Source organism: Mesocricetus auratus, unplaced genomic scaffold, assembly GCF_017639785.1.
Source record: "Mesocricetus auratus isolate SY011 unplaced genomic scaffold, BCM_Maur_2.0 Super-Scaffold_15014, whole genome shotgun sequence".
Lineage (NCBI taxonomy): Eukaryota > Metazoa > Chordata > Mammalia > Rodentia > Cricetidae > Mesocricetus > Mesocricetus auratus.
In genome coordinates this window covers 33733253-34886685 of record NW_024429186.1, presented here as the reverse complement: position 1 = coordinate 34886685, position 1153433 = coordinate 33733253, and the positions used below count along the sequence as shown (strand labels likewise).

Genomic DNA, 1153433 nt, shown 5'->3' with positions numbered 1-1153433 from the left:
AGTGTTTTTGATGAAGTCACACTCTGTCAATCGCCTGACATTCTATGGCTTACCTGAGGTAGAGGAAGAGAGGATGCCATAAAAGGGTGTGTATGGCCGGGCGTTGGTGGCGCACGCCTTTAATTCCAGCACTCGGGAGGCAGAGGCAGGCGGATCTCTGTGAGTTCGAGGCCAGGCTGGACCGACAGCCTCCAAAACAGAGAAACCCTGTCTCATAAAACCAAAAAAAAAAAAAAAAAAAAAAAAGGGTGTGTATGTCTGAGGAAAGACTTAATGCTGGCCATCCTTGAGGTTGGTTGGTACTTAAAGAAAATAACTCTATTGGGTAGTTTGTAATCTCATCTTGATACAACCAAGATGAGAGAGTCTCAATGGAGGGATTGCCCTGTGACCACATCATAGGGGATTATCTTGATTGTTGATTGATGAGGGAGGGCCCAGCCATTATGGGTGTTAGCACCACTGAGTACCGACTTTTGAGTTGTATAAGAAAGTAGGCTGAGCACAAGTCATAGGGAGCAAGCCAATAAGCAGCATTCTTCCATGATTTCTGCTTCAGTTCCTGACCTGATGTCTCTCACTAATGGCTTGTGAGATAACCCTTTATCTTCTGTATTAGCTACTTTTCTATTACTATGATAAAAACACCATGACCAAAGCAACTTATGGCAGACAGAGTTTATTTGATTTTATAATCACAGAGGAGTGAGAATCCATCACCGTCACTGGGAAGTGGCGGGCATGGTGACTGGAGCAGCAAGCTGAGAGCTCACACCTTCAGTAGCAAACATGAAGCAAAGAGAACAAACTGAGTGTACTGTGAGAACTTAAACTCTCAAAGCCTACCCTTACTTCCTCCATATTTCCTTCAACAAGGCTACATCTCGAGAGCCTCCCCATGGGGAGGCATTTATCACTATGGGGGCATTTATCACTACGGGGGCATTTATCACTCAAACCATTACATTTTCTAGGTTGATTCTGATGATGGTGTTGCCATGACAAAAGAAAGCAAACTTGGACAATATATATCATGTGATACTTCTGGTCACATTATAAAGGCTTAGCTTCTACTTTAGCTTATTCTTTACTATATCAGAGATTCTTTCACAGTGAGAACCATAGGAATTAGAATATCTCATAATTGCCCACTCATTTTAATATTAGCTCAGGTCTTCAGAGAAGCAAACAACAAGACAGGGTTAAACATGCAAAAGGTTTTGGAGGGGAAACCTCTGGACTATGTAAAGAAAAGGAGAGCAGAGTCACAGAGATACAAGGCAAATCTCACAATAGGAACTGGAAAAGGGAGGGGACTGGGTAGGCAGAGCCTCAGAACATGGCTCAGTTCCTAGACTGTTTTTGTCCAAAGGGAGACTCTTTCAACCAAGGCTGCCTGTTATACAAGTCCTAAAGCCAACAGGAACAGCTCTGCAGTAAAGTACCCCACTGTGCTCATTCACTGGCTGAGAGCAGCTCCGTGGGAATGGTCTCTGTACAGGGGTTGCCAATCTAGGGTGGGAGGTAGATGCAGAAGATGCAGGTTAAGGCTGTCAGTCAATTATAGCACTGGAAAGTGGAGGTCAGAGGTACGTTTCCCTGTGACCTATAATTTGTTGTGATGCACCATAGATTCCGACTGGTAGTACCAATATTACCACCAGGTCACTGTTGAGCTAGAATGTTCTTCACATACTCTTCCCATTGCCCCACTGCTGTATTTACAGCATCAGAGTATAGTAGTCACATGTAGTGTTCTGTTTCTTTTTTCCTTCACTTAAGATGCCCATATTTTATAAACCTTCTGTCAGGTTAAAATTGCATACATCCTTCCACTGTACTGTGTCACCTGCCCTTGTCATGATCCATTAAACAGATTTTATCATTTCATATTTGAGCATGTACCAGACATCTAGAATGAAGTCATTCACGGACACTACTGTAAGTAAAAGGTGATGGGTAATCTTTGCCCCCGAGCTTGTTAACCAGCCAACTTATTACTGGATGAGCTCCAGGCTGGTGAGAGACCCTGTCTCAAAATACAAGGTGCACAGTTCCTGAGGGTGACATTTACTGTGTAGTCTTCTGGCCTCAACACACACATACACACGTGTGCACTCTTGTCTTGTCCTCCATGAATATGTGCGCATATGTACACACCAAGATCTATGACCCTGAGGTACTTGACTTCATCTAGGACCTCAGAGTCCAGAGTAGACAACCTGGAGGAGTGGAAGCTCAGAAGAGGAAGATTCACCAACCCTCACTCTGGGCTAATTCACATCTTAGGATCCAACGTGGCCCCATTGTGGATTTTTAAATCAGAAATAGGAGACTTTGAGAACACACCTTGGAGCAGTTTTTTGTTTGTTTGGGCTATTTATTTATTTATTTTTGCATGACCCTAAACATCAGGAGGGTATGGCGCTAAGAGTTAAGTGTGACTCAAACCTTTGGCTGTCAGAAATAATTCAGTGTCGGATTGGAGAGGTTGAGAGCACTGGCTGCTCTTCCAGAGAGAGGACTTGAGTTTAATTCCCAGCAACCACATGGTGGCTCACAACCATTTATAATGAGATCTGGTTCCCTCTTCTGTCCTGCAGACATACATACAGGCAGAACACTGTATGCATACTAAACAAATAAATCTTAAAAATATAAATACTTCAGTGGGAATGCTTGAGAAGTATTAATCTATATATAACAAAGGCATGGAGGGGAATATTTAGCTTTTAAAACATAATTTAAATAACAATAAGTGCCGATTCATAAAGAAGCTGAGTAATTGTTCCAGAAATACAGGCTTTCATCTGGGCTATGTGTCTTTCCTCTCCTTCCCTATTCACACCCCCCCCCGCCCCCGCCCCCGAGTTGTCTGGATACAAAATGGCTCTGTAAATTAGTTAAGTATACAGAGACAAATTCAGGCAAATGCACATTCATGAGGAGAATCCCACTAAGATTCCCATGGATGAAGGCTCTCTGTGAGAAAGTGCCCTAGAACCTTCCGATAACTCACCCGTGATGAATATGAGCACAGATTACAAAGGATTTTTGACCTGCTATATGAGAACCTCTGATTACTCCTTCCCTATCTCCTTCACCGTTACCACATCCCCTGGAAACACCATGGTGGCCTTGGAGATCTAGTGGTCTGGGTGGTTTTTGTTTTTGTGCTCACTGGTGGGAAGGCAGGGCAATTCTCCATTGTGCAGAGAACTCCATCTTGAGTGTGTCCGTGACAATTCCTACTCCAAATCCCATCTCCACCCTTAGATTTAAGGAGAAGGATAGAAAGCAAATGGGTGTTTGGCTTTGCCTCCTGATTTCTCCTCTGGGCTATACTCTTCCCACTCACACCAAACACCTCCCACCTGTCAAGAAAAAAAAATCTGGTGTTAAAATATAATCAGACTTGTAAAACAGAACAGGGGGTGATTATTTTAATTACAAGATTTTTTTCTTTTCCAAAAGGAGCATTTGCCAATGGATTCCTTTAAATAACCTATCCCTTGCATGTTTAAGAGAAGTCATGATTGACAACAGCATGACGCAAGGTAGGGCTTTTTTGGAAACACATCCCATACGTGTCACTTGAGTGGCCTTGCTGGATTAGGACAATGATGGTCCAAGAGAACCAAGTCTGCATTAAAATAGCATTTCCAGAATCAGAGCAAAACAGAATCATCTTTGGATGTCTAAGCGATCTCCAGCCGAGTCTTTCGGTCGCTCTGCAGCCCGTGCTTGCTTGTGCTGCAGAGGTTTCTAGACACACAGAGCTAAGAGTTAAGCTCCAGAAGTCAACTGCCTGAAGTCAAGGCTCAGGTACAATACTTGCCAGTTCTATTACCTTGGAGGAGTAATAGTTTCATCTTTTTCAGCCTTTGTTTTCTCATCGGGACAAGGGAGTGACATGAGCATTAAGTACGATAACATATTAAATGTGATATGCAACACCCTGTCTGCCTGCTACATACTAAGTTATTAACTGCTATTAATAACTGCTGGATGGACAGGATGCCATCCCAATGCCCAGGAAATAGGAGAACAGATGTCTTGTTCTATTCTAATTACATGATCCACAAACCAGGCAAAGACTCAATACGCAGCTTCTAATTATCTAGTTAGCGCGGAAGAACAACCTATATTAGATTAAATTCCAAGCAGCTACTTTCAGCCAACATGTCCTTACATTTCAAACATTCCGTTTTCCACCACTCATCTAGAACACCATTTTCTACAGGGCACAGAGGGCAGGAAATTCTTCCAAGTGACTCAGTGGGGAATGTTCGTTAATTAAAATCAGAGCATCTTTAAGTGAGGGTATCCGGAGTTTTTCTTGGCTGGGGACAAATGGTAGCAATTGTTAAGTTTTGCTTTTTAAAGATGGCTTGGTTTAAAAAGACGTCTGATATAACCCACAGCCATGGTTCTGATTAGCAGCTCAACTCCCACCCCAAACCTGTGAGAAATACAGATTCTCAGGTCCACTCAGGATTATTAGTAGTTTGTGGTTGGAGAAACCCTCAGGAGCAATATTGATCTGTCATATGGATGGCACACCACCCACTCTGTTCCCAGCAGACATTACTAATGAGACCTGAAAACTCTTTTCCACACAGTGCCCAGAGTGCTAGAGTCACCACAAATCAGTTAGCATTGGCATGGCTGGTCAGCAGTTACTGACGGAAGAACTCAACGAAGCATCCTTTAGTTTTTCGGATTCCCCCTGTAGAGAGATTATGGCCCTGCCTAAAGAGGGTGAGACACTCAGGACAATAAGGAAACAGGTTGGTTTCTCAACCTGAACACCACCCCTGACACAGACAAGCCGGGTTGCCATAGCACATGAAATTGCCCTCAGCGATACAGGCATAAGTCTACAGGGCAGGCTCTTGCCAGCAAGCTCAACCTCAGTATAATTGCCACTCACACACTGTAGAACTATGCTAAGTGCCCAACTAAGACATCATGAAAGGCTCCTGCCAGCTACCTCTTATCCACTAGAATTTCTATATGCCAATTTTTATAGAAAACTAGATACCATCAAATTTTACACTCTGCCACCAATTAACGTCACCCTTTCTGGTCTGTTTCTCTTTCCAAAATCAATCTATCCTTGTGGGGGATTATTAAATGAAAGAAAGTATTCACTCTCTTTCAGATGAACTGTTCCCTGAGATGCAGTCACCAAGATTTGTACAGGACATTGTAATACTGGCTTGTTTCCAGTTTTTAGCATGCATTTCTCCATCTACTTCTTATTGTTGCCAGTGGTGGTGGATTCTTTTGTGTGGTTTGGTTTGGAGACAGGATCTCACGTAGCATAGGCTGGCCTCCAACTTGCTGTGACCTTGAACTCCTCCTGCCTCCATCTCCCAAATATTGAGATTGCAGATGTGTCCCTATGCCCAGATTCCTTACATATGGAATTTTAGTCATCAATACTCATACAGATTGTTCTTGAGCATGGGATCAACCTATAATGAGGTTTGTACTGTTTTCATTTTTTCACTATTTATTGTGGTGTTTCATTATTTAGTATCTGAAATGTGTGAAAGTTTCTTATTTAAAAATAGGACTTGAAAAAAAAGGAACTTCCTTTATATTTGCCCATATTGCCTAATACATCTAGGTTAACTTGTACAAACTTTCAATGAATGAGGTTACTTCCTCAATAGCATTTTTTGACAGATGGCCATTGCTATTAGTGACAGCAGCTGATATCTTGGGACTCCGAATAGTTAAAGAAATTCAGCACAAATTAATAACTAACTGCTTGAGTTTCAATGCATGCTGGGAGTTGTGCTGAAATTAACTGGGACTATAACTCAACCCAAGCTCCCTCTCCGAAGCCAGGAAGTCTACACTGGAGCATTGGAATTGGTAGTGCAGTGTTAGTCCTTAGGAGTTACAACTGAATGCTACATTAAGGACACTTGTTTAGATTTTTTTACAAGCTATGATTGGAATACTGTCCAAAGAACGAAGCTGGCAGAAGCTAGGTGAGTTCATGGCTCTATTCATGGGTGGAATTCAGTTCTAGTGGGAATCTGGAATGGAAACCAGCTGTCTGAAGATAGAGATGGCAGCTGTGGTGTGATGTACATAATGCTGCCTGAAGACTAATTTAACTCCTTAGCAAATCAGACTTTAGGGTCTAGGATATAGATGCTTGATTCAGGATCTACCATGACAGATACTGTCATGTGTCCCTCCAGCATCCTGGCTCTTTTTCCTCCTTGCTCTGGGAAGTCAACATGCCCAGGAATGAACCCTCACATAACTAAGATGACCATAGCAGTCATGATCCCTGGCGGCTTACCTCCGTTGCAGCCACTGATGACATAAGACCCAGCTATGACAATGAAACAGAGCTTTGGGAAAGCACTTGTTTTTCTGTTAAAGGGGCAGAATGGGCATACTGCTCCATCCTTCCTCTACCTGCTTGAAACTTGCAATCAGTGGCAAAAGACCAACCAAAGCACTGAAATCCCAGCTCTGTCATCATCCATCCATGAAACGAATGTCAGAAGCAATGTATGTCTAACTGTCCTGTTCAAGTTCTGGATAGATACTCCATTATGCACCATGGAAAGCATTCCTAGCTAATACCTCCACCCACGATGGAAGTGGACATCTTAGCTGGTATCACAGTCATAGAATAGAGCTGAGCATATGTAGGCAGGAGGTGCAATAGACAGGTCACGCTGCAATAGCATACATAAGAGCAGACTGACGGCGTGTTCTGATCAGATCCCATCGGACGACTGTGCTTCTAGATGGGGATTAAGATTAGCTCCTAGCTACTGCCAATGCCACGCCTGCCTGCCTGCCACCATGCTTCCTGCCATGACGATCATGAACTAACTCTCCGAAACTGTAAGCAAGCCCCCAATTAAATGCTTGCTTTGATAAGTTGCCTTGATCATGGTGTCTCTTCATAGCAATAAAAAGTAATTAAGGCACACAGTAAACATTAAGGCCAGTTGTGTTGGCACATGCCTTTGATCCAAGCATTCGGGAGGCAGAGGCAGATAGGACTCTGTGAGTTCAATGCCAGACTGGTTTACATAGTGAGTTCCAGGACAGCCAAGGACTACATAGAGATACCCTGTCTCAAAAAAACATTAATAGAGGATAATTGCTTTATTCTGAGAAAAAGGTAAGTATATTGTCTCTAGAGTTGGAATACCTGGGTTGAAACCTTACATTCATCACTTACTGACTAGATAACCTTAAGTAGTTCTCAGTCTCCTTATCTGTTACATAGAGGTAGGGCTACCACCATCCTTAAAGGATAGTTGTGGGAATTCAGTCAAATGGTGTACATAGAACACTTAGAACTGCTGGATGACAAATACATGCTGCCTGATGCTATTGCTAGTTGCATACTGCACACTGCAAAGAATGTTTTAGACTCATTTCTGGTAATTTTGCTTTCTAAAAGATCAAGTCAAGTACAGCATCATGCACTATAGTTCTAGCTACTGGACAAGCTGGGACAAGAGGATCATTTCAGTCATGAGTTTGAGAGCAGCTTGGACAGTGTAGAAAGGCACTGTTTCAAAAAATTAACAGAGAGGGGAGGAATTATGATGCAAGGGGAGATGATTGGGGGATAATTGGCTGAAGGTGGAAAGCATAGACAAAATACCACAGAGAAAGTTGAGTTGCAGAATGGGGAGGGTAAGGGGAATTTCATTATATTCTATTTTTAGGAGACTGCATTATACATACTATTTATTCTTCATTTTCTGAACTAACCTCACCATCCTAGAGCAAACCAAGTATTCCAACAATGTGATTTAAGAAAGTTTACCATGTGGAATAGTTTTAGCTCACATTTCCTAATTGCTCATCCCAACAACTCTAATAATATTTAAGGGTCATCTGTACAATGCACAATTCAGATCATGCCTAACCCAAGAAATACGTAAGAACAAAAGGCTAAAGGAACTGGTACCAGATGCCACTTGGCACTGGATGGTGTATATAAATTATGGTGAATGGTGACAAACAAGATGTGTGCAACATGTAGTTGCTGTCATGGCTGTTTTTGGATTTTTTCCCCAACGAAATGTAGTTTCTGGTTTTGGAAAGGAGTCTATTAAGAGTTCTTTGAATCAAACAAAGACATTTCTGTTTCTAGAATGAGAGAAGCTGGTTTCCAAGATGATAGTAAGAGGCTGTCTAGACTTGTCCTAAGTCACCATCATATGCTGCCAAGCTCATGGCCCGCCATTCCCCAAATATCCACAGACATGAGTGCTGAGCCAGGCTTCTAAGTGTCTCCTGGCTGTGTCCGGTTTCCATAGCAGGCTCATTACCAGCCAATGATGGCCACAGAGCAGATGCTAAACAACCACAAACTGTCACCACATTCCCCGCTTACATGTCCTGTCACCAGTCTGGAACCTGGTTCTCTGACATCTCTGTTTGGTCAAGGCTTACACACCCCATGTGCTGCCTTTCCCCACCACAAAGTCCCTCATTGATCACTCCTTTCTCTCTACTACAGCATTGTCACTAGCATCGCTGTTGGGGACATGCACCTTCCAACTGTTGGGTTCCTAGGGTCCCAACTACCTTCTCAATGTTTTCTTTTCCAGTATGACTTGGCTGTTCCAGACAAAGAAAGTAATGGGGCAGAGCCCACAGATCCACAAGAATGTGGAGTTCAGGGAATGACCTGGAGGTCAGGGATCTTGAAGACTCATCCCTTTGGGGAGAAATCCTCCAAAGTGACTCTAAACCAACTTCCCAGAGTCAAAACCTTTATTGTGCTTTTGCCTCATGAATCCAGTCGCCTATTAAAATATGAGCATATTTTCTCAGACTCTTGCTAGGACTCTTTAACCTGGAATTGTTGTGGCATATCTGTCTATTAAGCTAAGTGGCTTCATGGCTCATAGCTCTGCTTCACGGAGAGGCTGGAAGGGCTACTGAGCTTGAGACACCATGTTTTGTTTTCTCCCAGGAGAATGAAGTGTGAGCACCCCACCTTCCCACTACAATTCTAACACTCTGTTACAAAGGTAAGCTTTCTCTCCTTTGTGATTGACAAGTTTTCCTATAGTAGTAACAATCTGCTTGCTTGCCTAGAGTCATTTGGAATTTATACCATTATCACTAAGCCCCAGCAACGGCTTCTTTGTGTGCACAACAGCTATTTCTCAAAGTTGCCCCTGACATTTACTTTTCCCTGGGACACCACGGCTCTGTATCACAATTTATTTGCATGTCAGGTGCACTTGGATAAACAGACATGAAATCTGAGCAACTAGAGATTATCAGAGAGTAGATTTTTAATCTTTTGTTTGTTTAAATTATTTTTCTGAAATGTATTCTCAGTTTCACTTCTGTGTTGTTTGGGATAGAAGTATGGAAAGTATGTGTTTAAAAATTATTATTGTTTACTGGCTTCCAGCATATACATACGTATGCGGTCCCCCAGACTGTGAACTTCTTGTTGTCAGGGAGTGTGTTAACTTCCCTGGCCATCTATTCTTTAAGTAGATAAGACAGGTGACCAATAGAATATGGAAGAAGCATGATGTGCCGATTTCAGAGTTCAGGCCTTGGGAGATGTAGCTTTCACTTCCTGTCCCTTTCTTGAAGCCCTACATACCTTGTAAGTTCAGCTATGGAAAGACTGTCTGGCTGGAGAGACTAGCCTGCAGCATGGCAACCTTCAGCCTTCTCTGTCCATCCCTGCTAAGGTACAGGCATCTGACTGAAGCCTCCAGGCAATCAGCAAGATGTCTTTGGAGCAGGCGGTTTTCCTGGCTAAGCTTCCTTGAGAAATCACAGGTTACAATAGATGGTTATTTTAAGCCTCTGAGATTTGGAGTGATTTGTCACACATGCTAAATAGAAAGAACAAAATCCTTAGGAGAGTAGTATCATGTATACTACTCTCCCACTTTCTCCCCGGAGATCAGCTTGTATCTTAATTCTCACCTAGAGTGAGATGGTGCATACGTGAACACGTTTGTATGTTTGTTTTAATTATAGCTAGCAGTAGCTAAGGATGCTGTGTGGTCTATTCTGTGTGCTCTTGGGCAGTGCAGACCGGAGGACCAGATGAACTTCAAGACACAGAGCTTGCAAAGGTGATTGTTTTTAGCATGCAGAACCTGAAGAGGATGAAACCCATAATTCTTTCTTCTTACTGGAGTGGCCCACCACCAGATGGCGGTATGTTGCTGATAGAATGGGCTTACAGGAGAGGCAGGAGGATCTCTGTGAGTTCGAGGCCAGCCTGGTCTACAAAGTGAGTTCCAGGACAGGCTCCAAAGCTACACAAAGAAACCATTTCTCGAAAAACCACACACACAGAAAAAAAGAATGGGCTTACATGGAAATGCCATATGAGTCCTTTCACAGACGGTAATGATAAAACCACAAGATTAGATGAAAATTACAGGAGACAGATGCATTCTCTTTCTTCATGGTAGTGGCAAAAGAAAAGAAAGAAATGTGGGTGAGACAAAGACAGAGGATTCTGAACAACAGGAAAGATGAGGAGCAAAAGTTATCCATTCAGTATCCACTTAGAGTTTTAGATTTAGGGACCTGGAAAACATGTTACTGATGCTTTATGAATCCCCCAAATAACTAATGAGAACAACTCAATAATGACAAAATAATGGTTTAATATGAAAATCATTGGACAGGGTGTCAAGAAATTGCAGTATCTGTCCTAACAACTGACAACTGAATTGACTTATTTTAAACTGCCTCCTTGTTGTAAAGTGAGATCTCTCTTTGTAAAGTGGGATCTCTCTGTTTATTCCACAAAATTGCCTGAGTTGATTTGTAGAAGAGGCAGAAAAGTAGCTTAGGGCAGAAGAGACATAATAAGTAGTCACTAAGCCGTGTCATCTTTTAAGTAATTTAGAATAATCTTTCTCTTTAAAGGAAATCTCTTTGTAAAACATTGAGTCGCTTGGTTACACATGCACTGATTATTAAGTTTATATATAAACAGCTAGAGCCTATGAGATGACTCGGCAGGTAAAGGTGCTTGCTGTAAAGCCAGATGATCTGAGTATGAACATTGGGACCTGCATGATAGAGGGAGAGAGCTCACTCTAACAGGTGGTCCTTTGACCTCCAAACATGTGTCACGCACAGCACACATTCCCTTCCCACACTCACACGCAATAGAAATTAAATGAAAATGCTCATAGATATGGATAAATAAATGTATTTTTAATTGAAAAAACCGTGGCTACCCAGTGAAAGGGGAATAAATGCGCTAGCAAGATACATGAACAATAATACTAAGAATTCAACATTTAAAAGAGAAAAGAATTCGACATCTAAACAGATTCCAATGCTTCTAAGACTGGAAATAATCCCATCCAAAGACTTAGGTTGTGTGCCCAAGGGACTTTTCTTATTGTCATAGCAAAATACCTGATAAAATTAGCTTGAGAGAGGCGGGGTCTTCCCTGACTCACAGTTTGTGGATACAGTCAGTCGTGGTAGTGAAGGCATGGCACCAGCTGGTCACATGGCATCCACAGTCAGGAAGCAGAGGGAGATGAACACTGGCACTCAGCTCACGTCCTTCTTTTTCTCTTTTCATTCAGTCTAGGATCCTGACTCATGGGTTCATGTCCCCGCTGTTCGGGTGGCTCTTCTCACCTCAAGTACTCCAAAGTAGAAACTCCCTCAGGGATATGCCCACAGGTTTGTCTCCTAGGCGGTTTTAGAGCCTGGCAGGTTGGTAGTCCATAGTGACCATCACAATGTGAGTATGAGAACCTGGCCAGCTGGAGAGTGGTGCCTCTGGAGGGCGTGGGAGTGGGGATTGATGGGAGGAACAGAAAGTAGCACTGAGTTAGTATTCAAGCTAAGAGCAGCTCTTCTGAACCATGAGACAGATCATCATAATCCCGTTGCTGGTTAGTTACAGTCTGCCTGCAAGCGCATATCCAAAGGTGATTCCTTTTCCTAATTAGCCGATACTGTTGGTAAAGATGACACTGTTTCTTGAGCCATGAGCAGCAGAATTCCTGCAGCACAGCCCCCTAAAGGGCTTATTGGTTCATACCTGAGACTCACCTCCGAGTAAGCACATCAAACTCTCTGTGCTGCCCAGGAGCCCACATTTGTACAGGGTGTTTCCAGTACCCATCCGGAGCGCAAGGACTGTTGTACTTCCTCAAACAGTATGGTTGTCTATAATACACTTCATTCACTCTAGCAGTTCCTTTGCTGTTTCTTCATCAAGAAATGCCCCTCCCCACTCACCTGCTTCGTGGCATGTATCAAGATATGCTGGGTCTTTGGATCTACCTCCAACATCTTGATCTCCTTTCTGTAAATACTATTATGCTACTTTATGTAGTGTCCTTTATGGTTTAATCTCATTCGCATCCTCTGACAACACCTTATCCCTGAGTTATTATACATACTCACAGACACAGACACAGACACACACACACACACACACACACACACACACACACACACACACACACGGCAAGATGTTACTATGTGACCTTGCCTGGCCTGAAACTCACTATTTAGATTAGACTGGTCCTGGAACTTAAAGAAATATGCCTGCTTCAGCCTCCTGGGTGCTAAATTTAAAGGCATGCACCACCACCATGACTAATTGTATGTGTGGGTGTGTAAGTAAATCAAACAAAATATTTATTTATTTTGAGGCAAAGTCTCACTATGTAGTCCTGGCTACCCTGGAACTCTCTTATATAGACTGGTTTGGTTTTTAAAGGTCAGTGCCTGTTCTTGTCTTCCAATACAGATGGCATAAGTGAGTCCTGGAGCTTTGTGAGGCAGGAAGCCCCGAGAGTCTGTGCTCTGTGGGGAGTACTGAATAGTCATCCTGCCATCCCATCGTTGTTTTGGGTTCCATTCATTGCACCTTAAGAAGTCCTGGTTTCACTAATGACTATTGATCATTTTCTATTTTTTCCTTAGTATTAAAATTAGCTTAATTAACCTGGTGGTGGTGGCACATGCCTTTAATCCCAGCACATGGGAGGCAGAGGCAGGCGGGTCTCTGAGTTCCAGGCCAGCCAAGGCTACACAGAGAAACCCTGTTTCAAAAAAAAAAAAACCAAAAATAAATAAATAAATGAGGATAATGTTTTCATATTCCTAATTCTGTGATGACCTTGGAAATGGAAACCTTGTCCTTTGTAATTCCCCCACACTTCATCTTTACTATGATCTTCCCTCCTTATTTCTTGGGTAATGTCTTCTCCCTATGCTTTGGGTGTGGCTCCTCCATGCCACTTTCTGGAACATGCCCCCAGACTTCTGGTTGCCCCTGCCTGGGCTGGAGGTGGGTGGGTACCTCATTTAAAGCTGGGAGAGCCAGGCTCTTTACCCTGCAAATATTTTGCAGATATTGTTTGGAATGGACCCGGGAAGTATTCTCTATGCATGGACCAGGGGGACAGAGGAAACCGTTCTACAGAAAGGGAAGAATGAGGGGGAGACAGGTGCGGAGAGAGGCAGGTAAGCGATCGGTAGAGACGTGTTCTGACTCTCATTTCCCACCCAAGGTGTATTTTGGAACTCAGGAAACATTTTTGTTCTTTGTTTTTTGGAACAAAGTTTTTTATTTTGTGTAAAGCTAGTTCTAGTGGCCCCACGGAATCTGGAAAAACAGAGATGCAAAGGGAGTGGTGGATTATTTCTAGGTAACCAGTAAAATCCACAGGGCCTAACAAAACATATGCTGTTTCACTAAGTCTAAAAACTTGTATCATGGCTGGGCAGTGGTGGCGCACCCGGGAGGCAGAGGCAGGTGGATCTCTGTAAGTTCGACTTAGAGAGGTTAAGAAACTTTCCCCCAAAGTCAAGTAGCTACTAAGTCTAGAGGCAGAGATAGGATTTGTGACCAGACTAGACTGAATCCACCATGGTGACCTGTATGTTAATGGGTGGGATGCCTGTGCCTATTCTTGCTCCTGTACTGTAGAGCCAGGCTATGAGGATTTGAATGAGTTCTGTAAGCAAGTCAAGTGTCATGGAGTTGATATTAGCCTATTGGTGGGACTGCATTTTGTGCTGCCCCTAGAGGCTGTATGGAACAAATTAAGTGTAACTGGCCAGCAGGCCCACCTGGATGGTTCTAAGAGTCACTGTGTGCAGCAGTCTTCAGGATTCCATTGTCACAAAAGCTAGTATGGGTGGCCATACCAATGCAATGAAAAACCATGGCTACCACAAGAGAGCAACAGGTGATGTGAACCATATCAACTCCCAAGTCTTCATCCCTGGTTATCCCGCCCACGTGAACTGTGGTCATTCTCAGCAGCCAAGGGTGGGGGCTTAAGAGATGAGGGTGATGATGGAAGACAAGAGTGATGAGGGGAAGATAGCAGTCATGTTAAGAAAGTGGAAACTGCTATTGGAGAGGTAGCTCAATGGGTAAGTGTGCTTAGGACCTGAGTTTCAATCCTTAACACATATAAAAATCTAGGAATGGCTAAGTGTGCCAGCATTGAGTAGTAGACACTGGTGGATCATCAATGAGAGCTCACTGGCCAGTGAGCTTAGCCTAAACAGTAGAGAGAGACAGAGAGAGAGAGAGAGAGAGAGAGAGAGAGAGAGAGAGAGAGAGAGAGAGAGAGACCTTCAAGAACTCAGGTAGGGTGTTGGTAGAACACACCTTTAATCCCAGCACTCAGGAGGTAGAAGCAGGTGGATCTCTGTGAGTTTGAGGCCAGCCTGGCCTACAGTGCGAGTTCCAGGACAGCTTCCAAAACAACAGAGAAACCCTGTCTCAAAAAACCAAAAAAAAAAAAAAAAAAAAAAGCTCTGACCAAAAGTATAGATGTCAAACTATCAAAATTTTTGGCTAGGAAAGAACAGACCCTAAGGAAGGTAACATATCAGCATACATTTTGTTTAAAGGGAATGGGGTCTTATCCTTCTAAAAAACGAAAAACAGAAAAATCAAATTCACTGATCTGAAATTGCACAGATAGTTGGTTAAAGAGAGAATCAGAATCATAGTACAGAATTCAAGTCTTACTTGAGGTCTTGAGATTTGCTGCACTTCACTGGGTTCCGTGTGTGTGTGTGTGTGTGTGTGTGTGTGTGTGTGTGTGTTAGTGCACACACATGAAAAGAAATAGTATGAGATTTATGTTGTGGATCTAGAGATACAGCACACACTTAGCATGTGCAAGGCTCTGGGGTCAATCCTCAGTGCCGAGGGAAAATTACATGTCATGACCTTGGCCATTTCTCACACCCAGGTAGATGTACTCATGATCAACTCCCAAGTGAAATGAACAAGCAAATGTGACTTCACATTTGGACAGTGACTTTGTGGTGTGCAGGCTGAGTGGGTGCTGAGCTGTTGTGTCGTTCTAAATATAGCCGAACTATTGGCACGTTCATTCTTTTCTCTTTTCCCTTAAAAACAAGTGATGATGACTCCTTGTGGTAGGAGCTCCTGGGGGGTGGCAGGGCGTGCTCACAGGCAGAAACGCTCATTATTCCCCACACTCAGGAATGCACAGCCCCTCACAGTGCTCTCTCGTTGGGTGCTACAGTGCAACTCCAGCACCTCTACAGCTCTGGGCTCTTGTGAATGTTGTCTTCATTGGCTGGCAATGTTACAAGACAGATGGACTTGGGAGGGTTTCGCTTGCTGCTCCCATATCACGAGTGAGCCTCTTTTCATTTCTAGGCATCTAGAAAAGACCGGGAAATAGAAAAGCCTGTTCTGACATCTTGTCTACCATGAAGTCATGAAATCCAGCAAAAGGAATAAAAGGATGCAGAGTGGCTGAAAGGAGATTGCTGACCTCGAAGAGGATAGTCAAGCTCTTTAAAACAGAGCAGAGGGCTCCTGGAAAGGAGAGATAAATGAAAAGACACAGCTTACAGGTGCTTTCTTTTAAACATAACTCGAACAGCATGTGCTTATGGCTACACAGAAATAAGTGGAAGGATCAGTGGGCCAGAAATTTCAGTCCTGCTCAGATTGTGGTGGAATCCATGTTTATAAGAAAATGATCTGAGCACAGCAATGGCCTGAACAGATTGATGGGTCAACTGTAAGGCAGAAAGAGAACTTTAGATCAAAGTGTTAGTTCAGTCAGTGTATGAGCAACCAACCATCAGTGGTGTTCTCACATTCATGCTTCCCCCTCCGCTCCATCTCTGCACTTGTGAACCCAGTGCCTCTGAGAGTCCTGTGCCTCCTGAATGGAAACTTGAGTGCAATTCTGTCTTGCCACAGTCTTTCAGTAGCACCTTGTTATACAGAGGATAAAGTCCAGGTCCTTACCATATTGATCCTTGGGACTTGTCTTCATTCTCTCAAACTGACATTGGTGCCCAAGACCTGGGTTGCTTCCCCTGTATTTTCTGGGCTCCAAAAGCTCCTGGAGGCCTCCTAGGAGCAAGATGCTTTCTTCCTTCTCAAGAGGGAGCCAAGCCAGATAGACTGCCTTTCCACCAGGATGACAGCCCCGGTTCTGCTTTGCTGTTGAACATCATTCATTCATTCACTCATTTCTTTTGTGTCTACTTTGTGTCAGGAATTGTACTAGACTACAGGGCCTAAGTGACATGTTTCTTTTTTGGGGGAGGGTCAAGACAAAGTTTGTCTATGCAGCCCTGGCTATCCTGGAACTCACTCTGTAGACCAGGCTGGCCTCAAACTCAAGAGATCTAACTGCCTCTGCCTCCCGAGTTTTGGGATCAAAAGCATGCCAACACTGCTCAGCTGTGATGTAAGTTTATTACCTAACACTTCTCCTGAAGATCGGAAATCTCACATGGGCTTTACCTGCTTAAGCTCAGAAGATTGTGGGTTGCATTCCTTCTGATGAACCAGGAGAGTCTGAATCTCCCACCTTGGGTGTTGCCTGTATCACGATCTCTTCCTCCATGGTCAAGGGCACCTATATAGCATCTTCAACTGTCTCCATGATCACAGCTCCTTCTCCAGTTCTGAATTGTCCTCCCATTGTCTATATAGAGAACCTTGAGATTACATTGGTCCCTTGCATAATCCAGGATAAGACCCTTTCTACTTCAAGTTTGTTGATGCAACACACCTTCAAAGTCCCCGTTGCCACATAAGGTAAGATAACACTGACTTTGAGACTCTTGGGAGCAGCTGGTTTTGTTTACTAACCTTTTCCTTTGTTGCTTAATGAGAGCTAGCTGGGGCTGTGGTACATGCCTATAGTCCCAGGTACTTGAGAATCTGAGACTGGAGGATCCCTAGGCTTTGATGCCAATATAGTGTGAGACAACAGTCAACTCAAACAAACACAAAACCAAGAACCACCAACAAAACGAACAAATGAAAATAAAGCCATCTTGGATTCTAATTCTATTTCTAGGTGTTGGAATCCAGCAGTGCACACAGATGTGTAATTCCTGCCATAGACAAAAGACAGATGATAAGCCAACTAATAGCTAAATAACTCAAAAAGTGAAAGGAAGCTAGGGAAAAATAAAGTTGGTGGGAGCCTAGGAAGTGTGAGGTTGGGGCAATTGCTATTATATTATGGTGATTACAACAATCAAGGAGGGGAGAAGTTGGTTTTGGTAATTCAAGAAGAAGGAATTGAACACAAAGAAACATGATGGGAAGGCTAAGAAGTTAGCCAGGATGATGAGACCACTTAGCATGCAGAAATTTTAAGAAACTGTGCTGCTAGCAAGGAACCCAGGGCTACACATCTATGCCTCACAAGCACTGTACCACGTAGATACACTCCAACCCAATTTAATGGTCATTATCTTCAGCCTGAAAAAGTCACAGAGTATGAAAATGGTTCTTACTCAGTAGGACCTGGGGCAGTAGGGGAAAATGCATTGCTAAAATATCACCTGAGTCAGAAAGGGGGATGTCTGGAGAAGGCTTTAGCTTGCCTTTGCCTCTGTCCAAACTCTTGTTTCTCTCTATGGTTGAACCTAGCTGGAGTTCCCATGGTAAGGAAGGCTGGGAAACATGAGGGACAGATCTCCTGTAAGAGAGAACAGGAGGGCTGGGTGGTGGTGGCACACGCCTTTAGTCCCAGCACTTGGGTGGTAGAGGCAGGTGGATCTCTATGAGTTCAAGACCAGCCTGGTCTACAAGAGCTAGTTCCAGGACAGCCTCCAAAGCCACAGAGAAACCCTGTCTTGAAAAACCAAAGAGACAGACAGAGAAAGAGAGGAGAGAGAGAGAGAGAGAGAGAGAGAGAGAGAGAGAGAGAGAGAGAGAGAGAGAGAGAGAACAGGAGGACTCCTAAGAGTGAACAGGCAAATGACCAACCTTTGTACAGACTAAGGGAATTCAGAGACTGAGTCATGCAGGTGCTTGGGGAAAGAGCTTTCCTAGCAGAAGGTTCAACAGATGTGAGGCCTGGAGGCAGAAGGACACCTGATTGATGGATTTAAGGATAGCAGGGACACCACTGTTGTTGAGTGTACAGGACAAGAGACAAAGAGGTCAGAGAAGAAAGCTCACCTTCCATGCTTGCAGGTTCCACATGCCCACGGATTCAGTCAACCATGGATCAAAGACATATTACACACGTGTGCATGTGCACACACACACACACACTCACTACACACACACACACACAATTAGTCATTGTCTCTATTAAACACATACAGGCTTTTTGTGAGTGAGGGGGGTCACTATTTCCTAAACAAATCTGTGTATCACCATTACATATTGTAAGAGGTCAATAATTTAAAGTGTTCTGGAGGGTGTGTATAGGTTATATGCAAATTCTTTTTTTTTTGAGACAGGGTCTCTCTGTGTAACAGCTCTGGCTGTTCTGGAACTTGCTTTATAGATCAGGCTGGCCTTGAACTCATAGAGATTCAACTGCGTCTGCCTCCTAAGTGCTGGAATTAAAGGCGTGTGTCACTAATATCTGACATTGTGTGTGTGTGTGGCCATTGTTTTTTTATACATGACTGAAACACTGGGGGTTTGGGTGTTCATGGCAGGGGGATAAGGGTGGTGGGTAGATGCTTCCTGGACCTAGTCCCTTGTGTGTGCTGAAGGACAGCCAAATACAGTTCTCTAGGTTGGAATTTGAACTTGTGTTTTAAAATGATAATTTTTTCATGTTTCCTGAGAATCCCTGGGAAGTTTCTGAGCATCAATGTGACAAGATCTGACTTGCATAAGCTCCATACTCTACATCAATCATGTAGATCAGATTTATTTATTAGTGACAGAGGGCAGAGTAGGTAGGCTACATGTAGAGACCAACGGGGGAGACTATTGGGTGGGAAATGGCTTAAAGCAGAGATGAAGCATTTCCCTGGGTGGAGAGTGGTTGCATCCTGCACACATTCGGAAGGAAGGGTCAGAAGTGTTTATTCATGCCTTGGATGTGGGCTGGGAGAAAATAGAGAAGAATGACTGTGAGAAGTTCGCTCTGGACTTCTGAAACTCTTGGGAGGGCACTGTTAACTGAGATGGTGAAGGCCATAGCACCCTGCTTTGGGGGGGCATTAGTTTTAGATGTGAGAAATTTGTGTCTTGGGTGTGTTGAGTAGGCTGTCCAGCCTGGATTTTGGGGCATGGCTCGCTGGGAGGTGTAAAATGGGTAGCAATCAGTAACACATAACCATCAGACTGCTAAGATCATCCGGAAGTGAGAGGAGAGCATGGAGGGAAGATGCCCATGGGATCCACAGTTGGATGTTAGAGACTGAAAGGCTGGATGGTAGGACTCTCCATCCTGAAGTAAAGAACAGAAAGCATTTTCAAAGGTCAGCCTGCTTAGCGTTGTCCCTGCTACCAAGGGGTCCAGGCTTTGAGATGAGGTAGGAGGGTCCTGGAAGCTCAAGGGCAGAGGTTATCCTGGAGTATGTAGCAAAGCAAGAAACAACAAAGACCCTGCTTCAAACAAGGTGGAAGGTGGGGACCGACAGTGAATGCGTGTATCTCCACTCAGATGCACACATAAGACAGATGATTCGTTAGAGGGGGATAATGGGGAGAGGACAGTCACTGAGTCAGCGTTCCTCAATTGCAGAAGACAGACTGGCACACACAGAGAGGTTAATCTCTGCTGAGAACCGAGAGGTGGCTGCAAGTGGCAGAAAGCAAAGAAGAGAGCCTGTATGCTGACACAGGTAGCGAGAGTGTGCCAGCACACGCAGCGACACGGGTAGATAAGTAGGGAGCCTGTATGCTGACACAGGTGGATAAGTAGAGTGTGCTAGTACATGCGGGGACACAGGTAGGTAAGTAGCTTCAGTATGTATGCAGGCACATGCGGGGACACAGAGAGGTAAGTAGCTACAGTATGCGGACATGCGGGCACATGCGGGGACGCAGGTAGGTAAGTAGACGGGGTGTGTATACGGGCACATGCAGGCAGGCAGAGTGTCCAGGAAGGGGCGTGTTCAGTTCTTTTCTGCTTGCTTTGTCTGGGGATGGAGGGAGCAGGGCACACACAGTAACACGCAGTGGTCTGATGAAGTACGTGCAGCGTGCCGTGGTCTTTGTGGGGTAAGAGAGTGCACAGGGAAGCATAGTGGCTCCCCTGTAATTCAGCACAGGAAGCTAATTGATTACAAAGCAAGTGGTGTTTCAGACTTACAATGAGCACTACTCTGTAGGTGGAGGATAAGGAATCCCCTATCAAGGCAGAGCTGGACTGCGTGAGGCTAAAGCAACAAGACCCCCATTTTTAACCAACACTGGATTTTGAAATCCAATGCCCTTCACCAGGGCCTCATAAAGAGCACTGAAGAAAGTTAACAGATTTGGCTCATACTGGGGTCAGTTGTTTCAAAGGGCTCTCTGGGATTCATAAAGCAGGTGGCCTTGAGAACAGTATTGTGTTGGTCAGCCATTTTTAAAGGGCAAAACTATATTACATTAATGAACAAGAACTGATTTACAATATCCAGTAATCTGACGAAGGTTTGATCCTTAAAATAGATCCGTGGACTACTGGTGAAGTGAGATGACTTGGTGGGTAAAGGTACCTGCATCAAGCCTGGGGATTTGAGTTCGAGTCCCAGAATCTACAGTGTTGAAGGAGAGAACGGACTCCTACAGGTTGTCCTCAGACCTCCATATGTGCGCTATGGTATACACATTCCCACACATACAAAAGAAAATAAATAAAATGTTTAAAACAAGATGGTTCAGTTCCTGACAAACTGAACTCAATGCCCATCCTGTCCCTCTTCTCTCTTTTTTCTTTTCAAGACAGGGAGGGTTTTTCTGTGTAACAGCCCTGGCTGTCCTGGAACTCACTCTGTAGACCAGTTGGCTGTCCTGTCCTCCCACTCACAGAGATCCGCCTGCCTCTGCCTCCTGAGTGCTGGGATTAAAAGTGAGTGCCACCACTGCCCCTCTCCATCTTTCTTACAGTTGTCTTGGTAGAGGTGTGTTTCATTCAGTGTGCGTTTTACTTGAATTGACATGTTTATTAAACAACAAGGAATTTGTTCTGTGTGTAAAAACCAACCACCTATAATGCATACCCTTTAAAATTACTATTACAGGACTAATAGTTTTGTTGCTTTTGTTGTTGAGAGAAAGGAAACTTCAATATAAAGTTATCAACATGTAGCTAAAACATGGTGAAAATGGCCTACTATAAAATGAAACATTCATTTGCTTTTTTATTGTTCAATGTGAAAGGGAAATGTCTGTCCTCCATTGGAAACTTTTATAGGTCTGAGTGCTACAGAATTTTAAAGCAGTAATAACTTAACATGTGGGCCACCCCTCAATTTTTACAGGTGTAGTGTCAGAGACAGTAAATTTCTCAAGGAGTCTTAATTATTAGTGGCATAGAACCCAAGCTCCGCTTTCCTTGCTCTATATACTACTTTTTAATCATGGTGCCATTTAAGTTTCTAATATAAAAACTTCCAGGCATTTGAGATAGCCCAGCAGGGAGAGGCACTTGTTTTGCAAGACCGGTGACCTGAGTTTGATCCCCAAAATCCACATAAAAATGGAAGGAGAGAACCCACTCCACAAAGTGATTTCTTACTGACACATTCTTGTTCTGTCAGGCACCTCCATCTACTCTCTCTCTCTCTCTCTCTCTCTCTCTCTCTCTCTCTCTCTCACACACACACACACACACACAATCCATTGCCATAGGTGACCTAAAGTCTTAACTGTCTTTATATACTTAGCTTTACTTACTTACTTTATATACTTGGTATATAAAAACCTAAGTCTTTATATGCTTAGGTTTTTTTTCTTTAAATTTCTAGGTGTATGGGATCAGCAGTTCCTCATATTGAAGTTTAGGGCAAAATTCTTTTTTTCATAGTGTTATATATCATGAATTCAACAAAACTTCGTGATTAACTTCTATTAACAGTAGTTTATTAGGCAGTAATACAAAATAATCACAGAAAAGTTTCTCCAATTTAGACCCAGAATGAGATTTCAAACAGTAGCCTTTTGGACTTACTATTTTTATTTTATGCATATGGATATTTTGTCTTGCATGCATGTCTGTGCACCATGTGATATGCCCTGTGTCCTTGGAGGGTGCCAGATCCCCGGAATTGGAGTTACAGAATGGTTGTTGGCCCACCAAGCAGATGTTGGAAATTGAACTTCAGTCCTCTGGAACCACCGAGGCATCTCTCCAGTCCCTCAATATCATTTTGGAATTAGGTATAAAGGCATGGCTTGAGGAGTCATAATTATTATTATCGTTTTTTTTTTTAGTTTTGTTTCCTACCCTCCCCTATGATGAGCAAAGGTTTCTTCTATGAGATGAAGTGAAAAGATAGATTGAATCTATAGAAAAAAATAAGATTTTAGCAGAAATGAGGGCAGAGGTTTAGCAGAGTAAAAACTTGACCGTAGCGTAGAAACTGATATATTAATTCCAGGGACTATTCAGGGTTAGACCAAGTAAAGGTACTGTAGACACACAGGACTGTTAACTTCATTTAAAAAAAAAAAAACAGACATAAAATACCTACTAGGTAAAAAGCCTGCAGAGGCGTTGAGAATACCAACATAAGTGAGCTATGTGCTCAAGGCGCTGTCTCGTGGGGGCGTTGGGATGGGGGAAAGGAAGGCATCTTGCGGGGGCTGGAGATGAGATTTTACACAGGAAGGCTGATGAACTGAGTACATGGTGGAAGTACAGAGATGTACTGGCTTCCACAGTCCCAGAGCCTCTCCAGCTAAAAGCGCCCAGCTCCGAGATGCAGGTCTACAGAAGCTCCAGCCTTCCCTTCCCCCTCTGCTAGGCCCGGGGCAGCGGAGGAGGCAGGTGAAAACTGCACCCGGCTGTAGAGTCGTCATGGCAACCAGAAGTTCCGCGGTCCTCGCTACCCTGCTTCCACTTCCCCGGGCTCGAGTTGGGCTCTACTCTCGCGAGACTTGCTCGAGCGCAGAACCCAGTGGCGGTGATCTCACCCGAGACTGAAGGAGGGAGGAGAGGAGGGAGGGAGGGAAGGGATGGGGCGGGGAGAAGGGCCAGTGCAGCGCCGCCACCGCCGGCAACTTTGTGAGCGAGTTCAGTACGTGCGTGAGCGAGTGAGCGGAAAGTCAGTGCGGCGCCGAGTCCCGGGGGGAGGGTCGGGGGGACGGGTGGGCCTGGGAGGCCGCTCGCAGCGCGCCCATCGCCGCCGCCCCGGGCTCCCTTCCCGCGTCGTCCCTGCGCGGGTCCTCCAGCCCCCGTAGGCAGTTACCTGTCCCCTCCCCCGCGGCCACGCAACTCCCCCCACACCGTGCCCTGCGCGGAGGTCCGCAGCCGGGACGCTCCCTGAGCGCCGTGCGCTCGTTCCCGGGGAGCCGGCGGGCGGGATGGGGGGCTCGGGGACGCGAGCTAGGGCCCGGGTGCCAGCACAATAGTTGGTGCCCAGGGAACTGGTCACTTTGGCCCCGGTGGCGCCCTGAGCGCGGCCGCTGTGGGTCCTCCTCCGAGCGGGGCTAGTGAGCCGCGTTGATACCGCCCCCACGGCCCCGGCGCCTGGCGCTCGGAGCCTCGGATCTCCGCAGAGGAGGCGGCGAGCGAGCGCGCCCCGACCGTCTGCACGCTTTCTCTTTCTCCCTAGGGAGAGCGCGCGGACGACGCGTCCCGGACGCGCGGCAGCACCGGGAAGCCCAGGCCGAGTGGTAAGTGGCCCCGGGGGCAGGGCTGGGAGTGGGGGGCGGGGCGGCAGTCCTGACAGCCCCCTTTTGCAGTCCCTGGCTGGGGATTCGCGGCCCCGGAGCAGGACGCTCGCAGCGGCTGAAAGTTTGATTTCCGATTTGGTGGCGTGCTGGGGATCGCGATCCCGGCGGGGGCGAGTCTGTGCTCCACCGCGCCCAGCGCGCGTGCACGTTCTCACCTCGGGATCCGGATCTGCTCCCCCAGAGGCCCGGAGCCCCGTGTCCCCGCCTGGTGACTGTGCTCACCCTGCGATTCTGGGCTCCCCGGAGTGACCTTTCCCCATCCTGTTATCCGGTGAGCGCGTTGCAGGTGTGCAGGAGGGAGCAAGGCCCCGGTGGGTTAATGGTGAGGAAGGGAGACCTTCGGCTGCGGTCCCGGGGGTGTTAATGTCCTTTTTGGGGTATTTTGGGGGGACTGAGGTCCGGGGATGCTCCAACCTATGTTTCTTGGAGGAAGTAAATCGCCCGAGGGTCAGAGAGGCTTGAGGGTGCTGCATAAAGAACTTTTTCTCCCTTTGCCCTGTCCAACTTCTCTCCTGACCTTAAAGGCAACTTGCCAGGATCGTAAATCGCTCCGTGTCATTTCGACGTGGGCAAGGAGTTGTGTTGGGCAGGTTGAAATTTCATCGGGGCTCACTGTATCCAAAACCCGAGGCACGGGAAATAGCTAGCTTTCAAGGGAGGTGTCGTGCTGGATTGTTGGCATTCCTGTTGGAAGGGGAAGCATTTGGGGACGGGTAGCTAGCTCCTAGACTGCCTTGGGGCTTTATAGATTTGATTTTTCCTGACGGCTAGTTGAGAGGCAGCCTTCACTGAAATTCATACTACCTGGTACACGATTATGTTTCTAAACTCGAGACAGTGATGCGATGCAAATTTCAGAGGGAGGTGTCGACTTTCATCAGGTTCCAGGTCTATCTGGATGAACTGGGGTTGGCGTTTCCTCTATAAAGCGAGCCTTTCATGTTGAAACTCTGACTCAGAGTCTTAAAGCCATTCTTTTTTATACTGGTACTCTGTGGGAGTTAAGTGTCAACTTTCTCCTGTTTTCTCGAATGGAGTATCCTCCAATGCAAAGGTTCTCTGTACAGCCACAATATTAAGTCTTACTGAATTGCTCCTGCAACCTCGTTTAGGGACAGGAATGGTTTTCTGTGTCTTGATTTAACGACTCTCCCATATCCCTTTTCCTTTCCCTGAAAGCTGCAATTAAGCTGCCTTTACCAGGGTGGAAAAAAAGCTGGTAGGATTATGCAGAGCAGTTAAAAGGTTTTAGTAAAGCAGTTTATGGTCACTCATGTGTCCAACTATGAGCTGACAACCTGGTTATTAACTAGAATATCGTTACTAAAGTCTTTTCCCATGAAATAAGTTATCGATACCAAGGCATTATTAACAACAGTGCTTTAAAATGACGTGGGTGATGATTTGAGCATAAATGTTTGGGGCAAAATAAGACATTTGGAGTGCTGACTTCCTTCTTTGTCACTGAAGGTTTTGTTTTTTCTCCACTTCACTAAAGGACTCTTGAATCGACTGTCATTAATTAGATTTCTCTAGTCTACCAAGAGAACGGGTTTAGCAAGTGTCCAGAGACAGTCAGTAGGTGTAGCTGTTAGCTGCTCTTTGAATTGGGAATCATGGCCCTGGGATCCTGAACTTAGATTTGACTGTCAGGCAGTGATAGCTGTGACTCCATGTTAAGGTTCTGTGGAAGACTGATTTGAACTCTTGGTAGTAACTCCTTAGCACGTCACTAAAATGACATCTGAGATTAGTTTAACTCTTCCCTTGACTCAGATTTTCAGTGGTATTTCCTGGCTTTTATATTCATTTCTTGTTTGCTTTGAATTATGTGTGTAGTTGTGGTGTAGTCTCCTCACTTGATTTTTTTAAAGTAACTTTTTAAAGAGCTTCCTAATAACTTTATCAACATGCTATAGATTGAGGATTCTTGGGATTAGCCATTATATATACCCTGGGATCTCAGTTGAGTGAGTTATGGTGCGCCTATGTTGTCTCTTCAGTTGCAGTTTGAATATTTAAACCAATTATTTTAAATGATCTCTTAGAGTGCAGACAGCAGCATGAGTGGAACCAGACTTCCAGATCTTATTCTTGGCTAACTTAGTGGAAGGTTTATGTGGTGAATGACAAGGCTTGGTGCCCCTTGCCTATCTGTATTTCTATCATCAAAGGTCCGGTCATTGCACAAATGGTATGGCTGTCATGAAGATTTTCAGGTTACTTCTTAGATTGGAGCATTTAGGCTCACTAGCCGGATTGGATATTTATCAAGGAAGACAAATAGCACCTCCTACCCCCAGGTGCTTGAACTCTGTCAGAGCAGGCTTCTTTTGCTTTGTTCCACATCAAGAAACTGAATCTCAAAATCAGAAATGTAAAGTTTCCCTCTATTTCCCTGTATTTGCAACCTTTTGAGCCTTGTGAGTAAAATGGTATTTACTGAGTGCCACCATCAGAGAGGTGTTTTCCTTGGATTCTGTGACTCCAGTGGTGAGCATGCTCACTCTGGGCCTCAGGGAACTCTTGGTATTGGGGACCATGGGTACTCCCATATCTTATGGTGTGAAGATACCCCCATGTCCAAAGTTTTGCATATAAGGCAGTTTTGGTTTTTCAACTTATTTAAAAGATTTGAAATATTTGTCTTCAGAGGTGTGGATTTCAAATATCTGCTCTGCTACTTTCTGGCTGGGGTGATCTTAAAAAGCAGCTGAGTCCTTTTCCAAGCTTTTCCAAGTCTTGGGCGGCAGCTTCAGCTCACAGTGGGGCAACTTTGCTACATTACTTTGTCAGAATGTTCGTATAAAAATACTTTGTAACTAAAGTCTCATTTGCAATTGCTTTTCCTTAGCCTTTGATGAGCAGACTCATGGGTGGCTGAAGGGACTTGGAGTTTAATGCCTTTGGTCCAGCTTTCCCAGTTTGCAAGTGAGGAGCTCCAAGTGCAGGGAGTTGACATGATTTGTAGGTTATAAAACTAGATATAGCTGGATTCAGGGTAAGTGGCCTTCCTGGTTTAAACATGTTCCTCTCTTTCACCTCCAGTGTTAAAGTTTGTTTACTCTCCTTTCTCATACTTAAGTACTCAATGATTATTGCATAATTAAAGTAAGAGAGAAGCAAAACTGAAGGAAGTAATAGCTACATTATGGTTGGAAAATGCAAAGCTGTCCTGTTTGTTGGTACCTAAGCTTTGGAGGTACTCAGATAGCTTAGTTATGGAAAAAGGAATCCTAAGTTTTGCACGGTAGAACATGGAGGCATTATTATTATTATTATTATTCCAAAGATCTCTTCATCACCTCAGTGTTCTGGTGCTCTTTAGAAAATTCAGACATTGCTGGAATTAAAGGCCTTCACCACTGCTGGCTGGCCAAAGTCTGACTTTTCTAAAGAGCACTATGGCTAGGTGGTGGTGGCGGCGGGGTGGCACCGGTCTTTAATTCCAGCACTGGGGAAGGGAGGGTGTGGGTGGTAGAGGCAGATGGATCTCTGTGAGTTCAAGGCTATCCTAGTCTACAGTGGTAGTACTAGGGCTGTTGCACAGAGAAACCTTGTCTTGAAAAACCAGAAAAGAAAAAGAAAGAGTCAGACTTTTTCATTGTCCATCTTTTCCTTCCCTTAAGCTAATTTGCAAAAGAAAGGAGTTGTATTTGCCTTGTTTCTGTAACATTGGCAACTTAGTTTGCCAGGCCGCTGTCTGTGTGGCAGGGTTACACAGGGTGTGTGTTGGGGTGAAGAGCAGTCAGGTGGAGGATTGCAGATACAGCAGGTTCTGGTTGTAAGAGGCCTCTCTGGGAAACCCAGCGGGTTTGTGTAGGACCGGCCTGCTTCCCCTGGTGTGATCTGAATCTAGAGAGAAGAAACACCCCTGCTTGCTGAAGACGGAAGTTTTGGAGAGGGGCTGCCTGCTCTGGGGTGGAAGGGGAAAGCAGAATGTTATTGCAGGATTCACAGAGGCTGTATGCTAGATCTCTTAAGAGTGGCACCTCAGCCCAGGTTGATAACTTCTGCTTTTTTGCACATTGGAAGTTGGCCTCATGGTATTTTTGCTTTCAGTTTTATGCCTCGATGATAAAAAACATAACTACTTATGTGGTACTTTGTTTTTCAGATATACATTTAAGTTGATTATTCTGAACTGATAGCTCATTTTTTGGGGATGCATTTTTGATGAGTTCTGGTATGTGAGCCGTGGGAAGGTGGGAACAGTTCCCCTGGCTCCAGCTCTCTTGAACACAGGTCATTTGAGCAAGGGACTGAATGACACAGTTTAATCTACTTTGCAACTAGACCGTAACAGAAAGCATCTGAGTGCATCTTTTGAGGGAGAGAAAACTTGACCTTCTCATTGCATCCTTATCCATCTTTTCCATTTCCTCTGTCCGGATGGAATAAGAGATTTTCTTTTGGGACAGGGTCTCACTGTGTCACCCTGGCTGGCCTGAAGTACCATGTAGATCAGGCTGCCCTTGGACTCAAAGAGATCTGCCTTCCTCTGCTTCCTGAGTATGGGAATGAATGTGTTTTCTTAAAGATCTAGTGAGATGATCTCAAAATGGCGTGGAGGGGTGTGAGGGTTTTGGTGGTGGTCCGAGGGAGGGCACATCTGTTGTGTCTGGAGGTCTGAGAGGAGAGCTTCCAGCTGATGGGATCTAATTGGTTACTTGTGCTGCACTTCTCTCTCTAATTAGATTTGTACGATTCCTAACTTTAAGTTGTGGGAAACAGGCAATTACATAATGTTAGGTGGAGACTAAGCGACTAAGCTTTTTGCAGAATGCTGGCTTGGAGATGGAGAGTTGCTGGTTTTTTTTTTTTTTTTTTTACAGAGAGGTCACTCAGACACTGCTGTGGCTCTAAAGACATCCAGCCACAGTTTCCTGGGTTTCCTTCTTATTTCCTCCATCTGAGTCCTTTACTGAACTGTGGACAGGTGTGGCCATTGATTGTTTTCTGAGGTTCATTCAGAACCTTGCTTTCTTTTATAATGAGTTCTGACCTCAGAAGGTAGCTCTTGAGAAATTAAAAAGCAGAGGGCTGTGTGCCAGCTGCTCAGTTCCTGCCGTCTGGAATTCTACCATCATCTGGGAGTTCTCTCTCTCTCTCTCTCTCTCTCTCTCTCTCTCTCTCTCTCTCTCTCTCTCTCTCTCTCTCCTCCTCCCTCCCTCCCTCCCTCCCTCCCTCCCACATCCATGTCCATCTCATCCAGTGAAGGAGATTGAACTTAGGCAGGTGCTCTACCACTGATGGACACCCACAGCCCTGATTAGTGGCCTCCTGTATTGCCTTTCTTTGATTAATGCTTTCATATTATAAATGGTAGGATTTCACCCTAGTGTTTTCTAAGCCCCTTGCATTTCCTTTCATGCATGCAGAGAAGCAGTTGGTACTGAGCTATCACCAGGGAAGAAGGTCCCGTAAGAGGATGCTCAAGGTTTTGCTCTGTTTCACTGCTTGTGTCACCTGTGTGTGCTGACAAGGACTAAACAGAAAGTCAGCATCTTCTCATGTACTCACAAAAAGCAAGTTGTGGGCTCAGTGACAAAGAGGACTTGCTTAGCATTTGTGAGGTCCTGGAGTCGGTCCCCAGCACTCCTCCTTGCCCTCCCTACAAAGCAGGCAGCCCAGTGGTGACTCCTGAACTGTATGCTACAATACTGCTTGTCACCCAAAGACTTTGAAAGAAATACCTGTCTGCTCTTGAAATGAGGGTCAGTGTGGAGCTGAGCAAGTTTCCCAAGCTTCACAAAGGACTTCACAAGATTTCACCAGTTTGCCTACTAGATTCTAACTTTCTAAGTAGCCAGTGTGTGTGTGTGTATGTGTGTATGTGTGTGTGTGTGTGAGAGAGGGGGGGCTTGTTAACAGTTCAGGGATGGAGTCTAACCTTGCTTTGGTGGCATTGTCTGGAGGCTGTTTTCAATATAATATAGCCTGAAGCAGCTTGGGTGTGTTGGGGGGGTCGGCAATAAGGAATGCTGTGGCTGGTGTATCACAGCAAGGTCCAGGCACGAGCTGGGTGGGTGTTGGAAGATGTTGGTAGGTGATTATGTCTTGCTTTTTTCCAGAGTGACTTTATATGCTTTTCAGATCTGTGTTTGACAACCAGGTGAATAAATGTAGCAGTATAGCTCTCTGGGGTCATTGAAATTTCATTTTAGATAGATGAAAAGGAGAGTCATCCCCATCCCCCTCCGAGTTTTGTTTATTGAAAAAGGTAGTTTGGAAGAAATCTAGAACCAGCAGCTGCCTAAAGGTGTGGGTCAGGCAATTTTGCAGTGTGGCTGGGACTTGTCAGTTCAGTTTGGTAATTGTATGGTCCACTAAAACAATACGGTAAAAAGGTAAAAACATGTGCATAGTTCAGTGGTGTTAAGCTCATTCACGCTTTTGTGAAATAGAGCTCAGGAATTGCAACTCTGCATCAGACAGATCCCGTTCCTTCACAGCCCCTGGCAACTGCCCTCTTTCTGTCTTTCAGTTCGACTACCTGGTGCGTTTCTTGTAAGTGAAGTTGCATGGTGTTTGTCCTTTAGGTGACTGGCTTATTTCACTAGGCACAATGTCCTCAAGGATGAATGACAGTGTGCATTATATGTGAGAACTGTCTTCCTTTTCGGCTGGTTGTGTAGGCTGTGTTGTTTACCTGTTGATTGTCCTGAGACTTTTTTTTTCCTTCTTCAAGACAGGGTTTCTCTGTGTGACTTTGTCTGTTCTGGAACTCACTTTGTAGACTAGACTGACCCCTAACTCAAGAGATCCACCTGCCTCTGTCTACCTAGTGCTGGGATTAAAGCCTGTGCCATCACCGCATGGCTATTATTATTTTTTTTTAAAGATCCCTCCATCTTGATGTTCTTTAGAAAAGTCAAAGTTCCTTGTTGTCCATGTTTTCCTTCCCTTAAGTTCATTTAAAGAAAGAAGCGAAGTGATTTAAATGACAAGATGTGAGTGAGGCTATCCATTTGCAAGCAGTGTGCAAGAGCTGTGTTTCCAGCATTTCCTGACTTTAGAGAACATGCAGAGTCCAGTGTCTTGAGGAAGCTTCAGGAAAGACCTTGAATTGGTCTTGAAGATTGGATATTAACTTGGGGTATTTTGTGTGTGCGAAGGCATGAGACTGTATAGAGTCCAGATTGTTCTTTTGGTGTCATCCTTTTGTGTTTCTAGTTTTTATCCTTTGGGATGGGTCTCTCACTAGGCTGGTGCTCTGGAGTGGGTGAGGCAGGCTGGCTAGCAAGCCCTAGGGAGTCTGCCTGTGTGTACCACCCTCCCTCTCACACTTGGCTCTTCCGGGGGTTCTGGGGATGGCCCTCAGGTCCTTGACCTTTGCTGACTGAGCGGTCACCTTAGCCTCCCAGTAGGCAGTCATTCTCAACACCTCTTGATAACTCTTCCCATAGCCTTCCCATAGTCTTTAATGAAGTCTGTAGAAGTTAACTGTAATTTTTTAACATGTATTTTATATGTGTGTCTGCCTGCATGTATGTAGGTATGTGCACCATGTGCATAACTGGTGCCCACTGAGGCCAGAAGAGGGTATTGGATCCCCTGGGGCTGGAGTTACAGTCCCAACTGTGAGCTGTTGTGTGAGTATCAGGAACTGAACCCAGGTCCTCTGGAAGAGCAGTTAGTGCTCTTATCCAGCCCTTGAGTATTTACTCAGCAAAAGCTACCGGTTTTATTCTGACACAAAACAGTTGAAGCTGTTTATTATGAAAATTGTCCTTATTAAATGTTCTTTATGTGGAAGAAAAAAGAGACAGTTTTATTTCCTGGTTTCCAAGGAGATAGGCTTTGACAAATTTTATTTTATCAAGTGCTTTTCTAATTAAGAAAACTCAGGGAAACTGCCTGTAATGTATCTTGGCTACAGTTTCCCTGAGGACCCAGGGGCTCTCAAGTCTTGGTTTCTCCCACATCCAGTCTATTCCAAGAGAACCCAGAAACCTCCCTGGTTCTGCATAGTCCTGGGTTTAGTTGTTAGCTGTTGGAAGGGTCATAACCTTCTAGATCCTAGTCTTTTGTTTGTTCATTTAGCAAGTGTGAGTTCCTTTTCCTTTAGTGCCTACTGTTAATATTGTAGGAGTTAATTGTTGCATTAATGAGATTTAAGTGGTTAATACTGGAAACAACTTTGAAAGCTCTGAAGAAAGAGGTGTAGGTTTTTTTTTAACTCTTAAGACATTTTAGCAAGAAAATTCTGTAATGGTTAGTACTTTAAGCATTCGTGTCATTCTGATCCAAAAAGAATCATGATTTAGACTTGGCTGTGGATGGTTTCTTTCCAGGTCATTTTGGTGATGACACTCCTGAGTCGTTCAGCCTTTTTCCTGTTACTAGTGTCACCCAAGAGACTCCCTCTTACACGTGTGATTGGGAGGGTCTAGCGTGAGAACTCTTTCTCCTTGGTGCTCTGGCCTAAGTCTTTGAGAATACTGGTTACTTGTGCATGGTGCTCTTGAAGCATGGTCACCAGATGCAGATACACAGGTCTCAGTACCACTGCTGTCAGTCAATGTGGCTTTTGCTCATGCTGCCAGACATTCTGTGTTCAGGTTACCCAGTGCAGTAGTTCTCAACCCATGGGTCATGACTCCTTTAAGGAGCCTCTATCTTTAAAAATATCTGTTATGATTTATAACAGTAGCAAAATTACCATTATGAAGTAGCAGCAAAAATAATTTTATGGTTGGGGTCATCATAATATGAGGGACTATATATATTAAAGGGTTGTAGCATTAGGAAGGTTGAAAACCACTGGCCTGGTGGGAGATTTTATGTCTTTGTAAAGTTAGCATTTCCATTTTAATTTGTGGTTGGGAATCTAACGTAGTATTGATTATATATTAAGCAAATCAGTTATACTAAAAAGAATGTAAGGGTATCATCCCATGAGGGAGGCTGTCTGTTGGCTGTTGTAAATTTGGTCTCATTGTTGCCAGAGAACACTGGAGATCTGTTCCAGCCTTGGCTCTGCTGCATGTTGCATGTGATTCTGGCTGCTCTTCATGTACTTGTGGGCAGCCCTCTTTGAGTGCTTTGTAGAGTAAGGTACCCTTTCTGTCAGAGGGCGCCAGCAGGCATCTCTGGATGAGACACCCTGAGAGGGTTTCTGTACAAAGTTGTGTTTTGATTTTTTAAAATTTAAATTGTATATGTATGGATGGGTGTTTAGTAAACATTGATGTCTGTGCACCATATGTGTGCAGTGCCCGTGGGTACCAGTAGAGGGTGTCAGATTCCCTAGGACAGATGGTTGTGAGCTGCCATGTGTGTGCTGGGAATTGAACCTGGGTCCTCTGGAAGACCCAGTGCTCTTAATCGCTGAGACATCTCTCCAGCCCCTAAAGCTGTGTTTTAAAGGCCAGCTTCTCTGAACAGTGCTTCATAGAACCAGGAGGGTGTGGGTGGTGAAGAGGAATATGATAGCAGAAGTGGGGTGATGAGAAAAGGCTGGGCTCTGGGTGTGTCCGTGGGGCTGACCTCATTTACTGGGGAGATGGTGTGCACTGCAAGTGTGCAGTCAGGGGTGACACTGTTTTTGCCAGAGCAGCTGGTGTAATAGAGGAGCCATGGACCAAAGTGGCGGTGACTAGAGGAGCAGGTTTGGGTGGGGAGTTCAAGTTCGGTGTTGATTTGTACATGCTGAGTGTGAGATGTATGTTGACATCAAACAGTACGTCAGTGCTCATGAACTTGGGTTTCCTTATCTGTGAAATGGGGAAGTATCTCATCTTCTCAGAATTCTGGAGGTTAAATGAAGGCAGAAAAGGCTGTGACAGACTTTGGGATGTCTGGAACTACTTAGTTCATGAACTAGCATGTTCTGGGGCTGGCTTGTGAGAGGGTCTCTAGGATCCATCCTTGAGTCCTAGACAGCTTCCTGGGGAACTTGGTATTTTAGTTCTCTAGGGAGGCTACTAGTGTGTGTGCAGACCTACCTCTTAAGAAACATGACTTTGACCAAGGCAACTTTATTGAAATGTAGATACCATATTGGGAAAACATATAATTTCCCAGCTAGTTTATTATTTTAGGCCTTTATTAGCCAGGTAAGTTAATAGTTGATGATCTAACAGGGCAGATTCATTGGAAATGCTCCATGTTTCTCAGTTCAGAATGCCTCATTATACTTCTAGTTAGTGGGGGTTATTTTTTTTTTGATGACATGTAAAAATGTATTTGGACCTATTGGTTTAAAATTTAAGGTCAAATAAAGATGCTGAAAGTACCAGTCCTATATTTTGATAAATAGCATTTTGAATTTATTATACGTGTTTCCTTAGAGGTAGCTGTAAAGATGAAATGTGTTTCCTTACATGACATTTTCCTTTGGGGCAGGAGAGGTGGCTGAGAAGTTAACAGTTTAGCAGAGGACTGCGTTGAGTTCCTAGTACCCACTTGGCAGCTCCCAACTACTCTTAATTCTAGTTCTGGGGATCAGATGAGCTCTTCTAACGTCTGTGAGTCCCAGCACACATGGACTATGCATAGTAACACTCAAGCACACATGCATACCTAGGATAAACATCTAAAAATAATCGATACTTTCCCAATAGTTGCCTGTGGGTCATGGTTTGGTTCTTTGGGGCAGTTTTGGACAGAGACCGGTGCTCTTAATAGGTTGTGTGCATTCAGGGTGGTATGACCAATGACTATAGTGATGTTCTTTGTTGTCTTCAGAGTTGGAACATCAGTCATGCTGGACTTGTACACACTCTTGGGATCTGTCTGTGTCTCCTCCTGAGTGGTTAAGGCCACTGGTTTGTGCCAGCAAGGTTCTATTGGGCATTACTGTGTGTGCCCATTACAGGTCCTGCGATGTAGAGAGAGATGAAAGGTATGTTGGAGGGCCTGGTTATAAAGTGTGAACTATTGAAGAACCATTGTTGGAGCACTAAGCATTCTGGGTGTTGAGTGGGAAGAGTGATGGCTGTAACCACGACAGACAGTATAGAACGGTGAGAACCATTTTTGGTAGGTGTCTTGAAGGCAGAAATTATTTTGGGTACTCCCTGGAGTCAAGCAAGAAAACTTTTCATTTTGTTAGGCTTTTGGTCAGGTCTTGAAATTAATTTCTAAAAATGATTTCATTAGTTTTTATTTTATGTGCATTGGTGCTTTGCCTGCATGTATGTTTGTATGAGGGTGTCAGATCCCTTGGAATTGGAGTTACAGACAGTTGTGAGCTGTCATAGCAGTGTTGGGAATTGAACCCAGGTCCTCTGGAAGAGCAGCCAGTGCTCTTAACTGCTGAACCATCTCTCTAGCCCCTACATCCTCAACTTTATAACATGGTTCCATCCATCTGTTTAGTAATTGTTGATGTGCATAATCCGTTTTTCCTGGAGTTGGCTTACTGTACATTACTTTGTTTCAGCTTCCAAGAACAAAAAGGTGTACAGTGTAATATTACACAATTACTGAAAAACCGCAAAACTTTCTGTTTATGAGACTAATGTTCTACCTACTGCACTAATGAGGCACCTTCTCTCTGTTTATGAAGCGTTTAGTAAAGGATTTAGAGCAATTGTAAGAATCCTTACAAAGGGATATTTAAATCACCATCTTTTCCATGATTGTTTTCCCTCTTAGAAGGAGCTGACTTAGTCTTCCTGAAATTTCCTTTTAGGTTTGCTGATCACCTGACAGTTGTTCCCGTAGCTCCTGTGTGGTAGCTTCTGCTGGTGAGATGCTGGCTAAATGTCTGAAGTTACAGTGCTTATCCAGGCATTCCTCAGGGGTTTTCTTACAGCTTTTTTACATCATCACTTACTGTCCTGTTTTCCCATGTAAACTGCCCAAGTCAGCATTTTTTGGTGTATTTGTAGAGATGTGTGACCATCTCTTCCCATAAGCAGAACTTTTTTCATTACCTTATCTAAGCCTCCAAACCCATTTGCAGTCCCTCCCCATCTCCCCATCTCTTCCCCCACACACGCCGCCACTGCTTTCTCTCTTTATAGACTTGTATAGTCTGTGTGCTTCATGTAAATAAAGCATGTAGTGTGCTCTATGTGGTGACTGGCATCTGCCTCCCAGCTCCATCAAAGCACTTATTATTGTTTTGGTTGTTTTCAAGACAAAGTCTCACTATGTAGCTCTGGCTGTCCTGTAACTTACTCTGTAGACCAGGCTAGCCTCAGATTCACAGAGATCTGCCTGCCTCTGCCTCCCAAGGGCTGGTATCAAAAGCACGTGTCACCACATCTCACTAAAGCACATTTTACATCTTGTGAACACTTTCACTTTTGGTAGTATTTTAACAGAGTCAGAAGTACAACATCCCTGTGCTGATGCAGACACTGCAGCCTGTGCTGCGACCAGAGAAATGATCAAAGCTCTCAGGTCCTACATATGTGGGAGAGAGGGAGCCTTGGGGCTTTTAAAACAAAGTAGGTCCTGTCTGGGCCCAAGCCCCACACGTGCTCCCTACACCCTGACTGCGGATCCTCGCCTGAGTTACTGCCTTGTTTCCACTTTGAGCTTTTCAGCTCCTCTCATTGTCACTGAGCCCCCTTCCTTCACCGTGTCTGATATGTGACCACGTCTGCTGTGGTCCCTCTGAGAGTGGGTTCCCATTTGTAAGGTTTCTCTGTTTTACTGCCACTGTCTCAGAGTCAACCCTTCACTTCTATGTCTCAGTGGCTGGGCAGTCTCCGTCACACCGCACGTGCTGCCCTGATTAACGTCACACCGCACGTGCTGCCCTGCAGCTCAAGTGTCTAGCACGCCGTGTGCAGCAAGCCCACACTCCTGCTTCTGTGACTCGCTTGGTGCCTCTTTTCTTTCCTGTTTATGTGATCGCTGTTGTTGTCTTCTGCCAGACTGTCTCTCGCTTATATGCTGGGCTCTCTTCTGCCTACCTACTAACCGCTCTGGTTCCTTTGAACCTTTGTCTGTTCTCAGTTTTAGTTGTATTTTCAGCTTTACCCTTCTTTAGTGTAAAAAGCATACACAGGTCACTGGCAGCCTTCTTTTTGCCCTGTAACCAGGCTGGCCTCAAACTCCTCCTCGTCTCTCCACTGCCTGTGGGATGCTGGGATGATAGGTGTGTCCCAGCACTCCCAACTTGAACTCTAGTTTCTCATCCTTTAAGAGCCACCTCTTCAGTGGGAGCTTCTTGGATACTGTAGCTCGTCTTGGTTCTCCCCCCTCTCAAGTTTACTTTGTTCTGCTGTATGTGCACTTCCCCAGCATGTACTAAGCACAGAGTTCCCATGCTACAACGTCATGAGGGTAACGTGTGTTTGCACATCTGAAAGGCCCGTTGCAGCAGAGCTGTCTGCAGATATGCTTGGCGCTCATGCCTGAGAAGCCATCCTGGACAGGGTCATTGTCAGAGACATGCAGACTCCACAGGAAGGGTCAGTTGGGTGAGTGGGTCTCAGGCCCCGTGCAGTGTCAGAATCGCCTGGGAGGTATTGTCAGTACACAGAGCCTCCGTTTCCACGTTAGACATCCACATTGAATGAAGCATCTGGGAAGTCACTTGGAAACTTCCCAGTCGGAAGATACTCTTTATCCTGAAAGCCCACGAGGCGTCTCGTGACTTGCTGAATTTGCACTTGTGTTGTAAGACCAGATAAATAAAGTTTTTGGTTTTGTCGGCTTAAGACATAGAGCCTAGAGGGAGATGCAGGTGGCAAGAAAAACCCTCTGATTTCTTTCCAGATACACCTTCTTAGAGGATCGGGACCCTCCTCATTTTGCTAGTTTCTTTATTCACACAAGAACTATTAGTCTGCTGTTTACTGACTTTGCTCCTTGGAGGAATTGTTATATGTGTGTTGTTTTATCATTTTATCCAATTCTTATTCTTTTTTTTTTTTTTTTGCCCGAAAAGGAGCCACCTAGTGTTCAGTTGTTTCATGGCAAGAGCCTGTTGCTTCCTAGTCATATGATTAACATTGGCGGTGATTATTGAGTATCCATTTTATATCACACAATTCTTAATCTTCCTAACAGGTCTGCAAGATAGATATTAGCACTGTGAATGGGGACCATTGCTACTGAATTCATGTGACAGGGTTCCTTCCTGTGTCAACATGCACTGCAAGGGCTGTGTTTCAGTGGCACAGCCATCTCTTGGGGGTATAGTTGTCTCAGTGTGTTGGTTGTGTGACTCCATCTACTTATAATAGGGTACATATGACCACCCAGTCAGTTAAGCTAGTAATTTGTTTTAAACACTAGTTCATGCCGATGAAACATTCTCCACCCATTTCTCCAGTGAAAGGCTGGCCTCCTAGTATAAGCTTTAAATTAGGAATGCAGTTCATAATTAGTTCATGTTGCCCCATATTGTTTTTTTTAAAATCATTGCTGATGACCAGGAGATCTCAGAGTTCTCATATGAGTCACTGTTTGGTGTGTCCTGACTCCCAACTTGTGGGACTGTGTGAGTGTGACCTCCACAGTTAGTGTCTTTCACCAGACTCCACCAACAGGTTTGTACTATGGTGGATACAGTGACCTCTTAGGAGATGAGCAGCCTGAACGTGGGAAGGCTAGGCTACTAACCTGGCTTCCAGACATCCATTTCCTTCTGTTGCTGGCTTCAGTAAGATACCTCAGGCGTTAGGTAGAGGGTGAAGAGAGCGAGTACCTCAGACTTCTAGAGAAAGGTCTATCTAAGTTCAGTATTGAATTTCCTCCCTTTAGGGGAGTCAGGGCCAGAGTCACTGAATGCCTTCTCTTGTCCAGCTAAGTTCACAGAGGTCGGAGAGCAGCCTCACAGTGGGCTTCTACGTGCTGCAAAAGCCCACAGCATCGGTTGCAGTTTCTAGTATGAGCAGCGAGGTAGAATGTAAATATTTATAATTGTGGTGAAGCAAGTTTAAATCTTAGCAGAACTTGTAATAAGGATGGTTTTTTTTTCCTCCTAGAAAACTTTCTCTTCTCAGCCCAGGTGACCCAGGAAACTTGAGGCATCTATTTTTTGCGATGAAATACTTGCTTTCTCATCAAGCTTTTTGGTTCCTGATGTGGCCACTGTCTGTCATCCATCATTGACTTTCACCTTTTATCTTAAAATTACCATGTTAACATCAACTTAGCATCTGCTTTGTTTGGAAATGAATGTCTTTTAAGAGCCTGGGGCATGATAGAAACATACAGAAGTAAGAAGTATACGGTGAGTTAATGGAAGTGAAAAAATCGGAAATACAAAGCCAGGTGTGAACACAGTCCTGGATTCTAGGAAATGTGAATTTGGTTGACAGTGCAGAACTGAAACCATTAGCTCAGGCTGGGGTGTGTGAGGGCACTAGCTCAGGCTGGGGTGTGTGAGGAGGGCACTAGCTCAGGCTGGGGTGTGTGAGGAGGGCACTAGCTCAGGCTGGGGTGTGTGAGGAGGACACTAGCTCAGGCTGGGGTGTGTGAGGAGGGCACTAGCTCAGGCTGGGGTGTGTGAGGAGGGCACTAGCTCAGGCTGGGGTGTGTGAGGAGGACACTAGCTCAGGCTGGGGTGTGTGAGGAGGGCACTAGCTCAGGCTGGGGTGTGTGAGGACACTAGCTCAGGCTGGGGTGTGTGAGGACACTAGCTCAGGCTGGGGTGTGTGAGGAGGGCACTAGCTCAGGCTGGGGTGTGTGAGGAGGAAAAAGCAGTGCCTTTTCCATCCTATTCATTTCTGCTGAGACACAGGTCCCAGCTGCTTTCAGAGTACAGCGTGCCCTCCGGTCTGAGACTTTCATGTTAAGTCAGTCCTGGAAACTTTTGTGCTTTGGACTGTTAGATAAGGCTTTTTGGTGGTTTAATAATGAGTCTGGGCTGGTGTTATTTTATTCCTTTGTTTGCTTTAATATTTAGTGCTATTTAGTCTTAGGGCAAAGATTAATTTTGGAGGATATGGTTAAACTTTGGTGTCTGAACAGGGTGGTGATGTGCCTTCTGAACGCCAGAGAGCCGTGCTGTGACTTAATGAATTCAATTCCTGGTGCTCCATTTTGTAGAAAGGTATTTGCAGTCATGCTCTTGGTTCACTAAGAATGGAGCAGTGGATTCCCTGAGTGTTGAGGGTAAGACTTTTGCCGTTGGCTGCTTACTGTTGAGAGCAGCCTTTGGGATCTTTCACCCTTTCAAATGCTACTTAAGTCTAGTGGCCCAAGTCCATTAAGGACAGACCTCACTGTCAGTCTAGTCAGACATTACCTGGATTTTTATTGTTTGCTCAACACATACTCAGCTGTTTTGTGGCAGATGTGGGCTGTGTGTGAGACCTGTACTGACTGCTGTGTCTTCAAGGTGCTTGTAACTAGTGAGCCCTGGAAGAAGGAACTCATTTGAGTGCTCTGTCTCCTTGCTTTCTCTTGTCATGGAAATGGTACAAAGACCCATGGGAAGTTTGGAAACTACATAAAGTATGAAGAAGTACCATACAAGGCCCAGCATTCCATTACCATGCTTATTGACTTTTAAAAAAATGGCTTCCTAACCAGGCCGTGGTGGTGGTGGTGGTGGCGGTGGTGGTGGTGGTGGTGGTGGTGGCGGCGGCGGTGGTGGTGGTGGTGGTGGTGGTGGTGGTGGTGGCGGCGGCGGTGGTGGTGGCCTTTAATCCCAGCACTCAGGAGGCAGAGGGAGTTCAAGGCCAGCCTGGTGTTTAAAGTAAGTTCCAGGACAGCCAAGGCTATAGAGAAAACCTGTTTTGAAAAACTGAAGGAAAAAAGGTTTCCAAGCAGGCAAATCCAGTAAAAAGGGAGCCTTGAGGAGCTGTTTGGTGGGGGAAGGGGAAGGGGAAGCGGAAGGCGAAGGGGAAGGGAAACGGTGTCTGGGAAAACTGGGGTTTTGTTGGGGTGGCTGTTAGGTGACTACCCCAGAGTTCTGTAGAAGACAGACATCAGGGAGCAAACACAGACCGAGCAGGGCTAACCATGGGTTTCCCTGTGAGGTGTTTCTTAGTTATAAGTGCGTCCTAAAATTTTGTGAGATGGTTTCTGGCATTCCAGAAGCTTTTCTCAAGCACTCATTTTACTTGGCCTCTGCTGGAGAAGTAAAACAGAGTCATCTATCTTTTGAGAACAGAATGTGAGACATTTTAACAATTGTAGTCCGTCCATATTTATGGTTGGGGGAGTTTAAGTTTGGGGAGGCCAGCTAAGAAACATTTTTTAAAAATGAAATGTGCGTGCGTGTGTGGGTGCGCACACACACACACCCTCCCAGTCTGTTATAAACTAGCATTCTCCACAATATACCTATGAAATCTAGGAATTTTCATTTTATAGTTTAGATTTAGAAGTTTTGCTTGTCTGAGTCACAGTATTCTATGTGGGCAGTGAAATGTAGACGTCTTATAGTCACAGACTGAGTTCCACTGCACCCCTGTGGTTTCCCACGCTGGCAAAGAGGCCAGTGATAACGGATAACTCACAGGTGATGGAAAGCATGGACTGAGCCTGAGGCTCAGTGGTAGGACGGTTGAGCTAGTGGGTGGGGGAGGCAGAAGAGCAGGGGTAGTTGGGACCGTTTGGTTTAGTTTTGGATAGGGCTTGTAACTGGTCAGAGGTTGTGAAGGCAGGATGGGTACTACATGAGAGATATTGGTTTCTCCTTGCATCCTTAATTCTTTATCTGCTTACTCAACAGTTGAAAGCTGGCCTGTGTGCAGGGCATTGTGCCCCAGATTCAAAAGAAAAATCTATGACCATGAAATTAGCCAATTGATAGATAAAATAGATCTGTTTTGAGTGCCAGTGTGGAAGAAATCCAGGCAAGATTCAACAAAGTACATTAAAATTATTCTTTTGTGTTTGTTTCTTTCACTAAGCTTTGAAAGCTAGGCCTGTGCCTTTTGGAACATGGTGTTTTTGGAACCTAGTTTTAAATGCACCCCTGTGCTATGAATAGATTTAAATCTGAAGTAGTTTATGGAGGGTATATTAAAGTATTTTTTGTCTATGGAACCAGCAGCCCTCAAATCTCCTATATATGAAGACCTCTGGTGAGAGGTCCTAGCTTACTGGTAATTCTGGAAATTGGACTGAGAAGTTGGGTTAAAGTGGCCATTTTGTTTTGGGATTCAGTAATGATTGAAGTTGTGTAAGAAATGTTCTGGTGGCCTACGTATTCTGAAAGGCCTACGTATTCGTGAAGCTTGGAAGAAAGATGGTGTGTTTCCAAGACCACCAGATCTATAAAAAGATGCACGGGAAGCCCCAAACAACAAAATTCTAGTTGGATGTATGGGTGCAAATAGTGCTGATAAACAAAAGTAGGGGCGACTTCAAAAGAAGCCGATAAAAACAGGGCCACTGGGAAAGAGGCCAGGTTTAAAGCAGCTATTAACATGCAATTCACTTGCTGTATAAATTAGTCCAGTTGCTTGTAATGTTTTCACACCTATATGCAGCCATCACACAGTTGTAGGAGGCTTCATCACTTGGGGGCAGGGAACAAAACCCAAAAACCCTAGTCCCCTTTAGTTGCCAAGCCCTTCCCTGTCCTTCTACCTCTCAGCCCTAGGCAGACGTTAATGTGTTTTCTGTCTGTATACATCTGCCCTTTCCCGACATTTCCTATAAATAGATCATGATATGTGGACTTACATGACTGGGTTCATCATTATGATGTTTTTAAGGTTTTTACCTGTCTTTCTGCTTTGCTAAGAAAGGTCATTTGAGTGATGTTCAAAAGAGAAAAGGGTCTGTAATAACTAATAACTATGAGAATACTGGACAATGTGTTAGGAAAGTTGTGTTTAGTGTGACAGTTTTGATCTTAAGTGTTCCCACAGGCCTTACTACATCAGGTCTTTTGGGGAGCTCTGGAACCTTTGAGAAGGTGGGGCCTGTTGGGAGGAAGTTGCATCACTGGGGGTTGTCCTTGAAGGGATATCAGCATGCTGGCTGAGATACTAGCATGCAGCAGCAAGAGGGACAGCTTTGCTCCCCATGTTTCCTGCCATAGCTCCAGAGCAAGGGGCCAAACAACAGACTGAACCAGAAACTGTGGTTCCCCCCCCCCCCATGTTCTGTGACAGCAGTGGAAAGCTAACACATTCAGGATGGCCTATGGATTGTAGGAGTGAGATGGAAATGATCACAGTGGTTTGCAAGTGTAACACACATACAGATCATGAAGATAGATACAGCTTGGTAGATGGATCGGAAAGCGGGTTTTACTTGGGTGATTGGAGGCAGTGAGTTGGAGTGTTGGAGATGGGAAGCTGCAGAGGTCAGAGGTGGTACCAGAACACCATGTGTCATGGTGTAATTTAAGTATTGCCAGCAGTTAAAAGCAGGTTTTCCCCTCCCTGCCTCCCTGCCTCCCTCTCTTTTTTTGTAAACATTTTTCTACTCAAGGTCTCTTTTACCTGAAATTTGTTTGTGACTTCAGATGATCTTTATGTAATAAAGTAGGTAATGTAAAGCAAACACCTGACAGTAAATCATGAATTTATTTTAAAATAATTCTTTGTAGCACATGTAATTTTACCTTTTTTGGGGGGTTCAAGACAGGGTTTCTCTGTAGTTTTGGAACCTATCCTAGAACTCTCTTTGTAGACCAGGCTGGCCTCGAACTCACAGGGATCCACCTGCCTCTGTTTCCCGAGTGTTGGGATTAAAGACATGCACCACTACTACCTGGCCAATTTTACTATTTCTTAAAGATAAAAACAAATTAGAGTAATAATGAGGTAGATGTGCTTGTTTTTATGTAAAGAATTCACTCTTGGCTGAGTATTTGATATTACAGGGCAAGAGTGTCCTCAGATCTTCAGAGTTGACTCTGATTTTATAGTCATGAGTGCTGAGAGTTCCAGTTCACATTAATGTGTAGGATAGAATGCTGGAAATGTGTTTAGGGCTATTTCAGAAATAATTGGGAATTCTCTTCTGGTCCCAAGCCACACTTAATTGGCTGTTTTTTCATGACACTCAGGAAAACAGTCATACTACTAGCTAGTGTCTTGTTGATGTGACTTAATACAACCATCATGGCCTGGAAGTCACATCACATGCTGGTGCTCAGTCCATCCCCTTTCTCTTTTTAGTTCAGGATCTGAGTCTATGGGATGGGGCCACCCACATTCAGGGGAGGTTTTCTGGTCAGTGAACCACCCAGGAAATGGCCTCACAGACCTGCCTAGAGTTGTGAGATGCACTGTGTGTGTGTGTGTGTATACTCAGAACACTTATTGTTAGTATGTATCCTGACATGCACTGTGTGTGTGCACGCATGTACTCAGCCAAGGCTGTGGTGAAGTTGCATCATGTAGAAGGGTGTTGCAGTCTATACGTGTGTGATTTTGAGTTATTTTTGGTCATTATATGTTCAGAACTGCAGTGTTGTCAGATGGTTCATGCCCTTACCCCAGGTGTGGGGCTGCAGCTCAACTTTGAGTGTTGTGTTGTGAGAAAGGACCCTTTGAATGCCCAAAGAATGGGAAGGATGCAATATGAGAATACGAGCAACCTTTTACATTGTATACATCCAGCTTGGTGAGTAATTTAGCAAGTTCTTCCTCACTTCCTCTAGGACCTACATTAAATGAAAGTTTTACCTGCATACCAACTTCAGGAATCACTGTAGTATTGCATGTTTTTCATTTTGATATTATTAGCAAATGGGCATCAGATTCTTATAACTGAGATAAGACTGAGGTGGGGGCTCGAGGACCAGCTTAGTGATTAGAAGTCCTTGCTGTTCTTGCAGACGACCCGGGCTTGCTTCCTAGCACCCATACAGTGGCTCATGACTACCTATATCCAGTGTCAGGGCACCCAGTTTCTCTTTTGACATCTGAGGGTTCCTGCACACACCTGGTATACACATACACACACACACACACACACACATACTTGATTAGATAAATGTTTTAAAAAGACTGATTAAGATTAGGGTATAAGATACAAATGTATAAAAACATTCAAAGTAGGCTGTTGTGTCATGTCTAGCCTGGAAATAATTTCTGGAGTGCAAGCCCCAGAGCCATCCAAGCAGCCAAGGGACATGTGTGGTCAGATAGTATCACAGTCAAGCTTGAACTTATCTCAGCAACTCATCTGCTTCAGCTCCCAGGACACGACTGTTCCTTAAGGTTTGCTGCAGCCAAGGTCTGAGCTTTCTTCTCGGATGGGGCATCTTGTCTTTAGGGGATAGTGGAGCTCTCATTCTTTTGTTGTCAGCACTAATGGCCATCACTCTGTGATGTTTTTGGTGACTGCAGTTTGGGCCAGCAGGTTTGGGGAACACGGTCATTAGTAGCAGGGTAGCGCTGCTCTGAGGGCTTCCTGGCCATGACCTGGGACCTACTCATATGAGCAGCATTGTCTGAAAAGCTGCACTGATGCCTATGTCTGTTTCATGTTGAATTAAACACCTATATTCCACTTGGTGGAGCTTCGAGACACCTTCTGCTGGAGTGTCAGCATCATCAACTGACGTCAGAAGTTTGTAGTGGTCTTTGCAGGAAGGGTTGCCTTTGAGTATCCCCTGAAAAATACTGTCATTTGATAGTACGGAGGAATTGTTTACTCAGACATCAAGTGTCCTCTGTAGGAGTTTGTTGCTATTTCCGAGAGCAGTGTTACTAACAGCCGATTCTTTTCCCTGGCTCTGCTAACTGATGTTATGGAACCTAATATCTCTATACCAAGAAAAGAATTTGAACGTGTATGATTGCTCCCTGATGGTTTCAGTCTGCTTTTGGTGTTAGGTAATAGTGTCATGTTTTAGTTGTATGGTGTGTCAGTGGTTATGCGATTATCTTTTCCCTGAGGGATAGGGAAGTGAGTGAAAAGTTCACTGCTGCCTGGTGAACTGAGCTCCGCCTTGGCACACAGTGCTGATCATTTGGCACACATAAGCATTAGATCACCTTGCCTGCTACTTGGGAAGGTTCCGAAAGTGCTACCTAACTCTGCAGGATTCTTCATAAACTCGAAGCAGCGCAGAAGTGATGTGTATCGTTTCCTGTGCTCAGGTCTTGCCAAGTTACTCTCACCACACTCGATATTGATATAAAATTAGACAAAAACCGTTTTCTTCTCCTGCATGGTAGAGGTGATGAAATTTATGAGCAAGTACATATAAGGGAAGATTGGAAGTGCTGCTTATGGGTTTGAGCCCTGGTTTTAGATAAAGAACTGGAGTTTAAAGGAATGTCCCATGTGTTTCCTTCAGTATCAGCTCTGCATCTGTGGAAACAGGAAAGAACATTTGCTACACATTATTGCTCGGGGGTTTTAATTGCAGAGACCAAGTTCTACCTGATGTAGACAAAGTGAGTTATTTTGTTGTATTTCAAAGGGAGATAACTAGTTTAGCAAAGTGTTTGCAGGGCTAAATAAAGACTGGCTGCATATGGTGGTCCACACCTCTAATCCCAGCTTGGTAGAGGCAGAGGTGGGCTGATTTTTTTGAGTCTGAGGCCAGCCAAGGCTATATGGTGAAACCCTATCTCAGAATGAAATAAAATTGCCGGGCGGTGGTGGTGCACGCCTTTAATGCCAGCACTCGGGAGGCAGAGGCAGGCGGATCTCTGTGAGTTCCAGGCCGGGCTGGCCGACAGCCTCCAAAACAATACAGAGAAAACCTGTCTCATAAAAACCAAAAAAAAAAAAAATAATAATAATACCATAAAAAAGAAAAAGACTTCAGGCTGAGTTTCTGGAAATCATTGACAGGAGCCAATGTGCAAATAGCCTGTGGAGGAACTGCATTTGTCAGGGTGCCCCAAAATCGAAGCTAGAGCTAGAGTTAACTCACTTCAACCCAGTGGACATTGTGCACGCAACTACCCCTCTTCTCCCTGTGACTGCTGTGAAAGAGTCTCACAAGGTGTCTGTGGTTGGAGGTACCTCTTTCACCAATCTGCTGGTCCTCTGAGACAAGGAAGGTGGGAAGTGTAACCCCCTCCCTCTATTCAGCTTTTACATTAAAGTTCTCATGTTATGGAATAGAGATGAAAATGGAACAAGGGTGATCCTGTGTCCTGAATAACCAATGTTCCTTATAGCACCTACTGAAAATGATGCAGTAATTATTTACCAATAATATAGAACTCACCAGTGTGAGAGTCTTGGTGGAACTAGCTTTGTAGACCAGGCTGGCCTTGACCTCACAGACATCAGTCTGCCTCTGCCTCCCAAGTACTATGATTAAAGGCATGTGCCACCACGTTTGGCTCGAGTTTAAGTAATTTTTTAAGAAAGATTTATTTATTATGTATACAGTGTCTTGCCTGTATGTATACAGTGTCTTGCCTGCATGGCCAGAAGAGTGCACCAGATCTCATTACAGATGGCTGTGAGCCACCATGTGGTTGCTGGGAATTGAACTCAGGACCTCTGGAAGAATAGTCAGTGCTCTTAACTTCTGAGCCATCTCTCCAGTGCCAGTTTAAGTAATTTTTAAAGAAACACACTTTTACAGCAGGAAAGGCACCTAAAAAGTGCTAAAACTGGCTGTTAATCTGCTAGGAGCGTGGTAGTGACGTGACCCAAGTCAGGAACAGCTGCAGGCTCTTTAGTCCTTGGCGGGCCAAGCCTTGTGGATTTCTTCTTCTAACCACAGAGTTGAGACTGCTCAGTGGGCCACTGCCCTTCATTGCTGTTACTAGAAGAATAAATCAACACACATTTGTGATCAGTTATCTAATTTTTTTCTCCCTAAAATAAAGGTAGCTCTAGAAGAGACTTAGAAATTATGCTGTTTTGGGGGCTGGCAAGATGGTTCAGTGGGTACAGGCACCAAGCATGGAGACTTGAATTTGATGCTCAGGACTGACATGGTGCAGGGAGAGACCCAACGCCTATAGGCTGTCCTCTGCAAACTTCTATACGGATGCACTCCATGGCATGTGCTACCCTGTCCCCACTAAACAAATAACGTAATAAAACAAAAGCAAAAGAAATCACCCCATTTAGGAAGCCAAGGAGGCAGGCATGTATAAGTAGGTGGTTGCTGAAGAGGCCTGCTGGCCCCTTCCCGGGGCCTCCTGAGAGGGCCCACAGTGTCTGGCAGCGCTGTTGGTTTGAAGGACACTAGTGGTCTTTAACATGGAAGATGAACACTTGGACATTTGTCTTGAGTTTTGAGGAGGATGAGTCCTAGAAGGAAGAATTTGTGCAAAACACACTTGGGGGAACATTCACTGGGCATTGTCTAATTGAAGGTTCAAACTTTATGGTAAAATAAGTTGCAAAAATGAAGAACACTGCACCTAACTCTTTTCTGTTTTCTCTCTGGGTGTCTGTACATTGGTCCTGAAGTAATTTTTTTGCTAAGGCACATGCTGTTGCACACGTGGTCTGTACTAGTTAAGAATTGCCTCCTCGTGTCTGCTCTGACACTGCTCTGCAGCCTGCCTTCTTCTGAGCCTCTTTGCTCCTCCATGCATCCCCTCTTATCCCATCCCCCTGCCCTTTTTGTCTTCAGTCCAGCATAGGCCTTCTTAATAGTGCGTACACCTCCCGTAGAACACGGCTGCTTATTAGACTGCTGTCCTTCCGAAGTGTCAGAGTTCAGCCCCCGTGAAGGCTCACACTGCCAGGTTCTTCATCTCCAGATGAGGAATATGCTTGCCACACAGGAGAGAATAGGCATATAGAGAGAGTGACTCAGCAAAAGCAGCTGCCTTTTTGCATTTGTTAGTGAAGTGTGGACTTAGCTCTAGTGTTTGCTTATTGGCTTGTTAGGAATAGCATAGCCATTCATTTGTATACAGAAAATAGATAACTGTGAGTTGTGATATGTGTAGTGTTTTTGGAGCCTCTCTGCTTTTTTGTCAGTAAGCAAGGAACTCAGATTCAGATGAAAAAAAAAAAAGCCATTATCCTATGCATAGATACAATCTTATGCAATAGTAAAAATGCATTGACATTCTCAAATACAGGCTTTGACATGGACCTGACTTAAAAGGCTCCCACTGTCACTGTCATACAGCCAGACAGCTAGGTGTCATAGTGTCAGGTACTGAGGAGGAGGAAGGAGAAGGAGGACAGTGGATCTTTCATCTTGATGCCAGAGTCAGTCAGATGTTAAGCACATTTTGTTAATGGAACTCTTGTTGGAGAAGCTGAAATAGCACAAAAGGAGACGTACTCGATGAGGATGACATCCTACAACATTCTGAAGTTCTCATTTAAGTAAGTTTAGCTGGGGTGCAAGATCCTTCGTAAACCTTTAAGTGATTTTCATGTATGTGGAGGGGGTGCCCCTCACCACTGCTGTGATGTGGAAGTCAGAGGATAACTTGCAGGAGTTGGCTTTCTCCTGCCTTGTGGTTCCTGGGGATCAGACCCAGACTGTGGGTATTACTTACTTAATAAAGACATAGTGACTGTGAGAATTCTAGGCAAATAAAGAGTATATATCAGGAAGGTGATAAGACACCTAGAAAATGCCTTAGAAATCAGCTGTCTTACAAGTTTAAGTTCATCTCTTATATTCCTTACCCAGTATTATGCAACTAGTTATGGCAGAATAGGCACTCCCTTTCCCTTCAGCAGGAAACGAACACATGTCTCCTCTTCGGGATAATCCAGAGAGAGCAATTGTACATTTGTTTGGGAATCTGTTTTTATCTGGTAAAATTTAAATAGTCATGTAGTTATCTCACCCTCTGCAATTGTGTGTGTGTGTGTGTGTGTGTGTGTGTGTAAGGAAAACTGTAGTTCTGGTGGCCTGGAACTTGCTGTATAAACCAGACTGGCCTTGAACTCATGGATATCTGTTTGAATCTGCCTCTGCTGCAGTGGGGTCAAAGGTGTGCAGCACCATGTCTGCATGCTTTATTTTTTCCACATAAAGCATGTGCATTTTTATTAGCTCTGTAAAATGTGTGCATTTGAGAGGTGCTGGGAGGAGCCACAGGTACTCAGTGAGCCTTTCCCTGGGTTTATTTGGGACCTAACAGAAGAAATGTTCAAAAATTAAAGTTCTAAAGGAAGCTGCCATGGAGATGACCAGCTGGTTGATATATTCTTAAGTTAATATGTTGGAGGAAATTGATAATATTGTGGTGAAAAGAACTCATTTAGAAATGAAGTTAAATTTGAAAAGATTGCTATTTCAACATTCTGTATTAGGAAAGGAAGGCATCATATTTTTATCTTTTTACTAGATGAAACTAGTCTTGAGTGGTGCCCACTTCTTGTCTTCTCCTGAGAATAAAATTAGATCATACATGTATGGAAAACTGTAGACAACTCCATTGTATTCCTCCCCTGGACAAGGGTATTCTAAGATGCTTACTTCTTACTCTTTTGTGTAATTAAAAATATATTTATTTTATGTGTGCAAATCTGCTCTTGTATCCGAGGAGGCCACAAGAGGGCATTGGATCCCCTGGGACTGTAGCTGCAGGTGGTTGTGAGCTGTCACGCGGGTGCTGGGAACTGAACCTGGGTCCTCGGCAAGAGCAGCCAGTGTTCTCAACGGCTGAGCCATTTCCAGCTCCTTATGAACATTATTTTTATTATGTGTTTAAATGAGATCTTTGTCATGTAGCTGAGTTGTAACTTAATTCATAGTTTTCGTAACTGATCAGAAAGCAGGTTTAACAACAGTAGGAGCCCTGGGCTGGCAGGCAGGAGTCCTGACTTAATTTTATCTGTAAAATATTGAGGGTATTACTATAGGACAGGGGATGGAAGTCTCACCCAGCAGCAAAAGCCTGTGATGTGTGTCTGCTCACAATATGCTTACTTGTGTTGTAAGATGTTTTTAATATTGAAATACCACATACTTTGCATATTTCATGTCTCGATGTGGCCATATGAAATTCTTCTCTTGAGGTGAGTGCCTCTGGAGCTGGTACCCCTCCATCCAGTGTAGGCTTTGAGTTTCTAGAGAGGACTTGCCATGTGGGCACTTGCTCGGCAGTCCCTGCTAAGCAGGGATCTATGGATATTTGTGAGGCTTCTCAGAATTTCTGAGAAGAAAGTCTCCCAAGGTGAGTAATTTTGATACTGAGCTGTTTGTGACTGTTAGAAACAGCTGTCTAAATTTCAGTTGTCTTGTAGCTCAGGTTTTCCCTTGATTGAAGGATTTTGGATTTAATTGGGCAGTAGCAAAAGCTTGGTTGGTCTGCTAGGCTGGTGTTCTTTCTGTGCTTCTCTCAATGACATCTGTAATACAGTTACCAGTGCCAGGCGGACTTGAGACATCCCACATGGTCATCCGGCCCATTCTGGCAGCCATGGGCAGAAGTGCACATGTGGTGTGTGTGTGACCCGGCACCTGGTGCTTGGAGGTGCTGGGGAAGAAATGCAGGTATGGTTACACTGGAAGCCATTCTGCTTTGATGTTACTCCCCAGCCCTGAACCTGGGAGCTGTTGGTTAACAGTTAGAGCCCCAGTGTTGGAGACAGCATTGAAGTTTGTGATTTGGCTCCTATTTTTTCATATTTTCTGGATTTGAAGTTTTGCAAATCTTGGTAATTTGGTCAAATATGGTCTACAGAGAGGTAGTGAAGGTTTCCCAGCAGAGATCCAGCTGCAGCAGGCTCATTACTTAAAGGCCAGGCATTGTGGTTGAGTTGGATCTGAAGCCCTGTGCAGACTCCAGTTGGCTAACTCGAGTAGGGACCCCAGGAGTCACCTACCTTTTTCAATTTGCATTTATATGGGAGAAAGCTGGTTTCCTGCAGAGTCATTTGCCTTTAACAAAGTGTGTGGAAATTGCATCTTTGATTAAACAGATGTTTTTAGTTTTCATAGTGCACATATTTTAAAAATTAATTGCCACCTTTAGTCCATAGGTAAAATACCTTATTTTAATTTGCTAAGGTACTGACTGCTAACTAATTTCAAAGATTTTTACAAAAAGTAGAGCCAAGCTGGGAGTGGTGTATATATGCCTGTGATCGCAGCAGAGGTGAGGCAGAGGTAGGAAAATCTGTATATAGTGAGAACATACCTTAGAAACAATCTCAAATTGTCATTTACTTATTTAGTTGTTTTTATTTTATTTTTTGAGCCAGGGTCTTACTATATAGTCCTGGCCTGGAACTCACTGTGTAGACCAGGATGACCTTAAACTCATGGAGATCCATCTGCTTCAACCTCCCAAATACTAGAACCAAAGACATGTGCCACCAGGTCTGGCTGCAGATTGACTTTTAAAATATCGACCTAATTTGTCTAATTGATTATGAGGTTTTGGGCCACTTATATATTAGTTTCTATACATAAGAGTGACTTTCAAGCTTAAAAATCTATAAAATGTTAAGTCTAAGTTTTGGGTCGTTGGGGCAGTAGTTGTGTTGTGACTCTCGCATCCGACTTAGTTAAGTGCATCACCAGTCAGCAGATTGTTTGCAGGGCTTAAATGTATCAACAGATAGCTCAGGATTCATACAAGGTACATGACATAGGGACCTAGCTTCTTTCTGGTCTACCCAGGCCTTGATCATACTTGAAGTGTTGAATTTCTTTTATCATTATTTACCCTACATCACTCCTCTTTCTCTCTCTGCTTGATCAGACTTGAAGTGTTGAATTTCTTTTATCATTATTTACCCTACATCACTCCTCTTTCTCTCTCTGCTTGGAATACTTGGCACTCTCATCACCTAAGCAGTAGTTACTAAACTCCCTGGTTTCACTTTTAAAAATTACTGAGGACTAAAAACAAAACAAAACAAAATCCTCAATACAGGAAATTAAAAAAAAACTTTCACTGTTGAATCTGACTTGCAGCTACAGAGTCATTTCTGAAGACTGGTTTCCATCCAGCCTTAATGGTGCTGTGCTCAAGACTGGCTCTTTTGAAACACGATTTACTTGTTTTCAGTTTCATGTATATGTATGTTTTGCCTTCAAGCTTGTGCACCACCCAAGGTGCAATGTCCATGGAGGCTAGAAGAGGAAGTTAGACCGGGGTTATAGACCATTGTGGACCACCATGTGGGTGCTGGAAGTCAACCTGGGTCGCCTGCAAGAGCAGCAGGTGCTCTTCACCGCTGAGCCTTCTCTCCTGGGTCTTTTGACTACACTTTCACTAATGACTTTTCTTCCACTCAGTGAGCCTGGATGCGAGCAGAAGCCCTTACATGGAGTTCATTTGTGGTATAGATGGCACTGTTCTATGGAGGTACCATGGAGAGAAGCCCAGAACTCTGATTAAGAGTTAGAAGGTATTATCTCCGGATTAAGTGTATCTTCATGTGCCTTAACTGTCATTACCATCCTGTCTGGGTCGTCCCCACCCCCAAAGTCCTCACATTTAAGGTCCTTAAGCCCTTCAAGGTTGTCATGGGGATCAGGTTACAAAAGGTGGCAAACTATGGAGAGTGCTTTTCAAAACCCATTTTCACTTGTTTCTATCCTAGATTATTTATTGTCTAGCTGTCCTGGGGTTCATGAGTTATAAAGTAAACAGCTGTACTGAAATACTCAGCTAAGACATAATCAGGCAGAGAGGTAAAGCCTAGAGGCCACTGTTGGCTGTACACCTTGAGTCCTTTGTGTACATTTAAGAGAGTAAGTAGGTGTGCTGTAGTTGTCGTAATATAAGCAGTCTGATTTTGTGCCTTTGTGGTCTTTGAAGAACCAAACAGCTTCCTATATAAGGCAAAGCCTCAGCTCTTTTTAAATACTTGTGTAATTCTTTTCTTTTAGCCTCATTGTGATGGAAGTCTGTTTTTATAGATGTACATATATTTTACTTTTAATGCTAGTGAAAATTCATATGATATTCTTATAAAACATTGATTGTTATTAAAATATTTTCTTAGTTTCTCAATTTCTAGAGATTGCGATAGTAAATGTGTTAATGTATGGAATCTTCCTTCTTTTTTTATGTGTGTTGAATATTGAACCCAGGCCCTTGTACATGTTAGACAAGTACTCAACACTGAGTAAAAAATTTTGTATGTATGTGTATATGATGTTTGTTTGTCTATATTTCTTTGTGGCTGTATGTGTGTCATGACATAATGTTGAGGTTTGAAGACAATGATGGGTATGGTCCTTAAGACATGGTCCTTAGTTGTTTGCCACCGTGAACACCAGGTTAGCTAGCCTGGAAGCTTCCAGGATTTTCTGTTTCCACCTCCCATTTCTCTGTAGGAGTACTGTGTCAGTGTGATATTTGTCCTGCAAGCCAATTCCCAAATAACCAGAGATGTATTATTAGCTACAAATGCTCAGCCAATAGCTTGGGCTTGTTACTAACTAGCTCTTAAAACTTAACCCATTTCTATTAATTTATGTGCTGCCACGTGACTCATGGCCTCCTCTGCATCTTGGCTGGTGACTCAGCCCTTCTTTTTCCCAGTGTTCTCTCAGTCTGGCTCTCCTACCCTAACCTCTTCCTGCCTAGCTGTTGACTGGTTAGCTCTTTATTATACCAGTGAGGACAGCACATCTTCACAGTATGCGAAAAGATTGTTCTACAACAGTACTGGGACTACAGGTACATGCTAACATGGCTGGGTCAATATGGGTTATAGGAATCCAAACTCAAGTTCTCAAGCTTGCATGACAAATGATTTACCTATTGAGCCATAACTCCAATTCCTGGGCATCCCAATACTCTGTTCTGGCCTCTGAGTCAGTGGCATACTTGTGGGCATGCATATTCATGTGCGCGTGTGTGTGCTGTGTGCGCATGCCTGGTGCACAGAGGCCAGAAGAGTGCACCAAATGTCCTGGAACTGGAATTAGGATGTGTGAGCTGCCTTGTGGGTGCTGGGAACTGAATCTGGGTCCTTTGTAAGAACAGCTAGATCTCTTACCCATCTCTCCAACCTCAAAATGAATATGAAGATTTTACTGTGGATATGAGTGTGTGTTGTTGCCAGAGCTATATGTGGTCTGATTTCACATGTCTCATGCACCCTTTTGCCTTCTTCCTCTTGAGTGACAGAGCTTCCAAGTTCTCTCTTAGTTTCTTTGCTGCATCTTAAGCTTGTGACTCTGCCAAAAGTTTTATCCACATCTGTAGATGGACTCTCAGTCTGGTTAAGAGGTTAGGAAACATGGGAAACTATAGTTTAGCTACTCTCACCTTGACACACTCCTGGTTTTATTGTTTTAGAGGAAATATCTACAGCTAGTGTATATTTTGTGGTTGACAACAGAGGCAGATGGACTTTGTTTCATTAAGAATTAGCTGAGGCACTGACAAAAGAGTTGGGTAGGCAAAAGCGCTTGCTGCTAAACCCAGCTACCAAAGTTTGACCCCCAGAGAGCACAGGGTGGAAGGAGGGAAATGACTCATAAGTTGTCCTCTGGCCACCATGCACGGCAGGAGCCTCACGACTATGAAGTAGCTTACTGACTAAATAAAAGTAATGAACAATAGCAACGAAAATCAATGCGTGCTTTAAAATGTAGTTGCCTACCAGTTGGGATTGGATGATAGGGACTTTGAGCTGGTTTGAACACAAATAGGCACGCATCAGATGTGGGGTGGTCTGCTCTGAATAACATGTGTGAAATTGTGTTTTGTCGTCTCTTGTTTGTTGTGAAATCGCTTGGCTGGATCTAGAAGCAGCATTGAGCTTGCTTGCCACCTACGTGGGCTGCCTTTAAAGTGACACTTTTAAAGATTCATCCCCTTCCCAAATCTTAAGGTTGGCTGATTTTGCCTCTGTTGTACATTTACAAGTTTGGCTTGTGGAATACTTGCGTGCCTCTTCAGTGACAAAGAGTCACTAAAGACTTTGTCCCGTCTGACTGTGGGGGTGCTGCATTCCTAGTTTACTGTTTGCTTCTGCGCTTCAGGGTAATGAATCCCTGCAAGTTCATTCTTGTGGTGTCTCAACTGAGGGGAAGTGATGCTAAAGTTGTTTGGCACAGGATATGAATGTAAAGACTTCCGTTCCAAGTGCAGAATGGCTCCTGGTGATAGTAATGCTAATTGCACAATCACAGGTTCAGATTTACAAGCATGGAATGAGTGGTGGCCTCCTACATCCTGAGGAATGACAATCATTGTAGAGCTCTCTCGCTGATCTTAGACAAATGTTAGCATTAAGTTAAACGTTACCACTGTTTCATGACATGTATTCTTCAAATTTTCATTGTATTCTCATCTCCCCTCTTCCTTGCATCTCTTGGTTCTTGGTGCTTCTGTGATTTAAAAGTGGTTTGGTCCTTAGAAGTGCTTCTCCCTCTGTAATGGTTCTTAACTTGTGGGTCACGACCCCCTTGGAGTCACATATCAGATATTCTGCATGTCAAGTATTTACATTATTTTTAAAATGTTTTATTTATTTTGTATGAGTGCTCTATCTGCATGTATACCTGTATGCCAGAAGAGGGCATCAGATCCCACTATAGATGGTTGTGAGCCACCATGTGGTTGCTGGGAATTGAACTCAGGTCCTCTGGATGAACAGCCAGTGCTCTTAACCTCTGAGCCATCTCTTTAGCTCCGGTATTTACATTATGATTCATGACAGTAGTAAAATTACAGTTATGAAGTAGCAATGAAATAATTTTATGGCTGGGGGTCACCACAACATGAGGAACTGTATTAAAGGATAGTAGCATTAAAAGGTTGAGAAGCACTGCTCTAGAGACTGGGTGGAGGGAATGACTGGTAGTCCATTCAGGACAGCCATGCTATAGATATGAAGAAATGTGTGTTTTGTGCTCCTTTGGGTGACTGAAGATCTCAAGTGAATGCCTGGGATCTTGGGCACACTATGTATTTTTTTAGGCAGTTGTGAATACTTCTGAAAATATTGTCTTTTATCAATTGACATTTGCTGTGTTTTCTCAGGAAATTGGATGTATGGAGTGCTTTTTAATCATACATTAAAGATTAGATTTTATTTATTTATTTTGTGTGTATGAGTGTATGTGTGCTGTGTGTGTATGTATGTGTGGTGTAGGTGAATGTGAGTGTGTATGTGTGCTGTATGTATATGTGAGTGCATATGTGTGCCGTGTGTGAGTGTATATGTGTGCTGTGTGTGTGCATGCGCATCTATATATGTTGTAGTGTGTGCCCTGTGTGTGTATATGTATGTTGTGTGTGAGTTCATATGTGTGCCATGTGTGCACGCATGTGCGTGCATGTGTGTCATGTGTTATGTGTGCCGTGTGTTTGTGTGCATATGTGTGCTGTTTGTGCATGTGGGTGTATGTGTGTGTCATGTGTGCTGTGTGTGTGAGTGTGTATGTGTGCTGTATGAGTAGGTCTGAGAACAGTTGGTGGGGTCATTTCTGTATTCCTCTGTGTGGGTTCTTGAGATGGAGCTCAGGTGGTCAGGCTTGGCTGGCTTCAGACTCCAGCACACACCTTTCCCACTGACTCATCTCACCGGCTCACGACATGCTTTAATTGCCTCATTCTTCAGTTTATACATAACATAGATGTTTTAAGTTTTGTAGTTACACTTGTTTAGATACATATATCGTGCTATATTCACAGTAATTGTCTGTAAACTCACTTAGATAAACCAGATGCAGTGAAAAGCATTTTCTTGGTGGAGACTTAAGTGCTGATCACAGTAGGTTTTATTTAAGTGTTATTTTACATTTTATTTTTCCTAAAATAATGTTATGCCAAGTTTAAATAGTAAGTGGAATAGAAATGCAAGGTGTGAAGTGAAGAATCTCTCTCTAGAGATTCTCTTTTTAGGGTGTCATATCTGTCCCCCTACAAGGGGCAGGGCTGTTTCCTCTGGCACCTGCATGTCTGTGTCTAAATAACTTCAGTGTTTAGAGGCATGGCTTTCAACTCTCTAAATTTCTAGAGGCCATACTTTCAACTACTGCTCTTTGGATTTCTTTGTCCCATAAGGCCAGGCAGTAGCTGTTCCAGGGTTGACTTTTAGGGACGTTCTTTTTTTTCCTTTTGGTTTTTGAAGAACAGAATTTCTCTGTGTAACAGCCCTGACTGTCCTGGAACTTGCTTTGTAAACCAGGCTGGCCTCAAATGTAGAGATCCAACTTCTTTTTATTTTATTATTTTAATTTTAAATAGCTTGTTTTACATGTCAATCCCAGTTCCCTCTCCCTCCCCTCCTTCCGCACCCCCCACCTTCGCCCCCATCCTCCCACCTTATTGCCAATTCCTTCCACATAGGGGATATCTAGAGTCTGTCATTTCACTCAGGGGAGGGTCCAGGCACTCCCCTAAGAGTCCAGGCTGAGAGAGCATCCCTCTTAATGCTATGGGCACACGATGTCTGTTTGTATTCCAGGGATAAACACTGATCCACTGCTCAGGGCCCTATAGGTTGCCCAGGCCTCCTCACTGACTCTCACATTCGGCGGGGTCTGGATCAGTCCCAGGCACTCTTGTTGTTTTACTTTGCCTCAGGAGAGAGTAGTTCAGTATTTTCCTTTAAGATTTCTGCTAGTTTTAATCTGTCTTTCCTTTGTTTTGCCTTCTTCCCATTCCCCTTCCTTTCTTCTTTCCTGTCATTCTTTTGTTAGTGTGGTGTTATGTCTGTCTGTCTGTCTGTCTGTCTGTCTGTCTGTCTCTCTCTCTCTCTCTCTCTCTCTCTCTCTCTCTCTCTCTCTCTCTCTCTCTCTCTCTCTCTCTCACACACACACACACACACACCGTTAGACTGATCTCGATTATGGGGTAAGCATTGCTTTTTTTCATGATGAAGCTTTTTATACAGGATCCTGGGTTTGATTTCCTACAATTTTTACCAAAGGTTTTTTTTTGTCTTTGCTCATGAGGGATACTGGTCTGTAAGTTTTACATTTTGTAACTCATCATCAGGCTTCACATTAGCATTAGTCCAGCCTTGTGAAACAGTCCTTATCCATTTCTTGAGGAAGTGTGTATAATATTGATATTACTTCCCCTTTGAATGTTTGGTGGAATTTACCAGTGAAATGGTCTGGATTCGGAGTTTTCATTTTTTGATAAATTACATTTCTCTAAAATATATAGGACTGTTTAGAAGTTCTCTTTCTTGTGTCAGTTTTGTTTATGTAAATTGTATTTTGGGGCATAAAATTATGTGCTGTATTTTCTTTCATGTGTATGAGATTTCTGGCTTCTAGTTTTGTTCTCTTTTCCTTCATTTCTAAGATTAACCATTTGTGTTTTGACTCTTCCTTGATTAGTCTTTCTAGAAGTTTGTAAGTTAAGTTGATTGTCTTTATGGCATCCACTCCTGTTCTTTATTATTTTCTTCCATCTATCAAATGTTTGTTTTTTGTTTTTCCTTGTTTCTAAAGGTTAGCCTTAGGCCATTGGGTAAGACTTGTTTTCTCGCTTCCTTTTTCTGTTTAGTTAGGTAACTGTTGAATAGGAATTTACATATTTTTTTATTTTACTGTCTTCATGATTGCCAGTTTGTTGTGGGGCTATTAATTGTATAACATGTTGTAGGAACTAGTGTGTATGTGTGTGTGTTTTGAGTTTTTGTTTGTTTGTTTGTTTTTTTACGAGACAGGGTTTCTCTGTATTGTTTTGGAGGCTGTCGGTCTAGCCTGGCCTCGAACTCACAGAGATCCGCCTGCCTCTGCCTCCAGAGTGCTGGGATTAAAGGCGTGGGCCACCACTGCCTGGCCTTGAGTTTTTTTTTGTTGTTGTTGTTACTCTATTTCTTTTTCTTTTCTCCTTCCTCCCTCCTTCCCTCCCTACCTCATTCTCTCCCTCCTTCCCTGTCTGTCTGTCCTTCCTTCCTTCCTTCCTTCCTTCCTTCCTTCCTTCCTTCCTTCCTTCCTTCCTTCCTTCCTTCCCTCCCTCCTTCCCTTCCTTCCTTCCTTCCTTCTCTCTCTCTTTCTTTCTTTCTTTCTTTCTTTCTTTCTTTCTTTCTGCAGATGAATACATTAGGCCTGTTACATAGAATACAGATTTCCTTGACCCAGGTGACCCAGGTTTCAGAGACTGAGTTATTACCACTTTAAGCTCAGTGAGTCATTTAATTACATTGCCTGTTTCTTCACCTGGAGTGGGAAATATAAACTTTGCATAGTTGTTCAAGGCAGGAGTTAATGGGACAGGAGCTTGTGTAAAGGGTTGTGAAGAGGACACTATGTAAGTGATACAATGATTATGTCTTCTGGGCAGTCAGGGATTGATTATTGTGTACATGTTTTTCGTAACTTGTCCTCTTCTTTGAGAAGTGGTGCTCACTTCCGTAACTCCTTTGAGCTCATTTGATCCCCACTTGAAGGCAGATGGACAGCTCATAAATGCTGCTACCTAAGAGAGGCTCAGGAATTCACAGGCCTCCACATGGCTCTGAGTTCAACCTGGCCTCTTGGGATACTTTGGGAAGACTCAGTCAAGTGTCCGCTCTTACTGAAAGTGTGTCTAGGTGTTGGCTAGTCCTGGCACGCCTGCCCTACTTAGCCATTCCATGAAGCAGAGCCTTGAGGGAACAAGAGGCAGGCTCATGAGGCTTTTTGGAATGGAAACTAGAACCCATATCTGTGCACTTAAAACTGGTAGAGAGCCACAGATGTGAGAAGTGGTGTATGGGGATAATGCAGCTGTTTTGTAGTCTTTTCATATCCAGTCCCCCGTTTCCCTCTCTCTCCCTCTCTCCAGGTGGGTGCTGGAAATTGAACTTGCATTCTCTGGAAGAGCAGCCAGTGCTTTTAACCACTAAGCTTTTTCTCTAGCCCCTCTTAATTGTCAAAATGCTCCTCTGGTCATCGCTATAGTCTAATATAGACTATATAAATAGAATATATAAATAGAAGGCCCTTGAAGACCGAAGCCCTGGCTCCTTGGCCCCTCTTACATGCTGTGCATGGGAGCCTCTTAAAGCATATTTCAGAAGTGAGGAGAAGTGGAAGTTTTCCCACAGTTAATTTGGAAAAATGGAATAAAAAGAGTCTTAATAATTGCTGTTATTACTATAACATGGTTGATCTTTGGACTAAGTTTAAAGCATTCATTGGCATAACTTATTTAATGAGTTTCAAATTCTGTATCCCTTTAGTGTATTTGGAAAACATCAGATTATAGAAGAAATTCTGTTTATAATAGTTTTATTCTAAATTTTGGAGTTATCAATGTAGTAGAAATATTTTTTAATAGAAGGTTGAGCTGTGTGATTCTGACCTTTGGTAGTTGTTGATGCATGTGTAAGCAGCGTCAGTGCTGAAAGCCATGGGATTTGCTGCTTGTCTCTGGTGAGGGTCTATGGCCCCAGCGGTGTTCAGAGTAATTGTGGTAGGACCTTCTTATAACTGGAGGGAGGCTGTTGGATTAGGAGCTTGTTGACAACTGCAGCATGAAGATGGTTCTGTTTGTTTCTGTTGTTCTCTGTGTGCTCATCAGCCGGCTTGTTCTTGCCACCCTCATCCCTGAATGTATTTCTGGTGTCTGTGGTCCAGTTCCCTTGCAATTTGCAATGTCCATTTGATGCTATGAGGAAGAATTACATATACCTTTTACAAAAACAGAGGAAGTCTGCTTGAATTTTGTTATAGGTTTTGTTACTAATCTTTAATTATTTTTATTTATATTTATTTTATGACTGTGTATCATGTGAAGTATCAGTGAAGGCCCGAGGAGGTATCAGATCCACTGGAACTGGAGATACAGACAATTGTTAGTCACCATGTGGATGCTGGGACCTGAACTTTGGTCCTCTGCAAGAGCAATAAGGACACTTAATCATCACATGTTCTTAACTGCTGAGCCATCTCGCTAGTCCCCTTACCCTTTCTTTTAGATGAGCCCCAATACTGCCTAGTGATTGAAGGCTGTCCTTGAATTCCATTAGTGCACTTGACTGCCAAGTTCTTATAAAAAGAAGCCAAGGCAGCCTAACGTTTTCTTTTCTGCTGCTTAAAGTTTAGGTTTAACTGAAGTACTCCTTATCACGGTTATGAATTGTGTGGGTCAGTCTTTGGGGCACGCTGGCCCGCTGCCTCCTCAGGCTTTCCTTAGAGCAGGCCCTGAAATTTACAACCCTATGTATGTTGCTATTGCAGTGCACTAATTCTGTGTGAGCCAAGCTCTCTGGGTGGTTTTAGGTTAGTCATTGTGTACTGGATGTTGAAAACTAACCAGACAGAATAAGCTTTGGTTTCCAGATAAGCAGTGGTATCGCTTAAAAATTTGTCCCACCCTTTGCAAACTTTTAACAGCAATAGCACTAGCCTAAACAAATTTACTTAAGGCCATGCTCAGAGAGTTCAGACAGGGAGAGGGATATGCTTGCCCACAGCTGGCGGAGGGTGACTCATTGTTGGTGGTTGTCGGTCATGTTAAGAATGTATCTTTCCCCTCCCTTCTCCGTAGGAATTAATGTCTGCATTGGAGCTGTGCAAAATTGATCTCATGGTTTCTCTGAGTGAAGGTTTTTATTAGTGAGAGTCACCTGAGAACATTTTTACAACATTTAAAAGTTCTAGTCTGCTCTTGAATTAAAGGGGAGAGTATTTTAATTTCTTGAAAAAGCAAATATGAAGTGTCCATGTGAGAAAGGCATGATGTCTGTTCCCCAGGGAAGGATCAGGATAGGTTAATGAGCTACAGCCTTGGAGTGGCAGTAAGCAGTGGACCAATGTTTGAGCAGCAGGAACTGTGGATGGATTGAGGAGCTGTGGGTAGATGATTGGCAGGTGACTGAGGAGCTGTGGTGGATGACAGAGGAGCTGTGGGTGGATGACTGAGGAGCTGTGGTGATGACTGAGGAGCTGTGGTGATGACTGAGGAGCTGTGGTGGATGACTGAGGAGCTGAGGTGGATGACTGAGGAGCTGAGGTGGATGACTGAGGAGCTGTGGTGGATGACTGAGGAGCTGTGGTGGATGACTGAGGAGCTGTGGGTGGATGACTGAGGAGCTGTGGATGACTGAGGAGCTGTGGTGGATGACTGAGGAGCTGTGGTGATGACTGAGGAGCTGTGGTGGATGACTGAGGAGCTGTGGACAGATGACTGAGGAGCTGTGGTGATGACTGAGGAGCTGTGGGTGGATGACTGAGGAGCTGTGGACAGATGACTGAGGAGCTGTGGTGGATGACTGAGGAGCTGTGGTGATGACTGAGGAGTTGTGGTGGATGACTGAGGAGCTGTGGTGGATGACTGAGGAGCTGTGGTGGATGACTGAGGAGCTGTGGTGATGACTGAGGAGCTGTGGTGGATGACTGAGGAGCTGTGGATGGATTGAGGAGCTGAGGTGGATGACTGAGGAGCTGTGGATGACTGAGGAGCTGTGGTGGATGACTGAGGAGCTGTGGTGGATGACTGAGGAGCTGTGGTGATGACTGAGGAGCTGTGGTGATGACTGAGGAGCTGTGGTGGATGATTGAGGAGCTGTGGATGATTGAGGAGCTGTGGTGGATGACTGAGGAGCTGTGGTGGATGACTGAGGAGCTGTGGTGATGACTGAGGAGCTGTGGTGGATGACTGAGGAGCTGTGGTGGATGACTGAGGAGCTGTGGTGATGACTGAGGAGCTGTGGTGGATGACTGAGGAGCTGTGGGTGGATGACTGAGGAGCTGTGGATGACTGAGGAGCTGTGGTGGATGACTGAGGAGCTGTGGATGACTGAGGAGCTGTGGGTGGATGACTGAGGAGCTGTGGTGGATGACTGAGGAGCTGTGGTAATGACTGAGGAGCTGTGGTGGATGACTGAGGAGCTGTGGTGGATGACTGAGGAGCTGTGGTGGATGACTGAGGAGCTGTGGTGGATGACTGAGGAGCTGTGGTGATGACTGAGGAGCTGTGGTGGATGACTGAGGAGCTGTGGTGGATGACTGAGGAGCTGTGGATGATTGAGGAGCTGTGGTGGATGACTGAGGAGCTGTGGTGGATGACTGAGGAGCTGTGGTGATGACTGGGGAGCTGTGGTGGATGACTGAGGAGCTGTGGTGGATGACTGAGGAGCTGTGGTGATGACTGAAGAGCTGTGGTGATGACTGAGGATTCTTGGATAGATTGAGGAGCTGTGGACAGAAACTGCACAGGCACATGTTAGGAACAAGAACTTTGGATTTGCTGCAGCGTGCACACAGAAAGGCGCATAGTTTTGAGAAAGCTAGTGTGTATCTGTTTAGTTTTTGTTAGTTTTGACAGTGTCATACTTGTATACAGTACTCTGATGACATTTGTTCACTGCCTCCTTCCGTCCCTCCTTGCCTCCTTCCCTCTCCTCCCTCCCTCCCTCCCTCCCTCCCTCCCTCCCTCCCTCCCTCCCTCCCTCCCTCCCTCCTTCCTCCTTCCCTCTCCCCCTCTCTTCTTCCCTCTCTCCCTCCCTCCCTTCCTCCTTTCTTCCTTTATTCCTTTGCAGGCTTCATGTCAATGTCAAAGCTCTGGTATTTTCATCATTGCAGTGGTCTTGTCATGTCCAGAAGATGGCGAGTGCCTCATCATACCTCTGCTCATTTCTCTCTCTCTCTCAGTCTTTCTACTCCCTCCTCCACAAGGCTCCCTGGCCTTTGCAAAGGGTGATAAGATGTACTGATTGGGGCCAAGTACTGAACAATCGCTCTCTCACTGCTTTGACCAGTTTTGAGCCCTCATTTTGACTGGTACCCACTGCTCAAAGATTTCTCTGGCCATGGCTTGGAGCTTCACTAAGCTGCGGCTATAAACAAACATTTAGAAGTTTCATTTAACTACCATTTGCAAAACATCAGTAGTATGGTATCCTATAGGTTTTGTAGCTCCCTAGCTGTAGGCTTTTTGACTAATTCTACAGTGCCAGGCTTGTATTCCCTCTCTTAGGGTAGACCTTGAATATAATGAGGAAGCCATTGTTTATCCCTGAAGTACTCATGTCAGTATTGGGCGTATCTTGACAGGCAGTTCAGTATTATAACACTCAGTGTCTATACAGCTAGGAGTGGTCCCTTCTGACCTGCCTGTGTAGTACCTTCTGGCTCTGTAAACACTGCCAGCGGGGAGGAAGCTTCCCTGTGTCCAGGATCTAGAGTGTGTGGTGTCTTTAGTAGTAGGATCTTCCCATGTTCTGATGGGCGGTTGAGAGCACTGGCAGTAACTTGTGGAGTTTTAGGAGACTCTAGGGGCTAACAGTTCATAAGGAGGTATCCTGCAACTGGCACTTGGAGTTTTGTTTGAAAATCTGTGATTCCTGGGAGTAACTGTAATCACCAGTGCAGAGTCCTGCCATTTCAGCTCCTTTAAAACAAAAACAAAGCTAGTGTTGTGATGGCTTATAATGCTCTAAGTGCTTCTTGAGTCATTTCTGCCTGACAGTAACGATGCTGTAGGGTAGTTAGTATTGCCACTCTGATGTACAGGGGAAGAAACTGAAGCAGAGAGATGTTAAGAAACTTCCTTGAGATTGAATAGTGGGGTATGAGCCAAGCCTGGTCCAGGAGATGCCCTCCTGCGTGTGGCCTTGTACTGGGCAGGGAGGCAAAGCTGGATGTATATGGAGGGCCTCAAAGGCCTCACACTATACGCTGGAAGGTCATTTGAAAACCAGTCATGTGTGGGCTGGGGATGCCACTTGGTAGAGCATCTGCCTAGTTTGCATGAAGCCCTAGGTTTGGTGCCCAGCACCTCCCCAACCCACCGTGTTTACACAGGTACACTCAGCACCCCAGGCCTGGAGAGGTGGACACAGAAGTACAGTTTGAGGTCTTCCTCCACTGCATAGTGAGTTTTTGAGGTCAGGCTCTACTAAGACCCACCTGTAAGTGAGGATTTGAGCCACATCCTCTCATTTCTTTTAAATAGTTTGTGTTTCTTGCATTTGGGATGACTTTTCCCCTCAACCTAACAATTTTCCAGTCATTTAAACATTCTTAGCTCCTGCATTATACCTTTTTCTTTCTGGGCCTTGGGGGCTCCACACCCTTGGTCAGTGCTGTACACCCCACACAGTGCTCAGCACATGGCAGTCTCTGTCCACTTCTCCCGTCTCTTTTTCTCAACCAGACTCCAGGCGTGGAGTCAGATTGTGTCCTACGTATCCCTAGTGTTAGGTGTGTGCTGTTGCTGCGTCACGGTCCGTTAAACTGAAAGATAGGGAGGGTTGTGAATTTCACAGGTGCTGACTCGCTTCTCTGCCTTCTTGTTCAGATAGAAGTCTTTGCAGCACCCCATAAGTGGGCTGGAGAGATTACCCAATGGTGAGAGTGCTGGCCGCTCTTGTCGAGGAGACCAGGTTTGGTTCCCAGTACCCAGGTGATGTCTCACTGTCTGCAATTCCAGTTCCAGGGGTTCTGATGCCTTCTGTGGCCTCCATGGCACTGCATGCATATATACAGGAAAAGTACCCATACACATAAAATAAAAATGCAGAAATCTTTGAGAAACTAGAAATGCCCGAGAAGACTCAGTAACTAACGCTGCGGTGCTTTGGCTGTGTGAGTTTCTTGTGAGAATAAAAGTGGAGGTTATTGTGGCTTTGTGTGGGACTGTGAGTTGGGTTGTCCTTCCTGGAGGTAACATTTCAGTTGGAGGACACACCAGCTGAGAGAGCAGTAGATAGAGATGACAGAGATGGATCCACACACTAACTCTCTTACTCCTCTCACTCTTGAAAAGAGAGCCTCTGTGCCTACATGCTGTACTTAGTGTACCACTTGGAGCACGAAGAGACTCTCCAAAGCATTAGTTTCTTTGTGGGAAGATGTTTAATGAACGTTTGCTATGTTGTGGTTTAGGTTTCCAGTAAAGTCCCTAGCACATGCAGTAAGAGACTCACATGCTATAATGCCTTTTGGTGATGAACTGCTAGTAAACAGTAGCTCACTTGTTCTGAGGTAAACTTAGCCCACAGAAACTCTTTAAAATCTGGAAGTCGCGGGGAACCTCATATTTAATGAGCATGCCTCCTGTTGCTGTCCAGCCTAGGGTCCCCTTTGACTATCTCCATCAGATGAGCAGGGCCTTTTTACAGCATTGTGGTAATGACTCCTGGGTTCGCTCCAGTTTCTCTGTCTTGTGGATATTCACTCTGATTGATGTGGGGAGTTGGGTTCTGGGAGAGGCAGGACAGAGAGAAAGTGATAAAAGATTCTTCATATTGGAGGAGGATGCTGGAATCCAGAAAAGTCTCTTTGTGAACATGTGTCTCCCAAAATGTTTTGTTTTTTTGTTTTTTGTTTTTTTTGGTTTTACGAGATAGGGTTTCTCTGTATTGTTTTGGAGGCTGTTGGTCCAGCCCAGCCTCGAACTCACAGAGATCCGCCTGCCTCTGCCTCCCGAGTGCTGGGATTAAAGGCGTGCGCCACCAACGCCCGGCCCAAAATGCTTTTAAGGTGCAACCCAGAGCATTAAAAATGAAGTCTTGAAGCTAGAGGTTCCCACCTGAAAGCTTTGTTCTTTGGGCATTCAGCTTAAAGTTGGGTTTGTCTTCAGAAGTTCCAGAGAAAATAACCTGTGTGACTCACTAGTTTACTCATCCTAATTATTCTGGAGACCATAGACTGTACTTTTGGTAGTGTAGGGGATGGGCATGGCACCACCCTAGATCTATAACCAGTGGCTGGCTTTCAGTCTAGGACTTGATTTTGGGCCCTGATAAATCCCAGCATCTAGGATAGCCTTATCATTAGGTATGGTGTGAACCTCTGTATAGTTAAAAATTTCTAGTTGACACATTAAGAGAAAGAAGAAAGACATAAAATTAATTTTAATGCAAACATGTAATCAGTAAATATATAGCTATTTCATTTACTTTTTTCCATGTTAAGTCTTTGAAACCTATTGTATTATAACTTCCAGCACATCTTAGTTTTGAATGGTGTCATTTCCAGTGGCTAATAGCCTCCCAAACTGAACGATGTAGGGCTGTGAGTAAATCTGGACTATAGAGGAAGTACAGTAGATGCCTGTCTGTTCAGTAAAGGAGGGAATTGAAAGGGAGTGGGGAAGGAGGGGCAAGGAAAGGTAGGAGAAAATGGTGGCGCTTCAAGGAGAGTAGACAAAGGAGAAGTTATTTGTTTGGGTGTTCTGGTATTTCCGAGCTAGAGTAGTGACTACATGATGTCTTTAAACATGTTATCTTGTTGATACCCACTTCCACCTACATTGATTTAAGGCAGTCAAAGGCATGCTGTCTTCAAAGCTTAGATAGATTGATGGTTTCAAGTCCTCTCATCACCCTGCAGCTTCTCGTTAGCGTCCTTAGAAGTGGTTTTGTCTTATGGGCAGTAGTTGTTTCTTAGATATGGTCAGATATTCACAGGGCTGCTGAGTGAGTGTTGTTAACAGGGGAAGCACTTAACACCTACAGGTCAGATCTTAACATTTGTGCTTAGTTCTCAGCGAGAAGGTTAGTACTATCTAAGACAGTTGCTTGCCCGGCTCCTGCAGGTCTTAGGGATTACAGAATTGCATTACAGTGACTTCCTGCAGCGTCATCTATACACTGCTTCTGTATAGATGCTTCACCTCTACCAAGGTGGCTTTGTGCCAACCGTTTTACTAGCATGAACTTTTAGTATGATTCAGTTTGTTTTGATTAAAGTGCTAAAGATGAATCTGAGTTAATTCTTAGAAGAGCAGTGTGTTGTGGAAATAAGAAACATGAAGGAGGAAAGTAGGTTCAGCATTCTTATGGAAGGGGAGAGGAATCACTCTGCAGATATGTGCTTGTTCAAATACTTATGTATAGCACATACTTTATACACGCTATTCATATTGAGCTTGTGAGGAACAGCTGTAGTTTATAGAAAATGGCACTTACTGAGGAAAGGAGAGGTTCAAAATGCTTAAGCTTTTTGTAAATCAGAAGATATGTAAAGTATTTCTGCCACATATACTTATTTTGGAATAATATATCACACATTTGAAAACATAATATAAAAGTTATTTAGTTGAAAATATGTTTGTCATAGCAAAATTCATTGCCTTGCTGTTAATTGAGCAAATAAAGAAGTTAATTTCACCTTACCTTGTATGTTTGGGAGATCATTCACAGGGAATTGGATCACAGCCATGTTTTACCTACTCGTGCACCAGAATTTTGGAGTGAATAGCGCCTACACAGACTTTCTCTTTTCCAGACTTGAGGATGTTGTGAATTCACTTGTTAAAAACTTGACGCTTTCTGTGCCTAATCCAACATCTTAAGGTACTTTGATGGCCTACAAAGAATCAGCTGTGGGACTTTTGGGCCTTTACACTCTCCAAACCCATTGAAGTCAGTCTCTAGATGGTCCTCCATTTCAGCCAGCATTCAGATTGTGTTTTGATTATGTAATGAGCATGTAAACACACACACACACACACACACACACACACACACACACACACACACACACACACACACTCCTCCTACCTGTTTATTCAGGGTGATTTCAGATGAATTTGTATGTTGGAATGGGCTAGGCTCCAGGAAGTGAACAGGCAGTGACTGTGGCATTTGGAAATTGTGAAGGGCAGTGAACTGTGTGAAAGTACCATTGAGTTTGTTTTGTGTTGGCCAACTACTCCTGGGCCTGGGGCCTGCCCTGAGGTGCAGCTAATATACCCAGTGAGGCTCCATTGGAGGAAACCAATTATCCCTTTTTCAGAAGGTGTCAATTGCAGATAGATTCCTTGGATGACATTTTTTTTTTTTTTTTTTTTTTTTTTTACGAGACAGGGGGTTTCTCTGTATTGTTTTGGAGGCTGTTGGTCCAGCCCGGCCTCGAACTCACAGAGATCCGCCTGCCTCTGCCTCCCGAGTGCTGGGATTAAAGGCATACGCCACCACCGCCCGGCGCTTGGATAACATTTTAAGGTGATGCCCCTTATAGGAAATGTGAGATACTTAGTTTTTCCACCACTTTTTTTTTTTTTATTTTGATAGTCTTAGGATGATTTAAACTCCCATTTTAGATTCTCAGTAATTCCATGGGGTTAAGGCAGATGTTTCATGATTGGAAATACTGGATATGTTTTCTTTTGTTTGCCAGTGTTGTGTGGAGTAGCTCACATCTTTAGTCCCAGCACTCAGGAGACAGAGGCAGGTGGATCTCTGTGAGTTGGAGACCCAGTCTGATCTTAGGGCTACTACACAGATAAATCTTGTCTTAAGAAAACAAAACAAAAACAAAACAAAACAAAAGAAAAAAGAAAAGAAAAACCAGTGACCCCCACAAGCTGGTGAGAATGTCTTCTAACATGAAATAGTTTCCTTTCATCTGTTCTGGTTTGGTGTGCTATTTTCCATGTTTCATTAATTACTAGTATTATGAGCAGTTTGCCATGTAAGTAATTTTCCACTGAAATGTGGTTGTCAATGGTGACTTGCCCCAGTTTCTTTAGTTTCAGTATTTAGTTGAAGTATTCTTGTATTTCCCAGATGTCTACTTGAGTGCCCCTTCCCATCATGATGCTGTCCCTTCTCTGTAGGAGGCATGGGAGTCCTTGTGCTCACAGATAAGCACTGGGGAAACCAGGAATGTTAAACACACAGGGTTGCCCCTTCAAAAGGAGGGTGCATAACACTTTTTCCACCCAGAAGACTTGGAGTGGATGTGGTTTATTATAATAAATAGCCTGGTGACCTTTGCTCTATCTGTGTGGCTGAGATCATGCCAGATCCTTCCCTAGACCCTTATGAGCTTGTCAATGTATAGACATGTTTATGGAAGATGTCACATGTACTTTACAAAGAGTTTCAATGTCGTTTTGTCTTAAACTTTATTCTGCATGTAGGATTGAGTTCATTATCACCAGGAAAGTTTTCACCAAACTGTGCTGTGCTTATATATCCCTAAAATAAAACTCTGGGTCAGAGTCACCAAAACTTGAACTCAAAGCTTGAACCAACACTGGCTACAGAGTTGTGTTGAACTTAACTACCTGCCTTCTTGCCTCCTTTGGGTTGTTACTCTACTGTCCAAGGTGGTTGCAGAGACCCCCAGCACCCTTCAGAGGAAGTTGGAAAGTTCTGCATGGAGAGGTGTCTTGTTATTGCTGTGGCACTGGGCTTATTAGTTCCTGGAAGTTTCACATCCAGTTCTTAAATTCCCACTTACTGTATATGGAACCCTTCTTGTGGGACAGTGGCTAGATAGTCAGACTTCACAGTGCATTGAAAATAGTAAGGAAATTAAAAACAACAGAAAAAGCCTTGAGCCTGTATTCTTAGTCTGTGGCCCAGTGAGATGCAGATGTGGCCGTCACACAACAGAATGTTGAGTTGTAGCCGGGAGGTGAGTAGTAGGTGGAGTGGTAGATGGTGCTTATGAGAGCAGGCCAAATGAGCAAGGGTGGGTGCCGCCGCGGCTGGCCACAGTGCCTGCAGGTCATGGCATGCCCTGCTGTGCTTGGAGAGCATTGGGGTTTTTGTGTCTTCTGACTGACCATTGATGGCACATCTAAGGAGAGATGCTCACATCCCAAGGAGAGATGCTCACATTCCCTGTACATTGTTTAGAAAGGATCTCAGATGAGTGTGTGAGCACTGTGACAAGCCGTCTGAGAAGATCGCAGGGAAAGCATGCGGTTTTGTTCCATGCCTAACTGTTGTTCAGACGTTGAGGGTCCCTGTGGATGGTGGAGGTGAACCTTCATCCTGTGCTTCCATCCTTTAGGACTGTCTGAAACCCTTCAACCCCGAGTGGGCTCCCAGTGGACTGAGCAGGCTGTTTGCAGCGTGCACAAAGCAAGGTATATAAGAGTGTTTACACTTTTCCCTGCCCAGTGATCTCCCTCTCTGGTCTCAGCCTTCAAAGCAAAAGGAAGCCAAAGAGGCCTGTGGCTGGGGATTGAGGGAAAGCTCTGACCCCTGTGACTAATGTCTCTGAAGACAGGCTTGAATGTGGGATGGGTTTCAGGAGACCCCCTGAATCTTCAGGAGTGGTGTGGCAGAAGGACATCTTGATGTGACCTTTGCCGACTCTTTTCTCACCCTGTCATGTGCCAGCCTTGTTTGTTCCAGTGTGAAGTTTTTGCACAGTGTGACTTCCTGGCTGCCAATGCCCTCACAGTTTTTTCTCCTCACTGTCCTTTTTTCCTAACTACTTCAAAGGTAGTATCTGTGGAGTTTCTCCAGCTTCCTAGAATTAGTTACCTCATTGCACATATATGTGTTATAGTAGTGAGGACTTTTAAGTTGTCTAACTTGTTTCTGTAGCTTAAAATATTCTTAAAGAGAGGGACTATGTATTTTATCTGACTTTGAGGTGCCTAAAAGCACCCAGTAAATGGCACATTACAGATATCCAATACTTTTTGAGAGAAATGAATATAATTAAGACTTTGTTTGCCTTTACTATGGCTTGGGGTTTGGTTGGTTGACCAAAATGTTTGAGAAGTATAGGAGTGATGTTTTCTTGACTCTTTTATTAAAAATACCTGTAGGTAGTGTGAAGGTTTAGCATGCAGTGGGACATTGCTGGTTTAGACACGACCACATTGTGTTTTGGGTTACTCTCTTTTAGAAACTTTGAAAAATATCAGATGACACCTTAAACCTCCCCCAAAAAAGTAAGAGGAAAATTTAAATATTCATATGTGTATAAATACATATTAGATAATTGTGTTAAAGAAATGGCAAGCAGAGAAAGATAAAGGTTAGGGAGGAACAGATTCTGTGAGAAATCACGCCTCCACTGTGGGTGACTGAACACACTATGTTCTGATGTGCTGTTGGAGTCTGTAGTTTGTAAAAGCTGATGCGCATAATGTAATCAGACCATCCACCTGCTAGCAAGAGTGACCAGAACAGGCACTGTGGAGTGCATTGACACTTGTGGCTGTGTTGGGTCTAGACTTGGGGAGAGTAGATTCCTCCTAAAACACTGAAGCTCAGGGTAAAATGTGTCCTGGCATTGACTAGTGTATCAGGGGTTCCTGTGCAGACTTCTTGGAAGCATTACCATCTGTGGAACGCTTCCCAGTGTGCTGGGGGTTCAGGCTGGCCAGGGCAGTGGAGCAGAGGTGGTCAGCTAGTCCTGCAGAGGGGTGCAGGCCTGCTGCCTGAGGAGGATTTTGTTCACTGTCAACAGGCCAGCCTGGGTCTCTTTGGGGCGTTTTTTCTACTGGATGCTGATCCTTTTTCTCATGGCTGTGTCATTCTGGTAAAGACTGTGTGGTGCTCCTCTTCTTGCCCAGTTTTATTTCCTGCATTCACAAGTAAAAAATAACCCTTCCAAATATGGATCTGTTACGGACCTCCCTGCACTCAGTGCTTTGCATATGGAAACTTTGTGGGATTTTCAGGTCTTGTGACGTAGGTTTCTTTTTCTATACTCTGGACTGGATGAGTGAGGTCAGATTTCAGTGTCTAAGGCAGAGCTATTCCCTGGAAGCACTTCCTCCAGTGTCACTGTTTCTCAGAATGTGGCACCCTTGTATCCAAAATTGATTCAGAATTAGCAATGGATAAAATAACCTCACCCATTATTTTACTTGATATTTTAGTGACTTTGAGTTATATTGAAATTAAATCATAGGCAGTCTCCCTCCTTCCCTCCCTCCCTCCCTGCCTCCCCCATCTTGAATGGGTTCTGGGGGTCGAATACAGGTCATCAGGTTTGGTAATAGTGCCTTTACCCACCGAAAGAAACATCTTGCTGAGCCGTTAAGTTTATTGTTGAATAATGTGCTTAAAGCATGTTATAGAGGTTAATTTAAGTTTACCTGCTGTTGATTTTTTTCTGATGGATAAGCAATAAAAGGAAAGATAATTAAAGCAATTTGTGGGGCTGATTTTCACAAAGGTTAAGCTATATTAGGCTTTTCCCCAAACCTCTTTTCATAACTGGTTTTTCTGTCATGCTTTGTAATTTGTCTGCATTATGTATGATGATATTGAGGTAAGAGAGTGTATGAGGGCATAATTATGTCAAATGTGCAGTTGTTTTGGTATTGTAGAGTTTGGAGAAGGCCCTTGGTACATCTGTCTTTAAAGAAAATCCTTGATGAACCATAGTTCCAGTAGATGAATGCGTAGAGAAAACATTCTGGCTTTGACATGGTAGCAATGAAAAACACACATTATTTGGCAAACTTGTCAGGTACCCCGAATTGCTGATTGTTTTGTTTGATTGGAGAAGAGTTTGTCCCCTCTGGGTTCACATAGGCTCATGGTATGATTACTAACATCACGGTTCCTCTCCCCTGGAAACCCTTCTTTTCAACTTTATTCTTAAGACCAACATTGTCAGCTGGGAGTTGTTTTCCTGGCCTTGATGCATGGAGAGGCTTGTGCATATCAAAGAGTGGTCAGTGACCTGTCACTTGTGCTTATCAAACAATGGTCAATGTACCTGTCACTTGTGCATATCAAAGAGTGGTCAGTGTACCTGTCACTTGTGCTTATCAAACAATGGTCAATGTACCTGTCACTTGTGCATATCAAACAGTGGTCAGTGTACCTGGTACTTGCTGGATACTTGCTGTTTTTGTCTCAGTTACGGCTTTGTGCAACTTTAAGAAGGACCAAGTCTCCACATTGAGTCATGAAGTGTTATCTTGCCCAGGAACACAGTAAGTCTGGTTGTCTTTTCTGAAGACAGAGCCTGTGCTTTTTCTAGACTGACGTTCTGCTCCTTAGAGGTGGAATATAGTATGTTGTTAAACAAACAAAAACTAAAACAAAGAAAGAGATTTATTGCTTATTTATGTGTATGTGGGTGTGTGTCTGTGTGAGTGAATGCAACATATATGTCAGTCTTGGTGGAGGCCAGAAGAGGGTGTTGGAGACCCTGAAGTTGAAGTTACATGGCGTTGTGGAGTCATGGGAGGTGAGTGCTGAGACCTGAATTTGCGTCTTTAAGATGATCAGGGAGCCATCTTTCCATCCTACTGAGAACATTTTTTTGTTTTGTCTTTCTGAGGTCTCAGAAACTCCTTTAGAATACACAGGCTAGCCCAACAATGTTTTTAAAAATCTATTTATCTACTAGCTGTCCCATCCATCCATCCATCCATCCATCCATCCATCCATCCATCCATCCATCCATCCATCCATCCATTTTGGAGTGTCATGTACTGGTCTAGACCTTTGTGCTAGCTGGCTACCAAGCCCAGCCTATCTTCATGATGTTTATGGTGGTCAGGCAGAGTGCTTGTTTAGCCTGCATCAGGCCCTGGGGTGCTCCCCAACACCACAAACACCTGGCGAGGTAGTACCTGCTATAACCTAACACTCAGGAGATGGAGGCAGGATGATCAGAAGTTCAAGGTGATTCGAGGTTTGCCTGTATACAAAGGCATTAGAGTTAGATTTTAACTGTAAAACTCAATGCTGTTCAAATTGGAGACTTTTGGAAGAATTAGGCCCAGTTGTAGAATATTTCTCTTAAAGAGTATCATTGATAAATTTAAATAATTTAAACTGCATTGATGAGATTTGAAAAGTTACTTTAAAGTTGAGTTTCTTTCTGATGCACCCCTGTGACTTCTGGCGGTATTGAAGGTGACCTGTGACCAGGTAGATGTGACCCTGAGAGAAGCTGCTTTTGAGACCAGTGTGATTATTCATTGTGAGCTGCTGCGAGTTCTTTTTTCTATTTAGTGCTCATGCCTGCGTGTGTAGTAGGATGTCTTTCTCAGTTGTTCCCACCTTGAATGTCAGACGGGGGCTTCTGGCTTGAGCCCAGAGCTTTCTGGTTAGCTGGTCTTGCTGGCTAGTGCTCTGGGGAACTCTGGTGACACTTGCTCCATCCTTTAAACTTTGACCCATCTCCCTGGCCCTCGCTGAGCAGTTTGTCACTAAGACAACAGACACCATCTTAAGTCTCCAGATCAGAGACCTTCAACTCCACGGCTCTCAATGCATGGTCCATTTATCTTTCTCTGCCTTTTGTCCCCAGCCTCAGTCAGGCTCTGGAAAACTCAGCAGCCCTGTCACTGGCACTCTTCACTCAGTGCCCTCACTCTCCAGATCCTCTTCACAGTATCGCTGAGGTCTTTTTTGCATTGTCTGTAAATACAAGTATGCATGTGTGCGCACACTCAAACACATGTGGTTCTGATTGTGACAGTCCCTAATAGGCCTTTTGGTAGTTCCTCATCGCCTGTGGGCCAGTGGTTTAAAAAACTAGGTGGGATGGTTCCGCCCTTCCACCACCAGCCCCTCGGTCCACCTTGCCTTCTCTTCCCGTTGGTTACAGCACATAAACTGCTTCCTTGCTGGTTTGCTTGTTAGTTGTGCTTTGTAGCTGCCATTTGCTTAATGCACTACTTAGGTTTTCTTTTGTATAACTTGTTTTACCCACAGAAGCCACTGTTTCATCTCACTTGTGCATTGGACATCAGCATACCACGAGATGGCAGAGTTTACACTGTTCTTAATTATAATTAATTAATTAGAGTGTGTGTGTGACTGTGATTGTGGTTTGCATGTGTCTGGTGTGTGTTGCACACTTGTGATTGTGTGGGCGTGTATGCCTATGCATGTGCATGCAGAAGTCAGAGGGGGATGTTGGTGTCTTCCTCTATCAATCTTAGCCTTATGTCCTTGAGTCAGGGTCTCTCACTGAGCTAGAAGCTCTGTTTCATCAGGGTTAGCTGTCTATCAAGCTGTCTGGATCACCCTTCCCTGCTCCATAGTGCTGGGATAACAGGCACATACAGCCTGGCTTTTTTACATGGGTGCTGAGATTCAAACTTAGGTCCCCAGGTTTGTAGCACAACCACCCTTACCCACTGAGCTGTCTCCATGCCCCTCACTATAGATTGAAAATATTTTATTGCATTTATTTATTTCTCTTGTGTATGTGTAAGTATACTATACATGTGGAGGTCAGAGGATAATGCATAGCGGTTGGTTCTCTCCTTCCACAAGGTAGGTGGCACCCAGGGGTAGAACTCGGGCCATTAAGTTTGGCAGCAAGCACCTGCTGAGCCATCTCACTGGCCCTACATGGTAATTTTTAAAAGCACTATTGTATTTTGTATTATTATTGCTATATTGTTTATGATGATGATGATGATTTTGAGGCAGGGTCTCTCTGTGTAGATCAGGCTGACCTTGAACTTCTGATCCTTCTGCTTCAGCTTCCTCAGTGCTGGGTGGGATTGCAGGGACATACCACCACAGCTGGCTTGGCTTCTGTTCTAAGGGGATCCTTACCAGGCATGACAAATACCTACATGGAATTTTACTCTGAAATGCTATGGAGTAAGTGGAATTAGATAACTAAAAGTTAACTGCAGTTCTTTAAACTTAATCTGTTGAAGGTTATTATTTTCCCATTTAGATATTGTTTGTAAGTTCTGAGCTGTATGCACATAAAATTAAGTTTTCCCATTCATCACTAAGTGCTGTAGCAGTTTGTTTTGCGTTAGTAAGTGTACTTGTTTATGCTTCATCACTTTGATAGAATTACAAGGCTCCCAAGCTTATTTGATTGCTGTGTATCTAAAAGTGAGTATTCACATTGTCCACGCAGCAGCAACAACTCTGAGCGATGAGCCTGGTGCAGGCAATAGGCTCTGTTCGGATGCTGAGGATGCATGGTCGCCTATGGACCAAGATGTAGAACTCTCAGCTCCTTCTCCAGCACCATGTACTGCTGTGCTTCCTGTCATGACAGTAATGGACTAAACCTCTGAGACTTTTAGCCAAGAAAACAAATGTTTTCCGTTAGAAGAGTTGCCATGGTCATGGTGTTTCTTCACAGCAATAAATCCCTACCTAAGACACCGGACACCCTCCTTTATTGACTCTTGGGTTAGTTTACAAGCTCTTTGAAGGGAAAGTCAGTGTTGATAGGTCTTTGGAGATCCAGGTTTCTTTGCTCAGAGTCTTACATCTGGTAAATGTTTAAGAAATATTTGAATTAGAGTAAGTTCTTAAAGTAAATAGTGGGACTTCATTTAGGCACCAAGTTGTTCTGCTGTTGACAGTGCAGATGGATCTCACTGGGCAGGGTTGCCGTCACCTTGGAGAATAAGGGGACTAACTTAAGCTGAAATAGGTTTCTCACCATTTCTGTGTGACCACTCCCTGCTCTTGGTATGCCTTGATGCATATGCAAATCCTGCTCTCAGTCAGGAACTTCTGCTTTTCTAGCTTTCATGATGTCATTAACTGGATGTTTCTCTGGTCTTAGAGAGAGGAAGAGAGAGACAGTTGATTATCTGTTAGTTATCCACCCCATCTGTTTCCTGTGTGACAAGGATTTCTGTTTACTGCCGCTTGTCCCTGTGCTCAGAGACCCTGTACAGGTGCACGTGCTGGCTTTCAGTGTTGGGATCAGTAAGGACTTACTTTCTAACATTGTTTGCTTTCTTTAGGACATGAGCTTGCTATTGATGTGTCTTCCTGTCACCTTAAATCCAAAAACCCATGTTATCCTGTGTTAGTTCTAGTGCGACTTTATAAGATCTCTTTGGATTTGGTCAAGATGCTTATGGCAGGACCTGAAGAAACTGCAGACAAGACTCAGTACCCCGGCTCCTCCCAGCACTTGTCACCCCACCCCTTCCCCAAACCTCTCAGCCCAGGGCCTGTTCTTTGCTCCCCTCCCCCAATCTTCTCTCCTGTAAAACCCTGAGTTTCAGCCGTGTGCGCTCTTGGCCTCTTCCTCCTTGGCTCCTTTCTTGGTCCATTTGCCCTCTTACCTCTCTCTCTTCTCTTCCTCTCTCATTCTCCCCTTTTCTCTCCTCTCATGGAGAGTTTGAACCCTTCCAGGTGCCTTTGGCTGAACTCCCCCTCATACCTACCTACAGTAAAACCCTTCTCAACCATACTTGGGAGCAGTCATGTCCTCATTTTCATTCAGCTTCATTATTTTGAGTCTTCGTTCTTAAAAAAAAAAAAGGACATAAAGATAAGCAAAACAAAACAAAAACCCCCAAATGATAGCTGTCAATTACAGGGAAGCTGCAGGGATTCAGTGAAATAGCAAGCATCCACACGGTGTCGGAGACCAGTAGGGGTGCGCTGTTAGTGTAAGAGACTATGCTGTGTTACATAAGGAGGGCATGAGTCTTAACATGGGATGAACTTAACTATTTTGGGCAGTGTTAAAATCGCCACAATTCTTACCTGTATCCCCTTGTAAAGTGGAATTATTTAATACCATTTCCTTGGATGGTCATGCTGTTTACATGAGGTACAGAGGATTATGTGTCTGACTCTATACATACTGACACAATAGCTTTATTTAAAGGGAAATTACTTACTGGAAGACAGATTTAGATTCATGACTAAATTAACATCAAGATGGAAGCTTCTGAATGCACTAGGTTTGATTTGTGCTTGTTACCTTTGAAGCACTTGGGCCCAGCTGGAAGTGTGAGAAGACTGTGGTGGCCACAGCTGCTCCTACCCCTTCAACTTAAGGCTAGGTAGCCATCTTGTACTTTTCTTTCTTGTACTTTTAGTTATGTGTATGAGTATATGTATGTGTCTGTGGGTGTGTGCACATTGAGTGCAGGTGCCTGTGGAGCCCACAAGACAGCACTGGATCCCTGGAGTTAAAGACTGCTGTGAGCTGTAGTGTGACACTTCTTTTCCCTTCCTCCTTCTGCCCACTAGCACTCACATGTGTGCACATGTCACTTTGCATGTTTGGCTTCACTTGAAGTCAGTCAGGGGCACAAAAGTAATGATTGTGTAACTTTTGCAAGGAGTATTGTTAATACCTGTTTAGAGATTGGCATGCAGTACTATAACTTTATAATTTTTCCTTTGAGTGACCTGCTTTAAAAAAAAAAGATACCGAAAAGCATTAAACAGACAAATAAAAAACTATGATCAAGAGCAGGAAAAGCAATTTAGATTTTAACTGAAACAATTTTAAGTCTGTTTAGAAGGTATTAGAAGAAATAAAAACTATTTTAGAAGGTATTAGAAGAAATAAAAACTATTAATTCCCTTTCAAGTTTATTAGGTGGTAGAAAGTTTCCTAATTTTACTTGAAGTTGCAATTTTGTTTCAAAGATCAGGAAAGAGCCTTTGTAGCCTTCTTACACTGTGTTTGGGACTGGTAACAGCTATCCTTTCATTACTGGTTCTGTTACATTTAGCCTTGAAGGGGCTCCTATTTCAATTCCGTCATTTGATCCTTAAAATAATATTGTGAGTGAAGAAGGAGATTTTCTGCATATTACTGAGGAATTTCACAGAGTCACTGACTGATGGCTAGGAACTGAATGGCAGCCTCCAACTCCTCAATCTTTGTCATGCCATGAGGGTGCTTTCCTGTGCTAACTTGGCAATAATTTTGAATCTTGGTGTTGCCATAATTATTCATCTATTCAGCAGAGTTTTATTGCAGACACAGAGTCTTCCAAGAATAAATTTTATCTGATAACTGAGTTGGACTAGACTACAGCTATGGAATGTGATAGAAAATTTCTAAAAAGGTTGTGCACATTACTCTTGCAGATGAATCAGATTGGTCCAAGTTTTGTGCATCTGCCCTATCTCCCTACCTTCAGGAGGAGTTTTCTTTTCTTACTGGCTGTGAACCCAGCCTTGTTCATACCATAAAGTTCCTTCTGGAAATGAAGCACAGAGGGTTCACTCCCAGAAGTTAGCCGGCCCAGAACCCTGACTGTGTTTCTCCTGCCCACCCTCCTTCCCTCTAGAACCAGACCTGTGCTTTGAAGCTGTGCATTTATGGCATCCTCCTGTCTCTCTCTCCTGAGCTGTGGGCTTAAGATGCCCTAGCCCTCAAAGTGAGTACATCTTTGAAGAACATATTTTGGGCTTGGACTATTTAATATTTAAGCTTTGAAAAATTAGTATCATTGTATATGTACTTTATGAATGAGGACAAACCATCACAGCCAGGCATTTAGAATGCTGGCTGTTTTCCTGGTCTTTGCTGATAAGATATATCTGTAAGTGTGGGGCCTCATTCTCTTTTCCCTTTCTTCTCTGAGGGGACTGGAGTACCAGTTTTGTCTAAAGTGCTTTGCTTTGCTGGGTTGTTCCCTTACTGACCCTTCAGTTTGAGAAAATAGACTTTTTTTTTTTTGAGAAAATAGAGATGTTACCACCTGGCACATGATGGAGGGATGAAGCCCATAAATAAATACATAGAGGTTAGTGAGAGCCAGTTGTACCTCTGTCACAGAGAGGGGCGGGGAGAGGGACAATTTGGTGGTGAGCCTGAGGTGTGGGCTTAGAACTAAAAAGTGTGGGCAAAAACTCATGGTTTTTCCATGGCAAGAAAAAGAAAGTAATACAGAAATAAATGTGTGCATGTGTATATATGGTTCTCTTTTCTTTGAAGGCATGGAGGTAACAGTTATCCTTTTGCAGAAAGCACACTGCATCCTCACATCTTGTCTTCTAAACGTCATTTTCCACTGAAATGGTAGGCATTTTTGGACTTTAAGTACTGAAAGTTTATTGATGAAACCATTATGGATTCTTATTTTTAAAAATGATGTATTTATATTTATTTTATGTGTATATGTGAGTGTGTACATGTTCATATGTGCATCATATGTGTTGGGTACCTTTGGAGGCCAGAAGAGGGCATCAGATCTTTTGATGCTAGAATTATTGTGTTGATGTGGAAGTGAACCCAGATTCTTTCAAAAGCAGGAGGTGCCCTTAACCGGGGGTTGGCGGGTGGGGGGATGGGGATGGGAGTGGAGGGTAGGTCATCTCTCCTGCCTTCTGTATAGTTTGGAAGTGTCATCCCACTAAGTAACAATCATGAAAGGAAACAAAGTAATCTTACTGTGCAGAATTCTGACAGATACTACCTTAATTAAGTAGTGTGTGTTAACATTGTCATATCGTAGACATGATTAGATGTTCTACCTGACAGAATGAAGTTAACTCTTATTGTATAGTATTCCTGTTGAAAATGTACATGAACCTAATCATAGGGGACAATCAAACACAAATCAAGGAGACATCACACAAGCTGGCCAGGAATCTTTTTTATTACTATGATCACAAGGGGCAAGGAAAATGAGGAATTCTCCAGACAGAAGTATTACTCTTGAGATGAAAGCAAAGTACAGTGTAGGGTCCTGAACTGGATCCATGTACTGAAATAGACATTATTAGGATAGTTAGAGGAAGACAAACATAGTCTCCGAAGTAGGCTGTGGTGTTTATATCAGCGCTGTATTCTGGGTTTTGATAGTCACAACTATGAAACATTGTGTAGGAGAATGCTCTTGTTTATAGGAAGTGCTCATCAACCTTTATAGGTATTGACTCTCTTTGTGGTCAAGTGTCCAGGGAAAAAGGCTATTCTACTGTGCCTGCATATTTTTGTAGGTTTGTCTGAATTTATTGAGTAAAGCAAGGTATAGCCCTTCAGTTGTTTGAATACCTCAGAATCATCAGTTTATCACACAGACCCTTTACAAAGTTTGATGGGTTCTCCTTTGCTCGGAGCTGCCTTGCCACACTGGCTGTGGTCTGTCCTGGGGTATGTAGGCTTGTCAGCAATTACTGTGTCTCATTTGTGCATTCTTTATGTTCATTGTTTTCTCCTTCACCTGTGTCTTCTTGCATTTGTGGAAACTGCTTCTTTGAATGGAAAGTATGGTTTGCAGAAATGACATTGACACAGTGTAGACAAAGATGATGCTTTATTTTAACTTACTTTGTGTGTGCTTTATTTTAACTTTGTGTGTGCTGTTTTCTCCTGTTCATTGATGGACTCCATCACACAGCATCTACTTCAATTCTGAGCACATATCAGGTTTTGAGTTTGTCTGTGGGTGTGTACATGTGAGTGCAGGTGCCCACAGAGACCAGAGTGTCAGATTCTCCCTCCCAGAGCTGAAATCTCAGGCAGTGATGAGTTGTCTGTTGTGGTGCCTGGAATCAAACTAAGAGCCGGCTTCCAACCTGAGCTTACTTTTTACAGTGCTGGACCAGCTGGTTGCCTGTTTAAATAGTGTGGACTTTCTAGAATGATGTGGGGTAGAATAGATGTGATGGTGTGGGTAACTCATAAGAACATGTTTGTTCAGGTTTTGAGTGGCCAGTCCCCACAGCTCTAGGACTGAATATTTTGGGAGGGGGGTGGTCTCAGTTTATAGATTTGTGTGTCAGGTGGAATGTGGGAATTGGACAGACGGGTCATGGTCACCCACAGCTGCCTTTCTCTGAGAACATTACTTTAAGCTGCCTGAGAATCTGCCTTTTCTCTAGGATATAGAAAACCATAGTTAAAGACATGCAGTCACCCTGGCACCTTCTTTGGCTGGTGAGACTGAAGCCTGTCACAGGTCCTGTTTTCCTTGGGTAGACTGGCAGACAAGTTTCTCTGTGGCAGTCAGTCTGGCTAATTTTCCTATTTCTCCGAATGATTAAGGAAGAGCTCTTTAACAAGCCAGAGTGCTAGTTACATTGCACTCGGTGACACCCACACACACAGGCTTTTTTTTCAGCATTTTTCCCCCTTGCTGCTTTTACAGTGTAGGTGGCCTTCTCTGGATTGCTTTTGACAGGAAATTGAACAACCTTTCTTTTTTGGAACAGAGTATATTTTACTGCTGAGAGTGGAAAAAACAAACAACAAAAAAGAAGTGTTTGAAATGTTATTATGAGTTTGATTTAAAGACCATTTTAAGTCCAGAAAAATGAGAGTGGGGGTCAATGTTCCATCACAAATTGTATACTGCAGTTCCTGAGTGACCGCTGGGCTCCACCCTCTGGGCCTTCCTTCTTGCTCCTCTTGCTTTGTCTCTCCTTTATCAGGAAGTAGCTTGGGCTGGGTCTCTGATTTTCTGGCATTAAATGGGGCCCTCCCTCCTGCCTTCCTTGAGCAGTGGGGGTGTGGTGGGCCCTGTGCTCTTTCGCAGGCTCCTTGACTCTAGGACCTGTGATGGTCCTACCCATGTCATTCTGCCTTTATGGTTCCACATCTCTGAGTGACACTTGCTGAGGGACTGGTTTACCCCTTGTCCTGAGGTGTGGTTGGAAGCTCCCACCATGTACCACAGGTTTTGTGGTAGCCCCAGACATTCTGTCCCTTGGTTGTGAGTGCCTGGGTCCATGGTTGTGCAGGTTATAGTGCTTGAGTCTGCCTTGGCAGCTCATGTTCATCACTGGGGATTCAGATGCAAAATACCAGCCTTCAACCAGAGGACGTCTGACTTGCTTCATCTGGAAGCCTTGTCTAGTTTGAAAGGAGCACTTCTGTTGAAATCTGTATGTTCCAACATCTCATGCTTTTCAAATTGGCATGTTTGTTCGTGTACCCATGTGGTTTGCCCATGCTAGTCAGCCGCCAGGTATGCCCTGTTTATGCAGATGGCTAGTTATAGCTCAGTTCATTAAGACTAACAAAACAGAGCCCCTGTTTTGAGTGTTAATGGCTATCTTTCCTCATTCTGTGGGTGTATGCTATACCATAGAGGCCAACCTTGAGTAAACATCATGTCTGCTACCTGGGCTGTGTGACTCAGAATCCATCGCTGGTTTTTTTCCCTCCCAGGTGTGTCTAACTGTACATTCTGGCTGTGGCAGCCCAGGGAAGGCTTGCTGCAGCTGCCTCCTCAGCTCTATCGAGGACATATGGTCCTGGGTAAATCCTGTTGTGAATGTAAAATTCGAGTAAGTTTTAAAAGTGTTTTTGTGCTTGGCTGAATGAAGGATGGGACTCCCTAATGTTCAGGGTAACAGGCTGGAAAGAGGAAGTTCTTGTCTCACCCAGACTTGGGGCTCCATGAGTGAAGAAACTCAGCCTTGGTTATTATTACTGTTTTCAGGCTTCAGTCTATATGACTGGGAAGAGTTTGAAGTAGGATGTAACCTCAGTAAATGGGAAAAAAACAAAACAAAAACACAATACCTTTCTTGGGAAGCTCTTATGAACATAGTTTGATTCAAAGATTTTTGAAAATTGAAACATTTATTCCAAATTATCAGGCCAGCATGGTGGTGTACACCGTGAATCCCAGTATTCAGAGACAGAGGCAAATGCAGACAAATCTGGTCCACATAGGGAGATCTAGGCTAGCCTGAGCTATGTAGTGAGACTCTTGTCTCAAAAACAAAACAACAACAACAAAAAAAACCCAAAACAAACAAAAACCAAAACAAAGCATAACAACCCCTCCCTCCTCCTCCTCCTCCTCATTTATTTATTTATTTTTGTGTTTCGAGACAGGGTTTCTCTGTATTGTTTTGGAGGTTGTCCTGGAACTCGCTCTGTAAACCAGGCTGGTCTAGAACTCACAGAGATCCACCTGCCTCTGCCTCCCAAGTGCTGGGATTAAAGGCGTGCGCCACCAACGTCCGGCACCCCTCTCTTCTTCTATTTATTGTTATTGAGCACAAATCTGTATTTTTTAATGAGTGATATATAGAAATGTAGCTTTCATAGGAAATGACCTTACGGCTGTGTTTGAGAGCTTATTATCTGTCTCAAACAAGCAGCATTTGGAATTTTAGAGTTTGGAGCCTGGAGAGATGGCTCAGTCATTGTTGTTCCAGAGGACCCAGATTCAGTTCCTAGCACTCATATGCCATTTTACAACCCTCTGTAATGTTAGTACCAGAGCACCTAGTGCCCTCTTCTGGATTCTGCAGGCATTCAAGTGATGAGACATGTAGAGGCACACAAAACACCCACACAACATAAAAAAGCAAAAATGAATTGGAGAATTACTTTGTGTGTATATGTTAGTGTGTGTATATGCATGTGCATACATGAGTGCCAACCTGGTGGTGTTTCTCAGGAGTTCTCTACCTTGTTTTTGAGACAAGGTCTTAGTGGGACTTGGAACTTGATGATTAACTGGGTAGTCAGCCCACCTGCCTGGCTCGCCTTCCTCAGTTCTGGAAGGACAAGCAAATGCCACCATGCCTGGCTTTATGTGGGTGCTGGAGACTGAACTTGGCTCCTTAGTACTTGGGTGGCAAGTGCTCTATTGACTGAGTTGTCCCCTCAGCCCCCAGAATTGTAGAAATTCCAAATTCTACAAGCCAGGATATCTGTTGCTTTGGAAGAGGGGTTCTCAGCCTCTCCTTTATTTCTCCTTTGGGCTGGGTGATGTGTGGCCTAGCACCATCCCTAGCATAGATGGCAGTAGTATGTCCCTTCTCCAGTTAGGATATCAGGACATAGAATTGCACCTGCTGAGACTCGTTCTTCAGAACAACACTGTGTGTGTATGGGGGGGGGTGAAGGTGGGTTCCTAGAGGCAATGGGATGCTGAAGGCATGGCTAATTAGCATCTCCTTCTAGGGTGCTTCTTAGAGGTCCTGGACCTGCCTTTGTCCTAGATGTTGTATTGTTTGTCTGTGGTATGGCCTTGGAATATCTGTCTGTTTGCCTAGTCAAGTTTAAGAGTCGGTTTAAGAGTCGGTTCTTTGTGTGAGAGTACTGTTGGTTAGTCCTAATTTAAATGTATAGAATTTCACATAAAGCTTAAAGGAAACTTTAAATTAGAATTTTATTAATACTTTTTTTTAAGTTTTTGGGCCCTTTACTTACTCTGAGGTACAGTTACATATTTTCCAAAAATTGAAAATCACTATTATACTAAAGCTCACAATTGTTTTAATTTAGGTTTTGAGAGATTTCCTCAAGTTGGACTCAAAAGCAAGGTTTCCTGCAAACTTTGAGGTGGAGTGAGGTGAGTGGATGGATTCCCACCAGGCTCTGCTGGGGGAGGGAGTGTCACTGAGATTCTGGGTTAACTGGCCGCTACTTCACAGTCTTTGTCTTACCCAGTGTGAGTTTTGTGTGTTTTCCCACTAGCTTTTCCTGTTTGCCATTTTCTTGTTGCTGGGTAGCAACAGAGAAGCAGATGATGTGAAGTGCACAGTTCTGCTCGCTGACATCTGAACCAAGTGGCTCTCTCTTTATACCAGGCTTGCTCGGGCAGGGCTGGGGGGTAGGGTGTGTGTGTGTGTGTGTGTGTGTATGTGTGTGAGTGTGTGTTTCCTGGACGTCCTAATAGGCCACTTTAGTCCCTTATTCTCCATAGGCTACCTAAGCAGACAAGCAATAGCAAGAAATAAAAAGGAGATTTACTCAATGTGGCCGCAGTAGGAAAAGGAACAGAGAAAGATCCAGTGGTCCCCACACCCCGCCCAAGTCTGTTTCCAGCAGACTTCACGAGGGTTAGGTTTAAGCAGGTCACAGGTTTTTCAGTCTAGTCAAGGTGTGGGCCTGCTTCTAACAAAAAGCAGGATTCCAGCTTCTGCATGGTAGTCTGAAGGGTTGTCAGACTGTGTGAGGCAGGGTCCCGCTCTGCCTGGCACCAGGGCCCAACCCTCTCTTTCTCCCAGCCTAAGAGTCTTGGGGACCATTGTCTCAGTAGCCTGATAACCTAAGGTACAGGGATCTCTGCTTACACAGCTGTCTTGACTCTTGCAGGATGGTTGCATTGACAGTTAAAACAGCCAAGGCTTTTTTCCTGTTTGCTTCAGCTGCTTAGGTTTTCTGTCCCATACTTCTGTTTCTGTCCCATGATACATATGTTAAAAGTCTTCTTCAGGTTTCTTACATTTGCCATGTTTCTGCTTCAGCCTTATTTCGAGTAAGAATCTTGCTATGGAATGCATGCTGTACTGTTTGAGGTGCTCAGCTTATGAGCAAGGAGAAGGTAGCTGGATTGATCACCCCTCTTTACCCTTCCCTTCCTTACTGCATGCTGCCACTGGTCTTGGAATTGTTTTCCATTTTTAATTTTAAAATATGCACTTATAATGTCAGAGATTTGTCAAGAAAGCAAGAAGAAATCACACACAAACTACCAGCCTTGTATTATATTACCTAGGCTTATAATTGTAGCCTGGAATATTTTTGATCAGTTGGTTCCTTAATGTACAAAACTCTTGTTTCTTGCTATAGTCTTCAAAATGTATTTAATAGATCTGGTTTTCCCTATCATAGTATGAGTATGTTGATTTTGTTTTTTCCCCTCTGTTGTAAATAAGATGCATTGTATTCCTTTGTATATATGGCATTTTATTTTTGTTTAAAATATTCTTAGTATTAAGAATATTGTCAAAAGAATGTAATTTTTGACTTCTATAAATACATATTCTGCACTACTTTTATTGTGAATGGAATAAATTCTCAAATGTTGGAATTTGAAATATTTTGGAAACTTTTGATGCTGATTACCTAGAGACCAAAGAATCCCACTTTAAATAAACCTTAAGATGGTGATAATTAGAACATTTTAGGGGCTGAAGAGATGTCTCAGGGGTTAAGAGCATTGACTGTTCTTCCAGAGAGTTTGATTCCCAGCAACCACATGACAGCTCATAACCATCTACAGTGGATTCTGATACCCTCTTCTGGAATAAGGTTGTACCTGCAGATAGATCACTCATACATAAAATAAATACAGCCTTAAAAATAATAAATAAAAAGGAGAAAGTTTGAAAGGAATCCTTTTTAAAGGATGTAGGGATGATGTAGTTAGCTCATCAAATAATACATGTCAGGATGATGCATGTGTGTGTGTTGTCCCCCCCGCCACGCCTATGTTGTGCTGCAAAGTAGATCTACACGGTAATGCCGGCTAAGTGTAGAGATGTAAAGGTTGCTAGCATGCTCTGCACAGACTGTCAGGGTGGTCTGTGGGAGCCTTTATGGGAGAGTTAGCTTATTTTGTGTGGTTCCCTGGAAATGGTAGAGATAGTTGATTTTAAGATTAGCATAAAGAAGTTTTTCTAGGTAAATTAAATCTTTAGTTAAATAAATCATTAGACTTGCTCCTCAGATTTAGCATAGACTTGGATTTAGCATAGGCTTGTTCTAATATTTCAGCAAGCCTTGCAAACTTTTAAATTAGTTATGAAAGGAGGATGCTATACCGAAAAGCAAGCAAGCAAACAAAAACCAGCCTAATGCAGAGTAAAAGACATTTTCTCTATTTTCCAAAAGCTGCCGTAAGTAGAGCTCTTAAAAATTCAGATGCTCAGTGGTTTGGGGTTATATAGGTCTCTTTGGTTTAGTTACTTTGTACTTAACCTTGATCTCAGACAGGTGCTGAGACAAAGACCTTGAGAATTTTCTTATCTGCTGCTTTGTTAGGAGAAAAATGACCCAAAGAGTCAGCTCTTCTGGAGTGGCTGGGTCCAGGAGCAGCCAAGGACATCTGAGATCTTACCTCTGTAAACCTTTGTTCAGGGCTTATGACTTCCAAAGCACACTGGGTAATTGGAGCACTGCTTTCAAAGTGGCTTTCTATTTCTGACCTTCCTTGAGTTTCAGGAGAGAAATGGGGGAATAATTATCTCTAAGTATCTTTAAGGCACTTTAGGACATTCTTGGGCTGCCTTTATCTGGCCACCCCTAGCCTCATCTTTAGAGTCTAAGAAAGTTTTAGATCTCTGAAATTTCCAGCCATTTGGAAAGGCCATTTTTTGTTTATTATTATTATTATTATTATTATTATTATTATTATTATTATTATTTCATTAGCAACACATCTGAGAAACGGTCTCTTTTTTGAAAACAGCATCATCTTTGGAGCCTCAGGAAGTTCTGGATGTTAAAGCAGGGTAGCCAGCCTGCAGCTCTGATATTGGGGGAGGGGGAGAAAAAGGAGAGCAAGCTGCCCACATATCTGTGGATTCTACCACCAGGATTCCATACACGCAGTTAGAGAATCTGTGAGATGGATGTCATCTGTTCTGAAATATACACTCTTTGCCTAATTCTGCAGATAGTACCAACTGCCTACATTGCATTTATGTTGTGGTAGGCATTGTTAGCACACTAGAGACGACTTGAAGCATAAATTTTATGCAGATGCCATGCCATGTCATTTATTATTTTAGTTTTTCTGTTCCTTTTTAATTTTTTTTTTGCAACAGGGTTCCACTCAGCTATGTATCCCAGACTGGTATTGAACTATTGGCAAGCTTCCTGCCTTAGTCTCCTGAGTCCTGGGGTTACAGACAAGAGCCAGTACATCTGGATTTTGTTCCATCTTTTTATATAAGGGACTTGAGCATGTGGTGTTTGGAATCTGGGGCCAGCCTTTCTACAGGTACACGGGATGTCTGTGCCTGTTATCAGCATCCTCTGACTGTCACCTTGATCTTGAAATTGTCTTAGTCATTTTTCTGTTGCTGTCATGAGAAACCATGACCAAGGCAACTTATAGAAGAACATTCTTATTAGGAGTTTCAGAGGGTTAGAGCCCATGACTGCCACGGTGGGTGGGGAGCATGGCAGCATGTAGACATGGCATTGGAGCAGTAGTTGAGAGCTCTCACCTTGAGACAGCGACTACAGGGCAGAGAGAGAGAGGCTAGAGAGGCTAACTGAGATTGGCTTTTGAAACCTCAAAGCCCATCCCCAGTGATACAACTCTAATCCTTCTGGGTGCCAGTCTCATTTAAAATATCAGATCATACTGTGTTTTAAGGCTCATCATTTCTTTTCCCATGTACTTTTCTGCTACTGAAGTGTGTGTATCTCCTGCCTGTCCTCTGGTATTCTGAACTCCTCCATAAGCAAAACTAGTCAATAAGCATGGCTAGGACAGCTTTAGCAGACTTCCGTCTAGTTAGAGCTGGGGAGATGAGGCCTTGAGTTGCTTAGTGAGTAACTGGAGCTGCTGGGCATCTGAGCTGCTTGTCTCAGTACTAATACCTGAGGATGGTGGCCTGGTCTGTCTGCTACATCTACAGAGTCGTGTTTCTCAACCTGTGGGTCCTGACCCTTTCACAGGGGTTGCATATCAGATATTCTGCATATCAGGTGCTTACATTATGATTCATAACAGTAGCAAAATTATGGTTACGAAGTAGCAACAAAAATAATTATACGGTTGGGGGTCACCACAATGTGAAGAACTGTGTTAAAGGGTCGCAGCGTTAGGAAGGTTGGGAACCACTGAGGTAGAGCTTTCTTTTGGGGTGTGTCTCCTCACTGATCTCAGGCAGCAGAAGAGGAAGGCTGGCTGATTGAACAGTTTCTGGGGACCTCACTCTTGGTCCCCAGGTGTACCCCTCCTTCTTGAGTGTGGCTTTTCCAGTGTAGGGCTATCTTAAGTACTAACCTGCCTTTGGAAGGCCCAACACAGTTTACAAAACCTTTTGTGGTGTTTGTACTTTTATGGACACATTAAGAAATCCTAATACTGCTATTATTAAAATTACCTGTGAGCAGTATTGTTTGGAATATCAACATTGACGTGAGTGAGCACACCTTTTCCTTTCTTTTAAAGGCATCTTCATATGCTTTAAGAACTCAGCCAGAAGCAGCATCTGTATGGTGCTCTACACATGAAAACCTTCTCACAGGTTTCTCAAGCGCTGTCTTTTGGTTTGCATTTTCCCTTCCTTATGTGGATAGTCAGAGTTTTGTAGGTAAATGAAGTATTGTTTAAGGTCCCTGTTATTTCTCTGTACTTATTTGCATCCCAGTCCCCTGCTTTAAGTGAGGAGTGGTAACGGGAATTGAAAATCTCTTCTTTTTTTTCTTTTCCTGAAAACCCAATTAGAAAGGATAGTATTGGTCACATTTTTACTGGAGTGCATTCACTAGTCTTGTCCTTCTTGGAGTGTTTAGAATAGAAAAGAGATGCAGAGGCTGCACTGGTATACATACACAGGGGAGCAAAGACATGCTTTTGAACTGAAGAAATGGCGTAGTCAGTTTGATACCCAGAACATACATTAAAAAAATAGGTGTGGTGGCACACACTTGTAATCCCAGTGGGGGGAGGTGAAGACAGGCAGATTTATGGGGCTTGCTGGCCAGTCAGTTTATCATAATAGGTGAGTTCTCTGTCCCAGGGAGAGAGCCTGTCTCAAAATGCAAGGTGATGCCTGGCTTCTGAGGAGAGGAGTAACACTGGAAGTTAGCTTCTGGTGACACACACACACACACACACACACACACACACACACACACACACACACACACACACACACACAGAGTGTGAACACAACAGGGAAGTGATAAGTGATTCTGGATGGCACATTCTTCTAGACACTTTCTGGTGTTAGGTGTGGCTGTGGCAGGAGACCCAGTCTGGAATGACGGTGCCTTGCTGGGCCAGTAGTACAGACAGCAGTGCCCGGAGCTGATTCAGTGGCTGAAACCTCCTCCAGAGCCACAGCCTGTGGACTTGCCATCCGCCCTTTCTTGACCTCCCCTGTGCACTGTCCTTGTCATTGGCAAGTACATCTTCTTCAGGACATATGGGAATGAATGTTTGTGCCCATCATATCCCCCCTAAACTGAGAGTTGATCTGCTGCACAAATAAAACTTTGAGTATTCTAAATATTTTGCTCTACCTTGCAAGGACTTGGTAATGCTCCTTCAGTAAACTGATCCTTTCACAGTGGCTCCTAAGGCACAAGGCAGATGGAACCTGGGATGAACAAGACAAGGTTTTGTTACTTAAGTACTGATGGTAATCTAAGCTATTGAAGTGTACAGACTTTTTCCTTTGGGTATGAATGATTGGTGCTGAGTGGGACATACCTTGAGTACAGCTCAGAATGGCTTCCTTACACTTATTTATTGTTTTAGCTGGCACTTCCCTCCCTTCTGGAAAAGGCCTGCACATCTTTTTCAGCCTGCTGATAGGACCCTTCTCATTTACTAATACTGGTGTTGCTCTTTCTCTCTGTCAGGACCAGCTGACACCCTAAATTCGTTTCTTACCTTTATGTTCTATAGAACCTATGAGCAGAGCTTCCCATGTGCTGTAGACACTTCGTTCATAAACTTCCTGTGCTCACAGAAGTACCCAATTACAGGAATGTGAATTTAAGTTGCTTTTGGAACACTGTCTGCTTTAAAATATTTTCTACCTTTTTTGGGGGCAGAGGTTGGTATGAAGATTATTATGTTTTAGTTTTATCCACCCCCCTAACCCAAATCAGTGTTTTCATTGTGTCACTCAGGCTGGCCTTTAACTCATGATCTTGTTTTCTTAGTCTTGGCTTCCCTCTTCTGATTATCTAGTAAATTTGGAATTTGCATGCTGGGCATGGTGGCTCCTCTCTGTAATCCTAGCACCCAGGAAGCTGAAGCAAGATCCCTGCAAGTTACGGAACGCAATAGTCTACTAATAAGAACAGACTTGAAAAGTTTGAAGTTCAGGAAGCAGAAAATAAGAGTAGAGAGCTTGTACCTTGTGGATGTAGGTAGACTAGGTGAGAGTGGGAATTGTACAGGACTTAGGACTTAAACTCGGTACTTATCTCCTTCTGCAAAAGCATTGGCTTCTGGCAAGTAAGAACATCAGGTCCAAGTAGAGAGAAGCCCAGAGGTTGCCAGTTCTTTTTGCAGGCTAATGTTTGTCAAAGGGCCCTGGGAACCCTTGGTAATAGGGATTGTACTCAAAACCTTTAAATATGTATATGTATTTTGAATAAAATTTTCACTTTCATTGTTTCTTTTTTTTCTTTTTTTTTTTTTTTTTTGAGACAAGTTCTGTGGCCTTGGCCTGCCTGGTATTTGCTATGTAGCCCTCAGTACCCTAGAAATTGCTGTAGTCCAGCCTTTTTGTCCTGCATCCTAGGATTATAGACTTAAGTCACTATGCCTGGAAAAAAATCTCTTTTTAAATGTGTCAATCTTAAGCACATTTTATATAAGAAGGAAAGTTGTGAATGTCTTTGACAATGTCTAAGTAACTTTCATGAACATCATGCATGTAAAATGAAGGTCACATGAATGGCAGTGTCTTACTTGAGGGAAACTCATTTGAGTGGAAGATTTGTCTCACTCTAGGGGACAGCTTTGCTCTGTTTTGTTGGGAAAGGCTTTTAAAGCAAGAAAATTTAGGCATGCTTGCTGTAGACTTGAAGAAAATCACTGGTCACATCTGCTCATGGCAAAGTGAGCGGGGCCTCTCAGAGTAGGAGGCACCACCTGAACCAGTGTTGTCCATAGTAGCTTCCTAAAGAAAGAGGGGCTTAGGTAATGGTGGCTGCTGAGAGGCAGTAGACTCACATTTTAGAAGGAACCCTTTTTCTTCCTTTTCTTTTCTTTTCTTTTCTTTTCTTTTCTTTTCTTTTCTTTTCTTTTCTTTTCTTTTCTTTTCTTCTCTTTTCTTTCCTCCCTCCCTCCCTCCCTCCCTCCCTCCCTCCCTCCCTCCCTCCCTCCCTCCCTCCCTCCCTCCCTCCCTCCCTCCCTCCCTCCCTCCCTCCCTCCCTCCCTCCCTAGGCTGTCACTACAATTAACAATGTTAAATTGTTAAAGTGTTTGTATCTTTTTCTAGTTAGTTGGTTTGAGAAGCTAATTAGGTTAACATTTATCTAAAGTTTCCACAAGGTTGGTGAATGTGTTCATGCAGGTCCTTGCCTTCTGAAGGATTACTCAATAAAGCACCCCCTGACTCTGACAGAAAATTACCTGCCCTGCAGACCTCAGTTGCAGACTCAGGCCAACAGCAGGCATTGGTGGGGTGGGCTTTTAGAGCGTAGAGGAGGACCACAGCTTCAGATCAGTGGTGCTGATCCGATTGTAGCATTTCTGTGTGAGTTACTCTTGCAGTTACTAGTAAGATGTGTTTTTTTTTCCTTGAAAAAATATTTGTGGGGGGATTGCATGATTGATAATGAATTACATCAGCAAGGGCTTCATGGGTATTGTGTTATTTTTTACATTTTCAAAACTGTTAGAAGAACTTTATGTAGTGTTCCTTATTAGATGCAGTTTGCCTGTATTTTCTTCCATTCTGTGGGCTGCCTCTTTACTCTGTTGGTACTCTCTCATGTCAAAGTTGAGTTTTTATGATCCCTCTTACTGTCTGTACCCTGGCGACTTGTCAGAGGTCATTGCCCAATTCCATACTATGAAGTGTTGAACTTTCTTATAGTTTGGGGTTTTGCATATAAGTCTTTGGCATATTTTAAATTAAATTTTTGTATGTGAAGTTCCCATTTCATTGTTTTGCATGTGGATATTGATTTTTCCCCTAGCAGCATATATTGAACAAGACAATCACAGAATGATTTCAGCAACCTTGGTGAGAGACATTTGACCATGTCTCTGAGGGTTTGTTTCTGGGCTCTGTGTTCTGTTCTGTTGGTTTTAAGTCTGTTTGTATGCTATTAACTACACTAGTTTGATTGCTGTAGTTTTCTGATAGAGTTTGATACTAGTGGGTACAGTGTCTCCAACATACTTTTCTTTTTCCGAGGCAAGGTTTCTCTGTATTGCTTTGGAGGTTGTCCTGGAACTCGCTCTGTAGACCAGGCTGGCCTCAAACTCACAGAGATCCGCCTGCCTCTGCCTCCCGAGTGCTGGGACTCCATCTCACATTTTAATTTACAATTTTCTAGATCACTTTAGCTATTTCGGATTTTAGGCTTTAAAATGGTCTTTTTGTAGAGAATGCCATGGAATTTAGATAAGGATTCTGTTATATTTGTAGATTGCTTTAGGTAGAATGACATGAACATCATCACGTTACATCTAATCTGTGGACATGGGGAATGTTTCTCTTTACTTATGCCTTTTTTTTTTCAGCGTTTGTCTCAATTTTTATTTTCTTGGTGAAGCCAGTCCCTAGGTATTTTTCTTTTGACCTTAGTGTGAGTAGAATTGCATTTGCAGTGTCTTTTGGATGCTCTACTGTATAGAACATCCCAGCTCAGTCCTGTGTGGGGGCTGTACTCACTGCCAAGTATCTGAATTCACACACACATTGGTTCAGTTTCATTTTTGTGGACTCTTGGACTTTACATATACTATCCACAGATAGAAGAGGCTGCAGTTTTTCTCCCCCAACTCGAATGTCCATTTCTTTTTCTTGCTTGAGTGGTCCGGATAGACCTTCTGATACTGTGCTGAGTTGAAGTGGGCAAGCGGCCATTCTCACCTTGTTCCTGGTCTTTGAGGACTTGCTTTGTTATGACTGATGCTCACTGTGGGTTTTCATGACTTTATTAGGTTGGGTGGTTTTCTTCTGTTGCCAGTTTGTTCCTTGCTTTTGTTGTGAGGGAGCATTGGGTTTTGTCAGTTGCTTTTTCCCTTTACATCAGTTGAGCTAGTCATGAGGGCATGTTTTATTGGTTCTTGTTGATGTATTATATTGCAGGTTGATTTGCATGTAGCACATACTGTACATTCAAAGAATAATTTCCATGTGGTCTCCTGTGTATAATCCTTTTAGTATACTGCTCAATTCAACTTGCTAGTGTTTTGCTGAGGATTCTTGTTATCCATTCCCATTAGAGGCACTGCCTGTAGTTTTCTTACAGTGTTTTGCTTGGAGCTGGTATCAGGAGGATGTGACCCTTTTAGGGTGTATTCAGAAGTAACCCCCCTTCTTTTCAGGCTTTGGATGTTTGACGATTGGCATTCTTGGTATTCTTTTAAATGTTTACTAGGAAAACTATTAAGTTCAAAGCTTTTATTTGTCAAGAGATTTTTTTTTGTTACTGGTTTTGCCTCTTCATTAGTTACAGGATCATTAAGTTTATGTTTTTCATGATATAATTTTGATACATTTTTGTATTCCTAGAAATTTGTCTGTCTAAGTTATTTTACTTGCCAGATCTCTTACAGTCCCTTTTAGTTCTGTAGAGTCAGTTATACAATGTCACTACTCTGGCTTCTGATTCGGTGATTGTTAATCTTACTCTTTTTGACTTAATACATTGGCTAAACACTGGGGAGTTTTGTTGAGCCCCCCAAGAATAAACTTTTGGTTTCCCTGCCTTTCCTTTGTTTTTCCTTCTCTTTGGTCTGTTTATTTCTGCTTCCATCTTTATTCTCTTACTTCTTCTGTTTAGTTTCTTGTCTATAATTTATAGTTAGTTTGGTGATTTGGAATTTCCTTTGAGTGGAAACGTTGAGTGCTGTGAGTATCTCCCCAGCCCTGTCTTTGCTGTAATACTGTTTGTTTCAGAATGTTGTATTTTATTGTCTGGGTTCAGCTGGCTGTTTACTAATGTATTGTTCAGTCCCTATGATTTTGTGGTTTTTATTTCTGTAACTGACTTCTAACTTCTTTGTGTTGTGGTTGAGGAAGAATTTTGCAGGCTACTTAGTGTTTACAGTTTTGTGACCTAGTTCATGGTCTGGCTATGGTTTATTCTGGACAGTGTTGGAGAAGAGTGTTCATGCTTTTGTAGCTAGTGTTCTGTTGATAGTGGAGATAGCTGGCTACTTATGCCTCCTTTCTTATATTCAGTCCAGGTCTAATACTAATTGTAGGACTATTCCTTGTTTTCAGGATTTTAAAATATATTTTGGTGACCTGCCTGCCTTTGGATGCACAAAGCTTGCTGTGCTGGGCCACACATCAGTATATAGTTTCTCTTTATCATGCACACTTGACTAAGCCTGCTCCATTTGGTATTAGGGCAGTCACCCTGCTTTCTTTTGGTGATTGTGAGCATGGCATGCCCTTTTCCATCCTTCCACTTTCAGTCTGTTCTGTCTTTGGAGCTGAAGTGAGTCTCTTATAAAGGGAGTCTATGCAGATGACAGCTCTGTTTTAAAAGACCCGTTGTGCTTTCTTTTGTCTTTGAATGGAGAGAAAGTTGAATTCATTTCCGTTTAAAGTCATTATTGATGAGGAGGAACTTCTGTTGTGTGGGCTCTGTTTTCTTTGTGTCTTATAGCTGTTTTTGTTCCTTGCATTGCTGTCTTCTTCTGTGATTTTTTTTTGGCAGCTGAATCTTTTAAATTCCTTTCTTTCTGCTTCTTGTGTATATTTTATAGCTGTGTTCTTTGTGGTTACTATGGAAATTGCCACTAGCATCCTAAAGTTACAGCATCCTAACTTGAATGTATGTCCACTTAACTGCAGTGGCATCAATCGTGCTGCTGCTCCAGGGTCTCTTCACTCCCTTCAGAGCCGATGTCAGGATATCCCCTCTTTGTATACCCCACACTCAAATAAACTCCTAGTGAACTAATAAAAACTGAGTACATAGTCTCGAAAATCATGTATGAAACACATGTGCAGGCAGAACACACAGCTTTTAGACTAATATGATCTTAAAAAGCATTGGCCTGAAACCAGCTAAAAACTAAAAAATAGGGCAATAAGTGGTGGTTGCAGTGTTAGCCTTTTCATTTGTCCATGTGTTCTTATATTAACTGTGATGTTTATTTCTTGGAAGTGTCATTCTTTCAAAGGGAGGACTGGTTCTCACTGTGTAGTTCAGGCTGACCTTGAGCACTCTACTCTCCTACCCGAGTGCCGAGTGGTTGTGATGGTCAGGATTGTGGGCATGACTGAAAGACCATGACGGTCTAATACCCTTTCCTCATATCTTGCAAGACTTTTGTTTCCTTCCTTTCTTCTTGTTTTTAAGGATGGCTTTAATGGTAATTAAATGGTAATTTTCTCAGACTTTTATTCACCAGGGACCCTCTTAGTCTCCCATAGTCACTGAGCCCATCTGTGGAATCTGAGAAGTCTCATGCTATCTTGCTGTGAGGCTTGCTGATGTGTGGCGAGCTGTTTCTCTCCTGTTGCTTTCAGTGGTCTGTCTTTGGAAGGTGCTGACTTCAGTGTAGCTGACTTCAACTGAGAATATTGCACTTTATGTGTATCTTTGTACATGTCTCACCAAATTTTGAGACATTTCAGCTATTATTAATTCAAATATTGTTCCGACTGTTTCTCTTCTTTGTCTATAGCTTCTACAACGTGATTGTTAATTCTCTTGATGGTGTTCATCTTGGTTTGAGTCTGAAATGCTTCTTGCAGACTCCTGTGTTAAGGGCTTGGTCTGCAGTGCTGTTCTGAAGGCTGGAGAGCTTTTAGGAAGCAGGCCAAGCCTTTGAAGGTGGTAGGCATTTCTAGTTCTAGTCTGTGTATGCTCTGTTTGCTTTTCTGGCTGCTGCGTGAGTACCCACCACCACCACCAGCATCACCACCACCACCACCACCACCACCACCACCACCACCACCACCACCACCACCACCACCACCACCACCACCACCACCACCACCATCACCACCACCATCACCACCACCACCACCACCACCACCACCACCACCACCACCACCACCACCACCACCACCACCATCACCACCACCACCACCACCACCACCACCACCACCACCACCACCACCACCATCACCACCACCATCACCACCACTACCACCACCACCACCACCACCACCACCACCACCACCACCACCACCACCACCACCACCACCACCACCACCACCACCACCACCATCACCACCACCACCACCACCACCACCACTACCACCACCACCACCACCACACATGCTCCCACACTGTGAACAACTCTTATCTCAAGTCTCTACCATTGCTAGATCCTTGCCACCATGCCTTTCTGCCATGATGGACTCATGTTTCTTAAGCCAGAGCCAGCACAGAACTGCCCTTTCTCATGTGACTTCTGGAATATCTTGCACAGTGAGGCAAGAGTAGTTAATGCAAAGGCCTGCAGGTTGCGTAGCCTCTGCTCTTTCTTTCTTAGTCTTTTTTTTTCTTTCTGTTCTGAGACTTGCTAATTGCCATTTTTTTTTTTTTTTTGTCTTCCCATTTACTGATTCTCCCACCTGGCAAGAACTTTGAATGGCTTAAGCTGCACAAGTTTGTTTGCTTTTTATTTTTCTTTAGAGGCTTTATAACTTTATTTTTGTTTTGTTTGTATTTTTTGACACATCTGCATCTTAGATTTTTCAGTGTTGGTAAGATCACTGCTGTTTTAGGGTGTCTGTCTAGACATCTGCCATTAGCACTTTTCACACAGCCTTTGTGGGGTGTGGGTGTGTTCTTGTGTCTATTAAGATACTTTTCTGTTGAAAACTGCTCTTCTGAATCTAATAATTTTGTGGTAACTCTGGAAAGTCAGGCTCTCACTGGTCCTCAGGGTTTGCTGTCTTCGTTACTATTGCAGGCTGTCGGTGTGTCAGGGCAGTGAGGCGGAGATGAAGGCCTCCTTAGATCTTTCCTTTTCCTTGGGTGTTGGACCATTTTCTGATTTCCCTGTATATGCAGCTGCATTTGAGTTAGTCTTTCCCACCTCACCTTATAGTTCTGGTTCCAAATTCAGTAACTTTAGGAGTGTTAGGCAGACCTTCTGCCTCTGAGCTCCAATTCTTCAATTGTCCAGTTCTTTAATGTCTGTCTGTCCTGTGGGGGAATGAGAAACACCAAAGAGTATGAGTTCTGGCCTTTCAGGTCCGTTCAGTCTCTTCAGCTGTAAGAGGAAAGACTTGCAATTATGGCGAGAGATACCACAGCAGGGACTGTGGCTGTGCCGCTGTGGTGGGCGCACACCCTGGCACAGGCACCACGGACACCTTCGCCATCCTAGGAGCTCCTTTAGACCTCAGTGCAGGCCAAACCAAGATTGATGACTTCGAAGCTGGAAAGAATTTCAGAACCGGCCAGTTTTGTGAAGTGCAGTCGGAGATTATTAGAGCTACTTTAATATAGGTTTAAGCATGGGGTTTGCAGAAAAGAGTGGCTTTTAGAAGGAAGTCACACAGCCTTAGTGGAGGCATGTGCTCCTCAGGGGAGGGAAGGGAGAGTAGGACCTACCCAAGCGTAGCTGTTGGCTTCTCCAAGGGAGAGAAGGCCCTTATCTGTCTCACTATTAGCCCAGAATTCCCCTTTGACTCTCAGGTTACATCTCAAAACCTTGCTAAGAGCATGGTTTTCCTTCTTCCTCTGTCTTGATAAAAGAGGAATTAAAATCTGATAAGGTAAAGCCAGAAGCCACTAGGGTTGCCTGAAGGGTTAGGGGATGTTCTGTTCCAGTGAAGGGGTTTCTGGTGAGGAAGACAGATGACCCTAAACTGTTGGGTAATTGTTCTGGAATTCTTGCTTTACTGTTGGTAACAGCTTCAGTTGGATCTCAGAAGGAGAGAAACATTCTTTGTGTCCCCCAGAAATTCCTCTCAATCTTTCTGTCTCTAGGACTTTGGACCCAGCTAGGGACAAGTGCCCAACTGCCTGGGCAGCCCAGGGCTGAGGTTATGAGAAGGTGCCATAATGGTACAAAGTGATGCTGACCAAAAGTAATCACAGTGTATTGTCTAGAGCTCCAGTTACACCATACAGATCCTGTCCGTGCGATTGTGGAAATAGGCCCTTGGTGCTTCCCACTCTTCATCTTCTAGAACTACATTATCTTTTTTTCACTGTTTTTAAAAACTTGAATTAGTCCTGCAAGGTTCCTAGAAGATACTAAAAGAAGTTTAAATAAAGGCAGTAAATGTGTCTGTCTGTATGGTATAAGCCCTGGTTTATACCCCACATTGCTTTCCAGTTCTACTTGATCTTTAGACATCCACATGCTGACTTGGCCTTTTAATTTTCATTTATAACTAAAAGCATTGGGTTTCTATACTTTAAAAGCATCACATAATTGGGATTATATTTAATATCTGTAATTTTCAGCAACAATTGGGAATCTGCATATGTTAATATAAATCTAGTTCAGCCAACATTTGGCTTTGTATTACTTTTTATACTAGTTCCTTTGCATTATACTTTGCTAATAGATGTGAATGTAGGAGGAACTAGAGAATGTTACAAAGGTGTGCTCGTTATTGTTACAGTGGACAATAAAAAGAAACCTCATTTAGAATGTGTACCTGTTTGTTGCAGTGTGTTCTGAGGTTTGGAAGTCTCTTCCAGGGCAAACAGATCTGTTCTTTGGGCTGAGGAATGTGTTGCTACCCAGCACAGAACCTGCCTCATTATCCACACTACAGGCAGGGGCACACAGGATTAAGTGAGATTTCCTGCAGGGCCAGGAGAGGGCAGGCACCTCTTGAGGTTCTCTTAAAAGACTCCTGGTCTCAGAGTAAAGGATGGCATGAAATCTTCCTGTTGAGTGGTTGTTATGACTGGAAAGACTTCTTTATTCCTCTTGATCACTTAAGATAGTAAACAGGGAGCTGTAGAGATGGCTCAGCGGTTAAGAGCACTGACTGCTCTTCCAGAGGTCCTGAGTTCAATTCCCAGCAACCACATGGTGGCTCACAACCCTCTGTAATGAGATCTGGTGCCCTCTTCTGGCCTGCAGAGAGAACGCGGTATATATAATAAACTTTTTTTTTTTAAGTCAAATGTTTAGGGGGAAAAAGCTCTTAGAACAAAACTATTTTTGCTAGCTGTCCCATGTTGTTTGTGTGTATCGTAAGAGAAAGTTTGAATCACCAGATTATTATATTTGCATTCTGCTCTTAGCACATGATTCTTACTTAGACGCCCCTGTCTGCTTCTCATGAATCACTTAGGAGCCAGTAGCCAGCACTAGGGATTACGTTAAACAAGTTGGTAGAAAACTATCCTCTGATGAGTCTCATGTCTTTGCTTGTCACTTGCATCTATTCTTTTTGTCATGCTTTGCAATGTGACACGCTCAACCTACCAAGTGGCAGTGAGTGAGCAAGGAGAGAACACACTGCTTGTGACTGCGGGGACGCTTGACATTGTAAACGTAAGCTAACAGTTGAATTTAGGATTTGAATGGTAGATGACCCCACAGGCTCTGGTGTTTGAATACTCAGTCCCCAGTCAGTGGCCCTGTTTAGGGAGTCTTTGAAGATGTGGCCTTGATGGAGGAAGTAGGTTCCTGGGTATGGGGGGATCTCGTTGACCACCATGGCCAGTAGAGTATCCATCCACGGGAGGCAAGAAGATAGTATGGGTGACATGACTCAGTAGCCAGTGTTAGTTCAAACTTTGAGAGTCTGACCTTGAGCAGTTTATTTTAGCATATTTAAGCACAGTACAATTTGGTGAAAAATTTCTATCTCTATCCCACATGCACAGTAAAGCTAAACACTTGGCTGCATTCAAACTTTTGTAAAGATGAGATGTACAGATTGACATGCGACACCTTCCTTAAAGATAGCTTCTGTAATTGTTAGGCTCATAATGAGGGTCTGGAGGTGGATCCAGTGGCCTCGCAGTGCAAAGGTCACCAGGCTGTTAACCATGTCCCCTCCCAGGCTTCTGGGTGGAAACCGGTTATACATCTTTCCCTCGGAATAGACAACCCTGTGTGTTTAACATTCTTGCCTCTCCTGGTGCTTATCTGTGAGCACAAGGACCTCTGTGTCTCCACAACTGGGGGTGAGCATTGAGAGTTTAGGGACTCCTGCATTGGAATTTGCTTTCTCTGCTTCCTGTTTGTGGTCCAAGATGTGTGCCCTCATCTCTCGGTAAGGTGAGGATTTGAAAACTGACAAAGTACAACACATAAACTTTTTGGTTTTCTCATAGTGGTATTCAGAGGATATGAACCATGGATATATGGTGAAGCAGAACCATATAGCTGTACCTGGCATTTTAGTAGTTTTCCTGGTAACATTCTTTTTTCCAGGATTTACTCAGCTGCCACATGGCACTTATATTTATGTATGAAATTGTAGCTCTTATGTAAATGGAAGCTCAGCACACTGCTTCCCTTCTAGCTGAAGTATTTTCCTTATCATTCAGTGTCTCTGTGACAGGCCTTAGGCTTTAACAGTGCTACAGCAGCTGCTAGGATTTGGATGAGTTTTGAGTGCCCCACCCCATGGGCGATGTGCTAGAAGCTTGGTTCCCAGTGTGGCATATTGAGGTGCTGAAACATGTAATGGTGGGGGATAGTGAGCTAATGATGTCGCCACAGCACCACCCTCAGAAGGGATTAGAGCGTGTCTTCTGAGGAAGCTCATTCTCATGAGCACCAGTCATTTGTGTGTGAGACTGGTCCCTGGATCTCACTTGATTTTTCTCTTTAATATGTTCCCACCACGGTACCCTTGCACAAGCTATTATGTTGTGAAGTGGCCAGACGGCCCTTACCAGAGGACAAACTGATGGGCCACCTAGTCTATGACTTCCAGTGTCAAAACATTCTTTGTACATTACCCACTCTCTGGCATTTTGTTTTAGCAATTGAAAATACACAGTGACTAACCTTGACTGGGAAGTGTACACTTTATCTAGAGGTTTCTCTGGTTTGAAGACTATTATTGTTAAAGCCTGTTTCAAGTACTAACACTCCCACCTCCAAGTAAATTACACAAATGTATCTTCTCAGCAGTGTATCCCATTTTCTTCCTTCTTGCCAGTACTACACTATTTAGCTTGCATTTCATTCTGTGTGGGATGAGGTTTCCGTGTTACCCAGGCTTACCTGACATCCCACCTCAGCTTCCAGGGCGGTCTAAACCTGTTTTACTTTACATACATTACATTTATTCCTTAAAGCATACCCCGACAGTCCTGGACATGAGATGTAGTTGGGGATGACATAGACAATACTTTCCTAATCTTCCTGCCTAGAATTAGAGGTGCACTCTGCCGTGAGGCCCTGCTTGGCTTAGCTTTGTGATTTTTGCCAATTTCTCAGATGTAAAGTGGATTCTCACCACTGTTGCCTTTCTGTTTTTCAGGCCACACGTGCTTGACAGTGACTTCCTAGTGTGTGGATTGACTCTTGTCCTCTGCCTCTTCATCTGTGCAGATGGCTTCTAAGTGAGAAGCAGCCAGTGCTTTGCAGTGGACACTCTGTCCTTTCCCTGGGCTTCTAGTTTGCCATTTATGGTAGCTTTTGCCATATGCACATTTTTCAAGTTCATTATTTACTTTCTTGTTATTAGGATTTAATGTCCTATGGGAAGAAATGTGGGCTTTCCAAGATTATGAAAAATGCTTCTTGCTTTCTTTGAAGACTGGTGGTTTCTGCTGATGTGTAAGCATTCTTGTTACTGTGTTTTGTTTGGCCAAGTGGCCATCCCTTTGTTCTTTCCCCTGGTTATCTGACTATGCTATTACTATTGTTGAGACATTTATCTCTTTCTACACTGATTTTATTGTATGTGTCACATTTTTTCTTACATGAATTCCTCAAGTGTTTTAGAATTTTAGGTGTATCCATTGAGTTGATGGCCTATTCAGGAACCAGTTTTACACCTTTTTAATATAGGTTCACCACACTTTTACTATCTGGCAAATGTTAAGGCTAGATCCCCTCATTAATCTTCTTTTCCATAATTAGCCCAATTATTCTTAATTATTTTCCCACAGGAGCTGTAGACTTGAGTATTCTGTAGGAGTACTCTCTTAGTCTTACCGAAATTGTGGCAAATTTACATGAGAATTTAGATTTCTTTTACTAGCTTCGATGTCCTGGACAACTGTTTCTTACACATCAGATATTTCATCTTTCTGTTTCTTAAGTTTAGTTTTGGAAGATTTGCTGATCTTAAAGAGGTGTTTACTCTGAACTGGACTTCCTGTCATGGCAAGCTGCCCTTCCTTGCATATTTCCTTCCATTTCCCTGTTCTTTGGTAATGCGAAATCATGTTTTAGGGTCTTTTATGATCATGTACTGGGTAATTAGCCATGTGTGCCTTAGGTAAAGGTTGGACATTCCCCACTGTAGTGCTCAATGGGAAAACACTTGGGAATATGGTGATTGCCATGTGAAGTGTGCGGAGCCCGGATTGGAACTCTAGTTGTGTCACTGAGTCTGCTGTTGCCTTGTACAGATGCTGTGGGCAGTGACAAGTGCCACCATTGCATCATCTCCCGTTGTGCTCACTGTCTCCTTGCTTGTTAGCTTTTGCATTCTGTAAGAAGATATGAAGCGTTGCAGAATTGGTTTATAGCGTACTTGCAACTTTTAGTTTGATTTCTATCTTTTTCAAGTGGGAGAAGAGAAAAATTTCTTTCCAAATGATAATTGTGTAGATAAACATTAGATTCTTTAGTCATTCTTCTTCCTCTCAACCTTCCTTTATTCTTTTGTCTCTGGTGCTAAAGCTGGGATCTGGCATTGGAGGTAAGCACTAAATCACTGAACATCTGTCTCCAACTCCAAAGTGCTTAGGTTATCACTCACGGATCCCCTGCTTCTGATAATCTCGCTGCTCTTACTGAAAGTCACCATATTGAAGCATGCTCCTGATTGAGTGTTCTCGAGGCGGTATTGGGGATAGGAGTGCGTCTGGTCCCCTGCCATCCTTCCCACCCTGTTCTGGAGTCCTGGTCTTCACAAGACTCCACCAGCCGCTGACCACTTCAGCAAGCTCTCCTCACTGCCCCACTGTTCTCTCTCAGATTGTCACTCCAGTTCGCCACAGTCTCAGTGTCACTTCCACAGGCTTCCTCATTGAGCACATCAACTCAGCGTGTGCTTAAGGAGACGTGATTGCTTTAGTACCACACAGACTTGTTTTCCTTCCTGGAAAACAGAATCTCATTTTATGTTGAGAGAGTCCCCTTTTTGTCTCAGCACCTGGCTGAAGAAGGCTCAGAGGACAGTGTAGTCTGGTAGTGTGGCAATTGTGAGGCAGGGAGGTACTGTTGGACCTTGCAAGCACTTAGTATGTCACCAAGATTACTGCCCCGATTTCCAGCCTTTCTCTCACGTATTTCTGCTGCAGCTCATGTACCTCCCTCTTGGACAAGTTGGAAAGCCGTGGGCTGGTTGCTATGGGAATTGATGGGTGCTGCTGGCAGAGGGAGAAGGAAAGTTCTTGGAACTGACCCAGAAATCTTCAGGGAGCAGGTTTTATTTTTCTTCCGCCTCTGGCTTCCCCGCCTGCTGTTTTTGGATTTGATTGGAGGTAGCCTTTCCTGGAGTCCTTGGAGTCTTGAGGGCTGGGTGGTTTTCTCAGCAGAAGACTTCCAGGAGGAAGGGTTCAGGGTGTCGCTGTGACCCATTTGTGTTAGCAGTTGGCTTCTGAAGCTTTGCTGAAGTCACACAGTCTGTCTCTCCAGGAATATGCTGCAGACAGGTGAGGGAGTGCTCAGAGGTTAATTCCAGGGTCATGACCTTTCTCCCTCACCATCACCCACACAAAGACAGGTGGTGTATCCATTTTTCACTCTGCACTTCTGAAATGTCACAGTGGAAAATGGACATTATAGTGAGTTGGTACTCTTATTAGGCAATAATGAAATTAAAATCTATTTTATAAGGAGCTGGGTGTGGTGGTGTGTGCCTTTAATCCCAGTACTAGGGAAGCAGAGGCAGTTTGATCTCTGAATTTGAGGTCAGTCTGGTCTGTAGAGCAAGTTCTAAGACAGCCAATGCTATAAGTGAAACCCTGTCTCCGAAAAAAAAATTTGTCAACTTTTATTTATTTGATTAGTCGGATGAGTAAGCTACATTATTTTTATGACAAATCATGAGAAATGAATGTGAAACATTGAGTCTCCTAAGAAAAGTATTTGGCTTCAGGAGAGAACACCAATGACTCCTGGGCATTACAGAGCTTGTTGGGAGTCCTCTGTCTACATTTCCAGCTTCAGTTCAGTGTTGTGTCCTTTTCATTTTTGTGTCTATCACTAATGAATATGGCATTTAGGTAAAACCCTTTTTTGACCTGACGTTGAGTTCCTGGCTTGGATGTGAGCATCTGTCTATCATCGTTCAAATGTAACTGTGGGGCATAGAGGTGACAGTCACTTAGCAGAAGGACCACACGATTCTTAGTTATCTTGTAATTAGGATAATTCCCATTTGCTGGGAGGGGATCTGAGAAGGGTTGGAAAGAAAGGGCAATCACATATATGTCTTGTCCCCTTAGAGTAGTAGGTCTCAACCTTCTTAATGCTGCTACCCTCATGTTGTGGTGACCTCCAACCACAAAATTATTTTCAATGCTACTTCATAACTGTAATTTTGCTAATGTTATGAGTCTTAATGTAAATATTTTTGGAGATAGAAGGTTGCCAAAGGGGTGATAACCCACAGGTTGAGAAATGCTACCTTAGAGCCTTTGCTCTTGTAACCAGTGTAAGATCATGAAAAAAATTAAAAGGAAATGTGTGGTTAATGGTGGTAGGTGAATTAATGAGGTGGTGGCAACTGCAAGGCCAGGTGACCTTCCCAAGGGACACCTCATAAGCCAGGTAAGGGAACTCAGCCATGGTGGAGGTAATAGTCTGTCCATTCATAGGCATTTGCAGATTAACCATTATTATTTTAAGGGAATCTTTTAGAGTAAACAACACTTGGACAACTACTGTCCTTTGTTTTTAGCCTCAGAACTCTATCTTCTCTGACTTTTATTTGTCAGGTAGTCTTGCAGAATGTCTGCCTGGGCTGTGCAGGTGACCTCAAAGGAGGAGCTAACCATAGAGAGAGTTATTCATTGATCCCTGGGACTTGCAACAGAGAGGAGAGCTGTGAATGGGGAGGCCTGTGGTTTGGGAGTCAGCCCTGAATGACGTGCATTAATTGCTTCTTCAATGTAAAAACACACCCTTGCCTTAAAGGGAATAAGAAAGTTTATTCTGGAGCCAAATATTAGTGATTGTGGCCCGGGGACACAGATTTAGGTGACCCTTAAACACTGTGTTCTGATATGGTAAGAGTTTCATGTAGTTTTTGTCATAGTAGAACAAAGAGAGCTATACACCAAGGCCTTTTTCATTTATGTGGGTGGAAATAGTAGACAGGCCTGTCTCAGATTCTATCTGATGACATTCTTAGGCTCTTGGTTGATGGAAGCTAGGGGTCTGTTGTTACATTCCAGAAGGGTTTACCTAATAGTCACAAGAATGCTAGGTCAAACACTGGGGGTAGACAAGATGACTGTTTTGTGGACTAAGAGCCCAAGATAATTTTGACTCCTATCTTTTCGTAGTCATTTAATGAGCTTGGTAGTGTGTGTAACAGAGGTGTGGTCTTTTTGTTACTTTCTGGGAATTGGTTTACCCTTCTGTTTGTTCTTTTGCTGTGAAATAGATGCAGTTTTTCAAAGGTGAATGAGGAGAAAGTTGAGGTTCCTGATGTATCTTCTCCGCCCAGCTCATCCAAGCAAGGTCAGGCTTTTGTTAACATTGAGATTTGAGCTCATGAATTAAATGATGCCCAGAACCCCAGGTCTTATATGGTTAATTCTATTTCCTTAAGTTGTTCAGGCCTAACTATTATGGTAGAATAGAGATGTGTGTGATGTGTGTCTTCAAAGCTCATGCTATCTCTGTATGTAGGGTCACCCTGTGGGAACTCAGCAGAGATACTAGGAAATGCCCAGAGAGGTGGTCCTTGAGTTAGGCACAGCAAGAGAGATGAACCTTGGGGTTATAGAGCAATGTTAGTGGCACTTTGTGAATAGAAGCTATGTGAGGAAGGACAGGACTGCCACGTAGAGTGTTCAGCTCAGGGTGTCTGCAGGGATGGCATGTGAAGGGCACAGAAAGAAATAGGTGAGCTGTTAGGCAGAACTTTGCCCTGCTGAAGAATTTACATCTGCTTTCTGTAGATGCTGAGAAACTTTGGCTGGTGTTGGGATTGATAATCTTTTTACTTTATACTTTTTAAAGGTATGGACAAAGAAAGTTAAGATTCACGCTAGTTGTAGTTGTGCAGCCTTTAATCAAAGTGTGTGGGATGCAGAGGCAAGAGAATCTCTGTGAGTTCAAGGCAATGTGGCCTACATAGTGAGGGCAAAACAAAAAGAAAAGGAAATGCAATAGTAAATTAATACTTATACCAGGCAGTGGTGGCACACATCTTTAACCCTAGCATTCAGGAGGCAGAGGAAGGCAGATCTCTGAGTTGGAGGCCAGTCTGGTCTACAGAGTGAGTTCCAGGATAGCCAGGCCTACCAGGAGAAACTAAAAGAAGAGAAAGTTAAGATTCAGTATTAAAGAAAAATTAAATTAGGTTTGCTCTCTAGTAAACATCGGTATACCTGTTTGTTTTGTGGGCTAAAATTCTGATTGTATAATTCTGATTGAAATCTTGTCGGAATGGTGATCAGGACAAATAGAAATACAAGATGGTTAGGAATCCATTGGAATCCTGATTTGCATATCCAGTCCTGTATGGTGGTTATTTGTGAGTTGGCTTAAGATCTGAAGTCCACAAAGGAAGTCTTCCTCATGAGACCCATGATTATCCAGCCCATTTAGGTGGGACCCTGTGTGGCCTTCTTAATTCCAAAAAAGAGCCAGTTCTGGTCACACTTGTTGGTGACTGACCTCTTTCCTGTATTATTGCCCAGAAAATCCCAAGGGTCTTGGTTGAACCTTTAGCCATGTAAGTGTTTATAAAAATACAACCTCTGCTTGCTGTTTAGGTAGGATTTATGATGCCTTACCAAGGAAATAAAAACCAAATCCATTAGCACCAAAGTGAGGAGAAAGTTTGTTGACAACTATCTAGCACTGGTTTTGAAGCATATTGTCTAGTTGAGCCTCGAAGTAGTATGGTAGAAAGGCACAGACTTAAGGGGGACTGCTGCAGTCAGATGCTCCAGATTCTAGCCGTCTTGTTCATCACTGTATGCTGAGGCTCTGGTCCCTGGGGCCCAGTGAGTACCAAGTGAGCGCTTTCTGGAGGGATGGATGAGGGCCAAGTCTCAGGCGGTTGTGGTTGCTTCTATTGTCTCCTAGGAGTAGCTGTTGTAGTGGGTGGAAAGGCTGGCTGAGCTGCTTCTTGGGTTTTAGTCAGTCATGATTTTACAATGTCTTGGTCAGATAGCCTGTTTCAAATGACAGTGGCAGTCTACAGGTACTCTTCAGTTCTTTTTAGACCAAACAACCAAATAGAACCAGAGTAACTGGAAACCATCATATCTCATCGATCGGCTTAAAACATGCAAAGCACGTAGTATAACATCCTCTTCTTTTCTGCTCTCAAAAGGGTCAGGATCCCAAATTAACATACCTCCTTCTTAGCCAAGATTTCAGTTGCTTGACTCAAAGCCCAGAGGAGAGATGAAAATCCAAGGAGGTTTGCCAAAGTAAGGAGTAGCAATGAAATTTCTTTCCTGGCAGTTTGGAATTTTTCTAATTCCAGTAATCAATTATGAAAAAGTATTATTTTGTTAACATTTAGTAAAGAGTTTTAATAAGTGGATACATTTTATATAAATATTAAGTTTTTTTTCCTTGACGGACAAATGGGAACATTTGAAGAAATGATTTTCTGGCCCTCATAGAGCCTGCACTCATGTGTCTCTCACGTGCTTTGAAACCAGTGCAGTGGATCAAAGTGTGTTGATCTAGAAGCTCTGGGTGCTGCTTAAGTTGGGGCCAGGTCTTATTAGAGTATGAACATACCAGAGTTCCTGAATTAAGCTCCCCACATTTGATTTAGACTGTTAAGATACTCCACTGTCCTTCTCTCTTTCAAAGTATAGAGCTTTTTACTGTTTTGTTTTACTATGTTAGCATTTATTTAAACATCATTACCCCAAATCTTCTATTCCATTCATGTATTTATTTATGTAGCATTTATTTATTTATTTAGTGTGTGTGTGTGTGCCAAGGGAATGTGAACTTACAGGAATTGTTTTTCTTTTTCACCATGTGAGTTGCAGGGATCCAACTCAGGTTGTTACACTTGGTGGCAAATGTTGAGCCTTCTTGCTGGTTCTCAGTTCCACTTTTGTAAGTTTTAGTCTACTATCCAGTCTGAAGGAGGCAGTTGATAATATACAGATAAGACCTTGGTATACTAGGTAGCCTTTTGTTGTTGTTTTGTATTTTTTTTTAAAGGTTTATTACATATACAGTGTTCTGCCTACATGCCAGAAGAGGGCACCAGATTGAATTGTAGATGGTTGTGAGCCACCATGTGGTTGCTGGGAATTGAACTCAGGACCTCTGGAAGAACAGTCAGTGCTCTTAACCTCTGAGCCATCCCTCCAGCCCCTGTTGTTTTGTATTTTTATATCGATGTATTTTCTTAGACTAACCATGAATTTTGAGATCTGTGAATTAAGTCACTTAAATAATGTCATCTTTTCATGTTTATAGTTCTTCTCAGTCTTCCTTATGGGTGAACTATATATTGAAATTGGCTTTCAGTTGGGATCCATTTGTCAAGTTGAAGGGGGGGACATTCCATGTAATTAATGAGACAAGTTACTCAGTAAGTCACTTGGGAAACAGTGATCTGCTTGTGGGAGCCCTCCCTCAGTACTCTGAGTACCCTGTAAGCTTGTTGGGAAGAATAGCTTTTACTTTGTAGAGTGGAGACTTTGGAGACCCAACTGAACTTGAAATTTCAAAGAAAATGTATGTGTAGCCATAGTTACATCAGCCCTTTTCTTAGGAGAAATGTAAGTCTGTTAGAGAAGACAGTAGAATACCATGTTCTTTCACTAGAGATCTGATTCTATCCTCTTGTTCTAGAACACTGGTCTGTGGATACCGTGACTACTGCAGGAGAGAGCAGAGCTAGAGTTTTACATGTTCTCTTTGGGCCATAAGAGAACACATGAAATGCACACAGTAGTTATCAATTCTGTCCACTCTGTTCTTATAGAATCATCAGAACAGGGTGAATAGACATTTGTCAGGGTTAGATGTTCAAACCGCTCACTTCCAGGCTCTCGAACCTTGGACTCTAGTTTCTGTCTCTACTTAGTGCATTAGCTGGTGGTGCCTCATGTTTCTGAAAGTGATACCCGTTGCCACCTGTTAGGTACCCAGAATCTTTATAGAGTGGAGCTACTGTCCTCAGCTCTCATGGACACAGAGACAACTGATTTCCTTCAATGGAGCCAGGATAAGGTAATTCTCATCAAAGTAGCATTCATCCTGAGAAAGACGGTGTGACATTCAGCCCTTTCCTTAGGACTGTAGGGCCGTTTGAAATCAGAGCAGCTTTAGAAGAAAGAAGCACAAAGTATCTTGTCTTCTGGTTGGTCATGAGACAGGAGATGGATATCCATCGGAGTTCCCAGCACCTGGGACTGTCTCCCAGTCGTGGTTCCCAGGTCCTATTTCCTTTGCTTTTTCCCTCATCTTGGGAGTTTGGATGACACTATTCTTTGCAAATAGTTTGTGACTTTGAGAACAAAACCATCCTCTTCCTTGCTTTGGTTTTGGGGATTAGCATTGCCATGGGGCACCTTCAGGAGGGGAGCTTAGCCGCTGCCTTGATTGTACTGATGGGCATGGTTGGTCATCTTTATTTAGTAAACTGAAAACCAAGGAGTTAAGTCCTTTTAACTTTGGTTGTCTGCGGGTGGAAGAGCCACTGCTCTGTTACCATTGTGACTTCTGAATCCCTAACTCTGTAGAGATTCTCAGTTGCCTGACCCTGGGTTAGTGTAGGATTACAAGGAGCATTCCCCCTAGAGACCTAAGGAAGCGCTGTGGTTCTGTATTCATATAAAATGGCTACTCAGGGTGAAACTCAATCCTCTTTCTTCCTTGGGAATCTTATTTTGAAACTAAGTTTGATTTCGTCTTGCACAATTTCTGTGTTCTCAGATGTGATTTGGGAGAGACTGGGCCCGCTCTCTACTTCCTTGCGATGGGATCTCACCCTAACCAGCTGCCTGCTGTTCGGCTTGACTGGCAGGCCTGAGAGCTCCTTGGAGCCCACTGGTCTCCTGCTCTGGCACTAGGGTTATAAGTGCACGGCATCATGTTCAGCTTTTTATGTTGGTCCTGGGGATCCCACCTCAGATCCTCATGCTCACACAGAAGCACTTTCCCCACCAAAGCGTCTTCTGTGGCCGTGGTTAACGATTAAAGGGCCTGTGTGCTATCAGTGTTCAGTGTCAGTATTGCTAAACACTTCTTAGTTAATCACAAAACACTTGGGTTTTCACACTCAGGGTATAAAGATCTCCAACGGTTTTTTTTTTTAAAGTATAACAGTTAATAGATTTTTCTTATTTGAAATGTTGCCAGAAAATGCATCCTCTCTTCCTGTTACTGTAGTCATTGTGTCAAACAAAATCAGCACTACATGTTTTATAGAACGCAGCAGACTCAGCAGCTGAGAGGCGCTGCTTTGCTGGGCCTGTTTGTTTTAAAGGGATTTGTTCTTGTGGGTGGCAAGACAAGTAACAGAAGCTAGTTTTGTTTTGTTCTTTTATGTGTATGGGTGTTTTGCCTGCATGTATGTATGTCTCTATGTGTTAGGTATGTCCCCTGTCTGAAGAGGTCAAAAGGGGGGCATTGGATCTGGAACTGAAGGTACAGCCAATTGTGAGTTGCCATGTGGAACCCAGGTCCTCTGGAAGAGCAGGCAGTGCTCTTAACCACTGAGCCTTCTCTCTAGTCCCACAAGCTGCTTTTACCTAACTCGGGGAAGGGAACAAAGAGGTACCGTTCTCACTGCTGTTACTTAGTGCTTTTCTGTGCTTGCTTGTGTTTTCTAATAGTGAGGCTGGGATCTCTGGTCTTTCTGCTTTTTATGTGTAGTTGCATTTCTGAATATTTTCTATCTTTTAAATAATTTTTGGAATGCCATTTCAAATTACTTTGTAACACTACATCTCGCTTTAGACTGATTTGTCTGATGTGTCATAGATAGAGCTTCTTTGTATTTATTTTGCGTGTGCATTTAATAGGGATGCTTGATTATTTTCTCAGGGTATTTGCCTCAAAGAAGAGTTACCGGGTCAGACTGCTGGGATGACTTCTGCTTCTTCCCATCCCCTCTTGGTTCACGGGGGTAAAGCTATTACCTTTTCCTCCTATTCCTTTGAAAAGCCATCTCCGAGAGCACACTGACACTACTGAATTAAGTGACTCTGTGGAAGAGGAGGGATTGTTTGGCTCAGAAAATCTCCCAGGATAGTCGGTGGTGGTCTGTGATCTTAACAACACTAACCAGAAGCCTGAAGCTGTAAAGGCCTGAATGGAAAGATTACCTTTTGTTGACTGCTGTGTTGGCATTGCAGCAAAAGGATGCCATAGAAAAGAATGTAGAAGTCGCTTTATTCAGTGCTCAGATCTGGACCAAAGTCATATGTGTTCTGTTCTATTTGCTGTGCTTTGCGGCCTGGGGAGAGGAGTGGTGATGGCCTCGGAGTTTCCAGCTGGGTTTGAGCTGCATTTAAAAATGGTGGCAAGTACCTCACTCAAGCTTCTCATGAATTCTGCCAGCTTGGCAGCCCAGCTTTGGCGTTCAGTGTCATTGCGTAATAGTTTTTTTTTGTGTGTGTGTGTGTGTGATTTCACTTCTTACCTAGCAACTGTGGGGATTTGCGGCAGCATGCACTGTTGTTGGTTTCTTTGTTAGTGTGTCATGTGGAGTATTCATTTTTTACATCCCATAGTTACTGGGCTTAAGGCTCATTATTGCAAGTTCTCATTTTCCCCAGGTTTGTGGTGTTCCTCTGTCTAGTGACAACACGTGACATAGTGTTGTCTCCCTAAGGTACTTTGCTGTTACACGCAGGATCCCTTTGAGGGACGGGGTGAGCAGGCGGGCTCTCTCCTTACGGATGACGTGACTGTGGACTCAGTTACCTATGTCTCCCCTACCCTCTGTGCTTTTTACATTGCACCTTTGTTGTTCTCACTGTCAACCAGAGATTGTCACTCAGGTGCCATGGACCACTCAATCTTCTGAGATCTCGATGTGTGTTAACTGTTACCTGGTCCTGTGGCTTGGTGCTGTTCTCTTAGAGAGGGTGATAATTTCCTGGAGGCCTGTGGTGTATCAAAGGGTGACTGAGGCTCCTACATGAAATTCTTATGTAAAGTTCCAGGCACATACTAAGCTTCCAGCTGCTGACAAGTGATGTCTATGAAGAACACGGCTCTCCTAAAGGGAGGAAGGGAGAGTCTATTCTTACACTAACTCCGAGTATCTGTGGTTCAGGATGTTGAGTCAGGTCACCCAGAATAAAGTGTTCCAACATGGAAACAGTGCCATAGAGTTCATATAGCCACAGAACAGAAGCAATCCATAAATCCAGACACTTTTTCAAGTGAACTGGTAGAAACATCAGGTGGGTGGGTCCCAGCAAGCAGGGATGCTTCTATTCCAGGCCTCATATGCTACCTAATGGCATTTTCAGCTTTTGATTCATAGAAGCTAGTAGTCTGTTAGTACCTTCAAACAGTCTTATGTGATAGTCATAGGATGTTTTGTAAGACCAAGAGTGAATGGTTGTTAGGAGCACCAAAAAACAGACCAAGGAAATTTGACTCTGGATCTGCAACATTCCAACTCTCTACAGTCGGTTGAAATCAGTCACTCAGCCTTGTAGAATCTTTACTATAGGTGTGGCTTTTTCTGGGAACTTCAGTTCACAGTGATTATAATGATTATAGCACAGGTCTAGTTATAATTTATGTTTGTACATTGCTCATTGTTACTCTGTGAGCTCATTGAAGGAAGTGGCTGTGTTACTAGTTGACGTTCAGGCTGGGTGTGGACTTGCGTTGAATGCAGTCATCTCCTGGGGTTTGGGGTTGGATATCAGCTACTCTGTGATTATTGCCTGGCTAATCAAGTCAGCTGCCTCACCTGTGACTCCTGCCCCTCCCCCTCGTGCTGGTATCATCATCACACCTTACCCGTCATGTCAGTCACGTCACGTTACATGTCACGTCAGTCACGTCACATCACATGCCACGTCACATCACATGTCACGTCACGTCACATTGGGGCTCGTGGTCCTTTGAGGCACTGGCTTTTTTCAGACGTGTTGCTGTGACACAGGAATCCTGTGTTCCAAATGCCCTCAGATCCATAGAACATTCTAAAATTCTAAAATGGGTTGGAAGACTTGATTTGGGGAGATTGAAGGTGTTTTTGCTCTAGAAGTTCTGTTTCTGTCCATCAGTAGCCAAGTCCTTCCTAATAACCTGTATTTAAAATGTAATTGTTAACGAAAGGCAGTGCAGGCAACTGCTTCCCTCAGGTGTTTGGGTTGGGGTCAGGCTGAGTGTTCACCAGACTGTTGCTGGAACCAGATAGTGCTGGTTGGTACAGAGCAACCTTGTCCTTCCTGTGGCTGAAGTCAGAGGGACCCTGAACTACGGGGTGCACACAGAACAAGACTGTGTAGAAGGATGGAGCTGAAAACTGTGATCCCTTCCCTGTCCTGGCTCCAGCAAGTGCAGCAGGGGGGGGGTGCACTTAGAGGGGAGAGTGACACAGCACAGGAGTACTTAATATACCACAGGGTCAGATGTCTGGAGCCATGTGGAGATGAAAGGGAAGGAGTGGGCATCTCCAGAAGCACAACTGTTCAGTCAGAACAACTGAGGGCTGCAGTCACTCCCTGAAGCGACTGTATGCATGTGGCATGGGGTCCTGGGCATTATGTAGGATGAAAAAGGGGAGCTTTGGAGATGGACGATTCTACCTGGAGGTCAGTTCCCTGCAGTCTGTACGTGGTAGATGCCAATGGGTCTGCTATGTTCGTCTCTTTAGCAGGAGCTTCCACAGCTGTTATTAGTCAACTTTCCTGTGGGAGCCTCTTTAGCCACCTGGGTCTTTAGGTCATTAAGCCTTCAACTAAGGACTCATCTCAACAGAGAAGACTTTAGACTGTTGAAAACTGTCCTCTGGAGAAGGTGGACTTGGAGCTGCGCTGGTAAAAAGACATTTAGCATGGTGGTAGATGCTTTCAATCCCAGTACTTGGGAGGCAGAAGCAGGCAGATCAAGTTCAAGGCAAACCTTACTGTGTATTGAGCCTCAGACCAACTTGGATGGGGAGGGAGGTGGGAGGAGGAGGAGGAGGAGGAGGAAGAGGACCTAATCTGTGTGGTTGGGGACATGCACCTGTGGGGTTTTTCTTCTTATGAATGAATCATATGCAGATCACCCAGAGAGCACAGATAAAGTGAAGTTCAGAAGAAACTTTCCACCCAAAACAAAATGGCCTGCCATAAAACCACAGTGTTGACGATTGAGACTGGACAAAGTACATGGGTGCTTTTCCCAGTGTCACCCCGGCTAGCCCCCTTCATCCGCCTTCTTCCCGTGAAGTTTCAGAATCCTCTGCTCAGAGACATGGCAGGGCCCGTCCTGGAGGCTCTTCTTGCAGCAGTCACCCTTGTTCCCATTTCATATTAGACAAGACCCACAGAGAGCCTGCTAGATCCTGCCTGGTCACTGTGCACACAGTAAGACAGACTGCCCTCCTGCCCTCCAGCCCAGGCGTTAACTCCATGTTTTTATCCTGCACAGGTACTTTTCAGATGGTTGCCCCCTACCCAGGAAACCGCTGTAGTGAAACCGCAAGAAGTCGATCTCCAGGTAGGAGGGGCCGCGGGGGCCGCTGGAGCTTCACCTGCAGGTCGTACAGTGTGCTCTTTGGCTGGATTTGCCTGTGTGTCCTTATTTGATGGAGAGAGTGATTGGCAGTCACAGCTGACCCCAAGGGGTTGTATCTGTTCTTTCTTCTCATTCCTTAGAGGTCCTGGATAGAAAGGGAAGAGCTGGCGACTGCTTGCTTAAAACCTAAGATTCTCTAGATTTCCAGTGCTGCTGAACTCTTAATTGATATGATTGTTGTTATTACATTTGCTTCTTGGATGCTGTGGATTTGGATAGTTCCAGCCCCTTATTGAGAAATTTTATGGTGACAGCCATGTCCCTAGTGGCCTGGACTTTGCTAAGCGGGATTCCTACGGATGTTGATTTCTGCAACTCATACAGGTTGTAAGCTACCGAGGTAGAATTTGAACTCACATATGTTTGCCTTAAGAGAATGCCTAAACTACTTTGTTCAGTTGTTTTTTTTCTTGTTGACCCCCTCCATTGTTAATTATGCCTCTTCTCTTCTGTAAAACAGTTGGATGCCACCCCAGTTTTAACTTGTCATGAGTCCTTTCTGTCTGTAGCATTACCTGTTGGTTCAACATCTTAGCGACTGTGGTCCAAACTCCTTCATTTACTGCTGTGTTGATGGTACTTAGGAATCATGTGTTTCTTTTCTCTTTTTACTGCTTAGGGGGAAAGAGGAAATGATTGTATTTTGCATGTGGTATCATTTCTAAGTGGCAGTTCAGTCTAAAAGCTTCCAGCAGTCCTCCAAGACAGTTGAGATACTTCTGCTGATGTGTAAAGGCAGCTCTTACATTGTGCTGTCTCACAGCCAGGGACTCCAGGACACAGGCAATGTAAGGACTAGAAACTCACCGAGGCATTCATCATGAACAACTTGCATGGGTATAACACAGTGCAGGACAGGGCAGTAGTTTAGAGGCACAGTGCTTGCCCTAGTGTATGTGTGACGCTGGGTGGGACATCCCTCATTTACTGTTGTAAGTTGTTGACATCTATATATTCACAATACAGTTCTGTCAGTTGCATGTCCTAAATACTAGAGTGGACAGCCAGCCTTGTATTATATTCTGGTCTGCCGGCACTGGTGAGGTAGAGTGGTATGTGTTATGAATCCAACTCAATAGCATGTCTAGACATGTGTAATTATGTAAAATCACAGCTAAGGAATTCTGGCTGAACAACTTTAATAATTATTGGCAACTTTGACTTTTTCTATTACTTTGTAGCCCTACAGTGTAGCCTATTATTGTAGAAGAGTTATTTTTAGACAAGACAGAATGTCTAAGATGTGTTATGACTCTAGTTTTTAAAGTAAAATCTATCTTTTATCCAAACAACCTTATGTTTCTTGGTTTGGAGAATTGAGTAAATTTGAATAAGAAATGTGCGATTAGCATTAGGGTTGAGCAGAGGCTCTTTTGACATCAGAACTGCCATCCTCAGCGAGTTTGTTCTTGGTGGATGATGACACTCTGTAAAGTGCACTCTTTAAAGATGGCTCAGACGGTGCCAGCCTCCATCTAGGCTGCATTTCTTGCCTTCTCCGGTAGTCTAGGCTGTCTGCTCTCACCTTCTGGCTCCCAGCCTTAGCTCTGCACACTAGAGAGTGGCCAGTGTCTCTTCTGTCCCCCAGTCCCCCTCACATAGGCTTTCGGAAGCCAGCAGAGGGAGCAAAGGGCATTGCATGGCTGAAGTTGTGGTTTCTGAAACGTCATGGACACAGTCTCTTCTCTTGAGACTGAGGATTTACATCTGTCCCTTCTAGTGGTTCCTTGTTTGTTTGTGTGTGGGGTGTGGGTATCTGCCTCTCTCTTTAGCACTGTCATTTGATGACACAGTTTTTAATAGGATATCTTTTTCCTTCATGGCTACTAATTTTGTGTCTTGGGAAGCCTGTTCTCTTATCCTAAATATATTCTGCTTTCTTCTGATACCCTCTTGACCTGTAGAGATCCTACAATGTTTCATTCTGGAAGCTTCATGGGTTTGGCTTTATTGTTGACAGTCCATTAAGAGCTGTTTGCATGGCATTTTGTAAGGGACGACCTGAAGCACTCTGGGAATTTGGTCCCTTTCTGATTATCAGGTTAAACATGTGTTAGGTCACAATCTATGTCTAGTGCTTTGGTTAAAACCTTCTATTGGGCGGGGGCAGGGGAAGGCCTCCTTTACCAAAACAGTGTTACTGTTGGAAACTGAGTGACCTTTTGATAACTGGGCTTTCTGTTCTAATGAAGCCAGTGGTAGAAAGTGCATATGTGCCATCAGGGAGAGGGATGCCTTATTTATGTACTCTTGTTCTGCTTAGTTGACCTGGAGGAATTGAGAAACTTAATCCAGTTTTAGGAACTGGGCAAGGTGTTGCACACTGTAACCCAGCACTTGGTTTGGAGGACTACACAGTGAGACCCTTTCTGGGGTGGTGGTGGTTGTTGAATTTGAGGAATCAAATTGATGACAGTATTTGGCATGGCCTAATTTGATTTTCCTTAATTAACTCTGTCATGGGGCAGAACGTTACTCTTTGGTTTTAGTTCCTTTGGAGGCATCTGGGCTCCTAGCACTTGTGTTTCTCCCCATGTTACATACAGTAACCAACAGGTTGACGTGGGGATCAGAGTTCTCCAGCCAGTCTTCTCAGGGCTTCTTGGTGTCCCCAGAAGTACTGAGAAACAGATAGCAAATACCATTATCCTCCAGTGCAGTTGGTTCTGAGGTGCTTTAGGGGAGAAGGGGAAGCCATGGGTATGTACAAGAATGGATGCCCAGGGCCCTTGCTATGCTGCTTGGGTATTGGAAGACAAACGAGACAGGAAGAAACCAGGGCGGCAACCAGAGTGAGCTTCTCTGTGTTACCATGCTGTGTCCACTAGGCGTCAAGGTGAAATCATTTTTATCTTTGCGTGGGAGGTCCTGCTTTGATTTTGGCTGAGCAGGTAAGTACAGTGACAGCAGTATGGATACTCAGTGACATCTCAGAGCTGGCATTGCCCATGCTGCCCACTGCCCACTGAGCAGTGTCTGAGGGAGTGACAAGGGTGCTGGGCAGTCCAAGGACCAAATAAAGCAGAGTCCTCTCTCAGGAAACATTAGCTTCAGTTGATAACTCTCAGAGAAACTGGGACAGTTCCCAGGCCAGTTCTCATTTGCTGAGATAAACAATAGCATTAGGAGAACCTGGTTGAAGGCAGAGGTAATAAATTTCACTGTTCTAATTATGTCCTCTTTGCAGGGTTATATTACATTTTGCTTATTTAACCCTACAGATGGTGCCTAGACTAGAGATTTGTATTCATTATTAACTAAATTAAATGACTTTTTAAAATAATGGTGTTTATTTAGCTTGGTGTTCACCACTACTTTTGAGGAACATGGGTATTTATAGTCTCAAGCATGTTGGCCTTTTTTTCTTTAAGAGGATTTTTTTGCACGTGCATATGCGTGCACACGTATGTGTGTGTGTGTGTCTGTCTGTCTGTCTATGTGGATTGGTGTAGTCCTTGGAGCCCTTGAAATTAGAGTTGTTGGTGATTGTGAGCTGTCTGATTTGAGTTCACATCCTGCAAGAGCAGCAAATGCTCTTAAACACTGAGCCCTCTCTCTGGCCTCTGACCAGTTAGTTTATAGTGAACTATTTTATATTGTTCACAAGAACTAAATTTAGTAGCCTTTTCTTAATTTGGTTGCTCAGTGAATATTATTTTTTATTTCTCTAGCTCTCCATGCTGGGGAATAGAATCAGGGTTCCACACATGCTAAACACCGTATCACTGCGGCATAGTCCTAGACCCCATATTTTGATAATAGTCTTGTCTTTTATTGCATTATCTACAGGAACACTTTCTTGACTTTCGGGGACAATTGTAATTGTCACATGAAATGAACGGTTCTCGTTCATTGCTATTTGTGTCTCCATTTAGGCCAGCATTAATTTCTGTTGCTGGTTGATCCCTTTAACCAAGGTTGTAAAGATGTAGGCATTTACAAAATGTACTGCAGGGTGCTCTGCATTGGCCAAGTGAGTTTTGACAACTGCTTTTTATAGGTAAAGAACGCTCTTGTGGGTGTAACTGTCAGGTCATTCGAATCAAGCAATATTATCTTAACTGTCTGTTAATGTGTAGTAAGGAGTTAGGCAGCATTAATCATTTGCTGTTTGTTTGATCAGATGATGGAGCCGACTTTTTTGTGTATAAAAGAGTTGATGTTGTCTTGTTTAATGCAAAGAGCAGATGCACTTCCTATTAAAAACATGCAAAGCCCAAATCTAAATAGTCTAGAAGCATAGTAAAATACTGTGGTTTTGTGTGTGCATGTGTGATTTTATAAAAGTGAGTTGTAGTTTTCAGTAAATGTATGTGATGGCTGCTACCGGTTGACAACTGAAACTTGGCCCTTTTTCAAGTGCATCATATAATGCTGAGTGGGGGGTCGTGGTGTGTGTTCATTAAAGCTTTGTGTATAACTGACACCTCGATCTATGGGTGCAGATCTTGCCCTCACCAGCTTTCTGACCTTGGCAAATTGCTTAACACTGCTGTATCTCATCTGCAAAATTGGTAATGACTGAGCAGTATGTGGCTAATAACTGAAGGTCAGTATATAGGAAATGCTGAAAACAGTGCCTACCATGTATGTCAGATGAGTAATACTGAAGTAGGTAGGTGTGTTACGTGTGTCACAGAGATTCTCTTGTAATCAGTTTCTATTCTCTTTAAATGCATCTGTGATATTTGCAAGATGATTTTCACAATGAGTGCTGCTCTAGGTTCTGGGGGAATGGTTTCTCTTGGAAAGCGTGAACTTTTTTTTTTAAAGCACCCGGATCATATGAACAAAATGGAGGTGTTACAGCAATGTCGAAGTAGAGAGTCCCCAAGTCTTCTGCAGTGCAAGCATGGCAGATGAAATAAATGCTGCTGTGCTGTAAAGTCCCACCACGGGCACTTCCAGCTTTGCATCTCTAAGAACCAGTGTCTTTCTGAAGCTGTGTGTTGTTTCACATAAGCTGTGTGTGGTTTCAGTGGCAGGGCTGCTGATTCACTTTAGATGAACTCAGCACTCTGTTTTCATCGGAAGCTGTTCCCCTGTTCTTGAGGCTAAGTGTTCTATCCTTGCGTCTTGGTCAGTTCTCTTCACTATGCCTTGTGTACTTGCTGATTCTGATTTGTTTTGCAAAATCCCACCCTTCACCTCCACCTCTCTCAGACTTTACCCCTTCCTCAAGTCCACTAAGTTACGTCCCACAACCTTTTGTAGCCACATGAACCCAAACCAGGCTGACGATAGCACTTGGTTACTTCTCAGCCATAGGGATGGGTTCAGTCTGCACACAATGTTTGTGCAAGCTCTAAGTGCCAATACTGCCTCCTTTTTCTTGTGTTATTACTCACTGTCTAGTCTTCCTGTCTCCCTCCCAGAGGGCTCGAGGAGAGCTTTGTTTCCAGCTGTATAGGAAACAGTTGAGCAGGGAGGGCATCATCAAGTGGAAGGCCAGCCTAGGCCACATAACAAGACCAAGACAAAGAAGGGTCCCCTGCTACCCACTCCTTTCCCTTACCTTCTCCCCTCCTTTTCCCCCTCCCCATGTCTTGCATTTAAGACAAGTTCAAGGAGACTGGCCTGAGCTTGAAGATGCCCTGCCTTAAGTGGTTCCTGGAAGACCCTTATGGCTTGCCACTGGGGCTCAGTAAGGAGGTCTTAGGTCATGGGTAGACAGTAGAGTGTTTAGATTGACAAGGGCCAGCTGCTGTGACATATACACATGGCTCCAGGTCATCCAAGGCACATAGAGGACCTCTTCTCACAACCAAACAGTAAGTCAGGGAATTGATAGCTCCTGGGGTGAGGTTTCTTCACATGGGTGGATGTTACCTTTGAGAGCTTCCAAGTGGGGCTGATGTTGCTGAATTTTATGAAGAGGCTTTGTGTAGGAAATGTCAAAGCACATCACAGGTGCCAGATCACGGGCCACTGATGAGTTTATTAAGTCCACAACAAACAGCTTTCCCAGTGAATTTGGAGTCTGCCATGAAACATGTCCGGTCCCTCAGCAGCTTTCACACTAGGCCTGGATTTTCTTCTGGCTGTGTACCTCATGAGGATGTTGCAGGAAACCTTTTGCTGTGCATTTTTATAAAAACCGGAGGAGGACCATTAACTCGGTTCTCTGCTGTTTTCCAGAGTTTTGTGGGCCGGGAAGAGGCTCATGATACAGTGAAGAGACTTGCTGCTAAGCCTACCAGTCTCTGGGTCCCACAAGACAGAAAGAGTACTGATGCCTGCACGTTTTACTCTGACCCCACATGCCCACCATGGCTCCTGCCCACCTGTACAACATACACACACACACACACACACACACACACACACACACACGCACGCACGCACGCACGCATGCACGCACACTAATGTAATGTACACAACCAAAAGAGTGGAGGCTAGCTGGGTAGCCACTTGGTGGGCTGCTTGTGTGTCATTGAGGACTTGTATCTGAGCTCTGAATCGTAGTGATCTTGAGCCAGTGGTAGGAACTTTCTAGACCTTATGTTCCTCATCTATGATATGAGGAAGTTGTAGTCTGTGCTGTGAGGTAGTAGTCTGCTTGCTTTCAAGCTGTGGATATTGTTCAGATTAGAAGGGGTTGGAAAATGATTTCCTACTCTCTATATTACATGTGCAAAACTCCCCAGAGGCATAGAAGTTTTAGGATTTTTTTTCCTTTCTTCCATTCCACAGTGTGAATTAAGGCCTTACTAGTTGCCAGAGACTGCATTAGGGTCTGGGGATGGAACTGTCAATAGAGTAAGGACCCTGCCCTGCAGACTGAAAGTGAGGAGGCAGGTGCATGCTGAGGTAGAACAAAGGAAGCAGCATTGCTGTTACATAGATTTAGAATGGAGCTAGGAACCAGGAGCCATGGGCAGCACAAGCATTTGCCCACTTGGCTGCGGATGGTTGTGATCACTGGTCTGGTGAATGGACCATGTCTAGAGTTGGGGGATCTGTGTTTGAGTAAGTGACACATACCTTGAGGATGCTAGTACTTTACACTTGGGAGTTTTCAGTTACATGAGTGCTGTTTGAAGCTTCGGTAATTGATCAGGTCTTCAGACGAATAAGTTTAAGTAGAAAAGAGGAGGGTGGAGACCAAGCCTGGAGTTCAGCCTTAGAGGTTGGGTAAGGAGACTAAGGCAGGATTTGCTGGTTGGAGATGGCTTGCAGCCGGTCTGTGTTAACCATTAATAAGTGTCTTTAAGTTTACATATACACCTAAATGTTAATAGGTGCCTTTTAGACTCGTAACACCACCACAGGGCGCCCAGCAGTGGGGCCACATCCTAAGCATGGCATTTGGGGTCAGCTGGGTGTGTTGAATATTGACCAAGAGTAAGTTTTCTTTGCTAATAGCAAAATCTTGTCAGTGTTACTTGTCATGTTATTAAAATTATAATTTGCTTAAAATTAGTATTATTTTTGCCACAGAAATATGCTAAATATAAAAAAACTCTTAAAATAAGTTCTCTAAGTTTTCCATTAAGATGTGTTTAGTCGTGTTGTGCATGAAGATTTTGTGGTAAATAAGCATTGGTAATGGTTTTCAGATTGCCTCTTCCAAGTTTGTGTTTGTCTGTCACACTCATGGGAAGGGAAGTGGGAAGTTCTGATGGTGTTTTAGGGTGTGGTCTGTGTAGAGTCAGCGGGTCAAATAGCCAGAGGACTTTCTCATGGACAAGCCTGGCCTTTCAGATAAAAACTTGATGCATGAATTTGCAGCATCCTAACTTCTGATGAAATGCACAGGATACACCTGAGTTCCTGGTTATGGCTTTCATTCTCACAATGAACTGTCCATATCCATTTGCTGAGGTGAGTTTTTTTAAATATGTACTGTAAAAAAATTCTGGGCATTTCCAAAAGCTTTAAAAACGTGACTTTTTCCCACGTACCACTTCTAAACCTTCATCCCCTCTCTTCCCTCCCCTCCCTCCCTCCCTCAAATTATTTAAGTGTGTGGATGTTTGACTGCATTTGTGTCTGAGTACCAAGTTCATGTAGTGCACATGAAGGCTAGAAGAGGCCATTAAGATCCCTTGGAACTGGAGTTATAAATTGTTGTGAGCTGCCATGTGGTTGCTGGGAATTGAAACTGGGTTCTCTGGAAGAGCAGTCAGTGCTCTTAACTGCTGAGCCATCTCTTTGGCCCTGTTTATCATCTGTTTTTTTGTCTCCTTCCTTCCTTCCTTCCTTCCTTCCTTCCTTCCTTCCTTCCTTCCTTCCTTCCTATTTTTTTTCTTTTTGGTTTGGTTTTTTGAGACAGGCTTTCTCTGTGTAGGCTTGGAGCCTGGCCTGTAGACCAGACTGGTCTCGAACTGACAGATACTCCTGCCTCTGCCTCCCGAGTGCTGGGATTAAAGGTGTGTACCACCACTTCCTGGCTGTTTATCAGTTTTTAAGAATAAAAATTTATTTGAGTCTGTGTTAAATAATACACTGTTAAATAAACAGTGTTAATATATATGTAGGAGGATGTCTGTCACACTGAGGAGCATCCATGTGTGAAGAACATGGGATGATACAGAATAGTACATGTTATATGATGCTAAAGTGCAGAACACACAATTTACATGCATGTAATGATCCCAGTTCTTCAAACCAGCTTTAGATGACTTTGAGTTCATATGTTGTATTTATTTTACTTTTGTTTTTGTTGTTTATTTGAGTCAGTGTCTCTCTGTGTAGCCTTGGTTGACATGGAACTCACTATGTAGACCAGGTTGACCCTGAATCACGGAGATCCACCAACCTCTGCCTCTGAGTGCTGGCATTAAAGGTGTGGGCCATGCATGCCTGGCTGGGGCACCCATTTTATTTTTATTTTATTTTATTTTTTACCATTAATGTAGATTATATTTCTTTATAAAACATCTCTTCTTTTTTTCCTTTTTAAAATTTAAATTAGAAACAAGCTTGCTTCACATGCCAGTCCCAGCTCCCTTTTCCTTCCTGCCTCCCCTCCTCCCCTGCTCCCCTTTAGTCCCTCCCAGCCCCCCACCCAATCCCCACTCCACTCTCCAGGGAGGGTGAGGCCCTTCGTGGGGGATCTCCAAAGTCTGTCATATCATCAGGGGCAGGGCCTAGACCCTCCCCTGTGTTTGCAGGCTGAGACAGCATCCCTCCACATGGAATGGGCTCCCAAAGTTCTTCTGGCTGCCAGGGATAAATGCTGACCTATGTGGCACCCATTTTAAATGTTCCAATTGCCATTTTAAATGAGTATTACTTTTCTAGTGCCATCATTGTCTTTGTTACACTAATGGGTGATGGAAAACTTTAAAAAAGAGGCCTTTGAATTTGATAGTTGTTGAAGGCCGAGCTTCACAGAATGGCTCACCAAGGACAACAAGAATAAAAGTAAAACACATTGCTCTTTTAACCTTACAAGTATTTATAATTAAATATGTAAAGAAAATTACCTTTAAATGTACATATAAAACAAAAGATTTTTCATCTGCGTTATAAGGATGATTATAATTTACAATGTATATATTATCTCTAAGTATAGAAAAGTTTTTTTTATCAAATTCTTATTGATCATTTATAGTGGTTGTCAATGTTCATAATAACCAAGAGAATGGAGTGTAGTAGAAATATGCACATTTTAGAAACATGAACACAGTTTGCCCTCAGTTTTCTGATTCTCATTGTCTTGTTCTTTTTGTTCTTGTGATACTTCAGGGCTTTTTATAGTGACGTAGGTATGGAAAGAAGATAGCAGGAGTTATTACGTAATGACAGTTATTGCAGAGACAGGACGATAATTCTAGGAGTGCTTTCCTGAAGAAGAGCCCTTTGACAGCAGAGAGGAGCTGGGTTGTGTGACCAAAGCGATGGGAGGGGAAAGAATCTTGAGAGCGGAAATCCTGTCAGAGCCGGTTTTCAGAATGAGTGCCTTTATTGGAGTGAGGAAGAGTTTCAGAGCTTTAAACTGTAGTTAGAAATGAGAGGACCAGGAGTAGCACAGGTGCCTCTCCACCTCACCACAAACCAAGGCCATCAAGCATGTTGAAGGAATCGCCAGTGCACCATGAGGCATAGTCCACCTTCCTGACAGGCAGCTGCTCTGCTGCCAACACGGCATCGCCCATAACCACAAGGCCTGACAGAGATCCGCAGGAAGGACAGTTCTACTGAATTCAAGCCATGTTTTGTGCTGTTGTAAGTCAAACTCCCAAAGGCCAGGAACTGTCTGTTTTCAGGGTTAGAATTGCACCTCTTGGGCCTGTGCGGAACACAGGAGTTTCAGGCAGAGCACAGGAGTTGCAGGCAGAGCACAGCTTCCCTGGCAAGTGCGAGTGGGACTGTCCTGTGCAGAGGAACTCTCATTTCCTGGATTGCTTTCTGACCACTGTAACACGCCACCCACACAGCTCCCCATACAGACTTGAAGATTATGTTAACTAGTTTTAATTAAAACTACAAAGGAGGCCCATGGAGTGAATATAATGTCGATAATGCAAACACAAATGAGCTGCAAAAACTTGGCAGAGCTGAGCCTTCTCCCAGGATAAGCTTGTATGAACCATGAAGTTAACCAGGAAGTAAATTCTGCCTAAGAAAATCCAGTGCTGGGTGGAGGCATGGCTCAGCGGTTAAAAGCATTTGTTTGCTGCCCCTGCAAAGGGTCTGAGTCCACTTTCCAAAGACATGGGCAGCTCACAACTGCTTGCCTGTAACTCAGACTCTAGGGGACCAACACCTTCTGGCTCTGCAGGAACCCCTCCCTCCCCACCTCTTCTTTCCTCTCCTCCCCACTTGTTTAAAAAAAAAAAGAAAAGAAGAAATCCATTTCTTTGTGGAATTACCACACAGTTTCAAGGTCACCCAGAGTGGTGGAGACTGTAGTTAGCTGAGACATTTAGACTTGTGGTAAAGTGGTTCACTTTATGATTTTTTGCTGATTTTACCCATTAGGATGGGGAGGAGAAGACACAGACTTAAGGAGCATACTCTAAAAAGCCCCAGCCCTGCATCCAGTAGGACTGGAGAAGTGCTTGTCTCTGGAGAATGGTGTACTGTGCAGTTAGGCTTAGCTTATTCTAGTCAAGGCAGGAGTGTTGACTGCTCACATGTCTTTGTGCAGTTCTTAAGCAAGGTCCACACCAAGAAGCAGCTGCTCCCTCTTCAAAACCACCCTGTGTTTGTGACTGAATTATTGTATGAATTTGTGAGAATAATGTTTTCAGAAACCTTGGTGTGTTCTGTCTCCCTAAGCATGTTCTTGGTGGGAATGCTGGGAAACAAGATGCTGTCACTTCAAAAGGTAGATTTTCTTTAGAATCGACCCAATGGCCATGTCAGGCATGACCTCCATGTCTGTAGGTTTTGGTGTTGAAAACCTTTGGGAGAGAGAACAATGGAGAAAAATAAGGTTACTCATAGCTGCTCTGTTACAATAAAAATATTATTAAAATGCTTTGACAAGTCACATCAGTGGGTGTTTTCTGCAGGTATGTGGAGTGTATGTGTGATGTCCTTGAAAAGGACCAAGAACAGACTAAAGCAAGCTGTGGACTTTTAGTGGTTGCTACTGATTTTGCCTGAAAAAGTAAAAAGAAAAAATCACAGTAATTGGTACTTTATGGAAGTGGAAGGCTCCCATATTTTGGCAGATTTATGAGACGTGTCTTAGAACCAATTTAACCAGTGTTTTGAGCCTGGGGTGGGATTATAGGCATGGGAGTTGGTTTCTGTCCTAACTTGGAGGCCCTGTGGTATGCTTGTGTGTGAGTGTGGCTTCCTGTTGAGGATGAGAGGAGTTGAGTAAAGTCCATGGGGACACAGGTGGGATGGCTTGTAGTGCACAGTGTTGGATGTCTCTGGGACCCTGCATCTGGTTTGTTGCTGTGACATCATCCCAAGGCCAGAGCTGGGCCCATGGGGAGAGTGGAGCCTGTTGCCTGTCAGCTGCTTGCTATCTGCAGCCTGATTTTGTGGGTGAGCAGCAAGTTTTGTAAAGAAATGATCTGGAGAGATGTGTTAAAGCATCTCATAAGTCAACATTGCTGCAGCGACACTGTGTAGTACACAGTGTAGAATCACTTTCTGGGGCAAAACTCAGTACAGGGTTTGTAGCAGTTATTATTACAAAGGTTGCTGTTAATTTGATATGTTTCATGTTGGTTAAAAAAATGAACAAGAAATAAAGTTGTCCTTTTCTTTTGATGCATATACAATAAGTTACATGTGAAACAAGCCTCGGCCCTCCACTGCAAAAAGTCTGTAGGTGTTATTCTTTCTCTCTCCACAGCAGTCGCTGCTGATCCTGTTTTCTTTCCTGTACTTTTCCCTTTAGGGGGTTTCATTGTGTGGGTCAGTGTGAGAAGCGGATTTCTGTGGTTCATAATGTCTGAGAGTCACCTGAGTCGTGAGGTTGCTGGTTCTTCCCAGTTGTAGGTTTCCCTGTTGTAATGTGCTGAGCTGTGCTTATCCAGCGGCCCACTGAGAGGCATTCGTGTTGCTATAGTTTTTGAGCTTCATAAATCAATTTATTATGAACATTTGTGCATACGTCTTTATATAGAGGCATGCATTTTTATTTCTATTGGATAATTATCCAGAAGCAGGATTATCGGACTATGCATTTGGCATGCAGTTTATTTATTGTTTAAGATGAATTTTCTTATGTTGCTCAGATTGACCTCATCTTCTTGAACTGCAGTGATGCTCCTGCCTCGTCCTCCCACATAGTTTGGAAAATGTTTGCATGCATCTAACATTTGAGGACCTTGCAAACCATTTTCCTGGATGGGTCTTTGCACTCCCATCGCAACGTGTGTGACCTCCAGCCACTCAGCATCCTTGTTGACATGTGGCGCTGTAAGGGTGTTGTCCTTAAGCTGTGTTAGTGGACATGTAATGCTGTCTTAGATTTTTTCATCTGTAGATCCCTGAGAGCTAATGGTGAATGTTTTGCTCCACAGTCTGCTTACTATTTGTATATATACTTTGTTGTAAAGAGTGTCAATTGGATTTCCTTTTGCCCAATTTAAAATTAACTTGTTACATTTCTTGATTGAGTTTTCAGAGAACTGATTTTAAATTTTTATTTTTATTTCTTGTGTTTGTTCATGCATACATGTATGCATGCATGTGTGGGTTGGGGAAGGTGTCTTGTGTTTCACAGCTAACACGAGGACATAGGACAATGCTTTTTGTGTATGATTTGCAAATGTTTTTCTAGTTCTTGATTTATTTTTTCATACTCTTTTTTTTGGGGGGTTGGGTTTTTGAGACAGGGTCTCACTATGAAGCTCTGGCTATCCTGGAACTTACTGTAGACCAGGCTGGCCTTGAATTTACAGAGATCCACCTGCCTCTGCCTACAAAGAGCTGGAATTAAAGGCGTGTTTATATTTATATTATAAAATATAGACACACCCAGCTATATTTTTGCATTCTCTTGATACTTTTAGTATCTTTTTGAGGTCGAGAAGTTTGAATTTGGAAGTTTGATTTGTCCTTATTTTGGGAATAAATGCCCAGAAAATTCTTTGGGTTATTATTTCAAGGTCATGAAATTTTGCCTTTATATTTTTTTCAGGAATTTGCCCTTATAATTTTTTTATGGTTTTACAGCTTACAATTTGGTATAAATAATGACTTATTTTGGTTTTAATACTGACATAAGATCAAAGTTCCTTTTTCACGTGTCTGATGAGTATTTCAACATTTGTTGAGAAGATGACTTTTCTCTTGAGTTGCCTATGAGTCTGTATGTTACCTTTGTTGTTGTTACTATGACAAAATGACTGAGTAAAGTAACTTAAGGCAAGAAAAGTTTCTTTGGCTCTTTGAGAGGATGCAGAGCCTTCTGATGTAGATGGCACAATGGCAGGAATGTGCACTGGAAGTCTCACTCCCTCACCGGGGGAGCAAGCTGCACAAAGTAGACAGGACTCTAAAACCTCATGGCCCACCTTCCCTGGTGACCCACTTGCCCGCAGCTTTCCAAAGAGGTGGCGGCAGGTGGGGACCAAGAGTTCAAACCTATGAGCCTGTAGGGCCATGTATTTTCAGTCCACAGTGGTAATCCCACCAAAAGTCAACTGACCTGTGTGGGTTGGTTTCTCTGGTATTCCCTTTTTCACTAGGGCCTTCCCTGGTCTGTTTTCCAGTCACAATTATGGGGCTTCAAAATGGGACAGGGTGTTTCCTGTGACTGCTCACATTTTGGGCTGAGAAGTAAAACAAGGAATTAAAAAACAGGTGGTCTGCCCTGTTCAGATGTCAGAAAGTTCCTGTTCCTCGGTGCTACGGTTTCTACTGTCTGCCATGCTTTGAGAGTGTCTCATCCTGGGAAGAGAAGAGAGAAAAAATAAAAGAAGGAAAATGGCCATGGAGAGCCCCTCTTTAGCTCCCCTAATTAAAGCTCTGAGGGCTTCATTTGCTCTCTCTTACCTCCTGACGGGGTCAGGCCTATGCCAGACTTTTGAGCGTCTATGGGGCAAAGTGGGGCCCTTGCTTCCGTGGTAACCTTTGTACTTTTAGTCTTTGTGTCTGGAGCCCATTGCAGTGTTTTGCAGAGCCCTCAAAAAGCTGCTTCACATCGGTGGTGGTGCACACCTTTAAACCCAGTACTCAGGAGGCAGAGGCAGGCCGATCTCTGATTTCAAGGCCAGCCTGGTCTACAAAGTGAGTTCCAGGACAGCCAGGGCTACACAGAGAAACCCTGACTAGGGGGAGAAAAAAAGAAAAAGAAAGAGAAGAAGCTGCTTTGTGAGTTGTATTATGGTTATGGCTGCCCCTGAAGAAGGGAGTGGACAGTGTGTGGCTCTTTTATCTTTTCCTGGAATGAAAACTATAGTGATTAAAGACAAAATTTGGAGTTGTGTTTGGAGTAAGTTGCAGAGATCCCGAAATAATAGCAATCTGTGCAGAGTTGTTTCACTTAGACAGAAAAAGGGGTGGGGGGCAGTCTTGGCTGGATCCACTGACATTGAACCACGAGGGAAATTGCCACTGTTGTGGAATTTGATATTGTTGTGGAATTTGATGTTAAGATTCCAGTGTTCTCTTGTCTTCCCATCCAAATGGGTGGGGTGGGGGGTAGTTTAAGATAGCTGTTCTGATACTTAAATAATGAATTGAGTTGCTTCAGTGCCATGAGTTGATTTGTCTTCTTTTTAACCCCCTTTGTCTAAGATAAAACAAGAATTTAAGAACATGGGGAGATCCAGAAAGGCGAAGGTGTTGACAAGCCCCTTCATTCTCTAAAGACTTTTATAAGATGTGGAATATTATTATCCACACAGCTGGTGGAAAACAAATACAGTTCAGTGGAGTCCTAGTGAAAACAGCTCCATGGTCTAGAAATTAACTAATTTATTATAGGTTATTGTTTATCAGTAGAAAACCATTAAAATTAGTGTGGAGGGAATTTTATGTAGTTTATCATTAATCTCTTGAACTGAATCTCAGGAGGCCATGTTAATGGAGTCACAGCAGGGTATAAGAACAGACAGCTAGGAAGGCAAGGTAATTAAGAGTAACTCACTTGGCATTTAAATTATAGAAAATGAGAATAAAATACAAAGATAGAAGGTGCTGGCCATGCTGCACCGTCTTTAGAGATATCACATGGTAATTAGTTGCATTCCCATTGTTTGCTGTGCTTTGGTTATTTAAGACTAATTGTAGGGTCATTTGTGGAACAGAAGCTGCCTTCATGTGCCAAGTGCTTTATATGGTTTGCCTCATGACTTGCTGACAAGAACCCTCTGAGGCTGGCCTGATGAATGGGGACAAGTGACATAGAAGAGGTCAGTGTATGGGATTATAGTTCATAGTCTGGCTCTAGACACTGCAATTACATGGTTAGCCTAATATTCCCCAGTCCATAGCTGATGCTACAGCTCAGTGGTAGAATGGTAGCCTAGTGTGCTGCCTAGTTTTTTGTCACTTGACACAAACTAGAGTCATTTGGGAAGAGGGACTCTTGATTGAGAAGACGCAGCTACAGAAGATTCACATATAGGAAAGTCTCTCAGGAATTGTCTTGATAATGATTGATGTGGGCAGGCCCAGCCCGTTTTGGGTGGAGCTACCCCTGGTGGTTCAGAGTTGTATAAGAAAAGCCGAGAAAACCAGGAGGAGTGAGCCAGTAAGCAGCACTCCCCCATGGCTTCTCCTTCAGCTCCTGCACTGACTTCCTGAGTGATAGAGCGTTAAGATGTAATAAATCCTTTCTTCCCTGTGTTGCTGTTGTTCATGGTGTTTTATCACAGCAATAGAAATCCCACTTAAGACAGTCTCTCATGCACAAGGCCCTGACTTTGATACCTAGCACAACAAATGAACTAACAAACCTCCATTAAAAAATCCAAACCACGTAGCACACTCTGGAAAATCTACTACCATTTAAATGAGTTAAATTCTGATAGAGAGGAAATTACAAAGATTACATTAAACATTAAATATTAATTGGGCATTGAAATAGCTGAAGTATATTGTGACCATGTATGTCACAGCTGGAAAATGTAAGTGTTGGACTTGATGGTTATTCATTTTGAACCAGATCAGGATGGGGGAGGAAAGGCTCTGCTTTAGAATTTATTGTCCTGAGAACATTTCTTCTACCAGATTATCCCATGCATGCTTGATATGCATAATCAAAAGCATTTCTTCAGTAGCATTGCCTGAAATGAATCTCATTAGTCCGGATCCAGGGGGTCAAATCCAAAGGAAGACTTAGATAGGACTGGGTTCAGGAAGAGAGGAATTTGCTTGTTTCCATAGGGACAGCTTAGGGTCCTGATGGGGTTAACCTCTTATCCCTCCAGATGGTCTGATAGAGAGGATCCTTGTTTGGATTCAGAAGAGATGGCTCCTCCCCTCCATCCTTTCCCCTCTCTCCCAGTTAATGACAGTCAGAGATCTGATACTCAGAAGATGTAGGACCCTCCAGGAATTGAGGAATGGTGTTAACATCCTGTGCAGACGGATATTTGTGCCTGGAGGCTCATGTTTATACAATCTTTCTTTGTGAATCTCCAGGCAGCAGCCGGCAAAGAACCATCCCAGACAACTTGTGTGGTATTTTTCCCTTTGAGGAACACAACTCTTGGCTAAACACAGATAAGATCTTTTCACTGTGTCCACAGAACAAATAATTTTCAGAGTTGTTGGCCAAGGACATATCATAGTGTTTGGGGGTAAAACTCTTAAAAGTGATCAAAATTTGAAGACTACTAGAATTATTAATTAATTTTGGGACAGGGTTTTATTCAGTATGCAGCTCAGTCTAGCTCTGAACTCACAGCTACTCCCTTGTCTCAAATGCTGGGTTACAGGCATGGGCCTGAAATAGTCTTTTAGATAGAAATTGTGTAAATACTGGGAAGTAGTTTTTGTTATACAACAGTTGATTGTGAAAAGCATTTGTGTGTGAAGCTGATTGTCTGGTGCATGCTTTATGGTATTTTAGGATGAAATCAGTGTGGTTCTTAATGAGAATGTCTCCCAATTCACCATTTGTTTATGACATTTATGCTTTTTGCAAATTTATAAATGGACCATTTGATTGTTTCTCGTGAAGTCGTTGATAACTACTAGGGGACTGCATCTGTGCAGAACTCTGGAAATCAAGGAAACCTACCATAATTGCGTTTGTAGCAGCTGGAAAGAGCCTGAGATGGGAGTTCTACTTCTGTGGTCTTATTTTACTTTCTAGGACTCTGGGTTAGTTACCTGTCCCATCGTTCAGTTCGTTTTCCATATCTTCACCAGAATTTCTTTATGAAAGTGTGTCTAGCTATGTTCATTCTAAGGCGTCTCACAATCCCTAGGTCATTTACATGGCCTCAAACACTGTGATGGGAATCTTGCATATCCCCTTAGTGCCTCTCAAGTTCTGTCCTCTTCTCAGTTCAGGGGCAATGCTTTGTCAGTGCCTCCGTGTTTGGCAGTGCAGTGCCATCCAAGGCACTGCAGTTTTAAGGCAGGAGCTGGGAGATGCTTCTATTACTTAGAAATGATGTGGTTATATTAGTGTATTTTTTAATGATTTTCAGGTTATCTTTGACATGCAAATACTAGTTAGACACTTAAACTCTTTTTTTTTTTTTTTTAGTAATAAGCATCAAACTAACAGCTACAACATGCCGTTCTCTGTCAAATGGATCTTTCTGTAGTTGCAGGACCGAGTAGCAGCGCTCTTCCTTTATTGGAAACTGGGGCTCCATCAGGAACTGGGGCTGGCAGGGCGGGAAGGGCAATCTGCACACAGCCCCATCTGCTGCTGGGACTTGTTGCAAGTGCAGGGATGAGTTTGAATCTGGTTGTGTGGTCCATTTCAGTAGAACCCTTTGCTGTCCCATAACTTTGCTCTCCCTGAATGATACAATGACTTGCTTCACAGCAGGAGTCTGATGGTGGGCTTGTTGTTAATGTGGAACAGTATTTGAAACATTGAGGATTTGTGTGTGTGTGTGTGTGTGTGTGTGTGTGTGAAGATGGAAATGGAAATAGGATTGTTTACTGTTAGCATCCACTTGGATTTTGTTCATAGCCATAAACAAGTCTGTACATCAAATTAAAGCGGAGGTGATTCCGACTGTACTTTTCTTCAGTGTGTGAATGAATGTCTGCTTCTGCCCAGAGGCAGGAGTGCCTCCTCCAACCCTGTATGAGCTCTAGGACTCACTCAGGACCTGGGTGCAAATGCTGCTTATGCGTATGATTCTACTGGGCATAGACAGTGGCAGAATGCTTGATTCTTTGCAGGGGTGGGGCGGGGCATAAGGGATAGAATGGGCATTTCTACAAAAACAAAGGAGAACCAGGTCTCACTACGTTGGATGAATTGCTCCAAAGCTGCCATAACTTTTAACACACAAAGCACCAGGGATGTGGAGTGAACTAAGAATGGTGTTGCATGAAATCTGATAGTGAGATAGAATAGTGACAGCCAGAGTTTAAACTGTTGACCCCCCCCAACTTGACCCTTACCTAACCTCTGCCTGGCTTGTAAACCAGGAAGAGGCCTTGTGTAACTAGCTTGTGTTAGCTTGCTGTTGATGTTTAACCATCCTCTTTCCCCTGTGCCCTGCCTAGCTGGCCTCTCTCCAGAGACCATGGTACTCTCCTACCCTCTAGCTTCCAGACTGGATCACTTGTTTCCCCCCTACAGAAAACACCACAAAGCATATTGTGATTTCAAAGGCTAATAACCATAAATGGATATGTGACAGAAAATGACCCTCAGGAACGAGGTGCTAATGCTGCCTCTGTGTTTGAAACCACGTTTTACAAGCACTTTTAACTGTTCTTCTATACCTGCAGTGATGCTTGTGTGTGACTAGCAGGAACAGGTATCTGTTTGCACAGGGCTTGAGTTATACAAATTCAGTGTCTGTTGGGAAACCATGTGGGGCGGTGGTTCCACCAAGTCTAGAGAGGGACTCTGGTTGCCAGCATCCCTAGTGTGAAGACACTGTTGGAGCTCCAGCCTGGATGTCTGCAAGATCAGGGCCAGGACTAGGGGTGGAAGGGCTGCTCTGCACTTCTTACCCACTTACTTGAAACTCCTTGGCCATCCCTGACTTGAGAGGATCAAATGTAGTGTTTGAGTGGGCATTTAGCCAGCCCAAATAAAATCTTATTTCTATTACAAAAGGAGAGGGGAAGCCAAATTTGAAATGTTGACTCCCTGCCATCAAACACAAACTTATTTTTAAGCCATGGATCTGCCTAACAATCTTTCCAAAATTTAGAGGGAGCTAATGTTATTTAGGGAATTAAATTATTTTTCCATTTGCTCTCCCTCTCTTTCTTCCCCCCTCTCTTCTTTCTTTCTACAGGGTCTTACTGTGTAGACCAGGCTGGTCTAGAATCATAGAGACCTTCCTGTCTCTGCCTCCTAAAGTGGTAGGATTAAAGTTGTGCATCCCCGAACCCAATGATTTAGGGGGAATTTTAAAAGAAACATTTTAGCTTCAGGAGGATTTTTTCCCCCAGTTCATTTCTGTCCTTTGGTAAAAATGTTAATGCACCTTTATTATTAACTAATAAATCTTTGTTAAAATGGTATTGGTGACCTAGTCCTTTTTTTTTTTTTTTTTTTTTTTTTTAACGAGACAGGGTTTCTCTGTATTGTTTTGGAGGCTGTCGGACCAGCCTGGCCTCGAACTCACCTCTGCCTGCCTCTGCCTCCCGAGTGCTGGGATTAAAGGCGTGCGCCACTGCTGCCCGGCGGTGACCTAGTCTTAGAATAAAATTGGTATTAGGTATGACACGGGTTCCTTCATGCTTTGGGAGCAGAGGTACATGTAGAAATGTTCCTGGCAAGCCTGTCTTCTGCTGAGCCTCTCCCCTGGTAAGCACACCCCCACCCCCTGCACTGCAGCAGGCTTCTCAACAGGCTCTGGGCACCGTTGATTGGCCCCGTCATCTCTAGTACCTCTAGAGTTTCCGCCTGGTTAATAAGCCCTCTGGAAGTAAAGGTCTGCCCATCCCTCTAGCCCTGGGAGTTGTGTTGGGCCTCCAGGTTTCTCTGCCTCTCTCAGCCCTTTTGCTGTGGTGCAGTCTTTGACCAGGCCACTTCCTTGCCACTGGCCCTGTGGGCCAGCACGTGCTCCCACAGTGTTCTCTGGCTTCTGTTTATTGCATCTCAGAGAGGAAGCAGAGGGTTCCTGTAAGTGAATGAGCTGGTCCATGGGGAGCACTCTAGACCATGTGTGTCTCCACCCAGGAAGCATGTTTTCTACGTCCATCATTTCTTCACACTGTACTGTAATTATGACAGTGCCGTTTGCCTTGCTACAGCTCTGGCATTGCTACCCTTCGTCGGAGTGGCTCTTGGCGGCTTTCGTGTGCCCAGTGGGGACGTAGCATGTGTGTAACGAGGAAGTGGGTGAGCAGGGAGAGGAGAAAGAAAGACTGTGGCTTTCTATTGACCACTGTGGCCTGTTCAGCCCTTACGGACATATAAGGCTGTGAGCCGTATAGATGCTGGAATCTAAAGAGTCAGTTTTCCACTGTGCTTGTTATACAGCAGGAGCCTGGACCTCATGCACACAGTATGACACATTTTGGTGTGGTCACACTGGGAGACCTTTCCAGGTTGTTCATCAAGTACTTGATTCTTGCTAGCTGCTGGGTTCAGGAGTTGCAAAGAAGACAAGAGTAGGCTCTGTCTTTAAGTTTCTCCAGAATTGTGGTAGGGACAGGTACACCCATGTGCACCCCAACCTCATCTCTGTCATGTGGCAACTTTGTTGCTGTATATTAAAGTCAGTTTAACTGTACTATTGGAAAACAGTGTTGTGACCAAGAGCTAGATGGGATGGTTGAATATAGGTCTGTAATCCTAGCATTTGGTGGGTAAAGCAGGAACATGGAGAATTCTCAGCCAGCCTGGCCTATGCAGGGAGAGCCTGTCTCTGTGTGTCTCTTTAGATATTTTGAAAAAAAAATATAAAAGTATTCTCTGGGTTTTTAAGGGCTTTAAGGCCATAATTAGCAGATGTGTAACAGGAAACTCATGGTTCTTTTCATCATCTCACCTCTAAATAGAGGTCACAAGCAAACTCTGTCTCCATTGTGTGTGAGACAGTTTTGGTCAGGGCAGCCCCGTGAACTTGTACTCTGGGGAGAGCACTTCCTGTGAGGCAACCTAAATTAGTTTTTGTTGGCATACTTTTGCGGGGTACCCATGTGCCTTGTGCAGCACTGAGATACACTCATGACTTCATTCTGTTGTGCTGAGCAATTGGAAATGAGATTCCCCATAGCACCCTCAAGTGAAGAAAGGCCCCTTGTGCCAAGTGACATTACAGAACCCCTCAGCTGCAGGATGGCTCTGTCTTCCCAGCTGCCCCCTTGCCTTGTGGAGGACACCAGTTGCAAAGAGAAGGCTTTGTCTGTTATATATAAAACCAATGTTGTTTAGGCTTGGTTCAAGCAACTTAAATTACTTCAGAGCCTGGCAAGACATTCTTGACCAGTTAATAATTTAAATGAAGGCCAAATTTAGAACCCAACTTATATTAGTTTAAAAATAGCCATTGCCTTTGGAAAGCTGATATGACACATTGGGGGCCTGGAGATATAATAGACAAATTCAATTTACATAGGTCTGTATTAGACTTTGAGAGGCAGTAAGCTCTTGGGTATGAACCTGCACGGAAGCCATCCAGCTTAGGATTTGGTACCTGGGACCCAGTATCTGGCATGTACATTGCTTTTTTTAATTCATTAGAGAATCTAATCTGATTTCTGCATAGTAATTTTATTGGATCTTTTTAGATTGATGAAGTATTAGGGAACATAAGGAACTACTGAAGGTTAGTGGTATGTTAATACAGTCACTGTGATGTTATGCTTTGTAGTTTATGTAGAAAAGTAGAAAAGTCAGGAATTTTTCTTAGATGATGATGCAAACATCATCAGCACAAAGATGGGAGAATGAGAGGAGTGGCCGTTCTTTTCTGTGCCTAGAAGTCAGCTACTGCGTCCTGCGTCTCTACACTGCCTCATCCGTGCCAGTACATAAGGTACAGATGATTCTCTGAGGCCCCGTCTGTTACATGTCCATGTGCCTAACATACAATGTAGTGTATACAGGTTGGGCTGAAATGCTTTGCAATTATCAGATAAACAAACAGCTCTTGCATTGCTGTATTTGAATTGTTGCCTTAAATTTTATGAGGACTTGAAAAAAAGGGCAAGCTTAAAGCAAATATTTGAATTAATCTTACTTGAGGGAAAATCCACCTGCAACTTGACGTCAGTACTTTTTTTACATGACTTAAAAATGTAAAGACACTGGGCTAGAAATCTTTTTCAGTGATTAAGAGCACTGGTTGCTCTTCCAGAGGACCCAGGTTCAATTCCCAGCACCCACATGGAGGCTGCCAACCACCTGTAACTCCACTTCCAAGGGCTTTGTGACTCTCTCCTGGCCTTCATGGGTGACAGGCATGCATTGTGCACAGATATACATTCAGCAAAACACTTAAACACATAAAGCATAATGGGAAAAAAGGTCAAGACAGTTCTAGAATTTTATTTATGTGTGTATATGTATTGTCTGTATGGCGTGTGCGTGTGAATGCAGGTACCATGGACTCAGAGGAGTCCCTGAAGCTCCCGTTACAGTAGGTTGTGGCATGCCTGTTGGGAATGGAATTCGGGTTCTCTCCAAGATCATCAGTGCTAAACCATCTCTCCAGCGTGCTCCCCACCCCCATGTTGTTTTTAATATAGGGAAACTTATATTAGTTTCTGGATACCATTTTCCTTGTAGTCATAATGACTGCCATTACTCACCCCTGTTGAGTAGTTCTTTGTGGCTGATACCTTTTAATGATTCTTGTGTTGACATTATGTCTTTTGATATTTTTAGCAACAGTAAATCATGATAATTTTGCAATCCTATACTGCGTCTGTAGTGTTATTTTCTTTACATAAAAACAAGTGTCTTTTGAAAATAAAAAATGGGGAGGTTTTAAGTGCATTTTTATTTGTAAGAGGAAATACTGTTCATGTTGTTATAGTAATTGGTGTGTTTCTGACATAGGCTGCTATGAATGTTTTTGGATTACATGTCTTATCCTTAAGATAACTTTGAGGTCATCATACTGAACTAACTACAATCGACTTGTTTGAAACAATGGGGAAGGTGTCTTTGGCTTTCTTCTTATTGGTTGCATATCTATTCAGACACCAAGAACTTGCTTTCAGTAGCCACTTTTCATTAATTCAAAATCTGTAAAAAGCAGTTTCCATAAAAAGGTGACCTTCAGCATTAGCTGCCCAATAATAATTTATGCATCTTACAGAGAACATTTTCAGTTAGTGGTTCAATAGGAATGGAGGTGTTTATTACTAATACAGAGAAATTAGCTCGTATAACTTGTTATTTTAATATCTCAATTTTTTTGTAGGTTACTTTCTGCTGTCATTAAATCCCCCTTTTATGCCTCAGAATGTCCCTTTAAGTGGATAGAACATCCATGTTTAAAAACTAAAGGAAATGAAATGTACTTATTGGCTATTTCTGACTGATTGGAAAGGAGGCATCAGCTACTAATTGGTTCTGGCCAGTCCCTTTGTCAGTCTTCATTTTGTTCTCCAGTGGCACCTGCATTGCCACAGACACTTTCACAGAGCTGACTGGCTCTTGGACACTGAGCTGTCTTTGGGAGCTCTCTAACATTTGAGTGGCAGTTGACAGCAACCCTCTTTAGCTTTCAATTGGTTTGACATTTTCCCTGAGCCCTTCTGTATATCAGGTACCATCCTCAGCTCTGGGAACATAGTATTTCTGGAAACTGTCTTCACAGAATGTGTGGGTGAGTGGAAGGTATGAAACAAATGGGACCGCCATGTGAAAGTTTCTACACATAACAGGAAGCAGTGGAGGGTGTCTTCCTTGGTCGTGTTGGAGCCACCTGATGACAGTTGGTTTTCAGCCCGCTCGGGCTGGCTCCAAGGCCTCACATATGCTCTGCGTGCACTCTCTTAGCTCCTGATGTTTATAAAAAACCAAATGAACAGATAAGAAGCAGGATGAGAGGGAGCCTTGTGGGCCATACTTCCAGAAAATTGTACTTGAAAGGAATTTTGTGTGATGAGCATTTGCTTAGCACTGTCTCTCACTGAGTATGTGTTTGGGTTAGCGCCTCAGAATCTGGAAGGTTTGCTCAATTGTCCTGCAGGCTTTTGGATTCTGTCAATAATTTGAGATTAGATGTCAGATGTAAAGAGAAGCCTTGAATGGCTTTAGGTAAGTACATAAAACCAAGTGACAGAAAGATTAATGACAGCTCTTAACTGATGTTTGCTCTGAATGAAGGAATTGATTATGCCACCTCACACCCTCCACCAACCCCCAACTGTAGCTTTTTCATTTACCATTTTAGAGCCCTTCTCTAACTAGAGCTTAGTTTGGAGGAGGCCTAGTACTTGTCTTACTCTCCATTGCATGCCCTTAACCTTGAACAGAACTTAATGTGTAGAGAGACCTGGGTTCTCTCCCTACCCCGAGGAGAAGAAGAAAGGACTGACTGTGTTGAGGAAAGTCCCCTGGAGTTTGATGCTGGCCTTATCTGTCAGCACATTCTTGTTTAAGCTTTCCTGAGAGTGAGAAACTAACAGAGCCAGCATATGTGCAGCCTCTCACCATTGACAACACAGTCTTTTTTGGACACTTTGGGAAATACTGGCCATCATACTCAGGGCTGAAGTGCAAAGAAGTGGTGTGCTAGCTTAGATTTTCCTGCTAGAAGCCTGATGTCATGGCTTCAAAAAGGGTTTGGCAAAGGGAACAAGTGTGGATCCCTTGAAGTTTCAAGGGAAGTGAGGCAGGAGAGAATGTGTTAACATAATGTTGGTTTTATTAGTTCAGAAGTTTTAAGTTTCAGTATAACTATGTTTTCCCAGCAGTATAAAAGATCATCTTGGTGATTTATGAGGGGGAAGTGGGGTAGTTGTTTGCAGCCCATATTCTCAAGTGTGTTCCTCTTAATTGCCGTCTATGGTAGGGAGTGCTTGACAGAACTGTTGAGCTGTGTGACCATTGTGGAGATTGGCAGGCCTTGTCCTTGGATGCGGATGGTGCTCATACGATCCCCAAGTATACATTATTTCTTTTCTGTAGACTTGGAAACTGTGTCAGTTTTCTAGAAATTCTGGAGGCCAGTCTTCTGAGTGAGCATGTAAGGAAGCATAGTGTCGGCCTTGTGACCTGGAGCTGGCTCATTGCTAGCTGTGCTGTTTTGCTGCTTGTGGCTCTTGAGTTTTGAAACTGCTTGTTTGTGCTGTGAGTGGTCCAGCTCAGGAGGAAGGCTTCCGTGGCACTCACTTCATTTGCTCCTTAGGGAAGGAAGCGTGTCATTTTCACCCATGGGTTTTGTTTGTCCTGTTGACTTCTCCTGTTCCCTTAGGCGTGCACCCTCCACACTTGTGCCTTTGGCCTCTTTCTGAATGTCTGCTTGGGGAGATGCTGGCCTGATCTAGGGCTGTGCTCCTTTGTTGCTTTCTGTGGCTCTGCAGGACTAGTCAAATGATCACATTGACCTCAGGGTGACCAAGGACATGGGTTTGCATCTCCTACACCTGAAAATGTGCTTTGACAGGGTGTCACAGTGAAAGTAGGTCTTACTAGAAAACAGTTTAAGATGGACACTTGGATTATTGCTTCACAGGGCAGTGCAGCAAAAGTTATACACATTCTCCAAGCAAAACTGATGATAGAAAGTTGAAAGAATTGTATCCAAACTGATTAGATACAGTTATAATGTTTATGTACTTGGAAAATGTGGCCAGATGTTTAAAGGGAAATACTGTTAATTCAGCAAATGTTTTCTTTAGTGTTTTTTCCCTCAATATAAGTTTTTATTTAACTTAGAAACGTGCATGCTTCACATGTCAACCCCAGCTCCCTCTCCCACCCCTCCTCCCTTGACCTTACATCAGTCCCACCCCACCCAATCCTCACATCATTCCCCAGGGAGGGTGAGGCCCTCCTTGGGGGGATCTCCAAAGTCTGTCATTTCATCCAGGGCAGACCTAGGCCCTTCCCCATGTGTCCAGGCTGAGAGAGCATTCTCCATATAGAATGGGTTTCCAAAGTTCATTCGTACACCATGATAAACACTGATCTACTACCTAAGACCCCAGAGATTTCTGAGGCCTTCTCACTGACACTACAGTCATGGAGTCTGGATCAGTCCCCTGTTGACCTCTCAGCCATCAGTCTGGGGTTCAAGAGCTCCCCCTTGTCCTGTCAGCTGTATTTGTGGGTTTCACCAGCACGGTCTCGACCTCTTTGCTCATGACTCCTCCATCTCTGTCACTGGGTTCCAGGAATTTAGTTCAGTGTTTAGCTGTGGGTATCTGTCACTGCTTCCATCAGTCACTGAATGAAGGTTCTAGGATGTCATATAAGGTAGTCATGAACCTTATCATCAGGGAGGGGCTATTTTTTATGCAGCTTCTTGTTACTCTTTGAAGTTAAAGGACTTTGCACTCTAGATTACTGGTAGTGTCGACTGAACAAAGCCTGTGTTTAATATTTACCGCACGTCAAGCACACAGACCCTTATTGAAACAGGCGTCCTCTGATTCTGTGGCTCTCAAAGCATGGGCCATCTAGGAAGTAGACCTCTACCTGCAGGCAGCTGTCAAACGCTCCTCTCCCATTTGGAGTTCGTAAAGTTTGTTTTACTTTGCTTTTTGCCATCCTGTGCTAACTGGTCCAGTGTTGACTCAGTGTACCTTGTACTGGCAGTAGCTTTTTTATTTTATTTTATTGGTATTTTTTTTAAGACAGGGTTTCTCTGTGTAGCTTTGGAGCCTATCCTGGCACTCGCTCTGTAGACCAGGCTGGCCTCGAACTCACAGAGATCCGCCTGCCTCTGCCTCCTGAGTGCTGGGATTAAAGGCATGTGCCACCAATGCCTGGCCCCTTGTCTGGTTCTTGGTGTTAGGAAGTTTTCATTTCTTTGCCATTGACTTTGCTGTTTTAGATTTTTATAGAATTCCTCTTCATTAGATTGAGGAAGTTCCCTTTGATTGCTGTTGGTGAGAGTTTGTTTTAATTAAGAATGTGTATATCCACCCCCTCGTGTGTGTGTGTGTGTGTGTGTGTGTGTGTGTGTGTGTGTGTGTGTGTGTGTGAAGACAGAGGTCAATGCTGAGTGCCTTCCTTGCTGTTCTTCACCTTAATTTTTGAGAAGGGGTCACCCAGTGAATCTGGTGCTTGCTGTTTGGCAGTTACATACACATGCACCCCAGCTAGTTTCTACATGGGTACCAGAGATATAAACTCAGGTCCTTGTGCGCATATAGCAAGCACTTCACCTATTGAGCCTTCAACCTTTGGCTCCAATTTGTAACTGTACAATCCTAAAAGGAGGGGCATTGTGTGTGTGCCTACCCTCCCCAGTTACATGTATGTGTGTGCACATGTGCACTGTATTATATCTTTGACTTGCTTTGGTATTGGGTGAAATTGAATTCATAGGTTGACTTGGGAGTGTATTTTCTAGAAGTTGTGAAGTGTTGGATTATTTCTCTTTTAACTGTGCAATAGAATTCTTTGATAAAGCCATTTGGGCCTGGGGTTTTCCTGTGTGGAAAGATTTTTAATTACTAATTCAGTTTCTTTTTATAGTTCTATTCATGTTCTCTTCTTGAGCCAGTGATGATTACTTCTTTATTCCTTTCTCTGCGGGTTTGATTTCATTCCACTTGCCCCATTTGGTGGCTGCATGGTCTGCATGTGATCTGTCCCCTCTGAAGTCTCAGTGGAACCCCATCTCCTTGGTAAGGTGGAAAGTGATCTAATCTGCTGTTGAGAGGCCTTTGAGATCTGATTAGGATTAGAAAGGCTATTGTGAAACCCGTTTATAGCCAGGGAGAGACAGCATGTCACAGGAACCTCCACAGCCACACCCGTGTCAGCTCCACCAGCCTCATGGACTGCCCTTCTCATCCCCACCCCCTGTGTGACGAGTGATGAAGAGGGTCCTGCAAGGTCTCAGATCCCTTGTAACCTTTCTCTGAGGTCAATAGCCAGTGTTCTTCCTCCATTACTTGGGCGACTGGGTGGGGTTCTGCTTTGCTTTGTTGTAATTTTTCCTCTTTCCTTGGTGTGTTTCAGTAGTAAAAATTTGTGAATTTAGTTGACTTTTTTTTCAAAAAAGAACAAATTTTGGTGTTAATATTTTCTCTATTGTTACTGGTTAGTTTATTAAATAAAATGAGCTGTTTCTTTTGTTCTGTTAAAGTTTAGAAATAAAATTCTGGGACCGGAATTAGCTGTATCATGTGAATTTGAAATAAAGTTTATTGTTATTATGTCCAAATTTAATTTTGCTTCTGATTGTTTTTTGACCAATAGATTTAGAAATTTATGTTTAATTTCTTCTCTTGGCATAGAACTTGAAAATTTCTCCCAGCCCAGTACTTTGGCGTTTACCCAGACTTGCCCTGTGACACTGCAGATGTCCTCCCCCGGCCTTGATCTGTGTCCTATAGCTGCCAGATCAGAATGGCTGAGTGTTTGGACACAGGCTCCTGCATTGTATTTTATGTTTGGTCTGATGGTTGCATTATTTACTTAAAGTGGATACTGAGGTCTTGAGTTGTAGGTCAGTTGTCTCTCTCCTTTCAAGTTGTCTGCTCTAGTTCATTCCTTTTGAGCTCTGTTACATCCATTCCTGCAGTTGTGATGTCTCCCTGGTGAACCGACACTGTCATCATCATACCTTTCCTCTTTGTTGTCTAGTGATGCTGTTTTTTTCCTTAGAATCTGTTTTGTCTAACAATAGTGTATGTGCCCGCTGTCATTCTTTCTGTCCCTGTCTCTCATACAGTGCTGCTTGTGATACTCATGACCTGATACCTGCTGAGCCCTGATTTGCTCTTGAGCTAGCTACCCCAGCTGCCATCTTTGAAAGGCTATTTAATGCCAATTATGGTAGTAATGTTGCAACATAGTCTTTTATATATATGAAAGTGCGCCACATTTTCATAGCTTTATTTATGTGAACATTGCTGGTATGTTCAAGTGAAAAAGGAATGCTTTGGCATTACTGCACAGTTTTAAGCTGGCAGACAGTCCTCACTTGTGCAGGCTCTACTGACTTCTGTCATGGGAGTTAATAGAGTCCCCCTCTCTGAACTCTGATTCATGCTCTTTCATAGCCAGAGACAATCCCTGGTCTGTACTTCCGGTTTCTTTGCTTTTGATATTGTTATTTAATATAATGATTTAGAATGTCATAAATGAAGTCATCTAGTGTGTAATGAGCCTGCCTTCTTCCTCGTACCTTGCCTTTGAGATTCATCCAAGTGATTGTGTATCGATATCGCTTGCTTCTTTTTATTGTTGGGTCTATTGTGCACGTACAGTTTGTTTAGTCACTGCTGAAGGACACTTGGATCAGTTCCAGTGTTGGGTGCTTATGCCATAAACATTTAGGCAAGGCTATTTTTTTTCTTTTTTCACAGCTTGGGTTGAACCCAAGGGCAAGCGCTCCTTCACTAAGCTCATCAGGCACCCGCAGCCCTCTCCGCTTTTGTTTCTCTAAGGAGATTCGTAGGTGTGTGATTCTGAGTTCTGTGCTACAGAAAACTGCCAAGCTGTTCTCAGCAGTGACCATGCACATGGTTCGTGTGCTCCCACCATGTTTGAGAGCTCCCGACTGGTCAGGCTTCAGGCGCAGCGTTTCACAGTGTTTCTTTGAGAGTTCCTGTTGCCTTTGGTGAACCATCCTAGTAGATACAGAACAGGGCCACCCATGGTTTTAATTTACATTTCTTGATGACTTGTGATTCTCATGTATTTCATGTATTTTTCGTCATTCTTTTGTCTTTGGTGAAGCTTCTTTTACGTTTTAGGTTTTCTGTGAACAGTTCCAGAGAAAACTTATTTGAAGCTCCTGCTCTTGAGAGCAGAAGGCACTGTTATTGTGTGTGGGTTCGAGATGGCAGGGCTGCTGGTAGTGTGGGGCCACTTCTGCCCCTCTAGGGTCATGGTTCATACTGCAATCATGAATTAGCTTTCAGAACTCTCAGTGAGATGTCCTGAAGAACAGCCCAAGAGAAGTTCTTCAACTCCAAGACCCTGCTGCCCACTCCAGGCTGTGTGTCCAAAGGACAAGTGTGGTGCGGCCACTGTGCCTTTGAGACGCTTGTGGGTGCTGTCAAACAACCCTGGGTGACAGGACTTTTGTCTTGGGGAATTTGTCTACCCACTCTCAGTCTTTGGCACAACTTTTCTCAGCTGTGCTGTGGGGAGTAGATGCTGCCTGGTTAGTTATTGAGAATGCAGAAGGAGGCTATTGTTTCCCTATTTAACTATGGCTTTTCAGTTCTCTGAAAGATCTTACACTGATTTCTGATGATGTGATACAGCAAATTTTGTTGAAAAACCTCTTATGAGCAGGGTGTGAAAACACACACCTTTATTCCCAGCACTTGGGAGGTAGAGGCAGAGGCAGGTGGATCTCTGTGAGTTTAAGGGTAACCTGGTCTACATTGTGAGTGCCTGTTTCAAAAAAAAAAATAGAAAAGAAAAAAGAAAAGCCTTTTGAACAATGGAATACTTTCCAACTCTGTTTAGAGTTTTCAGTGGAGAGGGCCTATATGAATTGTTAGCATTAATATAAAATATTATATGATACCAAATATACTCTGTGACAACAAGGAGTGTATTTGGTGTCATTATAGCATATAAAAATAATGTAATCACGGGGGGGGGGGCAGTTCTCCCCACATTTGCTATGTCATTTGACAGTTAGTATAAATGAAGCTTGTTTAGTGGCTTGGTGGACAGGAAGGGAGATGGTTTCTCTGTATGTCCTGGTCAGGGCTTATCACGCCACTCATGTATGTACTGTACTGGCTGCTGAGCGTGCCGTCAGGCAGAGCTTGTCTACAAGTAACTTTGTTATAACCTGGCAGTCAATTCATTTCAGCATGGGAACTGGGCCTGCAAGTCTTTCAGTGGTAATAGAAAAGTTATTGGTCCCCACTACATTGTCATTAGCCTAACTTTCATTAGGAGACCTTAGGACCATAATTTTTTGTTTTGTGAGGGGGGTGTCCTTTTTTTTGATGTTTATTTGAATTCTTGAATTTCTTCATAATGAAAGAGAAAAACCTAAGTTGAGGAATTTTGCTTAAAATGAGTAGAAACAAAAATGTCACTGAATGCAGTGACAGTATGAGATGTTCCCATCTGATACTAGGGATTTGCGTCCTCTTTTCTTCATGCTAAGATAATTCCAAGGATTAAAATAAATGTTTCTTTATACCTGTGTTTGTGTGTTCATGTATATATGCTGTGTGTGTGTGTGTGTGTGTGTGTGTGTGTGTGTGTAGGCTTGATGAGAATGTCAGGTTCCCCTGAGTTGCTGTTACAGGCACTTGTGAGCTGGATATGGGTTCTGGGAATTAAACTTCAGCCTTTTAATTGCTGAGCCATCTTTTCAGTACCCAGGAATCTCTCTCTTTAAAAAAAAAAACAGCAATCGAGCAACAGTTATCTTTTAATTAAAATATTAATATGGGTGTCATAGGTGTAGCTTAAGGGTACATAAGAGTCTTAGCATGCTTGAAACCCTGGGTTTAGCTCATAGCACTATATAAACAAACTAAAAATTGCAAACCACATTGCACAGACTTGTTTAGGGTGGTTCGCTCCCTGCTGTGAACATGCTACTTGTCAGTGAATTACTCTAAAGAACCCGTGCCTTTTGGTGCTGAAGATGGAAACCAACACACAACAGTCCACATGCTGGACTGTCTGTACTTTCCCACTGAACCATTTCAGACTCCAGCTGTAATGTTCTTATTTTTACATAGGCACTAGTATTTGAATTCCATTGAGATTAACTGTGTGAAGTTGGTAAATTGAATGGCATTAAGATTAAGAAGTTCTTCATTAAAAAAAAGCAAGGACAAAATTACAAACTATAGTAGGAAGAGATATTTGCATGACTCATAGCAACAATTTATTTAAAAAAAAGTGAAAGAATAATGCTCCCATAACTACAGTGAGAAGTACAAGACTTGAATAGGCAGTTCACAGAAAGATGCTTATTTGGCTAAGTCCAGAAACTTCTAATGATGTGCTTGGAGTCACTTATTAGGGAAGTACAAATTAGAGGCAAATTAGAAGTTCAAATTATAGTCTTAGCAGGCTAGCCAGCGAGACAGGCCACTCATGCAGGTGTGAAGTGTTTGAACATAACCATGCATGTTGTTCTTGAAGTAAAACTTGGCCCAACCTTTGCAGTTGTGCTCCCCAGGGTACAGATCAGCAGCAAGCCACACAGGTGTGCTTCAGGAGAATATCCATGTGCTCCAGGAGAATGTCCCGTTTCATACAAGCATTTGTATGTTCAAACTAAAAAGAAACAAACTGTTCCTTAGTAGTAGGAGGAATTATACTTCGTTGAGTTGGTTATGACTTGATGTGAGTGCTCTCTTTCCTCTTGCTGTACCTGGCCATTTCAGAGTAGTCTGTGGTGCTGGCAGTCTTAGTGGCCATCAGCATTGGAAGTCACCAGGACCTACCAGGTGCTAGCAGTGCTTGTTTGTTAATTGAGTGGCAGTTACATGGTGGGTCACATTGGTGAAAACTCTTGAAACAGATGCACTTAGCAGTTGTAGGCTTTTATCTGCAATTTTAACTTTATCAATCATTTGAAAGTCTGCTAACCCTGTTTCCCTGCTCTGCACCATATCACATCCTGGACCGCTAAGAAGCCACTGCAGTTTTTCAGTCTTGGCTCTGACTGGTATTCAGAACCTCCCTCCCTTCAGGGATTGATGCACGCATTTGACTGTTTTGGTTTTACTCTTTCAAAAGCCTTGGTGAACTTTGAATATTTTAAAAGATCAGAAAAAATTCTTGGCTACTAAGCTGGGAATAAGCTACCATGTTTTTTTTTGTTTGTTTGTTTTTGTTTTTACGAGACAGGGTTTCTCTGTATTGTTTTGGAGGCTATCGGTCCAGCCTGGCCTCGAATGCACAAAGATCCGCCTGCCTCTGCCTCCCGAGTGCTGGGATTAAAGGCGTGCACCACCACCGCCCGGCTCATGTTTTTTTTTTTAATATAAAAGTCTATTGGTGTTCAAAAATGTTTTGAAGAATCAAAATAAAGCACCAAAAAGATATTATTGGAAAACTAGTCATTCCCCATCTTTTATGATTGCCATTTTTCTATGAATTTCCTAAGGAAACTTGTTGGATTTTAAAAGTCTGATCTTTATTTTCTTGTATGAGTTTTCTTTCCTTGGGCATTTCTGAACTACTCATTTCCCCGTTGCTGATTTCCATGCAGTGATGGTATGTTAATGTACATTGATTTCTTTGTAGTTAAAGATGGACCTAAAGGCTTAATTCCGACTCTGCCAAGGGTAGCATTTATTGGCTGTTGATTACAGAAGCATAGAGGTTAAACAGGCCAGCTGGGGTGCAGTGGATTTTCCATCGTGTGGGGTTACCTGCCTTCTAAATGCAGCTGTTCAAAGATAAATTTACTTCCATGTCATCTGAATATTGAGTTTCTCTAATCCCAAGGGTTTCTGTCATTCCTACTAAGGGTTAACACCACAGGAGTCTCTCTGTGGACTGGGGCTGCCATAGGTGTCACTGTCACCCAGTGCCTGTTGTTATGTTCTGTCTGGTCCCTCTAAGTTCTACCAGGGAAATTTGAAGGTTCATCCTCCCTTAAGGGGTCATTGGTTTTAAGGCTTAGAACTTTCTAACACAGGAGTTTCTAAAATATTCAAGAGTATTAAAGATCTTCGTGTATGTTTATTCGATGACAAAACTGTATGTACCCCAAAATGGGTCTAGTTACTGGAGTAATAAAACATTTGGTTTTGTAGAAGGTGAATTGCTAATCACTTTTGGCCAGTGAGTATTCACCCCTGGTTCATAAAGCCTACACTATGGAGCCCCATTTTTACAGAGGTAAAAATCACTGGGAGATTGTTTCTGTGCTGTTGAACATCTCAGTAGAGCAAACAGAAGAGAGCAAACCCCACTGTCTCTAGTTTGCTCTACTGGGAAGTCCAAAGATGTCAATATGCGGAGGGCACTCTGTTAATGAGTTTTGCTGCAAATCCTTGATTGGTGTGTGACCAAGTAACTGAGTGCTATATGCTAGCCAAGTTACTGCATGAAACTAATGGTCATACCTAGTCCATCCATAATCAGGCTAGAAAGACACTATGTGATTGGTTAAGAAATCCCTGGGGTTCAGACTTGAGATGCTGGCACCCTCAGCCAGTGCACTGACTCTTCATTCCCCAAGCATTTAGCAGCTGTTGTGTTTTTCTGACCATAGAACATATACACTGCTGTTACCTTTCTGAGAGATGTCCCCCACTTGAGTAAACAGGACAATTATGATTTCAGCCTGTTTCCTCATGCTTATTTTTAGTGAGATTTGTATATTGGCTGGATTTCAAATTTTTCATAAAGAACCTAATTATTTAGAATTTAGGCCAAATGCACAGTTGTTACTGTAGAGAGAAAGCAAACATTGTCTTATGATTTATTCATGTGTTCTGAAAGAAAGAATGGAGAATTCCTGTACCAAATCATATTAATAAATTCAATGACTTTTTGGCTGATACTTAGTGTATACCCTTGAGAGTAAGAACTACTGGTTTGCCAAGGCATCCTCTAGTGTATTCCGGAACAGATCATCGCTCTGTTAACCTGAATAATTGCTTCTTTTATAAGCAAAGATGTCACCTCTACTTAACAGTGAAAATCTCCTCCATGGGCCGTGGAGTTGCACTTTTTGAAGCATTACTGTTAGAAGGCAAACAAGATGAATTAGAAGTGAATCAGCCTGGGCTGCCACTGATGTGTCTCTGTAACTCCCATCTGTCTTAGGATTTTGTACCTACTGTCATATGTATTTTAATACGGCCCATAATCATCCCAGTTCTGAACACCATATACAGTCATTTAAACCCAAGAAAAATTTTGCCTTTGATGCCAAACTGAAATATGTGGTTTATAATTCTTTCAAATTACTAGCATCTGTTCCCTTTAAAGGGTCCGAGGAACCGTTGTGTTAGGGTGGGCTTTAGGCTGCTGAGTGTACCTAGTCTCTAGGTGGCCAGGCTCCTGTACCAGTTGGACCTTGTGGCTCACAGAAGACACTAGCATCTGATCACACCAGGTGTTTTCTTCCTTAGTTTTCTTTGACATTGGTAAACTTGTGTGAGTGATTTCTCTTGCGGTGTCTCCTTCACTGTCCACAGAGGTCACTGAACTCTTCTTTTTGAAGATAGCCTGTCTAAAGGAGCCTTGTGGGGTGAGATAGCTCCTTTAAAGGAGCCTTGTGGAATGAGATAGCCCCTTTAAAGGAGCCTTGTGGAATGAAATAGACTCTTTAAAGGAACCTTGTAGAATGAGATAGCCCCTTTAAAGGAGCCTTGTGGAGTTGTCTGTCAGCCTTATTTTACTTGGGTTTCTTTACTGTTGATACCGTCAGAGTGCCCCATGGATGCCTAGAGGGGTTGAATCTGCATGGTTCTCAGCTGCTGACCCCAACTTCATTTGAAGCTAGCACTTCATTTAGGTCAGTGTGCTCCACTCACAGCAGGATTCATTCAAACACGTTCACCCTGACCTCATGAGCCTTCTTCAGAGCAGCTGTGTGATCTCCATGCTTCACCAAGTGGCTCTTCCGGTGGCCGGACTTTTAAACCACCAGCCTTATCCCTGGAGCCAGCCCTGAAAAGTCATCAATACCTGTCCCTTTAAACCATAGTAGACATGTTTCAACAGTTTGTTTTCTGTGTACTGAAACTCACACTGGACATTGAGCTCTGGGTTGCCTTTTTTATACTTCTTCAGTTAGCAGTTAGTTTGCTTTTGGGTGTTTTTTGTTTTGTTTGTTTGATTTTGGTGGTGTTGCAGCTTAAATTCAGGTTTTTGAGAATATGAGGCAAAATCCACCATGTCCTGACCATTGTCTCCAGTTGTTAAACTCCCTATTAGTATCCAGTTTCCCTATCTTCACAGTGTCTTCTGTTTTTCTCTAGGATCATTTGCTTCTTCTACATGTTTAGGACTTGCACATGCAGTCATTCATCTTGTTAATGTTTTCAGGTGTTGCTTTGACTACTATTTTTGTCATGTCACCCTCGAACAGTTCCTGTATTATAATAATGTTGAGTGTATTTATTATTAGTGCTTGTGGTCTTTCTATTTTGTATTGTTTACATTTTATGAAGTGATAAAGTATCCTCTATTATCTACTAAAAGGCTTATAATCTTGCCTTTTACATGCAAGTTAGGTTAAATTGGGGTTTATTTTTATATAAAAGGTAGAATGGGAATTCAGATTAATAATTTTTGCATGAATGAACAAATGTGTTACAAGTACCATTATTAAGTAATTCCTTTTCTGAATTACTCTGGCATTCTTGCTGTGTTATAAATAATAGTTGGGAGGGAGGACTGATTTCCTCCTAACTGTGTTATGAGAATTGGTGTTCTTCTTGTAATGTAAGATTTGGACACAGTTTGTTGAGTTTGTAAAATCAGGTGTAGGTAGATAGATGACAGATAGTCAGGTAGATGGGTAGATATAGCTAGCTAGCTGATAGACAGGTAATAGATGATTGATAGATAATGAATAGATGATAGACTTATAGATGGACAAGAGATGACAGATTGATGAATAGAATGTAAATATAAAGGCATGGGAAAGCACACATGCATGTGTGACCCTCCTCTCCATCAGTAGCAATAATTGCACCCATATCTGGATTTTTATTTGTGGATGCCATTCTTGGAGAAAGGAACCATTTTGGAGGAATTGGTGTTGTCAGAGTTGGAAAGTATAAAGTACTGATGGAAACTTTGAAACATGATTTCAGGAAGTAAGGAAATGATTTGAAAATGATAGGATTGGAAGTTTTCACTGTCCAATTTCAGGTAGATTGAGCTTGCATATTAACAATGGCAATAATTGACAGCAGTAAAAATAATAGTCGTAAAGGGTTAAAAAGCGGAGTCACTGAACCATATGACCATGAGAGCAGATGGTGCCTCTGGCTGAAAGCAGGCTGTGCCTTTTCCTCCTCTTGCATTCTAGTGTATGGAATTCCTTAATTGTTCTTGTCCTCCTGATAAAGGGACACGTTACAATGGGGTCCAGTTTCTGGCTGTCAGGGCTCACACTACTCGGAACATTTCCGTTGATGTTGTTGGGAGACACATTGCTTTCTCCCACCAGCTGCTGTGTTCATGGCTCAGGCTCCTGTACTGAAAGGCAGATAAAGGAGAGAAACACACACAGCCGTCTTTAATACAAGTTTTATGTGTCCCTGGATTCTTGAGAAGAACCAAGGTCAAAGGAAATGGGATGCAGTGTTAATAACTTGGGCGTGGTCCACTTAGCCAGCTTCTTTGGATCTTGGTGTCTTTGTCTTCTGGAGATAGGCGCATTCCTTAAGGCGGGGGTGTGGGATGCAGACACTGCAGATGCATGAGGATGATGGACGCCTGCAGCGAAGGTCTGCTTCAGTGGAAGGCCTGCTGCAAGGGAGGGTGGCAGATGGTCTACAGTTCACACAGATGTTTCAGGGCTTAGTCTTCCTGGCGCAGCTTCCAGAGCGTTCTATTTTCCTGCTGGTGTCAGTGTTTGCAGCAGAATATTTCACTCCCTTTTAGGCACATCGTCCTCACCGTTTCATTTCACTCTTGGTAACAGTCCACTGGGATGAAATGTAGTTTGCGCTGTGAGGCCTGTGGTCTGTGGTCCCTGGCTTCTGCATAATCTCTACCTCTCCTACTCATTTGCTTGCCACTCGGGAAATTACAGTATTGAATTAAAGCTTAAACATGGTAAAATACGTTAGTACACTTCATGGGGAGATGAACTCAAGATATAGAAGTTGTTGAAAGCATGCAGGCTTAGAAGTCAAGACTAGTCTAAGCCAGGTTTGTTTCTTACTTGAAAAGTCAAAACTTCCCGCCCCGTGTGGATTGGAAGCTGTTGTACTGAAAATGTTTGCTTCATGGTTTTAAAAGCCGGAGGCACTTTAAAGTTGTCACTACTTGCCACCAGAAGTGAGGATCAGTGACCTTCTGAGCCACGTTTCCCAGCTGCTCACGCTGCTTTGGATGTGTGTGGCCTTTTCAGCACATGATGCTCAAGTGTGGAGCCTTTATTTCAGGGTCTCTGCGCCCTCCTGCCTGCTGCTTTTCTTTCTCCTGGGTATGACACTCACCTCCTGCTGTCTCTGTACTGTGTGAGCTGGGAAGAGGTGTTGTTCTGCTCTGACTTAGATGGGGACTTTGGGAAGCTGCTGGGGATACAGGCTTCACTGCAGCAGTGTGTGAGGGCCTCTGACTACTGTGGCCATCTTCCCGCTGTCACAAGTGTAGGATGTAGGAGACAGGTGAATCAGAAATAGACACCATAGTGAATCTTCCCAGATCAAACTCCTGTGAGGTAGCTCTGAATTCAAGGAACCCCGTGTTAACTCCCTGCCCCAGCTTACCAGTTCTGAACAGAGAGAGGAATCATGTGTAGTGTTCCCTTGTGTCTGGGTTCCTGTGTGAGCCTGGTTGGGAGACATGATACTCAGCGTTATTGCTCTGGTCCACCCCGTTCCACCTTGCACTACAGCAGACAACACTATAATGTATAGGTTGGCAGTGGTTTTTGTAAATAAGATTTCACTAGGGTAAACAAATTCATTGGGTCCGTAACTGCTTTTTTTTTTTGTTTTTTTTTTTTTTTTTGTTTTTTCGAGACAGGGTTTCTCTGTATCGTTTTGGAGGCTGTCCTGGAACTCACTCTGTAGACCAGGCTGGCCTCGAACTCACAGAGATCCGCCTGCCTCTGCCTCCCGAGTGCTGGCCGTAACTGCTTTTGTACGTCAAATGAGGGCTGCATAGGTAAGACAGGGACCTTATGGCCAGCAAATCATCAAGTACTGTCTAGACATTCTCAGTGTTAGTTGACTGATTTCCTCCTATGCACTGCTCCACTGTGCCTGGCCCATGGCTTGTTACCGCGTCCTGCTCGTTAGTGTTACCATTTCTTTGAATGTTTTTAGAGTTTCTCTGGGACCTCTGTGTGAGCATTCCTAGCAGATAGCTGCTCAGGGCAACAGAGTGTATTTGTAGTCTGTATCCTTAGATACTACACAGTTTTCCAGTTTTCATAAGCCAGCTGTCATGAGAGTTAAGTTGTTCACATGCTAAGATGTATGTTGTTGCAAACACAGCTATCAGCTCAAAGGGAGAAAGAGGTAGTTTATTCTTGAGACAAATAATAATGACCATGACCCAGGAAGCCTGCCTCAGTGTGGTAACAGTTTCATGAGTTTTACAGAACAAAAGAAAGCACTTAACCAAGGCAGTTTTAAGTAAATTGGTAGAGAATTCAGGTAGGTGGCTTACAGCAGAGGGGACTTTGTTGTAAGGCTCAGGAGCTATCTGAGGACATTCTTGATTTGGGCCTGGTGAAAGTTCCTAGCCTCTTGATACATTCTGAAAGGTTTTCCTTGATAGTCAAACGGAAGGTCAGACTGATGTACACAGTAGGTAGCCATTAAGAAGACTAAAGGTTGCCTAAAATAATGTGGCACTGTATCCATAACAGCCCAGCTTTCCACAAAGTTCTTATTTGTCTGCCAGCCTTGTGGAATCTTCACACAGGTGTGACTTTTTCTTCTGGAACTTTTACCTCATATATAATTTGGTCTAAGTTTTATATTTTAGCCATTATGGCCACTTACCTATACCTTGCTGTGGATCCTGATTCCGTTGTAGTTTTACTTGTGCTTCAGTAGTGACAGATGAAGTGTGCGTGCGTGTGTGTGTGTGTGTGTGTGTGTGTGTGTGTGTGTGTGTGTGTGTGTGTGTTTCCAGATGCATACTGGCCATTTTAAGGTTCTATTTGGTGGCCTGTCTTTTTATTGTCTGTCTTATTTATAACAATTCTTCATGCATTTGGAATGAGTTCGTTATTGGTCGATAGGTGTGTTGCAAATGCCGTCTTCTATTTGGTGCTTCCAGTTTCTCTTTCACAGCTTTGTGAACTTTTTATTTTTTAACAAACCATTAATAATGCATCAGCGTAGTATCACATTGCACCACACCTGTTCACACCTCTCCACGCCACAGTCAAAAGCAGAGAGATATGAATGCACCTATGCTCCCTGCTTCTCCTCTCCTCTGTAGCTGTTCTTGTCCTGTATAGTTCGTCGCTCCCTGCTCAGGGAATGGTGTTGCCTACAGTGGGCTGTGTTCCATTATCAGTTAACAATCAAGGCATTCCCCCACAGCCATGCCCACAAGCCAGTATGATCTAAACAAATGCTCAATTCAAACTTCTTTTCACTTCCTTTTCAGGTAATTCTAGGTTTTGGAATGTTGACATTAAAGCTAACTATCATAAGGTGTGTGTGTGTGTGATTTGCTCTTGTTAATGTTTCCTATGTTTGTTGCAATGTTACTTATGCTGGCTTCAAATTCCCCAGCCTCCCAAATTGCTAGGACATGCCACCAGGTTGGGCGCCTGCTGTCCTATTATGAGGTCTCTGGGCTGGGCAGGGATGGCACTCTGTATTTCATCTGTGGTATTGAAAGCCGTGCCATTGTCTAGGAATCTTTGTTGAAGCAGGTGTGTGCATTTTTCTGCTCAGAACTATTTTCTTAGATCCTTGAGTTTAGAGATTTAGAAATCTAAGTGATTTACCAAACTTTATGCTGGATCTGAAATAGGTTAATGGAGTATTGTAGAGGTCAAACTAACATGCTTATCTTCTTACTATTTTCTTTCAAAGCTACATGCTGTTTGAGGTCCATTTAATATTTCCCCCCTTTTGTTTTAGAAGCCTAGAACAATATTACGCAGCTGAAATGTGTTGCATATTTTGTATTTTGAAAATTGGAGTAGAGCAGAAGACACAGCTCAGCAGTTAGGAGCCCCTGCTGCTGTCACAGATACCCGTCCCATTCCCAGCACACATATCAGCTCACAGCCTCCTGCAACTCCAGCTTCAGAGGATCCAGGGCCCCTTTCTGGCCTGCACAGGCACCCACAAGCACATGTTCTTACCACAGACACATACACATAAATAAAATTAAAGTTAAAAAAATGAAAGCCCAAGGTGGGGTGTAGTGGCACACACGTTTAACTCCAGCTTTCCAGGGATAGAGGAGGATGTCTCCGAGTTCAAGGCCAGCCTGGTCTATGTAGCAAGTTTCAGGACAATATTGAGAGACCCTGCGTATATGATCTTAGAAATACTTCTAATGCTCTAGTATTGTAGACACCTCCAATCTGACCTAATTAATGCTGCTTCCTTCAGGAAGATTAGCCTGTCCGCCTCAGAGATAAGTCCTTTGTCAAGATTCTGTGAGCATTGTAGTCTTGGTGACAGTTTTTTTCCTTGCTCTTACAAAGCTTCTCTTCTCTCTTTGTAGAATATACGTCCTTCGTGTGGATGTTGCTGCTGTCTTAAGTCTGGGATCATGGCACCAGAATACAGTAAGTAGCCATGCCATGTATCAACACTACAAAGTGCTTGCTCCCCATGTTCGAATTCCTAGGGATGGAACTCATCATGATAGTCATTTCTTCCATGTTCCTGTTCTGCACACATATTGTCTGGACTACTTTCTATAATGTCCGGCAGAATGGACATTAGGACCATACCCTATCACATCTGTACCCTATACACTGTGCCCTATCTATTCCCTGTGTTATGAGTCTGAGAAACTAACTGAGCTGGAGACTGGGCCCTAGGGAGCTGCTTGTCCACAACTGATTCACCAGCTCTGGCTCCATCGTCCACTCTGGGGCAGTGCCTGGCCAGGGAAATGGTCTTAGGGAGAGACCTCTACTCCTGTTCTAGCTTGGGAGACCCATCGGCAAGCGTGTCTGGAGCTTCTGGCAGAAGTCTCTCATACTTAGTACAGAACTCAGGGAAATGTCTGCCCTTTCTCTGGATGTCACTGTTTACTGGTGTGAGGTCTGGTGTGGCTTCAGCCTGCTGGCTTCCAGACTGAGCATGAAAGCCACACAGGGTGGAAGACAGAGTTCAGAGGCCAGAATGCAGGGCAGGCAGCCCTGAAGCCTGTCCCCTCTCAGGACATCCAGTATTTGAGCCAATCCATTTCCTTTATGTTAAAGCCAGTTTGAGTTGAAAGCCAAAACATCCGAATGACTCACTTAATCCCCATTTTATTTTTAGTAATCCATTAGTTTCCCCTAGGGAATGTGGGAGTAATTGCAAAGCAAGGCAAAGTAATACCATTAAATTAAACTGGCGCAGTGTTGGTGTTGACTGGCATCCCCTTCACTCTCAGCAGGAGTTAGCTATAGTGAGTTAGTGTTCAAAATGTGAGGCTAAAGACAGTGCTTTCAGAGTCCCTCTCTTTTTCATTTTCTCCCAGAAGCTTTTGCCCCTTACTCGGCTGCCACAGATGCTAGAAAGGGTGTTAGGCCACAGGTGTGTGCCATATTCTTGAAAAACTATACCTGCAGGCAGCATGGTTATGTTCTGTTTTCCTAGAACACACCACACTCATGTTTTTAACATTTGTTTTTGTTCTTCAAAAATAATATGAGTGCTTCAGATATAAAACTGTTGTGAGGAAGAGAATAACACATCTATTCTTCCTTCCCAAGCACACGAGTATTTTGTCAATCATGCTAAGCAGTTAAAAACCATGCTCCCCTTCTCTGCCCCTGGGGACCACCACTCTGCTTTTACTCTTTATTGTTCTCATGGATTTGTACTTTCACCATGTGTGTCACAAACTTTTGCTTTCTATTGAGATGGGTCTGATGCATCCAGCTGACATTGACCTTGCTATGTGGCTGAGGCCGGCCTTGAACCCTGATACTGCTGCCTCCACCTTCCACTGGGGTTGCAGCTGCAATCAATCCATCAGGCCTGGCTGGTGCGCTTTTTAGCTTATAGGAAATGCAGATGCCACACACTGACTATAAAATCACAGGGAAGTTTAGAAGAGATGTAAGGTCAGTGTAAGGCTGTACTATTGTTTCTGTTGCTGTGAAGAGACACCATAACCACAGCAACTCTTACAAAACAAGAGACATTTAAATGGCTGGCTTACAGCATCAGTGGTTTAGTTCGTTATCATCATGGTGGGATGTGGTGGCATGCAGGCAGACTTGTACTGGAGAAGGAGCTGAGGGTAGAGAAGAAGGCTACATCCTGATCTGAAAGCAACAGGAAGTGAACTGAGACACTGGGTGTGGCTTGAGCATGTGAGACCTCAAAGCCAGCCTCTACAGGGACACACTTCCTTTAAAAAGGCCATGCTCACTTCAGCAAAGCCACACCTCCTAATAGTGCCACTCCTTTTGGGGGCCATTTTCTTTGAACCATGACAAACACTTTCAAAGTTGTGTTAGTAAGCATCCCAGTGGCATGTATCATAAAATGCTAAATTTAGCCTTAGATTGATCGGTGAGTGAATCCCCGCAGTGACTGCTTTTATGTTGCCTACTCTCCAGAGCTCTTTTCTTGGCTGCCTGCTCTGCTGCTCAGCTCACTTTGTGTCCTGCTCTCATCCTGGGCAGGCTTGGAATCTCACAGGGTACTACCACCCAGGAGCTGCTTCCTTCAGTAGTCTTCACCCTGTGTTCAGGCCCCAGGCTTTTGACAAACTTAATCTGAGTGTTTGCTGCACTGCACCATTTGGGGCCTTCTAAACTGACTGGTTTGTCATCCCACTTCTCTTACTGTGGCAGTGGTTATAAAAGAGACTTCTCTAGGCTGACTGCAGCCCTCCTCTAAACCAGTAGCTGTGTCACTGGGCGCCTTCAGTGTGCCTGGTTTCTCTGTGAGCCAGTGTTGGGTCTCAGATTCTGTTGTATCACGCTTTCTTTTGCCTGCGTTGTTTCAGTTTTGTGTGGATGTGTGTTTTGTTTGCATGCATGTCTGTCTACATGTCTTCCTGGTGCCCACAGGTCAGAAGAGGGTATCAGATTCCTTAGAATTGGAGTTTCTGCCAGTTGTGAGCCAGCATTTGGATGCTGGGAACCAAACCCTGGTCTTTGCAAGATATGCCAGTGCTCTTAACCATCAAGCCATCTTTTTGGCCACTGTATCTTAGCATTCTTGACAAAATGTAAGCCATTTAGCATCTATGTTATAGAAAGCTTATGCTGTTTAGAGGATTTCTGGCACACTGTCATTTAGAACCTTGCCTTCAGGAATAGGAACAATCCAGTTGTCTGTTCCTTCATTCAGAAATCACTGTTGTTCTACCAATATAGTGTCACAGAAAATCTTTTGACAATAAAAACAGGATTCGTATTATTCTATGGTCTCATTTTAATTTAAATGTTTAGCATTTGCTAAAAAGCAAACTTAAGATTTTCCCCCTCCATACTTGTGTCTGTGCAAGACCAGTGTTTTTTATTGGCATTAAATTTTAGGACTTTGTTTTTCATACATTATATTTATTCTGTTGTTAGTAATAGAATGGTTTCTTAAATTTTTTTCTAACTGTACATGTCTACTCACACGCGCATACCTGTGTGAAGCTTAGAGGTTGATTAGTGTTGATGTCCTCTGCCACTCCCCACCTTTTTTTTTTGTGAGGTGTTGAGGGTGAGACAGGGTCTCTATTATGTAGTCCTGGCTATCCTGAAACTCCCTGTGCATACCAGGCTGTCCTTGAACTCACAGAGAGTTGCCTGCTTCTGCTTTTTGAGTGCCTGGCCCTATCTTCTGTTCTGAGCTGTGATCTCTTACTGAATCTGGAACTTATTTCAGTTAGCCTTCCTGATCCAGCAGGCCCCACATTTCCATCAGTGTCCCTAGAACACAGACCTTATTAAAAAATAAAATGTTTTCTTCACTTTTTAATTTCATTTAGATCAAGTTTAAAATAATCATTGAAAGTTGAAGACATCTTTAAGTCTTTCAGGGATGGAGTCAGATAAAGATTCTCCTTAGACAGAGAATCTCTATTGGTTCTTTTCTGCGTGTTTCTTAGGTTGTGTTGAGTTTTTTTTCCAGTCTCCCTTATCTGTTCAAGAGCAAGCAGACATACCGGTCAGTAGTAAAATGATCCCACTCACCTGTAGTATGAATTACCTCTAATGTGGATGCACATTCATTTTCCTGCTGGAGTATATGCGGGTGGGTGTCTGGAGGGGAATGTGTGCTCTGTCAGGTAGTAGACGAATACCGGGCTTGCCCTGGGGTTTGTTGTCTAAGCGGATCCGATGCTTGGTCTGTGGCGGTACAGAGTGCATGAGCGCTGGGTGGGTTGTCTTTGTTAGTCAGGGTGGGCGTTGGTTAGACTTTGTTGAGTTGCTGAAATCAGATGTCTAAATTCTAAAGTTATTATTCTGCTGTATTAAAGGATTTTAGAGTGAGTTTTTAAGAAACTGATTAGAAACTATTTTTTGCTAGTCTTGCTAAATTTATCAATTGAGATGTTTTTCTCACAGAAATCCCAAATGCCTTTGGATTAGGGGTTTAGGCTGTGCTATAAAGTGTGCCCTGTTTCTCACACAGACTTCTTTAGTGCCCAGTTAACCTTCCAGTTACTCTCTTTCTGTGGTTAGAAGCCAGGAGGCTGTTCTGTGGCGCCATAAGCCAATCACTCAATCTCAGCGCCCCTAGCTTACATGTTGTGCCAATAACTGGGTCATTAGCTAGCACCTTATCCAGCAACTGGAAAGGCAGTGTTTATCAGCAGTGGTCTTTTGACATCACTTGCTACTTTCTGAGTTACTTGAGTGAATTATTTCTCCTAGGGTGGGGGATGTCTCTTGCTGTGGGTACGGTGAGTGTAAGGATCCACCATGAATTCTAAAGTTTGTGGGTAGAAAGACATGTGGGGGAGTTTATAGTTGATGATGTCTGATGGCCAGAAGCAGATGGCTTCCCAGTTTTTCTGAATTTAGACTAACCTCCAAAATGGCTTACCATTCTCTGGATTTCCCCCACTTTAGTAATTAAGATAGCTTGGTTGTGGTGTTGGGGGCCTTTCTGTGATCTGAGAAACAAAGTCTGCAGATTGCCCTGTGTTTTGTCTGAATATCTGAGCTCATTGCATTACTGTGCTGTGGCTCCATTTAAAGCCGGTGAAGCCGGTATGTGGCCATCTCCCCTGCCTAGACTCTGGTTCTAAAGGTTCAGGCCAGGCTCCAGCGTCTATTCTTGTGATTCTGTTCCTTAATTGTGTTGTTGCTGTTGCTTGCTTTTTTGTGACAGGGTCTTACTGTGTAACTAAGGCTGACCTGTAACCTTGTGTAGCCCAGGCTAATGTCACATTTCTGGTTCTTCTGAGCCAAGTCTCCTGCGTGCTAGGGATACGGTGTGGGCCATCACACAGTTTCTTGCGTTTTGATGGTCATTTAGAATAGCATAGTTTCTGGTTTATTTGTTCAAAGTGTTGAGAAAGATAGCAATCTAATCTTAGCAGACTAGCTTTTGGATGAAATGATAAATGCTTGTGAAAATGTAGGAAATGGAAAGAAATAGAAAAATGAAAACCATCTCTAGTTTTATCAGCCAAACAGAGCGATTATTAGCAGCTGATGACATCTTCTCATAGAATTCAGAGTATAGTAATGCAGGGACTGGGAACAGGGACAGTGTCCAGTTGCTACCGAGGGACTGTCCTGACATGAAATGCAGATAGAACCTTGGTGTATGAAGCGCTTGGTGTCTTTAGAGCACCTGGCATCTTGTTCTCTTGGTTGTGGTTTTTCTCTGCTGTGAACCAAAGGGAGAGAATTTCCTCAAGTAGAAACTGGGCTCAGCCTGCTCAGCTTAACTTCCACAGGTGTTTAGAGGGACACATTCCTCTGTGTGTGTGTGTGTGTGTGTGTGTGTGTGTGTGTGTGTGTCTGTCTGTCTGTCTGTCTGTCTGTCTGTCTCTGTCTGTCCTTGAGGCATCACTACATGAACAGGTTGCTAACACAGAGGCTGGTACATTACTTTGGAAAAGTTGTTCTACCATTGTGATAAAGACAGAAGAATCAAGTCACCAGAAGGTGTGTAGCAGCAATCGAGGGCTGAGTGTCTGTAGCCTCTGGGATGTTGGGGCTTACTGTCCTCCGATCCATTCTGAGAGTGCCCTCTTCTGTGCTCCCTTCTGCTGTGCTGCAACAGGTTCAGAGAACTTAACAGAGCTACTTTATTAAGAGTGGGCAGGAACCTATTCTGGTTACCCCACTGCATTCCATCATGCTGCACAGGCAGTTACCTGGAATATTATTGTCTGGATTTCAGACATCTCCTGTGGTTGGAAGGTACTTATCCTTTGTGGGGTTTTGGTAGATTCTCCACATCTGTTTGCTGCAGCAAAAAGTGTCTTGGATGCCGCAGCCCATTTTTCTCTAAGTGTCTGAGCTCAGTGGGGCGCTCTCTCTCCCTGAGACAGTGTGGCATAGACAAGGCTGATGGGGCTTTGTCCTGATTCTGAGTAAGGAATGCAAGTTGCCCAAAGGAACTTTGCCTTTTGTGGTGTCACATTTGAGTGCTTGCAGAAAGCAACTTTTAGTTTCTATTTAAAAGGTTATTTAAAAATAGAACTAAGGGCTGAAGAGATGGCTCAGAGGTTAAGAGCACTGGCTGCTCTTCCAGAAGACCTGAATTCCCAGCAACCACATGGTTGCTCACAACCAACCACAATGAGATCTGATGCCCTCTTCTGGCATGCAAGCATACAAGTAGGCAGAACACTGCATACATAATAAATAAATCGTAAAAAAATAGCAATTGAGCCTGGTGTGGTGCTATAATCCTATAATCCCAGGACTCGGGAGGCTGAGGTAGGAGGAGGGCAGGCTGGCTGCATTAGATCTACCTTAAGATAAAAGGTAAAGGAATCAGTTGCTGTGCCTTTGCTGTCTGTTTTCCTCCTGAGTGGCTTTGTGACACATGGGAATCTGAGCTCTTGTCTGGGTGCATGGATGGTTTTATGGTAGAGCATTAAATAGATTTATTTCAGTTAACTTCTCTCAGCCAGGATGGCAGTGATGTAAATAGAGGACCTTGCCCAGCTGCTTGGACTCTTGAATCCTGCAGTCTCGGAGTCAGTGGGCTACCACTTGCTTCCTGTTGCTGTTCCTGTACAGACACCATTGGTAGGCTCTTACTGTAGGTGAGCTTCTGATGGAGACACTGTCTTCAGGCCATCTTTGGTCCTAAATCCTGTTCCCATTGCTGTTTCCCCTTCCTTTGTCGAGAGTTCTGACCTCCTCCTTACTGGAAGATGGCAGTGAAACTAAACTGCAGCAGAGAAGGAAGCCTGGATAGAGCTGGGAAGAAAGTTGGAAGAGTGTCCAGATAAAGGATTTGCTGTCTGAAAACTAAAGCCTGCTCCTGCTGCTTCAGCTGCTGGGCTGTCCCTGCTCACACAGGCTGTCCTGTTTTCTGATCAGGGCCTGAGGGTGACTTTAGCTAAGCAGCTAACTTGTCAACGTTTGGCTGGTTTTATAGTTGGTTCTCAGTTAACTAGAGTTTGGTGAGTGCCTGACTTGCCTGCCTTTAAAATATTCTAATTTCCTGTTACATGAATCCCTCTTTTGTTAATTCTGCAATGAAACTATGAAGTTCATTGTACTTAGTGGGGAGAAAAGGGTCTTCCTTACATTTTCCACTGGGGTTTCTATATTTTTATAGAGAACAAGAACTGATTTTCTCTAGGTTTAAAGAGAAGAAGAAGAACTGTCTAGTTCCTGGCGGATGCTTTACAGCTATTCATACTTTTTTCCTGTTTGGTCCTCCACAAACTAGTGGAATCAAGATTTTTTTTTCTGCACATGGGGCAATGATGGTGCACACTTTAACCCCAGCATTCAGAAGGCAGAGGCTGGTGGATCTCTAAGTTTGAAGCCAGCCTGACCTACAAAGAAAGTTCCAGGCCTGCCAGAGTTGTTACACAGAGAAGGCCTGTCTCAGGAGGGAAAGCAAAAGAGATTTTGTTTTACAAGTTTAGTGCATTCTTTGAGATTCTTGGACTCGAAACCAGCTTGGAATAATTGTCTCGGGAATGATCTCTTGATCTCATAACAGGGACACCTATCTTTGGAAGGCAGTTGATCCGTGAAGTTCAGCTTGGGGAGAACACTTGGGGGACAGCGGATTCTGAACCTCTATGTCTAACCCCCATGCTCTGTCTCCTGTGGATCTCTGCTGCTGTTTTGTCTGAAGACAACCACCATGTATCAGCCATCCTGAAGACACTGTCACATCAACAGCCTTCCTGGTGCTCCCTCAAGGCAGGAGTGTTGGGAGAAGCTGCCATGCGTGTCTTCTGGTATTTATGCAGAAGGGCAAACAGACTCATGTCTTTGTATTTCAGCAGGTGGGTGGAGAGGGGGTATGAGAGGGAGAACGAGGGCATTGGCTTCTTCCAGGGTCTTCTTTTCACATCTTTTGTCACTCATTGCAGCGATAGGCTGAGTTATTCCGCTCTGGGAGATCCCAGGAGCCAGTGAAGAACTTCTAATTGCTATTTGGCTGTTTTTCAGCCCCAGAAGAACAATGTTTACTTTTGTTGTTTCCCCTGTCACCTTTAGAAGGTCATTTGCTGTATTTGGAGGACATCCTTGAAGTGCTTGCTCAGGGATGCTCCCTGGATAACAAACGGAAACCATGGAGTGTCCAAAGTGAGAGAGGAGAACACCTTTGTGATATTGTGAGAGGCTTTTCTGCTTGGGTCATATCTTCTGTCTGAGAACCAGCTGTTTTGATAACACCATTTTTTTAAATAAGCCAGCTGTAAAGTTCTCAGCCAGAAGAAAAATTACTTGTTTTTGTAAACGACTGTTTCAGAGTCTCTGGGTGACTTCTTGTTCAGAGAGTTGATCACTTCTCTATAGATAGACTTGCAGCCTTTGCTGGACTTTGTATATAGAATGCCTTGTTCTCTGACTTAACTGATCCACCGGCTTTTCAGCATGCCCATGTGAAAGAATGCCTGTAGAGAGAGGAATTGTGACCTGGACAACAGGAAACGGAATTTGTAGGGAGAATGAAAAGGAAAGCATCCTCTCCCCAAAGAAAACAAGTGATAAAAGATAGGATTGGGCTGCCAAGAGCAACTGTACTCATCCGTGTGAATCCAGTTGGGCCTGTGGGTGAAGGGTCCCTTCTTGCTTCAGGGTACCATCTGAGTGCCCACTGAAGGAGGATGCTGTCTCTGCTTTCAAAACAGGCTGGAAAGTGCCATGGCAGAGCGCCTCATCGGAGGCTTTCCCTAGTGAACCCGTGTTCCAGTGAACAGAAGTGCTAAGTTTACTGGGCCTGGAGACTTGACATTCTTTGTGTCTGACCATTCACTTACAAAGAAAGAACACAGTGTGGAACACTAATGGCTTGCCAACTGCAGCTTGTTTGCTAAGGAATGACACAGGCTGATTGTTGCTTGTGTTGTGGGCTGTCTGGTGGGGACGGCCAGTATGTATTGAGATATTGTGGAAGGCTCCAGCAAAGCACAGTGCAGGACTACCTGATAAGGCTGCCACAGCACTTGTCTAGAATGGTGTTTCCCAGCAGAAAGTAAAGCATAGTCAAGTGTAGTAGTTAGGACCAACAAATGTTATGCCATTGGCCTTGAAAGCAATGCCTTTGCTCAGTGAGGAAGTACCAGAGCCAGGGAAATGCTGGATGTGCCTAGTCAAGATGATTATGCTCATGATTAGCTTTTTCCCAAGGACTGATAACTGTGGGCATCCTTTTGTCTGTCCCAATTGGCTGTCTATATAGCCAGTGTGTTTTGTAGGGGCTATCTTTTCCACATCCCCCTTTTGTCTTATTGTTGACTTTTGCATGCATATATAATATGTTCAACATTCTTCCTGGACCCTAGCTTGACTATTTGTTCTTTAAATATCTCTGTTGAACAGAAAGTTTAATTTCAGGAAGTACTCACAAACCCGGCAATGGGATGGTATTCTCTGCAGTTTGCTTTAAGAGGCTTTAAGGTTTGTCCCTCAGAAGTTTAGGTTGATGTCACATCTAGTTTTGTGTTGTAGGAAATGAGGCAACTGTTGTCCCTTTCCCTTATGTATACTCAGCACCTTTGGTTGGAAAGACTTCTTTCCAGTTGTGCTTGGTTGGTGACTATGCAACCTGTTGAGTGTCTGTCACCGCATGGTTTCCTTGTCTGATTTTATACAAGTTTCACACTGTAGAGTGTCTTAGCATTGTATTACGTTTTGAAGTCAAACAATTAAGTTTTTGCTCTTATTCCTTTGCATATTATAAGATACTTTGCAATTTTATATATAACTTTAGCTTGTTTATGTGTTGTAAATAAAAGCCTGCTAGATTTTTGAATGGAATTTCATTTGATCCTATTTTCCCATTTGTGGAGAGTAGATATTCTAGTAATATTGTGGCTTCTGTTAGTGAACTGTTCTACTTAATTTCTCTTAGCTGTAGTTTGTATATTCCAATATAGATTTTGCATGTCTTGCATTAGCATTATTTAATATATTCAAATTTTTGTTGTTCCTGTAAATATAGTTTCACAGATTTCATTTTTTCAATTGTTAGTGTCCAGGCATTCACTTCCTACCTGTATATTTTTCTGAGATTTTTATATACATTCTGGGTTCATTTGCTAGTTGTAATGTGTGTGCATTTTATGAGGTTATGGGCATAATTCTGTAATCATGGCCATTGTCAGAAAATAATGGCAACTTTACTCTTTCCATCCTCCTGAATTTACCTTTAATTTTTCCTCTGCTTTTATTAATCTATTGACACTGCAAACTAGATGTGGTGAGAATGCCCTCTACCCCACCCCGATGGTAGATGAAACACTCAGAGCTTCACTGCTAAGTGTGACACATCCGGAGGCTCTGCTCCTGAGGCCCCGCCCCTGTGTCATCTCATTTCTAAGTACACAGCATTGCCATCCATCCCTGTGCTTTGACTTGTTCTTAGTGATGCTGCTGCACCCTCTTCTTCCCCTTTAGTTCTACAGCATCCTCAAAGAGTGATTTTTATCTCTTCTTTCTCACACCTGTGAAATTCCTACTTAACATCCACCCACTCCCCCCATCCCCATATCCCGCCTGCCCAAGGTTTCTCTGTGTAGCCCTAGCTGTCTTGGAATTCACTCTGTAGACAAGGCTGGCCTCCAACTCAGATCTGTCTGCTTCTGCTTCCCAGGTGCTGGGACTAAAGGCATGCACCACCACCTCCAGCTTCTTGTTTAGTTTTCAATCAGGTCTTCCTGTGTAGTTTAGAATGGCTTGTAGCCATTCTACCTAACTTCTTGTCCTCATTGACTTACTCTTGGTCAGATTGTACTGGGCAGAAAGTACATAATTAACTTTGGTATCTGCATCAAGAGGTTGACAAAATCTGCCTCTGTCCCAAAAAGCTTACTGCAAAGCATGGAAAGTATTTTGAAGGAACGGTGACTTCTTGGGACTCTCTGAAAGGGAGGGCCACCTCTCCTGGGCTGGTTATTCAGAAGGCTGTGGAGAGCTGAGGACCCTGCTCTACTGTTCCTGAGGTGTGCCACTCTGAGAAGGAACTGGCCTGCTTTCCTGTTTGATTTCACCTGCTCTCAGTAGGTTCCAGGTCATCACTGGGCAGTGTCCACATCCAACTGACATGTAGCTACCCAGGATTGTAACAGGCTACTATTTCACGTTTCAACATTCCAAGGCAGTAACCTCTGTGTCCTTAAAACCTCAATCCTCCTGCCTCAGGTTCTAAATGCTGGGATTATAGGTATGCAACAGCACTCCTAGCCACAGAGTGTTTCTGAAATGACATTTGCGTGTGTTTGCATGCTCCTGCACTCAGGTGCCTGTGTAAGTGAGCAAGCGTGCTGCAGCATAGGTTAGAAGACAACCCTTGGAAGTGGATTTTTTCTTCTACTGTGTGAGTTCTGGGGATCAAACTCAAGTGTCCAGGTGGCAGCAAAAGTGCCCTTAACTGCCAAGCAGTTACAGACCTTGCAAAAATATTTCTGAATGAAACTTACTGACAGTTTTTTAATTTTTGGCCATATATGTCCTATGTTTTATTACTGGGTAGTAATCATGACAAATTAGGGAAATAATTTCAGAGGGCGGCACTTTCCAGGATAGTTCTGCTTAAACCGTGGAGCCTGTGGGTCAGTAGTAGAGCTCTGACTTCTATGTCTTTCCCTCCCGTCACCAGTGTCTGTCACTCTGCCTTTCTCAGGGTGTTCTTGCTAAGTAGCCCTGCTGTATCTTTTAAAACCCCAACTGTAGGACAAAAATCACACTTTTAAAGGAGGTGCCAACATGTGTTAGTTTTTGGATTCTTAAATTATAAAACTTGGGTAAAAGTAGTAAATAGATACATGAGGCATTTGTTAGGCATTTGTAATACACAAATTGATTGGCATAGTTCTAGTTTCAGGAAACTGTGTACCACTTAGAATACCTATTAAATATGTTCCTATAAGCAAACAAATATAAAGGCAAAGCCTGGCAACCTGCTCTGGGGTGTAGTTCAGTGGTATAGCCCCTAACAGGTTAGAGAATCAGGGTTCATTTCCTAGAACCACCAGAAATAAGCTGTAAACTCAATTATGCAATGGAAAATTTGATTCCACATTTCAACCACCATTGTTTTATCATTTTCAAATGTTAGAATAATTCTGAAAGATAAACAAAATGCTTTTAAGCACTTTTATATATATTCTTATGGTCAAGAATGTGGTGACTATAAAAGATATTTATAGATTAGATAAGATCAGTATGTGTAAGTGTGTTTTATGTCCCTTTAAATTGCAGTTAGCCAGCTGGGTAGTGGTAACGCCTTTAATCCCAGCACTCAGGAGGCAGAGGCAGTGGGATCTCTTTGAGGCCAGCCTGGTCTACAGAGTGAGTTCCAGGACAATCAGGACTACACAGTAAAACAGCTGTCTTGAAAAATCAATCAATCAATCAACCAATCAACCAATCAATCAATCAATCAATCAATCAATCAATCAATCAAGTTATCTGTAATCATTAGAAAGCCAGTGTTTAAAAACATTGCCCTGAGATGTTTACATGCTAGTATTCTTAAGTAGAAATAAAGTCAGTTTGCTGTTAAGCATAAAGATGGAGGGAAAGGCACGTTACGGAGTGACTGGTGTTCAGGGTGTAACCATAAGCCTTGCCTTTCAGAGCTTTTTTCTCACTTGGAGTCCATCTATTTTTTCTCATACATACGACTGTCAGTGTTTTGGTTTGTTAGACTTTGAGAGTTCCTGGTGGCTTGTCTCCCCTGACCTGCAGTGTCCCAGCAGAAGAGCCTCGCTGCAGCAGTGGGTCTGTGGGTTGGGTCACTAGGTATAATCCCTTCCTTGCCATGGCTTCTCTTTGTAACCTTCCCTTTTCTGTTATCATGTCTTTTTTCCAATGGGAGGTTCATATTCTCATTTTTCTTTCCCCTGATGCCCCCTCTTGTCTTCCCTTCCTTTCTCCTTCTCTTATCACAGAACTCTCTGGTAGTTCTTCCCACAGGCTTTCCAGTCTTCTAAACCTCTCTGATCTAAACCTCTCTGATGTTGTATTTATTCTCTCATCTCTGTCCAGATTAGCTGGACATAGAGAGGTCAGTCACAGATAATTGATAGTTTCAATCGCAAATTAGCCAATTGGGAGGTTTCTGTTTAGTGACTCACAAAGGTCAATAGACACACTATATTAACCTCCTAGTTTAATGGACCATCTGTTGAGGCACTGTAATGTGGGATGTCCTTATTTGTGCTGTGAATATGTGTTATTTTTATTGGTTGATGAATAAAACTGTTTTGGCCAATGGCCAGGCAGAATAGAACTAGGCGAGAAATCCAAACAGAGTTACAGAGAAAAAGAGGCAGAGTCAGAGAGACGCCATGTAGCTGACTGAGGTAACAAGCCACAAGCTTCATGGTAAAATATAAAATAATAGAAATGGGTTAATTGTGAGAGCTAGCTAATAATATGCCTGAGCCATTGGCCAAACAGTTATAATTAATATTAAGCCTCAGAGTGTTATTTTATTGTAGCCAAGAGTGGCTGTGTGGCTGAACAGCCAGAGGGGTCAGCTGACACCGGCCCCCCCCCAGGAGTTTCTTCCTCCTGTGTGCTTCAACCTTGCCTTTCTTCAGCTGTGAAAGTTAGGTTTTCACTGTGGATGCTTAGGCTCATGCTTGCTGGGAATTAGTAGATAAAATGAGAAGCGAGATGGGGCATAGGAAAACAGACTTGCCCATTTGTAGCAGTCAAGGTCATAAGCCTCATTTGTACTGGTGGCTCTGTGGCACTTGGGTGCTCAGGGAGGTAAGAGCTTCAGGTCTGAGCTGCAGAGCTTTGGGTGACTTGCTGAGAGCCCCTGACATGTGCATTTTAATTTACATTCGGATTTTCTAGAGAATTCTGCAAAGAGACAAAGGATGCAGTCTTTAATTTATGCATTAGTGGTTCTGTAGAAGGCTACAGTCAGTGCCTTTGAGTGGTTGGTCTGTGAAGAGATGTCAACCTTTTTTGTGCCCTCCCTTCCTGTGCTGGGGCAGCACCTTGGTCCACAGAGTTAAATACTGCCTGTCTCTCCCCCCCTCTGCTGGAGGCATCACCCTAGTCCCACAGCGTTAATTATAGCCTGTCTCTGACCTCCCATTTTGTCTCTGGCTCAGTAGTGAGCCCTGCTGTCTAGGAAGTCTGTTGATTGGCCCAGCCAGGGTCTCTTGCACTCAAAATTCTGTGGGAGAATCTGTTATTTTGTTGCTCCAGCTGAATGCTGTGGAGTTGCCCTTGATTCAGCTTTTTGAAACCTCCCTAATCACTAGGTGGTGGTGATCACACGCCTTTAATCTCAGCACTCAGGAGGCAGAGGCAGGAGGCTCTTTGTGAGTTCAAGGTCTACAGCGTGAGTTCCAGGAATATACAGAGAAACCCTGTCTCCAAAAAACGGGGAGGAGAGGCAGAGAGAGGGAGGGGGGAGGAAGGACTGGAGGATTTACTGTCTTCACCTCACCAAATACCCAGACTGTCTACTTCCCATCTAACTGGGCCATGTGTTGACACAAGGCTCTAGACCCAGCCATCCCTTTGTGATGGAACCTCCATTTAGAGTGACTGTCCTGCCTTGCTTTATTGCCCAGGTGGCTCCAAAGTCCTGGCCTCAGAGGATGTGACCATCTCAGCTTCCTGAGGAGCTGGGACTGCCACTTGTGTTGGCACTCGGAGCTTTTCATTTGTTTATTTTTAAATAATGGTACTAGAATCAAACCAGGGCTTAGGCATGCTAAGCAATTGCTCTACCATTGGGGGTTTTGCTCATTCGTCATCAGCCCAGAATGTCTTCCTGTTATAGCCAGCTTTTTTCCTTGAGAGGTCTTTTTTATTGAGTATGGTGTGGGTAGATTCACTTGTTTCACCTATGAGAGCCAGAGGTTGACAGCAAGTGTCTGCCTTTGTTGATCACCACCTTATTTTTTGAGTCAGGTTTCCCACTAAACCCGGAACTTGCCGGCTTGGCTTACAGCAGCTGTGGTTTGCCAGGATCTAACTGCCTGTGCTCCTCAGCACTGTGGTTACTGTCGTGGCTTTTATAAGGTGCTAGGGATTGATTTTTCCTTGCTGTTGTTCTCCAGTGCTTTGCATCGTCCCTGGCATCTTCCCAGGAGATGCCAGTAGCATGCACCTGCTCTCAGATTTGTGACCACAGACATCCCCAGAAACTACCAAATGTGAAGGCAACTCCCAAAGTTTAAACCCACTTCAAATATTGAAATGTTTTCTTTAGTTCAAAATGAAGTCAAAATCTTTTTGTTTTCTATTTTTCTTTTTATAAGAATATAACACTTTTGAAGCTATTATAAAGAGTGTTCAACTCATACCATTACTAAGTTATGAGCCTATTTTCATCTTCCATGGTTCTGTAATTCCATATTAAGCTTTGCGTTAGAAACCTTAAAATATTCTGAAGGGATTTGTTCTCAGTGTTTCTATATTTTCCACCTGCTCCCATCACCATGGAGCTAAACACTCTGAAAGACATCTTAGGTTAAAAACAGTAATGACTGAACCGGAAAATTTTTTTTCATGTTCTTGTTCCCTCTCTTCTGTTCCTCTTTAACCCTCTATCAGCCAAATGGGATATTGACTTTAAAGTGGGATGCATGGTAGGGAGGGCACACCTTCCAGAATGTACTCCCCTGGAAAATAACCAGCAGCAGTGCCATTTGAACAGATATGTGAATGAACACTTTGAGATGAGGGAAGATGTATGAGAAATGCTTGGGGGTGGGATCATGCATTTTATAGATCTCCATCCTTCAAGTATTATGCATCACTCAGGAGTCCCTACAGCATACAGAAATGCATGGAAACTGAATTAAATGTTAATGTGTTTGATTATTTTTATTTTGAAGTTATCTAGTTACTTATTGTTTTATATCCCAGCTGCAGTTTCCCCTGTCTCCTCTCCTCCCAGTCTCTCTTCACCCCATCCCCACCCCCCATTTCTACCATCAATTCATTCCCTTTCCCTTTCTGTTAAGGAAAGGGCAGGTCTCTTGTGAGTATCAACAGAACATGGCACATCAAGTTGCAATAAGCACCTCCCCATGTACTAAGGCTGGCCAAGGAGACCCAGTATGAGGAGTAGGGTCACAAAAGCATTGAAAGAGTCAGAGCCCCTGTCCCCACTGTTGGGAGTCCCACACTCTGAAAGACATCTTAGGTTAAAAACAGTTTGATTCTCTGAATGAGCTCAATCCTTACTAGTGCTTTCCTGCCTCCTGTCAGTGCTAGGGGCACAATCTGGGGCCCCCTGCGGGTTAGGCCAGCACTCTGCCATGGAGCTACACCCTGAACCCCAGCCACATTTCTAGGAGGCACTATAAAAGCAGACATGTGAAGACTCCTGAAATCTTAGAGGTTAGAAAAAGAGAGTCAGTGGGGTCTGAGGGCTCAGTGGTTCAGTGCAGGCATAGTGTGTGCAAGGCTGTGGGGTTATCACCAGCAGCAGAGATGCCCAGGGAACCACACACTGTGCTGACTGACTGTGTGTCTGGTCCACAAAGGCACATCCCGTGGGTGATTGGCTTGTGCAGGATTTAGGTTTTGCATCTCAATATTCTAGTCTGTACTCTTTAATTTTGAAACATTTTAACTGCATGTAAACTAGCAGCAGATGTCAGGGTTTCCATTTTCTGCTTAATTTTAATTATAACTTTTTGCAGAGGAGGCCATTGCCTGCCATGAAGAGCCTCCAGGTTTGCGTGGTAGTGCACACTGCTTGCAGAACTTAATCCCACCCCCTCACATACAATGGCACTGGAGCAAAAAAAAAAAAAAAATCAAGGATTCATGGTTTTTATCATGTCTGGTAGTCATAAGCTTTCAGAGATGTGCCCTCTTATTATCTGATAAATAAGCATAAAACAGTGAGACCATTTCAAAATTAGGATCCAGTTCTTGATTCATCGTATTCTGGACTGATTCATTATTATAAGCAGGATTAAAAGAGTGCCAGCCTACAATCCTATGGCCAGAGAGTCTGGGAAACAGAAACTTCATTTAGTGGCTGATCGAAGAAGAGGCAGACTCCCTTGGTTAAGTACTGAGCTGAACTCAAGAAAGCCAGTAACAGAGAGGGAGGACTGGTGATCAAAGGGATTAAGACTGGGCTGGTTTAACCCCCAGAAACAGCTGACTAGACAAAGGTTAACTCTTGAAACCCAGGCAGCAGCCTGGGAATCCAGCATGGGACTGATCAATACCCCCTGAATTTGGGTGTCAGTGAGGAGGCCTAGGGAATCTATTGAGCCTTTTGCAGCAGATCAGTACCCATCCCAAGTATACACACGGACTTTGGACTCCCATAGAACAATGTGAGGTGCACTCTCACCCTGAACTCTTGGGGAAGGGTCTAGGCCCTGCCCTATATGAAATGACAGACTATGGACACCCCCATGGAGGGCCTCTCCCTCCTTGGGGGAATGAGGGGATAACGGGGGGGGTGGGGGGAGGGCACGGGAGGAGGGGAGGGAATGGGAGAGGGACCTGGAACTGACTTGTGAAGCAACCTCGTTTCTTATCTAAATTTAAACTGGAAAAAAAAAACTTTCCTGCATTTGCTCCCTAACCAAATGTTAATTTTGAAGTTTCAAAAACATGTTTTCTAATGGCTAAAAAGAAAAAAAAAAAGAGCCTCCTACCCCAAATGATGTGTCAGACTTTGGTGATCCCTCATAGGAGGCCTTACCCTTCCTGGGGAGTGAATGAGGGATTGGATGGGGATTGGTGGGCCATGGGAGGACAGGAAGGAGAGGGAACTGGGATTGGTATGTAAAATAAGATTGTTTTTAATTTAAATAAGCTTTATTTAAAAAGATAAGGAGCCTTGTTCCATGAGAAGTAGGAGAGAATGTTCCCATGAGAGTGAACTTGCTTGCTTGTAGGAAGATTGGCCCCTTCTTGTTCTTTTCCTTAGGTAATGCTTCCAGAGATCCCAGTGATGGATTCCACTGGTGTCTTTTGCCATTCTGGCCTGTGGTGGTTCTGTGCATCCTCTCCTCTAAGAGAAAGAAGGAGAACAAAGCCCTGGCCATGCCTGTCCTTTCCATCAGGGAGCTCCTTGCTAAGTAGGATGCTGCCGACTTCTGCTCAGTTTTCACTTATCAGAACCAGGGGCTCTAGAGCAGTTACTGGGATCATGAGTGGTGGAGAGACTGACCTGTTTCTTTGATGAGGTTAGAACTCTGCACATCAGCCAGAACAAATGAGTAATCTGTGGTGAAGAACTGAGAGAGTGACAGGAGTAGGTACCAAGCAGTGTCTGTCTTACCTGCTGGCTGAGGACATTGTGTACCAGACACATTTAGAAGTCCTGGAACTTTGAATTCCCTTGATTTTTGATTTCCTAGAACAAATTATGGACTGTGTTTTGGGGAGTCTTCAATCAGACACTTTTTTCTAGCCAGACTGTCATTTTCCAGGTGACTCAGATATTAGGTAATAAATACTGTGCTTTAGAGTTTTCCTCACTGCTAATTTTATGATGGAAAAAAATGGGAACTTGACCACAATACTTAATTTGAAAGCTGAAAGATACTTGATGAATTTGGGTTTTTCAAAATTATTTTTTATAGCTATCTAGAAGTTTTATTTGGTTTTACTGATAATGGAAACACTGTGAAGATTATTCATTTTCACATGTATCTGCAATGAGTAGAGTAGCACAGGTGAATGGGCAGTGAGCTCACAGGAGAATGTGCAGTGAGCTCACAGGTGAATGTGCAGTGAGCTGACAGGTGAATGGGCAGTGAGCTCACAGGTGAATGGGCAGTGAGCTGACAGGTGAATGGGCAGTGAGCTGACAGGTGAATGGGCAGTGAGCTGACAGGTGAATGTGCAGTGAGCTGACAGGTGAGTGTGCAGTGAGCTGACAGGTGAGTGTGCAGTGAGCTCACAGGTGAGTGTGCAGTGAACTCACAGGAGAATGTGCAGTGAACTCACAGGTGAATGTGCAGTGAGCTCACAGGTAAGTGTGCAGTGAGCTCACAGGTGAATGGACAGTGAGCCCCCAGGTGAGTGTGCAGTGAGCTCACAGGTGAGTGTGCAGTGAGCTCACAGGAGAATGTGCAGTGAGCTCACAGGAGAATGGACAGTGAGCTCACAGGTGAATGGGCAGTGAGCTCATAGGTGAATGTGCAGTGAGCTGACAGGTGAATGGGCAGTGAGCTGACAGGTGAATGGGCAGTGAGCTCACAGGTGAGTGTGCAGTGAGCTCACAGGTGAATGGGCAGTGAGCTCACAGGAGAATGGACAGTGAGCTCACAGGAGAATGGGCAGTGAGCTCACAGGTGAATGGGCAGTGAGCTGACAGGTGAATGGGCAGTGAGCTCACAGGTGAATGTGCAGTGAGCTGACAGGTGAGTGTGCAGTGAGCTCACAGGTGAGTGTGCAGTGAACTCACAGGAGAATGTGCAGTGAACTCACAGGTGAATGTGCAGTGAGCTCACAGGTAAGTGTGCAGTGAGCTCACAGGTGAATGGACAGTGAGCTCACAGGTGAGTGTGCAGTGAGCTCACAGGTGAGTGTGCAGTGAGCTCACAGGAGAATGTGCAGTGAGCTCACAGGAGAATGGACAGTGAGCTCACAGGTGAATGGGCAGTGAGCTCACAGGTGAATGTGCAGTGAGCTGACAGGTGAATGGGCAGTGAGCTGACAGGTGAATGGGCAGTGAGCTGACAGGTGAATGGGCAGTGAGCTCACAGGAGAATGTGCAATGAGTTGACAGGTGAATGGGCAGTAAGCTGACAGGTGAATGTGCAGTGAGCTCACAGGTGAGTGTGCAGTGAGCTCACAGGTGAATGGGCAGTGAGCTCACAGGAGAATGGGCAGTGAGCTCACAGGAGAATGGGCAGTGAGCTCACAGGTGAATGTGCAGTGAGCTCACAGGTGAATGTGCAGTGAGCTCACAGGTGAGTGTGCAGTGAGCTAACAGGTGAATGGGCAGTGAGCTCACAGGTGAATGTGCAGTGAGTGAGCTGACAGGTGAGTGTGCAGCGAGCTCACAGGTGAATGTGCAGTGAGCTCACAGGTGAGTGTGCAGTGAGCTCACAGGTGAATGGGCAGTGAGCTCACAGGTGAATGTGCAGTGAGCTGACAGGTGAATGTGCAGTGAGCTGACAGGTGAGTGTGCAGTGAGCTCACAGGTGAATGTGCAGTGAGCTGACAGTTGAATGGGCAGTGAGCTCACAGGTGAATGTGCAGTGAGCTCACAGGTGAATGGGCAGTGAGCACCACACGTAACTTCAGTTTCTGTGCTGACAACTTTCAAGTATAAACTGCCCTGAAGAACCAGATCATTTGAGGAATTTCTCTGGTGCTCCTTTGTTCTTAACTCTTTTCTAATTATGTATGTATCTAATTAATAACCTTAGACATTCAGAAGTGTTGCATTTGCTTATTGTGGGTCTCTTTAATTGTAACTTTCATGAAAGGCAGGGGCATTTGTCATCCTTCAGTTTTACAGCCCTTTGGGAACAATAGAAACATATTTATTAAATTATCATAGTGCAACTAGTGTTAATTATGTTTAGTTATACCTTGATTTCATCTGTTACTTGACACCAAATGGCATGTTTAAAGACAGACTTTTCTTTGAAATTTGAGATCCAATAGTTGAAATGGAAATATAACCCACTTCATTGATTCCACTCCATCCAACTTGATGCGTTTGAACTGACAATTACCACTCTAAAACCTGTTTGGGACTACATTGCTCTAGACAATTCCAGACTAGCTAGCTGATGTGGTGCACCTTCTTATTACAAGAACTTCAGTCAAGATAAGAACTTCAATCAAGCATCCCCTGCCAAATAGAGACTGGGTACAATTGTTGTAGTTAGTCCTCTCGAGACTTTCACTACGCTAACATTTTCTTCTTACAGGATCCCATAAGGTTATCATCCCATTTCAGCAGGAAGTAATTCTGAGAATACTATGTTCCCTTTTCCTACTGTTGACACTAAAGGATAATTTACACCTGTTTAAGGTCGATTTTCAGTTGTTTAGGGTTGGGTTTGGAAGGAGGTGTTCAGACTTGGCCGTCTCTTTAAGATGAGCTTAGGGCTTAGATGGGATAGATATGATTAGGGAGATTATCATATCTTCTCGTGATTTACCTCAATGATTATTTACGTTAGACAACTTACATTGTTATAGATTCTGGTATGATGTAACTTATGTATAATTTGTTTATTGGAATTCATACTCTATAAAGTCTTTCTACTTAAGATGTTTGGTGCATAAATATCCTTATCACCCTCTATATATATATATGCTTTATGATTTTATACATGTTTAAGACATTTTGTATATTGACACAACTTAGTTTTGTTTCATGACTTAATCTTTTCTTTAGACTAAAAAGGGAATTGTAGGGAGAGACCTTAGGTACCTGTAGCACTGACTATGCCCAGCATGGTCACAGGTACGTAGAAGGTGTGTGGAATAAAGAGCTGGGAGGAAGGGAACTCGCTCTGGGGTGTGTGTGTGTGTGTGTATGTGTGTGTGTGTGTGTGTGTGTGTGTGTCTGTGTCTGTGTGTCCGTGTCTGTGCGTAGATAGGCCAGAGGTCAATGTTGGGTGGCTTCCTCAATTATTCTCCCCCTTAATTTTGAGGCAGGGTCTCTTAATGAACTCAGAGCTCATTGATTGGCTACCCTGGACGTCCAATGAACTAATGGGATCTGCTCCCTCAGTGTTAGTGTTGCAATTGTGTGTCACCATGCCTGGCCTTTACTTGGGTGCTAGGCATCTGAACTGAGGTCCTCATGTTTGCACAGTAACCAGTTACCATAGAGTCATCCCTCGGTACATACTATTTCTCATGCTCACTGGCACAAAGTAAACATACAAGAAATATTAGCTCCTATACATCTTTTCATTTCATCCCAGTCTCTCCCCATTCAATGCTAAGGATCAAACTCAGAACCTTATAAATGCTATTCAAGTGCCTACTATGAAGCCACACCCCCCAGCTTATGATTTTTATTTTTATATAGAAGTTTGAGGTTTGTCTTGGTTATTTTCTATTGCTGTGAAGTAAGACCATGACTGTGGCAACTCATATAAAAGAAAGCATTTAATTAGGGCCTTTCTTACAGTGGTTTAGTCCATTATCATGGTAGGGAGCCTGGCAACACACATTGTGCTGGAGCAGTAACTGAGAGCTACATCCTGATCCACGGGCAGCAGGCAGAAAGAGACTGGGTCTGGCATGGACTCCTGAAGCCCCAAAGCCCCACCCCCAGTGACACACTTCCTCTAACAAGGCCACACCTCCTAATCCTTCTAATCTTTTCAAAGAGCCCCACTCCCTGTGACTAAGCATTCAAGCATGAGCCTCTGGGAGCCATTCCTATTCAAATAGCCACAAGGTTAGAGGTATAGCTCAGCAGGAGAGCACTTGCCTGTCATGCAGAAGGTCCTGAGTTCTGTTTCCTAAAGAAGAGCATAAAGAGCATATGTTTGCTCTCTGTGATGCAGCCCCACTCTAGCTCTAGTATTAATAGATGGGTTACTATGGTGCTTTGTTGTCTCTCCCTCAAGCTTGTTGTCAGCTCTTATTTGTGGCAGTTCCTTCTCTCTTTTTCCTCTTTCTCTCCTCACTGTAGTATTTACTTGGTTCTTAAGTAGGCAGAAGTTGCTTTCATAGGAATGATCAACGCCTTCCCCTCCCTCTGTTCCTGGGGTAATGGTATTTCTCTTTTGCGCTCTGAACTGTGCTCTCTCCTGTCTCTCCAGAAAGAATGCTCGGGTTTCAGGCCATAAAACTTACTAGTAATTATCTAGAATTATGTGGTGGTGAGGATTGCTACTTCTTTCCTATGTATGTATCCTTTTTAATGTTTTTAGATCTATCTATCTGTCTGTCTATCTGTCTGTCTATCTGTCTGTCTATCTATCTATCTATCTATCTATCTATCTATCTATCTATCTATCTATCTATCTATCCATCCATCCATCCATTCATCCATCCATCTATCATGTGTGCAGTGTTCTGTCTGCATGTATACCTGCACACCAAAACAGGGAGCCAGATCTCATTATAGATGTGTGTGAGCAACAATGTGTGGGTGCTGGGAATTGAACCTCAGGACTCTGGAAGAGCAGCCAGTGCTCTTAACTTCTGAACCATCTCTTCAGCCCCTATGTATGTTTTCTTGTTTGGAGTTTCTGTTTACAGAGGTTCAGTTTTGTCCTGGTGTATTTCATTTTCCTATTCTTTTACTTTCCCTGCATATTCTTGTGACTTTTGTCTTACATGATTAACTAGTGCAAGTGTTATTCTTGTTTGACTTCTCATTTCTCATGACCGTGGAGATCTACGCAAATGAGAGAATTTTTTTGGAACCATTTCTTGTGTGTGATGTGGTTACAGATATCCTGAATATGGCTTTGGGAAAGGGATTGCTACTCTACCTGGTGATTTTACTGAAGATTGTTGATCTCATTTGATAACCAAGCCAAAGTCCATTGCATTTCCAAAAAGTGCTTCTCCAGGTGTAATCTGCCCTTCTTCTGAAGTAGTGCCATAACGTCCAGTCCAGTCTGTAGTAGACTCCTGCTGCTTGGCTTAGTGATCATGCTGAGCCTTCTGGAGTAGAGCCATTTTATTTGCTGGCTGGCAAATCTGCTGTCATTGTATAAAGTGCCCACATATGGAGGGCTTTGCCCTTCTTTTATAATGGGCGTACTTTCATGACTTTGTTCCTGAGCTCTCACTGCTTTTAATAAAATGTGTAGAGTATATGTGATTTCCTGCATGTTCTTTCCTTCAAAGTAATTATGCTTTTCTAGAAAACCTCTTTGTAACAAAATATTTATAAGGAAGGAAACATATTCTTTCTCAAGACCAACCTTCCATTTCCTCCCATTTCTCTGAAGCCCTTTAATTTTTTACGCATTGCTTTGTGAGTTTTCTTGCATAAACGTGTTTAAAGAGTTGAGCTTTAGCTATCTTAAATTTTGTCCTGTTAACTGCCAGCTAGCTCATAATTCAATGGAATGGAGGGAAATATCATTTTTAACATACTACCTAAGTAGGAAATTATTAAACTATTAACTCAATGAAGAATTTAGTAGCAGGACTATATGTAATAGGAGTTAAGAGACCACTGAGTTTGTAGTATACTGATAGCAGTATATTAGAAAAGGTGATTACAGTCAGTCCCATCAATAAAATATTATAATGTACCTTGTAATAAACATAGCAAAGAACGTAGAGTGGCATTACACTTTGCTTCGCATTTTCAGACAGGATCTTCCTATGCAACCTAGGCTGTCCTACTCTTGGTCCTCTTGTCTCACCTCCCCAATCTGTAATTACTGATTTGTGTCACTATGTCTAGTTATAGTGTCTTTATGAGTTAAAACACTGTAAAATACTAGTTTAAAAAATAATAGCTATGCTGGGCAGAAATGGCACACACCTTTAATCCCAGCACTTGGGAGGCAGAGGCAGGCGGATCACTGTAAGTTCGAGGACAATCTGGTCTACAGAGCTAGTAACAGGACAGCCGAGGCTACACAGAGCAATCCTGTCTTGAAAAACAAAAGCAAACAAATAAAATAAAATAAAAAAAGAGCTACTGTCTGGTACTGAACAGAAACTTCAGCCTTTAAAAGTACTCAGTGCTTCTTAATTTATAAAATGGATGCAATTAGATGTTAAAGTACCACAACCAAGAGAATTTTCCAAGAAACATGACAGAATGATTCTAAAATTAAATTGAAGATGCCAAATGGGGTCAGTAGGATTTTTTTTTTTTTTTTTTTTTTTTTAGTTTTTTGAGACAAGGTTTCTCTTTGGCTTTGGAAGCTGTCCTGGAACTCTCTCGGTAGACCAGGCTGGCCTCGAACTCACAGAGATCCACCTGCCTCTGCCTCCCGAGTGCTGGGATTAAAGGCGTGCGACACCAACACCCGGCCAGTAGGATTTGTTACAATGCTGTCTCACTTGGATTGGTGTGGCGGTAGCACACAGAAACCCCAGACACAGAGAGATTTGGTCTTGACATTGTGATTATTATGTCAGTAATTACAAAGTGCTGCTGACTGCAAGAAATAGTTGTATGAAAATGTGAGAAAATGAACGAAAGCCATCATTTGAAGAGAAACCTTTAAACTCTTTTCCTCTATAGAGGAAACTATGTATAGCACTGAAAATAGGAGAATATTTTGAAGAATGAGTAGAAAGACTAAACTACAAATTTGAACTTTTCAAAACTTTCCAATGAGTCTTGGGGATACCACTCATTTGGTGGAGTGCTTGCCTATCATAGACAAAGCTCTGGGTTTGGTCACTAGCACTTGTATAAACGAGGTATGCTGGCATATGCCTGTGGTGTTAGCATTCAGGAGGTAGAGGCACAACGATCAAGCATTGAAGGCTACTCTTGATTGCATAGCTGGTTTGAGGCCACCAAGGAATAGGCCACAAGACCCTATCTTAAAAAAAAAATAGACAAACATTCAAGTTGGAAGCACAAGGAAATATAACTTGAATGGCAACCAGAGACAAAGCTTTTAGACTGAGAATAGTGTGAATAGATGTACCTAATGCAGGTCTCACATCTGTGGTACCCAGATGTGTTCTAAATCATAGCAAAGAGGCAATGACCTAGGAGAAAAAATGGGAAAAACACAGTAGATTAGATCAAGAAACAAATTCTAGTTCTCTACCAGAGCCAAACCAATGAGGCAGACAAGATTCTGTAGCAATGAGGATAAATCATTCACATGGCACAAGAAACTCACAGAAGGCAGTGTTCTGAGTGAATGTCTCAGCTTCACAGCCACACTGATTGCTTTGTTTCCCTGGAGAAGGGGAGGGCCTCCTGAGAGGGAGTCTCTGGAGAAATTGCTGTTTTAGCTGTATCTGTGACCTTTTATTTTTTATCATCTATAACAAATTTGATATTATATGTATTGACATTAAGTCTGGACAGTGGATGTTTATATGCTTAAAACATTTCCCTGTGAAGTATAGCATGACACTTTCCAGCCAAACTCATTGCATAGGATACTTGTCATTTTCTTCCCTCCTCAAGCCACTAAATGTCACTCCTACCAATTCCTTCCCTGCTTGACAAATGCCTGGGTTCCTAGGTCACTTCTGAGTTAATCAGCTTCTCTCTAGAGAAGGATTCTCCCTGTCTGTCATTGTTAATGACAAAAAGTAAAAATATTCAAGGACAGGTAAAAGGGAAAGAAACAGACTAGACTTAACATAGTTTTGGTCAGCAGAGAGAGTGGGTTTAGAGACTGCAGAAAGCTCTGACCTTCCTACACCACGGGATTGGAGGGCCAAGTCTCCGGGAAGATTGCATTGGTATGGGATGGGATTGTAGATAAGTGCTGGGGTCTCTTTCTGGTGTGAACATGAAGCCTCTGGCCACAGAGGAATTGCATAGAGCTTTGCAGAGCTTACTTCCTGGAAGTCTGGACTAGACCTCTCTCTAGAGAAACGTGGGCTGTTGTGGAATATTTTTAAGATGTATTACATTTGTTTATGCTGTGGAATATTTGTTTCATGATGCAAAGATGTGTTGCATTCTTTTATGTTGCATTTGTTTAACGCCATGAAACTGTTACTTTTCCTGTCTAAAACACCCAATAGTTCTAATAAAGAGCTGAACGGCCAGTAGCTAGGCAGAGGAAACGATAGTCAGGGCTGGCAGACAGAGAGAATAGATGGGAGGAGAAATCTGAGAAGAAGGAAGGAGCGAGAAAAGAAAGGGCCAGCCACTCAACCAGACATGGGATAAGAAGGAAAGAAAAGATATACAGAAATAGAGAAAGTAAGAGTCCAGAGGCAAAAGATAGATGGGATAATTAAAGTTCAGGAAAGCTGGTTAGGAACAAGCCAAGCTAAGGCCAGGCACTTATAAGTAATAATTAGCCTCTCTGTGTGATATTTGGGAGTTGGGTGGTGGGACCCCCCCCAAGCCAAAAGAGCCAAAGAATAAAAAAAAGTTAAAAAAAAAAACAGCAACAACAAAAAAACCCAGCTACAGTGGATACTGGCACAATTGTGGGTTTTCTAGTGTAGAGGCTACACCAGTGAGTAACTCACATAGAGGCTACCCCAATCTCAGAATTCCAGTAAAGGAGTGGTAGCCAACCTTTTTATTTTGACCAGGTAGAAAACAGTAAGATTATTTTTCTTTATTCATTTTAGAAAGAAACCAAGCCAATAGGTATGGGAAAAAAGTCATTATGTCTATGAAAAATAAGGTAAGCAGCAGAGTGGATAAAGTAATAAACTATAAACCTAGTATACACCACTTTGTGGTGTAGTTATCTTTGGACCTCTTCATGCTAACAGCTGAAGGAAGGAATAATGAAATGATACCTGAGGTAGTCTAATGGCACATAGGCACATATTTTACTGCCTGTAGCTATAAACTCAGTCAGCCATCAAGTACTTGAAGCCAGCTAGACATCCAAGACTGGAAACCTATGCAGGAAAAGGAAGGAGGGAGGGAGGGAGGGAGGGAGGGAGGGAGGGAGGGAGGGAGGGAGGGAGAGAGGGAGGGAAAAAGAAGCAAGCAATTATTCGGTCTGGGAAAAATAAACTATAAAAATTGAACAAACATAGTAATAAAAATATAAATCCTGATAAATATGTATTTATTTAATATAGCCATGGTGTAGACAAATATACATACACAGAGTATAGGGGGAAGGGGAGGTAATTAGTGGAGGTGTGTTAATTTGTCATTTCAATGGTACTAAGACTGCTAACACAAACAGCATGATGAGCATGTCACTTAGGAATATGAAAATACCATGGGGAACACCTGGTTCAGTGTGTTGGCTCTAAAGTTGAGAAGATTAAAGCAATGTTTTACTTTTGTTCTTATTTGCCCATGGTCCTAGGCCATTATTGTATGCAGAAAATAAAAAACCAAATAGTAGTGCTGTGGGCGCCTGTGTGCTGTGGGCTTGGTTCCTCATAAGCTGTGAGCTCATCTCAGGAGTTGCACCTGGTACAGTGTGTGTTTTTTCATTCTAAGGCTTTGCTGGAACCTTAGTGTCCAAAAACTAAGGCACAGTACTTACACTGAGTAAGTGGAAGGAAGGTACTTACGCACACTGAGGTATTAACAGTATGGTGGACAGTGTACAAGAAAACTTCGGCTGTTGATGTGGGTCCTGAATGACTGATGACAAAGGCAGAGTCTCGAGAGGGCCAGCAGACAGAACTCCCAGGATCTGACAAAGCAGGAAAGACATCCAGGAGCTGGTTTGTGAAGCCTAGGCTGCCAAGTGCCCACCAGAAATTGCAGGGCTCACGTGTGAATAGACCTAGTTCTTCTGCTCCTCTTTTCTCCTTCTGTGGAAGGGTTCTACTAATTCCCTCTGCCTCCACCAGGTTAAGAATACTGTTTTAATTGTATCATCATTAACTGAATACCGGCTTTCTTGGGATTTTTCCTAATAAGTGTCAAATGATGCCGTGTTGATTTCTCCATCTTTGCTTATTATAGCCATACTCTCAGTAAAAATAAACAGGCCTTGAGCTTGTGTTCTGTTAAAGAAATTTTCTTTCTTGAACATATTCTGCTTTAAACTTGTTTTAGCTGCTGTTTTTCAAGAAAACTTTCAAAAACAACAAAACAAACCGTCAGTTTTCTTGGTAACGGACCTGGTATTAAATGGTAGTAACACATACTGAGATCATGATTTCTTTCGAGGAGAAATTTTAATTTCTGATGTAATGATCTTGATTTTTTTAAGTCTCTAGGAATGTTGAAAAGGCAGCTTCCTGAAAGAGAAAATACAAAATTGCTGTCTATGTAGGTGTGAGAGCTAAACTGGGGAGAAAAGGGTCAGGTTGGACTAAGAGAGAGATTAAACCGGCTGCAAACCGGCCTCCTCCTTTTTGTGATTTCAAGGTTCAGGGATGGTTGGGACCAAGGAGAGGACTGGCCACAGCTGTAGATGTTGGTCTTGCATTAGGGCAATTCTGGCTTATCTCTAAGGTAGAGGGAAGCTGCTCTGCCCATCAATGTAGGTGTGCTTGTGGGCACTTCAGAAACAGTACCTGTGAATAGGCAAGTGATCAGATTTTCATGTTTCAAAACTTGTGGCTTCTCTTTTTGAAGGGCAAGGGAGTTGTGAGGCTTAAACCCAGTCTTGTGCATGCTGAGCACACATCCTGTCTCTGAGCTACATCTTCAACCCCCAGAGCATGTTTCAAGAACCTGAGGTTCTGTGGCCTTAAACATAGCTTTCAAGAGTACTGAGTTTAGGTGCTTTGGGGGAAAGATTTCTTCCTCAGGAATCACAGTTTCACCAGGGAGGGATGCCCAAACATGTAGAGTTAACCATGGGATCCAGAAGGGCAGGGGGTGCTACAAGAAACATGGCTTGGGAATCCGACCCTAGAGACAACAAAAGTAGGCCTATCTCTTCTAAGCTGCATGGTCTACTTGAAAAAAAATGCAGTGACACAGCTCTGTCGTCATTAGGAAAGTGTTCTGGGAGGGTGCACCTGGTCTGATAGCCCAGTAAGTAGTGGGGCATGAAGAAGTCTGGTTTGTAGGTGAACTCTGCCTGGGCTCTTTAACCTTTATGGGTTTCTATTTTGAAGCCCTGAAATTTCTTCATATGGAAAATCTGGTTCCTATCAAGGTTGTTTTCACAGAAATTGACAGTTTTGTGTTTAGAATATTGCCTTAGTAACTTAAGCCCACTTGTTGGGTAGTTCTTAATGAAATGCACCTTACCCATTTCCTTCTGTCCAGTTAGAAGGAAGCCCCATGGAGGGAGCTTCTATTTTTAGCCCTGCCTTCCAGGCCCACTGTAGACCAGGATCGGTTTGGTGACTTTGAGGATCCTCTGAAGAGTTTGACCACAGATGCATTTTTAGAAGCTAATTACCACTGTTTTATATTCTCCTGGATGCATTTCCAGTAGACCCAGACTTATTCTCTATCAGTTGAGTATTTTTTACTGTAAATTTTTATTTTCTGCCAATTTTACTGTAGTTTTAGCTGTAATAATCCTTTACCTGTCAGCCCAGATGTGCTGAGCATGAGTATGCTGCACAGAAAGCACCGGTGCTACGGACAGTGCATTCACCTTGTGCTGCTGGGCATGGCATTTCCCGCTCTGAACTGTTTCACTGTTCATGCAGTCTGCGATCTCAGCCTCAGTCTGCTTGTGAGGACTGAGTGTGTATGTCCACGACTGAGGAGGATGGCAGAGTCTCTCCATAGTGAGCCATTAGATCTCAGCCTCACTGACTGCTTGTGAGGACTGAGTGTGTATGTCCACGACTGAGGAGGATGGCAGAGTCTCTCCATAGTGAGCCACTAAGCAGAGCTTGTGTGTGGGGATCCAGATGCAGTGGCAGGCAGAGTGGAATGTCTGCAGTCTGTTTGAGAAGTGGTAGAGTAATGGAGTGATTCCATGGGTCCAGCTTTTCTTTTAGAGTTTTCCTTGAGTGTTTTTCTAGACTCCTAAGAGTGCACGGCTGCTGTTAATCCTTGGTGGTGTGATTTGGACTTGGGTTGTGCATGGAAGGAACTGTTCTTACTGTCACTGCTTTGATCTTTAAGCTTCTGTGGTGTGCTTTTTCAAGTGCACTTCCTTAAGTTGTCTTCGGGACATAAAATGTTCAAACAAACAGAGAAACAGAAATCACCATGCCCTTAACAAAGCCATTTTGAGGCTCCTTTCTGAGCTGTCTGGTTTCCTACACATCACTTTTCTCTCAGCTAGATAGCTGCAGGGATTTGAGGCTCGAATTTGCCTTTCTGTGCAGGAGGCGGGTGAGTGGTGCTGGCAGGAACAAGCTGGCGGCCTGCAGTAGCTCTCCTGCCCTGACTAGTTCCTCTGACAGTCCTTGTTAGTGTCCATTAAGTATCAACCAGTGGCTGATGGAAGGGGAAGCATTTCCTCCAGGTCACACGGTCTCTTTCCCTTCGACCCTAGAGAGGAAAGTCCACACTGCTCGGCCTGGTGCTCCTCAGTACTGCTCTCCAGAAAGCTGTTCTTTGCGGCCACAGTGATGTCGTTTAGCTGAAGGCTCTGTAGGAGGAAGATGATGACAAGGACAGAATGCATGTGGGACATAGACTGAACCCAGGAAGGGCAAACTAGTGGGATCACCTGTGTTTGCTTACCACCATCACCTGATTTTCCTAGGTCACTACAGTCTTGGGGGGGGCAAAATGTGAAGGGACTAAGTCAACATGAAGTACAAGAAACATCTGTAGATGCGGAAAGAGTAATCTTCGTGCAGCCATTATTCAGATCCTATGAATATCTCTTAAAGCAGCTGGACTCTTAGCCCTTTTCCAGTTCATCATAATTAGAAGATAAGCATAAGGACACTTCAGGGAAGCACTTGATCTGTCCAATTTTGACTTGTTCGGTGATTGGGATGATAGAGTATTAACATGGGGCCATGTTTTACAATTATTATTTAAAGGTAGGTTCATTGCCCTGAGTTCCCAGATCACACTGTTTTTAGCAACAAAATTATTTTTTTCTAGTAAGTTTTGTTCTGATTATGGTAGTAATGCTTGCTCATTTTAGTAAATAAAAAAAATTTAAGCCTCAAACTACAGTCTATCCAAAGACAAACATAAATCCCCTGGTTAGCTTTCTCTCTCTCTCTCTCTCTCTCTCTCTCTCTCTCTCTCTCTCTCTCTCTCTCTCTCTCTCTCTCTCTCTCTCTCTCTCTGTGTGTGTGTGTGTGTGTGTGTGTGTGTGTGTGAGTGAGTGAGAGGGGGGCAGGGGAGAGTGAGTGTGTAAAGCATGGCAGATGTTTAAGGCATGTACAGTTTCCTTATCCTGCATTCTTCTGAAACATGGGCCTGCCTTATGCTTCATTACGTTCAACAGGACGTACAATGGAAAGATGAGTCTGGGATTAAGTTAATTAAGGAGCCTTCTAGAACCGAATGATGGGACATATGCCTATAATCCCAGCACATGGAGGCAAAGAAAGGGAGGGGGTCATAACTCAAGTTCAGGTTGAGCTTTATGAGGCCCTGTTTTGTTTTGTTTTGTTTAAAAAAAAAAAAGGAAGGAAGAAAAAAATCTGTTGGTTCAAATAAAGCCAGTGGTGGTAGTTTCTAGTCTATAAATCTGCAGGTTTCATGAAGGATCATGGGTCGTGACTTAGTATGTATGTCTCTGTCTTACGTGGTTATGAAACTCTTCTGTGGATAAATAACTGGATTTGAGCACAACTTAGAAAAACTTGAATTTCCTGCTGAGTACCTGCCCTGGTTTGTAAGGGCTGTCCCCACCCCAGTCATGTCATTTCTCACACTCGTCCCTCGGTTGTATCTGGTGATGAGTTGTCTAACACGGGGCTGTATTTGACCATCACTTATTCACTGTGTAGCATTGGTGATAGTAAAATCGAGTCCGTGTACTGAACACACGTCTTTCATTACAGTAACGCTGCAGGCTCCATTACCCCAGCCACTCCACATTTTCTCATGGAACCTTTCCCTGATCTTCATGCCTTAGGTGCAGAGAACATTCCATGCTCTTCTTTTCATTTAGTTCCTTGAGTTCTGTGTTCTGTGTTGTCCTTACTTCTTCACCACTCGCTCACTTGTCTGCTTGGAAGTCATTTATTTTAGAAATTATAGACAGATGAAAACAATGTCATGGCCGGAAATTGAGAACTAACAACACAGAGAGGTGGTTAAAGCCGAGGTCAGCCGTATACCCTGTCTGTTATGGTATTGCCAGAATACTTGTTACCTTACAGACTACCTACACAGCAAGAGCCAAGCAGCCCAGCGCCTGCCCTCTGCAGTCCTGTTCTTACTCTATTGCATCTGTGCCTGCTGCCTCCTGCTAAAACACCTGCTGCTCCTCGTCCTAGTAACACCCTTGCAGCCTCCTCCAGCAGTGTGACAGTGGTAAGAAAAGGAAATCAGGGACACCACCCTGGGGTCACTAACTTTTAAATGATAATGACTGGCTAAGTGGTTTAGTGGATGAGGTGCCTACCGCACAAGTCTAAAGACTAGAACTTGGATTCCTAGAACCCATGTAAATGCCCAGTGAGCATGACAGCCCACTTACAGATCCAGCATGTAGAAAGTAGAGCTGGATTACAAATTAGCAAAATCAGCCACACAGGCAAGATCTGGTTCACCTGAGAGACCCTGTCTCGGAGACTGACGTGGAGAGCCATTGAGGAAGACTCAGTAGCAACCTCTGGCCTCCTAGGCACACATGCGCATGTGCGCCTGCACATGTGTGTGCACTCATGAATATGTACCCACCACATGTATGCACAAGTGGGAAGAATGATAGGGAATGGTGGGCAAAAAGAGAGGCAAGAGCAGGTGCTTGTCACTGTGGTCAACGGGGAGGATCAAAGTGCAAACGCCTCCCAGAGCCAAAGGAACAATGGCAGCTTTAACTCCCAAGTGACCACTTTCATCACTACTAGGGACTTAAAATTCTGAATGGCTGACTTGCTGTGGTTCAGTTAAGATCCACCAGCAAACAGTTTGTTCGGAAAGACCTCACAGTTAGAGTGGAAAGTACAGGAAGGAGACATGGCCTATGCATATCTTGTCATGGCCTGTATCATACGTCATCTTTTCACCATCTGCCTTCCTCATCTAGACCTGAATTTGACTTGAAGGAAAGGATCGTTTCCTCAAGTATTCCTGGTACCAGCTGTACAGCCATGCTTAGAAGAGAACATGGGCATGCTGGGAATGGTTTAGAGATAATGGAATGTCTCTTCTGGAAGAATGGTTTTGATCAACAGAGGGCAGTGATTATATAGATCCTGGGTGATGAAAAGACTTTCCAATGGTAGAGCTGAGCTGGACTGACTGAAGTCCCTGTCAGTGGGATTGGGAATCTAGCCAAATGGATTCACCAGAAGTACATAGTATGGAGAACTATGAAATTAAATGTGATAAGGAAATGTTTTTGTGATGCAAGTGATATGCTGTGAAGTCATCCTGCTCCTTTGTTTAATTCTGTTGCTTCTTACTGTATCTATCAATGTCTGGATAGCTCTGTTGATGCTTGCTTGAATTGTTAGTGACTGTCAGCATGTTTGCTATTTCAGTCTACTCTTGAATAGAGTGCAGTGTTATTGATCTGCATGGACAGATATCCTGATTTTCAGCTGGTGGCTTAGTGTCCATCTTTATTTGTATATTGCTCACCTACAGCCAAAATTTATATTGTATCTCAAAGGAAGTTAATGTTGCAAGTAAGGAAGGAAGCGGAGAAGGAAGGGAAAGGGAGAAGGGGCAGGAAAGTGGAGGGTGGGGGGGCTTGGAATCTTCACAATTGGAAATTCTGTTATTTAACTTAGTCGTTCACCTCTTAAGTTTGATCAAACTCTTCTTCCATGTGTTCATCTATATTTTGAAATAAAAAGTAATCATAATAAGATTTAATTGCTAAGAAGTTTTCATATTAAAAATCTGTTAGGCCATAGGAGGTAGGACTGGAGAGATGGCTTCGTGGTTAAGCATACTTTCAGTTGTCGGGCAGTGGTGGTGCACGCCTTTAATCCCAGCACTCGGGAGGCAGAGGCAGGCGGATCTCTGTGAGTTCAAGACCAAGCCTGGTCTACTGAGCAAGTTCCAGGACAGGCTCCAAAACAATACAGAGAAACCCTGTCTCAAAAGAACCAAAAAGAAAAAAAAAAAAAGAAAAAAAAAGAATACTTTCATTTGTTACAGAAGAGGACCTGGGTTTGATTCAGGCACCCATGTGGAAGTTCACAGCTCTCTGTAACTCTCATTCCAAAAAGTGTAATGTCTCCCTGGGATCTCAAAATACACATATATACATATACATAAGTAAAACATCTGTTTGCACAAGAAACAAATCTTTAAACAATAAGAAGGGAAGTGATATTGAAAAGAAACTATTAACGGTGGACGCTGGACATTCCCAGTTGGTTTTATTTATTGTGCCCCAGTTCCAGCTTTTAGTTTATTCCTAGAATGGCTATGATGTCACCTGTCTTTAAAAAGTCAGTTTTGTAAACAGGTTTGATGGCATTTGCCTGTAATCTAAGCACCTGGAAAGCTGAGGTAGGAAGGTCCTGGTGAGTTCAAGGCCTGTGGGGACTACAGAGTGAGACTCTACCTCCAAAAACTGGGGGGTTTGCGGAGGGGCCGGTTCTGTGGTAAGTCATTTTCTAAGAAGAACTGAAATATGGCAAGAATGAGCTTTGATCTTGGTGAGACTGGTATTTGGGGTTGGATGTTTTAGAAATGGAATGGAGGATGGTTTACCTGGGTTTTTGTAAGTCTGTGAGAATACTGAAAACACCTGACTTTTAAGAATTACTTTAACTAGTTTATTATTTCCTGAGGGCTACTTTGTTGAATTCCTTCTTTGTTGGTGTGTTAAGCTGGGCAGGTGCTCGCAGTGGTCCAGGTGACTGGTTCCCCTTCCATTTTAGAAGCAGTACTTCTTGAACCACAGCTGTGGTCGCACGTGCTGGCCTGGCTGCTGCTGTAAGCAACAGTTAGCACGTTGTTCTCCTTAAAGGCTAGCAATGGAAAGAGCAGCATGTAAAGTTCTGGAATGTAAAGGAAATCGTAGCGGTCTGGCTATAGAAGTATCTAGAAAGTGTAAAAGCCAGGCTTAATTAGGGCTGTGCAAGTGCAAAACCATTATCCCTTTCACAAAACATGGGCAGAGGAGTGTGAATGATAACAGTGGGCATTTATCTGACCGGCCGGCTAGCCAGACCTACCCTGCAAGAGCCCTGCCGTCTGCAGGCAGGGAGCATTTTTGAAACACCCCTAAATGTTCCAGCTTTAAATAGCAACGAGTCTCCTAAACTGATTCTGCGTGCTGCGGGAGGAATGAAAGCCGCTGCCTTGGAGGCAGGAAGCTGACTAGCGAGATGCTTAATTATCGTGGAAGTAAGTGCTTGTTACCATTGAGTGCAGCATGCAGTGTGCGGTCCTCCTCAGTGTCAGAGCGTGATTTGTAGACAATGCCGCCCTGTCAGCTCAGTGCTGGTTCAGCAGCGTCTTTCCAAACATGTATCTGGCAAGAATTTAAAGGCCACCTCTTGTGTAATTTGCGGAATGCTGGAAAAGGATCCTTTGCCTCTCTTCAGGATGTACGCACCCGAACAGGCTTCTGTGCTCAGACTCTGTGCCTGCTGTCTCCTGCCTGATGAGCTCATGGGGAAGTTCGTCTTCCTGCAGGTCACCTGGAAGGATGGTAACAGTTCTCTGTAATCTGGTGGAGAACATGGAGCAGGCTGCCCCGAGCAGCATTTTGTTTCTGTCGTCGTCATAAATTAGCACTGATGGGGTGGAGGAGGCTGCGTTGCTTAAGGAAATGTGCAGGCATTTTGTGAATTAGCGAAAGACTTCCAGCTCTGAGAGTAGATGAAAGTAAGGAGAACTTGGGAAAAGGTGGAGTGAGTGCCGGACTCCTTCTGCAGTGTTCTTCATGTGGGTAAGTAAGAAAGTGGAGGAAAATACGGAAGCATGCTGGTGGGTATGATGGCTCCAGGAAACGCCGCTTGTTTTCTCTATGCTGTGGGTAGATTTGCTCTTGCCAAATCTGGTAAGCTTTTGTCAGGAAATAATTATCTGTTTGAAATATAAAAGGAATTTAAAAAGTGAGTTGTAACATAATGAAAATCATGTTGAATTGTTAGCATTCTCAGAGGGCTGCCTTGCATTGCTCTGATTATCTGGTTAGGTTGGTTTTGTCTCAAACTTCTGGTCAGCACAGTGGCATGATGGCTGCATTATTAGAGATCATGGAAGCAAAAGTCTGTGCCTGCAGTCAGGAGCCTGGATACTCTAGAACAAGCTGGTACCCCTCCCAGTTTTATGAAACAATTCAACTAACCTCAAGTATTCATAGCCCTTCTTTCAATGGAATTGAGGGGTTTTATTAACTGTTTTTACTTTTTTCCTTCGTATTTGCTTTATTAAAAATGTGAATTTTGAAGCTGACCGCAGTGCAATATTGAGTCTCCTGTCCGAGTGTCTGATTCTAGCAGTTGCATGCTTATTTTAAGTGTGTTTTTCAATGCTAATTGAAGTTGTCTTCCTCTCTCTAGGGGGAGCAGGATTATGGCGACCACAGAGTCCCAGTGATGCAAGTTCTCTTTAGTGTTCTCTGAAGGAAGCCTTCTGTTCAAGTGAAGCCCAGAAACTGTTGTGGATTACAATGTGTGGGAGATCTGGGTTCTCAGTGGTCTGAAAACAAGGCATCATTTAACCTTTTAAATGAAAAGGCTTAAGATCTTGACACGACTGCTGTATTTCCTGGAAGCCGTCCTCTGAAGCAGAAGTGCACTTTCAGACACAGACATGGCGGGCCTTTCTGCAGGAATTTAAGTGCTTGCTTTCTACATCATGACCAGCTTGAAGCGGTCACAGACGGAAAGGCCTGTCACTACTGACAGAGCCTCTGTTGTCAGCACAGACGGCACCCCCAAAGTTCACACTGATGACTTCTATATGCGTCGCTTCCGGTCCCAAAATGGCAGCTTAGGATCATCAGTCATGGCTGCAGTAGGGCCCCCTAGAAGTGAAGGTCCTCACCATATAACCTCCACCCCCGGGGTCCCTAAGATGGGGGTTAGGGCAAGAATTGCAGATTGGCCTCCGAGAAAGGAAAATGTCAAAGAATCCAGCCGTTCAAGCCAGGAAATAGAAACCTCAAGTTGCCTTGAGAGCCTGTCTTCCAAAGGCAGTCCTGTGAGTCAGGGAAGTTCTGTTAGCCTCAATTCCAATGACTCAGCCATGCTGAAGAGCATACAGAACACCCTGAAGAACAAGACGGGGCCAGCGGAGAACATGGACTCCAGATTCCTCATGCCCGAAGCCTACCCCAGTTCCCCCAGGAAAGCCCTTCGCAGAATCCGGCAGCGCAGCAACAGCGATATCACCATAAGTGAGCTTGATGTGGATAGCTTTGATGAATGTATCTCCCCGACCTACAAGTCGGGGCCATCATTGCACAGGGAATACGGTAGCACATCTTCAATCGACAAGCAGGGAACATCCGGAGAAAGCTTCTTCGATTTGTTAAAGGGCTATAAAGATGACAGATCTGACCGAGGTCCAACTCCAACCAAACTCAGTGACTTCCTCATCACTGGTGGGGGCAAGGGTTCTGGTTTCTCCTTGGATGTGATCGATGGGCCCATCTCACAGAGAGAGAACCTCAGGCTTTTCAAGGAAAGGGAAAAACCACTCAAGCGACGTTCTAAGTCTGAAACTGGAGACTCCTCTATTTTTCGTAAGTTACGAAATGCCAAAGGTGAAGAACTTGGTAAGTCGTCGGACCTTGAAGACAACAGATCAGAAGACTCTGTGAGGCCCTGGACGTGTCCAAAGTGCTTTGCCCACTATGATGTCCAGAGTATATTGTTTGACTTGAATGAAGCCATTGTGAACAGGCACAATGTGATTAAGAGGAGAAACACAACCACAGGAGCATCAGCGGCTGCTGTGGCTTCCCTGGTCTCCGGACCATTGTCTCACTCAGCCAGCTTCAGCTCTCCCATGGGCAGCACAGAGGACCTGAATTCCAAAGGAAGCCTTGGCATGGACCAAGGAGATGACAAAAGCAACGAACTGGTCCTGAGCTGTCCGTATTTTCGGAATGAGATTGGTGGAGAAGGCGAGAGGAAGATCAGCCTGTCCAAGTCAAATTCTGGCTCCTTCAGTGGGTGTGAAAGTGCCTCCTTTGAGTCCACCCTCAGCTCTCATTGTACGAATGCGGGAGTGGCGGTTCTCGAAGTGCCCAAGGAAGGCTTGATGCTGCACCTAGACAGGGTGAAAAGGTACACCGTGGAACATGTGGATCTCGGCGCATACTATTACAGGAAATTCTTCTACCAGAAGGGTGAGTACATGTTTCATTTTTTTTATTTTGCTCTACTCAGAAGAAAGTGACCGAGTATGTATACTGTTTTAGCTATGTGACTTGAGATGTGCATGGATTCTTTGTCTTAATGGCTAAAATGTCTCCATAGCTTTTTGTTGTGACTTAGTTCTTTGCATTTTAGGGGTAGTTTTTTCCCTATTTGGATATTGAAATGTCTTATAAATTAAATACTAGGGTTTTTTTTAAGTTAAAATTTGTTTGATTTAGTGAGTGGAATTATATTCTATTTTGTTGATTTGCTATGTCAACTTTAGGGATATATATGTAAAGTTGAAACTGTTAGATATAGCTTTTTAAAAAAAATTATATGACAGTTTTAATACTTCATTTTTTAGCACTTTTCATTACCTCCAGAGTCTTTTTATCAAAGTTATAATAAATTTCTGTCCTTTTTGCAGGACCTCTGGTAAAAAACAAATTTTATCATGTGATTAAAGTCTCACTGTCAGTGAGTCTCAGGCAAGACTTGAGTGTAGGTCTTCAGTTTGAGTAGAAAAGGACTAAAGGTGGAGATGTACCCTTAACCCTTAATATGCTGGTGGTTTCTTTTCTAGTCTTTCTTGGAGGTGGCAGGCGAAAAGTGTGTGTGTGTGTGTGTGTGTGTGTCTGTCTGTGTGTGTGTGTGCCTGTGTGTGTGTGTCTGTGTGTGAGTATCTGTGTGTGCATGTGCACTTCTGACATCGTATAGTCTTATTTTGTACTTTGAAGAAAGGCAGGATAATTTTTGAAAAATTTATACTATTTTATCAGTTTTCTAGTGTTTTTGAACAGCATTAAAATTGAGGACTGCGCCTGTCATCCAGGCACCCAGTCTAGAAGCATGATGGTCACGTACACTGAGGTCCCCCGGTCATCAGCATTCCCTGCAGCTGGGTGAAGATACCTGTGCTGGGGACTTCCCGCTTTTTCCACTTCTCCAAGAGGTTGTGATTGCCGACTACAGTTGTAGTGTTTGAAATGTTACTTAGATTCCTTCCCCTGAGTGAAGTTTAGTCTCAGATGCAGAATTCTTCCAGCTTTATGAGATGCTCACTCTAGACACTCAAATGTTGTTAAGCTTGTTGTAGGATAGACACCATTGAAGGTTTACTGATAAAAAGAATTGTGTCTCATCAGTAAACACCCATCTCTCTTATTCCTGAGTAACTGCAGCATGCCTTCTGGAATCAATATAATGGAAATCCCAGTTTTACTTTCAAAGTTACTGTCTTGAATTGGATTTTAGAAATGGTCTTTCTTCTGCATGTTAGGGTTAGGGCTTCTCAGATTCACACACTTTGCATTTAGGGGACAATGTCCTGCACCCTGTAAGGTTAGCACCCTTGGCCACCACTTCCTAGCAGCCAGTAGGTTTTCTCTGTGCCCCTCCCCACCGGTGAACACAGACTAAAATACATCCAGTATTACCAAATGCTTTTGGGGGTAAATTGCCTCTAATCAAGAACTTCTGGTCTATATTGCCTCAGAAGTTGTCTAAACTTTTCTGAGCTGTTCACGCCTCTTGAGAAGCCATCTTGTTCCACCTGTCATCGACACTGACTTTGAGTCTGACATATAAGTGAGCATACTTGATCTTAGTTGTACACTAGTATTTCTTCTCACTGGGCAATGCATTAATACTATTCGGCATGAACAGTTTTCATCACTTGTGAATCAGGCTCTGTGCTAAGCTTTTGATATGACAGTTTTATTTCTAACTCTTAATGCCCATGAGGGAGATGATATGTTGTTAATCATGTTTTCCAGAGGAGAGTCCTGGGCTTAGGTGATAGGCTATGGTGGAACTCCTTTGTTCTGTGAGGGACAGCCATGTTCATCATCAGTCTTCCTTCATCTCTTTTATGAAATATGAAAGAAAAGGGAACCTTCTGTTAAGTATTTTTATCTTTCAAAGGTATGGGATCTGAATTTGAATGCCTAGAGTCCAAAGTGAGTAGTCTAACTGATTCATAGAATCTCATAAACTCAGAAGCCCCAATCCAGCAGTGGGTGGGTTGGAGCACAGAAAACACCATGGTTCCAACCAGTATAAGTACCACTGCTTAAGTGAAAACACCAGTTAAAGCAGGGAATTCTTAAAAATACACCTGAGATAATTTACGACACAAATAGACAGTTGCTCTTGTAGGTACAAGTGCCTTGCTGTCCTCCAGCACAGAGTCTGTTTGTAATTCCCTCTCATTTTCCCAGCTGTTATGCCATTTCTAACCCACAGCTTTCTTCTTGGTGACTTGCCTCTAGAAAGTCTTCCTATAGCCACCAGTTTAGTTTTCATAGAAACGGTATTTTTATTTTATGTTCATTTAGTCAGCTTCCATAATTAAGCTCCATAATTCAAGTAAGTCAGTTGGCCTCAGCAGCTCCAGGAAGACGCAGTGAATTCTGCTTCGAGCATGAAGTCAGCTGGTGGGAGCAGAGAGCCTGTGTGGCACAAGAGGTGGACAGCCTGGTGTTGGGGACAGTGAAAAAATGGCTAATTCAGTAGGTCAGTCCAAGGCAAGTCAGAGTGTGCCTGCTCTTAGAGCACTGTTTGGGCTGCACATATTGGAATTTCTTAGCCATTTGTTATTATTGATAATGTCCTACAAATGATGATAGTAATAACACAAGGTAGAAATTAAACTCCCCAAAAGCATTATGTATATGTAAAAGTAATGCAATGACAATAATAATATTAATATAATAAAATATAATTAAATAATTCTGTCTTATAATTTTACAGGTAGTTTTGACTCAGTGAGATTTGTGCCTACCTCTTATTTCTTTTCCCCACTCTTTGTGGAAAGAATATAGCATAGTCAACAGGAATTTACCCCTAACAGCAGGGCCATGGCACCCCTAGTGAGGCTGTTACCTTTCCTCCGTTAGCTTTTCTTTCCATTCACCTGTTTAATGTGTCCCTGAATCCACTGTTGCTGTTTCCAAGGAAAATTATTATTAATTATTATTACATTTATTCAGCAAATACAACTATTATTCCCTTTACTGAAGCATGGCTTTCAGTCGGCATCATGTGTAGCATTTAATCATGTTAAGCTGATGTATCTGTAAATACTTTGATGCTACATTGTTTTTATAAGCATTATTTTATAGATTTAGACTTTAGAGACCACTTGACTCCAACATAAAGGCTGATATTTACTGGGTAAATGTTGGACCAAGCAAGAGAGGAACCCGGCGCTTTCCCCCTTGGACAAGCAGCACACCATCCATTCTTTTCCTTCTGCTGCTTCCTCTTGTCCTCTCCTGATGGGCTTTTCATCCACCATGAAATGACAGTAAGGATGTAGTTGATTGGCTGTGTTTCTGCTTCGTGCTTTATGTAGTTTCCTCACTGGCATGAACCTGTCATTGTGGTTAAAATGATGGTGTCATTGCTGGGCGACAGGGTTGCATTAATTTAACTCACTTGTTTTCCTTCCAGAATATTCATAGATTTGTGTTCAGTTTTTCTCTGGTCACCAAGATCAAAGTGCCAAGGACATTTATAGATAGTAGATACTAAGGTAGAGTAATAACTCCACTGTTGCCTGTAGCTAGCATGACTTGTAGGAGGGGACTCTTTCCCATCTGTTGCCTGTGTTATGTGGCCCCACAGTGTATTTCAGGGTTTTTTTTTTGGGTATACAATTCAGGCATATGTATTCTGGAATTGAAAGAGAGGTGTGTGTGGGTTGCTTTGTTGGTAGTATTTATTGAGACAGTGGTTAAAAGTGTTAGAGGTGGTGGGGGAGGAGAGAAAGAGAATGTAGGTGGGCCATTTGCTTGGTGTCAGATTATAAAGGTGTTCTGATAAGGCAGGGTTCCTGTTGCTCAGTGGCCAGGAGAAAGTGCCATTGTAGACCATTTGATGGAAAACTAGTAACTAATAAAACCAATAACTCTGAGCCAGTGCTTTTGTTGTTCTTATCTTGTTCATAGGACATACATGCATGCATGTATACACATACACTGTACACAAGCACACATGAGTGTACAGTTGAGTATGCTGGGCTCTGTAATGGTCACTTTGAAGAGAAAATTTAGATTTCTGTTGTTCCTGTAAAGGCTGGTTGCCAGTTCTCTTCCTTGTAGTCAACCATCTTTAACATCTGTTCTCTAGAACATGGCACATAACATTATCTGTCCTGAAGTGACAGCTTCTGCACTGATAGATGTTTTTCATCAAGAGCTGTTTTATGACCCAGTCTATTAAATGAGTGTCATTAGGTTAAAAGCAGAGCGAAAAGAGGATACCGAGCACCAAAGAGCCACACCAATTCCACAGCTTGTAGCTAAACTCCATAGTAACAGACAGCAGAAAGTACCCTGCTAAGCATAAGTTATGCTAAAATAAATACTATCCCCTATATCCTTAAAGATACTTTCCCACGTGTTCTTTTATGTGTACATGGACACTTTGTGGGTAAGGGAGGTCACCTGGTTATCTGATGCCCTTCAGAATTAACTGTCCTTGCCCTAGCTACATGGTGCCCTCTCTGTGTGTGGCCTTTGTATATGCTAACAGCTGGCGGATGGCTTGTCTAGTTCTCTGTGTTTCTAAAAGAGAAGTGAACAGAGACCTGAGGTTGTGGAGGACAGGTGTGCCCACATGTCACTGCCTAATGTGAACAGCCCTAACCAAGATTTAAGGAAGGTGGAGACCATGTTGCCTATTTTCATAGATGGAGAATTCCAGTTAGTGGTTAGTTCAGCATTTAAAGTCTGGGACTTGTTTCTGTTTGGGCAGGAACAAGCACCTTGGAGAGGTTAGCCCTCACGGAGGAGGCTGGTCCTTGAATCAGAAAGAAAGGAGAGCATGAAGAACAAACACAAAATTCAAAATAGCCGTGTGTATCCTTAAGCCTGCTTGTGATGTTGAGAAAAGTCCTATGGGATTCTGTGGTGTTAAGGGTTCCTACAGGGCACTTGCTTGCATTTAGTTTTCTGAGATAGATCATTTCATCCTCAGGTACAGTCAGTGACACTGTGCTCCCAGCATGTTGTACTTGTAAAGGTTAACTTTATCTACCACGGATATGGTAACTGGCTTTTATTAGGATTATGCCAGTTGTCCAGCTCATTTGAATAACAAATGCATATTCCCTTACAGAAATGTGGGCTTGAATTTCTTGTTGAGAAGCTTATCTAGGTACATGTTGACCTCTTTGATTTGAGGTGATGCTTGACTGTGTTGCCCAAGATAGCCTTGGACTCATAGGCCAACTCTTCTGTAGATGAGGCAGATGTCTCTGTGCCTGCTGACTGCTCATCTTATATCTGCTTCCAAGCCATCACATACTAAGTAAAGCATTACATGTTGCTTCTTTGGAGACACTCATTATTTATAGCCTCTCTTTCACCCACAGAGTGTTGGGCTCAGAGGTTTTGGGGTGCTGAAAGGACACACATTCACTCTTCGGGCCATCAGGAGACCCCACCAGCTCAGACTGCAGGCTTTATTCAAAGCCATCCTTTCAGAACCACTCATTAAAATGCAGTTTGTTTGGCAATAAAATTGGGGATGAAAACATTGCCCATTTCCTCTGTAGAAAGTAGAATTTGATGCCAGAAGTTCTTTTCGGACTGTTTATCGAATATCCACCTTTTGATGGCAGATGTATTTGTGTGCATATTTTGTTTAATTGTCTAACTTATTATCTCGACACCCATAACCAAACCAAGTATTCATCTTTCAGTATAACAAATGCATTTGCTTCTCCATTCAACTTCTGTTTTCCTATTCTGCCGCATTAGTGTGATTTTTTCCCATATGCCCCAGTTATCAGTAACCTCAAAAAATCTCTCCAGAAACACTATGGAATTGCAATGATTATCCATATCATATACCTCCACTTCCAGGTTTTCTACGTTCTTAGCATCAGACTTAGCAGCTGTTCTCTGCCTGCACTGGGATAGCTTTGAGTTGCCTTCTCTGACACACTGCAGAATTTGAGACTTACCTTTTTTGGCATTACTCTTCTTTTGTAAATACCTCCATTGTTTTAAGATCCCCTGACTTCATTGTTCTCAACCTCCAGTCATTTTGGAAAACCACTAGAGTCTCAGTCAGTTGTAACTAAGGTTCTTTATGCCCCATTGCCAACTGTATGCATAGTTGCAGGTCCTCCTTGTCACTCACAGGACCCTAGCAATAGAGTTTTGAGTCTTTCTAGCTGTATGTAATCTTCCCTGTTCAGAATCCAGCCCATCTTTCACTTAACAGGTTGTCTGACAAGCAGATGATGACAACGGTACAGACTGGCTGTTGACCTGGTTAATGACACCTGTGGCGCGCAGAAGGGAAAGGAAGCAAGCATTGTGGAGAAACCATTCAGCCTGTGATGCAGCATAAGGGCAAAGGGGGACGCAAGCAATATTAGGCCAGGAGAGCTTCCGATGGGGTTCTTATTAACAAACATCTTAGCCAAAGTAGAGGAGAAAGGAGAGCATCAGGAAAAGTCCCCAACAGGGAACCAAGTACCTGCCCAAGTTACCTCCTGCCCCACCCCTAGCCCCCATGCTCAGTACCAACTAAGGGCTGCTTGGTACAGTGTGGCTCAGCTGCCTAACTGCCACAGATCCCAAGGCCAGGGACTCAGCTAACTGCTTTGCTTGTAGGGCTGAGCAAGTTCTTGGTAAAGGGAAATCAATGTTGCATCTCAGTGCTGCTGCATATAGAGGAGTATGAGGCCCTCATGGAGCCTTCATTCTACCCAGGAAAAGAGTCAACTTTAATAAAAGATTCTGACAAAAGCATACATAGAGCTGGGTATGGTGACACACGCCATTGAAGCAGGAAAGAGGCAGGTTTAAGTTCGAGGCCAGCCTGGTCTATAGTGAGTTCCAGGACAGCCATGGCTACATAGAGAGACCCTGTCTCAAAAACAAAAAAGCAACACCCCCAAAGGCATACACAGGCTTGATTGTTATAAAAAAAAATAGTATGGTAATACAGAAAATAAAGTTTGTTTTTTATTCACAGGACTACCCCCATGCACTTTTACGCTGATTTTAAATATAAAAATAACCACATGTTCCTCTATTTACTTTCTCAGCTGTTCAGATAATATTTAGTACGTATATTGTGAGTTCTTCTCCTGCAGTTCTGAGGGTCCCTTGCCGCATGTAGCCTCCCCTAACACAGAAAGGACTGGGAGAGTTGTGACCACTCCACCAAGACACAGGGTGAAAGGACAGTGAGCAGGACAGAGTAGAATAGTGCCTGGAGGCAAAAAACACGGTGAACTTCTACACTCAAGATATTTACAGTATGTAGTTATCAATCTAATGACAAATGGGAAGCTTTACATGTTAATATTTATGATGAAAGAAATTTAATCTCTAATCCCTTTGCTCCTTCTGTTGAAACTTCACTTGGGAAGTTAGAATGCTTGGATTTGCATTTAGTTTATTACAGGTCATGTGTGGTGGATATTTGTGTGGCATGTCCGCACACCCATGAATGCATGTACCCCTGCATGCATGTGCCGCCCTCAGAGGACAACATCAGGTGTCCTGCTCATGATTTTCACCATATTCCCTTAAGACAGGGTCTCTCACTGAACCTAAGCCTCACCATTGGCTGGCCTGACTGGCCTGGGAGTCCTACTGACTCTCCCGTCTCTATCTCTACACTCGCCACAGCACTGGAGTTACAGGCACACACCACTGTGCTCAGCTCTATGTAGCACTGTTTGAATTGTTTCCTGTTACTGAGCTATATATTCTGAACAAGGGGCTGGCGCTCGACTATGTACAGTTCTACTTAAGCAGCCTTTTTGCTGGGTTTTATTTGAGCAGTTGTATTTTTATTCTCAAAGAAGCCATTTTTGTTTTCCTGTGTTTTTCCTCACTGTTGTCCTACTTGTGTTGTGGTGGTCTCCCGGTTTATTGGTATTGTTTTTAGATCTTGTTTCTGAGCTTTAGCCTTGAGTGATCTGTGTCTTGGGAGTTATATATTCTGTTTTTCTTAAGCTTTGTTCTTTGTGGTTTCTGGCTGTCTTGATCCCGTTTGTGACAAAAGGACAAGTGTGAGCTAAGTTCTTGCCATGCAGCTCTGAGGGGCCCTTGTCCCATGTAGCCTCCCCTAACACAGAAAGACTGAGGGCCAGTACTGGGAAAGCTGTGCTCACCCCACCAGGAAGTGTCACTGTGGGCCGAAAGGGCAGCGAGAGGGTAAAGAGTGGAAACCCTCACTTGTAACTGTGGGAGTGCTTCCTTCTTCCTGCCTGCCAGCCCCACAGCAGCATTTCCCTCCCCGTGCCAGTGAACACTGAGTTAGTCTTCCTTCCTGTCCTGCCTTGACTGCCCCCCAAGCCTTGCCATCCCTTCAAGGCTCAGACCCTCGCCCAGAGCTCCTCCAGTCACCATGGCACTCTTTTTCTGCAGGACACCTTGGGGTTGTATTGAGCCACAGCAATCCAAACATACCTCAACCATCAGGACCACAGGTCAGGTTGCTTGGGCAATGTATTATAAGTGAATGTTTGATGCTAATGTGTACTATGAACTGAGGGACTGGAGTAGCCTATGTAGCATTGGGTACAATGGCTGAGAGTCCCCTGTGTATGTGACCTTTTGCTATTATCCTTCAGACACTCAGTAGTATGTGTGGTTCCTTTTCTTTTCTCTTCAGGAAACGAGACCACAAGTAACTATGTGGTTATGGTAGTTTTGTGGGAGTGAGCCAACCACGATTATGTCTGTAGTCACAGGTGGCCTCACTGAGTTGGATTTTTCACGATTGGGACCTTGCATATGCGTTAGAAAGGATTCTCTGCATCAGAACTCTAATGTTCTCTTAGGTACTCTGAGCTGTGATAACCTTTTTAACATATTGTAGAATATAATTTTTGGAAGACAGTCAGTAGACACTCTGTTACTCATTTGTTCTTTTTATTTATTTATTTTTATTTACGTTAGAAACAAGCTTGTTTCACATGTCAATCCTAGCTCCCTCTCCCTCTCCTCTTCCCCTGCCCTCCCCACCAGGCTCCCCAGTCTGCCACCCAATCTCCACTCCAGTCCCCAGGGAGGGTGAGGCCCTCCATGGTGGATCTCTGGTGTCTGTCATTTCATCCAGGGCAGGGCCTAGGCCCTCCTTCAAGAGTCCAGGCTGAGAGAGCATCCCTCATTGTGGGAAGGGCACTCAAAGTCTATTTATACGCCAGGGATAAATACTACCCAAGGCTCCATAGATTACCTAGGCCTCCTAACTAACAACCACATTCAAGAGGTCTGGGTTAGTCCCATGTTTTCCACACAGCTATCAATCCAGGGTCCAAGAGCTCCCCCTTGTTCAGACCAACTGTTTCTGTAGGTTAAACCAGCCCAGTCTTAAGTACTCATTTGCTCTATATTTTTGCTATGATCATTTTGATGGGGTTTATTAAGGTCAATATAACTTAATAATAAAATTTGCTATTTCTGTAGCAAATAAGGAGACTGTTGGGGCCTACTTAAGCAAATACTGTTTTGTTTTGGTTGATTGGCTAATTGATGGATTGATTTTTGTAATTCTAGGGATTGAACCCAGAGACTTCAGATTGCTAGTCAAGCACTCTATTCTGAGATATGTCTCCATTTCTTGAAAGTGTTTTAAACAGTCAGACTCCATTTAGTTTCTCTCCTTCTTTCCTTCCTTCCTTCCTTCCTTCCTTCCTTCCTTCCTTCCTTCCTTCCTTCCTTCCTTCCTTCCTTCTCCCTCCCTCCCTCCCTCCCTCACTCCCTCACTCACTCCCTCACTCCCTCCTCCTTTCTCCTCCCTCCTTTCCAGAGAGGGTTTCATTGCATCTCCCAACTAGTGCTCCTCCTGTCAAATGTCCCTAGGTGTGGGGATTATGAGGACTACCACCATGTCCACTGCCCCGTTTTCAAGAGTTACCTGTGAATAGAGGACTTGGAACCCTCAGAATCCTGAGTGGTTTTCCTAAGTGTGGGCACTCTTGCACATGAGTAGTCACAGGTTTAGTGCAGTGCTTTGGGACAAAACCCTGGCATGAGGCCAGCCCTGTGCAGATATCTCCCCGTCCTTTTACTATGGTTTCCAGTCCTGGGCACTTAGTTCTCATGGAAGCTCTGCCCTTACAATTAGAATAAACCCTTTGGGATGAGTCCCTGAGACTCTAAGTTGCACACTTCTCAAGAAGTTTCTTTTAAACAGCTGTTCTTTTCTCTCCTCCTCTTCTGCCAACATAGTTTTTGTTTAAAAAGCAGGCTTTTTCCCTCCTTCATCTCTGTTGCTGTCATTCACAATGTTTAGTTCTTCTAGTTTTATCTTCTCCAATGTTAATATTCATAGTAAGCAAACAAAGCACAGGAACTGAGTGCATCCAGCAGGCAGAAATGAAGAGCTTTCCTAGAAACCCATGCTCTACTCAGACATCCCCCTAGTTTCCTTCAGATTCTCTGGTGAAGGAAAGGTTAAAGGTCAAAGTTTAAAGGGCTAACCTGTAATGACAGCAGTATAGCTAGGGACCTGAAATAATAGTGTGAAATATGAGAAAGGATGAGATGATTGACATTCGGGCTTGTACAGTGGCCCCTGACCCTTTGTCTCCTCACAGAATGGAGCTCATCTCTTTAGCTTACTACTGGTGTTTGCAGCGCCCACCCCCACCCCCGCCCCTAGGTTTTTTTTTTTTCTAGAGAAAATAGGGGAGTCCTTCTGTGTAGTCAGTTGGGAGTAACTCTAATATTAGAATGTGGATATATTTATGGCTTTGACATGTGTTGCCATGCTGGTTCCTGAAATGTGCAGGTTCCATCCACACAACTGCTACCAGTTTGAGTCCCAGCTTGACCAAGGGCTTCTTTGTATTGTTTGTTTTTCATTTCAGAAGTGTTTTCAGTTGTCCTAGGCAGAAGATAGCCATTTTATCTGGTTTGTCTCAACTTGTGTTTTTACTGTTCTTTTTCCCTATTTAAAATTTTAAGTTGATGATTATATGTAAATATTTAAGCCATGAATTATAATTTATACGTTATTAAGTAAAAATTAAGATGTATTATACTCAGTGGAGACTACAATGTCCCTACGGAACTATATAACTGAAGTACTAATTTGCAGACAACAAACATGGAAACAGTATGAGCAATCCAGAAATTGCAGTAGAAGGCTGTAACTCTTGTGGCTCAGCTTGCCCTTTCCCTTTGACAGCTAAAACTGCCAGGTGTGGGTGGCTCTTTTGACCGCACATGTGTGTCCATGTAGCTTAAACGCAGATGAAGTGACTGTATTTGATGCAGTTACTGAAGTTTTCATCCACTCTCTTCTCTTTAAGAATGTCAAATACTCATTATAGTTGTGAATGTAGTGACCATAAATAAATCTCTTTATAATGGATTGTCCCAGAAACAGTAGAATTCCTAAGTGTTCTGTGTGCCATCTTGTTAGACTTCATATTCCATAAGAAAATTTTGGGCTCCAGGCACGGCTTTATAATTGGTGCATCTGCTGCTGCTGAGTTTGGCTCCCAGAAGCCATATAAAGCATCAGTGGGTATGGTGGCCGTCCTGTCATCCCAGTCCACCAACTGGAGCCAGGGAATCCCCAAAGCAAGCTGGCTGGCTACACAGCCAAAAGGCCAACTCTCAGTATATCAAAAGACATGACCTCTATATATAAGATGGTGCGCCATCTTGGAAGACACCCAACATCAACCTTGGGTCTCTCCATGCACGCACACCCATGAGCACATATGCCTACATACATGTGAGTAAACCTCCACACATGTTCACCACATGCATACACAAACCAAAAAAAACTTCAGGATCAACATCTGTAAGAATGCACATTATGAGCAGTGAATATTGGGAGGAATCAGCACTATGGGATGGCACTAATATGTCTCCTGTCAACACAAACCTTTGCAAATCAGGAGAAAATCGGAGTATGTGCTTTAAGTTTAGCACATCCCTCTGGCCACCATATGTGTTTATCTATTTGCTGTTTATAAAGTTTTAGAGGCTTCTGGGAATACAGTATAGTTACAATTAATTTTTAAAAATGAGCTTTGATATCACTAGTGGATATACCCGATTCCAGTGCTGCAGTTTAATGCTTGTGACTGTCCTGAAATCCCAGTTGCCATACCTCCAAAAATACAGTGGTGGTGTGTTAGGTTTTTGCATGTCATTGTGCTGACTCAGCAGTGGTACTGTATTTGGTAGTGTAGTGCCCGTGTTACATTATCTATGAGCAACATTTCCACTCAGGCGTGCAGCTCCCCATCCTCTTTTCTTCCTCTCTTTCCTCACCCTGAATTCCCTGTTCAGTGTCTTCCCTTGCTTTCCTTCCTCGTTCATTCTTCCACCTCAGAAGCAAGGCAGAGCCAGCTGTGCATCTGAGCAGAAAAGCTTCCCATCTCTTCTTGCCTAGTATGGAGGTAGATGGCTGATCAGTGAAGACATTTTAATTGTTATAATTGATGCATCCTGGACAGAGACTGGGATGCTGAAATGGATGGGCAGAGCCAGGCATGGTCAGAGGCTAGACTGACCATGCAGAATCTGACACATTTGTCTTAAGATCAAAATCTGAAATCTAAAATTCAGTTTACAATGGCTTTAGTGAATAAAAGTCTTCTCTTCTGGGGACAATACATCACATTAGGATTTTAAATTGAGTGAACTTGTGTTTGTGTGCAGGAGGCTTACTTCTATTTGCATAATTCTATAAGCAAAACGAGGGACTGTGTACCAGCATGGTTTTTATTGTGCAATACTTGGACCTTTTGAACTTGCAGAGTCTGATCCTGATATAATGGGCAGTTACAGGAAACCAGAACGGAACCTCTGTCTGTACCAGTAGGGCTGACTTAGATGGAGACAGACTAAGATGCCGCTGTGAAAATGATAACTGGAATTCCTTGTTTCATTTTTAAAGTTATGTGTCTGTTTTTACAAGCTGGTACTTAAGTTCAAAAAGATCTCTCCGGCCTTATCAGACCAGAGATGGGTGTGTTTGAAGCAAAGTCTAAGGAAAGTGTTTGAAGTTAGTTGGCAATTATCCCATTACCCCTGGCCCATCTTAGAAATAGATGGAGGAAAAAAATATGCAAATATGTGTCAGGTTTTGATGGTGCTACCAAAAAAGAAATGTATTTTTCATTTTTAGTCTTTAGTTTTATTATAGCTTATTTTATATAAGGCTTAGTTTGTTGTTAAAATAATACTTTTCTCTCCCACTTGATACTGAAGTGATTGTTTAAGTGTATTCTTTTTGTTTTATAATGTTTCTACACCTTCGTATTTGAGATATATGTAATCTTGGTTTTTACTAATCTGTTGGGAATTCTTAATACTTTCAAAGTACTAGTTTTACTCTGTAAATTCCTCCAGTGCACTCCAGTTTTCTGCTCTTCTTTTAGAAGACACCTCGGAGCACCCCAGGTGAGACCAAATAAGAGGATGTGGTCAAATGAAGATGGTTGCAGGAATTTGGACCACTGCACAAGTTTAAATGGCACTCAGATCTGAGAGGTCGGGACTAGAATGGCTCCAGCTGGTGAGGTCATGACGACCTTTTAGGAAGCCATGAACATATCAAAGACCTCTGAGAACCCATGAGTGGATGTAAGCTTCATGGCGATTGGTCAGAATTGCATTTTAAAAGGGGTGTCTAGCTGCCTTATGAACGGAGAGGAAAGCAGTAATGCAGGCATGAGTATATTGAGCATGGGAGAGACAGTTGAGATACTGAAGGGAATGAATTTTAAGGGGCGTGCCTGGTCTCACCTGTGGCTCACCTGGGTGAGTGAGGCGGATGCCAGAGCAAGGGCAGCTAGGAGTGCTGTCTAGTTCCAGTTGGAAGTTCACATAGAAGTAGCGGTTGAAAATCTCAGAATGGGTGGGTTATTCAAGAATAAGAAATAAAATGAAGCAAAAACTAGCGAAAGTGGCTGAAGAATAATCAGAAGAAAGTGATTTCATATTATTAGTTAATAAGAATGTTCTAGAAAAATAAAATGGCCATCTGTACTAGATGTTCCAGAGTTTGAACAACAACAAAATCTCTGGTGGTTCTCACTCTGAGGCAGCCATGTAGTGGAAGTGAGCTACAGGGATCTGTGGTGAGGACTCACAGAAGTTTCCAGTGAGTAAGAGAAGAAACAACTGTTCAGTTTTGAAGGTTGAAAGGGAGATGGAGTCCTGGGAAAGAGAAGGTAGGGAGGAATCCTTCAAGATGAAAGGGTGGTGATGTGTGTTCCTGGAAGTGCAGGGTGAGGAGAGGCCAGGACAGAGGGAGGTGAGGCTTTAGAATAGGGAGAAGGAAGCTAGTCTGGCTGAAGGTAAATCTGCATCAGGGTGCTGGGCGGTGAGATTGCTTCTGAATCCTTAGCTTTCCTGTTGATGCCCGCATTAGTGCTTGCCTAGGTTGAAGGAGTGAGGGGGGACTGTTGCAATAGCTGCCCCGCAGAAGCAGAGAGCTGACAGGGAAGGCTGAAAGAGAAAGCCTCAAGGCTGAGGTAACTGATGACGAATCTGCAGTGGTGTGTCTTTGTGAAAATTTTCAGCAGTTGAAAGCAGCAATCCACCTGAGACGTGTGGACTGTGTATGAACTAGAGTCTTTGAAAGCAGCAAGGAAGTGCAGTGTGTGTGGCCCACAGGCCCCTTTGACAGGCCCGCTATTGTTCTGCACTGCAGGGTTGAAATCTCTGAGGGTTCCTTAGTTGCTCCTTCAGTAAATGGTCCCGATGCTGTCTTGTTTTCCTTTAAGTTTTTGTCGACTTTTTTATACTATTTCTGTCTCCCCACTTCCTGTTTTTTTCCTTGTTGTCAGTTGTCCTATCACATTGCTGTCTGCATGCCCTGCACCCTGGACTTTGTCAACACCGGGAATTATCTATCACCTCTCTGAATAGAGCTGTGGGCTGGAAGACCAGACAACAAGCTTGTTAGAATTGTGTGCAAAGTAAGAGTAAATAATCTGTGAGTGTGACTCCTGTGCTGTGCTCTGAGGGTGTACATGGGTGTTCGAATTTGTGGTGTCTGTTGGATTGTTTCTCAGTTGTCCATGTATGAAATGCTTGTTGCCTGTATTCCCATTGTGTTTTCTTACTTTGAATTTCCATGGATTATAATATTTTAGAGCCTTCAGTGTTTGTGATTCTATCTTGTATAATTCTACATTAGTATTCATTTGCAAAGTATTTTCATGAGCATTACCTAAATTTTAAAACCATACAGCCAGATATGCTAAATTATTTCTTATTATTCTCATGGATTTTCAAATATGTATGTATTTTGTATAGAAATAACATGGTTTGAATATGCATTTTGTATGCCAATAATATACCATGCCATGACTTAATTATTTAGTCATGTCACGTGTAGATGACATAGAACACTATAAAGCAAATGTTTTGGGAGTTTGAAAACTAAGTTATATGCTCTGCTCGTCACATACTTTTGTGTTGTATGGATTTCTTCATCTGTGAACATTTCATGTATAGTTTTAATTTTTAGAGGAATATATTCAAGTGCCAGTAAGTATCAGTTTATTGTTTTCTGTGAATAATTCTCACAGAGTAAGGATTAGATCTAGGCCCTCATGTACCCTAGGCAGCACTGGCATCACTGATCGCACCCCTCCCAGTTAACTCAGCTTTGACTTCCGCCTTCCTTCTTGTTAGATGGAGACTTTCCCAACACCCACCCCCCAAGGCCAGGCTAAGGCTTGGGACCTTGAACAGTTGATAGTATTGAGAATCGTGAGTCACAGGGCACAGTGGTTGGCTAGGAGATGCCTGTTCTCCCAGTCTACTGTACCCTCTAGCTATGTGACCACAGTTTGTGTCATTCCATGGGAATTGTTGATAAGACCAAGAATCCTGGGCGCATAGGGCTCAAGTGACTCTTCTTTCCAGGGAAGTGACATCACTTTAACTGAGGAGAAACCCCTCTCCTTAAACTCTACTGTATGTCTAAATAAAATGCAAAAAGCCCTAACCAAGATACATATAAACTGCAGCCTATTAAATTGGTGGGACATGGGGAGAAAGTACATGAAGAACTTAGAATTGTCAGCATGGAGTAGTAAGAACCCAGCAGGCCTTCTCCATAGGTCTCCTCCAGAACAAGCCCTAGGTAGCCTTAGTGGTTGTAGCTCAATGAAGGATGATAATGTTCATTAAACATGCTTATATCTTCCTGATACTCCTGGGAAGTGATCCTGAACCCAAACACTATGATGGTTTCTAGTGTTAGATACATTTTCTGATATTGTTTTATCTTATTTTACCTAAGAACACTGGAACTATTTTGGGGCTGATGAGAATCTTGGTCCAGTGGCTGTGAGCATTCGAAGGGAAAAACCAGAAGAAATGAAAGAAAATGGATCTCCCTACAACTACCGCATCATTTTTAGAACAAGCGAGGTAAGTTGCAAGTGAGTAAAGTTTGAGGCTTAATCCAGCAGGGGAAAGTGGAGCAGAAGCCGGAGGCCAGGATTAAATTCTCTAGGATAAGGTCACAGTGTTCTTAGAACAAAGAAGACTCAGGAATGGGGACATAGTTGAGCTGATAAAGTGCTTGATAGGACCTAAGTTCAGTCACCGGCACCCACATGTAAAAAGCCAGGCAAGGTGGCATGTGTTTTGAAGGAGTTAGAGGTAGGCAGATGCCTGGAGCTTTCTAGCTTTGCCTACTTGGCAAGTTCCTGAGCAACCTTGTCATTAAAAGAAGAAGATATCATCTAAGGAATGACACCTGAGGTGGCCTCTGCACATGCTCACACTCCTGCAGAAGAAAGCCTGTTCTTTTGGTGGTAATGCCTGGGGGCAGGATTGCCTACATCTGGCTTTTTGGTCTAGCCTGTGGTGAGAGTGGTGAATGAGTGGTAGTTTCCATGCAGAGAAAGACAGACAGGTTCAGAGGAAACCGGAACCGTATATAGATGCACAGATTTGGGGCATCCGAAAAAGCACTCAGCATCTGGAGGAACCAGAGTTCTCACAGATGAGAATTGCCTAAAACTTTACTCAGCTTCCTAGTTACCATGTAAACATTTACTGAGCCAGGGAGAAAGGAAAAGGCTCCTTCCCCCTTCACTGTCCCCTTTGAATATTCTCTGCAGAGGCAGAAAGTGACCTGTTTATGAGTGATACAGGCTTTCCGAAGTCTTTAAATACTTTTCAGTCATAAATTCATTATTATTGATTGTGTGCGTGTGTGTGCCAGGTGAAGTTCAGAGGACAGCTGCTGGCCATGCCTTGGCTCTGTTCTTCCATCATGTGTGTTCTGGAGACCTAACTCCAGTTCTAAGGCATGGCAGCACGTGCCTTAATCCACCGAGCATCCTGCTCGACCTGCTAGAACTCTTTAGGAGTATGTGGGTATTATTTTAAGATGAAGCTGAAGTTTTCAAGAAGGAGAAAATAAAATCACTTATAAAGCATTGAAACCAGAAACCGTGTGGACACATTGGAGGCACTGAGATTCTTTTTGCCTTTTCTTTCTAAGCATGTGTGTAATTATTCCAGTTATCAATGTATTGCCTCAGCTCCTGGCACCATACAGTGATGCAGAGACCTTGCTCTTATTGATGTCTGTAAGGGCAGGCTACTTTAGTCACTTAAGTGAACAACTCAGTACTATAATAAATATATCATGAGTTCTTTTGAATTTGTTTGGAGGTTTTAGAAGCATTGGCCTCATTTTTCATGCATAGAGTATCCTATATTGCTTCTCTCTCCATCAACCTCACTGACTTGACCAACCACCAGCCATGTTTTAGCTTGGGACAGAGCTGCTGTCTAGGCTTGCAGACCCCATGGCATATTCTGTATCTCGTGATATAGTGAAGCCTCATCATAGTCCTTATCTCTCTTACAGCTCATGACACTGAGAGGGTCTGTCCTGGAGGATGCCATTCCCTCCACAGCCAAGCACTCAACAGCCCGAGGACTGCCTCTGAAAGAAGTGCTGGAACATGCCATCCCCGAGCTCAACGTGCAGTGCCTGCGTCTGGCCTTCAACACACCCAAAGTCACGGAGCAGCTCATGAAACTGGACGAGCAAGGGGTAGGTGTGGCACTGCAGGAGCCCATCCTTGCTGCTTGGTACCCTACTAGGTTTCCAGATCAGACTGTGATGTTTCTCCTGAGGTGGGGAGAACTATGCCGTTTATTGTAAAGGATACTCTTTGTGATTGCCCGTCTGGCCACTTCTCATCCTATCTCCTGTGACTAAGCTGGGAGATAGAGGGCTTTAGCCATGTTCAGCTCTATTCATGGCCTATGTGGGGGAAAGTCATAGCAGTATTAACAGTAATAGTAAGTATAAGGACACTGCATTACTAATAATTAGAATGATGATGGTGAGCACTACTGAATGAGTTCACATGGTTGTTCAAGTGTTTAAAGTCTGTTATCCCGTTTTACCTTCCAGCCTTAAGGGAATAGTACTGTTCACATCCCCATTCTCGAGAGGGGGAGTCTGAGGCATGGAGAAATTATGCAATAAATTCAGTTTCACACTGTCTATAAGGTAGGGAACAAGGATTCAAACTCAGTCATCTGCTCCAAGCATGTACTGATAGCTATTAGCCATGCCATTCCTAAAGCTTAGGTTTAGAGAGTCTACTTTTCAGTACTGCCAAAGATGCCTTTTACCCAGGAGTTTAAGTGTAGAAATTTAAAACTAGGGTATAGCATCATTAAAATACTGAAGATTACTGCCTCCGTTTTTCTGTCCTCAATTGTGATATCCTTTGGTCAAGGTGTTTGAGTGATTAGGTGACCTGTGTAGAGGCTGCAGAGAGGGAAAATCTGATGTGACTTCAAACTCTCACCATCTGACAGTGCGGGCTTGGAATAATTTGAACACAGATAATTCTGTAGACATAATGCCTGCAAAATCTTACGTCTAACTTCTTTTAGCATTTTAGCCTCATGGCATCCTGACCATAAGGTAAAAGTAGCTTGCACATTGTATGTAGATTTTGACTGGATATTGATTAGCATTTTTAATAAGTGTTGTCTACATTTCCTTAATCAGAAAATCTCGTTATTAAACTAAAATTGAATGACCAATTTCAAGGTATTTTAAGTCTTTCCCTCCCTTCAGTGAGGGTTTAAGATGAAGCAGAAGCTGATAGAGCTTCCTGGATCCTCCTTTTTCTCTCACACTCAGCACAATACGTCATCGCTGACGTCCCTTCAGGTGATGCACAAAGAATCTCGTGAGTGGTGAGTGTTAGTCTTTGTAGCATGTCACTTTGGAGCACAGTGAATGCTTCAGAAGGTGGCTGCTGCGTGAGCTGGAATCCTCTCAGAACTCTCCCAGCACATATCCTGGACATCAATAAAGGAGGAGGAACTGGGATGGCTGGGCTTAGCTTTATTAGTTCAGTTATTTCCAATTACTGCACTTACCCAGGAGGGAGAAACCCACTCCGGCATTGATAGCAAAGTCATCTACCTAACATCCCCAATCTCTGCAGGACAGATGACTGCATATAACGAAGGTGTTTTATTACCATTTCCCTTGTTTTAAACATATTAAATTTAAAATTTCATGCTCCAGTTGTGGATTTTTATGGGACGTCTGGCACATTTTGTATCCTCTTAGTGATTGCAGAGTGTTGGGCCGCAGATGGTGCTGATCTGTGATGAGCGTTTCATGGTCCCTCCAGCACAGGAAGCGCAATAGGAATGCCATAATGAGTTTAACTCAGTTACATTGATTTAATTCACACCAATGGCCATTATTCTGTAATTATCACTTTCCTTTTCTTGGTTACTAAAATATTTCTTCCTGCATAAATTATTAATTCTAATATATGGTAATTGTTTTCTTTAGTTAAACATTATAATATGGCCATCAGTGGATCTCCCTGATTTTATTCTAAAACAGGTGTCTTAAATATGTTATCTCATAAAATGGAGTTTCACTGTTAGGCAGCCATTTTTGCCAGGCAGTGGAATCTAGCAATGAAAGCATGGCATTCTGTGTGGTGAGCTGCCCATATCTGTACTTACTGTTCTACTCTTGCTTCAGCCTTACTTGTCCCCATGCCTCGCCTCCCAGGCTGGAGCCCTGCTGGCACTTCCTGAACATGGGAGTTGTGAATGCCTTGGAGCCACTCTTTGAGAATTAGGTTCTTTAGGTGCTTTTAGAAATATGTACTTTAAAAAGTAATGCACTGGGCAGTGGTGGTGCATGCCTTTAATCCCAGCTCTCTGGAGGCAGAAGCGTGAGGATCCCTGTGAGTTCCAGGACAGCCAGAGCTGTTGCACAGAGAAACCCTGTCTTGAAAAACCAAACCAAAAAAAAAAAAAAAAAAAAAAAAAAAAGAAAGAAGAAGAAGAAAGACAAATGCAGTGTATAGCCTACAAATCATTACAAAGCACTTCTGTTTTCCAGCTGTTTTTGTTTTTAACTTCAGCCTTTCTGTATGTCCTTGTATTAGATTCTCAGTGTTATACCAGGAAACTGAACTTGCTAAAAGAATATTTTAAATCTCACTGTATTATCTTTTCTACCCCTATTAAACTGCTAGCACAAATATGCCTGGAAAAATAAAACCCAAATTTGTTTACTATATTATGGTAATTTGTCTTTCAGATCCTTTGTGCTTGATTCTCTCTTTGCAAGTACATAAAGCAAAAATGAACCTAAGCAAAACTTGTTTTTGTAAGGTGTACAAGAAAACACTGTACAAACATCCAGTCACTTGCTTGTCATTTGACTCATGCATGTAGGAGTAGAAGGAAGCATTCTGACTCCTGAAGAAACTTATTTTAAGACATGAATGTATGCTCTGTGGCTTACCAGCATTCCTATTTCTCTTGATGTCTTTTTGGGAGTTTGTGCTATTTTTGAATGGCCACTTTAATTCTATTGTTATGAGAAATGAGAAGATATAACTCAGTTGGCAGAGGTTTCATACTGTCTACTATTTATTGGGACTCAGAAAATGTGTTTCACCTTTGGATTTAGTTTACCTGCCTTATTGTCATGTCTCTGTTACTATGAGAGCATCTGTAGGGTAGAAGCAGACTGCATAGGTGTGCATTGCACTATTACTACATTCTGATCACTTTCCTGGCATTATCTGATTTAATCCTCACAGTGTCCTTGAGCATCTGCTCCAATCATTGACCTGACTTATGTTCAAGGCAACTAAGCCCCACAAACTTGGGCCATTTGCTGTCCTCATACCCCTTGCCCAAGCTGAGCACGGCCACAAACCTGCATAACACTGCCTTTTTAAGAATTGCATGTTTTCTTTACTTTTTTTACCTTTTCTTGTCTTGAATTACTTTTATCCTTAAAGGAAAATTGTGAAGTGCTAGGAATGTCACTATCTAGTCCATGAACTTTTAAATTGTATGGCTAATTCAGGTACTTTTAAATTATATCAGAGTGTTATCTCCAACAATCATTGAAAACTGACTATATCCTATTTTTTTGTGTGAGGAATGAGAGATTGTGTCATGACTTGTTTTCAGGAGTTGAGAAATGTATAGCACCGAGAACAACATTGGGTGCTTGAAAAAAGAGTCAAGGAATCTTAGCTGTTATTGATGGTGTTATAAAGTGATCACTTGCTAGTCGGCTTTAATTTTTGCAAACCTCCTATGAGTGCCCTCCTATTAAAAATGGAGTATTATGTACTACAAGTCAGCACAACTGGTGCACCCTGCATACCACTCCTTGCTGCTTGATAAGGACTGTGGAAAATAGATGGACTAGTTAGTACATGGCCCATACCCGTGAAGACGAAAGGTCATGCATCATTGTAACATAATACCTGCAGACAAAGCGAGGTGTGAATGCACACCAAAGGGCGTGAGTCCTGATTGGCTGACAGGATCAGAATGAGGTGCCTCCTGATGGGGAAGAGACTTGTATCAGGGCTGAGTAAGTGATCAGGTGTTCCAGACCCAAGTAAGGAGGAACAAAGTAGAGGGGGAAAGGCTCACTGTGTTCATGGAACAGCAGGCAGGCTCACTGAGCAGGAGTGTGGGACACATGCAAGATAGGAGTAAAAACCGGAAACTGATTGAGCAGTGACTGAGCCAGGTGCTGTGGGAAATGGTTAACGTGGATTATCCAGGCACACAGACAGCTTCCTTGCCCACATCCCTAACCCTTGCTGTATGCCCCTTTCTACTCCTCCTCTTGAGTGGAATGAGGACGCCAAGGGTTACTGACTGATAGAAGTTTCAGTATCCAGTGTAAGGTGCAATGCGTTAAGCCCAAAGAAAATAGAAAAGAGTTGGCTTACAAATGTCAAAGAACACTTGCTAGTTTGTGGTAGAGGGGATCAGTAAGTAGTCCTGCTCTCATTAGGAGATGTCAAGTCACATATACCTAGTAGGGATTTTGCCTAATGAACATCCATTTTAAAAGGTGTTCATTAAAAATACTCAAAATGGAAATGTGTTGTTTCTCAATTTTGAAAACAGTTACTTGTCAGGTTGTAGAAGTTAGAGAAGAAATGTAGTTGTTTTACTGTACACCTGCAGCACATGCTAAGAATGGCTGTCAGGAGAAGGACAGTGTTCTTGCATAATGTATAGCACTGGTCCTTTGATAGGGTGTGAATGGAAATTCTACTGACCGCCTGTTCACTGCCACAGTACATTATTCTATTGTGAGGCTAAGTGAATTTTACCGGTCACTGTCGTCTTTATTCAGGCAGCCTATTTTGAAAAACAAAATGACCCATAGGGGAAACATTCTATCTAAAACCAATTTTCTGTGAATGACACTTGGGCAGAGCAGTGACATCCCTAGAATTTAAATCTGTTATCCAGTAGAGCCGCTGGTGCATATTTGATGTTCATTTGGTTCCAGGTGACTAGGCGTGCATTCTCAGGAAGGACATGCACTTGCCAGCCATCAGGGCAGGGCAGGCCTTTGTTCTGTGTGGCCCATCCACGCTTGCCTGGCTGAGGCTTGATTGAGTGACAGGATGGGAGGGCCCTGTGGGTAATGCCACTGATGGCAGTAGCCTTGGGGAACCAGCACTGGCAAGAGAGCAGTTTGTAGTGACTGAGGACAGCAAGACTAAGCCATAGGCAGTAAGGGCTCATTCACGGTCTGAAAGGTTGGCTGCCTGGCTCGGCAGACAGTTCACCCTTCTTGGTTTTAAATTATGGGTTGTTTTTGAAATTCAACTTTAAAGTGAAAAGTTAGGCGTTCTCTCTCATATAGTTGGCATGGTGTCTTCAGACAACCCGGAAATGGAAGTGGTGTGACCACACTTACTGAGAGTCTCAGTTCCTTTGCTTTTGATTGTCCTTTGCCCGCTCATGACAGGACCACATTCATGGAGTCCTGATGCATACTCTTGGGTTTTCTTATCCAGAAACTACTTTCCCAGATACAATGGACTTTTAGTTCCCTGTTTCCTTGATACTTCCTGTTTACTTAGTATGTTTTATAGACCCTTCCCATGCGTGCAAAGGTCTAGTCATTTATACTCTGCTTAATACTCTATTGTGTTGCTCTACCTCTGATGAATTAATAATTTGTTTCTTGTTTGATGATCTGTGGAATTAATTTTAGTCTTTTACGGAATATGCATTAATGAAGACTTTTTCCTGTGTAATTGAAATTCATCTCAGTGTCAAGTTAGATGTATTTATTACCAGATAAATCTTTATTTTAGAGATTTTTTACAATATATCTTAGAATAAGATTAGATTATGTGTGTGGAATATTTTATTTGCATTATACCAAAGATAAAAATAGATTAGCACATAATCTGTGCAAGTGTATATGATTTTGAAAATATCTGTCAAAAATCCTTTCCTACCCAATATCCATGTTTTTCCCTGTTCCCCTCGCCCTCCCTCCCTCCCTCCCTCCCTCCCTCCCTCCCTCCCTCCCTCCCTCCCTCCCTCATTGGATTTCTGTTTATATTCCCAATGAGGATAAAATTTCAAACCAACATTTTTAAAGTTTCCAGTGCTGATGTTTTCCCAGTCTCTGCCATTCTTGTTGGAAGACAATAAAGAGACTCATCTTTCAGAAGAAGTTGAGAGAGTTATGTTTCTGGAGAGCAAACCAAAGTGAACACTGTCCGTGAGTCCCTGTTCACAGCAGGCAGAAGAGCCCCTGTAGACACCCCACATATACACACACTCTAACCGGGGAACTCAGTGGAAGAACATTTATAAACAAATTCTTGCTTCTGAAAAGATGGAAAAATGCCTCCCACTGTCTCTGCTCATTACAGCCAACAGTCCTGGGCATAATACTAATGGGAACAGCCAATGCATAGGAGGTAGACCAGCTGAGGACCTTGGGCTCTGTGGATGGCACAGTGATGAAGGTCCTGCCTTTTCTTTCCGCCTCCCAGTTTGGAATGGGAAGAAGCCAAACACCTTGAGTCCTGATAAGCACAGACAGAACTTTATTTTATAAGTTGAAAAGGTTTTATAAATTGAAAAAGTAAAACCACCAACAGATGTTTGAATATCCTCCCTGTACTTGGGGGAGGGTGGGGGGGAGGCCTGCCTGGAATCTCTGTGGATCCTGTTTCCTGCAGGGTGGCATCAGACACTGAGTACTTAGGTGGTCCCTTTAAGGCTTACCTGCATTTCTGTGAAGCCACATGGAGGACAGGAATGCTGCTCTCCTGCCTGCCCAGCCACAGTAGCATCACTGGAGGCCTAGTAGGCTGCTGGGACTTGCCCTGTCCGACAGTGGTTATCCTTCTCCTCAGAGAGAGGACCTATCTGTCATCCACAGTCTTGGGTGGATAAAGCAGCTAGTTTACCTTGTAACTCTCCCAACAAGCACTGTATACTCTGAGTGCTGGTAGGGTTTGGTGCCACTGATGTGATGTGAGCATTGGCTCGCAGGAAGGCAAGAGTCTAGAGATCCTGGAGAACTCAAGTCCTCCTTTGGGAACTGTGACACAGTGAAAGCTCTTTTAATATTTGATACCTCATAAACATCTAGATGGAACATTTTATTCTAAAAGTTTATAAAAAGTGGGGTTGTCTTCATGGGGCTGGCCACCCTAGTGTTCCTGTGGCTCCTTTCTGGGAAGCTGGGTAAAACACCAGACTTCCTAAGATGTGCAAGAGAGTCTGTTTACTGAGATGTGGTTAGCTGATTCTGAACCCTGGCTGGATCTGCCCTTGTCCCAGGGACGCAGGAATTTTTAAGTCGGTTTGTACTGTTTCATCACAGTACCTAGAAACAAACCCTTGCACGGTGTGGTCGTTGTTTTTGGATCTTGCAATTTTTCAGTAGACTACTGATTGAGCATCCCTATAGCAAAAATTAAAGAATGCTCACATTGTATCTGTTTCTTGATTCTGTGTGAAAGGAACCAGTTTGATACTGTTGGTTCCCATCAATGGCTGTACCCTTCACTTCTAATATAACTTGAAGATGGCTTCGCTTTGCTGAGATACAGCTTTTGTTCTATTGGCCTGATGACCATTAAGTTTTACAGTCATACACGTCTGTTGCCAGGCCTGGTGGTGCACACCTTTAATTGAAGCACCAGGAGGCAGAGGCAGGTAGATCTCTGTGAGTTTGAGGGCAGACTGGTCTACAGAGTAAGTGTCAGGCTAGCACTACAAAGTAGCCCTGTCTCAAAATACTAACAAACAAGGAAAAACAAACAAAAATAGACATTTGCTACATGACCACACACTTAGATCAGAGCCCCAGGGGAGCAACGGGACTTAGGCACAAAACTATATTTTATTACTGAGAAGCCCATACATTCTTATCAACAAAATTTACGCTGCATAGACCCACCCTGTTTCCAGGATAGTTCTTAGTTCATTGTTACTGTTTTGCATTTTATATTTAAATACTATATATTCCTATTCATAGCCCACACAGATATATTTTTGCCTTTCAAAGAAATCGAAGATCCATTTCATGGAACACTGCTAGAAATCCCATGATGCTCAAGCTGTTGACAGTGGCAAGGTGTCACTTGGCACCTGCCCCTTCACTGGGCATGTTTGTGTTACACTTGTGTAACTCCTGCACAGTGCCACAAATACCAGCAGGAAACATGGTCATTAGCTAAAGATTTGAGGAGTCTTGAGTTTAGAGAATGCCACCTACGTTTGATTTAATTGGAGCAGAAATCAAGTTTATAGTCATATTGTCACTTTAGGAGAACAGAGCAGGTGGCATCTGGCATAGTTTTAAACTGAAGAAAATGTGACAATCTAGCAGATTTTCTAATCCTCTTATAAAGCACTCTTCCTTTCAAATCAGTGAAACCAGAAACCAGCTGGTTGTCTGCGGGTGGAACTGACCATAGTATCTATCCGGTGAGCGAATAGAAGGGCACATTGTGTCCTCTCCGGGAGTCTGCCTGGCTGGCGCTTTCAGATCACCTTATCTTATTCCACAGTGGACTCCTTTTCACATGATAAATGAATCCTGTTGAATTTTGTAGGCCTGTAAGAAGTTCTTTAAAATCACCTACAAACCCAGAGGGATAAAGTGGTTCCCACTGAGCAGGGTGACTTTTGTATTTGGGGCCTGTGCAGGCTGATCTTGGTGGTGCAGCCAGATGGTGGAGCTCAAAGCCCCTTCTGTCTGCAGATCACTATCTCTGATGGTCCTCCCTGCAGGGAGCAGATGCTGCCACTCAAACCCTGTCCTGGGAGCTAGCTGTGCTAAGGACTGCCTTTGTAATGGGCAGAGAGGAGCCTGCACTCTCTACTTATTCTCAGAGACTTGGGGTACTGGGCTCAATTCTAAAGCTTCTAAAGCCAGGATGAAACCTCTCTCTGTGGGGTTCCCCTTCTAGCCATGGACACATTCTGACAGTTGGAGCAGCCAGCTGAGCTGAGATGGGCTGAAATGTCAGTGATTTTACTTCAATATTTTGTTTGCTGTTTCCTCCCTAAGTGTGATACGTAAACCAACCAACCAAATGTATGCCTGTTAACAGGTAAGGGAAGCAAGGGTACTGCCATTTTCGATGCTAATCCCCACAGTCTAGTCTTGGCTTATCTACCTGCAAGGCTCAGGCCTGTGGCTTTACTTTGTCCCCATAGATGTAGGGACAGGTAAGCAGAGTAGGTCCTGTGAAGTTGACCTCATGTCTAGGGCTGTTGAGCTCTCTTGTCACCTAAGCAGGGTGAAAGGAAAAGCAGGCAAAGGATTTCTCTCTGAACTACATGACTTAGAACATTGAGATAGCCCCAAGGCCTCATCTGACAGGGCCTGAATATGTTTTCAGAACTCAGAAACTTTCAGATTGTAGGATCATAAAATACATGCACCGCATGCTAATATTCCTAGTGTGATACAGGATAGCGCCCTACAGTCAAACTCATGAATATTTATACAGGGGATATTTGAATATTCATGTCAAGAAGAATAGATTAAGTTAGGATGTTAGTCCTTTATCAGTTTTTGCTACCAAGTATGTTTGCTTAAATTGTTCTATTTTTCAGCTTGAGAATTACAGATAAATGGCTTTGAATCCATACCTTGATGACAGACACAGACTAAAACAAGACTATAAGGCAGGTTTAGTGGCACACCCCTTTAACTCCAGGACTTAGGAGGTAGAGGGCTGGTCTTTTGCAAGATGGAGGCCAGCATGGTTTATATAGGGATTTCCAGGCCAGCCAGGGCTACACACAGAGACCCTGCCTCAAAATAAATATCTGTCAAATGAGAACGCTCAAGGTCAAGCTGGTAAGCTGGTTTGGGGATCAGATGATAAATTTGTGGTCAATATTGTATGTGGTATTTGGCAGACAGTAGGTATCCAATACATGCTGGTTTCTAAAACTTCACCTTACCTGGCCTGGGAGCTACACCTGTAGTCACAGCTGCTCAGGAGGCAGAAGGAGGAGGGCTGTTTGACTCTGGAATGTGGACCAGCTTTTATGCCATGCTAGCTTGGAATCCAGTGAATCCTAGGCAAACATGGAACACCAAGTGACAGCCTCATCCCCCTGTTAACTTTTCTTAGATTAAAATCTCAGATTGGTAACTACACACCCTTTTGGGAGAGGGTTCAGAGCTCAGCATTGGCCACATTAAATCTCAGTGTCTGCAGTTTGCTTCATACTGAGAGTTCAGTATTGTTTTGAAAGTTGTTTGTAGAATGACCAAAATTTTCAGTGACAAAAAGACGTCTTGATTACTATTATTTCGTGTTTACAACTTGGGACTGCTTCGCTTTAAGTACACTTGAAGGAAGTATTTGCCGAAAGCCCCTCCAGATCCCTCTTGCCTTTGAGCAGTTTGAAAGAGAAGTTTCTCTAGCTGTGTGCTGGTGGCACTGGGCTCTACCCACGGTCTGCATTAGGGTCACTTCAGATGGAAGGGTGCAAGTCTGCTCAAATTCTTAAATGCCAAGTGTGTTAATGGCCTTTTAGTTCAAAACAACTTATTTTAAAGTATGCTTTGATAAATAGACTTCTGCTTTTAAACTTGTAAAGCTTAGATTTGTAAAGGGAAAGGTCATGGAGGATTAATTGGCAGTTTTGGTCAGGCTGTTCATCAACATTGTATAGTTGGTAAATTATGAAAAGAAGTTTCCTGAAGCCCCACCAGCTGCTCTGACACCATCAGACATGACATGCAGCAATTCCGATCACTTCTTTGTCCTTTTTTTGTGGCTCAGAAGGATTAGAGGTTTGTTCCACTGTAGTTTTTGGATTTGGGATAGAAGAATTCAAAGGACTTCCTGAGAAGGGTACTGACTGTTTGCTGGGCATGCGGCCTACAGGACTGGTTAGCATGGAGGGTCCTTGTGTCACTGAGTCTCCTGTCTCCACAGCTGAACTATCAGCAGAAAGTGGGCATCATGTACTGCAAAGCAGGCCAGAGCACTGAGGAGGAGATGTACAATAACGAGTCGGCAGGCCCAGCCTTTGAGGAATTCCTTCAGCTTCTGGGAGAACGAGTTCGGCTAAAAGGATTTGAGAAGTACCGCGCACAGCTTGACACCAAAAGTAAGAAATGCTCACACCTTCCTGCCATGCTTGGTTACCCTTGCCGTGCTGATGAGCATCCGCTAAGTCATCTATGACACTGCTCTGCCACTGGTGGCAGAAAGCTAATGGTGGAGGAGGGGCAGACAGGCTGGGAGGTGTAGCACTAGAACTGTGAGACCGTAATCCAAATGGCTGTGATGGGGCCGGAATGCATTGCTGTCATCAGAACCATGGGTGGGTCAGGGCACAGACACAGATGGTGCCCAATTGCACCAGAGTGGAACTGCAGAGATTTCCCACACATAGCTGAATGTTAGGGGGGATTTAAAGATCCAGAAACCCAATCTGATTATAAGAGGTGGACATCTTTATTGGTTTGTGATATAATCCTTCTACTCTTCTACATAGCCAACCTTTACATAGCTTTCTTGTTTGCTTTTGTTTTTTAATATTATTGTGTTATTGTGTGTACATGTGTTTGGGCATAGTATATGTGTACATCTATGTATGTGTATGTGTGTGCCCTAATTGCCTGTGGAGGTCAGAGGACAAACTTGGTGGAGTCTCTCCCTTCCCCTCTCCCTCCCCCTCCCTCTCTCCCTCTCCCTCTTCACTCTGCCCCCTTTGTCAGCATCTCATTATGTGTCTTTGGCTGACCTGGAACTCACGAAGATGTTTCTGCCTCCTCAGTGCTGGTATCACTGTACCCAGCTTCCTTCTGTCTTTGTGTGGGTTCAAACTCAGGTCACCAGGCTTGTATGGCAAGCACCTCTACCCTGTGGGACATCTTGCTGCCCTTTTAATGTCTAGGAGTTCTTTGTTTGTGTTGCCTGTAGTTATCTTTAGGGGGGTGATGCATGTGTGTGCACATGTGTGTGTGTGCATGTAGATGCCATTGGTTAACCCTGGATGTTGTTCCTCAGGAGGCATCCACCCTGTGTCTTGAGACAGGATCTCTCACTGGCTTGAAGTTACCCACATAAACTGGACTGTCTGGGCAATGAGCCCCAGGATTGGCCTGTCTCCACCTCCTTGATCACAAGCTTGTACCGCCACAGTCAGCTTTGTTAATATGTGTTCCCAGGGTTTAAACTCAGGCTCTCATGCTTGAGTGACAAGAACTTCCCCAGTGAGCATCTCTCCAGCCTCAGTTTATCTTAAGACTTTTTAGATGTTACCATGCTGTTTTTGTGCTATATCCCATTGGACTTGTATTTACCACCACTTCCTGTCTCTTCTTCCTTGCCCTTACTGGTCCTCTTCCTCCTCAGATAGTGTCCGTTCTGCCAGCTTGCTATGGGAATCCCTAGAAAACAGCTTGCCAGTATGGTTCCATGAGTTGATTAAAGGCCCAGTGATGAGGCAGTCTGTTTAACTACAGGAAACCTGCAGAGTTGTCTACCCCCACCCCCAAAGCCCACAGGAGGATAGTTAAGCTCTCAGATGCTGGTTTGGGTGGCAGTGTGTGGATCTGCTGCACCTCTGTGTAGACACAGATTGAAATTATCTCAGAAACTATCCTTAGACACCTGGAGGCTGTTTTTCTTTGCGAGGGTCTTAGATTAGCACGTCTGCTTTGCAGTGTACAGTAATCTCTCTGGTTTTCGGTACAGGAAATGAAATAAGGCATTGACTCATGAAAACAGAAAAGCATTCATAAACTGCACTGCAGGGAGGATTTCCTGTTGCCATAGTTTTACTGTTGCCAGCTTGGAAACGACGTGCAAGAGAATATGAAAAGCCATAAATAGCCTGGCCTCGTAAATATTATGTTAATGTTCGGTCCTGCTTATAGCTGCGTAAGATCTTCACCCTTCAGCTCTTTTTGTCCTGGTACTCTTGTATCCCCTTCCCAGGGTTCATATGGCCTCGTAAATATTATGTTAATGTTCGGTCCTGCTTATAGCTGCGTAAGATCTTCACCCTTCAGCTCTTTTTGTCCAGGTACTCTTGTATCCCCTTCCCAGGGTTCATATGGCCTCGTAAATATTATGTTAATGTTCGGTCCTGCTTATAGCTGCGTAAGATCTTCACCCTTCAGCTCTTTTTGTCCAGGTACTCTTGTATCCCCTTCCCAGGGTTCATATGTCTCAGCGTGGTGAGCTCTACAGATCAACACGTGCTGTGCCTCTGTAAATGAGTGGTCAGACTGGCGCCCGTGAGATTGTATGCTGTGCAGTGATCTACCTGTTTCTAGACAGCCCCTCGTGAGGTGGGCTGATGTGAAGAAGTGATAGGAGTGCACTGTGGTGGCAAATGAAGCAGTTGACCCACTAAAATAAGCACTCAGTATGCGTTTGGCCCCAGATCCTGACTAGAGGAAGGCGAGCCTGGCTTGGCAAACTGCCTCTGACTGCAGTTTATGTAATGCATTCCACAAAAGTGCCCCTTCTCACTGAGGAGGGTCCAGAAAGGCTGTGCTTCTCTGCTTTTACAGAGCGCACCTTCGTCTGCTGTGACAAAATACCAAAGGCTAGGTAATTTGTAAAGAAAGTGGGTGGGCTTGGCTTTGGAGGTATGGGACCATGGTACTGGTGTTTTCTATGTTCCTGGGGAAGCCTCACATGCCGAGGGCACAGGTAGAGAAGTCACACCGCAGAGGGCACAGGTGGACAAGGTCACGCCGAGACAGGAGAGCAGGCAGGTGGGAGGGGTTGACCCCATCCTGTCATAGCAGCCTACTCCTGAGTACTTGCTCACAGTGACCAATACCCTGCTGGTCCACCTTGACAAGGCTCTACAACCTCTCACTGTTACTATATTGGGGAGCCGCCATGTTCACACCATAGCCAGACCATAGGAGAGCACCATGCTTCCTAATGTGAATGAGGGCCGGAAAGTGTTTCATTCAGAAACCCCAAAGAAGACTGAAGAATTAGCTCTTGTATCACAGATCAGCGGGGCCTGACCATATTAAATAGTAGTAAGTCACAAATAGACAGCAGTTGGCCTCTGGACACTAGAGCAGCTCCTTACCAGCTGTGATACACCTGGAGACAGGGTACAGCTCTGTGCACATTCACAATGTCAGCCATCTTTTTCTGCCATGTCAAGAAAGTCTTTCAGTATAATTCTTAGAAGGAAAAAAAAATGCCGTGGTGGCACATGTCTGTAATCCTGGAACTCAGGAGGTAGAGGCAGGAAGATGAGAATTTCAGTGACGTTGTTGGCTACACAAACAGTTTGGGGCCAGTCTGGTGTGTAAGATTCTGTCCCAAAAGCACATAAAGACTTTTCTGGGTAGAGTGCAGGCATATCTGTGTACCTGTGCTTTTACCAGATTAAAATGTTTTGTGTTGTTGATGTGTGTGTTTAGCCTCTCAGGTTTCCAGTTGCACACAGGTTCTTTATGTCGCTAGTGTACCAACAGCTGACGAGGCTCTGGTGCTGTTTGTTCAGCTTTTTCCTGGGTGTGCTTCAGTTCTGATCATCCCTGTTAGACATCTTCAGACTCCCTTTTCTCTTCCTCCCTTTCTCTGTGGTGCCTTAGTTCACATTAATTTGATAAAATATGGTAATTACCAGGACCGGAAGTTATTTGGTAATCCTTTTGTACCTTCCATTCTCCAAGCCTCATTAGGTACACCTTGTCCTTTAAGTCCTTGATCGTTTTTATGACAGTTAAAAGTCTTCTATTTCTGTCTTACTGGGCTTCCTCCTGTGGCTAGGTTTTCCTGGTCTGAGTTACACCTTACCACTTCACCTGGCTGATAATGTGTGAGGTGCTACATTTTGTGACTGTCATCACCCAGTGTCTAAATTTTGTCATCTTCTAAGTGTTGGGTTTTGTGTGGGCATCAGTGAATGTCCCAAAATACACACTTGGTTTTCCTGAGTCTTGGTTAAGCTTGGCTACTATTACCTGTAGTACCCTATGGTTTTCCTGGGGCGTGATGTGTCGTGACTTGACTACCATCCTGTTGAACAAAGTGTCTCTAGTGTTCTTATTTGGAATTCACATGTCTTCCGAGTCTGAACAGTGAACACTACTTGTTGTGTAATTAGCTGGTAGCTCTTGTCCTAACTATTTTTCTTTGTTTGGCTTTTGGGAAGTACACCTGTGCATATTCAGTGTGCATATTCAGTACCAGCACTCAAGGGTACCTTGTTCAGGTGTTCAGCCTCGCTGGCCCTGAGGTTTCCTCCGCTAGGGCACTCTGCAAGTGTCAGTCTCCTCAGACCCCTGAATGCCTCTTTACAGCAGCTTCCCTTCAGAGACTATCCTGTGTCGCTGCCCCACCAGGCCACCTGGAGAGAGAAATGCAGACACTATAGAGTATACCCATTCCTTGTTGCCACCTCCCAGCCCCAGGAACCACTGACCATCTGATGCTGTCTGGTGTTGAATGTTTGGAACCAATTGGTTCAGATGTTTAATCAAATTTTCTAATTTATATGAGAATTATGGCTGAGGCAGAAGCTCCAGATTCATCCTCATACTCATTCGTTCTGTATGTCTGTCTGTCTATCTGTGAATGCATGCCATTTTAGTTAAGCCCCACAAACTGCTAGCTAAACTGGCTTTGGATACATTCGCATGTCATGGCTGGGGAGCTACTAAACATCTGGAAAATCTGCCAGATCTGGTGGTATGGTTGGTTAATAAAGTGTTCAGAGAAGGCATGACAGTGACCCAGGGTGTGCTTACACAAATGCAGGCAAAACAGCCATAATAAAAATAATCTTTAAAAAAAGAAAAAAAATCCTTCTTCTTTATTAGGAATAAGCTTTAATAGGGAAAGGGACACAGTGACAAAACACAAAGAAGAGGGTGCTTTGTAAGAAAACTCTTAAAACATAACTGAATAATATTAAATTTAATATTACTATGTGTGTATGGGGCGTGTGTGAGAGACAGACGGAGGACATACATACATAGTGATAGCACCTGTGCAGAGGTCAGAGGACAACTTTGGGGAGTCATTTCTCTCCTACCTCTTGTCACGGCAAAGTGTACCCCAGGTGGGTCTCCTGTCTCCACGTCTCACTTTGCCTGGGAGTGCTGGCATTACAGATGCCTGCTTGTGCATCTGGCTTTTTTAATGTGGGTTTTAAGGATTGGACTTGGATTGTCAGGTATGTATAAAAGTATTTTTAGCTGCTGAGTCATTTTGCTAGACCTAAATTTAAATTCCAACCAAGGCATTTACTGGGGATCTTATGGACTAGCACTTTCCCATACTTTATTTCATCTAACCCTCACAACAATGAAAATACCAGACAACAGAGAAATGACTATTTTATTGATAAATGAAATACATCCCGGGGTCCAAAACTTGTCCTGTCTCAGAAATGCACCATTGTTCCATGAGAGCATACCCAATTTCCAATGTGCGTCTGAACAGTGACTTGAGCATCTCCAGACCCTGAGGAAGGTTACATGTGTGTGAAGTCTGGCTCTAGCATAGAGATTTTAAACCAACAGCTACTTAACTATTGTGGTATTCCAAACTAGGTAAGAATTGTGGCCAGGTCAAATACATTTTTGTCCTTCCCAAACAGGAGTAAGCATTTAACCTTATGAATCCATGGGGTGGGGGTCATTCTCTTTCAAACCACTACAATGGCTATTCATTTTATTTACATATTGGGATTCAGGGGATCAAACCCAGACTTTCACATGCCAGACAGACAAGCACTCTCTCACTCAGCTACACCTCCAGCCTCCACACGTACTCGAGACTATAGACAGTTTCCAAAAATCAAGTAGGCTATGTCCTTGCCATCTCCTTTGTCTTGACTTGCCATTAGTGTTCAAGAAAAGGTTGTATTAGTCTTTCCTCATTCAGATTCACACACCCATTATCGCTCAAGCCTCTGACTTCTACAAAACCTGACTTATAAATCAGCAGTCAGGAGAGCATGGCAATGGCTGCACCTGGAAACTGCTCTTGGAGACTTGATGCATTTTCAGGTGGAATACTGCCGCTTACCCTAGTCTTCCCCACCTTCCCAAAGTGTGGCAGTGCGTTACTGCTTTGTGTGGTGGGCATTCTGTTCTTGTCATCCCTTGGTTATTCCCTGTCTTAGTATCATTTGCTTTGAATAATAAGAGTTTTATTTGAGATTTTGAGACAAGATCTCTCCATGTAGCCCAGACTGTCCTCTAATGTGAGATCCTCCTTTCTCAATCTGTGAGTTCTGGGATTATACCCACTAAAAGATCCCCCTTCCTTCCTTCCTTCCTTCCTTCCTTCCTTCCTTCCTTCCTTCCTTCCTTCCTTCCTTCCTTCCTTCCTTCTCTTTTTTGTTGGTTTTTCAAGACAGGGTTTCTTTGTGTAGCCCTGGCTGTCCTGGAACTAGCTCTGTAGACCAGGCTGGCCTGGGACTCACAGAGCTCCAACTGCCTCTGCCTCCCAAGATCTAGGATTAAAGGTGTGTGCCACCACCACCCAGCAGTGTTGAGTATGGTGATGTTCATGACCGTGCAGCTCATGGATGGTGTGAGTTGGAGGTGGGTCATTTGACCGTCTGATGACCCAGGTAATGTCTGGGTGGGTTTACTCCTTAAGGATTGAGCCCTTTCAACTGTGCTATGGAGAGGCGTTGGTTTTCGTGCCCTCCTCTGCAAGCACATTTTTACTTCACAGTTGCTCACTGTGTATTTTCTGCAACCTGATTAAAAACAAAAGAAACAAAAAACCCAACTGTTTCCGTTTCCCAGACTGTCATCCTCTTAAGACTTGGATGGTTTCTAAGTCACTAGAAGCATAGCTAGAACATTGAGTATTGTAGTCTTGGAAGGTCTGCAAACATTCTTTTCTGTTCTCCCTGGCAGTGTTTGCACTTGCATTGGTTCATAGTAACCTCAGGACTGGGGAGTTGCTTTCTCCTGGGAAAGGAAGTGCTCATTGTTTTGACCTTAGTCTTATCTTTAGCTTCATGAAACCATCCCCAAACTGTCAAAAATATTAGCAAAACTGTGGGATTTCCAAATATCTCAAGAAAAAGGCTTGTCAGACAGCATCCATCCCAAGAAATGAAGTGTTAAGAGAAAGAAAGGGCTAAAAGTAGAACAGCAAATTGTTCTTCATAAAACTTTTCCTTTCTGGTAGTTGTGGCTATAAGGCAAATGCAGTTAGTAAATGTCAGTGGCAGTACTTTTTCTCGTTCATTGGTTTTGCTTAAAGTCAGGTTGGAGCACATCAGAGCCGCCATGCTCACCTCAGAGTCTTGCAAGATATTTATAGCAGGTTCATCTGCTGCTATTTATAGCAGGTTCCTAACTATGTGTAAGTTCTTCATACTTAAGACAAGTCTTTGAATGGTTGAGAAGGACACTTCATTGTAGTAATGGTCTTTTGTGGAGGTGGTCATTAACATTTATGAGATTTTGTTTTCTAGACTACTTACATGTAATGTATTTTGCAACTTTGAAAAGTTATCTTTGCTTTTTTCTATATTTAGGTTATTTCTTTGCATTTTTCATGAGCTTCAAGATGAAGATCCTCCAGTAAACTCCAGCCTAAAGCTCAGGGCTCTAGATCATGTTTCTAAATCTGTCTGCTGGTGTCATCATTGTCTACTTGAAGCAATACCTCAGAGCAGTGGGAACTCCTGCATCAGAGTTACCTAGACTCCTTTTTGAGGCCTCATACCCACTGTGCAGCATTTTTGGGTGTGGCCTGGGATTTTGCTTTTAAAGGGCTTGTCCCACTAACGCTTGCATGCTGATTTTGAGAACTGCTGCCTCTTAGGCATGCCAATGATTTTGTCTTGTTATGTCATTCGCTAAAAGTACCATTCACTAAAGTGCAGTCCTTTAGTCCACAAAATTATGGTTGGTGGCTTTAGTTTACTCAGAGTGATGCTTTTAGGTTCTCTGGGAAACCCATAAATTTGGCAATCCTTCCAGCCGCCTGTATTTTTCTCTGATTATAGGTGTTTGTGGGCACACTGATTGGGAAGTCATTTGTGTTTAAGCGCTAGAGGTGGTTTTTCCATAGGGGAAATGAAAGTACAGCATTCTTTCAAACCTTTAAAATTTGAGGACACTCCTGTAACCTTGTTCTCCAGTGTGAGTCCCATACTACTCTTGATTAATTTGGAAATATTAATTCATCTGTGAAGGTGAATGGAAAAATTTTTGTTTTTACTGGTCCTATATTGAATTTAGCATTTCCCTCAGTTTTAAACATAAACAACCAGTCATCTGGTTTTATTACCAAGATAAAAAAGACATTTGATACTGTATCTTTTGACAGTAATGTTGCTTATGCTCATGACTGCTCCACTTTGCAATATCAGTGTAGCTCAGGGTGGCCATGAACACGTGATGCTCTTGTCTCAGCCTCTTGAGTACAAGGATGACAGGGGTGTACCACCATTCCTGACAATAGCATATTTTAAATTATTTGGTAGTCAGCTTTTTACTTTTATTTTTGCATGCATATTTATATATACTTACATACACACATGCACATCTATGGATGAATGCAGGCATGCCTGAACATGAATGTATTTTAGTGTGGAGGCCAGAGGTTGACATTAGGTGTCCTCCTTGCTCATTCTCCACTTTTTATATTGAGTCTGGGTCTTTTATTGACCCCAGAGCTTGCTACTCTATTGCTCTGGTGATCCCTGGTCTCCTCATTCTGAGTGCTAGAATTACAGCAGGCTACCACTGGGGATCCTCTCGTTGTGGGTCAAGCCCCTTATCCACTGAGCTATGACCCCAGCGCCAGTTTGTTGGTTTGAGAATAGTTTAGCTTATACATTCACAAATATCCTAAGAGAACATCCATCCTGAGAAAATATCCAATCTATAGACTTCATAGGACTGCACGAGAGAATTGGGTATTTAGAAATGAGTAAAACCACCTGTCATCGGCCTTAGCTAGACTCTTTACCTTCTATATCATTTTTCAAGGTTGTACTCTTAAGTGGATTCTTTTTCCTGCTCTTGTAGTAATCTCATCCGGGTGTGTTATTTTTCTTAAATTGTAGCTGACTCCACTGGAACCCACTCTCTGTACACAACCTACAAAGACTATGAAATTATGTTCCATGTCTCCACCATGCTGCCGTACACACCTAACAACAAGCAACAGGTAAGAGATGCTCTGTCTTCTGTGTTTCCACTCACTGCACTTCCCCCAGAAGCCTAAGTGGCAGGTTTATAAAATCTGTGGCCGGAATTTAGTGTTGCACCTGTCACAGCAGCAGGAAGCTTTGTGCTCTCTGGAAGCAAGGAATAGCAAGTGAGCCGAAAACAAATGAAGAGACTTAGATTCTAGGGTAACAGCCAGCTGGATAGCTTTGTGAATTAATCATTTGCTTTTCACACTGGGGATTGAGGTTTTCATGCAGTCTGAAGAGACGTTGAAATCACAGTGATTGGATGACTCTGCAGGGTTGCAGAGGATCTGCACAAGTTGGTGAAGATCTTCTCAAGAGGCCAGTGCTTAAAACAGGAAAGTAGCAATGTTTCCTCTAAGAGGTCAAGGGGAAAATGGCAGAGAAGGTGTCGGTGGGGTCCAGAGCCATGTTCTTTCTTCATCAAGAAATGGCAAGGATTAGAATCAATAATGCCAAGTGCAAATACATCAAGTCTGAAGAGATCAGAGACACAACACCCAGCCAGACTGTGAGAAAGAGAAATGAAGGAACAGGGATGTGACAGACTTTCATGGAGGAAAATGGAAACTAACAGTACTATTTGGACAATACTGGCAGTTACAGTTTGGGGAAGTATTTCAAAACAAATGGTGCCAGGCTGAAACTAAGAAGAAACCAGGAGTGGACAATGTCCCCTCCTGTACCTATTGCAACTGGTCCAGTCACTTTTAACTTTGCAGTAACATGGATTTTATACTACAGAATTAAGAGAGTTAGCATTATAGGAAAACTAAGTTGTATGAGCTCAGGTTTGTGTGTGGCTTAGTTAGTTGATACCATGTTTAACCTTTTTGCTTTTTGAAGAACTTCCATAAAGGGTAAGAAAGCTCACATACATACAATAATGATAACCACACCCTCTTAGCAGCCCCCTCAGAGGGTACTAGACTGGCATGAGGTTCCTGATTTTGACAACCATGACAGTGTGTATAGCATGAATCAAAAGATGGTCTGAAGGAGCTCTCTGTGATTAAGGAGGCTTTTCAGACCTGAAGCGTAACCTACCTTTAAGTTGTCGCTGCTTGTGGGATAGTACTAATTTCTATGTTCCCAACTTTTGGGGTACAAACTATCTACCAGGAAACACCCTTGCCACATTTTCTGTATATGAAACCATTACGTGATTGTGTTGTAATTACTTCAGCCATTCCTCATCTCTAAAAATCTTCCCCAATGGCAAGTTTCCTATCTGAAAACGGAATACAGTTGTTGCTATAGAAACTGAGGATTTGGACATGCCAGATATTAGTTAGCTCTGTTTGAATGGCTGTATCCTTTATACAAATTTTAGAACATTCAAGCCAAAAAGGGCCTGCACTGGTGCATGCTGATGTGGAGTAGATGCCTTGAATATACGGAATGGTGGAGGGTGTCTCCAAGTGTTGGCATTTACACTGGGCTTGTTTTCTTGTAGCTCCTGAGGAAGCGGCACATTGGAAATGACATTGTGACAATAGTTTTCCAAGAGCCTGGAGCACAACCGTTCAGCCCGAAAAACATCCGATCTCACTTTCAGCATGTTTTTGTCATTGTCCGGGCTCACAACCCCTGCACCGAGAGTGTTTGTTACAGGTAGGCATTGAGCTGCAGTGGCTGAGTGGGTGGCAGGAGATGGCTGTGCACAGGGTCCCCCTCCCCCAGCTCTGCTTTCTGGAGTACGGTGGGCAGTCTGTTACATTGTGTGCGGCTGGCTGGATTCACTGGCGGGGCAGGCATTCCCAGGCTTGCTGGTCAGACACCTGCCGTTTCCATTTGCACCTCCTCCTTAGGTGCTGTCCTTCATCCACACCATCTGGTCACCAACTAGCTAATTACTCATCATAATGCTAATTATATATTTCTTTTGGCATGGCAAGAACAGAGAAGAGTGTTCATAATAAATAGAAGTTCGTTTTTAAGAAAATGTTGCTATTAAAAAAGTCCTCTAACATTTCTAAGCATCATCTTAAACGCTTTTCTGTGTTGTATTAGACATTGGTTGTAGCTGTTTTAAATGCCCTGAGCATTTCCCATGTGCTGCCTACTGGATTTGTAGGAAGGATTTCATACTGAACAGCGCTGGGAAGCGTGGCCAGTGGACTGCCACACACTGCATTTTAAAGAAAGCTTTTTCTTCTAAGTCTGTCTAAATCACCACTGTCCATTGGAAGCAGTGCATGGAACATAATAGTTTTAGGCTTTTTAATAGCCAGATTTTGTTTTGTTTTCTTTTTTCGAGACAGGGTTTCTCTGTATTGTTTTGGAGCCTGTCCTGGAATTTGCTCGGTAGACCAGGCCGATCTCGAACTCACAGAGATCCTCCTGCTTCTGCCTCCTGAGTGCTGGGATTAAAGACGTGCACCAGATTTTTAAATTTTGTGATGATAATTTAATTTTATTTCTTCCCTTTCCTCCTTTCAAACCATCCTGCATACCTGTCCCTGCTCTCCTTCAAATTCATGGCCTCTTTTTCTTTTTACTAAATAGCCAGACTTTTTAAAAGAAATCATAGGTGAAAGTAATTTTGACACTATTTTTGACTTAGTGTTTTATTTACTAAATAAATCAAAAAGTAGTGTTATTTCTACATAATTAACTGTAATTTCAAATATTGATATTGATTGTGTGCCCTTTTGTTGCTGTTGTTTCAGAGATAAACTGTATAACTTAACTCTCTGTGTAGATCAGACTAGCCTTGAACTCAGAGATGCACCTGCCTCCACCTCCTGTGTTCTGGGATTAATGGGTTAAAGGCATGTACCACTATGCCCAGTTACTTGTGACCTTTCTTTGAACTAAATTGAATGCCTTTTAGTTAGCACACACCTTGGGTAGGAAACTAAATTTTCACTGAATGACTTGATCTTTAGGAATTCGTAACTCTTACAATTGAAAAATATAGTCACAAACCCAGATTGTTCCAGAACATTTTGTAAAAGCTTTGTCTGGGTTGAGTATCAGTTTTCAATTTTTATATTAAATAAATTTTGAATCCGATTTAATGTTCTTCACCCATATTAGCCATGTTTCAAGTGCCCAGTAGCTGCACTTGACTGTTAGCCACCAGTGGACAGCACTAAGGGAACTGCCTCCAGCGGTTCCCTTTCTTTTCATCTCGCACACGGATACATAAAATACTGGAAAGTGGTGATTTTTATGTCACTCTTGAAATTCCTGCGTAAGGAGCTCACTGTTTCTTTTTTAATTACATGTTTTTGTGTGTGAGTGTTTTGATTAGTTTTATATCTGTGTACCATGTGTGTGCCTGGTGCCAGCAGAGGCTAGAAGAGGGTAGTGGATCCCATGAAACTGGAGTTATGGACAGATGTGAGCTTCCATGTGGGTGCTGGAAATTGAACCTGGATCCTCTTGAAGAGTAGCCAGTGCTCTTAACTGCCGAGCCGTCTCTCCAGTCCGCGGGAGCCCGTCTTTTTAACCCAGCCGTGTGATGCTCATAGGAGTTTGTGCTGGGAATAGGACATCCTTGTTCATGGCATGATGTGGGCATGCTTGGAATTTCCTAGCTGACAGCCATGCCTGAAGGCCTAACACATTGTTCTTCAGTGTAAATATTTAGCCATTTTAAATCCAAGGGAACATGTCAGTTTCTAATCTCACCAAAAGAAACCAGAGAAAATTTTGTTAGTGACCTCCCTTTTCTACTGTAAACTTATAACATGGGATTGTTCTGTGCCCTTTTCATGTGGAGTAGCATGTTTTCTGGGTTATGTGGGATGTCATGCAGTGTCTGTTGGCTTAGGGCAAATAAGGTGTACTCTGCTCTTACAGTCTTTAGTACTGGTAAATAAGGAGGGGGCCAGGCTTATGTTCTCATGAAAATAAATGTGTCCAGGGCAGAATGGAGAGTCTGTGTTGGTTGTAAGGTGGCCCATGGGTCCTGATGTGAGTTTTCCCTGTACTCTAGCAACCCCCTCAGACTACTGGGGATTGAATTTCAGCCCTGTTGCTAGTTTAAACTAATTTTAGTGCTTTCTCCAGAGGTAAGGAGAGAACCCAGGGCCTTATGTGTTGCAGGCAAGAACTGTAGCACTGAGCTAGCTTCCAGCTCTCATATATCTTTGAGCATTTAAAGCATCCTAGGCAGAGCTGTAGCTTAGTGGTAGGACACTTGTCTGTCACGCATAAGGCCCTGGCTTCCAGCCCCAGCACCACAGTCAGTCATTGGCCAACTTTTCCACTAGAAGCACTCAATTGTTGTTTTGTTTTGTTTAATTGACACCTGTCTGGCATCTGACATCTGGGACATGGAACCATTGTTCTATCAAGTGTCTTGCTGTAATGATTTGGAGGACTGGGTCAGTAGAAGGATGAGGTACCAGGATATTTAACAAGAAAGCGGGATTTAGCATAGTGTGTGTTTTAAAATACAGATGTATGGAATTCAGCAAGAAGCAAAGGATCCAGTTCGGGAGTGGCAGGGGTGTGTAGGGTAAAGACGGACCCGTGGGTAGGGCGTAACCACAAGGAAATAGTTAGCTCTGTGTCTCCAGGGAAGGTAATTTATAATGTATACAGAAATTTAGGGGCTGCAGTCTGCTTGTATCTGTGTCTTTAGTCCTGAGCCTACCATATATGTACCCAGTAGAACAAAGAACATTTCCTACCATGCATCAGGAAGATGGGTACTGAAGTTCACCCTGGAGTTGATCAGCCCTCTGTTGTTACTTAGATCATTACAACCAGCTTAATTGCCTGGTCCCCGCTGATAGACCAGATTAGAGGTGACAAATCAAAATGACGAAGGAGCTTTGTTGATGTAAAAATGCACTGAAAACCTTCAGTATGGAATTATTGTTAGAGGAGGTATAGAAAAGCCATTCGCATCAAAGTTATAGATTCAGTGAACATAGCCTGGGATCATCCAAATTGTGGACACCTGTGGTGCTTCACCACTTCAGTACTCAGTCAGTGGATCTAGACTGACCATCAAAGGCCACAAACACCACAAAGAGAGACAAATGTGTGCCTCATAATGGCAGAGTGCTACTGTACCCTTGTCCCTTTCCCGGATTAAATTTAACTGTGAACAAGCCTCATAGTCAAGGCATTTTAATGGAAATGTAGATGACCAAGGAGCAGTTTATACTCCACAGGAGGCATTCTCTGAGCAACCAATAGCCCAATTCTTCAGAAGGTGCATTGTAAGAAAGAGAAGTGTAAGAGAAGTAGACAGGACCCTATAGAATGACAAATCAGTCTCAGTCAGGATAGCATGCATATGCATAGTGGCCCCCCAGGTTTGATCTCTAATATTGTCTCTCCCAAATAATCAATTAATTGCAGTGTGTGGATCATATTGTGACCATATTCTTGACACACATAGTAGACAACCCTTAGACATCTGAAGTAATTAGAAATTGGACCATAAATTTGATGAAATTAAAGAATAACTAATTTTAAAACTAATAATCAAAGTTATAAAAATGACCTATGGTCTTCAAAAACAGATTTTGGTCTATAGCTACATTTAAAAAACATATATGTTACTTGTGTCAGAAAGGTTTCTCTTTTCAGTGGTTAAAATGTCATGAATATCTGAGTGGTGTGATGTAATGCAAAGGACACTTGGAGTTCGACCAGCTTGTGAAATTTCCCAGGTCTCAAATTTCCCCTTCTGTGTAGTGGTTGGCTGCCTGTAAGATCTGCTTGAAATCCAACTCATTCTGCATGCAGGCGAGGGAGTGTGGTGTGTGCACATCCACAGGCCTGCCTGGTCACTTCTCTTAAAAATAAGGCATCTGTGAGGTTGGTTCATCTACAAAGAAAAGGCCTAAGGAGACAAGAGAGGCACTTAGTCACAGTTAGCCCCTACAGCTGGCCTTTTTGTCACTCTGTGCTTTAAACTCTGCAGCTCAGCCTGCAGCTGGGTCCTTCAGGCCTGCTGTCTCCTGTCAGCCCCTCCTAACCCCTCTCCATACCTGACTTCACTCTCATGTGATATATGATTTATACACACACACACACACACACACACACACACGCACACACGCACACACACGCACACACGCACACATATCCCTGTTCACCTGATGAACCTGACTTTGTTTTTCTCCAGGAGGGCATGCTGGCCTCTCTAGAGCTACAGAACCTTTAGTGAGCCTGGCCTGTGGCACCCTGCTCTGTCTCCAGCAGAGAACTCCAAGCAGACTCTTGAAGTTCACCCTTGGTCCTCAAGAGTAGCTAAGCTTCATGAGTACTGCTGGGGAGATGAGCGCTGTTGAATCCCACAGCTCCTGGACAGAGGTGCTGCGTGGGAGGCTGCCCTGGACCCGGGTCTGCTGCTTGCAAAACCAGTCAGGCATTGTCCTCTCTTGCTGTAGCCTGAGAAGGGACCACGTCTGTCTACCTCTGGGTGTGTTCTGTGTTACCTTCTGTGTTTCTGTTGTTCCTGCCGTCCTGAACTGAGCCTTGAGGCCTGGCACATGCTGTGCAAGAATCTACCTCTGAGCAGTATCCCTAGGCTCACTCTTGTTTTTAACAGATCTTGCCCCAAGTTTATTTGTGAAAGCATCAGAGGGTATTGATCGTATGCAAATAGTGTGTAGGTGTATCACATCAGTCCATCTGTCTTCACATTGGCAGATAGGGACCTTCACAGGAATCTGGGCACCTTTGGGGCCATGACCTGAAACTAAAACCTCCTCAGCCTTGGCTTGAACCTTGGGCTTTAGTTGGCAGAACCTGTGACTCTTGGCCATATAGCTTCTCATCTGCTTCCCAAGCTTGAAGTGAGCCACGAAAACAGAACAGCTGAGTTTGGGGCTGGGTCCTTTGGCGTCTTGGTTTAATCACCTTGGGCTCTACAAGGGTCTTGGTGGCCTCTGCACTGCCCTCATTGCCTTCCCATCTTTGCCTGTAGCTTCTTGGGGCCTTTCTTGTGCTTCTTGACAAAGCGCATGTTCCTCAGGGCCCCTTTGGGGTCGACCTCCTTAGGAGATTGTCTTTGTGACCGGGGTTTCTTGGTGCCATTTCTGTGCCATTTTGGGGATTGTTTGTGTGTGGTGTGGTTCTTGGACTTGGCTTTGTCTGAACAGTAACCCGAAGCTCCCAAAGCCCCTCTTTTCATTTTTATTCTGAGATAAATCTCAGTTGTAAAAACTGGTCATGAATTTTCTCTGTAGCTGAGGCAGACCTTCAACTTGGAATCCTCCTGTTTTTCCTGAGTCTCCAAGTTAGCACCACCAGGCCTGGCTTAATGTTTCTTTCCCTTTGAGGTTGAAATCAGTTGTTTATTGCTGTTTACATTATGCTTCCAAAGTCGAAATTTCTTCTTTTTGCTTTTGTTCTTTTAGGTTTTGGGTTTTTCCTTTTAAACATTTACTTGTGTATTTGTTTATTGTGGGGGAGCATTGCCATGGCAAATGTGTAAAAGTCAAAGGACAGTTTACAGGCATAGGCTTATCCTTCCCCCGATGTGGGGTCCTGTGGATTAAACTCAGATGATCCAGCTCTGTATTAAGTGCCTTTACCCACTGAGCCGTCTCACTGCTCCCCCACCCCTTGAAGGTAGAGTCATGTAGTTCATTGTAGCCTTGAACTCCTATGTAGCTAAAGATGACTGTAAACTCCTGATACTCCTCTCGCCCAAGTGCTGGGATTTCAGGTACACACCACATGCCTGGTTCCAAAGTCCGAATGTCTTACTCTGATCTGTTTGCATTAAGACTTATATTCAACTGTTTTCCAAATTTCCCTTGTGGACCAAAGTGTACTGCTTCATTCAAGGTCTTTGTTGCCAGTGAATATTACATGGTCCAGATCAAGTAGACACACCCTGGTGGAGGGCTCTTAGGCTAAGAGATTTGTGTAGATGGTCCCATTTAGCAGGTAGCAAAGAGTGAGAAGGGTGGATTTGGAGTCCTTTCCTGGAGGTGAGGGTGAGGAGGGTGGGGCTCTGTGGTTGACGCTCATAGCTTGACTTCAGCCCTGGCGCTCTCCACCATCAGTGTAGATTATCATGGTTTCCTGCAAAGTGACGGATCTGTATCCCCTGTACATGGGGATAAACACTGGGTACATTCTGGGCCTCCCTGTTGTTTTCAAGGACTTTGGGGAGTATATCCATAGATTAAAATGAACACACATTTCCCTTGGTGGAGAGTAAATTGAAATCTAGTTTGAAGTGAAGCTCTAAATTTTATGGAATCTGAGGGCCTCTGTTAAGTCCCTGATCTTTCCTGTCTGCTTCAGTCTCTAAGCTCAACTCGTCCTCTCCCCCACCTGGGTGGCAGGTCCCATGCTGCCAGGTGAGCAGGCCTACAAAGGGTAGGTCATTGCCAAAAATGCAGCACTGTAAGTGTGGCTGACAAGAAACCCCATGGAATCCACCTTTTAAAAAAGCAAGAACCTTAGGTACCTATATTTAGAAATTCCAAACACACTTCATTTTGAATTGAGGCAAAGTATTCTAATTAGCTTAAATGAAGCCTTACTATAGTGAGTTTAGCATCTATGGCATCTGTGTCAGTGAGCCTCTTAACCTTGTAGGACCGTGAAAGTTAGTGTGTCTAAGACAAAACTGTTAGAAAGTGCCTTCTAGGCTACCATCTTCTTCACCGCCTTCTTGAGGATTCTGTTTCTAATATTGCAGACCTGATTACTGTCTATATCACTTACTCCCATCTGTGGTGAATCACAGATAATTACACAGTAAACACTCGGTTCTCTCTCTCACAGTTCGTTCTAGAAGCTTCTAATTAGTGGTGGGTTGCCAGTGTATGTTTGTCTAAAGTTCTGTCACTTAATAAATAGATCTATATTCTCTTGTGGGCTCAGGGGCAAGTAGACATGCTCATGATCACACCCCTGCTGAGCGTGTGCCTCTCCTTAGTTAAATAAAAGCACAGCTGTTTCCTGAGGAAGAATGCTCTCAGTGAAATTAACAAGAACAGAAATTGCCAATTTTAAAATGAAAGATATTATACATTTCTGGATCCTCACAGGATTCCTTGTAGAAAATCTACCAAACCTGGATTTCAGCATTTTTTGCTTGGCTTCAGAGGGTGGAAGGGTGGGGGGAGCTAACATGATCAAATTAAAATTACACAGCTGTCAGCATTCAAGCCAGACAGTTCACATTAACAAGAAAAACTGCCTTTGTAATAGTGTGTAATTAGATCTCAATGCATGCACAGGGGAGTCTGAGGCTTCACTTCTGCAGTTAGAGCATGGGTATTGGCTGACACCTCCCTTTGTCATAAAGTGAGACTGGTAGTGTTTTTTTAAAGATAAACTTCTGAAAACCATAGATCCTGTCCAAGGTATCTCTTGACAGTGTAGCTCTTTCGTTTCACCAGATTATAATTTCTAAATATAAAATCTTTACTTGTAGATTTATCTATCCCATTTCTATGAGATACAGAAAGTTTTCTAAAAGTAGCTGATTATCTGAAAGTGAGGCTCCCTACCCCACTTGGGGGAGGCTGAGCTAGAGTCTCATTCTGTAGCTGTTATGAAACTCACTGTGCATCTCAGGATACCCTCAAGTACTGGGCTTATAGGTCTGACTCTGACAAGACTTTAAAGTAAAAGCACACTCTCGGGTTTATCCTTTCTCTTGACAATTCTGAGAAAACATACTACAGTGTACAGTGTCATGACTGACTCACTTTTAAGTTACAGGGAGAGTGGGGTCATCATTTTTAATCCTGATTGAGGGGACCATGTGATCTTGAAAACTGATATATGACATACAGACTCTTTATTTCTACCCAACTTCTGTTGTTTCAGGAAAATTTAATATTTTTCTTTTTGAGATTAAAATTAGAAGGTCAGCATAGGTGTTTATGGCCATTTTTCATGAGCCCAACTTTTAGCGCTGGGTATGCAAAGGAAGTGATGGGAACAAGCTTTCTAAAGTCAGTCTGACTTAAAGAAACAGGGAAAGGGAAATGAGTTCCTTAAGAATCACAGATCGAAAGCAGAACATTTGGGTCAAAGAATAGCTCGATTGAAAGCAGGATTTTCAAGTTCTGTGGCAATTCTCTAAAAATCACAGTTACTATTGATGGTTTTATTTTAAAGTTATGCTTTTAATCTGGTCACATGATGGCCTCACACATGGGCCAACAGATACTATTTGCTTTATTACTAGAAATGGAAACGAGGAATCACTCATTTCTCATGCCACATTATCTTCTGGCTTTTCCCTGGTGAACTGTGTCTTGCTTGCAGCCATCTTGTCTCAAGTGGAGGACACATTTATGTTCTGACAGAGTTTCTGTCTGAAAGGTTGTGTGATTATGACAACCTCCACTGGAATTAGCCTGTAGGTCTTTAAAGTAGCTTTTATTCTCCTATGTGAACATTACAGTAAGCCCTTGCCCCACAATGATGTTGTGGTTAGTCTCCCAACTGCTAAAGAAGTGAAGTTTTTACTTCTAAGCTTTTAGATAGAAAGGGTCTGCCTGGAAAAACAAAACAAAACAAACAAACAAACAAAAACGTGTATTCTCTAAAGCCTGAATGAAAAGTTCATTCAATAAGCAAACATTTGAGTTCTTTCTGGTACAAAATGAGCAATTGTTGTGCCTTTAACATAGGCTTCTCCCTTCCCCTTAGTACTGGGGATCAAACCCAGAGCCTTGCATGTGCATACTACTCTGGTGCTTTCCTGCTAAGCTACATCCCCAGACCTTTGTCACAGCACATTTTATTCCACGTGGTATTAGAAGACAGACATACTGACACACACTTCATCTTTGTTCTCTGCTTTGTCTCTCAGTGTGGCCGTCACCAGGTCCAGAGATGTGCCTTCTTTTGGACCTCCCATCCCTAAAGGGGTCACTTTCCCCAAGTCAAATGTGTTCAGGGACTTCCTTTTAGCCAAAGTGATTAATGCTGAAAATGCTGCTCATAAGTCAGAAAAATTCCGGGCCATGGCAACAAGGACCCGCCAGGAATACCTGAAAGATCTGGCAGAAAAGAATGTCACCAACACACCTATCGACCCTTCCGGCAAATTTCCATTCATTTCTCTGGCCTCCAAGAAGAAGGAAAAGTCTAAGCCTTATCCAGGAGCTGAGCTCAGTAGCATGGGTGCCATTGTGTGGGCAGTCCGGGCCAAAGACTACAACAAGGCCATGGAATTCGACTGCCTCCTCGGGATCTCCAATGAGTTCATCGTCCTCATCGATCAAGAAACAAGGAGTGTGGCTTTCAATTGTTCCTGCAGAGATGTGATAGGGTGGACATCCAGTGACACCAGCCTCAAAATCTTCTATGAGCGGGGAGAGTGCGTTTCGGTGGAGAGCTTCATTAGCAGTGAAGATATTAAAGAAATTGTCAAAAGGCTGCAGGTGAGACTTTCCCTTTTTTGCTTCAATTCTCATTCCTAAAGTTTCTGGGACACTAAAGCCAGGTCGTAGCCTTGTGTGGCATTATTGGCTACTTTAGCATTCCCCTTGATCATATGTGAAGCCACATTCTGTATCTGATGCTCATTCTTTCCATCATTTGCTGAGAAAGAGTAGCAACATCAGGAGAGAAGACACATAGGCTGGGGGTTAGTGTTGGAAACTCACCTGCACATGACCAGATCTCACTGCACTGCTGACTGCTTTTGCTGTAATTGCTGAGAGCTGCTTGCATATCTGCCTCCTTGGATTTTGTTTTATGTATAGTTGAATGCAGAGTATGGGTTCTCCTTGCTGCCAGCTCTCTGCATGTCTGAGGTTTTCCTGAAACTTTAGGAAAGCCATTGAGCCCTTTGGAAGCAGCCAGTGTGTTGCTTTTGCCTACCAAATAGAAACTAGCAAAGGGGAATAACTAGCCCACCTTTCAGCTGGTTATAGGGTGTTCAAAGGTAACCCAGGGCAGCATTTTTCCAGTTCTGAGCCTACTGCTTAATAGGTCACAGTGCTTAACTCCAGGATCTCTCATTTCCTTGTCTAGTTTGTTTCAAAAGGTTGTGAATCGGTGGAAATGACTCTGCGAAGAAATGGGCTAGGCCAGCTTGGCTTCCATGTCAACTACGAGGGCATCGTGGCAGATGTAGAGCCCTACGGCTATGCCTGGCAAGCAGGTCTGAGGCAGGGCAGCCGCCTGGTGGAGATCTGCAAGGTGGCAGTGGCCACCCTGAGCCATGAGCAGATGATTGATCTCTTGAGGACATCCGTCACAGTGAAAGTTGTCATCATCCCTCCCCATGACGACTGTACCCCACGGAGGTAGGTCTGAGTTGGCAGCTAAGCTCAGGCTTGCTGTGCCATGTAGAACATGTTTTGATAGGCAGGGTGGCCAGAGAGAAGCTGACCTCTCTTGTGAGGCTGACCTTTCCTACATGGAAAATCTAACCCAGGACACAGCTCCGTTTCAGCATGTGACAGGAGCAGCTAGAGGGACTAATTGGTGCCAGTCTAGGATTTGTATCATTGGACTAATAGAGTTTCTGCTCCAGACAAGATGTCTACTACACTTATCTTCAGCATGTTGCACCGGCAGTCAATAAACACAGCACATCACATCTCGGCCTGTCAGAATTTTTTCTTTCAAGTTCCATGATAATCATACTGTCCTGGCTCCCATTTATCCCATTGCTATCCAAAGATCAGCTGCTGTTTTAAGCCCTACTGTCTGGACGTGGACAGCTGAGTCGGCTTCCAGGCTCTTTCCTGGCAGCATCTGTGGGGCCAGGAACGGTTCTGATGAGTCAGCCCTACACTCGATGCTTTAGCAGCTTGTCTGGAGCCTTCCAGAGGGAGGACCTAGGAGCTGCTGCCTGCTCCATTCCACTGGCTGAGTTTTTACTTCAGTGTTCCAGACCTTGGGGGAGGGAGCAAACCAAAAAAAACAATACTATTACATGAATTAATACATTTAATTCTTATAATCCTATGACAATTATGCATGTTTTTGAGAAACCACATAGGGCCATTGTGGTGGCTCAGTGAGTCAAATTGCTCCCCACCTAGTCTGATTACCTGAGGTTAATCCCTGGGTCCCAGATGATGGAAAGAGCATGGTGGCACACCCATGGTATGTACATACATACATACATACATACATACATACATACATGATACTCTTACCGAAAGTGTAACCAAGGAACTTCCCAGGCTTCTCTGGCATCATAGAGTTCAGAGTTTAAGTGCTTCTCTCTAGGTTGGCACTTGCCCTGTGCCTTAGTATAAGTCATGGGTGTTCTAGTAAATATGTGCAGTTCCTGGTTCATGGTGTCACTTCTCCCACTGACCTCTTGGAAGCTACCACCGTGACGTCTGTAAAGGCAGAGTTGGGCCTGATGGGACAGCATGTTCTGAAATCTGTACAGGTGACTCCCACACACCTGAGTGAAGGAGCCACATCTGGAAGACACACACACCACCTCTTGAAGCTCACACTGCTGCCCACACATTGTCAGGTAGCTGGGTGAAAGCTAAGTGCTAAGCCGTAGCACTCCCCACCCCTCGGTACAGGTGGGAAGTTGTGCACCATGCAGATGCCTGGGGAGACCCAAGGAGCTGTTCACTTGTGTGGAGAGGCTTCAAAGGGAACAGGTGAAGCATTAACACCTGGCTGTGGTTTCTCTTCTCCATACTTCACGCTCCACTGCTGGTTTCCTAGCAACTCATTACAGTTCTTTGACTAGTCACTCCTCTCCGCTCTGTCAGCCTTCCCTTAGGCGGCTCTGGGCTGAGGTAGGACAGTCTTCCTGAAAGCAGTGGGTAACTGCTGTTGGTTCCTGCAGCCGCCAGGATCTTGAAAGCATCATGGGCAGCCACAGGGTGGCCGCATGTCAGGCAGACCTTGAGTCTGTGTGTACATTCGTTTAAAAATATGGAAGTTATGTTTAAGTAACATATAAAATTGAGGGCCCTTTCTCTATTAGAAAGAACACAGACCCCTCCATGAGCTGCTTCCAAACTGAAGTTGGGTAAGAGAAGGGACATAAAGCTAAACTTCTGTGTTCTGCTGTGTTCTTGGAGGGTTTTGTTTCATTTTTCTCAGTGTCCTTATGGGTCCTTCATCTTTTAGTACGATAGCGAGAGGAGTGGAAAGTGCGGAACCGCCCACAGAGTAACCAGATAGCCCAGAGGACAGCACGGCGGGAGCAGTCCTGAGGGTTCCCGTCCATCCCCACTCCCACTGGTGAAAAGGCCCCTCACCTCTGTCACATCGCCAGTGTCTGTGACCTCTGGGACTCCAGCTCGTCCACTTGATGAGAGAAATAGCTGACTAGTGAGTTAGATGAGGTGCCCCTGGTGGTGTAGCTTTATTCTGCAGGGTGCTACTCTGCAATCAGGAACCATTCAAGAGCTAAAAACAGTTACATAAAAAGACCCAATTATCTTTAGTACTATTATTTTTCTTGCTGGGTATTTGAGAGTCAAATTATCTTTTAAATAGGAATGGGTTGCAACGTGTTTTCTTGCTTTGAAAGTGAGAGCATGCTGCCTTTGAGCTAGAACTCATCTGCTCCAAACCTCAGTCTCTAGATGAGCTCCCTCAAAGTCACAGCTTCTAGGGACCAAGCTGTTCACAAACATTAGGCTTTTTAAAATTAGGTTTCAGTTGGCCCTTTGGTCACATTCATCCCTGAAATGGTAATGCCTGCTGACAGCTCCCATTGGGTTTACAAAAGATGCTGGCTGCCCTTTTTTGTTATTGACCATCCTTGAGTGAGATGTGATGCATATGTGTGAGGATATCTAGGGAGTTAGAGTGCTATTCTCTAGTTAAAAACTAAAGTAAGATGGGCCCACAGGTATGCTGCTGGTGCTGTGGGTTAGGGCCTGGTCCGTCTCCTCTGGGCTGTGCAAAGCTCTCTAGACCTCTGCTCACCCATAATGGCAGTGTAGTGCAGGATAGCACCCCATCGTGGAGTTGCTGTAGTGTGACTAAATTAGCACCCATCCTGCCTCCCGTAGTCTGCTTTGCAGTTACATTCGCCACCAAATTTTATTCGAGGAGATCACAGGAAGCTTTTTGTAATTGCTTACACATGGCATTAAAACCAGCCATTAGCTTTGTTCTTCAGAGCCCTACCCACTCTTGGTTTCCTCTATCATTCTTAGGTTTTTCAGAAATTGGTAGGTGAGCATAAAGCCAGTGAGGTGTTCCCTTGCCATGAAGGCAGTAGGATAGGCAGGTGGCTGCAATTTGGTTCTTTGGGAACTGCATGAGATTTAGAAGAATATAAAATATCTCAGTAAGTTTTCAGTGCTAACTATGTTAAAATGATACAATTTGGGATATTTTGGGGTAAAACAAAGCATCTTAAGTCAATGGCACCAATTTTGTTTTCTTTCTAAAATTAAAGTTCCAGCCGTGACTCATCCATTCAACTCACTCTGCCTGCCTTGGACTCACTCTCCATTATCTCCAAAGTTCCTCATGAGTGACACTTCACAGCTACTGTGTTCACGCCCCTTCCAGCTCTTCCCTCCTGATTCCCAGTCCTGGCAGTCCCCGTACAAAAGGAAATCATTCTATTCAGTGATGAAATTTCAGTGCACGGTTAATACCATACTGGGATAGACTTTGTCTACCTGGTTAATGACAGACAGAATCTGCTCTTGTTGCTTCAATATAAAGAATGAAGCATGTGTCCCAGGTTTCCTGAGGACTGAGGTTTCAAGTAGAGTATAAGTTACAGGACTTGTGCTGCTGGCCATTGGTATCACTGAGGAATGGAAATACCTTCCTTTAGAAAGAAATGAACTCTGGCTTCAGATCATGCTTGGTTTCCCTGAGGGAGTTAATAATGGTTACATTTCAGTAATTGCTTTTCTCCCTCCTAAGCTAAATTTGGCTCTCTCATTGGGCATTGGGATCTTTCCCGACTTACTTTCTTGGCTCTTGGGATCCCAACTCATTTGGAGCTGCCCTCGCTTTAGATCCACAGTTGCAGTTCCCAAGGAAGTTTGTAGAGCTGCTTGTTGCCTGCCCTGAGCTGCCTGCTCTGGGGTCCTTCCAGCTCCCCCTCCCTCCCTCCCTCCCTCCCTCCCTCCCTCCCTCCCTCCCTCCCTCCCTCCCTCCCTCCCTCCCTCGTTTTCCATGCTCCCAGCTGACCTGGGTTCTGTGGGTTTTTATGGACTCCTCATCTCAGGCTCCATGCTTGGGACTGAGTACAGGAAAATACTTGTGTAATTCTTCTGGAGTCCTAGGTTGGGAAAGGAAAATTGCAAGGCCCATAGTTTGAAAGAAGTCTCAAAAATGTTAATGATAACCAGTGTGTTTCCACCAACAAGCTAAGGTGGTAGTCATTGTTTTTCCCTGGCCTTTCTCTTTATAGGAGTTGCTCAGAAACCTACCGCATGCCAGTGATGGAGTATAAGATGAATGAAGGTGTTTCCTATGAGTTCAAGTTTCCCTTCAGGAATAATAACAAATGGCAGCGGAATGCCAGCAAGGGTGCTCACTCACCCCAGGTCCCATCCCAGCTGCAGAGTCCCATGACATCACGGCTGAATGCTGGGAAGGGAGACGGGAAAATGCCCCCTCCAGAAAGAGCTGGCAACATCCCTCGAAGCATCTCCAGTGATGGGCGCCCACTGGAAAGGAGGTGAGTGCTCTCTCCAAGGCCACTCTGCTCTGATCCCCAAGTTCAAATAAGACCAAATGTGTAAACTCTAGGCTTTCCTGTGTTTCTCAGAAGTAACGCTGAAATGCCCATGAGGGTCTTCCAAAACATGGAAGCTTTCCCAGCAGAGTGTCCAGCCGCCTGCAATGGGATTTGTATGTTCTTCATTCTTTGATTTCTATGTGATTATCAACAGAAATCATCACCTTATATGTAGTGGCCAATTGGATTAAAACTTAGATAACTTAAATTCTTGAGGTGACGGTAGCTGTATTATCTTAAACAGTCTTTATTGCTTGAGACAATTTAGAAAATAGAAGCAATGGCATGCAAGGGTTTGGTTGGATATCTGTGTTGTCATTTTATTTGAAAAAGATTTTGAGAGGAAAAACTTGTCTTAGTCAGTGTTCTATTGCTGCGAGGAGACACCATGACCATGGTAACTCTTATAAAGGAAGACATTTAATTCGGGATGGCTTAAATTCAGAGGTTTGGTCCATTTCTGTCATGGTGCGAAGGATGGCAGCAAATAGGCATACATGGTGCTGGAAAGGGAGCCACGAGTTCTGCATCTGAATCAATAGGCAACAGTCAGACAAAGCAACACTGGGCCTGGTGTGAGCTCCTGACACCTCAGAGCCCACCCCCAGTCACACACTTCCCCCAACAAGATCACACCTCCTAGTAGTGCCGTTCCCTATTGGCCTCTGGTGACCATTTTCATTCACATCATCAGAAAACTCAAAATGGTACAGTAGATTTCCCAAGACTCAGAAAGTGGGGAGAAGGCAGCACATGGGAAAGGGCTAAGGCCTTCTTAACACTGAGGTAAAGAAGCAAAAGGGATGAGGGTGGAGGTTCTGAAATGTGAGGAGCCAACTCTAGTCAAACTGAAAGGCAGAGTAGACCCTCACAGAAAGCAGCCATGGTGTTCAGCCATCATTCTGTGAGCAGGACCACCTCAAGCTGGGGCCTCAGCCCAGCATTAAACTGTGTCAAGTTCTTTCAGATGTAAGTAATAATTAGGTCTAAAATTTTAAGTCAGTGTTCTGTAGGTGATGATACCAGTGGGGGTGGTTTCTGTCTGTGTTACTTGCTAGAGGTTTCTTCCCATTCTCAGCCATTTTCTTCCCACTTCTACTCATACCGCTCACACCCTGATGTTTTGGTGGAAGCCTCTGGAGCCGGTGTGTTGTCTGTGTTCCAGAGCTGTGGTGGGTAGAAGAGTCCTTGTGACAGAGCCTTCTCCAGCAAGGACAGGGTGCCGTGGACAGTGTTCTAGGCCTTCTCCAGCAAGGACAGGGTACCTTGGACAGTGTTATAGTCATCCATCTACTTCAGGGGCACTTGAAAGTAGAGACTGCTCTATGAAGTCCTGCATTATAGTCTAGCTTTGGGCTTATATAACATCATCACTTAGCCATCCTGGGATCCTAGAGTAGTGCCATATAGACACCGTGTGTAAGACTACACACGAAAGTGGTCTTTCTAAAATCTTTCATTGATTCCTGCAGTTGATGTCCAGGACCGTGCTGTTTATCCCAGTAAAAAATCCTCACCCAAAACCACTCCATCCCATCTGGATTCCTCTTGCTTTCCTTATGTCTGAGAAGGAAAAGCCTCCAAGAGATCTCGGAATAAATTCTTTGTTTTACTCACTGCAAACTTGGCTCTTCCTGAGATGTGTGTTAATGTAACTCAGGGTTTGGCTTGTGTTTTGAAAGGTGAGCCTGGGAAGTCATTGTTTAAAGTCCTTTCTCCTGCCAGCCCCATTTTCTGCTTCTACAGAACAATCCAGAGGCTTTCACAGGTGAACTCATTTTGTGTTTCCTTTCGCAGTATTCCACATAATAACATAGTAGAATGTGTTCTGTTCCATATTGAATCTAATCTGCAGCAGAAGCTAAAGCATGTAGGAGTTCAGCAAACTGATATGAGGAGGTAGAAATGCTATTTGTGGCTAATTACATCAGCACTGGCTTAGTCGGGGTTCTTTTGCTGTGACAAGCACCATGACCAAGAGTAACTTGGGGATGAAAGGGTTGATTTCATCATATAACTCTTAGTTCATCCCTGAGAGAAGTCAGGGCAGGAACCTTGAGGAGGAGCTGAAGCAGAAGCCATGGAGGGATGCTGCTTACTGGCTTACTCCTCATGGCTTGCTCAACCTGCTTTCTTTTAGAACTCAGGACCACCTGCCCAGGGGTGGCTCCTCAATTTGGTGGAGGCATTTTCTCAATTGAGATCCCTATTCCCATTTAACTTTAGTTTATATCAGGTTGACCAAACACTAACCTGGACAAGGATTCTAGAGCCTTGTCTTCATGTACCTGAGCCCACTGTCTGTCTCACCTCCTCGCAAGGGAAAGTACATCTCCCTGAGGAAGACACCAGTGGCCACAGGAGGGGCTTGTGCTTCTTTGGACTGTAAGGGTAGGATGAATAGAAGTGAGGCTGTCATTGGTCTGGGGGATATTGAACCCTAATCACTGCCCCTCTGGCTTCATATCATGTAGGTTGTTCTCTGAGAACCTACTCAATTCCCAGATTCTAGGATTATCTTAGGAAATCTCCTCCCTGCATTTTCTGACTGAGGATGGTTGGGCCATCTCCAGTTTGAAGTGTATGGTAGTCTTCTGTTGTAAAACATTGTTGTCAATTCCTATCCTGTCAGCCCTCATGCCAGTTACATTTGGAGTTAGATCATTTATGAATATGAATGGACCTTTAAGGTGAGTTATATATAGTCCACACTATAGCTTTGATTCTGAACTTTGCACCATCTTTACAATCATTTGATTCCATCCTTCTGCCCCAGAAGGTCGTGTTTAGCTGTGGAGAGTACAGCTGTCCTGGAACATAAGCCGGTAGCAGTCTTAGTCTCTCCCACACAGCACAAGCCTGCTTGCCTTGCTTGGGTCCAACGAAGTCCTCTTGGGATACAAATAGTCATTTCTTGCTTACAGAAGCCTACTCTTTATTTCAGGGTTTGCAGAACCACAGGCCCAATGTTTTTTTTTTTTTTCATTTATGGGATGGATTATTTTCTTTTAATACTTAAGGCCATAGTCTATGTAACAGTAACATATGTTGGTATTTGGGATTCTTAGCAAGAGTTTTTCAACTGCATAGAGCTTTTTGTGTGTTGTTGGGAGACACCAACACCTTAGAGGCTATAGCGTGTTTGCCATGTGAGGTCTGATCTGTTTGGTTTGAATTTGAGAATTTTATACTCCCTAGGTGTCCATCTGATTACAGAATTTTATAGTGTTTGTGGAGTGTATCTGTTAGCAAAGTAATATTTATTTAGCAAGAATAGGCAACATGATACAACTGTGGTTTGGGTGTTGGGTTTATCTAGGGTTTAAGGGTGGGACTGGAGTAAAAACAACTCCCGTAGTGCACTAGACTTTCTACATTGCTGAGTTTAAGCATACCAGGGGATCAGTCGTAATTCTCTAGATCTGAGTTACTATACTCAAAAATCTAATCATTTCAAGGGCTTTGGATAAGTAGCAGTCGTCTTAGTATATGAAAGAGATTCTGCTTGTTAAATAAAATTACCACAAGCCTTTACTGTCTGGATTAGATCTCACTGGGCCATGGATGCACTTACACTCTCCTGGATCCCTTGCACTCGAGTAGACACAAGGATCTTTGCATAACAGAATGTGGAGTTTTGCTGGGGTTGGCCAGGTCCATGTTGCCATCCATGTTCTCAAAGCCATCAAACACTGCTCAGCCCTAGCTTGTTAGTCAACATTTTCCACTCCTTCTTAAAAATGTTTCCTCCCATAGGCCATATGCAAAGGATTGGTCCCCAGGTGGTGCCATTGGGAGGTACCATGGTCCTTTAATATGTGGGACCCAGAGAGAAGTACTTAGGTCGGTGGATCACAGCCCTGAAGGATTGTGGTATACTCCCTGTTTCTACTTCTGTTTTGTGCTCTAGAATGTGAGCATTCTCTCCAACTCACACCCTGCCATTCTATGCCACACTCACAGACTTAAATAATGGGTTCAGTCCTAGAATTTTGAACCCCAGAACTGTGAACTCTAAGCTTTTCGTTGTAGATAGCCTGTTTGGGGTACTTTGTTGTAGTACCTAACTTATGTTGTTTTTAATTGATGGCCTTTTGCCACTGCTTCCTCATCCGTCGGTTTTCTCTTCCTCATTTCTTCAACCCCAGGCTGCGTAGCGTCTCTAATTGACATCCACTTCAGTGACTTCAGTCACTGCCTGTATGTAGGAAGTCCCTTATTTAAGGGACAGTCATCGCCTGTATGTAGAAAGTCCCTTATTTAAGCGTTTTGTCTTGACTTCCTTTTCCAAACTAACTTTTCCTTCACCATTTCCTCCTTTCCCAAAATGCCCTCCTTGATGAAGTAGGATAGAGTTTGTCCTGTGCTCTAGTATCACAACTTGACCTAGGAGTCCGTCTAGTTTCCCTCCATTCTCGTTTACTTCTGCCCTCATCTAGTAACCTGCTTCAGGATAATCTTCTCTTGAGTTCTCAGAGAGAGAGAGAGAGAGAAAGAGGGCAAGAGGGCGGAGGGGATGGGGGGAGGGAGGGAGAGGAGTGAGTTAGTTTGTGCTGGTAGAGCCAGGAGTGCCACTAATTGCCTGTGGAAGTCAGGACAGTTTTGTAGGGTTGGTGTTCTCCTTCCACCTGAGAATCAAATTCATGTTGTCAGGTTTGCATCATCGACAGCAAACACCTTCACCAGTGCCTTACCTCACTGCCCCCTCCCACCTGTTTTGTTTGTTTGTTTGTTTTGCTTTTTTTTTTTTTTTGAGCTAGGATCTCTTGCTGAGTCTGGATATCACTGACTCGGCTTTAGATTGGCTGGCCAGCAAGCCCTAGGGATCCTCTGTCCTGCACCTCCACCAGCAGGATCACCAGCAGTCCCAGCCACACCTAACTGTTATGTGGATGCTGGGCACTGAACTTGGGTCCTCATGCTTGTGAAGCAGGCACTTCATTGTTGAGCCATCTCGACTGTAAAGGGAAGCCTTCCCGCCAGCCTCGTTCCAGAGCCGCATCAGTCCCAAATAAACACACAGGAGGCTACATTAATTATGAAGCTGTTGGCCTTGCTTGTTTCTTACTGGATAGCTCTGACTTAAGTAATTACCCCATAATTGTTAATCTAAGTATTTCTCTTACCGGAGCAAAGTTTCCGGGCTTCTTATCCCTATGGCAATTACATCTTGACTTCCTGTGTTTCTCCTTCCCAGTGTCCTCCTGGACTCCTAGTCCCACCTATCTTGGTTCCCTATTGGCCAAAAGTGTTTTATTGACATATACACAGGACTTCCCCCATCACTCCTTGAGTTTTTCCTTTGTTTTTAAGCTTCTTCCTTCTTAGCATGAGGGCTCATACTTGATGCTACTTTTTAAAAGTCTAGATTGTTGTCAGAAGCCTCCAGTTCTGAGGAGCAGCCTCCTGCCAGCGGAGTCATGTGATACAAATGGAGTTGTGCCTGGAGCTAAGCCTCTACTGACACACATGCTTCTACAGTCCTCAAGATCAAGTCAGCCTCCCTAGCTTGGTTGTTGACATCCCTGAAAGTCAGCTGGGCCTCACCACTTCCCTCTCTGTGTCTGGTGTCTCTCTCCCTGTCTCCCCTGCAGCCCCCTTCCCCCCCCCCACCCCTTCTTCCCTCCCTCCTTCCCTCCCCACTTCTGACCTGTAAATGACACTGGACTCTGCCCCCTTAAAAAGTATCATGTTCTGCTCAGTGCACAGTCAAGCCCAGCCTGGTCCCTTACATTTCTCACAGCTTGACTCCCTTCTGTTTCTGAAAAGTCACTTTGAATTTCTCTAGTACTTTCTTTTCCTGTCTCTGCCTTAATTGCTCCTTTTGGGAATGGTGAGATAATCAGATTTGCTCACAGAATTTGATGTATTTATCTTAATCCTATTTGTCTAAGGTTCCAACTTAGCCTGTCTTGTTCATCATTATAGTCAAAGAACCAACACACACCGTGACATCTAATGAGTTCCCAGTGAATAACAGAATATACATTAATTTGGAAGAAAACAAAAGGATCTTTTATAAAAAAAAATCAAATGATAAAGAAAAATGCCTTTTGTATGCTAAAACTGTGGCATTAAAGCTGTATTGGATATAACTGCTTTGGCTACTGTCTGTTCCATTTGGCAGACTCTTATTTTAACATATATCCTGATAAAACTTGTCTAAGTTTGTATTTCACTCCACTTGAAACACAAATTCTTGACTGAATCTCTTACATGATTAAACCTAGTTCTGGTGTTGGGTTTGTCTTCAAGATAAAGTAGAAAAGCAGAAGGCTGGGTGTGGCTCACAAGCACTGGATACAAGCTTCTCTTCCACACTGCATGGGAGCTAGGGTGTGCTGGCGTCTGCTTTGGGACTTGAATTGATGTGATTCGCAGCTCCACAATGTTAGATGATATTCCAAGGATGATTGCTACTCAGGCATTCCAAAAATGACACAACAGCATGGGCTTGGCAAGCCTCCCAGCCCACTCTATGTGTTCTCCAGGATAGCCCAGGGAACGACTAGCAAATGCTCCAGTGTGGTGTCGGGCCCAGGCTTCTGAACTGCTCAGAGCACCTTCCTCCCTGACAGCCACCTGTGGTATTAAGCTTTCTGCCTGGAAACCAAGGCACCAGCGGTGCAGCCTGTGCAAACTGGGCACTGTGAGGTGTAACTGGTGAATCTGTCCTCCACCTTACTTCAGTAGCCATGTATTGGGGCTAGTGTGTTCCCAGGAACGAGGTGTAGTCTTGACTGGCAGGGTCATGGTTAATGCAGGTTGTGTGCCGTGCTGGAAACAGCCCTGGTGGCCTGAGCGCCAGCAGAAACCATGAGAAATGCTGCAGCGTCCGTCCCTGCAAAGTAAATGGGCCTACAAGGTGGTTGTAAATTTCAGGTCAGCTGCATTTGGAGAACTGTCAGGTGGCACGTGCTTCCCCTGTGGTTTCCCCATCCCAACCTGCCATCATGGACGGCATCCTCTCTCCCTTCCATATGTAAATGGTCCTTCTGACTGACCCAGCTTCCCATGTCACGGCCCACATCATTGTCTTCATCTAAGCTTCCTCTTCCTGGTGTTCCTAACTAGATCTGACTGGTAATGAGCCTCAGGCACCCTCCTCTTCCCTTCCGACCTCACATCTTTCCTGGGTATCACCTAAGATTGTAGCTGACCATTAAGTTCATCTTTACCAGCCTTGGGCCACCTCAGAGTCTTCTTGGTTAATCCCTCATTAGCCCAGCTGGATGTGTCTAATACTCCGTGGGTGAGGGCACACAGTGACTGAGAGAGAGGTTGTTTAAAGTCACACCTGGTTATCGTGAAGCTGAGATTGACATTGAACCTTCTAACTCCAGAGTCTGCCTCTCAGCCAGCATGCTGCATGAGTAAAATCCACAACCACTCAGCAGAAATTAGCAAAATGAGTCCGTGTTAATGTACCGAATGGGCTCAGGTCACATTCACTGGAGTGGAGGTCAGCTTCAGGCCCCACACTTAAACCAACAAGTCCATGCTCTGCTATTGTCTTTGGAATATTGGCTTTGGAAATTTGGAATACAGTTGGAACAGGGGAACCCTATATTTTCATTATATGCTGGGTCCCACAAGTTAAGTGACTGGTTCTGCCTACAATTACTTTTGTTTCCCCCCCAATCACCGTTAGGTGTAAAGTTGATTCTTTTAAGAGGCACCCAGGGTGTGTGCCTGACTGTGAATGCTCACAGCTGTGTCTGAGCATTCTGCCTCATTTGAAGTGAGCTTTGTAGGAGGCTCGTGAAAGCAAGACTTCCAGGCCCTGGCTGAATAGCTGATGGGCTGAGGTGTTGGGGCCAGCAGTAGCTCTTAACAGAGCACAGAGTAGGAAAACATGAAAGAGGTCAACAGGTCGCTTGAATGTGAGTACAGTCTGTGCAGAAGCTGCTGGGTAAGACGACGGGCATTCTACAGAATTCTTTCTACATCATTCTGGAAGAGTCCTGGTTGGTATGTATACTGATGAGGACAGATAACTTGGTCCTGCTCCCTGAGTAGACAGCATTGTAATTGCTAAGTTGTGGCAAAATGCTGTGCTTAATTGTGGACTCGGGTATCTAATTTGTCAGTCACAGCTGCTGTTTGAAACTCTCTTGATTGTTCTTACCATCAGTCCACGCTTGCGCTGGGGTGACAGAGGGCCTTGTCTCTGTGGATGCATCTAGGCAGTATTGTCACTTAGGAGTAAAAAGAAGGAAATAGAAGTGTAATTAATCCTTAATACCCAGGAAACTATCTTACCACTGACTGACTACTTGGGCACCAAGAAGTCCTTACTGATGGTTTGGTAAACTGTAATCAATCACTGTCTGGAACAGTAGGTCTTAAACGTCACTGCTGTGCACACTGACTGTAGGCCTGTTTTGGGTTGATCCATGGGCAATGATAGGCATGGGTTATTTTATTGTATATCTTGGACTAGGTTGGGTAATTTTCTTTAGTATAATTTTAGCCTTTGAAAATTTCACACAGTGCATTTGATCATAGTCATCCTTCCCCTACCCCAGCTCCTCCCAGATTCCTCCCCTTAAACTTCATGTCCTCTTTTTAAATTTTTTTATTTTTTAAAGAACATATCAAGTTCAATTTATGCTTCCTGTAGACTTTGTGATGGGAGACAATCCAGTGGAGTGTGGTCCACCTACCAGGGACCATACTCTTGGGGGAAACTGACTCTCCCTCCTCCAGAAATCATCAACTGTCTATATTTCCTCAGTATCCTAGTTACTTTTCCGTTGCTGTGAAGAGATACCATGATCAAGACAATTTATTTATTTATTTTTATATAGAATTAATATTTTTAATAAAACAGAATAATTCAGTAGTAACAGGAATTGGCAAAGTATGAACAAGCTAACAAAGGTAATTTATTCACATTTGCACATAAGAGTTTCAAATTTGTGGCATTCTGTATATATAGATTTCACAAAAGTAATTCATGTATGTTATATATTATATATAATATGTAAACAATATAAATGATGTTATAAATAATATATTTAATTTACAAATATATGTGTGTGTGTGTGTGGAAGTGTTCAATATTTAAATAGTAAGTAAGGCCTTAAGTAGAGTTTCATTTTTTTAAATTTTTTTCAAGAAAAAAAATGGTTTGATTATTGATTATTTTGCTTTGCTTTAATATCTCTTGCCTTATTTCTAGCTGGCTTTTCTTAAATTATCCTATTTACTTTTTGCCTCTAGGCTTTTTTTAATTTAAATTTAAATTAGAAAAAAGGTTGCTTCACATGTCAATTCCAGGTCCCTCTCCCTTTCCCTTCCCTCCTCCCATGCCCTCCCACCAACTCCCCCAATTTCCCCAGGGAGGGTGAGGCCCTCCATGGGAGTGTCCATAGTCTGTCATTTCATCCAGGACAGGGCCCAGACCCGAGAGTCCAGGGTGAGAGTGCATCTCTCATTGTGGGATGGGCACCCAAAGTCCATTTGTATACCTGGGATAAATACTGATCTACTACCCAAGGCCCAATAGATTACTTAGGCCTCCTCACTGACACCCACATTCAGGGGGCCTTGATCAGTCCCATGCTGGATTCACAGCCATCAGTCTGGGATTCAAGAGCTAATCCTTGTCAGGTCAGCTGTTTCTGGGGGTTAAACCAGCCCAGTCTTAACCCCTTTGCTCATCAATCCTCCCTCTCTATCACTGGATTCCTTGAGTTCAGCTCAGTGTTTAGTTGTGGGAGTCTGCCTCTGCTTCCATCAGCCATTGAATAAGGGTTCTGTTTCCCAGACTCTCTGGCCATGGGATTGTAGGCTGGCACTCTCCATATATGAGAGAGTACATGCCATGTTTCTATTTTTGTGACTGGGTTACCTCACTCAGGATGGTTTCTTCTAGTGCCATCCATTTGCCTGCAAATTTCAGGATTCCATTGTTTTTTTTCTGCTGAATAGTACTCCATTGTGTAAATGTACCACATTTTCTCTATTCACTCTTCAGTTGAGGGGCATCTAGGTTGCTTCCAAGTTCTGGCTATTACAAATAATGCTGCTATGAACATAGTGGAACAGGCATCCTTGTTGTATGAATGGACATCTTTTGGCTATATGCCTAAGAGTGGAGTTGCTGGGTCTTGTGGTAGACTGATTCCCATTTTCCTGATGAATCTCCATACTGATTTCCAAAGTGGCTGTACAAATTGGCACTCCCACCAGCAGTGGAGGAGTGTTCCCCTTTCACCACAACCTCTCCAGCATAAATTGTCGTTGGTGTTTTTGATTTTAGCCATTCTGACAGGAGTAAGATGGTATCTCAGAGTTGTTTTGATTTGCATTTCCCGGATGGCTAAGGATGTTGAGCACTTTCTCAAGTGCCTCTCAGTCATTTTTGACTCCTCTATTGGGAATTCTCTATTTAGTTCTGTAGCCCACTTTTTAATTGGATCCTTTGGTGTTTTGGAGACTTGCTTCTTCTATTCTTTGTAAATTTTGGAGGCCAGCCCTTGGTCAAATATGGGGTTAGTGAATATCTTTTCCCATTCTGTGGGCTGCCTTTTTGTCTTGATTACTGTGTCCTTTGCCTTACAGAAGCTTCTCAGTTTCAGGAGGTCCTATGACCTCACTGACTGTGCTACTGGTGTTATGTTCAGGAAGCTGTCTCCTGTACCAATTCATTCGAGGGTACCACCCACTTTCTCTTCTAAGAGGTTCAGTGTGGCTGGATTTATGTTGAGGTCTTTGATCCATTTGGACTTAAGTTTTGTGCATGGTGATAGACATGGATCTATGCCAGCACCATTTGTTGAAGATGCTTTCTTTTTTCCAATGTATATTTTTAGCTTCTTTGTCGAAGATCAGATGTTCATACATGTATGGGTTAATAATCAGGGTGTTCAATTCAATTCCATTGGTCTACCTGTCTATTTTTGTGCCAATACCAAACTGTTTCCAGGACTTCAGCTCTATAATAGAGGTTGAAGTCAGAGATGGTGATGCCTCCAGATGTTTCTTTGTTGAGTAAGGTTGTCTTGGCTATCCTGGGTCTTTTGTTTTTCCATACAAAATTGATTATTGTTCTTTCAAGGTCTGTGAAGAGTTGTGCTGGTATTTTAATGGGGATTGCATTGAATCTGTAGACTTCTTTTGGCAGGATTGCCATTTTTACTACATCGATCCTATTTATCCAAGAGCATGGGAGATCTTTCCATTTTCTCAGGGCTTCTTTAATTTCTTTCTTTAAAGACTCAAAGTTCTTGAGATACAGGTTTTTCACTTGTTTGGTTAGCGTTATCCCAAGGTATTTTATGTTGTTTGTGGCAATTGTAGTGGGTGATGTTTCTCTGATTTCTTTCTCAGCCCTTTTATCGTCTGTATATATTAGGGCTACTGATTTTCTTGAGTTGATCTTGTAAACTGGATCAAGGCAATTTATAAAAGAAAGCATTTGATTAGGAGCTTAAAGTTCCATCATGGCAGAGAGCATGATGTCAGAGAGGGCAGGCATGTCACTGAAGTAGTAGCTGAGACTTATATCTGATCCACAAGCAGGAAGCAGTGTTTGTGGGGTGGGGATGGAGACAGAAGAAAGAGAACTAACTGGGAAAAATTCTGGGCTTTTGAAACCTCAAAACCCACCCCTAAGTTACATACTTTTTCCAACAAGACCACAACTCCTAATCCTTCCCAAACAGTTCCACCAACTGGGGACCAAGTATTAAAACAGTAGCCTATGGGTGTTATTCTCATTCAAACCAACACACTCAGGAATAGGAGCTTATGAATTTCTCCTCCCTCCATGCTAGTATGTTAACTGGCTTGATCTTGTGCAGGTCTTGTACGGACATCCACAGCTGCTCTGAGTTCATGAGTACAGCTATCCTATTATGTCCAGAAGACATTATTTCACTCTGTTCCTCCCTGACCTCTGACTCTCATAATCTCTCTACCCCTTCTGCAGTGATCTTGAGCCTTGAGGAGGGAGTTTGATATAGATGTTCCATTTGTGACTGAATGCTCCATAGTCACTTTTTCCTTTGACCAGTTATAAGTTTCTGTATTAACCACTGCCTACTGCACAGAGAAACTTCTTTGATGAGATCTGAGAACTGCATTGATCTGAGGGTAGAGATAGGGATTTAGAGGGCAGTTTGATACTGTGTCCATTTAGCAAAATAATAGTAGGTTTAACCATGGGTTCTTAGCTAGATTACAATACCAGGCATGTGTTGCCTCCTATGGAGCAGGCTTTAAATCCATCCAGAAAGTAGTTGGTTACCCCAATAACATTTATGCCACTATTACACCCATAGGCATATCTTGCAACACTTGTCATTATTGCAGGTCACAGATTTCCTAGCTGGTAAGACTATTGGTGTTACCCCCAGCAGCCAGTGAAAGACCCTCTCTCAAATTAAGTAAATAAGTATTGGATCAATACCTGAAGAGCAACACCCAGTGTTTTTCTCTGGCCTTACCCACACATACCCCCAAGTTTGTTATTTTTTTTTGTGTGAGATTATAAATTTCATAGCAGTTGAAAAGTAGTTAATCTTCATTCTCTATACCTATGTGATTATTAATATTCTATGTTTTGGTTCCTTTAAAACAGAACAAAGCAGGAAGAACTGGATTATTTTGGAGGAAAAGGCACTGTGACCTTGTTCTAGGATACTGGGCATAGCAGTTCCTAAAACAGGTGTGCTTAGGCTGTGAGGGCCCAGCACAGGTCGGGGAGGTCAGTTGTGCTGAGAGCTCATGAGAAGAGACTGCTACCCTTTTCAGAGAGCACCTTCAGAGCAGCACAGTGCCCAGTAACAGCTAGCCTCCAGCTCTGCAGAGACTGCTGGCATCCAGACAGTCACACCTTCTGCTCCTGAGCAGGTCTCTTAAATATTGGTATGATAGCATCAGAGTCATGGTATTGTAAACCACAGAGTTGTACATTACAAGGATAAAGCAGATTCTACATTTTCTTTGCCTGGCATTCATGTATTTGGAGATGTAAACACACTGGGATGGCTTTGCTTCAGCTGTTCTGTGCATGTCCTCTGTGTGTGAACAGTTAGAAAACAAAGCCACCATTGAGTTCCATAGATGCAGAAGAGAGGTGGAGTGAATGCCAGCCTTCTGGAATGCTGTTTTTTCATTTGGGGCTAACTCTAGTAACTAAATAGAATTCTGATACATTTGCCAAGTGAAAGAGCTGGTATTAAGAATGAGCTTGGAGTGTTGTAGTTTAATGTATGTTTTGGAGAACAGGCTACAGAAAGCAAGTTCTAAGGCCAAAGATAAAAGTTCTATAGCATTTCTTCCTCTTTTCAGTGACAGGAAGGCAGACTCTGGGGGCATCATCCTACTTTAGATCTGTTTGTTCCGTAATTCTTACTCAGTTTTTTGTTTGTAACTTGCTCTTTCCTCTTCCTCCCCCATTCTAGTCCTGGTTATATCTGAATGAATTGTGAGACATCTAAGAGCATACTTAGGAGAACGCAATATATGAACAACCTTTTTTTTTTTAAAATTTTTGGTACCCAGATATGTCTTGATCATCCTCCTATCAAAACACAGTATTGGGTTTTGGAGAGATGACTCAGTGGTTAAGAGCACTGGATGCTCTTTCAGAGAACCTGATTTGGTTTCCAGCACCCACAAGTTGGCTCAAAAGTATCTGTAACTTCAGTTCCAGGGGATCTGATGCCCTCTTCTGACCTGTATGGGCACTGCATGCATAAGGCTCATAGACATACTTATAAACACTCATACACATAAAATAAAATAAAGGTGATTCTAAACAACAAAAAAAGTATCCTAGATAGGGTTGATCTAGGTTTCTCTAATTACTAAGTACACAGCTACCTACAGACACACACTGGACCCTGACATCCTCATTAAGGTCTGTGTGGTAATATCACAATGGTTGATGCCAGAAGGAGATGCCACAAATCTTACTCTGCAAAGGGGGTGTAATACAGAGCAAGTGTCTGAGTGGCCCCTATGAGGACAGTGCTCTCAGCCCCTCCCATATGTATGGAAAACCCTGTGGGGGTTAGTCGTTGACCACCAGGAGTATGGCTTGTGATGTGGTGGAAGATGCTTAGAGGGGGCCTGGTCTCGCTTTCCATCACAGTCTCCAGTGTTCTGCTTGTCCTTGTTCACACTTAGAGCAGCATCCTCAGTAGTTCTCTCTCCATCTGTGACATCAATGGCTTTCTGCTGTAATCTTAGTCCCCACACTCCATTCCTGTTTCCACAGTTAAGAAAGCACACTGATTTGGTTATAATTGCTTTAAGCAAATTGCAAATTCTAAAAGCCAACACTTTCAAGAACCCCTGGGTGGGGCAGGGGTAGAAAGTGGGGAGTAGCTCAGTGAGTAATAAGAGTACTTGCTGCTCTTACAGAGGATTCAAGTTCAGTGGCTCATAACCTCTGTAACTCTTAGTTCCAGGAATCTAATACTCTCTTCTGGCCTTTACAGTACCAGGTATATATGTGGTGTATCTGTGTACATACAGCCAAAATAGTCATACACATAAAATAAAGATAAGTAAGGCTCAGTCCTGTGCCATTGGGACAGAGTGTTGTGGGGAGACACATAAACACAAAACTAGTATGCCATGATAGTACACAGAGTACACTATGGGGCGTGAAGAGGTTCTGCTCTGTATATTCAGTTAGAATATCGGAATTGGGGTTAGTAGGAAGACAGGGAGGCATTCTAGATGACAGCAGATGAGTGAAAGTGGGAGTATAGTGGCTCTCTGAATCCTGGCCCACCTATCCACAGCCCAAGACACAGGGGCATGGAGGGGAGAGTGGTCAGATGGTTTGAGGCCTTGAAGATGATGACAGGGGCAGGCTTTGGTCTTCTATCATGTAGACAAAGGGAAACTTTGGAGTAACTTCTAGCAATGGTTGACATGGTGGAAGAGTGTTGCTAGGAGCTCCTGGGGGGATGGAATGGATGGAGCCTGGAAGTCAGAGACCATTTGGGTGAAAGAGGTCAGAGGGCAGGCATGGTGGAGCCCAGATTGAGCCTTTGGTTTTTCAAGACCAGTACTGAGGATGCTAGGGCACAGTCTGTGTAGTACACAAATATGCGGCATAATTGGAACAGTTAAATCTGGGAGATGGGAGAGAGAAAGGGAAACATGGTTCCAAGATGCTTAGCTCGATATAACAAGTAGAGGACGATGGTTCCATTTGTGGCACAGGGAGAAAGCTGTTCCTTTTGAAAAGGCTTGATTTGAATTAGGAGAGGATTTAGGAATCACGTCTAGGAGACAGCCAGAGAGAACTCAGGTATGCCTCATAGATAAAATTGGAAAAAAAAAATTGGAGTTAGGCACCTAGCAGCTGTCCTTTCTGTCTCCACTAGAAAAGCATCTCGGTGTGGTTCTGTTAGCCCTTCTGCCACCTTCTGAGTGAAATTCCTTCCCCATCTGTAGACTCACTGTAGAAATGGCATTATTCCATCAGCCAGGCTCTGGTCCAGAGTTTCAACTCTGCTTAGAACTGAATGGCTTCATTTTAGACGTCTGTTGACCATGCCAAACCCATACCAACTGTCTCACTAGTGGACAGCTGCTCACACGAAATAGACTTCACCTGGCCTATTATGACCTGGGATGAATTACTTAGAACCCACTTCCTCAACCATCCCATGGAATCAATTCACCCTACTGGCATAGTCCAGGCATCTTCAGGTGTTCACTTTTGAAATGAGGTTGCTTTGTTACTAAGCCTGGTCACAGTTGTCAACACATACACATGGCAATGACTATCCTGTTGCCAACTAGAATGGAAAATAGAGAAGGTTGGGTGATACTGTCTACCCTGCCTACAAAGTTCCAGCCTTTACCTTGATAGTCAGCTAGCCAATATGCCAGGGCCAAAACACAGCATATCTCCGCTGTGAAAATCTACAAATGCAATTCTGGGAATGTGTTTTCATACGGAATTTCTTAGTGTGAGCTACTGTCAACCAAAATTATAAAAACTAGTAGGCAGAGCCTGAACATTGCAAGCTTTGAGTAATGAGATAGGAAAGCAAAGAGGCACTTGAAGAATGTGCTCTTGCAGTGGCCATGAGGTGGGCGTGTGAGAAACTGGAATTAACTGCTGGTTAATGTCACTGGGGTGCACTTATCCTCCGTTCTGCCAACGTGGAGACTGTATAGCACTTCACCTGACTGAATCTGGCAGCTTTGGAAGCATGTATATTTCTAGGTCTTTCCACCTATAATTTTATTTATAGGTTCCACCCCCTTTTAGGCAGTTTTCCAGCTATCCCCTCAGGAACAGTATTAGCCGGAGGTTTCTCTTATGGACTTCCATTATTCTCACGTTTCCACGAGGCCACTGCCTTTTTGGTGTTTATATGATGTCTTCTGCCATGCACTGCCTTGCGGTTTTTCTCTGAGTTGTTGACTTCATGTTTTCACTTCACACTTACAGGCTGTCTCCTGGCTCAGACATCTATGTGACAGTCTCATCCATGGCTTTGGCAAGATCCCAGTGCCGTAACTCCCCCAGCAACCTGTCTTCATCCAGTGAGACTGGCTCTGGGGGTGGCACCTACAGACAAAAATCCATGCCCGAAGGGTAGGTATGCCATTTGTCCCCCTGGAGAGTGGTCTATCATCAGTGTTCTTCTCTGTGTCCAGACATGTAAAATGATACCCATTCAGACAGGCCTCATAAAGCTCCATGCAGCCAGCAGAGAAGATGGATAGAGGAATGTCCAATGGCTAGGTCAAGCCACTTCTGAATAAGACGATCAGTCTGTAGTCGGTGCAGCAGCGAAGTCAAACAGCATCAGCTTCTCATCGCATGGATTGTTAGTATCTCTGGAAGGGTTTTGTCACTTCCTAATACTTCCTCCAAAGTGAACTCAGCAAAGCACTGCCTGCACTGGAGTCATATTGCTGCTGATAGAGAAAATGATAACCACACCCTGAGCTTGAAGTTGTCTAATAAGATGCCTGTATTTTATTGGTTTGCTTTTTGTTGTTACTTGGTTTTGCAAGACAAGGTTTCTCTGTGTAGCCTTGACTGTCCTGGAACTCACTCTGTAGACCAGACTGGCCTCAAACTCACAGAGATCCACCTGCCTCTGCCTCCTGAGTGCTGGGACTAAAGGTTTGTGCCACCACTGCCCAGCTGCTGTTTTCTTTTTAATCCTCTAAGTGCCCAAAAGTAACCATTTGTCAGGCTGAGGCTGTAGCTCGGATATGAGCACTCACCTAGCCTGAGGCTCTTCGTTATGTATCCAGTGCCACTGGAAACAAAACTAAACCAAAGTCAGAGGGGAGGGAACTACACCTGACTTTAAAGGCCACTGTGGGGTGAGGGGACGGGAATGTCTGAGGCTTGGAAGCCAAGGGCACAGAAGCATAGCATAACACACACAAGCTGCCTCACACAGACCAAGACAACCAAGTTGTCTTTTCTGGTGGTCCCAAGAAAGAGCTTGAACCATTCAAGGTTCCCAAAGACGGATTACAGATGGAAACATGATTTGGTAACTTTGCTGAGATTTAACCATGTCAAAAATTAGCAAGCTACTGATAATATCCTCATAGTGGTTATTTTTCTCTAGACTAGTATCCAGTTGAGCTTTTAAAAAGGTTGATTTGTATGTCCATATGTGTTCTGTTTGCATGTATGTATGTGCACCACGTTTGTGCCTGTGGCCCTTGGAGGTCAGAACAAGGCATCAGACTCCCTGGAACTAGAGTCATGGATGGTTATGAGCTGCCATGTGGGTCTGGGACTCAAACCCAAGTCCTCTGGAAGAGCAGCTGGTGCTCTTAACTGCTGCGCCATCCTCCAGTTCCTCCACTGGTTTTCTTAGCCGTTGGATAGGAATATGTTGGTGGTGGTGCTGAATGTTATATTAACAGAAAGTAGGTGATAAAAGCGCTCTACAGTATGCCTTCTCCACCGTGTTGTCGCCAAAGTAGCCTGTTTGAAGTGCATATGTCTTACTGTAATTGCTTCAATGATGACTAGCAAATAAGTTTAGCTTTTCTCCATCAGTTCCTGCAGAGGGGTTGTGAGTCACTTATTGTACCGCACCACAAGTCCAACTAATTATTTCTTACTTAAATTGGATTTTAAATGGTATGATTTGCCTTCACAATGAAGAAGTCAACATACCTTCATCATTATTATAGCACTAAATATCAATGAGCTAACAATAAAAAGGTTTTTTTTCCTGTCTGTGATACACTCTAGATGTATATCAGCAAAGCAAGTGAAGACATTAGTGCTATACTTGATGCTAAAAACCACAAGTCCCATGCCCCTAATGCTCTGTTTTTGTTAACAAAATGGTGATTATTCCATTGGGCATGCAGTAGCCAACCTGTATCCTGGATGATATTGAGAGGTTTTCGATCTTTGGTGAGCCCACCTTGGATTGCAGACATCACATAATTCATTTTGCACCTGGGGATAACTTTTTAAAATAATAATAATAATAACAATGAAGTGTTGCCTTCTATATACGAAAGTCATTTTTGGTGTTTGTTGTTTCTTTTTGTATTGTTTTTCAAGACAAGTTCTATATAGTCCTGGCTGGCCTCAAGCTCAGGGATCTGCCTGTTTCTCCCTTCCAAGTGCTAGATTAAAGGCATGCACCACTACACAAAGCTGTTTCGTGCACATCCATGAGGCAAGAGGTGTCTGGCTCACTGGTGTGTCTTGCTGTTGCCCATGAAGTTTGATCCTGAAATTACCCTAACCCAGAGCAGTTGTGTTCAGGTTGATGTTGAACTATGTGTGCTCTGCTGGGCATATGTTAGTGTTAGGCATGCACGCCATTAGAGCAGTAACTCTCCGTGGACAGTGTGCAGTGTTGATGTCTTCCCTCACCTCAGCATAAGACTATTCTCTCGTCTTAGAAATGCATTTTGATGCCACTCACTAAGACATTATTTTCTAGTTGTCCCTAGTGAAGAATTAAACTTGTCTGTGATGGCAGCTAGGAACAGGTTCCAGCCCATTGTGAAGAAGTTTCAGAGGTGCCAGCCTCCTGCAGAGAAATGGGCAGCTTGGGGGGCTGTATGCCTGGCCACTGAGTATGTCCTGTGTGAGCCCAGTGATTGCTTTAAACTGCTTTCAGATACCACCAGTGTCTCAAAATGTCAAGTTTATCTCCAACAAGGTCCTCTAAAATGAGGCCAAGTGTGGGATTTAGACCTTTTATCTAAATCCCTCAATGACAAGATGTTTCTCGTGGGTTCTCTGACACACAGCATCTATGTAAGAAGAAAAATGCTTTTCAAGGCGGAATTTAAAGTGTCTTGGTATTTATGGTTCTCCTTTAAATTTGGATGGAGAAAGTTACCTTTTAGTTTGCTCTGCTACAAAAAGGAAGAGTGATATTGGGATCCATGTCTAACTGGCATCCTTACCCTATCTTGAAAAATCCTTCCTTTGGTGTACATTTAGAATAGGGCCGAAGGGTCAGTGTGAGGGTTCTCACTGCTTAGGGGAGAGAAAGCAGATTTGATAATATTCTTCTCCCCTGCTAGTTTCATAAATAAGGGTTCTTTCTTGGGCTACAGGCATATACAAGATCGTTTTTCACAGTGAGCCTTACAAGGGGGCTTCTACCCAAGATGCATTTGCCACAGCAACTGGGAAGATAATTTCACAAATTTTACTACAGCCAATATTTTTGTGGCATTCTGTATTTTCCAAGTCTTTTGCCTAGATTTTGCTGCCTAGAGCTTTGCAATGTAATTGCCATGTTGTGTATAAAGAGAATGAGACAGAGCTTGGGGATTTTGTTTAGTTCTACTGGGTCACCAGTTTCAACTCAACTCCATGTTTTCTCACTCCCAGAGTCCTACCCTTCCCAATATAGCTCTTGCAGGTCCAGACCATATGTCAATCATCACAGGTAGAACACAGCCAGCAGTTGATACAGAACCTATAGAGGGCTATGTTATCTATTAAGTTCTTCTGAAGTTCATTAGTAACTGTTAAGAGACACTATGACCACGAAGACGACTCAAAAACACTTCATTGGAGCTGACTCACAGTTTCAGCGGTTCAATCCATTGTCATTGTGGGAAAGCATGGCAGCTTGCAGGCATGCATGGTGCTAGAGAAGGAGCTGAGAGAGAGAGAGAGAGCTCTACATCCAAATCTGCAGGTGTAGGAAGAGAGTGTACACTGGGCCTTGCTCGAGTATCTGAGACCCCAAAGCCTGCCTCCAGTCACATACTTCCTCCAGCAATGCCACACCTACTCCAATACCTATTCTGACTACCCCTCCTAATAGGACCACTCCCTGTCGGCTATGCAGGCCATTTTTATTCAAACCATCACCATAACCATGGAAAATATAGTAAATAGCCACATAAATACTTGAATTCTATACTCTGACCCTTTGTGATCTCAGAATTCATATCAGTATTTGTGCTATATTAATAGAGATAATATGATTTTGTTAAAACAAGCATCACTGTTTTTTCACGAGGAGAATCAAACTGGCTCACTAAATAGCTGCATTTCTCTCTAAAAGTGGATATTTATCATTTTACATGCCAGCTTACCTACTTCCAAATTGTCCTTCCCAGTAGCAACTTAAAATTCATATAATTAGAAAGTGACTTTCATATACCATAAATGGTAGTTGTCTTTGTTTTTCAGATGATAGAGTACATTGCTCAGAAAATAATTTATCCAAGAGTAAATTAATGATTTCGTGCATTGTTGAATTAAGAGAAGCAACCCTCCATAGATGCACTGTTTAGAAGAAGAGTATGAGTGATTTTAAGCGGCAGTCTGAACTTGACTATGTGGGCTGGTGGACAGGGCTTCTTGCTCTCCGGGCCTTCTGTTAGCAAGCTCCTTGCCCTAGTTAACACTTGGTTTCAATTATAAGCATACCTTCCTGAATAGAGAGCTGTGTCTACGTGCACAGACATGCAAGCAGAAACTGGAAATACCTGTCATCAGAACCAGGACTCCACCTTGTGGGTAAAGATTCTGATGTGTCTTGCTTTTGTTTGGGAATCACCACAGGTTTGGGGTGAGCCGAAGATCTCCAGCCTCCATCGACAGGCAAAACACTCAGTCAGATATTGGTGGCAGTGGGAAATCCACACCCAGCTGGCAAAGAAGTGAGGACAGCATTGCCGACCAGATGGGTATGTACTTGGTTTATGTAAAAGTGCTTTCAGAGCAAGGTGACCTCTTGATAGCATCAAAGCATGGTGTTGTAAAAGGTGCCCCAGTTAGCAAGTATGCATGAGAATGGGTCTCTGCTAGACTTTCACATACTTGTGAAAGTAACAAATAAGAACAGGGGCTCTCAGTGACCCCAGACTTCAGCCAGCGTGACCAGGGCTCATGTTTAATGGCCAATGTGCTGAAGCTCCTGACTTCTCAGTACCCTTCTTTCTCCCTGCCTACTTGCTTGCTGCTTGGGTTGGTTGATTGGTTGGTTTTTCCTTATGCCTGGGAAGATTGTTTGTTATTCTTAATGTAAAGGCAGGAAGGGATTGAATTCTTGTCTGGTCACATTTGTATCTTGGTTATCTAACCCTCTCCTGCCTGATGGATATTTTAAGAAAGTTTCCCCTCCACTCTTGGGCTGTCAGCTAAGAAAATTTCTGAACAAAACGGCAGGATGAAATGGGTTCAGTAGGGAGCTGTCATTCAGGTCTCTGGTGCACAGCCCTATGTGGAGGAGAAATCAGTATGTCTATAGTGGCACCATGAACACTGCTTGTGGCCGTGTAAACTTTAACAGACTCACCACAAGTTTGATGCCAACCCAACCCATATAATCAGAGACTTGGTTGTGAGCTGTTGGGCTGGCTCTGCATCCTGTCATCCTGTGCCTCCGTCCCACAGTCTTTCTTCTATCTTCTGAAAGTGTTGCAATCAACATGGGATTAAGAGATACACATTTCATGCCTGAAACAAACATTTAAGGCAAAGAAAACCTACCCTATGTTTGCTGAAGGTTGATGGGTTTATCCTGTGTGAATGACTGTGCCCGAGTAAATAAATGAAAATTGAAGAAGAACAGTGTAATTCCTAGGTCCTGAAGATGTGCTTTATTCCAATGTGCCTTGTTATTGAAGCCATCTGTCACTCCCCAGTATTATCCCACCCACCCCAACTCTGAAAATCTAAGCATATTCTGTCTGCTTCCCTGCTCTTGACAGAATGTCGTTAATCCATATGTTTTGGTACTGTTGGGATAGTAATGTCATACATGAGCAGGCTCCTCTGCAGCATTACCTTAGTGGCTTTTTCTGGCTCCCAGTGTACACTCTAGCCAAGGCTGCAGCAAGCCTTTCCATGCCCAGTGTGGTACTTCCACTGGGAATCAGAAGGTGTCTGGGCACCAGAAGGATAGTCACACAGTTCATCATACATCCCCTAACATGACGTGCTCTCCAGTCTTCTTCCTCCTGCATCTACTTCAGAGTAGTGGCATCTCACTCCTCACAGTTTATGATGCCGGTATGAATTTGAATCAATCTCTTGAGCACAATGTTTCATCCATCTGGCACTATATAGCTTTAAATGAAACTAATAGTCAGGTGCTCCTAGAGATTGCCTGGAAAGACTTCAGTATACTGTGAAATGTGTGATTGATGGCTTTTCTTCTCTCAAAATCTATTAGCTGATCATGCCTTTAATCCTAAGCTAGGATATGGGGGTTGGCTGAGTCAAGAGAATACCATCACTTAAAAGCCAAGTTGTGCTACAGAGTGACATCCTGTTTCATAATGCTAAAATACATTATTAATTTGGGGATCCCAGAATTCCAGGAGAATAAGCTAGCCTTCCCTAATTGTTATATCATAAGGAATCCAGGGCTTGGTTGATGTCCAGGCTGTCCAACCTTTTGGCATTGAAATAAACTTGGTTATCTGTGAAAGTCATACTCAAAGAGCTACACAGTCAGGCTACAAAGAAAGAAAGGAAAAGGAAGGAAGGGAGGGAGGGAGGGAGGGAGGGAGGGAGGGAGGGAGGGAGGGAGGGAGGGAGGAAAGGAGAATCCTATAATGATGTGGCTGGACATGGTGGCACCCATCTTCAATCCCATTGCTTAACAGGCAGAAGCAAGGGGATCTGTGTGTTTAAGACCAGTCTGGTCAGCCAGGGTTGCATAGTAAGGCCCTACTGCAAAATAAAACATATGTGCGTGCACATGTCTGAGTGTGTGTGTGTAAATCTCATAGTGTTTTCAGTTAGTTCACAATTTTTTTTGTTGATTGTATTCACAGCCATCCTTAGTTTCGTGTGTCCTGTGGGCTTCAGGTTGAACATACATGGCAGTTACCACAGGGAAAATATATTAAAAATGTTAGATGTTCCCTGGCTCGGTAATGTATAGAGTTGACCTCCCCACACTTGGTGTGGATGTAACTGGTACCTGCTAGGCAGACTCATCCATTCCTGCTACCAGTGTGCTGGGAGCTAGTTCTTCCTTACAGTGTGGGCAGTCTCAGCTGGATTCACGGGCTCACTGGTCTCCATGGATGCTTGTTTCTACCTCACTGCTCCTGGAACAGGCTGCCTGGTCCTCTGCAGGTCAAGAAGGGTGTTGGAGAAGTCCATAATTCCTGTTGTTAGCTCTAGGCAGTTGGGGTAAATCACTGTCTCCTGTTTTGGGGACCCCATCTTGAACATCAGTGTGGATCCTGAAAGGAGATGATCATTTGAAGTAAAGTAGCTGCTGTGTGTATGTTGTGTCATGCTTACAGTTATAGAGGACCTCAGGGATGCAATTCTTCCTGTCCTTGAGCAGAATGATTCACAGATAAAAAGTTCCCAGTGTGTGACGGTAAGTAACGTGTGATAGCATCCATACCTTTCCAGGGAATCGACACTGAACTACGCTAGCCTCACTGTAGTGACTGATTCGTGAGTTTAACCCATGTATTCTGAACTTCCCCCAAGGAAACAATTAGTTCTGAACTTTGCTGCATTGTTCATGGTCTTTGGTTTGGTGGCACTTGGCTGTGCTAATGTGTATGATGTGACATGTCACCAGCTGCAAGCTTTCTCCGCCAACCACCTAGTTTCTGACATGCTATCTCCTGTGTAGACTCCTAACAAGCTTGCACTAGTGCCGAGAGTTGTCTGGTCAGTGAGCTCTGAGAGATGGGTGGCAGGTCTGCGTGTGGCAGCTGTACCATAATGTCCTGTGCTGTGTTCCAGAGCCTACATGCCATCTCCCAGCAGTATCAAAGGTACTGCCTGCTTTCCGAGACAGCCCCAGTGGGAGATTAATCCGGCAGGATCCAGTGGTTCACTTGTCTCCAAACAAACAAGGCCATGTAAGTTCACTGTGAGCTTAACAAAATAACTCATTTCCAGCAATGTATTATGATACCTGTAGTCTGAAAATGGCACCCACCTTCTCTACTCCAACTCTGTGTGGCAGAAGACTTGTTACCTTACACTTGGGGTTCGCACAGTCCAGATTCTGAGCTGCTTTAGTGTAAACTCTATTCTGAAGAGTAGGTCTGCATCCCAACAGGTCTTTAGGAGTGTTCAGGAATTCAGAAGTCCTAATGTTAGAAGGAGAACTGTGCAGCAAAGGGGGTCTCCCGTTCCACATAGCTGGAAGAATGAGTGAGGCCAGGTCAGACAGGTCAGGACTGACCATAGCCCTGCCGCTTCTCCTGTCTGTTCTAACATGGGTTCTCATTGTCTTTGGGTACACAAAACATTGGCAGGTTATCATTCCCTCCCTGCCCCCTCCCTTTGTCTCTGTTGGAAAGTATGTTTTTATTCGGGTCACTTGCTAGGATGAGGAGTTCTCCATTTCACGCTTGCGGACTTTGAGGGTACTCATACTGTACCAGTTCTCTTCTAGAGAAATGAATATTGAAACTAAAAAACAAGCGAGTCTGTCCTGTAATATGCCCTGTAGGTTTGCTAGGACCATGTTCTTCACAACTCTACTTGTATATGATTGAGAGGAGCCAGGCTGGACTTTCCCTTTCTCGTTTCAATTGTATACTGACTACCTGGTACAATAGTATCTGGAATACATGGTGAAGTCAATTTACCGAAATTAAAATTTCCTGTTTCTTCTTACTGTCTGGCTGAGAGAATTTCAAATGTATTTCAGCTCACTCTCAGGGCAGGCACATTTAAGACTCAGAGGCCACCTGTGGCTGGGGCTCCATGGTGATAGCTCAGGGGAAAGCTGGAGGAGTTCTGCACAATTCCTAGGCATGGTGCACAGCTGGTACCCCAGCACTCAGTGTACAGCCTGGGCAGCATATTGAGATGACATCTACAAAATGTAAAGTTAAATAAACAGACTTGTTATGGAGAAAAGTTAGCATGCTAGTAGTAAAGTAATGGGTGGTGCCTTTTCAAGGTGAGGGTTTCACCTCCAGGAACACAGGTGTCCTCCCTCCCTGGTCTGGGCCAGCAAAGGACGTCTCCTCCCTCCACCAGAGATGCACACATGGCACTTCCCTTCATCTTCTTGTCTCCAGCAAATAGCTGGGCTTCCCGTCTTCCTCCCATTTAAATATCACTTCCCAGAGCACTTGCTCAGTCTGTGCAAGGCCCTGAGTTCAGCCTCCAGAACCATCTGTACACCAGAAGTTTGTTCAGGTAGCTTTTAAAAGCTTTTTTCTTTGGTAAAGTCTATAAAACATCATTTCTAGGCATCTAAGCCACTGACTGCATACACATCTTTGTTGTGATGTCATTCATATACCATAAAATTTACTTAAAGAATGTAATCTAGTTGCTTTTAATATATTCAAAGAGACTGAAGATGGCTCAACAGGTAAAGGCACTTGCTGCCAAGCCTGATGACCTGAATTTAATGCCGAAACCCACATGGTGGAAGGAGAGAACCAACTCCAGCAAATTGTGTTCCGACTCCACACACACACACTGTGGCATATACATGCACACACCTAAATAAGTAGATGTGTTTGTAATAATATGTACATAGTCAAAGAGTTGTACAGTCAACACCATGAGCCAATTTTTCAGAAGATTTCATTACTCTGAAAGCCTGTATCCTTCAGTAATCACCTCCAATTCCCTGTCCCTTCCAAGACCCAGGGAACCACTTAATTTACTTGGGGCATCTATGGATATGTCTATGCTTGTCATTGCACTTCAGTGGAAATCATGTGATCTATGGCCTTCTGTGTCTCAGATCTTTTATTAAACACAGATTAAAAATTCTTACCCTTGTTGTAGCTACACCTGTAGTTCATTCCTTTTGGGGACTGAAGAGTACTCCATTGACAAATGGAGATGTATGTATGTATGTATGTATGTATGTATGTATGTATGTATGTGAGAGATTGTTCTATTTTTATCTATTCATAAGTCACTCATTAGGCTTGTGTCTACTTTTGTCTATTATGATTGCTGCTTCTATAAGCACTCAAGCATATGTTTTTGTGAATATACATTTTTATGTCTCTTGAATCTTCATCAAGAATGAAATTGCAGTTATTTTGCCATAGCGACTGCCGCAGTTTTCATTCCTAACAATAATCCCCTTTTTTGTCTGCTGCTTTGTTTGGAGGTTTTCTTGTGTATGTAGAGTCCTCACTCTGCTTTGCCCTACATTGCTGTGTGGCCAGTGACACGGAGCCCCTTTCCATGTGGTCATTGACATTTAAGTGTCTGCTCTGCAGAGACATCTGTTCATGGGTCACACCATTTTTAATGTATTATTTGAGACAAAAAGCTTTGGTTTTGATCAAATCCAGTTTCATGTGTGTTGTCCTTGTGTCCTAGCTAAGAAACCACACAGTTACCCACAGTCACAGAAAATTATACCTGTTTTTGTCTCATGTTTTACATTGTAGATTCAGGTCTTCTGTGCCTCTTAATTTTTTTTTTCTATGCAGTAAGAATTCAACAACTTCTTGTTTGGTTTTGGCTGGTTGGTTGATTGGTTGATTTGGAGGATTCTGGCATGTGAATATCCAGTTATCTCAGTACCATTTAGTGATGAGACCAGTTTGTCCCCCTAATGAATTATCGTGGCGTCTCTGTGTAGATTGTAACTTTCAGTACTGGTTGGAAAGCTGTCTCTTTAGTACATGCTAACTGGGGAACCACAAGAGTTCAGACTTAATTCATCCCAGATTCTGCCTGCTAGCCACTGTTGTTTGACTTCTAGGGTCAAGCACACTTTCTAATTATAAGCCCTTTGGAAATGTCATTTCCTCTCTATGTTAAGATAATAATAAAGATATCAATGACTGCTTATATTTTTTCCTGGTTAAAGTCATCACTATGTCATTGTGTTGTTATGTTGGCCTGAGTGAAATAATGGGAAATGGATTCTTGGAGGACATGTATCTTCTCTGCCAGGGATACCACAGATGAGCCCATCAGTCTGAGTGTTGTTCCCAGGCACTGTCACCGTATTTTGACTGGTTATTGGTGCTTTGTAATTAGACACATGCCAGAGTGCCCACTCCCGTGAATCTTTCTTGGGCCCTGCATGTAAGTAACTCTTGCTTCTCTTGTAGTCTGACAGCCACTACTCCAGCCACTCCAGCAGCAACACCCTCTCCAGCAACGCATCAAGTGCCCACAGTGATGAGAAGTGGTATGATGGGGACCGCACAGAATCTGAGCTCAACAGTTACAACTACCTACAGGGCATCTCTGCTGATAGCGGAATCGATACCACCTCCTATGGCCTGAGCCATGGCAGCACGGCCTCCCTGGGGGCTGCCACCTCATCACCTCGTTCGGGGCCAGGCAAAGAGAAGGTGGCACCCCTGTGGCACAGCTCCAGCGAAGTGCTCTCCCTGGCAGATCGGACCTTGGAGACTGAGGGCCATGGCCTGGACAGGAAAGCAGAGTCCTCTCTCAGTCTGGACCTCCACAGCAAGAGCCAGGGCGGCTCAAGCCCGCTGACCAGGGAGAACAGCACCTTCAGCATAAACGATGCCGTGTCACACACCAGGTAAGTGCCCTCCTAGCCTCTGCCCACAGGGTTCCTCCCCTCCCCCTCCCCCACTTTAGTGGTCAGTGATGTCCTCAGGGGCACTGGAGTTTGTGTACATTTATTTATAAACACTGTGATTTATATGCTGCTATTTTATGCCATTTATTTTCAGCAAAATTGTTTAGCAATCTTAATGCTTTATTTCAAATTTGGAGAAAATTCTGTAGATATATTAATTGGGAAAAGTTGTTTTTTTTTTAATTTCCCTAACTACATTCCAGAATTAGCTTTCTAATTTTGATTTTCAGCATTGATATATAATGACTATAGAGAGCTACCGATTTTTGAAGATATTTGAAAGTCTAGACTATATTTTTAGACAAAATGGCCTTTCCTAAGACTGGCAGCCTTTCCAGCTTCCTGCCCTCAGCCGTCGCTTACCCCGTGTTTCCATTACTGGTTCCTGACAGTGACACGGTGGGGTGGAGATGCCCATCAGAAAAGCATAGCTAAGGTGCAGTGTGCCCTTTCTACACTCCTGCCTTGTCCTTGGTCATCGCTCTGCTAAGCAAAATGAATGCAGCTCTTCTTTCCTTACGAGCACAGAGTGATCAGACTCTGTCTTAGGGCGAAGCATTCTGCCCTGCAGCTCTGCATCTCTGCTTGTTCCTCCTTTTACCTATTACTGTTGCAAGCTGCTGGTCAGTATGTAACTGTCTAACCTGGTGTCCCACCTGGCAGTGAAGACGAATTTAGCATTGGAGTTTTCCAAATGAGAAGCCGTGCGTGCAACCGTCTAGTAAGTGCCAGATCACCTTGAAGGGAAAAGACATTTACTTTTCTGGTATTTAACTCAGTTCAGCACTCAGGTTTCTCATTGTGTCTCTGTTCTTGCCGAGGAGTTTCACGTTTCTCTTCAAGGTCGAGGCTGTGTGATTGTGTGCATCCTCACAAGCGTACGGTGCCTCTGTTTGTCATCCCTAATTCTAGCTTGTTGTTATTTTTGAGATTGTATTTAGATTACATTTTTCCCTTCTCCTTCCTCCCTCCAAACCCTCTGATATACCATCGCCTACTCTTCTTCAAATTCATGGCCTCATTTTTCATTAATTATTGCCTGCATATATGTATATGCATATATATATATTCCTAAATGTAACCTGTTCAGCTGTATAATGGTATTTGTCTGCATGTTTTCAGGGCTGACCATTTGTCACTGGTCGCTCAGTTGGTGTGCTCTTCCCTGGGGAGGACCACCTCTCCCACCCCCAGCTTTCCTTAATTACCTGTAGTTCTTTGTGTGAGGCTGAGGCCCTGAGGGCATCTCCTCATGCAGTTTGGCATGCTTGTTGGTGTGCTCCTTGTTCAGTCCCTGCTTGGGTGGTCATGATACTGAGACTATATAGGTGTAGCATTTATCTTGAAAAAGAATATTTGCCTCAGCAGGGTAGGGGATGGGTCTAGAAAGGTTGACTGGAAAGGCGGCCCCCGAATGCTGTTAGCAGTGCAGCAGCCTGGCAGAATAGCAATAGCAGAATAGGTATGACCCTCCATCTTATTAGCTAGGCTGCTAGTGTCCCTCGGAATGTTGAGGACTGAGCAGTTTCTAGAAACCTAGATTTCTGTTTCCGTGGTTTTAGTCCACCTGAAGAGAGATCCTTGCTCTAATCTGAGGTAGCAGAAAGGGAGCTGGAGAGAGATGGTCTAGAATGGTGTGACCTCAGAGCAAGGTTGAGAAGAGCTGGGCCCTGGTGCCAAACCACAAAACCCTGAGGCTGTGCTGTGACAAGCCCAGGGGTCACACACACACACACACACACATAAACACACACACACATACATAAACACACACAACCCACACCACCCCCTGGAAGCAGGCACCTGGGTTTTACTGTGTTGACCAGACCTGCCAAAGCCTCAGAACGGATTATCTAGATTTTCTGCTTCAGAGGGGCCGTGTGGAATCATTGAAGTCATTGCCTAGAAATAGCTGTGCTATTGGAAGTCAAACTTACTTGAGAAGAATGTGGTCTTTCAGGAGGACGACAGGACTTCCCACCCACCGGAGGCTTGAGTCACACTGCTCTGGACTCCAGTAAACAGGCATGCTTTGTAACTTGGGTCTGTTGGTCTTGGCAGAGTGAGTTGGATAGTCAGAGCTGTAGCGGCCTCCCCTTTCTGGAGGGAGAGAAAGAGGACTAAGCCACAAATGTGCATTGCTGGGGAAGCTGACATCACAGCAAATTAGAGTGTGTGTGTCCTCTGCAGACAGGAGCAGCAATTAATGTGGAGATCTCTTGACAGTGCATAAAAGAGCTTGTACCTGGGACTTGGTGACAAAATGTAAATTACAGTGATTAAGTTCCTCTACTTGTTTCTGGCTAGGCTGGGCCTTCCCCTCTGTCCTGCAGTTTCCCTGTTGATGACTGCGCAGGTTTTTTGTGGCACCCCTTTGAGAAGTGCATTAATACGGGCTGGTAATTACATGGGGAGGTTATATTTGAATGTCATTAAGAGAAGCCATCCCTACAGATAAGTTGCCATGGGGGTAGAGAATATGCAACCTAGGTTCTAATTTTTTTTTTGTAATTGCTCTTTCCCTTTCAGATCTTAAAATGTATCACCCCAAAAAAAAAAAAACAGATTTATAGTGAACATAGGAGAGGCAAAGTAACACTAACTTTAATATATTCATTCAAAAATTTTACTGTATTCTTAATAGCTGAAGTTTTTGTTTTTTCTTAAGAGTCCTGGCCATGAGAGTAGGCGAGGTCAATATATAGGGTAATGCCTCAATAATGGAAAGTGACTATAAAGCCCCAGAGTGTTGTGGTTCAGCTGATCCTGAGCTCACACCCTACAGAAAGCTTAAAGAACCACCTCATACTTACACATAGACAGCCTTGTTAGCGGGCCTCCATCACTGACAGATGCCTGCACAAACAGCTCACTGGAGGGAAGACTTATTTTGGTTCTTGGCTTCAAGGGTTTTAGTCTGAGATGTGCTGGATCCATTGTTGGGGTCTAGGGTAAGGCAGGACACAATGTGGTGACAGTTAGGAGTGATTGGCAGGGCCTGCCCCACTTTGTGGTGGCCTAGAAAGAGAGACAGACACACAAGAGCATCCAGAGCGTGCCCTCAGAAACCTGTTTTATCCATCTAGACTCCTAGCCCCAAAGTTTCACCCCCCCCAAAAAAATGCCACTATGTTGTGAGTCCTCCGGTGGTCACTCCTTTATTAGCTCCGAGCCCTTGTGATCAGTCACCTCTTGGTCAGTTGGGGACCAAGCCTTTAGCTAGCAGTTCTCAACCATTGGGTTGTGTCCCTTTGGCAAACCTCTAGCTCCAAAACATATTTACATCATGATTCAAAACAGTAACAGTTATGGTTATGAAGCAGCAAGGTAAATAATTCTGTGGCTGGGGGTCAGCATGACATGGAACTGTATTAAAGGGTCACAGCACTGGGGAGCTTGAGAACCTCTGCTTTTAGCACAGCAGCCTTTCGGGGAGGATATGTCTGTCACACTGAACTCCTATCCCTGCGTTTTGTAACATGCCACCTTGGCACGTTAGAGAACCCAGACCTCTTCAGTCACTCTCATTAGCCAGCTATTCTGCTTGCCTCAGAGCTCTTCTTTATTTCCCAAAGCCCCTGGAGAGCCTCTAGGCAGTGGGGACACACATTTTTATTGTCACCTCGTAGAGGAGGACTTCCCACCGAGCACACATACCCTCAGCCCCTGTGCTTTCAAGTATCACCTAAGCATATCAGCAGCAGGGGTCCTGATGGACAAACAGGAAACAACACTCGGTCCTAATGCTCCCACTTCCAGCTGGATGACTCAAGGTCTCACTCAGAGAATTCAAAAGTCACATAGATTCTCAACCCATGACTCCAGAAAATCACACTCCATATCAGAGCTTGCTGCAGACACATCTGCTTTCATGTGTAGGTTTTAGTACTTATGTGTGTTAGTACTTAAGGCCTGTGTGTCTAGCACAAGCTTTTGAAAGTTATTTATAAGTAAGTTTTTTTTTTAATCTTTAAAATGTAACAAGGAAGAAGTTGGTCATTCTGATAGTCACCAGAGGGGCAGATTCAAGACCAAGAAGACTGCCTGCCTGTGAGACAGCTCAGTTTTGTGAATGGTCCTTTTTTGGTTGACCTCATAGGCTAATGAATTGTCTGTGCCAGAACAGCTCTTTCGTGGGAGCGGTGAGGGGGCTTCTTGGGTGGGGCTTATGCAGCCTGTGTGTGTCTGTCTTACAGCTGCTGTGTTTAAACTTTGCTCTCCAGATCCTGGGCCTCTTTCAGATGTGAGAGAGAATGCTTCCTGCCTTGTTTAGAAACTGTTGCATTGTTTTTATATGCAGTGCTTTTTGCTCCAAATCTTTTCTGGCCAAATTTTGTCAGTTGTTAGCAGTTAATTGATTGCCTGTCTTCTTCACCCCACCTTCCACTCCTGATTCCCAAGTACTGAGAATTGAACCCAGGGCCTGGCATTTGGTAGCCAGATGCTGTACCACTGAGCTGCATCTCCCACTCTTTAGTTTTTGATTCAGAACAGGATTTTTCTAAGCTGTCCGGCTGGCCTTGGACTTCTGATCCGCCTGCCAAAGCCTCCCAAGTGGCTGGTATTGCAGGCCTATACACCAGGCCCGATGGTCTTCATTTTTCTCCCTTGGTTGAATACTGTTTTTCTAAGTATTACAGACTAATTCAGAATTTGAAAGTGCAGCCTCTGGAATCCGAAACCCAGAACTTTGGTTGAAAGCTCCATCAAAAGTTTCATTTGTGCAGAGCTCTGCATGCTGTGAGTAGTAGGGATGCATTGCTTTGCTTCTGTAGAGCCAGCTAGAGCCAGTCTGGATGAAGTATCTTGCTGGATCTCCTCCAGCCTGTAGGAGTGATTAATATTTTATCTGGACTTCAGTGACCAACCAGCAGGAGTAGGAAGCTGAACCATTGTGTCCGAAGTTGGAAGTGCATGTTCAGCAATGAGCCCTGTGTCAAGCCTGAGGGTCTGCTGCAAAGCTGCCCCATAGCCCTGCCCCTCACACAACCCTTCCTCAGCTCACATGCAAGCCCAGGCCTTCCAAATGCAGGAAGTAGCAGCCCAAAGTGATGCAGCAAGCGTAGAGGTCATTGCTTGCCACCTTAAGCATCCTCTCAAGGTAAGAATTTATGCACATGCTTCATTAAGGAAAAAAGGGCTCTGCAGAAGAGGTTCCATGACCTGTGCCAGAGGCCAGCCTGGAACAGTCTTCTCCTTGTCATCACGTTGCCGCATCCCTCCATCTATAGCCAAAACACTTTTACTTAAAGAGAAATGGTTTTGTTCAGCCAGATCCTAAACATGGAGGTGAATGTTTGTCTTTTGCTTTTACTTCTAAGTTTAGGAGAAGATCTGGTCAATTCTATTTGCTTTAACCTAACTATTGGGTGTAAGTCATTGACTATATTGAAAGAAGTGAAAAAAATGTATTGCACCCTTTACCACATGCAAATCAATCAAGAGACTCAAGGACATGGATTTGAGCCTGAAATCAATGCCAAGTCACTTCTTCCACTGTCCTCCAGCTCTGTGGCCTGTGACCAGCCACTCCAGGCCCATCTCTTCCCTGTCATCTCATGATACTGGCTCTGTTGAGAATGGAAAAGGTTATCACAAACATAACCTTGGAAATGTACCCAAGGCAAGAGAACACCTGATTATCGTGTCTCTCACAGCTCCCGTGTGCACCCACAGTTCCCATGATGCTGCGGGCTGACACACCTGTGGCTCACATTTACATAGTTGGGAGCTGAGGGCTGACACACCTGTGGTCCACATTTACACAGTTGGGAGCTGAGGGCTGACACACCTGTGACTCACATTTATATAGTTGGGAGCTGCAGGCTGACACACCTGTGGTCCACATTTACACAGTTGGGAGCTGAGGGCTGACACACCTGTGACTCACATTTACACAGTTGGGAGCTGTGGACTGACACACCTGTGGCTCACATTTACACAGTTGGGTGCTGCGGGCTGACACACCTGTGGTCCACATTTACACAGTTGGGTGCTGCGGGCTGACACACCTGTGGCTCACATTTACACAGTTGGGTGCTGCAGGCTGACACACCTGTGGTCTGCAGTGACCCTTGCGCCTCTCCTCACCCACGTCATCCCCAGGCTGCACATGCATGCTCTCTGCTCACCACACTTGCTTCTTGCAAAGGAACAGCTTTGTTTCCTGTGTTCTCTCTGCTCCCAGCCAACTTAACCACCAGACTTCCCTTGCCTGCTTCCCCCGGTGCTTTAATACAAGTGTCTCCTGAAGCCCTCCAGAATCATGGAGCTGATAGTAGAGAATTAGTCAGTGTTGAACACAGTGGGCAGAGTCCTGCCTTATCATTATCCTCCATTATCTGTCACCCAAAGACTTGTTATTTGCAGAAGCAATCCCAGGAAACCCTGTCAGCTACCCTCTCCTTGGTCATAGGCCAGCATCCAGCCTTGGCCCAGATTTTGTCATAGTCATTTGACAGGTGACTAATTGCTGCTTTTCCCTTTCTGAAAATACCATCTTCACAGGCCAGCACAGAAACTCAAGCCCTCATGCCATGCCCAACTATTAGATGTCTCCAAGCATCCCTCTGGCAACTCCTGTAGCAGACAGCGGGCAGCAGCTGTTGCTGCACAGGAAAGATTGGTCTCCGTGGTGATGCAGACATTGAGAAGGGCATCCCCAGCCCCAGTACACAGGATTGGTACCTGGAAATTCCATTATGACATCTGTGCTCCCCCATTCTGCTGGCTCCTTTCTTTGTAGGGTCAGTAGACAGATGCAGGCGCCACCCACCTTACTAGTATGTCTTCTGCAGTCAGCCAGTCCTTCCTGTGAAGACACACAGGAAGTCACAAGGCTACTGCACCTTTATTCATGACTTACTTTGAGCCATAAGTCAAGGTGAGAAGTCTGGATTGGTCAGACTGGTCCAGACTCCTGACCACCCTACTGTCCTTTCTTTTACTTTTGTGTTTAGTAAGTAATACATGTATGTCTTCTCTTCCTTCTAAAAACTCCTACTCTAGAATGGCCAGGGGATCCAAAGCTGTTCCATTTCTTAGGAGGGGGAAAGCATCCTTGAGTGTAGGTGAAAACTGGAGTCACAGAGTCCAGGGACATCTGGCTGGATGCTCAGTGATCTGCTTTGACCATGCTCACTGTCAGACTGGGTTTTCATGTAGTAGTAAGGAATCGATAGGGCATCCTCATCTGTGTTATCTGCTTCTCTTTCCTTTTTGCTCCATGTTTCTGCCTCATTACTTTACACAGTCCTTAGGAAGGGATTCAAGGCATACAGGTAAAACAGAATCATGGCATACTGAATTAACAAGAGTTCTCCAGGATCATGAAACAGCCCACCTGTCTGGGTCCCCGTAAACTCAGAAATGTCAGTTTTCAGTTGGCTATAGTATAATTAAACTCCCTCCAGAGTCTGTTGGCGGATTATATGGCTGTACTACCTGGAGGTGGACTTGGCCAGCAGATGGTCAGCTTCAAGGAGCTCCACCCAGGGCCTGGACCAGAACTATGTAGGAAAGGAGGAGACCACCTATTTTTGATAGCAGTTCTTGGTTCTGGGAAATAAGAGAATCCTTAGAAATGTCTTGACACACGGGTTTTTATGATTCAAGAAAATGCAATATGAACCTGCAACTCTTCAATGATATCGGCTCCTGCACGGGCCACAGCATTGTTTCAGAAACATAGTATCCATGGCTTCGACTCCTGGATCTTGGCAGACACAGAGTGGGGATTTGACCAAGTTAGAGCAGTATAAGCAGTTCGATTGGACTCAAGCAGTGTTTCTCAAACCGTGTGCACACCCGGGGAGATTTTTGCCAAGTTTGTATACACTGATCTAGCTCTGTCTCCATAGATCTCTGGGATTAGAACTCCAAGGTACATGTATTAAAGGTGTCCCAGGTGAAGGCTTGGCTTCTCCTGCCAGAGGTGTGTACCCTAAGGAAGGAAGACAGGCCCATGAATTTCTATTTTTTCTGTTTGTGCCCTTGTTCCCAGATGTAATCAGTTCTTAAACTGGACTGTCTGGTTGTAACCATTAGTAAACAGAAGTACACTGGCTTTTCACACCTGGGGCTGAGTATTAGCCATCATAGTCAGGGATAAAATGAATGGTCAGGTTCATGGTCTTGACTCTCCTAGTGAGGATACCCTTGTAAGCAGAGCACCATTTCTAGGTTTAATTATCTTACAATAAAAATGAAGTAATGCTGAGTTTTAAATACAGTTTGAATAAAGCACTGTGTGCATCCATTATCTCACATTTGAGATGGATTTCCAGCTTACCTTTGATTTAGCCTTGTCTTTCATCATATGTTGAGTGGTTAGAGTTGCCCGGGACTATTCTAAGCATGGGTCATCCAGCAGCAAGCAAGAAAAAAGTCATCTCAGCCCTCCTGGGTTTATACCCAATCAGGAAAGTAGAGTGCAGGCATAATCAAGTGTGCAGTACTCTGCATTGGACAGACACCAAGGAGAAACTACACAGCAAGTATTTTAGTAAGAGCCTGCTGGGTTCCCAGAAGTACTGACCACACAGAGGTAAAGTCCACCTTCAGAGTCTGTGTACTAATACAGACACTCCCCAGATGTCAGCTAGAAAAATAACAGTTAAATTCACATAGAAAAGAAAACCACACATAGCATACACACTACCATCTCCTTTGAACATTTCCCAGCCTCCTCTTTAACTTTCTCTTGGCATAGATCTGTGCAGCTTAGCAGAATACTTGTAAATTAATGAACTGTGTGAAATTTTCTATTCTCCTGCAAATTATTTCTGTTTTGACTCAACTTTAGCCTTTTAAAGTTGTGGAATTTTTTGAATAGCGATGGAATAGCAAAGTATTTGAAAGTGAAATGGCAATTCAAGCATAACTCAGGTACACTAGATTTCAGAGCTTGGGTCATAAGCCACAGCAACCTCTGGCAACACTAGTTCTGGGCAGGGGAGTGGGGGCACACGTCTTTAATCCCAGCACTTCGGTGGCAGAGGCAGATCTCTGTGAGTTTGAGGCCAGCCTGCTCTGCAGAGCGAGTTCCAGGACAGGCTCCAATGCTACACAGAGAAACCCTGTCTCGGAACACCCCCCCCAAAAATGTGAGTTCTCATGTTGCCCACCCTGTCCCACCTACTGCACCAGCATCACTGAAGAGGGGACATGGTCAGCATTTTTAACACACTGTTATTTGAGAGCTGGCTCATTCAAGATGTGTAAGTTCTGCTCTAAACACCAACCAGGGTTAAGGCCTGGGACCTCCTAACTGTGTTCTAACTGTGTGAAGAGATCCTAAAGCAAAATATAAATTTGAAAATCTGCAAACCAAAGACTAGAATCTTGTCTCCAAATAACTAACAGGCTCACCCGCCGCCGCCACCACTCCCTTCCACCTGCCTTGCTGTTTAAGCTTGTCTGGGGCTGCCCTCCTGCGCTGCAGAAGCACCTTGGCTGGCAGCACGGCCTCCCCTGATGTGTGCTGTGCCTCTGATGCCTCCCCAGAGCCCTAGAAGCCTCTCCTTTTTCCTTCAGTCCACTCTCACACTTTGGATCTTCTTTCTGTAGCAGAGATCGGCTGTTGTTTTGTCCTTACTGATGTAATACTCGGCAAGTATTTACATTCCCCCCTCCTTTTAAGATGTGTTATTTCCTTTTTTAATTACATGTGTATGTCAGCAAGGGTATGTCCTGATGTCCCCAGAGGCAGGATGAGAACATTGGCTTTCCTGGAGTGCAGGAAAGGAAAGAAAACCCTGACCCGCCGCAAGGGCAGCACATGCTCTTAGCCACTGAGCCATCTCTCTGGCCCCTCTTCATTTTAAAAGCAACCAGGCGGGATGTTTATCAAGAGGTAACATCACATTGCTTTTAAATTTATGTTGTCCTTGGAGATGTTGTAGGGGCTCCACCTGTTATCACTAGCTGGAAAACTACTTGGGGAGAAATAAAATGTTTGGTGAACGGCTAGTCATTTTTTATTCTGTTTTTCCAAGTTTGAACCTCTTTTTTGCATATTATTATAAAAACAGGACATTTGGTTCTTAATGCTCTGAAGTAGTCGGACCACATTCACAGGGAAAACTCCCCAGACGGATTCTTCCCCCAGGACCTGTCTGACTCTGCCTGCTGAACCTCGAGTACTGATGGGACCCCTTCCTTATATTATTGACTTTTGTTTGCTGTGGATGTTTTCATGGAAGGTTAACGCTCATATGACAAAAGGCAGCAGCAGTATATGAACATCCCTGTTGAGCACTGTAGAGAGAGCAAGCTAGACCATCTCCCATATCCCTACACCTTACTCTGAGCACATTCCTTCCCCAGCCAGACTTATTTTCCTTGATTCTGGACTTAGCAAGAACAGGATCACACCCTCTGTGTCATTCTGTGGTGTCCTTTTCCATCGACACCACAGTGCTGAGGTCTGTCCCTGTGTTCCTGGCCACCTCAGTTAGTTTCCTTTGCTGGTTCCTATTTTGGTTGTCTCTGGTCCGAGGATATTGCAGATTCTGAAACATGCCTTAGTTACACATAGGTGTGCTTTCTCTCACCGTGGTAGGTAAGAGATCGTTATGTCTGAAGGACATATGTTCAGTCTCAGTAGAGGCTGTGATCTAGTTGACTGAATGGTTGTAACAGGAAGACATTACCAGAAGTCCGTAAGAGTGGTAGCTGCATCACGCCCTCTCTGGCATGTGGAATTTTAATGTAGATGTCCTGGTGGCTGTATGATATCCTTGTGGTTTGATTTCTGTCTTCCTTGTACTTGCCGATGCTGAGTGCTGGTGTTCTAGGTCTTCTAGTTATTTGCTCTTTTGAAATTACTGTTCAAATCATTGCCCTGTTTGTTTGTTCACCTTGTTGTCTTGTTTATGTTTAGGAGTCTGGTTTATATATGAATGGGGACTTATCGTTGGGTGTATTTTTCTGCTCCTTTGGATACATAGTTCTTTGTTGTTTTGTGTTTTGAGACAAGGTTTCTCTGTGTAGCCCTGGATATCCCGGACTTACTCTGTTGACCAGGCTGGCCTTGAACTCAGAAATTTGCTCACCTCTACCTCCCAAGTGCTGGGATTAAAGGCATGTGCCACCACCGCCTGACCTGCATGTGTATTTCTTTAATGGGCTTTCGTACTTCCATATTTTCATGATCTCATTTAAAAATGCTCTGCCTCTGTTATAAAAATGTTCTTCCATATTATGGTTCAGAATCTGTGAGTCTGTTTTAATATACAATCCAGGTGGGACTGATTTTGGTGAGTTTTGAGGCCAGAGTGTCATGATGTGTTTTCACTGATATGTATTGTCTCAGTCAGTGGGGATCTGGTTTTTGTTCCTATTGTAACACTTTAAAATATTCTGATAGTTTCACAGTTGCAGAAATTCCTTCCCATGCACCCCATTCTGAGTTTGTCCTTGGTCATCATGTCCCATTGATGAGTGCTACCTGTGTCACTGCTGCACATTACTGCTGACACCTTAATATTTGTTCAGTCAGAGCACTTAGTTTTTGACAAATAGTACTCTGAGGAATGTAACTGCACGTCTGTTGTCGGAGTCACCTGACTTAGATTTCTCCTAAGCAGAACTCAGCAGTGCTCCTATTGTGGATGTGGGCCCTGGGGGCCTCAGAAGGGAAGTATGGGACCCTTGTGTGGGGTGGATGAGATAAGCTCTCATCCCAGCCTTGAGAAGTCTGCCTTGCTCAGTCTTAAAACTTGCCTGGTCGTGAGCAGCCATTTAGAGTTCTATGAGTGCTAGATGCTATAGGGACATGGACCTTGGGTGTCAAAGAGCTGTGCCCCTGACTTGGTTTCCGTTAGGTCCTTAGCCTGGTCTTATCATCACTGTGACTCCCAGATCTGAGGAAGGCAAGACAGACAGACAGACAGACAGACATTGTGACTTCTGCTCCTTTTACTGTCCCTGGTCCCACTGACCATTTGTCACTGTGATCAAACGTCTAAATTTCAGGGAGAGAACAGGAAGGCCAGGTAGCCATCCCTTTTAATCATTTGTTTTTACTCAGATTTCGGTTTTCTTTGACCTCACCTTCACCCCCACCCTGGACACCACTTCCACAGCTGGCTTGGTGACCCTGGGTATACAATGGAGTCACTGTTTCTGTTCTGCCTCTCTGCAGTACCATGAGCTCCCGACACTCTGCAAGCCCAGTGGTGTTCTCCAGTGCCCGAAGCTCACCCAAAGAAGAGCTCCATCCCACCACAACCTCCCAGCTGGCACCTTCCTTCTCCTCCTCTTCCTCATCCTCCTCTGGGCCCAGGACTTTCTACCCCCGCCAGGGTGCCACTAGCAAGTACCTGATCGGATGGAAAAAACCAGAAGGAACCATTAACTCTGTGGGATTTATGGATACAAGAAAGTAAGAGTTCTCCTTCTACATAGTGGTTGGTTTTCTCTGCTCACAGGAAGAGCTGGGGCGGTTTCTTTTGGCCCATGATCCTGGGCTGGGGTGTTGGGGTTGAGGGATTGGCTTAGTGGAGGGATTTTCCTTTCGATTTTTTAATGGAAAAAATTATTCTCCATATAATCTGATCACACTTCTCCCCTCTCCCGAAGAGATTTTATTTGTTAAACAATTTTATAAATTATCCCTCTGCCTCATTTCTTGCGTAAGATGTACTGTGAAGCAGTTTGGGTCTGAGATCTTTACCCATCCTCAGAAAGAGCAGTGTGAAGAAAGAGCAGCGTGAAGGACGCATTCTGGGTGATCGAGCCTCCAGCGTCTGTTAATCTTGGCCAGGCCAGTAGGGCTGGGGGATATGAGACAAAGGATCTTCCCATGTAATAGTCCTGTCATTTTGCTTCGCTGTACAAAGGTGGCACTGGGGATCCATCTCTGGTCTGAACATCTGCTGCTAGTGCTGGCTGAAGGGAGCAGGGTTTCCAATAGAGGAGTTTACTCTGTGGGTTTTGTTTTGTGTTTCACATCGGCACTGTTTCTCTAACAAGCGCTAACCTGAGCATACTCTAATGTAATCAGGAGTCATGCTCTCTGTCTCCCTTTACAGACCATGCCTTGGAGCCAGACCTATTGACTCCATTTCCATCATGTCTCTCCCCAGGCGGCACCAGAGTGATGGTAATGAGATGGCCCACACTAGGCTCCGATCCTCGACCAGGGACCTGCGGGCTTCCCCCAAGCCCACCTCCAAGTCCACCATTGAGGAGGATCTAAAGAAACTCATCGACCTTGAGAGCCCAACTCCCGAATCACAGAAGAATTTCAAGGTAGAAGGCACGATGGGGTGTGGCAGAGAAAAGTCAGCTGTGGCAGGACCTTGGGCTGAGGGTGCTGGACACTCCTCTTCCTCAGCATTGAGCACTCTGTCCCCACGTCCGCATCTCTCTGGTGTGGGTTCCTGTTAAGCTGCCCTTTCCCGGGCCCTCTCTTGTAATGTGTCCTCTTCCTATTCCGAGTGCATGATTCCCTGGTCTGCACTTAGATGGCGTTACTTCCGAGACTCTTTAAAAACACCTGTGGCTACCTTGTCAGCCAGAATGTTTTCCATGTGGCCTCCACTCTGCCTTCTGTCCATAAGGTCCTCTTCTCACGTGTCCCCAGCATGCCTGCTGATCTCCATGTCAGTCAGAGCAGCTGCCTCGTGGCCAAACTCTCTACTCAAAGCCTCGTTTCTCGCTCCGAAGTCTAGAATGTGGGTCTCTTCCCTAGAGCCAGGTCCTCCTCTCCGCCCATCTTGGATGTCCTAATGCAGACTTGTGTGTGTGCAGATTTGTGGGTGTCCTTCAGCAGCCAGCCTTCTGCTGGATACCTTGGCAGGTTTTTCTGCCTACCTCATTGCAGGGCCTGGAAAGCTGCCAAAGGCTTTTTGTATCTGTGGTCTCAGACATGAAGGCCTGAGGAATTCCTTCTCTCCTGGGTGTGAGATGTTTCTGCTCATGTCTTCTGGGCAGCCCCAGGGAAATGGAAGCCACTCCAGGAAGGTCATGGCGGTGAACTCTGAGGGTTTCTCTCCTTGAACTTGACCCTGAGTCGAGGGTGACTAGAAAGCTTAGTTTCAAGTGAGAAAGTGTTGGAAATGAAAGCTAGAAAATCCTTCCTACACACCAGCCTGCACTGTAGTCAGTGAGTGGTGTACCAGGTGAAGCAGCCTTATGCTCCTGTCACCCCTGGGCTTTTCTGTGCACGTGTGTGCACATGCACCACACACATAGATCGCATATATCCCTAAACTGAAAAGTCAGCACTTATAGGAATTACATGTGTCCCAAAGGCCACTCTTTGGTTTTGCTGGGAAATAAATGGTTTATTAACATGATTTATGGATACAGCCATCCCTCTGTCATCTCTGTTTCGGAAGCCAGCACTTAGCAGTTCTGACTCATCATCCAGGGAACAAATGGTTCCCTTAGCAACCTTGAGAAAGATGGCACTTGAAACTTAGCCATCAAAACCCAAGGTGGCATATTAAAATTCTGCAGTCCCGGTTTCAATGTAAAAATTATTTCAAATGTGCTCTTTGAGGTTGGAAGATAGTAAAACTTGCCCCCCCAAAGTAATCTTTTTCTCTAAATCCTACTTGAACGGTTTGTGTTTTCCTTTTCTTTTTTTGGCTGGGGGTAAGCTCAGAGTTTCCGTTCCTTGGATTTACTCATGCAGTGGGAATAATTGAAGGTGATGCCTGTCTTTCCTTATTCCAGGTTCTGGCTTTAATTTCCGAAATGAATTACTTTAGCACTGCTATTTGAATCAGGGTGTACTTCTCTGTGTACTAACTCTGACATGAGACCCTCTGCAAACACAGTGCGGGCTCTGACCTTTGCAGCAGGAGTCTGGAGAGGCAGTGGTGTGCTGCTTTTCCTCTCCAGTGTGTCCTTCTTGAGCTGGTTTTCTTTCAGATGAGTTTGGCTAGGTAGCTCCAGTGTGTCTTCTGGTAGACTTCCAGATATCATGACTCTGTGGTGTAAGGGGGGTTACATAGCCTGGAGAAGCCTCCCAGGCCAGTCCTGACTCAGGGCTTCAAGCTGGCAGCAAGCTTCAGGAAGAGGCCTAGGAAAACCATTTCTATCCTAGAGACTTGGAGCCCACAGCGGACTTCCTATCCTACAAGCCGTCGGTCCTCACTCTGCTGCCAGTAGAGCGCAATTAGTCAGTGCTGTGCCCCAGCCTTGAGAATGCTGATGGAGCTGTACCGCACCTCCCTGGCAGAATGGGATCACCTTGTTTGCTGCAGGCAGCATACTGTCCTGCTTCCCAGCCAATGATCTCAGGCTCACCTGAGCAAGGGACTCCTCACAGTGCTAGTATGTAGGAAAATCAACTAGTTTCCTTGAGTGCTGGTGACTCCGTGTCACTGACAGGACAATTGGGAATGATCAGAACAGGGACAGCATGGGGTGAAGGAGGTCTGAGTCACTGCTGGCAGGAGCGGAGATGGAATAGGAAGCCATCTCTGCTGGGCTGTGATCAAACTGGGGGAATCAGTGATCTCCAAATGGTTCAATAGATTTACATTGGGAAGCCTCCCACCTATTTTTAAAGTAAAATCATCCGCAAAAGCTCAATCTGTAGAACTGAACTTCTGTGATAGGAGAGATGACTGACGTGGCTATGGTTCCTGCCTAACCCTTGCCCTAGCAGTGAGTGCTGTAAGAAACTCTTTGGGCACCTGTCGTTGTGTTCTCTGAAATCTGGCTCTGACAGCCAGCTGGGAGCTTCTTACCCCAGGGCTGACTGCACTGCTCCATAGCCCTAGGTAATCCCAGGCCCCACCCCCACAGGTGGGAGCTGAAGACGATGAGGTGAGGTGTGCTGCCCATTTCTAACAAGACTCGGTACTGCTGTATCTCAAGGGCAGAAAGCTCCCAGGCAGACTCTGTCTTTCCACACCTGCCCTGCTTCCCAGGGGGCAGGGTTCTGGAAAACTAATAGTGTGCTGTCCAGAAGAATGTTCTTGGTTCCCAAAGAGGCAAAACAGGAATTGGTGTAGAGTTTATCTCCTGTAAATCCCTCAGAGATGCTCACTGGAAGTTAAGACCTGCTAAAGCCTGAGGTGCTAAGAAAGATCAGTGGGACATATTAAAGTGGAATCTGAGAGCTGTGTGTGACCGACCGGCAGTAGCCTTGTGTGATGGTTCTAGAACCTTGAAAACAGAAAAGCTGTGATTTCATTTTACCAAAACAAAACTAGTTAGAAATCTAGTTAATGTCTGTGAAAGATCCGTCACTTCTCACAAACTGATCATAGTGGCTTAGTCCTAGACCAACTTGTGCATACCTTGGATTTAACTTGTCATGATTTTAAAGAATATTTACTGACTTATTTGTGTGTGTGTGTGTGTGTGTGTGTGTGTGATAGGTATGTGTGTATAGTTTATGCTTGTGTGTTGAGTTTGTATGTACGTGTTTATATGAGAGTGTGTGTCTGCCATGGTGCATGCATTTACCAGGCAAGTGGGTCTCCTGAGTTTCAGGCCTGCCAGGGTTACAGAGTAAGAGCCCTCATCTCAAAAACAAACAAAACATCATTTATCTTGTTATTCAGTACCATGTAATATTGATAAATCATGGGTCTGTGTTCCATACTGAACATGGGTAGAACTTGTCTCTCCCTAGGATGTAGGATTGGATGGGGCTCCAACACTGGATGGGGTTCATCTGGAGACAACACCCCACTGCTTCACCCCACCTTGGTCTTGTTCTCCGACCCAGCGCCCTGACCCCAGTCTGTCTTCTGTTTTCCAGTTCCACGCACTGTCCTCCCCACAGTCTCCATTCCCCCCCACCCCTACCTCCCGGCGGGCCTTGCACAGGACACTGTCTGATGAGAGCATTTACAGCGGCCAGAGGGAGCACTTCTTCGCCTCCAGGGCTTCACTTTTAGACCAAGCCCTGCCCAACGATGTCCTCTTCAGCAGTACCTACCCGTCTCTCCCCAAGTCACTTCCACTGAGGAGGCCATCTTACACATTGGGAATGAAGTCGTTGCATGGTAAGTGTGCCCGCCGCTGCAGCTGGGCAGCCCTGTGGATGGCCCATGGCCCAGGATGGCTGGCAGCCATTCGTTTCCTGAGGGACAGTTGTGGAGGAATTCCTACCTCTACCCCATCCTTCAGTTGTGGAGGAATTCCTACCTCTACCCCATCCTTCAGTTGTGGAGGAATTCCTACCTCTACCCCATCCTTCAGTTGTGGAGGAATTCCTACCTCTACCCCATCCTTCAGTTGTGGAGGAATTCCTACCTCTACCCCATCCTTCAGTTGTGGAGGAATTCCTACCTCTACCCCATCCTTCAGTTGTGGAGGAATTCCTACCTCTACCCCATCCTTCAGTTGTGGAGGAATTCCTACCTCTACCCCATCCTTCAGTTGTGGAGGAATTCCTACCTCTACCCCATCCTTCAGTTGTGGAGGAATTCCTACCTCTACCCCATCCTTCAGTTGTGGAGGAATTCCTACCTCTACCCCATCCTTCAGTTGTGGAGGAATTCCTACCTCTACCCCATCCTTCAGTTGTGGAGGAATTCCTACCTCTACCCCATCCTTCAGTTGTGAAGGAATTCCTACCTCTACCCCATCCTTCAGTTGTGGAGGAATTCCTACCTCTACCCCATCCTTCAGTTGTGGAGGAATTCCTACCTCTACCCCATCCTTCAGTTGTGGAGGAATTCCTACCTCTACCCCATCCTTCAGTTGTGGAGGAATTCCTACCTCTACCCCATCCTTCAGTTGCTCCCTCCCGCCTACAATCACAGACTACAGGTTACCACAGCATTGGTCAACACTGGTTGCTAGACCTTACCTAAGACCTGCTGAGTTGACTTGACTCTGAAAGAATAGTCTGGGAATCCTTGTTTTGGGCAGATGTGCTAGCCACTGAAATAGCATTTGGCAAACAAGGCTAACATGAGATTAATAATTTCATAGTGAAATGTGCCCTGCTTTCCTCAGCTGCCGTAAGATCCCAGATCTGCTCCAGCCAGTCAGCCGGGGATCTTCCGGGAAAAGAGCTAGGAATCGTGGTACCTCTGTATCCTAGCCCTCAGTCTATATACTGTGCTCGATTTGCGGCCTCGCTAGATCCCAGTTTTATTAAAAGCCATATTCTGGGACTTTAGACTTAAGTGTTTTTCTTTCTCCGTCTGCCCAAATCCACTCCAGGGCTCACCTGATAGCCATGGCTAAGTCCAGCAGCCACAGCACAGGACCTCATGTCTTATCCTTCGCTATTCACACCGTCATAACCAGATTTGTCTCTGCCTTTTCCCTTCTGTGAACTCTGCCGCAGCAGTCACATATATCAGACCCATGTTTCTTCCCCTTCTCTGCAGCCATGTCTTCTAAGCGTCCTGATTGCTCTGCACTTTCTTGAGCTCTCATTGGCGCTCATGAACATTCTCGCACAACTCCATACAGCTCAGACACTCCCAGGCTCCCTCTCGCTACTCAGGGACCATGCCACCTCCTTTGCTACTCCCTGTCCCACCTACAGCTTAAGTCTAGGTTGGCTTTGCCCCAGAAACTCACTCCCCAGTGAACCAAAGCCAGCGCATGAAGTACTGCTTCCTGCCACAGGCTCTTTAGAGCAGTGGTTCTCATCCTTCCTAACCCTGCAGCCCTTTAACACGGTTCCTTATGTTATAGGGACCCCAACCATAAATGTATTTACATTGCTGCTTCATGACTTGTCCATCCTTCACAAGCAATGAAAAGTAGTGTGCCTCTCCCCACCCATGCGGGTATGCGCACCACAATCATGCCTCAGAATGGTCTGACCCCTAGAGGCTTATGAATGATCTAAGGAAATAGTCCAGAAAAACTGCTTCCACTCGGGCATCACCCCACCGCAGCAGCTTATGGATAAAGGCTGAGTGGTTCCTCAGAGAGCGTGAGGAGGGAGGAACACATGTCCTCGCTGTGCACCTTCCCGTCCCAAATCCTTCGAGAAGCCAGGAGCACCTGTGGTCCCATACTTAGTAGCCTCGTTTGGTGTCTGCCACTGGAATGTGTTTAGGGGATGGAGGTGGTAGTTTTGTTCCCTTTTCCCTATATGGAAACTGGAGCATCAGGGATGAAAGGACAGAAAGGTTACAAGTGACAAACAAAATTATCTGTTCTGCCTACACACCCTTGGTGGGATCAGGTTTAAATACAGCTGAGCACTGAATGTCTTCCAGGTTTGCTGACTCCCACTTGCTCATAATTTTGCTCGTTTTACAAAAACTAACAGCCAGCAACTCACTTTACCGTGTTTCTTACACAGTTTGAAAGGGAAAACATGTACTAAATATACCTTGGCTTACGAGGCTGGTGTCACAGGCACAACTTTCATCCCTTGGAAATGGGGATTTCTGGAGCCACGTTGCTTTTCAGTGAGCTTTGCTTAACTGTTTCAGAGCTTTGGTGCTACAGCACATTTGAGGGGTACGATCATGGGGTACAACTATGCTGCTTTCACCCCCGCTGCTGCCTCTAGGTTTCCTGTTTTCCCTACTGCCCTGTTTTTCACTTGTCTGCCTTCGAGACCCTGAGCAGCAACAGTGTGCCCTCATGTGACCCAGGGTAGCCCCTGGAACTCCAAACAAGTGTTTTTATCATCGTCAGTCATTACAAGGATTTAATGTTTGTAATGAATAACCTTTCCCATTAGAAAAAGGTAGATGTTGGATTGCTGTAATATTGCTGATCAGGGTGTTGTTCAAGTGATTCCCAGGATCCCTGGGGTGGAGAATAACGTCAGTGCCTCCTAAATGTCCCTTCCCAGTCTGGCTCCGATGGGAGACTTAGCACTTTGAGTGCGATCTGTTCTGCTTCTCATACTGCCTAACTACATCCCAACATGGAACCAGTAGGCTGTTCCTGGGATGCAAAGCACAGGTGGCCAGGGCTACACCTGTCCTTCCCCCCTCTTGAACATAGAGCCTGCAGATGCTGGGGTCAGATCTCAGCTTGTGGTCCAGATAAAAGGGGACCCTGTTGTTCCTCTAATAGGCATTAGCATTCCTGGGCTGTGACCAGTTCTCCAGTAGAGTCGGCCTCTTCTCCTCAGATGAATCCTTCGACACTGTGATGAGAAGCTGTGGGCACTAGAGCTAGCCCCTTGCCCCACTGAGGACAAGCGGTTCTTCACAGCAGATCTATGCATGGTCCCGGTGCAAAACTAAGTTTCTCATGACTCCCATTCTTGGGAGAGAGATGGTGAGAGGTATTTTTAAGATGGAAAGAGACTGGAGGAAGGCAGGTCTGCTTCACTAATGGCCTTCTAGCCTACACATTGATTTCATCAACAAATGGCTTGCACATCAATTGTGTTAACAGGAAATGGGTACGTTCTTGAGCGCTTCAGCTGTGGGCACAAGTGTTACCTTGTTGTTCCCTCTGTAGGAGAATTCTCTGCCTCGGACAGCTCCCTCACTGACATCCAGGAAACCCGAAGGCAGCCCATCCCTGACCCCGGCCTAATGCCCCTGCCTGATACTGCCGCAGACTTGGACTGGTCCAACCTAGTAGATGCCGCCAAAGCCTATGAGGGTGAGTGAGGTTGCTGACCACCACCACAGATCTGACCGATGCGCCACTCTGGGCACACGACAAGTGTGCTTCACCTACAGAGCCAGAGCCCAGAGCCTAGTGCTGAGATCTGGTGAACCAGATGCTGGGCTGGGAGCATCTTGTACTCAGATGGAACTTGATGTTCCCTCTATACAGAAATTCATGTGACTCCTGTAGCTCGTAAATGTAGTGGCCCCCAGGATGCTCTGGTCTGTAGATATGAGACTAAACGCAAGGCAGTGTTTATTGATAGAGGCTGTCTTCTGTCATTGCTTCAGTAAGATTATCCTTCCAAAACTTTTTTGATGCTAAAATTGTCTTTGTAAAGTTGTAGTAACAGTAAATTCTGTTTATTGCTCTCACTTAGGAGAATTGAAAATAACTATTCTGTCAGGTTTCAATTTAGAGAGTGGAGTTATTAGGTCTCACAGTTCAGAAATAGAGTGACCAAGGCTATCACTGCCTTCCTGCTTCTTTAGCTCATGGAACTTCCCTGACTTAACTTGGTTTTTCAGTTCGCTGACTAAACTCCATATAGGTTTGCAGTTGGGATATATGTAAGCAGTTGGTGTGGACATAGTGCTAAAACCCACCCGAGTTGGCCTTATGGAAAACGTCCTTGAAGAACTTACCAAGAAACTTCATTTTAGCCTTCCAGGACATTTATATCTTTATAAAAGCTTTGGTATAGATTTTGGCACAAGGCTTCTTTGTGGAGAAGCTGTCACTAGGACACTGCTTTGATGCGCAGGGAAGGGGCCTAGAAATGGATTCACACCAGCTGTCTTTTCAGGGGCACTTAGACTGTCACAGTCTTTCCCTGGGAGGGTTAGAGACTACTCAAACCTAACTGTGTGTTGGTGAAGCCTGACCATCATGTGGTCTGCTAGTGTGCTCTGCAGGTAGGTCCTCAGGGATAGTCCCTGTCCTTGATGCTTCCTAACTGTGTGTTGGTGAAGCCTGACCATCGTGTGGTCTGCTAGTGTGCTCTGCAGGGAGGTCCTCAGGGATAGTCCCTGTCCTTAATGCTTCCTCACCTCTCTTCCAGTCCAGAGAGCCTCGTTTTTTGCTGCTAGTGATGAAAACCATCGCCCTTTGAGTGCGGCCTCCAACAGCGAGCAGCTGGAGGAGCAGGCCCTGGTCCAGATGAAGTCCTACAGCAGGTTGGTCACCCAGTGCTGAGGGCACCACTCTGCACCATGTGTCGCCCCCGTAGTGGCAGAGGTGGCGAAGAGGAGATGGAAGGCCCATGGATGAGCCGAGTGAAGCTTGGCTGCGATGCCAGACGTTTGGCTTTTTAGTTAGAACTCTTCTTGACTGACTACTGTACACACAATTAAACTGGTTTGATGTTTAAGGAGAAAATGATGAATATTCTTTATTATTCAGTGTCACACTTCACCTGTGCCCCTGGAGCTTATTAGGTAAAGTAAGAGAAATCGTTGGTCACAAATGCCCCTGAGCTCTTGGGAATTAGTCTTAAAATCTGACTTTTGAGTTTTCTCAGCTATTTTGGCCACCTGGACTGCTGTCTGCTCCGCTCCCAGCATTCTGCCTCTCCTCTCCTGTGTTTAAAACAGGAGGGCAGGCTGGCTAAGAGCGTTTGTAAGATGGGGCAGGTTGGTAGTAACTGAAGCCAGGAGAGCCTCTGAATTCCCATCATGGACTTGAGACTTGGACTGTGTGGGAGCAGTGTTTCCTGTTTCCCTTGGCTTCCAGTGGTTGAGGTGAGGTCTGAGATGATGTCTTCCTTAGTCAGCATCCCAGCAGCCAGCTGTGGAGCTTGCAGAATAGTCTCGTCAATGGAAATTCCTGCCCTGAGTCCTCCTGGGGATGCTTGGGAACCAAGGAACCAAAATATCTAAGTCAGGTGTGGTAGTCCATACCTGTAATTCCGTACTCTGGAGGCTGAGCTCAGCAGCAAGGTGAGGAGACCAGCCAGGCTGCATTTGGAGACTGCCTCAATAAAAGCAGCGTGTTTCACTCGGATGTCTGTGAGGCGAGATAACAGGGGAGCAGCAGGTACAGGTAAGTGAAGCTGAGGAAGCCACGCTGCTCTAGGTCGGCTCTTGCTTGAGAACTTCTCAACAGGTCCACAGGGATGTGTGCTTAGTTTCTTGTTAATTATGAGGAAAACAGATGTCACAGTCCCTTTTATCATTGGGACAGCTGGGGTAAGCGGAGTGCCAGACTCCTCGAAACTTTGGGCATAAAAAGCCCCGTTGAAGGAGTGTGCTGCATTGGATGAGCTCTGCAGAGAGAGTGAGTCGACCTTTTCTAGGAGGGGTCGTTGTCAGGGATCATAGGACGAGGGAAAGATGGGCACAGCAGGGCAGATGCAGTACATAGACCTTAATGTGCCTTCAGTGCTCTGAGTTCCTCCTAAGAACCTGAGGGATGGATTTGGGCCCCAGGACTCCTTGGGGCCAGTGCCCTGCGGGGCTTCGTGAGGGGCAACTGTTTCCCCATACACAGCTTCCTTTCTGTTCTGCATGTTTGTCCTTCAGCCCAGCCATGAACTGACCAGCCTGTGGCAACACATTGTAGGTTACAGCCGACCGCTTCCCTTTTCTGCTCCATTCACTGTCCACTTTGGTTTTGTCTGAAGAGGCTGGAGACAGTAACACTCACCTTGTGTTCAGTGAACTGGGGGCTTTACTTTTGAAGCCTGTTCCAGACATAAAACTAAGAGAACAGTGGCACAGTTAGTTCATTATTGGTCAGGAATTCCGACTTGAACTTTGACTTTTGAACTGTATTTGAAGAATACTTTTTACTCCATGACTTAGACGGCCAAGAGTTACATCTCTGGCTCTACAAAGAGTCCTCTGCATTTTCCCTACAGAAAGCCCAGCTTTCTGTTGTATGGCTCTTTTTTTTTTAAGACAGGGTTTCTCTGTAGCTTTGGAGGCTGTCCTGGAACTCACTTTGTAGGCCAGGCTGGCCTTGAACTCACAGAGATCCACCTGCCTCTGCCTCCCAAGTGCTGGGATTAAAGGCATGCGCCACCAACGCCTGGCCTGTTGTGTGGTTCTTAAGGAAACCGTTGGCAGCTCACATTCATATAGAGGAGGAGCTGGAAAGAAGCGCTGACTGGTCCTCAGCCTTGGGCTTTGGGGGTGACAGCACCCAGCCGTGTGGTCCTCAAGGCCACCCAGACACACTTGGTGCTCTGCCTGCAAGGTGTGATTAGCACTTTAACTTAACAAAGCTGCTTTACTGGCCCTAATATTAGGCGTTGAATTTGAGATAGTAACTTGACTGACAGGATTTTGAAACATGCCGCCTCTTGTTTTCAATATTTAAGGTATTTAGACTAGCTAAGATGTGAGCATTGTTTGTAGCTACAGTGACCTGCTTAGGGGCCAAGGCCTCTGGGAGCTCTAGACATGCTCTGTGTCAGTGGTCCCAGTGCATACCCTGCATTAGCTACATACAGGTGTAATCACCCTGACACACACACACACACACCCCTGTCTTTTGAAACCTCTATAAGATGTCTTGAGAATAACTGCACTACGTGGCTGTTGGACCTGCAAGCGTACCTCCTGTACTACCAAAGAGACCATTTCCACTTATTGTCATCAACTCTTGTCAAAAGATACAATGTCTTTAACAAAGGACATTGGCTGGCTGTCATTCATACCTGTATCGCCTGTTGTTAAGATCACCATTTTCTCTTTTTAAAGTAAAAAATGCACATTGGGTTGCCATGCTGAGTAATTTGACATTGAAAAACATTTTATAAAACGGGGGTATAAAAACCGCAGCAGCCGTGGCGGTGCCTGCCAGCATGGCCTTTTGTCTCTCCCTCCTAGCAGTAAGGAGTCCTCTCCCACTCTGGCTTCTAAAGTGGACCAGTTGGAAGGGATGCTGAAGATGCTTCGAGAAGATTTGAAGAAGGTAAATGTTCCCAGAACAGATTGCCCAGGCTGTGGGAACAAAATGCCCTTAATTGGGAGAGCTAGGGAGGTCAGTGAGAGGCAAGTGGGTATTTCCCTGCACAATTTCTCTGTACATGTGTTTGGGGGCATCATAGATCTTGGTGCCATTGGCACACGTGGTGTGAGAGTCCTTCATTGTCCTATGTACAGAAAACCTGGTTCCTTTTGGGAAAAGACTCAAGTTTCCCCCAGGCCTCTTTGGGCCTTGTCCTGACCTCCAACCCTCGTGTCAGGTGTCAGGACTATGGGTTCGCATGTAGCCCTTGGTGTTTGGGTTTTCAGACCAAGAGAACTGAAAGCTGTGTTTCTTTGGCTTTGACTTTATCAAGGCAGCAGCCATCAAAGCAGTGGCCTAAAGCTCAAAACTGGCTATGGAACACACATTAATATAATTGCACACCCAGCTGACCCTGTAATGCTGGGTTTTCTGGAGCCCCTGGGCTTGGATCAGATATTTAGTAGACTGCGGAATGGAAAGGGGCCACCTAGAGAGAGTTGGAGCTGCTTCTCCTGAGAGCTGGGTGTGGTGGCTGGGCAGCCCGGGTTACATCTACTTGGCTTTTCCTTCAGGAAAAAGAGGACAAGGCCCATCTCCAGGCAGAGGTGCAGCACTTGCGCCAGGACAATCTGCGGCTGCAGGAAGAGTCCCAGAATGCCTCGGACAAGCTAAAGAAGTTCACAGAGTGGGTCTTCAATACCATAGACATGAGCTGAGGGCAGCTGAGGGAGAGGAGGGGCAGGCTGCTCTCCGTGGGTGCCGTCAGCATCCGTTCAAGCCTTGGAAAATATTCCCGGCATCCCTAGCTCCCACTCTGCTCCTGTCGGACAGTGCACAACACAATTGCAGATCAACAATCATTATCTGCCTTTTGTAGAAAAGAAAAAGAAAAAATGAAATAAAAATTTTAAAAAGTAAAATAAAAGTTTAACTGCTAAAATGTGAATGTCTTTATTTTTTTGCACAATATCTTTATCTGTTATGTATTTACAAAGAAACTGGGCCCAGGACCCAAGTGCCCCCCTGGCCCCTCAGCCTCTGCTTCTGATCGATTTCAGGTAACCCAAGCTCTCCCTGCTATCCAGGCAAACCTCTTTGTTCCTAGGGAAATAAAGGTTTTTCTTTTTAACTGTTGGGAGGGGAGGGGTGTTTCCTTGTCTCCCTTCCTAAAATGCCTGAAGAGGGGATGTTAAGGAAAGGCCCAGCTCCCCTGTGTGGTCTGTGAGGTTTCTACCCTTGCGCCTGTCTGCTAGAGACCTTCAGGGCCAGCAGCACTCACCCTTCTGACCCTGCATCTTGTCCCTTCTTCCCCCAGAAAATGGTCCCCGGTACATTCCTCAGAACTAGGACTCTGGCTTAAGTGAACCCCACTCAATTAGAATCAACCTGTTTTACCTTCCAGGCCCGTAATGTTAATTGGCTCCTGAGTTTTCCCAAATACAAATCTTACCTGTATGCATTTTAAATACATTTTGGTCAAAAGTTTATATATGTATAGTTTCTGTTTGGGATTTTTAAAGATGTAGCACAACTTTTTTTAAGCTTGTTCAAATGGACTAAATTGATAAATCCTTCTTGTCTAAGCAAGACTTCACCATTGTTTTTAATTAGGAAAGCTAACAGTGAATGTTAAACCATGAGTCTAATCCGTGTTCATTTGGGGCAATGCCTGTAATGGAATGGGCTCTTGGAACCTGCATGCTGCAGCGTGGAGTTTACCCACAGCATTTCCTGCATCCTTTCGTGGCCACCCAAAGGACTCTGCTGCAGAAACCACTCCTGCGCTGTTCCTCCCGTCTAGTGATGCAGGCAGCTCTGGGCTCCTCACCGTCACTGCTGTGGAGCTCAGAGATGCAGGACTGGCCAGTGTCCTGGCTATGTGCTGGAAGTTTCCTGCTGTTAAGTGGACCCAACTTGCCCTGGATCCCATCCCCGAGAAACAAAATGGATGGCGCCTGTCTCCCATATACATACCAGACCTGTATGCCATAGATTCACAAATGATTGTGGTTTCTCTGTGGGTTCTTTTCCTGTTAACATTTCTACTGTGGAATTAGGAGGATTTGGGATTGCTTTGGAAGGGTTACAGTCAGCTCCTTAACGTGTGTGAAGGAGCTTGTACACTGGTTGATGTCTCTCTGTAAATGAGAAATAACTGCTAACACCCGAGCATCCTGAAGTCTTGCTTATCTTTTTATTTGCTTTTCCCTTTCCTTTGGGGACTTGGGGCAAGCTATTTATTAGAGTTTTGCAACAGAGTTCTTGTTTGAAGCCTCTAAAGACTACTTGTAAAATCCAAACAATAAAATTCATTTTAAATGCTCTTTTAAAATGGGTTGGTGTTGTTGTTCAGGGTTTTCTTACTTGAGGGACCACCCAGGAATCCGCTGGCCCTCCCGTCCTGATTTTTCTCATCAAGCTCCATTAACTTGAAAGAGGTTGCTGGAAAGTCGGTTCTCCCAGAAGTTTAACAGGCTGCTTCATTCCCTGTCCACAGGTTGGTAGAGAATCCCCATCCTCCTCTCAGATTATTTCCAGAGTGTTGTATAATCAGTTGCCTGTTCTTTATCCGCGTGTGTGTTTTCCATCACAACACTGTCATTTTCTGAGACCAGCATTTGTTTTAATTTTTTTTAGAAAAGCTGACTCTGTCTTTTAATGCTCACTGTCAGATGTTGTGTGCTCAGGGAATACAAATGCCTGCTAATATTAGACTCTGCAAAATATAATTAGAGAAGTTAACCCACTGGAGAAAATGAGTGCATCCTAAACTCAAACAAAAACACAGAAAAATGCTGTTTTTAATTTGCCACATCACCGTCCTTCTCCAGTATGGCAGCTACTTTGAGAGCCGACACAGTTTTCTTCTAGTTGATTTAACAATTTCTACAAATTCTGGAATTGCAAATCTAGGCTACGAGTGGGTACCACAAGACACTGACCAGCCAAAAGATCTGTTCAAGCACAGCTTGTGGTTGCCGGGGAAGCTGGGGGTAGCTCAGCTGGTACAGTGTTTGCTTCACATGCACAAAGCCCTGTGTTTACTCTTCAGCCCCTCCCTCCCCGGCCCCCAGTGCAGTGGCTAGCACACTCAAGAGGTAAAGGCAGGAGGACTAGAAGTTCAAGGTCAGTCTGGGACATATGAGACCCTGTCTCAATAAGCAGGGTAAAAACAGCTTGGCTTTGTACCTTACTACCGAAAGTCTTGGGATCACTGGGCTTCCTAGGTGGGAAAAACCTAGATAGGCCAGTTGGGCTCTAAACCTGTTGCAGGTAATAAGTGGGTGGGATTTCTCCAGAGATGAGGATGGAAACCACAGTCAAGGCTGTAGTTGGTGGCCTACCCAGCACTCTAGAGGCTCAGGCAGGAGGATTGGAGGTTTGGGAACAGTGCGAGCTCAGTAGTGAGACCCTACTAAAAAATAGTCCAAAGACAAGAGAAACAAGCCCATCTGGCAAGCACTTGGCTTCCTGCTAAATGTAGGAGATTCTGGTCTCAGTAGAAGGAAGGTTCCTGCATCTACAAGGTTTTGCTGCTCATTGGGTGAAATAGAGATGTAGGTACAAGGTGACACATCTGGTTAGAAACACAACCTGTGAAGACTTGGGTGCTGTTAGCCAGAAGCTATGTAATTGGAAAATGATGCCACAGAAATGTTGGGATACTTGGTTATAAATCAATTTCTCGACTAATGTCCCTTCCAATGGGAATCATCATTCTGTGATGAGAAAGGCATTTGACAAGGCTCACGTCACATGGGCAGCCTTCCGGTAAGTTACCGAACTGCCGCTGTGTGTGAAATGTTAACAGTCTTATTGCAAGGACCACATGTGTAGAGCTGGTCACTGCTACACCATTGTTTTCCACAAGGGAATCCTGACATGTCAATAGTGTGGCATAATGGAAGAATCAAAATGCTCTGGTTCCAGGGTTAGGGGCTTTAATGTTCTGTGGATTTGAGTACAGTGGAACCTCGCCTGGAGCTTGCTTCCTTATCACCCAGGCAGTTGGATAAAGTCACTTGGCAGCTTCCCAGGAGCTGTGGTTTGACTGGTATGGCATAGATAGATCATACTAAAATGTCCAGCAAGTTCCCAGGTGATTTGGAACCATGTTAGAAGTATCAGTATTAAAAGAAACTGACTAGGTACAGAGACACTTGTCCGTGCTAGATATCAGAATTGTGTTAATGGGTTTCCTGGCCCCACAGCACCTTACAGGGAGAAACCGCTTTTAATTTGTAGCTAGTTTCTCCCCCTCTTTACTGTTGAAGCTTGCTTTGCCTAGAATTTTCCACCACATGACTATCTGAAAGCCTATGCTCCATAGATGAGGTTGGAATTCTCACCATTTAATTACATGAGGCCAGCAGGAGGTGACCCTGATGACCTTGGGGGAGGCAGTGACAATTCAGACCATAGTACTGCTGAGGAAAGCAGGAGCCAGGGCGACAGCAGATGGCCACAGGAGGTATAGAACCTGAGTGGCTGGCTCCCAGGCTGGAAGTATTGAATTCCCGTAGGCCACTGAATCAGCCCACCCTAATCATCTCAATCTCCAGAGCATAATTTGCCATCAAGTTTCACATCTGTCCTTGTACTCTGTCTGCTTGTTTAGAAAGCTTTACCCAAACGTTCGCTCTGTACAATAGCCCATTTCCTCTGCCTCTGGCCAGAGAGGAAGGGGTTGTGTATCCTCTGCACAAAGTTCAACTCCTAGACTCCGCAGCAGTGGCTGTCTCTATGGAGATGATCTCCTACAGCCCTGGTCCTCCACATGACTCTGCCTGGACCAGTTGACGTATGCCCTTCCGGACTTAGGTCCTTTCATTTTAGACATTTCCCATCTTGCCTTTGTGTGTCTGAGTCAGCATACCTAAGACCCAGGTGTGCGTCCCGCCTTCCCCTCCCCCATGCCCCTCTCGTTCTGCCCTTTACCACACTACCTTTCTGTCCCATGAACATCTCAGGGTTCCTCCCATTACTTACTCAGTGAACCTGTCTCAATGCCTCTGCAGCACCTCTGCCAGCTCTCGCAGCCCTGCTATAAGCATACACAGCTCATCTTTGGCGTTAATGTGGACTTCTCAACCTGGTGGCCTCCCAAGCTCTGGGCATCCTCTTAGGGGCCTGTAGATAAGTATGCTGCTCTGGGGAATCTTACCACACATCCTATTGGTGTATCTGTGCTTCCTTTTCCTTACAAAGGGCTGTGTGCTTTCAATCTTGGCATGCAGCTTAGACCTTGTTATCATGCCCAGGGTCAGTCCGCAGCTCCAGCCACAACTCTCCTGGGCATCCTAATTCAGCATCAAAGAAGGAAATCCCACATTGGCTATCTATCAATGAAACCAGACCTTTGCGAACGTAAGTGGCTCAGGAAGCATGTATTATAAGGACTCTCAGCTCATATCACACACACATTCAGGGGTCCTGCCTGGCAATTACTAATTTGAAATCATGTACCCTGGATCATATTAACAAACCCAAAAAAGTTATTTTCTGTCCCAAGCCACCACATCAACAACAGGTGTACACACCAACCTTCCCGGGTGTGACCTGAGTTCCTGGGAGTGGAAATACTCTGAGGAAACACGGTTAAGTGTGAAGTTTTATTGCAATTCAAATAGCAAACTAGACTCTGCCAATAGTTGCCAGGAGGTGGTCCATTAGTCACTTGCCTTCCTGAAGAGGTAGGATGAATTTGTAACTGACCTGATAATTTTTCTAAAGCGCTTATGAGTATTCTAAATAAGAAGCTTAACCATTACTTTGCAATCTTAGACAATAAATATGCATACCTGACTCTCCTTGTTGGTACAAAGATAAACCCAGTGGAGGTACATTTCAAATTAATGAGGCTATGCCTATTAAACGTGTATCGTAAATGAGACGGCAGTTGCAGTAGGAGTTAGGCTGTGTGGACAGGCACCCAAGTGTTTGATGAGTTACAGTTCCAAAGGGATCTTTGTGACCCTAGAGGAAAATCTTGGGATCACTGGATTAAAGGTACAACTGCCAGATTTTATTTCCAAGGTTCAATGGATTTGGGGTGGTCTCAGTGTGGGGTTAAGGATCAGTCTTGAAGCCAGTTGGCAAAGATATCATTTCCTCCCCTATCCTTAATGGACCCTGTGTCTCTGAAACCTTCCTATCACAGAACAGAACTGGACTGGAAAGGCTCCTCCCAGGCCCTCAGTTCTGCCTAGCCAGATTCCATCACTGTCCTGCCCCAGGTCCAGCCACCTGTGTTGGGCTGTGTCCAGTGATGAGAGTCCACCACTGCCTGAGGCTCTGCATTCTGCCTGCAGATTTCCTCTGTGTGTATGTACACATACGTTCAGGTACAAATGTGTGTAGGTGTGTGCTCGTGTCTGAGTGTGTGCCAGAGGTTAACCTTGGGTGTCATTCCTCGGGTGCAGACCACCCCTTATTTATTTATTTATTTACTCGTTCATTCATTCATTTTTGAAACAGGTCTCTTACTGGCTTGGGGCTCACAAAGTAGGCTTCGAACACCCCAGGGATCCAATTGTTTCCATCTCCCAGGCTGGGATTATGAGCACTGCTCCAAGTTTTTTATATGGACTCTGGTGATGGAAATAGAAGCCATTTCCACAGCCTCTAACTTACTTTTTTGAGTCCTTTTGATTTAGAGAAAAATCACTTCCCTTTAATTTTTGTGAGTTCCTCACCCATCACATCACATTATACCCATAAAGCCAACTTTATCTTCCCAGGTAACAATCATTAAAACCCTGGAAAATAGCAGTTCTTCTAAATGTTGTTTATTCGCCAGTACAAAAAGTCTCAATTTTCCCAACTCTTGCTGCAACACTGTTGCTGAGTTCTCCCCCATCATGAAATAATCCTATAAAACATGTATTAAGGATAAAATCACTTATGTATGTTATCCCACTGACTTCTCACAGCAGCCCTGGACAGGATGAGGTCTATGACTGTCCCCATTTATAGAAGCTGAGGCCTCAAGAGGTCAAATCATTTACAGCAAAAGAGCTAATAAATGTGGAACTGAGAAAGCCAGGCCCATGATACTAGAACCCATGCCAAACCATGTTCCCTATGTAGAGCTCCCTGCACAGCCTGCTTGTGGGGAACCTCAGCAGACACTGTCAGTGCCACTGAATGGTCACTGCAGTGATGGTGGTGATGGGGAAGACACAGAGATGACAGTTGGAAATGTCCCTAAATATCGGGGTAGAGGTGACTTCTTATGGGTGGTTAAAAGTGCATCCATGCACTCTCATGCAGACGAATTTCATTGCAGGGAAAGACCTTCCTGTTCAATTTCAGGACAGATCTGGAGGTCATGGACCCTGGGGTTCTTACTAGAAATGAGGGAGTGGTGGTTGCCTTTGGAAAGGCTCCCGTGCACAACTGCCATTCAGAGATGCGCTCTATTGGGAGACAGGCAGGGCCTCAGTGTGATGGGGCCGAAACAGTAGAGCATCACATCAGAGAAAATGTGATGGGGCCATAGAGGGAAGGAGAGGCTTCCCTTTAAAAACCCAGGGGAGCAAATGGCTGGGCATGGAGGCCCACGCCTTTAATCCCAGCACTCAGGAGGCAGAGGCAGGCGGATCTCTGTGAGTCTGAGGCCAGCCTGGTCTACAGAGAGAGTTCCAGGACAGCCTCCAAAGCTACAGAGAAGCCCTGTCCCGAAAAAGAAAAACAAACAAAAAACCAAAAACACTCCCTCCATTTTATTGATCATTTTGTGAGTCAGGGATTTGGGCAGGGCTCAGCTGGGTGATTCTACTACTCCAGGTAGACTTACTTAGGGTCTGTCAATCACCGGCATGTGACTGGACTGGTTTAGAGAGTTCAAGATGGCATCCATACCATTCCTGACACTTTGGTGGGAGCAGTAGAAGTCTGGGCTCAGCTGCCCCCTTCCCTCCCCAGCATAATCTTGAAGTCCTTCCATGGGCTCTTTCTAGCAGGGTAGCTGGGCTTTTAACACAATGTTCAAGGTTCCCACAGGCTAGGTGGAAATTGCTAGTCTTCTTGACAAGCAGGTATAGTCCTGTCAGAGAACCATTTGCCCACACCTTAGCAAGCAAGAGGAAACAAAGCCATGCCTTAGAACATCCCTGTCATTCTCAGTTGCCCACTGAGATCAGCTTCATCCTCTCACTGATTCTGAGTGGCCCATCAGGGTAAGAATACCAGAAATTTTGGCCGGAGTCATAAATAATACAGGCAAATACTAATTTCACTGGAGGGTTGTTATCCCATCCTTGTGCTGGCATGAAGACAAGGCAAGGCCTTTTAGAACTTCAGGACTGGCCAGTGGGGCCTGTTCCTACCTCTTCTCGTGGAGGTGTCGACAGCTCATCAAGTGTTACACACACTTCTCCTGACTTCCCACTGGTCTGGTCCCCATGCTGTAGTTTCCCATCACAAGAGACTGACAGAGGGTAAGGCCACTGATATTCAGCCCAAGTCTCCTTTCCCACTAAGGCCAGGATTCCCTGTGGCCGCCTGTTATAGCAAACCTGAGGAGGTCTGATATGTTATCTGCAGCTTTGCCCAGCCAAGGCCAGGGAGAAAGAAAGCCAGCTCTTAAGGCATTCACCTCACTTGCAAAAATGTGATTTGCTAGAATTGGGAGGATCTTATATTTTTGGTTGTGAGCCTAGCCTTTAACGGCTGAGCCATCTCTCCAGCCCGAATTGGGAGGATCTTAATGTGCAGCTTAGCTTTTGTCAACCTGACACAAACTAGAGACCCCTGGTGTCCTGGATAATCTTATGTCAACTTGACACAAGCTAGAGGCATCTGAAAGGAACCACAATTGAGAAAAATGCTTCCATTAGATCCAGCCGTAAGGCATTTTTAAAATTAGTGATTGACAGAGGAGGGCCCAGTTTATTGTGGGCGGTGCCATCCCCTGGGCTGGTGGTCCTGGGTTCTATAAGAAAGTAGTCTGAGCAAACCATGAGGAACAAGCCAGTAAGGAGCACTCCTCCATGGCCTCTGCATCAACTCCTGCCCTGCTTGAGTTCCTGTCCTGGCTTCCTTTGGTGATGAATGGCAAAGTGGAAGTGTAAACCCTTTCCCCCCACAACTTGCTTTTTGGTCATGGTGTTTTGTTACAACAACAGAAGCACTAAGACACCGGGGAAGATGGAACCTTGCTTGAGGAATTACCTCTATCAGATTGGCCTGTAAGCGTGTCTGGGGACCACTTTCTTGATTAATGATTGACGTGGGAAGGGCCCAGCCCACTGTGGGTGGTGCTGCTCCCAGACAGGTGAGCCTGGCTTATATAAGAAAGCAAACTGAGAGCTGGGCAGAACGCAGGAGGCAGAGGCAGGTGGGTCTCTGAGTTCAAGGCCGGCCTGGTCTACAGAGTGAGTTCCAGGACAGTCAGGGAAAAAAAAAAAGCTGAGGGATCATGGGAAACCAACCAGATGGTGGTGGCAGCACTGACCTCAGCTTCAGTTCCTGCCCTGACTTCCTGCCTTGGCTTCCCTCAGTGATGGACTGTGCCGTGGAAGTGTAAGCCAAACAAACCTCTTCCTCTCCAAGTTGCTTTTGGTTAGTATTTTTATCATAGCAACAGAGACACCAAATTAGGATACCCTCTGACCTCCATGAGGCCATCTAAGGGCTAGCAAAAGGACAAGAGCCTGGAGGGCAGTAAGGAGGGAGCTGGAGGAGGGGGGGTTCTGGGAAGTCACAGCCCTGAACTCCTTTGCAGCGCCTATGACGGCCACACTTCTGTGACCAGGGTAGTGGTGTACCAGAATTCAAGTTTGCACAGCCTTGACCCTTCTGCCTGCAGTCTGGTGGTACCGAGAGGCAGCCTGGCCTGTGCCTGAGCATGTGTGTGTGTGTGTGTGTGTGTGTGTGTGTGTGTGTGTATTGCTCAGTGTAGGAGGTCTGTCACTATAATCACCTCCAGCTCCCCTGAGTCCCCTTTGCCAGCTGCACCCAGATCCTGAGCTTGCCAGAGGACTAGCCTGGTCATAAGGAGTAACCAGAAATAGAACTGAGAGGAACCCAGTAGTACCAGGGACACACTCAAAGGCCTAGCAGTGCCAGCACTCTGCTAAGTGCCACCCTCCGGGAGCTCAGACTTTCCATATGCGGGAAGCTGGGGCTCAGGAGCTGAGAGGATGGCCCCTCACTCAGCTGAGTTTGTACCCAGTTCAGGTGTATTCCGAACCTCTGTACCCATAGGGCCCGCGGGCCACTGAGCCAGACCCTGTCCCCAGAGACCCGGAAAACCCCTCTCTTCCTCTTTAGAGATGGCTTCTTTCTCCTTCGTGTTTCCTCCAGCACTTGGCATGTGCCAGCTTCTCACTGGTGCTCACCGGCTTGGCGTCTCATCTCCTCGGTTTCCTGGCTTCTTTTGCCCGGATTCTGATCAAATGGCCAAGGGCATTTGACCCTCCTCCTGGCCTAAGGCTGTAGTGTTGTTCTTGGTCTGCCTGGCACAGCTGCGGTACGGTGCTGGCCCGAGTCACAGGCACCTGAGACGTTTGCCTCGGAGTTGGAAGGTGACTCGCCGTTTGTCCCAGGTAGGCTTCTTCTTGTCACATCTCCCTCGACTGTTTCCCTCTATTGAGGATTTTCTGTGTCAGGTTAGCAGTACAATAGCCACCGTCCCTCTGGGCTCGCCACATGTCTCAGTAAGAACTGTGTGACGCTGGCAAGCGGAGGACAGGACCTGTTGCTGGCTACACAACAGGCTCACTCAAGTGTGGCCCTTGTTTGCAAGCAGGATGTTCTGACCATGGAGTGTGAGTCAATTGGTTTGGAGGCATCTACTTATTCTGGACCACTCTCATTTCTTCAAGCCCCACTCCCTTCAAAACCACTTCCTTTCCCCATCCCATTCCTTTAACCCAGACTTCCTTTGGGGAGGGGCAAGGCAGGGACAGTTCTGGAATCCCTTGACGGGCATCATCAGGTGAGGTCTCTCCCCTGCCTCAGTAAGCTACTGAGATTCATGGAGTCACAGTAAACCTGGGGCGGAGACGTCGTGTTGCTGTGAGAGGATAAATGTGCTCAGTGTGTGCGACCCATGGCTGAAAGATGATGCCCAATGCCTCTGTAACACCCCAGAGGGAAGGAGAACACAGCAGGGCCTCTCACAGTCCCAGGGATAGGAACCATTCCTGCTAATCTCACCGGGTCCTCAAGCCCCTGCCGTAAAGCCATGGAGACACGTGGACGCAGGATGCCAACAGGTCCTCTGTGTGGGCTGAACCAGCAAGGAGCTGGGGGTCCAGCAGGCTTCACTGGGACATGAGTCCGGGTCGCCCTGCTTCCCCCTTTCCTTCCCATCTTACAAGAGGCGTTTTATCCCAGGTTACGAATCATTGCTCTGTTCGGACCCTGAACATCACTTGGAGAGGGCAAGGGGCACGGGGAGACATTCAAAGCCGGGCATTGATTTTAGATTTATCTAAGTGACACCACCCCCACCCCTTGCCCTTCCCACCCCTCCAGCCCCGGAGAGCACCTCTGTGGTAGCCTGAAGCAGGAGGATTTCAAGTGTGAGGCTAGCCTAGCATGGGCCCCATTTCAAAGAAACAAAACAAACTCAGGTGTCTTTTGATAGCTCACTAAGGAGGTGAGGAGTAGTCTATTACCAAAAGCTGCTGCTTAGAAACATCGATTTCCCACCTGAAAGCTATCCTGCTTTCTGTGTGTCCACAGATTAACAGTTCAAAGACCTTCAGAGGGAGGAGGCAGTGAAACTTCATAGGAGGGAAGAACTCTGCAGAGTTAGAATCGAAGTCAGATCCCTTTGATTTTCCTGCTTCTAAATGGAGGGGGGGGGGGAACGGGACACTTTGATCCTCTGAAACTGGCTTCCTGACTGCTTATAAGAACAGAGGTGACAGGGACATAGGTGGTGAGTTTGGGAGGAAATCACAGTGGGGCCAAGGAGAGCTGATGCCATGGGTGTGGGGGTGGGCATTCACTTCACTAAATACGAATTTCGCAGAGGCAGATGCATGTTGGCAGGACCCGTAGGTTCGGGGACACAGTACCTGGACCTGCATTCTTGCAGGCTCAACAGCAGGCTGCGCGCGCCCTCTGCTGTCTGCTTTTGGACTGGCATCCAAGCCTGGAGGGCAGCTTCCCACGTTTCAGAGACCTGGCCACACCACAGGCAAAAAGGCCACGGCTACTAGCCGGTGGCTCTCTGGGCATCAGACTATGTTTAGAATTGAGAGCGACCATAGCCTCTGCAGAGTCTGCGCCAACGAGTGGGACTGGTCCAGCTCATCCCTTGAGTACAGTCCTTTCAAGAATTGTTTCCTGGAGGCAGAAAGTCTATAGGACCAAGCAAAGGAAGAGGTCTTGTTATGCGCGGGCTGCAGTTAGGGGTAGGGGTAGGGCAAGAAAGAAAGAATCTCTGCGGAGGGATTGGGGGTCTGGAAGGCGACACTCAGAAGTTCCCTGATCATTCCTGGATATGGAAGTCACTACCCAGTTCTCCAGATATGTTCAAGGGACCCCCCACACACACACATGCTGGAACCGTTGCAGGAAGCTGAAAAGGCCTGTCCCTTCTTGAGGTCAGGGCACTCTTTTACCTCATTCTAGCCTTCTTATTTCTGCACGCCTGGCCTCACAGGCTCATGCAGGCCACTAAGCCTGGGCAGGAGAGGTGTCACGCTTTTTAGGGTCCACCCAAGGACCACTTATAGGCACAATGTGTGATAGGACACAGCAGGTATCCCTGAAATCTAGCATGTGGCTCCAGTGTCCACACATCTAACAGATAACCTCTTCACTAACACCGGACAGGTTTTACTGTAACACTGCTGTCTGTTTCACAAAGACAGGGGCCATGACAGTGACTTCAGAGATTATGGGCTGTGAGCCACCCATGTCAGAGACAGCATCGCTCTGAAGGTGAGAAGGTCTTGAGTGTGAGGAGCGAGTGTCCAATGCTGGGATGAGGCAGACTAACCTGTCAACTACCTCTTAGCATCCTAGTGTTACTTTGTGCAGAATGGAATGTCACTCCCCAGTCGTGCTAAGTGACATTGGCATGCTCTCTTAGTCTCCAGTTTACGGTTTTGATTCTGTGGTATTCACAGCAGGTGTGTGCGGTGACTGAGGGACATTTCTGAATTCTGAGCAATTCATGTTATTCCTAAATGTGTATATGTGAAGGTCTAGGGCGGTAGTCCTCATCCTTTGTTAGGCTGTGACATTTGAATACAGTTGCTCATGTTGTGGTGACCCCCAAGCATAAGATTATTTTTGTTGCTACTTCATAACTGTAGTTTCGCTACTGTTACAATGTAAACATCTGTGTTTTCTGATGGTACTAGGCAGCCCCTGTGAAAGGGTGGTTCAAATCCGAAGGGGTCATGACCCACAGGTTGAGAACCACTGGTCTAGACGTAACATTTGGAGTGAGAACTGGTTCTTCTGGCTGGCAGCTATACATACAGTGGCAAATAGTTCAACCTTTATAGAAGTGTTAGTAAAATTGTCTCCTGATGTCAGAACATGCAAGACATACATCAGATTCTTAGAAGTAGTTTTTGTTTGTTTTGTTTTGTTTTTTGTTTGGTTTGGTTTGGTTTTTGGTTTTTCGAGACAAGGTTTCTCTGTATTGTTTTGGAGGCTGTCCTGGAACTTGCTTTGTAGACCAGGCCTGCCTCTGCCTTTCGAGTAGAAGTAGTTTTTAAAACTTTCTTACATTGGCTAGCACAGCACACACTGTGACAGCTTCGTGTGTGTGCGTGTGTGTGTGTGTGTGTGTGTGTGTGTGTGTGTGTGTGTGTATACAATATATTTTAATCACCCCCCACTCCCTCATTGCTCACCTGCTGGTCCTCTTCCTCCTTTCCAAATATAGTAACGGTGTGAATTTATATCCACCTACTTACTGTGAAGTTTACCTTGTAAAACATAATAGAGATGCTTGCTAGTGTCTGTTTTAGATGGCGGAAAGCTTTGCTGAAAACATGGTCCATTTGGATACTTCCCTTCGTATATTATGACAACTTACTTTTTTGGACAATTTATATTTATTGAAAAGGTATGCACAGGAATAAATACAACCACGGGATTTTCTTTTTACCTCCTTTAAAATATGGGAACAAGACAAGATGTTTAAACAAAAGAGATGGCAGTGAAGGCCTAAAGAAAAAGGCCAGACAGCAAAGAAATAGGAAAGGTTCAGAGAAACGGACTGTGTGCATTTTTAACGACTGGACACGCTGAAAGCGAGCAGCCTTGCATTTCACGAAGCTTTCATGCTCTCATTAACACTGACAAAGGGAGACTGGAGCCAGCCAATGCAGTGAGCCCAGCAAAGATAAGGAAACAGATGAGACGCTTAGAGGAACACTGTGTGTCTGTTAGTCGCAAGCACAATGTGTTATGTGTTATAATGTATTGTACCAGGGTATACTGCTTCCATAAGCAGTAGGTCATTTAAAGCTTTGATAGAAATGATTTTGGAATGTTATACTAATACAACTAAAATAGGAAATCTGTATAAAAACTAAAGACATTCTCTCTCCAGGGTGGGAAATTCAGAATAAGATTATTGGCTTATGTCTACTGGGGTAAACAATGCATATACTATATCCAAATTAACTAGCTACACAGGACAAAATATTGCGTACAGACACTGATTGTTGTTGACATCCTTGATGGCCAGAGGAATACAGATAAGTGGGGATGAATTGGGTGTTTTAATTCATTTTACAAACACTGAGAACAGTGTTTTTAAATGAAGAACTAAAAATGAATCAGTTTTAGGCATTAATTTAAAGCAGAGGTTTTTATGGGAGACATTTCATCTTTCCAGACCTCCAACTGGACTAGCTGGGCTGAAGGCTAGGCCCCCAACTGGCTAGCATGCCAGCCATAAGGGAGAGGCAGGGCCTTAGAGTAAGCCTGAGGACACGATGGAATGTATAACAGGGACCCTAGCCCAAAATGCAGGCATGCTTCCTGTTTCCAAATGGGCCCCAAGGAGCTTCTGTGTACCCAGAGACCTGGATCTTAATTTCTTAACATCCCAATGCTTGAAGATTCCAATCAGACATGCACATAGGATTTAAGCTTTCCTTGGTGTTGTATATTTTCTTTGTGAATATTTATCATGTAATTGGATTTCCAGTCTAGAGCTGTACATCAACTAGGTCAATTTTTACATCGTCAATTCGGTATAGAAGAATTTTCTGGTCCTTGTATCTTTTGGGTTTCAACTTGTGGCCCAACCCATCACCTTCCTATTTCTCAAAGAAAGAACATGAAAGGAAAAAGAAGAAAGTCTTCCCAGGTTCACAGAGCTTTTGAGCCGGCACATGCCAGCATGCTGAGGAAAACAGATAGCAGCCTTTCAAAGGAAGGCCAGAACTAGGAACTTTTTTATGTTCAAAACCACAGGTGTTTGTTTGTTTGTTTCTGCTTTTTAAATAACACGTGCAAAGTCTTCTTTTAAGTTATAAAGTGTGGGGATGGTTTTTATTTTCCTTTCTTGTACCTACCAATGGATGGCCTGGGCTAAGCTTACCTAAATAATTTCAGAGAGAAAATGCAGAAGTTGGCATGTGGGTCCCTCTTGCTCCAGACATGACTGATTTGTGCTAGGACTGAATGCGCAGTAGAAGGGACACGGTCACTTTTTTCTAGATATGTTTTCTAGTGTTTTAAAATACTGTCACTCTGGAGGCTGGGGCAGGCGGATCACAAGTATTAATGGCAGCCTGATCTAGACAGTTAGACTGGTTTTTGCTGTTGTTAAGCTAATTTATCCATGTCAATAGTTAGTATCAATACTAAGCAATGAAGGGAAGCAGGAGGCATTCCCAGGATGAGTTACTGAACTACCTACCATCCTACTGGTGTGCCCTGGGGTGCCTGTGAGGCTGTCCTGGATAGCTGGCTCCTGGGTTGTTCCCTTAGCATCCCAGTGTTCACAGGGGTCAATCAGGCTGTATAAATGAGGGAGGGAGGTCTTCCAGGCACTGGGACCACTGGGAGGTGTGGGTACAAGTGTGAAGAGGCATTTGAGAGGCTGTAGAAAGCTATGGCCTCCTATTTAGCTCCCACGTAGCTCATTGGATAGAGCCCTTGCCTAGCATGCACAAAGTACTGGGTTTGATTCTCAGTTACACAAGAAATAGGCATGGTGCCACATGCTTGTAATCCCAGCACTTGAGAGGTAGAGGCAGGAGGATCAGAAGTTCAATGTCATCCTTGCCTACACACAGAGCTTGAGACCAGCCTAGGCTACATGAGACTGCCTCAGAAAAATAAGGAAAGCCAGATAATAAAATGTAAAAATCTCAGGGCTGGAGTGATGGCTCAGAGATTAAGAGCACTGGCTGCTCTTCCAGAGGTCCTGAGCTCAATTCCCAGCAACCACATGGTGGCTCACAACCATCTGTAGTGGGTTCTGATGTTCTCTGCTGGCATAAAGTACTATACGTATATAGGGACTCATATACATTAAATATATAAACAAATCTTTAAAAAAAATGTAAAAAAAATCTCCTAGGAAATCTGAGAGAAGAGGGCCAAAACTTGAAGCATGGCTCTTAGCAAGAAGCCTCTGCGTTTCCAGCAACTGACGCTCTCATATTAAAATGTCTTCTTGGGCTCCATCTGTGGTAGGCAGTCCACAGGCCACAGGCCACAGGCCACAGTCCCACTTGCTGCTGGCTGAGAGTCCCGTTCTCTACAGCCACTGTTTATAGCAACGCCCTTCCTGAGTTGTCCACAGGACTCAGATGAGAGAAAGGTGACTGGTTTACCCCTAGGTTCCCCCCCATCTAGGGCCCAGTTTTACATGCATGATTTTAATTCCCTGATCTTCATTGGTTCAAACCTCAGGGGTGCTTGTTTTAAATATCTGCATTTCCCCCAAATTTATATGTTGAAACCTAATTTCCAGTGTGGTAGTCCTGTGGATCTTTGGGGAGGTCATGAGATCACAAGGATTCCACAGTCATGAAATGGAGTTACTGTCCTTGAGGGAGCCCTTTGTCCCCGCTACTGTGTAAGGACACACAGAAAGTGTCACCCATGTGGAACAGCCTTTTTACCAGACAATTGGGTCTGCTGGGCTTCCCAGCCTGTGGGACTGATGTTTATGGGGGGGCCACAGACTGGAAATGAGGGCAGTGCATCAGCTTTCACCCCGATAGGACACGTCTCCAGAGACACACCTTTCAGACTTCCCAAATTCCTTCCGTGGGTAAACTGTTCTCTTACTTTACAATAGTGCCATGCTGTGTGGCTCTCATTATTTCATAATCTAGAGGTCACTCACCAGGACCAGGGTCTCGAGGACATGTCTGATTTGTTTTTGTTTCCTCACACCAGCTAATACAACATTAGGCACATCGTAGGTATTTTTTTTTTCATGAAGACAGAGTAGAACAGGCTGGCCTCGAACTCACAGAGATCTGCTTGCCTCTGCCTCCTGAGTGCTGGGATTGAAGGTGTATACCACCATCACTGGGCCCAAACTCTTTGTTTAAAGGGGAAACTCTAGAATTCTACTCCTTGAGTCACAGATGCCTACAGATAGTCCTGTGCTCTTCAGCCTTTTCCTGTACTGGTTCCTGTTTGCTAATGTGGAACCACAGGGAATGGACTGTGTGAACATTTAATTCATAGATGACAAAAAAAATTCTTCTGTAAGTGTTAATACTTTTTACCTCCTTGTATACCTGTCTGGGAGGCAAAGTTTCATCTATGTGTAAGTAGCTTTATTATATTTTATTTTTGACTTTTCGAGACAGGGTTTCTCTGTATTGTTTTGGAGGCTGTCCTGGAACTCACTCTGTAGACCAGGCTGGTCTCGAACTCACAGAGATCCGCCTGCCTCTGCCTCCCTAGTGCTGGGATTACAGGTGTGCACCACCACCGCCCGGTGCTTTATTATATTTTAAAGATTGTATCTTCTTTTTAAAGATCTATTTTATTTTAAATTGTGTATGTGTCTGTGTACGTGCAAGTGAGTACAGGTGCCTTCAGGGCCAGAAGAGTTGGGAACCGCCCCACATGGGCGCTGGGAGCCAAATTATTCTGCAAGAGCAGCAAGTGTTCTTAACCACTGAACCACATTTACAGCCCCTATATTTTCTTACACACACACACACACACACACACACACACACACACACACACACACACACACACACACACCCATACTGGGAATAGAACTCAAAGCCTTGTGCATGTAAAACAAATACTCTCCCACTGAGCCATGCCCCAGCTCCTATACAATTTTATGTATGATATACTTGCTTTTTAAATGGAGTATCTTGACCATAATATCTTCAGCATTTTAAGCCTGGGACCGTAGGGGTGGCTCAGCTGGTGAGGGCACTGGCTGCTCTTCCAGAGGATCCTGGTTCCCAGCACCCACGTGGAGGCTCACAACTTCTGTAACTCCAGTTCCCAGCATCTTGAGGCCTCCTTGGGCACTAGATATGTGCGTGGCACACGTGTGTAGAAAAATACTCATATACCTAAAATAGAAATAAATACATCTTTCTTAAAACAAAACAAAACAAAATGTCAAGGCCATTTCTACAGTTCTGTTTCTATGTAACTGTCAATCCCTGAATGGTTGCTGAGACTTCCGTGTCTTTGCCTTTGTGTTGATGACGTGCAGGGTTTTCTGCGTCCTTTCCTGTTACCTGAGATTCGTTGTATATGACAGGAGCTTAACCTCCAACGACCTACTAGTTCTAGTTTCACACTGGCTGGGAGACCAGGTTGCTAGGAGAGTGGTGCCGATGTGTTTAATCAGAGGAGTAAGATTCTAAGTGGGTAGCTCTTTTAAAGAGGAAAGTGCCCTGCTTCAGGGTGTAGACATCACTGTGCAAATGCCCTGCTTCAGAGTGTTAACGTCAGTGTACAAATGCCCCGGAGAGTGTAGACGTCACTGTGCCAATGCCCTGGAGAGTGTAGACGTCACTGTGCAAATGCCCTGGAGAGTGTAGACATCACTGGACAAATGCCCCAGAGAGTGTAGACGTCACTGTGCAAATGCCCTGCTTCAGAGTGTAGACGTCACTGTGCAAATGCCCCGGAGAGTGTATTCGTCACTGTGCCAGTGCCCTGCTTCAGAGTAGACGTCACTGAGTCACAGGGGTGGTTTCTGCTGTTGAGTTCTGTGTGTGTCCTCTCACCTGGACTGAGGAAGCTGCAGAATGGTGTTGCTCTTGTCCCATTGTGCTGCCCCTTGAGGGAGGGAATGAGCAGGCACCGGGGTCAATGACACAGACCCTAGGAGACATGCTCGGTGTAGCAAGCTCAGCTTATTCTAGGAAGGTGACGCCTATGTACTCCCCACCAGCCCTGGGGAGGGGAAGCAGCAGCGCCCGCATCAGGGCTCTCCAGGCGGCTGGAGACTGGTTCAGGTCGTCTTGTCCCATGGCACGGCAGCTGCTGCTGGGGCCCTTGGACAGAGTTAGGTTGACTCAATAGCTAGGTTGCTCAGACAGCCGGTTTAGTCTGGTTTAGTCCAGTATTTTGTGCCTTGGTAAATATCCCCCCCCCCACAGAATGGTGCTCCAGACCTAATAATAAAGTCACAGAGCACAACTGTATCCCTTTGTTTCTGAAAACTCCTTCAGTCTCACAGGACGTGAAGACGATTGAGGTCTCTATTAAACCAACATTATGGCTGAGCCGTTCTGACCATTTAGTCCTGAAATCTATTCATACACACTGTGGAATCATTATGTGGAAAGCCAGGAACAGGCAGTGATGCAAGCTGACCGCTATCATTATTACCACCAGTGAGAGGCATTGTGACAAGCGTGTGCATTTACAGGCCACGGACGGGCTGTGTTAGGGAACTTGAGTGAAGGGCTGACTGGCAGGGCTCTCTGGCTGCAAAGGGCAGCTCTCTTCTGTAATTCTGAGCTTTGAGTGCTAGCCATTCTTAGCTCTTAGTGAGACAGCTTGGGGCGTCAGGTGCCAGCAGCCCAACACCCAGTGGACCACGGTGTGTGTGCGGAGCAGAGGGCATCTTTTGGCATGGAGTCTGTTCTGTCTTCTAGGGTGGGTTCTGGGGAACTGAACTTGGGTTGTCAGGCTTGAGCATCAAGTGCTTTGGCCTGCCGAGTCATTTCCCAGCTCCCTGGAACTCCTCTTCTGCTGTGGTCTTGCTACTAGTTCTGGCAGCCCCGTGTGCGGTCTGAGGCCACTGTACCCCAACTAAAGCAGCACTGCCACCCGGACGAAGCTGCAGCCATGTCTAGGTCACAGCGTGAGGCAGGGACAGCAGGGCACAGGAGGGACATCTCTGACTGACCCGGTGAGAATGAGAGCAGGGAAGCTCATACAGGCAGCCCTGAGTGTGCACAGCCTCAGCTCTGCTAACCACGTGCTTTCTATTTGGTCATGCCGGCTTGCACAGGCCCACCAGGCCTGCCTACTTCAGCTGCCAGGGCTTCTCTCTGATCTGACGGAAAACATCTTGAGGGCTGTGGGCCGAGTCTGGCAGGTTGGTGGCAGAGTGTCTAGAGGACCCTGGCTGAAGCAGAGTCCCCGGTGTGGCAGCTGTTATAGTAAGAGCCCCTAGAACTGAAGTCAGGGTCGGAACCAAGTTCCCTGAGTAACCAACCATGAGGTATTTGGAGCAACCCCAGCCATCACCATGACAGCCCTTCAGCTTACTAACAGCTGGTTGAGTGACAGATCTGTAGTTTTGGGGACACAGGGACAGCAGAAGTTGCAGTTGCCACCTTCTCTGTTGAAACCTTGGGAGTGGTAACGATGTTGCCTCTGTCGGACTCAGGATTGCTGGAAAGAAGAACCCATTCTCAGTCAGTCCAGGTCTCCACTGTAGCTTTTATTCCCAAGCAAGCAGCTGCTGTGGAACTGGAGACTGGGGATGGGGAGGGGTCAGATAGCTGTCCATCAAACAGCAGAGTTGCTCACTTGAGACTCTCACTTAAAGGAAAGGAAACAAAAGATTGGGGGGATGGCTCAGATGTAAAGTGCACGTTGTACCAAGCAGGAGGGCCCGAGTTAGGATCCCCAGGATTTACATAAAACATGGTACAGAGGTGTGCGTCTGGAACCCCAGTTGGGGTGAGGGTGGGGATAGAATCAAAGGGATCCATCCTTGGGGCTTGCACGATCTAGCCAATCAGTGAGCTCCAGGGTGAGTGGGAGACCTGAAAAATAAAGCTAAGGGTTATTGATAGAGAAGAGACTCAATGTCAACTTCTGGCCTCTGCACGCACGCACGCACACACACGCGCGCGCCCACACACCCACACACCCACACCAACCCATCCCCCAAGGAAAAAGAAAAGCAGCAATATCTAACGAATGCATCTTTGATCTAACGTGACATTTACCTTCTTTGGTAAATTTTGTGGAGTAGCATTTGATTCCAGCCAAATGTCTTAGGGAGAGCGGAGACCTCCTAACCCCGGGATGGGAGGTGAATGCAAGGCCCTGAGCTGCAGAACAGAAGCCTATGCAGTTCTTGCATTGTGTGTCAGGGGACTTGGGACCACACAGCTGCACAAAAGAGGCCTTTCTGAGGCCGTCAACATCATGTGAAATTCTCCTGATGCCATGGCCATCGGAGACAAATTGAAGTTCTAATACAGTTACATAACTCTAAGGATTGCGAGGACTTCCCAGTAATATGCCCTTGACCTGGAGTCTGCCAGATGAATTAACACAGAGACTCATTTTTGGATTAATTATAAGTAATTTATGTGCAATCATTTACTTTTTTCTTTTTTGGTCCCTGGCCAATGTGAGGAAAAGCCTTCCATTGGGCCAACTCTGTCCCAAGTTACCCAAGAGATCTTATGCCCTGCCCTAGCTCATACTGTTTTGTCATTTACAAGCAAATTTTCCATCCATTAGTAATTTTTAATTACAGAGAAACAAACAAATGCAAAGACTCTTACATAGGGGAGCCATCTCAATGTCTGTAGCCAACATTAGACACCCCACCTATTTCTCTCCGGGATCCTGTCTTTGAACTAAGTCCCAAGGGTGTGAGACGGTCGAAGACACTAGCTTCTTATTTCCCTAAGGAAAAACAGAGACCTCATAGTGTCCTTGCAGCCAGACAGACCATGTTTGAATTTCTTCCGGTTCACATCCCAAGTGCCCTGATCATTTTCCTCTCAGGGAAGGGGGAGCAGTCAGTCGGAGGGGTTTGAGCGCAGTCTTTACCCACAGTCAGCTGTCTGGAAGGTGATCCTGTGGGCTCACCCTGCGCAGGTTTTAAGGGATCAAGGACAAGAGGCATGAGAGAGAGGCCACTTGGGGAGCAACAGTTCTCAAGCAAAGGAGGAAAGATGACTCATGTGAGGCCAGAACCCCAGAGAGCACAGGAGATAGATGTTGGGCCAGTGAGCTAGCTCCTGGGTAAAGGTACTTACTAACAAGCCTGAGGACCTGAGTTTGATGCCCCAGGATCAACATGGTGGAAAGAGAACTGACTGCTGCAAGATGTCCTCTGACTTTCACACACGCACTGTGGAAATGTGCCCTCCAAAATAAAAGAAAGGGAGCGTGTGGGAGCTTTGGGGCCCCAGAGGGGGATGCGACATGGGGGCAGAAGAAGCACGGTGTTTGACTAGGGCCATTTTACTGGCAGCAGGAGCAAACATCCAAGGCCCAGTAAAATACCTTGGGGCAAGGGAGACAGACTTTTGAGTTTTCAGAAACGCTTTAGCAAGCAAATACAGTGGGGCATTACTTTGACATCGATTATGGAGCTGTTCTTCATTCCATCTACTGACATTGGCACCAGTTACTACTCACAGGGCAGATATTAGAGCAAGTGCAAAAGGGCACTGCAAAGCCCCATAGTTTGAGATTTTGACTTTCCAAGTGGTTTTGTTATGATCCTAATTGGGAGGAAATCTGACTTTAGTTTTCTTTTCCCTCCCTCCCTCCCTCCCTTCCTCCCTCCCTCCCTCCCTCCCTCCCTCCCTCCCTCCCTCCCTCCCTCCCTCCCTCCCTCCTTCCTTCCTTCCTTTTACTTATTGGTGTTTATGAGTGTGTGTAGTATGTGCAGGTGTATGCAGGTGTTTTTCCTTGCGTGGGTGTGAATGCACGCGTATGTATGATATATGTGTTTATGGAGGTCTGAGGTCAATGTCCAGAATTATCCTTCATTGCCACCCGCGCCCCCCACACACACACTGTGGCCGGGTCTCTCGATCAAACCCACAGCTTTCTGATATCTAGTTTTGCTTCCTCTGGGTATTTCTTATTGCTGATTTCTGAGGTTAGCATTACATGTGGGCCACATGCCTACTCTGCATTCATGTGAGTTTTGGAAGTCGGAACTCTGGTCCTCATGCTTCTGTGGTAAGCACTTCAACCACTGTGTTGTATGCCCACTCAGAAAACAGTTATTATTTATTTGTTTATTTATTTATTTGAGACAAAGTCTCATCATGTAGCCAATGTGTTTGTCCAGATCTTGATCATCAGCTGGCTGGCTGAGAGCAGAGGACAGCTGAATGGCTGACCTGTATGTAGTTCGGTGATCTCTCACCACGAAGCCTGATTCTGGGGGAGAGAAAGAGACACTTTAAGTGCCCCCTGCAGTGCTGGGAATTGGACTTAGGGCCTATGCTAAGTAGAGCTAGGCAAGTGCTCTTCTTCTGAGCTATATCCCCAGCCCCCCCTCTAAATTTAGGAACGCAGGCGAAGAGGACATGCGCCTTGCTGTCAATCTATACTGAGGTACTCACAGATGATGGGTAAAAGTGGGGAAGGCTGAGATGGTGGCAGGCAGGAAGTGCTCATGTTGGTCAGCCCCGAGTCCACATTACCATTCAGAGGCCAGGCCAGGAGCTGAAGCCACTCAATGGACCTGTGGGGGTTCAGATGCGAGCATCCCTGTGAGGGAGAGAATGGCGGAGTGACAGCCGTGGGATGGAAAAGGTCTGAAGTTGCTCCTCCTTGCAGGAGTCCAGGAGTAGGAGACCAAAGATGAAACCCTTCAGAGTGTGCACTCGCCTCTCTGCCTGGAATCGGGAGTTCCATCAATTTACTAATTCATTTATATGTTAGCTTGCTTATGGTTTCAATAATCCACTTGCTTCTGTTATTTTCAGCATCTATCACATGCCTAGGGTTGAGCACGCTCTTTTGTTACCGAAGCAGCTCTTCCTAGCTTTAAAAAATGCTCCCTGTTGGAATCAAGCTGCTGTGTCCCTCCCCTCACCTCCCCTCCCCTCCCCTCTGGCTTCCCTCTGGGCAATGCTGGGAATGGAACAGAGGGCATCACACGTTCTAGGCAAGCTGCCCAACACTGAGGTTTACCCCGGCCTCCTTCCCACTTTTGGTACTTTGCTCAGACACTATTTTTGTTGTTTTCACGATAGAATCTCAATATAGAAGTCAAGCTAGCCCCCCCTTGCACTCTTCCTGCTCCAGCCTCCCCAGTGATGGAATTATAGGTGTGGGCCACCGCACTGGCCTGGAAAGAAAAAGCTTTCTGAAATTCAAAGTGTAGAAAGGGAAGAACCTTTGGGTTGACCTTTAGATAAGAGGCAAGTTGTACTGTCTCTCTTCAGAGTTTTCTGAGCTACTTGAAAAGATGTTGAAGGAAGATCTAATGTTCAGAAGTCAAAAGCATTTAAACGCCCACCTTGCAGGCAAATGGACGTTGAACTTCTCTGTAAGTTTCAAAGTCAGAAGGGCTTAGGAAAAAAAGGGCTTTAGTTCCACGTCCCTTGGCTTAGTATATTCTTGATTCCAAGGCTCTTGAGCCAACAAGGCAACGGCTATGTTTAAAACATTGCTAAGGAATGGTGACAGGAAGTGAGCCCTGAAAATGTTAACCATCTTAAAGGTGGGAGGGGTCCCTCTGGCTGCTTCTTGCTTCAAGCCATGTGTGTTCTGGGATTTCTCAAGATGGATGGTGAGCAGACTGTGTTGGTTTGGATGCAGATGGCTTCCACAGGCTCATATGTGGGATATTTGGTCCCTACTGGGTAGAACTGTTTGGGAAGGATTAGGAGGTGTGGTATCATTGGAGGAGCTGTATCACTAGAGGCAGGACTTGAGGTTTCACAAGCCCACACCACTCCAGGTTAGCTCTCTCTCTGCCATGTACTTACAGATCAAGATGTGAGATCTCAGCTAACGCTCCAGCACCATGCCTGTCTGCCTGCTACCATGATCCCACCATGATGGTCATAGACTCACCCTTGGAAACTTTAAGCCCCAAATATACACTTTCTTGTATAAGTTGCCTTTATCATAGTGTCTTATAACAGCAATGCAAGAGTAACTAAGACACGGACTTACAGACCATACTTTGGGTGGATAATCAGTCTTTACATTTCCAGAAGAACCCATTATGTAGCAATAGACACGGCAGACATCACTGCCTTCTACATGTAGTCTACAACACAAGCCTATTTTCTATGTTTTCTCCAAAGGTACATAGTTTTAAGTATTCATTTTCCTATCGTAGAAGAAAACAGAAGTGACAGGGCATTTCATCCAAACAGATGCATGGATAGCCACACTGGTTCCTGGCTTGGTTGGGGCCATAGTGGTGACGCCACAGGTTCAGTCCACCCTTAAACTGGTTAGCCTGGGGTCTGATCACAGCTGATTTGACTACTGTGACTTATGAATGTAGATGTAGTCTTGAGAACCGACTGAGAAGTGCAGATGGGTCGGCAGGCATCTATCACTCCAGGTGGGAAGGCAATGTCAAGTTCATGCTGATAGTTCATTCTAGGCTGCCACAAATGGCTTCCCTTCTGATTGTGTTAGGAGCAGATGGTTTCTCTTCCCATTTCAATCATTGCTTGCTTTGCTCTGATGTGAGAGGAGAGAAGAAGCAGGCATGGCTCGCCAAGCCCTTTCCCTGTTGAGATGAAGAGTGGCGTCTGGGCTGCCAGCTGAGAGGGCATCTGGGACTTTCCATTGGTCACTGCACCCATGGGGTCAGAAAAGACACCTTCATCCTACCACAGGGCCAAGAAAGGCAGCATAGGCACCTCCAAGGTCATGGGTTTTTCTGAGATGGAAAAAGCTAAATGAGGGAAGCCGCAAAGAGATGGCAAGGGGACCCAGGCTGCCAGTCTGTCAATAGTCATTTCCCATTGGCCTTTGTTACATGCAAGACAATTAGACACTCAAGGCTGAGTTCCCAAGGACAATAGCAAATAAACAACTTTTGCAAGCCTCTGCGACAGGTTCATAGATTAACTAGGTCATTGCCTCATTTGCACTCAGCTGGGCTGCCCTCGCCGACCTTCAGAAAACAGTTGGCAGTTCATTCCTAGAGTTTTGAGGAATCTGGGAAGATAATTGGTAAGTTCAAAAGTGCCACTCAGAGACTAGCCTGTGCTGGCTGAGGTAGGGCCATGCTGGGCAGTCAGGTGACCTCAGCAAAGCCCACACATTTGAATTTGTTTTGTGTATTCAAAGGTGAAATGAACCAAGAATCTGACTCACAATGGCCAAACCCATAAGGAGCTGGTGCACATGCTGGAGTATCGATTTGTTCATTTTCATCAAGAAGCCTAAGTCAGTGTTGGGTCAGCTGGTGAGCCTGAGGGTGATGTGGAGAGATGAGCTGTGGTTTATGACGTCCAGTAGGCAAAGAAATGCACTGGCCAGGTGTGGGGTAGACACACAACCCCACCACTCTAAAGGTGCACACCCCCACTGTTGACTTCAGGGTTGGGGTATCTGGAGTTTTCAGTGGTCGGAAATTTAGATGAGAAATATCCTGATTTCAAATGTGGGCTTGGGGAGATGGCTCAGTCAGTAAAGTGTTTGCCATGCAAGCATTAGGATCTGAGTTCAAATCTGAAGAGCTCCATGAAAAGCCAGACATGCCAGCATGTGCCCTAGGGAGACAACAATAGGAGGATCCTTGTAGCTTGATGGCCAACTAAGCTTGCCAAGTTGGTGAGCTTCAGGTTCAGTGAGAGACATCTCCTGTCACTAAGGTAAAATGGGATAGAGAAAGGCACCTGACATTGATCTCTGGCCTCTACATGCATGTACATACATGTACATGTACATATGCATATACCATATGCACACACACAGCACAACTGTGGGCTGTATAATAATGTATTACTCAACTCTTGGATTCATATAAGACAGTGATGTGGTGATATCTTGCTTGTATAAATAAAGCTTGTCTGAAGATCAGAAGATGGAACTTGCCACTAGCTAACCATAGAGGTCTGGAGGTCTGTACAAACAGACAGGAAGTGAGATGGCTAGGCGAAGAGAAGATACAAGTGGGAAGAAACAGAAACTCACTCTCTTTTCTGCTGGGAAGCTAATGAGGTAAAGGTGACTTTGGCTTGCTCCTTCTTCTCTGATCTCAGTGTTTTCCTTTCTATCTGACTCCAGGTCTTTATTATTTAGACCAATTAGAACTCCATTTACACAGTGATCTCAAAAGATTATATTGCTTAGTGACGTCATAGATGTCTTTGTTTGTGCAAGGACACTCTACAGCAGTAGTTCTCAACCTTCCTGATGCTGCGGCCCTTTAGTATAGTTCCTCATGCTGTGGTGACCCCCAGTCATAAAATTATTTTCCTTGCTGCTTCATAACTGTAATTTCACTATTGTTATGAATCATGAGGTAAATAGCCGAAATGGGACCCTTTGGGGGCCATAACCTACAGGTTGAGAACTGCCGCTGTATGACATTTTTCACGATGACAGTCATTGCAAACTCCATCTAAAATGTAAGCAGAAGGCTGCTTTGAGAGCTAACTCAAACAAATGGGGCTATCTGGTTGACCTCAGTGGTTACTTCATCTTCTGTGACTGTCTGATGCCTCTGCTTCCATACAGGAGATGCAGATGGTAGGAAAGGTTGGAGGTCCCCTCTATCACACCTGTCTCTGCTCTTCAGGTTTTCACTGAAGCGGAGGCAGGATAGAAAGATAGGGAAACTTAGAGGACATGACAGTGGGACAGAATCCTTCATTCTAGGGTCTGCTAAAGACTCTTACCTACTGAGAGTCACAATTCCAGGGGCTAGAAGATGATGCCTCAATGGGGAATTGCTTTTTGTGTGAATGAAGATGCAAGTTACATCCCTAGCGTCCATGCAAAAAGCTGGGTGAGGTCATTCAAGTCTGTAACCTCAATGCTGGGGAGCAGGGACAGGGATTCCTAGAGCTCACTGACCAGCCAGTCTGTGGTTCATCCCTATCTTATCATTCTTTTTGCTTGTTATGAGACAAGGTTTCTGTGTGAAATCCTGACTGTCCTGGAACTAGCTCTGTAGACTGGGCTGGCCTTGGAGATCCACCTGCCTCAGCATTCCAAGTGCTGGGGTTAAAGGCATGTGCCACCACCACCCCCACCCCCGTAAAATATCTGTATATAGCCGGGCGGTGGTGGCACACGCCTTTAATCCCAGCACTCGGGAGGCAGACGCAGGTGGATCTCTGTGAGTTCGAGGCCAGGCTAGACTGACAGCCTCCAAAACAATACAGAGAAACCCTGTCTCCAAAAAACCAAAAAAAAAATCTGTATATAAAAGGAATAATCTCTACATAGGCAACCTTCACAGTAAATTTTGTTAGCTATGCTAGAATTCTTGTGTGTGTGTCTCCTGTGTATATGTTCATGTGTTTGTATTCCTATGTGCACCATGCATATGTGTATAGAGCCCATAGGAGGAAGGCAGAGGTGTTCTGCTATATCAGTTTTTTATGTTACTCTCTTGAGACAAGGTCTCTTACTGACATTGGAGCGCAACTGGGCAAGCCCCAGGGATTCTCCTATCTCAACTTCTCCAATGCTGGAGTTACAGGTGCAAGAGCCACCATGCCTGACTCCTTATTGCAGGAGCTGGGATTTGAACTTAGGTCCTCATATGTGCATAGCAAGTATTCTTACGCACCATGTCATCTCCCCATTTACTTTAAAAATCTCTTCTTAAGTGGTGGTGGTGGCTCATACCTTTAATCCCCATACTAGGCTATCAGAGGCCAGCCTAGGCTACAGTCAGAGCTATATAGTGAGAGTCTGTCTTGAACAAAACAAAACAATTTCTTCTTAATAAACTCCACTTCTGGATTTTACTGACTCATCCAGAAAGTCTTTTCTTCTGTAAAGTCAAGAATCCTGGCTCAACCTGAATAGAGATCTCAAGAGAGGACTCCCACTTTGTCTGTTGGGGACAAAACCACCCATTCCTCTGCTAGCAACTATTTATTCATCTGTGTTGTGTGCTTGTCACAGCCCACATTTCTACCCATCTTCTGAGACTGCATTCTGCTAGAAAGATCTCTCACATACTCCAGGATTCAAATAGCATTGTGTCTGTGCCATTATTCCATCGGTTCCATTAGGAACTGAATTTTTCTTTCATTAATGTTCCAGAAGGAAAATGAATAATGTTAATAGCAACAATGCATCCATTCAACAGGTGCTCCTTGAGCTGCTACCTTGAACCAGCACAAGCTAGATGTGGGGTGGGGTGGGGGGGCATTAGGAGCAAGCAGAAGTCAGGGAGCTGATATTTTAGTTGTCAAGTCAATATCGTCATGACCTCTGCTTTCCTGATAGGAAAACCAAGATTCAGTGGCCTCTCCTCTCCAGAGAACCACATGTTATTAGTGATTTTCAGCTTCTTCCATTGTCAGTTTTGATGGAGATTTTACATAGGTCTCAAAAGTCTTTCAAATTTAATAATTTCTAATAGTAACTATCAAAGGATTTCATCTATTGAGTACCTATGTTGTACCAAACTCCACACTAAGTGCTTAATAAACATCATCAAAGCTATTGTATGAAATAGGTATTATTACTTTTATTTACTTACTTTTGGTTTGTTTGAGACAGGTCTCTCTATATAGCCCTGGCTATCCTGAAGATTTCTAGGTAGACCAAACTGGACTTGAACTCACAGAGATCCACTTGCCTCAGCCTGAAGAGTGCTGTCCGACTTGTTACTTGTTTTTGAGGACACTGGAGCTTGCACAGGGCAGTGAGCATCTTCTTCAAGCCTCTGCAGAATGTCACTTTCTGACGCTAGGGGGCGCTGACCTTGCAGCCTGGAGTCAGGTGGTGCACAATTGCTCTGAAGAGTTAATCCATGCTTTCTCTGAGACTGGCCCAAAGCAAACACAGTGAGATGGCAGCATGGGTGAGGGGACTGGTGTCAGGAAAGGACACCCTCAGGGACAGATCTGAGGACACCAAAGAGGTGGGAGATGCCACAGCTAGTGGAAATGTCCTCTTCAACACATTGTGCCAGTTGGAGCAGCTGGTTTAGCTAGCAACTTGGCCAAAGGCAGGCATCTAGTTGCTACATCTGTGAGGTCTTTGGAGTCTTGTTTAAACACTCAATGCAGCTTCTTTCATGGGCCTGTTTTAGGGATGACATCGCTTGTCCTACCTAGACATTTTGACATTGTATGGATACGACAAAACAAGAACTTGGCTGCAGATCAAAAGCCCGAGTCAAGGCGTGGCCCTTCTCTTGACCTTCTTGGGCTTTAGAAGAGTTGGATGTTCTGCAGTCGCAGACTTTCCCTGTTTATGGCTTGTCCTATTGTCCTAGCTGGGTTTGGGGAAGGAAGTGTTAGGGCTTAAAAATAAACAAGTGAGTAGGATGTGATCAAAAGCCATCAACTAAAAGAGTCCCTGGAGAAGCGCCAAACAAGAGTCTTATCAAGGCAGGGCAGCCTTCCTCGGCAGTCTGTCAAATGGATGGCAAACAGACCAGCAGTGTTGGAATTCTAGAGGGGTAGGCCCGGGACAGGCTTCTGGACACTGCTGGGCACCCCCTTTTTTGAATAGACTGACCTATTTGAGGCCACCAAGCCAACGCAGAAGCCCCATTCTTCTGTCCCAAGAGCTGCACTAATTGAGATTTAAAAATGGTGACTCAAAGTTACAAACCAACAAACCTAGCTTTTCCTAAACCTTTAAAATTTTATGTCTTATTTTGTTATATGTTAAAGAATCCCACTTAGCTGAGGGAATATAATTATGTCAAATCTTTTGAGTGTCTTATAAATATATGCTCTTTCATTTTGAAAGCCCTTTAAAACATTAAATGAGTAAGGCAACCTTTTCAAGTCCTTAAGCATTGCTAATAATAATAAAACTTTAGTAAAACTAACAGGATTCTCAGTGATGATCAAACTTTGACAGTAAGTTTATGAAATTCTCTTAAAAATCAATCTAATTTTCATTTTGCTTTTGTTTTTGTGTGTGTGTCATGAGGGTTTGGGTCTGGGCCCTTGGCTTTGCCAGGCAGGTGTCTCTGAGCTACCCCAAGGTTCACAGTCTAAACTTAGCTACCTAATCTTTTCAAATTAGAACCACATGGTTAATGTGTCATTCTCTGGTAGACTGACTACAGCAGTCAGTATTTTAGATGCTTTAAGTACAAAATGTGCAGATTGCCCCAGTGGTCCAAATCCATTCTCAGCAAGCACTGATTCCATTCATTTGCTGCTTTTCTTATGTGAGTCTGAGGCCTCCAGGGTTAAAGGCAGTTGTTACATCGACCCCACATCTAGGCTGCTAATGCAGGGCCACAGAGAAAGATTTGTCCCCACTCAACATGTTGCTCGATGCAATAGTCTCCTTAATTTCCAGCCCTTCCCTCTGTCCTTGATCTCACTCTGCTTACTTGCTGGTTTCTGAACTTTCCTCTTGTCCTGGTTTCCCATCCCATAGCTCCAAGGTATGTGAATGCTGCCTGCCAGCATCTCTGTGGGTATCTTTGGCCTTAGTGTTATGTGATCTCTGATGCCAAAAGTATTTTAAAGGAGATTTCAGTCAGACAGTGTTTTCTTTTGACATTGTGCTCTCTCTTTGGGCTGTTTTCCTTTGGTGGTGACAGGAGTCATGGACGTCAACTCAGGTCCTGGCTGGTGTAGTGCTATGGACCCAGACATGGCCCTCTGCAGCGTCACCATGGCCCTGGGTGGCAGCACAGGCAACTCAGATTAGCCTGCTCTTGGTGGACACCAACACGGACTCAGGTGGCTGTCCAGACCCCAGACATCTGCTCAGCCCTCAGTGCTAACTGAAGCCATGGACATCAACACAGACCCTGGCTGTTGTAGGACCATGGACCTAGACGTGGCTGTTGGCAGTGCTCAGGTCCAGAAGTCATTATGGCCCCAGGTGGCAAACCCGGCTACTCAGCTTGGCATGGCCCCAGCATCAGCATGACCTTTGGACATGCCGCCCAGACACCAGGCATTCCTGTGGCCTTTGGTGGCAACATAGGCCATGGACATCAACACAAACCTCAGTTGGGGTAGAACCATGGACTTAGACGTGGCTGTTGGAGGCAGCCTGGGCATGGATATCCCAAGTGGGCCACCCACCCTCACCGCCTTCATTCCTTTAGTCCCGCCTCTTCCCACAGCGCATGAACCATTCTACTTCTTTCTCTCTCATTTCTCCACTATGGATGTGCTCATCAAAATGGCTCCTACCCTGCCCAGCAAGCCTGTGGATGTCTTCAGCCAGCCTGGGCCATGTAGGCCTGTGGGTATCTTCTTCTGCCTGGCCTGTGAATTCCAAAACACTTATTTTTTAAGACAATGAAATTCCTGGTGTATTTTAACACTTTATATTTTATTTACTTTTGTAGAGTATTTTTGAACTTAGGACCTTGTCCATTCTGAACAGCAACAGAAATCAAACTAGGAGAGTGGTCATATGTTTTAAATAAATTCTAAACCCTTTAGCTACTGTTTATTTTTGCAAATATTCAGCTGAGCTGGACACAGTTTCTGAGTGTGTCTAGCAAGTGTTTCAAAAGTGCTACTTTTGAAGAAACTGGCCTGTGGCTGGTGCTAGCTTGCATCTCAGGTTCCTTCAGTGTTGAAAGAAGGAAAACAACCAAAAGAAACAATGTACAGCAGCAGGTTGGATGGATATCAATAGCTAGTTCTTTTGACAATAAAAATCAAATCTGGTTATAGCCAGATGTGGTGTATATGCCTGTACTCCCAGCATTTGGGAAGCTGAGGCAAGAGGAAGGCCAGTCTGACCAATGTAATGAGACCCTGTCCTCAAACAAGAAGTGTGTGTGTGTGTGTGTGTGTGTGTGTGTGTGTGTGTGTACATGCAAACAAAAAAACTGGTTATACAAACCACTGTTCCCATATGGTTCCCGCTATCCCCACTAGATGGGGCTTTTACTCTCTAGTTGTCCACATTTTTGATTCTCTAGTTTTTACCCTAGCTGTTCACCATCACAACCTCTTTCTTATGACAGCATTAAGCATTACTGGGGCTGGCAAGATGGTCCAGAGGGTGAAGGTGCTTGCTGGCAAGCCTGACCACGTAAGTTCGATCCCTTCCTGTGTGGAAGGAGAGAACGCACTTCTGGGTGTTGTCTTCTGACCTCTACATGTGCACACACAAATAAATAAATAAACAAATGTATTACTTTTTTTTTAAATGAGGATATATCATTGTCTTATCAAAACCTGAAAACTACCACAAGGATTGCATACTCTATGGAAAATAAAGGCTGGGTCTCCCCGCCTCTTTTTTTTTTTTAATTTTTTATTTTCAAGACAGGGTTTCTCTGTGTAGCAGCCCTGACTGTCTTGGAACTGGCTCTGCAGACCAGGCTGGCCTGGAATTCACAGAGATTCACCTGCATCTGTGAGTTCTGGGATTAAAGGCATGTGTCACCACTGCCTGGCAATGTGTAGCTCAGGCTGGCCTCGAACTCGTGATCCTCCTGCCTCTGCCTCCTTAAGCAAATCCTACTGGCATTTGCCACCACAACCAACCAGCCTGGTTCCCGTTTTGGACAGGTCTTGCCTTACCTTTGTGTTAGGCATTGGCCTCTGGAGTTGCAATTAGCATGTAAATAGCTAAGCCCTGTTGTTAAAGGCTGCTAGTGACCTGAGCCTCACTTTTGGCCTCCAGCTTGTAACCCACTACTGTGGTGAATGCAGTTTTCCCAGCCTTTCAGATCAGTTTCTGTTTCTAACACCACCTGGAGCAGTGGTTCTCAACCTGTGGGTTGAGACCCCCACAGGGGGTACATATCAGATACCCTGCATATCAGATATTCACATTATGATTTACAACAGTAACAAAATTACAGTTTGTGAAGAAATAATTTTATGGCTGGGGGCGCGTCACGAGGAGCAACAGGAGGAGCTGTATGGAAGGGTCGCAGCCTTAGGAAGGTTGAGAACCACTGCCCTCGTGGGAGTTCTCATTCCTCACGAAACTTCCAAGCCAGTCCTTCTGTCTGTGCTTCACAAACATAACTGTCTTTGCTGCTGGCGGTTCCTTTTCCAATCTCCCTCGAAATAATTGAGTTATTGCACTAGAAGTGTTTTTGGTGGAGGGAGACTTAAAAGCTAATAGAGATATGAGTACATCGGTCTCAACATTCCCTTAGGAGATGACTCGGGGATACAGTTGGAGCGCAAAGACAATAAGCCAAGGGAATGTTGAACGCGGCTTGAAAGGAAACACTATAATTGGGGAAGGAGAAAGAGAGTAGTTCCAGTCCCAGGGTTCTTGATTTGAAAGCTCATTCTGATAAAAGGAAACGGTTAGAGAAGGCTCTGTTCTTCCCGTTTGACTAAAAGGTCAAAAGAAGAAAGAAATAGTTCAAGCTTCAGCATGGGCAGAAATTTCCCTAATGACTCATCTTTTTAATTAAATTTTTTTTATTTTAAAATTTGAGAAAGAATTGTTTTCATTGTGTAACCTGGGCTGGTCTTGAACTCAGTATGAAGTCCATGCTGACCTTGAACTTACAATACTCCTGTCCCAACCTCTTGAGTGTGGGGATAACAGGCATGTGGTACCTATACCTAGGTAAAGCACTTAGTTTAAAGGACCAGGAAAAAATGAACATTTCCTTGCAAAGGTGGAAACAGTGCCCGGAGCAGAGCCACATGGTTCAGACCATGAATCAAATTGATCCAAGAATGAGGTTGTTTGTGTAGCTCCCCATTTGAGAGAGCCAAGGGTATGATGGCAGCACCAGCTCAGCTCTGGGTGAGGACCGTACCCTCATGGTTGGGCTCTTGAGAGCAAGATCAGACAGCCAAACAGGAAGCTGGGGGAAGGGGGGTCCCATAATCCCTTTTGGGAACATGGCCACTTACCCACAGACCTCCTGTTAGGTTCTACCTATTAAACATACCATCTCTAGGCACTGCCACCCTAAGGGGTAAGCTTGTAACACATGGATCTTTGAGTGACACTTTAAACCATGCTCCAAGTACAGAAGTCTATGTAGTGATGCTTTCATCTATACGTGGTGGTTTGGACTGCTTTATGGAGGAGAATCTTACATAATCAGTGCAATGAAAAAATGAAATGGCCCCCAAGGTGCAGCCCCAAGCTGTCCCATTAGAAGCTTCACCCCTAGTCTTACCTCACATTCACTCGAGGTGGCTGCTTTTCCTGACTGCTAGATATGGGGACAGCCTCAGGTTTTCTTCGTCACTCTCAGAGTCAAACATCTGACTTCATTAACTTACAAAATGGGTTAGTTCTCAGCAAGTTAGAATGATTGGTTCCACAAAACAGCCAGAAATCCAACTACCTTTTGAGGCAGCACGTCTCCATTTCCTGTAGCTCAGACTTCTTCCAAGAAATGATTTCAGGCTGGCTGATTTTGTGTGTCTCATGGCTAAAGCATGCCCAGATATCTGGTAAAACTCACCTGTGTGTGTGTGTGTGTGTGTGTGTGTGTGTGTGTGTGTGTGTGTGTGTGTGCTGGCACAGGTGTTTCTGCAGGAGGCTGGCATTTTAGTGGGCATACAGTTCACTTGTGCGAGAGATGTGGACATCTATCTTGCAGTCTGTTGGGTACCCAGATAGGACAGATTGTGCCTTTCTTGTTCAGGGTGGACTTTCCTCCTCTCCTGGTCCTAGAGCCTTCCAATACAGCTCTGCTAGTTCACTGGCCTCCTGGCTTGGGCTAGAGACACACCTCTAGCTTTTCCTGGGGCTCCAGCTTGTAGACTGTAGATTGGGGCACTCCTCAGCTTCTGAAGCTGTCTGGGCCAATCATTGATAAGATTTTGTGTGATTAGCTTATGTGATTATAGAATCCAAGCAGTATATATATTCAATTGTATAGAAATCATGCATATGTAATATAAAATGTACAATGTATGTATAATATGTATATTTGTATGCATAAAACAATGCAGTATAATTTAATATATTTATATGCATAAAACAATTCTGTGTAATACATGTTTATATACTATATTGTTTTTTTGTGGTAGTTTGAATGTAATTGACCCCCATAGTCTCATAATGAGTGCCACTATTAGGAGGTACGGCTTTGTTAGAGTGACTATGACCTTGTGGGAGGAAGTGTGTCACTGTGGGGGTGGGCCTTGAGGTTTCCTATGCTCAGGATACCACCCTTCTCAGCCGACTTCCTGTTGCCTGCCAGATGTTGGACTCTCCAGCACCACATCTACCTGCATGCTGCCTTGCTCCCTGCCATAACGATAATGGACTGAACCTCTGAAACTGGAAGTGAGCCGCCTCAATGAAATGGTTTCCTTGTGAGAGTAGCCATAGTCATGGTGTCTCTTCACAGCAATAACTAAGACAGTTCTATATCCTTGGAGAGTTATTCTAAGACTGGATTCTTTAAGATTTTGTCAAACTAGCAGTCTTATCACTACTCCTCACTCTTCCTCATCAGTTTGCTATGCAATTTCTCATGATTCTAAGGTGAAACAGAAAGAGAGGGGAGAAGACAGGAGAGGTCTTACCAAACAGATAGGTGCAGGCAGGCAGCAGGGCTGATATTAGGAAACACAGTTTAAGGAGATCTCAGAATTAGTGATGAAGTAAGAAACGTTGTAATAAAAAATTAAAAGAAACTAAGATTAACACAAAGATCCAAAAGGTCAGAATGCTGAACTTTAAATAAAGAAGTCAATCTTTGAATTATTTCAGGCTGACACTTACATCAAGAGAAATTGTAAACACAGCAGTTCTCTGAGGTAAGGGAGGGACAGAAGTTGATTTAGAGAATATTATTGATGAGTGTGTGTCCACTAAAGCCAACAAAATTAAAGTGATAATAATCTATTTTGGGTATAAATAAAATATTTAAAGTAACGTGGTTTCCAGACACTTCAACTTTTCCATTGTTTTCAATAATGTTAATGTTCTTAAAAAATTAAGCATTAAAAAATCCACATTAAAAATGTATATAAAGGGTACATCTCTCATGTCAGGTGCCAATGTGGCTTGGTACAGCATCATTATCTTGTCTTAAAATGCTCATATTTTGTTCATAATAAATGTTTTTGCCTTACTCTTGAGTTTTAAAAATACTGATCAAAGTTATCATTTATTCTTTAAAACACAAACTTTATTAGAAAAACCTTTTAAAAAGCACACCTCTATCACACACCAAAAATAACATTTATCTTGATGGTTGTGGGGTTATGTTTTGTCACACAACTAGCTACCTGGGAATAAGGAGCCTAGTTGAGGAACCTATGGACAAATCTGTGGGACATTTTCTTGGTTAATGATGGCTGTGGGAGGACCTAAACCACTGTGGGAGCTGTCATCCTGGACAGATGGGCCTGGGTTGTAAGAAAGCAAGCTGAGCAAGCCATGGAGAGCAAGCCAGAAAGCAGCATTCCTCTGTGGTATTTGCTTCAGTTCCTGCCTTCAGGTTCCTGCCTGGGCGGCTGTTTTGCCCTTCCTTGATGATGGATGGTTGTCTGTAAGCTGAAAGTAAATCCTTTCCTTCCCTGCATTGGGCACCAAATGTTTAACTAAAGCTCAATCATTCATTTTTACCAATAAAGACCTGAGAGCCAGATGCTGGGGCGAAAGCATGCTAGCTCAGAGAGGCAGAGAAAGCCTCCAGATAAAACTCCCCTCCCTCCTCTGCCTCAAACTGCATGTCCTTCCATTCCACCGCCTGTGTGTCTACCTTGCTTCTTGGCTCCCTATTCCACTCTATGGTTTCTTTATTGCTCACCTCTTGTCAACTGGTTGCTTGCTCTCCCTCTTGACCTATGGTTGACTTTATTTACTACAGTTTACAATAAGCAGAAAGCTCTTGGACTGAAGGTGTGTGCTTGGGCTGAGTCACACCACAACTAAAAACAGGTTTTTCCAGTAAATAACACAATCTCAAGGCTCACAGTGTGATCAAATATCCTGCAACAGCTTTTAGTCAGTGTTTTATTACAGCAACAGAGAAGCAAACCTAAAGTGTTTTGGTCTCCTTTAACTTTGTCCTGACTGAAGTGTCATACTTGTTTTGACCTCACCAAAGCACTGGCGTGTGGTTGGTGGTGGGCTAGGCAGACATGGAGGCTGACTTGTCCCTGCCTGTGTAGTTGGTTCCCTTGCTGAAGGTGCTTGTGTGTCCTATCTCTACACACTCATGACTCCTCCCTCTGTCTTTCAACATCCCATAGGATAATTGCAGCTTCCCAGGTAGTTCTTGGGCAAGGTCTACAAGCCTGAATGACTCTCACAGGGTCTCAAACTTTCCCTGAAAGCAGGATACAGGACCAGTTGTTAGAGGTCATTTATAGTTCACCATGACCCTTGTGTCACTACCGTCAGGCTCTTAACTTCTCTACCCTGAGACTACACATCAGTCTTCTGGAGTGGTCTCCTTGAAACTCCTCTCACAAAGCTTGACCTGAAGGAATGACATTGACCAATGTTCATTTTTGCTTAGCTTGCCTGTAACATCCTGTCTATATTCCAGGGCAATATCTAAGGGCATAGAATTGCATTACTATCTATACTCCCTGAAGTTCCTCTTGGATCTGACAACTCCCTGGACTTGCATTGCTTTTGATAATCTTAATAGTTTTGAGGAGTATCTGTCAGGTAGTTGCAAGATGTCCCTCCATTGAGATTTGCCTGATAGTTTTCTCATGAGTCTACCAACTTTTAGGAGGAAATTTGAAGAAGTACCATTTTTTTATCATGCCATCACATTAGGGTTACACACTGTCAGTCTGATGTAGGACCATCGGTGTTGGCATTGGTCACTGGTTCAGGTGGTGTCTTTCAGATTTCTTCAGTGGACAAAACCTCAGGAACTCATGGTAACTTTAGGACTGTGAAAGTTTGGTCATTCTGATTGGTACAAACCACAACATATAACCTGTCTGAAATAATGTGCTGTGGCCTTCTCTTTATGTCAGGTTTCCTGAATGGCTTTTGGCTCATCTTCCATTATAAAATGACCTCAAGTTCACTGGTCTCACCTCTCCCCTTCTTCTTTCTTCCTCTCCTCATCTTTAGTTGAGCTGTTCTTTCCTCTATTTATTCATCCTGACCCTAGACATCCACCAGGGATGGCATTGAGAAAGGAAAGCAGCTTCCCACGCACCTTAATGAGGGAAGACCTCTATGAATCCAGCTCAAGAAACTGTTCCTGAAGCAAGTTTTCCACCCAGGGCGTTTTCAACTAACTAAATAAGATTGCAGTGAGATGAAAGCAAAGAAAATTCACTTCCCCATCTGCGTTCTCAGGCTGATATATAAATTCTGGAAGCAATGGTGAAATGACAACAGAGAACTCCATTGGTCCATCCAGCTGACCAGCAGCATGGCCCTTGCTTGTCACTATGCGATAGCTGGGTGTTATGAGAGGGCTTGAATCTTCCCAAGTCTTTTTCATTAGTGTTCTACTTACTAAAAGAACTACTGTGATGTCTTCTCTGCTACATTCCAGAGAATACTTCTATGACACAGAGTGGGGCAGGGGTGCTGGGGGGTTGGGAGGCTGGAGGGCTTGAGGGCTTGAGGGCTTGAGGGTTGGGCATCTGGGGGTCTGGGGGTATTAATCTTAGTAACAGGTTCAGCAATCTGAGTTTTATCTGAAAATATCAAGTACTGACTGTTTCCTAAGAATCACAATGCAAAGCCTGGCATGGTGGCACATACCTGTGATCCCAGTGCTACAGAGGTGGGGGGTGGGGGTGAGCAGGAGATAACAACTTGACTCAGAAAACAAAAACAAAGTGAACCCCATCACAGTGCAATGAGGGGCACCCTGGATGGAGTCAACGGCTTGGGTCCCAGCCTGACCTCACCCTCTAAACCCTAACCCTAAAACACCACCAAGAACACTTAAACGCTGTGGTGGTTGGCAATGACAAGCAGACCTGTGAGGAAACATGTTCCGCTGACGTGCCGTCAGGCCTGCAGCAGCTCATTCGAACCATGGCAGGGAAGCAGGGAATACATTCACTTCAAACAGGCAGTGATGTGGATCTGGGCTGTGTTTGGGGGCAGTGAGGACTGGGAAGGTTTATCCTCCATCCTGTTCACAAATGTCTCTACTTGTGGTGACTTGCAAGCAATGAGGCAGGGGGAGCTATGATGGTAGGGGAGAGGGCCCTACCTAGGGACTTGGGCTGAGGAGTTTGTTGAGGGCCAGATGATGCCCTAGGAAAGGGTTGGGCTACTGCAGCGGCTGAGGCAGTGACTGGAGGCTGCCTGCTGACAGCAAGCTCACCCCAATTCACAGACTAGATTGATGGACATTTAGGTAGAGCCTCTCCTCCCTGAAAGTGTAACAAGCACTCCTAAGCACTGCAGTCAGAGACCAAGGACTATTCTTGTCCATTAACACAGTCTCATCTGACTAGAGGAGAATATGTCTTATTCTTCAGGCTTTCGGGGTGCCCCACACCCCAACTTCCCTGCCTTCCTATTGGCTGTTCCTCTTTCCAGCCCACAGTCCTCTCTCTCTGGTTGTCTTACAGCTTCCCCAGATATTGTCATTCCTACATGACAAAGAAGGCAACCTCATTTTCCATGTCCTGTAACCTCTGGCCTCATGGTTTTCAACAGGATGGTGAGAAGAGGTTTTCCCTTGCTGCCCTTAAAGGGGGTGCAGTCTGGGGGTTAGTAGACGGGTCAGTGGGAGCTTCATGGCGTCAGTGGAGGGGGAGCTTCAGAGTGGTCACTAGGGCACAGCAGAGGGTTAATTGGTTCTAGACCAGAAATGAATGTGAGGCACATGATAGGCTCTATACCCAGATTGGTTCCAGAGTGTTGTCAGTTCAAGCTGGACAAGTTTTTCTCCATGTTTAACTCCAGGACACTGTGCTGTGTGTGATTCTGGGCAAAATGAAGGTGTGAGAGAGGACTGAGGTAGGGGAGATGAACTTTATATTCTAACTGGAATAATTTTTTAAAATATTAATTTTTAAATTTTCATCTGGTAGCATGGGTAGATGGCTTGAAGCCATTTAAAGTGTGACTTTTAATGTCTACATGACAGTGAGGGATATTCAAAACAATCCAAAGTAAACAGTGATTACAGTAGACTCGGCTTGGTCTTGAGGTTTTGCGGTGGATTTCTGTCATGAGTGGCAAAGGCAGTACTGTCGACGCCTCAGTGAGAAAATCATGTGTCTGATGGAATGGTTCTTCATCTTGACCAAAAGAGTTTGTTTGCAAATCAACACAGTTTGCAACCATAGGTCATTTTCAATGAAGCAAATCAAGCTATCTACTAAGCCATAGGCTAGCTACTCTTTATGGGCTTCACTTCAGCCAGAAGATAAGAGTGGGATTGACTTTAGTCTCTTAACAGGAGTTCCTGAATCTTCTGAACATGGAAGGTTGCGTCATTCAGTGTGACAGTCTCTTCTGTGTCTGCACATCAACTCAGACCCACATCACGGGGTTTAGCAGAGTTTTATCTTCCTACTTGATTCTTTTTTTCCTCCCCCCAATTTTCTTTTACTGAAAATAGATTTTTTCATACAATGTATTCTGATTACAATTTCCTCTCCTCCAACTCTTCTCAGATCCTTCCTCCCATCTGAATCCACATCCTTTCTGCCTCTCATTAGAAAACAAACAGGCATCTAAAGAATAGCAATAAAATAAAATTAAGATGAAGCAAAAACAAACACATTTAAATAGGACAAAACAAAACAAGAAAAAGAGCCAAAGGAAAAAACACAAGAAACAAGTATAAACAAAGAGACATGCATGTTTGTATACCCAGGAATCCCATAAAAACATAGAACTAGGAGCTACAATTTATATGCAAGGAATCTGTAAGGTTAAAAAAAACTGTCCTGATAAAACTTTATGAGACAGAACCTCCAAAGATGCCATTGAGTTCATTTTGTTTGGCCATCTACTGTTAGGCATGAGGTCCACCCTTAAGAGTGTTGTGTTCCCCTAGTGACACTCCATTGCAGAGAATTCAGTTTTCATTTGTAGGCAGTTATTAATTGGAGATAGCTTAGAGATGGTAAGGGTTGTGTCTGCTTCTCCCCTTAGTGCTGGGACCCTATTCGGCACGGACCCATGCAGACCCTGCGCATAGTGCCAGTCTCTGAGTACAGATGTACGGTTGGTCCAGCTGTGCTCACAGGGCCTTGTTTCCTTGGTATCCTCCATCCCCCGTGGCTCTTACACTCTTTCCACCTCCTCTTCCATAGGGCTCCCTGATCCCTGATGGGGAGGGACTTGATAGAGACATCCTGCTTAGGACTCAGTATTTTAAGGTCTCTTACTCTCTGCACATTGTCTGGCTGTGGGTCTTTGTATTTGTTCCCAACTGCTGCAAGAGGAAACGTCTCTGATGATGACTGAGAAAGAATCATTAGAAACCCATTTTATGGTTATGTTCCTTTTGCAGAGCAGTAGTGATCTTCTAGGTCCCTGACCTGTATGGTCTCAGGTTCTTGGCCACCCAAGCAGTTTCTAGGATGGGTTCCACCTCGCAGATTCAATCAGATATTGGTTGGTTACCCCTACAAGCCTCAGGCCACAATTGCGCTAACACATCTTGTAGACAGGTCATTGTTGAACATCCAAGAGTTTGTAACTGGTGTTTGCATTTCTCCTTTGATAGGCCCAACTCAATCTCTCTGTGTTCTATGAACTGTGCAGGTGTTGTCCTCAGCAATAGGACCTTACCACCGGCTTGTGGAGAGCAGCTTTGGCAATACTCTGGGTTGTTTGGGAAGGGGACATTGCTATGGAGCCCTTTTGACCAAAAACTTGGTATTAGAAGCTTCATTTGGTGATGAGAGATGCATCCTACTTGATTCTTAAACAGTCCTTGAAAGCAGCTTGACATGTTGTCATATTTACTTTTTTCCTCGCATGACTTCTAGCCCAGGCATCATGCTTGTCAGCCACAAGAGTTCCCTAGAGTCACACAGGCTGCACGTAAATGGTCTGTAAACACCACAGCAATGTGATTGTTCACTTTATCCCACGGTACATTAACTGTTTAGACCTTTTGCATCTCCATAATGATAAAACTTCATGTAGGCGCCAGTTTTCATGCTACACTCTTCCCACTGTTAAGATGTTCTTTATTGCTAGTTCTTGTCTTATGGTCTGGGGAGAACTGTCATGGTTCTGGTAAGAGGTCATGAACATACTTTCAGTTAGCGTGAGAATACACTTATGTATGCTCTTGTGCACTTGTGAGGAGAGTAGAGCTCAGGAGAGGCAGTTCACGCCACAGCTATGGCTGGAGTTGTAAACCCACAAACGCACCACAGTCACTTAGATCACCTTTCCTCAGAAGGTCTGAGCCTTGGCCTTAGTAAATATGAGTCTTCTAAGTTTGCTCATTCACAAAAACACTAGAGAACCAGTTAAGGACAAGGGCTTTACATACTGACGTTTTCTGAGAAGGTTGAACTGCAGCTGGGAGAAGGTACTCACTAACCTTTCCAGACCAAGAATTCTGTTGTCTACTGAGGAAAGCACAATGGCTGTTGGCAAAGGCATGAGTTCCTAGTTGACCTTGACAATAAAACGTGACTCACTTTGCTCCTGTTCATAGTATGATGTCCCTCTCAAGGCTCATGATTCGTATTCAATATGAAAGTAAGAACAAATGATTTTAAAAATTGTGCTTGATTTGGTGATACATACAAAGAGGGATGGCTCAGTGGTTCAGAGCACTTGCTGCTCCTCCAGAGGACACCAGCTTAGTGCTCAGCACCCATGTCAGGGAACTCACAACCGCCTGTAACTGCAACTCTGGGGGATTTGATGCCATCCATCCTCTGGACTCTACAGGTAGCGTGCGTGTGTGCGCGTACACACACACACACACACACACACACACACACACACACACCACAAACACCACACACACAGACACACAGACACATAGCAATACACAAAACAGAAGTTTGAGCAGTTGAGCGTGGAGGCCACGACTCATTTGTCTCATCTAATTTTGCACCTAAATGGCAATGTTGATGGTGAAATGAAAAACAACACTACCAGGCACGCTTCCTCGTGGGAAGCCACTTCATAAGTGTCCTCTGCACCTCACAAGAGGCTTAGAAAGCTCCTTCAAGTATCATGAGGTAGGGGCTACCTGCTATAAGGAATGCATATTTGCTGAGTTTAGGACAAATTGAGATTCAGAATTGAAAGTACCTGGCTGCATTACTTCCCCATTGTAACCCTCACCAATTACTGTGACATTCATTGAAAAAGCACTCTAGTTATTATATATATATATATATATGCAAATATGCATTTGTTCTTGTTATAACACAAAGAAACATTGTCTCCAGGGAGTACATGATACCATGTTTCCTTTCTGCCCAGCTCACCTCTGCTCCTCTTCATGTCCAAGTCCCACCCCCCATCCTACCATTCATTTCTCAGGGCCATTCACTTCTGTTTCTTGTTTTTATCAGACTGGGTGATCACTTCACCATTTACTTGATGGAGCTCTTATAGATGCAGGCTTTCTGTAAAATGTTCTTTCAAGTCTCTGGGAGCCTGTTCCTACTTCATATGGAGAACTTCGGTGTTGCCTGTTGATTACTGGTGTGGCGACATCTGGGCTCCCATTCCATGGCTAAGAGCACCCTTTCCATTGTAGCTCTCTGTCTTTGGCTTGGGCTTTGAGTGTTTGGTACTTTTGGATTTTGGCAAACACTTCCTCCTGAATTTCTTCTGAGTGGCTGTTTAAATTGCTTCAAGGCTTTCTGTGTTTTCTTCTTTTCCAAAAAATCTTGCAACTGTCCACTTTCACTTTCTTCTAACTTGTGTCCACATAGTGTCAAGTTCCCTTCTGCATCATTGGATATCTGGGCAACATATAGCCTTACTTTCTCCTCTCCCTGTGGGTAATGGGAACGGCAGCAGCGTGGTGTGTGGGGTGCCTCACTGAAGAGAACTAATATTTTTAATGTGTTCTAGACTTTATCTGTGATTGTATTTGATCCATAAAATGTGAATGCCTAAGATTATAATAGTTGAATAGATGATGTAATGTTTAATAATTGACTAAGTGATATACAATTGACCTAGTGCATAATCTTAGTTGATGCTCACAACTTTGAAGTGGGAGATATTTATTTATTTATTTATTTATTTAATGCCAGAATTGAATTTATAGCTTTGTTCATGCAACGCACCAGCTCTCCCTCTGAGCCATAGTCCTATCCCTATTTTTCTCATTTTGACTCTAGGAAACAGAGGCTCAGAGAGGCCAAGTGATTTGCCTGAGGTCATTCAGCTGCTAAGCGACAGACTTGGGTATCACATGTGGTCCAAAGCTCTGGCAGCTACTCACCTAGCACACTGCTCAGAGATGCTGAGTCGGTTCATACAGGCTAGCCTGGTTGTGGTGCTCAGGTTCCTTTCACCATAGCATGCCTCCCTTCCTCACTATCCCATGGTATTGAACATGACATGATTGCATGGTCTTGTGACTAGTGGCCCAAGGGGATCCCTAAAGATGCATCAAGTCATTATATGAGTGAATAGCTTTGGGCAACACCCGATATAAAGAGATACAGCCAAATAACTGGTTCATGTTGTACTTCAAATACTTTACAGTAGGTTGAAAGACTTGGAAAGTTGTTTCCATAATGAGAGCCAAACACTCAACAGCCTCTTTGGCCTGTTTACCATGTTCTTATTGGGCATAGACAAACTGATGTGGTAAAGGACTTCATTCATTCATCAGTCCATTAATTTAAACATACTTACCTCTAACAATGTGTCCTGTGTTGTGTAGACCTCACAGCTGTCAACTGCATGGGAGAGATGAAGTGTTCTTTAGACTGTCTTCTAGGGCCGCAGGACCATTTTGTTTGTTCCTCTTCTCAGTGTGACCACATGGATAACTCTCATCTTTCGGTTTGTCACTGTTATCTGACAGTTTACTGACCTTTTGAGGACATGTGACCTTGTTCCGGCTGCCGGGACCCAGGCTCTGACATAACCACTCCAGTAGCGTGTCTTCCCCTGTTCAGCTCCTTCTTGTTTCTTTTCTGCTTTGTTTCCTGTTTGCCATGCAGAAATGAACCTACTGTGATATGAACTGTGCTAACTTTCCTCCCAAGCAACCATGGGAGGGGTAAAGCTTCCATCTTTGAATTCTTTCAGGTCAAAGCTAGATACACATAACACAGGTACCCATAACACTGCTTCAGGAATGGAATATGTATGCCATGTTGAGTAGCACCCATACATTCCTGTTTTACTGTGTGTGTGTGTGTGTGTGTGTGTGTGTGTTAACCAAAATTTGCTTATTGGTTTTTGTCGGATGCCCTTTCATCATCTGTGATTGTGTAGTAGTCTTTCTCCTCATAGTTTCAACATGAGAAATTGTATTGTTTTGCTAATAATGGATCATCTGGACACCCTAGAAATGCACTTGATCATGACAGATTAGTTTTAATAAGCTGTTGAATTTATAATTGAGAAACATGCAAGATTGATCTGTACTTGGTTTGGTATAAGCTCTGATAGAATCTGATTCTAGCTTAATGACTGAGCAGAGCTGGGGAGACGGCTCAGTAGTTAAGAGCACTTGCTTCTCTTGCAGAGGGCCAGCCCACCTCTGTGGACTGCTCAGATAGCTCTGCAGCCAGAACCATCAAAGTTGTTCCCCTTAGGCCAGTCTGGTCCCTCCTGTTTTGAACAGTTAGAAGATGGATGCTGCTCCAGACAGGGTATAGCTTCAAATGGGGTGTCTGTAACATCTTTACCACTCTCAGATTGCTGTCAGGAGATGCTCTTCTGCCCAGGACTCTCTGGAAGCTACACTAGAAGTAGCTCGCTCAGAGGGTGGGGGGAGGTCTCATCTCACTGGCCCCGTGTGGCTATTGATTTTCCACCTTTTGGAGGTGTATTTTTTTTTTTTTTACTTTTATTGACTTGCTGACTCTCCTTTTTTCCAGTGTTGATTTCTGCATTTTTTTTGTGTGTGTGTGGGGGGGAGTGGATATCGCGTTGTGAGCTCCTGAAAAGGCTTGTCCATGCTAAGCAAGTACCCTTCTATCACTCTTCACCCTGACCTTAATTTCTACTTTTATTTGTGTTTATTCCTTCTGCTTCTTTGTGTTATTTTGTAACTTTCTAAGCCACGGCTATATTAAAGATGTTTTTCCTCAGATGATGGCTTTGTCTGTACCCCACGTCCTGGCATATCTTGGCTGGTGCTCTTCTTTCTGGTAAACTTTGCCATTCCTGATTCTTTTTCCAACCCCCATGTTCCTTAAGAGTATTCAAAAGAATTTAGGTGAAAGGAAATTTTGATTTACTAAGTATTTTAATTTCTAATCATTTTGCCTTTAGTAGACACTGTCTACACTTTTCCTACTCTTAGGGATTTGTTGAGGTGTTCTTTGTGATCTTAATATATGGTCACATTTTGCCAAAACCTCATTGGAGAAAAGAAAGCATATTTCTAATTTTTAGGATATGCGGTTCAATGTATATCAGCTCAGATGCACCTCCTTGTTAATTATTTAAGTATGCTATATCTTATTTATTCTTAATGCTCTGTTGGCCTTAAATCTAGCTTACCTTGTATTTAATATGATGACCTCTGCATTTTTTCCTTTTGGTAACTTTGTTTGTTTGTTTGTGTCCATGTTGAATGCCTCAGCACAAACTCTCATCTCCATCCTTGTGCTGCCGTCTTTTTGAAGGTGAGAACTTTGCTTGCTGAGTTAGGTTGTGCTGTGGCACCCGACCTGAAACTCCATTTAAAAGCTAAATAAAGCCACTGCCACAAATGATGGGATATGTATGCTTAGCTTCCACGCTGCCATTTTTGATTTATGTTTTGTTTTAATTTGATCCTGTGGTCCCCTTTCTTAGTGCCCATTCCTTGTATACTGCTCCTGATATTTTGACTCTAAAAATAATTAAGATTTTATTTGAAGCCCATGCTTTTATCTTTATCTAAAAACAAATTTATTTCTGTTCTGTGTGCATGGGTGTTTTGCCTGTGTGTATGTCTGTGTATCACATGTGTTACAAGTGCTTAGTGCTCAAGGAGATCAGAAGAGGGCATCGGGTCTCCCGGAACTGGAGTTATAGATCACTGTTAGTCACATGTAGGTGTTCAGAATTGATGCTGGGTCCTCTGGAAGAGCAGCCAGTGCCCTTAACTCCAATCCATCTCTCCAGCCTTTGATTTTTTATCAATTCATAAAATACTTATCCATTCTGGATCATGAGAAACAGTGAAGCTGAAATGTTTTCTTTTCTAGTACTTGGTTTTGCGGTGTTCTTTTCTAACATGCCTTTGAACTGTTACTTACATTTATACTTCTATTATTTGTTCATTTGAGTTTTAAATCGTAGCTTTGGCTTCCATTTTTATAGACATGGCCATCTGTGGGTTTAATTCATTCTTATTTTCTCTCTCCTGGGTCTTCTTCAGCTCTTGTGTTGCTCAAGCTGCTCTATAACTTTCACAAGTTGAAAACAACTTTCTCAAGCTGTCCTCTTGCCTCAGTCTCCAGATTTTCTAGGACATCAGGCGTGTGCTACAATGTCAGCTGTCAACTTGACACCTCAGAGGCAGGTCACTGGGTACACCTCCCTTGTTAAAGTTTAGCCCCTGATAATACCTATGAGGTGATCCTAGATTAGGTAAGAGTGAAGAAAGTGAGTTAAGCACAAGTATGCATGCATTTATGAATTCTGTGCCTGGTCGTGAATGTGATGTGACCAACTCTCTCAGACTATTGGCACAGGGACTTCTTGCTATGACACTTTGAGACTGTGTGTGTGTGTGTGTGTGTGTGTGTGTGTGTGTGTAGCCCCCAAATTACTGTAGTCAATGTATCTTGTAGTCAATGTATCTTGTCAAAAATGATAGGAAGGGAAACTAACACACCCCTTCTTTATTGTATGATTTTTACATTGTCAGGTACAATTATATTTAATATTCTATCCTATAGTTTTGGCATTTCAGAGCAGAAATTGAAGACTGGAGAACCAGATCTTTAATTTTACCTTGTAATGTTCTTGTTTTTTTTGTTTTTTGTCTTGGTTTTCCACTTTCTGTTGATGACAACTATTTGGGGTTTCTTTAACCTCTCTGAGTCTCTGTTGCTTCCTCTCACTCTTTTGTTTCTGTTTTACTTTATTCTGCTTATTCCTATTCCAGTGAGACCTGGTGTTTTCCTGAAATACCTGAACTCCTTCCCATTGACTCCTCTCCCCTCCCAGCTCAAACTTAATCTCCTCTCAAGTCTTACTGTCTCTCTTCCCTGACTTTCATTTTGTATTTGTGGTTTGTAACTTTTTCATTGTAGAAGCAACTATTTCATTAGGTTTCTTTCATTCTTATCGAGGATCTGCCCAGGGTTTCTATTCCTTTGATTTTAATGTTTCTCTGATTTTACCTAAAAACCTTACTGCTCTTTTTCATCTTTTTTATGGTATGTTTATATCAATATTGTGTCCATTTTTATACTAACTTATCTCCGTTTGATTGTTTTTGGTTGTCAACTTTACATTGAATGAATTAAAAACTCATGTGGCTAGGTACACCTGTGAGGGATTTTTAGTTAACTGGATCATTTGAAGTAGGAAGACCCACCTAGAATCCATATCACCCACCTTTAATTTGGGCCACATCTTCTGCTGGTAGCCTATGTAAAGGACGTGGAAGAAGGAAGCTTGCTCTCTGAGCCTGCTCGCTTTTGCTCTCCCTGGCAAGTGCATTCTTTCACTGTCATCAGATCCCACTTCTTTGGGATTCTAGCATAACTGAAGACCAGCTGGGATATCCAGCCTTGCGGACTGAACAACCCCTAGGCTCAGAAAACTCTATCAGGAGTCAGCCACTGTTGGACGATCTGCACCATAACATGTAAGCCCCTCTTGTGCATGTATGTAGTGTATTTCAATCATATTCCCTCCATTACTCCCCCCATCTCTCTGTCTGTCTGTCTCTGTTCCTCTCCCTGTCTTTTGAGACATACTCTCACTATGCAGCCCTGGCTGACCCTGGAACTCACTATGTGAACCAGGCTGACCTCAGAACCACAGAGATCAGCCTACCTCTGCGGCTGCCTCCTGAGTGCTGAGATTAACGGTGTGAGCCACCACATGAAGTCTTTGTGATTGTCTTCTGTGTGTCTTTGTGCATGTGCACATATAGGCTTGTTTGTGGGAGATTCCATCAGTGCAGAGTAACAAGAAATATGTAAGGCTTTAAGATACAAGGGCTTTTTATGCTTGTCCACTGACTAATTTGGTAGAGACATTTTCTCAATTGAGGTTCCCTTTTCCCAAATGACTCTTAGCTTATGTCAAGTTGACCTAAAACTAGCAATCACCTATGCTAGTATGGCATCCTTTATTATTGAAATCTGTTTCACACGGATCCATCTTGCATCCTACTTTATAGTTAGATAATTGAATCAGAATGCTATTTAACAAAACCACAGTTGAAAAAATGTCCCCCATTAAATTAGCCAGTGAACAAATTTTTGGTGCATTTTCCTGATGTATGGTTGATGGGGGAGGACCCAGCCCATTATGAGTGATTGACATCCTGGGCAAGTGGTCCTGAATGCTATAAGAAAGCAGACTGAGCAAGCCATGGGGAGCAAGCTAGTAAGCAGCATCCCTCCATGGTTTCTGCTTCAATTCCCTCCCCCAGGTTCCTGCCCTACTTGAGTTCCTGTCATGACTTCTCTCAGTGATAGACTGTGATGTGGAAATGTAAGATGAAATAAACCCTTTCCTCCCCAAGTTACTTATGGCCATAGTGTTCTGTCTCAGCATTAGAAACCCTGACTAAGACAGCATACTCTTTTATCTATTCCCCATTCCATCCATTGTAATCTATTACCTGCCAGTGCTACCTTCACCACCCAGCTACTCACTTCTCACATAGACTAAGAATTGCCCATTTAAGTATTAAAAAATGCTGTCCCCAATTCTGGGATCAAGTCAACCCTTTCCACAGTAGTCTGACATCATCTTCTTAGGCATCACCACCTTCTCATTCCTTATCCTCCTAGGCTCCCACGTTCTCTGTCTATGAGTTCTTCCCCTGCTTCTCTAGCTCTAGTCTAAGAATAAACTCCTTTCCTCTCTTGTTGGTCTTGTGACTCTAAGATGGGGGACATTTGGGGTCAAAATAGTAACCATATTTCAGAAAGAAGCTAGAGTTTGTTATCTGGGTCGGGTTGGAGGGAGGTCTTGAGACTATCACTCAGAAGGGTTGGTATAGGAACAAAGAATATTTTGTTGTGGAAAAAGCCAAGTTTGAAGGCGGATATTAATAGCCTTCAAATGTAGGAGGGTTAATCTCTTAGAAAATTGTTTTCACTGGAAGAATCGTCTTGGGAGCTTGTTAAAAATATGGAAACCGGGGCTCTCCCGGATACTTGATTTCTAGGCTATGGAGGACCGGAGAGTTTTTATTCTATTTTGTTCCTTAATAAGTACCCCAAGCTAGTTCTTTTCATTAGAAACTGTTGAGAAATACCATTTATAAGTGGTGATGGGTATTACTGTAGGAGAACTGAGGCCCACTGGATAATGTTACAGGCAGGCAGATGGGTCCCATGCAGGGAAATCATCTCTAAGTGGATGAGCTGCCTCCTTGGCTAGAACTCACCAACCTTTGTGTGGGCAAATGGAATTTATACTTAAGTGACTTGTATCTTAGGTTTCAGAAAATTCAAATACTTACAAAATGGGTGTGGGGGTTTTGCACATATGTCTGTGTACCACATGCACGCCTGGTACCCTTGTAGGTTAGAAGAGGGCATCTGATCCCCTGGTACTGGCATTATAGGCCAGCGTGTGCATTCTAGGAATCAAACTTTGGTCCTCTGGAAGAGTAGCCAGCGCTTCTAACTGATGAGACTTCTCTCTCTGGCCAAAGATTTAGTTTTACTATTATTTTAAGTTACACACACACACACACACACACACACACACACACACACACACACACACACTTCAGTGAATATCTCTTTGTGGACATGTCTCCTGGAGCTGGAGTTACAAGTGGTTATGGCCATTTCTGAAAGAGCAGTATATGCTCTTAACTCCTGACCCATCTCTCCAGACTCTCAAATACTTTTAAGTGTTGGGGGGTAGCAGCAACTGGAGGGAAAGGGGTAGAAAGGAGGGACAAAGGCAGTATAAAACCAGAGCTAATAAAAATCAGGCAACAAAATGGTACCCCCCACACAAAAACAAAACCCAACAGCAACTACCAGTGGAACTTGAGGAAAAACAAAAGGCAAAGCAGCGAGAGGTCTTTATTCCAAGCCTCTAAGTTCTACACACACACACACACACACACACACACACACACACACACACACACACACACACACACACACGCGCGCGCGCACGCACACACACACATATTCACACACACACACATACTCACACACACACTCACTCACACACACACACTCACACACACACACACACAAGTCCTGACACTGTTAATGCACACACTCAGAGCCCTGGGATAAGCAAGATTGATGAAGTGAGCTACGTTCTGAGTTATTAACTAGATCAATTCAAAGCTGATGGCCTTACCAATTAACTTGGAGAAACGGCTTGCACCTGCAAGCAAAAAGATGAGGAGGAGATAGATGGTTGAAGAATGCTCCCAGGGCTGCCATGAGACAAATGTTCATTTGGTCAGTAATTTCCCAGGCAGCCCTAGAGCCAGGAGGTCTGTGGACAAGCTGACCTCCAAGTGACAAGTCACTAGCTAAAGCTCTGGTCTGCTTCTGGATCTGGTGGAGGTTGCTATAGAAACAGAGGCCGTCTCCGGAAACTAACTCCAGAAAGCCTAAGGGAGGTTTAGAAGAGTGGAGTGATCATTACCATTTCTTGGTATTTATTAAGTCACATATATTATTTAATGATCACAAGAATCCTGAGAGATGCATTTAATCACCTCCATTTCTCAATGGGACAACAGCCTGGGAGAGATGATGTAACTCACCCAGAGGAACAGGGCTGTTTCCCCATAACTGATGTGTGGTGGTTCCTAGGGTTAATATTGGAGGATTTCAGCCTGACCCTGCATCTGACTGGAAAGCACACAGAGGTTTCCTTTGTTAATCAAGGGCCCACTTTAATGACAATCAAAGTGTGTTGCAAGCTTTAAGAAAATTCCAATAAGTCAAAGGATAAATTGGTAAAAGGCACAAATGAACAGGTCACCAGAAAATTAATACAAGTGAATGTAAAGGGCATGGGTTGGCTTGTAAAATTTCACAGATACTACTGGGAAAGAAATGCAGGGGAAAAGCAATTGCATGTTCATAGGGGGTCAGTGGGGTCCTGAGCTGTCTTTGAAGGACAAACCTAACAATATCTATGACATTTTCATGACAATTATCTATGACATTTCTGTTTGGCCCAGAAACTCTACTCCAGAGCCTTGGTTTTTCTACACACGCAAACACAGACACCGTGCATGAAGGCATACACACACATGCACACGCAGAAGCAAAGGTGTGTGTGTGTGTGTGTGTGTGTGTGTGTGTTTGAGTAAAGATACTTCAGGGCTGTTAGTAAGAGCAAAAGACTAGAAGCAACACACATGTCACAGACTGGGGACATATTAAATATGTAATAATAAACCTGAAATGAAAAGGAGTTTACAAAGCTCACACTTAATTACTGATCAGTTCTACTCTTCGATAATGACAGGGAGACCCAGGAATAGCCAGAGTACTTTGCAGAGATGTGTAAAGCCTTGACCCATGTATGATGATTGGCAAATATACTGTTTATTCTAGAACCTTTCTTCAATGCCAAAAGCAGGCAGAGGAGCTGCCATCGTAATCTAAACACACCGGGAGGTGGAGCATCCAGAGGGTGGGTACACTGTCCTAATGGTGGTGAGCAAAGACAGAGGCTGGCATGGCAGCTTTTTAGACTCTTCCCAGGTCTCCTTGGGGTGCCCAGCGTTTGGAAAACCAGCATTAGTGGAGGGAAGACACTCTAAAGAGAGGTAAGAACAAAGGCTCACTGTAAGGTTATGGAAGGCCCCTTGCTGCATAGTGGCTTACATGTTTATCAGGATGGTGTCTCTGGTTCCCAAGGAGTCCTCCCGCCCCCATGGGAGAGCTAACATCTCTGGTCAAAGACAAAGGCACTCCCACTATGGTTGCATGAGAATCTCTTGTTTTCAGTATGGAAGAGTTTCAAATCCTGGATGCCCACTGCATGCAAAGTGATGGTGGGTGATAATTTAGATCTGGATCAAACTAGTTCTTGAAACTGACTCTAAAATGCTCAGATACAGATCAATGGTTGAACACACTGATTTAAAAATCAGCTACACATAGGACTGTAGATGGCTTTCAATCGGCAGAATGCTTGGTTAGCATGCACCAAGAACCTGGTTTGGTTCCCAGTACCACAGCAAACAACTATGGCTTTATTCAGAGCCCAGGGCACCTGTGTAGTTGAGGGGGTGGAAGCAGAAAAATCTACTGAAGCTTTGAGAATTATGGCTACTGCTCCACCCAAACCAGAACTTTGTGCCCTGGCAGATTAGAAGGGAGCTCGGAAGCCACCTACCTCTGCTGCTGTTGCTTTGGAGTCACAATTAAAACAACAGCACTGATGCTTTAGATGTATCCACCAGTGCTGGGTCAGACTGATGAGACATGACTGTTGAGGCTGCCAGGTCAGGACTCCTCCCACTCTGGAATTTCACAGCTTCAGTAAGAAGCAGGAACCCGCAGGGACTACTGCCCCTGTTTGTGACTTACCATCAGAAACAGAAAGAGGAGGAGGAAAGAAAAGGGAGTTTTCCTTCTGCCTTTTAATACCTGGCCAGTGCCTCCAACTGGCAGGAAATAGACTAATGCTGACTGACAAAGGAAGATGTGAACGCAACTGGAGCCTGCTCCAGGCAGATTGGTGTGCAGAGTACTCAGAAGAGCTGAATGAGCTGCCCCCATACAGCAAATCATCTTCTGTGTGTATTAGATCCTTTGTTCTGCTTGCTTTATCCATTACTGGGATAGTGCATTAACAATGTATCCTTAGAGTACTGCTAATAGTACCTTAACCTATAAGATTGGCTGCATACACACATCAAAATTTTAAATTTAAGGACTGTCCCTCTTTAGCAGAAGTAAGACTATTTGCATTAAAGCCAATTGGTAGGTGTCCTAGTTAGCTTAATTGTCAACTTCACACAGCTTAGTGTCACTTGAGATGGGAGTCTCAACTGAGGGATTGCCCAAATCAGATTGGCCTGTGGGGCATGTCTGTGAGGGGTTGTCTTGATTGTTAATTGAGGGAGGAGGGCCCAGCCACTGTGGGCAGCGCCATTCCCTAGGCAGGTGGTGCATGGTTGTATAAAAAAGTAAGTATGATTTGGGAATGAACCATTAAGCAGCACTCCTCCATAGACTCTGGTTCAAGTTCCTACTTTGAGTTTCTGCCCTGACTTTCCACAAGGACAGACTGTAACCTATTTGCTATGTAAATACTTTTTCCTCCCCTGAGTTGCTTTTGGCCAGAATGTTTTATCATGGTAATATGTTAGAGTTTGTCTGGCACTTGGATCACTAAAATGGGTCAGTGATGGGTTTACTGGAAGACAAGCTCTTGTTGGACAACAGCAAGTGAAAAAAGGAGGACAGGGACAGGGTAGGGAAGGCACATGGTGAGTCCAACTGGAGAGCAGCTTCAGCCCGACCCCCAGGCAAGCTCTGGAGTGGGCATGCACCAGAGTCAAGGCATAACCTACCAGGCAAAGGAGCAACAGCTTGGCAGCAGTAATAGTTGCTCATTTTTAGGAGGGTCTGTAATCAACAATTAAAGTGGTCAACATAAGGCACCAGCAACATAATTACATCACTTTGTGGAGGATGCTAGTGTTGTCTGACACCATTTCCCAATTTTTAATTTTGACCATCTTAAAATTTTTTATATTTTAGCTGTATCTTTGCAAATTAATTACATATAGCTTGACTTTTTGAATTTTGCTTTTATGATGGTTTTTTTTCTTTGTCCTATCATTTCTGTTGAGTTAAGATTATAAACTTGGAGCTGAACGGATCCTATGTGAATTCTGAGAGATATGTATCTGCCCATGTGTATAACCAATTTCCCAAATGATGCTTAGAAGACCTCTATCCTTGACGACATTCCTCTATATTTAACTAGTAGTCACTTCCCATCCCATTGGCAGACCACTGAGCTTAGGTACTGTGCTGTAGATTAGTTTTGTTTACTTTGGGTTTCATGGGACTTGAATCATAAAATACTTAATTAAACACTTCTTTTATTTAGCAGGATATTTTAAAGATTTCACTATGATTTTGCATATTCTGGAGTCATGTACTTTATTTTTAAATTAGAATTCCACTTACAAATATGCCACTTAAAAATCCATTAGCCTTTTTGTGGGGACTTGGATTGTTTCACGTTTAGCTGTTACTAATGAAGTTGCTATAAAAATATTTGTTCAAAGACTTTGTATGCATGCTTCTATTTTCAGATTTTTAATCAACTTGGTCGAGGTATAACTTGTGATAAATTGCATCCAGTTCATGTGTTCAATTTCACGTCTTTACTGATAGCACATCTAAGATGCCATCATCATAGCAAAGATGCAGAAACCCCAGGCCTTGAGAGCTTTCCTGGGCTCCTCTACAGCCAGTCCTACCCCACCGCCTGTCCAGCTTCTTGTCACTGTAAGTTAGTCTTCAGTTTCTAGGACTTTAAATAAGTGGACTTACAAAGTACACACAAACTCTTTCCTGCCGGCCTTCCTTCACTTAGCACAAACCAGTCAAGATTCACTCATCCACATTGTTACATGATCCAGAACTTGATTATGTTGTTAAATATTTGTTTTCTTGAAAATTCCATGTATGAATACTGTATTTGCATCATCCCACCTCCTCCTTCCAACTCACCTGGTGTCCTTCCAATTGCTTCTCAAATTCATAACCTCTTATTTTGTTAATTATATTGTTACATATATATGTATACGTGCATATATATTAATTTATAGATGCAGCCATTCATTTAGTGGTGTGTATGTGTGTGTGTGTGTGTAGGACTGACTTCATGGAGTTGTATCGCCTATTAGGAGGCTTGTCCCTAGATGGGCCTTGTGAGATTTCCCCCATTCATGTTGACATGTCAGTTGGTGTTGGCATTGTTCAGGTCTTGTTTAGGCAACCATATTGTTGAGATTTCATGAGTGTAACTTCCATCTCAAGTCCTGAAGACCTATGCAGTAACAGGTATCCTGGACCACTGGTTTTTAAAGCCTTTCTTCTTCCTCTTCTGTGATGTTCTCTCAGCCTTCAGTGTGGGGATGGACACTCTATGGCCAGTTCTCTGCATCTTGACCAGTTGGGTGTTTTTGTAATGAGCTCCTTCCACTGAAAACAAAGTAGTTTCTTTGATGAGGGTTAAGAACTAGACTTATCTGTGGGTGTAAGGGTAGGTAATTAGAGTACAGTTGGAAAGTATATGATTTAGGGAAATTATGTTAGCAGGTTCTCCTCTAGGGTCCTTTGCCTCACTTGCCGTGGTCAGGGTGTAGGTTTACCGTGTCAGGCATGAATTCCCTCTTGCTGAGTGGGCCTTAAGTCCATCTAGATAACTGTTGTTTACCCTTGGGATATACATGCCATTATTACATCTTTTGGAATATCTCGTCGTTCTGACCATTGTTGTGGTTCGTAAGTGTCATAGCTGGGTAGGACTACCGATTATTTTTCTCCATTGACAACTTGCATATTAGGGATCCTGACTTTATCTCACCACGGCTGGAGGGCAAAGGGTGGGCTCATTGTTGCAAGGAGGACTGGATTTCTGACAAGTCAAAAAGTGAAGGTGGGGGGAAGGCTGGCTCAAGCAGTGAAGCATTGTGGGAAACCCCTCCTTTGGTGACTGGGAACAGATGTTGTCAGTGAAGAATAATCTTGGAGTCTGATGACCTAGAGCCTGAGGTCAGTGGGTAGATCAACTTCTGGAGCTGTCTGTCTGCTCTTCAATGCTGTAGAGTTCAAGAACATTGCAGCTCTTGTGACGTCCACTCTGCATCCATGGCTGCAACCCTCCTTTGGGTAACAGGTACTTAGGGTATTTGGAAAATATGAAGACAGGCCCTTTGTTGGTACAGATCTCATTGTTCTGGTTGTTCCCCCTTTCCTGGTACTTGAGAGACACCCTGCAACTACCACAGAGGGTATAATCCGGTGTCTCAAGTGGGCAGGAGAACACGCCCACTCTATGGACTACAAAACTGGCTGTAGTCAGTAGAGGCCTCTGGTACACAAAGAAGAGACGTTCCTAAAATAAAGTTGGCTCTGGTGGACATTGGAAAGCTGTCTAACACAGGCTCAACCTTGCATAAACCACAGGAAAGGAAGTTCATACTTTCAACTGACACCTCTCCTGGTTGTGTAGCTGGCAGTCTAACTTCTGAGCACCCAGAAAGAGGCTGCCATTCCACCTCATCTTTTTACCTTTCTTTTTTTGTCCCCTGTGCTTCCTCTTTTATATTTTTACTATGCTTTTGGTAATCTTTCAATTTGTCATACTGTGAAAACTTATGGTTTTATTTTTTATTTTCTTTCATATGTATTTAATTTTGTGTATGCATCTTTTGATATTGGACAGTCTTTTTTTCTTTTTCCTTTTTTTGGTCTCTGATTCTTTTGTTCTTTTCATTGCACTTTTAGTGGTATTTCAAGCTTACCAACTTAGAAATTACAGATGTAGCTATACTAATATCTGACAAAGTTGACTTCAAATTAAATTAGAAGACTTAGAGAAGGTCATTTTATATTGACTAAGGGATTAATCATCCATCAAGACATCAAGAGGATATTTTGGTTTTAAGCAATTATGCAATACATTTAACATTGGCATACCCAAGGTCATAAAACAAATACTCCTGGGAAGTAATGGCAAAAAGTCAATATAATAATAGTGGGTGACTCTAATACCTCATTATTACCAGCAAACATGTCACCAGAACCCCCATCACAAAGAAACACAGTATTAGATGGCATCATAGAACAAATGGAGACTTAATAGCTATCATAGAATATTCTAGTAGAACAGTATAGATACACATCTTTGTCTGCAGTCCATGGGACTTTGTAAAAAAAATCACATTTTACAACACAAAATAAATCTTAAATAAAAGTAAAGAATTTCTTGTGTTCTGTCTGATCACAATGGAGTAAAACAGAAATTAAAAGCAAAAGAAATTATAGAAAATATATGAACTCGTGAAGATGAAAAAACACATGACTGGGATGATGAATGAGTCTTCAGAAACAACCAGACTAAGATCACAGAACAGAATGCAGATGAAAACCTAACATATTAGAACCTGTGGGGTACAATGAAAGCTGCTGTAAAAGGGAAGGAAGCTCATAGCTTTAAATGTCTGCAATAAAATCAAGTCAGAGAAATCTCAAATAAACAACAGTGCTGTACTCTAAGGTCTCAGAAAAATAAGAGAAATCCAAACTGGAAACCGGTATGTGGAAAGAAATAATAAAGATCAGGACAGACATTAATGGAATGGAAGTGAGAAGTACATTGCAGAGAATCAATGACCTCAAGCAGTTGGTTCTTGGAAAAGATAAACAAGATTGGCAAACCCTTAGCTGAAGTAACCAAAATAGAAGATTGGAACACAATTAGCGATGTAAAAGGAAACATTATATAGGAGAAAAACGAAGCATAGATGATCATTTGGGCAACTTAGAAAACCTACATACATTCCAGACAACTGGAAAATTTAGACATTGGTAAATTTCTAGACAAATGATTTGCTATAATTAAGCCATAAGGATATAAATAGCTTAAGCAGATCTATAATGATCAAGGAGACTAATTTCCCAACTAAAACAAACAGGGATCAGAGAGATTCACTATTGAATTCTAGCCGATCTTTAAGGAATTAACACATGAATGTCACTCAAACTATTTTATAAAATAAAAAAGAATGCTAAGACTACTTTATAAAGTCAATTATTACCTTGATACCAAAACTGGGTATGGACAACAGAAAGATTATAGGCCAATATCTCTGACAATACTGATGCAAAAATTCTCAATGAGTTATATCCAAACTGAATTTAACAACACATAAATATATAATTCAGCATGATCAGGTGGGCTTCACTCCAGGATACAAGGATGGTATAACATATACAAATCAATAAATGACTCTAGTATATGAGTAGACCCAAGGATAGAAATCACAGCGCATATACAAAAGGCCTTTGATAATTCCAACATCCCTTTATGATAAAAGCCTTCAAGAAACTAGGAATAGAAGGAACATACTTAATAATAAAAGCTACATAACCTAAACCTATAGGCGAAGTAATACTAAATGTGGAAAACCTCAAAGCATTTCCAGGAAATGGTGACTAAGACAGGGTGTGCACTTCTTTACCTTTAATTAATATGGTCCTTAGATCATAGCTAGGAGAGTCAGACAAGAAAAAGGATGAATAGAAGTCAGAAAGGAACAAGAATTCAGATGATCTGTTTGCTGATGAACAAGTACACCAGAGACCTTGAAGACTCTGCTAGGAAACTCTTACAACTGATAAACACTTTCAGGGAAGTTCCAGACACAAGCTTAGGGAACGAAAGGCGTCAGCTTTCCTGTACGCCAATAATGAACAAGTTGAGAAAGAAATCAGGAGAGCAATCTCATCAGTAAATAGCTTTATTCAAAATAAAATACCTAGGAATAAACCTAAATAAGGAATGGAAAGATTTTTACATTGAAAAATTTATTTTTTATTTTTATTTTTTTTCTTGGTTTTTCGAGACAAGGTTTCTCTGTATTGTTTTGGAGGCTGTCGGTCCAGCCTGGCCTCGAACTCACAGCGATCCGCCTGCCTCTGCCTGGAATTAAAGGCGTGTGCCACGCCCCCCCCTCCCCCGGCTACATTAAAAAATTTAAAATACTGAAGAAATTGAACAAGGAAGATAAGAAGATGACAATGCTCTGAGAGATGTAGAATTGACAATGTGAAAATGGCTCTTCTACCAAAAGCAATCTAGAGATTCAATGTACCCCCAGAGGACATTATTTACACAAATATTAAAAGCAACCATAAACTTCTTTCAGAGGCACTGAAGACCCTAAGTAGCTAGAGAAACCAGCCACCTGATTTTTTTTTGACAAAGGTGCTCAGAGCATATTTCTTCAACAAATGGTGTGGAGAAAACTGGATATCTACAGTAGAAGAAACTAGATCCCCATATCTCACCCTGCATAAAATCAATTCAATATGGATGTCAGACTCCAAACTCTGGAACTATTAGAGGAAAATAAGATGAGACAATTCTGGATATAGATGCAGAAAGGACTTTTAAAGCAGGGCTCCAATAGCTCAGAAAATAGAACCAAGAATTGATAAAGGGACTGCATGAAATTAGGATACTTCTGCACAGCCAATGAAACTACCAGCAGTATGAACAGACAGTGTACAGAATGAGAGAAAATCTTTGTCTACTCTACATCAGACAAGGGATTAATATGTAAATCCTATAAATAATTCCAGAAATGAAGCTCAGGGAAACAAATCATGCAATTGATAGATAAGTTAATGAATTTAGCTGACAGTTCTCAAAAGAAGAAATACAAATGGCTGGTAAGTTTTTCAAAGAGTGTTCAGTATCCTTAGACTTCAGGGAAATATAAAACAGATCTACAGTGCACTGGAGAGCAGGTCAATCCATGTTTCCTTCAGAGGCACTGTTGAAAGGACAAGAATGCTGGTTCTGGGTCCTTGCCCAAGGGCAGACTTGGCAAGGCCTGGCCTGAGCTGGGGTCAGCAACTGGAAAGAGGTAAGGTTTCAGTTCCTGGGAACCTGACTTTTCCTCCTGAAGAGACTGGAATTATCAGTCCCAAGACTTATGAGCATTCGGTCTATGGCACACTCAAGATAACCTCAGTTTAACATTGTTTGCTTAGATTCCTGTTGACTTCATTCATTTATATGATTGCTTTCTGCTGACTGAAAACCATCAACAAAATACTGTCCTTTCACTAAACTTGCTTGGCATGAACCATCAGCTCATGCAAGTCTAGACCTCCTGATCCCAACATTCCTGTCTTCTATATTTTCTCATCTCCTTGGACATCACCACATTAAGAAAAATAAGTCAGACTCAGAAAGACATATATCTTATATGTGGGCTCTAGATTTAAATGTATATATTTGCACATACACATATATACGTGTGTGTGTGTTGTTTAGGACATGAAAATAGAAACAAGACTATGAGAGAGGAAGAAGACATGCAACATGAAAACAGAAGGATGTATTATATGTATTATCTGTAAAGGATGGGAACTAGTGAGGGGTGTGGAGAAGGGATCACAGTCAGGAAGTGGTAGGGGCAAATAAGAACAAAGTTTAATGAAATCTGCATATTAAGTGTCACGATGAGACCATTGCTTTATAGCTAGTTTGAAAAATCAATATAAACAAACCTAATTACAGATTTACTTGGGCTTTACCACTCATTTCTTTAGTACCCTTTCTCAGGCTGAGAATATATCTCAGTGATAGGACATCTGCCTAGCATGAACCAGGTCCTAGGTACAACACCCAGAGTAAAAACAAACAACTACAACAACAAATAAAGTAAAGCAAAAGCAAATGAACAACAGTACCCATTCTCTATTCCAGGACCTAGTCTAAATTCTCTCATTCTCTCATTAGTTATGGTATTAGTCATAGTTCTCTAAAGGAATAGAACATATAGAATGAACACACATATAATACATACATACACATATGCATTAATACACATACATACATGCATACACACATAATACATACATACATACATATTTACTAGATATACTAGACTGGTTTAGGATGTGTTCTGGGTCATCTTAACAATGGGTGTCTCACCCTGGGGCCAACAGTTGTTCAAGTACATGAGACTGGATGTCTCAGCTGTCCCAGGCTGGCCTTGAAGACCTGGAAGATTTCTAGAGAGCTGCTGGTCTTCAATTTGCATTGGAATCCCCTAAAAGTGTTTTTCATATCTGCGATGGAATGCAGTACCAGCAGGAGGGGCGAACTTACTGTGGAGGGTAAAAGCAAGCAGGTAAGAAGATAACTTTCTTCCTTCCATGTCCTTTTATCTAGGTTCCACTAGGAGGTGCTGTCCACATTTAGGCTGGGTCTTTCCATGTCAAATGAACTGGTCAAGAAAATCCCTCACAGTAGTGCCAATGCCTTGTGTTTTAGTTGATTCCTGATCCAATCAAATGGACAACCAAGATTAGTCATGACAGTTACTGTACCACCATAGTCCCTCCAGTTATTGTCTTTTATGACCTTGACTTCATGTAGGGTTTCTTGTAGTCCAGGCTAACCTCTAACTCTTTGTATAGCTAAAGATGACCTTGAACTTCTGCCTCCACCTTCTCTCATGTGCTGAGTTTGCAAGTAAATCACTACACTTGGCTTCAATGTGCTGGGGGTCAAACGCAGGGCTTTATGCATGCTAACTAGGCAAACACTCTGAACTGAATTACATCCCCAGCCCACTGACGTCTTTGAAACAATTTAACAGCCATGGTGTAGTCTTACTTAGGGTTTCTATTGCTGCAATGAAACATCATGACCAAAAAGCAAGTTGGGGAAGAAAGGGTTTATTTAGTTTACACTTCCATATCACTGTATATCAAAGAAATTCAGGACAGGATCTCAAATAGGGAAGGAATCTGGAGTGGGGAGCTGATGCAAAGGCCATGGATGGGTGCTGCTTACTGGCTTGCTTGTCATAGCTTGATCAACCCACCTTCTTATAGAGCCCAGGGATGGTACCACCTATTATGGGCTGTACCTGCCTCCATCAATCACTAATTTAGACAATACCTTTCAGGCTTGCCTACAAGCTGATCAGATGACTTTAGCCTGTGTCATGTTGACATAAAACTATCTAGCACAGTATAGGATGCTCTTTAGTCTTCATATTCCCTTTTCTCATTGCTTTGTTGAGGTCAAGCCTTTTAAGAGAATGCCATGAATATAATGTTGCCTTCTCAGAACACTGCCTGTCACCCCACTTTGAACTGCTTTTTGTGAATAGTGTGAATTACTCATTGGACTTTAGTTTTCCACCTTTCCCCAGTTGTTCAAGAACCATTTGTTGGCAAGGCTTCAGTATGTCGGTACCTTTGTCCATTGTGACACATGTCTGTCTTTGTGCCAACAGTGTACTGTTTTGACTGCTATCCGCATAGTAGGTCTGGATATCAGATAATACATATCTTTCAACTTTGTTCATTTTCAAAATTGCTTTGGCTATTGAAGATCCTTTGTCTGTCCATGCTAATATTAGAACCAACTTCTCAACTTTGATAGTAAAAGTCCTTGGTGGTTTTGATTGGTCTTGCATGAGTCTGTAGATCAGTTGAGGGACAACAGACAGTTTAACCACATTAGATCTTCAAATAAGTGCATATGGCACATAGTTATTTGTCTTATTTATCTTAGCCAAGTCATATAGTCTCATTGTCCACTTGTTCATCATTAAGAAACAGAAGTACAATTAATTTTTAATATTGACTGTATACTATCACTTTGCAATCTTGATAAATTTTCTTATTAACTCTAAAGTTTTTAAAAGGTATATTCTTAAAGTTCAACTCATAAAAATTTTATTGTTTTTAAATAGAGGCAACTTTTATCTCTTTTAAAAAATAGATTTTCGAGAGCCCATACACATGTATGTATATACACATATGTGAGTGTATGTGTGCTGGCGCCCTTGGAAGCCAGAAAAGGGTGCTGGATCCCCAGGAACTGGAGGTGCAGCTGGTTGTGAGTCACCTGATAAGGGTCCTGGGAACTCAAATCTTTCTCCAAGAGAACAGGAAGTGCTCTTAACTGCTGAGTCATCCTCAGACCAACAACTTTCTTCTTTTTTCCAACCTTTCTTCCTTATTCACACTCCTTCTAAATGAAATGTTTTAAATTGTTGTAAAATACACTTAGCACACATTCATTGCCTAAATTGTTTGATGTGTTTAACTCAGTAGAATTAATATTCATACTGTTGTTGTCTTAGTAAGGGTTACTATTGCTGCAAAGAAACAACGGTACTTGAGGAGGAAAGGGCTTATTTGGCTTTCACTTTTACAACACAGTTCATTATCAAGAAAGTCAGGACAGGAATGCAAACAGAGCAGGAACCCGGAGGCAGGAGCGGATGCAGATGCCACTGGGGAGTGCTGCTTACTGACTTCTCAGCTTGCTTTTTTTATAAAACCCAAGATGATACCACCCACAATGAGCTGGACCCTCCTTCACCAATCACTAATTCAGAAAATGTCCACAGCTTGCCTACTATGAACTGATCTTATGGAGGCATTTTCTTAATTGAGGTCCCTACCTTCAGATGACTTCAGCTTGTCTCAAGTTGACATAAAACTATCCAGCACAGTTCTGCAACCATTCTCTAGAACTTTTTCATTTGTAGAAATTGAAAGCCTGCCAGATAATTATCCCTTCTCCAACCCAACCTTTAGCTCCTGAGAAACACTGTTTTACTTTGTGTCTGTGTGTGTATTTGACTATTCTAGATCCCATGCAAGTGAACCTTGTTTTTCCTTTTGGGACTACCTTATTTAGCAGCGTGCACTTCACCACCCACTCATGTCATAGTGTGTGTCAGATATTTTTTGAAAGCTGAATAATATTCCACAAAAGTGTAGCCATTATTTTTGTTTGTTTTTAAAATAGAGCTTTGTAACAGCTCTGGCTGTCCCATGACTCACTTTGTAGACCAGGCTGGCCCTGACTCACAGATTCTGGGATTACAGGTGGGCACTGCCACTGCCCAGCTCAAGTGTTTGCCACATTTTGCTTATCCCATTGCTAATGGACTCTTGTGACTAAAGATGCTACAAACACAGATGGACATATCTCTTTGAGACTCTTCTTTTAGTTCTTTTGACTGCATACTTGGAAGTGGAGATCTTTATATTTATTTACTTATATACTTATTTACTTATTTATTTTGTCTGATATTGTATGCAGATGGGTGAATGTGTCCTGTAACCAGCATTCTTCCTGCCAGCCTGGTCCCAGAGCCTCATCAACCCCAAATAACACACAGAGGCTCTATTACTTACAATGCTGTCAGCAAATCCAGGGATTCTCACTGGCTAGTTCTGTCTTACATATTAACCTATAATACTAATATATATTTCTATAAGGTCTTATCTTACCGAGGATGCCTGGCTTATGTGTCCTCTCTTCCCGGGATCACGTGGCAACTTTCCACTCTTGACTACATTTCCCAGAATTCTCCTCAACTCCTAGTCCCACCTATCATGCTTCTCTATTGGCCAACAGTGCTTTATTTATCAACCAATAAGACAAACATATATACAGAAGGACTTCCCCCGTCAGTGTCCCAACACTCAAGGTGACAGTCAGAGGACAACCTGCAGGAGGCTAGTTCCCTCTTTCCAGCATCTAGGTTTTTTGAATGGAATTCAGTAGTCAACTTGGCAGCAAGTACCCTTACCCTCTGACCAAGAAGTAGATTTCTTTGCTGCTTTCTTGGTTTATTGTCCGTGTGATGACATCTGGTATATTGTTGAACAAAACTGCTAAGAGTAACACATTGTTACCTATTAAAATCTTAAGAAGAGCACATTTGATATTCATTGTAAAGAATTAAGTTGCTATAAATGCTTCATTTCTTCCTCTAATTATATGTCCTAGTTAACTTTAATTGTCAACTTGATACAGCCTAGAGTTTCCTGAGAAGGTTGTCTCCACTGAGGGATTGCATCAATCAGATTGGCCCATGGGCATGTCTGCAGAGAATTGTCTTGCTTGACTGTTAATTGATGCAGGAAGGACTAAACCATGGTAGGTGGTGCCATTCCCTAGGCAGATGGTCTTTGGCTGTACTAGAAAGTCAAGTGAAAGCACGGGTTTTTCAGTAAGCCTCCAAGCAGCATTTCTCCACGGTTTTTGCTTCAGGTTCCCACTTAAGTTCCTACCCTGACATCCTTCCCTGGTGGATTGTGAACCTGGATGAGAGACAGTTAAACACTTTCTTCCCCTAAGCTGCTTTTGGTCTTGGTGTTTGTAACAGAAACAGAAACAGTATACATGGCATAAACAAGCGTATAGTTCTATAGGATTACTTCTGTTCCTAGATCAGGCCCTATGCTTCTCCTTGCTTGCTGAGAGTTGTTATCACAAATGCATGCTGAATATCTTTTTTTCTGCATCTGTGAGATGACCATGTATTTTCCTATTCCATTCAGTTAGGCTAATAAACTACACTGGCTTGTTTTAGTGTTGGGTCAAACTATTCTTGGCTAAGTCCCACGTGTCATATGGACACTGTTCTAGTTTCATTTCTGTTGCTGTGATAAAATTCGCTGACAAAATGCAACATATGGGAAGGAAGGGTTGATCTGGCTTACAGTTCCAAGTTATAGTCCATCCACCACAGTGGGGGATTCGAGGCAGGAATGTAAGGTGTCCCCTCCAAAGTCAAGCACAAAGAGGGAGTAAATGCACAGATCCTTGCTTGCTCTCAGCTAGTTCCATCCACTCTTACATTGGTTAAGTTCCCTGCCTAGGGAATGGTGCTGCCAGCAAAGGGCTGGGTCTTCTCATCAATTAAGAATCAAGACAATTCCTCACACACAAGCCCACAGCCAACCCTAGCTACAGAATTCCTCATTAAGCCTCTCTTGAAATGTTTCAAGGTGACAGTTAAAACTCACCAGCACAGGGCTTGCTTCTCTCATTTGTTAGAGGACTGTCTGGAGGCTTGGGACAATTTCTTTCTTAAATTGTTTCCTACAGCTCACCCGTGTATCTCTCGAACCTAGAGATGTCTTTTTGGAAAGGACTTTATCAACCCAGTTTTTTTTTGCACAATTTTTTCCTCCATATCTCTGTCAATTTTTATTACTGGCATTATTTCTAATATCCAGTCATGATCATTTTAATTTATGTATCATTCTCAGTTACATTCTTTTTTTTAAATCCCTGATACTGGGGTTTTTAATTTGTTTATCAGTATTGCCAATATTTATCAATTAATTATAATTTTTAGCAAGTAGATTTTTCATTGTGTTGTTTCAAATTTCCACTTTAAAATCATGGTCCTTTTACTCTGATTAGCTATTCCATTAATCATTTTCTTCAAGTGACTTCTTTGGGGCTTAGTTTGTTTTTCCTTTCTTAGCTTCTTAATTTTTTTGAATGTTTGAGTGTTTTGCCTGAAATTTTTCTTTACAGCACAGTAGTGCTTGTGGCCTATGGAAGGCAGAAAATGTCAGATCCCCTGGAACTGGAGTTATGAGATGCTATGTGGGTGCTGGGAATTGAATGCACGTCCCTTGGGAGAACAGCCAGTGCTTTTAGCTTCTGTGCCATCTTTCTAGTTCCCCTGTTAGCTTCCTAATATACCACCACTATTTTAAACCTTCTTTTCACCCTTTGTAGCATTTATATTGAGTGATGTAGGTTCCTCTAAGTTGTGTTTCAGTTGTATGCTACAGGTTTTTATAACTTTAGTGTTGTTCAATTTATTTCTTTCGTGCTTTCTTAACTCGTGTTATAAAAAGAGTATGCTGCTTAGAAAGCATGCATTTAATTGTTAGATGTGGGGCTGTTCTTACACTCTATCCTTGTTTGCTTCCGGTTGCTGTGGGTTTACCATAACTAAAAGTAACTTGGGGGGGGGAAGGCTTTTTTGACTTACTTTTCCAGAACACGGTCCATCAAAAGCCAGGCTAGGAACTGGAGGTAGGAACCATGGAGTAATGCTGCTTGCTGGCTCACTCACTGGTTCATACATTGCTAGCTTTTTTATACAGCCTAAGACCATCTGCCTAAGGAATGGTGCCATCCAAAGTGGAACGGACTCTATCAAGTAACAATCAAGACAATACTCCACAGACATGCCCATAAACAAACCTGATCTAGGCAATCCCTCAATTAAGACTTCTCTCAGACCATGATTCTAGAGTGTGTCAAGTTGACATCAAAGGTTACCCAGAACAGATATCCCACTGAATTTTTCAACTCATTGCAGTTGAAAGATAGGTTCTATATGATTTTCATGTTTTAAAATCTTTGAGGTTTTTATGGCACAGTTTACAGTCTGTTTTGAAGGCTGAGCCATGTGACCTGGGAGAATAGCCTGACACTTTTGGTGCTATGTTTAATATGTGCTAATTGCATTGAGTTGGTTGACCATGTTTATCTCTTCAGCATTCTTGCAGATTTAAAAAAGAATCAACTTTCTATACCATTGAAAAAGGGGAAGTTAAAACTTCCAGCTCTGATTATGAATTGAATTTATCTCTTTCTTTATTTTTAGTTGTGTCAAAATTGCTTACTGCATTTTTAAACTCTTATCATCTACATAATATTTTTGGATTTTCATGTCTTCTTGATGAACTGACCCCTTTTTATCAATAAAATGTCCCTAATTATCCTTGTCACAGTCCCTGTGATTTGTTTTTCTCAAATTAGTACAAAGTTCAACATAGCTGATTTTCCTCATAGTTTTCTGAATGTGAGAGAGCAGAATGGTTCACCATCAACTAAGGGGGTTCATCCTCTGTGAACAGGGCATGCATCCCTCTTCCCAAGAGACAGAGACAGCTGAAAGAGGAAACATCACATCTCAGTTGTAGCCATGTTGTTTGAAGCTCACCAGAACCATTTAAGTACAAGTGGGGGCAATCTTGAAGCCTTTCTAAACAACAAGCACAATTCTGAATACTTCACACGGACTACAGCTTTAATTCTACAGCTGCTTAGGGAAGAGGACACCATCCTTGTTCTCTTTTATGATGACAAGCTGGGATCCAGAGGTGACATCCCATAAAGAATTGATGGCAACAGGTAGCCTACAACCCAGTGGTTACTCAAGTTAGTTACTACATTTAAAACCTGGAATCCTCATCTGGGTGCATTTCATTGCTTAGATTTTTTTTTTTCTGGTTTTCTAAGACAGGGTTTCTCTGTGGCTTTGGAGGCTGTCCTGGAACTATCTCTTGTAGACCAGGCTGGTCTCAAACTCACAGAATGCCTCTGCCTCCCAGTGCTGGGATTAAAGGTGTGCACCACCACTGCCATGTTCACTGCTTAGATCTTTTTGATACCTTATCACTATTGTTAGGCTAAATAACTCAAGGTCTGGTTCCCATTCTTGATCCTTCTCAGTCAGGAGGCTAATCTCTAAGAATTTTCCTTCAAGAAAACTATAGCCCAAGCTTGAATGTCTTTCTTCCTCTTGCTTTGGCATCTTTTCAGCTTAGATACTGTCTTCTAAAGGATGCCCCCCATGCCTATCCCCATGCCCTGATAGGTGCCATGTGCTCAGGACAATGCTTACTACCCTTGGACATGTGACTTTTCTTCCAGATTTTAAATCCATTAAGGCCAGGAACCCTGACCACTGGGACAGGACAGAGACAGGCAGGTCCCTAGAGTACACCTGCTAGCCAGTCTATCCAATCAGTAAGCTGTGGGTTTAGTGAGAGACACTGTCCCCAATAATAAGCAATAGTCAAGTCACCAGCATCAACCTCCTTTCTGCACATGCATCTCTGTGCACACATGCATCCACCCAGGTGTACAACATACTGTGCATGACTATATGCATTATAATGGAGTATTCTGTGCCAAGAAGAAGAGGCAGAGCTATGAATAAGATTACTGGCTGGAAGGGGCAATGCTAAAGTAGAGAACAGTATGAAATGACTTAAAAGTACATTTGCCACTTGGCATAGTAGGACACATAAACCTTTAATCCCAGCACTGGGGAGGCAGCGGCAAAGGCAGGATTAGAAGTCTTGAAAATCTTCTCAAACTTCCAGTGTTTTTTCTTTCTCCCTTAATAATGCCTTTCAAAGAGGAACTTTAAATATTGACAAGATGGAAAGTCTGATTTTTTTAGGAAATGGTTTGTGAATGAAAATGAGGACATGGCTGCTCCGAGGTATGGTTGAGGAGAAGGTTTTCATAGTAGATATGAGGGAGAACCCCAGAGTGGGGAAAGAAGATAGTAGCAGAATGTGGTCAGCAGACTGAATCCAGCTAATTCTAGGGATGAGAGAGAGGAAGGAGAGAGAGAGAGATGGGCAAGCAGACCAAGAGAGTCAAGAGCAAGCCAAGAGAGGGCATGGCCAAAATTACTGGGTTACATAGGAATCAGAAATTGGGGAAGAGAAGCTCAGTCATGGGCTGAAAAGGTTTAGGATAGCAGATGGAGTGAGAAGAACAGAATGGAGCCACAGGTACTGAGTGAGCCTGGTAGCCAGCATGCACTTTGGCGTGCTAACAGGCACCACAGGGAGACAGTTGTCCTGAGTTTCTTTGGGACCTGACAGATTGTATTTCTGGTGTGATGGCTCAGGAAATCTTTGTTTAAGTCAGGATTACAAAGATTTTTCTCCTATTTGTTTTTTTTTTAACTGCTTTGGTTCAGTGTTTGGATCTGTGATCCATTTTTAGACAAGTTTTACTTATAGAGCAAGGATCAATCTAAGTTCACTCTTTGGCTTCCAGGAGGTCAGTTCCAGCATCATGATTCAGATGTTCGGTGTGTCTCCACAATGCAGCTTTTACAAATGGATGGAAGCCCTGCCCTTTGCATATGTGTAGGGTTGTCTGTGGACTCATTCTCTGCCCTGGAACTGTCCATCTCTTTGTCAACATCATAGTCTCCTGACTACTGTAACCTTGCAGTAAGTCTTGGGGTCATGCTACAATCCTACTTTGCCTCTTTAAATCTGTTAGGCCTATTCTAGGGGCTTCCTATTTTTATGTGGCCCTGAGAGGTTTGTGGATTTCTACAAACATCTCTGCAGGAGTTAGGGTAAGTTAACAATGAACATCTCAACAATTTTCAGCCTTTTAATTCGTGGAGAAGGTACACATCCCAGAGTTTTTGGTAGTTAATTGTTATTAAATAGAGCCACCACTAATCTTTACTTGCATCTTACAAATGACAGTCTTGCTAAGATCATTTATTAGTACTAGGGACTTTTAAAGTAGGTTCAAGTAGATTTTCTACATGACAGTTACACCAAGTAGTGTCTATCCATAAAGTCTGTCTTATTTTTTTCCAGTTTGATTCTTTCATTCCTCATCCTTCCTTTATTTTAGGACTGAGCACCCCAGGGCCCATACTTCAGGGCAGTGGGGTAAGGATGCAGCCTGGTTATATCCCTGCTCTTAAGAAAAAACAGACTTTCATCAGGAAGCATTAACTGATCAGCAGGCTTCTCCAAGTGACCTTTCTACTCAAGAAGGTTCCCTTCTATCCTCCATGTGCTGAGGGTTTGTATTAGGAGTTGATGTTGGGTTAAAAACAAAAACAGAACAAAATTTAAAACAGAATCCTTGCAATAATCCTCTTGCCTCAGCCTTTCAAATACTGGGATTATAGGCATGAACTACTATGTTTGGCTTAGATGTTGGAATTTTCAATGCTTTATTTTATTTCTTAAGGTGTTTTTTTAGCTAACTTTTTGAAAAGTTTAATAGGGTAAAGTACATTGGTCAACTTTCCAGTGTTTAGCTGAACTTCATAGGACTTCCCTTGCATGATGTGAGGCAGCTAGTCACGAGGTAACAGGCTTGGAGGAATTGGGACTGGATCTCTCCCTCATAGTGGAGTCAAATAAAAACACCAGGATCTTATTGGTCAAAAGATATGAGACTGAAGTCATGCTTCTGGCCCTGGAAGATGGTGTGACAGCTAGTCTGCCTGGAAAGTCATCAATGGTTGTAGCTACCCGAACCTGCCTGCAGGAGTATTGACCTTGGAGGATTACAGTGTAACAGGAGGCTTGCTGACACACAATAAGGATATGGTATTCTGTGAGATGTATTGCTGAGCTCTCTCCTGTGAAAACCAGTTCAAACAAGCCTGCCAATCACCTGACCAGGACAAAGACCTTCAGAGAAAATTTATTGTTCTCTAGCTTTTAGAAAAATGCAAGGCCTGCTGAGAATGTAGGTGGAGGTAATGGCCTTGGCTATTGTTCTTTCTTGTCCCTTGTGAACACACTGAGCACAGGCTGGAGAGATGGCTCACCAGTTAAGAGAATGCTTTGTATTAAACTCTGCGTACCCTCTACATCACAGTCTGTGCGCCTCTTCTCAGTTTGTTCAATGGTACAGAGGATGGGTGGGATGATGGTAGTCCGGACCCATCTTCCGGTGTTCATTGGTGTCGTCATTATTCAGCTCACATTTAGGCAGTCATGTTGGTGAGACTCTAAGGTGTAGCTTCTAACACCACATTACTAAGAGACACAATCTCTCAGCAAACTCCCTGGTCTCTGGCTCTTACATCCTTTCTGCCCCCTCTTCCACAGTGTTCCTTGAGCCTTACTTGCAGAAATATTTTATAGGAGTGTCTGCTGGGACTGGGCTCCACAACTCTGCATTTTATTAGTCATGGTTTTCTGGAATAGTGACTGGAGACCTTTTAATAGGAAGCTTTTAACTATAACTTCAGGTTCTAACATAGATGGAGGAATTCATTTTATTTCTTCTTGAGTGACATTTGATTTTTGGATCACAGTGTCAAATTTACTGTCATGTAACTATTCACAATATTTCATAGCAGTAATAGCTGTAGAATGCAGGGTTTTTTGTAAATACTCTCATTTTTTATATTAGTAACTTCTGCTTTGTTTTTTCCAGTTTCATTGATTTTCTCACAGATGTAGCTCTTCAATTCACTGATTTTTCTCCTGTTTTCACTGATATTTTGCTTTAATATTTAGCATTTAAGTTATTCTGCTCATACTGAGTTTGACTTTTCTTTCTTCTAGGATTGCAGCCTGAGGTCATGGGTGTGATGGCTTCCCTTTTCTCTCTCTCAAGCATTTAGAGCCTGGAAGTGCACCACACTAATGCTATCATAGGGCTCACCACATTTTGATGGGTGTAGTTTCTAATTTTTGTTGAGTTCAAAGTGCCCACTAATTTCCTTTTGGTTTATTCTCTGACTTGTGGGTTAGTTCAAAATGCATTAGTTAATTTTCAAGTGAAGGGAGGCTGTTGCCACAGTTCCTTCTAATTTAACTCTCCTTTGGTAAGAGATCATATGTCATATGATTTGAGCCCTTTCTGATTACTGAGACCTGTGACTTAGAATATGACCCATCGTGACAACCTTCCTTTGGGGACTTGGCAAAAATATCAGCCCTGCTTCCATCAAATGAAGTGTCATGGTGGTCAGGTTGGCTGTGTCTCTACTGATTTTGTCTTTACTCCTTCTGTTAGTAATTGAGAGGGGTCATTAATCTCTCTGAATATATTCATCCTTACCAAACTAGTATGTATTTGGAAGTTTTGTTGTTAGACGTATAAGCATGTTTGTTTGTTTTTATGGACTACTGCCATTTAGCCTGGAATGGCTTTGGATTTAAAATGCTCTTCATACCCCAGACTTCTGGGTGTTGGATATACAGGTGTATACTACTGACTGGCTTCTATTATTGTTTTCATTCACTTTACTCTTTTAAAAAAGACTCATCTTACTTATGAGTATGTGTATTTACCTATGTGAATTTATGTGCACCATGTGCATGCAGGAGCCTGTAGAGGCCAGAAGAGGGCGTTGGATCCACTGGAGCTAGAGTCCTGTGCAATTGTGAGCTGCCATGTGGGTACTGGGAACTGAATCTTGGTCTTCTGCAAGAGCAGCCAGTGCTCTTAAACACTGAGCCATCTCTCCAGCCCCCACTATTACCATACTTTCAGTGAATTGATCCCTCATGGTTATGAAATAAGCCCTGTACCACTAGTAACACACTTGCTGTGAATCTTAATGGCATTAATCTACGCAGCACAGCTTCCTGTGGATTAATACAGTGTAGCATATCTTCTACCACACCTTTACGTACTTGCTACTTGAGGTTTTAAAGTGACTCTGCGTTTCTTACAGTTTTGTATTGTGCTCTCTACCAGTCCTCTCTGCTTCAGACTTCCATGAGTATTAAGTTACTTAAGGCTGTCTCCCAGTTCATTTCTCTCTGTTTCATGCATAGTCTCTACTATTATGCCTCCAGGCTCACTAAACTCTTCTTCAGAAATGTCTAATCTGCTATTCATCTCATCCAGTGCTTTTATTTCAGACATGGGTTTTCAGGACCTTCATCAGGAAGCTCCATGAATTTTTCCAATGCAAACATGGGCTTTTCCAGCAGCGTTACTCTACGTGGGGGTGGCGCTTCCTTCATTGCTAATTTCTCAGGGTAGACGCTCTTCCAGCACCCAGAGCCACCCCTCTGCCCATCCTCCTACTTCAGCCCCCTATCAGAAGAGATTTCTTGAGACTAGTTACCAGTGTTACTCCCTAAATTAAAAATAAGGGTGAACCTTTTTTTTTATTGTTGCTATCCTTTCAATGATAGTAGACATCACTGTATGTGTGTCCCAGCCTCCTTTTTCTGCAATTCCTAGCAGAGAAGTCAGTGTGCAGACTAACGTCACACTCATTGGGTTTTTTTCTCTGTTCATAATTCCTCACTGCTGCAGGGCCTGTTGTGTTTCTCTGACAGGTCGTGCTCTGTCCTACAAGGGTCTTTTCCTAGAAAATTCCATTTGCTTAGTGTGTATGCATGCATGAGTGTGCATGCACACACATGTCTAGAGGTCAGAGGGCATCTTGTGGGAAATTATTCTTATTACATCCTGTGGGTCCCAGGGGTCAAACTTAGGGTCTTCAGTCTCGTTCCTCAGGCGTGGCAACAAGCTCCTTTACCTGATGAGCCATCTTGCCAGCCCGACTATACATAGTTTTCTTTTTTTCCACTCTTTTCTGGGTTTGTCACTCTCTTTCTTGCCAGTGCCTTTCCTCTCTGTTTTTGTTTCTCACTGCAGAGGAGCATAGGACACACTGCACTTTACTCTGAGAGTTATTACTTTGTTTGTGAAACCCTGGCCAAGTGGCTTCAGTACCTCTTGACTTGTAAAATTGGTCTCAAGTGTTAGCCACCTATCTCCATGTCCGGTGCTAGGAAGTGGAGTATGTTTACAAATTTTTCTCAAGACCAATGGATGTCACATGTTTAGCTCCGCCATAAAATCCATGATTAAGACCTGCGGTGACCTCAGGCTGTATCATGTGCTGTAGGGGTATGCTGGGAGAGAAAAAGCTTCCAAGAAAAAGAAGCTCCTAGTCTTCAGTCTTGGAAGCTAGTCTATAGTATGTAGGTCCTGTTTAGACTTCCAATAAGTGTGACTTACTGATAATAATTGGCCAGTGTTCTTTGTTATAAAGAAAGTGATTTTTTTGGGTGGGTGTTATGCATGTATCTTTAACCAAATTGGTATCTTTAGCATCTTTGGGTTTAAGAACCAAGAATGTTTGCATTCTCAGCTCCATTGGTAGCCATTTTCACAGAGACAATGACAGGCTGCCTCAAATGGACACAGGATAGACAGATTTTCCTGGATTTCTACAGTTACCCTGGCCCCAAATTTAAAGTGTTTATTTAAAACTTAAAGAGTTTATTAATTCCTTAAGTATGGGAAGGAAAAGAATCCTGAAGCCTCCATGTCTTCATGTGAAATGTAAGAATCCTGTATTCCCTCCCTGTCATTGTGAGGATAAACTGAAAAGCTGATGTACCATGCCTAGCATGCAGTAAGTACTGATTCATCCATCATTAGTGACTAGTATTTCTCATCACCCAATAGCTAATTATTGCCTGCCTTAGACTGGATTCTGAGATAGCCTAGTGAAAGACCAGTTTGAGTCTGGTGGATCTCCATGTGTTTCCTTGCATTGGGAAGGAACTGGGGAACAATGGCTTTGGGTGGGTCTTACTTCATTTCTAAAAGCTATCATTCCTGGACAAACTTTTCCACAACAGGTCAGACAGTAACTATCTGAAGTGTTGTGGGTCATAATAGTCTTTCTCCTAACCACTTACTGTGATCTTGAAAGGGTTTGAGAGCAGTCAAGTACAAAACACAAGTGGTCATGGCATGGCTGTATCCAGCAGGTCTGATGGTTTGTCAGTCTCTGCTCTAGAGGGAACCTGGTATTCTAAGAGGACATTGCAACGTGGTGTGACAGATTATGAAACAGGTGATGGGAAGTGATCTAGATCCTCATACTTGAGGTGTGACCCTTGTGGCAGCAGCACTGACATCACCAATGAGCATGTTAGACATGCAACATCACTCACTCACCTGGCCCAGGACTGGGTGCTCAGCACCTGCATCTGATAAGGGACACTCCGACAGAGAGGGGCATCCCATCTGCAAGATGAAGGTCATATTTAAAATGCCAGGGTTGTCTATGCATTGGATACATTCTTCAGGTTGAAAAACCAGCAAGTACAGAGGTCTGCAAGTGAAAAAGAACCTGTTTGAGGAACTCACTGACATTGGTATCTTAACATTGCTGCTGTAGGTTAGAAGAAATGAAAGCAGTGGTATAAGAGAAATATCATATCATTGCCAATGAAATTTTGATATAGAATGAAATGTTAGTGTAAATAATAATCTTTCTAAAGCCAGGCATGGTGCTACATGCCCGTAAGGCCAGCACTTGGAAGGCAGAGGCAGAAGGATCTGGAGCTCAATGTCAGCCTAGCCTACATAGCAACTTCAAGGCCAGCCTGGGTTAAATGAGACTTTATTCTCTGCCCACCCCTCAAAAAAAAGCCAAAAAAGAAATAGCAGTATTCATTGAAAACACACATGGAAGGACTTAGGGATGAAATGACTTTATGACAATAAGCTGCTCAAAGAAATACCCATGAGAAAGAGAAGACCAACAACAAGGACAAGAAGAGCAAACAGCCAGAAGTGACTAAGAATTGAATCAGGGGATACAATGGGCTCATTACCCTGGTGTCCCTTCTTTTGTGTACTTTTGAAAACTCTCATAATGAAAATGTTAAGGGAGAATCTCAAACTAGATCACATTTCTCATCTCTGATTTTATGTGAAGCTCAACTCATGATTAAACCATCCCAAGAGCGGGCACAAAGCAATCTTTTCCTTCTTGGAAGTCAATTCAGAAGAGCTTCACAAAAGGTCACATTGAACCCAGTAGAAAGAGCAGAAAAGAATGGCTTTGTGGAGGCTGGCTTCATGTCGTAAAGCAAGATGCATCTAAGATGGAGGTGGGGGGCTGTAGGGAGAGATCTTACTAGGCACCTGTGGCACTGACCACACCCGTTTCCGCATTGGGATGAAGTAAGGTAATTTTATTGAAGAGAAAATCACTTACATGAGAAACCGATATCCCAGGGTTAGCACTCCAAGCATGCAGTATCAGTGCTCTCAGAGACCCGAACAGAAGCCCAAGAGAGAGAGCCCTGCCTCCTTCTCTTGGTCTATATCCCACACCATGTACACACCTGTGGCCACACCCAAACAGGCATGGCCAGTGCCACAGGTGACTAGTAAGATCTCTTCCTACAGGGGACTTCTGCTCAGAGGCAAGACCCTGCAGCATGGAGAACCATTATCTTACCAGACATGAGAGTGCATGCCTTTGTGCTCCTGAGATCTCATTTCATCTTCTGTAAACTTATTTGGCTTCCTCTATCCAGCTGCCATGAAATGCTAATGAGCTCATGTGATGACCTTGGGACCTGTAAGAGGTGTTGATATAGTTGCATTCTCCCCCGGGTTGGACTTCCCTATAGTTCTTGTTTCTTCTCATCTTTCTTGTGCTGGTGTTGAAATAGGATTATTGAGTGGTCGATCCCAAGTTTTACAATTCCCACAACACCCTGTCTTTATTCCTGATGCTTAAACTGCTCATTATCGTGTGCCTTTGAACTTGGCTGTTCCTTTTTCTTGCCCAGAATGTTGGTGTGGTTACAGTAGCCATATTTTAACCAACAAGACAAGCCTACAACCTAAGGACATTAGAATAGCAGACTAGAAGGAGCCCAAGTCCTCCATGGCAGCACAGGGTTTGAATAAAGCTGCACTATCCACCGAATCTCACCTTTAAATAACACACATTGGAGAGCTCAAGATCCTAAGATTTTCTATAAAACAAGAAAGAAAACAGGCGCAGATGAGGAAATGTGGCAGAATATTTATGACTGATGAATCAAGAGAACAATTCCATGACCTATGTACTTCTTTGTCTCTCTATCTCTGTCTCTCTGTCTCTGTCTCTGCCTCTCTCTGTGTACAAAGTTTTGTAACAAAAGATGAAAAGAAACTTGAACTTCAACATATTTATGTGTCATTCTAGGTCCTTATTAAGCCCTTCCAGGAGCAGAGCATAATGGTTTCCTATTGGCAGTTTTTTATTGGTTTCATCTATATAACAGTTCTGTTTCAACATTCCCACTGGGCTGCCCCCGCAGGGCCTGCCCCTGTGTGTGACAGAGGCTAAGCACTCATGTCACAGCCTTGGCTATGAGCTGAAAATGTATAGAGAAACATTAGTCTCTTGATGATAGATGCTTCTTTTTCAAAATTCGCAATGCCTTCTTTTGAAAAGCATATGAAGAGCCACGTGCAAAAGGCCCTGCCTTTGAGGTTCATTTTGTGGGAACAGAGATTCATGAACATTATCTCCTTTTATTCTCCTGGTTTCTCCAGGGCTCTGTTTGTGGGAGTGTTCCATGATTCAGACGTGAAATACCACCTTTCCTGTCTTTGTTTCATCTTAGTTTCCATGGGTGTGACTCTGTTGGACACTGGAAAACACAATGATGGTTGGGGATGGGTCAGAAGAGACTCAGGACTGGGCCCAGTTAAGTATACCCAAGTCTGCCTGTCTCTGGGAACCATAGGATTCAGTATATTTGGCTGGTTTGCTGTTTTCTAGACAGGCTGGGAGCAGGAGCCTCAGGTATCAGCATTTTAACCAAGGAGATTGTGTAGTCACTGTGTAATCCCAAGTCAGAGTAGAAAGGCAGAGTCAGCTAGCAAGAGGAGTTGCCAAGGCTGGCTCACAAGAGTAGCAAAACTTCAATCCCTTTCTAGCTCAGGAAGAATGAAGGATACCTCAGCCCTCTTTCTTAGGTTAGGTGACATCAAAACTAAATGCATTTGTTATAATAAAGATATTATTAAATTCTGGGTGGTGGTGGTGTATTCCTTTAATCCCAGCCCTTAGGAAGCAGAGGCAGGCAGAGCTTTGTGAGTTTGAGGCCAGCCTGGTTTATAGAGCAAGTTCCAGGACAACCAGGGCCATGACACACAGAAACCCTGTCTCAAACAATACAAAACAAAACAAAAAACCCAAAACAACAACAAAAAAGATATTAAGAGAATGAAAATATATAATTATATGTTTGGAGAATATTGAAATTACAGAATGTATATGCAGAATATGTAACTGCCAATACTTAACAAAAAAACCAAATGACAATCTAAAATGAACAAATGACTTGAATAGATAACTCAACAAATAAAATGCATATAAGATAAACAGGTACATGAAAAACTATATATTTTCATTCAGTAGCAGACTGTAATTTAAATCCATAATGTTGTCCAATGGTTATTAGAATAACTTAAAAATTCTGACAATACTAATAATTAAAAATATTTGGAAAATTACAATATATTGTTCAGGGTAAAATGGCACAACCAATCCAGAAAGTGATTTGGTACTTCCCTGTAAAGTCAAAACCACATTTACCCTGTGACCCATCGGTCTCACTCCTATGGAATTGCTTTTACTCACATCTTCGTTCAAAATCTCCAACCGTAAACAACCCAGTGTACCCCCAAAGATGAATGAGTAACAAAGCCTGGTATGGGGGAGTTCCTGGCAAGAAATAGGACTGAAGCACAGACATGTGCAAAGAACTGGGTGATTCTTCAAGGTACCAGGCTCAACGAAAGATGCTACCCTGGAAAGGTTACCTACTGGAGGTGGTCAAAATGACAGTCTTGAAAAGACAAGGTGTATTGACAAAACAGTGGGGGTTTTGGTGGTGACACGGGTTGATGAAATTGTTCTGTATCCTGAATGGCATTAGTTACAGGAAGGAGTAATTGTGCTAAAATTCACGGAAATGTACACTGCTTGTTAAGTTAAATAAGAAAACATTTGAGTCCTTTTAGTATTTATACTTCTGAAATAATTTCTGCAAGCCCTAACCTCAGAGTTTAGACTAAGTGACATCTTGAGATTCTTTTCATCCTGTTCTCTGTTTTTAATTAAAATGACATTTGTTTACTATTACTATGTGTGTGTGTGTGTGTGTGTGTGTGTGATGTCACAGAGTGCATATGGAGGTCAGAGGTTATTGTGTGTGGGTGGTGATGTCACAGAGTGCATACGGAGGTCAGAAAACACCTCTAAGGAGTCAGCTCTCTGGTTTCACCATTGGTCCAGGGGATTAGACTCAGGCCATCAGGCTGACATCGAGCACCTTTATTTGTTGCTCCATCTCACGGGCCCTGCCTCTACTTTTTATTAAGTTCTTCCCTTGGAGAAACTCAGAGACTTGTCTAGATGTAGTTAATTGCTTATGATAGTATGATTTTGGGGCAAAAGTCAGTTGTAATCCTAGAAAGAATATGGGCTTATAGAAAAAAAAAGAAACAATGGAGGGCAGGAAGCTGAAAGGAGAGAGGGCTCACTGTACATCTCTTTTGGAGGACCTGGCTTCAGTTCCCAGGATCCATGTCCACAGCTCACAACCACTAGAAAGTCCAGTTCCTGGGAACACAGCAATCTCCTCTGGTCTCCTTGGGCACTACATTGGTGTGTACACACCCTCAACCAGACACACAGGCCTGTATAGAAGTGAGAAAGAATAGTTATTCTAACCTTATTAGAATGCATTTACATTTCAGTCAAGATTGACCCAATCTTCTTCCATTTCCCAGCTTTACCATCCTCAGCATACAGCTACTACCCAAAGGGTCTCTTGGTAGCCAGGAGCTGTGATCATTTTTTTCCATTTTCCAAGACAACATGAAAGGGTACAGCTCCAGTCAGTTCCCTTTAAGGAGTTCATTTAGGAGTTCCCTATGGGCTATTTTCATTGGCCAGATGTTAGTCACATGATCATACTGATTAGCAAAGGAGGCTGGGAAGCACAGAGTGTAGTCTTCTAGCTAGGCCCACTGCTAAAATCTGGGTTTGCTACTAAGGGAGGAGGTGGGGAGGAAGCTGACCATTCAGTCCGTAGTCTCTGGTGTGGCATGAGATCTCCAGGGTCTCCCTTGAGACAGAAATCTAATTTGATTTTTGAGAAAAGATGGCAGGAAGGCAGTTTGTAATAATCCATAAGATAATTCATTTTCTAGGGCATTGCCTTATGAACAAGCTTTGAAAAATGATGCAACCTTAGTTAAAATTCCTTTGTGGTGAGGGTTGCTGTTGCTGTTCTGAATGAGTGAGTACTGTCTCCAGCTTGCCAATGCTTTAAAGATTTTATTTATTTTAAAGTGTGTGTGTGTGTGTGTGTGTGTGTGTGTGTGTGTGTGTGTGTGTAAGTGAGTAAAATGTTACTGGAGGATAGAAGAGGGTGTTAGGTCCCCTGGTGTTGGAGTGGTTATGAACCATCTGATACGGATGCTGGGAACTGAACTCAGGTTCTCAGGAACAGCAGGAAGTTCTCTTAGACACTGAGCCATCTGCCCAACCCCAACTGCTAACACTTTAGAGTAAACAAAACAACACCACCACATCTTTTGACTCATCAGACTCCAGGGCAGTGAAAATCCTATGTCTGACATCATCCCTCTACAAAATATCCATCCAAATAGACAAGAGTGACCACAATGTAAATGATGGACTCTACGTGAATATAGTTCCATCAGTTGTAGCAAGTGTACCTTTTTGGAGGGGGGCATATTGACAACAAGGGAGGCTATGAATGTGTGGGAAACTTTTGTACTTCCTCTTGAATTTTGAACCTAAAATTGCTATAAGAAAAATGTATACATAGCTGAAGTGCTTTCCGCTACTGGAAGAAGCTTTAGGAAGCATTACAAATTACAGCTCCTAGCTGGACATGGTGGCACCCACCTTTAATCCCAGAACATGGGAGGCAGAGGCAGATGGATCTCTGAGGTGGAGACCAGCCTGGTCTACAGAGCAGGTTCCAGGATAGCCAAGGCTGCACAGAGAAACCTTGTATCAAAACAAAACAGACAACAACAAAAGTTGACCACCACTTTTTGAAGATGAAAGAGGTAATTGTCAGCCTGGAAAAGGAGGCAGGGATACCCATTGGTTAGGACAATGGGTGTCATTAGGGCTTTCACAAACCAGGGTGGGCATCGGAGCCTAACAGCTCCTATGCTGACCCACTTCTGTGAGCCTCAGACTCCTCTCTCATTGCCTTGGCAGGGTGGGACCCAGGCGGGTTGTCTTCAGGTAAGCTTCCTCAGCACAGTTCTCTGTTCTCTCCAAGGGCTTGTCCTCGGGTGTCTGCTTATGCTCTTTCCCGGAAAACACACGCTCTCCTTGCCTTGGCCCTCCTCTTCCGCCAGCTGTCACTAGTTGCCATGCTTGCTCTCCCATTCTGTGGCTGAGATGTCCCGGGTGTAGCGATGTGTCAAGCATGTGAGCACGCCTGCACTCGCTTAGCGTTTGAACCCAGTGATGGGAGGCTGAGAGGAGCCAGGGAACTGCAGAGTGAAGTGGGGGTAGGCATGATGGCTTCTGCCACAGCCAGGAAGCAATAGCAGCAAGATATGCAGGATTTCACCTGCTGTAGGCTAGCTCCTGCAGTGGTGGCTGTGACTCCCTGATGTGTCCCCTCACCCCCCACCCCTGACCCCTTTGTCACTTGAGCATGTACCACTTGTCTCCAGTGGCATAGTGTTTCTTTGCCTCATGACCTTTTCCTGCCTAGTTCCCCACCCGAATGGTAGACCAGAAGTCTATGGTAGACCAGGGAATGACTCATCCTAGGAGCATCCCTCAGCCAGTGACTTATGAGCATCACCGTATTAATTCCTCCAGTTCCCCCTTGATGAGATCTCTTCGACGTGCACTTTACATAGGGTACCAGAGTTTACTAGCAGGCTTAACTCCAAGCATCCACAGTGACCACAGCCTTGACAATATAACCCCACCTTCCTACTGGTACTCCTTTTGCCCGCAGAGAGCCTGTTAGCCCAAATTCTTATCATAGAGTCTGCCTCTGAGGGAGTAAGTGGGACAGGTCCCTGCTGAGGATACTTGGAGGAAAGAACATAGTATAGGCAAACAGATAAAAGGCAAGTCACTGTGGTCAGACTTGTTTTCTCAAGTTCAGTATTGTTTCATACTGAAAGAAGAAAATACCCAGAAGGAAAGAATCTAAAAGCGCCAAAAGGGAAAGTTTCTTAGCCTAATTAAATTGAATAAAGCTTCCTTGAGCAACACAAACAAATATGACTCATGGATCAGGCTGCCCCTGGAATGAGAGTATGTTCTGAGAACCCCAGCCAATAAGAGAGCTCTAGAAAAATGGAAGCAAGGCATAGAAAACAACTCAATTACTTACAGCTTAGTGACCAATCAGCTAACTGACTGCAGGGCTCCCATTAAACTCTGTAATGGTTTAGTGTATTTGGCTTAGTGGAGGTGTCCACTTCAAATTCATGGTCTCCCGCCTAATGCTGTACCAGAAGGAGAGACTCTCTGCTCCATAAAGGCATTCAAAGCACTACAAAAACTGAGCACAAGGAAAGGGCAAACACATCATTAACAAATAGGTAGTCATGATCGCTAATGTCATAGCAATATGGGGCTGATTAGCTTATAGCACACAGCTTTGCACATGGCCCCCGATGGAGTTTCTGATGGAATGCTCTGGTTTCTGAGTCCTTGCTCTTGGGCTAGCACAGTGTCCACTGCCCTGTGCTGTTGTTCAGGTACAGGGTGTTTCTGTCCCTGCAGTTCTGGGATCATTGAAATAACTGCTGCTTTCCTGGCTGCTCTGGCTTCTGGGTCATTTCTCTTCCTTGTTATTGCCAGAAAGATTGTTTTAAAATGCAAACCAAATTATGATGAAAACCTTTTAGAAGCAGTAATTCTTTAAACAAGGGATGTCCCAGCAGCCCAGGGATCTCATGCCTAAAAGGGCTTTTATTGTCCCCTTTGTATTTTCTGCCTTAGCTTCTGTTTTTCTGAATTCAAAGTCTGAACATTGGAATTACTTACACGCCCCCTACCTCTAGTAATGAATGATCCTGTGTGTGAGAGAGAGAACAAGATCTGTAGAAGGTATTCCTTTCTTGTAATCCAATTCACCCTTGATACCAGACAGCACCCCCACCACGCTATCATTCTCAGTGGAGTTTCTCGGTTAGATTATTTTAAGTTATTCTTTTTCCCTCCCTCCCTCCCTCCCTCCCTCCCTCCCTCCCTCCCTCCCTCCCTCCTTCTGTTCCTCCCTTCTTTTCTTCCTTTTATCTCTGAGACAAGGTCTATTGTATAACACTGGCTGGCTTGGATCTCCTTATGTTGAACAGACTAGCCCCAAACTCACAGAGACTTGCTTGCCTCTGTCTTCTGAGTGTTGGTATTAAAGGTGTAGGCAACCACACATGGCTATTTAAAAATTTTTCTTGCTTCTAATCATGTGTCTTAAAATGTGTATTCAGAATGGCTAAAGAGCCATATGTTGAAACATGACAAATTGATGAGAAAACATAAAAAAAGATCATTCTCAAAATTATCTGCAAGATGATGTCATAGAACCAGCCAGTTCAGTTATGAACGAACACTTTTTATACAGAACTTCAAGGTATCTCTGATGCTTCTAAAACAAGGGCCGGCAATAGAGATTCCTGCCATCTTCCCTGCCACATTTTATGGCAGGGAAGAGCTGACTGGGGATCCGGACAGCCCCACCCCAATCTATCATTTGGGAATAAGCACAAAACCCTTCAAAAATAAACCAGCTGCTTATTACTTCTTTCTATTTTTACTTAATGCCAGAAACAAGCTGTGGTTGTTTGAAATAAAATGGCCCCCAAAGGGAGTGGCACTATTAGGAGGTGTGGCCTTGTAGGAGGAAGTGTGTCACTGTGGGGGCGGGCTTTGAAGTCTCTTTTGCTCAAGCTTCGGTGTGACAGTCAGTTGACTTCCTGTTGCCTGTAAGATGTAGCACTCTCAGGCCCAGCACCACATCTGCCTGCATGCTGCCATGCTCCCTGTCATAATGATAATGAACTGGACCTCTGAAACTGTGAGGGAGCTGCATCAATTAAATGCTTTCTTTATAAGAGTTGCTGTGTTCATGGTATCTCTTCACAGCAATAAAAACTCTAAGACACAAGTATTCCAGCATTAGGTCAGGAAAACAGTTTTAGTCTATTTTTGCTACTATGAAATGTAATACGAAGGTCATTCTGTATTAGGAGTGTTTGATCTTAAAACACACCCACAGCACACACAAAACATATTTTGATCCTGTAGTGTGATACATAAGCACCTGTGAGTCCCAGTTTAAAGCCTGCACACTTTTCAGTGCACATTTTTTTTACAAATCATTTCATTATCATGAGATTTTCTAACTGGTTAATAGATTCTCTGCTCCTTCTATCAAACAGTGAATTCTCTGTCATACAATTTTTATCTAATTTGTATCCATTCATCCTAGTGCCTGGAGCAACAACAACAAAATGGCTCCTATAAATGTTTAAGAGTGATGAATTCCCATTCCAAACCAGACTTAATTATAGCCAATATATTCTATGTAAAATGTAATAAAAAGTAAGAGATGTATTTTGGAAAGGTAACCATCTCATGTGTCTCAAGTGAAAGTGGCTGTTATTCAAAGGGGTGTACCTCCTCAGATCACTACAACTGTATGCAGAGTGGCCCGAAGGGAACATGACTAGGGGTAGAACCAGGCTGGATCCAGGCTGGTCCTTTGGGCATTCACACTCACTTCTGGTTGCCTTTGCAGAGGGCCTTATTATTAGAACTAGTGAGATTAAATCAGGAAAGGAAAAGATGTCAGGCTATTACCTAATGATGCAGTCTCAGTGCCTCACAAGGAAGGAGACCCTTGGGGAGATGATCTCAACACATCTGCTCAAAGTCACGTTTATTTTAACTTCAGAAAAGTGCTGAGAAAAGTAGCAGCCTGTTCTCTCTTTCTGGCTTGAGAATAAAAGGTACGGCCCCTCAAAACCTTCTTCTTTGGGTAGCTCAGGAATGGTGACTCATTGCACCCCTTTTTTTGTGTCTGGCAAATAGCCAACTATTAATATTATTTTAACTGTGTAAAGATGTGTTGCATTTGTTTTTATTGCGTTTGTTTAATCATGTAAAGATGTGTTGCACTTGTGTTGCATTTGTTTAACCTTGTCTGTCTAAGACACCGGATTGGTCTAATAAAACACTGAACCATCAATAGCTAGGCAGCAGAGGGATAGGTGGGTCTTGTAGGAAGAGAGAATCTAGAGAGAAGAAGAAGTATAGATGAGAATGAGGAGGAAAGAGAGGGACAGGCCCAGGGCTAGAAGCCAGGCAGCCACCAATGAGACAGGAGAGCAGAAGCAGTGAAAGTAAGATGTACAGAAGGAAAGAAAGGTAAAAAATTCCAAGGCAAAACACAGATAAAGAAAAACAGGTTAAGTGACAAGAACCAGCAAGAAATGGTCTAAGCTAAGGCTGAGCATCATAACTAATAAGAAATCTTGGTGTCATGATCTGGGAGCTGGTTAGTGGACAAAAGTAAGCCCACTGCAGCCCACTATATAACTGAGTATTCTGCAGACAAGCTTCATATGTTTTAGACCTATTTGAACAAAGTCCAAGGTATGAGAAAGTAAAAAGATGAGTTTTTAATGGATCCATTTTCCTTTTGTAATCGAAAGAGTTGCAGCAAGCCCACGGGCATCACCTGGTGCTCCTCAAGGACACGTACGGAGACAGGTTACCCCAAATGCCTCCGAGAGAATTTAATTATTTAACTCAACTCCAGGCATTTTGGATGAATGCAATTTGAACAAAATGTAAGTTGGTCAATAAGGGAATTTGGGTCAGAAACGAATTATCTCTTCCGTCCTCACTTAGTCATTTTAAATCATTTTAGCAGATGATTAGTTCACTGAGCTGGCACTTTTTGTATCTCCTGCATTTTAGAAACACAGTGAAAATTTCCCCCTTATATTTTAAATTTGAAATCAATTTCCAAAAGGTTATTTCAGCTCTGTACTGTGTGTGATGATGAAAAACTGAAACTATCCTAATGCTTAGCTAAAGACAACTATTGAAAGAACCCCATACCCAGCCACAGGGCCCTGCACTGATACTATATTTCAAAGAAGTATGTGAATTTTCAGTTATCCCCAAATTGCTACTTTGTTTCCTTTTTAAAATTTATGTGGAGGTCTTGCTGCCCTCAAAGTTGTAAAGTTGTAGTCCTCTAGCTTAGTTTCTTTTGAGAGTTCAGGGGTCTCTCTCTCTCTCTCTCTCTCTCTCTCTCTCTCTCTCTCTCTCTCTCTCTCTCTCTCTCTCTCTGTGTGTGCATGCATGTGCATGTGTGTGCATGTCCATATGTGTACATGCTTGTGGAGGTTACAAGTTGATGTCATGTGTCTTCCTTATTAAGGTAGGGTCTTTAAATAAGGCTAGAGCCTGCCAATTTAGCTAGCCTAATAGTCAACTTGTTCCAGGGGTCCCCTGTCTCTGCCTCCTACACACTAGAATTATAGGCAGGTCTGGGGATTTGAACTTTGGTCCTCATGTTTTAACAGCAAACATGTCATCTATTGAACCACCTCTCCAGAACAATTTTGAATTTGGGTTTTTCCTGGGCTACATAACAAGGCCATCTCAAAAACAAGACAACAACAAAAAAAATAAATACATCAAAAACCAAACCACCAACAAGCCCAACCAATCAAACAAAAAGAAGAGGGCTGAGCCTTAAGGACTAAAATGAGATGAATTTGATCAGGGTTTTGAAGAGCTACAGACTTTGCCTGAACTGTCATTAAGGGGAGCTCAACAAAGCTTGACAAGAGAGAATCTAGAATTTTAGTGTTCACTCTTTAAGGTTTGCATTTTCATGTGGAGTTTTTCCTTGTTAACAACTGTACTTCCTCCTCCATTCAGGTTGACCAGTTGGTCACAGTGTTCTACACTTAAAATAGTCTTCCCTGGTGACTTAATGAGATATTGCAATAATGTAAGTGCATAGCTCACATATGGAAGGAAATTCTAGAAAGCTAATTTGTGGTATGTCATTGCATCTTGAGATATGTCATTTTGCCTTTTTTCTTGTCCCTTTTATCGAAAAATAGATTGTTTTCTCACTTAACATATCCTGATTATGGCTCCCTCTCCCAGCTCTTCCTCTTCCCATTTCTTCCCTACCTCCTCTCCCATTTGGATCCATTATCTTTCAGTATCTCATCAGAAGAACAAGCTTCTAAGAGATAATATTAAAATATGACAAAATAAAATATAGTAAGACAAGACAAAAACTATCACTTTGAAGCTGGACAGGACAAACCAACAGAAGGAAAAGAGCCTTTGAGAAAGCACAAGAATCAGGGGCACACTCATGCACACACTCAGAAATTCCATAAAAAAACACTAAACTTGGAGCCATAATACATAGGCAGAGGACCTGGTATGACTCATGTAGGCCATGCACATTTTGCTCCAGTCTCTTAATTCATACAAACTTTGCTCATGCTGATTTAGAGGGCATTGTTTTCTTGTTGTCCTCCATTCCCTCTGGCTCTTACACTCTTTCTGCCTCCTCTTTGATGGAGTTTCCTGTGTTCTGAGGGGAGGGATTTGATGGAGACATCCAATTAGGCTTGAGAGTTCTAAGATTACTCACTGTCCGTATAATGTCTGGCTGAGAGTCTCTGTATTTGTTCCCTCCTGTTGCAGAAGGAGGCATCTCTGATGGTGGCTGAATAAGGCACTGATCTATGAGTACAGCATAACCATTAGGAGTCATTTTAACACTACTTTCCCCCTTTCTTATGTTAGATCAGTAGCATTTGTTTTCACCCTCTCTGGACTATCTAGTCTCTGGTTCTTGGTCACCCAAGTCATGTCAGGTATGGGTCCTACCTTATTAGAGTGGGTCTTAAGCCAAGTCAGTTATTGGCTGGTTACTTCCATAAGCTTTGTGCCATCACCCTAGCATATCTTGCAGGCAGGATGCCATTGTAGATCAAAGGGGTTGAGGCTGGCTTGGTGTTTACATTTCCCTTTTGGAAGCAGACAGAGTATCTTTCTGTGCAAAAGACGCTAGGACATAGAGGTAAAGGCTCTGTATAGGTGTTTGTTGTCTTCAGCAATGGGGCCTTGATGTCAGTTTGTGGAGAGCAACCTATTGTTTTGGCAATACTTGGATTGTTTGCGGATTCCCCTCAGACCCCCTTGGCCAACAACTCAATTCAATGCAACCCAGTCCAGGTACTGGAAGACTCCTTTGGTGGCAAGAGATAGCCATTTGGGACTCTGTCTCCCTCATTATTTGGCTATTTCATTTAGATCACCTTCGTATATGTATATATTTTGGGAAATTTCTACTGTATTAGGTTGCCATATTACCTTTCAAATGGCCCTTAATTTTAGATGTGTCTCCCTGTATTTCCTCCATTAACCTCCTCTCCTCTCCCCCACTTTATCCTCCCATGCCAACCTCCCCATTCATTCATAATAGTCTTTTCTATTTCCCATTCCTAACAAGGTCTATCTGTTCCCTCTAGCCTCTTACTCTATACCTACACTCTGTGGTTCAATGGACTGTTGTAATATCCACATACAAGCAAAATACATACCATATTTGTCTTTCTGGATCTGGGATACCTCACTCAGGATGATGATATTTTTCTAGTTCCACCCACTTGTCTGCAAATTTCACTATGTCCTTTTTTTTTAAGAACAGCTAACTAATACTCCCTTGTGTAAATGTATCACATTTTCTTTTTCCATTCTTCTGCTGAGGCAAGGAGAATGAAAAGTTTCCAATTTCTGGCTATTATGAATAGAGCAGCAATAAACATAGATGAGCAAGTATTCTTATGGTAGGATGAAGCATATGTATATGTGTATATGCCCAATGGTGCTATATAGCTAGGTCTTGAGGTAGATTGATTCCCATCTTCCTAAGGAACCACCACAGTCATTTCCATAGTGGCATAACGAATTTGTATTCCTGCCAGCGATGGATGCATATTTTTCTTACTCCACATCCTCACCAGCATGTGCTGTCACTTGTTTAGTTGAGCTTAGCCATTCTGACAGGTATAAAATGAAATATCAAATTTGCTTTGATTTGCATTTCCCTGATGGCATTCAAGAATGTTGAACATGTCTTTAAAAGTTTCTCAGCCATTTGAGTTTCCTCTATTGGGAAGTCTATGTTTAGATCTGTATTCCAATTTTTAATTGGGTTATTTTCTTGATATCTAGTTTTTTGAGTTCTTTATATATTTTGGATATTAGTCATCTACTGTATGTTTAGTTGATAAAAATTCTTTCCTGTTCTGTAGGCTGCTGCTTTGTCCAAATGACAGAGTCCTTTGCCTTATTTAAACTTTTCAGCTTCATGAGGTCCCATTTAGTAACTATTGATCTTAGGGCCCATGCTAACACCCATGTTTCTGTTCAGAAATTTTTTCCTGTGTCATGAGTTTAATGTTATTCCCTATTTTCTCTTCTATTAGGTTCAGTATATTTGGTTTTATATTGAAGTCTTTGATCCATTTGGACTTGAGTTTTGTGCAGGGTAATAAATATGGATCTATTTGCATTCTTCTACATACAGACAACCGGTTTTGACCAGCACCATTTGGTAAAGATGATATCTTTTTATCCAGTGTGTATTTTGTTCCCTTTATCAAAAATCAGGTGTCCATAGTTGTGTGGATTTATAAATGGGCCTTCAATTCCATTAGTCGAGGTATTTGTTTTTCAGGACCGTTTTAGATATTCTGGGATTTCTTTGTTTTTATATGAAGCTGAATGTTTTCTTTTTAAGATCTGTGAATAATTGTGTTGAAATTTTGATGGGAATTGCATGAAATCTGTAGATTGTTTCTGGTAGGATGGAAAATTTTACTATGTCAATCCTACTAATCTATGATTATTGGGATATATTTCCACATTCTGATATCATCTTTAATTTCTTTCTTCAATAACTTGGAGTTTTTTCATATGTCTTGGTTAGAGTTACTTCAAGACATTTTATATTATTTGAGGCTAGTATGAAAGATGTCGTTTCCTGATTTTTTTCTGTTATTTGTATATAGGAAGGCTACTGATTTTATGTAATAATTCTGTATCCTGATACTTTACTGAAAGTGTTTATCACTGCAGGAGTTCCCTGGTGGAAATTTTAGGGTCACTGATATATAATATCATGCCATCTGCAAATAAAATACTTTGGCTTCCTTCCTTTTCTATTGTATCCCCTTGATCTCCTTCAGTTGTCTTATTGCTCGAGCTAAGACTTCAAGTACTGTATTGAATAAGTATGAAGAGAATGGATAACTTTGTCTTGTCCCTAATTTAAGTAGAATTGCTTTGAGTTTCTTTCTATTTACTTTGATGCTGTCTATGGATTTGCTATACATTGTTTTTATTATGTTGAGGTATGTCACTTGTACTTCTAACATCTCCAGGACTTTTATCATGAAGTCCTTTGTGTCAAGGACTCTTCATCTAATGAAATAATCATGTGTCTTTTATTGTTCAGTTTGTTTATGTGGTAGATTACATTTATCAATTTACAGATGTTGAACCATTTCTGAAGGTCTGGGATGAAGTCCACATGATCATGGTAGATGATATATTCTTGGATTGGGTTTGCAAGTATTTTATTGAATAGTTTTGCATCTATGTTCATAATGGTAATTGGTCTGTAATTTTGCTTCTTTGTTCTGTCTTTATGTGGTTTAGGTAACAAGGTGACATCCTAAAACAAATTGGGCAAGGTTCCTTCTGATTCTGTTTTGTGGAATAATTTGGGGAGTATTGGCATTAACTCTTCTTTGAAAGTATGGTAGAATTCTGCACTAAAACTTTCTGGTTCTGGGCTTTTTTGGAGACTTTTAATGACTGCTTTTATTTCACTAAGGGTTATAGGTCTATTCAAATTGTTTATCTGATCCCACTTTGGTAATTGGTATGTATTGAGAAAATTATCCATTTATTTTAGATTTTCTAGTTTGGTGCAGTACAAGTTTTTAAAATATAGCCTATGATTCTCTAGATTTCCTCAGTGTTTGCTGTTGTATTCCCATTTTCTGAATTTTTAATTTGGATATTAGTTTAGATAGTGTAGACTGATTTTCTTTTTTTTTCACTGATTCTTTTTTTCCCCAATTTTGACCCTGACTAAGTTTGATTAATTCTTGCCTTCTTTTTCTTCTAGAGCTGTTATTAGTGCACGATGACTTCATTTTTTTTAAATGTAGGTAATTAGAGCTATGAACTTACCTCTTAGAATAACTTGCATTGTGTTCCATAAATTTGGGTATGCTGTGTATTAATTTTCATTCAATTTTGAAAGTCTTTAATCTCATTCTTGACCCATTTTTCATTAGTCATAGAGTTGTTCAGTTTTCAGTAGTTTGTAAGCTTCCTACTGTTTCTGTTGTTGTTGATATCCAGCTTTAATCCATGGTCATCATATAGGTTGCAGGGTGTTATTTTGATTTCTTGTATCTGTTGGAACCGGCTTTGTGTCCAAGTATGTGGTCAGTTTTGGAGAGAGTTCCATGAGGCACTAAGAAGAAGGTATCTTCTTTTGTGTTTAGGTGAAATGTCCTATAAATATCTGTTAGGGTCATTTGGTTTGCGATATCAGTTAGCTCTAGAATTTCTCTGTTTAGTTTTTGTCTGGATGACCTGTATACTGGTGAGAGTGAAGTCTCTCACTCTCGGTGTGTGCAGATCAATATGCAATTTAAGTTGCAGTAGTGTTCCTTTTACAAACTTGGGTACTCTTTTGTTTGGGGCATAGATGTTAAGAGTTACAATATCCTCTTGATGGATTTTTGCTTTGACTAGTGTGAAGTATCTTTCTCATCTTTTCTGATGAGTTTTGGTTTGAAGTTTATTTTGTCAGATTTAAAAATGGCTGTTAGCTTGCTTCTTAGGTTCATTTGCTTGGAATACCTTTTTCCATTCTTTTACTGTAAGGTGATGTCTAGCCTCGATGTTAAGGTGTGTTTCTTGGATGCAGCAGAAGGATGGATCCTGATTTCATATCTGTTTTTTGTTAGTCTATGTCTTTTTATTGGGGAATTGAGACCATTGATGTTGAGACCAATGACTGTTATTCCTATTATGTTGTTGTTGCGGTGGTGGTGGTGGTGGTGTGTGTGTGTGTGTGTGTGTGTGTGTGTGTGTGTGTATGTGTGTTTCCCTCCTTTTGACTTTGCTGATCTGGGATTATTTTTCCCCAACTTTCCTTGAATGTAGTTAGCCTCTTTAAATTAGAGTTTTTCTTCTAGCATTTCCTTAGGGCTGGATTTGTAAATAGATACTATTTAAATTTGGTTTTATCGTGGAATGTCTTATTTTCTCCATCTATGGTGATTGAAATTTTTGCTGGGTATAGTAGTATGGGTTGGCATCTGTGGTCTCTTGGATTCTGTAGCACATCTGTCTAGGCCATTCTGGCTTTTAGAATCTCCATTGAGAAATCAGATGTAGTTCTAATAGGTTACTTGGTTCTTTTTCCTTGCAGCTTTTAATGTTCTTTCCTTGTTCTGTACATTTAATGTTTTGATTATTATGTGCCAAAGGGACTTTCTGCTCTGGTCCATTCTATTTGGTGTTCTCTATGCTTCTTGTCCATTGATAGACACCTCCTTCTTTAGGGAAATTTTCTTCTGTGATTTTGGTGAAAATATATTCTGTGCCTTTGACTGGGTTTCATCTCCTTCCTCTATTCCTATTATTCTTAGACTTGGTCTTTTCATAGTATCCCAGATTTCTTGTATTTTTTTCCTTTTTTAAATTTAAATTAGAAACAAGCTTCTTTTACATGTCAATCCCAGTTCTCTCTCCCTCCCCTCTTCCCTTGCCCCAATCAACCTCTATCCCATTCTCTTTCAGCTCCCCAGGGAAGGTGAGGCCTTCCTTGGGGGATCTTCAAAGTCTGTCATATCATTTGTTGCAGGGCCTAGACCCTTCCCCGTGTGTATAGGTTGTGAAAGTATCCAACTCTATGCGGACTGGGCTCCCATAGTCCAATCGTGTACTAGGGATAAATACTGATCCACTACCAGAGGCCCCATAGATTAACCAGACCTTCAAACTAACATCCTTGTTATTAATGTATTCATTTCTTCTTTTATGTCTTCAATAGAGTCTCTCTTCTATCTCTTGTATTCTGTTATTGAAGTTTGCCTTTGTGGTTCCTGTTTGAGTTCCTAAGTTTTTCATTTCCAGATTCCCCTTAGTTTGGGTATGCTTTATTGATTCTGTTCTACTCTTAAACTGTTTTATTCATTTCCCCCCACTATTGTTTATGCTTTCGTAGATTCTTTAAGGGATTTACTTGTTTCTTCCTTATGGACCTCTATTATATTCATAGAGGCTGTTTTAAGGTCTTTTTATGTGCTTTATCTATGCTGGAATATCCAGAGCCTGCTGTGGTAGGGTTGCTGGACTCTAGTGGAGACATACTGTCCTGGTTGTTATTTATTGTGTTTTTTCCTCCCATCTAGGCATCTGGGAGTGGGAAGATTATAATTCTAGGTTCGTATTTCTGGTCTTGTCTTTGTTGGGTGGGTGTTTTGTGTCTTGGCTTCTGTTTCCTCTCTGGGTCTTAGGAGAGTATGGTGGCTGTGTGTTGCCTGGCAGGAAATTCTTTTGTGGTCTTAGTCTTGATGGGTGTGGCCTCTAGGAGTTCCAGGTAAAATGTGTTTCAGCTTCCTTGGCAGGAGTGGCCTGTGTCACTTTCATGTTCTATCAGATTCTCCATCTGTCTCTGGGGCTTTCCATCTGTTGCCCTACTCCAGCAGGCATTTTCCTCAGACTCCGTCAACTTTCGAAGGGTGTATCCACATGGCATTGGCTTGTCACCTTTGTGAACTCCCTCCATCTGCTTCTATTGCATGACCCTGCTGATGAGGGAGCCACACATCTGCTCTGAGAACTCTGCTGTGCAGTCATAGCACCACAAACCGTGTAGGTTCATGCCCTGTGGGTGAACCTTCCAACCACAGCAGGAGTATGCAGACACAGCTTCAGTTTCCTCTGGGGGAGATGCCCCGGGGTGCTCTCTCCAGCACCCCACAGAAGGCTAGCCTTTGAGCTTGAGCATTCAGATACACTTGATGCCTCTCCGTTTCTGCCTCACCCTACTTTTCTCACACTCCTTCTTCCTGGGGATTGTACTCCTTAATAAAGAGTAGCACATAAGCCTTTGCCTCAGGCTCTGCTTCCAGGGAGCTCAGGCTGGGACAGGTGTGAAACTTGCCTCTCATTTACCAAGTATGAAACTGTGGGTTCTGTGTCAAATTTGCCTTTCAAATCAGCTTGAATGTCACATCTCGCTGAAGACCTGACAGCTGGAGCTGCTGGTGGGTGCTTACCTGCTTCGCATCTACAAGGGCTTCCTCGCATGTTTCAAGAAGGTAGAATTAGAGATGTGCTGTCTCAATGAAACAGTGGGGGCTCTGGTTCCAGAATCCTTTCTGGGTGGGGGGGGGGACAACTCTGCTTCTGCAAAGGGGATTATGTTGAAGTGATGGTAACTGGCAAAACAGGCATTGCTGCTATAGTCACTCTGAAACAAAAACCGAGCCTCACATGCTTCTTTCTCCAACAGAGGAAGATGACTTACTCCTTAAGGGCTGAATTAAAAGGGTCATGAGAAGGCTCAGTGAGTGACTGTATTTGCCTTCCAGATCTGATGTGATGGCCAGCTGTGAGTTCAAAGATCGGAATCCTTGGGAGAAGGAGAGAACTGACTCCTGAGGGTTGTCTCCTGACCTCTACACAACATAGTGGTACACTTGTTCCCTGACTTTCTCACACAGTAATAACATTTAAAAAAATAGACAATCCCTTGCCGGGATTGTGTTGTTGGTGGCACACACCTTTAATCCTAGCACTCAGGAGGCAGAGGCAGGTGGATCTCTGTGAGTTCAAGGCCAGCCTGGTCTACAGAGTGAGTTCCAGGACAGCCTCCAAAACAATACAGAGAAACCCTGTCTCAACCCCCCCCCAAAATAGACAATCCCCTATGAAAGAGAGAAACAAATCCATTCCAGATATATGATACTTGTCAATGCAACAAGGCTGCACTATGGACTGAAGCCTCCAAACCGGATGCTGTTGCAAAGCTGGACAACATATAGTTACTGTGATTTCTCGTCTTCTCTCCAGAGCCAGCGAGATGGCTCACTAGATGAAGGTGACTGCTGCTAAGCCTGACAATCCGAGTTTGATCCCTGTGACTTTTCCTGGTGGAATGAGAGGAGTGTCTCCTGCAATCTGTCCTCTGATCTCTACACATACTCCATGGCACACACGTGTGCATACACACACACACACACACACACAGAGTTTAATTACTGTAGCAACTGTTAATGGCTTGACCCTTTAAGAGAAGATTATGTGAGGGCTCAGCCGTGGGGAAGGGTTGGTGCTGTTCTGTTGTAAAGGGTGGACCTGAGCTCCTCTTGGTTCTAAGTTTCTCATATTAACACAGGGACGGCTCTTTTCAGCAACCAGTTCTTTAATGTTAGACTTTTCAACCTCAGGACTTCGAACCAATACATTTCTGTTTATTCCAAATCTCCCAATCTCAGATGCTCTGTCATAGTAACACAGAATGAACCAGTACAATGGTTTATCAAAGACTGAGTTGTTGGACTCCAGGCTGAAGTCTCCCAGTCCAACTGGCTCCTTCAACAACCACACAGTGACTACTTGGAAGCAAAAGCATCTCTATTCAACTCTTCCTCTTGTACATCTCTTCACCCCACTCGTAGGCCATTTGCAACTAAACTGGAGAAACCCTGGCAGAATGAGGATAACAAATCTGAACCTGGTTTGCCTAGAATATGTGCAGTAGTGAATGGACAGTCTCCTGTCTGGCAAAGTTAATGGACGTTGTTGTCTCCCTAGGAGACCCCCGGGGCCCAGGTGCTGCACATGGAGGTGTTTTGCCCAATGTATTGTCTGAAGAATTGTTGTTAGCATTCAGGCATCTGTACTGGCCTCCTGCCCTTGGGGTTCTTACAGGATATGTCCTCAGCTGCAGCCACTAAGAGCACCACCTGTTCAAATTCACTACATTCCTTTTAAAAGGGCCCTGCCCCCATCTCTCATTTTTCTCTGCGTATGTTTCTCTGTCTCCATCTCTGTCTGCCCCCCTTTATTTTTTTTTTTATTATTATTTTTTTTAATCATTTTTTATTTTAATTTTAAATAGCTTGTTTCACATGTCAATCCCAGTTCCCTCTCCCTCCCCTCCTCCCGCACTCCCCTTCCACCCTCCCTCCCACCCTATTGCCAAATCCCTCCACATAGGGGATGTCTAGAGTCTATCATTTCACACTTGGTAGGGTCAAGGCACTCCCCTAAGAGTCCAGGCTGAGAGAGCATCTCTCTTTGTGCCATAGGCACATGAAGACAGATTGTATACCAGGGATAGACACTGATCCACAGCTCAGAGCCCCATAGGTTGCCCAGGCCTTCTCACTGACACTCACATTTGGGGGGTCCAGATCAGTCCCATTCTGGCCTCCCCACTGTCGGTCTGGGGTCCAAGAGCACTCCCCTGTTCAGATCAGCCGTCTCTGCTGGTTTTGCCAGCCCATTCCTTGCCAATTTGCTCATCACTCCTCTCTCTCTGTCACTGGGTTCCTTGGGTTCAGTTCAGTGCTTAGTTGTGTGTTTGCCTCTGCTTCCATCAGTCCCAGGATGAAGGCTCCCGGATAGTTATAGACATCAAGTTCATTATCAAGAATGGGCATTCGAGGTGGTCCTTCCACTATTGCTTAGCTTGCCAATTGATGTTATACCTTTAGATCACTCGAGGTCACTCTGGTGCCTGATCTGTCTTCGATCCTATGATTCCCTCTTCCCCTATTTTACCCCCACCCCCTCAACTTCCTGTTCCCCCATGACCAACTCCCTTCCTCTTTACCCCCTCTACTCTTCCCAGGTCCCACTACCCCCCTCGCCCTGTTCCCCATCCATTCAGAGGATCTTGTCTCCATCCTCTTCTCTTGGGTACTATGCATATATGCATATCTTTTAGGTTCTTTCCTGTTTCCCAGACTCTCTATCTGTGGAAGTGCAGACTGGCACTATCCTGATCCATATTTAAAATCCATATATGAGTGAGTACATACCATGTTTGTCTTTTTGCGACTGGGTTACCTCACTCAGGATGGTTTCTTCCAGTGCTATCCATTTCCCTGCGAATTTCAAGATTCCATTGTTTTTTTCTGCTGAGTAATACTCCATTGTGTAAATGTACCACATTTTCTCTATCCACTCTTCAGTTGAGGGGCATCTAGGTTGCTTCCAGGTTCTGGCTATTACAAACAATGCTGCTATGAACATAGTGGAGCAGATGCCCTTGTTGTATGAACCTGCCTCATTTGGATAAATGCCTAAGAGTGGAATTGCTGGGTCTAGTGGTAGATTAATTCCCATTTTCCTGAGGAATCTCCATACTGATTTCCAAAGAGGCTGTATGAGTCGGCATTCCCACCAGCAATGGAGGAGTGATCCTCTCTCTCCACATCCTCTCCAGCATAAATTGTCTTCGGTGTTTTTGATTCTAGCCATTCTGACAGGAGTAAGATGGTATCTCAGAGTTGTTTTGATTTGCATTTCCCTGATTGTCTGCCCCCCTTTAAATTACAGCAGTTGTTGCTCAAGAAGTCAGTGTCCAAAAGACTCATAGAGAGCAGGGAGCTCTTGGAGATTTGTATCTGTTCCGGCAGGTATGGAGAGAAGCACTTCCAGTCAGGGTTCTAGCTGCCAGCTTCTTGTCACAGGATACACTAAGGCTGCAAAAATGTATCAAAGAGCTGATTCTCCAAAGGCCCATGGTACTCAACTGCTGTTATAGCCTGAAGCTGGCAAGTCCTCTGGAGCCCTAGAGCAGGACATCTGGAGGAAGACCATGTGCAGCCAGAGATGCCAGTTGGCAGTGAAGGCAGAAGCTGCCAGGGTCCTGCAGTCTCCCAGGGCACCATCCCAGGGCAGTCCATTGTGCTGAGCAACTGAGGATGACAGGTAATTGGGCCTTACAGGGTGTCCTATTTATCCTTCGGCCCGTGGAGGCTTGCACCTGTGAGATTTGCGGTTCATCAGGTGTGAACCAGGCAGTAGGTATGAGTGCTAGAGAAAGCCAACCAGCTGCTTCACAATTCTCAGGCTTGCCCTAGCCCTGAGGTTCCAGGGCCTGTAGACAGGAACAGAACACACAGTAATGCTCCTGGCACTGAGACCTGCACCCACAGCCCAGGCCTACAGCCCATGTGTTATAGAGGGGCCCTGTGCTGTGCAGAGGAGCTCAGGGTAGGGTGAAAGGTTGACTCCAAACTCCAGGGTCAGAGAACAAAGAGGGAATGGGGGATTCCCAAACAGAGCATTTTCTCTAGAATCTTCTACACACACACACACACACACACACACACACACACACACACACACACACACACACACACAAAACATAGATTCTACTTATGCAGGTGACAGAAGCCAGCTGGTGCCCAGGAATACCAAAATGTCCTCATTGCTCGTCCCTGGGTGACTCATCCCATGGTTTTTCTCTTGCCTCTGACTCTCACCCCTCTCCACACTGTGTCAGGACACTGCTGTTAGCTCTTTAATCTCTGCCCCCCTTTTAGAAAATGAACCCCGAGAAACCGCTACCTCCATACCATCTTTGTGCATTCCCTGCACTCCATTTTCAGTCTTGCTTCAGGAACTTTCCATATGGCTGTTCTCAATACCTTGGTCTCATCAACACACCTGGAACCTTGGTATCAGTTCCCGGACACTTTTTTTTTTTTAATTTTGCATTCTAACGTAAGTTCCGGAGCCTCCCCCTCCCTGCTCTTCTTTGTTATTCCCATGTCTGTCACCCCACAGAGTTATTTGCCATGTTTGTTTGTGCTTAGTGAACTTAGGAACCTGGGTGACTTATAAACTAAGGACTTTCATTTGTCTCACTTCTGGAGGCTGACAGGCCACAATCAATGGACTATTCTGGGGGAAGGTCTTCATTCATTTTGTGTGTGTGTGTGTGTGTGTGTGTGATACATACATGTATATATTTGTTTTATCGTTTCTAAATTAGTTGGATCCCCTGGAGCTTGAGTGGTGGGCCACTAGATGTGGGTTTTGGGGACCAAACTGTCCCCTAGAATAGCAGAAAGTGCTCTTAATGGTTGAGCCATCTCTCTAGCCTGGGGAGAACCTTGTTGTTGCAATGTGACATGATGGGAGTCAGAGGGGAGAGTGGGGGAGGGGAGAGGAGAGGGAGACAGCAGAGAGGGAGAGAGAGGAAGATAGAGAAGGGGAGAATGGAGGGAGAGAAGAAGAGAAAGGAGGTAGACAGAGGCAAGGAGATTGCCTTGGCAGTTTCAAGACTGCGATAGCCAGCATTAGTCCACTCCTCATCGTTCATGACCTAAGCACCCATGAGGCCCCACTTGGGGCAAATCTGGGAACTTACTGGGAATGGAATTTCTAGCCCCTGCTTTTGGGGTGCATTAAGACACTGCTTTTGGGGGAACATTTAGACAACAGCCAATAAATCGCACGGAGCTGCTGCGTGGGGATCTAGGTGCCTCTCTTTCTCCCTAGCTCCCTGCACACTGTACTCTTTGACGACGTCCCTTGAGCATCTTTTTCTGTGTCCTGTCTCTGCCCTCATCCAGAACTCCACTAGCTACTTCCTGGCTCAGGGAACAAGCCTCCCCTCCTAGAGTTAACTCACCTGGACGGAAGCCAGGACAGCCACCACATGTGTCACTAGCTCTAGGTCAGATAGGTTTGTCCCATCTAATTCCAGGTGAACGCAGCACCAGCCATTTCACCACTAGCTTGGCCCTAGTGCCTGTTCCTCTTTTTAGCTGGAAAATGAGCAGTTTCTCACTCTTCCGCCCACAAGCTGGATAAAAGAATTGGTTAAGGGACAGGGCAACTGTCCAATAAGCAGACTACACTCTCCCAGGGGTGCCTTCCTGGGCTGTGGTTAGGGCTCCCCAGTTCCCAAGAGGAGGATCCAGGAACTGTTTTCTCTTTGTATTAGGAGTCCCCAATGTGTCTTGAAAGGTGTTTCCAATGTGTGGATACCCTGGTCTCTGACCACCCTTTCTGTGTGAAAGCCCCAGGCTGCCGTGGTCTTGAGCAGTTTTATATCTAATACTATAGTTCAGCAGTTCTCAACCTGTGGGTCATGACCCCTTTAGGGGTTGAACAACCCTTTCATAGGGGCTGCATATCAGTTATTTTGCACATAAGATAATTATGATTCATAACAGTAGCAACATTATGGTTAGGAAGTAGCAACAAAACAATTTTATGGCTGGGGGTCACCACAACCTGAGGAACTTTAGTAAAGGGATGCAGCAGTAGGAAGGTTGGGGATCACTGATTCAGTTGGACAGAACCTTGCCAACCTAAGAAAACACAGCCTTCTTTTTCCTTCTTCCTCCCCTTTCTTTCCTTCCCTTCCTCTCTTCTCCTCCATCCCTCTTTTTATTTATTCCCATCCCTCTTTCTCCTTGCTTTTACTGTAGTAAAATCGGTATTGTCAGATTTATCACTTTCACCATGATTAAGTGTACAGTTCAGGGACATTATGTACCATTGCACACCCCTATCCCTGTCTAGAACTCTTGCTCCCTGCAAATGGATACTATACCCATTAAACACTAACCCTCAACCTTTCCCCTCAGGTGGTCACTTCTCTACTTCCAGCTCCATAATCTGCCTAATGTTTATCATCTTGTGTCAGATATATTTCAGTTAACACTGTATGCTCTGGGTTCACTGGTGTGATGTTTCAGGTTTCTGTTCCTTTTTATGGTGGAATAATATTGCATTGTATCTAGTCTACAGCTGACGAGTTCATCTGTGGGTAGGGACATGTGACAATTTCTGCCTTTTGACAGTTGTAAATAATGCTGCCATGGATATGGGCATGTGTGTTTCTTAATCTCTGATTTGGGGATAGCACCTTAATAGTGAAGAGGATTGTAAGGAAAATTATTCAAAACACAGAATTAGGCAAAGGAGATGAATAGATGTCCCTTCTTGGAAGTGCCAAGTGCTGTGCTGTGTAATAGAGCCACCCTGAACAGGGATGATCTTATTTTGGGGGTGAGAAACTTTGAGTTCCATTTATCTGACTGATTCTGTCATTTTACAACCTGTTGAAGCAGAGGTTGGCATGCACAAAGTCACCAGTAATTCTGCTGCAATGGGAGTGATCTCTGCCTAGGAGAAAAGAAAGTTAACTCAAGGCTACAATCAATGGCCTGTAAGGTGTTTCCACAGGGTTAGTGGAGAAAAGAAAGTTAACTCAAGGTTACAATCAATGCCCTGTAAGGTGTTTTCACAGGGTTAGTGGAGTCAATGGATGACAGCCAAAAAGTCCATGTACTTTAAAGATTTATTTATTTTATGTGCATTCCATGTGTGCAGTGCCTGTAGAGGCCAGAAATGAGTGTAAGGTCCCCTTGGAACTTGCATTAGGTGTTGTGAGCTACCGTGTGGGTACTGGGGCTCAAACCTGGGTTCTCTGCAAAAGCAGCAGTGCTTTTGATCACTGAGCCATCTCTGCAGTCCCCAAATCGTTGTTGTCTGCACCGGGATGCTTTACTCCTAGATTCATTGTGTTCTGCTTCCCAAACGAACTGCTAGAGTATGTGTTTTGTGTCTGTATTAGCTCCTTGCCTGACATAAGCAACTGAAGGAAGGGTTTATTTTAGTTCACAGTTGGAAGGTGCAGTCCTCCCTGGGGGGAAGTCACAGTGGCCTGAGCTTGAGGCAGCTGCTCACTTTGAGTCCATAGTAAGAAAGGAGAGTGAGAATAATGCTGGTGCTCAACTACCTTTGTCTGTAGTCCAGGATCCCAATACCCAGGGAAGGTCTTTCAACTTCACTTAACCTTATCTACAAACTCCCGCACAGGCATGCCTAGATGCTCACCTATCTAGAGACCTCCTCACAGGCATGCCTAGATGCTCACCTAATATAATTTCTCATAGGCATACCAGAGGCTTGTGTCCTAAGAGATTAGAGATCCCGTCAAGCTGACAATCAACAGTAACAATCACAGGGAACTTACCACTTCATCTACTAGACATTTCTCTTAAGATGCCCTTGCTTAGGGTTGATGCCGGTCAAAGCAGCAAGTACCCTTGTTTGTATGCTGGCCACAGAGTCCCAAGTTTCAGGCCCAAGACTTCATTGCCCAGGTCACTGAGTTGAATTCCCTGCTTTCCTCTCTGTGTACATTTTCATTTCAAGCCTCCTAACTGACCCACGGAAGCTTGGATGGAGGAATGTCAGGATTGGTGAATGACTGCAGTCACTCAGTGAATGTTAAGAGGCTGTCAAGCAGCCTGAGTTTCCACCCTAAAAGCGGGAGATGCAGTTTTCAATACTTGTCTAGGAGACCATCAGCTCCTCTTTTGAACCAATAATGAAACCCACACCTTGGACCTCTTCCCTTATTCCACTTTCTCAGGCTTCTGGTAGTACCAGACACTCAACACAATCCTCCTGGGGCCAAAGGCTCCAGAGCACACAGGCTCTGCCACATTATTGATATTTGCCTCTCACAGGAACCGTGAACCCTATCTGACCCCATGATGCTGGCGACCATACATAAACCGCCCCTATTTCTCCAGCCTGCCCCATGTGGGCTTGCCTGTGCGGAGTTCTGCTTTTCATCTCTTCCAGTGACAGCACGTTGTGTCACCCATCCGGCAAGCCCTTAGCTCTTTCACAGCTACCTACCTTCTGTGTGCCCTGGTGGAAGGTGGAGTACAGATGGTCTTTGCCTTTGAGGAGGTGGAGCTACCACAGAGAACTCTCAAAGCTTATACTGTACACTAAGAGGCAAGACTGTGTCTGAGCTCAGATGTTGGTTTTATTTTATTTTTAAGACACTGTTTTTTAAAACATTTATTTATTTATTATGTATACAGCATATGTCTGTATGTCCGCAGGCCGGAAGAGGGCACCAGATCTCATTACAGATGCCTGTGAGCCACCATGTGGTTGCTGGGAATTGAACTCGGGACCTCTGGAAGAGCAGGCAGTGCTCTTATCCTCTGAGCCATCTCTCCAGCTCCCAGAGGTTGGTTTTAGTTGGGGTGGAGCTACTGGAACACCTGGTAGAGGTGTTTGCTGATTTCTTTTTTATATTGGTATTGATTTTTATGTGCATGAGAGTTTTGTCTGCATGTGTGTCTGTGCATTGCTTGTGTGTCTAGTGCCCATGGAGGTCAGAGGCAGGTATCAGATCCTCTGGGACTGGAGTTACAAGTAGTTGTGAGCCACCCTGTGGGTGCTGGGACTCAAATTGGGTACCATGGAAGAGCATCCAGTGCTCTTGACTGCCGAGCCATCTGCCCAGCCCGGTGTTTGTTAAGTTCTTACTCCAGTCTTTGATCAAGACCTTGAGTCTCACTGGAGTTGCCATTCTCATGGAGAATGCTCTCTTCCACCTTTAGACACACTTTTCCAACTCTAGGTCAGTCTTTGTTTTCTGTCTTATTATTAAGGCTATAATTATCGCAGAGCTGGGGATGGAATCCACTGCTTTGGGTATCCTAGGCAAGTGCTCTACCACTCAGCCATACCCAAGGCCTTCTGTTTATTATTTTGGTTTGGTGGTAGGCACGGTGTGAAAAAGTGTAAGAAATCAGGTGGGGCAGGCGGGTCATTTATATCCAGCACTGCTCTTTGGCTTAGGAAAATGGCTCTGGATCTCCGCTAAGCCTGTGTGCACAGGTTGTCTAGCTCAGCCGGGGGGAATGAGGCCTTTTCCTTCTGAGTAACCTACTTCCCCAGTCCAGTTTTCACCTTTCATGTCAATCGTCATGATGAAGAGAGTTGTATCTGGATCCCTTCAAGGCCCTTCCCTTCAGTTATAATCCGGTACCCAAAGCCAGAAGTGGGATCTGAGGCACACTGAGCAAGGTCTGCATCCTCCAAGTGTAGACTCCACACCCTCGAGTGCCTCCTTCCCTTCTACACCCACTTTTCTCTGTCTCATCTTAACCCTCCAGGTCCTACCCTCAAGACACAACAGCATTGCTAATGCAGAAACTTCATCCCCATTACAATCACCCTCCTTTAACCGCTCAGATAGCTTCTATCCATCCCCTCTACATTACCCTTCTACATTACCCATTGAAAGGAATTGGTATATTTAAGTAAATTGATGTCAGACTCACAACACCAAATAAACAAAAAGCAAAGCAAAGCAAAACAAACAAAAATAAAACTAAAACAAATATTTCTAGTCCACCAACATAGTCAAGTTGCTTTTTTTTTCCTTTCTTCTTAACTTTGCCAAGCTAAATCAGGGTTTAAAGACTTGATGATGATTTCTTAGATGCCTGAGTAAGCTATCTTTGAATTTTAGAAATTTAAAAGAACTTTTCATTTCAGTTCTTGTGAAAGCTGATTCCAAAGTGGACACTTTGGTCTGGTTTTGGAACTCCCATGGAGAGGGGAAGAGCAGGGCATATGGGGAAGTTTTGGCAGTTCTAGAATTTTGAGGGGCTCATGGGATTTTTATGCAAATAATGACCAGTGAGGAAGCAGAAGATATTTTCTTCAGTGGTGTAGCTATCAGTGAGATGCATGTTCCTGTGCACCACAGGCTTGTAAATAACCTTGCTGAGTTAAAGGAAAAAAAAACAGACATAAAAAAAATTAAGATGTTGATCTGATGGTAGAGCCTCTCTCTGCTCAGATGCCCCTCCTCTTGACCCTGCAGGGGAAGTCCTATATTCTGCTGTGCCCCAGGCCCTCAAAACCCTTTGTTTCTACTGAGGAAGTGATGTCATTACCCCTGCTGTGGTTTGAATGTAAACGATCACCTGCATAGGCTCATGGGTTTGAATCTTGTTCTCCAATTGGTGGTGCCCTTTGGGAAGGCTGTGGAAGCCAGGGAAGATGGAGCCTCACTGGAGGAGGGTCTCTGAGGTTGGGCTTTGAGGCTTAATAGTCCATATCTACTTCTGGTTTACTGTCTCCCTCCAGAGTGCAGATGCAATTGCCCAGCCAGCCTCCTTCTTATGATACCATATCTTCCTGCCTGTTGCATGCATTTCCTGCTGGCTGCCAAGTGTTGTAGAATGTTATTTTAACTGTGTAAGAGGGTGTTACATTTGTTTCTGCTGCAGAATATTACTTTAACTGTGTTAAGGTGTGTTACATTGTTTATGCCACATTTGTTTAATGATGTAAGGATGTGTTACTCCTGTTTGTGCTGCATTTGTTTAATTATGAAGGGATGTGTTGCATTTGTTTTATCTTGCCTGCCTAAGGCACCTGATAGGTCTAATAAAGAGCTGAATGGCCAATAGTTAAGCAGAAAGGATAGGCAGGGCTTGTGGACAGAGAGAATAAATAGGAGGAGAAATACAGGCAAGAAGGAAGAACAAGAGAAGGAGGGGGAGGGGGAGAGAACTAAGGGAGATGCTTGGGGCCAGAGTGCAGGTGGATGCCAGCTAGCCAGACAGAGAAGCAGTGAAAGTAAGATACACAGAAGTAAGAAAGGTAAGAAGCCCTAGGGCAAAAGGTAGATAAAGAGAAACAGGTTAAGTTAAAAGAGCTAGCCAGAAAAGTGCCTAAACTAGGCTGGGCATTCAAAGAAAAATAGCCCTGTCTTCCCTGGCCATGATGAACTGGATCTTTCTGGAATCCTCAGCTGAAAGAAGACCTTTCTCTTTGAAGTTGCTTTTGTCATGGTGTTTTATCACAGCAACAGAAAGGTTAGTAAAACAGTCTCCCACTAGAAGATATAAACTCATTGAGGATAGTGGCTTTGTCCAAGTCATGGTAGCAGCAGCAGTGACTGTCACTGTGTGTATCATACAGTAGTGATCAGTTTACAATGATTGATAGAATGAATATATTACTGAATTGTGTTCCAATCATAAATAAAACCATGTGCATGGCGAATTATGTAGTTGAGCTCTTTCATTGACTAGTTCATCTATCCAAGCTATATTGGTATATGTGGACCAGAGGGTTCATTAGTCATCATGTATGAAGCATCTAGCAAGGCCAGAGTGGCTCCTGCATGCATGATGCTTAGAGTCTTGGAGGAAATGAAAGCAAAACACAAATCATTTCAGTGTATGTGTGTTGGAAAAGTACATTTAAAATTTTATTCCTTTGGTTTTGGGGAAAGTAAATTGGGTATTATACTTGAAGGCTACTGAGAACAACTTGACAATTTTTGGAAGGAAACCCAGAGTTTTCCAAGGAGCACACCAATTAGCTATAGTTTTTCCTGCAAATATGAGAACCCTGTCTGTGGAAATGCAACCATGGTGGGAGTTACTTCTCATATAACAAGCCGGTTAGTGAGGCCATGTAAGGATAGTGCAATAGTTCCAGGATGTTGTCAATGTTTCTAGATTTTTAAACCTCTGCTCTGCCATTCCAGGCATCGTGGCTGTAACAAAACTCATCTTCCTCAAGCCTCCACATTCATTTAAGAAGGAAGCAAGGAGGAAAATAAAATTCTTCCCAAAGTCACCATGGGATGTTTTCTAAATGCTGTATATTAGAGTTGGGGAGATGGCTCAGTGGTTAGGAGCACTTGTTAACTCTTACAGAGGATCTGTGTTCAGTTCTGTCTCAGGGTTTCTATTGCTGTGAAGAGTCACTATGGCTATGGCAACTCTTTTTTTTTCCATTTATTTTTTACATTCCAATCCCAGTTCTCCCTCCTTCTTTCCCTCCCACTTCCTCCACTCTCCACCCAGTCTGCTCCATGGAGAGGGTAAGTCCTCCCACAGTAAGTCTACTAAGTCTGTCCCATCATCCAGGTGAGGCAGGACCACAGCACCTCTCCATCCTCACACCTGTGTCTAGGCTGGGCTCCACTAAGTCAGTTTGTGCATTACAGTTAGGTCTTGGACCCACTTCCAGTGACCTCATATATTGCCCCAGTCACACCATTGTCACCTATATTAAAGGAGTCTAGTTTGGTCTTATGCAGGTTCCCCATTTGTCAGACCTGAGTCAGCGATCTCTCACTAGCTCAGGTCAGCTGATTCTGTGGGTTTCCCCATCATGGTCTTGACTCCTTTGTTCATATTATTGCTCCTCCCTCACTTTGATTGTACTCCAGGAGCTTGGTCCATTGGTTAGTTGTGGATTTCTGCATCTGCTTCCACCTGTTTCTGGAGGAGGATTCAAGCTTTTCTGGGGTTGTGGACTGTGGTAGGCTGAGTATCTTTTGCTTTATGTCTAGTATCCACTTATGAGTGAGTACATACTATATTTGTTTTTAGGGTTACTTTCTCTTAGGATGTTTTTTTTTCTAGTTCTGCCCATTTGCCTACAAATTTTAGGATGACATTGTGTCTTACCATTGTGCAAATATACAACATTTTCTTTATCCATTATTCAATCGAGGGGCATCTAGGCTGTTTCCAAGATCTGGCCATTACAAATAATGTTGCTATGAACATAGTTGAGCAAATGTCCTTGTGGTATGACTGTGCCTCCTTTGGGTATATGCCCAACAGTGGTATTGCAGGATGTTGAGGTAGGTTGGTCCCTAATTTTCTGATAAACTGGACTATGGCAACTCTTATAAAGGAAAACATTTAATTGGGGGAGGTCATTTACAGTTTCAGAAGTTCAGTCCATTATCACTATGAAGGGAACCATGTGGCCCATAGACAGATGTGGTGCTGGACTAGTAACTGAGAGTCTTACATCTTGCAGGCAACAGGAAGTTGACTGAGACACTGGGCAGTATCCTGAGCATAGGAAACCTCAATGCCTGTTGTCCCTTCACCCCCAGTGACAAACTTCCTCCAACAGGCCATACCCAGTCCAACAAAGCTACACCTCTAATAGTGCCGTTCTCTATGAGATCATGGGGATCAATTATATTCAAACTACCACAAGTTCTCAGCACCCACATGATAGCTCCCAACTTCTTGTAACTTTGGTTTCAGGGCATCTGACATCCACTTCTGGCCTCCATGGCTATCAGAAGCACATGTGGTGCACACACATACATGCAAGCAAACCTTCACACACATAAAAATAAATAGTTAAAAATGTTAAAATGGCTTATATTTATCATTATTTGCAAGGAGACTGGGGATAAACATCCCCCTATTTATTTATTTTGTGTGTGCATGAATATGTGTGTATATGCCATGGTGCACAGTGGAGGCCAGAGGACAACTTGAAGGAGACAGTTTTCTCCCCCTTTACAGTCACCTACTCCATCTATGTCCCTAAGTAGAGGGGTGGCTTGGCTCAGGAGAGAAGGAGGTGGCCAAGGGAATTTGAGGAACTTCAAAGGTTTCTGTCCTCATTATGGGGATATACAGTCTGTGGTGAGGGTGTAGGGTTCAGGAAGGATGATCAGGAAGACACCAGAAGGTTTGTGGGCTGTAGTTTTGTAGAGTTTCAGCTCAGAGCTAAGATTTGGCTAGTCTGATTCACTGGGGGCCATTTGGGTGCTATGTGACAGATAACGTGGTCACAGAAGCATGGTCATGAAAAGCTGTAGCTGTCACTGCACACCTTGATCTTCTGTTATACCCTGAGACCATTTTCTGTGTGGACACACAATCCCCTCTGGGGAAGAAAAGTGGGGATGGAAGAAGAGAGAGGAGGAAAGAGAGACTCCCTGGTTTTTGATTAACTTTCCTGTTCTCCTGCTCAAATCTAACCCCTCATGTTTCTGGGATCTTTCCTTGCTGTTTAGCCTCTTGCCAGACATCTTTGACAAGCATGGATATCTTTGGTGAGCACAGGCCTTTGTACTAGTGGCTCCTGGCTGGTCCTCAGTCCTGTTGGTTCCAGGGCTGCCTGCAGACTGTACCTTGGATGTTTTAGAACCAGCACAGTGTGTTTTTCCCAATCCGTGGGGATGTTTCCCATGCTGTAACTTAGCCCTCTAGGAAGGCGGTGGCTGCTGCCCACACACCACATGAGTCACAAGGGAATCTGATTCGCAGCTAGTGGGACCTTCGAGAGTAAAATCGTCCTTAGTGAAAAAGACTGTGGGAGGCGCAATCAAGGAGGATCCAGTTCTACAAGGCTGCAAAATACGTTTTAAACACAAGAATTCCCCTTGTTACATCTACATCTGTGTTTTAAGACAATAGCATTGTGGGACTGCTGGGCAAACACCATGTAAGAAAATGGATTCCTGAATTAAGGGGTAACTTAGTTCAGTTTTACTTGAGGTTCTGTGGGGCAGGCTGTTTTCTTAGCTCCGGAAGATAAAACTTTCCAATTTGTTAGAACCTGCCAGCAAGTCCCTAGTATTTATTTATTATTTTTAATTTTATGTGTATGTGCATCCTAGGTTTTTGTTTTGTTTTGCTATGACCAAAAGCAATTTTATAAAGAAAGGGATTTATTGCACCTACACTTCTAGGCAGCAGTCCATCACTGAGGGAAGTTAGGGCAAACTCAAGGCAGGCGCTTAGAGCAGAACCCATAGAGTAAAGTTGCCTAGTGGCTTGCTCTCTGCCTTGTTCAGCTCGCTTTCTTATATAGGCCAGCTGCCTAAGGATGGCGCTACTCACAATGGGCTGGGCCCTTCCAAATCAATTGGCATCAAGGTAGAGCCTCACAAGCATGGTCACAGGCCAATCTGAGCAAGGCAACTCCTCAACAGAGGCTCCCTCTTTCCAGTTGACTCCATGTTGTGTCAAATTAACAATGAGAATTAATCAGTATTGTGTGTGTGTGTGTGTGTGTGTGTGTGTGAGTGTATGTATATGTACTGTGTGTGTTCAGGCACCCAGAAACTGAATCCAGATCCTTTGTAAAAGCAGAAACTGTGATTAACTGCTGAGCCATCTCTCTGGTCCTACCAAGTGTTATCTTTCTATGGCTGCTAATTGGAGTCTACAGAATGTCATGTCTTGAGAAACCTTACTTTGATTTCCAGGAGGTTTGTGAATCAGTCCTTGTTCTATTGAATATTGATATAAAGCAAACCCAGGGCTGGAAGCCAGGAAGTGGTGGACTGGGCAGGCTTCACTAACCATCTGTCCTGTTCTTGAATCCTGGAGTCTATAGGGGCTGCTGTCACCTATGGGTCAGAACGGACTGGACATGAAAGATGGCTTATCCCTGACTGTCAGGTGATGCTGGCTGTTGCCAAGAGTGCCCATGTGACTTCACAGGTCAGCCTTAGAGCCATCGTATTTCTTACAGGACAACTGGCTTTCCCTGTCCAAACATCCCAATGAACAGTCCCTCATATGAACAACAATGAGGTTATATGATCTTTTTCAGTTCAGCTTTAGCACCACATCAGGGACAGGCATTGGGTGACTTAGTCACCAACCTACCCAAAGTCTTAGATGGAGGTTGAGATCCCCACATCACATGTCATGATTATGCTATATCAGAAATGATGCATTTGTGTCTTTCCAGTGTCAGAATTTATTGGATAACAATAAATTCATGAGGTATGGTAGTTTCACTGGTGCCAATTTGCCAGATATTTCCATAGCTCTGACTGAAGCAAAACCAGTTCTTTGATTCCAATCTTAATAAATAATATTAACTCTCAGGTCATGTAGTATGTAGTAGCTATATCTACATGTATGTGTGTATGTAGGCTACAGAGTGACTACAAAGGGTTAAAGAGGCCAGAAATAGAGCTGGAAATGGATAGAAATATGAGTCTCTCTCTCTCTCTCCCTCTCCCTCTCTCTCTCTCTCCCTCTGTGTGTGTGTGTGTGTGTGTGTGTGTGTGTGTGTGTGTGTGTGTGTGTAGTATAGTAAACTAGATGGGGTTCTCTGGAGATTGATCAAAGGTTGGAGCAGAGCTGCAGAGCTGAGCCCAGCTACAGAAGCAAAGGGGTAGGAACAGGACCAAGCACACACTGAGCATCTGGCAGCTGGATAAATGGTAGGTCCAGATGGGCAATCACGATGGTCAGGTGACAATTCAAGTAGGGCAGAGCAGACTAAGTTCTGCTCAAGTGTCGTGTTTGCTGCGCGGCCTGTGTCCGAGAACGTGCGGAGGGTGTCGGGGATTGACAACACAGAGACTCGTTCAACGATGTAAAGAAAACTTTAAGCAGGCCCCAAAAAGGTTCAAGAAAACTTCCTAAGAAAGGCTCCCACCAGGGAAGCTTCTGCTCTCTCCTCTCCCCTGGCTGGTTCTGCTCTGACCCCAAAAACTGATCTGGGCGTGGCAGAAGAGGTGGTTAGTCTTTGGACAAGGTCGAGGTCAGGGTGGTTTCTGTGGGCAGGCCTTTTCCAGGAACTTAATGCCCCCAGGCATTGTATTGTTTTTAGTAAACATTGTCTTACAGCTGCCCACTCCCAGGCAGAAGGGGAAGTGGGTCTCTGCTCAAGGTCTGGTGTTCCCACACTCAAGCCCTTGTGATCGTCCAGTTCTCTGATGCACACGCTGGGTGGTCAGATGATAGATTGGTTGTCACTACAGTGCTAGGTGTTTGCATTTTTATGGGGTTCGGGTCACAGAATTACATCTCTTCCTTGGTCTGGTGTGTGACATGCTATCAGGCACTGTTTTCCTGGTATGATTTTTAACACACCCACATGTCTGTACAGACCCAGATCACCCTGATAAATTTACAAGTGGCACCTTTGCTATAGCAGCAATAAGTCATTCATTATTCTGTGTTTCATGGGTAATGCTGTCCACATGTTCACCTAGATGCAGTCTCCTGTCTTCAAAATACAGTCAAAAACTGCACAGAAAGTGGAATCTCTCAAGGCAAGTCATGGTCTTCAAAGTCATTGTTTCATATAATTTGGGGTAACTTAGGTCACGGCACACTGTGATCTCAACCAGGTAGTAGTATATAATCTGTACCACATAAAACAAAACCCAGTTGCAACAACTGTGGACAGTCTGCTTTAAGATCTCTTGGGGCTCCACTCTGGGCATCCCACCAAGGTCATGTCTGTCACTGCTATCCTCTGGATAACCACCTGGCAGACCGCTGTCCCTAGTTTTTGCCAGTGTTTCCATTTGATGATTTTCTTGCTATTTGGAAAAGTCACTCTACGTTTTTCTTCCCTTTTAAAAAATATTTTCCAATTGATTTGGTTCAAATCAGTTAATAGATTTCATACTTGAGTATAGACCATTGGTCATAAAAGTTGGCTTCTTACAAATTTAACCAGGTAGCAGTTTCAGGATAATAGCTTACTCTGTGAAGTGTCTTTCTACATTGCACATGAATCTTAGGATACACAGCATTCCAGGGGAGAGTTTCTGTGTCTTTACCTTTACAGGCATCTGATTGCCTTTCTTTCTAATAACACAATGAAATTTCTTCCCAACAGAGCACATGGGAGATTTAGGGGGACAATTATAGTTGGCTGGACCAATTTAGAAAGGGAACCTAAGGGAGTGTGTTTAGAGCCTGAGAGGTTGTATTCTCTCTAGTACTTTCAGGCTGTGGCTACCAATAGGTAGCCTCATAAAAATACATTCTTGCTTTGTAAACTAGACAACTGCCAATAACATTCAGCCCAATGTGTAAGTCTTCTTTCAATCAGCTCACAGTTTCTCTCTAAGATTCCTATGATGGGGGATGTCCCTCTGTATATATGTTTCTCTTATCGGTTGATGAATAAAACACTGATTGACTAGTAGCCAAGAAGGAAGTATAGGTGGGTCTGCCAGATGAGGAGAATGCTGGGGAGAGGGAAGCAGAGGGAAGCCGCCAGGGAGAAACAGAGACTGGGAAGATAGGATACACTGGGTGTTCTCTGGTAAGATAAGGCCATGTAGAAATACATAGATTAGTAGTTATAGGTTAATAATTAAGAGAGAGCTAGCCAATAAGAAGCCTAAACCATTAGCCAAACAGTTTATAAATTATTATAAGTCTCTGTGTGTTTATTTGGGACTCAAGGGCTGTGGGACCAGGTTGGAAAGAAATTCCAGCTACATCCCTAGGTCAGTCTTGGAGATGTGAGCACAAGTTGCTTAATAATGGGTGGACAAGTAAGAAATAACCAGCTGTTAGGGAACCCAGGCCTTCCAGCTAACTAGGTCTTAGCAGAAAGGGTGCAGGTAGGGCAAAAAGACAATCAATACCCCTGTTTTATTCCCTCTCTTTCTCTCTTTTCTTTTCTTACTCTGTATTTGTGGAATGTTTACAAAAGTAGAAAAATAGACATTTTGTGGGCTATGAGTCTGAAGACCCACCCACACAAATAAATACTTTTTAAAAACCGTGAGTGGCTATAAATTAAGGTGGGGGCTTGGTGAGTCCACATACTGCAGAATTCCAGCAGCTAGCAGGAGAGTCCAAGGTCAGGCACACTCATCTCCACTGGCCCCACACTTCAGGACCCGGATGAGCAGGGGGAAGAGGTTGGAAATGACAGAGACTTCCAGGCAGCCGGGGGTCTCCTTCTCCTTGGTCTCCTGAAGCCTGTGCGGTCAGCTGGAGGGGCGGCGGCTCCAGGGCCTGGGCTCTGAAGCAGGCTGAGGCTGAGTACAGGCCTGCAGCTGTGAGTGGATATTGCACAGGGTGTGAAGAGGCTGGGCCAGGATGGGGCAGGGCTGAGTCAGTCATGTTCTCCAGGACCTTCAGTGTCAGGTTCACCTCAGCCTGCAAGGCCTTGGGGCGCTCCTGGATCTGCAGCTGCTTCAGATCCCAAGCCCTGGAGAAGAGGCAGGAGCTGCGCCTGACACCCTTCCTGAGCAACCACTCTTCTATGGCATCCTTGGCCTTCTTGAAGGCCTGCAGCTCTTGAAGGGGGCTACGTGTCAGTCCTTTGCATCTGGTGGGAGCCTGGTTGCCCTGGGCATAGGATCAGCACCGCGGTCAGCAGCAGCAGGAGGGGTGGGCATCCCCCAGCTGGCTTCTTGCTGCTCTCTGAGGTCTGTGAGGAGCTGGGGATTCGTGTGTGCCCTCGAGGCTGTCCCTGGCTTCCTCAGTCTTGCTCCGTGTCTCTGGCCTGGGTTTTCCCGAGTGGTTTTCAGTCTGTTGCTGTGTCCCGACTGAGACACTGCCATCCCAGCTCCGTGCTTTTAGCCTGGCCTCGTGGGCAGCCCCCAGCTGAAGCAGGAAAAGTGGAAACAAGGCTGAGATTGACACCAGCCACAAGGGGAGCCCAGACTGGGAAAGCCCAGAGCAGGGCGGGGCTAGAGCAGGTGACACACTATCGCTAAGAGAAAATGATGACCAAGAACACCTGGGGCAAAGTGACTCAGGAGCTTTCCCACCAGAAGCTGGGAACAGGGCAGCTGCAGGACACAGGCTCCTGACCTGGCTGAGTCCTGTGGCAAATCTCTCTCTGAGGAACAGAGAAGACTGAAGTGTAGAGAGAAAAATCCCAGTGCTGAGGAGAGGCTCTTCCCTTTCTTCGTTTGGTAAATGTGCAGAGGTGGCTGTGGCATAGTTGACTCTAAATTGTTCCAGTTTATTTTGAATTAGAGTCTAGCTCAGTCTGGCCTGGGATTCATTTTGTGGTTCCAATTCCCGAATGCTGACATTACAGGTGTGAGACCCCTTGGCTAGTTCCCAAATTGCTCAAAGAGAAAACTAGGTGTTGTGATACACACCTCTACTCCCAGCACTGGGAAGGCAGAGGCTGGCAGATCTTTGTGAGTTTAAGGCCAACCTGGTCTACTTAGTGAGTTCCAGGAAGTGGAGGGGTATGTAGAGACACCCTCTCTAAAAAAGAAACAAACCCTCCACAAAGCACCCCACTCTCGTTACATTTGTGGGAGTCAGAGGATGCCCTTTGGAAATCAGTTCTTTCCTTCTGCCATGGGATCCCAGGTATCAAACTCAAGACTGGGAAGCCCTTTTACATGTTGATCCATCTCTCCCAGTTCCCCAAATATCTCTGCTCAGTAACATGGTTGGCCAGTGGCTTGGTGGGAGGCAGATTGGCTTGTGACAAGCATCTTCATTTGAGGGCTGAAGAGATGGCTCAAGGATTGAGAGCCCCGACTGCTCTTCAAGAGGACTGGGGTTCAACTCCCAGCACCCTCATGGCCGCCCACAACTGTTGGTAACTCCAGTTCCAGAGGGTCTGACATCCTCTTCTGACCTCCATACATCCTGCCCATAAACAGTGCACAGACATGCAGGCGAAACATTCATACACATAAAAAAAAACAAATAAAAATTTAAAACAAAACAGAAAGGTCTTCATTCATTCTCTAAGGATCCGTTCAGCCCCTACTTATGGTAGACACTGTCTGGGGTGTCTGGATAACAAAGCTTTAAATGGGAACAACAAAACTCCATGATAACATAAGTCTCTTCTCCTGGGCCTTTTCACCAGCCGGCAGCAGCGTGCTGCTGTGTGGGGCAGTGAGCCTACAGTCTGGGTGATGGCAAGTGCCGAAGAAAATAAAACGGGCAAGCAGGGCGACGTGATTCTCACCCTTAATCCCAACACCCGGGAGGCCGAGACAGGTAGCTCTCTGAATTCAAAACCAGCCTGGCCTATAGAGCAAGTTCCAGGTAGCCAGGGCAATTACGAGAACTCCTGTCTCAGAAAACAAAAACCAGACAGGGAAGTAGCTGTCCCTCTGGCATCATCAGGTAAACAGGCCGGCTTCCCGGCCTGTGTTCCAGAGCCTGCAGATCGCCTGGGAACTGCACAGAGCTCCCAATCCCGGTGGGAGCATCAGGTAAACAGGCCAGCTTCCCAGCCTGTGTTCCAGAGCCTGCAGATCGCCTGGGAACTGCACAGAGCTCCCAATCCCGGCAGGAGCCAAGCACCCCAGACTCCACATCTTCTCTCCACCAACGAGACTAGGAAACGAGAGGAGGCTGGGAGTACAGGGAAGTAGCTGTCCCTCTGGCAGCATCAGGTAAACAGGCCAGCTTCCCGGCCTGTGGTCCAGAGCCTGCAGATCGCCTGGGAACTGCACAGAGCTCCCAATCCCGGCGGGAGCCAAGCACCCCAGACTCCAGATCTTCTCTCCCACCAAAGAGACCAGGAAACTAGAGGAGCCAGGGAGACCAGGGGAGTAGCTGTTCTGGATCAGGTACAACAGGACCCAGCATAGGGTCCAGGGGACCAGGTAGGAGGCTAAGCGCCCCAGATTCCTGTTCTTCTTCTACACCCACGGACCAGCATTTGGACAAGGTATAGAAGAACCACCAGATTACCGGACTTACTAGCACCCACCAAAAGGGAACTCTGGTCCCCAGACCAGGAAGGGGCTCTTTCTGCACCCACTAGAAGAAGAGATGGGAAAGAGACAATACAAAAACACAGTCAGCAACAGAAAAACAAATATGACACCGCCAGATTCTAGAGACTCCACACCAGCAAGACCCCAATATTCTAACGCGAAGGAAGCAGAAGAGAACGACCTTAAAAGCACTTTCATGAAAATGATAGAGGCCCTAAAAGAGGATATTGGAAAATCCCTCAAAGAAATGGAAGAAAAAACAAACCAAAAAATGCAAGAAATGGAAGAAAAAACAAACCAAAAAATGCAAGAATTGGAAGAAAAAACAAACCAAAAAAGGCACGAAATGGAAGGAGAAATGAAGCAAAAAATGCAAGAAATGGAAGAAAAAGCAAAGCAAAAAATGCAAGAATTAGAAGAAGAAACATACCAAAAAAGGCAGGAAATGGAAGAAGAAACAAAGCAAAAAATGCAAGAAATGGTAGAAAAAACAAAGCAAAAAATGAAAAAAATGGAGGAAGAAACAAACCAAAAAAGGCAGGAAATGGAAGAAGAAACAAAGCACAAAATCCAAGAAATGGAACAAAAAGCAAACCAAAAAATGCAAGAAATGGAAGAAAGAACAAACCAAAAAATTTCATAAAAGGCAACAAATGGACGAACAGATAAACAGAAAATTGCAAGAAGCAATGCAAACGCTGCAAGGTTGAAAACTGAAATAGAGACACTAAAAAAAACACAATCTGAAGAAAGGCAGAAAATAGAAAAGCTGGACAAACAGTCAGGCACTACCAATACAAGCATTACCAACAGAATAGAAGAGATGGAAGAGAGAATCTCAAGTGTTGAAGATACATTAGGAGAAATGGATTTATCAACCAAAGAAAACCTTAAATCCAACAAATCCTTAACACAAAACATCCAGGAATTATGGGACACCATGAAAAGACCAAACCTAAGAATAATAGGTATAGAAGAAGGAGAAGAAATCCACCTCAAAGGGGCAGAAGGCATATTCAACAAAATCATAGAAGAAAACTTTCCCAACCTTAAGAAAGACATGCCAATGAAGGTACAAGAAGCCTACAGAACACCAAATAGAGTGGACCACAAAAAAATCCCCTTGCCACATAATAATCAAGACCCCAAACATACAGAATAAAGAAAGAATATTAAGAACAGCTAAGGAAAAAGGTCAAGTAACATATAAAGGCAGACCTATCAGAATTACACCTGATTTCTCCATGGAAACTCTGAAAGCCAGAAGGTCCTGGATAGATATTCTACCTACACTAAGAGACCATGGATGCCAGCCCAGACTACTATACCCGGCAAAGCTTTCAATCACTATAGACGGAGAAAACAAGATATTCCATGACAAAACTAGATTCAACCAATATGTGTCCACTAACCCAGCCCTACAGAAAATTTTGGAAGGAAAACTCCAACCCAAGGAAGCTAACTACAACCAGAAAAACATAAGCATTAGAGAATCCCTCTCTACCAACAGTCAAAAGAACAAAGGGGTGAAATTCCACCCATAATTCCACCAACAACAACCATTGCAAATCGAAGAAGGATGAGCAATCAATGGTCATTAATATCCCTCAATATTAACGGCCTTAACTCACCCATAAAAAGACACAGACTAGCAGAATGGATTCGAAGACAGAACCCTTCCTTCTGCTGCATACAAGAAACACACCTCACCCTCAAAGACAGACATTACTTGAGAGTTAAAGGTTAGGAAAAAATTTTTCAATCAAATGGACCCAAGAAACAAGCAGGGGTAGCAATCCTAATATCTAACAAACCAGACTTTAAAATAAAATCAATCAAAAGAGATGAAGGAGGTCATTACATACTCATCACAGGTGAAACCCACCAAGATGAAGTGTCTATCCTGAACATCTATGCCCCCAATACAAAGGCATCCACATTCGTTAAAGAAACATTATTAGAACTTAAATCTCATCTAAAGCCCCACACAGTTATAGTGGGAGATTTCAACACACCACTCTCACCACTAGACAAGAATACCAAACAGAAACTCAACAAAGAAGCAAAGGGTCTAATAGAAGTAATGACCCAACTGGGATTAACAGATATCTATAGAACATTTCATCCACATAAAAAAGAATATACCTTCTTCTCAACACCACATGGAACCTTCTCAAAAATCGACCACATACTTGGCAACATATCAAACCTCAGCAGCTACAAAAACATTGGAATAACTCCATGCATCTTATCAGACCACCATGCCTTAAAATTAGAATTCAACAACAACACAAATTGCAGAAAACCTACAAACTCATGGAAATTGAATAATGCTCAACTGCACCATCCCTGGGTCAAAGAGGAAATAAAAAAGAAATTAAAGACTTCCTCGAATTCAATGAGAATGAAGACACAACATACCCAAACCTATGGGACACTTTGAAAGCAGTGCTACGGGGAAGTTCATAGCACTAAGTGCTCACATGAAGAAACAGGAAAACAGTTATACCAGAGAATTAACATCACAGCTAAAAGCTCTAGAACACAAAGAAGCAAACTCCCCCAGGAGGAGTAGACGCCAGGAAATAATCAAATTGAGGGCTGAAATCAACAAAGTAGAAACCAGGAAAACAATACAAAGAATCAATGCAACGAAGAGTTGGTTCTTTGAGAAAATCAACAAGATAGACAAACCTTTGTCCAAACTTACCAAACAGCAGAGAGTGAACACGCAAATTAACAAAATCAGAAATGAAAAGGGGGACATAACAACAGACTCTGAGGAAATCCAGAGAATCATTAGGTCATACTTTGAAAACCTGTACTCCACAAAATTCGAAAATTTAAAGGAAATGGATGACTTCCTGGACAGCTATCATTTGCCAAAACTAAATCAAGAACAGATAAGCAATTTAAATAGACCTATAACCCCTATGGAAATAGAAGCTGTCATCAAAAGTCTCCCAACCAAAAAAAGTCCAGGTCCAGATGGCCTCAGTGCAGAATTCTACCACAAATTCAAAGAACAGCTTATACCAATTCTTCTCAAAGTGTTCCACACAATAGAAGCAGAAGGGTCTTTGCCAAACTCTTTCTATGAGGCTTCAATAACCTTGATCCCCAAGCCACACAAAGATACAACCAAGAAAGAGAACTTCAGACCAATATCCCTCATGAACATTGATGCAAAAATACTCAATAAAATACTGGCAAATCGGATCCAAGAACACATCAAAACAATCATTCACCACGATCAAGTAGGTTTCATCCCAGGGATGCAGGGATGGTTTAACATACGAAAATCCATCAACGTAATCCACCATATAAACAAGCTGAAAAACAAAAATCACATGATCATCTCACTAGATGCAGAAAAAGCCTTTGACAAAATCCAACACCCCTTCATGATAAAGGTCTTGGAGAGATCTGGGATAACAGGGACATACTTAAACATAATAAAAGCCATATACAGTAAACCAACAGCCAACATCAAACTAAATGGACAGAAACTCAACGCAATTCCTCTAAAATCAGGAACAAAACAAGGCTGTCCACTCTCTCCATACCTTTTCAACATGGTACTTGAAGTTCTAGCTATTGCCATACGACAACAAAGGGGGATCAAGGGGATACAAATTGGGAAGGAAGAAGTCAAACTTTCACTGTTTGCAGACGATATGATAGTTTACATCAATGACCCAAAGAACTCTACCAGGGAACTCTTACAGCTGATTAACACCTTCAGCAAAGTGGCAGGTTACAAGATCAACTCAAGAAAGTCAGTAGCCCTACTATATACAGATGATAAAAGGGCTGAAAGAGAAATCAGAGAAACATCACCCTTTACAATTGCCACAAACAACATAAAATACCTTGGGGTAACGCTAACCAAACAAGTGAAAGACCTGTATCGTAAGAACTTTGAATCTTTAAAGAAAGAAATTAAAGAAGCCCTCAGAAAATGGAAAGATCTCCCATGCTCTTGGATAGGTAGGATCAATGTAGTAAAAATGGCAATCCTGCCAAAAGCAATCTACAGATTCAATGCTATCCCCATTAAAATCCCAGCACAATTCTTCACAGACCTTGAAAGAACAATAATCAATTTTGTATGGAAAAACAAAAGACCCAGGATAGCCAAAACAACCCTGTTCAACAAGGCAACGTCCAGAGGCATCACTATCCCTGACCTCAAGCTCTATTATAGAGCTATAGTCCTGAAAACAGCTTGGTATTGGCACAAAAATAGACAGGCAGACCAATGGAATCGAATTGAAAATCCGGGTATTAACCCACACACGTACGAACATCTGATCTTTGACAAAGAAGCTAAAAATATACAATGGAATAAAGAAAGCATCTTCAACAAATGGTGCTGGCATAATTGGAGACTGGCATGTAGAAGAATGCGGATCGATCCATGTTTATCGCCATGCACAAAACTTAAGTCCAAATGGATCAAAGACCTCAACATAAATCCAGCCACACTGAACCTCTTAGAAGAGAAAGTGGGTGGTACCCTTGAATGAATTGGTACAGGAGACAGCTTCCTGAACATAACACCAGTAGCACAGACAGTGAGATCAACAATTAATAAATGGGACCTACTGAAACTGAGAAGCTTCTGTAAGGCAAAGGACACAGTCAGCAAGACAAAAAGGCAGCCCACAGAATGGGAAAAAATATTCACTAATCCCACATCTGACAGAGGGTTGATCTCCAAAATTTACAAAGAACTCAAGAAGCAAGTCTCCAAAACAGCAAAGGACCCAATTAAGAAGTGGGCTGCAGAACTAAATAGAGAGTTTTCAATAGAGGAGTCTAAAATGGCTGAGAGGCACTTGAGAAAGTGCTCAACATCCTTAGCCATCCGGGAAATGCAAATCAAAGCAACTCTGAGATACCATCTCACTCCTGTCAGAATGGCTAAAATCAAAAACACCAATGACAATTTATGCTGGAGAGGATGTGGTGAAAGGGGGACACTCCTCCATTGCTGGTGGGAGTGCCAACTGGTTCAGCCACTTTGGAAAGCAGTATGGAGATTCCTCAGAAAAATGGGAATAAACCTACCACAAGACCCAGCAACTCCACTCTTAGGCATATATCCAAAAGATGCCCATTCATATAACAAAGATGTCTGTTCCACTATGTTCATAGCAGCTTTATTTGTAATAGCCAGAACTTGGAAGCAACCTAGATGTCCCTCACCCGAAGAGTGGATAGAGAAAATGTGGTACATCTACACAATGGAGTACTATTCAGCAGAAAAAAATAATGGAATCATGAGATTCGCAGGCAAATGGATGACACTAGAAGAAACCATCCTGAGTGAGGTAACCCAGTCACAAAAAGAGAAACATGGCATGTACTCTCTCATATATGGATTTTAGACATAGATCTGGGGAGTGTCAGCCTACAATCCTATGGCCAGAGAGTCTGGGAAACAGAAACTTCATTTAGTGGCTGGTTAAGTACTGAGCTGAACTCAAGAAAGCCAGTATCAGAGAGGGAGGACTGATGATCAAAGGGATTAAGACTGGGCTGGTTTAACCCCCAGAAACAGCTGACCAGACAAAGGTTAACTCTTGAATCCCAGGCATCAGCCTGGGAATCCAGCATGGGACTGATCAAGACCCCCTGAATCTGGGTGTCAGTGAGGAGGCCTAGGTAATCTATTGAGCCTTGGACAGCAGATCAGTACCCATCCCAAGTATACACACGGACTCTGGACTCCCATAGAACAATGTGAGGTGCACTCTCACCCTGAACTCTTGGGGAAGGGTCTAGGCCCTGCCCTATATGAAATGACAGACTATGGACACCCCCATGGAGGGCCTCACCCTCCCTGGGGGAATGAGGGGATAACGGGGGGGGGGTTGGGGGGAGGACACGGGAGGAGGGGAGGGAAAGGGAGAGGGACCTCGAACTGACTTGTGAAGCAACCTTGTTTCTTATCTAAATTTAAAATGGAAAATAAAAAAAAATAAAAAAAAGAAAACAAAAACCAAAAACCAACCTAACAGATGGGTGGTGGTGGTGCATGCCTTTACTCAGGAGGCAGAGACAGGTGGATCTCTGAGTTTGAGACCAGCCTGGTCTACAGAGTGAGTTCCAGGACAGACTCCAAAGCTACAGAGAAACCCTGTCTCAAAAAAAAAAATCAACAACAAAAAACTAACCAAACCAAACAAAAAAGCCAACAACAATGAGAGAGAGAGAGAGAGAGAGAGAGAGAGAGAGAGAGAGAGAGAGAGAGAGAGAGAAAGGGAGAGAGGGAGGGAGGGAAGGAGGGAGGGAGGAGAGGGATAGAGAAAAGAAAATAAAGCAGGGAAAAGCACCAGAAGGCAATTTTTCTCACTTTGATGCCTTCTGGGAAGACCATCGGGTGACAAGTCAGAACGGAAGGAGAGAAAGCCCCAAAGAGGGACCTTCTAGACTAAGTCACAGGCAGCACACGGAGAAGATCTTGGCACCCCTTTTGTGGAACGCTTTCATGTCCACCTGTCAAGGAGGCTTTGTGTCAACATGGTTTTGAAAAGCCAAGGTCATGTCAAAGTGACCGTGGCTTGCCCACCTTTTCAAGGAAAAACAACTGCAGAGTCATAGAGAGCTGTCCAGACCTGCCCAGGCTCACACATCAAGCACACAGTGAGAGTAGAGCATGACAGTGTTCTCTCTGAGCCACAGAGAAACCTGTGTACCCCTCTCCTTTGTGAGTCGTTTGACATTGGAGAGCTGGAGAAATCTGGGAGAAAGGGAGACTGAGTTTTGACAGCTGCCCCCATTAATAGTTCAATATCCTGGATAAGGGCTAGGGTGTGGCTCCCTGTGTGCTTAGAAGCTGCCCTCGAGGCCTGGGGGGCTGGGGCTGGAAGAAGAAGGCAAAGATTACAGGAAAATACATTCATTTGCATATTTATGTGTATCTACCAAGACCATTAAGCACCCATCTGGAAGCTTTGTATAAGTACTACTGCAGTGTTTCTAACCCCTTTGCTATAGAATTAATATTTTAACTATAATAGTTTATTCTTTGAGAGTTTATACAAAATATTGTAATGATATTTTACCCCAGATCCCCCTAACTCCTCCCAGATCCACTCCCCACCTCTCCACTCCCAAGTAGTTCCCCTTTCTTTTGCGGTTTTTGTTGTTCTTGTTGTCTTTCCAGACATGACTTCTCTATATAGCCCCATGCTGTCCTGGAACCCACTCTGTAGACCAGGCTGACCCTGAACATAGAGGTGGTTGTTCAAATCCCAAACCAGTCATGACCCACAGGTTGAGAACTGGTGTCTTTTTTTTTTTTTAAGGTTTATTTGTTTGTTATGTATACAGTGTTCTGTCTGTATGTATCCCTGCAGCAGGCCAGAAGAGGGCACCAGATCTCATTACAGATGGTTGTGAACCCCCATGTGGTTGCCTGGGGAACTGAACTCAGGATCTCTGGAAGAGCAGCCAGCACTCTCAACCGCTGACCCATCTCTCCAGCCCAGAGAACTGCTGCCTTAAAGGGCTATTTAATATTATATCCATTTAGCAGAATACAATTATCAGGCTTACCCCTGGGGCCCACATACTCCCCAATCCTGGACTTTTTGACAGGTGTAAGTTTCCTCCTGTGGACAGACCTTAAATCCAATAAGAAGTGAGTTAGTTTCCACCATGATAGTAATGCCATTATTTCACCTATAGGTATATCTTGCCAGGCTGGTCATTGTAACAGGGTTCACAGCTTTGCAAGATTGTTTGTAACATGTCCCCCCAGTAGCCTCCATTGAAAGCTAGCCAACATTGGAGATGTTTCTTGGGCAGTACCAACCTCATTTCTCCGTGTCCTCTGCCAAAGCGTGTGATGTGTTCAGCGGTACGGTACCGCCTCATCAAGTCTGGTGGGCAACCAAGAGCAATGGCAACAGGCTACACTGTTTGGAGTTCTTGCTCTACCTTAGACTGACAGGGCTGATCCGCCATGCACGAGCTCTTCACCAAGTCTCAAACTGCTGCCTCTCCTCAGTGTGGCTGGAGGTGCCTCTCTTTCTCTTTTTAGATATTCCCAGTGCATAGCTGCTTGGAACCCAGGAATGTTGTCTGTGAACAGTGAAGGGTGACCATATATAAGGACCCAGGAGGACAACGGCCTCTTTCCCACGATCTTCACCCCTCACTTTCTCCTCTCTTGTGCTGACTGCTGGTCTTTCATGTTCTGCCCTTGCTTGGAAGCTGGATCACGCTCTTAGAATATTACATTTGCTTTGAGTGAGTACTTCATGGAAGATTCTATCTTAGCACCTACAGGGACAGAAGCCGGGACTACACTGAGTTCACAGAATAAGATACGTGATTTTTTTTCTTTTTTTGGGGGGGAGGGTTCTATTATCAGAGCAGCTTCTCAGACAAATTAATTGTCTGTATATATCAAAGATATTGTTTGGATTTGCTGCCAGAGAAAAGGCTTATGAGTAAGTTAACTTAAGTGTTGCATGCTCCATATGGATTTTTGGGAGAAAAGGGAGATGGATAAATCACTATTGTACTACAGTTTACAGATAAAACTCATTAGACGTGGATGGGGGATGGAATTCCAAGGCCCACTCTTAGTTTAGGAGCTATAGTATGGGTGGCTGCTGGGGGAGAGGACGTTTTCTTCAGGAATGGGGCCCTGTTAGGTTGCCTATGCTACAGAGGGCATCCACACACTCATATGAATGTAGACAACACTGTTTGGATTCAGTGGGATATTCATATATACATGGAAATAAAGTTGAGATGGGAATTATGGGGAAGGGACCTGGGGAAAGTTAGACATGCTGAGAAGCGAGAGGTAGAATCGATAAAAATAAAACAAGTTCGGGTACAAAGGAAAAACCCAGAGCATTAAAACCTTGGGAGGTGGCCCAAAAGTTGATAGGCATCTTCCAAGTCTGGCAGTCAGCTGGTGGACGTGTGGGGTCGAGGTCTTGGTAGAAGGTAAATGGGTCATGTGAACACACAACAGAAGAGACTCAAAGGGTAGAAGCTGAACTTGGGGATAGTAACAAGGGGCAAAGGGTGGTCTAGTCGTCAAGGTTAGTCATTAGGGAGACGTTACTGCTTTGAGGCCTGAAAGGACAAGGGGATAGAGCTGGTGCCGGGACTCAAAGAGGGAACTCTGGGCCCGGAGCTGAGGCTTGGGTGGGAATGTGCGTGCAACCCTACCTCCATTCCCTTTTACCTTTCCCGCGTTTTGCTTGGTGTCTCTCACTGACAAAGCCAACTCATGCTGGAAGGCTCAGGAGCCCATGGGTGCAGCCTATGCGGGCAGTTTCCAGGGCCTAACGTGAAAGAGAGGGCCTTGGGCAGGGCTTTTCCTAGAACAAATTCTTGAGTTCATCAAAGACTATCAAATAATAGCCTGTGTGGCTAATGAGGAACAGTAATTACTTTTCCAAAGGAGTAGCTCACCATGTCAGACCTTGCAGTTTGGCCCTGGTTCCAGCATACCAGTATTTATTTTCCTATGTGTATGTGTACTCTAAATTAGTCTGATCTTGGTTTATGATAAATGGGCACCCAGTAGGAGGCTTACTGCTGTATCTGGCTCTCAGTCACAGTGGTTATCAGGCACTGATTTCTTCTTCTTTACCCCCTCCCTTTTCCTCCCCTCTCCTTCCTCATCTCCTCCTTCCCCTTCCTTCCCTCTCCTTCCTCTTCATCTCTTTCTTATTTCTCTTCTTCCCCTTTCTTCTTCCTCTCCTCTCTTTCCTCATCTCCTCCTTCCCCCTTCCTTCCCTCTCCTTCCTCTTCATCTCTTTCTTATTTCTCTTCTTCCCCTTTCTTCTTCCTCTCCTCTCCCTCCCCTTCCCTCTTCTTCCCCTTCCTTTTCTTCCCCCTCCCCCTCCTTCACCCTCCCCCTCCTTCACTCTCATATCTTTCTTTCCTTCTCTTCTCTTTCTCCTCTTCCCTTCTTTCTCTCCCTCTTCCCTTCCTCTCCCCTTCTTCTTTCCCATTTCCTTTCCCTCCTCATCTCTTCTTTTCTCCCCTTTCTCCTTTCCCCTCCTCCCCCTCTTCCTCCTCTCTTTCTTCTTCCTCTCCCTATTTCTGTTCCCCCTCCTCTTCTCCCTCTCCTTCTTTTCTCTTCCTCCCATTTGTTGTTAAAACTACTTTGACATTACTATTCTTAGAGAAATACACTTGTATTGGTTAATAGAAACCAATTAGATTCAAGTTGCCTTACACAATTTTGATAAAAATCTTGTCACATGGTTTAAAAGACAGCAGTCTTGGGAAGGGGGGTAGCCCTTCCCTTGTGGAGGGGATATATCTCTGAAGTTCTAGACTTTCATATTTGCATCTAAGACTGTGTAAAAGAGAACTCCTTTACCTTGACCAGTCCAGAAAAACAATATCCCACAGTGACCTCTGATGAGACTAGCATGGATTACAGATCACTTTGAAATAGTGTGTATGTGGGATTAAAATTCAGGATTGCTGAGGTCTGGATCATCTTCTTACCCTTAGATCTTCAAAGGAAGGAAAGGAGGAACCAAGCTCCATTTATTGAAAATGTGGGATGGGATGGGGGTATACACAATACCATGTTATATAAATAATCTAGCGATGACAAAGTATACAGGAGGCTATGTACAGGCTATATGCAAATGCTGCATCATCTTGTTTAAGGGACCAGAGCATCTGTGGATCTGAGTTTCTATGGAGTCCTTGAATCCAAATTCCCTGCAGGTACCCAGGATTATGGTACTTCTTAACTTCCCTGTGGGATACAACACCTGTCCATTACTTTTTCTGGAAACTTCTCTCAACTTCTACCACCATACCTCTCCACTCTGCTTTCCTACTCAAGTCCTGTAAATTCTTGGGTATCTTTCACTATTCACACTCTATCAGAAGTCTGAGATCTGCCTCAACTATCTGTCTACTTGGAAAATATGCAATCAATTTTCTCAGTGTAAGGAAAACTGAAAAAGATTATTTGAGTCACACTCAACACCTATGGTCAATATATTCCTAAGACTGTGGTTTCTCCCACTCAGTCCCTTATTGAGAATATTGACTTCAGAGTCAGGTTTCCTTGAATTCAAGTCTAGCTGTTATTATTCAGTTATATGAATATTGTCAGTTTGTTGGTTTCTCTCATTTACATGATCTGAGATTCACTTATGCAACTCTAGAACAAGGTAAATGTGCGATTAATACCTAGCAGTTATTAAAAAGTAACATAGTTATTTGCAATACAACTGAACTTGGATTGTTACTATGGTCAATAAACACATATCCAATGCTGTTGGTCATACATTATCTGTTGGTCTTTCTTCTTCCCAGTTAATACATGTGGCTTTTTAGAGACAAAGCAGTTCTGATGCCAAAGGAGTGGCATCTTAGAGTGAGACCTTAGACCAGTCACAGATGACTCCCTCAAGACTGTTCTTGAATTCACAGTGTTGTCCATCCCCTCCCCCATGTTTTTTGGTGTTCTTGGTCACAGAAGTTGTCAGTTTCTCACCCAGAAGTCCTTCCTTCTTGGTAAGAGAAATCAAATTTTATACAGTAACTGGTTATCCATGCTTAATCAAGTCTTAATTTTGACTTCCATACAGTTATTCGTTTAAAGTGTAGTATACAATGCAATTCTGGCCAGTGGAATTTGAGGTGAGTCTTTTGCAGGGTTCCTGGAAAAAATAACTTTTCTAAGGCAAATAGAGATGGAACTTTCTGTCTCCTGGCCTTTGGGAATTGACAAGTGATGCCATAATGCTTGAGGCAGTCGCCATCTTTCTCCCAGGATGTGTCAAGGCTGTGTTTAGAGTCAACATTCTCAGAAATAAAGAACCTGGAAAAAGAACTTGGTCCATAACATCGTGGATTAACCAGAAATAATCCAACCTGCTATAAGGTTTTGTGTCCTGCAGCTAGCTGAATCCCTCTATTGCTCAAATCAATTAGAATTAGGGTTTCTGCCATTTCATTAAGAAACCATATAAGTGATTCAATTATGGGTTATGGCAAACTGGAAAAACACAGACATCTCCATTATCTTTGTAGACAATTGTTACCAAGGACTCTTTTGGTAAGACACCATTTTGTATAGTCACACAGGTAATTCTTCCATGTCACACATGGACTCTGTCGAGCTCAAAGGAACCTCTGAGTGCACCAGGAAGTTCTCTTTCATCAGATCTGGAAATGTGAATGCTGACATACAGCCTCCTTGGGAGGGATGATCTTCAGAGAAATGACGAATACTCAGAAACAGACTCAGAGAAGAAGTCTTTTCCCAGGGACAGTTGGGGAGGAAAGTTCTCAGGTGCACAACTTCCGACCATGCTTTCAGAGATGAACAGACACAGTTTCTGTGTCATAGGACAACAGAGGAAATCCATCAAATAGAAAAGCACATCTGACATTTGAAAGAAAAAGATTGTAGAGTATTTCTTTCAAGCCCCATCAGTCTCTCCCAGACTAGATGAGAAAAAGCTGAATTGACATCTTAATGAGGCATAAAATTGGGCATTGGTAGTGTTGCCTGCAGCCACTATAGTTGGGCAAATAATGTGTTTACAATATCAGAGCGGGTAGTGGGAGGGTGACGTGTCTGTTTCCTGGGAAGGGAACTACATCTTTACTCTTTAGCTCTTGCTGACAGGCTGGGTCCCTAACTCACTGGATAAGCAGTGTCCATTTCCAGCCTTGTCCTTTCTGTGTGAGCAGACACTATGACAATGGTCTAGTCACAGCAGAGTTGGACTCAGTGTTACACTAATAACAACAGGGGCCCTGGGATGTAGGAAGCCTGGACCTGTCTCTCAGCAGTGCTGCTCCCTTTAGAGTTAGCACCAGAACAGGCTCCAAATCTACACAGAGAAACCCTGTCCCAAAAAACCAAAATAATAGTAATAATAAAGTTTTATTGTTGGGGGTCACCACAGCATGAGGAACTGTATTAAAGAGTTGCAGTATTAGGAAAGCTGAGAACCATCGCTCTAGAGCCTTGCTACCAAGGAACCCAACTATTCAGAAGGTGTGTTGAACCTTAAAGCCAGCCAGTCAGGATAGGGCATATTTACCATGGGCAGACAAATACACTGGAAGAGATTTAAGGAGATTAGCCTGCCTTTGCCTCCCAAGTGCTGGGATTAAAGGTGTGTACCACCACTACCTGGCATAAAATTAATTTTGTTGCTACTTCATAACTGCAATTTTGCTACTGTCATGAATCATAATATAAATATCTGATATGCAGGATATCTGATATATGACCCCAGTGAAAAGGTCATTTTACCTCTCAAAGGGGTGGTGACCCACAGGTTGAGAACCACTGCTCTAAATAAAGACCTTGGGAGATTAGTAGACACTATTTGTATCCTGACATTGAGTTTGCTGGGGTCAGGAGGAAGGTGGGTCTCCTCTATCAGTAAGGAGGTTTCTTGGTCAGGGTTTTGTCCTTAATCAGACAAGTCCTATCAGCCATGAGTGTGAGAAAAAGACAGAGAAAAAAGTAGGAATGGTAGTCTCGTGTATGTGTTAATTACTTTGCTGTGATAACATACCACCATTGGAAGCAGCTTACAGAAGAAAGGGTTTATTTGGGCTTGCAGATCCAGAGAGAAAATCTGTAATGGAGAGGGAAACATGGGAGAGGTGGCTAGGGCAAGAAACTGGGAGATGATGTTTCACCTGAACACAGGAAGCAGAACGGGCAAGCAGGAAGTGGGGTGAAGCTCACACCCTCAAAGCCTGCTGGGTGGCATGCTTCCTCCCACAGGGCTGCCTCTTTAAATGTTCCATGACTTCCCCAAACAGTGTCCACATACATGAGCCCATAAGACATGTTTCATTCAAACCACAGTATTTTACCACATTTTTCTTTAAACACATCCCCTGCTTGTCCACACTTAGATAAATAAGAAACACAGTTCTTGCCTTCATGCAGATTATCAGCCACTGGAGAATGTTATCAACACATGTTGTTATTAAATGAGTCAATAATATCTATGCAAATAAAAATTCTTATTAAAATAAATGAATATTAATGGACAGTAACATTTTAGTCTAACTAAATAGGATACTTCTGAGCCATTGCAGTAGACAATTGTGACTTCCCCTAGCCAGCATCTACTTCTTTTCCTAGAAATGACATCTTGACTTCTTCCTGAGGATAATATCTGCCCCTTTCCTGTGAGTGAGCATGTAACCCAAGTGACTCCCAACAGAGAGAAGCTGAGATCTCCTAGCCCCCAGACAATTACGGGAAAGGAGCTCCCTTTCACACGGCATTGGACTCAAACATGAAAGACCAGAACTTCAGAAAGACATAGTCTCGGAAACAGAAGAGCCCAAAACAAAAGGACCAAGGCAGAGGGGATGTAACTAAGTGTCAAGAGACACAGTTAGAGAGTCTGCACTCATATGATGTTATTTTGAGATGTATTCTGTATTCTGGGATGCTGGCTTTACCACTAGGACTTCCACACACACACAGCCCAAGATAACCTTGACCATTTTAGCCATTTAGAGCAGGGGTTTCTCTCTTTGCAATCAACATTCTTATTCGCTGCTGCTTTGTAGTTATTTGCAGTTACTGCTAGGCTAATCCTGGTCTTGTCTGAATGCAACTTGGCTTCTCAGCTGTCAGAGCTTTTCTTGATATGTGTCTTCTACCCTGACTTCTAGCAATAGTAGCGTTTACTGGACTTCTTGATACATTTTTCTTTCTAACATGATTGATGTCTTTTTTTTGTGTCAACCACTTTCTTTGTCACTGTAATGAAATTTCTGGGAGAAACAGGCTACAAGAGAGAGATTTATTCTGGTTCATGGCTTCAGCGATTTCAGCCTGTGGTGGGTTGGCTCCTGTAACATGAATAATAAAAACCCAGAGACAGATATTGGGGTTCAAGCTGAAGATCAGAAAAGCAAAGCAAGCAGCCACTAGCTCTTACCTCTACCTCAGACCGAAATGGGTGATCCTGTCTCCACGAATCCTCAGAGTATGATGCAGACTGCACTGCTCTCCACCAAGCCTCAGACTGCAATCCCCTGAGCTCCTGTCTCCTCCTACCTTCTATTCCTCTCTCTGCCCAGCCATATCACTCCTGTCTCCACCTCCCTAGCAGTGGGATTAAAGGAGTGTGATCCTGAGTGCTGAGATCAACTTTATGAAAGCTGTTTTTCTTTTAGATTGGATCAATTTCATGTAGCTCAGTATGACCTTGAACTAACAGAGATCTGTCTGCCTCTGTCTCCAGAGTCCTGGGATTAGAGGTGTGTATTACCACTACCTGACCTCTGTGGCTACCTAGTATGGCTACTGGGATTAAAGGAGTGTATCACCACTGCCTGGATCTATGGCTGTGTCTAGCTTTGCATTTTTTATCACCAGTGGCTTTATTAGATCATAAACAATATATCACCATAGGCTCCAGTGCTTTTAGGCTGGCAATAAGGCTAAATGTCATGGTCAAAGGCAGAGTAGAGCAGAGATGCTCACCTCAAGGCAGCTGAGAAACAAGAGTCTCAAGAACCAACAAAGGGCCTGGGCTATGAACTTCCAAGAGCATGGTCCCTGTGACCCAGTTCCCCATAGGCCCTGCCTTCTAACTTTTGCCACTTCCTGATACTGCTATCATCTTATGAATCTGCCCAGGGGTTAATCTATTGATTAGGTCAGAGCTTGCAAGAGCCAACCACTTTCCCCAAAACTATCAGCTGGCAAGTAAGCTCACAACACTGCATTTTTCAGAGATTTGGGCCGTGACTGTGCTCGCTCAGCTTTCCTGTGATCTTCTTTGAAATCACATGGGATGCAGATTTCTGGCCTGTGTGCCAGGGTGATAGCTTTCCCAGGGGCTTCTGGCACTCCCTAAAATATCAAGCCCAGAGCCCTAGCACTAGACCTCCCTCTGGGATTGATGCCTATTGCTCCCAGGAAGAATTCACATCCCTGTTTCCAGGTCAGTCACTGTCTCCGTGCGCTGATAGAAGAGGACTGTGAAATTATTGTAACATATGACGTTGTACATCCTTACTCCTCCCCCATCCATTCACTGAGCAAATGTCAGATGAATCAGCTCAAAATTTAACTCTTTACCCCTTGGAAATTCGAACTTATATTCTCCCATCTAAGTATTAACACTCAGGCTAACCCTGCATAGCTTCAAGATCTGACAAGATTGGGCGTATTTGGGGTGGTCTGACTATGGATGAAGTTACCTTTTCCTTTTCTTCTATGGTTTTTGGAAGGGTTATAGATTTACTAAGATCTACATAAGTCAGAGATCAAAGCTATGTATTTGAATAGAACATCACAAAACACCTAAACCCTTCCCTCTTCTGGGAGAGGAAAGTAGTTTTTGACAGGGCCTGCCCATTCTCCTGTCAGGTAAACTGATTTTTCTTATGGCATTGTATGCCAGTACCACACTGGGGCCATTAAACAAGTATTTCAAGGGGTTTCTTCAAATTTAGTGGTGTTGTTGATGGATTTGCAAATGGGAAATCTAATTAAAGTTGTGATCACAAGGTCTAAGTGGCTGGACTTTAATGATGAGGAGAAGTTGGAATATTGCAAGTGTAGAGTCAAATTATCTTGGGGCAACTTTAATCCCTTTAACAGCCACTTATTGTTCTCTTCTGTGTATGAGTCTTTTGAAATTGGCTAAATTCTTTGGAATATACAAATAGACAGTTTCTAACACTAAAGGGCTGAGAATACCAACAGACAGTATCTTGGGCCATAGCAGAGTTTGCCTGCCTTCTATAACTGCCTACCTGATGTACCCACTTATTTATCTGAAAAGTTAATTAATAATTTTCTTTTTAAGGTGATGAAATTGCTATATCATTAAAACGTGGCATCTGGGGAGCCCCAAATCTGTGTTCTCCAGCCATGGCCACTCAAAATCTGGCTTCGGAATAAACCATCTCTGAGGTGAGAGTGTTGTTTTCCCTGACAGTTTTGATACATGAGGCTAAAGGAAGAGTTATGATATAAGCAGAGGAGCCAACTTGGAGCAATGAGCCTTTCCCATGCCCTGTGCCCTCAAAATAGTAGCTCCCTTCTGGCAACTGTCCGAAGCCCTGCTCTGACCCTGCCCCCAAATGCCTGGCCTTGAGGCAGCTGCTTGGCTGTCACTGCCCAGGCAGACAAATAAACGTCACAATGTTTACAGATTTCTCATGGACCTCCCCGTATTCTCATTGCAATCGCCACTTTAAAACACCCGAGAACGTTCCAGATGGTGACAATAATAGCTGATTCTTCACAGGGTGGGCTGTGTCTCCACAGCTGTTCTTTCAGCAAAGGTGGCTAGGGTCCTGACTGTCCAGCTGAGGCCACAGGTCTCATCAGCAAACCAAAGGACTCATCCTGTGGTTGAGGGGGGAGGGGTCCCTTCATCTGACAAGGGTTCATTCCCTCTGATGGCCCTGGTACTTGACTTTCACAGGCACTCTTCTTGGATTTCTTGAGACTTTTGGTTGGGAGGCTAGCCCTTAATGACTGGGCTATCTCTGGCACATCCTTAGGTTTTCTTAAAGCTCCATGGAAAAGGTTACATTGAGTCCCCAACAGTGGTAACCCCAGCTCCTTGTTTTTCCCCAAATATCCTCCAGGATGCAGGAGTTCACCTCAGATTTAATCTGGATCAAGATGTGAAAAAAAATCCATTTTAACCCAATGAAGAAGACAATATTTGAATTTCCTTTTGGTTTTGTGTTTCTGTAATTTATGAAAATTTCGTATGTATGTGTGTGTGTACATGTGCTCGCCACAGTGTGGAAGGCAGAGGAACACATGTAGGAGTCCGTTTTCTCCCTTCATCATCCGGGTTCAGAGATCAAGCTTAGCCCATTGAGTTCTCTTGCTGCTCAGGCTGGCCTCAAATCTCTATGTAGCTCAGGATGACATTGAACTCCTAACCATCCTGACTCACTCTCTCAAGTGCTGGAATTACAGGCATGGGCCTTCCTACCTACCCAGCAAGTCCTTTCATTTCACTTGAGAGACAATGTGGAATTCATTTAGGCACCTGGTCTCGGGAGAACAGTTTATAATGAAAAGCATCACGTTAATTCATTCCCATAATTCTAGGAAGTGAATATTATATACTAACATTTCAACCAAAGGACTGAAGTCCATCTTGTAAAGGACCAGAAATCAGTTCATAGGGGCAGGGTTGAAGGGCCCAGTTGCTTTGCTTAGATACCGTAAATTTTCCTTTGTATATTTGGGAGGGCCCAGGCACCACCACTGAAGGAAGTTCCACATCTACAGAAAGGCTGACCCTGTCTTGTAGCCCAAGTCCTGCTCTCCAGCAGCAGTGTGTCACATATTAACTAAGCCTGCTTCCTTGTGATGTGAGACCTCCCCTTCCCTCAAAAACCTTTAAGATTAGACACCTTGCTTTGTCTGGGACTGAAGCATCTTACTTTGGAGCCCTGTTGTACATCCTTTGCTGCCTAAAGGATGACCCAGCATCTCCCCCCTCTCCCCCATCCCCGCAGCTCCCACCAACATCTAAGAGGTCATAGATACCGTAAAAGATCCTTGTTGGAGATAGTCGGTCTGCCCTCCACAAATACTGGACATTTCGTGAGTGCCAGGCAGCATGTTGAATGCCAAGGGTACAATCAGGCACAAACAGATGAGGGCTGCTGCTCTCATGCGCTGCTCTCTGGAGAGTTAATCCCATTAATCAATTAATCATTAACCAAATGTGCAAATGCAGCCCAGATCTGTCCTGCAGAGAGGAGAGGTCCATGGGGGATGGGAACAGATGGGAGAGAGGATCTGGCCTTGTTTGTGGCATAGGGAACATCCTTGAAAACACGGTGACTGTTTTGATTTGAACAACCGGCTAAGAATTAGGCAAAGGGACGGGTGTGTACGCCTAGAGCCCTGGAGGCGCCTGGGGCATGGTTGGCAGAGGTACTAGGAGGCTTGAGTTGGAGCAGGGTGGACACAGAGAGTGAAGGGGGCTGAAGAAACTTGGGCACAGCTCAGGGAGGTCCTTGCTGTGGCCCAGGCTAGGATGTGGTCATTATAGGAACCACAGGGAGTCGTTGAACAGGTTCAATGTGTGGCAGCAATGATGGCAATGGCGGGGAATATTGTTATTCTAGCAACACTGTGATGTGGGGAGGATGGAGAGGTGTGAAGAGTAGGACAGAGGGTAAAAAGTGACACGAGACTTGAGTCAAGTTGGCGGCAGTGAAGGCTAGAGCGATTGTGGTTGAAACGGAGTTGAGCATCATGGCACATGCCAGTGACCTCGCACTCAGAAAGTGGAGGCAGGAGGGTGAAGCCGGCCTGGGCCGTACAGAAAATCAAAGTGAAAAAAAGGGGGTGTGGTGGCTTGAAATCGGCAAAGCTTGCTTGCACAGGAATCGTCCGTGGTCACCTCGAAGCCTCCTCAAGTGTAAATCTGACAGGAGCCTGAAGGTGGCAGGTCCAGTGAAGTGTGAGGGAGCAGAGCAAAGCTCTGTTATGTTTATCTGAACAAACATCCCGGTGCTGGACCCCAAGGAGCCTCTTCCAGCCCTCCCGCGTCTTCAGCATGAGCAGGCACGGAAGCCGAAGCCGAAGGAAGGAGGCAGGCGCCCAGGTTATTTTTAGTACGTTCTCAGAAATAGCCAACCTTCTCATTTGAATGCTCAGTGAAACCCAGGGCCCAACAACTTCACCCGATTCTTCCTAATGTCTGTAAACCCCCCCTTGCCAGATAATCGACAACAGGCTTCCACAGAAGTCTCCTCAGCATTTCTACATGATTCTGGAAACATTAGGTTTAACATGTCCTCAGGTTTGCCGAGGCAGCAGGAATCCCAGCGGGCCAGTGTGATGGGGCGGAGCAGCGTGGGACAGCACCGAGACTGATCATTTCAGAAGGCCTTCTAGGAAAACTGTCCTGGGTCAGCGTTTTCCATTGTCTCCGAGGCAGAAGTAGGGCACAGGGACTCTAGGGACATGCCATGGTGACATGGGTCAGGCAGTCTTTTCTAGTTTTTTCTTTGCCCTTGAATGGCGATTGGAGTTATCTGCCTGCCGTCCCTCCCTCCCTCCCTCCTTCCCTCCCTCCCTCCCTCCTTCCCTCCCTCCCTCTTCCTCCCTTCCTTCCATTCCTCCCTCCCTCCCTCCCTTTCTTTATTCTTTTGACATTGTCTTTATGAGTTGCCCAAGATGACCTTGAATATATTCTGTAACCTCTAAAATTCTAATCCTTCTGACTCAGTTTTTCAAGTACCTGAGAATATAGATCATGTCATCAGGCTCAACACAATTGATTTAAAACTTTTATTTTCAGGACATTAAAAACAATTTTTTAATTTGACAATTTAGAATCACAGAGTAACCAGTGTCTGGTGAATCTCTGCATTGTTATCTAGATTCTCTACACCTTGACCCTTGGTAGGCTGTTTTGTGTCCTTGGATGGTTTCCTCCCTGCCTCTAACATGAGGAGGTATCGCCTAGTTCAATGGGCTAGCCGTGTGTGCTTTATCTATTGTTTATTAACAGTTTCTTTTCTTTAATTTGACTCATTTGCTTTCCCAAGTTGTGTGTGTGTGTGTGTGTGTGTGTGTGTGTGTGTTACATTCATGAGAGTGTAGGTGTATACCATATGTTTGCACGTGGAGATCAGAACAGGATGTCACAGTGCCGTCCCCTGTTGCTGTCTGTCTTACCCTGTAAGGCAGGGTCTCCCACTGCATTGGAAGCTTGATGTTTCAGCTAGGTTGGCTGATTAGCAGGCTCTTAGGATCTCTGCTCCCCAGTGTTGGGGTTATGGGCATGTGTAGCCTTGCCAAGCTTTTTATATGGATGCTGGGGATTTAACCTCAGGTCCCTCATGCTTGCAGAGTAAGCTATTACCCACTGAGTCATCTCCCCAGATCCTTTCCAAATGTTTTAAAATACGTTTTAAAGGGCTGGGGCATGGTTCAGTTGGTAAAATGTTACTTCCCAAGTCCCGCCCCCAGAACCCCCATAAAAACCTGAGCAGAGTGCCTTGTTTTGGTAATCCTAGCACTAGATTGTCAAGGCACAGGCCTATTCCTAGGGATCTCTGAGACACTGTATCAAAGGAGGACAGTATTCCCGAGGGTGACACCAAAGTTGTCCTGTGGCCTCCACGTGCTCAAAAACACATGTACACATGCACACACACATACATATATGCATACATATACCACATACATATATACGCATATACAGGCATACACACACATACATACATACCACACACACATACCATACACACAAACACACATACCACACAAATACATATATACACATATATACACCACACTCATACACACCACACATAAAAATAAAGTTTGCCTATAGTAAGTTTTGGCATGCAAACCGAGGGAGTTGATGTACCGGTAGGTTTTTATTTGCATAAATAAGTGCATAATTAGAACTCAAATGTTTCTTGCACACACAGTAAGACTGTGTTTGCTCAGCACCACGATGACAGGTAGATCCGCTCTAGGGAGCTATGCGGGTTGATTTCACAGCATCTTACTCTTTGCAGCTGGTCTTGTCTACTCAGGCTTCCTAAAATAGAACCACAGGTTTGACTGAATCAATGTTCTTGTTCGCTGTAACAGTTTCTGTGCACTGTTCCTATCACCTAGAGCCAATCATTTAGTAAGGAAAAAGAAACTCTCCTAACTGTTAGAGAACAAGTGGGTAAAGGTCGTCGTGAGGGGAAACTTCCTTTGACCATAACCTCCTGGTTATGGGCCAGGTGTAAAACTGGGGGGTGGGTCGTTTGTAGGCTATTCTTCATTTGAAAAGGATACCATTGACTAGGCAAATCTCTGTGTCCCTATAGTTCTGTGGCTTCTTGTAGAGATAAAAGCTGATTTGGAAGTTATCGGTCATTAGTCATGTGCTGGGTAGAAAGTTGTTAATTCATCTGTTTGAGATGCATGATGTCATCCCATGTGAGTCACCAGAGATACGGAGGTGAGGACTTTTCTGTTCCCGTGAAGAGCTAGAACATTTCCAGAGATGGAAAAGGAGAGAGTCAGTGTGATAAAGTGTCCCAGACTGCATAGCAAAAGCTCAGGACACCTGAAAGGAGGCATGCTGGCCCAGTTGGAGAATGTCTAGGGAGGTGTGATGATTGGTTTTTTTTGGATGGGTGGTTTGAGACAGGGTTTCTCTGTGGCTTTGGAGGCAGTCCTGGAACTAGCTCTTATAGACCAGGCTGGTCTCAAACTCACAGAGATCTGTCTGCCTCTGCCTCCCAGAGTGCTGGGATTAAAGGTGTGAGCCACCGCTGCCTGGCTGATGATTGGCTTCATTGCTGACATGAACAAGAGTCATCTGGGAAGAGGGAACTTCAGTTGGGTAACTGCCTCTATCAGCTGGATGGTGGCATATCTGTAAACATTTTCTTGTTTGTTAATGGATGTTCAAAAGCTCCACCCTTTAGCGGTCTTACAGTGAACTTGTAATGGTGGCCACACCCCCTTGGGCGTGGCTCAGGCAGATGAAAGTGGAAAGAGGGAAGCTTGAGGCATGGCTTTCCTTTGCTCTTTCTTTCTGGTGGGTCAGCCAATCCTGTAAGAAAGGCAGAGAAGCACTCCTGCGCAGTTCTTTGTATTTTTCTGTGTAATTGTTCTTCAATAAACACCCATTTATCATTTTTCTTGGGTCTAGTGAAATAATTCTATCCTCGTCTTCACTGCCCACTGTGGGCAGTGCATTCCCTAGGCACGTGAATCCAGGTTGCTTAAGAAAGGTGGCTGAACATGAGACTGGAGACAAGCCAATAAGCAGGGTTCCTCCAGGGATTCTGCCTCAGCTCCTGCCCTGATTTCCCTCAATGATGGACTGTGTAAGATGAAGTAAACCATTTCCTCCTCAAGTTTCTTTTGGTCATGGTGTTTATCCAGGAGCAGAAAGCGAACTAGACTAGGAGGCAATTCTCAAGTGGAGGCTCTCAGGAGCCATTGGGCAAGTGGGTAGCCTGGGAAGGACTGCATAGAGTGCCACTTAGTAGAGATGAAACATAGGTTGCTATATGCCTGTGTGACACAGAGATACATGTATACATACACATCCAGAGAAAGGCAGGGAGGAAGGGATGGTGGGAAGGGGCAAAGGGAGAGAGAGAGAAAGGATGAGGTGAGGCTACTTAGGAAGGAGTTACTGCAGACTACTAGACCGATGGGATGGTTTGAATATGAATGGCCTCCATAGGTTCATATATTTGAATGCATAGTCACCAGGGAGTAGCACTATTTGAAAGTATTTGAAGGTTTAGATGGTATGGCCTTGTTGGATGAAATGTGTCACTGGGGGTGGGCCTTGAGATTTCAAAAGTCTATGCCAAGTCTAGGCTGTCACTCTCTGTCTCTGTCTCTGTCTCTCTGTCTCTGTCTCTCTGTCTCTGTCTCTCTCTGTCTCTCTCCTTTCTCTCTGTCTGTATGTCTCTGTCTCTCTGTCTCCTCTCTCTCTCTCTCTCTCTCTCTCTCTCTCTCTCTCTGCTACTGTTCCAGTGCCTGCCTGCATGCTACCATGCTCCCTACCATGATGATAATGAACTGAACCTCTGACACCATAAGCCAGCCCCCGATTAAATGCTTTCTTTCATAAGAGTTGCTCTGGTCCTGCTGTCTCTTCACAGCAATACACTTGGCGACAGCAGGGGTAAGTAAGGTGTTATTATTGATTGCTGAAATCTCATTCTGTCAGCTAGTCAAGACTATTGGGCTGGGAAGGCACCCCACACTGTAATAATGAGACTGAGGAAAACGCTGTTCGAAGAGGGAAGGTAACTAGGATGCCACCCCAAATTATGCCTCTTTGGTGTCAATGTTTTTAGGTGTAAGGCAAGCAGGAAGCGTTAAAGCTGGGATACCCTCTCTTTAGATTCCCCTTTGCTGAGGAAACACAGACTCTGAATTCTTCAGGAAGTCAGCTCTCTGTCCAGAGACTGTCAGAGGGAAGGACAAACTTACTTCCTTTTTTCCTTCCTCTTCCCCTTGCCACTGCTTCCAGCCTGAAACTTTTTTATACTGTCATTCCTCCATATTTCTTTTCTTTATTGATGGGTTTATACAATCAGGGTTCTAAGCAGCCACCGCAGCCCTCTTCTTTCTTTTCCAGTGTAGGGAATGAAACCTAGGGCTTTCTTTACACATGCCTGGCAACCATTCTACCATGGAGTTACAGCTCCAGCCTGGAAGTAAATTCTTGGAATTCCCATCTAGGGAGGTTCTCCTGAGGCCTGAGCCCAGAGCCCTGTGGACTGGACCATATGCAGCAAAGAACTTGCTCGTTTTCATTTTGTTACCAGGGTCTTCCCCAACTACAGGTTGTGAGAGTCAGGGAGAAAATATGTCTTCTTCCTGACAGCAGCACAAAGGAGAGATGCTTAGGACAAGAGTGGGCAAAGAGCAAGAGAGGGGTCTGAGAGGTGTTGGGAAGGATTCAATGAATGGGTGTGGGGATGTTTAAACAGATGATAAGATTGGCAGGTTGGGTAATGACATTGTTCCAGGTCAAGACTCCAAGGGAATTTGGAGTTACCTGAGCTGACTTTGGAATTGTATCTCTTGGGACCTGTGTGGCAGTGACAGAGTGTTCAGCAAAGATACTTGCTTGTTTTCCTTACTCCAAGGCTTTAACTTTGTTCAACTTCTCTGGTGCTCTGCTCTGTGATTAAGATGCATTGCCTGTTGGGCGGGGCTGCACTTCTCATCTTAAAGAGAACTCATCTATGATGGAAATGTTTACATGTTCAGAGAGGAGAAGCTGCAATGAGTAGAGTCAACAACCATGGTTTCTTTGCACCTCAGTGGAACATCCTTCAGAGATTTCCCTGCAATGCTGACATCCCTGCCCTTCCTCTGCCATTCACAGCTTAATCATTGTGAAGCAAGAGGCAGCACTTTGGTATTCAACATCCTAATTCAAGAAACGCTGTTTCTTTTTTATCTTCTCCAATACTAAATCATTCCTTCATTTCTACTCTGCCAGGATATGCAAGACATCCCTCTTCAGTCAAAAGTAGGATGCCATTGTACCACATAAATATTTTATTGGGGAAATGGATGGGGTATAAGATACATTGTAGATGGGTTAGCAATATCACATAGGCACCCCAGACTTCCGTAAATGATGTCGAATCTTACCTAGGCTTAGATAAATCTATTATGTGTTAACTCTGATACAGACTTCTGAAGGTCTATGAATTTGTTGCTCATCAGATTGAGGGAAAGATGAGCTGGGGTGCTGACTAATGGTGAAGCCCACCTACAAGGCAGCTCAGATGCACTGTTAGCCAGACAGCGCAACCCACTTAAACAGCCTCTTTGGCTGCTGCTGTATCTACAATTTGTTATACAATCATCTCAGGTCCTGTACATAAGGAGAGTGTAGCTTCAGCTGTGTCAAGGAAACTTCCCAAAACTGAGCAGGTGAAGGAGGGACTGTTGTTGCATGTATATAGTGGAGCTGAAGTCAGGTGAGGGGTTAGGAAATAAAGACTATTGGACAAAGAGGTCGGAATAGAGAGAAATGGGAATAAGAAAGCATTTTGAGTTAGTTGGAGCAAACTCAACTCTGTTATATAAACCTTAATGTTTTTTCTTGTGGGTTGAAACACAAAGGATCTGGGCACAACAATAAGGGTTTCATTGTAACTCACACTCTGGGGGGAGAAATGGGCCTGTCTTAGGGTAGCAATGGGATTTATCTATCACTGTTCCTGTGAGGTGTTTTCTGAGGATAAAACTATGAAAATTTTATTGTTCTAGTAGTCACTTTTATATTTTTGGTTGTGAGCCTAGCCTTTAACGGCTGAGCCATCTCTCCAGCCCCCAGTAGTCACTTTTATTCACCCTTTATTCCTATTACAATGAGCATCTTTGGGAGTCTACGATTTTCTATTTAAGACAGTGATACGGCATTTTTCTTTTAACATGGATTCACATGGTCCCCCAAAAGGTGAACTGATTTGGAGAAAAGGCATTTTTAATAAAAGTGACTGAGTGTGGTGTATGTGCTGGTTAGTTCTTCGTCACCCTGCCACAAGCTAGAGTCATCTGGGAAGAGGGAATGTCAAGTGAGAAAATGCCTCCTTGGGATTGGCCTGTAAGCAATTCTGAGGGATATTTACTTGATTAATAATTGATGTGGGAGGGTCCAGCCCACTGTGGGTGGTGCCACCCTTGGGCAGGTGGTCCTGAATTCTATAAGAAAACACGTTGTGCCAGCCATGAGGAGCAAGCCAGTAAGCAGTGTTCTGCATCTCTTCCTGCCCTGAGCCCCGGCCCTGGCTTCCTGCAGTGATGGATCATGACCTGTAAGGCAAATAAAGCCTTTCTTTCCCTAGTTGTTTTCAGTCGCGGTGTTTATCACAGAAGTAGAAAGCAGACACAGACAGAGAGTGCACTAGGTACTTTTCATGTTTCTGGGATGCGGGCTGACAGAGGCAGATCAAGGGCACGCTGGTTACTTTGCCTCATTGCTCCAGGTTTCAGTCCACTGTGGCTGCGGAAGTAGCTCAGTTCGTGGCCATGGAAGCATGAGATGGCTGATCAAGTTACCACAGGAGACAGGAAGCAATGAGCTCAAACTGGAACCAGAAGCAGGTAGAACCTTCCAGACTTGTCCCTAGTGACCTACCTATGCCAGCCAGGTCACAGCTCTCCAAGTTTCCACAACCTTCCAAAACAGTGTCACCAGCTCAGGACCAAATGTTCAAACACCTGAGGCCATGGAGGGCATGTCACACTCAAACGTATTGAACATGTAACACATGTTTATATAGCAGCATATTAAAAAGAATAGAGCACTAGTAGTAGCATGGCTATAGCTCAGGAAACCTTCAAACTTGTGCTACATTTGGGTGGAGAAGTATGAGGGTTCATAATAAACCATGTAACGGCATGGGGCTGCAGTCTGTAGAGTTCTTGATGAAGGTATCCTTTATGGCCAGTGGGTCATGACCCTTGGGGGGTCAAATGGCCCTTTCCCAGGGGTCCCATATCAGATAGCCTGCATATCAGATATTCACAATTCACAACAGTAGCAAAATTACAGTTATGAGGTACCAACCAAGGTGATTTTATGGTGTGGGGGGTCATCATTCCATGAGGAACTGTATTCAAGGGTGCAGCAGCATTAGGAAGGTTGAGAACTGCTGCTTTACACAGCATTTTGTCTCAGCAAGACTATTCTTAAAATGGAAACAATCCCAAGAGAAGAGTTTTTAACTTTATTTAATGTTAAACATATACTTGGCCAATGAGCTATTCCCAGGGAAATTTCTTAATGATAGGACAGTTTCAGAAGGAGCCATGACTCTTGAGTGGCAGCTGTGGAATGAGGAGGGGCAGGGAAACTCTTGCTGAAGGGAAGAATGTCATGGAGAACACACCGTATTGGCCAGTGAGGCTTAGGAAGTGAGCTGTGAGGCTTCTAGGAACCAGTTTTCCCCGTCAAGGAAAGCACAGACACAGTAAGAAATGGCACGCCCCTCTTCCTGTGTTTGACGCTGTACTCTGGAGATCACAGATTTCAGTGAATGTGGGCTCCCCCTGCTTCTTATTAAGCATGAGAAATAGTTATCCTTATTGTTCAAAGACCTGTTAGTAGTGCAAGGTACAATTTGTAACCCAAAGCACTCCAACCAACAATTAACCTGGGTTATTGAGTTGACCAGCTAGAAGAACCCAGTTTTCCAAACTCCAGTGGCTACATTGGAAGTGTTCCAGTGACAAGGAATGCACGTTCCTGAGTTCAGCTGGCTTCATGAAGGAACATCTCATCTGGGCCAAGGCAGGAGGTGCAGCCCTGATTCTCTCCTCTGCCGCTCTCCCTTCTGCTGAGACCTGGGAAGACATTTTATCCTCAGGTCAGTTGACTGCTACATTCTGCTCTTCACAGAACTCCCTCTCTATTTTTGAAAAGGTGTTTTCTTGAAGATAATATGACCTTCATTAAGCCCACCTCCATGATAGCCAACCCATTCCTAAGATAATCTATGCTGGAGGTCAGCATGTAAGAAGCAGCAGATACCTATAAAGTAAGAGGCCCTGCCCATTCTGTTGTCTCCTCAAGGAAGTGGGGGAAGCTGCTTTGAGTCATGGGCTAGTCCCTCATCCTTCCCCAAATCAGTTCACGACAGTGGAAACCAAGGAACCCCTCACCACTATAACAATGGCCGAATGCAAGTTTCACTTTTCTTTCCCTTGGAATCCTTTATGGGGGATGTCCCTCTGCATATATGTTTCTCTTACAGGTTGATGAATAAAACACTGATTGGCCAGTATCCATGCAGCAAGTATAGGCGGGGCTGCCAGGCAAGGAAAATTCTGGGGAGAGGCAGAAGGAGCCTCGAGGGAGATGCCATGTAGCAATCAAAAGGAATAACATACTGGAGCATTACGGGTAAGTCATAGCAATACAAAGATTAATAGTTATGGGTTAATAATTAAGAGAGAATTAGCCAATATGAAGCCAGAGCCATAAGTCAAACAGATTATAGTTAATATAAGCGTCAGTGTGTTTATTTGGGGCTGAAGGGTGGCAGGACTAGGCTGGACAGAAACTCTGTCTAAAAATCCTCCTGGCCCTGGTGAGCCTGTGTTTCCCCCAGCATCTCTCTGAGCAGCACTAATTGTTGTTGACTCGTTCCCTGCTCTAGCTTGGCTTTAAGTCAAACTCCGGTCTCTCCTGAGTGCTGATTTCATTCCCCTGGTTGTTTGCTTTTGAAAGAATCAAGCCCTTTTTGCGTCTCAGTGCTTAATGGGCTCCCTCTCTATTTCTGAAGAGATATTTTCTTGAAGATAATATGGGGCCATTTTCTTCATGGGAGAAACATGTAGATGAGGTACTTTGCTATTTTCCTGGTAAAAACCACTTTGACTCTTTCTATTCTGTTTCAGAATACTTTTATGCTAACAAACAAACAGGTAGCTTTCCTTCAAGTGCACCATCTTTGTCTTTAGCCACTTCAACAGTTTTTGGCGGGGCCTTCACTTTGAATCAGAACATGGAAGAGCTAGCAAATCTCTCTCTCTCTCTCTCTCTCTCTCTCTCTCTCTCTCTCTCTCTCTCTCACACACACACACACACACACCCACACAGTGAATGGACTTGGCCTTTAATAGGAGCCCACTCTTATAATAGCTATTCCATCCCCAAGACAATGGCATTAATCCATGCTCAAGGTCAGCTCCCTCGTGAATAATCACTCCTTAGAGGTTCTGAGTTCTTTTGTAAGGGCAATTACACTTCAGCATTGTATTTGGAGGCAGGCAGTCAAACCACTGTAAGTGATACCTGTGTTATTTTTATTTGAACATGTTATTTTTATTTGAACATTGTTATTTTAAATGAACATGTGTTATTTTTAATTGATATTAATTTATTTAAGGAATGGAACAATTACATTGGAAGCTCCTAGTGACTATTTCCTGTAATGGACTTCACGATTCAACTTGGAAAAGAAAGTTCAGGCGGCTTTTTCCTTGTCTGGTGGAAGCCCTGACAGCCTCACAGCCCCTTCACCCGTAGTTTCAGATACCTGATTTCATTCATGCTGTTTCCACTTCTCAAAGTGATGCCTGCCGGTTCCCTAGTATTTTAAGCCACTGATAGCTGTTTGCATTGTTGTGTAACCACACCGCTGCATCCCACTCTAACGTGACCTAGAGACCGCCCCTCCAGACTTCTATCCCCTCTTAGCTTCAGGTGGGATTCAATCACGCAGCAGGATTTCCTGTTGCTCAACCAACGTCTTTGACCCAGCTTGTGTTGCAGGGTGTGTGTGTGCACGCCCATGCTTGCTATGGGCTGAATTATACCCTTATTCTTTGACCACATAGGTAGAAGCCTCGATTTCCAGTACCTCAGGGAATGATTGTGTTTGGAGGCAGGCACTTTAAAGAGATAGCTAAATCAAGAAGAGGCTGTTAAAATGGGCCCCGATCCAATGTCCCTGGAGTCCCTTGATTAAGAAGGCATTTGGATAAAGAGAGGCCATCCCAGGGGTGCACATACACAGAGGAAATAGAGACCATGTGAGGATTCAGCGAGAAAGTGGCCATGTAGAGAGACCTTAAGAGAAGCCAAACCTGCCAATGTCTTGACTTAGGACTTCTATACTCTAGTATTGTAAGAGAGACACGCTGTCATAAAGTCCACATCTATTGTGGCCATTCATTAGGCTAACAGCACGTTGTTGAAAGGGCCTAGTCAGATAGAATCTTAGTGTTCTCTTACTTGGAGGCTGGGCCCACCTTCCTGACCACTTTTGTGTGTTTATGTGGAGCTTTGTGCTGTTTTTGCTATGGAAGAAGAAGCTTGAAGAAAACAAAGGGAGAGTAGTTGAATCCAGCCTGGTCTGGTCTTTCCACTTACACAGGCCAAGCCATCTTCTTCTTGTTAGAGTTTCCATTAGAGCAACACAGGGGCTGCAGCTGAGGCATACACTTTGTGTTTCCAAGTTGAGGAAGTTGCTGTCTTGATGAAATTTTGTAAATAGGCCTCTGTGTCTTACAAGTCTGCATTCCTTGAAGCAAGTAAATTGTATTGCCCCCCCAAAGGAAGGGAGACAAATCCTCTGTGTTTTGAGAGTTGGAAAGAAAATTAGCTTGATTTCAAGCATGGATTGATACTATGGAACTGCAGGTTTGGGAGACAGTGACACTGGAGTAGTCCTCTAGATGACTCTAGGGGATTGTGAATAGAGCAAGCTTGAGGGCAATGGTGGCTCAGGGGGTACAGTTAAGGACTTGACTCCATGGAGACTCCTTTGGCCCACTGAGCGGGGAAGGAGGCCTGTCCATTGGGGCTGGCTGCAAAGGGCTTTGTTACAATGCAGATTCCTAGGCACGCAGTAAAGTGGCTGAATTAAAACCCCTGAGTATATGGCCTGGGGACAAGCATATTAGGAGGCTTTTCAGCTGAGTCACTGCTGAGTGTGCAGAGCCTTAATTAATTTCCCTAATTAGCTCCCCAGCCAGGAAGGAAAATGCCTGCAAACAGATGGCAAGAAAACCTGGGGTCAAATTTCTATCTGAAGGTCTGAGAGTTGGCTCAGCGGAGTGGGTAAAGGCCCTTGCCACCAAGCCTGACAGCCTGAATTTCAGTTCCCCAGGACCTATGGCTGGAAGGAGAGAACCAATTTCTGAAAGTTGTTCTCTGCCTTCAGCATGGTCCTTGTTGCATGTATAAGTATGAGCTACACACACACACACACACACACACACACACACACACACACACACACACACGCAGAAAAACGTAATAATAAATCTGGTCTGAAACTGGATACTCATAGGTTATTCTATGAGCATCCCTTTGTGCACATACTCATGGGCCAGGCTGTTGGTGTGCGGAGATATAACAAGGATGATGAGGGGGAAATATGAGGGGACTGGGAAGTGAACAGAATTGGGGTACTTGATGTGAAACCCCCAAAGATTCAATAAAGAAGTTCAAAAAATTTAAAATCATAGCTTGGGATGGATCTCAAACTAGTTCAATTACCAAAGCATCTGGTGTCAGGACTCTTTTGTGGTGCCAATGACCTAATCATTGGGTTACCCTGCTTCTATGGTGAGGCACTGTTGGGTGACAGCCATGTGGACCTAGGCACCATCAGACATTCCTATGTCTGTGTTGGAGGTCATATACATCGAGTGACCAATCTCACCTTAGAAGAGTATCCCATCTTCTCTTGCCTCTGCTAGTTAAAGTACATCTGGAAAGGTTGGGGGGGCAGTTTATCAATACTATCTACAAGTGAAACCTGGAGCACTGAAGGAGTCAGGCTTCTCCAAGGTCAAGCAGCGGAGAGACGAGAAACCCTTCGTCTTTTCCTTGACCCTGAATGCTCTCTGGGCTGCAGTCCCTCATGTGGCTTACCCGATCCTCCTGCTATCATGCAAGCCCTGTGTGTTCTTCACTCCCAAAAGCAATGTAAATCAGACGACAGCAAATGCTGGAAAAGTGCCGTGAGGGAGGAGACGGGCTACCCCTGGGAGGCCGAGGCTCTGTCCAGCTGTCCCAGTTCCACAGTGCCTCACTGGGTCATCCCGTGGCTCTCTCGGTACCTGTTTCCTTGTCTGTAACACACAGGCTACTCACTGCATAAATCATCATCTAGGACTTCTAACTAGGCTTTTGTTTGCTAGTGTAAGCATTTGCGATAATATAAAATCATAGGGAAAACCTTGCTACATTAAATAAATTGCTGAACTCTGACCCTATGAAAGGATCAGCTAATAATTCTCTCTTATAGATTTATATAATTTTAGAGACATTTCCCCCATCTAAGAGTGAAATTTTGTTTATCAGGATTAGGAGTTTATGGGTGAACGTCTTTACTTCATTAATTGAGAGGAAAGATATATAATCAGAAGAAGCCCCGGCCCCAATAATTGTTCCCATTCAAGTTAACACATTAGAGAGAAACTGCCCTACTTCTAGGGGCTCCCTCTGTATAAATATTTATGTGCACGTTTTTCAAAACTCCAGTCTCTTTTCTTTTCTTGCAGTGGTTTTCATTTCAGGTGTGCAACCTTGTTGAACAATCCACAGTCCTCAACTTAACCACTCAAGTAATTTCCATGGAGATTCGTTTATAACCCTCATTTTAGCCCATTATCCTATTTTGGGGGGGTAATATGATTTTACTGCACTCTTAAGATACACATTTCAAAGAAAAGCAAATAAGATGTATGGTAAGCATGCAGAATTGAGTTATCCTGATAAAGGCTTGCTTGGAATACATCTGATGGCACAGAATAGCCATGGTTTCCAGGCAGTTAAATTTCAAGTGTTCAATCACTCCTCCTCTCTGTGGCTAATATTTCCTTTTCTCCTAGAGAATGACATTTGCAGCAAAACCATGTACAATCTGCAGCAGTGCTGAGTAACCTGACAGGGGCCATCTCCTTGGTAGTGGTGTGCCTGCAGGGGTGTGGCCCTCCAGGTGAGGGGTGGGATCTGCCTCTGCTTTCCATAGCTCTGATGCAGATTTAGCTTTGGAGGGGAGAAGAGCGCATCTTGGTTCTTTTCTTGGCTTGTGCATACTTTTCCAGAGCATGGGTGGGGTGTGTGGGTGGGGAGTGGAGGTACAGAATGGGGCTGGGGGGTGAGGGTGGAGAGTGGGGGATGGGGGCGGGGAATAGGAGTGGCAGGATGACAGGACACTCCCTTACCCTTGCTCTCTCCAGCAGGAGTTCTCAAACTCAAGAGTCTGTTAGAAATGGCTTGAATTATCAATCCACAGGACTTGGTAGAGTGCTGAGTCTTAGCTCCTATTTCCAGAGTTTCTGTTTTAGTAGAACTCTTCTGGAGACAAGAAAAGCAGCTTTTAAACCTGTGTCAGTGAAGGGTGTGTGTGTGTGTGTGTGTGTGTGTGTGTGTGCGCGCGCGCGCGCGTGCGTGCGTGTGCATGTGTGTGTGTAGTTTAGTGAACAAATAAGTAGCAGTTAATGTCTAAAATACTCTAACTGATAATATTTACTTAAAGGAGTAGCCTGGGGTTTCTAGAGAACTCTATCTGAAGTTTGTATGTGGGGCTGGGGCTGGAGAGATGGACAGATCAGCAATTAAGTTTATGTATTGCTCTTGCAGAGAACCCAAGTCCGGTTCCCAGCACCCATGTCAGGCAGCTCACTGCTGCATGTAACTCCAGCTCCAGGGGATCTGACATTTTCTGGCCTCTGCAGGCATTGTGCTCACATGCACACCACCACCACACACACACACACACACACACACACAATTATAAACAAAAACAATAAAGTTTATATGTGTGTGCTGTGGGCCAGACAAGATTCTTATATACATCTTCAACTATATTTCCAATCAACATTGGAGGCTGTGTTAATTTCTGTGATGGTGTCAAGTGGGAATAACTCCTACAGGCTCATATGTTAGAATGCTTGGCCCCTAGCTGGTGGAACTATTTGTTAAGGATTAGGAGATATGGCCTTGGAGGTATGTTTATGGGGGTGGGCTTTGAGGTTTCCAAAGCGGACTCTATTTCAGTTACTTTTCTCTCTCTCTGTCTTGTGGTTGGTTGTTTTCTCAACATGTAAGCTCTCAGCTACTGCTCCAGCACCATGCCTGCCTGTCTGCTGCCATGCTGACCACCATGATGACCATAGGCCCACCCTCTGAAACTGTAAGCAAGGCACAATTAAACACTTTCTTTTATAAGTTCTCTTGGTCATGGTGTCTCTTCACGGAAACAGAATGATAACTAAAACAGTTTTCATAAGATGAATATTAGAAGTAATTTTATTGAAAAATTAGTGGAAGTACAAGATATATAAGTCAGCTGGGGATATAGTTCAAGTGGTAAAGTTCTTGTCTAGCATGTGCGAGGCTCTGAGTTCAGTCCCCAGTACTGCAAAAACAAAACAAAGCAGAAAGATTTGCAGATAAATTGGAAAATATGCACACAGACGTTCAGCCTTGTATTAACTCATTGTTCTTCTGTAGGCCAATGCAAATTTATAACATCTCTTAATGCAAATGCAGGCCTAGGCGATCCTTATTCGTAGAGTTGAGAGGAGGAGCCTGTAAGTGCTGATTCCTCTGCGCCACTGGCACCTGTAAGGCAGCTCCACAGCGTCATCCAGACCAAAGAATCTAGTGGGGGAGCTACTCTTGGGAGCTGTTGTGCTTACATTGGGGAGGGGGATTGTTTTCTTATAAGTGAGGAGAGTTAGAATGTCAGCAGTGAGGAAGAACTGAGATTACAGAAGGACCCCAAAGTTGAATGGTGAAGAAAAGGATGGGTTGGCACAGCTGATGTGTGTGTGTGTGTGTGTGTGTGTGTGTGTGTGTGTGTGTGTGTGTGTGTGTGTGTGTGTGAGATGGAGCCAAGGTCAACTGAAGCAGAGGCAGGAAACAAAGACCTCTGAAAAATAGGTCAGAATGTAGAGAAGTAGGAATAAGAAAGTGTCCTGTATTATTGAAAGGAACTCAAATGTCTTTCTGATAATTCTTTCTTGTAAAATGATAAAATCTACTTGGGGCAACCATCCTTGGAACAAGCATTTCTGGTTAGGGCATTTTGAGCACTGTCTGCTCATGTGTATGTAAAACCTAATGGAAGCTTTTGGATCACGGTGGAATTCAGGCTAAAGTACACCAATGCCCAGGCAATGCTTTTTTTATATGCCCACAAAAGTATAGGCAACAAAAGCAAAAACTAGACAAATGGGATTGCATCAAACTAAAGAGCTTCATACAGTGAGGGAAACAATCAGCAGAGCAAGGCAACAGCCCTCACAAAGAGAAAGGAGAGTACTTGCAAGCAGATCTGGAAAGAGGCCAACGTCCAAAATATATAAGGAACCAACTTGAGAGCAAGAAAACAAATAGAGCAATTTAAAAGTGGGCAAAGGACCCAAATGGTAATTCCTCCAAAGAATATATCAAAATGACCAGCAGAAATATGAAGAAATCCAAGACTATTTGCATTAGAGGAATGCAGATTACATCTGTAGGGAGGTACTGTGTCACCATAATTGTAATGGCTATTGTCACAATAGCAAAAGAGAAAAGCATTGGCAAAGATGTACAGGGAAGGAAGTACCTGTGCACAACAGATGGGAAGGTAAATCAGTACAGTACAGTAGAGGCACATGCCTATAACCCCTAGCACTCAGGGGTTGGCATATGAGGATTAGCTCTTCTGAGCATAAACCCAGAAGATATGAAATTGGTATGTCAGAAATACATTGTGTGTGTGTTCACTGAAACATTATTCATAATAGCCAAGATATGGAAAAAATTGAGTCTCCATCAAAGAATGAGTGGTTAAAGAAAATATGATGTATCTGTGAAACAAATAAAATCATGGCTGGAGAGATGGCTCAGTGGTTAAGATACTTGACGTACAAGCATAAACACCTGAGTTTGGATCCCCAGGATCCACATAATGCTGGATGGGTGTAACAGTTCTCCTGTAATTCTAATCACTGGAGGTAGAGACAGGGGAGCCACAGAACAAGCTGGCTTTGAGACTAGCTACATCTATGAGCTCTGGGTATGACTGAGAGACTCTGCCTCAATGGATAAGGTGGAAGAGCAGTTGAAAATGATTTCTGACATTAACCTCAGGCTTCCACATGAAAAAGCACCCAGGTGCATGCCCCCACACATGCAAACATGCATGTATCACATGCACAATACATACACACACACTTCCAGATGAAACTGGGAAACAGAAATACAAAGGTTCTCTCCTTATAACAACATGGTGTGATTACTAACTAAATAAAGCAAGCCAGACAGAAATACAAGCATGGTGTAGAACCTGAAAATGTTGATTCTAGCGATTAAGAGGTGAGAAGCAGAAGAGACACTGGTCCAATGGTACAAAGCTGTGTTTATGTAATATAAAATTCTCTCTGTGTGTGGTGTGTGTAGTGCATGCACACAAGTGTGCTAGTGTGTGCTTATGTGTATGGATGATGAAGCCAGAGGAGGATGCTGGCTTATCTATACCATCTCTACCTTATTCCCTTTAGACAAGGTCCCTCACTGAACCTGAATGTCACTGATTTTTCAGCTAGCTTGGCTGCCTAGCAAAGCCCAATACTCACCTTCTCTCTGCTTCTTGTGGGGTTAGAGGTATGCATGCAGCTATGACTGGCTATTTACAAAGGTGCAGGGGGTCCAAACGCAGGTCCTCATTACAAAACAAGTACCCTTAGTCATTGAGCCATCTACCCAGCACTTGCAAAATACAATTGAACAAGCAAAACCATCAATTCCCAATTCCCAGCTCAATGCCTCTAAGAGAGATTCCAGCTGTGATTGTTATTGGAAGGACCATAGGATATCCACATGAGGCTATCTCCATGTATGCTCATATGTAATTTAACATGTGTCAAGTGACTGGAGGATTCTCCCAGGCATTTACATTCCACTTGGTTCTCTGTAGACAAAGTCATTATTACAGGACATTCTCTAAGTTCCATGATTTTAAATCACACCTATTTTATAATCCTCAGTCTCTCCCAGTGACATTTATTTTATATCTACCTCATCAACTCATCCTTGTTGACTTGCCAGGCCTAACAAGGCCCTAGGCACGATGTTGTTCCTAAGCAAACCTGCTCTACCTCATGCTGTCTGCTGTGGTCATTGGCACTGCCATTTCGCCCCCATTTTAAGGTGGTATCACTGTTCTCAACAGAACACAGTCTTCTTGTGTCAGGTTGGATTTCCACTGGGACGGGAATCCTTGCTCTCCTCTCTCCTATTGTGTATTCTAAACAGAGAGCAAGTGCTGGAATTGGAATTGGAGTGATAAATAGGATTGTGTAAGTCTATACCCCACCCCCAAAGGTTTTCTGTTACACTTAACATTCAAAACTCTTTATCAAGGCCAAGAGGCCCTGACTGAGCCACACCCTGGTGCTTCTCCAATGCCATCTCCTCCATGCTTTCTGCCATTTCTTCTGCTCTCCTTTGAACATGTGAGCAAAAGCTCACTTTACTTTGGCGCCTTTACAAAAGCTGCCGTCTGTGTCTCCAAAGCGCTCACCCGACACGTCCCTGCTGGCTCTTCTGTGTCTCGAATGCACTCTTGTCACAAAGGCCTTGGGTAACTGGTAGCCTCTCTTTTGTGACATCCAGTCTTCTCCCTTCTTCCTCTCTTGTTCCCTCCATTCTTTCCTGGAATTTGCTACGTAGCCCAGGCTGACGTTGGCTACTCTGTCCTCCTGCCTTAGCCCCCCAGTGCTGGGATTATAGATGTGTGCTACCTTGCCAGAGCTTCTATTTTTTCCATTAAAAAAACAAATCAGTGTTTTTGAGATATGTTCTCACTGTATAACCTAGGGTGACCTCAAGCTCACGATCCTCCTGCTGGGATTACTGGCATGGGCCGCCACGGTCAGCTTTAAAATACTTTTTATCATCTATATTTAAGGTGGAGGTGATACTTGGATCTACATAGTAAAATAAGTCAAGAAAACTCCTTATGTATCACTTACCCTAACTACCTTTCTATGTACGGTATGAAAATCTAAATGTACTGTTGTAGAAATTTTCTATTGTTCATCACAATAGGAACCAGCCCTTACAATGTATGTTGGTGTACTAGATTTGGACATTCTATGTAACTTCATCCTCTCTTCACCCTTAGTGACTCTGTTTTACTTTGTTTATATAAGTCTGACTTAAATAAAAGTTTTATTTAAATGTTTGTTTATTGGGTGGTAGTGGTACACACCTTTAATTCCAGTATCTGGGAGGCAGCTGGTGGATCTGAGTTTGAGGCCAGTCTGATTTACAGAGTGAGTTCCAGGACAGCCAGGGCTATAGGGAAACCCATCTTGAAAAAACAAATTATCTATCTATCTATCTATCTATCTATCTATCTATCTATCTATCTATCTATCATCTATCTATATCTAGATATACGTATGTGTGTGTATGAATAAAATAAATGTCAGTTTATTTTATGTGGATATGTGGTGTGGGCTGAGCATGTATCACAGTGTCCCTGTGCTGGTAAGAGGATAATTTGAAAGGGCTGAATATCTTTATCACATGAGTCTTGGGGATTGAATTTGGGTTGTTAGATTTGGTGACAAGAACCTTCTGAGCCACCTTTCTGGCATGAATTTGACTCTTGTAGAGTCTACATACAAATGAGATCATGTAATATTCTTTCTGCTTGTGACTGCTCTATTTTACTTAGCATATATAGTGGTTTGAATGAGACTAACCTCCATAGCTCATATATTTGAATACTTGGTTCCCAGTTAGTGGAACTGTTTGGGAAGGATTAGGAGGTGTGGCCTTGTTGGAAAAGATATGTCACCAGGGCTGCTTTTGAGGTTTCAAAAGCCCACACCACCCTTAGTTAGCTATTTGCTTCATGCTTGTGGATCGGATGTAAGCTCTCAGCTGCTGCTCCAGTGCCATGCCTGCAAGCCTGTTGCCATGCTCCCACAATGACGGTCATAGACTCTAACCCTCTAAAACTGTAAGCCCCAAGTAAATACTTTCCTTTATATGTTGCCTTGGTCGTGTTGTTTTATCATGGAAATAGAAAAGTAATTTAGCATAACAATCTAAAGGTTCACCAGTGATGTCCCAGCTCTGTCTCCATCTCTCTTTTCCATCTCCCACACCACACACATTCTCTGACATAGTCAGAGTCTTGTTATGTAGCTCAAACTGGCCTTGAATTTACAATCCCTGTGCCCTTGCCTTCCAAGCACTGGGGTTATAGGTTTGTGCCCCCATGCCTGGCTCCAGAGTCTCTGTTTCCCCACCTCCTCTCGTTGGAGCTGAGAACTGAACCCATCTGAGCTAAATCCTTACCCTCTGTATATATTTTTTAAAGACTGGATAATATTCCACTGTGTGATTCCACTTTTTTTTTGTCTATGAATCCACTCATGGGCTAAATTGTTTTCAAACCTTGGTAGCTGTGACTAATGCTTCAGTGAACTCGGGTGCTCAGATATTTCTTTGGCAAATTGACTCATTGTCTTCCACTCAACAGCCAGAATTGTGATTACAGGGTCACATGATAATTTTATTTTTAGTCTCTGAATAGTCTTCATACTGTTTTTCCATAATTTACATACCCTAATTTACATTCCCTCCAACAATGAACAAGGGCCAGGGTTTCTTCGTGTCCTTTCCCACACTTGCTACCTTCTACTGTTTTGATAATAGCCATTCCACCTGGGGTGAAGCAATACTTCACTGTGGCTTTAATTTGCATATTCCTGAAGATTAGTTGAACTTTCTTGTGTCTTTAGGGTTTTTGCCTCTTAACGAAGATTTACAAATGTCTTCTCCCATTTGAGGGCCATCCCTCTGTTGATGGCTTCATCTTTGGTGTGAGAGATTTTGATCACACTGTAGTCCATACATGTTTATTTTTGCTTTTGTCAGCTAATTTTCAGGATGAGTGCCATAAAAATATCACCTGTTTTAATGTTTCCCTCTAGGAGCTTTAAGGTTTTAGGTCTTGTGTTCACGTTTAAGCCCACTCCAAGCTGGTGTTTATCTGTGCTAGAAGAGATGGGCCTGGCTTCATTCTTTTGTGTGAGAATATCCAGTTTTTCTCAGAACCATTAATTAAAGAGATCGTCCATTCTCTGTGGATTTTGTTGGTTCCTTGTCAAAATTATCTGGCTGTATATTATTAGGCTTATTTCTTGGCATTCCATGTGTCCCAATAGCCCATGAGTCAGTTTTTATGCAAGTACCACATCATTGTGATGACTATAGCTTGCACAATCAGCTTTAAAAAAAACAAACACTTGCATTTCTTCGCATGAATATGGCCCAGGATACCTATTCTCTCTCTCTCTCTCTCTCTCTCTCTCTCTCTCTCTCTCTCTCTCTCTCTCTCTCTCTCTCTCTCTCTCTCTCTCACACACACACACACACACACAAATATAAATAAATGTAATTTTAAAAGAAACCCATTCTTCAGTGTCCCTGTGATTATGGCCACCTATGAGAATCCCAGCACCTAAACAGAAGAAGACAGAGGCATGGTGAAGAGTATATATTTCTGATTAAGGAAATTTGTCTAATCCTCAAGGCATATCCTATCTGTGACTAGTTAGTACTGTAAGATTCTAGAAGGCAGTACTGTAAGATTCTATAAGGCAGTGCTGTAAAACAAGGTGCTACTGTAAGATTTAGAGGGTGGTACTGTAAGATTCTAGAAGGCAGTATTACAAGATTCTAGAAGGCAGTGCTTGGCACAGGGGCTGAGGGTGCCTGAGTGAGGCCAGTGGTTCTTAGCTACTGCAGTAAACAGCATTCCACGGTTATTTTGGGTCTGTTTAGCTTTCTGAAAGCTTGTTATTGCTTGCGTAATTTTTGCCCCATGTATTGGTAGTCAGAGCACATATCCCTGTATCCTAACTATTAAGCTTTGGGACATTTAAAATACAAATTCCATCCTGACATGACATCCTTTCCAAGTTTCAAAACATAACTACCCAGCACTAAAAGCATTTATTCCCAGAAACATGGGCTTTTAAGATCGTAATTTAAGGGCTGACACTGGAAAGAGGCAAAAAACCCCAGTCTATACCGTTTTGAGCTTGCTTGTCCATAGACTGACTCATCCTAAGGAGGTTGTAAAATTAATAGTAACAGAAGTGATGAGAATTCTCTGAAGGAAGCAACCGCAAGCCATGGTTTACAAATCCCTGTTCAAAAGTAGACCCTTGAGTCTCCATTGCCAGAAATTTGGACTTAATCTATTCTGAGGCAAAGCTCAAGAATTCTTATTGCTGAGTTCCAGTAAGTACCCCACTTCCCATCATGGTGCTGAGCAAACCTTTTCTTTTTTAAAACTTAAAAAAATGCTTATTTTGTATGTGTGTATGTAGAGGTCAGCCAGAGGACAACTTGCTGGAGTCTGTTTTTCCTTTCCGCCATGTGGATTCTGGGGATCCAACTTAGGTCATCAGGCTTGCATACACACTAAGAAAGCATTTGTTTTCTTTCGGGATGTACCATGAGGAAAAGCTGACCCAGAATCTAGTTCCCTTGTTTGTCAAGATGGAAAGAATGTGATCATGTCTATTAGGGTAAAAGACTACATATAAATGGATAGTTAGCTCAGTGGGTGCTCTGAATTTGAATTCTCAGGACACATGTAAGCCAGGCAGGGTTGCGTTTCTGCAGGAAGACGGGAAACAGACAGGAGACTCTATGGAGGCTTGCAGGCCAGCTTCCTGGCATACACAGCTTCAAGCAACCAGGAGACCCTGTCTTAAATGAAGTGGAAGGTGAGGACTTATACCCAAGGTTTCCCTCTGACCTCCACAGACACTCTGTTGTATCTACCTACATGCACACATAGGAACATACATGTACACATTGGAACATGTGCACACATCACATACACAGAAATATAATATAAGGTTCAAGGAAAGATGTGGAGACTTGATGAAAAGTAACACCAGATGTCACATATCATAAATCCATCACCAAAGACACCGGTTGTCTGGTACCCAAACTCATTATTTTCTCCAAACCCATGCCCCACACTTCCCACAAAGCTTCAAAGGCACTTATACATGTATTGTTCTATCTTTGCTGTTAATGCTGTTACTAAAATTAAACTAACAGAGCTGTCCCAACAGTAATTCTATCACAGACTTAACTGTAGATCCTCATCTGGTAATGAAGTAATCAAAAGATTCAAGATTTTACATATTACTCTGTTTCATTGTATACTTTAGATGAGCTGCTGGAAAAGACTGTTGTGTGTAGCAAGGTCTTCAGGAGCACTGAGTGGGTTAATGGAAACAGGCTTAGTGGTATTGTATACACTCTGAGAGCAGCATGGAGAGAGACCATCTTTTCATTTCAGTTAACAGTGAGATAATTCTTCAACAAAACCCGTGAGGAACACTTTTTTTTTATGAGACAGGGTTTCTCTGTATTGTTTTGGAGGCTACTGGTCCAGCCCGGCCTTGAACTCACAGAGATCCGCCTGCCTCTGCCTCCCGAGTGCTGGGATTAAAGGCGTGTGCCACCACCACCCAGCTGGGAGGACTTTTTAAAAAGAAGTGAGTCTTTAGTAGTTGGAGAGATGACTCAGACACTAAGAGCATGGGTTGCTCTTTCCCAGCACCCACATTCCAGATCATAACCAGTTGTAACTCCAGTTCCATGGGGATGTGTTACTCCATTCTGGCCTTCAGCAATATTGCACACACGTGGTGTATATAGATAAACAGGCAAAACATTCATGCACATAAAATAAAATGAAAAAAATTAATAAGTCTTTGTTGTTAATCTTGGATAACTTCAACAATAATTTCGATGTATCTTTTTAAACCTTCTATTCTGAAATCATTTTGAATTACAAAAAATAGTACACCAGCAGTTGGGTCAGTCATTGACTCTCTTTGTTTGGGTGTTAACCAGTTTGAAACCATTTTCGAATAAGTAAGGAATGCTCATGTATTAGTCACTTTCTCTTCCCAGTGGTAAAATGATTTACAAAGAGGAGAGACTCCTTTTGGCTTGATGTTTTAGGGATTTTAGCCCACGGTTTCTTGACCCATACTTCAAGCTGCCATTATGGGGGAAACTGGAAACTGTGTACCTGTGGCACTGGGAAATAGACAGCAGAGGGAAGCAGGCTTCCCACCAGCCCTTTAGTGGCAGACCTCCAAAGATCCAGCTTCCTTCTCCCGGATCCCACTTTTGCCTTAAGGGGCTCTTCACCTGCCTGCCTGTAGAACACGCGGGGCTCCTGGGCACCTCTAAGTTACACCCATTGATGTCTTCATACTTCAGAGTATACTTCTGATGCCTTCTTAGCATGGCTAGATCACAGACTTTACATAAGGAGATGACACACACCTATCCATTCTCTGGAACCTGCAGACTGTTGAAATCCCACTGTCAGCAGTGTCATTTACAGATGTTGGATCCTACCCAAGATCATCTGCTGAGTTAGTAGCTTTGTCCTCTGGCCTCTTTCAATCTGGAGTCATCTTTAACAACCTGGCATTTTATAAGAATTTCTCTAGATTTGCCTTTATCTGATGGTCTTCATTATTTACATATTTATGGATACTAATATTGACAAATACACATATTGCCAAGGAAACTTTAAATGACCAAATTTGGACCCATGAAGACGAAAGAGTCCAGATCATTCATTCATTCATCCTTAATGACTCCAGTAATTTCAAGTTTTTTCCTGTGACATAATACATTAAAGTATAAATTACTGATTATTGATGTTTATAGCATTGATATATACATTATATTATATATAACGCTTCAGTACCAACCACCGTGTTCCATCTCCACCTACAGCTTCCTAAAATAATTTGAGATAGGCTTTCATGTAGCTCATTCGAACTCCCTATATAGTCAAAGATAGCCTTGAACTTCTGATCCTCCTGCCTTCACCTCCTGAGTGCTTGGATTGTAGTGGCTGCCCTGTCACTTGAGTTTGACTCAATGCTGGGGATCAAATTCTATCAAATTCTTAGTTCACTGTACTAAGTGAGTTTCATCTGCATCGCACCCAGCCTCCTAAGTAACCGAACATCACATTTCAGATCTCCCACGTTGAAGTTGTCCATTCAAGTTACCCCTGGGCATTTGAATGTCAACTTTTCTTTTCTTGTGCAAGGATATTTGCATAGTTCTCCTTTGTAGTGCTTCAAGATAGTATAAACCACAAAGCACTCCCGGTGCTTCGTGTGGCATAAACGTGGAATTAATAAAACGACGAGGTTAGCAACAATCTCTCTGAGAAGCACAGCGGCTCATTTTAATTTAGAGGGCGCCAGTCCCTCGTCAGTGAGTAATTCAAAAGCTACCGGGGGGGCACAGCACCCCAGGCCAGAATCGCGAGCACCTTGGCGCCACTAAAGTTTCAGTACCCGGTCAGCCTAGCAGCGAGGAGAGTAGCAGCCGAGGACCCTTGGCTAGCTTGAGGCAGTCCCTTAGCTTTTCTAGGCAGCTGTTCTGTTGCCAGGAATCTGCAGATTTTTTTCCCCCTCGCTGCACAGAGCCTGATCCGCACCTCGGGCGGCGCTAGGACAGGTGAGCCTGGCGGCGGCGCCCTAGAGACACGCTCAGGTGCCAGGGACCGGCTTACAGCGCGTGGCTCAGGCCAGGTGCGGGCGCCCAGGTGCGTGGCGCGGGGCTGCAGCTGCTCTGGGTGCCCGACAGCGGGCGCCGCTGCGGCAGCGGCCGAGCTGAGCGCTTGGGCTGCGCGACTCCGGGCAGTTCCTTGGCGATAGGCCCCTCTGGGTGGCCAAGAGCTCCGCCCGGAGGCGCCCCGGGGTCCCTGTTGCTTCGGTCGCCAAGGGGGGCGGATCCGGTCCGGGCCAGAGAGGGGCTAGGGAGACACCCCAAAAGCCCCGCGCCCTGGCACCATGCGACTCGCCGCGCCTCCTCCTGAGTCTGGGGCTGTCCAGTCTGCTCGCTGAGCCCCCTGCGGTCGCCACCGCGGAGGGAGAGTGGCACCGAGGAGGAGGAGGCGGCACCCGGGAGAGCAGCGTCCGGACGGATTCCGCCGCCCCCCCCGCCCCCCGCCCCCGAGAGCTGACGGCTCCCGGGATCCCCAGCCTTATCATGCTCGGGGCGCCAGCCCGGCTTTAGGAGAAACTGAGACGCCAGAGCGAGTCGGAGCAATTCTTTGGTTGCTAAGGTAATTGTAGTTAGACAAAACGGGACAAGAAGAGAATCGGGGAAAGGGAATGGAAACCGCACCCGCGCCGGGATCTGTGTGGCTTGCATCCCTCGGGGGGGTGGGCGCTTGTCCATTTCGGATGCATGACAGGTGCGGGTGTGTGTCTGCAGTTTGGGACTGTGCGAGGCGAGCTTATGTAAGTGACTTGGCGAGCTGGCGTGCGGACTTGAGTGGGATGGGTGCAGGTCTGCTTGGAAATCGCCTTCCTGGCTTCGGGGTGGGACGCGCTCCGCGCCTGGGCCTGGAGGGCGTGAAGGTTCGGCGGCTTTCTGTTCTTCCCAGCCATCCGGTTCCGAGAGAGCGCAGGTGGGGAAGTCTACCTTCAGCAACTTTTCCTGTGAATAAGCTCCTGGTTTGTGGGTTGGAAGGGTGAGGCTTGATGGTGAGGTGAGGCAGGCAGGGGAGGCTGGTGAGGTTTGTGGCTTGGGAATTGCCTTTGCAGACAGTAGTAGCCTTTCTGGGCCGGTCTGGCTGCTTAAAAAGTGAGATGAGGAAAGTGACCCAGAAATTTTAAATGTGTTCAGCAAGGAAAGCGGCGGATTTTCATCCTTTTTTTAAATTTGACAAAGTGGGAGAGTTTTCTCCCTCGTTGAGACAAATGGCATTTCTAGTCTGCAAATAAATTGAAGATGTTTTGAATATCGTTGGTTTGGAATTATTCCCTCAGCATCGGTGCCTGCCTGTTTAGGAACTGGACCTGTAGGTAAGTTCTGACCAATACTCTTTAGCAGCCCCAAAGCAAAACTTCAAAGACAACCAGGAGGAAGTAATTATTAGACCCTTTTCTTTCCAGGGAGGATGGAGACTAGGTAACTGGGCTGGTGTGTATCAGTGTGTACAGAATGGTTGCAAGTTTACGAGTGATACGTCAAGGTTACAAGGCTCTTACAGAACAATTTTTTTTTTTTACAAGCAGGTAGGTGGGTGATTGTGTGGAGTTGGATCTGGGCGGCCAGGAAAGTTTCAGTGCCTCCTATATCCTTTAACCTTGCTCCTAACTTACTAACTTGGTATTAGATGGGACTAGCCCATCAAAGAGGAGGACAGAGACAGTTACCACAGTCACCTTTGTAAGCCAAAGCCTTGCTAGCCAGCACCAGGAGAGCCAAGAGGATATATTGAGTTCTCTGACACCAGTGTAAAGCTAAATCATGTAGATTCCGAGGTGATCTTGTGTACTGCAAGCTCCAGGATGGGGAAAACCTCCTCCCAACTCCTCCTTTCCGGAAAGCAGCTCCAGAGTTTAGAAACGTCAGCCATTGGGAGGTATTTTGGCGGAGGAGATAGCTTTTGGTGTTTCTCTTTCCGTAGTCTTTCTATTGGCTCTTAACTTTACTCCCCATTCTCCTTGTGGAATTTCAGCTAACATTCACTGGGTTCATTCTGCTGAGAGACTTTCAGTGAAGAAGTGTACTTTTTTCTTTGAAGCCATCAGTTTGTCACATCAAATGTGACAGGGCAAGGATGCCTGTGTGGCTGCAATGTCTCTTTAAAGGAGACTTATTTGTTTATGGTGTATGAAATCATATATTCAACATAAATATTTTTAAATGAGCAAACATTACTCACAGGGGGAAAAAAGGATGCATCGGATAATGGAATTTGCCAGTAATTTTCAACATCTTGCCATCCCAGAGGGATGGAAGTGTAGGAGAACGTAGGATCCTTCTGGTCCCTGTGCCTCTGGTTTTCTCCCATATGTTTTTATTTCCTGAACTCTAAGACTTTGCCAGGAACTGCTGCACATTCCAGGGGTTAAAAATGGAGATGAGGAAGAAGCTGTTTGCCACATCATTTTTTTTTCCTCTCAGAGGGCTCAATGCTGGGATTATTTTTTCCTTTAGCTCCACAGCTCATCTTAATTCTTAGTGCTTTGTACGTAGGAATGCATTTAACCTCCTCATTTATTTTCAGGGCAGCCGGAAGAATGTATTTAATGAATTCCATCTTCATTGTAACATATGGTGCCGTATAAATAATTACTATACATACTGCCCTGCTGTATAGAAAGAGATAGAAATGCGCAATAAACTTTCATGTAGATTGATATGGATAGGAATGATATGGATGGCAAAAAAATAAAACAGTTTTACTTTCCCTCTTGATTAGATGAGTAATGTTTATCTATTGGAAACAATTTGGTGAAAAGAAAGACTCTTTGCAATGCCCCACAGAAGGTGACACAGCTGTTGACATTTTTTGAAACTACATTCTTCCAGATGTTAAGCCTGTTAAGTCTTCACCGAGCTCCCTCCCTACCCCCCCGATTTTCAAATCTTATAAACAGAACTTATATTTTGTCAACGGCTTGGGAAATAACTGCCAATATCCTAGGCAATTTCAATAGATGAGGTTATAATTTTCACTCAAGGTCCTTGTTTTCAAAGACAGTCAGCTGTTTGTTTCTCTACCCCTTGGAAGCCAGTGTCTCTGCTCCCAGCTGGGAAAACCTGGGGTTCCCCTACAGATTTAGGCGGTAAAGCAGCAGAAAAGATGTTGACCATTCTGGTGGAACACCTGAGTTGTGGCTGCAGTTTATCTGTCAGCTCCTCTGGAAGGGCAGGGGACACCTTCAGGTTTAGGTCTGGGAGCTTATGGCTTGTGTGCTGCCTTGACATTTGATGAGGGTGATCTTTGTTTGAAGAGGGATTATTCAAACAGACAGCTGGGGCTCATCCCCCCTCACCCCAGAGGCTCTGATTCATTCCACCTGGAGCTAGCCTGAGAATTTACATTTTTTAACAAATCTCTGACTCTGCTGACCATATGAGACCTGGGAAGATAACCCCTTTTGAAGCCAGAGTCTCTCTTTGCCCCCAGCAACCAGGTTCCTGGTACTTGCCTGCCATGTTGTTTCCATCAGGTGTTCAGGGAACACTGGCTGAATCAATATTATTTTCTCCATGGGAGGAAAGCTTTCTAAAGTAGTCAAGATAGAGAATAAACACTCAGAATTTAGGACCATGGAGTTTGTAGTAAGAGTAATTATTAGTCATGCAACCCAGTTCTTCAAACAGCAGGGAATGGAAGACTGCTTACACATAAGCAATTAAACTGAACAGTAACCTTAATGATTTGAATTAAATAACTAGGAATACAGGCCTGAGACACTGTAAACCATGAACCAAATTCCTCTCAGCTACATTCTAGAGTTCTGTAAGAGGCAATTCATTTTCTGCCACATAGTTGACCCTCCAAATTTATGAGTTCCTCATCTGCCCGTTCAACCAACTGCTCATCAAAATTATTCAGAAAAGAATGTATTGGTGCTGAACATGGACAGCCCCATTCATTATTCCTGTGATGGTGAATTTTACTCTTCAACTTGACACAACCTAGAATTACCTGGAAAGAGAGTCTCAATGGGGGATTAGATAGACCAGGTTGGTCTATGGCAGTGGTTCTCAACCTTCCTTTTAACACAGTTCCTCATGTTACAATGACTCCCCCAACCATAAAATCATTTTCATCGCATTTCATAACTCTAATTTTGCCACTGCTATGAATCATAATGTAAGTACTGATAGGTGACCCTTGTGAAAAGGCCATTTGACCCCCAAAGGGGTAGTGAGACACAGGTTGAGAACCATTGGTCTATGAGCATGTCTTTGTGGCACACGTGCTTCTCCCCACAACATACCTGGTAAATAAAACTGTAATTAAAAATAAAAAAGAAGATAGACATCAACTTCATAGTGATTAGAAGAAAGTACGTGACACCAACTTCTGACTTCCACATGGGCACATGTGTATGCTCACACCCATGTGTGCATGTTACACACACACACACACACACACACACACACACACACACACACACACACACACAGAGGTTTAAAAACCATAAATACCCGATTGGGCAAATGAGTCAGTCTTCTAACTGTGGTTATTAAAATTAATTGCTATGGAGACATCTTGACTTCTCTAGATACCTGGTAAAAAGCCACCTTTAATTTGAACCATGCAGGAGAGTTGTCTTATTCTCTGGCATTTGATACCCTGAGAGGCTATGTTCTTGCTAAAGTGGTTCACAAATCCTGCTGGGATGAGGTCTCCTGCAGGAATGTGAAGCAGTAGTGGAATTCTCTGGAAGTTCCCAAGACACCAGTGTTGCTTTCACCGTGACCAGGCTGGCCCAGAGCCCAGACAGAGAACCACTGCTGTTTGCTCTGACAGAAGTACCAGAGGCACCTCACAGCCTTTGAATTGTATTTTTGAACTTCAATTTTTTCATCTGTAAAAGAAGCGCAACAACTCCACCCCCTGAGTGGGTGAGACCGGTGGCACAGGATTGTGTACAAATCTGGGTGAGAAGTGTGAGAAGATGGATCCATTACACAGCCACACATCCCTGACTGGCTTTTTGTCAACTTGACCCAGCTACAACAATCTGGGAAGAGGGACCCCAGTTTATAAGATGCGTCCACCAGATTGACTATAGGCAAGTGTGTAGGACATTTGTTTTGTTAATGATTAATGTGGAGGGTGGGTCTAGCTTGTTGTAATCTGTATGGAGGTAGTCCTAGGTTTTATAAGAAAAAAGATTGAGTTGGTCATGAAGAGCAAGCCTCTAAGCAGCACCCCTTCATGGTCTCCTACCTCCAGGGTCCTGCCCTGTTTGAGTTCCTGCTCTGACTTCCTTTGATGATGGACTGTTGTTTCCTCCCCAGATTGCTTTTGGTTTTGTTGTTTTATCACAGCAATAGAAATCATAACTAAGGCAGGTATTTTATAATATTGTGTGTGTGTGTGTGTGTGTGTGTGTGTGTGTGTGTGTGTGTTATTGGTGATCAAATCCAGGGCCTTTTCATACTAGGCAATCACTCTGCCTTTTCCTAATTTTTAGTTTCAAACAGGATCTTGTTAAGTTACCGAGGCTGGCCTTGGATTCACTCTGTAGCTTAGGCAGGCCTTGAACTTTTGGATCTTCTTCCTCAGCCTCCTGAGGCTGGGATTATAGGCTTGCATTAGCAGGTCCAGTGTTTTGACAGTGAGTCTTTTGAGACATAGATATTTATTCCTGAGTAATGAGTCTTTTTTTCCTCTTGCCAAGGACTCAAAAGTATCAGTCTAGTGTTTGATGGACTGAGTCCCTCTCAAATTCAGCTCCACAGTTCCATAGTTGGGATTGGAGAAGACACATGGAAGGCAAATGGTCAGACTTCTAAGTGGGAGAGGACAAAGGAGGTCTGGCCTCTTTTGTAGCAGCTAAGATGCTTCCACATCTTGAGGCTAAAGTCAGGGATGGAGGAGAGAAAACACTGGTACCTACCCATCATCTCCAGCAAGACTGCTTCAGCCACATCGGGTTAAAGAAAGGAATGATGGGTTGGTATTGATATGGTGTTTGGGCAGTTATGGGAAGCATGGGTGGACTAGTCTAGATATGGATGTAAGTGCAGTGGTTATAATTTCATCCTTATTATCTATTATTATTTATTTATACATTTTATTTACTTCCAGTGAGACTGCATCTTGCCATGTTTTTGGATTGATCTTGAACTTCTAGACTCAATTAATCCTTAACCTCCTGAGTAGCTAGGACTTCAGGCCCATGTCACTGCTCCTGGTTTAGACTCAGATCTTCTCTGACTCCTAAGTCGTCAGTCTGTGGTGTATCTCAAGTTGGGGGATAAATGGAGACCCTCCCCTGGAGATACTCAATCATTTTGTAGATGAGGTAGACACAAATAGGGAAGTAACAAAAAGGGTGTTGGGTGACTTCTTAGGAATGGATGGCGTTCTACATGGCAGGTCTGTTGCCGGCAAGTGGAAGGTAGTGATGGGGGAAAAACACAGCTCTTATTTCAAAGCGAATAAGAGATGGTTTATTCTGGTGCCAAATTTCAGTGGCCATGCCTGGGAAGCATGGAGCTATCTTATCCAAGGTTCCAGATTTCCAGTGGAAATAGCTTCATCAAGATGTAAATCAGGGCATTAAAAAATGCATTGGTGGAAACAGCAGAGATGGTTATAGCAAAATGGGGGAATCTCTCCTGTAGGCCTCAGATGTTATTTGATGACAGCCTTGGCTTTTGGGTTGGTGGAAGTTAGAGGTCTGAGGTGGAAGTTAATAGATTCCAAAAATATTTTAAACCTGTGACTAGCAGATAACAAAACATTAGGTCCAATACAGAGGTGGACAAGGAATGGCCATTGCAGAGGGCTAAAACTAGCCTAAGATAAGGTAACTGGGCTCTGAGCCTGAAACATTCCAACCTCCCCACACCTTTGCATTTCTAAAACATCAATTGCAGATACAATTTCTTTCCAGGAAGGAAGTCAGGAAGGACAACGGCACAGCTAGTTCAGAGAGAGAATATTCAGCCAGATCCCGAAGAGATAGACTTTAGAAACTAGGAAAAAAGTTCACAAGGAAGGGAAATAACAACATGATTTTTTTCAGATGAGAGATGGTGCTAATAACTGGTCCTGACATTGTTGCTGTTTACTTTTAGAGGAAAAGCTGATGTAATGGGCTGGAGTTGTGGCTCAGTAGTAGAATGTATGCCTAGCACATCTAAGGCCAGCAATTCAGTCCCCATCACGAAAACCTAAACCAAAACTAACATAAAACTTTATAATGAAAACCACCCCAGGTCACAGTGGGTGGGATGGCACTTGGGGGCTCTTTACTGTCCCACTCCACCCCAGCTCCTCTCCCTCCTAGCCCCATCACAGTCACATTTATATGTTGAGGATTTCCTTCCACTAGGAAATTCATTCCAGGATAGCAGAGACTCCTTTATTCCCTGGAAGAACTTCAGCATCTGCTGCAGATTCTGGTTCATAGTAATTAAGAACAATATATAGGACAAACAAAGGGAAAAGCATTAAGAAACAGGTTGCAAGCTGAAGCATGTAACAAGACTAACTAGGTCAGGTAAATGGGGAGCTGGTGGGGTGTCCTTTCACAAAGGCAACTTCAATTGTGATTTTCTTTAAACGTGCTTGCTTTGTAATAAACACATGCAAGGCTTTCCCTCCCAGAAAGAAATGCATTTAAATCTAGTTTTCTTAAAATACGACCCTCTGACACCTTTTAAAATAGAGATATGGTACTCAGTAATGTTTCTTTTTGCCTCCCCATTATTTCTTTTTCTTGAAGATATGGAGAGCAAGCTTGTGGTCGGCCTCCTGTCTCTGCCTCCTGCATGTTGAGATCCCTGCATGCTGCCATTATGCCAGGCTGTACTTCCTTCCACTTCCCTCCTGAAATCAAAGCAGCCACCCATGGGTGATGGCAAATGGCTGCTGATGCTGGCCTTCAGGATTGGGAAGGTTAGAGACATGCAAGGTCTGCTTTAAATGGAAGAGGGTGTGATGCCCAGAAAGTCCTGCTATTGTATTCTTAATCATGAGTTTCAGTTTGAAGAATTAGTGTGTTTGCTGACAATCCAGAACAACACTTGTCTGAACACACACACACACACACACACACACACACACACACACACTCTTCAGTGCACTTGCCCTTAAACTGCTAGGGAAGTGCCAATATGTTCAGATTCCAAACCAAACAGGAAGCACCCTTGTTTTCCTGCCCTTATATCCGAATGCAAAGGCTGATTCAGCAGCTGGTCAGAATAGAGAGGATGCTGTCACAAGGAATGGCCATATTAATATATCTTAGATTTTTTTTGGGGGGAGAAGACATGTGCAATGTCAGTGTAGCAGGAAATTTAGGGCTCAGCTTCTGGACATTGACAGTGGACAACACAGACAATATTAACCAATCTGGGTTCTTTGTGAGGGCAGGACAGGGCTGTGGGGAGTATTGCACTGAGGTGGAGCGTGCTCCTGAAACAGCCTGTGACAAGCAGAACTTCTCCACTGGCCTGGGGTAGGAGTCCCCTATCCCATGTCACAGTGCCCTGCAGGGTCTGTTGCTCTTTCTGCTCCTTCTCCTCCCTGCTCCTACCATTCAGTGAGTCAGTTACACGGTCAGTGGCTGTTTTCTAAATGCTAAATGATGCTTGCATTCCACCAGAGGAAAAAGACGAGCAGAAGGCAGTCAACAAATCATATAAACATGGGGAGGAGGGAGGGTCCATCCCATTTGGAGTTTTCGATGAAGAGGTTGAGTGGAGCTTGAGATTGCCGGGTCTAGGATGGGGCCAGGACACAGGGGCTGTGTAAGAATCACAGGCATTTCGATGTGAATGAAAGGACAGCATGACAAACAGCGAAGTATCTATGAGAAGGTAACACTCTCTTTTCTCGTGTAGAGTCTTAAATATATCAGGCACCAATGATCTCTATAGTTCAGAGAACTCAGGACTGGGAAAATCTGGCTTGCAGGCAAAGCAACAATGAGTAAATATTTGTTATGAAAGTGAGAGACACCAAGTGGCACTTTCCTCGGCTTCTGTTGGTAGTGGAGGTATGCTGTGGGCCCTGTTCACTACTCACGGGCTGCTTTCTGGGATCTTGTATCTTATTCAGTGCAACATTTGCAAGAGAGTTTGCTTATGGCAGTCAGCACAGAACCCCCATGCTCCATCCCAAGGCACAAGTCTTAGAGGAGGTTGAGCACTGATACCTAGGTCTCCCTGTGGCTCAGGGGAGACATAATAAGCTAAATGTTTCCATGGGATTTATTTAACTTACTTACTAAGTTACTAGTAACTAACTTACTAAGATTGACAAGGAAGTCCCCAGACGTCTCATTCCAATGCATAGAGTATTTAGGATGGCACGAAAGCGTATGTGTGGTGATATATTGTTTGTGATCTAAAAAAGCCACTGAAGATCAGCAAAGCAAAGCAGCCAGTCTATAGCTCTTACCTCTACCAAGCTGAAATGGAGATCCTGTCTTCCCTGATTGGAAACTGAATCTCATCCTGTCCTCAATGTGGCTTGAGACTAATTGCCACATGAGAACCTTTGCTTCTTCCTTATAGACCTCTCTAATGCTGGGATTAAAGGCATGAGCTCTGTCGCTCTTTTGGACTGATTCACTCTCATGTAGCCCTGGGTGGCCTTGAACCCACGGAGATCCATCCATCTCTCTCCCCTGAGTCCTGGGATTAAAGGTGTGTGTCACCACTGCCTGGTCTCTATGGCTAGCTAGTGTGGCTAGCTTTGCATTCTGATCCCCAGGCAAGCTTAGCTAAATCATAAACAATATATCACCACGCTTATGACACTTATGCTGTCAATTCCAAGTCCATATTTCTCCCTCTTGGCTTCTTTTATCTTTCAAAAGCTTCTCTGTAAAACCCATTTCTCTTACCAGCTATCTGCAGTGTTGCCCCCCCATCCCAATTTGTTTCTAAGTCCCAGTTACTAAAATTTTCTAATAGTCCTTAAGAGAAATGACCAGTAGACTAGCAAATATGTATTTAAAGATGGGTCAGATCAAGTTGAACATTGCTTCTTGGGAATTCTTGGCTGGGAGTTTCCTGTGGTTGGGATTGGCTCTGTTGTTGGATGTATGAAGATGAATTGTGGTTGACGAGGTCAGAATTACAAGTTGGGCATCAGTGTCAAAAGGGACTTGAATGCAACCAATGTAAGACTAATGGCAGTGATGATGATGGCAATGGTTCAAGGCTCTCTTGGATTCGGATACCATCTCCTCACCCCAACCAAAATATGCCCCAACTAAACTTAGGTTAAAAACCAAACATTGCATCTAAACAAATATTTGAGGAATCAGACACGGTTGGATCCAGGAACATAAGGTGTGTTAGCAGATTTCTTGCCTGAAGGTGGTCACTAATAGCCCTATCCTCTGATTGTCCCAGAACAGTCACCTCCTAGGGAAATACCTTTATCTCAGCACCAGGGAAGGGCTTTGGTCCTTGTTGTCTGGATTAGCACACTCTGGCTAGGACAGGTCACACCCCCATCCTCTTCAAGGGAAAGGAAGTCTCACAGGAGAGTAGAGTAGGCTGCCAGAGACAGGCTGGAGGGCTTTGGGTAGCACTAAATGGGCAGAAAGTTATTAAAATTGCACCAGGTGGTAGTGGCACACCACTTTAATCCCAGCACTCAGGAGGCAGAGGTAGGTAGATCTCTGAGTTTGAGGTCAGCCTGTCTACAAAGTGAGCTCTAGGACACCCAGGGCTACACAGAGAAACCCTTTCTTGAAAAAGACAACAAAACAAAACAACACTGTAGGAGTTCTGAGATTATTCATAAAAGTTGAAAAACTTCCCAGCTCCTGAAAGATATTACCAAACACTCATTTAACGGTCAGCCTCAACTCCGATTTTCAGTCCTCTCGTCTGGTATTGGTGAAGAAATGCAGATGTGAGCGGTGGGCACAGTGCCAGACACAGCCTAGTCATGACCACACTTTTGCTTTCTGTGGGGACAAACAACTTCAGGGCCATCACAGGATCCAGGGAAGTTGTGTCCCTCCCTCAGGCCTGCACATATTCACACCCTTCTCTTTAGAACATAGAACACATGGACATATAATGTATTTGCAGAAAAGCACATAAATCACTGCCCACTGGTTCTTGAAACAGTGTTCTTTCTCTCAGACCAAGAAGTAGAATGTTACCTTTCCCTACAAAAGCCACGGTGTGTGTCCTCTCAGTACATATGCAGCTATTTCCCCAACGATAGTCACTAAGCTATCATTGACCATGATTGGATCCTTGAGGTCAAAGTGCACAGGTGTGTCTGTAGCCATTTCTTTCTCACTCCTTATGCATATGAGTGCATTGGACAGAGTCCTTCTTGGTGTCAGGTACAGCCAATTATTCCCTTGCATTGAGATGCTTCTCGTTCATCTATCACTGTTATGGGAACTTTGACCTTTTCCAGCTTGAGTGAGTAGTGCTACTACAGATGTTTTCACATGTGTTCTTTGTGGTGAACCCTGAAGGCTGGATGGCTAGCCCTCAGAGGGTGCTCCAGCTCAGTTTTCTTAAGCAGTTTCACCCACTTATACCCCCAACATTAGTTACAAGCGCTCCTCTATAATCTTGATTTGTTTTTGTTTTTCCAGATAGGCTTTCTTTGCATATCCCTGGCTATCCTGGAACTCATTTTGTAGACCTTGAACTAACAGAGTAGTTGGCTTTGAACTAACAGAGATCTCCCTGCCTCTGGCTCCAGATCCTGGGGTTAAAGAAGTGTACTACCACTGCCTGGCTGATTTTTGAATATTCCTACTGTGTGTTTGGTGGAATCTCATTATGGTTTTGATTTGTATTTCCTTAGGGACCAGTGATGCACATCCAGTTTTCAAAAACCTTTTTTATTCTTTTCTTTTGGTTTTACTGGTGGTTGAATCCAGAGAGTATAAAAGAGAAGCAAGCAAGTGTGTGTGTGTGTGTGTGTGTGTGTGTGTGTGTGTGTGTGTGTGTGGTGGGGAGGGTAGCTCTGTGATTTCTTGCTGGGCCCATCAGAATGACTTCTGTAAGGAAGAATGGCAGGAAGAAGGGTCATTCTTTTATCAACAAGATGATGACCCAGAAATACACAATCAACACGCACATTGAGGCCAATACTCTACCACCAAAGTCTATCTCTAGCCCTTGTATATACTTTTTTGGGGGATTCATTTTTAATAGATTTTGTAATAAGTAGTTAGTTTTCAACTTCACTGACTGGAAATTTTAGAAGAGAAACAGAGTTAGAGGCCCTAAAGCATAAAGTTATCATGGTACATCATCATTCTCGTTACAGTTTTATATAGCTGTATGAGACAGAATGCGGGCAGAACATTTTATATTCCTTTTTCCAAGCAGTGTTATTGAGTGCTACCCACTTTGAGCAGCTAGGGGCGCTGCCTTTCTTGATTCCTTCTCCCTGGATATGCCTGCTGATGGTGCATATCTGGGTCACCACCTTGTTGATGGTAGAAGGACCCACTTCTGGCCATCCTACTTTGGCTTGAGAGATGGAAGATATTTCCCTCTGTCATTTCTCTTTTGTAAGCCTATTCATCTGTTTCCTATTGTCCTAGGGTCCTAGGGAATGACCTTTTGTAGAGAGCTGCAGGCTTCTTCTTTTCCTTTCCCCCTTTGCCTTCTGTGGTGCTGGAAACTGAGCCCAGGGCCAGCATGCGAGGCAAGTGTACTGAACTACAACCCCAGCTTGTTTTACATGTCAATTCCAGTTCCCTCTCCATTCCCTCCTTCCCTGTCCCCCACTAATCCTCCTATCCCATTCCCTTTCTGCTCCCCAGGGAGGGTGAGACCTTCCATGGGGGAATCTTCAAAGTCTGTCATATCATTTGGAGCAGGGCCTAGACCCTCTCCTGTGTATCTAGGCTGAGAGAGTATCACTCTATGTGGAATGGGCTCCCAAAGTCCATTTGTACACTAGGGATAAATACTGATCCACTACCAGAGGCCCCATAGATTAGCCAGGTCTCCTAACCGGCACCCACATTCAGGGGATCTGGATTAGTCCTATGCTGGTTTCCCAGCTATCTGTCTGGGGTCCACGAGCAACCCCTTGTTCAGGTCAGCTGTTTCTGTGGGTTTCTCCAGCCTGGTCTTGACCCCTTTGCTCATCACTGTTCCCTCTCTGCACCTGGATTCCAGAGTTCAGCTCAGTGTTTAGCTGTGGGTGTCTGCTTCTGCTTCCATCAGCTGCTGCATGCAGGCTCTAGGATGGCATATAACATAGTCATCAATCTCATTATCAGAGAAGGACATTTAAGGTAGCCTCTCTACTATTGCTTAGATTGTTAGTTGAGGTCATCCTTGTGGATCTCTGGACATTTCCCTAGTGCCAGATTTCCCTTTAAACCTATAATGACTCCCTCTATCATGGTATCTCTTTTTTTGCTCTCCTCTGTTCTTCCCCTGACTCAATCTTCCTGCTCCCTTATGCCCTCTTCTCCGCTTATCTTTCTCCTGACTCCCTCTCCTCTCCTCCCATGCTCCCAATTTGCTCAGGAGATCTTGTCCCTTTCCCCTTCTCCAGGTGACCATGCATGTCTCTCTTAGGATCCTCCTTGTTTCCTAGCTTCTCTGGCAGTGGGATTGTAGGCTGGCAATCCCCTGCTCCATGTCTAAAATTCATATATGAATGAGTACATACCATGTTTGTCTTTTTTGTGACTGGGTTACCTCACTCAGGATGGTTTCTTCTAGTTCCATCCATTTGCCTGCAAATTTCAAGATTCCATTTTTTCCATTGAATAGTACTCCATTGTGTAAATGTACCATATTTTCTTTATCCACTCTTCAGTTGAGGGGCATCTAGGTTGCTTCCAGGTTCTGGCTATTACAAATAATGCTGCTATGAACATAGTTGAACAGATGTCCTTGTTATATGAATGTGCATCTTTTGGGTATATGCCTAAGAGTGGAATTGCTGGATCTTGTGGTAGACTGATTCCCATTTTCCTGAGGAATCTCCATACTGATTTCCAAAGTGACTGTGTGAGTTTGCACTCCCACCAGCAGTGGAGGAGTGTTCCCCTTTCTCCACAACCTCTCCAGCATAAACTATCGGTGTTTTTGATTTTAGCCATTATCTCAGAGTTGTTTTGATTTGCATTTCCCTGATGGCTAAGGATGTCGAGCACTTTCTTAAGTGTCTTTCAGCCATTTTACATTCCTCTATTGAGAATTCTCTATTTAGTTCTGTACCCTGCTTTTTAATTTTTTTATTTAAATTAGAAACAAGCTTGCTTCACATGTCAATCCCAGCATCCCAGCTCCCTTTCCCTCTCCTCTTCCTCTGCCCTCCCCACCAGGTCCCCCAGCCCCCCACCCAATCCCCACTCCATTCCCCAGGGAGGATGAGTCTCTCCATGGGGGATCTCCAGAGTCTGTCATTTTGTTAAGGGTAGAGCCTAGGCCCTCACCCAAGTGTCCAGGTTGAGAGAGCATCCCTTATTGTGGAATGGGCATGCAAAGTCCATTTGTGTGCCAGGGATAAATACTGATCTACTACCCAAGGCCCCATAGATTGCCTAGGCCTCCTCATTGACACCCACTTTCAGGGGGTCTGGATCAGTCCCATGCTGTCCATCCAGCCATCAGTCTGGGATCCAAGATCTCTCCATTGTTCAGGTCAGCTGTTTCTCTGGGGTCAGCTGTTTCTCTGGGTTCACCAGTCCAGTCTTGACCCCTTTGCTCATCAGTCCTCCCTCTCTGTCACTGGGTTCCAGGAGTTCAGTTCAGTGCCTGCCTCTGCTTTCATCTGTCACTGGATGGAGTTTCTAGGATCGCATATAAGGTAGTTGTCAAACTAATTATCAGGGAGGGGCATTTAAGGTAGTTTCTTCACTATTGCTTAGTTTGCCAGTTGGTGTCATCCTTGTAGATCTCTGGAAATCTCACTAGTGCCAGATCTCTCCTCAAACCTAAAGTTACTCCCTCTATTAGGATACCTTTTTTCATGCTCTCCTCTATTCTTCCCATGACTCAACCTTCCTGCTCCCCCATGTCCTCCTCTCCTCTCCTCTTCTCCCCTGCTCTTTTTCCTGGCTTCCTCACTTTTTACTTGAATACTTGGTGTTTTGGTGACTAGCTTCTTGAGTTCTTTGTATATTTTGGAAATCAGCCCTCTGTCAGATGTGGGGTTGGTGAAGATCTTTTCCCATTCTGTGGGCTGCTATTTTGTCTTGTTGACTATGTCCTTTGCCTTACAGAAGCTTCTCAGTTTCAGGAGGTCCCATTTATTAATTGTCAATCTCAGTGTCTGTGGTCTCCTGAACCAATTTGTTCAAGGGTAACTCCAACTTTCTCTTCTAAGAGGTTCAGTGTGGCTGGATTTATGTTGAGGTCTTTGATCCATTTGGACTTAAGTTTTGTGCATGACAATAGGTATGGATCTATCTGCAGTCTTCTACATGCCAGCATCCAGCTATGCCAGCACCATCTGATAGTCTTGTTTTCAAAAACAAATTCCTATTATGAATACTTTCATCTGTGTTATATATTTAAAACATCTTTCCCTCTCTCTGAGGCTCATCTTTCACTTACTTTTGATGAATAGGTGATCTTACTTTAAATATAATTCAATTTATTATTCTCATTTCTATTCTGGTTATTTTTGGTGCCTGACTAAGACATTTTTACCTCTAAGGTCTCAAAGATACCTTATTTATGAAACCCTGACAATTTTGGGTTCTATGTTGATGTCAAAAAATACTTGAATTGTTTTTTTTTGTTGTTTATTTTGCCTATGGTATGAGAAAGACTTTCCTATTGAATTTTTTTCTCAATGAAAGCCCAATTAACATGGCGCCCTGATTGAAAAATTTCCACTATTCTGTAATGTCACCTTTGCTATCAAGTAGGTGATCAGACACATGTGGGTCTGTTTGTGCTTTCTAGTCTATTCTATTTTCTATTTGTCAAGCCTAATGAGATGCTCTACTGGCTTAATTACTTGAACTCAGTGATAAGTTTCAATGTCCAGTAGCATATGTTCCCCGGCTTTGTTATTTAGGCTGCTTGTTTGTAAGCACTTATGTTACTTTATAGACTTTAAAGCCACCTTTTGATGGGATTTTTCTAGAGATTGGGTTAGATCCCTGGCCAAAATTGGCTGTTAAGTGTGGAATTAGGCCTTTGCCTGCATTTAGCTAGCCCTTTCGTTTCCCTTAGTGCTTTTTAGTTCTCTGTATTGGAAAGATGCTGCATAGCTTTTGAAAAATACATTTTGGTATTTGAAATGGCGTGATGTTATTTGTAGGTAATACCTTTAAAATTGTATTTCCTAATCACTTGTTGCTAATATGCAGAAGTAAAATTTGACCTGTTATATAGTGACTTAGCTAAATTCACTTCTTGACTTTGTGTGTGTGTGTGTGTGTGTGTGAGAGAGAGAGAGAGAGAGAGAGAGAGAGAGAGAGAGAGAGAGAGAGAGAGAATCATGTGTAGTGGAGCACAAATGAGTGGGTACATGTATATAGTGTGCATGTGTATGGAGGCCAGAAATTGGTGCTGGATGTCTTCTTTAATCACACTCAGTTGTAGAATATTATTTTAAGTAGGCAAAAATGTGTTAGATTTGTTTATGCTATGGAACATTACTCTAACTGTTTAAATGTGCTACTTTTGTAATACTGCATTTGCTTAATGATGTAAGAATGCACGTTTAATTATGTAAAAATGTGTTGCTCCTGTTTCACCTTGCCTGCCTAAGACACCTGTTTGGTCTAATAAAGAGTTGAATGGTTAATAGCTAGGCAAGAGAAAGGATAGGTGGGGCTAGCAGGCAAAGAGAATAAATAGGAGGAGAAATCTAGGGCCAAAAAGAAAAAAGGAAGAATGAGAAGAAGAGGGGAATGAAGGAGACGCCTGGGGCAAGAAGCCAGGCAGCCACCAGTCAGTCAGAAACAGAAGCAGTGAAAGTAAGACACACAGAAGTAAGAAAGGTAAGAAGCCCTGGGGCAAAAGGTAGGTAAAGAGAAACAGGTTAAGTTAAAGGAGCTAGCCAGAAACAGGCCTAAGATAGGCTGAGAATCCAAAACTAATAATGAGTGTCTGTGTCATGATTAGGAAGCTGCTTTGTGGCCTAAAAGAAGCCTGGTACATCATTCAACTTTATTTACTATGAGGCAGGGTCTCCCTGAACCCAGAGCTCCCTGCTTCAGACATCTAACTAGCCAGCTGACTGTTGGTGCATTGCCATGTTCACCTAGAATTTGACTCAGTGGTGGTATCTCACACTTGGCCATGGGGAAGGATATTTAAGAGGGGGTGTGGATAACTGACACTAAGAATGTTTGAAAACGCCATATAGAAACCTAATTTATGAACTTCTTAGATTCATGTAAGAGCTTAATTGGAGTTACACTACACAGAGGATACTAGTCCTCTAAGAGGCCATAGACTGGCAAAGAAATTCACTTTTGTGGGTGTGAGGGGGTGCGTTGAGGCAGGGTTTCTCCATGTATCCCTGGCTGTCCTGAAACTCACTTTGTAGACCAGGCTGGCCCCAAACTCAGAGATCCACCTACCTCTGCCTCCACATTCTGAGATTAAAGGTGTGGGCCACCATGCCTGACTGAAATCCTGAATTCAAACTTTTGAGTGTAGATTATTGTAACTGTTCCATGTCCATAACTATGACTCTGGTGATATAGTTTTACTTTTCCATTCTAATGATTTTCATTTCCTTAGCTTACCTCTTTATGTTTCCTCAGACCTTCAATATAATCCCCATAGAATTGGTGTCTTATTTGCAGCGTCAGTGTGGAGAGTTTTAAAGTTTGATTATTAGATACTATGGGGATTTCTAGTGGTTTGCAAGTGTCCTTTATCAGATTCAGTAAGTTCTCTAACACCTGGTTTTATCTAAGAATATTTTCAGGAGGAGATACTGAACTTGAATGCCTTACAGTGGTAGTTCCATGGCGGGACAGCTCTTCTCCACACACCACTTTTCTCTGGGTTCTTGGTCTGTGTGTCTGCATTGCCTTGGATGAACTTCTCCTATGGTTTACCCAGATTTTCTTGTGTTTTTCAAGGGTTGGCCTGTTGTGAGATGGATCTTCAGTGGGGGAAGTGGTACATTCTAATTGTACTATTTTTGTCATTCGTCCGCATGGTGAGAGCGAAACTGTGCGACAGCCCCCTGGGAACATATTCAATTGTTATTTTCTGCCACTTCTCTTGCTTCTGCCTGGGGAGCTTTTGGATGGATCTTTCTTGTGTTGAGTTTTTGCTCCCCAAAGAAGAGGCAACGTCTATTGCTTCTCTAAGTGTATGGAGGAGACACAGATTATGCATTGCACTTAAAGATTTTAGTTTTAGTTGTGTGTATATGGGGGTTTGTGCACGCGTGGACAGTGCCTGCAGAGGTCAGAGAAAACCGTTAGATTCTGCAGAGGAGCTGGAATTGCAGGTGGTGCCACCCGACACGGGTGGTGGGAGCTGAACTTGGGTTCTCTGGAAGAAAGGAAGGGCTCTTAACCGAGGAGCCATTTCTCCAGAACTATGTATTGCTTTTAAATTCTTAGTTTGGAGGTTTGAGCACACTGGCTTACTTTTCTTTCTGATATGACAAACTTTATTTTGTTGAGTGTGTGCGTGCATGCACACTTGTGCTTGTCAGGATGTTGCCCTTACACATCATGGCACATGTGTGGAGGTCAAGTTGAGAGATCAGTTCTTGTCTTTCACCTTATGCATTCTGAGATTTGAACTCAGGTTATCAGGCTTGGTATCGAGTGCTGTTACTGCTTAGCTAACTCACACCCCACCCTACCCTAGCTTCTTTGATTTAGGGTTTCATGTAGCCCAGGCTGGCCTTAAACTCTGTAAGTATTGCTGAACTTCTGATCCTCCTGCCTCTATCTCCTAAGTGCTGAGATTATAGGCTTGTGCCTCTATACATGGCTTATATCTGCTCTTTGAAAAATAAAGAAAACAATGAAATCCCAAGGACTAAAGTACATAGAAGAAGAAGGAAAAAGAGGAAGAAAGAAAGGAGGAGAGAGAGAGAGAGAGAGAGAGAGAGAGAGAGAGAGAGAGAGAGAGAGGAGGAGGAGAAGGAGAAGGAGAAGGAGAAGGAGAAGGAGAAGGAGAAGGAGAAGGAGAAGGAGAAGGAGAAGGAGAAGGAGAAGGAGAAGGAGGAGAAGGAATGCTCTTCTCCTAGGGTCCCTTGAGACTATGCCGTCTTCTTTATCACTAGTCATCTCTTTCTTGTGAATAAGAGCTGGCAGGGCATCTCTATAACTCCCATTTCTTCTGTAGCCATCACATCCTCTTTCATGTGAAGTGAGAGAAAAATAAAATGTTACTTGTGTAGTCCCTTCAGACATCAGTGTTAGAGGTTCTTACTCACATCCCACACATACAAACTGCAAGAGGAAAAAACAGTTAAGACCTCAGAATCCCAGGTCTCATGTTGTCTCTGTCCCTAGCCAGGTGAAATCAGAGTTCAACTTCTTCAGACTTTAGTGGCATTTTCTGAGAAAATGAAACACTTGGCTTTGGTTTTCCAAAAGGGACATTGTTTGATGCAAAGGACTAACTGCTAAATATGTTGGGTTTTGTGGACTGTTCACTCTCGCAGTTATTTAATTCTGCTCTCCCTTGTGCAAGCAAAAGCACTCACACATCATAAATAAGCAGGTGAGCATTTATTCATAATTTTTATATATAGTTATAAATTATAATCTCATATAATCTTCATGTGCCATAAAATAACTTTCAACATTTTCTAGCCATTTTAAAAATATAAAACCACTGTTTGCATGCAGAACATAGGAAGTCAAGCAGCAAATTGAAGTCCCATTAACTCTGGTTTGCCAACCTTTGAACTAGTTGGAAGCCAAGAGTTGGGCAATAATATGCCAGTTTTTAAACTTTTCTGTCTGATGAGTAGTTTTCCAAAGAAAGGGTCTATTTGTTTCTTGTAGAAAATAGGAAAATAAAATCCCTTTTGTTGTTGTTGTTGTTTTGTCTTTGTCTTTTTGAGACAGAATCTCTGTTGCCCAGGCTGGTTTTGAACTCACAGTTCCCTGCATTAGCCTCTCCAGTGCTGGGACCACAGGCATACATCGCTAGTCCAGCTAAAGATGTTCCTTGTCTTTTTTTCTTCCATGATGCTTTCCTTTGGCAGTTCAAAGTTTCTGACTCACACTTTCCCTTTGCCTGGATGAATTGTTTCACCATCTCTGGCTCTCGGCAGGCTCTGGTGATTTATTTTCTGTTTTTGCTTACCTGAAAATGTTCTTATTTTTCTCCAGTTTTGAGAGACAGCTTCACTACATGTAGAAATCCTAGTGGGTTTTTCCCCTGCCATCTGTCAACATTCAAGGACTCTACTCTGAACGCCTAAGAACAGAACTGTTTTCCTTTCGAGAGTGGGTATTTATCCCGATTGGTGTGTTTAGCTCACCTAGACCTGGGGTCTGCTATTTGCTGTTAGTTTTGGAAGGTTCTCTCAGTATGCCTTGTGTGCCTGCTCCTTTCCTCTGGATTTCTGACTCTGTTTGTACATGATGATGATGTTTCACAGGTCCGGGATGTTCTACATTAGACTTTTTTTCCCCCTCAAATGGTTTTTAGTCTGGGGATTTTCAAACTCATCAAATATTTTTTTTCTGTGACTATTTTATTTGTGCAGAGGCTGTGGGAGGTATTGGTCATTGTTAAGATGTTTTAGACTTCAGTATTTCCTTTGCAAAGGAAGTATATTTTTTTCTTTTCCCTTTTATTTCTTTTTTCTCCTTTTGAGTTTCTGCTCATCTGCTTTCATTATCTTTTGCTTTTTCTAAGATCATAGTTATTGGGGTTGGAGAGATGGCTTACCAGTTAAGAGCACTTGTTGCTCTTCCAGAGGACCCAATTTTGGTTCTCCAGTACCCACATCAGGTAATTAATAACTTCCTGTAACACCAGCTCCAGGGAACCAATGCCCTCTTCTGGCCTTCTCTCTCTCTCTCTCTCTCTCTCTCTCTCTCTCTCTCTCTCTCTCTCTCTCTCTCTCTCTCTCTCTCTCTCTCACACACACACACACACAGCAGAGAATATAAATTAAAATAGATCTTTAAAAAAATCAGTACTTATATTTCCCTGTCAGACCATACCATAGTACTTCCCACATTTGTATTATACATAGTCTGATTCTGATGGCTACTATCTCTTCAGAAAGAGTGTGTTCTTCCCTGCCTTTGTGTGTGTGTCCATGTGTACATGTGTGCATGCATGCGAGTGGAGGCCAGAGATCAATGTCAAGTGTCTTTCTCTATTGCTCTCTAGCTCATCAATTTGGCTGGACTCGTTGACCAGTAAGCCCCTGCAATCTTCCTGTCTCTGCCTCCCCAGCTGTGAGGTTACAGGTACAGACCTCTCTTGCTGTGGATTAAGCCCAGGTCTTTATGATTGTACACTAATTACTTTACCCAGTAAGTCACCTCTTCCCAAGTACACCTGATACACTTGGTAATAGGAGCTGAGGAAATTGGGTCTTTTGTATGCGGTCTGGTGAGTTGGGCTCCACGTAGCTATTAGTACCAGAGGCTTTGTTTGTGGTGGTTTGAACGGAAATCATAGGGAATGGCAAGATTAGGAGGTGTTGGAGTAGGCATGGCCTTGTTGTAGGAACTGTGTCACTGGGGATGGGCTTTGATATTTCAAATGCTCAAGCCAGGCCCAGTATCTCATTTGCTTCTTGCTGCTTGTCATTCTGGATGTAAAAGTCTTGGTTCTTTTCTCCAACATCATGTCTGCCTGCACATTGCCATGTTTCCCACCATGATGTGATACTGGACTAAACCTATGGACCTGTAAGCCAGCCCCAATTAAATGTTTTCCTTTATAAGAGTTGCCATGGTCATGGTGTCTTTTCACAGCCATAAGAACTCTAAGAAAGAACGTGGTACCAGGGACTGGGGTATCGTTGTAATGGGACTTGAGACTAGAAAAGCTAGTGGACATTTTAAATGGGGCTTAATGCCTCATTCTAGTAGTAACAGGGAAGACAGTGGTGCTGAGAGTTATTTGAACTGTGGGGACCCACCTCAAGAGATTTTAGAGGAGAAGAACATTAGTATGTGGCCTAGAGATTTTTCTTGTGATATTTGATGAAGAATGTGGCTGTGTTTTTGCCCTTGTCCAAAAAGTCTTCCCAAGGCCACACTGAAGAGTTTTGGATTATTTACATTGGCAGAAGAGATTTTTAAACAGTCTATTATTGACTGTGTTGTAGAGTTATTAGTGAACAGTCTTATGCAGATCTACAATGAAAAAGAGCAAGCTGAGCAAGTAAAAATACAAAATGTACAGTTTGGGGAGAAAAGGAGCTCCAGGAAGTATAAACAGAGTAAAATAAAATCCTAAATGGAATAAAGGCAGTGGTGACCTCAGAGCAATTTCCCATCCAGTCAAGTTTCCAACTTGTGAAAAGGAACTAAATAAATAAAAGCTTAGGTTCTGGCTTAGTTGTGCATGCTTTTAATCCAAGCACTCAGGAGGCTTAGGTAAGTGGATCTCTGAGTTCAAGGCCAGCCTGGTCTACTCTATGGAGTAAAGAAAACCATAAAAAACAGGAAGTTGGTAAAAATGTATTTAAACAAGGGGCCCCAGAAAGCAGCTGAATTTGGTAGTTTCAGCCACATGGTTCTGGCTTTAGAGTCAAGGATAAAAGAAAGGAGTTATAGACTCTCCCTCCAAGACTAAGGAAGCTGCTGAGGCCAGTCATGTTAGGTCCTTGCATGAAGTTGTGAGGGTGAAGCCTGGATTGCCTTGAAGACCCCAAAATGTTGGAGATGCAAGAGCTATGGGATACCTACCAAGGAAAGCTGCTACTGGGTGTGGAATAAGCCCAAGAGAAAAAAGTGTGCTGCAGTTAATGAAGCTGAAAGGAGTTGGAGATCTGAAGGATTCATTGATGTCAGACATGGAGGTGCAGAGTTTAGAGTTTGCCCAGCTGATTTTTGGTCTTGCTTTGGTTCAGTGTTTCCTCACTCTGCCCCCTTTCCTCCCTTTTGGAATGATAATGTATATCCTGTGCTAGTGTATGTTGGAAGAGTGTGATCTGCTTTTTGATTTTGATTTTGTAGAGATTATGGTTAAGAGTTGCATGAATCTCAGAAGAGACTTTGAACTTTGGACTTTAAACAGAGTTGAGGCTGTGATAGACCTGATAGACTGTGGAGCTTTTGAAGCTGTACTGAATGCATTTTGTACTGTGATATTGCTATAAGCCAGGGAGTGGGATGTGGTGGTTTGGGTGAAAATGGCCCCAGTAGGCCCATAGTGAGTGGTGCTATCAGGAGATGTGGCCTTGTTGAAGTAACTGTAGCGTTGTTGGTACAGGCTTGGCCTTGTTTTAAGAAGTGTGTCACTGGGAGTGGGCTTTGAGATTTAAAATGCTCAAGCCAGGCCCGGTATCTCACTCACCTCCTGTTGCTTGCCAATCTGGATGCAGAACTTTTAGCTCCTTCTCCAACACCATCTCTGCTTGCACACTGCCATGCTTTTCAGCATGATGATGACGGAATGACCCTCTGGACCTGTAATCCAGCTCCAATTAAGTGTTTTGCTTTATAAGAGTTGCCATGATCATGGTGTGTCTTCACAGCAATAGAAATCCTAAGTAAGACAGTGTTTGCCCAAATGGACTTTGGGGACCCATCCCACAATGAAGAATGCTTTCTCAATCTGGACACTTTGGGGAAGGCTTGGGCCCTCCCCGGAATGAAATGACAGACTCTAGAGATTCCCCCATGGAGGGTCTTACCCTCCCTGGGGAATGGAGTGGAGACTGGGTGGGAGCTGTGGGGGGGCTAGTAGGGGGGAGTAAGTGTGGAGGGGGAGGGAGCTGGGACTGATATGGGAAGCAAGTTTGTTCCTAATTTAAATATATAATAAAAAAGTGTAAAAAAATAAGACAATGTTTGCCACTTCTTTTGACTCTAGGTTTCCCAAAGTCTCTGTCTAGGGACTCTGGTGTTAGAGGCTAGCACTGCTGGTGTTATAGTAGGATGTATGAGGGAATGTCATAAACATGTTGACAACTTCCCTCTTAGTAAGTGCAGTGACACATCCCTCTGTGACACAAGGAAAGATGGAGAACATAGTGGCTCATGGGAGGATGTCCAAAGACAGATTTGTCCTCTACTGGCTTCTGTTTCTTATGTCATGGGTTGTGGAATGAGCCATCAGCTGAGATTATGTGTCTATCTGGATGAGAAGCACATGAGACAGTCAGCAGGACAGGGTAAAACCAAACCTGACAGGAGACAAGTCAGGGTTGGTGGGCAATGTTGGTGGGTATGTGGTTTTGAATTTTAAGTACATCTAGTCAGCCTGGTTGCAGACTTCTCCACCCTAAAGCACTCCTTCTCTCAGATGTGAACTAACAGTTTCTGTATGATTGGGCTTGTCAGCAGATGCAGTATTACCAGGATCACAATTGAGGAAGAAGGGTATGGGGGAGACAGAGAGTATTTGCAAGGGAGTAGTTATGACCATGTGGCCATTGAGAGAAGAAAGCACAGGTGAAAATAAGAATAGCTTTAGACAGTAAAGATGCTCAGTTTGAAGACTGCAGTGAGCAAAAAGTAAACAAGCTGGAGAGAGAGATGATGGGAGAGTGAGGGATACTTGTGTTGGGATTTGACATGGGATCACCCTGGGTAATAATAAGGTTCAGCATATGGCCCTGTAAGATGGTGGCTGAAGAGGAGGTGGTTTTAGATAAGGAAATAAAGCAGCTGGAGAAACACACTTTCCATAAGGTCTTTGATTCTGATGTCAAAGGTATAGAGACTGAGTAAGTGGGGGGTGAAGAAGAAACTTTCTGACAACAGGAAGCTAGGGTCTTCAGATGATGAAGAAGGAAGGAAGGGAGACAGGAGTCAGGATGGGGATGGCCATATAGAATGTCATAGGGTTACAAGAAGGGAGGCATCATTTGGGGCAGTCAAGGGAATGCCTCCCTTACTCCCTAGGTTTGAGACACATGGCTTGAAGATCCCTGGGCTGTGGGCAGAGGATGTGCCCAGAGAAGGCACAGTTCTATTAAGGTCACAAAAGTCAAAGCTAGGGAGGAGGATGAAGGACATCAGGGTCATATCACCATCCTACTCATGAGAAGTTTGAAGGGGAAGGACCTGTGGAGATGGCAGATGCGGGGTGGGAATCCAAAACTGTGATAAGAGGAAACCTGGAACCTTGGCTTCTGGCAGAATTTACGGGAACTGAGGGCAAGGATCTGCTCAGTGGTGAGCTTTCTACTTTGTTATCCTTGTTTAGTTTCTAAGGACTTTGTTTGTCATTGCAAATGCAAAACAAAGACCAAATAATTTTTCTAGTTGTATTGGTAGACGAATTTGTTGAGACTATTGGGCAGCTTTGCAACTCAGAGAAGATTGTATGTTTGGACTGGTCATAGAGATATCAACTTCCCCAATAAATTTGGATGTAGAATGAAAGAAACATGGGATTAGTTGAGTAAACTAATGATCATCATCATCATCATCATGGTAAACATAAAACTATGTTTACTAGCTTGTGGATCATGTATTCTTTGCAGGTTATTACACTGGAGGCCAAGAAACCTATGTTGGAAAGACATTGGATATTGTATTCAGTCCTGGGTTGAGATTTCTAGTCCCTTGTTACTTTGATAAAGTTCCCTGTTATGTTCCCAAGCCTCAACTTACTCATCCACAGAGTGAGCATAGTGCCCTTTGATTATTTCAGAGGCTAGTTGAGCTGCCTACAAGATTCCAATGGGCAGACAAGCCTGAGGAACATTGGGACAAGGATCAGTGTCTGCCTCAATACAGGGGCATATGAAAAAGACTCATCCTAGAATGTCTGCCTGACCTAGGACGAGGTGAGGGAGCAGGTGAGCGGGATCTAGGTCAGTGCTTTCCAAATGTGACTGTGAGCCCAAATTTACCTTGGGGCATTGAGCTAAATCTCCAGGGACTGCCTTCAGCCACTTGATCAGAATTTCTAGGGTGTGGGAACCAAGAATGTATTTGTTTAGATCAGCAGTTCTCAACCTTCTGAATGCTGAACACTTTAAAACAGCTCCTCATGTTGTGGTGTCCCCCGAAGCATAAAATAATCTTCACTGCTACCTCAACTGAAATTTTGCTACCATAATGAATCATAATGTAAATATCTGTGTTTTCTGATGGTCTCAGGACCCCGTGAAAGAGTCCTTCGATCCCAAAGGGGTTGAGACCCACAGGTTGAGTATCTCATTGATTTAGATTCTCTGCTGGGCTTTCCTGAGGCAGCTAGTCTGGTCCAGGTCCTCAGGCCTACTTTTGGGAACTATTATATTCTAACAGAAGTTCTAGAATGACCAGACAATTGTATCTCAGTAAAACAGCAGATGCCTGGCAGGGTTCCCAATATTGGCCTTCAGGAGTTGAGCGCTGTCTCCCCGCTTTGAGACTTTGGATGCAACCCTTCAAACAGAGAGCTGCTCCATCGCTGGGTCTGTACCTTAAATGTATGTATAAGAAATGTCCAACCATGGTAACAGAAACAGTTGTTTGTTCCTAGCACTGTTTTTCAGCCTTTCCTCTTGAGGTTCCTGCCCACTCAGTCACATTAGAGCTGTGTAAACAAGCTTGTACTATGAAGCTAGCACATAGCTTGTCAGTTTTTTTCCCCCCAGAGGCACTTAACATTGATCATTTCTAAAAAGAAGCCATTGGTTTTAGGGGGTGGCGGGAAGCAGTACGGTGATGTAACGTGGAGGAAAAGGAATAATGTCAACAGGGGCTTCTGTTCAATGGCACAAATACTCAGCCACTTTCACGGCCAGGATTTGAGTTGGGGGTTTAGGGAATGGGTAGCAAGAGTGGCAGGCCTGATGTTCCAGGCTTTGTGTGACTTTGTCTCGTTACTGGGGGTGCGCTCCTCTTAGTGTTATACCACTGTCACCTAAGGAAGTGAAACTGGTTCTGGATGCACTCAGAATACTGGGACGCTGGTATGGTAGGGTTTTTCTCCATTCTGTTATAGGAGACCTGGGGATTTTACCTGGATAAACCCTGACTTCAAACATGACAATGCTTTCTCTCTATGTTCATGTATGAGTTGGCATGCATGTGTGCACATGCATGTCAAGGCTAGAGGACAACAGCAGGTGTCCATCCTCAGGCACTGTCTACTTTAACTTTTGGAGGAAGTCTTCCTGGCACCAGTCAGCCCCAGGGATATAAGTGTGACTACATTCCCAGCACTATGGTGAACAGGCACAGGTCACCATACTTGACTTTTTCACAAGGGCTGTGGGTTTTAAACTCAGGTCCTCTTGCTTGCAAAGAAAGTAATTTATCAGTTGAGAGTCTCCCCAGTTCATAACAGTTTGTACAATCATCTTTGTCAGGTTGCTTATATGACTTCTCACTGTTCCTCTTCAGAAGCAACCTGGTGTAGTGCATTCCTTCTTGCCACTAAAGATCTGGGTATCTGGAGTGATGTCCAAATGCCAAAGCCCAAAGCTCAGTGAGACCAGTGCTGAGATGGAACTCCAGGCTGACCCCCAAACCTCTTCCCTTTCCAGGTTTTTCTGTGGTCCCACTTGTAGTGTGTGCATGTGTATATCTGTGTCTGCTGAGGTAGAGAATGCTCTGCCCAACACTGTCATGAAATGGCGAAAAGTGGGCTTGCTCATATGTACTGATGGTGACCGACATGGAACATTCTGGAAAAAGTCCTTCAAGGACAGTTAAGAGATCGTAAGTTCTGAGGTTCTTTCTGTATAACAGTGGGAAGGAATTCTAAGGATGCTGGTTTTCACAAACACTGAGGTCTGGAGTAGATGGCTTGATGTGGTTCATTAGTTGCCAAGCCAGGCTTTCCAGGTCAGGCTTTCCACTATGCTCTGCAGATGGTGATTTGTGATGGACAAAGAAACACAGACACAGGGAGGGCAAGTAACTTGCCCTGGATCACACAGCTAGGAAGGAAGGGAGCCTGGGTTTAATCTGATGGCAGAGATTGGCTCCTTGTGGAGACTGGAACACATTGTCTGAGTACATTGTCAGTTGTTCTCTTGCTCACTGTGAGGTATGATGGGAAAATATTACTAGGGTGCTTGCTTCCTGTGGAAATGAACTCATATTTTCAGAAAATGTTTACATTCTTTAAATATCATAATAAAAATCTCTGACCTTTTCTGTGGTGAGTTTCTTATACACATGTATATAAAATGAAGAATATTCTATTTTTCTATGAAATTTAAAACATCCCATTGAGAGAGAGAATGGCTCAGCTAAATGTTTTAGGACCTGGTTTCTATCCTCTAGAACTTAAGTAAGAAGAGCTGGGCATGGTAACATGTGCGTGATTCCAGTACTGGGCAGGCAGAGACAAGGGGATCCCTGGGACTTGCTGGTCAGCCAGCCTTGCTTGCTTGGTGAGTTCTAGGCCAGTGAAGACCCGTCTCAGAAAAAAGTGGAGTGACACACCAGGTTGCCCTCTGATCTCCACATGCCTGCATATCCACACATATGTGCAGTCTTGTACACACAAGCCCTCAGACACCCAGTGTTTCCATTCATTTCATTTCCATTGTCTTCACTGAAAGGAAACATTGTAAGCGTATTGTAATGAATTAAGGTCTGGTTCCCCAGCTCCCTCAGCATTGTCATGAGTGAGTCCATTGATAAAGTCCTGGCCCACACAGCTCTCTCTGACTTTTGTTGACATATGAATGAGCAGGTAGCTATATTACTCTTTTAGAATCGATTCATCCCAGACCTAGAAAAATCAGACGTGTAGTCTGAGTTTCAAAACTAGTTGATAGAAAAACCAAAAATAGAAGCTTTCCTTATGAGAACTAGAATCACTAAGCTTTTACCCTCTACTTGGCCTTCACTCAACAGCTTCCAGCTCCCAGAACATCAGCCTAGATGAGCTCACAGAGACACTTCTGTGGTGGCTTGGGGCAGGAGCAGCTGGATGAAGACACAAGACTGTGAAGTTAGTTTCTAGGCCATCACCAACTTTCCTATTCTAACAGAAGTGGCAAATTAAAGTGAAAGTGTTTGTTTTAAAAGAAAGCAATGCAAACTCTACAGGGCTCCATCTATGGATAAGTAAGGATTACACAGGTGGTTCTGGGTTCTATTTCTCATGCTCTGTCATATTCTATATTAAGGTAGAGGAGCAGACAAGCAAGTAGATGTTCCAAATCGAAGCAGTGTGTTCACTTTAAAAGTCACTGATTAGAATAAAACCCTGGGCTTCCCTGCAACACATTACTCATAGCCATCCTGACACAACCAAGGGTGATGAAATAGGGCAAGCCTTGGCAATCTTTCATGACGTCTGGCTTGAAAGCACGCTCAAAGTCAAACAATGCAGAGTAAACCTCCACTCTGCATCAGGGATTTTGGGCACTGACATTCTTAGCATAAATTACTGATTCTTATCTCTTTCCCATCTTCCACCCTAATTTGTTTTTATAGAATGACTTTTGGCACCAAAATAGTTTATGGTAGGATCTTCCCCAAATTTTTCTTGTAAACCCAGTGGCCTTTTAAGTATGGTATTTATCCAAGTTTCTTTGACGAAAAGCCCATGAAATTTGTGCAGATAGCTCTGTCAGGCTCTTAGATTAGTGATAACATTTAGAAAGGACTTCTCTGCTTTGCACTGTATTCTCCCATTGCAGCTCACCTGTGAGAGCTCTGGGGGGTTCACCCGCCAAAGGGTGGGATGTGGAGAAAAACCCCCTGGTTCTGAGGCAGCAACCTCACTTAGTTAACTTCGTGCTCAGGCTCACACAGAAAGTGCAGTGTCACACCAAGAACTGAGCTCATCTGGTTCCTCCCAAGTCTTATATGTATGTCATTGCTTACTGCTGTTTTTACAAAAAGGTTGAATTAAACATGTTCACTTTTCCTTAATCAGATGAAATTCATATAACACAAAATTACTCATCTTCAAATGTGGAATTCAGTAGCATTTGGTAATCCATAGTAATCTACAACCTTCATCTTTCTCCAGCTTCAAAATGTTGTCATCATTCCCAAAGGAGACCCCATGTCTGCAAAATGATCATGCCATTCCTGTTTCCCCCAATGCTGGCAGCCACCGGTGTTTTCTGTCTGGGTGAATTTACTTATTCTGGGTACTTTAGATAAATGGAGTTCTGCAAATACACAATTTTTTTCCTGACCAGCTGCTTTTATGTAGCAGAATTTTTTATGGTTCATCTACATTGTAGTATATATAAGAACTCATTCTTTTTATGGATATTCCATTCATGCACTGGTGGACATCTGGGTTGTTTATACTTGTTGGTTAGCATCACTAAGACTGCTATAAATATTTTAGTGCCAGTATTTGAGTATTTGTTTCCAATCTTGGGGTGCATACACGAAGTGGAATTGCTAGGTCACAAGCTAATTCTGTATTTCACTTTTGAAAATCACTAAACTAGTTCTGCTGTGACATTCCTACCATCTAGAGGGTTCTTGTTTACCCATTTCATTGTCAACACTTTACTTTTGTTGTTTTGTTTTTTCTTTTTGTTTGTTCTTTTCGAAATAGGGTTTCTCTGTGTAGCCTTGGCTGTTCTGAAACTTGCTCTGTAGATCAGGCTGGCATCGAACTCAGAGATCTGCCTACTTCTGCCTCTTAAGTGTTAGGATTAAAGGTGAGCACCATCAGCACCTGGCTAACATTTGTTACTGAATTTTTATTTATTGCTATAATTGAAGTGGTTATAAGGTGGCAAATTTTGGGGCTCTTGATTTGCATTTCGGTAATGAAATATCCATACACTACTGTATAGGAATTAACCAGAAAGTGATCTTTGTTAAAACAAAATCCACATCAAAATGATTGACTTTGTCTCCTCCAGGAGATTAAGATTGACATATGTCCTCTCTTAGAGCATGTGACTCTGGAGAGGACCTTTTTCCTTGAGGTTAGAGACTGTCCAATATGTCTGACAAAAAAGATACTTGATTATTTGCCTTTCAATGCTTTCTTTTTTTTAAAGGTTCATTCTTGACTTAATGGTATGCTCACTTATTTTTTCAGTGTGAGAGAAGACACTCAAGATGGCTCAGGGAACTGGGGACCAGAGAGCAGTGGGGATCGCTGATCCAGAAGACAGTTCTCCCAACATGATTGTCTACTGCAAAGTAAGATGCCCAGGGAACCACCGGGCATACTGCCTCTGTGTGTCTGTTTTCTGAGAGGACTGACTGACAGTGTGAGAGAAGTGCTGTCTGTCAAAAGGGCATTAAGGTTAAAGGATGATTGTCTTCTCATTGTTTAATTCTGAAATTCAAGGAAGTCAAGTTTTCTCCAACTTGGCATTGAGCACTTGAAACATTTCATATCATTTACTTTTGTGTAAATCCCCATATTGCTAAAGTAATGCATCTTGGAGTGTTTGCTCCTTTGGTGGCCTTCACAGTGCAATGCAGAGCTAACTGGAAGGTTGATGGTCCAGATGCTGGCGTGAGATGTAGAGGTGTGGCCACTCAGTGCTTAAAGTTGGTAGGAGTTGGAAGAGACCCATAACATCTGTAATGGAACATGTTAATTGCAAAATAGGTGCAAAGAGAGTGCTGTCTACCATTTGAGGAGGAAGCTAATTCTCCCAGCTTCAGGTTGGGGAGTTGCTGTGGAATTGTAGTTTCAAAGGGATGTGCAGGATTGTCACACCAGAAAAGCAGAGAGGGAAGACCCACCAGATAATGAAATCCCAGTAAAGTCAGCTGGGAAACTAAACAGCCCCTGGATCTGATTGTGAATGGCAAGGAGCAACGGGAGATAAGATTGAGGCCAGAGAGAAGGATGCAGGCAGATTGTAGAGTATTGGATTATGGGTAGTTTAATCATGACAACATTGTGTCCTGAGAGTTGTAAAAACAATATATTTGGGATTCATGGTTTTTCCACAAAGGTACCAAGGTGGGACTGCAGATGTCCTGAGAGTGTTTCTGCATCTGTGAAGACGGGGAGGAGGATGCTCTTCTGGGTAGCAAAATGCCCTTCAGAACAGAGAGCGACTGGTAGGATGCAGTAAAGTTAGAATTATAAATAGCTTGAAAACTGAGCAAATGTGGGATGAAGAGGCATGTCATGTGGAGGGTCAGAGATGATTAGGTTATGGACCTACTGTCAATTCTAATAGGGAAGTTTAAAAGAGAAATACACTTTAAAGGAAGGCAATATGGCCCATGAGTTTATTTTTAAGTGTGTTAAATTTAAGGTACTAATTGTTTTGTTTGCTTATGAAAACTTAACCTAACCAGTATTATATATTAATAAGGAAATGAGTTGATTGTATATTCATTTCACTAAATACTTGAGTTGTCTGCTGGGATCTGTGCCTGCTGTCACTCCGTATTTGGTCTGTATTAATCAGAGGCACAGCGTTGAATTAGATGTTCCTGGGTGATCAATAAGGTGACTTTTGTGTGTGAAAATAGAACTCTTTTATTTCTTTCTCGGGGTTAAAATCCTATAATTCTTTGTTTCTCAAGAGAATGTTGAGAGAGCCTATCTCTAAGAAAGATGGCTACTAAATTATAGTAAATAATATTCACTATTGAAGCCAAGCAGTTTAATGAAACATGCAGGACAGCACAGAGATGACTGGCTGCTGTTACCTTCTCCCCCCCAGGCAGGAGGACCAAGGGCCAAGAGAACAGGCACATGGCTTTGGAGTTGGACTTGGGTTATAAGTTCATCCTACAGGGAGGAGGTTGTTGTAAAAATCCATTTCAATGAAGTGAGACATCTTTGTCCACTTTGGTTCACACTGTAGCTCATATTAGGTGCTTATTTCTCTTTACTTTTGAGGTCTTATAGGATAGTGACACTTGGATAAAAGATGAAGTATAAGATATGTAAATCCTCACATTGTTAGTAAGTTGAACATCATCAATTGATGTAGTAAGTTATCTTTGAGATAGAAGAAAATAATTCAAGGATTATTGAGGGGTTATTACTTTAAAGGATTTGTTTATTTTTATTTTATGTGTATTACTGTTTTGCCTGAACAGTTTGTATGTACACTCCATATGTGTCTGGTACCCAAGGAGGTCAGAGGAAGGCACTGAATTCTCTGGAGCTAGAGCTACTGATGGTTGTGAGCCATCCTGTGGGTGCTGGGAATCAAACCTAGGTCCTCTGGGGATGGTGGCAGCCAGTGCTCTTAATCACTGAGTCACCTATTCAGCCCCAATCCACAGATTATTAGAGGTCAACAATGAATGTAGAATGATGCCACCCAAATGCCTTCCACTGAAATGGTATTTTGAAGGTATAAAACTGTCTACAGTTTGGAAATAAGTTTGATTTCTTTTCCTTTGTGTGTTGGAGCAGGGGTCTCCTTTGTTTCTTTTTTAAAAACAAACGTTATTGGTAGTTCTTTAGAGCAATGGCAACTAGAAAACAGGAGTAAACCTTGCTCGTGACTCATTCATGTGAGGAATACATATGCATTCATGTAGACACTGTTAAGGCTCTAAGACAAATCCAAGCTGAATCTGTTCAGTCATTAGGAAGGAAGAATGCTTATTGTTCAGGGTGAGCCCCAGTCTGGAACTGTTAAGCTTATACTAACTTGACTTACTCAAATCCCTTCCCATAATCACACAATGTTCTGCTTCCAACACTCTAGGCTACTATTGGCTTACAATCAAGAACTTAGTAATTGGAACATGTCAGTAAAGGGTGAATTTAGGAGCTGAGCTCAAATAACGGAGGTTTCCATAGAACTCCTTGTGTGGGACCATTTTATCAAGGTTGTAGCCATATGTCTAGACCTTTACTCAGGTGTCTACAACAGAAATTTTGTTTCCTTCAGTTGTCAAGAGGAACAGCAAGTGTGAGATTTTAGCTTGGATAGTATTGTATTGATCCATATCCCAAAACAATATGATTGGACTTTTGAGTTTCTTATTTCTAATTGACAAATAATAATTGTGCAAATGCATGGCAGTTTTTTACATTTTTGAGTTCATGTACACAACTCAGCCATTAGTATACCCTTTGTCACAGGCATTTATTATTTCCTTTCATAGAAACATTCAAAACGTTAGCTCCTAGCTCTCAGAAATGTTCAGGACATTACTGATAACTTTGTTGTTGTGACTCTCTGACACCCTTTAGGATGACCCTGATCCTGACACATAAGCGAGCCCACACCTTTCAGAAAACACTTCATTTTCTTCTTACATTTTCATGTCATTAACTTTGAGAAGTTGTACTTCCACCAAGGTATGACTTATTTATCGACTTGAACTGACATTCTAATTTGGTTTTTCATCTTCCATATTCACATCTTGGATCAGAGGTGTGTATGAAAAATGTATTGGTCGCATTAAAGATCTATTTAAAAGAAAACCTTAATCATTCATCGAGACTCCAGGACTTCTTTATATCCTGAAACCCTTAGGGTTCTGGGTCACTGAACTGTCTAGTGTAGTGATGATATTGGACACTAGCTGTCTGTCAAATTGTTTACAGGTTCTTTGCTAAAAAAAAACAACAAAAAAACAAAACAGTCCTCAAAGAATGCCCTTACTCCTGGATACCTTACTTCAATAAGTCTAAGAAGGGTGCTTGGAATGTGAGGGTTTTTTTTTTTTTGGTTTTTTGAGACAGGGTTTCTCTTTATTGTTTTGGAGGCTGTCCTGGAACTCACAGAGATCCACCCACCTGCCTCTGCCTCCCAAGTGCTGGGATTAAATGCATGCGCCACCAACGCCCAGCAGAATGTGAGTTTTAAAATTATTTGAGAACTTGGTTCTCAACTAAACCAGAAGCATACCTACTTGATGTTTGTTTTCTATCACCTCACCCCATCATTATGTAGGCATACTATATGTTGAAAAATCATGGGAAAATTGTTGTTTAAATCTGTTTTAAAATTTCTTTCTATGTTTATATATTTTAAAGTGTGTGTGTGTGTGTGTGCATGCGACTCTTTAGGTTTCTACTTCTGTGATGAAACACCACGACTGAAAGCTGTTGGGGATGAAAGGGTTTATTTTGCTTCCTGTTCCATATCACTGTTAATCATTGAAGGAAGTCAGGACAGGAACTTAAACAGTCCAGGAACCTGGAGGTAGGAACTGCTCTGGAAGCCATGGATGGGTGCTGCTTCCTGGATTGCTCCAGACTTCTTTTGTATAAAATCCATGGCCACCAGTCCAGAGGTAGCCCTACCCACGAGGAGCTGGGCTCTCCCACGTCAATCACTAATTACAAAAATGTCCTACAAGCTTGCTTCCAGCGTTATCTTGTGGAGGCACTTTCTCATTTGAGATTCCCTTTTGTCTTTAGCTGTTGTCAAGCTGACATAAAAACTGGCTAGTACTGTGTGTGTGTTGTACACGTAAGTGCACATGTGAGAGTATGTGCATGTATGCCATGGCACATAGTGGAAGTTAGAAGACAACTTGTGGGAGTTGGATCTCTCTTTCCATACCGTGACTTCCAGGGAGCCAACTCAGGCCTTCAGCATCGGTGGAAAGTATCCCTATCGACTAAGCCATCTTGTTGGCCCTTAAATTGGCTTTTTAAATTTCAGAAATATTTTGGATCCCTCAAGCTGTAGAAGAACCAACCACTTGCCATATTGTTTGGCATTGTTGGAAGTGACCTATAAATTTAGTTCTCCATGGCTTTAGCAGCACCCCTCCATGGTCTCTACGTTAGTTTCTGTATCCAGGTTCCTGCTCTACTTGAGTTCCTGTCTTTGTTTCCGTCGATGATGAACTAAGATGTAGAAGTATAATAAACTCTTTCCTCCCCAACTTGCTGTTGGTCATGGTGTTTCATCACCTTAATAGAAATCCTAACTAGGACAGTAGTCAGCATCCTTAGATGGAAAAACTAAAGGTACTACAAGGCTACAAACTTGCTTGTGGTTACCAGACAACTTCTCAGTGAAGTCATGAGTGTGTCCAAGATCCCAGTGGTCTAGTCAGTATCCATCATGGTGCCCAGTAGTGCTATGAATGCTCAAAGCCCCGTGTGAAATTGCCACATTGCTGGAGCTCAGTAGCTATCAGTGAAGTTTATAGCGAATGTCACAAGGCAGGTCTCTGACTTTCATGCTCTCATCAGGGACTTCACATGGTTCTTGCTGAAGCTTCCTTCCCCTCTCTGAATGCTTGTGTGTCCGTGTGACTGTAAAGAGTTTCTGAAATGTTAGCTCCTTTTAAAATAATGAATTTTTTTGAGCAAGAGTAGATAGCTTTTAGATTTTGCTTGATTTTTCTCTGAGTGTTGTTAACAGATAAATGTCTGACTAGACTGGCAATTTGATTAGGTAGAACTCTGTGTTTCTCCATGGTAGGTGGGCATGGAACATGTGGCTCACCATGACCTTGTGTGGGGTCAGGAGGAAGTACAGGGTTTTGGAAGGTAACACAGAAGGCATGGATGGGATGCTGAGTGGCTGGTCTAATTTTTGTTCTAATTGTGGGAACTTTTATTTTCTATTCTATTTCTCAATTTATTACCCTTTCTCCTTTCCTTCCCAGGTACAGAATACTTTTTACTACAAAAAAATACACCCAAAGCCCATGTAAGATATAAAGAAGAAAATATGAATTATATGCATGGAAACTAACCTAATAAATAACATTATTTGTGCTTCATTTTCTCTATTGTTAAGTGAGAGAAATAGCCTAAATAATATGAAAATGTTTTTTGAAATGTTTTCAAGGTTTAGTCCTATAAATTTTGAACTTTTAAAATGTAGCATCCATACCCAAACTGTTTACACATTTAAAGGTCTTTTAAACCTCTCTAGGAATATTTTATATGGTCATAGATAAACCTAAATTGAATTGAGATTAAAAAAATTTTGTCAAGTGTCAGAAAGAATTAGTTGTGATAACTTAACATTCAGTAGTAGAAATTAGTAGGCAAACTTCTTGGACTGCCCTTGAGGGCAGAGCATGTGAGAATGGAAGAAAGGATCAGGAGTTCAAGGCTATCCTTGGCTACATAGCAAATTTAAGGTCATCCTAGGTTTTGAGACCCAGTCTCAAAAATCAAACAAACAAAACAAACTGAAAGAATGTGTTTTGTGGCAACTTACTTCTTTGGACTTGTTATGACATGACATTTATATAATTACTTCTGATTATAATTGTGTGCTATAGAAATAGCAGGGATGGTTTTATAGTAGCCAAACTGTCAGGAATGCAGAGTATCATGGATGAATTAGAGCTTCCAGAGGAAGAAGAAAGTGCCCACATTGTGGTGTGTCTGAAAATGGCTGCAGCATTGTCACTGATGGCTGCCTTCCCCTGTTAGTTCCTACTTACTGGCTCCTTTCCTACTGGTGTGATAACTGTGATGTGATACCCACGATGTTGTGATCCCTGCAGTAACTTTCCCATGTCATCAAAGACCCTTGAAGTCCAGAGGCAGAAGCCAGTGTAGGACATTTCCTGAGAGTAAACTTGCTACTATTTTAGCCTCATAGGCAGTAGATGTGGCAAGAAGGGCAAAACCTAGCTTGCAAGAGGCAGGGCTTTGGAGGAATCTAGGAGCAGGATATTGTCTTCAAGTTCAAAGAAGGCCATGGCAGAAGATGGATAGCCAAGGCTGCAATCTCACACATCCTGGATATGAAGGCATGGGGAGATTGGAAACAGTTAATCAGCAAATGTGTATCCTTATTTGTGGACCAGACACTGTTAGATGCTGGAAATGCAGGATGAAGGCAGAGTCCTGAATAAACCCATAAGTCAATGTAGGGAGGCAGGGGGATGGACGGGTAATTAGACAGTTTTGTAAGCCAAAGAAGGGGAAGGGAGGACATACTACAGTCTACAGCAGACAAAAAGACACCCAGATGACGCAGCTCATGTCTTCATTGGTCAAAGATGAACAGGGGTTAGGTTGGTGAAAAGGGGAGAGAAAATTGAGAGGAAAGGATGATCGCATGCCCAGTAATTACACTCTAAAATCTTCAAGAGGCTCTCTTTGTGGATCTAGGTTTCTGCAATGAGGGCTTGAGACATAAAGCCTGATTCTGAGCAATCTACTGTGTTATCTCAGGAGGTCAGCATTGTACAGATATCTTTCCTTTGTGTTCCATCATCTACATTCTATGCCTTGACATGCTTTCTCTGCAGCCCCAATCCTAATAAACACTTTCATATTTGCATCTGTTTAGTCATTTGAAGCATTTTCTTTTGCTTAAAAAAGTCTACAAAGTTAACCCAACCAAAAATTTAAAGGCAGTTAAATCAGAATATTTAAAAGAAATGCATATTTGGCCTTGAACATTTAAGGGTTTATTTTCTTTCATTCTTCTTTCTTTTTTTTTCCCTCCACATTAAATAAAATCCCCAACGACTAACTTCAGAGAGTTGGGGTAACTTGTTAATTGCCCAGACTGCATTTCAAGACTGTTTTCATTCAGTTTCCTAAAATTTACTTATGCCTTGGTGGGGGGAAGTCATTTGGTTTTCCTCCCCTCCCTGGAGTAGGCTTGCTGGAAGAGCAGCCTCCCATTACATTAGCTTGGTTGGCAGGAGAGAGGCACACAAGCAAGTCCCAGACCCATATCATCGGTGTTGGAGTTCACAAATGAAAGGGATGGGTTTCAATGCAGGGGACAGCTCAGTGTAGTTTAACAGAATGTGTTGCCATCCGTAGAATTTTCTCATTTGAGAAGCCTTTGGTGTGCTCAAGCCTTCATTTAATCTCTCCATTTACCCTCCTCATTTCACTTCAAACAGTCTGAGATTTGCTTTCTGGCTGACAGTTTATGTCACCAATTACCGTCCTTTGCCGTATTCTTATGCGACAGAGCACTTGAATAGCCGTCAATCCCCTATTGACACAGTTTTGAACAAGGAAAGTTTAAAGTGAATAGGTGTGTGTGAAAGGAAAATAAACGTTTAAAATCATGGGGGATGGAAGAATAGGATTCTTTTAAAAGACCATTAGCGTGTCAGTCGGTCAAAACAGAAAACGAACTAAGCTTTTGATGAGGGAGCGTTCTAAATTCTAGACATGTATTCCAGGGAGGGGATGTGAGATACATGTGAAATATAGACAGTCATTCCAGCCCTCAAAGATTACCCACAGTTCTGGGTGGAAAATGACATCCACAGACTGGAAAGGGATCAGATAGCCACTGAAAAGAAACAGTTAAATGATAGCCATGAGCCTAGGGGTTCTATTCGGAAGCAGCCACAGTGGGATTTCCGCTCTGGTAGAAGCTAATCTTTGTGTCGAAAGCATGGTGCCTACTGACCTGGGGTAGCATCAGGGTGCACATTCTTACTTTGAAAAATCTTAAGATTTTCTAGGCTTTTCCATATGATTTTATTGTATTTGTTTAATGTTATGATTACGTGAATTTTTCTCAGAAACCCTTTCATTTGATCTTTCATTTTCTGCATGGTGCTTCTTCCGGTTTGGGTTGTCTTTCTGTTTGCTGAAGAGCTGCCTTTAGGGTTTTCTTTAGGAAAATCTGATGGACATAAGTTCTCTCAGCTTTTGTTTGTCTAAGACATGTTTGTTCATCTTCAGGTTTGAAGACTTTTCTAGATTCTAGACCTTCAGCTGTTTCTTTCCATACCTTGGCCACTGTCATTATCTTGTGGCTGCCATCAGTTCTGTTGGCAAGTAGCTGTTACTGTTCCTCTTCTGAGGGTAATCTATTTTTCCCTCACTTTGGTTGTTTTTAGGATTTTTTCACTTTGTTTTTGTTTTGTAATTATATTTGAAATTGTGAATTTTTTTGTGCATGTGTAGGTGTATGCCATGTGTTCCTATGTGTGTAGACACATATGTTTGGGTACATGTGCACATGTTGGGGTAGGTGGGCATCTTTCTTGATTCTTCATTTTCTTTACTGAGGGTAGGGTCTCTTGCTGAATTTGAAGTTTATTGATTTGGCTGGTCCAGCTCTCTTACCTGCCCTTCCTGAGTGCTGGGATGATAGGTGACTGACTGCCATGCCTACATTTTTATGTGGGTTCTGAGAAGTTGAACTCTGGTCCTCATGCTTATGTTGTGAGCTCTTTATCCACAAAACCATCTTCCCAACCCCAGTGATGTTTGCTTTTCTTTACTCCTCCTAGGCCTTAGGGCACATGGTTTTATTTGGTGCTTGAAGATTTCTTCGCCACAAACTCTAAATATTGGTTTATCTTTTCTCTCTTGCCAGCACACTGTTTATATGTTGAGGTATTTTTTTCTCAGAGTGTGAATTTTTTTGCATTCATTGCTGTATTTTTTAATTAATTCATGTTTTTGTGAGTTTCAATGTAGTTTCAGTTTGTATCAAAATTTTAAAATATTTTTATTTATTCTTTGAAAATTTTTATAGAATTGATTTTGATCATGTTCTTTCCCCTCCCCCAAACCCTCCCAAATCATCCCCCACCTCCCTACCCTCTAACTTCATGTTCTTTCTCTCTTAAAAGCAAAACAAACAAAAAACCAACAAAAAACATGCAGTCCAATTTGTGTTGGCCAGCCACTCCTGAGTACAAGGCGTGCCACGGAGAGGGGTTGACATGCCCAGTGTTACTCCACTGAAGAAGCTGACTGTTCCCTCTCTTGGTGGATATCACCTGTGAGTGGCTTCTTGGCAAGGGGTGGGGCTTTGTGCCTACTTCCCCTCCTCTGTGCTCAGATGTTGTCTGGCTTGAGGGTATGGAGAGCATGTGTATGCAGCCACAGTCTCCGTGAGTTTGCGTGTGCATCAGTCCTGTTGTGGAAACATTGCTTCCTTGAAAACATCCAACACCTCTGGATCTTAAAATATTTTCTCCCCTTTTATTGAAAATACATTTTTCTTCTCACATAATAGATTCTGATTATGGGTTTCTCTGTTTGGCTCCTCCCAGTTCCTTCCTACCTCCTCTCCCAAGGTTTGTGTTTTCATAGCTTTCTTTAAGGAAATTTATTTATTTCCTCTTTAAGGACCTCTATCATTTTCATTAAGGCATTTTAAAGGTCTTTTTTTTTTCATGCTTCACCCATATTGCTGTACTCAGGGCCTGCTATGGTAGGGTTGCTGGGTTTCAGTGGAGACATAGTGTCCTGGCTGTTACCGATTGATTGGTGTCTAGGCATCTGGGTTTGGGAAGGTTATACTTCTAGATGTTGATATCTATCTAGTCTTGTCTTTGTTCTGTGGGTGTTTTGTTCCTTGGTTCCTGTTGCCATCTCTGGTTCTGAGGAGGGTGTGGTGGCAGTGTGTTTCCTGGTAGGAAATTCTTCTGATATCCTGGTAGGTGTTACCACCGGGGGCTCTGGGTAAAATGTGTTTCTAGGTAATTGGGAGCTGACACTTAGGAATGGGGATGGGTGAGGAAAGAGCGGTGAGGAGGTACACAGGACCAAGGAAAGCAGGGTGTTTCACCAAGATTGCTTAGTCTCTCGAGAATGGGTCAGAGGTAAGTTGATGCCATGGCAGAAGGTCTGCTACAGATCTGGGGATGAGACTGGGGGCTGGACTTGGAAGAATGGAGGGAGAAGTGAAGATCTGCAGTCAGCCAGCCTGCGTCCCTGGCTGGAGTGGTCTGAGGGTTCCCAGGGAGTACCTGCTGGATTTGGGGTCTGGGATAAAGCAATGCGCTGGAGGAGGGAAGATAGGATGGGATGATTTGTGTAATCCACTGTAGGTGGAGGTGGGGGTGGGGGTGGGACAATGGCTGAGGTAGGTAGCTTGCTACAGAGCTGGGACGGGACTGGGGGATTGTTTTTGTAGGAGCTGAGAGAGAGGTAAAGGTCTGCAGTTAGCTTCTCTGCTTCCCTGGCTGGAGTGGCCTGCAGGCCAATGTGGACATTTTTAAAGATCTGTCCTTCTGGTCATTAATTCTTTCTTCAAAAGATTAGATTTGTCACTGTCCCTTCATTCCTAATTACAGCCTTAGTTGTTGCTATTTGTCACTTGAATGTTTTCATTTCATTAATTTTCCTGCCATTATTTTTTTGTCAATGAACTCCTTAAGCATATAAATCATAATATATTTAAGTTTTGTATTTGGTATTTTAAAATCTTTAAAACATGCCTATTTCCACTATTTCTTCCTATTCCTCCTCTTTTCTCCCCTGTGTTTCTAGTTGGTCTTTTCTCAGTTCCAACATTGCTTATACAACTAGCATTAGAGAGATAAACTAAAACCAGTGGAATGGGCCGGGCCACTCAGGAGGCAGAGGCAGGAGGATCTCTGTGAGTTTGAGGCCAGCCTGGTCTACAGAGTGAGTTCTAGGATAGCTTCGAAAGCAATATAGAGAAACCCTGTCTCAAAAAAAAAAAAAAGAAAAGAAAAGAAAAACAAAATCATTGAATGGCTCAGTGGGGGCAGGTGTCCATTGCTAAGCCTGTGACCTGAGTTTGATCCCTTGGATTTACATGGTACACTGCATTATTCAGAAAGTTGTCTCCTGATTTCCAAACATGTGCCATGGCACACATGCACCTGCATACATACACATGTAATCACGCACATGAATGAACAAATAAATAAATAGATATAATTTAAACATAAAAGGAATTGTTTAAAGCTCTACAGGCATGTCAGTTTTACTCACAAAGAATTTAGTGGTGTGTGTGGACATCAGAGGTAGACATTTTGATAACAAGTACCTTCCTTAGCCACTCTCCTGATCTGAGATGAGGTTTGCTGTTGAGTCTGGAGTGTACAGACTGAGTAGACGGATTGACCAGTGATCCCAGAAATCCCCTGTTGCCTTCCTTCTGAGTACTGGTGTTACACATCTGGATTACTTGGTCTGGGTTTTCAAGTGGTTGTGGGGATCGCAACTCAGGTCCTCATCCATTTGCAGCCACTTCAGCCACTGAGACATCCCCCACTCATCCTAGACCGATTAATGAGTAGATCCTCTTTCATTCCTGAAAGGACTACTACTGTACTTCTACTACTGTATTTCTGGGTCATGTTTTCTTTTTGTAAGTAGTCCTCCACGTTCAGGCCAAGCCCAGGGTGTTCATATATGCCTCACCCTCTTGCTGGACCGTGGTCTCCTGTGTTTGTTCTGGTAACTCCCTGGGACTTCGGGAAACTGTTCAGCTTCTCGTTTAAGCCTTGTGCTTAAAGAATAAGCACAGAACTTTTCTTGGAAAAGCATCCCATCTTCTTAGCTTTCGTCTCCTATCCGATCACAGGAGTAAGGTCTTCTTCCATAGTTCTCAACACTTTCAGACATATTTACAAAGTATTTTTCAGACTTTCTGCTTCTCTCACCAGGAGGTATATTCAGAAGCACACGGTGAGCTGTGGATAGCAGCAGAATCATGGATACTGGCTTTGAGAGAGCATGGGTCTGTCTCACATAGACCCAGTTGACTCCTAACAATGTTTTCTAACTTACTATTTTTGAGTTTTGAATTTTAGTATGTAGCTAGTGAGGCTTTGAACTTACAGTCCTCCTGCCTCATCATCTGATGCTAGGATTAAAGACTTTCAATGCTGTACTTGGCTCTTAAAAATGAAACATTTCTTTTCTTTCTTTCTTTTTTAGTGTTTTTTCTTTTGAGCCAGATATTTTCTGTGTAGCTCTGGCTGTCCTGGGACTCACCCTGTGGACCAGACCGGTCTTAAATTCACAAAGATCCACCTGCCGCTGCCACCCAAGTGCTAGGATTAAAGGCGTACGCCACCACTGCCCAATTAGGAAATACATTTTCTAAGAGCTTATTTTCTGTAGTTTAATTCTATAGGATGGTGATGCTGGAGATGAGTGAGGGAAACCCTTGGAACATGGAGGAGGTGAGACTGATATGTGATTGTTTTGGATGGAGGATAGAGAGAAGAATTCAAGGCTAGAGTCCAAGATGTGCGCCTTGGTGGCTGGAAATGCCAATCACTGGGATAAGCAGGAGGAAGAGGACATGGGCGAGCAATGTCGCTGAGTCACAGAATGTTTCTTCACCCGACTTAGTTCTACCCAGTGGGGTAGGTGGTGGCTCCAGGAAAACAACTCTCTAATGAAGCAAACCTGAAGAGAGACATGCTACCCAGAAGAAGGCATACTTGACTTCAGACAGTCCAGAACATATTCAAGAAGTAGCTTGTGCCTGTCTGTCAGTATATATGGCATTTAGGACATTTGTGTGTCCATATGCTGGGCGATATAAAGAATTCCCACACTCTGTGACTTCATCATTAGAAATCACCATTGTGGAGGCAGAAATCAGAGATTAACATGTGCCAGGGCTGTGTTCCCTGAGGAGGTCAAAGGTCACAGTCATTCCATGCCTCTTTCTACCTCTTTGTGAGTAAAAATGATATGCCTGTAGAGCTTTAAACAATTCCTATTATGTTTAAATTATATTTAATTAATTATTTATTTGTTCATTCATGTGCGTGATTACATGTGTATGTATGCAGGTGCATGTGTGCCATGGCACATGTATGGAAATCAGGAGACAACTTTCTGAATAATGCAGTGTACCATGTAAATCCAAGGGATCAAACTCAGGTCACAGGCTTAGCAATGGACACCTGCCCCCACTGAGCCATTCAATGGTTTTGTTTTTGTTTTTCCTTTTTTGGTTTTGTTTTTGTTTTTTGGTTTTTTGACACAGGGTTTCTCTGTGGCTTTGGAGGCTGTCCTAGAACTCACTCTGTAGACCAGGCTGGCCTCAAACTCACAGAGATCCTCCTGCCTCTGCCTCCCGAGTGCTAGGATTAAAGGAGTGTGCCACCAACACCTGGCCCATTCCACTGGTTTTAGACAGAAGTGTGGTTCACTGCCATTTCGAACGAGCATCACACACAGAAACACCCTGTCACACAGGAGGCCAGAAAAAGATCAAAGTTTGAAGTGTGGTTTTTATTGTACCTTTGTGTCTCTTTTACAACATCAAAACACCAAACAGACTTGAGTCATTAAGTTGAATACTACCTGCCCTACATAAAGAATGTATGTGTAATGCGCGTGCACCCCGCTCTTCACATAAACACTGTTACTTCTGAAACTCACATGTTGAGAGTTATCAGTAGAGCCAAGCTCCTTAACAACTGGTTTCACTTTTTCTTTCCTTTTCTTCTTCTTCTTTAAAGAATTCTGTTCCATTTTAAAAGTAAGACTCCAAATACAAAAGAATCAAAGCCCAGAGAGAAAAAGGAAAGCTCACATATGCCTACCATGCAAGTAGGAAAGTGAACATTTTGGTCTGTATCCTTCCAGCTTTGAGTTCGTGGTAGATGTGTTAGTGGGTAATTACCTCATGTGTGTAACTGTCCATTCCTTCTTCTCTGTCACCTAAATATTAATCTATGCCAGCAGGTATCTTTGTCATCATCTGTTTTAAAGGTGGAATAACATTTGATGAAATAGGTAATGCACATTTATTATTTATTTATCATCTAGGACCTCATGTATTTGGGGTTGGTTAAATTCCCCATATAGCTGAGATGGCCTTGATCTTTCTGACTTTACCTCCCCAGTGCTGGTATTAAAGTCATTTACTACCACTCCTGTTTTATATGGTGCTGGAAATTAAATCAAGGGTGATGTACATGCCAGGCAAGCCCTCTATCAACTGGGCTACACCCCTAGCCCATGTAGCATAATTTAGTTAATTTCTTATTATTAGTAACACATTTAAAAATTATTAGCTCAAAAGGCATGTCTTGTGTCATGTGTGACTCCTCCCTGTGTTATTTTCACTAAGGCCAATGTTGGTTCTACATCCACAAACTAGCTTTTTTGGATGCTGGAAAGTTCTCTGTCATTGATCACAGGACAGTAGTGAGGGGGTTCCTAAGAACGAGGGCTAATTTCTTGCCTTTGCTTTCCACCTTCTAAGCCATGTCCCCACCCTCTGGTCTGACTAGCCCTGTGGCTGGCAGCACCCCACATCCCCTGAGAGCTTTGTAGATGCCAAGGTATCCAGAAAATTTTCATCTTGGAGCCTCTCCAAGCTACTTGCTATTTTATCCCCTATTTGTTTTTCTTAAGCAGCTAACTAAATAAGAATACCATCTCAACCTTGCTCCATTCCCCACAGCATTTTCCCTGCCTGCACACCCGCTTCTGCCTACAATTTAACCATGGGGTGGCTTCTTATATTTTAAAGCTAAATACAAAAGCACAGTTCTGAGACACAGCCAAGTTCTGCAGCCAAGTTTGAAGAATAAAACTTTAAAACAGCTCTTCTGTCACATACTTGAGAGGGGAGGCAGGCTCTGCTATAAATAAAGACACATTCCATTTCTATCTCGTCCTTTACAGTCCTCTTGGGTAAGGCTTTTTTGTATATGAGTACAGTGTTCTCCAGCTTCCCACTCACCCTTTCAACCTTCCATTTTATGCCTCATTTTATTTCCATGCTCAGTCATCTTGGACCTTAGGAACCTTGTATGAAAGAGGAGGAGATGGTCCCTGTCCTCAGGGTTAAATGTAATAAGATTCAGTCATTGACTTAGACACCATGCTTCCTCTTCATCTGTAACATCTTCCAGCAGCTACAACATGTATCAGCTCCTGCTGGCTGCTGTAACAAATTGCCTCGACTGAATGGTTTAAGACAAACATATCCTGCCGGGCGTTGGTGGCACACGCCTTTAATCCCAGCACTCGGGAGGCAGAGGCAGGAGGATCTCTGTGAGTTCGAGACCAGCCTGGTCTACAAGAGCTAGTTCCAGGACAGCCTCCAAAGCCACAGAGAAACACTATCTCGAAAAACAAAAAACAAAAAACAAACAAACAAACAAACAAAAAACCCCAAACATATCCCTCCTAGTCCTGGTGATGAGAGGTCTGAAAAGACTTAGCAGTGCTGGGGACTCTCTTGTGGCTCCAGGGAGAATCCAATCCCTTCTTTTTCCAGGCCTCTCCAGCACACAGCCTCACATCACTCCATCCCTGCATGTATCACCACATCCTCCCTGGCTCTTGTGTTCCTGCCTTTCTCATCTAGAACCTCTGTCATAACACAGAAGTCCACCCAGGTGACCCAGGATAACCTCTCCACTTCCACGTCCTTAACCTAGTCACACCTATAAAGTCCCCTTTGCCACACATAGTAACACATTCATTCACAGCTTGAAGGGTCTATGGATGTGAAGGCCTGAATGAACATGGGTGGCTCTTGAGGGCCCTTATTCTACTTACCACTCTGTCTCAGAAGAGACAAGGAAAGTTGTTTTGGAATTTTCCCTCCTTGTTTTATAGCTATGGATGGGGAATGCTGAAAGTGGAGTTTTCCCTCCTGTGGTTGTCATGGTGGACACAGAACAGACTAAACTGATGTATTTTTTCTGTATGTTTTTTGCTGAGAACCATGGGAAGGCAGAGAAATAAAGTAGTACACTTCATACGCAGGTCATGAGAACAGAGGGGTCTTAAAGAACTTACGAGCTACTCATGGAACCCAAGTCAGGTTTTTCTCAAAGTGCAGTTATTCCCATGCCATGGGAGTATGACCATGCTAAGGATGTAGTCCATGAATGTAGTCACATGATAATGTACTTATCCTTACCAGTATGACTTCCTCATAACTCTGCTTGTCCTCAGTTATCCTATATTTTTAAAAAATATGTAACATCAAGATAAAACTATGGGCTTTTTTCTGAGATAGGGTCTTTGTAACCTAGGTTGACTTTACTAGATTACGTAGCCAAAGATTATCTTGAACTTCTGATCTTCCTGTTCTGTCTCCCAAGTGCTGGGATTATTGGCACGTGGCACCACACCCACTATACACAGTGCTAGGGATTTAACCCAGGCTTTTGTGAATGCTGGGCAAGAAGTATACCAATTTAGCTACACCCCTAATCAATAGTGTAGACTTCACAATTTTGCAAATACTACAAGGCAATCAGGCAGCATGCATTTTTTTTAGGTGGAGAGGCATATACCAATCTGCTTATTACCTATGCTTATTATCCCTCCCACTGAAGGTTGCAAAAGTTATAACGAAACTTCTACAGGACAGTATGACCTTGAGTGTTAAGGTTGCTCAAGAGAGTTGAGCCCTGTCGAAGACCTATCCAAGTAAACTGATGCTGACACATGACTTGTGTTATGAGTGATGCTGACATGTTATCCATGAGTGGATAGTAAGCATTGCCCTCTTTAAGTGAGTTATTAATATCAAAATTCATCATATTGCTGAGGATAGTTCAGTGGTAGAAGAAACAACTTTAGGATTGTTTTCACATGTCATTAATCCATCCCCATGCTAGTTTGGCATCTCTCAAGCTCAGATTATCATTTACATCTTGAAACGAGAGGGTATCAGGTGTCAAAACAGAAACACTATTTTATGTTATGTGAAAAAATTAAATGTAAGTGTTCCTATATTGAGTTTTACTGAAACATAGTCATAACATTCATTTATGAATTATCTACGACTTTTTTGTGCTTCCCCTGAGGAGTGGAGTGGTTGTGATAGAGACTGTCTGTATGATCAACAAAGCTTAAAGTATTTATTACCTGGCTTTCTACAGAGATGAGGTAGGGGACTTGGGAGGGGCCGGAAAAGCATCTGTAGATATCCTTGTTGGGACATCTTCTCACAGGTTAGTAGCTCCAGCACTACCCTACCATGCCTGCTCATCACTGGACACTCAAGAGAGTCAGTTGGGAGGTGGTATGCAAGAGTGTTTAGAGAGATTAGAGCCTGCCCTATGTTCATGTACATAAATGATGCCCTAGTAAACCTCCTGGAATGGTGTGTCTCTTCCTGCCAGGTCATGGTATTTACCCTTGTGCAGATTTCTGGTTCTTCTTTGCTTTTGAAATACAAAAAGAACATCTAGAGTTATTGGAAGTGTGTGGCTGTGTGTTCTGAAATGTCCCAGGAAGACATGCCACCTGCTGGATAGCTGCTTCTGTTTAGGCACAGTGTCCAAGTGGCTCTCATTTCATCAGAGTCCACATTGTACTAGGCATCGGGCCAGGGCTTCAGGCAGAGGGATTGTCCCTAGCTCTGAGCACCGTCACATTTTGGTCTGAGTGTGTGGAAAGGGTATGGACGGATAAACAATACCCAAGCTGTTCTGCTTGTTGCGGGCAGTACTGGTGTTCAGTCTATCTTCGAATACCAGACTGTGAGCTTGAGACCCAGATGGGAAGAAGGCAGCCATCTGGGGAGTAACTCCCCTCCATTCTTTTCTCGGACATAGCAGGGTGTCCCCACCTCACAAGCAAGATGCTCTGTCCTAGTGTTACACTGTCTGGTGACACTACTGAGATCTGTTAGCTAGTTCCTTCTAGCACTCTGTATCCTTCTGAAAGTTGACCTTGCCTCCTGCCCATGTGAATTCCATATCCACTATCCACAGCTTCAGCCAGCCCCAGAACAAAAATATTCAAGAAAATAATCATTTTTATATGGCATTTACATTGTATCAGATATTAAAACAATCTAGAGATGATTTAAAGTATATGGTGGGAGGCATGCAGATTATATGCAAATATAAACCCATTTCATATGATATAACAGACTTGAGCCTCTAGGATTTTTGTATTTGAAAGGGGACATTAAAAAAAACCCTTCTGGGTAACAAGGGACAACTGTCCTGTGTCCACGAAAGTGTTGTGAAATACTGGGGATGGGAAGGTATTAATCTGAATTAAACATCCGAGGCTCAGAGAGATGATGAGACTCAGGGTTATCAGGTTTTAATAGCACAGTCAGATGTCCTGGCCTAGGTTTCTGCATTTTGAAGGCTACTCCCCTTGGCTTTTCCATGAAGCAGGGCCAGGCTGGAGTCACAGACTGTGCCACTCAAAGTCACCTTGCATAATGGCAGTTAAATCTCTCCACAATGATGGTCATTAGCAATTTGTAAGACCAATGCCATGTCATAGGTACTGGGGACCATTCCTTGATATCCTTGTCTGTATAGAACTCAGTATGCTCCAGAGCCCTGGCTCTCCCATATCAGCACATCTGTTGCTTGAGTCTCAGACCCAAGCGAAGCACAACAAAACAAACCAGATCCCCATTTCTGGCTCCCCTTGTCACATGACTGAGGAAGGGTATGATGTACAAAAGACTCATTGGAACACATCTAAGCAAGTTTGTGTTCTATGGGTCACAGGACTATGCCACTAATTAAAACCACTGCCAGCTGCAAGCTGCAAGTATGTCTATTGAGCTCATTTTAAGCGCATTTTTAGTACTGGACAGGATTGTCATGAACAGGTTTAGCCCTATACCCCAATTCTGCACTTGTTTCCTTTCTTCCATTTCCATCTTTCACATTCTTTAACTCGCCTCTCAGACAGACAGGATCAGAACAACTCAGAGAATGCAAGTCTATATCTTTCTCATTAACTGAAAAAATATCCTTCATTTTGCTTTTCCATGGAAGTGTTGTCTTTTCATTGAAAAGAATCTCTTTCCTTCCTAGCAACTTTCTTAAAAATATATTCATTACAGAAACAGTCCATTATTAATACAGAAAATTCGGTAATTATAGATAAATACAAAGAAGGTCGTAAAATATGTAATAGCCCTTAGAACATGATAACTTCTGAAGTATCTTCTTCCATAGATTAAGAATTAACAAAAACTTGAGACTGTAGTGAACATTAGAAAATGTCACTTAATAGATTGGAAACATTTCCTTGGTTTTCAGTAGTATTCTAGATCACATACTGGAAATGGTTCTGTAAAGGTCCAGATAGTAGCTATTTTAGATTTTGTGGAAGGAATGAGAGAGCAGTCACAGGTGGTATGTAAATTAGTGGGCGTACCTACATGCCAATAAAACTTTATAAAAACAAGTGATTGGCCAAGCTTAGTCCATGAACTGGGCAGGAGTTTGCTTCTGCTTCTCTGGAGTATCATTTTTTTAAGGACCTAATAGTCTGCCAATATAGCACTGTGAGCTAGATAGGCAGAGTAGTAGCTTGTGTTCGAGGCTTCACTCTCTGCTTGGTACGCCACCTGGTTGATTGAACTAAGTCTCTCCTTCACTCCTGCCCAGGACACTGAGGTGGAGGTGTCAGTCCCTCTGTCTAGGTTAAGGATGCAGAAACTAGGATTAGAAATGGGGAGGTAATTTCCAAAGGATCGTTGGCTGGTAAGTCAAAGTTTAAATTTGTTTTGGGAGCTAAGCCCTTAAGAACTCATTATGTCCTTATGCCTTTGGTGTCTTCTTTCCTTAGGATGAATTCCTAGAATTAGAATAACAAGTGTATTCGAAGGCTTTGCCATGTGTTGCCAGGCTGAGAGGCAAAGCCAAGTCTCACCCCCCCCCACGTTATATAACAGGGCCGTGTTCCTACATCCTTATCCATAATGCCTCTTTTCAATCTTTGCTAACTCATAGCAAAAGAAGTTCATCATTTAAAAAAATCACGTTAAAATTATACATGCAGATGAACATTTACAGTATGCACACTTGAACATTCACGGTTCCCACACCTTTTCATCTTTACTACTGGGATGACAGCCTCATTCATATTCTTCCCCCACCATCCTGTAAGAGGGGCATTTTATCTCTTCCATTGAGTGTATGGAAACTTTCCTAAAGGGTATGTAAACTGATGTCACCTTACTTATTATGGACATGACCCCCGCCTTCCCAAAGAATTATTGTTACAATTACACAAAATTAAACAGGAAAGTCTCTGGTTGTTTGTTTGACCTTCAACTTGCTATGTAGTCAAGGATGACCTTGAACCTCCTAATACTGGGATCACAGGCAAGTAGTACCACACCACGTGGTGCTAAGGAGCTAACCTAGGGCTTCCTGCTAGGCAAATACTCTACCAACTGAGCTACCTCCCAATGTTTGGTTTTAACAGTGCTTGCTAGACACTTGGTGTGGAGGAAAGACCCCCCAAACTGTAAGAGAAAACTTAATTCTGTTGTGGTGCTTGTCCTTTTGTGTCTCTCCGAAGTCACTGGAATTCATGTTCTTTAATTGGAATGCCTGCATTGCCGTGGCCATGGCAACACATCTTAGCTGCCATGAACAGCACACATCTTGACAAAATATTTCTTTAGAGATTTGCTTTTAGATGAAAGTCATTATTCGGTGTATTTGGAAGAGTCTAGATGAATTAGTGGATGGTAAACCCATAATTTTCTACTAATTATGAGAGTGAGATTAAAGTGTTATGCACTGATCACCTACTGTGTTTCAGCCATAATGTTATTGAATTTGGTTTTCATAGTGTTCTTACATTGTGGATATCCCTGTCACCCATATTTTATAGATGAAGCTGCTAAAACACTAAGAAGTGGGTTGATCTGAGCTATTGAGCTGCAAACAGTGAAGCTGGACCTTGACCTTCCATTATTTGAATCTTACAAACTCCTCACAGAACAAACTTGGGGGTATCACATAGCAGGGGTAAATCTCAATTGTCAAAACTGGAGTTCACACCCCCAGGATCTAAGGCAAGCTCAGTGGGCTTCAGTGAACTTGACGAGATTAAAAACTCATGCTCATGTAAGGGTCAGAGATGGGATCCTAAGAGCCCAAAAGGTCATTGCCACAGCACATTGTATCGGATTTCATTTGAGCACTGAGAGCAAGGCATCTTAAACTCTCTGGCACTTAGACAGTGTGTGTGTGTGTGTGTGTGTGTGTGTGTGTGTGTGTGTGTGTGTATGTGTGTGTGTGTGTGTGTGTATGTGTGTGTGTGTGTGTGTGTATGTATGTGTGTGTGTGTGTGTGTGTGTATGTGTGTGTGTCTGTGTGTGTGTGTGTGTGTGTATGTGTGTATGTGTGTATGTGTGTGTATGTGTGTGTGTATGTATGTATGTGTGTATAGTATGAATGTTTTGCCAGTTTGAGTATCTATGCACCATATGTGTTCCTGCTGCCTGAGTAGGCCAGATCTCCTGGAACTGGAGTTGCAGATGACTGTGAACTGTCCTGTGGGTGCTGGGGATTGAGTCAAGGTCCTCTGGAAGAGCAGCCAGTGCTGTTAACCACTGAGGCATCTCTCCAGCCCTATATCTGGAAATGTATTTTCATCTCATATGTTTATTAATGATGCATATGTGTGGGGACATGCATGTGCCAGGATGCATGTGTGGAGGTCTGAGGGCAATTTGCAGAAGTGTGTTCTTGTCTGCTATGTGGGTCTGGGGCATCAAACGTAGGTAATGAGCCTTACTTATTACTGGCCAGAAGTAATAAAGTAATACAATAAAAAGGGTAAGCACCCTTTTTTTTATTTTCCATTGAAATTACTCTCAGTTGCTAACAGTTTGGTTCTAAACTCCTTATGCTGCCAGTTAAGGGCTCTGGGAACTGAACTGAACTGAACTATGGTTTCATGTACTCTCACATGGCTCCACCATGCAGGTCTCTGGGCCTCCACCCAAACACAGCTTGTGCTGTTCCTTTCTTCTCTGCTGCTCACCTGTTCTGTGCATTTAAAACGTCCCCCCCCCAGTCTCCACTGGTCAGAATTCTGGCCCTCCCTCAATACTATGGTCAAATGTTGAGACTGCATGCCTGACTTCAACAGACAAGCAGGATCCTCCCCATCCCCATTCCTGTTTGGCTTTCATGTTTTTGTATCCTAACTGTGGGATAGCTTTTACAGTGATCTTCCCCCACCCCAACCACCATTGGAAGGCCCTTGAAGGAGGATTCTAAACTCCTCTTTACTGCCTGTAGGACTCTGTGTGGTTCCTCTCATCTAGTGGTTTCCAAGAATAAATGGTGATATTCAGAACTGTTTCGAGCAGTAGTCCTCAACCTTCCTAATGCTGAGACCTTTAACACAGTTCCTCGTGTTGTGGTGATGCCCAACCATAACATTATTTCCATTGCTACTACATAACTGTAACTTTGCTACTGTTAGGAAAGGTAATATAAATATCTGATATGCAGGATATCTGATATGTGACCCCCCCTAAAGGAGCTGTGGCCCACATGTTGAAAACTACTGGTTTAGATTCTTGTTATAGATTTGAGGGTGCTTTCTGGCTCCCCATATTCATTGCTGGCAGACACTCAGGCCCGAGGACCTCAGGGTGAGTTTGCATTTGAAGTGTTATTAGTTGTGGGGTAGATGCTAGAGTTGGGTGGGCACCTGCTTCACTATAGTTGGTGACCTTAAAAACAAAGGCTCAGGTGTGTTCAGAGAAAACACCACACAAGGGCTGGAGTGATACTGCCACAGAACAAGGTTCTGCAAGAACTGAGGCCTGGAGCAGACCCCCGGCTCCTTCAGAGAAGCCTAGTCCCATCAACACCTTGGTTTTAGACTCCCTCTCCCCTACCTGAGAATTGAGAGGCCATTTGTTTAATCCTCTCAGTTTGTGGCAGTTTGCTGTGGTAGCCACAAGGAAACTAATATAAGCCTGGTGAATTGGTCTTCCTTAGGCCACCAAGAGGGCAGTTTTAGATGACCTGTGTGGATCTGGAGGTGGAGCTGGTAAAGTCTGATGTCAGAGCCACTCACTGGAACCTGTGCTCCCATCTCAGACTTTAGCTGTTCTCTCAGCGCCAGAGACTGGGAGCGTTACATGAAACACAGCCTTCCTAGTTCTTTCCATATCCCTCCATGATCCCAGCCTTCCTCAGCCCCAGTTAAAAACATCAAGGGCAAAACTACCTGGATTTCCGCTGTGATATGGAAAGCAAGGAGGACCTGGCACCAGGCCTGAGTGGCTGCACAGCGGTGACCAGCCCAATGGAAGGCTCTTCCTACACAGAGAAGGGGACTTGGTGCTCTTTGATGGCATACTATCAGGCTTGTAGACCACAGGAACATGGAACTCTGGCAGGGGGGCATGCTGGCCTTCCCTTGGAGGATTTGGTGGAGAACTTCCTGTCGTGGGCTAAGGTAATGCCAGGCTTGCCACCGCAGCATCACTTACTGTCTGGAGTGCAGCCACTGGCAGGATCCTTAGTCTCCCCAAGTCTCCAGTTCCTAATTCATAAATGGAGATGATGGTGGTGCTCACCTCAGAGGGGTTGGAGAGAATGAAATCATTTCATGCTCATCGGGACATTAGAACCTGATACCTGACTTGCAGGTGTTGTCTCTGGGATTCTAGGAGTGGGATCCTCACTTAGCCTGGGTTTGGGACCATGGGTTATTGGGAGGTCATCGTTATTTGGCATTATTAATGTGACATCCTTATAAGATGGAGCCTCATAAGACACGTATTATGACTATCTTTTTTTTTTAATGCCCACTTTGTATTGTTTCAGATTCAGGAAAATCTTGTCACCATTTTTTCAGAGTGCTGTATACATTTCACAAAAAACCATCTATTCACATTCTGCATTTCCCTTGCTCCTCCCCCCACCTCCCTTGAGCATCACACACATTAAGAGATGAGACTCTAGTTTACACACACAGACTCAGGGCTGGCCTGGTGGGGGAATTTGCAGCAAAGCTCTTGGGATGAAACTTGGCTGAGCTCCTGGGCCTCTCCTGGCTGCAGAGTCCCCTGTGCTACCTGGCTTCCCTGTTGTTTAGGTTCCAGTGACCAAGGATTCAACTTGGTGACTGGCCTCCTGGGGCCTCTAGAGTCACCAGGGGTCTCTCTAATTAGTTATACTGTTGAGCACAGGTATTTATCCCATGGGCAAGAAGGGATGCTGGGAAAAGATGCTTAACATGAAATCCAGGCAGCAAGACGGGTGCTCACTAAGGGTGTGCTACCCATGATCTGGGGGGTGCTGGCAAAGACCAGCCACAAACATGGCAAGGACCTGAACCCCAGAAACCATTTCTCTAGACTGAGTCCCCTTCCAGGTCACCCCTGAGCAGTGCTGACTCATTCGGCTCAGATTTGCTGACAGATTTTCATTTTCCATGGGGATTTATTAGGCACATCTGTGCACCGCCAGATCCATCCTGAGGCATCAGCAATAAATAAAAGGTGAGGTAAGCCACTGTCATGCCTCCAGGGAGTGGGCAGCCTTGTCTTTGGGAGAGTCCTGTGACCAGCAGGAGTGGCTGACAATGGAGTTGGCGGCTTGCAGGTGTTGTCTCTGGGATTCTAGGAGTGGGACCCTCACTTAGCCTGGGTTTGGGACCATGGGTTATTGGGAGATCATTGTTACTTGACATTATTGATGTGATGTCCTTATAAGATGGAGCCTCGTAAGACAAGTATTATGACTATCTTTAAAATAATCATGTGTGTGCGTTCATGCACACACGTGCAGGTGTGTGTGTGTGTGTGTGTGTGTGTGTGTGTAGGACAGAGGTTAACCTTAGGTCTCTCAGGCACTATTCACCTTACTTTTTAAGACAGTACTGGCTTGGAACTCAGCCAAGTAGGGTAGGATGGCCGGCCAAAGGGCCCCTGGGATCCACCTGTCTCTTTAATCCCCAGTGCTGAGATTAATTAGAAGTATGTGCTACCACGCCTGGCCTTTAAAATATAGGTTCTGGAAATCAAACTCAAGTTCTCCTGTTTGTGTTGATGAGTAAGGAAATCAAGTAATACCTAAGGTAAGAGCTGGAGAGTGAGGGTTGCAGAAGAAGGGAGCCAAGAGAACATAAAACAGTTAAAAAGGACCAACTGAGGGGAAGTGTTACATGAATGTAAAAGAGCATGGTTGTCTTTCAATAAAGCTTTATTTATAAAATTGGGTGGCAGTCCTCATTTGGCTTGTGGACCATCATTTGCTGATCCCTGAAGTAAGCATGTATTTGGAAAGAATTTCCATAGAATCTTTTTGTAAATAGGGAATTAAAACCAGAAGGTTCGGTTATTTGCTTAGCACAGTAAAAACACAGCCTGATTACTTTGGTTTCAAAGCTCATGTTCCTTGCAGCAAACCATGAAACTTGGCCTCTCCTATTCCAGTGAGTGATCTAAAAGATAAAACAAGTGCCTCGTGGTCACAGACCATGGCCAAAGCTCCAAGTATGTATGAGCCTTTGAGCATGGGCTTTTCATTTGTTTGTTTTATGCTCTGTATTTTTTACTTTTTGAGACAAGGTCTTACTTTATATTTTAGGCTGGCCTCAAACCTGTGCCAATTATCTTGCCTGAGACTCCTAAGTGCTGGAATTATAGATGTGAATCAGAGCCCAACAAGAGAACAGACATTTATTTTTAATTTATCTTTATGTACATATATGTGAGTATATGCCATGTGTTTGCAGGTGTCCATGGAGGTTAGCAGAAAGCATCAGACACCCCGAGGCTAGAGTTAGAGGTGGTTATGAGACACCCAACTTGGGTATTGGGAACTGAACTCAGGAACTCTAGAAGAGCAGCAAGCACTCTTAACTGCTGAACATCCCTTTAGCACCTAGTACCAGCATTTTTGACAAGAAGAATCAGAATAAATTTCCCTGTGGCAGTAGTTTGAATTACCTGTTGGACAAAGGCATAGCTTTAGCAGATGGAGATGGGTCAAGAGGGAGGAAAAGAGCCTTTAAGGTAAAGGGAGAAAGTCAAGGCAAGTTTAGAACATCCAGGGCTCTCAACTCTGTTAAACACTGTGACCTTGGTTGTCAGAAGAGATAAGAGTGGATTATGAAAAATGTTAAATGCTAAGGATTAGGATCTGAACTCTAAATTGGGAGAAAACCTAATGTATTTGAGCAGGATCATGACACATTACTTCAAGAAGAGTCACCTGATTTTGTTGTAGAAAATGTTTTACGAGAGACTATACAGCCTTCAAGAATCCTCTTGGGAAAATACTGCAGGATCTTTGCATGATAGAGAGTATGAAGGAAATAGAGCATGTGACAGATTCTCCATCCATTTGTGGGACCTGGAAGCGAGACCTGGCCAGAGTAGAAGAATGACTTTTGATGGGAAGAGATGAGATGGGTAATAAAACTTGACAAGCTAGGAAAGAGAGTTCATTTTCATGGAAATGCAGTGGGTTCCATCTTGGTCGTGAGTTGTTGTGGATGGGAAATGTCAATATGTAAATGTAAATATGAAACAGGCAGATATACATGTGGATTTGGTCCTAAAGAGTGAACTGGTTGGGAATGGTTACTTCCTTATAAGTGGCCAAAAATCCACCTAAGCTAAGCTCAGATTCACCAAGTGAGTATTCTCAAAAGAGGACCCAAGGGACTTAGGCCATCGAGACTAGGAAAGAGACAAGAGCAAGGTAGAGAAGGGATCTGGGTAATGTTGGGCTGGGTTACGGGATTGGGGGATTCAATGGAAGAAATGCCTCCTGGCAAAGGAATGGCCATCAGAGTTGTATGTCACACACAGGAGGTCGGAACAGGGACCATCATCTGTAGAAGATTGGCCCAAGGATTCTCATAGGTACTAGTCCCTTCCATGAAATGGTACGGCATTGTGAATAATCCTTGAATATCACCTGTATACTTAAAACATCTCCAGATATTTTATAATACCCAGAACAATGTAAACGCTATGAAAAGGAAACATTTGTATATATTCAGTGCAGGTGTACTTAAGAAAATACTTTTATTCCTTGATCGAGTCTGTGGATACAGAACTATCTGGGACCCCAGTACAGTGCCAGATGCTCTCACAAAAGGCCGTTGGCCTTGGTGATCACATAATTATTGTGGGTGATACCTAAGAGTTATTTGAAAGAAGAGAGAAGAGGGGCAGTTGAAGTTTGTCTTTGTTGTCCATGGTTCCTTTTCCAGTGTGGAAATCCCTCAGGTGTCCTAGACTAAGACTGTCACTTGCTTTCACCCAAAAGCTACTCATACACACAAAAGCAGTGAGTGCAAAGGGAATGCCATTTGCCTTTGCTTTGCAGTTTTAGATCCATATTTGTGGGGTAGGGTGGGCAGTCATTTGTATTTGACTCAACTCTGCTCTTGGGCCTTCCTGTGGTCTCCTGTGTAGTGCACAGGGCTATGAATCACCATGAAGTTGTCAGGAAAGTAAGTACTTTCAGTGACCATGGTGCTGCTAAATGTGAAATGTCTGAGCCCCCATTAAGTCCTCATTCGGTGTAGGAAACAGTAAGTGCCTGTTCTGGAAACTGTAGAGGTGGCCCATTTGTGGGAGATGAAATTACTGTGTTGATAACCATTGTAACCTCACAGATTCCTTCAAAAATTCATTGTGGACTTCATGGAAATGTAGTTATCTCCTAGACATTATTTAAAGCAAAAGATATATACCATCAACCACCCCTTGCCAAAAAATATTTTACACCAGTGCTTTCAAAGGTGATAATAAAAAGACACAAATACACATAAGTTCACAAGGACAACAGCAAAATCCAACAAATCTAATTGTATATTTTCAAAAAGAGACAGTTTCACCAGTGAAAGCAAATCCAGGTTCTAGATCTTTCCTTTCTCCATACCTCAATTTGTGGTGTCCATGGCATTATCATTTGGTCTCAGGTGGGTTACAAAGTGGACACAAGAAGCAGTGATTTGTGTAATATTTTCCCCTGGTGGGATTCTTTCCATCATTCTATTTGAACAGTATGTTCTACATGCCTAATCTAGCCTAAACCAGCTTCCTCTGTAACTCTTTAGAGATTGTAAGTGCTAGCAGTGTTCTTGAATTTGTCACGAATTTAGTTTTGAAGTATTTAGATACACATTAATCTCATGTAACCTTACAAGAATTCATGAGCTATTCAACCCAAATGCTATCATTAAATCTGTATTGTAGATGAAGGAACCAGGACTTGGTGGTTTGAGCATTAGTCCACATAACTTGGCAGGGCACAGTTTTCAGCTTCCAATTAATTTTTTTTCCTCATACCATTGGGTGGCATTTTTGATGCCAGTGTTTGTGTTACTTATTAAGTGCTTCTGTGTCATCTAAGCAATGTCATGACATCAACTCAGTGCTCTTGGAAGTGCAGTGATTATCTAGGGCCCAGAAGCAGAAACCACAGACTTCAAATGACAGTTGCCCTCAGCGGAGGTTTGACCTTTATTGAATGGAGGTCACTTATTCGGGAAGGTATATGTTTAGACAAGAAGCTTGCCAGATTTTCTAGGAGTGGGAAGTTCCAGGCTTCCAGGGTTGGTCAATGATGATGAGTATGGAGGACTTGGCAAAGGGGCAAGTCCCTGATAGTCCTGTACGAGGCATGTGACTTCCTGATAGCGCCACACAAGGCATGGTGCTATGAATTTCTAGGGAGGCTTTTTTTGAAATACATTATCTAGACATTGTTGGCTCTGGTACAAGTGTCAGGCCTGTATGCCCACAGGTCTTACAGCTGTTTATTCACTCAAACTCAGATGGAAATTATTACGAAAGTCACACATCTGTATTGAACAGGCACAATTGAGCAATTGTCTTGTTCTCTAAACAGTACAGAATGGCAGTACAGTTGATATAGCTTCACACTGTATTAGGCCCTCTAGGGACAATTTGATATATATGGGGTGATAAGCTCAGATCTTATGCAAATTCTATGCTACTTTACCTAAAGGATGAGGCGTCTGAAGACTTTGCTTTCTATGGGGTCCTGGAAACACTTACTCTTTGGTGAACACTAAAGGAGGGCAGCGTTTAGTGTTAGACCTGTGCTTGCACACCATGATTTAGAGGTCTGCCTGGTTTCTGCTTCGTGGGGCTTCCTGTACGTGCCAACCTGCACTTCAGTTAGATCGAACACTTGTGCTGCTGCAAAACAGAACTTAGTGACTCTGCCAATATCTCAGCCCTCAAGTAGTCTTTAAATATGCTTAACCCGGGAGCTGGCCCAAGAAATTGCTTATGCGCTTCCCTGTGCCACTCAGCATATAAACCCTGACTTCCTGCTGAGCACAGATACCCAGAGTACCAATCAATAAACACTCTTACTCCTGTATTTTGGGCAATGAGATGATGAGTGAAGGAGAACCCCTGGAAGAGGAATTGAGTATTACCATTCTGCGGATTAATGCTGCCTGGCCTACACTTTAACTCATTTTCTGACCTTCACTGTCACACTGCAGTGAGCGGATTTTAAAAACAGCTTCATTGAGACATAATTCACTAGAATACAGCTCACCCAGGCAAAGGGTGCAATCTAACATTTTTTGGTGTATTATAATAATGGTTTTGATGCATTATAACCATTAAACATTTTCTTTTACCACGCAAAGAATTTTATTAACCTTCTTCCAAACCTCCTTGTAGGTTTCTTCAGCTTCATTCGTCACAAAGAATGAATTGTGTGCAAACAGCCACTGCAAAGAGCTGTGGTATCCAGGGGGCTTGGGCTTAAAAACATTAGCCATCTAGATTTTATCAGTCCCGCACACAGGAGAAGTTTTTAAAAGCAGCCATGGCGTGCAATAGCAGCCCCAGGAATGTGTTTTAAGTTTCATCTCCTTCAGAAGTTTCCCTGGTTCATTGTCTCCTTCTTGGACGCCTTGCCAGCATTCGCCACAGGATCTAGAACGTCCTCCTCCTCTCCAGTGTCAAGTGGTGCTCTTCCATCCCGATCGCTTGGGCAGACCTTCAGCCATTCTCCTCACTCCAGACTGTCCACGCCTAACTGGGCGGGGCTGCAGGGAAGCTCTCCTGTCAGTGGCCCTGTCTCAGGGAGGCCAGTGGCGGGAAAGGTATTTGCTGCCAGCCATGCCTGGACTTCAGGGTTTCCTAAACTGAGCGCAGTTCCTTGCTTTGTGAACATACTCTCTCTTCAGTACCAGACATGCTGTTGCACTGACTGTTTAAAGGGAACTGAAATTTTTATCATCCACTGTGGCCGTTCTGTGAGCTACTTTCGGCTTTCTCTTGGTGTACAACCGTGCCTCCTGCTGTTTGGCGACGTTTACCCAGTTTGTGATAGTTTCTTTCACTTTGTCAGACAAGAAATGGGTCTCTGCAGGGAACTAGGGATAGTACCAGGGGGTCTCAGTCAGAGCAGCAGAGGGACATACATGAGGGGCACAAGATGGCAGCTAGAGGACCATTGAACATATTTAGTGTATGGTACTGAAGCGTTAATTTGGGACTTAAATGCATTTTCCCTGGTTAGAGTGCCACGGACTGGGTAATTTAGAAACAATAAAAGTTGATTTAGCCCACAGTTCTGAAAGCCACTGGAGATCAAACCCAGGGTCTTGCGTATGCTGCGCAAGGGTATTACCACTGAGTCCTAAGGAAAGTGAACATATTGGGTGTAGTAAATCCAATTCTACAAGTTTAACCTGAGGAAGCAATGGGCCAGTGTGTGAAGGTGAGTTCTTAAGGTGCTGTTGCAGCGTCCTGCAGCGAGCTGTGGGAAAGCAGCAGCATAAATGCTCACTGACAGGATACTGAGTAAGTTCTGGTTCCTACCTATGTACTTTTAAACCAGGGACAGCTAAAAACATATTTACCTTTAAAAAGTGACTCTAAGAAAGCATGATAATAGTGGGAAACATATTTTTCTTGGAGTAAAAGAATTCCAGATGAACTTTGTTTTCCACTTCAAATCTTTTTAGTTATAGAACAGAGACCCTAAAACAATCTATGTGTATTGATCTAATTTTTTATTTTGATTTTCTGTTCATTGAAAGCATGGAGCCATTTCTAAAGTTATGCCCATATCTATTCCCTACCTTCACCATTCATGTATCATCTAAATGGGAAGTCTGCCAGCTAATCTGTGTTTATTTCTGGAATTTGGGGTCATGGGTTATTTGTATTTTTTTCTTATACTTATTTAGATTGTGCCTATTTTTTAAGGCAACGGCATTACTCTTATAAAAGAAATGGGAAAAGTGTGCTTGTCTGACCTAGTTTCCATCTAGCCTGGCTTCTGTTTCACGTGAAGAAGGGTCCTTGCATTAGAATTTCTTTCTGCATGTCTGTCTTCTGTCTTTAAAGAGCCACCTGCTACTGAAGTGTTATGTGCTTCACTGAGTTAGGGCAGTTAGTCACCCCTTGTCTTTGTTCCTCAGCATGCATTTTCAGGTCCTTCATTGTCCCCCTGACTGAAGTGAAGTTCTGCCTTTAGAAAGGACATCACGGGGGGGGGGTGGCATCCATCATTTGCCATTATGAATTCATCTAGTAAAATGTTGATTTTGAATTAAATCATTCTGTAATTGTCCTTGGGAAGAGCATTGAGGCTGTGAGATTGCTAGGCAGGTAGGATATGTACATCTAACGAGAGAGGAGTAGTAACACTCCCATATGTAAAGGCTCTTTTATGTGAGTGGGAAAACTCAGTATTCCTTAGGCCCTAAATGATGCCCCTTCCAGGGGCCCATCCTGACTCTCCCAGGGCACGCTAGAGCTGACTGCTCCACACATTTATCAAGGTACCGGTGACATTTTGTTAGAAGAGGTGCTCGACACCTGCTGTTCTGGTAGCCTCCACATGGTAGTTCCTTCCCTCCCCCCACCTCCTGCATTCATGCCTTTTATAAATAGAAGATGCCAGGAATGATTATCATTTCCAAAATGAGGTTATTAAACCCAGAGGATTTCATTTTAAATGCTCTCTCTTGGCTCATTCCCCTCTGTGGAAAGCCAACTGCCATGTTGGGAAGATGATCAGGAAATACACTGAGAGAGGATCATCTGCTAATTAAAAAAGACAGAAGCTTCCAGAAGCTATGGGATTGAGCCTGGCCACAGATCTTCCCTTTTGGGGGTCCAAATGGCATAGGAGTTTCTGTGAGCTTGATCACAGCCACCACTCACCCACTTACATATTTCCCAACTTCAGATCCTCATAAACTGTGTGAGGCAGCAAATGCTTGCTGGATAGTTCTACATTTTGTAGGTAATTTCTTCCATATTGGCCTATAATAGATATAGGCTTTAGTACCAGAATTGGGGTGTATTGTAACAAAAATGTGAAAGTAGCTTTGATCAGGGCACTCAGCACTGGGAAAGCAGTGAGGATTGAGGAACGTGCTGGGTAGAAAGTTCAAATTCAGCACTTTGAAGGTTAGATTCTGAGGGAACTGCCTGAGGGAAGGTTAAAGGAAACAGGAAAAGGGGAAATCTTATTATATACTGTTAAGCAATAATTAGCACCACCATCACCCACAGTCGCAGGGGAAGGAGAAGCTATGCTTGCTGGACAGGGTTGATGCAGTGAGGGAAACACAGCTAGGGTTGAAGGCACTTTCTGATTTTTTTCTTCTTCCTGGTGCTTGCACTAGAATGTTGTGGAATATTCCTTTACACTGTTTGAAGATATGTCACTGTGATTGGTTTAATAAAACGCTAAATGACAAATAGCTGAGAGAATTATGGGAAGAAGAGGGATAGAGAAGCAAGTCAGACATGGGATGAGTCAGGTGTACCAAGCAGGGTAGAGGTAAAAGTCACATGGTAGAATGTAGATTGATAAAAATATGGCTTAATTTAAGTAATAATATCTGGTGAGAAATAAGCCTAAGCTATTGGCCAAGCTTTCATAATTAATAAGAAGTCTCCATGTGGTTATTTGGGAGCTGGCTGGCAGGACAGAAAAAGTCTCAATGATGGGAGGCTGTGGCAGGAGGCTCAGGAATCCAAACCAGTCTGAGCCACATATTGCTTGATTCTATCTCATCTAAAAATAATAATAAATGAATAAATAAAAAGAAAGAAAAAGAGGGAAAAAAGGAGGCATGACTTGTTCATCTTCAAGATGCCTGGCCTTTCCCCATTGTACCTAATTTATAACTAAGAAACTGCTTCTGAGTGAAGATAATAATCAGGGAAGACCTTTATTAAGACAAACTCCAAACCAAAGCATGACTATATAATCTTAAGATCTTAGATGTCAGAGATGTGTGTACAAGTGCACTTTTGTAGTCAAAGACCTTATAAAGTGATGGGGGAGTATGCTTTACAACTCTTCACGCAGATAGTAGGTATCCTAGAAGTGCAAATCCACTGGACTTAAGCCAATGTGAAGAAAGGCCAACTTCAGAGAGATGTGGGGATGGCCCCTTTATATGGCCAACTGAAAAGATTCACAGAGGACGTACAGGGTTTAGAGAGCTAGACTTGAAGAAACACTATGGGCTGGAAACACAAGGGCTACAACAGGAACAAAACCAAGTATCTTTTGGGCATCTACATACCAGCAAGTAGGAAGCTCTGAGAAGGTAACTCAGTAAATGTGATACCTTGCAGGAAAAAGGGAGGATTCAGGAGGCAGCAATACCAAGAGTCAGAGGTTGGGGCTGAGAGTTATGGAGAACTCTTCTTAGACCTGCTCAGGGACCTTCCTATGTTTACTTGGCTTTCTGTCACAGTTGCTCTCCTCTGTGCATCCCACATTCCATTCTGTGAGTGGGGGGGTGTTTCTAGAACTTCTCTGTTTTTCCCACCACTATTGAGGAATGGGGGATAGACAGCTTGTCTCTTCTGTTGTGCATTCCTTAAATCAAGGGAACCCCACTCAGGAGTCATATGTCAGGACTAGATCTGGTGATCATTATGTATTGAGATTCAAACTAGAGGACAAAGAAGATCTTGACTTAGAACTGATATGGGATGAAACTTTGGGGGACCATGGGAGGGACTTGTGTGTATTGCATTTAAGAGGGGTGAGTTTATGGAAAGTGTATTTGGCAGTCTCTGAATGGTCCCCTGTGATTCCTGGTCTTCAGGTGGTTAATCGCCCTTCTGCTCTACTCTACCAGGGTTGATCTGTGTGCAGTAGCATATGGTAGCAGTGATGGTGTGTCACTCCAAGATTAGTTCATTAAAGACTCCAGATTCCATTTTGGGGATGCTCTTACTGTCTTGGATCACTCACTGCAGGGAAAGCCAGCTGTCATCTGTTAAGGACATTCAGCCCATATGGTGAGGAACTTGCAGCCAGTAGCCATCCAAGTGAGCTTTCTTCCAAGGGGACTCTCCAATCCCAGTCAAGGCTTCAGATGATACAAGCGGGACCTAACTGCTTGATTTTGACCTCATGTGACACCATGAGAAGGAGCTGCCATTGGGGGTAGAGCACAACCCTTAGAAATGCCTGCTTGCAGCACTGGCTCTTTGTTGGCAGGTGGAAGTTTGGGCTTAGGTGGGCATAGGAGAAAGGCTAGTCATCATTCAGAAAGGAACTGGAGTCATTCAGTGTACTAGAGCAGTGAGTATGCTAAACACATGATACTCTCTACCTGAGAGTCTGAGACAGGAACAAAAGGCACATACTAATAGACCTCAGTTTATCCATCAGGCCCTGGTTCTGTGGTGAATATTCCTGGTTTGTCCCACTGGGATACAGGGAGGAGTGAAACACCATCCCTGTTGTGCCCGGCCATGGGGAGGAGACTCTAGGAAGCTTGCCCTTGCTTCTCTGCCTAGCAAAGAATGAAGGTGCTGATGTCGCTTCTATGCTTTGCTGTGATGAATCATGGCCATAAGCAATACTCTGGGAGTTCTGCCAATCCTCCCAGCCCTCAATGAACCTGAAAGCAGTCCCCCAAGACACAGCCCCTGGACTAGAAGCATACAGATTATCCTGGATTCCTGACCCTGGAGAAGAGATGCTTTTTAAGTTATTGAGCTTTGGAACTTGCTATGTAGTAAAAGGCAATAAGCATGGAGGACCTGGTCACTTCTCCCAAGCATTCAGTGTAGAGCTGGACCAGATATGGGACTATGGTTTGGACATGAGTGTGTTCCCTAGAGGTTCATATGCTGGAAGCGGTATGTGTAGTGGTATGGAGCTGGCAGAACCTTTAAGAGGTGGTATCTAGGAGAGGGTCATTAAGGGAGGTGGGCTCTACTGGAATGAAGTCTTAGTTAGGGTTTCTATTGTTGTGATGAAACACCATGACTATAAGCAAGCTGGGGAGGAAAGGTTTTGTTGTTGTTGTTGTTGTTGTTTTATTTACACTTCCATATCACAATTTATCATCAAAGGAAATCAAGATAGGAACTCAAACAGGTCAGGAACCTGAAGTCAGGAGCTGATGCAGAGGCCACGGAGGGGAGCTACTGACTGACTTGCTCCGCATAGTTTAGTCCAGGGATGAACCTCCAGGGGGTGGGGGTCCCTCCCACTTCAATCACTAATTAAGAAAATGCCTTACAGACTTGCTCACAGTCTGGCCTTGTGGAGTCTTTTTTCTCAACCGAGGCTCCTTCCTCTCATGATTCTTATGTCAAACTGACATAAAATTAGCCAGAACAATGGATTGACATTGGTCTCAGGGAATGTCTTGGACCTAGCAGGAGTGATTATTTCTTTCCAGAGCCTGTTGTGATAAACTGAGGACACATCAGAGGTTTGAATCCTTGCTCTTCACTTCCTGTTCCTCTGCCACACTGTGAAGTGGCCGGGGGCATTCCTTTGCCAAATGCTGCTGGCATTATTTTCTTTTAGTTGTTTCCAGCCGCTAGAACCATGGGTTTCTTTATAAGTTGTGTAGTCTAAATTATTTCCTCATAGTAACAGACTAGGCAATGACAAGTAGCCAAGAAATAGTTGTTAAATGAATTAATATCTCTACTTTGGAAGAATTTCATTGTGTATATGGCTTCTTTTCTGGACAAATGTAAATTGGGGCTTGAAATAATGAAGAAGGCTTGCTTTCCATTTCTTCTTTTTTTAAAAGATTTATTTATTATGTATACAGTGCTTTGCCTGCATGTATGTCTGCACACTTGAAGAGGGCACCAGATCTCATTACAGATGACTGTGAGCCACCATGTGGTTGCTGGGAATTGAACTCAGGACCTCTGGAAGAGCAGCCAGTGCTCTTAATCTCTGAGCCATCTCTCCATCCCAGCCTTCCATTTCTTTTGTCTGGAAAAATAAATCCCAGTGACAGAAGCATGCACAAAAGTTAACACATTGTCCGAAGCCATGGCACTTTAATCCTTATAATGTAACTTATACTTTATTTATTCATCACCTTCCTCACTGCCAACCCCCATTTCTCTTGTCCCCTTCTTGCTGATCCCTCCTTTCCTCCCCCTAAATAGTCCTCCTTTTTTCCTTTTTGCTTTTGTGTCTCATGTATATTCCCTTTCTTTCTTTCTTCCTTCCTTCCTCCCTCCCTCCCTCCCTCTTTCTTTCTTTCTTTTTTCTTTCTTTCTTTCTTTCTTTCTTTCTTTCTTTCTTTCTTTCTTTCTTTCTTTCTTTCTTTCTTCCTCTCCTCCACTTAAGAGCTCTTTCCCCTCAAATCCCTTTCCTACTTCCTTCTCACACAGGAGGCAGGGAGAGACAGGCAATGGTGGGCAACAGACACAAATCTGGAGTTCACATGTAAGAGAAAATCTGCTGTTTGTCCTTATGAATCTGGCTTAGTTTGGTCAACACAGTGGTCTCTGTTTGTATCTATTTTTTGTACCTTTCTTGATTTCATTTCTCTTTATTGCTGAATAAAATTCCATTGTGTAAATGTGCATTTCTGTTTTGTTCACCTGTTGATAGACATTTAGTTTGTTTCTATTTCTTAGCTATTGTGAGGAATGCAACAGTAAACCCTGATGTGCAAATGTCCCTGTGGTCCTTCAGGTATGTATCCGAGAGTGGTATAGCTTGAATATGTGGGAGGTTTATTTTCAGCTATTTTGAAGTAACTCTACACTGACTTACATAGTGTCTACATAAATTTACGTCTTCACCAGAAATGTATAAGTGTTTGCTTTCTTCATTCACATTCTTGACAGCATTTGTTGTGTTTTTTTCTTGATGATAACAATTTGGATTGGGTTAAAATGGAATTTAAAAGCAGTTTTAAAAATGTAAGATTGCATTTATTTATTTTACACGTGTGTTTGTTTTGTGATTGATGTGTATGCTACAGTGCATGTGTAGAGGTCAGAACACAACTTTCATGAGTCAGTTTTCTCTTTCTGTTTACCCAGATTATTAGATTTAAGTTCCTTTACCTGCTCCCTCGCCCTAAAAGCAATTTTAATTTGCCTTTTTCTGATGGGTAAAGATGTTAAAAACTTTTCAAATGCTTATCAGCCTTCCATATTTCTTCCTTTCAGAACTGTGTATTTGGTTCACCAGTCCACTGAATGATTTAGGATTCCTTTTGGTGTTTAATTTTGGCAGTTCTTCATATATTGTAGATGTGTTTGACATATAGTTGGAAAAGATTTATTCCCATTGTGTAGGCTGTTTTTCCCTCTGATTTTAGTTTGTTTGGTTTTGGCTTTGTATCTGCTATATGGAAGATTTTTTAACTTCATATAATCTTATTTGTCAATTCTTGGGATTATTTCCTGTATTTCTAGGGTCTTTTTTTCCCAGAAAGTCCTTGTCTATATCTTGAAATGTTTTTACCTGCCTTTTAAAACATCTAGCAGTTTCAAAGTTTCAAGTCTGTGATCCAGTTTGAATTGATTTGTGCAGGGTGAGAGATATGGGTCTAGTTTCATTCCTCTGCATGTGGATATCTAGTTTTAATATTTGTGCAAGAGGCTGTCTTCTTTTCAATGCATGTTCTTGATGCTTCTGTTAAAATTCAATGGCTTTGGCTGTGTGGATTTCTTTCTAAACCTTCTTTTCTTTTCTATTGGTCTAAATGTCTCTTCTTATGTCACTGCCATACTGGATTTTGTTACTATGTATTCTACTCATCATTAATAGTCGACTTGGCAGAGCCTAGAGTCGCCTAAAAGAAGAGTAATTGGAACAATTGAGTAGTTGTCTTTATAGGTTGGTCCCTGAGCATGTCTGAGGGATTATCTTGATTGCTAACTGATGTAGGAACCCAGCCCTATGTGGACTGCAGCATCCTTCCCTGGGCAGTGGTCCTAGGCTGTATGAGAGTGAGTCAGCAAGCACTGTTCCCCTGTGCTTTCTGCTTCAAATTCCTGCTCCAACTTTCTGAATGGTGGACTGTGACCTGCAAGTGTAAGCCAAATAAATCCCCCTTCTACCCTGAGTTTTTTATCAAAGTGTTTTTCTTGCAACAATAGGAAGAAACTAGAGCACTATGGTTCTGAACTTACAAGGTATTGTGATTCCTCCCATGTTGCCTTCTGATTAAGACCGATTTGGCTGTCCAAGGTTGCTTTTGCTTCCATTTTAATTTAGGGTTACTTATTCTAGTTCTGTGAAGAAAGTAGTTGCAATTTTGATCGAGATAGTGTTAAACCTATAGATCACTTTCAGTAAGATGGCCATTTTACAGGATTACTCTTGACAATCCATGAGTGTGGGATGTCTTTCTGTCTTTTAGGGTCTCCTTCAGTTTCTTCAGTATTTTAAAATTCAGCAAGTCTCCAAATTAAATGCTTTCCTTTATAAGAGTTGTCTTGTTCATGGTGTCTCTTCACAGCAATAAAACAGTGACTAAATCAGGTGTCCAGTTCTTTCCCTAGCTTCTTGAAATTGTTCTGCTATAATTTCATTGACTGCATTCTGTATTGCCTTAGATTTAAAACTCAGCTCCCTTTTTTATTCCATGAATTTTCAGGTTTAGTCTTTTGATCTCATCCCTTAGTTCTTGGACATTGTTGTCATCCTCACTTATTTATTTACTTATTGTTCCTTACTGGTGTTATGTAGGATTTCACTAACCTGGTCCTCCATCCATGACAATGTTTTTTCTCAACTGAGTCTCTTGATGATGTTTTCCACTGTATTTTTATTTAGTTCAGTAAGTCTTTCATTCTCAGCTTTCATGTATATTTTCTGAATTTAGATTTCATTGCTGAACTTTTCTTCTATGTTGCTGACTTTTTCTTCTGCAATGCTGAGAGTTTACACACTTTGCTGACCTTTTAATCTGTTTTGGTGGCTTTCCTCTCCAGGTCTTAAATTGAATGTATTGCTTGTATCCTCTCTGAGGTCAGACTTTTGAAATCTCCATCTGACTTTTTATCTATTTCATAATATTTGTATCCAGCAGGTAAGGTATTATAATCTTTTGGAGGAGTTGTACTGCCTTATTTTTCCATGTTTCCTGAGTTATATTCTGTGGTTTATGTATTTCTTTTTCATTTATTATTTTTAACACTTTCATACATGTATACAGTATATTTTGACTATGTTAGTCCCAGTAGCCTCTTATCCCTTTCTGACTCCTATTGCCCACCTTTCTTCCCAGCTAGTCCATTTCATATAGATAGTGTGTGTGTATATGTGTGTGTGTACGTGTGTGTGTATGTGTGTGTGTATGCATGTATATATGTATGTGCATGCACACAGGTCTTGTATAGGTAGCCTCAACCACTGTGTCTTTATGATTGCAATGGTCCTTCAAATCATACAAGATATAGGAGTGCACTTACAATTGCTTTTATCTCACCAAGGACCACAATCCAGAAAAATGGAAAAACTAATGTAGACCATAACATGATGTTATGAATTATTTATGATCAGTGTGGAAATAGTAAGTGAATGAGATAAAGGGCAAGGCAAAAGGGGAAAGAAGAGAAGAAAGTAAGTTAGATAAATGAAAGGGAGTGGTGGAGGGAAGAAGGGTGTTATAGAGAGGAAGCGAGAACAAGAGACTAGAACAGACAAAAATGAAGAAAACCATTTCCCAGCAAAAACAAAGCTTAAAAACAAAATTAAATAGTTGGAAGAAGAAGAAGAATGATAAAACACAATACATTTAAAAATAGAACAAATAAAAACTGAACCAACCATTAAGATAAAAATCAAATATTCCTACAATTATGGTAGAGAAAAAATAAAAGAGTCAAAGTAGAAAAAAGGGGAAGATTGTTCACTAGGTCAATATATGAAGAGGGATAAAAATTGGAGTGTATTTTTAAAAGAATAGTGTAAATATACCGTTGAAGATACAATGCAAAGAATAGAAAAGTACAGAGATAAAATGGAAGAAGGGTTAAACATCAGAGTCGCTTTTCTCTGGGACCTTGAAAACTGGTGACAACTGGTTCTGCACGTGGTAAGGTTCAGTTGAGTCTGTGTACTCAGGTATTTCCTGTGGCTTATGTGGGTGGTGAGTCTGTATTTGGCAGGTGTCTCATGTTTGCCAGAACTGTCTTCACTGTGGTAGCTGCCCCTCTTTTCATAGCAGGGTCTTCTGCTTCCCATATTTAGCTTTGTAACCTGCAAACTGGATATGTTATTTCATCATTCCCAACTCCCCAGCTTTTACTCCCTGGGGTGGCTGATGTCCTGATTTGGGATGTATCCCCCGTGCATTGCTAATATCTAAGCAACCTCAGCATGGAGATATGAACAGGTTGAGAATCTGAGAGCCTATCTTTGTGCTTTCAATACACTCCACTGAAGGGAGACATCCATACATATCAAGCTGATTTCTGGAACCTCAGAGTCCTGGCGTCCATGAAAGCGAAGACAGCTAGATGGCTCTGGAGGCTTGTCTATCTACTGACTACAGGCCCAGACTGTAGTCTCAGGCCTGACAAACTCCAGTATTATTCTTAACTGATGAGATCTAATCCTGAAAACTCAGGGTGGGATTACCTGTCCCCATGCATGTCACCGAGGACCTCGTTGCCTTCTTGGCAAAATAAAGGTTGTCTCTCATATGGGTTTTATTCAGTCTTAAAGACTGGAAATTGTTGCTCATTCTCATGTCTCAGGAGTACCTCGGTTTCAAACAAATAGGTCCCTTTCAAAATAACGCCGTGCTATTGCCCTCTGAGTCTCAGAGTGACACAGTGGGACTCCTCTCTGCTGGTGGCCTGCCCTCTGGAGAAATGGATGTCTCAGTAAAACAACTGGGGTTGAGACTCTTGAAAGCTGCAGGCTGGTCCTGAGGGTAGGAGTGCTTGTCTCCTGTCATCAGGGATGGCTGACTTACCTTTTGGGGGAATCTTCTCTTTCCCAAGCCAGACTGGGGGAACCACACTGGTAGAGCCGTGTTCCCTTTGACTTCTCTTGCAGGCACCGGGCATCCTTTCCTCCATATTTGTGAGGTATTGTGTCACCACCTTTGTGAATTTCTGAAGCTCCCCTCTTTCTCTGTTTGAAAGTCTCCCCACTCACTACTCCTATTCTGTCTTCTCTTTCATAGGGTCATGGGGAGCTAGCCTCTTACCCAGAAGTCTCCACTTTTTCATCTGAGAGAGGCCAGCAGCTATAAAAGCTAGCATGTGAGCATACCTCTGCTCTGCTACCCTTTTCTTGGTCTCTTGATTTTTTTTCTCTATGCTATGGCAGTTACAGTTATTCCCAGTGAGGTGTAAATTCCTTCTGGCTATAAATTAATGTCCAAGTGTTTCAGGGGCTTATAAGATATTTATGTTGAATCTTGTCTATCTTTTTCCACTAGGGCCCCACTTCTTAAAGGTTTTCCCCCCTTTTGCAGCCTGAGAACCCAAGCCTCTAATACATGGGCCTCTGGGAGCCATTGTGGATCCAGACCACAACAGTCTTTAAGGCATTTTATAGTGGTGAAGAATTGAATTGTGCCTCAACCACTTAGTATTGCTATGACTTTGGCCAAGATTTGGGCCTCTGTATAATTCATTTCCTCTTACTTGTTAATTGGGGGTCATAGTACCCACACTGCTGGGCTATTAATAAGTTAATGAAGGTATTTAGTGCTTCATGATATAGTGTAAACAAATAATATATTTTATCAATTATTTATAGAGTCATTGCCTGGTCCAGTAAGCATTGTTAATCATGCTGTATTCATTGGTAAGGTGAATGACTCTGTTTTCTCAGTCCTTCTATCTAGAAACCACAAACATGGTCTCCTTGTGTGCCTTTAGATAGCAATGGTGGGCAACACTGCAAACTTGAGAGGCAAACAGGGCCCATTTTGTAGGAAGATTTGTATATGATGAATAAAGGGGGCATTAAAAATCTTGTTAGAAGCTTGCCAATCATCTGTCCCAAAATGGGTAATGTAGCTGCTTTGATCCTATGTCGTTTCAGCTCTCAGTCATCATAGGTACTCAATAAATTACCATGAAATAGATATGTATTCAGGAGCAAACATGTCTATGCTTTGTTGAATGGTTTACAGTGGATGCTATAAATATAATGAAGGCTGGCTTTGCTGGCCTGAGCATTGACAACGAACTTTTTTATCTGCAGAGGGGAATGGGTCCTTTCAGGCTGTTCTCTCGGATTAGTGCTGCTTTTGAGGATGCTCAGGTTCAGAGGCAAGGCAGGAGGCCGGCTTGTATCACCCTAGCTCTATTGCTGGTCGCGTGCTTTAATTCCCGGCTCTGTCTTTATTGTAGTTGCTGGGTCTGATCTTGCTCTGCAAGTGTTTCCTGCCTGCTAACCCATGGGGTTCAGTGTTTGATTAACAACTTTCCCATTTTCTAAACAGAATGCCAAGGTAAATCCCCCTTGGTTGATATGAGGATCCGCTCTAATTTGCAGCCGCCCCGTGAGCCGTGAGTTGAATGGCATCCTGTTTGTATGGACGTACTGTGGGTTATAACAGGGGCCCCAGCGCCTGCTCTCAGGGTGTTCTCGGGGCAGTGCCTCCGTTCCACTAGTGATCACGGGAGAAACGGCCACTGTCGCTGCTAGTGAGTCCTTAAAAAGAAAATCAGTTTTACAATAAATGGATTTTGCTGTCTTCAAAGCAGTGACCTTGGGATAGCTGGAATTCTTTGATGCTTCATTGATGTGTCTATTGCTCCAAATATTTCCAGACGCCTTCCTTTTAAGTTGCCCTCAAAGCAGAGCACACATTCTTGTGAGTATTCTCAAGTTGGCTAACGTGCCTCCTTTCTATAGAAGTCTCTAGAAAAGAGTGAATCTTTGTCATTATGAAGTTCAGCTTCTGACAGGGGTGTGGCCAGGGCAGGGAGCTCTGCTCTAAGGACTGACTGCCCATCGGTCCTTTTAGAAGTCTCCTTATGTCATGAGACTTGGACATTTCTGTTCCAAACATTAGCCCTTTTTGAAATGATGTTTTGATTGAGGCATACTTTCTTTTAAAAACAGTCATTCAAATGATGACACACTGCAAGCCTACAGGACACTATGAAACAGTGTGTGACAGGCAGGTACACTCCCGACACCAACAAAACACTATATGACAGGCAGATGTGCTCCTGGCACTAACCCAAGGCACTATATGACAGGCAGGCTCGCTCCTGGCACTAGCATAAAGCAGATGCTAGCCTTTTGCTGTGTCTCTTTGCACATGGTTTTTACATAGCTGCTCTGCCCTGTTCTATCTTTGGAGGCAACTGTTTCAGACACTGTCGGAGCCCCATTCCTGCCTACTCATCCCTTTCTCACTCCTCCATTAGTGGTCAGATTTTGCCCTTTGTGAGGGAGTGTTTGGGTAGCTACATGAGTTGTATGTATCATGTTCTTCCTTCCTATGCTGTTTTTGAGATTTAGCCATGTTCACTTCTTTTTACTACTCTGTAGTATTCCAGTATATGAATAAATCCGTTTATTCATCTATGCACTGGAGACAAAGTTGAGTGGGTATTATGCTTCATTCTGAAATAGTGATATAATAAGTAACAGGGTGCGTGTCTGTTTAGAAACACACTAAGACTTATCGAGACTAGAACCTGGAGGAGAAATTACTAGGCTCTAAGAACATGTATAACTTCAATTGAGTTGGAGATTTTCAAATACTCTACTTTTATTATTACTATGACCGTGAGCCTGGCAGAGGAAAGGATTTATTTAGGATCACAGTTACAGTGACTTTAGTTTATCATGCGTGTGGTGGATCCTCTCATGGCAATAGGTGTGTAAAGTGGTGGCTTATTATATCTTTGTCACACAAGGAAGCAGAGATGGAAGTAGAATCAAGGCTCTACTGTCACCCCCAAAGCCTGCCCTTAGTGGTCCAGTCTGCAGCTAGGCTTCATGTCCTGGAAGTTCTACAATGTCCCCAAGCACCAGCTCAGGTGTTCAGACACCGAGCCTGTGAGGGACACTCAGGGTCACTCCACAACACGGCTCTCCACAGCAGAGAGGAATAAGCTCCTAATTTAATTGTAAGCACCGCAAGTTTCCCCTATGTCCCATGGGTTTATCAGATTTTTCATTTGTGCCAATCTAATGGTCTTAGGGATGTACTTATTGCTTTAATTTGCATGCCTTGCCTTGTAAGTTTAACTAGCACATACTGTGTCCTCAAAGGCTTCTGAGTCCCCACTGTGGTGAACTGCCCATTCACATCCTTTGCCTGTTATCCTGTGGTCACTCATAGGGTTACTGGGATTTTCATTAATGATACAAGAATTAAAATGTAATCTTTTTATAAGGGGAGACTTTTTAAAAAGCGAGTGACAGGTAATGGTGGCACACACCTTTAATGCCAGCACTCAGGAAGTAGAGACAGGCAGATCTCTGTGAGTTCAACGCCAGCCTGATCTACAAAATGAGTTCTAGGACAGCATCCAGAGCTACACTGAGAAATCCTGTCTTGAGACAAAACAAAACAAAACAAAAAAGTCACATGACTTTTACTTTTTTGTGGCATAATATACTGACCTGAACTTTGACTGAGCCCTTTGTTTCTTGTAAATAAAGTTTTATTGAAACATAGACAGGGGTGTCTATGTTTCCATTCCATAGTTTCTTTTGCATTGCAGTGACAGTGAAGTCACTGGTTACTTGGGTGTTACAATGTATTTAATATTGAGCTCTTCACAAACTCGTTTTTCTAACTCTCCCACACAGAACAGTGTTGAACCACATCAAGGTTAGTTACCTTCCTTGACTCATTCTGCACCATCCGTAACAAGACAGGTGATCACAGTATGCAACCCCAGACAGTGACTCCTGTAGCTTGTTCATAGGTGTCCTTTATTAGCCTGAGAAAATATCCTTCTATTCCCAGATATGTATGAAGCATTGTTTGTTGTTGCTTTTAAAAGTGAATTATTGTTGAGTTTTATCAAATGTAGTTTTGACACCTGAGATTAGCTTTTTGTTTGTTTTTGCTTTGAGACAAAGTTTCTCTGAGTATTCCTAGCTGTCCTGGAACTCCACTTTGTAGACTAGATTGGCCTTGAGCTCACAAAGATCCACCTACCTCAGCCTCCCAAATGCTGGGACTAAAGGTGTATGTTCCCATTTCCCAGCAGGGTTTTTTTCACTTTAAACACAGTTATATTTTCTGTTAAGTTGTTCTTTTAATTCTTGTTTTCAAGGCTGGGATCATCCTGTGACTTTTTCATGACTACGCTTAGCAGGGCTGATTTCTCTTTGGGACTTGCCTGTAACATGGTCAGTGGAGTTCTGACCCATGTTTTTCATGCCCATCATGGCCAGAAGGACACATTTCTGCTCTGCTTTCTCAGGTTAGACATTCCTGGACTGTGCAGGAATCCTAAATTGGCACCTACCGCTCCACATCACAATAATCAAGAGGCAGAGGTCTGGGGGTTAACTTTTGCTGAAATGTCGTCTTGTCGTTCTCAGAAGACAGAGACAGGCCAGGAGTGGGCTGATGGGAGATGGCTGCTGATTCTTCAAGCCCACGAGCTTGCTGCTCTGTGGGGCCTGGCTTTGGGCAGCAGCCTTGGGCCTTGAGCACTCTTCACAAACTCTGTTTCTTACCCTGCCACTGGTGGGGGTCCTCGCTTCCATGGAACCTGAATTACGTGTATCCCTTTTCTCTCTCTATGCACCCCCCCCCCCCCGTTCCAGGGATTATCTGAGTTGCTTCCTGTGTTTTCCTCTAGATTTTAGTTGTCACTGTTTCTGGCATCGAGCAGTCTCTCCTTTGTTGCAGGATCAGCTATGATTAGAACAATGATGTGATAATGCACATGTCCTGGCTTGTATGGAGTATGCCATTTTAGCGCATTGTGTTGCTGGAATGAAAGCTGCCCTCTAAGTGCAATTCCAACATTCAGAACAAACACAAATTACACTAGTCTCACCTGGCAATTCTATGATTGCATAATGATTATACGCCTCTGTGAGAAGTTGCAATTTTGAGTGGATTTAAATTCAAGAAAAATTCAAAAAGAAATGGTTTTGAAAATTAACACAGATAGACTGGTAGACTTTCCTTCTGAGCCAGGCATATCTGCCAGGAACTAATAGGGATCTGGTGCTTGCATGTGTGTGTGTGCGCATGTGTGTGTGTTGCTCATGTTGAAGTTTAGTAGACAGACAAGCATGTTGAGTAGCCTGGGGAACCATATCTAAAGCTCATATGTGCGTCTGGAGAGGGATGGCTCAGCAGTTAAGAACATGTACTGCTCTTGTTGAGAACCTAAGTTCAGCTTCCTGCCCCAAGTCAGGTGGATAATGCCAGCTTGTTATTCTGGCTCCAGGGAGTTTGTGTATATGTTTGTGTGTGTGTAGGTTGACATCAGGTGTCTTCCTCATTTACTCTCTACCTCATTTTTGGTACAGTAACTGTACTAAACCTGGAGCCACTCACTAGGTAAGACTAACCAGCCAGATGCTCTAGGATCCTTCTTTCTCTGTCTGCCCAGCCCTAGAATGGCAGACATGGGATAATGTCCCGTTTCTATATGGGTGTTAAAGATCAGAGCTCTGGTTCTTATGGGTGTTAAAGATCAGAGCTCTGGTTCTTATGGGTGTTAAAGATCAGAGCTCTGGTTCTTATGGGTGTTAAAGATCAGAACTCTGGTTCTGATGGGTGTTAAAGATCAGAACTCTGGTTCTTATGCTTGCATGATGGACACTCTAACCATCTGCACTCTCTCCAGCCCCAGCACCTGCTGTTGTTCATGCTGACAAGTTATTAGAGAAATATGTCTTGTGCCTGTGTCTACTAAGATGTATTTTATAAATTATTTTTTATTTTTGAGATTATAATATAATTACATCATTTCTCCTGTTCCCTTCCTCCCTCTAAAGCCTCCAATGTATGCCTCACTTTGTTCCTTTTCAAATTCATGGCCTCATTGTCTTTAAGCTCTCTCTCTCTCTCTCTGTCTCTCTGTCTCTCTCTCTCTCTCTCTCTCTCTCTCTCTCTCTCTTTCTCTCATAGGGCTGACCATTTGGGTATTGTGTAGCTAACTGATATGCTGTTCCCTGGGGAAGACTATTTCTCCTCCTCTCAGCGTGCCTTAGTTGGCTGCAGTTCTATTTCTAGCATTGAGGCCTGGTGAGCTTTTCCCTGCCCACTTTGCATGTCTGTGGGTGTCACCTTTGTTCAGCTCATGTTTAGGCAGCCATGTTGGAAGACTTTGTGGGTGAGGCTTCTGACATTGCCACACAACACAATGATACAACAAACCCTGTTCCTCTGGCTCTTACAATCCTCTCTTCTGCAATGATCTTGAGCCTTAGGGGCAGGAGATGTGTTCACTAGGACTGGGCTCAGCACTCTGCATTAGGGTAGGTTGTGGTTTTCTGCACTGGTCTCTGTCTGTTGCAAAGAAAGGTTTTCTTGATGAGGGGTGAAAACTACATTTATCTTGGTTATAAGGACAAATGTTTAGAACATTGTTAAGGATTATGCTTATTTCTACTTAGGCACATTTTAAAGACATATTGGCCTGCCTGTAGTTTGTGGAAGGCTTTTCTGTCTTCACTTGATTCATTTGCTTATGCTCTGAAATCAAGGCAGGGCTTTGGTGAAAACAGAGTTAGTGATTATATTTTTGAATTAGGGCTAAAATGACTGACATTTTAATACCAGTTACTGGTTGAGGACATACTCTAGGGTATATTGCCACAACTTTACTTCCATCATGATCTAATTTAGCAGTGTCTTAATTTGGACTAAAAGATAGTCATGAGGAATTTTGCTTGATGTTTGAAAGAGTGTCCTGGAATATCACATGTTACCTGATGGGCCTGGGTAGTCATGACTTGTGGATCCCAGCTACTCTGCAAGGCTGAGGAGGGGCAGAAATGCCTGCCCTATCAGTGGCCCATCTCTCTGTGAAGCTATGTTAATGCATCTCCCTAGAATCTCCTCAGTGCACAGTAGGTGCATTTACTGGGTGAGCTGAGCCTATGATTCTCATCTACCTAGAGCTGTCAATCTAATTACTTCGATGCTTGATCTCCCAGCTAAGTGGGCTTCTGAGAATTCTGCCAGAATCTGGATAACCAAACAGTCCGATGAGAGGAAAAGGGAAGGATGGGCCTGAAGAGGCCTTTGCATGACCATTGATTCCCGGTAGCCAAAACCTCAGGCCAAGTTCCTTCCTCCTTCAGGCTGCCAGACTCTCCCAGGATGAACTGCTTTTGCCTGCCCCCCCCTTCTGTCTTCCTTGCTGGCAGCTGGATAAGTCCAGGCCTCTTTGCTGTGGAGTGACATCTCCCCAGCTGGCTGGACTTGGATCTGTCTCAAGGGGGCCGCAGGCATTAATCTCAATGACTCTACTCGATCCCTTTATTCCTCTCCCACCACCTGGAAAGTCACTGATTGTCCTCCAAGGTTCAGTGTGTCCCAGCAGCCTTTGTCTTTTTACTAGTTTTTGGAAATATTTGTCCATAGACAGTAATATTTATGGAGTCGGTTTCAAGCTCCCAGGCTCAGTGGGAAAGTATGTTGATTATAACAACTGGTGTTTACTAAGCAGCTACTGTGTGCCAGCCACTGCTTTACGTACAGGGATATAAAATGAACAGCACACAGCCAACATCCTTGCAGCCAGTCTTTTATCCCATCAGTAAACAAACGGATGGTGCAGCAGTGACAGGGGATATGAGGAGGGGTGGAGGTCTGGTTGGAGAGTAACTTTGTGGGCTGTTTGTCTTAGAAAGGGCTACTGGAAGAGCGTATTTGGGGAAGCAGACTAGAAATCAGCGTAATCATTTCTTCCTAAACACACACTTGCTTGCAGCCCCATCTCACACCCCATCTCATTTCTTTCCTTCTCCAAGCCAGTCTGCAATTTCAGCTCCACTCTCCATGAGAAGTGGTGACCTCCCTGCTACAGGCCAATAGCAACTGCAGAGGATGCCCTTGGCATCTGAGCACCCATTGTTCCCAACCACATCACCAAGTCATCCTTCCCATTGGTGCCTTTAGTGTGTTGTCACCTGTGATTCTTGCCTGCCGAGAAAACTTAGACACCTGAAGAGAGCAACTTTTCTAAGCAGTGGGCTTAGGCAATAGAAATTCATTTCATGAGCGCTCGCCAGGGCTTCAAACTCATTCGCTGGAGCTCCTTCTCCTAAATTGCCTCCAGCTACGCAAGAAAGTCAATTTCCTTTTTTAATAGCTGCGACTCATTTTTGGATTCATGATGGCATGAACCCGGTCCAGTTGCCCGTCTGAGTCATCATTAGGGACTCTATTTAAAATGTGACTATTTCCTTGTATCAGTCAGATTATCCCCACGGGATTAAAATGAGATGTTCGCTAGACTGTGTCATGGGATATTTTAAATTAGAGCTCCAATGAGAGTGGGGAATCCCATGGGGGGGGCAGAATGTGCCCCTTGTGTTTTGATCTTTGTCTTCCTACCTATCTGCTTCTTTGGGGGAAGGAAAGGGAAGGAAGAATAGCCTAAGAATGAGAAACTTTCAGAGGTAGTTAAAACTTCCAGCAAAGATAGCAAATACATGGACCTTGTAATTTCAGGTTTCCTCCAGGGAAGACCGAACAAGACATTTGCTTTAAAACTGGAAGTGGCCCTGGTTGGCAGCAATTGGAAGATGGATGATAGACGTGGAAGGAATAAGATGGATAGGATGGTCGTTTATGTAAATTCTTCTTCTTCTGGTGAAGAAGGCATTTCAGTAGAAGGCTGGGATGCCAAGGATGATCCAAGTGAGATCTTATTCTTCTGTCACCTTGGCTCAGTTGTGTTGGTGACGAGCTCACTGAGATCTGCAACTGAGTTTTACCTTACCTTTGTCTCTGCACTTCACACACTGTCTGGCATGTTATAAAGACTCAGTAGAATTTTGTTGAATTGGCGTAGTAGTTGGAGAGGTTGAAAGGCTTGGTATGTGTGTGTATTGTCATTTTTGGTAGTGACCACCAGGTGGTGTCTTCCTAGAAGGGGCAGCCCTGGCCAGGGTGGAACATGAGAGACAAACTATTCCCTAGGGTCCATCACAGGTTGACTGTGCACATACAGTTCAGCCGTGTGACAGGCGCCAATTTTATTTATTTAGGTCAAGTTCACAAGTGCACAGGAATCCTTCCAGAAGGCTTCCCTTTAGGGCAACACCCCATCACTTGAAATGAGTTCTAGCCTAGGCTCGTACTGTGTCAGGTGGATTCCTTGTGAGCCATTGTTGTTTATATCTGATTCTCCAAGACAGGATATACCCTGCTGTTTCTGTGCTTCCTCTGAATCCCCCCCCCCCCGTATCAATTGGAGACTGTACCCAGCTCTCACTGCTTATGTGTTAGCTATCTGATAGTCCTGAGGATTTCTGTTCTATGTCTGTGGTCTCTAAGGGAAATTCTCTAGGTAGCCCCACAAGAGAGCATAAAACAGTGTGGGGGCTTTAGGATTTAGGTAGCTTTTCCAGAGACGCATAGACAAAGTGAGTGACAAAGAGAGGATCCAGGGCTGTGTGCCTGTAGGCCATCTCACATTCTGTATCATGGTTTATGAATAATGCAGCTTAATGTGGCCCAACAGTGGGATCCAGGGACCATGATATAAAGGAATTCAGGTAACATGAAGCCAAGTCATCAAGACGGGGAACGATGCTGTTCACGTTAGAGTGAACAGATTCCCTCAGCTCTCTGCCATTCTCAGGGAGCTACAAAAGATTAAATAATTAGCCTGAGGCTTCTTGGCACAAATCAACCTAGTAGAAGGCAGTGGTGATTCAGATTGCTGAGAGCTGGGTACAGAGATGCTGGAGAGACTACATGTGTCCTTAGCTGAGTACATTTGGTAGGGAGAACACTGAGAGAAAGTCATATAACTCTGTATAGAATTGGAGGAGGGTCACTTTGCCAGGACCAGACTAAGGCGAAGCAGTGCAGTAGTTGGACTTGGCCTTGAATCAGTGACTTCAGATCAGTGTGTGAACATCCTGTTCAACATTGGTCTGTACATCCCATTCAACATTGGTCTGTCACCAACCTCTGTGTCTTAGGCTCAACACTTCATTAGTAAACACTGGATTGTACAGAGCTAATCAGATGAGTTAAGTACATCAAAAGATGCACTACATATGGATCTTTTGGGGCAAAATGATTTAGCCCAGTTAACATACTGCCAGAATTGGAAGATCATAATATTGGGATACCAAGAGTGGTTGAGCTGCTAGAGTGTTTGAAAGGAGGCAGAGTGTGGATGATTTTTGGAATTGTGTTTGAGGGGGAATTGCCAGGAAGGGGAATAGAGGACTCAGAATTTTTCATTTAAGACCTCACTCTGATCATGCTGTTCTTTTCTGTAGGCCCAAGCATGATCATCCTGCTTTTTTATGGTCTAAAATATCTCCTTTGAGTCCTTCTGAACCGTTCTGAGCTATTGATGTTATGGGAGACTTATGAGCCCAGAGCTGGGCATTATTTCAGCTTTCTTCAGAGGAGCCTTGGGAGGCAGACTTTGTTATTCCCTCCCCCACTTTCCTGCAGAAGAGGAAATGGACACAGGAAAGGTCACGAGTCAGGTCATGGCAAAGCCACAGTTGAAAGTCATGTCTGCATGATTAGAAAGCCAAGCTCTCAACCAGTATATTATGCTGTGAGAAGAAAGTAGCAGACTTTCAAAGCTCTCACCCCTAGTAGAACAGCAACACAATTAATTCATCTGCTTGTTCTGCAGGGAGCACAGGAGCCTCTTCAGGTAGGCACTATAGGTGCAAGATGACCAAAACAGACGGAGGGGCTGGTCACACAGCACAGAGTAGAAAGTTCCCACACTTGGGACAAGTCTGATTGTTTTGTGGTCACAATTACAAGTAGCCGTCAAAGTCACTTTGAATCTGTTCATTTGGTCAACAGCTGTCATGGTGTAACTTGATCTTAAGCCTGATTGAATTGGTTGATGAATTGACTTTTCTTCAGAAAGTCAGTAATCAGGGTTGGGTGGGTACTCTCCTAGAATCCATGCCTCTGTGTGCCTTACCAGAGAACCCAGGACATCTGAGCATCTGCCAATGGCAGAACTCCATGTTACACAAAATCCTCTTTGGATCCACGAATGTCTATTTCATTCAGAGGCATTGTAGCCAGCAGAGCCTCTTTCACTATACTGAACAATCAATTCATTTTTGTTTTGTGTTCTGTTTCACTTACTGAGTGATGTTCTCACTGACCACTGACACATCAAGTATGTATACATGTCAGGGACTATAGGTACATGTCAGGGAGTATAGGGTTAAGAGATTGCAGCTCAGATAGCAGGTTAATGCAGGTGTGTGCTTGTGTGTATGTGTGTGTGTGTGTGTTGAAAGGAGGGCTGTCATCATATATGGGGAGTTCAAGAGAGTCTTTAAAAAAACTTTTATTGATTCTTTGTGAATTTCACATCACGTATTCCGATCCCATTTATCTCCTTATTCCCTTGAACCCTCTGTCTGCCCTTGCAACCTCCCCACCACAATCAAAACCAAAAAAACCAAATTTAAAAGAAAAACCAGAGAGAGGGGGGAGGAGGAATCTTGTCGTGGAAGCTATAGTGTGGCCCCCTGAATCACACACAGTTTACCCTTCACCCATCATTGCTTGCAAGTGTCCGTTGCCATGAGTCATTTGTCTGGATTGAGGCCTCTGGCTTCTGCTATGCCATCAATAATCCACTCTCACTGGGGCTCCTGTTGGATACCCTGTTGACCTGTGTTGTGGGGATCCTACAGTTCTGGGTCTGTAGGCTCGTCCCCTTCACCTGCTCCAACAGTTCAGAGATGAGGTGGATGCTGGGCTGGGCCATTTCATAGCCTTGGTTCTGGGCCTGGGTGGCAGCTGGCTTGGCCAGCTTTCCTCATCATCACTACCAGCTGGGTCTCCCGCACTGCCTTGGCTAGCTTGCCCAGTGTAGACCTCAGCAAGGAGCAGGCCCAGTTCTTCCACTCTCAGGTCCTCAGATCCGGGTTACCCACACTCATCACCACCAGGGCCAGCTCTGCTGTTTTGTCCCGTCGAGGTGCAGGGCCCTCTCTCCCAGTTGTTGTTGGGGGTATGCAAGGGGGAAGGGGCAGGATCAGTTCTCCTGGTCTCATGTCCTCGGGGCTGACTCACCTGCACACCCAACAACACGGTCAGCTCTAGTGTGCTGTCCAGATGTGGTACAGGGCCCTCTTCCTGTGTGCTGCAGCTGGTAAGGGGCAGGGCTAGTTTGCTCTCTCATGGCCCGGGGACCAGCTCTCTCACTTGCCTGAGGTAGCAAGGGACAGAGTAGGGAGGGCATCTTTACCTCACCCATGCAGCAGTCTGGCAGACAAGGGAGTTGGGGTCAGCTTTGTGGTTCTCATGCCCTCAGGGCTGGTTCACCTGCATCCCGACAACAGGGTAAGCTCTTGTGTGCTGCCCAGATGGGGAGCAGGGCCCCCTTTAAGAGAGCCTTTTCGATGGAGGAATGTCTGTCGTGAGAAGTGACTAGGCAGCCAGAGATCTAGACCTGGATAAAGATCTTGAGGAAGAGAGGTTGTCTATGTCAGGGAAGGAGAAGGTGAGATGGGAGAAGCAATGGTAGAGCTATATTAATTATGAAGCTGTTGGCCTTGCTTGTTTCTAACTGGCTAGCTCTGACTTAAGTAATTACCCCATAATTGTTAATCTAAGTATGTCTCTTACCGGAAAATAGTTCCAGGCTTCCTACCCCAATGGCGGTTACATCTCGAACCCCTCGTGTTTCTCCTACCCAGAGTCCTCCTGGACTCCTAGCCCCACCTATCTAGATTCCTATTGGCCAGACAGTGCTTTATTAGCATAAGACTTCCCCAACATCTCCTCTTTTCTGTTTAAACAAAAAGAAAGGTCTTAACTTTAACACAGTCAAATTGTATATAACAGAACAGTTATCAAATAAGAACATAGTTACAATATTTTAGCAAGATTTAAAGAAAATATCATCCATCCCATCCTTGTGAGTCCAAAGTCCTATATGTTGCTTATCTTTTATCATAACTAAGGAAAACTATAATTATAACTATCTGTCTTCAACTCCATCAAAGACCACAGAAGGATAATATATAAACACTAGGATTGACAGAGACATCTTACTGCCTGGACAGTCACCCGAAGTTCCTCTGTAACGTTGGGGCATCCATCTTCAGCCCATAGGCCACAATGTGTCTGGAACACTTCTCAGCAAAGCAGGAAATTTCAAACTGTCCATCTGCGTTGGCAGTCTGTCAGTCATTTTTCTTTGTCCTGCAGCAAGTCTCGTAGACTCTTCATCAAGCAGGAACCCTGTAAGACTGAGTTCAGCAGTCACTTTCCTGTGGGTCCTGCATGTCCAGATGATACAACAACAGTCAAACAATCTAGGCAAGAGCAGTTTCTTGCCCAAATGGCTAATCTTGCCATGTTGAAAGCAAACTTTATAACGAGTTTCTTCGATGCCCATCTTCCTCTCAGACGTAATTGGTGCTGCCAGGAGCAGACATTTCTCATTGTCAAGACAAACCCTAAACCATTTTAAATGCCATGTTCTGAAGGTCTTTGAGAGGTTTGAAGACTGTCCATCTCAAATATATTTCTGTATATCTAGAAACCTAACTTATGTAACTAGAAATTCTATTATAAGTAACTATCTATAGTCTGTATTTAATTATGCATTACGTTGTAAAAGATCAGTATAAGCACAATACTTAATCAAGAGGAGAAATATAAGCATCACAAAATTGACCTTGATTTTGTCTCAATAAATGAAAAACAATACCCATACCATAATTCCCCTTTTACCATTAAAAAAGATTGGCTGTGATCACTAGCCAATTATAAACAATCCCATTTAAATGAAAACAAAGATTTATAAACAAGATGGGAATTGGGACGTCGCTCATTCCAAACTGCTTCCTGCTGGAAGGGGGCGCTGTTTATACCATGGGGATCATGACAAAACTCAGAAACCTGTATAAGTCCATATTTTCGGGGTCTGTAAGACTGCATCATCTTCGCTGTTTCGATTGTTGGAACACCTGGTCCACTGCTTCCGGGGGTCTTGGTTCGTCAAACCACAGAAGCCTGGAAGGAATCCTCAGCTTTTCATTTTCTGTAGAAACATAAATAAAAACTCCTTTTCCAAGTAACATATCCTTACACTTAAATTGTGAAGTCAAGGCATTTTTAAAAGATAGAAGTTGGATTAATTCAGCAGCATTTATAATCAAGTGTACTTTAGCATTTGTTCCTTCCTTAGCAATCAAAAAACTGAAAAACACAATAGCATACAGTATCCAGACTCTCTGTGTATTTTCCATCTTTACGTGGCTTATTTATTTATCTATTATTACTTTATTTCTTTCACTTTCATTTATTTTTCTCTGAGACAGGGTTTCTCTTTGGAAACCTGCCTGCCTCTGCCTCTGGAGCAATTCCTACCGGCGTGCGCCACCACAGCCAGCTTTTGTATTTATTTACCACTTTGTCATTTCATTTTCTCTCTCAATCTCACGTATATTTTTAAACACACTGTAAACCTTTAGAGGTTTGTTCATCCAAGTCTGACTTTACTGTAAAGCTTTACGTTTTTCTGGCCACGTGTCTTATCTGTAAAACCGCGGCAGTTTAAACTGCCGTATTTTCAAGATGGCGGGCGTAAGCGTGACTCCAGCTTACCGCCTCAGTCCATGCTGACATCCAGCAAAAGCTGCCACTTCCAGCTGTACATACACCCCTTTCAATCGTTAGCAGAGTCTCTTAAAACAACCTTGCTGGTTTTTTTTTTCTTTTTATGCCGAGTCAGGAAGACTCCGGTAAGCACGCCACGTGAATCTCGGCTTGTGGCTAGCAAAACAGAGCACACCTGAGAAAAATGCTGCTACCAAAAATCTGTGCTTCTCACCGTTCTTCTGTTTCTAAAATTCCTTTAAAGCTTTTGTTATTTTGCGTGGAAATTCATGATCCCACTCCTGATCACCATTCTGTTAAGTGAAGCTTTTTCCTTTGCTAGCCGCTTTGGTTTATCCCCCGCCAGTCGCCTGGGCTCTGCCACATTCTAGTCCCCAAATAATCACACAAGACGCTGTATTAATTATGAAGCTGTTGGCCTTGCTTGTTTCTAACTGGCTAGCTCTGACTTAAGTAATTACCCCATAATTGTTAATCTAAGTATGTCTCTTACCGGAAATAGTTCCAGGCTTCCTACCCCAATGGCGGTTACATCTCGAACCCCTCGTGTTTCTCCTACCCAGAGTCCTCCTGGACTCCTAGCCCCACCTATCTAGATTCCTATTGGCCAGACAGTGCTTTATTAGCATAAGACTTCCCCAACACCAACCAACCAATCAACCACCATCACCAAAAACCCCAGAAAACAAAACAACAAAAAACTCTCTCTTAGGTGACATTGAAAACTACAGAAGGCCAGAATTGAAGAACTACCCTTTTCTTTCTTTCTTCTAGTAGACCAGGATTGGAAAAGGCCACTTGAGATTAAATACTGGAAAGTGGATCTTTATCTCTGAGAATCCTGACTGTTTCTCAGTGGCTCTCAATGTGTACTGAATATTTATGTCCCTGTAAGAGTCATATTCTGAATCCCTAACCTTCAATGCATGGCATTTGGCTGTAGGATCTGCAGGAGATAATTAGGACTAGATGATGTCTTGTGAGGAGGGCCCTGGTCTGATGGATTAGTGCCCCAAGAAAAAGAAACAAAGCAAGACCTCCCTCCCTCCCTCCCTCCCTCCCTTCCTCCCTCCCTCCCTCCATCTTTCCCCTTTTCCTTCTCTCCCTCCCTCCCTCTCCCCATGATTCCATCCTTCTCCATCTCTCTTTCATTCTCCATCTCTCCCTGTGTAGACATATTGAGTATGGGCCATGAAAGCACATGGGAAATTGGTATCCATCTGTATGCCAGCATGAGGGTCCTCTCAAAGTTTGAATTTGGACTTCATTTTGGACATGAGATCCCCAGAACTGTAAGACAATTAGCTGTTGTTGTTTAAACCTCCAGCCTGTGTATTTTCTTAGATCAGCATGATCTGTTTCTTCCTGTCTTTTAACTGGATTCATGAAGGATCTGTGGGAGTCTTAGTGGAAAACTCATTGATAATTGAAGGTCTTCCTAAGCCTGTAGTCTGCAGGAAGTTCTCATGCACAAGCTAAGTCCCCCATTTGCCCCTAACCTCGGGATATTCCATCCATATGTTCCTCTCTGATGTGACTCCAGCACTTCTCCTATGGTCACTAGAACTTGTTGATGACACCTTGGAATTTCTGGCTCTTCAAATTTTGGGGTGGCAGTTTTCTCCATAACATCAGTTCTTTGATAGGTCAAAGAAATTCATGAGAAAGTTCTTGATGTAAGGGCAGAAACGATGATGTCCAAACTCCTTGTTCATCAGGGCTAACACTCAGTTCTGTGCTTTGGGTTTGAGTTGCCCCCTTTGAGCTTCCTAGAATATTCAGTGCTATGCAGTCAAGAATATTTTGAATCTCCCCACAAGTTGCTAATTAAATAATCCATCTCTTTCTCCATGATTAATGGTGTTTTCTTTATCACATTAAACACACATACTTTATTTCATTTGCCTCAGCAGTTTCCAGTAATTTCAACTTATTAGGTTGTCCTGTCTATATTTTGTACCTAACCATACCATTTTAATTTTTATTATTCATCATATATTTTATCAAAAAGAAATACAAATAACTTCCTTGGCGTCTTCTTTGAAATACCCTATTCTCCTCTAAGTAGTCATCCAATAGGTATGGTCAGTTTTGTCATCTTCTCCAATCCATCACTCCCCAGAGCACAAATTTTCATAGCTACAGAAAGATTATAAGGGTAAGTGCAAAGAACTCCAGTATATCCTAGAGCATTGTCCTATAGATGCTTTAGACTAGTGTGGTATCTGTGTTATAACTGTGGACCCACCATAGGCTTGCTGTTACCTAAGACCCACACATTATGCAATCTCCTTGCTTTACCCCATGCCCTTCTCAGCCTTGAGGTCTCATTCAGGACATATGCATTCCATCTGCAGCTTATCTTTGTTGATATTGACCATGACCACCTAGCAAAAGTAATCATTGTAAGGTTTCTCTCGCACCCCTTTCTGGGATGTACTCTGGGAAACCTGCCTTTGCATCTACAAGAATTAACTGGAAATCTTTGCACATGAAATATGTCTTTACTTCTTTATCCAACAATCTATTTGTATCAATCTGGATTAATGAATATTTATGCTTTGAATTATAACTCAATATAGTCCCTGTCCATCCAATTGTTCCAGCTTGTCCCAGTGAGGATTCTTTTCCTCTTTTAATTTATTAATTGTGTCCTTTGACAATTTAATACATGTATATAATGAACTTTGGATACCTTATCTACCCCATTGGGGGAGTTTTCTAGTTGGACTTTAGGTCCCTTTGATAAAGTTTACCATGGTATTTCTTGAACTCATCTTACGTTCTTTTACTACAAGATGTTCTAAGATCATTTAATTTTCTCCTTCTCTGTAGGCATAAATTGACAAGCATCTACCTGATACCAGGCACTTTGTCAGCCACTGAGAAGAAGCAGGAAGCATTAACAGTTTGAGCATGGATGACAGCATATGCTCTAGTCTTAGTCTGGGGTGGCAGGGATGTTAGGGAGATACAATTATTTCTATGAGATAAACAGAAGATAAAGTCAGTGGTAATGTGGTGGGGTGTTCAGACTGTTGACATTGAAGAAGGATTTTCTGAGGGTCAGCTTCAAGTTGCTTGGATAAGGCAAAGGAGACAAAGTTGAAGATCAACGGGAGGTCTGTTTGCTGGAGAAGGTATACCAAAAGGATATGTGTTGACATGTTGGAGAGACAGAAATGACATGGGAAAGAGTCAGCTGGATGAAAGTAGAGACTGGGCAAAAGGGTAGAGGCAGAGGAGAATAGACTCTGGTGTAATAGGCTCTGGTGGTGATGATGGTGGAGCTATATTATGGGATAACATTCCGGGATTCTAACCAACTTCTCGCTGCAAACACAATTATCTTTGTGTTCAGATTCCTTAGGGGACATTTAAAATATTTTCAATGCTTTGAAGATTTCATGCAGAATCTTTTGACTGTTTCACCCCCAACACTTCTCCCTGTTTCTTCCAAGATCCACCCTCATTCTCCTAGTAACTCAACTTTGTGTTCCCACCTCCCTCTTAAATAGCCCATGGACCCCCAACCTGTGCTACCTTTATACTCCTGGGTATGTGGCCATCCACCGGAGTGTGGCCAACTACCAGAAGCCATCCTCTTAAAGAAAGCTGCTTTCTTTCTGCCAGACACCACTGACTTTTCTTAGCTCTTTAACTTACTATGGTAACTCATGAACCACTTGGCACCCCTATGTGAGAATGCTGGGTGGATTGATTATGTGCAGGCAACCTTAGCATGAGTGCAATGGTCCTATCATGTCCAGAAGGCACTGTTTTACTTTGATCCTCCCTGACCTCTAGATCTTTTATTTCCAACTCTTCTTGCATGATGGTTCCTGAACCTCAGGGAAGGGATGTGATATGATGTCCTATTTGTGACTAAGCAATCCACTGATTCCTATTCTCTGCACTTTGACAAGTTGTACATTTTTGCATTAGCCACCATCCACTGCAGAAGTAACTCAGGTTAGGTCTGATAGAGGTACCAATCATTTGTTGAAGAAATATGAATTTAGATGATAGTTTTATACAATGTCTATCTAACAAAATTAGAGAACTAGGTTCACCCCTGAGCCCTGTGAACTCCCCAACCTTGGATTCTTGGCCAGATTTGTACTACCAGGCATGTGTTTCCATGGAGCAAGTTTTAAATCTCATTACAAAGTGGTAGTTTATCCCATAGCATCTGTGCCACTACTGTAGCCACGGGCATGTGGTTCATATAGCTCACGGCTGAGTAAGACTGTTGATTATTTTCTCCCATAACAGCTTGCATAGCACCTCCCGGTACTATGAGAGCTATCCAGCAAGGAGGGGACTTTCTGGTCAGCACCAAATTAATTTCTCCATATCCTGTTACCAATATGTGTGGTGTCTTCAGAAATAGTGTCTTTACTGAGTTCTGGTGATAACCAAGAACAATGGCTGTAGCATGTATTGTTTGGGGGGAGATTCACCTCTGACTAGCAATGTGAAGGGAAGCATCCCACACCTGGCACTGGGCATTTTATTTGACAACTTATAGCTTCTGGGAGAAGCACAATCCTTAGGGGTTTCTTTTGGTGATTGTGTGTTCGTTTAGTGTGGTGGGAGAGTTGTTTGGGGTAGCAAGTGAAGAAAACTCTTGGTTTTAGAGTCAGAAGATTCTGGATTTCTCCCAAACTCTATTGAGATACTGTTTCTCCAGGCTGAGGGGCTATTGTTAAGAAAACAAACAGTAGATGCTGGATAGGATGCAGGGGGAAAGGAACCAATATAGACCACTGGTGGGATGTGAGTGCAGCCACCATGGAAATAAATGCACAGATTCTCACAGAACAAAAATAGAACTATGATATGATTCAGCTCTAACACTCCTGGGTTTGTACTCACAGGGACAGAGGCCAGCATAAGCAGAGAGAGAGAGAGAGAGAGAGAGAGAGAGAGAGAGAGAGAGAGAGAGAGAGAGAGAGGCACACCATGCTTTTTGTGGTGCTGTTCTCTATAGTTGAGTTGAGTTACAGAATCAGCCCAGGTGTCATCAACAAATGGATAAAGAAAGTTCAGTGTATGTACACCATGGAATTTTACACAGTCCTAAAGGAGAATGAGATTACACTATTTTCAGGAAAGTGGAGAGAACTGAGGCCCTTATCTCATTCACCCAATATAAAAAACACTTTCAAGTTTTTTTTCTTTGCCTAGGGTGAGAAAGTCCATGCTACCTCCCGCGCACATCCTTTTAATGGAGAGTACCTATTTTCCTTTCCATTTTCCTGGCTACCCCACTGCCTTCTGTCTCCCTTTGCAATTCAACAGAAAGAGACAAAACATGCCCTAGTGTGAAACGAGGGAGTTTAGTGGGCTGGTTTTTCCTTTTGATTCAGAATAGAGCTGCACGGTTGGACTGCTTTCCATCAGGTGTTTAGAAGTTTCCAGGCAATCAGAGTTCTCACCAGTGCTTTGGGATATACTTGTAGAGCTTGCCCTTTGGACAGGGATACTTAGCTTTTCTACAAAGCTTTTCCTTCCAAAGAGAGGACAGAGAAGTATGAAGTTGTCTTCGTGCTCCCCCAAATAGTAGGCCAAACCATAATTGTTCATTTAAAAAATAATTGTTAAGATTGTGTGTGTGTGTTATAAGTAGATATTAGCTGTAAAGTGAAAGATAACCATGCTACAGTCTACAGACCCAGAGAGACTAAGTAACAAGGAGGGCAAATAGAATAGATTTACCCTGGGAAAGGCAAACAGAATAGATTTCAAGGGCAGACTGGGTGCAGGAGAGGTTGGGAACAGGAGGGATCAAGTGTGTGTGGGGTCTAAATACTGGGAGAAATGATTGGAAGTCAGGGACATTTGGGGAGCAAGGTAGAAACCTGATGCAAGGGAAACCCCATGGAATCTATGAGAGTAAAGCTAGCAAAGTCTCCCAGTAATGTGGGACAGAGAGCCTGAACAGGCCATCTTCTGTAACCAGTCAAGGCCTCAAGTGGAGGGATTGGGAAGTCAACCCCACCTTAAAACCTTCAACCTACCTCTTGTCCCACCTGCATCATATTCTGGGACTGGAGCCTAGCAGAACTGTCATCAAAGAAGCCAGAGAGACTTCTTCCAGCAACTAATGGGAGCAGATGCGGAGTCCCACAGTCAAATATTAGAGGGAGCTTGGGGAGTCCTGTGGAGTGGAGGGGAGGAAGGATGGGAGGAACCAGAGGGGTCAAGGACACCATGAGAACATGGCCCACAGAATCAACTGACAGGGACTCATGGGGGCTCTCAGAAATCAGGGAACCTGTAAGGATCTGAACTTGGTCCTCTGTATATATGTTATAGCTGAGTGGTTTGGTGTTCTTGTGGGGTTCCTAACAGTGGGAGCAGGGATGGTCGCTGACTCTTTTGCCTACTTATGGTACCTTTTCCTTAAAAAAGAAAAGAAAAACGTGTGTGTGTGTGTGTGTGTGTGTGTGTGTGTGTGTGTGTGTGTGTGTGTATGGTGTAAGTATGTAGGGAAGAGTGCAGGTGCCTGTGGAGGCCAGAAGAGAGCATCAGATCCCCTGGAGCTCATGTAACAGGCTGCTGTGAGCTGCCTGACCTGCTCCTGGGAACTGCACTATGGTTCTCTACACTAGCAGCAAGCAGTCTGAACCATGGAACCATCTCTCCAAGCCACCGCCCCATAATTATTCTTAATCTATTTGACAAACCTTTTGGTTTGACCAATAATGCATAACAATTATAGCAATTAAAATATAGTGAAGAGGCAAAAACATAAGATCCAGCACAATCCTACAACTTAGATATCAGCTCCCACTCATTTTCCTTGTGAATTCTGTAGACTATTGTTGATGATACTTCTTACTCATCAACTATCAAGAGACTAACACTACTTTTCTTATGATGATGATGATGATGCTCTCTTCTGGCCAGAATTAATTCACTGAGATGTGAAATCACAGACCTAATAGGAAAACCAGGGTTTTATTCTCTTAGATGGAAAGGAAATAGAAAAAGATAGGAGAGTGAAGACATTTTCTTCCATGTGTTTATTTGTGTTCTAATTTTAAGACAGAAAATGTTCTTTAACTCTTGCTTTCACGATTCATTCTTAAAAATAAATGGAGTTGGGTCTGGGGATGTAGCTCCATAGTAGAATATGTGTTTTGTAGATGCCAGACCAATGGTTCTCAATCTGTGGGGCATAACCCTTTAGGGTTTCCAAAGGACCCTTTCATAGGGGTCAAATATCAGATATCCTGCATATTAGATATTTATATTACAATTCATAACTTTAACAAAATTACAGTTATGAAGCAACAGTGAATATAATTTTATGGTTGGAGGGTTACTACAACATGAGAAACTATGTTAAAGGGTCAGCATTAGGAAGGTTAAGAACCCCTGGGCTCAGGACCCAGAACCCCCAACCCCAAATCCTTATTGAATACAACAGGTTTTAAAAGATTAAACTTTTTTTCTAATAAAACCTTGAAAAACACCCTAGGTCATATGTAATTGGAAGATTATAGAAGTAGGAAATGTCAAGTCGTGGGATTTCTATTTGGAATTGGACACCTTTGGACCACGGAGGAGCCTCGTAATTGGTCCCTGATTCACTAACCACTACTCTGGCCACTGGGTTCAAAATGGAGGGGCTTGGGCCACAGGGTAAGGTTTGAGAGCACTCAGAAGAGTAGTGCGAGTGCCTTCTGGACTCTGCTCATGCTCACGGTGTTCCTGTAGCAGACACAGAGCTAATCCCCACATGCACCAAGATTTCCCAGCTGACAGTGCGTGGGTGGAACAGCAGGACCTTCCAGGCAGAGGCAAACAATAAAGACTGGACGCATCACCCCAACAGGCCTCAGAATGGCAGACTATGGTATTTGCCCCTGGGACTTCCTTGTTGGACAATGTTAAGTATAGTTAGATCTCTGTAGGCAAGGTTCTTCTTAGTCATTGGCATGCTTGATGACTGCTTCCTGGTGATGAGATGCTGAATGGAAACCTTCTGGACTTGACACACTTTCAAACTGGAAGGACTAGGAATTCCATGCATCATATTAGTCTCTGAAATTTCTTTACTGATTTACTGCATCAAAAAAGTAAGTGTAGAAAACAAAAAGTTCAACAACCAAAACCAGACAGTGGCACCAAAAGCCACCTATCCAAAATAAACAAATTTCCACAGTTCATCTGTCCAAAATGGACCAGCTAGGGTGATTTTGATACAATAATGACACATTTTTTATCAATAAGGAAAAGTAAAGGCAATTAGAAATTCTTGGGAAAACAAAATTTGCTAAGAAAGTCTAATTTTAATATGATGTAATAAGATGTGACAGAATTCTCAGTGATGTATATGAAAACTCAGTGCTTTTGGAACATGTCCCTTTCATATTATCTAGTCTTAGTGTCTGGATTTCACCTGAGCATAATGTCAGAAATATTTAACTTTCATTTTTTATAACTGGTATATATGCAAGTCATGACGGCTAAGTTGTATTTACTAAACAAAATGAAAATGCTGTAAACTCAACATTGCAAAAATGATGACAGGAGATTTTAAGATGTAAAAAGGTAAGGGGTTAGAAAATGGCATGACCAATGAGGGACTGTTGTCATGGAGGGCTGCATGGTACTTTTAAGTAACTTGTTAAATGGAAAAATGAGAGACAATGAAAGAGTTAGTAATTTGAAGGAGATGGAATAGGATAGGGAATTCTATCTCGCCATCACTATTTCTCCAAGCAGGACATCACTATAACTTCTTACAAGTTTTTATAATCATGTTGTCTTAGTTAGGGTTACTATTGCTGTGAAGAAACACCATGAGCAAAGAACTGGGGAGGAGAGGGTTTATTTGCCTTAACCTCCACATCACTGTTCATCACTAAAGGAAGTCAGGGCGGGAACCTGGAGGCAGGAGCTGAGATGAAACCATAGAGGGGTGCTACTTACTGGCTTGCTCCTCAGGCCTTGTTAAGCCTGCTTCCTTATAGAACCCAGAACCACCTACCCAGGGATGGCACCACCCACAGTAGTCTGGATCCTCCCCCATCAATCACTAATTAAGAAAATGTCCTACAAGCTTACCTACAGCTGACCTTGTGGAGGCATTTTCTAAATTGAGGTTTTCCCCTCTCTGATGACTCTAACTTGTGTCAAGTTGACATAAAAATAGCCAGTACACATGCATAGGTCAGGCAAATCGGTACTTTTCACTGTATTCCTATTTGATTTCTTTAAAAAAAACAAAACAAAATAAAGCAAAAACCAAATCATGTGTATATTTTGAAATTGAAAGAATAAAACAACAAAGATAAACACATGATTTATAAGAGACAGCAATACACAATTCTACTAGTAAAGCTTTTGTTATTTAAAATATTAAATTAGATCTATTCATCTTTTTAATGTGTGAGTGTTTTGCCTGAATGTATGTCTGTGCACCACTTGCATGCTTGGTGCCTGTGGAAGTCAGAAGAGGTCATTGGATTCCCTGGAATGGGAGTTACAGAGCCATCCCACAGGCACTGGGAATCAAACCCAGGTCCTCTCAAAGAGCAGCAAATGTACTTAGCCACTGAACCACCTCTCCAGCCCCCAACCCTTTTCTTATCAGAAGCCATGATTCAATTGTGAAGAGGGCAGTCGGCCTCCACAGGGTTTCTGAGAAAAGGGCCCAAGGAGAAGGCACAGAGACAGAAAACATCAGGTGAGTCAGAGCATAAGAGTCTATACAGAAATTCATAGTATCATAGTATAGTGTACAAACCTTATGTAGCCTGAAATTAGCACATCCATGGATTTTACATGTGGAAAACAGGGGTGCAAATTGGAAAAACAAGACTGTTAAGAAAGATAAGAATCTTGCCGGGTGGTGGTGGCGCATGCCTTTAATCCTAGCACTCGGGAGGCAGAGGCAGGTGGATCTCTGTGAGTTCAAGGCCAGGCTAGACCGACAGCCTCCAAAGCAATACAGAGAAACCCTATCTCGTAAAACCAAAAAAAAAAAAAAAAAAAAAAGAAAGGTAAGAATCTCAAAATGGGACAAATGAACAGAAAATTGAAATAACTAAATGACTTGATTTTATGTCTGGTTTTTATGAGGTTGGGTATTATGTTTCCCAGCCTACCAACACAGAAGGTAGCTGAGGATAGCCCCTAAGTGCTTTCGTTTATTGTATAAAAACAAATATATCTTAGAAAAGTCTCTATTTGCCAAAGAACTCTGGCAAAACAGGGCTCCTGCGGTTGAGAGGATTGGGTGTAGGGAAGGTGCAGGTGACCTATCCTAACCATAGGACTCAGTCATGTCCTGGGGGCTGGAAGGACCGGTTCCAGTGCTCTGACATTTTCTTGTTGTAGAATACCATAAAATTGAAAACACCATAATGAAGGCATTATCTGTCAAGAGTTTTAGTATGCCAGCTGTTAACTTCCCTTATCAGTGAGTCCGTGGGAACCAAGAGCGTCGATGTTTCCAACTCAGTAAATCACAGTGGCCTGACCCCCAAAAAGATTCTATTGGTCTTCTCTCTTGGTCTTCTCTCCATCTCTCTCTCTCTCTCTTCCTTCATTCTTTCTTTCTTTTTACACACGTTTCTCCCAATTCCCTCTCCCCTCCCCCTCCTCATCCAGCCCCCCAATCCTCCCAGCCCCCCACCTTACTCCACCCCCCCTCCATTCCCCAGGGAGGGTAACGCCTTCGATGAGGGATTTTCGGAGTCTGTTATATCATCCCTGACAGGGCCTAGGTCCTCCCCCATGTGTCCAGGCTGAGAGAGCATCCCCCTCTATGTGGAATGGGCTCCCAGAGTGCACTTGTGTGCCACGAATGAATACTGATGTACTCTTCAAGGTTCCATAGATTGCTGAGGCCTCCTCTGTGACACCCAGGTGTGGAGGGGGTCTGGATCAGTCCCATGCTGGCCTCTCAGTCATCAGTCTGGGGTCCATGCACTCCCCCCTTGTTTAGGTCAGCTGCCTCTGTGGGTTTCGCCAGCCAGGTCTTGATTCCTTTGCTCATCACTCCTCTTTGCATCTGGGTTCCAGGAGTTCTTTCTTAAAGCCACCCTTTCATACCTCTGTAGATTTGGGTCTGGAAGAAAAAGAAAGTAAGCCGAAGATTTGCTTTCTGTCATTGTCACAACGCTGGGAGTGGTCAAGGTTAGTTAGGAACTTGTGCAAATGTCAGTCAGGGCTGGTTAGGGAGGGAGGCAGGCTGAGCCTGACAAAGGCCTCCGGAGCATCAGGCCTACCTTTGCTAACACAGGGACCAGAAAGAAACCCACCTGTAAGCTAAAACGTGTCTAGTCCCTTTAAAAGCTCTGAGGCTGTGCGGTACATCCCCTTTAGGAAATAGCATTGCAACATCATCCCAGTGGGCAACCATGCTTTGGTTCCTTCATTGACTGCCACAGAACACATTTGTGTTCGGACTCGTCAGAAATTTGCACAGGAGAGTGCTGGTGGCCAGAGTGTGGTGGCTGTTCTGTTTCCACCTCTCCATTCATACTTGCTCATAACAGGTTGATTGACACGATCTTGGAGTCCATACAAATTAACCCAGAGAGGACCTCAGTGGCAAAGCAGAGAGGAAAGGGGTCTATTCTAACACATGGCACTGGAAACAGGTCAAACAGGTGGTCAGTGTCATACCTGTGTGGATGCCCTTATTTACCAAGTGCTCAAAGAGCTAGATTCTCCAAGTCTCCGGTGTTTCTCGTGATTCCTCTGTGAGTTGTGAGGCAGGGTTCTGAATTCTGCTTGCAGCGGCCTCTGGATTCAACGTGCAGTTTTGAATGAACTCTGGGGCAAGACTTTAGGAATCTGCAGTTTATTCGGTGTGGTCTCCGAGGTGTGTAAAACCCTCCTAATACTTTAGAATCCACTGTTAATGCCCTGGATGTTTCTTGCAGGCAGATGCTTGCTGTTTTTCTGCTTATGTTTTATGTCATGCAAAATAGGAATTTCAAAGCTTATTTTGAGTCAGGCTGGAATACGGGTCTTCAAATTCATCAGAGCCTGGTTGTATAAGGAGAAACATTATATTCTAAATTCTACAAAATTGATCTTAAGAATGACCTGATGACTCAGATGCTAAACAGATCTGTCTTCCCTCAGGCTACTGCCCGTTAGAATCGATAACCTTGTGCTTGGGTGTTCAAATGCTTCCTGAAAGTTGAAGCATAGTTTCAAACATTTCAGATGAGAAAAAGCTAAACCTGTCACTTGGCTTGAAATGGAGGAGACTGAGAAAGGACAAGATGGTTCTGATAAATGTCCTGTTAAAAAGCAGAGATGAGAAAAATAAAACCATCCACAGTTCCCATGGTCTCTCCTTTGGTGGAGGGTATCTTGCCATAAATAACTCTGCCTTCCCTAGCCAACAATATGGATAATCGATAAGGCCACTCTGCCGGATGATTCCTGCTGTACAGACATTAAGGTACATTAATTTCTTATAGAAATATAAAGAATATAACCCTCAAAAGATGCGGGAAGTGTAGAGTTAGAAGTTGGAGTTTTCTGGCTACCGTTTGGCATTTCCCTCCTTTCGTGACCCACACTAGGAGATGTGTGACTGGCAGCACGAAGGAACCCCTGTGCTCCAACATTGACAGTTTTACCCCAGTCCTTGCTTTTAACATGAGGTACAGCCTGGAAGATGGGATGGCCCTAGCAAAGTAAATATTTGACTTCAACTAAAACCATAGAAAGTCTTGAAGTTTCTTCTCATTGCTGATTTTGTTGACTATCTTTGCAACTCTGGTATAGAGAATTAGAGTAATGAATCGGTCCTGGGAATCAAACTCGGGTCATCAGGTTTGGAGGCAAGCACCTCTACCCATGGAGCCAATCACCACCACATGTGTCCATCCGTCTTTTATTTTATTTATATTTATATTTAAGTTGAGGCCTGTTTCTTGCCTCATATATAAATCAGAACACCATTTACATGGTGCTTCTGTCTCTGTGAGCCTTGACATATTCCTGCTTCTCTGCTGCTTTTCATCCAGAGGCAAACACCATTCTGAATGTGTCCTGAATGTGTCCTTTGGGTTTCTCCTTTGGTATCTGCTTAGGTGATGCACAGTTTCATCTTGCCTGGCTTTCAACTCTATGAGATGGCAGCATTCTGAGTTTACAGAGGAATCCCCTTTATCCTCAGGAGTGTATGGAAGTATCCCCTTCATCCTCAGGAGTGTATGGAGGTGTCCCCTTTATCCCCAGGAGTGTACGGAGGTGTCACCTTCATCCCCAGGAGTGTATGGAGGTGTCCCCTTCATCCCCAGGAGTGTACGGAGGTGTCCCCTCCCATCCTCTGATATACCTTCAAAGATGTTTCACGAGTGCCCGACACTTCAGCTGACACTGTATGCTGTACTTCCTCCTGGGCATACATAATTTATAAGAAAGATAAAAACATCACATTGGCAATACTAATGAGTAATTAGTAGAACAATCTTAATATATTCACCATATTTTAAACCTACAAATTGTTTATTTCTGGAAACTTTCATCAAATATTTTCAGATGACAGTTGACTCTTGGTAACTAAAACCTTAGAGGGCAAAACCAGAGATAAAAGGGACTGATACATAATCTTTCCAAACCTGCTCTTATATCTATCTTTATGTTCCTAAGTCTCATCTATTTTGTCACTGCTGTATACCACTTTGATTTGTGATTGTATGCTGGAATCCTTAAATAATGTTATGATTTATTCCTGTGCTTCTGCTATTGGCAACATAGATAGCTTGATTGTTTTTTGCTTCTACCTCTGGATCTGCTTCTAAGTATCTGAGCCTCTGTCTACGAATATGAGGGGATTCCTTCAAGCATCTATTAAGAGGTAGATAATAGCTAGTGCTGTGTATCAGTGTCTTCACATCTTCACAATTGCCACGACAGACAGGCAGCGCAGTAGAATCCACCAGTGCTACCAAAAAGATACCTTAAATTAGCATATGCATCAACCCTATCATTTATAAACATCAACTTTTGCCAATTTTGTGAGTACAAACGTCTTATGATCTACTTGTAAGGTTTTTCATCTATCTCTTAGACCAGTGGCTTTCAATCTGTAGGTTGCCAGGGGGTCAAATGGCCCTTTCACAGGGGTCATATATCAGATATCCTGAATATCAGCTATTACATTATGATTCATAACATCAGCAAAATTGCAGCTATGAGGTAGCAATGAAATAAGTTTATGGTTGGGAGTCACCACAACATAAGGAACTGTATTAAATGGTCACAGCATTAGGAAGGTTGAAAGCCACCGTCTTAGATAAAAAGTAGGAAATGAGATTTAGTTTCCTTTCTGTAGAGAGACTAGGAAACAATGAACTTCTCAGACCTACTTGGTATGCTGGCACCCGAGTTTTTCTCTTGGTTATTTCACTGCCTGTAGTCTTTTCCTGAGCTTGCTGGGGGGAATGTTCAAAATCTTGCCACACAATGAATCACCTGGGAAATTTCTTTAAATACAAATGTCTGCAACTCACCTCTGGGGACTCTGATTTATTTGTCTGGGGCATAGCTTTGAACACAGGGACTTTAAAAGCTTCCCACGTGTCTTCCCTGTGCAGTAAAGGTTGTAAATCACAGCTTCACACCCAGAGGGGCTCACTTCCTCATTTCTGCAGTATGAGACCGATGTTGCTTTGCAGGAATCATCACTAATTTCATGTTCAAGAGCCTTGGAAGATTATTTTGGGGGATGGTGACTATTTATTCTTGGTAAGACAGTAGCCATGCAATGGAAGTTAGTAGAGTTAGCAAGTTTGCTTGGATGTATTTTATGCCTATAGATGTCAAAATTCCATGCCTGTAAGGAACATCCAGTGAGTGGTTTAATTAATTAATTAATTAATTAATTTTAATGTAGGCTTTGACCCAAGAGGTCTGTGCATGAGCCTGGGAATGTGTCTCCTGGAACTAGGGGAAGTCTTTCAGAATTGGGAACATGCATTATCAATTTGTCTACTATCATTCTTTTTTTCTTTTTTTAGATTTTATTATTATATATACAGTGTTCTGTCTACACGTGTGTCTGCAGGCCATAAGAGGGCTCCATTTTTCATTACAGAAAACTCTCTTGGTTGTGAACCACCAAGTGGTTGCTGGGAATTGAACTCAGGACCTTTGGAAGAGCAAGTGATGCTCTTAACCTCTGAGCCATCTCTCCAGCCCAGTCGACTAGCATTCTTATGTAAGCTAAGATGACCATCTCTCCTCATCAAACATGACCCTTAACATCTTGTCATAGTCCACCCCATGTCTACAGATCTCTAGGTGACTGCACTTGGAACATGATCCTGGGCTATCTCATTGCATAAATTTGTAGTTGAAGGCCAGTGTTCTCTTTGGGTCTGCAGGGATATATTTTGATGGAGATACTGAATGTCCAGAGAGAAAACACAAAATTCAGACAAACAAAAGAGTTTATTTTTTTATATATGTCACAAAGAACTGTTCCCGCTGATGATCAACAATCAGACTACATATGTTTACCTCCCCATTATTGGTTCAGAACTCTTGATTTATTGTGTAAAATCCATTAATTTTTATGGTGGGAGAAAAAGGCACAGAGCTGTATATTTCTTATATAGCTTATTTCTCACTGGACACAGAACTTTCAATTCCCCCTTTTATTAAACATAGATTCTTTCATACAATATAATCTGAATGCATTTTCCTTTCCCTCTATGCCTCCCAGTTCCTCCCTATATCCTCTCCTATCTGGATCCACCCCCTTTCTGACTTTCATTAGAAAAGAGACAGACTTCTAGGAGATAAGAGCAAAACATAACAAAATGAAATACAAGATAACACGAAAACCATATCAAAGCTGGACAAGCCAAGCCAACAAAAAATTAAAAGAGCCCCAAGAGAAAGCACAAGAATCAGACACCCACTTGTTTCTGGGTTCAGTAGTGCATGAAAGTACTAAATTGAAAGGGGACCTGTGTTGGCCCTGTATTTGCTGCTTCAGTCTCTGTGAGTTCATAAGAGCTTTGCTCAGTTGTTTGAGAGCCTTGTTTTCCTGATGTCCTCCATCTTCTCTGTCTCCCCAACAACATCTGCTTCCTCTTCCATGGGGTTCCCTGAGCTCTGAAGGGGGATGATTGACGGAGATATCTTGTTTAGAGCTGAGTGTTTCTCTCTCTCTCTCTCTCTCTCTCTCTCTCTCTCTCTCTCTCTCTCTCTCCTTTCTCTCTCTGCATAATATATAATGTCTGGCTGTGGGTCTCTGTATTTGTTCCCATCTCTTGCAAGAGGAAGCTTTTCTGATGATGGCTGAACAAGGTGCTGATCTATGAGTGTAGGAGAATGTCATTAGATGTCATTAGGAGTCATTCTATTGTTTCTTTTCTTTGTTCCTTTTTTTTGAGCAGTGGTATTTGTGTTTACCATAGGTATCTGGGTTATCTAGACTCTGGCCCTTGGCCACCTAAGCAGAGACATGGAGATTTCAAAAATGTCAACTCGTATGATATTTTTACTTCTTATTTTGCCCTAAAACAACAGCTTTGGTTGGCAATGGCTTCTGTGTGTCCTTAAGAATGAATTCTAGATGCATGTCCTAGTGAATGGAAGTCTTTCTACCAATAATAAAAAAACTTATTATTGGTGGGTGATTTCTCTCACCCCAGTGTAGCTCTTTGACTTGAAATGCTGGCCTATTGCCTACGTATTTTTATGTATGCTTGTGTCATACTACATCTGTAGACATCTGCAGTGCAGCTGTGAATGTCTAGGGAAGCACAATATGTTCTTAAGCTGCATTCCATGTGTGAGAAGATGGTGGCTTGTCAAGGAAGCATCTCAATGAAGTTGGTGGTTAAATGTTGCCATGAAAACCTCATCATGGCCGTCAAGAACTACAGACCCTTCTCAGGGAACCTGAACTGACAGCAACGTTATGATCTGTATGGGCATCACGATCTAGGTCCTTGGGCTGTAATATGACTATGCTCTTAAATGGTCCTCAAGTCCCCCATGTTAAAGGCCTGATTTCACCCTGTGGTAATGTCAGGAAATAGTGGGGACTTTAAGAAGAGGAGCCTGTGAGGGGAAGTTAGGTCACTGGGAGCATGGCTTTGAATCACTGGTTCACTGGCTACACATAAAATGTGGGTAGGATTATTTGTTTATTACAATTTTGTAGTCGTGGTGATTGAACCTAGGGCTTCACACAGATTAGACAAGCTCTCCACCACTGAGCCACATCTCCAGTTCATGCTTTCCATTCTTACTAAGTTACAGTGGCTGATCTTGAACTCATTCTATAGAGTAGGCAGGCCTTGAACTCATGAACCTCATGCCTCTGCTTCCGCAGTGGCCAGCACTGGTCTTTCTACCTAGCTTTGTGCCTGTCTGTTGATGCTGTTTCTAATCACAACACCCACTTTGGAGTGCTTCCCAGGGAATTTTGTTGCAAAGTCACCTTCCTCTCCCTGAGGCAATCAATGCATGTTAGCCCTTTACTAGTATCCTTGAGTGACAGTGAATTCTTCTTCCATGACTACCAAAGGCTTCATTCATCCTTGGGCCCTCGGAGACTCATTTTGTGCTCACAGGCCATACAGCCAACAGCTTCTTCAATTTGCAGAAAGTTCAAGCTTCAGTCTTTGGAGCTCTTCCAGTCTGGCTCAGCAGTGGATTCTGGATCAGCTCCACATGCTTGCCCAGTCTCTTGAAGGATAAGCTAGCCTCTGCATTGGGCTTGGCCACAGAATCATCCCAGCTCTGCATGCTGGGAAGTAAGCATGACATAGGTGAGTGACTGCCACTAAATCTGCCTTGGTGCAAATGCTTGCTTGTCTCTCTGATGCTAGTTATCATACTGCCAAGTCATGACTCTTTGCTTGTCATCTTCTATGTAAGTGTTTCTGGCTGACAAGCACTGATTTATTGGAAGCATAGCTGCACTCTGTCTATTGGAGAGCACTATCCTCTGAGGAATGGCTTCATCTTCATTAGTTCAGCTGTGCCTGCTTACAAGAGGCCACCATGGCCGGGCTTGTTGATAACAGCTCATAGAAAAGGAGTGTGAGGATGGCCATTGGACCCTTTCCTGAGAGTTTAGCTTCTACCAGCTATGTATATGTGGTTCTGTCCTAACTGTACATGGCCTCATGTGCTAGACTCTAGAGCCATGGTTCTCAAACTTCCTAATGCTGTGACACTAATGCAGTTCCTCATGTGGTGGTGACCCCTACTATAAAATTATTTTTGTTGCTACTTACATAACTGTAATTTGCTACTTTTATGAATAATAATGTAAATATCTGATGTGCAGGAAATCTGATATGTGACCCCAAAAGAGTTATGACCCACAGACTGAGAAACACTGCTATAGAGGTTGAAGGGGGTAATTGAAGGCAAAAACTCTGTCTATGTGGTTATGGGGAAGCCATTATCTGTTGGGGTGAAATATTTCTATTGTAGTTTTGGGGTCATTTATGCACTTGTGAGCAACACCTCACCCACATTCTGTAGATAAGTCCAATGAATTCATTGGTTCTCCTAGCTGAACTTTGGTGGAGCTTACCTTGCTTGCTGTTGGGCTCTAATAAGCAAAGAGTAGCCTTTGTTTACATATCTCAAGGAAGAAATTCTTGCAACATAGTCCAGTTTCCCCAGACATGCTAAGGCTTCAACAAGGTTTTAACATCTTGTGTTAGAATATTTAACCCCTGAAATTTCGATGGTGTTGAAGTGTCTTCTCTTAATGGGTGCGCATGTGCTCATGCACACTCTGGGTGTCCAATGTTTTCAGAGGGTGTTCTGTTAGGAAAACCATGTTCAAAACCTCATGATCCTTAGCATACCCAATGCTATTTTCCCAACTATTCACTTGTTTATTGTCTATAAAACATTCCCTATACAGTATATATAAAACACTTTTTAAAAACTCAGTGTTATGAGTTTTATTATGATAAAACTTGAGGAAGGAAAATATGACAAAAATCCATCTACTCTAATTTTTTGGTTTGCAGATGAAGACCTTCAATTTCAGAGGGATTAAGTTTCTTTCTTATAGTTAGTGGCCCAACAAATTGCTTCCCAGCCCAACAGTGACTGAAGGCACAGCACTGTTTAAAACCCAAATCACACTGTTGAGGATGTGATGTGCTTTACCTGACATTTTGCTATCTCCAGTGTTTCATTTGTACTGGCAGGTTGTTGTGAATATTTTATTTGACCACATCTTTTTAAAAAACCTATTAACCTAGTGCCTACTAGCAAATAACTAGTGAATTTATGTAAACCATTCACAACTGCATTTATATTCAGTGTCTTTTTCTCACCCTCAAGCACTTTGGAAACCAGGGCATGGTGCTGGACAGCTCTTTCTGTGGCCTTGTCTGTTCTATTTAAGGTTTCCTAATGAAGCCTAGAAGGAGTAGACCTGATGGCAGAGCAGAGCACTGGGAGTATGTTTACTGTGAAACGCCCTGGCACTTAGCTCCAGTGCCATATTGTGACTTCAGCCTGTTCACACTGCATTCTGAACATGGGCTTTAGAGACGGGTCCGCGCTTCATTGTCTCTAAGGCACAACCTGCGTTCCCTTTGGTTATGGACTTAATGCTTGCATCCATCCAAAATCATAGGCTGGATCGCTGCTTCCGCCTGTGATGGTTTTCAAGACATTATTAGGGTTCGATGAGGTGATATGGCACTTCCTTATCGTTTGTGATCCTGTGAGGTCTCAGGTAGAAGGTGGTTGTCTGCAAGCCAGGGAAGGAGGTCCACTCGATCCTTGCTGGATCTTGGTGTTTGAGTTCAGAAACTCCAGGACTGTGAGAACTGTTTTATTAAAGTCACCCACTCTATTGTCTTGCCTCTGTTGGAACATGTGACATTTATCCATCCGTTCCTGTGCATGCCATTCTGTGTTTCTAGGAAAGGAGAGGCATGGCTTCGTATGTCCCCAGAACCCTCTCTTCTCTGTGCATCAGGTATTGTGCCACGAGGGATGCTAGGCTAGAAATCTTCAGACTTCTTACATGAATCAATAGTGGGAAGAGTAGTGATGGCTACAGATGTGTTCAGAATTCAAATGCTTAGTAATGCTATTCTGTGATACATGAACAAGGGGTTAGTCATTTGTTTGTTTTTCTAAAGTTATATACATTCTTTTGATGATGTATTTAATAATGTTTACATATTATGAAATATATTTACTAAAATATCTAATAGTATATTTGGTGCTATATTTTTATAATATATTTATATAAAATAATATGTAATATATACTCACATGATATAAAATATCTATTATAGTATATATTACTTTTAATTTCATGTACCAACTACCTGTCAACCCTTCAATTTTTTCAAATAAGATCCAAATACTTTTATGAAATTGGACCTATATAATAATAGAATCCCACAGTATCTCTCACTGCCATATCTATCATTTAAAAAAGAATTACCTATTTGTTTATTAATTATTTTTATGTGTCCGTGTGAGTTTATTTATACCATGTGTGTGCTCACAGAGCTTAGAAGAGGGTGTTGGATCCTCTGGGACTGGAGTTACAGGCAGTTGTGAGCCCTCATGTAGTGCTGGGAAACTGAGCTCAGGTTCTCTGCAAGATCAGTGAGAGCTTTGAACTCCAGCCCTCTATCACTTACTTATGGTGAGTAGTCTATCAATGTAGACCCTAACTTTTCTTTTTATTTTCTTTTCCTTTCTTTAAGATATTTATTACTCTTAATTTTGTTCTCCTCGTCATTTTGCTGAAGCTGAAATCATCTAAGGCCATGGCTTGTTTTTATCCAAATAGATCGGGTGCAGTTAAGCCTGGGTGACAGCCAAGAGTGATCCCACATCCAGTGCCTACAGAACGGGAAGCTCTGCCAAAGAAGCAGCAGAGTCCAGCTCTGTTCTGTTCGCTGAGTTTTCCTCTAACACATTTATGTATTGGCTTTGGTTGCTGTTGTTGGGATGCAAGGGATGTGGTGTTGTTCAATTTTGCTTTAAATTTTAAAAATATTATAAAAGATGATTTAGTAGATTAGCTAACATGGTAGGGGCTGGGTTGTCCAACAGTAGCCATTTACCTGTTGGAGTGGCTGAAAGCCCAGTGGCCATTAAGTTCATAAAGCTGAATGCTTCAGCAGTGGACTAGTGCTAGGGGTCTGGAGCTCCCTGGAGAACCTGCGTGTTCAATCTATGTTGGAAGGCAGGGGAGGCTGAAGTCTGGTGGCAGCAGAGGACAGTAGCAGTCGCTATCCACCCACGGGTTCAGGAAGAAAAGACTGCCTTTCTATTTTTATAAATACATGATTTTTTTCTGATTTCTTTCTAGAAATTTGAGGGCTATCCTTTGGAGACTGTCTCTGCTTTAAATATGTAAATGAGTAGAATAGAAGTAAACAGAATGCACTTGCTTGTGTTATGTGAAGGTTGTTAGTCACAAAGGCTGTAGACACTCTTGTTTTGTTTTGTTTCAAGACAGGGTTTCTCTATGTAGCTCTGGCTGTCTGGGAAGTCATTGTGTAGAAATCACCTAGCAGTAACTGAGATCTAACTGCCTCTGCCTCCTAAGTTCTGGGATTAAAGGCATGCACTATACCCATGGCTTGCAGACACTCTTGCACAGCCCCTTCTGCTATGAAGGAGCCATGTGACTTTGCTTGTCCAATGAAATGATAGCAAATGAGGCGAGCTTTAAGAGTCAGCATGTGTTCTACCAGGTGCCCATCCATTGCCACTGTGATTGGGAGCATGCAGGTTGAGGTCAAGCCTCTGTCTTTGTGAGTCTTTGATGGACTGTGGTAAGCCAAATTATAACCAACCCATATAATGCATGTATCTTAAGCAATATTATTCTGCTGGCATTTGGAACTATGATTGGGCATACCCAATATAACCCGATCTATTCTGTTTACATGGGTCAAGGAAATGTTCACTTGGAGTTTATGACTTAATAGTGTAGATAAGACACATTTATACAAAGAAGAGAGATCCAGACATGCTCTGTATACCCTATTTGGGCACTTTTATTACTGAGCAAGAGAGATGATTAAGTCTTTAGACCAAGTGTGTTCTTGAGGGGGAGAAATGACTTTTTTTAATGTTTCTTTTGCTAGTGACGTTCAGGTCACACTTGATCAAAACACTTATGCAAGGGTTTATTATTTGTAGTTAATTGGCCAACAGATACATTACATCATGAATTTGAAGAGCCCATAATTCACTCATGCACAATCTCTTCACTGTCCTTTCTAAGTCATAATCTACATAGAAAACAGAGGGAAAACTTTTATAACATTACAGATTTGCTGTATGGCACCTATTAAACAAAATTGCCCTGTATTTTTTATGATGTGGGGGCAGCCTGCCTGACTATACATAATCATAGCTAATAGTGGTTAACTTGGTAATGCATTCCTTAATGGGCAATTAATTCAACAACCATTTATTGGACATCTGGTGAAAGCAAGCAGAGCTTCATCCTGCCTAGGGAGCATGGAGCAGAGCAGAGCCACCAACTTGATGAATCTTATTTTCAGTAAAGAAGAGATAGGAGCAACAAGCAAGCATACAGTGTGCAAGGTGATGTCGGTGGTGAGTGCTGGGGAGACAGGAGAGGAAGGACATGAGACACAGTGGCAGGGATGTGATTCTAGAGAGGGAGCCGGGGAAGCCCAGGCACCAGATGAACAGAAACTGAAAGGGGGTGAAGGAGCAAAGCCATGTGTACTCAGCGCTTGCAGGCTTCACACTAGCGATTTAACCTCAAGTTAAAAGCATTTGGGGAAAATGTGAATGTACCTAACACACAGAGATTCTTTTCCCTGTTGTTGTCCACTGTATAATGTAGATACACAGCTATTTTCACAGCCTGTATATTGTATTGGATGTTATAAATGTTCTGGAGGTGGTTGAAAGGGTAAGGAAGGATGTGGGAAGATTATGTACAAACACTACACCGTTGTACAGGAGGGATTTGAGCATCCTCAAATTTCAAAGCTTATGAACACTCCGGAGACTAGTGTCACATAATACTGAGAGAGGACTGTGCTCTGGGTGGCAGAAACAGTGACTAAAAAGGCCTGGAGGTTGCAGAGTGTGCAGAGATCCTAGAAGGCAGCCTGCAAGGTATGTGAGAAAGAAAGGAATGGACAGGGGATAAAGCAGAAATGTCAGAAGCATCCAGCTGGGTCTCACAGCCTGTTCTGCTTGTGACGGGAAGCTACCAGGGTTCTGAATGTGGGAGAGCCATGATCTGCTTTGTATTTTAAAGTATGATCTCGGAGTAGTCTGTAGAAAGCAGGAAACAAGTATGAGACTAGATATGAAGTTTTTGTGTGAGTCTATGTAGATCAATGGGCTTGAGTGCAGTTGGTAAGTGGAAGGTTATGAGAAGTAATTAATTCAGGCTGTTTTTTTAAGACTTACAGCTGCTTTGAGAACATCTGTATCGTTGATAGCACTATTTTCACAGAGGAAATCAAAGTTGTTTTCATGTGCTGTTCCCTATGTGGAAGAAGATGGCCATTGCACATATGAGCCTAGAGTTCAAAGTGAAGGCTAGGTATAAAGAAATAAGGCTGGACATTCAGAGCATAGGTGGAAACAAATTATTTTGAGACAGGTCTCCTTATGTTGCCCAGACTAGTCTTGAACCTGAGGTCCTCTTGCCTCTGTCCGGAGTGTCCAGTTACAGGGGTGTAGCTCCTATTCTGCTGCCTTAAACCTACAGGATTGGTTGCAATCACTGTGGGAGTGCATATAGATGGAGGAGGACTAAGTACTGTGGTGCTCACAGCACCTATAGTCTAAGGATCTGAAGAGGGGGGCAGGTGAGAGGACTGTAAAGAGTTGGGCAGTCATCCAATGCTACAGGAAGAGCTAAGGATGAGGGAGGTGTTGTAACAGCAATAGTGCAGCTGATGACTGTGACATCTGAATGCTTTCCATGTAACTATGTGGGGACCATGGAGCCACTAACATGGAGCAACTCTCTCTAGTGAGAGAGTTGGTTTAGGTAAGAACAAAAGTGAGAGGAATCTATGGCTCTTGGGACATCTAAATGTATGGGATGGGAGGTGGGAAGGATAACTAAATTGAATGTGAAGATAGGAAAAAAAGATTCTCTTTTAAAAACATAGATATCTTTAAATCTTTTTAAAGGATTTTAATTTGTTGATGTGTGTGTGTGAGGGAGAGACAGAGACAGAGACAGAGAATGAGCACATGTGTGCATGACATACTTTGAAATATGAGTGGAGGCCAAAAGCCAGCAAAGTTTTGCCTCTCCTTCCACCGTGTGTATCTCCCAGCCTCCTAGCTCAAACCCAGGTCATCAGCAAGTGCCTTTGCCCACCAAGCCATATAAGTATCACCAAATTTAGCTGCTGTTTTTGCTGTTGGCTGTTTTAGATGGTACTTATTCTAATATACTTGAAAATTGATGGGAAATGTTATGTAGAGAAAAAGGAATTGACAGAGATGCCTCCTAAGGACATGGGAAAGATGTAATCTAAGTCAAGTGATGACCTGGTCATTTGGCCTGGAGCTCAGGCATGGCATGTTCTAGATTTGTGTAACGCACATAGGTGAGTATCTGTGGTTGTGGGGAGATGCTGTGGTTGTCTTCTGTTTGCTTCTGTGTTCAAAGAAAGTGAGAATCAACATCATCAGCTGTGTGTGAGGAAAGGGTGAATGCAGGATGTACTTTCCCAGCTGGAATGAATGTAAGCTGGCCAAGAAAGTGTGGTCAGATTGCCTAGTGGAGCTGAAAGTCCTTTGAGACTAGTGTTATGTCTTTGAAACAAAACAAGTCAATGTAGTTGTTTATTTTTTCCTCTCAACTGGGTGGGGAGGCAATTCTAGAAGAATTAAATTTAATCAGGAAGGTAGTTTTGCCAACTGGCTAATCTGAAGTGGAGATGAGCAGAGATGGGGAAGATCTAAGGAGGAGACTCTGGGGTGGCAGTCTATGCTAGGCTAGGAAAGAGGAGGATGCTGAGATCAAAGAGATCGTCCACGAAGAGGTGATCAAATAGATTTAGGGACCCTAGAAGTTGAATTGTTCAAGTCGAGACTCTGGAGGGAACGAGTTGGAAATACCTTTGAACTGAAAGCTTGGCAGCTTTTCTCCAATTTAATTTCAAAAAGAGACATTTTAAAAATCACTTGCTTTTGCTGCGTGGCTGGGGAAAATGTACTTTTCAAGTATGAGTTCAACTCATTTTTGTACCAGTATATTCATGCCGATATTCTTGGGTAAGTCATTCAAATTAGTCAACTATTTCTGTGTCTTCAGCCATAAAAGGAGATGAGTGAGAGAGCTGAGCTGAACACCCAGTGAGCCTTAGATCCCACTGAGTGTCATTGTGTTGTGGAAGTGTGACTGGCAGGCCAGAATTTCAGGGCTGTCATTGCCTTTGGGCCACATGCCTCATCTAAGGAGATAAAACTAGGAGATAAGGTCTGAGGTTCATGATAAAGGGGGAAATGTGGCATGTCCCATGCAAGGGACCATTAGCACCTAGACGTCATCTGTTTGGTCGTTAAATAATAACACACAAAGCTCTCCACTGTAGATTGACACAGATTTTTCTCGAGAAAAATTGACGAATTTAAGCCTGAGAGATGCTCAGTATTTAAGTGCTGAAAAGGCAAACAGGAGGACCTGAGTTTAGATCCAACTCACCTACATTAGAAACTGTGCATGTGGCTTAAGGCTGCTGTTCCAATGCTGGTAGAGTCAGGATTATGGGACTCGTTGACCAGTCAATCTGAACCATGACATTCTATGTTCAGTGAGAAAGACTATTTTAAAAATAAGGTTTGAGAGCCATTTAGGAAGATGCTCAGTGATGACCTCAAGACTTCAAGCTCCCCAACTACACACACATGCACAGACAGACAGACTCACGGAGATAGAAACACGTAAACACATGCATACATACATGCACATGAACATGTACACACTATACACAGACACTTAAAAAATCATTGAATTGATGTAGATGAAGGGAGGATGGTCCATGAAGCCTCACCCCTAGCTGGGAACTATTGGCAGTTGCTAGCTACTGGAGGAAGAGAGTTATTTTTCTTTGAGGGTATGGCCACTGCTGGGTTGCTACTGGAGGAAGAGAGTTATTTTTCTTTGAGGGTATGGCCACTGCTGGCTTGCCTATACTTAAGTGCATGGCTTTACACACATGTGCATAAATGAAGCATTAAGTGGACTCAGTGGCTTATTAAAAACAGAAGCAGGCATTTAATTGGGAAAGAGATGTATTCAGAAAGATGCTGGGGGAGTTGGCATGGGTGGATAAGGGGGTGGATACCATCAAAATTGATTACATACACATATGAAGTCATATATAAAATTGTCTTAGAAATGTAAACATTTCCTCATGAGAGCTAGGGCAAAATAAAATGTATTTTTCTATAGATGTATATTTAAAGTAATAGATAAATCTTATTGTATTTATAATATCTTGTGTATCACTATCCAGAACTAGTGTAATAGTCAGGTTAATTTCATGTATATTGAAGATCTGCTGAGTATTTTCATGTACTTTGTAGTTTTTAGGGGATTTTTCCTAATAATTAACATATGTTTTATGGAAGCAGAGCCATCTGAATTGAAACTAAAATATGATAATTACCACTTTTATTAAACGTCCAGCTGGCAAACCTTGAAAATGTAATCTCAGCATCTAGCATTGGTGCTTTTTTTGTTTCCATTTTTTCTCTATTCTTTCTATTCTCTTTTCTTAATTTTTTTTGAGATGTGGGTCAGGCTTATAAATTTCCCTTTTCTTTCTTCCGAGTGCGCACGCACGCGTGAGCGTGTGTGTGTGTGTGTGTGTGTGTGTGTGTGTGTGTGTGTGTATGAGAGAGAGAGAGACAGAGAGACAGAGAGACAGAGAGACAGAGACAGAGAGAGAGATACATGCAGGGGTGTGTGAGAGAGGGAGGGAGGTCCAAGTCAACTGTCTTAGTCTCTTTCCACGTTATCTGTCATTCATGGCTTCACCAGTTCAGCTGGACTAGGGGGTTAAGAAGCCCCAGTGGTCCTCTGATGCCCCAGTTCCCACCAGCACTGGATGGAAGATGCCAGCTCTTCAGCCTGGCTTTCTATGTGGATTCTAGGGGTTACGTTCAAGTCTTCCTGCTTACAGGCAAGCATTTTACTGACACAGCCATCTCCCCAGCCCCCAAATTTCCTCCCCCGCTCCCCGCTGCATTATTTTAGCAAGAAGATACAGGTCAGTGTTTAAAGTTTTACCTCAAAACTTTTGGCAAGGAGTATTTCTTAAAGTAACCCTGAACTGATTCTTACATTGATGTATGAGACTGATGATCTGTATTCACTTAACCTTTGACTATTGCTTTAATTTAGTGGTTAGAATGAGGTTCAGTTGTTGTCTACGTGATCAATCCTTGAAGAATACCTGATAAAATGCCCTTTTTCTGTTCTTCAAGACAACAGCAATGACAGTTAACACATAAATATCCTTTTGGTCACTAGGGTATCTGTTTTCAGACCCTCTGCTCGACATGGAGGATTTTGAAATGATTTTGAAAGGAGAAGCGTGGAGGAGTACATGGCACTTGAAATTCAACAGGCTATCTGCCTGCCCACTTTATGGACTGAGGCTAGAGTGCTCAACAAGTGTTGAGGAGCTTGTCGTTATGTGCTGGTGAGTCTTAGAAGTCTTCTAAAGAGTTGGCAGGAGTTTAGGGACAAAGGATGCAGCACTTTCTGAGGCGACCATGTTGTTGCCATCTTCCAAGTACCTTTCCTTTCCTTTCAAGATTACTCATTATAATTGTTATTGTTATTATTTACTACTATTGTTATCATCGTTGTGTGTGTATGTGTGCACCTGTAGAGGCCAGAAGGGCTGACATGTAGGGTGGATGCTGGGAACCAAACTCAGGTCCTCTGCCCAAGCAGCAAGTACTCTTAACTGCTGAGCCATCTTTCTAGCCCTGGAAGGACCTTTTATCTCCAAAGGTGTGTAACTTGACCACAGGGTAGAGCAGGCCACTGAGGTTTGCTTTTACTCTCTTGTTTCCAGTTTCCATACCTTCTCAAAGGGGGATAACCAAATGTTCTCAGAGGGCTTTTTGTCTCTTTCTAGCTCTATACATTACTGCTTCATGGCTCAACTAGTAGCTTCAGTTTCATTGGAATTGTGATTTCTCTATGTTCGAATGGGAATTACATTTTGTATAGATGAATTTTGTATAGATGAATTTAATTTAAGCTTATCAAAAAGGTTTTTGTTTTAGGGCATCTGTCTTTCCAAAGAGGTAGGGCATCTCTCTTTTCAAAGAGTGGATCTTCGGGGAGAGCTCTGCCTGAAGCATGCTCAGTGGCTGTCTACGCACAGCTGCAATTGGAGTGCTGTTCTTTTGTCTTGAGGTAATAAAAATAAAATTCCAAGGGAGTTAGAACTTGGGATTTCCCTTAAGTATTTAATTTTCTGAAGGAGCAGTTGTTAAAACTGAAAAATTACTCTATACTAAATAATTTTATTTTTAATTCTACTCTCAGTGTTATTATATTTATAGATTCATCTTTGTTTTGGAGAAATACTAAAATCTCTGAGAACAATATGCCATGTGTTTAAAAACTGTTATCTAAAAACTCTAGAAAGACCATATTTAGGAATACAAGATCTTTTGAATCTTAAGAAAGTAATACATTTGTGTTTCAGCTAGGCCAGCCCTTGAAAGGAGTACGTTATATTTCTACATCAAGGCCACATCAACCAGGCAAGGGCTGTGCTTCCTGTTGAATCCTAGTGCTGACTTGCAGCCATGCCACCCTGACCATGTCAGACTAAAATTTGTAAAAGTAAAAAGTAACAACAACTGTAAAATTTTGTTTCAGAACTTTTGGAGTTTAGACTTGCATTTGAATAGGGAGCTTGTTCTTGTTTTGCTCTGAACTGGTATTTACCATAGTTATTGGTTTATTGGCAAATAGTTAAGTTTGTGTTTACTATCAACCTGATGTAGCAGCAGCATCATTATCTGGGAACTTTCTGGCACTGCAGACCCTTGATCCCACCCAGACCCAATGACTCCCAGTCTACATTTAATAAACTATCCTGATGACTCATGAGCACACTAGACACCAAGATCACTGCTCTCAAATTTTTTGTATTCCTCATCTATTTTCTGTTCTATGTCAGAAGGCACAATTTAAGAGTTTTCTTTCTTCTGAGTATTAGAGTTGCAAAGTCCAAGGGCATGAGGCCTGTCTCCATTCGAGATCTGATGCGAGGCTCCATTTTCACACAGTGAAGGCCATCACCTACAAGCCTGTGCCAGATCAGGTCTCCTCCTCTTCTTATAAAACCATGGGGGTCAAACTCTCCTGACCTCATTGAATCCTAATTATCCACCAGTGACCTTGTCTCTAGCCTATTAATATAGAATTTAGAGGGCCATGATTCCAACCCATGAATGGGGCTGGGGAGACGTGCATTGTCAAGTCATAGGATGTGTTTTAATTCAGATTGCAAGTCTTGGAGACACAGGCTGATAGAGGGATGCTTTAGATGTTCAGGCCTGGAGAATGAAGGTTTCTGTATTTGTCCCATTGGTGTCATCTTTTGCACCCCACACCTGAAGAACTCTACTTGATTTGTAACTTTCATTGTCCTTGTGTCTGTTCTTCCTTCCCTTTTCTTTACCTTCCCTTCCCTCCCTGTTTTCACTTCCCCTTCCTTCCCTCCTTTTCCTTTTTATGAAGTTAGTCTAATGTTTGATTTTTTTAAGTGGCTCATCAATCCCTCTACTCTAATCCTGGCCCTACTTAAGTTCGTGTCTCCACTTTTACTTTGTGTTTATTTTGCACAGTTTCTTTTTCTCATATTCTTTGGGGGTTATACATTTTAATCTCCTTAGTCCTTCCTTGAGTAATTTGTTTTATACTCTGTTTCCATGTGTTAGCATAATCCCAGAAATTTCAGTTTACATACTTACACATGTTTACATTAGTCAACCTTTCTTCTTTTCAAAGGACAGCTCAGAACACTTCAACTCTGATCATCCTCTTTTTGTCATATGCCCCTGCACTGTATCTGGGTTTTAAATTTTTATTTCTGTTCATTTGTTTTTATGTATATGGATGTTTTGCCTATGCACCATGTGCATGCCTGGTTCCTTCTGACACCAGAAGAGGGAGTCAGATACCCTACTGGAGTTACAGGCATTTGTGAGCCACCATGTGGTTGCTGGAAATTGAGCCCAGGTCTTCTTAAGCACCAAGCCATCTCTCCAGCCCCTTTATCTGTTGTTTTTTTAAAAATTATTGATCATTTAAGATTTTGTTACCATTTTGTAGTGCTTATTTACATTTACTCACTATTTGCTATATTCTCTGTTTATAGATCTTTTTGTACTTTATATCTGACTGAGGTTGCTGTCTTTTGTTTTCCATTTATTTATTTTTAGTGAATCTCATCTTTTTATGAATTGGAGGGTTTTGTGTGTTTTTAATTGGTAGGTAGATTGTCATTAAGGGGAACTGAAACTCTGTCCTGGGATGCAGTGGATTAGTTACTAGTTCATGGGTCTTTTAGGTAATCTAGTTGAGTCCTGTGCTCAACTAGAAAGTCAAAGCATGTTTTATGGATTTAATTGGGTTCAATTCAGTATCAAGTTTCATTTGAAAATATGCGAAGCAACAGCACATTGAAGGCAAACTTAGCTTCATAATAACAGCTTGGTGTGTGTTGTGGTTCTCCTCACCCACAGCACTGAAAGACATAGTTGTTTGGCATTGTTCCTATGAGTTCTGACTTATCTGCTCTGGGTGCTCACTGAAGCACTGGAGGTTTTTAACTCCCCAAGCAATTGTAATGAGTAGCTAAGGTTGAAGATGACATAATGCCAGTAAATTACATTTGCCACATCCAGATGGACTGGGTTCAAACCCAGCCTCTGCCGTCCATGAGATTCCTAACTTTAGGTTTCTTCATAGCACTGTGGTTCAGTTTCATCAAAATGAGCATTGATGGTAAACATGGAATTAATATCTCAAAATACTGTTCTAAGGAAAAGAATATAATATATAAAATGTTTAGAATAGCAACTGGTTGTTGTGGTCAGTATATAATATGAGTATGATCCCTCTGCATCCATGAGGGGTCATGCATTCCATGAGTTCACATGGAAAGGTTTGGTTTCCGGGATATTGTTTTGGGAAAGTGCTGTGGGCTTTTAAGAAGTAGGGTCTGGTGGGGAGGCTCTTGGTCATTGTGAGAAGCCCTTTGGCAGGGCTGAGACCGTGACCTAAGATCTCATTTCTCATGTTTCATGATGTGACTTACTGACACACCCCTCCTTCCATTGCCATCTGCTGTCCTCAGACGATGCTGAGCCAAAAGAGCTGACTCATCTTGGGATTGGAACTACAAACTATTAGCTAAATTTACTTTCTCCTCTCTTTATAGATAAACTACCTCAGGTATTTTGTTACAGAAAGCTAATAAACCAGCATAAAAATAAACATTTATTGTTAGCAGTTTTGAATAGACTACAACAAAGATTACTAATGTTGGAAGCTGACTGACTTGAAAGCTTTTTAAAGTGCTTAGAATTTAAATCAAACCAAGTATGGTGTAACACCAAGACAGCTTTGGTGTTTGGTTGGCATTAATTCGCCCCCCCTAACCCCACGCCCCGTGGTTTTATTTATGTCAATTCTAACCATTCTTTGAATGTAGAAGTGTGTGTTGGAATCATGCAAGATGTTTGTTTCCCAAAGACCTGAAGTTAAATCAAGGAAAGTTCCACAGGAATGATTGACAGCTTGCAAATAGCCTACAGAATATGCTTCCCTAATTCCCTATAACAGAAAGTGAGCATCTCTTTAAACTGGAAATCAGTGCTTTCAGGACAACTGAACACATCAGTATTGCTGAACTATCCGAAATCATCACTAACATAAAATATATTAATATTTGCGGTTCAACCAGGAGAGAGCCTGCTCATCTTAGTTCCCAGCAGCTCTTCCCGGCTAGCCTGTCACCTACAGAGGTTGGGATTAGCAGCTTTGCCTTACTTTTCTGATTTTATTTCCCTCTCCAGTGGATGGTGATACAGTCACCAGCCCTGGCTGTGTTTGTAAAACACACTCTGTTTCTTTGGCCCATTACTAGACAATTTCAGAGAAATGTTGCACTTGTTTCTAATTTATCTTCAACTGGCAATGCCCTGGTTTTCAGTCCTTTATGCAGCTTCCACTCTTACTGACGTGGAGGCATACTTTTAAATGAACTGCCTTTGAAAGAAATATTTCGGTAATGTTGGATCTTTTTGTAATGCAAAGAACCTTTTGTTCAATGTTTTCTCTATTGCTGTGTTTTTTTAAGCAGCCATTGGTCCTGCCTGCATTTGGCTTTTGTTGTTGTTCTCACTGCTAAGGGTAAAAAGGATGTGAAATGTAGTTTCTTATTTTTGATTCTAGTGCAGTCTGTCCAGTTATGCCACTATTGTGAAGAACAGGTAGTAATTTTTTTCTTCAGTGATAAAAGTTCAGCCAGGACCTGTGATAGCATGCTCATCGGAGTATTTAAGAACATAATTTCACTTCATTCATTTACTCATTATTGATCCATCCTATAGCATAGATACATTTGAGACAGACCAGTACTTAAGGGTGTGCAGTCGTATGTTTATGTATGTGTGAATGATGACCAAACTTGACATGAAGATGGGAGCCCAAATCAACCACATATATGTATGTATATATTTGGCTTTTTGAGACAGAGTTTCTCTGTGTAGCCCTGGCTGTCCTGTAACTCCAGTTTCATTAGGGGATCCAATGACCTTTTTTTTGGTCCACATACATGCAAGTGAAATACTCATACAATTAAATAAATAAATAGAATTAAAGTATCAATTATTATTTAAGAAGATGAATGTTAAGCAACAGGGGTGATTTGTTACTCTAAGTACTGCCTCCACAACCCAAGTGAAGTTCCTCTCTGCTAATCTTGTTTAGCTCTGAGGACAAGATGCATACAAGGTTCCTCTGGTTGAAAGTAGGCAGATCTAAATTGGCTGCCAGAGTGGCCTGCAGGCAACCTTACACTTCATCATGTTGCAGTCTGCATATCAAATGGTACCAGTGCCAAGGCAGAGGTGGTGTTCAAATTCCCAATCTCCTTTCCAGCCCTGTCTTTTATCACCTGATCACTGCCCTGCCCCGTGTCGTTTACTCTTTGGCAACTTCTGAACCCCTAGGGTTGAGAATCTACTGTTAGCATCTAGTTTACTCTTTGGCAACCTCTGAACCCCTGGGGTTGAGAATCTACTGTTAGCATCTAGTTTACTCTTTTGCAACCTCTGAACCCCTGGGGTTGAGAATCTACTGTTAGCATCTAGTTGCTTTCCAGTTTTCTTTGTGTGCTCACAGGCTGGCATTTTCTTTCCTTTCAGCTCCTCTCGCCACCTGTTCATTGGCTGCTCTAATTGTTCATGTCTCCCAGAAGCTGACTTGACCACTGGGGCAAAAGTCTGTCTTTCTCAGAGGCAGAAGCCTTGAATGTCTTGGAACTAAACCATCAGTGGGATCAGGAAGATGGGCAGGCAGGTGCATGCTGGGAATGGATCCACTGTACTTATTATTGATTGATTGATTGATTGATTGTTGTTGTTGTTGTTTTTCAAGACAGGTTTCTCTGTGTAGCTTTGGAGCCTCTCCTGGCACTTGCTCTGAAGACCAGGCTGGCCTGGAATTCAGAGATCTGCCTGCCTCTGCCTCCCAAGTGCTGGGATTAAAGGTGTGCGCCACCACCGCCAAGCACTCTGTCTTCATTTATCTGACTGAAGTCAGCAGGAAAACAAGATGCCAGCAGTTTTCCCAGCACACGGCTCTGTTAACTTTGATGCATTCCTCAAATCCCACCTTCAAATTATAAAGCATTTTCAGAGGATAAATCCTCCACAACTCTTCTCCGATCATATATAACTTTACCTGTTAACTTTTCTTCAGTGTTTACACCTTGCTTCTTTTTATAGTGCTGTCATTGACGGGAGACTGGATCCTTGTCTTAGCAACGGGGAGCTAAGGATGTCTTGCAAAACTTGACCTTCTCCTTCACTCCACCCTGCCTTTTGTGAGGAGTCGGAGGGATTCTCTGTATCCCTTCTTTCCTTCTGTGTTTGTCTTTCTCAGTCTAGCTTATTGGTGAACCAACTGGTTTTATTTTTCCAGCTCTTAACTTTCCTGTTCATCTTACCCATTCAGTGTAATTTTCAGCAGTTACTCTTGTGTGTCAGCTGTATCAGCAACATAGATGGACATGTCCGTGCCCTTTCACAGTGTCGGGGTTTATTAAATAACACTGATTTCACAAACCACAGCAATTACATTGGCTTTAATTCAAATACTACCAATTTTGCTTGATGTGATTGCCACTGATTAGTCATAGGTTCTTATACATATGTATGTATAAATATATATATGAAATCTTTCAAATATTACATTAATTTCACATAGTAACTGCATATGTATGCACACATGCATAAACACATATAATACATATATACATGGGTTTATGGAGGTGTTACTAAAGGCAGAGTGCTGACACAGATGCTAGGAGCCACAACCATGGTTACATCTCATGTTGACAAGTCCTGAACAGAGCTGTTCTGAGAGGCCTAGAGATGCATCCAAGCACAGGTCGGTTTGAAGACACAGAGTTGTTCCAGTTAGGTTTAGGTGTCAGGCCATTTCGAGTGTCAGTTTAGAGTAGGCTACAGGTCACTAGCAGGAGTAACTGTAAGCTAAGCCCAGGGACAGAGGCACAGGTCTTTTACTGTGGCATTTTCCACAAGATGCTTGTAACAAATGACTAGTGGGCTAGGATGAATGTCATACCTCAGTCTTGGGATCATTGTGTGTGTGTGTGTGTGTGTGTGTGTGTGTGTGTGTGTGTGTGTGTGTGATCAGGTGAAGGGTGTTATGCTTTGGTCTGGTGTATTAAGTTCACAGGTCTGATTTTCCAATATGGTTTTGCTCTGTTCATGTGAAAACATGTTCCTGATTTAGTTAGGTAAATCCATATGTGCTATTCTTCATTTGTGTAAGTTTTTATCAGCCTGTGCCTCATGGTTCCTGCTGGACAGATGCACAAACAAGACACACAGTCATTTAGCCTCTGCATTTATGCTTGAAATGGAGGTAACTGCTGTTTTATGAGATGGAGTTGTTTGGACACAGCCCCGAAGCTAAAGTTCTTACATAATACAGTCACTCCCAACAGAGCACAGCCCAATCTCCACAATTACACACTGTTTCAGGATACTGTTGTGCTTTACCGACTCATCTGACTGTCTAGCATTTATTTTTATTTTCAATAATCTAATTAATACTGCAATAAATATCCTTTCATTCAAGATTTATTTTTAGAAGAAGCGTTGCTGGCTTAAAAGATGTACTTTGTATATGTGTGTGTATATATACATGTATATAATTTTGTGGTATATGATTTACAAATACATGTATGCCTGCATATCTAATTTTTATGTGTATATATTACCACATATTAATGGAAAAATATTTGAAAAAGTGATGCATATATACTAAATAGAGGTTATTTGTCTCATTATTGTTCTTTAAATGGCATGCCAAAATAATGATTTATATGACATTTACATGTGTTAGGCATGGTATATAATTTAGACACAATTTATCACATATAAGAAGAGATACATAGGTTACGTACAAATGTTTTGCTATTTATGTAGAGAGGATGTTGGTATCTACTGGGGTCATCGAATCAGTTCTCCAAAGACAGTGAAGGACAACCCCACAATCAAACCAACCTGTCAATTAAACCAACTTTTCCCCCTTCGTGTTGGTGTTACACTAGAACCCCACAACACTGGTTACTGACCATCCTATCAAACATTATACTTAAGATAAATAAAGGGTTACGATTGATATTTAGATGGCTCAGCAGGTAGAGGTTCTTGTCATACAAAGCTGGTGAAGTGAGTTTGGTCCCTGGAACCTACTCTGCAGAGCTTTCCTCTGATACCCTGTCTCTGTTAGGGTTTCTGTTGCTGTGAAGAGACACCATGACCGTGGCAAGTCTTATAAAGGAAAACATTTAATTGGGGCTGATTTGCAGTTCAGAGGTCTAGTCCATTATCATCATGTTGGGAAGCGTGGTGGCGTTCAGGCAGACAAGGTGCTGGAGAAGGAATTAAGAGTTCTGTAACTTGATCTGCGGCAACAGGAAGTGAACTGTCTCACTGAGAGTGGCTTGAGCATATATGAGACCTCAAAGCCCACCTCCAACAGTGACACAACACACAAACTCCAACAAGGTCCCACCTCCCATCAGTGCCTCTCCCTTTGGGGACCACTTTCTTTCAAGGCACCACACACCCATATATGCACTTAGGAATGTGCACCTAAATAGACACATTGTATCCACACACACTTGGTTATAAATAAATGAATATATATTGATTCACACTTATTTAGTGGCAAAGTCTTTGCCTGTCTATGTGAGACCTCTGTATGTGAATCCCCTCTTGGTGCTTTCATTCCAACAGAGTGGTTTCCTTATTAATTTCTAATAACTCTGCCTGTGTAAGACCACCAGCCTCAGCCTGCTTTGCAAAAATAGTTAAGGCATTCTCTCTAGTTTTCTGTTATTCCTTTAACATTAGTTTTGTTTTATTTTCCCTCTTCAGAAATACTCTTTTTTAGAATTGCATACATGAATGCTGTATTTACATCATGCCCACCCTGACCAACTCCTCCCATGCCCCAACTCTTAAATTTATGACCTCCATTTCTTTAATCACACCCCCTGCCCCTGTCATACACAGACAATCTATTAAGTCTATTTAATATTACTCACCTGTTGATTTATGTAATATACCTGTCCCCTTTTTTTGTGGTGGCATACATTCAAAGCCCCTTCCCATGCCAAAGTTGCCCACTCTTGGAAAATGATATATAAATGTTACACTTAAGATTTACTAAATGCCTTGCATAATTATTTGACCTTCAATGACTTCATACTCTGTCCCCTTGAATCCACTTTGTCTCTTCCTCTTCCTGTTCCTCTCTGTCTTGAATCAGGACAGATCCTTATTTCTGTCTAATAGAAACATATCTGTTTTCTTCTTTTCCAAACAAAAGTTTCAGTCTCTTCTTGAATGATTGTTCTTTTTATTAATAGTGAAAAGAAAAAATGGAGATTTATTCACTTGGCAACACTGGGAATAGAGAGAAAAGGTCCTGTGACTCTCCAATGTCTTAATGATTATTCTTCCAAATAAATGTTAACTTTTGTCAAGCATTAAGGAAGGTCTTAGGGTGTCTGTGTTTTCTATCAAGTTTACTAGTTCCTGGGGGAGTTGGTATCTTTGTGGTCTAAACTCATTTGACCTCAGCTAACCTCAGCACAGGCATCAACTCTCTATTTCTCAGTTTCTTTTGGATTCTCAAAGATGGAATCAATATGCTCAATTCTCCCTCCACCAGACTTTATTACTGCTGAGCCTGCCAATGACCATTAGCATCCACAATATCCCTACATGATGAGAGCCCCTCCTTTACTTACTCTCTGAATGCAAGCTTCAACTTCATCTTTCCATTATGGCTTTGTTTGTTTGTAGATTTCTGTTGGGGGGAGTTGATCAAGTTTTTCTGTGTAGTCTGCACTGGCTTGGTACTTCCTATATATCCCAGGCTGGCATTGAATTCAGGGTAATCCTCCTGGGTGATAGGGCTATGGGTATGTGCTACCACTCCTAGCTCCATGTTACTTTTCTTAATAGTTGAGAGTTAGACTAATTTCATCCTTCTCAAGATGTTCAAGAATTAAAATCCACCAAAATAATAAAAAGAACAAACTACAGAATTACCTGAACTCCAGGGAAGAAAAATGAAGTTGCAGCTTCATCTACCATCTTTCCAAGGCACACAAGACCATGTGACCAGCCACAATGGTAAAGTTTATAATATGAGTTTATAGTATATACATAATAGACACAAAGCCCCTGGAGATCCTGGGATTTATGGGATGAACTATGGGGGTATCCCTGAGCTTGCAGAATATGTTTCCTAAGACTCTCAGGCAGTTGAATCAATTGGAAGCATTCACATGAGCTCCAGGATGCCACAGACCTGGCAGGTCACCCTATGCAACGATGGAGTTTTGCCTCAGAAAGAACCCAAATGACTTTCTTCCCCGAGCCCTTAATGATTCTAGAGCGCCAATTTTGACCTGCCTTTCTGAACAGAAAAAGTCCTGTGAACAGTGGTGATGCAGCTCCGGTACAGGAGGGACTGTGACATAAAGGATTGGAAAGATAGCTGCACCTCCTCTAAAGCAGAGCGCTCAGGTCTCTCTTTAACCTGCAAGAGCCAAGAGATAGATATGGGGCAACCTCTTAGATGTTGTTCTAAATCCATGGCTTAGACACAGCAACAAAACAATAGCAAAGAAGGTGATGGAAATGGCAGAGCGAATGCTGAGTACCAGGTGTCCGCGTTGTCATACTCCTCCTGTGTATCCTTTGCCTCATTTAATAAACAGAGAAATTGAAAGCCAAAGCTGCAGCTGTAAGATAAATTCAATGACACTATCTCACAGATCTTACAATGTCTCCCATCTCCCTTCTCCACTTTTGAGGGGACACATCATTTTTGGTAGTTGCTACAGTTAGTACGCACAGCTTTATTGTTTTGGGCAGCCAGTGGGACGTGAATCAGGGGAAATCTCTCATACCTGATGATGTGCCCTGGTGAAAACTCACTCATCAATCATTTTTCTTCTTGAAACTTGCATGTACTTTAAACATGAGGGGCCCAGATTAATTCTCATTGGCCATGTGTGCAGTATTCTGGTTGCTCATTTCTCCTGAAGCCTGAGTTGTTGTCTAATGACAAACTAAGCTGCAGAATCTCAATGATGTCTGTCTAGGTGGAAAGAGTTTCCAGAAGAATAATCCATTTAGTGCAAAGTGTTTAATCTTAAAGCCTTGAACTATACTTACTCCCTGCAGGGTCTGTTCCGTGTAGACCTCAGACAACGTGACTTTTGTGGTCAGACAGACCATGGTGATGGCCTGTTCTGCATCCTATTTGAAATGAGTTCTGTGTAGCACACTGTATGTTCCACATAGAATGATCTAAGAGTGTTTTATTCTTGCAGCAGTAAGATAAGAAGATAAGGAATTGAGAGAGATCAAGAAGTAAAGGTATGAACCTCCTGTTTGACAGTCACATTAATGTTTTATTTTCATCATATGAGGTCATTATGATTGCCTTAATTTATATGTAAAGAAATTGTTGCACATTGCTCACTACAAAGGAACTGGAATAAAGAAACTTATGCAGTGCCCTCCATGGTCAATTAACAAAGATTGTCAATATAGCACTGTGACTCCACCAGGTTTGGGCTCAGTCTATGAACATTGAGCGCCTAGGTCCCAGTATGATCCAGAGCCCATATCCTCCATTGCCTCAGCAAATGTACAGTATGTTTGAGAAGAAGCTGAACTCTGCTTAGAAGGCAATGAGAAAGCCTCAGAAGGTTAACAGTGAAAACCATGAGGGAGAAATTTCCCGACCCATAGCCTGTTAGCTATCCTTCGTTTCAACTCACCATAATGAGAGACGTTTGCCTTCATTAGGCTCCCTTAAATTCTTCTTCTACCCCACCCCACGCCCCTGCTGAGGATGCCAAGGATGTGGTATTTATTTCTGCTCCCTTTCCTTAGAGACACGCTAAAGTCACTTAGAAAACATCTCAGGAATAAAATGAGCTAAATGATTTCTGTCTCTGCAAAGATTCCAATTAAGCCTCATGCCCGCCCAGAAATGCAGCCTAGCTGACCAATTTCTGCCTCCCACCAGGCTGCTAAGACTCAATGGGAGATGACATGGTCTTTGTAAAGTGTTCAGGGTCTCAGAGACACAGGACACCTGTGTTCCTCACTTCTCTCAAGCGTCAGGGTTTTCCTCTCATGGCCTTTGGCTTCCCTATTTTCAGTTTGTGAGAACTGACTTCTAACATGACTCCAGAGAGCACACCTAGTCTGAACATTTCTACGCTGTGACCTTGACAGTGACTCCAGGAATTACTTTCCTTTTTATTAAGGCCTTGATTCGTCTCTTGCCTTGCATTCTCTTTTTACCTTGCCACACTGTATCAGAGCAGACTCAATTCGTCCCTGACTATGAGCAGATTAATTTCACAAGTGGTTTGAGCCATGGTTGGAGATGGACTACATGTCTCCATATAACTAACCCCTCACAAATGCATGTGTGCATGCAGGCACACACACACACATTCATGATCAATAGTATAGCAACTCTGAGAGTGATGGAATACTATGGAGTGGCAAACTCTAGAGGCACAGGATTCAGGCAAATCTTAGTAATACTGGCAACAGAGAGGAGATTCCTGAAGAAAACATAGAGAGAGAGAGAGAGAGAGAGAGAGAGAGACAGAGAGAGAGACAGAGACAGAGACAGAGACAGAGAGTCGCCCTTCCCATAAAACCCGAAAATGTCTAAGCCTCAGCAATATCCTATTGTGTTTTGAAAGAAGGAAACACAAATTTCAGGATGGTGGCCTTGCAGGATACAGTGGGCACTAAGTTGCATAGTTTCTTCATTGTTATTAACTAAGGCTTTGAGGCACCCCATCCCACCCCCTGAACAATGATGGCAGTGTCTTCTAATTATGCACTATTGATTCTGACTGTCCAAGAGCCCATGCAACAACAAGAGGAACCCATCCATCCCACATCTATGATGGCTGCAGTTTCTATGATCCTGGTGATTCTTCAGGTTGTAGATCTGATTCTTGGGATCATACAGGTGTCTGGTTGCCAGTGGCAGGAGTTAAGGTCGGTGGGAAAGAGCTATCCATTAGGGAGCCCTTGGGAGCAGTTTGATCCTTGGGCTGAGCAGAGAGAAGACCAGAGTCCTTTAGAGACCTTTCTTTCTCTATATTGAAGACTTTCTCTTCTGAATGAAGACAGTAGTAACACTCCGCACCCATTTCTGTGGCTACCCTGTATGAGATGGCACATTCTGCAATCCAGTCTCCTTTGGGGCAGGCTGTGTTAACGATTCTTCTCTTCCTACCATTACATGGATATGTGCTGAGTGCCTGGCTCCTTAATTTTGCAGCCTCTCTTGCCCTGCCTTAGGGATTATCCCAGCTCAATATCCACCACGTATCACTATATCCCCATTAAGGCCTCTGCTATTCTTGGCAAAATAGAAGGGAAGAGAGCAGTGCCACCTAGAGCTACTGACACCAGGCCACTGTCATCCATGCTCCCTTTGTGCTCCCTGCTACTCCTTCCCAAATCAGAGAGATCTGAAGGCTTCCATGAGACTGCTGTCCCTTTAAAAGCCTCTTTTGGGTTCATGTTACTCTTAGCAGGGCATCCTCCCCCATCCCTACCTCTTAACACAGGGCTCCGCCCATGCTATCAGTTCCCCTTTATAACAGCACCTCACACACTCTGGTCTCTATGTTACCTTGCTCTTCCCTCTCTTCTGATTGCCCTGCCTCTGGTATTTGCACTGCGGATTCATTCTCAGTCTTATGGAGACCCTTCCAAACACTGGCCTATACCAACGTGTCCCTCCATTTAGTACCATTTTCCACTCCTACCTGGAGTTCTCTTGACTGCCTCTGGCACTGTCTGAAGTTCTCCTATCCACCTGTGTGTTGCTGGTTTTGCTGATTAGGATTCAACTCCACGACAGTAAGAATCTTAATTAGGTCACTCTTGAAAACCTGGTGCCCAGAGCTGCACCCAGCACACAGAAAGCATTCGGTAAATGAGAATGAAATTGCAGACTGACACTCATTACCGTGAATGTCCATCACACACAGAACCAAATTAAGTTGCTTCCAGTTAGCATGTAGGAACCTTCCTATTTGAGGGGACTATTGTTTTGAAGAACGGGGGTGAGGGGACACCAATGAGTGGCAATTAAGTGCTGTGGCCTGCTTGTGCACAAATAGGTGACTGTTGCCAAGAGAAGCAGGCTAGCATAGGATGGTCTGAGTTTGTATTCCTACATATTGTGTGTAGGTTTTGCCTCCAATATGTCTTTCATTGTGCAGATCTGAAGTGTATCAGCTCCATCCTATTGGCTTTTCTTAGACAGAGATCCCTCTTGAATTTTAGATGCTCTCTGCCTGGCACCTGTTTCCTTCCCTTCTGGTGGAAGTAGTTTATTGGGGAAAGTATTTACTATAATAGGTAATTAAGATGTTTTCTGTATTTTTATAAGGCAAGACTTTTATGTCCTTTGCGGGAGAGGAACGAGGTAAGAGGTGAAGTGACTGCTTTTGTCCTTTCTCCCAGTTTCCTCCCCTGGATATATCTGGCACTTCCTAATTGTCACATTCACTGTGTAGCTTGGGTGGGGTCTTTATGGGTCATCCTGGGGACAGCTCTTCCTTCTCTCTTCCCCACCAGCCATTCATATTCTAGGGGTCTGTAGTAGTTGCTTCCATAGAAGTCATGGACCACTCCCCATGTCCTTTTGGCTCCTCAGACACTGATAATTTTGGGTGTAACAGCAAGGCTTAGTTGACTCCTGAATCAGGAGTCATCATTCTGACTGAGGTCACCTTCTCTTTTCAATGTCAGGAGGGTCTGAGGTGACTTTAGCTTGAATGGGCATCTGGGAGGGAGGATTGGGGCCAGGTCCATCTGCCCATGCAACCTGCCTTCACTCGCCAGCATGCAGCTCCAAGCTGCGTCTGGTGCTGTTTCCATGGCTGTCAATTGCTTCTGAGGTTTCTCTGGGATTTAGGATCCCTTTCAAATGCTGGATCAACATGAAGCTGCAGCCCAGCCCAGCAATCTTTAACACTCTCTTGCTTTAAAGAGGAAGTCCACACTCTAGCTGTATCTCACTGTGATTTTTAAAAACTAGTTTGTTTTTCAATGCTTTATTTTTTGAGACAGGGTCTCCCTGTGTAGTCCACACTGATCTTGAATGTGCAGATTTCCTGCCTTGGCTGCCCTAGAGCTGGGGTTATAGTTTTTATTAGATACACTAAAATATAAAAGTAACACGTGTTAATAAGATATTTCAAAATGTGTATATGTTGTATGATGTTTAAAGCATGTTAAGCATCTGTCTTTCAACCACTTACCATTTCTTTGTGGTGAGAGCACTCAGAACCCTTTATTCAAGCTGGTTTTGAGATGTACATTTCATAATTGCTACCTATAGTCATGTGACTGTTAACACCTGGACACCTTGCCTTCTTATAAAACTAATGTAATACATTAGAATGGTTTCCATTTACAGAAAATTGCAGCAGTGGTAGGAAAAGATGGAGCTCCCACAATGCCCCATGTCTATTTCCCACAACATTGGCATCTTAAATTTCCAGATCACATTTCTTAAAATGTATGGACTAACATTGAGACTTTATCATTAAGTACAAACCACAGGCTTTTTTCCCTCACATTTCCTTGGCTTTCTCCTGATGTCCCTTTTCTACTCCACAGGGCCATCCAGAATGTTGTAAGATGTTATTTAGTAAACATGTCTCTATGGCTTCTTGACTTCCTCTGTGGCAGTTTTTCAGACTTTTATTTCTTGGTTTATGTTTGAGATAGAATGTCACTGTATAGTTCTGACTGGTCTAACACTCAGTATGTAGATCAAGCTGCCCTTGAACTTGTGGCTATCCTTCTGTCTCAGTTTTCCAAGGGATGGGATTATAAGACACATCAAACATACAAAAGAAACGTGTGTGTGTGTGTGTGTGTGTGTGTGTGTGTGTGTGTCTGTGTGTGATGGGGATGTCCTTCTGTGTATATGTTTCTCTTATTGGTTGATGAATGAGACACTTGTTTGGCCAATAGAGGCAGAAAGATAGGCAGGACTAGGAGACAAGGAGAATTCTGGGAAAGGTAGGCAGAGGGAGACCGTAAAACCATGTAGAGACCAGGAGGATAGGATGCACCAGGAATTCTCTGGTAAGAAAAGATCATGTAAAAATAAATAGATTAGTAGTTATGGGGTAATAATTAAGAGAGAACTAGGCAGTAAGAAGCCCTAGCCATCGGCCAACTAATATAATGTCTATGTGCTTTTTGGGGCAAGGCATTGGTGGAACCTGGCAGGAAAGAAACTCCAGCAAACTCTGTGTGTGTGTGTGTGTGTGTGTGTGTGTGTGTGTGTGTGTGTGTGTGTGTGTGTGTACCTTAGTCAGGGTTTATTGCTTTTGATGAAATGCCATGACCAAAAAGCCAGTTGGGAAGGAAAGGGTTTATTTAGCTTATACTTCCATATAGCTGTTTGTCACTAAAGGAAGTTAGGACAGGAACACAAACAAGGCAGGAACCTGGAGGCAGGAGTTGATGTAGAGGCCATGGAGGGGTGCTGCTTACTGGCTTGTTCCCCATAGCTTGTTTGCTCAACCTGTTTTCTTGTAGAATGCAGGACCACCAACCCAGGGATGGCTCCACAAACAATGGATTGGGCCCTTCCCCATCAATCACTAATTAAGGAACAGCCAGATCTTATGAAGCATTTCTTTCTTTCTTAATGAATCTATGTATGTATGTATTTATTTATTTTACATCCCAGCCGCAGTTTTCTTTCTCTCCTCTCCTCCAGTCTCTCCCCTGCTTCTTCCTTCTGTCCCCATATTCCAGTCAACTCCTTTGCTTCTGTTAGGAAAGGGCAGGTCTCCCATGAGTAACAATAAAACATGGCATATCAAGTTGCAGTAAGACTAAGCACCTCCCCTTGTATTAAGGCAGGGCAAAGCAACCCACTATGAGGAGTAGGGTCCCAAAGGCATGTACAAGGTTTGGAGACAGCCCCTGTTCGCACTGTTTGAAGTCCCACAAAACAACCAAGCTACACAACTGTAATATATATGCAGAGTGTCTAGGTGAGTCCCATGCAGACTTCCTGGTTGTTGGTTCAGTCTCTGTGAGCCCCCAGGAGCCTAGATTAGGTAATTCTGTGAATTTTCTTGTGGTGTCCTTAACCCATTTGGCTCCTACACTCCTTTCTTCCCTTCTGCAGAATTACCCTAATTATTTGCTGTGCATCTGCATCCATTGTTCCTGGATGACACCTCTCTTATGACAATTGGGATAGGCACCAATCTGATCACAGGAGATGGTCAGATCAGGTTATATATCTGCTATTGCTAAGAGTCTTAGCTGGGGTCATCCTTGTAGATTCCTGGGAGATTCCCTTGAGCGATGTTCTTACCTGACCCTGAAATGCCCCTCTTTCGGTACTTTTCCCCCTGCTTCCCCCATCTTGATTGCTCATGTTCCCATTCTGACCTACCCTTATTCCACCCATGAAATCTCTTCAATTTCCCTTATCCAGGGAGTTCTGGGTGTCCCCTGCACTATGAACTCTCCTTATTACTTTGCCTCTCTGGGGCTATGGATTTGTAGCATGGTTATCCTTTATTTTATAGCTAATAATGGGGGCACTTTCTTAATTGAGTCTCCCTTGTTTCAGATAACTGTAGTCTATGTGGCAAGATGACATCACAGTGTGTGTGTGTGTGTGTGTGTGTGTGTGTGTGTGTGTGTGTGTGGTGGGATGGTGGTGTTGGGTCAGTAACTTTTGGCCTCAGAAGGAAGCAGAGCACTACAAATGCAGCTGAAGTCTTCCATGCCTCTCTCTGTTTCTCTCCTTTTTATCTCCAAAGACAACCACTGTCTCTAAGATGTTTTAAAGCAATTGTACTGCTGCCTTGTGTGTCTGAAAATAAGAATATTATTCTGTAAGCATGGCTCTCCAGTTTACTTTGCCACATACCACTTTAAAATTTATATTGCTCTGGTTTATTTACTTGAATTTCTAAATCTGATTTCATCCCATCTGTCCACTCTCTTGTTTCTCAGCATGATTTCCTTTCTATAATTTTCATGGTCACTGCAAGCAGGCTTGTTAGACTAACAAAGTATTCCTCTTTTCACTCATTAACTGGGAATCTCACATCCCAATTTTGTCCCTAGCTGTAGTGATGCAATAGCCTACCTTTGCATGTTATATATATGTAAGTACATATGCACACATACATGTGTGTTATATGCATGTGCATATGTGCATATATGTGTGTATGTATTATATATGTCTATATATCTATACCTTGTTTTGTATAACAAACCATTTTAGAATTAACTGAGGGGCAGAGCTTGGAGAGAATAGGGATTCTCTATAAGGTGTCAGTCATCTTGACTTTGGCTTTTCTGTGACAAAGTTTTTTATTTCCCTTGGTTTGTGTATGGCTGTCCATGCTGGCATGCTTGCTTGATCATGCAGTGATTTCTCCAAGTTACCTGATTATTCATCAATAGCCAATTTTCCCTCTAGATATTCAGCCCACAATTGTCTTTTTAATTGCCACCAACATCACACACTCACACACACACACACACACACACACACACACACACACACACACACTGAGAGACCTCATTGATTCCAAGTGGTTGCCCCACTATCTTTAGCAACATTTGTCTTTCCTTAACTACTCTCCTTTTAAAGGCATCTCATTTGCTGTGACATTGTTTACTTTCATTATGCCTTAATTATGGGACTCTGATAACCACAGAGGAGCAGGAGGGCCAATAAGTGGGGGTTTGTGGGTGACTACATGCCAGATTGAAGCAGAGATGTTTGACAGCCATAGAAGTTGTTCCTACAAGTGTTTTCCAATTATTGCCATGCTATTGCTGTCCCCAGCTAGTGAGGGAGAGGAGCCAGCCTCTGCCAGCCACTCATACTACTCTCATTGGCTGTGCTTTTGAACACCCAGCCGTATGTTATCAGATGTGGTTTTTGATGGTCAGCCTGAGCTGCTGGCTTTCCCTAGGCTGAGTGGTATTTAAAGGACTGGTCCTTAGTGGGGATGTGTTACTTCTCTCCAGGGTGGATTAAGAGGACAGAGAGGAGCCCCATCTGCTGCATGAACCATACATAGTACAATCTGAAGAAAACTATCTGAGCAGTTGCCATGTGATAAGATGATAAGAGCTTCTGGTGTGTGGGGTGTGTGTGTGTGTATGTGTGCTTGCATACACATGTGTGGGGTGTACACATGTGTGTAAAAGTCAGAAGGTAACTTCAGATGTCATCAGTCATCTCCCCCCTCCTTTTTTTGAGACAAGTTCTCTCATTGGCTAGGACTTCACCAAATAAGCTAGGTGAGTGAGCTCCCGGGGACACACGAGTCCCTGCCTCCCATCTCACATCCCTGAGATCACGAGTGTGCACCACCCAGATTTCCACGTTAGTCCTAGGGTTCCACACTCAGGTCCTTGGGTTTGTGTGGCAAGAGTTTTACCAACTGAGCTATCTTCCCGGTCTCACTTTAGCACTGTTATAAGTGCAGAAACACGCTTGACTGCAGGTAATATGAAGGGGACTCTGTGGTGCTTTTAACATACACAGTTACTCCAGGCTTTGGTCAGCTGCTGCTGATATCATCGCATGCACAGACTCTTTCTGCTCCATTCTTCTTAAGATTTTAGTTTACTGCCTCATGGTGGCAAAAAGCCCACTGTGGCCACTAATCTTCCCAGGGGTGGGGCAGTTCATACTGTGCTGGTCACAGCTCTCTCCATCAGGACAACAAAGATTTCACAGACAACTTCCCACAGAGATTCTGCTCTCTTCATTCCAAATTCCCAGTGGTGTCACGCGTACCAGTTTTAAAGCCCAGAGAGTTGGAGATTCAGCTGATACAGTAAGATTTCAAACAAAGCAGAGGGCTTTCACCCAGAAGGGCTAGGGTGCAAGTGCTGATGGGGCCAGCAAACACCAGTCACCAGCCTTTACGTAGCAGACATGGGTATTTGAATGTGTTTTCTTATTTGATGCCTGACAGCAATCTCCTAAGAGCTGGCGGCACCATGTTCTGTGAGGCATGCCACCTGAAGTGGAAAGACAGGAAATGCAAGGATGCCATCCACGGCGACACGCTTGCTTGTTAACCTTGACTTGGAAGATGTTAGTGGAAACAAACTAAACTTGGTTTATTTCAGAAAAATTTACTAATGTTTTCCCCTGATAAAACCCAAACCTTGAAAACAATGACGGAAAGTAAAGACATCTGAAATAGAGCTTATTAATTCTCTAGACATTCACAGATTATTTGTGTATTTGGGCCCGGGGTCACTAGAGACAGAGATCTGATAAGAATTACCGTTCACACTGAAAACAGAGTGCAAAGCCCCGGGCTGACTGAGACTTGCTGTGCCCTTTGCCTGAATGTCGCAGGTAGCAAAGACTTGACTTTTGGAGTTTCAGAGTTTCTCTTTTCTCCCCTCCCGTTCTTCTGCTGGGTACTGCTGTGTGACAAGCCATGATTTTGTGGGCTGGCTGGAGCCCAGCTGGAGGTTCTCATGGCTCTCACTCTGGTATGGGAGCTGGAGCTCCTGAACGTGAGTTCACCATGGGTCTTGACTTGATAGTCTTGTGACTTGGTTCTGAAACTGTGTGTTCTAAGACATCTGAGGGCTGATGGAAAGTGTCTCAGGATAATCTTGAACTTGGGAATCTTCTGCCTCTGTTTCTCAAATGCTGGGATTACAGGCACTGATCTTTTAGTCTTTGCTGTGTTCCGTGGGTGTGAATGGCAAAGGGGTTACATCTAGGAACCTGTAGAGGCTTGCCAGCGTCCTGTCTTTCCAAGACTAGAGAAGGCCACAATTAGCAAACAGACTAAGAATGAGGAGGTGGTGAGAGGGTGGTACCTTCCTGCTGTAAACTAGCAGTTTTCACCAGCCCCTGCCTCGGCCCACGTGGCTGCTGCTACCTGGAACATCCCTCCTCCCCCTCTTTGCCTGGCAGACTCCCACACTGCCCCAGATGCAGCCCAGCTGGTGGCTTCTTCATGAAGCCCACCTCATTTGCAGGCTTGGGTGCCTGATTTGTCCTCCCCACCCACGATTTCGTGCCTGTCATCTTGTCTCTACAGAGCCGGTTCCTTCCTGGATTGTGGCCAGGGACTCATTCCTAGCCTGGTGTTAGCAACAAGGCAAAATCTATCTCCAGAGATTTAGGCAGGGCTGGAAAGCAGGAACACATGGTCAGCCATGCCATGTGTGGTTGCTTTCTCGAAAGATTTGTGGAAGTTATGTTTGTGTCTTATATCTCTTCCTGACCCAAGGAGAACAAACTAAGAACATCAGGCTAGACCATGCCAAGCATTGGTAAACTGTTATATCCACAAACAGCTAACTGTGGCTTATTTTCCTATTATCGAACAGCAAGCACTTCTGTCCTCTGTCAAAGTCACCCCACCCTCCCCAACCAGTTTAGAAACTCTGTCCTAGAAGCCCTGTTGGGGTTACCTAACCCAGAGCCTCTCCTTTCCCAGATCTCCTGGTACCTGGATATTGCAATTAACATCCTCTGCCCTTTCACAGGAGTCTGCCTAGCCTTGAGACTGGGGTAATACACTCCTGTCCTGTTCCTTTCCTCTTCCCAGGAAAAGGGCGAAGTGTTGAGAATCGGTGGTGGGAGCACATGTGCAGTCATCTTCAACTCAGGACCAGGCTATAGGAGACACACAGGGGAGTGTGGAGAACAACTAAACTTTGGAGTCTCTGGCCTTCACATTAGTGGGGGGGCACTTTGTTCCTTTCAAGGTGTGAACTGTGGAGAGGTGTTGTTTTTCTTTTACTTAAGATACACAGAATGTCAGAGTCTTGGCCAAATTTGTTCCACATACATATCTTGATTGACTTATACAAGGTCTGTAGAAACAGAGGGAAAAGTTGCCAATGTTTGACAACCAGAAAATGTACATAAAAATCCACTGTTCTGGTGTCCCCTCAAATGTTCAAATTTTAGCAAAATTGAACCTTAATTTCCAATGAGCAATGCTTGCCTATTTCTAAGCAAGAACTGACCATTCCCAAGGATAGAAGGGAGCCCACCTCTCTCCCTTCATCCTTTGGACTGTTCTCAGGGGTAGAAGGGAGCCCACCTCTTTACCTTCATTCTCTGTGTAACTGCACCCTGTGTTCTGTCACTGGTGTTATCTGCCTGTTCCTGGATGAGTTATTCTAAAGGATGCCTCTTGTGTGTGCTGCTGGACAGCTAAGTGCGTAAAAAATACATCACGTGGGGCTACTAGAGACAATCCTGGCACAGGAGCAGCTTGCATGGACCTTTCTTACGCAATGTAAGAAGAGTGAACATCACACTTAATCATCCCTTTGAAACATAGGGTTCCATCCTTTGATTTATTTCATTAACCAAGTATCTCCATTTCATGGAGCATTTGCTATGCTTTAAGTGAATTAATTTGCCCATCTCACAATGCCAATTCTATGAGATAGGAACTTTTATCACCCCCCATTTTATGAGATAAGCACAGGTCTATCAGCTAGGGAGAAGCCTAGTCATTGGCTGGAAGTCATTTGTTGTAGTGCTAGCTACAGAAAGAACAACTAGAAGGTGTTGTGCCTGTCTACAGTTGTGGTTTGACTGTGAAATGTCCCCCATAGACTAGTGGGTTTGGGAATTGGTGTCCAGCTGGTGGTGCTGTTTGGGAAGGTTGTAAAACATTTATGAGGTGGAGATTTTCTGGGGAGAGTATCTTACTTGGGATGGGGGGCTGTGAGGTTTTACAGTTCAGCCCCACTTCCTTTTCTCTTTCTGCTTTGGGACTGCTTATGCAGTATGCTGAGCAGATCTCGTTTTTTTCCTGCCATTGTGCCTTCACTATCATGATGACTGTGTCCCTCTGGAACTGTAAGCCAAAGTGAACCTTCTCCTGTAAGTCTCTTTTGCCAGAGTGTTTTATCAAAGCAACAGAAGCTAGACTAAGACAGCCACTGTGGTTGTGTACTCACCTAGATCAATATAATGTTATGTGATAGTTAACAGACATTGAAGACAGTGGATTGATCTGAAAATGCTGACATCATTGAGAAGTAAGAAATTGTACATTGTGGTTAAAACTATGTAAATAGACAAAAGGTAAGAAAAAAGATAAATACAGCTAAATGTTTATAATTATTGTGTTAGATGTGGAATTTGGGATGCAAATGATTATGCTAAACCCAGATGTGCCATGGATTCATGACTATTTTAGCTATGAAAATGACATTCATCTAAACATTTAAAAGTGCATCATAGTGCATAGGTGACAGAGGTGATGCAAAGCTTGTTTTTTTCTGCAGAGCTAGTTTTCCTCTTAACCAAGGTAATAGGTTTCAGGCTGGTCTTGGTAGCTCTTTAAAGTCCAGACAAAGGTTGGGACATGTATTGATTGGTATGTGAGGCACCCTCTCCACTATTCCTGTGGCTTTAGCTGGTTGCTGGCTAGTTTTATGTCAACTTAACACAAGCTATAAGAGGAGAGAACCTCAGTTAAGAAAATGATTCCAGAAGATCAAGCTGTAGGCAAGCCTATAAGATATTTTCTTAATTAGTGATTGATGGGGGAGGTCCCAGTCAATTGTGGGTGGGGTCACCCTAGATTGGTGGCCTTGCTTCTATAAGAAAGCAGGCTAAGCAAGCCATGTGGAGCAAGCCTGTAAGCAGCACTCCTCCATGGCCTCCGAATCAGCGTCTGCTTCCAGTTTCCTACCCTGTTTGAGTTCCTGTCCTGACTTTCTCCAATGACAATGATGAGGAAACATGAGCCTAATAAACATTCCCAAGCTGTTTTTGGTCATAGTGGTTTATCACAGGAATAGTAATCCTAATCAGGACAGAAATTGGTATCAGGAATGGGGCATTTCTGAGACAAAACTAGCCATGTTGTTTTGGGGAAGATTGCAGAAAGATTTTGGAATGTTGGGCAAGAAAAGCCATTGAACATTCAAAGTTCATTGAGCTGTTCTGTGGAAACTTGAAAGAAAAGAGTGCTAAGAAAAATGCAGATGATGGAGGGCTGGCTTGTGAAGTTACAGAGGGAAGTCTGAGAGTTACTAAAGACTATGAAGTTGTTGCATATTGCTATTTTGATTTAAGGTTCTATGGTTCTGGTCAGCTGAGACTATAGAGTCAGCCATGATACACAAGAGACCAGCACCATGGAAGTGAAACCTTTGCTTTACTGAGGCAATTGATGATGGTCAGCTGGAGCTGAGAAATTAGTGGTGATTAAGAAGATACCAGTATCATTCAGGTGAAATCTTTTGGGAAGTGTTTCCTGAGCCTCATGGCACAGAAATTGTGTTCCAGAGGTGACCAAGGTTGTACCTTGAACCAACAGCTTAACTTGGTAGTGTAAGAGTCACCAAGGTAGTGCTGGTTTTGAAAACACAAAGAGATTATGGAAAGCAGCTGAGTCTTGACATACCATGAGAGGCCAATGATAAAGGTGCAGCTTCAGTGGCAGTGGAAGTTCCAGGATTGAAGGGCCACGAAGAGCAGTTTAAGCTTGGTACAATGAGAGAGCCAAGGACAGACTATTGGTGGAATTGCTTGCCAGTTTCAGTCGAAGACCCCAGCATTTTGTAGATGTCAGTACCATGGGATAACCATCAAGAACAGCAGCAGTGGTAGTGTGGAGCCAGCCAGAGCCTAGAGGACAAGCTGTGTGTGCTGCAGAGGGCAGTCAGAGAAGTGACCTTAAACCCCTTGGATGAGCCCGGAAGATTGTAAGTGAATCCCATATAATTAGGAATTGAGTTATTTACACTGTTGGAGCTTCATTTTAATTTGTTCTGATTATTGCTACTCCCTGGTTCATCCATCTTGAAGAAAGAAAGTATTTAACTTAATTTTGATTTTATAGGAGCCAATAGTTGAGAAACTTTGAATTTTTAAAAGGGATTTTGTATTTTTAAAAAGACTGAAGAGAAATGGAAGAACAAATCTCCCAATGATATCAGTCAGATACAGCACACAAGATGCAATAAGAGTAAGCATAAACCCTCATATCAAGACTGGACAAGGTAGCCACATAGGAGGAAAAGGGTCTCAAGAGCAGGCAAAAGAGTCAGGGACACTCACTCCTCTCACTATTTGGAGTCCAACAAAAACTCTAGCTAAACAACCACAGCATGCATGCAGAGAGCCTATAATAGACTCAAGCAGGCTCTGAGGTTACCACTTCAGTTTCTGTGAGACCATATGAGCCCTGCTTAGTAACTGAAGATGTTTACAGGTAATTGTAAGAGTTCTCTTCTCATATCTTTCCTAGCTTGCCTTATAAATACATGTTCCCTAAATGAGTTTCTTAGCTGCTCAGTACATATTTGTTGGTTAATCTATTTGCAAATAAGTAGTATTCCTTCCTACTATTGATGTCTAGATTTCAACCCCAACCAATTGAATCAAAGTCAATGGATGGGACCTAAGGCTGATTTGTTGATTGCTATTTATAGATTATTCTGATTTGTGGCCAGATCTGACCATCACAGTCTCAATTTTAGTGTAATAATAGATGATAAGGTATGTAGACAGGTTTATCTTTATGTATTTATTAGCTTAACAAAGAATTAGGCCTCATCATGGCATTTTTTCCAAACAAAAATTGTTTTTGTTGCCCACCCCTCTTCCCTGTTCCCCCCTTGCTCTCTTATATGTTCCCTTCTACTCCCCTTTCACTTTCATGCCATTTGTGACCTTTTGCCTCACCCTTAACATCTCTAGGTTATTTAAGTGTTAAGCCTATTTTAGGTGTTCTTTGTGATTCTGGCTCCACGCCACTTCAAGTTGGCTCTCTGAATTCCCCTCTATACTTCCTGTGTGAGAGTCTGGCACAATAAATACCGTAGAACAAGGCAATGTTTTAGGATTCTGAGCACTGACAGATAATCTCGGCAGTGCCTGCAAGCCACCAATAGGAGGCACTGTGCTTCTAAGGCTTGAGCAAGTCTTCAACAGAACCTGTCCCTACCAGGCAGAACCCTGTGCTTTGACTTAAAACTTCCAGAACGATGGGAAAGTGAATTATGGTAGTCCAGTAATTTTCTTATTCCCCCAAACTGTATTTCTTCCCATTTTTCTCTTACTCATGTTCCCTCCAGCAGCATAGCTGCAGTCAGCCTCTTGGCTATGACAAACCCTACTGTGTGCAGGTTGAAGACATAATCAGCTGCAAAGGAGCTCCTGTGGTAAAGGACTGTCACTTCCTCCTGCTTCAGCATTTCCTCCTTTGGAGGTTGGGAGCAGGTGGCCCTACGCACGAAGTGGTTTTCTTTGTCAACTGGTCTGGTATACTTTTATCAAGGAACGTAAGTGCCCATCTATGTACTCCTCGAAGCACACTGCCCAGTGATGTCACCCTTCTTTAGAAGGTCCCCTTTCTAAGTTGGGAAACACCCTAACTCATGACTCGATGTCTGCTGCTGTTTTTCTATCCACTCCCTATTTATTTTTCTTCTGTTACTTTGCCCAAACACATTTATATAATATTAGGAATATGTACATAAGTAGTCTGAGTAAAATGAAAGAAAATTAAATCTTAGAGTTCAAAAGGAAGCCTAAAATCTCAAAGTGTCTACTAAGTACTGGTCACTAGAATCGAGGTTTGGGTCAGTTACAGAACTATACAAGGTAAATATCCTCACTTCCATTTCATAGACTAGTAAACTGAAGTTCAAGATCCTGTGATGCAGTGTAGTATCCCTGACCATGGAGTACTGCATGAACTGCTTTTCTCATTGCTATGACAAAAAAGACAAATGCAGCTTCAGTAAGGAATGTCCTATTTCAGTTCCCGGCTTTAAGGGATACAATCTTTCATAGGAGGAAGTCATGACAGTGGGAGCATGAAGCAGCTGATCATGTGTCCACATCAAGAAGCAGGGATATATGAGGACTGATGTTCAACTTGCTTTCTCCGCTTAGTGCAGTCTTAGAATCCAGGCCATGGAATAGTGCTACCTATATTTAGGATGGGGTTTCCACCTCGTTAATCCAATCTAAACACTCCCTTAAAAACATGCCCAGGGGTTTGCCTCCTAGGGGACTGTACATCCTGCCAATCAGTTGATAATCACTATTAACTACTAGAAGCTCTTTACATTGGCCCCGTAAAGTTTGATAGGCACACACCTGTGAACAAAAATAGGTGAAGATAGCATAGAAGATTTTTCACAAAGCAAAACACACCCTTTGTTTGTTTATTTGATGGTTTGGGAGACAGGGCTGACCTCAGACTCACTCTGTAGACCAGGCTGGTCTCAAACTCCCAGAGATCTGCCTACCTCTGCCTCCCAAGTAGCAGTATTAAAGGTGTATGCCTGGTCACAATTAACTTTTTAAACCTATGAATTTTAAATAACTTTTATCAACTTAAAGTTGGTAACTTAATATCAGACTGATATCTGATCCCCCAATCATTATTATTATTGTCTTAAAAGTCTTTTTTGTTTCCCAAATCATGGGTCTGATAGTTAACAATGGAACAGAATATTTAAAGCTGTGAGTGTTCCAGAGAATTCTGATGCCAACATTGTCATAAAGCCCAGAAGAAGAAGGAAAGATTTGGCTCTTTGTCCAGAGTTGAGCACTGTCTGCAAAATATCTTAGGAAGAACTTGATCACTCCAATATTTCAAATTGAGGGAAAAGGACTTTCTTAGCTTTGCAGTCTTCCGTGCTGAGGTGAGCCAGCTCCTCCTTCCTGTTGCCTCTGCAGCTCCTCCCCCAATCATATTACAGTCATTCATTCCTGCACCCTCCTCCTGCACTAGAAGCAGGAGCCTGAATCTTTCAAAATGTCTTCAAACTCCAATCGGGGTATTTGAGTGCCAAGTGTGGCGTATACTGTATTTAAGTATCACTTAGAAAGAAAAGCGAAACCTCAACACTTGGAAATGATTGTTAAATTAATGTTTTGGTGAAAAATCACTCTCTTACGTATGTGACTTGATATCTTTTGTGCACTTTCATCTTCTTCCTTAAAAGCATTTTCGCTGTCACTTTTCTTCAAGTAGCAGCAAAAATCAAACCAACTGCTCTTGGTTTTTTGTTTTATTTAAAATTCCTTTATTTTTAATTGGCAGGTAAAGTTCAACATATTTTATGTAACATGTTTTGCAGTCTATATACATTATGGAATAGTAAATCTAGCTAATTAGCAAATGCCTTAGTTCTGATAACTTGTCATTTTTGTCCTGAAGGCATTTAGTGTACATTCTGTTCACATCAGAACTACAGTCACCTTGTCACTAAGCCAACTGCTTCCATGTCTCCACTCTCTTGAACCATGTATTTTTCCACACAAGATGACTTCTCCTAAGTGTGAAGAGTTTCAGAAAATCCCAACGATAATATCTGCATTGAAAGAAATCAGTAAAGGCACTCCCCTCCCCAGGCTGAATTGAATAAAGCAAGCTTGGGCCTGGTCCATGGTGGAAACAGGGTTTGGAGAGTGTTCTGGAAGCACACAAGGCCACTCAAAGCCTAGATTCACTTCTTATCACTTCAACCACAGTCCTTTGGTCATATCTGGACATTGAGGCCAGTCCAGAAGAAAAGGGTGAAGAGACAGGTGTCACCTGTGAGAGAAGGATCCTGGACATTTTTGCAAGTTCATGGCTGATCATAGTGGCCCATGCTTGTATCCTCAGTTTCTGGGAAGGAGATGTTGCCCTGCCTCCTAGAGGGGCAGCCTTAGTTCTTGCCATGAGGGATAGGCTAAGGGCTTAGTGCTTCCTGACATTGATCATATATTTTCTTCATAGTCATCTTGATCTTCAAGAGACACTGATAATGGCATCGTGTATGTGTGTGTGTGTGTGTGTGTGTGTGTGTGATATTTTGTGGGGTTTGATCTTCTTGCTTTTCCGTTACTCATTATCCTGAAGTTTTGGAAGGAAATTTGGCTTAATAGTTCTTTCTAGCTCCACAATGTTGTGTTCTCTATGGTTTTGGTGCAGTGTTAATAGTGTAGCTTTGTGTGTGAAATTTTCTGGTTCCCTTTTCCTTTTCTACCAATATTGTGATTTTCTGTTTTTCATCTTTGTTTTTGCTCATTTTTGATTTTTCTAACAGTAGTTTTTCTCCAGGGACCTTGGGAGGGAGAGAGGGATGGGTTTCAGGACTGCTCATCATGTGGCTGTTCATGGTTTGTCCTTGTCTGTTGTCTTTTGTTGTTCATGGGACATACCTTGCTGCTTCATTTACTTGTAAATTTTATTTATATTTTTTCTTCATTTTCATTGCTCTATTTACTTATATGTGGGGATTTACATGGATACCATAATATATTATTACTACTTCTGTTATCTTCTCAGAATTTCTCAGGTGTGTGTGTGTGTGTGTGTGTGTGTGTGTGTGTGTGTGTGTGTGAGACAGAGAGAGAGAGAGAGAGAGAGAGAGAGAGAGAGAGAGAGAGAGAGCGTGTATGTGTACAGAAGAGGAGAGGTTGGTGTTGAGTGTCCTCCTCCATCATTCTCTACCTCACTATTTTTAGGCATGGTCTCCTACTTAACTTGGTACACTCCAGTTGGCTAGTCTGTCTGGAAAGCAAGCCCCAGGATCCCTCCTGTCTCCCTCCTCTTCCATACTTGGATCACAGGCACACTGTCACATTTGGCTTTTTATGTGGGATCTTCACTCAGGTCACATGCTGACAGGGCAAGCACTTTACCTCAGAATTCCCTGGCTTTTAAAATGATGGTTATGAAGCTGCACCTGGAGTGTGTCTTGCTTGGCCTTGTTTGACCTACCTCGTATAGACATCACACACCAAATGCATCTCTGAAGTCCAAAGGACTATTGGAGCTGTGACAAGAAAAAGTTATAAATGTAATTATGAAGAGTAATAAAAACAACCGGCTTCTAAAATGGATGGATTATATTGCAGAAATGAGGAGATTTGCGTTCTTTTTCTTACCCAGGGCAACATAACAGCATCACAGAAGTAAATGTAACTTGAGCCAAAGCAGGTTGACCAGCCCAGCCTGAGGTCCTTTCTGGGAGCATGCTGTGTTTATTTTTTCAGCAAATAAAGACATTTCTGTACAGTGTCTTGCAGTGGCCAGCTCCTATCTTAAGAACTTTCAAAACTACTTATTCAAGACTTCACTTAGCTTTATGACATGACTAAGTTCACAGTTAACCACAGAGAACCTGAATGTGGAAAGGGAGCCTGAAAGGGTGTCTTTCTCAGTGCCTTACGGGTACCCTGAGTATCAGACCAGAGCCTGACAGCCAGCCCCAGGTCCTCCCCCATGACATTCTGTCTCAGCACTAAAGAAGATGGATCGATTAGCCAGAAAACTCCCTGGTGTGGAGGGCATGCTCCTCCTTTGAAGGGCATTGTGAAGCCTCCATTCTTAAACATGAAGGAGTGTGGCTTTCACTACGGGGTTCTAGCGTAGTTGTCACCATTCATAAATGACTTGCTCTGTTTTTCACACACAGTCTAACATTATCCTCGTGAAGGATTAGCACCATCCCTGGTGTACACACAGGAGACTTAGCACAACTTAGAGTATGTGACTTAAAATAACTCTGCTAACAAACCATGGTGCAATGGGCAGACAAATCTTGTATTTTTTAAAGTTCCCTGAGACAGTGAATAAGAAACTCTTCGTGTTACTATGGGCACTATGGCCCATGTTCTCTCTCTCTCTCTCTCTCTCTCTCTCTCTCTCTCTCTCTCTCTCTCTCTCTCTCTCTCTCTCTGTCTCTCTCTCTCTCTCTCTCTCTCTGTCTCTCTCTCTCTCTCTCTCACACACACACACACACACACAGTTGTAACTTAGAAGGAACATTCTAATTGGTTTCTTGGGAGTAAGCCTGTCTGCCAGGTTGTACAGGAGGGAAGTGGTCACTTCTGTTTCAACAACCCCCCCGCCCCCCCCCGCTTTTTTTTCTGTGATGGAAACTTCTGGTTATCAATATGATTGCTTCTGGAATCAATGAGCATGCAAAGCACTGGGCATTCCCATGAGGGCCCTTTCTGATCAGATTATTTAACATGGAAAGACTCACACTAAATGTGGGCTGGACCTTTTGGCGGCATCTCAGAACAAAGGCCATGGAAAAAGGAAAGCTTTGCTTTTGCCTACTTACCCTCACTCTGCTAGTTAGTTCATCCACCCTGTTGCTGTGGCATTCCTTCGTTGATGTTAGAACCAGGTTATTTGGGCTTCCAGTGTAGACTGAGGACCATCAACTCCCTAGGAATCCTCCAGGTTTTCATGCCAGGTTGGAACTACTGAGACATCCAGCCCTCATGAAATGAGCAACTACAGGGCTGCCAGTCTCTGTAGTGTAAGACAGACATTGTTGACTGCCTAGACATTGTCCTGTAGGCCACTCTAATAATTCCCTTTTTATATCTATTAATTCTAACAGCTGATTTCTCTAGAGAACCTGGACTAACCCGCCTTCCCAATTAACTTGAGGAACACCAGACCATGAAGTGTGTCTCCTCTTCACTCTCACCAACATGTACCTTTTTTTTTTTTTTTTTTTTTTTGTTTTTACGAGACAGGGTTTCTCTATATTATTTTGGAGCCTATCGGTCCAGCCCGGCCTCGATCACAGAGATCCGCCTGCCTCTGCCTCCTGAGTGCTGGGATTAAAGGCGTGTGCCACCACCGCCTGGCTCAACATGTACCTTTTTATGAGTAAAATCTTCACACAAGGTCTTTGCGGTCTTCCGTGTTGGTTTGTAGAGCTGTTGTGTTAGCCTCACAACCGCCTGGTGGGAGCATCGTCCATGCCTTGCTGCTGAAGAGATGGAGTCACACCTCCATTCTTTTAAGGGTCTTGTCACATCTGGTAGTCCCCTTTGCCAGCCTCCTTGTTGGACCCTTACCATCCTCAAACCTGCCTCACACTCTAGCCAGGTCAGACCCCTCTTTTCTGGGTTGCTTTTCTCTCAAGAAGCTGTTGGGTTTTTGTCTTCTTGTTTAACAGCTCAAATCTAAGTTCCTATGCTTGGTCTCATAGGCCTCTTCTATATCTTCCCCAGAACTCCCAACCCGTTGTGTTCTGGCCATGGCTTACAGGTCCCTCTGAGGGGAGGGTTTGGGCTTGGAGAATATCAGGCCTTTCCTGTCCTCCATTCTCCCTCTTATGCCTTCACTAAGCCATGTTTCCTTTTCTACCTATTACTGTAAAAAGAAATCAATTCTTTTTAGCTAAAGTAAATTACATCTAATGTAGGGAAAAGGTACTAAAGTGCTGACAGATGCCATCTTGGGAATGGATGGGTATTCTTACTGCCTTCCTTCCAGGGAAATCAGAAACAAAAAATTAACTTGTAACAGCCATTCTATATGGAAGGAGAGTAGTAACTAACATTAAAGCACTTTAGCTCCCAGGAGGAGACATCCTATTTCTGTGCATTTTCCACTTACAAATTACAAACCCACTAGCATCTCAAATTGGAATTCAGAATGGACCATAGACTTGAGCTACATTCATGGTTTTTAAATGCTGTCTCAGGAATGGGGAGGAGGCTCAGTGGATGAAGTGATTGCTGTGTAGGGATGAAGAATAGAGTTTGAATCCTCAGCATCGATGTGCATACTGCACAGGTATGGCAGTCTGCCTATAATCCCAGCACTTGATAGGCAGAGACAAGGGATCCCCAGAGAAGCCTGACTGGCTAGACTAGCTGAATTAGTGAACTTAAGGTTCAGCAAGAGACAAAGACTCAATATACATGGTGGAGAAAAAATGAGGAAGACACCTGCCATCAACCTCTGGTCTGCACATTCCTACTTCTACATGTGCATGTGTACTCTCTCTCTCTCTCTCTCTCTCTCTCTCTCTCTCTCACACACACACACACACACACACACACACACGTGCTCACACGTGTGAGCATGCATAGATATAGTGGTGGTTTGAATGTAATTGCTCCCCATAAGCTCATAGGGCATGGCACTGTAAGGAGGTGTGGCCTTGTTGGAGGAAGTGGGTCTCAGTTCACTTCTTGTTGCCTGAGGATCAAGATGTAGAACTCTCAGCTCCTTCTCTGACAGCATGTCAGCCTGCACACCACCATGGCCCATCGTGATGATAATGAACTAAACCTCTGAAGCTATAAGCTAGACTGAATTAAATGTTTTCCTTCATAAGAGTTACTGTGGTCATGGTATCTCTTCACAGCAATAGAACACTGACTAAGATACATTCATTCAGCATACATATATGCAAATCACACATATACATACAAACAGAACACACAAAGTATAAATTGAACAGAAAAGCACAAATGCATGGTCAAAGACTTAATAAATTTCTAGAACATGGTAGGAACTAAACATCTTTCATTATGTATTAGTCACACTATTCCCAGCAACATTTTTATAAATGTGCCTTCTTAATTGAGGTCATTACTGAACCAGTCAAGAAGACCTTGAAGGATGCCACTTGTGTAGTCCCAAAGGGAAACACTTGGCTTGAAGTTTTGAGTGGCTGTGCCAACTAGTTTTTGTCAACTTGACACAAACTCAATTGCGAAAATGTCTCTGTAAGACTGGCCAATAGGCAATGCTGTGGGACATTTTCTTCATTAATGATTAATGTGGAAATGCCCAGCCCACTGAAGGCAGATGTCACCCCTGGGCTGGGGTACAAAAGAAACCAAAGTGAGCAATCCATGAGGAACAAGCCAGTAAGCAACAGTTCTCCATGGCCTCTGCTTCAGCTCCTGACTCCAGGTTCCTATGTTGAGTTCTCATCCCAACTTTCCTCAGTGATGGAGAGTTATAAGAGGAAATAACCCCTTTATTTCAGAGCTGCTTTTGGTCATGGTGTTTTATCACAGTGATAGAAACTGAACTAAGGCAGTAATAGTTCTCAGTGTGGACTAATGAAGAAATCCAGAGAGAACTGAGACTCCTGACTTTCCCATTTTATGTGCCCATAAAAAAATGATAGACCTGGCATCCTCAGTCAGTCATCCCAGGTCCAGAATATTTCTCCACTAAAAATGAGAAAAACTGGTATGGAGAGATGGCTCAGTGTGTAAGAGCACTGGCTGCTCTTACAAAGGACCCTGGTTCAATTCCCAGCACCCATATGGCAGCTCACAACTTGTCTGTAACTCCATTTCCAGGAGGCCTGACATCCTCACACAGGCACACATGCAGACAAGACATCAATGCACATAAAATAAAAAATAAATCTTATAAAAGAAACAAAACAGAAAAAGCATTTTAAAAATGAGAAAAGCTAATGTGTGGCTCTCAGCTGCTGGCTTCTAGCTTGCCTTCCTCCTTGGCTACAGTGGTGTTTAGCTCTCTGGTAGAATCTTCCCGATGAGGCACCTGAGGGTACTGGCAGGAATCTGGGTCTTAGAGAAACAGGGATGTAAAATATAGGAGGCTTATTCCAATGGTCCTTGTCACATTGGGTAGATGGTGGCATTTACCGTGGCAGTCGGTGAGGAGCTCTTTTCTCTCTGCCACAGATGGCTCAGGAAGCCCTGCATGGCAGCACGCCACCCTCCCTCACACACCTTGGCAGCTGTTTCTGCACTTGTTCCCGTGTTTCAGGCTTCTCACTCAATGGTAGCATGAACTCAGCCTGCCTATGTTCCCTATGAAGCTGTTAAATCTTCTAGGGCAGGACATGGCTTACACTCAAGGTCAGCAAGAAGCCCAAGGTCATGGAACTGCAAATGGCAATGGTGCAGGATTCCAAGCCTGGTTTGACATTCCCAGAGTTCAGGCTCTTAACTGGAAGGCTGTCATGTCGTAGAAATCATATTTGTTCTCTTAGGGCAAAATAATGGGCATGAAATAGTCCACCATCCCATGATAATTACAATCGTAATTGGTTACTGGGTCTATAGAAACTGTGCTAATCATTTCATAGACATTTCAGTTAATCCGTCCTGCCGTCCTGTATGTGGGCAGAATCATCATCATTGCTTCTCAGATGAGGACACTGAATGTCACAGAAGCTAAGTGACTCCCTAACCAAGCTGATCTCACAGCCTGATCTTCTCTGCCATCCATGGATTCCTTACTTGGCTTTAACCAGGGCCAAACTCTGTAGGTCACTTGTCACTTTGAACACAACAAAGTGTACACTGTTGAAATGTATTGTTTGATGTGGAAATGCATTCTTAACAAACCTGGTTATGTTGTATATCATTTTATTGCAAAGTTCTCACTTTATTATTTTTGCTAATGACTTATTGTTTATTTGTTTTATATTATGGAAATGATGTTCTGCAAATAGCAAATTTGAGAAATTTCCTTATTCAAGTTCAAAATGGGCCGTAAAGCAGGAGGGACAATACCAAGAATCAACAATCCATTTGGCCTGGGAATAGTTATAAAAGAGAACACAGGGGTGGGTCAAGAAGTTTTGAAACAGAGACAAGAGCTTTGGGGCTAAAAAGTGCGTGGCTGGTCCTGAGAAGTTGATAGAGACCAACTGAGAGCTATGATGAAAGCCTCTTCTACTTATATGGGAAGCTGCAAAGAACTCAGTATAGACCACTCAAGGGTCATTTGGCATTTGAAATGAATTTAAAAGGTGAAAAAGCTCAATGGGAGGGTGTCCCATGAGCTTATCAAAATTTTGTTGTGATCTGTTGTATTGAACTGTTGACATTTCTTATTCTGTGTGACAGCAACGAACCATTTCTCTGTTAGAGTATAACATGCTGCAGAAAGTTAATTGCAGGTGCAACTGTGGCCAGCAAATCAGTGACTGTACTGAGAAGGATTTAAGAGGAATTCCTAAAGCCAAACTTACATTCGACAGGATAATGGTCACCGTTGGACAGTCTACTCCACTATAGCCTTCTGAATCCTAGTGAAGTAATTACATTTGGGAGGTATATGCACTAAACAGATGATGTACACCCGAAGGTACAGTGCCTGCACCTGATATTGTCAACAGAAAGTGCCTGATTCTTTTTCAGGATGATGCTCAGCCATACATCACACAACCGTCACTTCAGAGTTGAAGAGATTAGCCTATGAAGTCCTGCCTCATCCACCACGCCAACTGGCCACCATGTCTTCAAACATCTTGACATTTTATAGAAGTGTGCTTTTACAAGTTGCAAGCAACAGAAAATGTTTCCCAGGAGTGTTTGTTGGATCCCAAAGCACAATTTTTATACTACAGGAATAAACTTATTTCCCACTGGTCAACATATGTTTATTGTAATTGTTCCTATTTTGATTAATAGAGGTGTTTTTGAGCATAGTTGACACAATTTAAATTAAAAATTTTTTTAAAGATAAAGATTCATAATCCAAAATTGCAACTCCTCTTGTACTATATAAAACAGTATAACACATTATAATACACACACATACTTACATGCATACATACATACATACACACATATAGATAGATGACAGATGATAGACAGACAGCAATGAAAACCATAATTAAGGCAGGCCTCAATGGCCTGTATTTTGCATCTCTGTTTCATGCAATTGATTTTTAGGGTTTATGTGATATTCTGCTTAAAAATGTGTAACAGTTTGCTGCTGCTGTGTAACAACCATGACCAAACGAGTCAGTTACCATTCACTGCTGCTACATATGTGTGTTGGTAGGGACTAACTTCACTGCAGATTTGCTGTGCATGTTCTATTGCAGTTGTGGGGCAACTGAGATGACCTTCATCTGGTCTGAGGCCTGTTGCTTTAAGCAACTACCAGTTTGGGTTGTGGCCAGTGTCACCTTCTTTTCATGACTTATTCAGGCACAATGGTTGTGTGTGTGTGTGTGCGCGCGCGTGCGCGCACACACGCACGTGTATATGCAGGGAGAGATGAAGAGAGAAGCACCATACAAGCCTGCCTCTGCCTACCAGCATCAGCTACCAGCCTTGTTTAATTATGTGCCTTCCCTCTTCCTCTGCTCTTCCATCCCACTACATCTTCCCAAGATCTCTGTGGGTAGATCTGCCTGCGCCTCTGTCTCTTTGCTTATTCCAAGTCTGAGCTTCAAGTCTACCTGTTGAAAGCCATTGCTAGCCCTGCCCCCCCGAGTTTGTACCCTGTGACCTTCTCCTGGTTAAGTGGCCTTCATGAGCTGTCAGATTCTGCAAAGGTCATTTAATTCTGTCTTCTTTGTAATGTGGTTCAAGCTAAATGGATAAGAGGCCAAATAATGAGAAATCTGCTGTAAAATGCAACATGCCAGCATTGCTCCATCTCAAAACAGAGAGAAACAGTGCAGGAGTTACTCGGCAGAATAATTACTTAGATGGGCTCTGTGAAGAGTTTCTAAACACATATGCAAAATAGTTAAGCACTCACAAAATAAGAATGAAATCTGAAAGATTAAGGCAGACAAGGCATCCCCCTCTTACAGAAAGCTGTTTCCCCAGTAAGTTTAATTACTTGATGTCAGACAATGAGCATTGCAAGTCACTCTTGGTGCAAGGGCTTTGCAGCCAATGCCTGAGTGGGAACAAGAGATGATGACATAGGGAAACAGGATCACCAGAGGATATGGAAAACCATACGTCTGATCTGCTTGGCCAAGATCCATTCTGATGCATTTAGGAAGGAGAAAATTACAGCCACAGGCACAAAAGTATCATTTGCTAATTGTATGGAGTCCATTTTCATGCTAAATTTGATTCCCTCCTCTTCTCTCTTTCTCTAATTCTTTCTCTCTTCATCCTTATCCTCATCATCCTCTTCTTTTTTGACAGGGTCTCACTGTGTAGCCCAGGCTTTCCAAGAATAGCTATATATACTAGGCTGGACTCAAACTCAGAAAGATCTACCTACTTCTGCCTCGTGAGTGCTGGAACAAGCCACCAATCCTGGTTTAAAATCCATTTTCTTCTAGTAAGAAACCTTCATTTGTGTTTTCAGTTATGTGGCCATGACAGGTCCCAGAACATAAGAGATTCTAGAAGACCATCAGATGGTCAATCCTAGTGTCTGACCCAGGGTTTCCTAGAGAAACATAATCTACTTGGATCAATTTTAGTGGGTTTATTATCTGGATTGGATTTACTGAAAGCATGGGTTCTGGTGACAGAGTCAATGGAGGTCTTGACTTCTGTGTCTGAGACTAGAGCCTGAGATGGGTCATCAGGGAGTGAAGGAACAGTAGTTGTAAGGTTGCTAAACCAAAATCAAGAGAAAAGTTGGGCATATGGGCCAGAATCTGGGAGGATGGAAGAGAATATGTGTTGGTGTCACACTGCCTTCCAGTAACTACCACGGCAGGAGTTAGTGACCTGTCAAAAGACATTGATTTACTGCTGTAATCTGCATTTGGGATTCACTCAACCCAGATGACAGGGAATGAAGAAATAAGAAACATACATACAGATAAACTGGGATCAGATATACTCTGCACTCTGATATAGACACTCCAGCAATCTGGAAATTCAACACATTTGTTATATAGAATTGAAGGAAGACATGGATTAGCTAATCTCAGAAGGGAACCTTTGTAGAGAATGTAGAGAAGCAGTCTCAGACTGCTGTCATCTGTGGAGGAAGCTGTGGTCCATACTCTCTGACACACTGTCAACATCCATATTCCCAGCAGTGCAAGCCCTTGCCATTCCCATGAGTCTGAAGATTAGCATTCTCAACATGGCTGTGCTCTTGTCATGAATGCTCCCTATACTGCCCTTTACCATAGAACCAAACATGCATCTGGCATACCTAGAGGATGGAAAGAGGAGAGCTAGAAAGTTCTGGGCAGATATGTCCATTACCTTGGCAATCTGTGGGTTCATGGTTATACTCTAGGGATCAAGTCACCCAGGATCCTGTATAACTGTTAGTCACACAGGGAAGATGGCAGCTACTCCTTCAGGCCCTTCTTCCAAATCTCAGTGTGTCCTAGAGATCCGGGCTATCCTAGAGCCAGGCAAGAGTGGGAAGCCTGGGGGACAGAGTTCCGGCTTACATAGGTTAATATAGTGTGTTTGCCATACCTAGTATCATTGGACGCATCATCACCTGTGAAATACTTCCTCTTGTGTCATTTTCCTGAGTACCATTCTTGATCACGTTACTCACCTACAGCACGAGGTTCCTAGGTGCAAGCATTTTACATTCCTTGTTCAGGTTATGCTTAACTGATATCCTTAATATGCTTCTTTGAAATCCTGTGTGTGTGGTTGTGCCTACATATGTGTACATGTATATGTGGGGTGGATGGGAAGAGGACAGCCTTGGGTGTCATTCTTCAGATGCTACACACTTTTTTTTGAGACCATCTTCCACTGGCTTAGAACTTGCTAAATAGACTAGATTGACTGGTCAGTAAGTCCCAGGGATCTGCCCATCTCTATCTCCCTGCATTTTAGGCACCTACTATCAAGCCCAGTGTTTTTGGTTTTGTTATTTTTAGACATGGGTTCTGGAAATCATACTCAAGTCCTCGTGCTTGCCCAACTGAGCTATCTCCCCAGTCCCAGATTTTTAAAAAAAATTAATGTATAATGATATCAAAAGTATCACTTAAGACTGAATGGTGGTACAGTATGGCAAGCTGCCCTGACATCTGATGTAGAGACATGGGAATATAAACGGATAGAAAGGCTACACATACCTGTCCTGCAAATCATACATAGATGTTGATATAAGATCATCCCGTGGTGACATCAGGCAGTTCCCATCACTACACTCAGGACTACCCTGTGACAAGAGTGACTTCCCAAGCCTGTTAATGCCTGTGGGCGAGCATCTACCAGGCATCAGGTAGTGGGAGAGTTCCAGGGATTGAATCTTGGCAGCATTAGCCCTATGGATCTTACCTTCTATTCCAGGATGTTTCAGCTGTAACACCAGTGATATTTTGAGCCAGGCAATCATTTGCTGTGGGAGATAGCCCCATACACTGCAGGATCTTTTAATAGTGTCACTGCCTTTTACTTGGTGGATACCGACAGGCTTCCTTCATCCTACTCTCATACCTCCCAAGATGATAAAAATGTCTTTAGTTGTAGCTGGGTGTCACAAGAGACAAAATTTCTCTTAGACTACCCTATTAGGAAAGAGGCAGGTAAAGTCTACACAAACAGCTTCCAGTACCAATAGTACTCCTAATAATAAGTAGGGGGTCTGGGGAGAGGGCTCAATGAGTAATCTCTGAGGCCCCAATTCTGGATTCTTGGTACCCATGTAAAAGCTGGGCATGGCAGTGTGTACTTGTTGTCCTAGTGGTGGAGAAATGGAGGCAAAAGGATCCCTGGGGTTAGCTGGACAGCCAGTCTAGTCAAATCCATGAGCTAGACCTGTCTCAAAAAATAAGGTTGAGAGTGACTGAAGAAGGCATCTAACATGAACCTCTGACCTTCACACACAGAATTTCACAGGTGCGTGTGTACCTACAAACATGTGTAGGTATAAATATGAAGTACGATGCTGTGATTGACCATCAGAGAGTTTGCAAAAGACTGAAAAGCTTCACACACTGCAAGCTTCATGTATTGAAATGGCTGAAATGCCAGGGACCTGGAGGATGAGGGAAGCACAGAGGTTAGGGAGGGATGGCATCACAGGAGGGCCTCTGGATGTAGGTCATGGTCAGAACCTACATTTGGTTCTGAGTACTCCTGTAGGTAACCCTACATTTGCTCAGGAGAGTGATCAAATCTGACTCATGATTTCAAAGGACTGGCCATGCAAGGTGGATTGGCAGGTCTTCTGAGCTCCCCTTCTTCCTTTATTGTCCTAAACCCACTTCTCTGTCTTGTCTTGTAACCTATAAGCTATGATACCCACCTGTAGCTGTCTGTGGCCAGCAATGAAGACTTATCTATCAAGGGGAGACAGTTTTGAGTCTGTCTATAAATGATCAAAACTGGGCATGAAGGTACAGCACAGTCATTACTGGGACTTCTCACAGCCCCCTCTCTCCCAGGCCTTCTCTCTTCCCCATACTCTTTACTGGTTTGCACTCATTAATATTTGAACTGTGCCAGCATGGGCATGGCAATTTGAATAGACGTGGTCTGAGCAGCTGCAGAGAAATAAGAAGGAAGTAGCATCCTGCTACAGGTTGCATTGAAACATGGGCCCTGACAGTCCAAGACAGGAGGATAGAACTGGGATTCAAACATATTTTTTTCTAATGCCAGTACAGGGTCAGAGTCTGAGACACCAGGACACCTAAATCATCCAGAGGCATCCTCTGTGTGACAGCCTGACAAGTCGGTGGATTTCTTAATGAGGACCTTGAGACATTGAGGTAGAGTTCATTTCTTAGGATAAGCTATTTAACAATGCAGTAAATTGTGTTGTTCTTACACGTAAAATGCTCAAAAGTAGGAGTGCTTTAGGTTCTTATTATGCTGCCCACAGAGATAGGTAAGTGCTTGTGCAAACATGATGACCTAGTTTGAGTCCATTAATCATTTGAAAAAGTTAGTAATGGCAAAACATGTGTGTAATCCTGGCACTGGGAAAACAAAGACCTGAGGATCCTTTGGCCAGTGTATTCAAATCCAGGTTCAGCTGGATACTGTGCTTCAGAAAACATGGTGATGAGCAACAGAAGAAAACACCACCATTGACCTCTGGCCTCTACTTGCTTGCGAGTGCATGTGTGCACACACATACACATGCATGCATGCATGTGCGCACACGTATACACACACACACACACACACGAGAACATGTACACATAGAAAAAAGAGCTACTAAGAACACAGCTGATTATCCAGAATGGTTCTCTAAGGTTTATACTTTCCCCAAATTTTATTATTTGGCTTAGTTTTGGTGTAATTTTCCAAAGAATGTTAGTCTCACTTTTTTCCTTCAGTGTATATTTTCTTAACAGACAGTACCTGTTTTTGTATTAAACAGGAAGGGTTCCTGACTCATACACAAGTTAGAACCTTTGTGGTTGCTGCAAACTAATCCTATAGAGAAAGGAAGCTGGTTGGGGTGCGGATGGTTTGAGAATTTCAGATGTTTTCCTTTCAAAGAGGGGAAAGAATAGTTTCCGAGGTCAGGAAGATGTGTAGACTGGGGAATAGCTAGAGAGAACCCAACTGAGATTTTAATGCATCTTAGGAGAGTAGTTGAGGAGCTAGGAATGTGGATGGGTGGTAGAACACTTGTCTAGAAAGCTTGAGGCCTAGGTTCCATCTCCAGCATCACAATGAAAAAAATGAGAAAGTAGTTTACTTAAAACATGAGCCCGGATTGGCACACAAGGGTTTTGGAAGTTTTTTATTGATCTTTGTTAGGGCTCTAGGAGCCCTGCAGGGAATGTGAAAGTCAGCCATAGATTTTTATGGGTGTTGTTAGTACTGGTGTTGGATTTGTTGTGCACAAGATTTACAGAGTTGGCTATTTATTTGAAAAATCAAATATTGCTTGTGAATGCATCGTTATCCTATAGGTTTCACTTTCCCTGCAAATAACCTATATGGAGTCACAAATCACATGCAACCAGTATCAGTTTTTACCTTTTTTCCATGCAAACCGTGTTATCTATCATCTATCTATATCTATCTATTGTCTGTCTATCTATCTATCTGTCTATCCATCTATAGCACATTATACATGAAGACCAGGCTAGCCTCAGATTTCTGCCTTTACTCCCTCCAGAAGAAAATCACACATACACAGAGAGAGGGAGAGAGAGAGAGAGAGAGAGAGAGAGAGAGAGAGAGAGAGAGAGAGGGGGGGGGAAAGCTGACAGACTGTTGGGCTCTTATAACTCGAAAGTAAAGATGTAGACGTATATGCCAGAAGATCCGATGGAAACATGGATACCTTAGTGTCCTCATGGGCATTCTTATGGAACTTAAGAAGGTTCTATAAGAACACAACCTTGACCCAGGAAGTCAGCAAGCAGACTTCACTTAGGTGAAGGAGCAGTTCTGGGATTGCTTTTTGGTTTTTTGGGGATAGTAGATTCCTGAGGCTGGATCTGGTGGGGAGGTAGGCTGGCTCCTTGGAGAGCAACTGTGAAGGCCTTGCTGATAGAGTTGCTCTGTGCCTTCCATGCCATTTAGGATTTAGAGCGACTGGAGGAGGAGACTGCCATGGAAAATTCAGAGGATGTAATTTAGATTTAAATAATGCAATGATTTCCTTAACATTCTTGAGGAATAATACAGCTCCTCCCACTAAAAAGGAACATTATGGCTTGTCTATGGAGCTGGTTTCCAAATAGTTTTTAACAGTGGAAAATTTTCAAATGACAGCTTGCAAATACCTCATCTATAACACAGACAGAGTGCAGTTCTGGTGGATATGTGCTGGGGGAATTTAGCATTGGTGTTTTCTGTTTCTTGTCTCTTGTCCCAGCCTCTAGGAGATACTCAACTTATGAGACAGCCAGCTATTTTAAAAAGAGGTAACTCTAGAGGGATGACAACATATTTATAAAAGACATATTCAGTAACACTACTGGCTTTCTTATTCATAATGTCTAAAAATAGGACACCAAATAAATGTCCATTGGCAGAAAAGAATCACAGTGCTGTGTTCAGATGCTGGAATACTCACTCAGTGGTAAAGAGAAGCATCTATTGATCGGCACCAAGAGATAAATCTCAGGAGCATTGAGGAAAAGGTACACGGCACAAAAGAGCTTGCAGTCTGCTCCCATTAATATGGTATACAAGAACGCTTTACACTAATATACAGAGGGAAAATCCAGAAGTAGTTGCTTGGGTGTCAGAGAGAAGTGGCTCAAAGGCCATGCAGGGAACAGTGGGGTGCTGGAACTCTAGATGCCATTTGGTGAGATGTTTACAAGTTCATCAAATGCCTGAAAGAAACTCTTTTTTATTCTGTGTCCATTTTATCTTAGTAAAAATTGGGTCGTGGTTCTTACAGGAAGCCTTGCTCAGTTCATGTAGCCAGTTAGAGAAAGGGACAGGATGGAGCTTAGGATTCAGAGTTTCTGATCCAGTGACCCTCACCCTGCTCTCCTCGTTCACCAACACACTATTGCAGCCGAGACCCTCCTCTCCTCCTTCACCACTACAAACTTCAGAATTTTACTGTTTCTAAGAGGAGTAGTAACGCCCAGCATTATAGATTTGTTCTTCTCCTACAGTGAGGCAGCACTGGGAACACCCACACTGTTCCTCCACATGCTCCTGCTCTATTGCAGACTGCTGATGAATGGCACTGTACTCCAGGGCTCCAGGGAGCTTGTGTTACCTAGCCAATCTATTGCTTGCTGGTAATGGGGCAAGGAAGAAGATGATTCTTGTGTAGACCTATCACCTGAATAGAATGACAACTGAAGTCTCAACTGCATAGACATGCTTTTTAATTCTATAGAAGATCTCACTCTGAGACCCAAACACTGCTCTATGCTGTTTAGCCCTGTAAAAGGCATTGTTTCAAAAGAAGGTGGGGGAGAAGAGTTTACCCCTGCCTGCTGTCTCAGGGGAACATCCAACAGCTGGGAGCCCTGTGGACTGCTCCCCACTCTCTTGGAATCCTTGCCCTCACAGTCTCCTGAACGTCAGTACTTAGAATGTCTGTCTAGAGATCTTGGCTTAAAAAACAAGACCAATTTACAAGCATCCATCTTTAGTATTTGTGTGCAATCAGGTCAGACTCAGTCAACTGAGTATGTTTGATTTCCTGGTATGAGTGAATGAGTGTGTGCGTGTGTGTGTGTGTGTGTGTGTGTGTGTGTGTGTGTGTACATATATGTGAGTTCATGTGTTATATGTGCCCATGTGGGGGGATCTTTTTGTACACTGTGTGAAGCTGTGTCACTCTAAAAAAAACTAAATGGCCAGTATCTAGGCAGGATTTTCAAGGCAGAGAGAATGTTGGGAAGAAAAGGCAGGGTCACCAACCAAGTGGAGAGGAAGCAGCTTGAGGAGTACAGAGCAAAGGTGACTAAGCCACATAAAAGCATGTAAATTAATAGAAATGAGTTCATTTAAGTTTAAGAACTAGTTAGAAACAAGCTTAAGCTATCAGCCAAGCTTTCATAATTAATAATAAGTCTTTGACTCATTTTTTGTGAGCTGGTGGCCCAAAGAAAAATCTGTCTACAGTCAACTATCTTCTCCAAGTGCTCTCTACTTTATTGTTTGAAACAGGGACTCTGGAATTGCCATTCAGTTCTAATGACTGGCTAGGAAGCTGGAGTGATCCTCCTTTTTTGTCTCCCAGTCCTGGGGTTACAGCTGCATACTGCCACACTTAACTTTTTACATGGATGTTGTGTAGCTAAACTCAGGTCCTCATACTCATCCAGCAAGCATTTTTGATAGCTGGGCCATCCTATATATATTAACTATATTTCTACTATTGCAGAGAGACACTGAAACCAAGGTGACTTATAAAAGAAAGAATTTCATTGGGCTCACTTTCAGAAGGTGAGTCCATGATCGTCATGGCTGGGAGCGTAGTGGCAGACAGGCATGCTGCTGAGAGCTTACATCTGATTCACAAGCAGGAGACTGGAGTACGGGGTAGGAAGAAGAGAGACAGAGACATAGAAAAAGACACGAGAGACAGAGACAGACAGAGACAGAGAGAGAGAGAGAGAGAGAGAGAGAGAGAGAGAGAGAGAGAGAGAGAGAGAGAGAGAGAGAGAGAGAGAGACTGGGCCTGGCCTGGCATGGGTGCTGGAAACTGAACTCAAGTCCTCTGGAGAATGGTACACACTGAGCCCCAGAAATCAGAATTTCATGAAAATTTATTTATTTGTGATGCTGAAGAATTTGCAAAGGTGGTTCCTCACAGAAACAGACCTGACTTTGTATCTCTAGGGATGTAGTTTTTAAAATATCCAACCTGTAGAAAATCCTTCCTAAGTATGGGAAGTGAGGGTGATGGGTCCTCATTGACAAATATTCCTCAAAATTTTGAAAACCATTCTGAAGGCTTTGATAGAAAATGTGTAAATGAAAATACCACCCAACTGATATCCTAACAGATACCTTGTCCCTAGTTTGCTCAAACTGGCAGCAGCATAATTACTCTGGATAGTGACTGAGAAGACACCAAAATATCAATGTGATAGAATATACAAAATCATAATATATAACATTGATTGAAGACTTACCTCTGAATTGTTGGCCCAAGCACTAATAAAGGTCTGGAATGGAAGCTAGGTGACAGATGCTGTGCTCCTACAGTGTCAGCACTGACTTTAGTTCTTTTGCTGCATGATAGTAAAAGCCACTTAATCTGTGTGCTGAGATGTTGTTTATCCCATGTGTGCTTTTGATATTAGTTATAAAAATGCCACTATTTCTGTAGCTGCATCTACCATCTCATAAACTAAGGGACCTCATCAGTTTTACCTCCTGTACAGCTGATAGCAAACCACTACAGGCCAAGGCAGGCTTAAGGCAAGTTTCTCTTTATAATAAACATGATGTGCAAGAAAGCATGGCAACGTGTAAGCCTAACCTACCAGGCTTAGCATGTGAAAGTCTATATTTTAATTGGGAGGGGGAAGGCTAACACTGGAGGCCCCAGGCATCTCATACTAGACAGATTTGCCATAGGAGATCTGTAAACACCCAGTGTAGCTTCAGCATTTGAAATATAATTTAACTTGTATGTGGTCTACTTTAGGCTTTAACCCATATATTATTTGGGATGTGTGTGTGTGTGTGTGTGTGTGTGTGTGTGTGTGTGTGTGTGTGACAAAAATCTCATTATGTAGCATAACTGGCCTCTGACTTTCAAATTCTCCCTCCCAGGGGTGTATACCACCATACCTGGCAAATTCTGGATTCTTTAAGATTAAAGTGAAAAGCAATTGTAGTAGCAGGCCATCACCATAGCTGTGGAGACACAAAAGCCATATTCTTTTGTAAAATGTCTGAGTTCTAAGTTTTTCTCCTTAATACCTTTTGCTCTAGAAAAATATCTTCTTGATCACTTTATATTGGACTATGCCTTAGGGTTATAAGAGACACCATGACCATAGCAACTCTTATAAAGGAGAACATTAATTGGGGTAGTTCACTTACAGTTCAGAGATTTAGGCCATTATCGTAATGATGGGAAGCAAGGAAGCATGCAGGCAGACATGGTGCTGGAGAAGGAACTGAGAGTTCTACATCTTGATACACAGATTCTGGGTCCGAGGACCGAGTGCTATGGGGCACTTCAACTCACCCTCTAGCCTTCTCTAGCATCAAAACAACATAAAGGCCAAATGTAGCCTACAAGGCTAGAAGAGGTGGTGGTGGCCATATCAGGGATGATGTAAGGTTGTCTCATAAGATTCTTACCCATGGGGCTTTGCAATGTTTCTCTTTCATTAGTCACACACACACATACACGCACATGTGTATGCACAGACACATGCACACACTAAATGCTTGCAACAGAAGCCAGAGGCATGACAACTTTTCCTTCCCCATGTCCTGGAGGAGGGGAAGGCATTGTTGGCATCCTGAGATTGAACATTCATTTGTAGCCTCTGAGGGAAGCTAGCCCTGCCTGGCATCAAGATTTTACCTGATAGTAAAGGATAAATTGGTTTCTATAAGGGAGTCCCAGTGGGGATACAAACCACACTTAAGGGCAAACCCTTGCTCAGCAGTAGATTGCCAACACCAAATGAACTCAAAAGTATTTTTGAAGTTTTTTTGGTCTCATATTGGTTTGTTTGAGCATTTTCTAGCTGGTCTTTTGTTTGTATAGTGTGGTTTACAATTTGTGTTTCCGTGGGTTTTGTTTGTGTATGTGCATGCATGTTTCTCTAGCTTTGCTTCTTTCTTGTTTGTTCATTTTGTTTTATTCTTGCTTGTCTTATTTTTGCGTGTTTGCATGATGGTAAAAGAAGGTATGGAGTAGGAAGGGTGGGGAGGTAGGCAGGATCTAGGAGGAGATGAGGGAGGGGAAACTGATTAGAACACATTGTATGGAAAATTATTTTCAATCAAAAAAGGAGATCTTAACAGGAACTAGGGTGGTGGACTGGGCTCTTTTGAATGGGAGCCCCTTGAGCCATCAGAAAATTGCATGTTTTCATAGCAAGGCAAAGATGGTACTCACGAGTCAAAAGCCTCAGGTTGGGTGTTGAGGATGGGGAAGGTACTATCCTGAGCATGTGCCTAGCCATTATGTAATGGCTCTATTGTCTCTACTGTGTGTGTGTGGGGGGGGTACCCATGATGTGCATACACTTGGCATCTCAAGTGTCAGTCCTCAGGTGTTTGCCACCTTTTGTTTGAGACAAGGTCTACCATTAACTCGGCCAGACTGACAGGCTCCCAAGAGTCCAGGGATCCTCCTGTCTGTTTTCTATCTCACAGTGCTGGGATTGCAGTTATGCACTGCCACACTTGACTTTTAATGTGGGTGCTGGGACCCAGAACTCAGGTCCTTATTCTTATGAGGCAAGTGCTTTATCAACTGACCTACCAACCCTTTACCCCCATCTCTCCATTCCTCTAAGTATGACAGGCAACCAACAGCCCCAGCATAGTAAGCAAATACAGCATCCATCTCTATACAGTGTCTTGAGAAGTTTGGCAGTAAGGGGTTTCATTTCTGTGCCTTTTTCCTTCAGAGATGGAAGTCCTCATTTTCCTCTCTAGAGTGAGAAGAGACTTGTGGCAGGTATGAGCTTCAAGGATCTACCTGCCTCTACTGTTGCCCTACCCCCAGCACTGAGATCTCAGACATGAACCTCTCTGCTCAACTTTTCTAAGGGTGCTAGGGTTTCAAACTCAGGTCCTCATATTTGCATTGAAGGCACTCTATTAACTGGACCATCTCCATGCCTCACTACAGAACTTTGAGGACTCTTATTAGGAATATAGGAAACAATCGAGTTCTTAGTTTTGTGTGCAACCATCTTTATGTGAAGATACTGGTGTTGATGACTGGATGGAACCGTTTCTGAGAAGCTACATTTCGGGGCTGTTTGGACTGTGCTGGGCTTATACAGCTGACTAAGTAAGAAAGATAATAGCATTTTAACTGCCTGCTGGTCTTTTAGTGACTAAGAAATAAAGAAAACGAGCCTCTCCAATCTGTGGACAACCCCATTATCTGCCACCTGCCTCTCAGGTCCAGCCCACCCCACAGATGGGGACCTGGGAAGGCATGAGGGCCAGGGCGCATGTACATCATGCATTACTTAGAAGAGAAAAGACTGAATATAGTTTAATAGAATTTTGTTTAGTCCCTCAGTCCAAAGAGCGTGTTTAAATTTTATTGTCAAAATGTTGTGTGTTGTTCTATTTTTGTGTGGTTGAAAGAGTCAGCATGAACTCTGAAGTTGCCCAGGGAGGATCTTAATAATGGGGTTTAAGATAAAGCATAGGAAAGAGAATTTAAAAAAACAGGGGAAATGTTTTGGATGTAAATGCATTGACCTGTTAAACTGTGTTGCATTAATTGGTGAACAAAATGAAAATATTAAAGAATGGAGGATTGATCTCTTTACTTTGAAATAGTGTGTGGTGTGAAAAAGGCTGTTTTACTAAGTTAAAATTTACCTTCAGGTTATAAATTATAAGATTTTCATCACCTAAGTGGAACTGAAATCCATATTTAAATTGACTTGTATTTGTTAAACTGTGGTGTGTGTGTGTGTGTGAAAGTCAGAGAGAGAGAGAGAGAGAGAGAGAGAGAGAGAGAGAGAGAGAGAGAGAGAGAGAGAGAGAAAGAGAGACAGAGACAGAGAAAGAGTATGCATGCTCTACCTACCAGGGATTGGATTCAGGAGATGTTATGACCTTGGCCTTTCATAAACTGTCATTTAAACACAACAGATAATTCTTAAACTATATTATATTACTCTGGAAATAACTTTTTCTGGCTTAAAAATGTAGGATAATGAATAAGAAGCATTCACTTATATTTCCAGCAGGATGTAGCTAACCAGGGTTTGAAAAAGTAAAGGTAGATTCAGTTCACATGCAGTTTTCAGATGGATGACAGAGAGCTCTGATGTTTCCTTTTGCCCAGTGTCTATCAGCTTACAAAACTATGGCACAGAGTCAAAGGGAGAGTGTTGATATTGTTTCAGTCAACATAGAGAACACTGCCATTCACATAAGGATCCCTCGACTTGTTTTTTTATGGCTGTCTCTGACCCCTGCTCTCTGTTCTCATAATTAATTGTTTCAATGTTATAAGAATGGGATTAATTAGTATATAACCTTCTAAGAGTCACTCTTTCCCTCAATGTATTTGGCCAAAGATTCATCCAAGTTATTGCATCTGTTACCAGTCTTTCTTTTTCATTGCTGGCTGGTATTCCACAGCATAGCTCTTCCAGGCTAGCTAACTACTCACCCATTAAATAGCATCTTGACTATTTATTTCCATGCTTTTCCCATTATAAACACAAACAAAATCAAGAAGAGTTTTGGTTTTGTTTTGTTTTTTTGTTACAGAAATCCTTATGACTGTGTCTCATTACAGAGTATTAATGGGAAGAGTAAGATGAAAACTTCAGAGCCATTTGAGGTAAGAACAAAGTATAAATCATGGTAGCTTAGCTCCAAGTAGCTTAATTGCCCAAATGGAGTGTATTTAGGTATTTAATCAAACTTAAGTACATGATTGGCCATTGTCTTCAGTAGAATCTAAGACTAGGTCTTTGGGTCAAGTTTTCATTTCTGCTCTCCACGTAGATGATTTCTCACTGAACTATTAGCATCCACTTGTCTTAGGCACTTCTGACATATTGTTCTGTGTTTGTTGAAGCTGGTCTTGTGGAGGTTAGGCTGCCAATCTCAATTGTGGGGTGTTTTAAAAACATTGACCATACAATACACTTGGCATTGCTGAAATGAAGGGCTTCATGAAATAAACATTTGCTTATGAACTGAAGTGCCCTGTGGCACTGGAAGGGAAGCTTCTAGCTAATTGATAGACAGTAGGAATCAGTTGAGGGACAGTCAGAAACACATGGCTATATTGGGAAGAAGTACTTATGTTCCCCTGACCTCATACAGTGTGAATGAGTCTACTTGGGTCCCACAGTAGCCCTGGAAGGGACAGAGGAACAGAATGGACTCCCAACTGCCCTGAAGATACAAAAGAGCCAGTTACCTTGGATGCTTTTATTCTATTTCCCAGAAATTCTCCTGACAAACACATTTTAGAATAGACAATGAAATGTAGCCTTCTTAGTTTATTTTAATTCTGAGCAATATTTACAAAATTCTATTTTAAACTCATTATAATCTTTTAGAAATATTGTTATCTGCCTGTCGGGCTTCTGTGGACAGTCAGAGAAATGGCAGTGTGGAAGTCTGTTTAGTCAGAAATGCTCCACAGAGACAGGAGCTTGAATTGAATCTCCTTTGTCCTATCAAGTGGGAAGCTGTGCAAAGAATAGCACTGGAGAAAGTAGATAGCTGTACAGAGGGAAGACACAAATGAGTGCAGTGATCTGGGTAGGCACTCCTTAGTCACTTGTGTGGTCTATCGTGAATAGACATATGGGTAAGAAACAAGCTACAACAACTCCCCAGGCTATGATGGAAGATGCCCTTCTTCAGACTGATATGTTCTTTGTGCTGTTTCTCTTTGGCCACAGAACTCTTTCCATGCTTAGTGGCTGATGTCCTTGGTCTTGGTTCCCTGGGTTCCCCTAAGCAGTTCTCTTAGGAATGTGACTGTTGTTCTAATTGGGCCTGGACTCTCTGAGGCTCCACCTGGCTGAAGGACGTTAGATTCCATTCCAGGGGAGGCCTCTTCTCTATCTAGTTCTGTCTTGATGAGCAGCCAAACTACTAACATGGTGGGGTTCAAGATATCCAAAGTCCAATGGCAGAAGATGCCACATCTTCCAAAGATCTAAAACTACTGGTGTTTCATTGCTCTTTCTGTTAAGCAGTTACAGGGCAGACAAGGGTGAAAGGGAGGGCACTCCCTCCAGCTATAGGAGGGAGTCTGCTGTTTTCCTCACAGTAACTTTCCAACACCAGCTGGGTATTCTGCAGCTTAACATGGTGCTGAATCTGCTAGCCAGAGCCAATGTACCATCTCTAGGCAAATCACTCCAGACACCAACTGCAGGTAGAAAACTCCCAAGTCACCCACACTTCTGCCTGGCTGAACTTGGAGGTTCCCCTGGTACCACCTCAGACTAAGTGATACATGGGCTCTACTAAATAGGTAAAGTCACACAGAATGTGATCAAAAGGTTCACATGCCACACTTCTGTCCCATGGAGTCAGTAAGGATCACCTTGGTACATCACTAACCTGGAAGCTGCTTAATCCTCGTTGATCAACAATATCCTTCCAGACTTTGTTGCCTAGACATGATGGTGATGTCACTGGCTCCTGGCAATGAATTGTCTCCTGTTTATTCTTTCATTAGAGGTTAAGGAAGAGGCCAATATCCCAGCGTTCTTACACGTGGTCAGGACATCCTTTAAATTACCTAAGGACCTGTCTTAGACACCTTCCCAGCACAAACCCAAGTGCTGCCCCAAAGTTATCCATTAGTAATAGTCTATAATACTCCTGTCACTCAGGAGTTTCAAGTGTTATTCAAAGCTGTGTGCCTGGAACAGGCACAAAACCAAAATAGACTTGTTATGACACCATAAGGGGGATGACAGAGAATGTGTAACTGGCTTCCACCTACGGCTCTGGTCCTTTGGAGACAAGTCAGCCTTATATACAATGGATAAGATTTGGAAAGTAACTGCTTCCCTGTTGTTTACTTGGAAATAACCCTCCATGCGTGTTCCTATTACCTTTGGAGCAGGTTCTACAAAGCTGGTGCTATGCCTTTGTGCCCACGCCATAGTGGATGAATAAGGAAAAGTTGGTGCAATCGAGTGTATGAGGGGTAGGAGGGCAATGGGAGTGTATCCTGCATCAACCTGGGGTTGGGATTATTCCCACCTGCCATTCAACTGGCAGTGTTTCCCTGATCCCATGGTGTTTAGCTCTGCCGTAGGGAAATTTGAAACTCTCCTCATTTTCTACACCTGACTTCTCTGCTGCCTCCCTGACCTTCACATCCTGTTCTCCCAACCTTGACTTGGACCTCCTGGGTTTGCCTGTTTCTTTTGTTCTTCTGGATCAAATTCCTTGCCCCTCACTCCACTCCCTAATTCAGTCATCTTTTGCTGGCTTCCCAAATGCTTTTTTTTTTCAATCCAGTTCTTGCTACAAAGCTATTTTAGGGTCTGGCTATGGGTTTTTTTGGCTTCATTATTTCCCCAGGCCTTGTGTGGAGCATCCTCTGGGAGTTTACTATGAATCTTTTTTTTTTTTTAGGACTTCCCAGTCCATTTGGGCAACATAACTAACATCAATTTGTCCTGGGAAGAACCTTGTTGTCTCTGCTCAAATATTTAAAATCCTTAATGACCCCAGGCCTGGAGTTTTCTTTGCAAGGGGTGCATTCTGACAAGTTACCAGGGACAGCATGTGATATGAAATTCCCTATGGCCCCTTGCAGCAGTTATCTTTATGGGATAATTTCGTCTCCTCTCTTGCTCAGGGTTACTGCATAACCGGAATCTTCAAGGACACAGAAAACTTTTGTATCCCTCCCACATCTCAGAGCTAGCTTGGAGTTTAGCCTCAGGCAACAACCAACTAACCGTGCCTTGAAGATAATTCTCTGGGGAGTTAATTAGGGTAGACTGAATAATTTATGGTACAGTTTTGGTGAATTAAATAGAGAAAAGATTCTTTCAAATGTCAAATGTTGAAACATCCCTTCCCCGTCATCTTAGCTCTTACCTCTACTTTCTTAATACTATACATTTAGGAAAAAAGCAAAGCAGACATGTTTTGATAGATTTAAGGCCATTAGTTATGTCTGAGTATTTATTATGAAGTAACCCTTGGACCAGACTTTGTGGAGGTTTGAGTTGTGATTATGTACTGTGCATGTGTGTGTGGGGGGGTGGTTGGGGGTGTGTGTGCATGTGTGTGTGGGGGGGTGGTTGGGGGTGTGTGTGCATGTGTGTGTGGGGGGGTGGTTGGGGGTGTGTGTGCATGTGTGTGGGGGGGGGTGGTTGGGGGTGTGTGTGCATGTGTGTGGTAAAAGCTGAGGCCAACTTCCAGATCTGCCGTAGGTTCATTATCTTACCCAAACTCTTCTTCACAATTAGCATTCTCTTGTCCATGTTTGCTAGAACTCTTTACACAACACAGGATAACTTTGGGGCCATTGCTTGTAACTACCCATTTTACTCACCTGTCTTTCCCATTGAAGCATAGCAATAGAGACATGAGGACTATTGGCTTCATTCATCCAGTTGTTTAATTAAGAATCTGCCAGGCATTATATCTTTGGCCCTCTATGTCTAAGGTTTTCATATAAAAAGATTCCATGGATGAGAGCACAAAAATATTTGAAAGAAGTGCATTTCTATAGTACCAACTCTATAACTGTCATTATTTGCTTTAAAAATGTAGTATTACAAAAAGTTACACAGTGCCTTAGGCATTAAGTATTGCATGTAATCTAGGGGCAATTTGAAGTACAGAAGAGGATGTGTGTAGATGAGCAATATTGCATCAGTTTTTGTAAGTGTCTTGAACATCTATACAGTTGGGTGTGTCTTTGGGGGAGTTCTGGAACCAAAGCTCCGTGGAAGTCAAGGTGCACTACATTGTTCCTAGCAGTCCAAAGACTAATGGCCCCTTATGCCACATATATTCTGTACATTTTTCTTCATACAACATTTTATATGTGCATTTTTAATGAGCACTCTTTCTTTTTCTAGAGACAACAGAAATAGAACCATTGTTAGGTGTGCCATGATCATGGTATGATTCAGCTTTAATATGTCTTGGAAAACAGATGTGTCCTGTTCACAGGCTTTGCTATGTCAAGAACATCCTGCATCTTCAGCTTCTAACAAACTTAGAAATTGGCTCAAGACCTTGGTATCTGCAATCACCCGTGACTCCTTCAGCAGATTCCATAGGAGGGCGTTTGGCACTGGACTGAAGGAGCCGTGATCCAAGGGCAAATCTTTGCCTGTAGTTTTTCTCCAACTCTGTATTGTGCTGTTTTCTTCAAGTGTGGCTGACTCCTGACTCACAAAGTACTGAGGTGGCTTTGCAAGGCATGCGGTGGGCCAAGGAGATATGGCTGAAACAGGAACGTGTTCATCTGTTACTCGGAAATATACCCTAACCATCATTTCCCGTGGCCCCTCGCTGATTCCTTTGTAGCTCTTATGGTAGCTGTATTTATTTTCATCTTGGAGTTCATATCTTGGTGTTATTTTCCTCACAGCCTTTATCCCTTGCCTCAGTCTTGCACACTTCCAATATTTTGAAGTTTTATCCTCTCTGATACATTGTTCTGCGTTCTGTGGACTTTGGGAAGTCCTCTCATACTTTCTTTCGATTAAGGAGCTGAAAGGTCCCAAAATTTCCAAGGAAAATCAGTCAACATTGATCACACTGAACAAAGGAGTATATGTTTTCAGTTTTTGCTATTAGCTTATATTTACCCAACAGAAGGTTTTGTTGTATGCCATGTACCAATGAAATATGTTGTGTTTCTTGTTTCTTTTTAGGGCATTAACCAACTCCTTTCCTGGACTTGACTCCTGTCCCTGGCTTAAAATAAAAAAATACCAAAAAAAATCCCTCACCCTACACATTTTCCTACTCCAAGTGTTCCATCCATAGAGGACAGGAGGGTATTATACATTCTAGTACAACAGTTCTTAACCTGTGGGTCATGACCCTCGGGGTTGAATGACCCTTGCACAGGGGTCATCTAAGACCTTCGAAAGACACGGATATTTACATTATTATTCACAACACTGGCAAAATTACAGTTATAAACTAGCAACAAAATAATTTTATGGTTGGGGTTTACCGCAACACAAGGAACTTTACGAGGGTCACAGCATTAGGATGGTTGAAAACCACTCTCCTCAGCATTTGGGATCTGGTTGGGTCTGCTGATATTGCCCGCTCCTCTCCCATGAGGTAGACTCTGAATGTGTGTGCTTCCTGCATTTCCTCTGGCCATCTCCTGCCATGAGCTAAGCTGTCCTACTGTGACAGTCATTACGGTGATGGATATACACCTGAGGAATAAATCAAATGTCTGCCTTCTAGAAACATTTTGACTGTTTATTCTTTCTATCCTTTCAGGCAATATTATAATTTAGACCTCACAGAAGTGGCTTCTCCATGGTGTGGGTTACAGCATTGCAGGTTCAGCATCTTCCTTAACACAGAACTCTGGGCAACCATTTCACTGTGTTGGATGAGGCCCATTTGGCATCCATAGTATCTAGATTTCTCTTGGCTGAGTAGTTCCCCTTCACTCACTTCCTGACTACTTATATCAGCCCATTGCTTTTAACTTTTGTTCTGCTATTTTGACTACCTTCCGTTGTCAGCTCTGATTATACGGCGTGTGCACTAAGGCCATCTGTTGATGTCTGATTACCTCTGAGTTTTGTCACTCATCCCTGGGACAAGTGTTTTATATGCTCATGCTCCACATCCACTGAGGCTTTTGTCTCTCCAAAATCTTTCTTCTCATATGTGGTGCCTAATTCATTAGAAATAGCCTCATCTATACAAAATGTTAAACACTCTTTCTTAAAGCCAGCATATAGTTGTCCTGCAGTTGCCTGGCCTGGTATTCTAACACTTGGGCACTGTTGAAGCTCCTAGGTAAATAATACAGACACATTTTTATTTCCTTTAGTTCTTTGTATGTAAAGTTACTAAATAGATCTTCATGCATGGAAACCAAGACAGGAGTATGCCATTTATCAAGTGCATATAGTCAGGGTTCTCCAGAAAAATGGAACCAGTAGGATGGCTAGATAAATTCATAAGAGAAGATACAGTATGGGAATTAGGTCACAATATCATAGACTAGGAGAAGTACCACAATCCTCAGGCAGGAAGGCCAGTAAAATTGGTGGCTGTAACTCAGTTGGAAGGTCTGAAAACCAGGGCAGACAGTAGCATACCTCCCACAAACTGGCTCCAGTATCCAAGGTTGAAAGATAATGGTGTTTCAGCACTAGAAGAGAAAGAATGAATTCTTTACCTCTGTATTCATCAGATTGGGCGGTACTGAAGTGAAGTGAATTAGTGAAGATTCATTAGTGAAGATGAATCTTCTTTGTTCAGCCCACTGATTCAAATGTCAGTCTGTTCTGCTAGGAGCCCTGAAGTCACATGAAAGTCATCTTTTAATAGCTTCGTGTTGGATATCCGTTAATCTGGTCAAGTTGATGAGTAGAAATAAATGCTCACACTAAGCTTCCGTTTTAAATGGCTTCATTTTTTAAATCTATATTTCTTGCACGTGTATAGTGGTAAAGTCACTATTAAATTTTAATTTGGGGGTATATGTATCTGTTATATATATATGTTTACATGCCCGTGTGTGTGTGTGTGTGTGTGTGTGTGTGTGTGTGTGTGTGTGTGTGCGCGCGCGCGCATGTGTGTAGAGGGCAGGTATGTCTTCGTCAATTGCACTCCACCTTATTTTTAAGACAGTGTCTCTCACTAAACCTGGAGCCCATTGGTTAGCTAGGCTGACTGGCCAGCAAGCCTTAGAGATGCTCTTATCTCATTTCCAGCTCTGGGACCACAGCACTTGGCTTTTGGGTGAGTACTACATCCAAAACCAGGTCCAAACTTCATGCTTACATGCTTATTTTATCAACTGATCATGTCCCCAGTCTCTGATCAATTCATTACTGTGAGTGGACTTTGCCCGTGACTAGGTCAAAGTTAATGTTTTGGGGTTTTCTTTACGGTGTTTAAAAATCTCATCTCAGAAGCCCTGATCTTTTTGATGATGGACTTTAAGTTATTTTGGGGTCAAGAAGTACAGCCTGGTCCATGAGTAGATAGACTTACTTGGTTCTAGCCCCAGTTCAGGCTTAAGTTGGCTGTTCCTGTGGGTTCCCATGAAAATCCAGGAACATTTTCTCAGTTGTGGGATGTGAGCACAGATTTAAATGGCTGCTCTGACTCTCGGCTTCTCTGATTCCCTCCTCCCTCTTCTGCATCCTCTATCCTCTGGCACAGCTTTTGGATTTAATGTTACAAATTTGTCTCCCCATTAAAAGCTGATGTAGCATGAGAACACCATAACAAATAGTTAACTAAATTGTATTCTAAGAATCCTAATACTCTGGTTTGTTTTTCCTCCACCAAACCTCTCTTTTTCTTATCATGGCAACTTTTTTTGGGGGGGTGGGTGGATTGGTGGGTGATACTGATATTTAGGAAGGAGGAGAAAATGCAGGATTGCAAAGTTAACAACAGATGGTTAAACAGAGCCATTTAAGGAGTGTTATTAAAATAACAAATCTATTTTCCTCAATAGTAGACTTTCTTAAGTATTTAGCCTTATACCTTCTGCTGAAAAAGAAAAAGGGAGAAGAGGAGGGGGAGGGAAAGTCAAACAAATACACGTTCTTTCGTGACCTCCATTTCTTACTGTTCCTAGGGGTTTAATTTGTAGGAACATTTGTGGTACCACAGTGACTGATAGCCACCCCAAAGGTAAGCTTTCTCAGTCCAGCCCTTCCGGAGCTGCCCTCACCCCCACCACCCAGTAACCTTACAGAAACTTGTCAAAGATGCACTGGACCACTGTACACTTCCTCCTGATGAATGGTACCCTCTCTGGGTAGACCTAACTCGTACTCCTCCACCTGCAGAGCAAAGACACTGTATGCATACACAGCTCAAAGAAAGGTGACTGTACATAGCATGAGAGTCTCACATCTCCAAAATGTGGTGAATATGTGGCTTGGAGAAGATAGTTAATACTTTTTAATAACTTAATCGTAGAGAAAGGACCACAGAGAAGCAAAGAAACACCAAGCTCATACTGACAGCAGCCTTTTAGCATGTATTAGTGTACAAACATTCACTTAAGTTACTATGTCCATTTCCATAGCTGCTAACTGGAGGACCTAGTCCCTTGAGATATTCTTCCAGGTATTTCCAAGTAAAATAAGGCAGGGATGCCTTGGATGGTACTCCCTCCTTTTGATATTCTGATCTTGCCCATGTACTTTAAAGAATTTTAAATGCGTTTATTTGTTCACTTTATTGAGTATTTCATGAATGCAAGCATGTATTTTCAACAAAGGATCACACTTGGATTGAAGTAGCTCAGAGGTACTGGTGAGAGTCTTGTCCAGCTTTATCCAGAATTTTCCAGATTGTCTGGTACTCCACACTAAGGACACTGTGTATGGTGGTGATGGGGGGAGTCCAGCTGGGTTTCCTCACTGGCTTCTCAGATATAGCCTTCTACTGTTACTTGTGAGGCAGAGGCCTTATATACCCTAGTCTGTAAAAATCCTTTCTGCAGTGGGAGAAATTCAGTCTTTTCTTACAAACTGTTTTCACGGCTGTGTGTCTACCTCTCCTCACCACCCCCCACCCCACCCAGACCCCTTTGCTTTTGGTGTCACTTTCCAAATCAGCTAATAGGGAATAGAGTGTAAAGTTGAACCTCAGCTAATGTAGAGCAGTCAACTTCCCTGGTGTATTACATATAAAATACAGAGTCCATCTTGGCCATGTGTGTCCATTAACTTGTGTTGAGTAATGGGGAAGTGTTTTATAAAAGAAATTGACTGGCCAGGCCACTTTGTTTACACATGTCTTTGTGTGACATGGAAGTTACTCTTTTCCAACATGCAGCCTACATGGTCAATATTAGATAACTTAACCTAAAAGGAGAGAAGGGAAAAACCATGCAGTTCACACATTCACCATTCGCCTAAGCTCTTTAACAGAAGCAGGTGGATCTCCTATAATAGAATTCAAGTTGAACACCATTTACCTACATATAGACAAAGATCTCACAAGAGCCACAAGACAATAACAATTTCCACGTGTAACTTGTGAATTGTACTCCTGACCTATTAGTGAGTCAGTGAGTTTGACTTTGTTAGAGTGTCTCATGGAACTCGGGGAAATATTTCACTTGCTGTTGTTCATTTACAATTAACTCAACCTTCAGTTCTGCCTCCCATGGGTTGGGGGTGAGACTGAAAGTTCCATTCTGCCAGTCACATGCCCCAGACCCCAATAATCTTCTTAGAATCGGTTGTGATACTCAGCACATTGAAGGGTCCAAGGTTTTAAAAAACTTAAGAAAGCCAAATGTGTAGGTCTCATTGTAAATCACAACATCACACTTATTAGTAAACACTACACACAAAGTTTATACTCTATAAACGTATAAATACCTAATCATCAAATGCCCAAGACCTGCTGTGTACCATGGATGAGAAGACAGGCTCCATCACCTGTTATTGAAAGCTAGAACACGAGTGTACAATCAGCCAGGATGCCTGCAGGGATGGGGAAGATGAATACTCTTTCAGCAGCATGTAAACACAAGTGTGGTAAGTGTGTGTGTGTGGGGGGGGGTGTCTTCCTCACCCTCTGCTGGTAGACTTGTCTTCCCATCCTCCCTGGCAGAGATCTGATACTTCACTACCGTTAGGTCTGTCTCTTCTTTTGTTTGTCCTTAAGGGAAAGTGCTTCCAACTCAAAGCAAGGGTAAGCTGCCTTGCTTGGCCAATCACATGTTTCCACGCTGGACTCTGAGTCTCAGAGAAGCCTTACAGAGTACCCCCGGGGAAAATGTCAAGGACTTGGGTGTTGATGGCTAGGGTGCTGGTATCTCAGGTGGGCTGCTTTCTGTGAAAGACCTGCTGCCTGGCTAATGCTGGTTCTGTTGGTTTTCTTTTCTTTCTTTGTTTTGTTAACTTTCTTTTTATTTATTCTTTGTGTCTTTCACATCATGCGTCTCCATCCCATTCATTTCCCCATCTGCCCTCTGCCCTGCAACCTCCCCCAAATAAAATAAAATAAAATTTAAGAGAAAAAGAAAATAAAAAAATAAGGAAAAATCAGTCTTGTCATGGAGACTGTAATATGGCACAGTGAGTCACACAGTAATCCCTTTTATCCATGTATCTTTATTTGCAAGTGTTAATTGCAAAGAGTCCTTGGTCTAGTTAGAGGCCTCTGGTTTCTGCTACACTACCAATACTGGGTCCTTACTGGAACTCCTCTTGGTGATCCTGTTGTTGCCCTGTGTTGTGGAGATCCTGCAGCTTTGTGTCTGCAGGACTGGTCCCTTTACATGTTCTAGCAGATCACAGCTGGAGTGGATGTTGGGGTGGGACAACACATAATCCTGGTTCTGGGCCTGAGAAGCCGCAGGGTTGTTCAGACCTCCAGCTCTCCCTTGTCCTCACCACTAGGGTGAGCGCCCCAGCGTTGCCCTGACTAGTTCACCCTTTCCAGGTGAAAGTTCTCAGCCTTCACATCCTCAGGGTTGGCTCTCCCACACCTACACCTTCAGGGCCAGCTCTACTGTGCTGTCCAGGTGAGGTGTAATGACCACTCTCCTGAGTGCTGCTGCTGGTGAGGGGCAGGAACAGCTCTCCTGATCTTATGACCTCAGGGCCATCTCCCACCTGCCTCAGGTGTTGATGAGGGAGGGTGTGTGTGTGGGGGGGGGTAGGGTATCTCTCCCCCACCCAGACTTCCACATAACAGATGAATAATGGGGACAGCTCTCCCACGTTCACAACTTAGGGGCTCATTCACCCACACCTCTACCAACAGGATTGGATCTGTTGTGCTGCCAGGGAAGGTACAGAGCCTGTTCTCCCTAGTGTTGCAGCTGGTAGGGGCCTAGGGGCCGCTCTCCCATTCATATGGTCTCAGGGCCCTGCTGGGTTTTCTAACACTCTGTCCTCTCCCTGCTTTTGAACACTATTCCAGGAAACTCCTTTTCTATCTTATATATCAGACAAAACCCCACTGCTTGCAGTCATGACCCATGTACCTTTGCTTGGTCCCCAACCATACCTTCTGCCTAAGCAGCCAACAAACCAAGAAGAGCTGCTGGCCCCACGTAAGCCAAGCATGATTCTTTGGGTTTTGAAACTTACTACAATGAACAGGCAGCAAAGAAGAAATTTGTGTCTACCGTGCATTAAAAGACAATTAAAGTTGTTTACAGGGTAGAACTTCAGCTAAACACAGGTTTGTTTATATTTTCTGCCTATTTATTCAACAATAGGATGAGGGAAATCCATGGCAAAGAGAAAAGAAACACGGGGAGGGTGGATGTGTTAAATAAATTATTAGAATCTAGACCACATAACTCTTTAGCATTCTCTGTAGGAAAGCTTTGCATTTCTCAGGCAGATTTACCCTCACCACTTGGTATTCTGTGCCTACACTTGCATATTTAAATAACAATTTTAAATCACATAAAAGTGGTCAGGCTTTTTTCTCCCCACTTGACTTTCAATTGCATCAATTCAATGAGACTTGTTAAGGAAACTATTTAGTGTTGTAAATGTCACCCAGATGTTCTAAAATAAAGACGAGAAGTTCTTTTACCAAGTCCAAGCCCTAGTGTCTCTTGATGGAATTGTCCTGCATGATCATTTCCTCACTGCTAAGCTGTTCACTGAATGTTAAGGTGACAAGATGCATCACAGCCACCAACAGCCACACACCAACATGACATCTAGCTGCTATATTGGCAGATGTCCCATAGGAGAAAAGGGACTATCCCTCAGTGTTACCATACTTGGGGTATAGTTTGTACCCCCAAAAGGCCAAGTTTGGTCCTGGAGAAGCCAATTAAAACAGTCAAATTAATAGTATGTAACAGAAAAAGGAAATTTATTCAATGTGGTCACATCAGAAGAGGCATTGGTGACATTCCAATGGTTTTTTGTGCTGACTTCCCACCTTGGCCTGAGGGGTTTCTTGCTGGAATTTTGGACAGACTGACTCTTGACACATAGCATTTGCAGTGAGCTGTTTCCCTCGTGTCTTCTCTTGTATGGACTTGGCTTTAATGAGTGCAGTGTTGTTTGACCCTGTAACTCTCCATGTAAAATGTGTACCACCTCTTGTCAGTTTATAGTCACTTGCATCAGGAAACTGCTTCACTATCCACAGGGTTGTGCCATATTTCCCTACTAAGATGGTACATGTTTAAAGAGTAAATCCAGAGTCATTCTCTGTTTAAGTAGACCTCCAGAATCTTGATCATACTGAGGCTGCCTTGTTGGTTAAAGCTCTCACCTAGAGTTGCTTGGGGTGGGAACTCTCTTACTTCATCTGCTGACATTGACAAGGGAGGGGACAATGCCCAGGTAAATAAAGTGGCATGGGTCTTCAGTGCCTGAATCACTATTTCTCTGATCGCTTTACCAATCAAGAATACTGTGTTCTGGGGTCCGACGGCACCTCAACATCTGTCTCTCCTCTGTATGCTGTACCTGTTCTGCTGGGCTTCTAGGCTTGCGTGGAGCTGAAGTTCACTCTTTCTCCCTAGCAGGCAGGCCATAGCAGTGTCCCCATGGAGACCGAGGGTACGACTCTGAGCTTCCATGACTCTTCTAGGAGCTGGATGCAGAGAGAAAGTGATCTCTGGTGGGTTGTCATCCTGGAGCTGTCTTGGGCCTGTCCTCTGTGCACTGTGAAGATGAGCATAAGGCCTACCATGTGTCTCAACTCCTGGGGACTTCTTATACTCATCAGAGATGCTCCCCAGTGCATCCTTTAAAAACACCATCACTTCCTGCTGGTGGTGCCCCTGCTTGAGATGCTATGGGATGTGACATCAAGCCCACTAGTGACTCTGTGTCCCTTGTAATGCATGCTGATGCCAGATATAATCCCAGGCCCCAGTGTTCCTGGATTATGTATCTTATATTAAATTCAAAGAAATTAGGTGTTCATTAAAGACCAGTAAGAAGAATATTTAAACACATTTTTAAAAATATTCCTCTATGTATCTAGGGCCACATTGAACCCCAGATTAATGTTGTGCCAGCTGAATATGGACTGGCCTTTTCTGCTTGGATATAGCCATCTTAGCCCCTAGTGTTTACTTCCTTAACTTTGGGAAGCTAGTCTGCCAGCCTTCCAATGGGAAGGATTGATAGATTTCATAGTTGTTAAGATAATTACTCTTCTGTTGCTTTTTTAAAAAGGCTATTAAATGTACTAGTGTAGGGTAGAAGTCTATATTCCTCTCTTTGTAGGCGATGGTGATGGTTTTAAAAATACTGGTTGGATAGCACTGTAATTAATGGGCACCAACTTCTATTTTGGGAGCAGCTCATTCTTACACCACATTTAAGAATCATCTCTTTCTTGTGGTCATAAAGAAGTAAAAAAATGAAGACAAAAAGGAGACATCTTTTTAATAAGGCATCCTGAGCAGTCTAGGTACCCATGAATTATAAATGAAAGCTCTTCAGTGATTAAGATAAATATGTGATGTAATCCCATCCTCTGCTGGACCTCCATGAAAATCACTCACAGGAAGCTTCTTGGGTCTGTGAGGTCACTCAGTCTGTTTTGTGTGTTCCTTAGGTTCAGATCAGAGGAATCAACTGCAGTGGTGTCTCAGCTGGTTTGGGAGGGCTCTTTCTCCCAGAGGAACCCCCAGCAGGTTGTGGGTGGTCGGTTCTGGGGCCGGGGTACTAGACTTCAGAAAAATGAATGACTAATTGAGGCTGGTCCATGCTTTGCTCTCTTGAGAACCAACATTAAATGCTAAGCAAGGGTTCAGTTACTTTATCTTTTTGTCTGAATGAAGCTTCATTTCATAGTGGCAAGTGAGGGGTGATGGACTTAGCCTTTCCCTTATGATGCAAGAGAAACCAATAAACCAAGAAATTTAAGGTCTGTTTCCAAATTAGAACCAGACAGTCTTGGGTGGAGACTAATATTCTTTTGCTTGGTTAGTTGTTTTTAGTTTTTACTTTTTTGAGACAGGGTTTCTACTTGTAGCTCTGGCTGTTCTGAAACTTGCTCTGTTGACCAGGCTATCCTCAAGCTCAGAGATTACTTGCCTCTGCCTCTGGAATGCTGGAATTAAAGGCATGCACTACCACTGTCTCCCAACCCCAGCAAGACTAATATTTTTAAGACTCTTTTACAGAAAAGATCCTACTGGCACCAGTGACCTTCTCAAGAGATATGAGTAAGGAAATCTCTCCAAAATACTGCACACAATGCAACGGAGGGGGAATCTAGCTCTTTCTTATGCTTGATTCTTCATCTGCCTTTCATTTGATTGGTTGCTTGTTCAATAACATTCATTTCTGCCATGGAATTATACATAAGAGATGCCCCAGGCTTTTGCTGTTGAAGAACCTAAAAATTATGAGTATGGTTGGTCATCGGTTGTAAAATGATTCATTTTAGTGAATAATTAATATCAAGATAAAAGCAACCAATACTTCAAACAGGGATGTAGATTTTTGAGCTAAGGCAATATTCACTTACTTTTTTGAGACCTTTATCCTGTCATAACTTGTCACCAAAGTCCACTGTCTGAACATTTGTAACATTTAATTCGGATTTCTAACTTTCTTAGCAACAGGAGTTTTTTGAAATTAGAAAATCGTGTCCTCTTAGTAATGTAAATAACAAGTGCAATACAAGGACAGTGAATGGTGGTCACCATAATGTTTGTTTAATGTTAATACTGTTTATTTACATCACAAGAATTAATAATGAGATAATGCTGGATTTATAAGCAGCATCTTAGTTATAGGACTTTTTTGTTCGTTTTTCAAGACAGACTTTCTTTGTGTAGACTGGCTGTCCTGGAACTAACTATGTAAACCAGGCTGGCCTTGAACTCACAGAGATCTGCCTGCCTCTACTGCCTGAGTGATTAAAGGCATGTACCAACAACATCCAGAAGTTACAGGACTTTTATAAGATGAGAGGTAAAGAATCCTAAGGAACTAGGAAAATATGGACTCATTTTTGAAGGATTTCAAGATTATTGAGACATTGGCAAAGCTGGGAAATTTGTTTCTGATTAATCTTAACTAATGATGCCCCATGACCAGAACCATAGGGTCATTGTATGCTTATAGAGTCATCATAATTCCCAGCACATATAACCTAGAAAATTTTCACTCTTAAAACTCAGAGAAAAAATATAATCACAATAAATTTGTCTGAATTATACAAATTCGTCAGACTACTGTCTTTCTATTTAACCTATTTTTGAATAATTTCCATTTAACAAGGAATCATAAATGCCAAGAACAAAGGAAAAGTAAATTAAAGTTAGTTGGCCTCGAATAAAAAGTTTGCTAAGTTGTAGCTAATATTGTTTTGTTCTTTCAACAAAACCTAACCATATTCCTTGGAGAACCTTCTCTATTTTTGAGCTTTGGAGTCCAACTTTCTCCCTTATAAGTCTTACATACTGTATTCTCCATTCATTTACAATTTATTACAGGTCTATTTAGAGTAAAATATTGTGCTAGAATTAAAGGTGGGGTGTTGACTCGGCTGATACTTCCGCATCCCCCATGAGTCTAAGAACTGGGACTAGGTTGAGAAGCAAAGGAAGGCAGCATACCTCGATGAGCTGAGTAGAGAATATGCTCATGACCTTTTGGCCACTTTTTACTAAATTACCAGTGCAGTGAGTGACATGAGGTATGTAATAGAGGACTCTTATATGGCTGGAAGCAAAGAACTTTCCTAAGGAGGCCATGTTTAAGGGGACATTGTTGGTTTGTTGAGAAATGGGAGCAGAATTGCCTTGTGGGTAGAGAAACAGCTCTTGCCAATGCTCCGTTTTAAGAGAGAAGATGAGACAACACAAAGATTGTTGAAGGTCTCTGTGCTAGGGCCTAGAAGACATGAAAGTGCATAGAGGGCCAACTGGCTGCAGTGGGAGGTAGAGGCTACGCAAGATCCTGTAACCAGTCTAAAGCTTTGGGGTTTTAGCCATAGAATGGTGAGAAATGACTGATTATCTGGAGTCCATTGGGGCACACTGTAGTTGAGGTGCCAGGTGTTAGGGAATTGGTAGGCACAATGAGGAAAGGATAAGTGAGTGGAATCCTGAGCCATAGAATACACACGATCAGTGACATTGGAATTAGTTGAGTATTTAGAGTAAGAGTGTTAGCTCAGCCCCCAGTCTTCTCATTTGCTGAGTAGAATGAGTGGTAATACAATTCACTGAGAGAAAGCTGCAACAAAATAAAGTTTGGAGAAAAGACTGGGTTTTATTTAGGACTTATTGAATTTTGAAGTATATCAAATTGATATTATAACATTGGCATGTGTTGCATCGTCCAACAACTAAATGGATCTTTGGAAGGTCAAGATGGCTGGATTCTGAACATTCCAGATTTCTCACAGTATACAACAAACTCCCAAGCTATGAGTTTAAGTATTTTTGCTCATGTGTTTGCAATTTTGGCAGGGCTTGGTGTGGACATCTCTCTCTGCTTCTCTTGGCATTAGAGTATGTATCTTGAAGTCTAGGGTGAGAATAACCAAAGCCTACTCACTGAAATGCACAGGATGGATGTTGGAGGATACTGAGCTGGGGCCTATGTCCTTTGTATTTGGATACCTGGGTCCTTCACAGCTGGATAACTGTGATTTGAGATAAATAGAGAACTGTGAGAGCTAAGCAAAGATTACATCATCTTTGATGATGTAGACTCTGAAGTTAGTGAGCCTCATTTCCATTGCATCCTACTCATCTGAGGTGAGTCACTTGACTGGCGGTGTTCAGGAGAGCACTTGGAGTCTAACCTCAAAAATAATAATGGTTTTATGAATTCTTTGGGAATTTCATACAATATATTTTGATCATATTCCTCTCCTCATCCTTGCTGGAATTTTGCCTGGCTTTAGCATCTGCAGGTCATGTGCATGTTGTAAGCTCTAGGTGAGTTCATATGTGCATCAGTCCTGTTGTATCTGGAAAACATTGTTTCCTTGAAGTCACCCATCACCTCTAGTTGTTGCAATCCATCTACTTCCTCTTCAATACAGATTACTTTACTTAACCTTGAGAGGAGAGGTATGATGAATGATGCAGACATCCCATTTAGGATGGAGTGTGGTATCTTACATTTTGATAGGAGGAGTGCTAAAGAGATGGAGAACAGCATATACAGAATAAGAGTTGTGGAGAAGAAAGACACTGGCCATCCTAGCTAGAAGGAACAGGGTGAAGCAGGATAGGGGTGTTGTGCTCAAGAGACGTGGTATTTGCTGTTTACTTGTGTGAAGGATCACGCGTAGCGAGGAATATGGGTAAGAAGAAAGCTTGGAATCAATGCACAATGGAGCTCAGCTTTCCTCAAGTCTATTGTTTTGAACTTTGAAACAAATTATCAGAGAAGAATGTACGATTGGCTTTACTAAATAAATAAGAAAAAGAGGGGAATGTTCAGAGGTTGGTATAGTTAAAGGATATTTCTACCTAATGATAAAAATAACCCATGACAATTTCCATGTTCATCTGCACGTTTTTCATTATAATGCCCTCAGCTGTAGATTATGGACATGTACACATGTATCAGGTGGGGTGTGGAATCTAGCCTGAGTCTTCCATCTCAGTATCAGGCTACCTTAAAGGATAGTATTAGGACTTCAGAATTTCATCCTAAGTAAACAGAATCTGTGTAAATATAACTAGGAAAGATAGACAAATATTTATTCAAACTTACCAAAGGCAGAGAGAGCATGCAAATTAACAAAATCAGAAATGAAAAGGGGGACATAACAATGGACATGGAGGAAATCCAGATAATTTTCAAGTCATACTTTGGAAACCTATAGTCCATAAAATTAAAAAATTTAAAGGAAATGAACAGTTTTCTGGATATATATCACTTACCAAAATTAAATCAAGAACAGAAAAGCAATTTAAACAGACCTATAACCCTAATGAAATAGAAGTGGTCATCAAAAGTCTCCCAAACAAAAAAAAGCCCAGGCCCAAATGGCTTCAGCACAGAATTCTACCAGAAATTCAAATAAGAGCTAATACCAATACTCCTTAAATGGTTCTGCACAATAGGAGCAGAAGGTTCATTGCCAAACTGTTTTTACAAGGCTACAATTACCTTGGTACCCAAGCCACACAAAAACACAACTAAGAAAGAGAACTACAGACCAATACCACTCATGAACATTGATGCAAAAATACTCAATAAAATACTAGCAAATCAAATCCAAGAACACATCAGAAAAATCATCCACCATGATCAAGTAGACTTCATCCCAGGGATACAGGGATGGTTCAACATACAAAAATCCATCAATGTAATTCACAATATAAACAAACTGAGAAAGAAAACCCACATGGGCATCTCAGTAGATCCTGAAAAAGCCTTTGACAAAATCCAGCAACCCTTCATGATAAAGGTCCTGGAGAGATCAGGGATAACATGAACATACCTGAACATAATAAAAGCAATATACAGTAAACCAACAGCCAACATCAAACTAAATGGAGAAAAACTCAACTCAATTCTTCTAGAATCAGGAATAAGACAAGGCTGTTCACTCTCTCCATATCTCTTCAATATTGTACTTGAAGTTCTAGCTAGAGCAATAATACAACAAAAGGAGATCAAGGAGATACAAATTGGAAAGGAAGAAGTCAAACTTTCACTATTTGCAGATGATATGAGAGTTTATATAAGTGACCCAAAAAACTCTACAAGAGAACTACAACTGATAAACACCTTCAGCAAAGTGGCAGGTTACAAGATTAACTTAAAAAAAATCAGTAGCTCTACTATATACAGATGATAAATGGGCTGAGAAAGAAATCAGAGAAACATCACCCATTACAATAGCCATAAACAGCATCAAATATCTGGGGATAATGTTAACTGAAGAAGTGAAAGACCTGTGTCACAAGAACTTTGAGCCTTTAAATAAAGAAATTAAAGAAGATACCAGAAAATGGAAAGATATCCCCTGCTCTTGGATAGGTAGGATCAACATAGTAAAAATGGCAATCTTGCCAAAAGCAATCTACAGATTCAATGTAATCCCCATCAAAATACTGGCGCAATCCTTCATAGACCTTGAAAGAACAATAATCAACTTTACATGTAAAAACAAAAGACCCAGGGTAGCCAAAACAACCCTATACAATAAAGGAACTTCTGAGGCATCACCATCCCTGACTTCAAGCTCTATTATAGAGCTATAGTACTAAAAACACCTTGGAATTGGCACAAAACATAGATAGACCAATGGAACTAAATTAAAAACCCTGATATTAACGCACACACCTACGAACACCTGATTTTTGACAAAGAAGCTAAAATTATACAATGAAAAAAAGAAAGCATCTTCAACAAATGGTGCTGGCATAACTGAACGCTGGCATGCAGAAGACTGCAGATAGATCCATGTCTATCGCCATGCACAAAACTTAAGTCCAGTTGGATCAAAGACCTCAATGTAAATCCAGCCACACTAGATAAGGATTTTAAAGTCAATGCTTGCTTCCTGGATTTAGGTAGGCCCCAAACCCAGTCCGAACTCAGGTCCTCCTATTTGCGCAACCGGCATGGCACTCACTGATCCAAGCCCCCTCCTTCCCCACCCCTCATGTGTAGCAATTCATTAGCTAGTCCTAGCAAACTAATCAGAAGTTAAGGTCTTATGGAGAGGTTTGGAGTTACTAAACAGGAAGAAATGTTGACCTGTGACTTGTGTACTGCATTTACTGATTGGATCGTCAGGACATTGAAGTATAGAACATCTCTTCTTCACATTTGGGGGCAGATGTTTGAAGAAGTGTATGTAATAGTCTTCACCCAAGTGCCCTCCTGAAACTAGAGGCTGGTCCTACATCTACCTGGTCTGTGGTCCAATAAAGAGGGCTGGCTAGAGGAAGATGCTTGGATCTAACCTGTGTGTGTAACAGGGTCCATCCAATGAAGAAGGGAGCCTGGTTCTTTGTCTCTACTGTAGTGACTAGAGAGAAAGCAAACATTGTTAAGGTGATGGGGGAGTTTTAATGAAGTAAAGGAGACAGAAGTGTCCCAGTGGAGAAAGGAGTGTGTCAAAACCAGATTGTGCACGTAATTACTTTCTCAGCCCTTCCTGACATTATCAGCAGGACTGGTGTTTTGATGAAAAAACTTAATTAAAACTTAATTTTTAAGTGGAAAATATTCTGCACGATTGTGGGTGGATTAAAATCGGGGCACCGTGTAATTTTAATTGCCTTCAAGGGATGCTCTTCCCAAGGTCACGTGCAGGGATGGAGAAGCAGCACAGGGAGGGAGTTAGAGGTGAGCAACACGTTAGATTCTCCACAGGTGGTCTCCTTGTACACAGGAGTCATTCGTAGGGGTGAGAGAAGGGTCTCAGACTCCGTGTGTCAGGGAGGCAGTGGCTCTGTCCCTGTGTGCACTGGCCAGGCTACACGTGGAGCCCATATTGTAAGACAATGTTTTATTTTTATTTTTTCTATAGAGAAACATTAAGCTGAGGTTCAGTGTCACACAAGACATTAGTTTTGAAATGCTGATCCTTGGATAATTCCAGAAGGATCATTTATTTGGCTCTCACCCACAACCTCTGCTGGAGGACCTATATGTTTCTATTTTTAAAACAATGAATTCTAGGCTTCAAATGTGGTGATTGTAAGCTGTAATAAAGGACACATGTTTTGAACCCAGGATCACAGGACATGGCTTTTTATTTCTCCGTAGATATGTGTTGATTGCCCACCTTCCTCCATCATATGGCTACCATATATACTTAGCTGATAGGATCTTGCAATCATCGAAGATAATACAGGTAAAGTGGTAGAGACAGCTAAGTGCGAAAATTATCCAGCTCTTTACGAAGAGCTGAACCAGGTTGCTTGTCAAACCCAGGGGATGGATTGGGCAGCTTGCTTCATATTTAAACAGGGGCTGGGGTAGCACTCCTACATTTTTGTAGTCTGTAGAGGTCAAGTCTAGCAGGTGGGAGTCCTAGGAAGATGAATTTCAAAGCAGCACAAAATGGTACTTTCTGACATAGTTCAGGGTTACACAACTTGCTTCAGAGCCAGTGGGTTCTGAATCAATGGAGCAGTGATAATAGCTGCCATATTTTGAAGAAGAACCGGGATCCATGAGCACTAGCAAATGAGACTGTTGGGATCAGTCTGTACTGAGGGTTCTGGCTTCCTGGGGAACAGGACTGGCAAGCAGTTGTCAATGTGGGCAGACGACTGTCTTCGAAGGATGCTGTAACAGAAGAAGCGTGCAAATAAGACATGGACCAGGGGTGACTTTTGTTCTTTCCAGGGAACAGGATGCCTCCCTCACCCTAGGCTCTTCAGAAAGGGGTGAGAACATATTTGAATTTCTCTAATGAAGGTGGTCCATGGGTGTAAGAGGGTGGGAGCCAGGTTTTAAAGGGTCCTGTTGGATAGTGTAAGACAGTGAGAAAATCCTTCACCCCAAACGCTAGTGCTGTCTGCTGAGACACCCTGCGCCTTGCTGAAGCCCAGATGGTAGGAAGATAGCCTGGGCAAGCCTCATGGGGTAGTGTGGGTGATGGTGAAAGGCAAGGGCAGTTTACCTCTCTGGGACTGGGGCTGAGTTTTGTTGGTGTAAGTGTGTGTCTTAGTTACTTTTTCATTGCTGTGATAAGACACCATGAACAAGGCAACTTAATTCCAGCAGAGGCTCTCCGTCAAATGAAAAGCCCATTGAGATTTCCAGTCTTGCTAGTTAGTTTTCTCTGGAGATCCTGTCTCCCCCGCCTAAGGCTGGTATTACGATAGGATGCTATACCCACCTGACGTTTACGTGGGTTCTAGAGATCCAAACTCCAGTTCTCATGCTTACTGCAATATGTTAACCACAGAGTTACAACTCTCTCCTCAGCTCCGGGGGACTAAATTTGGTTGTATGCCAACTCATTTTTGTGTAGCGCTCTTGACTTCTGTGAGGTATTTGGGTGATCTGGGTAAGGGAATACTTTCTTTAGGAACTATAGAGCTTGATCTCTATATGTGGTGCTAATCAGACTGGGTTGGTAATGAAGTCTGACTTTGACCTTGGCATCAACCAGTTGTAGGAAGGCAGTTTGTGGCTAATTTGCTGTTAGAACCAGTTAACTCAGGTTTCAAGTCTTTCCTATCCTAATACATAAATGATATTAGTGCTTCCTTGTGACTGGAGGTTGGGTACATCTGCATATGCCTATATCTCTGGGCAATAACTTCTCTCTGGTTACTGCTTTCCCAGCAAGTGGCAACTCCTCTCCCCACCCCCGATCGCTTTCTCATCAGCCTTCCTCTCGTGAGGCTGTTTCTCACAAGGAGATCTTGATGAGTTAGACAAGCATGGCCTTGTTCCCCAGGGGCGCCCTGGAGCTGGAGAGAGGCTACACGTGGTTTGCTGGTCGCTGTACTGTGCTGAAATCTCCAAATCAGTTGCCTCTGAGAGAAGGTGACCCACAGGAAAGCAGGCATTTCTATGGTTACTGGGTTCACCCTGCAGGCTTTATGGCTAGCTTTCTGTGAAGTCACTAAGACAGAAGGAAAAGCATATCCTTCTCCACCAGATAGGAGAGGACCTCACGCCCACACAAGCCTCCTGGCTGTCACTCTGACTCACAGCCACCTTCTGAAACCAGTGTGATGATCTCAGTTTCACTGAGTTCCTCCAGCAATGCCAAGTCCAATCTGTGCCCTTGCCTAAGCAGCAGGATCTCCTGTCACCAGGCCTGTTTGAGCTCTGTGGAACAATGCAGTAACTGAGGGCAGTAGCCTATCATTTTTGTTCCGTCATTCTCTAGAACCTTACGGGCTTGTCACCTGGAATCAAAGACTTCCTAGCACTAAAGAGAGCCTTAAAGGTTAGCTCATTCGACTGCCACTCCGGATATGCCTTCTAGAACTAACCACCCACACTGCAGATTAGCAATATATGTGGCTATTCAAGTCGGGTATGTCTTTCTAGAAGAAATGAACATGGCCAGGATGTCACAGAGCTCAGGGTAGTGAGCTGGACTGCGATGAGGGTGCACTCTCGTTCCTAATCATTATAATTAGTGGTTCAGATTCTTGAAGTTTATGATAGCTTTCCTAATTCCCAATTAGAGTTCACTACAAGCTGTTGCTTGAATGTAACACCAAGCTCTGACCCACTTTCTACCCAACAGTTGGCAATTTCCCCTCTAATATCAGTTGTTTGAGTCATCACATTTACTGAAGCAACTGGGGACCACTTTATCTCTATTTTCTGACTTCAGGGTTATTTCCTGGGGTAGTTGTTGCTGATCGCTGTGTAGCCTGTGCTATGGAAACGGGGGAAAGCTGAGAGCAATTGTACATGCACTCACATCATCTCAGTATCATCTCAGGACCTTTAAGAAACGCTCACACATGCCTTCCACTCTTGGAAGTTCTGATGTGATGCAGCTGGGTCCTGCCTGAATGCCTGAGATATGGCCTCCCTGGATAATTCCAGCATGTACCTGTGGGTCATTGTCAAGAGGGACTGGTCAGCAAGAGAGATTGTGGACATCAGATAATGCAGACTACAAAGGGTTCAAAGTAGAGCTGTGTTCCTCTTGATACCCTTGAAGTCTGATACAGTAGTAGCCCAAGTTTCAGGGGAATGGTAACTGTTGCTTGATGAGTATACAAGGACAGTCTATAACTGTTAGTGTTAAGAGTGGTGACAAAGAGCAGGAAGATTGACTGCTGTCCTGTAAATTAGAGGAGATCTGCAGTTCCAGGAGGAGAGAGTCAAATTAGGAGCTTGCACAAAGAGCCAGAAGGGTGGGCCATGTCCACAGGCAGCGGTTAAAAGAAGCTGTCTCGCTGTCTCATGTCGGCATGTTACTCAGGGACTGCAGGCTGACTCCAAGGATGGAAGCCTCCTCAGCATTTGCAGACTGAAAGCTGTAAGAAAAGAAACCAACAAATGTGGGACCAGGGATGTTCTGGTGATTTGGTGGCTAGGCGTGAAGAATTAGTTCTAGTAGGAATACTCAGGGTGGGAGGTTGAACATGGTAGTCCCTAAAACCAAATAGAAAGGTAAGGATGTTCCTTCTGATTAGGGTGGAGCTTTGGGACAAACCCAACAGACTTGGGGAAAGGCACGAAAGCTGATAGAATTCTACCCAGCATGCACAAGGCCCTGGGTTCAATTCCCAGCACCACATAAAACTGGGGTTGTGGTCTGGTAAGATGTCTCAACAGGTGAAGGTTAGGCCTGATGACTTTAGATCAATTCCTGAGTGTCTCATAATGGAAGGAGAGAATTTACTCCTGCAAGTTGTCCTTTGACCAATACATGCTTGCTGTGGCATGCACAAACCCTTGCAGATGTGCAATCTTGCATGAGTGCAGACACACACACACACACACACACACACACACAGAGCGTACATCTAATGATATTCTTTCTTGGCATTTTCATCCTATGAAAATGACTTAACCTCTGTCTTAGTTATTTTTCCTGTTGCTATGATAAAACACCCTGGCAAAAGCAGCTTAAGGAAGGAAGGATTTATTTTGGTTCACAGCTCATGGTGGGAAGTCCTGGATATAGGAACTTGAAGCAGTTGCTTATATTATGTCCATAGTCAGGAGGCAGAGAGTGATTGATGCTAATGCTCAGCTATCTTCATCCTTTTTACACAGCCTAGGACCAGCTGAAGGCCAAAGAATGGTGCCATCTACATGTAGAGTATGTCTTTGCACACCAATTAACCTAATATATGTAATCCCTCCCAGGCATGCTCAGATACCTGTCTCCTAGGTGATTCTAGATTTGGTTAAGTTGACAGTCATTGTTAACCATCACACTCTCCTCGTCCCAGGCTGGTAACATCTTTCATCTTTTTTGGTTTGGTTTGGTTTTGGTTTTTTAAGACAGGGTTTCTCTGTGTAGCTTTGGAGCCTGTCCTGGAATTGATTCTATAGACCAAGCTGGCCTTGAACTCACAGAGATCTACCTGTCTCTGCCTCATGGGCACTGGGATTAAAGATGTGTGCCACCATCCACTGCCCAGCTACATCTTCCATCTTTCATCCAGAAAATATTGAATTCTCTGGATACCTTGAAGAAAATATGCTCTTTGAACATTGTATAGCTCAGGTTCTGCACCTCTGGAAGTTTGGTAGTCTATGGGGTTTCAGATGTGTTCACATACTCCTTTGAAACTAGAAAAAGTTGTTGCAGATAATGCCACATTTTTATTCTTAAAAAAGATTTAACTTATTTATTTCTCTCTGGGTGTATCTGAGTATGCATATGTATACTTGCATGGTTGCCAGAAGAGGTTGTAAGATCCCTTGGAGCTTGAGTTACAGACCATTGTGATGGTTGGGTGGGAACTGAACTCTGGGTCTCTGAAAGAACACAAAGCCCTCTTAACTTCTTACTCCAGCCCAACAATGTCATTCCTTGTCTCTTAATCACCATTAGGGGTCCTGGTGGTATTTGTAGGTCAAGCAATTCCTCACTCTGGGAAGCCTTCCCAGGTTCCTTTATCATACTCTGTGGCTGTGTGCTATTTGGATGGTATGTTTACTCTCTGCCTTATAAATTACAAAATATTTCCAGGACCACTTGGGAGGAATTTCAACTTTTTCTTCAAGGCAATGGGGGAGCTGCTGGAGATTTCCAAACAAGCAGGCAATATGCTGAAGAAAGATTTTAGGAAAATGTACTTGGCTGTCACTTGTGGGCAGGGGATAATAATACTTTAACCTTTGGCTTGTGGTGGAAAGCAGGTGAATTTATGTAAGAGGATATAAAGACAAGACCGCCATCTCCCTTGTGTTTCATCTGAGGCTTGCTACCCTAAGGAAGCCATGTTTTTTATCGACTATTACTTTGCTCTGGCTGATTTGATGAAAGAACACTAAGTGGTATGCTTACACAGCATACCCTTGATTGCTCACATTGCTGGAAGCTGGAAGTCTGAGATTAAGACCTGGTAGGGTCACTTCCTTCCCAGGGTCCATCCCAGGCTTCCATCTCTCTCTGGCTTTGTGACATCTTCCACCCACACTGTCCTGTGTCTACATTATATCTTCTTTAGAAAATGCCAGTCATACTGGATTAAAGCGACCTCATGCTAACACACATACCGCTGAAAATACCCTGCCTCTCACAGGTCATCATAGAGAGATCCAAGGGTTAGGATTTTAAAATAGAATTTTTTTGAGGGGGAAGCAATTTAGTCCATAACAGAGTTTTTTTTGATGACTCAGAGGAAAAGAATTTCCATTTGAGTAATTATGGGCTATTTTAAGGATTACACATCACAGCTCTCTCTTCATGAGCCATCGTATCTCAAATTATATTTGCCATTTCTTGGTATCTGATATCCAATCACCGGAGTTGCCTGGTTGGCCAAGATAGTGTTTGAAGATCATCTCTGTAAACATGCACTCCTCATATCTAGGGGAACAATAATAGAAGGCTGGTTGGATATATTTGTTTACAAACCATGCAAAGTAAAATGCTTATATGCCATAACAGCTAGCCAGGGAAGCAGAAATGCATGGCAGTACCCAGACGATTCTACATATCCAGTCTAACACTATGGCAACAGCAGTGAGGTCTCAGGTTAGTAGCTCTGTGTGGCCTTGGTTGAGTTTCTTGACTCTCTGTGAGTCTGTCTTCATCTGATCATAGAGTGGTTGCTGTCACTGTCCATTCCCATGGAGTATGAGGAAGGAAGGAATCCCACTTGAGGAATGAAGTGATTGAGTCTCTTAGGTGTTAAGTGAACCATACTAGGATTTATTGCAAGGTTCCCAATCTGTTTTACTACTAAGGACTCCTGTGGGAAAAGAAAAAGAACTCTGAAAATACAGGCTTGTTCACAGGGCACTGAGATGGAGGGCTGTGTACATGGCCTTATTGTGAGAGCATCCTGAGGAGAGGAATGACTGGAGAGGCAGGGATGTCCAGGTGTGAAGAATCTCAGGGAACTTTGTCTTTTGGTCAGTGTGCTGTAGGCATGGAACTTCAACCCCTTCTTGGCCATGTGACATCAGTGTTTGTATGTCATGGCAGTCTTCAGCTTCCTTGAACTTCCCATTCTTGTGCCAGCTCTATCAAGTGGGTTTTTGTGTATGAGTTTTGTGGTAAGTTTTCTAGAGTTCCACATACATTCTGTGATTTTTTTTCCTCCTTAGGAGTCCTAATAGCCTCAGATTATTGGATAGAAGAAAATCTTCCTCTTCCCAGAAGTGTGGTTCTGAATAACAGAGCCCTGGTGTTCAAGCACGAACAGTAAAAATAAATGAGTAGCAGGCACTGTTCTCAATGATGCAGCAGGGTTGGAGAAAGACATCATTAATATGACCATCTGTTGCCAATTTGGAACTTGGCAAACTTCTGCAAAATTGACCAATTTTATTAACTTCAAGATTTTAAATTCACCTTAAAGTGCTTTGTGGAATTATTTTTAATCATATTTAGTTATAAAGCAACTATTCTTTGTACATGTGTTTTCCCCCATTAGATTGAGTCAATTTGTGGCATGCAGTAATATTTTCATCATTTTGTACCAGAGATCTCTGTAATGCCTGGGAAAATAGTAGGTATTGAATAGATGGTAAATATTGCTCAGGTGAACCAAAAGCTTGGTATACTTACTTCTCTTCCCTGGACAGATTGAAGCACACTGAATTTGGATCAAGAGTAGATGCTGGCTGAGCAAAACTGGTGATCTTTGATACAAAAGAAAATTATACCTATCTCAAACTAAATCACCCCATGAAATTAGAAACTAATGAATACTTAGAGGAGTCATGAAATTTATAAGAGTGAGGACTAGACTGGTTCACATGAGATTCCTGTTAACATTGTATGTAATGGGAATGGATATAAGTGATGTCAAGTGGAGAAAACTCAGGTCTGTCTGTGCATCTACCTCAGTGATATTACAGACAGAAGTGTACATACTTCTCATTCCTATGTTAAACCCTCGACTGACTCTAGAACATTGGAATGTGACTGGTTTTGGAAGCATGACCTTTGAAAAATGATTAAGTTGAAGTTCAGATGAGGCTCTGAGTGTAGGCTCTAACCCAGTCTCAGTGGTGTTTTAGAAGAAAAAAAATGTAGAGGCACAGAGAGTTGCCAGGGATGTGTATACATAGAGGAAAGGCCACATGGGAACACAGAGATAGCATAGCCATATGCAGCAACAGGCCAGGAGAGAGGCCTTAGGCAGAACCAACCTCACCTTTGTTTCATACAACCTCTAAGCCTCAGAGTAAACAAACTTTTGTTGTTAAAGCCACACAGTCTGTGTTGTTCAAGTGACCTGATCCAGCCACTTATTTTCCAGAACTTACAGAGTTCAAGGAGTCAGGAATGTGACAAAGATTGGGGTGAGGTGGGGGGGATGCAGACAGACCTTTTCTTACTTCCAGGCTGTGTGCCAAGCATCACAGTGACCCACAGGAAGGTGTGTGAAGCATCTCTCACAGTAATGGTTCCCCAGTTCTGATCCCAGAGCCAGGCTTGAGTGAAGCAGGGTAAGACCTTCCCCTCCAGACAACACAGTGGACATGGTGGTGGCCAGCACTAAAGTTCCTGAGTGTGTTCTGGGGCCCCTCCCCACACTATTAGCAAAATGCCAATGCTCAGGAGAGCCAAGTGACAACACCTTCTGTGTAGAATTATGCTTATGCCCTGCTTGCTTTACTTAAATGGCTTGGTCATCTCTACAAACTGAAATGCCTGAAAATGGATGAGAAAGACTACATTTTCATGCTATAGTGGTGTCTCTGTTTTCTTCTTCTTCTTAAGTTCTGTGGGAAACCCGAGGGAAGAGAGAGCGTCTAGCCAGGGTATTTGACTTCAAATCATTTCATCTCTTTTGTTCTTCCTCTAATCTATTCCACTGCAGTTTTGTAATATACTCAAGGGCAAGATTAATAGCAGGAGCAGAATCCTGCTATGAGATTTGAGTGATGTGAATTCTTTACAAGACTTTTAAGAATCAAAATGGTGCTGGTGATAACAGTTCACAATTTGCACATGTATGCACTTGACATTGCTAATTTACATTAAGTAACACAAAATGCCTAATTAGAGCAGGGGAAAGAGATGAAGAGCTCATTTTTCTTTTGCTCATCCAAGAGAAAGATACAGATTCACTTCAGCTTTTTATTTACAAAACTATTTTTGCCAGGCTTCTGGGGCAGTGTATCCAGTGGACCCTGCCCCTCCACTAATCCTCTCGGGATTTTTCCCAAAAGATGTTTCAGAACCATTATAATGTCGAGTTATTATGTGAAACAAGACAGGAAAAAGTCTAATTTTTGAAGACTAGAAAGAAGTAATGAGAATAATAGGCTTGGGAACTGAGGTGTTCTATGCTGTGGGGACAGAGTGGTGGGTAATTGTTAGATGCTAGTTAGTGGCTGATGGTTATTAACACTAAGCCTTGAGATCTTATAGTCCTTGTCTGTCACACTCCCCAAACTTTTGTAAAGGCTACTTCATGCACAACAGAGAGCATTCTGGAAAATTAAAGCTTTAATGGCTGTTGTGAGAAATTTTCCTCCTGGGGAAGACGTAAACAACATTGACCCCTTTCCTCCCAAGGTTCTCATGACAAACCAAAGTTTTATTCCATCAAAGTTTACCCTGAAGGACAAATGGGCTTATTGGGGTTACTTAGAGAGAGCATAGGTGAGAGGTTATGGGCAGGAGTGTGAGTGACCCTAAAGTGACCACAAAAAGATCTGTACCCAGAATGAATTATGACTCCTTGATGGCTTCATAGATGTATGTAACTCTTCTCAGGTCTATATTCTCTAGCTACTCCTTAGAGCCCACTGTCAAATGCAATTAAGATAGGATTGCATACAAATGGTTAGGAGGAGTGACTGGATACTCAGGTGGGGGTCTAGTGGCCTCACCATTATATGAGGTCAACAGTAGAGTTGCATAAGGAGTAAAAGAGTGCCTATAGCCAGGTCAACGCAAGTGAGTTTGAACATGTTAGAGTCAACAGATGATGGCAAATATGAACCTATTACAAGATACAGACACTTCAAGCCAGGTGCTGGATTCCCAGTGAGTGAGACAAATGATGATTAGATATGAGTCACTGAAAATAATTGTACCAATAATAAGACCTAGAAGATTGCAAAGTTGGAGGGGGAATGAACTCAAACCAGAGACACTGTTTTGGGGTTTTTTCGTTTTTTAATGAAGGTGTGGAAGCTTTAAACTCTTGCTGTGCCAATTTAAGTATCATTTGAGACTTGGACTATTAATCTCTAGGCAGAGCAAGAGGTGGGAGTGAAATGTGCAAAGAGGGATTTGCTTAGTCACCGAAGAAGGTTTTAATGGGGGAAGTGACCTTTCCTGGCCAGGAAGTTGAAAGTTGAAAGCCCACATTATCAAAGATGCACACCCCCCACCCCCGAAGATTTCCTTTTACTTTGTAGAACTCTGTTTTCTTTCATGCAAAGAGGTTTTCTTATGTGAATAAAGGGCAGATCCCAGGACAGGGGAAATACTTCCTGCCTTCCAGGCATAGGGTTTCTGAACTGTATTGCTACGCAGTAGTAAAGAGAAAGAAAGCAAAGTCTTTGATTTGTGAGCTTGTTTTGCTTCTGTGTCAAGTCAAACTCATGGAATTTTTCATCCATGGCTGGGGGCATGGTCATGGCAGCCATAAGGGTAGGGTCTAAAGAGAAAGTAGGGTCTAAGAGGCAGCAGAAAAGGCCCTGGAATATGTGACTGGAGGTCTCTGCAGCTGATGTGCTATAGGAGCCATCATCATCCAATCTTCAACACAACTCTTTGACACAGAAATTATTTCCAGTCTTATAATGAGGAAATTAAACCTCAGACAGGCTGAACAAAGGACCTCACAGTTAGTCTGTAACGGAGTGGCCAAATGTAGATCTGGAACCCCAAATTAGTATTCTTTAGCCACAGTACTAACTTTCATGAATTAACCCTTTCTATTCACCTCTCCTTCCCCTTCCCACTATCTCTTCTTCTCTCCCTCCCTCCCTCTGTTGTGCCCAAATTCTGAACCCCAAAATCACCAAGAGGCCCATTTCGATGAAAAAGCAAAGAGTCTTTTATTGTAGATGATTAACGAGCTAACCCCATTAGCTGGGGCCCTTCACCCCGCTACCATGGCGAATGGCTTGTGAAAGACCCAAGCAACCTCAAGGCAGGGATCTTAAAGGGCAGCATAGGGGAGTGTCTAGGGATATGAAACAGTCTCAGGATTGGTGCACTTCCAGGTTTGGGTGACCCGCCCTGTGTTGATTGGTCAACTGGTTGTTATGGCCCATAGGCCCTCCTAGGGCAGTTGCTATGTTCTGCATGTCACTGTTGTGCACTGTCCGTAAAGCACACCCAGAGCCGTAAAGCACAGCCCTGCCAGCTAACTTCTGATTGGTTCCTTGCCACGAGGAGGGCATCTGTACTTAGTGACCAGGACAGGAGCGGCAAGGTCATGCAAGCCTATAATGGCTGCTAAAATGAGGGACTGGTCACTATACTCCCCTCCCTCCTCCTCCTCCCTTCCTTCCTTCCTTCCTTCCTTCCTTCCTTCCTTCCTTCCTTCCTTCCTTCTGTTTTCAATCTTGGGATAGATAGATGTCAATAATTTAACTAATAGAATTTTAATAACTAATGGAAAATAGCTGACTTAAATTTATAAGCATAATTTTATTCTTGTGTGTGTGTATGAGAGAGGGGGGATTACATTGGGTGTTATAGTGGTTTGAATAGGTATGGCCCCCTTAGACTCATGCTTGGTCTATAGGGAGTGGCACTATTAGGAGGTGTAGCCTTGTTGGAAGAAGTGTGTCATTGTGTGGGCAGGCTTTGAGATCTTACATGCTCAAGCTATGCCCAGTGTGGGACACAGTTGCTTCTGCTGCCTGTGGATCAAGAAGTAGAACTCTTAGCTCCTTCTCAAGTACCACGTTTTAGAAGGTAGTAGCTCTCAGATATAGGCCCATCTCTACTCCTAAGGGACTTTCAGCCTGAGAGGCATGTAAGTCAACAGAAGCCAAGTTGATATTTCTTGAGTTCCAAAAGAGATCCAGCAATGCTAGGAGAGAAAGACAAAGAAGCCAGAGTTCTTGCTTTGAGTTGCTCTAGAAAGAGTCTAGAGTTGGGCTCAGACACAGAAAAGCCTGTTTAGTGCTTAGTGTGTATAATGTGTATTGTGTATATTGTTTAGTGTGTATATCCAGTGATTAGGGGATATCCAAGCAGCATGTTTCACCCAATCTGTAGATGGGAGCCCATGAGGAGCATGGATGTCCTGCAGGTGGACTTCCTTATAGAGAAGAAGAAGGGCTGATGCATCCACTTGAAGATCAGTGGTTTGTGGTACCATTGCTTTGTGTGCCTTGCCCATGATGAGCAGGGTGTTGCCCCTTCCCCATAGCTGATTTTCCTCTTCGTTCATGATGTAAAAGAGCATTGCTTGGTTTTCTTTAGGGCCCTGCTTTTATTTGTTGTGGTCTGGTGGTTTATTCTGGCAGAATATACTGCATGGATTTTTTACAGCTTGCTTTATGCTTGGGCATCTTTCCACCCAAGTAGTATGTTTACAAATGTCAGCTTTTGATTTTGTAAAATACTATGGAAAAGAGCAAATGTGTCAGGACATGCCACGTGTTGAGGAAATCAGGCAGCCAAATGCCAGCATTGCCTCTTCCCGGCAGTTCTTTTGCTCAGAATGATTCTTCATTGTGTCTGGTTTTCCTGAATTCTCTAATCTAAAATGGGTCTGCTCTCTGTTGACATGGTGTCAGCATTCAAATTAATACCCTTTCAAGCAATTCCTTCCATACTTAGTATGATAATGCATCACTGAAAATTTGTCATGTGAGACTGCAAGGATTGCTCAAGGGATAAAAGTGCTTGCTCTGCAAACATGAGGTTCTGAGTTTGAATCCCCAAAACTCACATAAAAATCTGGGCATGCTTATTGCCCCGGCAATAATAGACAAAGACAAGTGGAGCTCAAGGGTTCACTCACTGCACAGCCAAAACTGAGTTTCCAGTTCAGATGTTGTCTCAAGGCAATCGGGTGGAGAGCAATAGAGGAAGACTCAGGTTCTTCTCAGCATGGAAATGGGTACACATGCACATTTATGGACCTGCTCACAAGCGCAGAAACGTACATACGCAGGCACGCGCGCGCACACACACACACACACACACACACACACACACACACGAAAACCTCTAATAAACTACCAATATTGCTGCGTTTACTAAAACAGCTCACAACATATTTTAAATAATCTAAGAGTAACTTAGTAATCTCCTCTGGGATGTTTGCTCTGCAGATCCCTTCAAGATACAAGCCATCCCTCATGTTCCCATTTATGACTGATCTGCTCCACCTCCTTATTTCATACTGATGGCCAGATGAGCTCTTCTTTTCTGCAGCTTCCATTCTCCACTTTTGTTGCAATTGTTTCTTTTATTATGTAACTAACTTTGCCAAACACACAGAGGTGGAGCCTAAAGGGCTTCTGAGTTGCATTGCTCTCGAGTGACCCCTCCTCTCTGTGTGAGTTTTCCACAGTTAATTCTGAATACAGCCTAGTACGTTTCTGTAACAGGAAGAATGGGGATTTGTGCCATTTCATGTCTCTGGGGTTTCTAAATTCAGGAGATTTTCGAGTGGGGATGATGGCATTCTGTGACACCAGCGGCCGAGTGTGCTACCCTGTCTTGTCTACATTCAGCTTCTGAAATAGACTGAGAGGAAGGAAGACTGGAGAAACTCCATGAAGAAACATTAGACATTGCTGATTGAGGGCTAAGAATGATTGGTAGGAGAGGGTCCAGCTCACAATCTGAAAGTGCTGAAAAGAAAAACCAAAATTCTCTTCTGTAAACAACCGAGTTCAGCAGCTGGAGCCGCTGGTAGAGGCAGATGACCAGCCTTCAGACTCCCAACATTCGATTTTCATCCTAATCGAGCTTACTCTATTCACTGTAACTGTTTTCCCTACTTAATTTTGCAAAGCCACTTTTGAGGACTTACAGTCAGACTAATTTAATTTCCATATGCTCATTTGTTCATCATTTTGTGTGTGTGTTTTTCCTAAATATCATTTTGAATGTTAAGCACTGTTTTAGGTTCAATAAATGAACCTATTCCGATTCCATGTGGCCCAATTCTGTATTTCAGACGAGTATGTCATCTTAGAATGCCAGATGTTTTTAGTGGGGAGAAGGCCTGTTTATTTATTAAGTCTCGTGGTCTAAAGGAAAATGCAGGAATGTGCTCCCTCCCAGAGTGCTCAATACTGCTTTTAGCCAGCTGGGGCAGGTGCCAGATATGGAGTTAGGGGGTCTCCTCTGGTTATGACTTGAATTGGGGAGCCTTTGATTTTTACCTGTCTTCCCTGAGAAAGAAATTTCAGAGTCAATGGGAATTTAGAGAACCATCTGAAAATGGAGGAAATGAGTCACAGCACCCACCTCCTGCCCAGCAGTGCAGGCAGGGTCCATTGGTGAAGCACATTGCTCCCCCATCTGCAATCCTACCTATACAATAAGGAAGGCCAGCTTCACCATGGCTGCTCTCTTGCAAAGTAACTGGATTTGGGTTATACTGGCAGTCTTACCCTCATTGGAAAGATGAGATTATACTTCTGAAAAATACACATTTTCTTGGTTTGGTTATGTACTGTGGACCATAATGACTTCAAATCTATTACAGACTTAATCTGTAGTTACAATTTATATATAAAGAAGAAACTCAAATAGAACAACCATACTAAAATAGTACAAAATTCAAAGAGATATCTTCATTTTCCCCTTGAATCTTTATCACTTTCTCCTAAGAGTTAGGAGAGGGACAGATGTAGTGGCGCATGCCTACAATTATAGCATCCAAGTGTCTGGGATAGAAGGATAATAAAAACAGGCCAGCCTGAGCTATGTTATGAGACCTTGTCTCAAAATAACAAAAAATGAAGAGTTTAACCAATTATGGGCTTCTTATTTACCTAAATTTTTCTATGCATACACAAATGTTTATATAATTATAAGTAGACACATTTATAGTCATACAGTTGAAGCATTCACGAGTGGTTGCTATATAACAAGTCACCACAAAAACTGTACTGTCTGCTATCTAACCTTGTCTGTGGATCTGAAGTCAGGGTGTGGCCTGTGAGTTCTCTGCATCCTGTCTCTCTAAGGCTAGTCTCAAGGCTTTTTTTTTCTTCTCCGAAGCCTGGATGAGAAGGATTTAGGCCCCAGCTCCTGTGTAGTTGTTGGCATCAACTGTGATACCAGAGACCCTCACTTGGCCCCAGCCAAATGGACATACCTCCACATAAAGGCACTGTGCTTCATCCAAGCTTATAAGGGAGACATTCTCCAAACTTGGGGGACATGCTCTGACCTTTGTCATGTCTTATTGGTTAGGCAGAGGTTTCCACATTCAGAGGGCATACTACAGAGGGCACGACCCCCAGCATTGTCGGAGGTGTTACAGACAGTCTTCCACGGCAGCTGAATCCTGAATGTTCACCAAGTGTGAACTTTGTGATAGCAACCCTCAGGAAAGTTCACTTTATACCAGGAAACACAACGTAATCACCTTGCTTTACTTTTCTTTACCCCATCCATGACTTTTATTATCAAAACTCCAGGCCATCTTGGTGCTAAAATAGCTTCTTTATCCCAGAAATCTAATTAACAGCCGACGTGAAAGAAGCCCTTTATATATTGTGGGTAAACTAAAACATTACCAGGAGAAGTGGGTCAGAATGCACAAACTATTGTAGCTAATGTTAAATAGCCAAGGGTGATGGTTGGGTAATGAGAAGCCCGGACAGCAGGGTGTTGATGGATGGTTCTGGGTTCATCCAAGCACCTGCCTTGGAGGCTTCACTGTGCCTGTGTTAACCCATCCCTGCTAAATAGTGGTGACGAGTAGAGAGCTTTAGAGGCCTCTAGAAGGTAAAGGGCAGTTACTCTGAAGCAACTGTTAAATGCATATTGAATCACTTTACAGTATGGAGATCACAGCATACACTGCTGGCTATCTACTCCCTTAGTAAGAGACAATATGATGTGCTTTCTCAATTATACATTTACAATATGCAGAGAGGGAATGAAGCCAACACTACCTGTGCCAGTGTCTGAGCTCCATCAGAGGGCCTATCAGGCCAAACGATCATTAGTTTTAGCATGTAAAAGAACCTGAAGTGTGTAAGATGATTTACAAAAAAAGTCTACTTATTTATTTCTTTATTTATAAATAGGCTCACATGTAGTCAGGGTTGATTTTGGACTCACTATGTAGTTGAGAGTGACATTGAACTCCTGATCCCCTTACCTCTAACTCCTGAGTGCTGGGATTACAGGCATGCATGACCAAGTCCTGTTTATTCACAAGGGGCCACTTGAAGGCCCTTTGAGTAGGCATAGAGTCTTTGGGTAGAGATAGAGTCTTGGGGTAGGGATAGAGTCTTGGGGTAGGGATAGAGTCTTGGGGTAGGGATAGAGTCTTGCCATCAGGGAAACTCAACACCCTTTGCCCCAGAGCATGGCCTGGATTTGCTATGCAGCTTGATTCACAGGCTGCCCAGGGTTGTAGGGCAGAGAGTGGTACAAAGTGTCTTATTGGGATTTGCCATAAATATAAAATGCCCACAAGACTGTGATTTCACATAACAAATAAAATATGCCAAATGGCTCATTAATAATTTTATATGAAGTGTGTGATGAAATGATACTCTGCTGGCTGCACTGAGTTCAAGAAAATGCATTATTAAATGACATTGATCCGTTTCTAACATGACCGCCGGCCTCTCTTGTGTGGCTCATATCTGTACCTGTTTACTGGGTAGTCCTGGCCTGAAAGAGGGGCGCATGGCTCTGGCTGCATGTATCCTCCATAGGCTGCATGTATCCTCCATAGGCTGCATGTATCCCCCACAGCCTCTTGTCCTGTGAGGACTCACACAGAGTCCTCCAATGCAGGTGCTCTAGACAGCAGACAGCGTCTCAAGTTGCCTGGCCACCAGGTCACTTTCTTCTTTGCTCTTGTCATTTAACCCTAGGTGAGAGGCGAGTGTCCCACCTCCCCCACTGCTGCCACCATCACTGGTTGGGAATCAATACACCCAGGCACAGAAGGTGAAATAAAGTCCTCTGTGTTGATTCTCATCTTTTATTCTTTGGTGAAGGCAGAATGTAATCACGAGGCAATTCTTCACAGGCACCGAGTCCCCTTTCCGCCTCTCCTTTCAGTTTGGAGCACACATTTATCTTTCCAAATGGATTCCTCTAAGTAGACTGATGACATAAAGATCAACAACACTGTTTTCGTTTTGTAGCCAGACGGTGAGCAATTTGATTTGTGCGCTGGGTGTTAATAGGCCTGTGGATCACAATATGGATGTGTTCTGAGAAGAAATTTACACATCTAATCTCTAAGCTCAGACTCTGGCTTATGATTTGTCTAAGAAGTTGCTGTTTGCCGTATGTTGCTCTGTGCTAACTTCAAGGTGTTACACTGCTTTCCACTATGGGGTTAGAGTTTTACCATCAGCATTGACTTTTAGCTAAGGCAGGGGATTGCACCTCTTCACTTGAATACCTGTGCCCCATTTTACAAGCATAAGATTTAGATGTCTAGAGTCTCCTTAGTTTATTGTTTTGTCTTATTTAGGGTTTCTATTGCTGTGAAGAGACACCATGACCACAGCGACTCTTATAAAGGAGAAACATTTCATTGAAGTGGTAGCTTACAGTTTCAGAGGTCCAGTCAATTAACTCTAAAGCCAGAACCACGTGGGCAAAACTGCCAAGCTCTGCTGCTTACTGGGGCTGGAACATACTCCCCTTGTTCAATTACATCTTCACTGCCTAAGCTTGGCTACCCTGAAACTAGATCTCTAGACTAGGCTGGATTTGAACTCAGAGATACACGAGCCTCTGCCTTCTCAGTGCTGGCCTTAAAGGCGTGCACCAAGACACCTGAATCTAAACTTTTCTTTGATTCCATTTCACGAATTGGAAATTTAGTCAGGTGGGATCCTGCCCTGAGGTTACCACTCCCTTTATTCCATCTCTTAATCTGTTTATCTCCTTGAACAAAGAACTTAGCTCCATTCCACTTTCTGGTGCTCTTTTTCCTCCTCAAATATTTTTTCTTGGACATTTTGCTCCTTTTCATTATATATCTTTATTAGAGTTAACATTAGTAACCACAAAGTCTATACTAGGCTGTTTTGAGATTTCTTCTGCCAACAAAATTAATCCAAAACTCCTCACTTTAGCCTCAGGTAGAATCTTCAGACTAGGACAAAAAGCAGGCACTTCCTTCACCAAAATAGCACAAAAATGGTCTCTAGACAACATACTAAAATTCTTCTCTGAAATCTTTTGACCCCCACAGTTCATCAAATCACCCTCAGCTCCACTGTCTTCCATGCTCCTACTAGGATGGCCCATTAAGCAGCACTTAAAACATTCCACTGCTTTCCTAACCCAAACTGTCAAACTCCTTATTACTCCAAATAAAAACAGTCAGGCCTATCACAGCAATACCCCAGTTCTTGATACCAACTTCTGTCTTAGTTTGGGTTTCTCTTGATGTGAAGAGACACCATGACCATGGCAACTCTGATAAGGAAAACATTTAATTGAGGAGGATTGATTACAGTTTCAGAAGTTTAATCCGTTATCATCATGGTGGGGAGCATGGTGGCATGCAGGCAGACATGACTCTGGAGGAGAAGATAAGAGTCCTACATAATGCAAACAACAAGAAGTCAACTGAGACACTCGGTAGTGTCCTGAGTATAGAAAACCTCAAAGCCTGTCTCCATGGTGACACATTTCCTCCAACAAGGCCAAAACAAAGCCACACCTCCTAGTAGTGCCACTCTCTATGAGATTATGGGAGTCAATTACATTCAAACCATCACATGTTTGTTTACTTACTGTGGCAGAGTGTGGCTATTTATGAATGGTTCTCCTCCTGACCACTCAGCCATTCTGAGCCATGCCTTTGCAGCTCAATATGGTCATGTGACTGCAGCTGGCCAGTGAGAAGTTAGGAGGAGGGATTTGTTCTTGCTCACTCATCTCCCCATGTTTCTTTTCTTCCTTATCTATGGGATGCTGGGTTTTTAGAGGCATGTGGACCTCACCTGGAACAGTCTTACAAATGCAGACTAGCTGCTCTTTACCCAATATCATATCCGAACTCCAGTCATCTGTGGCTGAGGATAGCTATGACTGAGGCAAGCCATAAAAGTATAAACTCACTTAAGACACTATGAGATTTGTTTTCTTGTGGTTTTGCTTTTTATAACTTGACTGCATGGTTCTCAAGTATGAACTTTGTAGATGACAAGTTTGTGTGTCAATGTCCAAAGGTTGGGCATGCCTCCTAGACCAAAGAATCAAAGCCTGCATTTAAACAAGACTCTCCAGGCAATACTATGAATACTAAAGCCTGAGAAACATTAGTTTAATTGTCACCAACATAAACTGTGTACAATCTTGGTGGAGACTTGTGGACAGTCTGAGAAATCACAAATATTCTAGAACATTGACCCATAGATTTTCACTCTCCTGTATGTACTGTACATAGTCCCCCCTTTACCATTTCATTCTCTCCAACTGCTTCCTGTAGTTTTGAGATGTGGCAAGCTTAAGAGGTAGATCCTGCCACTTGAACAGTCCTTATGATGACCAGAGTAACAGATGAAGAAAAAAGTTTGTAAGTTTCCAACTCTCTTAATTCCACTTCTTGTTGTCATTTGAATATCTATAATTTATTAGGTCTGCATTAACTTCTGCTAAAATGTTCAAAAACTTTGTTATACACAGGGAGCATGATTAGGTGTCTATCTGTTAGTCTACAGAGCAGTCTTTAAGGTATATCTGGTATACCTATGCTAAGTATAAAAGGTCTCAGGTGTTAAGGGATATTTGAAGATGCTCTGCCCTGTAGAGTTAGAAATGTTGGAACTCGGCAAGGTAGATGAGCTTGTTAGTGTGTATTTGATGTCTATGTGTGCCTACCTGTGTCTCCAGTAAAAGCTGTCTATGCTGAATAAAGCAGAGCCAGGATTTAAAAACCTTCAGCAGAAATCCCTCTACAAAGAAGTTTTTAATGAAGAAATATAGAGAAATTTTACTTTTGTGGTTTAAATTATATAGAAAACTAAATTATTGAAGCACTGGCTTATTTAAACCTTATTATGTAAAAATTAAAGCCATATGCATATTCATACACATACACACTTGCATACACATATATACACATGCGCATACATACACACATGCACATACATACATGCACATGCACACACACACACTTCCTGAAAAGAGAAAACAACAGCCAAGCTGAAGGGATTGTATAGACTATGTAGCTGCCTAAATATGGACTCATGCACACATATAAATTCTCACACACACTTAGTGTATGAGCACAAAAGTGCCATCAGTTTCTGTACTGTTTTATCAGCTAATCCTTGTAGACATGAATGACAACTGCCATTTGTTACAACAATTTAAATAGAAGAATGTCATATATAAGAACTATGAATCTAGTGGCAGGGAAAAGATGCTTCTCTGACACTTTTGCCGTTGATCTACACTATTTATAAACAAAGCTTCCAATTCTGGGTCCATCAAACTGTTAAAAAGTGATAGAAGTTTTTACACCATTCTTATTTTCTTCATTTCTCAGCTAGAGTATCATGGGGTGTCTGTGCCCAGGTGCCTGTGTGTGTGTGTGTGTGTGTGTGTGTGTGTGTGTTTAGGGAGGTGAAGGGCAGCATCCTTCTGAAGGGGAGAGATATCTTTCCCTACTCTGTAGCTTCATTCCGATGACCATCTTAGCTTCACTGCTGTTGTCTTCAGTGGCAGTGGGAAGGAAACTGAGCAGTCAGTTTCATGAAATTTGAGTGCAGGGACAGGTGAGATGCTGGGTTGAGAGAGCACACTGCTCTTACAAAGGACCAGACAGAGTTCTGTTCCTAACACATGTCAGGCAGCTCACAACCCCTGTAAGTCCAACTGCAAGGCATTCAGCTCCCTCTTCTGGCCTCTTTAGGCACCTGCACTCACATGCACATACCACTACCATACAGAGATGCACATAAAGCCACATAATTAAATATAAACCAAAATATTCAAAAGAACTCTAAGCACAGTAAGCCAGACCTGTGATATTCAGAATTGAGTTGTGTGCTCTTCATACATTATCTCAGTTAGTCCTTGCAGAAATCCCACGTGACTAGCACTGTCATATCAGCTTGTAGAAGAGAAGACTGAGAAAGACATCCCTTAACCCAGGCCACCTGGCTCGAGCAGTGGATTCCACATACTAGCCACATACCATGATTAAGCCCTAGGGCATTACATTTTGTGCCTGGATAACACATAGACATTCAGAAGCTTCATAAAGATTCAGGCTGTTCAGAGATATGAAAATGGCTCGTTGGCAGGGTGGGTGGGGCTTCCAAGGAAATCAATTTCATTCCTTTGCTAATGGGTTGTGCTAGTTTGCAAAAAAAAAAAAACAAGAACTGTGATGATTTAAGATGCATTTGAACTCTTCTTGATTTTCATAGAGCCTCACTCAGCATTCCTTTGGAGATGATGTTATGACTCTTTTCCTAAAGCTTTGAATGCGTTCCATGAGAGAAAACCGACGTGTCTTATAAATGCTATCCTGAAAGCACCCTCAGGGCTTAGTGAGTTAGCTACCCTTTGAGAAACAATTAGGTTGTGCTTGTTAAATTTCATTTTTATGCCACTAAAACTAATATTTATATACATACATACATACATACATACACGCATGCATATGCACACACACGTCTTATATAGACTTAAAAGCCCCATGGAGCAACATTTGCTCTTAGTATATGTGGTAACTCTACCTTATTGCATTCCATCCCATTCACTTTCACTGAAGGGAATGCTGATTGTGACAAAGCTGACTTCATTGCACACTCACAGGAGATACCCAAGAATTGGGCAGTAGTGGCACCAAGTCCTTCTCCTAGGCACAGAAAAGTGGAGCCTAGTGGTATCATGTTGATTCTTTACTGATACTTTGTAGCCATCATCAGTGGTCAAATTTATTTACCCTTTTAAAATATTCCAGAAATGAGTAATAATCTGTTAGATCCAGAAATGTGTGACTGAGCCACTCTCATGGGCACAATGGATTTTTCTAAGCACCAACCATGCACCAGGAACTAAAATGACAACAGTGACTACTAACACAGTCACTCCAGCTGGCTATCTGACATTGTGAGGGAAAGCCATGGTTTGGGGTCCCTTGTGTTTCAGATACCCAGATGCTTGTATGGACATCAGCAGGGGAACATCCCTGACCCCAAAATCCTGAATCTGAAGGGTCCCACAACTAAAGCAGCACTTCAGATTTTGAGGGTTTTTTTCCGATTAGAAATGCTTGACATGCTTCTGAAGGAAAGTAAAGCAAGCTGAGTTGTGGTAGAAACTTCATCAGAGGACAGCATGGACATTTTCCTAGGGCCCTCACCTTTTCCCAGGTTTTTGTTGAGATTTCATTTCTTGAGACACTGCTGGTTGATCCAACTCAGATGAAGAGTAACACGTTAATGGGAAGGGGCTGGATGCTGCTAGTATCTATGGTCTACAAGGCGGCCAGTGACAGAATGACCTGCCACAGAACAATGATTGTGAGGAAGTGGAGACAGCCTTCTCTGGTTCATTATACTTCTCCTAGAAAGATCTGCTCAGATCCTGTCTCTCTGGACCCCCTTTGCTGCGGCCATCTTAGTGATGGAATTGGGTCATACTAAGCATGCCTAGCTATCCACTGATTATGGCAACGCTAGGATTCTGTTCAATGATTTTGACCTATCAAGAATTCATTTATAAGAAACTTGTTAGAGCCATGAGGATAAGAGCCATCAGGACATGTCTCTTACATGACTCACTGTTTCTATCTCCCTCTGTTAACCTTGTCACTTGAGGGAGTAGTGGACATTTGGATAGGAACTATGTATCTGGACTTTCAGCCTGACTTAGTAAAAATGTTGAAGTTCTCTGAGTCAAAATAATCTATTGGAACCCTCTTGTCCCTCCTTGTCTCTACTGTTTCATGGATGTGGCTTCAAAGGAAGGTGAGAGATTAACTTATTTCTCAACAGTGCATCATGTGTGTCTTGCAGCCTCTTGATAGTTGCCCCTCAGCTTCCACAATCTCCTATTCACAGAGCAACTTGACAGGATGCTCCAGCCACCAGAAAGAGGAAAGAGAGCCACAGTCTTTTATGCCATGAAGAACACACTAGCCAGTCCCTCTTCTGGCTCCAGTGTGCAGAGCAGGGAAGGGATAGCAGGTAACTTCCTCACTATTCCACACGCTCCTGTATATGTGTCTCAATGGAAGCATAGTTGTCGCATTAGACTGACACCAAACCAGATTCTCTGACTTGAGATTCTTAGAAATTCATTCTGAGCCAAGGAGCTCGAGACAGGAAACTTAAGGATGTTTGAGCTGCAGTGGATAACAAGGGAAGGATATCTCTGAGAAAAAATGTGTGTACTTCCAGAATATCTCATTTAATTCAACTTTTGGGGTCCCTGGAAATACTATTCACTCTCCAACATCTAGCCAAGTTTGAGTTGGATCTGGTTGGGGTGTATGGACTAGAAGGCAGCTTTGTTCCTGGCCTCCAGTTACCCACATATCAGGAGGCCTTTGGCACTTGGGGTCAACTTTGGGTGACTCACCCATCCATCAGAACTGTCTGTACTGTGGGTCTAAGTGTTACTATGTTATCAGGAGACAGCAGCTTTAGTGGTGCTCTTGTGGGTAAAGAAAGTTTTCCCCACTGGCTTGAGGTGGGAGGGGCTCTAGGACTTATTGCATAGGAAAGAGTAGGCAGGTGGTCCTCAGAGCCATGAGGACCAGCAGAGGGTTCTCGAGAGAATGCACCAGGCCATCCATCTGGGGATATCTTTTAACTGCTGTGGTGGGGACACTGCTGCATGTTGGAGAATGGTGATGCACCAATACCCAGTGTGTGGAAGCTCTATTCCATTCCCAAATGTGCTCCTGGCACATTCTGTCTTTTCACCAGGAGCTTACATGAGAAACATTGCCTTTACTCTTTCAACCTCCCTTCTGTTTCCTATTCTCATGGCATGCAGTGGAAAGTTTGCATTCTGTGCGAGCAGTCCAGAAGAACAAAAGGGGGAAGCAAACCAAGGCAAGGGGAGCTGTGTCTCAATTCACTATCTTAGATTTCACTTGGTCATGCTTGTATTTTAGGACTTCTGTTCAATAATCAACTCTGGCCCCGTAGGAAATGTCAAGATGAAGTGACACATGTCCTTCCTTCCCAGTAAGAGAATGGAACACAGGAAGCAGGACTGGACACTATCTTGAAGAGTAGAAATTTGGAGGCAAACAAGGCAGTACACAATTGATGCACCAATCAATGTCACCTAGGTGGTGACAGTGCCATAGATCTCCAGGGCCAGTGTAGTAACTGACGGCTGGTCTGTGCTTCCTGTGTATGAAGTAAAAACCTATAGCCACTCCCAGGAAGACAAGCACAGGGAGAGAGAAGAAACTGACTTAGTAATGTGGACAGTGCTAGTTCCAACTATTAAAACCAAACCAAACCAAACAGGTCTCATATAGTTAGGATGACTTTGAACTCCTGAGCTCTAACCTTCATCTTCCCAGTGACTTGGTTTGTCATCATGCCATTTGTAGGTGCTGGGGATCAAACTCAGGGCATCATATATGTGAACCAAGTACCCTATCAACCAAGGTGCATTCCTGACCCCTGTTTTCTTCAGTCTGGTGATGAATGAAGTCTTGACCTGTGTCTTAATGACATGTGATGTCACTTGGACACGCCCTTCCTAGTTTTCCCTTCACCCCATATCAGAACACAGTAGAGGGACAATGGAGTCTGTGGGGGTGACAGAAGGCATGCTTCCTGTGTGCTTTGGAAGTCTCCATGAGAAATGGGAGGGGATCCTTTTGGGGGGATTCAAGGTAGGGCTTTTCTGTGGCTTTGGAGCCTGTCCTGGAACTCACTCTTGTAGACCAGGCTGGTTTCAAACTCACAGAGATCTGCCTGCGTCTGCCTCCCTAGTGCTGGGATTAAAGGTGTGCATCACTACTGGGCAGGAAGGGGATTCTTAAGTTTGCTGAAGTAAGGACTGCAGACAGATCTGCCTTCCAAGGAAAAGCAGGGCCATAGGAACAGATATCATCAAGAGGGGCAAGGACTCCAGTCTGTGCTCGGAGCCAGCTCAGGACATGGCTGGGAGACATTTCACTGGGTCCTGTTTCTACTGACATGCCTTTATGTGCATAATAGACTTCTCTTTTTCTGCTGCCAAGAAAGCTCCAGGAGCCAGCCTAAGCCTTTGGAGAATTCCAGAACAGGAAGCAAGAAGGAGGCTGGGAAAGAGCAAACTCAGGCTGTGAACGGTGATTGGAATCTGCCTGAATAGAAAGAGTATTTTTAAGTAGAAGATGCTGAGAATACAAAGTGCACTAATTTTATGTGTTTCAGCAGACTTTCACATGCACAGCACAGATAACTATACAACCTGCAAGAAAAAGGAGACTCCATCACCCCGAAGGGTCCCTTGTACCCCTTTTCCGTCAGCCTTTCTCCCAAATAACTTTTATTCTGGCATCTATCAGCACCATTCATCTTGCCTGTTCATGAACTTGGCTTAAAGAAGTCGTGTGACCTGTACTCTTTTTGTTTCTGACTCCACTCTTTCAACATTATTATATTTTTATTTAAATTAGAAACAATCTTATTTTACGTATCAATCCCAGTTCCTTTTCCTTCCCATCCTCCCATGGCCTCCATCAAACCCTGATCCACTCCACAGGGATCACCAAAGTCTGTCACATCATTTGGATAAGGCCTAGGCCCTCCCCCATGTATCTAGGCTAGGAGAGTATCCCTTCATAGGGAATGGGCTTCCAAAGTCCATTTGTGCACTAAGGATAAATTCTGTCAGAGGCCCCATAGACTGCCTAGGTCTCCTAACTGACATCCACATTCAGGGGGTCTGTTTTGGTCCTATGCTGGTTCCCCAGTGGTCAGACTGGGGTCCATGAACTCCCACTTGCTCAGGTCAGCTGTTTCTGTAGGTTTCCCCAGCATAGTTTTGATCCCTTTGCTCATGATTTCTCCTTATCTATGACTGGATTCCAGGAGTTCAGCTCAGTGCTTAGCTGTGGGTATCTGCTTTGCTTCTGCTTCCATCAGCTACTGGATGAAAGCTCTAGGATGACATTTAAGGTAGTCATCAATCTCATTATAGGGGAATGGTATTTAAGGTAGCCTCTCCACTATTGCTTAGATTCTTAGTTGGGGTCATCCTTGTGGACCTCTGGACATTTCCCTAGTGCCAGATTTCTCTTTAAACCTATAATGACTCTCTTTACTAATGTATTTCTTTTCATGTTCTCCTCTCTTCTTCCCCTGACTCAATGAAACCTGTTTGCATTGTTGGATGTATCAGTCACTTTTTAATGCTGTGTGCAATTCTGCAACATGAATGAACAACTGGTTATCTCATCTTTTTACCTGTGGATAGAAATTTGGATTGATTCCAATTTTGGGGTCTTTAACATGAAACTGCTATGAACATCCCTTTGCATCCATTCTGGTGGGCACTCATGTCTTCCAAATGTGTAGCTAAGATGGGTACTCTGGGTTCCATATTAGTTATGCTTAGTTTTCTACCTGGCATTCTCTGTTCTTGCATTCAGGACAAAGGTATCACTGAGTGTGTTAGAGCATCTGGAGCTGGAATAGCCTAGGAGCAAAGCTAATGAATAGAGTTCACAGTAGACCAGGGTGCTAGGGAAATCCTGGAGGAAGTGTGGTGGTCCAGGTTGGTCCAGGGAAAGCTGATAGGAAATAATACTATAAACAAAAAGGAATTAAATAGGCTGGAGGTGCAGTTCATGGTAGAACATTTGCCTAACATGAACAAGGCTGTGTGCTCAATCTTCAGCAACACACACACACACACACACACACACACACACAGGTATGTATATATATAAGAAGGCAGAGGCAAAAAATTAAGATGGGCACTCTACAGAATCATGTAGATCCTATGTTTTTATTAATAAAATAAAAAGTTGCATGAGACAATTCCTGAGTGTCATTGGAACTGCCACATCTTATAGTTGTGTCAATATTATACAACTATGAATACAACCTTAGTAATAAAAGCTCTATGATGATTTGCTAAGAAAAACCCATACTTCCCTACATCTGTTGTCTTAATATATATACCTATATGTTAGGAGAAAATGAAGATAAGGGTACCAGCTGTGCCTCAGTCTACATGTAGGTTTCATTCCAGAATGTTTCATGCCAAGGACACACACTGAATGCTCCAGTCCCTTAAATAAAAATGTTTATACTTAACCTGTGAATATGTTCCCTTTAATATCATTACTTATAGTGCTCAACGTGATATAAAAACTGTAATGTGGGGATCAGAGAGATGGCTTAGTGGTTAAAAGTGTGTACTGCGATTGAAGAGGACCCGAGTTTGGTCCTGAGTATCCACTTCAGTCAGCTCCCAACTACCTACAACTCCAGCTTTTTTTGGCCCCACAGGCCACCCCACAACACACGCATGCACAGGTGTGGTGGTTCAGATGAAAATGGCCTCCTTAGGTTCATAGACTTGAATGCTTGGTCCTTAGGGAGTAGCACTATTTGAAAGGATTAGGAGGTGTGGCCTTGTTGGAGAAAATGTGTCAGTGGAGGAGGGCTTTGAGGATTTCAAGCCCAAGCCAGGTCTGGTGTCATTTTCTCCCTGCTGCCTGTGAATCCAATGTAGAACTCTCAGCTACTTCTCCAGCACCATGACTGTCTGCATGCTACCTTGTTTCCCACCATGAAGATAACGGGTTAAACCTCTGACACTGTAAGCCATCCCAATTAAATGTTTTCATTTATAAGAGTTGCATGGTCATGATGTCTCTTCACAGCAATAAAACACTGGCCAAGATAATAGGTAATTAGGAAATATTTTAAATAAAATATCTTTAATTTTTCCCGCCATTTGCGGCAGGACCTGGGCCCTTCCCCGAATATTTATGCTGAGAGAGTAACCCCTCATGGGGGAATGGGCTCCCAAAGTTCATTCGTGCACTGGGAATAAATACTGGTTCCACTGCAAGAGACCCCATAGACTACTCCGGCCTCCTAACTGTCACCCAGGCTCAGGCCCCCTAGTTCAGTCCTATGCTGGTTCCCCAGCTGTCTGACTGGAGTCCATGAGCTCCCACTTGCTCAGGTTAGCTGTTTCTGTGGGTTTCCCCAGAACCTCTTTGTTCATCATTCCTGCCTCTCTACAACTGGATTCCAGGAGTCCAGCTCAGTGTCTATCTGTGAATCTCTGCTTCTGCTTCTATCAGCTACTGGATGAATACTCTAGGATGGCATTTAAGGTATTCATCAATCTCATAATAGGCGAAGTCTTTTTGTGACTGGGTTACCTCACTTAAGATGGTTTCTTCTAGTTCTACCCATTTGCCTGTGAATTTCAAGATTCCATTGTTTTTTTCCACTGAGTAGTACTCCATTGTGTAAATGTGTCTACCACATTTTCTCTATCTATTCTTCAGTTGAGGGGCATCTGGATTGCTTCCAGGATCTGGTTATTACAAACAATGCTGCTATGAACATAGTTGAACAGATGTCCTTGTATGAATGTGCATCCTTTGGGTAAATGCCTAAGAGTGGAATTGCTGGATTTTGTGGTAGATTGATTCCCATTTTCCTGAGGAACTGCCATACTGATTCCCAAAGTGGCTGTACAAGTTTGCACTCCCACCAACAATGGAGGTGTGTCTCTTTCTCACATCCTTTCCAGCATAAACTGTCACTGATTTTAGCCATTCTGACAGGTATGAGATGGTGTCTCAGAGTTGTTTTGATTTGGATTTCCCTGATGGCTAAGGATGTCGAACAATTTCTTACATGTCTATCAGCCATTTTAGACTCATCTATTGAGAATTGTCTATTTAGTTCTGTAACCCACTTTTTTTTTATTACTTGGTGGTGTGACTAGCTTCTTGAGTTCTTTGTATATTTTGGTAATCAGAACTCTGTCAGATGTGGGGTTAGTGAAGATCTTTTCCCATTCTGTGGGCTGCCGTTTTGTCTTGTTGACTGTGTCCTTTGCCTTACAGAAGCTTCTCAGTTTCAGGAGGTTCCATTTATTAATTGTCAATCTCAGTGTCTGTGCTACTGACGTTATGTTCAGGAAGTGGTCTCCTGAACCAATTTGTTCAAGAGCACCTCCCACTTTCTCTTCTAAGAGGGTCAGTGTAGCTGGATTGATGTTGAGGTCTTTGATCCAACCACTTAAGTCTTGTGGTTGGCGATAGAAATGGATCTATCTGCAGTCTTCTACATATCAACATCCAGTTATGCCAGCACCATTTGTTGAAGATGGTTTCTTTTTTTTTCCATTGTATAAGTTTTGTCAAAACTCAGGTGTTCATAGGCATGTGGGTTAATATCAGGGTTTTCAATTCAATTCCACTAGTCTACCTGTCTGTTTTTGTGCCAATACCTAGCTGTTTTCATTACTATAGCTCTATAATAGACCTTAAAGTGCAGAATGGTGATGCCTCTGGAAGTTCCTTTATTGCACACGAATAAATTCCTTTATTGGCTATCCTGGGTTTTTTGTTTTTTCATATAAAGTTGAGAACTGTCCTTTCAAGGACAGTGAAGAATTGTGCTGGGATTTTGGTGGAGATTGCATTGAATCTGCAGATTGCTTTTGTCAAGATTGCCATTTTTACTAAGTTGATCCTGTTTATCCAAGAGCATGGGATATCTTTCCATTTTCTGGTATCTTCTTTAATTTCTTTCTTTAAAGACTCAAAGTTTTTGTCATACAGGTCTTTCACTTGTTTGGTTAGAGTCTCCCCCAAGATATTTTATGTTGTTTGTGGCTACTGTAAAGGGTGATGTTTCTATGATTTCTTTCTGAGCCCATTTATCGTCCGTATATAGTAGGGCTACTGATTTTTTTTAGTTAATCTTGTATCCTGCCATTTTGTTGAAGGTGTAGAAGTTCCCTGGTAGAATTTTTTGGGTGACTCATGTAAACTATCATATCATCTGCAAATAGTGTAAGTTTTACTTCTTCCTTTCTAATTTGTATCCCTTGATCTCCTCTTGTTGTCTTATTGCTCTAGCTAGAACTCAAGTACAATATTGAAGACATGTGGAAAGAGTGGACAACCTTGTCTTGTTCCTGACTTTAGAGGTATCGCATTGAGTTTCTCCCCATTAGTTTGATGCTGGATGTTGGCTTGCTGTATATTGCCTATCATGGTTAGGTATGTTCCTGTTATCCCTGATCTCTCCAAGACCTTCATCATGAAGGGGTGTTTCAGCATCTAGTGAGGTGATCATGTGTTTTTTTTTCAGTTTATATAATGTTTTGCATTGATATATTTTCATATGTTGAACTATCTCTGCATCCCTGAGATAAAGCCTACTTGATTGTGCTGGATGATTTTTCTGATGTGTTCTTGGGTTCGATTTGCCAGTATTTTTTTTTTTTGGTTTTTATGAGACAGGGTTTCTCTGTACTGTTTTGGAGGCTGTCGGTCCAGCCTGACCTCGAACTCACAGAGATCCACCTGCCCCTGCCTCCCGAGTGCTGGGATTAAAAGCATGCACCACCACCGCCCAGCTTGATTTGCCAGTATTTTATTGAGTACTTTTGCATTGATATTCATGAGAGATATTGTTCTGTAGTTCTCTTTCTTAGTTGTGTCTTTGTGGGGCTTGGGTACTAAGGTAATTGCAGCCTTATAAAAAGAATTTAGCACTGACCCTTCTGCTTCTATTGTCCGGAACCATTTGAGGAGTATTGGTATTAGCTCTCATTTGAATTTCTGGTAGAATTCTATGCTGATGCCATTTGGGCCTGGGCTTTTTTTGTTTGGGAGACTTTTGATGACTACTTCTATTTCATTAGGGGTTATAGGTCTGTTTAAATTGCTTATCTGCTCTTGATTTAATTTTGATAGGTGATATATATCCAGAAAACTGTTCATTTTCCATAAATTTTCCAATTTTGTGTAGTACAGGTTTTCAAAGTAGTCAGATGATTCTCTGAATTTCCTCATTGTCCATTGTTATGTCCATCTTTTCATTTCTTATTTTGTTAATTCGCATATCCTCTCTGCCTTTTGGCTAGTTTGGAAAATGGTTAGTGTATCTTGTTGATTTTCTTAAAGAACCAACTCTTTGTTTCATTGATTCTTTGTATTGTTTTGTTTTCTTTGTTTTTACTTTATTGTTTTTAGTCTAGTCTATTTGGTGTTATGTAAGCTTATTGTACTTTCATAGGCAAGTCTTTAGGTTGGGAAAGTTTTCTTGTATGATTTTGTTGAATATGTTTTCTGCACCTTTGAGCTGGGCTTCTTCACCTTCTTCTATACCTATTATTCTTGGTCTTTTCATGGTATCCCATATTTCCTGGATATTTTTGTGTTAAGGATTTTTTTGGATATAAGATTTTCTTTGGTCTATTTCCTGTAGTTTATTTTCAGTACCTGAGATTCTTTCTTCCATCTCTTGTATTCTGTTGATTATGCTTGCATCTGTAGTTCCCAATCATTTACCCAGATTTTCTATTTCCAGCATTATCTCACTTTGTGTTTTCTTTATTGTCTCTATTTAAGTTTTCAGCTCTTGAACTGTTTGAATTGTTTTCCTTCATCTGTTTGATTTTTTCTTGGCTTTTCTTGCTTTCTTTAAGAGTTTTTTTGATATCTTGCATGTTTTGGTTTGTCTTTCCTCCATGTCTTCTAGTTTTTTGTATTATCTTCCATTTTTAAGGGATTTTTCTCATTTCTTCTTGAAGAGTCTCTGTCATCTTCATAAAGTTGTTTTTAAGGTCATTCTCTTCTGCTTCATCTGTATTAGGATGTTCAGGTCTTGTTGGTGTAGGATCCCTAGACTCTGGTGGTGTCATATCAGTCTTTCTGTTCTTAAATGTGTTCTTATACTCTCATCTTCCCATTGCTTCTTCCAGTGGGTACAGGTGGGTTCTCTCCCTCTCCTCTTCCCATGTGTGGTGGTCCAAGACTCTTTCTGTGTGTGCCAGTCCAAGACTGAGATGGCGGGAGATGCTGGATGGCTGGGTCTGCCTTCAGGTCTCTCTGGGGGATTCGGTGGTTGGACAGGACTAGGGTCCACAGGTTCAGCAGGGCTCAAACAGGGAAAGTTGGGCAGAAAACGCCTAGCACTCACCTCTTCCTGTGTGTGCTGGTCCAAGCTTCTTTAAATGTTTTAATAAATAGTTGTACTATATTATCCAGATACTAATGGAAAGGGCAAAATAAAGGATTGTTCAAAATATGTACAATATAGGGTTTGTCGAGTCCTTGGAGGCAGATGCGTGAGCTAACTTAATATCTTATTAGAGCTTTTCTCACTAGACTAATCCAGGTTTGTCATTATTGCTTCAGGGGAAGCTGTTGAGCCTCTAGTCCTCCAGTATTTGTATACCAGCAGAGAACATGTACCTTCTTCTTATATGTTAGTCCATCTCCTTCTGGACTCTTACTGCATGAGTCACTTCACCCTGCTGGCATGATGGAAATTCTGTCTTATTCCCTACAACCCAAAGTTTAGATGGGACACAAATTGGGAACTATCTTCCTTCACAATGAGCTAACATGTCCCTCTGCTGACATTTGTCTATTGACATGCTGCCAAGTTCAGTACCCCATTTCCAGACATGGATCAGACTTCACTTTCATTTTGTGATCAAAAAGAGCCACAGTCCCTAGAAGATGCTCTTGTGCCCTGTGACTTCCTGTCCCATTTCAGCCTTTATGATGTTCATCAGGTACTGTGGCATGGCTTACCCAAGGGTAGCGCTTGCTCTGAAGAAGTGAGGTAGGGCTCCTGGTGGATGCTTATTCATGTCAGTTAGGTAGAGGCCAAGTTATAAAACCAAACATAACTCAAGATGGCTTTTTGTTTGTTTAACCAATAAACTTCTTTGAGGAGTGAAAAATAGAAGAATTTGTCTCTTGTTGTAGGACTAATTATTCCAAAAGTTCCCAGCAAAGATCTTTTTTCCTTTTACACAAGTTTACTTCTGTGCTTCATTTCCATGACTGAAGGTATTCTTAATTTGTATATGAGAGCCAGCTCCAAGTGTGGAGTAGTTGAAAACGTCATAAACTAGATTTCATGTTTTCACACATTCTTCCCAGGTACCTGGGGTTAGCAGGCACCTCAGTTTGAAGTAGTATTTTGTACCTGGAAGACTCAGGGCTTATTAAGCCAGAAGATATTCCCACCAGGCACAGTGAACAGCACTGATAATTCACAATAATATAGGCCCATGGCAGGGCCAGGCACCTGAGCCTTCTGAGTCACAACCACATACAGAGCTTGACACGACCATGCAGAAAAAGCAAAGTACCTGTATAGACCTCTGCCAGCACCAATCTGTCCCCTATCATAATGTCAGTCCTATGTTTGCAGGATAGTGGTCATAAGATCATGTGCGAGTTGAGCCAGCTCTATAACCACGTTCCCTGAACTTAGGGAATGGCTTCACTTGTTATATTAATCACATGTCTAGTTGCTCTGACCAAAGCAACTTGAGGGGAGAAGGATTTATTGACTCTCAGTTTTAAGGGATACATCATGTTTACCAAGTTGGGACATCTGGTGACACTGCCTCTGTGCTCAGGGAGCAGTATGTGATGGATGCCACTGCTCAGCTCCCCTTTTCTTTCTTATTCAGTCAGGAACCCCAGCCCATAGAATGGTGCTGTCCACATTTAGGGTGAGTCTTACCATTTCAATTAATCTAACCTAGAAAATCCTTCACAGGTTTTAACATACTACATTTTACTCCCTGGTCCTCATAGGCTTGTACCTATATTATAATGCAAAACTGCATTCAGTCCAACTCCAGAAGTCCCCCATAATCTATCACAGTCTCAAAACCATTTAAAAAATCTGAAGTCTAAACTGTCTTTTAAGACTTGTAGCAATTTTTTAACTGTAACCCCCTGCAAAATTAAAATAAAAAAGCTGATCACATACTTCCAACATACAATGGCACAGGATAAATATTACAATTTCAAAAGAGAAGAAGGGGACACAGTGAGGAAATACTAGACCAAAGCAAGTCCAAAAACCAGTGGGCAGACTCAAAGTTCTACATCTCCATATCTGATGTCAAGAGCTCTTCAGATCTCAAACTCCTTTCAGCTTTCTTGACCATAACACACTTCTCTCTCTTGAGCTGGTTCTACATCCTGTTAGCAGGTCTCTTCAGCAGGTATCCCATGACTGGCATCTCTAACATCTTGGATTCTCCAACAAAATCCAGGCTTTACCATCATAACGTTATGCACTGGTCTCTGTGGGCCTCCATGTAGGGACACCCCTAGTATACCTCTGGCCTTTGCAGCTTTCCTTACCTGACTTTAAAGCTAAAACCATGTGGCCAAAACTACCCAGTTCTTCTTCTTTCTGAGGGTAGAATGTGATCCAGTTACATCTGCATCAACTTTCTGTTGCCCATGTTTTTCTTTACTGCTTAAACTTTTCTTTAATTCCTTTTCACAAGTGGGAAACTTAGGTTGGTGGGGGTCATGTCCTGAGGTCATTATTCCCATTATTTTATTCAACATCAGGCTTTTTTAAACCTTTTATCTTTTCGAGCACAGGATTTAATTCCATTACACTTCTAGTGCTCCTTCCCTCTTCAAACTGTACATTTTGCATTTTTTCTTGCTCAATTTGCTCCTTTTCATTATAGATCTGTATAAAAGTTGCCACTAATAACCATACAACACAATCAACACTAGACTGTCTTGAAATCTCCTCTGCAAATGTCATTAACCCAAAACTCTTTAATTTAGCCTTAAGTAGATTTTTTTAACTAGGATGAAAAATAGTCATATTATTTGCCAAGATAATAGTCTTAAACCACTTACTAATATTCTTCCCCTCTGAAACTTCTTGAGCTGGGCCCCCACAGTTCAAATTGCCCCTAGAACTCTCTTTCATGCTCCTTATTAGAATGACCCATTAAGTACCCACTTAATGAGTTCAACAAGTTTCCTAGTGCAAAGTCCCAAAGTCCACATTCTGCCAATAAGCAGCATGATATGACCTGTTACAACAATATTTTACTCCTGGTACCAACTTCTGTCTTGGTCAGTGTTCTATTGCTGTGAAGAAATATCATGATCACAGCAACTCTTATAAAAACAAACAAACAAGCAAACAACAAACACTTAATTGGGTCTTACTTATAGGTTCATATGTTTAGTTCATCCATTATCATCATGGCAGGAAGCATGGCAGCATGCATGGTCCTGGAGAAGTAGCCAAGAATGGTATCCTTATTTATAGGCGGGGGGCGGGGCACTCTGAACTTGGCATGGATTTTTTGAAACCTCAAAGCCTACCCCAAGAACACTTCTTCCAACAAGGCTATACTGCCTAATCCCTTCAAAAGTGCCACACCCTGGTGACCAAGCATTTAGATCTATGAGCCTATGGGGGGGCATTCTTTTTTTTTTCTTTTTTTTTATTCTTTTTTTTTTAAATTTAGATAAGAAACAAGGTTGCTTCACAAGTCAGTTCCAGGTCCCTCTCCCTTTCCCTCCCCTCCTCCCGTGCCCTCCCCCCATCCCCCCGTTATCCCCTCGTTCCCCCAGGGAGGGTGAGGCCCTCCATGGGGGTGTCCATAGTCTGTCATTTCATATAGGGCAGGGCCTAGACCCTTCCCCAAGAGTTCAGGGTGAGAGTGCACCTCACATTGTTCTATGGGAGTCCAAAGTCCATGTGTATACTTGGGATGGGTACTGATCTGCTGCCCAAGGCTCAATAGATTCCCTAGGCCTCCTCACTGACACCCAGATTCAGGGGGTATTGATCAGTTGGGGGGGGCATTCTTAACAAACCACCATAGGTATGCATATAGAATTACTTCCATAGTGATTTTTAAATTCCATCAAGATTTACGTTCTTGGGTCCTTCCCCACAGCTTCTGGATCACAACTTCAGGGTAGGGGGAGCAGTTAGTGTTTTAAGAAGCCCTCATAATGCCTCTGAGGCTAGGGAAGGAGCCCTCTCTAGGATGGGGTACAGTATTTGTCCTGAAAATCATCCCTGCTCATTTTTTGATTAGAGCTAAACTCCTTGGGGGTATGAACAGGAAGTCTGGATGTTTGCTTGCTGGAGAATCATGAGTCACATGTATTACTCAGAAATTCTTCCTTCACTGTAACAAAAGATAGTTAATTTAGAAAGGGTTTGTTTGGGCTCAGGTTTAAAAAACTTGGGTATATGATCAGAAAAATCCATTGGATTCTAGATAGCAGCAACTTCCTACCTCATGGCCAGGAAACAAAAGAGAAAGAGGAAGGGGCCAGACTCTTATGAACCACTTCAGAGACACACCCCAAATGACCTAAGAACCTCTTATTGAGACCCATCCCCAAAAGTCTCAGGCTGCAAATAGCACCACCCTAGAGACTAAGCCTTTAACACATAGGCCTTTGCAGGAACATTTAAGATTCAAACCAAAATCCAGAATATTTCATTTACATTAATTTGAGTGGTAACAAAGACTAATGCAACCCATTAGGGTATAACACTAAAGTGGCAGATATATCCCCAGCAAATGAAATAATTATCATTGAGAAACCTTGAGGTGGACTAGATAAAGTCTTCTCTATGGAACGGGTATTATTTGTAACAAACTATGAAAGATACTAAATGTTGTTTAATTGAATAGAATGGGAAATAAATGGTTCTTTTCAAACTTTATGGAAAGACCAATGAAGGCAACTTGATCTTTGCCTGTTTGATCTATAACCTTTCCTTTCTTCCTTCATTAGGGAATATCCAGTTTCTACTAATCATTCAACTAGCTCTCATGGGAAAGTCTTTCCACAAAATGCCCCTAGGTCTATTTGCTTGAGCTTTATTTCTGTTCATTGTCAATTTCAAAAACTGGAAACTACTTTCATCTATGTTGTACAGTAACAGCATGCCTCTGTTATAATTCTGTTTGTGTTCATATGCTCTCCAAATTGTAGAAAACCTAGGAGGAAGATGCATATGGGTTCATAGCACCTTTTCAATGTTTTAATTGACTTGATTTGTCCCAGTCATTATAACTTGTATTGTAAAAAGCCATTTAGAGAACTCTTGCTCAATTGATGTGGAAGATGGGACTTCCCACTCTTGACTTCTATGACTAGGTGAATATAGAAGAAACATTTTCCTTGCTATGTGACTTCTTGTGTTACAGGGATAAGTGGAACCCCACTAACCAAAATTTTGATTCACATTTGTAATTGCTGTGTATTGTTCAAAGATTTTGAAGGGACACTTGGGCTAGTTTAGTGTGGGGCATGGTTCTATGCTACAGACAGGATATTGATTATTTTACATTGTTCTGAACTCTACGGGAGAGCAAATTACTTGTCCCTTTAACATATATACCTTTGAAGAATGAACAAGATGGGCACTGCTGTGATTTGAACACCAAGGTATGGGAATTTGGGGAGCCTACATGCTATGGAACGTAGCTTAGCAAGACTGACTAAGCCAAGTCCTGCAGTGTCTGGGAAGCATACTGGTATACTATGTGGGAGGAGACATCTTCAGTGAATTTCCCTGGTGGGTTCATTCTTGAACCTTGACGAGTGCGAGGGGAATCCTCATGTTCTTTATAACCTTAAAAGCTAACTAGCAAACTTTGTCTTTGGCAGTCCTAGTAGTAGTACAAAATTTTGTTTCATGTTGTTACTCTCTCCCACCAACATTTGCATGCTTTTTGCATGCCTGAAACAGAGTATAAGAGTGACTGGGGTTGCAATTAATTAGAATGGACAACAGTTTGTCCTTTACACAAATATACAATAGTGCTAATAAAATACTCTATAATCAATGTGTGTACATGGATCACCAAAGTCACTAATTTGCCCAAAAAGAGGGCACAGACAGAAATGACATAGATTTCTCTTCTGTACTTGACCATTTGTCCAGTTTGGATTTTCATAATTCAGAAAGGAAGATTATTCTTAACATGGTGGAAGCAGGCTTTAAGGATTTGGTTCTTATTGTTTCCTTTAGAAAACATACAGTTATAGATTTTGCAGTGCCAGGTTAGTGGTGGGGTGGGTGGGTGGGTGCATGTCCCAATGGTTTTGTGGCTATTTAATTCTCTGGGAATGGGGGTGGAAGGGTGCAACATGTTCTAGAAAACTGTTGAAAGAGCTGTAGAATGTAGGCCTGGAGTTTTTAGGGCAAAGTAAATTATGGATAATGTGTCCAAGAAGCTGGAGATAAGTGATGTAGGCACACGCTCTCACAGGGAAGGTCAGCAGCCGTTGCCCAATATGTAAGAACAGAAAGTCTATTTTGGGAAATCATGTTAATGACCATTTAGAATTAAAGAGATTTGGGGGATTGAGATTGTATTTATTTATTTTTAAATTTTTGTGTATTATACACTGAGTATATTCTCCCCATGCCCCTCCCTTCTTTCTTCCCCTTTCTTCCTCTTTGTTTTCCAGTCTCCTACTTCCCAGTCATATACATACATGAGTCTAAGCATTTTTATAAGATGTAGGAATCACAAATGAGAGGAAATATACAATATTTGTCTTTCAGAGATTGGCTTAATTTGCTTACTATTATCTCCAGTTGTATCCATTTTCCTTTCAATGACATGACTCTATTCATTCATTCATTCATTGAGATAGGGTCTTATGTAGCCCAGGCTGCCTTTGAACTTGTTATGTGGCCAGAAATGACTCTGAATGTTTCATGCTCTTGCCTCCATCTCCATGGAACTGGGTGGTTCTTTTTTTTAACATGTCATTCTAACTGGTCCTCAGAGATGCTAATTGATAACATGTTTGACAGTCTTCTGATATGATGGAATAGCATTGTTTTATATCACCTTCAAACAAGGTCAAGCTAAAAATGCAAGAAATAAAGAATTCCTAGCAAAGAAAGCCCAGCAGAGGTAATTGTATTGTAATGCTCCAGCCTGGCTGAATTGCTTCTGTCTATGCCAAGCTCTTCCATCATTTGCATTCACAGTGTTCATACATCTCTCCTGCATGTAGCTCTAAGAACAAGCAGATCCTCTTGTGTAATTTGTGTGATTAATAGACTCAGGTCTGACCTGATACTTATACTGTAGGTATATAAATTATCATAATCATACAGGCAAAATTGCAGGTAGGTTTTTATATCTGTCTGGCTCTGTGGTGTTTTTTAAAATCATTCCTTCATGGAGAACAATTATTAATTTCCAACCCCAGGGCTGGATGCTCAGTTCTTATTTGGAACATAAATAGTCCATCAATTTATAATATAGTGTGGGCAGTGTGGTTGATAGAATGTGAATGCCTCACTAAGTCTGGAAACAGAGGGGAATACCACAAGGGTAAAGAGGATATTGCAAAGAAGATCCAAAATATAAAAGAGTGGGAGCATACCCCCAAATCCCAGAACCAAATAAGGATCTTGAGTTTAAAGCCAACCTGAACTTCATAGTGGCATGATCTCAAAACAAACAAATGAACTAAAAGCATGATAACAACAGTGATTATATCCAGATCCTTTAAATAGCAAAACTAAGTCTATATTCAAGACTATGAAATGGCTGCACTCTACATGAAGGCTTTAGACTCTGTTCTGGTTAATTAATATATGACATGAAGCTAGGCGGTGGTGGCACATGCCTTTAATCCCAGAACTCTGGAGGCAGAGGCAGGCAGATCTCTGTGAGTTTAAGGCCGGGCTGGACCGACAGCCTCCAAAACAATATATATACATGAGTCACTCAAGATAGATTATGCACTATAATTTGCTTACTGTACTTTGCAGTTGTTTATTTTACATTTTATGGATTCTTGTTTCTTCTACATAGGTTAAGGTCTTTGACAGTTCTGCTCACTGGTGTGTGAGAGCAGCTGGAGCAATGACTATCCCCTGTTCATAGTATCTGCAGAACTGATGAGACCCTTTTCTTTTCAGTCCACACAGGCCAGCAGCTGTGCATGAACCCCTGTCCTGGTCATTCCTGATTCCTTCAGCTCACCCTGGTACCATCCCACCCCACCTGTCTCATTATCCTATTCCTGTCTCTTTTCCCAGTAAGCTCACTCTCATTATTTGAAGCTTAGCCTTAGAAACATAAACTGTACTGCTCCCCTTTCTATACAGATCTCTCCAGTGTCTGTTCACAACAGACCCAGGTCTTTAGAGTGTCCCTCTCACTTTAATCCATGCCCATAACTCTCACTTCCTGCCCTTTCTTTTCTCTATAATTCAGAGATTTCCAACTTCAGTGGCCTCTTGTCTTTGCTGAGTCTGCCTAGCCCTGTACCTTGTGGGACAAACTTTCCCACTAGGAGTTCAAATTAGGCCTCTGTTTGATCACTCAGTCTGCCTTTTTTGATTATTATAAACACTATCTTTCTTCTTTATCTTATTTAGGAAATTTAGTGCTAAGAAGTAAAATGTATTTGACTATGTAATCAGCTCCAGGAAGGCAAGGAACCTTGACCCTTCCAGCCCCTGGTTCAGAAGGGCTTAGCACACATTGGTGCTTAGTATATGTTTGTTGAAGGACGAGATAGAAGTCCATTCATTCCTGTAATATTACTCTTGCTGATGTCACTGTGACATACTACAAGTTCAGTTGAAGAACAAAATCATAACCATTATGCCCACAATAACTGTTTGTTATTGTTGTTTAAGTATAAATAAAGTAATGCTTATGTCTTGAAGCATTACCCATGAGTACTTTAGTGACAGCCAAGCCCTCTAGGTCTTTTGATTGCTTTCCTGTTCATTCTTTATCTTTTGAGACATTTTTTCTGATACATTCCATCTGGGGAGAAAGTAACCTCACACTTGTATGTGTGTGTTCAGATGCCTCTCTGTATCGGAACACATTCCTCTCAAGGGCTCTAAAGTTCTACTGTCCCGGAGACAGGCATAGTTCCTATACATTTATGTAGTCAGATCCTCCAACAGCTTCCACTGACTCATAGGAGCTGGGATACATGTGCTTAGCATCTATTTAAATCACACTTATTACCATAGTAGCTAGGCACTTGGGCAAGCTTGCTATTTTGCAAGAAAATAGAAGAACAATTTAGACAAAATAAAAACAGGTTGGCACTAAGGCCTGCAGTGACCCTTTCCCTTGGCAGGCAGAGCAAGGGGGTGAGAATCAGGTCAAAGTGTCCCCAATAAAAGGTGTCAGTCATCTGGAATGTGTTTGTTAGCTCAGACAAAAGTAGGTCACCCCAGCTCACTCAAAGTTGGCCAATTAGACTGAAGTTGTTGTGTGGTGAGAAATAAAGGGTGTGGATACTCAGCAGAGGCTTGCTCTCCTCCCAGACCCAAATTCCAGGTCAAACTCAACTCATCGAAGTCTTTTATGCTAGCCCACTTCCTTCTACTGAGAGTATTTTGCAGACACATGCTTGGTGACATACCACAGGACAGTTCTGAAAACTGTGGCTCTACCTTACCTGCACGATGAAGTAGCAACACACCTACTGCATGTCTCAGGAGGGTAGATGGGCTTTGTTTATGTTGTGAAGTTTCTTGGGCTCCATCTGCTTCTTCGAGTATCAGATAGTGACATCTACTTTGGTATGTGAGAGGATGAGTGAGGCTGGTTAGTGAAGCAAACGTCTTGACCCTAAGATTTGAAGTCAAAAGTTTTGGACTCAAATCTTCAACACCCTCAATAACAAAAACGGTACACAGGCTATTGTCCTCCAAGGAGAAAAAAAGAAGAATGAAGAAGGGAGTCCCAGGAGAAACAGTGAGGCAAGTGAGGCCAAAAGGAAGAGGTGGAGGAGACAGTGGAGGTGGGGAGGGAGATCATCAACAAGGCAGGTAAGAAATGTGTGTACGTATCAGGAGGGTAACTAAACAGTGTTCTTGAATGCTAGGTAATGCAATTATCCCATTGTTAGCCTCATCACTGTGGTGTTTAGGGTCACAGAAAGGTGCCTTCTCACTTGGGAGCCAAATGTATTGGTTGATGAATAAAACACTGTCTAGCCAATGAGGCAGGAAGCTAAACAGGACTAGGAAATGAGGAGAATTCTGGGAAAGGTAGGCAGAGACAGCCCACCAAAACAGTTGCCATGTAGTAGACAAATGAGTAGAAGGTCTGGACATTCTCTGGTAAGCCAAGACCATGTGGAAATACATAGATTAATATAAATGGGTTAATAATTAAGACAGAACTAGCCAATAAGAAACCCTAGTCATCAGCCAATAATTTTATAACTAATATAGCATCTATGTGTTCATTTGGGGCTGAAGCAGCAGGACTTGGTGGGACAAGAAAGAAAACCACCAGCAACATTCGCAATTGTCAATTCTATATTATAGGCAGAAGGATGAAATCTTTTATAAATAGATATCTCAGGAAACAGAAGGGAGGATGGGTTGGAAGAAGGAGAGGTAACAAGGAAGATTCCAGGGAAGAAGACCACTTTAGTAGTTGAAGTCTACTCTAGAGAGGGCCTGAACTACAGGAGAAACAGATTCAAAGGGAGAAGTCTTTGTCAACGCTCATTTACTGTAACAAAATACTTGAGGCAACTAACTCAATAAGAGAAAGACTGAATTCGTCTCACAGTTGAGCAGCCTTATTGCTTTGAGGTCACATACATCACAAGTGGAAAGCATATTTAGTAAACTTAAACTGTATAGAGACAAAAAGGAAGATTGGATAGGCCGGGATTCTCAAATATCCTTCAGAGGCATGCCCTAAATAACCCAGGGGCCTTCTACAAGGCTTTACTTCACAAAGGTTCAGCCACCTCCCAACAGCACCGCCTTGGAGACCAAGCCTTTCACATATGGGCCTTCAGGGGACATTCAAAGGTCAAACTCTATCAAGGAGATGAACTTGAGAGACACTGGGCAATAGACATGGTAATATGTGGTCAGTGATTGTAGAAAGAGTTGCCAAGAGGAAGGATTAAAGACAACTTTGGGGCCTCTATCTTGTGACGGGAGGATAGAGTTCACAGTGGAGTTTTTTCTGAGAGATGGAGAATAGTTGTCACATTAACTAGTTTATGTATTAATTATTAGGAATCAGCAGGGACCTGGGAGCTCCCCTCCTCAATAATTAGTTAGCTGGTAATTAGGCACTGGCTGATTACTGCCCTAGCCTGCCCCCCCATGGTGTGGGAGGAGAGAAGCTGAGCCATCCTGGGTTGCTGAGTTTCATCTTGGAGGGGCTACTTAGAGTCTATGCAGTGATGGCACCCACTTGTCCCAGTCATACAACACTGAGGAGTTAGCCTCAATATCAGGCTTTTCTTTTTTCTATAGCTCTTCAGGGTTCTTGCTTAGTCAGAGGAAAGGGGAGCTGTGTGTAGCATGGGGTGACGATTCTCAGGAGTGGCTTTTGCAGAGATGCCATGGGAACTTGATTCTTCGGATATGTGGTGTTTGTTGTCCATGCACCTGTCAGGTGAACACCAGAATTCAATTTTCCACTTTGGAACTATGGTTTGCATTCTGCTTCTCTTTCCTGCATTTTTGTTTTCCTGAAAACTGCCTGTCTGCTATAAAATGAATGTTCCCAAGGCTGATGCAGCAGTTGGTGGGAAATGCTGGGGAACAACCTGAAGCTGTGTGGCCAGTGTTCTAGAAACTTATAAAGTCCCCCAGAGATCTAAGTTGCTTTAATGTATGAGGTGCATTGTGGACCCTTGTTGGAGCAGTGAGGAATTGTGGATTTGGGAGAAATGGTAAGGGCATCCCTTTCCACTCCCCAGTTCCAAGAATGCTTGTGGTGGGGGATCAAGAAGAACTGTGGCCACAGGAGCATGGAGAAGTTGTCATGTTGAGTCTACTGTCATGGAGCAGAGAAGTGAATGTTGGATGTTCAGCTTACTCTTTACTGTTTTATCCAGAAAGTTCCAGCCCATGGGATGGTGTTGCACCTCCCTAGAAGGTCACATGCTACACCATACCTCATTGTCTATGTATCTGTGAGGTCCTTCAGGACTCACTGGTGGGTAACATCCTCTCACAGGCTATCCCTGCTTCCCCAGGTATGGGTTGGATTACCACCGATGCACCAAAGTAACATAGATCATATAGTAAATAGGTAGTTTTCATTATCTCATATTTTTTGTTGCAGTATCCCAGTTCCCTCCCCTCCCTTGTGCAGATATCCAAATAAATTGACAGGCAAAATAAGGTCAATAGACCAAGTGACCTCTGGAATCCATGTTAGTTGTAATACTCCATTGCTCTGGTATCCGTCAGTAAGTATGTGTACTCATAGAGCTCTTATTGGTGTGATATTTGCCTCTGCATAAACTTGAGTGTGAATGCCATGCTTTGGTTTCTTTCCCTCTTTTAGCTCACAGTAATAAGGAACATAGGCAGACAGGATGTTGGAGTTCAATCTCCGTAGTTTGCGAATGGATAAACTGAGGCTCAGAGAAGATGAGTGACTGTGACAGTTATAACTCGGGTTTAGACCTGAGCCTCCAATGAACAGTCCCTGCCTTCTCTAGCATCAAAGATCCTATGATCAATGCAATGGGAAAGATGCATACTCAAAGGGACTAAAAGTACTGAGCAGTGAAAACAACAAATGCTGCACAACTTTGTGGGAGACCAGAAATCGCTGCAGAAATGTGAGGCTTAAGAGACCCAGTGTCTTTTGTGACTATTGTAAAGGGTGGTGTTTCTCTGATTTCTTTCTCAGCCCTTTTATTGTCTGTATATGGTAGGGCTGCTGATTTTCTTGAGTTGATCTTGTGTCCTGCCACTTTGCTGAGTGTATTTATCAGTGGTAGGAGTTCCCTGGTGGAGTTTTTTGCATCACTTATGTAAACTATCATTTCATCTGCAAATCATGAAAGTTTGACCTCTTCCTTTCCAATTTGCATCCCCTTGATCTCCTTGTGTTGTCTTATTGCTCTAGCTAGAACTTCAAGTATAATATTGAAGAGGTATGGAGAGAGTGGGCAGCCTTGTCTTGTTCCTGATTTTAGAGGAATTGTATTGAGTTTCTCTCTATTTAGTTTGATGTTGGCTGTTGGTTTGCTGTATATAGCTTTTATTATGTTCAGGTATGTTCCTTGGGGTAATGCTAACCAAACAAGTGAAAGACCTGTATTGAAAGAACTTTGAGTCTTTAAAGAAAGAAATTAAAGAAGATACCAGAAAATGGAAAGATCTCCCATGCTCTTGGATAGGTAGGATTCACACAGTAAAAATGACAATCTTGCCAAAAGCAATCTACAGATTCAATGCAATCCTCATTAAAATACCAGCACAATTCTTCACAGACCTTAAAGGAACAATAGTCAACTTTATATGGAAAAACAAAAGACCCAGGATAGCCAAAACAACCTGTAGAGAGAAGCCTTTTCCTTGTCAGCCACTTTGGTTTTTCCCCACCAGTCACCTGGGCTCTGACACGTTGTAGTCCCCAAATAACACACAAGATGCTGTATTAATTATGAAGCTGTTGGCCGTTTGCTTGTTTCTTTCTGGCTATCTATGACTTAAGTATTTACCCCATAATTGTTATTCTAAGTATTTCTCTTACCGGAGAAAATGGTCTGGGCTTCTTACCCCTATGGCGGTTACATCTTGACGCCCTGTGTTTCTCCTAACCAGAGTCCTCCTTGACTCCTACTCCCACCTATCTTGCTTCCCTATTGGCCAACAGTGCTTTATTGACATATACACAGGACTTCCCCATCAACAATCTTGTTCAACAAAGCAACATCCAGAGGCATCACTGTCCCTGACTTCAAGCTCTATTATAGAGCTATAATCCTGAATACAGCTTGGTACTGGCACAAAAATAGACAGGTAGACTAATGGAATCGATTGAACATCCCAATATTAACCCATACACATATGAACACCTGATCTTTGACAAAGAAGCTAAAATAATACAATGGAAAAAGGAAAGCATCTTCAACAAATTGTGCTGCCATAACTGTATGCTACATGTAGAAGACTGAAGATAGATTCATGTCTATCGCCATGCACAAAACTTAAGTTCAAATGAATCAAAGACCTCAACATAAATCCAGCCACACTGAACCTGTTAGAAAAGAAAGTGGGAGGTACCCTTGAATGAATTGGTACAGCAGATTGCTTTCTGAACATAACAACAGTAGCATAGACACTGAGGTTGACAAGTAATACATGGGATCTCCTGAAACTGAGAAGCTTCTGTAAGGCAAAGGACACAGTTGACAAGACCAAAAGGTAGCCCACAGGATGGGAAAAGATATTCACTAACCCCACATCTGACAGAGGGCTGATCTCCAAAATTTACAAAGAACTCAAGAAGCAAGTCTCCAAAACACCAAAGGATCCAATTAAAAAGTGGGCTATGGAACTAAATAGAGAATTCTCAATAGAGGAGTCTAAAATGGCTTAAGAAAGTGCTCAATATTTCTAGCCAACAAGGAAATACAAATCAAAACAACTCTGAGATACCATCTTACCCCTGTCAGAATGGCTGAAATCAAAAACACCAATGACAGTTTATGTTGGAGAGGGTGTAGAGAAAGGGGAACACTCTTCCACTGCTGGTGGGAGTGCCAACTCCTACAGCCACTCTGGAAATCAGTATGGATATTCCTTAGAAAAATGGGAATCCGTCTACCACAAGACACAGCAATTCCACTCTTAGGCATATACCCAAAAGATGCACATTCATACAACAAGGATGTCTGTTCCACTGTATTCATAGCAGCATTATTTGTAATAGCCAGAAACTGGAAGCAACCTAGATACCCCTCAACTGAGTAGTGGATAGAGAAAATGTGGTACACTTACACAGTGGAGTACTATTCAGCGGAATAAAACAATGGAATCCTGAAATTTGCAGGCAAATGGATGATACTAGAAGAAACCATCCTGAGTGAGGTAACCCAGTAACAAAAAGACAAACATGGTATGTCCTCACTCATATATGGATTTTAGACATGGATCAGGGGGAGTGCCAGCCTCCAATCCCAGTAACAGAGAGTCTAGGAAACAGAGAGCACCCTAAGAGAGATATGCATGGTACCCCAGAAAAGGGTAATGAGGCAAGATCTCCTGAGCAGATTGGGAGCATGGGGGGGAGGTGATAAGGAGCCAGGAAAAAGAGAGGGGGAGAATAAGAGGGAAGAGGAGGACATGGGGGGAACAGGAAGGTTGAGTTGGGGGAAGAATAAAGGAGAGCAGGATGAGACATACTATAATAGAGGGAGTCATTATAGGTTTGAGGAGAGATCTGGCACTAGTGAGATTTCCAGAGATCTACAAGGATGACACCAAATGGCAAACTAAGCAATAGTGGAGAGACTACCTTAAATGTCCCTCCCTGATAATGAGTTCGACTACTTCCTTATATGCCATCCTAGAACCTTCAACCAATGACTGATGGAAGCAGAGGCAGACACCCACAGCTAAACACTGAACCGAACTCCTGAAACCCAGTGACAGAGAGGGAGGACTGATGAGCAAAGGGGTCAAGACTGGCCTTGTTAAACCCAGATAAACATCTAACCTGAACAAGGGGGAGCTCTTGGACCCCAGACTGATGGCTTGGAGGCCAGCATGGGACTCATCCAGACCCCCTGAATGTGGGTATCAGTGAGGAGGCCTAGGCAATCTATGGGGCCTTGGGTAGTAAATCAGTATTTATCTCTGGCATACAAATGAACTTTAGGTGCCCTCCCACAATGAGGGAATGCTCTCTCAGCCTGGACTCATGGGGAGGGCCTAGGCCCTTCCCTGAACAAAATGACAGACTCTAGTTACACTGTCCTGGCTGTTGTTCAATCCCAGGCTTTCTGTTTGAATCTGTGAGTGAATGTGAAAGTGTCCTAGCCAATGATGGGGAGGATGAAAGGGAATTGATTTATAAATGAGTTGCACAGTAAGCAAAGGCCCAGTGCTATCATTTGAGGCAGTGAATACTATGTTTTTACATTGTAAGCAAAGTACTCCCATGCATTGCGTTATTTCAGTGAATATATTCAGTGAATGTGTATGTGTGTATTGCACTATGTATCTATATCCATCTGTATACCTATCTATATATACACATATGTGTATGCACATATATATGAGAGAGAGAGAGAGAGAGAGAGAGAGAGCATCATTATGATAGGCCTGCCTAACCTAGGACAATGCTGAAGGTCCAGGAGATTTAAAGAAGGATGGTTTAATAGAGCCCATGCATTATTCAGGGTTGTTGTAAATACTGACTTCTATAGCCTATGAGTCACAGTTATAAGAACCTGATGGCATGGGGGAGGATTTCTGCAATGTGAGTTCTTGCTGTCAGCAAGCCAGTCACTTAGGAGGCACTCAGTGTGGGAGCCACACTACGCTTTTTCACAGCAGGTAACTGCTTCCACAGGCAATTCTGAAGCCTGAGAGGAAATTTTGTTGTTTGGCTGACTTGAGAACTAAATCTTTGGTAAGATGCTATGCTCCAGGCCTGAGGCTGGGGAAGGCTAGAGTCTCCATTTAACATGACTGATATAAACCAGAGGTCAGAACACTGGTCCATGGACCAAATTTGGTTCATTGTGTTTTTGTGTAAATAAATTTATTGGAGTGTAGTCATTTGTAAGTTGCTGCTCCAACACCTAGACCAATGGTTAGACTGAGGCCAAAGACCCACAGAGCCTAAATTGTCTACCACCTGTACTGGTCCTGTTGCAAGGTCTAAATGGAATTGTCTTCCCACTGTTTTTGGCTTATATGCATTTAATTTTTTGATTCTCTAAAGTGACTTAATTAGCCTGTCTTGTTTGAATAACTGAAAAATTCTACATGGCTATTGCTTTGTGGAAGATGCATTGATTTCTCTAATGAATGAATTCACTCTTTCTAGCCACTACTTTCTTAAAATAGTTAGGAAACTGAGACTGGCAAGCTGTTGTTTTATTCAAGCTGCCTACCTGCCACATCTGACTTTAGGCCGGACCATGGGTTAGATGCTTGTGTTTTCATCAATAGCCTCTCCTGTACATCCTTTCATTCATGGGTTTCTACTTTTCTATCTCATAGCCACATCAGTCAAGGCTCTGATAGCCTAGATTTGTATCCATTTAAAGTGACTTGAAATACACATATTGAAAGTTTAAAAGCTAATATCCACATATAAGAGAAAAACCATATGGAAACCTACTATTATAGAAGCTTTCCAAAATGTGTACATATGTGAAAGGAGTTTCAATGGAGTGACCATGTAATGGAGGAGACAATGCCCCAACTAGATGTCTATGCCACCAACTAGAACCTCAATTCCAGGAATGGGTTACCTATTATTGAATCATTGGCCAAAGGGGTCCCATAGGCCACTCTATACATCACAGGCTATTGCCAAGGCTACTGATTACACTCCACAACTTTATAGTAAGGCCCTATTTCTTGACGACACCATTTATATTATCCATCATGGAGAAATTGGGGTGGCACCCAACCACAAAGGCACCCCTACTGACTAGTGTTCATGGTACTGGGAGGCATTCTTCATGATACTAAAAGAGAAAAGTAACCATCAGTATTAACCAGTTCCAAACTCTGCTATCTACAACAATGACCTACCTTCAAGATAAACCTTTGCAATAGTGGAACAAATGTTATGGAAGTAACCAACCACTTTCTAGTTGGATTTAAGACCCAGTCCATGAGATGGAGCCCATACCTAACACTGCTAAAGTGGTATAGAAATTGAGTAGATAAGTCATGAGTCCTAGGGGACAACCTACTGCTGCCCTTCTGCGAAAAAGAACATAGTAGTAAAATAACTACTAATGACCTATTGATACTCAGTGCATTGCTCAGCCCTTATTAGAGAAGTAGATTTTCTTGCAGTAGATGTTAATGAACACAGAGACTCACAACTAGACAATGTCAGAAAGTGAGAGGCTTTGTGAGGACTCATCCTAAATGGGATGTCTTTATCAAGACCCTTCCTCGGAGATCTACGTAAAGAGGGAATGGAAAGAGTTAGAGGTGATAGTGAACCCTAAGGAAACGGGGTCTTACATATGCAGCATGATTGATATACATGTGACAACATGCGCATGACCTATGTAGGTTCAAAACAAATGAAATCTCAGCACTGAGAAGGAGAAGTGGACATAAAATTCCACCCCTAACCAAGAAGCCATTTGAAATTGATACCTGCTTGGAAAAGGAAAATCAGTTTTCTCCAGTGGCATGGACTGAATATATCAACCACACTCCAGAGTAGCCCCATGCCCAGGTTGGCTAACACAAAACCGACTCCATGTTTTTATGTGGTGGGGAGGGGATTTTGTTTTAGTTTTGTATTTTTGTGTTAGTTAGTGATTTTATGCTTTTTAAAATTTTCATTTTTTGTTTTGCTTTTAAGAGAGGAAGAGAGAAAACATGAAGTTAGGTGGGTAGGGAGATAGAGAGGCTCTTTGGAGCTCTCAATTGGAGAGGGTTTTAGACAGCCTAGAGAATGGGTAGAGGGCAGAACAAGGCAGAATGTGATGCAGAAGCTATAGCTAAAGGAAGTTTTTCACTGACAAATGGACTTTACCAGAAGATAATGAGTAAATAAAAACTAAATGATGTTGGGAGTATCCAATATAATGATCCCAGAGCCTTCTTAGTTGGCATTACTTGTACTCTGAAGATCCAGTCAGTCACAATGACCATTCTCAGATGTATACACATTATCATTTCATTCCTGTGAGTGTATAAATCAATGGCTTTAGACATACATATTCTGCAACTATCACCACAATTCCTTATCTCCCTCAATAGAAACTAGAAGCTATGTGTTTAACAGACTTAACCTTCGAAGTGATATGCCACCATCCTGCTATGTTCTTTTCCTTGGAAGCACATCACCAAATCTAACCCACATGATGGAAAGGAGATCGAATGGGCCAAGGACACCAGGAGATTGGTATCCATTGAGGTCATACTAGAAGCTATCCACAACAAACTCTGTGTGACCTCAGATTTAATCTCTGCAAAGCAAGGTGTGTATTAATCTATTTGGGCTGCTATAACAAAATGTTATAGTCCCAGTGGCTTCAAAAGCAACTGAATTTTATTTCTCAAAGTTTTGAGGCTGGAAATTACTTAAATCAAGTCCAAGTCTGTCTTCTAAGGGCTTATCCCTCACAGACAGTTATTTCTTGTTGTGTATTTGTATGGTTGGAGAAGTAAGGGCTCTTAGGCCTCTTTCTAAAGGACATTGATCCCATTGCAAGAGGCACTATCCCCAAGATTTAATCATCTTCCCAACACCCCACTCCCAATTACTACCACTTTGGGGCTAGGATTTAAACATGAATTTTTTGGGGGCATTCACATTCAGATCATGAGAGGTGACAGTGCCTATCTCATGGAGATACACTCAACATCTATGGAAGGCCCTGTCTAGTCCTTGCTGGTGCCTGACCACTGTGGGCCATGAAGATAGCCACAGTGTCTTTGTGAATGGTTTGTTAGATTCCCCATGATGCTCAGCAGCCTCACATCTTTAGACCCCTGACAACATGAGCAGAGAGAGGACAGACATGAACAGCACTGTGGAGATCTAAGTATGATCCATAAATCTGTGTGTATATCCTTCATGTGGAACAGAGGCACTCTCTAAGGAAGGGGAAGCCTGCCCCTGGTGTATTTGGTCCATGTGCCCTCCTTGAGTCACCTCTAGGGATAGATCCATCCTTCCTCATTTGATTACATTCACCACCAAGATACTGCTCTTGTTTGCTCTGTGATTTATTCTCTTTCTTCTTTGCAAATTTCCATGCCCCTCTTCCCTGCTGAGCTGCCCTGTGCATGGGATTATGTATGAGCAAAGGGGTGCTTTCACAGCTGTTCTTAAAAATCCCCCAAAACTAGCCTTGTATTATCCCATTCTTATCCTCCTCAATCCATCAGCCCTCAATGAGGCAAGGCTGCATTCCAAACACTAGCTTATGGGTGTACTTTGAGTCACCATATAGTCTATTTGTATCTCTGTATTTGTTTTTGGAAAACGTATAGGATGCTACTAATTCTGATCCTTAATTAATCAGCTGAAAATTACTTCATACGACTGTGCCTTTAATCCAAAACTATGAATTGATAATCTGTATAAAGGCTTCCAGTAATGAATATTTTGGAAATGTATTTGAAATTTTAATTCAAATTAATTCAAATTAAAATGTATTTGAAATTTAAAAAGTTTATAATATAATGCTCAACAAGCACAAAATAACCACTAAATGATATTTTCCTAATTTTATCCAGGAAATAAAATACTATGTGCCCACCCATTAATCAAAATTAAGCTGCCAGTCTCTAGGGTTAATGAGAATGTGGTGAAGCAAGCATACACTGCTTACTGCTAGACTAGAAACTGGACTTGCCTCTCGGGAGACATGTTGACAGTATTTATCATAGTTTTAAAAACATACTCTCCCATCCAGCAGTTCTAGTAATTCACAGTAATTAATTTTAAATCACCCTCACACAAAAGTGTATAATCCAATCTATGTTTGTCTTGATCATGGTGTTTGTTTTAATAAAGAACTAGAAACAAAGAATTGCCATGGGAACTCTGTCCTTGGGGAGACATAGATAAATACCTACCCCCTCCTTATAGGGCACCACTGACAAACCAAAGTATGATGCCACCAAAGCCCAACTTTGGAACCCAATGAGTTTATTGAGATTACTTATAGTAGAGCATTGGTGAGCATTGCTTACAGGAATGTGAGTGTCCCCAAAGGTGTCACACCACTGAAATGTCTCACCCTGGCAAAGATGATGACTTATCCATATTTGCATAGATGAAGTCATCTTCCACAGTTACATACTCCAGAATCTCTTGCGACCATGGGGCTATGTGCAGTCAGGGCAGAATTATATACAGTTGGCAAGAAGTCCTGAGTGTCTGGAATTTCAGATGAGGGTTCAATGGCCCTCCCTACCCACTCCTTAAGGAGGGACCATCAATATACATCAGGTCTGATTTTGAGAGTCTCTTTTGAGTAGCCACATCTGCTTGGATGATTTTTGTGATGCTTGCAGGATAGTGTTCAAGCAAATATTAATTAATAATAGTCTAGATTAGTCAATTATAGTGTGTCCTTACCCTGGAGTAGCATGTAACACTTGAGACAATGAGGCAGATCTTTATGAAAGATATGTATAACATCCTGTCACTTGGAAGAAGTAAGTCCTAGAAAATTTATTTTAGCATACACCTATATGTGTACATATATATGTTTATATTCATATATTATATGGGTTTACATGATATTGTATCAGTATATATGTGTAAAATCTTTATGTATACCCCACCATAGATATTTTTGTACAATTACACACTAATTCATTAGTAGGGTTGCTCTTTCTATTGGAGAAGAATAGAATTTTTTAGTGTGGCAAGACCGCTTTATGTTATACCACTTGTACTTTGAATTTATTATTATTATCATTGCTTTTGTAACTTGATGAAACAATTTAAAATTGCCTCATGAATGTATTATAGAACTACTATATGTTTGTTTTTAAGCAAAGAAAGGAAAATAAAAAAAGTCCTGTAATAAACTCTTCCAAAAGCGCAACTACCATTAATCTTTCATTTTCTACATGTGCATTGTTAAACTTGAATTCTTCTATGTGGGTTATTTAATAAGGACTCCTTTTATTTCACAATAAATAATCAGTGTGATTATTTCCAAAAGAGCTAGACAATAAACACATGTATGTGTTGTTATATATTTACTGATTGTATTCTGAGTGGTTATATAATTTTTAAGCAAAAGCTTGCTGGAAACTAGGAATTAGAAAATAAAAGATGTTTCCCCTTCCTGAAAAGACCTGGCACTGGGTGAGGACTATGGTAATGTTCTATTAGTTGTACACTGATCATATCTGCCCTGAAGATTGTCGAGAAAGAGAATGACCACACCTCAATGGCTTCTGAGTGCCTGCATGAAGTCAGGGCTCTACAGTTGCTGTCTCTGGAATAGCCAGCTTTTCACTCTGTCTGGCTTTGTTTCAATTAGTTCCATTCACAGCTTCAGGGTGTTGCTGAAGTAATTGGCCAATACTTTTCCAGATTCTGTCATTGGTTCAGGAGAAGGAACCAAATTTGAACAGTGAGAGCCACTGGAGACTTCCAGCTTTAAGGGAGAGAAATTTTTACTCTAGGCTTGAGCATAGACCCAGCTCATTTCTGTTTCAGGCAAGAGATCTGGTCTTAGATTCTAGGAGCACCAAGCTAACACAGAACTATTAGGACAGAGGAGGGGACAAGGGGGACATTGTCATATCTTGGTCATACACTCTGCTCTTATCAACCCACTTCTGATCAATTCTTCAAAAACTCCTTAGCCATATTTTTTCCAAAATACTCCTTTTGGATTAGACTGCTTAAAAATGGGGTTACCATCCTTGCAACCTAGATGTCCAAGAGATGTACTTTATGTCTAATGGCCATGAAGCTTTTATTGTCTGCCTCCCCACTGGATCTTAAGCTCAGTGTAGACAGGACCTGGACCTGGGTAACAGTCGCCTTTGTATCTCCAGTTCCCAGCAGTGCATGTGACCGCATTAGGTGTTGCGTTTCTACTGAATGAACAAAATGCCTTGACAGTCAACATGAATTGTCTAATTGTCTACAGAAGGGGAAAAGATCTTCACCAATACCACATCTGACAGAGGGCTGATTTCCAGAATATATATAAAGAACTCAAGAGACTTGATGTCAACAAACCAAATAATGTGCCAACAAACCAAATAATCCAATAAAAAGATGAGGTACAGATCTAAGCAGACAATCCTCAACAGAAGAATCTCAAATGATCAAGAAACACTTAAGGAAATGTTCAGCATCCTTATCCATCCAGGAAATACAAATCAAAATGGCTCTGAAATTCTATCTTACACTTGTCAGAATGGCTGAGATCGAAAACACAAGTGACAGTTCATGCTGGATAGGATGTAGAACAAGGAGAATGCTCCTCCACTGATGGTGGGAGCACAAACTTGTACAGCCAGTTTGGTAGTCAGGGTTGCAGTTTCTTAGAAACTGGGAATCAACCTACCACAAGACCCAGCCATATTGCTCTTGGGCATATACCCAAAGAATATTCAATCATACCACAAGGACACTTGTTCAACTATGTTCATAGCAGTTTTATTTGTAATAGCCAGGACATGGAAATAACCTAGATGTCCCTTAGCTGAGGAATGGATAAAAGAAAATCTGGTATATTTACACAATGGAATATTACTCAGCTCTTAAAAACAAGGACAATAGGAAATTTGAAGGCAAACAGATGCAACTCGAAAAAGTAATCTTGAGTGAGGTAACCCAGACCAGGAAGATAAATTACCTGCAAAACAAAGGATAACTGTGTTACAGTCCATAAACCCAGAGAGACTAGGTAACAAGGAGAGTTCATGGGCAGATGCTGAATTTCCCTGGGAAGGGGAAATAGAAGAGATTTCATGAGTGGATTGAGAGTGGATGGGGACAGGAACATGAGTGATCAGGTCGGGTGGGGGAAGGAGGGGTAGGATTGAAATGGGAGACCATTGGAAATAGGGGAACATTTTGAGGTCAAATAAAAACCTGGTGCAAGGGAATCTCCCAGGAATCTATAAGGATGACCCCAGCTAAGGTTCCTAGCAAATAGCAGGTGTGTAGTCTGAACTGGCCATCTCCTATTATAAGATTGTTGCTTAGTCCAATTGTCATTAGAGGGGCTTCATCCAGCAACTGGTGGAAACAGATGCAGATCCACAACCAGACATTAGGCAGAATTCATGGAAACCTGCAAAGGAAAGGGGTCAAGGGCACCACAAGAAAACTCACAGAATCAACTAACTTGGGCTCATAGGGGCTCACAGAGACTGAACCAACAACCTGTGAGCCTGTGTGGGATTGACCTGGGTCCACTGCATATGTTACAGTTGTGTAGCCTGGCCCTCTGAGACTCCTAACAGTGGGAACAGGGGCTGTCTCCTACTCTGCTACAGGGCTTTGAGACCCTACTCCTCTTACTGGGTCTGTGGATGGGATGTAAATAATAAATTTATATAAATACATATAAATAAATACCCCCAAGTCTATTCATGTTTTGTTTTGTTATAGTTTTTTTTAATTTTCAGATCAACTTTCAGATTAGACTTGGCTGATAAGTTCATGACAGGTGAATCTAGCTTATTTCAGAGAGGGGCATGGCAGAATCTAACATATTTTACCCTAAGGTGGACATAGAAAATTTGAAACTGTTGGTAAATAAAGCAGAGCCAACTATTCCCTAGGGAAGAAAGCCCCAAGCCCCAGATCTTGAGGTACCTAAGAAAAGTTAGGGTCACAAAGACCAAAGACCTCACCTGCTTCAGTTACAGACCCCTCCTTGAGACCCATTTTGAAGGCTTAGCACCAGATTCCTGAAGCATGTATCCCTAGGTCATGCCCTGGGGCACACAGCATGGCTAATGAAGTTAAATACTCATTGTTGGCTGGGTAGCCTTGTGCCTACATTGCATTGACAACTGAACATAATCAAAGATATTTCAATGTAGCCAACCTCTCTGAATTGCCTATTAGTCAGCCACCAACAGTTTCATCAGAGAGGAGGATAAACGGTAAAATTGGAGGCAGATTGTGTTTGACTTATGGAGGCAAGCAGAAATGTTTTGTCAGCAGGGGCTGTGGACAGATATTGCAGGTAGCTGAATGTAGTTGAAACTTCTGAAAATTTGGCAAGTATATTGCATCTGGAAATTCTCCAAAGAAACATCAGCAATTGAGTAAAATTTTGCAATTCTGTGCTCCTGTTTTCTGTGGCATCTCTCCCCTCTAAGTTCAATCAATATTTCTTTCCTACTTCTCGGTTTATCACTCTTCTTAATGTTGAAATATATAAGAAAATCCCAGACCTATCTCCTAGGAGTGCTCTTCTAGTGTTTGCAAGGGAAAGAAAAAGACTCCCTTTGTAGGTTTCTGCTGCTTCCATAGATGCACGATAACCCCAGTTCTAAGGGTTGTCAGTGTGTATCCTGTACATTGGAGCAGGTACACTTTCTTGACCTTTTCATGTCACTTCAGAATAAAGCAAATGCACAAAACTAGTATGTACACATGCATCTCACCAGCATCATCTTTTCTGGAAAGACCACAATGAACTAACTGTATCCCATTGCCAAGTGAAGGAGGAAAATGAGGAATGGAGAGGAGATGTATCCAAGGAAGACCAGCATTCCCTGTGTGGGGATCTAGTTTGCTGTGAGTACAACCATCTTGGTCATAGCTTCTATCTGGCTACCTGCTAACCCTGGCATGCACCCCAAACCAAGCAAGAAAAACTAAGTCAAGATAGTTAGCCAAGCATTTCCTGCGGCTATTTTTGCTTAGGCTGTTCCTTTATTGACAATCATCATATTTTGCGAAATGAACCCAGTACTTTCTGGTTAGCTGTGAAAAGAACCTTTCCCTCCTTTCTTAAGATCCAGGGGCCATTCTCTCGATGGTTCTATAGACACCTTTTCATTCATAAGGCCCTCATAAATTTCACCTCAAACAATCCTGGATTTGTCTTCTCTTTATTCTTTTGGCACTTCTACATTTGGTAGTCAACTCTCCCACATTGGGACCAGGTTTTTTCGAAATTTGCTGGACTATTTTATATTTTCCCATGTTAGTCCTTACCTATGAGCTCTGTGGTTGGCTGAGTTACTTCAGGCTGTTGTCCTGATTCTTCACAATTCTTCTCTCTATTCTACATTGGAGGCACAGGGCAGACAAATTTGCCTCTTAAGACTTTCTGTGAATGCTTCTTGGATGTTACTCTCGGGAGCTTCTAACAAGAGGGAAGAGATGTTCTGGGACTTCTTTGTATCTTTAGCTAAGTCACACATTCCTTCTCATCTCTAATTGCACTCTATTAGGCTATCCTTTCAAGCTGGAATCCTCTGAGTTCAAGTTAGTCCTACCAACTGACCCTGTGCAGCAATCTCTGAGAGGAAAACAGGCCCTTCTACAAAACATTTGCCTTGCCACGTTTCATCAACAATATTTTGAGAGTCAGTGTAGAAGCGTAGACTCTTGGATTTCTATCAGAGCCTTGCCAGGCCAGCAGCAGCCACTACAGTTGCCTGTGTGAGACAACGCAAGGTCCTCCATAATGAGGTCAGTCACCAGCATCACAAGTTTTGGGCTTATACTCACTTCTGACAGAGTTAACTGTCTGAGTCTTCTGTTTCTAGAAAAACAGGTTTTGCTCTGAAAAAACAACTTGCTACAAAGACTCTCCATCCCCATAGGCCAGGAATCTCTATCCCCATAGGCTATGTATCAGACCCACAGAAGAGCTTCTTGCTGACGTGTAAAGCCAGATACAGGACCTCCAGATTCTCATTCTTTGCTTCCTTGCTGACACTAGTTTGACTTGACCAAACTTTTGTGAAGCTCTGCTTCCCACCCGCCAAGGGCCCCTAACTTGGTTCACCCCTGAGATCAAGTCAGTACTGGGTGTGGGACATCCCTTTCTTTCTTTTTAGTTTTTATTGGTCAAGTTTGTTCATTGAGGTTCCACTCTGCCTGTTTTCACTCCTCACTGTTCTCTTCTTCCCACCACTGCCATCTCCCCCTCATTCATACCTTTGGTTTGTGACCCACTGATTTTTTTAACCAGGCCCATCAGTGTAGTCAACTGTCCTTTGTTGCCTGGTAGACTCATCATTTGTTACACAACTGAAAACAATGACCATCCTTCCACTACAATCTATCAGTCATCAGCAAAAAGTGGGGTCTCCATGAATCCTCCCTAATCTCTGACTGGCAGCTGACATGTTTAGTCGTATGCAAGTCCCTAACCCTAACCATGGTGGCTGCAGGATCGTGCTTGCAATGGCTGTGTCATGCCCTGAAGATAGCATTTGGAAGCCCTTCTCCTTTTTTTTTATAAATTAGAAACCATCTTATTTTACATATCAATCCCAGTTCCCTCTCCCTCCTATCCTCCCATTCCCCCCACAGACTTCCCTATCCCCCATCCACTCCCCAGGGAGGCTGAGGCCTTCCATGAGGGATCATCAAAATCTGTCAAGTCATTTGGGGCAGGGCCTAGGCCCTCCCCTGTGTATCTAGGCTAAGAGAGTTTCCCTCCATGGGAAATGGGCTGCCAATGGGCTAGTTCAGTCCTATGCTGGTTCCCCAGCTGTCAGACTGGGGTCCATGAGCTCCTACTTGCTTAGGTCAGCTGTTTCTGTAGGTCTCCCCAGCTTGGTCCCGACCCTTTGCTCATCATTCCTCCCTCTCTGAAACTGGATTCCAGGAGTTTGGCTCAGTGCTGTCTTCAGCTCTTGCATTCATTCTTCTTCCTCTTCTGCCCTCTTTTCTACATTGTCCCCCAAGCCTCACAGGAAGTGGTGTAAATGTGCTGCTTATGGCTGAGCACTCATCTGTCATTCATTCTAAGCATCCTGAGCAGTCATGAGTGTATTTACTGCAATGAGAAGCTTCTCTGATTAAGAATGATAGTAGCACTTGTAGAAGCATAAGAATTTTAGACTGAAGTTTGTCACTAATACATCCCCCCCTTTTTTCAGTGTTTTTTTTTTGTTTTGTTTTGTTTTTTGAGACAGGGTTTCTCTGTGTATCTTTGGACTCTGTTCTGGAACTCTCTCTGTAGGCCAGACTGGCCTCAAACTCAGAGTTCCGCCTGCCTCTGCTTGTTAAGTGCTGGGATTAAAGGTGTGCACCACCACTGCTCAGTGTGCATTCCATTCTTAATGATCTGTCCAGGTCACCTCCATTCACTGCAGAGAAAACGCCTTTCTTGCCCAACTGCCAGGACACACTACTTGCTTCTTTCTGTCCTCTGACCTTTCCACAGTGACAACAAACCCTTGAGATATTAAAGTTGCAAAGAGTACAGGTTTGTGTTGACTCACAACTCTGAAACCCCAGCCCTGAATGGCTGCCCTACAGCTATGAGCCCATGATGAGAGAAACGATAGCAACTGGAACAGAACCTTTCCCTTTATGTTTAAGAAGAAAAATAAATGAAGAAGAGGCCAGGACCTCACAGCCTCCGTTAGGGGATCCCATCAATGACTTAAAGACCTCCCACAAGGTCCCATCTCTTAAAGATCCACAAGCCACATCCCAAGGACCAAACCTTGAACACATTCAACTCCAAACTGCAGCATCCCCCATACTGACCTCCTCCTAGCCTTGTTCCTCCTCCCTATTAAAAAATAATCTATTTCTGTCTGACCTGGGCACCCAGTGGTTTACGATAAGGAAACTAATCATGTTAATAGAAGATACTGTTCCCTTTCAAAAGATGTTTTAAAAAGAACGCTGCTCCTCACCTAAATGTGTACGTTTGTTTTAAACTGATACCACTTTTTAGAAGGCATTACTTAAAACCTGGTATATTGAACACAGCCTTTTTGAGATGGCCTAAGTGTGTCCCTGAGCCAATGTGCTATCACATGATGTTTATCAATGGTGAAGCCCTGGGTAGGAAGCTGGCTAGCTTGCCACTATCATAGGGACCAATTTATTTCTGGGAGGTATTATCCATTTATCTCTCATGCAATTTTTCGGGTTATATTGAGCTCAGGGGATAGAGTTTAATGGAAACCTTTCATTTGACCAGAAAAGTATCTAAACAACCCTGTTTAAAAATCAATCCTAACTGAGTATATTGGCCCACACCTGTAATCCCAGAACTAAGGGTGTGAAGGCAGGAAAACCAAGAGTTTAAGGCCAGCCTTAGCTGTATAGTGAGTTTGAGGTTAGTATAGGTCACAAGAGCCTCAGTCTCAAATAGCAAATGAAATAATTAATCCTAGCCAGGTATAATGGCGTGCTCCTAAAGTCTGAGTACTAGGAGGCCGGAGCAGCAGGGTTATGAGTTTGATGCCAGCCTGGAACACACACGAGAGTTCATTGCAAATGAACAAACTAAAAAAGAAAACGAGTACTAGAATCTATATTTCCTATCTAGCACTTGTATATACATAAGTCATCTATTCTCCTATTCACCAATTAAACCCCCCCAGCAAGAAAACAGATAATGTGAACTGATTTTCTGGAAAAGCTATTAAGTTGTGATGCAGGAATTAGACCATCTTTTATTTTTCCTTGCGGTATACTGAAATGTTAGCAGGAAGAAAGGAAAGAAAGAAAGAAAAAGAGGAAGCAAAGAAGAAAAAATTCTTCCAAACAGGACCTGGTAGTAAGGCTGCTGGGTTGCTTGTGTATCATCCAGAAAAACACACACACACACACAGTCCTGTGACCAGGAATGGGAAACACGCGCACACAGTCCTGTGACCAGGAATGGGGGAGGAAGGAAGCCGGTGATGGTGGAAGAAAGTCATGCAGTTGGGAGCCATTCCAGGGCAGTGCTGTGAGGATGTAGGCCCACTGATCAATGAGAAACAGAATAGCTGAAAAAAGTTGGGATTTACGCAAATTCACAAATTCAGCAGCTGTGATCAGAGCTCAGTCATTTCATTTTTTGGTCCAGGCCTCACTCCGTTATGCTATGAAGCTTTCCTTCTAGGGACTTCCATATTCAAAGCCAAGGACAGTTATGACTTTGTTACTGGCTTTACTGTTGGACCTTGGCAGCTTGTTGCTTCTGGACCGTTTTCAGTGCATGGAGCTGCTGTCCCCATGGTCCCCCCTCCCTGCCTCCCCTTTTTCCTGGTTAAATGTTTTATTTACTGTTCGTACATTCATGGAATATATTTGGAGCCAGTCCATCACCGATTGCCTCCCTTGCAATTGTATCTTCCTTTTCTAGTCATCTTTCAGACCAAAACATTCATGGACTCTTTCTGGCTCCCGACGTGCCAGTCAATCAGAGAGGCATGAACTTCATGTATCTTTTCTTCCTCTGAGACCAGGTCTGTTTCTGAGTACCTGAGTACTTCTCAGAACTGCTGAAGATCTTCCCAAGGTTCTGGAGGATAAATGAATCCCAAATACTAACACAGTGTACAATTTCACTCCATTGTTTGTACTGTCCTCCAAACGTCTCCTGGCAGTTTATAGACATGTATGTTTTATATACTGGTCTCCAATTCTCTTAAGAACTATATGGACTGAAATGTAGCATGTCCATGGACTCCATCCTTCCATTCCAGGCACCTTGAGGGATATGATCAAACGGTTACTAGGGAAGGCATGAGCTTCCCTCAAAGCAAGAAGCCTTTGGTCTAGCTCACCTTTCTGGCGCTTTCATTGTGAACTATACTTTCTATAAATGCAGATGTCTTAGGAGACAACAGATGTGTTCCTGGAGACTATGGCATTGATTTTAACACCTGTTACTGTGGTAACCACAAAACAAATGTAATACCTAGCCCCAACACAATAAATCATCAGGAGCATAAAGAGAAGGATCCTTCCATATAAGGCAAATTTCTTTCCAAGCTCTTTAAGTGTGAAATGCAGTAAGATATTTAAAGATCGTTTTACTAGCAGGTAGAAGAGAGTGTGAATGTGTGCATGTTAAATTGCAGGTCTTACAAGTGGGGGATCTAAGGAAACAGTAATTACCCTAACTCCAAAATGATACTCTCTGGCTGGAAACAGTTCTGGCAAAGTAATGAACCTGTAGAAGTAATGCAGAGTTAATCAACCCCAAGAAACCGAGGTGCCGAGGTGCCGAGGTGCTTTATTCCTTTTGTTTGTATGTGTTCTTCATTTCTTTGTGTCTACTTACTTTTGACAAGACAAATATTTTTACTTTGAGCAACAGATACTATTTCTCTTTGAGTTTTGAAAGTGATATTTCTTTGACTGTGTATGTGTGTATGGTGTGTATGTACATGTGGGGGTGTTCATGCATGTCAAGTATGTATTGTGTGTAGGCCAAAGGTTGATGTTGAGTGATTTCCTCAGTCTCTACCTTATTATTTTTTTGAGGCATGGTCTCTCACTGAACCCAGAGCTCACTGACATAGCTAGGATGGCTAGCTCACCTACTCCTGGCATCCCGGTCTCTGCCTCCCATGCACTGGGTTGCTGGTAGTCTGCCACACCCTCCTAGCACTCTCAAAGATGCCAGGACATGTTCCTCACACTTGCATGAGAAGTACTTGGCCTGCAGAGTCATCTCTAACCAACATATGTATATTTTTAAAAAGACTTTTGACCTAATGGTGGAGATAAACAAATCCTTCAGTGGCAGACAGCAAAGGCCCCCAAAGGGTATGAGTTTCAGGTTACAGTGGCAGCCTCTCCTGTCCTATTAAGAACCTTTGTGAGGAAAGTCATAGAGTTGTTGGTCAGCAGACTCCTTCTTCTAACCACTTACATAAGGAAAATCAAGGTGGCCGCTAAGTACCAAATGAAGTAAAACCTACGGACAATGCAAGACTTTAGCATCTTATTAGTTAACGTGTGGTCGAAGAAGAGTTTCAGACCCTCCCAAGACTCCAGTCAAAGTGATAGGAAGATGGGATGGGATTGGATGACAGTTGCATTCATCTGGAACAGCCTCATCAATTGTATCTCCACAGGCAACATGCCTGGAGACCAGGGGATGCTGGTCCAGAGGGGCTCACGGGGTGCAGAGAAGATGACCCACAGAAGGCTGCCCTAAAAGAGCCTGCAGAGTGTAGTTCTGAAACTATAACCATTGTCATAGCTGCTCCTTGGTTATTTAAAAACGGATGCATTGTGACTGGAGATGAACATTGTCATAAAGCACACTGTCAGAAACATGGACACTCTGTGTCCTTCCGCAACATCAGAATTTACCAAACATGGATGAATTCACAAGTTTAATTGGCTACAACTTGCCAGATCTCTTGACAGCTGATTTCTTTTATTCCAGTCTTAACTGTTAATAAATATTAACTCTCACAACACATAGGACACTATATGCATACATACATACATGTGTTAGAGAGAGGTGGTTTTAATAGGCCATGTGTTTTGTTTGACCTATAAAGAGTGGCACTATTAGGAGGTGTGGCCATGTTGGAGGAAGTGTGTCACTGTGGAGGTGAGCTTTGAGGTCTTATATGCTCACCCAGTGGTGAGTTACACCCACTGTGGGACACAGTTCGCTTTCTGTTGCCTGAAGATCAATATGGAGAACTGTCAGCTACCTCTTTTTAGCACCATGTCTGCTTGCATGCTACACTGCTTCCTACCATGATGATAATGGACTAAACCTCTGAACTGTAAGCCAGTTCCAATTAAACTTTTTCCTTTATAAGAGTTGCCATGGTCATGTTGTCTCTTCACATCAATAAAGCCCTAACTATGACAAAGAGAGAGAGAGAGCTACATAATGGTTACAGAAATTTAAGGAGGCTGCATCAGAACTCAAGGAGTTCCAAGAGGCCTTCCATAGGCAGAAAGCCAAGAGATATGCAGCATTTCTGAAGGGCCTGGGCTGAGTAAAGAACTCTGCTAGGAAATTGCTGCTGGAGAACCAGCCATGGGTCAAAACTGAGCCTAACCTCGGGGTTGAGTTAGGTTACCAAAACATGATGCGAAACCATAAAAGGAAGGACCAGAACTAGTTAGATAAAAGGTCAGCAATTTGAGTAGGCTATATCATCAGTGGGGGGCTAAGCAAGGCAAAATGCCAGGTACAGTTGGGAATTCTCTGTCTGCCACTAGCTAGGCGACAGGTTGGTGGAGTCATACTCACTGAGGTGTTAGATGTCCTCTTTTTTGTGGAAGTCAGGTGAGGGAGTTGCTTTCTTCATTGGTCTGGTGTGTTTGATAATTCATGGGCCCATTTCTCCTGAGAGGATTTTGATATGCCAATGTGTGTGCTCATAGGGTTCCAGCTGACTTTGCTAAATGTATGTGCAGTTTGGCATCCTTTCTCCTCTTAGGATGAGTCATCGGCCTGTGCCTCCTGGGGATGCTGGGCAGGTTGGTGTGCACAGCAAAGTTTGGAGGCATCCTGCATCTGCATTTGTGCTCTAAATGGTTCCAGTTCTGCTTATAAAATAGAGGCTGCTGGGGCAAGACACAGCCCAAAAACCTGTCTTGTGTAATATGGAGTAACTTAGAGTTAGGGCACAACCTGGTCTCTACAGACACAACTCAGGATGAGATCACAAGATAAGTAAATCTTTCTGGACTCGGTGTTTCTTCTGGAGTAATGGGACTAGCTGCCTGATGATGTCTTTTCATCTCATTCCCCATAGTCGCATAAGCATAACTATGATTTTGCCAGACTCTAAGTTGTAGGAGACCTAACTTCAGTGATATGTGCCAGGTCCAACCAATTGCCTGCCCCCAAATTAAATAGCAGATAATAATGTGGGAAGCATATAAAGGGATTCTAGCCACTGTTACCCTAGTGGGAAGACAGGGGGACTGGGCATCTTCATGTGTATGCCACAGAGCTGTCAGGAGAGAGTTGTGGTAGCTGGTACTTTGACAAGTCAGGGTCTGGTTGAGCATTATCTGAGGTCTTGTCTATGCCAGGGCCTGGAGATGTCATCACCACTTGAAGTGGGCAGTTTGGTTCCCATCATGAGTGGTTGCTAAGGGGGAATACCCCAAGTTCCCTTCATGGAGTAATTACTCCCACTTAAAGGGCCAGTCTCATCATGGAATGACTGTCTACAAAGGTCCTAGGATCCAAGTGGCTGCAGTAGAGAATGACCCCACTATAGAAGATGAGAAGGTAGTGGCTCCTTCTGTTAAGCAATGACAGGGAGCCCTAGGCTGTTTCTATGGCCCAAATAGGACACCATGAAAGCTGGTGGCTACAATCTGTGAACTACTCAGTCTTGAAAAAATACCCGTGTGTTATCTTGTTGTCTTCAGCCTTGGAGGGGAAGGTTACAGTTCTAGATGGTCACCCTTTAAATGATCAATATGACTATAGACAGAGCTGAGTAAGAATCTTATCCAGAGACTTACGATGATAAAGGAGACAGGGTGACAGAGTAGAGGCATGCATGTGCAGCTTTGTCTTGCTTGTGGATACCCACAAGCAGCCTGCAGGACCAAGAGGCAGGACTTTGTACAGTGTATAGTTAGGTAGGGCTTATTTTTATGGTTTTTAAAACTTCTTCCTTCTAGTTATATATGTGTACACACACATGAGGGCATAAAGTGCCTCAGTCATACTATATATAACATTTTAAAATTTGCTTTTCTCAAAATCATTACGATTTAAAAATCATTGCACACAGATGCACACAAACACACACCTGTTTCAGGTTGCTAGAAACGTAGTTCAACACGGAAGATAAGCTCAATCTAAGATTAAATATTATCATGATAGTCAACAAATAGCAAAGAGGAAAGTTGAAGAGCATTTTGAGGAATTATGTGCATATATTTTTTACTTGCCATGTAATTTCCCAAAGTTTGTAGATATTAAAATATTGATGCATTGTCCCGCTGACAAAAACTAGTGTGTTTTCTAGTGTCATTTGTATTTCATTTCATTGCCATTATAAATAATGCCTTTACTAGGGGAGATAAGTTAGCAGAGATGATAAATATTTCTGGAATTAGAAGGCACAGTTTCAATTTTATTCGCATGGCAGTATTAATTTCCTAAAAGCCTGTAGCAAATTTTAGTCAGCTATTGTCATTCTGCTTAGTTACATTTTATAAAACTATCCTGAATACTGAAGAATCAAACAAGATCCCATTATAATAGTATAAAATACTTTGAATTAATATATCAATGATTAGTCCTAAAGGAGATACAGATGATATTCCTGCAAGCCTCTAGCCATACCATACATTAGGGATAAACTCACTGCACACTCTTGATTCACTAATACAACTCACACATAATCATAGCTCCTCTGGCACATGTAGTTTTTTCAAAAGCCCCACCTAGCCTTCTTGTACTTAGGAATACGAGGCAGCCTATAAGCACCAGGCTTGGAGGTGACAGTAATTTAAAAACATTGGGGGCTGAAACAAGGCTGAGTGTCACCTTTTTCCATGGTAGCTGGGGACACAGCTATTGAGTGACTCATAATTTTGACACTCTGAGCATGTCTGCGAGTGACTCAGATGACCACGGAAGTGCTGCAAGAATTGATTCAGGGTTTGCAAATAAAGTTGAGTGAGTTGGCAAATTTATAAATATAGAATCCACAAAGAATGAGGGTTGAGGCTGACTGCATATTTCCACCTGCAGCCTTTGTCTTTCCATTATCCTTTGCCTTCATTCAATGCTGTCACTTTCTACATTTTGTGATGGTGTGTGTGTGTGTGTGTGTGTGTGTGTGTGTGTAGAATATTCCTTCTTGATAATGTTAGTGAGCTTGAGCACATTTTCTTCCTCATTGTGCATTTCAGTGCAAACTGCTCTGTCCATATATTGTCCCCTTTACCCCATAAAGTGGATTTTTTTTCTCAACCATTTGTGGAATTTTCATTAATTAGCATGTTGCATAACATTAGTCATTGGTTATGAAAGTATTTTTTAATTCCATCTATTGCTTCTCTGATTTTGATATCACACTTTCAATAATCAAATACCTGTCTCTCTTTTGTGATGTAAAGCCTCCCATCTTGTATCTCCAAAATTATAATTTCTACTTTCATCCTGAAAATTCAATTAATGTATATTTACAACAAGGTCTAGATTGTTTTCTGTGTATGGCATCAGGTGGATTCTGTGTTTGCATTCGTCCAGATGAACATCCCCAGTTATTCTGATGCTAATTAAAGTTTGGGACAGGGCAGCCCATGGAACAGAATGGAACTCCTGTCTTCTGGCACCATGCAGGGGAAAAATTATCCAAGCTCAAGGACTGTCAGAACGTATGACTACATGGCAGGTACATCTCAAGTCAATTATGGTGCTTCTGAAAGCATCACACAGACAAATCCAGGTGACATAAGTAACTGTGCATTCACTTGCTTTGCTAGAAAACAGAAAACCAAGGGTTCTTACCTTAATTAATATTATAAAATAATGGGTTTTGTTATGACATTTTCATATATGTGCATCATTGTACTTCACTCACATTCACTCACCTTTACCCTCTTGTCCCTCCTTCCATGGTCCTCTTCCTCTCTTTAAATGCCTTCCATACATTCATATGTATGTGTATATAGGTAGTTATATACACAGACAGATGGTAGGTATGTAGATAGGCAGATAGACTATAGATAGAAGATAGATAGATGTAGATAGATGATAGGTAGGTAGGTAGATAAACTATAGATAGATAGAGGATAGATAGATAGTAGGTAGGTAGACCATATATAAATGATAGATAGATAGGTAGATAGATAGATAGATATGAATCAAGATTCTAAAATTTATGGACTGCTACCCAGGTTTCTATTATCCCTGTATAATGACCATGTTGACCTTCCATGTATTGTTTTAGTTTTAATGTATGTGTGGTCAGGTGAGCACCAGAATGGGTTTTTGTACTTTTCTGCTCAGCCTGTTTCAAGGATTCTGCCACTTTCTGCTGATGCTTGGCCTTCCTCTGCATCTCCTTGAACCTAACATTGCCTTTCTCCCTGTTCATCGGGTGTTTGCCAGCAGCAGTGAGAGCAAGGTTTTGCCTCACTTGGGTGAGGTGGCTGTGGTGGGTGTTGTACACTGTTGCGATTCTTCTCTGGTGGTTATGATGGAGTTTATAGAACCTGGAACTAAGCAGGCTCATGTTGCATGATGGATGCCAGCGTCAGTCTGCGATGTAATTAATGCTCATTTTCTTATCTCACGTTCCTGGCTTTTCAGCATCCTGGCCTGCTCTCTGGGCAACACAGAGGTTCTCTCACCTTCTATCCTCCATTCAGCTCTTTCTACTTAGCCTTAAAGTTGGTTATGTTTTATAGCTAAGAATAGTAACTGCTAGAAATGTTTTGCAGACAGTCATGGAAATAGGTATTTGGGGCTATTTTATTTAGTTGTATTTGAAGATGTGAAGAAAACATTTTCTTCAACACTGGCTGTGGTTAATTGGAGTCAAGTACCTGAAAAACACATTTGAGTGAATTCAAGTACTGCTTCTTGATAATATTTTAAAGAAGTGTGCTGTATGGTGAATGTATGGACAAGTAGAATTGTTTCTTTGAGTTGGGGTCAATCCCATTAAATCTGTTCGTGTGTAGTTCTGTGGCAACGATGTGATGGCATGGGAAGGAAAACAATGATATGGTGATGTGTTGAGCTTCTCCCTATTGCTGTGATAAAATAAGACAGAAAGGGTTTGTTTTAATCACAATTCAAGGAACGGCTCACTGTGGTAGGGAAGTCAAGGCAGCTGGAGACTGAAGCAGCCGCGGTCACATCACATTGGCAGGCATGCTGCTCAGCTCCCTCTTTCCACTTAACATAGACCAGGACCCAAGCCAGGGAATGGCACCACCCATAGTGGACAGGCCTTCCCACCTCAACTTATGCAATCAAGATTGTCTTCCGCAGACATGCCCAGATGCCCATTTCCCTGGGTGATTCTACGTTCTGTCAAGTTTACAATGAACTCTAACCATGAAAGGTAGGGAATAGATGAGTGCCCGGTACATTGCATTCCTGATGTAGATGTGATATGAGAATTCATTAGTTTTCACTTTTGTTCTGTTTTCATGGTTACTAAGCAGCAGGCTGGTTGGATTTGACTTTCTATGTAATTTATGTCAGAGCAGTAGGAACTGGTCTACTGACAGGAAGCCCACATTGTGATAGTGACTGAATTTATATGTCAGACTTCATGAATGAGCATCTTTAGTTAATCTTTGATTAATGTGAGTCCTCTACTCTCATCTCCCCAAGTCTTATCTGCCCTGCCTAAGCAACAAGCCAGGTGGTAAATTTTTTAGGGTAAGGGTCAGATCCAAGGCCTAGGGATTCTCTAGGCAAATGATACCTTCTGTACCATCCTGGCATCCTTCCCACTGACCTTGTATAAAACTCCCTCAGAGCCGGGCGATGGTGGCACACGCCTTTAATCCCAGCACTCGGGAGGCAGAGGCAGGCAGATCTCTGTGAGTTTGAGGCTGGGCTGTACCGATAGCCTCCAAAACAATACAGAGAAACCCTTTCTCGTAAAAACCAAAAAAAAAATTCCCTCAGATTTACTTCTTAACATCTACTTGAACACTCATAACTCTCACAGATGCTATGAATGTTGCATCCTCTTTATGTATGATTTCTGGAGTGACATTTCCACAATCTAGGGGTCCCCAAGATGCAGTATATGATGGAATAGATCCAGGTTCCCTGTCCCCAAAAAGAGTTAGCAAAGTGCAAGCTAGGGATATAGCTCAGTGACAGAATACTTCCCTAGCATATGGGAAGCCTTAGGATCAATTCCTAGCACTGTTTAAAAAAAAAAGATAACAGAACTCTCATCACTAAAACCTAGGTCTGCTATGAGACGCTTCAGGTCTGGTTCAGGGTGCAGTGGCAGATGTAGCTACAGTAGCAGTCGAAGAAGCATGGGTAAGTTTACAAAGCAAAAGGCAGAGCAGTTGTGTGAACTCTGCATTGTGAAGTATTGTTGCAGAACATCTGGGCTTTAGCTAACTCATTCATACATACTGAGTGCTGTAAGATGTACCTGACTCACAGGGTTCATCAGTAGTGAGAAATTTGGTGAAGAGAGTTCTGGGCCAGAAGACAGGAGCCCAAAGGGTTGAATTGTTTCCTGAGATTACAGCCACAAACAGATGATCTCAACTGAATGACCGTCAGCACTGAAACTTAGTACTCATTAAGGCTAAATGTGTCCCGAACAGTTTTGTTTATCTCATTAATCTACTTTAAAAGGCTGTTCTTTACGGCACGAAGTTCTCCTTTATTGTGGTTTCTGAACAAATTATAAATTTTCTGTTTGTAGAATCCCAATTAATGAGGCTTAGCTGCATGCTAATTAAAATTCCTTAGAATTCTGTAAAGAGCGCCTCCTCAAGAGTTCAGATTTGTTGATGAAATTTTCTCATTAGACTTCACAGTGAACTCAGCAAACAAATGATTGGCCTATCCACCCTACAAGGAGAGCCCCTTGCTATTCTTGACAGTTTCTGTAGTTTGTTTCCCCTGGTGGAAGTCACCGATAGAACAATCTAATGAACCTGGTCTTGACATTATCTTACAGCTAATGTCACTCCCTTAAAGAGATCCATGTGGTCGTTTCAAACCAATGGATAATGTAGCATTGATGTCCCATGATGAGATTCATTAGCTGGTACTTGATCACACCTCTGGTCATCACCTCTAATAGAATGTATTAAAGTCTTCATTCATTACAGTCATTAGTCTTTGTCACTGACGACATTGTGGAGAAATCTGCTTGTGTCCCACCTCTAATTAGTGCATTACATGGCATCTCTGCTCAGAACACAGACGGGTTGTGTTTCAAGTGTGTGTGACCCATTTAAATGCCTTTCATGAGGATGGAGTCTGGAAAGTTTGACTGAAATAAAGAAGGCAGATGATACCACCTAGTCAAGTAATAAACAGGGGTTGTTTAGCTGGCAAATGGGTCTCACCCCAGGGATGGGAAGGAAGGGAGGTGATTATTCCAAAGGGGAGAGGTCACTTCAGTGGATCCAGAAAGAGGGTTTATGGTAGGCTAGTTTGCTCCACAAACGGTAGGAGGGTAATCACCTGCTTCAGGACACTACAGGAAGTTTATTAAAAATGGAAGCCTTTGCCCCCTTTTCCCCTCGCCCCTTACCACCTGCTGACCCTCCCCCAACCAGCTGCAGCACTTAGGAAAGTGTTCTCCTCCCCACCTAGGCAGCACAGTAGAGTTGATGCTGCTGGCAGAGGTGTGGGTGAGATAGCCCTGAGATTGGGAGAGTGGGACAGCGGTGATCTGCCATGTGGTAGTGAGGTTGAGGGAGAGATGCCCCTCCCCCTTCACCCTTCCACCTATGATGGTGAGGGAGCTGACCCTCCCCCTTACCAGCTGCAGCACCTGGGAAGGTGGACCCTGCACCTCACCTGGGCAGCACAGTAGAGCTGACTCTGTCGGCAGAGATGTGGGTGAGCCAACCTGGGTGTTGTGTGCACGGGAGAGCTGTCACCATTACTCATATGTCATGTGGCACACGGATGGGGGAAAGATGCCCCCGTCAATGCCTGAGGCAGGTGGAAAAGCTCACATGAGGTCATGAGGTCATAAAAGAGAGAGAGTTGTTCCTGTCCAGCAGCAGCAGCAGAAGCACTCAGGAGAGCTGCCCCTACACCTCACCTGGACAGCACAGTAGAGCTGGCCCTGAAGGTGTAGGTGTGGGAGAGCCAACCCTGAGGATGTGAAGGCTGAGAACTTTCACCTGGAAGGGGTGAACTAGTCAGGGCAACGCTGGGGCGCTCACCCTGGTGGTGAGGACAGGGGAGAGCTGGAGGTCTGAACAACCCTGCGGTTTCTCAGGCCCAGAACCAGGATTATGTGTTGGCTCACCCCAACATCCACCCAGGGCTGCAGGATCTCCACACACAGGGCAGCAGCTGGATGGTCAGGAAGAATCCCAGTGAAGGTCCAGCATCAATTGTGTAGCAGAGACCGAGGACCTTGAGCCAGACCAATGATTCTTTGCAATGATCGCCTGAATATAAAAATGCATGGATAGCGGGGTTTACTGTGTGACTCACTGTACCACACTGCAGCTTTCATGGTGAGATTTCCCCCTTTCTTTCCCTTTTCTCTTCTTTTCTGTTAAAACTTATTTGTGTTTTTTGTGGGGGTGGGTAGGTCAGGAGGCCTGATGTGAAATTCATAAAGAATAAATAAAAAAAAAGTTAAAAAAATGGAAGCCTTGCTGGACACAGTGGCACACACCATTATTCCCAGGACTCAGGAAGCCGGCAGAAGTGATCACAGCTTTAAGATCAACCTGGGCTACAGACACCCTGCCTGAAATTTTGAGGGATGGGAATGTAACCCAGTGTAGAATGCTTGGCTAGACTGTGTTAGTCTGATCCCCAGCACTGAAGAAGAAACATAGAAAAAGAAGCCTATAGATTTCAATCCAGACCTGGGGGGGGATGGGAGTACTCATGATCTGCAGGGTTAATAAGCACCTCAGGTTCCTCCCAGGCTCACTAGGGTTTGGGAGCCATCTCAATAGATGCCATCAAGAAGGGGAAGAGAAACAGACCAGGTGTGGGAACATTTGTCATGACGCACTGAGAAATATCTCATCTTTATGTGTTGTTGGGATTTTTGCTCCCACCAGCTGGATTAGCTAATGGGATGGGAAGGTCAAATTTGCAACTAGTGATAAGAGAATTGTGTGTGTACTTCAAAAGGTTTGAGGTTTGGGCTCTGCGTGATATTTCTCTTTCTGAACTGGCTGTGTGAAACTCTTTTACACATTCTACATCTACAAATTATAGATGCACACAGATTTATTTCTCCTGGTGTTGAAAATCATGCATTAGGAATTCAACATTTTTCCAGGCATCATACACTTTGAAAATTATGAAAGGCATGGGTCTTGATTCCCATAGATGTGTGTGCATCAATATGCAGAGTTTCACACCTCATTTCTGAGGATTTACAGACCCCTGGTCACAGACTCTAATTTAAGAACCTTTGACCTGAGCTGAAAACACTCAGCCTGCTGCTGTCTACACTCACATGGTCCTTCCTAGCAAGGAGAGAAATAGCCTGAGAGTGGATGACTTAGGTGAACACACAGTCCAGGAAGTCAGTTCTCACTGTCTGACTCACGCCTTTAAATCTGTCAGAAAAGCCACCAACATGTTTGCTTCCTAATGTCATAAAAATGTTACTGGTTACCTGTACTGGGTGACAAGTCCCCAACTTCCCTCTTCATGCACCAAAGTTTAGAGCCATATTTAGCAAAACTCCAGTTGAAGGCATTTGTAATGAATTAATGGGATTCCTCTGGCTTCTGTTCAGCCTGGTTGGTGTTCACGTGTATCCGTGTGTGTGTGTGTGTGTGTGTGTGTGTGTGTGTGTGTGTGTGTGTGTGTGTTGCCATTTCTGGTAATTTAGAGATGGAAGTAAGTTGCCCCAAGCTTGGTCTGGGCCTGTTATGTATCATACTTTTATAATTATTCACCTTGGAAAAATACACCTGATGTGAGGTTATAACAAACATCTATATTTATTAAAAAAAATAAAAAACCATCATGTACTCTAATCTTTCATTTTCACTTTGTATGCTTAAGTACCTATTTTAATATGTTATGTCTGTTATATAATGTTTATTAGCTTCAAATATTCTGCAGTATTTATATATGCTTTATTTACAAAAGTGCCCACTAATGAAAACTGGAGATTATTCTATAATGAGATTTAAAAATATATCTTTCTGTACAACATCTCGGATTTTTGGTACTGTGAAGACTAGTCTTGGAGTCTCTGAAGAAATAGGCACTTTGTAGAATCTAGTTTTCTTGCTTAAAATCAAATTCCTCAGAGCTAAGGGTGCTTAGATGTAATTTCGGCTCTCCACTTTATTCTTAGAAACTAAGCATGAGTAAACATTTCATACTGACAGCAAATGCCCACCCCTTCCCCCCAAGGATAATTGACCCCAGTGCCAGAATTTCAAAGGAGAAAAAACTGAAAATAATACTGAAATAGTTCTTAATTAGGCATTTAGTCATTCCTAAAATTGTATATTTAATTGGTATATTCTTTAAAAATTCTCCAAAAATTATTTCTATTGCATTTATCTATGTATATGTAGAGGGAAGGTATGTGCACTGAGTACAGTGCCCATGGAGGTCAGAAGAGAGCATCATATCCCCTGGAGCTGGAGTTACAGGAGATTGTAAATTGTCTGACGCGGGTGTTGGGAACCAAACTGAAGAGAAATGTGTGCTCTTAACACTGAGCCATCTCTCCAGTTCTAATTGATTCATTCTTGTTTAGTGTATTTTAGCAGCTGTAAAATAGATGTCATTCCAAAGTGTGGCTGATTAAGAACATTATTCCTTCTGTCTCCTAGCTTGCTAAGCTACAGAGCATGTCTAGGTGTGCCTGGATGGATGGAGCTTTGAGAGAAAGGAGAAACTCTCCTATTAGCTATGACTAGGTGCCACATTTGGAGATGTGAGAGCTGGTTTTTCATGTGCACATCCTGTAAACCCTGTGTATTCTCAGTGTGCGCATGTCGTCAGTGGACCAGGGGCCTCAATGGATTGCAGCTTGATAAGTAGAACCTTGCCCCCCTCCACACCACATCTCTGAATCAGGGCATTTAAGAGGTTCCCAGGTGATTTTTACACACTTGGCATTTTGAGAAGCACTGTATCCCAGGACACCAAATAAATCCGACTAAACAAATGGGTTCATAATCCCCACCCACATCTTCCCTCTAAGTAACTAGGATTCATTTTGAAGGAAAAGATCATTTGACTTCGTGATCATGTTTGGTGGTAATCTTCCTCATTCTTTCGTTGTAGCAGTCAGTGTTTTGGATGATGGTAGTCTTAAAGGCTTTCCCCAAACAAGTCATTGAACTAACTACCCCTCTTCTTCCTTTTATGATGAGGCTGTATCCAATTAAAACCATCATAAGTTGAAAACACCATGAGTTGAAGTATATTTACTGTGTCTGACCCCCCCCACACACACACCCGGCATGGTAGCATCTTGTAAAAGCAAATCATCTAAAATGTTATAATCTGTAAATAATTTCAACTTAAAACATCTGTATGCTTTTGTGACAAGTTCTATATGGTCACTTCCCTTAACTTCACCCAGTCCCACCTGGTCAGGCAGATCTTGATCCTAGTGGGGGAAATCATGTTCCTCACGTCACTACAGTGCTGGTCTCTATCTAATCCCCCAGATTGGGTATCTTAGTTACTTTTCTATTGCTGCAATGAGTCAGCTGCTACGTTATATGCACACACTATTCTGCCTGTCTACCGCATTTGATTTGGGATGGTAAGCTTTCTAGAGAAATGTTAAAATTCCACCCATAAATCTGTAGGGAAGGTAAAAAAAAAATTAGAGAAAGGTACTGTCTAATTTGCCATCTTTACATGGTGTTATTCTGCATTCTACAGTTAAGTAAACTTAAAGTGCTTTGACCTGTTATACTCTCCCAGGTCCCATAAGTCATTTCCCATGGAATTCTATTAGTTGTTCATTGTGGTCTAAATCTCCATTAGAATGCCCCTTTGTGAGAATGGGTCTTTGTTTCATTCACTACTGTGCTGTCAGCACCTGGCGCCATTTAAGGTACAAGGGAGGTGAGGCAGGAGAATGAATGTTTTCTATACTAAGACTGGTTCAACAAGTGTTCCATTCAAGGTCTGCCTGGCCTTAGACACCATATCTCACCCCACCCTCAGCTTAGTGAAGCAGAGAAAGGGAGGGAAATCAGAGATGATCTGAGCTAAAATGATGTCAAGTGAAATGTAGGGCGTGTCTAACAGCAGCTCTTGTTCATGCTTATTCTTCTTAAACAGTCAGCCTGGTGAGATGGCTCATTTGATAAAATGGTTGCCACACAAGTGTGAGGACCTGAGTTCAATCCACAGCACCCATATTTAAAAATAAAAACATATAAGGGAGACAGAGGCTGGAGGATCTCTGGATCTCTCAGCCAGACTAACCTAATTATCAGGTTCCATGCCTTAGTAGGAATCTGTCTCAAAATCAAGGTTGAGGGATCTTGAAGACCTGGCCTCTACAGGCAACATAATGCACACATATGTACCTGCACACACACACACACACACACACACACACACACACACACACACAAACCTGACATCGGAGACTGGAGCTGGTGATATATGGAAGCAAGACTGCTGAAGACCTTTCTCTGGTGTTATTGAAATTAATCTTGATGAGTAATTTGTTCCATTTTTATATCTTTGAAGATAATATCTGAAGCCAGATGACTCATGCAATTTCTACTTCCTTTATCATGTTCCCCCCTTTTCATTTTCCCCTGTGTGCATTTCTATCTATAATGTCACACTCAGAGATGCCATTTCCTGTCAGCATCCACCCACAGTTTAGGTCTTGATGTCTAAGATAAATTAACATGTTCTTTTACAGCCCTGAACCCAGAATATGACTAAACGGCTCCACAAGAATCTATCACTTTGCCAGTTAATAACTCTTTGCTGGATGTGATGGTCAATTGTTGCCATTTGACTGCATTTGGAATCACCTAGGAGACATACCTAGCTTGTCTGTGAGGGCATTTCCAGAAAGTTTTAACTAAGGAGGGAAGGCCCACACTGAACATGCATGGTACCGTTCTTCAGTTTGGGGTCCTGGAGTCAATAAAGCGGAGAATGCAGGGGGAGCGCCAGCACGCATCTCACTGGTTCCTGATCACAAATGCAAAGTGACCAGCTGCCTAACCCTACTGCTGCCACAGCCAGAGCCGCTGGGCTCACCTTGCCTTCCCCACCATGGTGGACTCAAACTGGAAGCCAAAATAAGCCCTTCTTTCCTTCTGTTGCTCTTGGATAGTGTATCACAGTGATTAATCAAAGTAACTAATACAGTGGACGTACAAATGGATTCTGGATACTTTATTCTGTGAGTAACCCACAAAATTTTAACTTAAGTACCTAATATGTCCTATGTGATCTTTCTTTATAGGAGGTATTGAATGAATTGTATTAGAAAAGTAACGTTTTTCCTACAAATTTTCCAAAGGACCTTAAAGTAATATCTTTTTTAGAAGATTTATATTATTTATTATGTATAATGGTCTGTCTGTATGTTTGCCTACATGCCAGAAGAGGGCATCAGATCTCATTATAGATGGTTGTGAGCCACCATATAGCTGCTGGGAATTGAACTCAGACCTCTGGATGAACAGTCAATGCTTGTAACCTCTGAACCATCTCTCCAACTCCTTAAAGTAATATCTTAATCCAAATAAAATGCAGATATTTACTACAAAGACTTCCAGACCTTCTTCAGCAATTGAAGGGTGCGAACAAGATTTCCATGAACTGAAACATGTGTTCATTCAGAAACACACTTGTTATTTTCTTGATATCTTAAAATGGCTCATCAGAATGAAAAGGGGAATGATTAGGGGCCATCTCAATATAATATTAAGATAGTTTTCTTTTCTTTTCTTTTCTTTTTTTTTTTTTTTTTTTTGGTTTTTCGAGACAGGGTTTCTCTGTATTGTCTTGGAGGCTATCCTGGAACTAGCTCTGTAGACCAGGCTGGTCTCGAACTCACAAAGATCTGCCTGCCTCCATCTCCCGAGTGCTGGGACTAAAGGCATGCACCACCAACACCCGGCTTAAGATCATTTTCAAACTAACAGAAGAATCGAGGGTGGTCATACTGCGAGTTTTGCAATTCATTTTGCTAACCATGTGTTCATCCTCTTTGTGTATTATGAATTAAATTGCACAAATCAGCACACATTGCCACTGAGCAGTTCAATATGTATATAATTTTGTAGTGTTTAGTATATTTGAAGGTAAGATTTATATATAGTGACATACACAGATCCTAAGCTGTATACCCAAGGAATGTTGACAAGTGCATACAAACGTACAATGTGGGTCTCTATTGAATTACAGACTTTGTTTTTGCCCAGATGCTAATGTTTATGCTAATGCCTTCTCCCAGGCAATTCCCACTCTACCTGTATAGAGCATCAGCCAATGTTTTGGGTTTCTTGGCATGAATTATTTTAGCCTGTTCTAGTTCCAGAATCATACAGTACATATCTTTTGGGGAAAGTACATATAACATAGATGATTTTCTTGTCTCTCTTTTTTAAACTCAGAATATTTTTGAAATTTAGCTCTTGTATGTGTCTTAAGTCCATGATGTGCTCTCATTTTATACTAAGTAATTCTACTTATGTAAGACCTTTTCAATAGGTGTACTATATAGATAGGCCACTGTTTGCCTCCCAGTTCACTTATCAATGATTACCTGGGCTATTTCCCATTTGTAGTTACATATGGTATGTATTTACAAGGTACTGTGTGCATTCTTATAGACACAGGTCCCACTTGTGAGTACCCTGAAGTATGTAACCTGCTTCAGGATGTATGCATGTCCTTCTTCCCTCCATTCATGGGCTCTGAGGCCATTGTCTTAAAGAGTTCTTGTTTGTGCTTCAACAAACCAGAATACTAATAGCTATTAGGATCTCAACTCCTGGTCACAGGAATTTGAGAACTTTTCTCTTCCATACCGCCTATTTTCTTCCTGTTAAGTCTTCACTATGAGAGTGGGGGTAGAGGGAGACAGACATCTGAGGAGGGATAGGGGTTGAGAAATGACCTAAACTAATCTAGTGGTTCTTAAAGGGGTCCCTAAACATCACGTTCCCAACCACCATCTGCTCTGTGATGGTGTAAACCAGGCTTGGGTCACACCCTGTAATACTTAGAAACAGTCCATTATTAAGAAGGAGATTCATCCATGTGACCTGCCCCATAGACTCAGGGAAGCCCCAGTCTGAATGCTTAGGGGCTCCTGGGAGCACCTCTCGTCACACAGTGGTCCATGAGAAGCATCAGAGAGCTGTCTAGTCAGGACAGCATGGTCTGACAAGTGGACTCAGGAGCTAATGATGTTCTCCACCTCATCCCTCTGAAAATTTCAGTTTATTAGATTAACCAAGCCTGACACTGCTGCCATGCAAACCTTGGGGCTTCTCTCCAATTCACAAATCTCCCTCTCATACCCCATGAGGTACAAGTATCCCTTTGTATGAACAAACAAACCTTCTGGTGCAGATTGAGACAGTAGAGGCTTCCAGGAAGCCATCACTACACACGTTCACTGGGTCTCTTGACACAAATCCATACATAAAACTCACCAACTCTGGAGTGTTGGATGTCACGCATACATACATAAAGCTCACTGACTCTGGAGTGATAAATGTCATGCATGCATGCATACATACATACATACATACATACATACATACATACATACAGCTCGCCAATTCTGGAGTGTTGGATGTCATAAATACATACATTCATGCATACATACATACATAAAGCCTCTGACTCTGAAGGGTTGGATGTGAAACAAATTGTGTCCATATATTCCCTAATCTCCTGCCAGGGGGCTAACATTTCTGTGGGAGTCTTGAGCTTTCCTCTTCAGGGAATCTTTTGAATAGTACGTTCAGCCTCCTTAACTTCACTGGCACCCGTCTCCTCTCACGCTTGGTGATGGCAAAGCTGTGAATTGGCAAATCAAGCAGAGAAGGATTTACCTGGGGACTTTAAATGAACCTCTAATGCTGACATTTGCCTCTGATATGGTCTTTGGCTTTCAGGAGCGAGCCATCTCACCCAGCGTGAGAAGCTACAATCCTGAGCACAGCACAGTCTTTTATGACTCTTCAGGCCATGGGAACCGCACCCAGTTAGTAGTTATTGCTGCTAATTAAATTGATAACCTTGTTGATGCCTTGTTCTTCTGTTTTGATTAATTTTGTTGATACAAATGTAGTATGGTAGATTACTCAGAAGCTTTTTAAAACTATGTATTAGTATCATCATTGTGTGTATGTGTATGTGAATGTGTGTGTGTGTGTGTGTGTGTGCATGCACAAGTTACAAGTTAGCAGGAGCACGTGAAGGTAAGAGGACATTATAGAGTGAGTTCTCTTCCTATGCCTTTTTGTGAGCTCCAGGGACCGAATTCAGCAGCGTTTACATAGTATATTAAAATGAGAAATAATAAATATTCAAGCTTCCATATCCTTATGTGGAGAGCCTGGTGATTTTATATCCATGCATTATAAAAGTATATGCTATTTTCAGAAGGCCTCTTCCTTTCTTTATTAAAATGTGACTTGTAGCAGACTTTCTATAATATATTTACCTTGTGGCTGAGTACTTAAAGGTTTGACCAATCTAATTGATTCAGGGGAAACTGGGACCATCCTCTTTAGAGTTCTTAGTCAAATTAATAAAAGAATTTTAGAACAGTTCAACCGGAAGCACAGCAATGCTTGCATTAGAGAGTAGGGGGAAAAAACAAAAACAAACTTCAGGGCAGGTAAGCTGTAAGACCTCTGTGTTCCCTGGAGGAAGTGAACGGAGGAAGGGGGGACGTTCCTGCTGCCAAAACCAATATGGATCAGACACATGTCGGACAAATAGGGACAAATAGGTACATGGTAAAAAGGGGTACTTTAGAGCAGTGGTTCTCAACCCATGAGTTATATCCATTATATCAGGTATTTATATTACAATTCATATAGCACAAGCAAATTTATAGTTAAGTAACAAAGAATTTTATGGCTGGGGGTCACCACAACATGAGAAACTGTATTTAAGGGTGGCAGCATTAGGAAGGTTGAGAGCCACTGTTCTAGAGAAAGAGTAAGGAAACCCAAAATCCTGGGGAGAAAGCTCAACATGTTGAGGAAAGCATGTGTAGAAGAGAGATAGAAAGAAGTAAAGGAAAAGTAACAGGATTGTTTTTAAATAAATCAGAAAATCAGACAGATATGCAGATTTAGATGCATGATGCCTTTAAGCTCCTGCACTGAGTGGCAGGGTTCTGGAAAGGAAAAGTACAGTAGCTCATGAAAGAACTAATTAGCCTGCTCATCTCTTCAACATGTCTCAGGAGAGCCCACCTTCTTAGGAGTGGTCCCTAGATGTGAGGGCCAAACCACCTGGAATGTAAGGTTTCTGCCGGGCCTGCCGTTTTGAGCAGCTGCTTTTCTCCTCTGATACCATGATCCTCAGTGGTTAACCCCAGCTGTAAAAAGGATGCCTATGGCGTAGGGAATGTCCCTAGCAAGGAAGAAGCCCAGGGTGCAGCACCTATAAAGTGGGCGTGGTGGCATATGTCCATGATCTCCAACACTGGAGATGTGGAGGCAGGAAGGTCAGAAGTCCAAGGTCATCCTCTGCTACAAATTGAGTTTGAGGCCGGCCTGGATCCCTGAGACCCATTCTCGAGACAAAACCCAAACCAAACAGCAAAAGCACAGTAGAAGAAGAAAGGATTGAGGTGGAATTGTGCAGGCAGTGGGAATTTGAATAATGTTGGTCAGATAGGAGTGCCATTCAGCCACACGCAAATTATACAAGGTGTAGCCCAGGCCCCTGTGCTTTATTCTGAAAATGTGTTTAACCCTCTCTGGACTCTGAGCCACCTCTCCAGGGTTTATTAACTGGGTACATGCTAACAAAGACATTTTTGTTCTGTTGACTGTGGCTTGGTCTTTTCCTTTTTTGATATATTTTTTTATTCTAAAGGAGAATAAAAACCTCACCTTAATTTTCTATAGTATAGAAAATAAAATACTCACGCCTTAAGATATTTCCTGCTAGACACCTTTCTAAGTATGTATGATCAGACAATTTACATCATAATTGTATAGTTTGATTTTACCCCATGATATTTAATTTAACTGATCTTTATTATCAGACATAAACTATTTGTATTTGTTCTATTCAGTAAGGAGTATGTTGGGTAGTTTTTCAAATAAATATCTTATAATATCTAGATGTAAAGACATGAAAATTGCCTTCCAGAAAATGGTGCCAATTGCAGGTTCACTAAAAGCATTTCCCAGTGCCTGTCTCATTGCAACTCCTCTGAATGTATTGAGCCAGATGATGTTTGAATGCTAATATTACATAGTTTTAAATGCAGGAATCTGATGGGTGAGATAAGTCATAATGACAAATTATGTTCTATTTCATTTCAAAGTTTCATTTCCTTTTATTGAATGAAAAATATTTTTCTTTTCCCAACTTGGTGTAGGGATGTGAGCTATAAATTAATTGACTGTAGACAGATTGACAGGAGGAAGAGAGTTTATTTACATGGGTCTAGCTGCTCATAATAGTAACTCAGTAAAGAGCTAGAGGCAAAAAAAGTTGGAAGGGGTGCAGATCCAGACCCCACTGAGAAGCAGCCTTTTTTTACAGTGATAGCCATGTTGGGCGTCACTACGCTAGTGAAATGTATAACATGTCACTATGGCTGCTAAATGTACAGGAAATTCCCTGAGTGGTTGTCTTAATCCCCTCCCTTTTTTCCTGTTTAAGTAGAGTGCTGCCCAAACCACTAGATAATTTATAAACAACAGTTTGCTTTGCTAAGGCTCTGGAAGTGTGGACATCTATGAGCATGGCTCCAACCTCTGGCAGGGAATACATACTGTGTGGTAACCCAGAGGAAGGGCAAGCAGCAGGCATGAGACAGAGAGAGCAAGAGTGGGTCTGTATGACTCATTTTTTAAATTTATGACCAAATACCTGAAGCTGGTAACTTTACAAACAAAGGAGATTTATTTAGCTCACAGTTTGGAGAGTGGAAGTTCAGCAGTGGCTCCCAGGGAGCCAGGCTCTGGCGAAGGTGTCCTTGGCTGTGTCACAGCATGATGAAAGAGCAAAGAGGGGGCATGCTGTACGCAGGAAGAAGGACCAGGCCAAGTGGGTGGGCTGGTCTCACTTGCAAGGGCTCAGTCCCACAAGAGCTGACTCACTACAGAAGGCCAGCACTCCTCCTAAAAGCAGCTCACAAATTACCTCACCAGGCCCTAAGACTTCTTGTTCTACCCCCCTCTAGTTGCTAACACATAGGGGAACAAGTACACACCACGTGAACCCCGAGGGTCCATACTCAAACCATAGTAAGGCTATAGTTACAGCAACCCCATCGTTTTAATAACTAGCCAGATCGGAAGCATTGACAGTGATATGACATCTTCAGACCATTTTGCAGAACTAGAGAATCCCTTGACCAGGACTATTTAATCACACATGCTTTCTACTACTTGCTCCAATTCTTTCTCACTTATTTGATATGTCAGTAACTCAAAGATAGACTGGAGAGGGAGGGTGGTCACCAAACACTAGATTTATTACTCTTTCCGATGTGGCCACATTGAATAAATCTCTCTCGGCTTTCAACATTGCTTTTCTCTGTGATTGTGTACTGGGACAGGTCCCCAAGCCTATTTTGTTTGTGTTGTCAGAAGCCAAGCTTTTGCCTAAAACCCTGGTTTCAATGTCAATATTTTGCTCCTTTCAAAGGGGACAGGGCTGACCTTTTGGGTCCAGAAGCTTGTTCTCATCAATAAAAGAATTAATATATGGCCACAAATGGTCAATCAGCAAAAAGTTTATTTAGAGAGAGAGTGCTTGAGAAACTGGATGCCTATGTATAGGCAGCAGCCCGGGAGACCTCCTGAGGACAGCGCTATGGATAGTTTTTCTGTTTTGTGGGTTCAGATGATATTGGTGATGGATCATTTGACTGGCTCAACCCTTTATGATAATTAAGTCACATGATGAGTTATATAGGGATGCCCAGAGTACATGCATGTTATTGACCTGAAGCTGTTGGACCTGCTCAGTACAGCCAAAATTTCCCTAAGTCTGTCCTTACCAGTAGGATACCATCAGTGGAAGGTCTTACATGCCCCATTTGGTAGGAATTTTAGGAAAGTGCTCATCCCCTGGTCTTTGCAGCTGACAACTATTTTGAAGATCTAGTATTCCTTCCTTTCTTTGACTGGGGGAAGGGCCATTTACCCCATATGTGAAAGAATCAGGGGATAGTATAATGAGGAAGTTGACCATCGTTCCTGGTCTCTGACTTTCTGACTAACTGCAGCCTTTCTCATTTGGAACAATCATTGACCTAAGAAGACAAAACAGGCAGATGTGGGCATGCTTCTATTGAGGAGTGAACATGACTTGCAGCTTTCAAAGAATGTATTGTATACTGCCCAACACCAAGTTCATTTATTTCAATCTGAAACCATGGGGAATGGTTAAAACTTCTGATTCACATCACTAGGGATCCATAGTTAAAAACATGAGGGATGGAAAAAAAACCTAACTCCTCATTTGGTATTCACCTAGGAAACAGTTATCACAGCAACCGAGTCAGTTCCTTGAGTCTTGACCCGCAAAGCCACCCTTGCTTCAAGCATCCCCTAGTAGCTTTGTGGCTAATGCAGCAGGAAAGCTGCAATGGAAAAGTCTCGATGGGAGAAAAAGGATTGGTTATACATCTCTAAAGGAAGGCTCGTTGTTTAGAGCAGGGCCATTCATGGAGCCCTCTGCTGCACACCTTCCTGCCTGTGTTCAGTGCTTTCTGACTCTTGCCCTTTGCTGGTTATAAATGGGTAAGTCACTTGGGTGAAAAGATATTTCTAACCAGAGAAAGTCACTTCCCCTCATTCACATTTAGTCTGGGGGTTGAATGTACTCTTCTCAGTGAACCACCTGGCTCCTGTCCGTATATTCAATGTCAGTCACTTAATCGTGTCCTAGGAAAAGCATCTTTGCGTCCACCTTCACGACCCTGGTGCCTGGTGCTGTGGATTCGGCCATTCAGTCTATGACAAAGTGACTTGCGAGCTCCAGCACTGTGAGAAAGCTATAAAGGGAATACAATTCAGTCCACCAGAGAGAGCGTGGATGGAGGGGGGGATGAAGAGAGAGGAAGGGGGGTGGAGAGAGAGACAGAGGAGAAGCCTGGGAGCTCCGGGCCAGAAATGAGAAATGTGGCTCTCTGAAGGTTTCCTGGAGGCTCACTTTGAATTCCAATCCTCAATTATGTGTTGGCTTGGATCAGTGAATCTAATTATATAGATAGACAGAACAGCAGCTGTATTTAGCAAGTTGGAAAAGTCCCACAGTCTACCCTAGGGACAGCTAAGCATATGGAGCCATGCAGGGCCCCTGAAGGTCTTTATTCTGTGAGTGATATCCACACTGAAGCCCCAAGCACAGAGAACAGACAGAGCTGGAACATGACAGCAAAGGCCACCCATATGACCTGCAGTGTGTGTCCAATGACCTTGTTCTTTTGTTTCTTTCCCCTGATTTAGAGATAGTTTCTTTGAGACTAACCTTCTCAGCTATCTGCCCTACCCACCCTGAGCAAAGGAGCTATATTTTATATCCCTTGGGGCTGATAAGATATGTTCTCTTCTACTTCAGCTTTCCTGGTGGGTGCTTCCCACAGTCCCTGCCTCCCAAGGTGAAAGGGATTGGCTGCACCTGAGCTCTTAAAGTCAACCATTTCACTTCCTAGTGGAGGCCTTGAGGTGGCTCCAGGAACAGCAGCACACCTACCACCGGCACTGGCCCCTCCCCGTGCCAGGAACCGATTGGTCTCAGACTGTCTGGAGAACAAGAGGTGGTGGAACCGTGATGCCCCTGAGTGCCTTTACCCTCACTTCATCCCGAAGGAGCATCCTAGCCTCCATTTCCAAGGCTTTGGTGGGAAGCCGAGCTGAGGTAGCCAATGGTCCCTGGTGCACAGGACACACTGTGCAAAGTTTTAAAACAGCAATAAAACAGCCTCTGAGGCTGTCGGCTTTGTATTATCAGCTCGTTCCAGCAGTTCTGGGGGTATGAGCGTAGATAAGGAACAGTGTCTTTCCCTTCTAACTGCCTCAGGCTCATTGGCACACCAGTTTATTGCATGCACGTTTATGTGACACAGAACCTCCCTAAGGAAAGGGCTGAGAGTGAAGCAAGGACATAGGCTGCATCTGCTATAAGCGGTGGCTTAATTGGGCCTGCAAAGGTTTATCAGGTCAGAATCAGAAATGGTCCATCAGGTCAGAATCAGAACTTGGCATCTCCACTTTTATTCAGCATCTGGCTTAGCTGGCTCATTCTTTCCTGCACTCACCCTGGACTCCAGAAACACCTCATGGATAATTATCCTTTAAAAAGACTGTATTTTATTTTAGTTATGCATCTGTGCGAGTGTGTGTGTGTGTGCACGCATGCATGCACGTGCGTGCGTGTGCATGCAGACATGCAAATGCCCACAAAGACCAGAGAAGGCATCAGATCTGTTGGAGCTGGAGTTACAGGCACTCGTGAGCTACACAAAATGGTATTGGGCACAAATTCTGGTTCTTTAATAGGGAATTAAGTACTTTTAACCATGGAACTGTTTCTCCAGCCCTAGATAAATATCTTATGATGGAAATAGAATCTACAACCTCTCCCCTGGCAGCAGTGACTGCATCCTGAGATGACTAATCCAGAAATAATAATCTTTGCAGACCCAATCATCCTACTCTCCTATAATCAGGAATTCATGTTTGTACCACTAAAGATAGTCTGAGATATTTAAATTCCTCGGTCCTTTCCAAAATGACCACATTGATTATGGAAATCCTTTCCACTAAAATGAAGCTTTCTCTGTCCCTCCAGCTAGCTCCTAGATAATCACATGGAGACTTATAAATTATGAAAGCTTGGCCTTAGCTTAGACTACCTCTTATAACTTAAATTAGCCACTTATATTAATCTATGTTTTGTGTCATGGCTTTTTATTTAATTCTATATGTCCAACTCCCTCCATGTCTCCTTGGCATCTGGCACACCTAGATTCATCTCCTATTTCCTTTCTCTCTGCCTGGAAGTCCCACCTAGACCTGCTGCCTAGCTAGTGACCATTCAGCTTTTTATTAGACAAGTCACAGTAATACATTTTTCACAAAGTATAAAAATATTCCACAACAGTCCATCATTACTTTTGTTGGACTTTTGTAGGGTAAGTAGGCAGACCTGCCTTATTAGGACACTCAGAGTTTGGCCCCTAACCTGTGACCACAGTAGTATAATGAGTTGAGCTGAGAGTTTAAAGTTCTAGGTTTCATGAAGAATGGAGAGGCGTAGGCCAATGGCATGGGGTAAAGAAAGTTGAGAGGAAGGGTGGTAAACTGGAGTGTCATGAGTGTGAATGTTCCATGCCAGTGGACATGCTTGTGCCCTTTCCCAATCTCAGAATAACAATAAATTTACAAGTTACATCAGCTTCTTTGGCTGTAATTTGCCAAGTAATGCCAAGTAATCCTGCTTCACTTAACAGTTGATCTCTGGCAAATGTAGATTCTTTTATTCTAATATTAACTGTCTTTATATATTACCCTGACCCACTGCTGTACACACACACACACACACACACACACACACACACACACACTATAGTCAAATGACAGGTCAGTGGGGCCATCGTGATCCTTACATTAAGTGTTCTCTTCTTTATGGAGTCCAGGTGAGGGTTTCAACCTTCTTGGCTTACAGTGTACAGTAAGCTCTTTTCTGATATGGTTTTAATATGCCTGTGTTCTTGTATGTTTCTGATTTGCTTTGACAAGCTAAAAAATGGAACCATTGTATTCTCGGGAATAGGGAATTCATTACTCAGTGTCTTAGGGTTGGTGAAGATAGGTAATGATGTGCACATGTACAGGAGCAGAGTCATCCTGTCTCTGTATTTGCACTCCAAATAGAGTCAAATGCTGCTTATGAATTAGAGTATGGGCCAGGAGGTAATGCCTCCCCATGTAAAGATGCTTGCCGGTGGCAATCCTGGTGACACGAGTTCCATCCCTGGGACTTACATAAAAGTAAAATGAGAGAACTGACTCTTCAGAGTTTCCCTCTGTCCTCCACACATGCCCATCACATGCATGTGCCCATACTCAACATAACATGCAATGTTTTAAAATCACCTAGAACACATGCAGCATGGAGGCACTATTTTATGTGCTTTGTATGTTACATGCAATAGCTTATAGCATGATTGCCATGTGGAGGTAGGAGCATGACCTAGGTGTGGCCTTAGCTTCCTCTTTGTGTCCTTGTGTCTTTGAGAGTAAGGATGGTCTTTTCTCCTGTCGGAAGGAGGCCGGCCACCTCTCAAATGAAAGTCTTATGAACTGCCTTAAGTGAAGGACAGGTTATCCTTCCAACACATGCTGTCCTTCAAATTCCATTAATTTAATCTATTCAAAATGCCAAGGTGATGCACTTGAGATAGTGCCCCCAGCTTTGCCTTTTGTGACATTAGACTCCCCCAGAAAATGCTTTTGCTGCTGAGTTCTGCACAAGTGTTGTGATGGTCACTGAGTCTTAATCATGATTGAAGCAGTACGTTCAGAACTAATCCTCCAACACACATTATATTCCACCTAGAAATTAACTGAAAGATTTCAGTCAAAACCAGTGGCTCCCTACATGTGGTGGTGCATATACACAGTAGCATGTGAGCTCACAAGGGCTGAAAACATCTGAGTTTTCTGCTGGCATATAGTTCCTACTTCTTTTTATTAGCATTACTATTATTATTGTGTGTATATGTGAACTAGTGTGTCATGATACATACATGGAGGTCAGAGGACAACTTTTGGGAGCAGGGTCTATAAATGTTATGAGCCAACTTGCAGACCCACTGTCCGTAGTTTTACTTCAAAAGGCAGATTCAAAATAAACAATACTAGCACATTTGCAAAGATGAAGAAGCAGAACTTTCAAGTCTGTGCAAGTCTTTAATTTTAAAGGTATTTTCAAAGTGTTTACTTTTAAAAGATTTATTATATTTTAAATTATATGCATGGAGGAATGTGTGTGTGAGAGAGAGTACAGGTACCCATGGAGGCCAGAAGAGGGAGTTGGGATTCCCCTGGAGCTGCAGTTACAGGTGGTTGTGAGTCACCTGATACGGGTGCTGGGAACAAAAGTTGGGTCCGTTGCAAGAGAATTATATGCTCTTAACCTACTTAACTACTTGCCACCTATTCCGCCATGTAAATATTTCTTTTATATACTCCTTCTTACTTTAGAGAAAGTCTTCAATAAAATTAAAATTTATCAATCCATGGGGAGCAGCTGGGAGGAGTTAGGGGAGGAGAAACTGTTATCAGAATATATTGTATAAAAATTCTTTCAATAAAAATAACTGTTGGTCCGTTATTTTTTCCATCTCATGCTGAAATAATTTGTAATTGACTTCCATACACACATCATTTTATAAATGACTGTTTTTAGCCTCCTTTACTGGTCTTTTTACTATTTATTTTAAATTAATTTATTATTGGTATGTATATGTGTGTGTGAACACATATGCAAAGGCATGTGTGCAAGCATGCACTCATGCACACACTTACATGCAGGCCACAGCATGTGCATGGAGACCAGAGGGCAGCTTGCAGGAGTCAGTTCCCTCCTTCTGCCATCTGGGTCCCAGGACCAAGCTCAGGTCTTCAGGACTGATGGCAAGTACTTTAACCTGCTGAGCCAGTTTGTTTTAATGCATGGGATAAGTTTGTTGACTGCAAGAGAGAATCTTAAATGACACCACCTAGATAGTCTGTGTTTCCTCTCTACTCCTCCTTTTACCCCCATCCCAACATTACTAAATTTCTGTAAAAGCTTGGCATGGTTCTCCTGATGATTTCATCTCTCTTCTCTTCTGTGGATTTCCTTAACACACACAGCATATGGTGCAATGCCAGTTCATGCTTCTAGTCTCTTCTGTGCACCACAATGTGTACTCCCAGAAAGTCTGTTTCCTCCTGAGCTCTCTCAGACATGTCTCATGGAACTATCTTTTGAAGACACATGCTCTATAGTAACCAACTCAAATCCTTCTGAATCATTTCTACCCCTCAAAACTCCACTCTCTTTGCTCTCTTTTTTTATCATATTCTTCTAAAACCTTGTGGAGTAATCAAACACAGTCACTGATCTTCAAGGCCATAAAGGTGGCTTCAAACACTCCAAAAACATGACAGGGTTGATGGGGGAAGTCCTTCTGTGTATATGTTTGTCCTATTGGTTGATAAATAAAGCATTGTTGGCCAATAGGGAAGCAAGATAGGTGGGACTAGGAGAGGTGGAGGATTCTGGGAAACAGGCACAGTCTGTCATCATGTAGGATGTGAATGAAGTAAGAGCTCTGGGCTCTTCCTCCAGTAAGAGAAGACCACATGGAAATACTCAGATTAGCAGTTATAGGTTAATAATTAAGTCAGACCTGGCCAACAAAAAACCATAGCAAACGGCCAACAGCTTCATAATTAATATAACGTCCTGCATGTTCACTTGAGACTGAGGCTGCCCTAGGACCAGGCTGGTAGGAAGAATCACGTTACACAGGGTAAATCAGTTTCAGTAGTTAAATTTCTAGTTTGAAACATCCCTCTCCCCAGAGTGACTTCACTATGCTTAGGTGCTCCATGAACTCAGTACTGGAAGCTGCCTTTATATATATCCCGTAAGCCAGCAGTCCTGAAAGGGTGGTCCAGGGGCTTCCAAGAGTCACTGCGACCTTTGCAGAGGTTCTGTGAGGTCTGGTGGTTTTCATAACATCGCCTTTTCACCTCTCTCTGTCATGTATTAGATGGGATTGCTCAAATAGACCTCCCATGACATGTAATATCATAGTAGATGGAGTGTGAAAACAGACATGAGAACCCAACTATAGTCCATCAAGCCAGCCACTGAAGAAAATTGAAAGAAAGAAGGTAAGGAAGGAAGGAAGGAAGGAAGGAAGGAAGAGAGAGAGAGAGAGAGAGACAGAGAGAGAGACAGAGAGAGAGACAGAGAGAGACAGAGAAAGAAAGGAAGGAAGGAAACCAACAAACAAAGAAAGGAAGACAGGGAGGGAAGGTAAAAGCAGTCCCAGGATCCTCATGATTTTTTTTAAATTTAGAAAAATAGTTATAATTCACAAAATTATATGGCTATATTGCAATGAATGTTTGTTGAGTTTGCTGTTAATTTTAAGTAAATTTGGGAGTTCATATTTTAAATTCTCTAGTTTTATTCACTTTGGTTTCCTGAAATTTGTAGAATATGTTTTCCATTTTAGAGTGTGTGTGTGTGTGTGTGCATGTGTGTGTGTGTGTGTGTGTTGCCTGCATTTATTTGTGTGACCACATATGTGCCTGGTGCTCTTAGAGGTCAGAAGATGGGGCAAGAACCCCTTGAACTGGAGCTATAGATGGTTGTGATCCACATGTGGGTGCTGGGAAGTGAACCCACTTCTTCTGTGAGAGCAGCAAGTACTCTTAACCACTGAGCCATCTATCTGGTCTCACATTTGACGAGATCTTTGCTGAGCTCCTGCTGGCCACACAGATCCTGCCATCTCCCATTAATTTTCTTCTCACTAGATTATCAGCTAAAACCCACAACTTATCTTGGTAAAGCTTTCTTGTAAAGACTCTAACCCACTCATCATCTACTAGTTATGAACTGAGACTCCCTATAACAAGTGCCTTAGGGTTTCTATTGCTGTGAAGAAACACCATGACCGCAGCAACTCTTATGAAGGAAAACATTTAACTGGGACTGGCTTATCATCATGGTGGGAAGCATGGTGGCACACAGGCAGACATGGCACTGGCAAGGCACCTGAGAGTTCTACATCCGGATCTACAGGCAGCAGGAAGAGACTGTGAACCACTAGCCTGGCTTGAGCATCTGAGCAACCCACCCCAGTAACACACTTCCTCCAACAAAGCCACACCTACTCCAGCAAGACCATACCTTCTAACCATGCCTCTCCCTGTGAGTAAATGGGGCCCTTTTTCTTTCAACCCACCCTATTCCACTCCCTGGCCTCCACAGACTGGTAGCCATATCATATTGCACAAATGCATTAAGTCTAACTTTAAAAGTCCCCATAGTCTTTAAAAGTCCGAAGTCTCTTCTGAGGCATATGGCAATCTCTCAAGTGTAATCCCCTATAAAATTAAAATTAAAAAACCTGATCACATACTTCCAACATATACTGGCACAGGATATTCATTACCATTCCAAAAGGGAGGAAAGGGAACATAGTGAGGGAATATTGGACCAAAGCAAGACAGAAAACCATCTGGGCAGATTCCAAAATCTGCATCTCCATGTTTGGTGTCAAAACACTTTTCAGATCTCCAAACTCCTTTCAGCTTTGTTGACTGTAACACGCTTCTCTCTCTTGGGCTGGTCCCACTCCCTGTTAGTAGCTCTCCTCAGCAGGTATGTCATGGCTCTGGCATCTGCAACATTTTGAGGTCTCCAAAGAAATTGAGTTTCACCTTTACAGCTTCACACAATGCTCTCTCTAGGCTTCCATACAAGGATGTACCTGCCATACTTTTGGCCTCAGGGGCTTTCCTTAGTTTTGGAGGGAGATACCCCAACCCTTCATGACCAAAGCTATCAAGTTCTGCTGCTTGCTGGGGCTGGAACATGACCCCATTACTCATTTACATCTTCACCAGCTTTCCATTTTCTGTCACTGCCTAAGCTTGGCTGTCCTAATACTCTGTCTGTAGATCAGGCTGACCTCAAACACATAGATCCACCTGGCTCTATCTCATGAATGCTGAGAGTAAAGATATGCACCACCACACCAGACTCTGAGGTTTTCTTTAATTCATTTTCACAAGTCTGAAGCTTAGCTGGGTGGGATCTTGCCCTGAGGTCACCACTCCCTTTATTCCATTTAACATTAGGATTTTCTTTAATCTGTTTATCTCCTTGAACATAGGATTCATCGCGATGCCATTTCATGGTGCCCTTTTTCTCCTTGAAGTGTATTTTTTGTATTTTTTCTTGCTCAGCTTGCTCCTTTTCATTATAGATCTTCATAAGAGTGCATGCTAATAACCACACAACAGAGTCCATACTAGAGCCCTTTGAAATCTCCTCTGTAAATGCAATTAATCCAAAACTCTTCAGTTTAGCCTCAGGCAGATTTTTATTTTTTATTTTTTTTTGGAACTAGGGCAGAAAGGAATTCTTCACCAAAATATCACAATAATAGTCTCTAGGCCACATAAAAATATTCTTCTTCCCTGGAAACTCTTGAGCTAGCCCCCCACAGTTCAAATCAACTGTCTTCCATGTTCCTACTAGGATGACCCACTAAGCTCCACTTAAACCATCCAATTGCTTTTTAAATCCAAAGTCCCTATTCCTCCAACAAAAGTGTGTTGGGGCCTGTCCTGTCAATCCCCCAGACCTGATACCAATTCCTGTGTTAGTATTCTATCGCTGTGAAGAGATACCCTGACCATGGTACCTCTTATTATAGGAAAACATTTAGTCGGGGCTGGCTTACAGTTCAAAGGTTTAGTCCATTATCATCATGGCAGGAAGCATGGTGGCATGCAGGCAGCACATGGTGCTGGAGAGGTAGCTGACAGTTCTACATCTGGATCCACATGCAGCAGGGAGAAACTGTGAGCCATGAGCCTAGCTTGAGCATCTTAGACCTCAAAGCCTACCCCTAGTGACATACTTTCTCCAGTAAAACCATGCCTACTCTGGCAAGGCCAAACCTCCTAATTAATAGTGTCACTCCCTGTGAACCTGTGGAGACCTTTTTTTTTCAAACCACCAGAGCAAGGCACAGATGAACCAGAAAAACACACACAAGAAATTGCTCAAAAACTGTCTTGAGAGTTCAGAGTTAATTACTATGGTTTAGTGGAACAAGCAAAAGAAGGATGTGGGGAAAAGCCTTCAGAAGACAGAAGTCGGGGAAGGCTTGGGTCAAGCAGAGTTAAACCCAAATCTTCTATACTGAGCAATCTCTAAAGTTTTATTCACCCTCTTCCAAGTCAGAGAGGGACACCGTCTTACAAAGAAAGAGTTCCTTTAAAAGTGCCCAGCACTTGGGAGGCAGAGGCAGGTGGATCTCTGTGAGTTCAAGGCCAGCCTGGTCTACAGAGTAAGTTCCAGGACAGCCTCCAAAACAATACAGAGAAACCCTGTCTCGAAAAACAAACACACAAAAAAGTGCACATTTTTGGAGCTTCTCCTTTATATGCAATTGCTCAAAATAACCAGATAGTCCCTTCGATAGCTCAGCTGGTAGACCGGAGGACTGTAGTCAAAATAACCAGATGAAAATAAACCTTTTTGTTAAAACAAGCATATTTAGGGGTTGCATACCCTGAACCCCATCACTTCTATGGTCTTTACATGCCTCTCCAAATTCATGTATTGTAAACTTAATCTCCAAGGCAGCAGTGTTGGGAAGTGATACCTAGCAAGAGAGATTAGGCCATGAGGCTTTGCTGTTGGTTTGTTATTGAGGACAAGAGTATCAGTTATCACAAAAGTCGATAACTGTGAAGCAAGTTCAGCACCCGTCGTGTTCTGACTCTCAGCATGATGATGAGAGAAAAACAATGCCTTCACCAAGCTATGTGTGACACATCAAGAAGGCTCTCACCAGTTACAGCCTCTTGATCTTAGGTGAACCAACTTCAATAATCATGGGACAGACTCTCTAGTCTGTGGCATTTTGTGACAGTTACACAAAATGAACTAAGGCAATGTCTTGATGAAATCTGATAAAGCACTGACCTGCCCAACCCACCATGTGAGCAAAATGAGGAATCCACTTGTAATTGTATTTTTCAGTTTAGATTTGTGCAGTAAAATGGTGATGCCACCAACTCTTTGCGTCAATTGAGGACAGGGAAGTGAAACAATTGTTAAAAAACGCATGTATTTCCCTTTGTTTCACAATCATCATAGTCTCCTACGATTTCTCCTTATGGGAATTCTCTTAGAATTATTCTGTATTGAATTTTCACACACACACACACACACACACACACACACACACACTTAAAATTTATTCATTTGAATAGGCTGGCAAAACCAGCAGAGACAGCTGATCTGAACAGGGGAGAGCTCTTGGACCCCATACCAACAGCTGGGAGGCCAGCATGGGACTGATCCAGACCCCCTGAATGTGAGAGTCAATGAGGAGGCCTGGGCTACCTATGGGGCCCTGAGCAGTGGATCAGTGTTTATCCTTGGCATATAAACAGACATCATGTGTCCATAACACAAAGAGGGATGTTCTCTCAGCCTGGACTCTTAGGGGAGTGCCTGGACCCTGCCCTGAGTGAAATGACAGACTCTGGATATCCCCCATGTAGAAGGAAATGGATACAGGGTAGGAGGATGCAGGGGATGGTGGGGAGGTGTGGGAGGTGGGGAGGAAGAGGGAACTGGGATTGACATGTAAAACAAGCTATTTAAAATTAAAATAATAAAAAATTATTCTTTTGTGCTCTTTGATGTGCATGTGAAGTAAACAAAAATCCCAAGAAATGTGAAATATTGACAAGAGTTTTCAAAACAGCAGAGTCTAGCTGAGGGACCCAGGGCCCTCCTATAGTCCCAGCTATTCAGGAGGCCCAAGCAGGAGGATTCTGAGTCTGAGGTTAGCTCAGGATACACAGAAGAAAACTCCAGGCAGTGGGTATAATGACTAGCACTGATCATCAGCCTGAAAACCTCTAGCACAGGCAAGCTCTGGGGCAAGTCTGTGGGAGATTCATAGATACATTAAGTGAAGTGAGGAGATCCTCCTTAAATGTGGGGTTCTGGGATGCATGATAAGAAGAACTCGGGCTGAAAAAAAATCATCTTTCTACTTCCTGACTGTGGATGCAACATGACCAGCCTCCTCCGACAGACTGAATCCCCTGGAACAATAAGCCCAAATAAACCCTTCCCTCCTTACGTTGATTTTATCAGCAATGAGACAGGTAAATAATGCAGTTGGGTCTATTTGTGATATTAAAAAAAAACTCACAGGATCTGGGAAAGGAGTGGGAACATATTCTGATTTTCAAAATTAAAATGTTTCCTTTAACCCAGGACTGATCCATTTGCAGATTTGAACTGTTTTACAACTGGATATTTTGTGACATCATTTTATTTTAATAACCGATTACCATCCCTAGTGGGAAGTTTGCTGGGGGACTAAAGCCAGTCCCTTGATAAGTAATATCCCTGGATTGAAGACAAAGCTGAAATAAAAGCAACACATGAAATTAGTTCTTGTATTGTAAGATGGAGTTGACTATCTATTTCCTGTCCACAGATCTGAATAGGAGTAGAAATCCCTGGAGGATTAAGGAAAAAAAAGTCACTAGGAATTCTAATGCATCCCAAATCAAGCATTATCTGTAAGCTAAACAGGTAATCTGTTTTGCTCATGTGTATAACCAACATTTATTTTCAAATGTATGTGTGGGCTTGATTGACAGACAATAATGAGCTTTAAAAAGCATCACAGGGCTGAGTATAGTTCAACAGTAGACTTCTAGAATGTGCAAGGTCCTGGGATCACTCTACATAAATGAAAAAAAAGCAAATCTTTCTATCAGTTACTTTAGAAATAATGGATGATGTATCCTAAGTTCCAGTGTTACAGAAGTTAGCAAGGTATCAGACAGACACACAGATAAACAGGTAATTTTAATCTATGAAGCTAGTGATGTTTCTATCAGTCTTATCATGTCTGTCTGTGGTATACATTCATGATTCCATAACTCTAGAAAAATGCTATAAAACTGTGAACCAGTACAGATTTGTTCAAGTGTTAATTAGCAATCCCAGGAGAAAAGCACTGTCATTCACACTTTCCTCAGAGTTCCTGTTGGATAGAGTGTTTGCTTACAATAATGATTAAGATGTTTTAGCTGAGCACACATCCTCAGTATAGTGCTGCTGCACCAAGAAGCACAATAGCCATGACTCAGAAAGTTGGTGAGGGTCAGGCATTGGTGGTGCATGTCTTTAATCCCAGCGCTTGGGAGGTAGAGCTTGGACCTGTGACTCCCTTGTCTTGTCCCTTTTCACATAGACAGTCCATCCATAACTTAACATTGCATGCATGAGAGTTGTCCTTTCCCACAAACCCCATCCCTCAGTTCTGGGTGTTTGCTTTTCTGTGTGATATGTTAGTCAGCAACCTTAAATTATTGTACAGTGTGAGCTTTTCTCAGTTCCTTATGCTCAAGAGAGGACACATGAAGGAGAAGTACTATCCTTCTATGTCTCAAGACTAAATCTTGGAGAACCTCCAAGACAAAAGGCAGAAACTCCCCCAGAAAACTCAGAGAACATCCAGTCCCTATGGATAGACATCTAGACATCAAGGAGTTAAAGGCATGAAGGGAAAATTCCCAACCCACCTGAGAGGGTGAACTGACAACAGACGGGTAAACAGAAGACAGGGTATATAAATTTATTGATATACCCAGGGGAGAATCATGGGGTATGACTAATCAATAGCTCAATGAGGGGGAAATGCTTAGAATCCTATCTTTGTAAGACAAAATATAAATGAGAAATACAAGCAATCGTGAGGGTTATAAATGACTATGAGGGGTAAGGAATAGACCATGGAAACAGAAATGAACTTGTGAAATTATTTTCATTGGAATTTGAATGCGCCTAAGAGACAAACATTATTTTGTAAAAAGAGTCCATCCAGGTGTGGCTACATTCCTAGTTCTTTATTCTGCAGATAATTAGTTTCCTGGGAAGTAAAGGGATATAAGCATATTCTGTTTGATGGGATCCAAGTCCTAAGGCAGCAAGGTCTCCTATGCCTGCAGGAAAGGAAGTTGATCCAGAGGAGAAAGAGATGGGAAGATGAGGTGGTGTCAAAGAGAGCTAGAGTCTAAGCAGTGTATCAAGGGGCCGCCTGAAAGAACCATGTTCTAAGTCTCAACAGGATCGGGGGCTCATCATCACCTCAGCAGTGGTCATGCTTCCTGTACTCTCTTCCTACCATCATTTATAAAGGTCTTCATCATAATATGTCGTATACTAGTATTTTAGTAATAACACCACAGGTGAACCTGAACACAGATCAAGACTCACTTGAGTTTATAGATGATGTTAGTCTGTTTACACTGTAACAGATGCCTTAGATAATAAACTTATGGAAAAGGAAACAGTTATTTTGGCTCACAGTTTCAGAGGCTACAGCCCGTGAATGGTTGACCATGATGCTTTGGGGCTTATGGTAAAGCAGTACATCATTGTGGCACTGTGTAGTTAAAACTGTTTCACCCCATGCCCTGGACAGAAAGACAAGAAGAAAACCCCCTTCTAGTTCATGTCTACAATGACTTGAAGACTTCCTACCAGAGTCTACCTCTTTTAAGGTTCTACCACCACCCAGTAGTGTCATGAGAGGACCCTTGGGAGACACTTATTATGGATTTAGCCAATTACTCAAAAAGAGCCCCCGATTGGCTCTTGTAAGTAGGGTCAAAACAACTTCCTACACTACACACATACACACACACACACACACACACACACACACACACACACACTTGCTAAGATAAGATACCAAAATGCCAGGAGTCATATAGCTACCATAATTCCATTATTGAAGATCTGCTGTTTGGTAAGAGTGATTTTGGCAACATTCAAGTTCTTTTGGTATATATTAAATGTTTTACATTTTAAATGGTCAAAGTAACCCTTTGCTCCTCAGTTGTAGAATTTCATTTGAATGGCTAGTTAACAGGCAATTGTTAACCTAAAGATGTGGGGATTGGATCAAGGCCTATCCAGGACCTCTGAAGAGTATATGAGTACCCTCAAACATGCTGTGAGATGGTCAGCACCTCTCAGTGGAGTGCTTAGAATTCTCTTAAAACACTTTCATTTTCAGTAGTATTCAAAGTTTCTCTGAAGACCAAAATTAGCAGGCACTATGTCTTTGCTTTGTTCTGGTGATGTGATGGCCCAAGTAGATGATAATCTAGACATTTGTCAGATTGACAGTATGTCCTGACATGGGTTGAGCCAAGTTCTATAAAACACTTAGATTCTTCCAAACCATTTCATAGTATTTCCTGTGCGCTTTTGGGTCCCACTGATAGCTCAAGAATCAGACAATAGCTGAGGAGGCGAGTCATTAAGATGGGGGATAAGAGGCTGATGGCTTTCGCTAGGACTCTAGTCAGAGGCCAGTATACCCATAACCAGCTCACAGACCCCCTGTGTCACCTAGCATAGAGAACTGCCACTAGAAGTGCTTGGGAAGAGGAGAGGTTGTACCACTTAAGCGGGCTTGAAGCCCTGCAGCTTCAACATTATTTATGGGGAAAGAAACTAAGAATAAGGACAACATTGAGTCTGAACAGTGAATTCCTTAAGACCTGGGAACATCTTGTGCTCTTATACGGTTATAATTTAATCCAAATACGTTGGAGCAGCACCATAATTCAATTTAAGGCAAACAGCAGCTTTGTACACAGCTGATTCATTTTAGGGCTCACCAGAGATTTGATTACTGAAAAATTCAAAGAATTCCTTTGTGCTCTCCCTCCCTCACAAAGCCACCTCAAGGCCTGGATTTGAGAGACTCTTGTTACAGTGAGGTAGCTCTCCCCAGACAAGCTCAAAGACACCCCATGCCATCTTCACAGGGCACAATTAAATCAGGGCCCATATATTGTGTCTCATCAGCTTCCCTGGCCCAGTTCTCAAGCTGGGGTGCTGATTCAAAGGCCAGGCAGCTAATTTATTGTTACAAGAATGCCAGAGTTTAATGTCTTAGAAGGGGTGTCCTACCCTGTTCTCTCTAAGGGGTGTCACTTCTTGGGTGATTGCACTGCGTTCTAGGGACTTTGTGAAACACCCCCACCCCAGTGTCTACAGGAGCACGTGTGAACGGCAGCTGAGTTTCAAGTTTCTGCTGTACACATACATGATATATTTGCTTTGTTTTGTTTGTGTGTGTGTATGCACATATGTGTGCATGTTCTTGTGGATTCATGTACATGGGGATGTGAAAGGCCAGAGGTCAGTCACTTGCCTTGTTCCTTAGGAGCTATCCACCTTGTGTTTTTAGACAGGGCCTCTCATTAGTTCTCCGAGTAGGCTAAGTGGGCTGACCAGAAAGCACTAGGGGTCTTCCTGTCTCCACCTCTCCAGTGCTGAGATTGAAAATCAGCTTGCATATTGCTTTATTATTACCCAAGGGAAACCTGATTCGAATCTAGAAGCCATAGGCTGGGTCTTCACACTTACTATCAAGTTAGCCTTATGAAGTCTTGGTTTATTCGTTCATCAAATAGGACTAAGGTCTCCTTCTCAAAGAAGGCTTAAAAAATCATTTATTCTTAGCTTGTGTCACGGGGGACTTAAAGGAGACCTATGTGTCTGTATGAACAACATCAGGATAACATCCACTGAGAGGAGTCAAGAGGAGGTGGGGGTGACAGTGTGGAGTGAGGCCTTGAGGTTGCACCTTTGAGCAGATCCGTTTGTTTGCTGGGAGTGGGCAGGCCCCAGCTTTGTCTCTGTGCTTCCTAGCTGCTAGAGCAATGAGATCCTTATCACTGCCCTTAATGCATGTCCATGAGGTCAGCTACAAACTGGGAGCAGGGGGAGATGCGCTGCTCTCTGTGCCCCAGCTGAATAACTGTTCTCTGGGTCTGCAGAAACCAGACTGTGTGTGGTGCAGCCAACAATGCCTGCTGTGTCTAGAGATTGCAAACTGGCAACCTCACATGCCAGCATATGTGGGCGGATTGTTTGATTTTGTTTTGGCTTGATATCGACAAATTTTTGATTAAATATATTTTAGAAGTCAGATTTCACAATAACTGAATCCTTAAAGCTCCTTTAAAAAGCAGATGCTCCATCAGCATTGGCAACGAGGAGCCATTTGTGGGGTTCTTTCTAGTGTGGCATGTGGTTTCAGGTTTGTGGCAGTCCTCTCTGTTCCCTGCTGTCTTGCTTCCTGCATTGTTTATCCTACCAGGCATCTGATATAATGAGTCCTATCTTAAAACCTTTATGGTGGGTTCAGCAAACATTTTATAAACTTGATATTCTCCAAGGGGGTTGCGCTGGAGACCGTGTGGGAGAATGCTGACATATGGTACAGCACCCTAGTATAAGAGAAAGGTAGAGTTTGGTTGCTGCTAATAGTACTGTGAAATCTAGTCACTATTGGGAGTAATGCTAAGTGAACAGGAGTGTCAGGTAGCTAAGTAAACAGCCTTGGCAGGCATGCATTTGTATCTTCCCAAGTACTCCTCCAGCAAGGGGTTACACAGAGTATCCATTCTAACTTTTCTTTATTCAAGTAAAAAACTTAGTATTTCCTTTAAGGTTTCATATAGCTGAATATTTTAACCAGAAAATGATACCTTAGCAAGAGTGTGACTTATGTAATCCATTAAATGCTTACAGAATGATTAACATATTACAGTATGTAATTGGAATTGCTATTGTTAGTGTAGAGTCTATGGTATTGGAGGGGAGGTTGTCTTTTATTTTCTTTTTTTAAGACAGACTCTCTCTATATAGCCCAAGATAACCTATTACTCTCTTTATTGGCCCATACCTTGACCTCACAATCCTCCTGCCTTATCCTCCCAAGAATGAAAATTATATGCCAGGCTTGATATTTTTGTCAAGATTTGTTTCTGACTTCTACATTGTGGCTAGATGTTTTTAACACCAAACTGCTAATTTTCTAGGAACAGAACTCCAAATGAGGCTGTCAAATGGGATTTTCTCAATTATAAGAAGAAATAGAGACCCCACAGCTAAACATGACTGCCAGTCCCTGGTGTTCTAAAGTGTGTTGCTAGGGGCTGGGTAGATGCTTCTCAGGTTAAGAGTGTTTATTGCTCTTGTAGAGGCCCAGCTTGGGTTCCCAGCACCCACATCAGGCAGCTCATGACTGTCTGTAAGTACACACACACACACACACACACACACACACACACACATAAACACAAATAAATCTTCAATGGGTATGGGTACTTAATGGAAGGGTCAAAGGTGGCTCAGTAGCTGGCACTCTATTACAGATCCAGCCCACACTGGAGATGACAGGTGACTCAGCAGACACCTCTGGCATGCTGGGACATTTCTCCTTCCCAAACTGTGGGGACTAGAAGGAGGATACTCTCCCCAACATCCTGCATCAGGAATGAAGGATTCTCAACTAGATCTGAGTTACAACAACAATAGGAGACAGCACCTCAGCATCCTGCTGGGTGCCGCTCTGTGTCCCTCCTCCTGGCTCATCAGAAATGAGGACAGAGATGGTTGGGAGTATGTGGATATGGGTCCAGGTGCCCACTCCCAATGTAAAGCACGTCATGGATACCAAGTAGCTAAATAAATTCATTGAAGTGCGACAAATAAGGTGCTCAGCAGTCAGAAAGCTCAACTGTCACCATTTGGTAGAGAGGTGCTTATTCTCATGGGACTGTGAAACATAAAAAAGGGTGTATTTGGAGCAATTATTGTTGGTTCCCTGCCCAGAAAAAAAATGACTGCTTGGGATGAAGTGAACCCACCTATTAGAACTGGGAAATGTAGGCTAATGTAGGGATGTGATGGGGTAGAGGTCACAAAAGCCAGTCAAACCTAAAAATGTTCCCAATGAAGGTTCAAGATTGGCACTGGTTCCTTGGCACAGACAACATTGGTATCCAAGGGGACAACTACAAGCTGGTATAAAAAGATACCAACCACCAATCCATGGATGCCATTTTTTTCTGTTGACCTTTGAAGGAACCAGAGCACTAGGAGATAGAGAGGATGGCATAAAGGCGAAGACTGTGGGCTCCTTCCCACTGCAGGCCATGTAACAGGAGAAAATGGCAGGTGCTTTGAATTGGGTAGTGAACTGTTACTGTAGTTTCTCTGTCCCACCAAGTCCCACCACTTCAGCCCCAAATGAATGCACAGAGATGCTATAGTAATTATGAAACTGTTGGCTGGGGCTTCTTATTGGTTTGCTATCTTAATTATTAAATCATTACTACTAATCTATTTATTTCTACCTGGCCTTATCTTACCAGAGAAAGCCTGGCATATCCCATCCTCCCAGTTCCTCCATGGCGTTTCCTTCACAGTCCCTCTCTGCCTACCTTTCCCAGAATTCTCATTGTCTCCTAATCTCACCTATCTTCCTGCCTCTACTGGCTGTTGGCCAGACAGTCATCAACCAGTAAGAGAAACGTACATATAGAAAGACATCAACCTTCAGTGGATGGCCAAGGGTCAGCTACATTGGCCACCATTGACTCCAAGGATCTCTGTCATCAGGTCTCTGTCATTTTCATGAGCCCTTCCTGTGGGGATGGTGAACTGGAGCAGCCCCCATCTGACCTGGCATCAGCATTCACTGGGTTGGGGATAAACGGCCACCTGGACCTGGGACCTATCCTAATGGTTATGAGTTGCAATCCCAGCCACTGGGAGACCAGCTTTCCAAGAGGAGCCCTCTATGCGACCTGTCTACAATCTCTCACTCTTGATTTATAATAAGTAACATATTCATTTTTAGTTATTTGCTTAATTGCCCATAAGGGGTTTAGATTTATTCATTTTATTGAATACTAAGAGGTCCCTGTTAGTGTCACTAAGCAATCAAACGATGCCACATTGACTTCTGTGAGGGTTGCTGTGTGGACTCTTCAGACACGCAACTTTAGCACACCCTGGAGGCTAACACCTTTGGCCTCAGACTCCTCCAGTCTTCTTCCAGTCTTGGATCTTCTGCTGGGGTCTGAGCATCCATGTCCCTCAAAATCCTAACTCCTACGACAGTGCTACTTGGAGCCTTGGGAAGTGGCTGAGTCATAGAGGTTGACTAGCAGAACGCTCCAGGACCCCATTAGACAGTCTTTAGAGACCCTTCCACCATGTGTGGACACAGAAACAATGATGACCCTCTACAGAATAGAGCAGGCCCGATTCCATGCTACAGGTCCACTTGAACTTGATCAGAACTGTGTGAAATTAAAGTCCATTATTTACTACCCACTGGTCCCCAGCATCTTGTTATAGCAAACCCAAATGGACCAAACCACAGTTACAGCCATCTCATGTGGTTATGCTCACTGGATCCTCCATCTGGAAGTCCTCAGTCAAGGGTGTCCTGGACCTGAGTTTCCATTTCGGAGAAGCCAGAGTGTGCTGAGTGTGTGTTTTATATTGTCACCCCTGAGGAGTCTAGGGTGACAGCCAGTACTCCACCTCATTAACTGTCCTGGTCCTGCAGTGAAGCGTTTGAATATTAACACTATGTTAGCCTCGCGTTCCTTCAGCTCTTGTTTTCCACAAATGAGTTGTGAGAAGGGCTTATTTCTAGGACTCTGCATTTCAGAGTTATAAAAATACACAGAGTGTGTATTTGCTTGTGTGTAGCAAGTGCTTAGAATATGCCTGTTGACATCTTGGTGCCTCTGACAGCTCTGCACAAAATGCGGAACTGAGAAACGCTTGAGCTTAAAGGACTCAGCAGCACTTTCCAGGGTTAAGAATGTAAACAGGGCCATGAGAGTAGATGGCTACAAGAAGCTGATTTTGCACACACCTTACACATATAGCTATAGTACACGCTATACACATACCATACGTATATACCATACGTATATAGCATGCACACACATGGAGGAGAGACGGAGAGAGAGAAAGAGAGAGGGACAGAGAGGAGTTTATTAAAATTGGTTCAGTCTGTCACTCAAGCCTAAATATGTTTCTAGCAACTCTCAGGGGTTTCCAAAAGGAACTTTCCAGGCCTTCTCTCTACTCAAAAATGAGGATACACTTACAGACATGAAATGTTTCAAACATCCAAAAGTGACTGAATTTCCCACTTGGAATCCTCAAGTTGAAGATTTGCTTCAAGTTTACCCTGCTTGGTCTCTCCCAAGGAGAGTCAGGGGGCAAAATCAATTCTTGTTTTGCTAATATCCCTGCCAGCTTCTGTCATCCGTTTACTGTCAACCATTTTCCATCACAACCACATCAGTTATCCCATCTGTCAGCTCCAGAGACTTTGATGTACTTCAACAAATCATGTTTTCAGTAATTTGTTAATACTACATGCCAGTGCTTGCCAACTGTCCAGGATGAGTGACAGGAACCTCTGCCTGGTGCCTGCTGGGTTTACTGGAGGAGGGGCTTGAAAGATCATCTTATTTATCCAGAGGAGCACATGTAAGATGCTATGGGAATGGGAGAATAGGGCTGTGTTATTAGAATTATGGGACTTTACTTCACAGATGACTTTAAATATCCGACTAAGAACTATCTTTGTCTCAATACCCCGTTAATCTCTCCCCCCCCATAGGACTTGAATATTCTGTCATCGTAGTTCCAGGGACACTGATGATGCAGTGTCACATGTCCCCATGCTCTCACACAAATGCATGTACCACCTTATAAATAAGGTTGGAAGGAACACGTTTACCTTTCGCATCTCCCCTCCCTGCTGCAGAGCCCCGATCATCCTACCGTCTTCAGTTTCTAAGTCTTCTGTTCATCGGCAGCTTTGACCTGCGGTCCATGCGTCTGGAGTTAGGTGCAATGCAAAGCAGCCTCCTCTGCTGCCGGCTCTAGTTTCCACCCTGGATCCAGTTCTGGGTCTAGGCAAATCCATGTGGAGCATCACTGGCGCCCTCAGGAATTCATCTATGTATTTACATTGTTTGGAGGTGGGCATGGCATTGTGCCATGGCCCATGTGTACCATCAGAGGTCCTACAACTTGTAGGAGTCAGTTCTTTCCTTCCATCATGTGGGTCCTGGTGGTCAAACTCAGGTAGCCGGGCTTGGTAACAGATATCTTTAGACACTGAGTCACTTTTTCTAGCCCAGGAGACACTCTCTTAAAAATCATAATCTTATCCCCAAATGTACCATACCCGGGTGTGGTATCTGGAGGTTTCTGCTTTCCTGTTTTTCTCCTCTGTATTGTTATTTAGTTTGTTCTTTTAAATTCCATTGCAACTTTCTTTTAAAAACTTAGCACTCAGACTGATAAGCAATAAATTTTCTCTCCTGCCTGGTGTCTACCTGAGGGGAATGAGCTGCCCACTGTGCAGTGCCAAGCGCCAGAAGGAGGCTGCAGGATGTGATGAGAACTGTCTGCCAGGTCTGTCTGCTTGGTCACTCTCCCTGGAAATGGGATTTCATTGACTAGCCACTGGTAACGGACTTTTCAGAACTTCATCAGCCCATCTTCTACATATTCTGTGGTGAGGAGAAGGAGCAGAAATGTGGAACAGCCAGGGCACAATGCTGCCCTGGGAGACTTCTCACAGCTACTGGATATGTTCCCCACCCAATGTTCCTGTGTTAGGAGGCTAACCCCCCATGGAACAGTACTGGATAGTGGAGCTGAATAAGAGAGGTCAGGCTGAGGGTGGAGTGAGCGAGCTAATGCTGTACTTGCAGGAATGTGTTATTTAAAGGAACAATTGGGACTCTCCCCTTGGTACTGACACTCTTGTCTTCTGCCATGGGATGTCACGCTTAGAAGGCTCTTATGAGATGCCATAATTTTTCAACACCAGAATAAAGAGAAACACACACACACACACACACACACACACACACACACACACACACACACACACACGGAGAGAGAGAGGGAGGGAGGGAGAAATCTTCAGTAGCCTATTCTAAGTTTTGTGTTATGTAACTTGACACCAGAAAATGGATAGACTGACATATCCTCTCTGCTAGTCTAACAAGACTCCAGCAAGCCTATAGAACCAGACAACATCACTAAGTAGAGTAACCAGGGGATGCACAGGTGATCCTTATACCTTGTCCCATATCCTGCTTCATCCTTCTCCATTTCAGTAACTGGCAATGCCGTGTCCCATGTGCTCATGCCTCTTATGTTGGTATGACTCTGTTTCATTTATGTTTCCCTTGAGTCCAACTTTTAACCCTGCAGTAAGTGACCTGTTGGCTTCTTTTTTAAAATATGCTCCGAATTTATCACCTGTACCATTCCCACCCTGTTCCAAGTCACTGTCACCACTCTCCTTAATTGTTTGTGACATCTTTCCACTCATTCTCCCTATTGTGCCTTTTCATTCTGAAAGTTGAATTGTGATCAGGAAGATAAGCTAGATCATAGTCGTGACCGGCTTCCTGCCTGTCCATTGCAATCTCATTTCTCCCCAAATACTAGTGGGAGTCCACAATGGGCTTCAGTCTGTCCCCTAAACTGCAGTGTCTCTCTAGCCTTACTTCCACAATCCACTCCTTCTGCTTTAACCTCTTCAGCTTCAGTGACATCTCTTCATGGCCGGAGCCCTTGTGCTCACTAGGTCCTATCTCTCTGCAGCAACACTCTTGTCCCAGGAGACTGTGTGGCTGACTGTTTTCACCTCCTTCGGGTCTTCCCAGTGAAAGCAACTGTACCAATCTATTCTGCTTCCAGTATTCTAGCCACCCAGTACTCCTCCTTCTCTGTCCCTGCTCTTTTTTCCTCCACAGAACTACTCATTATCTTACTATTTGCTTATTGTCTGCTTCCTCTATTATGTAAGCTCCCTGGGGCTTGGGGCTGTTGTCCATGTTATCAGGTGCCCTAGTGCTTCTCACAGGACCCAGCACATAGTACATTCCCAGTAAACTTCAATGGGTGAGTGCATGAAATTCCTCTTCTCTTTTCAGATAATCTGATGAGTTTCCTCGTAATTATACAAATAGAAAGTTTAGCTCATTATAGGAAATCACTGAAGAATGCATGTACAGGCGAGAAAGTTGGCTTATGGTTCCTGAAATCCACTGGGGCATTGATGAACAAGACTAGTTTCATGATACAAATTCCTAAAGGGTGAGCTTCGCAGATCTGTACCCCTGGGCTGTGGATGCCATCCCTCCGGGCCTTAGCTTTCTGCCTTTGAAAAATGGAAGTTGGTAGACAATATTGCTTTCTCTCCACATGAGAGAAATTCTATCATTTGGTCCATCGAGTTAAATAAAACAACCTGCTGTTTAGTTTGTGCTGCTTCCTTCTGAATGTTTATCAAGGGCTTAGGCTCTCTGCAGACCAGAACAAAGTTTCCAGTCTCTTGATTTCTTCCCCCACTGTCCAAGGTGCAATGCGCTGAACTCAGCTGGTTTCCAATATGCTTTGTTGGCCCAACTGAAGACCAATTCACTGAAGTCAGAGTTCTCCCTTAGTCTGAAGTCTGTTGTTTGGTAAAGTAGTTGGAGGAGAGTAGTTACATTGCCTACATCAGAAGCCACTACACTCTTGTCTGTATGTACTGTATATACTTTGATCAGTAGGTGCTTCTGTTGTCTTAAGATTAAAACACACAGGCCAGTGTTACAGGCTACCAGGAAATAATGGAGCTTTGTAGAAAGTCTTGCAATCTGTGGATTAGCGTGAGGTTCCAAGTTTAAAAGGCATCTTAAGTAAGGGAATCTAAATTCAGATTTATGCCTAAGGCTTGAACCAACTTGGCTTGTTTAACATCAAGAGAACTATTGTTAAATACAAGAAATGAAAGAAAACTGAAAAAGAAAATGCCATTCCATGTCCTAAAACCAGTCTCCTATAAGGTGAGTCATTAGAAACATGGAAACACATTTAATTATTTTGATTTTAAAATGCTTACTTTCCTGAGGGACCTTCAGCAAAAGTATTTTTCTTGCTCCTTACCATTTTCAGTGGAAAGAAACTCAAACCAGTCTGGTTTAATGTTGTAATCATCACATTTGGGGGCCTTGGAATGTAGCTCAGTTAGTAGATCCCTTGCATAGCATGCAAGAAAGCCTGAGTCCAGTCCTCTGCACTGCATAAGTCATGGTTTAGAATGTATCTGTAATACTAGCACCAGGTAGGTAGAGGCAGAAGAATCAGGAATTCAAGGTCATCCTCAGTTATATAATGGCTTGCAGGCCATTTTGGGGTACATGGGTCCCTTGTTTCAAAAAGCAGGTATACATTTTAGTAATAATTTATAGATTTACCTTTAAATATGAAAGCTCTGTAAAATATACATTATTTTGGTATGATTTTATAGATAATATTATACAATATGATAGAATATTTTCTTCCTAGAGCACATTCTTAATTTGATAGAGAAAAATAAGAACTAATACTTTTCCTTCTCTGTCTCTCCCTTCCTACATTCACACACACACACACACACACACACACACACACGGAGTGTTGGGTAGATGTATAAACACAGACATACATACAGACACATGTACAGGGGGTGGAGGGAGAAGCATACATGCATACACACATTCATATACACAGAGAGAGAAAGGGTCTGGGGAGACCCATACACTTAGAGTATGCTCTCTCTCTCTCTCTCTCTCTCTCTCTCTCTCTCTCTCTCTCTCATACACACACACACACACACACGCATAATCACACTGATGTATACACACAAAAAGAAAGACATGCAAACACACAGGCACACAGACACACATGTATACACATGGGGGAGATGCATACACACAGACACACACTCACACATGCACACACAGAGGGACACACATGTATATGCACATACTTTCACGCTTTGTCTTAGTGTCGTACAATATAGCTTTAATTTAATATCCAAATATAGGTCTGGTTCCTTAAACTATTCTGTTTTCATTCTGGAGAATGAAAAGCCCTAAGAGTATATGTGTCCCTTGCTTTCTGAAAGCTTATAGTTTTTAAGAAGGTAGAAAACAAAAAGCTAGAATTCCACATAGCATATGACATAATCCGTAAAAGTTTCAAGTTAGGTGCTGTGCAAAGGAGACCATTGGCAGACATCCAGAGGGGGTTCCTTGGGGAGGGACTCAGAGAAGGAACCTTGACAGATGGGGACAGTTTGGATTAGGGTTTCTCTCATGCCCGTGGCTCATCTTTGCATTCCAACTGCTCCTGTTTGCCAAGTTTCAGCTTGTGTGCAAAATTTCTGGTTTTCAGCCATCACCTAAAATGAGGCACCTGCACATGATGTTGGTCCACAGAAAGGACTGAAGCTGGGTGACATCCAGGACAAATGGAGTCCTCCAGGGCAGAGGGAAAAATAAAGAGAGAAAATGAAATGGCGTCGTCCCAGGAACTGCCGATGTGAGAGGCTGGGAGACGGGACAACTGGCAGAGACTCCCCTGTGCTGTTCATTGTCAACTGTCCAGCTTTTCAAATGTCACCCGAGGACACTGCAACATTAACATGCAGCCAGACACGCACAGTGACTACACATTTTGGCTTGCTTGGTGGCCATGGTTGAGTCTTAAACAAAAGCAGTTTCGGAGACAGATCTTGGGCCAGGCTTTTCAGAGAAAGAGAAATTACGCTGCCATGACAAGCTGTTCTGCTGTAGCAACAGTCTGCGTTTTCAACACTGTCTGTCAACCAGACCCTAAAAGACATCTTCATTTGTTGTTGGGCAGACAGGAAAACGTCATTAGAGATGTTAGGGTGCATCAAAGCCCCCAATTCTCTGTCTTCTGTGCAGCTAACCCAATCCCAAGCCACCCTGCTACCAAAAAAAAGCCTCATATTTATTTGTTTATTCATTCATGTGTTTAAGTATGGTGCTAAGGGTTAGACCCAGAGCCTCATACATACTGGGCAAGCATTTGTTCATTAAGCTATATCCCTAAGTGCTAGGGTTACAGGCAGGCAACACCCTACTCGCTTTTCTCTCTCTCTGTCTCTCTCTGTCTCTGTCTCTCTCTCTCTCTCTCTCTCTGTATGTGTGTGTGTGTGTGTGTGTGTGTGTGTGTGTGTTCTCAGTCTCTTCTCACTCACTCCCTCCCTCCCTCCCTTCCTCACAGGGTCTCACTATGCAGCCTTGCCTAACCTAGAACTCACCATGTGGGCCAGGCTGGCCTCACAGTCACAGAGATCCCGTGCCTCTGCCTTCCTACTCCTGGGATTAGAGGTTTTTGCCACTGCACCTGGCAGAATCTATTTCCTTTTGTGTGTTCTGTGCACATATTTCTGTGGGAAGCACAGAAGACAGGGTGTCCCTTCAGCCATGCCCAGGGGTTCTCTGGAGATTTGTGGGTCATCTCTGAACCCTGAGAGTTGTGCTGATTGTTGGGTTGAGGTTGGGAAGTCCATGTTCCTCATCTAGGTTTTGGGGTGCTAGAGGAACATCGGTGATGACAGAGGAACATCAGTGATGACAGAGGAATATAGTATGTCAAAATGGGGGAGCACATACTCTAGATATAAGTAGGCTCAAACCTAGCCATTAGAAAAATGAGTCATCAAAGAACAGGGCCACAGCTTCTAGGAAAGAGATGTGTTCTCAGCTTCAGTCGGTTGGCCTGGTAGAGGCATTGTAACGTCCATGTCAGTCTTCTCTGGTTTCTGTGGCAAATGACCACACTTACTGGCTTATTGGGCTGGGAGGTGGAGCTCAGTGACAGAGCAGAGGCTTAGCATGTTCCAGGGTTCCATCCTCAGCACTGAGAGACAGCACAACTCTGTTCTCTTTCAGTTCTAGAGGGTAGACAACCTGACAGGTGTCACAGGGCTGAAAGCAAGATGCTGATAGGCTGTGCTCCCTGCTGAAGGCTCCAAGGAGAATCCGTTTCCCACTTCCCCAAGCTTCTTGAAGTTGTCGCTTTTCTTTGGACCATTAGCCACCACCACCACTTCCTTTCTTCCTTTCATCAAAGAATTTTACATATACACATGAATGAATCACCTCTCTGTTCCTTCTTCCCTCCCCTTTAATCACAGAAAAGAGAAAAAGTTTTGAGCCAGGCATTAAATTGGGTCAACAGCTAACCCAGCATGAAATAGATAGCAAGGTTAGCGAGTGCTGTGTGTATACACAGGAAGTGAATGCCACTGTGCTGCCTGTATCCATACGCTGTGGAATAGTGCAAGGGGCCCTATTAAGATGGGAAGCAATAAAAGATGAGAGGAAATAGGGGCACCAACCACCAATAAACACCCATGTGTTAAGAAGGCATTGGTTTCACCTAATGGCTTCTAATACCTCCAAGGTAATCTCCCAAGGTGACCTTTGTCACCCAGAGTGGGCCTAAGGGACTTCTAGGAAATGTCACAGCTTTGAGTGCCTATGAACTGATCTTAAACTACTGATTATGGTAGTGGCACAGGGCTGACTCCATTTTCAAAGGCTGTCACCAAAGGCAGGTATAGAAAGATGTCCTTGACCTTGCTCACAAATGTAGAAGCAAAGGCACACACAAATTTGCTAGCTGCAAGAGGACAGCCATTTCCCTCTCGGCTGTGTAGAATGACTAGGAAGTGCATTCAACAGCCAGGCATTACCACAGAACAGTCCTAATGGCTGCTAGGGAAGTTTACACTATTGGTTCTGCCTAGACCGGTGATTCTCAACCTGTGGTTTGTGACCCCCCCACACACACAGGGGTCACATCAGGTATTTACATTATAATTCATAACAGTGGCAGAATAACAGTTATGAAGTAGCAGCAAAATTAATTTTACGGTTGGGGGTCACCACAACATGAGGAATTGTGTTAAACAGCCGTAGCATTAGGAAGGTCGAGGGCCACTGTCCTAGATCACCCCTAGAGATCTAAGCAAAGAGTCTTTTCTTCCTTAGACAAGGCTGCTTGAGGCTTTTGTTTTTTCCATGTAACTCAGCAGTGACTACAACAATGCATCCGGAGAGACTCCAGCATCAGCCCTCAGTAAACAAGTGACAGCTATCCCCTCCAGCACTACTCCAGTCCTCCCTTCCCTTCGAGAGTGAACTCACAGGCCACAGAACAATAAAAAATATATTCTTTCCTTCAAGCTTTCCAAGGTTTCTGCAATAGCTGGCATAATGCCCCCCAATGACCATGACCAAGTGTCCAGAGCTTATGTTACTTTAGGTGTTAAAAAAAGACAATATGTGTTAGCTTACATAGAAATATTACCCTGAACTATGCTGTGAGTTGGCCCAAAGTAACCCCTAAGCAGTGGGAGGGGAGCCTGAGCCGGAGAAGAAGCTGGAATAGCAAAAGCTGTGGCCTTAACAAGGCAGGGCCTGAAGCGCAAGATCACAGGCAGCCTTGAGAGCTGCAATAGCAAAGCCATCCAGTCTCTCCTCGGAACCCCAGAGGGGACTCGGCCTCTGTGTCCATCCCAGACTTCTCATCTCCAGCAAAACAATACACTCGTGTTCCTTTAAGTCACTAAGTTCGTGATCTTGTTTGGACAGCAGTGAGAAGCTAACAGTTTGCTTTCTTCCTTGGGATTAACCATGTTATAGGTTAACAACTGCAGAAAACTTAACATAGCACCTTGGCTCCAAAAAAAATGCAATATGATATTATAAACTCCAGCAGCTCACTTAAACTATGGAATTTACTTTCACATTATAACTGACAAAAATGCTCATTTGTCTTATATGATTGTTATCTTTGGAAGTTGAGCTTGCTATTTTACTGTTCTGATTGTTTTAAAGAAAAAAATCCCTTTTAAGGAAAACATCATAATTTTGAAACTAAATGACACAGCAATTAAAAATGTAAAAAATAAAGAATTTAGCATTGTGGCAATTCCATACTGTGTGATCTAATAGTGAATGAGAACATGAATATTTTTGCCCTAAATGAAGGTAGAAGTAGTGTGACGATATCCATCTAGATGAAATCAATTGTCAAGAGGGGCTCTGGGTTAGGGGCTCCAAGGACACACACATGCTATGCATAGTCTCTGGTTCCACAGATATAATTAACTTTGCCTCTGTGGTTAGGTATATTACGTGGCACTGATTTAATGCCAGGAATGTTATTTGGAGGGGTCTCGTCTGATCATAAGGTTCTTTAAAAGCAGGACACGTTCTCAGGACACGTTAGTAGCAAGTGAGGACGTCAGGTTGGAAGCATGAGGACTAGCTGATGTACTCCTGGGGATCTGAAGATAGGAGAGGCTGCATATCAAGGGATGTGGGCAGCCTTTGTGACCCTGGGATTCACTCATGGCCAACAAGCTTCAGTGCTACAGCTACAGGGAACCAAAGTCTGACAACAATGAGCTAAGAAGGGAATTTTTCCTCAGCACCACCATGGAAACCCAGTTCAGCAGACATCTTAATATATCCTGAGAGCCTTGGGTGGGGGGTGCGACCCCTAGGTTGAGAACCACTGTTCTAGACCATAGCATGGAAGCTAGTCATTGATTGTCCTCAGAAATCACCTTTTACTTATAAGTTCTCTGTTCCTCAAAAGAGCAAACACTGGTTCTGGGGGCGTGGTGATTTTTAAGAAGATCCTATTTAGCATCTACACCAGTTTTTATTTGGAGTTAGTTGGGGCAAAAAGATAGACCTCAAAAGTCCTATTGGGGGAAGAATACTAAACAAAGTACTGGTAAATGCTGACCTAGGACACAAGTTAAATATTTCATTCCCACTAGATTTTGACTGTTTACCTCTAGTGGGACACAAACTATGAAGGTGGGGAAGTAAATGTCTGTTTCGTTCTCTGCTGTAGCCTAAGCTCCTGGAGCAGTCCTGGAACCTCAGAGGTGTTCAGTTAATACATGGATGATGAAGTGTGTGGGTAACTTCTCTGAGTTCTCACAAGATCACAGTAAGCAAGGTTTCCTGGCAACACCACATCCAGGCTCTTCCCAGCGTGTCTGAGTAATTTACAGGGCAGCTGAGGCCTTCTTCCTTGTGCCCAGAGGATATAAGAGCATGGAACAGAGGGTGGAGTTGAACTAAAAAGTTGGCGGGGGTTGGTTTGGTTTTTCTTCTCTCATACATTACATACTGAATGCAGTTTCCCCTTCCCCCACTCTTCCCAGCCTCACCCCCACCCCCACCCCAGGAACCTCCCAGTCTACTACTCCTACATTTCTTTCCAGAAAAGAGCAGGTCTCTGGAGGATATCAACTGAATACATGTAACAAGTTACAATAAGACTAGGCACAAACCCTCATATCAAGGCTGGACTAAGCAACCCAGTATGAGGAAAAGGGTCCCAAGAGCAAAAAAGGGGTCAGAGACACCCCCACTCTCACTGTTAGGAGCCCCACAAGAACACCAAGCTACACAACAATAACATATGCAGAGGGCCTAGCTCAGACCATGCAGACCCCATGATGGGTATTGATTTTAATAAATAAAAAAAAACATGCACCCCAAATATCTGAGTGTCATTCAGAGATTTTAAGACAGGGTCTCGTGCTTAGGCCACTGTGACAGGAATTTCACCTTGCATAATTGTGGCAGCCACATACAGTCTCTGTGGGCTATTATGTTTGTATTCAGTGCTAGAATCTGTTTTTCAGAAAGCCAGTGGGGTAGGTGTGAACAGGCTGCTCAGGATGCCATAGCAAAATGCCACTTATTGGATAACTTAAAGATGAGGATTTTATTTTTCCACACATTTCTAGAAGCTGAAAAATTACACAGACAAGGTCCAGCATAGTTCAGCTTAGGGTGAGGGCTCCCTTTCTTACTTCTCAGTAACCAACTTCCTGCTCAAGTGTGAAGAGAACAAGCCTCTGGTGTCTGTTCTTTTAAAAGCCCAACTCTGCTGCCTTGGGGAGCCACTCGTGGCATCTCATAACAGCAATGACTTTTTATTAAAGACCCTGTTGCCAACAACTATCATATTGGATGCTTAGCTCCAACATAAGAATATTTAAGGGCTACAGATATTTGGTCCTTAGCAGATGTAAAATGGGGAAGCAGAAACAAGCTGGAACCTTCTAGAAAATTAGAAAATGCTGAAACTCACATCAGTGGGACCTTTGTGAGTGTCCTGGTATCCCTCCTTTATCAGGGAACTCAAAGTACAACTAGCCTAGGAATTGAAGAAGCTAGAGGAGGGTGGGGGGGAGAAGGAGGGGTTCTGGCACTGCCCTAAAGCTGGTGAAAAGCAGGTAAGCCTTGGGGTGTGGCTCTCCTGTATCACTTCCACCCTCAGATCTCCTCCAAGAGGGTCTCCCATGGCTGCTTAGCCAGAAACATACACAGCAAAGAATTCTGGGAAAGACAATTGAGTTCACCCCAAGTTGACATTTTATAGGTAACCAGTCTCTAAAGGGGAGTTATGTCTAAGGTTGGCAGAGATAAGGGCCGTTACTTGTACCTGAATGAACAGTCAATGGCTTTGAAACAGATCTGTAAAGGGTCAAACACTGTTAATGTGAAAAGATACTGATACAGATATGGAAGATTGGCTCAGTAATGGGGTGTTGAGTCACATTGGGAACAAGGGAGGAGGAGCAAAGAGGTCAACTGTGATGCCTCTGATTGGGTACAGAGTGTAGATGTGCAGGAAGAGAGGAAATAGCAGGCACATGAGTCAGAGTGGATTCATCCGGGATGCAAGGCATGTATAGGAGGCAAGAGACAAACTGAGACAAGAGACCATCCATGGAACGTAGACATGGTTGTTTCAGACTGGAGTTCACTTCCTGTAAACGTGACTGAAATGTTGAGCCTTGTTCTGCACTGATTGAGGGGGTGTGAAATCAGCCTCGTCCCTCGCACCCTCTAGCCTAAACGCTAAAGATATTTGTGTATTTTTTCTTTAGTGTGTGGGGGCGTGTGTGTGTGTGTGTGTGTGTGTGTGAGAGAGAGAGAGAGAGAGAGAGAGAGAGAGAGAGAGAGAGAGAGAGAGAGAGAGAGACAGACTTGCCCTCTTGGGCATTTGTACAGACTAGATGTTAGGATGTCTTCCTCAACCTCCTCTCTAATTTTTAAAAAAATTATGTGTACAAGTGTTTTGCCTACATGTATGTCTATCCACCAAAAGCGTGCCTAATGTCTTCAGAGGCCAGAAGAGGATATTGAATCTCCTGCCACTGGAGTTACACATAGCTGTGAGCCACTGTATGGTGCTGGGAATCAAACCTGGGCCCTCTGCAGGGGGAACAAGGGCTCTTAACTACCGAATCACCTCCCTAGCCTCTGCTTACTTTTTGAGACAAGGTCCCTTGCTGAACCTGGAGCTGTTTGGTGTAGAGTAGCTGGCTAGCAAGTCCCCAAGGCCCCCCTGTCTCGCCACTACCTCCAGCACTGAGGTCATCAATGCATGCTGCCACCTCCAGTTTTTACATGGGTGCTGCAGACTCACTCCCAGGTCCTAATGAGTTACAGCAAGCACTTTACCCACCAGTCCATCTCCCCAGGCCACCTGAATTTTCTTCAAAACTAAGTAATGGATCTTAAACTTCACATGTGGTCAGAGGCAATTGAAAAATTTGGAACTAAAAGTTGAAGCATAACAATAACAAATGAGTAGGTTGTCAAAGTAGCAGTTTGACAATATCAAAATAACAAAGCTGCTAACAAGACTCATTTCAGAACTGAGGTAGTATGAATGAAATCATATACGGAGTTGTTGGTCCCAAGTCCCTCAAGGTTATGGTTCTAAGGTAGTATGCCTGGGAGTCAAGTCTCACATGGGCCAGGTTGTATAACTGAGATATACAATTTCATGCTGTATACCTGGGAAATGGCAATAATGATTTTATCTAACCGAACAATTTCAAAAACCTTACCTTCTAACGTACTCACTCAGCAGATATAGTAAGCACCACTATATGCCAGGCATTATTCCCTGCACTGGAAAGATAGGCATGAAGAGAGAGACAATGACTTTGCTCTTGTGGGAGCGACCATGGAGTAAAAAGAGAACGAAAGCAAATAATGTGTCATTAATCTCCCAATACCCAATATCAAAGAAGTTGTATTTCACATTTGTTCTGAGGCTGAGGTGCCTTGCCTGAGACCACTCTGCTATCAAGTGTCAAAGAAGAGACTCAACCTGTGTCTTCTGACTTCGCAAATCCCTCTTCTAGCACAAAATACAAATCCCCAGTTCACAGGCTTACAACATTAAACCAAGCACATTATCTCACTAGGACAGATGGTGATGACATTGTACTCACAAACATCTACGTAGGCAGATGCTCAGTCGATGACAGGAAACGTAAACATGGTCCCAACGAACTCATTTCCTGAAAGTTAACTGATTTCCATGAACACAGAGAGTTATGGTGTGCTAATGCAGAAGTGAGGCAGGAGGGTGAGCTGAAGGGTGGGAAATCAACAAGGTCCTTAGGGTAAGAGACTGCACAGGGTACTAGCCAAATCTGAGAGCTGCCCTGTGATCCCCACAAGAGATACAAGTGATGTTGGGTTTCTCCCACTCAAGTGATAACAAACATGGTAAAAGGAAGAGGGAGACCATGTGACTAAGGGCAGCTGGGATGGCCAGTCAGGCCACACCCCTGTGAGGAGGAGACTGCTGAAGACCAGAATGGAGGCAGGGATGTCAGGTCTGCTCCAGCAGAGTGAAGAAGGGGCTCAGTGGCAGAAATAAGCTTGGTACTGGAACAGAATGCCAACCATATTGGCAAGTGCTGGCAAGGACCTGGAAAGGCAGGAAGGAACCAAACCCTGCAAGGCATTGAGGCCTGCTGAGAAGAATGCAAATTTTATGTAAAGTGAAAGGTTGCCATTGGAGGATTTTAGGCAACAGTGACATTCATATATATATCCACTGTGACGGTACTCACACTTCTAGACTGTACTCAATTGTTGAAGATGATTGTGCAGTGGTTCACTCATGCATGCCAGGCTTGGAATAGATAAGGCAGGAAATAGAGGAAATTCCTGATTATGAGAAAGAGCAAAGAAACTCATCAGACACTGACTGTGGTGTAGATCTTTTTGACACTGTTAGTGGCTGCCATGTGAGATTATGTGATGGCTCTGTGGTCATCCATTTGTACCCTCTCTCCGTAAAGCACATGAACCCTTTCTGCAACTTTACACTTCTTGGTAACCAGTAGATTAGCACCAGTTAATTTTGCAATCACTGTGACGTCTGATTAATGTGAAACCCTCTTCAGTTCCCAAACTCAATTGCTATGCCTAAATAATCAGAGAGCACTGAGTATCTGACTAATGATTGGGATCCCCACATCTGTGGCAGCTAGGAGACGAGTTGGAAGAAAGGATGGAGCCACATGGGCAGAGGTAACCACCTCCTTTTGCCTGCCTTGGCCTGGTTTTAACCACAGGCTCAGAGGTCTCTTGCTTTCGTAGGATCTCAAAAATAGTCTAATAGTTTTGTTGAAAAGTGCAAAGTGATGCATATTTAATGGGCACAGCTTGATGGTCTGGACGTAGGCAAACACCTGCAGTACCATTGCCACTATCAAAGTAGCAAATCTGTGAATCATTGTCAAACACTTTGCTGTGTCCTTTTATTATTCCTACTTGTTTGTGTTATCAGAACATGATTTAAAAGATTTATTTACGTTTATTTTATGTATATAAGTGTTTCACTGCAAGTATGTCTGTGTATCACACTCGTGCTTTGTGCCCACAGAGGTCACGTGAGGATATCCAGTCTCCTGGAATTGGAGTTACAGATAGTTATAAATGACCATGTAGGTGCTGGGGATGAAACCTGGGTCTTCTGCAAGAGTAACAAGTGCTCTTAACCTCTGAGCCATCTCTCCAGCCCCCACAAGACCATAATTTTTAGTATTTCTCACAGCTCAATTGCTAGTTATCACCCATAAAACTCTAGGTTTGATCCCCAGAACTGCATAAACAAAGCACATGCATGTAATAAATAAATACCATCAGTGGCACAAGCATGTTATAGATACCATCAGTGGCACAAGCATGTTATAGATACCAGCAGTGGCACATGCATGTAATAAATACCAGCAGTGGCACATACATGTAATGCCAGCACCAAGGAGGTAGAAGCTAGAGATCAAATTACAAGGTCATCCTTGGCTACATGGCAAGTTCTAGGCCAAACTGAAATATATGAGACCTTGTCAAAAAAAAAAAAAAAGGAAGGAAGCAAAAGAAGTTTCAAATGTAAAGTTTTATCTCTGGTAAATAATAATTCCTAATTTCTCCCTTCTCCCACTCCCTGCCAACCATGTACTACTTTCTGTTCCTATGGCTTTGACTACTGTAGAACACGCATAAAAAGTAAAATAATTAGTATTTGTCCTCCTACTGTCCTTGAAGTTCATCATGTTGTGTCATATGGCAGAATCTCCTTAGTTTTTTAAGGCTGGATAATATTCTACAGGGCATGCATATATGTCGCACTTGCTTTATCCATGTCAGTGGACATCTGGTCTTTTTCTATAGCCTGGCTGTTGTAATGATGCCAGCGAATTTAGGAGTAAAATCTGATTTCAGTTACTCTGGACACGTGCTCAGCACATGCTGGATTACAGGGTGATTCTATGTCGTTCCCACGGCAGGTGCACCATCTCACACCCCGACTAACCACAGACAAGAATTCCCATTCCTCTTTGGGAGCACGTATCCAACCACTGGAAGATGAGATGACACGGTAATGTCAACCCCCATGTCCTTTACATCAGTGGCATTGAATGCTTCTCCTGGGGGCACTGCCCATTTCTGTGTCTTGCTTTCATTACTGTTCAGGTCATTCGCCTATTTTTCAGTTGGTGTTTTTGTGGTTCCTGAATTTTCAGAGTCCTTTATGTTTAACATTAACCACTAGTAGACATACGGTCTGCCAAGGCCCTCTCCCATTCTGTAGACAGCAGTTTCATTTTTTAATGATCTCCTTTGCTGGGCAGAGGCTTTTTAGTTCAATGTCTTTCTGCTTCATTTTTACTTTACACTGTATTTTCAGTTTCACGTTCAGAGATACCTGCCCCAAAGCTTAATTTACGGCTGTGTATTATCCTAGCAGTCACATCAATTCTTGAGTTACATGGAAGTTGAATCCTCGTCGAGCTAATTTCAGTATGGTATGAGAGTGGCTCAATTTGATTCCATTGCATGTGGACATTGAGTTTTGTGGGAAAGAATGTCCTTTCCCATGTATGTTCTTGGCCGTGACTTACTTCTTAGCTGTCTGTCCCCTCCCATTAGCCCATCTATCTCTAAGCCAGTATTACATTATTTCAATTACCGCAGCTTTGTTATATATTTGGAAATGATGAATATAATATTTCCAACCTTGTTGTTTTTTTCTAGATTTATTGATTTCTAAGTTTCTCTTGTGGTTCTGTATTCTAGGTTTATTTTTCAGCTTTTGTGACAAATGCCACTAGGATTTTGGAGGCAGCATTTAATCTAGGAACGGCTTTGGGTAGTGTGGGCATTTTAACAGTATTAACCTTGCAGTCCACTAATCCCAGATGTCTCTGTTTCCCTGTGTCTTCCTCATAGTTCCTGTGAGTAGTTCTTCCTTCACAGCAGTTATCAGCTTGTAAGCCTATCCCCGCCTGGTTCCCATCCATTCCAACATTTTCTTCTTTTTATGCTGTTGAAGTGGGTTGTTTTCTTAGTTTTCCTTCTGGATGGCTTGTTGTCAATGCAGAAAAATGCAGCTGCTGTTTGGGTCTTGATTTAGTACAAGGCAGCTCCACTTGAGATCATTTAAATTTGTTGAATATTCAGTGCTTTCTACATATAAGAGTGTCATCTGTGGGTAGACATCATTTTCTTCTTCCTTTCTGATGTGAATGCTTCTTGTTTCTTTTTCTTGCTTGCTTGCCCTGGCTAGACCTTCCAGTATTATGTCACAAGGAGTAGGCAAAGCAGGCATTCTTGACTGTTCTCAGACTCGGAGGAAAAGCCTCCAATTTGGGGCTATTGATTACAATGTTGGCTATAGGCGAGTCATGTGTAGGCTAGTCAGCCACATATGTCATCTTTTATAATGAGATGAATCCCTTCTATGCCTAGTTTGTTGAGAGATCTCTTTAAATCATAAACAGGAACTGAATTTATAAAATATTTTTGAGATAATCATGTGATTTTGCTTTTGATTTTCTTAATGTGGTGTATTATATTAATTTATTTTGCATACGTCAAGTCATCAGTGTGTCGTAAGGATAAATCCTACTTGGTCATGGTGTAGAATCTTTAAGCTCATGTCTACATTCTGTCAGAGAATTTAGATGCATCTTCATCTATGTTATTGCTGCACAGTTTTCTTTGTTGGGCCTCTGTTCTGGGCCAATTCTGGCTTATAAAATGAGTTTGTGAGTGTTCCCACTCTTCAGATTTTTGGAAGTGTTTGAGAATAAATGACATTAGATTCTTCTCCAAATGTCTGGTACAATTCACTGGTGAGAACATTATAGAGATGTGACAGGTATAATTTATATGTCAAAAGTTGTTCCTCTGAGCCCATCATTCACAACTACTGAGAAGGTAGAGGTAGGAAGACCACAAGTTCAAGGCCAGCCTAGGCTACTCAGTGTGTATAAAGCCAGTGTGGAAATCTTCCTGAGACTGTCTCAAAAGTAATAAATCAAAAGTGGTCTGGGAATGTAGCTCAGTGGTAAAGTGCTTGCTAACTATAATAGCATCATGCTGAAATTCACTTGATCAGACCACTGAATAAAAAGAATCCAGAAACAGACTGCATATTTGACTAGTGATTGCCTTTACCGCTAGGACAGGTTGGCTAGTGGGTCTGTTTCAGAAGTAGCATGAATCTTTTTGTTTGTTTCTTTGTTTTTTTCAAGACAGGGTTTCTCTGCATAGGTATGGCCCTGGTTGTCCTGGAACTCACTCTATAGGCATGGCTAGCCTTGAATTCAGAGATCTGCCTGCCTCTCTCTACCTCTTGAGTGTGCTGGGATTAAGGGTGCATGCCACCATTGCCCAACTAGGAACCTTATTCTTCTGGTTAGGACAGAGGAGTGTTCAACCTAGACATCACTTGGAAGCTCCCATTCCACAATGGGGAACTTGGAGAGAAGCCAATCAGGATGGGTGCCAAAAGGCAGGGACAAGTACTTATCCCTGGTTAATGGTTATGGCTTACTGTTAACTGGACCCAGGACACTTGGAAGGTAAAAGAAGGAGTTAGGCTATGGGTAATACCAGGCTGACTAGAAGGCTGCCATTTCTCAAGAATACCAAACAGTGAGAGGCCTTGAAAGGTGGGCTCAGGTTTGTCTTAGATGTCTTTCTTGCCCAAACAGACATGTCCCAATAAGACAAAAAATTTAAAACTTTGCCATTTCCCCACTTTTACTAACATCAAGTTGCCTGAATCTAGAGTCCGAGAATTAGGTAAGGTCCATTAGTCCTAACATTTATAAGCAGCAATATCTCAAGGAATCTATATATGTCCCTGATGATAGCAAAAGACTCAACATGTTTTAAAATGATGATTATAACCACTTTATATCCAATAGACTTGAAAAGGGTGTTCATCGTTTTCTGATATCGGTCTTTAAATGTGCTTCTAACAAGGAAGTGGTCTCACCCTTTGGCCAGTAGCTCAGGAAACCATTTGTTTCTTGTGGATGTATGAGTATTATGGCCACATCTTGGATCTTTTATCCTGCTCACCCTGTCTGTTTCCTTTGGCTTCTATGTTCTCCATGTTATGGTAATTCCACCCTCCAGTCCTCCCTGGGATACCGTTTGTCAGGATGAGAACTGGTTTTCTTACAATGCTGTCTGCTGATGCCTTGACTGTACCACGGCAGAATGGCTAAAGGCTGCTTCCACAAAGCACAGCTAAATAGTATTCTCACCCTTCCCATTACAAAGATCCTCTAGACATCATAATTCAGTCTTTCTGTGTCCAGTATTCTCACCCTTTCCATTACAAAGATCCTCTAGACATCATAATTCAATCTTTCTGTGTCCAGGAGGGTAGAGGTTCCAGATTCACACTCATCCCAGGAAGTAGTTACTGCTTCTCTTTCAGAAACATTGGAGCACAAGTGACTTACCCAAGATGTCTTTGTCAAACCAGTGTTGATGGTGAGACCTGGCCCATAGACAGTACCTCCAACAGCATCCTCTGACAGAACATGGAAGTCACAGTTTTCATGTCCCTCTTAGGACAGAAAACACAAGTTCCCAGTCCCACACCCTTCTACAACTTAAGTGGAACACGTTATCTCATGGGGACAGATGGCTATGACTTTAAATAGTCAGAGAATGTAGTTAGGCAGATGTTTCCCTGATGACAAGCATAAACATGGCCCTAATGACTGCATTTGCTATGAGTTACTGGTCGCTCATGTCAAAACTGTAGCTTTCACTGTCATTCTTCAGGTCATAGTTTTTTAAAAAATCAAGCATGAAGAGAATTGGCATTTAAAATGTGTTTACTCTTCACCATCAAGACAAATAGAACATTTCACTCAAAAGGATGGATGTAAAGTTCATTTTGATGTGGGAAGTCACAAATAAAGGGCAGAGAGTTGAGAACTCCTCGGAAGATCTGTCTCGTAAAGTCCAGCTTTCCTTGCCAAGGATTCTATAGCCACAGAAAAGCCAAACTGCTCTGTTTTTGAGACCTTGAGCACTCTATAACAGATTTCAGAAAACCTACTCATGACTTGGGCTCATTCTCAGGACAGAAACACCATTCCTGTTACTTCCCTGGCCCAGCGATGCACAGTCACCTTGCCAGCGGTTTCCGCCATTCCCATACTTCCTATGCCCTGTCATATTGGAAAATAAAAGGTGGCAATTTTTTCTCTTGGTTATTCTTGTTGGGTAAACCTCTTTACTGCAGCTCAGCTTAGGGCATTGGTGGCCTTCTAAGTTCCCCTTCTGAGGGTTGATCTGAAGAGTCTTTGTATTGTTCCAGTGTTGTTTCATTTGCTATAGAAGCAGAGGTGTATGTGTGTGCGTGTGTATGTGTGTGTGTGTGTTTAGATATACAGTGGAAGAAAATGTCTTTAATTACATTTAATTATAAATTGGCCTTGTTAGGACACCTTTCAAGAAGTGTTCAGTTTGTGCTTATCTTACCAGAGCATCTCAGGAGTTAATTGGAAGCAACAACACCCCCCACTCCCCGGTGACAGCATCACTGTTGGATGGATGGTATATAGCGTCCAAGTGTGTGGGAAAGGGAGAAAGGTTTGAATCTTTGCTTTTTCAAAGGCAGAGTTATCAGCTGCTCTGCAGAATTTGAGGAGCTCCCATCACAAAGGCAAAAGACATGGGAAGGAGAGCCGTTGGAGTGGATGTTCCTCCAACTTCTGCTCTTTACTAGATAACCACAGAGTCTCAGACACAGCCTCATTTGCTCACCCAAGTCCTGGCTCAGCTCTCTGCCCCTGAGGCAGGCTGTGGCCAAAGCATTCCAGCACTCTCTCAGGCACCATCTTACCGGCCCTCATTCCCTGTGTCGTGAAGCCAGGTCCATGTCTGTTAATGACCTCCCTGTCAGCCTCCACAGCCTTGGTATTCCACCAGCAGGCAAGCCATGGTGGCAGCTGTCTGTCCCTGGCATATGCTGTCCTTCCCCTCTTCCCCTGTAAGGGAATGTAGCTACATTGTATTTCATATTGCATCTGCTTTGTATTAAAACTAGAAGTCGGAATGGGGTTCCCTGATCACTGGATTTAACGTTTCACAGGCTTGGTCTGTATCTTATTTGTCTTTGTGACCTCCCGACCCCAGAGTTATCTATCCAAAGCCAATGTGGAGCATTTGCTGAACATCCCTTCACTCTCCTTGGCCACACACACAGGAGGGGTGATAACTGCACCTCTCACTACTAAGCAAAGGGGAGACGGAATGAATAGAAAACTAGAGGGCAAATCCAAGCAAGTGTGACAAGGGAATTAAAAGTAGCTGAGAAATCTCAAATACTGAAAATCGCCCGAAGCCAGAGTCTAGAAAGCGACAAGTTGGTCCTGCCAATAAGGTAGGCAGCCCTTTCCCTTCTGTGTTGAACTGGCTTCTTTTCCCTATCAGACTGTTTTAACAGTGCCCTCTACAGGCCATTTGCAAAACTGTAGTATTTGCGGCCTTAAACACACAGACATCTAAATTTACCTAACTACAGTTACATCAAAGGGATGCTTTTTCACTGCGATCCCATCAGAATCCCTCCCCATACACTGTGGTTTACGATAAGTCGCTACCATATAACAAATTCAAGAAAGCTGTGTATCCATCCCTAAGTATTAGTTCGGAGCCCTGGGAACATGGCAGGAGACTGAGGCAATGCAGGAGAGTGGTTAAGGGACTGACTGACCAGGTTCCTTTGCTGAAACCGCAATTGGTGCGTAGCTTTCCTCCAGCCAGGCTTGGGCGAGGCCCTGAGGGCTGTTAAAGCTCCCCCCCACCTTCACTCCTGCCCTGCCTGTCTGCCCTGCCCCCTACTTTTCTCCATCTAACGGAAACATAATCCCACGTATTCTCAGTCGCTAGACCTGGCACCATGCTTTGTGTATAAGCAAATCTTGACCAGCCTGTGGCTCACCATACTCCTTCTGTCCCCACACTTAAGTCGTATACTCTATACCCGGCATAGGCTCGTTTCATTACTTTCAAATGCGGACCTGGATGACATAGGGAGCCAATAGGTCCGTCTTCCCTGTATCTATGTTTTATAGGTAGATGTGTGTCCACTGCTTGAGCTATGTCCTGGTACCCTGACCTGGAGGAAGAACTGACAGGTTGGGTCTGGCCCCTAGGCCCTGATTTGCTAACCCCTGGGGAAAACTATCACAAGGCCATGATGAATATGCAGAGACTATTGTCATGTGACCATGCCTGGGCAAAGGGAACCTGAAATCTAACACATGCTTAGCTTCTCCACCCCTCCTACCACAGAGGCACTTATCATCACCCAAAGGCCTGGCTGCTGTCAGGCTGTCTCCTGGCAGAAGGAGCACGTTACCTAATTCATGTACTGGGTCGACTAGACAAAGATAACTAACAGTGCAGCATCATAACATACACACTTATATAGTAGTCCAAGGCTCCTCCAGCCTCCTGGGAATGTGTTACTAGACCCTAGTGGATACATGAAGCCATGCATGATACCAAAGGCTACCTACACTATGATTTTCCAATACATATATTCTCCTGATAAAGTTTAATTTACAGGCACATATAAGATTAGCAACCACAAACAATGAAACAATAATTATAACAACATGGCAACATGGTAAATAAAGGTTATTTGAATGTGTTCTCTCTCTCTCTCTCTCTCCATCATACTCTGCAGAGATGGCGAGCATGTACTACACTCTTTGTGCACTCTGTGGTCATAGCTTCTATTACGCCAAGAGTGAGTAAATTAGCATGAACTCACCTTCCCTCCCCCACAAATAAACAGACAGAAGATCAGGGCTTACTGTAGACCAGAGCTAACTCAACCTATGATTTATAGTTTGATTGAGTTCTGCTTAAACATGGTCTGTGCAAATGGGAGGGGAATGTCTTGATTTTTCTTGGCTCATTTTCTTGGTAAAGGTCAACCTTTGGTCTGCATGACTCTCAGTAGAGTCTCATGACTCAAGCAAAGCTACAGTAGCTTGTGCCTGGGACCCCCTAGAAGTGTTCCTCTCCCCCAAAAAAGCTCATATGCTCAGGATTGAAGGTTTGAACATTGGCTGGTAGAGTTGCTTTGGAAGGACTGGGACCTAGCTGGAGGAAGTGGTGCACTGAGAGGCTTGTCTTTAGGGATGCACTATCCCTGGCCTTTCTGCCTCCTCCCTGTGCTTCCCTCCTGTCTACCATGAGATAGGAGTTTCCTCTACCACCTGCTCTCAGCCACCATGTCGTTCTGCCCAAGTACACCAGGCCAAACAACTGTGACTTGAGACGTCTGCAATCATGAGTCTAAGCAAATCCTGCCTCTCATTCAAGTTGTTTATGTTGAGTGATTACAGCAATAACAAAGTGACTGATAGAGCGATCATTTTCTTTCCTCATTCCGGATCTTACTGTGTGGTTCAGGATAGCCTTGAACTTCTGAACCTCCTGCAGGATTATAGATAGGCATGTACCACCACATCTGACCTTGGTTAGGGGGTCTCATTGCTGATTATTATCAAAACTATAGTCCCTATATAAAGCCTGTCTTACCTAAACATGGTGATTTAAGCTGTCAGTCCTCAGCTTAGAATGGTAGACCATGCAAAAGGGGAAGAAAATAGGCATAATTTTTCCAATTTTAACTTCAGAATACTCTTCTCAAATAAAATCTTACATAAAGCTCCAATGCATGCAACCAAAAAGAGACAGCAGTTCTAGTACAAGTGGGGGAAAGAAAGACCAAAACTGACACTTATTATTGCCTCCCCAGAGGGCTGCCTTCCCTAGAGGTGGTGCTACACCTCCTGGGACCTAGAGAGCCAACGAGCACAACACTCAGCAGGTGACAACTAAAACACGAGGAAATGAATGAAGTTGGATAGTAACAACTTCTACCAGATTTTGCTGGTATAAAGAACACTTTCCAGTTGCCCCACTATTAATATATATATGCATATATATAATTTTCTAGATATATATAATATAGGACTATAAGGCTTATTGTAACATTTTATTTTGACATTCAATCATATCTAAGCAGATAATGGGAAGAGTAAATAAGCATACATAAAGAAAATTGCTGTTCACATTTGTTCCTGTGTGAATGAAATAACACACCAGATGTACAATTGAAGATCTGGGTGGTTTTTCAGTTATTTGTTGGCATTGAGGTATATTTACATACATGGGACTTAAATAAATGGTTTGATCTGCTCTGACAAACCCATAACCAATAACTCAATCAAAATTTATGTCTCAATTGTCCCAGAAAGTTCTCTCATTATTCATTCAGATAAAGCAGCTAAAGGTGGAATGTCTGTCACCATACTTGATTTTCAGTTCTGGAATTTCATATAAATGAGCTCCAGCTCATTTGTGTCTGATTCCTTCACTTAGTAGAATTCCTCCATATGATGTCATGTGTCAGCTCTTTGTTCCTACTCATGCTCAATAGTGTCCCCTTGCGTGAATGAATGTGCCACAGTTTATTTCTTCTCTCATGGTGGGCAACTAGACTATTTCTAGTATTTGGCTAGTATGGAAAGGCTATTGGGAAAATTCTTATCTAGGGCCTTTTGGAACATGTATTTCCAGTTCTCTAGGTTAAATATCAAGTACAATATTTTGAATGATCAGAGAAATGTATATCTTTGTAATTATACATATATATGAATATATAATAAGTAGGTGTTCTTTTTGCACACCCGTGCAATAGGTAAGCACTCTGGTTGCTCCATCTCATTGACATCCCCTTCACATCCTTGGCTCTTTAAATTTCCACCATTCTTGCTGGTGGAGAGGTTGCGGTATCTTCCCATGGTTTCAATAGGCATCTCCCTCTGAGTAGTAAAATCAAATGCCCTTTCACACCCTTGTCAGCCGTTCATCTGTATTTTGTAAGATACCCAACTTTCAGTCTTTTTAAATTCTGTTTCACTGATCTTTATTACTAACTTGTAGGAGTTGCTCATATATCCCAGATACAGTTCTGTGTTCATTCTAAATCTGCTAAATATGTCTTCTAGTTTTCAGTCTGTTTCACTAAAAATGTGTTTCAATGAGCAGCTTACAATGCTTTCTGTATTTGAGGAAACCTTTCTCCCACTAAATCATAGAAGAATTCACTTACATTTTTTTCTAGAAGATTTATACTTTGTATATATTTATATCTGTGATCTGCTTTGAATTATGTGTATCTGCACACAAGCACACATGCGTGTGTGCGTGTGTGTGTGTGTGTGTGTGTGTGTGTGTTGGGATTAAAATTTGTCTTTGTCTTACATATGGATGACCAGCCATTCCCACACACATCCATTGAGGTTTTCTTTTTTCAATTAGGCATCTTGGCTGACACTGATTTCTCCATATGCATGTGTGAGCACCCATTTGTACCTATGTCTCTTCTTGGAAATTTCCTATCTTATCTCCTTGTTCTCTTTCTCTTTCCTCTCATGAATACTGTGCCCTTGTGTTCTGTAGATTAAGATTGAACTCAGGTAGAATAAGTTCTTCTACTTCTTTTTTCTATTTCAGAAATGTTTCTTTGAATTTCTGTATGAATTATATAATCAACTTGCTAACTTCTACAAAACAGATATCAACATTATTCATTAGGATCTGTTAGATCTCTAAGTCTTGAAAAAACCAGCAGGCTATCAGCAACCAGTCTCCTGGTCACTGAACATAGTATATCTCTTCATTTACTGTAAACATACTTATTTCCCCAGTGACATTTTATAGTTTTCCAAATGCACTCCATGTTCATCCTGCATTAAAATTACCTAAATATTTAATGTCTTGGATGCTATCATAATCAGTACTTTTAGTTGTTTCATTTGTCAAATATTTCTGAGATAATATTACCTCCATGGAGTTTTATTTCTCCATGGGATTCATGGATTGTTTATGTCTTTAACTATTATTTTGCATACCTTTGGAAGAGTGTTTGTAGCTACTATGAGGCAGGACTAAACCACACTTAGCTGAACAGAATTTGAAGCGACTATAGCACTGTGTGGAAGGATTTTCTGTCTTACAGGGTCTTGATTATGAATGTCTCTCTGTATATAATTTTTCTGCATCTACTTAAATGGTCAAATACTTATCCCTTCTAATCTATTCACATTTCCAGCAACATCACCTGGCTGTGGTATGGTAAGCAGCCTCCTTGAGGTGATACTCAATTGGGCATACTATCTTCTTTTCATAGATTGGTCCATTTGATCTTTAAGGCATGCCCTAGTCCTTTCTGTGTTAATGTTTATGAGAGATATTTCTAATTAGCATTCTTTACTTGTAGTAGCTGTGTTTAGTTTTCAGTTAGTACTGACCCCACTCAATAAGTCTGAAAATGTCTTTTCTCTTTTTATGGAAAAATCATAGAAGATTTTACTATTTTCTCCTTAAAACTATGATAGACTTTGTCAATGAACCTTCCTAATCTGGAAGTATGCTTAATGGGAAATGTATAGTTATGACTTCATTCCTAATGGGGCTATTTGGGCTTTCTATTTTAACCTAGGTAATTTTGATGATTTGTATGTTTCAAGGAACTCAAATTTATTTGTTTATTTATTGAATAAATTAGTTCATAAACTTTGCATATCACCTTTTTTCTACCTGAAGCTTTCTTAGCAATATCTTCATGGAGCTATGTTTTTCATATCATGTGGTCATCATTTAATGAATACAGTTTTATGACTTTTTGTTGCAGAATATTTGTATACTGTGTGAAGATATATTGCTGTGGTTGGTGTAATAAAGAGTTAAATGGCCAATAGGTGGGGGAGAAGAGAAGAGGGAGAACTTTAGGCAGAGAGAGAGAGAAACTGGGAGGAGGAATCTAGTTGCGATGGATTTCACCAGAGACTCTGAAGAAGTCGGGCATACAGTACAGAACAAAGGTAACCAAGCCACAGGGTAGAATATAGATTAATAGAAGCAGATTAATTTAAGTTTTAACAGCTACTTGGAAAAAAGCCTGAGATAAGGCTAAGCTTTCATAGTCAGTAGTGAGTCTCCAGGTCATTATTTGTGGGCTGACATTGTAAAGAAAGCTTGCTAAACTTTTTAATGTATTCGGTTGCACAAACATCTCCATGGTCAACTTTAGAACATTTTATATCACTCGAACAGGAAGCCATTGCACCACTATCCACACCCCTTTTTCATTTCTGAGTCGCATACTACCCTCCTCCATCCTCACTCTCTGTAGATTAACCCATCCCGAACTTTTTTCATGGTGGAGCCGTATAACATGTAAGCCCTGTGACTGGCTTCTTTAAAGTTCACACGTTGACAGGAACACTTGCACATGCGGTTTTTAAAATAATAAACATAATTTTTCATTTCTCTTGGAAAGTAGAAGTGGATTTGCTGGCTCATCAGGTAGAAACATGCTGATGCTTCTCAGAAACTGTCAGGCCATTTTCTAAAATGATGATACCAGGTGACATCCCCATAGCAAAGCTGTGAAGGTTCCAGTTTCTCTGAGTGTGAAGCAGAATCTCATTGTGGTTTTGATTTTCATTTTTCAGATGGCACTGAGTTTACTTCTCACTTGTATGCATCTTCTTAGAGAAATAGTCATTCAGCCATATTATGTTTTTAATGACTATGGAATCAATAATGGTGTCCTTTCCCACATCTCTGCGATCAGTGATGTGTCCTGTCTCTTTTCCTCTTAATTAGAAAAAAAGATGCTTCTATTTTGTTGATATTTTAAAAAGTATTATCTCTGGGCATAAATGATATTTTTCTATTAGAAAATTTTCCATTTCAATTATTGCTCTTTTTTAAAAACCATTTCCTGTTTTCTGCTTCCTCTGAGTCTAATTTGCTCATCAGACCATTTAAATCAATGACCTGCATGTTCAACACAGGAGACTCAATATTTGTAGCCTACGATCACCCTGTTGAAGAATCACACACAGGCAAAAAGAGCATCGGATGCTTTCATGGTGTTTCCTGACCTTCCTGTGTTTTTCATGATTTTTTTCACTAGTTGTACTAATGATTTTTAAAACAGTACATCAACATAACTTTCATTCTATTTCCACAAAACTTGAAGAGGACATACTTATCCTACTTATAGTAAATAAAGCCTGAGTTCCAGGAGAGTTACATGGATCATGAGCCTGAAATAAACCCAGAGTTGAAAGTTATGCCAACCCCACATGCAGAGAAGAGCAAGGCCAAGGAAGATGATTCACTCTTCTGTAGACTTGTTAAGTATTCAGTCTTAGCTAGACACAATTTGACCACATGAACTGAGGGAAGGCAGTGAATTTTTGTAGGTTAAACAGCTGAGAGTTGGTGGTCTAACCTTGACTGATATGGCAGAACTGTGGCATGTCTGTAGACTTACATCTAAAACTGTTGTTGGTGATTGGCTGTCATGGATAGCCAGAAAAAAAAATGGCAGCACCAATATATGGAGAAGTGTGACCACAGAGCCAGCTCTTTCAAGAACTGAACTGTGGGCTAGCACTTGGTTGCAGTCGCCTTTTAAAAGCTATGTAGACAGACTGGTGGAAGGACAGGGAGGAGGGCTGGGAGAGGGAGCTGGGATTGACATGTGAAGCATGCATGCACATATAAGTAAAAACATATATTGAGGGAAAAAAGGAACAACTTCTCTGATGATAAATAATGCACTAACAAATGTCATTAGCACAATAATAGAAGTTGGTCTTTAGGACCTTTGGCCTATGTGTAACCTGATCTTCCTTGCACCCAAACAGTGTCATAATAAGTTCTCTCTCATGGGGCAAACCTTAAATCCAACTAAAAAGTGGTTGATTACTAGAGTAACATTTGCACCACCATTATAGCAGTATATTTTGCAGATAGGCTGCTGTTGTAGGTCACAGGATTGTGCTGGTCAATACTGATGATTAAGTTTACCCTTTAATGGTATGAAAATTACCTTCCAGCACCATGAATACTACTAAGTGGGGATGAAGCTTCTAGTTGGGCACCAGCACAATTTCTCCATATTCAATGATGTAATTAAATGATGTCTTCAGCAAAAGTACGTTATTGTCATGTTGCTGAGGGAAACAAATAGCCTTGGCAACAGTCTGTGATGTCTTGAGAAGAGCTATGAGATCCTTTTGACCAACAACTTAAGATGTAACACATTCCTTACACTAGAGGTTTTACTTGGTGGGACAAAGAACTTAATTGGGTTATTGTCTTCCCCTTTATATGTTGGTGCTATTTAAATTCCTGTCATATATTTTCAGAAGCTTCTAGAAAAGTAGGTTTCCAAATGGTTTTGAAAGGGCCTTTAGTGTTAATTTTATCTCTCCCTATTCCTTCCTTTATCCTGATCTCCCATATGTTCCCCATTTAATTCTCTGATTCTAGTTTCCCCTTTGCACATTTATAATGCTGCATTTTATTTCCCCTTCCTTGGAAGAGTCTTCTATCTTCCTTGGTTCCTTATAAGCTACCTAACATGGATATTCTAAAGGAAACATACACACCAAATACTCAACTGATAACCATCCATATATAACAAAAAACATGCAATGTATGTCTTTGTAAGTTTGGGTCTCTCCCTCAAGATCATTGTTATTGGGTCCATCCATTTCCCACAAATACTTGAAATACAAATTTTATTAAAATATGTCAATTTAAAAAAAGCTATGTAGAAGTCTGTAGTACAAGCACAAACTAAACTAACCCATTTATCTTGTTCACTGTGAGTGGACATATCTCCACTCTGGTTCTATAACCATGAGCCAGGCTCTAGGGAAGTCTGTGCGGAATTAAATTCTGACAAGCTGGAAGAAGGAATCCAAGGTTTATGCACACTTAAATGTTTATAGACACTGTCAAATTGCTGTCCTTAAACTTCGTTCCCATGCAAAGTCCCACAGGCAATTTGAAAGCTGTGTTCCCACATCTTCCTTGAGCCAGAATCATCGAACTTTCTGTTCCTAGCCAGACAGGTGAAAAGTGTCAAACCCTGCAGTTTTAATTTCCATTCTTCTTGGCAGTAAGAGGTCATATCCCTTCACAGGCTTCAGGGTCATTTGTATTTCTGCCTTTTCCTTATTGACTCAAGGAAGCTTTACTTTTGTTTATAGCAGATTTTGATGCCCAGATTTTAATTTAATTTTATTTTATGTTGTCAAATGTATCTTCCATTATGGATCCTGGATTTTGAGTTAAGAGGTATATTTTCTTCTCTGTAATTGTATAAAGAAATTCTCCTGGTATTTTGGCCTCTACTTTAATAGTGTAATATTTCCATTTAAATCGTTAATTCATCTGACATTTATGCTGACATAAGGTATGAAATGAAGTCCTGAAACTTCGCTTTTGCAGCTGATTTTCTTCTTGAAAATAATTCATCTTTTTCCCTGCAAATATGCAATGTCATCTTTATCAATTATTAACAGACAAAATGTCTGGTCTGCATTCTGTTGTGGTCCTGCCTCTTCGGCACTAACACAGGAATTCATTTTAGTCATCATACCTGAAAAATGTGTATAATACTTGATATTATCTGTATTTGTATTCTGTATCCTGTTTCTTATTTGATTTCTTTTCTAAATGAGCTTTAGAATCATCTTCTCCATGGAAAAGTGAAGTTGTGATTTGGGAGCAACCGAAAGCCTATACATTAAAGAGAATTGAATCTTTCTAACTGAATGATGACTTTAAAAGTCTTGATGACCCTGAATGGTACTGTAAAGTTCAGTTTACATAGATCATACATGGGTCTCACTATAGATATCCCCACAAGTTGACATAATAGTCTTGTCTCCCTGTGAGATTGCTTAACTAGTTGCAACTTACAAATGTTTAGGCTTCCGATTTCTTTACAGAAACTATTCTTAGCATACAAATTGAACATCTTGTGATTCTTCTAGTATTCCATGTATTCAATCCTACCATCTCCTAATCTGACCACACACATACACACACACACACACACACACACACACACACACACACACACACACACACTGGTACTCTGATCCTGCAGGGGCTTTCTTTGATTTGCCTTCAGAATGGCATTCCATTAAGGGTCAAAGATTCTATCTTGTCCTCCATGGTTCCTCAACACCAAATACTAAGCAAACATCTGCCATGTCCAGACACCGGAACGCAGCAAATCCTGCTGTCATTCGGGACTGGCTCAAATCTCTCTTCCCCCAGAGTTCCCTCTCAAACAGAAGTTAGTTTGTCTGTTTTGACAGGGTCTCACGTAGCAAAGGATGACATTGTAGTCCTGCCTCTGCCACCTCAGTGCTGGGACTGTACTCGTGCACCAACACACCTGGCTTTGCGTGGTGCTAGGGATCTGCTGAGCTACTTCCCCATCCCTGAAAGTTAGTTTTGCAGCCTCTGCACTTCAAGATTTCTTGCCCCTGTCACTTCCTATTTGTTACCCTGTCTTACAGTTACTTGTATATTATACTCGTTTCCCACAGTTCTCTAAAATTCCCTGGCTTGTAGAAGGCAGAGTGTGCTGCCTTGCCCACAACAGAGGCTCTCTGTGCTTCTGTTAACTGTTGGGGAATAGTATTTTAAGGGGTGTGACTTTTGTCCATGCTGCCATTTGTTTAACTCTGTCAAGCTGTGTTACTGTGCCTGTCTAAGGCACCTGGTGGTCCTAATAAAGAGCTGAATGACCAATAGCAAGGCAGGAGCAAGGACAGGTGGGGCTGGCAGGCTGAGAGTAGAAATACGAGAAACAAGGAAGAGTGAGCAAGAGAACAAGGAGAGGAGGACGTCAGGGGCCATCCACCCAGCCATGGAGTAAGAAGGAAAGTAAGGTACATACAAGTAAGGAGAGGGAAAAGGTAGAAGGGCTAGAGACGACCCAAGCTAAGGCTGGGCACTCATCACTAAGAATAAGCCTCACGTGATTGATTTGGGAGCTGGGTGGTGGACCCCCCCAAAAGAGAAAAAACATCTACTACATTAACTAATTAATGTTAATGTCTATTCAAATCTACTCAGATAAAGTACAGGTGTAAGCATCTACTCAAGTAAAATTTGCATTTTCATATAGAGCCCTTAGACATAAATAATAAATATAAATCCAGTGAATAAGTTATCCATGCCCACATATTGATATGTCCAGCACTAGCTAAAAAAGGGTGTGACATTTACCTAGAAATTGTTATTAAGGAAATAAGAGACAGAAAACCACTGGTAGCAAGAACTTGAACCAGAGTACCCACCTCAGGTCTCTCCATCTAGATAGACTGAAAGAAATTGGCTCATTACATGCCTTTTAGATTTATCTTCAGAACTCTTTCTCTAAAATGGCTCTCTAAACAAGACTAACATAGCAAGTGACTTTGGTGCTAGGGGTGGATTCTTTGTAACGGACAACTGCTTTATCTAGTGTGGGCTCTTTTTTTAATTTATATTTGCTAAGAAATGTCCATTGTGCATCTTTGTTGTCATGGCACTTGTTACATGAGGGCGTTTTCTGTTTTTTTGTTTTTGTTTTTGTTTTTGTTTTTTTGGTTTTTTGGTTTTATGAGACAGGGTTTCTCTGTATTGTTTTGGAGGCTGTCGGTCCAGCCCAGCCTCTAACTCACAGAGATCCCACTACCTCTGCCTCCCGGAGTGCTGGGATTAAAGGTGTGCGCCACCACCGCTCGGCGTGGACGTTTTCATATGAGTATTTGTTACAGTCCCCCTATGTCCCTACTCCTCTTTCTCATTCTTTCTCGTTCCCATTAGTTTCCTTTTCCCTACATACTCTCACTTCTTCATGTCATGTGTACACACATGATTTTATATAATTATATAAAGTCTAGGAGGGGCCCAAAAGATGGCTGAGAGGTTGAGAGCCCTTCTTGCTCTTGCAGGAGACTGGAGATCCCAGCACCACATCCGAAGGCTCACAACTGCCTCTGACTCGCCAGGAGGTCTGGTGCCCTCTTGTGGCCTCAATAGGTATTCTCTCTCTCTCTCTCTCTCTCTCTCTCTCTCTCTCTCTCTCTCTCTCTCTCTCTCTCTCTCTCTCTCACACACACACACAGAAATATAAATACAAATAAAATGATTTTTAAAAATTATCTAGACACCACAAATGAGACAAAACTTATTTGTCTTTCAGAGATGGGCTTAATTTGCTTAGTATGGTTTTCTCTGGTCACTCCTTAATTCAGGTTCTCCATATATTAAATCAGAAGTTCCCTCTGCTTCACCCCCTCACATCAGAGATTCACACACACACACACACACTCACACACACACACTCAAAAGTCTATAACAAAATACCTAAAGAGGAGCTGGGTTATTCTAGAGCAGCCTGTCATCAGCCTGCTGCCATGTACACCCCCACGAGTGCCTGAGGAACATGAATGAAAAGGGGACGCTAGCATGTGGAGATGGGGACATGGATGCCTAGCCTCCTTATACTATGCACTATAATAAGATTTTCTAGGCCAAGAACTACAATTTGTAATCAGTTTCCAACCCCGAACCCAGACTTGAGTGTCAGCATACTGGTTAGCACACTGGTGGATATATGTTTGGCTCTTGATAGCCCCACAGTGGGAGTGACTGAATGGTGAGTGAGTGAACACTCTATGCCTCGTTGGGAGATGACTCGTGACCTGACTTCCACACGGCCCTTCTAATCCTTCAGCACGCCCAAGGCTGGTGTGCATATTTACACTTGGCTTGGAAAAGCTCCCTCAGCCTAGTCCTCGGGCGATCTTGTGAACTTTAGGCTGCTCACTTGATAAATATGATTTTATTATTAATTCATGCGTCTGGAAGAACACACGCATTGAAAGCTCCCGCAAAGGCTTTTAAGCTATATGCTCTTTCCAGGAGGTAATTCCTTTCATGCTCAAGACAAAAAGGCACTCGTGAAGATGGCAGCAGACTGCCCTCTCACATCTCTGGCCAAAACCCTCGGAGGCGAGAATCCATGCTTGCAGGCCACCCGTGCTGTCATTCCACCATCGCTTGCAGTTGTGTTAGCAGAATCAAGCTCAGGAAATGTCTGTCATCGGAGATGCAGGAGTGTGGCTGCTCCTTCCTCCCAACCCTCCTTCCAAGACATTTTCTACACTCCTTCCTGTCACTCCCCCTCCCCAACATCATTATAACTAGAATATTTAGGACGCCCTGCAGCTGCCCAGCTCTTTGGGAGGACAGTGTCTCTCCTTTGCCTCTCTTTCTCTGCTCTCCAGCCGTGTAAGCCATCCATTGTTGATGCCCACCACACCTTCTTTGCTCCATTGTCCCCAGACTCCTGAACCAAGCCAGGTACAATATCTAGTGGAGGTCAGGAATGCCTGCTCCAAGGCTGCCAGGCCTTTCCTGGAAGGCTGACAACGGGAATGCCTGGCCTCAGAGAAGCAAAGTCGTGGCGGTGGCTTCTACTGCTAAGAGATGGTAAGAGAGGGTGTATCTCTTGTCTGTGTTCCAGCAAACGAGCTCTAACCTTCCTTTGATGATATCAGTGCTGAGTTCTGTCCTGGAATGAACTGATTCCCCGGTTCTGGTCTCTTTCTCCTCCTATCAGTTCCTCATCCACTGGAGTGAATCTTTATTTTCTGTCAGGAATGATAAGGTTCTTAGTTCTGGGGACAAGCAGTAGGAAAGGAACTGGCTCTCTGGTTCCCTGCTTCTCACATAGCCATGTCTTGACAAGATCCAGTTGGCTGAGTGATTTGCATGGACTGCCCTTTCTGGAGGCGGGTCCCACCTTCAGATTCTGCAGGGCAGGCTGGAGTCACACTGCAGGATGCTGCTGGCTGCCTTCCCGTTCATATACATAATTTACACACGGGTGCGCTCCATCCTTAGCCAACCTTGCCTAAGCCTCAAAGACACCGCCTCTGCTGGAGCAAAGAGTAACAAGTCCAGACCCCTCCGGGGACTGATCTCACCCTGAACGTCAGAGATGATATTTGAGAATTTAGAACTCTCAGCCCCCAGGAGAGTGTTAGAGAAAGATCATCAGACACCTCCTTTATGGTTCCTTGTTGTTCCAACAGGCATCCTTTAGGGGACAGCACCTCTTGTGTCTCAGACTTCTTGGAGTTACCTCCAGAACAGTGGTTCTCAACCTTCTTGATGCTGTGGCCCTCTAATATAGTTCTTCAAGTTATGGTGATGCCTCCAACCATAAAATTATTTTGTTGCTACTTTATAGCTGTAATTTTATTACTGTTATGAATCGTAATGTAAATGATATACAGGATATCTGAAATGTAGCCCTAAAGGGTCACCTCCCACAGGCTGAGAACCACTGTCCTAGAGAGTAAGGAAGGGGCTGTGCAGAGGGAAAGATGGGCCATCCTTTCAGTGCTAGCCTCCCACGAGGTACAATGCACCTGAGGTTTTCTGGGCCTGATGTAAAATCCTATCACAAAATGACCGGCCCTTTGCCCACAATAAATATTCTAATGACTGTAAAACAGAAGCAAAGAGCCTTGTGCACAACTGGTCCTGCCTATTTTGAGTCTTCAAAGGCATGTAATAACCTCCATTATGCCACTGTGTGATTCTTACCACACTACCTCAGATGCTTACATTTTTAAAATAATTCACCAGGAAGGATCAACATCAGAAGTAAATGCTGATAAGCTTGTGCCTGAGAGTATAACATGGTCAGATTGCTGATGTTTAGTGCACAAACATCAAAGTGGGGTGCTCCTGCTACTCATGGTAAAGAGGCCCCCCCTTTTCTAAGACAGAGAAGAAAACACTATTGCCATTGCTCTATTTTTCTCAATCAAATGAATCCAGCATAAATGTATTACAGCCAAGCCCAGGATAGACATTTCCTGTGGTTTGTGTCTGCCCTTTTGTTTTCCTATGATGATGACAAAAGGCATCTCTGGGATCCAGATCGTCTTCAAAGTGCTCTATTCATCGTCATGTTAATGGTCCACTGTTGGGTTTCATTACCATCACTGATATCAGTTAATTTGCATACAAAACTCTGACTTGATCTGAGAGCAGTGACAAACCAGAGTTGTCAATTCTGAGGAAGAAAGAAAGATGACCTGTAGTGCTCCAGTAGGAAATTGTAGAGCCCTGCTTCCTGCTTCCTGCTTCCTGCTCCCTGGCTAAGCCAGAGATTACAGAGGCCAAGGTCAATTTCTTCATATACTTGAGGCAGCATTCTGAAGCAGCCCCAGCCCCAAACTCCAGCCCTAGATGTTCTAGCAGCTGAAAAAGCAGCAGTTATTCCTGGGTGGCATGGTTGCCCACAAAAGGGTGACAACCCCAGCAGCCTGAAGTCTCAGGGTTGGCTCTCCCACACTATGCCCAGCTGCTCCCTGCAGAGTTTCTGGCTTAACCATCTACACAAATGCAGTTTCTTAGATTTTTGTTTGTTTGTTCATTTTGGAGTGGTTTGGGTTTTGATTTCCTGGTTCTCCTTGACAGACACTGTTTCAGAACTTTGAGATCAATGTACCCACTAAAGTGCTAGAGCAGCTCTTCTCAGCTTCCCAATGCTGCCACCCTTTAGTGCAGTTCCCTATGCTGTGCTGACCCCACCCATAAGGTTATAGTCATTGCTACTCCATAGCTGTAATGTTGCTACTATTACAAATCGTATTGTAAATATCTGATACGCAGGATATCTGGTATGCCATCTCTATGAAAGGGTCACCCAACCTCAAAAGGGGTCGTGACCCACAGGTTGAGAACGTGACCTCCCTAGCACACAAATCATTCCAACAAGAAACGTCCATGCCTCTAATGCTCTTTGACTTGAAGAATGCAATGTCTCTGTTTCCCAGACACGGAGCTGAGTGGTCCCATCTAAAGTAAACCCACTCACAGCAATACAGAATGACCTTGCAGTTGGAATGACCTTGGAACTATGTAGACTTGAGCTCAACTGTAGCTGTGCTACCTGCATGCCAGGTAGGGTCTGAGCAGCCTTCATCAACATCTGTGCCTCAGTTTCTTCATATGGGACTAGCATCATAGCATCTCCTCCTGGCGGAGTTAATGGTTGAAATAACACAAACCACATCCTAAAGAGGCTGTCTATCTTGCAAAGCACTGTGGGCAAATGAAACAGAAAGGTCCTTGTCCATACTTCATACAGGACATCAAGGTGGTGGCAGCAGGGCATTAAAGCCAGTGTAGACCTTCTGAGCACAGGGCTGAAGCAACTGTTTGGTCACATGCTCACAAAGCCACCAGGCTACAGTTCCTGGGCAGTGGTGGCTTGTTACCAGCAGACACACAGACTGCTTGCTGTTCTCTTTCTTTCTCATTTACCCTTAGTGGTGTAAGGTCTGCAGGAAGCTGGCTCTCTCCCAGGCTTCTCAGGGTGCTTCCCCTCTGCTTATCTGACCCCTCAACACACCCCCTGCCCCGAAACCAAGCGATGGGATTGAGAGAAAATGGTAAATCGTCACTGACTTCCTCCTCTTCCATGCCTCTGTTTCCCAACTTCTCTCAAAAGCAACACAAGAAAATAGAAAAATAGCAAATGTCAATGCATAAGAAGGTTCTAGAGTTGTGTGCCTTCTGGAGCAAAGAGAAGAGGATGGGACAGAGAAAGTAAACTGAGGAAAAGGAAAAGGGACAAAAGAAAATGAAGATGCTGAAGAAAAAAATGCCTGCAGTTCCCCCCGATCTAAGCATGGTTAAGGCAGATTTATTATCAAATCACTTCAAATCTTTCTTTCCCCAGTTTTGAGCCATTTCCACTAAATAAAGAAAGTAGATATTTTCTGTGGGCTTGATTCTGAGCTTTGTAGTTAACAAAGGAATTTATGGCTCATTTTAGTCAGGAGTCCCAATATCTGAATCTTAGTGTGCCAAGTTTATTTTTTTTCAAAAATAACCCTATATTACTGTATCTGTGGCAAATGTGTTTTTCAGTCCCAAAATAGCAGAAAGTCTAACTCGCAGTGTGTATATTTGGGTGGAGTGGGGGGGGCTTCTAATAAGAGGACTGGAGGCAGATGGCTGCCTCGGACAGCTCCCTGACTTTCTGCCAGCTCTCAACTGTTCTCTTGGCTTTTCCTTCATGGCCACAAGATGGCTGATTTGGCTCCATCCATCACAGCCACACTCAAGAGAAAAAGAGATGTGGGAAGGAGCAGTGTTTCCTTTCCCTCCTTGCTTTAGTTCACAGACTTCTGTACATGTCTCTTTGGCCAGACTATGGAAGCTGCTAGCTACATAGAATACTCTTAAAATGGGAGCTTCGCTTTTCTAGGAAGGTCAAAAAAATCCCCAATGACCGCCAGCATGGTGACACAGCAACTGACAAGAACAGAGCCCAGCCCAGCTCTTTCCATCCTAAATGTAAAAATTTTGTCATGTTTGCCACTTCCCATTTAGACCCCATATTATGAAAATTTGAAATCAGAATCAACCATGTTTTGCCTTAAGTTTCCTCAGATAAAACCTTCCTCCAAGTTCTATAAAGCTAAGGTATCTCCTTCCCGTGAGCAATTGTGTGTGTTTGAAGTGTTATGGGAGGCATTGTTGTACTCTTGAAAACACCCAGCAGAAACTAGGTAAGGCATCACATTGGGATCTGAGTCCTTCTGGCCTCAAGCTTCTCTTTGTATCTTCAATCCATAGCATCATTATTTTTTGTTAGGAACTATTTACATATGAAGGTCTTATTTGGATGCTCTTAGTAATATATTAGACTCACTTTCCTGAAGCAAACACATCCATAAATATCAGTTTAAGAGATCAGAAACAAAAGCCAGGATGGCATTTCCCTGGAGCATAGTCACCCCTTGTGGTAGAGCAGCAGGGAAGCTGAGCTCAAAATTCAATCCAACGTAGAAAAATATCAGAATTTGGGGATGTAAAATTGTTCCTGCTAGGGGTACTTGAGATCCTGTTAGCAGCAGCTCTTCCTTTTCAGCTGGGGAATGTTGTACTGGGGATTTATTTGTTGTGTTTCTCCTAAATGCTCCATGCAGTAAATTGGAAGTGAAGCACCTGCTACATGTTTAGTCAGGCCTTGAGCTATTGAATAAATTATGAAATCTGTAGGTGAACTGAATAATAGCCACCCTGGGGAGAAGTGTAATTCAGTGTTGACAAAATAAATCCCCTTACATTTCAGGGAGTGGGGGGGTCATTTCATTTTAGTGAGAACGTTGGATATACTCAAGGTAATTAAGAGTTCTGACATTGGGAGGTTACTGAATATAACAACAGTGTTTATGCACAAGGACCCAGGAAGATGACTTGATAAATACAAAACCACTAAATTCCCTGTGCAGAGATTCACCCATCCCTGTACTCCTGGATTAACTTCACTTGCCGAGATGAAGAACCAAAACTTTGGAGGTGAGATAATTAGACTAGGAACACACAGACACATGCCAAGAAGGAAGAAAGACCATCTATGCTTGTTCTTAAGTGTGCGTCGTTTGGCCAGCATGGGAAATCCTGCACACCGGCTCACTCAGCTCTTGGCACAAACCCTTCTGCCTTGTCTGATTCCTGTAGAGGCCAGAGAACTCAAATATCCAGCCTTCCAAGTGGCATGATGAGGTATGGTATTGAGGCGCCAATCTGTCCTGTGAAACAGGCAGGATTCTCCGGGGACAGGGATTTTTATCTTTTGCCAGTCCTCTTCTGTGGTCATGAAAAGAGGGTGTCTTTGTTTCTCCACACAAAGCAGCCACCTTAGGGTAGCAGGAAGGACAGCTGTAGTTAAGTTTGGAGGAACACTAAAAGTGAGTCTGGGTGTCTGGTAGCATCCTCTGACACTTGCAGGGGTCTTAGGCTCCCTGCTGCTAGATTCCCTGTCCTCAAGTAAGGTAAAAATCTCTTGCTATAGTTGAGTCAGTTACTGGAATTTTGCAATTTCGAGGGGGTTTGAGGGTACATGCAGTGAGTGGCTATGCACACATGCATGCATGCGTGTGTAAAAGCCAGATGAAGACAGTGGGTGTTTTCTTTTTTCTATCACTCTCCATCTTACTGCTCTGAGACAGAATCTCTCCCTGAAGCTCATCTTTACAGCATAGCCAGCTGACTTGTCAGCCAGCTTTCAGGATCTGCCTGTCTCTACCTCCTAATGCTGGGGTTACAGACACATATGCCCATACCTGTCTTTTTAGTGTGGGTGATGGGAACTAGAACCCAGCTCCTTGTGCTTGCACAGCATCTACTCTAGTCTACTAAGCCATCTCCCTAACCTGGGTATCTTTTTTTCTGACAGCCAAGAATATAATTTATAAATAATAAATAATTATTAAATAGTAAATAAATAAGTAAATTAGTAAACTCATTTCTTAAGACACCATCAGTAGTCAGTAATAGACATGCTGTTCCATAGACCTAGAAATATGTCTATGTGTAAGGTCAGTGTTGACTTTAAGAGTGTCGATACCATAAAAAACGATCATTTGTAGTGACTGAAGTACAAGATACAGACCAGGGTTTGAGTTCTGGCTACTATACGTGTTACATAACCTTGAGCTAGCTGATTAACCTTGCCAAGTCCCAGTCCCTGGTATATGGTTGGGACCAGTGGTAGCTCTGTCTCAAAGGCATCTGTCCAGGACCAGGCATATGGTAAACACTCAGTGACATTTCTGGTGAAGTGACAATAAATACTCCTATAACAGGCCTGGAAGAATGAAGACACAATCTAAAAAGAGTCCCTCAGTCTGGCTATCAGACCGTTGAAACAAAGGAAATTTCTCTAGGAATTTTGTGCTGTGAAGGAAAAGGCTGGGAGACTTGTGCCAGTAAAAGGGGAAGCCTGTCTCTTGGAAAGCGATTTTACACAGTTCTTTGTCAGATGACCTTACAAGGTGTGACTGAATGATGATGACCCAGTGATGGGCAGAGCCACAGCTTGACTGGCACTGTTTGAATGTGAATACCCCTGGCCCTTGTGGTTTGACTAGGAATGACCCCCATAGGATCATAGATTTGAACACTTGGTCACCAGGGAGCAGCACTATTAGGAGGTATGGACTTGTTGGAAGAAGTGTGTCAAGGTGAACTTTGAGGTTTCAGATGTTCACGCTAGATGCAGTGTCTTCCTCTCCTCCTTTTGCCTGCCAATCCAGACACAGCTATCTCTCCAGCGCCCTGTCCTCCTGCATGCTTCCATGCTTTACACCATGATAACGGACTAAGTCTCTGACACTGTGAATAAGCCCCAAATAAATGCTGTCCTCTATAAGAGTTGCCATGGTCATGGTGTCTCTTCACAGCAATAGGAACTCTCACTACTACTGTTTATACTCTATTAGTTACTATTTGGTTGCTATGATAAAACACCATTACCAAAGTAACTTATATTAGGCAGGGTTCTCTAGAGGAATGAAATTATAGAATGAATATATATAGAGAAAGGGGATTTACTAGACTGGCTTGCAAGCTGTGGTCCAGCTAGTCCAACAATAACTGCCTACCAACAGAAGGACTAAGAATCTAATAGTTGTTCAGTCCATGAAGCTGAATGTCTCAGCTGGTCTTCAGTATATACTGAAATCCCAAAAAGCAGGCTCTGCTATATTTTCCAGCCTGAGGTATTCTGTGATAGTAAAACAGTATGGACCAAAACAAAAGCGCTACTGTCCTAAGGGTCCATTTTCTGTTGCTATCACCGACTACATCAAACTGGGAAACTTATAAAGCAAAGGTTTTCTAATTAGCTCATGGTGCTGAAGGCTAGGAAGTGCATGTGGGTGGTACCAGCACCTAGGGTGAGTCTTATGCTATGTCGTAGTATGTTGGGAAAGTGAAAAAGCAAGTCAGTAAATTCAAGAAACACACACACACACACAAGGGTAAACCTGTTTTAGTAACTGACCTCCATATTAATGACATTCATTAATTAATGAATTAATCTACTCATTAATTTCATTCCATCCTATGACCGCACAATCTCTTTTTAAGAGGCCTTGCCTCCCAGTACCATGGCGTTGGGGACCTAGTTTCCAGCAAGGGAATTTGGAGGGCACATTTAAGCAGTAACAACACTCAGCACAGGGGCATGGGGACATGGGGAGCCTTAGGCCACACATCCCCCTCCTTTGTGCAAGGAGGTTGCAAAAAACCTTTGCTTTGAATCTTCCTGAGTCTGATTCCTCTGCCGGGCATTAACTTTTCATGGACCTCAGCTAAGTGGAACTCTGAAATCTGTTAGTGATGGGGTATTTAATTTCAGAACCACAGGGCCCACGTCTAAACTCAACAATAACATGCTCATCAGGAGGGGTTACAAACCTTCTCATACATGCTCCACATGAAAGCCAGAGGTACCTGGCCAGATGGGGCCATCAGGGTTCCAATCTTATTCTTATCTAACCTGCAAGGGATTTTCCTGAGGTGAGAGCTACTTTTGGGTTTTTGATGTGCTTCATTTTCCAGCAAAAGAGGCAACTTTTGGTACCTCAGTGTGATTTCCAGAGCCAGGTGGGGGAGGGATGCCCTGAAGCAGGGCCTCCTCTGCTCTAGTTAATTAGTCTTTCACTGACAACACATGCACACACACAGAGCTGGCCAAAGCGAGCCAGGACTTTCTGCAGAGCCCATCTGAAGGCTCAGTGCACAGAGGGATGACATCAAGGTATTTGGTTTGCTGGGCCTAGAAAGAAGGTTTCCTGGCTAAAGTACGGGTCATAAAAACTCAAGGTGGGATGTGGGAGCCACCTGAAATGTTTCCCCGTACCAACTGCCCTGGCTTATTGCTCTAATTATCACAAAGCTTAAATCCACCTTGTTGCTCAAGAAAATCAAGCTATTTGTTACAATGACCAGACATCGGCATTTCTGTGGAGGGCTGGGGTGGCGCTCAATGGTAGAACACTCGTCTGTTGTGCACAGGACTCTGGGTTCCATCCCCCGTGCTGCAAATGAAATAAGTCTAGATTTCATTTATAAATTGGAATTAATGCAGTCGTTGGACTGTATATTCTTTTATTTTAAGATTGTATGTGTGCGTATTTGTGTGTGTATGCCACATATGTGTATATACCCACAGAAGCCAGAAGAGTGTCTTGTATCCCGTGAAACTGGAGTTATAGACAGCTATGAGCTATCACATAAGACTGGGAGGCAAACAGGGGGTGTTCTGGAAAAGCAGCAGGCACTCATGATCTCTGTGCCATCTCTCTAGTCCCTAAACTGTATACACATGAAGGTCTTGGGGCCTCTGCTTTGTAGTGTGAAAGACTCAGCTGAGCTTTTACTATAGAAGGCTGAATTCAATGAACTATTTACTGGTGGCGATCATCCTGAGAGCAAAGACCACCAAGGCACCCTGAATTCCCAACATGGTCTTGTGGTGGAAGGCAGGGGGTGCAGGGATGACTGTTTACATGGGATTTTCAGGCCCCTTTTAGGTCAAGATTCTAGGGCCAAAGTACTTGTCATTTTATTTTGTGATCACTATGGTGTGTGTGTGTGTGTGTGTGTGTGTGTGTGTGTGTGTGTGTGTACACATTCATGTGGAGGTTGTTATTGAGTGTCTCTTCACCTTAATTCACCACTCTACATCTTAACTTTGGAGACAGGGTCCCTCACTGAACCTGGAGCTCACCATTTTGACCACACTGGCTGGCCAGCAAGCTCCAGAGATCCTCCTGTCTCCACTACCCCAGTGTTGAGGTTCCAGTCTTAACTCCATGTGACTTGCTTTCAAGTGAATGACAGGGATTGAACTCGGGTCCTCATGCTTGCATGCAGAGTACTTTACTGGCTGAGACATCTCCCCAGCTCTGTGGCCATCATTTTCTTTCTTTTTCTACTTTTCACTCATTCTCTTCCTCCATTCTTTTACCGCATCCAGGTTCTTTCTCTGAAGCATCCACGTGGAGCCTCCTACTGGCCTTAGGTCTCTTTAGGATGCCCTGACCTTTGTGGAGGGCAGGAAGAGGAGGCATGCAATTCACTGTTGTAATAAACGCTTGGCTTTAGTTTCTGTGTGGGCTAACAAGGCAGGGGTTTCTTTTTCAATTCAGTTTTATAATATTTCATTCCTAAGAGGAAAAAATAGCATTTTACCAATATGGAATTATTCTGATTATCTAATCTCTTGCATTCCTGGGCTCTGCAAGGAGTTAAATGATGCGTGAAATCACCTGTCAGCCTGTGTTAGACAGGACTGTGTTTGCACACTCAGAGACAGCAGTGAATTATTTAACCAGAAGGACTCTTGGCTCTGCATCAGGCTAGACACAGTTTAGCCTGAGCTACTTGGGAGGCAGCTGGGAGCTCGTTAGCTCCTCCTTGGCTGAGGAAACCATCTGGCAGACACTGTAGTCTGTTGCCAGCCTCAGGTCTCCTTGAGAACAACTTGAGCTAAGCTCCTATAGGTTCCAGATGGCATACCATGTCAGGAAGAGCCTTGTGGAGCCTCACAAGTTTTGCCAAAAGAGAGAGAGAGAGAGAGAGAGAGAGAGAGAGAGAGAGAGAGAGAGAGAGAGAGAGAGAGAGAGAAAGAAAGAGAGTGAGAGAGACAGGATTGGCCACATTTCAATCCAGGTGCAAGACTTGCCTTCATGCTATGAACTCAAGGCTTGTCACTTGGGTTTTAGAAAGTTCATTTAATATTACCCGTGGTTCCCATCTGAACATGGAACTGATGCAAGAGAGATAGAGAATTGAGGCCAGTGCGGTAAACACACCGCCTACATTACCCATGGCCTAGTAGAGGATGTAGGGAGTGGTGCTGTCACATGGCATCATTTGGAACTTGAGCGGAAGCAACTCCCTGGCCCACTGCCAGCAACCAGTCTCACTCATTGTGGAGCAGGACCTGGGTTCCTTTCTACCTAGGGATGTTGGGAAACAAGGATGAGTGAGATGTTTTGCAAGGACCTGCTCCTTAAGGGAAGAAGCCAGGGCCCAGTTCCCCAGATGCCCCCAGATGCCCCCAGATGCCCCCTGTTGCCCACACAAACCTTGCAGTTTACCTTCTCCAATCCCCGTCTGAGAGAGAACGGTGGCTGTGACAACGGACAAGGAACTTCAAGAACACGTCCTCTTTGGGGACAGTGCCATCCATGTATTCCTGGGGAGATAAGGCAGGTTATATTCTGGAGGAGGGAATCAGGGAGACTTAAGAGGTAGGAAGTATTTAGAAGGCACAGTACGAAGGCGGGGAAATAATGAATTCACTAGACCCAAGATAAATGATAAATGGGTGTTTTACACAGAAAAATATAAAGAACCACCACAGCCTTTCTCTGCCCTTCCAATCGAATCCATGACCCGAGAGAGAGAGAGAGAGAGAGAGAGAGAGAGAGAGAGAGAGAGAGAGGGGAGGGATAGGGAAAGAGATTTCCATTCTCATCACTTCTCTCCATTCCCAAATGACCTACCTGTTGTCAAAGGCTTTTTAGCTGTCAGAAGTTGTTATCATATGGCAGAAACCCCTCTCCAATGCATACGCATCACCAGCAGGACAGACTGTTCAAGTCCTTCTCCATCCCATCATTACCCCCAAAACCTCTACCTCCCTGCTCCCCAGAGTTCCGCATGCTCCAGGGATGGTCTAAAGCAACATGTTATTGGCATCTGAAAGCAGAGCCCTGGGAGACACAAAGGATATTTCAAGAAAGCTCGCCTCTATTTTTAATGGAGCTAGCCTTCTCCAAAAATGCTATAAGGTCAGGGTATCACCCTTAATATCCATGCTGACCCCAGCTTCTAAGAGTAGATGTGCCTGTAGTGAAGCCAGGAACAGCTGTTTCCAGAGCTCCACATCTTTCATCTATGCCCCACTGAAGCCATACAACTAGGGAAGCTCCAGGGACAGGTAAGCAGTGAGGACCACTTCATAGACAAGTCACAGCTCTGTGCCCTCCTCCCTCTATTCCCCACAGGAACATCACTCACCTTGCTGGCAGCAGGAGCGTGTTGAGCAGGACTGAAGTGCCCAGCAACCCAAGCAGAGCTCACAGAGACACTTGGGTCTCAGGGAAATGAGTGATGTTTGTGCAAAACTGCACAAGTTTTGTTTCTATATAATGCTCATCAAATCCTTTCCTGAAGAGACTGGGGAACTTCCCCCACAAAAAGATGTGATGCTCTTGGGACCTATCCCAAATCACATGTAATAAAACTACCATGGGGGGTTTTGGAGAGGATTCCTTCAGTGTCTGATCCCCTGGCTTGCTTTGGCCAATGAATCTAGTCCTCACTCTCATCCTTGACATGAGGCACAGAGGGAACTTTCCAAGAAATGATAGCCTTGAAGTAGTGTGCTGTATGATTCCCTGGGAAATGGGAAATGTGCAGGAAGTCAAATTCATTAATAAAACATGATCTCACTTAGAAATAATTAGGCATTAAACATGTGTACATGTGGTGTATGTGTCTGTGTGTGCCTGTGCCTCTGTGTGTGTGTGTGTGTGTGTGTGTGTGTGTGTGTGTGTGTGGTACAAGAAGAGGCAATGAGATGAAGAGATGAGGAATGAAGGGGAGGGGGAATGTATTAAAAATAATTGGGAAAATTCAATTTTGTGACTGTAAAGTAGTTTCAGGAGTATATTTGTTTGCAGGGCTTCTATAACTGTCACAAGCTCTGGTAGCCTAAATAATGGAAACTAGTATTTCTGGAGACTGGAAAGTTCCAAATCATGTCCTCTTAAGGTTTGAATCTACCTGGTGTCAGTCAGTTCTCTATCATTGTAACATAATATTGAAGGTCAATATTTATTGTGGCTCATTGTTCCAGAGCTTTCCATTCATATTAACTGTCTCCATTGCTTCTAAACAGTGGCAAGGTAGAAATATGTGACTAAAAGCGTAAGCAGGCTTAATCTATTGATTAGGTCAGAACCCTCACAGCCCAATCATGATCTAAAAGCCTTATCTCTGACTATTGCATTGGAAACACAGCCTTTAACACGTGAACCTTCAGGGGGTAACTGATAGCCAAACCACAGAATATCCCAAACCCCTTCTCTTGGGTTGTTTTCTCCTTGTGTCCCCATTTCATTATTCCTATATTCATGCCTGTCTTTTCATGCAGAAGTTTCTCCCTTCTGTAAAAATGCCGGCTGTATTGTACGAGACTCCACACTGATAGCATGTCAAGCATGTATATCTCTGTAAAGACATTCGTTGTAAATAATATCATATCCTACAAGTACTGAAAGTTGGGACTCCAATACATGGATTTGGAAAGACACACTCCCACCCATAAAACATGGAGATTCACAAAAATAAGAGTAAGAATACCAATTCAGCAGGAAGTTCCTGGATAGCAGGTTGAACCACCATGGTGGAAGTCACAAATGGAATGTGACCTTTTAATGCCACTCTGCTCTGGAATTGGTGTTTGCCCTCACTACTCATTTCCCTAGTCAACACCCTTCCCTGGGCTCTTTAAAAGCCTTTCTTCTGAGTAAGAAGGCAAAACATACCCCCTCCAAATCATTGGGGTCAGGTTTCCAATCTGGTGGCCTGTTGAATTTTTTGTTCCTTCTCTCCTTTTGGTCTCCCAAGCTCCGGAATTTATAAGATGAAGAAAGAGAACAGGAAGTCCCCACTGTATGGTGATATGATCACCCAAACTCTATTTGTAACATTTCTCCCCCTCACCACCTGGGTGGCTGGAGCAGAGGAAGTATGTAGCAGTCTACTGCTAATATGAAACTTTTAGAGACTGGGAACACTTAATGACTGAATGATAGCCTGGCTCACAGCCATGTACCCCATAGGTGGAGCCTGGATTCCCCGGGTTCTCCAAGGCCCTGCCCACCTGTCTATGCACCTAGCCTCATGTTTGTCTTTCTCTTGCAGAAAAGCTCAGGGACACAGGCCATAAAAGCCACTTAATCTTTGTGATCAACAGAAATAATTGGCAAGTGACCCTGCCACTCTCCCAAAAGCCACACAGAGTTCATCACCAGATATTGGTGTTTATCGCATGGATTTTGAAAGTGAGGCTTACAGTCCATCAAACACAGCTTAGGGTTGTCCAGGTTCCTTCTTAGTCAGATTAATTTTAGAATTAAATCAGATAGATATATACTTTATTAAACTCCATTTTCTTGGGAGATAAAGAATAAGATTCTCTTTTGGTCCATGATTGCAAAGGGAACAGGACTTAGAAGTCTAAAACTATCTGAATCTGCAGTTCCTGGGATTGCATAAATGCATCCTTCCTCCGGGAAGACATGAGCTTCCCTTTTGCAAGGTGCTGCCTAGGAGCAACAAGGCCCTCCTGATTCTCTTGCTGTGTATTGGAGCCTGGAATATAGGGCACTGGATCAGTCTGTTTTCTTCACTATGACAAAATACCCGAGACCGGCCCACACAAAGAAAATGGTTTGATTTAGTTCATAGTTTTGAGGACTCAAAGGCATGATACCAGCATCTGGTGAGACCTTCATGACAGATGGGAGGGGGAGACCTATGAGAGGGTCACATGATGAGACAGGACCTAGAGAGCTTATGTGACCAGGCTTACTTTTGTTTTCTTCAGGAACTAACGGAGATCCTATAAGAACTGTGGTAACCCTTTCCTGTTGCTCTCAATGACCTAATTATGTCCCCTAGCCCTGCCTCTTAAAGGACCCACCACCTCTTAACACTATCACACCAGGGGCTGAGCTTCTAACCCATGGGCTTTAACTGTTCATGTTCAAACCATACCCAAACTATGCCAGCTGATAGCAATACACTGCTTCAGAGAGCCCAGGATGAGTTTGCAAGGGAGGATGCGTTGTGGAGGAGCCAGGAAGAAAGAATGCAGAAGGGTTTCTGCAGATGAGGATGCCCATGACACAGAGGACTGGAGGGGTGCTGGGAAAGCCGTTTAATGCCGGATGATAGAGGCCCTTGAGCCCCACTGCAGAAGCTTGGCGTCATCTCTGTAGCATGGGAAGCCAGGCAAGGATGACCTGTATAAATTGCTCCAGCCTTTAAACGTGCTTCCGCCACGTTCGTTCAGTTCGTGAGTCAGGAGTAGGGAAAGGTGCTGAGAAATGGACTGGGAGGAAATGAGCCAAGAAGGGTGAGCTATTCCAGAGTCCAGGGAGTCACTGAGGTCAGAGAGGTGACACTGGTTTGTGTTCCTTGCTCTTCCCCAGGAGGGAGAAATCTTAGTAATATTCCAGGTTGATGGATAGTCTCATTTTTCTTTGAAAACAAGGCCATTGCACTTTCGATAGTAGTAAGGGGGAGGCAAAAACGCATGCTGAGACTTCAGTGTTTCTGTAAAACTCAACAGAAAGCACTGGAGCTCAAATTTGGAGCACTTTACGGTGCCAGCCGAGTAGTCTGGGTTGTGTTGCTGTATTGGCCTTCATGTTCAGTTCTATGGCGTGGTAGGTTGGAAAATGTAGCTATGTAAAATTTGAAATGAGAAAGGGAAAAGGATCTTAGTCTCTATGTGGAATTGGGTGCTGGAGTTTATGGGTTACAGCAGCCCCTGAATACCCTCTGATGGTCTGGTCCAAGGGGGCCAAGGAGGCCTTGGAGGAAATCGTGTCAAGTTATAAATGGATACATTCCCACTGTCCTCCCTGCCATCTTCTCCACATGGGCTGACTCAAGTTCTGGCTGACTATTGGTTTGCCCATTGAACAGTTTGAAATGACAGAAAGCAGTATAGGAAGGTTCCCCACTTACTGCCAGGAGGTGTACTAACCTGATTTTGGAAACAATACAGAATATCAAACATTTTCTTGTCTGGGGGGTGGGGTGACACAGTGTGTAGTTGTTTTCTATTGTGATCATAATAAATGTCAAACTTAGTGGCTTAACTGAATAATAAAATTTATCCTCTCAGAGTTCTAAAGATCAGACATCTGAACTAGGTTTCTCTGAGCTAAAATTAACAAGCTAGCAAGGGTATTGTTGGTATGGGTTCTGGGAGAGACCGTGTCCTTCCAAAGGCTGCCTGTTTCCTTGGCTTCTAGTCCCGCCCCCCACACCTCCCCCTGCCGCCTTTGAAAGTGGGAAATCCTGTGTCTTTGACCCTTGTCCACAGTCACATCACGCTCTGGCCAACTATAATTAGGAAAGCCCTGTGCTGTCAAGAACTATGAATAAATGGCACACCTGAAAACTCCAGGACACTCTCCCACCACAAGGCCCCTAACCTGGATTACACGACCCTGGTTCCACGTAAGATAACACACTCTTTTTTTTTCTTTTTTTATTATTTATTTTTAAATTTAAATTTAAATTAGAAACAAAATTGCTTCACATGTCAATTCCATATCCCTCTCCCTTTCCCTCCCCTCCTCCCCTGCCCTCCCCCCAACCCCACCCAATATCCCCTCATTTCCCCAGGGAGGGTGAGGCCCTCCATGGGGGTGTCCATAGTCTGTCATTTCATCCAGGGCAGGGCCTAGACCCTCCCCCAAGAGTTCAGGGTGAGAGTGCATCTCACATTGTTGGATGGGAGTCCAAAGTCCATTTGTATACCTGGGATAAATACTGATCTACTGCCCAAGGCTCAATAGATTACCTAGGCCTCCTCACTGACACCCACATTCAGGGGGTCTTGATCAGTCCCATGCTGGATTCCCAGGTATCAGCCTGGGATTCAAGAGTTAACCCTTGTCAGGTCAGCTGTTTCTGGGGGTTAAACCAGCCTAGTTTTAATCCCTTTGGTCATCAGTCCTCCCTCTCTGTTACTGGCTTTCTTGAGTTCAGTTCAGTGCTTAGCTGTGGGAGTCTGCCTCTTCTTCCATCAGCCACTGAATGAAGGTTCTGTTTCCCAGACTCTCTGGCCGTGGGATCTTAGGCTGGCACTCCCCAGATCTATGTCTAAAATCCATATATGAGAGAGTACATGCCATGTTTCTCTCTCTTGAGCTTCACAGAGTAGGCCATGCACGTTTGTTGGAAAATGGCATTTTTCTACTTTTCATACTGTATATATATTAAACTATCATGCACATTATATGGGCCCACTTTCTGCACCCACTCAACTAAATACTTAGGTGAATCCCAGTCCTGCCCCCATTCTCCCTTATTTTCCCCCTCCCCCACCCCATGCCAGAAAGGAGATCCAAGCAGCCAGGTATGGAGAAAGCACCTGGCTTTCCTGCTACTAATCTTACTTTTTGAGCATCTTGTGTGTCCTTGAGCCATTTGCCCCCAACACACACACACACACACACACACACACACACACACACACACACACACACACACACCACCACCACCACCACCACCACCACCACACCAATACTGGTCAGTTACTCAGTAAAGAAAAGATGTAAAGAAGCAGACAATACCCAAATCAGGGTAACTTGAGGAGCTGCTAATGAAGAATTGAGGTCTTCAGAAGTGCTGGGATGCTTCTCTGGCCAGTGTCCTCTGCTCTCTGTCCACTGCTGCTGGCCTTTCACAGACATTCCAGTCCATGCAGCCCACAGCCCTCCCAAGGGACCAGCCCTCTTGTTTTTCAGAGTAAAAGCAGATTCCTATACAAAACAGATCAGGCTGCCTCCAGCTCAGCCCTCCTACCAAGCTCAAGGCAAAGATGCTTTCCCTGAAGTGTCACAAAGCTATTCAGTCACTGTCCTGCCATGCCATTCTTCCTATGTTTCTCTTCAGTTAAATGTTCCCATGAAGGTAACTTATGAAACACTATATGTGGTAATTTTAAACCCATAGCTCAAAGCAACTGGTGAATAAATGGTTTTCATCCAGCTGCCTGGCACAGCCTAGATCACTCTAGGTCCAATCTTTGGAAATCCAGGTCCTGTGGAGGTTTTCCTTCAACATAGTTACTAAAATGTATGAAAACTTGAAATGTCTTTCTATGGAACCCAGTCTCAAAGCACAATACCCTTAAACGTAAATACCAAATTTACTTTAGACTGAATTTGGGTAAGTGACATTATAGTACCCTTAAGGCTCTTGTAATGTGTTGAACACCATTCATTGCTGACATTGGAGGCAAATTCCTTTAAGAGTTTATTACTCATTCATTCATCTGTTTATTGTTGTATCCATTCAATGAATATTTGCTGAACACTTAATATTAATGAGGACTCAGTGATGAGCAAATTGACATGATAACGGAAATGAAGAAAAGACAGGGGGTCTTACAGAGCTTGTAACAAGATACTCTAGGACACTGTAGATAGATTTTGAGCAACACTATTAAAAATGCACACATTTCTCCTTTCAAGAATATCATGCAAGTTACATTGTAGAAAACAGAGGAACCAGGGCCTGCCTGCCTGTCCTCTTATAAACGTCTATAACCATGGGGGAAGCATATAGTACTAGTTGGTTAGCCCAATCCCATTTCTATCCTCCTTCCTGTCTCCATATGGTACAGGGGCTGGAAAGGCAAAGCACCTTTCCCCAATCCTCCTTTGGATTCCTCCTTTCTGACCTGAGACTTGAGAAGGCATTGGGGTCTTCTAGAAAAGAATGTGCTTTTCCTCACTAGGGGAACAAATGCAAACTCTCCCCATTTTGTCCCACCATTTGCAGAAATGTGAAGCCTCTCCTAGAAATGAGCTACTGTAGCAATGTCAGCTGCCATCCACACAAGCTGCTCCTAGAGGAGAAAGTCTGCAGGCTGCTATCATTGGCATTACCAACAGAGTGATTCAAACAGTCAGTTTCCCACAAAACTTTACAAGCATTGTAATAGCTTGAAGATGGAATCCCAGGATGCTCTTCAATCCATTATGACCATCTTCTACCTGGTTTTGCTGTGTTGTATATACAGTGTATGTGTGTATATGTATGATGTGTGTAGACGGATGCGTCTGTGGATGAGCATTCTTATGTGTGGGTACAGGTGTGTGTATATGTCATGGTGCACGTGTAGAGGTGAGAGGACAACCTTGGGCATTAGTTCTCGTCTTCTACCTTGTTTGAGACAGGGTCTCCATAGTTGTTCACTGCTGTATATTAGGAAAGTAACTAGCTCATTCTTCTACCTGGGAATCCTTTGTCTTTGCCTTCAACCTCACCGTAGGAGCACTAGGATTACAGATGCACACTGCTCTCCCAGCTTTATGTAAATTATAGGGTTCAAACTTGGGTGCTAGACTTATTCAACAAGGACTTTACCCACTGAACCGTCTCTCCAGCCCACCTACCTGACTTTTTAACTATAGAAACTAACACAGGGCCTGGCATTAAAGGTGACTAGATGAACCTAAATACATTTAAGAGTTAGAGAAACAGAAGTTGTATTATTTAAATATATATAATACATATATGTGTATATGTATATATGTTGTTATTATGTATACATGTTGTGTGTGCATATATTAATATATGTATATATTGATATATTATATGTAATATGCATGTATTATTTAGATATTATACATGTATACACACACACACACACACACACACACACATATATATATATATATATATATATATATATATATATATATATCCTAATCTTCTGGGAGCCAGATGGGACAGATCGTGTTAGTGAAGCAGCTATATTTCAAGTTGTGAATTGTGACTGTCATCGTCTAACTCAGGTTCCTGCCTCTAATCAATTCATTCATTCATGGACACAAGGAAAGACTAGGTCTTTCATTAAATGAAAGGGCCAAAGTAGAAATAAGCAGCCAATTGCAAAGTCAAGGTGAAACATTTGGATGCATGCCAGAGGCACAGGGCATCCGCTAATTTATATGTTTATAACTTTTATATATTTATTTATTTATAGCTTCCTTCCCTGGAGTTGTAGGCATTTTTCCTTTCAATAATTGCACTATAATTTTCCCACACTTGACATTTTTGTTTAATCCTCTACTGAGGAAACAATGCATGAGATAAATAAATTAGTTCACTGGATCATTAAATTGCACAAATAATACTAATATGGGCCCTTTGTCATTTCCGACAGAACTGTCATCCAGAAAGGCAGAGATGAGCAGGCCTGGAATGACCAAGAAGGGCCTCTTGGGGCTGCTTCTATGTCTGGTTTCTGATATCATCTACCAGATGTAGTCTATAAAAACATCAGGACTCCTCAGTCCTCCCCAAACCTAACTCCAACCTGTGATGCTGTCACCCCTCAGACATAGTTGATCACTGGCGGGTCAGAGTAGCTTCTCCTATTTTCAGATTATCTACTTAGTAAATACGCATCTAACTGTAGAGACGGGGTACTGATGTCCAGGGAGGTGGAGACATGGAGAGGTCGTATCCAGTCTTACAGTTCCACTGTGACTTCCATTTCCAAAGAGACGGTCACTATTCCTCCCTCCCACTCAGGACTAATTCAGTGAATTGTAAATCACTTCTGTAAAAGGAAGTCCACTGGCTAGAGCAATGACTGCTGTCCTTCTGATGTTTGGGAAAGTCTCATACCTGTTTATCTGTGCTGGATGCTGAGCTCCTTGGATAAGAGCACCTTTATTACTAGGGCTCACCCAGGCAGAACAAGCCAAGCTGGTTTCTCTGCTTCACCTGGATGTCAGATAGGGACCACCTGCTCCTTGATTGGCACAGGGGCACATAGGTCCAAACACATCCCCTAAGACACGGGTCTTCATATTGAAGGATGTCAGGAAACTTACTGTGTTACTCGTGGCGAACAAAAGGTGTCAGAGTGAGGTGCAACTAAGCAGTCAGGAAAATTAAGTAAGTCCGTGTCAGTCTCCCCACCCCCAGGGAGATGAAGAAGGGTGGTAGTTAGGGTTTTCTGATGATCAGAAAGGATGGTGATTTTTCTATTTTATAGATACTGGTGATGCAATGGATCCAAGCTGACTTGGGTAGCAACCCCATATTTGTCACTTACTAGCTCTGAGACTTTATGTGTCTCCTTGTTAACATCTTTGCTAAAGAACTTTGAAGACTGAGGAACAAATTGGACATCTGTTGAGGATACCTAGGTCAGATAATCATGAAGTAGATGTTTGAAAATTCTTGTCAGTGTTCTTATAAGCGGCTGGTGTCTTCTTGTAAATTCTTGGTAATTCTCCAAAAGCCATGACAAGGAACTTCAGAGAGAGTGTTGTTGCAGCAGGTGATGCTCCAGCATCAAGCAGAGCTGCCAAACACTTGTCTAACACAACAATGGAGTAAGCAACCTAAGCTAGGACTGCCTATAAGAGTTTTAAAGTAGATGGTGAATACTATATATTGAGTTTCACATTCTTAAAAGCGATTGGTTCCAAAGGCATCCTAAACCTAAGATACATTCATCCTGATTGCCAGTCAAATATCTGTTGTGACTTTGACAATTTTTGAAAAATGCCTTTTGTCAGATCCTTACTATATTTTGCTTTAAAGTAAACATCCCGAGTTGGTAGCATAGAAACCTCGGTTTCTTACTTCTGAGTGAGCACGGAAGCCAGGGTTGCACTGATTATGATATGGGCTTGGTCCTCTTCCCTGAAGATTCCCCACATCTTCCTTAGAATATCAACCATCTGAGGCAATAGCAAAGCTGGTAAGCACAGCCACACAGACGTAAGTATATGACATGTCTGAGTCCACACTGTGTTCAGGAACAGCAGCCAGATTAGCCCCATGATCAGAGAGGTCAGTGGGAGGATTCTCTGTCCACCATGAGGCCAGGGCAGGGACTACAGTGTGTATCAACACCACAGCAGAGTCAGGCATGGGACACTGCAGAGTTCTTTCTCCATACTGCTATGCTGTAAACTGCTCAAAATACAACCAACCCCCTTTACAGTCCAGTGAGGAACAGGCAGTTCTTTTTGTCATTGTCTGTTATTTTATGTTTTGTCTCACTCTGTAGCATGGCTGGTCTTCAACTCAGGGTGCCAATGTCTCTACTTCTCTAATGCCTGAGGACAGGCACATGCAACTACATCCAGCAAGACTGGCCTTTTGACCTGGCTGTTACCTCTGATGGGCAGTACCCTTCTTGACATATTGTGGACCAACATAATGAGATATATATGTCTTCCTCTTTAGTAAACACGTCCTTCTGAGGTCCCATCACATGGCGAAGCAAGCGGGCAGAAGAGAAAGGAGCCACGGAGAATTCCTCTGTGGAGACAGTTCTTCCCTTCTGGCCCACAGTAGCAGAGACTGAATATCATTACGATCTAATGCCTACTCAGAAGTCTAACTGAATTGAATTATTGGCTTCCTGCCAATCCTCAAAGAGGTTTTTTTCCCCTGACTTTCTCATAGCAACCATCAATGTAACTGATGCTTCTGGTTTCAAACAGCACACTAGATCAAACGCATAGATTGCTTTTTAAATATGACTGTTTTTTTCGCCCTAGCAATAGCCTTCCTTGGCCATTAATGAATGATACTCAGGGTAGTTATTTGGTTGAGTTTAGCAGAAAGTCAAGAGGTAGTTGAGGTGGATAATGGAATTGTGGATTAAATTCCTTCTTAGACTGTCAAAATTAAACACTGCAGGAAATGACTTTCCTGCCTATGAAATACTCACTGTCATCTTAGGATTCTTTCACAGTCTCTTATTTATTTATTTATTTATTTATTTAGTTAGTTAGTTAGTTAGTTAGTTAGTTAGCAGTGCTTGGGTTAGAATGCAGGATGTTTTACATTCTAGACAAATGTTCTGCCTCAGAGCTACATCCTTGGCCCCTCTATCTTAGTACTTTTGCAGGGAAAAAAAAAACAAACAAGAAATTTTCAGGGGAGGATGGCTTCCACACTTAGCTAGTTTTCTGAGAATCCTGTTGAAAAGTAGAATAGCTCAGGGTTAAAAACCTGAGTCCTGGAGTCTACAACTAGATTCTAACCTGACTCTGCCATTGGGTATCTGTGGGACCTGGTCATGGCTGTGACAATTATTAAAGTCTGTCATAGCCATTGGTGTTGATTACAAATGTCATTTCCCGCTCCTGCCAACCGGAAGACACAGTGCCCTAGGTCCTGGGTTAGGTGGTGTCTCATGTCTGGCTCTAATCAAAGGCTTGTGAGCAGTGCACTTCGTGTATGTTGAATGCCTGGTGAGCACTGTCCCTGTTCCTAATGGTGGCAATGATCTTATAGCATGTCTTAACTTTGTATCTAACAACGTATCTGTTGCTACCAAAGCAGTTACCCTTGAAATGCAATCACAGTATGTCGAACTAGAGGAAATTAAATAATAGCTTTCTATCTTTAAAATTATGTGCTTTCAATAAGGTCTTACTCACAGACTTCATCCCAACAGTTCAGAGATATGTCTGTTGGTTACAGAACCACACTTTGTCAACGCTACATGTTAGCCCCTCCCCTTCTCTAGCTGTTTCACCTCCCCAAACAAAAAGATCCGCATCCTTGTTCCAAACATTCCTATGCCCTATTCTGAGCATTCCTTCCCAGGAAATTACATTTGGCTTGTGAATTTGTGCTACAAACTTGTGTCCTTCTAAGTTCATCTCTTCGCTGTTGTTTCCACCAATAAAACTGCTGCTCGCTATGGCCTTTCTCCCAAAGCCCTGCCTAAACTTCCTAATGACTAGTTTATGATAGCATTTTAGGATGAACCTTAGGAAACTGCCATTTTGGAGGAATCAAATATGGCCGTTTCCTATGATATAAACTGACTTTGAATGTGAGGAGAAATCTCATCACATACATACTCATGCTCGTTTTAGATCCCATTGTGAACCTCGATGCACTTCTCCCTTCTTCCCTCGAGACAATAACATGTTGTTCCTATAGAACTATGCTCTGACCTCCCCACACCTAAAACACTGATACTGTTTCCTGACTGACTGGGTCAGGGTTGCCTCTACTTCCTGTTGTTAGCACGCATGCAATACACACCGGAACCATTTAATAAAGGCTTGCATTTTTATTTCTGTGCAAGAAGAATATTAACACCTCTTTTCTTCAATCTCTTTCAGATCGAGGACATCATTACAAAGATGCAAGATGACAAGACAGGGGGTGTGCCCATCAGAACAGTTAAGAGTTTTCTCTCCAAAATCCCCAGTGTCGTCACAGGTAACACATCCTTCCAAGGTGTCAGTGACAGCCAGACCATTAGAGCTGTGTGGTCTAGACGGTGATGTGGAGGTATCTAGGGGGGAGGTGTCTGTGAAGGGCTTGACTCAAAGCCCATTCTACTCTTGGCTTTCAGCAAAAGTCTTCTCTTTGCCCAACATTAAGACCCACCCTAGTGTGACGAGCCTTTCAAGAGTGTGTAACGGTTGCCTCTGGGAGTGTGTGCACCGACAGATGAGCAGTGTGGCCTGTGGCTATAAACAGATGAAGATGTGCTTTTAAAAAATTAAGCAGGTCTCCTTTTGTTTTGGGTTGCTTGTTTGCTTATTTCTTTGGGGATATGATCTTACTGTGTAACTCAGGCTGGCCTTGAACTTATGATGTTCTTGCCTCAACCTCCCAGTGCTGAGATAACAGGTGTATATCACCATGCCTAGCTCCATTTAAGCATGTTTAAGGGAAAGTTTCATGTTTAAGAAATTCTTATGTTCAAATTCTAAGATACTATCTTCCTGTGCCGAAACTCCCTTTTTAAAGGGTGTTTTAAAATATGGCTCTGCATTCCATTGCTTTTTGTGGTTCAATATAGTCAAGCTTATTTCTTTAAAAAATTAAGATTTTGTATTTGTTTAGCACATATGATTATTTAAAAAATTAACTGTATGTGTGCATGCACTCCTACATACACACTTGAGTGGAGGTCTCCTTAGACTTCAAAGGAACCCATCAAGTCCTTTGTACCTGGTTGTAAGCTTCCCAATGTAGGAGCTGAGAACTGAACTCAGGCCCTCAGCAAAAGCAGCATGTCCTCTGGTGCTGAGCTGTCTTTCTGACCCCCTTTTAAAATCTTTGATTGTGAAATACATTAGACTCTGGGCTATAGTTCCAAAAATAATCATAAAGTAATCACATAGCACCTTGCCTTATAAATAGCACCAATATCTTAGATTCCCCTTATTAAGTATTAATGAATGAATTCCTCTCCCTGTTCATTCTCTATTTTGATTGAATAAGTTGCTTTTCTTCACAGTTTTCTTATATAGATGTAGGCATCCCTTGTTATCCTAATAAACAAGTAAATGAATCTAGGCAAAAGTTTTGACAGTTCTCTCGTTTACAAAAAGCTATTTGCTTTCCAAAATTCAGGAACCATCAGGAATTGGTATCTGTCACATGCCATAATGGCTAAAAATACACTGGTGGTGCCAGGAGTGGTGTGACATGGTGGAGCTGGGCTGTTCCTTGTTATTGGGGGGGGTTGGGCGCAGGGGGGTGCAAAGTGGTGCAGCTACTCTGAGAAAGAGTGTGGCAGTTTCTTAGAGAGGCTGATGCTGCTACCCCTCCTAGGTATTTACCTATGACTTATGAAAACACGTCCTCACAAAATTCATATGCAAAGACTTGTCATGGCTTTATTCACAATCCCCACAGCCTAGAAACGACCAAATGCCATTTATCAGGCCAACAGATGGACAAAGTCAAAATCTTGTCTATGTAAACTCAGCAATGGAAAAGAGTGAACCAGTAACGTGCACAGTAACCTGCACTGGTCTCAATATCACTTTTCTTGAGTAAAAAAAAATCCAGACCCAAAAGATTGTTGTTTTATCCCATATACATTCACACAATGGGAAGAAAGTAATAGTTGCCAGGCTCCTTGGGACAGTTTTGTGAGGTGATAGAAATACTCTGTCCCCAGACTGTGGGAGCAGTAGTACGGATCTACGAGGGTCAAACTTCATAAGCAGTATGTATGCCCAGAAAGAGTTGCCATTGCTCACATTAACTAAAAAGACAAATAAACCCCGAGTAATGAGGAGCACCCCAACTCATTGCTCATGAAGTCACCATTTGAATTCAAGTACTGCCAAAGTCCAGGATGCCATGATGAAATGTCATAGACAAGGTAGCATGTAAGCAACAAAAAGTTATTTTACATGGCTCCATAAATTAAAAGTTTGGGATTGGGGTGCCAATGTTGTCAGGCCTGCTGAGGACCACCATTGGTTGTGGAATACCCACTTACAGTCTTATGCCACATGGCATAAAGATGACACCAGTCTCTTTCTACAGGGGACTAATGCCACTCATTAGGGCTCTCATAACTGTCCCTCAAAGGCTCTGCCTCTGTCTTATTGGGGATTAGATCTCAGCACATGTATTTCATAGAGGCACAAAAATTCATTCTTTAGCAAGTGCTGAGTATATTTGGAAGCTGTGTTGTGTTTGAAGTTCCTCTAAATAGAGTTAAATCCATGAAATATCATTAAATAATATTCATACTCTGCCAAATTTAATTTAATAATATATTCAGTTTCCCCTTTTAGATCAAGCTGACCTTGAACTTGCTATGTACTCTAGCCTGGCCTTGAACTCATAACTGTCTTCTCTCAGCCTTCCAAGTCTGGAACTACAGATGTGTGCCATCATATCTGACTCACGATTGTTAAATCTGTTTCTATGGACTCACTGGTCTGTTGTCTCCCTTACCTTTGTTGATGGCTTAGACATCAAATGTATGCAAGTCTCCTAAGACAAACTATAGAATGCATCCTTCTGTTGTATTGCTCTCTGAAAACTAATTTCTCTCTACCTGGATAAGTGTATAACCTTAATTACTTTTTATAGCTAAAAGCTCCATTTTGTTATTTTCCCAATTTGTTTGCCCACTTGTTTGTTATTAGTTGGGTATCCACTAAGTTATAATTTGATTTTCTGTTGCGGTGAGAAACACCATGAGCAAAAGCAACTTGGAAAGGGGAGAGTTTATTTGGCTTAAACTTCCATATTATAGTCCAATGCTGAGAGAAGTCAGGACAGGAGCTGAAGCAGGATCCTGGAGGCAGGAGCTGAAGCAGAAACACGGAAGAACCTGCTTACAGGCTTGCTCCCCATGGCTTGCATAGCTCACTTTTTTAGACAACACAAGACCACCTGCCCGTGGTTGCACCACCCACAATGGGTTGAGCCCTCCTCTGCAATAATCAATAAAGAAAGTGCCCCCTAAAGGCCAGTCTGATGGATGCATTTTCTCCGTTGAGGTTTCTTCTTTCCACAAGACTGTATGTAGCTCAGATCAAGTAGACAAAACTAACCAGCTGAGGCGTATTAAGGGTACTTAGAGTTTAACAATTCATTCAATTTACAATGAGTACTTACTTATTTTATCAGACTATAAGCCCTCTATAAATCAAAGAGAGTCTGTATTTTTTAAATCAAAACTGAAATACTTTAGAAATGAAAATACCAACCTGGGAATATTGATTAAAAAAAACAAACAATTAGAAAACAATTATGGTAGGAATGGGGAAAAAGGCATATTAGTGACACCAAATAGATCCATAAGCATTTAATGGCATTCATAATCATATATGAATAGATGCTTGGTCCTTCAGATAAGCCCTGTAGTAAGAAACCCTCTGGTTCATTTGTTTACAGTCTTGCTAATACACCCTTTCCTAGAAACTGAAACAGGGACATCAGATAAAATAATTATTTTGTGACCTTCGTTCTTATCTAGTGAATTCCTTCAGAATCTTTTCAGACTTTGTATCAGAAGCACCTGTTTGCATTAAGGGTGTGAAAACTAAAGCTCCCTCCCACCATGGGAAACTAAAGCCCCCCCTACCATGGAAACTAAAGCCCCTCCCACCATGGGAAACTAAAGCCCCTCCCACCATGGTATCTTCTCATTTCTCATCCAGGTCTTCAAATGTTTCCATCTTCTTCATTGTATACATCATTATTAAGTATTTGCTACAAGAAAATAAATGCATGTAACAAAAATAAAGATATATTGTATCATTCTAACCTACATTAGATAAAGGAGGTTCCTTAGTCCAGTGTTTATACTTGAGGAATTTTGAATTTGGGAAAGTAGATCCAAGGATAGTATTGGCCAGGCTAGATTTGAGGTTGGAAAGGGCATCAGATGATCCTGTCTAGAACACAGAAATAAAGGATTGAAGATCTGGAGACATTTTACAGAAAAAGTATAAATGGAGGAGTCATGATGTCCAAGGACTTGCAGGACACTACAGCTTCCATATGTTCACCTGTAAGGCACCTCCTACCTAGTCAGGAGATAGCCCTTTCTACCTAGTCAGGAGATAGCCCTTTCTACCTAGTCAGGAGATAGCCCTTTCTACCTAGTCAGGAGATAGCCCTTTCTACCTAGTCAGGAGATAGCCCTTTCTACCTAATCAGGAGATAGCCCTTTCTACCTAGTCAGGAGATAGCCCTTTCTACCTAGTCAGGAGATAGCCCTTTCTACCTAGCTATCTCACCCAAACCCCCTGTGATTTGGGGTTTGAAGTTTCCCTATTGACATGTCAAGGAAATTGTTTTCACTCCTCCCATTAGGAATGCCTAGATAAATTCCTAGATATTCCTTGGGTAAAGGCGATAAAGAAATGCCTGCTATTCCATCTGTGTCTAAATAGGTAGGTGTTGGGAATGCCCCAAAGGAAATGTACTGAAATAAGAGATGGGTATATTTAGGGAGAGAAGACAAAACTGTTCAAATACCATCCCGTTTTTTAAAAGTAAGAAATGAGGAGCTGCAAGGGTGAGACTTAGCAAATAAATGTTCCAGTGGGAAAATAGCTGGAAAATTGGAGTGGGAAGGACAATGTCAAGGACAAGGCAGAACCCAACATCAGATCATCACTGGGGCTCACTGGCTTGGCAAGGCTCGTCTGTAAGAAGCACAGAGCCATGCCACACCAGTCCCCCATCCAGAGGTGCGGATTCTGAGCAAGGTGTCCACAGGAAGGTCACTTCATGGTCATCCTGACATTTACTCCTTTCTGGACAGCAGATGAGCCTCCTCAGATCTCCTTTCCCAAATAGTAACTGTGTCACAAAGGTAATTAAAGCAAGTGTGGAGACTCCTGTGTTCCCAGTTTCCAGCCCTATCTCCTCCCTGCCTGACCAGTGGGAGACAGACAGGTCCTGGGCAGAATGCCTGCCAGCTCCACAAAGCCAGTCATATCACACAGCCATGCCCAGCTGTCACTGACAGCCATTCCAAGATAATTCCTCATAACCCAAATGTCCTGAAGAATTTTCCAGGGATTTTGAACATCAATTTCCTCTAGGCTGCCCCCAGAAACCAAACTCCTAGCATGTAGGCATGCTAAGGGACATCAAACCTCACTTGCTTTTAGGGACAGGAAAATCTGAGTTCCAGTGACATCATAATGCAATGTGTTTTAAAAAAAGAGGCAGAATCCAAACTAGAATATGAATTCCTTACTACCATTGCAAACCACTCCCATTGCCTTGTGGACAAAATTGTAGACTCTTAAGTTGCAGCACTCCCTTAAAGGTGTCTGATGCATTTCCCTGAACAGGAGAATCGTTGACATGGCTTCTCAAAAAATATAGTCCCAGGGAACCCTCTTGGGCATAGACTCCGAAATCTCTGTTTGCAGTATCTTCCCAGGTTGCCTCTACAGTTGTCTACATTTAGAAGCCATGAAGCCCTGCCAAGTTCTCCCAGCTTCTGCTTTAATAACCTCCAGTGATGAATGTCCTCATCTCTCATCCCATCTTTGGATCACTGTGACCTTTGAAAGCTTCTTCCTTATAATGAATTGAAAGTTCCTTGCCTCTCTGCTGCCTATGCCATTCCACTTTCCCAAGTACACTCACCTGGCTCTCCTATAGATTTTTTTATTATGCAAATAATTTTCAGAAAATACTCCAGGTATATGCATGCATTTTTTACAACTTATCTCAACACAATTTTCCCTTGTGCATTTTATCTCTTTCATAGACCACAGGTTCGCTTCTCCAGGCTTGATTTTGATGTGAATATGTTACAGTATTTCCATTGCACCTATTGGCAAGGTGGTTTAGGAAAGAGAGTTTAGGGCTGCAAGCTGCCTGTGTGAGCTTAGCTGACCACCAGCCTCTTTGGGTCTCATCTGGATCCTCATCTGGATTAAGTGTTGTCTAAGTCCCTTCTCAGGCTCACCTTCCATGACTCCATAGACCCATAAGGACTGAAGAAAGAACTGGGCATCTTCCTGCCAAGTCTAGGAAACATGATGCTTGTGCCAGTCTTGGTTATGTGTTGACTATCCTGACCAATGGGACTTCTCTGTCTCACCTTTTCTTTTCGTGTATGCCTTTTTTTTTACTTTCTGCTTAAAAGGTTCATTTTAATAACAACATCCTGAAATATGTCAAGTTGTAATTGTAAAAGGAAAAAAGCAAAGCTCTGATGTTCTTGCCCTTTGTGTCATTAAAATCTTGCTCTAAATGTCACATTAATTCACCTCTCCACAATTTTCCTTGCCAGATTTTTTCCTTCTATAAGAAGAAATGCTAATTTGAATGAAGGATAGTTCATTTATTAAAAGTGAAAATACATCATACAACCTGCTAATTGTATTCTAAAGTTTATTCTTAAATATTTCTACCCAAAATGGTTTGAGTGAGATAAAATTTGAAATGAAAATGAAATCTAGATATGTTGTCATTGACTCCAAGACAATGAGCCTAAATAAAGGACAAAGACACTTGAATGGTCACTATGCCTTGCCCTTAGTGATGGATAGATAAACAACAGTGACTGCCAGTTATCTTGAACTAGCTGCCTTCTCTATACAACACCAGAGCTGGGGAAGTTGCAGGGAGGAAGAAATAAAAAAATATTTTTATACAAAATTTGGGGTGTAATCCTTAACCTATTTCTCTGTTTCTAAGACATCATTTTCTAGAAGCAAGGGTATCTTTCACTCAATATCTGCTACAGAATTCTGTCCTATATATTCTGCAGATATATATCCTTAGAGTGCTGTTTGTCCTGAAAATTAATAATAAACAGAAATACACACTGAGTTATCGCAGATAGCATCTGTTGACTATAACACTACCTAAAACCTTCCTGCCTTTACACTGTCGTGTATAAATTAACTGCTGGGATGGAAGCAGGTTCAGGAGTGAGAACAAGGCATTCTTCAGCGTCGCTGTCAGTCTGTCTTCTGTTGCTACACTGGATACCTGAGATTGGATAAGTTATAAAGACAAAAATATAATTCTGGCTCATGGATGAGACTGGAAGTCCAGATGCAGGTGCTGGCATCTGGGCAGCTTTTGAAGAGGGTCTCCTATTGCTTCGGGTCATGAGGGGAAAGTGGAAAAGTAAGTAGATATGTCAGGAAGAGATTAAAAGAAGCCAAACTCACACCCTATATAACCCATTCCATGGAGAGGCATTGACCTGTCCCTGCGGATTCTCCCTCATAACCGAAGCCCCACCTGACAATGTCACTGCAGCAAGGGGACGTATCTAAACCTTAGCAGTTACTGTACCTGCTTTTCTAGACATCACTTCTAGGATCCAAATATTTTCTCCCACTAAACAAAGTGAAGGGCGATCCAGCAGAAACACTGGTAATGATCATGGATACAGAAGGGGATGTTGACCCCTTTTCTGACTGAATTCTTATTGAGATGTTGGACCCTTAGCCCTTCTTCCTTCCCTCTATTGCCAAAATTAATTAATTAATTAATTAAGGGAACATTCATGGAACATCTGCCAGGTATATCTGGAGTTTGTGAATTTGCTTCTTGAAGCAGAAACGTATGGATTCTACCTACCAATGAGTAATTAGGGTCCACAAAGTGACATGATGTGAGAGAGAGACATGGAACATAGAGAACCTGGATCCCTGTGGCCCTTGGAGACACCAGGAAGGATCTCTGTGGAGACTAGTGGAGAAAAGACAGAATGGAGAGCTGAAAGGCTGCAAAGTTCATGAAATGGGGCTGGTAGGGGAGAAAGAAATTAATGTGAAAATAGAACTTGGATTTTAAACCAGACTAGTTACAACTACACAGAAAGCAAATGTTTGACCTATGGTATCATTAAACAGTAGAAAAGGAGATTTGGCTTTTTATAAGGAATTTTTGGGGAAAATAACTAGGAAAAGGGAAAATCATTTCACTGTGGGTCTGAATTCATACTGTTGAAACTAGATGCATATTGTCCAGTGACAACAGTAGACAAGGAATGTCCCGCGCTACCGTCTCGCCAGCAAGAACGACGCAGAACACTCGGATTCTTCTGCAGTAAAGCTTTAATGCATCTTGAGAGATAGATGATCAGCTTCTTAGAGGGAGACCCCAAGCTAAGAAACCCAGCCCCTTATATAAGCCTAGGAGCTCCGAGTGAGACGTGTAGAGCCGGGATTGGTGGTTTGCACATCACCCCAGATGACGCCACGGGAGAGGCACAGCTTAAACGGTTAACTCCAACTGACAGCAGATGTCAGCGCCATCTTCTAACGGCAATAGCGATAGCGAGGGCGGCTCCTCACATCTCCCCCTATTCATTTATTTTTGAAGCAATAGGACACCCACAACTTTGGAGTGGAGATAGAGGTCAAATCCCCATGTGCAAATTTGGAACATGTACAAAGCTCCTCTCCAGGGTCTTATCCCCAGAGAGAGCCCTGACCAGTCCGATGTCGTTTTTCTGGGGGAAGGAGATCATGACATAGAACCTTCATGCAAGATGACTTATCTCCCAGGAGAAAGTCGTTATACTGCAGACCTCTCCTGTGCAGTGCTTAGCCTTGCAACTCCTTGGGCTGCTGAAGCCTACCCACTCTATCCCGTGCAATGAGACTAGCCTCGTGGGGTGCAAGAGCTGGGAGGCCAGCGACCTATTGCTTTAACATGGTTAACCAAATGTCAGGGAGGCTCCGTGTTCTAAGGCAGCAAGTGCTTGTGCCACCACCACTTTGTCTCTTTTGTTTGGGCTCTGAGCTTACACACCATCCAAAGCATCAACACTATTCCACAGCAGAGAACTAGGCTAAATGATCCTACCCCCACCCATTCCTTAAAATAAGAAAATGCAGATGAAATCCAGGAGGAGAGGCCTTCCATCAGAGAAAGATCCAGACGCGTCGAATTCACTTGCAGGATCGCCATTCTCAACTCACGGAGTGTCTGCTCAAACTCAAAAGTCCAATTCTGTAATAAATGTTGAGACAGAGCTTGTGACAGGTTAGCTGCTCTTGTAAAATTCTCATATTGTACTGAAGTGACACAAAGGCCAGGCAACTTTTGTTCACATCCCAATTGGGCCATCTGCCACAATATATCCAATTGTTCCTGAACCAAATTAATCTGTTGGTTTACCAACATCAGGCCTCCTTGTATCTGAGAATTGGCAGTGGCCTGTTTATCTAGGACCATGGTCACAGTGGCCTATAGTTCATTAATGGTTTGAGTTGTCTGCACAGTGGCAGAAAGTGCAAGGGCCGAGGCGGTAACCGAAGCAGTAACCGCGGCGGTGGCTATCAGGCCCACAATAATAGCAGAGATCCCAAAAATCTCGCTTTTCCCTAAACAAACTCAAATTACTTGGCGTCTCAACAGGAACTGGAACAAATCGAGGCATGCGCATTATCAAAGCAAAAGGGTGCTTAATAGCATCCCAGCATAATGCATAAAAACAATTCTAAGCAGAGCAATTTATTTCTTTCTGATTCTTACCTAAGGTATCATTACTCACAACCCAAATAAAGGGCAGCTGAATAATTAGTTCTCTTAAAAGGGGTATACTTAACATTGGAGGAGGACCAATCAGATGATCCATAGCTCTGTCCCTCACTCAGACTGTTGCCTAATGCCCCTTTCCAATCAAAAGTAATCTGTCCCTTCTCACTATCATAGGAGAAAGATCAGTACAGCTTCCATTAATTCAAAAGGATTAGCATTAGATCTTTCTGGATCCATATGAATAAAATTATCCTTTAATGAAGAAATCACAGTAAAGCACAAGCTTCCTACTAATGACAAGGTTCTCTCATCCTGAAAACTCTGTATCTGAGGATCTAAAGGCAAAAAGGCAAGCCCCAACTCTCTATTAGTTGTGAAAAATCTAGGGAACACCTGGGCATTCTGCATCACTGGCATCGGTAGGGGAAGGTAGACATGATGGCCCACCGTAACTCTCCCATCATACTAGGAACCATCATCCCGAGTAGGAGAGTCTTCATCACCCACTTGGCCTCCATCCTTCTTATTCTGGAGTTGTGAAGGAGCTCTTCGAGTGAGTCTTTCAGGGATCCACAGGGGTTTTCTTCCTCCTGTGGAAAAACACACACAGCTCCCCTGGATCTTATAAGAATAGGATCCGGGCCTTTCCAGAGATCAGTCAAGACATCTTTCCATTTTACCATTTCTTTTGGCCTATCAGGCTCTAAACTGTGGCGATCGGCCGCAGTGTGGCCTTGGGCATCAGAGTTCAAGAAATTAAGGGTAAAAAGTGCCATGGATACAGCAACTCTTGGTACCGAGGGTAGAACATCCTCAATACTCCCCTTTTGTTTAATCAGATATGATTTGAGTGTACGATGGGCACGTTCCACAATGCCCTGTCCTTGAGGGTTATAAGGTAGGCCAGTTAGATGGGTAACATCCATTTGCCGACAAAACTGTCGGAATTTTTGAGAGGTATATGCTGGTCCATTGTCTGTTTTTAAAATTCTGGGTTTTCCCCAAGCACTCCAGGCCTCAAGGCAATGTTGAATCACATATGAGGCCTTTTCCCCTGTTAGGGGTGTGGCGAACATTACGCCAGAACAGGTGTCAACAGAAACATGAACATATTGAAGCCTTCCAAAAGAGGGAATATGAGTAACATCCATCTGCCACATCTGCAATGGTCTAATGCCACGTGGGTTTATTCCCATGTGGGGAGTAGGTAAGAATTCGCAGCAATTCTGGCATTGAGTAACAATTTCCCTAGCCTCTTTCCTGGATAGAGCAAAACGACGGCGCAAGGTCTCAGCCGTCACATGAAAGCGCTTATGGAATTCTTTTGCTGCTTGTGCATGGGTAGACAAGGCAGCGGCCACCAGCTTTGTAGCCTTGTCCGCTAAGTCATTCCCTAAGGACATGGGACCTGGGAGTCCAGAATGTGCTCGGACATGGGTAATGAAAACAGGAAATCTCCTATTTAACAAGGCAGCTTGTATCTTTTGAAAGATGTTAGCAACTCTGCTGGAGGATCTTATTATTCCAGCTATCTCAAGGAGATTAACTGCATTAACCACATAAGAGGAATCTGATACAATATTGAGGGGTCCTGGAAAAGCCTCAAGAACCTCCAGTACTATCAGACATTCTACAACTTGAGGTGAAGTTTCATTATATTGTTTAGATATAACCCTATCCTTGACCACATAAGCTCCCATACCAGTTTTTGATCCATCAGTGTACACCACAGTCCCATCTGGGAGTGGGTCTTTAGCTGTCACTTGTGGAAACACTATAGCCTGGTTTAGGGCAAACTGTAAAATTGGATGCTTTGGAAAATGATTATCAATTTGTCCTGAAAAGGAAGTAACTAAAACTGCCCAATCACTAGATGTGGCTGCCAAGGTCTGAACTTGTGCAGCAGTATAAGGCACAATCAAGGAATCAGGATCCCTGCCAAAATGTGTAACAGCTGCTTTTATTCCGCGAAGCGCGAGCTGTGCAACAGCATCAGGGTACCAGTCAATAATCTTAGCAGGGGAAGCATTTGGATGAATCCAAAGTAATGGTCCATGTTGCCACAGGACTGCAGTTGGCAATTGAGCTGTCTTAAAAACACACAGATTAAAAGGTAGTGACTCCTCAATACGTTGTAATTGTGCTTCCTGTAAGGCCTCTTCCACCATCTGTAAGGCTCGGTGGGCGGCAGGGGTAAATTTTCTGGGTGAGGAGATATGAGGCTCACCCTCCAGGAGATCGAAGAGGGGTTTTAGATCAGCAGATGGAATTTTTAAAAAGGGCCTCAACCAATTTATATCTCCCAGAAGTTTCTGAAAATCATTTAATGTTTGTAAGTGGTCTTTGCGAATTTCTATTTTCTGAGGAACTATATTTTTGGGAGTAATCATTGAGCCCAAAAAGAGGCCTGTATCTGCAATTTGAACCTTTTCTGAGGCAATCTCTAATCCCCACTGTTTTAATTCAGCCACCAGCATGGGGAAAGCCTTTTGTAAAACATCTAACTCTTTGTGACAAATAAGAATATCGTCCATATAATGGATAACGATTAAAGATGTAAATTGCTTCCTAATTGGCTCCAAAGCCTCCTGCACATACAGCTGACATATTGTTGGGCTATTGGCCATGCCTTGCGGCAGTACCTTCCACTGAAATCTCTTGTCTGGTTCCATATGATTAAGAGAAGGGATAGTGAAGGCAAACCTTGGTCTATCCCGTGGGTAAAGTGGAATAGAGAAGAAACAATCCTTAATATCTATAATAATAAGCTTCCAATCTTGAGGAAGTGCAGAAAGCAAAGGAAGGCCTCTTTGAACAGGGCCAAAAAGATTTATCTGATTGTTAATGGCCCGCAGGTCATGGAGTAATCTCCACTTCCCAGATTTCTTTTTAATAACAAAAATTGGTGTATTCCATGGGGAGGTAGAAGGCTCTAGATGCCCCAGCCGTTCCTGTTCTTGCACTAATCTTGTGACAGCCTCTAATTTTTCAGAGGATAGAGGCCATTGAGAGACCCATAACGGCTCCTCTGTTTTCCATGGTATGGGTCGTGAAGCCTCAACGGCCCCTAAATAAAACCCAGTCCTTTTCTACCCCGATTTCCGTGTTGCGTAATGGGTTTTATTCTGCCTTGTTCTTGCCTACCCAAGCCTCTACCGTTTGTATACCCCATCTTTGCCATAATGGCTGATGCCTGGGGGAGTATTCATTAGTTAGGGTCATGCCCATGGCTTGTAACACATCCCGTCCCCATAAATTTACAGGGAGTGGCAACACATAGGGGGTAAAACATCCCTGTTTGCCCTCAGCATTCCGCCAGGTTAAGGCTGAGGCACTGATGGCAGGAGAGGACTGGTATCCAAGACCTTGTAGAGAATGAGATGAAACAACAGTGGGCCAAGACTTCGGCCACCAATGGAGTGAAATAATGCTTTTGTCTGCTCCCGTATCCATTATCCCTTCAAATTCTTTTCCATTAATTAACAATTTTATTGTAGGTCTCTCATTTAGGGGTATAGCCAGATAGGCTGAATCACTTCCAGAAGATCCCATAGCCCTTTTTTGTAAAGTGTAGGTTTCTCCATCCCCGAGGGAGGGCAGCAACACCAGTTGTGCAATTCTATCTCCCTGCTTTATAGAAAATACACCCCGAGGGCTAGAACAGAGAACTTGAATCTCCTCTTTATGATACGGGTCAACAATTCCAGGATATATAATGAGTCCCTGTAAAGTTAAGGAGCCACGGCCCAGAATAAGCCCAATGGTGGCAGGGGGCAAAGGTCCAGGGGAATGGACTGGGACCGGTTGAACATTCATTTGGGGCATGAGTAAGAAGTCGGAGGCGGCACGCAAGTCCATTCCGGGGTTCCTCGGAAACCTCTACTTCCTCTTGATTGCTTTTCTGAAATTGGTTCCCATATTTCTGAGGGCCCTGGGACCATGGGCCCCGTGACCCGTTTTTTGATTGGGGTACCTTGGGTTCTTCAATAGGGGGCAGAAGCCTCCCTTTTACATCCCGGACTGACCTGCATTCGCTAGCCCTATGATAACCTTTACCACAACGATGGCAAAGCTTCGATTCTCTTGTTCTTTCAGGGGCTTGACAATCTTTCTTAAGGTGCCCCATTCTCCCACAATTAAAACAAGCTTTTCGACTAGATAAATCTCTACGCCTGTGCGTTTGTAAAATGGCGGCAGCTAGTCCTGCATTGGTTAGGGGTCCCCCAGCTCCCTGCACACTCTGAGCCAATCTTGTAAACCTTTGCTTTTGCGAGGGGCGATAGCCGCTCGACATTCCTGGGTTGCTTGTTCATAGACAAGTTGCTCAATCAGGGGCATAGCTTGTTCTGAATCACCAAAGATGCGACTGGCGGCCTCTGTCATTCTGGCCACAAAGTCTGAAAATGGCTCTTGGGGTCCTTGGACAATCTTTGTAAGGTGTCCACTGGACTCTCCCCTTTTTGTGAGGGCCTTCCATGCTTTAATAGCGGCGGCCGACACCTGACCATAGACACCCCAGATGTAGTTGGTTTGATTAAGGGCATGTTGACCCTGACCTGTCAGCATTTCAAATGTCCACTGCCTCTGATTCTCATCTTCAGCCGTGGCATTAACTCTAGCTTGTGCCTGGGCTGCATCATACCAGAGAGCCTTCCATTCCATGTATTGTCCCATGTTGGGAAGCACTGCTTTCACTGTCGTCTGCCAGTCAGTGGGAGTCATGGCAAAATTAGCAAGCCTTTCCACCTGTAATGTGGTAAAGTTAGCATTGACCCCATAATTACGAACGGATTCGGCCAATTCTTTGATTTGATTGTAATCTACAGGGGTATGTACTCTTCCACCTTCCGCATTCTCGAATACTGGAAAAGCTACTTGTATTTTTCTCCGTTCCTCTAAAGGTAAAAAGGAGTCAGTACCAGTATTCAGCCGAAGCTCATACTGCGGAGGCGCTGAGGGCGTGAGCCCGCCGGATTTATAGGTGGTGGTCTCACATTCATTTTTGTTTTCAGTGGCCGGTGTCTATCAGGGTGATATCTTTCTTCCTCATACCGTGCCACCTCCTCCTCTAGACCACCTTCTTCGCTAGAATACAGAGTGTCAGAATCAGAATTATCTAGCTCCAAGGCTTCTAGCTCTACTGTAGGGTATAGACTAGATTCTGGCTTTTTCTTTTTCTTAGATTTGTTAGGGGGTGAATGATCACTCCCTTCTCTCTCTCCCCTTTCTTAACTTCTTGGGGAGGGCCTTTTTTCTTAGACATGTCTTTCCTTTTGCGAGCTCCCATTCTCTCACTCCGTTCAGTTTCTGACATGCTATCCTGAACTTCCTCTAAGGTTCCCTGACTTTCTATTATAGCAGGGTGACAGGCCTCATCCTCCAAGCAGTTTTTAACTAGCTTCCAAATGGCTTTGGTACCTAAGTGGAGATCTCCTTCTGCATGCTTCCTGTCTAGTTCTTTACCTAGCTTGTTCCATGAGGCCACAGTGAGGGACCCGGAACAAGCATACCATGGTGCCACTCTATCTACCTCCTTCACAAAATTTTGAAGTGTTCGTGGTGCAATTTTAAGATCTCTTTGTTTTAGCACAGTCTGTAGGGCAGTAACCACTGACTGTGACAACCCCATCGCGCTAGCGGCTTATCTAAAAACGGCGCTCAACTCCGTTACCAGACTGACAGCACCAGACTGACAGCACCAGACTGACAGCACCAGACTGACAGCACCGTTCTGTCAGCACCAGCCACGATGAAGGAGAAGGACAAACAGGACTAGCACCAAAGCCTCCACTGACCCGTCCCACGGTGATGACAAACTAAGGCCAAAGTCGAGAAAGGGGAGTATTCAGGATAAAGCATACCTCTCTGAACTTACGTCCCTGCAGTTCTGAATCCGCCCCGTCTTCCGAGGGGTCTCCCGCGGCGCCGGCGATGTTGAAGAGTTTCCCGGGTTTCGGCACCAGATGTCCCGCGCTACCGTCTCGCCAGCAAGAACGACGCAGAACACTCGGATCCTTCTGCAGTAAAGCTTTAATGCATCTTGAGAGATAGATGATCAGCTTCTTAGAGGGAGACCCCAAGCTAAGAAACCCAGCCCCTTATATAAGCCTAGGAGCTCCGAGTGAGACGTGTAGAGCCGGGATTGGTGGTTTGCACATCACCCCAGATGACACCACGGGAGAGGCACAGCTTAAACGGTTAACTCCAACTGACAGCAGATGTCAGCGCCATCTTCTAACGGTTAACTCCAACTGACAGCAGATGTCAGCGCCATCTTCTAACGGCAATAGCGATAGCGAGGGCGGCTCCTCACAAAGGAATCCTGAGGAAGTGGGCTCTAATGCCAGAGAAGGCATGGACTGGCTAGAGAGAGCAAGCAGAGAGAGCTTCCTTCTCCAAGATCCTTTGTATATGCTGCCAATCAAAGGTCTGACCCAGATAAAAAGTGGGTCTTCCAACCTCAAAAGATCTAGACTAAAGGTGTATCTTCCCACCTCAACAGCCACTATTAGAATTGGGTCTTCTAATAACAACCGGTGCACCCAGTCATTTGGGTTTTAGTGAATTCCAGGTGTAACCAAGTTGATAACTAAGAATAGTCATCACACATTAGCACGCCTGACTGGGCACTGTGTGTTTTGCCCACATGCTACACTTCTGTAAACATACATATGAAATGATCCATCTGACTGTCCTCTGGTCATTAACCACTTGTCACTAGTCATTACTCCACTTATTAGCAGTCAAAAGCAGGCACTGTGAAATATTAGTCCAGTTCCAAGCAAGACTTAAGAAAAACACGAAGAACTCCATCATCAGTTCCAAGTTCTCTCACCTGATGTGCTTTCTGAAGAACTGACTCTCTGAGGGCAAACCAAGGCAGAGCTATGGGGGGAGGGGACTACACTACACATTCAGGCATTAAAGGGAAAGGGAGGAAGAATCTTTAGACAATTAAAAATACTAATAACAGAATTGCATAAAAGCTCATACGTTTTATGTTGTCACCCTGTGATTCTATGCAATCCTGGTGTCCAAATATTCCTCCCTCCCAAGTTATTTTGGCCTAAAAGTTCTATTTAATAAGACTATAGCCTATCTTAACACAAACTTAGATAGCCAGCAGTTCAGTAGGGATCTCTCAACGTCCTCAGTAATGTGCACTCTGGCCAGTGTGGGATTGATACAGTCCTGTCTCAAACCTGTGTACCAGCTTTAAGCCATAAGTTAAACCCTGAGTGCTATATCATAAAGATAAAGAAACAGGATAGGTGATGGAGTCAGGACATCCCTCCAGCATGGTTGGTTCTGAAGGCCTATGGGAGATAATTCCCTTCTCCCTGTCCTTGGTTTTAGGTTTGACTTTGATTATCAACATAATATGGGCAAAACGATTCTGACAAGACAAGTGTGACAGTAGTGTATTTGATGGGCTGATCTTTAACTAGTAACACAGCCAAAACCTGTTCTTAACTGGACACATTTGAGCCATGAGTGAGCATGGAGGTATGCATGATCTCAAGCAAGAAGGGCAGGCAGGTCTTTTGCACCTGGGCCAGCCTTATCGCTGCCTGGTCACCTGTGTCATTGCTGTGTTGTCTGCTTTGTCCGAGCACTTCCTGGCTGCTTGGTCGTGTCACCTGTGTCATTGCTGTGTCGTCTTTGTCTGAGCACTTCCTGGCTGTCTGCTTTGTCCCCTTCACTCACCCTCAGTCAGGCCTCAGTCTCCTCATCTCTAAATCGGAGCTTTGTGTAACAGCTATGCTCACTTGAGTGGCTGTCCAGAAGGTTAAATCAGTTGATGTGGTGCTCAGTATTTGTCACTTTAACAGGATCTAGAATGACCTTGAGCATCTCTGGGCATGCCTCTGAGGGATTACCTAGATTAGGGGAAAAGAGATAGCCTGGGAGACTCACCTGGCTGGGACAGCCGTCTTGGACTGAGTGTAAAGGAAAAAGCAAGCCAGCACCAGCCTTCGCCTCTCCCTGCTTTCTGACTGTGGATGCTGTGTGACCAGCTGGCCCCAAATCAAACCTTCCTCCCTCAACTTCCCTTTGCTGGGGTGTTTCATCACAGTACCAGAGAAACTGACAGATACTGGGATTTGTACATTATGTTGTGTGCTCACTATGCTTTTATTAACATAAAGTATTCAGCTTACCCTTCTTTCCTGTGAGAAACTCTGCCCATTGTCTCAGGCCATATGCTCAGCTTATTAATTCTGTCACACACTGGGAAGATGACTCTGGGCTGGGGAGCTGAGGTGAGCGACTTGTCTGGCTCCCTGTAGTTCCTCTGAAGGAAGGCAATAACCATCTCTGTTCTGGATGACCAAGCTTCTAGAGATGGCATGGCAGATCCTCTCAAGGGGTCCTTCTTTTCCTTCTTTCTTTAGTCACGATGTTTACCTCATGGCTTTTCCAGGAGCCCTCAGAGATTAAAGTCTCTCTGGGACTCAGTGGTCAAGGCCTGATTCTTAGTTTTTGCTGTTACTGGTCACTCCTCCAAGGTGTAACCCGGCTGCTCCCAGAGTAAGGGCTGGAGTCACAATAATTGCAGAAGGTGGGAGTAGGGTGGGGATCACCTGCATTTCATCAAAATCAAGAGACAAAGTTGGATAACTTCCTATGACCCATAACCCAAATCCCAAGTCCAGCACACCGTATGGGAACATTTGGAAACTGATTGTCGTGAATAATAACATACTATGTAATTGTTCATTTCTCAAGAGCCAATAATTATGCTTGGCGATTTCTTTCTTCAGTCATTGAGACACAAAATGTTTATCAAGACTTAGGGGAATACCACAAATAAACCGTTCAGATAGCTCATATTCAAGTTGGAATGCTTTTTCTACATTAATGAATGTAAAGGCTATCTCATGTGGATAGAAAATATTAGAGCTATGTTAATTAATGTGTCTGTTGAATTAATTTTCATAAATCCTTTGAATTCTATTGCATGCCCCAAAATTAACCATAAAAGTTGAGCTAGAATTTAAACCTGGGGTCCAAGGATAGCACACACTTGTGTAGTGTAAGACTTAAACATAGTTCATAGTGGAGTATAGGAAACTGGGAAAGTCCTTAAGAAAACAAATTAGTCCTTAGAGCTGGAAAAAAAACAAATAAAATGGAAGGATGGAGCCAAAGTTCTTAGGGTGAGCAGCTCTTCACATAAGCCGCGGTGGTGTCTACAAATGGCCTCGCTGACCAGTGTATTGGAGAGAAGGAAGGGTGTAGTGCCATGAAGTTTTCACTGTAAATCCTGTCTTGAGAGAATGCAATACAATTCTGTTACACACCTAAGACATGGTATCCTCAAATCTAGAATGCTCATTTTAAAAAATGTTCATACAGAAAAAAATGGGCAGGAGTGAGGAATGAGGGAAGCTAGGAAAAGTAGCAATTCCCTGAATTCAGCATCTACACTGGCTTCCCAAAATCATCCTGCTTGTCTAAGCACAGCAACTCAACGTAATGAATGCAAGGATGGGAAAGTCCCAGAATTCCAGAGGACCAGGGACTCAAAGTCTTTTGTGATCTCATCAAGTGGTTCATGTAACAAAATGGAATAAAGAAGCCCCATGAGCTTCCTGAGGTCTCAAAGCTATCTCCTATGAGGCTGGAGCTCAAGCCAAGGATTTGGGCTCTCATTCCAGGGCTTCAATGTAGCAACTTGACCCTTTGAGATCACAGGTTGATCTTTTCTTAGGCTACAAGAAAGCATAAACCATTGTGGGTTTGGATGGAGCTTCATTCTCCAGGATTGTGTTTAGGAGACTGGGCTCCTAATTCTCAGGATTATGTCCAGGGTTTAGGATCCTCGGTTCCTAAGCCTGAATGAAGCAGAGGCCAACATTGAGCCATACCTTAGCAAACACAAGCACATGGATCAGTCAGCTAAAATCAGCTAAAACGATTTGCCCATGGAAGGAAATGTTGCCATAATTCACAAAAGTGTTAATTGTTTTTCTCTTCCACAAGTCCTCACTAATTTATCCTGAAGACGCTGCCACATTTCCAAATTTTCAAGCAATCCAAAGATTGAGGAAAAAGTTGAACACTGTTGTGACTGCTTCAGTAGTTAAGAGTAACAGCTGTCACATTTGAGAAGTCATTAGCAGTAATTGGCCAAGGCAACAGGGAGTTGGTCTTGCTCTCAGAAGGCATCCAATATACATGAGCTAATGGTTTCCAACATATTTTGACAAGGAAAGGCCTTGAGTCAACTGGGTATTGTCAGGAGTGGCTTCATCCCCAGGGGTCAGCAAGTGTCCCCTGTCCAGGGGGCCAGATGTTAACTCTCCAACTCTCCAACCTCCAGCTCTGTTGTCCTCTGTTCCTTCTGCACCATGTCCTCCCTCTGTCTAGCATCTTTATTCAGTTATTGAATTAATATTTCTTAGGCCAATAAGAAAAGCATATGGCCTACCAAAGAAGGGACCAGGTACAGGGAAAACATAGTTGAGAAAAAACTAGCCTCCTCAAATGACCAGATGCTTCGGATCCAATGGGAGAAAAACATTAGGGAAGAAACAGCACACAGTGAACACGTGGTGGTGTTCATGGGGGAGGGGTACAGATGAAAAGAGAAGACAGTGATGACCAGTTAATGAGGAGACCGGTGTGCTGGGGCTATCCAGGAAAGATGGCTGACAGGAGACTCCAGGGTTACGACTTTAAGGGTTTGGTCTTTAGTATTGTTTCGAAGACTGTGGAGCATTTAGGGAGTGTGGCCTGACTGGTAGAAGCAGGTCCCTGGGGACAGGCCTTTGAAGATAGTCTCTGGCCTGGTTCTGGCCTGCAGTCTCTACTTCCTGCCCCACACCATGTGAACAGGCCTCCCAACACACTCCTGCCACCATGAACTTGACCTCGCCTTCCTTCCCTACTGGGATGGACCAAAATCCCCCTGAGGCATGAGCCCTTAAGTTGTGCCTGTGACACGTTTTTGTCACAGTAGTGAGAAAAGCAACTCGTACAAGACATCGCCATATGCAAAATCCTCTCTGTAGGAAAGACTCTGGCAAACAGAGTGAATGGCCTGGCAGAGGGAGGACTCTGGCAAGTGGGGCGGGCGTCTGTGGCAGAGAGAAGACAGGAAGGGGTGAGGCTGGAGCCCAGGAGACTCTGCTCTCGAAGCAGTTGGGGAAAATATTGAAGGTTTCAAATGAGGAAGGCAGGACCCGATGGGAATTTTTAAAAAGTCATAGTAGCAGCCTAATCAGAAAAGCAGATACAACTGTGAGGGAGTGGGGGGCATCCTTGGACTTGAGTTGCGGGGACACCACCCTTGTTCTTCTGTGTTCCAAAGTCTCTCAACCCAGTGAACTTCAGCCTTACTGCCTCACCTTAGTTCCCTGTGAATACACTTCCCCACCAAAACCTTAAATGACACACCTTAAACCCCAGTACTCAGGAAGCAGAGACAGGAGGATCCCTGTGAGTTTAAGATTACAAGGCAAGTTTTACAAAGAGAGTTCCAGGACAGCCAGAGGTTTACAGTGAAACCCTATCACACACACACACCAAAAAACTAACAAAAACTTTGTTCTCAGTTCTTGGAACTCTTGCCCAGAGCCTGTGACATAAAAAGAGTCACAGCCAATGGCCTGTGATAATCTTTTTCCACCAATACAATCTAACAGCCAGTTTTCTGTAGAGGCCTTTAGGGCCCTTTTCTAATTGTATAAGTTAGAGACCCCTCAGGTCCTCTTTAGAGCATTTATCCTCAACAACTACATTACATGCTACTCACCTGGCCATCCTCACTGTGGCCCGCATAAACCCCTTCCTCACACTCAATGTCCTCACAGGAAAATGTCCTCACGCTCATACTTGTCTCAGGAAATGGGTCTTGTGCAGTTGTCACCATAGCCAGTCTGGGTAAAGCTGGTCTGATCATGGAATGTTGGAGCCTCAAGTGGAAGAGACAAGCAGCAAATGGGAATGGAGAGGATGTACAGGGGCCAAAAGCCCTGGTACCGGATGGCTGTCAGAACCCCATGTGGGTCCCTGCCACCTCCCATCCACAGGGCCGTTCTGCAGAGAACACTGGCTTCTGCCACACACTGCTAAACACATGCCCAGCCAGGGGTCAGAGGCCTGTGGCTGGGGACAGGGAGGTAGAGCAGTTCCATCCCTTACTTCTACCACCACCCAGTAAGTGAGCAGCAGATGAGAAACAGCACTGTGAGTTGCAAGGCTGCGGCTTCCCTTCTGCCCTCTGAGCCTCACACGGCGATGCATCCCACGGTCCACCTACCCAGAGACACTCTGGAAGACATCCAGTGAATGTGGGTTAGTTTAGCCATGTTGACATTTTATGGCCTCCTGAAGTGCCTAGATGCTGTGTGGAGAGCAAGCAGGCTTGCACCTTCCTCTCTAGCAATCCCCGGTCATTATGAGATATACCTTCTCCATTCTTTCCCCTGCTGTCTCAGAGAAACACCTAGAATTTCCAGATGAGCTGCAGTAGGCAAAGGTTGAGACTTGACAAATCAGGAGTGTCCTTGGCAGCAGCGCAGACCTTCAGCACCATAAGAAGCCATGGAGGTCAGAGGCTGTAACTGGACAAACCAAGTAATGAGCAACAACTGCCCTGCCTTACACACTGAGGAAACACTGAATCTCATCTGCTCATTTCCCTTCTACCTAAGAGTTCTGAGCTACCATCCACATAGGAAGATCGTCACACTGTGGCTCCCACTTCCCCTCGGGGCATTAGGAAGCCATAATCAAGCCCACAGAGAGATAGATAGTCTGAGATAGAAAATGGAATTTGGAAATAATCAAGGTTGTGAGGGATCAAATAGCTCAGGGACCCTTAACCCTTAACCCTGGCTGCAGGTTGGAAACACACGCATCTCCAGTCTCCAAACTCGAAGGGGCTCTGGGGTGTGGCTCAGCATCACTAAGTGATAAGGCTTCTCAGCCACTCCAATGTGCATTCAGGGTCTAGAATCACCCATCTCTCCTCTAATTCTCTTGTTTTCAAGCTCCAAGCCATGGGGAAATTGGGTGTGCTGGCCAGCAGTGCTTTGTGGGGAAGGAGCCCACATCTCCTCATTCTTCTCTCGGGTTACCATGTTCATAGCAAGAGAAAGAAAAGGAAAAGAGATACACTATGGAATTATTGTTTAGCAGAATGTTTCCAGATGATTCTATCCATCATGGAAGAGCCCTAGCAGTCAATAATTCCATCCCCTAAGAACTGGGCCATCTTAGCTGCAATATCGTCACATGGTCAGTCTAAAATAGACTGGTGCTGAGAGCTTTCGTGACAGCATGCTATAAGAGGACAGATAAGGGCTGATGACACGGAACAGATAAGGGTACCAGCACCTAATCCGACAACCTGAGCTGAATCCCTGGGACCTACTTGGTGGAAAGAAAAAAACAAGTTCTGCAAGTTGTCTTCTGACTTACACACACACATTCAAACAATATTAAAATGTAATTAATTTTAAAATATAAATGATTACAAAGACCTTTGTAAATTATCAAAGCAATGTTCATATAACTACTGTAAATTATTTATTTAAAATTAGAATCAAATTATTGGAGATTTTTGATCTGTGGCAATAAAATAATGCACTAGGATCTATTTTCCATGGCTTTTCCCTTAAAATTTAGTCTTTTTCCTAAGGTCCTCGTTGTTTAAATTTTAAGATGCTCATTTTAAAGAAATTCAGCAGGAGAGGGGCAAAGAGGAGAAGGAGAGGGGAGGGGTGGGGGAGAAGATAGAGGAATCATCTCACCCCCCAGTCTACTATATAAGTCAGTATACACACACACACACACACACACACACACACACACACACTGTATGTAACGGAAAAGGTCTATTTATCGTATTTACAATATTGCTATAGAAGGATAATACTCTGGTACTTTTGAAATTTTATAAATGTATGTCAGCTACATTTTATTTATATGCAGAAATAAAACTAACTGTAGTAACATTTGAGGAGCCCCGAACCTCACATAAATGTTGCTTTATTATCTAACATATTGTTTCCTTAGAGGGACCTTGACAGAAGGGGCTTCCAGGTTCCTGAACTAGCAATCGTTTAATTTTGCCAGTGGTTGTAGTTTATAAGTGTATCGATAGACACCTTGTTGTAAGATTAAAAGACACTAACGCTCCATCTCCCAGCTCCCGATTTTTCGGCACTGTCTCCTTTAATATATCCAGGCAACCGTTTTAAGGTCTACATTGTGCAGGGTGCATTCAAGGTAGATAGGGCCTATAGCCATACGATGTAAACAGACAAGATGAAGTGACCACCCATGGTGATGTTTCAGGTGGTAGAGTGCCAGGGAGGAATTTATTTGGGTAATTCTTCTCACTAGCCATAAGTCTCATAATTGCTCCATATTATTTCTGTGTTTGAATTCTTTCCATGCATATAGAAAAGGGGAAGTCTGGCAGACGAGAGATAACCAAACTCACTCTTATGAGATGATTCGATGCTATAAATCCATTTCCTTTGTTGAAAATCAGCCATCCTTCCCGTGCCTCCTTGCTTCATTTGTCCCTGGCACCATTCCCTCTAAGGAAGCAACACTCTCTGCTCTCCAGAACCACAGGGAAGGCTCCCGTCACCCTGCTTCCTGGCTGTTTCTGAGGAACAGGCAGGAATGGAAAGGCAACTCCAGGTTCAGCCTCTCCCTGCTGCTTCTGTGCAGAATTCCCAGGAAGAGCTTGGCATCGCGTTATAGCTCCTTCTTTGTTTGGTTGTTAGTGATACAATTTTAGGCTAGTTTGTTGTGATGCCTCTATCACCCATTTTATCAAGTACTATTAAGCTAGGAGGATGGAGGATGCAAAGATCAGTCTTTTATTTTTATCCCACTCTAATCCTTTATTTGTTATTACTTGTGTGCGTGTGTGCATGCGTGCATGCGTGCATGATGCATGTGTGTGAGAGTGCATGCCATGCTGTACAAGTGGAGGTCAGAGGAGTCAATTCTCTCCTTCCACCTTTTAGCAAGGGCTCTAGGGATTGAACTCAGGTCAGCAGGCTTGCACGGCAATCACCTTTACCCACACACCTTTAAAATGCTGTTATGAACACAAATCTCTGGTGTGAAAGCAAACTGTGATACATTTCCTGGAGAGGTATAGACACATGCATGGTTACATTTTCTTTGCCTGGCTGGGTGTGGTTCTGGTATCGTAGGACTTGAGAGACTGAAGCAGAAAGATTAAAAGTTTGAGGCCAGCTTGGGTTGTATAACAAGACTATCTCAAACAAAACAAACATACCTTTTGCTTCATGTTTTATGAGTTCAGTGGGGATAGTTTTTGTTCTGTCTCATCAGCATCCCCAGTTCTGGATTGTTCTACTGAAAGGTTTCAAAGCAGGTGGGAAAATCCCTGTGGATGGGTGAGGTCAGTGGTCCACAAGCCTCATTGCTGCAACACAGCCTCAGTCTATGAGGATGCTTGGCACTGGTGAGAAGTTGGCCAAGGGAGAGGGCATAAAATGCAAAGAGCTGGTCTGGGTGACTATTCAGGTCTCATTCAAATGAATGGCAGTGACAGTTTGGGGTTTCCGAGTGTTTTTAAACACTATCAAGATACATTAGAAACCTGCAGAGCAAGCTTTCTGCCAAGATAAAGTTTTAAAAGGCTGCATATCCTAGAGCAAGGAGAGTAAGGGAAAATAAACACTCGCACCCAAAGCTGGCGCAGAGAAAGTATGGAGTCTCGGAAAATACCCTGTGGTCAGTCACCACCAAAACTAACAGTTTGATTTGGAGTGGCAAGGAGAATGAATGACAGACCCATGGAGATCTCAGAGGGAACAGATGGCCCCCCGAGGATATTCGAGGATGTTTTAATTATGATACTCTTTTTAAAGGTGTGGGTAGTAGGTAGAAGAACTAACCAGAGATGGGCAAGAATAATTTGGGGAGAAGGAACACATAACAAAAACAATGAGAGTCCCACCATGGTTTCAGACATGAAGCAAGCTGACTCACTGTCATTCTGTTCCATCATCTCCTGGCTCTGCTTCTCCTTGGCTGAATCAGAAGCCAGAGGGGAAGGGATCCAGTGGTCCAGCCCATCCAAAACAGTCTCACAGGGTCCAGACCAGGATGGAGGAAGACAGTGGTTCTGTGGAAAAGCATAGAAGATACCTCTCACAAATGGACCAAGAACTGTGGTTATAATAGTTGACATTAAGAAAGATGGGTTTGGTAAAGGCTTCACATTTATCTTTCCAGTAAAGATAATTATCTAACTGAAAGAAAAGAGTTAAGAGTTAAAGGCTACAGCCCAAATGGCCAGAATAGTTAACCAACCTTCAGCTTCACACCAGATTGTCTGTGGGTCTATGAATTTTATCTATGGTTGACGGGGGCATTCAGTTTCCAAGAGGAATCTAAACAACATATTATTGAATCCATAGTAAAGCTCCTATGATTAGAAGGATGCTAAGCATCTAACTACCAAAGGTTCAGGACATTCGATGTGCCTCTCAAAGCTTGATGAGTAATGAAATTGCTGACTGCATGGTAGGGTTAGGTATGACCTGGCTGAACAGTTACATGTGAGCATCATTGGTGACCCCTAGATGGCATGAGTTGAGAGGACACTTCTCTTTGAATGTTAAATGAATAGCTTGAATTATTTCCCATTCTGTAGCCTGATGCTTTGACCAGATGATGTTGTCCTTGCTTTTCCTTTCTATGAAGCCTTCATTAGTTAATTGTTCTTCATGTCTATACTGCTGATGCTCTGTTCAGAAAGCCTTTTCCTGCACCAATGAGTTCAAGACTATTCTTCACTTTCTCTTCTGTCAGATTCAGTGTTTCTAGCGTTATGCTGAGGTCTCTGATCTTTTGGAGTTAAGTTTTGTGCAGTGTAATAAGTATGGATCTATTTGTATTTTTCTACATGTAGCCATCTATTTTGAACAGCACCATTTGTTAAAGATTATTTCTTTTTTCCCTAGTGTGTATTTCTTTATTAAGAATCAGGAGTCCATGGTGTGTGAACTTATTTTGGGGTCACCTATTCAGTGATCAGTATGTCTGTTTTATGTCAATACTGTGCTCTTTTTTTTTAACCACAGCTCTGTAGCACAATTTGAGATTTGGGATGGTTATACCTCTAGCAGCTCTTTTATTATTTAGGATCATTTTAGGTATCCTTTTTTTTGTTTGTTTTTATTCCCACATAATGCTTAAAATTGTCCTTCAAGCTCTGGAAAGAATTATGTTGGAATTTTGATGGGAATTGCATTGAATCTGTAGATTGCTTTTGGTAGGATGGCCATTTTCACTATATTAATCCTATAGTTCCATGGGCATGGAAAACCTTTCCATTTTCTGATATCTTCTTCAATTTATTTCCAGTATCATAAACACTAGTCCATAGGGGTAAAGGCTTTGTGTAGGCACCGACTCAACTTTTCTGTGTTCAATGAGTTGTGTAGGTGTTGTCTTCACAACAAGGCCTTATCATCAGTTTGTGGGGAGCAACGAATAGCCTTGACAATAGCCTGCCTGGGGCTTCCACAGGGGCAATTTGGTGGATAACTCAATTAAATGTAACCCCAGTACTGAAAGTTTCATCTGGTAACAAGAGATGTCTGGTTGATGCTCTGACTCTCTTGCTATTTGGTGATTTCATTTAGATCAACTTGATGTTTTTATCTACTTTAGAAAGCTTCTACTGTATTAGGTTTCCAAATGGCCCTTAGTTTTAGATGTCCTTCCCTCACACCCCTCTTCCCTGCCTCCCCCATTTACACAATGGAATATTACTCATGAGATGGATGGTCCTAGGGGAAAAATCATTCCAAGTGAGATAACCCACACCAGAAAGACACATATGGTATGTATTCATTTATATGTGGGTATTAGCTATTAAGTCATTGGTAAGCAACCTACAATCTGTATAACTGCAGGGTTAGTATAGAGTAAGGTTCTAGGGGGAAAGGAGGGATATCTCTAGGAAGGGAAATGGAATAGACAGTTATGGATGGACAGGGGGTGGGAATAGGACTTTGTCACTATTTTACAGTGTACTGTTTCTACTTATTAAAAATGGGGGGGTGGTTTGGTGTAAATCAAAACACATGCCGCACCACCAGTAGCCTGAGATAGCTCAACTCAATCCTGCCACATCTTTTGGATTGAACCATGTTCTCTCTCTCTCTCTCTCTCTCTCTCTCTCTCTCTCTCTCTCTCTCTCTCTCTCTCTCTCTCTCCCTCTCCTTCTCCCTCTCCCTCTCTCCCTTCCTCTCTCTGATGTAATCTTGTGTTTATAGTAGTAGACTTTAACACACACACACACACACACACACACACTCACACACCACAGAGTAGCTAAGGGTGTATGCCACTTAGTTTCATGCATTCTTCGATATGTTCACAATAATATGAACACGCAGTGTGAAATTCTCAGGACTTATCTCCATTGACAAGTGAAGCATGACTGTGGGTGCATTCAGAAGACATTAGAACAGCCATACCACAGGCCATCTAAGGGAGCAAAGCACTGCACCAATGCCAGCCAATGCATGGTCCAATAGCACAAGCCAAGTCTCTGAACACATGTGTAACAGCAGCTAGAATTAGCTATGAGGATTGTGGGGGGAAGGGGGACTGAGGGAAAATGTTTGATAACATTGCTCTGATGTGCTCTGGAGGGACCCAGACCCAGATTTCCCTTCTGTCTTGGACTTCAGAGTCCAACCTGTGTGAATCACCCTTCAGGGTCACCCCTGTTGGGTGTCCCTCTGCTGCCAGCCATGAAAAGCTAATAGCTGCTGGTTAGACTGACAAGACCATGCAAGCAGCTTCTACATTCCTCGGGATCTCCGCGTGATCCTCACAGGACAAGCATGACAAAGAGGCCCAGTGACAGAATTGTAAATGATCTGGAAACATTATGCAATGGAATTCTATAGAACTAATTTTCCTTTGTGTGTTAAACACGTGTCAAATCAAAAACCCAAAGAGTGGAATTAGAGTGTTGAGTCTGAAGGAAGGGATGGTCCTGTGTTCTGGCATAGCTGGTACACTTAAGATACTGTCTGTCTCAATTGGCAAAGAATGGGCTGGCAAAACCAGCAGACAGCTAATCCGAACAGGGGAGAGCTCTTGGATCCCAGACCGACAGCTGGGAGGCCAGCATGGGACTGATCCAGACCCCCTGAATGTGAGAGTCAGTGAGGAGGCCTGGGCAACCTATGGGGCCCTGAGCCGTGGATCAGTGTTTATCCCTCAAATACTAACAGACATCGTGTGTCTATAACACAAAGTGGGTTGCTCTCTGCCTGGACTCTTAGGGAAGTGCCTGGACCCTACCCTGAGTGAAATGACAGACTCTAGATATCCCCTATGTGGAAGGAATTGGCAATAGGGTGGGAGGATGGGGGGGATGGTAGGGGGGTGCAGGAGGAGGGGAGGGAGAGGGAACGGGAATTGACATGTAAAGCTATTTAAAAAAATTTTTTAAATCTCAATAAAAAAAAAGATACTGTCTATCTCGCCAGGCGTTGGTGGTGCACGCCTTTAATCCCAGCACTTGGGAGGCAGAGGCAGGCGAATCTCTGTGAGTTCGAGGCTGGGCTGGACCGACAGCCTCCAAAACATTACAGAGAAACCCTGTTTCGTAAAACCAAAAAAAAAAAAAAAAAAAAAAAAAAAGATACTGTCTGTCTCTACATCTACACAGAGTCATCAAAGACAAGGAAACATTGATAATTTGTTTGTCCCCAGCTTGGACATTTTATCAAGATGAGAAATAATGAAAGTAAATAAGGTCCCCAGGGAGGAGACACTGGGAAAGAGATTCCCAACAGGTTGGAGAGAGTGACACCAAATAGACGAGGCTTGCAGAGAAACTGGCGTTGGGAGCAGCCCCAGGAGAAGTGGGCATTGGCAACCAGAGGGGCTGTGAAGTGAACGCCGTGGGCTCTCTGAGACCACATCACTAGAGGGGGATGGGCTGGGAGAGCTCGAATTTATCCCGCAAACCCTTTGCTGCCTTCCAAGTCCATTTGCATTCCCAGAAATGGTGTGCAGGGAAGAGGATTTCCCAGCGGTATTCTCGTTGTCTCTTTTCCCTGGAAATTTCCTTGAAAAATGGCTAGAGAGTCTTTTCATAACAGGAGAGCAAACTGACCACTAAATAATAGGAAGCATACTCAACTTTAAGTAGCTCCTTATACCCACAGAAGGATATTCCAAATCAAAGAATAACTGACTGACTTTCAGAACTGGGCTCTCACTGAGACTAAGACAACCAACAGTGTCACCTTGGGCTGTCACATAAACTTAACTTCTTCACCGAGCAGATCTATCTGCCCAGGTTGCTGTCAAGAGCTTAGACACATTGGCAGGTGTAGCCATTGTACATGTGCCTGTGCATAAACAGTGACCATCTTTGACTCTTGCAGCCTTGTGGCCTTAAGCCTAAATCTATTTAAACGCATTAACCAACAGCAATGTCCAGCTTGCTCTTTTCAAGGCACAGCAAAGCCACACATTGGCTTCCAGGGATGTTACTGTTCAGAGGACTGGCCCTCTTTTTTTTTTTTCTTCCCCAAGGTGGCTTAGGCTGCCTGGATTTGGATTTTCATGTTACTGCTATAAACAATAAATGAGAGGGGCCAAAAGCAGATATTTACAGATTATCTAACTGTCTGGAAGGACCGCTCTTAGTTGCAAAAGATAGTGTAAGAGACTGGCATTTGCCAGACATCATGCGAACACTGTGTTGTACATGCCCAGATATCCACGGCTGTGCGAACTGAGGCAAAGGCAGTAGTGTGTGGTTGTCAGTGGCCAGGGATAGAACCTGAACAAGGGTGCATGTTTCCTGAGTGGTAGCTCTTACCTGGGAAGGGGTGCAGGGTCATCCATTCTGTCCTTTGCTACCTAGTTTCTCCTAGAGATAAAACCAAACAGAAACCCTCCATTTTTTCCTGGCGACTTGCCATCTTGTCTTTTCTTTGATAATACCTGTTCTTTGCTTGTTATTGGTGTGCAGCCGGGCAAGCGTATTCACCCTGCCACTAGGGCCAAGTCTCCCACACCAGCCACACGACAGGAGTTTCTGTGGGATGCAGGTGGCAGTCTCAGGGAAGTTGGCCCATTAGGGCTGTTGGGGAAGTTGGCCCATTAAGGCTGTTGGGGAAGGAACACAGGATGCAGGCACAGAGGCAGCTTTGGTGTTAACCGTGGGTGCCTTTCCATCCGTGACTGTGACAGCCAGGTGACTTCATATGGTCAGAGAGCTATGTGTAATATTAATCAGGCTGCAGGAAAACCTCTACATCTGGTGATAACAGCTACGATCAGGCCAGCAAGATGGCTCAGTGGCTGGATACACAAGCCTAGTGACCAAAACTTGATCCCTGGGACCCACATAAAGGTTGAAGGAGGGAGCCAACTCCACACAGTTGTCCTCTGACTCCAAACACTCATTTCTGACCTCACAATAGCTCGAGCGTACCATCATCACTGTTGCTCTTAACTGTGTTCAACTCTGTTGTGGCGTCAGACGCAGCCTGTTGAGTAGGAGGCAGAGCAATGATGGAACCCCAGACGCGTGGTCGCCTCAAACCCTCAGACTCACTTCACTGTCTGCTTCCTGGCCTCCTCCCTCTCCAACCCCCAAGAGCGAGTCACTGCTCTGCCTTCACTCTAGTCTGAAAGAAACTGCACTCGGATTGCAATTGCTTTTGGAATGGAGTTTGAAGAGCCCTTTGTTATTATTTCAGCAGAGATGGCAAAGCCCGAGCTCCTGGAGGCTGCTTCAAGCCCACGTATTTTAGAAGAAATGGGTCTGCTTAGAACAAGAGCACCCTGGTGGTTTCCAGATCCTTTGATAGTTTGAAAATTATAATTAAAAAAATATTATTACATTTGTTTATTTACTGAGTGTGTGTGCGTGTTTATATAGGATGGAATCTGTTTTCTTCTTTCACTAGGTGACTCCCAGGCATCAGACTCAGGTCATCTACCTTCACAACAAGTGCCTTAACCCACTGAGCCATCTCACCAGTCCTCTGATGCTTTTTTCAAGTTTTTATTTGAATGCTTTTTTAAAAAAAGATTTATGTATTTTAATTTTATGTGTTTGAGTGATATACCTCCGTGTGATTGCATGCAGTACCACCAAGTGCCAGAAGAGGGCGTCATAACCCCTGGAACTGGAGTTATAGACAGTTGAGAGCCACCATGAGAGGGCTGGGAATTGAACTTGGATCCTCTGGAAGAGTTCTTAACACCTGAGCCATCTCTCCAGGCCCTAGTCTTTTTTATTTTTATAGTGATCTTTTTCAATATTTATAGTTATATACTAATATAACCTGAATGACTGTGTCATAGAGATTCCAGTGTGCTCTCTTGGAGCTGATGGTGACCTAGACACCATAGAAAGTGACAGCATTATCTGAAAATGTTTGCAAGGCATATGTGGTTGCCTTTTGATTGGCAGCTTCAATCCTATACTCCTTTTGTGCCGTGCTGAACTGTCATCAAACACAAGGCCAAACTTCTCATTTTCCACTGCTAGCCCATGGTTGAATGACATTTTTGTGGACTGAGAGTTTAGTTACTTTAAGCAGATACTGCATCAGGCCAGCATCGGGGGAAAAGGCATGAAGTATCAGAGTCACACAGTGTGTTAAGTTTCACAGCATAATGATAAAGGACTAGGTAATTGCCTGCTTTCTGCTGAGTGGAGTCATGGAAGGCTGAACAAACAGAAGTTTTACCGTAATTTGAGAGGATTAAAATGCCTAGAGAACTGGGTTGTCACAGGGTGCCTGCCCTGTCCTATCTGTACGAGACCCCCTTACCAGCAGGTGTCCTTGGGGGCCTTCTTAGTACATGCCAACGCGGAATAGGTCTGTAGTAGAAAGAACATAAGATACAAAGGGACTCCGGCCATGCAAAGCTTTGAAGTCATGTATGTTGGGGTAGACTTGGCTCTACTGTAATAACTAGCACATTCTTTTAAAATAATAGCACAGGCTCCAGTGAGACGTCCTTCCAGATCAGAGTCAAAACATATAAACAAATCTTTTCCCCTGGTAAAAAGAAAAAAAGACTTCGGATGAAATGAGTTTAACAAAGTTTATGTAAGCTCTAAAAGACTCAAGAATGGGACAGCCCTCCAGATTAGAAGAGGTTCGTGGGATGCCTGCACTTGAACCAAGCAAATGAAACTCCGTGGTCACCCTTGGAAGGGAGCCCGAGAGCGCTCCTGGAGCTCTGAACTGGAACGGCCTTCCGAGTTGCCTCCTTCTGTAAGGAAGGCTTGCTCAGGAGCCCGAGGCTGTCTGTGCTCACTGTGGCAGTGGTTTACAGAGCACCGTAGATGAGTTGAGCAAAGCTGCCCTTTCCAATCATCCCTTGGCTCTCCTCCTTCCCAGCCTGCCAGAGGCAGCAGCACGGGAGACCCCTACAGGGCAGACAGGGCATGGTTGTTCCTTGTCACTGTTGAACTTCAAACAGCCTCTTTCTTCATCGGGAAACAGAACTGAGAATGGCTAGAAGAAAATCAGAGTAAGGTCATGAAGAGGGGGAAATGGGCATCCTCTGAAATCATCAGAGGCTGGGCAGACCCAGTGACGACACCACACATCTGTCACTGAGCTTGAACCCCACCCGGAAGATGCCTTCAAACATGTTTATTCTGCATGGGTCTCCTTACCTGCTTCCATTCTTTTCCTCTCTTCGCATGTCCTTGAGCCTCAGCCAAGGACAAATGTGCTGAGAAGATGCTTGTCATGAGTGGTTGGGTGACTTGCAGCCGTCACACCGTGCTGATAAGAAGCCGGGCTGGCGCCAACCGGGGACAAGAGGACACTCCCCATATCAAATCGTGCAATTTAGCAAATGGCCAGTGGCAGGCTGAAATGATAGCGAGTTAATCTGCTTTCCATGCACTCACGGCCTCTGCCAAGTAATGGTTCTGTCTGAGGTTCTGGAGCCAGAGCCCACTCTGGGAGCCACTAGGCCCGTTCCATTTCCCGGCCTTCTGCGGCAGACACGAGCTGAGCTAGAGGCCCGAGTGGGCTTAGCCAGAGACACAGGGGAGTTTCGTTTTCTTACCTTGAAAGATCTTGATACCTGGCAAGAAGTCCCAAGAGGTTTGTATTTTAATGAATAACAGTGAAAATGCTATTTGAAACAGCATTTACTGAGAGCCTCTGATATACTCCATACTTTTCCAAGCTTAAATACGAACCTTCCCCCAACCCCCAAGAAGCAATACAAAGTGGCTAGTGTCGTTATCTTCCTGCATACTGAGCAAGAAGGGACAGAGGACTGAGAATCTTGCCCAGACCCCCATACCAAGTAGTGGCAGAGTCAGGCTTTGAACTCAGGCTCTCTGGCTCCAGAGAAGGGGGGGGGGCAATAACCATTATTCAAGACTGCCTAAGTTGTCAGATCCTGGTGGCATGAGTATACCAGATTCCAAGTCCTGCTAGCTGAGTGTCACTATTTCAGTTGAGACCAGATGTCCCACAGGAAGCCCCATGGGTATGTGCGCATGTGGTCCTTAACTCAATCAGCCAGTGTATCCTTCCTGCTGGGTGCTGGTCACTGGGCTGGAGTCAGATGCTCCCATAAAGATAAGTGTTGTGGAGTCATGAGGGATGGGGACTCTGTACCTATGAGGTCTCTGGAGACTTCTGCAAGGAGGTTGCCCCAGATTCCCTTTCTACCTGCATAGCATGTGGACCTCGGGGTCCCAGAATGCCCGAGGATGGCTACCTTCTTATAGCCAGTTCTCTCTGTACATTCACAGTCATGATTTTGGAGTTAGCAATAGCCCAAGCTTGACCCTGTCTACCAGCAGGAATTAGCACCATATGGAGAAAGGCTGCACAGACACGAGAAAGATAGTCTGGGCAATCTCCTCACACTCCCTGCCTTAGGGTTTCTATGGCTGTGAAGGGACACCATGACCACAGCCTTCTTACAAGGAAGACATTTAATGGAGGTGGCAGCTTCCAGTTTCAGAGGTTTACCATCATGGCAGGAAGCATGGCTGTTGGGAATATGGTGGTGTGCAAGCAGACATGGTGATGGAGAATTCTGCATCTTGATCCAAAGGCTACAGGAAGTGAACTGAGACACTGGGTGTATCTTGAGCATAGGAGGCCTCAAAGCCCACTCCCACAGTGACACACTTCCTCCAACAAGGCCACACCTATCCAACAAACCCACACCTCCTAATACTAATAGTGTCACTCCCTTCGGGGGACATTTTCTTTCAAACCACCACATAGCACTGTAACAAGGAATTGTCGCAGCTTCACGCCACCATAAGCTTGGTGTAATGCGGTTCCTGCTTCCTCTCCCGCTCTCATTTAATATGTCTAAGACTTCTTTCCTGCCTGCCCACACTTCTTCCTTTGTAACTTTTGGACCCACAGTTAACATGGTAATTTTACCCATAGACACAGAAGTTCCAGAGACACTTTAAAACCCCTTGAAAAACCCTCTCAAGTAACTATAACAGAAGTTTCCCCTTGACCTTCATTGCTGGCTTCTGGAAAATACTATAAATGACATCAAACACAGTTTAGATCTGTACCTTTCACACCAAGAAGTTAAGCAGCCCTCAGAACATCAATGATAATTAATTTAAACGAAATACAAAAATCAATACCACTATCCTGGATCCCAGTTGGTTTGCTTAACTGAAATCAGCTGCTCACAAACCCAAGCAGCTTTCCAGGGCAACAGTGCCCCCATGTGGTAATTTTGTGCATTGCATACCAAGAGCAATTGAAAATACCGAATGTGGCCAGAAGAAATGACCTCACTTAAACCTAAATCATTTCTGCACTAAGCCAACAGACTGTTTCTGCCAAGAAGATGGATGCTGTGAGATTCTTCTGTATGCTCGGAAGTTTTAGGAATTGTGAAGAATCTCTTTTCCCCTCTGAAGCCACCGTAGACAGCATGGGAGCTCAAGTAATTTTCAGGGCTGGAGAGTGTCCAGCTAGAAGGCAAGGGACTGGAGAGAGGAAGGGGCTACAGAAGACAGGGGTCACCAAGGCCAGAGATAAGGGGAGGACTGCAGTTGTCTGGGAGACCCAGTACAGAGGGGCACAGGGGCACATTTACCTGGCAAGCAAGATGTGAAAGTTTGCATAGTATATACATGTTCATATATATGCGCACATACGGGACAACATGAGACAGCTTCTTTAATTGCTATCCACTCTATTTTGTGAACAGAATCTTTTAGTAGACCTAGCGTTCAAAGAGGCAGTTAGATGACTGGCAGTGAGCTCTAGGAATCTTCCTGTCCCTGGCTTACCAACACTGGGATAATAGGTGTGTACCATGTGTCCATCTTTTTATGTCAGTGCTGGGACCTGAACTCAGGTCCCCATGTTTGTGCAGCCCTGATAGTTTGTATTTTCAAGCTAGCCGAGAGGTGGCAGTGAGCAGTCTTACATCGAAACATAGTTGTAAAGAAGTGCCCCCAGAGTGAATCTGCAAACAGATCCATTTCCCACGGCAAGGGGGACTCAAGACACCGGCTTGAGGTTGAGGCAGGTCTTTTCTCCTGACTTCTAGCTGCTTGAGTGATGCTGTTTCTCCAGAGGCATCCACATCTGCCTGGCCTCTGGGGTTCAAAGGTGACCAACCCAGGACTTGAGACATGAGGCAACTGCCACTTCTCAGCATCAGTAGATGTTATTATGGTTTAGACATTAGATGCCCCCACCACCTGCTACACCAGATTCACAGACTTGAACATTTGGTCCAAGCTGCTGACACTGATTTTGGAGGTTGTAGGACCTTTGGGGTGTGGGCCCTGGCTGGGAACAGAGGATCACTAGAGGGTGAGCCTTGAGGGCAATAACCACCCCGGGTTCTAATCTGAGACTTCTGAATCCTATCATCTGCCAAAATGTAAGGCACCCAGGCCATGGGCTTTCAGTATCCTGATAGGTGCTCCCACCATGATGGACTGTATGTACCCCCCATGAGCCAACTAAATGTCTTCCTCCTAGAGTGGTCTCTCCGTTACTTTGTTGCAACAGCAAGGCCTCACTGAGTATAGCAGGGTGCTCAAGAGGAAAAGGTGGTCCTCGCTGGTACCCCTTACTGATACCAAACTCTCTGTCTCAGCAGTGCCCCCTCAATGCTTCTACTCACTTCCTGTGTGCTGTGAGGCAGGATGACCCCAGTTCCTCATCTGAAAGTGGGGCTCATGCTCCCTAGAGAACTCCCACAATCCTCTGAAATTCTCGCATTACCATGATGTAAATAAGCACATGGGATAAAAATAAAGATGTCACCATGCAATATTTTAGAATGGAGGAGCAGGGTAATGTGGTCATTGCTTACTAGTGTTTGCATTCCTGGGACACCAAGTCTAGAGAAATGAGAAGTCTGAAGCCAAGCTTTCAGCACGTGGCCTTAAGGGCTGGAGTTAAGCCAGTGAGACAATGAGGCTGCTCCTCTCAGCAGATAAACAAACAAACAAATAAAAATCCCATTCTGGGCATGCGAGCTGGCTCTGGAAATAAAAGACCACCCCGTGTCCTTGGTAGAGTGACCTCAGCCCTCAATGTTGTTTGGAACAGGCAGCCGGGCCCCACCCCATGCATGTATCTTCCTGAGGATGAATGGGACCACACCTAGAGTGTGTCAAAGGAACGCGTATCAAAGAGTTAATTATTAAGACTATACAGGGTAATACCTTGTCATGATGGAGGCAGACTAGCCTGACACACACCTACAGACTCAGGTGCCTCAAGGAGTACAGACAGCCACAGACCTCAGGAGAGAGATAGGTATGAGGAGGACTTCCACAGAGGCCAACTCTGCCCACACTGGATTTGCAACTGGGCCTCCAGATTTGAAAAATACATTCCCATTGTTTTAATCCACAAAGAGAAATCAAGACTCCAAAGGACAGCCGGGCGGTGGTGGCGCACGCCTTTAATCCCAGCATCGGGAGGCAGAGGCAGGTGGATCTCTGTGAGTTTGAGACCAGCCTGGTCTACCGAGCGAGTTCCAGGACATGGTCCAAAAAACAATACAGAGAAACCCTGTCTCGAAAAACCAAAAAAAAAAAAAAAAAAAAAAAAAAAAAGACTCCAAAGGACAGAAGCCTGGCTTGTGGCCTGGTTAGTGGGGAGGGTGGGACCTATGCAGTGATTAAATATGATTAGAGTAGTTTTGGACAGGCTTTTTAGAGCAGGCAGCCTTTCTAGTGTTTTGAACTGGTAAATATTAATAGATGAGGAAAACTCCTTTTAGGGAGCACATATGTCAGGAAGATCTATAAACAGAATTGTAAAATGAACAGAATTTTTCTGATTTCTAAAACCTGCATTTTTCTGCCCATTTTTCCCTTGTGTAATGTCAAACCTCCCCCATGAATGTTAAATGTCTGCCTTTTCCCCAAAACATAAACATCCTGTCTCTAATTCTGAATAGAGGTTCAATTCATTCACTCAGAAGTCATTTTTCACATACACATCATAAGCCAGGGTCCCTGAGTATACCGTGGAACAATCCTTCTGTACACAGTGTAAATTATACTGTGATTGGTTTAATAAAGAAGCTGGTCGGGCGTTGGTGGCCCACGCCTTTAATCCCAGCACTCGGGAGGCAGAGGCAGGCGGATCTCTGTGAGTTCGAGGCCAGGCTGGACCGACAGCTTCCAAAACAGAGAAACCCTGTCTTGTAAAACCAAAAATAATAATAATAAAGACGCTGACTGTCCAATAGCTGGACAGGAAAAGGTTAGGCAGGATACCAGGGAAGAAGAGCAGAGTCACAGAAGTCTCCAGTGAGACATGGAGAGGAAACAGGAAGTGCAAGATGAAAGAGAGGTAACACCACGTGGTGTAATATAGATTAATATAAATGGGTTAATTTAAATTGTAAGAGCTAGTTAGTAATAAGCCTGAGCTATCAGCTGAGCGTTTATAATTAATATCAAGTCTCCAGGTTGGTTATTTGAGAACTGGCATGTGGGAAAGAAAAGTCCTCCTATAGAACTTGTAGACAGCTTGAAAGGTGCACCCCCATTCAGACACTCAGTGCTAGGTTAAGCCATGATGACTAGAAGCAAACCCTTCTTCATGTGTGCCTTCTAATCTCCCGGGACATTAACTCAGAGGATGAGGCCATGCCATGACAGTCCAGTCAAGAGCTGGTTCCACAATAGCCTATTGTGTAGTCTCATTAGGGGCAGAGCTCTGCTTGTTCCTAGGAAAGCCCATGTTCCCTCTCCCAGAGCAGTGGAGCGAGTCAAGTGTTAAAATACATAAGCACCATTGGTTTGAGTCTACACGGTTTTTATAAAACACTTTACAGGGGCGTTTTCTGGAAATCAGTTATGTTTCACTTCCAAGCAATGTGGACTACAGAAGAATATAATTAACTGATAATTTGGGTTGTTCCACTTTGGGTCAGCTAACTGGAGATGCTGTATGTATGTATGTATGTATGTATGTATGTATGTATATGTATATGTATACAAAAAGACATAAATTCCACCTACCAAGTCCATATTTGTTGTTTGTATGCATGTGGTTTCAGGACTTAACATTCCGCATGGTATAATCAATAAAGGGCTCACTCCTGGAGGAAGCTGATTTGGCTTCTCCCAGCAGTCATTAATTGCCAATAGGCCTTTGACGAGGGATGGGACCCTGTGAAATCTTTTCTCTCTCCATGTTAGAATGTCCACTGATATTGCCATCGCCCTGGTCTTGTTTGTGCAACCATTTCTGTGAGAGACTATTTCACAACAGACTTCTTCATGTTCTGATTCATACAGTTTTTCCGGCCCCTCTTCTGCCACGTTTTCTAAGCCCATGGGTTTAGGAGCTATGATACAGATGCACCCACTGTGGTGGGCTCCCAGAAACCCAATGATCTCTACATGGTGTCCAGCTGTGGTTTTCTGTGACGGTCTCCATTTGCTGTCATGAGAGGTTTCTTTGATGCGGGAGAGGAAAGATTGCAGGTGTGCCTCAGTAAGTATCTGTTGAGCAAACTAATTCAATGAAACCATAAAAATACATCGATTAAAAAATCTTGACTGCATTTCAAGTGTAACATCAAAGGCAGAATCCATCAAAGAAAGAATGGACAGGCTTGGACAGGCAGTATTGTAAATCTCTATCTCCAAAGCCACTGTGCTGACTGACTTTCTGATATACCCATGGACCAAGCTTGTGAAATACAGTGAGGAGTTATTTCAAATCATGGTTTCACAAGTTTAATCCATGGTTGTTTGTTTGGTCCTGTTGCTGTGGGCCTGAAGCACCACAGTTCATGAGGATGCCAGTACGCACAGAGGGAGGCTGTTCACTTCAAGGTGACCAGGAAGTGAGGAGAAGAGGAGGCTCCTGTTTCAACATCCCCTGCAAGGGCACAGTCCTAATGACCTAACTTCCTCCCACTAGACCCTGCCTCCTAAAGGTTCCAAATGCTTCCCAGGAGTGTCACAGGCTGGCAACCAAATCTTTAGTATACTCAGGCCTCAAAAGAACACCCCATGTCCTGTTGTCTCCTTAAGTAGTTATTTTCCTGAATGAGCTACCATTTTTCCCAGTCAGAAGGCAAAAATAAGCAAGAATACAGACACCCAGAGCATGCTGGGATGTGGGGAAAGGGACATTCGTGGAGAAAGAAGAAGGGCTGCCTCAGTGTGGTTTGGAAGCAAAGTTTATCCCAAAGCTTTAAAGCCAACCCAGAAATTCCATTGACCAAGATTTATCTCAAGAAAATCATGGAGCATGTGAAAAGTTGTACTTGTTGTATCTCTGTATCATTTATCATTGGAAACAAAGTGGAAATCCACTCCACAGACAGAACTGAAGACTCTCTACTACTACAGCATTAAAAACAAAGAAGGCACAAGGAAGAGAAGAGAGTCTTGGGTGCATGGTTTACATGTGACTTGTATTTCTTTTGTTTAGCCACTTTTCCCAAACTTTTTATTAAAATAAACTTTTGCATGGACTAAAAGATGAACACTTTTGTTTTCAAAGATAGGAATGGCTACTTAAGCAGCGTTGACCTCAAAAATGCATGTTGTAAGTCATGGTTGCCATGCACTATGATTTATCATTGAATTAAGTCTTTGCCACATGACAGGATTTAGAGTGGCTATGAACACAAATCTCTGGGCACGTCTGTAAGGAGTTTCTAGGTTAAGCTAACTGAGGAGGGAGAGAAGAACCATCCTGGATGTGATTGGCACCATCCCAGGGGCTGGGGCCCCCGACTGAATAAAAACAGAAAGCCAGCTGAGCACCAGCATTGTGCAAGGTGACCAGCTGCTTCAGGTTCCCGCCACCATGACTTCCCCACCGCGCTGGAATCTACCTTCAAACTGTGAGCCAAAATGAATCCTTCCTTCCTTAAGTTGCTTTGGTTAGGTCTTTCGTCATAGCGGCAAGAAAATGATTGGTATACCAATAATTCTCCTAGTTGGCCTGATTAAGTTCATAATGTAATTATCAGAATTAAACAAATGTCATTACCCTTTCATGACCAAGATGAGACTCCCAAAAAGTCTAAATGATTCATCCAGAGTCATACAGCTATTAAAAGGCAGGACTGGCTATAAAATCCAGGGAGCTTCATTCTTTTTTCCTGGGATCAGTTGCTTCGTAACACAAATCTAGGACCAGCCAGATGGCTCTGTGAGTAAAAGCACTTGCTGTCAAACTTTATGATCTGAGTGGCCTATATGGTAGAAGGATAAAAGGGCTCCTACAAGTTGTCCTCTGACCCCCACACATACACTATGGCACATGTGCACACACACACACACACACACACACACACACCATGCATGCTTTAAATGTAAAAATAAAACATTCCTTTTGTCATTGCTGGCCTGCAGAGGTAACAGCAGCAGCTCCCATGGTTTGGGAGCTCTTTCCTGGGTATGAGTTATTGAATTACTAGTGCTAACTAAGATCAGTGTATTGTCCCCGTGATACTGATGGAACAGCTGAGGCTCATGGGAATTAAATGGTCCTTCTCGAGAGCATATACAGTAAGAGGTAAAGTTGGAATTGAAACCCACTTGAAGACCAAATCCCTCACCCCATCTACTTCAGCGTGGCACTATAAACTCTAAACTTTCGCAACAGCCTCTACTTTGTTCCCCTGAATTCTCAATTGTGTGTGATCTCCATTGAATCCTCATAAGTGTTCTTACCACCTGAGGGTTATGGGTTACTGGAATTCTGAGGACTCACCTTGTGTGACAGATGGCATTTCAAAGGTATTCAGAATAATGTCTCCAGTACCGCATGCTCTTACGGGATTGTAACTCCACCCCAAAAGCTGACACCCACTGAGTATAGCTGAAACAATATCACCTTGAGGTTGAATCAGAAAAGGCTTGTGCCTCTCTGCCTTCGTGGCTCCCAATGTTTGTGATGGGAATAGCCAGCCTCCATGCTGTAAGGAAGCCCATGGCACTCAAGGGAAGGACCAGAGGGGAAGGAGAAGCCTCAGCCAGCTCTTGCCTCATTATGCCCCAAGCCATTAATAAGAGCTGACTTGCCAGCCTTGGGGTCTCTGGGAACCAGATCTCCTTGCCCCACCCCCTGACGCTGCGCTGAGCAGCTGACCTCTGTCCAGATTGCAGGTTCTGAGCCAGGTAAGTGACTGAGTCATTTTCCCTCCCGATCCCAAATTAGGTGGCAAGAATGGGGGAGCCCTGCCTGCCACCTCTTCAGTTGGAATGCCTTCTCACTCATGGCAAACTTTCACTCTGAATCTACTATTGTCTTTGGTGGTACCATTACCCATGAAGGGGACTGACTCAATTAACTTCAGTTAACTCAGTTAACATCTCAATTCCCTATCCTTACTCCCATGACTGCCAAGTTCAAAACACCTTCCTCTCTCTGTTAATTAAACAATCAGACATGTTAACATAAGAGAAAGGAGACACATCATATCACGGAGGGCAACAGAGGACAAAGAAGACACTAATTGTTCTTCTGTCTCCAAATTAAGAGGCAGAGAAGGGGGGGGGGTGGCTGGGGAAACCAGCAGGGAAAGTTGGTGAAAGGTAAGGGGAGAAGGATTCTTCTGTGCCGAGTGGGGACGTTTCCCACCATGGGAACAGCAGTGTTCCAAGTGTGTGAGAAGCAGGGAGGAGATTGGTGAAGGAGAAACGCAGAACAACATGGAAATGGGACAGAAATCTTGGGGCTCCTGAAGCACTGAGGTAAAGGTGACTTCCTGATAAGGATGAGGGGGCAGTATTTCTGATGTACAGATTACAGGTAGCCTAACACACGCTTGAGAGTTACCTGGGAAAACAATGAATCAATAGCAAGATAGAGGTGGGGGGGGGCGTCTACAGGGGGCACGGAAGGGTAGAGAGATAGACAGAGGAGTGGGGGGGATTTCTGGTAGGTTCAGTCTTACGCAGGGAGTGACGGTGTCTCTGAGAACTCTGACCAGATTCTTCATCCCCACACCCTCCCAGTAGATGATAAAGGCGGGCTCCATGAACACCTTTACTCTTCTCTAGACTGGTCTATTACCGGGTCTGCAGACACCGTGTAGAACCAACTATCAATGGCCAAGTGGCCACTGCCACTCACCTATGATGACTCTTAAAACGGTTGGTCGCCCTTGGTTCCAAACAGCTGTGCAAGGTGACCCTTTGTCCCAATTCACTTTTACATAAGCCCAGGATGCTGCTGCTTCCTGTGAGTGTGGAGATGGGGTGAAGAGATGGAAGGAGTCATGCCTGACTCTCCTCTCCTAGGAAGGGAAGGCAGTGATCACACACACTCACACTTTTGCTTTCTGCATAGCTTGTTACCTGCTCCCGCATCAAGGTCTCCAGCAGACATGCCCTGAATCTAACTCAGCAATATCACACCTCCTCCAGTTACCCAGCACTTCCCTTCCTGAGCCCCAGCGGGTGTCTAGCACCTGCAGATGGTTTTTTTCCCACACCGGGGAGGAGGGAGTAGGCATATCATATGTAGCCTTACTTTTCTGATCTACATCATGGATTCCGCTTTGGCTGTTGTGCTGATTACCTGGCAGCCTACTGCTTATGGGTGAGAACCACAGCTTTAATCCCCTATAGCAGCTAGTGCCTGGGGTCTGCAGAGCCCTTAGGATCTAGCCAAGTAACCACCCGTTCCTTTGTGTGCTCTATTTAAGTCTGGCCTCTCCTGAGCCTCCCCCCTCCCCTGTGGGTTACCCTCTTTCACTTGGTTGGCAGGGAAAGGTTTGGGAGCACTGGGAATAGCCTGAATGATGGCATGCAAGGTTGCATCCTGCATGAGGCAAAGGCATCTTAAACACTGGTGCTGTACATTGCTATTAGTCTATAAGGAGGAATTAAAGGGAAAGGCCATCTGTGCAAGGATGTTAATTAAGGTCTACACTTAAGGACTGGAAACAAAGCGTGTGCTCTGGGAGTCTAGAGTCTATGGCTATAGTCCTGTAAACTTTCGGTGCGTAGCTCCAGCACTTGCGCTTGGACTCTGGCACATCTGTTCCTCTGAATGCTTGTCAGTGTCCCTAGTCTGTGTGACCACGGGCTCTGAGACCTTGCCCATCTGTGACCCTTCCATTCTGGTCCCCACCACTGTTTTCTGTGCTTCCCTCTGTTTCCAGCATCAGATGATCTGTTCTGCTCTACCTCAAGGATCAGGTGTTCAATTTTAATGGGCATGTTAATTAGGTGAGTCAATGGGGGCTTTTGATTGCTGGACTTCAATACTTTGATAGCTGGGCCTCCTCAGTAGTCAGCCTCAGGAGGAGGAAGAGGCCAAATAAGGAAATAGACTTTGGTGGCTGACTTTAGGAACGTAATCTAACGGTTTTTAGCAAGGCAAAGGGCAAGGGCTGCCAGAGTCATGTTTGTCATGCTCGGGCTGGCTAGAGTCCCTTCAGCTACTCCCAGTGATAGATGCAGCACATGGTCCAGGCTCTCCCACGAGACACACCCGCCCCATCTGATGCTTGGAAGACTCCCACTCTGACTGGCTGGTTTCTGCATGGTGTATCCCCAGGCGTTGCCTGGAAACATGTTGTAGGGGACACTGATTCCCTCTTCTAGGCAGTTGGGGACTGGCAACACCTTAGTTGGGCAAGGATAGTCCAGAAAACACAGAAAAGACAACTAGAAAGATGTTGGTCCCTATAGCCTTCCAGCCTTGTTTGTATCTTCTGTGACACCCTCTGCTATTACCCAGGCCATCTTTGAGCTATACAAAATGACCCACTCCAAGTACTGCCTCTGATCCCAAACAGCCTGAGTTTCAATTCCAGTTTTGCCATTTACCTCAGACCATGTGAGCTTAAGCAACTGATCTAACCTCTCTACCTCACTTTCTTCATCATTAGAGTTGGGAATAATGACAACACTTGTTTCTCCAGGTGGCCATGCCTGTGAGTAGTTACTGTATGTGAATCATTTGGAATTGTGCCTGACAAACACTAAACCCTGTGTGTTTTCTGACACGGTGTATCAGGATTTTGTGGCTTTGAAGACACTATCTTCTCATCTTCTAACACCACCTTCCATACCTAGCTAATGCCAACTGGTTCTCTAGGACTCAGGTCAAGCAAGACCCACCTGCAAGTCTGATGCAGGGGTCAGGCCTGTGGTCCCAGGAATGCCCACAAATGCACACACTGTAACACCTGGTGTGCCCAAGGATCATTGTTGACCTGTGTGTCTGTCATCCCACTGGGTACAGCAAACATGCACACAATGTTCTTGTGTTGAATGACTGGATAAAACTTTGTTAGAATCCTTTAAGCTCACATGTTTATCCAGTCACTCACTCATTCATCCCTTCATTCATTCACAAAACTACCTCTGTGTGTGAATGTGTATTCGTGTATGTGTAGAGGCCTGAGGTCAACATGGAGTGTTTCATAGGAGCTGCTCACTTTGTTATTTGAGCCAAAGCCCTTTGTCAGAACCTGAAATTCACTGAGTAGGGTAAGCTGGACCACCGAGAGAGCCTTGGGATCACCCATCTCCACCTCCCCATGCTGGGAGTGCAAGCATCTACTACCATGCCTGGATTTTTTTTTTACTTGAGTTCTGGGGTTTGAACTTGGATCTTCATGCTTACATGGCAAGAACTTTATGGACTGTGCTGTATCCTCAGTACTTCATAAGGGGAGAAAAAAACATTGCTCATCTATGATGTGTCAAATCTGATTTTACTGACAGCTAACCCTAGGTAACCCCTATCAGACCTCAGATTCCACTGAGTCAAAGAGACAGAGTAAGTTCTTTCAAATCATAGCCCTGTTGTAAGCTCCAAATGTCACAGCTTGGTTCAGCCAACCTCCCCACATCCCACCGGGTTGTGGCTGCAACTTGAAAGACAGGAAGTGCTTCCACAAAGGGAATTGTTTGAATCTTTTTAAATGCGTTGTTGAAAAACTTTGGAAAGTTTCCGTGTGTGTGCCCACTGCTTAGGTTGCCAGTCCTGTTTTCAGAATGTTTTTCTGTTTCCTGGACGTAGAGATGCTTCAGTTCATGTGACAGCCCTAGCAGCCATTTCCCCTTCCTTCCTAAGTGCTAAGAAAGCTCCATGTTTGGCCGAAGGCATTGTTGCCTCAGCTATACGATTTTCCCAGCTTCCCTTGTAGCTAGATGGGATCTACTGACCAAGTTCTGGCCAGTGTCTTAGTTGTCACAGACTTAAAACAATGGGAATTTATTTGACATTTCTGGAGGGCAGAGTCTGGCTGTGTCTCTAGACCTGGTCCTCTGTCTGGAGGTTTTGTGACTCTGCTGCCCTGTTGGAGGGACTAGACCGTTGTGATCATATTCAGTGACCTGTATAATCACTCCCTGTTGAGGACCTTAATCACACCTGCAAATCCTTTTTGCTATATAAAGTAACACATTTGTGATTCCAGAGATGGGGCATCTTGAGAGCCATTATTCTGTCTGTCTCAATTAGAAGTAGACTATAGGGCTTTCAGGAAATGTACTTAAAGGAGGTATGACTCTTTGCCTTCCTGTCTTTTCCTCTCTTTCTCCTTTTTTCTTTCTTTCTATCCATCCTTCCTTCCTTTCCTCCCTTCTTCTTCCTCCCCTCTCTCCCTCCTTCCCTTCCTAAATCCAGAGTGTGTTGCTTTCAGTGTCCATTTTGAACCATGAAATGACCTTGGGTATGGAAGCCAACCACAAGTTGACGAAAGAGGAACATTGAAGCGTGGATCTGTGATGATTCACACAGCTTCCTCCAGACTTTGTTTACCAAATGCACATTAATCTTGTTTAATCCACTGCTACTTTTGCTGGTGTTTTGTTTGGGGGAAACATTACGATGGACCTAATCCCAGCTCCTCAAAACCATGTACAACTCTATGCTTAGTAAACTACAAGTCTGAGACTCCACTCAGCTACCCTATATAAGGGGCAGACAAGTTGTCTATATAGATACAACAACTACTACAAAAATGTTTTTAAAACTGTCTTGTGTTGATCAGCCACCAGTCTTTACTTTGCCTGTGGGATGAACAGTAGACCCTCATGAATTACCTGGCTTCTACCATTGTTTCAGAGCTTTGATATGAATCCACAAAGATGGATGCCCCCAGGAGAATCAAACTGGGTAGAATGGGCTACTGACAAGCCATGTTCTAGTCTCGATTAGTTCAAAATAGGACTTCATGCTGTCTTCCATTCTTTTGTTTGTTCAGGTTTTCCCCCCAAGACAAGCTTTCTCTGTCTATCTTCAGCTGACCCGGAGCTTGCTCTGTAGACTAGGCTAGCCTCAAACTCAGAGCTCCACCTGCCTCTGCCTCCTGAGTGCTGGGATTAAAGGTGTGCATCACCATCACCCAGCTGGATCCCATTCTTTGCATACATTATTTACATAGATGTAAATAATAATCAATCCCAAAGAGTGTGCCAGTCAAAGTATCTACCTTTAGAAGTGGTCCTAAGAAAAAACCAAATCCACTGTCCTTAGGAAAATCCAGTCATTATTAGCAACACCACGTGCAAGATGTTAATTTGGGCCAACGTTCTCTATTCATTCATCATGATTTCTGGATGTAATGAAATCTCAGTAGAAGGACGCTACAAGGAGTCTGGGCTTCTGCCTCTCCTTAAAGAGACCCCCCTATTGCAGAAAAGCTAGGAAGGGCTAAAAACAGACTTAGCTACTTTGTGTTGTTTTGTTGCAACCAGCGAACTCTAATCACAGCCACTGTCCTCACCAGGCTTCTTCAGCCCTCTTTACCTCCACTCATTATTTGGATCCTGAGGAATTCCTTTATTAGCTCTAGCAATTTCGTTAACTATTCCTGCAGCAATCTAATTCAGGAACTGGCACCTGGGGCAGGAGTGGTGCTGAGGAAATGGGGCTGGAAGAGTAAACTTGAGATGATTTTCAGACAGACTCCATCCTTCGCCTAGTTACAGAGTCTCCTCATCTGGGAATACTCCTCATGTGTTCTCTGAACAAAAGCCGTTTTTCTCTTGATCTGGAGTAATCGGTGTGAACAGAGGGTTGGTCAGAAAGATGTCTGGCTCTGATGACACTACCCTACAAGTCTTAACAGCACAATGCTTAACAACACAATGGAGTCTGGAGCTTACACTGGCTTCACGAGCACGCCCACTGGGAAGCAGTGTTCTCAATGCAGTGGATTGCCATGGGCCATCGCCCCAGTTGCCAAGGAGTGTGCTATGATTTAATTACAGAAGAAAGCAAATTCAAAGCTGTTCTAAGTCAGAAGAGGGCACAGGAACCCTCGGCTGTCTGTTGGGCTTGGTCATGGAACTGTGCTGTCAGACTGCCACCGATGGTGGGAAGCATGGATTCTCCCTGACAGAAATGAGGAGTGGGGGGTGGAGGTGGCAGGCACTGAGAGGGCCCCGAAGGTGCTTCTGCCGGTTTGCTCACTTTTTTTCCTCTCCACCATGGTTACAGGGTAAGCCACAGATTGATGGATACTGGGACCCTTTCAGGAGATGAAAGGTTTCCAGAGAATGGATGGCTTGGACACCCTGGCCCCCTCCCCTCTTCTACATTTTCTTCTGGACCCCCAAAGGTGACCTGACACAGACTCACTGCTTAGGAGCTTAAGGTCCATTCCAACACACCAACAATTCCTGAGCAATGCCTCCAGCATTCTCTCCCTGAAAATCCAGGCTCACAAGTCCAGTGGCTCTCCGGACCTCTCCGTACAAGTCTATTGTAGGCAGATCTCAGACTTACATAGACTTCCCTAAACCCGGGTTTCCTCCCCAGCCTACAGGCTGAGGTGTCAGGTGTACTTCGACAATGACATGAGAAAATCATGCATGTGGATGCCCTCATGAGCTCTCCATCTCCTGATAGATGTGACAAGTCCGTCTGGTGGTTAGTAACCAGGATTTGAGAGCAATGTTCTGTTTTGTAGAACCAACATGTGCCTAACAGTAAAATTCTCCTGAAGACCACCTGACATATGAGTCTAGGTAGCCTCCTCCCCTCTCTTCTGAGCTGGACTGTCTCCGTTGGTCACTCTAAATGATGCCAGAAGATAAGAACCACTGGAATTCATGTTGTTTTTCCCTAGGTGGTCCCAGGCTGACTGTAATCCTTCATCTCCTGTGCGGTCACCCTCCTCCACAGAAACCAGACTCTCTGGGTTCCGCCCTGCCCTCTCTTGTCACCATATTCCCCCTGCTGTTGCTGAGCCACAAACTACTCCTCCACACACAGCCCAGCCAGAACTGGCCCCTCACTGTCTCATGTACTGTCCCGATTATGTAGTTCAGGGGCCATCCAGCATCACCTGACAATGTTCTTTCTACAAAGTATCCCAATGTGTAGTAGCCATGAGCTGCTTCTTCTCTCCCCACCTCCCCGCCTCATCTCTAAGACCACTGCTCAACCACAGAGGGCTCAGATCACTTAGCATGGAAAGAAAAGCAACATTGTTGCAGCTTGCTTAAGCGATCCTCCATACTCCTGCTCAGATCCCCTCCCTTCTCCCGGTTCTTACAAGCAAGTGAACCAAATTACTTACATGCACTGGGAACAGCCAAGCCCCGAGGGATGCTGAGAACTCTTCTGTGCATCTAGATAGCCTGAGCTGATATTTGTCATCACTTGGGATTTGAGGGTTGGGCACCTGTGGCAGAGGTTCTCACTTGTGTGTATGAGTGATGAGTATTATATGCATGTATGTGGGTATGCCTGAGTGCATATGAAAGCGTGCACACACACACATATATGTTATCAAGAAAGGGTGATTGATATATGTGGCCGTTTCAGGTATAGCTGAGGAGGTTGCCTGAACTCTCAGGGAGATGAGGGAGGGCCAGAATGAGAGATTGAAGAGGTGATGAGACATTGCCTGTCTTCCTCTTGCTGTCCCCATGCTTAGGGGACTGAAAAGATAACCTGGAAAGTGTGATTCCACCAATAAGAGTTGGATCATGTACTCCAAAAGTTCCCTTGGCTTCAAGTGACTGGGAAAGGCTACCAGCACTGTTGCTCCAATGGTGAGACTATGGCTAATCAGAATGGGGAGGGGTGAGTATGTGCTGCCAAGGGACTGACCCCACCCCCACCCCATCTCCTTGCCTTCCGGAGCAATTTAAATGTAAAATGTGCATGAATCACTTTTCAGATTTAAATTCACACAAGTGAGGTGACCAGTATGCAATGGGAAGATTATCAGTGACCCATCTGCCAGGTACTCTCCCAGAATTCCCAGCAAAGCTCCCCATCCCCAAGGGCATCAATGAAGTTTTCCAGTGAGTGAGGGCACCTGGACACCTGACATTAGATCCGTTATTTCTCAGAGCACTGACTGATCCTGCTTATTTGTTTTTCCTTTCTGTTTTTAGTGGAAGGCAGTCATCAGCACCACACCCTAGGGGACAGTGACTCCTCCCACCGTGGCTATGAGCCTCCATTTCCCTGCACTGTGGCCTAATCAATGTAGCCACAGCCAGCCTTGCCTTTAATAAGCCGATTGTGGAGCTAAATCCCACACGCTCTCAGTCTCACCCTGGACGCTTTTGATTGACAAAACTAATCTCTCCTCCGCCCCCACGTCTGCTGCTGCCCGCATCCTCTTGCAGATCATGCACTCAGCTGCTGACAATTAGATATAAGACTTGGGATTCGGGCGCAGGAGGGTTATAAGGTTATGAATCAATTGTGGGGGCTCGGTGAGATAACAAACCAGAAGAACCCGTCTCAGACACCACACCGCAGCCCTCAGTGCCTCCTGGCTGATTTATAGCTTAGTAATAACCTCGCCTGGTCTCCTGCCCCTGTTATTTTTCATAATACACAGGGAAGCCTTACATTCCGGAGTCCAGAGCTAGCTGGCTGGGGCTGTGGGGAGAGCGCTTGCCCAGGGCTTCTCCGTGGTCCATTGTCTTGGCTGCCGTATGATCAATGGGTCCTTGAGAGTTATGGTTGTCACAGGCTCCCAGAGGCCAGCAAGCAGTTTACAAGACCTCAGAGAGGTGGCCCTGACAGACCTTGCATATGACAAGAGTCCAAAATCGTAATTCCTGTGTCTGAGATAAGTTCCTCCAACATGATCCAAACTAAGTCTGATGACTGGGAGATTTCCTGTGAGGAACGGGACAGGGTAGCACTCATTGCAGACTGGAGGTAATTCAGTGCTGACTGGACGTGGGTGGAAGACAGGGGACAGCCTTGGGGATGGACAGTATCTGAATACAGAAGGTTGGAGACCTGTCTTCCCCTCTTGACCGTCTATCACCTGTCAGTCCTCTCTGATATGACAGCCAGCACATACCGATGAAAAAGATGGCTTTGAAATGCTAACACTTTGTAAAGTATTAATCTGTTGAGATTTCTTACAAGAGCTGTGATGTCTTTAGAGAAACCCATGAGAAACCCGAAAGAGCTCATCAAAAGCAGTGCTCCAAAAGTGCCTGTCTAAGACCTGGTGTCGGCTGATGCTTACATTTCTGTCTCCTCACTCCTTCCTGTTTCCCTTCCCTCTTTCCTCTCTCCTTTCCTATCTCTACCCGTCACTCTCTCCTTCTATCCCTTCTTCCCAGCCCTTGAGATGAAATCTTAAATAGCCCACCAAAGGAGGAAAGATGTTTAGTTGCACTTGGTTTTTTGTTTTTTGTTTTTTGTTTTTTTTTTTTTGGTTTTTACGAGACAGGGTTTCTCTGTATTGTTTTGGAGGCTGTCGGTCCAGCCCAGCCTCGAACTCACAGAGATCCGCCTGCCTCTGCCTCCCGATTGCTGGGATTAAAGGTGTGGGCCACCACTGCCCAGCTTTTAGTTGCACTTGTAATGAAGATTGCATATGGGGTGACAATGTAGTACCGGATGCATGTTTGAATACAACTACTGATGAATAATCACTTATTAAACCCCACCTCCGTGCCAGGTGCTCGCTCCACGCCAGAAACAAAACAGCATAATGAAGTCCCTATCCGTAGGTGCCAAGGCTCATCAAGTGCTAAGAGTTAAATTGCATCACCCCCCCCAAAGCCTCAGAATATGATCTTATTAGGAAGCACAACCATTACAGGTGTAATTAATCAAATCAGGAAATCAGGGCGGGGCTTGAGGCAGTGCAGTATGTGTCCTTATAGACAGAGAACCTTGGGCAGAGCATACACCAGAGGAATCCCACATGGGTATGGATGTGGGAATCAGGCTGTTGCTTCTACAAGCCACAGATACCACATTCTGCCGGCAGACCAGACAAGAGGCGGAGGGCAGCACTTCCTCACTGCCCTTACGTGAACCAACGCTTCTGCGACCTCGAACTTGAGCATCCAGCCTCTGGAACTATGAGAACCTGACCTGCTGTGGTTCAGACCACCCAGTCCATGGTACTTTGCTAAGGCAGACTTAGGAAGCTAACGGAGAAGAAGCGGTTACTGACTGAACGATCCCATGGGAGCCACCTGTTCCTGACCAAGAGGAGTGCTGCAAAAGGGAGAACTCTTTGTCTGCCAGCAGATGCCAAGGGACCTTGCCAGTCTTGAAAGTAAGGAAGGCTTCTGGGTAATTAGTGAAGGGTCTGTGGAGTCAGGTACAGGTAGAAACAGAGGAGGAAGGGCAGAGCCTTACTACCCCTTGAGGAGTTTCATATGCAGCGGTCCTGAGGTGAGCTGAGCATAGAGTGGGACTAGAGAAGTGAGCCAGCTAACAAAGAGAGGAGGAGAGGGGCGAGGAGGATGTGGGAATGCTCAGTTGCCAGAGCACTGAAGCCAGAGCCATGCTGGAATCCACCACACTCACAGCCTTTACTCTGAGTGAAGGTACCTGTCCTGCTTTCTGGCCCTCGCTTTCTACAAAATATCTATCTGGGAACTGTGTTCCAGGTCACCCTGCTTGGACACCCTTTGGAGGAGGGGGTGAGAAGACGCAGTACCAATGACTCAGGCACTGGGAGTCAGTGAGTGGCAGAGCGTGCTGCAGACTCATTTATTAAGGAAGTCAGGCCCGCCTTTGTACCCCCGCCCAAGGTCCCATTGGCTCAGGCGGCTGACCCTGTTGTGTTGTCCTTTCCTCGTTGGTGTCTCTGGATCAGGTGTCTCTCTGTCAGCATCTCTGGGAGTTGCGGCAGGTTTGGTGGCTTGGATCAGGGCAGAAATGCCTACAGTACATGCGGACTGGCCTGGGCACCAGGGGCAGGGCAACTGTGGCTTAGTTAGGCTGACCACAGTTTCTCCTACAGAATCGGTTAATAGCACTGGCCGCTCTTTCAGATTCCCAGTACCCATGTGATGGATCACAATCATCTGTAACTCCAGGGGATCCAGTATCCTCTTCTGACATTTGCATGCACCCGTGGTGCACAGACATACATGCAGGCAAAACACCCATACACGTGAAATCAGAAGAAAACTATTGAATAAATATTTGTCAGGAGTAAGCCTTACCTCGCCACATTCTTACTTTTTGCCTGCTCTGTTACATCCTCCTCTTTTGTTCTCCTTTGCCTGCAAACTGACCATCAGAAGACTCCTTCCTAGAGACATCAAGACACTCTGATGTTCCCTAAGACCTCTAATGAGAAAGCAAGTAGCACAAATTATCGCAGCTTCCCTCAGCCTTGCAGATGATGTCAGTTAGATGCATGGACCTAATGAAGTATCCACAACTCAGACTGTCTGAGTGGATACGGTCTGTGCATGCTCTGTGCCAGACGCTGAGCTGTTGACACAAAACGCAGCAGTTCCTGTGCTCTCACGGCTGCAGCAGTTCATGTCCGGTTATTACTGCTCCCTTTTCCTGTGATGAAATGAAGACAAAGAGCAGGTCCATGGTCTGTGAGGAAACCAGCCATCACCGGAAAACCCAGAGCCAAGCTTGGTGAAGAGGGCTTTTCCCCCCTATTAGTAGGTGGTAGGTTCACCAATTGGCATATAAATGAATGGAGTCTGAAGTAGATGTTCCGGTTTACAGGTGACATAATGCGAGCTGGAGACAAGTCTGTCTAACTTTATCATTGCTGTGCCTCTTTGCTTCATACGTTTGCTTAAGTGACTATTAAATTTGTTATGATTTTCCTCAGAGAGCCGGTGACCAAACTACAGCTATTTGACAATGACATTAAGCTTTCCCTCACACTGTTCCTTGATCCCGTGTTTCCTTTCCTCTGCCAGCTATTCATGATGCCTAGTTTAACATTTCTTCTTCATTCAACCTTCCTCTTCTAGTGTAACATGTTTCCTTTTGTAAAATGAAGACATAAAAAGAAGAGCTACAGCTGTAGAGATGTCCTACTTGGCCTGTCTATTCATCTGATCAATTGAAAAGATAAATCACACCATGAAATTTTATAGCACTGTTATTCTAAAACCCACACTATAGGCAGTATTCAAGAAATATTTAGTAAGATTCAAATGACTGGGTTTTCCAAAGCAGAGTAGGAAGGTAAGCTGACCAAAAAAAAAAAAATAGCATGATGGTTGATAATACCAACAATCACTAAACTGATGCCTCTGTTCAGGGAAAAGTTCAATACAGAATATCAGTTTCCCACATACTTACTTACTTAATTCTCACACATTACTGGAGATAAGACAGTAAGTATGTGAAGGTGGGAAGAAATTTGGCATGAGAATGCCTGGAATCTATCTCTGAGCCCAATAGATTCTGATATGTGGCTTGAGTTACTCTGGGGCTTAGCTTTTAAATTATAATGACAATATTTGCATAGTTATTGTCAATAATATACATGATAACAAGAACAAATGTGTGCTGTACAACAGGCACTCAGGAAGTGTTATTTCCTGTCACAGGCATTGCCACGTACCTGGTAAATGGTACAGTCAGTCTTCCTGTTGCAGAGATGATGGGGGATGTTCTTCTGTATGCTGTGAATATAGTTTCTCTTATTGGTTGACGAATAAAGTTATCTCAGCCAATAGACAAGCAGGATGTAGTCAGGCAGAAAGTATAGGCGGGGCTACCAGACTAGGAGAATTCTGGGAAGAAGAACACAGAGAGTGAGTCATGAGGGAGCTGCCATACAGTTGCCTAGAAAACAAAAGTTTCAGGCATCACTGGGGTAAGCCAAGACCATGTGGAGAAACACAGATTAATAGAAATGAGTTAATAATTAAGAGAGAGCTAGCCAATAAAAAGCCTGAGACATTGGCCAGTTTATAATTAATATAAGCCTGGGTGTGTTTATTTGGGACTAAATTGCTACAGGACCAAGCAGGACAGAAACTTCCATCCACACAGAGATCCTGAGTAGGTACATGAAAACATAGGTGAGTGGAGTCCTAGCCTTGATGGAGGTATAGGGTAAACTTGGTTGTGGCACAAACCATAGTATTTTTCCTTGGGACCCTAAAACCATTTCCTCAAGACAAATGGTGAGAGTTGAAATGATTTTACCAATGACTTCAGTTGTCAGTGCCACAGTACACAATCTACCAGGTTTCTAGAAACTTGCAGTCTGCAGGTGACTACAATGCCTGAATTCATCTTTATCCACTTTGCATGGATTGCAACTGATCCAATACTTGGGGAGAAGTGGGGGAAAGATATCCTTGGGTTATCATGTCTGAGTGGAAGTGTCCTAATCAAATTCCCTAAAACACCTGAAGACACAACCCAGGATTTTGTACGATCCTCCTCTAAACCAGAAACAAATCCCCCTTCAATACTGGGGCTCACTCAAATCTAGTTTGTATTCACCTAGTGTCCTCACAACATGGGAACTGAGCTTGAGTGGTCACCGAGTCTTACTCTACCATGTACATAAGTAAACATAAAAACATAAAGAAGTGATTCTGGTTGCCTTTCCTCATATAGGACTTTGATGGACATCTTCATGGTGTCTGTGGAATTCCACTTGTAGTTTCAGGGACCACAGATGGCCATAATGTGGAAAGTTCAAGGGCAGTGATCCAGGATCATGACTGAGTCTCCCTCTACTGACCCCCTGAGACAAAACTGGATCTGGAGATGTAGCCTAGTTGGTAGAGTGCTCACCTAGCATCCTCAAAGCCCTGGGTTTGACCCCCAGCCCTGCATCAACTGAGTGTGATGGCAGCAGTAATCTCATCCCTCAGGAGGTGGAGGCAGAAGTTAGTCATCCTTGCTACTTAGTCAGTTCCAGACCAGCCCAGGCTACATAAGACAAAACATCAACAATACCCAGCCCAGAGACTAGCTTTGTTAATCACTATTTGCTTCCAAGAAAACAAAAATTCTCATGACATGGGAAACTACTCGGAGTCTCTCTTACTCTCTCTACTTTGATCTGAGAGGCCAATTTATTTTATTTTTATTTTATTTATTTACTTATTATGTTTTTTTTCAAGACAGAGTTTCTCTGTGTAGCCCTAGGTGTCCTGATAATAAATACATACTTAAACACAGGGAGCCAGCACAATGAAGTGGAAGTTACTTGGGTACCCTCTGGTGTAGTTCACCAACATTTCTGTATTGTGAGTTAATGAATTAGTTTCACTGGGACTGGGGTGATGCCTCAGTTGCTAAAGTGCTAAAGTGTTTGTCACATAAGGACATGAGTTCAGATCTCCAGGACCCACTTAAAAGCTGGGTGTGGTCATGTTCCTATAATTGCTGCACTGGGAAAGCAGACACAGGTGGATCACTGTGACTCACTGGACAGCCAGTCAACCAGTCAGCCACCGTAGCGGAATAGATGAGGCCCAGGCTCAGTAAGAGACCCTATCTCTGTATAACTTTAAATCCCAGCACTGAGGAGGCAGAGGCAGATGATGATCTCTAAGTTCCAGTCCCATTTTATCTACATAGTGAGTTCCAGGACAGCCAGGGCTACATAGAGAAACCCTGTCTCAAAAAGCCACAAGAGAGAGAGAGACAGACAGAAAAACACAAAAAACATACCCCACACACACAGAGACAGTTAGAGACCAAGACCCTATCTCAAGAATGAGGTGGAGAGTAACTGAGGAAGATGCTGGCATTCATGTCTGGCATACAAATGTATGTGAAAACACTTGTGTGTGCACGCACACAAACATGTACATAGAGCATACATAGAAAGACAAACACACATGCAGATGGATTGGCCTCAGAAAGACAGATTCCAGGTCAGTGTTTTGGGCTCTCAGGAATAGAGGGTGACTGTGCTATGTGTGTTATATCGTGGGCTGTTACCTCTCTCCAAGTCCCTGTAAGGCATATTGACTAAGATAACATCTCAAATTCAACAGAGGAAACAAAAGGCAGCAATTATTTTCTAATAGAACAGAAAAGAATCTTCCAATTCTTTTAGTAAGAGGAAGGAAGAGAGGCTCTCTGGAGTTAGTTGAGGGAGAGAGCAAAGACAAAAATGAGAAAGAAAATCCTTGCTCCTGTGCCTATGTGGACTGTTCCTGTCTGGTTCCAACGTGTCTAGCTGGAGTACTTTCAGAATATGACATATTTGCCTTCTCTTCTTGTTCACTTCCTGCCCCAAAACTGGAGTAGCCACTTGTGGGTCTGTCCTTAGAAGCCTGTAGGAGTGCTCACCCATCCCTGAGCGTCTTCCAACATGTTTGCTGCATGCCACCAAATGGTACCCACAGTGTGTGAGGGAAACAGTACAGTGATGGCACGGCAGATACAGTATCCTGGCCCGGGGTGGCCAAGAATAGCAGATTAACAGTCTCCACATGGCGTGGCAACGTCATGGTCACTGTACCGTAGCACAAAACCCATCTCTGTGGCTCCCAAAGTATTAGGGACAGAAGGAAAAGGGACCTTTGTGACTTTATCTTCCTCACAAGAAAAGTGCTTAACTGTGATCCTTGAGCTAGGTGAATGCAGCCAGGGCATGGTGGGGCCTGGAACAACTGGACCAGAAACTAAGTGCCAAATGGAGCAGAAACCCAGACAATGGTGCTGGGGGTGGTGGTGGGTAGGATAGCAAGGAAGGAGATTCAATGCGAATGAATACTAATTAGTGACATGGATATTAATGATGACAGTAATTAACAGGGGAAAGGAAGGGCTGTCATTGTCCCAGGGTGAGCAATCAATCTTGGCAGGTGATAAATAATGGCTGAGCAAACTCAGCGGAAAGATAATCCACAGGCCCCAGGGAGAGCCGGGGTGATACTGGAAGCTTCGCAGTTTCCAGGCAACCCACAGAAAAGAACTATTTTTCTTTGAGGCAAAAAAAAGGGACAGGTTAGTGTCTCTCCCCCACCCCCAGTTTGGGATTACAGATCTTATTTGATGTCTGCTTTGCTCTGAATTTCCTAGAACAAATGCACGAGTTCTGTAGTTTGAGGGAAATGAGCATGCGCACATGAACACACTACTACACAAGTGGACTCCTCTCAGAGGATGCGAACGGACCAGAGTGTTTTTACATCCTATTTCAGCTCTCAGATGTGGGCCGGAAGCAAGGGTGGGGGGCTTCTGAGTCTTGCTTTTGAGGCTGAAGTGTGAGGACATGGCATTGTCGATGAGGGTTGGCCCTGGGCGAAGCCCAGGAGGAGGGAGGAGGGTGGAGTCCTGGCAGCTCTGCTGCGCTGTTCAACATCTTCCACAGAGCCACACAGAGACCAAATGTTCAGGTTTTCTGGACAGCAGGGATCTTACTTCTGGTCCATGGTAAAATGTCTGAAAATTTTAATTCCCAGGAAAACGGTATCTCAGTAATTGCCCCTGCTAGATCTCATTCACCTGGCTGGGAATCCAGTCAGGGACTAGATTAGCAGGCAAACACACACACACACACACACACACACACACACACACACACCAAGGTTTCAGACCAATTCCTGACTCAGACCTAGAAATACTGTTCCTTTCGGCCTATTTTCCATCAAATATCCCACAAGAGATGATGAAGCCATGTTTAGAGGACCTCACCAGTGCAAAACGAAATCTTTGGGTGACTTGGTGGGTTGATAAGATGTTCTGAGCCGTGCAGATAATGGGGCCCTTACACTTCTGTTCCATTCCTTGGGGCTTGGGTCCTGAAACCCTGACGATGGAGACAAAGGAATGAAAAGAGGCCAGACGCAGAGGCACAAGAGGGGAAGAGCAGGGTCTGGTGTAGTGTGTGCCCTGTGACGGAGCCACACTGTCTACCCTGGCCACCTTGTGTACTTATTGTGTACAGTGTAGAGAGTAGGGCCAGCTAGGATTGATTGGAGGTCTCTGTGAGGGAATGTCTCAGGCTGTAGACACCCAGGAGGAGGACGGTGCAGATGCTAGCTTTGTGCACACTGATCAATTGCTTGCACTTGGACTCCCCCCTCCCCCAAAGAAGGCTTTGCTATACTTCTGAGCCTCATCATGGCGAAAGGCTTTGCCAGATCCACAGGGTTGACACACTGGTGTCCTTGACATGCCTATGCCCGTGTCAAAAGTACATATTCACTCAGAACTTCATCACTTCAATCGCTGGGGAATTCCTTCATTCCCTATACATGCCCCTGTGAGCTATGCTGCCCTTGCAACATGGGTTCTAGGTGCCGTCTTTTTAAAGGGAGACAGGAATAGGGAGCTCGCTTGGAAGACTTTGGTCAATGGTGATGAGCTCCAGGATAAGCCATGGAATGGCTCCAGATCCATCTGGATGATGACTCTGTTCATTCATGGAAGAACTGCCCAAAATCTGAAGGGATGGTGTCAGAGTGACAAGATCTGGGTTCAGGTTTGCTCTTCTGTCATCAGAAGGCAAACTAAAGCCAACAGGAAGAAATATGAGAAAGTCGAATTTCTGTTCAAATGTTCAAACCTGCATCCCCAGAAAGTTCTCTACAGAAGCTCCTGGAAATACTCGTGTAACTGAAGCATCGTAAGTGGGTTTAGGTTTTGGTTTTGGGTTGGTTAGTTGGTTAGTTCTTTGTGTTGTGTTTGTGTTGGAGGTGGTGAATTGTTTTCTGGTAACAGAACTGACATCTAGGCTGGGAATACAGCTGAACTGATACAGCGCTTGCCTGGTGCCAGTGCTGGTGCATGAAGCCCTGGGCTTGATCCCCAGCATTGTATAAACTAGGCGTGGTGGTGCAGGCCGGGACCTCAGCATCCTCAGGTATATAGAAAAGTCAAGGCCAGCCTGGGATGCACAAAAGCCTGTCTCCATTAAAGAAGGAGGGTAAGGAGGGACGGCAATCGCTAAATCACAACTTGGACGTGTCCAAGTGGATGGGAGGGGCTGGTTAGCATGGGGAAATTGCAGCAGTATCCAGCTCTTAGGCTGTGTGCTGCTGGGCTTAGGACTCTGGTAAAGATGTTTCTTCTACTACCCATGGGATCAGATCATCAGCTCAAATGGCTTTGTCATTGCAGGTACGGATATTGTGCAGTGGCTTATGAAGAACCTTTCCATTGAGGACCCAGGTACTTGACCCTTGGCCTTGCCTTTACCTCTCCTTTGTGTTGGCATACACGGCATAGACAACTTCCCCAGTGGGTCCTATACAGTCTTGACAAGAAAGCTTATCGTGGTGGATTCCAGGATGTGGAATCATTGTATGCGCAGATAGAAGCCATTTATTTTCTCCACTGAATGGCTGCCATCACGTGGAAATCACCCTTTGAGGAAATGAGCCACTATTTATTTAGAATGCCAAAGAGCTCAACACAATGGCATGTGAAATGAGATGGATTCTCATTAGCTGTAGCAATTAAAGATAAGTTGTAGCCCTGTCACAGAACAGCCTTCTAGAAGCAGCTCTTAAAATTAGATTGCCTGATCCACAATTAAGATGTTTAATTATTTGCTAAAACTCCTTCTGTTTTCTGCTTCTGCAAGAAGTGAACAAGGGGTGTTTTTTTCAACTCTAATTGTGCATTTCAATTAGGCAAAGTCCACCAGAAAAACAGCAAAACCCTGGCCAATGAAGATGGTTTCTACAGCTGTCCTTCCACCAGAAAATAAGCAGGACAATGAATTTTGACAGTCTCATTAGGAAATGGGGGAGGTGCTCCAGAAAAAAATTAAACTTCTAGAAAGCTAAAGTTGGTTTTCATCATTATGCTGTGAGACTGTTGTTGAGAATTTAGCACACATTCATTTGTCTCCCTTAACTGGTATTATTAATACTCAAAGATCACATTTACAAATCTCCATAGTGGATCTGCTCAGGGGTTCACATTAGTGCTGAGTAAATCCAGGGCCTTCTACCTACTGGGCAAGCACTCTAATGCTGAGCTGCATATAGACCTCTGCTCTGATGTTCTTAATGGTCATCCTTAGGGGACATAGATACCATAAGTTAAATGGGCCTTAGTACCATGCTTTCTGAGAATTTTCATCAAGCGCCCACACTAGATGTTGGGTCTAAGATTGTGATTATTTGGAATCAATATGCCAACCGAGGCTTGTCTTTTTAACCTGAAATTGCTAATCTACACGTGAGTGTACAACAATGCAGTTTCAAATAATTCAATTAAATGAAGTTGATGGAAGCACGAACCCTGAAGAGCAGGTAAGTTTTGGAAGTGACCCTTGCCCTTTTCATGTCCTGGATCAGTGACCACTCTGTCAGCTTACAAAAATTCTTAACTCAAGAGAAGTTCTTAACTCACAAGAAACAGTGTCTATGCTAAACATTTCATTCGAAGGCTAGGCTCCAAGTCAGCTCCTCTTGGTGTTTCCATTAGATAGCCTGGGCTTCTGATTGCCAGGCAACCAGCCTTGGTAGGCATCTAGCTATTTGGTGACATTTATCTAAAATCACTGTTCCTTTTTAGTCATGCTAACTTAAGGTCATTTCTCTTGGTAAAATTTGCTAAGGCCATTTCCTTGCCCTTCTGAGGTATCTACTGAATTCATTATTCACATTATTATTAATGTTCTGGGGACTCTCCTCTAGCTAATGTAAGTGAGACATTTGTGGCATGAGAAACTTCTGTGGAAGGTCCAGACTGGTGAAGGTCACATGCTCTTCTCTGATACCTTTGGGAAGGACATCAAGATGTTTGGGTTTCTGAGTATTAGCAGGGAAGGAAAAGCTAAAACAATTTGCCAAATGGTAATAGAAGATGAAGTCACAAACCACAGCCCAGGAAGTCAGCATGTTCAATGGAAGTCCCTTGCTGGCCCCTCTGTCTTTTCCTTGTTCTCCTCTGTCAAAGTAAAAGGATTTCAAAGCAAGAGTTTCCTTCTTGCTGGACCACCATTCTTTCCTTTGTTTATGTTAGGGTTGTGGTTGGTTGGTTGATTCCGTGGTTCAATGGTTACTTTACTATGTAGCCCAAGCTGGCTTCCACCTCTCAATTCACCTGCCTGAGGCTCCCAGGTGCTAGGATTGTAGACCTGTGCCATCACACATGGCTCATGATTCTTGAGGCAGAGAGTTGGACTTCCATGTGTTCCTTGAAGTCAACTAACATTGGACTGAAAATATTTGATACGAAAATGTTTCTGTGCTCAGCATATAGAGACAGTTTGTTATTCCCTAAGCATTACAGTACAACATCCATTTGCATAGCATTTGTGTTAGGCATCAAAAGTAACCTAGAAATGACTTGAAGCCATTTGATATCAAGACTTGAGCATTCAAATATTTTGATCTTCATAGGGGCCATGAAACAAAGACTACATGGATATATCGGACATCCATATAGAACTGTAAAGGCAAACCGGTCATTGAGAAGCAGGTCACTTATTTGGAGTCTACCCACTATGGGCGCTGCTTCCAAGGGGACTTGGTGATTCTTAGAAAGCAGAGCACTCGGATTGTAGTTCATGTTGAAAAGTTTGTGGGTACAGACAAGACAAATGACTTAAAAATACACATCTTGTAAAACTGCTCATAGGAGAATTTAGGACCCACCCTCCCCTCCTGTATGGGCTCCTCTCAGGATAACATCTTAACTACTGATGGAAACCTGTTTATGGCTGGGGCTGAGATAAGGAAGCAGCAGGTTGGTTTTGGCAGAAGCACTCATTTTTCTATCTGGTTTGTCACCTGTGGCACTTCCACCCCGTCAGCCTTCTTCTGACTCCCTGGGAAAGTGAGGTCTTGCCCCAGTCCTTCGAGAAGGAGATGCACTCCTGTTATGTCACAAGGAGATGCTGAAGCCTCTGGACCACAAGACTGCACCACCAGTGCCAAGGATCAGAGACCTGAGAGCCATGACTCAGGGCTGCCATCTCTGCCTGAGTGCTATCCCTGACAGTCACTGCTAAGCCCTGTGTAAGATGGCCACTGCTTAAGGGACTGCTTGGTTCACGCCATGCTGCTAGATCTGACTTTGTTTAGGAAGGCTATGGAGAATGAGGCATTGTCAGATTCTCAGAGAAGGCCAGACAGGCAATGGTCCTTCTCAGTCAGCGTCCTCCCATGGCTACCGTGAACAAGGGGAGGCATCATCAGCACCGTTGTCCAGAGGTCACCGTTTGCTCTCCCAGTGCATGGTTTCGCTGAATGGCATTCTCCCCTGCCTTTTCTCTCCTTTCAGTTGAAGCAATACACCTGGGAAGCCTTATCGCCGCCCAGGGATATATCTTCCCAATCTCAGACCATGTTCTCACCATGAAAGATGATGGCACCTTTTACCGTTTCCAGGTAGGCCGGCTGGTCCTCCCAAAGAACCCTTCTGCTCTTCACCATGTGGCCTCCTCACATTAGAACCACAGAGAACAACTAGGCATGCTTAAGAGAGTAAATGTCCCCCTGAAGTACTGGGAAAGTGATGACATGTATTAACTTAGCCACTGGGTGACCCACTTAAAGAACAGTAAAAGGCCCTCACTGATAGTCTATAGTATTTGGGGACAGTGTCTAAGCCCCTTAGGGGTGTTGTCTTAGACTCTCCCGCATGTCTTATAAACATCATTTTTCACAGTACTGGGGGATGGGAAGTGTCTGGTGGGGAGTGCCCTCTATCTCATAAATGGAACTTTCTATCTGTGCCCTCATATGATGGATGAGGGGGTCTCCCTCCCTCAAGCCTTTTTTAAAAATAAGGACACTAATTTCACTCATGAGTCCCTCATCCGCACATCCCCTTCACCTACCAAAGGCCCCATCCCTCATCTTCAACACAAAGATTTATCTTTTTATTGTATATGTATTTGTTTTTTGCCTGAATGTATATGTTTATTGACCATGTACATATTTAGGGCCCATAGAGGACATAGGGGGAATTTCCTATGGTCTAGAACCAGAGTTATAGATAGTTATGATGCTCCATGTGGGTGCTGGAAATTGAACCCAGGTCCTTTATAAGAAGAGTAAGTGTTCTTAACCACTGAGCCATCTCTCCTGTCCTGAGAGTTCATGTCTTCAGAGTATGATCTGGAGGACTGGGGTTCAAATGAAAATGTCTTCTGGAGGACTAGGGTTCACATGACAACAGATACTTTCCTTCATTTCTTCTAGAAGAAAAGCTGTTACAGGAGTGGATATCACCCATCATACAATGGGGTATTTGGAGACACTGTCTAAGCCCCCTGGGACGGGGTTGCTCAGAGAATGATCATGGCTTTTAGTGACCCTAGTAGGCTGAGCCTATGTCCCATGTGAGTGTGAAAGTACTGTACTGTTACGGAATTTCCTGGCCGGTTCTGCAACCGCCTTGCCCCAAACGAACACACAGACACTATATTAATTATGAACCTGTTGGCCGATGACTAGGGCTTCTTATTGGCTAGTTCTGTCTTAATTATTAACCCATTTCTATCAATCTATGTATTGCCATGAGGCTGTGGCTTACCTGGTAATGCCTGACATGGTGTTACGCTTCGGGCAGCGTTGCGACTCTGGCGGGCTCCTGCCTACCTTTCCCAGAATTCTCCTCATCTCCTAGTCCTGCCTATCTTCATGCCTCATTGGCCAAACAGTGTTTTACTCATCAACCAACAAGAAGGACATCCCCCATCACCGTACTTGACTTGTACCGGCCTGGAGTGTGTGCTCATGTGCTATGTGCTCACTCCTCATTCACTGTTAGCCCTTCTCCAGACTCTGCTTTAGAGACAGAGACAGAGTTGGGGGCTGTGCCAAAGCCTAAACCAAAGGCTTTGGGGACATAGTCCTGCCAAGGAGTTAAAGAGGAAACTGTGCCAAGAGTGAACTGGCCACAGCTGACATTACTGTTTTACAATTGTGCGTCTCTGGTCCTGATGCTGTGTGCTCTGTTGCAGGCTCCTTACTTCTGGCCATCAAACTGCTGGGAACCTGAAAATACTGACTATGGTGAGTAGAGATAATGTGACCCATGCTTCCTGTTGCTCGTAGGAGTTACCACAGGCAAATGCTCAACACCTGGTGACCACAGCACTGGGGAAAGGGCTCTTGACCCTGCTGACTCCTTGTTGACATGGATCAAGATCCCTGCTTTACATAGTAAACAAAGACATGGCACACCAAACGTGCAGTCCTCCCAAGAGAAGGGCAAAGGAAACAGGTTTTACGGGAACACTGTGTGACAGGGGCTTTTCTTGCTCCTTCTAAGGACACGGCATCAGGGAGGGCTGCATCAAGGAGCTGCCTTCCCTGGCCTTTTCTATTTTTACATACTTGTAAAAATGTTTACATACTTACTAAGAACTCATTGGTGATTTTGAGAGTTAGATGTTAAATAGTCATAGAGACTATTTAAATAGTCATAGAGACTATTTAAAATTCTCCATGAACCAATTCTCTGAAGAAATTATATCATCCCCAACTACTTAAGGTAAATAACTTGAGACCTAGAAAGTCCATATCCTCACAGGATCACATTTGTCTGAATTCCCAGATGAAAGTGAGACCCAAGAGGGCAGGGGCTGGCCTGCCCTGGGTATTCACATCACCCCAAGGTGGGATCTGTGGTATAGGACATATGTGGTATTCAGTAAATCTTTACTTACAGTACTGTTTGGGGTTTTGTTATTGCTTAAGATCTTTTCATATTTTTAGTTAGGATTGAGGTGGGTTCTCTTGCAGAACTGGGCTCGAACCCACAGCCTTCTGTGTGCTAAGCTACATTTCTGTCTGGTTCTAGTTCCTTTGCACATTTTGCCACACTTATTTTCATTTATGTGTATGCTCCTGCTTCTCTCTCTCTCTCTCTCTCTCTCTCTCTCTCTCTCTCTCTCTCTCTCTCTCTCTCTCTCTTTGTGTGTGTGTATCACATGTGTGCAATACACACATGGGCCAGGAGAGGGCATCAGATCCCCTGAAGCTGGAGTTACAGGCTGTTATGAGCCACTTGATATGGGTGCTGGGAACCCATCTGTGGTCCTCAGGGGGAACAGAAAGTACTCTTAACTCTTGAGCCGGCTCTCTAGATCCTGGTTCTGGTTCTTCATTGAAGGTGATCAATAATAGACACTCCCTGGAAACAGAGTTTAAGCTTAGAGCTGAGTGACTCCAGCCCACCCCCCTTCCTGCTCCTGTGTGGGACCTGCCTGGAGTCCGTGCCATCATCAACACCCCTTTTTGCATGGCATCCTTGCAGTCCCTAGCGCAGTGTCTTCTGTGGCTCTCCTAAGGACAAAGGCACTCGGCGAACCCAAGAGCTTCTCCCCTGGGTTTTTGCAGAGCCAAGAGTGACAGGCAGGCAGCTACAGCAGCAGGGTCTGGCTGGCGGGGACCCTTGTCTGGGAGAGAGCTGCAGGACAAGCTGCTGTTCCGAAGCATGGGCTTATGGGATGCACACAGACCACTGAGAACAGTCTGGAGATGTACAGCAAGTGAGGCATTGCCTGATGAGCCAATAAATGGAGAGGAGTGTTTGGGTAAAGGGCGAGGGGTGGGGGGGTAGAAGGGGGACCTGCTGCTAGTCTGTCCTAGGGCACCACTGTGACCCTACCAAATGGCTGCTCCCTACACAGTAGTTGATCAGGTCCTGCACAGCTTCCAGCTCAGTGCAGGAGCTGTGTTTGACCATAAAACAAGTGCTTCAAGGTTGAAAGACTGCTCTGTGGTGGCCCTGTCTCCTCATTTGAATAATTACAGCCCAGTTCCTCCCAGCCTGTACCCCTCAGGCAGGGGCAAGCAGGTAGTCAGACAAGGTGCCTGGATCAAAATAAGGGTAAAATATATTCAACCATCTTACCCTGACTGCAGCAAGCCAGATTTTTCTCTTTCAGAATTTTCTCTGCAGAGCTCCATTTTAGAATATTAGTGGGCAAACGGGTGATAGTGACGCACGCCTTTAATCCCAGCACTCGGGAGGCAGAGGCAGGTGGATCTCTGTGAGTTCGAGACCAGCCTGGTCTACAAGAGCTAGTTCTAGGACAGCCTCCAAAGCCACAGAGAAACCCTGTCTTGAAAAAACAAATGAACAAACAAACAAACAAACAAGAAGAAGACTATCAGTGGGTGGCAGCAGCAGAGATGGAAACAGCAGATGACTTGAGGATGCCCCTAACAGAAAATTAGTTTGCATTCCTCTGCCTTAGTCTATGGCGAAGTCTTAGGTCAGAGAATCAGGGTACAGGATACGCATCATTGTTTGTTCCCTGGTTCTGCCTTGTTGGGATTGAGTGAATCAGGCAAGGTTTACTGTGTGGCATGTAAGGTGTCAACACTGCCTGTTTGGGGGGGTATGTTGTTCCTGGCATGGTGGTGGTGTTGTGCCCAAATTCTGAACCCCAAAATCACCAAGAGGCCCATTTCGATGCAAAAGCCAAGAGTCTTTTATTGTAGATGTTTAACGAGCTAACCCCATTAGCTCGGGCCCTTCACCCCGCCACCATGGCGAATGGTTGGAGAAAGACCCCAAGCAGGGACCTTAAAGGGCAGCCTAAGGGGAGTGTCTAAGGGTATGAAACAGTCTCAGGATTGGTGTGCTTCCTGGTTTGGGTGACCCGCCCTGTATTGATTGGTCAACTGGTTGTTATGGCCCATAGGCCCTCCTAGGGCGGTTGCTATGCTCTGCACATCACTGTTGTGCACTGTCCTTAAAGCACACCCAGAGCCATAAAGCACAGCCCCGCCAGCTAACTTCTGATTGGTTCCCTGCCACGAGGAGGGCATCTGACCTTAGTGACCAGGACAGGAGCGGCAAGGTCATGCAAGCACATGTTAGCCTGTAATGGCTGCTAAAATGGGGGACTGGTCACTACATTGGCTGATGGTGGTGGCTGATGTTGGTATTGCTACTGTGACACAAAATTGTTACTTCTTGACAGTCCTCTCCCCAGAAGGAGGTAAGACTGAAACTAAGAAAGAAGAATTAGATTGATCAAGGACCAGAAACTTTTATTCATTTGACAAACATTGGCTAATGATATACTCTGTGTCAGTGTCTATGTCACAAATCTGACCAAGTCACAGTCTTGCTGACTCAGCAGGAAATGTGGCATGATGATTCACTGGCCATTCTGACCCAGTGAGAACGTTGAATAGATTGGGAGGGTACTGTTGTTTTTCTCGCTGCTATGGCAAAATGCCTAGCCAGAGGGCCTTATGGACATAAGGGTTTGTTGGACTCCTCCGATGGTGGGAAGGTGTGGATACAGCAGGATGAGACCGCTGGTCACTGTGTCTGTGGTCGGGAAGCAGAGAATGATAAATCCTGGTGCTCAGCTTGCTGCCCCCTTTGTGTTTAGAACAGGACCCCTGCCCAGGCAATGGTGCAGTCCACACAAAGGGTGGGTCTACCCTCTACCATTAAACCTTCCCAGAAGCTCCCTCAAAGACATGCCAAGAAGTGCATCTCCTAGGTGACTATAATTCCCATTAAGATGACAAGCAAGATGAACACAGTCCCAGACAGGTTATATAGTAAAAGCCCTAGTAATCACATAGAAACAGTTCAGCTGACTGGGCTGTCTCTGGGAGCCCTTTTGGATATACAGCAATGAGGAATGACTTGTGGAAGTCCCTTCACTTGCAAAATGGGGATCCTAACCAAACCGACCAGGTAGTTACCACAAGGACTTGCAGAGTTCACATTTGTAAGGTCCCTGGGGCAAAGCCTGATAGTTGGTCAGCTCAGAGTAAAAGGGCACTGTTGTCATGTGGCTCAACATGAATGGATCAATTTCATGAACATTGAAATAGATCTGTCCCAGAAGTCTTTTTAAAAAGTTTGTTACACTTGATTGTGTGTGTGCACACACGGACACAAATGGACACACGTGAGCATGGGTACGGATGCACACACAGGCCACTTGCAGGAATCAGGTCTATCCTTTCACCCCATGGATTCCAGGGACTGAACTCAAGTTGTCAGACTTGACAGCAAGCGCCTTTACTCCCTGAGTCATCTTGTGTGACTCAGCTCCTTGTACATTAACAGCACAAGAATCTATTCTCTATTTGGTATGTTAGACACAATGTGTCCTTGTTAGGGCGACACATCCAAGCAAAGCCAAGGTGAAGTCTGGAGGTAGAAATAGCTATTTTTAATATAAGTAAAAAAATAGATGATAGATAGATAGATAGATAGATAGATAGATAGAGACAGACAGACAGACAGACAGACAGACAGACAGACAGACAACTAAACAGGACAAGCCAAGATGGGATTTCACATTCCCCAAATGTCCTCTTGCAGGACTGGCTATTACCACTAGAGGTCACTGGAGCCAGCACTCTGGAGAAGGCTTCCTAATGATACAGTCAAGTGCCCAGTGTTCACCACAGTGAACAGGTTTCCAATGTGGCACTAGCTACAGACAAGCAGGTTGGAAGTACAAGATCGTGAGCTCATGGTCAGCAGCCTCAGCACCAGCCGTGTGTTCCTTACTCAGTACTCTATAACCTTCTGGCCATTCTGACCCAGGATGGAAATTTCTTGGGGCGATCCTACCTGCATGTAACCCACAGTCAAAATCTGTGTTAGCCCCTCCCTGTCCTGCTTACTTTGTGGGGGGTGAGAGGTGTTTGTATATGGGTGTGGCTGTAAGGGGACATCAGGTTGCCCACCCTATCACACTTCATTTTGTTTTCTGATCCAGGGTCTCTCACCATATCTGGAGCTAGAGTGGTGACCAGTGAGTGTGGGAAGCCTCCAGGCTCTGCTCCTCACTTCACTGAAGTTATGGGGACATTCAGACAGACACATCCACACATACCCATTTATAGCTTTTTACATAGATTCTGGGGACTAAAACTGAGGTCCTTGAACACCAAGCATCCATACCCACTGAGCTACCCCGCTAACTCCCAGCCCTTGAGTTAGCCATCTCTGAGTTTCACACTCAAGCAGCAGAAAATGCTTTGTCAAAGTAGCTGCCACCTCCAGCAGCTCACCAGGAGGAGAGATGAGGCAGGAGGCATGCCAGGCTTCCGGCTTGATGACCCCAGTCCCACAGGCTGTCTGGTCCTAGAAGCTGCGGGGGTACTTTGTCCAGAGCAAATGGCTCTTTATCAGGCACACAATGCAGACTTCTGGATGCTCAGTTCATGGCAAGAGTTAAGTGAGACACTGGAGATGTGGCGTGCACAGTTCTCAACCTGTGGGTCACGGTCCTTTTAGGAGTCAAATAGCAGATATCCTGCATATTGAATATTTACACTGTGATTTATTAACAGTAGCAAAATTACAGTTATAAAGGAGCAAGAAAAATAATTTTATGGGTGGGGGGTCACCACAATGTGGGGAAATGTATTAAAGGGTCGCAGCATCAGGAAGATTGAGAAGCCGTGCTCTAGATGAATGTCTTATGCAAAGGAACATTCGAGTGACAGGCTATGAAGTAAGATCAAGGACTTCTCTGTGAGTGTAGATCCAAAGGACTTGGGCTTCTTTATTAAATAAACCATCCAGTTTCAATATTACTAAGCTGCATTAAGAATTTTTGAAACCACATGAATGTTGGCCCCTCCTACATTTTTATTGCTTTTTCTCCAGATGCCTCATCTGTAACAAACACACCAGCAATTACCTCAGTCAACTTGTCTTGATTCATTAGCTCGTTCCAATTCATTTAGCAATGTCTTCAGAGACACGGCCACTCTTTCCTTTAGCAGTAATTGCATTGGTACAGATAGTCCTCAACATACGGTAAAGTTATATCCAGAGACTCCCAGTGTAACCTGAAAATATCCCAAGTCAAAATACGCACCCAGCTACCAGACTCCTTCACTTAGCACTCGGCACAGTGTTAATCCTTCCCCCTTGTGAGCCTGTGGGCACCATGGCTCACTGCCGCTGTCCAGCCTCCCAGGAGAGTGACACTTCAGGCATCACTAGCCTAGGAGAGGATCAAAATTTGCAGTTAGTAACTGTGGTTTCTAGTCCATCCATTCAGCTTTCCCACTGTTATTAAATAGAAAAATCATTAAGTCAAACCAAAAGTGTGTGTGTGTGTGTGTATGCATGTCTGTGGTGGTGTTATTGTTAATATAGCTGAGTACATGTGAACTCTGTGTGTGTGTGTGTGTGTGTGTGTGTGTGTGTGCTCGCACATGCATGTCTGTGGTGTTGTTGTTAATATAGCTGAGTACATCTGAACTGGCATAAGCAGATTTGGTTATGTCAGTCTGGTTAGCACAGACTGTAGAGTACAGCAGTGTGGATAGAAGGCTGCTAGCCACAGGGTTCCCAGCATCTAAGACTGTAAGGGAAAAAAAAAGTCAGTTGTTTGAACCAGGTATTGCCTAGAGGGCATAAGAAAGGTGTCAGACCACTGAGTAGGCCCACACTATGGTTCATCCTCATGGGCACTGGAAACAGTCAGGACCAGCTTCCCCTTATTAGACAACCACGAAGAAGCTGAGATAGAGAGGAAAGGTGAAGATCATGTTTGAGAAAGAATGTTCTGGAAATGTGGGGCTAAGAACCCTTCCTTAGCCTGGATGGACAGGCCTAAGTTGTCCATCCTTTTCTCTGCTCTTTCTCTGGCAAAACAGACCTGGGGACCAGGGGCAGTTGAGTAAGACACAGTCTGTGTCCCTAAAGAGCCTTCAGCCTAGAGCGGGGGACACTCCGGCTAACAGGAATGCAATGAGACTAGGCTGTGTCACCGAGGGTATTTGGATGCTCTCTGGAAGCTAGGTTGGCTTTTCAGATATTAGTGGGATTGGGGGAGTGACATAGTATAAAATGCTTGCAGTGTGAGTATAAGGAACTTCAGTGTAGGCCCCTCACCCACATGAAAAGCTGTGCTGAATACTTGTAAAGCTCATTCTGGGGAGGCAGAAACAGGAGGATCCTGGCACTCACTAGCAAGCCCCATGTCCCAGCAAGTTATGCTGTTTCAAAACATAAGATGGGTAGTGTCCAAAGAAAGACACTGAAGGTTGACCTCTGGCCTCTGCACTTGGAGCTAAGAGTGGTGGCCCCGTAAAGCGTGTGGGAGAGAGGAGAGGAGGTTTGACGAAACAGGATGGGATGATAAAGGGTCCTGTTTGCGACCCTAAAGACACTGAGAATGCACCACAGGCATGGCCATGCTTGTGAACGGTAACGCTGGGCAGAGAGTGCTCAGTGCATGGCAGAGGGAAGAATGGGGATGTCAAATGCAGTGACACCGCTTTGAAAAGCTGTTCCTCTTGGACATCTGCTCTTTGGCACGGTTTAGGTGAGTGTGGTAGTTAGGGTTGCTGTTGCTGTGTTGAAACACATGACAATGCAAATTGGGGAAGAAAGGGTTTATTTGGTTCACACTTCCATATTAGTCTCCATCATCAAAGCGAGTCAGGACAGGAACTCAAACAGGGAAGAAATCTGGAGGCAGGAGCTGATGCAGGGGTCATGGAGGGTGCTGCTTGCTGTCTCGCCCCTTTTGACTGCTCAGCCTGCCTTCTTATAGAACTCAGGACCACCAGCCTAGGGATGGTACCACCCACGCTCTTCCCCATCACTAGTTAAGAAAATGTCTGAGAGACTTGTGTACAGCCCACTCGTACAGAGGCATTTTCTTAACTGAGGTTCCGTCCCCTGCTTTAGCGTGTGTCAAGTTGACATAAAACTAACCGGCTAGCGGGTGACTGGCAGGACGGGCACATGCTGGGTCCACTCTGTGGCACTGCTGGCTTTTTACAGCTGCTGTGTCTCTTCTTCCTCAGCCATCTACCTCTGTAAGAGGACAATGCAGAACAAAGCAAGGCTGGAACTGGCAGACTACGAAGCAGTGAGTACGGCGACGCCCAGGCCGGGGTGGGGGGGGGGGGTGTCCACTCTGCCTGGGGTTCTCCTTTCTTCCCCCTGCACTCCCTTCCAGGCAGTGGGAAGGAGGTCTGTTCTGTTTCTCCCTTGTTATCAGTCCCCCCCTGCAATGACAGTCAAACTGCATTCTTACATAGATAACTCTCAACCTTCAACAGCTAAAAATAAACAGTTCGAGTGGGTTCTGGCGGAACATACCTGATATCCCAGCACCCAGGAAGCTAAGACAGGAGTATTGTGGGTTTGAGGCCAACCTGGGATATGCCAGCCTGGGCTATGGGGTGAGACCCAGTCTCATATATACATTAATGTAGATAAATAATTAAATAACATAAAGATAGGTAGAGGACTTATTCAGTTATTTCACCAAAGAGGACAAAAGATGACAAATTGACACATGAGAAGATGCTCAACACTTTAGCCATTTGAGAAACAGATGGAATCCATGGTGAGGTGCCATTACACCTGTTAGAATGGCTAAAATGAAAGGTATAGCTAACACCAAGTGTCAGTGAACATGTAGGACACATTCTTTTGTATTACTGGGGAATGAAAAAAGTGGCTTATGTTTTGGCAGTTTCCTATAAAGCTGAATATACAGTTATCACATGCAATCAAGTAGAGAAATCAGAACCTATTTCACATCAAAATCACCATGTTGCTGTTCATATTAGCTTTATATGTGCTATCCCAAGGCTGAAAACAACCCAAACACATCTTAGTAGACAAATGAAGCTAACTAGGTACATCCATACAATGAAATAGTATCCTGCAGTAGAAAGGGATTGATTCTTGTTATACACAACTACATTGAAGACATAGTGTTGAGTGAAAGATTCCAGTCTTAAGTCATCCATCCCATTGCTTGACACTCTTGCAAAGATAGCACATATATCATGAGGGAAACAGATCAATAGATGTAGTTATAGATGGGTTGGAGTATGACCAAATCCCAGGGGATTTGGAGAAATAGTGGAACTATCCTAAATCCTGATTCTGATCTATAACTATATACATGTGTTGGGCATTCAAATTTTTTTCTGAAAGATAAATTGTCAAATTTTCTATGCAACAATTTTAAAATCAAAGTTTTAAATTTCATCTTTATATCCCTCTCTCAAGCTTAGTAGGAAAGACAGAATCCAAAAACAAAATTCAATTCAGAAAATAAGACAAAGTACCAATCATGAGGGAGGTCTCCTTTCTCTCTCTACTTATTTTTCTCCTTCTTTGTCCATACGATGTATTTCCTTACAAGAATTAGACATCCCACTCGACAGAGTCTGTAAATTAAAAACTGAGGACACAAAGACTCACATATCATTGTGAATATGTTTAACTTCTGGTTACAGAACCTTTTCTCCGCGCCACATTTCACAGGCAACATGGAGAACCAGGGAAATCGGTTATGTGTTCATGTACCTCCCCCACCACCACCACTATGTGTGGTACAGGTGCTGCTGAACTGAGCTAACTAAAGAGTGACAGCTAGGGCACAAGAGCTAATGTTAAGGACAGTGGAGACTCCCTCCTTGACAATGAAGAATCAACAGCATCTTCAGACCTCCCACATTCCCAAGGTCCCTGTCTGTCTCCTTTCAAAAGAAGCACAGTAAGACTCTTCTCCACCAGGCTTTGCCTCTCCTGAGTCCTGATACCCAAATCTAGCAAGTCAACCCTCTCCACCACCCTGAGGCAAATGTGTAGCCAGTGGAGAGCAGGGCGTGGCCTTGGCATGCTGCCTTCTTTGAGCCTGTTGTTATCCCAGACTTGTGTTTGGGAGGCAGGTAGAGAAGGATGTGGGAAGACTGCCTAGGAGGCCAGGATCTAGTGAGTGTTTGCATATCACATCACATGTTAGACCATCCTGTGTGACTGTCTCCAAACCTGCAGCAGTGTGTATTTGGCTTTTAGCATCCTGGGAGCTGGATGTCCCAGCAGTCATATCACGTGTCTTTCCAAAACCGGTTGTTTTACTTGCTACATACCCAAGGCAAACAGCTTTGCTATGACCATGTGACTTCCCTAGCACGCCACAAGGTTCCCACATCTTCTGGTGCTCTTGCCAGGTCTCTGTGTTTTAGAAAATACATTACACAGAAATGACACATCAACTTCTAGTGTGTTTCATTCAGTTTTCTGTTTGCTTGCTCCACAGTGATCTGTTTTGATATTTGTAAAGTATACAGTATAAAGGATTTTCCCCCAGGATTAAGTTCTGCATAAAAATGCTTAGAAACTACAAATGCATTTTGTTCCCAAAGCATGCTAATTTTATTAAAATTTTCTGACTTCCTATATTCTTCATAGAAAACAAAAATTCAGACAGCGAAGGAGAGAAAATGACCTATGATTCCCCCACTAAGTTTTTTTTTTTGTTTTGTTCTGTTTTGTGGGGTTGTGTTTGTTTGTTTTGTTTGTTTTTGTATATACAGGTTTTGACTGTTTCTGATACTTCTTCTAATGACAGATTGTAACATACAGGAAATAATTCTATGTTAGTAATACTAACTAGATTGCCTAATATTCCACAGTATGATAGAGTCATAGTTCACTGCTTTCCCCGAGTGATTGACATTCAGGTATCACCTGCTGAATTCCTACAAACAGTGTAAGCATCAAAGGAATAGTTCTTTTCAAAGTAGTGAATTTGTGTGTTTCTTAAACAAGGCTCCTCTTATATTAATAACCTACTAATGAGGGTAATCAATTAGTGTTGACATGAGCTCTATGGAAATACATAACATAATACGGGCTCCAGTCTTGCATTAATCAGAATTAGGGGGATCATTAGAGGTCCTGTCAAACTCCTCTTCTCATTGTCCTGAGGTTCCAGTAGAAAAGTCTACAGACTGAGAGGAAAAACAGCTGTCCCCTTTCCCTCTAAAGATGATCCTGGATGGATAATCTTCCTTCTTCCTTCCCTCCCTCCCTTCCTCCCTCCCTCCTTCCTTCCCTTCTTCCTTCCTTTCTTCTCCTGTTTCCATTTTTTTTCCTTCCATGAACCTCACAAGCAGTCACTCTCTTTGGTCCAGTTCTGAACCCTGACCTTAGGAAGTACCCATGCAAAGCATTCTAGGTTACCCTTTCCTTCGACTTCCCCAGCTCCCCACTGGAAGAATTATGCTCAAGAGTTCCATCCTGAGATTTGATATGGGATGACCCTGACATCCTCTTCCCCACAGCCACCAGGCAACCTTTCCAGTGGCCTCTACACCAAGCACTGTGTAACTTGTGTTCGCAAAATAACACCCAAGAAAAGGTGAATCGGGGTGAACCAGAGACCTGAGACTTATATAAACGAACATTAGAGTTAAGCAATTCATCAGAGCCTAGTGCGAATTCAAACTGGGGTTCGTGTTCAGTGGCTTTAGTATGAGACCCTGCTATTTTAATGGGAGGAAACCAAAAAGGATGGCTGCCTTATAATAAGCATGGGTGTCGATATGTTAGTCTATGGTGATTAATACCTTCTTGTTGGTTTTTATTTCTCACCAGGAAAACTTAGCGAGGCTCCAGAGGGCCTTTGCAAGGAAATGGGAGTTCATCTTCATGCAAGCAGAGGCACAAGTGAAGTAGGTGGATGCCGCAGGGACCTCTGGCGGAGAAAAGAGCTCTCTAGAGGGTGTGGTGGCCAAGGGGGGCCCCCCCACCCCGGGAGAGGTGGGACAAATAATAGGAAGAGACAGATGAACAGGTTTCACATCAGGAACTGAGGTCTTGCTACAACAGTTTCATCAGACAAAGAGAATCTTCTCAAAGGCAGAGCTGAAGGAGGTACCTTACCCAGAGATTTTCATAGGATGTCTTTGCTAAGACTGGAGAACACCAGGCTGAGTTCATTGTAGGCTAGAGCCCTAGACTCCTAAAAACTTGAAGAGGAGTCCTAGTTACTTTCCTCAACATTGTGACAAAAGCCACTTAAGGAGGACAGGTTTATTTGGGTGCATGGTTTGGGGGTGGGGGTGGGTGCCACACATGGTGGCAGGAGTCTGGGGCAGTGGCTACTTGTACCATGGAGTATCAGGAAGCTGAGGGTGCCAGATCAGAACCAGGCCTGATATATACCTATATATACCAAGTGACCGGCTGCCACATCCAGGCTCCATCTCCCACTAACTTCACACTCTCCCCAAACAGCTCCAGTAGTTGAAACCAAGTGCTCAAGCTAAGAAGCCTGTGGAAGGGACCTCTTGTATTTCTACCAGATGAGGGAAGAGTTCACTCTCATCATCTTCCATAGAGGAACAAAGCTTAAACTAATGGAAAGAATAAGGCACAGAATTTAGATTTCTGGGTTCAGTGACTGAAGCTCAGGCTTGGCCTAAAAGCTGTGTCCTTTCTGAGCAAGGTCGGTATCTACGTGATCCCTCTGCAGGAACAGAGCTGACCTCCCCACCCCCACCCCTGTAAGCTCACCTTGGAGAGCAGATAGCCTGAGCTCAGGCTAACCCAGAAGAACCAGTATGTGCTTTCCAATCTCCCAATAGATAAACTCATTCATCTTCCTCAAAGGGCACAGAGGGAAGGAGGAAACTGAGGTGGAAGGGATTTCTCTGTATCTTCACCCATGGAAACAGACTGGAGACTGCTTCTTCAATAAGGAAGCATGTCACCTAGGACTGTGGAACTTCTATGATCAGGATCTGATCTTGTCCAGCTTAGCCAGCAGTGCCAACAGGCAGATGAAAGCAGACGAGGGATGGGAAAGGGGCTGAGCTGGACGAACAAAGGGACCTTTTCCCTGAGAATCCCTTGGAGGGGAACAGTCCACACATACAGCTTCCGAGAAGCAATTCATGCTCTGGGAGTGGCCCCACTCAACACCTAGGGTCAGGCTTGGGGGCTGTGTGATTGATCACCAATGGTCACCACTGGAAATGAACAGAGGTCATCTGGCCAGCAGTCTGCACACTATCATTGCTGTCACCCTCCCTCAGTTATCTCTACCTTTCCCCTGTCCTTGATGCCAGCCACCTGCTGATTCTTTCCCAACCCAGTGTTCCAGATGTCCCCAAGGGAAGGCAGACACCAGGTACTAGACACTAAGTGACTGCAGGGACCATCTGGGAAGTAGAAGGTGGGAGGGCTGGTGGGAACAGAGACTCAGATCTGGATGGGGTGAGGTAGAGCTGCCCACCAGCCACTGGGAAGCAAAGAGAAGCGTGGATTAGCTCTCCCAGAATCAAACGGCATCACACTAGAAAGGAGGGGGAAACTGTGAGTCCTGTACATATATGGCTTTTCTCCCTTAGCTTTTCTGATTAACTCTGTGATTGCATAATAATTGTGGGCCATTTAAGTACACAGCAATTATCACAAAAATCACAGGGTGGTTATGGGTTTATTTCAGTCCAGTAAACTAAAGGGCTCCCAAGAGAGCTGAGAACCACAAGTCACATGGCAATTAATCCGAGTCGCTTTTTACTTAGATAATGTGAAATGATACATGCTGGGGGGGGTGATCTTTTGTGGGCTCCCAGTCAGGACACGTGGAATCTGGCTTTGCCATCCATAATTTCCCTCCTGCAATTGGTGCCTTTCCCAACTAAGGTGATATTTATTGTTGGGGTCTTATCACAGGCTGGGGTCACCACTCTGCCTTTTAGAAATCCAGATGGTTTAAGTGACTTTTAAAACAAGTAATCGGAGTGTCTTACAGATGTTTTAATTGCTGTTTAAAATTTCATGTTTGAGATGGAGCATTGGCAAACAGGTGGCTGTGTCCTTTCTTTAATTTGCTCTGCAATCAGGGCAGACGTATGAAGAATTCAGTCCTTAGAAGCCCAGATCTTGATACCTTCTGTGGGCAACTCTGTCTCTGCTCATTCTTCCTGCCTATCATTGCTCACAAATGATAATCTGTAATCCAGCCTAAAACAAGCTCTTGACATGAGGGGGGCTACTGAGAGGCCACATTGGGGGCAGTAGTCTTAGATTCAACCTTGGTCCCTAGGAGCAGGAGAGTTGAGGAGACAGAAGAGAAAACAGTACAAACACTTCTCACTTCTTCTCCTTACTCTTTCAGGATTGATCGGAAAAAGGATAAGACAGAAAGGAAAATTTTGGATAGTCAAGAACGGGCCTTTTGGGATGTCCACAGGCCAGTGGTGAGGAAGTTCTGCTTGGTTTGCTACTCGAATCTGCCCACTTCGTTCTTGTCGACTGTCTTTAGTGACCAAGTGATTGTTCCTTAAGATAGTGGCTAAGCTTTGTGAAATTGCTGTTCCCATTCATTCATATTCTTCCCATAGATCTCCTGTGGGGGGTATGTCAGTTCCATCTTTTAAAAATTATACACTGGAGAAAATGTAGGACTGGAAATGGAAGACAATGGGGATTCCAAGAGAGGAATTCTGGAGTCCCCAAGTCTCCATTCCTCCAAATTATCAGTGTTCGTTTCTGCCATCATTAAGCCCCAAATCTGAAGATATTCTTCTTACATACTATTAAGTCTGGTCATTTACACTAGGCATGTTCTATAAACTTGAAAACTATGAATTAGTGAATGTTGAAGTATTGTTCCTGGGAGAGCTAGCTTCCTTTCATATATCTTGATCAATGTGTGGCTTTTTTTCGTGTGTGTTCCTGTGTGAAGACACCATATTTAATATATAATGTTGACTCACTGTGTTGAGCCCACGGCCAGCAGAACGGTGCTTCGGGCCATATCACAGTCATTCTGTTTTCTCCTATGGCACGTGGGAACCCCTTCACCCTTAGAGCCCTACACAACCCTTTGACACCTGCTTGAATGCTACCGAAAACAGAAATGTCACCAAGATAAACACAAAAACGTGGGAAGCCTGGCACCAAATAAGCCCTGTAGAGGTGGCTCTGTGGCTTAGAATAGGAAGGCTGAGCCTCACCCTGCTCAGCCTCATCTGGGCGTGGTTATGTGCAGTGACTCAAATTATTGTTCACCTTCGTGTGTCTGTACATGGTCATTAGGCTCTGAGAACATTGATTTGCACATTACAGAGAAAACTCAGTAAGTAGATGAATTCGCAAATCAGTACACAATGAAGCTTGACTGTGTCCCTGATTTCACATTATTAAAACAAATCTCGATTGCCCCCAGGAAATGGAATTGAAAATGAGCCAACTATTTCAGCCTTCCTAAAAACTGATTAAAAGCAACAATACCAAGAAGAACCTCCCTGTCCTGACATGGGAATTTTTTTTCAGGCTATGCCCAAAGCACAGTGGCCACTTGAAATATAGATCTGATGGCAGGAATGCATACCAGGCCTTCCATGAGGCATCCTGATTATAAGGTCATATTTTATATTTCCAGTGAGAACTCCATACAGGAACATGCATTATGGCAAGATAAAAAGATTATGCATTATCTGCAAAGGGAAGGATTAGGTCTGATGGCATTACTGGGATTCAATTGGAAGCATAATTTTCACTTAGTAATTTATACTATTTTTTTTCCTCTCAGCCAGGCTGTGTGAACACAACGGAAATGGATATCAGAAAATGCCGACGTTTGAAGAACCCTCAAAAGGTTAAAAAGGTCTGCTGGCTTAGTTGAATTACAACTTCCTGGTGGGGCTAACCCTCTGTTTCTTAACACAGTGTAGTCTTAACACAGTGGTTTTTCTGCTTGTGATTCTCCTACACTTTATCTTATGTGATCATTTTATTAATATATTCTAGAAATACCTTTTGGGTGGCTGGTGTGTTTTAGTGATTGTGCAAAACGCCGGGGCTCAGGTCCAGATCTCGGGGATCCCCTAGTCTTGAAGGGAATGAAACCAGAGCACAGGCAACAGGGCTACAGTGCTGTATTAGGAAAAATGGGACTATTCAGGAGCCCCTAGAGTGCAGCTAAGACAGAATGGGGCTTCCCAGAGGCTTCACATGAGCAGGGTCCACTAAGACAAAGAGTATATAGCTGCCGGTTCTGGGGAGGTTGCAGTGAAGAAAAGAAGCCCTGCAATAAAACATGGAAGAACCCGCAGGCAGGCAAATGGGAGAGTTCAAATAGCACTCAGTTGTCAAAACCCACATCACCACCTTACCCTGCTTTGAATGACCCCAGGATCCCTTGTATTTCACTAGACAAAAATGGGTAGTGGCCACAGCATCCCCTTGGAGACCATACCCAGATTACCTCCATCAATACATTTACCCTCTCCAAAGACCATTCTACAGGAGAACATGGCTGTGTTCTTTAACATCAATTTCAGAAGGTTAGAGTATATCCCCCAAATGTCCCCAAGTATGACCAAGTATGAATCCAGAGAACTTTGGATCAGAAGTGTTTCAGTGTTTACAATACTTGCATATACCTATCAAGCTATTGGAGGGAATATGACTCAAGTTTGAGTGCAAAACTCACTTGTTTCATAGCTACCTTATGAACATAGCCCAGCAATAATGTTATGTAATATTTCCAGTAGTCCTGTGTTTTAATCAGAACCTATCCCATGAGATAAGGTATAGAATTTTCCACTTGTCATATTTGTGATTTGGAAGGATTTTAGGTATTTAAACAAGGATTAATGTGTGTATGAGAGAGAGAAAGAGACAGAGACAGATAGACACAGAGAGACTGAAACCCCAGGTACATACTTCTTGAGTTTACTTATATGATTTGCTCATTGGGTAAACAACAGTGCCCACTGTGTTATATTTTAAACCTCTAGTCTTAACTGTCCTTATTTAGTCTTTAAGGACCCTAATTCTCATATCCCAGAGTTGTATGAAGTTATGTGTATGCCATCAGAACCTTTTGCGATTGTATAGATGCATGTCCTTCAGGGATGTTTCTTTCCCTGTTTATAACACCACGAACAACTTGTACAGCAGTCATATCTGAGGACTTGTGTGGAAACCAAGGCCAGAAAACTGCTTAATTTATAAGGAGCACTAGCCAGGAAGCATGCAGTCTCAACATTGTCCCAGATGGGCACGGCATCAGCTGACCTGCAGGAAACCCCTGGGAAATTTCTGAATGTACCTTACAGCTATTGTTCTTGGGTTCAGTGTTGACCCCCAGATCACCTGGGGTATTTGTTTAAAGTACAGATTCTCAAACCCACCCATGAGAATCCCGATTGACTCCATCTGGGGTCAGACTCAGCAATTATGTCTTTACTGAGGACCCCCAACTGATCTTTGAAGCTGGTTGGCCTCTGGGCCATATTTAGAGGAACAATGCTACACAGAGAGACCATTTCCTCAAGGAAATGAAGGATTTTCCCGGTGTTGTAACCCAAAGAAGACCAGGTCCCTCAAGCGGTCTGCCATGGGGGGAAATTCAAACAGAGGCCAGTCACATAGCTGGATGCCACAGAGACGTTGAAAGAATGAGATAATGGCTTGGCTCCTGAGCCACCCATGACACTGAGGGTGTGTGATTTGTTTTTGCTTCATCTTCTAGTCAGTATATGGCGTGACTGAAGAGTCCCAGTCACAGAGTCCAGTGCACATACCAAGCCAGCCAATCAGGAAAACTACAAAGGATGACATTCGAAAACAGGTGAGCCAGGGAGCATGATACTCCCAGAGTGACCTGTGGACAGCAGAACCCAGATGGTAGATGACTTGAGCCTGTAAGTGACACTTCACAAAAGCTTGAGAGACTCTCTTCCAAGCTTCTCTAGCAGTTATTAAACGGCGTGTGACTGAGCTCTCCCAGTGGTGTGCTGACTTGAGGTCAAGGTCTCCCACCGCCTGCTGTGGGAACAAGGGAAGGAGAGGCAAATGTCCCATCCTGGAGAACTTAGCATCATAACAAACTTCCAGAATGCACCAGTCCAGGACCGCGACCTGTGTATTGCTAAGACTCAGAGAGAAGGCATAAGAATAAAGAGAACCCCAGCCCAAAGTCATCATTTCGTTACATATTATTTTCTGTCGCATGAGGAAGTCAGATTAACAGAGTGGCTGGCAACATTGCTGTCTTCTGAAACCTTTTTATTATGCCTTACTGGCTTCTGACAGGGGTCGGGCAAAGGAGTAACTTTAAATGCCTTTCCTTGACAAGCTTAGGGGTAGGGTCGGAAGAAAGAAGCGGACAGATGCAAAATAACTATTTGCTGTTTCTAGTTACCCATGACCAACACATGGGTGTGATACACACATGGAAAGTAGGCAGAGGGACTATTACTGGAGCTTAGTGTAAAAAGGATTTTTACAGTATACTTATTGTCTATCCATTCTGTTGACAAGCTTTGAAGACTACATGCTATCTTTTGAGTAAATAATTTTGGGCAGAAAGTAAAGATTAAATGATAGTTATGAACAAGTGAAAATTAGACGTAAACTAAATCGTATTAGAACCTTAAGTGTGGCAGGGAATTCTAAAGGGATGCATTGATTGCAGGAATTCCAGCTACTGGGCAGGGGTGCTGTCTGAGGAGGTGTCTAGACCTCGGTGTGATTGCAGGGATTTGGGTTCACAGGAAGAGAAAGAGTCAAGTTCTGTTTTGGCCTCAGCACCCATGTTCTCTCTTTCCACCAGATAACGTTTTTGAACGCACAGATTGACAGACATTGTTTGAAAATGTCCAAAGTGGCTGAAAGGTATGCTTCCCCCGATATTATTATTGTGTGCATATTTTATAAAGGAGAAATGTTACAGGGTTCTAGTTAACAGGTATGTTCAGCTTCAAGAGTCAGGCTGTAGATAACTCCTTCAGTCTGATGTGTGAAAACCCCCAATCCCTGTGAGTGTAGCTGAAGTAACAGGCCTCCCTCGAGCAAGACACTCTCTCGCTTAAGCTTCAGCCATAGGACCTTGTCAATCAGGGAAGAACGCCTTTAATCTCCATCATGGGCCTTTGCCTTCAGTCCTTTGATTGATTCAAATGGAATCATGCCCTTTTCGGCTATAAAATGCCAAAATTCATTTTATAGGGGAGAGAAATTGTGTGTGCCCTTTGAGGACCTGGCCATATAAACAGCAGAGGACTAGGTCCTTGAGAAGTGTCCTCCTCCACATATCATCAACCACGGACAGCATTGAATCAACTATAAAGAAAATAGCTGGCCCCTGCAGCCTGGCTTCTCTAACAGCTCCTGTGCTCTACCCTGTAACTGGTTCCACTCGATTACCGTGTGGAAGATACAATTGTATCAACTAAATGGTCTGCTTTGGAACACTTCAGTAAAGAGACCACCTGGGGATTCTGTATGGAATAAATCTGATCCGGCAGCTAGAACTTAATACTTGTTCATCCATACGCTACTGTTAAAGCACTGTCCAGCTTCTGAAGGAATCCAGGGTGTAAGTCAGGCTTTTGTATTTGTTGCATAGCAAGTAGACCAAGTCCTTTAAGTTTATATCATACGGGGTACTCTCTGCTGGCCCTTGGGTTAAGCTGCATCTTCTTTCCAAATAATGACAAGTGGGAGCTTAGAAAACCCCAACCCCAAATCCAAAGCCTGAATTAGTGTTGTGCTTGGGACACCAAGGCTGCCGAGGGTTTGGACTTATGGCATCTTACATGTCTACTTGTATGTGTCTTGTATATGTATCTAAGTACATATTTGTTGTTGTTGTTCAGGTATTAGGCATTGAATCTCCCAAACCATGGGCAAGTGATCTACTCTAACCTGTATTCCCAAGACCTCTGTTTACTTTCTTTGTGTGTGAGATCAGGATCTCATTAAGTTATCTGGGATGTCTTTGAACTCTCTCTGTAGTTCAGGTAGGTCTTGAACTCAGAATCCTCCTGGCTCAGCCTCCTAAGGAACTAGGATTACCAGGTCCAGTCTGTTTGTATTCATTTTTAAATTTTTTACATTTTAATTGTGAGTGTATGTGTATATGGGGAAACATTCGTGTGAGTACAGCTGCCTGCAGAAGCCAGAAGAGAGCATTGGATCCACTGGAACTAGAAGTACAGGTGGCTGTTACCTGCCCAGTGCGGGTGCTACAAACCTAACTGGGGTTCTCTACGAAAGTACTGTATGTTCTTAACAGCTGAGCCATCTCTCTATCCCCTGTTGGTGTTCTTAATGATGGAGTTAGATATCGTCATTCTGAGCCAGACGATTGACAATTGCTTGTTGCATACATCTTGTGCATTATAAGATGTAACAGCATTCCTAACTTCCGCCCACTAGAGGCCAGTAATACCACCTCACCACTGTAACAACCAACTCAGAGCGTTTCCAAATGTGCAAGGGGACAGCAAAATCGACCCCATGAGAAATATGCTCCCTGATGCAAATGCCTGATGGTGCCAGCGGCTGAAGCCCCCCCCCCACTACATCAATAGCAATTACTCTAAAGTCCCAGGTCTAGCTAGCTACAGGCTACAGACTCACTTCTCATCCCCATTGTCAAAGTGAGGGACTTCTGGTCCCCTCACCAGGCTCTGAAAGAGCATTTTCCTTCTCAATGAGGTTTCCTTTGCCCCCTCCCAAAGAGAGGCCAAGAGCAAAGCAGCTGAAGCGGCATCAGCTTCCCAGCCATAGCTGGTGAGGAAAGCCAAGGCACAGAGATGGCTGACTTGACTTGGTACGGTGTCTTACGCTTGGTAATGTCTGGTTTGGAAGGCTTGTAGGACAGAGTAGACACAGAGCATCTTTTGTCAGGTTCACATGCCCGAGGCCAGTGTTCTGAGGCCAGAATAGAGGGATAAGCAATGAAAATCCCCAAACCCCAGCCCTAGGTATGGACTCAGTGGATTCAAGGGAGACCCAAGCAAACTGTGCTTTGAGCTTCCAGTGGACTAATCTGGTGTCTAGGGCTCTGGTGATGCCATTATAGCTACACTGGCCTGAGGACTCACTTCAGAAGGGCCTGAGTTTCCGCTTTGTCTTCTTATCTTTGGGGTGTGGGAGAAGCCTGAACCACTCATCTTGACAGACCACTCAGAATGAGGTAGGTGATATGTCTTGTCTCTCTCTCTCTCACACACACACACACACACACAGAGAGACAGAGACAGAGGAGAGAGAGACAGACAGAGAGAGAGAGAGAGAGAGAGAGAGAGAGAGAGAGAGAGAGAGAGAGAGAGTCTGGCAGGTCCCACTGTTTGTTTACTGGCTGTCTGGGAGGAGCCCCAGCTGGTACATCTAATTACACTTGAGAGGTGCTCACACGAGGGCTTACTCCAACCGCAACTCCCCAGACAGAAACTTCTAGGGGTCCAACCCCAACAGAGGCTGAATTTTATTCCCAGCAGCAATAACTGACAACTTTCACTAAAACCACAAGGAAAGTCCCAGGGAACCCAGAGAGAGAGCAGCCGGGTGCTTGCTGGAGATAAAGCCACCCAAGCCTGGCCTGTCAGATGCTGTGCTCTGCCGGGAGGGGCCAGAGAGGTGGCTCTGGCAGCTGGCCAGAGATGAAAACTGAGCTCTCCCAGGTGAGCCACACAGTCCCATTCTGGATCTGGTTTCCCTGGGCCTGCTCCAGGTGATAAGTGGTAATTGCAATAGTGTCCCCCTGAGGAAAGGTCCCTGCCATTTTTATTTTATTTATTTATTTTTGTCATTTAGTTGCTTAAGAACCCAAGAGGTGGGAAGCTGTTGCTGGTGATGTAGGTGGCCCAGTTCTGAAACACAAGAATTGGGGTGGAGCTAAAACCTGCATCCACCTGCAGAGGGACACAGCAGCCGGGTGCCTGGAGCCCGTTGCGCAGGTTCCCGTCCTGCCTTGGCCGTTTCCTACATTCTCAGAAAAGTTGCTCTATCCTTCTCTCTTTCACCTCTGTAAAAGAGGAGACAGCAGTCACTGGTGGTGAGCCAACAGGGTCGATGAGTAAGTGGGCACGATCAAAGCCTGACTCCAATCCTTGGTACCCAGGTCCCTCCGCAGTGAACAGGGAGGACCAGTCATTTTCCAGTGTTGCGATTCACAGAGCCTTCGACAGCAGCAAGATTTGGGGATATGAGGAGCAATGAACTGGATGTACAGTGCTCCGAGGAGGAGGAGGGAGGCTGGCCCTGAAGATGACATTGTTGTGTCACCACTGTCCCTCTCTCTCTCTCTCTCTCTCTCTCTCTCTCTCTCTCTCTCTCTCTCTCTCTCTCTCTCTCCTTTCTCTGACTCTCATCCACGCAGCCCTGCAGGCTGCTCAAGGCTAGTGCTGAAGCTCATAGCCTGTAGAGTCCCCTTTCCCCTCGCATACACTCACTGCAGCATCTTGTCTTCCAGGAGGGGAGGGGTTGTGGATGAGGGAACCGGCTCTCTAGATTCTCTCGGTTCGTTTCAGCTTCAAATATTCCGTCTGTTGTCCCCAACAGTGTTTCAGTGTCCCTGACACGTCAGCATCAGTGTGTTTCCTGGGCTGCTTCTTGCAATTCTTAAATGTATAAACCTATTCTCGATTCAGAATGAACAATCCCCATATATACAAATTAACTGTCTAGATAAATACCACTCAACACTATGATTTTTATCTTAACTATTTTAAGTGATAATCTTCCTTAAATGTGGCTCACAAATTTGCCTTCCTAAGAAAGAACAGTGCTGTTTGGTTCATTTTTTCTGGATAACTAGAGCCAGTGTTTTGTATTTTGCTGTTAAACTGCTTCAGGTTAAGTCCTTGGTCTTAGGAGTCACCACACATAGCTTCCTACAAAATGGCCCTAAAGTACTGCATTCTTTGAGCCCCTGTTGGGATTTGTTATTGCTTTTGTTTGTTTGCTTGGGTTTTTTTTTGAGGGGTAGGTTTTTTGAGACAGGGTTTCTCTGTGTAGCCCTGGCTGTCTTGGATCTCCATAGACCACTCCATAGACTATGCTGTCCTCAAAAACAGAGATCTGCCTCTGCCTCCCAAGCGCTGGTATTAAAGGTGTGCACCACCACTGCCCAATGGTTTGCTTTCTTGTGCCCATTAATATGGTTGTTTCTAGTAATATCCTCCTCTCTGAAGACACCTCATCTCTTCCCAAGCTGTAAGACAAAGCATGTCAGTCAGCTATGGCGGACAAAACCTCTAAACTCAGAGGTATAATACTGCAGTAGCTTCTCTCTGCCCACAGGGGATAGGATCTTCCTTAGGGATGGCCAAATGCTACCAAATGCTGCATATGCTGAGTATTTTCTCCTATGCCTGCACACCTCAGAGATGAATAATAACTGATAATAAAATAAGACAATCACAGTGATGCATAACAGCGATGTAAACGCAACCTCTTCTGGAACTTCCACATACTCGTGTAAGGGAACATGTAAAGCAAGAGCTTTGCAGCTTTTCTCTGGTCTGAGTTACCTGTGTCACCGCTCAGTGTGCCTTGAGGCAGTAGACAAAAAAACAAGGACTAGTTGGATGCCAGCACTACAGCTCCACAAGAGTGAGTCCAATTACCCACACCACAGTTAAGTGAGTAATGGGAGCGTAGCATGGAAACGCTGGGCAAAATCCATGCCTAGGATGGAGATTTTATCACACTGCTCAGGTCAGCATGTAACTTATGATCTACTTGTTTCTGGAATATCTGTTTAATACTTCCAGACTGTGGCTTTTCGTGGGTGACTGAGGTTGCTGGAAGCAGAACTGTATATATAAGGGCATCACTCAGTGCATGTTTGCTCTTTCTCACGTGCCTCTTGCCAACTGGTTGCATGGCTGAGCCACTTGCCTGCTTGCAGCTGTGGACCAGGCAGAAAGCTCTGCTGTTCTCGGCTGCCTTGTGTATGTGGCTTCTGACTGTGCAGGATGTCCTCGACGGGGGCAGCTGTACCTCTTTTACATGGACTCTCACCCATGTAGCTCACCAAGCCCTTCATACATTGCTTTGGAGGATATTTAAGATCCAAACTGTAATAGACTCTGTGGTCACTTCTCGGGTTAGATTAAGTTGCCAAGGTAATGGGGTCTTCCTCCTCTTTTCGAGAGTCCCAAGAGCATCTTTATTTTAGTCCACCCACCCAAGGCTTCCAGCAGTAGCAGCAACTTTGAGAACACAGAACCCTATACATATCCATTTCCAACTGCCTGGCATCTCTGAGCTTTTCCCCCAGAGACTTCTCCCCAAGCCTAGCAATGCTGTGGGAGACCACAGCACCCTGAAGTGCTGCCTCCAGTCCCAACACAGCACCTTCACACAGGAAGATCAAGTTGTTTCATTTTCCATCTGCCGCTGTTACACTCAGCTCACGCTCACTCCATTGCTGGGAGTCGTCCGTGTGTCACAGCTGACTGCTAAATTGATTTTTTTTTACATCATCTTGCTTGCCCATCTCTGAGATTGCTGCTGCTCCCTAAAATTGGATGCTGGTCCCTCCTCTGCTTCCTGACCCTCGGTGATGATGAAATATAATTAATGAAATGCGATAAGACAGCAAGAAACAGGATACCCTAAGGCTCCATTAAAAATCTGCTGGGGTGATAGAAGTCTGTGAATTTAATGTCTAATGATAAATTCAGGGGAGGGAGAAAAGGAGCCATTATAACATTACAACTTTGCCTTCATGTGGTTTGAGAAACTGTGGGGACCTTATATCTCCCCTCTCCCGGTCTATCTTAATCGGTAGAAAAGAAATGGTAAGAAGTCACCTTATAGCCATGGTCACCCTCTCCAGACCAAGGTCTGGAATCTGTAGTCTGTGGAAGAAAGGGGGTCAGGAGATATGGCTAGCATACATTCTCCTTTCTGGGGAGCTAACGTTCACTAAATCCAAGTTTCCCTCCTGAATATTCGTCTCTGGGTGACCTGAAGTAAAGGAGTTCTTTCCAGTCTCTCTCCTACCCACCTGGAAAAGATGACCTCCTTCCTCCCTGCCTCAAAGGGGTTCTGCATCCTGTCTCCTCTCCCGTCAGGTCCTTTCTGTCCCTCTCCATGCCGCTTGTACATGGGATTTCTGGCTTTCCTGCTCTTTCAGGGGCTCTGACCATACAAATGCTTGAAGACATTTGAGTGTTTTCCTGAATCAAGGACAAAAGACACCCAGCATGGTGCTTCAGGTTCCACGCCTGGATTTCCCTGTGGTAATGCCACCCACAGCTGGGAGCCATCCCTTTTTCCATAGCAATTACCAATGCCAGTGCCTTTTCAACCTTCTCTGCCTTATAAGCCAGGATCTACATGTGTGCCCTGGGCTTTAGGAACCCCCTCCTGGGTACTGTTTCACTGTGGTGGACAGCATCTGCTCTTCCTCCAGCTTATTAATTTCTGTGTATATCGTATCACATAAATTGTGTGTCTCTTTGTTGAGGAAGAGAGGATGGAATCTAAAACTTGCCTCCAAGCCTTTCCAAGTGGGTAGACTAGGTCTTTTCTGAATTCCCTTTCATTATATCCTTCCTCTCCAAATACATATTGGTGGGCTGTAATTACAATCGGAATCAATATCTACTTCATTCTCTTGAATGGTGAGTCTAATTAGAAATTGACTTTGCAGAGCTAGCCATGGATGTAGCTCAGTTGGTAGAGTACTTGGCCCCAGGTTCAATCCCCAGTACCCCATAGACCAGGTGTCATGGTGCACACCCGTAACCCTGGCACCCAGGAGATGGAGGCAGGAAGGTCAAAGGTTCATGATTATCCTCAGCCACATAGTGAGTTCAAGACCAGACTGTGACTCATGAGACTCTTTCTTGACAAAGAATAAGGGCAAAACAATGCCTTTGCAGCTTGCTCTATGCCAGCACCACCCTCTGATGCAGTGGGGTCCAATGACTTCAGTGGGTGGTGACTCTGTGCTAAAGGACACACTGGCCACAGAGGGTCCACCTTGATAGCACCTACTCAGGAAGATGAGGCAGAAACACCAAGTAGCCAGCTACACACCTCCACTCAAGAGCCAGTTCAAAGCCTCTAGCAATGGCAGGCCGCATCTTTGCCAGAACTCAGTAGGCTAACCTCTTATGATAGTGTGAGAATTTGCCATTTGAAAATAAGAAACAAGACACTCATCAGGAGTAAGGGGTCAAGAATTTTTAAAGTACTAACAGACTTCCACTAGATTTGTTATATTTACTTTTTTTTCCCGGTTCCTCTGGCTTTGCTTTCGTGCCTGTCACATCCATGTACCTATGGACCACTACTGTTAGTGTGCAACCACACCCGGCACGCTACAAAGCCCTTTCTCTGCCTCTAGTTTTAGTCTCCTCTTTGCTTTTGATGCCGGTCCCCAAGTCTTTCTGCAGTCGTTAGTATTGACTTTGGACACAAATAGTACTACATATCGACCATGGTTACCTCCTTCCCTGCCTGCCTGGCCTTTCCCTTTGTCTTGGGTCTCTTGAGAAAAGCCCATTCATCTTGTGATGTGTATACCACCAGAAAGGACATGTTCGGGGGCACTGAGTGCCTCTCCTGTCAAAACTGAAAACAGCTGCCTTGTTAAATTTGGTCTTTATATACCCATCACCTTCCTCCCCATCCCAAAGGTATCTGTTAGGTTTCAAAGCCGAGCAATTGCAATTTATGCTTGGATTTGGCAAAAAAGGAGAATATATTAGTTCTCAGAATGCAAAGAGGTGCTTCAGAGTTAGACACGGCACAGGCAGTCACGCTGTGTAAGCTCAGGAAGGACCAGGGTCGTGAGGACTCTCTCAGAGTCCTTGGGCAATATTGGCCCTGTCCCCTTTCTGTGAAGCCTTGGGACCTCTTATTATAGACATGCACTAGAAGATGTGGCAAGCTCCATTCCCTGCAGCTTCAGAGAAAACACATTGGCCCCACCAGGGCTGGTAGCTGGTGATGAATAAATCAGCAATGGCCAGGAGCAAGGCTTGCCAGCAGAAACATGGCAATGCTTGGTATCCCTGTGAGCATGTCAGGGAACAGAACCCAGCAGGATGCCAGAGACCCTGTGTATGCCTGTTCTCACCCATTTTAGAGACTATCTCACTGCCTAGGCTCCTTATCATCTTCCCAGAGATCTCCAAGAGAGCCAATCCAACACTCAGTTTTTTCACTGTCTTCCTAGCCAATGTCTCTGCCTCACTTTGTGACTCTTTTTTGCAACTAGGAAATGGCATTGGACCATCTAGAAGCCAGTCCTAAGCCTTTCAGTCTTGCATTCAACTTAGATTTTTATCCATATAAATGCCCAATGCTTTATTTGCCCCCTGAATCCTCACCTCAGAAACTCCAGCTCCCAAGAGCAAGGCCCTTCCAGCCCAGGTGAAGGACAAGCGAGAAAGAAGGCAGCCACAGACATGGAGCTCAGGCCTCGTGACAGTCTGATGAGGTGGAGAAATAGAAGAGGAAAAAGGCGAATGGCCATCCCTGTCTGCCGGGTACAAGGGATTCTCTCACCTCATCTTGGTAATAAACCTTTTTCTCACCCTCTCTGGTAAGATCTTCACCCACAAAAAAACAGGAGAGCAACTGAGGCATAGGCTATGAAAATCCGAGTCACCAATATGAACGCCCAAGGAAATGCACGTAATGATAAAAGGCATACTTGTTGAGGGTATAGGCAACTGTTTATTGTAGAAATTACTTACAAGAGAAACCCGGCAACCCAGATGAATCAGGTAGCTTTCCGCTACCGAACCGGAAGCTGAAAATAGAGCGAATGTGGATCTGCTGCAGTCTTTTATAAGAACCTCTGTACACCTTTCTAGCCACGCCCAAAAGTGGGCCTGGCTAGTAGCATAATTCACCGCCCTGTCTCTAGTCATGCCCAAAGTGGGTGTGGTTAGCGGCTCGGTTCCGCCCCTTCGTTATCACATCCGTATGCACCTCTAGAGCGCCACGTGGCTAGTGGCGCAGTCCTGTTTCCTCCTACAGTACATTACTCTGGAGAGCACCGTGCTAAGCGAAATAAGCCAGTCTCTGAAAGACAAGGATCATGTTTTCTCTCATTTGTGGATCCTAACTTTTATATAGAAACGAAAAAAATATGTGTGTGTGTTACAAAATATATACTGAAACCCGTCACAATGTGCAGTGAATCTGTCCTAGTTAGGGTCTCTCCTGCTGTGATGAAACACCGTCACCACAAGCAACTTGGGGAGGCAAGGGTTTGTTTGGCTTCCACTGCCACATAGTCCCTCACCTAAGGAAATGGAGGAAGGAACTCAAGTGTGGCAGGGACCCGGAGGCAGGAGAAAATGCAGAAGCTACGGAAGGGTGCCGCCTATTTACTGACTTGCTCTCCATGGCTTGCTCACCCTGCTTACTTCTAGCACCCTGGACCACCAGCCCAGGGATGGCACCACCCACATTGGGCTTGGTCCTCCCCCATCAATCACTAATTAAGAAACTGTCCTACAAGCTTGCCTAGAGTCCAGTCTTGTGGAGGAATTGTTTCAGTTGAGGTTCCTTCTTAGCAGATGACTCCAGCTTGAGTCAAGTTGACATAAATTAGCCAGCACTGAATCCGAGAGAGAGAGAGAGAGAGAGAGAGAGAGAGAGAAACAGAGACAGAGACAGAGACACACAGAGAGAGACAGAGAGAGAGACACAGAGAGAGAGACAGAGAGACAGAGACAGAGAGAGACAGAGAGAGAGACAGAGAGAGAGACAGAGAGAGAGACAGAGAGAGAGACACAGAGAGAGAGACAGAGAGACAGAGACAGAGAGAGACAGAGAGAGAGACAGAGAGAGAGACAGAGAGAGAGACAGAGAGAGAGACAGAGAGAGAGACAGAGAGAGAGAGAGAGAGAGAGAGAGAGAGAGTTCATGTTCCTGACTCCTGTCTTTTCCATGTGGTGGGGTGGCATGCATGCATGCAAGACAGGAAGGAGTGTTGATTCTTGAACGCTGGGCTTGTTGGCATGGACCATGGCAATGGCAATGAAGTGCAGCGTGTGGCCACCATTCCCAAGGCACGAATGTCTACATCTACATCTTTCGGAAGGTGACACTGCCTTCTGCCTTCTGCACCAATTCCTCTAAAGTAATAACTGCGGTAGGCAGGATAATGGTCTCTCAGAGATGAGTATATCCTAATGCCTGAAGTTAGGTCATCCTATATGGCAAGAAGAACTGAGGTTACAAATGAAGTTAAGGCTGCCACTAAGTACACTTTAAAATACATACATTATCCTCACTATGGGATGGGCCAGATGTCATCATAAGTGACATTAAAAGATAGACTAAAGAGCTAGAAAAGTCGGTGTCAGTGAGATGGGGTGTGCAAAGATTCACTCAGCCATTGCTGGCTTTGGAGATGGACAGGACCATAAGCCAATGCAAGTGGGACGTCACTAGAAGTTGGATGAGTTAGCAGATGGATTCCTCCCTAGCATTTCCCCTACACCAAAAAGATACTGCCCAACTGACACCAATTCTAACTCAGTGAGACCCATCCCAGACTCTGGCCCTCAAAACCAGGCTAATACAGTGATGTTACTTTATACTACTGAGTGGGAGGTGACTTATTACAGTATTATTAAGAACAAATACACAACCCCAATGTCTCCTCCTCTCTAAGATTCTCTACATCGGTCGTTCACCCTCATCATCTTTAACATCCCTGCATCCTACGTTGTGAAGCATCTTTTCCTCTGGCAGACCTACGTGGCCAAATCTAACAATTCAACAGATCCAATGAAATGTAACACTGGAGTGCATATGATTTCCTGACCCTTTATGAAGCCTCTAGTCACTTACGTAAAACTTAAAAAAAAAAGATACATTCCCTTTGTCAGTAGGTCAGTAGAATAAATTTCCATCATGACCAGTTCCACCCATCACTGTCAGTCACTGCAGCACTAAACTTTAGTCATTGTCTTGGTTCAGATTGAGATTCAGATTCAGATTGCTGGGGTGTTCAGTGGAAAAGCTCAGACACTTCTCCCACGTGTTCCTTCACAGTCCTGTTGCCTGTCTGGACCCTATCTTGGGAACAGCTCCATTCATGCCTACTGCCTATTACAAAACCCTGCTTGTCTGCTCAACCCCATTGTCTTGGACCAACATCACCATTCGGTCTCACCAGCCCTCCTCCACCCACCTCTCCCAGTGTTCCCTAAAACACCTCTAAGAACCTGTGTCATTCTGGGTTGAGTTCTCATTGTCCTTAGTCATTGCCTGGCCCTTTGAGATTCCACTGCTGGAGACTGGGTCCAGACAGCTGCCTCAATTGCTATTTCTGTGTTGTCAGACAGGCAGCCTCACCCTGTAGGTCATTCTGAATGTCCAAGGGTTCCCAGAGTTCTCATTCCAGCCTTCCCTGGACTTTCTCCCTCTCTTATGCTGCCCCTGTTCTCATTTAGGGCTCCACCCAAAGACTTAGACCTGAGCCCTGACCCTCAGAGTTGGATGCCTCCTTCCAGGTGGAAAATGACAGCCCAACTCTCAGAAACCCAAGAAGGACAGATGAAAGAGGAGTAGGGAACTTGCTTCCTCCATTCTCATATTCTACTTCAGGAAAGTCTATTTCTTCCTTTAAAAAATCCCCCAATTTGTAGTTTAGCTAGATAAGGAAGTCTCACCTTTTGCCTTGAGCTGTCAAGCGGATGTCTTTTCTTTGATATACAAAGCCAGTTGTGGCAGACATCCTTGCATCAGCCAGGGCAGATATCCTGGAATGACAGCGAGGTCATGGATGACGGAAGGAAGCCCCATGAACTGTTTGTGCAATCTCAGATTGGGATACCACCATGGGAACTCAAGTGTCTCATAGTCAGAGAGGCTCCCAGTGTCTCCTGACGCCTGTAATGAGAAAGACACTGTAATTATTCTTTCTCTGCCCTGTCAGCCAGTTCCCAAATAATGACAGAGGGACTTCTGATTAATTATGAAAGCTTGGCCTTAGCTTGGGCTTGTTTCTAGCTAGCTCTTAGGACTTAGATTAGCCTGCTTCTATTAATCTACATTCTGCTGGGTGACTCATGGCTTTTACCCCTCCTCCTGCATGTCCTGCTTCTCTGTGTTTGGCTCTAGACTCCTGAGCATCTCAATCCTCTCCTCCTCTTCCTTTCTCTCTGCCTGGAAGGCCCACCTATCTTTCCTGCCTAGTTATTGGCTGTTCAGTTTTTTAGTACACCAATCACAGCAATGCACCTTCATACAGTATACACATATTCTGCAACAGAACATCTTAACAGGACCTGTCATCCTCACACCTTGAACAGAATTTAGGGGATTTTGCTAATGGCTTATGCTGATCTGAAACAGTCTAGTGACCCAGTATTGCCCCCTATAACCCAACTATTGTTTACATGTTCCTTGTTAGGGGTTGATGAGTTCCATGCCCTCTCCCCAAAGAGATATGTCCAGGTCTTGGCATGGAGAACCTATAAATGTGGCCTCATGTGTGAAAAGCGTCTTTGCAGATGTGATTAAGTGGCCCTGGTGGACTGCCAATGCTCTGGGCGATGGCCCTACACCCATGCACATATTGGCAGCTCTAAAGTGGACACAGTGGGTTAGGAAGAAAGAGCACATGAAGATAGGAGTGCGAAATGAGATGGGGAAATGGAAAAAGTTGAAGGGGAAGAAATGGGAGTGTTGTTGAGCAAACATCATTGCATGCATGTGGGAAATTTCTTTTTTTTTTTTTTTTTTTTTGGTAAGGTCTTGAGGTGAATTGTCCAGAAGAACCTTAAACCCAAATATAACCATTCATACAAGGAAAAGAAGGAAAGGGAAGAGTAGGGAAGGGAGGAGAGGTGTGGAGGGGAGGGGAGAGGACAGGAAGGGAAAGAGAGAGGAGGGGAGGAGAAGGAGAGGAGAGAGTACGGGGAAAGAGAGAGGAGGGAAGGAGGGGAGGGGAGAGAAGGAGAGGGGAAGGGAAAAGAGAATAGGAGAGAGGAGGGGAGGGAAGAGAAGGAGAGGGGAGGGGTGGAGAGAATGGAAAGTGGAAAACAGAGATGGGGTGAAATAAGGAGAGAGATCAAATTGCAGACACAGAAGAAGGCACAGTGGCAGAGACGGAGCTCTGCAGCGGAAAACGAGGACTGGACTGCCTGAAGCCATGAGAGCTTAATTAGCAAGAATCATTCCCCTCTGGAACCTAGGAAGGGAATGCAGTCCTGCTGAGCCCTTGATTCCAGACTTTTAGCCTCCAGAGCTGAGTACGCACTCACACTATTTGAAGCCACTAAGCCTGTGGTCATTTGTGACGTCATTTTCATTTCTTTCAGGATGAATGAAGTTAGTCCAAGTGACAAAAGAGTGGCTCCCAGTTGTGGACACTCATGCGTCCTGCTCCTGATCTTTTCTGAGCACACTTTCCCTGACATTATCCTTGCTGCACTGTGAAGTTCTTTCGATGATTCCCTTCCTGTCAGCACACAAACCTCAAAGCAGGCTCACGGGACAGGCGATGGTCCACCCACACTGTGCATGGTGGCTTCAATCCTGTACTCTGTGTCTGCAGAAGATGTTCAAGATTCCTTTGAAATATTTTCCTGGTTTTTGTCAAAATGCTCTTGAGTATGCCACAAGGTCATTATATACCGTAGTGTGTTGATAAAGAACAGATAAATGACCCACCCAAGAACTAAAACAAAGGCCTTCAAACTTAGACCACTGTTTCTTCTGCCCTGCTGGTGGATGATCTATACTTAGGAGGACAAGGGGGCTCTGAGGTGTCAGGAAATCTGCTTAAAACTAAAATTAACCTTAATTATGGTGTGTGTGTGTGTACATACATGGTACATGTTCATCTGTGTGCAAGTTCATGCACATGTGTCCTGGTTTCCTTCCTGTTGCTGTGATCGAACCCCCTGGCAAAGGTAACTTTAAGAGAGAAATGGTTTACTCTGCTTACAGTTGTAGGCTACATTTCAGCATCCCCATCTTTACTGGCATTTCAAGTCAGACACTTGAAGTGGCCGACTGGTCACGTCCACAGTCAAGAGCAGAGAAGACAAACACATGCATGCCTGCTACTCCACTCACTTTTTCATGGTTCAGGGCCTAAACCTAGGAAATGGTGCCGCTCACAGTGGGTGGGTCTCCCTGCCTCAACTAATGTAATCAAGACAATTCGACCACAGACATGCCCAAGGGCCAATCTGAGCAGGACAACCCCTCACTGAGAGCTTCTTCCCAGTGATTCTAGGTTGTACGTGTACACATGTGAAGGTCAAGGGTTAATGTCATTCCCCACCCTATTAGTTGAGACAAGGTTACTCACTGGGCCTAAAGCTCACCAGTTCAGCAAGACTGACTGACCAGTTAACTCCAGGTATCATCCTATCTCCATCTCAGCACCAGGGTTACAGGCACAAGCCATCGTGCGCATCTTTTTATGTGGGTACTTGGGAATTAAACTCAGATCCTCGGTTTGTACACCAAGCACTTTACCACTGAGCTATCTCCCCAGCCCCTCCTTCACTATGACTTAATGAATAAAACACCATATGTCCTATACTCTTTAGAAAATTGTTGCGATTTTTAAAGCATTCATGTGCATACAAGTCACCTGGGAAGCTCATTAACGTGAAGACTAACTCAGTAGAGCCCAGGGTCTAAGAATCTGCATTAATGACAGCTTGTAGGAGACACCTGTGTTGCTACTTATGGACTATGCTTCATGTAGCAATGGCATCTCAGTCTAATGTCTTTCCATTTTCAATATTAATCTAGTTAACCTTATTTCCTCTTTTTAATTTAGAGGCTGTGACTTGGCTATGGTAGGAGAAACTGGTAGCTTACAGCTAGCCATACTTATGGAAAAAATGTTATTGTGGATTAGTAACTATAAAAATGTTCATATCTTTGGGCCAAATTAATCTGCTTACAGATATGATTTCTAAATAAACATGGCAGAATGTGTGTAAGTCAGAATTCTGTTGCTATGACAAACTACTTGGGGAAATCACCTTAAAAGGACAAAGGTTTAGATCATAGCTTCAGAAGTGTGTATCTGTTGGTTCTGTTGTCTTTGAGCCTGTGGTAAGTCAGGGTAGCATGGCAGAGCCAAACTGCTTACCTCATAGTGGCCAGGAAGCCAAAATAGGGAGTGAGAAGAGCCAAGACCAAACACACCCTTTGGGGGCAGGAGCCCAGTGACCTACTTCCTCCATCTCCTAAATTTCTGCCCCACACTGCGGCCTATTAGTCTACGATTCCATAGAAAGACAAATCCACTCATGAGGTCAGAGCCATTGTAATTCACTCACCTCCCCGGGCCCTGCATCTGAATACAGGGAAACAGGCATCCAACACGTGAATTTTTAAGAGACACTGAAGATCCACATCACAGCAAGGTTAAAGAAAGAAGAAAAAGGAAAAAAACCCTATATGAGAACAATGAACTATACCATAGCAAAAATTATATTAAAAATCTGTGTTGATTATAAAGGAGATAGTAAAATAAATTGCAATAGCTTTAAGCAAATTGTATATAATATATCACAATATTACACATGATATGTAACTGTATAAAATAAACTACTCTTTTTCTTCACCCCCCCAATCATGTCATTCAATGAATGAAAATAATAAGAACTGTTCACTAATGAGGTAGCAGAAGGTTTTCTTGCTATGCTTGGAGAGTAATCACATGTAGTCAAGGGGAAGGTGTAGTTACTTTCCTTTCACCTGTGACAAAGGCAGCAAAGGGAGGGAAGGCTTGCCTTGGCTCACAGTTGAGAGTACAGCCCGTCATGGCGGGGCTTCTGGTGGCAGGAGCTTGAGGTAGCCGCTCACATCACATCCGCAGCCAAGAAGCAGAGGGTGATGGTTGGTGCTCAGCTCATTTTCTCCTTTTTATGAGTCCAGGATCCCAGCCTAGGGGATGGTGCTGCCCACTTCAACTAATCCAACCAAGATACCCCACGCAGACATGACTAGAGGCTAAATGTAATCTAAATAACACCTAGAGACTTGTCTCCTACATGATTCTGTATCCTATCAAGTTGAGGACACTAACTTTCACTGACAGCACCCAAATCCTGGTCTTTGGCAACTTTAGTTTCCCTTGGTGCTTGGCAGCAGGAAGCAGTGACAAGTGGTACACTCCAGTATCAGGGTCTCTGTTCAGTTCCTTGGTATGGAGCCTCAGCCCTGTGAGTGTTCTAACCCCACATAAGCTTCAGGCACTGGGGCCCTTGGCTCTTGCTTGGTCGTGTCACGGCTGAGACCCATCATAGTCCTGAAGACGGGACAGTTCTCTGGAACCCTTAGGGCCTGAGGTGGTTTTTCTGGCTCCTTGTAGCCTGCTGTCCTTTAGGCACCTCTCTGCTGTATTTCATCTCCCTGCTTCCCCTCTTCTTCCTGGCTGCTCTCAGATCTCAGATCTCAGGTCTCAGCTGCCAGCATGCTGCTGAGATGACTCAGGATGCCTGCCTCTTCTGGGACATCATTCAGACAAGGACATTCTGAAGGGCAGGACTGCTAGGCAGTGAGGATCACCACTGCTGGCCATGTCTGGGCCTGTGGCCACTTCTTCCTCAGCCACAGAGGACTCATGCCAAGGCCACTACCTGCCTCTCAGCTTGGTAGCCGCTAATGCTATCACCAGCACTCTCCACCATCTCTCTCTTGGTGTTATCAGCTCAGTGGGTGCTACTGAAAGTAAGCAAGACAGTATCACTGTGGAATCCTTTTTATCAGGTCAAATACCAGAGAATGCAGCACAGAAGAGCATCTCCCAGCCCACTCACTGAGCGAGCCTAAGCGGACTGTTTATATAGCCCTGGGTCTGGACCAATCGCAGCCATTTGGGGGCAGGGTGTCAATCATAATCTTGCATTTTAGCACCTTTCATAATCATTGAGGCTTGTTGTGTTTTGGGCCAAGGGACTCTTAGCAGTAATTAGTCCTTCCACCAGGGGAAATGTCTTCCTCTTCCTCCCACCAAAGGGGAGATGGTGGCAGGGTCATCTAGAGTTCATGAGTCTGGCACAAGCTGTCTCAAGCAGCCCTGGTTTAAAAGATCCTTTAAGATCCAGGGTGGTTAGCTGTGATCATTATAGTTACCCTAAACCATCCATAGAGAGTGTACAATGAAGGATGCTGGTGTTAAAGAGGAGTCCAGCCAGCTGTTATGCTCTGTCCTTTTGCTCAGGGTAGCAAGGGTGAGTCCGTAGTTGCTAATTAGGAAATCAGGTTGTCCCAGCATTATTGCATGCCTACAATATTTTAAAGAGTGTCTGATTAATACCAACCATGACTTAACAGTGCTTGAGCAGAGTCTAACACCTGCCCAGTACCCAGGAAGGAGTGAACTCTTCATCTCTCTTAAATTCAGGATTAACAAATGAACTGCTTAATAGGTTCAATACTTTTCCCAGAGAAAGAAAATCTATGAAATTGAGAAATAAAATCCACAGACCTTCATTTCTCTATTTGTAAATATTTGAATTTTTTTCAACCAAGCAGTGAGTATAGATGTCATTCCTTATAATTTTTGTTTGTATGGTTGGTTGGTCAGTTTTGAGATAGGGTCTCTCTCAATAGCCCAGACTAGTCCACAATTCACAGTCTTCTGCCTCATGCTCCCGAGGGTTGGAATTGCACACAACTGGCGCCTAGCCTTTTGTAACTTTGCTAGCGTATGATATTTCAGAATTTGATAAAAAAGGAAGTAGATAAGGACAGAGCAAATTGTAATCTACATGCTGGAGCAGAAGTGTGGTTAAAAGTGAGCTGGTTGATCTAACAGATCTCATACTGGCCCCTGAAGGCACGAGGACCATGGGAGGCGAGAGTAAGACATGAGCTGATAGCATCCAAACAAGTTCAGTCTGCCTCTGGAGACTTCTGCCCTTAGATCACCTGCCCCCTGGAAGCTGGTCTTCTCTCTGGAGAAAATGAGCCACATAACCTCATAACTTAGGTACATTCAACATCACTGAGGCCAAGTGAAGACAAGAGAGTCAGTAGGCATTCTATTTACTGAACTATGGGTCTTCTGGGCTGGGGAGGGGCAGTGCTCCCCACCCCCTCATTGTAATAGTGGAAGAGCTGAGATAAATACTATCTGGTCCACAAAACCTCAAACATTTACAATGTAGACCTTGCACGAATGGCTCCCTAATATGAACTTAGAGAAAAATGAATGTCCTCAGGGGAAAGGCTCTAACTCCATTTCAGGGCTCTAGTAAAAAGACAAGCAGGCTGGCTGGGACCTGCCCAGGATACCCATCAGTTTACAAACTGCACACACACACACACACACACACACACACACACACACACACACACACACACACACACATACACACACACAAACTCTAAGCAGATGTGTACTTGACTCTTCAGTACAAATAGATGTCCAAAGATTTTTTTTCCAGATCTTCAAGCAAAGCCCTAGACTAAAAGGACATCATTGACATATGCAAACAGAAGGAAGGGACTTAGAGACCCCCAAACAACCCAACTAACAGAAGAAATGTATGATAAATACGGAGGATTGGTGACCTTTGATCATGAGAGGACATTTCCTTGCTAAAACAAGAAACTTGGTGCTATGAAAAGAGTAAAGTCTTAAGAGTGTGTCCACCTACATTTCAAATACATAACTAGATATGTCAAAAGACAGTTAAACAAAGATATGAAATATTGAAAGAAAAATTGGAATCATAGTCCTGGTTGTTCATGTGTTAATAAAAGTTGTCATGCTGAAGGAGAAAACTAGAAGATTAAGAGTATTAAAATAGCAAAGAAATAAAATTTATGGGGGTATTTTAAAATTTATTTCACACTGTGCTCAGTATAATGAATAAAAACAACAGGCCATCATGAAATTGCAGAGCACTTTAGCAATAAAGTAGAGGCCCTAAATTCACATAGAAAGAAACTGACAAAGTAGCAACAGGCCACATGGACTCAGAGTTCTCAGTAGTAACACCGGATGCCAAAAACATAGAGTAATGCCTTCAGAATTCTGAAGGAGGGTGACTTTTAACATGGTAACCTATGCCCACCACTATCAGGCAGGGAACTCCTGATGGAGTACCTGACACAAGATGTAAAAAAAATATATTTCTAGATGTGGTGTTACAGATTTGTTGAAAGAAAGAAGAAAGAGAGAAAGAAAGAAAGAAAGGAGGGAATGATGGAGGGGGAGAGAGAGAGAGAGAGAGAGAGAGAGAGAGAGAGAGAGAGAGAGAGAGAGAGAGAGAGAGAGAGAGAGAGAGAGAGAGAACCCACTGACCCACTAGGAAAGACTAGGACACTGCTTAGCTGAGCAGCCAATTTTATCCAGTTAAATAAAATGGACACTGATTTAACAACAATGATTGGATGAGTTCATCTGAAAGCTCATCAGGAGGCAGGAATGGGGGTGCTCGAGACCAATGAGTAGAAGGTAAATCCTTGTCTAAAATTAATAAATCAAAAACAGTTATAAAGCATACAGGTTCAGTCAAATGCCGGAATAAGCAAAAGATCGAAGGAAGATTCCTCCGCGAGAAAAGATGGGGAAACAGCTAGTACTATTGCTCCTCCACACCCCCACTCCGACCCTGCATACAATCATTTTAGTACTGTATAATAGGCAGTTAGGTTCACTGTGCTTGTCACATGTATTCATGTGTGTGTGTGTCTGTACATGTGCACACACACACATGTACCCTACCCTTTGTATGTCGAGATAGCCAGCATTGCCCCTAGTCATTTTCTGTTTTCGATATACATGTTAGCTAGTCATATCCATTAGGTTATAATTATAACTAGAAAAACTAAGTTGCTTTTGAGGCTAATCCTATGTGAAGTTATAGTCAGGTTGAATTTAAAAGTCTCCACAGCAAGTGAGTCATTTGTTTGGGGATTCTGGTAGAACTGCGGAATTCCTTGTGGAGTCTACTTACTTTTGAAATCCATAATCTTTGGAGGTTGGGCATCACACCAATGAGTTGGGACCTCTGTATCAGTAAGCCTGGCACAAGCAGGGGGAGAGGCACCAAGGTTCCAGGAAAAAGTTAAGCATTGAGAAATGACATCAGCGTGTGTGCTGAAACCTAAGGCGACAGCAGGGCAAACTGAGGTTTGTAACAGGAAGGGAGTAGGACAACCAGCCGAGAGAGGCTCAGGCAGTCAGAAACGGGAGTGGATTTTCCGGCGAACACTCTATTGCGGGTGTGGGACGGAGCTGAGTGCTTTCCTAGGAAATCATTCTCCTTTCCTTGCTTCCTCCCACAGCTTAATCACTTACACAGAGCAGTATGTGGAGTATGACCCCTTCATAACGCCAGCAGAGCCATCTAATCCTTGGATCAGCGATGACATCTCTTTATGGGACATAGAGACGAGGTAAATTAATAGTAATAATAATAAGGTTTGGGAGAGGGAGGGATGTTGAGAAAAAAAATCCATAATCTCATGCAATCACCTTATTCCCTGTTTTAATTTGGAGAAGACCAGAAGAGAAAAAGCCCATGCGCTCTCCATGCTGACATCTGTTTGCTTAAGGTCCCTTCCTCCTTGAAGCTTTGGTTTGTACATGAGTTCTTTGTGGCTTCTCTCTGGCCCCTCTCTGGATCTCTGTGTGTCATGGTAGCTGTCACAGCTCCTCACCATTTCCTAGCTCTGGATGTTGGAACAATCCTATCCAGCCCCTCTCCGCACTTGTCCTTACCTGACAGCACTTCCATCAAACCTTCAGCTGCAAACACTGTTCTCACTGTGGAACGGATGAGGAACCTCAGACAGCAGAGTTGGGGAACTTGCTGAGGATGCACCGTTGGAATGCAATAGCATTGAGAGCTCCGGAGCGGTGGCCGGCCTGATGCCTTCTGAGGTCACAGGCATCCGTAGCTTCATCAGCTCTTGGCTCTGCCCATGGAAGGAAGCAAATGTGTTGACTTAAGGCTCAGAGGAACTTGGAGCACAGTCAGAATTCCATGACATGCAGGGACAGTTTTGTGTGGCATCCCCTCAGCTCTGCTCTTGGATTTCTTCTTCACCATGACTCCAGTGTTCTCTTTCTCTCTGGTACTCCTGCTGTTTTCTTTCTCAGAAATGGAAAACACTGGTAACAATTAAAGTCATAGAGGCTTACTATACAAAGCTTAACCTATCCTGGCATGCATACAGAAGAAAACGCCTCCCTTCCTCCAACCTGCCTCTGCCCATTGCCTGACACCCGGGTTCCCACACTGCACCAAGGTACCCAGGGCACTAAGAGAGAGGCCTTCCAGTCTGTGTGTGCACTGCTGATCCAAACTCCAAGACATCTGTTGAGTCAGCCATCACGTACGCTACTGGCTTAGATGGATTCAGTGTGAGAATCAAACCACATCCCATCCTTTTTAATGCTGAATCTTTGCAAATCTAGGTTTTCAGAGAAGTTTGTGATTTAAAAACTGTGCTGCACAAAAATCGATATGGACTAGGAAATGAAGGTGGCCATGAGAAAATGTGCAGTGTGTAACATATATACATAGGGATTGTCATAGTTAGGATTAACATTGATGTGATGGAACATCATGATCAAAAGTAACTCAGGGAGGAAAGAGTCTATTCTGCTTACACTTCCTGGGGACAGTTCATCACTGAGGGAAGTCAGGGCAGGAACTCAAACAGGGTAGGAGCCCAGAGACATGAGCTGAGGCAGTGGCCATGGACTGGTGCTGGTTACTGGCTTAGTCCACATGGCTTGCTTAGCCTGCTTTCTTATAGAACCCAGAACCACCAGCACAGGGTTGGCAATACCCACAATGGACTGGGCCCTTCTCCATCAAACACTGGTTAAGAAAATGCCCTGTAGGCTTACCTACAGCCCACTCTTAAGTTCAATTTCTCAGTTGAGGTTCCCTCTTACCAGATGACTCTTGCTTATGTCAAGTTGTCATAAAAACTAGCCAGGAAAGGGGTTAAGAATGAAATTGAGACATTTTTTCCTTTGGTGTATGTACATTTCACACAGTTGCTATTGCTAGGCAACAAACACATGTTAAGTTGACTGACCCCAACCTTATAAACAAAAATGTTAGATGTTTCTTTGAGCTCAGGGAGACTGTAAAACTTAAGGTGTCATGAACTCAGAATGTTTGAGAGGCTCTGAATTAGTGACTCTCTCTTTAAAAAAATTTTTTTTGGTTTTTCGAGACAGGATTTCTCTGTGGCTTTGGAGGCTGCTCTGGAACTAGCTCTTGTAGACCAGGCTGGTCTCAAACTCACAGAGATCTGCCTGCCTCTGCCTCCTGAGTGCTAGGATTAGAGGTGTGCCACTACCGCCCAGCTAAACTTTTTATACATAGAAAATATTCTTATCTCTAATGTAATTATGTTCTATATAATCACACACATATATGCTATTTTAATTCACACACACACACACACACACACACACACACACATATATATATATATGCACATACCAATCTACCATATCCTTTTTAATATCTATATAATATTCCCTGGCATGAGTGAAGTAAAATTTATTTAACCAATCCCTGGGCCATAACTGTTCAACTCATGTCTGTTTCTGTAATATAAACAACAAATCAAGGAGCATCCCTACACCCCACTTTAATTGGCTTTTATTAATTTTCCAGAAGTAGAGTTACTTGGAATGGAATGCATATTTTAACTTTAGGACATGTGCCAGATCTTCCTAATGAAAACTGAACCCCCCTTTTCTACGACTTTAAAGGGAGCCGTCTCCGTCATCGCTGTCAACCCCTGTGTTAGCAGTCTTTCTGTCTTTGTAAACCCAACTGGTTGAATCGAATCTCATTTTGCTTTCTATATCTTCACTGGTGCAAAAATATGTTAATAGAGCATTTTTTCATGTGGTTATCAGAGATTCATTCTTCCGCGACTTTCCAGTCACCTGTCCTCTCCCCATTTCCCCTCCTGTGGTGGCTTTGCTTTGCATATTGGGACAAAAGTCCCATGTGCTCTGGCTTGCTTTTTTCCAATTCCTTCCTTCTTCTCCTTTTTCTTTTCTTCTCCCCCAAACTTTGAATTTTCTAATCAACTCTTGCGTTGCCTCTTCAAATTCTAGCTTCCATTCTAGCCATAGTTACATTCCACTTCTATTTTGAAGTTTAAACGGTCAGTAATCCGTAACAGGGCATGTGTGCAGTTGGAAGCACAAGCTTCCCTGTGCCTTCCCATATTGCACACATCCCCAGAGGCATGTTAACATAATGCATTTGAAACCAGCATTCTGAATTTACATCTCTGTCAACACTGTGAGAACAAGTAGGTACAAATGGACATCTGCTTTTAAAAGTCTGTTTCTAGTGTGGCCATTATTAGGTACTTTTCTGTTGCTGTGATAAAACACCATGACAGGCCACTTTTAAGGGGGGATTGATTTGGGCTGTGGTTCCATAGGGTTGACAATCCATCACCATCCTGGAAAAGCAGCAGGCACGGGCAGCAGGCATGGTGGCTGCAGGCAGCCCCAAGCTGTGAGTTCACATCTTGAACACCAAGCAGGAAGTAGAGAGTGAAAACCAGGAGCAGGCAAGGCCTCAAACTCTCAGGGCCTGCCTCCAATGGCAGACATCCTCCAGCAAGGCCGTAGGGGATCCTAAGTCTCCTCAGAGAACACCACCAGTAGACCAAGTGTACAAATGCTGACACTACGGGAAACATTTGTTGTTCAAACCACTACATAGGGAAAGAATTTAAAACCTTCACTATCTCAGGTTGTCTTTTTTCCTCCTCATCCTCTTGTTTCTAATTGTTTTAATTACTGCTTCTGTATTTTCCATGTTGTTCCTTTTAACTGTATAAGTACGTTTTAGTTCGTATTTCTAAAGTTTTTAAATTTGAATTCTGTCTGTTTCTGTCTCTTCACCCCCAAATGGTTTGGGGGTTTTGGTTTTGGTTTTGGTTTTTATGTTCTTGCCTGTCTGTCACCAGTGGTGGCTATGGTCTCCTTATTTTGTTTTGTTTTGTTTTGAATCAGGATCTGGTCAGTATACACACACACACACACACACACACACACACACACACACACACACACACACACTCCCTTTGCAAGAGGCTTCCATTGTGTAGAGCCTGCTGTGTCTTTCACAGCTTCTCCCCTGTGCTCCTGTCTCGGGCTACCCCACTGCTCTGTTGAAGTCCTGCCACCCAGAGCCTCAAGGCTCTCCAGCTGTCCCCTTCCACAGCTCTGCTGCAGTCATGGACTGCCCTCTCTCTACCAGCTCTGTTACAAGTCTCATTTACTTGTTTCAAACCTCCCAGAAATGCCTGGACTTTGTCATTCGCCTGAAGAGCATGTTGTTTCTCTACATATTATGACTGGGGTTAAAGACAAAACCACAGACAGACCAAATCCATTTTACTGAGCTTCAGGGCCTTACCTGCTCAGTCTTCTGAGCCATGTGTCCCTCCCACTTCCTTCTCACTCAAGCCCTCCCGAGCATGCTGGCCCCCTAGCATAATGGCATGACTGTCCTACTCCTCCAGATGCTACATCACGCCCCTCTCTGGTTCACTTCTAACGAGGACCCATGCCTGGCTTCAATCTAGTCTTCTAACTGGAACACAGCAGGCACTCAAAAGTGCAGACTGGGTGGACGGTAGCTGAATAATTTATTCCTTCTTTGGTCATTTCACAGACAGTTGGGCCAAGAAAGGTAAGTGCCCAAAGCTAGTTCACTATGACAAAATGAAATTTCTCACTTGTCCCTAACTAGATAAAGAAGCACATGGCTGCCTGGGGAAACGGTAGCCACCTTGCCACTAGATTTATCTCAGACTGGTCTGCGTTCTGTCCGCTGCACAACACTACCCGCCCTATAGCAGGCGGTCCAGTTCTGTTGTTACTGTTAGCGCCTCTACCCTAAACTAACGCCTAACCTAAGAAAAAAATGTAGCCACCGAGTTTTATCTACCCAAACAAACGGCGCTCTGTAGACACAGGTGAAAACGAGGCCATAATTCTTCCCTTGGAAGAATGTCTGTACCCACTCAGAGGCTTACAGAGATGCCAGGAGCAACACAAACTGTGAGACCTGGGCTGACATTACACTTCAGCCTGATGAAGATCCCTAATCTATATAGTAAGTCCCAAGACGACCAAGAAAACAACAAAAGCTAGGTTTTTTGTTTTTGTTTTTCTGTTTCACCTTAATTTAGCCTAAATGGATTGAGACCTACTTTGCACTGTGTTCTGAGTAAGAAGTCCTCTGGATAAAAATCTAACGAAGCCAGTAAGACTCGCTCGATGTCTTACCACCTGGCACCAGAATTCCTCCTTGCTTGGCAAAGGGCATTCAGCCACTCAGGGTGTAAATCAAATCCTGTGGGCAAGGCTTTGGCAGACTCGAGCAACAAAGGAGAGGGTTAGGCTGTGCCCAGGGAGAAAGTGGCAGGAGTCTGTTTTCTGTCCCTGAGAGAGAAAAACAGAGGGTAGGGGTGGGGGAAGCGAGGGAAAGGAGAAGAGGCAGGGCAAGATTAGCAACCAGGGAAATTCTAGCAGCCAGTGACAAAGGTCTTTTCAAAGGTAGGAATGCTAACTGAGTATGTTAGCTGCCAGGAGAGGCCATAGGTGCCCTCTTCTCAAGGCCTTGAATATCGTCCAAGTCTCCCGTCTCCCCAGACATCATGTGAGCATGGCCTGTGAGGAGAGGATGCTCTGGAGACCCCATGAGAGGAAATGCTTGGACTCTACAAAGAACATACTGTGTCTGCCACAGGGCGGATGCATGGAGTGCAGTGAGGGACAACACCAAATATGGGCAAAACAGTATACAATGTGATACAAAATAGCAGGGAACTCTTCTCGGATTCCTTCTTGGTCTCAGGTAAGATATTAGATCCAAAAGTCTAAGAATAAGGAAGCACATAGTCAGGGAGGGGGCGTGATGATAAGTTACTGTTTTAAAGCATGGCAGACTCCATCTGATGGAGATTCTGAGAAGTCAGCTTTCACTAAAGAAAGTAACAGTAGCCAGGGTTTAGCATTGAGGAGCAGTCAGCCAAAAGTCACTAGACCACAGCTGGAGAGAATTCACTTATCTAAACATTGTCAAAAAAGTCTCCTAGGGAGGGCTAAAGGGGGTAGTTCTGGTGGTAACATTATTGGAGGGTGGGACCTCATGAGACTGGTGTGGCCTGCAGAATCATGGTAAGCCATTTCTTCCATTCATGGGGAAAGTCTAAGGCTCCCTCCCTACCGGGTATCAGGCACTTGAGCAATGGTTACTTAGAACCTGGTTCATTCTACTTGGGTGAAGGAATCCACTCCCAGCCAAGCTGACCAGCCAAGAGGCAGAGCCCATTCCTGAGTTGCCAGCATGCAGCTATTTTCCTTTAAAGGAAAATAGATTTACTTTATTTTATGCAAATGAATGTGTAAGTATGTATGCCAAATGCATGCCTGGTGCCCGTGGAAACCAGAAGAGGGCACTGGATACCCTTGAACTTGAGCTACAGCTGTTTGTAATCCACAAATTGGTGCTGGGAACTAAACGCTGGTCCCCTACAGGAGCAACAAGCACTGTTAACCACTGAGTCATCTCCCCAACCTTCAAGTTCCTTCTTAAAGCAGTCAATTCCCAAATGTGGCCCCATTGGTGGCCCCCCTCCTGGTCCTGATGTCAAGAGAAAGCATTTGTTTTCACATGTGTGGCACTTGATGCCTTGTTTGGCCAACAGGCTGTGGCAAAGTGGCCCTTTGAGAGGCAGCCATCCAGAGTCCCGGCGGATTCCAAACATTTGCTCTTAAGGTCTTTGAAATTGCCCACCATGCTGGGAGACGTTCAAGCCATTGAGGGAGCCATGTAAGGTCACTCTAGTCACCCCTCAGATGAGCTATTGACCAACAGCAAGTGTCAGCTGCCACGGGCACCGTTTGGACATTCAGCCCGTGCCAGCCCTCCGGTGACCCTTTAAGTTACCTAAGTGACCACAAGGGAGAGGGCACAGTCAAGTCCAGACAAACTGAGAATACTGAAAGGGAGTAATGAATGGGCAGAGGGTGGGTCACAACTCACTGGAGTATCCAAGACCTTTTGACCGTTCTTGGGGTGGTAAATAAATAAATCAAGGTTGTTTCTTCACAGTGTGACCCTAAGATGGGGTCGTTAGGTACACTTGACTTGGAGGACTGGCCCTTATTTCATAAATTTTCTGATAACTTATCTTAATCCATTCAGGCTAACAAACTAAAGTGCAATAGACTGTGTGTGACTTACACAGGAGAGAAATCTGGTTCTCATTGCCCTGAGAACTGAGAATGGTAAGGTCAAGGCAGCAGTGTGCTGGTGTCTGAGGAGGGCCTGGATAATGGTCTGATCAAGGTGTGTGGTGGTTTGAAAAAAACGGCCCCCAAGGAGAGAGGCACTGATGGAAGGTGTGGCCTTCTTGGAGGAAGTGTGTCACGGTGGAGGTGGGCTTTGAGGTCTCACACATGCTCAAATCACGCCCAGTGAAACAGTTCCCTTCATGTTTTCTGCAAGATGTAGAACTCTCGGCTCCTTCTCCAGGACCATGTCTGCCTACATGCCCCCATGTCCCACCATAATGATGATGGGCTAATCCTCTGAAACGGTAATCGAGTCACCCCAATTAAATGTTTACCTTTATAAGAGTTGCCATGGTCATGGTGTCTCTTTGAAACAGTAGAAACCCTAACTGAGATAAGGTGGCATGTCACTGTTGTCTCATTACTTAGGAGACTGAGGCAGAAGGATCAGAAGTTTGACTTGGCTACAGAGCGAATTTCTTTTCTTCCCTCTGTGTTCTCTTATGGCAGCAAGGTGAGAGCTCTGGGGTTTATTAATAAGGACACTAACCCCAGTCCTCACAACTCAATGACCTCCAAAGACCGCCATCCCTCAATACCATCATGCCAGGGGTCAAAATATCAACAGATGCATTTTGAAGGGATAAAAATTTTAATCCATGCCATTTTACACCTGCCCCACCCTAGTTTATGAACTCTAGTATGCAAAATGCTTCCAATCTGCCCCAATATCTGTAAGCAGTCTTGCTCTACTGTCGCTTTAAAACACCATCTAAATAATGTGAGGGTGAATCAAGATACACGTCGCCTCCGGCTGGAGTCCTTTCCATTTGTGAAGCCACCAAGGTACACTATTTCCACACTATAATGATGGGGAGTATGAGATGGACTTTTCCATTCCAATAAGAGAAGAAATGGGAACAAGTCTAAGTACAATAGGGCAAAGTTCAAGCTTTAATTAGAATAATTTTCTTTGTCTTGACACTGTGCCCATTAGACTCAGACTGAGGCAAGACCGCCTCACTGAGATAGTGAACCTACCTCCTTAGCTTCTAGGCCTCTCTGGGATGTTGTTTTCCATGCACATTTGGGTGGCAGCATCAAACCCACAGCTCAGTGAACATCCTAGCTCTGCCACGTCTTTGCAGCTTTCCCAGGCTGGACCACTGCCTTGCAACTCTGCCATGAAGGCTTGTCCCTGTAGCTCCACTGGCTATAGTCCACCTTGCAGCTCTCTGCAAGGACTCCATCTTGGAGGTACCAGGCATGGGCATCCTGGACTGCTTGAACTGGAAAGATGGCTGCACCTACAGAAACTGTCCTGTCCCCAGCTCCCCATGGTTGCTGCAGTCTAAGGCTATAATGGGAGTCACAGGCCTAGTTACCTCTGACTCATTTTCCTATTGTCCTCCAAAATAGCTCCTGGCTTTTATCTGGATGACAGAGACCTACTACTATGTCCTTGTAACAGTCATTTGGTCACACCACTCATAGACTCTCTTTAGGTGTTTTGTGTGCTTGTTTATTAGAACACAAATAAGCTAGGGGTTTTTCTCAATCCTTATTTAGATTCTAGTTCTATCTTTAGCTCATCCCTTTCTCTTTATGGACTACTGAAAGGAGTTAGGAAGAGTCAAGCTACTCCTTCAACAAATGACTTAGAAAATTCCTTGGCTAAATATGTAGACTCATTACTTGAAAGTACTTGCAAGTTTAACCTCCCACAAAACATTAGCTCACAAACAGAGTTCAACCAGTCTCTGCCACTTTATAACAAGAATCACCCTTCCTCTAACGTGCTCATGTTCACCTGAGACTTGTCAATATGGCCTTTACCTTTCATTAACACTCCATTCAGAACCATCGACATATTATCTAATAAGAGTGTGGGCTTCTCTTCAGCTTTTTTGTTTGTTTTCTGATTGCACATATGTGTGCATGCACACACACACACACACACACACACACACACACACACACACACACTCACACAGGAGCATCTGTATGTGTCCACTCTCAGCAAACATTTTAAACTTCCCCTGGCCTGTCTTTGCCACCCATTCCCATTTTTATGTATGCGTTACAGCAGCATCCCACTCTTGGTTCCAATTTTCGTGTCAGTCCATTAGGGTAGCTGGGGGAGAAAAAAACACCATAAATGGTATGACTTATAAATACCATATATTTACTTCTCACAGTTCAAAAGACTGGGATGTGTGAGAGCAAAGAACCCCCAGATTCACTGTATGATTGAGAATCCTCTTAATGGTTCACTGATGGCCAGCTTCTTGCTGGATCCTTCCATGGGGGAAGGGTGAGGGTACTCTCTGGGTCTTTTCTAAGAACACTAATTCCATTTATGAACCAATCATCTCCAAGGGCCCCACACCCAGCCACATCACATTGGCAGTGAGAATTTCAACATGTGGATCTAAGGAAGGAGACAAACCATCACTGATAGCCCAGCTTGAGTCTTTTGAAATGGCTTCCATATTTTCTCAAACCTCAGTTTAGACACTATATAAATGTGGAACATGGAGTAGAAGGCAAAGCAGTACCTACAGAGGCATTCCAAGATTTCCGTCGTACCCCCAGACTGTCCCTTTCCCAATCCTGCCACCACCAAGGAATCTGGTGAGGTGACCATGCACTCTCTGTTGGCATCAGAAAGTGGTGGCAGTGGCGGTAAGTGTGCACCCATGAGACAGTTGTTAAGAACGTTGAGTCACTCTGCACACCAAGTCTCTGGGCACAGCCTTTGACATGGACACAGCTACCACCAGCCATCGGTAGAACCTTGAATCATTGCCTGGTAAAAAGAAAATTCTGTCTCTGTCCCAGGTCAGAGCATGACCCTGGAGATAGAGTATTCCTATAGCTCTCAGGGACTTGAATTTGCCTATAGTCTCAACTCCAGGCAACTATCTTTACAAACAGTACTTTTGATCCCTTGGAAAGTTACTAACTTTGATTATGTGGTTTGTTTCCGAGAGCACCTAGGATCTGTTGTCTTATTGTTAAAAGCCTAGCCTGATATTTTGCAAGAGATCGTTTGTGGAGGAATTTACCATTGCCTAACCTAATAGATTTAGCCTTCCATCATGACCCCACTGAGATACGCCTGGAAATGCAAACTCATGCTGGGAGAGCCTCCCAGATCCCCACATATACAGTCTATTGGTCACTGGTTCGGATGGCTTACATCTAGACCATATATCCAGTACCATAGCCACTAGCTACAGGTGACTATTTAAGTTTAAAATTTAACTGCTTAAATTTTCAACTTCACTTCAGGTCATCTGCCACACTGGGGCTTTGCTGGCCCTTAGTGCATGTGACTCCAAGTCTGCAAAGCACGAATATAAAATGATTCTTCCTGCTCAAGCTGTGAATTACTTGCTCTGTAAGGGCTTCTGTGCTCCAGTTCTCTACTAAAAGAATATGGGGACTATGTCAACTCTATAATAAGAAAAATCCCATGGTCTTATATACTGACTGTTAGGGATTATCAAGAGCCTATCTGTCTCTAAAAGGAAAAAACTCTGTCCACACCACTGGTTCCCGGGGAACCCTTGTGAAACTGGAGCTTCTGGTTCAGCAGCTCAGGATGTGGCCTGTGACTCTACTTGGTCTGCAGAACACACCCTGAGCTGGGATTGGGGTGGGGAGGGAGAGGAGGTTCCAGTGTATGAGTTGTGAAATAGGAGCTATGGTCTCATGAAGGGTCAGCCAATGGACCTCATGTGGGATGAGAGAATCTGAAGGAGTTATTGTGCTGGCTGAGCACCAGAGGAATATGACCAATCCCATTTCTTCCATGTGGGGGTGAGATTGCAGAGCAGGGATGAGCTCGAAGCGGAAAGCTGTGCTCTGGAACCACACAGCTAGATTGGATTTTTGACTCCATCACTTCCCAGCAAGGAGGCCTGAGACAACTGATAACCAGACCTTGGTCTCCCTATCTGGGAAATGGAAACAGAGCAGCTAGAAGGACTCAGCCATTGGCAGGCAGATGTAAAGTCTTAGAGCGCCGTGTAGTGGGTAAAGCGATGAGCGAAGGCAGTATACCGTTTCTGAGCAAATTAATGGGATTTATTCTAGCTGAACCCACGCATTTCTATAACCAGTGTATCACTCAACTCTAATCAGACGCTTTCCTCTCCTTTGTATATCGAAGAAGAGCAGAAGATGGGGAGCCACCTTCTTAGACAAAGGGGCGGATTCGTGAGATATCCCGGGTAATAGGTCAAGTACAAAAAGGATAGCGTCGAAACTTGGGTCTGTGACTGATGGAATGGTCCAGAAAGGCCCCATCATGGTAGGGATGGACTTCCTTCCTATCGACAACACTCACTTGCTGGGCACTTGGGTGACCCTCACAAAACATGACATCCTCACCTGCCCCCTTTCAGAAACTGTTCCGCATCTGTTACCATTAGTGTGTAAAGGTGTACACGTGGAATTTGTGTGGGGTGTGTGGTATCTGTCACCTTACACCTGAAATGGTTCTCCTTGACATATAATGGGCAAATCCTATTTATCAGGGAGAGTATGATGGCAGCTTTTGTTTGATACTGATTGTTTTTCTAACCTTCTCTTCTAACCCCAAAGCAAAGAGCCCAGCCAACAGCGAGTAAAACGGTGGGGATTCTCTTTTGATGAGATACTGAAGGACCAGGTGGGGCGGGACCAGTTCCTTCGATTCCTGGAGTCGGAATTCAGTTCAGAAAATCTCAGGTAACTCAACCATTTGAATTGTATACTTGTACTTGTGTGTGTGTGTGTTTGTGTGTGTGTGTAAATTTGCACAATTAGTCTCGCCACCCCATTTCTCAATAAAACATCATGTGGGGTTCAAATCCAAATACCAGTTTATATAGCTGAGTTTGGGATGGAGTCTTTTTAAAATGGGGTTAAATAGTTAAATGTCTTTGATAATCAAGTAAAACTACAGAAGTGTGGGTTTCAGAGTGAGGGGCAGCTCACAGTACCCCTTCCCAAAACCATGTTAGCCCTAGAGATTCTTGACCTCTTCAAGGTTAAACAGAAAGAGGGGCAACGATGGGCTCAGTTCAGAAGTTTAGCAAGCCAAGTCCCTGTTGTATAGGGACGAAACTATACAAGCCAATAAAAAAGCAAATGCTTTTCTCTTGAGAAGAATTCTGTCACTTCCGTGACTCCCCGGGCCAGCTGATGCCACTGAAAATCCCTGATTGTTTCTGTGAGCTCAGAACTAATGTCTCGTGAGGGACATGTACAAATAACTACTATTTAGTAGGAGAAAAATGAAAACATCCGAAAAACGAGCTCTGATGTGAAAGAGAGGGCTAAGTGAAAAACAAAGAGGTTCTTGGTCACAGAAAGTGAGAAGCCGGGAGGGCGGGGCTTCTTCAGCCTTCTGCTGTGTCAGAGGGAGCCCTGTGACTCACTGCAATGTGATTAGGGATGTCACTAGGTGAGACCCCTGAGTGATTGTCTTAGTCGGGCTCCTTACAAGACCGGAACTGACAGGATGCATGTGTGCCTGGGTGATCCAACAGTGGCTCTCACACACTGGAGTGGCTGAGAATCTAGTAGTTATTCAGACCCAGGCCTGGGAGATTCCTGGAGAGCTGCTGGTCTTCCATCTACATTAGCATCCTAAAGAAAGTAATTTTAATATGGATGAAGGAATGCCACAGCAGCAGAATAGATGGGTTTGTCATCAAGAGTGAGGGCAAACAGGCAAAATCCAAAGTTCCCCTTTGGCCCTTTATCTGGGCCGCCACCAGAAGGTGCCACCCGCACTTAGGTGGGTCTTCCCCCACTTCAAACATTTTGAACAAGAAAGTCCCTCACAGGAGTACCTAGTGGCTTTTCTTTTGATTCCATGTACAATCAGGTTGACAACCAAGATTAGCCATCACAGTGATCTTAACCAACTGGTGATTTCTCCACAACTGAGAACTACCTCCACAAACTCTTGTCCGCTATTTACATCAGGCTCTCTTTTACATACTAAGCTAGTTTCTGTGATCAAATGCTACTTTCTGGAATAGACTTTTATTACTTTTTGAATTTTTAAAATAAAAAAATCAGAACATATAATGTTGGAAAAGGACTGCATTCTCTTATGTTAATGGGTAAAGTCCATGTCATCAATCAGGTAATATCTATGGCAAATCTATACTACAGCAAGCCTCACTAGAGTCTACTAAGGGATACAAGACAGTCATATGTGATTTCTCCCTAGAGACATCCTTGTAGGTCCTTGAAGAAAATGCATAAGAAACAATCAAGCTATCAATTAGATTTAAGTAAGTATAGCCTCTAAAGGCATCTTGCAAGTATTTTAAGGAAGAAGGAATGGACGTCAGAGAAAGTAAGGAAATCATAAGCTTGGCTTTGAAAAATTCACAAGAGACCACTGGACCAAGTGAAAGGGAATATATTCTAAGCTGGGACACTGAATTAGCCATGGGGTGGGGGTTGCAGGATGTTTCCATGCTGGTGTTTTATGGCCCCGGATTACAGAGATTTCAGTAGACGGTGATGGAAAGTATGAGACCTAGCAGACACAGGGGTGGCCAGGAAGTAGAGAGAGACCCTGCCCTGTGGACATTCCCCTCTGCCCGCTTTCATTAAGCCCATGCCCCAGCCTATGGAGGGGGTGCTGCCCACATCCAGATGGTAGCTTCCCGGAGTTAATCCTCTCTGGAAATGAATTTGACAGACACTCCCAGATCTTTCCCAATATCCTAGACTCTTCTCAAATCAATCAAGTAGAAAATCATAAATCAAGATTAACTCTCACCAAGTGATGGTGGTGACTGTCCCAGGCCGTAGAGTCCTGGGGTGATGTGGGTACCAATGGTGTGCTTTTCTGATCAGACCCATGCCTACTATGAACCAGACAAGGTCATCTCCCTTTCAGGTTATGACCCAGTAGTTCTTCCATCACTTTTTAGAGTATTCTAACCACAGCTCATGGGTTTGCTTTGATTCTTGGCCAGGTATTTGTAACAGAAGCCATGACTTGTAACCCTCTTCATTAGGGTAACACAGAGGCCAGCCTTCCCAGGCTATGTAAGAAGCAAGCTGCTGGGCTCTCTGCGTCATCATCCCAGACTCCATCTCCAGCTGGGTCCCCATAGGTCTTTCTTACCTCTCCAATCCCTGTCGCTTTTGGGAACCAAGATGGAATGATACGGACTGTGTCCTTTGCTGGTTCCTCAGCCCACAAGTAGACTTAAGAGCCCCCTGCCACCTGAAATACTAAAGACAGTAAGAAGAGTGACCATAGGCCTGCTCACTGTGAAGGCCCCGGGGGAACCTGCTTAGCTGCTCCTGGCCCAGTCGAAAGCTGCAGTGTAGCCAAGGACCCCTTTTGCAATCAAACTAGTTTCAGGAAATATGCATGGAGTCCCAATTGCACTGAGAAGTGCGGCCCTGGCAGGTGTTCCCTCCCTTCTGCTATTTCCATTTGTGCCTCTGCCAGCAGTTTGCCTGGTGCCAGGAGGGCTACATTTAATCTTGGGTGAAAGCATGCGCATGCACCCGTGTGAATGCGCCAGCCCCCAGCATGCATGCATAAATCCAGACTTAAAGAAGGTCCCCTCTGATCCATGACAGGGAGGAGGATAAAGAAGCTAGAGCAGCAGAGGGCAAATGTACAGCCCAGGAGCTCCTGAAATCCCCTCCGGAGGCCCAGGCTCCATGCTGATGATACTCAGCGTAATTGGATACAGGGAGGAAAGTTCAGTTTTAAGTCACATGACTGGAAGACCCTTTGGTCCCTTATCATAAAATAGCTGCTTTCCTTCCCTTCTGTTCATTCCTTCAGCCTGGCTAAGCCCTCCCAGGACCCAGGTCCCAAGGACTTAGGGTTAATCTGACTCTGCCCTTTGTCCGCAGTAGCCATGCATGGCTGCCCAGGTGCCCTTCTGTCATGTCCGTGTGCATGGTGGCTCCTGGGAGCTGGGGACATGCACTGCATGAAGCTCCTAGCCATCTGTGGCTTGTCCCTTGTCCCCAGCACCAGTCCTGAGCCCAGGCTCCTGAAATCCAAGCAGAGGATGGGAAGGGAAAGACTGGGTTGATTACAAAGCGCTCTTCTGTCTTCTGGGATCTCTCCAGTATCTCTCTAGTAGAAGGAACGCCAGCAAAGTAGACAATGGGGAGAATTTATACCAGAGTTTCAGAATCAGGAAGGGAAGGTCCCAAAGTGCTGCCTAGCTCTTTCAAGTGTCCTGTGGTGACTTGGTATCACGGTGAGGCCTCTCTGATCAGCATGGGGCGGAGGAGGGCAGGGGGTGTTACATGTTCACACAGATGAGTAAGTGCATGTATGTGTATGCACATGGGTGTACACAAACAAGTGTGCAGAAACCATAGGTAGACATCAAATGTCTTTTTTGACTACTCTCCACCCTTTTTTTGTTTGTTTGTTTTTGTGGGTTTTTGTCTTTTTTTTTCTTTTTGTTTTTTAGGTTTCTTCTTTCTTTTTGAGATAGGGTTTTCTCTATGTAGCTTTGGAGCCTGTCCTAAAACTCAGTCTGTAGACCAGGCTGGCCTCAAACCCACAGAGATCTGCCTTCCTCTGCCTCCCAAGTGCTGGGATTAAAGGCGTGAGCCTTATTTTTTTTTTTTGAACATGCAGCTCATTGATTTGGTAGACTGGCCTGCCAGCAAACTCCGGGATCCTCCCGTCTCTGTATTCAGATTACATGTGTAAACACTATCACACCTGGTCTTCCATGGGTGTTAGGGATCTGAACTCAGGTCCCCACACCTGTGCAGCAAGCACTTTACTCAGCCACACTTCTGATAATTTTCCCCTGGGTAAGTCTGTGAAATGACTGAGGGTTGTCATCTATGGGGACAGGAGAAGGGACAGGTCCAACAAGACATGCTTGCTTTGCTGTCACTGTCTACGTCAGAAGCCGCTTGCCTCTTGTTCTCAGCACCAAGCCCAAGGCTGAGCTGCCTAGGTGTATGCAGTACAGGGTCAGCAGCCCGGGAGCGTCACAGTCCTGAAGCAAGCACTACAGAGCTGGCCTTATCCTTTCTCCTGTTTGGGGAATTTTCCCCAAATGGTGACAGTGCCATTTGCCCCTGCTCCATCTTTCTGTATAAACCTTTGTCCTCCCTGGCTCGACACCCTCTACGGTACAGCAGGGCATGAGTTAAAAATCAAAACCTGCAGCAAAGAGCGTCCCCCCCCCTACATTTTTTATGAGCTGTAACATCTCCTGAGAGAGCAGAGTTCTAACCTGCAGATTGATGACCCTGCCTCCATACGGTATCAGCTGGAGGCAGAAGCAATTAAAAGCAAGCTCAGGGGGTTGCCAGGTTTTGCCTCAAGAGTTCTAGCTCCGGCTTTAGCTTCAGCAGTTGCCCCAAGCCCAAGGAACACCCACAGAAGTTTCCTTAGGCCCTGTGGGGTCCCAGAGTAACCAAACGCATGCCAAATCAGAACCGAGTGACTCCACACGAGGCTGTGGCCATCTGCAGCAGTTTGGCTCCTGTCCGGTGAAGAGTTTAGCTTGGGTGGTGCTGATGCTCATGTGGGTACCTGAGCATCGCAGTCAGCCCAGACAGAGACAAGAGTCTAGTTTTGCCCATTGTTCTGAGTCACCCAATGGCCAGCAGAGGGCACAGCAACACTTCCTTCTACAGAGGAGTTCCCTTTTCTCTGGGAACCAGCTCAGGGCTGTGGTTTGTAGCCTCTGAACGTTCTGGTTTGTGAAAAGATAGGCAAGCCCGGGAGTGGGGTGCAGAGCTGCGAGGACCTCCTGATGGGATGGGAAATGGTCGATGGCTCACAGCTTCTGCTCTAGCCGGCCGGGAGTGGGGTGCAGAGCTGCGAGGACCTCCTGATGGGATGGGAAATGGTCGATGGCTCACAGCTTCTGCTCTAGCCGGCCGGGAGTGGGGTGCAGAGCTGCGAGGACCTCCTGATGGGATGGGAAATGGTCGATGGCTCACAGCTTCTGCTCTAGCCGGCCGGGAGTGGGGTGCAGAGCTGCGAGGACCTCCTGATGGGATGGGAAATGGTCGATGGCTCACAGCTTCTGCTCTAGCCGGCCGGGAGTGGGGTGCAGAGCTGCGAGGACCTCCTGATGGGATGGGAAATGGTCGATGGCTCACAGCTTCTGCTCTAGCCGGCCGGGAGTGGGGTGCAGAGCTGCGAGGACCTCCTGATGGGATGGGAAATGGTCGATGGCTCACAGCTTCTGCTCTAGCCGGCCGGGAGTGGGGTGCAGAGCTGCGAGGACCTCCTGATGGGATGGGAAATGGTCGATGGCTCACAGCTTCTGCTCTAGCCGGCCGGGAGTGGGGTGCAGAGCTGCGAGGACCTCCTGATGGGATGGGAAATGGTCGATGGCTCACAGCTTCTGCTCTAGCCGGCCGGGAGTGGGGTGCAGAGCTGCGAGGACCTCCTGATGGGATGGGAAATGGTCGATGGCTCACAGCTTCTGCTCTAGCCGGCCGGGAGGAGAAAATCCCATTGCTTGTCAACACCCATGGGAAAGGGGGACAAGTGATCATCCCTGGATTCGCCCCCCCTCCCCGGTCCTGTGGGCAAGTTTCCCCCTCTGCATTCATTTCTAAGCCATTAGCAGATCAAATGCCAGCACACAGCTGCCTCTTACTGCTCTGACGATTGGCAGCGGCTAGGGGAGAGGAAGGCCAGGTGGTCTTTGCACACCCTGGAGCCCCTGTGCCCTGCCAGTCCCTGAGGCTCCGTGCTTTCAGACTAGGGCTTAGTGCAGGTTGGTTGCCTTTGGTGCAGCTGCTGGCATTTGACGCCTAACCGCTTCCTCGAAGGAATGGTACCTGCAGGCTTTTGATAAGAGCGGCCATTTCTCTGTCCTCAGTGGGCCACCCATCCACAAGAGAATATGTAGAGAGCTTTTTGTGGCTCTTTGGGTGACAGTGGGGGCGGGGGGTGTCCTGAGCTCCCAGTTCAGCCCAGACCATTGGAGCAGGAAGACGGCACGCACAGACAGGCTGTTCTGAATTTCAAATTGCCACAAAGGTTCCTCCGAGCCAAGATGGTAAATACACCTGAGATGTCAGGATGCTGTTGTGACAGGAGGGACAAGGTAGGTCGTCTCCAAGGCAGACAGAAGGCCGGGCTGAGTCCTGTGTCCACAGGAAGGGAAAGCTGTCGAGGGAATGTCACTCTCACACACTGTGTGCCCCTCCTCTCCTCCTTCCCCCCTCCCCTCTCCACCTCCCACATGACATGTCTGCTGTTTTTCCTTGTGCTTTTAAAACCATTCTCAGTTTTAATCGATGGAGGGAATCTCTTGTTTCTGTTAGTCTGTTTTCGATGTAAAAATGTGTCCAGTTTGATTCTGAAATTTGCGTTGACACCCACTCTGCTCCTGGGGACTCAAATTAGAGATGTGCATTGTTCCTTATGTCACTCTGCAAAAGGGACCCTGAAGCTCCCTGGAACCACAGGGAACCGCAGGGCTTAGAAGCTTCAGAGGTCCTGGGGCCTCCCCACACCTTTCTGCATGGCTCCCATACAGCAGGCTAGTCTAGCAAGGGACAGGGATGGCAGAAGGTGACTTCCCAGGACACAATGATGAAGAGGCAGGAAAAAACCACCCGAGTACCATCTATGCAGATGAGATGTCACAGAGGCCTCACAGGCGCGGGATATTGCTGACCTGAGAGGCTGTCTGAAGTCAGAGCCTTGGTCCAGAGGTCCCTCCCTGCCTCTGCATTGGCCCAGTAGGTACCATAAAGCTCTGCAGACTCCTCTCCCTGGAGGCCAGAAGGACATGAGCACCAAGGAAGGCGGACGTTGAAAAGCGGGAAATGATACAAGACATCAGCAAGAGGCCTGGCAGCATCTTCTCCGACCACCGCTGGAGACAGAGCTGGCACTGGGAGCTACCGGTTGGCCTGGCACCTGGCTGTTCCTTGGCCCACACCCAGAAGCCTGGAAACATTCCCGAGTTAACTCTGGCTGGGAAATCGTTCAGAAATTTGCTATATCTCCCTTCACCCATTTTGTACCCATTTCCCAGATGATAAAAGACTACCTGGGAAGGAGCAATTCCTGACTGGGAACAGAACCAGATTCCCAGTTCTCCATATGGAGGGATGGTCTCATCATCTCTTCAGATCCGGAGAGAAGGGGTTTCTTTAGTTCCAAGACAGCCAGGGCTAGCTATACAGAGAAACACTATCGCAAAGAAAAAATTGAGAGAGAGGGAGAGAGAGAAAAGGAGAGAGGGGGAGAGAGAGAGAGAGGGACAGAGAGAGAGAGAGAGAGAGAGAGAGAGACAGCAAGACAGAGAGAGGGGGAGGAGAGCGCATTAGATTCCTAAAGGGCAAACCAGGAAAGTTGGAGCTTAACTATCTGAAAACAAGCACACAATCCCAACTATTCCTTTCGAAAATTTGTCTGCAGTACTTGGATCTGCCACTGGGTGGTGCCTTTGAGCCACACATTTGACTTCAATAACATTTCCGAGAGCAGCAGAAAAAACTTGCTAACCCTTTAAAAATAATAACAACAACAAAAAGTACATCTTACTCTGGGTGAAATTCGATGTCAGGTTGAGTGTACTTTCTACCTTGTGGTTCATCTGTGTGCATCCTCTCCATTCATTGACAAGATTGTGTGTTCCGTTGCCAGCGGCTGTGCAACCCATACAGCATGGAACCTGCTGTATCTTACTGAGGACACGAGCCTGTCCCCTTTGCAGGGAGAATGTGTTACCCAGTGCTAGGTCCCTGTGATAGGATGCCCTGGGACCATCCTCGGGGCCTGGGAGCTGCTTTGGCTCTGGTAACTGCAGCTCTCTGCAGAGCAGTGCTCATATGGGGCTTGTCAATAGTTGTTCCAGGCAGATGCTAAGGGATTATGCAGAGGTGACAGGAAGTGAGGGAAGATACTTTTCTCTGATGTTCTCTATAGACTCTTTGGTAGAGGTGTCCCTTCAGCTATGTTTCAGACAAACCCTCTATAAACTTTGTGGAATAGCTACTAAGCGCCTAGCACCACACTGTGTTGCATAATGAATACCTACTAAGTGTCCTGCACTATGTTGAGTACTGAATACCTACCTACTAAGTGCCCCAGCACCATGTTAAGTACTGAATACCTACTAAGTGCCCAGTACCATGTAGTGTACCAAATACCTACTAAGTGCCCAGCACCATGTTGAGTACTGAATACCTACAAAGTGCCCAGCACCACACTGTGTTGAGTACTGATGTGAATGGTCCTATTTGTTCCACTCTGGCATGAATGGCTGATTCATTCCAGACCAAATAGCTTTTATAATTCCGAGGTTCTGCCTGCTTTTGTGACATGTCCCTTTTTAAATTTTATTTTATTAATTCTAGCCATGTGCATGTGTACACACCTGCTTGTCTGTGTGTGCGCCAAAAGTACTCGTACCAGTGGAGGCCAGAAGAGGGAACTGGATCCCTAGAACTAGAGTGACAGGCAGTTGTGAGCTGCCCAGTGTGGATGCTGGGAACCGAACCCAGGTCCTCTGCAAGAGCAGCGAGTGCTTCTAACTGCAGAGGCACCACTCTAGGCGCCTTTCCCTTATTTTGATGTCCCCAAGCGACCCCAGCCTGATGTGACAGAAACTTGAATGAACAGCAGTTGTTCTTTTCAACCAGGCAGAATCTGTACTCCCCACGAACAGTTGGTAACGTCTAAAGACACTTGCTAGTTGCTGTAGCTTAAGGGATGCCGATGGTGTCTAAGGGGCTGGAGGTAAGTGGCTGCTTAGCGTTCTACAAGACAGCCCTTCCACACCGAACAGGAATTCCCCAGTCCGAATGGCTAGCATGCTGGGGTTGAAAAATCTCTACGCAGAGGGGAAAGAGCTACTGTGGTCTCTGGAAGCTCATCTTCTCATATGTGCTTCTTTTTCTGTGTCCTCAACAACACACCCTGTGCTTGTTTGCAGTCCCCACGGAACTCATATGTGGCAGCAAGGCAGGCATGGGGATGCAGTCCACTCTGGGACCATCTCCAGCAGGGTCCAGCTAGAACCCACCGTGTTTCTGCTTTCACTCCAGGTTCTGGTTGGCTGTCCAAGATCTCAAGAAGCAGCCTCTGCAGGACGTGGCCAAGAGGGTGGAGGAAATCTGGCAAGAGTTTCTAGCTCCAGGAGCCCCGAGCGCAATCAACCTGGATTCTCACAGTTATGAGATAACCAGTCAGAATGTCAAAGATGGAGGGAGATACACATTCGAAGATGCCCAGGTTTGCTCAGTGACCCAAATCATCGTGTCATAATGTGGTCTTTAACCACCTCACAACTGATCCTTTGACACACACATATCAGAGGTTTTATGAGTAGTTAGAATATCAGCTTTTGCGGGACGTAGGTCGAGCTCGCCTTTAATCCCAGCACTCGGGAATCTCTGTGAGTTCAAGGCCAGCAGGGTCTATAGAGCGAGTTCCAAAACAGCCTCCAAAACAATACAGAGAAATCCTGTCTCGAAAAACCAAAAAATATATATCAGCTCTTACTCTTTGTCAGTCAAGGCTATTCCAGCTATTCCAGATAAGTACAAAGTAGTGAAATTCTGAGATCTTTCTCTCTCCTAGGTTGAATAACTACACAGAAAGTTGCCGTTCTCTAACTTAGAATGCTAGATGGGATTGCACCCTGGTAAACCTGTCATAAGTTGAAACGCTCTATTAAAATGCACTCAATACACATCAGAGTTTACCATTCTCACAATGCTGTGAGGGACTGGTCCTTTGCCTCGGGAACACAGGCTGACTGGGAGCTTCAGCTCACTCACTTCCCAGCATCTAGAAAGAGGATCACACCAAACAACACTAATCAGAGAAAGATCCAGATCTTCAATAGAGCTTCTATTGAGGGTTCGCTGCTTATGCACCATTGTAAAGTCATGAATTGTAAGTCAAACCACTATGTGTTGTGGAGCCGTTTTTATTTGCCTTATCTTTTCCAGGAAAAAATATTGTACAAAATTCAAACTCTTATACAAGGTCAACCATAGATTCAGGAAAACAATGCAACTTCACTAAAGTAGGAATTGTGAGCTGGCTGGGTCAAGAGTCAAGCCCACCCTGGTTCAACTGTGATGTCCACACTCTGCATTGCTTCCATGGTGACTACCCCCATGCAGTTAGTATTTGCTGAGCAGCTCCGTATTCCAGGCCCCGGATAATGATGAGACACCACAAAGAACAGATGAAAGCCCCGTGTCCTCAGCCAGGCCGGGGCCAGGTGAGAGACAGACAAATAAGTAGGCCATTTTAGCAGTGTGAGAAGACCCCAAAGGAGTAGGTTCTAGGGTTTAATGAAGACCACAGGAAGGTCTCAGCCCCGCAGAGAACCGCTGGGATGCTCATCAATGCTATAGGCAGAGGGATGAGAGAAGCTTGCCCTGCCATGGGTATCCTAACTCATTTATAGTCTATGCAGTTACATCACTGCAATCAATGACATGAGGCTATTGCCCAGTGTCCCTTGTCATTTGCTCAAGATTTCAGACTAAAAGTTACTATCTTGTGCATCTTCTCTCCCCATCATAGACTCTACTGAATGAATGCCGGTGCTGGGCAGATTTGGTTCCAAAGCACTCAGTCACCTCCCTGGGACAACATGAAGTCCTTGTGCTCTTTGTAGTTTTGGAGGAAAACCCCTAAATCATGAGGACTCTTTTTTCCCCCTGGCATAGTTTTGGATATGTATATCCCCCCAAGGACAATATTGGTGTGACTCAGTAAGGAGGGGTGGAGATGTTCTCTGGGGACCCCTGTGCAGATGGCCTGAAACACAGAAGCCATCATGAGACACTGATGTCGAGGCATGATGCTCCCAGTCTGCGTTGCTCCAAGCACAGCACAGGGAGGATTTGCCTTAGCATTTTCTCATGGGAACTCTTGAAAACAATCCAGGGAAAGAGCAGAAACACAAACCTTCAGGAGCCTTCATCCAAGCTCTACCGTCATTGGTACATGACTCCTTTGAGCTGTATCCCCTACTCCATCTTTTTAACATTGCCACAAGACCATTATCACAATTTAGTAAGATGTCAATAACTCCTTAATGCCATCAGGCAAGTGTATGTGCTTTTAATAGTCCCGTAAATGATTTTTGAAACACCATTTTAAATCAGATTCCAAATAAGCGCTGCACAGTGCTGGAGACCAACATGGGTGTTCGTTAATTATACTTTATCTTTCTCTCTCCCCTCCCCCACACCTGTGCATATTGAATGAAGTTAGATGTTTCATCCTATGAAAGTTCCCCTGGGGATCTTTCCAGTGATAGTCCTGTGGTGCTACAACAACATGCTCTCCTGTCACCCATATTTCCCATCAATCAAAGTGTTTGACTTTGATATTTAGCCAAATTTAGCTTTGACTTTTGTGGACTTCATTTGCTATACTGTCAGGAAGCATAAATCTCCCTGTCTCGTGTGTGTGTGTGTGTGTGTGTGTGTGTGTGTGTGTGTGTGTGTGTGTGTGATTTTAATCACATTCGGTGTTTGTTGCTGAAGTCCACTCATTAATTAGGGTTATGAAATAGTGATGTTCTCATTTTCTCTCTTGTTGAGAGATGTCATTCTGTAAATATGTGTCTGCTTGGTTTGAATAAAGCACTGTTGGCCAATAGAGAAGCAAGATAGGTGGGACTAGGAGTCGAGGAGGATTCTGGGAAAGAGTGGCACAGTCAATCACAATGTAGGCTGCCAGAGGAGTAAGAGGTCTGGACCCTTTTCTCCGGTAAGAGAAATACTTAGATTATCAATTACAGGTTAACAATTAAGTCAGAACTAGCTGATAAGAAATCATAGCAAATGACCAACAGCTTTTATAATTAATATAGTGTCTTGTGTGTTATTTGGGGGCTGAAAGTGGCAATAGGACCCAGGCAGGGATCCCACAACAATATGGCGCCCAACATGGAGAATGACATCTCTCAACACTTTCTCTACTTGTTGATGGTCTGCAAGGCTTCCGAAAGCAGGGATGCCTCTTAACTCCTAGTTAATTAACTAGTTAGTATTGCCGTTCGTGTAGGAAGAGTAGAAGAATATTTGACTCTTCCTCTTTGTTGCTAGTTTCCAACATAGTGAGTGGTTTGGCATCATCTTCATTTGGTGGCTGACTGGAATTTTTGTTTTGTTTTCAGTGTCTTTTAAATTCATGAATTGAAACACATTTGATATGTTTTATGATCTATTTCCGTGATTATTTTTATTGATGCATGGCTTTTACCATGTCTAGTCAGTTGATTCCTTCTGATGTGACCCCATTAATCTTTAAAGTCATTCAAATAGCACTGAGCTTCCATGGTTCTGGGCACTGTCCTTGACCTAGAAAAAGCTTTGTCTCTAAGGACCCCCAGTTCTTCTTGGTAGCAAATGGTTCCTAGGGGCCACATTGTGGGTACTCAGTGCTCATGGTTACCAAGTTGTTAGTCTTTCCTCAATATTTTTGGTGGAAAGAGCTAGGAAATATATTGTAATTTGTAATAAGGACACATTTGTCTGGGCACACCTGTATTTCCAACAATTGGGAGGCTGAAGCAGGGAGATAACTAATAGTTTGAGGCCAGCCCACACACCACCACCTCGTGTGTGTGTGTGTGTGTGTGTGTGTGTGTGTGTGTGTGTGTGTGTAGAAAGAGAGATCACAAGTTCATGTTAACACTTTCAGAGATTAGAATTTTAGAATTACAGGGGCTTCTCCTCAATCTCTTCTTGCTTCCCTCCTTCCTCAGTGCTCAGAGTCTGGTCCTCAAGAACTCACAGATGAAGTGTGATTACTCATCTGCTTCATGCTACATTTCTGCAGAGCATCTGAGGTCCAGACAATGCGATCACTGCCTGTTTCTTTAACCGTTGCATAGTTTTCCGTGGTATGGAGGCACCATAGTTTGCTCAACCACTCTTCTCCTCCTAGATGCTTGTGTTCTTCTTTATTCAAAGAGGATTTGATGAGAGAACCTGAAAAATAAATATATTATGCCTTGGTAAGATATTGAATACCCAGCCTTCATTAGTACAGTTCTATGTGATTTTTCAGGTACTTCAGAACATGTTATGTCCCAGGCAAGCCTGTGAGGAAGACATATCTAAACCTAACTTCTATAAGTTTAAATAAAGCTCTCTTCCTACACCAGTTCCCCTCCCTAGCCTCTTCCCTGTTGCTCTGCAAGTATGTTTCTACATACATACAGTCTCCCTAACAGCCTGACATTGGGAATGTCACCTAATGCCCTAGAGAGCTTTATGTCAACTTGACACAAGCTAGAACCGTTGGGAAGAGGGAACCTCAATTGAGAAAATGCCCTACCAGGTAGACCTGTGGGAACATTTTTTTTGATTGATGATTGATGTGGGAGGACCTAGCCCATTGTGGGTGGGGTCACCTGAGGCAGATGAATCTGGGGTGTATGAGGAAGCAGGCCAGTAAGCCACACAGCTCCATTGGTTTCCCACCTCCAGGTTCCTGTCCTGGCTTCCTTCAGGGCAACCTGAGAGTTGTGAGCTGAAATAAACCCTTTCCTCCCCCAAGTTATTTCAGTCACAGTGTTTTATCACAACAATAGAAATAGTAACTGAGACACCTAAATCCCCTAAGTCTTCCTTCCCTCTTCTGCAGAGCAGAGATATAGCAGAACTTCAACCTCAGGTGAGAGGTGACAAAATGAAAAAGGCAGGGGACCATAGTGACTGGCCCACAGAAATAAGGAAAGAAAGCATTTACTATGTTGTTTTCCTAATGGCATTAATGTGTTTTAGCCTTTTAGGCTGAGCACATCTGACAAACATTTCAGGTATTTTCATATGTTAGCACACAGAGATAGATAGCCCCTATTTCAGTATACAGATGTTTCTTAACTTATTATGGGTTATGCTCCCTCTCAGTTATGGTAGGTTAAACATATCATTAAGTCAAAGGATTCCTTTAGTACACTTGACGGACCCAGTGTTCGGCTGAGCACCATGGAGGCATGGAGAGCCCTGGTGAGCATTCGGTTTTTCCCTCTTGGGCTCCTGTAGCTGCACTCTAGCTATAGTTTATGCCACTGCTACCCAGCATTGGGAAAGGGAACTTGCCATGTAGCCAGCCTGGGAGAAGATCAAAGCTCAGCATATAGTTTGTATGAGATTCATGTAGCTTTCACACAACTTTGAAGTGGAAAAACTGTAAGTCAAATTATCCCTTATAGCCACCTGCTATCATGTAGGAGATACCTGCCCTTCCTTTCTCAATGTGTTAGGTCTTGTGACACAGTATCAGACTGGGGACTTACAGGAGTATTTGCCATTCTCTGTCCTGTGCTGGGAACTCTGGGATTAAAGTGCTTATGTGGTTCTCGGTGCTGACCCTGTCCTGGCTCCTGGACAGCTGCCCTTTTGCTGTCATCACATGCAAGGAGCTCTTTTGGTCTCTTGGTTTCATAAGAATCCCAACCCCATCATGGGGCTCCACCCCATGACCTCATCTAAATATCATTGTATCCCAAAGATCTCACCTCCATCCAGCACCATCGTGTGGGAGACTCATGCCTTCAGGGGCATGAGTTTTGGAGGGACATAAGCTTAGTCCATAACAGGGTGATTATGAAAATAAGGTAACTCTGTCTTTTACATTAAATGAGAGAGCAGTTAAAAAAACAAACTAAGCTTTTCCTGTAAGGGTTAGATGATATAAACTTTAGATTTGTGGGACACATGGTCTACGCCACAACTGTTCAGTCTTGCCAATCAAAAATAGCTATGATGTCACAATGGAAAACACAACAGAAAAAGGAAAAGACAGACGGGGGGGGGGGGGGGAAGAGAGGGGGAGAGGCTGTGTCCCCAAAAGGTGTATTTGTTGACAATGAAATTCAACTCATAATTTTTGTACACACACAAAATCATAATTGTTCTATTAAAAAATCCCTGAAGCAAGAGCTAGATTGGAGTCACAGGCTCTGTTAGTTTGAAGCAAGCAGCATAGCATGAAAGTCATCAAACAACTTCAATGAAGCAGAAAGACAAAGGGTGACAGTGACTCTGCAGCTTCTGTGGTAAGTTAGAGAGATGCCATCTTGGCTTGATCACAGCAGCCCTGTGATTAATCTCTGAGGACATTTTTGTGTCAGTACGGGTGCTCCATAGCAGGGGCCAAGCGTGCACTGTGACTGCCACACCTTTACCTTCCTAGTCAGCCCAGTCACCTGCACCAAGCAGAGTGTTACAGCTTCGAAGTTTCCAGAGATGGAAGGCATGTAAAAACCCGCAACAACTCATGACCCACAAAGACAGTAAGTGAGCTCTCCCAGTCTGCTGGCCAGGAGTCTGCAGCACAGCTCTTCTTGGCCTGGCATTTTAGTCCTGAAGCTTTCTTTGTCTGGCTCCCTAAGACCTGGAGAAACTCGAGTCTCCAGAGGCCACTGGGACACAGGCCTGATCCTGTCTACCGTATACTTTTTCTAGACTTATGTATTTAAGGCCATTATACTTCTGTCCTCACTCAGTTTACCCATCTGCTAAGTGTGGATAATGACCCCTGCACCCTTAGAAACACCCTGCTTTGAGACAGAAACTCCATCAGACTACCATTGTTAGTCCTAAGTTAGTGACCCATGAAAATGAAAGCACGTGCCTAATGCTGATGACCAGTAAGCCAGAAGAGTGAAGAGAGATGGGGTGTGGATATAGAATTTCTGCTTTTCATCTGACAGCATTCTGTAGAATAGGGTTAGCTTGTTTGTGAAGCCTGAGAGAAGCCAAGGGTGGTCCAAGGACTGTGTCTCTAGGTCATTTGATCATTTGTCTATTCACCATCTATTGATTTTGTGACCATCCATCCTCCACTTGAGTTGAAAATCCTTGACCTGTGTGGGGTGACCTCTGTGATAAAATTACACAGGAAACAGGAGGTCTGAGTGGCTCCGAAGCCATAGACAGAGCTTGCCTCACCGAGCATCATTCTTTACAAACAGAACAAACAGGTCACTGAGATCGGGTTGGATTGGAAACCTGTCCTTCAAATGGACTGACAGCTGAATCGAGTGGAGTAACCTCCCTCATTGGCTTTATGGCGAGTACATTCCCTCCTTGCCTTCTTAACTGTCCAGGCTCCACTGTCTCCCTGACCTATGTTAATGCTGAGACCCCCACCCCTACTCGGCACCTGGAGTGTCTGGACCTTTGATGGAAGCAGCAATCAGTTTCCTTAGCCTTTTGTAAGTGCCTAACCACACCAGGGTACCACTCTGTGTGTGGGTTCAAGTATTTCAAAAGCAGATGTCTTGCTGGTCACAGTGGCTCCTGCCTGTCATCAGAGGCAAGAAGACTGCTTCAAGTCTGACTCTAGCATACATAGCAAGTTGCAAGCCAGCCAGGGATCCTTAGCAAGACCCTGTCCCCACAAACAAGCAGACAAAGCAACCAATGTCCTTGAATCATAATACTCTTAGCTGTGTCTATCATAGTAAAAGGGAGGGTGCAGTCTGTCCCTTAGCTTTCAACTTCAAAGAGCCTTGAGGAGCAACCATAGTAATCAATAAGGACCAGCTAAATTATGTTTCTAATTTTACGTTAGCAAAACTTGGAATATTCACTATGTGCCAGATGTTTGAGGCACTGAAAATCTGCAGCTGTATAGGCAGGTCGCTTCCTGGAAACAGTCCTCAGTCTACGTGACCAGAGCTCTCTGCAGTCCACATCCATTCATGCACTGGTCAAAGACTTCAAGGCTAGAATGAGGTCTGGGTGATAAAAAGATACCATCAAATCTACCCCCATCATGAGCAGACGGGAAGCCTCTTGCCAAAAGTGTCCATGACTATTTAAACTCAGATGTTTAAAATCAGTTTGATGGAGGAATGCAAGGTGCTTTGTTTGAAAGCCAAAGTATAAGGCGATAAGGTCTCTGTTTGCCCTTTGAGCCTGGGGAAAGCTGCCCATCCTTGTTTTGGGGATGTGCAAGGGGCGCTGTGGGCCTGCTTCCTGGTACAAATCCTCCATCAGAGAACATTTCCTGCCCCACTGTGTCCCACACTGTTGCTGTCTTCACTAAGGAATCCCAACACAGCTTGCCTCGGAGGTTACTCACTGCATTCTGTGGGCGGTGTTATTTTAGGGGGCCAAACAGCAGAGGGAGGGAGGGATGGGTCTGCACAGAGCAAGTCAGCCATTTGTAAGCCCGTTCTGTTTGTCACCAGGCACCCGCGGAGAGAAGGGAGCAGAGAATTAAACGCTAGAGTTTCTATGTTGCTAATTCTGAGCATAGATTTCTAGTATCAAACCCTTGTAGAGGGAAGGAAAAGACGGTTTTCTGTGTTAACACGTGGGAGGTGGAAGGGAATATTCGGAGCTGTCTTTGTTGTCCTTATCTCAGAGAGAAGAGAATTAAAATCCTGTGCCGTGGACCGGTTAAGTTGTATCTGTCAGATACCATGCAGGGTGGATGGAAGGTATCCCTTTCTCTCACGTTCATATATGACTTTTGAATGATCCCCTACACCCCTAGACCCTCCCTCCTTCTCAGAAGGCCCAAGAAATCCAAATGGAGGCTTCTCATGTAAGTGTTCTAAAACAGTCATTCGAAGAGGCTATGGATGTAGTTTACTGATAGAGAATTTACATAGAAAGTATTTGGGAGGGCCAGGGTTCAGTCCCCAGTACTGCAAGAAGCCAAGCAACCACCAAGCTGGCCTGATCAGGCTTTGCTGGTTGCTACCCGTGTCACCACGGCTCCTCTTCTCTTGAGTACACACTGAGCTGGGCTGAGCGTCCACCACCATATGCTCTGTCCTGTGAGACCAGTCTTGAAACAGTTTAACTTCCCTTAGGATGCAGCTGACCATGCCCAAGGCTTAAAGATCTTTGGCTAAAGACAGTTAAGAGATGAGGCTCAAAGATCTGGATTTGTTAGTCCAAGGCGAGGTGCTTGTGATCTGCTCTTCAGTGAGATCCCAGAGCCTGGGTCTCTGCCATTTGCATCACTAACAGTGGTGATGGGGGGAGGGGGATGGTGAGAAGTGGTAACCCTAGCTTAGGCTGACCCAGACTTAACACTTGAGGAGGAAGCCCCCACACCCCTGCACCTACCCACAGAAGGGCATACTGTATCTCAGCCAAGAGACACTGGCTCCCTTGGAGCTATGGCCAACGAGAAGACAAAAGCCTTGAAAACTAGCCCATCAAGGTGGGTGGAGTGTAGCCTCAAATGCTGGCTCTCTGCTAACACTGAGCAAGACACCCTTCCTGGTATAGTTCCAGTAGCCTTGATATTTAAACTACTACTCAGTGATCAGCATCACAAGGTGCAGAACTCTGTTCCCCTGGTCCTCTTTGCTCCAAACAGTTTCAGTCCTCTGGAATCTTCCCCCTTCTGTCTCATCTGCATCGCCTCTCACACGCCCAATCATAACGCAAGGTTATCATTATTACCTGACACGTACAATCATTTGTAGTGCTTCTACTTCTATTTCTGCACTGAAAGTATGATTGACAGGACTAGGAACAGGCCAAGTGGGGACTTGAATCCAAGCCTTTGGCTCTGGTCCCAGTTCCTTCTCCTTCGGCCCCTTCTGCACATCACGTTCTGCCCCTCGTTTTCCTTCAAGGGACCTGACAGCTCCCCAAGCGTGGTTATTACACCAGGAAACTTAGGGATGGAGGGCCACAATGAGGCACACCCACCTGCAGAAAGAAAAATAGGACACTTGAAAAATCACAAGGAGGGCTCTTGGCCGCCGTGCGCATTCCAGCTGAGTGGTTTCCACTCCAGGAAGGAGTTCTAAAGCGGGAAGATGAGCTCTGTGCTGTTTTAGGAGCCCACAGCCCAGGAAGAGACATAATGATACTCTTAAGAGGTTCAGCTGCTCCGGCATGTGTGCTGCCCAAGGCCTTGGACATTCATGTGAATACACACCCCCTCCCCCCCCCACCAGAGCCCCAGTGTTTTCCTCTCACCAGAGGCCTGGTGTTTTGTCTAAAAAGAAAGGACGTTTCTGAATGAGGGCTCTCACAGCAAAATATTGATTTGAAGCAGGTGCGTTCTGGAGACGTGCGTTTGCTTGCTTACCCCAGCTCCCACGTGTTTCCTAGACGCTTACCGACCTCAGCCATCTTGCTTCTGTCTCAGTATCCCGGGCAAGCAGAGGACCCGTCTACATACAGATCAGCCAGGCCTGGGAAGGGAAGATGAAGGAGCCGTGTTTCACCAGGGGGCGTGCGTCCTTCCCACCACAGGAAAGTGTATAGCTAAGACACCCGTGTGGTTTAGGTCCTCAAGTACTGGTTTCTTAACACAGACAGAGGCATTTTTGTCCTCCCTTCAGGAGGTATCCCAGGGGCAGGTGTGGCCATATATGGTTCTGCCTTTTGGAAGCCAGCCCTCATCTCCCTAATATACAGAGGGAGTCGGAGGGAGGGGGCAGAGAGCTGGTAAGCAGCAGCTAAGAAGGGGGGGGTGAGGGGAAGACAAGAAGACACAGACAGGCAAAAGAAGAAAAGAGCAGACTGTCTTTCCCCAGCCCATGGCCTCGCCCAGGGCTTGGCTGAGTTTACCAGCGGCTCCCTCGCACTCTGCGGATGTAGATATACATTTCCCTTAGGACCAGTTGTCGGCAGAACGGTGAAAACACACCAGAACCCCTCATAAATCAGCAGAGGTCACTGCCAAGAGCTTTGTACACTTGCTGTCCCTGGCAGTGATAAACTCATTGCATTTGGGAAACGGCCAGAGACCCTGAGTCTGATCTTAATTCACATTCCCAGAAAAGTCTCAGCTCTGAGTTCACCCACCCCCTGTTTACTGTCTTTGTGTTTCCTAGACAAAGCTGGAAGGAACACATTTTCCTGACATCAAAGGCAACATTTCTTTGTTTGGAGGAGGAGGAGCAGGACAAGGGAGTCACCGAAACTCTAGGCTGTGGGAAAGCCAGGCTCAGGCCAGAGGGAAGCTGGCTCTATGGCCCCCATAGGGGGCCTAGGAGAGCTGCAGAATGTCAAAGCCTGCCTGTTCTTGTCGGACCTGAAGGCTAGGGATACTCCTCTCTCTCTCTCTCTCTCTCTCTCTCTCTCTCTCTCTCTCTCTCTCTCTCTCTCTCTCTCTCTCTATGTATGTGTGTGTGTTCACGTGCATGTGTGCACGTGTGTGTGCATGCGCATGTGCATGCGTGCCTGTGTGTATGTACCCATGTAAGGTGATTTGAAGCTTTATAATGCTAGTAAACAGTTATAAGGGGTAGTGGGGGCAAGACCACGGTACTCACCCTCCAGCAGTCTGTGCCCACTTGCCAACTTTCTCTCATACTATCCTTGCCTGGGTGTGTGACTTTGGAGTTGGCCGCTTAGGGATGGTAACAGCAGTGTCTACACTTTCCCCTGGGCCCACGCTGACACATGCCTTTGGAGAGTGAGACATTGCCTGCTGTTTGCCCTAGGTTATCCTGCCCTTTCTGTGGGAACATTCTGTGCCAGCCCCTTTCCCTCAGCTCCTATAGAGCTGAGACTCACTCTTGTCAGTGTCTGCTCAGACCTTCCTGCCTTGAAGAGGCATTTTCCAGTCACTGGACAACCTTTCCCCACCCAGGAAGGTTCACTCAGCCCCAGCTATACCTGAACTCCTTTGCACCCCTTAGCTCAAATGACTAAATGCATCCCGGGGGAAAGCCTTCTTGTCTAGAGATGCTAAGCTCTGTGACAACAAAATTCTCTTCGTCTTCTTCAGATTATAACCTCATGGCCAGACTTTGTCCCTGGCACCTACTAGATGCTCAATAAATATCTGGTGAATAAAGCTATGATTAAATGTTTAAACATGTCTTTTCCCGCCCTATTTCAGGTGACAAGGTCTATTTTGTTACCAATGAACCAATGTTTTTCCTAAGTGCACTGAGGTAAAAGGAATTAAGCAGATCTGAGTTGAAGTTTGTTGCTGAGGCCAGAAGGATCAGGCTAAGAAAGGCCTCTTTCTACCTTGCAGGGAAGCAGAGGACTGTGAAGCATATACTAGGCATTTAGATCCTGGGAGAAGCCAAAAGAAGCTGCAGAGAGGTGCTGTTTTAAAGAGAGATTTGGAGAGGGTCCAACTATTGGGACAGGCCTTTACAGATGACTCAGGAGCCACCTGTCTCTGTTGGCCACAGATGATGCCTGATAAAATAAATAATAAAAAGACAGTAAGTCATCTTTACTCAGAGTTAATGTTTGTACCTACGATATTAATGGTAGAGCAATTTAGAGACAGCAAATGAAAGCAAAGGCCAATGGCACCCCTGGGTCTAGGCTCTGGGGCTGAGAAGGAGGTTCGCGCTAAGCGGTTCACAGCCCTTTGTGGGGGATATGATCCTTACTCATACAGAGCAAGTGAGCAGATGCTTAGGCCAGGCATGAACTACGGCATGAACTATGGCAAGCACGCAGCCCGCGAATTTGAACATTAAACTCAAGCAAGCATTTTAGTGAACAAAGAGATCGTGCATCAGTGTGTTTTCTGTTTGTGTAACAAACTACTTGGGGGTGGGCATCTGGCAGAGTAGAGAACTGTATTTGGTTCAGTTTTGGAGTCTGAAATTCTAAGATGAGGCAACTGTATCTGTTGGGGCTCTGGTGAGGGCTTTCCAGCTGTCTCAACATGGCGGGGAGTGTGTGTAAGGAGAGAGCGCGTGATGAGAGAGGGAGTGAGAGGGAAACAGAAGCCAGCCTTCTTGCAGGCACCAGCTGGGTTCTGAGCCCTTGAGGGACATGTCTAAACTGTAGCCAAACCACCCACAGCACAGTGTAAATCCAACTAAACATTTGACCCTCTGACAGGCAGGACGCACCTCTAAAAGATGAAGACCATTCAGGGACTTAAACCGGGGAGGGAGGAGTTCTGGATATTTCTTCGAGTTTTTCAGAAAAACATTTCACAGTAAGGTTGTTAAATGAGAACACAGTCTCCAAAGCAGCCACTCTTTAATTCCCCTGCATCCCCTGCCCTTCCATTTCCATTGGTGAGGATGCCAGCCAACTTTTGTAAACATGGGGCATCATAGGAAGAGTGAAGCCAATCTTTGGGGTTCAACTGGGGACGGGCCACAGAGGTTCCTGGCGTAACCAACACATTTCGTGTGTCCCGTTTTCATTTTTGCTTGTTTTTCACTATTTCCAACTGACAAAGAGTCATCTGTTTTCATGACATAAACATCACGTTTTGACACATGTATACACTGAAAAATGCCTGAATCAAGTACTCCAACATGCACATGATTCCACATGCTTAGTTTATTATGACATTTTTAAATCAAAATTTCAAAACTGTCAGATGCTGTGATGAACTGTAGTCAACCAGGATGAACTATAGACACCCTGAGCTTTTCCCTCCTGTCTAAATGAAGTGTTTCCCCTGTGGCCCAGCATCCCCAGCCTCCCTTCCCTGTACCTGCCAGTCCCCAGGAGCCATCACTCCCTCTGCTTTGGTGAGTCTGCTGCCTTAGCTCCCACATGAAAGCAAAGTCAGGAAACATTTATTATTCTGTGCCCGGTTTATTTCGGTTCATTTCACCTAGGTTCATCTACATCGTGGTAGATGACAGCTTTCCTTCTCAAGGCCGGAGACTATCTGTGTCTCTGTGTATGTGTGTGTGTGTGTATGTGTGTGTGTGTGTGTGTCCTCGCGTGTGCATTTAAAATAAGTATCTTACATTTCCTTTATCTGTACATAAACTGATAGGTACCTCCATTAATGCTGTGTCTTGGCTATGTGCCTTTTGTGCTGGGTAGGAAGGAACCTCTTGGCACAGCCTGACCATTGTTCCAGGATTCTCTAACCAGGCTACAAAAAAAAAATAAAAGGCAATTCCCCACCCTACCCAGGGCTGAAGAGGGCTCAGCAGTTGAGAGGACTGGATGCTTTTCTAGAGAACCCAGGTTTGACTCCCAATACCCATAAGGCTGCTCAACTGTCGGTTCTTGAGAATCTGACGCCCTCTTCTGACCTCTGCAGGCACTGCATACCCATGGAACACAGACACACATGCAGGCAACACACCAATACATATAAAAATTAAATTAAACTGAAGAAAAAATGTGTCCCCCTCGAGCTCTTATCCACTGGGCCATCTCCTCAGACTCTCTCGGTTGCTTTTTGAAGCTGTACTTCTTATTTAGAGACACTTGTAGACTACCAGAAGGTTGTTAAAGAATACAGAGATGGGCTGTTTATTCAACTCTGCAATGGCAGCATCTTGCAAAACTATAGTAGAGTATTGCACTTACTGTAATGGTGGCGCAGCCATCCACTGATTTTATTCAGGCTTACCAATTGCATGTGTGCTCGTGTGTGTGTGTGTGTGTGTGTGTGTGTGTGTGTGTGTGTGTGTGTCACTCTTCACAGCTACATCACCTGTGTCAAGATACAGAACCACCCACCACCACAAAGATCCTTCCTGTTGCCGTGTACAAACACCTACTTCCCCATTCCTAACTCTGGCCACCACTAATCTGTTCTCTGTTTCTCCAATTTGTCCTTTTAAGAATGTTCTAGAAATGAAATCAGATGATATGATTGAGGACCAATTTTTCACCCACCTAATTCCCTTGAGATCCTCCCCCGCCCCAGTTTTGGGATATATCGGTAGTTCATTTTCTCCAACTGTTACTACTGCAGCTTTAACCACTGCACACCCCAACATGACACCCAGCCCTGATCACACATCCTTTGAGACACGAACCTCAGTGGTCTCTTGCTCTGTAAGAGAAAATGCCATTTTTGTTTCTTTATTTCTTGACTCACATGTGACGTGGGAGAAGTAGGTCACCCTGCGAGTTGTCCTAGCTCCATTCGAGCATTCCCAGGTGCGTGTGGGCACCCATCTCCAGGTCAGGTGGATTGTCACTTCCTGTTAGCTCCAACTGACATTCTTTCTTGTGTCTCCCTACTCCTCTGCTTCCCCAGGAGCACATCTACAAACTGATGAAGAGTGACAGCTACGCCCGCTTCCTGCGCTCCAATGCCTACCAGGACCTGCTGCTGGCCAAGAAGAAGGTATCTTGGGAAGGGCAAGCTTGTCTTTCTTAGCATTGTTGACTCTCGCTGCTGCTTGCTGCTGGTGTGAACTGAGAATATCATACCTTGGGTTTTTATTTATTTTTCCTTTCTTCTCTCCCTTTTTCTGTCTGCTCCCCTCCAGTTGAGAACAGTGTAGGAAGGTTACTGTCCCAGCCTCCCCCAGTACCCAGAATATGGCGTTCTGCCTCTGTGTTCTCATTGCCTCTGTCTGCCTGTTTTGCCTACAGTGAGAGGAGGGGGACCAAATAATATTGCCATGGTGGCTCAGCCCCAGAATGTCAGGTTGGCAGTGACCCAAGCAAATCTCTTAGGATATCAGGGAGACCGTCACAGCCAAGTCCATTCAGCCATTCCCAACAGTCCTTCCCTGTTCCACCAGATTAGAAAGGGGGCATGAGAAGTGAGCATTGGGACATCCCCTTTCTGGGAAAGAAAGTCTCGTCAGCTTTAATGGATCCACCACACATCTGAGTAATCACTAAAATTGGGCGTGGATCCCCTCTTGCCATGTCCTTCCTCACCATTTCTCCAAAGTTTTTCCCAGTTATTTTAACCAGGAAGTCACCACATCCCAGCCACCTCATCCTCTTGCACTTGGAATTAAACCATAGCTCTTACAGCCCTTGGAGTCCTGGCTCACAGAGCCCCAAGACCCTCAGCAGGCGGGCAGTGAAGGTGCCTGGAACAGGGACAAGTTTAGCTGGATTTCTGGGGAAGGGATGTAAAATGATACCTGGGCTAGGAAAGCGGAAGGCAAGAGACAGGGCTCATGGGTCTGGTGAATCTGCCAACCTTCTGTGTACTTCAGCTCCAACCTGAAGCCCATGTGCAGTTAAGTGTGGCCCAACTTGTTCCAAATTCTACCACTTACACACACACACACACACACACACACACACACACACACACACACACGCACGCACGCACGCACGCACACGCACACGCACGCACACGCACACGCACCTCTCTTCTTCTGGTCTCTGAACCTGAGTCCCCAAACACATAGTTGTCCGCCCACAGGCTTCCTGTCAGGTTGCCTTTCAGTCTCACGCCGTCTCTGTGTGTTAGCAACTGCACTTCATGTTTGCCTGTCTGCCTATCTGGTTGGTGCCATGTTAACTTCAGAGTCCTAGAGGGCATTTACTTCCCCTTCTTGTTCCCACACAATCCCCAGAAGAATCCTAAGACTCTGAGGAAAACGAAAGGACTTGTGGAAGTTCTGTTGTCAAAAGCTCACTCTGTTGGTTCCCAAGCTTCTCCTTTGAGTATAGCTCCTGGGATGGGGAATGTGAAGCCTCATCTTTTGCCAACTCCCTTTTTGGAAGATGTTTTCTTATAGAGGGGAGATAAGGTTCCCACACACAAGTGACTCTGGTACCCACTTTTACAAGCACTGGAAGATCAAGGTCGTAGAGGCTTTGGGTGCTTATATCCCAGGTCTCACAAGAGAAAGTCAAGGGAAGAATTTCTTATTTCTTGAGGCTCACGTCCCCTAAACTGACCATAGTTTGGGGACATTTAAGGCCCTAGCAATTTCACCAATCTGTGCCTAGCTACATAAACATTTAGAGGAAAGATCAAAGGCTGTTTAGTCTCCCCATGGGTCTGGTGAGGGAAAGTGCACCTCAATCCAGGAAGTGGGATGAACTGGTTGAGTTTGTAGATCCTCCCAACACAGCAAAACCTTCAGGAGGCCAGTGGAGTGGGGCAGGAACTAACCCCTTCCTGGGAAAGGTTATACATGAAGTTCATTACAGTTATCCCCCAGCCCTCAAATTTAGGGACGTTCTTCCAGCAGAAAGCCAGGGTACCTGCCAATATCTTTTCGATATGGAGGAGTTATGTCCCCAGTTAGTGATACTTTCCCATCCATGTCTTCCTGAGACTCTCTAGGCACCAGATTTGTAACTCCGCACCTTTAGGAAGGCCCAGGTACTCATCCTGTGATAGTAACACTCAGGTTATAAAAGTGTATGTGAGATTCTGCCCTTCAGCCGCAGAGGGTAAGAACCAGCCTCCCAGCTAAGAGCCATCCCTGTGTCACCGATTCTTCCTCTTTTCTGCTATCCTCAGAGGAAAGGGTAGTTGCTCTGGAGAACCAGAGTCTAATGGTGAGTGAACTGGACTTTGATGGACAATGATGTAGCCATTATGACGGGATTCCACAGCAGCTCAAGGAAAGCCCAACTATGTGGCCAGGGGATAAGAATGACAGGTCCAGCTTCTGGACCTGGAATGGGCCTGACTTGACTCAGTGTCTGCCATCTGGTGTCTTTAGGACAAGAGCTGAGCTTTGCCATCTCCAGACTCTGGGTATGGGCCAGACATGGATCCCACAGATCTTGTCTGAGGAGAAAGCCCAGGCCAACTCTATGGTCTTGTGTCACTTGTCTTGTGTTTTCTTTCTGCAACTTCCAATCTGTCTTTCCGGAGCTTGGCTGAGTCAGCAGGGACCATGGGTGGATGCCGAGGACGGCTGCCTTTGCCTGATCCCTCTGCTTCCAGCACATTCCAGACCCATAGACACCTAGCTGCTTCTTCACTTCCCAAGTTGCAAGTATTTGCCCTGTGTGTCGGTATCCGTGTGTGGACATGTGTGTGTGCCTGGTGTGCATGCATGTGTGTGTGTGTGTGTGTGTGTGTGTGTGTGTGTGTACATGCACACAAGTGCATGCAAGTGTGCATCCATGCTACTGTGTGTGTCCTCTGAATTTGCCAACCTCAGGCTCAGGACCTGAAACACGATTCTAAGTCAAGCCAGCAGCAGGTATTTGAGATAGAATTCTGCTCTTTCCAGGTAGGAAATTTGGAGAAAGGGCCAGGCTAACACTGTACCTCTTTTCCTCCTGAGAGGCCTATAGCAGAACATTTCAGGCTTTTGCCTTCTCTTGCCTCTGCTTCTCAAACCTACACTATCAGTCCCCAAGGGAGGATTCTGAGCCTCCTGGAATGCATCCCGAGTCCAGCTTGGAAGTGTCACTACTTGGGAATTGAGAGGGTATTTTCAGCTCAGAACTTGGTTTATTTCCTGAGGCCTAAGCTCCCTCTGTCATAGCCTCTCCTTGCTCTCGGGACACAGAATATCATTAGGAAGTCATTGAAGTTAGCACATGTTTCTCTAGGCAGGAATAATCTTGAGAGATTGACCCATACTTGCAGATGAATCCAGGACTCCCCGGTGGCAGCTTCCAGTGTCCCATCAGCATCCCAGCACCGCCATACATTGACAGCCCTCATAGCTAGTCTGTTCTGTGCCACCACTTAGAGTACGGCTACCCAGGAGACTCCTGACCACAGCCACCCAAAGCCCCTGCTTCCGAGCACAACATAGAGTAACAAGCAACCATCTTGAATAGCAACCAGGGCCCTGCACAGAGCAAAGGTTCTGAGGCCTCCATCGCCCCTGGACCTTCAGAAAGCCCACTCCCTCCTCTCGCTCCCCTGGGCTCCAGAGAGGCAGTGAGTGTGTTTCTCCTGGGCTTCTGTTTTCCCACTGTCCATCAGCTCTGCCGACAGCTCTGGCCGCTTCTCTCTGCCCGTTTTGCCGCATTTGGCTTTTGTGTTTTGCTCTTTAGCTGTGGCTGCTGCTGTTTCGAAATCACATGTAAAGCTGAAGATTTTTTTCCCCTGTATTTTTCTCCCTACCCTTTTTTTTCTCCTCCCCCCAAAGCCAGAAAGTGAGCAAGGTCGTAGAACTTCCCTAGAAAAATTCACTCGCAGTGTGGTAAGTTCCGCTGGTTTTCTACCCTCCATGTTTCTTTTGCTTTTGGTTGGTTTTCAAATCTATTCTTGTCCTTTCTTTTTTTTTTTTTTTGGTTGTCATCTTCTTTGGGGTGGGAGGGAGTCCAGTGCTTCCCCCTCCCCTCCCCTCAGCCCTTTTCTTTTGCAAGTGTCTGCAGCTTCTCTTCCAGGGATGGAATTGCAAAAAGAGCAAGCCCCCCACCCCACCCCGCAGAAGGTTCACAGCTCAGGGCCCAACCTGAGCCCAGCCACAGATGGGGCCTGTGGTCTCTTTTTAAGTCTCTGAGGAAGAAGGGACCTTACTGCTCCTGGGGCTGGGGCTAGGCCATCTGTGCATCTTCTGCAGTGGCCTGGGGTGAAGGTCATGAACCAAACCATAAACCAAATTGGCTGAGAACCATCACTCACCTCAAAAGAAAAAAAAATCCAAATTTCCCTGTGAACCCTGACAGCGTGTTAATGTGAGTTGCGAACTGCTGTTGCTGCTGCGTAGACCGCTTTTGCTGCGTACAGAAAGCAACCGTGCTGCATGGGTTGTGGCGATGTGTTCTAGCTGGTGCGTGTGTGTGCTAGTGGCCTCTGCATGAGTGCCTACAGCCCTCCTGTAAGGTCCCTTGTCAGCCTCGATTTCATAGTGTGACCTAGAGAGGAAGACAGTGGCTGAGTCCCATAACTGTACCAAGCACTTGCCAGGGTCAAGGTTTTATCAATCTCCTCTGTCCGTGACTCTGACAATGAGTACAAATAGGGTACAGGGTCACTGTCCCTGCAGGGAAATGGCCTTTCCCCTTTTCACAGCAGCTTAGAGAGGCAGAGACTCATACTGTAACACAAAGGGAGGTGGGTAAGAGCAGAAACATCTCCCCTTTCCATGGTGATATCTTCTCCAAACCTAAGTCTTGATACAAACTGACTGGTCTGGGAAAAGCCTTTGAGTTCATGGGCCCCTGCCTGAAATATTAATATCACATGGGACTGGCCACCTTCCCCTTTCCCGAGTGGGGCCCACTGATGCTAACTTGCCTTGTTTCCCCACCTCTGTTGAAGAGCAAAGTCCTTGTGAAACATGACTACTGTATGATTAGTACCCTTTTAATCCTTCTTGAATAGTCTAAGAAGTCCTGGGTTGAAAGCCACCTAGCCATTTTCCTGTCATAGCTGGATGCACTTTAAGGACATTTAACCATGATTTTGAATTCACCAAATGTATACATCACAACACCTCAGGGAGATGGTAATTAAAAGATAGAAACTCCTCTTTCTGTCTTCATAGGTTCTCTTACCAGAGAAACCAGAAAATGAAGACTGTGAGACCTGTTGGCCCCTTGTCCTCACAGCTGGTTTGCTGTGTCATGTGGTAATGGAGGAGACATATGCGCTGTCAGAGACTAGGCCCATGGGACCTCTTCTGCCCCACAATAGCTTCATAGAAAGTGGGGGGGTCTTTCTGTGTTGAGCTGAGGCCTGGTTGCTGTAGATGGAGGAGGTTTACAGATTAGGTTGACAAATTAAAAGCAAGCTGTAGAGGCAACCAGGACTCCCAGGTACAAATTGAGAAAAAAGAGTTTCCTTTGTGTGAAAGCTGAGCTCTGACAGCACAGAGCGGGTGCTCTTCAGGTAGACCGTGAGGGCGAGGTATAAGAGAGGAAACTTGGTACTTGGACAAGATGTACAGACATCTTCAGATTGCTGTCCACGAGAAGTGGGTACCAGGATGGGCAAAGACAGGCTCAATGAAGCTCCACAAGGAGCATGTATTGATGTCCCTTCACCATCAGAAATGCTGCTGGCTAGGTGGCTCTCCAAGGACTGTTGATGAGCACAACAGGAGAGCGCCTGCCCCTCCTCACATCTGGCATGCCATGTGAATTTACAAAGAAGCACTGGGAGGCAGAAAAACATCCCAGGCTCTTGAGACTTACACATTTATGTGACAAAAGGCTCAAAGTTTTAAAAAATGATTCCCTGAGTTTCTTTCATGAAGGGAAGGCTTTACTAGGTGATACATTCAGACTTTCTGGTCCCAGGATAGCCACGGGCTGCTACTGACCCTTCCTTGTTCCTCTTGAACTATAAGTAACACCCCAACCCCACAGGCAGGGCTAAGTCTGGGAACATGGCTCATGGCAGTAGAGATATAGTCCTCTGATTGGGCTACTTAAACTCAGAGCCCAAGAGTTTGGGCTCAACCACCCAGTATTTTAATCAAACATAACCAACCAACAAATATGCCTGTTTTCTGAATACGATGTACAGAAAAGCTTGACTTCTCTAAAAGAAGACTTGCATTGTTCATAAAGATGATGATGAAGAGGAATAAGTAGATCTGCTTGTGTTTCCTCCTCTGCTTACCACTAACAAAGTGAAGGGCTGGTTTAGTAGCATTTCCATGTCACCGAAATCAGTAAGCAGACTACCCATATTTACCATCGACAGAGAACTTTTAGGGCAAAGCAAGGCAGTTCACTAATAAGGGCATGAGGCTGACTGCCATTTAGGATTAGTCAATGGACAGTGGATTTTATCCAAGTGGTTGGATAGCCTAGTCCGCTGGAGTCTTATCAAGACTGAATGTGGATCCAGATTTCTCCCCCAGAGCATGGCAATGTCCCTTCATTCCTTGATAGAGGAGGGACATCTACAGAGAGAAGTGGCCCACTCTCCCTGAGTCTAAGGGCATGCCATGATATGGAGGGACTGCCTGTCAAAGGCCAGAGACATCCACTCCTTAGGAGTAACTGAGCATTTCAAGGAGGCATCTAAGTCCACGCTCTTAGAGTGCAGAGGGGCCTGGCCATCCGAAGAAGCGGTGCTGGGAGGGCTTCTCTCTCCACTGGACGTTTCATTTCAAATCACTCAAGGCATTAATGTGCCAGGAAAATGTTGAGGGTATTATGCCAAGTATCATGTCATCTGGAAGACTGGAACCATAGAGCTTACCTAAAACCCTGCTTATCTGATGGCAAAGGTCAGATTCAGGACCAAAATGTGAATGAAAATCTATGATGGGCTTCAGTAACCCCCAAGGCACTTTGCTTTAGGATGGAGAGCAGGACTCAGTCCAGCAGGCCCAGCCCTATGTGTACCCCCCTGGCCATTCAAATCACAGGCTTTGTCTCAGCCTCCACCCTCAACTACCTGTATACAGTGAATAATAGTCCACACCACTGTACACAGTGGCCCTGTTCAAAGAGCTCTCGCTTCAGAGACGAATACAATACACAGTAGCTTCTCACGGGGCTTTCACACATGGGCTCAGGTCACAGGAACCTGTTTTAGAAAAGTCTAGAATCCAAGAGCTAGACACCAAAGGTGGAAGGTGCTGAGAGACCAAAGAAAGGGGCAGACAAGCCCAGGATTGCCCAGAATACAGTGTACCAGGGACTTGCTGACAGACACATGCGCTGAGTGAGTCGCAGGAAGATGAGAGTCCCACACTCTAAGGTAGGAGAAAGGGGCATGTAGGCAAGCCAGACAAAAATGGGTCTTGGCTAAGTAGAATGTACCAGAGCTTTTTCAAACACTCTTAATGTATCATATATCAACTGAGAATCAGTCCAAGTTTCAGTGACCAGTACAAAATGCTTGGTTGGCACTCTTTGTTTTACACTCTTAATTTTATTTTATTAATTGGGGGAATGTGAGTCTGGTGCCCATGGAGTCTGTATAAGTGGGTCAGACCCCTTGAACTCAGAGCCATAGACAGTTGTGATCCCCAGATATGAGTACGGGGGAGCTGAACTGAAGTCTTCTGCAGGAACGGTACACACCCTTCACTGCTGCTTGGCTAACTATCATCACAAACTTAGTTCATCGTGTGTCACATGGAACACAGCTGGCCAGGGTCCCCTAGCATGCGAGGTGGCAGTTATCGCCAAGATGTCAGCACCTGGGTCAATCATGAGGGCAAGGACCCCTTGTGAGCCAGAGTCCATCTTTCCCTAGTCTTCCGCACTAACCACTTCCTTTCTACAGTGGCTGTGACATTTGAAATCAGCGTTAGGAAACACCTAGTCATCTTTGTGGGCTGCATTTTCTGTCACCTTCTCTGGGGTCTTTCGTGGGAAGCCCATCACTCACCATGGGGGGGGAAGATATCTCCTAATAAGGACCACTTTCCACTGCTCAGGGCCCCCTAGCCTGCCAGCCTCTGCTGTCTTCTGGTTTTGTGGTTGAGATGACAGCATGTGGGGAGGGGGGCTGGCCTGATCTCTCTTTGATGTTGAGAGCTGACCATAGACCCACAGCAGGCTGATGCCTCTGCAGGGCAGGACTCTGGCAGAGCACCAGGGGCTTCTGGGGAAGCAGGGCGGCTGAGAGGAAGCACAGAGGCCCCAGCCAGAGAGCCGCAGCAATGTCATTTCCTCTTTTGGATGGCAGCTAAAGCCATCTGGTGTGAACTCTGAGCTCGGAGGAGACAAGTTCCCTGTCCCTTGTACATAGCACCAAGGAAGACCCCTCAGAGTACGATGGCATTTAAGTTGAGAGAAATGGCAGTCCCAGTCAGTGTAGCTGGTGGCCGCTCGCCTTTACCTTCCCCATTAAAGCCCCAGCTGCCCCTTAAGAGTAACATCAGCTCTAGTTAGACTGCAAAGTCAGAAAGTGGGAACCCAAGCAGGGCCAGGGGACCACAGAGAAGGGACGTGAGGAGTGGGTTTCTACCCACCCCTAGGGGAATGTGGAGGGTGGCTCTGCCAGGGCATTCCTTAGGCTCCAGCAGTGAGGCTGGAAACAGAGGGCTCCTTGGCACCTGACCAGTGGCAGCTCTGCTTTGAGCTTTTCATTCTTTCTGTCCTGCCTGCCAAGAAATGTGGGGTGGGGGTGGAGGAAGTCAGATGGAGATGAAGTCCAGGGAGCCAGCCAGCTGTCGTTCCCCTGTCCCCTCCCTCCTCAACAGAATGCTAGAGAGAACCTGTTGGATGCAGGACTCAGCGGCTCACAGGGCCACTCCACACAGCTCTGAGGGACGTGACTCCAGCCCCAGGCCAGAAGTAGAAGGCTGGGGCTTTCAGGGAGGGTTGGGGGAACAGGGTAGTTGACCCTGTGGCAGCATCTTCTTCTCCCAGGCCGCTTCCTTCTGCCTCAGCATTTCCTGAGGAATGGCTTGGTGGAACGAGTCTTCAAACTCTTAAGACTCAGCAGAGTCCTAGAAGGCCTGGACCTCAGTCAGCAGACCTTTTCAGGTCTCCAGCTAGAGACGACTTGCTGAAGCATCTCATACAGAATTGCCTTTGATGGCAAACAGTCCTCAGATTATTTTGAAACCATGATGTTCCAGACATTAGAGCCAGCCTCTCCCATCAGTCCAACCATAGAGATACTCTGGTTAGGAATGGCTGTCATAATATGCGGATGGGGACGTGTGAAGGTCTGCTTCCCAGAGCACCACCAATGTCTCCTGGGGCTCCTCTATGCAGAGGAGCTACTGTCTAGCTATGTGATCCCAAGCAAATAACTAGCCCTCTCTGAGACCTACTGACCCGTCCCCCAGCTTCCCTGGCTATCAGCTTGGACTAGTTAATTGCTAGCATTTCTGTCCAGCTGGGAATGTTCTGCAGGCGTGTGCCTCTCTCTACACTGGGATCTCTGAGCTATATGAATCGTTCTGAGAGTCAGAGAAGAGCTACTTGTTTGTCCCATCCGCTGCGTGATTCAGACGTGTCTGCCAGCCTTGGAGGTGGGGAGATAAATGGTGGGTAGAACGGAGCCACAAGTATTTACAAACCTCAGACAGGCAACCAGCAGGAGGACTGAAGTCACAGTGTCTTACAGGACAGGTCCTTCAACAACCCAGGGCTCACTCCTGCGTGGAGTAGCTGGAGAGCGGGCAGAGGTCACAGGGAGCAAGGAAGTGGTGCCATCTTGCCTTACCAGCTCAGCAGTCCCTCCTTTGGGTCAGGATACCCAGTGGCAAGGGGCGGGGCAGGGTGTCCAGGTCAGCTAGGCAGGACAGTGGCCCCCAGTGTTGCTGCTTCTGGACCTGGGTACCCTGTGCTGCAAGAATGAAGTGTGGCCATCTGGGACTCATCACTGAAGCCCCATTCTTCAATGGAGGAGCCTGGGCCTGTCATTTAAACAGTCTTAGAGATGAATAAGGGGGGTCTGGGAGACAATGACAGTCAGTGGTAGGTGAAGTCTCCTCTAGTCTAGGTCCTCTCTATTTTGGCCCATGGGAAGTGTGGTAAAGCAAAGAGTTTGTAGCTTTAAAAATGAAAGTGTAGAAGTCTGTTTTTCATAGGTTATAAAAGCAACTGAACCAGCCCAGCTGCTGGAATGCTGGGAAGACACCCTGATGAACTGATTGCCTGGTCTGGGAACAGGGAGGAGTTTGCTTTGTTTTATCTTTGTACAGAGTTTCATTGTCATTTGTCATTGATGTCCCTAGACCCTGATGCCAGAACCCCAGTTGTTATAACTAATGAGTCAGTGTGACAGCTGAAGGCACCCCCAAAGAGCCTTGGTCACCCAGTACCAGTTCAGAGAAGCCCCGTGTGGGTTGTTCAGCACAGGGACACTGGCATGAGCAAGTCTCTGGTATGGTTACTCCCCGCCAACCCCCACACCACCGTTCCTGCCTTCCTCAGACCCCAGTGTGCCATGCAGTCAACTGACAATCCCAGTCCTCCAAGGCAGAAGGGCTCAGCTGTGTGTTTACGGCAGCTGATTTTGATCCAGATCTCCCTGCCAGTCTCCCAGCGAGGCAGGCTAGGGGCAGACTCTTGTGTGTGTGCCAGGCAGGATCTATTTTGGGAGGTGACCTGAGCCCTTTGTCATCTTATTGCCTTCTGGCCACCCCCACTTAGGAAAGCCATCCTGCTGGAAGGTGATCTCACTTTAGCAGTGGCTGGTGGGGCTGTGGGACTTCAGCCTGTTCCTTGTCACTGTGCAGCCAGACCCTGGCATCTGTCCCTGTGCACCCACATGGGGACCTCGTGGGCTCCCATCTGTCCAGTGAGAAGACTGAGGGTAAAGGTGAGCCAGACCCTGCAAGGCAGAAGGCAGGCCACTCAAGAGACTGTACAGTCCCCGTTAGAGAACAGATCTGCCCCATCCTGCCATCAAGACAGAGTAGAGAGAGCCACTTCCAGGTATTACTAGGATTACAGGTCCTGGGAAGAGAACAAAGCTACCTACACCAAGGTCAAGGAGACTCAGCCCTACCTACTGTCCATACTGGAGAATTGCAAGAGAAGTAGGGGAACCTAAGATTAGAGGACTGATAGGCTAAGTAGTAGGATGCTCAGCCCCACCCCCCACCCCTCCCACCCAAATGAGCTGCTGTGAAGGTGGTAGGTACTTCCCTTTGCTAAAGCAGCTAGTGAATTTCTTGGTTTGCATTGTAGTTAAGAAAGCACTGTGTCCTAGAAGGAGGACACACCTACGGCATACACATCGTAGGAAAAGACTGCAGGATGTTGCTCGGAAGTAAATGGCCTCCTGGGGCACTGCAAGCTTAGCATGGGGACTTTAGGTGCTGAGGTGTCTTTCATAGAGCCAAGGAGAGAAAGGTAACTGCAAGGCAGCTCCCTATTGGGTGAGAAAATGAGACAGGGCCAGACGGCAGTGGGTCTTCCACATTCCCTCTTCAGGTCCAAGTTCTTGTGGCCCTCCCAACAACAGCACAGTCTCAAACAGGAGTAGGCCTCATTGACCTAACATTTGGCAGCACACTCTCCTTTTCCTGGCTGACCCTAATAGTGGCATCCCTACTGGGGGGGGGGGGATGGTTTAAAAGAGCAAAAACCCAAAGATTAAAACTAAAGTGTACTCCTGCCCACCTCCTTAGCCCCCTGAGGTTGTCATTTCTAGTTGGAGGCTGTGATAACAGAAATGGAAATGGTCAAAGGCCAGAGGAATGTTCCCCGCCTTGTGGAGTGCTCCCTGTCTTGTGGAATGCTCCCGGCCTTGTACTGCTCTGGGTATCTTGATGCTAACCCTCTGTATCTCATCCAGGGTTTTGGAATCCACAAGAAATTCAGAAGATAAAGGGGCTGTGATGGTCATGACAAGGGAGACAGGAGTAGTCTGGCCTCAAGCAAACCTAATGATTATCTTTGTTTCCCAGAATAAACAGCCCATCTAGATTGTCCCGATGGGTAAAGTAGAACAGGTGGATAGGAGACATGGGGAGGTCTACAGCGCTGGAGAACATTCTGACAGCATTTAGAAACTCAATGGTCAAGAACATTGCAGAAGAACTTTCTGTAGTCAATTCCATAATGTCTTCCAAGCTGGAATTCTGGGCTGTGCTAAATATTTCTTAAGGGATCTTGCCATGTTTAATTCAGTGGTCTACAAGTTGTGGGAAAGGTGAGTGGGTTATAAGGGGGAGTTTGCTGAGATTGGAGGAGAGGGATCCTTGGAGAAATAACAAGTAAACAATGCCACACAGAAAGCAAGGGAAACTCAAGAAGCATAATTTGTGCCTTCCACACATCATCCATGCCTCTCCCCTTCCCTGACCTTGGCCATTTGCTGCTGCTGCTGCTGCAGCTGAGCCCTGGGCAACAGGGCTGTCTTCTCTGCATGCCTGAAAGGAGGTCAATCAGCGAAGGACACAGGCACTCGTTGGTACAGGGGGCTGGACACAGAACATCCTGGCCCTGGGTTGGAAAAAGCATGGCTTGTCACAGTTCCCACCAGGAGCGGCATTTTGTTGAAAACAGAAAAGACCATTTGTCTTTTATTCAACAATGCTATAGATTCTAAGCAAAGAAGCTGACACCAGGAACCTAGCATGCCCCAGGGGCTTCAGACCAGAAGGAGACTGCCCTCCCTGCACACCCCTCCTCCAGGGTCCTGCCTAAGGAACCTGTCTTAGACCAGGCTCTGGGGAAGGGAAGGAAGGACTTTCATGTCACATTCTTCTCAGCTGTCCTAAGAACCAACCCAGTTGCAGATGACACTCCCTCCTCTCTCAGGCTTCACCGGGGGCTGCTTTCAGCTCATCCTGGGATTGTGTAATTATGGTGATTACAGCTCATGGCTTTTTCCCTCTCTTCATCTTTTGCTTTCAAATTCGTTGAGGCCTCTCATTAAACATGGCGATCCTGGTAAAGTCAGCAAAGTTTTAACAAGACTTTTTTTTTAACTCGGAAGAAAGCTCAGGCAGGGTTGGTGGTGGTTGTATTCTCAGACATTCCTTTAAATCCCTGTCAGGAAGAGCAGGGCCTTGACCTAGGAGGTATGGAGCAGGGAGATTCAGGGATCCAGGGGCACCTGGCCTCATCCACACACCTCTGACCTACATCTCTTCTGCAAAAGTAGGCTCGTAGACCCTTCATGCCTTCTTGAACCCACAGACTATCCAGCAATAACCAAAAACACAGCCCTGTAGTCTGTAGCAAAGGTAGCATGCAGAATTTGTTCTGGGCGATAGATACTGTGTGGTTCCAGAGCATCCACAAAGAATATGTAGAGGAGGCAACCTTTATCCTGTGTGGGTGATCATGACCAGACATCATATACTCGATAGAGGTTTCCTTGGTAATGATACAGGGCTTCAGACCCCATCATTTGCTAGTCCTCAATCATAGCTTTCTTGACTAATTCCTAGGTCTGCAGAACATCATAAGAAAGACCACCAAGGAGTATGGGTTGGGTGGTAGCCACCAGGGCCCCTGACCTGCCTTTCCATAGCTTCTTCCAGGTTTGGTGTCAGGTTCCTAGGATGACCATGTTCTCCAGAAAATACAAGGACAGCCTGGTGAGGTGTGTGTCTTGCCATGAGTGGCCCCTGGCTGGGTCCGCTCACCTGGCTTCTTGGAACCTTTCACCCTGCTCCTGTCCCTAGCCAGTTACCTCTGCTTGTGTCCCTAACTAGAGGATAGAGCTGGGTTGTGACTAAGCTGCACTAACTACCTAGGATTGAATGTCAAAAGCTTGGCCACATGTCCCTGCCTGAATTCTCATCCCTGTCACAGGTGGCCTGCTTGTTTCTTCCCCCTGAGAGCCGTGTCACTTTAGGACTCACAGGAATTCAGAACAGGAAATGAGTCAGAATCAGGCAGCCAAAATGACTCCCCACTCCCCTGCTCTACCTGATACTCATGTAGGAGCCTGGAAGAGTCACTCATGGACCTGAGGGGTATAACAAACCCTGCCTTCCAGAGCAGAGGTCAGCACTAAATGAGAAGATGATAGTGACAGCTGTCATTTCCCAGAAACTCATGGTGTTAAACACATCATGCTGGGCATAGCTCGAGATGGACATTGTCTCCCCTCCAACTCTATCCCTGAATTAGATGACCATGACAAGATACCCTAAGCCTCAGTTTCTCCCTCTATAAAAGAGATAGAATAGTAAGTGATGAAGTATAAATTTTACATAGAGTATACTGTTTGCAGCCTACGTATTTGACAACTATTTAGTATTATTTATCATAAAATGCATCCTTAGTTCTCTGCTTACCACCTTATGTCATTTACAACAGGGTTCTGTGAGGTAGACTGATTTTATAGTTGAGAGATGTAAGTGGCATTATGTGCAACGTGCATTTACTGCAATGCTGGCATGATAACAGCTCAGTGAGTGGTAGCCATTATTACTGGCCTACTTTAAACTTAACTCAGTCCATCTGCTTTCCTAGGGATGGAGAGGGACTACAGTGCCCGAGGGGCCAGCCTCTGGCACATGACCTATTTCTTGTGGCTCTTAAGGACTTCCCAGGAAGCCTTAAGTCTCATCAACCCAACAGATGGGAAGGGCCATCCATGGTTACACTGATGCTGCGTTGCCAAGACCTAGCCTCAGGACTCCCACAGAGGCCCAGGACTTTAAGAGAATGCCTTTCTCCAGACACATACCAGGAAGAATGGCTTTGACCACAAAAAGCCTGTAAAATCCAGTTCTCCTATCATAGCTCTCACAGCAACATTTCCAGGGCAACTCACCTCTCAGCTGTTTGTTTGCCTGGACCCACCCTGAGCTATACAACCTCACACCAAGGCCAGTTGCTCCATCTGCCAGATAAACAGAGGTTTCTATTTTTTAAGCACTTATTATACAGCAAGGCTGTTGGAAGGCTCAGAAACAAGTGCAGGGAATGTTCTACAACATCTCCATAAACCAGGTGCCTGGGGTGCAGGCTCCTTCTGCTTGTAGCATTGGTAGAAACAAGGGGTGACACAGATGGATTTTCCTGAGAATTTGGTTTTTTTGTTTGGTTTTGTTTTATATGTGTCTAAAGGCAAAGGTTTCAAATTTGCAGTGTTGTCAAAGGTTGGCACAGTCTGGAGCTGATATAAAATCTCTACCCAATAAACCTCATAGCTGCTTATGTATCTTGCATGAGATGCTTATGTGAAACGCCTGCTCTGTGGACATGCACACGTGTGTACATTGCTGTGTATACATGTGAACAGGAGTGCACACAGGTGCATGTACTGCCTACTTGATACACACCTAGGTGTTCAGTGTATGGTTCATGTGCAACCATATGCTGCAGGCCTGCATGTGCCTTATGCATGGACTGCATGTCTGTCGTGGCTGTATGCGCATCTGGGCATGGGCTCCTCTAAAGCCACAGGTCTTCATGGTTTCAGCTGGATGAGTTATTCTTCCCTTCCCTTCCCCCAAACACAATTGCCTAGTGCTGCTGGCGCAGAGTCAGAATGGCTGCCGCGTTTCACCCCCGAGGTGGCTTCCTTCCAGCAGTGGGTGAGTGATCCCAGTGTCTGTACACTCTCTAACCTTGGGGATCCTTCTGCATAGACAGTGTTCCACAGTCCAGCGGAGAGAATCTGTCTGTCTGTGGCCTTGGCTCTGCTCATAGCTCCTGTCCCATGCATTGGCCCCATAGACAGTCAGTGGCACCCATTTCTTGGTATCCCTGTTTTTGACACCCATAGTTTTTTCCTTCCTGAGAAACAAGGGGTTGAGTATTCCAGAGATGATACCAACGTGAGTCCTTTGTCCTGGAGGCAATGCATAAATACCATCCTAGGTAGGGATCCTACAGTTCAAGTCTCTGGGTAACGACTCCCTAATAACTTCCTGGGTGTTTTCAAATCCAATTGCAGTCACCTGGGGTTTCCTCTTCTAAATAAGGTTTTCAGACCCTCCCTTTGCAATCCTGGGACTGTATCTTCAGGAAAGCCCAAACCCCCATACTCCTACATGAGAAAAGAGTCTGTAGGGAAAGAGAAGTGGGAAGGTTCTCTGAAGCTAGGGATTTCAATGGCCCAAGGTCCTATCCAGACAACACTTGAGAGTGCTGCTTAGCCTGTCCCTTGCCCAGGTTAAGAATGCCCAGAGGCCTATTTCATAAAACAGTCAAGGTGGTAGAGAGGGGAGGGGGATGAACTGCCTTCTTTCCATGTGTCTCCAATTAGACATGGGCATTCATGAAGCATTCTGCTTTGGGTGGACAGAGGGCAAAGGGTAAATCAGGAAATCATCTCCCTGCCTCCTGGGCTCTGCCTTTGCAGCTACCATAGTTAGGGACCCCAGCCAGTGTGTGTGTTTGCAGGAGATAAGTGCCTTTGGGTACATGGCATTGAAGCCTTCACAGTTTCCCAGGAGACTCTCATACTGCCAGGCAAGCCACTTCTTCTGCTGGCTTGTCCATAATATCAAATTACCAAGCTGTAGTTGCGTGCACCCTGTGGTCATAGCCCAGTGTTACTTGAACTTCCCTGTTGGAAAAACAGGAGCATCCAGTTGTTGCCAATAGCAACCTAGCCACCTCTCTGTTTTCTTGAGTCTTTGGCCTTTTCCTAATTTGGAGTAAACCAGAGCTTAGATCTCCGTGTACATTGGGGAGGGAGGAGAGGAGAAGAAAGCACGAGGCAGGCAGACACTGTGCAGGCCCAGGCAGGTATGCTACTGGAGGGTTTTGCAAGCAGAAGGCCCCCCCTCCACTGCCCTCCCTTCTCGAGACCACCAAGAAGTTCCTGCAAGCTGAGGGTGGAAAGGGCAGGTTGCTCCACTGGAGTGAGGGGAAATAGAGACTGAAGGCCCTACAGTCTGGGGTGGGGGGAGTGGTTCCCACTCCAGAGGAGGTGGGGCAGCAGGAGAGGTGGAAATGTACGACTTGGAAAGGAGCCAGAGAGTCGATGTCAGGGCACTCTGCCGCCAGTTCAGGGCTCGACTGCTGCGCACTCTTCTCTCCTGGCATCTCTGCCTGGTTGCAGATTAGTCTCTGTGGAGTCGGAGGAAAACGGAAGGTCTCCCACGGCTCTCACCCAAATGTACCAGCAAAGGTTAGCTCTGCAACGGAATCCTAAGTAATGATTCCAATGAGAGGCAGGAGCCAGGGTCCGTGGACACCATCCAGGGAGGGTTCCCTACTCTGTCTGGGATACCCCAAGTTGGGCACTTGGTCTATGACTTGACATGGAGTCATTTCTAACAGGAGTTAAGTCCACTCTGCCTGACCCGTCCTTGAGGTCACTCCAGGAGAGCGCAGAGGCACTAGTAACACACAGTCATGAACATAACAATGGCTTCAGCTGGTATGTTCAGGTTCCACTGCTGCAAATCTGTAAGAACAAGCCATGCCCAGCTGCACCCTGGTTAGTGCAGTAGGCAAAGGGACCTTTTGGCAGGCTCGCCAGCCAACGCAGGATGCCTCCCCTGTCACAGAACTCCCAAATATAGAAAGGAGAAGCCCTGAGCACAGCAGAAAGTGTTTGAGATGGGCTCAAGCATATTCAAGGAAGAACATCCTGTACTGGCCAGGAAGCTGGTGCAGCATGAGTATGGAGGAGTGCCGAGTGCCTGGGTGTTCCCATCTGCCTCTTCCCTTGAGAGTATGGCCGTGTGCCAGGTAGATGGGTGGTTCTCGAGGCCTAGCACCTTGGCTCTGCCACTGTGTGGCTATCTGCTCTCAGGCAAATCTCTCCAGCTCCACGGGAATGCTTTTCTTCATACATTCCATGATTATAAAGAATTACCTAACCAGGGGGTATGTTGTGGGCATTTGTCCAAGTGTCTATCAAGTGCCTAGAGGACTGAAGTTTTACCATCAGGGACAGCTGCTGTTAACTGTCTAATACCCTAGGTCCCTAGTTATGGAAGCCTACTCCACCCTTCCTCTACCAAAGCCTGGGCAATTGGAAAAGTGTGCTTTGCAAAGAGAGGTAGAGATGCCACCTAATGGGTGAAGAATTAGAAATTCAGAGAGAGACTCTGTGAGGTCAAGAGGTAGGTTGGCCCATTTGCATTCATCCAGCTAGTGTAGCTGACAGCTCATCTTTCCAAAATTCAAGTTTCAAACAAAACAAAGGAAAATTGCCAGTAGGTGTTGGAGCGAGGGATCTTGGCCTGAAAATGGTCCCAGTGTCCAAATGAAGTGACTGCTGAACAGATTCCATTGTCCCTTCACTAACCATGCACCCACCAGTTTACCACCACATGTGGCATGAGGAACTGTTTTCATGGTTTTTATTTTCATTGCTTTTCACTTTATAAAGCAGATTCAGGTTCAGGTCTACCTAAATATATACTACTTTTCAGCTATAAGTTTTTGTTACTAGTTTGAGTTTCATCTACACCTGTAAGTTTTTCTTATATGCCTTCTTACATAATGCTCAAATAGAAAGAATATTTTAGAACAAATCAAAATGCCCTTCATCCCTGAAAAGAACCAGAGAGCTCAGTAAGGACCTTGGAGGAGTCAGCCCCCAGGAATCTTGTTGTGGGGTTCCTACCCTACTCTCTATGGCAGGGTGGAGCAGCCCAGTAATGTCTTCTTCTTCCAGGCTGCTGTCTGGCCCACCGTGATGTAGTCCAGGTAGTCCTTAACATGTCCCATTGCCTGTATTTTCTATTTACTTGGCCCCACCTTACATAGTTGAGGACAGGCTAAGAAAAGACAGGGAGCTGAAGATGCTCTGAAATTCTTCTAAGGACAGGATCTTCTACCATTCCCTGCCAGAGTTTCTCGGACACCTGAACCACCCCAAGAAGTAGCCTTCTCCCTCGTCTCTTTCAAACATCACCGGGAAAGGAGCTGTCATGGGAGTCCTCGTACTTTCTATCCAAATCATTCCTCTTGCCTTACTCAGTGCAGGGAAAGCACCAGGCGTTCTGATCCCCAGAGGAAGACCTCATGAAGTTAGACCCTCTGCTTCACCCCAACTGCTAATCCCTCACCAGGAACCCTAGCCTTTGAACCTGGCTCATGGCTTTCTGGCTGCTCTCCCTGGCCCACCCCACCACCCCCATCCACTGAGCCTGTCATACTGCATACATACATATCATTCTGCATATATGCACCATCAACTCATAGACGACCTTCACACTCCTCGAAAGGACAGCCCGTCTCTGAATTGGTGTGCCCAATTTGGCAGAATGCCGAGTTTCATTAGCAAGGATGAAAAGTGCCTGTGTGTCACACCAAGGGGTTCAGCTGGGATCAGTGGAAGCTAGAAAGAGTGCCTCAAATTAGTCCTCCCAGAGGGCAGGAGGGGAGCATTCAGTTTCTAGAATGGCAAAGATGGACCCAGCAACTAACAAAGAAAGAGGAGTAAAACTCAGTGATGAGACATCTGGGATTTTTTTTTCCTCCCTAATCTTATGTCTTCTGGTTTCTCCCTTGAATTATGATTGTATGTGGTAAAATTCAGGTCTGAAATATAGGGTTCAATGAATTTGACAAATTATACCCCCATGTAACCTACACCCCACCATCCTACAAAGTCCCTTATGCCCCTTCCCCACAATGCCACTTCTCTCTTCCAGGGCAGACAAACCCCACTGGAGCATAGGCTTTGATTTGATAAATGCTGCAGACATCTAACTTTAGTTAGATCAGCCAGAGCATCCTATTAGTTCAAGTGTCCATATTCCCTTACATTAAAAAGGGTAACCTCCCCACCCTGAGACCCTGGTGATTGGCCCTGCTGTCCCCAGTATGGCCTGTGACACCCACCCCCCAGCTTCCCTCTGAGTCACAGCTCTCCTCTCAGCCAGCCAATGAGTTTCTTAGCCTCAGTCTCCCAGGTAAGTAAGTGGCCAAAGTTCTTGGTTACGGGGTCATGCATGCTTTGTTGGTTACTATCCAGAAGTTGATGCCCGGAGCCTTGGCATGCCCTCCATCAGCATGTTGGTTCTTCCTCTAGCACTGCACAAAAGGGAGCTATGCCTTTTGTGTGTTTTCTTTCAGAAACACAAAGGATCCCATAACACTTTCTTCCAGGCTTCTAGCTATCTCAAGGGCCACAGAGCTGAAATAATCTGTTTTGGTGGTAGGGGTGGGGGACTGAGTGTGCAGGTGTTTGTGAACCAAGTAGCGAGTCCCTGATCCAGGAAATTGAAGCATCCCAAGTTCTCCTGGCTGCACTTTTCCAAGTGTGTGGATGGGGAAAGGTGCTTTGTCTGTGTGCACAGCTCTGGTGTCTGTGGAATGTACCTTCCGCAGTTCAGTTCTTAATCACCGTACGTTTTCCTCGTTTGGACAAAGGCTGCCTGCTAATAGCATTTCAACCACCCTCTGCTGCTCCACTCAGCTACACCAAGGCCTCAGGCTGAGCTGGCACCATAGTCCAATCCCAACTGACCGACACTGAGGAACGCCACACATTCACAACCCCCAAACACTGCTGCCTCTGTAACTCTTTGAGTGCCAGGCATGGGCAAAATGACCACTCCCCTTTGTTCAGAATCATCAAAGCTGGAGGCAGGGATGAGAGAAAAGTAGAGGGATGAGGGAGCCCTACGGGGTACAGGAGACTCTCCTGTCTCTAGGTAGAGTAGGTGCCTGAAGCAGCCTGCAAACCCACTGGGTATAGCCTCTGGGGCAGCTCACCTCAGAACACAAACAGCTTCGCCTCTAGGATTTCACTTTGATCCCTGAACACCACAGGAATCACTGCTCTTCAGAAGACAGGCTGCTGCTGAGCCAGGGGGAATCTCACCATTTCTTCCCCAAAGCCCCTAGTCAGGCATCCAGCCCTGCCTGCTCCTGTGTGATTAACTTCCTTGTAGCCAATAACCTTGCTCATTCTGGTGATGGTGTGGCAGGTGGATTGTAACTAGACCATCTCAGCCAAGCAGAATGCTTTCCAAGCCATCTCCCAAGCGAACCCTCCTGACCCCTCCATCTTTAGCATCAGAGCTGGCATTTGGTAAATGTGTGAGCTTAGCAATAAGAAAGGATCCAAAGGCCACACACCACCACCTGGATGCTGAGAGACTAGTACTGATCCCAGGAGCAGATCATGGGCTGGTTAGCTACCTGCTTCATCCCTGAGGTCTCCAGAAATGTGAGAAGTGGAGAGAGGGGGTGGGACACATCATTTGCAGGCTGGCCACAGGTCCTTGGAGCCAGAGCGATGGGAGTGAGTTTTGGCAGGAAGAGATTAATTATCGCCTCCAAATCGAGCCAGGCTCTTTTTTTGTAAAACTGGGAAAGGTGAAGGGTTGGGGTGCCTTGGGGCTAAAATCACTCAGAACAATCCTTCAGGAAAAAAATCTCTAGCCTTTTTCAACCCACAGTGCCTCTGCAGCCTAAATGACCTCACTAATGAAGATGGAACTATAATGAGGGTTTGGGCAACTGGTAAACCTTACCTTCTTTGTCTTTGAGCTTTTAAAACACACACACACACACACACACACACACACACACACACACACTGGCAACATTTTTATTCAGATTTAGTGATTTTTTTTCACATGTACTAGCTAAACTGGAACCCCAGTGCTGTGTATAGCGACTCAGACACAGATATCTAAGCATACAATGTTTGATTTGGGGCCGTGGTAGAGGAAGGGTAGAAGGGGAAGAGAAAGCCAGATTAAGTATATGGTTCCCATAACAATAGACCACTCCTTTCATGTGAGTAGGGGTAAACACAGGTGACAGGAAGTAATACTGACATCCAAGAAGAGCCTTAGACTCCCATTTTCCCAGAAAGGAGTCTATACATAGCTCTACAACTCTTGCCTTTAGGCCTACACCAGGAAGGCACATTCCCAAATGAATCAACAGGATGACAAATGTTCCCTGGTCCATGTGAGAAAGGACACCTTGGAGAGTGAGAGCTAGGCTGATATGGAGGCCTTAGAAGCTAGTGTCTGTCTTCTGAGGGCACTGCAGTGCTGCCCCTGCTGTAAAAGGACTGGCCATCGTTTTAGTGATTCTCACACTGACACAGGATGGGTTATAGAGGTAGCTAAATAGCTAGGTACATAGCATGCTTGCCACACAAACATGAGAACATGAGTTTGATACCCAGTACCTACATAAAAAGCTGGATACCGGTGTAATCCCAGCCCCAGGGATAGATACAGCCAGATCCCTGTGGCTCCCTGTTTAGTCAGCCTAGGCTACTCAGGGGAGCCCTAGGCCGATGAGAAACCATGTCTCAAAAACCAAAGTGAACAAGTGCCTCTTCAGAAATGACACCTGAGGTTGTCCTCTGACCTCCACATACACCTACATGTGCACACAGACTCACAAACACAGACACACACAGGCACGGGGAACCCTCAAAGGTCTTTAAAATCTGACTAAAAATCTTTAGCCTAGTACAAACATAGCCTGCTGCAGGCTGAGTTTAGTGCATCCAAAGACTGAGATAAGGTGGTCAATGGGGGGGAGAGAGAGAGAGAGAGAGAGATTTCTTTAAGAAAGGGGAGAAATGGAGGGAAGGAAAAGGAAAAAAGAAGAGGAGTAGATACAGTTTTCTGACATTTCCTGGAGGCAATTCCATTTCTGGACAAGCCTTCATTCATGTCATCAGCAATCCCAGCTAGGCTGACTGTGTCCCTCCCTCAATAGAGATCTAAGCCAGATGATACACAGCCCTGGGTCCTGCAGCTCCAAGCTCTTATTCGTTTATTAGACCTGCCCATTATCCATCAATTCATCAATCAGCAGGTTTATTGAGTGCCCTACTAGGCTTCACCAACCAGATCAATTTTTTTAATTACATCCAGCTTACACACATTCAAGCCCAGTAAACAAAATGAGCCCTCACACCCACTTGGAAATGAGCATGAGGAACGGCTGGCCCATGCACTCGCACTGCCAAAGTCCTTGTTGATGGGGGATCATCTGCTGCCCTCTGCAGATGGTGATGGTGTCACTGACCCACTGTCAATAGCAGGACAGGCTTTGAATGTTTTCCCAGACATGGGGAGCAATCTGCTTGGGTACAGCTACACTCTTCTCCAAGACCCCTGTCCAATAATATGAATTTCTAAAAAGGGTGCATGGGGAACAAATAGAAACCATGTCAAGGGAAATAAGCAGAGTCATCAAGCCTCCATCGTCCATGGACCTCCTAAGGCTATCCAGTGCTGAATTCCCTTCCAGATCATAGTTTCCTCAACCACCCCAACAGAGCGGGGAGACAAGTTGAAAGACCCAGGACCTCTGTACCTCATGTACCAGACCTCATGGTCCTGTTTATTCTTTGATTCTGAGAAAAGTTACATAGGATTTAAGAGATCATAGACTTCCTGGTTCGGGGTCATCACACTTGACTACTGGGCACTACCACGAGGAATCAAGAGCATAGGCATGCAGGAGTGAGTGCCCCATCCTGCCACCTCCTGTTGCTTCCAGTCATGTTTATAGTCCCAGCACCTAGAGCCAAAAGTCCCCAAGTCTTACGTCACGCCTGAATTTCAAGTAGGTTTCACAGTTTTCAGAATTCCCATGACTGATTAATTTCTAACCATGCAGATCTGTAGTCACCGTCTATATGTGTCAACCCACCATTCCTGACCTCAGGCTTCCCCTGTATACCTTTCCCTTCTACACTAGAGTAAAATCAAGTTCAAGGGCAGCCCACAGGTATTAAAGGACCTGAGGGCTTTAATGCCTAGGCTTTGGTAAGTAAAACTTCCGTTCTCCAGCTAGAGTGCTAGCCATAAACACTCACTCCCTTAACCTGCCCCAAGTCCTGTGGGTTTTTTTTCCCCGTTGTCTTTAGCCGGGGCTTCCTTCCCTAGAGGTCCCCTATCAACATGGTCAGCTGGGTTGGATGGTTGATTGCTTGGCCAGAGTGACTTCGACAACAATTAATCCACCTGTTTGGCTCTCTGTCTCTGTCCCTCTGTGCGTCTGCACACCTGTGCTGTGCTCTCTGTTGACTCTCTCTGCAGGGAAAGTCGCTGGCGGGCAAGCGCCTCACGGGCCTGATGCAGTCCTCCTGACGGCCCCCACCCCAGGGCCTGGGCCCGCAGAGCTCCCGGGCAGGCGGCGCTCCACATCCACGGACAGAGCTTCCTTGCGGGGAGATTTGGTCACTGTGAAGGAAAAGGAGTGAGGGCCACGGAGAGCACTGGTGGGGTGATGCGGTGGGTGAACGGGGAGACCAGAGAGAAAGAGCCTCGCGGTGCTGCGCCAGCTGGGGAGGGGCCGCTGTTGCTAGCCTCTTTCTTACACGGTCTCGCACCGATGCTTATTCTCTCCAAGGGCCCATTTCTAACGTGGTCAGAGAATGTTTCGTGGGGTTCCTGTCTGACCGGCACTTGAGATGCTACCCTCGCCTGTCCATTTGTCTGGGGAATCATGCCTCCCAGCAAACTCCAGAGGGATGAGTGGACCCGGGGACCACAGTATTATGCGTCACCTCCTTACTCTCTCTGACGCACTCACAGTGCTCACTGCCACCTGCCTTCGCCGCACTGGTAGCCACCCAGGGATAGTGGATGGACAGCAGACACTGCTTTCACATAAAATGTCAAAAATCACATCTTCATCACTAACGGCACGTCAGGTTCTTCCCACCCTTTCAACTGAGACCAAATTTTAAAGAAGTCTCTGGGGGTGTGGTGGCTACCCTCAAGTCCCATCTAATGTCCAAGAGTCCAGAGCTTAAAGAGATACAAGAGCAGATGACGGAGTGTATTGTTTAGTCGCTGAAAGTTCTGGTGACAGATTTTAAAAACATCATTTCTCCTTGTCTAATGATCCCCCCTTGCGCCTTGGTTTGTTCCCTCGAGTTTCACTTGAAATAAACATGGCCATGAACTCAGGGGCCATTGGGCTTCTCCTCACTGGTAGCCCAAGTTCCTGGAAGTAGGTGGATTGCAGGGCTGGCACCAGGCCTGGCCAGACTCTTAGTGGGTTAAGGCTCAGTTGTTCCTGAAGCTGAAACACAATATTAAATGACAGGTCCAGGCCAGAGTCGAGGGGTTCTCTTCTCAACCTCATTCTGAGGTCCCAGCCAAAGCACCCTATTAAACATAGTTGATCATCTAGGAAAGAGCAAACTGTGCAAGAACCTGCTAAACATCTGTGTTCTTCCCGTGTGTCAGAATGACCATTTGCCAACCTGGCTGTGAAGTCACGTGGCAGAGTGCCACGTCAGGTCCTGAACACATAGGAGGTGCTTAGCAAATGGTAGTCAGTAAGGTTTTCATTGTCATTGTTCTTGTGATTGCCACAAGCCCTCAGGCACCACTGTACTAAGCATCATGCTTTTAAATTCAAACACGGTCTCCCACACACGCCTGCCCTGCCAACACCTGTTAGGATGGCGATGGCCCATCTTTGGACCTATGTTGGCCATGGGTGAAAACTTTCCCTTGGGAGTACATAAACAGAGAAGGGAAAGAGAGAGAGAGAGAGAGAGAGAGAGAGAGAGAGAGAGAGAGAGAGAGAGAGAGAGAGAGAGAGAGAGAGAGAGAGAGAGAGAACAGAACGGAGGAAGGAAGGGAAGGGTAAAAAGGAAGAAAAGAGAAAAGCGTTGCTCATGAGAGCAAATTCACCAGCTGGTGACCAAAGGCCCAAGTGTTTGTTTAGTTTCAGCCTCCTGGGTGCATCACATGACCCATCTGCCTAGTCCCCACCTGCAAAGCCTGTCCAAACCTGCTTCTACACAACCCCAGATCCTTAAACTTTCTGTCTGTCTGTCACAGGGGAGCCACCACAGGCACTAAGATCCCCCACTAGAAGATTCCCAACCACTGCATCTGTTTCCCACTCCGTTCCTTTCTCCTTGAGATATGGTGAAAATAGGAGGAGGTCTCCAAAGGCGGCTGTGAACACCCGGACTCTCATCAGCTGCCCCGCTGAGCCTGGCTCTTTGTAAATACTAGATGAATAGTAAGTGAAAGAAATGAAGCTACAACCCATGTTAGGGGTCTCTGACTCGTCCTCTCTAGCTCCACTTCCTTTAAAATCTCTATACAGAACCCTCAGTTTCTGAACAGAATTGTAGTTCAGGTTAATCTCCACCCAACATGGCACACAGGAAACTTCCCTACCAAGGGTCCCCTAGGCTGTGCTGACACCAAGGCATCTCAAACAATGGGTACATCTGAGCCCTCAGTCATGCAGGACAAGGATTCTGGCTGCCTCCTGCCCCTCCCATGGACCACAGAACACATTCTAAGTCAGGCTGCAGCCTGGGTAGGGCAGACTTCTTGGCTGTGGCTTCTGTACCCTCTTTCTGCTGTTTCTGCACTATGCTAACCAGGAGACCGGCCCCACTCTGGAGGTCTCCACATGGCCCACCCAGAGCCAGGTATGCTGTAGTGCTGAGATGGAATGGGAGGCAAGTTTCTTAACACCCCCAGGGCACAGAGGAGGGAAGTGTCAGCAGAATAGAACCAAGGGCAGACACTTCAGATGGATTCCAGCCTGGAGCAATAAGTCCTCACAACAGGGGTGAGCTCAGTGTGTGGCCACTGTGACCTGTTCCTTAGTACATCAGGCAAGAAAGTAGAACAAAGCTTCTCCACTCAAGTTGACCAGCCCATGTCAGTTTGGCCTGCAAAGATTTGAAAAAAATTGGGTATTGGCCAGCTTCCCTTTGACCTGGTATACACAGACAGAAATCTACATGTTCGATAATCTTCAGGAACGTGGGTTCCTCTACCCCATTCTGGCCCCTAGAAGCCTGCTGGGCCCCATATAGTCTCTGAGATGAGGCTCTACCCCATGATGGCTTGTGGAGAAAATATCACTTTGGCAGCCCCCTGGGTCTTAGCAAGTGAACACACCAACGGCCCAGGTAGGGAACAAAAGCTGAAGTAAGTTTTCCCCGCAGGCAAAGAAAAGAGCAGGGAGATTGTACATCGAAATACCCTTGGCACCTAGACACCAGGCTGGTCCAGGTAGGCAGGAGAAGCAACCTGCCTTTCTAGAAAGTAGCATGTCAATTTCATTCCCCCTGGCAAACTGCTGCAGCGCCCCAGAAACAAAGGGAGGCCTAACCAACAGTGCAGTTAAGTATATTCCAGGCTTGGCCACAGCTCAGTAGCTAGGTACCAGGCTAGTGTCCAGGAAGAGCCTCTTGCAATGCTAAGTTGCTCCTTGGACTAGCCAACCTCATGGGACCTGCCCAACAGGATTCCTGGGATGCTCAAACTACCTCACCAACAGGATTCAGGACCAGGAGCCTGGCCCCTCCTCGCTTGTTGTGCAAGTTGGCGTTTTGTTTTGTTTTTTCCTGAAATGTGTTCTGTTCTGTTCCACATGTGTGGGCTTCAGAAAACAGCACCAAGAAGCCTTCCCATGAGTGGGAAAGGACTGAGGGCTGTTCATCTTTGGGCCCTGGAGAATTTATTGGAAGAAAACGTCCCAACAAGTTCCAGGAAATGGGAAACCCAGAGCTGGGGAGACACAAAGTGTCACCAGACTCTCAAAGGACGTGGCTAGGATGACTATGTGGGGAGGACCGTGGAGTAGTTGAATAGTTTTCAGATAAATCGCTAATAACTCACCACTGGACCCTCTAAAAGGGTGTGCTCATGTAACCATGGCAACCGCAGACGCCAGCAACTTACTCATTAGTAACACCCAGTGATAAGGCCTCCCCTGGGCAAGACCCCAGGGCCATCAAGTAGCAAAGTAGCAAATGTAGCAATAAGGGGCAGGGACCCTGAGGTGGCAGGATCCAAATAACTGGGGCTCAGCCTTCCCCAAGCCTCAGTGAGGGGGCGGAACCAGCTGCCACCAGCCGTCTGGGGTGCGGGAGCTCTGCCCACACCAACGGTCCCTGTCCTATAGCCTATGACCATTCACCGCATGATCACAGACACGTCGGAATGGCCTCCTCATAGTGCATGTGGTTCTCATTAATTTATTTTTCTGGAATTTGGGGACTGGACCCCAGGACCAAACATGCTGGAAACAGTCTAAAAATAAACAACTACTTGAACCCACTACAATCCAGTTAACTATGTGTGACTCTTTGGTTTAGGGGTCCTATGGGCAGAATGTACCTCTAGGACCAAAAAATAAAATAAAAAAACAAGAACAAAAAAAACCCCATACTATCTCTCCCTACTGTCACCTCTGGCTCGTCATTCCCCACCACACACATATACGTATATCTGTTTCCCTCGCCCGAGGACACCAAAGCAAGAGAGAAAAAGCAGATCATCCCAGTAGTTTGGGATGACAGCATCACCAAAAGGCTGCCACCACTGACTCTGCCGGAGTACCTTTGTCTGGGAGGTCAGGCTGCCCTGATGTCTGTACGCAGGAGTGGCCCTGTGACAGGGACCACTCTGATACCCTGTTAATTAAAGTCCTAGGCCTAGAGTCTGCTGCATACGGACCTCTCCTTACAGGGAGTCTTGGTTTCCTGAGCGACAGACAATCTCATTTCCCCACCGCTGCCTAAGCAGCAGGACACCCAGAGTCTGAAAATCAGGCTGCGGAGAGGAAGAAGAGAACAAAGTCACAAGGACCCTCTGGTAATGACAAGGCTGGCACCTCGCAGCACGCTTCAGTGGCAGGAATTTTGCTCCTGGAAGTAGGAGTGATTTCAGAGACGTGGGAGTGGATCCTCAGTCAAGTCTTTGTCTTTCAGTGTCAGGGCCATTTCGTCGCACAGCTCTCCTGATGGAGAAGGTCAGGTTCAAGGTGACACGTGCCCCATTCTGGTCTGTATCCTGCCCTGCCATCAGGTCCTGACTCACCCACAATGCCAGTGCTTCCCTGACTCCCTAGGCCACAACCTACCCCCACTGCCTCAGTGAACAAGATCACCACAATCTTTGTCCAACAAACGGTCACTGTGTATGCATACGACTCTACACACCTCCAAGAACAGGTAATTGTTCAGATTCAGGGTGGGAATTGCAGGAGGGACCGGTCAAAACCAAAAGGATGTATGGAAGCTACCCTGACAACTTCCTATCTCCGTCTACCTTTCTCGGGACCTACAAGGCATGAGGCTACCCTTCCCTTGGTGCAAGCTTTCTGCTGTTCACTGCTCCCAGCCTCCAGGGTACTCTTGAAGCCTCTAATACTAAGACTTCTCTTGGTATGTGACAGCCTGCAAACCCAGGTGTTCCTGGGACATGTCCCTTCCCAGGCCCACAAACTCACCCCAGCATGCCCCCTCCATTCCCAGGAACTCCTGGCTTCTTTGGTGGTACTATGCATGCCTGCAACTGCCAGGCTCATCTTTCTTCACCTTTTTTTTTTTTGCACCCAGAGTAGAGGTTGGGGGGCATCCTTGACTGCACCCTGAGGGACAGGCCACACAGCCGTGGCAGTGTCTCAGGGTCTAGTGAACTGAAAGGAGGGTGGGTTGGGAGGAGATGGGCTGGGCAGAGTAATCTGGCACACTCCTCCTGCTTCAGCCTCCTCAGAACCCTGAGTTAGACTGCCCAGGCCTGGCTTGTTTCAGCCAACAGAACAGGAAACCGCTACTGATTGCAAAGACTGAGTCAGGTAGTTGGTCTGGACATTTGCTTCCCAGGAGACGATCTGGAAACTAACAAGGACAGCTGGGCCCGAACCTGGCTCACAGCGAGTTCTCCTGAAATAGGCACTGGTGTGAGCACCGCATCTAAGATGAATTTGGGAATTGGTGATGATGGAAGAAGCCTCAAACAGGCAGTGTGCCCCTGTGGCTTGGAGTGCTGCTCCTTCCCACCAGCCCAAAGGCTATGGGTCCTTTAGGTCCTGTGTAGGCAGCTGCCTTTCTGTGACTGCCACAAACCACGTGCTGTTTTCTCAGTGGAAGTCGGCCCCCTCCCTGTGTCACTGGGATGACTTCAGGGGATCCCCAGCAGTATGCTTCAGTAACAGCAGAGTGGTTGACTACTGGGGAGGGTACCCCTCATTCAGACCCTGATGGAGGCAGAAACAGTAGAGAACACATCTCTATCAACAATTGCATTTGCCCTACAGACCACACAGCTCCTTCCTTGGCACCTGGATTCTGAGCTCACACTCAGAAATAGTTGGTTTCAGGCCAGACACTCAGACCCCTGACCTAGAAGAAGAACCAACACACAGGGCCTCCACCCCAAGAACATCTGACATCTAGAGGGACGAGACAGACATATGCCACCGCCAAGGGAGAGAGGTTTCAGTCCTGAGCAGCTGACCGTGAAGACAAAGCCCGCTTTTCCTTTCTCCCATTACATCATGAAAAGGATGTTTGACTTAAGAGAGGTGGGAGAGAAACTTTCAAAAGCAAATCAAAGCCTTGGATATCTCTTTCTGCTGTCCATGATCACACCTCGGAGAAAATCCATGCAGGTCAGCACCGAGAGAGGAGAGAGAGAGAGAGAGAGAGAGAGAGAGAGAGAGAGAGAGAGAGAGAGAGAGACAGACAGAGACAGAGACAGAGACACAGAGAGACAGAGAGAGAGGAGAGAGGGAGGAGACAGAGAGAGAGACAGAGAGAGAGGGAGGAGAGAGAGACAGAGAGAGAGGAAAGAGAGAGAGGGAGGAGAGAGAGGGAGGGAGGGAGGGAAGGAGGAGAGAGAGGAGAGAGAGAGGGAAGAGAGAGAGAGAGGGAGGGAGGAGAGAGAGAGGGAGGAGAGAGAGAAGAAAGAGAGGGGAGAGGGAGGAGAAAGAGAGAGGAGAGAGGGAGAGGAGAGAGAGAGATCACTTCTCTGCTTGTTTACTGAGTTGTAATTCATTTGTAACAAAACTCATCCCTTTTATGTGGAGTGTTATCAGTTCTGACAAACTTACACAATGATGTAATGCCCACAGGGGTGGTAGGGGAGCAAAAAAACCATCCCGATAAAGCAAGTCCATCGCCCCAAATGGTCCTTGTGCCCCTTGTAACTAATCCCTCCCCCACCCCTCCGTTCCTGGCAGCTATTGATCTGTTTTCTGACCCCGTGTTTGCCTTTTTTAGAAAACCACATAAAGGGAATGGTACAGTAGGTGACCTTTGAGTCTGGCTCCTCTCTCTGGGTTCAGTGCATTCCGGGCCATTTTGCTTTTATATGGAAAGAAACTGAGGCTCAGAGAGAGCAAAGCAGAGAGGAGCCGAAGGAGCAGCGCTTGGAGCACAAGCCCCCGCTGCAACGCAGCACCTGAGCCCCATCGGCCACACGTCAGCCAGAAGCCATTTTGTTAACCTCCTGAAATCTTCAAGCCCCTGTTTGAGAAGGCACGTGATCACAGGACCTGCAGCCCACTGAGAGACGCATGCTTTATTCATCTAATAGAAGCTTCTGGCTTGGAAACAAAGAGTAGAAACGCACCACAAGCGCAGGAGGCTGTAAGGGAGCCCGGGAGGGGTGCGTGGGGCGTGTTCCCCAACGGTGGAGTTATTCCCTCTCTTAACTCTTGACAGGGGTTCTGTAAGAGAGTAGGCAAAGGTGCTTCTCTGAGGGGGCAGCTGTTTACCCCATAGGCAGAGCTGGATCAACTCTGGGTGGGTGGACCCTTACCAATAGCTCTGCAGCTCCCTACGCCTCCCCCAAACAGATGGACACAGAATAACAGTGACAGCAGCGGGCTGGCAGTGACGGGCTGACACACAGCCCACCCGTGAGGCAACCAGGTAAAGGGAGAAGGCCGTAAGAACAGGCCAGGCAAGGAAGACACTGAGGGTCTCGCACAGACCACAGAGCCCAGAGCTTCCAAGTAATAGTGCTTTCTTTTTACAGCAGCACTGTGAACTCATGAATTTAACTATATTCCACGCATTGAGAGTGCCCTTTGTTGGACCAATTGAGCCCTGTAGTCATGACCTTGGAAGTCTTTGAGGTCTCTGTGGCTCCATGACAAGATAACCTAGAATCCTCATCATATACAATCACACATGGGGGGAAGCTGTGTTGGTCAGCAGAGAGAGAGATCTCAGAGGTGAAGGATGATACCCAGTGTTGTCCCATAATCTCCACACACAGCACTATGGCTCACATATTCCAGTACCACCCCCTCCTCCCCCACACACATACACACAGATACTAAGTCATGGGGTCCAACGGTAGAATTGGCCTAAACAAGCTGAGAATTCTTTGCCTCCAGAGTTACCAGAATCCAAAATTCCTTCCACAGTCAACCATCTCAGAGTCTGTGTTTGACAAAAGGGAAAAGAGACTGGGTGGCTCACACGAGGTTCCACAGGGCAGAGCAAAGCATACAAATTGTATTCCCTGTTCCCAGTCGTTAATGCCTCCCAAGGTCCTGTTCTCAGGCTTTCCCCTCCAGCCACTTCCCACCTCCCTTAGATTCTTCCAGATGTGCACAGTAGAAAGACACTCATTTCAAAGCTTAAGACCTAGATATGAGTACCCATGACAGTGTAATATTGCTATGAGGGCATATCCAAGGAAGAGCGTTGAGGGTCGAGAAATAAAGGCACGCACACATAGACAGTCGGCCTTTGCCAGTGCACTGGAACAGTTCAAAGGAGGAAACAATGGCCTTTTCGACAAATGGTGCCAGGACAATCAGATGAAATAGAAGTTGAGGAGTGACCCCGTCTTACACCATAGTCAGAAATCAGCTTACACAGATCAAAGGGCCCAGCTGTGAAACTTAGAACAATGGCATGTTCCTACATGACCTGTGAATTAGCCGGCAATGTCTTAGCTCTAACCTCCAGACACAAACAATAAAGAGGAGAAAACAAACCACACACAAACAACAAAGAAAATGGACGTCATCAAAATTACAAGTTGTTTTGCTTTATAGGACACTGTCAATGAAATGAAAGGACACCCCCAGACCGGACACAATTTGAGAATCATGAATCTGACAGATACATCTAGGATAGAGATAGAATTCTTGAACGTCAATAACAAAAGATAAAGGGTAGTGCTAAAAGATGGACAGCAGTGCTCTGAGGATTTCTCCAAAGAAGACAAGCAAGTGGACAGGGGCATAAAAAAGATCCCCAACATGGTGAGCCACGAGGGGAGATGCAAATAGAAACCAGAATGAAATACAGTTTCACACCCACTAGGCTAGCAATATCAAAGAAGACAGATAATAACAGATGTCTGTGGGGAAATTGAAACTCTCCTACAATACAGAGATGCAAAACTGTGGGAATAGTATATAAAAGGGTGAATCATCTTTGGAAAATGTATGGCAATTTCTTAAAAGTTTAAGCCTAGAGTTAATACATGACTCCCTCACTCTACCCATAGTTATTATACTCAGGAGAAATGAAACATACAAAAAATGCAAAATGCCTCTGTTCACAGCAGTGTGACTCCTAACAACCCCAAACTGGAAGTAACCCATATCTGACTACTGGAAAACAGGAAAACAAAATGTGTGATGTCCATAAGATGAAATATTATTTGGCAGTAAAGACATTGTGAAGTACTAGTGTATGATACAGCACAGGTTGTAATGAAGGACTAGTGTATCATATGACACAGGTCAGTCCTGGAAACACAATGCTAAGTGAAAGAAGATGGACACGGAAGTTTATACTGTATGAGTCCGTGCACATAGACTGTCCGAAAGAGGCAAATCCACAGGGACAAAACATAGATTGATTGTTGTCCAGGAATAAGGTGGTGGAGAATGGTGAGGGGCTGAAAACAAACAATCAATGCTAATGGATGTAGAGTTTCTTTGGGGGTTATAGTGATGTCTGCACATCTCTGTACACAGACTTGAAAGCACTGGCATGTGTTTTAAGTGAGTGGACTATATGGCAAAAAATATGCCTGAAAAGATACTAGAAAAAAGAGAGAAAGAATAAAAGAAAGAACAGAGAGGGAGGGAAGGAAAGAGAGAGATACACAGACAGACAGATAGACAGACAGACAGACAAATTATTCTGAGTCATCAGGAACAGGGCTGGGCAGGCAGTAGGGAGAGTGGGGTAAGTTATCCACAGAAGACTTTGAAATCCTACACAGTGCCAAAGATGGGGTCAGAAGGTACCAGGTCATCGCAGAGTGAATAAAGTGATCCATTTCTGCTGAGTTGACCCTCTCTGAAAATTAAAGTCCTTTCACTCTCTTGGTAGAAACTAATGGACTTGTGGTCTTCAGCTGAAGATGCTTTCAAAAGTCTCTTGAATCCAATATGAGCCATGCTTCCCAAAGTTAGAGGCTCTAGGACTCTTGGGCTGTGAGCAGGGGATATCTGGATGGAGGGTCAGAAGACTTTGTCCTAGCCTCGGACCAGCACTATTGATTGACCTTGTATCCCTAGGCATCTGAGGAGGCAACTCCTGTGGGTAATGTTGCTCCAGCAAACCAGAAGGTTTAAGGGGGACTCAAGAAGCCCATGTAAGCAAGCATTCACGGGAGAGTGATGTTTAGGGAAGGTAGGAGGCACTAGATTGGATGCTGCCTAATTTCTGTGAGCCTGGGAACTAAATGACTCTCAGAAGGGTAAGAAGCACAGAGCTATGCCTCTTCTCCACCTCTTCCCCAACCTACCTAGAACAAAGAAAAGCTTGAGCTGCGGGCTGGTTGCATCCAGAACCTCTTCAGACAAGTGCCTAGCCCTTTTCCCATCCCAACTGGCTCTCTCTGCCTACTGCCTTTACAAAAGCAAGAGCTGTGCAAACCAATCACGTGTTCCCCTCCTGAAAGAAAGCCCCTCATTTAAGGGTTAAAATAGCTGCACACACACACACACACACACACACACACTCAGGACCATGAGCTATATGCTTATCTGTTACATTAAATGCTTCTATTCATGCAAGACTTTGCCAAGGTGAACTCACTGAGCCCTCAGATAAATGCATCAAGTCAGAAACAAAGGGGAACACTGGGATCAACCCAAGAGATAAATTACAAATCGGATTAGTGGATCCTCCTCTCGCTCTGCTGTGGAAGCATGCTATTAGCTCTCCAGACATGCCCAGTGGCTTGCAACACCCACACATGAACACACACAACAGCCACAATGCCTCTCTTTGGTCAGGTACAAAGCAGAGGTGACCTTGACACGTCTGCCTCCTAAGCCTTCAGCACTGAGACCACCGGCTGCCCTTCTGGTTCTCAGCTTTGGGCAGAAAAACATGAGCTTTCCCTCTGGCTCTCCCCCATCACGCCAGCTGGTGAGCCCACAGAACTGCTGCCAGTTCACACAGTGTTCCGTGACATTCTCTGGTCCCTGCTGCCTCCCACTACCACCACCACAGCCCTGCCTCCTGCATGGCAGACTGGGAATGACCACCTAGCAATCGGCGCTACAAGGAGAAAAGATGAACTAGCAGGGGGCTCCAAGAGTATTTTCCCCGGAAAACCTTAGGGAGAGATGAGGTTGGGCTTTGAGGCTTCCCTGATGAAGACCCAAGGGGCCCGTCTAAGGAAAGCATGTCCTGGGAAATTTACAAATGTGATATATGGGCTAGGAAGATTACTTAGTCACTAAAGCACTTGCTTTGCCAGCTTGGGGACCTGAGTTTGATCCCCAGAGCCTGTAGAGGAAAAAAAGTGTAAACTTGTAATCCCAGCACTGGAGAGGCAGAGGCAGATGGATTGTTGGAGCTCTCGGGCAAACTTCAGGCCAATGAGACACCCCACCATCAAAAACAAGGCAGATGGTGGCTGAGAAATGACACCCAAGACTATCTTCTGAGCATGTACACACATATGCTCCCCCATTCTCTCTCTCTCTCTCTCTCTCTCTCTCTCTCTCTCTCTCTCTCTCTCTCTCTCTCTCTCTCTCTCTCATCTCTCGTACACACACACACACACACACACACACACACACACACACACACACAAAGAATGCAACATTTGTAAATTTCCCAGGACATGCTTTCTTCAGCCTGTTGGATACAAGTGCTATGTGCTGTTAGGCAGCTCAGCAAAGACCAGCAGCCTAGATGGATAGACTTCTACCTCTCACTTCCTCATCTGGCATCCCACAAGTCCTTCCGGCCCCTCCCGGAATGGCTGAGACATGTGGAGGCTGTCATTCCGGCTTCAAGGGCCTCCCGTAGAACCACCTCGTTAGCAGACTGATCTGATGACCGCTCATGCCTCTGATCTGCAGTCACTCAGCGCCTCCATGGAGCTCAAGGTGAACCACTGCACACTGCATTCCAGTCACCAGGAACACAATTAAGGAAAGCTCTCCCTGTTTTCTCTTCCCCCGAAAGGGAGCGCAAATTCCACCATCTGTGTGCTCTATTTGGGACACATCCTCCAGATCTCAGAAAAGCAATTTGGATATGTCTGTAGATCCACATGAGTTTGGTCCACATAGGTATGCTACATGGGAATGCCCCCCACCTCCAGCCACACACACCTACAGAGTTCCCAAGAATAAACAACATTCTATTGCTCTCCCCCAAAGCGGTGTGAGCAGAGTTCTCCCTCAATAACATCGCCCTTTAGTCTATAACGATAACAAACAATGACAGTTTAGAGCAAAGGGACCGAGGTCTCCAACACAATAATGCCATTCCTTTAATGTGCTGTTGGCAGCAGGCAGATTCAACCCAGCTGTAATCTCATAAAATGTCTTCAGCTCCAGGAGCCATCGGCCCCTTTGTTCGTTTTAGCTGTTTGGAACAGAACTATTTTTGGGGAGGGAAACAAAATGAGTATCTGTTACAATATTGTTTTGGGAATGGACATGGGAGACATGTCTTTCCATACGGTAGTCCCGTGGTGTAGACCGAATTAAGCTCAGTCTGTCCCTCTTCCTTACCGTCTGTCAGGACGGTGTTGAATCAACCTAATCTTTTAGTCCCACAGAACCTCTAACATGCTGCCCTTCACAGCCTGAGAAGAATGGACCCCGCATGTCAGTAATCTTGATACTAGGAATTAAGTGAGTGTGATAGTGATTTTCTCCGACTCCTCAATCTGGGCCCTAGTTTGAATGACAGGAAAAGGGGTACAGGTGGGTGCTGTGAGAGCATTAGCCTCTGTTCTAGAAGGCCCCCAGGCACAGGAGGCTGTGACCCCATTTTGTCCACTCCAGTCATTTTCATGCACATCTGCCCTGATGTCTCCAGGAAGGACTGTTCCAATAGACAGATATATTGTTTGGCAGTAGCAATGACACCCAAACTGTCTCTACCATATCAAACTCTTGGGAAGGGGGTAAAATCTTATCAATAATTTTCTTTTGTTCAGAATTTTATGTTCATGGTCAAGTGAAATTCATAAGTGAAGGAGAATTATCTTGAGGTTTGCGAAGATGATTCTTTCGCTTCCTGTGGACAATATTGTGGACTCACCCCTACAGTTACTCTTGTAGAGGACATGGGTTCAATTCCCATCATCTACATATATGGTGGCTCACAATTGTCTGTAACTCCACTTCTGGAGGATCAGATGCCCTCTTCTGGTCTCTGTAAGTACTGCACATACATACATACATACATACATACATACATACATACATACATGTAGGCCAATAGTCAACATATGAAATAATTTTTAATGAAAATATTTTAAAAGAAAGCTAGACATAGTGGTGCATACCTTTAATCTCAGCACTAGGGAGGCAGCAGCAGGCAGATCTCTGTGAGTTCAAGGCCAGCCTGGTCTTCATAGTGAGTTCCAGGACAGCCAGGACTACTTAGGAAGAACCTCTCTTTCAAAAAATATTTTAAAGAAAATTCCCTGAGAAAACAAACTGGAATCTTGGCATAGGAACTGTTTAGGGTGGCTCACCAAGGCTAAAATCCTGACAGAAGAAAACCTTTCAAAAAGAATGGGTTCTCTGGGCTTAAACCCAGAGTTCTAGAGCCCTGTATCTTTGAGCTCATCTTTGGTCTTTATCCTTCACCCTTCCCACCTCTGTCGTTGATCCCATCTTATTCCACCTCTAGAAACACCCACCTTTACTACAGTTCCCGCTGTAACTGTTCAGATGTCACCAGGCAACGTAAGAAGGGTCCAACTTGAAAGAAGCCAGATTAGGTTCTCTGCACACATTATAAAAGGCACAGGGAGGAATGGCTTCACTGCACCTGTTGCAATCAGGACACCAGCAATCCCGCCTGCCTGTCCGGCTGCCCAAGACCAGATGGGGCATACAGAGAAATGATGTGGGGCCCAGAGGCCAGGTCATTGAGGATGAGGATGGTCTCTCTAGCCAGTGTTCCTCCAGGGGACAGAAAAGCCCCAGACAGCGTTCACAGGCCAGTGACCCAAAAGCAATGATGACAAAGAGAAGACAGGCTTGTGTGCTCACTGCTTCACCCACACCTCCCTCGGAGGCACCTCCAGATCGAACCTTTCTCCACTGTTTGCACTTCCCTATGTGTCGAGAAGAGGTCCAGCAGATCACCCATCCGAGGAAGCCATTTCTCACATCCTTAGGCTGCCGCTTTTCAATTTGAGAGGCCAGAGAAGCAGAGCTCTAACCCGAGCCGTCAGTTCCACTGACACAGGGACTCTCTGCTATCCAACACTGCAATGCTTTTCATCACAACAGTCAGAGGGGAGATCCCAGGGCAGGCAAAGCACAGAAGCTACAGGAATGGCCTGAGTAAGGTCAGGAGAGCAGCCGCTGCCCTCCCTTCGGCAGTATGGAGTCCTTGATCAGTGAAATACTCCCTTGCAGTAGGTGAGTGAAATTAACTGACCTTCCCTCTTCCTGGATTCTGGCTTGGCTCATCTGCTTCTCTCTCCAACCAAGAACACAAACAGCCGATCTACCTGCTCTGACCATTAGATATCCACTTCCCGCATTTGAAAGGTCCTTGTTTTACTCATTGGATAAAGGAGATGCTCATAGCATCATCCCTTGGCTTCCAAGAACCTTTACCATTGTCACTCGACCATCTCCCTTCTCATGAGATGTTTCCCTTAGTGATTCCTAACACAAAGGCCTGATACTCGGTTTCTAACACCCCTTCTTTAGCCTGGGCACTCAAAACTGGCAGCAAATCCAACTTGTGCTCCACTCTTCCCTACTTCATCTGCCTTAGCAGAGGTCCAGACCTTGACTTATCCACCGTAGCATCTGTCTCTAGACAAAATCCTTTAGCAAAGTATATTCAGTTCCTGCTCAAAACAGATCAGTAGCTCCTTCAGCTTTTGTTCGATTCTGAAAGCATCTGTTCAGGACCCACGGTGTGCTGGGTACCAGGCTACTGTTGAGAGTGCAGAGATGAACGAAGCATAGTCTGAGCCCCTCAGGAGTTCACAGATAGGCAGACTCACAAAGGAACCAGGCTTCATAGGGAAAGAGTGAATGTAAAAGGAGCTATAAAGCATTTGAAATCCTGGGGTCCCGGGGTTGGGAACTCCAGGCTTGTAGCATTGGAACTGAGGCTTGGTGGCTAAGTAGTCATTTGTCAAGTGGACACTGATGAAAGAGAAACGCTTTGGCTTAGGCGAAGCCATAGACTTGGGATCATCATTGTTAGGAATAAATTGCAAGGGGAACCTTGGAGGATTCCATGGCAGGCGAGGGCAAAAATACCATCCCTACTCAGGGTGGTAGCTCTGCCCTGCAGGATGAAAGCAATCAGCCTCCATCCTCGGCATCCATATTCATAAGAACTGTTTATGCTCTGACCTGCAGCCCTGAGTGGGATGTCAGCCTGGGAGCTAGGGCTGATGGTCCCCAGAAGGGCACTTCAGGAAAGAGCCCACAACCATCTGCCTCCCCTTGCAGTAGTAGCTCAGACCTGGGAGGAATGCACAGCTGTCATCATTGCCTTCCTGGGGAAGCACAGAATAGGACAAGGAGGAAGGGAGGCGGTGGCTTTCAGAGCCAAGGCTGCTCCTGGGAGTGTTTGAAGGTTATTAGTGTGGCTGTAATCAAGCTATTAGCCAAATGCAGGTGGAGAATGAAGTGGTTTTGAAACTGCTTTTCAAAGAAAGTAGAGTCCGTGTTGGCATAATCTATGCATGTGATCTCTTTCAAGTAGCTCTTCAGCTTCCTACCTGACCAGGATGGGGCCCAAATACCCAGAAAACAGAGTCAGAACCATCCACTACCCTTGCCCTAAAGAGAGCAAGGCATGCCGGGCAAAGCCAAACCCTCAGCCCACTCCTCCTGCCTGGTATAAGTGGGTGTGAGCCATTAGACCCCTTCTCAGAGTCTACAGGCCCTGGAAGGCCAAGTAGCTCAGTGACACTTGTCTTTTTCCTTACAGGCAGGTAGGCTTCAGTCTGTCCTGAGTGAACAGTGCTTAATGCCCAGTGATGCTCTGAAAGGCTTCAGATTTTCCTACGTGGCTCAAAAGGAATCTCATTTCTTTGGGCAGGCTCTTAAGGAGAGAGGGGTGGCACTCGGTGGACCCAAGCTTTCTTCACAAACTGCAGGAAGAGGAGGGCACATTCTCACCTTCTTCTTCACGGGGGCCTTTATCCCAGTTCTTGATACCACATCCATCTATTTCCCCAAGGCCAAGACTTGAACATCATACTCTCCATGACCCATTTTATACCAGGTCAGCTGAAAATTCCACTCATACCTCTTTACGCCCAACGTCTTTCTCCTTCCTCCTTACAACTGGCATTTGTCTGGCTTCTACCATATTGATAACAAGGCCAGCTGCAAAGTCAACCCATTGACCATGCTGCAGCCACGACCGTCTTTCCAAAACGTCAAGTCTGCTCCACTGAGACCTCTGGTCAATTCTTCCCAGCTCTTGCTATCCTCCGATGGTTCCAGATGTGTCCTCTGATGTACACTGTCCCAGGAATCCCTTCATTACTTGCCTTCGCTAAGAACACTCTCCGTGCTCCATGCTCCTCTCTAGAAGATAAAATCCCACTCTTCTGCCGGAACTTGCCTCCAGAAGCCTGAGTCTTCAGGGATACTTTCTGGATCCTCTTTTCCTTATGCTTGGGATAAAAGTCCCCCTCGGTGAGTGCTTACAGTATGTCATCTGTGCATTTGTATCTCTCTTCCTATCTGTGGGCCATGCCACATCCTTTGTTGTAGTCACCTTCCATCCACTGCCCTCATTACAACAGGACAGTGACCATTGCAAAACAGCCAAGCAGTTGAACTCATGAAAGACCAAATAAAACAATGATGAAGGAGGCTATAAATGGCCCAATGGGCCAATTGTTTGGGATGAGCCTAATTGAGGACTAAATAAGAAAGGCCATACATGTGACATTGATGGCAGAACCACATAAGCAAAACCAAGAATATCTTCAAATGGAACACCTTCAGCCCAGAGTTCCTCCTACAGTTTTGGCTGATGAATTCTACCTAGAGTCATCCAATCAAATGTGCTGACTCTTGGTTCTGGGAGCCTCATCACTTATTCAAAGAACACAACTGGGTACAGCATGTAGAACAACACCAACTAGATAGTGAATGATTTCTTGGATCTATTGCAACAATTAAAAGTATAATCACAGTCCCCACCTGTGTCCTTCCTTTCTACTTTATGATGACTAATTTTAGGTGTCAACCTGACTACATTAGATAGATGTCTAGTTGGTTGGGAAAGCATTGTTCCTAGGCAAGTCTGTGAGAACGTTTCCTAAAGAGACTGGCATTTGAATCAATGGACTCATTAAGAAAGACTCATCTGCATCTAATGTGAGTGAAGAATTGCCAATCAGCTGAAGGTTCACACGTGGCCAAAAGGCAGAAGAAAAGCAAACCCATCCTCTCTCTCCTTGGGCTGGCATGCCCTTCTCCTGTCCTTGAATATTACAGCTCCATGTTCACACGCCTTTGCACTCTGGGACTTAGACCAGAAGGTTCCAGCATCCTTGGGCTTTCAGTTTCAGGCTGAGACTCACACCATCAACTCCATGTGTTCTTGAGCAATGAGGCTTAACTACCATAGCTTCCAGGGTTCTTCAGCTTCAGTGGCATGTCAAGGACTAAGCATTCATGGTTGACTAATACCCTAATGTCCCATCTTGTCTATCTGTCCATTATCTATCATCTATCCATCCATTCATCAACTAATCAATCCTATTGGTTCTGTGTCACTGGAGAACTTTGGCTGATAATTGTGGTAGTATGTATTTTTAATTATTGGCTAGAGACCCAATATTTTCTGACAGATTTGTCCACTTTCTCCATGGTGGGTCAGTGGGGATGATACAAGAGCTAATATTTGAAGGTTGCATGAAAAAGTGAAGAGAGGCCATTTAAATTACAACGCAATTCATAAAGCGAAAAGTACTTCCCCCTGGCTTAGCTTTCTTCTGGGGCCAATCTTTCTGCCAATCCTCCTGGACACTCTCAGGCCTCCCCTGGTCTCTTTCATAAGTTGGCAGGTGCGTTTGATGAAGTGCTGGCAAAGTGTCACACAGGTGGCCACCCATATGGTGCCAGTTTGGAACTGAGTCCTGGAGTAAATTCTAAGAGCCCAGTCAGCCATGAAGGATACCCGCAAGCTTCCTGTAACGGGTCCAGAGATGACTACTTATGAGGGACACGGGGTGGTGGGGGAGGGGGGAGGCAGGTGTTTCACATAAGTGGATCGCCCTCTGCTAATCACCGCCAGTCAAGCCGAGGGTGCAGGTGTAAACAAAATGAGAAAGAATCATCGTCCAAAAAGTGGAATGAACTGGTAGCCAAGGTGACAGGCGATGCACCTAGGTTCTCATAGCACGCATGATCATATTTCAAGCTGGCTTTGCTGCAGAACATGCTGGAGACTCAACAAGAGAGGATAGAAGGACTTCCGGTTTAATTCCAGTTGATGCAGTGTCTAGAGGGGTTTAATATAATAAATTCAATATAATACAAGTCTACAGCAGCCAAAAAGCAGATTCACTTAGTCCAGTTTTTTTTATGTTTATTGAACTCCTAACATGTGCCAAGCACCACACTGGGTGCTAGAGACGAAAGGGTGAACAATGTTCACAAAATCCTCCTTTTAGATATAACCTCTCAAGTTGAAGGGAGGCAGAGAGACAAACAAATACAAGACACCAGAGAGACAAATGTTTATGCAGTTTTACAGTTGAAATGGATGGTGGAATCGAGAGGCACTGGAGAGCTACTCCGGCTGGATCAGAGGACTTCTCCCTGAAAAGCTGGAATTTGAAATGTAGTGGGTGATAAACTGAATGGGAATGACAAACCAGCCATCTATGGAGAACTGGGAGAACAGCCACCACAAAAGACCAATAGCAGACAGACAGGTTGCTGCTCAGAGATGGTCAGAAGAGCAGCATCCTGGCAATGTGTGATTCTCTATATATAAAACTATAGCCAGTAGGTCAGGAATCTGCAACCAGTATCTGAGAGAGTCTAGGGAAGGTGAGGACTGACCGTGACTAGCTTTACAATGTTCGCCAGTGGGATGGATACACATGTGGTTTGCACTAGGGCTAGGCTTCTAACTGAACCCCAGAGATAGCAGAGTCGAGTCAAGGTTGGAAATGAAGCAGGCAGAGGAGAGACTGGAGCTGAAGTATGTCTGGAATATGAGGCAGAAGCAGGACCAGATTAGGAGTGCAGTTAAGGGTAGGATAGAGGCTAGGACAACCCAGTGTACCCAGGCTACAGTCATGGTTACATGTAAGAAGCCAGAGTTCCAAGACTCAAAGAAACCCAAGGGCCATGGCACTTTTATTTTCACGAAACATAGACTAATCTTTCTATTAGAATTAGACCAATTCAAGATTCCCAACCCTCGAACACTAATGACTTAATCTATTCATTTCTCTTTTACAATATTTATATTTATTCTCCACATTCATACATGTATACAATGTATCTTGTATCCTTTATCCCTGTCCCAAATTCCCCTGGACCCTCCCCCAACACAACCACCTCCTATCTGCAATTCATATTAAAAAATAATTCATGAATCCAATTGGTGCTGCCTCCATGTGCATGGGAATAGAGCCAACTACCTTAGAGCCAACCACCTTAGCATGGACAGCCTACCAGCAGCCACATCCCCAAAGAGAAAACAAAACAACCCACCCCATCCCTAACCACCATCAACTCCTAATAGTTCCTCATCTAGGAGTGGGACCTCATGAGCCCCTCTCCCATCCCTGCTGAATGATCACTGGATGGATCTTGTGCAGATCTTGTGCAGGTAGCCATAACTGCTGTGAGTTCGTGAGCGCAGCCGCTGGAATATCGCATTTCATATCCTCATTCACATCCTCGGGCTCGTCCACTCTTTTGCACATTCCTTTTGAACTCTAGCCTCGATTTTCTAATGTCTCAAGATATTCAAACTCAGTACTTCCATCTATGATCTCCCTCCCTATCCACTCCATCTGTGTTTCATATATGAATGTGTGATACATCATCTGTGCTGCTCACAGGCCAGGAGATTGGCAGCTATGGGCCCGAGTTCTCTGGGAAACACTCTGGGATGGAGATGGCCATGGGAGAGGTATTGGAAGGTTCCCTTGAAGACCCACATACATCCCTGAACAAGAGAAGGGAAAGGCAAGTTTGGAATAAGGAGGAAGCTGAGCCGCCATTCGGCCTCAACCAACCACACCTTGAGTCCCAAAGCAAGAAAGGCCCTTCAGAGTTATTCTGAGTTCGAGTGAGGGACCGAATATATAGCTCTTATACCTAGATATTGACAAATCATTGGATACAGTCTGTCTAGGACAGCAGCATATTCTTGAATGGAAATTGTTTTACTTGGGTCTGAGAATTCTTTTATTTTTTTTGGTTTGACAAAGTCACACTTTGTAGCTCAGGTTGCCCTTGAACTCATTAATCTCTGTCCCAGCCTCCCTGGTGCTAGGACTATAGACATGCACTACCAACACTGCTGCCATGGTTCTGGCAATTCTGTTGAAATTATTGACAGAACCTCCTGACCTGAGATCCATTCTGACCCTGTCTGGTGATTTTGCCCATTACTGTTGATACTGGTTGAGACAACAGAACTGTAAATGAACTCTCAGGAGGCAAACTTCTATTCTGACTTTTTAGGGATCCCTTCCTTACCTGCCTCCTGGTTGTTTGCATAAAGACATGGGACTTTAATAGGCTGATTAGTCTAAGTGAAGAAAGAAGTGTGCAAGACTGCGTCATTTGCAGGGCCCCCATGCTGGCCCTGACCAGTGTAGTCCACACCACCTGATTCCAATGCCAAACACTCCCAAACCTGCCACAACTACAATGTCTCTGCTGAGCTTGTTGTTATATAATAGAAACCCATTTGGGACAAAAGACATAAGTAAACAATTCATAGAAGAAGAAAAAGAAAAAAGCACTTGGCTGTCCAAGTGCACTAATAATTTATGAAATGCAGTTTAAAAGCAACTACCATCCCTACCCATTAAAGAAACATTAAAAAATACTAACACTATCCAAAGCTGGCAATAGTGTGATAAAGAAGGGTTTTCACCTATTGATAGTGACATTTAAAAATGATACAAACTTACTGGGAAGCAGCTGGGCAGCAGTATCCAAAGCTGGTGATGTTCTGTAGCTTTTGATCCTCTATTTTGCTTCTAGAATTGTATCCTAAGAAACAGATCAGATTTTTGTGAGACAGTAAGTGTTAAACTGTTGATATTTTGAAAGTAGAAATACAGGCTGTAGAGGTGACTCAGTGGTTAAGAGTATTTGCTGCTGTTTCAGAGGACCAGGGTTTGGTTCCCAGCGCCCACATAGGGCTGCTTATAACCACCTTTAACACCAGCTCCAGAGGATCTGACGCCCTCTTCTGGCCTCAGCAGGCATCCATGTGCACATACAGAGACATGCATACAAATAGTCCGTTCCAATAGTACCTCTACGCTACGAAATTATCAAAGAGCTAATACAAGAAAAATTTCCAAAGAAAAGCACATGAGCCAGCAAAGTAAAAACACCTACAGATGACTAGTACAATGACTAGGGAGATGGGGCAGACATGGATCTGCACTTGTAATCTTATTATAAAATTTAAGAATACTATATATAAAGGATAAAATGCTAGGCATTTCCAGTGGGTGTAAAATAACTTTCTCTACTTATGAAACAAATGCAGGCTGATTGCTAGTTTCTCATAAGTAATGTTGGTGATTGTGATTTCAGTGTTCTGAGAGCAAATGATCTAAACTGAGATTCTATACCCAATGAAAAAATTGATCAAGTGTTATTATGGAATTTTCCAGGACTCAAAAAGTTTATCCTTCCACACCAAGCCATTGGAAAGTACTTGATGTACTGTAATCAAACAGAAACCAAAAAGAGGAAAGGTGGCATCCCCGAAGAAGGGAACCAAACCAAAGGAAAGAATGAGAGGGCCCCAGTAGTGTAACATGAAGCCTAGACTGGGGAAGGTCCTGGAGGGAAGGGAGTCTCTGGTAAGTATTTACTAAAACTCCTCATATCTGATTGGATGGAGTGAAATAGAAATTTTGGTAAAGAAAAAGAAGAGCATGGAAACTCAATCAAACAGAGAACAATTTTGAGATGGCACCTGAGTCCTTGGAGCAATGCTTGGTAGACCAGCAGACACAAGGACATAAGTGCCGTTTACTCCTTCTTAACTCTCCAGATGAACCTCCATGAAAGTGGAGAGCTCAGCTGGTAGAGAACGCCATGTGAATGTTGACACAGAGAACTTAAATAACATTGACAGAAGTTGGTCTGGGGGTGTGGAGAAGATGAGAAAGCTGTGGGGGTGTCAATATCCTCCCTGTAGAGTCAAGATAACTGTACAAAGCCGCTGAAAACAAGACTCAAATGACAAAGTGTGGGGCTTACACTAAAGTAGCTAAAGGAAGAATTATAACCACGGAGAGGGAGAGAATGGGAAACATCAGTGTGAAAGCAGGAAGTATATCAGATCATGTCGAACACTGACAAGGGGGAAATGGTGGCAGACCCATCTGGAGATATAGACTAGCTTAACCCTACCAGAGGAAAACACCAGAAGGGCTATAGATGGCTGCCCCTGAGTACTGGGACTGACTGGAAACAGGCGGGCAGGGGCCGGGGACTATCACTGTCTTCATCATAAGCCTTTCTGTGCTTGGCATTGTTATTAACCATTTGAACAAATAGAATATTATGTCCCTAAAAGTAAAACTACATTTAAAACATCTGTTGGGAACTGGAAATGTTGCTCTGTGGTTAAGGGTACTTGCTGCTCTTACAAAACACCCAAGTCAAGTTCTCAGCGTCTACATCAGGTTAGCTCACAAACACCTGTAATTCCAGCTCCATGGAATCCAGTGTCCTATTTTCACCTCCTAGGGCACCTGTAGTCATGTCACACTTACACAAATAAATGAATCTTTAAAATTTTTTGTTGGTTGTTTTACTCTTTTTACTCTCTTGGCTTTTTTGTTCTTTGAGGGGCCCACCACCCAGCTCCCACATGTATCGCACACAGAACCTTATTATTTCTTATAAATTCCCAGCCTTATCTTGGCTTGTTCCTAGCCAGGTTTGTTGTTGTTTGTAAAAGTTAATTTCTTTATTTTTTTACATTCCAATCCCAGTTCCCCTTCCCTCTCACTCCCTCCATTCCCCCCTCCTCCCATCTGCTCCACAGATAGGGTAAGGCTTCCTATAAGAAGTCTATTAAGTCTATCCCATCATCTCGTTGAGGATACCTCTCCAACCCCCCCCACCCTTATACCTAGGATGAGCAAGGTATCTCTCCATATAGAATGGGCTCCACTAAGTCAGTTTGTGCAGTAGTGTTAGGTCTTGGACCCACTAGCAGTGGCCTCATATATTGTCCCAGTCACACCATTGTCACCTATATTAAGGGAGTCTAATTCGGTCTTATGCAGGTTCCCATTTGTCAGACCTGAGTCAGTGATCTCTCACCAGCTTGGCTCAGCTGATTCTGTGGGTTTCCCCATCACAGTCTTGACTCTGTTGTTCATATTATCACTCCTCCCTCACTTTGATTGTACTCCAGGAGCTTGGTCCTTTGGTTAGTTGTGAATTTCTGCCTCTACTTCCATCTGTTTCTGGAAGAGGGTTCAAGCTTCTCTGGGGTTATGGATTATAGGCTGGTATCTTTTGCTTTATGTCTGGTATCCACTTATGAGTGAGTACATCCTATACTTGTCTTTCTGGGTTTGGATTACCTCAACTTAGGATGTTTTCTTTTTCTAGTTCTGTCCATTTGTCTGCGAATGTTAGGATGTCATTGTTTCTTACTGCTGAGTAGTACTCCATTGTGTAAATATACCACATTTTATTTATCCATTCTTCAATTGAAGGGCATCTAGGCTGTTTCCAAGATCTGGCTATTACAAGTTATGTTGCTGTGAACACAGTCGAGCAAATATCCTTGTCGTGTGAATATGCTTCCTTCGGTATATGTCCATCAGTGGTATTGCTCGGTCTTGAGGTAGGTTGATCCCTAATTTTCTGAGAAATCGCTATTCTGATTTTCACAGCAGCTGTACAAGTTTGCACTCCTACCAGTAATGGAGGAGTATTACCCTTTCTCCACATCCTCTCCAGCATAAGCTGTCATTGGTATTTTTGATTTTTGCCATTCTGATCTGTACAAGATGGAGCCTCAGAGTGGTTTTGATTTGCATTTCCCTAATGACCAAGGATGTTGAACATTTCCTTAAGTGTCTTTCTGCAATTTGAGATTGTTCTGTTGAGAATTCTCTATTTATATCTGTACCCCATTTATTATTGGATTATTTGGTAGTTTGATGTCTAGTTTCTTGAGTTCTTTGTGTAATTTGGAGATCAGCCCTCTGTCAGATGCTGGGTTGGTGAAGATCTTTTCTCATTCTGTAGGGAGCCATTTCATCTTGTTGACTGTGTTCTTTGCTTTCCAGAAGCTTCTCAGTTTCAGGAGGTCCCATTTATTAATTGTTAGTCTCAGAGTCTGTGCTATGGTGTTCTATTTGGGAAGTAGTCGCCTGTGCCTATGTGTTCAAATGTATTTCCCACTTTCTCTTCTATGAGGCTTGATGGGGATGGGTTTATATTGAGGTCTTTGATCTATTTGGGCTTGAGTTTTGTACATGGCAATAGATATAGATCTATTTGCATTCTTCTGCATGTTGAGAGCCAGCTATACCAGCACCATTTGTTGATTATATTTTCTTTTTTCCATTTTATATTTTTAGCTTCTCTGTCAAAAATTAGGTGTGTTCATAGGTGTGTGGGTCTTTGATTAGAGTCCATTGGTCCACCTGTCTGTTTTTATGCCAATTCCAAGTAGTTTTCATTACTATAGCTCTATAGCAGAGCTTGAAGTCCAGGATGGTGATGCCCCCAGGTGATCCTGTATTGTACAGGATTGACTATCCTGGGTTTTTTGTTTTCCTATATGAAGTTGGGTATTGTTCTTTCAAGGTCTGTGAAGAATTGTGCTAGGATTTTGATAGGAATTGCATTGAATCTGTAGGTTGCTTTTGGCAAGATTGCCATTTTTACTATGTTGATCCTACCTATCCAAGAACATGGGAGATCTTTCCATTTTCTGGTATCTTCTTTAACTTCTTTCTTTAAAAACTTGAAGTTCTCGTTTGGTTAGAGTTACCCCCAAGATATTTTATGTTACTTGTGGATATTGTGAAAGGTGATACTTCTCTGATTTCCTTCTCAGCCCATTTGTCATCTTTATATAGGAAGGCTACTGATTTTTTTAGTTAATCTTGTATTCTGCCACTTTGCTGAAGGTGTTTATCACCTGTAGGAGTTCTCTGGTAGAACTTTGGGGGTCGTTTATGTATACTCTCATATCATCAGCAAATAATGACAGTTTGACTTCTTCTTTTCCAATTTGTATCCCTTTGCTCTCCTTTTGCTGTCTTATTGTTATAGCTAAAACATCAAGTACTATGTTGAATAGATATGGAAAGAGTGGACAGCCTTGTCTTGTTCCTGATTTCAGTGGGTTTGTTTTGAGTTTCTCTCCATTTAGTGTGATGTTGGCTGTTGGGTTACTGTATGTTGCCTTTATTATGTTTAGGTATGTTCCTTGTATTCCTATTCTCTCCAAGACCTTTATCATGAAGGGGTGTTGAATTTTTTCAAAGGCTTTTTCAGCATCTAGTGAGATGATCATGGTTTTTTTCTTTCAGTTTGTTTATATGGTGAATTACATTGACAGATTTTCATGTTGAACCATCCTTGCATTTCTGGGATGAATCCTACTTGGTCATGGTGGATGATTTTTCTGATGTGCTCTTGAATTTGGTTTGCCAGAATTTCACTGAGTATTTTTGCGTCTATGTTAATGAGGGAAATAGGTCTGCAATTCTCTTTCTTAGTTATGTCTTTTTGTGGTTTGAGTATCAGTGTAATTGTAGCCTCGTAAAAAGAGTTTGGCAATATTCCTTCTGTTTCTATTATGTGAAATAATTTGAGGAGTATTGGTATTAGCTTTTTTGTTTTTTGAATTTCTGGTAGAATTCTGCACTGAATCCATCTGGGCCTGGACTTTTTTTTTTTTTTTGGGTTGGGAGACTATTGATAATTCTTTCTATTTCCTAGGGGTTATAGGTGTATTTAAGTTGTTTATCTGTTCTTGATTTAATTTTTGTCCGTGGTACTTATCTAGAAAATTGTCCCTCTCTTTAAAGTTTTCCAATTTTGCCAGGCGTTGGTGGTGCACACCTTTAATCCCAGCACTCAGGAGGCAGAGTCAGGTGGATCTCGGTGAGTTCAAGGCCAGCCTGATCTAAAGAGTGAGTTCCAGGATAGCCTCCAAAACAATACAGAGAAACCCTGTCTCATAAAACCAAAAAAAAAAGTTTTCCAATTTTGTGGAGTACAGGTTTTTGAACTATGACCTGATGATTTTCTGGATTTCCTCAGTGTCTGTTGTTATGTCTCCCTTTTCATTTCTGATTTTGTTAATTTGAATATTCTCTCTCTGCCTTTTGGTTAGTTTAGATAAAGGTTTGTGTATTTTGTTGAATTTCTCAAAGAACCAACTCTTTGTCTCATTGATGATTCTTTGCATTGTTTTCTTTGTTTCTATTTTATTGATTTAAGCCCTCGATATAACTATTTTTTGTGGTCTATTCCTTCTGGGTGAGTTTGCCTCTTTTTGTTCTAGTTTTTTCAGTTAGTCTGTTAATTCACTAGGGTGAGATTTTTCCAGCTTCTTTATATAGGCATTTATTGCTATGAATTTTCCTCTCAGCACTGCTTTCATTGTGTCCCATAAGTTTGGGTATGTTGTGAGGTCATGTTCATTAAATTTTAGAAAGTCCTTTATTTCTTTCTTTATTTCTTCCTTGACCAAGTGGTGGTTCAGTTGATCATTGTTCAATTCCCATGTGTTTATGGAATTTCTGAAATTAATGTTGCTGTTGAATTCTAATTTTAAACTGTGGTGATCTGATAGGGCACAGGGGTTTATTCCAATTTTTTATCTGCTGGTTTACTTTGTTACTGAGTATGTGATCGATTTTTGAGAAAGTTCCATGAGGTGCTGAAAAGAAAGTATATTCTTTTATGTTCTAGAAATGTCTGCTAAGTCCATTTGAATCATAACCTCTGTTAGTTCCCTTATTTCTCTGGTAAGCTTCTGTGTGGCAGATTTGTCCAGTGGTGAGAGTGGGTGTTGAAGTCTCCCACTATTAGTGTGTAGGGTTTGATTTGTGTTTTAAGCTTTAATATTGTTTCTTTTATAAATGCAAGAGCCTTTGTGTTTGGGACATAGATGTTCAGAATGAGATTTCCTCTTGATGAATTTTTCCTGTGATGAATATGAAATGCCCTTCTTTATCTTTTTTGGTTGACTTTAGTTTCAAGTTTATTTTGTTAGCTATTAGGATAACTATACCAACTTGTTTCTTAGGTCCATTTGATTGGAAATTTTTTTCCCAACCCTTTACTCTAAGGTAATGTCTATGAGTTTGAGGTATGTTTCTTGTATGCAGCAGAAGCATGGATTCTGTTTTCGTATCCAATCTGTTAGCCTGTGTCTTTTTAATAGGTCAAATGAGACCGTTTATATTAATGGATATTAATGACCAGTGATTGTTAGTTCTTGTTATTTTTGTTTTTGTTGGTGGTGATAACATTGTGTGTTCAATTCCCTTCTTTGGGGTTTGCTGTCCTAAGCTCATCTATTTCCTGTGTTCTTGTGAATGTAGATTATTTTCTTGGGTTGGCGTTTTTCCTTCTAGTACTTTCTGTAGAGTTGGGTTTGTGTATAGGTATCATTTAAATTTGGTTTTTTTGTGGAATATTTTGTTTTCTCCATCTATGGTTATTGAAAGCTTTGCTGGGTAAAGTACTCTGGGCTGGCATCCATGGTCCCTTAATGTCTGCATAACCTCTGACCAGGACCTTCTGGCTTTCATTGTTTCCTCTGAGAAGTCAGGTGTAATTCTGATAGGTCTGCCTTTATATGTTACCTGGCCTTTCTCCTTTGCAGCTCTTGATATTATTTATTTTGAATGTTTATTGTTTTGATTATTATGTGATGAGGAGACTTTTTTTGGTTCAATCTATTTGGTGGTCTGTAAGCCTCTTGTATTTTCACAGGGATGTCTTTCTTTAGGTTGGGGAAATTTTCTTCAATGACTTTGTTGAATGTATTTTCTGTGTCTTTGAGTTGGACTTCTCTTTGTATCCCTATTATTCTTAGTTTAGGTCTTTTCATGGTATCCTATATTTCCTGCATGCTTTGTGCTAAGGATTTTTCAGATTTAAAATTTTATTTGACTGATGAATCTGTTTCCTCCAAGTTATCTTCAGTGTCTGAAATCCTCTCTTCCATCTCTTGTTTTCTTTATTGCCTCTATGTCAGATTTCATGTCTTGAATTGTTTCCTTCACTTGTTTGATTATTCTTTTTCTTGGTTTTCTTTAAGGGATTTGTTGATATCTTCCATTTTTTTTTGCTTGTCTTTTCCTCCATTTCTTTAAGACAGTTTTTCACTTCCTCTTTAATGGCCTCAATCATCCTCATAAAGTTATTTTTTAAGTTGTTTTCTTCAACTTCATCTGTGTCGGGGTATTCAGGTCTTGCTGTTGTAGCACCATTGGTTTCTAGTGGTGCCTTAGTTTTCTTTACAGTGTTGAGTGTGTCCTTACCTTGTTGTCTACCCATCTCTTCCTCTAATCAGTATAGGTTGAGCTTGTGCTTCAGGGACTGTCTCTTTCTCCAATTGGTATAGTTGGAGGCTGTGGCTCCCTTGACCACTCCTTCAGGCACAAGTAGAGCAGGGTTTCCAGTGAATGCTCCTCCTCCAGCACTGCTGCTGCTCCTGGGTTTGATCCTGGGACCTCCCTCTGACACTGTTTCCAGTTCTGAGATTCGTGACTCCCTTGATGCTGCTCCAGAACTGAATCTCCTAGCCAGCTTTTCTTAAATTATCCATCTATCTTTTGCCTCTGGGCTTTTATTTTTCTCTATTTCTGTATACCTTTCTTTACTTCTTTCTCCGTGGCTTGCTGTGTAGCTGGGTGGCTGGCCCCTGGAGTCCTCCTCTCCTTACTCTGCATGGCTCCTTCTCCCTCCAGAGTTCTCCTATTTATGTTCTCTGCCTGCCAGCCCTGCCTATCCTTGCTCCTGCCTCGCTATTATCTGTTCAGCTCTTTATTAGACCATCAGGTATTTTAGACAGACAAAGAATCACAGCTTCACAGAGTTAAACAAATGCAGCGTAAACAAAAACAACACATCTTTACATGGTTAAACAAATGTTCCACAGCAAAACAAAAGTAACATACCTTCAAATAATATTCTACAACAAATAATCTATACATAGCACATGATTGTCAGTGTTGTCAACCACATACGAATCCATAGGGAAAAAAAGACTTGAAGGAAATATATTTAGCAGCTGACTCTTAGAGGAAGTTTTATGATGTCATTTAGCCACTTATTAAACTCTTCTATTTTTCATATTTCCTACAATGAGTATGTATTATATTTATGCAGATTGGAAATATTATATAAAGAATCAAAACAATATTGTGAATCAAATTTTAAATATGGGAATTGAAATGAATGAAACAAAATTGAGTATAAGAATGAATTCAAATATATGTGCTTGAAAGAGATTTAAGAAAGTATGGACAATAGGGCTGTGGGTGCTTTTATGCTCGTTTCATCTTATCTTTACCTTTTCCCAATAATTTTCCCATAATAACCATGCATTAAAATGGGTTTGGCTGAAGAATTAATTTTGAGCTCTCCATTGGCTTCAGATCAAAATAATTAGGTAATGGCTCTGTGTGGCGCCAGACACCTAGAAAGCCCTTGGTGAACACTTGTGGCTTTAACAGAACTGAATGTAATGAGGTTTGTTAGCAATTTCTTCTAATTGAGCTCACTTAGATTCAGCCACTCAATCAGCATTAACGAAGCCCCCACTGTGTCCAGTGACCTGCACAAGACTCGGTGTGGGTGGCAGAAGTAGATGATCCAGGTAGACACTGACCTTGTGGAGTAGCAGCCAAGTTTGGAGAAGAGATTAAGCTCACACACATAAACACAGCTGGACAATGCACCCAGAGCAACATCAAATGGGCTCACCCACTTGAAGAAGTGGACATCTTAGCCAGTCAACTCTACCCTGCCCAGTCAATGCTGGTGGCTCATCTCCCCTCTCTACGCCTACTCTTCCTTCCAGCTTCTCAAGGCCTACTGCCCTTCAGCCATCATAACATCAAGAGAGACTCTGCAAACTTGTTCCTCTCCCCAGTGCCAGGCTGAGAGACCTCAAAATTATCCACAATGAGAATGAACAGGAACGGACACCTGAGATTCCTTGTCAGTCAATAACACCAGCTTTAGGAGACTCAGCCTCAATGACAAGCAAGGAAAGCATGAGAAGACAGAAAGTGTCCTGGGCTCTCTGAAAATGTTCTCCCAGGAAGGTTGAGAACTCACCAGTGTGTTCTCTGGCCTAGGAAATCCATCGCTCCATCATCAGATGGCAGGCCAAGGGAGAAGACACAGGAATTTCCGATTGCCCTAAGCCAGATTTGCTGGTTCCCACAAGACCATCTACCACAAGGAATGAATGGTACAGACGCAGGTGCCACTGGTCTCTGTCAAGCATCAGGATTTGGCTTCATGGACCTTCTCTCCATCTGCAGTCACATTAGGGTCAGTGTGAACATTTTGATGATATGAGGTACCATGACACAGTAGATATGAGATTCCAGAATTAGCTATAAATTTTCAATGAAAGAGTCCAAAAACTTATTACTGAGCTCAAGATCTCACCCATGTTCTTCTGGAGAGCATAGAGCAACCTGACCCTTAGAAATTAAAGATTTAGGAAGATAGGTTAGAAAAGAAATATGGATGCATCATGAGCCTTGGTGCTTTCTGGGGTCAGGGAGATGGAGCAGAGGAGCCTGTCTCTCCTCTCAAATTGGTAAAAGGGATTTCAGGAAGATTGCTCAAAACTTGGCATATGTCCCCAGTGATGAGGGACACAGAGTGTATCAGTGCTGGACTCCAGCCTGGAAATCTAAAAGGTAGGGAGAGAGAGATGGGCTGGTTGGATGTTGCTACCATGGAAAGAGGGAGATGTTTCTCCAGCCTTGAAACTGACCTACAAATTCTCATCAAGCAGCTTGTTTGAGAGGGAGGAGAGGCAGCCATCATGGCTTCTGATGAAAATGTTCATCCCTGGGGGTGAACAGAAAAGTTGAAGAGCTTCCTGGGAGCTCAGGAGGCAGTGTGAGTGTGTGGGTGTAAGAGAGCCACAGGACAAGGCAGGGGGAGGGTCTGGTGGTCAATTTCCAGGCAACTTGACTGGATTTAGAACCACCTAGGACACTTGCCACTGGGTGTGCTTGTGAGGTGTGATGAGAGCAAGACCCACTCTGAATGTGGCTGACACCATCCCATAGGCCAGGAAGCCAGACTGAATTCAAAAGCAGATATCAAGCTGAGCATCAGTGCTCATCTCTCCTGCTTCCAGACTATGGATACAACAGGACCAGCTACCTTCTTTACCAACAACCCTGCCTTCTCCACCATGACAGACTGTGCCCTCAAACCATGAGCCAAAAGAAAATCTTTACAAAGCTATGAGAAAAAAGATTAATACAGAGGGCCCCTCAAAGACCCTCAACTATCATGCCCAAGAGAATGCGTGGCCCAGAGGCCATATTGCCCTTTGTAGTTTATTACACGTTTCTCTTTTCCTTGCAACTCTTGTCCCCTGCTTGCTCCAACTCCAAATGACTTCCAATTCTGACGGAGTGCTACAGGAAGACAACTGATCAAGACAGAAGAAACTGGACCAATGAATAGAATGCTTGCTGCCAGGCTTAAAGACCTGAGTTCAATCCCTGACACCCACATGGTGAAAGGAGAAAACCAACTCCCAAAGTTAGCCTCTAACCTCCTCGTGAGCACCATGCTCACACACACACACACACACACACACACACACACACACACACACACACACACACACACTGGAAGAAAAATCCCACTGGTCCCATCCCCTCACTCTCATAGACTCTCTACCTACAGTGGCTCTAGACATTGTACTGGGAGATTTTTGCTATTGTATGGACACAAGCATTCTAATATCCAGAGCTGAAACAGTATTTGGTGCCTTAAAGTAACTACAGAAGTTTTAATTATCTCAGAATGAGAAAAAAGTCATGGAACTGGGCAGTGGTGGCACATGTCTTTATTACCAGCACTTGGGAAGCAGAGGCAGGTGGAGCTCTGTGAATTCGAGACCAGCCTGGTCTACAAAGCTACACAGAGAAACCCTGTATCAAAAAACCAAAACCAAAAAAAATGTCATGGAACTGCATGAATTTATTATAATCCAGATACTAGAAGGAAGAAGACTTATCTCCATAAATGTGAAAGCACACAATGGCATGGAGGTGAAATGGCATTGCATTATAATAATTATAACTCAGAAACCTTCATTTTTCAAAGTTCATGTCATTCCCTCTGTTATGGAATCCACTGTATTTTACAAAGTTCAGGGGCACTTCCTCTCCATAGCTGTACCAATTCTACCCTTTATGTGGGGTGATAGTTTGGCCAATTAAAGTGTTCAAGGCACATGTCAGGAGACCACAGAGATAGTTAGAAGCATTAAGAACACAGAAGAGAGACTAAGGAAGGAATAAGATCAGATAAACAGCTAATATCTTAGGACCTGGATACTCTGCAGCGCTAAAACAAGTAGTCCAGAAGGTTCAACCAGCTCCCCCCAGCAATGCCAAAAGAACACATTGCAAACAGAATTATGGCCTTGGGAAGGAGAGAGGGAAAGAAGGACATGAATGTTCAGCTGCGCCCGCCTGCGTGACAATACCTTTGCACATTTCATCTCATTAGATTGCTGCCACTGTCGTGTGAAGCAATGCCTTTATCCCCGTTTACAGAGAGTACGGATCAAAGACAAGAGTTTTGGGTCAGTATGGTTTATAGAGACCGTCCTCCTCTCTGAGAAGGCTGTCCCTTTAGATTATTAAAGATTTACATAGCAGTTCTAATGGTCAAGGTAATGTGTGCATATGTGTGGTGGTAGGGCTGAGGTGGCTAATGGTTCTACCAAGGATGACCTAAAGCCAGTAGAAGGGACAACATGCTAGGAAGTCAAGCCCTAACACAGCTCTCACCCAAAAGACTACAGCTCCCAGGCTCTTGCTGAAGAAAGGCAGGTCCTGGACTCCTGATCCTCGTTCTTAACCACGATGCTGTTTCACTCAGTGGCCTCCAACCTGCAAAGTCCAACACGATGCTTTAGTTAACACATAGCTTCCCCTTCCAGAAGGGTCTTCAAGAGTTACATTTAGAATTGACCTAGAGAGTTCTGATTCTCTCCTTTGAGGGCCTCCCAAGGGCCCCATGTTTTGACTGTCCTGGCTCTGATACTCTGAGTGTAGGCAGAGAGGGGAATTGAAACCTTCTTGCTGGTTACCCAAAAGCCTTGATACCATCTCATCGCCCTTCACTGGCTGCATTGAGAGAAAACCGCTTTCTCCTGCTCCTGAGCTGCTCCTGATTCCAAAAGTCAATTGCCAAACCTCAGTTCTGCTGAATTAATTGCCTCTCCAGTCAATCCCTTCGCCTCTGATCATGGAGGAAATATGAGCATGGAGCCAGAATAACCTTGTGCAGAAAGAAAGGTCCCTTCTTGGGTCCGGTGCCCCACAGAACAGGCACCACCACATGGAGATTTCCCAGGGCCAACTTGGTGGATTTGCCCACTTGTTCCTTCCATCCCCAAGACTGCAATCTTTCCAGTGTGTTCCAACCCCTTTCTGTGGTCAATGGTCATGCTTGAACCTCACTCAGAAATAGTGTCTGAGTTGCCCTTGACAGCCATATTTTCAGAGGCTTTGCCCAGCACAGTACCTTCCATAAATGATTCATGGGAGGCTTCTAAGTGCATTTTATTTTCTAATAACCATCTCTCTCTCTGCCAGTCCATTATAGATGAACCAAGATATGGAAGAATGGTGAACCCATATGAAAGATTACCCCCTCTGTGCCCAAAATGACCACCTTGACCTTAGCAATATTAATCCCTGGCCCAATTCTGTTGAGTATGTCATACACGTCCCGAGGTTACAGGAACTAAATACACCATGTTATTTTTTCCCATTTGTATTAAGCAACCTGTATGCACAGTTTAATCACTAGTGAGAACTTACAGGCATAAATTATAACCTCTGTATCCCAGCTGATCATCTGTCCAAAGGTCAACTAATCCATCCCCCTGCATCTCTAAAGGAGGCATCTAAATCATTCCAAGCAGACACAAATACAGCCTCTTGGTAGAAAAATGGTTTTGTTCCTCAGAGAGATGCCACACCTATTTCTGTGAGCTGTGTTGGTATTTGGCAAGTCCTCCACTGGCCCTCACACCACTATGATGGATCTGTCTCCTTTCTCTTTACTGTAGATGGAAAACAGCCCACCAAGAGAACAAAGCCAATTTACCATCACTGCATTATGAGACTGTGCCTGTGTTTACATTCCTATTCTTCCTATTCTCCATCAAGGGATCTGTTTATTTAATTGATGGTCTCTGTGTTCGTTAAAGGTTACTCTGGTATTTAGCAGGGTGTCGAGAGAGCTTGAGATGTGACAAATTATACCTGTTTTTACTCAGTTCCAAGCCACCACCATCTCACAGGTACAAACACTGACAGTCCAGGCTCCATGCAATCCAGACTGCCTAAATTACTCACTTCCATGGAAATTCACCAGTGAACTGATAATTGACAGATTTAATGATCTCATCTTAGTTCTGCTATAGCTTGAACTTGTCAAAACATTCCTGTGAGGAGCCCCTGAAGGAACCAGGGTCACACAGCATGGAGAAAAAGACACTTAGGAAACAATATTTTTAACTGATCTCACTGTGTAGCTCTGGGTAGCCAGAAACTTCCTCTGTAGACCAGACTGGCTTTGAACTCACAGAGATCCACCTTCCTCTGCCTCTCAAGGACTGGCATTAAAGTGAATACTGCTTTTGAAAATCTAATTTGCTTATATGCTTTTTGATTGCTACCATAATAAACAAAGAGGCTTAAGACAGTTATTATCGTTCAGTTCTGAGGGTCAGAGGTCATTAAAGCACCATCACAACGGTTCTTTTCTGAAGGCCCTAGGGAAAGTGTGGTTTTTTGCTTTTCTGTCTCCTATAGGCTGCCTATATTTCCTGGCCTGTGACCCCTAGATCTTCAAAACCATCAGTGGTGGGTCATGTCCCTCTCACATCATATACCTCTATGCTGACTCTTCTGCTCCCTCTTCCATCTTTTAAAAACACTTTTGAGTTTACTGAACTCATCTGTATAGTCCAGATTAATCTCCCTATTTTAAAGCCAGCTAATTAACAACTTTGGTTCCATCTTCGACTCTAGTGTCCCCTCGTCACATCATATAGCATATTCCAAGGATTAGGGTAAAGATCTCTTTGAGAGGCCATGACCATAGAAACTAAGTGGCAGGGTTGCAGTAACTGCAGTACATAGCAGTTACTAAGAATCCAAAATCAGTCTGGCCCAGGGGTTCAGAAAATAAAGAACATTTTATAATTGTAGCAGCTGGGGCAGGACTGCTTGTGACTGTGATACCCAAGCCCTCACTGTCAAGGGAAAGATAGTTTTTCTCTATTGTCTCCTTGATGAGATGCAGAATCACCTGGGAGATGGGCCTCTGGGTATGCTTGCATGTCTTAATTTGGTAAACCCGTGTAGGAGAAACCTATCCACTGTGGGTGGCATCATTCCATAGGCTGAGATTCTGGGCTGTGCCACAACTTGTGTGGCTGTGGGATTGTTCTGATTGGGACCATAGGGAACAAAATGACAGATGCATGTATGAAAAGGCTGGCATAGGGTGGACTGTGAGCTCCGAGAGAGATGTGCCAGCATCCCAGGAACTCAGAGCACTTATTAAGCACCCCTGAAGAAGAGGCAGATGTGTGCATCTAAGTAGGAGGTCTCTCTGGAGGGGATCATCTCAGTAGGGGGAGCAGTCTCAGGCTGTTGTCCCTAGGAAGGAATAAGCTGTGGTTGATACTTTCTGCATACATTGTCAACTTCCTCACTTGAACCAGGGGAATAAAGGCCACCCCATTCCCACACATCTGAGGTATTGGGGTCCTTGACATAGCCATGCTCACGTCATTAATGGTCATCTATACAAGGGTATAAGGAGTGTATAAGAAAAAGAAAATGGGCTAGAATGATGGCTTAGCAGTTAGGAACACTTGTTGCTCTTAGAGAGGACTGGGATTCAGTTCCCAGCACCCAATGATAGTTCATAAGCACCTGTTGCTCCGGTTCTAGAGGAACCAATGTGCTCTCCGGCCTCTGTGGGTAACAGGCATGCACATGGTGTACATACATATATTCAGGCACAAATAAATAAATAAATAAATAAATAAATGTAAAAGTGAGCTGACCACAGGCATTCATAACTCTTTGCTTCCTCATGCAATGTAAGCAGCTGCCTCCCTGACTTAGAGTTTCTATGGCTCTGATGAAACACCATGACCCAAAAGCAAGTTGGGGAGGAAAAGGATTATTAGGCTTATACTTCCATATTGCTATTTATCAGTGAAGGAAGTCAGGACAGGAACTCAAGCAGGGCAGAATCCAGGAGGCAGAAGCTGATGCAGAGGCCATGGAGGTGAGCTGCTTACTGGTTTGTTTCCCACCTATTTCTCAGCCTGTTTCCTTTTTTAAAAAAATTAAATTAGAAACAAGCTTGTTTTACATGTCAAAATCCCAGTTCCCTCTCCCTCCCCTCCTCCCCTGCCACCTACTGATCCTCCATCCCATCCCTTTCTGCTCCCCACAGAGGGTGAGGCCTTTCATGGGGGATCTTCAAAGTCTATCATATCATTTGGAGCCGGGCCTAGGCCCTCTCCTGTGTGTCTAGGCTGAGAGAGTATCCCTCTATGTGGAGTGGGCTCCCAAAGTCCATTCATGTTCTAGGGATAAATACTGATCCACTGCCAGAGGCCCCATAGATTGTCCAATCCTCCAAACTGACATCCATGTTCAGGGGGCCTGGTTCAGTCCTATGCTGGTTTCCCAGCTATCAGTCTAGGGTCCATGAGCTCCCCCTTGTTCCCTTATAGCACCCCAGACCACCAGTCCAGGGCTGACCCCGCCCACAATGGGATGTGCCCTCCCCCATTGATCACTAATTGAGAAAATGGCTTACAGCTGGATCTCATGGCTGGCTCCTTCCTCTCTGATGATGTCAAGTGAATCCAGGAAACCAACGCGAACACTCACACTCCTGCTTGAGGTGGCAGTGACTTCCCTACTGTCCTAGTTTGGGTTTCTACTGCTGTGAAGGGACACCATGACCACAGCACCTCTTACAAAGACGACATTTAACTGAGGTGGCATACAGTTTCAGAGGTTCAGTCCATTATCATCATGAAGCTGGCTACATCTTGACCAGAAAGCAACAGGAAGTTGACTGACTGTCACACTTCACTCAGTGTGACAGTCAAAACCCACCCCCACAGTGACACCACTTTCTCCAACAAGCCCCCACCTACTCCAACAAGGTCACTCCTCCTAATAGTGCCACTCCCTTTGGGGGCCATTTTCTTCCAAACCACTACACCTACCATGATGGACTGTAACTTGGAACCGTGAGTCAAAGTCACCCTTCTCCCTTAAGTTGCTTTTGTCAAGGATTTCATCAGAGTCACTATGACAGAGGGTTCCAAGCATGGCTAGTACAAAGAGCTACCATGAGCAGAACCATGAGGCCACCACGAACACATCTAGGATGTGAGTGATTTCTTACATCCTTGTTCTTCATAAGAATCCCATGAAACACAAGTTATTATGTTAGAGAAGATGAACACTATATGAGAAAGACTCGGGTGGGAACTCCAGCTCTAACATTCTAACTGTATGACCTTAGACAGCTATTTAGTTTCACTGGTGCTCAGGTTCCCCATCTGTAAAATGGGTAGAACAGTGAACCCCATCTCAAAGGACAGCTCTGAGGATTCACTGTGCTCCTAATGGCACTCGTGCCTTGGGTAGTTGAGCACAGATCAGAACATGCTTAGCCTGGAGTCTGGCTCATTGTCAAGCTCTGTACCTTTTATTAAAGTTCAGCTCGACAGAATGGCATGGGCTCCTTGGCTACCGGCCCAGCACTGACACTTTCTCTAGAAACCAGAATTTTGGTCATCAGGCAGCCATGTTTCTCCCCCTTGTCCCTGACTTCTAGGCCATGACTGCCTGGACCACAAATGGCCACCTGACTCTAGTTGAATTAATTAGGATGCCTTCTCCCAGTAATTTGGAATGGGCCCCTGACAGACATTGAGTTCAGTTTGTGCGGACATTTTTCCTGGACTTGGGTGCAATAGGTATTCATATTTTCACAGTGTACAATGCAGAGAAAAACCAGCTCCGAGAGAGGGTTAAACAGAAGTACTGAAAGAAGTCCTGACGAGATATGAAAAGGCCAAGCAGCCCTCCACATCCTCCCTCCCCTCCCCTCCTCAAACTGCCCCATTCCAACTAAAAAGGTGCCCCTGAGCCACTCTGGGCCCCCCCTAGCATGTCCTTCTGTTTCAGTTAAGTGGCCCTGGAGGGGCAGTAGTAGCTATTATTCAAGACCAAAGAGCCCCCAATGGGTGGCATTGCAGTCCGAAGAGGTCAAGGGCTTCATCCAGGTTCTATGATGGCCAGGACCAGCACCTAGAACCTCCAACCACTTAGGTAAAACTACCCACCAGCCCTGTCTCCCAGTCTGTTCTGTTGTCCACCCCCTCTGATTCCAATAGGCTGAGAGTTAGGATAGCTACCAGGGGTAGAACGGGGTGCTGGGAAGGGGTAGAACGGGGTGCTGGGAAGGGGTAGAACGGGGTGCTGGGAAGAGTCCTAGAGTCTCCAGTCTCCGAAGTGAAAAGGAATTTCAGGAGGCTAATTTCAGCACAGGATCTGGAACTCTTCCAACAGCACCTGGATCTGCCTGGATGGTTCGGGAAAGAGATGAGCCAGGCACCATTTGCATATATGCAAATGAGGCCTTCCACAGCTGTCCAGAATCCACCATGGCTTAGAGCAGCCAGCTCAGCAGGCATGGGGTGAGGAGGGGGTGGGGGGTGGGGGCTACACTCTCCCATCTACTCAGCCTTGGATGACAGAGAGACAGGTTTGCCACAGCTTCCTTCCCAGTTGACAAGGACGGTCACCCCAAGCCACAGGGCTGGAGTTGTGCAGACTGTCAAACATCACAGTAAGAAATGGAGCATCCCTCCCTCCCCAGTCTTCAGGCAGATTTTCAGCTGGGCTAGAACAGGAGTATACACCAGTGTCCAGGATTCTATTTACTGGGGGAGGGAGGCTGCCATCTTTCTGGAAGCTCTCCCAGTCTCCCTTTCCCTGACCCAGAAAAAGACCTTCAAGACTCTCACACCTCCCCTTGGGGGTGGGAGGGAGAACAGACTAGACTATTAGTCTGGCTGATGAAAAGCCTGAATGGAGACCTGACCTTTCTCAGCAACAGGAGCCCCAAGTCTCAACCTGTTTTCTCTTTATAAAATTCTGAGCAGGGAGACAGGGGAATTAGATCCATCCTGTTTTAGTTAAGGGAGTCCCCAGAAAAACCTTTCTTGGGTCACCCATCAATACAAGTGTTGGCACCCAGCTGATTCAAATGCTACAATGTTACCAACATCTCTCCACCCTCCATATTATTTAGCGGCCCTCTAGCCATCAGAGCCGTTCCAAAAAAAATCTGGGTGGCTGATCTGTAATTTTCAAAGCCAGGCATTACCTCCTGACTACTGAGGACTGAGAGAAAACTAATTGTTTGTTTGTGTGTTTGTTGTTTGCTTGGTTGGTGCTCTGCCTGGTCAGGACTCACTGACCTCACACTCACAATCCTTCTGGTTGAGTCTCCTAGACACTGGGTATTACATGTGTGCACAACTGTACCTAGTGTTAGCACTATTTTGAACAACAAGCCCCTGAGGCCAGTCTGTGAGTTCTGTGGATCAACACACACTCAACCCTCAAGTTCACAGTCCTGGGATTGCAAACTGGCTTCATCCACACCTGCCCTGGCCATGAGGTCTTAAGAAAACTTGTTTAGCCTAGAGAATTCCCTTCTGAGGACTATCCCAACATCCACACCATCAGGCTCCCTTTCTGCCCATCTACCCCCAATCCCCATACAGAGTTAACTTGTAACCACCTTCACTCCTCTCTCCACTCCCTGGCCAGATCAGCCCACTGGACCCTGGGAAAATATGTGAACAATACCCAGAGGAAGATCAGGTATCCTAGTGGGGACAGCCCCCTCCCCCAAAAGCACACAGGTGGTTAATCCCCAGGCACTTCTGGGCTTTCCATTCTTCCCTCCTCCCCTCTCTCTGTTGCCAGCCCTGGGCCAGCTCCCGGTAACCCTGCTCTCCCAATACTAGACATCCTTCTCTTCCAACTCATCCTTGATGGCAAGGACCCACCCCCCACACAGAGAAACACTCAGTTTATTCACATAGCAAGTGAAGGGTTGTGTTGGCAAGGGCTTCCTTGTTGTTTAAGATTTTTGAGATGTCATAGAACCCATTTGATGAACGTAGACACACATCACACACAATTTTACTGACAAGTTCAAGGGCTCCTGAAGCCTGTCTATGGACTTCAGGGTGGCTATCCAGGGATCCTGTCCAATTGCTGTAGAGTCAACCCCCAGTATCATCAGAGAGAGGGAGAGAAGCAGAGGAAAGGCAGAGAGAGAAGGGCAGCTGAGGGAGAAGGGGAGTGAGTTCCTATATAGACAGGGTGTGGAGCAAAATGTCTACAGCCTCTAGTCCCTCCATACGCACCCTAGACTTTAGGGGTGTTTAGAGGTCATGGGCTACACTACCCTGGGCATCTGGTTAGCCAGGCCAGGCAAGTCCCAGCTTCCTCATGTCATCATCTGGCAGCAGGGCCCGAGTGACAGGGCTCTGGCCTGAGAGTCAGGAGTCCCCCTGCAAACCCCTCTCAAACCCAGCCCACTCAGTCCTGCTCCCAACATACCCAGACTCAGGAGCCTTCCGTGGCTCTCTGTTGCTTCCGGGTGACGTCACCAGCCCCTTACTGTTAGCTCACTAGGTCAGAACCCAACACAGGCTTCCCTGCCTCATCATCTAAGTTTTCCTACCCATGGGCCAGCCTGAACCACCATGATTTCTTGTCTCCACACAGATGCTAGAATGATCTCCTCCTGCCATCACTCTTCTCTGCAAGGGTCCCCATATCACCTCTGCTCTGTGGTTTTTCTCCATCTCTCCAGCTGGATCCCTCTTCTCACCAACCCTGGTGGGATACCCATCTGCTCCAATAACCTTTCCCACATTATTCCCAATGCCTATGGACAAATTTGACAATAAGAGTTAACGTCCAGCTGGCATGATGGCTCGGGGAATAAAGGTGCTCGTCTGAATGGCAGGAGTTCAATCCCAGAACCCACATGGTGGGAGGAGAGAACCAATTCCAGCAAGTTGTCTTCTGGCGTCTCTGCCTACACCATGGGACACAGACAAAATAAATAAATAAATAGATGATAGATAGATAGATAGATAGATAGATAGATAGATAGATGTAATTTAAAAAATTTTTTGAGGCAATGTTACTGTTTAGTTGGAGTCTGTTGCTTGTCAGGTCTGGGACTGGGAGCTACTTCCCTAAATTGTCCCCACAAACACAAGTTGAAAATAGCAGTTATCATACTCTCTGTGAAGAGTTAAGAGACATACAAAGCCACATCTCTCTTTTTCCCCAAACCTACACACCCCCTGTCTTCTGTCACCTGAGGGGACTTCAGTGTTGAGGTCAGGGTCTTATTCACCTTTAATCAGAGAATCACACTGGGTAGGAGAAGGGTTTGGAGAGGAAGAATGAAAGTGTGTGTCTGTGCTACGTGTTCACTCTGTCAGCAGCCTACACGGGGGTGTTACAGGTAAGGAAACCAAGGCTCATTGAGTAACATCATATGCCTGCCACCAGCCTATGCATGTCCTTTGGCTTACCTTCCAAGTGTTCTCAAGCCCAAAGCCACACCCCCCAGAAGTCTCACTGAGGTCACAAGGGCAGGAGTGAGCCCTCTCAACTGCCTCCCCTCAGAAGCAAATAGGTTTCCAAACGTTAGAGTCCAATATTTTTTTTTCTAATTGAAAGTATTTTCTTACTGACTTCCATTATGTAATTGGAAATGTGTTCCCTGGAGCAATAATTTTGGCCTCAAGATATAATTAAAAGCATACAGGAGTGCAGTGTATATTTTTAAATGGCACGACGAAAGGAAAGCTAACGATTTTATGACACAATAAAAACAAGGAAAAGATCACTCCAGAAGCTGCCATCCGGAACCCCACCCACATTGGACCCAGTTGGAGAAAATCAAGACTGACTCTTTTAGCCCTTTAAAATCAAAGGGTACTTGTAAGCCAGCCACTTTAAACCCTGTAGTTTTAGGTACTTTCTATAAATAGATTTAGCCTGTGGATCCTGTTTAGGGACTGAGCTAATAATGGATTTGTTTTCAGGGTGCTTTTTTTGTCTATAGTTAGTTAGTTAGTTTTTTTAAGAAAAAGTTTCTCTGTGTAACCTTGGTTGTCCTAGACTTACTTGCTCTGTCGACCAGGCTGGCCTTGAACTCACAAAGACCTAAATGCCTGCACCACCACTGCCCATCCAGGGTTTTTTCTTTATCAGCTCTTTAAAGGGAAAGTTGGTCTTTGTGCCTCTGAGAAACATGGAGGTCATTTCCATAATTTATTATTTCTTTAAGCATGTAGTGAATTTTTCCCCCACAGGAACACAGGGTGGCCCGCTTAAAGTGGGTCCTGTGTAATAATTCAGAAGGACTTGAAGAGTTACCCAGCAGAGAGAGACAGAGATTGGTGCAGGCTCCTGCCCAGTTGGTTCCCCTCCAACATGGCTGCCAGCGCTGTTCCCCCTCCCTCAAGCACACACAAGCATGAGGGGATCTCTGCTGACGATGGTGTTAGGTCATCACGTAGAAAGACCTATGTCCGGGGCCAGCTGTGCTTCAGCCCCACCCCTTGTTAGTTCCCTGGATTGTTCTCCTTCATCCACTCACCGCTCAATCATCTGTTCAAGCATGTCCATCCCCTTTCCATTTGGTGACCATGTACCAGAGCAATGGGATTCAACAGTGAGCCAGACGCAGTCCACACCCTCAGATGGTGCGAGGCTGGCAAAAAAATAAAAATTTAAAAAAATCAAACAGACAAATTATTCGGGGAACACCACGTGGTGTAAGAGAGGTCCACTAGGCATGGCAGGGCTGTTCCCTGGGCAATTCAGGAGAGGCTCTGCAGGAGACAGGCTGAGGGGATCCTTCTGGATGCTTTCAGGTGGAAAGAGTGTGTGAGAGAGATAACAGGAGTGTACGGGGGTTTGGTGGCATTCTAGATAGGAGAATACAATCCAAACACACAGACAAAAGGCCGAGAGGGGAAGGCTGCTGGTGCTTTGCTCTGGGAAATGAGGGTTTTAAGGCACCTCGTAAAAAGGATTAAGAGGAAGGGTTAAGGCGCTGGGGACCGACAGAAGGAATTATCTTTCAAGAGAATGCATGGAGATGGGGAAGAGAGAGTTGCATCTGGACAGAGTCCAAGCCCACACATCAAACAAAATGGCAGGAAAGCTGCTGGAAGATCTCAGGCATATTTTTCACGGGTTAAAGACTCTGAGATGCCCTGACAGATCCCGGCTCTCAGCTTCACAGGGCAGTCCTCTGTGCAGACATGGAACAGCCAGTGTGCCACTGTGCCCTAGACCTGGAATATAGCCTGAGTCTCTCTGTCTCAGACACAGGTCTAGACCAGACCAGACCAGCCCAACATCACCAGAACAAACCATGGCTTTTGCTCAACTCAGCCCCTCTACTTAGAAAACCAAATCCCTGGTGCCAAAGACTATATATACACCCCTCTTTAGGGCACCTACCCATGAGGCCCTTTTGTATATGAATTCTCTTTCTTCATCTCTTTAGGACCTCAGCTATGACCATCTATCCCAAATTAAAGCCACCCCATGTGCATGCTATTCCTCTGGCCCATGGCCTCCACTGAAGGTCTTAACATTGATGCTGAGATCTGTGCATCCTCTTAACCCTAAAGCCATCTAAATCTGCCAAGGAATGGGCATTAAAAATAGCATGGGAGAACCTTCCTAACACGCCCTTGAACACAAAGGACCTGGGAATTTAATAACAGCAGAAAGGAAGACAGCAAAGGGTCTGGACCCAGGGCAGCCCCTTCTATATGCTCCAGACCCCAGAGGCTCTGAGCATTGTGTTTTCTATCTCTGTTGTGAGTTGTGCCTGTGTTTAGTCCCTAGAGGGGCAGCTATTGTTTTCCTCCAGGTTTCAAGGGGGTTTGAAGAACTGTCTTATATTTCTCTGTTTGGCAAATAGTCAGTCCCCTGCCTCCCACCCCAGGAATCATGAATCCCAGAAATTAAATCCAGTGGGAATCAGGCTTCTTTCTAGGGAGGGGTCACTCAGCAGATGCCAGTCTTCGAGGCCAGGAAATCCAGCCAGGAGTTGGGCACATAGGACCCTGGATTTTTCTGGGAAGGAAAGCAAGGTGAAAAGCCCTAGAAGCAATGCCTTGACACCACAGAAGACATACTTAGATTCCACCCCGAACAGAGAATCCTTTCTTGTCTCTGTGTTAGAGCCAGCAAGGAGCAGAGGCAGCAGCCATGGCGCTCTCCACTGTGGGCATGCTGCTCTTTGAAGGGAGGGACACAGGTGACAGAATGTTCTTCAGTAGAGAAAGGGTGGGAAGGAGGAGGTCCCAACTGAGGGAAACATGGCCCCAGCCCAGATGCCAGCAGGCAGAAGATAGGAGCTACAGGGGACATGGGAAGGAGCTAGGCTTCCAAACAGAGGCTTGGGATGGTAGGCTTAGCTTGCAGCAAGAGCGGGCTGACACCTGAATCCTGCTGGCTTCCCCCTGGAGAACACTTTAATGAGGCTCACAGCTGTAATACCACAGAACGAGCATTAACAATGCTAATTACCTAAAGTTTAGCCAGAGAACATTCTCAACCCACCCACCTTAGGGACACACACTTTTATTCTCGCTCTGCCAGGCTGAGATTTACCAGGAATCTGTGACAACAGAGCATTAGAGTAGGCCAGGATGGGGTGGGCAGGCCAGTGAGTCTAGCAAGAGAGGACCAAGTTTCCTCCCCTTGTGATGACTTGTGTGTCCTGTGTCCTGCTGCTCTCTATTCAAGAGAAACCCAAAGAAAGAAGCCTGGTGGAGATTGCATCCCCAGCGCGTTCAGCTGGGAATGGATTTAATCTACATGCACCTGGCAGACATCAGGGGCCCTTATCAGCATCATGCTGTCTTCTCTAACCTCAGAGACACCCCTGTGCCTCTCCAACTATCTAGCCCGAAGATGCTTTCAAATTGTTGCGTTGCCCCCACCCCTTTCTCTACAACAGAGCCACAAATATGGCACAGATTCACTCAGAGCTGTGCTGGCTGAGAGTGTGAGTCCAGATAGGAGACTGGGGAATGTCCTTTCCACCCCTCTCTCCAGAGCATCTGAGAATCATTCAAACCCACCCTCGACTCCCAGGCCTCTGAAGAGTGGCTTTAGCCAAGCCTAAGCCACGGGCATCCCATCTCAAGGACCTCCATGGAAGGCAAGTTTGCCCTCTGTTCTCAGTGGGCCTTTGACTGGAGGACAGGGTGGTTAATGTGTATACACACACCTTGATCTGCTTGGCTCTTTACCCAAATCTAGGGCTGGATTCACTGAACAGTACCTGTGTCTGTAGAAGTCAAAAGTCAACTTGATATGAGCTGTGGGATCGCCTACTTCTCTCCTCCAGTGTCCTGTCTGCTGACCCAAGGAGGGAAAATCGCTGCACAACTCTACCCTTAGCCTGTCCCAGTCATGGTATAGCTGCACCAATATCCATGGTTCCTTCTTTGTAGACCTCTCCCCAACAACCATCACCACACCATTCCTTTTCTTCTTCTGAGTGACAAGGCAGAGGAGATCCAGTCTGTTTAGCGAGCTTTAACACCATGTGGAGTCCTCTATTTTCCTTCCCCTTCTCAACATTCCTATTGTTGTGATCCTCTAATTCAGTTCCTCATGTGGTGACCCCAACCATAAAAGTATCTTTGTTGCTACTTCATAACTGTAATTTTGCTAGTTATGAACTGTAAAATGTAAATATATGTGTTTTTTGATGGTCTTAGGCGATCCCTGCAAAGGGGTCATTTGACCCACAGGTTTGGAACCACTGTTCTAGAACCTACCATGGCTTCTTTGCTTTACTTATTTACGACTCAAAGTACAACTTGTTATGTAAAGCTTGCTCCATACCCTTATTTTCTGCTTGCTCTGAGTTCTGCCTTCAGGAATCCAAATTCCCCAAATAAGGACTTCCCTGTAGAAGGGTTGTTTGACCCCAAAGGGGTTGAGAAGAGTCACACGTTTCTGGTCCATGATTGTTACTTTCCTAGCAGACCACAGCACATGTATTACCTCCACCAAAACCCTGTCTCAACAGTCAATGGAATAGACTGTCTCGGTCCAGACAAGCTGTTGTAACAAAAAAGACCGGGGGCAGAACAGGGCAGGGCAGGGGTGGTGGTGGCTGTATGCAATGGAATTTGTTCTAGAGGCTGGGGAGTTCAAGATCAAGTTGTCAAAAGATCTACTCTCTTGCCAGGACCCCACTCCTCATAGATAGCTGTCACTGTCCCCTAGCCTCACATGGAGTGTCCCTTAAGCGTTCTTCAGAAGGGCACTCCTCCCATCATGAGGGCTTAGCCTCTGGGATGCAGCACCGGTGTCCCTGGGGTTAGAGCAGAAACATGTGTAACCCTCCATGTAGTCAAAAGCCAGCACTCGGGTGTTTGTGTGACCTTTTGCTGCCTGGACTTTGTTTTGCGTCCAAGTCCCCACACTGCTGGAATCAGCATTTTAACATTGCAAGCTCAGCTCTCACCTGAGGCACTTTGGGTGAAGGCCTGGCCTTTCTCCTCTTGCCCCCAGATGTGGACACCGCTCCCTCTATAAGGAAGGCTTACCAGCCTGCTCAGTGGCTTGTGTCTGTAGCAACAGTCGATGGCTCTCTGCTGAACCAGCGGGCTCTCACGGCACTGAGAAACTCAGAGGCTGAGGGCACAGGCATGGTTCGCACTGGTGCACCAAGATACGCGTGGCGTGCCCACTGTAGTGTACCTAATTCCTCCTGAAGCATGCATGGAGATTCCCATTAACAACACGCTGTCTGAGACCTGCTCTTTCTGCTTCTTTGGTGTGCCTCGGAACTGGCCCCAGACCTACTGCGTTCTGTCTGGTGCCAGACTCAGAGACAAGATTGTCAACCTCACGAGAGGCCTGGCTTTGTCTTCTCAGCTGTATCCCCAGTGCCCCGCTCATAGCTGAGGTTTGATTTCATATTTGTCTATATTTAATTTAGCTTTGGAAGGTTCTTGGGAAACTACTTCCTGTGCAGTAGGAGATGAGCGAATTCTGGCTCTTCTCTGGACAGGTGTTTCTTGTGCAAGGCCTCTGGCTCCCTGCCCAGCACAGCCCGCAAGTGTCTCGTCTAGGAGGCAGTTTCTGACCCTGGCAAGGAGGAACTATGGCTCAGCTAACTTCAACAGACAGTGTCCTGACCTGGGGCCTCTCTCTCCCTCGACATGTTTCCAGCATCTTCAGTGAATCACTTCAGGGTCATTGACCTCCCTCTCCCCCAAACTCCAGTGGGCTCCCCTCAGAATGCCCTGTGACCTCTCAGAGGAGCCTCCTGGACATGAGCAAGTGAGCTTCTGCGGAGGAAACCATTGGCTGTGCCCTGAAATTACACCGCCTGCTGTGTTCACGAAAGCTGCATTGACCTTGGCTTGTGACCAGTGGCGTCATTCCATCAACCATGGGGAGCAGCTGAGACCTGGAATTCCTTGTGCTTCTCTGAAACCTGGTGTGTGTGTGTGTGTGTGTGTGTGTGTGTTCATGCACACACACACTCTGCACAAGCACTCTGCACACATACAATGCAGTCTCCACACATCCCAACATTTGTAAGTTACATTTTGTGACGGGCCTTTTAAAGATGAGAAAAATAAGCCAGAGTTTCTGAGAGTTCTAAAGCTTTTATTTGTTTACACATTCTCTAAGTTGCAGACACAAGGTTTGCTACGTGGATAGTCAACACTGCTAATCAGTCACAGAACAAGGTACTAACCACAGCAAGGAGAGACAGGGGCTGTGGCTCAGTCTTTACCAACGTGCGGGGGTCCCTCTGAGGGGCTGGGGTATTCAGTGGTTCTGAGGGAAAGGCTACAAGATACTCATATGCCTTATCATTTGCTCAGGTTCTGACGTCTCCAAGTCCTCCCTCCTGGAGTGGAAACTGAGTCAGGGCAGGAAGAAAAGAGGGGAGGGGGAAAGCCCTGGCACGTAGGCAGTCCTTCCAGACAGCCGACTTTCCAGGCAAGCCCCAGCCAGAGGGGGAAAAATCCAGACAGGGGCTATTTCCAACCTTCAGATTCTCTTGGAGACACTTGCAGTGTGCCAGCTCTCTAGGGAGTCAGAACCAGTGTGCTCCCTTGGGATAAGGGAAGGTATGCACATATGCACAGCCCCCTTTCCAATACAGAGACACCAAGAGATCCCATACATCCTTTAGACAGGGTGGGGACAGCACAGCACCTTTCACAATGGGACTCACGAGACTGGGACTTGGCATGTGGGAGAAAAAAGCATCCCCAGAAGACCGAAGGACGTCACAACACACCTGGAAGAGGAGGGAGGTGGTGGAGCTGGGGCTGGCTGACCTTCTCATCTGCTTGTCGCTGTGCTCGCTTTTCAGAGCAGCAAAGCAAGCCGGATGGAAATTCATCTTTGGCCCATTACACACAGTTTCCCAAGTCTGCAGCCCTTTTCTCTAACCTCACGAAAGCTGTGTCAGCCTATATCCTGTGCACTGTAGCTAGGCAGCTCAAGGCAAAAACTCTAGGTTGTTCAGTCAGCAAGAGGCAGCGTGGTGCTGGGTCCCAAGGTCCAATTGGGGGAAATGTTCAAAGGTGTGAAAGGAAGATCTTCATTTGTAGAGATTTCCAGTGATGGAGGCGGATGCTCCTGGCCACCCTTGTAAGATTAAGATCCTCAAGGTGCTGAGGGAGTGGTAAGTAAGAGACAAGCAAGCTTGTGGCAACACTGAGGAGAAAGTGTGTCTCTCTCGTGCCCGCTGGAAGAAGTTTGCATCACCCTTCAGCCAGGCCAGTAGGTACCACTGGAGACCATATGATTCCCCAGATCACTGGAACATCCCCCAGGACCAGGGACCTTTTCACAAATGCAATGTAAAGCAGTCAAGGGTGTTACACCCCCTCCCCAAGGCTGGAAGACATCCAGAGTCAGCTCATACAGTAACAGAGCCACCAAGACCAACCCAGCTCCTTCCCAAATGCCTCGAGTTCCTGACTTGACAAACCCATGCCTCTCTAGAAGCCAATGTAGCAATGAGATTCCCCCAAGGACATCTTTCTCTCAAAGACTTCCCACCCCAAGGACCTCCTGCCCAAGCTCACTCAGGAAAACCTCAGGCTTAAAAAGCAGAGGTAGCCCCTACCAAAGCCACCAAGCCAGGCTTTCCCTGATGGGAGACACAGCAGGGATTCGCCAACTAGAAGAAGAAAACCAACTCTGTGTAGCTTCCCGTTGAGATCATCCATGTCTTGGTTATCAGGGATAAAGAGTAACTTGAAACTCAACCTTAAGGACGTCCTTAGTCAAAACACATGTAGGGCAGGGAGGGGACACTGGTTGGGACTTAGTTCTGGCCCTTTCTCAAATGGACTGTAATGTGCACAGGCTAGTCACTCCTCAGATCTGCATTTCCTAACTGTCCAGCAGGCCAGCCTCAGAATAGGAAGGGTCTGAGGTGGGGAGAGAGGTGGGGAGAGAGGTTCCTCACAGAGCTTGGGGGAGCCCAGGTCCGTTGTGAATTCAGGGGCAAGAAGCTCATGGTCTGAGGTCAGCTGTCTGAGGGTAGTGCGACCAGTCTGGCTTAGGCAGGATCCAGGTGGGTGGCCTTCCCTTCTCCTTCCACACTAAACTGTCACTAAGGACAGTGAGGAGCTAACCATTCAAAGGAGATTTGGGCCAAAAGAACCCTGCCTGACAGCTTTCAAGTGGTTCAAACTCCAGGGTGTGTTTCCTGTTCTCTAGCCCTTTAAATCCAGATTCGCAGCCAATCTTCATTCTGGCTGTCCCTGGAGACCCCCACAGTCCCTCCTGCTGAGAGCTGTGTGCTCCAAGAGTCCAGAAGAGCCTTCTCTAAGACCCGCAACAGATAAGCCTAAGGTGGCTTGTGAGCAGGTCTCCCACAAGGTGAGCATTTAGCTAGCAATAAGCCTGGTGTGACTTCTTTGGAGAAATATCTAAAAGCTAAATCCTGGTTGTGACATGTGCAGAGAGATGGGGAGATAAAAGAAATTGTTTGTCCCCAGTACTGTCAATACCGACAAGCTGGAGTCAATGAAGCCTGAGCTAGGATGTGAAGAGCCTCAGGCCAGGGGACATGTACTGATAATGCCTGCTGCTGGGCTGCATCCAAATGTGCCAGCTACACCATAACAGAAGCTGGCTCCTTGAGGCTGAGCCCAGCCCAGCAGGGTTTCAGTGGGTGTCCACTCGATGTAGGCATGAGGCTCCCACTTTCTCATTCCAGTTAATTCTCACTGCTGTTCATACCCTGCCAATTCCATCTCCCTGACCTCCTCCAGAAATCCACATCTCCCTGACCTCCTCCAGAAATCCAAAAACAGCATTTGGAGACAAAACCTCAGATTCCCTGGCTGCCTGACACTTCAGCCATGTGCCCGCATTCCTCCTGACTCTGGTGCTGAAGACGGACACATTCCACGGTATCTCTATGGCAGCTAGTGCTCCAGACAACCAATCAAAACAGGAGGCTGGGATCAGCTGTGCTCTCCCCAGCTTCTAGAAGGTGGAAATAACTAGATGTTTCTACCCGCTCATCATATGAACATGTCCAAAACAGAAACTAACACACATATAACCAGCCCTTTTTTCTGGTGGTAGGATATTTAACAGGAGCCCCTGGACTGTTTTCACATTTACAGCTGATAATGCAACCCAAAGACTGGGCCTGGGTGAGCTGGTTTTTCCAGCCCCTGTAGACCAAGTCCTTTGCTTTGCTTTGCTTTGCTTTGCATATATCCAGCCCCCTGCCAAGTGCTTCCGCCTGTACCAGCTTGCCCAGCACTGGCTCTTGGCAGGCAAGAGATTTGTTCATCTGCCTCCAAGGAAAAAAGGAACCAGGGTGGACAAGAATGGCGGAAACACAGTGGCGGCTAGACTGGACATCCTTTCCCTTGCCTGAGAGGAGCACAAATGCTCCCAAACCATTTATTGCAAAAGCACGATTTGTCTGCTTCCCCAAATGCCACATGGACCTCTCACACTGGCAAGCTGGGGCTCCCTGCCTACCCAGCCCACCTGCTCCACGTCGTCTCTGCCCTAAGACTCTGTTTCCATGTTTCACTCATATATTATCTGGCCATGTTTCTTGTGCTTTTCCCCCCTGGTCCTTAATTTAGGCTTCTCCAACTGCATGTTGAAAACGCACAGGGGTATATTTTTCCTTTATGCCACTGTTTCTTCCAACCACCACGGCACTCTTAAACATTTGCATGGCCAGAGGGAAGGCGGGGCGGGCGCAAAGAAGGGAGGAGGTGGGAGAGGAAGAGAATGAAGGTCACAGCAAGAATAAACATGAAAGGGCAAACAAAGTCAACAAAAGCCCAGGCCTGATTCCAGCCATTAAGTCTTTGTGCCATTTTGATTACAAAATTGAGGCTTTTCTTCTTCCTCAATATTTCTCCCAAATAGGCAGAGGTGAGGGAAGGGCAAGATGGGAAGGGCCAGTGATGGGAACCTTGGTAAGTGCTTAGGCTGAGCACTGGAGTTTCTGACTGTAGAAAACTACAGGGACAGGTTTTCTTCAGGTCATCACATGTGCCCGTGCGTGCGCACGCGCACACACACACACACACACACACACACACGCGCGCGCGCCGACACATACACACTCTCATCATCAATATTAATAATATTAACACAACAGTAGAGATGGAGAAGAGGATGGAAATATAGGCTAGGAGTTCTCAAAGTTGTCTGCTGAGGGAGCACAAACACCCCAGGGCCTCACGGACTCTCTCTATTTCCTACAACGCCCCTTCCCAGCCCCAGTTTTGTAGGTTTGCCAGACCCAGTTGGTGCCAACCTGAATGGCCATCTTATTTGCTTCCAGGCTAGAGGTCATTATTAGTAATTGTATCTCCATGGAAGAGGCTTCTGGCTGCCTGCCAGCCCAATGCCGCCTTCCTCTGCCATGCCCTGGGAAATGTCACCATCAGTACAAATGCTCCTGTTCATGGTGAGGCCAAAGAAGGGGAAACTATGGAGGGTTTCTTGTTTGAGGCTGCTGGCCCCTCCACCTGAGGCTGTCATAGACTCCAAAAGAGCATCCCTGAACCCCTGACCCCATGACACCCCTCACAGCTTCATGGGCACCAGGGATCACTTTTTATCAGCCGCCGGGGTGTAGGGACGCATAGCCAGGGCTCACGCAGAACCCAGAGGGATCTTTCTTTAAAAAAAATCCCACTCCAGCTTCCAGTCCTCCTCACGGAGGCCTCTTCAGAGAGATGGCTTTGATGTAGAAATGACAAAGCAGGAGCCCACCCACCCCCCACCCCCTCCCCCACTTCAGGGCTTCCTGAAGTTGCTTCCTTTGGACTCTCCCACTGCCTGGTTTGAACAACCCTACAGCTGAGCCTTCCCAGGAGCAACCTCTGTGATGCTCAAAGGGTCCACTCTGTTCATCTTCCTACATCCTCCTCTCTCTCTTCCCTCCAGCCTCCTCCTCAGAGCACATTTCCCTGTCCCCCAACTCCACTGTCCCTCCAAACACCAGAGGGTCTCCAGCCTCATTAGAAAGACATTTCCAGCTCTCAAAGACCCCAAAACAATCCATCCGTCCCGCCGTCCCCAGACTCAAGACAAGCAACTGTGGCCTCCTGAAGAGGATCATAAAGACCCCAAACCCCAGAATGCCGGGGAATGACAAACGAACCCAACTCACAGATGACCTCAAAGGCCCCTCTGACTACTAATAAAATAGAATTGGTGCAGTTGGAGTTATGGTGGGGAAGACTTGAGGACTTGGGACAAACAAAAAAATACGAGGTCCTTCCCCATCCTCAGCTGTGACACAGATAAAACTGAGCTCTTGGAAAGGTCCGAAAGGACAGCAGAGAGTGGGGGACAGGGAGCCTGTCTCTTCTGTCAGGCGGTAGGCGAAAGGCTGGCCAGGCCCTCCTGCCTCACTTTCCAGCTACTAGAGTCAGGGCCTATGGGCCTGAGCCCTGCAGCAGCAGGGCCTGAAATTGCTCCCATGGCCAAGGCTGTGGGCCAGGATCAAGCTCACTCTGCTGCTACCATCTGTCACCTGACCCTAGCCAATCCAGACCGAGGGACCTCAGCAGCTTACATCCGAATGTTACGAGGACACTTGTCCACGGGAGTGAAGAAATCTATGCAGACTCAGGCCAGAGCCTGGGGGTCCTTCCTACTTTCACTAGGTGGGGGGCACCAGTCCCACACTCCTTGCCCTCAGATAGCCCCCTTGACCAACCTGGATCCAGAGCTGGGGGGCGGGGCACAGAGCAAGGAGAGCTGGCTCAAGGTCCGCAGCCAGGCAAATGTTTGGCTTTTGTTTCTTTTTTCAAACAATTTTGTTTTTCAGGTCCATGGGGCTGAGGAAAAAGCATGTTGTGGTAACTGTTCACTCCCCCCAGGGCCTTTACTTACAACCCCCAACAGCCCCTTCAGTGAACTCTCACCCCACCCAAGGCTCCCTCCCCTCTCCTCTCTTTACTAGGTTTTGCCTGATATCCTCACTAACCCGGGAACATCTGCCCCCTCAGCTCTGGAATGCTGGCCTACTAAAGGGATACCAGTATACTGCTCCTTTCTGGAGCCAGGCCTGGGACTAAAACACTTTCATTGGCAATGTGGGTATGGCCATGACACTGGGATTCCCAAGGAGGACCAAAGTTCGGCATTAGTGAGTAGGAGGGGAGAGAAGTCCTACCTCAGCCCTTCCAAACCCAGGGTTCTCAGACCCTGCCTAGGCCACCAGCTAAGCAAGGCTGCCTTGCACAATTGGGTTGAGCGAGGAAGCCATGACCCTCTTCATGCCTTTCTCCCACCGGCAGAACATAGGTTTCCTGAACTTGAAAAGTAATACCATCGTTTTTGTCCTTAAAACACCTGGATTTTAAATAGGAGGTCTGGGAGGAATTGATCTTGAAGACTAAAGGGTACCTAGAGTGGTACCCAGACTCCCCCAGACCCTGCAAAGCCTCTTTGACCCTCCCGGCAGAATTCATCCTCTCTCTCTCTCTCTCTCTCTCTCTCTCTCTCTCTCTCTCTCTCTCTCTCTCTCTCTCTCTCCCTCCTACTCTCAGGCTGAGCCAAGGGAAGCAGCTGCTCTGTCCACCTAGCCTGGGCTTCCTATCTGGCCCAGAGGCAAACAAACACATACAGCAGTCTTGGAACCTGCTGGCTTCTGCCTCAGGAAGGGTTGAGAAAGATGATGGAATATCAGTTCCCTGTCAGAGGCATCACTCCTGTTTCCTCACCAGGTTGCCTGTCCTGGATTTGCTACAGGCCCCAAATGCAGGATCTCAAAAGTGTCTAGAAGGAGATAAGAGTTGATTTTCGAGCAGGGATCCTTCGGCCACCATATAAGGATCTAAGGCTGTAAGAGAACACAGTAACCCTGCCGGAGATTTGAGAGGTATTCAACTGCATCATTCTTTTCTCCTTAGTGACCTGTTCACTAAGAGACAGTGGCTACCACAGACAGGAGGCCCTCTTTATAGCAAACTCTACACCAAGATATTTACCAGCATCACTCTGGTATCCCTGCTAGATTTCTAAACAGGCCATATCCCTCTACCTCCCGCACATGGGCAGTGACTCAGAGAGGCAAAGTCACTGGACCAGAGTTAACCAGCTAGAAAGTGATGCTACATTTGAACAAGAACACAGTGCACTCTGCAGAAGTTGGTTCCCACTGCAAGTGGTTCATCATGCTGATGCTGTGTGTGTGTGTGTGTCTGTCTGTCTGTCTGTCTATCCCCATGCACATGCATTTATGGTATCTTCATCCTCAAGTCCCCAGCTCCCCCGAGCACCTCCCATTACCACCCATACCCAGTCATGGTCTCCATGGCCACAGCCCTGGCTTAGGAGCCCTGACCACAGACAACCTGGCCCTTGACATATATGCCTCTTCCATCAAAAGGGAGTTTCCGAGAAAGTATCTAGCTTTGGCTAGAATCCAGAAGAAGGTGGATTCAGAAAGCAATTGGAATTCTCACAGACAAGCTGGGCTCTGGTGATGCTTGTTTATACCACATTATACTTTGAGTCCCTCCCAGTGTCACTACAGAATGGAAAAGGTAAGTGCCAGCATTTCCATTTTTACAGATGGGCAGATCAAGATTTGAGGATGCTAAGTGATTTTTCCAAGGTCACACACTACTCCAGTAGAGGGACATCAGAACCCCGAACCCATGATTGCTGCTCAGTGCAGCACTTGGAAAAGAGGATACCCATTTTACTTTACTACCACCTTCTTTTTCTGACACAGGAGGTGTCTCTGGAGACCTGATCTGTCTCACCCTGACAGGATGTCTCACAAGCTGACCTGCTTTCCCCACTTTCTATGTGAGAAACTAAAAAAGGAAGCCTCTAAAGCCGAAAGGCTGAGCCCATTCTGCAGGATCCCAGAGCCTTCCCATGCCACCCAGAGCTCGACCAACCCCAGCACTGTGGACAAGCTCCGACTGGTGCCTTGACTGGGCTAGGGAGTCCGGTTCCCCCTCAGCGTGGGTGGGCAGAGCAAACAAGGCTGGATGTAGAATAGGGAGCACCCCCATCTGCATTTCTGTAGAGAAGGGACTGATATACACTCCAGAAGGGGACCTGCCAAGTCCCAGAGCCACAGTTTGGGGTTTGGGGCTTGTTCTTTCCACCTTTAAGCCAGCGTAGCATTCCAGAACATTTGGGCCTTTTTGTCCCCTAAAATTAATTTAAAATGAATCCCCAACCAAGTAATTAGCACTTGAGGATATCCTGCTTTAGGTGTTGAAGAGAGAGCAAGCCAGCAGAGTCCGAAGACGGAATGTGCCTCTCTGTGGAGGTACATTCCTCTAGCCCTTCCCTGGGCCTTTAGAATCCACACAGGCTCAGCAACCAGCAGGAAGAAGACAGCTTGCTTGTGAGGAAGGCAGAAATGCTGTCTGGACAGGGGCCCTTTAAATGAGATCATTATGTATGCATGTAACTAGCTCTGAGGCCACAAGGCCTGCAGGAGAGTGACCCCCACTCTCTTGCCACAGGTCACTCTGCAAAGGAGTGGGGGGTGGGGAGGGTTGCACACCACTTGGCTCCATGCCAGGTTGCCCTGGGTCCACATGCCAAGAGCAATTAGCTGGGGGAGAATGACTCCTGTGGAGTGGCAGAGGCAATGCTGCATCTGGGCAGAGTGGCCCAACTAGCCCAGGTCTCCAGGGGCTTCTTCAGGAGCTGAAGACTAAAAATAACCCAGGCCTTTGTTGCAAGCTGCTGGACCACAGCGATGGAGCTGATTTCAGGGAAGCCGAGCGTGCGCGAGGGTCCTGCTCACTGAGACCTGCCCTTTGGGCAAATGATTTTTTCCAGAAATGTGTCAGTTGTCATGCTGTGATTTAAGACAGCCCAACCCACTCCAGCCCACAATGCTGCCGTCCGACTCACAGAGTTCTCGGAATCTAGGCCTCCCTTTCTCTAGAAACTTTCTTATTGCAAACAGGAGTCCAGCTCATGTGGGAGAGGTTTAAGGTACAAGAGGAGGCGAGGGTCTGAACCATTGCCACCTGGTCACAAGTAATCACCATGCTCAACAATCTGGTTAAGTAATGATCATCTCTCCTCCTTTCTAAAATTTCCAGTCACATCTCAGTAGTCCCTGGCAAACATACACTACACGGAAGGAGGACATTGCCCGGGAAAGGAATTCATAGTTAGCATTAACACTGAAGGGTTTCTCAAAGCAACACTCGCTTTGATCCAACATTGAAACATTGAATGGGCAGACTTTGCCCACCTCTCTGATGCTTGAGTCCCATCAGCAGAAATTGAGCCGGGCCTTGACACTCAATTCATTTGGGAGGCACTGGGAATCTTCAGCACTTTTCTGTGTTTGTAGGCTGTGGTTTGTCTCACCTCAAGGACACCACAGTTCTGAAGGTCAAGGAACCACAGGGTCCTTTGCAAAGTCTCTCCTGATGAACAGCAAATACTGGCTGGTTATGCTGGGGTCCCAATTTCTCCTCCCATCTCTCAGGCCCTCTCAACCCCTCATCGAGTGGTAGTGCAGTGGATCGAGACCATGACCGCTATGGATACCACTGCTAACGTTCGAAAACTACAAATCTCTTTAACCAAGAGGTTTCCACCTTCCATCTTCGAGATGGCCTCCAAATGTGGCCATTTCCAGTGAAGTTTGTAGTAAATGACAACTTCTCCACAGCATCTTGTTCCTCTGTGAGAGTTTAGGATGAAGAGCCTAAGCTAAGGGTGAAGAGACGTGTGAAGGGATCTTGAGACACAATAGATTAAAAAACAGCAACAACACCATCAAATAACACATAAGTGATTGGTGAGCAGTCAAAAAAATGGCTTCCTCTAAAATAGGAAGCAATGAGAGGGATGTGCTGTGAGGGTGAATGTGGGAAAGGCTCCACAGGGCTGGGGCTGGATTGTTCTTCAGAAGCGCAAGCTCCCTCTGGCAGAAGCGAGGAAGGGCTGGCTGAAGTACCACGTGTGGGGCTGGAGGTCGTCATGGGCAGAGCAGCAGGTGAGCAGAGACCTGCCCCCTCGGTTCCACACGTGCCCTTCCATGCCCTTCCATGACTATTCGTTTTCCTTACAGCTGGTCTGTGTGGATACGCAGGAGAACTCCATCCGGATCAAACAGGGCTCCAGTTCAGCCTCTCTGGGGTCAGGTCACACTCTGTGACCTGAGGCCCTAGGCCTGACAGCCAAAGGCTGAGGCTTTCTCTTTGAGTAGCTCCCAGCATAAATGGCAGCTCCAGCTTCCTACGAGAGACAAGATAGCATTAGTAGCAGCCCTTCTAACTGTTGGGCACCAGCCTAACGGTTTTAATGTCTGGTAACTCCTATTTGCCTTTGATTTCCATGAGTCAGAGACCAACTCTGAGCCCTGGAGGTTTGTGAAGTTCGTTGCTCAGTGTAAAGTGGGTTCTCGGAGATAACAGAGGGACTGTATAAAGAACTCAACCGCTTTGTCACACCTCTTAGCCAGCCTTGGTACACCTGTGCCAGTTCCCTTGGAAACTCATACCTCCCCACTCTTGCAGCCACACAGCTGAGAAACATCTCCTGACCCACCGGTTAGAATGTCATCTGGTTGCACTATGCCTCGGTCTCCTCATTGGTCCTTTGTGAGTAGCTGTACCTAACCTCATAGGGCTGTGATAATTAGATGAGACAAAACTTGAAAACCCTTAGCACAAGGCCTGCACCACAGTAAGGGATAAATAAGGGGTAGACATAGTACTTGTTGTTATTGTTGAGTTCATTGTCATTACCTTCTGGGGGCTCAGCCACTGGGGGATTTAAACAGTACATGTGATAACCACGGTCACAGTCATCGCAGAAGAGTAGCTGGTCCTGGCAGATACAAAAGGGGTAAAGTGGGGAAGAGAGATGCAATTACTCCAGGACAGTGTCTTCCCCCCCATTCCTCTACTCTTACTTCTATAGATAACCTTCCAGGCCCCATTTGGAGTCTTCTCTGTCCCTTAAATGTGGCTTATACTTCATTGACATCTGAAAATCACCCTCTTTCTCCCCAACTATATAAATCCTTTACTACCTCAGGGCTCTTCTCAACTCATTGTCTTAGAAGTCTTCCCCGATGACTAACTTACATTCAAACTCACAGAAATTCCTTGTCCTGGACTCCCACGGTCAGTGATGTTGTGGATTACTCTAACCCCCACCCCATGGCAATGACTTAATACATGGATTGAATTTCCACTCTTCCATCTGTGCACTGGGTAACAGCTGTACTGGGTGGTGACGCCCATTGCATCTTCAGACCCCTTCAGGATTTAATGTAGATGCTAAGAAAAACATCTTGCCTGGCTGGAGGCTGGAGACCAGGGAGAAGCAAGAGATTGGTTGGTTCTTGAAGTAGAAGACAGTCACACTGGTGAAGGCTAATGATGGCTTGGAGTAAGACTGTGACAGTGCCATGAAGAAATACTCACTGACTGGTGCAGTTGCCTAGACTATGGATGGTTAGCCACTGAGACATGGCCAGAAAAGTGGCTATGAGGGTAAAAAAGAGAGGACAGCCTTAACGGTAGATCCAGGGTCACCGGGGAGGTATGTCCTGGAGGCTGGAGAGCAGGACAGAGGTCTGGGTCCACGATATGTATTTGAAAGTCGCTGGTGGTTAGATGGCAAGTGGAGGTCCTAGGAGAGGAAGTCCAGGGTGTATGACAGAAGATGCCTCTGAAATGGTGTTCATGGAGGACTATCCATGAAATGATATGTACAATCTTGCATACAGGTAGAAATGAGTATTTTGAGAAAATGTATATTTCTGAAAATAGAGTGAATCCATGACTTTCATAGAAGTATCTGAAGACTTTCCCCACAAGGAAAACCAAGAACACACCCTTTCACCAAATGGGCATAAAGGGACAGCAGAGACCAAAGAGACCACAGGAAGCAAAGAAGGGAAGAGGGTGAGAGCCAACACACCAGCTTGACTCCCAGAAGGTATACCATGGCATCAGAGCCAAAGGAAGCTGTGGGACTATATAGTTTGGTTGTGATACAAAGAGAAGTAATATTAATGATGTCCTAAAGACATCAATAACGCCTAGCATAGCACTGACACAAGGCTACAAAAAGGAGGGATACTGTAGCCTTGGACTCCCCTTCCCCAAAATTCAAGTGTCTGAGGGTCCAAGCACATGTATCATGTGTAGTTGTCTAAAACTATTGTCCCTTCTTTCTCATCTACTTTTCAGAGCAATATTCGCTCATGCTAATACCCATGAAAAATACAATTTTAAAGGAGCTCTAACTCATAAATCCAAGAAGCTGGATCCACTGATGGCTACAGTGTCTGTGAGATGGGAATCTCATTCTGGGATCTGCAGGAGACCTTGTGAGAACATCCCCAATGTCCCAGCAACCACCCTACTCATTCATGGAACCTGACTAAGGTTCTATATTAATACTCTCTGTAAGACCGAAGTCTAGAATCAACCCAAATGCCAACCAGTAAGAGACCATGAAACCAAGGATAAAAGCTATGGGATGCTGTGGAACGAAAAAAATCAGAGTGGAGAAAACATACCTGTCTCTTACCGTTTAGTTATTGATTCAATATGCAACACATTTGTTTACATTGAACCATAATGTGAAGACAAACGTGGTAGTTTTTAAGAGGTCATATATAAGCAAAGAAGGAAGTTAAGTTTGGAATCAAAAAATGGAAGCTAGGTTTTCTTGAATACATCATTCTTTCTAGATTTGTTTGTGGAACTATTTTGTGTAGTCATAAACCAAAATTAAAATCTTAATATATCCTTAAAAGTGAATTCCTATTAAGTAAATATAATGGTACATCTAATTAATAACACAGCTACAAACATAAATTATGATGACATATCTCTTTTATTTGTTTTCTATTTGGGTTTTCTTTTGATTCAGAGTCTTGCTGCGTAGCCCAGTCTGGCTTCAAACTTGTGATCCTTCTGCCTCCAGCTCCAGAATACCCAGCTAACACATGATCTGAACAACCAAGCTAAATGTAAATGTGTGTGTATATTTTTCAGCAATTATATTATTGATGATACTACTGGAACTGGTTAGCCATCTATAGCTGGTTGCATGTGCATCAAATGTGCGATTGTATGGTATCATTGAGAAGCAAAATGTTTTGTATGCTGAAGGAAGGTATAGACATGAGATCAATGAATTAATAGAAAAACTACAAAATTAGTTCTGGATGCAATCTAGAAGTATTTGAATAGATAAAAAGTGCATTTTATCTTTTAAATAACAAAACTATGTTCTAGATCTGCAATTGAAAATATTCTGAAGCTGGGTGCTGGTGGCATACACATTTAACCCCAGCACCCAGAAGGCAGAAGCAAACATCCAGATCTCTGCGAGTTCCAGGCCAGCCAGGATTACACAGAGAAACCTTGCCTCAGAAAAAAAGGAAGAAATCAAGAAAGAGAAAAGAAAACATTCAATACTCCATAGGTAAGAACTCTACCAAACCGAGCTATGAACCTGGTTTACTTGTGTTTTCTTTGTGTCCCTCAGTCTGTGGTAGTTCTCCAGTTTATCTTCCATTACCGTGACGCTTTTTAATTAATAAATTGTATTCATTGATGATTTCATACATGCTTATAATCATTCTGGTTAGGCTCCCCCGCCAACCTCTCTCATTTTTCTCCCACTCCTGTGAACCCTATTCTACATTACAAATCTCTTTCTCCCATATTAACTCAACTTCTTGTTTGTTTTTTTATGCCCCACAGAGTTTAACAAGGATATATGTATGACCCCAGGATTAAACTATCCTTTAGAGTTTGGTGGGCTCGCCAATCAGCACACAACTGGACACCGTGCCCCACCCCCATCCCAGAATCTGTTAGTCACCAATAGTGCAAGTGGTGGTAGAGTCCTGACTGTAGATGGCTGCTGGGAAGGTCTGACTCATGTAGACCCAGGCCAGTGCGCAGCTGCCACAAGTTCATGGCTCCCATGGCTGTGTCCTGTTCAGAAGACGGCATGCCAGAGCCTCCTCCGCATTGTCGATGCTCACGTTCTTGGTTCTTCCCATCCCCTCTTCCACAATGTTCCCTGAGCCTGAAGAGGGCAGTGTAAATGTTTCATCCAGGGCTGAGTCCTCACCTGTCCCGTATCCTCAGCATCTTGTACCACTGGGAGTCTGCATCCGCCTCTGTCCACTATAAGCAGAGGTTTCTCTGATTATGGCTAAGGGCACACAGAAATGTTGGGAAGGCTGTCTATGCTGTCAGGAACCTGAAACTTCTGAAGAGTACGGGTTGGGGATTTTATAAACATTACTGGATGTTTGGATCTTTTCCCATTTGAAGTCCGAGTTGTGCAAACGTTTTTGGCAAGAGCACCATGGACGTTACGCTCTGCTCTTCTCACTGAATCACGTCAAGATGTCACTGGAACTGGTATGGCTGGTTACTTGTAATCGTCACATAGCTAAGGTGGTGACTCTCAGTGTCAAGTTACTAATTTTCCTTTGGTAATATGTAATCAGGGGCATATTTTGAGTTTGTGAAAATATTGTGCTTTACATTCACTTATCACATTAAAAAATAACTTAATTCTTGTCTGTGGGCTTGCCTATGATTTCTCTTTCTGCATTTATTCATTGGAATTCTACCATAAGGAAGTATGTACTGTCTTCATTTTCCTCCCTTGCCCTTCCTTCATCCATTCTTTCAACTTCACAGTATAAGAAGGGATATTTGTGTTATTCTTTATGTTACAAGCCAACAGTATTATTATTTATTCTCTTTCTCAGTTGTTCCTAGATTTGGCCATTAAGTGTTCTCTCAGGTTGTTGGTTCTTGTGTCCTTTGGACATACACTGTCACTTTTTTAGCACAGCCTTACTTTCTGACACCACATGTCCTGTGTAGTTGGTACCCCATCCCTGGCATCAGTCACTTCTCCAAGGGTCTTTGGCTCTTTTCACTAGGGAGTACTATTTAGAACCAATCTCTGGGTATTGGGTATCCTTGTTGCTTCTAGTTCCTTGCTAGTTTTGAAGATGGGTAATGTTCCCTAAGGTCTATATGAGTTTGGTACCTAGGGCAATGGCATTAAGAAAGTTCTAGAGACCTCTAGGAGGTGGGGGTCTAGTCGCAGGGATTTATCACTGAAGATAGAGTTTGAAAGAGACCATGGGAACCTGGTCTTCACTCATTCATTCTCTCTCTCACTCTTTCTCTCTCCCTTTCTCCTTCATCTCTCTCCCTCTCTCCCTTTCTCTCCTTCTATCTGTTTTGCTATATGAGCACTTTGTTGTTACATGCTTTCCCTGTTAAAAATTCTCACCAAAATCCCAAAGCAACTGGGACACTTGATCTTGAACTGAAACCTTTATAACCTCCAAAACCATGAGTTAAGTAATTCCTTCCCTTTATAAATTAATTGGCACATTGCTGTAGTAATGAGAAGCTGGTTAACACAGTCCTCTTTGCCAACAGATCCAGGAAATAAATGTGTGCGCAGGTACATATACAAATATCCATATTGACATCTATAGCATTCATATGTGCTTATACTGGCCATGAGTTCACACACACACACACACACACACACACACACACACACACACACACACACGCGCACTGCATGCATGCATGCGCAGCACACTCCAATCTAGGCTCCTCCCCTCCTCTTTCATCTCTTTCATGACTATTTTTACTCTGGTATTTAGAACTATGACTCGCCATCACAATATTTAGTTATTCATTTAGACATATAAAGTCACTTTCAGAATCCGTATGCCCATGAAAATAAATTTCTTAGCTGGGGTACAGCATTTGCAAATGCAGCTGTGTCTGTCTTTAGTCTTACAGCACCCAGTCAAAACACCATTTTTGAAACTACTTAGGCGGGTTCTTCTCCCAGCTCCTCCGTCTGCTTACAATATCTGCTTGCTGTATAGATAGATTCATTGGTTGTCGTTTGCTCCATTTTAGCTCTCCTAGCCTCTCGGTTAGAATCAAATATGTGTCTGTCTATGAAACTTACTATTGATCCAAGCTATCCAAAATGACGATTGCCAAGGCCATGATGGTCCTCCTACTCCCTACTCATTCCCACATCACTGTGTTTCTCCCCCCATTTCCATCCACTCCTGAAAATAATCACCCCATTACCTCCTTGCTTATTCTTTTACATACGTGCACAGATGCATGTGTATTTCCTTATATGGTCCTTTTCCTTCCAATAAACGCAGCCTACCATCAATAGATATTACATATAACTTTGTTTTTGTCCACCTAGACACATCCACGCACAGACATCATCCTCACTCTTATACAGCTTCATTGCACAGCTGTGCAAGTGTCTAGTTGAACATTTTTCTATGCATCTACATTGAGGTTATTTCTGATATTTTTAATAAACCACCTAACACTCATGTATTTCTGTAGTGGGATGTATCCTTCAGGGTGGACTCCCACAGATGGGATGGCTCAGTCAGAAGTTAAGTGTGCAGTAGTCTTGTTAGATATCACCAAGTCCCCAGCCCTGGAAGGATCATGCCACTTTGTATCCCCTCTAATACTAGATGTAGGGCCCAGTTTTCCTACAGTTACATATATTGCTATACTTGGAAAAAATTTGCCCATCAGATTAGGAGAGAAACAGGATCTTGGTTTTGCTTTGCGTTTCTTTTGCTGTGAGTTTCTTTGAGTATTTATTGCAGTGGTTAAGGGTCATTTTTATATTGTTTATGAATCATCTTTTTCATGCCTGTTTCTCCTTGTCTGTAAGTTCCTGGTTCTCCCTCTCTCATTGTCAGAGCTCTTTATATCCTGGGGCCACTGGGCCTTCAGCTGCTGCTGCTGCAGATGCGTTCTCCCGGCTTCCCAGTGGTCCTTGGACTGCATCGTGGCATTTGACTATGCGAATTTTCAGAGTCTAATTTTTCAATATTTCATTTTATTGTTTAAGTCAACTAGAAAACCTTTGCTGGTGTTCAGATGAAAGAGGAATCTTGCACTGGTCTTAGTCTTTACATTTAAATTCCCAGTCTATTTAGAGATTATTCATAAGTCTGGGTGTGAAGTATGAGGCTAATTTTGTCTTCTCCAAAACGGTCCCCCTATTGTCCCAGCATCATTCATTAATAAGTCTATCTTTAACACACTAATTTTAGATGCAGCCTTTATCCTATACTATATTCCCCTATGTAGGTGGGTCTATTCATAGGCTTTCTTTTCTCTTCCAATTGGTCTACTTGTCCACTCACACATCGCTACCACACTGTTCCGCTCTAGGGGTCCCCGAAAGATTTAATGTCTGCCAGTTCCTGTTTTCAGCACCGTTTATTAGAATTTCCTTGGCTATTTTTTTGAGTCCAGGTTTTATGTAGCCCAGGCTGGCCCAAAGCTCACTATTTAGGCAGGGATGATCTCCAACTTCTGATCCTCCTGCTTCTATCTCCAAAAGGCTGGGATCCCAGGCATTCACTATTCTGCCTGGTTTCTACTGTGCTGAGGACTGAACTCGGGAATTCAGGCAAGCTAGAAAACACTGTACGACAGAGGTACAACCCCGCCCTTCCTCTGCTATCCAAACCCACTTCTTCTGTAGGGATGTAAGTGTCAGCCTGTCTGATTCCACAAAGGAGTCTTGCTGATGCAGTTACTGCTCCTGGTGTCCATTTGCAAATTAACATGGGCAGAACTGATGTCTCCACAGTGTTGAGTCTTTTTTATCCAATATCACAGGACATCGTTCCACCAGACCTGTTACGTTTTCCAACGCATTAAAAATTTTTTTGTTCATATAGACTTTGCACACTTGCTGTTAAGCACATCCCCAAATATGGCTTCCTGTTGCACTGTAAATATAGCAATGTTTGCTAATTGGTTCATTGTTTTTCTTTTGTAAGATAGATTTTTAAGTGTGTGTGTGTGTGTGTGTGTGTGTGTGTGTGTACGTGTGGCTATGCACACATGAGTGCAGCTAGTGGCTGAGGCCAGAGGTGTCTGATCCTTTGGAGCTGGAGTCACAGGCAGTGGTGAGCCACCTGGTCTAGATGCTCAGACCAGAACTCAGATCCTCTGCAAGAGCACTCTCTTAACCACTGAGCCATTTCCCCAGTTCCTAGTTTTCGCTTTGTATGTTCGGGTTAGCCCTACTCCTCATGGTCTCCCAGAATACTGTTACTTCACTTGAAACCAGTATCTCAACACAGTTAAACAACCTGTATTTGAAGTGCTTGAAACCAGAAGGGTTTACAATCTGTGTGTATATAATGAGACATCTTTGAGTTGAACTCCAAGAAGACAAAATCCATGGGCTTCATGTATGCCTTACACACACATCCTAAAGGTGATCTTATGTGATATTTTAAATGACTTTATACATGAAATGAAGTTTTGTGCAGCTGAATTTTCCACCTGTGGCACTATTCTGGTAACCATAAAGCTCTGGCTTCTGGAGCCCCCTGTGGATCTGCAATATTCAGCTGATATTGTCATCTATCCTTGGGCCTCTAATCTATTTCTCTTGTCAAATGTGGCTAACTAATGTCTCTATGAAAAGATTGACTGCTAGCAGGGTTGAGGGAGTCCTTGTCACACCAAGTTCTTAATGTTGGCAGAAATATATCAAGTCAAGTATTTTCTCATTGAACATGATATGTGCTCAATTAGAAAATATATTTTCTCACGTTTAGAATCAATCCTGTAATTTATATTTTCTTGGGTGTTTTTTATTTTGATGAATAGATGATATTTTTGTTAAGATTTGTTTTATTTTTAATTATGCTTATGTATGCACATCTGGGATCAGGAATGGATTTGCCAACAGAAGTGCCCCATAGGCCAGAAAAGAGCATTCCTGTGGAGCTGGACTTTAGGCTGTTGTGAGCCTACACACTCTTAACCATGAAGCCATCTCTCCAGCCCCATGACTAGATAGCTTAATCGTCATATTATTTTAAAAACTGATGAAGGAGAAGAGCAAGAACATATGCTGTCTTTTATATATGGTACCAAAGGGTAGCACGGTTAAGTTTCTTACTATGGTATTATTCCAGATAATAAGCAAAGAAGAAACTATCAAATAAGAAAATGCCTAGTTTGTAGCTTCTAATGAAAGGTCTCACTGAATTCCATCTAGAGGTACTGTCACAAAAAGACAGACAGACACCAGGAACAGCAAACTCCATCAAAAGTATGTTCTGATGTCCATAAAGTAGTCTTTTGGAAAAGAGAAACAAACAGAATGGAAACAAGGGAGGTGGTAAAGAACGAGACAGAGAGACTCTGGGTCAAGCCTCGAGATGCACAAGGCAGAGGGTATGTCAACCTGTGAAGATGCATTCAGGAAAATGAAATCCTGGGAACTCCACTGGTTTGTAAGGTGGAGAGAACATCTATGTCTTATTTGTAAAATGCAGATATTGAAAGGAACTTCAGGATACATTCACTAGCTGCAATGCATAGACCTCGTTTGGACCTCAACTGCAGCATTCAAGAGACAACTGAGTGAATAGAAATATTCGTTGGACACTTAATTATTTTACAGTTATTGATTTGAAGCTATAGTAAAGTTCTGGTTATTTTCAGTTAAAAATTAGCTATTTGTCTTTTTAAGGGTACAGATGGAGTATTTACCAGTGAAATTGTGATAACCAGGATTGAAAAGTAGAGGTAGGATAATGGCTCAGTTGGTAAGATGCCTGACGCACAAGCATGAGGACCCCAGCACCGGTGTAAAAGCCAGGTGCACACCTGCCACCCAGCTCTGGGTAAGGGAAGCATTGTCTGGAGATAAAAAAGGATCCCTGGAACTCACTGACCATCCAGGCTGTCCAAACTCATGAGGTTTTGGATCAGTAAGCTATCAGTCTGTAAAATTCTGATAGGGAGTGATGGAGAAGGACATATGGTATGAAACTCCAGACTCCACACGTGCAAACACATGTACACACACCTACATCAACAGGTACATACAATGCACACATAAAGGATAAGATTGGGTTGGGGCAGAGTGCGTCAGCTTCATTATTCTCTCAACCTTTGTACATGTTTGAAATTGTCCAGAAAAAAAGCAGCTGTGGAGCATTCTGCATTTCTTGTATTTACTTTGCCATCCAGGAGAGATCACGCACTAGAATGTGGTGAAAACCAGTCAAGTGCATCCTATACGAAGCACGGTCCTCCAGCATGTCCGTGAATCCTGGAGAGCAAGTGCCCAGGCTGCTAATGGTCAAAAAGGCATCCCCTGCTGGCTACCTCTGGCATCTTTCCCTGAAGGCACAAGGGCCCCAAGGCAAAAGTACAAAGGACCCAAGGGCTGTAGAGGCTAAAAAAACCAAAGCCTGTTTCCCCCAGGAACGCAGTGCCCTTTCAGAGGGCTCCAGCCCCTTCTGTCTCTTCTTGCACGGGAATTTCCCAAACTCACGTCGTTCTCCGAGGTCCCACACAGGATACAGGACTTGCATTCTATGCACTGCCACTTGTAGGTCTTGACTGCCTCGGTCATATTCAGAGTGAACTGCAGGCAAGTAGGGTGACCTGAAAGAAGCCAGAAGCGACAGTATTAGGACAAAAGAGTGTGACCTGTACCCCAGCACCACTAAGTCAAGTCATGTCTTGGAAGCAGTGTGGAGGAAGGCAGACGTAGCACCGGCTGGGGAACAGACTGGGAGTCTGAATGCGACTCTATGCAGCCCTTACCACCACCACCTCCAGTCATGCCAGACAGAGGCCAAATGGAGAGGTGGGTGTTCACCTTCTTACTAAGTACCATCCAGCTCCTCTTACTCCAAGAGCCATGTCCCCATAGGCATAACAAGTACAGTAGACAGCTGTGTTCGGGGAGCACTACGCAGGGTGCTACAGAGCGCAGAGCCCAAGGCAGCCTGGTAGCAGCATCACCCCTGCCCTAGCTGAAGCTGGGATGGGACAACTTATCAGAGCTACTTAGAGCTGGGGCCTCCCATTCACACTGTCTGAGGGTGATACAAGGTTCTCAGGGACTGCCTAGGGGTAACGGGTGGCAGTTTTGTGGCTCCTTGAGTATCCGGTCCACAGCCTAGAGATGAGCAAAAACCCAACCCCTGAACAGTCACAGGAACAGAAAAGGAAAGGAGTCTGGCTGGGAAGATAAGGGAGTGACTAACTCAGCAAATGACCAGGTTTATCCTACAAGTGTCATGTTAGCTAAACCTATAGCCAGATCAGGAGAGGGACTTTAAGCTGTGGACCATAGATTTCAAGGTCCTGAAGAAAAACTTGAGGCCTGACCTGCCAAACAGGACTCCATCAGCCACCAATGCCAGAAGAGCACTGCCAGAAGCGACTAGACAGCTGGGAGCAGACCCTTGGTGTTCTAGATGCCAGGGAAGAGAAACCTAGATGATGTTCCCAGTATCCCAGTGCTGTGGCCTGGATGGGCGGAGCCCACCAGCAGCTTGGCCCAGCCCAGCCCATCCTTCTCCAGAGCTCCCACTGCACAGAGCATTTGCCCCTCTTGTGTAAGGAACTTCCTTTAAAGGATACTATAAACAGGGAGCTCCAGTTAGAGTTAGCATCACTTACCAAATGTGCTCACAGACAGACTTCCAAGTCCTGTCCCTAGCCCCCAGCAGAGCCACATCCCAGCAGGAACCCCATGTTTCCCTTTGGAATCTTCAGACAGTCCATCAGACCATGCTCATTTGGGTAAAACACTGGCTACTCCATCAGCATCAGGACCTACCAGGTTTGGGGCTCCCCAGATATAAACCACACTGAGGTTCCTGAGAGTGTTAGCATAGGAGTAAATAAGCATGGTGGGAGGACAGGGGGAAGAGATGAGGCCAGAAAGAAGCCTTAAATTAAAATATCCCTCGGATATTCTGGAAAATATCCCAAAGTACAATCCGAGGAGAATACGAGTCAAGCTGTTTCCTACACTAACCTCTCATAGAGAAAACAGAACGGGACTAGCGGGGACGTTTTCAGCTGTGGGTTCAGCGGTATGGGCCACAGAGGCCCAGGTTCTCTGACAGGACATTGTAGAAAGGACGGAGCTGAGATCGTGGAACACACACCCACCTAAGCAAGCTGGTTTTGTCCAGTTCCCTGGCCTTGGGCCAGAACCCAGCCATAAAGAGCCGCTTACACCAAGAAGAGCTCATTAACTCAACAACTGTTTGCTGAGCAGCTGCTAAGCTGGCTGTTACACTAGACAGAAAGGATACAGTGTGAGCACGACACCCTAAGCCCTCCAAAGAGACCTCAAATGACGAAAACCCTGTGCACAACTATTTAATCATTATTGTGTGACTAACACCAGAAAGCAAAGGCAGAGGTGGTGATGAAAACCCATGGGAGCATCTAGCCAGAGAGGTCAAGGAAACCAAGCCTCCAGGGAAAGAGGCTTAAGTCATTACTAGGCAGATCAAAAGTTAACTGGGTGGGAAGGAGAGGGGATGCCAGGTAAAGGGACCTGCATGCACGGGCTCTGAGAAGCATTGCAAACTAGAAGGAAGAGAGGACCGATGAACATGAGTGTAGGTTTCTTTGCAAAATGAGGGACAGGAGGCCACCGGGAGACAATGAAGCCAGACTAACTAGGCGCTTGCACCCCTATGTAAACATTTGGGCCTATAAAGTCATTGAAGGCTTCCAAGCAGAGCAGAGGCCTGATGACTGTTTTTAAAGAAACGTTCGTAGGCACAGGGGATCTTGAGGCTGAGGATGTAGCTTTGGATCTTGGTGGTTACATAAGTGATGACATAGAACCATGCAGAGGCACACACCAAACATTCACAAATATGTATGTGTGCACGAGCCTATGAAACAATAAAACCCGCAAAGGGTTTAGGATCGCGAAAGCTTTGCTACTGTATGCGGGTCTCTATGATGCTCATCACTGTGGGGACAGACACACGGGATCACTGTCATTTCATATAAGCCTGTAATTACTCACAGACATTTGAAAAGATCTTTTAAAATAAGAATACGTAAATGAAATGTACATCAGCAGGAAAAAAACAAGGGGGTGGGGTGGAGGAGAAGGCCTGGGAAGGATTTGCTACGAGGCTGAGGAGATGCAAGAATTTTTGCCAGGATTGTCTCTGAGGCTGGTGAATTAGGCTCAGGTGGAAACAATAAATAAGGAAGTGACAGGAACTGACCCACCTGAACACTGCAAATGTGGGAAAGTGAGTGCCGGGATGAAGGAATTGGGCAGAGATCAGTGTAACTACTGAGATGAGTAACACTGTAGGAAGGATGTGCGGGACCCTGGAGGATGCACGCTGTTCTGAGTGGTGCAGGTTGAACCAGGAAGCAGAACACAGTTGAGAGTTCAAAAGGCAAGTGTGGACTGGAAGTGGAATCCAGGCTGGTTGTAGCGGCACACCTTTAATCCCAGCCCTCAGGAGCCAGTGGCAGGAGGATCTCTCTGAGCTCCAGGCCAGTCAAGGCTACATAGAGGCATTGCCGAGAGAGAGACAGAGAGACAGAGACAGAGAGACAGAGAGACAGACAGACAGAGACAGAGAGAAAGAGAGACAGAGACAGAGACAGACAGAGAGGAAAGAAAGAATAAAAAACCTCAAGATTGATTTTTGCTAATCATGTGGTAATTGAAAATATGAAAATCATTAAAAGTAGGAAAAGGAAAACAAGAAAGGGGAAGAAAGGTAAAGGGATTTTTAAAATCTAGACTAAACTTTGAGGAATCGTCTATCTAAAGACAGAAGAGCTGGGGATGGAATACAACATGCCTATAAATCCCAACACCAGATAGCCTAGAACAAGAGGACGGTGAGTTCAAGGCCACCCTAGACTACATAGTGAGACCCCTGACTTGGAAATAAAAACAATGGAGGAAAGAGAACCAGAAAAGAAAACAGAATGGCCAGAGAGCCAAGAAGCAAATTGGCCAAGTATGGAGTGACCATAGCCAAAAGAAGATACTTCAAAAGCGGGCCAATTGTGTGACACTGCAGGTCTGTCATTGTTCCGTAAAGACCCCGAATGAGGGTATTGTCTACGGTCATACCATCCCGAATGTGCCCAATCTAGTCTGAATGAGGGAGTGCTGACAGATCAGTGCAAATGCTGTCCTGCTAATAATAGCATTCCTCACGGTGCCATCTTCCCGAGGAAGGAAGGTCAGCACATTCCATGGCCTGGAACTCAGCAGGCAGCTGCACTGGAGCATCTGCCTGGGTGGGGCGTGGGTAGACTGTGCAGTTCACATATCTACAACACTGCAGATGCCAGTCATCAGTCTATCTGTGTCTGAGTTCTCCTACAGGCATGCCCAGTCTTTGACATTACAACATGATACCATTGTCTACAAGGTTGACTCTTGAGAACTGCTCAATTCGGTTACAAAATGATGCTGGTGGTGGTGGTGATATAATAATATTAATAAAATCCTGATAATCTCACAATGTTTTACAATTTTGTGATGGGCCACATTCATAGCTATCCTGGGGCACAGGTGTGTCCTATGGGCCACAATTGGATACATACACAGCATCTACACAAACCCTGTGCTGAGTTCTAGAGACATTTTAGGGGTGGTGGCTTTAGTTAGGCAAGTTAATGGTGGCAAGTGGGTGTTAGAAGTGTCTGGTAGAAATCTCAGGAGGCAGAGGATCATACAGGCTTTCTCTATGTTCTCATTTTGAGAAGATCATTGACTTTCCTAAGATCTCTGACATGGAGGAAAAGAGGTCAGTCCCCCATGCCTCATGCCTCCATGGTGAAATTAACCATCATTTTTAAAGGCACATGCCTGGAAATTTAGGCTTTCTTCCCTCACATCTCCAGCTTTCTAAATTTTAAAAAATTTCTCTCTATTTTATGCATATGGGTGTTTTTGCTGCAAATATGTACATACACCATGTGTGTATGATATGTTTGGAGGCCAGAAGAGGTCATCAAAGCCCTGAAACTAAAGTTACAGATAGTTTTGAGTTACCCAGTGGGTGCTGGGAACTGTGCCCAGGTCCTCTGCAAGAGCAGTAAGCTCTCTTAACTACTAAGCCATTTCTCCAGCCCTCTATCTTTCTTAAAGCAAAGAATAATTATACTACTATTTAGCTCAATGTATTGAAAGTTTGACAGCCAGGAATGGTGGCACAAGCCTTTAACCCCACTCAGGAGGCAGAGGCAGACAGATCTATGTGAGTTTGAGGCCAGCCCAATCTACAGAGTGAGTTCCAACACAAACCAGAACTGTTTCACAGAGAAACCCTGTCCCCAAAACAACAACAATAACAAAAAGAGTTTACTCCAAGTCCCTTGGTGCAATTGGTCAATGGAACGTTTGTAAGATTCCAATGGCCCAACGATTTAGCAAGTGTTGCTTGGGTATTTAGCTCAATGATAGGATGCATGCCTAGCAAGTACAAGAGTCTGCATTGTCTGTAGCACAGAAAATGGGTGGGGTTGGGGGGTTGGGACAGGCTGTAGTATGTATGATTCATCCCAATAGCATCACTAAAAATCAATTCCTTGCTGAAAGTTGAGATCCAAAAGTGAACTTGGTGTAAAGATGCATTCCTTGTTCATACCAATCTGCTCCCAAATTGATCCCAACCCTCCCTAGAAGTTCAAACAGGAAATGTCACCCACCGGCACCTATTCAGGAGGCCTGGCCCCTGAACTAGGCTTTCTGATGATAGGATTTGGCTTCATGGGGTTATTTCAGCAGATGGGAAGGGAAAGGAAGCCAATACAGAATAGGAAACTTCTCAGACAAGGAAAGACAGAACACAGAGATGAAGGCGCGGGATGTTCAGGACACCACAGTCTACTGAGCTCAGTAGAAAGGTGGGCAAAGGTGGGCCTCCAAAAGCAGTGACCACTGACTCACCCTCAAAAGACACATCTCCTGTCTACACAGAAGACATGTGCTTAGTGATGAGCATATTCAACACACAGCAATGGGCTTTGATGGGGTTTGAGTCAGAAGTCACACATACAAAACTCCAGGCAAAAGCCTGCATTCGTTTCCTATCCATACGCCCCTGCCTGTGTTCTCATACACAACTGCCCCCACACCTGGACCCTTCCAACCTTTTAGGGAAAACGACACCTAAATACACCACGCTGATTAAGCTTATGTTCTGATTATGGCTTAGAAGATGGCACACGTCTCCAAGCAGCCCGTTTCATGCAGATGCCATCCCATGCAATGGAAGTCAGTTCATTTTCAACCAACCCTGGGCAAAAAATAAATACACAAACTGCTATGATGTTTTTTCTTGTGTTATGATCCCTATTAAAAGATGTTTTACTTCGTTGTTGCCAATATTCAATTTGGGCTTGGCTAAGCCATATCACCAATTAAATTAAAGGTCAGAGGGGGGAATCATCCCATGAGGGTTGAGCTGAAAATATAAATAAAAAAAGATATGAAGAAGCGTAAAGTTAGCAGGCTCTATTATTTATTCATTGTGAAGTTATAAACATCTAATTAGGTTTTATTACCTTATTTGTCAATGTTGAGCTTTTACAAACTAATTTCTCTGGAAAGGAGAGCCTGGTTATCCAAGGTTCTCATAAAAGTACATGTAAAACTCAAGACATGTTCCTAGGTTTGCTGTTTAGCTTATAGAAATTATACAAAATGCATAACATCACCTCTAACCTGAAACAGCACCAAAAGCAAGACTCCATGTGCACGCGTGAGAAAATAATCTGGAGGCAGGGGAGACGGCTTGGTGGATAAAGTGCTTGGTGAGCAAGGATGAGGACCCGAGTTCAAGCCCTTGCATCCCTCTAGAATAAATACAAATCCAGGCAAGGTGGTGCATGGCTGTAATCCCTGGGCCAGGGAGAAACTAAGCAGATGATCCCTGGAGCTCACTGATCAGTCTAGCCAAATTGGCGAAAGTAATGGAAGAAGACATCCAGCGTTGGCATATGACCTCCGTATGTTGTACACATGCACCCAAATATACCTGAACATAGGCACAAACACACACACACACACACACACACACACACACACACACACACACACCTGCAAAATAATCCGGCTCAAATTTTAAACAAGTATCCATATTCATATACACAAAAGTTATAATATTCATATAATGAAAATATATACAAAGATTTGTGTTTGGTTTTGAACTTTTTATTGATTCTTTGTGGATTTCACATCATGTATCCTGATCCCATTCATTTCCCCACCCCTCCATGTCCACCCTTTTGCCTTGCAAACTTGCCCCAAAATAAAAGAAAATTTAAAAGAAAAGGAAAAACAAGCAAACGGAAGTCGCTGGGAAGCTGTAGTGTGGCCCAGTGGGTCAGGCAGTACACCCTTTAGTCCGTGCATCTTTATCTTTACTTGTAGCCGGGTTGGTCAGCCTGCCAGCTTTCCCTCATGATCACCGCCAGGGCAAGCTCTCCAGCACTGCCCAGCTCAGTCACCCAGGCAGCAAGAGGGCAGGGCCAGGTCCCTCACTCTATCGCCCCAGGGCAACTCACACCTCATACCTCCTGGGCCAGCTTTACTGTTTTGCCCAGGCAAGGTGCAGGGCCTGCTCTCCTGGCCTTGTGCCTCCAAGGCCAGCTCTCCTACCTGCCACAGGTGGCAAGGGGGAGGGACATCTCCCCCCCTCCCCTGTCATCCCATGGCAGGACCCACAGGGAGTGGAGTCAGCTCTCTTTCTCTTAGGCCCTCAGGCCCAGCTCATCTGTGTCCCAAAAAATGTATTCAAAGATTTAATGAAAAAATTATATAAAGAATAATCAAATCTGAATAAAAATACTAAGTCATTTGAGGAAAAAATGTAATTTGATGTTCCTGGGAACCGAACTCATTCAATCAGATCCACTCATTCTCATATTCTCTCTTCCCCCTCAATCCCTCCCTACCTCCCTTTGTTTCTCCACTTTGACACCCAGCCTACCAGATGGAGGGAAGGCAGCTCTGAGTCTTTGAATCTGTGAAGGGCAAAGCACTTCTGTGCAAAGACCCCAAAGTCTCGTAGAGATGGGACATAGCTCAGAGCTAAAGGTGCTTGCCTACCATGTGCTAGGGCTTCCATCCCCCAGCACCGCACACACAGCAGTCCATGTGTGCGGTGCTGGGAGACAAGGAGTCAGCTTTCTTCAGGGCTTGGCCACTGGAAGGCTGAGCATGCGCATGTAGACAGATAGCACATGTAGGATTGTTTTTAAAAAAGAAAATGAAAGCATGAAGATGGGAGAGGCCCATGTTGGGAGCCTGGCAGACCAGGAGAAGAGAGTTGGGAGTAGATATGATCAAAATACATTGTAGGAAGGTGTCAAAAATAAATATTTTTTTAAATAGCCCAACCTCTTTACACACATATTACCACAGGTGTGTTCACAGATACTTTCTTCTTGGGGATTATTTCTCAAGGCCTGCTCTGTTAATCTTTTATAGTGGTCCACAGGCTCACCCTGTGTGCCTCAGATGTTACTTCTACTGCTTGAGACACCTGCAAATTGATGACTGTAACGGAATGGCACTCCAGAGGCACCTGAATGGCTCCCTTTTCTTCCTGCCATTTTTCATGTACTTCAAAGAAGACAAAGAAGAGAAAGAGAGTGGAAAGGACAAAGACCAAACAAACAAAAATGCATTAAAAATAAATGATGGTGTGAGCTCTGGCTGCCTTTTGCTCGGGCGAAACACCTCACTGTGGGGCAACTTCAGCTCATCTGAGAGGTCAGCTAATCCTCGCCCTCAAGCTGGCAAGCTGTACAGCACCCAGGCATCACGTGACACAGAAGCCAGAGTCTGTTACACCAATTGTTACTATAAATACTACACGTAGGACATTCATGCAACAGCATCGGGGTACCTCTGATGGGCTCAGCAGCTAATAGCTTATGGAGCCATTCTTTTTTTTAATTTTTAAATTTAAATTTAGATTATGTTACTTCACAAGTCAGTTCCAGGTCCCTCTCCGTTTCCCTCCCCTCCTCCCATGCCCTCCCCCAACCCCCCCCAATATCCCCTCATTTCCCCAGGGAGGGTGAGGCCCTCCATGGGGGTGTCCATAGTCTGTCATTTCATCCAAGGCAGGGCCTAGACCCTCCCCTGAGAGTTCAGGGTGAGAGTGCACCTCACATTGTTGGATGGGAGTCCAAAGTCCATGTGTATACTCGGGATGAATACTGATCTACTGCCCAAGGCTCAATAGATTACCTAGGCCTCCTCACTGACACCCCCATTCAGGGGGGTCTTGATCAGTCCCATGCTGGATTCCCAGGCATCAGGAGCCATTCTTATATGGACTGAGAAACCCGTTTTCATGATCACATATGGTTCAAGATGAAGTCTCCTAGAAATGACTCTATACCCATCTGTAAACCTGAGGGCACTGTGGTTGATCCCCTTAGAGTGAAATGATGGGATGGAAAAGCCTTAAGTTGGATTTATGTGACTTACTTGATTGGTACAATTTGGGGCCAAGACACAGCATTTGAAAAGTGCCAGGTTGCAATAAGGACCCCACTGCTCCTAATTAGTCATATATAATAGCTGAGGGTCAAAGACACCTGTTTTTTATTCCCTTGATAGCTGTGTAAATATTATATGTGGCAGCACTCTTTGGGGTACTGGGGACATATCAGTGACCTAAAACAAGATCCTGACTCATGAAGCAACTGTCGTGATTTCAGGTATGTGGCAGCAGCCAAGTCTTTTTAGACAAGTCACTTTGCCTCTCTGGGCATTATATTTCTCATATGTTAACTTAGAGGATTGTAATATGTGGACCATGAATTCATGGCTCACTCTATTCTACCCATACATGATAAATTTAGAGATAGCTACCAATCCCAAATTACCTGTTTGGAAAAGAAGAGAAAAACAAGCATTCTAGAGTTTGCTGGATAAAACACAAAATGAAAAGAAGAAATTAAAACAGCCAATAAGTGCTACTAGAATTCATGTTGACAAACCCAGTCTTAGTCCAATACCAACACCAAATAAAGTCATGTCAAAAATCCCTAGAGATTAAAAAGTCCTAGAATGTTGTGGGATATTTGTACACTGGGTGAAGGTGTGTTGCTGTGACTGGTGTAATAAAAGGCTGAATGGCTAACAGCGAGGCAGGAGGTATAGGCAGGCCTTCCTGGAAAAGAGAGAGAAAGAGAAAGGAGTAGGAGATGACAGAACATCCAGGAGACACGGAAGAAGCAGGATGGGCATACGTGACAGAACAGAGATTAATAGAAACAGATTAAAGTTACAAGAGCTAGTTAAAAAACAAGCCTAAGACCAGTCTTTCATAATTAGTAATAATTTGTTATTTGTGAGCTGGAAGCCCAAGGAAAGTCCAACTACACTAGAAATCTAAACATTTCCCATCAATCACTCCACTCATCCCATGACGTAAGTTGGACATGCAAACATGAGCTCTCAGGGATCTGCAGGCAGACAGAAGCCTTGGGCAAGGTTAGACCTACTGGGAGTTTTAGGTCTGGGTTGAAGTAGTTGTTTGTGACTACAGGAAGATACTGCCAGCCAGGGAGTGAGAGAATGGTGACATCAATAGAAGAGACTCAGCTGATTCTTTTAAATTCTTCACCAGAATTTAAGTTTTGGGCTACCATCTGCCAGAGAGATGTGTGACCCCAACAGTGTGTGGAGCCTATCCTGAATAGTCATCCAGAGGCTACCATCAACTTCAGATGCAAATCTTTGGTGTTAGTTATGCATTTCAGACCTCTCTAGATATCAGGAGCAGCATCAGCCCTGGGCCCTGGCTAAATACTCTGGGATTTTCTAGGAATATGACCCAAAGAATAAACTAATTGCTATGTTTCCTGCTGCCCTGAGTAGACCGAGGAGTGCTGATATCTGTAATTAAAGGGTCACTGATAGGAAAGAGTGATTAGTCAACTCTTGATTGCCTGTGATCCTCTAATCAGGACTGTCCAGGAAGTGGAAGATGAATTTATGAGTTGTTTAAGTCTTGAGCCATGCAAGGACTCTGGGTAGAATTTTCATTTTTCTCTCAAAGATATTTCATAGAGTTGCCCCAGGTCAGAGGGGAAATGGATGGATCATCTCTTGCTTTCTGTCTTATGGCAGGAAAGTCTGGGGGACAGAAGGCCCTGGGAATAGAGGATGGTTAGTATTAGTTTCAATACTTTGTTTTAAAATTTTAAGTAATTGTGACCTGATTTTAGGGTTCTGACTTTGTAATCTATTTCACTGTGATCAGAAACTGGGGGGGAAGGGGGGAATCTCCATTTCATTTGACCAAATCCAATGAGCTTCTCTGGAAGCTCAAGTTTTCAATGAGATATGAATTTTATCATGGAGAACTCAGTTTAGCAGGTAGCCTCAAGTATTCTACCAGGCAGTCTCACCCCTGGTGTTCATAGTCTTGTCTCGTTCTCTCTCTTTCAGCGTGGACTGGACTTTATAACTCTATCAAGTACACCATGGCACTGGCGGTCACTATTACTTCTAGCATTGGGTGTTAAAAAGCTTTCCTCATCTCCTGTGTTTTCTTACTCTAGGGAACTGATGGAAGCAGATGCAGAGATTCACAACTACCCACTGGACCAAGCTCCTGCAGTCTAGTTGAAGAGAGGGAGGAGTGGTAAAATGAGCAAAGGGGTCAATACCATGATGGGGAAGCCCAAAGAAACAGCTGACCTGAGCTAGTGAGAGATCACTGACTTTGAACTGACAGCTAGGAAACCTGCATAAGACCAAACTAGGCCCCTGAATGTGGGTGACAGTTAGGTGGCTTGGGCAGTTTGTGGGGCTACTGGCAGGGGAACTAGTATTTATCCCTAGTGCATGAACTGGCTTTTTGGAGCCCATTCCCTATGGAGGGATACCTTGCTCAGCCTAGATACAGGGTGGGGGACCTTGGTCCTGCCTCAAGTGATATGACAGACTTTGTTGATTCCCCATGGGAGGTCTCATGCCCTGTCTGAGGAATGAATGGGGGGGTTGGATGGGGAGAAGATGAGGGGAGCAAGAGGACAGGAGGAAGAGGGAACTGGAATTGGTATTAAAATAAGATTGCTTTAAAAATAAGAAGAATAAGAAAAAATCTGGTCTTTGTATGAGATGCTGTTCTAGCAGGGTCCTAAGTGAAAGAAAGGCTTATTAGTACTGGCAATACAAGTATAGTTGAAAGAATTTGACAGGTAGAATTAGTCAACAGAACATGATGCCTCTCTGGACACATCAGTAAGAAAAAATGGAGAAATCAAAAATGTCACCAAGGTTTCTAAGTAGAAAACAGGACTATTAGCTGAGCTAGAGACAGAAGGCATGCAAATGTATTTGTGTACTACACCGTGGCATTTCTGTCAATAAGGGATCCATGCTGGTCTTGCTAGCTTATATGGCCCAGTGACATTGCAGTCATCTTAGTTTAGCACTACTACATTTTTATAACCATGAAATCACCCAATGGTGCACTTCTCAGAACAACCCCTCTGCTGTTAAGTGACACATGGGTGCATAATAACAGGCTTCATTTATACCCATCGCATTCATGGGACATTCAGTGGAGCTGTCTTAGAATCAGTGAGAGGATGTCATTCTGTATTCATGCAAGAAAACCAGACTGGGCATGTAAATTTAGAAATCCTGAAACTTGAGTGACAGAGGCTTTTGGGATATAGTGAGATAGACATGGGGGTGACCACAGAGCAAAAATTTAAAAGAACTAATTGGAATGGGAAACGGGAAGCAGTTGGAGGCTAAGGCATTAAAAAGTGCAAGACCAGAACTGACTGAAAAACAGTGTGGTGAGTAAAGAGAACCTGAAGAAAGATGCATGGTGGCATCGAAGGAAGGGAAGACAGAGTACCACAGCAAAGTGTGCAACAAGGCGAGGCAAGACCTGAGGAGGACATGCAGCCTAAGATAAGCAGTATCCTGTAGTGGCACGGTCTCATGCCTCTTGGGATGGCTAGGTGACTTCAACACCATCAGGGGAAGAATTCACATGCACACGATCTCCATGTCTGTCACGGGTTTGGTCCATCATACTTACACTCGTGTCATGGGAAATAGTCTTTAGAAATATCATCCAACTCAGTCTTTGAGTAACAAAGTCATTCTGGGATGTAAGTGCCAAGCCAAGGCTGTGGTCCCTTGCCAGCCTGTTTTGGTTCTTCCCAGAGGATGAGTCATGTCCCAATGGAAACCTTCCTTCCTTTCTGATCTTGGATGAGGTCCTTCAGTGTTAGGTGTCTGAGCTTTGCTAACAGAACTGAAGCTCACCCTAGTAATAGCTTCTCCCACAGCTCCAGAGTCGCCCTAATGAGAGCCATGCAAGTTCTCTAGGAGGATCAAAGACAGAAGTGTTGATGGCCACAGGGAGCTTTAAAAACACCTATGAGTCTTTCATCTGCCCTCATTCATCGTCAAGAGGTGGTTGTGAGTTCTCTCCTTAAATGTAGACTAGACTTAAAGGCTAGCTTTTACTAGATAAAGAATGTAAGTTTTCTCTCTCTCTCTCTCTCTCTCTCTCTCTCTCTCTACACACACACACACACACACACACACACACACACACACACACACACACACCACTGGTTTTGGAGGAAGTTTCTAAGGGAAGCTTCTGCCCCACAGCCAACAAAGACCCAGGTTCAGTCCAGCAGCCCATGAGAAACTATGGCCCGTCAACACACCAGGGTTAGCTTAAAAGTGGCTCCTTAAGCCCCAACAGTACTGGGATGATTGAAGCCTGTGAGACACCCTATTACAGACCACCCACCCAGTGAAGCCATTCCTATCTTCCTGCCCCTTGAACACTGAGATAAATCAGTTTGGGATTGCTAGATCGGGGGTTCTTTGTTTTGCTGCAATAGTTAACTAATGCAGTGCAAACTAATGGAACAAGAGGTCTGGTTAGAAAGAAGGTTAGAAAACAAGACATCTGGAGGCTGGAGAAAAGGCTCTGTGCCTAAGAGTGTACACTGCTCTTGATGAGAGCACAGGTTCAGGTCCCAGCACCCATTCTGGGCAGCTTATAGCCACCTGCAATACCAGCTCTAGAAGATCCAACACTCTGGTCCCCATGGGCACTTGCACTCACATGAACACACACACACACACACACACACACACACACACACACACAGAGAGAGAGACAGAAAGAGAGAGAGAGAGATTTAAAAATAAATAAACCTTTTAAAAAGGAAAAGAAACCAGACATTTGACACAATTTCCATATAGGCAACGTGCCTATTTTCCCTGCCACAGTGAAGCCTAGCACTGGGCTGGTCATGAAGGGAAGAAACAAGAGTTGGGAGATTATATTATTTTCTCCCCTCTATGAGGGGTTTTTCTCTTTTTAAATAGAGCATCTTGTAAAAGCCAAGAGTGGCAGGCTGGAGAGATGGCTTGGTGGTGAAGAGCATCTGCTGTTCTTGTAAAGGACCTAGGTTCAGATCCCTGCATCCTACCTGGTGTCTCACAATCACAATCACATGTAACTCAAGTTCCAGGGTATTTAATGACCTCTTCTGACCCCAGGGGACAAGACATGTACATGGTACACAAAGACACATGCAGGCAAAACACTCATGCACATCAAATAAAATCTTTAAAAGAAAAAAGAGCCAATAGTGACCATACAAAGATGAGTAAAAACACTGAGTCCAACAACCTGACTGCATCCTCCTTTGGTTGCGTGGATTTAACCATGACATGATTCCAAAGAAACCCACTCCACCATCATCGGTGTTATCCTTGATTTTGGTCTCCCCCTCACTCCTGCTACACTCCTGCCACTTGTTCAAGCCTCTCACCTCCAACAAGCTTCTTATTACAGTTTCCTGAAACAAGTCTTCAGTGTTAGGAAGCCGGGGGCTTCCTGGAAGTCTGATAAAACTAATAATGTACACAGCAAGTATCCACTGCCTATGGGATTTCAAGCACCTGTGGATGGATGTGTGGACATCTTCTTTTGTTTGAAGATAAGGTTTTGCTGTATAAGCCAGGCTGGCCTTGAATTCACAGAGCTCTGCCTATCTCTACATCCTGAGTGCCGGGATTAAAAGTATGCAGTGTCACACACGGTTCGGGTAGATATCCTAATGATCATTACTCCTAACATTTCCGACAATATTCACTGGATTCATTTCATTTCCCACAGTTGTCCTGGAAGGTACACAAGACAGAGGTCCTGATGTGCAAAAGAAGAAATTGAGGCAGTCAGCAAACAATGGAGCAGAAATAACCTAGATCTTCACATCCCAGTCTCTGGTCTTGTTTCAGAACAGTCATTCCAAATAGAGTAACCCCACTTCCGTCAGCTCCCTATTTGAAGCCATGAAGAATAGTAACATTTCCCCCTTTTTTTGTACAATAAGTTTGGCAAACGCTATCTACCTAGATTCTTCTATTTGTGTTGCACTGGAGTGTACTGTCCCCAAAGACTGCTTTGGGTCTTAATGCTCCATGCCTCTGATGAAGTCTCCAGGAAGCAGGGTTCCAAGTCCTCATCACCTGGCAGTGACTAATCTTGGAGAACCCTAGGGAACAGTTGCCCAGGAATGAGCCAGCCCAGCCCACACGAAGGCCCTGGGGGCTACAGGAACTAGGTCAGCCGCCTGTGGTGGCATTACCGGGATTCAGCTCCTGAGAACTGAGGTACCTTACCCTCACTGACCACAAGCCCTCAGGCAACCATGCCAATGGGAGGTGTCATGCCTTCCCTCTGTCTCGCAGCCCCACCAAATCTGGCTGGACTGGTTATTTCCATGTAGAGCCGGTTGTCCGGGTCCTCCCTAAGATCCCCCCAGTGACTGCCCATCACCAGTTCAGCTGTGAAGCCACTGAGAGGAGCACAAAAGGACGTCTGGCATCCCAGGCTGATTTCACATCAGACCCCTCCACTGCACTGTCAGCTGAGAAAGGACAAGAATGTTCCTCACTCACCTTAGGGAAGAACAAAAGAGCAAATGGGAAAGTGTCGTCCCCTCCCCTCCACCCTGCACTTTGCAGGCATGAGATTGCACCTCGATCAAGGCACCTACAACCTCACCCTCCACTACCTCACACTCCAAGGCCCTGGCAAGGATCCAAAGGTTTGGTGTCTCCTTTTAAGCCTTTCCCCTTTGTCTTTCTCCTCCCGATTTCCCCAGATCATGAATTCACTTTCCCAATTGCAATGACAGAAGAATGGAAAAGGTGACGCTCAGTCTCCCCTGGAATCTGTCGCTAAGGCTCCCTGAGACCCCGAGGTCCCTGATGTCTTTCAATATCCTCAACATGAAGAAAACAAAATCACACCGCAGTAACATTGCTTAAAGGAGACGCGGCCTCGGGGTTGCATTAATGCAGGCACCAAACCCAGTACCACCTCGCCTTTCATGAGTCCAGGGCTCGCATCCAGCCCTCGGCTTACCCAAGCCCCAGCACTCATTCACTGTCTTCGGTCACTCTGTCCAACAGACAGATCGCTTTCTGCCTGCCAATCAGATTTCACCTGCATTGGATGTGAATTTCCCCAGTAGCCTAACAAATATTTATCCAACAAACTCATGAATGAGAATTGATCTTGCTGTTTACTTTGAAAGCTAGAGAGGAGTTGACTCTTACCTGGCTTTATTTTCCCCCCCCTCTGGAGAAATTAGAGAGTTAGGATAGCATGGGAGAAAGCAAATCAATGGCTGTTTCCAGTTACCAGCATCTGTCTTCAGATTTAATAGAAATGAGGTCCTCAGACACGCTGTCTATTCAGGCTCCTCGGTGTAGAAACACCCATCAATATTACAGTAATGCATGAGGAATGCCTTCCTTGGTCCTCTGGAAATGTAGACAAGAGCTTCACAACTGTTGCAAGGTACACAAAGCCCTTCTGGATACGAAGTGATCAATTCCATCCCATAATCAGAGAAATGAACTCAGCAGCCCTCTCTGAAATGGCTCTGGTCCACCTGAGGAATAGCTGTGAGGGGATTTGGAATACATCACCTGGGAGAGCTAAATAGTGACTGCATGTGCTACCATTCCATCCAATATTCATGACAGACATAACTAATCAATTCGGCATGCTCGTCCCATCCACGTGGATAAGACCTTAGGATCCTTCTTAAAACAATATTTCAAGCATCTATCCCCCTGTGAATTTATACACAAGAAAAAAAAAACCATTGCTACCTCTGAGCTAGAGGCTATTGAGCTTAATAGGTTAAAAGCCTGGTGTGGGAATTGAGGAGCCAAACCTTAAAGCAGGTCACAAGCCAAATACATAACTCCTGCTTTCCTGTCTGTGAGTCAGTGTCCCCAGCCGAAGAAGTAGGACCACAAACCAAATGGCTTTGTTTTATAGTTAGCCTTGCTGACAACATTCCTGCAATCACATAGCTCTGTATCCACAGGAAATCTGCAACAGCCTTTCAAAAGGGAGATTTTTCAAATGTTGGTTAGTTTTCACTACACCATCAGCCAAAAGGTCTCTGTCAATCCCCCTTAAGAAAGCCCTCCATCTCTATTGCCTGAAGCATGTTCTGCAAGCCTCCTTGCTAGGGGCTACCACTGCCCTTCATAGATCCATGACTTTCCCCACTACTGACCCCAACTGCCACCATGCCCTTAGCCAACTGTCACACAGAAAAATATCATCCCCCTCAAAAACAAAACCTACAAACCCCACTCCCTTCGCACTTTCCCTTCTGCACACAAAGATGCTGTTTTCTCCCAACTCATCTGCACAGCTGAAGTTGCCAACCAGTTGTCTATGCTCAGCTACACAAAGTATGGTCCACATGTCATTAGCATCAGTATCACTTAGGAACATGTTCAAAATGCCCACCAGAGCTGCTGGATCAGGCCTGCTGTGCAGTAGGCCAGCAAGAACTCCAAATGCAGAGTGTTTATTAAAATAGGAGGTCCATACTCACTCACTCCCTTCTGAGTTACCCACTCAGTCTTCATGCCTTCTAATCTGATTCATTATCTACATGATGAAACTTTTTCATCAAGTGAGTGAATCTATCAATACACATATGACTAACAAAGTAAACGAAATGTTACTTGCACTGCCTAGAGATCTAGGGATTTCCATTCATCCTTCAAGCCCAATGTCAGTGACCCCACTTCTGGAAGCCTTCTCTGTTCTCCAGTGCAGACAAGGAAAGCCAAGTGCAGGGAGGATGGAGACGATGCTAATGGAGCAGCCTGTCTCTAAACCTCACCAGAGCACTCAGCACCCATAGCATTCTGCCTTCAAGAATGGCATCAGGAGACTGTGTGACTTCCATAGAAGCCATGGCCACTGTCTAAGACAGGAACCTGGACTCTGGAAGAGAGGACTGCCATGGCTTTGAAGATGAGGCCCTGGGTGAGCTGACTGCACGGTGGATCTGTTATTTGGGCTCGGAGTCAGGATGCTCACACTTCACCTGCATCTCCCAATCTGCTTAAGACCCTTCTCTGATCTATGCCTTTGCACACACAGCACCAATACTTCCTTTCCCTCTCTTTGTCTTGGTTTTTTTTTCATTTAGAGAACAACAATCTGAGTGGAAATGTCAAATATGTGTCTTCCCATTTCCACCATCCATAGAAAGATTTCCTCACACCCCAGAGCCTCCCAGATGCTAGAGTGCTCAACAATCACCAGCAGGGGTGATTTAAACCATCAGATCCCCTCACCCCATTCTTCAAGTCTACCAGCTCCAAAATGGGTGGGAACTGCTTATTGGTTAGTGTCCAGGGGAAGCTCATGTAGATGGTCTTCCAGTCACACTTGGAGTCCTTCATCCTTCATCTGATCAGCAGGCTATGCTATGATGGCCACCATTCTAATTCTGAGTCCTCCTCGGTCCAAGAAAAGGTTCCAAGCCTTTCCTGCCCACATGTTCCTTCAATTGTGAGGGACGAGGCACTAGGTGCATGCTAGTGCTTTGTTAAACTGGAAAATCCTTAGGATCGAAACAGACAAGGTTTATTGTGCCTCTGCTCTGTTTTGGCTCCACCAGACCTCTGCTCCCATTCCCAGAAAGTCTATATTTCTTTCCACCTCACAACCCACTCTCGACATAGTCCTAAGTGTTTCAGGCAGAGCTGGGATGGATGCAAAGGGCACCAACACACACTGGCACTGTCCAGGCACAGGCTGTCTTCCTGGAAGCCAGAGACCTGAGTCTTGCACACAAACAAGAGACCTGGTAGCAGCTTCAGACTAGCACTATCCATCCACACCCTATCCCCAAGAAAATGCCTTTTAGATGACAAAACACTCAGAATCATCAGAAACAAACTCAAAACACCCAACCTCGTATTTGTAGAGCCAATAAGACTGGAGTAGGAAAGGGAACAATTGATTTAATATGTGGTTCCCTGTGTGTACTTTGAATCATGAACAAGTAAAGCAAAGAAGTCATAGTAGGTTCTGGAATAGCAGCTCTCAACCTGTGGGTTGCAATGCCTTTGGGAGTCAAATGACCCTTTCACAGGGGTCACATATCAGAAAACCTGCATGTCAGATATTTACGTTACAATTCATAATAGTAGCAAAATTGCAATTATGAAATAGCAATGAAAATAATTTTGTGGTTGGGGGTCAACACAACATGAGGAACTGTATTAAAGTGTCACAGCACTAGGAAGGTTGAAGATCGCTGCTTTAGAATAACAAAAGTAGGAAAAGTGAGAAGAGCAGGGAGACAAGGTAGAGCTAGAAAGGAAAAGAACTAGGAAAAGATGTTGGTACATACTTATTTGGCAAACACTAGAATTTTTAGCATATCTTCAATTTTTTTTATTTTGAGATAGAGTCTCATATAGCACAGGCTGTCCTCAAACTCATATGTAGCTGAAGACAACTTGAAACTCCTGATCCTCCTGAGTTCTGGGATTGCGAACGTACACACCACACCTAGTTTTTGCAATGCTAGGGATTAATCTCAGGGTCTCATGCACATCGGGAAGTGCTCTACCAACTGAGCCATATTGCCAACCCCATTTCTTTTCATTATCACTATTATTTAGTTTGTTAAGACTGGGTCTTGTTAATCAAATTCCTTAAAAGTTAGGGAAACTCAATTCTCTAAGGCATCCCTGGGGGAATTAGCATTATTAATGCTAATTTAATGAGAAGCTCCCCATGTGCTAAGCACTTTAAGCACACTTCCTCATCTTTAAACAATCTGTGACTAAGGCTTATTGATAAAGAAGCCAGGACAGTTAAAAAAAATTTATGATGACCTAAGTAGTGACTGGTAGAGGCTAATGAAAGACATCTTATTCCAACATCTGTGGGGGGAGTGATCACAGCCCTCAGTCACAGGACACTGGCAATGGCAGTGTCCCCTCCTCTGAGAGGATCAGCAGCTCTCAGGGGACATGGGCTTCTGACCATTCTGGTGGCCTCCTGAGCCAGAGGGATTCTCCATACCGCATTCCACCATCCCCGTCCATACTCCAGGCTGTCCTCCAGAGAAATGTGAGGCTATAGAGCACTATGGGGGATGAGGGAACTCTGCTCCCGGCTGTCTCACAGCTAATCTAACTTCCAGATTAAAGGCCTTACCATACTTACCCAGGCAGAACCAGGTCAAGGATACAGCTAAGTTCCACTCACATGGAATTACAGGTGAGGAACTGCATCCAGAAACAAGGGTCTGCCCAGCCTCCTTGAAGCTGCCAGAAGACTCTGAGATTTGACAGTGGCTCTCCTGTGTCCCCATTTCCTTCTCTGTGGGTTCAGCACGGGGGTTTCTTGTCTGCACTCAGGAGTCAAAGATAGGGCAGACCTTGCAGCCAAGGCAGCCTTGTCTAGAGTGGGTCTGTCTGCACAGGATGAGGCTTGACTTCTCTAAAGCCAGTGATGGGCAAGACCAATCTGTTCCTGCAGGTGTGTGGCCTCCAGTCTCTCCCCTCTGCACACAGACCATGATTCCAGCCAGACTGGCTTACCATCTGCCTCCTCTTGGCAAGACAGAGATAGAGCTGGGAGTGGTCAGGTGAGAGGGAACTTGAAATGGAGGAGGACAGAGGAGACTTCTGCCTGGAAGACATGAGTAGTGTTGGCATGAGAGGGATGTAAAATGTCAACATCTATCCCAGACCCCTACCAGTGCCAGAGGTGCCCAGCAGTGAAGATCCTACAAGGGTCTTAAAACTAAAACTTCCTCTCCTTAAGAGGCAGCAGGAGCTCACCGTCCCAATGCCTATCTACCAACACACACACTGTCGAGAGCAAAGAAGAACTCTGGAGATCACAGAGTCCAATCCCTTCTTTAGACACAGGGGGAAATGGGGTCACCAAAGGCTAGGCAGCTTGTCCATTGACACGGGCCATGGTGAAAGCAGGGCTGGGGCTCTAACCAGGTCTCTAAGTCCATACAATGTGGTCCTGGGCCCCAAGAGAGGGTCAAGGACGGGATGGGCAGGGATCTGGAATCTTGGTACCCTGCTTCAAGGGCTGCCCCTTTCGCCTGCCACCACGACAGATAAGGGCCCTTGGGATCTTAGCCAAATGACTCTCCTCCCTGGCTCTGCCTTCCAGAAGGCTGAATACACAGAGAAGAGCCAAGGCCAACTCTGTTCTGGGCACTATCTGCTCTGCAGTCAGTTCTCCATTTCCCTGCCTCCTAAGAGGACAAGCGCTCCAGAGTGAATAGATAAAAAGTACTTTATTCTTCTTTGGGGCACCAGAAGCAAGGTAGGAAGATGAAGGTTAATTTTTTAACATCGCATTCATACCAAAATGGCACCTCTCAAAGCCAGCTGACTAATACCGCATAGGATCCATTAATTACACAGATGGAGACTGAGCTGCATTTGAAGTAGCTAGCCAAATGATGACTGTGACCCAAATGAGGTGATGAGAGGCAACAAAACTGGGATGGACAAAGCATCCTGTCTGGGCGTGAGAGGGCTCATGGGCCTGCAGTCGCCCAGCTCGGGGGAGCCTGGTCAGGGCAGCTGGCTCTTTGCAACTAAGTCATTTGCTCTTTGCTAAGTAACCAAGGTTCACCTTAAACACTGGTTTAAGACCAAGGACTTGCCAGCCAATGGCCAACAACAGAATGGAGGATTCTCCCAGAGGCCAGCAGGAGCCCTGTTACTATAGGAAGAGCAATAGTCCCCAGAGGAAGGAGGGCGAGAGAACTAGAGAAGCAACAGATGCTCGGAGGCCTTGGCTTGGGAGGGGGAGAAGGCCCATGAAGATACCAGTCTCTGAAGAGCAGCAGAAAGACCAGAGAAACATGGCATGTGAGTACTTGTCTCATCTTGAGCACGTTACTTTTCCCAGTCTCGGTCCCCTTGCTGTGAAGCTGGACCACCTCTTACCTCAGAGGACCTTTAAAGAAGGTCGTAGGTGTAGAGATTGGGATGGCATGGGTGTGGGTGGGACACAGTGAGCCTGGCCCCTTTCTCTACAACAGAGCAGACACCACCAGAAGCAAACCTAGGAACAAGACATTTCCCACTGAGCCCTATGGGAGGGTGAAGTACAGTCTGAAAAGGTTTTCAAGGGACACAGAGAGGACAGCTGTCCTTCTTCCGACTTGGTGAGCCTTGGGTTGTTCTTCCCCTAAATGAGGCATGGGGCAGAAATGAGCTATGATTATCACAGCAGATAGAGCAGAAGAGCCAGGGAGACAGGGAGAGCAGCAATCTGCAGAGTCTCCTGGAATTCATGGGGGAAGGGGAAAGGCCCTTGCTCCCTGTCAATCATTAAGTGGATACTTTCTTCTTTTAAAGTCAACCTCTGAACCTCAGCAGGGTGCAGTCACTCTTTAGGCTTCTTGCAATATATGCAGTAGAGACATCAGAGGTAGTCAGGAGCTGGGGTGGTTTGGGCAGTGCAGACTGACATTTTAAGACGGTGACTGGGTAATGCAGCCGAGTGCATGGAATCCACACAGAACATCGCCCACCATGATGAGTGCACAGTTAGCAGTGGGTCCTAGAATATGGACTGTAACACATCACCATGAACAACATCACAGTCGGAAGGCAAGTGAAGGAAAGAGGGGATGCACAAGGATCTGTACTAAGTCCACATGCTACAACAGTGAGCCCGTCGGATCCCACGGAGCTGGGCTTCTACAACCCAGCACATGGGTGCTGGGAACCAAACTCAGGTTGTTTGCACAGGCAGAAAAGCAAGATGGAAGATGGTCCAATATGGAGGCCTATATCCAATTACTTTTCCTTTCCTTAGAGGGAAGGTGGCTGCTGTTATACTATAGTTTTCTGCCACGTTCTATTAGTCTGGGCAAGTAACATGAAAAGGTAAGTGCACTGATGCAAACAGCACAGAAGATCCTGGAGTCTGGACCAGCCCAACACCTGTGCAAGACTTCTGCTGGGTCCCTCAGCCTTCTACATGACCAGCTGTTTAGTCATCTGGTAAGTGGGACAATGACATCTGACAAGGCTCCTAGGAGGAGTACAATGAAGAGTATGTTTTACCAGGTCGACATCACACAGAAGATGGAGACGCTATGATTCTGTTTCATGCCGTCTAGAAGGAATGTGATCACTGCTTTGCCCTTGAGGACTAGGAACCTACCATCTTTCACAAGAAGACAATGGCTATCAGGTGGGGAGAATAGATGGGCCCACCTTTCTTGGCACTCGTGGCTCTGCTGCCCTCACAGCCATGCTAAGCATTACACATATCCTTCTTGTGAGTTCATCAGTGGCCCCTGTTCCCAGCTCTTCCTCGTTCTTTTGTTGTGGATCAAACCGCCTCTTGACATCAACGCTGGTAGCATGCCCACAACCTGCTTTCTCTTCAGTCAGGTCCCTCTCTGTGCTCTGGCTCCAAAACCCCCATGCCCACTCACACCTCTGAGTTTCTGCCTAGCCACTTCCTGCAGTTGCTTTCCGTGGTCAGCCTTCTCTTTGTCCATGCCAACTCCATCCATCCTTCTCTAAGGTGGCGCCCCCACATCAGCCAGCACCGGTAACTCTCCTTGATGAGCCTGTCTAACATCTGCAGTTTTGAGCAACATGGAGCTTAATTATGCATGGTCTTGTCTTGAATAATATGTTAACCACCTGTCTCTCCTTCACAGAAACAAAAGATGCCTGCCATGCTGGAGAACATTTTAGAGCCATAAAAGACAGGCAAAAAAAAAAATAGTCCTTGCTTGCTTCAGCAGCACATATTCTAAAAAAAGAAAAAAAAATCAGATGTCACCAGCTATCACTGGTACTTTTGTCGCCTCGACCCCCTTGAGTCTCAGATTCCATCTCTATAGAATGGAATTAACACCCCAAGTGCTATTATATGACTTTAACTAGCAACCAGCTATGAAAATCCTAACCCAACCCAGCCACTCACATGAGCACATGGAAAGCACACACCCTCTTTGCTTCTCTTCATGCCCTTCAGAACCTCGTCCAGTATTGCAGCACAGAAGGCAGTCCATCGGTGATTGATTCACTGATTTGTAGCATAACCGATAACATGAGGATTATTACAGAAAGTAACAATGGTCTGAGCATATTGATTTGTTTTTCCGTGGTGGACATAAGGTTGATATTTATGAAGGTAAAACGGTCTATTTTAGCCAAAGAAATGTTCAAGATTACAAACTGCCTGTGTCTCCAAACCCACATCTCAGCCAAGCAGATACCACAGCACTAACATCGCAATGGTCCCCCCTTCCTCTCTCACACCAGCTATTAGCAGACCCTGCCTTGTTAGGGTCACAGTTCCCACAAAGCTCACTTCACACAAGGAACACAGCACAACTGGCACTTCTTTAAAGCAAACACATAGATAAAATGCACACAAGATCTCCTTCCCAAATGACTTAGGTTATCTAGAAGGAATGCTGAGCACCTTTTTCCCCAAGCAGAATTTGTTTATAAAACATTTTCTTCTAGTGGGGTCTTCCTGCCTGAGCAACTTGGGGAGAAGTCAGGAGACAACTGTGAATGTCAGTGAGATCACTCTATCCTAGCTGAATGGAATAGTGATGTCCTATCACAACCATGTGATTCATTCTCAAGGATGATGTTGGATGTTGCGCAGTCCAAGGAGCTGAGAACTGGTACCCCACTCACAATGGGGATCTCTGCAGTACCATTCGCCTGGTGGTCTCTTGTCTTACTGTTCTTATTCATATCCCTGGCTTTTCTCTGTAGGAAATTGTCTCTTCCTACAGTATTCACATTCCAACCAGTGTCTTGTACCACCTATTCTGGACATTGCTTCAATGCAAACTCAGAAGTAGAATTTCCCTGACTGTAACATACATTCTTAGGACCAATCTTACCCGTGTTTCTCCATTCGCTGGTGATGAGTTAGACACTGACTCCTTTAGCATTCCCAGTTGTAACCCAATGTGTTGCAGGGTTAGACTTCAGGAGATCATCTCTCCCATGCCCCTAACTCTACATGGGAAAAGATCTTGGCTACTAGCAAGTCCATCTTAGTCTCCAAAGACTAAAGTTAGTTCTTGGTGTCAAAGAGTTTGTCTATTTATTCTCAATTCCCCAAGGCACTTCTCCTGTTCTCAAAGGAAACCACAAGTAACTGGTCAGTGTCTTTTTCTCAATGATACACTGGAGTTACTAAGAGACCGCTAATGCTCTTTTCCAAGTTAGACAGCCTGTAATGCTAACTTCTCCTTAAAGGGCTTATTTGTTCTTATGATATATTGTTAATGATCTTTCCCACAATTTTAGATTTCTCTTAGTCTTTCTCATTTCATTTGAACATGGTATTATCACTAGTAGTACCAATACACATATAGCCAAAGAATTATATCTCAGCCCTTACATATCATTTCCAACCTAAGCTCATGCACTCAAAGATAATGCAGTACCCCTTGACTTGGGGCCCCCTAGAATGGTCTATATCTATCCCATGTATAACTACCCTTGCCAGATGATGACTAATAATATCATAGTCAAGCCAGGAATGGTGGCATACTCTTATATTCCCAGCACTTGAAAGATGGTGTGTGGCTCATTGATAGTAAGTACGCTTGCTCTGAGACTTCAAGTTTCATCTCAGCATTACAAAAAAGAAAGAGAAAAAGAGAAAGAAAAAGAAATTGATATACCAGTACTTAGGAGGTAGATTCAGGAGGATCAATAAATTGAAGCCATCCTGGACTATACAATGAGACCCTACCTCTTATCTCAAGAACTAAAACAGAAGATAAAGTAGTAATATAGCAACACAGTTAATGTCATTGAATAGATCAGGCCAGTGCTAAGCCATGAATAACAACTGTCAATAACTCTCAGAAGTATTTCCTACTCTAGTGTAAGGAAGATCACCTAACCAAGAGATGTGTGCTCCTCACAGTAAGTCTATATAAAATAGAAAACACAAGATTTACTGACTTCAAAGAATCTCCCCCTACTAGTAAACCCTGGGAACTGACTTCCGAGGAGACCGGAAACAAGAACAGACATGAAAACACACCATTTCCAACCACTTCTCCCTTTCAGGAAAACTAGCAATAAGCCTCGCTGAAATGTTCCCTGGGATCTGAAAGGCTTGCTCAGTTTTGGCATAACAGCTGCCTCCAAGCATGCCTGGCCTCATAGTCCCCTCTTCAGGACCATCCCATGTTCAACTAGTGAGACAATCTCCATTCAGTAGTAAGTCTCAGGTTAGTAAGCTTCCCCACTAACAAATATGGGGAATCGTTTCTTATGAATTGTCTTGGGAGATGAAATAAAATGTTGTGGGATATGTTATGACACTGAATACAACCACAGAATCTGAGATCTTGGGAGGAAATATATTTTAGTAATCTCAGCATCTCATAGGTAAACCATAGCCAAGTAGTCATCAAACAGCACTAGCAAGAGCCCATCTCTTACCAGCTCTCCATACTTTTCCCACTGAATATCCTTTATCATGTTTCTCCTACAGACAAAATTCAAGTAGCTACACTCATGTTGACACATGAGCTACTCGCCATTTTCACTCTTAAAAACAACATCAGTTGCTAGGGAGGAGAGGTATTCATCACCATGTCCTCAGGGACCCACTGTCAGGTAGGATTTGGTTATCCTATTTCTAGACACTTTAGTAAACACTGTTCTGTTGTGGTTTAGACTTATCACTGAGAGCATTAGAACAACTTGTGGTGGAATCTTTGGCCTCTGAAAACCTTTAGTAGTGAGGCATTTAAAGTTTCTATTAGTATTGGGTACATGCCCCTCTACCCCTTCTCCTGGTGATGTGAAACTTTTCTATTAGTCCTATCATTTAAAAAACGACCCCCATGTTAGCATCACCACCCCCAGGTAAATGTATAATATTCTCTGAATCAAGGGTCATCAAAACTATCCCCCATGGACCAGCTACCCATTTTTGCAAAGGCTTTTTTAAAACACAGCCACACCCATTCATGTACATATTGCATATGACCCCAGAGTGGGGGCAACTCCAACAGATGCCTGACCTACAAAGTCTAAGTGATTTATTATTTATTGTTACAGAAAGAGCTTGTGAGAGTCCATTATGAACAGGGAAATGAAGAGCTTGTTCAAAATCACCTCTTCCCGGGAAAGATAAAATAAGGCATCACTGATCCAAGTAAGTAGCATTTGCAAATTCAAGAGTAGATCCAAATCTCTTAAAGATCCTCTATGAGATGAACATAAGAGAACATAAGATCTAAAGAGTCTGGAGAGAGAGAGAGAGAGAGAGAGAGAGAGAGAGAGAGAGAGAGAGAGAGAGAGAGAGAGAGAGATTTTACTCAACGTTCTGAATTTGAATTTGCTCATTTGGGACCAAAACTCAAATTCAGTTCTGGTCACCTGGAATGTGACATGGAGTTCTTAAAAAAGAAGGAATGTGACATGATGGGTGACTCATTGGCCAGCAATAATGACATCACATTAAAATGTCTATTTATTGCACAACCTTACTGGATTTTACTGAGAATTTTTTATGGACATGCAGAGGAAAGGGAATGGATGGTGATATATTTTCTGCTGGGAACATATTCCAAATTCCTGACATGTTGAATGATGGATGACATAGCTCTACTCAGAGACCACCCAAGTCTCCCTTTCCCACCACATAACAACTCCAAGCCAGGATATACTATCTACAACCCAAGTTAACATGAGGATCTGCTGTTCTCAAGGATTTCAGACAGGGCGTTCCAACCTCAGCTTCAACCTTACCCACCCTTCTAAGTCCAAAACCATCAAAATACATTCAAAACAGGTCCTGTATGCAGTCACACGTGGTTTAATCCACACCAAGTTGACCTTCAATGTTTGTTTTTCATTTACTACCAAACTTTTTAAATGGAGAGACCTCACCAAAATGTTTATGATGATCTAGTTGGGAAAGTGTTTGTTGTGCAAACATGAGTGCCTACGCTGGACATGGAGGCACACACTTGTAATCCCAGTGCTGACGATGCAGAGACAGGAGGATCCCGGGGCTTTCTGGGCAGCCAGTGAGCTCCAGGTTCAGAGAGAGACCCTGTCGCAAATCACAAAGCAGAGAAGATATTGAGGAAGATACCAAGCATTAAGTTCTGTCCTACACACCCGCACACATGCACGCACGTACACACACACACACTCAGAAATCCTGGGGACACTGAACATTCCTTTACCCAGCACCCTTTGAGCTAAGTAGCAGCTGCCCCACACAGAGAAAGCTGCTTTTCAGCACCACACACCCTTCTTGTCCCTGAGGCTGAGCACTCAGAGCTGTCCCCTGCTCCCTTGAACTGTCATTTCCTGCACTTTGCTGCTGCACCCGTTTGGCTTGCTGAACATACCTGCTCTGCAGGCATCTGAGCGTCAACTCTCATTCTAAGCCTTTATAGTAAGCAATGTGCTTGGACTTCAACCCAAGTGCTAATCCTCTACAGAAACTAAAATATTTTCAAGTGGAAGAGGAAAGTGATTTCCTCTTCTCTTTCTCATTCACAGGCTTGCACATACATCCTCCTCCCCCAATTGTCATAAACATCAATGGACACAAAGCACCAGCATTCTTGGCCAACAACTCACCACCAGATGCTTGAAGTGATGCTCACTACCTTCATGATTTGTCATTGAGGATCCCTGACTATCCTGAGTATGTTCCATCCCTGGTCATTTACACTGATACTACAACTCAATGGCAACCTCTCATCCCAGTGAGCATTGCCATGATAGTGTCCACAGAAAAGGCCTTAGTCATAAAGAAAGACACTGTAAGGAATAAAATGTCTACCCTTCTGGCTCAAAGTACCCTTTTTCTAGAATTACAAACTAGAAGGGAGATTTCAGATGTAACCACGTCTCTCTAGGAAAGACACTTAACCAACCTCTCAGGTGACCTAGGACTTGGTTCTAATATTTCAAATCTTCTAGATTGTCAGAGTATATAATAAATGTACAATACCTGATTTATACTTTAAGTGTGGATGGACAGATGAAATGAATGGTTAAGCATCCCATGCTTTATACATACTTTCAACCCCCCCTGCAAAAGGGAAATATCATCCCATGCCCTAGCATAGAGTATTCTTGAAGATATTATGCAAAATGAAATGTCAATGGGCAAAGGACAAACATTGCATGAGTCCATTCATTCAAGTATGTGAGTTGGTCAGATTCATGGGGTCACAAAATAAAAAATGACTGCAAAGGTTGAGAAGCAGAGAAAGTTGATGTTTAAAGGGAGTACATTTCAGTTGGAAAAGATGAAATGTTCTAGAGAAGGGTAGGACTAATTTCTCAATGACATGAATGTATTTTTGCCACAGGACTATACACTTCAGCAGCTGAAGTTGTGAGCTTTATCTTTTGTTTATTTTACCACAACGTAAAGGGAGGGGGGAGAAAAGGACTAGGATGGTGACTCAGTTGGGAAGTGTTTGCCATGCAAGCTAAGGACCCAAGTTCAGGTCACCAGCACGCACATGAAAATCCAGGGGTTACAGCAACACATCTGGAACCCTAGTGGTGGTGGGGAAGGGGGGACAGAAACAACTGCATCCCTATAGCTCATAAATGTCAAGGTCTGGATTCAGGAAGTGACCATGTCTCAAAAAACAAGGTAAAAATGACAGAGGAAAATATACATCAGCAACAATTTCTGCCCCCCTCACACACAAATACATGCACATACAAAAATAAAATATACAATTTTAAAAGGGAAGTGGGGGTGTTAAGGTGGATAGCATATTAGGGGTGAGGAACAACCTCCTTTTAGTACTTAGAAAACTTAAGAAGTCCAAAATGGACTTGCATGTGACTTTCATCCTAGAAGAAGGCAAAACCCAATGGCAACAGCACAGTCCACTCTGCATGGGAACAGTACCAATTGCTCAGAGGGAAATACCTGACTTGACAGGCTAACCTAGATAACCCTTCAGATAGCATCCATCTTCACCTTTAGGAAAACTCTACCGTAGAGGCTTCACTTACAGCTTGCATATCTGCCAACTTAGGGAACCTAGCCCAACAGCACCTTTCAAGCAGCACCTCCCATCTTTTTTCTAAGTTTATGCTCAATCTCTCATATCTGTGTAAAACTTCTTGGCATCAGTATGATAGCAACATTAAACGAGGATTTCACAAAGTCCGTTTCGACCATGGAAGGGAGGATGGATGGTGGTGGTGATGTTGGGTGGGTGATAGCATCTCTGAGCGAGAAGAGATGGTAGCACCAACACCAAGTATTGCTCCCATTTGATGCCCCCACGTGGCGTTCAAGCTAGTGGCAACTGCTGTCCCAGAATGGACTCCTGAATAAAAAACAAATGTTGGGCATGAAAGGGAGCGAAGTCTTTGCAAGAGTTCTTCTCACACCACATTGTAAGAGTCACTCCTGCAGGGTAAGGTTGATAAGCAAATCTTACAGATGTTATAAGACCATTGGAAAAGTCTTTTATTTAACAGAACTTACAGACTTCACACAAACCCTACATTATGCAAAGCTTTATCACAATTCTACATGTATCGTAACTTGTGAGTGTGGGTTGGAGAACAGATCATTATTATAATTAACATTTTTGACAAGGGGCATTTTCTATCAGAAAATGATAGAAACACACTTTTGATGACATCGCCCTTCTCTTGAGTGGGAAACCTGAAGGGTCTAATGGAAAGTCTGCCCATCCACCCTTCCCTTGCAATGTTAGGTGAGATTTATTCTCAGGCTGGGGACATTTCAGTAATACTGTGGCTCAAGCACCTTTGCTAACAAGAATGTCCAGCCTTGAACTGTAATGTGTCATCCATGACTCTGCTCTGGACATGTAAAAGACAAGCTAAGTAGAAGCCAAGAGGTAGAACCCAGTGACCCAGTCAGTCCGCTGACTTCCTGGGCTAGGTCAAACATGCAATGCCAAATTCCATTTCATTGGCCATAAGAGCCATAAAGGACACACATAGAACACTGGCCTTCCTACTTCTTCACACAAATAACTTAGTTTCAAGTTTATATCCTTCCAGTCAACTCCCTAGTCTTCAGAGAAACTCTAGGCTCTCGGGCCCTCTGATGTCTGCTCGGCAGAGCACCCTGGACAACTCCTGACTGAACTAACGGCACCTCGTCCACTGCTGACTTGTGGCTGTTTTGTTTTTCTTCACTGAACTGTTTGAAACAGAATCATTTCTGTTTGCATCTCTAACCTTGGCAGCAACGCATTCAATCAGTAGGTAGAATTCCTTCCTCGATCAGGCCTCATGAGACAAGATGGGCCCTCTGCAGCTTCACATTCTGATCATCTGAGGTGAGGGAGAGTAGAGAGTGGGCCACACTGCCGGCCTGGAGCTAATTTATTTTAGTCAAATCCTAACACATAATTACTTAATATCAACAATACTTTGCAGGGGATTTTGGAAGGACTGACCAGTCCTTTCTTACCATATCCAACTAGCAGAAATTAACAACAACAACAGAACCCTAAAGGACATACACAAATGGCTTTCTTAAAAGCCTGAGAGAGCAGATCTGATCTTTATTTCCTTATTAAAAATGTGGGGTACTTTTCCGTAAAGTCAATACGATGCATTTATTTTACAGTAAGCACTCTTTAGATTTCAGGTCTTCACAAAATTGCTTTTTTTTTAACTTTTGAAGTAGAAGGTACTTTAAACAAAAATACAGTGCAATGTCAGCACTTTTTTCTTTTAAATATTGAAATAAATAAAATAGTTCACTTTTTTTTGTCTTTGTCAGTTTGCATTGTTATTTCTATCGCAGAGCAAATTCCACTCCGAGCTGGGTACTTTCTCAGACATTTCAAGCAAAGGCAATGAAGACTTTTAAAAGGAAAAAATAAAATAAAATCTTCTTATTGCACAAACTTGAGCCATTTCCGAAACTTGGCTGAGCAGAGTTGAGAGATGCTGGAGGCTTTTCTATCCAATCCCTGCAGGTTCCGGCATTAGCTGAAATCCATGCTCAGGACCGGCTGGACAAGGAGAAGAGGAGGAGGAGGAGGAGAGGCTCCTTGTCTGGATTCGCTTCACTTTCTTCAGGAATGGCTTGCTTGCAGGACGTGCAGTTCCTGGGTCACAGAGCGGACTGCAGAGGGAAAGGCAATGAGAGATAAAAAAACAACAGCACGGAACAGCTACCTAAAAAAAAGAAAGATTAAAATTAAGGATGAGGATGGGGTGTGTGAAATGAATTGAAAAGTAAAAGAAAGAAAACCACTAATCGATGACGGAGCTAAGGAAGCCACAGCTTTGGGCAATGAAAACCAGGCTTGGCTCTCTGGTGCCTTGGATATCAGCAATGTGAAATCAGCCAGCAACAGGGCAGGGTAATCACTGAATGGCCCAGGAGACAGAATACAGAAGATAAAACTGAATGTGCACAAAGAAAAACCAAAGATTTCTACTTGGAAAACCAAACAAACCAAATCTCTTCAAAGTTAAAACATTCCAGAAAAGACCCTTATGAAATCATATCTTCTAATCACCTATGTGGAAATGAGTCATCCTGAGATATAAGAACAGCCATAGATGACTTTATACATACACACATCTTCACCTCTAACCCTGGCCAAATGATAAAGAATATCAGAATTATTCAAAAACAAACCAAAACCACAGGATCACTCTAGTCCTCTACTAACCCAGTGGTGACAGGTGTCAGCTTTGGATACTGGTGGCACTTCAAAACAGGAATGCCAACCAGGTATAGGCTTTGCTTCTGGTGGAAAGGGAGCCCCAAAGTTTTTCCTGTTGCTCAGCTCAGCTACTGCCACCTAACTCTTAGCCCTTTCACTTGAAATATAAGCCACGGTGATCTTTCTTTTGACCTTCCCCAGGTTGCCTGCCATTTGTCTGCTCATCGTGATTCTATCCTCTGAAAGTTTTTTTTTTTTTGTCCCTCCTACAATGCTCCTGACTCCTGTGGTCAGATGGCTCCCTGTCACTTTGTCAGAATTCATATCGTAACTGTAATCAGACCCTTTGAGTTTCTACAAATTTTTACCTTTCTTCCATCCACCAACAACACCCAACCCCAACACACACACACAACTATTTTTGTTCCATTTAATCCACCTAGAAAATAGCTAGTTAGTTTTTGAGTTTGCACTTTTGACGCACATTTTTCTCCCATTTAGTTTGGCTAAGTCAACTGCAGGTCATGGAAAATGTTCCACTATTCTTGATCTCCTACTCTCAACCCCTCCAAAGCAGCTTAGCTTTTCATCTCCCCAATACTGACAGCTCTCCCCCACCTTCATCTTTCCTGTCCTCATTTCTCTCCTTTACCCCCCCTATCACTCTACTACCCTTCAACTCTCATCTTCCTCCCTGCCTTGACCAGTGGATATTGCTTCCAATGACAGCTTCTCCACTGTTGCATCAGAAACATTAGTTAAGATCCAATGTGTATAGAACAAGATTTTAGAATATTTCCACTAATTAACTCACAAGTATTGTTGTTCTCAGTTAATTTTAATAAATAACTAGGTTATGGTGGTATTAGGTATTATTTAATAGACATTGCATGATGTCACCCTTGCCCTCAGGAACATACTATCTTTGGAGGAGAAAAACTACTGGTAAGAAGAACATATTATAACACAACACTTAAACATTCTTTCATGTTATTTTTGCCATTTTGCACAGATCAAGCTGTGATTCTCAGCTTTGCTTTGAATTCAGCTCTAGCTCCATTCTCTGACAGCAAGCCTACAGCTTAAAGAGCAGCGGTCCATCTGAGGCTTGTTGATTCGGAGAGCTCCTTCTAAGAACATCTCCTTGACTACTGTGAGTCACACAGCATCCCATGACAGCCCTTACATACTGAGTATTTGTGAATATCTGGTCTTCTTAGTCTTCCCAACTAGATTGCAAGTAATTCCATTGGTCAATAAATGCATTAGTCCTGTTTTTAACTGCATCTTTGCTTTGCAGGGCTGAGCAGTCAAGTGTATACTACATTACATGTTACTCAGCTGCTAGTCAGCAAATGAAGAAAGGCACAGCTGAGTAAAAGCCTTATCATCCAAGAACTAGGAACTTACTAGTTGGAAACCTCAGCTGATAAAACAAATGCCTTTCTTGCCAGCAAAGGACTGAGTCAATCATGGGCCTCCTTGGGAAGGATGCAACATCCTTTTTATAACATCCTTGCTGAAAATGAACAGCCTCGTTTATGTCATTAGGAAACATCACAGGAACCTAAAGGGAATGGCTGTAAAAATTATTAGCCAACACTTACAAAAGCATCAAGAAATTGAAAACCCAAGGCAGACACTGGGACTCATTAATCCAGGTTAAAGAACTTTGGAAGAACAGATCAACGGGATTCGATGTGTGATCCTGGATCAGAAAAAAAATGACATTACCAAGAAAATAGGCAGAATCTGAATTACTTCTGAAGCTTGTAGTATTGTACCAAAATAAATTTCTGATTGTGGTCTGTATACTGTGGTTATTGGGAGAATCTGGATGTGGGGTATATGGATTTTTTTCAAATTAGTATCTTGGAAGTGTGAAATGATTAGGGTATGTTGTTGTTTTAAATTTTAGTAATTGGTTGAAAGCCAGTATTGAGATTTTTTTTAACTTAACTGCAGTTTTGAACCTACTGGGGGTTTTGTTGTTATTTTTGTTTTGTTTTTAGCTAACGACTTCTTTTGGGGGAATGTGGGGGTGGGGAGTGCAAGTGTGTGCATTTGCATGTGCTGTGCAAGTCATAGGACAGCCTCAGGAGTCATTATTTTTTATTTGAGACTAGCCTACCTAGTAGGCTAACTTACTAGTACACTGGATAGTTCATTAGCCTTAAGGATCTGCCTGTCTTTGTCCCTACTCCTACCCCAGTAGTGGAATCACAATTATGCCTGGTGTGTTTTGTTTAGTTTTGGCATGGTTTGGTTTGGTTTGGTTTGGGTGGGTCCTGGGAACTGAGGGACCTAGCTCCAGCTAACAAATCACCTTTAAAGGGGACCTTCTATCAGTTTGGTTATTTTGGAAATCAATCAAGCAGAATGGCCTTTCCTTTATTGTTATTTTGAATAAATAGTCAGAAATTGTTTTTATTAAGTGCATTAGTGTCATGTGATTCAGTGTTGTAATGTTATAGGCTCTTGGGCACATAATCAAAATGGAGTTTCAAGTGTTTACTCCCTGACACCCTACCCTGGCTACACAGAAAGTCCAGTTTTAATCCTTTCAGAAAGTTCATAGAAACTTGGACATTGCTGCTTCTAGGCACTGTTCTACTGTCTAATAGGTAGGTTTTGTTGTTTTATGTTTGTTTTACATTGAATAACTTCTCAACCCAAAGAATATAATATAAAGTCCTTTACTAATTCTAGATACCTTCAAAAATGTAAAAAGGGAAGAGGTCGGTGTAGATTGAGTTTTTAAAAGATGAAAACTGAGTAGACCCAGATGCCCAGATCTTATTGACCTTGACATTTTAGACCAATCTTCTAAGCTGACTGAACCTCAGTTTCCCCACCAGCAAAATGGAGCTAGATGACATCTAGTTCACATCACAAGGTTGTTTTCAAAACTGTAATCAATAATGTTGGTCATGTGTTATCATAAAAAGAAAGACATGTCCACATCCTGGGCATAGAGAAATCTGAGACCACATTCATGACAATGAGCTCACACACACAGGGGGTCAAGCCCAGAAATTAGAAGTCTTTCATGTCTGCTCCAGGTTTCTACTCACTAGATCAAATACGCCTCACTCAGAAAACTCACAACCGAAGCAACTCCCCTTCCCAAGGCTAAACAAAATCCCCTGTGGAAAAATTCCTAATGCATGAGTCTGCTCAAACTCTAAGTACATGTTCAAGATCATATTCATCAGCTATAACAGGAGGCATGTTGGAATAAAATTAATTAATTTTATTCCACCATGAAGTAAGCACCACCAAACAGCCTTTAGTTCTCTCCCAAAGTAATGATCTCACGTTCCCTCAAGTGCTATATAAAGGCAATATCAGGCGTCAGCCCATTAGGTGCACAGAGACACACAAAGCAAGCAGGAAGACTTAAAGGGATGCTGTTGATGTGAGCATCCTATTTTTTATTAAATCCCTATCTCTAAAATACCAGCAGTAAATTGGACTGCTGACTTTAAAGTACCTTTAAAAAATTAAATGCATACTCCTCATTCCCAGTGCTGCAGTGATCTTACTCTCTGATCTCATAGTCTCAGAAACAGAAAACGACACCTTTAGCTTGGGCTTGGAACAAACATCAGATAGGCACCTATGACAACAGCAGTTACCTTTACACCAACGATTCCCCGGAGGATTTGAATGCGGCAGAAAGTTCTGTACCTTTGTTTTCCCCCATGCTGGGGCTGGTACTGAGAAAATTTTAGGTGACATTTCTGAAGCATTCTGGTCATGTCATTTCATAGGTGGTCATGATTCCCTTTTTGATCCCAAATGTTCATAGTGATACTTAACCAGAACTTTCTAGTGGCTCATACAACTCCTGGGATTCCTGGGGTCACAAGAAAGGGGTTTTTGTCCCTATCAGACATCAGAGTCTTGTTTTAAAATTACAGTTTATGTAGAAGGTGAGTTGCCTACAATATTCTGTACAAACCTTGTCCAGTATTAGGATTCTCTTCAATGAGATCTAATTACTTATTCTTACTGGTTAAAACAGCTTTTCAGAGGGTTGGCTTTTAAAGATACATTCATCACAGGTATCCTCTACTTCAACTAGAACTGAATGAGGTGTACAATGTATGATACCTGTTCCTTAACTAAGGCCCATTTGAGAGACAGCACAGGCAGATGGCCAGCCGATGGGCTCTAGAACCAGGCTTCTGGGGGTCAAGACCTAGTTCCTTACTATGTGTGGAGTCTTAGGTGCACTTAATCTCATTACTTGGCCTCAGCTTCTTCACATATAAGCTGGGGTAATACAAGCATATATCTATCTTGGAGTATCATGATAGGAGTCAAGCACTCTATAGTGACCAGCACACACATGTTCACACTGTTCTCTGGAGGAGGGGGCTATGGACCTAATCTCAACGCCATCAAGTTTTCCAGGACCCAGGACCACCAACTACCACCTCCTATGCCTCCTCTCTAAAGTGCCATCTGGCTGCTTTAAGGCATTCCCCTCTAAAGCAATGTCTGTTGCACTCACTCAAATTGAGCTCAGTTAACCTGTCCAGGTTGAGTCTCCCTTAACTAAAGGGTGAAAGATGGGAATCTGGTCATCTCCCAGGTTCCTTCCAGTTCCTCTTAAAGTTGACATTGAGGAATATGAATCCTGAGTCTGTTTGTAGATGCTGGTGCTATATGGAAAATGATTGGTGGTGCTCAAACCATGTGAAAAAACAATGCTGTGTTCACATTGGCTGTGCCAATAGCTACTATGCCTAACAGGAGAATCTGAGAAGCGAGCTGAACTAGTGAAGTAAATCAGACAAGCAGAAGTCATTCTCAGACGTTGTCCTGGGGGTTGGCCCTGTTAAAAAATTCTAAGTTATTTGGTTCCTTACTAGACACAAAGGCTAGATGCCTAAGGCATATGGCATTTTTTATTATTGATTAGGTTTAAATACAGGGGTTTTAAAATATCCCAAGTTCAAAGTCAAATTATCGCTGATAATTCCAGGACCAACTAGACAAGAGTTCAAATGATTGTGTAGATTGAATATACTTTTCATTGACTTGGAAGTTCATGTTTCATCAGTGAAAGTCATAAGGCTATGAATCCAATATCTGAATCAAAGGAAGAGAGTCCGAAAGTGGAAAGTGGCAGCAAGAGAAGAAACCTACTAGAACCAATGTATGTGAGCACGTGGGAGGCCTACGTTCCATTCCTAGGGTATATAATTGGCAGAATGTCCCCAAAGTGGGCGGCAGCATCATTTCTGATCTCTCAAAACTAAGAACAAACCTTCAGATAACCATATATCCATCTGAAACAGAAGAGTAGAAGTCCGTCTGTCTCGGACTATTAGGAAAACTCAAAGTAGTTTTGTCTGCGTGTCCCGATTTTTGCTCAGTTAGTTATTTTATGAGTGGTTTAATTCAGGGAGATCTTCCAAATCTGGACTGTTGAAACAGATCTCCTCTGATACTCACAAGCAGCCAGTTGACTAGGCAACCAGAGGGACCTCGATATGTGTGCTCACGGAACCCCAATACCCTGGCCATACTCAGTGGGAATTCAGAATCTTCCAAACAATCCAGTTGAGTGTTATGCTTAATCAGAGGTCTTTAGTTTGGTTATTGTTTGTTTGGTAGGTTGGTTAGTTTGCTCTGTGTGTGTGTATGTGTATGTGTGCATGTGCTCCTGTAAGCCCCTGTATGTGTTTGTATGTTCCCACATGCCATAGTACACATGTGGATACCAGAGGACAGCTTACAAGAGTCAGTTTTTTCCTTCCACCATGTGGATCCCACAGATCAAACTCAGGTTATCAGGCTTAGCTGCAAGCACCCTTGCCCAATAAGCCATCTTGCCGGCCCAGAGATCCTTAATTTAGACTTAGTCCCTTGGCTGTGAATAGGTCCCCAGAGCCCAAGGTACCACCTAGACATGCAGTACACTGTTCTCTGCATCTTTATTCCTACCCAAGCCAACAGACTTCACTTCCACATTTAACCAAGGAAAAAGTCAGCCAAGCATTTCCCCAGCCACTTTCTCTTGCAGTTGAAGCCAAAAGCCAAAGCCAGAAGCCAAAAGTTTGCCATTCTCTGTATCGAGCTCCTCTCCTCCCCGCAAGCCAATATCAGCCCAGCACCTAGGCCCAGCATGCACACACAGGCCAGACTCTCCATTCACCACCCCCACACCAAAAAGGGGGAACCCAGACACAAAAGAGCAAGCTTAGAGGAACCAAAGGGAAGAAAAAAAGGGGAAAAGTAAAGGAAAAAAAAAACTATGATGATCTTACACTCATTGTGAAACAATTCAGCCAGGACATACCTGTTCAAGCAGGGCCTCCCAGCTGTTCTCGGGGACTGCCAATGAGGTGGGCAGTCTTCCTTATCCCTGAGTCTCGGACCAAGTGTTGCTTTGGTTTATTTCAGGAAATGCTATTGGAAAGATAAAACAACGTGCCTGGCAGGCACTATAAAAAGTAGAAGAAATACGGAAGACGTCATAATCCAGTGGGCGGTTCCATGTTTTTACGCAGGGCTGAGGGAAGGGGCTACATTGTGCGGTATCACCCTTCCTTCCAGGAGTGCCCCCTCAGGTGCTCTGCCAGAGCGGAGCCTGTGACTCGCTGACATCCCGTTCCTGTGTTCAGATGCACGGGCGGACGCTGATCTTTGCCAGGACGAAAGTGAGGGAAACCCAGCAACAAGGAGAGAAGAGGAGCCGAGGGGAGCGGCCACTGCTGGCCAGGGCCAGCGCTGGAAGGAGGCCAAATGTAAGTGGCCCCAGGCTTCTCTGGAATGGCTGCCATTTTCTCACAGCAGAGAGAAAGATGTAAAGGTCATGGAGGAGACATGGGGAGGGGTCTGCTCTGCGGAGCCACCAACTCCCATTGAGGAAATTCTACACACACACACACACACACACACAAGCACGCACGCACACTCACACACACATGCACACGTACACACACACACACACACACACACACACACACACACACACAGGCTTGCCCCTAAACAGGGTATTACTTTCATTTCTTTGATTCTCTCCCTCCCTCTCTCTCTCTCTCTTCCCTCATCTGAAACTAATAATAGGTAGCATATATAAATAATAATTGTTAATGTTATTTGTTCTTTGTTTCCAAACCTCATGCTCTTGTTCCCTTGAAAACTGGGAAAATCAACTCTGCTCACATCAAAAAGTTGCCCTCCCCAGCAGAAAGAAAATCCACCTAACTTCTATTTCTAGGGAAAATAAATAGCCCACTATGGTGCCATCTCTCCCCAGAGGGTGCTTATTCTGCTCTTTTGTTGTTTTGTTTTCAGTAGTTTGTGCTTCTGTTGTACCCAGAATAGAAGGATGCTAGGAGGGGGAGGGGCACATGGAAGGTAGGAGGAAAAAGCAAGGATAACGGGAAAAGCCCAAGTCATCTTTCATTTAAAAATATATATCAGAACTAGAACAATGACCAGAGTCAGAGGGGTTGGCTAATTGGCCAGACAGTCTGTCCCATGGGCTCAGCAGTTGCCCTTTTTATCTGCTGTGGGTGAACCCCGGCCACTGCGGCGTCCTCGACAGGAGCGAGGCTCTTCCAAATCGTCCTCATCAAAGCCGTAGAAAGTTGAGGTGTCACTTTCTGACGTGGAACCGAATAAGTCCTCCGTGGTACGTGCTGCCGCCGCTGCCTCCTTCTCCTTCCTGCCTTCTCCTCCCAAATGAGCTGACATGTATGATGAATATATCAGCACATGGGTTAAGCAACAGACAGCATCATTAATATTCTCATTATATCATTACAGGGTTATTCCTAAGAACAAGATAATAAGCCAGTTACACCAAAAGGGACTAACCAGGTATATCACCTGGTAATAGGATTTGGGACAAAGCACACATTTCCAGAATGATTCTACTTCCCAGAAAACGTCCTGTCTCTGCCATGATACATGTGTCCACAGCTTCTGACAGCAAGAGATACACGCACAATATCTCCTTTGGTCTGCTCGCACAGAGGCACACGCTCACCCAGCCCTGCCCCACACAATGCTTCCGCTTGGCAGTTTTAAAGCCTTGTTGGTATTTCTTTGTAGTTTCAGTTGATGTTTCTTTGAACAATGTTTGTCGTCACTTTGACAGTCAGCTTTACCAAGGTATTACTGTCAGATAACCCGTTGAAGGTGGTTAAGCCTCCGTCCACTTTATTTTTATTTTTACCCGCCTCTAATCCCGTTCCTTGACAGCTCTTTCAATTCCACCCTTACACCGTGTTGTTCATTTGCACCGAAAGCAAAGAGCAGTGGGAAAGTCTAAGTGGCAGTTCAAAAGAACTTCTCTTTAACCCTGAAGGAAATGCTTGTAATCTCACACACTAGGCCACTGAACATACCAAGGTCTCAGCTACTCCAGAAAGTTCACCCTGGCAACTCCAACTCAAGACATACTGAAAGGTGAAAATGGGGTTTTAAAAGGCCTGATATAGTATTCTGAAATCTGTAAAACTCAGGCTTCAACTGTTTCATATTCTATTGGAAACCCAATACCATAGTGATGGTCCCTTCCATGCCAGGGCCAGACAAGGCACTTTCTTCTAGAAAACAGAGGCAGTGGGTAGATGATCAGGGAATAGAGACTATTCCAATTCATATTCTCTAGAAGGACCCTGGGGAGGCCCCAGAGATGTTTTCACCCATCTGACTTAGCAGCCCAAAGCAGGGGCTAATGTCACCTTTATATTAACTATTTCAGGAACATTAGCGTCAGGTGTTAATACATGACCCAGCAAATTAATTCCCAGCATTTACAGTGAAAATACCTGTGGCACTGTAACATGACACGTGAAGCACATATCAGACAGAACCAAGGAAAGAAACGCTGAGCACAAGTTGTACAGACAGGCTTCATGTAGGGAAAAAACAAAATTGGCATCCTACTTCTGATGCCCACAGATCAGTTGAAGCGCCTCATCTTTTTGTTGGGAGGAAAAGGGTGAAATGACAGCAGTTTACAGTGAGAACTCTAAAACTGCCTTCTATAACCCACCAAAGCCTATAGCAGTCCATAATACCTGCTTAGCACCACCAAGTGCCCTTGCTTCTGATAGAAGAGACATTGTTTGAATGCCTCACCTTAAAACAAATAAAAGCACTGGGTTGTTTTCATTTTCTTTTTAAAAATCTAAAAACCAACACTGTCTATCCTAAGGGCTGTATCTTCTCAGTAAAATGTTCAATGTTTGGACCATGAATGAATTGACTGAATTGCATAAAAGGAACTCCCTGGCAGGGTCCTTGAGAATTAAATGTAAAGGGTCTTATGCAATGAACACTATGTCGTGTTTCAAATTATTGGTTTACCACTCAAGGCTGTCTAGAGCCCTCAACAGACTCAGCTTCAAAACACACAGCACTAAAGGTATGGCTTGAGGGCACAAGAGGGAGAACTGAGTCACTGCAGAAAACCAAGATGATGAGGTCATCTCAGTCCTTCTCTTGGGACAGGGACTGAAAATAACACTGGGGTTAAGGTATAAGGTATAAGATGAAAAGGTATAAGATGAAATGACCTCTGACCCAATCAAAGTGTCTCATCTGTAGTGAAGCCACTGATAAGACTGAAGATGGCATCTGAAATCATCTCTCCTTCCTGCCTTATGTTTTGGTCTAGTTATGACATAGAAAAATGGGGGCAGGGGGCGGCACCAACCAACCACAATCAGGTAAAAATAATGATGTGCCTACAATTAAACAATCCACAGCCAAGACTCTACTAACTCATTTTCAGAATGAAGGAACGAGACCAAGAGTCTCTTCTGATACTTTATTCTTTGGACGGGTTGAAGATGAAAAGACCAGGAAGGGTCGACTGCAGGTTGGTGTCAGGGACACTTGCCCTCATGCCTCTTGTGTAGGTAGCTCTGCCCTGTTACACACAGAAATACGGGATGAGCAGCCAATGGTGGTATAAAGGAGCCCAGGAATCTCTGAGCCCCACAGCTCAGGATGTGGCTGCTTCCCTAATACTTATGCTTCCATCCTCTGGGGTTGCCCCAGGTATTTCCACGGAACAAACACTATTTTAGTCACATGTTCATCTTCCAGTACAGGCTGCTAGCATGCTGCCTGGGATGTCCTCATATCTCTGCTGGATTTTACTTTCGACCCCAACTACACATACAAAGTAATGTCCACCTCATTCGTGGAAGGGCCAGACCTTTTCATTGTCCTTTCCCCTGGGACCCAGGGAATGGCTTTTGGTCCATAAGATCCAAAGAAGAAAACATGAAAATGACCTGAAAACCCTTTTCCCCTCAGAGTCGTCAGCCCATCACTTCTCTGCTCCTCTCCCTCCCCACCTACGGTGAGATGGCAGAGCAATCCAACCAGAAGAGCCCTACAGCACGCAGTGCAGGAAGGGGCCTCACTCACCAGAACGTCCGCAGTCTGCACAGGACACCAGCTCTTCAGGCCTCCCGCTCTTCTTGTTCATGTTCGAGCCTCCCAAACAGAAGTCACAGTAGTTATTGGGAATGACCGTCCCATCTGGTCCTTTCTGGGCTGTGGAAACATTGAGAAAGAATTCCAATTTTAGACTTACATGCTGCCCATTCTTCTACTGCAGTGCAGCGGAGTCTCTTCCAGGAAGAGTGGAAAGCTTAGAAAGGAAGAGTTTGTTAGAGCCTAGTGGTGATATTGGGCTAAGATTTGTTTGCTCTTTTTTTTTAATCCTTCTTGGTTCCAACAGTACACATCTTACAAGTCATTCAGAATCTCATCTTTGCAAGTTTTCCCAGTTCAATTTTTTATAGAAACCCCATTATTCCACCTCTAAATTAATAAACAAGTCAGAAATGGTATTAGTCAAGTAAACCTCTGTCCATCTACACAGACTCAGATGGAAATTGTAAACAGTGGGGACTAGAGGGAGAGAACCAGTCAATGACTTGGCCTAGCCTTGAGGAGATATACTTATTCAGTATCTGTGGCTAGTCACTTCTCGCGTGCTGGAGAGGCTCTTGAGAACTCCTGTTAAACATCATGGAGAATACACAAGTGTCTGTTCTTAGCCTCAACTCTCAGGTTTTAGACTCGTTGATCATGGAAAGCAAGTAGGATAAGCTCATCTGAAGAACCCAAATGCCTAGAATTAGAAGCAGACACAGGTTGACTGGGCCCTTAGCTCAGTCTCATGTCAGAGACAGGCAGAATGATGGGAAAGTGAGCACATGTGTAGGCTTAAGATCATCACAAGTAACTGGACACAATAACTCCATAACCCATCCCTGCTGAATTTCAAAACAAGGATATTGAAAAGTCTTCAAGTATGACCTGGAAAACAGATCCTAGTAACAACACCCATGCTTTTGAGACCCGAAGTCATTCCCAGATACTAGGGGCTGGTTGAAAGGGCTAGAACAGGTTCCTCACATGGGAGAATGCTTCCATTTTTTTTTCCTCTCATCCTGGTGTAGACATTTTTTTAGGGATATTCACACTTCCTGACTGCCACTAAAAAGAAGTCTGTCTGCTTGTGGAATCAGCCTTAACCACTAGGGTATGTTCCTCCTTAGCATCCTCTGTGTCTGCTGCTATCTTTCATTATTCACTGGCTAACATTAATCAGGGTCCCGTAGGGTACAAATCTGTGAAGAAGAAGAAGCAGATATGTGAGCAGAAATACCAGCCAGACAGTAAGTGATAAACGGATTCACCCCCTTTAATGTGATTCCCTCTGGCCTTTGCTTCCTCCATGCCTCTGCTTTGCCTCCAGGAATAGGAAAGTTACCTGGGGAAGGCGGAAGACAAAAGCTAGCGGAATTACATTACAGAGGTTAATCCATTTATCAGTTGCTATTTGAATTGTTTAATCAGTTTCTAAGTCATTGATTTCCATCTTCTAGCAGGCAGACAATCCTCTGCAAGGAAAGTGCTGACTGTTTGGGGGAGGCAGAGGAATGGGCCACCCTCTGTGGTCTTTTGAGAAAAGTGCTGACTATTTGGGGGAGGCAGAGGAACGGGCCGCCCTCTGTGGTCTTTTGAGATGGGCTGTCCTTCCACAGCCACTGGATCTCAAAGACACCCACCGAGCAAGCAGAGTGGCTTCCCAAGTACTCTCCTAAGGCCTATGCATCTGCGAAAACTTTCCTCTACCTACAAAAATGTGCTTTGCCCAAGCCAGGAGTATCAGTCTCTGCCCTTTCTTCCCTTCTCAATTGCCCTCTTCTTCATTTTCAGAACTTTCTAGAGAAAATCTAAGCATGCTTAAGAAGCAAATAAACTTAAGGTTTTCTATTCAGAAGATGCACTGAAGTCTATTAAGTGGTAAATATAAATTAGAGAGGGGAAAAAAGTACATCTAGAGGCGAAGTTTCATGATTGGGTGTGCAGTAATGATCACATCTGTAACCTTCCACATCCACATCCGGAAAAGAGTCCCATATACACCATGCCAAGAAGGTCTCAGGGTCCCAGTCTGACTTCATCCTATGCACACACAGGCTTCCTGCAATATCAGATGTCTTCCCCATTCTCAAAATACTTCTGCCACCAAAAACTTCTGCATGCCTTCAATTGACTGTTCTCCTGATGATACATAAAGATAAAGAGGGAAAATACAGAGAATAATAACCTCTGGACTATTGCTTATAGTGTTCACCAAATAGGTAGAATATTCTATTGGATCAAGAGCTCCAAGTCAGACCTGGTGGTAAAAGTATGTATTCCCAGTTACTTAGGAGGCTGGAGCTGGAGAATCATAAGTTTGAGGCTTGCCAAGAGGAGTTAAAGGTCAACCTAGGAAACTCGTGGAACCCTGTCTCAAAATTTAAAATAAAAGTCAGGTATATACATAGCTCATTAGAAGAGCTCATGAGATCCCAGTTTCTGAAGACAGGGTGTCAGGATAGTGTCCACATGTATACAGATGTCTGCATAAGGGGGTCGGGAGGGCAGACTTACGTAAATGCAATTGTGACAGAAGAGGTGAGGGTATGTTGTTGTTTAGCAATGGCCTACTTTAGAAAGTGATGTGATGGGGTGTGGTAGCTCAGTGGTAGAGCACCATGAGGCGGGGGAAGATGGAACAAGGGAAGATTAGCAGCCACGCTTTAACTTTGGTTGAGGTCTACTCTCTTCCTGCAGTGACAGGCTCAGAGCATCCTTCCATCTCAGAAAAATGACAAGTCATGGGTTAAGAACATATACCCTGGTTCTCTTATGCTTTCTGATATTCAGTATTGGTTGGAGAGCTCAGGTACTTCCACAGACCCTCCCTATTCCCAACCAGCAATGACTAGTCATTCCTTGGGGAGGGCACTATGTTGGGATCACTATTACATCTCTTGATGTAAATGTGCACACCTGTCTCATATATTCACATTCAATGATCTAGTCCTTCAGATAGATTCACTGCTGGGCCACATGCATGACTTACATGATGGAAATGGTGACCAAAAATGTGTGGGATGAATGGCTTAGAAAATGTGACAAAGATGTAAACAGGTGTCATATGATGCACCTGGACCTTCTTTGTGAATATGGAGCACGGTATTGGCTTTCCCTCTAGCAGAGCCAGTTTTTTTTTCTTGACTCCTCAAAGAAATGGTCCATGTCCAAACAGATAGACTCACAGCCACTCCCAGAGCATGCAAGAGTAGGTAGCTAAAGATCCTGAATTGCATGAATAATAATACTGTACACAACTGTTAAGGTTTGGTATGAAACCGCATGTGTTGGAAGACTTGGTTTCCAAGGCGGCAGTATTCCACAGTAGACCATTAAGGGGAGTGACTGTACTATATTGGTTCTGACCTAATCAATAGTTTAATCCAATGATAGTTTCAAAATCCAAATAGATTATTGTGAGACAATGGAACTGTAGAAGATGGAGCCTTGTTGGAGAAAGTAGGTCACTGGGGCATGTCTTTAGAGGACATGTCATAGACCTGGCGCCTTCCTGTTAAGGTACCTTGCTTCCCAACCATCTGAAGTAGGTATCTCTGCACCACGATGCCTACCACTACACCCTGTCTGCCATGATGTTCTGTCTCATTGTAACCCTGAAAATCCAGAACTGAGCAACAGTGAATTGAAGCCTCTGAAACTTAGAACCAAAATAAACCTTTTCCCCTTTGAATTGTTTCTCTGGGGGATTTATCAGATCAATGAATTTCTGGCTATCACAACCATGCCAAAAAGCACAAAACCATAATTTATTACCTTCTGAGAAGTGATACTAGGTTATATATACCCATTCAGCCTCCCTGTGGCTCAACAGCTTGCTAAGAAGGACAACAATTAGGTGTCTACAATACAGATATGGTGGGGCTTCTGCTAGACACCAGACATATAATATTGCATTGGTTCCTACAGAACATATGTGAAGTAGGAGTTGTTTGAAAGGTGAGGTAACCAAAATCCAAAAAGATTAAGATACTGGCTCCAGGTCTTGGTTTCAGAAAAAGAAGATGGGCTTCAACCCCAGTTGCCTATATCCCCAGAAACCTACACTTCTCAGCCTCCTAGGTGGTCTGAAAGCAAACTCTTTCTGGCCATACCTTGTATGTCAAGCATTTCATCAATCTTTCTCCACTCTATTTGATTCACCCAATATATTAATTATAAAGCTTGAGGCAAGAAAAGTTATTTTGATTGGCCTGATAAAAGCAGAGATTCCTTTTGAACTTCAATTTAATGTCCCTGCCACAGTAGTCCATCAGGGTGACTGTGTGAAAACACTTCTCAAAGAGTGTTGTCATTGTTCACACTACAGCTATATTGGCCTACGGCCTGACCTAGCCATGAGCAATATTTCCAGGCACCATAAATGAGATCATTATAAAAAGGATTTTACTATAAATAAGGGACTTGCCCAGACCTTGTAAGTAGGATTTAAATAGGGGCTTTGCTTCTGTGTATGGAAAATTGAGTCTCACTTCGTAGAATAAGACAACAGGGAAGACAAAGATCCTAGTGGTGTCTTGATGGCAGTGTCCACAGGGATGGATTTGCTTCACTGCTGACTAGTGTCCATGACTGAGGTCATAGAAGGGATACGAGTAAACTGCCAAGAAAAGAAAGTGAACCTTGAGAGTCTGGGGATTTACTTGGGAGAGATGACTCAAGAAAACCTCAAAAAGAAAAAAAACCAAATAGATGTCAGGAACGAGGTTAATGAAGAGATTTGGGGGAAAATAACAGAAGTAAGAGCATTCAAATAACTCAAAGCAAGAGAAAGGAAAAGAAACAGGTGTCTATTCTCTATGTCCAACATACACTATTTCACTGTTTGAAGAGTCTAACCACCATGCTCAGAGAAGCGAGAGCAGGTATGCTAGGGGACATTAGTATGCTAAAGGATTTAGTGATTAAATTATGTCTTATAGCTATGGAAAATAAAGCCCCAAATCCATGACGGGGCTGTCTTTCCCTCCTGTTAATGCCATCCCTGCTGCAATGTGCCCGTCACTCATGGGCAGAATGACTGGTGGGACAGTCTGGCCAATCTATCAGTAACCGCTCTTCTAAGCTCTGGAGAGATTAGAACCATATCCCAGGAGTCCCAGGGAAAGAGGAAGCAGGCCAGAAGCTGACGCTTCTTCCTGGCATATGCACAAAGGCATGGCCTCCCATTCTGAGCAGATGCTCAGGCTGCCTGCCAGGACCTGGTGTGCACAAGCATGAAGCCATGCTCCCATGCTCAATGTCCACTAGCGAGCTTGAGCTCCAGCCCCTATTCTGCAGCTGTTTATCCACAGCCTGCTTGGTTGGGGTGCATAGCACCTGAAAAAATGGGGAGCCATAAACAGCGCCCTCCAGGAAAAGATGTGCCTCTCCTAACCCCTCTCACTTGCTCCCCACCACCCTCCATGGCTGACAGTTCCTGTGTCCCTCTACAGGTCTGACATGTTTCCATGGCAACTGGAATCCTGGGCTCCAGCAGCCTCTGCTCTTGCCACCTGTTATTACTTCATCTCTCAAGTGTAAAGCATCTTAGCCTGGTACCACTTGGCTGTGCAGGCGCATCTTTAGAAGGCAGAGTAAAGAAAGGGGGAGAGGGAAAGAAGGCATACAGAAAGGCTGCCCCAGGCTAGCCGTAGAAAACACAGTGGACAGGGTAGGCTGGAGGAGGCAGCTTTGCAGACAGGGAGGGTGAGGGGGGGAGAGCATAAGGCAGTGTGCCTTCCCTTCAGAATCAGTGAGCAGGCCTCAGCTGGAGGCCACTGCCACATCCACCACCTTCTCCCAGCCTTTAATGAGGGCTGTGGGAGGGGCAGGAAAGCAAGCAGCACACAGGGAAGGGAAGGCAGCTGGGCAGAGATGGAAGCAGCCCGACGTGGACCAGAGCCAGGAGAGGGTTAAAAGTGGTGCGATCGAGGCTGTGGGGAAGGCTGGACCAGAGGGCAAGCCGAGCATCAAAGCCTCGATAAATGGCCTTAATTCTCATGCTTGCGCTCACCCGACCCCTTACGTGTTTACTCATATAAATTATCCTCAAGGCCTGCCACCTTTTTCACTGCCTCCCTGGAACTGATGAAAAAATAAATCCCGCAGATCCCAGGAATAAAAGTGGTGGGATTCCATTCAGACTGGTGCGTGGCCATCTCCCAGCAATCAGACCCTGCTTCTGGGCTCCAGGAGAAAGGCAAACAATGCCTTCCATCCTGGATGCAGGAAGACAGAGGAGCCAGGAGCGCCTTGGGGAAATGAACACCAAGGTCCACTCACCACATGACCTTTCGGCCACCAGGAGTCCTTGCCCCCCGCCATTTGGCCACCAAGCACTGAGAACAACAACGAGGTGAGTGGAGGCTAAGCCTGAAGAGGGGAACAGCGGGGTAGACCAATCACAGCACTGAGCTTAGTCTGCATGGAGAAGGGGAGGCCCGGGGCTGATTTAATAAGGCTTCAAGTTTATGGACGAGCCTGATAAATCGCCACACTCTGTGTCGTCAAGGACAACATGAGACAAAGAGAGCTGGAAGGCAGCACATGCCACAGGGAAGCTAGACACAAGGTGGTAAGGAGTTAAAGGCAGGATTGGAGGACTGGCATCCCCGAGGAGGCCTCAGCACACAGTGGGTGTGGGGGGGTCCCTCAGAGTCACTGCATACTCCTGTCTAGAGCAGGCAGTGTGTTACAGGACTGTTTAATATCCTTTTAAGTCTATTACTTGAGGATTAGACTAGCGTAGAAGAAAGGACAGGAGGGGGATTTATCCCAACCCAAAGGGACGCTGCCTTTCATTGTTTCATGTTTGTGTCTCTCTCCCAATTAGCCAGGAGCTCCCTGAGGGCAGGAGCCCTGTCTTTCTTCTCTGTGTTCCTAGCACCTGGCACATAAGATTGTCACCAAGATGATAATAAGCAAGAAATGGATACATATAGTCACAGAGGCTGGTTTCGTGGAGGGACAATGTGTCAGGCCAGGGTGATCTCCCCATCATCACCGCCTCTGAATTCAGTGCGCACAAGGTCTCATATTTTCTGTGCCCAACGGACTAAAAATAGTGTTTAAAGTAAAAGAAAAGGCTGGACCTTGTGCTTCAGACCTCAGAATTAGGAAAAGACCAAGAGGTTAGGAGACCAGAAGACAGCAAAGCCCAAGCATGATGGCCCAAGGAGAAGGACACACCCAGAAGGGCAGGAGGCAGGTGATGGGAGCCAGAAAGGTATGTGGTACAGGACAGAAAGAGCATTAGGGAAAGTTGAAATAGGGGCAACAGTTCTGTCGGTGAGCATGGGGACTTGTTGTACATGCATGAGGGTGTGACTTGATTCCCAGAACCCACATGAAAAAGCACCGGGGAGACAAACACAGGTAGCTCCCCGGGGTTCACTGGCCTAATCTAATCTAAGAGTTCCAGACTAGTGAGAGATCCTGTCTCAAAACACAAAGTGGAGGGCTAGGGAGACGGTGTTGTGGGCAGAGCTTGGGAATCCCAGAGCTCATGTAAAAAGCTTGGTGCATCACTGTGAACCTGTAATCCTGGTAGGCAGAGACAGGAGGATCCCAGGTCTCACTAGTCAGTTGTGTTAGGCCTGTAGCATCACAGTTCATCACGGGTATGGGCGTGTGACAGAGGAAACCTATTCAACCCATGACAACCAGGAAGCAAAGTGGGAGGGACAGGAAGCAGCAAGGGTCGCAATACCCACACAATGACCTACCTTCCTCCCACTATGTCCACCCCAGTCTAATGATTGCATCATTCCTCAATAGCCCTGTGGGCTGAGAACTAGGCCTTCAATACAGGAGCCTTGAGGACCATTTCAGATCTAAACCAGCTCACACAACTCTTGTGGGGCACATGGCAGTTCTCAAGCCTTACGCCACATACATTTTCTGCTGACGTTGTGATTTCTAATGGCTTGACTTACTACATTTTCATCATAACCATAAGAGAGCATCACTGATGTTGTGCTTTGACATTGATGATATTTGAGGCACAAGAAGTCAAAGCAGCTTGTCCAAGCCAAAAGTTAATGACTAACTTGGCACTGAACCCAGGCAGTGTGCCCTTGGCTAACCCACCAAATACACCTCACCACAACACACACCTTCAGGAAACTCCAGACCAAGAGTCTGGCGGTATATACAGGCAAGACCTATATTCACTTCACTATTTCATAAGGCAGGGTTTCCCAACTTTACTATGAAAATCATTTTGGGGAGGCAGACAAAAAGGCTCAGTAGGTAAAGGTATCTGCTACCAGACCTGAAATCTGAGTTTGAACCCTAAGACCTACATGATGGAAAAAGAGAAATCACTCCCACAAACTATCCTCTGACCTCCATGAGTGTGTGTGACATGCACTATCCCCCCTCCAAGCACTAAAATAAAATAAAATAAAAATCACATTAAGAGTCCATTAAAATTCAAATTGGAATTCACAGGTCTAGGGAAGGACCTAAAAGCTCATCTCTTACAAGTTTTCCAGCAAGCTGAACAAACTTCAAGGTTTGCCTCTGACCGAGGGTTACCTGGAGGTCTGGATAAGTCATCATCATGGTCCCGGGTGGTGCTAATGCTGCTAATCACACAATAAGAAGCCAACATGAGGGCCTTGTGTGAAAAGCATAGACTGTGTACATGTGAGAGTAAAGTATACTATGATTTACTTTGTCCCTTTAAAAGATCACTCTGGCCCCTCTGTGGATAACAGACTATATACAGCAAGAAGAGGGCAGGGGAATAGAGAAATAAGGAATTGTAGTGACACACACAGAAGCCAGTGGTGGCCAGAAGAGAATGAGATAGGCATGTATGCATTTTTCAGGAACATCTGATGTGGGCATTGAAAGAAAATAACAGCCAAAGATGCATTCTAAAATTTTCACTATGGGTTTTAATAAAGCATTATTTTTAAATGAAAAGAATAAGTTTTTTAAGCTAAGGAAATTGTGGGATACAAAATAAAAAGGAAAAGATCAGTAAAATCATGAAACAGTGTGATGTTTGACTTTTTTTAACCATACCAAAACTTGCTTAGAGCCTACAGACCCATCGAGACTCTGTAATGTAAGGGGCAAGGGCCATAAAACCATCACAAATAGCAAAAGTCATCAAAGAGCTTTAAGCAATAAATGAGTCTGGTGTGGATGGAAGCACCCCCTACATCCCCCCTCTCGTCTTGTGTTGAAGCCCTGTGCCCACTGAGATGGTATGTGGAGCTGGGGCCTTTGGGGAGTAAATAGATTTGGTGAGGCTGTGAAGATGGGGCCATCATGGTGGGATCAAGGGTAAATTATCAGAGAGTTCTCTGTCTCTCTGCCTGCACGCATGGAGGAAAGGTTGTGTGAGAACAGAGCAAGAGGGTGGCTGGTGTGTGCCAAGGATAATGCCCTCGCAGGACACCAAACTGCTGTCGTCTTCATCTTGGGCCTCTGTCTCTGGTACTGTAAGACATCAATTTCTGTTGTTTAAGCCACTCAGCCCAGGACTCTGATATGGTAGTCTTTGATGGCTAATCAAGAGGGATCCTTCACTAAGGAATTGCCTCCGTGAGATTGGCCTAAGGCATTTTCTTGACTGCTGTTGACGTAGGAAAGCCAGTCCACTGTGGGCAGTGCCATCCCTAGGCAGGAATGCATGGATTGTCCAAGAAAGGTAGCTGAGCAAGTCAGAGAGTGCAAGCCAGTAAGCAGAATTCCTTAGTCTCCACTTCAATGTCTGCTTAAAGTGTTCCCTTGAGTTCCTACCTCAGCATCATTCTCAAAGATGGTCTCTAACTTACAAGCTAAAATAAACCCTTTGTTCCCCAAATCGGTTTCAGTCCGTGTTTTACCACAGCAACAGAAAGCAAACTGTGCTGATTAGTTTTTATGTCAAGTTGACACAAGCTAGAGTCATTTTGGAAGAGAGAATACCAATGGAGAAAATGCCCCCACCAGACTGGCCTGTGGGCAAGGCTTTGGTGCATTTTCTTAATTGCTGATTGATATGGGAGGGCCTAGATCACTAGACCACACCTGGGCTGGTGGTCCTCAGCATTATAAAAAAGAAGACTGAGCAAGCCATGAGGAGAATGCCACGCATCCATGGCCTCTGCTTCAGTTCCTGCCTCCAGGGTCCTGCCCTGCCTGAATTCCTGCCCTGATTTCCCTCAGCAATGGAACGTTAATTAAAAATGTAAGATGAAATAAACCATCTCCTCCCAAGCTCTTTTTGGTATGGTATTTTATCACAGAACTAGAAACCTAACTAAGACACAAGCTAATAGGCAGCACATGCTAACAAAGATGTGACCTGTTAATAATGCATTCATCGATTCTGAAAACCTACTGTGTAATAAGATGCATTTGACAGCTAGCTAACAGATGAAAAGGGACATCATGAGTACTTCCATGGTAAAGATCCAGGAGCCTGGGTCTGGGACCCAACACTTGGGATCCCATTGTCCTGACAGAGCTGAATGGTGTCTTAGCCATCCACACCTCAGCTTTCCAACTCGCTGTGTATTGGAGATGAGTTTCTCAGCCCTCTCTGACCCTCCATTTTTCTCCTCTGTAAAATGAGAATTCTAGCACATGCCGCTTGGACTTGTGAGCGTTACCTGAGACGATGTGTGAAAACTGCCAGGTACCTAACAGATTGTCCATCATTTCTTTCCCCTTTTCATCTCCTGCATGCAAAAATCATTTCATCTCTGATTAAGCAGAAAGAAAATCAAAGGCCTAAATAAGTAAGCTTTCTCAAGAGACAGAGGTGAACTCTGCGTCTACATTTGTGACGCATCCACAGGAATGTCACCTGGTCTCCATGTGTTTCCGGGCAAGACAGCACCTCCGTTGTAGGGTCATTGTTAGCAAGTGAAGGAGCTAAGCATAGAAGGCTGAGTACTATGTCTGAGACTCTCAAGATCTGCTAGCAAGTGTTACTGTTGTCACCAATGCTGCTTGGTCTGTAGAATTCCTCAATCCTGAACATTCTATATAGTGACGACAGAAATGTGAGAGAAATCATAGAGGCTCACACAAAGTCAGCATGTGGACAGTCAGCCCCAGGAAAGTGACCAGGTGAATACAGGAGGGCACCCTTGACCAGGTTCCATGTCACTTCTTTCTCTTGCCAGGTTTCATGCACCCATTTTATTCCCCAATTACCCTAAAAGTTCTCCAAGGGCAATGACTGTGGTGGTTTGAATAGGTGTGGCCCCCATTAGACTCATGTGTTTGAATGCTTGACCCATAGGGAGTGGCACTATTAGGAGGTGTGGCCTTGTTAGAGGAAGTGTGTCACTGTGGGTGCAGGCTTTGAGGTCTCATATGCTCAAGCTATGTCTAGTGTGGGACACAGTGTCTCCTGCTGCTGCCTGCAGATGAAGATGTGGAGATCTCAGCTCCTTCTCCAGTACCATGTCTGCCTGGATGCCACCATGCTTCTCGACACGACCATGATGGACTGAACCCCTGAACTGTAAGCCAGCCCCAATTAAACATTTTACTTTTTAAGGGCTGTCATGGTTATGGTGTCTCTTCACAACAATAGAAACTCTAACTAAGACAATGACCATATGTCATTCCAGTTGGGAGGCCTGGTTATATACATCCCCACAGCTGGGCATACATACAGCAAGGGTTCCATAAATACTTGGGTTGTGCCTAGACAGAAGAATCAGCACCATGTCTAAGATTTAGCAAAGAATATGCTGGGGTCAGGTCAAGCTCTGATAATTTCCATGGGTGCCAAGGAGTCCTCAAGGGCAGTTAGCATCAGAACGTCAGAAAAGTCCCCTCACGTTGCCTCGGATAGAGTGCCTGACTCAGATTAACCATGTGTGGTCACAGACATGCTCTGCTGGTCCGGATAGGACAGGAATGGAATGTGACGACTCACAGTGAACAGGCTTGGTGCCACTCCCAGACCCCTTCATCTCACTGACGACACACGGCAAGCCCATGAGGCTAGGGTGGTTATTGCCGTGTTACAGATAAGACAACTAAAGAGACGGAGGTGTCAGTAGCTGATCCACATTCCCAGAGCAGTGGGTAGGAGTTTGACAAGGTCAAGGATCACACCCTGGATCCATCAATTCCAACCCCATTGCCATCCTCTCAGCCAAAGAGCTGAGAAATGACCTCTGGGTACTTACACCGCCAAGGACCCAAGCAACCCCTCAGGCTTCTTGCTTTGTGGCCTGAAAACCATGTAAATCATAACTTAGCAGAAGACCATCTGTTGCTAGTTGTCAGATTTGCTCTTTGGGAAAGTAGGAGAGGAGAAGTAGATGACTTCCATTCAAAGCGAGCCATGGGCCTGGCTTTGCCTCATCACCTCTATACCCAGGACTGACAGACCAGTACCAAGTCCTCTAAGTAATAGACTAAATGCGATTGTATTGCTTTTCGGACACCTTTTAGATATACCCAGGATTTCCAAGCACATTTCCAAAATGTTCTTCATTTCCTGAAGCCTGTGCTAGCTGCCCCTGGGCCTATGACAGAGGACAAGCATATCAGAAGACAAACATCTGCTAGACTTTTCCCAGCAGTGTGGCAATGACATCATGTACTGCTCTTAGATAATTTGCACATTATCAGACTAATTTCCAGATTATCTAATCAGCAGACATTACCCTTAATCAATTTGGCTCTCCCTATATAGTTCCACGAAGTACACCCTGCCCTCAACAGCTGACTAGCTCTGGGCATTTTCCTCTCAAGAGTGACAGAAAGGGAAGCTTAATTTTGAACCAACATGTGACCACTGCACAGGAGTCTGGCCTCCAGGGACCTAGGACACCCCAACTTCAATTACATGGGCCTGAAAAACAAACTTGAGATTAATTTTATAGAGCAGTATTTTAAAATATTTCCTTCTAAGAACACCAAGTTTGGTTAGAAAGCACACATCTATTTGTGCTTTTAAATAAGAGTTATTAAATAAAATGGGCTTCTTTTTAAGTCCTCTCTTTCCTTCTAGGAGTAGCTCTGGTGGTTCCATAGAATAAAGACTCTGCAACATGATACAGAAGACGCCTTCAATTGTGGACTCTTGTCTCATTCATCCCTGACTTCAACACTACCATGCGATTGGCTGCTATCAACTCTATGAATGTGGCCATTCTGTTGCAGACCTCCTTGCCTCCTTGCCTGCATCCATTCTGAAACCTGGTGTTTCTCCCTCCTGAACATTCTTCCTTGTTTTTCAAGGGCCAAACTGAACAACCCCTCCATAGAGAATGCTTTCAAAACCTCACAATGCAGTGATCCTTAAGCTTTAGCGCACACCAGAACACCCTTTCGTGTTGATTACTACCCTGGGACTCTCTGCTGGTGGAGTTTGAGAATCTCCTTGTCCAGTGGGTCAGCAAGTAAGGCTAGTGCCACACCCAGAGCAGCCCTGCCACATGACATAGAACACATAAAGTGACTCTGAGCCTTAGGTAAATTCATCCTTTGTACATGATCCACTACGCACACCCACCCAAGACACTGAGCTCCTCAAAGATGAGGCCAAATCTTATTCACACCTCTGCTTCTTAGCCTTGGTACTTGGTGCATGGGCACCAAACATGGGATAGATAGATGTGTGAATGGATGGGGGGATGGATGGATGGATGGATGGATGGATGGATGGATGGGTGGGTGGGTGGGTGGATGGGTGGATGGGTGGATGGATGGTGGGTGGGTGGATAGATACATGGATAGATGGTTGAATCCAAAAATGAATGAATGGACAGCACAAATTTATTTACATCGTGTTTCTGCTTAAATTCAAGACTTTGATCTCATCCCTACCCCCAAAAAACAACATTTGTAGTAGATTCCAGTGTGCAGAGATAGCAAAGGGAATTTTAAAATATTTTTTTAAATTTTTTGTGGACCTGAGTTGTTGAGATCTTGAATGTTAATCTTGCTAACTAAATTTGCTCTGAAAGAGTCACAGCAGAGAGTGACTGAATGTCACTCACACTCAGAGTCCTGATCAAGCCATCCCTCCTTGTATTCATGTATACCCATAGCTATATTAGGCATAGCTACATATAGGTGACGGTGGTAAGAGAAACTGAGGGGAAAAGAAGACCCAGCCTCATCTGGGGGGAAAGGACAGTAGCCCAAAGGAGGAAGACCCCATAAGAAAGGTCATCTCTTCTCAGGAGGGAGGTCTGTCTAAGTTCCAAGCATCCCTAGCTACTCATCTGTCATTGAGGTAGCGAGACTCAAACACAGAGAGAGCTCAGGAGGCAAGTCTACAGGAAAGAAACACAGAAATGAACAGAGTGGGAGAGAGGAACAAAGGCGGAATGCATCCTCTGGGAGGGGCAGGAGGACAACAGGGGTTGCAGTTGACTGCTGAGCTGGCAGCTCAGGGCAGCAAGGGCTGGGGAAAGGGAAGGTCAGTGCTGACTCCCGCTGGCCACTCCACCCTTTCTGTTAAAAAGGGGCAGGTATGGGGATGAGCCATGGGCTCTGCTGAGGCCACAATTGAAGGACATGGAGCAAGGGACAGCAGGAGTACCGAAGCCAAAAGGTCTCAATGGCTGCGGGTGGTGTGAGCCAGTTGCCTGCAGGCCTGCATACTCCTGCATCTGTGGGGCCCTTTTCCTGTGACCGCAGCCTGGTCACCCGGCAGCTCTACTAAAGGGAACGTCAGCATTTCCTCCTGCCAGCATCCAGACTTTCTCCTGGGGGAGCCGCAGATTAGCCTCCTGGATTAGGCTCTGCCGCCTCCCTCCCTCGATCTGGAAGCCTGGCTGGGGGAGGACCATGAAGCTGAGCCCTCAGGGATGCTGCTGAGCTGTCACATTCAGTTCTCCGCGCAGCCCCGCAGCCCCGGTGGCATTTAGGGGCAGTGTGGATGGGAGCCCACTCCAAACCCCAAACAGTGAGAGCAGCTAATGACTGGGTATTAATGATGCCAGCAATTAGTGCTCACAGGAAAGTGACGGGGGCCTGCTCACCAGGGGCATGTGGGAGGAAACAGAGCACACATTCGGAGCAGCAAGCAGATCGGTAGTGTGTGTGACCCACAGAAGCCAGGGCGAGCAGCTGCCACTGGGTTTGTGCAGAGAAACCGGGGCTAAGGGAAGGTGGCTTCTCCAGACACCAAGAGCTTGTCTACTGTGCCCACTTCCCTGTGGGTGAAATCGGGGCTGGGCACGGAGTTTGCAGAAAAGAAGTTAGGGCAAGACGCCACAAAAATAATAATTATTATTAAAATAAAGGGGTGTTTCTGAGGATTCTGGAACTGTCTTTGTCTGAGGAGGATCTGGATTAGCCCACATATGGCTATTCCTTTATGGTCCGTCAAATGATGCTTGGTGAAGAAGCCTGTGTCTCATCAGCAGGGTGAAAAGGGAAGGAGGATGAGGAGGAGCTGCAGCATGTTGCTGGCCCACAAGCCCACGGTGATGAAGACAGGCATGGGATGTATCTCCGTGTATGAAAAGAAAAGGTACAGTTTCTCTACTAAGCAAGCCCGTGTGATCTCTCAGGGACAACACCTAAGTAGGACACAAATGCCCACTGGTAATTTCACCTTTGAGATCCTGGTAAAGACAGCAAAGAATATATATCAGTGCTGGTCACAAAAGTCTACTTGGAGGTGACCTCAGGAATGGCTGAGGAAGAGACTGTCTCCTTCCGCTTACTGTTGTTGCCAAGGCTTTGTATACGTACACACATATATACACGTGTGTGCAAAACCACCGCTCACTATGGACACTACAGGAGAAGTGTGGAAAACACAGCTCCAAGGAGAAGCCATCAAAGCACTGTAAAATAGGAGGCCGGGACACGGTAACAAATGGCCGGGCATTGGGGAGATGCCAGAGATAGGCTAGCACTGGAGGAGCGAGAAAGAAAGCTAACAGACACTTTGGAGAGAGGACAAATCACTAATCTATGCTTTCCAAATAACACCTAAAACCAAAGATCATTTCCAGCCGCTTCCTGGTAGGAGGTCACAGCTCCTGTGACTTCCTAGACACTTAGACCAGAGAAAGGAAAGAGGAAAGAAAGGAAATTGGCATTGCCAGCTGCCTCAGTACAGACAGGTTTCTACACTGACAAAAAAGGCAAGCTCTCCCAAAGGGCAGGCAGAGAGCTGGGTGTCATAGATACTCAGGATCTGGTGCAGAAAGAGTGACGCCACCCTCCTCCTCCAGCCCTGCTTCCCAGATTCTGCCCAGATGGCAATAGGAGGTGAGAAAACGGGGGTCTGTCACATTAAAAGCTTGAACCCTAGAAGTTGGAAACAAATTAATGTCACAGGATGCATTTTCCCCAACTCTAAACTCCTATATTGAAGCTTAACCTCTAGTACTTTGGCATTTGGTTCTATTCAAGCTAGAGATTGATAAAGAAGTAATCAAAGTGCTGGAGAGATGGCTCAGTGGTTATGAGAGTGCACTGTTCTTGCTCAGTTTTCAGAGCTTACATAGGATAGCTCACAACCACCTGTAAATCCAGTTTCAGGGATCTGGTGCCCTCTTCTGGCCTCCATAAGCACTGCACTCATGTACCCATACACACGGACACACATGATTTAAGGTGAAAATAAATCCTAAGAAGGAGAGCAAGAGGAGGAGAAAAAGTAAATGAAGAGGTAGAGTTTGTTAAGTGAGGCCATTGGAAGTGGGGAGACAGCTCAGCTGGTAAAGTGGTTGTCATGAAGACAGAAGGACCTGAGTTTAGATGCCCCCACCAACACCCATGCACAAAGATGGAAATAGTTGCATGCACCTATAATCCCAGAGCTGGTGAGGCAGAGACAAGTGACCTCTGGAGGTCTCCACAGCTAGTCTTGCCAAATTAGTCAATTCCATGTTCAGTGAGAGACTTGGTCTCAAAAACTAAGGTGAAAACCAACTGAGAGTACATGCAAGTGTGACAGACAGACACACACGTGTGCGCGCGCACACACACACACACAATGCAGCTATTAGGGAGGGTCTTGATCAAGTCTTCCTGGTGACCTTATAAGAAGAGACCCCAGAACATGTGTGTACACAGAGAACAGGGCAGAACCACCTGAGGACAGCCAGAAGGGTATCTGGAAGCCAACACTGACAGTGCCTTGACCCGGGCTTCTCCCGCCTCCAGAAGCATGGGAAATTAATTGCTGTAGTTTAAGACTCCTGGCCTGAGGTATTTTGTTGTGCCAGCCACAGCACACTGTGGCAGCATGACCAGTGAACATGGGGCACAGGCCAGGAAGAACCACACACGAAACTAAACAAAAGTCTTAGCCAGGGGTTGTGCTCATGGTTCCAGAAACCACAATGGATGGGAGAGAGCCAGTCAAGTAGAGAATGCCTAGCCCCCTTTTGATTCCTAGACATACCTTCAAGTTGAGGAAAGAGAGAAAAAATAGAAACAAAACTGCAGGATCACTTTGAGTCTTCAGAGCCAACTGTCATCCCAAGTGATGTATCCATCCAGATGGCGGGAGAGCTCTGTACCCAAAGAAGTGACCCATACAGGAAAATGAGAGCAATATCAGCCAGAAAACAACAGACAATCCAACCGCTGTGAGTGGCTCTTCTGCAGCCGAGGGAAATGATGGACAGGTCTGGCATGTGACAGTGGCCAGGTGAGGACACTCCCCTTCTGCTGGACATCTACACCCACCTCCATCTGGAGACAAGGCTGCTCACATGCGCTCTGACCTGCTTACTCTTAGCTGGTTGCTCAGCTCAGCCATAGGTGTGGTGGCTGGCTGAGCTTAGGAATCAATTTTCTGCAGAACACCAAGCCCCATCAACTGTTACTGCCAGAAGGTACCAGAGTGGAAAGAAAAGATCACTCGCCCACGCGCTACCTACCCCATCCCTGACTCCCCAACACTACAAGCAGGGACTCACGCCTGTGGTTCTCATTTCTGTGGTTGGGCGGGGACCGGGTGTCCTGGCCTTGGGCTTCATCTCCCTCCTCGCTGGCCAGGTGAGTGTGAGCGTAGTGGTAGCTGAGCCCCGGCCGGTTCTTGTAGCGTTTGCCACAGACTAGAGAGGAAAAGAGAAGAAACGGTGGACAATGTGAGTAACTTCTGTGGCCACTCTCCCACACTTCAGGGCAACAGTCCCCAGCTGTCCACACCAGAGCCAGGTTTCCCCTTAAAGGTACCTCCCACCCTCAGACCCTCACCACTGTAACCACGTGGCTTGTGTTCGCAGGAGGTACAAGCGCACAGACACTGAGGGTTGTGTAAGCTCTACCATTCTGCCTGGGAGACCCTGGGCAAGTCAGCGAACTACTGTGCGTCTCCGTTGCTTTAGATACAGGATGGGAATGATAGCAGCACTAACTCATTAATGACACACAGCAAAGAGCACTTAGGCAAGCGCTGTTTGATTGTGCGTTTGTTATGGCGCTAGGTATGCTAGGCAAGTGCTTCGTCACTGAGCCACACTCCCAGCCCTAACGAGGAACTTCAAATGGTACTGAACACACAGAAGGGGGTATTATCAGCGTAACTTTGCAACTATCACTGGAAGCCTATCCAGTCCAATGTCTTCAGTCACCGATGAGGTAAATGAGGCCCAGCAGCACTAAGTGACAGGGAACACAACTTTGAAAGAGCCACCAGAACCCAGGTCTCCTGGATTCCTCTGCAGTGCGCCATCCGTTGCTCTGCGGCTGACTCTGTACACAGTAGCAAATTCTCCATGTACCATCCTATGATTTATGCCAGCAGAATATGCTCTACTCTCACCACAAACACAATGAGACTGAGGCATCCTGATGGCTACAGCAGCCAAGTGCTTGTGACCTCAATGCTCCAATTAGCTTCTGGCACCCTAGACCTGTCTCAAATGAGACAGCTTGAGACAAGAGGCAACTAGTAACACTAATATGTCATCTTAGAGGTGAGAATAAAGGGGGTGACTCAGTACACTGGATGCTCAGGGTATAGAGAGCAAAAGGCAGGCAAAGTGACCTCGGGCCAGACCACCAGCTGTGCCTCACCACACTCAACCCAGACCCCAGGCCAAGAACAGAGGCTTCAAGGTCTTCACAGTGAAACTGTGACCCCAGATACTCATCCTCCTCTCCCCCCCACCATGTTCATCCTCCTCTCCCCCCACCATGTTCATCCTCCTCTCCCCCTGCAGATACTCATCCTCCTCTCCCCCCAGATACTCATCCTCCTCTCCCCCCAAGCAGGCCAAGCCTGACAGTCTCTGCTGAGCACTGGAGGATAGGCTGGTTCTGAGGGACTCTCCCTCCTCCCAGATCACTGGCACCAGAGAGCACAGACCCTTCATAGTGAGGAAGAGCAGGCCTTTAGCATCAGACCTGGGTTCAAATCCCAGTTCTAGGCCACCAAATTCAATGGCTGTGACCCTTATTCTATGAGAAGAGCAGTTGATTCTGCCATAAGGACTTCTCACAGCTTGTCTTTTCCTGTCATATTCTCCTGGGCTTGGCAAAAGTAGAGAGCACCATCTCCTCTCTCCCTTTTTTAAGTAAACTACGTCTAAGTAGCATAACTCATTTTGAGTAATAGCCAGGACAATAGTTTAAAATGGCAGAATATGAAGTTGGATCTAGCTAATTTTTAGCCTTTATTAAGTTTTAGAAGTTCCTATTATTACTGTCTTAGAGTCTTATTATAGGAGAGTTTTATCAACTGCCCTTTAAGTGTCTCTAATACATGTGTTTCTTTGGTTTGTGGATATGTTGAATTAGGTTGGTTTCCTAATATTTCCTGTTATTGAACAATTCTTACATTCCTAGAGCATACTCCATTTGGTCAGAGTATATTATTCATTTGATATCATGCTGGATTCAACTTGATAATATTGCACCTGAACTCAGACTCGTAGAGCTGTAATTTTTGAACTATCTTTATCAGGGTTCAATTTTCTAGTTATGTCAACTTCCAAAAAATGAATGGGCAAATTTTGCTATGTGAAATTGGACAAAATACATAAGCTCTCTGTGTCTTTTCTTTGGAAATGGAAACATAATACTTACTTTGGGGGTTAATTAAAAGATCATAAATAGTATTTGTAAAGAATCTCATCCAGTCCAACATAATAGATGTTCAATAAATGGTAGGTAATGGACAAGAGACACCAGTCTTATTTATCACATCTTAAGGTTTGGACCCAAGAGAAACTTTGATCCCTCTAACCATGCTGTGTGAATCTGGCATTTGGTTAGACTTCCTTGACAAGTGTTTGAAACTAATAGTTGGTGACCTAATAACCATAAATTCAATATCTCTTCTCTCTCCCCTCTCTCTCTCTCTCTCTCTCTCTCTCTCTCTCTCTCTCTCTCTCTCTCTCTCTCTCTCTCTCTCAACTAAAATGGTACCTTGCATCTGAGTTCCATGTGACTTAGGAAGCAGGACATAAAGAGGCCCCTGAGGTATATTCTATGACTGCTTGTGGCTTTTCCATTTAACCTTTTAAATGATCTAAGGTCAATAAGCAACAAATTACAGGGTCATTGGATATGAATGCACTTAGTCACCACACGCTGTTGTTGAGGAATGCACATCTATTCAGAGTAGAGCAGCTTTCAGTATTTGCACAAGACAGCCTGGACCCTCCACAGATGCACCCCTGTGCATGATATCAAATGAATAATATACTTTGACCAAATGGAGTATGCTCTAGGAATGTAACCTTTTATGCATTGTAGGGTCCACCATTGCTTTTTTTTTCTCAATCATAGAATTTCAAGATGTTAACAGTCACTTAGACTGACCACCCACTAATATTATTCCCACTAATACCCTGATCAGGGACTCCAGGAATGGGAACTCACTACCCTTCAAAGAAGTTGCTCCTCCCCTGGGCTTCTTGACTTAGGGTCCTGTCTATACCCGCAGTCTTCCCTTCAGGGTGGTTTCCTATTGGCTTCTCTGATATCCACCACTCTACCTCATCGGCTGCCATGCACGGTCTACAAAACATATTTGTTGAGTGGCTGATGAATGGCCATAGAAGCACTTGTGGGAGAGACAAGAGTCAGGAGAGGAAACAAGCCTACATCTACCCACGCTAATCTCGTACTATGGCTCTTAAATTAAGCCTACAAGCTAAACCCAAGTGAGACCATATACTTCCTCCCCTAACACTGCAGACAGTGATGGGCAACAAATTCTTTTGCTAGAACTCAGATTTTCAATATGTGCCTCCCAGACCAGCACTGCCAGCATCACCTGGGAACTTGTTACTGAAGCAATTCTCAGGTGCCACCCCACCCTCCTAGATCAAGCTATCAAGGGAGCACCCAGCCATCTGCTCAGCAAACCAGAGAACTCAGAGTATCCTGGAACTCACTGAAGCTTGAAAAGACCTCACTCTAACCAACTTGACCTACCTACCCTCCCAGTGTGTGGGTGTGGGGTGGAGCCCACCTTGAGGCATGTGATTGGCCACTAGAAGTTCCAGATCCAGGGAGTTCAGGGAGATGTCCTGGAAGCCAGACTCCTCCATAAAGTGCCTCAGGGTGATGGAGCCTCGTCCTTTATGGCTCATTTGAACAGTGTGCTTCCTTCATCACTGGACCCTCAAGTCGACAATGCATTTATTAAATGCTAATATATGTTAGCCCAGAGGCACCAAAAAGGGTGGCGACAAAGGGGCCAGTATGCCTCTTCTCAAATAGTTCTCAGTCTAGCCAGGTGTATGCCTATAAGGGAGAGGCAGAATGTGGCTGGCTATGTGAGTGGCTGGCTGAGAAGGGTATCTGAGATGGGCAGCAGATGGCCTGAACTGGGGGAGATGGCTTCCTAGAGTAAGAACCCCTCGCAGGAAAGCGTGAGATGAACAAGACATCGCCTGGGCTCCAGAGCACATCCACCCAGCACCTCAGGGGCACTGGGAGCCATTTGAGAAAGTTGCAGCAAAGAATGGGGGTGGGGGTGGGGGTTTGAGGGAACTAACAAGAAAGGTCTCTGGGCTTGACTCCATCCTGACAATGAGGGACCGGGGGAGGAGCTTAGCCAGAAGAACATCTTAATCTGCCTCACATGTTAGCATACCGCTTATAAGATGAATTTGAAGGGGGCAGGACACTATCTGCCTTGTTGATAGATTTAAAAACAATATGGATGGCCTCATAGGTGGAAATGAATTATTGTGAGAGGGTTCAAGACAGACTCTGGTAGAAGAGGGCATTAGAATGCACCAAGGCGCCAACCAACGCGGCTGTCTCTGATGTGCGCCACCTAACCTGGCCTCATCTGGCACCAGGCCCTGCCTCCTTCTTATTTCTTCAGCAGTTTCCTCCTCAGCACAGAGCCTTTGAGCATACCCACCCTCTGCCTAGCCTGCCCCCACCCGTTTGCCCAATGAGCATCTAATCACCCTTTAGTTCATAGTTCTAATGCCCTTCCCCAGGGAGGTCCTGCCAATCATCGGGACCCTGGGACTAATCCACATCACTCCTACAGGCAGCCAGTGAGACAGACCCTGTACATTCACAAATAGGACATCTGCAGTGGCCAGCATGGGGTCCGACTGTGGTGGGCACTTGGATGTCAGCTAAGGGAAGTAATGAAGATTCCCAGGTTCCTGACTTGGATGAGTTGTTAGGATATGGGAGAATAAACAAACTTAAGAAAGAAAGAAAGTGGGTTTAGCCTATGGTACTTTTATTCTCATGGAAAGAGACATGACTGGGCTATAGGCACAGTGGCACTGAAAGTTACTGTGTCGTACCGTGTCGTTACACACCAAGGGAAACTGCGGAGAGGAACAACAGAGGTGGTCACAGGAAAGAACCTGGGAACACGAGATTCCTTTTTAAAATTGCTAAGAAAGATTCCCGTGCGAGTCGGGAGAACACTCCACAGGAGGAGGGTTTCAGGACTGAAGCAGCACCGAGGCCCCCAGCCACAGCTCCTGCCATCAGTTCCTGAGTGTTCCTCTTAGGCTGGGACTCTGAGTGCAACAAGTAAACATGCTCATGGCAACTCACATCCCCGTTGTGGTGACTTGAGTGTCCCCCTCCATAGTCTCCAGCCTTTGAACACTTGGTCACCAGTTGTTGGTGCTGTTTGGGAGGCCTAAGAGGTGTGGCCTTGCAGGAAGAACTGTGTCAACAGTGGGTGGGCTTTGAGGTTTAAAAGCTTCAAGCCATCTCAGGTTCACTCTCTCTGCTTCCTACTTGTGGTCCCAGATGTGAGTTCTCACCTGTTCCTGCTGCCATGCCTACAACCTGCTACCATGATTCCCTGTCAAGATGGACTCATAACCCTCTGGAACTGTAAGCCCAGAAAAACCCTTGCTTCTGTTAGTTTCTTTGGCTGTGGTGTCAGATGACAGCAACAGTAACTTGTACACCTATTGGAAAAGGGAGTAAACTCAGGCTTAGAGGCAGGGGCACTAAATAAGGCCAAAAGGGATGGAGACTGGGCAGGGACGACCATTGCATATGGCCCCCAGGAGGCCACCACAGCAAGACGATAATCTATGACCTTCTGGATGAGATGCAGATGGCTGGCGTGCCCCAGGAAATGAGGAAGTGGCAAAGGCTAATAGACTACTCCTTCCTGCAGAGCTGTAGGAGGAGACGGGCAGCTGGAGGAAGAAGGGGATGTCGGGATGAGGAGAGGGGTGTACTGATTTATCAGGGTGGATCTGTGAGCAGGTTATGGGCTGAAGGGAGGCGCGGGGGTCGTGGGGAGGCAGCTTGAATGGCAGAGTTAGGAGGAACTGGAGTTAATGGAGACAATACTGAGCTCTAAACAAAGCTGCTAACTCTAAGACTCAGTCTTTCAAATGGCATCATCACGGGGTGATAGAGGAAGTCCGGAGTCTGATTTATTCTGATGGAATTGCAATGGAATCAGGGTACAATGCTTCAATGGAAGTGTTTTAGTCCTGCTTTGACTGCCTAAGACAGGCTACAGATGATGCCGAATGACTTCCTCCTTTAATACTACTTGGCAGTCTTCACTCCAAACACTCAGGGCCAACTTCACAGGCAAGTGATCTGGCCAATCAGAAAGAGCCTCTTAACTGGGTTTCATGTTCTGTGACTACCATCTTGAAACACTTCCTAGAGATTCCTCAAGGGCCCCTCATTGCTGTGTGTGTGTGTGTGTGTGTGTGTGTGTGTCTGTGTCTGTGTCTGTGTGTGTGTGTACATGTGTGTGTGTTTGCACACACTCAACGACCTGGAGCTCACTATAGGGCAGATTGAATAGCCAGTGAGCCCCCAGAATGTCTCTGTATGCCCAGTGCTGAGATTACCAGCACACACTACCACACCTAGCATTTTATATGGATTCCATAAATCAAACTCAGGTCCTCATGCTTTCAGGGCAAGCAATTGAGCACTCTCTCTCCTCTGTCTCTGTCTCTGTCTCTGTCTCTGTCTCTCTCTCTCTCTCTCTCTCTCTCTGGTCCCTCTGGATCTTGTCTTGCACTGAAAATCTAGGAGTGGAGATGTGGGAATAACTCACTCCAACTGCAAGCTTAAAATCTACCAGGGTAAACCTAGGCCCCAAGCAGCCGAGTCAAGAGTAGATTCCCAGAAGTCTACCTAGGGCCACTCACTGGTCACCAGTCCAGTATGGTCAGCTGTTCCGACCCTAGCCAGTTTTGTCAAGGGGAGGGGGAGCTGCATTGACATATGAACTGGGTGTGTTTAGGCTCTGGCTGAAACTGCTGACTCCCTGATCTAGGGTAAACTGCTAAGCCTCTCTGAAACGGGGCTCACTGTGACAGCACACCTGTAAGAGAGATGATTTAAAAGAGGATCCTGCCCATGGTACATCTCAATCGTCAGTTGTCACTGTCCCCCACTGCCATCAAAGGGACTCGGCAAAGGCAAAGACAATAAAACCCCAAAAGGGAGGGAGCTGGCGGTTTCTCCTCTGAAGTCTGGGCTAATGGTGGAGGGTAGAAAAGTAGGTAAGGAGAAAAATAACATTCTGAAAATAAAGTATTGGCACCATCTGCTCCCCTTTTATCAAGTCAGCAATCCCACTCTGGAAGTAGCTGTCGCAGGCAGGGAATCAGACTAAGCCCCAGGACTGCTGAGGCATGCAGCGAGGGCTGAGCCCCCATCTCCCCAGTACAGTCTCCTTCCCTGGGGCCCGCTCCTCTGCGTCACACACCTCTGCAGCCATCCCCCCTGGGACCAGTCGGCCCCATCTGCACACAGCCCCAGGTCCTTCTTTTCACCTTGGCGAGCAAGCACCTGGATTTTGTGTTCCTGGCACCACGTACGTGGAGAGCAATGGCCGTGACAAGGGAAGTCCGGCTTGCCTCCCTCTCTCTCGTTCCCCCTGGGGCGGATCCATCTGTCAAGCTGCAGAAATAGCTTTGCCCACATTCCTGGTCGAGAGCTGGGTTCTCCACATGGGACCTCCAGGCTGAGTTATGCATGCCGTCAGTGTTGTCCCAGAGCAGGGACAGCACGTCCCCTAACCCCCTTAGTCCTACTCCAGTCGTCATCTGGGGCTGGATGGGGAGGTGGGGGGATTGGCAGTTTGTATGAACAAAGCCGGCTGCAGCAGACAGCAGAATCCTTCCTGCCGGGGAGAAGCGGCTGCCTTCCCTACTGATAACTTAATGACTCTGGCACATTTTCATCAGCCCAACTTGGAGCACGCAGTGGGTATCTGAGCCAGTGGTTCCCAGAGACTGAAAGCAGCGACTGAAGGCAATTACGGGATGAGTGTCCAAGAGACAAAGCCTAGGCCTTGGGAGCCACAAGCCACATCACATTCCCAGTGTCTGCCTGTGGCCCAGACACACAGCCCCTTCTCTCTGTAGCTCAACTCCCTCAGCTGGGACGTAAATCAGAGCACCCAGCATTTGCTGGTGGCCCCGGGGGCATCATAACTACAGACAATCGAGCAGCCCCAGTTTCTACCCAGAGTCTTACCCCGGTCACAAGGCAGGGATCCCATTCTACAGGCAATGAACCTGAGTCTAGGAAAGGATATGTGACTTCCCAAATGACAAATCCAGGATTCAAACTTGGGTCCATCTGCCTTTGGAGAATACAGCTGAAAGATGCCCCGTGGACTTTCTGCTTGTCACTCCTGTCCCCAGCTCCTCCCGTGCCTGGGGATGACCCCCAGAGCTTGCTTCTCTCAGGGGGACCCTCATTCTGCATCTGGCAATTTGCCAGGAAGAAGCAGATGCAGGAGGATCGAGGGTGAGAAGGGTAAGGTAGGGCCCATGCCCTGCTCTTTTATCCCGATGGGACTGTCATAATCAGGATGTCACCATAGCCTCTTCTGCTCAGTCCTTCATTGTGGAGCCCACGCCCCGCAGGACCTCACACATACCATTTGGTCAGAAGAACCATGAGCTGCCAGGCTGCTTGGTGGACATTTGGAGCTCCCCACGCCTTGCCAACATCCCTCTTTCTCCTCTCTATAGAACCATCGGGGGCGGGGTGGAGGAAAGCCATGCCCAGTTCCCCAGGTGGGGTGCAGTCAAAGTGAGAAAAGTCCTGTATAGCTCTACAATAAACTGAGATATGGGGGGGGGAATAGGAGAAACCCAGTGACGGAGAGGGAGGAGTGATGAGCAAAGGGATCAAGACCATGCTGGTGAAACCCACAGAGACAGCTGACCTGACAAGGATGAGCTCTTGGACCCCAGACTGATGGCTGAGAGGCCAGCATGGGACTGATCCAGACCCCCTGAATGTGGTGTCAGTGAGGAGACCTCGGCAATCTCTGGGGTAGTAGATCAGTATTTACCATGGCATACGAATGAACCTCTGGAGCCCATTCCACATGGAGGGGTGCTCTCTCAGCCTGGACACATGGGGAGGGCCTAGGCCCTGCCCTGGATGAAATGACAGACTCTGGAGATCCCCCATGAAGGGCCTCACCCTCCCTGGGGAATGGTGTGGGGATTGGGTGGGGGGCTGGGAGGGTTGGTGGAGGGACAAGGGAGGAGGGGAGGGAGAAGGAGCTGGGATTAATGTGTGAAGCAAGCTTGTTTCTGATTTAAATTAAAAATATTAGAAAAAACAGGAGAGATACATCTCAGACATGTGCTCTCAGGGTGGGATTATTCATCCCCAAGGACCACTTTAAATGGCTAGGAGTTTCTTAAGAACCAACAACAGCTCCAGGGACTCAAAATACGAGAAGTACGAGATCCACCCAGGCCCTACACTGTTTGCACCTGCAGTTGTGCAAGTGACAAGGAGCCCTCTCTAGCAAGGCCAAGGCTCCCACCCTTGGGAGTCCTCTCAGGCTGGGTTCCAGATGAGCTGGTTGCCTGCAGGAGCCCTGGGATCCAGTTCCAGCTCCTTTATACACCCTCTGCATATCCTTGAATAAACCCCCTGTGGAAATATGGAAGCTAGATCAGATTCCCTCTAAGTCCTCCCCATTCTAGACCCTCATGGTTCTGTTTCCTCTGGGCCTTGAAAGGTCTATGCGCCCCCTCTGCTATGACAGAAAAATAACATATGCCCCTAGCCACAACATCTGTCCAGAGCCTGATGACTCCTGTCTCCCCACCTACCCGTCAAGACGAGCAGCTACATTCCTGTGATGTCATTTGTTCTTTCAAACCACCTATGATTCTTATTTTAAACTTAATTCTTTGGATAGGATCACAGGAACTGAGGGAGTGGTAGTTTGTAACATCCTGACATTTTGTGCGTGGGTGGTGTTTTTCTGTTTTTTGTTAGTTGTTTGTTGTTTGGTTTGGTTTGGTTTTTGTCTTGTGTGGTATTTTTGTGACAAGGTCTCATGTAACACAGGCTGGCCTTGAACTCACTCTGTTTCCTTGCATTCACCTCCCAAGTACTAGGATCGCAGGTCTATACCATCACACGCAGCCAACACCCTGTCTTTTTACAGACGAGTCTCGGGACCTGGCATTACCCTTTGTCTACCGCCCAGCAAGCCCGGTGGTGACCAAGGGCAGCTGTTGCGCTTATTTTAGGAATTTATTAGACGTGAATGTAGCTCCCAGTTAATAACAGGAAGGAGAGAGAGACGCTGCAAGTCTTTCATTTTCAGAATACTATGTAACTTGCTCCTGAGCGCCCGGAAGAGAGGTGCCGACAGACCACAAACCAAACCATGAAGCTTCCTGTCCTGCTGAGAAACATGGCAACAGAATGCTGGCAATTTGCTATGTGGCCTGGGGCAAGTGACTTCACCCAAGCCTCAGGTTTTGCAAAATGGAGGTGATAGGTTTGTACAACACAGAGACAGAATGAGACCCGTGTCAGCGCAAAATCATGCAGGGCAGAGCGTGGGGCCTGGCCCACAGCGTAGGATCTGGAACACTGGCCATTTTTGCCACTCCATTCCATTTTATAGACTGCTTCCATAGACCTGACAACTCCAGTACTCACAACCAGGGATTCCCCTGGGGTGCTAAGTGCCTTTGTCAGTTTGTATAAAGGAAATAAATATTTATTGATAATATGCATGAAGCAGGCAATAGGCTAATAGTCTTACACACTCTTTTATTGAGCCTTCCTAGAAAATCTAGAATGCATTATCAGTGTTATTACTTCACAAAGAAATCAAGATTAGAAGAGGCTTTAGGATGTGCCCAAGTTCACAGCTAGGAAATGACAGGGCAAAGACTCAAATCCTGGCCTCTTGATCTGAATCCCCATTCTAGTGAGGTTCATGTTAGTATGTTTTTAACTATCTTAAAAAGTAAAATATAATTCAATTATATAAAAATAATTGAAATAATACAATAGTTAACATTTCTGTGGCAAGTAAACAGAGAAAAGTCAAAAATCAGACACAGTTACCATGGAGGCAGCTCCTACCCACCTGGAGACATGTGGGTGCTCCCTCTCTGGGGACCTCTGTCCACCTGCTAGGCCTGGATGACATCCTGACAAAGGCAGAGTTTTATTTGTGAATCCTAAGCTACCTTGGGGGACTCATTGCACCTTCTGGATAACCAAAGTCCATTGCTACTGTTAAGACTTCCTGACTGGATAGTGGAGAGGATGCCTGAACTAGCCGTCTCCTGTAATCAGATTGGTGACTTCCCTAATTGTCGTCAGAGAGCCTTCATCCAATGACTGATGGAAACAAATGCAGAGATCCACAGCCAAGCACTGGGCCAAGCTCAGGGAATCCTGCTGAAGAGAGAGAGAGGAAGAATTGTACAAGCCAGGGGGGGTCAAGGTCATCACAAGGGAACCTACAGAAACAACTAACCTGGGTTCATAGGAACCCACAGACTCCAGACAAACAGCTAGGGAGCCCACATGGGACTGACCTAGGTCCTTTACATTTGTGTGACAGTTGTGTAGCTTGTTCTAGTTGTGGGACTCCTGGCCAGTCCCTAAAGCTTGGTCTAGCTTTTAGGAACCTATTCCTCATACTGGGTTGTCTCACCCAGCCTCAATACAAAGGGAGGAGCTTAGTCCTACCTTAACCTGATATGCCAAGCTTTGTTGACACCCATGGGAGGCCTGCACCTTTCTGAACAGAAACAAGGGAGCTGATGGGAGGGGGTCAGGGAGGAAACAAGGGAAGGAATGGAAGGAGAGGAGGGAGGGGAAACTGGTTGGGATATAAAATAAATGATAACATTTAATTAAGAGAGAGAGAGAGAGAGAGAGAGACTTCCTGCCTGGGCCTCGGACACTTCCCTAACTTTCATAGCAAAGCTTCATCACTCTCCAAATGTCCTTCCTCTTTCGAAATGTTCCAGTCAAGCCTCCCTACATGTCTCAGCTATTCAAGCCCAAGATGCTAGGAGTCATCCGTGCCCCTCTCTCTACTCTTAAACACCCTTCGTGCTCTCTACCATAGCCAGGTTCTGTGAGGTTCCCCCCCCTCTCTCTCTCTCTCTCTCTCTCTCTCTCTCTCTCTCTCTCTCTCTCTCTCTCTCTCTCTCTCTCTCTCTCTCTCTCTCTCTCTCTCTCCTCCTCCTTCCACCTCCCCCTTCCTTCCCCCTCCCCCTGTGTGTGTATACATGTGGAGGCCAGAGGACAACTTCTACTATCATTCCTCAAGCACTATCTATTTATGTGGGAAACAAAGTCTCTCACTACCCTGGAACTAGCCAAGCAGGCTAGGCTTACTGGCCAGAAACACCCAGGGATCTGCCTGTCTCCACCTCTCCAGCAGTAGGACTTCAATTTTGTGTACTGTGCCCGACTCTGGGGATCAAACTCGGATCCTCATGATTTCAAGGCAAGTGCTTTACCAACTGAGCCATGCCCACCCCCCTGTGGGTTTTCTGTCACAAGGCCTACCTTGTTTGCCTCAGTCATTTTGCTCCTGCTCTCACCATCATCCAGGTTTCCCATCATCTTGGGCTTCAGGGATCTCACCTAAATAATCCTATAGATTAACCTTCTAGACATGTCCCCAGGTTGACAGTGCAATCACCTCCAGACAAGCCTAGCCTGCTGTCCCTGTAGGTCTCTCCTGCTGTAGGCACTTGTCACATTACCACGCATTCTGTTACAGACAAGGTAGCCTGTCTCTGTTCCTAGCATGTTCCCTTCTCCAGCTATTCATAAGGGTTTGGGAATAGCACTCTGCTAGGGATATGGTGCCAATGGCCCATGGCATGATCCTTGCCCCCGGATGGTACACTGTCTAGCCTGAGATGACAAACTCACAAACTGTGACCACACAGAGGAAGCTCACGGGAGGCACTCTCAATGCCCCTGCAGACAGCATCCACAACTGTGAATGGAGAGGGGGGAGAGATCCACAGCTGCAATTAAATTCCACCTCCCCATTTATTCCCTGTGTGACCCTGGGAGTTACTTGCAGGAGCATGGGCACCTTCTCCCCAGCCTTTGTCTAGAAGACGGAGGTGGCCACAGTTTCTGTCTCATGACCCTGCTACAAGAAGGAAACAGCTCATACAGAGAAAACCCATAGAACATTCCAGAACTAAATGACCTCTCTCATGTAGAGACACAAACTCTTCTATCCCTGGAGACAGGAATCCATTCACTCTACACTCATTTAAATCTGATTGGCCTTGAGAAGTGTTTCTGACACTCCCCCCCCCACACACACACTTAGTCCTCCTCTGGCCCCTAGAGTATCTAGCATCAGTTCAACTAAATCCTTCCTTGTATGACAAGCCTGATCCCCCCAGGTATACTAAGAAAGAGGAAATTTCTCCAAATATATCATAGATGTCATCAAAGTTAGCCTACTCGGTCAGGTGACATTCCTGCTTTCACACAAGGGACTTGACACCCACAACAAGTCATCTTCTCCAAGTCCCAGAAGCAAGCAGCAGAGCCACAGCATGGCTTCAGTCCTTCCATTCTGGTCAGGGTAGTGTTCAGCTCTCTCGCCTGGTTCAGACCACACACCCCACCATGACTAGCACCAAGCCCTGTGACCTCATGGTTCTGCTTTGAGGAAATACTAAAACATTATTCAAAGACCGGGCCCATTAACATGCCATCACAGGTCGAGGAATTGCTCAGGGGAACCCACCCCTCCCTATGGAGCTACTGGCCACTACTGAGGAAGAGGAAGACATTTTCTTTAGCAGTATAGTTCTGGAAGATGCCCATGCTCCTATAATGACCTCTTGCAAGGGGTCATGTAAGTAACCCTAATTAAACTCATTGGCTTAGCAAATATGAAAAAATGAATAAATGGTATGAAAGTAGGAGAGGTTAGTTGGAAAGAGAAAATAGGTCCATGGAAGTGAGAAGGGAGACATGATCAAAATAAGTTATATTACCTTGTGAAAAGTACCATAATGAAAACATTAGTATGTATAATTAATACCTGCTAATAAAAAAGACAAAACCAGCTTTTGTGGTGGCTCACGCCTTTAATCCCAGCACTTGGGAGGCAGAGGCAGATGGATCTCTGTGAGTTCGAGACAGAATGGTCTACAAGAGCTAGTTCCAGGACAGCCTCCAAAGCCACAGAGAAACCCTGTCTAGAACCCCCCTCCCAAAAAAAAAAACAGACAGAACTGTGTGAAGAAATCTCTGCAATGTTGTTAACAGTGAACTTACTCTAAACCAACCATTTGACAGGTTGATTACTGACTGCACACACCAGAAAGAGCATAAGCTGTGGCGTGTCCGCATTGTGGGATCCATGTAGCCTGCAGACTGAGTCCCCTCTGAGGACTAAGATGGCAGTGGATTTATTTGCCCCTTTTTTGACTTACCTACAGCCTCTGCTTTCCCCTCACAAATACTATTTCCATGGGAAAAAAGTTACTTTCAGAAGTGAGAAGAACCTGTCAGCATCAGGGATAAGAAGGCTCCAATGGATGTCTAATTCCAGAGGGCACAGGTGGCTATGGTGGCATGCTTGGAAAAATGGGTAAGGCGAAAACATCTGAGAGCAGGGACGCCAGGGCCGAGCAGCAAGGCAGAGAAAACAGAGGAAGGCAAGGTGGAGGGTATGCATAAAACACAAACTTCCCAACCCTGCCTCTGGCCAGCCCAGCAGGGACACTGCCACCTATGTCCAGGATACAATGACATTTACATATTTAAACAGGCCCAGCTTCCTGAGGACAAATGCATTCCATCTCCAGTGACCATCCCGCCCACAAGCTCTGCTCCACAAATCAAGTTTCTGGGGCACTGAGCCGCCTCTGGCACCCCCCCACACACACACACGCACGCACGCATGCACGCACGCACGCACATACACTCAAGGATCTGCAGGATAACAGCCAGAGACAACTGAGTGATGGGTGAGCCACTGCACTAGGGCAGAGAGCCTGAAGGCCAAGTTATTGGCTTCTCTCTCTTTTTTTTTTTTTTTTTGCCACAGTTTGAAGCACAAAATACATGAGCCTCAGAGAACGCTAGCCTTTGTGCCCTCCAAAGGAAATTTTAATAAGACAGAAATAGTCGCCTGAATCTTCCTGCTACACACAGGGTTAAATGAAACCGTAGTGGCCTGAAGGGAGCTGAGGGGAAAGCAGATTTCCCAGGACCCCTGTGGCTGCCCATCCCACCAGTCACCCATCCCACAGCTCCTCCCACTCGTGTCATAAACCCCCTGATGTCCCACAATGCACTGCTCCTTTCTGTTCCTGAGACATCTGGTCTGGGCAGACAGCCTCACTGTTAAGTAGCTGTGTGGGAGGAAAGGAGCCCACAGAGCCAGGGGTGTTAGTGTCACAGTCACTAACAGAACTGAACGGAGACTCACTTCACCCTCTCACCTTCTCCCTCTGGAATAAACACAGCAGACAGCAGATGCTCAGCGCAGGCAGAGACCTCAGGCCTTACTCTGACATGGCCCCCACAGACATGGTAGCACCCCGTTACGGTTTGAATGGGAAAGTCTCCCTCCACCCAACCCTGACTCATGGAACACTTGGCCCCCAAGCTGGCGGCAATGTCTGAGGGCAATGTGGACCTTTCACAATAAAAGTGAATCACCAGGACAGCGGGTCTGATAAGTTATAGCTTGGTGCTGTTTCCACCCACACTCTGCTCCCTGATCGGCTAGATTGTAGACAAGCAGGCTCCTGTGCCCGCTGCCACATTCTCGAGACATCATGGACTTTCTCATGCCTTGCCTGCCATGAAAGCAGGAGCCGAAGTAAGTAAACCTTACTCCTTAAGAAGCTTCAGCTAGTATTTTTATCACAGTAAGGAGAAAAAAAACTACATAATCAATGCCACCAGAGAATTGGTGCTGAATGGACCTTCCTGATGTGTCAACACTAGATGTGACTTGGGTGTCACACTCAGACTAACGTACACTAATGCTCTGATGTGGTGCGATTTTAATAGATTTGAACTTAAAAGCCTAGGAAGCATGCAATCCATTCAATTACAATTACTACCTGACTGCAGCTTACCAATCTGATCCTAGCAGCCACCCATTAGTAGCACACAGGATCCTGGCTCATAAATAGAGAATGCATGCTTATTAGCTAATTTCTGAGACAATATTTCCCTCAGCTCTTGGGAGGACTCCATGGTAGGAGGACACTCAAAACCAAACCTAGACTAAACCAGACCTAGACTATGACATTTCTTAAGGAAGTGGGGTTTACTGTTGACCCGCTATGTGACCCAGGGAAGTCCCTTCACCTCTGTGAGCCCTCGGTTTCTTCACAGAAGTGAGGTTTAGCTAGCTGTATTTGTGGCTCAAGCTTGCTGTGGGTGCTTATGGAGACAGTCTATACAAAATGTCAGGCACACTTCTTTGCATGCTATAGGCACACACTAACAAGACTGTTACTGTAACTCAGAAGAAAACTCCCTGTGTCCGGCAAAAACACGGGGGTTCTCTTGTTCCCCCCAGAATGCCTATCACATAGGTACTTGATGTTCCCAATCAACACCATCTTCTTCTCTGTCGTGGTCCTGGAACAACAGGAATATAAAAGTAGGCCTCCCCTTGGGACCTGATGACAAGTGTGCTACAGAGCAATTCAGACCCAGAAACCCATAGGACAAGGCTGAGCAACTCAGGCAATGCTTCTGCACACATCCCAGGAGCCCACGCCCAAGGATTCCCTCCACGCCTGTCCCCACTTAGCACCCCAGCTAGAACGTGTGATGGTTTTACGCTACTGCGTAAATTAAAACCAGGTGCGGTAGTGCTGTGCTTTAGACTGGACGGCTGATCTTTATTATTGCTTAAAGAAATGCCAAGGAAAGATTTAAAGGAAGCCAACCAAAACAGTGAGGCAAGCCAGGGGCCGACTGATTAGAGGAACCAGGGGCCGTAAGATTTCTAGGCATGGGAGCTGGTAAGGTGGCTTAGTGAGTAAAAGCTCTACAAGAATAAGGTCCTGAGTTCCGATCCCACCACCCATGTAAAACACTGTGGCAGGATGGGCACCTATAGCCAGCACTGGATGGGGTTGCAGATGGGAGGATTGCTGGGCCATGCTGGCTGCCAGCCTAGTTCCAGGCTTGGTGAGAGACAAACCCTGCCAGGAAGGGATGAAATGGGGTATCTGATATCCCTCTCTGGTTTTCACATGTGTATGCATGCGTGCAGCCGTGCGCATATATAACATATACATATACACCCGAGAGAGAGATCCAGGCAGGAGACATTAAAAAAGACTGGATGGTCAGTGCCTTCAGGTTGGTGTGAGGAGAAGCAGCCGTTCTCACAAATCGGCATATGAATCCCCTGAGAGCTGCAGGGACATGGGGCTCCAGGCAGCCCTGTGATTCTAATGGAGGAAGTCTGACGTGAGACCCAGGAGCTGCATTTCCCTGAGTGTCTAGGTTACCTCTGCACAGGTGGTCCAGATCCATGAACACCAACAGACTCCCCCACAAAGCCCATTCCTCTTGCTTTGTCTTAAGGCAATGAACACCTCTTCTGAGACAAATGACAGGAAGCAAAGACACGGAACTTCAAGCCTTCACCTCAGTAAAACTTCAAGATTAATTAATAGAGATTGGTTACTTGCTAGAAAATGAAGTATTCACATGCACACCATAGATTGGGTAGAAAACAAAATTACATTGAGATGATTTAGTATTTCTGAGATGAAATAAATCCAATGGCTGAGTGAAAGGCAAGAAGTAAACCTCTATCACCTGAAGTTATCCACTAAGATAATATTTCAGCTGCCATTGTGAAAAGGAAACCGACAACATCAAAAGGCGCTGACTACATCCAAGAACACTTACTAGGAAGGGTTAAGCACAACTGCATCTGGAAAAAAAATAGCTATTACCAGCCCACACAAATCCAGAGAGAGGTGTTTGGGGTCCAAGGTGACCTAATATTTTCATAAATAACTCCAAAGATGGAGTGGGAATTATGCAAATCAAACCACAGATGATACAAAAATGGCAGGGATTGCAAGTCTGTGGAGAATGGAATTTAACTACTGGGCAATGTCTTTAAATTTGCCTTTATTGAATCTTGTATATTGAAGTCACACATTATTGTATCTGTTTATTGAGATTCAATGGGGCCAAATGCAGAGTGATTTATGGAAAGGAAGCTAATCAAATGCCTCAGGAGAAAGAGTCTACACCTGGAGAGACCCTGGCAGCAGACAGAGAGGAACTGACTGGGAAGGGTCAGTTGTACACAAAGCAGGTGGGTGGTTTCTGAAAATGGGGGTATTCCAAGAGCTGGTGTAGAAATCAAACAACAAAATGTCTGTTCTCTGAGCTACTTGGCCTTGACGCTACTTCTGGTAGAAGTGTTTAAATGTAGACCCAGAAGAGAATTCAGAGCAGGACAGCGCCAAGATTATGCCATAAAATGACCCTAGTCTAACCAAGAATTCAGAGGATGCTAGAGCAAGATGCTGAGTGTGCCTATTTGTTAGGGAAGGAGACACAAAAGACAAAGGGATATGGAGGAGAGAGCTGTTCCAGCTCCCATTAAGGAAAAACAATCATGGGCAGCACAGCTGAATGGTGGAGAAAGGGCATCCCTGTATCCCTCCGGATGCTGAAGGAGGGTGACAGGACACCTCTCTAGTTAGGATGCATTAGAGATCATTAAAAGCATTCCTTGTCCAGCTCAGGGGTGGGGGGTGGGCTTCATGACCTCTCCAAAGGTCACTTCTACCCCTAGAGATCACCTGTCTGAAGGGCACCAGATAAAAATAAAGTCTATTAATCACCAAGCTGTCACACAATTGTCACACAATGTCCTGAGAGAGCCAGGATGAAGAAGGGCAAACTGCAACAATGGACCTTGCTTCACAGAGGGAGGAAGAGGGAGGCAGTACTTTTGTGGGCAGAGCCCAGGAAGCCACTGCTGAGACTTCCTGAAAGCTGGTGCCATCCTGTGATGAGTCCTCCCAAGTCCTTCTTCAGGGGAAACTGGGAGGAAGTGACCCTATGGGAAGGGGAGCAGAAAGCAGCCAAGGACACCAAAAGCTCCTAAGCAAAGCTGGGATGTTTGGAGGAGAGGGTCTGCTGGAGTCACAGAGCAGGGGGTTGGAGGACAGGGGCTGATACAAGGGCTCTGTGCAGAAGAAGAGAGCCAGGAGACAGGCAAGAGGACACTCAGAAAGGATGCTTCATAGAGATACTCCACTGGGACACAGATGTCAGGGAAAGGGAAGGGAAGAAAAGAATGGGGGAAGAGACCAAAGCAAGAAAAAACAACATCAAGAATGTATCTGGAAATATACGAGACTATATGCCACGAAAATTCTAGAAATAGGGCCAGTGGAATGGCTTAGCAGGTAAGTGCATTTGCCACCACCAAGTCTGATGACCTGAATTTTCAATCCCTGGAACCCACCGGTGGAAAGAGAGAACCAACTCCTACAAGTTGTCCTCTGACCTCCACCCAAGCCATTGCACGAATGTGCCCCACCCACAGAAGCGCACACAATCACACAATCAGTCCTGTAAGAAGAACTCTTTTGAAGTTACAGAAATAGAAGTGAAAAGTTAATCCTGCTATCTATAACAGCAGAAAGTCACATAATGGGAAACCGCTTCTTGAAAGAGAAATGGAGTAGCTATGTCTCAGCTTCAAAGCAGCTGTTGTCACTCCTAATGGGCTGCCATACACAGCTGGAAATCCCTCACACTGTCCAGTCTCCCAAGGACCAGCATGCTTGGATTGGCCACGTGTCAGGACACAACTAGATGACATCCGGGAAGTACAGCCTGGACCAAAGCAGGTGCCTTATGCCAAAAGAAACCAGCCCCCATGCCCTGCTCCCTTCTCTTCCTGGAACAGTTGCTTGAGTATGGTGGCATGACCTGCAGAAGTCTCAGGAATGTCATCTGCAAGGTGTATTAGGCAGCCAAACAAACTCCATGACTTTCAAGTTGTGGCAAAACATTGTCCCACCAGATGTCATCCCCACAGGGCCCAGAACGTTTTGAAATCAAGAGGCCAGTGAAAGGACAGAGGAGAGCTACCACCCCACTATGCCCCTTATGTCCTGTCCCCTGGTTTTCTTTGCCTCCACAGAGCTGCAGGACCTGACAAGACGGAGAGACACCCAGAGGCACCACTGTGACAGGACCCCTTGTCTAGCCTCCTGCTGTTCTCAGAGCAGCCTGGTCCCAGTGGTCGAGCTCTGGGTTTTGAGATCAGACAGGAGGGGAATAGAAGACCCTAGCCATGTGGCACTCATGGCCAGCCTTGCCGTGGAGCGAGCAGGAAGTGCCCAATAGTGAAAGACAACAGGGCAAGGCTGTGGACCTAAACATACCACACACTGGCGTGTGAGATTACACAAAGCCACTATCCTCCTGGTGTCTACAGTCCCTCCTTGCGCCCCTCCCTTGGCCTCTACCCTACTGCTAACCTCAGACACTAACACAGGAGCCAGGCCACCATGCTTCCAGTGATGTTTCTGAACCAGGAAAGGAATAGTGGAGATGAATCAGGGTCATTTACTAAAGATTCACGAGGGTCATAGAAAGATTCACAACCAGTCCTGCCTAGGACAAAGAGAGGGGGAGAGAGAAATGAAATTCGAGGAAAACAAATGGAAGGCAACAGAAACCAAGCACTTTTGTGGGAGAGGCCGGGGTGACACTTTTGCTTGTGATTCTGACCTGGAGAAAGATGTGGAGGGTGTATCTTGAAAGAAACAGAGAACGTGAGAGGATGTGGGAGAAAAGCCAGGAAGGAGACCCGGCATCCTGGAGGGCAGTCTGAGGGGTAGAGTCACCTGCCAGACTATCCCGTGTCCCGGAGCCCCACCACAGCAGTAACAACGGGTGGCAGTATGACCACACGGGGATGCAAGCAGGAAATGTAGGCGGCTGCCGAGGCAGCATGGGCAGACTGGGCTGGCACGGCACGCGCGCTACTTACTGTCACACACGTAGGGTTTGTCATGGTCTTCCTGAGAAGCAGCATCATGTCTCCTCCTGCCGCCTGCAGAGCCACGAGCCTGAGGAGACATTGAGTATGAGACACTTGTTATTACGACACCCACTCAGCTCATGGGCATACGCTCTTTAGGGCCTGAACGAATCACCTGTATCACAGCCTCTGTTCCCATGCCAACCCTACTTTACAAGCAAGAAAATGGAGACTCGGGGGATTAGGTAACTGTCCCAAATCACTCAGCTACTCGCCTGGCTCACCCCATTGTTTTCATAGTAACTCCAAGAAGGAGGTATAATAGTGGTCCCTTGTGTAGGTGAGGGACTGAGGCAGCAAAGAGGTGAAGTGACTTTCCCAGTGTCATTCGTCTGCCTGATGCAGGGCCAGAATAGAAGCAGGAAGTTTGACTGAAAGGCTATGTCACAGCCCGAATATGAAAATCTCTAGCTAAGTGGCATTATTCTGGGGGTGGTGGAAACTTTAGGGGGTGGAGCCAACCTGGAATATGTAGGGAAAGCATGGGGTGACGTCTTTAAAGGTTATACTTGTCCTGGGCACCCTTGTTTCCAGGTTACAGGGAAGCAAACCACTTTGTGCAGCCACCGTAGGGCTCTGACTCCCCACAGACCCATAGCAATGGAGAAAGCCAACCGTGGCTGCCCCCTCTGAAGCCATGACCCAAAACAAAACCCCATCCCTATAAGAGGCTCGCTCAAGTACTCTCCCACAGCAAGAGAAGTCTAACCAAGGCAGTCCTGTACCCATGGCATATGGGGCCTCTGTCTCTCTACTCACTGACAGCAGAAGATGCCACGCTGTTCTGTGTGCTGGTCACCTGATGAGCGCACTGGGGAGGGGGGCAGGGAGTAAAACCACAGTGTCACCCCAGGTTCCTGTGCCCACACTTCCCGCCAAAGGCCTTGGGAGCCCAGTCTCCCCCTTCATGTTTGACCTTCACAGTAGGGCTGGGCTTCAGGCAGGGCTCCTGTATGTGGTCTACCTCAGGCCTCCAGCCTGGGACCAAGACCTCAACCATCCAGGTCAAATGCAGCTGGATTCCTGATACCTACCAGAGCCCTGTGTGTCGCCCTGGGTGGGTCATGTGGGGGGAGGGCTGTCAGAAGGAGCTAGACTTCCTAGTAACAGAGACTAGTCTGAAAGGCAGCTCTGCATCCCAAAACAGCGGCTACCAGAGAGCAGCAAGGCTTATTTACAATCTGCTGTAAGCCCTGCGCCGGCCTCCTCCAGGCCATCCATTGCTAATGAGTAGCTGTAGACTCCCAGCCATAGAAGGGGCTGGCTGCAGGTCAGCAGGGACAGAGAGGAAAGGTCAGCAGAAAGGAGCGTGACAGGACAGAAGACTGCGGTGCAAGCCCAGGGACCTGCTCTAGAGAAGCGAGCCCAAGGATTCATGGTGCAAGGGCCTGGATGGATTCTCCCACACACACACTCATAAATCTAAGAGTGCATATCTCACTGGGGATGTCACTGTAGACAGGCCTGTGGGACTCAATCCCAAAATACACACACTTCACAACTAACTCCACCTGCCAAACTATCACTTTTGGATGCCCTCAGCTTGTCATTTTCTAGGGGGGGGAGGGGATTCTCAACTCCCTCCTTGTCGCTACCTTCCTGCCCCCACCCCTGCTATGGATAATCAATAGAAGTTACTTTCCTCCTTCCCCTCCTCCTCTCCCTCCTCTTCACCCTTCTCTTGCTCTTCCTCCTCTCCTTCCTCCCCACGCCCTCCTTACTCAGAACTAACCCAGGAGAGGCTGTGAGCATGTCCATCACTCTTGAGGCACTGACAGACACTATGTCTGGGATGCTGAGGGTGATAGTCACCTTAAGGCCCTGGCCCTCCCCACGCCTTCTCATGAAGCCAGGGACAGCTTGGATGCACAGCCAGCAGCCCTGTCACAGCCCCTTGGAGCAGGTAAATGTAAGTCAGGCAGAATGATGAGGCCACAGCAAATGCTGCAAGACAGACTACATATCAGGGCAGGAGATGAGGGGCAGGAGATGAGGGACAGGAGATGAGGGACAGGAGATGAGGGACAGGTAAACGGAAGCAGCTGGGCCTCTGAGGGAGCTAGCTGAGGGAAAGAACAGCACTGCTGGGAGCCAGGCTCCCTTCCCTTGCCACTGGGCTGACCAGCAGGGAGGCTGCATGCTCCTACACTCCCCAGGCACTGGTCTTGCCAAACAGAGACAAAGGCTACAGGACATCTGAGGGACTGCATTTGGGATTCTCCTAAGACAATGGAATTCTTGATCTCCTGGAAGACTCAAGCTTGACAACTCAGAAGCCTGTGTGTCCCGCTCAAATGCCACTTCCTCCAAGAAGCCCTCCCTAGCTCACTGATGTCCACTCGTATTCTTCCATCGTCTTCCTTCGCCTCCGCTGTTTGCTTGGTCACAGTACTGTTGTCACCTGGCATTATATTGTACATGCGTTCGTTCCTTTGATTTTCTATCTGTCTCTCAATAGGTAGCATCCTGTCTGGACCACCACTATTCTTGGAACCAAGCACATTCCTTAAACAGGTGCCAGATCATTGTGTCAACCCATCAGGCAGCGAGTTGACCGCTGTTCTTCTTTATCTGTATCCCAATGCTATTGTTTCTTCCCTCAAAGGCCATTATGTGATCCTGAGCGCCCCAGGAAAGCTCCCAGCTGGGGCTCTCCTCCCCACTGCCCAGCCTAACCCATCCTGCAGGACCACCTGGCCAAAGGGGGTCATTCATTCATTCACACTCCTCTATTGCCAGCTATGACACACTTACATAGCCAATGGCAGCCTGCCGCCAACCCGCCAGCCTCACCCCAGGCTCGTGCTGTGTCTACACCTTTGTCTCATGGTTCCTTTTATGGTCGCCTCTCCCATGCCAGCCACAGACACCCTACACTCCAGCCCTGCCAGCATCCCACTCCTCCAAAATCCTCCTCTTCCCGCAGAGTAAAACATCATTGTGTTAAAGTCAGATGGGCCTGAAACAAGAAGCCAGAGGCTGGTACTTTCATAAGGAAAAGAGGTTTATTTTGGTTCATGGATCTGGAGGTGCAACATGTAGAGAACTCAACTGGTGATGTCCTTCTTGCTACCAAAATCCATCGCAACACAGAGCACCACATGGCAAGAAACAGGGGGCCCCATGTATGTGTCTTTCAGTCATTCTCCTCTTCTTATTGACCCTCAGGACCCAATCAGGAAGCTCTCCCCTCTCCTCACCTAATAATCCTGGTCACTTTCCAAAGGCTCCTTCTAAATACTACAGTCATCCAACTGCTGACTTCTCAGCATCTCACAATGGGCTTTAAATGTCAGCACATGAAGTCTCGGGAACACTCCAGCCACATCCAGACAGCAGAATAGCACCAGCTGTGTGTCATAGAACAAGCTACCCCTCTAAGCCTTAACTTACTTATAAAATGGGCCACAGCAGGTCACATGTGGGGGTACACATGTTACCCCAGAACTCAGGAGACAGAGGCAGAAGGAATACTGCAAACTTAAACCAACCTGGTCTACCAGAAAGTTCCAGACCATCCAAGGCTACTTAAAAAGACTGTCTCAATCAATACATACATAAGTAAAACGGGCACAGAAACACCTCCGTGGCACAGTTATAGAGATGGTTAGGAGTGTCAAGCCACAGGACACGGCACCAAGCCCACAGGAAATGCTCAGTAAGTTATTGACCCCTCCATGACCTTGTGGATCCTCCAGGCTCTCATGTTTGGCTAGAACATGATGAGAAGCCACCAGTCCTCTTAATGTATTGAGCATTAGCAGCTCCCTAGCTTGAGTCTTACCTCCTTGGGGAAAGGTGGCATTTTATACTTTATCGTGATCCCCTAACAATCTGCTGGGTACACAACACAAAGCTCTTCCACACATGTGAACTCGGGTGATTCTGCCATGACCCTGTGAGTTGAACCAATAATGTCGCTATCCCTGTCTTGTCAGTTGGTACCGGTTTTGAGCAGGTCCATGACTTGCCCACAGTCCCAAAGCCAGTGGCAACAGCAGGACAGGCTTCCAGACTCTGATAAAGAACCCTTTGGACCTTACCCTCCAAAAGTAACCCGACAGATGCTCACCTCCCATTCACACGTTGGGGGCCATGGCAGCCATGACTGTACCACAGGGTCCTGCCTTACTGACCGTAAGTGGGTAGGCTCAGAAGGAGTCAACTAACTACTACATCAAGCCTATTTTTACTCCGACCTGGGCCACTAGAGTCTATCTTCAAGGGACTTAGAGCTTGAAAGCAATGACCTCTGCTGAATTGAACAAGCCCACAAATTTAGGAGCCCTAGAGCCCTGTGCACAGAGGAGCTAGATGAAACCCTGGTACCAGAGAGAAGAGAGAAGAAGAAGAAGCCATGGATGGGGTCTTTATTCTCCTCAGTCCTGATCCCTGCCACCTCCTTGACCTTCTTGTGATCTGGGTCTTCTAAGATCACTCACACTTGGGACAATGGTCCCAAGGCTTCAAATCCTTCTCATTTAGGCTTAAAGCCATTGAGTTTCCTATAACAAAGAGACCTGGAGTTAAGACAGACTCCAGGCAATGGTAGTTCTACAAAAACTGCTCTCAAATGGTGTCTGGGGGTGAGTATCACCCCTCTTCTCCTATAGGCTGGAGATAATTAAGAGCACTTGCTGCTCTTCCAGATAACCTGGGTTCAGTTCCCAGCACCCACAGCTGACTTTACAACCAGGAGATCTGACAGCCTCCTCTAACCTCTAGCGACACCTGCATTCATACGCATAATTAAAAATAAATATTTTTGACAAAAGCTATTCTCCTGGTGCCACTAAAAGACCATTTGCCTTTCTCATTCCTATTTTTTCACAAGCGTACAGTGGGGCTTTCCAGAGGCTACATGACATTTGACAGGGTTTTCGGTATGCACTTGTATATTCATGAGCTACATTCATAAGCTGGATTTTGTCTTAATTTTGAATAGAGCAAACATTAGTGAGATTAATATCACCTGTTATACTCAGAACAATAACTTTGAGGGGCTGTCAGTACTTGTTAAGAGTGTAAAGAATTCCTGAGGCAGACAGAGAAGGGGAGGGCATTGCTCTGCTACCTTGCCATTGAATGAAAGGTCTTAAGACCATTGACACCCAGGAGCTTATCATCAAGGCAAGAACTTGGCCCCCATACCCCAGAACTTTCACATCAGAATTTGCTCTTTAACAGCATCCCTAGTGTTAGGGGATATTCGATCACACTCAAGTTTGCATTTGCATTAATTAAATAAATTTAACCTTGGGTCAGGAAGCTGTGTCAGAAACTAGTTGACAGAAAGTAATCATAGAGCTCAGAGAGTGTCCAGGAGAGATAGAGACACACAGGAAGTAATAGGATGAGGTTTAGAATAACGCAGATTTTTCTTGTTTGTTGAAGCAGAAGCATGGGTCTTCCGTGGATGCCAGGAGAGAGGGTTAGCTAGTTGCTACTCAGCCTCTCTGAGCTTGGAAATTTTCACCCTAGCCTTTGAATCTCCAGTCTTATTCATAATTAGAACAATAGAGATTTAGTTAAAGCTACCTTTAACTGTAGCAACAGGGCCAGGGCCTGCAGGAGCAGAATTCTAGACCGGCAGTAGCCTGACCAGGCCACTGCTTAGAGAAGCAGGCCAGTAGCTGTGGAGTTGCAATTGCTGGCTGAGATAGCAGTAGATTAATGCACAGCTACTGTGCCAAAGATAAAACAACACCCTGGGGTCTTCATGTTTGAAAAACACTGGGCTGCACCACAAATGTGCCAACAATTACTAATTTAATTGATTGGTTGATAATACAAGGATTAGTCATAAGAGTTTCATTAATTTTTTAGGTAAAAATTACCATAGACACAATTCTTAATTGTTGGGTATGAACTGCCCTCACCACTCAGAGAACATATAGGGTTAAAACTCAGAAACTTAGCCACTTTGCTTGCAATATACTTCTATATCTGTTCCTTTACTGGGCACTCAGATTTAGCTGTGTGTTATTATTCCCAATTATTGATGGATACATTGAGACTCAGTTTCAGAAATTAAATGATTCACCCAAGGTGCAGTAGGTGATAGAACTAAGGTTGGCACTCCTGGGGTGGAAGTTAAAATAAGGGAAACCCATCCAAGACTCACTACGGAAGCCCTGGCCCCCTTCTGTGTAGGGAGTGGCTAGGGTCTTGTCAATGGTCTGTGGGATGGAGATTGGGCTCCTCTGCATTCCCACAAGCTCCCAGGTGAGGATGAGGCTGCAATCCAGACCACACAGACAGATGTCAGGCCCCAGTGTGGTTGCTCCAGTGGCCAGCAAGTCCCAGCAGCAGCTGCAAACCCACGTAAAAGCTTAGCGCTGTGGGTAGGGCAGCTTCCGGTACTTTTCCAGCCCAGAGACTAACTCATTCACCCCCCACTTCCTCCATGGCATGGTGACTCGTCCAGTGTCACTCACTGTACAACCGGGAGCCATTAGCTGTCACTCAATCACGAAGTTCAAACATGACTTTCCTTTTTGCTTTCCTTATTCATCCTAGACAGGTAGGGTCCTGGGCTAGGCAGGACTCAGTAGGAAAAGCCTAGACTTGTGTCCCAATCCCTCATTCTTTCTGACCAGATTGAGCAACCTTGAGCAAGCTGCTGAACCTTTCTAGAAACCAAGTCACACTTGTGCTGCCATGTTTTCCAATAACTGCTTTTTTTTTTAAGAGATGAGATAAACTAGCTTGAGTGTATCTCAGTGGTTAGCAACTAGTTACATTTAAACCTGGGTTCAGCCCCCAGCACCCCAAAACAACAAAAAATAAAATGATAGATGCACTTTAATGACATTTTAACCAAGCATAACAAAACATGTTATTGTTGAAACTTACAGAAATTAACAATGAGGTGGTCTGCGTTTTTGTTTTTGCTTTTTGTTGTTTGTGGGGGTTTTTTTTTGGTCATTCTAAGCCATCAGAATGTGGTGCATATTTTACATCTGCAGCATCCTCCAATCTGGACTAGCATGTGCTAGGTAGCCACGCGCAGCCAGCGGCTGCTGCAATGGACCGTTCGAAATGGAGACTGCAGAACACAAAGCCCCAGCACAGCCCCGTGGTTACCTAGAGTGTTCTCACTCCGGGGCCCTTCAATCTGCCTGGGTCTGAGTGACTATAAGGGCCCCTGGGTACTGTCACTCCCTGATGGGGGGGGTGTCCTTCTGCATGCTGTGCATGTGTGTTTCACTTATTGGTTGATAGATAAAGCTGTTTCAGTCAATGGACAGGCAGAATGTAGCCAGGCAGGAAGTGTCGACGGGGCTAGCAGACTAGGGGAATGCTAGGAAGAGGAACGCAGAGAGTGAGTTGCGGGGGAGATGCCATGAAACTGCAGAGAAAGCAGGAGGCCTGGGCATCACCAGTAAGTCAAGACCATGTGGAGATACACAGACTAATAGAAATGGGTTACTAATGAGAGGGCTAGCCAATAAGAAACTTGTGCTATAGGCCAGACAGTTTATAATTAATATTAGCCTCTGTGAGTTTGTTTGGGATCAGATGGCTGCGGGACCTGGCGGAACAGAAACTTCCGTCAACAACTCCCCACACCCTCACGGAAAAGACGCCCAACCCCTTCTCACTAATGGCAATTTCTATCTTCTGCATTCATGCCAAGAGTACCAGGAACATTTTCCACAAAGCGCTCTTCAAAGTCTGCCTGTGGCAGGGGAGGAGCGGAAGCAGGTTGGTAGGTACCCAGCTCTCGGCATTCCCAACAGGCACAGAAACGCCGTGCCCCTATGCCTCCTCCAAACGCCGTGATGGAATGGATGTTTCTTTTATTACTGCTGCTCAGACACCACAGTGAAATAATATGGCCAAGTGAGTTCATCCACAGCTGTAGAGAACCATTAGGTGAAACCCTGATGAGGAACATTATAGGAGAGAGGCTGGGCTGCAACAGCAATTCGGATCAGTTTGAAACCCCTAAAGGCAGAACAGCCTGGCAACATACACCCCTGAAGCGATAAAAGGTACATATCTCCACCCAGGAAGGATGCTCACCCCTTGGAATAGATACAGAGATCCTTGGCCTATTGAAATCTCCAAGTAACCATAGTGCTCCTTGACTCACAGAGAACATGATCCAAGTTACCCCATGCATTCCTACACCCCAGAGAGTGTTATATGAACTCTATAACTGAATGACCTGTCCATCTTCACTGAGTACTTATCAGGTACCACCACCATAACTTTTGTTGTTCTGGGGTGAAAATTAACAGACAGACAGCATATAGAGAGCAGATACACTGGGCAGGGGTATTTGGTAGGTATTAGAACAAGGAATATTTGTGTCATGTATAAAAATGTCTAATAGAGATACACACTGAGATATATAATGAGATGCACAGGATCTAGTTTCAAATACTCCGGTGGGAAACAAGCACATAAACCAACAAACAATAAGTAGGGGGAAAAACGAATGCACTTGGCAAAATGGTGGAAATACTAATTGATGAAGATGACAAGAGGCTGACAAAACTGCACCATCTGATAGCTGTCCTGCCCAGACTGCTCACCAGTGGGAGCATCTTGGCTCACTGTGCCATTAGACTTCATGTAACAATCACTGGAAAAGTTGTGTATATTATAGCTCAAGGTCTGATCCCAGACTGAATAACTGAACATAGGTCCTGGGTACCTAATCTCAGTAGATACTCTTTGTGGAGCTACTGTCTACACTAACTATCAGTGGGCCCAAACCCACAGATACCATGACTGACTTCTCACCCACAGGAAGGGGAAGGCCCTACTTAGAGCCGATAGAAGCTAGGCGCTAGACCCTTGAGCCCTCAAAAGCAGACTCTGAAGTAAAGAGCCCTAGTCCTCCCCTGGAGGTCCCTCTCCACCTAGCTACATGATGCCCTTGGATAGCTCCAAAGGAGATCACAGAACACTTTGCTGAACAAGTCCCTGGAGAATCAAATAGAACATCTGAAAGCCCAGCCTTGGTCAGCTCCCTGCCCCATCAGAACTAGCCAGGGTTTTCTTTCTCCCCATCAGGGTCTCTCTGCCGTTCCCGCCTCTGACCTCTTTCTTGTTCATCTCTTATTCATCTAAAGTTCACGTAAAATTCATTCAGGGGACCACCGGCCACAGGCAGCCTGCTTCCCTAACCAGCTTCTACTCTCCCTGCCCAGGGAAGCATGTCCCAAGGCAGGTGTCCCAATCCTGTCATTCTGGGAAAACCCCAGGATCAGCAAGGCAAGAAACTCCTCTCATAGCAGAGTCTCAGAAAATCCTCCTCACCCTCCGAAGCCCCTAGGTGTGACCTCTGCTTCCTTTCCTCCCTCTTGCCAGCTTAGGACTTTCTAGAAACGCCCAGCCTGGGATGCCCCCAGAGTCTTCCTCAGAGCAGTCTTCATGAGGAATGTCTATTCAGGTATGCAGTGGATTAGAACCAACTCCAGCGGGGACTGATAGCTTGCCAGGCCTTGGCGTCCCTCCCTTGTGGCCTCCCTCCACTTACCCGTCCTCTGGTCCTGTTCTTGCGCTTGGGAATGTCCTCTTCCAAATCCTCCTCTTCATTCCCTTCTTCTACATTTTCGTCATTTTCCAAAACCCTCTGAAATGACAAGAAAATCAAATACAGGACTTGAGAGATGAAACGCAGGAGCAAGAAACATCAAAGGGTAGTTTGGGGGTGTTCTGGGGTTTTGTTCTTCAGCAAGGCGAAAGTGCTGCCGCTGCCCACATACAAGTTGGAAGTCTCAGTACAACCAATACTCTTTCAAGCTCTCAGGCCTCTTCCAACCAAATCCTGCCAGAACATTGCCCTTCCTCGACTCTTTTTACACCCCCCACTACCAGAAAAAGGGGTTTTTGGCGAGAGCATAAGAATGCTTTTCCATTGGGACCAAGGTGCCTTATTAAATCAGTTGTCTTTAATATGACATGTTCTTTTATTTCTAAAGAGCCACCTCAGCATTTAAAAAGCCATTTCTCCCTTCTCTGCCTCTGTGAAGCTCTGCCTTGCTTGACGAAAGCATGGAACTCCCTGTCCAACTGGCCAAAATACAGCCTTATTATGCTGTGGGGTTGTTTCTAAGAAAAATAAATTTTCATCAGGGTGTTACTGGGACATGCCTGTAATCCCAGCATAGAAGGAGCAGGAGTTCAAGACCATCCTTAGTTACACAGTAAACCTAAGGCCAGCCAAGGTTATGTGTGCAACTCTGTCTAGGGTGGGGATGGGGGAGATAACAGATTTTCATCACAGCCCATGACTTATAATCAAGCCATAAGTTCATAAATTCAAATGAGTTCCTTCTAATAGCCCTCAGATCATGGCAACACAGAGCCAGTTTTCATTTTAAATGTGCATAAACTGGGGCTGAAAACAGTTTCGACTATTCACAGTCATCCAGCAAAGCCATGAAAGCCGTGACCAGGGTAAGGTCGGGTTGGTGAGCTTAGCTTCCCACTCATGCCCTAGCCCTTGCTGCTGAGATTTCTCAGGTACAACAGACACTTCAGGCAGGATCCAAGCGCTTCATTGCCTCCACAGGAGGAAAGGGGAGAGGCAGGGGGTGCACCTCCAGGTCTAGAGTGGGCCAAAGGAGCATAGAGGACCCTGTTGCTGCCAGAAAGCAGGATATGAAGGAATGGTCTCGGAGTCCACAGAGTCCATGTCAGGGACCACGGGTGGGAGGAACTTTTCATGAGCTCACTTATGTGGCCTTGAGCGATACATTGTTTTGTGCCTCTTCTTATCCAACTAAAAACCAGCATGTGTCAATAAGCATGTGTCCAATGCTGACTACACGTAGGCTCTACTCTAAAAATAAAGGCTACAGTCCTGGCCTCAAGAAGACTTTACAGTGCACTAAAAGAAGATGGATTTAAACAACGTATGCAACTGGCTAAGCCCCATTGTTGTAGTGATTGTGAGAGAGAAGTTCGTGGTGTGTGAGAGGGTGCTCCTAGAGAACTTGGCCGGATCTGAACATCGAAGGAGGCTTTGCCGAGGCTGGGGCAGAGAGCAAGGAGGTGTGGAAGGAGATGAGCAGAGAATGAATGAGAGCAACCCGGACACACTTCCAGCTTGACAGAAAGGGCGGAGGAGGTTCTAGACCAGCAAGAGCTGGCGAAGCAGTTCTGGGAGCATGGCTTGTCCAGTGGGAGCGTGACCAGCGCTCAATGGTTTTGGGTAAGATGGCAAAGATGAAGCCGGAGGGTTAGCGTAAGCATATGGCACAGGGCTACAGCTTGTGGTGGTGGTTGGCGATGGTGGTGCAGAAGTTGCACCAACTATATATAAATGGGCTTAGAAAGTGGCGTGTGCTGCCCATGCAGTCTGATGTCACCATTATTGCTCAGATGAACTCTGGGATAGCGCCTCTGTAACTTGTCTCCAAAACAGAATGTCCAAGAGGCGGTTACCAGGACATCACACTCTAGTCACAGTTTCTAGGTTACTGCTGGCCACCTAGTCCTTCCAAAGGACATAAAACATGTCTCATGACTGCTTCTCAGCAGCTGATGGTGGTTTGAATGAGAATGGCCCTCATAGGTTTGAATGTCTGGTTCCTAGTTAGTTGAACTGTGTTTAGGGTTAGGGTTAGGGTTACCAATACGAGGCCTACTCCTTCTCTCTCTGCCTGTGCATTGGAATATAAGCTCTCATGCCTGCCTGCCCAATGACACACTGCTTGCCAAGATGATCATGGACTCACCCTCTGAAATTGTAAGCAAGGTCCCAATTAAATGCTTTCTTCTACAAGTAGCCTTGGTCATGATGTTTCATCACAGAAATAGTAACCCTAACTGAGTCACAGCACTTACAGATAGCTCAGCCAACCTTCAACATCAAAGAGAAATGTTTGCTGGACAGGGCCGCTGGTCCGTAGCTAGATGTTGACCAGGGTCCAGAGTAAGCCTTTTGGCTTTCTGACCTTACAGTGGGATCACAGGTCAAGCCACTTGGGTAAAAATCATAGGATGAATACAAGGTGCCAATGTAACTACTGCTGTTGACTGAGTCTTACAAACTTCCCAGGTCTTGAAGTCATTTAATCACAGCAAGTTCCAACTGCTGATATCTAAAGGCCATTACCTCTAGCATCTCAGTACATTTCTGATGCCTCTGTCATATTTCATGAGAAGAAACATTTCACACAACATGGATTCTGGGCTAGAAGACAAAAAATAGATGAAGGCCACTGGTCAGGTCCCTAAGTGTCTTATGGTCTCTTGGTCCAGGACCAAACTGATTTCTCCAAGTTTCCATCCCACTTGACATCAGCTTGTAACTCCAGAAGCCTCTCTATCCAACTTACCCACCTTGTTCCATGGGAGGAATTGGGAGTTCCTAACAAACAAAGCCATGCTGGGACTAAAGAAGGTGAGCAGAGTCGGGATGTAGGAATGAAGGACAGGGAGGGACGTCCAACATAACTGACTCTTTAACCTCCTGTTACAGACTGACAGCCCCTGTCCATAGACATCCGAAAAACAGATACATTTGAAAACAACTTTCCATACTATTACTCTAAATAGCCTTTATTGTAATGGTGACAATGATTTGTGCTTGTTTTTAACAGTGAAGAGGGATAAAGAAAGGAAGGAGAGAGGAAGAAAGGATGGAAGGAAGTGGGGAGGAGGGGGAGAGAGGGAGAGATGGAGAGAGGAAGCATCTCCTAACTGGTCAGTTTGACCACTGTCCCCAGCACCATCTCTCCTCCATGCAGGCCAGGAAGGGGAGGAATCTTTAAGAAATCTAAACTCATTGCCCTGGTCAAAACGCTCCAAATGGCTTCCTTTTCATTCCGGATGAAGCCATAAGAGCCACAACTAGGTCTCCTGAGGCCTGAGGGATCTGGCTTCTGCCCACCTAGCCTGCCTCCCCACCCCCACCACTGTAGTCTGACCACAGGGTCTTCTGTCTGTTCACTGGACAAGATGGGCGCTGACCTGTGTCAGAGCTGTCACTCCAGAGATCTTACATAGCTGGCCCAGCATCCCACAGGACTGTGGTGACACCCACATCCCTTAGCATACTGCCTACGTTCTGCCCTCTAATGCTTCTTCCTACTACTGGCCTTCATTTACCCAAAACACTAATTCTCTTGTTTGTTCACTTTTTTTTCTAACTGCATGACACAATCAAATTCGAGTAACCGCAGCACCCCACTCCCTGTTCAAAAGAAGTTCTTCTATCAGTCAAATGCATATATGAGTCAGTGATGAACAAAAAAGTCAATTTATCATATGTGTAGTTTTGCAATGCAAAGTCAAAGAGAACTTAAACTCAAGTGGTTCATGGCTACTTTCAGCTTCATACAACCTGGACCGCAAAGTCCCATGCTGTGCACTGGTGGCCACACTGACGGCACCAGGCCTGATGCAATGACGGCAATACAGTGACAACATGCATCCTGGCGCAGAGCCACGTGAAATCAGCTCAGACTTGTTCCCAGCTTTACAGGAGAGGGGCCATATGTCACCAGGTATCCAGGCTTCTGGGTACTGGTTCTGAATAAATCACTGATTCCATCCAAGTCCATTAATGGAGCAAAAATACTAACAACAGGGCAGCGGGGTCATACAGAGATGATACACCTTTCTTCAAACTCTTCAACTCCAAACACAGGGACTAACGCATGACTAGCTACACACACACACACACACACACACACACACACACACACACACACACACAGAAGAACGTGGGAAGTGTCCCAAACTCCTAAGATAAAAAGAGTCTGCTCTGGTTATGAGGGACCAGGAAAGGGTTGATGTGAAAGGTGGTGCTGGGTCTGGCCCTAACCACTGACTGGAATCGGTGTAGGTGGAAGAAAACGCAGTAGACCAGAAGCTCAGAGGGAGAAGGCTGAGGAAGAGGAGACACTGAGTCTGAATGCTAGCCTAAAGCAGAAAGGAGAAGCCCAAGAAGCCCATGGCTACCACGCTGGACTTACTTAGTGGAAACAAAAGATAAATTAGGAAGGAGGTGGCATGTGGGACAGAGGGAGGATCAGAATCTTGGCCCCCCAGTCATCCTCTCAAGCAAGCATTTACTGTGCGCCTATGTATCGAGCTGAGTGTGTGTGTTTAAGGTGTATTAGGGAGGAAGTTAGTCAAAGGCTTCCCACCTTGTGTGGGTTTACATTACACCAGGAGAATAAATATCACAAAAAACAAAATTCAGAGAATACTAAATGGTGATAAGCACAATATGAAAAGAAAAAAAGAAAAGCAGAATACAGGAACAAGATGGTGCAGGGTATGGCATTAATCACAGCAGTCAAGGCATCCAAAGGTGAGATGAGAGTCCGCCCCATGTCTAGGGAAGGACTTCCCACACAGACAAACCACCAGGGCATGTCCCATCCGAGAGAGGTAAGAGGCCCTTGTTTTTACTCAGGTGTGAGCAGCCACAGAAGGGGTTCCCTCCCCTCTGGTCGTCCATCCTCTCAGAGGACTAGTGTTCAACCCTAAAAGGAAATGAGCTATGACATCATGAAGAGCCATGGAGAAAGAGTCCGTGTGTGTTTGGTGACAGAAGCCAATCTGCAAAGGCTACCTGCACAGCTAGACTATGGGGTGGGAAAGACAGTTGTGTCTGGGGACTGGGAGTGGAGGGATGAGTAGCAGGGCACCGTTGGGTTAGGGCTGTGAAATTTACATGTATCACACCATGCATGATGGAGTCATAGCATTATATGTTTGTCCGAGCACACAGCATGTCATGTGGTATGCCAAAAGTAAACATTAACATAAACTGTGGATTCTGGGGGAGAAAGCCCTGTTGAAGGCAGCTCACTGATGGAAACAAATGTGGATGATGTTGACAATGGGAGAGGTTAAGTTTGGGGAGATAGGGAAGATAAGAAATCCCTTTACTTTCCTCTCCGTTTTTAAAGAGATCTGTGTTTTTAAAACTTTCTGGGGCATGAGTGGAGAAACCATTGAGAAGGCGATCAGGAGTTCCGATCAGGAGCAAGGGCGGGGTGACCAAGGTATCAAGAGGGATATATGGTGTAGGGGGAAACTTAGGACTCCGCCATTAGCCACGTTGTACTCTAGAGATGCATATGGATATGGTAACGAAAGGGCAGAACAGTGCCACTAACCACACCCACTTTGGACATGACTAGAGACAGGGCAGTGAACTACGCCACTAGCCAGGCCCACTTTTGGGCGTGGCTAGAGGCATGTTCGGAGGGAGGAAGGAATAACAAGCAGCAGAGGCTCTCGCCCTCTTTTCGGCTTCCGGTTCGGTGGGGGCGGGGAACTACTTGACTCATCTGGGTTGCCCGTTTTCTCTTGTGAGTAATTTCTACAATAAACAGTTTCCTATACCCTCAACAAGTGTGCCATTTATCGTTGCAGCGTCAATATGGGACAATGGGACATGGGACATTGATTCCTCCTAATGACACTGTAGACAGCATTGCTGACGCATGGGATGCTGGGTGTGAAACAGACAGGAGCATCAAAGATGAGCCCAGGGTTGCTAAGTCCAAACTGGCAAGGATCTCCACGAGGGCTACAGCTTATGGAAATAGAAGGCAAATGTATCAGGTGGTGGCAACTAAGTAGAAAAGATTTGGCCATTTATCTTCCCACTGAAAGGGCGGAGGAAGACAGATTAGGACGCACCCAGCATCTTTATGGAAAGCCAACTCCATGTTCCCAGCATCTTTATGGAAAGCCAACTCCATGTTCCCAGCATCTTTATGGAAAGCCAACTCCATGTTGGCATGAACAAGCACTGAGCACATCACAGTGAACACACCACAGTCCCTGACACACATATATTTATAAAGCACCAAAATGCTATTTATTATTATTGTTATTACTATTGTTATTAATGAAGATTTTAATAAATTGGTGAACAAATCAAATTAAATGCCAAATTGAATACAAAATGAATGAATATGAGATGTATGCCAAAGATATAAAAATTTAATATACAACTTAATCAAGATATAATTTAATTATATTTCATTATTAATAATATTATATCAGGATTAATTGATGTTATTATAATGTTCTGCACCCAACAGAGTATTAGATTACAGGGATTGGAGATATACTGAGGATAAGAAGCAGTAGGTGCCCACTGTCATAGTGGTATTTTAGAGCTTTACAGGTGTTGTGCACAGAGGGTAGTGGGCGCAACTGTCCCTGTCTAAGGGGGTGACCAGGCTGCCTTGGAGGATTGGTAGGTGGTGTTGGGAGGGGCTGAGAGATCTAGTGAGTTGGAGCTCAGACTGGGGTGTAATGAAATGGACAGAGGTGAAGCAGGGGCCCCAACTCTTAAGTCTAAATGATGGACTGTTCATTCCACAAAGGCAAGGACTCAGTCTACCCTGGTCCCATTATGTCTTCGGGACTCAGCCCAATACCTGAAGCTCAGACTGCTCAGGGGATACCTTTAGAGTACAGATACAGGGAGACCAGGGAACAGATTGGAGGGAACAGTTTTTTTCCCCTGGGGTGGAGGGATGCTTTCTATTCAAAAGAAGTTCTAAACTTCCTGGAAATGGTATCACAAGGACCTCGAAACACAGAGGCAGCCCTGCCCCTAAGAGGCAGGGAGGTGCCAGTGGTGATGCTTAGGGGCTCTGCGGCAGGTGCAGGGTACCTGTATTTCCTGGATGCTTTCCTCCTCTCTGGCATCCACCTTCTTCTCCACTCCCTCACCACGAAGCAGGGCTTCCAATGTGGTACTCTCAGAGGTGAAGCCGTCTTTCTTCAGGGGTAACTCTACTTCTGTAAAGCCAACATGGACAAGCAGGTCAGTCACCAGAAGTGGATGAGACAAGAATGGTCTTTGGGAACATGCAGAGTTCTTAGGTAGCTCTCAAACAACTTATGTCGTTGCCTCTTGACGAACAGGACCATGGAACACTGGGGTTAGGTACGGCATTTCCACCACTGCTCACTCAGTCCCAGAGAAGAGCTCAACCCTACCCACTCCCTGGGGCAAACTGAGGCAGAACAGAGAGGATGCCCTCTAGAGGTAGGATCAAACTGCCTGAGTCTCAGCCCTGCTTCTGCCATTCTGGGGATATGACTTAGTAGATGCTCAAGGAGCCTGGAGCCCATTTTTCCATCTACAAAGAGAAATGCCCAGGACCGCGGGGTTTTTGACAATGTTCAAGCACAACAGCAATGTCTGGTTCCTACTGTCTTCAAGGTCTCCCTTGGTCATGCTGGCTGCCCAGCTCTGCTTTGTTCCACAGAAAGCTCTCAGCCTCAGAGAGGCTGTTTGCATCAACTCAGCCTCAGAGAGGCTGTTCACAGAGACCCCAAAGCAATGGGAAAGGAAAGGCAGTAATGTCCAACATGCCAGAGCAACAGAGTAGGAGGCCATGCCGAGAAAACTGTAGGAAGCGTTCCAGTGCTCCCAAACCTGGAGAAATCAGTAAAGTAGAACTGTAGGGCATATTTCTACAGACATTAGTAGTTATCTTGCTGGGCCTATGAATCAGTGGGTGCTATAGTTCAGACACAGACACTCCTCAACGGTCATGTGTTAAAAGTCCCGGGTTGTCACTATTGAGAGATGGAGGAACCTTTAGGAGATGGGTACTAGTGGAAAATGTCCTTAGTCCATTAGGGTTATATCCATGAAAGGGACTGTCCAACCCGATCTCTTTCTCTCTTCTCTCTTTCCTATCATGAGGCAAGCAGTTGTTCCAGGTACACACTCTCCACCACTGATATCTGGGGAAGTCCCAAAACTGGGTCTGCCTGGCTAGGGAATAGAGTCTTGAAAACTGTAAGCCAAAATAAACCATTCTCCTTGCAAGTTAATACATCAGGTGTTCTCTTACAGCCATAGGAGGCTAATATACTGGGCCAGCAAAGCAAAGATACTGCTATAGGCAGGCTGCCCCTGAGAGAGACCAAAGTGAACTTCTAACTCTACCCTGAGATGCTCCCCAAACCTGAGATGCTTCCCAAACCCAAAGAGCTCTCCAAACTCTTGACAGAGAATTTTAACTTTTTCTAAGGACAGAAAACTAAGATATTAAGTGATATTTTGGTTTACTATATATAGTAAACTATAGTTTTCCTTCAATCTCTCCTTGATCCCAGACCTCACCTACACACACACACACACACACACACACACACACACACACACACACACTGGGGTGGGGGGGATAAGATGTGTGGCCCTCAGCAGCTAATCAATCTTTCATTCATGTGGGAGAATCAAACATTTAAAGTAGGACTCGTTGACAGAAATGTGGACAGACAAAGTGAGTCAATGAGGAATAGTGACAGTGACAGAGCCAGGGAGCCATCCTTCCGCTGCTCTAGAGAGACGGGGCAGGGGGAGGGGTCCTTGCCGAAGTCCTACATAGCAACTGGGGCTTGATGCATAGGAACTGAAAGCCTGGGAAACCCAGGAACCAATGCTTGGCGCTGTCTTCTTCCTCTCATCTTCCATCTCCTCTCACATTGGCCAGCTTCAAGCCAAAGCCAGCAGACAATGGGCTCTGCCCATGTGGCCCACCTAAGTCAGCTTTTTCTGAGGCACAGAGCAGAATACGGACAAAGGGGATCCAGGAGGGCAAATGGAAACAGATGGCACCATCACAGCCTGCTCCTCCAGGCTCTCTCCAGACGCTATTGGAATGCCACCTGCTGCTTCCGTCTCCTCCACCAAAACACACAGGCTGACAGAAGGCCACGGCCACATCCTTAAAAGGGAAGAAATATGCCTGGGAGTGGCCAGCTCCCAGGAAAAGGTATCTGAGGTCTCTTTTGAGAACTTTTTTGCAGAGAGAGATGGGGGAAGGGGCAGTATACCCATCAAGAACCACGACCTGGACTGGCAAGGAGGTTCCATGGGTAAAGGACTTGAGTTCAGCCTACATGGTGGAAGGAGAAAACTGACTTTCACAGGTTGTTCTCTGACATCCACACATATGCCATGTCTCACACATACCCATTCACTACATACACACACACAAATACATACATGTAATTTTTAAAAAACACAACCACTGGATCAACCATCAATGAAGCTTTACCATCATCTGATTGACCAATTAATATCTATTGAGCACCTGTCATGTGACAACCACTGTGCTGGAACTAGAGACACAGGAGGTGACGAAATAATAGCAGAGCCCTGCCTTTGGATGACTTAAAGATACAGCTATAACATGTTACATGTAAAATAAAGACACAGTTGTGAACTGTCTCATGTGCTACCAAGGAAAACGGTGAGGGCAGCTACTTCAGAGTTGGGGAAGGCATGTATGATGACGGTACAGTTAAGTTGAGTGTCAGAATCAACAGTATGCCTCCATGAGCCCTCTGTGATGTCATTACTCTCTCTAGTCTGAAAAGTCTTCCAAAATGTCTAATCCCACGTGTGTTGTCTCGTGCACTGTCCTCAGTCAAGCAAGCAGCTGGTCACCAGCCCTCAAGCAAAATAATCTTATGTGTATATGTGAATTTATCATTCCGCCTTCCTGACAATAAATGTGTCTAATTTCCAGAATGGCACCGTGTTTTAGGGCAGGAAGATCCAGCCATCTTATCCAATTCCATCTCCTTTTATAAGGGAGTCACTCTAGCTCAGAGAAGGTAAGCAACTTCACCAAGGGCAGGTGACAAAGCCAGCAAATACCTCTCAAAGCATGATAAAGATCATGACAAGAACCCCGATTCATTATAGCCTAATCAGTAAATAACTAGCCCAGGAAATGCCAGGACAGTGCTTTGGTGGCCTGGGGTACATGCAGAGGACTTAGTGAAGCAGAAACACCCAACATGCAGAAGTTCTGGCTGCCAGACGCCACCTAATCCCCATCACAGCGAAGAGAAAGGTGCATCCCATTTTACAGATGAGTCAGCTCAGCGTAGAGCCTGCTTACTGTCTATGACAGGACTGGAGAGGGGCAACGTCCAGTCTTTAGCTCCATACACTCCCAGCCTAACCATGCTAAAGGGCTCTTCCACCAGCCTCTTCTCTCTTCCCAGGGAGAGGAAAGGTTTCTTTCCAAAGCGTCGTGTATTCCTGCTGCATTCCTAGACCTCCCTGTGGATTTCAGATTTCAGGATGAGAGGCACATCTCTGCTGAGGCTGCAGGCAGTTTGCAGCATGGTGCTGAGCTCTTCCAGAAAATCTCAAGAGCTCTCTACCCTCCTGGGCACCAAACCCTCCCCCAACCCATGCAGAATTTCCCATGGACTGTGAACTTCCTCCTTCTGCAGCTCCTTCTTCCTCGCCTGCAAACCATGCCCCCGTCTCGTCTTGAATCACTCACTCTACACTTGGCTCTCCCTCACAAGAAGTGAATCTAGGAGGAATGCAGTGGGCTCCTGACAGGCAAAGGGCTCCAGGGGATAGCCAGTAACACCTGGGGTCCAGTCCCTTCAGGAGGAACGCAAAGCACAGAGAGGCAGAGGGGCTCTACATCACATTGACTGGGTGGTATTGCTCTCCCCTAACTGCCAAAATATTTTATTGGCTCATATAGTTTTGCTTCCAAACAGATCTGAAGCCAAACCCTGGTTAGTCTTTCCTGGAGCAGTTTCTTAACCCAAATCTCTGTTGATGGGCTACACAGGGCGATACAGGCAATGTGCCTCGTAGTGTTGGTATAAGACTCAAACAAGGTAGGGGCTGGAGAGATGGCTCAGTGGTTAAGAGCACTTTCTGCTCCTGCAGAATCCCAGCACCCACATAGAGGCTCACAACTGTGTGTAATCCAGCTCCTAGTGATTTGACACCCTCACGCAGACATACATGCAGGTAAAACAAAATGCACATACAATAAATAAAGCATTTGAAAACAAGAAGGGCTGGAGAGATGGCTCAGAGATTAAGAGCACTGGTTACTCTTCCAGAGGTGCTGAGTTCAATTCCCAACAACCACATGGTGGCTCACAACCATCTGTAATAAGATCCGGTGCCCTCTTATGGCATGCAGACATTCATGCAGATAGAACATTGTATATATAACAAATAAAAACTTTTTTTAAAAGAATGTAGAAAAATAATCAAACAAGGTAGTATGTATAAAGAAACTCCAAAAAGATCCACCCCAAAATTTAGTGTGAAATATCGTGGCAAATGAGACATGTTGATTCTTTTATGTTTTATTCTATTTAAAACTTGAGTTCAAAATTGGGTGATACATGCAAAGAACCTGGGCCAGTTTAAGTGCCCCACAAACACTCTAAGTTATTATCACCAAAATTTTAATAACTAATGTTAATGGTCCAATAGAAATCCAGTAAACGCTACTTGTATCATCCTAAATTTTCTATTGCCATGTTTTAAAAAGCCAAGAAGCAGGTGCAATTGAGTTTCATATTTTCTCTATCCAAAATACTACCATTCCAATATGAAATTAACATTTGAAAACTGACGTGATGTTTCACACTCTTTTAGACCTCACTGGTATATATATATCCCCTTATAACACATCAAAATTCAAATGAGGGCTCCAAAGCCACATGAGGCTAGTGGCTACCCCACTGGACAGAGCAGCTCTGCGGCATTAAAAGAAATGCTTAGGGACATTTTTGCTTTCACTAAGTGGACAGAATTTAAACATGGTTTTAATGTTGCCTGCTTAATGCCCAGTGGAGTACAATTCCAAGAGCAGCACTCAGACTGACCTCTGGAAAACCCTGTTTGCAAAGCATTGTGGGTAAATCTTGCCTAGTCAGAATGAAAGGCTAACCCCACCCCAACCCCCAGACAACCCAGAAGAAGATACAGTCTCTGCCTCCTAACCACAGAGGGGTCCCAGAGCACATCAAGGCAGAAAGGTGACAGGTCCAAGCTCTCCCACAATATACATACTACACACAGTCACGGGAGCCCTTGGGGATGTCACTGATTCAATTTTCTTCCAATGTGGCTCATCTGGATATAGGATCCAGTGACTCTTTAAAAGGCTTCTCTTGTTTAACCTCACACCAAGTAGGAGACCACATAACCCGACAGGAACCATCAAACACTGCACATCAAAAGAAAATGGACCAACACACACACACACATAATTCATCTTTAAATCTGCCTGATTTTATACGCATAGATATGAACCTATGGATCGTTACTCTCTCCAGAGTGGCAGCAGCTGT

At 44.1% G+C, this 1153433-nt stretch overlaps 3 protein-coding genes, 4 long non-coding RNA genes and 1 pseudogene across 27 annotated transcripts in view; 5 read left to right on the top strand and 3 right to left on the bottom strand.

Annotated features, from left to right (window-relative positions):
- Window positions 1–23428: 23428 nt before the first annotated feature.
- Sipa1l1 (signal induced proliferation associated 1 like 1) lies at window positions 23429–308018 on the top strand. Of its 9 annotated transcripts, none has more exons than XM_040742806.1 (25): window positions 23429–23514; window positions 24025–24085; window positions 86361–86427; window positions 117598–117666; window positions 159695–159758; window positions 196818–198613; window positions 214887–215017; window positions 216474–216662; window positions 227380–227554; window positions 236483–236586; window positions 238068–238225; window positions 247377–247950; window positions 248546–248820; window positions 252888–253157; window positions 269653–269799; window positions 274237–274361; window positions 277396–277514; window positions 280707–281149; window positions 293355–293594; window positions 294298–294463; window positions 297939–298185; window positions 301577–301723; window positions 302793–302907; window positions 305563–305647; window positions 306259–308018. In XM_040742806.1, exons 6-25 carry the CDS (start codon window positions 197116–197118, stop codon window positions 306400–306402), a joined length of 5352 nt encoding a protein of 1783 aa, XP_040598740.1. In that variant the 5' UTR covers window positions 23429–23514; window positions 24025–24085; window positions 86361–86427; window positions 117598–117666; window positions 159695–159758; window positions 196818–197115; the 3' UTR covers window positions 306403–308018. The 9 variants fall into 9 exon arrangements, with proteins under 9 accessions (XP_040598740.1, XP_040598739.1, XP_040598733.1 ...); XM_040742805.1 differs by having other exon boundaries at window positions 294244–294463; window positions 305566–305647; XM_040742799.1 differs by having other exon boundaries at window positions 294244–294463.
- Window positions 308019–315199: 7181 nt separating this feature from the next.
- LOC110341375 lies at window positions 315200–338373 on the top strand. The gene is made up of 3 exons (XR_002383294.1): window positions 315200–315250; window positions 315995–316236; window positions 337524–338373. It is a non-coding gene; the product is annotated as an uncharacterized LOC110341375 (long non-coding RNA).
- On the bottom strand, window positions 326504–332997 carry LOC121139304. 2 transcript variants are annotated; one of them, XR_005876227.1, is made up of 4 exons: window positions 332960–332997; window positions 329410–329557; window positions 327604–327727; window positions 326504–326850 (listed from the first exon to the last, which is right to left on the bottom strand). It is a non-coding gene; the product is annotated as an uncharacterized LOC121139304 (long non-coding RNA). The 2 variants fall into 2 exon arrangements; XR_005876226.1 differs by lacking the exons at window positions 326504–326850; window positions 327604–327727 and adding an exon at window positions 329118–329224.
- An 82998-nt stretch (window positions 338374–421371) lies between the features above and the next one.
- Window positions 421372–430606, bottom strand: LOC101844655 (annotated as a pseudogene).
- A 38353-nt stretch (window positions 430607–468959) lies between these two features.
- Window positions 468960–984956, top strand: Rgs6 (regulator of G protein signaling 6). Of its 9 annotated transcripts, XM_040742794.1 has the most exons (20): window positions 468960–469398; window positions 499851–499954; window positions 817098–817197; window positions 877476–877526; window positions 880596–880702; window positions 882283–882334; window positions 890087–890151; window positions 893685–893761; window positions 896215–896296; window positions 897634–897708; window positions 899581–899679; window positions 900664–900725; window positions 921102–921212; window positions 932731–932856; window positions 942163–942349; window positions 957026–957115; window positions 960810–960863; window positions 972473–972539; window positions 980940–981134; window positions 981253–984956. In XM_040742794.1, exons 2-19 carry the CDS (start codon window positions 499871–499873, stop codon window positions 981101–981103), a joined length of 1653 nt encoding a protein of 550 aa, XP_040598728.1. In that variant the 5' UTR covers window positions 468960–469398; window positions 499851–499870; the 3' UTR covers window positions 981104–981134; window positions 981253–984956. The 9 variants fall into 9 exon arrangements, 8 of the variants coding, with proteins under 8 accessions (XP_040598728.1, XP_040598729.1, XP_040598725.1 ...); XM_040742791.1 differs by having other exon boundaries at window positions 468961–469398; window positions 980940–984956; XR_005876224.1 differs by lacking the exon at window positions 981253–984956 and having other exon boundaries at window positions 468963–469398; window positions 960814–960863; window positions 980940–980996.
- On the top strand, window positions 611331–620173 carry LOC121139303. The gene is made up of 2 exons (XR_005876225.1): window positions 611331–611693; window positions 619939–620173. It is a non-coding gene; the product is annotated as an uncharacterized LOC121139303 (long non-coding RNA).
- Window positions 984957–1038077: 53121 nt separating the features above from the next.
- The window catches only part of Dpf3 (double PHD fingers 3), a 262723-nt gene continuing 147367 nt past the window's right edge, over window positions 1038078–1153433 (bottom strand). Inside the window, exons 4-11 of one of the 4 annotated variants that reach the window (XM_021228767.2) lie at window positions 1147957–1148084; window positions 1140835–1140930; window positions 1131291–1131369; window positions 1110484–1110621; window positions 1092605–1092733; window positions 1049640–1049752; window positions 1040000–1040081; window positions 1038078–1039487 (exon numbers count right to left, since the gene is read on the bottom strand). In XM_021228767.2, coding sequence (XP_021084426.1) covers window positions 1039417–1039487; window positions 1040000–1040081; window positions 1049640–1049752; window positions 1092605–1092733; window positions 1110484–1110621; window positions 1131291–1131369; window positions 1140835–1140930; window positions 1147957–1148084 — 836 coding nt within the window. In that variant the 3' untranslated portion in view covers window positions 1038078–1039416. Of the gene's footprint in view, window positions 1039488–1039999; window positions 1040082–1049639; window positions 1049753–1079979; window positions 1081645–1088507; window positions 1089904–1089926; window positions 1092099–1092604; window positions 1092734–1110483; window positions 1110622–1131290; window positions 1131370–1140834; window positions 1140931–1147956; window positions 1148085–1153433 lie in introns of those variants that run through there. The other 3 variants (XR_005876221.1, XM_040742789.1, XM_040742790.1) reach the window with 3 other exon arrangements.
- Window positions 1088868–1092611, top strand: LOC121139302. Its single transcript, XR_005876223.1, has 3 exons — window positions 1088868–1088955; window positions 1091961–1092047; window positions 1092491–1092611. It is a non-coding gene; the product is annotated as an uncharacterized LOC121139302 (long non-coding RNA).

What these genes read in the sequence shown, in the direction of transcription:
- Sipa1l1 (XM_040742801.1), top strand. Translation starts at nt 197,116, where the DNA reads ATGACCAGCTTGAAGCGGTCACAGACGGAAAGGCCTGTCACTACTGAC. An exon ending in CTCCAAACAAACAAGGCCAT is followed by an intron (nt 277,515 to 280,706) that starts GTAAGTTCACTG and finishes CTTCTCTTGTAG; the next exon opens with TCTGACAGCCACTACTCCAG. An exon ending in GGATTTATGGATACAAGAAA is followed by an intron (nt 293,595 to 294,243) that starts GTAAGAGTTCTC and finishes CTCCCTTTACAG; the next exon opens with ACCATGCCTTGGAGCCAGAC.
- Rgs6 (XM_040742794.1), top strand. Translation starts at nt 499,871, where the DNA reads ATGGCTCAGGGAACTGGGGACCAGAGAGCAGTGGGGATCGCTGATCCA. An exon ending in CCTTTCCATTGAGGACCCAG is followed by an intron (nt 877,527 to 880,595) that starts GTACTTGACCCT and finishes CTCTCCTTTCAG; the next exon opens with TTGAAGCAATACACCTGGGA. An exon ending in CAAGCAGAGGCACAAGTGAA is followed by an intron (nt 893,762 to 896,214) that starts GTAGGTGGATGC and finishes TTACTCTTTCAG; the next exon opens with GATTGATCGGAAAAAGGATA.